Here is a 1150129-nt window from a genome sequence, read left to right as displayed (position 1 = left end):
AATCAACTCAGTGCCTGACATATGCTAGGCAAGCACTTTACCACTGAGCTTCAACCCCAGCCCCCTTTTTTATTCTTTATTTTGAGACAGGGTCTCACTAAATTGCTTAGGACCTTGCTAAATTGCTGAGGCTAGCTTTGAACTTGTGATCCTCCTGCCTCTACTTCCAAAGCTGCTGGGATTACAGACATGCACCAACACATCCAGCCATGTGATATTTTTTAAGGTATGGTTTTAGTCTTAAAATGAAAGAATATCCAGGGGCTGGGGCTGTAGCTCAGTGGCAGAGCACTTGCCTGGCATGCGTGAGGCACTGGGTTCAATCTTCAGGACTACATAAAAATAAACAAGTAAAATAAAGGCACTGTGTCCATCTACAACTACAAAAAAAAATTAAATGTAAGAATGGCCATAAATAGTCTAGATGTCTTAAGTTGATACTACCATTATAGGCTGTCTATTAGAGGTTAACTAGTAGCAGCTAATCTATTTCTTTGAAAAGATGGACTTTGTGAGTCTGAAGCAGCTTATATATTCATGGTAAAATATCAGAGCAGTAGTTTATTGAAGGAATTGCACTTGATTTTACATTTTTTGTGCATAGCCACCTTCTTTTGTTATATAGCTCAATTTGGGATGTGTTCTGCCTACCAGCATTTATTCTTTTGTTGGAGTCTAGTGCCATATTCATGCCTACTTCATAGAAATTGATAAGAAATCAAACTTAGTGTGGTGGTGCATACTTGTAAACCCATCAATTCAGGAGGCTAAGGCAGAAGGATCCCAAGTTTGAGGCTAGCCTCAGCAATTTAGGAAGACCGTGTCTCAAAATAAAAAATAAAAAAAGGACTAAGGAGCCTGTAATTCCAGCAGCTGAGAGGCTGAAGCAGAAGGATCACAAGTTCAAAGCCGCCTCAGCTAAATTTAGCAAGCCTAAGCAATTAGCAAGACTCTGTCTCAAAATAAAAAATAAAAAAGGACTAGGAATGTGGCTCAATGGTTGAGTGCCCCTGGGTTCAATCTCTTGTACAAAGAAAATGAATTCAGCTTGATGGAAGATACCTAGTAGAGCAATCCTCAGTACCACAAAAAAAAAAAAAAAAAAAAAGGAAGAAAGAAAGAGAAATAAATGACACAGGCTTTGTGCCACCTGAGTCTTATACACTTCCTTAGCTTTGTTGCAGTCTGATTTTGGCCTAAGAGTCATCTCTGTCAGGAAGCCTTCCCTGACCAGTAACCCTAGATTAGGTTAGGGGCCCTGATTGGAGTCCTTCCAGAGATTGATCACACTTGATTGTAATTGTCAAACAACTGTTTCACTCAATAGACTGTCAGTTTCTTTTTTTTTTTTTAAACCTTTGTTTTGTTTATTTTAATGTGGTGCTGAGGATTGAACCCATAGACTGTCCATTTCTAGAAGGCGTAGATGTTGTCTCTGTTGCTCCTCTTTTAATCCCCAATGCCTGGCATCTCAAAGACACTTACTGAATGAAATCATGAATGACTGGTTGAATAATGAGCAGCTCAGGAAAAATCCCTTTATCCTCACAGGCTGTTAGGTAAGACAATAGCTCCCTTAAAACTATCTCTTTCCCTCTCCTCCCTGCACTCCACCCCCCAGTATCTAAGACTTTATATCACAGAACTCTTATGGTCTACACCTAGTGTAGAAGGGTTCAGAATCCAATAGAAAGTAAAAAGACCATCCCTGCTTTGTCCTTAGAGATAATAGAATAGCCTTGGGCAATGTGAAGCTCTCCTGGTGAAAAGGTCTGATGTGCACATTTGTGCTTCTTCTTATACTGAGGCCAGTGGTGCCAAAGTACTGTGGTTCAGTGATAAAGTGGTTTAGAACCAGGGCTCTGCAATCAGTGGGTTCAAGCCCTACTCTGCTACTTGCTCCTAATGGGAAGTTTGGATGTTATTTGACTTTTTAAAATTTGTTTTCTCCCATCAATAAAAAAAGAGATCATGGGCTGGGGATGTGGCTCAAGCAATAGCACGCTCGCCTGGCATGCGTGCAGCCTGGGTTCGATCCTCAGCACCACATACAAACAAAGATGTTGTGTCCACCAAAAACTAAAAAATAAATATATTTTTTAAATTTTTTAAAAAGAGATCATTGTTACTACATTCATAGGATTGTGAAGTTAAATAACAAAAGCTGTGTATAAAGTTCCTGGCCTGAAGAAAGTACTCAATAAATATTACCAGTGATAATGGTGATAATTTTTCTGAGAAAAATAGGATTATATAAAAAAAAATGGTGCACATGCCTATAATCCTAACAACCTGGGAGACTGAAGTAAGAGGATCACACATTTAAAGCCAGCCTCAGTTATTTAGTGAGACCCTGTCTCAAAATAAAACAGGTTGGGGATGTAGCTCAGCAGTAAAGCTCCTTGGGTCAATCCCTAGTACCCCCCCCAAAAAAAAAGGGTTCCAACTTTTGACACATGAGAGAAATCCCTAAACTCAGCCTTTGTGAAGTTGGGATTGGTATTCAGTTTCAGGTTCCCAGAGCTCTCAACTTCTCTTTCCTGTGAATCTTTGGCCAGGCTATGTGGTGCAATGTAGGGGATTTTTAGCATGGAAAACAAACAGCCTGGCTATTCAATCTATAGATGGACCCCCAACCCTCCTCTGTATCCTGGGAAGGAGGTGGGAAGATGAACACTTGAATGGGAAGCTGTGCATTTGCAAGTTGTCCACCAAATCTGTTAGTAATTATTATTTGGTATCATTCCAATGGAAAGCTTAAACAATTTAAAAATCAGCATCTCCGTTTCTAAGGCTCCTGGTGTTAGTTGTGAACCTAATTTACCTAACTATGACAGCAGCTTACATAATAATGTGGACAAGTCATGTATTTATCATGTGTCAGAGAGTAATTTGTAAAGATAAGAGCAGAAACAAACTTAGTGTTCCAAAGAGTTTGGGATCTTTGAGGAGTTAGATAGGGAAGTTGCCCTGGGCAGGAGGAGGTTCTTAACAGTGAGGCAGCCAAATAAATTCCCTGTTTCTGAAGAGTTGGTGGTTCTTGTATTCCATAGGTTAAAAGGCTTAGCCTCTTTGCTGCTAGGAAGATAAAGACCTGGAATTCAAAATGCATTGACTTCAGTAGAAAACAAAACGTGTAATATAACCACATTTGTGTTACCAATAATGTATAGAGCTACACAATAACAGATGATATATGTGGTATATGCATAGAGGAACATCTGTATTTGGTAGTTATCTGAGAAGGAACTATGAAGAACTTTTGCTTTCTAAGCCATACATTTCTGAAATCTTAAATGTTTTACACTGAGCATGTGTTACTCCTGTATATACAAAGAAGAAAAATAAAATTTAGGGGTTGAGATTTGTGGCTTAGTGGTAGAGCGCTTGCCTCCCATGTTTGAAGCACTGGGTTCGATCCTCAGCACCACATAAAAATAAATTTTTAAAAAATAAAGGTATTGTGCCCATCTACAACTAAAAAAAATTAAAAATAAAATTTAAAATCTGGCAATATGTAATAGCAAAAACATTGGAGCAGGTGTAGTAGTGTGCACTTATAATTCCAGCCATTCAGGAGGTTGAGGCATGAGGATTACCTGAGCCCATCAGTTCTGAACAGTCTGGGCAACGTAGCCAGAGTTTATCTCATAGGAGGGGGAAAAAAAGTTTGAATGTGTGTTAGAATGTGCATAGAAAAAGGGCTAGGCAAATGAATACCCAATTTTTAACAGTGGTTAGTTACATTAGCCTGTGAGATTATGTGGAGAAAGGGAAGAGTCTTTCACTTCTTGTTTAACATTCTGCTAAATTATTTAATTTCAGATAATAAACATGATTTGCTTTTGTGAACAACAACATCAAATTAGAAAAGAAACTATATTATACAGAATTCTCTAAATCATTCCATTGATTTCAAGAGCCTTCCTGCCACCTTCCTTCCATTTCACGTGAAAGTACACTAATGGCTTCGGGCAAATTGTGCCTAATGCAGATGGTGGGAATTGCTGATTCGGCTTTAATTTACACAAGGAAGTTGAACTTTTGGCTGAAGTCGATGTTGTTTAAAAGAGAAGGCAAACAAGGATTACTGCTCTGAGCCCACGACCTTGTAACCTCAGCACTGCTCCTGGAAAAGAATTGTAATTTGGCAGCGACAGCTCTGCGTGAACCTTATCGCTTTTTAAACGACTATTTTTACCGATGTCCTAGACGCATTCCTTTAAAAAAAAAAAAAAAAAAGTCCCTGTTGCAATAGAAACTAGCCAATGGGAAACAGGCGCATGAAAGGCGGGGACGGGCGGGGTGGGCTCTGATTTTAAGAAGCTAAGTCGCATGTGGGAAAGCTGCGTGTACCGCCAGGAGCCTCCCCAAGATATTTTAACTGCGTCCAGTCCCTGGTGTCGCCGTCGCGCTTGCTGCTGCCCTTCTGCGATGTAGGACTGGGACCAACCGCGACAGTATCCTTCCTCTGCAGCCAGCCCCACATGCAATCTAGGATCCACGCGGAATTTGAGAGAAGTTCCAAAGTAGTCAGTTATGACTTAAGAGAGAAACACAAAATGGGGTAGGGAAAAGGAGACCTCCTAATAAAGGCTGCAGCGCACTGTGACTAATATAGGGTTGCTCAGCTCCACCATTAGGACACTAAGGAGAGGATGCCTCACTAACTTTAACCTTTTTCTACTTCCCCCCCAATGAAAAAAGAGTAACATAAGTTTGTTGTAAACTATTCAAACAATAGAGATCTATAAAACTGAAAAATTAAACTCTTTGTCTAATTTTACTTTATAAACACACACACACACACACACACACACACACACACACACACACACTCTGTATGTTGCAACCATTAAGAATATAGGTTACATCTGACAATCAAACCCTAACCTTTCATATGTTTTCTCAAATGTAAAATGTGATAATAATAACAGTCATTGAAATTTTTTTTTTTAAAGAGAGGGAAGAGAGAGAGAGAGAGAGAGAGAGAATTTTCAATATTTATTTTCTAGTTCTCGGCGGACACAACATTCTTATTGGCATGTGGTGCTGAGGATCGAACCCGGGCCGCACGCATGCCAGGCGAGCGCGCTACCGCTTGAGCCACATCCCCAGCCCCCATTGAAAATTTTTAACACAGTGGAATCAGACCATATCTAAAATTCTGTAAGTGTACTTTTTAAAATATTTTTTTTAATTTTAGTTATAGATGGGCACAATATCTTTATTTTGTTTACTTATTTTTATATGGTGCTGAGAATTGAACCCAGTGCCTCACATGTGCGAAGCAAGCAAAAAATTTTTTAGCCTAGATGGACACAATGTCTTATTTTATTTTTATGTGGTGCTGAGGATTTTTATGTGGTGCCTCACATGTGCTAGGCAAGTGCTCTATCACTGAGCTATAACCCCAGCCCTGTAAAAGTACTTCTAAAACTTTTTTGGGAGTTCTATTTATAGGTTCATTGGAAGTAGCAAAAATAGTACAGAGTTTCAGTGTTCTCTTCCTCCATTTTCTCCTAGTGATTACCTCTTACATAATTATAGAACAATATCAAAATCAGGAAATTGGTGTTTGACCAATGTGTATATATAGTTTTACATCATTTTGTCACATGTGCAGATTCCTGTAACCACCACCATAATCAAGATGTAGAACTAGGCATGGTGGCATACACCTGTAAGTAATCCCAGCAACCACAGTCTGAAGCATGAGACAGCAAGGTCAAAACCAGCTTCAGTAGAACCAGATAGTAAGGCCCTAAGCTATTTACCAAGACCCTAACTCAAAAATAAATAAATAAGGGGCTGGGGATGTGGCTCAAGCCGTAGCACGCTCTCCTGGCATGCGTGCGGCCCGGGTTCGATCCTCAGCACCACATACCAACAAAGATGTTGTGTCCATCGAGAACTAAAAATAAATAAATTAATTTAAAAAAATGTTAAAAAAAAATTAAATAAATAAATAAATTTAAAAAGAGCTAGAGATGTGGCTCAGGGGTTAAGCACACCTGGTACAAAAAAAAAAAAAAAGCAGAACTAATCCATCACCACAAAGACCTACTCCATTTCACTTCTTTATAATCACACATACACACACACACACACACACTCACACACCCCTGGGCTGGTAGTTTAGCTCAGTGATAAAGCACTTGCCTACCTTGCTTGAGACCCTGAGTTCAATCCCCAGAAACAAACACACACACACACACACACACACACACACACACACACACACACAAACTGTACCTTGGAAATACAAGAAGCAAAATCCAAATTGTGAGAAACTATATGACAACACAGTTTCTTCAGCAAATAAGTTAAAAGCCAGTATCCCACATACATACACAGGGAGGAAACCTAGAAACCAAAAGATAAATTTAAGAGTAAAAATGGGAGTTCATAACCCACTTGAATCAAAGTGTGAAATATGATATGTCAAGAACTATGTAATGTTTTGAACAACCAACAATAAAAAAAAAAAGATATTTAAGAATCCACACAAGGCTGGGGTGAAAAAAAAAGAATCCACACATAAACTTGTACACAAATATTCACAGCAGTGTTATTCACAATAGCCAAAAAGTGGAAACAACACAAACATTCACCAACTGATGAATGGCAAACAATGAATGTGTAGTCTTCTTTTCACATCCAAGTATTCTGCATCCTCAGATTGAACCAATCATAGATCATAAATATTCAGGTGGGGGGTGCTGGGAACGTGGCTCAAGTGGTAGCACGCTTGTCTGGCATGTGGGAGGCCCCAGGTTCGATCCTCAGCACCACATACAAACAAAGATGTTGTGTCCGCCAAAAAACTAAAAAAAAATAAATATTTTTTTAAAAATTCAGGTGGGGAAGGTTGCACTGCAGTGAACATGTATAGACTTTTTTCTTGTTATTATTCTCTAAACAATAGAATATAATAATAATTTACATTGTTATTATAAGTAATCTAGACTTGATTTAAAGTATGTAGGAAGATACATGTACATTATATGCACATACTGTGCCATTTTATATAAGGGACCTGAGCATTTTATAAAATGGACCTATGGATTTTGTTATCTGTGGGAGTCCTGGAACCAATACCCCATATATATGAAATGGACTGTTATTCAGCTCTAAAAAAAAATGAAGTACATGTACTACATAACATAGGTGAACCTTTAAAACATGCTAAGTGAGCTGAGCACAATGGTGCATGCCTATAATCCCAGCAACTCAGGAGACTGAGCCAGAAGGATCACAAGTTTGAGGCCAGCCTCAGCAATTTAGCAAGGCCCTAAAGAATTTAGTGAGACTCTGGCTCAAAATTTTAAAAGGATGGGAGTGGGGGCTGAGGATGTGGCTTAATGGTAAAATGCCCCTGCTTTCAATTCCTAGTTTAAAACAAAAACAAAAATCACTTAAAACCAAATGTGGCACACACCTGTAATCCCAGCTACTTGGAGGCTGAGACAGGAAGATCTCAAGTTTGAGCAATTTAGCAAGACCCTGTCTCAACATTTTTAAGAAAGGAGGAGGCAGTTGGGGATGTAGCTCAGTGGTAGAGCACTTACCTAGCATGCACAAAGCCTTGGGTTCAATTCTCAGCCCTGCAAAAAAAAAAAAAAAAAAGATATTTAAGAAGCATATCAATCATAATTTATGGCCCCTATTTGTACTCTTATTCAAACAAACTATTAAACATCAAATTGTAGAAATAATTGGAAATTTGAACACCGACTAGATCTTTGAGAATAGTATGGATTTTTTTTTTTTCTTTTTGTGGTACTAGGGATTGAACTCAGGGTGATGTACAAGCACTCTATAAGTGACCTTCATCCTCAGCACCCGGGCCTTTTTTTTTTTTTTTTTTTTTGGTACCAAGGATTGAACCCAGGAGCACTTAATCATTGAGCCGCATCACCAGCCCTTTTTATGTTTTATTTTAAGACAGGGTCTCACTAAGTTGCTCAGGGCCTAGCTAAGTTGCCGAGGCTGGCCTCGAATTTACACTCCTCCTACCTCAGCCTCTCAAATTGCTGGGATTACAGATATGTGCCACCATGCCCAGCCCCAGCCTTCTTAAATTTTATTTGTTTTATTTTTATTTTAAATATTTTTCTTTAATTATAGGTGATCACAATGACTTCATTTTATTTATTTTTTATGAGGTGTTGAGGATAGAACCCTGTGCCTTACACTGAGTACTCTACCACTAAGCCACAACCCAACCCTTAAATTTTATTTTGAGACAGGGTCTTGCTGAATGTCTCAGACTGGCCTCCAACTTGTAATCCTAATGCCTAAGCCTCCCAAGTAGCTGATCAAGGATTTATATTTTAAGTGCAATAATACTATTGTGATTATGTGTGCAGAGGAAATGATAATGATGTCTGAGATTTGCTTCAATATAATACAAGAAGTGAATGAAGGTATAAATGAAACAAGAATGCCCATGAAATAGCAATTGATTATTTTGTTTTGTTTTTTGTTTTGTGATAGTGGGGTTTGAACCCAGGGGCACTTTACAACTAAACTATATCCCCAGCCCTTTTTATTTTCTATTTTAGTTAATTAATTAATTTACTTGGTACTGGGAATTGAGTCAAGAGATTCTTTACCTCTAACCTACATCCCCAGTCCTTTGTATATTTTGAGACATGGTCTCTGTAGTTGCTTACAGCCTCACTCTGAGGCTGAGGCTGGCTTTATTCTCCCCCCCCCCCCCCAGGCCTGAGGACCAAGCTCAGGGCCTTTTGCATGCTAGACAAGAGCTCTGCCACTGAGCTAAATCCCCAACCTGAGGCTGGCTTTGAACTTGCAATCTTGCTGCCTCAGACTCCCAAATCACTGGGATTACAGGGGAGCATGTACTACCAAGTCCTGGAAATTGGTGATTTTTAAACTAGGTAGTGAATGCACTAGGGCTCATTATAATCTATTCTATCTACATTTCCTTTATAACAAAAATACATATTATAAACATCTTTTTTTAAATTTTTTTAAGTTGTCGGTGGACCTTTCTTTTCCTTTATATGTGGTGCTGAGAATCGAACCCAGTGCCTCACACATTCTAGGCAAGCACTGTATCACTGAGCTACAACCCCCGCCCGATAAACATCTTTCTATTTCAACACATGGAAATTTGCCTTACATAGCTCTTCCATATTTATTTAACCAAATTCCTAATCCAGGACCTTTGAATTGTTTACAAATGTTTCTTGACAAATATTCAATAAATTCTATAAATTCAATAAATTCTGCAGGAAATATCTTTGCACAAATATCTGTGCCCAATTAACTATTTCCTTAGTAAATTAGTAGGGGGCAGTGTAGTTCAGTGGTAGAGTGTTTGCCTCTTATGTGTGAAGCCCTGGGTTCAATCCCCAGTTTTGTATAAATTTTTGGAAGTGAGGGTGTTTAAAACAAAAAAAGAAGAAGTGAAGCTAGGTCAAATGATGTACTGACTTAAAAATTTTTTATATGTGGCTAGAGATGTGGCTCAATGGTAGAGTACTTGTCTAGCATGCCTGAGAGCCCAGGTATAGTTCCTAGCACTGCAAGAAAAAAAAGAAAAGAAAAAAAGTTTTGTGTGTGGAGAGACTGTTGTCTAGAAAACTCCTCGAGGTTATTTCTGATATATACTAGTCCAGTATTATACTAGTCTTTATCAATCGTTTTCCTTTTTTTCTTTTTCTTTTTAAATCTTTTATTGTTGTTGTTTTGTTTTGTTTTGTTTTGGTACTAGGGGATTGAACCCAGGAGCACATAAACACTGAGCCACCTCCCCAACCATTTTTTATTTTGAGACAGGGTCTCCCTAAGTTGCTTAGGGTCTCCCTAAATTGCCGAGGCTGGCTTTGAATTTGTGATCCTCTTGACTCAGCAGCCTCCTGAGCCACTGGGATTAAAGGCATGTGCTATCTCACCCAACTACTTCTTTTAACATCTTTATTTAAGTATGACATTTCATCAAATTTGCTCATTTTAAAGCGTATAAGTCAATGATTTTTTTTTTGTACAAGTACAGAGTTGTTCAACAATCACTGCAAACCAATTTTAGAATACTTTCATCATATCAGTAAGAAACGCTGTGCCCTTTTTTTATTAATTTTAATTTCTAACTCTGTGCCCTTTTATGGACATTCCCCATGTTCCTCGTGTCACAAATGAGAAAAATGAAGCTGAAGGAAGTTTAGTAATGTTCCCAGGACCACAGAGCTAGGAAGTGGTATGGCTAGATCACTGTGCACATGCTCCAAGACCCCCACCCCCATTTTGTTGGCTTTAGGTATCTTGGGGAAGGAAGTGGGGAAGGAAGGAGGGGAAAAATGCCCACCCCATGAATACTTAACATTGGGAAATAGAGATTCTGAATCCTACCACTCCACAAAAATAGAGGGTTGATCTTACTAAGAGTCTTTCAGTTTCCTCTGTCATTCTTTCAACAAATTGTTCCTGAGCACTTACCAACATCTGCAACAATGTCTGGCATATATTGAATGATTTATCAACAATTATTTGTCCAAGGGCTGAGGATATAGCTCAGTTGGTAGAGGGTTTGCCTCACATGCACAAAGCCCTGGGTTCAATCCCAAGCACCATTTAAAAAAAAATTATGTGTTCAAATAATGAACAAATGATTCAGTAAATTAATGATGGGCATCTATTATGTTCCAAGCATCTGGCCTGGGTCTTAGGATACAATAAAAGAAATTGACGTAAAAGTGCTATGGTCAAACAGAGATAAATTATAATTATAATCCTATGGGGGCTGGGGCTGGGGCTCAGTGGTAATGCACGTGCCTGGCATGAGAGACACTGGGTTCGATTCTCAGCACCATGTATAAGTAAATAAAGGTCTATCAGCAACTTAAATATATATATATATATATATATATATATATATATATATATTATATATATACACACACACATATATGTATGTATGTATGTATGTATGTGTGTGTGTGTGTATATATATATATATATATATATATATATATATATATATATATATATATAAAATCCTGTGGGATAAACCCCACAGCAACAGCAAAAACAATAATTTTTCCAACTCTGAGTTTTGTCTCTTTTTAATCCTTTTGTCTCCTTTTATCCAATGAGGTGGATACTATTTTTATTTTACAGATAAGAAAACAGTCTCTGGATGAGGAAACTGAAACTTCGGTAGAGGGAGGTATGGGAGGCGATGAAGCACAAAGGAAGGGTCCTAATCCAGGTTGGGAGGTTTAGAGGAGGGGGTTTGGAGAGAACAAAATTTCATTGGAACCTGAGTTACAGGTAGGAGAGTATCAGGCCTGGTGAGGAAGAGGCTGCCCTTCCAGGCCCAGGGAAAAGCATGAATAAAGGCCTATGTGTCCGAGAAGCTGTTATGGTCTCTCCTCTGCGCTGAGGTCCACAGTTCAAAAGTCCCAAGGCAAGTATCTGCTCTGTGACAACTCTTCTTGTCTTCCCCCAAAGATCTCTTTGTCATCTTGAAGACCAAAGCCTGTATCCTAGTTGCCCTTTAAAAGTACTAGGCACAGCCAAGGTCCTTGGAATGGGTGGCTGAGCTGAGGGCAGTCACATTCACAGCATGTCCAGCACAAGATCAGTGTGGCCAGCTGCTGACACTAAAGCCAGACAGGAAGTCAGACATGTGGGTTAGGGAGGAGGGTCCCCTTGATAAGCCATACTAACCCTTAGTCATGATTGCCATCTAAAATGTAAATGGTTCCCAATGGTTCCTGCATAGAGGCATTTTCAGCCCTTAACACCTTAGGACCAATTGTATCAGCTGTTTGGATGGAACTGGACAGAGATATGTAGGGAAGTTCAATTTTTTCCTCTAAAGGTTCAAATCTGTTAAGTCTGTTGCAATAGACAGATTTAACATGAGAAATAGACATATAAAACTATGATCCATTTACTGGATCATAGTTTTACATGATGCTGGAGCCTTCTGAATGAAGACCCAAAGTCCCAGGGTGAATTATCTCTTTATCCTTAGGCTCAATGATACAAGGAGTTGTGTACAATGTGATTGAACAAAAAGCTTATACACTAATAGAAATAAACTGAGTGGCCAAGGCTGTCTATTCAGATTCTTCCCGGATGCTCCATGAAGCATTTCTTTTCCTGGATATGGGGCAGGATCCCTCTGGAACGAGGGTCTTAGTTTCCTTATGATCAACTTTTACACAGTATATATGTGTGTGTTAAAGGGAAGATTAAAGTAATATTTTTATAATCCCAACAGCTCAGGAGGCTAAGGCAGGAGGATTGGCAAATTCAAAGCCAGCCTCAGCAATTAAGTGAGGCTATAAGCAATTTAGCAAGACCCTGCCTCAAGATAAAAAAAATTAAAAGGGCTGGGGATGTAGCTCAGTGGTAAAGCACCTCTACATTCAATCTCTGGTACAAAGAAAAAAAAAAAGGTAATATTTTTAGGCTTCATGCATGCCTTTGTGGAAAAAGAGTTCTGTTATCTATGACTCATCTTGGGGAAATGGAATTCTAGTTTCTTTGGCAGCCTGGAGGTGGAGGTGGGAAATAAGTGGGGGGACAGGAGGCCAGGAGAAGGTCATAGTATCATCTTCTGAACCCTAAAAGATACATCCTCTCATTCAACAAGTATTTGCTGAACAGTGATTTAGCACCTGTGCTAGGCACTGGGCCCAAAAAAAATCCCAGCCCTCACAGAGCTGATTTCTAATGAAGGAGTATTCCAGTTACTTTGCTTGTGTAACTGAGGACCCCAAAATCGAAACAATGTTTATTGTGTGCACAAATTCTGTGGGTCAGGTTGAGGGCATGTAGCTCAGTTGAGGAGTGCTTGCCCAGCTTGCATGAGGCTCTTGGGTATTTTTTGTTTATTTTTATACTGGGGATTGAACCCAGGGACACATAACCACCCAGCCACATTTCCAGCCCATTTTAGTCTGTATTTTGAGACAGGATCTTGCTGAGTTGCTGAGGCTGGCTTTGAACATGTGATCCTCCTCCTCAGTTTCCCAATCTACTAGATTACAGATGTGCACCAATGCCCCCAGCACTGCAAAAGTAAAGTCTCTCTCTCTCTCTCTCTCTCTCTCTCTCTCTCTCTCTCTCTCTCTCTCTCTTATACCAGGGATTGAACCCAGGGATGCTTAACCACTGAGCCACATCCCCACCCTTTTTTGTATTTTATTAGAGACAGAGTCTCGCTGAGTTGCTTAGGGCCTCACTACATTGCTGAAGGTGGGTTTGAACTTGTGATCCACCTGCCTCAACTATGATTACTGCCTTGCTGGGATTACAGGTATGCACCATTGCACCCAGTTTAGCCCTTTTTATTTTTTATGTTTGCGACAAGGTCTCAATAAATTGCTGAGGCTGCCTACAAATCCTCCTGCCTCAGCCTCTCAACTTGCTCAATTACAGGCATGTGCCACCATGCCAGGCCTAAAAAGTCTCTCTTGCCTATGGGTGAGGAATTCAGACAAAGCACAAAGGCTTATATGTGCTCTACCATGTTTATGTCCTCAGATGGAAGACTGCAAAGCCAGGTCCTTGAAAATTTGGGTTTTTTTGTTTTGTTTTGTTTTTGAGATAGGGTCTTGCTAAATTGCTTAGCATCTTGCCGCAAACTGCCCGGCCCCGGGCCGGCTGAGTCCCGCTCCTGCTGCCGAGCACTGCCTGCGGCACCCCTGCTGAGCGATCCCCTGCTGAGCTGTCAGTGCACACGGGCTTGCAATCTTGCAACCCGGTTGGGCACAAAAACACAAGCCAGTCAAACTGAGACAAAGTTTTATTTAGAGAGAGGCCGTGTGAGTCCCCTAACAGGTGGGTCCGCCACACGTGTGTGTCTACCTGAGCCGGGGGGGTTTCCACTTCCCCCGGAACACCCTCTTACCATCCTTTTCCAACCAATGGGAACTCTCCCATTACAAGAGTGACATGAGTAACCTGAGTCCTGAAATGGGCCCAGCTGAACAGCATGAGTCCAAATACCATATGAATGTGAATTGCTGGCTGGCAGTCAATAAAATCCAAAGGTGCCTGTATCAATATTTTTGCCGTGGCTCCTAACATCTGCCCCCTACTGTTTAAATAAACAACAGGCAAATGTGGCTAGGGACCGTGCCTGTTAGGTATGTCCAATTCACATATGGTTCTTACCCGTCATGGGAAAACTGACCTTATTGCGTCAGTCTCCTGGCTTAGGTTGATACCACTGTAACCGAATCATACCCGTCACTGACTACCGGTCCAGTATATAGCCATACCTGTGTAATAGGCCTATGCACCAGTGGGGGGGTGAGGTTCTTGCCTCACCTCTGTTGGCCCCCAAATTTAACCTTGGTGCCAGTGGGGGGGTGAGGTTTTTGCCTCACCTCTGTTGGCCCCCAAATTTAGACCATCACTAGCAGAAGGGAGAAAGACGCAGAATTGCCACGACACCAAGCCAATTGACGGCTCCTATGGAAACACTGGTGACACATCGGCTAAGATATTTAGCACTACCAGTTCGCTGTAACAACAAATAGAACACAATGTATACAGGTGATACATAGTCCAGACAAGTTCTGTAAGCAGTTCAAAGTGGAGGAGTCTATCAATATGTCCATTTCCTCCCAAGGTAAATTAAGTCCTTGATTGAGCAGTTCAAATTGGAGGAGTCTATCAATATGTCCATTTCCTCCCAAAGTAAATTAAGTCCTTGATTGAGCAGTCTTATTGAGTTATTTTGATTGATGTATCAATTTATACAGTTTATAGTGATAGCTATCATAAAAGTTGTAGTTTGGTCTTAGTCTTCACCGGCACTGGGATGGAGATGGGAATTATGGCCATGTTGCTAAAGAGACATTATCCTGAACAGAATTATGAAATATAATGAAAAGGAAAGGTGAAAGTAAACAAACATATCTGTTAACCACCTTTAAAAACAAAATTTAATAACAGCTGTTTACCTAAAGTAAATTAAACCATATAAGTCACGTGACTAAATTTTTTTTTTTTTGAATACTTGTATCTATATATACATGAGCGCTCCTTATAAATGAAATATGGACATACACACATACAGACATACAACACAAAACAGCATACATAACATAGAACATATAAGACAATAGTAAATAAAGGCCTTGTAGCTATAGCTAGGTGAAATCTCCATTGCAATGTTTAAAAACTTTACAGTTAAAAATAAATAAATAAATAAAACACAGTCAAAAAAAAAATAAAACTGATCAGAAAAACATTAACCTAGGTTTGTATGAGCTTAAAAAATAAGGTAAAATAAAATAAAATAGAACTTTATGATGTGGGAAAAATGCAAATAATAAAATAGATATTGAAAAAGGCACCGTGGTAAATCACTGTCACAGATGCAAGAATAGCCAGGCTGGAACTCTGGATATCAGCTGTTATGGATTTGAGTCAAATCATCTTCTTTTTCTGTAGAAATTGTTTTAGTTAATCTCTCTGGAATCCAAATTGGTTGCTGTTCCTCCTGTGGAAAAACACAGACGGAGCCCCGACTCCAGACTATTACTGGGTCCGGACCTTTCCATTGTCCTGTTAGAATATCTTTCCAAAGTACCTTAGGCTTATGTACATTTTTCGGATACATATGTCTTTCCGCAGCACTAAGTCCTGATGAATCCAAATTTAGAAAGTTTAGAGTAAAAAGGGTTATTTTAAGTTTATCTTTGGGGGATATATACCCCTTACTAATTCCCTCCCTTTGCTTTAATAAGTACATTTTTATAGTTTGATGAGCTCTTTCAACTATGCCTTGTCCCTGTGGGTTGTATGGGATTCCTGTTATATGAGTAATGCCAAATGATGAGCAAAATTGTTTAAAAGACTTGGAGATGTAACTAGGACCGTTATCGGTTTTTAACTGTTTAGGAACACCCACAGTGGCAAAATTTTGTAAGCAATGAGCTATAACATCTTTAGTTTTTTCTCCGGGATGAAGGGAGCCCATCAAAAATCCAGAAGAAGTATCAACTGTAACATGTAAATATTTTAATTTTCCAAATTCTGGCAAGTGTGTGACGTCCATCTGCCAAATATGGTTAGGTATCAGTCCTCTAGGATTGACTCCAAGATTAACTTGTGGCAAAAATGTCACACAATTTTGACATTGTTTTATTATATGTCTGGCTTGTTCTTTAGTTATTTTAAAACGTTTTTGTAAAGTATTAGCATTGACATGGAACCTTTTATGAAAATTTATAGCTTCTTCTATTGTGGAGAAAATATGTATGTCATGTGTAGATTTATCTGCTAGTTCATTACCCAAACTAAGGGCTCCAGGCAATCCTGTATGTGCTCTGATATGTCCTATAAAGAATGGATCCTTTCTATCCCAGATTAGACTTTGTATAGCAGAAAACAAAGAGAAAACAGTAGAGGAAGGAGAAATCCTACCAGCATCTTCAAGAGATACGATAGCATTAACTACATACTGACTATCAGAAAATAAATTAAATGTAGAATCTTTGAACATCATAAAAGCTTGCAATACTGCATTGAGCTCTACCTTTTGAGCTGATTGTTTGGGTACTAAAAATGTAAAAGTTTGATCAGGAGTAACTACTGCTGCTGTACCATTATTTGACCCATCAGTGAATATATTTGGAGCATTTATGATAGGGGTTTTTCTTGTCATTTTTGGAAAAACTACAGGATGCTTAGACCAAAAGGACAACAAAGGATTAGATGGCAAGTGATTATCAAATGCAACACTAGATTTACACATGATTATTGCCCAAGTATTTAACTCATTAGCTAACTCATCAATTTGATCCATAGTATATGGAGTAATAATTTTATTGGGAGAAATCCCAAACACTCCTTTTGCTGCTTTTATTCCTTTGAGTATTAATTGCCCTACAGCCTCAGGATATCTAGTAAGAATAGTATTAGGAGAATAAGATAAATGTATCCATAATAATGGACCTTCTTGCCAAAATACCCCTGTAGGAATATTTTTTGTCGGTAATACAATAAATAATAAAGGCAAACTTATATCAATTCTATCCAAATGCATATTTTCCATATATGTTTCAATGATTTTTAATGCCTTTCTAGCTTCAGGCGTTAACATGCGGGGTGAATTTGGATCTGATGGACCTTTTAAAATATCAAATAAAGGTCCTAATTCTCCTGTTGGTATGCCTAGATAAGGCCTTATCCAATTTATATCTCCCAATAACTTTTGAAAGTCATTAAGTGATTTGAGTTGATCTACTCGTATTTGAATTTTTGGTGGACGGACCATGGTTGAGGATAATAGAACTCCTAAATAATTAATTGGAAGATTTAATTGTACTTTATCTATTGCTATTTCTAGATTATAATTTTTTAATAAGTTTGTAAGCGTGGCATAACATTCTAGCAATGTGTTTTTATCTTTATGTGCCATTAACACATCATCCATATAGTGAAATATCTGTAGTTCAGGGTTTTGATTTCTAAGTGGCTGGATTGCTTTATCAACATAAATTTGGCACAAAGTTGGGCTGTTAGCCATCCCTTGAGGGAGTACTTTCCATTCATATCTCTGATCAGGACCTTCATGATTCAGTGCAGGGATAGTAAATGCAAAATGTGGACTATCCTCGGGGTGAATTGGAATTGAGAAGAAACAATCTTTAATATCTATAGCTAGAACATGCCACGTTTTTGGTAAAGCAGACAGTTGGGGAATCCCTGATTGAGCAGGTCCCATAATAACCATCTCATTATTAATGGCTCTTAAATCTTGTAATAATCTCCATTTACCAGATTTCTTTTTAATAACAAAAATGGGAGTATTATGGGGAGATACGGAAGGTTGTATATGTCCTTCCGCTAATTGCTGTTTGACCAGATCATGGGCTACTTGTATCTTTTCTTTAGTTAGGGGCCACTGAGGAACCCACACTGGTCTTTCTGATTTCCAAGTAATTTTGATTGTCTCAGTGGCCCTTTTTGAAAACCCAATCCATGTTTATCTATCTCTTGATCTACTTGAATTGGTGCTGTTATATCTTGTTCTTGATCTCTTAATCTTTTTTCTTTTCTAAAGCCTTGTTTTGCCCTAGTAGTGGGCGCGTTAGGATTGACGTTATTTGTTAATGTCAATCCTAATTGATCTAGGACGTCTCGTCCCCATAAATTTATGGGGAGATGGTCCAATACATAGGGCTGTATAGTTCCTTCACATCCTTCAGGATCCCTCCAATCTAATACCATTGCACTTCTATGGGGATTAGTTGCCACTCCTAGGCCTCTAAGCGTTTGGGTCGCTTGCTGTAATGGCCAATGCTTAGGCCATTCCTGGCGAGATATGATGCTGAGGTCAGCGCCTGTGTCCAGCAGTCCATTAAAATCATGCCCTTGAATATTTAATTTTAGCATAGGGCGAGAATCTAAATTTAAAGATAGCATAGCCCAATCTACACCTGTGGAGCCTAATCCCTTGGAACCTCTTTCTACATTACAACTGGAAAATTTATCATGTAGGCTTGGTATTATTAATAACTGTGCTATTCTATCTCCTGATGAAATTACTGATATACCTCTTGGAGAACTAGCTATGATTTTTATTTCACCCTCATAATCGGGATCAATTACCCCAGGACTTATCATAAGTCCTTTAAGTGTAGAAGAACTGCGTCCTAATAATAAGCCTACTGTTCCCTGGGGAAGAGGTCCTTTTACTCCTGTGGGAATGATTTGAACTCCCATCTCTGGAGTTAATACTGCTCTGGCAGAGGCACAGATGTCCAACCCTGCGCTCCCTCTAGTCTGTCTGATGAGGGATCTGATGGATAATGCGTCCTGGGCACCACCTTGATGGTGCTGCTGGGTTCCTCCATTGCCCCGTATATTTGTGGTTTTGGGCCCCGGGGCATTGGGCCCTCCAATTCGTTTTTTGACAACGGGGCCTGATGCCTTTCTCCACGATATCGTGGGTAGACACTTGGTCTTTGTCCATTTTTTGATAACGGAATACCCTCTATGGTGGTTTGAGAATGGCATTCATTAGCCCAATGTCTCCCTCTATGGCATCGTGGGCAAATACCCGGGATTCTACTCTTTTGATACCTAGCTTTGTTAAACCCTCCTCCTATGGGGCAATTTCTTTTAAAATGCCCTTCTTGATTGCAATTATAGCATGTTTTTGGCTTGGTACTTAAAGCCTGTTTTACTTCAGCTGCCATGACTTGTCCTTGTTCATTAATGTCTCTACATAATTTAATATATGTGTTTAAATCTTCCTGTTTCCACGGTCTAATGACCTCTTTGCAGCAACGATTTGCTTGATCGTAAGCCAGCTGTTTTATAAATGGCATTGCCTGTTCTGTATTTTCAAATGTCTCAGAGGCTGCTTCAATAAGTCTAGCTACAAAGTCAGCGTAGGGCTCATTAACTCCTTGTATTATCTTAGATAGTTGACCTTGAAAATCCCCTTGTCCCTTTAAAGTTTTCCATGCCTTAATTGCATTTATAGCGACTTGAGCGTATACGCCAGGATCATATCTGAGCTGTTGCATCTGTTCTTGAAACTCCTCTTTTCCCAGTAACATTTTCAGGCCTCGTTCAGGGTAACCTGCTTCTGCATTTTGCCTAGCTGTCTCCTTGCAAAATTCCTCATTGGCAATTTTCCATAATAAATACTGTCCTCTATTTAGCACAGAATTACACACGTTAGCCCAATCTGCTGGTGTTAAGTTCCAGCCGGTAATAGATTCGACCATACTGACTGTGAAGGGAGCGGCCGGGCCGTAGGCTGCTACAGCTTCCTTTAATTGTTTTATTATTTTGAAATCTAAGGCACGGTAAACTCGTTCTTTTTCTTCTCCCTGCTCAACTACAGGGCATGCTAGTTTTTGGGGTCCCGCCTCAGGATTCCGTTCATCATCTATGGAGGCAGGTAAAGCTGTTGGTTGAACTATGCCCTCTGGTGGTGGAACGGAGTTAGTAGCAGCCTCCCTATCTGACGACCGTTTTTTCCCTGAGCTTGCCTTGTTCAAATTTTCTTCTATCTGACTAGCTTGAGAGACCTTTTGTTTTGCTTGACCTAATATGTTTTCTGCCATGGCTTGGACCTCTAACAATTTACTTAACAGTTTTTCGGTTTGTTTTTTACTAGATTCTAATCTACTATAAAGGTAACGTAACCCAATAAGATAGGATAGAAGAAAGCCAAAACAGAATGAAACAGAAACGGAGAGGAGGAAAATGATTATGTCAATTTTCTCTCTCTCAGGGCCGAATAACTTCAAACCTTGAGTCAGCCATTTATCCCAACTCGTCTGAAAAAATTGTAAGGCTAGAGAGCCTGAAATAAGAGCAGAATAAATCAAAACAGAAATACCCATTCTGTCGCCTTTCCTTAGGGGCGAGTGATATTACTCACCTTTAAGTTTTGGGCGTTCCCAGTACAGGGCCACCAAAATGCCGCAAACTGCCCGGCCCCGGGCCGGCTGAGTCCCGCTCCTGCTGCCGAGCACTGCCTGCGGCACCCCTGCTGAGCGATCCCCTGCTGAGCTGTCAGTGCACACGGGCTTGCAATCTTGCAACCCGGTTGGGCACAAAAACACAAGCCAGTCAAACTGAGACAAAGTTTTATTTAGAGAGAGGCCGTGTGCGTCCCCTAACAGGTGGGTCCGCCACACGTGTGTGTCTACCTGAGCCGGGGGGGGGTTTCCACTTCCCCCGGAACACCCTCTTACCATCCTTTTCCAACCAATGGGAACTCTCCCATTACAAAAGTGACATGAGTAACCTGAGTCCTGAAATGGGCCCAGCTGAACAGCATGAGTCCAAATACCATATGAATGTGAATTGCTGGCTGGCAGTCAATAAAATCCAAAGGTGCCTGTATCAATATTTTTGCTGTGGCTCCTAACAGCATCTCACCAAGTTGCTGAAGCTGTTTGCAATCCTCCTGCCCCAGAGTCCCAAAGTTAGGCATGTGCCACTGTACCTAACTTCCTCAGATGGTTTGAAGGGTTATTAATTCACATAGTTGTGATTGGTGTGAGTTGTTGGCTAATTCCTTACCTAGGTCTGTTGGCTGGAATACAAAAATATAAAGGAAGGAGGGACTGAGAGATGAAATTAGGAGAAGAGAGTCTGGGTAGACAGGGAAATGAGTCCCTAGGTTACTTCCTAGGCAGTAGAGCACAAATAGCAGCTGCAGATATTTGCTGAAAAATTTACATAAAGACAATTTTTAAATCAGGACCTATGTGACTGGGGTCTATGCCTCTCCAAAGAAGGAAAAATACCTGATCAATATTTTGATTGAATTAAGGGGCTGGGGATGTGGCTCAAGCAGTAGCGCGTTTGCCTGTCATGCACTCAGTGCTGGGTTTGATCCTCAGCACCACATACAAATAAGGATGTTGTGTCCGCTGAAGACTAAAAAGTAAATATTAAAAAATTCTCTCTCTCTCTCTAAAGAGAAAAAATATATATTTTGATTGAATTAAGGCTACATAAGTAAATCATGGACATGGAATACCTTACCAGGATTGGGCAGGGGGCTGACTTCCTTAAACCTGTAGATTTATATAAACCCCTAGACAATAGCCACTCTTTGGCATCCCACTCTTACCTCCCTCTTTGGGAGCCCTGCTTTCTTTCTATTCCTCTAAATAAATCATGTTACTTGGCTTTTACTCTTGTGTCCGTGGATTTTATTCTTCAAATTCATGAGACAAAGAAACCAAACTCATGGTCTGTGCTACAAAAGGAAAGTAGAGTGCCCTTGGGAAGGCGCCATACAGCTAGTATTTATTAAGTGCCTCCCCTGTGCTAGACCTGGGTAAAACATTGTCAACACAGGAGACTGGATGAGAAAGGAACATCAAGGTTAATGGGGGGAAAACCAGATAAAACGGAGCTGAATGGTGACTTTACAAATTGCTGATTATTTGAACATGGGCAACTTTATTTTTTAGTTATAGGTGGACACAATGTCTTTATTTTACTTTATGTGGTCCTGAGGATCGAACTCAGTGCCCCAAGCATGCTAGGTGAGCGCTCTACCACTGAGCTACAACCCCAGCCCCATGGGTAACTTTTTCTCTTAAAAATAGCATATATAGGGGCTGGGGTTGTGGTTCAGTGGTAGAGCACTTTTGCCTAGCATGCATGAGGTACTGGGTTTGATCTCCAGCACCACACAAAAATAAACAAATAAATAAAGGTATTGTGTCCCTTTACAACTAAGGAAATATTTTTTAAAATAGCATGTATGGGGCTGGAGATATAGCTCAGTTGGTAGAGTGCTGCCTCACATGCACAGGGCCCTGGGTTCAATCCTCAGTACCAAAAAAAAAAAGAAAAAAGAAAGAAAGAAAAAACATGTATGATTCCAGTGGCCGAAGCAGAAGGATCATGAGTTCCAAGCCAGCCTCATCAATTTCGTGAGACCCTAAGCAATTTAGTTTGACCCTGTCTCAAAAATTTTTTTTAAATTAAAAAGGGCTGGAGATGTGGCTCAGTGGTTAAGCTCCCCTGCATACCAATCTCTAGTACCAAAAAATTAAAAAGTAGAAAAAGGGCTGGGGATGGACTACACGGTAGAGCATCTGACCATAATTCCCAGTAACAAACAAAATACACTGAAAAAAAATGTCTGGGCTTGTGCAGTTCCTGCCTTCTTAGCCCCCACCCCATGCATTTTGGCTCCCTTTTTGAAGAAGCCTTCTGGCCCTGGAGGGGGAAAACTTAGAGCTTCTGTTCTGAGTGGACTTTGGGTCCTTTGGGCAGTGCATCCGAAGCTTCCAGCTGATGGTTAGCAGTGACAAAGCGCATCTGTATCTACCTGTATGACAGCTTTATGGGGGTGAGATTCTGCAAATTTAACACAAGATTCCTTGAGAAGTATTGTGGGCGGCTCTAAATTGGGCCCCCCAGCGCCTCCCTGAAGGTAGGTGTCAAAGAAGCAGGGTCTCCAAGTGGATAGAGGTCCTGGCACTGCTCTTCATATTGCTGAATAATAAAGTACTGGACAAGAGCCTTCCCTAATCTGAGCTCAGCATTTTTATCTATAAAATGGGGATAATAATAGCACTTACCCAATGAGATTTTGTAGGAATTGATGATCTAATGCATGAAGAACACCAGGCACCTAACCAGGTAGCTATTATTATTCTTACAGATCTCCAACAAAAGGTTTCAGAATCTCTTCCTAAGTAGCTCACTTACTGCTGTTAGGAGGGAAATAAATCCCTCTTGCCGTCTGATTTCAATCCCACTACTGCCATTTCAAGTCACTCTCTTGAATCATGTAGTGTGAGGAGGTCATTTTTAAGGTCCTGTAGCTTCTCTCTCTCTCTCTTTTTTTTTTTTTTTTTTCCTGGTTCTCTGTGCCATCTGTCAAAGTCTATGGGGGCAGGAAGGTGGCCTGGGGAGGATGCTTTTGGGACTGCTTCCCATTCTCTGCCTTGAGGCTGACCCAGATGCTCACCTGGTCCAGCTTTGGCTGGAGGTATTCCCTATTTTCACTGGGGGCCTTCACATTCCTCCTGCCAAGACCCCAGGAAGACCATTGACTCTAGAGAAGGAGCAGGTGGGGGTAGTTGGCTCAAATTTGACAGCCCCTCCTCCTCACTCCCCTGCTGTCTAGTGCTTAATAATCATCACAAAGCCTTTGAGAGGCTGGGGTCCCAGGATCCTTAGTGGCTTGTCAGGGGCTTTCACATTCAGGATCTTCAGGCCTTTGATCCCTCACTCCACCCGGAGAGGGGGTCAAGGCTGGGCCTCCAGGGTCGCTCAAGTAACTATTGCATAACAATGGCCCCCCATTACTGAGCACTTACCACATTCAGGGCCATATCTTAAGCACTTTGTGACATTTATTGAGTACAGTTAGGTACCAAACCCCTCACAACTATTTTGGGAGAAAGATACTGTTGCAGACAAGAAAAAGGACACTGAAAGTCCTTAACTGCTCAAAGTGATCACAAAACAAAATGACCAGGCCTTCATTGAAAGCCGGTTCTGGGACTGACACTAGTGCTCCCCCCCTCCTCACCACCTGCACTTCGGGACCTGTCCCTCCTCTCCCTGGACCTTCAGCTTCCCCTGCTTCCCTGAATCAGTTTTTTCTGGGCTCCTCTAACCTGACCTCCAGCCCACCTGCTAGGGTTCAATTTCCCTCATCATCAATCATTGTCTCTCTAATTATTCAAGACACCACTAAATTACAAAGGGATTTATTTTCCCAATTCCTCCCAGTTCAGCTATCTTTTCAGGTGCCGCTACTAGCCAACCTACCTAAAGCTCAAAGGTTACCAGTGTTGAGAAGAGCCTCTGTCAGTGCCTTCCTAGTCCAAGGCCAGAATGTAGCTTCTAGAAGATGCTGGGAGGTGATCTTTCAGCTTTCTCTCCTAAATTCAACTCCTGAAGCTTTAAATTCTCTTTTGTCATGAATCTCCACATCATGTACAACCACAAGACTGGGATCCTACTTAGAAAAAATTGTATTCCATGTTTGTATAAATATGTCAAAATACACTCTACTGTCATATATAACACAAATAAAAGAAAAAAAAAACTCTTTTGTGACATTCTCCCTTCCCAGATTAAGTAGGTCTAGATCTGTTAAAAAAAAAAAAAAACTTCCAAAAAACAAGCAAACAAACAAACAAACATCCAGCAGAGCTGAGGGTGGGAACAAATTGAGCAGAGATCTGGCTCCACCACTTGCTGCCTATTTAACCTTGGCCAAATCATTGAGCTCCTTCATGCCACAGTTTTGTTTTTGTTTTTTCTTCTTTCTTTTCTCCCCCACCCACCCGCACCCCCACCCAGTATTGGGGATTCAACCAAGGGCCTAGCAACTGAGCTATATTCCCAAGCATCCCCCACCCCCTTTCTAAAATTTTGAGGCAAGATCTTGCTGAGTTACCCAGGCTAGCCCCAGATTTACAATCCTCCTGCCTCAACCTCTCTAGTAGTTGGTTATAGGCATGTGCCACTGTACCCAGCACTGCATCAGTATCTTTATCCATAACTGGGAATAAAGATAACACCTACTAATGTAGATTTTGGTGACAATTAAATTAGGTGATACACAAAAATGCCTGAAATTAAATTCTGAGAAAGAATACAATGGTTTGGATCATCAATTTAGCATAATTGGTCCCAAATGGAGATAATCTTATTCCTCACTCCATCGGGATAAAAGTTTCCCTGTTCTGCTATAGCATCCCATGGGAGATGCTAGGCTGTGGGAACTTGAACATCATGCAGGGAAACAGTGTGTGATAGTTAAGGGATCCAATGGTGACTTTCTAGTTTTATGTTCCAGGACTCCTTGGAATAGCCAAAACCAGGCTAACTTCTTTCTTCCCACACATCCCTCTCCACCTCCCATCAGCTTTATCTCCTAAACTCAACTCTTCTTAAAATCTGGCTCTAAAGATTTTATATTTTAGCAATATAATCAAAAGTTTGCCCCTTAACCAGCAAGTCCTAATCTAAAAATGTTTCCCAAAATAACTAAAGAAGCTGGCAAAAATTTGATTATTAGCTTTTTTTTTTTTATTGGACATCAAATTCAGAGGTGATTGATCTACTACCACAGAGTGACTGAGCTACATCTCCAGCCCCCCCCTTTTTTTTTTTGGTATTGGGGTTGAATCCAGGGACACAACCACTGAGCCACATTGCCAGTTCTTTTTATTTTTTTATTTTGAGATAGGATCTTGCTAAATTGCTGAGACTGGTCTTGAATTTGTGATCCTCCTGCTTCAGCCTCCCAAATCGCTGGGATTACAGGCAGTGCCAATCCCTGGCTTGGTGATTTCATTCTTCATACTCTTTGGCATCCTCAGTTATGTCTTGATGATCTGGAGATATGACCTGGCAGTTGTTCCCATAGATTTATATCAAAGCTTCTCTTTAATATAAATAATTAATGCTTCCTTATTCTCATGCAAATGCATCCAAAACCAGGGATCCCCTAAGGAGTCCTTTTCACCAGGTGGGCCCCCTTGGTACCCCAATGGCCTGACCTCCTATAGAGATTCCAGCTCTTCCCCAATCTTTTTTTTTTTCTCCTATTGTCCTCCACTGATTTTCTTTGCCTGTCTCCCTCCATTGTCCTCTTTTCAGGTGATGAACTCAGGCTGTGTGGGTTCAGTGGGGGGTGGAGAGAGATTGTGAAACATAACCACCCAGATTTAATGAGGATAGTTCACATTTATTGGGAAGCCTACAAAAGGCTTAGAGGATGAATTTTGCATTTTCAATGGCATCTTGAACAAATAGCATCAGACAAATTCTTACTGATCACTTCCTATAAGTTATGCATGGTGCTAACTTTTTTTTTTTTTTATAGTTTTCGGTGGACACAACATCTTTATTTTATTTGTATGTGGTGCTGAGGATTGAACATAGTGCCCCGCACATGCCAGGCAAATGTGCTACCGCTTGAGCCATATCCCCAGCCCCTGGTGCTAACTTTTTTGATTTTGGAACTGGGAAAGGAACCCAGGGGTGCTCTACCACTGAGCTACATTTTTAGTCCTTTTTATTTTTTATTTTGAGATAGGGTCCGGCTAAATTGCTAAGGCTGGCCTCAAACTTGGAATCTTTTTGTCTGAGTCTCCTGAGTCACTGGGATTATAGGTGTGGGCCATCACACTCTACAGTAAAACCTATTTCCATAACTGGAAATGCCACTCAAATGAGTGTGTATTACCTACCTCCAAGAACCTACAAAGCAGCTGGGTGTGATGTCACACATACGTGATCCCAGTGATTTGCCAGTGACTCAGGAGGCTGAAGGAAGACTGAAAATTCTAGGCCAGCCTCTTGGCAACTTAAAGCCTGTCTCAAAATACAAAATAAAAAGGACTACAAATGAAGCTCAGTAGTAGGAAGCTCCTGAGTTTAATCTTTAGTACCAAAACAAACAACAACCATAAACCTCAAAACCCTATAGAACAGTTCTCTCTAGAGAACTGATCTTGGTTTTAGGGAGGTCAGAATATAGACCTCCTTCAATGTCCATGGAGGATTGGTTTCCTGTGGTTAAGATGCTCAAGTCCCTTATACAGAGTGGCCTGGATTTGCATCTAAATTATGTACATCCTCATATGTGTGTGTGTGTGTGTGTGTGTGTGTGTGTGTGTGTGTGAGTGTGTGTGTGTGTGTGTATCCCTAACCTCCCGGTACTGGGGATTCAATCCAGGGATTTTTACCACTGAGTTACAGCCCCAGTTCTTTTTTATTTTTTTTATTATTTTATTTTATTTTATTTTTTTAAAGAGAGTGAGAGAGGAGAGAGAGAGAATTTTTTTAATATTTATTTTTTAGTTTTCGGCGGACACAACATCTTTGTTGGTATGTGGTGCTGAGGATCGAACCCGGGCCGCACGCATGCCAGGCGAGCGCGCTACCGCTTGAGCCACATCCCCAGCCCTCTTTTTTATTTTTATTTATTTTTTAATCTAGAGACAAGGTCTCACTAAATTGCCCAGGCTGGCATCAAACTTTGATCCTCTTGCCTTAGCCTCCCAAATTGCTGAGATTATAGGTGTGTACCACTATGCCCAGCTTGTTTTATTTAAAAAAAAAATATTTATTTATTTATTTTTTTTAGTTTTAGGTGGACACAATATCTTTATTTTATTTTTATGTGGTGTTGAGGATCGATCCCAACACCCCACGCATGCCAGGTGAGCACACTGTTGCTTGAGCCACATCCCCAGCCCCCAGCTTGTTTTATTTTTATTTTTTATAAACAAAAACATTTTATTCTTCATATAAAAGTGGTTCCCATGTTACTTTAAATCATTTTTAGTTTACTTATGATATCTAATATGATGTAAACACTATGTAAATAGTTGTTATATTGTGTTGTTTAGGAAATAATTACAAGAAATAAAATGTGTACATGTTCAGTACAAATGCACTTTGCACTTTTTTTTTTTGGTACTGAGAATTGAACCCAAGGATACTTTACCACTTAGCTACATTCCCAGTCCTTTTCTTTATAAATTTTGAGATGGGGTCTTGCTAAATTGCTGAGGGTGGCCTCAAACTTGCAATACTCCTGCCTCAGCCTCCCAAATTGCTGAGATTACAGGTGGATGCCACTGTGACTGGCTTGATTAACTTTTTTTAAAGAATAGTTTCCATCAGTCGTTAGTTAAATTCATGGATTGGAACAGGGATATGGAGGGCACACCAGATTATATTTATAATCGGGGATCACTGTGAAGGTTTTTAATTTAATTTTGGTGCTGTGGATTAAATCAAGAGTCTCCCCAAAGCCAAGCACACACTATTACTGAGATACATCCTCAGCCTTTTTTTTTTCTTTCTTTTCTTTTGGTAATGGTCATTTAACCCAGGGGCACTCTACTCCACTGAGATATTCTCCCTACCAAGAGTATCTCAAAGTTTGAAGCTGGTCTCCAACTTGTGATCCTCCTGTTTCAGCCTTCTGGGTAACTGGAATTACAAGATTGTGCCACCCCACCCTACGTCCAGAAAATGTTTTGAGTTAGGTCTAAAAGAAAAGGAAGGATTGGGCAGGTAGGGAAGGTGGGAGAAGGGCATATAGGCCAAAGCACAGAAGAATCTATAATAAAATCAACAAATGATGATGGAGATAAAGAGGTGGGAAATGATAGAAAATGAGGCTGAAAGCACTTGGCAGGTCAAGTTAAAGATTTGAAATGGATCCTGACGGCAGGATCCATCAGAAGCCATTAAAGAGTTAGGAGACTGTGAATATATTCCAGCAACACAGAAAGAAGTGTTAAGGTAGTGAATGTTGGCCAGGCATGGTGACTGCCTGTAGTCTCAGCTATTGGAGAGACTGAGGCAGGAGAATCATTTTAGTCCATGATAGAGATCAGAATGAACAATATAGCGAGTTCTTAACTCCTTAAAAACAAATAAAAATCTGGTCGCGGTGGCGCATGCTGGTAATCTTCAAGGCTCTGGAGGCTGAGGCAGGAGCATCTTGGGTCCAAAGCCAGCCTCAGCAATTTAGGGAGACCTTTAGTAATTTAGAGAGACCCTGTCTCTAAATAAAATATAAAAAAGGACAGGGGATGTGGTTCAGTGCCCCTGGGTTCAATCCTCAGTATTAAAAACAACAACAAATCACTGGGAATGGAGGGGGGGCACTGGAATGTAGCTCAGTTGTAAAGTATCCCTGGGTTCAATTCCCAGTATTTAAAAAAAAAAAAAAAAAAAAAAACCACCATCAGGTTATGCGGGTCTCAGGTTGGGGAGGAGGGAAGTACAGGGAAGAGCTCTGAAAAGATTTAGAGAAAGAATGGACATTGGACTCCCTGTCCACCCTGCACGTGAGGATGAGAGCTCTCCTAAGGATGAAGCATAGGTCTCTGACTTGGGTGCCTGAAAGAAGCTTCAAAAGCGCGGGGACGTCAGTCAGGAGTCCAAGTTCCTAGGCGGTGGCCGCTCTGGCCGCCAGGGATCCGCCGCCCAAGCGTCGCGGGCAGCGGCAGGGACCCCTCAAGTCTGCCGGGCGCGGATCTAGCTGGTGACTGAGAGCAGCGCCACCTAGCGAAGACTGGGTCTTAGCACCGCCCGATGAGGTCACCTCCCAGGGGCATGCTGGGAAGGGGAGCCTCCTGGGCGCGTCACCTAGGGGTGGAGGGAGGGATGTGACCTTGTTGTGGACTGTCCGGATCTGGCCTGTATCCTCACTGGGGACTCAGATCACACCAAAGGATAGGGCCTCCCGCTCCGGTTCCCGGACTTATAGCTTTACTGAGAGCGCTCCAGTTCCTTCCCCACCCTCCAGCCTGAGTGCCCGGTCACAGAGATCTGACCCTTTTAGACCCTCTTTCATTCATTTTATTTTATTGGACCAGAGATTGAACCCAGGGGCACTTAACCACTGAGCCACATCCCTAGTCATTTTTCGTATTTTATTTAGAGACAGGGTGTCACTGAGTTGCTTAGTGCTTCAGTAAATTGCTAGGCTGGCTTTTTTTTTTTTTTAAACAGTGTTTTTAAAAAATATTTATCTTCATTTTTTGGCGGACACAACATCTTTGTTTGTATGTGGTGCTGAGGATCGAACCTGGGCTGCACGCATGCCAGGCTAGCGTGCTACCGCTTGAGCCACATCCCCAGCCAGCTAGGCTGGCTTTGATCCTCCTGCCTCAGCCTCCAGATCCGCACATTCCATTTTTGATCCCTTCCTCTGCGCCTTACTTTCCTCCGACTTCTCTTACCACTTGACTGTTCTCACCCTCGTGTTGACTCCCTTAATTCTCTCAAGGCCAGCGCAATAGGGATTCAGTTTGATCACCTCTGCCTGTTCTAAAGGCCTCTTCCCTAAGTCACACAAACATCCGCTCTAGGCCGGTAGGGTCACACTAGCCAGCAGTTCTGCTCTCTTTTATTTTTCGAGGAGGGCGACTGTACTGAGGATTGAACCAGCTTGGAAAACCTCCTTTCGTGCCTCCCCCTGGAATACTAGGAGAGGTGGAGACAAGAGGATTGCCTCAGCAATTTAGCGAGTCCCTAAGCAATTTTGCGAGAGATACTGTCTCAAAATAAAAAATAAAAAGGCCTGGGGATGTGGGTCAGTGGTTGAGCACCCTGGGTTCAATCCCTTTTACTCACTCCATCCGGTAAAACCAACCAAACAACAACATAAAACAAACAAACAAACAAAAAAAAAAAACAAAAAAACCCTAGGGCGCAGGGACTGTAGCTCAATGGTAGAGTGCTTGACTAGTGTGCCAAAAGTCCTGGTGATCCGCAGCATGGCAAAAACAACATATCAATAATTTAGAAACTATGTCAATTAAAGAGTAAAACACAATAACACTGAAGAAGAGGAAGAGGAAGGAGGAGGAGGAAGACGAGGAGGTCTGGACCTGGTGGCACATGTCTGAAATCCCAAATCCCAGTGACCTGAGAGCCTGACACAGGAGGAACCCAAGTTCAAAGCCAGCCTCTGAAATTTGAGACCCTGTCTCAAAATAAAAAATAAAAAGGGCCCGGTATGTAGCTCAGAGATAGAGTAACCCTGGACTCACTTCTAGAGCTCCCTTCTCTTCTGTATGCAGGTTACCTCCTCTTCTTCTTTGAGAATGAGTTTAAAGGTCATCCTTCTCCTGCTCTCTTGAAGTCCTGGGCTTGCTCCTAGAACAGCAATTATTCAATAGAGCTTTGCCTGTCTGCATCTTTGTCCACTCAAGTAGAGTGTAAGCTTTCTATGGCAAGGGCAAGGGCTGGGTTTGTTCTCAGAGCAAAGTGCCTGGCATAGAGAAGGGACTGAAATACTTGTTGACTATTGAATGACGATTGAATATCTGGGTGTATTCCTAGCTTAAAGTAATTCTAGGACCAGGCATGGGGGGGGGGGGGGGGAAGAAGAGAAATCCAGAATAAGCCAGCCCTGGGGATGGAGGAGAGAAAAACAAATGTGGAATAGTAGGCTCTTCCAGTTTTCCTCAAACAGCCACCCACAAAATTCTGATTTAGGGCATATCTCCTCTCAAGAATGCCAAGAGAGCCTGGGTCCATGTGTTAGCTCCCTTTTCTGTAGCCTCAAGGACCTACTCTTCTCTGCTGGGGTTTTTGAGTTCCACCTGTACCATCCAGGGCAACTGGAGATGGCATCATTAAAATTCAACAGTACCTTGTCTTTATTTTTTTTTATATATCAGAGAAAAACTGACCTCAGTTTAGTCAAATGACTCATTATACCCTCAATAAAGCCACAGGTCAAGTTCAGGTAGCAGAGCCAGTTCCTGCCCAACTCACAGGCAAGGTGCTAGAAAACCAGCCAGCAGATGGCCCTCTGGAGCCAACACAGACCACTGATGTGTCCTGGGCATTCCCTGACCTCCACCCTCAGGGATGTCTCCATTATAGTTAAGGATTGTGGAAAGGACTCGAATTGAGTCTTAACTAGAATAACAATTCTAATAGCAGCTATGGTTCTTTTCTTTCTCCTTCTTCTTCTTCAGTACTAGAGATTGAGCCCAGGGATGCTTTACCATTGAGCTACATCCTGAGTCCTTTTTTTATTTTTTTATTTTGGGACAGGATCTCACTAAGTTGCTTAGGTCTTTGCTAAATTGCTGAGACTGGTCTCAAATTTAGGATCCTCTCATGTCAGCCTTGAACTGCTGGGATTACAGGCATGTGCCACTGGATCTGGCACAGCTATGGTTTCTATTGAATGCACACTGTGTGCCAAACATCACTTTAAGTACTTGACATCTCTTACACTTCAAAAGAAACTGAGATTCTGAGAGGTTGCGTCAGCCCATTCACTTGGAGGGATGGGTACAAAGAGAGTGATTGGGAGGGGGGACCTGTGTGGAGACACACACTCCGTTTAGGGTAGACAGAAGTGCAGTTCTTCAGTTCGAAGCAAAGGATGTACAGAGGAGTCTGTGATGATTACACTCCCTGACTGCCAGGTGGAGGTGCTATGCTGGTTCCTCTAGGCTCCATACCAACTGCTTCTTTCCTCTGTGTTTCTGTCTTAGGGTGTTGAATGCTGTGGTCCAAGGCAGTAAAGCTGGGAGTTCTGGCCCTGCTATAGTCTAACTGTTGGAAATTAGGCAGATTCTTGCCCTCTCTGGACCTAAGTCATCTTCTATGTATTTATTTCCTGTGGTGTTGGGGTTTGAACCCATGGCCTTGGACATGAGAGGCAAACACTCAACCAACTGAGCTATATCCTCAGCCCCTAAATGTCTTCTTTATGAACCACATCTCCAGCCCTATTTTGTATTTTATTTAGAGACAGGGTCTCACTGAGTTGCTTGGCACCTCGCTTTTGCTGAGGCTGGCTTTGAACTCGCAATTCTCCCGTGTCAGTCTCTTGAACCACTGGGATTATAGGTGTGTGCCAACGCTCCTGTTTTTGATGCTGAAGATTAAACTCAGGGCCTTGTTTGTGCTGTGCATGTGTTCTACTGAGCTACACCCTCAGTATTCTCTTTCTGAAGGGAGGGCTGCTCAGGTATTTCCAGCACAGCTCACTGGTCTCTCTCCATTCATAACTTCAGAGCAGGATTAAACCCAGATGCAGGAACAGCTTTGACTTTAGCCCTTTTCCCCAAATAACTCCTTTTCCTGCTTCACAGGTGCCCTTAAATACAAAACAAAGAAGCAAGAGTTAGGAACAAGCAAGCAGATCCCCTCCTGTCTGTACATCCCTCAGTAGATGAATTGTCTAGTCTCTCCTGAAGTCCTGGTCAGTCCTCTTGGTGGGTCCCCAGGCCCAGACAAACAACGTTACTCCTTCTCCTTTCTCCAGTCATTCAGTCAGGCATTGTACTAGGTCCTGGAATACAGACATGAACCAGATGGATAACTATCTCTCTTAGTCTACTGGCCACCAGGTGTCACTAGTGCCAGACACATGGCCTCTCATAGGCTTGAGAAAAGATGGGCTGGGATGGAGAAGTGTTCATGAGTGAACTAGACCTTCTCTGCTCAGCCAGCCTGAATCAGAAGCAAGTTCCTCAAGTGAAGAAAAAAAAAAATCATCCAAATCTCCCTCTCGCCCACCACAAAGACACCCTGGCGACTTCCTCAACAGTCCAGGTGTCCTGGGACCTTGGGAATTCATGACTGGGGATCAGTTTGGCATTCTTTGTGCAGGACTACCCTCGCAGAGAGTCCACGTGTTTTACAAACTCCTTCACTGAAGGCAAAATACCAAAACAGGAACAGACCTCATAGATCAGTGATGCTTTTTATTAAGCAGCAGAGGGGCACATTTTCAGGAGAGAAAATGGTGGTAGGATACAACAAGGGTTTGAGTGTTATAGGGTTTAGCAGAGCCAGGTCATGGGATGAGTTGGTTGCCTATTTTTGGCAGGCTAATTTAGGGTGGGACAGGAGGGTAGGTAGGGAGGTTCCCTGGGGCCTGTTGTATTGGGGTCAGCCAGTTCAACGCGTGCATGTGTGTATGTGTGTCTCCTCAGGTGTGAGTTCCTTTTTATGTTCTCTCCATTTTCCCTTCCTGCCTTCCCTCTGGCTGAGGCCTGGGCTTCTAAATAACAAAAGCTCCAATTTACCACAGACATCTCCTGCGCCCATGAGTGTGCGTGCTCTTGCACACACACACACACACACACACACACACACACACACACATAAGGCAGGCAGGAAGGTGGATGGGGGAACAACTCTAAATAGGGGAAGTGCCCTGGAGTTTATTCTCCATGTCCTTCATTATAGACTCTGAAAGTGGTATAATGACTTGAGGTGACATCATCATATCTGTCTACTTCATGCTGAGAAAGAGCATAGCTGGGGCGTCTTCTAGAGTCTGAAAGAGGAACATAGTTTTCACATGATCTTAGGCGGTGGCCCTGGAGATGGTGGGGATACGTTCTGTTAGAAACTTTTGGAAAAGATCAATGAAACATGGAGGAGGGAGAGAGATAAGATAATCAGGAGAATGGGGGTCACAATGGGCCAAATCTAGGTTGGGAGTCTTCCCCTTCCCATCATCCAGGGGAGGAGGAGGTGTTTGCTAGGTTAATGGCTTAGTTTTTATTTTATTTTATTTTTATTTATTTTATTTTATTTTTTTGGTACTGGGGATTGAACTCAGGGGCACTTGACCACTGAGCTGCATCCCCAGCCTATTTTTTTTGTATTTTATCTGGAAACAGGGTCTTACTGAATAGCTTAGTGCTTTGCCATTGCTGAGGTTGGTTTTGAACTCATGATCCTTCTGCCTCAAGCCACTCAAGCCACTGGGATTACAGGTATGTGCAACTGTGCCAGGCGGCTTGTTATTTTAGATATTTTTTTTCTTTAAATCTTATCTTTTACTATTCCTGACTTATTAACAGAAAGGACTTCCTTTTTCCATGAGAATTAAATCTAAGCCTTTCTGTTTTTGAAGGACAGCAGCAGCCAGAGAGTCCAGTTGATCTTGGAAGTCATTAATTTGGGAAGCTATATGGTCAGGTAATTCCCTAACTGCTCTGGAAAATTGCTCATATTTGTCTAAAGATACCCCAAGACCAGCTGCTCCTGTGGCCACCCCATGAGTGTTTCAAGAACTGCAAGGATGGGCATCAGGCCTGGGTTCTGCTGGCTGCAATAGAGAAAATGTGTAGTAGAGATAGGGATGATGAAGGTGTCCAGGTATAGGATAAAGGGGGAGCTGCAAATGCTAGGGTGCAGATTCCTTCCAATTGGAGGGAAGTCATAAGTAGGCCCAATCCATCATATGAAGAATACTCCCTGCTTAGATTCCAGGCATCCCCAGGAGGTGACAGAGAAGTAGTTCTGCTGAAGGACATGGAGAGTAGGCCCCAGGGCACTTTCCTTATCTCAGCTGTTCCCCCTATCCTTCTTCCTGCCTTGCACCCTGGGTAGGAAGATGTCTGTGGTAAATTGGAGCCTTTGCCCTTCAGAAACCCAGGCCCCAGCCAGAAGGAAGACATGGAAAGGAAAATGGGGAGAACACAAAAGACACTCACACCTGACCCCCACCTGACTGAACTTCTGACCCCAGTACAATAGGCCCCAAGGAAACTTCCTTCCTGCCCTCCTGTCCCACCCTAAATGAGCCTGCCCAAAGTAGGTAACCAACTCATCCCATGACCTGGCTCTGCTAAACCCTATAAAACTCAGACCCTTGTTGTATCCTGCCACCATTTTCTCTCCTGAAAATGTGCCCCTCTGCTGCTTAATAAAAAGCAGCACTGATCTGTGAGGTTTGTCCCTGTTTCAGTTATTTTTGCTTTCATTTTGGTGCCAAAACCCAGGAATGGGATTTTCTGGGGTTCCTTTGAGCCCTCCCCGTTCCAACAAACCTCCATCCTCCACCTCTTTTGCCTTTTCACTGGACAGTCATGTTAAAATTGTGGCTGAGACCTGAGAAGTGACCACTGATTGTCCGGTGCTCCTATGATTCTCTGAGGTCAGGGAAGCCCCCAGCGAAGGCTCATGTGGCCACAGCTGAATTCCCATATTGTCTTCTACTCCCTTTTCTTCCCACCTTTTAGAAGGAGACCCTTTGTAAGGGTAAAATTTCTAAGCTGATTCTAAGCCGCAAAGCCTGAGTTAAAGTGTAAAAGACCGGGCATTGTGAAGTTTCTAAACTGCAAGGCCTGGGTTAAAAAGTAAAAGACCAGGTATTGTTAAAATTCCTCTGCTACCCCCAGAACCTGTAATCCCTGTAGTGGTTAGGACAATACTGGAACTGCCCAGTAAATATTCCCACTGACTCCCTGATTGTCTAATAACCTGGGACTCTGTGTAGTTTGTCACGTAGTTATTTAGGCCCTAAAACCAATCAGTTTGAATGTGTACCCCGCTTAGGAGTGACCAATCACCCCCGTCCAATATGTTCCCGTCAATGAATGTACTAATCATGTCTCAGAGTTGTTGTTCAATTTTCCCGCGCCTCATGATGATTTGTTCTGATGTATGCAAAGCCCCCCACCCTCCCCAAAAAGTGTACTTAAGCTCTGCTTGACCTCTGCTCTGGGCTCTGGGCTGTTTTCCCTTCCTGAGTGAGCCTAGAGCCTCAGCGCGCTGAATTAGGATTCTCTTCATTAAAAATCCCCTTCTGCCAATTGCATGAAGCTGGTCTCTTGTGGTCTCTTCCTCCGACGTTTCACCGGACCCTTACACCTTCACACTGTCTGAAGTGCACTTTGCCTAAATGGCAGCTGGTATTCATCCCAAATCGGACCCCATTCTTGGGCTCAGATTTTGCTGTCTTATTGCTACATGGATGGAGCAAGGATCTGTATCAGGTCCTTTACTGGTGTTGGAGGCATCCTCCTTCTAAACCTCTCCTTTCCAATCTCTCTTTGTTCTTAGACCTCTTCCCTGCACCTAAGACCTCCAGATCAGAGACTGCTTTCTGCCATTTTGTTCCTGCATGCAACACGGGCCTTCTCATTCTTCCAAGAGTTAAGATCCCTTCTGGTCTCTTGTAGAGGTGCCCTCCCTGAGACCCTCAACTTTTGGCACATCTAACTTCAGGAGTCCTCCACCTGGGGTTGTTGTAGGGACAGATGAGGCAAGGCACCGAAGATAGCAGGAAACAGTTTTATTTGGCTGCAGCCAGGTTCAGAGGGCACAGGTTTTTCTGTAATCAATTAATCCCCTGAACTCCAAGTTCAGGTATTTTCAGAGTTTTATACCTAGCATGTAATAGGAGGGGCTCAGAAGTTCACAGTCTGTAGAAGTTCGCATAAAAGCAGCTTTTTTCTTTCATTGTTTTGGGCAAGTTAACCTTTCAAGGATAACACCTGAGAAGGGGAGAGCTTTTCTCCCCTCTATTTCCTCCCCCTGCCAGCTGTTACCATGAAGCCCAATTGGTAACTTCTCTAAACAATGTAGACATTTCTGTGAAGCCCAGCTCAAGGCCAGAGGCCTTGTTTGCACATTTCTACAAACTACTATATTGGATATGTTTGTGAAAAACTAGTAAGGGGTGTCCAGTGTGGGAGGCCTTCCTCACATGTGATTTGAGTTACCTCCCTGGCTGGGTGAGAGGCGCTTAGACACAGCTGTGTCAGAGCTTTCCCCACCCTTCTCCAGGTCCAAGAGCTTGTCCGTGCAGAGGTGTGTCTGGCCACTGCCCGGAAGACCCAATCGTCGCCCCTGACCTTGGGATGCTGCCCCCCTTAATCTTCATTTGATGGGATTTTCCCCAGAATTTCTTGTTCCCCAATAAAAGTCTACTCCCTGGCGTGTTCTCTCTCTCACACTAGCCTCTTCAGTAAACCTCGATACCGCATAAGGTGGTTGGAGGCTGGAGCTAGGAGAAGCCGTCCTAGAGCTGGTTTTAAAGGTAATTAGAGTCTTGTCTCTTTAATTTAAAACTCCCTAGCATTTTCTCATGATTCAATCCTTCTTTCATGAAGCCAGTGCAGGTCGTGGGCTAGAGTCCAGCACCTGGAGTGCTGATTTTTTTCTCGGCCAGTGGCCAAGTAAGATAGGACAATGTGAAAATAGGAATTTTATCTACATTGAACTCTTTTGTAGAGACTCTTTTGCTGACAGTCCTAAAATCAGCCATGGTGAAGATTTCTGGAGAAGCCCAGTTAGGACTTTTCTGTGTAGAAAAGGGGTGCCACTTCAGGGTCAGATTGTAGAAGGGGATGTCCTCTCATTCTCCTGTGGAGCTCTGTCTGGTGACAAGATATGTCAAGGGACACCTTGATCTCGACTGCCACCCTGGCCAAACTTCTCCAACATGGGGGCTAACAAGTCTGTCCCACAGGACTCCTTCCTAGGTTGTCTCATTAAAAACTCAAAATCCTTCACCTCCAAGATGAACTCAAAAGCAAACTCCTCATTAGGCTTAGTACTCTGATCTGGACACAATATTTATACAATCTGCATTGGTGACCTGAATTCAGGACCTTTGATCAAAAAATTCTCCAAGATTTGGACAATTTCCTCCAACAAAATGGCAAATGGAAAATGGTCTGAGGTTCTCTACCTCTAAGCTTTCTTTTACCTTTGCTCAAAGCCTTCATTATGTCAGCCCTGCTCCACAAATAATCCTTGTGGACTTACAACTTTCTCATTCACTGCCCCTGAAATACCAGGCAAACTATAGACCCTGGGGTCCCTGTGCTCCCTCATCCCATCCCCTTCCTCAAATCCCACACCCACACTTCCCCTACCCCTTGCCATCACCTTCCCTTACATAATCTAAAATTCTTCCAATGAAATACATGTTCCCTTTCCTGGAGGTGGCAGGGGCTGAAGGGATGATCAAAGTTCATGTTTCCGTTTCTATGACAGATATGTCCCATACTGAGGACAAATTAGTTTCATTTTCTGAAAATCTTACTGCTGAGGCTATTACCAAATATATCATCCTAGACCTCAAAACTCCCACTGGTATTCTCTTTCTTCATGTTCACTTTATCGGCAGATCTGTACCTGATACCCATTAAAAAACTTAAAACAGAAAAGCATCCCAAGACTCATCAGTAGCAATTTCTAAATGCTGCTTTCAAAGCCTTTAACAATCGGGAGGATGAGAAAAAAAAAAAGGAGAAAGGAAAGCATCTCAGAGCTCAATATCAACTTCTGTCCTCAGCCATCCATAACCCTAAAAAGCCCTCGCTGCTCATGGCCCCACCAGAACCTCTAATACACTCTTAGGGCCTATTTCCAATGTGGGTAGACAGGGCACTGGGAAAAAGCCTGCCATAACTCAAGGCCCCTTACCAAGCCCTGTCCCAACTATGGACAATGGGGACACTAGAAGTAGAGCTGTTCCCAGAGAAAGACACCCCTCCCTCAGTACAACCTACTTTCCAAGCCCCATATACTGAATTACTGGAATTGGGGGGCCCAAAATCCACTGCTCCATCACCTCATGTGATATATCCGAGGATCCCCAAATTACAAGGATGGTAATTTCCAACATTGCTTAACACCATCTCCCTAGTCAAGTCTAACTAAAAGCTCAAACCTGGTCTGATTACCAACTAGGGAATAAAATTGGTCTCTAGGGTAAACATAAATTACAGGACCACACCTGAAGAGACTGATCTTAGATAGGAAAAGTGGTTGAAATGCCCTAGGCATGAGGTTTAGCTTAAACAGCAGATTCTCTTGGCTTCTGCCAGATCTCTATCTTGCCAAGACTTGCATTGTAATGTAAATTTCAGAGGCCTCCCAAGCTTATAGGACTTGGGAACAGAGGGAAAAAAATGTACCCCTTTTAAAACTAAGCCATTTGTGGCTGGGTATCTGACCAAGGAAAATCTGAGGGAAAATGAAATTGTCAATTCTTCTTTACCTTGAGAATCCTTATCTAAGTACAGAGCTCTCTCTTATTCTTTCAATATCTGAACTCACAATTAGAGTGAGCCAAAAATAAACTCTGATCTGATAAATATATTCTGAATACTCCTCTACTAATTATAGCCATGTTATTATTTTTTTTTTCTAGGACTCTTGTTTTTTAAAATTCTGTCTTTTTGGACTCATGGTTTTATGGTGAATTCACATTTGATCCTGCATGCCTAAATTCTAATCAGTCTTATTTCATCTAATAAGGTTTTACACTGTTTTTTTCCAAGGCCCAATTTTCAGGGGCTAGCTCTCAATCTGATAGAGGCTTTAATAAACATCTGTAGCATTGCAATATTTATCTACCTATAAAAAGCTACAAGATCTTTGTTTCTTTTTTTTTTGTGTGTGTGTGTGTGCACACCTGTTGTCATTTCTACGTGGGCTTGTGTCCCTATATCATGTATATAATATCAAAATTGGCATATAGATAAATGAGCACTCATAAATTAAAATTTAAAAGAAAAATGGATCCAAATACCTTTTAGTTTACATGATTTAAAAGGTTCAATTTAGCTGGTGCATGCCTATATCCCCAGCAGGGAGGCTAAGCAGGAGAATCCTGAGTTCAAAGCCAGCTTCAGCATCTGTGAGGCACTAAGCAACTCAGTGAGACCCTGTCTCTAAATAAAAATACAAAATAGGGCTAGGAGGCTGGGGTTGTAGCTCAGTGGTAGAGCACTTGCCTCGCAAAATAGGGCTAGGGATGTGGCTCAGTGGTCAGGTGCCCCTGATCCCTGGTACCAAAAAAAAGGTTCAATTTAAGTTAGGTAAACAGATGAGAATAAATATTCTTTAAAATTACTAACTCATAAGTTTTTCTAGGTGATCAGACAATAGATAGTTGTCGAGAACTGCCGTGGATGCAGATGCCTTCAAGTCCTGGTGCACCGGGGTTCTGAACATTTATTGCCTTTATTCTGGCAGAGTAGTGCCAGGTCACAGTGACTTGGGTGTTCCCCCAGCTCAGATAACAAGGTGTGGCTCCAGGAGAAGGTATCACCCACTGGGGTTGAGTTACACTCACTGGTTCCTATGTAATCCTACCTCTTTGCCTTTTTTGGAATAGAATGTTCCATGGAAGCTCCCCTTATGTGTCCCCTATATAAGAATAAAGAATTCCAGTGGCTCTTTCTCTTTCCATGGACCCTTAAGGTCAAAGAGCTGTCACAGATTTTGAAAAGTTACTTCTATGTATTTGCATGCTTTCTTTGTCATTTTCTTAAGTTATTTAAATAGTCAGATTTTGTGAATCCAGCATTAGGTCACCAGCTAGGATAGATGGTGATGGATTGTTAATTTCTATAAAATGTCTAAAATGTAATATCCATTGTTTCTAGGATTTTTTTCAACAAGGAAAAGATGGCTACTGCTGTTAAAAATACTTGTCTGATGTCTTGGTTTTTACAGTTAGGAATAAATAAATTAGATTAAACATAAATGGGATTAATCTTCATAAATTTGCTTGTTAGAAACATCTGATTAATTTACAAAGTTAAGGGCTGGGGTTGTGGCTCAGTGGTAGACAACTTGCCTAGCATGTGTGAGGCACTGGGTTCAATTCTCAACACTGCATATAACTAAATAAAGTCCACTGACAACCAAGAAAATATTTAAAACAACAATAACAAATTTATAAAGTTAAAGTGCTAAAACATCAACTGCTAAATATAAAATCAAGTACTCTTGACCTCTTAAGTTTGATAAGGTAATATATTTAAACATTATATGTGTTTTCATAAATGGGTAAATGGAAAAAGGTTCAAGATTGTCTTATGTCTGTTTTTTCACTAAAACAAGATTACTAAGAGTCCAGATTCTATCAGATGTAATTTATATGCAGAGAGAATAAGAGTTTTCAGTTGGGCTTCAGTTAAAGTACCATAAAAACAAAGTATTTCATCTTATTAAAGGGTAATAATTTGTCTAAATTCAGAAATAAGGATTGTTTCAGAATGTGAATTAAGAAAAGGGTGAATAATCAGAAAAGAGATAGAAGAAGGTTCTAGATATGGAAATATATTTTAGGTATTGAAAGTGGAAGGAAAATAAATGTTTCTGGATAAGAAAGTCTTTTGTATGGTAAAGTAAAATGTCTAAGCAAAAGTGTTTGTGGAGGGCAAATTTCAAAAAGTTTGTGTGTAACTAAGTTAGTTATATATATAATTAGCATAATCAGTTAAGACTATTCAAGGATTTTTCCCTATGGTCAAATAATAATGTACTTATATAAACCAAAGTTTAATCCTCTATGGGTTAAAGTAACAAAGATTTCTTAAAACATTAATCTACTCTTATCTATCAAGATAATTTCTTGTGTCTGTTAAGTTTTTATTCTTTAAAGGAACTAGTCTTAAAGTAATTAGAGTTTGTACAACTCTGGTTAAACAACAACTACTATTCTATAGTATTACACTATATTACTGAGTCAAATTTTTTCTTTAAAAGCTAAACTTAGTTAATATAAGAATATCAGTGTAATCAGAGTGTAAAAGAGCATTTTACCAAGCTGGTGTTTTTCAAGCTAAAGTTTAAAGTACAGGTTTGGGACTATTTATGTTTCTTAGTTCACAGTTATTATACAAACTTAATGTTTTTACTCTTGTTAATTTCATTTTGTATTTTCCTTGTGAACTTTAACTGTTGTCTGTTAGTGCTTTATGGAACTATAACATTTAATAAAACAAAATCTACATTAATTTGAGGTAATAGGCCATTATCTATAGACAGGATGTAAGGCTAACTTTCAGTAATAATAGAGGCTCTAATTAAATAAAAGAGATAAATAACTGTAAAGTTATAGACATGAAAGTTAAAACCCAGTATTCTTCCTTTAAGACTGTTAAACTGGCTTAGTGTATGTTTAAGATCTAAACTTGGAGATTAAAGTTAAGGAAGTAAAAAGTTCAAGGAAAAAAAATAGCCAATATTTAGTTTTTGACTTCTGAATCAGCTTGAACCCAGGGAATAAGGGGACTTCTCTAAGGTCTTTGCAACTCTGGGCCACAGGACCTCTTTATCAAAGGATCACTGAGACCCTGGAGAACAGAATTCCAGTGTACATGCTGCAAATGATGAGGATCATTGGAGAAGGTAGACATTCCTGATGCTTCTAAGGGAAGCCACGTCATCAGTAAGACCTTGACCTATCCTGCAGATGTCACTAAAGAAGCTAAAAGGATGCTCTCAAGTTCCCTAAGAGTGATCCCTTGATGGAACTCAGCTGATTCTTCATAGATAGGAACAAGACCATTTTGACCAACATGGTCTTGAACACCCAGCAAAACAGTTATAACAAAAGTACAGTCATACCTGGGTTTAAAAGAAAAGACAATAGTTCTTTAATAGAAGTTAAGACTACACTTGTGTTAGCCCCACAACCTGGGTGCCTTCCCCAAAATTCTGAGGCATTTTTTTTCCTTTATGAGTTTCATATTTACCCCTGCCTACCAAAATTTGTACTGGCCTCTGTACTTTTAGTCTTCCTTATTCCTCAAATTTATGTTTTACCTAACAACCAAAGTTTGCCTATCCTGGTAATGGTGCACATCAGATATAAGAGAGCCTTTCAGTTTATTCTCTTACTCATAAGACTAGAGATATCTGCCAGGATTGGCACAGGAGCAGCAGGATTAGGAACCACTATTCACTACTATAAAAAGTTGTCAGAAAAGGCTATTGAAGATATTCATAGTTCACCAATTCAGATAAATTTACAAGATCAATTGGATTCCTGGCACCTGTCATCCTACAAAGTTGTCAGGGTCTAGTTCTCCTTACTGCTGAACAAGGTGGCCTCTGCCTCTTCCTCAGGGAAGAATGTTTCTTTTATGTCAATCAATCAGGACTGGTAAAGGGATAAAGTTAAATAATTACAGGACTGGGGCTGGGGCTGGGGCTCAGCAGTAGAGCACTTGCTAGCACGTGTGAAGCCCTGGGTTCGATCCTCAGTACCACATAAAAATAAATAAAATAAAGATATTGTGTCCAACTACAACTAAAAAATAAACATTAAAAAAATAATTACAGTACTGATTGGAACAACAGAGGCAAGAACTCGCTGGTGATCCTCATTAGGGTATCAAAATGGTGGACTCCCTAGTCACGCCCCCTTTTATCTCCTTTAATATTCATCTTCCTCGGGCTGGGGATGTGGCTCACGAGGTAGGGCGCTCGCCTGGCATGCGTGCGGCCCGGGTTCGATCCTCAGCACCACATACCAACAAAGATGTTGTGTCCGCTAAGAACTAAAAAATAAAAAAAAAAAAAAAATATTCATCTTCCTCATAATAACATGTCTTCCCTATATCCTTAACGTCATACAACATCAAACTGCTTCCCGGGGACACATCAAAGCCATTCTCATCCTGCATTTAAGACTGTATTCCCAGAAATCACCATGGGACAAGGTATTCTGCATTGACCACTTGAGCCACAATTGCCAGAGTCTCTGTATCCTCTTCCAGGATTCTGAAAGGGAATTTCTCCACAACTTTGCCCCTTCTCAGCAGGAAGTAGCAGATATTATGACATCATCCCAACTCATTATACCCCTATCAGAGTCTAAAATGAAGGATATGGAGCATAGGCTCCACTTCCCCTATCTATAACTATTTTCCTACAGGCCTTTCGGCCCATGTGGGTGGGTAAACTGGAGCTTTTGTTATTCAGAAGCCCAGGCCTCAGCCAGAGGGAAGGCAGGAAGGGAAAATGGGGAGAACACAAATTGAACTCTCACCTGACCCCCCCCCCCCACCTGTCTGAACCTACTGATTCCAGTCCAATAGGCCCCAGGGAACTTCCCTACCTTCTCTCCTGTCCCACTCTAAATGAGCCCAGCAAAAGTAACTGACCAGGATAGGGCTATAGCTGAGTTGGTAGAGTGCTTGCTGAGCATGCACAAGGCCCTGGGTTTAATTCCCAGCATCACCAAAAAGAAAACAAACAAAACAAAAGTAACAGACCAATTCATCCCATGACCTTGCTTTGCTAAATCCTATAAAACTCAGACCCTTGTTGTGTCCTGCTGCCATTTTTTTTTTCCTGAAAATGTGCCCCTCTGCTGTTTAGTAAAAAGCATTGCTGATCTGTCAAGGTCTTCACCATTTCAGTTATTTTTGCTTTCATACTTAATCTGCAGGCAGCTCATGGTGATAAGCTAGCAGGGTGGTGCTTAGATGTGCTGCTGTAAGTGGTTGTAGTTTGGTGTTTGCAGTGAAGGGAACAGGGTGTTCAGAGGCAAGTCTTCCCATGTTTTAGTGGAGAAAGAAGCAGTAAGGGAAAGAGGTGGGAAGCCCTACACAATCATTGTTTTGAAAAGATTCTGTGTAGGATAACCCATAAAGTGAGATCTCCTGGTTTGTGGGGGCTCGACTTGACAGAAGGCTGATATTGTAGATGTGGTTGGCCCTGATGTAACCTGAAATTCGGTGTTTTGAAGTAGGTAAATGGGTGTTATTTGAAGCCATCCAGCTTGAGATCCTCCTGTAGTGGTAGAATAGGAGTTCTTAAGGGTAGAGGGAGTGGGAATAGTTATGGTGAGAGAGCAGTTTGGGTAAGCACCCAGGATGTTTCCTCCCAGAAATGAAGACTGAGAGATGCAGAGTGGGGTTTGTGATTGAGGAAGACATCAAGTGATTATGGCTGAAAGCAGGGAGCTTCATCTGGAGAGTGAACAAATGGAGGGAAAGAGAGGAAGGAACAAGAGATGGGTACATAAGAAATGAAAGGCAGACGGCTGGGGATGTGGCTCAAGTGGTAGCACGCTCTCCTGGCATGCATGCGGCCTGGGTTTGATCTTCAGCACCACATACAAACAAAGATGTTGTGTCTGCTGAAAAAACTAAAAAAATAAATATTAAAAAAAAAAGAAATGAAAGGCAGAGACCAGGCAGAGATACACACGAGAGTTTATTTGTCAGAGCTGACAAATAAAGGCCATCTCTCTATAGCAGAGAGAGGCAAAACAGGGTTGGGTTCCAGGATTTTTATGGGGCAGGTTCAGGAATCAGAGCCAGGCAGGTCCTAATTCGGGTGGTTAAGGGTTGGGTTGGTAAGAGGAAGTGGTGAGCCTTTCTCAGAAATGCCCTTGGGCAGGAAAGTTAAACATTTTTCTTAAAATGGCAGCTGTCACTTAAGGTGGCTGTTCAGATGCTAAGCAAGGACCTTATAACAAGTATGAGTTAAGTTGCTGGGTGAAGATCTGGAGAGCATTGTTGGCCATTTTAGGGGCATTATATTGGAATTCTCTTGAAGAGAATACATAACCCTTAGATTGATGGTGATAGAGCCTCATAGAACTTGTAGCCCAAACATGGGGGGTGAGGGGTGAAAAGCCATTTGTTGGAAGGGGCCTGGGCTCACATCCAACAGGTTGACCACTCTGGGTTAGCCTCAAAGAGGAGAGTGGCTGAGGAGTTGAGGAAGGAAGAGAGAGTTCATAGCTGCAGCCACAGAGCCAGGGTGAGGGGTGTGGATGAAGCTCATCCAAGTAGAGGATAAGAATGAGACAGAAAGAAAAGAAAGTAATTGGGGGGAGAAAAGAGAGAGAGTTCCTTGGAACCATAAATCTGTAATCCAGGAGAGAAGAGATGTAATGAAGTAGGATGTCCTTTGAAGAGTGGGGAGAGGAAAGGAGATTAGATCCATATGAATGGCAGTTAAAGAGTAGTGGTGTGGGAAGCCATTCTGACACGTGATTGGGTGGCTCCCATTAAGGGTCTGAGGCGCTCTGGCTGTGTCGGAACTTTCCCGGCCCTTTCCTGATGAGAGAACCCATCCGTGTGGGGGTGTGCCTGACCACTGACCCCGGGGGCCCAATCACTGACCCTGACCTTGGAGTGCAGTCCCCCCTCAACCTTCATTGGATGGAATTCTCCCCTGAATCTCTTGTTCCCCAATAAAAAGCTACTCCCAGGCGTGTTCACTCTCTCTCTCTCCTGCTAGCCCTGAGTAATCCCTGCTGCCCTGCTGTGCGGTTAGAGGAGGGAACCAGAGAGGGGAGCCGTCTCGGACCTGGCAATAGAAATAAGGTAACTGAGTCTGTGTGTTTTATTTCCATCTCTTCTAGCTAACTTTTATGCCAAGAACCTCATTAATGAAACCATTGCGCTGGCTGCATGGTGGAATAGTGGAATTCTTCAAATGAGAGCATTTAATTGTTGGCTTCTTCCTGTTCAAGTATGGGGGGAAGATTTCCTGTTTCCTTGAAGAGTTTGAAGCTTAGCTGTGGGAATAGATTGGCAGTTAAAATGGGCTAATCATGGGAGTGGGCATATGGTGGTCCTGAGGTGGGTTAGGAGGAGATTCAGGACATCAGGAGGAGTGTTTGGTGATTGTGGTTGAAAGGTGGGTGGGACAAGAGATTGTCCATAGAGGAGTTCAAATGGGCTAATCATGGCAGGCTTCTTGAGGAGAGCCCTGATTCAGAGGAAAGCCAAGGGGAAGAACTTAATCCAAACTAGATGAGTTTCTATGGATAATTTGGTTAGGGTTGTCTTTAGGGTTCTGTTTGTCCATTCGACCTTCCCTGAGGATATTAGGGAATGTGGAAGTTCTTTATTATATGTAAAAGTCTAGTTAATTCTTGGGTAATAGAGGAAGTAAAAATCAGGGCCATTGTCATACTGCAGTGAGATAGGTAAGCCAAAGCATGGGATTATTTCTCAGAAAAGTAAGGTTGCATCTGTTGAAGCCCTTTTATTTGGTGTTGGAAAGGCCTCAATCCATCTTAAAAGTGTCCACCAGGACAAGGAGGTATTTAGTTTTCTATATAGGGGGCATTTGAGTGAATTCCAGTCCATGGTCAGAAGGACTCCTCTAGCTTGGTGTGTGGGGAATAGAGGCAGTCAAAGTTGGAGTTGGGAGTCCTTTTAAGACAGGTGGCACAAGACTGGGAGATTTGTTGGAGGTGAAGTAAATCAGAGACAGATTTATGAATTCTTTTTTATAAATATTTTTTTAGTGTTGATGGACCTTTATTTTATTCATTTATTTACATGTGATGCTGAGAATTGAACCCAGTGCCTCACACATGTGAGGCAAGCACTCTACCACTGATCCACAACCCCAGCCCCAATTTATGAATTCTTTAGGAAGACGTGAAGGGAATGAAGATTGGGGTGAAAGAGATTGTGGAGCTATGACAATAGAGGTTTGGTTTTATCAGGAAGAAGATGAAGTTTTGTGGGGGTGGAGTATAGGACCCCACTCGGGTATTTGATGATTAGCAGTGGTGACCAGAGAAAGCAATTTGTTTGGCTAGTTGGTCAGCTTCATTGTTACCTAAGGAAATGTATTGTTTATTGCTTTGATGTTCTCAGCAGTGAAGAATAGCTACCTGGAGGGGTAGGAGCCGGTCTCTACTAATCTTTTATGTAGCTCCCATTGAGAATTGGTGTTCCCTTCTGATTGAGGAAACCTCATTATCTCCAAATCAGGATGTTAGAATGAATGATGTTATAGGTATATTTGGAATCTGTAAAAATGTTGATTGATTCATCCCTGGCTAATGATAAAGCCTGAGGACTACTCTTTGGCCTGTTGGGAGGTTATGCCTGAGGGTAGGGAGGAGTCTTCAATTATTTGGGTTACAGTGAAGGGGGAATTTTAAAAAAATATTTATTCTTAAGTTTTTTTTTAGGTGGACACAATATCTTTATTTTACATTTATGTGGTGCTGAGGATCTAACCCAGTGCCTCATGCATGCTAGGCGAGCACTCTACCACTGAGCCAAAACCCCAGGCCCCAAGTGAAGGGAGAATTGGGAGTAGAATTTATCTTGGATTTTCCAGAGCCTGTGAGGTAAGGGGGCTATTTTTGGAAGCTTCTGTCAGTAAAATAATCTGAGGAGTAGAGAAGCAGTTGGTCAGTTATATGTAAAAAGGCATTCATTAAGAAGTTAAGGGTATCAGGACAGGAGTGAGAAACCGCAGGAGCAGAAGTTTTTTTTTTTTTTTTTGCCAGGAGAAGAGTAAGGGGTTTAATGAGGAATCTTGCTGGAAGAAAGTCAGGCATCCAGGAGGTGTGTGTGCAGTAATCAGATTCTGGCTGGGGGAAGGGAGAGGATTGAGTGATGACTGAGGAGGTCTGAGAGCGGGTATGTGGTAAGAACAGTGATAGGTTAATACAGAGCAAATCTGTGGGCTTCAGGGATGAGGAGAGTTGCTGTAGCTAAAATCTTGAGGCACTGGCACCTGCTGATAGACTGAGTCTTTTTGTTTGGATAGGAAAGCAATGGGATGGGGGGTATTGTAAGCACATGGCCCACAAATGATGGAGGCAAGAGACGGGAAGCAAACCTCAGATCAGCAAGCTTTCCTTTATTCTGCAGCAAAGTCAATCCAACAGGCACGGGAGGACTCATTTTCTGGATATGGGAAATGGCCCCCAGGTTACAGAAGGAGTTGGGGTTTTATAGTTTGCAATGAGGGTGAATTAATCATTAGAGACTATGATGTGCAGATTGGACAGTCAGGGAACTAGTTGTGCAAGTTAAAATTTTAACTCAGGAAGGCAGTTGTAAAAAGTTTGAAACCCCTTGTCACTGGGAAAAGCTCACAACTTGGTGTTCATTGATTATCTTCCTTCCTCTGAGACCCATTGTTACTTAGAGCTCCTCTATTTGCTTTTCTCCTCCTAGGATTCATTTGCAATGCGGAAGGGTAAAACCCCAGGGCCCAGTGTTTCAGTATTTGCCTCCTTCCTTCAGGACCCATTGTGGTTGGGAAGCGGTAAATATATATATATATTTTTTTGGTGGATGTCCTGAACCATCTGTGGGCTGTGTGTGTGAGCTATGCGCATTTGAGAGGTAGGAGGTGAAAGGAAAATGAAAAAGCAAGAGATGGCGAGTGGGAAATGAAGAATGGAGACCAAGCAGAGATCCACATGATTTATTGTCAAAGCTGACAAACAAGGCCATCTCTCTAAGAGTGGTCAGATTTCTCGGAAGCCACCTCCCAGGACAGGAAAGTGAAATTTATCTCATTCGATGGCAGCCTAACATTTAAGATGGTTGTCAGATGCTAAGTTAGGTCCCTATATGAGGGGACTGGCCTGATATTGCTGCCTGATTGGGCTGTGCAAGGTATGTGTGCCTTTTCTATCACTCTGATCCCACGCAGCACCTGAGGTGGGTGTGGCCTTCCAAGATGTCAATCAACCTACTGACCACAAGACATCACCAAGCAAGACTCCACCCTTTGAAACCCAATCCCTTGCCTTATTTGGGTGGAATGTTCTATGAATGGCTTTTCCCCAATAAATAGGGGGGTTTCAGGCGTGCTGTCTCTCTTGCATGCCTCTCTTGCTCCTCCTGCCTTCTTTCCAGCATGGCAGCTGATCTTTGAGGTTGCAGAGCCATCCTGATCCCAGCAATTGAGAAAAAGGTATATTCATGTTTGTATGGTTTTTTCGTTGCCAGCCCAATTCACTTGGAGTGGCCTTACTTCCATCACCCGAGTTGGATGAGGGCGACAGGTGAAGATGCTGGGGATGAACCCGGGAAAGGATGAAAGTTTGCTTTTTCCTCAGGGCCCATTATTACAAGAAAAGGCTATATTGGGAGAGATTTAGTGTTTGGCTAATTTCCCTCTGTCCTCCTGAGCCACACTGTCCCTCTGTTTTTCTTGGAGAGTTATCTTGCAGAATATTATTTTCCAAAATCCTTCAGGTATCTATCCCCTGCTTTTTGGTGAAGGACTCCTACGGCTTGGCCATGTTCTTTTCTGGACAGGAAGAAAGGCTTTTGTAGTGTTTGTAGATGAAGAGTTCAGGATTTGAGAAGAGAGTTTTGAAGAATGAAAATGGTAGAGGAAAAGGAGCAGGAAGACAGAAGAGGTTCAGAAAGATCCCCTTTTGAGGCTTCACATAGGGGCTTAGCTATAAGAGAGAATTTTGGGATCCAGATACGAAAGTAATTGAAAAGGCCTAAGAGGGAAGGCATATCTTTTTTAGAGGAAGTGAAGTGGCACCCGCTTTCTCCACAGAAAATCTTAACTGGGCTTCTCCAGACATCTTCACCATGGCTGATTTTAGGACTGTCAGCAAAAGAGTCTCTACAAAAGATTTCAAATGTAGATAAACTTCCAATTTTCATGTTGCCCTGTTTTACTTGGCCACTGGCCGAGAAGAAATCAGCACTCCAGGTGCTGGACACTCCCTTACTAGTTTCTCAGAAACATGTATCCAGTATAGTAGTTTGTAAAAAGTGCAAACAAGGCCTCTGGCCTTGAGCTGGGCTTCACAGAAATGTCTATATTCCTAAGACAAGAGAAGTCTACCAATTTGGCTCCATGGTAACAGCTGGCAGGGGGAGGAAATAAAGGGGAGAAGAAGCTTTTCCCTTCTCAGGTGTTGTCCTTGAAGGGTTAACTTGCCCAGAACAGTAAAAGAAAAAGCTGCTTTTATGTGAACTTTTGCAGACTGTGAACTTCTGAACCCCTCCCCTTACATGCTGAGTATAAGACTCTGAAACTACCTGAACCCGGGGTTCAGGGGATTAATTGATTACAGCAAAACCTGTGCCCTCTGAACCTGGCTACAGCCAAATAAAAATGTTTCCTGCTATTTTGGGGGCCCTGCCTCGTTTGTCCCTGTAACAAAAGGTAAAGGAATATCCTTTAGAACCTGAAGTTTTTCTGGGGGTCTGGTATGGGTGGTGGGGGTTAAGAGAGTGCCTAGGGCTGGAGATGTGGCTCAAGTGGTAGCGCACTCGCCTGGCATGTGTGTGGCCCGGGTTTGATCCTCAGCACCACATACAAACAAGGATGTTGTGTCCACCGAAAATTAAAAAATAAATATTATAAATATTTTTAAAAATTCTCTCTCTCTTTCTTTTTTTTTTTTTAAAAAAGAGGGTGCCTAAATATTGCACCTGAGGGTACTGAGCTGGGCTTTAGATTGAGAGACCCAGTATCCCCAGGAGGCTAGGGAATTGAGGAGAATTATACTATGATGTTTCAAGAATTCTAGTAAGGGGCTACAGAGCAGAGGGAGTGCATTACCAACATACTGTATAAGGTGGCTAGCAAACAAATCCAGGGTGAACAGACAGTGCTGGAGAGGTTGGCCAAAGTAATAGAGGCTGTCTTGGAAACCTTGCAGGAGGACAGTCCAGATGAGTTCTTGAGAGAAATTAGTGTCAGAGCCAGTCCAGGTAAAGGCAAAAAGAGGGTGTGAAGTGGGATGGAGACGGAGGGTAAAGAAGGCATCTTTTAGGTCTAATACTGAGAAATGGGTGGTGGAGGAGGGGATATAAGAAAGAAGAGTATAGGGATTGGGTACTATCAGGTAGGTGGGGACAATTGCCTCATTGATTTTTTTCAGAGGTCCTGACTAGCTGAAATTGTCCATTAGATTTTTTGGCCCCAGGTGGGAGAGTTGTCAGGGAAGTGGTTGGTGTGAGAAGATGAGCCTGTAATCAGTGGGAGATAATGGGCTTTAAACCTTTGAGAGTCAAGGAAGTTAGAGGATATTTAGAAAGGGTAACATAGTGAGTGTTACAGAGTGTGCAAGAATCACAAACCACCATGCATGTTATGCCAAACTGAAAGGGAAAAAAGGTCCTTTAATGAGCATGCCAGGCAAGCAGCTGGGAGAAGGCTAATGCCTCAAAGAACTCCCCAGCACCTGAATTTTGGAAGTACAGAATTTATAAAGGCAAAATTCACAAGAACAATTGGGGTACATGTAGGTCAGAAAGAAACTATTGAGACAGATATTCCGATTACATGAGAGAATTGTTTTGATTATATATTTCAGAGTCATTTTGTTATGTATCAGGGAGGTAGTCAGGGACATAGGAAGGTTCTACTGTACTGTCAACATAAATACAGCTCAGGAGGCTGAAAAGAAAACATTTTACAAAGGAGTCAGGTCAGAACAAAATGGCTTTACTTTGTTTCTTTTTTTTTGAGTATGGTCTTTTTTAAAAAAATATTTTTAGTTATAGATGGACACGATACTATTTATTTATTTATTTATTTGTGATGCTGAGGATTGAACCCAGTGCCTCACACACATTAGGCAAGCACTCTACTTCTGAGCTACAACCCCAGCCCAAGTATGGTCTTTTAAGTGGATTTGGATGGGGTGATGGTGCTTACCAATGTTGGGCTGAGATTAACTGTGGGGTTGATCCCAGTTAGTAAGGGATGATCAGGAGGCTTAAGGGGTATAGGAAGTAGGTCCAAGCTGGAATGTACTAGACAGATAGTGGTAGATTGTAAAGGGGGAATGGAGATGAAAACCTTCAGTTAGTGAAGGAGATCTCGGCTCAATAGGGGGATGGGGCAATTTGGCATGACAATGAAAGAGTGGGATAGTGAGAGAGATCCAAATGCACAAAAGGAGAGAGGTGTCTTTAGAGGACATACAGGGGTCCCAGAGTCTGCCATAAAATGAATATTTGTTTTAAAAGTAGATCTATGCCATTGTATCAGAAGGGAAACACTAACCCACTGTCAGCCACAAAAGCCTGGCTATTCACCATCCCTGTAGCCCAGGGCTCCTGGAATGTATCACATGAGGTGATGGGGCAGTGGAGTCAAGGTCCCCTCATTCCATTGACTCAATGTATGGGGCTTGAGAAGCAGGATGTACCAAGGGGAGGGGTGTCCTTCCCTGGGGACAGTGCATGTTCCTATGTCCCCATTGTTCACATTTGGGACAGGGCTTGGTAGGGGGCCTTGAGTTAGGGCAGTCTTTTGCTCAGTGTCCCATCCACCCAAGTCAGAAGCAGGCCCCAGGAGGTAAATTAGAGGATTTGGTGGGGCTATGAGCAGTGTGACCTTTTTAGGGTTAAGGATGGCTGAGGCCAGAAGTTGATATTTAGCTTTAAGATGATTTTCTTTGTGCCTTTAGCCTCATCTTTCTTATTGTTAAAGTCTTTGAAAGCAGCATCTAAAAGTTGCTGCTGGGGAGTCTTTGGGACCCTTTTCTAATTGAGATTTTTTTCAAATGTGAAGGGCAGAACCACTGATGAATTGAATACAGAGAAAAAGAGTATTGATGGGGGTGTTTGAGATCTAGGGTTGTATATTTGGTAATAACCTCATTAAGTTGGGCCAAAAACAGGGCAAGGTTTTCATCTGGGCCTTGAGTGATTTCACTAATTTTGTTCTAGTTAACCTGAGTATGACAGTTTTTTTGTCATGCCTTCAAGGAGGCAAAAAATCGTGAGTTGGAGTCTAGTGACCCTGGGGTCTTGAGGTTGGTATGTCTAATTAAATTCAGCCACAGAGAGGGCAGTACCTGCTCCAGGATTAGTATGGGGGTTTGGGGTATTGAGGAGGTCAGCATGTTCTCTAGCTACTTGCCAAATGCATGCTCATTCATCAGAGTCAGAGTAGAAGTGAGAATATAGTAAACATCTACCCAAATAAGTTGATGGGCCTGAGACAGATGTATGAACTCCTTCCTAAATATAGTAGGATTTTCCTTAATGTGTCCTTAATTCAGGACACATCTGTCAAAGAGAAGGGAACATGGACTCAGACTGTCCCTACAGCCCTGGCCACCTCCTGAAGGGGAAACATGTACTTTGGAAGAAGACCATGTGGTGGGAAGTGAAGGTATGGGGGATGGGAAACAGAAATTTAAGGCTTGGGGAGGAGGCTGAGATGAGGAGGCAGAAGTCTCCTGGGACTTGTAAATGGTGGTGGTGGGGGTCATCTGCTATTTCAGGGGCAGCAAAATGAGGAAGAAGGCTGGGGGATCTAGGGGCTTATGGAGAAGGATGTTGGTGAGAATTAATTGTACAGCAGAGCAGTGCTGACATAATGAGGCTTTTGAGCAGAGGTGAAAGAAAGCTTGGAGATAGGGAACCTCGGGCCATTTGCCATTTTGTTGGAGGAAATTGTCTAAATCCTAGAGAATTTTTGGGTCAAAGGTCCCTTTTCGGGCCATCAATTTAGGCTAATTTATATTGCAGCTAGATCTGGGTACTCAGCCTAATAAGGTATTTGCTTTTTTAAAATAACTTTTATTTATTTATTTTTATGTGGTATTCAGGATCGAACCCAGGACCTTGCATGTGTGAGGTGAGTGCTCTACCGCTGAGCCATAACTCCAGCCCCTGCTTTTTTTTTAATATTTATTTTTTAGTTGTAGATGGACTCAATATCTTTATTTTATTTTTATGTGGTGCTAAGGATCGAACCTAGTGCTTTACCCGCACTAGGTGAGCGCTCTACCACTGAGCCATAGCTCCAGCCCCAAGGTATTTGCTTTTGAGGTTAGATTTGGAGGTGGAGGATTCTGAGATTTTTTTAAATGTTTATTTATTTATTTATTTTAAAGAGAGAGGGAGAGAGGGAGAGAGAGAGAGAATTTTAATAATTATTTTTTAGTTATCGGCAGACACAACATCTTTGTTTTGTATGTGGTGCTGGGGATCGAACCCGGGCCACATGCATGCCAGGCAAGCGCGCTACCGCTTGAGCCACATCCCCAGCCCGGATTCTGAGATTTTTAATGAGATAATCTAAGAGGGAGTCCCGTGGGATGGACTGGTTAACCCTCATGTTGGAGAGGTTTGACCAGGGTGGCAGTCATAATCAAGGTGTCCCTTGACATCTCCTGTCACCAGACAGAGTTCCATGGGAGACTGAGAGGGCATCCCCTTCTATAATCTCAATGGTGGAGGATTCCGAGTGCAGATGAGCCAAAAGGTGAGGGTCTCAGGCAGGGCACCTCTGCAAGAGACCCAAAGGGATCCTTACCTCTCCAAAGAATGAGAAGGCCAGTTTTGAATACAGGAACAAAATGGCAGAAAGCAGCCTCTGATTTGGAGGTCTTAAATGCTGAGAAGAGTTCTAAGTACAGGCAGGGATTGGAGAGGAGAGGGTTAGAAGGAGGATGCCTCCAACACCAATAAAGGACCTGATACAGAACCTTGCTCCGTCCATGTATCAATAAGACAGCAAAATCTGAGCCCAAGAATGGGGTCCGATTTGGGTTACAAACCAGCTGCCATTTAACCAAAGTGGACTTTGGAGAGTGTGAAGGGTCTCCTTCTATAAGAGAGGAAGGAGGCATGGGAAGGAAAGTCTGGGAATTCAGTTGTGGCCGCATGAACCATGGCTGGGGCTCTCTTGACCTCAAAAAATCATAGAACACTGAACAGTCAGTGGTTATTTCCCAGGTCTCATCAGCTTTTTTACATGACTGTTGGGTGAAAAGGTGAAAGTGGGGTGGGAAGGGAGATTCATTGGAATGGGGAAGGGTAAAAAGAACCTCCAAAACTCCCATTCCTTTTTTTTTTTTTTTTTGGTACTGGGGATTGAATTCAGGGGCACTCGACCACTGAGCCACATCCCCAGCCCTATTTTGTATTTTATTAGGGCAGGGTCTCACTGAGTTGCTTAGTGCCTTGCTAAATTGCTGAGGCTGGCTTTGAACTTGCAATCCTTTAGCCTCCACCTCCCGAGCTGCTGGGATTACAGGTGTAAGCCACTGCACCCAGTCTCATTCCTAGGTTTTGATACCAAAATGAAAGCAAATGTAACCGAAATAGGGACAGACATCCACGGATCAGTGATTTTTTTTATTAAGCACCAGAGGGGCCCACTTTTGGAAGAGAATATGGAGGAAGGATACAAGGGTCTGAGTTTTATAGGCTTTAGCAGAGCCAGGTCATGGCATGAGTTGGTCATCTATTTTGGTGGGCTCATTAAGGGTGGGACAGGAGGGAAGATAGGGAGGTTCCCTGGAGCTTATTGTATTGGGGTCAGCAGGTTCAGCCAGGTGGGGGTCAGGTGAGAGTTCCTTTTGTGTTCTCTCCATTTTCCCTTCCCGCCTTTCCTCTGGCTGAGGCCTGGGCTTCTAAATAACAAAAGCGCCAGTTTACTAGACATCTCCCCCCCACACACACACACACACAAGCAGGAAGGCGGGTAGGCAAACAGCTGCACATAAGGGAAGTGCCCTGAGGTTTATTCTCCATGTCCTCTAACCACTGTATACTTCTTCAGTAGGCAGCCTATGTTATTAGAAGATTCTTCCTGATTTCAATCCAAAGTTTGACACTCACTTTGCCTTGTCCTACTTCTGCCCTTTGCGGCTAAAAAGAGGAAGGCTCATATCACCCACACAGCCCTTCAGACATTCGAAGAGATGGCTCAGTTCCCCTGAATTTGTTTGTTCATATACTTTGTTAGTTTGTTCACTCATTTTTGACTTTGTAAGTGCATTTGCTGTGTGTCAGTCTTGGGGCCACAGCAGAGAGCAAACAACGTTGCTCTTCTGTGACCAAGAAGCCAACAACCAAACTGGTAGGAATAATGACTCATGCACCAGACCAAACAGGAGAGATCGGTCTGGCCTGGAGCAGGAAGCCAGGCCAGTCCTCCTGGGCATAGGGCCTGGGAAGGCTTCCTGGGGCTTTCTCTTTATGGTCAGTTAGACAGTAAGTAACTCAGCTCTGTTCAAATATCATTTTTAAGACAAACTGAAAGGACTGGGAATATAGCTTAGTTGCTAGTGAAAGGTGAGTGACTCACCCGAGATGGAGATTCAACCAAGAGATTTTACTGGGGGGGTGGTGCCCGAAGGGGAAGAAAAGGAGAGGAAGAGAGCAGACAGCAGAGGAAAAGAGCAAAGAGCAGAGAGCAGAGAGCGTGAGCTTGCAAGCTTCACCTTAAGAAGGGTTGCTTGGCAGGTGCTGATGTGTCCCGCGGGGATTGGTCGAGAAAACTTTTGACTTTGATGCCCTTTGGAGAGGAAGGGGAGGGTTAAGGGATTAAGTGATGTTCTTCTTATGAAAAGGAAACTTAACTTCAGTGAGGAGAAATCTGATGGGGGAAATAAAACTAAAATGCAAGGTCTCCCACACACCCAAAAGCTAGAACACTTGCCTAGCATGCACAAGCACTGGGATCAATCCCCAGCACAACCAAAAAGAAAAAGTGAAAGGGTTTTGCTGGTGCCCTGAGCTTATTCTGCTCACTGTGAAATATAGGATCATGGGTAGTCGGTATGTTTGGGGGATAGAGGAAAGACAGAAGAGCCACCTAAGGAATGAGAGAGAGCATGGAGTGTCTTGCTGGAGTGTATGACTGACGAAGGGCTGTGAGGCAAGATGCCCCAGAGTGAAGGAAGGTGCATCTTCCAGCCCTTGAGACATTCTGGACACTAGTGTTCAGTGCTTAGCAGTTGTGTGCTGTAGGTCATGTTGGGACCACAAGGTCGCTTCCCTTGATGTAGAGACTACATTCCCACCAACATGATCCAGAAAACAATCAACCTTTGGATGATGATGACTTGCAGTGCACTTGTGACATTCTAAAGCCTGTAAAAATTCTTTTAGGGGGCCAGGTGTGGTGGCCCACACTTACAATCCTAGTGGAAGGCAGACTGAGGCAGGAAGGATCTCAGGTTCAGCAACTCAGTGAGGCTGTAAATATAAGGTCCTTGCTTAGCATCTGGATGGCCATCTTAAATGACTGCCATTTTAAGGAAAAAGTTTCGCTTTCTCTCCCAAGGGTATCTGTGAGAAAGGCTCAACACTCTCTCATAGTCTCTCATACCAACCCATCCCTAGCCACCCATATTAGAACCCCGCTCTTATACCTGAGCCTCCCCCATAAAAGTTCGAGAACCCAAGCCTGTTTTGCCTCTCTCCGCTTTAGAGAGATGTGCCTTTATTTTTCACTCTGACAAATAAACTCTTGTATCTGTCTCTGCCTGGTCACTGTCTTTCATTTCTTGCTTACCCATCTCTCATTCCTCACTTTCCCTTCACTTTGGTGCTAAAACCCAATCCCATCTTCGAGGGTCACTGAGCACCCCTGGGCCCCAATCCAAATTCTATCATGGGACCCAGCCCTCCATTCTGACGAATGCCCTCTCTGCACCCACCACTAGACATTCCAGCTAAGACCCCTGTCTCCAGGCGGCCTGAACAACCTACAGGTCCCAGGAAATGACCATTGAATGTCCAGCATTCCCAGGGTTACTGTGTGGTTGGGACACCCCCAGCCACAGCTTTTACAGCTACGGCTGATCCCTACTGTCGGCCAACTCTACAGGTGGTCTTTTATTTGGGTCCTGGATTTTGAGAAAAAGCCACAGAGGGTGATGGGGAGTTTTTCCTGGTGATACTTCTTAGCCTTGGGCTAATCTCTACAGGCTTCTGCCCCTTCTACAGGCTTCTGCACCTACTACTAGTCCTGGCTGGTCGCCCAAGTGCCTCTATAGGCTCCTGCACCGATGTGTACCCAGCAGTGGTGATGACCCCCTGAGTGTAACTGTCCTCTTGAGAAGGTGATACTAGAGACTGGGGGATGCCCCACCTCTAACCTTACCTTCCATAGCTCATCTCATCCATTCCCTCCCATAGTCCCCTAGGCTGCCTCCTGGCTAACTTAGTGTCTCTCTCTCACACCCGGGACCTAAACCCTGAAAAACTTATTTACTTGTGCAATCTGGCCTCATTATCCTTTGGATAATGACTCTAAATGGCTGCTTAATGGCACTCTAGATCCCAATATCATCAGGGATCTTTTCAACTACTGTGAGCATTTGGGAAAATGGAATGAGTTATCATACATTCAGGCCTTCTCTTCTCTATGTTCTAAGCCCTCTCTCTGCAAGTCTTGCTCTCCTGCACAAGTCCTCTTAGCTTTCATCTCTCCTACACCTGCTTCCAAAGGGATAGAAGATCCTATCCAAGACTCCTCTTGCTTCCACCCAGAAGATGAGCCTCCTCTATACCACATTCTCTGATGAAACCACCATAGCAACTGTCCTCTCAGACCCTCCACCCTTCTCTCCTCCTGCCACACACTCATGGACGCATCTCTGTGTCCTCTACTCGAGGTGACTGGGGTAGATGGTGTAATTGGGGTTCATGTGCTTTTCTCTTTATCAGATCTTTCCCAGATGGAAAAGTGACTTAAGTTCTATACTTCAAGTCCCACCACATATATCAGAGTTTCAATATCTCACTCAATCATATGATTTGATCTTCCACAAAGTCCATATGATCTTGTCTAACACCCCCCTGCCTGTGGAGTGCAGGTGAGTTTGGGAGCAAGCTAGAAAATATGCTGATGAGGTACATCAGACCTCCCCTGCCCATCCAATTGGCACTGAAGTGGTCCCTGATCAAGACCCCAATTGGGATTATAATTCGCCTGGAGGAGTAACTAGTAGGAACCAATTCACTACTTGCCTCATGGCAGGACTTAGAAAGGCAACCCATAAGGCTATCAGTTATGAAAAGCTCCAGGAAATCATCCAAGATAAGAATGAAACCCTTCAGCAATTTTAGACTGCCTGACCAAGGCTTTATTACTAATCTGGACCCTGAGACTCCAGATGGGAGACAACTACTAATGACCTACTTTTGTTACAGGAATACCAATCCCTCCCCAAAATTGGGCCTCTGGAGGTCGCATTCCAATTACATCCTAAACCTCTAAGGAGGGATTCAAACACTGCCCCTTCCCAGCAGGAAGCAGTTACAGAAGATTGACCTATGTCCCTGTTCCCTAAGGGGCCCAATAAAAACAAAAGAGGGGGGAGAATATAAGGTCCTTGCTTAGCATCTGGATGGCCATCTTAAGTGACAGACACCATTTTAAGGAAAAAGTTTCGCTTTCCCGCCCAAGGGCGTTTCTGAGAAAGGCTCACCACTCCCTCATACCAACCCAACCTTTTAACCACCAGAATTAGGACCCAATCTGCTCTGATTCCTGAGCCTGCCCCCCAAAAGTTCCAGAACCTAAGCCTGTTTTGCCTTTCTCTGATATAGAGATATGTGCCTTTATTTGTCAGCTCTGACAAATAAACAATAATATCTCTGCCTGGTCTCCATCTTTCATTTCTCACTTACCCATCTCTTGTTCCTCGCTTTCCCTTCAGTAAACAAACTAGTGAGACCCTGTTTCAAAATAAAAAATAAAAAGGGCTGGGGATATGGCTTAGTGGTTAACTGTCCTCGGGGTCAATCCCTGCTACCAAAAAACAAACAAAAACAAAAACAATTCTTTTAGGCATTGGGGTTGAGCCCAGGACCTTGCCTGTGCTAGGAAAGGGCCACAAGGATTTTTTGTTCAAAGTACATAAGTATCCTCATATAGGGATCACACAACTGGGCTAATGAGCCTCAGGCTAAGTTTTATTTCCATTTTTCTCTTAGTCTTTTCCTTTTCTTTCAGGCTTTTTTTTTTTTTTTTTTTTTTTTTTTTTTTTTTTTTTTGCAGTGCTGGGAATCAAATCCAGGACCTTACTTACTTATGTTAGGCAGGTACTCTACCACTAAATAACACCCTAGTCCTTTTTATTTTAATTTTGAGACAAAGGCTCACTAAGTTACCCACTCTGACTTTAAACATACAGTCCTCCTACCTCAGCCTCCCAAGTAGCTGGGATTACAGGTTTATGCCACTGTTCCCATTTCCATATATATTCGTTTTAACAAAATATTTAAAATGCAATAAACAAAATTAAAATCTCTAATTACTATGTATAATTTATTTATTGCGGTGTAACAAATTATTCTAAAATTTAGCAGCTTTAAACAATAAGTATTCATTACCTCACAGTTTCTCAGATTCAACAATTTTATTTATCTATTTATTTATGGTCCTGGAGATTGAACCCAAGGTGCTTTTTTTTTTTTTTTTTTTTGAGACAGGATCTTGCTAAATTGCTTACAACTTCACTAACTTGCTCAGGCTGGCAATCGTGGGTTCTAGTTGTTGTGATTAGAGGCCAGGATAACCACACCTGGCTCAGATTCAACAATTTAAGACAGGCTTGAATTGTTCTGGCTCAGGGTTTGTTACAAGATTGCAACCAGGATGTCAGCCAGGGCTGCAATCTGAAAGTCTAACTGTGGTTGGGGTTTTCCTGCCAAGGTGACTGATTCATACACCTGGCAAGATATTGCTGATTATTGGTAGTGACCTCTTTATATGGTTGCTTGAGTGGCTTCATGACATGGCAACTGACTGTCCCCAGAGCAGGTAACCCAACAGAGAACAAAGATGAAGCTGCAATGCCTTTTATGATCTATTTACATCTGGGAGAGGAATTAGGCTCCACCTTTTGAAGGGAGGAGTATCCAAGATTTTATGGCATCTTTTTTTTCTTTTTCATTTTCTTTCTTTCTTTTTTTTTTTTTGAGATGGAATCTCACTAAGTTGTCCAGCTGGCCTCAAACTCCAGATCCTCTTGCCTTAGGCTCTCAAATACTTGGGACATGCATCACTATGTCCAGCATTTTTAATCATAATTTTAGAGTATAATCCTACTTCTTAAAATATTTACTATAAAACATGTGCTAAGTTATAACAATATCAGCCTCTTACATCTCATTTATGCCTTCTCTTGATTGTATAATTTTCTCCCAGTATTTATTTATTTATTTTTGTTTGTTTGTTTATTGTACCAGGAATTGAACCCAGGGGTGTTTAACCACTGAGCAACATCCCCAACCCTCTTTCATATTTGATTTTGAGACAGGGGCTCACTAAGTTGCTGAGGCTGGCTTTGAACTCACGATCCTTCTGCCTCAGCCTCCTGAGTTGCTGGAATTACAGTTGTACACCAACACACCCAGTTTTTCTCCCATTTTTTAAATTTAATCTCATGTTTTGTTCATCATGGCTTCAATGTGTAAAAAATTCACTACCAGGGGCTGGAGTTGTGGCTTAGTAGAAGAGCGCTTGCCTAGCATGGATGAGGCACTGGGTTTCATTCTCAGGACCGCTTATAAATAAATGAATAAAATAAAGATCCATTAACATCTAAATTTTTTTTTAAATTCACTACCAAAGTCAGGCAAAGACCATTTTGAGTGATTAACCTGGAAATTGAATTAGAAATAATTAAAGACTACAAAAGGCTGGGTGTGGTGGCGCATGCCTATAATCCAGCAACTTGGGAGGCTGTGACTGGAGGATCACAAGTTCAAGGTCAGCCTAAGCAATTTAGTAAGACCCTGTCTCAAAAATAAATAAAGACTACAAAAGTAGAAAATAGTGATGGTCATTGCTAATCAGACAGGTGTATTTCCTTCCACATAGCTATGATCTTGAAGAACAAAAATAAAATGATGAACCTGTTAAAGATTCTGCTTCATTGAACACAGTGAGACTAACAAAACTTTGGGAAGGGAGGTATGAATAAACTTATAATGTCCTGGATTGGAGACTAGACACAGAAGATTGGAGACTAGACACTAATGCCTTTCATTACTATGATAATCACTGCCAAAGGAAAAAAAAATGTGTCACTAGGGATTGAACCCAGAACCTCACACATGTGAGGCAAGTACTCTACCACTGAACTACACCCTCAGCCCAAAGCAAAGTCCTTGTGATATTGAAAGAAAAGGCTGGTCTTGCCTCCGATACTGAATTTTCTTCTAGCTTTAGGTCGTTTGAATAACTCAAAAATCATTATTCATTATATGATGTGAGAGTAAGTGGTGAGTCTGCAAATGCTGATGTGAAGGCAGCTGAAGAATTTTGGGAAACTCTAGATAAGCTGATTGCAGAGGAAAATTACTTGCCAAAGCAACTCTTCCATATGGATGAAAACTTGTTATTCTGGAAATAGATGCCTGAATGGACTTTCATGTATAAGGAGGTCAAGTCAATGTCAAGTTTCAAGGCTTTTATTTTTTTATTTTTTTGTGTGGTATTGGGCATACAACCCCGAGGTTAAACTGAGCCACACTCCTAGCCTTTTTTTCCCCCCTTTATTCTCTTCCCCTCTCCCTCTCCCTCCCCCCCTCCCTCTTTCTCTCTCTCTCTCTCTCTCTCTCTCTCTCTCTCTCTCTCTCTCTCTCTCTCTTTCTCTCTCGGTACTGGGGATTGAACCCAGGGTTCCTTAACCACTGAGTCACATCCTCAGATCTTTTTTTATGTTTTATTTTGAGACAGGGCCTCACTAATCCTCCTGTCTCAGCCTCCTGGATACCTGGGACTACAGACTTGAGACACCATTCCCAGCTGCTTTCAAAGCTTTTAGGGATAGAATAATAATCTTGCTTGGAAGATTATTATTACAAATAATACAAATTGAAACCCTTCATGATCTGGCATGGTGAAACCCCAAGGTCTTCAGGTACAGCAATAAAACACAGTGCCAGTCTACTACAGGAGCAATAAGAAGTCACATATGACCCAACTCCTCTTCCAAGGTATCCTTCTTAACTGCTATGACAGAGAAATGGAGAGGTGCTATTTAGAGAATAAGAAACTTTTAATATTTTGCTTAATGTTGGTAATGCTCTTGCACACCCTTCCTTTATTGGTGATCTCTCTCTCTCTCTCTCTCTCTCTCTCTCTCTCTCTCTCTCTGTCTCTTTTTAAAATATTTTTAGTTGTAGAAGGACATAATACCTTTATTTTGCTTATTTACATGTGGTACTGAGGATTGAACCCAGAGCCTCACACATGCTAGGCAAGTGCTCTACCCCCAAACTCCTTTATTGGTGATCTTAATCTCAATAGTGAAGTGCTGTTTCTCCTTCCACCTCTTCAATTCAACCAAAGAATTTAGAGTAGCTTCTAAGGCCTACTACCTGAAGAGGGCCTCACCAGTGTATTGCTACACATAGGAACACACTGATGTAATTCTGGGAAAAGTGTAATGTCTATGACTGCATCAAGAACTTTGCTCTGGGGCTGAGAGATAGCTCGGTGGTAAAGCATGTTTAGCATATGCAAAACCCTGGGTTCAATCCCCAGCATTTGGAGAATTTTTTTTTTTTTTTTTTTTTTGCCTGGGCTTGGTGTTCATGTGTCACCAAGGAATATATGAATGATATCTGGGAGAAGATACTCAAGAACTTCATCCGTGTCTTCAAAGGATTTACCAAGGATGAGGAAGTTGCAAAAGTCAACAAGTTTGTTATTAAGATCGTAAACATTTTTAACCTGTGGATGAGGATGACATTGAGGATCTCCTAAGAGTGGTTCTGAGAAACAGACTAATAGGAGTTGGAACTTGTACAGAAAGGCATAGCTGAAAAAAGGAAAGAGAAAGGGAAATTGCAGGAGAAGAAAAAGAACCCTGGGAAAATTTACAGAGAAAGGTTTGGAAGAAGGTTTTCAGACTTTAACAAGCTCCTTAAAAAGTTTGAATATAGAGAAGGACATGTAATCCCAGCAACCTGGGAGGCTACAGCAGGAAGATTACAAATTCAAGACCAGCTTTAGCAATTTAGTGAGACCCTGTCTCAAAAACAAACAAACAAAAAACTGGGGATGTGACTCAGTGGGTAAGTGCCTCTGGGTTCAATCCCTGGTACCAAATAAATAAACAAAATAAATAGATAAATAAATAACATAGCAGGAGGCAGAGTGGTACATGCCTATAATCCCAGCAGCTCAGGAGGCAAAGGCAGGAGGATCATGAGTTCAAAGCCAGCCTCAGCAATTTAGTGAGGTCCTAAGCAGCTCAGTGAGACACTGTCTCTAAATAAAATACAAAAAAAAAAAAAAGAGGCTGGGGATGTGGCTCAATGTTTAAGTGCCTGGGTTCAATCCCTAATACTAAAATAAAATAAAATAAAAAAGGGTGAAGCATGAAGCTTGGTGGTAATTGCCCTAGGATTTAATCCCCAATACTGTCCAAAAGAGAGAGAGAGAGAGAGAGAGAGAGAGAGAGAGAGAGAGAGAGAGAGAAAATGCCCACTATCTCCATTTAAGTATGAGAAAACTGAGACTCAAAAAGGTTAAATAACCAGGCCAATATCACATAGCTAGGAGATGCCGAAGCCAGACTGGATCACAAGTCTACTGTAGACAACTGGTACTTAAATCCCCCAATGTCCTGTTCTAGCAAGATTAAGGAATTTGAGGTTGTGGGCAAAAAAGGGGCTCTACGTGACCAAAGGCCTCTCTTCACACCCTGTCCAGGGCCCAGTTGTCCTAAATGAGTGTGTGGAGCTTATTAATTTTCCAGGAACACTGATGACTGGTACCAGAGAAGACGAGGAACTGTAAATGGGCTGGAAATAGAAATAAGAGACTGCCCAGACCAGCACTTCCGGGGTATCTGGAGGGAAGAAGTAACTACTGGGACTTTGGCCTGAAAATAGCAGCCTGGAAGCCAGGCAGCCTGCAACTTGGACCTAACTTCTCTCCATGGCCCTCAGCTTCTTCCTGGATGATCAGATGGTCAATCTGGAAGAGCTTCAGGCAACTTGCCTGTTATAGAGCTGGTCTGAGTGCTGAGAACAATCCCATGCAATCAGCTGTCACGATGCTTCCCAGGCTCTGAGGCCCTCGCCACAGCTGACAAGCATCCCACTCATTCTTCAGACCCCTCCTTATATCACTGGCCTTGTTAGGGATTGAATTGTGTCCCCCCAAAATTATGCTAAAGTCCTAACCTCTAGTACCTATATCTTAGTATGTTTCTGTTACAAGTAATACAATACCATAAGCTGAGTAAGTTATAAAGAAAATAGGTTTATTTTACTCATGACTCTGGCCCAAGTTTGCAGGGCCTCATTTATTGATGGCTTTCTTGCTCACAGAGTCCCAAGGTAGTGCAGGGCATTACATATCAAGAAAGAAGGAGCCTGTATGTATCTCCACCAGTTTTTCTCCTTCTTATAAAGCCACCAGGATTCAATCATAGGAATTCCACCCTGATCACTTTATCTAATTCTAAGGATTTCCTAGAGGATTCATCTCTAAGCACTATAATTGGATTAAATTACTAACCTCTTAATACCTCACAATGGGTATTAAACTCCAACATGAATTTCAGAGAGAATAAACCATATAAATCACAGCAACCTAATCCCAGCTATTTGGGAGGCAGATGCAGGAGGATCACAAGTTTGAGGCCAGCTTAGGCAATCTGGCAAGATCTTTTCTCAAAATATAAAACAATTTTAAAAGACTTGGGGTGTAGCTCAGTGGTAGATCATTTCTGGGCTCAATCCCCAATGCCACACACATACAAAAATCCAATACCCCCCAAAATCCATCTCACTCTTGAGTGCCTATTCTCCTCCTTCCTTTCTTTGAATGCATATCCTGCTCCATTGCTTGCTTTCCTAAATAAATCTCTTGTGCCTCTTTTGACACATCCTGAAATTTCTTTCTGTGGCACAAATCAAGAACCTTCCAGGAGCTGGGTGTGGTAGCACATGCTTGTAATCCTAGAGATTCAGCAGGCTGAGGCAGGAGGCTCACAAGTTCGAGATCAACCTTGGCAAGTTAATGAGACCTTGTCTCAAAATAAAAAATAAAGAACTGGGGATATAGCTCAGTGGTAGAACACCTCTGGGTTCAATTCCCAGGAGCCCAATTTAAGCCCAAGCTTAAATGGCACACTTTCAAGGAAAGCTGGACTTTTATTTTCCAATTTCCCCCTCTCAGTTGCAAGCTCAATGGATCCTTCACAGCCTTCATCCCATCTGTATTAATTACTTATTTGGATACTAATGTTATATCCATTTCCCCAACTGAAAGCACCATGATCACAAGGCCTGGTCTGTGATACATTCACCAGCATTCCTATCCCATGCCTAGCACAGTCCTAGCACAAAGGAGAAAGACAGGACATGTGTGCATGGCATGCATGGATAAAATCTGTGCAGAAGAAACTCCCCACCTGACATTTAAAGACCCAGAGAGTGGGGCTTCGGTCCCCTCAGAGACCTTCTCTCTCTTGCCTTCTCTACAGGACTTTTTCTCCAGTCAGGCTAGCTCATAAACTGGCCCACCCATCAGGCTCTGGCTGGCCTCCCTGATTACTTGGTCTCCATCATCTCTATTCCTGACATTCAGGCTACAACTTGCCCTTTCTGGTCCCAGTGCCTTATGTGTCTTCAAGGCCTCCATTAGAAAAAGTCCAGGGGGCTGGGGATGTGGCTCAGCGGTAGCGCGCTCGCCTGGCATGCGTGCGGCCCAGGTTCGATCCTCAGCACCACATACCAACAAAGATGTTGTGTCCGCCGAGAACTAAAAAAAAAATAAATATTAAAAAAAAAAAAAAAAAAAAAAAAAAAAGAAAAAGTCCAAACAGGGAAATGATTCAGAGAAACAGGGGACAGGAGCAGAGGGGAGAGAGGACAGAGGAAGGGGAAGGCATTCCCAAGGTAGACACAATATTGAGGTTTTCTCTTTTTAGTGCACACTTTAAACATTAAACAACATAGGTTCAATATAATGAGCAAAAGGGGGAAAATAAAATAAAAATCACCCAGATTCCTACTGCTTAGAGTAATCATTTGTCATCTATCCTTCCAGACTTTTATGTAGCCAATTATACAGAAGAAGAAGCAAAGGGAATTCCCTATATTCTTCTGAAGTAATTTTCAGAAACCAGGGAGTTTCTAGGAAGCTAAATTGCTCCTTGGGAAAGCAAAGGTAAGACTTTTCCTATGTCTGTTGCTTCTTCTTCTTTTTTTTTTTTTTTTTTTTCTTGGTACAGGGGATTGAACCCAGGGATGCTCACTGAGCCACATCCCTGGCTCTTATTTTAATATTTTATTTAGAGACAGGGTCTTGCTAAGTTGCTTAAGACCTCACTAAGTTCCTGAAGCTGGCTTTGAACTCATGATCCTCCTGCCTCAGCCTCCCAAGCCTCTGGGATTACAGGAGTGTGCCACCAAGCCCTGCCTGGGTCTGCTTTTGATATGGGGAAGGTCTAGGTAAGGCCTCTGACCTGGACAGGAATGACTATTGCTGCTCTGTGGTTATTACATTAACCCAACTCCCCAGGCCTGCCCCCGTCCTCAAATCTAGCAGCTTGCCTGGCAGCAGCCAGGGTCTCTCCCTACACCAAGAGAAGCATGAATGAAACTTGATTCTGGTATTTTCCATCCCCACCAACCTACCGCTCTTGAAATCAAGGCACAGAGCAAGCTGAGCTTTGGAGCAAATCACCAGACTCAAGTCCTTGCTCCCTCACTCAGGCAAGTTATTTCACCTCCCAGGGCTTTAGATCACTCATCTGTGACCCAGGGATAGAATAATAGCTACCTGACAAGGTAGCAGGGAGGACTAAGGGACATGATACACATAGCACTTGGCTGCAATGGGGCAAACGCTTCAGCACTGTTACTATCCACGTGTGGCTTTTCTGAGCACTTTCTGAGAATTCACAGGCGTGGCCACTTCTGTGCAGAGCCAAAAAATCACTTTTTTCTGTCTACAGGCCTCTCTCACCAAGCCCTTTGCTAAGAAGGAAGTAACTGTACTCATTTCCCCGCCCCTTCCTGACGTCCCAGTCTTCAGAAAAAAAAGGATCTACAACTGGAAATCTGCTTTAAACAATTAACCAGCAATGCATGTGTTGCCTTTGGCCCTTGTGTGGAGTCCTGCTAGGTGTTTTGGATCCTGGGGACTTGAGAGGAACCTGGTGTACAGGGTTGTGGCTACAGGTGCGTGTCTTTCTTTCTTTCCTTCTTTTTTTTCTTTCTTCCTTTCTTTCTGGCCAGACTTTGGTGGCATACACCTGTAATCCTAGAGGCTCGGGAGGCTGAGGCAGGAGGATCGCAAGTTCAGAGCCAGCCTCAGCAAAAGCAAGGCGCTAAGCAAGTCAGAGAGATTCTGTCTATAAATAAAATGCAAAATAGGGCTGGAGATGTGGCTCAGTGGTTGAGTGCCCCTGAGTTCAATCCCCTGTACCCCCCCCTCAAAAAAAATCTTTCTTTTTAAATATTTATTTTTCAGTTGTAGTTGGACACGATACCTTTATTTATTTATTTACTTATTTATTTTTATGTGGTGCTGAGGATCGAACCCAGGGCCTCACACATGTTAGGTGAGTGCTCTACCATTGAGCCCACAACCCCAGCCACCAAAACTTTCTTTCTATACTGGGGACTGAGACCAGGAGTTACACTCCTAGTTCTTTTTATTTTTTACTTTGAGACAGGGTCTTACTACATTGTTGAGGCTGGTCTTGAGCTTGTGATTCTTCTGCCTTAGCCTCTTAAGTCGTTGGCTTTACAGTTTTGTGCACCACCGGCCCCCACAAGTGAGTGATTTTTTGAACCCACTCAGTTTTGGGATATCAAGACTATCAAAGGAGTTTTCTCAAACCTTACCCCCACTCTAAGACTCAGAACTGGCTCATCAGATCTTTGGGCACAGGGTTCTTCCTCCCTGCCGGAGGGCAGGAAATACCCTACACCCCCTCCTAAAGCTAAAGTCTGGCAAGGTGCCCAACTTTGGGCGTTGCTGAGAAAGCTTCAGTTATTTTGAACATTTGTTTTTTAGGCTGTACCCAGACAGGTTTCATTGGCTGCTGGTAGTCGCTGTGCTGCCCTTCAACGTCTGTCATCTACCAGAAAGGACCTGTGTGTAGGAGGCAGAAGGTAGGACAAGGAGTGGCCCAGCCAGAGCCCCAAGGCTGGGGTCCTGGGTCCCAGATATGAGATCCAAAGGTCACCCTCACTACCTGAGCTCTGGTGTTCTACTTTACTGACTAAGGTCTTCCCTGGCTTGCGTTCTTGGGACAAGAAAGCCCAGGTCCCCAAAGGTCCTCTGGTGGGTTGAGCAGCTCATGTCACTTTTGAGTCTGGATCTGGGGATAGTTACTCCCTGCTTCCTTCCTTTTCTTTTTTCTTCTCTCTCTCTCTCTCTCTCTCTCTCTCACTCTCTCTCACTCTTTTAGACAGGACCTTGCTAGTTTGCTGAAGCTGCCCTCAAACTTACAATCCTTGTGTCTCAGCCTCCTGAACCCCTGGGATTACAAGCATGCACCACTGCACCCAGCTTCTGCCTGGTCTCTTTTCCACACCTGTGGTCTCACTGGGGCTGGGTGGAGTGTTTGTGTGCAGGCCTTGGTCTGTTCACCACAAATCTATCCTAGACAGTAGCTGTGGAGTGCTGTGTGCCTGAGCTATCCTCTAGAGATATCTTTAAGACAAATCTGTGAGAATGACTGGGCGCCAGGAATGGGGACACTAGAGGAGGTGCCAGCCAGGGCCTTAGTCTCAGAAGGGCAGGAGAGTGACAGAGCATGTCATGGATTTCTTGGTGCCTACAGATGCCATGCTCCAGACTGCATCCATCCATCCCACATCCCAGGGGTCACCGGGCCCAGCAGATGGCCTTGATCCTGCTGGGGGCCTGCCTGGTGGCCCTTTGGGGACTTGGAAATTCTCCAGACCATACTCTTCAGTACCTGGTATTCTACTTAGCCTCTCTGCAGTTGGGACTGCTGTTAAAAGGGATCTGCTGTCTGGCTGAGGAGCTATGCCACATCCATTCCAGGTGACTTCCTATAATCCTTGTGGCAATTGGGTTCCCCACCAGTGTCACTCCCTTGACTTCCAATCCCCTCCTTGAACGTCTCTGGCTGAACTGGGCTTGGGTCTGGGTCTGGGATGTCCTCTGCAGGTACCAGGGTAGCTACTGGAAGGCTGTGAGGGCCTGTGTGGATTGTCCCATCCGCCGTGGAGCTGTGCTGCTACTGTCCTGCTATTTCTACTGCTCCCTTCCAAACCCCACTGGCCAGCCCCTCAGCTCGATGCTGGCCTTCCTGGGCCTCTCACAGGCCCTGAGCATCCTCCTGGGTCTCCAGGTATGGTGCAGAGGGAGATAGAAGGTCTGGTTGAATTGGGGCATGGTCTTGTGTGATCTGCCTAAGCTTAGAGCTGGGAGTGGAGTTCTGGGAGTGGAGTCTGTAATGTCCTGGGATGGTAGGTTCAGTGGTGGCAGAGAAGTGAGCAAGTCATCAGCAGGTTGGAAAGCTTCTTGGAAGAGGAGAGCTCTGGTCCCATCTTGCTGCCTACAGGGCCTGGCCCCAGCTGAAGTCTCTGCAGTCTGCGAAAAAAGGAACTTCAACGTCGCCCAAGGACTGGCATGGTCATATTACGTTGGATACCTGCGGCTGATCCTGCCAGGTAGGCTGCTTTCTGTGCATTCATTCCTAGACACCATAAGACACATAGCCTCTGGTGTTCCTAGAATGCACTATATTTTTCAAAGCATTTTTGTGTCTATCAAATCATTGGATTCCCAAAACATCCTTGTCAGCCTGAACAATGTTGTTACTATGCCTGTTTGGCAGTGAGGAATGTGGAGCCAGAAGCCATTCAGTGACTTGCCTAAGGTCATCTGTGAATGTTTTTTTTGATAAATATTTACCCTATGCCTTGTGCTTTTCCTTTTTTAACTCATATCTATGAGGAAGAGATAGTTATCATCCCTGGTTTTTTTTTTCTTTCTCTTTCTTTCTCTCTCTCTTTTTTTTTTTTTTTGTATTGGGGATTGAACCCAGGGATGCTTAATCACCAAACCACATCCATCCCCAGCCCTTTATATTTTTTATTTTGAGACAGGGTCTTTTTAAATTGCTGAGACTGGCTTCTAACTTGTGATCCTCCTGCTTCAGCCTCCCAAGTAGCTGGGCTTAGAGGTGTGAGTCACTGCACCAGGTTTATCCCTATTTTAGAGATAGGAAAAGTGTGATTCTGAGAGATTAGTGACTTGTCCAGTGTTATACAGCTTAGTGGGCTTAGTGAGAGGAGGAGATAGGACTTGACCCCAGCTCTGTCCAGAGCTGAACCCTTGACCCATTCACTGTGGAGCCATAAGTCTCATTCCTTTGACGTGCAGGCCAAGCCTGCAGCTCTTCCACATCTTATGGCTGCCTGCCTTTCGCCCTAGGGCTTCTCCTAGGAGATGGTTCTGGAGTTAGAGGCCTGGCTCTCTGCCAGATAATGTTAGCAATTTCACCTCCCAGAGCTCTGGCCACTTCTGAAAGCTGTGATGGGAAGGGGAAGAACTGGTACTGAAGTCTGTGAAAAGGAGAAGGAGAAACAGGATGGTGGGTTTAGGAAGAAGACCACTAGGTACTCTTCTCTACCGTTCGCTGGCCTCCTATACTATGAGATTGGACTTGAACTGGACATGGTGGAATGGCTATAATTCCAGCAACTCAGGAGGCTGAGGTAGGAGGATTACAAGTTTGAGGCCAGCCTCAGCAATTTAGTGAGATCCTATCTCAAAATAAGAAAATAAAAAGGGCTGGGCCTGGCATGGTGGCACATGCCTGTAATCCCAGTGACTTGGGAGGCTGAAGCAGGAGGATATCAAGTTCAAAGCCAGCCTCAGCAAAAAGTGAAGCACTAAGCAACCGAGTGAGACCCTGTCTCTAAATAAAAATATAAAATAGGACTGGGGATGAGGCTCATTGGTCAAGTGCCCTGAGTTCAATCCCTGGTACCAAAAAAAGGGAGTGCGGGGGCTGGGACCGAGCATGGTGGTGCACACCTTTAATCCCAGCAGTTTAGGAGGCTGAGGCAGGAGAATCGTGAGTTCAAAGCCAGTCTCAGCAATTTAGTGAGGTCCTAAGCAACTCAGTGAGGCCCTGTCTCTATATAAAATACAAAAAAGGGCTGGGGATGTGGCTTAGTGATTAAGTACCCCTGAGTTCAATCCCCAGTACCGAAAACAAAACATAGGGCTGAGGATGTCACACAGTGGCAAAGAGCCTCTAGGTTCAACCTCTAGTCCCAAAGCAAATACACAATGAGAGTGGACTAGACCCTCAATTCTCTTGTACCCATAGACTAAGGGGGGACAATGGCCTTGGTATTAGTCCCGGATTTCATGGGATGCAGGGTTTACAGAGATGACTTCTTGACTTCCCTACCCAGGACTCCGGGCTCGGATCCAAACTTATAACCAGTTCCACAACAACATGCTACGAGGTGCAGGGAGCCAACGGCTGTATATCCTCTTCCCGCTGGAGTGTGGGGTGCCTGATGACCTGAGTGTAGCTGACCCCAACATTCGCTTCCTGCATACGCTGCCCCAGCAGAGTGCTGACCGTGCTGGCATCAAGGGTCGGGTTTACTCCAACAGCATCTATGAGCTTCTGGAGAATGGGAAGCCGGTGAGCTCACAAGGAGGTAGGGGGTCCCTGGAAGATCCCAAGGACCCTGGGCTCTGACCAAGCGCTGATAAAAATTCAAGATGTTTCTCTGAGCCTTGGTTGGTCCCAGGGCTAGCAAGATTCAGTTCTGAATGGTAATAGTAAATAACATTTCTTAAGCATTTACAGCATGCCAGGTGCCATTCTGAGTGGATCATATTACCATTCCATTGAAACTCACCATGTCTCTGGGGATAGGGACTGTTACGATGCCTACCTTACAAAAAAAAAGAAACTGAGGCTCAGAGACAGTGAAAAAGTGGATGATTTCAGCTTGAGTATAGTATGCTCTTGATCACCAAGCTGCCCTAAATGCAGGCTGTGAGACCATCTGAAGAGTTTCCTGTAGGTATGGAGAAACCCAGACCATAGTTGGAGCCCAGAGCCCCGCACCCAGACTCCACTTCCAGCTGGAGCAGCTGCTGTAGGTCTTACCCTGGGATCTTAGAAGGATCTGTGAAGGATAAGATTTGCCCACCCTAGTCCTGATTTCAGGAGGGAGGTGTCAGGTGAAGGCAGATCAGAGAGCACAGACAGCATCAGTGGCCACCTCCCAGAACTCAGTCTCTGCAGACTGAGGGAACGGGGCTTCAGCCCAAAGCACTGCAGTCCAGAGTCTGTATGCCTAGATAGAAACTCAATCTGTTCTTTCTTTCACCTCCTCCAGGCAGGTACCTGTGTCCTGGAGTATGCCACCCCCTTGCAGACCTTGTTTGCCATGTCACAGGATGGCAGAGCTGGCTTTAGCCGGGAGGATCGACTTGAACAGGCCAAACTCTTCTGTCGAACACTTGAGGACATCCTGGCAGAAGTCCCTGAGTGTCAGAACAACTGTCGCCTCATTGTCTACCAGGGTGAGGAGGTGATAGACTGGGGGGGGGGCAGGAGGAGTCAGGGTCTGTGGGTCTCTAGAGAGTCAGAAGGCAGCACTGTTTCCTGAACCATCTCAGGTGGTCAGGGAGGTCAAACCCTACCCCTTTCTTCTGTGGGAAAGGATCCCCTACCAACCTGGGACACTAGATTGCTTTCTGAGGTTTTTGGCTATAGACACTGGGTGGAGCCTGAGAGGTGGGTTCTGGGAGTCCCTTGTTTTATCTAGGAATGCCATAGGAAGCAGAAAAGTCCTTGGTTAGAGAATAAGGAGCACAAGAGAAGAGGGCTGCAGCCTCAGCTCTACCTTGACTGTGTGACCTTTTGTAGCATCATCTCTAAGACCAAGAGAATGGAATTCCATGACCTCTAAAACCACTTCTAACTAGGATTCCATTGAGCCTCTTTCCCCAGAGGCTGTGGGTGGGTGGGAAGAGGGGGTAGGGAGGAATGGGGGATCTTCTCTAAGTATGTTCCAGTGGGTTTAGGATCCTAACTCCTGTCCCATGACCCCACTCCAGAATCTGCAGAGGGGAGCAGCTTCTTGCTGTCACAGGAAGTTCTCCGGCACATGCGGCAGGAGGAAAAAGAGGAGGTTACTTTGAGCAGCATGGGGACCTCAGTGGTGCCCAGTTCCTCCACCCTGTCCCAAGAGCCCAAGCTCCTCATCAGTGATATGGAACAGCCTCTCCCACTCCGCACTGATGTCTTCTGAGGCCCAGGGTCTTCTTGCCTGAGGCTTCGAGAATCAGAACTGGAGCTTGCTTCAACTGCTGGATGTTCAGCAGAGCCATGCCTCCCAAAGAGGACTTTACAGAGAAAGTTTCTGGACTTGACATCTTCAGATGAGTCCTGTATCCATGGGCAAGCCATTTTACCTTTTTGAGCCGTAATCTCTTCTACAAAATGGGATTATAATTATTGCCCTACCTCACAGGGTTGTTGTGAGGACTGTGCATATGTAGAAGTTTTGTCTAAGCTCTAAGTACCAGGTAAACTTAAGGGGTATGCCAGTTGTTTTCCATTAGACCCTCTAGTGCCCAGGGACAGATTTGTCTGGGTGGCACAACAGACTCCCTTGTCCTTGGATTTCTGGTCATGTTTGGTCAATGGGGAGCTTCAGCAGGAGAATGGAGGGAGGAAGAGGTTGGGGTGTTTATCCCCGCACCCTCCTGGCAGTTCAGAAGTTGAGTGGGCTCTCTTGACAAGTGACCCTCCTGGCAAACCTGTCCATCTTCAGGTTTTGGGAACTGCCTCCTCTCCTTACCCCTGGCAGTGGCATTGGCTCTCCAGTAGAGGCCTCACCCTCACTTGTGGTTTCCTTATGTCCTGCCCTTTCTCAATGTCCTTTTTTATTTGAAGTGGTGGTGGTGTGTGTGTGTTGAGGTGGGGGGCATGTACCAGGAATTGAACCCGGGGGCACTGGACCACTGAGCCACATTCCCAGCCCTATTTCATATTTTATTTTGAGACAGGGTCCCACTGAGTTGCTTAGTGCCTCCCAATTGCTGAGCCTGGTTTTGAACTTGCAATTCTCCTGTCTCAGCCCCCCAAGCCTCTGGGATTACAGGCCTGCGCCACCACACCTGACTCTCAATAGTCATTTCTCTAGTCCTTTTTTGAGCTCAGATTACCTACTTTGAGTATGTCATCATTTTGCTGTTAGACTTTGCCAGATTAAAAAAAAATGTGTTTATCTGCTCTGATGTTCAGACCTAAGTCCAAGCATGCTTCGACGCACCTCTCATCCTGTACAGGGCAGTGAGGGGTGGGTGCCACTTCAGTCTGGGCAGAGCCTACCAGTTGGCAAAGAGTCAGGCAGTATCCCCCTAACCTCCCTGCCTTTTCAATGCCCTTTCAGTATCTCCAGTGAGTGGCTTGGGGAGCAGGGGCCAGAGGATAGGCTGAACCAGCACACAGATGCCATGAGTGGCATCCTGGGAAAAGGAGCAGGGCCCACTGAATAAATGTCCCCAGATGAGAGAGCCTGCGATAGGATCAAAGAGGAAGAGTTTGTGTGAGAAGATGGGACATCCCCTGGGATGTCTTGGACAACACAGCTAGTCATCATGCCATATGTTATGGCATCATCCTCAGAACAGAGCCACTGTGGTGGCACAGTTGCCCCTCACTGGGGGGAAGGCAGCCTGTTTCTACTAGTTCCATCTGGGATGACTTGCTCCCTCCCTCCTAACTTTGTTGCTTTTCCAACTTTGTTTTTTGATTCATAGGTTTTTTGTCATTTGTTTTTTTGGTACTGGGGATTGGACCCAGGGGTGCATTACCCCTGGACCACAATTCCAGCCATTTTTATTATTATATTTTTTTAAATTTTGAGATAGCATCTCTTTAATTTGCTTAGGGCCTTGCTAAATTGCTGAGGCTGGCCTTGAATTTGTGACTCTCCTGCCTCAGCCTTCTGAGCCGCTGAGATTACAGACATGCCACGGCACCCAGCTCCACCTTTGTTTTTAAATTTTTTTTTTCATTTGTAGATGAACACCATACCTTTATTTTATTTATTTGTTTTTATATGGTGCTAAGGATCAAACCCTTTGCCTCACACATGCTAGGCAAGTGCTCTACCACTTAGCTACAACCCCTGCCCCTCCACCTTTTTATTTTTATCACAAATGCTCAATAAGCATTTCTGAGTGCAGCATCACTTTGAAGAAATGTTCCGCACAGAGAAAACCAGCTACTCCTATGGACAACAAAGTCAAGGGAATCAAGGGGGAAACTATCCCCTTGCTCAGCTGTTCCAGCCATATTTCTTCCAAGACCTGAGATTCTTCCATCATGTCAGTTACTCTTACACCAGAAACCAGTCCAGAATCAAGGGCCTCGGACTTGACCTTGTTCCACCCATCAGCGCCCAGCATGGTGGCCAGTTTGTAGAGCTTAATGGCCCCAAGTCCAAACCCTGACTCCAGGTCAAGGATGTGGCTCAGTATACAGTGCTTGCCTAGCATGTATGAGGTCCTGGGTTCCATCCCTACCCAGTACTATAAAATAGGTAAATAGATATAATGTCCTGACTCTACCACTTGGTATTTGCATCTGTCTGGGTGTTTCTTGTTTGTTTGTTTGTTTTGTTTTGTTTTAGTACTGGGAATTGAACCCAGTTGCTCTACCACTGAGCTATACTCCTAGCCCTTTTTTATTTTTTATTCTGAGATGGACTCTCTAAATTGTGCTGTCTGACCTCAAACTTGCAATCTTCCTGCCTCAGCCTCCCAAGTAGCTAAGATTGTGCTATTGTGCCTGGGTAGGAAATGTTTTGTGTAAATTCTAGGCTTATTTCTACAGGTCCATGTGGTTAGAAAGTGGGAGATGATGAGAATCCCCAAATTCCCCCATCACATCCTAAGAAGGCAAGACAGAGTCAGTGGGGTCCATTCAAAGGCAATCTTTGAACTATAAATGGTGCTTGGGACTTCCAAAGGCTTTAGACATTGTCAACAAAACCTAGGCCCTGCACCAAGATTTGCTCCATCATGGGTGAAAGGCAACCTTTCCTTCCTTGAGTCCTCAGAGTCTCAGAAAAGGCAGATCAAGGGTTCTTTGCTGTGGCTGTCCCTGACTGGACTTTAATAGGATCTGGGCACTCTATGGAGCATCTGACATTCCTGATTAGAATTGAGGTGGGTGGTGGAATCTTTCACAGTGGATTCACTTTACCTCAAAAGGGAAGGAGATTAAGGGTGATGGTGTGGGCAGGGACTCAGAGCTTAAGGGTCAGGAGCTCTGTGAAGGGAGGTAAGTCTTCATAAACCTTAGACCCTGGGGACACCCACAGCAGCAGGCCTCTGCGCAGGGCCCTGCTCTCAAGCTTTCATTTTTCCTGTCCATCAAGAGCTCTTTTCAGAAACATTTGGAGAGGGCAGCTCCTGCTCAGTCCAGTATACCCATCTACAGCTCTGATGCTTAGGCTCCAATTTGCTTTTGCTCTAATTCTCAGTCCAGTTTCTTGTGCTGAGCCAGATCAGATTAACTTCCCAAATCTCCCTCTTACAGATATGTTACTTCATCAATACTGGGCCTGGGCCCTTCTGGAGTAGGATCAGATCCAGGGATTGGAGGTCCCTGCTGGTCTTCTTTATGACTGTCCTGGGGGCCCAGCAGCCTCCAGTGGATGAGGTAGATGCCATACTCTGGCTTTGGGGCTGGTGGCTCTGTGGAGAGAGTAGCATGGCCTTGGTGCAGCCTTGGCCCAAAGTGGACTGCCACCACAATACAGACCGCAAGCAGGACAAAGGCGGCAACAATGATGGTGAGTGGTGGCAGCCCGTCTCCTTGAATTGGTTCCCAGGCTCCACCCAGCACCTCTGGAAGCTGCCTCTGGGGCTCCTGCCCCAATGAACCATTCACAGCTGGAGGAGGAGTCATCAGTCTGGGAAGGGAGGAGAAAAGAGAGGCTGAAGTGGGCATGTACACACAGAAAAAGGTCAAAATGGAGCCAGGAGTGATGGTGCATGCCTGTAATCCTGGCGACTCAGGAGGCTGAGTTGGGAGGATTGCAAGTTCAAGACCTGCCTCAGCAATTTAGCAGGAAATTAAAAAACAAAAAGGGCTGGAGAGGGCTGGGATCGTGGCTCAGAGAAAGAGGGCTTGCCTCGAATGTATGAGGCACTGGGTTTGATCCTCAGCACCACATAAAAATAAATGACTGTGTTCATCTATAACTAAAAAATAAATTTTTTTTAAAGAGCTGGGGATATAGCTCAGAAGTAAAGCGCCCCTGGGTTCAATCCCTAGTGACCCCCTCCAAAGAAAAAGACAAAAATAGAAAGAGATTGACACCCAAAGGAAACAGAGAGAAACTCAGAGAGGAAAACACACACACACACACACACACACACACACACACACACACGAGACAGAGAAACAGAGATAATCACACACATAAACAGAAAATAAAAGACAAAGACAAAAGACAGAGGGGGATACAGAGAGAAAGATACACATGGGAAAAGGAAAAGAAAAGGAGATAAAGATGGAGACTGAAATAAAGATGAAGACAGAGACAAAGAAATGGAAAGACAGCAAGTTAAAGTTGCTCAGAAAAGGGCGAAGAGAAGGGCATCATTATAATCTGGCCAATAGTTTGGTCCCAAGTCCCTTCCCACTGCCTGCCTGCTTTCCCCAGGTCTTAGCAAGATTCCTAAATAGGTCCTGTGTCCTGGGTCAAGAATCTGAGCATGCTATGGGCTGCTGTCCCACGTCCTGGGCAGTGGGCAGTGAACAGCTGCTTCTTAAAGTCCTGGAGAAAGGGAATCATTGTCTGGCCTCTTAGGCTCCCCTACTCCCACTCACTGGAAGGCAAAAAGGTGTTCCTCTGAGGGAGGAAACAGAGAGCATAAAGAACTCCAGAAGCTTGGGGTGAGGCGGGGAGGCCTCATTCTATACTATGTGCCCCCTGCTCCCAGGCGTCAGAGTCAAGTTCTGGAGACTTGAGGGGGCAGTATCCACGGTGTATTCCTGGCTCTGCCAAGGACAAACTGAGGAGATTCAGTGCCAGTACCCCCGCCCCCCTGTCAGGATCTCTGGGTTCTACCAAAAGCATGGGGACATAATCCCCACCTATCTATCTCCACCCTGATGGATGGTAGTGAAGGAAACAAAACTCAAAACTGTAATCCCCAGAGTGAGGTCATCACAAGCCTTCCCCTTCCCAGCAGGACCATGCTACAGACCCTAGGGGGAAGGGCACCCTTCTAGCCCTCAGCCCTGCCCTCCTCCTGGGTAGGCAACTGGGGCTCAGGAATGGCTTGCCCCAATTGTCCTCTGTCACACTGTCCTTTCTATCCCATCTCCCTTTGCATAATATGGAAAGCCCAATACTCACCGCCCCTCCTTGAGCTTTCAGGGACCAGCCATAGGGCTTCCAGGGCAGAGGACAGGAAAGCAGCACCGGATGTAGGGGGTTGGGGGGGAAGCCCAGGACTGGGAAAGGCTTGGGGCCCCTGCAGGGAGTCAGGCCAGCCTGGCAGGAAGGGATGAGCAAGAGTCTACCTGGTTCATTGTCCGGGACTGGTGCAGGGCTCCCGTGGGATTCGAGGCCAGGTAGGCAAAGGCGAGCTGGCTGCCCCGGCTCAGCCCCTACCCGGAGCTGCCACGTCTTCAGGGCTCATGGGGCACACACCCTCAGCACACAATTTTACTACTCTTTCCCGCGCTTGCACTTCCGGGAACATTTGAGCTACCCTGGGCCAGTCGTTAACTCGGATAGTTGATCTTCCTCCTTGGCCCCTCCTTTCTGGCTGCCTGCCAACTTCAGGAGCTGGGTCAGCCCGCCCACCCCTCCTCCACCAGATCTCAGCCTCTGCCAGGCTCCCCCTCTCCCGCACCAGGATATGCACTCCCCACCGCCACCTATTTCCTGAAGTTACTGTCCTTTGATCTTCTTTTTGTATATTATACTTCAAACTCAAAGGAAAATGTAGATTAACATACACTCCCTATGTAACATATTGTATATATAATAAATCTCTATCTATGGCCCAACCTCCGGCTCTGTTCCTTTCTTATTAGTTTTCTGACATTTATTTATAAAATGTTAAGAATTAAAGTTTATTTTAAAAATCTATTTTTACTTCACGCCTGTAATCCCAGCACTCAGGAGGCTGAGTCAGGAGGATCACAAGTTCAAGGCCAGCCTCAGGATTTAGCAAGACCATAAGCAACTTAGTGAGACCCTGCCTCAAAATATAAAATAAAGAAAAGGTCTGGGGGCTGGGGATGTGGCTCAAGCGCTAGTGCGCTCGCCTGGCATGCGTACAGCCCGGGTTCGATCCTCAGCACCACATACCAACAAAGATGTTGTGTCTGCCGATAACTAAAAAAAAAATAAATAAATATTAAAAAAAAAAAAAAAAGAAAAGGTCTGGGGATGTGATTCAGTGGTTACATACCCCTGGGTTCAATCCCCAGGAGAAAAAAAAATCGATTTTTACTTTTAGTTAATTTGGTGTGCGGTGGTGCATGCCTATCATCCCAGCTACTCAAGTGGCTGAGGCGGAAAGATCCCAACTTCAAAGCCAGCCTCAGCTATTTAGCTAGACCCTGCCTCAAAAAAAAAAAAAAAAAAAAAAAAGAGCTGGGTACATAGTTTAGTGTTGGAGCACCCCTGTGTTTAATTCCCAGTACTGCAAAAAGAAAATCCATTTTCACTTTTTATTTATTATTATTGTTGTTGTTATTATTATGCAAATAATACTGGGAATTGAACACACACTTGAGGTAAGGGCTCTATCACTCAGCTACTTCCCAGCCCTTTTACTATTTATTTATTTATTACATTTTTTGGTACTGGGGATTTAACCCAGAGGCACTACTGCTGAGCTACAATCTCCAGCCCTTTTTGTTTTTTATTTTGAGACAGGGTCTCACCAAGTTGCTTAGGGAATCGCTAAATTGCTGAGTCTGGCTTTGAATTTGCAATCCTCTTCCCTCTGTCTGGAGTTGCTGGGATTACAGGCATGTGCCATGGCATCCAGCAAAAAAAAAAAAAAAACAACATTCCTTTCTTTTGGGTTCTCTCTCTCTCTCTCTCTCTCTCTCTCTCTCTCTCTCTCTCTCTCAATTGTAGATGGACAGAATGCCTTTATTTTATTTGTTTATTTTTATGTGGTGCTGAGGATCAAACGCAGTGCCTCACGCATGCTAGGCAAGCGCTCTGCCTCTGAGCAATAGCCCCAGCCCTGGTTTTTACAAATATGAATTTTATATCTCTTTGTATTTATTTGAATGTAACTTCAATTGCAAAAGTGTTTTATTTAATGTGTCAAAGTCACAAAAAGTGTCCAGCAGAGTGCTCTCTAGTCAGTTGTTTGTTTGTTTGTTTGTTCCAGGACTGGGGATTCAACTAAGGGGCACTGAGCCACATTCCCAATCCTTTTTTATTTTTTATTTTAACACAGGGTCTCCATAAATTGCTGAGGCTGGCCTTGAGGTTGTGATCCTCCTGCCTCAGACTCCCGAGTCCCTGGGATTAACAGGTGCATGCCATGCACCCAGTTCAGAGACAGTTTTTACAAGATTTTTTTTTTTTTCTGGCTGGCTTCACGGGACCAGCCATTCTTCATCCTGCCACCTGACGCACATGCATTATTACCAGAGAATATAGGTCACTGGAAGAGGGTTTCCAAAGTGTTCCCAGAGAGGGCAGAACAAGTTCCTGAGTCAAGCTCAGGATAAGTGGGGTCCTTGGTATATGTGACAGAAAAGAATTTCAGTACATACCAATACTTACACGGAGATTTATTAAGAAAAACAAGTAATGCACATTCAAGGAGAATGCAGAGAGTGAGACACAGTTCTGGGTTCTCTGACTCTTCTTTTAAAGGAAACTTGGTGAGGGGTGGACATGTTTGGGTATGCTAGGATGGCATCAGTTTGGTTCTTCTCAGTGTTCTTAGGCTGTCCAGGTCTTCATTATCTGATCAGTAGAAAATACTGGAAAGTCCTCTAAGTTGTAAGTTTCTATTTATTGGGCTATTTAACAGCGTGAAAGGTAATTTTCCTAAGTGAGTCAATTTACAGTAAATTTAAGATTTACAGATTTCCCAGAAATTTGGGAGGGACCTGCCTGGGAGAGAGAGTGGCTCAGAGAGTGACAGGCCTGGAAAGGTATGTCAAACCTCAGATCAAAATTATATTTCCTCATTGGACGCAGTGGTGAACTCCCGTAACCCCAGTGACTCAGGAGGCTAAGACAGGAAGATTGAAAGTTCAAGACCAGCTTGGGCAATTTAGAAAGACCCTGTCTCAAACTGAAAAATAAAAAGGATTGGGATTGTAGTTCAGAGGTAAAGCACCCCTAGGTTCAATTTCCAATACCAAAAAAAAAAAAAATGTTTTTGAAAAGAGGAAATGTTTCCTTTTCCTTTTTTTTTTTTTTTTTTTTTTTTTTTTTTTTTTATTGGTCGTTCATAACATTACATAGTTCTTAATACATCATATTACACGGTTTGATTCAAGTGGATTATGAACTCCCGCTTTTACCCCGTATACAAATTGCTGTATCACATCAGTTACCCTTCCATTGATTGACATATTGCCTTTCTAGTGTCTGATGTATTCTGCTGTCTGTCCTATTGTCTACTATCCCCCCTCCCCTCCCCTCCCCTCCCCTCCCCTTTTCTCTCTCTACCCCTTCTACTGTAAATCATGTCTTCCATTTGTATTCTCTTGACTTACCCCTCCTTACCTCTTATATGACATTTTGTATAACCCTGAGGATCGCCTTCCATTTCCATGCAATTTCCCTTCTCACTCCCTTTCCCTCCCACCTCTCATCCCTGTTTACTGTAAATATTCTTCTCAAGCTCTTCGTCCCTACCCTGTCCTTGTTTACACCCCTTATATCAAAGGAGTCATTTGGTATTTGTTTTTTAAAGATTGACTAGCTTCACTTAGCATAATCTGCTCTAATGCCATCCATTTCCCTCCAAATTCTATAATTTTGTCATTTTTTAATGCAGAGTAATACTCCATAGTGTATAAATGCCACATTTTTTTTATCCATTCATCTATTGAAGGGCATCTAGGCTGGTTCCACAGTCTTGCTATCGTGAATTGAGCTGCTATGAACATCGATGTAGCAGTGTCCCTGTAGCATGCTCTTGTTAGGGCTTTAGGGAATAGACCGAGAAGGGGAATAGCTGGGTCAAATGGTGGTTCCATTCCCAGCTTTCCGAGAAATCTCCATACTGCTTTCCAAATTGGCTGCACCAATTTGTTTTTAGTTGTTGATGGACCTTTATTTTATTCATTTATTTATAGGCTCAGAATTGAACCCAGTGCCTCACACGTGCTAGGCAAATGCTCCCTCACTGAGTTACAACCCCAGCCCCTCCTTGTCCTTTCTATATATATATATATATATATATATATATATATATATATATATATATATATTTTAGTTGTAGTTGGACACAACACCTTTATTTTTATTTATTTATTTTTTTGTGGTGCTGAGGATCAAACTCAGTGCCTCATGCATACTAGGAGAGCGCTGTACTGCTGAGCCACAACCCCATCCCTCCTTGATGTCTCCTTTCTACTTTTTTTTTTTTTTATTCATTGTACTGAGATTAAACCCAGGGACCCACTGAGCTACATCCCCAGCTCTTTTTATTTATTGTAGAGGCTGGCCTCAAGCTTATGATCCTCCTCCCTCAGACTTCAGAGTTGCTGGGATTGATTCCAGGCTAGTGCCACAGCACCCAGCTGTCTACATATTTTTATGTCTTTTATCCAACTCCAACCTCAGCACCACTCTGTCTTTCAGATGGGAGACCAGGAACCCCCCCTTACCCAGTGACTTGATGAAACCTCTTGGTTCCTTGTCTCTTAGCCAAACAGCCTACACCCTGACATGCAGGGAGTCCACTGAGCCCTCCATGATCACTTGAGCCCAGGTACCTTGAGCTGAACTGACCCTTGAATTACATGAGCATGGTTGCTGGTTGATTCTGAAGCCTCTGGTTAGCACTTGCTCGTGCAATTAAGGGCTCTGGTCATTCTCTGCCTCCTACTCTGATCCACTTAGACATTAGCCATTGGGAATCTGGAGTGTGTCCCAAGTCCAAGGTTTTAGCCACTGCTTCTTGCCTCCCCCCTTCTCAAGACACATGTGACAATGCTCTTATAGGCACCTTCACTGGGGCCTTGGGTCAAAAAGCTCAATTTATAATACTTCTGATGGATATATATATATATTTCATCAATACTGGATCTGTCTCTTAAAGGGGTCCATGGAGGATAAGAAGGTGGAACTTCTCCACCACTCTCCTATCTCCACACTCAGTATTGTGAATTGCCTTTCCCCATTCCTACCCTCTAAACCTTAACCATCAATATGGCTTAATTCTAGTGTCACCTCCTTCCAGAATGTATTCTACCACCCATTATACTTGAGTAGCCTTCTTTCTTTTTCTTTTCTTTCTTTCCTCTCAGTACTCCCTAGTACCAGGGACACTTTATCACTGAGCTACATATCCAGCCCTTTTTTATTCTTTGTTTTGACATAGGCTCTCACCTCTAACTAAATTGTTGAAAGTCTCACTAAATTGCTGAGGCTGACCTCGAACATGTGATTCTCCTACCTCAGCCTCCTGAGTTGCTGGGATTACAGGCATGTACCACCATGCCTGGCACCTTCTTTCTTTTCTTTAAACCCTATAGTAGTTGGTTTCTCATCAGCTTCTAATATTTGTTACATTTTTATTATTTGGTACTAGGATTGAACCCAGGGGCACTTAACCACTGAGTAACAGCACCAGCCCTTTTTAAATTTTTTTATTTAAAGACAGTATCTCACTAAATTGCTTAGGGCCTCACTATGTTGCTGAGGCTAGGGGATCACATGTTGCAATCCTCCTGTCTCAGCTACCTAAGACACTGAGATTACAGGCATGCACCACCATGCCTGGCCATTTTATTTTTATTTTAAGACAGGATCTTACTAAATTACTGAGGCTGGTCTCAAACTTCAATCTCCTGCCTTGGCCTCTAGAGTCACTGGGAGCAGAGGTATATGCCATTATGACCTTCTCACTCTGCAGGAGGTGTGGGATTTCTTTTGGGGGTAATAAAATATTCTAAAATTTATTTTAGATGTGATGGTTACACAAGTATCTGAATATACTAGTGCCACTGAATTGTACATTCTATTTTATTTTATTTTTTGATACTGAGGATTGAACCCAAGGGCGCTTTACTACTGAGCTACGTCCCCTGTTCTATGTATTTATTTATTTAGGGGAAGTACCAGGGATTGAACCACTGAGCCACATCCCCAGCCCTATTTTGTATTTTATTTAGAGACAGGGTCTCACTGAGTTGCTTAGCGCCTCACTTTTGCTGAGGCTGGCTTTGAACTCAAAATCCTCCTGCCTCAGCCTCCCGAGCTGCTGGTAGTATAGGTGTGAGCCACCATACTGGGCTTATTTTTAATTTTGAAACAGGGTCTCACTAAATTGCTGAGGCTATCTTTGAACTTGAGATCTTGCTGCCTCAGACTCCCGAGTTGCTGGGATTACATGAGCCACCATAACCAACTCTGAATTACACTTTGAGGATGATTGAAAGTGATGAAGATATCCATACAGTGATGGGACATCTAGCACCTGAGTGGGATGAGGAAGGCATCCATGAGGCAGGGTGTGGAAACAGAGACTGTAGAGTGGTTACTGAAAAGGAAGTGATCAAATAAATAAACATATCAAGAATATGTGAGGGCTGGGGTTGTGGCCCAGCGGTAGAGCGCTCGCCTAAGCATGTGCAAGATCTTGGGTTCAATCCTTAGCACTACATAAAAAACAAACAAATAGGGCTGGGGTTGTGGTTCAGTGGTAGAGTCCTTGCCTAGCATGCATGAGGCACTGGGTTTGATCCTCAGCACCACATAAAAATAAAATAAAGATATTGTGTCCACCTAAAAACTAAAAAATAGATATTTTTTTAAAATAAATAAAATAGAGTTATTGTGTCCAACTACAACTAAAAAACAAAATATTTTTTAAAAAAAGAATATGTGGGGCTGGGGTTGTGGCTTAGTGGTAGAGCACTCGCCTAGTGTGTGCGGGGCGCTTGATTCAATCCTCAGCACATCTATAAAAATAAAAATAAAGGTATTGTGTCCAACTATAACTAAAATAAAACATTAAAAAAAAAGTATGTGAGCTAGTTGGGCAGTGTGCACACCTGTAATTCCAGTGACTTGGGAGACTGAGGCAGGAGAATTCCAAGTTTGAAGACAGTCAGGGCAACTTAGAGAAATCCTATCTTAAAATAAAAAACAAAAACAAAAAACAAAAAACCTGGGATTGTAGCTCAGTTGTAGAGCGCGTCTGGGTTCAATCTTCAATATTACATACACACACAAAAAGGATATGTGAGTGGGTCTGCAGTGGCATACACAGCTCCAGAGGCAGAGACAGGGGGATCACAATTTCAAAGATAGCCTCAGCAACTTAACACCTAAGGAACTCATCGAGACCCTGTCTCAAAAGAAGGGGCTGGGGATGTTGCTCAGTGGTTAAGTACACCTAGGTTCAATCACTGGTACAAAAAAAAAAAAAAAAAAAGATGCATGAGTCAGATTTCAGAGAATGGCCTGGGAGAAGCTACCAGTTTCACCATCTGCTTGTAAAAGGAACTAAGTTTCCTTGGAGAAATTGCTGATTCCAAGACTAGGCAGGTTACACAATGAACTTGGAAGATCTCATTAAGCTAGGAAGTAAAAACAGTGCTCATGATGGAGTCAGAAGGACTCAGAAACCAGCTTGAAGGGGCTCCCACTGGCCAAAAAGGGAACAATTGGAGCAGTAAAATCATAAATTAGTATGATATATTATAATCCATTGAATAAAACAGGAATGACTTCATACAAATATGAATTTAAAAATAAAGTTGAAAATTTGTTGAAGAGTGAAATATTTAGATAGTTTCTAAGTATCTCCCCACAAAATAGCCACTAATGATACAAAGGAGAAAAGCATAACTTTAGTATAGAGAAAACCAGCTGATTAGTGACCTCCACCCTCACTCCTCACACTCCCTTCCCTACCACAAGATATAACCCTTAGAATTTGTGAATGTTACTTCTTTGGAAGAAAAAAAGCCTTTGCAGATGTAATTAAGCCATGGTCCTTGAACTGAGATGATCATCTTAAACAGGCAGATGAGTCCTAAATTCAATGGCAAATGTCCTTCTAAGAGACACACAGAAAACAGGGAGGAGAAGGAGATGTAAAGACATAGGCACAGATTAAAGTGATGTGGCATAAGCCAAGGAGTTCCAAGGAAAGACCAACAGCCACCAGAAGCTGGAAGAAGGCAAGGAAGGTTCTTTCCTAGAGCTTTCAGGGTAGAATGGCCTTGCTGACATCTTGATTTCAACTTCTGGCCTCCAGAATTGTGAGTGGTGCTGGGGATTGAACCCATGAGTTCTCTACCACTGAGCTACATTCCCAGACTGTTTATTTATTTATTTATTTATTTATTTAGAGACAGGGTCTCGATAAATTACCAAGGCTGTCCTGGAACTTAGGCTCCTCCTGCCTCAGCCTCCCAAATCAGTGGAATTACAGATGGATACCACTGCACCTGATAATTTCTGTTGTTTAAAGCCATCGCTGTGTGGTAATTTGTTAAGAAGACACAGAAAATGGATATAGTGGTAGACACCATCTTGAGCAAGTGATCAATGTGAACACCCTCAGTAATGGAACAAATCAAAATCATGCATCACTAAATAGAATATGAAGGCAGGACACAGCACTGCTTCTGTGATACTCCTGCCAAAGACATAAACCTAAATCTGATCATGAGGACACATATTGAGGGACAGTCAACAAAATAACCAGACCAAAATCTTCAAAAGTGTAAAGGTCTTAGAAGTCAAGGAAAACTGGGCACAGTAGTACACGCCTATAACCCCAGTGACTAGGGAGGCTGAGGCAGGAGGATTACAAGTTCAAGGCTAGCCTTAGCAACTTGTGAGACCCTTCCTTTAAAAAGGGAGGTGGTGGTGGTGGGAGGAGGTCTCAAAATATAAAAGAAAAAGGGCTGAGGATGTGGCTCAGTGGTAGAGTTCCCTGGCTTCAATCCCCAGTTCTACAAAAAGAAAAAAAAAAAAGCAAAAAAGATTTCTATTTTTAGTTTTTTTAATAAATGGTGTAGGGTTGAACCAATGCTCCTAAAATTTTTGAGTTTACTTCAGTAACCTGCCATATGGGAGGCATTATGCCAGGTCCTAGGGGTACTGAAAAAAGTAACCATGCTGGTCTATAGTCTGCAGGAGAGAATATCATGGGATGCAGATGAGTGATAGATGGAGGCTAAGGACAGGGTGCTGCCAGAGCACAGGGAGCACCTAACTCCAATGGGGTCAGGAGGCAGAGGGAGGGATGCTTAGCACGTGGTGTTCTTGCTTTCCTATTAGGAAAAATAATAATATTTATAAATTCTCCTTGAAAGATGTTGGGAGTCCTGTCTGGATTGGGAGCCCTGAGGAGGAGAGGAATGTGGAGAATTCAGAGTCTACAGAGCATGGGCGGCTAGTGGGCTCAGCCTCAAGCTCGATCCTGGGAGAGGAAAACCTGGTCTGAAACAGCCTGCTCCAGGAAAACCTCCAAGTAATATATGGAAGGACTTAAGGGACCCCCTAGGCAAGGAAGGCAGAGATGTGACCAGATTGCTATCATTGCTCATCGGGCCCTAGAGCCAACCGGAGGCGCACTGGCCACAGTCACTGCTGCTCAGCATCACATCCTCATCTGGGCTGCGTGCTGAGCAGGGCCCCTGGAGCCGGTCCCAATCTGTTTCCTTCTATTCTTTGACAGGAAGCTCCTGGAGAGCCAACCCCCACCCCACACCCCGCCCCAGTACTCCCTTTCTCTTCTCCACTATGGATAGAGTCTCCACAGAGCAGCTGCCTGCTGGCCACCTACCCAGCTGACATGGGGACCATCGGAGCCAGGCAGCTGTGCTGGGCGATCCTGGGCTTGCTCTTCCTCCAAGGTAAGGAGCACTTGCCACTTTCCCTTAGTAATTCCCACTCATCCCTCCCCTGGGACACACGCCACACATGCTCTGCATCCAGGGATCTGCCTGAGGGAGGGAAATTCCAGACCCTTTCCACAATGGGGATCAGTCCGACTGGGGGGTGGGGTAGGCATTACCAGGCAGGGACAAAACAGAGATACTATTAAATCCATTTGTGGAAAAATTTTCAGGGAGAACTGGGTCCCTCATAGAGGTAGGCCCCCTGAAATGTGAGAGGCAACTGGCTTGGCTTGAGCTTGAGGCTGGAAAGCTCCTTCCAGAAGGTACACAGACAGGCAAGAAGAAGCCTGCAGCTGTTCCATCCAACCTTTTTCTTGGGTCTGGGTGCTGTGGTCACCCTGTAGATTGTTGGAGTACAAAATTGTGTCCGGGCCTTTACAGATCACCTTTCTCTTTTCTTCTTTTCTTTCTTCTCCTTCTCCTTCTCCTTCTTTTTTTTTTTTTTTTTTTTTTTTATCCTTGCTGGTGAGAAGTAAGAACCTGGGAAAAGCTCAAATCACAGCAAGAAGGCCTAAGGTTAGACACAAAGAACTATTTACCAAAGCAGTTGTGTATAACATTCTCACCCAGGGGGCTAGATGGGATGACTTTCAGAGGGGACCTCTCAGAAGCAACGCCTCTCAGACAGGTCTCTTGCCAGCTCATGAAGGAGCTCTAATTAGGGAGCAGTTGCTGGTAACCGTGAGAAGTCCAGGACACTCTGACTCACAGGGCAGCAACTTCCCTTTGGTCAATCCATTCCCCCCCACACACACACCTCCCAAGTTCTCTATGGAAGATTTAGGAGGTTGTGTTCAAAGCAGCAGAAAGAGAGAGTGCAAGAGCACTTCGATAGAGAGAGGTGACTGCCCTGATTGGTGGTAGGATGAGAGGGCCTGAGTACCAGAATATTCTGCCTCCTAGAGATAGCCGACATTTTTCTGAAAGCCACTGGCTGGGAATAAAACTCTAACCAGGCCTCTCTGCCCACAGAGAGAGGACAGAGTCAGAGATTTGATCTGGGGCTGAAGGGGAGGCTGTAACAGAAACTGCAGGGGGAGACTCATGAGGCATTTTCAAGGGCCTAAACTTCTCCCAGTTTTCTGACCCACTGCCCTGTCCCAGGCACATACCCAGGCTTTATATACACTCTACCTAAGTGACTAGCCTCCTTGGGTTCCCTAAACCTCTCATCCTCAGAGCTCTGGGCATTTGCTGTCTCCTTCATTTTGGTAAACCGAGGAATCCTTTTGAGCATATTCATGCCCACAAAGAGACTTGACTGTGGCTACAGAGTCAGGGACGACTTGTAACTCAGAGGATTTGAGAAAGTGGGGCAAAAATTAAAATGTCTAGCATTGATTGAGCATGTACTGTCAGGCACCGTGTTAAGTGTTGAACATGTGTTTTCTTTTCCTTGCAACAACTTATACGATACTAACATCTCATGGTTTTTTTGTGTGTTTATTTATTAATTAGTTAATTTTGGCCCTGGGGATTGAATCCAGGACTTTGCCCATGCTAAGCAAATGAGCCCCACCACTGAGCCACACTCCTATCCCCTCATAAAAATTGCATTTTAAAGAAAACTGAGTCCGATGTCAGACAGTGAGTGAGTGACAAAGGCAGGATTTGAACCCAAGCTTGTCAGACTGTAAAATCCATGATTTTACCTACTAAACATGCAGCTCTGAGGAAAACAGAGGGATAGGGAAGTGGTAGATTGGGAGGAAATGAAGCAGGGAGGGGTTAGGGAATGGAGACCAGGAAAATCAGAAATTCCCTTGGCCACAGTTCTTTGGGTGTCTACATGCCAAGTGGTCAGAGGTACCTGGCCTGCTGAAAAAAACCTGACTCTAGCTCCTCCCTTACTTGCAAGTGAATCTTTGCAGGTGAATCTTTACAGGTGACAAGTTGAGGGAGCAGAAGGGGACAGGAGTCAAAGAGAGGGCAGGCAAATGAGACTTGAAGCTTGTGACTTTGGAATTCCTTCCAAGATGCTAGTCAGGTTTCTTTCTAGGTAAATGCTGAAGTTGGTGCACTGTGACCACTTCTTGCAGCACTTCGATGATATGTAAGATACGCTGGATCAGTAACTGATAGTGTTAAGGTGCGCTATGGGTTGAAAGTCTTCCCCAAGTTATCCCCAGCTAGAAAGGCTTCTTTCTAGCCTGGGGTTTCTATAAGTTTTAACTCCTCTCTCTATCCTTCACCCACAAAGGAATGGGGTTGTCAGATTGTGCCCTGATAAAACATGGCCTAGGGTTTGGGCAAGCTTGGGCTTGGAAACAATTAATTCCACACTCTCTAAGTGATAGCCCCATGGAGGAAGGCAGTGGCTTAAGAAAAATAAACAAACCAGCAGGCTGCCACAGGCGGGGGTGGGCTCCTGGCACCCAGCCGCCTCCATCCACCCAGGTTTGGGCTCCATGCTTCCCTGATGATGATAGGCCACGGGAGCAGAAGGGCCAGGCAGGGACCTTCGGCCCAGGCTGAGTAAAGGGACGGGAACCCAGCTGGGCGGCTCCACTTCCCCACGTTGTTTTCCTTTCACATTGTTCACAGGTTTCAAGAATGATTTCATTGTGGAAAGTGAGCAAACCCAACTGACCCTTGAGGGCCCACATCCACAGCAGGATACAGATAGGGGACCATAAGCACACACACATCTGTAATAAAAACCCACAGACACACACATAAATGTACTAAATGGCTAATGAGGGCTTCTGACCCGAGACTCCTAGTAACTGACTCCTCTCTGGGTTTGGTCAATAATGACCATTTCCAAAGAAGCCTCTGCCTGTGAAAGTAAACTGGTAGGTAGCTCCTTATAGAGCTTCTTTGCCTCCTGTACACACCTCAGAACCTGCTTCCTGTGCAGGCCCCTACCACTGGCTGGGAAGAGGGGAGAGAAAGAGAGAGAGAGAGAGAGAGAGAGAGAGAGAGAGAGAGAGAGAGAGACCCTAATATAAGCATTATATCTCTGTGCCCTTCTCTTCTTCTCTATATCTGGCATTTTCTGGTCTTTCTTCCTACCCATTTCATTCATTCACCTTCCCATCTCCTCCCCTTGGGAGAACAATCTTCACAGAGGAAAATGAATGACCTGAGCAGTAGTATAGGGTGCACATTAGCCTAGAGACCTGGAATCCTGGGTCCTTGTCCAGTCATGCCAGGCTACTGACTCTCTCTCTTTGAACATGCCATTAGTTTAAAGTAACCTTCCTCTGGGCTGGGTAGAGTGCTTTCCTAGCATGCATGAGATTGGGTTCAATCCCCAGTACCACAAAAAACAAAACCAAAAAATCCTTCCCCTGATCTTGTGTGAGGTTGGTACTGTACCCATAGATTAGTCAAGAGCCAGGAAAGGACTCTGGGACTCTGGACCATGAGATGGTGGTAATGAAGCAATTGAGTCCCATTTCTAATGGAAGCCAACACCATGAGCTGGAGACCTATCCTTTAGCCCTCTGCCATGTGTGCCTTCCTTCCAGTCCATGAAAATCCAGACTGCTCAGGGTAGGATCCAACTTGTGGGTCCTATTCTAGCATCTGGGCCTAGAAGCTTCGGAAAGGTGAGAGGAGCGCTAGGCCAGTTTAGCACTGACCCCAGGGCTCTGGGGCTGGGGCCACAGTTCTCAGTGGCTCATCTAAGGCTGAGCTCACAGAGGGATATTTTTCACTTGGCCCAGCCTAACATGTCTTGAAAGAGGGGAGAAATGAAGGGGGTGGAGGACGGGTAGGAAGAAAGACCAGAAAATGCCAAATATAGAGAAGAAGAAAAGGGCACAGAGAGCTAGGAGGTAGCAGACCCTTCAACCTAAAATGATCTGTTTCAGGACCCTTTAGCAGTTTAAGTCTGGTCACGGAGCCAACTTCTCCCAATACAGGTGAGTGAGTGTGCTTGCCTGGGGGCCTTCCCTCTTCCCATCCCCTTCCCCCAGCCATTCAAACCTGTTTAAAGCTCCAGAGTTCTTGGATGGGCAAGGGATTGGGGTGTCACCAAACTTGCCTAACCCCCAACTCTCCATCTGCCTCCATCCTTGCAGGAGAAATATCTTCCTCCGAGTTTGGCAGCCCAAGGCTTCTTTTCAGCTCCAGTATCCCAGGTACTCGGCCTTTGATACCACAAATGCCATCCAGGGAAGAACTGGGGAGGACCCAGACACTGCATCTTCTCTACAGGAGACTATAGACCAGTGGGGGAAGGGACAAGCCTACAAAGCCTCACACTAGCAATTTTTATAAAGCAGGGGGAAAGTTCATGGGCAAGAGTAAAAAATGCTGTAGAGGCCAGACAAATATCAGCCTTCAGACTTGGGGGGCCAGGTATGATTCCCAGAGGCATTGGCCTCCAAAACTGACCCAAGAAGGAGTTATGAATAGGTGAAGGTGGTGAGGTGGAGGATGATGGGGTATGTGCCAGGCAGAATGAACATCAAGGGTAAAGGCCCAGAGGTGAACCAGAGAATGGCCGCTTCCGGAGTTGTAAGCAGTAAAGAAGAGGAGGATTTTGGACTAACAAGCCCTCTCTGTGCATGGGCTGCCTGAGGCCCTGAGCAGGCCATTTGTGTTTCCTAATGCACAGCAACTTCACAGAAGACCCCACAAAGCCCCCTGGGATCCAGGAACCCTGTAACAGGGAGATCAAGCGACACAGATGGGCACTCCTTTAAGAACCTGACTCAGGCCCAGGCACAAAAGCACACAGTGGAACTTAGTGAGTACCCAGGATGGGAGGGGCAGGGGGTGAAGAACCCTGCGTTACATCTGGATGGGGTCCTTCTTCCCCTCCTTGGGAGGCACAGGTATGGGGGTCTTGAGGCTAGGAGCCGCATCAGTTGCACCTTAGTTTGGAAATAATGAAAGAGATCTGGAGAGGAGTTGAGACAGGAAGTTAGGCCTGGCCACAGAGAAGGCAAAATGAGACTGGACCTGGGACCAAGAAAGACATAGATGAAGAGAAGAAGGGGCTGGAGGGCAGAAAAGGTCGAGAAAGGCTATGCTTCTCAGACAAGGCTGGGGAGGGTGGACACCCTCTATTGTGGCCACCTGTTTCCCGCACAGGCACTGGAGCTCCACACAGCAGTAGCAGCAGTGGCGGAGGCGGCAGCAGCGCAAAGGGAGGTATGTCCTGCATGGCAAAGAGGGGGGTTGGAGATGTCTTGTGGCCCTTTCTCTCAAGCTGTCCCGTGGCTCTTGGATAGTTTACTCTCCAGACTTATTTGGGAGGGGGGTGAGGAGAGATAAGGAAATGGAACAGCAGTCTGGCCTGAGATACAATTAGTTGAACAGGGGAGGAGTGGAGTGACATGCCACTTTTTAAGAGGGCCCAACACCTGTACTGTCTCCTTAACTGACAACCCAATTTGTTGAATCATTTCCAATCCTTGGCAAAACACAGAACAACTCTACCTAGCCTGATCTGGCTTCCTAGCTCTAAAGCATAAATCCTTTTCCTGTGGGCTCCAAAGAGTAGTGGGAAACATCCTGAACCTTCTGGAATCCTCTGAAACCAGTAACGTGAGCAACTAGCAGTGCTGTTCAGATGAGCCCACATCTTCACAGTCTACATTTCCAACCTCTATCCCCATGAGATCTGGCCAGAGCGACAAAGAAGTCTTGTAGGGTGTGACTCTGTAGCCTTGTATATGGGGAGCAGGAGAGAAGCTAGCTGTCTTTGGTAGCTGTGTCAGCACCCTTCACTGATACATCAAACCCACTCTGTTTCAGAAACATCTCAAAATGATACTTCTAATTCAGTCACCATGGACTCAAGTATGATGGAAGACTTGACCATCCTGCCTAGCCCCACATTAGCGACCGTGCTCACTGTGGCTGCCTTTGGTGAGAAAGGAAGGGAAGATTAGGATGTGGGGGTAGGATCTGGGTCTGAGCACACAAATTCAAATCTTACCCATTTGTTCCAGGAGGGATTGGCTAATGAGCAAGGCACTGATGGAAGAAAGGTTCCATTGGCCCTCTAGCGAGCTCTTTTTGGCTGTGCTGGACTCCATGTTCTTATGACAGGAGGGAGCTAGGCTGTAAAGCCCACTCCAGCCAGGGACAGCAGGCTGATAGCTCATTTGTTCAGCAGAGAAGTGAAATTCACTTTGTTCCCCAAGCCTGTCTATATAGTACTTAGCCAGGAAGGGTATTCTGGACTCTTGTTGCCCCCTCTTGTCCCCTTTCATCATCTTTCCTTAACCCCATTCTTTTCCCTGTTCAGGTGTGATCAGCTTCATTGTCATCTTGGTGGTTGTGGTGATCATCCTAGTCGCTGTGGTCAGTCTAAGGTTTAAGTGTCGGAAGAACAAGGAGTCAGAAGGTATATGTCTTTCCCCTGTGCTGGGGGACCTGGAGCCCAAGGCCAAGGTGGACACCCAGTTCAGGCTGAGGGAAGGAATGGCACAAGCCTATAAGCCCCATGGATGAGTTGGAAAGATCCCCTTGGGTGGGCTTTGAGGGGAAGGCTGAACTTCTGAATTATAGCATGTGACCCTAATGTATGTCCTTGCATTTTTACAGATCCCCAGAAACCAGGGAGTTCAGGACTATCTGAAAGGTAAGACTGTCAGAAGTTCAAGGGAGGCATCTTCTATCTGACCCCCTTTTTCTCTACTCCAAAAGGAAAACACTTCCTGCCTCACACACACATGCGTGCACACACACACACACACACCACATCACACGCCACACACCACGCATCACGTACACCTCACACATATATATACACCCCATACACACTCACCATACAAATCACACATCACACACCGCTGACACACACACACCATAATCCTGTCGCCTTTACTGAGGCCGGGAGTAGGTGTAGGAAGGCCAGTGGCAGACCTGAAAAGAAACAACCAAGTGACACGAGATGGATGGGAACTCTTCTTTTTTGATACCAGGAATTGAACCCAGTGCTTAACCACTGAGCCCCGTCCCCAGTCTGTTTTATGTTTTATTTTGAGACAGGGTCTCCCTAAGTTTCTTAGGGCCTCGCTAAATTGCTAAGGCTGGCTTTGAACCTGTGATACTCCTGTCTCATCCTCCTAACCTGCTGGGATTCCGAGCAAATGCCATGCCCGCCCATCCCCCAAGGAACTCTTCAGCTCCAGGGCTAAGCCCTTAATGATAATTATAGGAATGCAGATTCTAAGATAAGACCTCTCCTCTAAGTTTAGGAACCTCATATTGACTGGGCCACTCTTAATAGTATGTAATGTGCAATATGAGCTCAAATCCTTTCAACAATTCTCCAAGGTAAATATAACTTCATTTTATATAATTAAAAAACTGAGGGGGTCAGCTGTGGTGGCACATTCCTATAATCTGAGCTACTTGGGAGGTTGAGGCAGCAATTTAGCAAGACCCTGTCTCAAATTTAAAAAATAAAAAGGGCTGGGGGTGTAGCTGGGGTGTATCTCAGTGGTAGAGTGCCCTGGGTCCAATCTCCAATACCAAATATAAAAAATAAAATTTAAAAATTGAGGCTGTAGGGAAGTTGTAACTTGATCAAGATCAAATCAGTAATGGGTAGTAAATGCAAGTCTTTGAAGCTTCAAAGCTCACTCTTTTTTAAAAAAAATATTTATTTATTTTTTTCGTTGTAGTTGGACACAATACCTTTATTCCATTCATTTAGTTTTACGTGGTGCTGAGGATTGAACCCAGGGCCCCGAGCATGCTAGGCAAGCACTCTACCACTGAGCCACAATACCAGCCCCTCAAAGCTCACTCTTGGTTCACTATGGTGCACCCCCTAAATATAGATGTTTTTGAAGCGCACACCCCCGCCCCTGCTGGGTTCCTTGCCTCTCATTGCCCTTCCAGCTTCTTTCTGTAACACAAACTTCCTTCCTGTCCCAGCTGCTCCACAGCCAATGGAGAAAAAGAAAGCATCACCCTCATCTCCATGAAGAATATCAACATGAATAACAGCAAAGGCTGCCCCTCAGCAGAGAAGGTACATTTATCTATTTCCTTCCTTCTCCAAATTCATATTTCCCTCCTCCTGCTCCTATTTTCAGGCTCTGGTTCTTGGTCAGCAAGGAAATACTTCCAAAGACCCATGTTCTTCTGCCCTTTCCCCTACCCTCCCCTTCCTAAGAAGTTCACCCTTCCTCATTATGTATTCATTTTGCAGGTTCTTTAAAAGTGACTTTGGTCCCCATGGGTCCAAGGATGATGCAGCTGTTCCATGACTATAAGGAGGAAGTGATGAAATTGATAGAGGCAATAAACCATATATAAATTATTTTATTGTTTTGTGTCTGCTCCTGGATCCAAAGGACACTGGCACTCCTCCAGATCTGGCAGCAAGCTTCCAGCATGAGAGACTGCTTCCCATACAGACAGAAATATGGCCTGGTCCTCTTCTTTCTAGAGTCATACGAAGGAGCAGCCTATAAAGCAAGAAGAAGGAAAAATACCGCAGTGGATTGATCCTTTATACTTGCATTAAAATTATTTTCTAGTCTGCAGTCCAATTTATTTTAAGGTCTACGTTTCTATGCACATTTCTTCCTCTTTGTGTGTGTGGTACAAATACAGGACCTCATACTTTCAAGCACTTTATCACTGAGCTACATCCCCAGTCCTTTTTGTGTTTTGAGACAGGATCTCCCTAAATTGCCCTGGCTGGCCTTGAACTTGTAATCCTCCTGTATCAGCCTCCTGAGTTGCTGGGATTACAAGTGTGCACCACCATGCCTGGCTCCCTTGTACATTTTTTAACATTCCAGAAGCTTTCCAGCTTTCTTTGCTAGGCCAAGCATGCATACCTCTTTCTGCTTCTGTGGGAAGCTCTCTGAGAAATGTGGGAGAGGAACTTTTTATTCAGTCTGCCTCTGTTCACCTATTTTATTAAGTGAGGTTGAGGTAACTGACTGACCTACTCAACAGAAATGAGACACAAGGGACTGTAAACAGAGACCAATCATCACCAATAAAAAAGGTTGTTTTTTGAAGTGCTAGGGATTGAACAATCACCTTACCACTGAGCCACATTCTCAGCCCAGGCAATACAAAGTTTTAAATCTGTAGAATAAAAACAAGGGAAGCACAATCCATTTTGACTAAGAAACTCCAGGAGTGAAAGCTGAATGAAATTCAAGTGTCTTCTGCCAGCATGGATACACTTCATTTTGGTTCTGAGCATGAGATGAGCACTGGGAAGATTTACTTCAAGGATAGGTCTTTAAGGTCCAAAAACCCACACATTTGACCTTTGACTGACATTGTGTTTGTGTCCTAGAAACATAATAAAGGATTGCAGACATACTGTGAAGTCATTAAAAAGAAAGGAAATATCTGTTTTCTTAGTAATAGTCATGTCTACCATGTCATTGGTTTGGAAATGAATCAAGAGAAGTCATCTGTGTGTATCTAATCTACTGCTAATCGGCAGTTTAGGACACAGGGAGAATGGAGCTTACTCACCTGCAGGAACAGTATGCTATTTTCTTCTGGCTTTGACTTCATAAAGTGGTGTAAGACAGAATGTCTAGAACAAAAAGTTTTGTTTTATTTGTCTCAGTTAAACTATAAAATACTAGGCATGATTGCATTTTGACATGTCTATACCTATTGATATGTGCATGTTCTACACTTATGGGGTTCCTCTTGGTATTCCAGCTCATAATGTTGTTTGAGAGTTTGCAGAACTCTGCTATTGATCATCATCATAACTCACTGAGTTGGTAAGATAGTTATTGTTCTCTCCATTTTACAGATTAAGAAATCAGAGCTCTGGATACACACAACAGATAAGACTCAAGGGTTAGTTACACTTGCTTTGTGATTTCATCTCTCATGTTTTTTTGATGATCCCTTGAATCATTTTCATGATTGTCAAATAAAGTGGTCTTTGGGACCAGATATCTCAATTTTCCCAATTAAAAAAAAATACTAGGCATGGTGGTACATGCCTATAATCCCAGGAACTCAGGATGCTGAGGCAGAAGGATTGCAAGTTCAAAGTCAGCCTCAGCAATTCATATATGCCCTCATCAATTTAGCAAGACCCTGTGTCAAAATAAAAAATAAAAAGGACAGGGGGTGTAGCTCAGTAAGGTGCCACTGGATTCAATCCCTAGTGCCCAAAACCCCTCCAAAAAACTATTAAAGTGGGCTAGGCACGGTGGCACACACCTATTGTCTCAGTGGCTCTGGAGGTTGAGGGAGGGTGGAGGGAGATACTAAAGAGAGCTTGTTGGGGACTAAAGGTGTGTAGCTCAGTGGTACAGCATCTGCTTTGCATGTACAAGGCTGTAAGTTCAATCATTAGCACCAAAAATAAATAATAAAGTGAGGTGGCTGGACTACTTGGCTTTCACTAACTTCTTTTGTTTTATATCCCACAGTTCTGTGAACTCTAGATCTAAAAAAAAAAATAAAAATAAATTAAAAAAATGAATGAATGAATGAAATGAATCTGTTGAGCAGAGTTTACTCTGGTGGGAGCCAGAGACACGACCTAGGTGTCACTGGCAAGTCTTTAACATTCTTAGGAATTCCTTCTCTCCTCACAAGCTACTGGGTAGGTAAAATGAAATAACAAGTGGAGATACTTGGGAAGTAAAGTACTCATCAGCAATTGTAGCAGACAATCTAAAGCAGTACCACCCAGGTCCCACTTCAGGACTAAGATATTTGTTCCCCAATTGCAGCAGTGTGCTGGCCGCAGAGAGTTTTTGGCTGCTTGATGGCTGGCTGGTGGGGGTGAGGGAAGGGATGAAAACCTGGACCCCTTGCCTCAATTTTCCCCCCTGCTCAATCCTGCTCCTCTTACTCTTCACAACTGTAGTTTTCAGAAGCATCACCAATAAACCCTCAGTAGGCAAATCTCAGCATTTCAGTCATTTCCTAGAGGATCCAACCTATGTAGCAATACTACAGCATTTTTAAAAAAATAATTCACATACATTTGATTTATACCACACTGCAAAAGGCACATGACTTACTAGTCAGTTCCAATACAAAAATCTATCACTGGGATAGAACCCTCCAGGTGACATAACAATGTATAAAAAAGTCTTGGATTCTGTTTAGGGCACTTATTCAAATGCTTAGCATACTGAACTAATTGGTCAAGTGTGTGGGTCTCACTCTAGATAATTCAGTCAGCGTCTCCATTATAAGGCCACAGATTTCTCCTGACTCTGGACAATGTCCTGCAAATATGAGCTGTTAGTCATAAGGTATTTATTTGTATGGGAGAAGGGGTGAACTGGTATTAAATTAATATCTTTGGGTTTAAAAGTCTCTTACCCTACTGCTGAAATTGCAGTACCACATTAGCCATGTTGATTTTCCTGCTGCTAAGTAAACTTTATACTTTGGGAAGGGGTTGAGGATGAACTCAATGCTGAATTCTTCTCTTGAGCAAACTATGTTAGAGGGGTTTTTTTGGGAGGATACTTTTATTTATGCAAATACAAGACCCCACCTCTGACAGGAAATCCGAGTGTAGCCTTCTGCTGCCCTTGCAGCTTCCCTAAGACCACATCTCCTCCTTGTTGTCTAGACAACAGGATGGTGGCCATTTACAAATGACTTCCTCCCTTTTCTGATATAGGACTACATGGTCCTAAAGCAGGAGCAAGTGGTGGGGTGGGGAGACTTATGTAAAGTGTCCTCTCATTTATTCCCCAATCCTATGGGAGGGCAACCAATACACCAGCTCATGCACACAGGCCCCATGGATGGGAGGACTGTTTTCCCAGTATCTTTCTTTCAGGCCTGGATGGGGCAGAACTCAGTCTTACAGAGCACATCGAAAACCTCTGGATCAACAGGAAAAATTCACTACAATTCAACAAGTATTTTTTTAAAGTAAGTGTAGAAAATGGGAAAACCTGGCTGCAGGCCTCCTTGGCCTAACTTTGGCACACAATTTCCCAAAATCAAGTTATTCCTAAAAAATTCTATGTGAATCTGTCGGAAAATATTTATGACTCTTTTTACCAGTCTTTCCTGGGTTTGTGGATATCCTCCTTTTTATTTTATTACTAGGGGTTAAACCCAGGGCTTTGCACATGCTAGGAAAGTGCTCTACCACTGAGCTATATTCCCAGGACTTTTTATTTTGAGACAGGGTCTCACTAAGTTGCCAGAACAGCCAAAACTTGCAATCCTCCTGCCTCAGCTTTCCCAGTACCTGGAATTACAGGTGTGTACCACTATACCCAGCCTTTCCAGTACCTGGATTCTGCTCCTAACTAGTTTCTTTATTCATGGTACCCCTTCTCAATCCTGCACTCCCCCTCTCAGCCAGATACCCATGACTTCATGATATTGAGACATCTCTGAGTACCTGTAGACTTTAATCATGTGATTCTGGCTCCAAGTTGCAGTCCATCTCAGCTGGCCATCTTCTCGAGCAGGCTGTCTACCCTCCCAGAACCAAAAAAAAACTTCCTTATATACAACCACCTGCTGGATGTTACTGATTAGGTTCCTGAGCCACAGATCACAAGTAGCTCCTTCAGGATCTAAATTTCTGTAATCACACTGCTGCCTGGAATATATAAGCTGGTCATAGGCCCAGGGTCCCAGCATAGAGCCTTTGACTCATCTTATGGTTTGGGTGCCTCCCTTGCCACTCAAGAGTATAACAATCTAATTGTGATGGACGTTTCTTCTCATATTTTTGTCATCTTCTGCTCTTTCTGAAATATGGGATAATCACTGGCTTTGGCTGCTGGTTCAGGGGTTAGGGTGAAGGGAAAAGCAGCTTTCCCGCCATTCTTGGTAGTGTTATGCTCTTTCCTACTTGTAGTAATTTTACCACATATCAGGAGTCCAGTTAGTCATAACCAAGACCTTATGACATACTCCAGTATAGATATGCCCAGTATACACTCCTACATTTTTAAAAATATTCTTCTTTAGTTGTAGATGGACACAATGACTTTATTTATTTATTTTTAGGTGGCATTGAGGACAAAATCCAGTACCTCACCTGTGTTAGGTGAGCACTGTACCACTGAGCCACAACCCCAACCCTACATCCCTACTGTTAATTTGCTATAACAAAACACACACAAAAAAATGATTTCTTGCTGGGCACAGTGGCACACACACCTGTAATCCCAGCTACTCAGGAGGCTGAGGCATGAGGATCATAAGTTTGAGGCCAGCCTGGACAACTTAGTGAAGCCCTATCTCAAAATAAAATTTAAAAGGGGGCTAGGGCTTGGCTCACACTTGTAATCCCAGAGGCTCTAGATGCTGAGGTAGGACTATTGTGAGTTCAAAGCCAGCCTCAACAAAAGTGAAGCACTAAGCAACTCAGTGAAACCCTGTCTCTAAATAAAAAATATAAAATAGAGCTGAGGATGAGGCTCAGTGGTCAAGTGCTCCTGCTTCAATCCCCAGTATCCCCTACCCCCCCCCCAAAAAAAAAGGGCTGGGGAAGTAGTTCAGTGGTAGAGCATCTACTATCATATATGAGGTCCTGGATTCAACCCCCAGAACCACACACAAACACACACAAACGTTTCTCTTTCACCAAGCTAGTTCATAATGGTTGGCTACAATGTATTAAACACATACTACATGCAATATAAGATACTAAATACAAACACTCTTATTATATTCTATAACAATCTTATTCAGATCTCTCAACAACTATGCTAATTCTCCCTGCTCAGTCAAATGAAAATGATCCAATATCAGTGCTTATTGGGATTGGGGGCACTGCAGAGCATTATCTTAAGGACTTGTTTTGTAATTGATGCTACAAATGACACAAGCATTTAGTGGTCAATTAGTTTGGTAGTTTTCAAATAGTGGGGTTTTTTTTTCCTTTAGTAGACCACAAAATGTAAGCCAGAAAAAAGTAGAGCTACTTTGATTGAAGAAGCAAATAAAGGTAAGATGCTAGAGCCTTACCTGATGTGCCTTCCTTCCCCTTCCCACTCTCTATATAAGATCCCAGAGACAGGGTTGGGGATGTAGCTCAGTGGTAGAGCACTTGTCCAGTACTGCAAGGCCCTAGGTTCAATCTCCTGCACTGCAAAATAAAAATAGATAGATAGATAGATAGATAAAATTAAAACCACCAATCTAATCTAATCTAACCTCATAGGTGAGATGTATGTGAGGACTTGGGTTCAAACCCCAATATAATTCCCATCCAAAAAATTCTATAAGGTGGAAATCATCTTACAGGTAAGAAAACTGAGGCCAAAGGAGAAGAAGGGAGTTGGCCAGGGCCGCACAATGATTTGTTGCAGGGAATTGCTGAAATTGCATGCCATTTGGGACTTTTCCTCTTCCAGTTCCTGTCCAGGGTTATCCATCATCACCACACCTACCCCACTCCCCCAAAAGCCTAAGTAGCTGCTGCTATCATAATTGATTTAGTCTTCTTGGGTGAAGCTCTGAATGAATTCCAGTTTTTTTTCAGGTGTATTTTTGTTTGTTTTTGAGATGACAGTTTTGCCATTTCCTAGATCTGATCTTTGGACATTCCAACCCACCCACATCTTCCTGCATGCATGAGTCAGTGAATGAGGATACTGTAGCCAGTAGAGCCATCCAGACCTTTTTCTTTTTTTCTTTCTTTCTTTCCTTCTCTCTCTCTCTCTCTCTCTCTCTCTCTCTCTCTCTCTCTCTCTCTCATATTTATTTTTTAGTTGTAGTTGGACACAATACCTTTGTTTTATTTATTTATTTTTATGTGGTGCTGAGGATCCAACCCAGGGCCTTGCATGTGCTAGGCGAGTGCTCTACTGCTGAGCCACAACCCTAGCGCCTCTCTATCTAGCGCTCTCTCTCTCTCTCTCTACTGGGGATTGAACCCACTTGCTTTACCACTGAGTCACATTCCAGCCCTTTTTAAAAATTTTATTCGTTTATCTTTGTTGTTGTTGTGTTGTTTATGTTTTTTGGTACCAGGGATTGAACACATGGGCGCTTAAACGCTGAGCCACATCCCCAGCCTTTTTTTATTTTTTGAGACAAGGGTCTTGCTAAATTGCTTAGGGCCTCACTAAATTGAAGCCGGCCTTGAACTTGCAATCCTCCTGCTTTAGCCTCTGCAATAGCTGGGATTACGTGTGAGGCCCTGGGTTCGATCCTCAGCACCAGATTTGGTACTTCAGAAAAGGAACCGGCCAAAGAAACGCCTGCGTGGGAGAAAAGTCTCGAGCACTGGGTTCGATCATTAGCACCATGTAAAAATAAACAAATAAAATAAAGGTATGCTGTCCATCTACAACTACTTCATTTTTCTAATTCTAATTTCGTGGCTCTTAAGCTCCCCAGAACTGGAGTGTGCACCCCACAAACCATCTCTAAATCTCTGGGGCCCAACATAGACTTCACACTGAACAGGAATTGGTGTATTTTAAAAAGGACATCCTGAAGAGTAGAGTCAAATTGACACCCTCTACCCTATAGATTGCGAAGCTCTTCGCAGGCAGGACGTTCAGTTGCGCCTCCTTGGATGCACTGAGGTAGAGGCAGGGCAGAAGCCGCTACTCGCTCTCTACAGGTGAGGAAGTGTCGGTAGCTGCGCAGTGGTCGTTTAGCCGCACCCGTGCTATTCTCTGGGTCGAGCCCCTTGGTCACTCTGCACCTCCGCAGACCTTTCTCGTGAGGCCTGCCGGGAATTGTAGTCCAGTGCCCCCTGTAGCCCATACAGACAACTACAATGACCAGCGTGCCCCGCGCTCCGTGCCCCCCTTCTCTTTCAGCCTCGGGCGCCCAGGAGGCTCCAAGCATCTGCTGACAGGGAACGGATATGGCGGCCACTCTGGGCAGCGGGGAGCGCTGGACCGAAGGTACCAGGTCCTGGCTTGAGGGTGGGATAAAGTGGCATTCCGGAGAAATCAGGGATGGGGCTCCTGAAAGAGCATAAAGGTTGAGATCCTGAGCTCGAGGTGAAGGATGGAGGCCTGTAAGAAGATGCTAAGCTTAAGCAGCATTCGGAAAAGGGTGGAGGACCGCCCAGGATACAGGCCAGAATCCCGGAACGGGAACTCTGGCCGGAGCTAGGGCCCCGGCGGGAACTTAGAGTCACCGGTGACGATTTGTTGCCTCCGGCCCCCAGCCCCGCCCTGCCCCGTGCCCCGCCCAGGGCCCCCGCTGCCATCCTGCCCCTCCTTCACCAGGGTAACTGGAGGGTCCCCCGGGTGCTGCTGCTGCGGTCTCCTGCAGCTTGCTATCTTAACCTTATCTATTACCCCATCAAACTGGGCCGCACGACCCTCAGTCCTGGTTTGATCTTGCCCCTGCAATATGAATCAGGACCTATAGGCTGCTATTTTCCATCCTATAGCCAAGCAAAAAGTATTGATCCATCACTTACTGTGTTGAACCTATAATGGGGATTTGACAGACCTGGGCCTCTGAGCCAACAGAACTGTAGGCTCAATGAGAGAGTTTGAAGGGTTATCTACTAATTACAAAACAAGCCCAGTAAGCCTTGGGCTAACATAGCAAGATTGGGGGTTTGAAGCACACTGATAAGGCCCAGCACAGCCCTGAGTGTCAAGGGAGGCTTCTTGAAGTAAATGTTACAAATGATGGTATGAAGGATTCATTGGAGTTAGGCCCACTTATAGGAGGAGTGTCAGGGAGCAATGGGTAGTCACTGAAGGATGTTAAGCAGGAAATGATGTTTTTAAAGCCTTTCCCGGATTCTCCAGACAAGACTATGAGGCTCTGCTCTCTTTGAATTCATGAAACTCTCTTTACATTCTGCTGATGTTATGATTTATTGAATCCTCTCCTATTAAACTAACCTCTTTGTGGTTAGGAGTAGGTCTTACTCCTACATTCCCCCCTGAACTATCTAGCCAAGTTTCTTGGTATATATAATTGTTAGTTTAAAATAATTGAATTTCTCTCTACTTTAAATCTTAGGAGTAATAAGAAGTTTCATTTTCTGAGCAATGTTGCTTCTGACCATGGAGCAGAGAGAAATGAATTTCCCCCTGTATTGCACTAGAAGCAGGATTTTGAGTAGATGCCCCCTTTTCTGACTTTATTTGATGATTGACCATTGTTAAGTATGGTAGACTTTCTATACTTCATGTTTCTTTTCTTTGTTCCTCTTTTTCCCTTCATAGTACTGGGGATTGAATCCAGGGGCACTTTATTACTGGCCTACATCCACAGCCCTATTTATTTATTTACTTTTTAGTTGTTGATAGACCTTTATTTTATTTATTCATATGTGGTTCTGAGAATCGTACCCAGTGCCTCACACATGCCAGGCAAATGTGCTACCCCTGAGCCACAGCCCCAGCCCTGCCCTTTTTATTTTAAGGCAGGGTCTCACTAAGTTGCAGAGACTAGCCTGGAACTTGTGATCCTCCTGCAGACTCCCAAGTTGCTGGGAATATAGGCTGTGCTTCATATTTCTAGCATTTCTAAGTTTTTCTCAGCTTCTTTCTCATATTTTCTGTAATAGTTTTCCAGGAAAGATGTTTATTCAGCTTTGTATAGATACTCAAAAGTCAGCATGTTGGGTATGTAGCTGATAATAAAGCATTTGCCTAGCGTGCTGAGGCCCTAGGTTCACTCCCTAGGACCACTCCCCTGCAAAAAAAAAAAAAAAAAAAAAAAAAGTCGGCATAATGTCCTTTGCCTCTTCCTAATACCTTCCTTCTCTTGTCTCCAAGCAACCTCTAAGAGAGTTAAGGCATATAGCAAAGTTGATTTGCAAAGTCAGGCAGAGGCCTTATTGAGAAGCTATTACTTTGCAGCTTATATTGATGCAGTTAGAAGAAACAAATACCCAGAAGACAAACCTCCTGAGAGTCATGACCCCTGTGGTTGTTGTAACTGCATGAAGGCACAGAAGGAAAAGAAGTGCGAGAATGAGTGGAATCAGAATCGACAGGGTGAAGGGAGCTCCACTTATACTGAGGAACAACTGCTTGGGGTACAAAGGTAAGCATGTGGTGAGATGAAATGAATGATTGTATGTAAAGTGCTTAGAAGAATGCCTGGCACAAAGGATGTGCTGTGTAAGTATTGACATTATTACTTCTATTTTTAAAGCACAATAGCTTCTTGACCTCATAGGAAAGACTGGGTAGAAGAGGAATATTGAATATCGGGTATAATGTGAGCTGTCTGCCCTGCTATGGCTTTAAGAGAGGCAGAGGAAACCAGCTAGACATTACAGATATCTATTAGAACATTTTATCTAACGACCAGAGAATATACATTCTTTTCAAGGATACATGGGATTATTCTTCGGAATGAACCATATCTTAGGTCAAAACAAATCTCGATAAATGTTAAAAGATTGAAATCATAAGCCATGATTTCATGGTGGTGCGATGCACACCTGTAATCCCGGTTGCTCAGGAGACAGAGGCAGGAGGATCGGTGGCTGAGTGCCCCTGGGTCAATTCCTGGTGCAAAAAAAAAAAAAAAAAAAGGAAAAAAGAAAGAAAGAAATCATACAGTGTTTATGCTTCGAAATTGATAACAAAAGGAAATTTGGTATACTTACAACCAGTGGAAATTAAACCACAAAGTCCCCCAAAACAATTATGTCATGGCAGATTAAAAAATCCCTTTTTTGGGGGGTGTGGTACTAGGGATTGAACCCAAGGTCTTGAGCATGCTAGGCATGTTGTACCACTGAGCTACACACCCAGCCCCTAGAAAATGCTTTAAGATGAATGAAAATGAAAATACAATATACCAAAACTATGGGATACAACTAAAATACTGCTTACAAGGAAATTTATGACTATAAAATTATGAGTTTTGTTTTGTTTTTTAGTTGCAGTTGGACACAATACCTTTATTTTTTTTTACTTTTATATGGTGCTGAGGATCGAACCCAGGTCCTAGAATGCGCTAAGTGAGCGCTCTACTGCTGAGCCACAACCCCAGCCCCTACTTATGTGTTTTTTTAAAAAGACCATAAATCAGTAACCTAATCTTCTACCTTAAGAAACTAGAAACAGAACAAACTAAACACACACAAGCAGGATAAATAGAATAATGTAACATAGAAATAAATGAAGTAGAGAATGGAAAAACAATAGAGAAAGTCAATAAAATCACAAGGTAGTTCTTTGAAAATATCAACAAAATTGACACATCTTTGGATAGACTGGCCAAGAAAAAAAAGAGAGATGGCTCAAATAATTAAAATCAGTAATAAAACAGGGGACATCACTACTACTACAAAAATAAAAAGGATTTTTTTTTTTTTTGGTACCAGGGATTGAACCCAAGGGCACTTAACCCACTGAGCCACATCCCCAACCCTTTTTATTTCTTTATTTTGAGACAGGGTCTCACTAGGTTGCTTACAGCCTCACTAAATTGCTGAGGCTAGCTTTGAACCTTCAGTCCTCCTGCCTGAGCCTCCTGAGTCACTGGGATTAGAGGTGAGCACCACCACTCCCGGCTAAAAAGGATTATAAGAGAATACTATGAACAACAAATTAGATAACCTAGATGAAATACACAAATTCTTCTGTCTGGATTGAGAAATAATGGAGGAGAGGGTGCCAGGAAGGGTGGGCACTATTAAAACACAATATGTGCATGTATGAAAAACATCACAGTGAGCCAGGTCTGGTGGTGCATGCCTATGTATCCAGCAACTCAGGAGGCTAAGACAGTAGGATCACAAGTTTGAGGACAGTCTCAGCAACTTATTGAGACCCTGTCTCAAAATAAAAAGGGCTGGGGGTATAGCTCAGTGGTAAAACACCTCTGGGTTTTATCTCCAGTACCACAAAAAGAAAGAAAGAAAATGTCATTGTGAAACCTGTTAATTTATATGATTAATATTGGTTAGTATGTATTTTTTTTTAAAGAGAGAGTGAGAGAGGAGAGAGAGAGAGAGAGAGAGAATTTTTAATATTTATTTTTTAGTTCTCGGCGACACAACATCTTTGTTGGTATGTGGCGCTGAGGATCGAACCTGGGTCGCACGCATGCCAGGCGAGCGCACTACCGCTTGAGCCACATCCCCAGTCCTAGTATATATTTTTTTAAAAATTAGAAAAATTAGCTTGGTGTAGTGGTACATGCCTATAATTCCAGCTACTTGGGAGGCTGAGGCAAGAAGATCACAAGTTCAAGGCCAGCTTGTGCAACTTAGTGAGACCCTGTCTCAAAATAAAAAATAAAATGAGCTGGGAATTATCATGTGTGAGGCCTTGAATTCAGCTGACTTCACTGGTAATTCTACCAAACATTATTTATTTATTTATTAGTACTAGGGATTGAACTTAGTGGTGCTTAACCACTAAGCCATATCCTTAGTCCTTTTTATTTTTTATTTTGAAACAGCATCTCACTAAATTCCTAACCACTAAATTGCTGAGGCTGGTCTTGAACTTGTAATCCTCCACCTCCGCTTCCCAAGTGTATGGGATTACAGGTGTGTGCAACCACATCGAGTTCTACCAAACATTTGAAGAATTAATCCTTCATAAACTCTTACAAAAAAATTATGAATGAAGTTAATACTTACAAACTCACTCTGTGAGGCTAATGTTACCCAAACCAGACAAAACACACACACACACACACACACACACAAATAAAACCACTGGGGCTGAGGGTATAGCTCAGTGATAGAACCCTTGTCTAACACACATGAGGCTCTGGGTTTTATCCCCACCACAAAAGGGGAAAAAAAGGAAAGAAAGCAAATCTATTAATCATTATCCCTTTAGATATAGTTCCAGAAATCTTTAATAAAATACTAGCAAGCCAAATGCAGCATTTTGTAAAAAGAATTATGCACCTTGACCAACTGGAATTCATCCCTGTTTAGAAACATTACATAACACAAAAATCAATCAGTGTAATATACTGTTAATAGAATAAACAAACAAAAAAATGCACACTCATTTCAATATTACAGAAAAAAATATTTGACAGACTGGGTATGGTGGTGCATGCCTGTGATCCCAGCTACTCAGGAGGCCGAGGGAGGAGAATTGCAAGTTTGAAGCTACTCAAACTGTACAATTTAGGAAGATCCTGTCTCCCTAAGGGAATGTAGCTCACAAATAGAGTGCTTGCCTAGTATATGCAAGATTCTGAGTCCATTTCCTAGTACTCCACTTCCCACACAAACACAAAAGCATTTGACATGATAAAAGCTCTCATATGAAGAGAACTTCCTCAATCTGATAACAGTCATCTACAAAAAATCCATAGCAATATTATATTTAATGTTAAAAATCTCTGTTTTCCCACCATGATTAAGAAAAAAGACAGGTAAGATCTACCCCTTACTACTTCTATTCAGCTTTTTTTTAGAGGTACAGGCCAGGGCATTTAAGCAAGAAAAAGAAATAAAAGCCAACCAAATTGGAATGAACAGTAAAATTATGTCTGTAGATAACAATATCTTGTGTATAGGAATCCTAAGGAATTGCATACACACAAAAATATTATTAGAACTAATAAGTTAAGCAAAGGTGTTAAGATATAAGATCAATATGCAAAATTAATTGTTTTTATATACTGGCAATAAATAATCTAAAAATTAAGTTAAAATAATTTCATTTATAAATGCATTAAAAAAAAAAATGCTGGCCAGGAGTGGTGGTGCACACCTCCAATTCCAGCAATTTAGAAGGTCAAAGCAGGAGGATCAAAGGTTTGAGGTCAGCTTCAGCAATGTGGTGTGGCCCTACACAACTTAGCAAGACCCTGTCTTGAAATTTTAAGAAAGGGCTGGGGTATAGCTCAGTGGTGGAGTACCCTGGGTTCATCCCCTGTACTAAAAACTTTAAATAAAATAAATAAATAAATAGATATATAAGACTTGTACATTATGAACTATAAGACTTCATTAAAGAAATTAAAGAAGACCTGAATAAAGTAGAAGATATATTTTCAGAAATTAGAAGGATTAGCATTGGTAATATGAAGATAAGCGCCATGGCTCACATCTATAATCCTAGCAGGTCTGTAGACTGACACAGGAGGATCTCAAGTCAAAGTCAGCCAGCCTCAGCAACTTAGCAAGGTCCTATGCCCTTCGTGAGACTCTGTTTCAAGAAATAAATAAATGAACAAACAAACAAACAATTAAAAAGGGCTGGAAATGTGGTTCAGTTGGTTAAGTGCCCTGGGTTTAATTCCCAATACCAAAATAAAATTTTGATAATATGATAATATTCCTCAAATTGATTTACAGATTCAATACAATTCCTATCAAAATCCTAGCTGTCCTTCTTTTTAAATATGTTTGAGTTGTTGATGGACCTTTATTTTATTTGCTTATTTATACACAGTGCTGAGAATCAAACCCAGTGCCTCACACATGTGAAGCAACGCTACAACTCCAGCCCCTAGCTGTCTTTTTTTATTTTTGTTTTTGGTAGTATTGGGGTTTGAACCCAGGGACTCACACATTTACTAAGCAAGAATTCTACCACTGTGCTACATCCCCAGTCCCTTTTAAAATATTTTTTTGAGGTGGAGTCTCACTAAATTGCCCAGGCTAACCTTGAATTTGCAATCCTTCTGCCTCTGCCTCCTGAAAAGCTGAGATTACAGGGGTGCCACCACACCCAGCTCTATCTGTATTTTATTGAGAAAATTGACAAGCTGATTCCAAAATTCATAAGGAAATGCAAGGGACCCAGAACAGACAAAACTATTTTGAAAAAGTGGAACAAAATTGAAGGACATATGCTTCCTGATTCAAATCTTAGCACAAAGCTACAATAATGAAGACCATGCAGACTGATATAAAGAGAGACATATACATCAATGGAATAAAATTGAGAGTCCAGAAATAAACTTCCATATTGATTTGGTGGGGGGGGGACGGCACTCAACCACTGAGTCACATCTCCAGCCCTTTTTGTGTTTTATTTAAGGTTTCACTGAGTTGCTTAGTGCCTCAGCAACTGGCTTTGAACTCTAGATCCTCCTGCCTCAATCTCCTGAGCCATTGGCATTACAGGCATGCACCACTGTACCTAGATGGACCATTGATTTTTTTTAAGTTGTTGATAGACCTTTATTTTATTTATTTATATGTAGTGCTGAGAATCGAATCCTGTGCCTCACACATGCCAGGCAAGTACACTACAGCTGAGCCCCAGCCCCAGCCCACTGATTTTTTTTTAAATATTTCTTTTAGTTATTGATAGACCTTTATTTTATTTATTTATATGCGGTGCTGAGACTCAAACCCAGTGCCTCACACATGCCAGGCAAGTGTGCTACTGCTGAGCCACAGCTCCAGCCCCTTGGACCATTCATTTTTGACAAGAGTGCTAAGACATTCTCATGGAGAAAAGAGTAGTATTCAACAATATTGTTGGAGCACCTGGATATCCACTTGCAAAAAAATGAATTTGGATTCCTACCTTGAACCATATACTTAAATTAACTCAAAGACCTTAAGACATAAATATAAAAGCTAAAACTATACAACTCTTAGAAGAAAATATAAATGTAAGTCTTTATGTCATTGGATTAGGAAGTGGTTTTTAGATATGACAACCAAACCTAAGTGACAAAAGAAAAAAAAATAGATAAATTAGATTTCATCAAAATTTTAAAACTTTTGGGCCTGGGGATGTAGCTTTGGAGTAGAGTACTTGCCTAGCATGTATGAGGCCCTGGGGTTCAATTATCAGACATGGGAGGGGGAACTAAAGCTTCAAAGGATACTAATTTAAAAATTAATATTTCAAAGAATGTTATCGATCAAAGCCATAGCTGGGTGTCGTGTCACAGGCGTATAATCCTAGCAATTTGGGAGGCTGAAGCAGGAAGATTGCAAGTTTGAGGCCAATTTAGCAGGGCCCTATCTCAAAATAAAATAAAAACGGTGGGGGATGAAGCTCAGTGGTAGAAGACCCTGGGTTCAATCCCCAGTAACAAACAAACAAATAAATAAATGAATACGAAATTTGGAGTCCTGGGTTCAATCCCTAGTAATCAATCAATCAATCAATCAATAATTTGGAATAAGCAAATCTACAGGTACGGAAAGTAGATAAGTGTTTGCCAGGGGCTAAAGGAAGGGAAGATGCTGTGTTATAGTCCAGCCTGTTACTGATTTACTATTCATCCCTCAACAAAATTGTGGGCCTCTGCATACCTAAGTGAATTATATAGTAACCAAAGATTAGAGGCATTTTAAATGCTCGTGATTATGGGCTGGGGATGTGGCTCAGGTGGTGGCGCGCTCCCCTGGCATGGATGCAGCCCGGGTTCGATCCTCAGCACCACATACAAACAAAGATGTTGTGTCTGCCGAAAACTAAAATGTAAATTTAAAAAAAAAAAAAAACAGTGTTTTTTTAAAAAAATAAATGCTTGTGATTAGGGATGTATATGCATCCATACTATACAAAAAGATGGATTAATGCTTTTTTTCTGTACCTGGGATTGAACCCAGGGGTGCTTAACCACTGGGCCACATCCCCAGCCCATTTTTTGTATTTTATTTAGAGACAGGGTCTCACTGAGTAGCTAAGTGCCTCACCAAGTTGCTAAGCCTGGCTTTGAATTTTCAATCCTCCTGCCTCAGCCTCCTGAGTTGCTGGGATTACAGGCATGTGCCACCTCACCCAGTTGACTAATGCTTTTTGAAAGAATGAGGTAGGGGCTAGGGTTGTGGCTGAGTGGTAGAACACTCACATAGCACTTGCAAGGCGCTGGGTTCAATCCTCAGCACCAAGTAAAAATAAAATAAAATAAAATAAACGTATTGTGTCTAACTACAACTAAAAATATATATATTAAAAAAAAGAATGAGGTAGATATATAATACTTAATGTTTAGTATTAGGTGCTATTAATCACTTTCATAAATGCTTTATTTAATCATAGCACTAACTCTCTGAAATATGAGTATAATTTTAGTTCATTTTGGAAGGCAGCACTAAGGTATACAGTTTAAATATACAGGAGGATCAGATTCAAACCAAAGTATTTTGACCTTAGGTTCATATTCTAGTCCAGTAGTTCTCAAAGCATGGCTTGGGAACTCCCAAGACCTTTCCAGGGTGTTCTGTACATTTAAGAGTATTTTTATACTGCAAACATGTTACTTTTCTTTTTTACTCTTATTTTCTTATGATTATACAGGGAAGCTCTTGAAAGTCTATATGGCATAATTATATCATCACTCTATTTTTTAAATATTTGTTTTCAGCCAGACACAGTGGCTCACTTCTATAATCCCAGTGATTCGGGAGGATGAGGCAAAAGGATTACAAATTCTAGCTGGATGCAGTGGTGCATACCTGTAATCTCAGCTACGTAGGAGGCTGAGGCAGGAGAATTGTAAGTTTGAAGCCAGCCTCAGCAATTTAGTGAGGCCCTAAGCAACTAGCAAGACTCTCAAAATACAAAAGACTGAGGATATGGCTCAGGGTTTAAGCACCCCTGGATTTAATTCCCAGTACCAAAAAAGGGGAGTGGTGTGCTAGGGGTGTAGCTCAGTGGCAAAGTATTTAAAAAAAAAAATACTCTGCAAGATGAAAAAAGTGACGATGTTTCCTTTAGGCAAGAAAAAATGGGGTAGTTTAGTTGCATATTCTCTCTGTACATAGAATTCACAAAAAACATCTAATGCTGGTTTTCCCTAAGGTACAAGGGAACAAGAAATGAGGGAGCAGGAAGATTTTTCATTGTATATACTTTAGTAATGGTGGCTATTTTTTTTTCTGTGTGTATATATTAACTTTTTACAAACACAGTTTAAATAGATAGCCATAAGGGAAATGAAAGAAGGGACCTAAATAAATAAATAGGGGGCTGGGGATGTGGCTCAAGCGGTAGCGCGCTCGCCTGGCATGCGTGGGACCTGGGTTCGATCCTCAGCACCACATACCAACAAAGATGTTGTGTCCCCCGAGAACTAAAAAAATAAATATTAAAAAAAAATGTCTCTCTCTCTCTCTCTCTCTCCTCTCTCACTCTCTTTAAAAATAAATAAATAAATAAATAAATAAATAAATAAATAGGGTGGTTAGCTATTTCTTCTGGCTTTGAAATCCAGTGGTTCATCTCTTAAAATCTGAGCCTGAACTTTGATGTAAGGATTAGTATTCTTGTTCTATCCACTCACAGGAATATAGGGAAAATAAAATACTAGATTTAAAAGTACTTTGAAAGGCATTAAAGCCTGGATGGGAGGATTTGAATGTTTCATTAATGAGTTCACTAATTTTCTTTTAAGTCTGTTTTGAGTCTCACAGATTGAAGGAGGACTGATGTATTATTTTGCAGATAATAATATAAAAATGCCCTTTGTAAACAAATTTCTGATTATTTCTCTTTTTATAGAATCAAGAAATGCAGAAATTATTATGAAATTCTGGGAGTTTCTCGAAATGCCAGTGACGAAGAGCTTAAGAAAGCTTATAGAAAACTTGCTCTGAAATTTCACCCTGACAAGAACTGTGCTCCAGGAGCAACAGATGCTTTCAAAGGTTTGATTCTGAGCTGATGCTGAATTTTTCCCTTGTTATGGTTTCTCATAGCCAGTTGTTTTCAACCTTCCCTGCAGTTGTTTTATAAGACCTTAAGCAGGTTTTTTTTCTTGCCACACTTCATAAGTAGTGATTATCAGCAAAGCTTTCTCCTGCCTTCATCCATGTAACCTTAATTTGTTTTGAAAATAAAGTATTTGGTTTATTTTCCTTATTTTTGTGATACTGGGAATTGAACTCAGGTCCTCATACATGTTAGACAGGTTTTCTCTCAGAGCTACATCCCCAGCCCTTTTTATTTTATTTTGAGACAGTGTCTAAGTTGCTGAGGCCAAGGGTTGCTAAGGCTGGCCTCAAATTGAAGATTCTCCTAACTCAGTTACTCAAGTCACTGGGATTATATGTATGTGCCACCACACTTAGCTCAGGGGAAAAAAAAAGAAAAAAAAATATATATTTTTTTAGTTGTCAATGGATCTTTTATTTACTTATATGCAGTGCTGAGAATCGAGCCTAGTGCCTCACACATGCTAGGCCAAGTGCTGTACCCCAGCCCTGAAATATATTCTTTTTTTTTTTTTTTTTAAAGAGAGAGAGAGATTTTTTAATATTTATTTTTTAGTTCTCGGCGGACAAAACATCTTTGTATGTGGTGCTGAGGATTGAACCCGGGCCGCACACATGCCAGGCGAGCGTGCTACTGCTTGAGCCACATCCCCAGCCCCAGAAATATATTCTTAAAAAAAATATTTTGGGTTTGGCAGAGTGATGTACACCTGTAATCCTAGTGACTTGGGAGGCTGAGGAAGGAGAATCCTAAATTCAAGGCCAGTCTGATTATTTATTTTTGTATTGTAGATTGAACCCAGGAATGTTTTTACGTTACTCAGGTTCCTCCCCAGTCTTTTATTTTGAGAAAGGGGCCCCCTAAGTTGCAGAGGCCCTATGAAACTTAGTAAAAACCCAGTCTCAAAATAACAAAGGGCTGGAGGGGCTGGGGATATAGCTCAGTTGGGAGAGTGCTTGCCTCACATGCACAAAGCCATGGGTTCAATCCCTAGCACCACAAAAAAAAAAAAAAAAAAAAAAAAGAGGGAGGAGGGGGTTGGAGATTTATTTCAATGGTAAAGTACCCTGTAAGAGCATGATTCACAATGAAGTCATTGATTAATGTAAGACTCATCAGTAGATGCTAAAACTGTTGGATGATAGATTGTTGTTCCATGAACTTAAAGTTTTATCCCACAGAATACTTACTGATTACAAAGGGGAAAAATTCCTCTATAATGGAGAGACCTGGGTGTCACCACTATAACCAAGTGATCCAACTTAGCATTACTAATACTAGGACAACCTAACATGATAGAGCACCTGTATGGTATCTTGTCAATTTTTTTTTCCTTTTTTTGATACTGGGGATTTAACAGGAGTGCTTACCCACTGTGCTACATTCCCCAGCCCTTTTTATTTTGGATAAGGATCCAAAAGGGTCTAGTTAAGTTACTTAGGACCTTGCTAAATTGCTGGGGCTGGTCTCAAACTTGCAATCCTCCTGCCTCAGCCTGCTGAGTCACTGGGATTACAAATATGTGCTACTGTGTCCAACCAAGAACATATTTTTGATTCATGAGTGTTGGACAATTGGAAGACATTTCCCCAACATGTCTGAGACTTGCAGTGATTTGCAGTCTGAACTGAGGCACTTGGGTCCCGATTTCCAGGACAGCTATGATGATGTAAGAACTTTTTTATTTTTTATTTTTTGGTGTTACTGGGGATTAAACCCAGGGCCTTTGCATGCTAGGCAAATGTACTCTACCAATGAGCTGCATTTCCAACCCTTTTAAAATTTTTTTATTTTATTTTTGAGACAGGGTCTCACTGAGTTGTCCAGGCTGGCCTCAAACTTATGATTCTCTTCTGCCCTAGCCTCCCCCAGTGGCCCACCAGGACCAGTTTCAAGAAGTTTTTTTTTGGGGGGGTATCAGGGATTGAACCCAGCGGCACTTAACCACTGAGCCACATCTCCAGTCCTCCCTAAATTGTTTAGGGCCTCGATAAGTTGCTGGAGCTGGCTTTGAACTTGGAGTCCTTCTCCCTCATCCTCCTTAGCTGCTGGGATTATAGGCGAGGGCCACTGCGCCTGACAAGAATTGATTAAGAGTTAACTTTCACATCAGCAGTTTTTATTTGTCTGATTTCAGCGTTGTTATTTCTGGCTTACCAAACTAGATCACAAGCTATCACAAGCACTTTGGGGAAATTTGAAGGCCAAAGATCCTCTCCTTGGGCCCTTGGAAAGTTGTCTAACACCAATCAACTCTGGGCTCCTCATTGCTACTGCTGTGATTACCCTCAACCACAGTAAAGACTGTGCTCATGTGCTTCTTCTTGGTTGCAGCAATAGGAAATGCCTTTGCAGTTCTGAGCAATCCTGATAAGAGACTCCGCTATGATGAATATGGAGATGAACAGGTGACTTTCACTGCACCTCAAGCCAGACCTTATAATTATTACAGGGACTTTGAAGCCGACATCACTCCAGAAGAGCTATTCAATGTCTTCTTTGGAGGCCATTTTCCTACAGGTTAGTAACCCAAAGCTATGATTCTTTTTTTTTTTTTTTTTTTGCCAGGAATTGAGGCCAGGATTGCTCTACCACTGACCTACATCCCCAGCCCTTGTTTTATGTTTCATTTTGTTTAATTTTGAGATTTCTTTTTTTAAGGTGCCCAAGCTGGCCTTGAACTTGTAATCCTTCTGCCTCAGTCTCCCAAATCACTGGGATTATAGGTATGTGCCACTGCGCCTGACCAATGTTATGATTCTTAAAAATATTTCTTTATTTATGGCTTGTAACAAGCTTCTGTTTGAAGGTCTAAACAAAAGGACAGTGGTTTGATGGGAACAACAGGAATTTCAAATCAGTTGCACAGGAATTAAGCAAATCTCAAGCCTCTAGTTGTGGATAATTTTGACCAGTATTTAGCATTTCTCATTATCTAGTTCCTCACCCAAAAAATGGGGCTGATCATAATGTCTACTTTGCAAGTTGCTATGAGGATTAGATAAATATATTTAAGTGTTTTATAAATGAATAGAAAAAATATTATTATCATTATAAAAATAGCAGTTATAAATATATTAGAAAATTACCCCGTCAGTACATGGCTGTAATTCCCACAACTCTGGAGGCTGAGGCCAGACAATTAGAAGTTTGAGGCCAGCCTCAGCAACTTAGTGAGACACTGAATAACCCGGTGAGACCCTATCTATCTCCAAATAAAAAGGGTTGGGGATATAACTTTGTGGCAAAGACCTGGGTTCAATCTCCAGTACACATACACAAACACACAAAAAGCAAAAGAAAAGAACACAGGCCCAGTGGTATGTGCCAGCTACTCAGAAGTCTAAGACAGCAGGATCACCTAAGTGTACAGGTTCAAGAGCAGCTTAGAGCCAGGTGCAGTGGCACACACCTGTAATCCCAGCTAGTTCGATATCTTTCTGTTTCAAAGTGAAAAAGTAAAAAGGGATTGGATATAGCTCGGTGGTAGAGTGCCATTGGGTTCCATCCTTGATTCTGCAAAAAAAAAAAAAAAAAAAAAAAAAAAAACTAGCCAGGAACATAGCAAGATCCCATCTCTAAAAAACAAAAAAGATTGACCAATGAGATCCAATTCAGTGTTAAAATGTTTTAAAAAGTATCTTCTAAGTGTGTTAGAAATTGAGATAATTCAACATACAGGAAATAAATGGAAAAATTTTTGTGGTACCAGTGACACAATCTGATTTTAGTCACAGAAGTAGTCCTAGGATTCATGGCCCAAATGTACTTTCTCTCTCTCAGAGCCTTTCAGTGTTCTCTCCCTTATTAGTTGCAAAAGACTATTTAAACCAAGTCAGAAGAGCTAAGCACCATCTGTCTCCAGCTGACTTATGTCTTACCTATTCTCTTCTACTGGGTAAAATAGGGCAATACTGTATCCTTAAAGAACCTAGTTTGGAGTAAATATCTTGCAAGAAAGGAATGTTTGCCATATCCTCTATTAAGTGGCTATTTTCTTTCTTTTCCAGGAAATATTCATATGTTTTCAAATGTGACAGATGACACTCACTATTATCGACGGCGGCATCGACATGAGAAAACACAGACACGGAAAGAAGAGGAAGACGATAAACCTCAGGTGCCTAGGGAAGAAAGGAGAGCTGCTTCTCATAAACAGTTGTACTGAGCCCACCTTTATTGTGCATGATCAAGTTCTAGAAGTTAAACTTGAGATATGTTGCCAAAGTGTCCTTTAGGGAAGCAGAGGCAATAGTGTGAAGAGCTGAATCATTGGCCCAAGTAGGCCAGAATGGTAACCCCATCCTGCCCACCTAGTTTTTGTGACTCTCCCAGTATTTCAGACTCTGCCAGTATTTCAGTCTTCCTATGGGGATGGTTTCTTCTTCTTCTTCTTCTTCTTCTTCTTCTTCTTCTTCTTCTTCTTCTTCTTCTTCTTCTTCTTCTTCTTTCTTCTTTCTTCTTCTTTCTTCTTCTTCTTCTTCTTTCTTCTTTCTTCTTTCTTCTTCTTTCTTCTTTCTTCTTCTTCTTTCTTCTTTCTTCTTCTTTTTTCTTCTTCTTTCTTCTTCCTTCCAGGGACTGAACCCAGGGGCACTTAATCACTGAGCCACATCCCCAGCCCTTTTTATTTTATTTTTTATTTTGAGACAGGGTCTCATAAATTGCTTAGGGCCTTGCTAAGTTGCTGAGTTTGGCTTTGAACTTGCAGCCCTCCTGCCATAGCCTCCTAAGCTGCTGGGATTATAGGCATGTGTCACCAAACCTGGCAAGGAGGTTTTTTTTTTTTTTTTTTAAATTCTTTTACACAATACCTTTATTTTATTTATTTATTTATTTTTATGTGTTGCTGAGGATCAAACCCAGTGCCTCTCATGTGCTAGGCCAGCGCTCTGCCACTGAGCTACAACCCCAGCCCCATGGCGCTATATCTTGATCAAGGTTTTCATGACTACAGAAATAGGACCCTCCTCTGAAATATGTAGAACTAGTCAGGAGTGGTGGCACACGCCTGTAATCCCAGCAATTCAGGAGGCTGAGACAGGAGAATTGCCAATTCAGTGCTAGCCAGGGCAATTTAACAAGATTCTATCTCAGAATAAAAAGAGCTGGGAATATAACTCAGTGGTGAAATATCCCTGTATTTAATCCCCAGTACTGCAACAAGCAAAAAAATTAAATTAAATTAAATTAAAAGGTATGGTAATATAGTTCAATGGTAGAGTGCCCTTGAGTTAACTCCTAGTACTACAAAAAACAAAACAAACAAAAAAACAGAACTAAGAGGTTAACCCAACCAAGGGAGTCTCATGAAATTCAATGGCAAGAAGCACAGCTGGGCCTCCTGACAGATAGGAACCACGAACTGGGTGCTGGCAGGCTTCCAGGCAGTTAAGCTCACCATAATTTTTTTTTTTTTTTTTTTTTTTTGGTACTGGTGATTAACCCCAGGAGCACTTTGTCACTGAGCTACATCCCCCGCCCTTTTTATTTTTTATTTTGAGACAGGATCTCGCTAAATTGCTTAGGGTCTTGCTAAGTTGCTGAAACTATCCTTGAACTTGAAATCCTTCTTCCTCAGTCTCCTGAGTCTCTAGAATTACAGGCATGCATCACCACACCCGGCTCACCATGTTTTTTTAGGGCCAAATTATCTCCAGTTTTCCCACCACTCTGCCTCTCTCTTGTTCTTTCTAGCAGTCTAACTTGTTCTACTTCCCCTTTCAAATGGCTGGTTCACAGCTTGTAAGAGTGAGTATGTATCCTTTTTTCAAATGCCTAGCAGCAAAGGGTGATGAATCTCAACCCCAAATTCCCCCCAAGGAGGAAGAACATGGTTATCCCTGCTAGAGTTAGATGTCTCCCAGTTCAGGCAGCTGTGGCCAAGGCAAGAGTTGCCTCATATTAATATGGCTTCTAAAGTCCCAGCGCTGTGAGAGTCACAGTCTGGGAAGACCTTAGTTAGAGGTGTCTGCTTCATTGGTCTAGGGCTGCCGGAAGATTGCTGGGAGTCAGTCCAGTTTGTGGGTAGGCCTCCTTCATCCTTCTCAGCAAAGAGTATAAATAAGGTTGCATGGTACCTCTCAGTTGCTGATACAGCCTTGCCAGAAAAGCCTTGGGCATTATGGACTCTGTGCAGTGCTTTGATAATTTGTATTTTCTTTGAGACCTCTTTTCATTTGTATTTTTTAATATTGAGAAAGGAAACTTCTACTAAATATTTTTTTCTTTATTTTTAGACCACGTATTCTGCATTTATTCAGTTACTTCCAGTTCTTGTGATTGTGATTATATCTGTCATTACTCAGCTGCTGGCTGCTAATCCTCCATATAGTCTATTCTATAAATCGTAAGTCAAATACTTATAAATCTTCCTTAATAATAGTCTGGTGAATGAAAGTCTTGAAGGTTTTGCTGATATATTACTAACGCTTTGTTTCACCTTTCACTGTAGAAAACACTGATTTTATATTTAAAGTAGTCATAGTGCAAACTCAAATGCTGTAAGCAGTCTCACGTGTGCCTTATGAGATAGAGTTTGTTGTTCTACAGTGACATCATCTGGTCAGCTGCAGAACAGCAACCAGTGGTTTCTGAAGGATCAATAGAATTCTGAAGAGTTCTATTGAAGAAAGTCCTTCTCTCACCATGGTGGAGTTAGAAAGGACACTAATGAATCTTTAAAGAGAATAAACTATATATGCTGAAGCTGAATTTACAATATGAACGTGCTCATGTTAATATTGATAATGAAGGCTTTTTGCTTTCTACTTTACTAGGGAAATAAGAAGTTTTGAGTATATTATAAAAATGGTATCTGCCTCTGGGCCTGGGGTTGTGGCTCAGTGACAGAACGCTCGCCTAGTGTGTGTGAGGCACTGGGTTTGATTCTCAGCACTGCATATAAATAAATTAATTAAATAAAGATTCATTGACAACTAAAAAATATATATATTAAAAAAAAAAAAAACTGGTATCTGCTTCTGCCCTGTGAGGAGGTGATGGTGACATAGAGTCCACGAGGCTAGAGCTAAGAGTGACATTGCCAAATACTGCAAACTCTCCAAGCCTTTCACTCTTTGTTTCAGGACCTTGGGCTACACCATTTCCAGAGAAACTCAGAACCTGCAGGTGCCTTACTTCGTGGATAAAAACTTTGACAAGGCCTATAGAGGGGCTTCTTTGCATGACCTGGAGAAGACAATAGAGAAGGATTACATTGATTACATCCAGACAAGTTGTTGGAAGGAGAAACAGCAAAGTAAGATCTATCAAAGGGGCTTTCACTAATGGCCCGACTCCCAGCATAAGGTGGACCCAGCTTCCTGATTCCTTGTCTCTTCTTGTTGGGGTTATATATTTATGTAAACAGAGACAGAGGCCCATTCGGGATGCAAAAAGGGAGGAAATTACTGACAGGATTCATATGCTCAGGACTTAGAAATTGTAGAAACTTAGGCAGTGCTTATTGCCTGTCTCTCTTTGGGTCTCTGCCTCTCTCTGCCCATCTGCTGCACTGTCATCTCCGCCATCTGCCTTTTATCTCCTCAAACATCTCTCCTTCATAACTGTTGCTACCCTCCTTGTTGCTCTCCCAGCTTCCAGATCCCACCTGTCATTGGCCCATTTCTTCATTACAAGCTCCCTCGTGAAGCTCTTAATGCTAGTCCACAGTTTTGGTCCATAATTTCCAAAATCCACATTCCCCAGAGGGAAATCTGATTGAGCTAGCGTAACTTTTTGAATCAAGCCAAATGATTAAATGTTACTCCTATTGAGTCAGGTGTCCCCTACCCTCACACAGAATAAAAAAACCCTCTGATTCTGCCTCTTCAGTATGGGTGAATATGAGCAAGTCCTGCACACTCTTTTCTTCTCTGGAGACAGTGAGAGTGACAATATCTGCCACTTGGCTTACAACTCCTGTTGTTACTAGGGAGAGCTGGCAGCTGGACTAGCCCAACCTCAGCTAGCAGCTTCACTTTGTATTCCACTTGAATTACACAAACACACACACACACACACACACACACACACACACACAAACCATTAGGAATTGTATATTATAAAACTAGGCTTTGGTTAATTTTTTTTTTCAAAGTAAATGCTAAGTCATCTTTTAAACCTTATTACTGGGTATAGTTAAACATCTAACAGTGTCTGTTAAAATTAGTTACTTGGTCATAGCTAAGTAACTCACTGACCCATCACACACTCCCAACCCCAACCCCCAGTTCATCTGTCCTTCCTGTATGATCTTAAACCACTTTGTTCTTCCTGCTAGCATAGTACTGATTACATAGTATTAATGTTCCATGGGTACCTGTCAATCTGACGTGCAGGACTACTGGTTCTCCAAAGATAAGACGATGTCTTAACTAATTTTAATGTCACAAGCTGCTGGCACAGTCCTTGCTTCAAAACAGGTGCTCAACAAATGTCTTTGGAGGGTGCATTCTCAGGAGTGGAAAGGAATGGAAATGCTGAGGATTATGAATAACAGATCAGGGCTAATGTCTATTCCTGATCTTTATGGGTCTCTTATTTCTGTATAGCAGAACTCAGCGCCCTCTCAAGGTACACTAATTGGTGGGCAGTGACTCTAGGACATAATGGGCAATTCAACAGGAGGAGGAAGTTGATTTTTTTAATGAAAAAATGGGTAAGCTGTGTGCGCTGGCACACTCCTGTAATCCCAGCAATTTGGTAGGCTGAGGCGGGAGGATTACAAAGTCAAGGCCAACCTCAGCAACCTAGTAAGACTGAAAATAAAAAATAAAAAGGGCTGGGGGTGTACCTAAGAAGTAAAGTGCCCGTGGATTCAATCCATTGTACGAGAAAGAAAATGAGAAAGAAAGGCAGGGACAGAGGGAGAAAGGAAGGAAGAATTTTGGGAATAAGATAAAGGCCTGGGGCTAAAAGACTTTATAAAGATGGATCCAAAACAAGTGAAAGCCATTGAATTCCTAAACATCTCCATTATTCTGGACACTAGGAGGGTCTTGAATATGTTGCTCAATGCAAGAATTGAATGGAAAAATCTAAATTTCATATCTTTAAAACACACATATACCCCCACATCCTACACACACACACACACACACACACACACACCCCTTCTTCTGTGGCATTAAAATGTTAGAACTATACAAAAAATTCTGGTAGAAATTGCAGTGAAGGTGGCTTCTAAACTTTTGTTCCCATCTACTTGAGGCCTAGTTTTAGAGCTTTGGCACAAGTAAAAATCCAACGAGTAAGTGGGCTGCGTGCACTCACAGACTCTGAACAGGGGTTCATATCACGTACCCCTTAAAAATCTATTTCTGGCATTTAAGTACAATGGCTGAATGGAGCCTCCACACTGCTCAAGTGCCATTTGAGAACAGGCAGCATCTGCCTTCTGAATCCAGCAGCAAATGCAGCCAACAAGGTTAAATTTAGCACTTGGAGGTTGTAAAAATAAACCCACTTGAGTACAGAGTTCACTCTTGGCAAAATACAAATGGAAACTGTTTTTATCAAAACAAAGTTAGCCATTGTCTTTTTGAGTCTTATTTCTGTTCTCTGCTTTTCCTTAGAATACTTAATCTGGGTTAATTTTTATGAGTTATTCTTTACTATGAACACTGATTGCCCCGTTGTCTCTGCCACTGGGAGGGGCGGAACAAAAGTAACAGTTGGGAACTGCATCCTGGCCTAGTTGAGCTGACTGAGACCCTGACCCGGACCCTGCACTGACAGAGGCGCACTTCTTAACATGCCCTTGAACAGGTTAATGAGTGGGTAGAGGCAGAGGCTTTGAAAATGGAAATTAACTTCCTCCTGGAAAGGGTATATGGAATATAGGAGATTGTGAGGGTATAACTCAGCACAGTGCCTGGCATATAAATGCCTGATTCCTGGTGGAGTTCAGGTTTTTGCATGGCCTTGCACTGTAGACTGGTGGCAACAATATCTCACGGGGCTGCATCCTGAGGGTAGTTGGGATTTGTTGGGACCTTCCAGATGTCAAGCTCCAATCTGGGCTCTTGCACAGACTATTCTTGAGAGAGGCTCTGGGATTTGCTTTGCTTGGCAATTTGCCAGAGTCAGTTTACCTTCAAGGCTCAGTGCTCTGTCCATCTATTATACTGGCATTAGGGGCAAAGAGGAACATTTTGTTAAGAAAAGATGTTCTCTTGATCCTCCCCTCCCAAAGATTTTTTTCAGCTACTTAAAAGTTACTGAATATTAACGAAATTCATCAAAATAACATTCTTTGAGTTGACCCTTTGCACATGTAAAAGTGAAGGGATTCACCTATAGCTTGGAGAGGTTTCTCGAGTGTGGTAGAGAGGGTGTGGGACACCACTCCTTGAAATGCTGACCTTATGCCAGGTCATCACTTTGGAGCAGGGGTCCCTGACCCAATTTCAATAGTTTTATGAAAAGAATGTGATGTTTTGAGAAAAGCATTCACACATGTACAGTTATCTTTCATCAGCTTGTTAACAGTGTTCTCCAATGTGGAAAATATGAGGAATCAGTAGCCTTTAGTGTTTTCTGGAATGAAAATTCAGGGAATGAGGCATTGTAAAAAGGCCGGTAACCAAAAAACCTAAGGAAATAATGTCCATGAAAAGCAAAACCACAGAATCTATTCCATATACTGGTGTAACTGATTCTGAAGGACCAAAAGCATAGACTGATTTCATGGAAGATTCCTGATTAGGTTTCCCACATGCCAGAGAGGCTGGAGAAATAGTGCTGAGTTCTGGGCAGGACACCGGAGCAGAGGATTTTTCATTTGGGTGCCGCACATGATCCTCTATGAAGCGCCATCACCTGCAAGGCTGACTCTGCCAAGGCAAGCTCTAGCTTGCTGGCACTGCAGGCACCCTCCCCACGGGGTGAGAGCACATTGTCCTAGAGCCTAGGGGACTCGCTGCTTGCCAAGTCACTGCTGGGCTAGAGCCCAGGCTCTGCAGCTCCATTGTAGAGGGAGGGTTTTCATGCATATCCATCCCTCACCCTGGAGTCCTGCACTTAATCGCACTTTGAGTCCTATGCGGTGCAAATAGAATTATTGTGAACAGAAATACCAGCAAGTGCTTTGTTTTGATAGAAACTTATTCAGAAAGCAATGGCCATTGTTTCTCCTGGCTAAATATTAATTCCTGTTTCCAGGCAGTTTGCTGATTAATCAGACAGGTGCCTCTTGTTCCCTCAAGAAAAGCAAAATCTGTCACCAAGATGATTAAGAATGATTAGATATATTTCCAAATGATTAAGATAGTATTTTCACAAGTGTGGTCCTTTAAATATGAAGTAGCTGCCTGCTGTAGGAGGCTGTATGAAGCCATACGCCATCCAGGCATGCCCTCCTACTAATGTGTCCTGATGGGCATACCTCTGAAGATGCCTTTTAGGCCTTCCTCAATTAGAATATTTCTGAAACCTCACAAAAGAATAAAAAGTCAAGAGAGCCAAACCACCATAGGGTCAGGGAACACAGCAGAGATTATATTCTAGTTAAAAATAGAATGACCTTCTCTATCATGAAGAGAAAATGAAATTCATTTATCCAAGGAGACAAAGGTCACCAAATCCAGATGATTTCATTTTAAGAGTCTCATTCTCTACTGACTGAGCTAGTTGGACACTATGATTTCACTTTTAAAAGATCCCAGTTGGGCTCGCCTGGCATGCGTGCGGCGCGGGTTCGATCCTCAGCACCACATACAGACAAAGATGTTGTGTCCGCCAAATACTAAAAAAGAAATATTAAAATTCTCTCTCTCTCTCCCTCTCTCTCCCTCTCTCTCACTCTTTCTTTAAAAAAAAAAAAAAAAGAGGCCAGTTGCCTTTGGCCTTTAAGTTGGGGACCCCACATGTAGAGAGAGAGAGAGGCAGTAAAGAAAGCCACTAGCATCCTGGCCTTCTGTAGACACTTCCCAACAGAGATAGGCCCTGTGTCATGTGAGTTATGATCCATCAAGGCCAGAGAAAGAATGAAGCAGCTGTCTTTGCTTCAGATGACAGGAACAGGCCATTGGACTTCTGTCTCTCCAACTGCCATCTGAATACCATTGGTGGAAAGGTGGTGACAGTCTCCTCTTACTGCACACGTGCATATTTCCTAAGTCTGGTGCCAAATGTTTTATAGATAAGAACTACATCCAGTGCTTTTATAATAGAGCACAGATACTGTAGGACAGCAGGATCACAGGTGTCCTTTAATCCTCAGCACCTGGTCTAGTGCTAGAACATGTTTCTTGAATAAATGAGTAAACGTTGCTTAAGTTTATTTTATTTTTTAATTTTTATTTGCATTTATTTTATGCTGAATTTATTCTCCTGCCATGAGTTTCTGTTTGTTCAGTTTCTTTTGGAATATCTTTTCCTTCTGTGCAACCTCCTTTTCTGGTTTAGGAACAGTTTGTTCCTTTTCAGTGAGAATCATCTCAATGTGGCATGGTTTATCTGACCAGGAGCTCTGTAAATACAGCAGCGCATCTTGGTGCTTTGTTCATTTGGATATGTTCAGTGATCAGAGAATCTGTGTCTAAACCCTTAAGTTCATTACTCTCTGCATTTTTAAGCATGAGCAGCAAAAATTCAGCATTCTTTTTGGGCCATCAACCCTATGACCAGCTCCACTCTTTGGCCTGGCATACCTCCCAATTCCACCATTATAACTCCAGAATGGCACACATTATTTCTTTAAAGTAACATCTTTGCTTCAGGAGGCTGAAACAGAAGAATCACGAGTTCAAAGCCAGCCTCAGCAAAAGTGAGGCACTAAGCAACTCAGTGAGACCCTGTCTGAAGGTGCTTTTTAGACTTAAACTAAAAAATAGGGCTGGGGGTGTGGCTCAGTGGTCAAGTGCCCCTGAGTTCAAACCCCTGTACACCCACCCCCCAAAAAAATGTGACATCTTTCAGGTACTTGGTATCTTTTCACCTATGCATGTCCCTGATGGCCTATGCAGTTTCATGGGTGTTCTTAAACTGAACTTGAGAGCCTCTTGATTTACATCATTTTGTGGGTTTTTCGGGTCAACAGAGTAGGTAATCATTTTCACAGATCACCTCAGGCAGATTACAGGAAGAGCTGTTGCTTAAATTTAAAGGAAAAGAAAAGCATTAAAATAAAAGGCACTGTGGCTGGGCATGGTGGCGCATGCCTGTAATCCCAGCAGCTTAGGAGGCAAGGCAGGAGTATCTCAAGCTCAAAGCCAGCCTCAGCAAAAGTGGGCTGCAAGTAACTCAGCTGAGACCCTGTCTCTAAATAAAATACAAAATAGGACTAAGGATGTGGCTCAGTGGTTGAGTGTCCCTGAGTTCAATCCCTGGTACCCAAAATAAATAAATAAATAAATGGCACTTTGATTCTAGAAATGTTGAAATGAAACAAGCTCAACACTTGATGAATTTGTTATTTTTTTTTTATCTTTCAGAATCGGAGTTGACAAATTTAGCAGGATTATACAGAGATGAACGATTGAAACAGAAAGCAGAGTCACTCAAACTTGAAAACTGTGAAAAACTTTCCAAACTTATTGGCCTCCGCAGAGGTGGTTGAGAGAATGATGGTCCAGGGCAGGGTTGGGGTTTTGTTACTTGTTACTATTTATGTTCCTAATTCCATTTTATAATACAAAATTAGGAAATCACAAACATTTTACAATTTACTAACTTTGTTTACTGAGCAGAATTAAGAGCTTGAGCATGGAGCCAGACTTGTCATCACAGATTCCTTCCCAGGGAGTGGCTCCCAGGACAGGAACATTCCTAAGTGACATGAATGGCAAAGCGTTTCACTGAGCCCCCTTGCGCCAGGCCTACCCTGCCTCTGTGAATGTAGTTAAGGGCATCCCAGAGAAGATCTACATTTTTTCCCTTCCCTTCTTCAGTGAATTTTCATTACCTAGGTACCCCTGGACTTATCCAAAGCAGCTTTATATTACTTACAATGTCTGAAAAATTATACCTCTCCTTGCATTAGAGACATCATCTCCCCTAAGATTCAGCCTTCGGAACTTGTTACTGTTCAACTTTCTATTTTCTAAAGGGATTATGGAGACATTTAAACTATTTAACCAATAGTTGTTTGTTATCCTAGTCTCTGTTCAGTCAGGGGCAATAGCAAACTGAATGATTTGAGGTTCTTTTATTTTCCTTACTCCTCCCTCCCATAGAGGGGCCAGAAATTAGAAACTGTTGAGCTGTGATACAGTTCCACTGACAACTCAGCAGCAGGAAGCAAGGACTGAGGGAGAAGATAAAATGCAAGACAAAGTTTCAGCTCCTCAGCGCACATTCTCAAGTATTTATCACACAACTAGAGAATGTTCTTTTTGTCATTTCCCCTTGGTATCATCATTTGGTATCATCGTTTTTGAGCCAAGTCCCTACACCCCACAGAGGAACAGTGATCAGACCTAAGAGGAAGCATTCCAGCCAGGCTATGGCTCATGCCTAGAGACGGAAGGGGAAGATTGCCTCTGTGTCCATCAGGGGCTAGCATTGGCCCCAGCAGTCATTTTGTTTTACCCTCAAGTTTGTGGTATAAAATGGTTTTCATTCATTCAACATTTATTGAGTGCCTGCTATAAAACACAGGCTCTCACATATATTTTTTTAGTGAAGCTTCCTCACAACTCTGTGAAGTAGGTGTATTATCTTTGCTTTTATGAATGAGAACCTTGACCAGAGAGGTTGGTTGACCTTGGTTATACAACTGGCAGTGGCAGAGCTGGTTGGTAGGTGGATTATCAGTGGAAAATGTGAGAGCTCATCCTCATTTCTCAGGTGATTCAAGCCAGACTGGCAAAGCAGCATCTTTCCCAAGGATGCCTCTGTTGCCCACAACTCACTCCTCTGTTCTTTTTATGGCAGTCCTGCATTCCTGTTGTTCATTGGAAGCAGGACCACATGAATAAATTCTGTATACAAAGTAAGAGTTTCCTTAAAGGCAGGCAGCCCTTCCCACTGGTGACAAGGAAGAAATAAGTTGCTGCCTAGACTATGTGGTTCTACGCTTTTCCTATGGAAGGGAGCGACTTGGAATGTGCTGCCCAGATTATTATGAGCCTCTGAAATTGAAAGGACCAGGAAGATGACCATAGTCTACATTCTTCTCTGGGTTTGGAAGAAGAGTTCCTATTGAAAGGAGGGTCTACATTAAGTCTGAGTTCCAAAGTAAAGTTTCTCCATTCCGATGTCTAGCACTGTTCATATGTGCACATTCCATAGGGACAGGAGATGAGTTCTTAGGTAAAGAATGGGGGCTTTGGGCCTGGTATGGTAGCATACATCTGTAATCCCAGAGTCTTAGGAGGCTGAGACAGGAGGATTGCAAGTTCAAAGCTAGCCTCAGTAATTTAAGGAGGCCCTGAGCAACTTAGCAAGTCCCTGACTCAAAATAAAACATAAAAAGGACTGGGGATGTGGTTCAGTGGTAAAGTGGGTTCAATCCAAGGTGCCAGAAAAAAGGCGGGGGTCCGGGGATGGGGGGAGGGCTGGTGACTGGTAGTGACAAATGTTCAGTTATAGGAAGGAGTAGCAGTTCTGGATATAGCCAGATTTTGCTGCCCAGCTAGGTCTATTCTGGGTTTTGTTGGGTCTTCCTGATCTCTGAGTGACAGAGGATTTACACTATAATTGTTCCCATGAGTCAAACAGTCTTATGGAAAGCTCTTACACACACAAAAATCAAAGCTCTCCTCAACCTCTGCTAGAAAGTGAACCATATCTGGTCACAACTGTGCACACCTATAATCCCAGCCACTCTCCAGCCTCCACCTCTGCTAGAAAATGAGTCATAGCTGAATTTCGTGGTACACACCTGTAATCCCAGTCCCTTGGGAAGCAGGCAGATTGTAAAGTCAAGGCCAGCTTTGACAATAGTGAGATCCTGGCTCAAAATAAAAAGGGCTGGGGGTATAGCTCAGTAATAGAGTGCTTGTCTAGCATGCATGAGGCCCTAGGTTCAATCTCCAGTACTGCAAAAAAAGAAAAAAAAAAAAAACACCACAGTGGAAACAGTGATAGGTTAAAAGGCAAAAGACCCTGCCCTAGAAGATATCCACAAATAGTGTTGTCAAACATTTTATGGATTTCATGGTAGTGATTAATTAAATGTGATGCTACTAAATAGAGACAATACTAACTCCATTAAATATCATACTAATTGTTTTTATAGCATTAATAGTATTGTTTTATTTGTTACTACTGGACCACAATACCCACATCTGGTTTTTCTCAAGGGAACCATATTTGCTTTTGGTTGACAGATAATTTAATCTATTTGGTACTATCAAGAATAATGTTAAACAAATATCCTTGGCTGTATTTTAGATGGGTTGCCTGCATGGTGGTAAAATAAGATTTTCCTTCTTGCCTAAATCCTTTGGAAGATTTTTACTGGTATATAAACTCTTTAGGGAAGGCTATTCTCATTGTTGGAACTTGGCACACAGCTCAAGACTACTTGTTGGAGGGCTACTACAGATTGGACCCTGGTGTTGGGAGTGAGGCTAAGAAAGAGGGCTTGAAGCTCACACAGAAACAAGCTCTCATTCAAGTGAAGATGCTCTCCTGCACTGCTTGATCAGATCTAAGGAGGGAAGAATGAAAATCCTTCTCACAAAGAAACTTGCAGCTTGAAGGAACCCATGTACCCAGGTCAGTAGACCTGGAGTTCATCTGCTCAAACCCAGAAAACTTTTAAACTTCCTTAACAGGCCTCATGGCTTAAGAGTGAGAAAATAATGTTGCACTGAGTGCAGTGGTTTATGCCTGTAATCCCTGTAACTTGGGAAGCTGAGACAGGAGGATCACAAGTTCAAGGCCAGCCTCAGCAACTTAATGAAACCTTGTCTCAAAAGAATAAAATTTAAAAAGGGCTGTGGATATAGCTCAGAGGCAGAATGCTCCTGGGTTCAATCCCCAGTACCAAAAAGAAAAAAAAGAACATTGCTGCGCTCTCTGGAAACCATTAGAAATTACAGTAACTCCAGACCTCACTAGAACATGAGATTCAGCAGCTTGGCCAAGCTATGTACTCCTTATTTTTATCCTCACACTCAGGACAACACTGTGAGGAAGCATGTTGGAATTCCAGAAGCTTTCTGTTAACAACTGGCCATACAACCAAGTCTCTGCATGCACTGCTCCTCACAGGAGCTAGCAATTTGCATTTATTTTGGACTAATTAAGGTGTTCGCTTAGTGTCTTAATTATTTTTGGAGATAGACAAGTTACTATACATCGTATATTTTGAGGCTGCATTGTTGATACCTTGTGCAGTGGCCACTACGTAATTATATACCCATGCGTTAGGTACTGATTACATCATTTGCATCATATTCAGTACGCAGATTTATAGATGTGAATGTTCTGTGACCAGAGTCAGGGAGGACACAGATGAAATCAGCTCCTGGTGGAGTTCAAATCCTGAACACTCTGTTCACCTGATCTACTGCATCTAGATTGAGTGTATTTTAACAAAGAAAACATTAAATGATTTTATGTAAAAAGAATGGCTTTTTTTTCCCCTTTATTATTTTACCCTCTGCCTATGGTATCCTTGGGCACTGCACATGCTTGACTTCCTTACGGTATTTCAGGCTACAGAAGCTGTTGTCCTCTGCTTCAGTCTTACATCATCCATGGGTGGAATTATTTGTGTTTACAACAGTAGATAGTATCTATGGCATCATGGAGTCCATATTTTCTATCACATAACAGCAGCTGCAGCATATCATAGTCAATCTACAGATGAAGACAAGATTGAGCATCAGAAAAACCAGGTATAGTCCAAGTTCCTTGTTGGCTTCTTCCCAGTGCCCCATGTTTAGGAAAGTCGATTTAAAAATACAATGCATGGTATTTACATAAGCCCAGATTGTCATATCTTTCAGTTTAAACAAAATGGACATGAGATTCAATTCAGCAAAGTTTGAGAACTTGCTATGTGACATATGGTCTGCATTTTTGGGATAGGGGTCAGGGAACAAGTGAGACCTAGGTCCAAAACTCTTGAAGTGAACATTTAGCAGGGAAGCCAGACTTTAGACAATGCTCTCAGTGGGATGAATGTCAAAGGGAAGACCTAAGGGAGCAAGGAATCCATAACAGGGATTTAACCCAATCTGAAGGATCAGTGAAAGCAACTCCTCAGAGAGTTTCAATTCAGACTTGCAACAAAATCACTCTTCTTCCTACAGAGATGAATTTTTTTTTTTAATGTAGGAGCATGGAAGCCACACCTAGGGCTTCCATTCCCATGGACAGCATCACTATCCAAGTACAAAAGTCAGAATCCCAGGAGGGATTCTGTGTGGTCACTGGATTTGGTGTTCCCCAATAGACCACATATCTTCATGCCCTTGTGTAGTCCCCATTCTAAATCTGAGTTGGTTGTTGATCTTCAACTGATAGAATGTGGCAAAACTGGCAGTTTCCATTTTTGCACTTTGGGGAATGCCAGTCACCATATGAATCCAACTACCTGAGACTGCTATTCAACCACATAGCCATGCAGAAGAGACCCAAGGAACAGCTGACAGCAAAAATCTGAGATCCCAGTTGGGTGAGGTGACACATGCCTATAATCCCAACTGAGGCAGGAAGTTCCTAAGCTCAAGGCCAACCTCAGCAATTTAGCAAGACCCTGTCTCGAAAAATAAAAAGGGCTCGCAGTGTAGCTCCTGGTAGAGTGCCCATGGGTTCAATCTGCTGTGCCAGCAAATAAATAAAACATTTCAAGTAGCTTTCCTTTGCCTCTGGGATGAAAATTGTGTCTTCAGAATAGCCTGCCATGGTTTGGCAAAGCTCTGCCAAATTCCTGGCTTCTACTCACTGTCCTAGAGATTTTTTAGTTTTCTAACATAATAATCTTTTACTTTCTACCCTCTGCCAACACCTTTTGCCTCAGAGATTTTGTGTATACTGTTCTCTCTTTCTAGAATCCTTTTCTACTCACCTGTCCCTACCTCCTTTGCTAAGTATCTCCTGGTTATCTTTGTAGATTTAAGCAAGAAAATCACTTCCTTACAGATGCTTTTCCTTCCACAGACAGGGCTAAATCTCCCTTGAAATTCCTCTCATTCCTTTCTTTCTTAGCACTTGTCTTAGGTATAATATTCATTTGAACGATGGCATCATTTGGAATTTGTGTGAGTGTTTTACTTCAGTATTTTCTGACTCGTCCACTAGACTGAGCTCCAATTTGGTCTTATGCGAGATCAACCTTTGAGGGAGTAACATACCATCTGTGATGGAGCAGCCAAATTCTTTGATGCTACTCCCATTGATGGGGGTGGGGGGTGGTGAGGGTGTCCCTTCAAATCTGACTCCATGATCCTTGACTAAAAGAGTACAGCAGAGGGTGCTGGGGATATAGCTCAGTTGGTGGAGTGCTTGCCTTATTAAGACACTGGCACTTTCTGTTTTCTGTCAATTTGGATGCTTTCTCTTTAGCTCAACTACTATGCTATGAGAAAGCTCAGGCAGTCCATGAAGAGAACCAAGACCTTGGTCCTCAGTTCTAGCTGAGACCAACATGTCAGTCATAAGAGTGAACCATCTGAAGTACTTCTGACCCCAAGTTAAACCATTCCAGCTGACACTGTATGAAACAGAGAGCAGCTTGCATCCTTGAACTCTCCCCATAATGCAGATTCATGAACAAGATTAGTATTAGTACTATAAATTTTGGGGTAGTGAGGATCGGGCCCAGGAGCATTCTGCCTCTGAGCTACATCCACAGCCCTTTTTAAAAATTTTATTTTGAGATAAGTTTTTACTAATTTGCCTAGGCTGTCCTTGAACTTGGAATCCTCCTGCCTTAGCCTCCCAAATTGCTGGGATTACAGGCATGTCCCACTGTGCCCAGCTTAGCAAAATGATTTATTTTTTTAATATTTTTTAATTTTAGGTGGACACAATATCTTTATTTTATTTTTATGTGGTGCTGAGGATCGAACCCAGTGCCTCACGCATGCTAGGTGAGCGCGCTACCATTTGAGACACATCCCCAGCCCCAGCAAAATTATTTTTAAGTGATTTACAAAAAATTGGGAATAATTTGTTATAAAACAATAGATAACCTGAATATCAATTAGGATGACAAACCTTTCCTGGGGCAGGATCACAGGCTATTTGTGATGTCATGTCATCCTGAGTCTCACTGAGCCTTGGTTGGCCAAAAATCTGAGTGCTTTTGACTTATAAAGTAGGAGTCTGTGGTGGCCCCAACCAGGGTGACCACCCCTCATGTTCATGCTGGAACACAGATGTAGACTTGGATCCAAGGTTCTCTCTTCTCATAACCTCCCATCCCGGGGAACTGGCTGCTAGAGTCTACTGCTCTCCAGGGTTTTGTCCCAAATACCTGAAGAACAGCCTCTTCCAGCTGGTGGAAGTGAACATGGACAAGAGAAAACAAGCTGTAACCTAAAAGATTCTAGGAAGGGAACACAGTTCATGGGGACGATTCAGGGATCACTGTCCGAGAGGAATGTGCAGCTTTGTCCAGGGTGATCTGGGTGAACAAAATTCTGAGAAGGCTTAATGCTGACACACAAAACCTACACAGTAACTTCTAGGCCCAAATTGTCCAATACAGTAGCCACTAGCCATGTATGCTTATTAAAATTTAAATTGTTGTATATACAAATAAAATAAAGATGTTGTATCCGCCGAAAACTAAAAAATATTTTAAAAAATTTAATTGTTGGGCTGGTGACGTAGCTCAGTATATGGCACTTGTCTAGTATGTACAAGGCACCAAGTTTGATCTCCAGCATGCAAAAATAAACAAGTATAAATTGCCACTAACATATTTTTTTTAATTTGCAGTACTGGGGATTGAACCCAGGGGTGTTCTACCACTGAGCTACATCCCCAGCCCTTTTTATTTTATGAGACAGGGTCTTTCTATATTGCTGAAGCTTATCTGGAACTTGTAATCCTCCTGCCTCCTAAGCAGCTGGGATTACAGTCAGGTGCCACCATGCCCTGCAAATGTTTTTAGAATTTAGAAAGCACTGGGACACAGTGGTGCACACCTGTAATAAGAGCAACTCAGGAGGCTAAGACGGGAATCACAAGTTCAAGACTAGCCTCAGCAACTTAGTGAGACCCTCTCTCAAAAAAAAAAAAAAAAAGGCTGGGAATGTGGCTCAGTGGCAAAAGTGCCCCTGAGTTAAATCCCAGGTCCAAAAAAGGCTATTCCTCAGGCACACAAGACACATTTCAAGTACTAAACAGTCATGAGTAACTAGTAGCTCCCTATGGGATATGCAGATGTGGAACATTTCCATCACTGATATTCTATTGAACTATGCTGTTTTAACAGAAATCAACAGAGATGGCCTTGACCCCAAGGAATGAGAATGGGTGCAAGAAATAAGGAAAAACAAAACAAGAGCTACCGCCATGAAACCCATAGCAATGGCAAAGTTTGTCAGCCCACACCATCCATCACAAGAGGCCCTTGCAGAGCTCCAGGGAACAGTGTGGCTTACCTGAACTTTACACTTCACTTAGTGGACACGGTTACGTTTTTTTCCCAAATTCATTTTTAACTTAGTCATTTCCTGCTTGTGGGGTATCAAATTCCATAACTTTATTTTCCACTTTGTTCAATAAAAATGCATCCATAAAGCAGGGTGTGGTGGCACATGCACACCTGTATACCCAGTGACTCAGGTGGGAAGCTGAGGAAGGAGGATTGCAAATTCGAGGTCAACCTTGGCAACTTCATGAGACCCTGTCTCAAAAAATAAAAAGGGGGGCTGGGTTTGTGGCTCAGAGGTTGAGTGCTTGCCTATCACGCATGGGGCTCTGGGTTTGATCCTCAGCACCACATTAAAAATAAAATATTGTGTCCACCTACAATTAAAAAATAAATATAATAAATAAATAAATAAATAAATAAAAGGACTGGAAGTGTAGCTCAATGATGAAGAATCTCTGGGTTTAATCTCTAATACCAAAAAAAAAAAAGGCGGGCTGGGGATGTGGCTCAAGCGGTAGCGCACTCCACTCGCCTGGCATGCGTGCGGCCCGGGTTCAATCCTCAGCACCACGTACAAACAAAGATGCTGTGTCTGCCGAAAACTAAAGAATAAATATTAAAATTCTCTCTCTCTCTCTCTCTCTCTCTCCCTCTTTAAAAAAAAAAAAAAAAAGGCAACACAGCATCACAATTAAGCGCATGGACTCTGGAATAAACCTCTCATGGCAGAGCCCTGTTTCACAATTTACTAGCTTGTATGACCTTGAAAAATGGAACTCCAACCTCCTTGAACACAATAGTCCTTAGGAGGCCTAAGCCTATGCAATAAAGACAGTTAGAAAAAGAAAATGAAAAGACTTCACTCAGGATGAATCCTCATATCTCATACTCTGATATCAGGTTCTGTTTCTGCAAACCACATGGCCCCATGCCCCAGGCCCCAGTTGTAAGAACAGAATCCAGTGATTTGATCTTGAAGCCCTGTACCAGTGAGCTGCATCCCCTGGAGCCTGATATCAGGCTCCAGGCTCTAGACAGCCACTCTACCACACTAGAGTCCTATGCAACCATGTCCAGGAGTCATTACAGGACTCATTCTCACAGAGCTGCCATTTCATTTATAAAATGGGGAAAGTATAACCTACTTCACAAAACTATGAGTATCACACTGAGGTACAATAGAAAAAGCAAGAAATGGTAAAAAGGAGACACACAAGAAAGACAATAAAATGGTTAGAACTTCTGCATACTTTTCCAGGCCTGTCACCCATTAAACCTGTCCTTTTTCCAGACTTGTTACTACCAAATTCCTGAGAAATCTATAAATCTACCTGTGCACTGTTAAAAACAAAACAAACAAACAAAAAAAAAAACAATAACTAGATTAAGCAAAGAAATAAGATATCTTGAGGAAACTATAATTTAAGGGACTTTTTAAGCATTCTCTATTGATCAGATAATGAAGGCCACATCAACTTGAGATCACTGACTGATTTCACTTCTATATACCTTCCCACCCCTCACAAAGTTTCCTTTAAAAGAAGAGCTGGGAACCTCCAAAATAAGACTCCCTGGATTTGGCCAGAATATTCTCTCTCTCTCTCTCTCTCTCTCTCTCTCTCTGTACTGGGTATTAAACTCAGGGGCACTTGACCACTGAGTCACATCCCCAGCCCTATTTTGTATTTTATTTAGAGACAGGGTCTCACTGAGTTGCTTCGTGCCTCGCTTTTGCTGAGACTGGCTTTAAACACATGATCTTCCTGCCTCAGCTTCCCCAGCCACTGGGATTACAGGCATGTGCCACCACGCCCCACAGCATTCTCTCTTGAAATGTGTGTTCCTTGGTATACCCTCTAAAGGCAGCTTCTCTCTTTTGATGGTCCTCATTCTCTCTTCAATTTATATCTATTTTCCTAAATAAAGCTCTGTCTCTGCCTTTGACTGACACATGCTAACTTTTTTTTTCCCATCACATATACCAAGAACCCCACTGTTTCTGAGCTGCATTCCTTCTAAGAACTCCTTAGACTTTTGGGAGAAACCTCTTCTCCAGGGACATCATGAAATAATATTCAGAAAGCATAACAGATGACTGAGGATGTAATTCAGTAGTAGACTGCTGCACTACCGTGCCTGAAGCCCTGAGGTCGATTCCTAGTACTGGGGCAAGGGGACAGGGACAACGATGCCATAAAATAGCGAACACTTAATCATATCAACTCTGAGTCTTCCCAAGTCTCATCTTATTGGGGCGGGGGGTGGGGGATAAAAAGAAAAAGAAAAAAAGCCTTTGGTGGGGATTTGGAAAATATGTGATCACTTTGTTCTTCCCTGCCTCCATTTTCTATTTTAGAGTATTTTTCCTTCAAGTCCCACTTCAGCCTTCTTAATCTCTTCTGGTTCTTTAGGGCTTCCTGGTCACGGTTGCACATGGCTCTAGTGTGGGTGTCCAGAGCCTTATATCAGGCTAGAAATGTAGCTCAGTGGTAGAACACTTACCTAGCGTGTGCAAAGTCCTGAATTCAATCACACACACACAGAAAGAGAGAGAGAGAGAGACAGACAGAGAGAGAGAGACAGAGAGACAGAGAGACAGAGACCGCCTGATATCGGTATGAGGATTCATCCTGGGTGAAGTCTTCTCGTTTATTTATTTTTTCCCCTATCTTCATTGCATAGGTTTAGCCCTCCTAAGTACTATGTGTGCTCCAGGAGGCTCATACTATAGGGGAAATTTGGAGATTAGGGTAGGGAAAAGAAATCTGTGAAGCAAAACACACAAGGGTGCCTAAACTGACTGTTGCTTCCCCTTTTTGTAGTATAATAGGACCTGGAAGAAGGCTCAGGATTGGTGTTTGAGTGCTGCCCACTCATTGACACTTAAAGGAAGTAGGGCCTGCCTGTCCTCAGGACTGATTGAGAAGTAGAAGATATAATAGAGGGGCTGGGGTTGTAGCTTATTGGTTGAAGCACTGGGTTCAATCCTCAGCACCACATAAAAATAAATAAACAAAATAAAGGTATTTGTAAATAATGATAATTATATATGTATAATTTGCTTATCTAGTATATATATGTATACATATGTATATCTAGTGTATATGTGTGTATATATGTGTACATATACATATACACATATATACACTAGATAAGCAAATTTCCTGTAAACTTAAATTCTCAAGAATTGTTGGGGGGCCGGGTTTGTAGCTCAGTGGTAGAGCGCTTGCCTAGCATGTGTGAGGCACTGGGTTCAATCCTCACCACCACATAAAAATAAACATTAAATAAAGGAATTAAAAATATTCTAAAAACTATGTTCTTTAAAATATTAAACTAAAAATATTCTTAAAAAAAAAAAAGAGTTGATAGGATTCCCCTATCCCATGCGGCTCCTTTAAGAGGCGGGACCTACTCCTGCTAACAGAGGAAGTCCCCACCCCCTGTTGCCAGGGTGCTCTGTGGCGTCGCATTCTCATTGGTGGGCGCCGTAGTGAGGCGCCTGGCGGCAGCCATTTCCAACGAGCTGGCGGGGGCGAAAGATGGCGACGCCCCTCGGGTGGTCGCAGGGGGGGTCAGGATCTGTGTGTCTCGCCTTCGATCAACTGCGGGACGTGATTGAATCTCAGGAGGAACTAATCCACCAGCTGAGGAATGTGGTACGCAGCGGAAGAATTCTGGTAGAGGCTGGACTGGACGCCTCACTGGCGGGGGCGGGGGCGGGGCCAGACCCTGTTTCGATGCAAGGGGCGTGGCTAGGACACGACTAAAGGCGTCTTTGGGAAGGCAGAGACCGAATGGGACTTGGCTGGAAGGGGTGGAGCCAAAAGGGGGTGGGACCTTCCAGAATATTTACCAAGGAATTCAAATCTAAATTAAGTAACTCTCTCTGTACTCTGCGTTATTGCTGCAGGGCATAGTAAATAGTCACTGAGCTTCAGTTTCTCTATTTTTAGTGGAGACGACTTCACTGATTTCCTAGTGCCCTCACTTGCACGCAGAAAACATTGTATCATTTCTTCTATTATGTGTCAAATACATTGCCATAATGAGTGCAGTAAGCACAGATTTGGCCCTTGATCACGTTAACTCAAGAACCTCCAGCCCAGCCTGTGTGTCCCGGACTTTGCTTTTGCCTTCTCAAATTCCAGCTAATAGATGCATAGATGCTAATTGGAGCCACAGATTACTTCCAGTGCTAGACAGCTGGAGTTCATAGTTTTTCTGGTTTTGCTTTTCTATCTTGGTAAGAATGTTCAGATGTATCTCCATCTCAGAAATAAAACTGGCTTCACATCAGTATCTCACTCTAATGATTTTTAAGACAACTTCTTCCCTTCTGGGAAGTTGGATGTGGGAGGAAGAAGCAAGACACATGCTCCCTTGGCTACCCTAATACCCTATTTCAACAAAATGTATGCAGTTCTAGGTACTGAATTACCTTCCATTCCCTGAAGGTATCCATATCTTTTTCTTGGCAGCTGGCCTTGGCATGTGTGTTCCAACCATCTGGAACACTTTTCTCTATGTCTCTTCTATCTTATTTAGCAATCAGATCTCAGAACTCATGTTACCTCTTCAAAAGCAAATCTAACCCTTCCCCAAGCTGGATCAGAAGCCCCTATGGGCACCACACCCCCTTGTGCTTTCCCATCACTGGCATTAAACACATCTGTGGAATGTCCCTCCTTGAGCCCGTTATTCCTTGAGGGCAGGACTTTTTTTTTTTTTAAGATGTTGATGGACCTTTATTTTATTCATTTATATGAGTACTGAGAATAGAACCTAGTGCCTCACATGTGCTGGGCAAGTGCTGTACCACTGAGCCACAACTCCAGCCCAGAGGGCAGGACTTATAGATGGAATTCAGTGAATGTGTGGAATTGATTATCCCTTCCAAGGACCTGCCTCATCCTAGGTGCCCTGGGCATCATCCCATTATCCATCCTTTGTCCTGGTCCTAGAGGATACTCTGTGTACCCCTCCCTGAGCCAGGCTCTGTTGCAGATGATTCTCCAGGACGAAAATTTTGTCAGTAAAGAAGAGTTCCAGGCAGTGGAGAAGAAGCTGGTGGTGAGTAATCCCTCTTCAGGCTCCTAATCTCCATTTCCCAAGATCCCTGTGGTTGGGCAGAGTATTGGCTTTTGAGAACCTCCATCCCCCATAGTAAGGCAAGAATCTTTCTATACCCTGACTTCTGTGTGCCCATCTGAGAATGGGAGCTGCTTAATGGAGCCTAGGAGATCCAAAGTGGCTTGAGGTATTAAGGTGACTGCTGCTGCTCCTGCAGGAAGAGAAAGCTGCCCATGCTAAGACCAAGGTCCTCCTGGCCAAGGAAGAGGAGAAATTGCAGTTTGCCCTTGGTGAGGTGGAAGTATTGTCCAAGCAGCTGGAGAAAGAGAAGCTGGCCTTTGAAAAAGCGTGAGTGGGCCTCAGGATGGACTCTGGAGGGTGGGGGTCTTATTGCCTGCTGTCCTGCTCATCATCTTGTCTTATCCTCCCTACAAAGGCTCTCCAATGTCAAGAGTAGAGTCTTGCAGGAGTCCAGCAAGAAGGACCAGCTCATCACCAAGTGCAATGGTAGGCGGGAGGTTCGTACTCCCCACCACGCTATCATACACGGGCTCTTTCCTAACAGCCCAGCGCCTGTGTCAAAAACAGGGTTGCACCCCAACTTCTGTTCCCGGATGAGGATACAGGCATGCCCAAGCGGGCCATACCTTCGAAAAGGCCTTCAGGTACCAGGCAGGCCACGGAAATGAGGGAAGCAGTTGGTGTACAATATTCTTCTTGGCCATAAAAGAACGGGCTCGCTCCCACTTTTCTTGAAACATACAACCTTCTTAGTCCACCTTTTGTTTTCCCACTTTGGTAAGTTTTAGAAATAGTGTACTTTACTCATAACCCTTCTACAAGAACAACAGGGCAAGAACAGTCCTGTTGAAGAGCTGACTGATAGTCTCAGAGTCAGTGGTGACATGGAGAGCTGAGGATCAAACCCAGGGCCTCACACATGCCAGGCAAGTGCTCTACCACTGAGCCACAACTCCAGCCCCAAGACCCTTTCTTAAAATAAAAAAAGGGCTGGGATGTAACTCAATGATAAAGTGCCCCTGGATTCAAGCCTTAGTACCAAGAACAAAAACAACAAAAAGCTAGAAACCAAGTTTTGTTTTATTGGTACCAGGGATTGAACCCAGGGGTGCTTTGCCACTAAGCCACATCCCCAGCCTTTTATTTATATATATTTTTTTTAATTTTGAGACAGCATCTCACTGAATTACTTAGGGCCTTGCTAAGTTGCTGAGGCTGCTTTGAACTTGTGATCCTCCTGCCTCAGCCTCCCAAGTCACTGGGATTAATAGGCTTGCGCTGCCATGCCCAGCTGAAACCAAGTTTTGTTTTTTTTTTTGGTACCAAGGTTTTTTGTTTTTTTTTTTTTTAACCCAGGTGTGCTTAACCATGGAGCCACACACCAAGCCCTTTATATTTTTTATTTTGAGACTAGGTCTCACTGATTAGCTGGGATTATAGGCCTGTGCACCACACTTGGCTGAAACCAAGGGTTTTTTTTTGTTGTTGTTGTTCATTTGTTTGTTTGTTTTTTAGTTGCTTATGGACCTTTATTTTATTCATTTATTTCTATGCAGTGCTTCACACATGCTAAGCAAGCGCTCTACCACTGACCCACAACTCCAGCCCTGAAACCAAGTTTTAATGAAAGCTTTTCTGATTTTTGTAGTATTTGCAAATAATTTAAAGATTTTTTAAAAATTATGGGAACCAATGACAATATGTCTGGGCCACCATTTTCAACTCTGCTCTACATACATACTTACAGCCACTTGCTGGCTCAGTTGATGCTGTGAGTTGAGGGGACTTTCAAAGTCAGCTACCCAGTGTCCTCAGGATCCTCTTTTTCCTGGAATGCTGAGCTACCCTTACCTAGCTTAAGAAATGGGTATAAATTCCATATGCAACATCTGTAGGGAGATCTCAAATAGGCCAGAAATCAGTCCAAGCCCCAAAGAGGGTCATGGTGTCCCCTCACACACGGCTCTAACCTCTGTCCCTACTGGTGAAAATTCTTACTGGGAAATGCCAGAAGGCTGCCATTTTGATCTAGTCAAGCAGGCTGAAAGGCCTCAGTGATGTTTGAGCATTGGCACCCTCCTGGCCCCAAAAAGTAGTCTCTGACTTTATACCGAGGTTAAAGTTCCCCTCGTACTTTTCTCTCACTGGGCATCTCCCCTTCTTCCTCCAAAGGAACCTGGGGTTCTCCCCCACTACTTCCAGAGACATCTTTCCTCTGAGGCATTTCCTTCCAACTAAGATCAGCCCAGGCCATGGATTAACTCAGTATTTACTCATGTATCATAGGGACAGGGCTTGGCTGCCTGCCCCCAGAATGTCCTGAACCCCTCCAGTGGGTAATAACACCTTGCCTGACTCAGTCTGATGTGAATCTTACCCTGACCCACTCCCATCCCCACCACTTCCCCCTTGTGAAGTTTCAGTTTGATTTTTATACTTAACATAGCTCTTTATTCTTATCAAAGGGATTTTCTAACCATTCTCATTTGGATACTACAGATATTTATTTTAAGAGTCACACAAATTTTTAATCTTTGTTCCCAAAAGAACTTAATAAGCAATTAATCTGGAGCTGGTTGACCTTGGGAGGGAGATTCGGTAGTTCTGGTCCCATCACCCAGTGAGCTCATTTTCATTCTCTCCCTCCGCCTGTCTCTTTCCTCCTTTCCATACTGTACCTTCACTTGGTACCAGATCTTCTCTCCTGAAAACCTACATGTGTCAGCATTTCTGTATTGTCAGAGCTGGGTGCTAGTTAATTCTGGCTGACATCTAAAAGCAGTGGGATTTTTTCCTGTGTAAATCCAAATTTCCCAGGGCTCCATGAAGGGCAATTACATGAATAAAGCACCCCCAGGTCCCTGTAGCTCCTTGGATTTTGACCCAAAACACAAACTTTGGGGGTCTTCTCCACCCCACTATAGAAAAGAAACTATCTCTGTCCCCAATTTACGGAAGAAACACATCTGAAAAGGGAGATAACTGGCCCAAATGGTAACATTGCCTCATCAATATGAGCATTATTGGAATGTAGCCTTGTCCTGTTCTCTAATCAGTTTCTGACCCCCTTTTTTTTCCCTCCTTCGGTGCTGGGGGTATAAGCCAAGGCCTCATGCATGCAAGGCAAGTGCTCCACCACTGAGCTGTATACCAGCCCTCAGCTTCTGGGTCTTAATGTTCCTTTCAGGATCTGTCTCATGCTGCTAGGGATTCTACCTTCTCCCATTACCCCTGAAGCCCCAGCACACTGCTGGGCATCTAGTCAGCCCTCTTGGTGGGTACCTTGGGAAGTTGGGGAAGACTTTTTTGGGGGGAGGGTACTAGGGATAGGACCCCTACTAAGCGGCTTCTCTAATCCTTAGTGAGTCAGTTGGATGGAAATGGCTGATCAAGATGAGATTTCTAAGTCCTAGCCCCCCAGAGGATGTCCTGTTCATTCATTTCATAAATATACTTAGTATGTACCCACTACATGCTGTTAACTATTGTGAGCCTTAAGGATAAAGCAGTGAATAACATAAAAATCGCTGTCCTTGTGGACCTTATACACTAGAGAGAGAGAGAGAGAGAAAGAATGAAATTTGTGGTGTGATAGATGCTTAAGGAAGAAAATGCAGCAGGAAAGGGGGATAGGTAGTATTAGGAATGATTGTAATTTTTAGTCTTAGGAGGGTCTCACCAAGGAGGTGACATCTGTAAATATCTGCAGGAATGAGGACAGGAGTCATTCATCCTCCTGCCTTTAGGATCATTTCTCCCAAGGGCCTTCATCTGCCTCAGCCGGGTGAGGTCCAGAATAGAGTTGTAAAGACACTGACACACTCATCAGACATTGTCCCTCTTCCCAAAACTCCATAATAAACTCATTCCTACTAAGGTATTAGCAGTTGTTCCCAGAGAGGCCCTGGGTGGGGGGAACCAAGTTCTAAAAGTCCCATGAGAGACTTAGCTCATGAAGGGGCTCTTGGGATGGGAACCACTCCTCCTCCCTGCCTCTCTCCCCCACAGAAATTGAGTCTCACATTATAAAGCAAGAAGATATACTTAATGGCAAAGAAAATGAGATTAAGGAGTTGCAGCAAGTTATCTGCCAGCAGAAACAGATATTCAGGTGAGGGCCCTGGGCCAGGCTGGGGGTTGTTGATGGAAGTGGGGAGCCTGACCTCTGGCCCCTACCCTGGGCTGTCTGCAGCCCACGACCAGCCAGCTGGCTCCGTTGCAGGAATCACATGTCTGACTTCCGGATCCAGAAGCAGCAGGAGAACTACATGGCCCAGGTGCTGGACCAGAAGCATAAGAAAACTTCAGGAATGCGTCAGGCCCGAAGGCACCAACGTCTCAGGGAAAAATAAAATGGTGGTCACCTACCTGTTCTTTGCCCAACCTATGCCTTCTCTGCTCTGGGGGATCCTCAACCCTTCCTTTCCCATTCTGGTGGGTCCAGTCACCCCAGGTCTGACCTCCAAGAAAGGGGCAAGAGAAGAGGCAACAGTCACTTCTATCGTCCGCCTCCTGGTCCTTGATGACCTGTAGTCAACAGGAATTGCTTGGGGTACATGCATTGAACCACTGCCTTCCAGGCTACTTCTGGGCTCCTGAGGGGATGCTCCTCAATCCTCCAACTCCTGAAAGCAGGGTGGGGGTGGGGTCAGGGTTATAGCTAAGAGGGGAGCTGTGTCTTTGCTAGTTGGCACCATCCCTTACTTTTGGTATTTAATCCTCAACATCTCACCCCACTCTCAGTACTCTTTAAATATATTTCTGTGCACGAGAAGCCCTGACCAGAGACTTCAAAGACAGCAGGTTCCAGGACGCCCAACAGATCTGAGAAACCAGTTGCTATCGCCTAACAAGAATATTATACCTATGAATCACAGTTGTATCCTCTTCTACCTCCCCCAAACAGAAGCTCATCAGTCTTCACAAATGGATGCGGGAAAACCACAATGCTGTATCTTTTTTTTTTTTTTTTTAAATACTGGGGATTGAACGCAAGGCCTCACACATGCTAGGCAAGTGTTCTATCACTGACCTGCATCTTTTTTTTAAGGTGAGAAATCTGGGAAGGAGCAGCCACTTGCCCAAGTTGCACAGGTAGGGCTCAATGCAAAGGACAGGATATATCCTTTCAAAAGCCATCATTGAGTGTGCTCCAGGTGAACAAGGGGATACCCAGGCAGGGCACCCATGAGGCTGAGTCAGATTTGTCAACTATAGCCTCTTCTGGGTCAATGTGAGGGTGAATATACAGGCCAGAGTTCTTGATCCAGGGCCAGCTGGGGCCTGAGTCATGGCAAGACCTTGAAGCCAGAATTGAAGGGCAAGTGGTGCCCATTGTCATAAGACAATGACAGGTGGTGGCAGCTCCCCCACCAATGCCTGTCCCTAGGGCAGGACCAAAGGTTGTGGGGGTTGGAATGAGGGCCTGTGAGGGCACACAGGGCTTTTTTTTGCCTGGGGGCTTTAGAGGGGACCACACAAGTTTCCCAAGGGCATATCCAGGGCATCTTCTGGGCACTAAGGCAGTTTATAAAAAGTAAAGCTGTCCACTTCAGCCCTTTCCAAAGCCTCACTAAGGGCAATCTGTCTTTTGGTGATCAGAACCATCTTGAGGCCCCAGCACAACTTTTGTTGGAGCTGGGGGAGGCCTCTCATGATGCTCCACACTATGGAAGGTTGTTGGGGCAGGATGAGTGTGGTGGATGAAATTCATGACAGGGCAAGCCATGAGAGGGTGGGGGAGGGGTCTTGCCTTGCAAAATCAAGAAGCTTGGGGACTGAGGGGAGGTGGCAATAGCAAGACCTGAGTTCTCTGGCCTGATGGTCTGATTTCCTGTTCAACTTGAATAGCACACACGCTGCACACCACAGACTTGACCTCAGGCTAGCCCCTGCTTGGCCCAGGTTCCCTCACTTGTATTAGGTGAAGTTTGATCTAGCTGCCTGCGCCAAAGGTGGGCCTGCCTTCCTCTCACCTGTCAGTCCAAACCTTGGAGTCCTACCCCGGAGTCTTGGAGAAAGGGGGAGGTTTGCCTTGGGGGCTTGAGGCTCACTTCTCTCCTGCTGCCAATGCCGCTGACTTGCGAGTGGACGCGGCCGCTTTAAGGCGCTTTGACCCCATCGCATCCTCCGGCGGGGCGGGGACAGTACTGGCGCCACCAGCAGAGGCACTGCGAGAGAGGTAGTGCGCGGTGTCCCGGCCCACCATGCTGACCGCACTCGTCCAGCAAGAGCTGCCTGGGCTCCCGAGGTGGATGCCCGCGGCCCCCGCGCGTCGCCAGGATTCCTCAGGTTCATCTGGCTCCTACCACACAGCTCCGGATTCTCCAGAGCCCCCGGACTTTGGGCCGGACGCAGAAGGCCAGGAGAATTGGCCCTGCGTGGTACCTAGGCGGGGGGTGGACGCGCAGCCTCTCCTGTCTGTCAGCTCCCAGAATAGCAGCCAGCAGATCTGGTGCGGCTCGGGTTTCCCCCGAGGTCCGGGCTTAGGCCCGCCACCACCCCAGCCCCAGCTGCGCATGCTGCCGTCGGGGGAGATGGAAGTCATCTTCAGTGCCAGGCCTCTGTTCAGCAGCTCAGATGCCGAGGACTGCGAGGTGCAAGAGCTCATGGCGCCGGCTTTAAGCAAACCGTCGCTGCCGGAGCCAGCGCCACCCACCCCTATGCAACTGCAGCCCCAGTCCCCCGACGGTGGCTCCCGCTGGGCCACCTATCTGGAGCTGCGGCCCGGTGGGCCAAGTCCTGTGGCCTCAGCACAGTTCGAGTGTGTGGAGGTGGCGCTGGAGGAGGAGCCCACCGCTCCAGGCAGGCCCAGGACGGTGCCGAAGCGTCAGATCGAGCTTCGTCCCCGGCCCGCAAGTCCCTCGAGAACGGCTGGCGCGCCGCGCCCCCCACTGTTCCTGCGCACCGGCTCCCTAGACGAGTCAATGGGACGCCTGCAGGCCGCTGCAGGCCTAGTGCAGACAGCATTGGCCAGAAAAATGGGCCCCACTGCCCCAGAGCCAAGCAGCACCACCTTTCGGCCCACTGAGCGGCCAGAACCTGAGACTCGGGAAACGTCCGGCAGCACCCACGTGGTCCTGGAAGAGGCTAAGTCTCGGCTACTCCGAGATCAAGATAATCTGGTCCGGGCGAGAGCCCCGCGGCCTTGGCCCAGCCTACGCGAGCGCGCGATTCGGCGCGACAAGCCCATGCCCGGCACCGAGCCTTTGGGTCCTGTTAGTTCCAGTATCTTCCTGCAATCGGAGGAAAAGATCCAGGAGGCACGAAACCAGGAACCCAAGACTCGGTTCCCACGAGAGACCCCGAATCGAACTTTTCTTAGGGCACACAGTCCACCTTTTAAGTCTAGGGACCCCTCGGAGATTCCGAGTAGGTCTGTGAGGCCAAGGAGCCCTTCTCCATTGTGGCAGGCTCCAAATGGGGCCGAGCGGGGTCCCCACTGCCTGTTCCCACGGGATCAGACTGGACGGAGGGTGAGTAGCCCGTCTTTCCCTGAAGCATCCTCTGCTTGGGAAAATCAGAATCCCTCTGTGGAGGAAACTTCCAGCAGGAGGACCCCTTCCCCTCCAACTCTTTCCCACTGGAATCAGGGTGCTCCTGGAGTAAGGAGCTCACCCCCCGAAGTTCCTTCCCTGTGGGACGCTCCGCAACCAGCAGTAGGAGAGGCTGTAGGGCCGGGTACAAGCCGGTCTCCGTTGGCCTTGTTCCCTTGGGAGGCGGAAGATCGTGCTGTTGGAACGCGGAGCCCATCGCCCCAAGGGACAGGGGGTCCCATGGTCCAGGGCTCATCGACAGCGTTTACTCGGGAAGCTATGAATGGTTTAGCTGAGGAGTTGGCACCGCCTACACCAGCCGCACCCGGGACTCCAGAACTAACGGAGGTGCAGAGCACCCCCACGCGAGAGAGTCCGAATCTCGTCCTCACAAGCACCGAGCCATCGCCAAAGACAGAGGCCCCCGAGCCGCACCTGAGCAGTCACGTCGTGAGGACCCTGGACGCTGATGTGCGCCCAGAAGCTTTGTACTCTGAAGTGGCCTCTGGACGCTCACGCGTGGCGGTTCCGCGGCCACGAGATGTGCGCAAGATAGTTAAGACCACGTACGCTCCAAGCTTCCCATCTGGAAGCCCAAGCTCAGGGCTACCTGGGCCTCCTTCGGATTCTAGCGGGGAGGAGGGCGATGCTTCAAAGACGCCAGAGCATCAGGTGCTGGGGTCCCCCGCACCAGCTCACTACACTTCCGTTTTTCTCAAGGATTTTCTGCCGGTCGTGCAGCACCCCTACGAGTCCCCGGAGCCATCCCTCGACGCAGTCCCACGGGACGCCTCGCAGCCCAACGGCGTCTTGCGACGGAGGGCAGAGAACAGCACAGCCAAACCCTTCGCGCGCACTGAAATCCGCTTGCCTGGTGCTCTGGCCTTGGGCGGGCGGCCAGAGAGGATCTCGAGAGTCCTAGTCCACAGTCCGGGCGGAGAGAATCCGGACGCCAAAACACCGCGCCTGGTTCCCGACGGCGAGGGTCGGACCAGCCCCCTAGGCGGCGCTCGCAGCTCACCCCAGCGGTCCTCTTTAGGACCCTCAGTGACCCGACTATCCTGCCCCGGCTCCCCTCAGGCATGCCCTAACTCGAGCCCTGGGATTGCACCCAAACTAGAGGCCCCTGCTGCGACCCCCGAATCCGCAGCTTCCCCCGCTCTGCGGGAGTCCCAGGCGTTGGCCAGCATGACAGCTCGGCCCCAGCCCCGCGCTGCTTCTGCACCTCCCACGGACCGGTCCCCTCAAGGCCTCTCCCAGGCAATGCGCAGGCCTCTGGGAGCCACGCACCCGGGGAAGGTCCTAGTGGACCCAGAGACCGGCCGCTACTACTTTGTGGAGGCGCCGCGGCAGCCGAGGCTGCGGCTGCTCTTCGACCCCGAGAGCGGGCAGTATGTGGAGGTTCTGCTACCGCACTCATCCCCCAGGCAGCCCAGCCACATCTACACCCCGCTATCCCTGGGGCCTGGCCTCTACCCGGCTGCCTATGGGTCTATTCCTGGCCTCTCACTCCCGCCATCCTCGGGCCTGCCAGCCCTCAGCAGCTCCCAGCTGCCCTGGGCCTCTGAGGCAGGACCCCTGGACGGAATGTACTACCTCCCCATGAGCGGGACTCCCAGTCCCGCTCCATCTCTGCTCCTCTGTGCCCCACCTGCCCGCTCGGATCCCACCCAGCCTAGCAAGGGCTCTGTGTTCCCGTTGTGAGGCCTTAGGGCCTGATCCACATGGAGTTGAGGCCCCCTAAATGGTCTAGAGTTTCTGGCTTCCAATTCCCTGACCTTTCCTTCCATCACCTTTTTTGGTCTGTTCCAGCCAGTCTTCAGGCCAGAAGTCATTTTCAAAGAAGGTATGTGAGACCCCAGGTTGATGGAGCTGGAGTTCAGGAGGTAGCTGGCTTCTTCCTACCCCAACAAAAATGTATATCCCTTTCCCACCGCATTCCCAGGGTGTGGCGTGTTTGTGTATGTGTTTATGTTGGCAAGGAATGGGAGGAAACCAGCCTGAGGGGGTGTTCTCCAAAGGGCAGTGGGAATGAGATGTGCAGGAACAGGGTGGTCTCCAGAGGTGGTGAGCTGTCTGTCCTCTCCTGAAAATGGGCCTAGTTGATGTGGAGCAGGCCAGTGGGCACTGTTGAGATAAAGAGGAAGGACTCTGGTCATCAAGTCTGTTTTTTGGAAAAGTAGCTGAACTTTGGTCTGGGAGGCTGTGGGGGAAAGTGGCTAGCGCAGCCCCAGGCCAAGTTGGAACTAAGAAAGGGAGCTGTGCAGACAGCAGGTGGAGGTGGAGTGAGCAAGCAATATAGGGGGGGGGAGTGGGGAGTCAGCCTGGAATTGGGGGTGAAAAGGCTGGAGTGAGGTAGGTCCAGGTGGCTGTGGCCCTCATTGGGGAGCCTAGCTTTTCCTTCCTTCCCTCAACTCCAGTCTCTGGTTCTCAGAGCCCTGGGAGCTGAGCTGGCTCATCTTAGAAGTGCAGGCATCAGCCGTTTCCACTCAGGTAAGAACAGGTAAAATAAATCACCAAGGATTTACCAAGCTGGATGCAAAAGTTCAAGACCAGCCTCAGCAAATTAGTGAGACACTGTCTCAAAATAAATAAATTTGGGGGCTGGGGATATAGCTCAGTTGGTAGAGTGCTTGCCTCACATGCATGAGGCCTTGGGTTCAATCCCCAGCACCACAAAAATAAATAAATAAATAAAAATTTTAAAAAGGGCTGGGGATGTAGGTTAGTGCTAAAGGTTAAGTGCCCCTAGGTTCCATCCCCAACACAGAAAAAATAAAAATAAAAAACTTACAAGAGGAGGAAGTTGGGCCGTTGGCTTCCAGGGGAGGCTTTGACCCCTCTGAGTGGCTGGAAGGTGGGTTTGGGCTGGCAGTAGGAGGGGTGGGCCTGTGTGAGGTAGACTGGAGAGGACAAAATTCTCAGTTTTTATCACACATGTGATAACAGTGCCCAGAGAGGAGCTGGATGGTCATAGCACAGGAAAGGACAGGACCCAGAACCTGTGCTCCAACTGTCCTGAGATTCTAGGAGCTTCTGAGAGATTCTAAGAGCCTCTGAGGAGGCTGAAGGAGCTGGAGGGGGGCATGTGTGTGTGCCTGGGGGTCTGTGTGTGGTTCCGAGCCTAAAATGACTGGGGTGTGAAGTGATGTGTTTGGGAAAAACAGTTCCCGTTAGAAACAGTGTCAGAGATGGGAATCAATGCCTTCCTTGTTACAGACCTTGGGGCCCATGTTCCTTGTGTTCCCGTCCCTTGCCCTGGACTGGAAGCTGAGTAGGTGAACTTTGAGTCAAAATAACCTGGACAACTCTTGGCCAGGCCAGGGACACAGGTCCTGATGGTATGGAAAACCTTGGGTCCCAGGCCACCTCTGGGCACCTTGCCTCATCCTGTTGTGCAATAAATAGCTGACCATGAGCCATGGTGGCTGAAATGATGATTGGTGTAAGGTGCCTAATTTCCTGCTTGGGCCTCTTAAGACCTCCCACAATGTCCTTTCATGCCTAGGTCTGCCCTAGGTTGAGGGGAACTCAGGGTTATGGAAGGACATATGCCTTTACACACTCTGACCTCCCTGCCTGGATGAACTTGCCTCCCAGGAAGGGAGACCTAAGTTGGCAACCACCCTTATGGCCACATTCATCTCAGTGGCTGAGGGGCCAGTGGACTTTGGGAGTCAATCAGGCTTGGATTCCAATCTCAACATGGCCTCTCTAGCTGGAGGATTTGTCACTTCTCTGTAAGCTTTCATGTCTTCAGGGGTAGAATAAAGATGACAGTAATCAACTGCTTCCTCATGCAAGTGCCTGCCACTTGACCATATCCCAGCATGAGGTTGCAGCCAACCCCTATGTGTCCTTGCACAGGCGCAGCCCCGCTATTTGCCTCATTTTTCCCTGACTATGAAATGGAGCTGAGTTGCCAGGGTCCTGCTGGAGGAAGAGAACACGTGGCATCTCTAGGGCCCTGGGGGAGGGGTGAGGTGTCAGTTCCCCATTGGTCTGGCACAGAGGCAGTTCCCACTGCACCCATGAGCACGTACATCTGCACCCCAACCACAGTGCATGCTCAGTGAACTCACTCAGGAGGCCATGAGACTGTCACTGCCACTACTGCTGCTGTTAGGAACCTGGGCTGCCCCCAGGGGCCTTGGAGAAAAGGCCTGGCTCTCAGCCACTGCCCCACAGCTTGATGAGGAGGAGAAGTACTCAGCCCACATGCCTGCTCACCTGCGATGTGATGCTTGCAGGGCCGTGTCCTATCAGGTGAGTCCTTCCCCTCCAGCAGTTCCCCCTGTCCCTACCCAGACCCCTCTATCTACCTCAGATTCCACCACTGGCCTTTAATCCTCAACCTCCACCACCAGGCATCAAGCCCAGACCCAGCCTTACAAAAGATTGCAACCCCCACCTCACCTGAACCTCAGTTTACTCATCTGCCTGCCCAACAGAAAGCAGACTATCTGGGACGCCCCCACAGTATCCTGAGATACTGTTTAGCGAGGGAATTACTCTTTTTCTTAGACTCCCTTTCAGACCCACCCTCAGGTCTGACTCCTTCCCCAAATCCACAGGGTGCCTTGTATATGTATATGTATATGTGGGGTACATATGTTGCGTGGATACATGTACAAATATGTGTGTCTCAGTGCACACTTGCCTGGTTGAGCATACCAACATGCCTCTGTGTGTGTGTGTGCACACGCCGCATTCGCATGCTTATACACATGGCTTAGGAGTACGTGTGTGTGTGTGTGTGTGTGTGTGTGTGTGTGTGTGTTTCTTTCTGCTTTCCTTGTTCTTGTGGTTTAAAATGGCATGTGCTTCTGGGCAGATGTGCCCAAGTGGCAGGCACAGTGCCTGGGCCTAAACTTCCATCTCAGTATTCCCATCCCCATCTCAGGGGAGTGGATGCTGCCTCCATTGGCCCAGTCCCAGCTTTGGGGACCTAAGTTCCGAAGCCTGCTTCACAGGTGCTTCCTGCTTGAACCACTCCCTTGCCACATCATCCCCAGAGACTTGGGTTCCCCTCCTCCCCACCACTGACCTATAGCCAACCCCCTGGCTCCTAGCCCCTCCATGTTCTAGATGTGGCAACATCTGGCAAAGGCAGAGGCCAAGCTTCATCATCCAGACTCCTGGGGGACACAGGGGCTGAGTGAGTCCATATACACAGACATCCTGGACCGATGCTGCTCCCAGAACTGGCAGGAGTGAGTTGTCAATTCGGCCCCAGCCTCCCTCCTTCAGGAATAGGGCTGGTGGGTGCAGATCCCCCTTTCCACTCCCACCACACCCATACTCCTTGGGGGCTCTGGCCTGGCTTGAGGGAGGGGGCTGGCTACCATGAACTCTGGGCTCTAGAGCTGGGAGCAAGCTCGAGACAAAATGGCCAACAGAAAGTCTCTGTGCAACCTTGAGCCAGGGTCTTTCCCTCTCAGCTCAAATGCCCAAGTGCCCAGCCTGTTGTGGAAACAGGTCTCTCTCCCTGGTTTGACACCCACCAATGGTTATCCTTCCCCTTCCTGCTGACCAGCTATGGTGTCCAAGAAGTGAACCAGGTGAAACATCTCACTGGCCCAGGTCTTAGCAAGGGGACAGAGCCAACCATCAGTGTGATGATCACAGGAGGCCCCTGGCCCGTCAGGTGATGATGGGGTGGGGGATGGGGTGGGGCCATGGGAGCCTTGGTCTGCCCACGACTTCCTTGTGGGCTGGGCCAAGTCCAAGTCTCCTACTGGGCTCCCGTAGGCTCTCTGAAACATGCTTTCACTACCTGGGAGAGTTTGGAGAAGACCAGATCTACAAAGCCCACCAACAAGGCCAAGGAGCTCTGGAGGCACTGCTGTGTGGGGGCTCCCAGGGGGCCTGTTTGGACAAGGAGACAGCCACAAGGAAAGAGCTCTAGTCCATCACTACTCCTATCCCTTAAAGAGAAGCTGGGACCGCCTCTGGACCTTTCCTGTTGCTTTCTGCAGGCTGCCAGAGGGCAGGGAGGTGCTGCTGCTCTTTCCTCCTACACTCTGGGGCACTAGGGCCTGGGAGGGATATAGTCTTTCTCTGAACTCAAATAAAACCCAGTGATCTTGACTCCTGCCTGCAAAAGGTGTGTTGGGGGCTGGGAAGACAGACATTGGTATTTCTACCGGTGTTCCTTTTAGAAAAGGCCAAATAGACATCACTACAACTCCCTAGAGGTGTGAGAGCTGGCTTGGCTGGAAATATGAGTAAGCTATGAAAGGCATATGGAACACGGACAGCCCCGATCCTCAGCTTCAACAGGAGAGAAAGAAAATCAAGGAAACCACAGGCGGCCACCTTGTGGCCGCATCTATGCATCTCCGCCATGCAATCTGTGCTGCTCCCAGAACATGTCTCCTGTCAGGCTTGGTGGCACACCTACGTAATCCCAGTGTCTCTGGAGGCTGAGGCAAGAGGATCTCAAAATTGAGGTCAGCCTCAGCAATTTTAGTAAGGCCCTAAGCAACTTAGTAAGACCCTGTCTCAAAAAATAAAAAAGGTTGGGAATGTGTCTCAGAGATTAAGCACCCCTGGGTTCAATTCCTGGTACCAAACAAACAAAAACAAAGACAACAGAATATGTCTCCTTGCTCTCTGCCTAGTGGCCCTTACTCTCTGCACTCTTCCATGGGCTGCAGCTGGGGTGATTGGGCCACATTGCACACCTGGGCCAGGGCAGGATTCCTAGAACTAGCTGAGTCAGCATCTTGGCTCTCATACAGCTCTCTCTAGAAATTCTGGCCAAGGGCCTTACCCTTCGGAAAGGAGCCCTGGGCCCCACCTGGGTATGGGAACCTGGGATCAGGTAGCAGTGGGACAGTGGTCCACTTTAAGCTTTGAATGTAGCCCTTGATGCTCTGCCACTGCAACTGATTCTGAAAAGGATGTTTCTTTCTCTTCCTCTCTCCCTGCTCCTCCCTAATCCCTCTCTCTCCCCCATCTCAGGGGAAACAGGATTACCTTTCTTGTCCATCCTAGGCAGAGTTATCTGTCCAAGTACACACCCACTATAGGAACAAGTAATTCACTGGAAGATCTCAGAAATTACTATCTCCCAAATTAACAAGTGAATTACAACTCTGATAACCCCTTATGGGCAGAATCACAATCTCTGGGACAGGAGTCCTCTGTGTTTCTCCTTTGCTAGCAAAGCAATAAAACTTCTTTTTCCTTTTTCTTAAAGCCATGTCCTTGTTATTGGATTGGCATCAGGGACAAGGACCGAGCTTTTAGTAACAGCACTACAACTTACAGTTTCCCTCATGTTTCTGACCCACTGATGTCCTGGAAGATGGGCAGAACACACTCTAATCCCCATTGACAGATGCAGAAACTGAGATTTAGACAACAGAGGTTCAGGCCAAGTCCCAGGCCTAGTAGTGGTGGGGCTGTAAGGAGATTCAGATTTGGGGGGTAGGGTAAGCTCCACTCTAGAGGAATGGGGTGTCCCAGACACGCCCCGACCACTCCAGTTGCCCTGTGAGCCTCTCTGGAGCCCCAACTCCACACATCCCATCACCTCCTGGCCCTTACCCCAGAAGAGATGGAACCCCCAGGCACCGGTTCCAGAGCCCAAGGAACTGGTGGAGCCAACAAAAATATAAAATGTGAATGTGGGTGGTTGCCTCTGAAAGGTCTATGACCCTGTGTTTTGGTAGGGACTGTGAGTCTGAGTGGTGTAGGGCCATCTGGGCTACTATGTCTCAGGACATAGACAAAAGTCCCGCCAGTCAGGTGCCCTGAGGTGTGGTATCAGTTAAATTGAGTGTCCAAGGAGCTGTGCCTGCAGGGGGTGGAGGTGGAAAGGCCAGTCCTAAGGAGTTGCAGAGGTTCCAAACTAGTCAGACGACTTTAGGAACCTGGGAGCAGGAGCCAAGAGGAAGAGAAGCAGCAAGGTGGACAAAGGAATAAACTGAAGGAAAGACAAACAACCAGACTCAGGGCTACAAGATGAAGCTTTTGCCCAGATGGAGAGCGGTGCTGCCTCTGGGCCCCTGGGGTCACAACTGGCCATGGACACAGCAACCCCCAAGTAGGTGCAACCTGGGGTGGCTAGGGATGGAGCAGACCAGAGGGAAGTATATGGGGAACCCAGGCCCACTCCCTATCAGCTTGGGCTCTAAGCTGGCACACCCTGCTTCCTCTCTGGCAGTCCCTAGACTTTTGGCTGGGTTGGGGTAGAAGCTCAGAAGGGAAATAGGTTGGGCACAGGACTGGCTTATGGGGTTGTGTGACATGGGCACATGGGGCCCAGTCCTTACAAAGACCCCATGCTCAGTTTAATTATCTGTTGTTGCTATATTAAGATTCCTAATACTGGGAGTTGGGCGCAATGGCCCATACCACTATTTCCTGAGATTTGGGAGGCTGAGCCAGGAGGATCACAAGTTTGAGGTTAGGTTAGGAAGGCCTTCAGCTTTAAGGAGACCCTGTCTCAAAATAAAAAATAAAGAGGAACCAGACACGGTGGCATATGCTGAGGCAGGAGGATTGTAAGTTCAAAGCCAGCTTCAGCAACTTAGTGAGGCCCTAAGCAAGTTAGCTAGACTCTGTTTCAAAATAAAATATAAGAGGCTTGGGCTGGAGTTGTGGCTCAGTGGTAGAGTACTCGCCTAGCACATTCGAGGCCCTGGGTTGGATCCTCAGCACCACATAAAAATAAATAGACTAAAGGTATTGTGTCCACCTACAATTAAAAAATAAATATTAAAAAAAAAGAGGCTGGAGTTGTGTTAGAGTTAGTGTTAGAGTGCTCACCTAACAGGTTCAAGGCACTGGGTTTGATCCTCAGCACCACATAAAAATAAATAATAATAATAATATATATATATATGGGCTGGTGATGTGGCTCAGTAATTAAGTGCCCCTGGGTTCAATCCCCTGTACTATAGCTAACTAAATAAATAAATAAATAGAATTGAGAGGACTGGGAATGTAGCTCAGTGGCAAAGCACCCCTAGGTTAAATCTCTAGTGCCAAAAAACACAGGCTGCACAGACCTGTCTGCTACTGCCTCAGGATCCCGAGTGATGAAGGGCTGTAGAGACTGGACAGCTTCAGTCAACCTGAATTTTAGGGCTTGCTTTCTGAAATCTAGCTACCTGTGTGGCCTTGGTCATATTACTCTCTTGTATCCTGAGCCGTGAAAGGGTTAATACACTGAGCCCCAGGGCATTCACGTGACAGTGCATATATATAAAGGTATGGCTTGGCATGTAGTCATTCCTCAGTAATGAGAATGATTATGACAACGATGATAAGGGTTAACTTGTTATTAATTAATGGCAGAGCGTGAAATCACAAGTGCCCATTTCCAATCCCTTTCCTCTCACCTCACCTGTGGTGAACTTCCAAGACTGTCCCCACCTCACCCCTCGACCCTGGCCCTCTCTGGGAAACAAGCACAGGTCTCGTGCCAGGCTCAGGTGTGGGCAGGGAGGGGAGGGCTCAGGAGGCAAACGTGGCAGAGACTTGGGTGGCCTTTACCACCTAGCCAGGGTTAATACCTTACCTCTGCCCAGATCCCCCTTTCGCAATCTGGAGCTAGGGACCTGGTTACAGATTTACTTCAAACAATGTCTGATGCGTGGAGTAAAGTCCTCCTTGGCCTTCATAAAGTCATCCTCTTTTTCTCAGGAGCTTCTCAAACCTGTGCCCCAAACATGAGGGCTCAGACGGATCCCGAGGGCCGGACACAGGTGCTGGGGGACTGGGGGAAGCTGGGCAGGGGCAGGGTGAGTGGGGGCTGGAGGACTTGTACAGGCCTCTTTGGGAGGGCAGGGACAGAAATTCTGATGAACTTGATAACAAGTGACAGTCCCAAGCTGAATGTGGCAATAGGGAGATGGGATGGGATGGAGGGGGAGGTGAAGGAGTCTTTAATTTTGTAACTGGATGGCTTGAACTTGAGGGCCAGTAGGGACCCAACCTCATTGTCAGCCACACCCTTAAGGACCTCCAGGAGCAGTGGTGGGACCAGAGTTGTTTCTCCACAGTTTCTTGCCCTCTGGGCTCCCTCCCTAGTTCTTCAGGGGTCTTCTGACTTGGACCATCCCCCTGCTAAAATGTCCTTATCCTGAGGGCTCTCGGGGCCAGCACAGTGTATCCTGCCCCTGCAGGGAGCACTGTGACGAGGGGGCCAAGTGCATGTTGGCCAGGTGATAGTGGGATGAAAGGACTGTGGGGGAGGGTGGGGAGAGCCCAGGCCAGGGCCTCGCTCTACATTGCTGACAGGCCACTCAGGTTACCTGATTGATTCTGGGACAGCCTGAATCTTGCCCACCCCATTATTCCACCTTGAGCTGCTTCTCTTTACTGCCCCAGCATGAGTCTCCGGGCTCAACAGGAAATTCCACCAGGGATCCACAGATGCCCCTGCCCACGGAGCCCAAATTTGACATGTTGTACAAGATTGAGGATGTGCCACCTTGGTACCTGTGTATCCTGCTTGGCTTCCAGGTAAGTTGTCCCCTCCCTGCCCTAGAGCCTCTCTGGCACTCCCCAAGTATCCCAGCCCCTCCCTGGCCAGCAAGGTTACCTTGGGTAAGAGGAAAAGAAAGCTAAGGTCAGCATGGTGACTGTCACCAAGCAGAAACACAGAAGACACAGAGAAGGCCTGGGAAAAGATTTTTGTGTCTACCAGGTTGAGAGTTGGTGGCAGGGAGGAGGGCCCAGACACAGGAACAACTTGGGGGAAGATTTAGTGACTCCCAGAGTAGGAATGCCTTGTGGGGAGTGTAATGGGGGTGCACTGCCAGGGCACCGGGGTTCAGGCCCTGTGAGAAAGGCATGAGGACCTAGGGTGGTCCTTTCCCCGTGAGCTCTGTAGGCCCTGCCTCATGATTCTTCTCTTGCCACTCACAGCATTACCTGACATGCTTTAGCGGCACCATCGCTGTTCCCTTCCTCCTGGCCGAGGCACTGTGTGTGGGCCAAGACCAGAACATGATCAGCCAGCTCATCGGCACCATCTTCGTATGTGTGGGTATCACCACTCTCATCCAGACCACACTGGGCATCCGGTAAGCTGCCTCGGCCCCCAACACACACACACACACACACACACACACACACACACATACATACACACACACACTGTGACACACAGGACCAATTGGTCTCCCTCAGAGGGCTTTTATGGACCAAAAAAACCTAACCACTTCAGGCCCTACCTGCCACTCCTACCCCTGGGCCAGCCGCAGAGCCAGGCATCAGGGCTTCTACTCTGAATTTAGGGAACTTGCTCTGGGGCTCCTCAAGAACAGAGTCTGTAGGCTTAAGGAATGTGCCCTACCTGGGTTCACCTCCTCTTAGGCTCTACTTTGAATGCTCAGGACCACACACCTCTGTGTCCCAAGGGAATGAGCCAGCTTCGAGCTGCTGTGTGGGCTGGGAGCCTCTGTCCCAATGCATAGTCCTAGGCCAGGATGGCAAAAAGATGGCTGGGAGGGGGCTGGGGATGTGGCTCAAGCGGTAGCGCGCTCGCCTGGCATGCGTGCGGCCCGGGTTCGATCCTCAGCACCACATACCAACAAAGATGTTGTGTCCCCCGAGAACTAAAAAATAAATAAATATTAGAAAAATAAAAAGATGGCTGGGAGGTGGCTGGGGGAAGGTGGTAAGTACAACTCTGATGCCAGAACTAAGATGTCCACTTCCGTCAGGCTGGCCCTTACAGTGAGGTGTAGGTTTGGAGCTGGGGGAACCTGTTGTCTTTTTTCTTTGTTAGAGACTGTTAGTGGCCCACATTGAATCCCAGTTACTGGTGGTAGGGAGCTGAGGCAGGAGGATGATAAATTCAGGTCAATCTCATCAACTTCATGAGACCCCCATCTCAAAATAAAAATTAAAAGGGACTGTGATGTTACTCAGTGGAAAAGCACCCCCAGGGTTGAATCTCCAGCAACATCCCCCTCCAAGAAAAGAAAAAAAAATGTTAAAGTCCTGCATGGGGTCTCAATGACTTCCCTCTGCCCTCCCCTTTCCTTGTCCCTCTGTGTCCCTGGGCCTCTCTTGTCTCTCCTCCTACCCCACCTCACCCTTCTGCTCTGTTCTCTCCTCCAGGCTGCCACTGTTCCAGGCCAGTGCCTTTGCGTTTTTGGTTCCAGCCAAAGCCATCCTGGCCCTGGAGAAATGGAAATGTCCCCCAGAAGGTGGGCACATGTTTTGGATCTGGGTTGAAAGAGAGGGGAGGCCCAGGGATCTGGAAGTCTGAGCAAATGTCCTGAGTCCAGACACCAAGATGTGTTCATGGCAACATCTTCTTCCCCTGTCCATCTTTTGTCCGTGTCATGTCTCTGACCACAGAGGAGATCTACGGTAACTGGAGTCAGCCCTTGAACACCTCTCATATCTGGCACCCACGGATGCGAGAGGTGGGTAGAGGATGCCAGGACCTGGGGAGGGGGCTAGATGGCAGTGAGGGCCACTGCTATGTGGGGGATTTGAAGAGGTAATCTTGGAACTTTTGTCCTGCTGGTAGCCATGTCATGACCTTTACATAATGACATATAGCTCATTTTGCCCTTCTAGGTCCAGGGTGCAATCATGGTGGCCAGTGTGGTGGAGGTGGTGATTGGGCTGATGGGGCTGCCTGGGGCCCTGCTCAGCTACATTGGGCCTCTCACAGTCACCCCTACTGTCTCACTCATTGGCCTGTCTGTCTTCCAAGCTGCTGGTGATCGAGCAGGCTCCCATTGGGGCATCTCAGCTTGGTGAGCAGGTGCCGGGCCTGATCCTGTCCAAACCCAGCCCTCACCCTCCCACCCCTTTATGTCCTACTGCCTTAGTCCTGTCTCCTGGCCCCAGTGGAGCCTACCAACTTCCTCCTCCTTTGCCTCTGCCCCTAGCTCCATTCTCCTGATCATCCTCTTCTCCCAGTACCTACGCAATGTCACCTTCCTGCTGCCCGTCTACCGCTGCGGCAAGGGCCTCACTCTCTTCCGAATCCAGATCTTCAAGATGTTTCCCGTAAGGAGGGGCTGGGACTAGAACAGGGGCTTGACCTGTGCCAGGGTCAAGGTGGGAGCAAAGCAGGAACAGTGTAGGCACTAGAGCCACAGCAGAGATGAGGTGCTACCCAGAGGCTGTAGCAGGTTTGGGGCTGAAGTCAGCAGGGGCTGGGCCTGGTGCTGGGCTGGACTGGGCTGGCGCTAAAGTAGAAGCAGGTCAGCTTGGAGGAAAGTCTCCAGTTCCTGCAGTGAACCTCTTAACTTTCCTGTTTCAGATCGTGCTGGCCATCATGACCGTGTGGCTGCTCTGCTACGTGCTGACCCTGACAGATGTGCTGCCTAAAGACCCAACAGCCTATGGCTACCAGGCACGAACTGATGCCCGTGGAGACATCATGAGTATTTCACCCTGGATCCGCATTCCATACCCCTGTAAGCAACCCCACTTGTGCGCCCTTTGCTTCCAACTCAGACACTTGTGAGCCCCCTGGTGATACTGATGGCACAAGCCACACGTTTATAGTGGACCAAGTAACGGTGTTTTTTTTTTTTTTTTTTTTTTTTTTTTGTGTGTGTGTGTGTGCACGTGTATGTGCTGGGGGTTGAACCCAGGGCCTTGTGCATGCGATGCAAGTACTCTGTCAACTGAACTATATCCCCAGCCCAGTAATGGTATTTGACTCAAAGCTTCACTACAACTCCATGCATCTGGATGACCCAAATAAGCTCCGACATCTGTAGGCTCCTGTTCTTGCTTAAGACAACCCAGTGCTCCCTCTCCCTCTCAAGTACTGCCCTGTCCTGCCAACCCACCACAGGCTCCTCAGTGTATTCATCCTCCTGTCTTCCCGCAACCCAGGTCAGTGGGGCCTGCCTACAGTGACTGTGGCTGCTGTGTTGGGAATGTTCAGTGCCACACTGGCAGGCATCATCGAGTCCATTGGTGATTACTATGCTTGTGCCCGCCTGGCTGGTGCACCACCCCCTCCAGTACATGCTATCAATAGGTATGCTTATTGGTCTTCCTCAATGTCTGATGCTTCAAGGAGCCACTCAGGGTAGGGATGGGGTTGAGTCCCAGAGGTGCAGACTTGGGCAAGTCACTAATACCTCCAGACCTCATAGTCCTTGCTTATGAAATGGGAAAGAGCTCATCACCCAGTGATTGAGGAGATAAGGGAGTAACCACAGTCACTGACAACCTTGCGGTATGTTCAGCCCTCCATGTGCATGCTCTTATGTAATCTGTAACCATTCTGTGAGTCAGGGACTCACCAAGTCCATAGTACGGATGAGGAAACTGAAGCCCAGAATTATCGAAGGGAATAAGTGCCAGGGCACTGGAACTAGCTCCTGTTCCAGGGTTTCTAGTCTCCAGACTCTCTCTGGCCTGGAGTGGGGAGTACTATGGACAGATCCACAGCTCACAGCCCGGGGGTGGGGCGGGTGTGATAAGAGGACACTGTTGAAGATGCTGGACCAAGTCTCCGATCGACCTTTCCTTACAGGGGTATCTTCACCGAAGGCATCTGCTGCATTATCGCGGGGCTACTGGGCACAGGCAACGGGTCCACCTCGTCCAGTCCCAACATTGGCGTCCTAGGGATTACCAAGGTGCGGTACCACCCAGAACAGCCCAAAGCAGGCTTCTGGGTTCCTGGTGCCGGAAGCCCTGCCCCAAACCCGTCCCCACTTTGGCCTAGCCCCTCCCTATCCTTGAAAAGCCTCGCCCCCACGCCAAGACCCAGCCCATTTATGCCTAGTTCTTATAACAGGCCCCGCCCCCTGGACTAACCCCACCCCAGCCTCGCCCCCACGTCTAGCCTCGCCTCTGGATTCCTGGCAGGTGGGCAGCCGTCGCGTGGTGCAGTACGGTGCCGGTATCATGCTGGTCCTGGGTGCCATCGGCAAGTTCACAGCTCTCTTTGCCTCGCTCCCCGACCCTATCCTGGGGGGCATGTTCTGCACCCTTTTCGGTGAGTGCCCCACGCGAGCCCCGGGGGCGCGGCGCGGGTGGCTAAGTGGTGGCACCCACTGAGGCGCGTGAGGCGCCTTTAGCTTTTTTACTGTGACCCTCAGGTATGATCACGGCTGTGGGGCTCTCCAACCTGCAGTTCGTGGACATGAACTCCTCCCGCAACCTCTTTGTGCTTGGATTTTCCATGTTCTTCGGGCTCACACTGCCCAACTATCTGGATTCCAACCCTGGCGCTATCGACACAGGTGCCTACAGGCTGTCTACTGACTCCAGAGGTGTGGGAAGGGGGTGGGCGCAAGACTCGGAGCACATGGGCTGGGAGTGTAGCTCAGTGTTAGAGTGCTTGCTTATCATGCACAAGGTTCTGGATTTGTTTCCCCAGCACAAGACAAAAAACAAAAACCTGTGAGCACAGCCCCCTCCCTCAAGGGCTCCACACAGGTAGAACCGCAAATCAAGCCTTTCCAACTCTGGATGCTAATCAGCAGCTGAGAGACTATTAGCAGCTGTCCCTGACAAAAACACTTTCTGTAGATAGGTATTGAGCTTTACATGTGCTCATTTAATTTTCAGAACGGCTCAAGACAGATACCACTATCATCTCTATCTCTGCTTTACAGATGACAAACATGAGGCTCAGAGAGCTTTGGTTCCAAGTCAACAAATAGCAGCTGGCAGAACTGGGATTTTTTTTTTTTTTTACATGTTGATGGGCCTTTATTTTATTCATGTATTTATATGTGGTGCTGAGAATCAAACCCAGTGCCTCACACATGCTAATTTTTTAAAATATTTTTATTTTTTTATTTTTATGTGGTGCTGAGGATTGAATCCAGTGCGAGGCAAGTGCTCTACCACTGAGCCACAACCCCAGCCCTCACACATGCTAATTTTTTTAAAAAATTATTTATTTATTTATTCAGAACTGGGATTTAAACCCAAAGATGGGAGAGATGGGTAAAGATAGGCTTGAAAGTCAGGACTTTGTGCCATTTCAATGTCACAACTGCTCAAAGAAGTCAGTAGGGTGCAGAAGTAGGACACCCCGGGTTCTGCTCTCCAGAGGGGCCATGACACCCTTTGGTCCTTGGCCTATTCCACAGGCGTTCCTGAAATTGACCAGATTCTGACTGTGCTGCTGACCACCGAGATGTTTGTGGGCGGGTGCCTTGCTTTCATTCTGGACAACACAGTGCCAGGTATGGGTCAGCCCTGGGAGGGCAGTGCAGAATGCTAGACTCATACTTACTTCAACAAATGCTCCTGAGCCAAGATGTGGCCAGGTCTGATGTCACACAAGCCCTGGAGGGAGTAGCAGGAACAGATGGTCTGGTGGACTGCCTGCTGGCTGAGAGGAGAGGAGGAGGCACAGACAAGGCTCATTGGCCTTGAAGAAGCCAAGGCCAGTTGTTATTTTTGGATCTTGCAAGTCTTTTCCTCATTATTTCTTTTTTTTTTGGTGTGGGGGGGGTATACCCAGGATTGAATTTAGGGGCACTCGACCACTAAGCCACATCTCCAGCTCTATTTTGTATTTTATTTAGAGACAGCATCTCACTGAGTTGCTTAACACCTTGCCTTTGCTGAGGCTGGTTTTGAATTCATGATCCTCCTGTCTCAGCCTCCCGAGCCATTGGGATTATAGGAATGTACCACCATACCCAGCTCCTCACTATTTCTCTTTTTTTTTTTTTTTAAAGAGAGAGTGAGAGAGGGGAGATTGAGAGAGAGAGAGAATTTTTAATATTTTTTAGTTCTCGGCGGACACAACATCTTTGTTGGTATGTGATGCTGAGGATCGAACCCGGGCTGCACGCATGCCAGACGAGTGCGCTACCGTCTGAGCCACATTCCCAGCCCTCCTAACTATTTCTTGATAGCCCCTGGGCTGAGGCATGTCTTTGCTTTCATACAGTTGAACTGGTGTAAATGCAGCATCCATTTTTAGCAGCCTTCCCCGTGGGCTAATAGAGGAGCCCCCAACATGTCCCTTTGATCCCAGAGCTTTTGGCAGGGATTATGGAAACTTCATGGCATCCCTGTACACATGTACCCAGTAAATGTATTAAAAAAACTGAATGTCATCAGGTGCTGTAATAAGCACAGTTACAATTTAATGAACATCTACTATGTGTCAGGCATGTAATTAAATGTTTCATGTCATCCTTTAAAGATGTAACTGTGCCAGGCGTGGTGGAACACACCTATAATACCAGTGGCTCTGCAGGCTGAGGTAGGAAGTTCAAGACTAGCTTCAGCAATTTAGTGAGGTTCTAAGCACTTCATTGAGACCCTGTTTCAAAAGAAAAAAATAAAAAGGGCTGGGATGTGGCTCAGTGGGTTCAATCCCAGTACCAAAAAAAAAAAAAAAAGACACAGGTCCTGCCTGTCTCATCTCTCTGGAGACGCATTGGTAGCACATAGCAATCAGAGACTGTGCTTAGTTCGTGGGTCACAGGGAGGGTGGGGGAAGGACCAAGGCTCCTCAGTGAATTTTGGGTAGAATCAGAGGGAGCTTTTGGTAGTAGCTGTCTGTCCCTTAGATAGATGGGCATGTACCTGACCATGACACTTCCCTTCCCATTCAGCAGACACTGGAGCAGCCCAGCCTGTGGTTCTGAGAGAGTGAAATGGCAGCTTCCATGCCTAGGGAATCTAGGGAGATGGAGGGCCATTGGGTGGGCGGCTATACACATAGAGGCTTTTTTTTTCTTCTTTTTTATATGATCTGGGTGGCTAAAGTTATCCAGATGTCTAACAATAGCTTCGGAACTGCCTCACACTCCAATCTTTCAACCAGCTGAACTTCAGTAACCATCCTTGCCAGGGATCATAGGCAATATGCCACATAATCTTCAATAGTCCTTCAATGTGCATTGATGAGGAATATGAAACTTAGGGTGGTGAAGTCACTTGCCTGCAGTCACAACCTGCATTCAAACCCAGGTCTGCATGGCTCAGAACCCAATCCTTAATCATGGAAAAGCACAGCTTTCTCCAGTCCTTAATTTGCAGATGAGCCATCATGCATTCTCTCTCTCTCTCTCTCTCTCTCTCTCTCTCTCTCTCTCTCTCTTTTTTTTTTTTTTGTGGTGCTGGGGATTAAACCCAGGGCTTTATGCATTTGAGGCAAACATTGTACCAACTGAGCTATGTCCCCAGCCCCATTTGCTTTCTCTTTATCTATCCACAATCCAACCTTAAAAGATATTGTAGTTTAGCAAATGCTGGTGGAGCTTAGCAGCTTGGCCTGAATCAGACAAAGGAGGATGTGCAGAACAATATTGAGTCACATTTTTTTTAATGTCCTAAAGATTCTTTTATTGAATTAATTAGAAAAAGAAATTAAGGAGTGCAAAATGAAAACAACCCTAGTTTATAATGGAGATTTTCATAAAAATGTGACTTTGGGCCGGGGCTGGGGCTCAGTGGTAGCGCACTTGCCTGGCATGTGCGAGGCACTGGGTTCGATTCTCAGCACCACATATAAATAAATAAAAATAAAGATCTATCAACAATTAAAACAATTTTTTTAAATGTGACTTTGATGACCTCTTGAGTTGGTCAGAGGAAGAAACTTAACACAGGCTCTTCTATGTCAACTCCAAATTTATACTTTCTCAGTCTTTATTATTATTGGTGCATTATACATAGTATGGTATTGTGACATGTTCATACATGCACATAATTTGGTCAATTTAATTCCCCAGTATTTCCCTTTTTCCTCTGCTCTTCCCACTTCCCAGTCCCCCCCTCCCTGCCACTTCAATTTTCATGAGATTACCCCACTTTTTTTTCCCTCTTTTTCTCTCTAGTTCTACCTAAGAGAAAACATTCAACCCTTGACTTCCTAAGTTTGGCTTATTTCACTTAATATAATACTCCCAAATTCTATCCATTTTCCTAAAATAACAAAAGACAATTTTGTTCTTACGGCTGAATATAATTGTGTATGTATGTGTGTGTGTATGTATATATATGTGTGTGTTTATGTATGTATGTGTGTGTGTGCATATATTTTTTATTCATTCATTTATTTTATCCATTCATCTATTGACACCTAGGCTGGCTCCATAAGTTGGCTATTGTGAAATGCATTGCTATAAGCATGGGTTGCTGGTGGCTTCATTCCTAGTCTTTTTTTTTATTTTGTTTTGTTTTACCCTTGAAGTACTAGGGATTGAACTCAGGATTTCATGTATGCTAGGCAAGTGCTTTACCAAGCAGTCACATCCCTATTCTTTTGAGGAAGCTCCAAATTAATTTCCATAGTGATTATATTGGTTTACAATCCCATCAACAGTGTTTAAGTGTTCCTTTTATCCCACATCTTTGCCAGCATTTATTTGTATTCTTTTTTAAAAATATTTTTTAAATTTATTTTTTAGTTTTAGGTGGACACAATATCTTTATTTTTATGTGGTGCTGAGGATTGAACTCAGTGCCCCATGCATGCTAGGCGAGCACTCTACCACTGAGCCACAACCCCAGCCCCTTATTTGTATTCTTTTTTTTTTTTTTTAAGAGAGAGTGAGAGAGGAGAGAGAGAGAGAGAGAGAATTTTTTTAATATTTATTTTTCAGTTCTCGGCAGACACAACATCTTTGTTGGTATGTGGTGCTGAGGATTGAACCCGGGTCGCACGCATACCAGGCAAGCGCGCTACCGCTTGAGCCACATCCCCAGCCCCCCTTATTTGTATTCTTAAAGATTGCCATTATAACTGGAATGAGATCTCAATTTAGTTTTTCTTTTTTTGGTACCAGGGTGCTTAACCACTGAGCCACATCCCCAGTTCTTTTTATTTTATATTTTGAGACAAGATCTCAATAGATTGCTTTCAGCCTAGCTAAGTTGCTAACCCTGGCTCCGAACCTGCAATCCTCCTATCTCAACCTCCTGAGTTGCTGATTACAGTCATGCACCACCACACCTGACTCAATGTAGTTTTTCTTCTTTTTTTTTAATATTTATTTTTTTAGTTGTAGATGGACACAATACCTTTATTTTATTTTTTATATAGTGCTGAGGATCAAACCCAGGGCCTTGCATGAGCTAGGCAAGTGCTCTACTGCTGAGCTACAACCCCAGAGCTTCAATGTGCATTTCCCTAATTGTTAGATGGTGAATTTCTTTCCTTTATTTGTTGGCCATTTGTATTTCTTCTTTCAAGAATCTGTTTAGTTCATTTACTCACTTGCTGATTGGAATTTTTTGGTGGTAAGTGTTTTGCGTTCTTCATATGTTCTGGATATTAATTGTGTCAGAGGAATAACTGGGGAAGGTTGGTTTTCTCCCTTTCTATAGGCTTGCTCTTCATGTTTGTTTACTTTGCTATGCAGAAGCTTTGTGTGTGTGTGTGTGTGTGTGTGTGTGTGTATGGTACCAGGGATTGAACATTGGAGTGCTTAACCACTGAGCGGCATATCCCCAGACTTTTTATATATTTTATTTAGAGACAGAGTCTTGCTGATTTGCTGCTTAGGGCCTTGCTAAATTGCTGAGGCTGGCTTTGAACTCACGATCCTCCTGCCTCAGCCTCCTTAGGTGCTAGGATTACAGATGTGTGCCACTGAGCACAGCCAGTAGTTTAATTTGACGCCATCCCATTAATTAATTCTTGGCATTATTTCTTAAGCTTTAGGGGACTTGCTGAGGAAGTCTTGCCTGTGTTTGTTGGGGGAGGGGCACAAAAGATCTCAGGTTTTACTGGGTACGATGGCACACACCTGTAATCCCAATGGATGGGGAAGTTGGGGCAGGATAGCAAGTTCAAAAGCCAGCCTCAGGCCAATTCCGTTTCAAAGCATCTCTGAGCCTGCAGAGTAGACAATATGAGCAAGGCTCATCCTCCCGAGCTGAAAAAATTTACGGACAAGAAGTTATCATTGAAATTAAATGGTGGCAGATATGTCCAAGGAATATTGCGAGGATTTGATCCCTTCATGAATCTTGTAATAGATGAATGTGTGGGGATGGCAACTAGTGGACAACAGAACAATATTGGAATGGTGGTAATTCGAGGAAACAGTATCATCATGTTAGAAGCCTTAACAGCTGTTCAGAGAAATCCATGTCCTCCCTCCAGAAGCCCTGTTTAATTATGACTTGAAAATTGGGTCATGTACATTTTCATATTAAACTTTTTGTTAAATAAACTTCAATAGCAAAAAAAAAAAAAAAAAAAAAAAAGCCAGCCTCAGCAATTTAGCGAGGCACTTAGCAACTCAGTGAGACCCTGTCTCAAAATAAAATATATAAAAGGGCTTGGGATGGGGCTGGGGTTGTGGCTCAGTGGTAGGGTGCTTGCCCAAGATGTGTAAGGCACTGGGTTAGATTCTCAGCACTGCAAATAAATAAATGAATAAAATAAAGGTCCATCAACATCTAAAAAATGTTTTGTTTTTTTTTTAAAAAAAGGTCTGGAATGTGGCTCAGTGGTTAAGCGACCCTGAGTTCAATCCTCAGTACCAAAAAATAAATAAAGATCTCCAGTTTTCATAAAAGGGCTGGGGGGCTGACCAAAACTGAAATACTGTAAAACTTGTCAAAGGAGTGAGGTCAGCCTAGGCTCAAACAATCCATCTGTATCACAAACCAAATGCGTTCCCAAGTCAGCAGAGGGCACTGAAGGAATGCTGGGGTGTTGAGTCTATATTGGAGGGTTTACCCTATTTTCTTTTAGCAGTTGCAAAGGTCACAGTTTGTTTTGAGGAGCTCCTAACACAAGATGGGAGGTAAAACTGGATTAATTAAGCAATAATCAGTGAGGCTGGGCTAGAATCATTTGCAAGGACTTCTAGATAAGGGAAAAGAGGTTGAAGCAGAAGAGAAGGCAGAGCAGTAAAGCAGTGGAGGAGGCTGACCAGTTTGTCAGAGGGAGGGAGCTTCAGGCCCAGCCAGCTGTTAAGTGTCCTGCCAGGGGAGAAACATTGGGACCATTATCCTGTGCGTGCCTATGCTTCTTCTCTGGTCATCTGTGCTCTTTGTGCTTGTGCAGCCAGGCCCAGTTCCAAAAGATCCTTCTCCTGGAAGTCTTTCCTGAACCCCAGCACTCCTTCAGAGCCCTTTCTGCCAATTTTGGGACACATCTGGTTTGTGACTTTATGGGTTGTTCTCAGCCTGGAGTGACCTCACTCTGTTGGCTAGATTTATAGTATTTCAGTTTTTTTTTTTTTGAAATGTTAATATTTATTTTTTAGTTCTCGGTGGACACAACATCTTTGTTGGTATGTGGTGCTGAGGATCGAACCCGGGCCGCACGCATGCCAGGCAAGCGCGCTACCGCTGAGCCACATCTCCAGCCCAGTATTTCAGTTTTTGTCAGCCGCCAGCTCTTTTATGAAAACTTGAGATATCATGTGCCCCTCCCCCACAGGACACTTCCTTAGTTGCAAATGCATCCCTAACCCCATCATAGATTTTGCTTAGTTTGACCTTCTGAAGTTTGTATGTAAAAGCAAGATTTTCCAAAAATGTGTAATCCTAAATTAATACTGATTATAGTATTTCAAAATATACTTCTCTACCCAACATCTGGTGAGGACCCAGCACACACCATCCCCATACTAACAGATGTAAGTTCACAATTATTTAACCTGTTTCTCCATCTTAAAAGTCTGTGTAACACTTCCTACATTTTGAAGAAATGAGATAATGAAATTACAGCACTAAGCAAAGAGTCTGGCACACTGTAGTTACATATTACTAACTAGCTTTAGAGATCTCAAGAGTTCTGGCAAAGCTTAGGAGCTCAGAAATCATGGATTTAGCAACGTTTTAGTATCGGAAGATCTGAAGGCTGAGGGTGTAGCTCAGTGGTAGAGTGCTTCCCTAGCATGTGCAAGGGCCTGGGTTCAATTCCAGCACCACGGGAACGGGGGGCATACAGACACATTCACATATTTGATCCACAAGGCTGACTTACTACTAGGTTATGGAAAGGGGAGGTAGTAGAGGATTGCTGGCTGTGGTGAATGACCTTATTTTCCCCTTCTAGGGAGTCCAGAGGAACGAGGCCTGATACAGTGGAAAGCTGGGGCCCATGCCAACAGTGAGACATCTGCCAGCCTGAAGAGCTATGACTTTCCCATTGGGATGGGTATAGTAAAAAGGATTGCGCTTCTGAAATACATTCCTGTCTGCCCAGTCTTCAAAGGATTTTCTTCAAGGTCAAAAACTCAGTCTCGTGTTCCAGAAGACATTCCAGAAAATATAGAAACTGGGTCTGGGTGCACCAAGGTCTGAACATTACTTTGAAAAAAGGTAGGAAGTCTCTATGGTTTTTGTGGGAAGGTTGAACAAAACATTCTTATGTTTCAACAAAAGAAAACCCAAACTATTAAGTTCCCATTTTTATGACCTATTTGAGGATCTTCAAGGGAAAAGTGGACTAAAGTCAACATATGGGCTGGGCACAGTGGTTCATGCCTGTAATTCCAACAGCTCAGGAGGCTGAGGCAGGAAGATCGCGAGTTCAAAGCCAGCCTCAGCAAAAGCCAGGTGCTAAGCAACTCAAAAATTTTGTATTTTTAAAATACAAAATAGGGCTGGGGATGTGGCTCAGTGGTCGAATGCCCCGGAGTTCAATCCCCTGTATCCCCCCCCCCAAAAAAATAAAGTCAATATATGATTCTGGACCAAATTCCATGGCCATTTTGGGACTTCTCAACTTTTCCAAGTAATTGATATAAGTATGCTGAAATATTAATCTTCCCACATACTTAGCAGAATTCTAGGCCAACTATACAGTCCATGAGCCAACTGGGCAGCCTCATTCTTGAACTCCAGTGAGCTAAACAAATACCTGACGTTTAACATGGGAAAGGCTGAAGTATTGAGAGAGCAAACCGACAGGAAAAATCTTCTCATCTATTCTATCCTGTTTCAATACTGGTCATATAATTAAAACCATCTAAAAAGGATGATGTCAGCCTAAAACTATGCTAGTACAATCCCTGGTGAGGTTATCATTTGTCCCTAGGACTTGAAAATGTGGTAGCTGATACTCTGAAACTCTCTCTACCTGAAATGCAGATGTTAGGCTCTTATTTAATGGGCATGTTCCTTCATACTGACAAACTGAGCCTAGACATTTTTTTTTAAATATAAAAAAAAATAGCACATGATATACCACTGAGCTACATCCACAGCCTTAGATTAAATTATTTTAGTTGTAGATGGACACAATACCTTTATCTTTATTTATTTTTATGTGGTGCCGGGGATTGAACCCCAAGAGCCTCAAGCATGGTAGACAAGCACTCTACCAAAGTATATTTAATAATCACTCACCAACTATGGTGGCACACAACTGCAAACCCAGTGACTTGGGAGGCTGAAGCAGGACTGCAAGTTCAAGGCCAGCCTGTGTGTTTTGCAAGACCCAGTCTCAAAAAAAAAAAAGAAGGTAGCTGGGGATGTAACTCAGCGGCAGAGCACTTGCCTACCATAAGCAAGGAATTAGGTTCCATCCCAGTGCCAAAATATGAACAAAATAGTCACGTAATCCAGAGAGATATTGTTATCCCAGATTGAGTATCAGAATTGTTTCAGATTGGGGTTTTTCAGATTCTAGAATATTTGCATCAAATTTTTTGGTTAAGACAAGTGAGGTGACACATGCCTGTAACACCAGTGGCTAGGGAGGCTGAGACAGGAGGATCTTGAGTTCAAAGCCAGACTCAGCAACAGAGAGGCGCTAAGCAACTCAGTGAGACCCTGTCTCTAAATAAAATACAGAATAGGGCTGGAGATGTGGCTCAGTGGTTGAGTGCCTATGAATTCAATCCCCACTACAAAACACACACACACACATATATATTTATATATATGTATGTATTTTTTCTTGGTTAAGCACCCCTCATCTGTAAATCTGAAATCTAAAATGCTCTGAAATCCAGAATTGCTTAATCCCCAACACCAAAAACCCAAAATGAATTGAAACCCCAACTTTTTAGGTGTCATGTCAGCATTTTAGAGATGTGGAAACAAAGTTACAGAAAGGTTAAATGATTTGCACATGATCACAGGATTTGCATCCACAAAGTACAGCCAGAATCTTTTTTTGTTGTTGTTGTGAGGGGGAGGTTTGGAAGAACCAGCGATTGAGCCCAGGGACACTTTACCACAAGCTATATCCCCAATACTTTTTTACCTTTTAAAAAAAATATTTATTTTTTAGTTATAGTTGCACGCAATACCTTTATTTATTTCTATGTGGTGCTGAGGATCCATCCCAGGGTCTTGCACATACTAGGCGAGTGCTCTACCGCTGAGCCACAACCCCAGCCCCACTTTTTACTTTTTATTTACTTTTTATTTTAAAACAGGGTTTTGCTGAGTTGCTTAAGGTGTCAAACCCGTGATCCTTTTGCCTCAGCCTCTACAGTTGCTGGGATTTCTTACTGGTATGCACCACCATGAAGTAAACTTTTTTTTCCCCCCTAATCATTAGGTTACAGTGCCTTTCTAATTGGTGCAAATTATACTGCACTGTAATAATTAGGAAGTATATGGAAATGAACTTACCTGCCCTTGTCTAAGCTCAGAGACACAGGACTAGTAAGATTTATGTATTTGGCAGGTAGCCATGCCTCTTACACTGAGTTGTTAAAAAACAGAGAGGACAGTTGTATCATGGCACCAAAAAGAAGTCAAGAATAATTATTTGTTTCAGAGGTTCTTCAAAAAACACCTGTTAGTTTATTAAGGTAACTATTAAGCCAGGAGCAGTAGTACTCACTTGTAATTCTAGCAACTTAAGAAACTAAGGCAGAAGGATCACAAGTTGAAGACCCACTTGGTAATTAAATGACTATCTGTCTCCAAACAAAAAAATTAAAAGATCTTGGGATGTAGTTAAATGGTAAAATGCCTCTAGGTTCAAACCCTAGTCCTAACAAAAAAGGAGTCATCAAAAATGCGACCCCAAGGCTAAAGGTATGGCTCAATGGTAGAGCACTTGCCTAGCATGTGTGAGGCACCGAGTTGGATTATCAAACACACATAAAAATAACCACAAAGGTTCACTGGCAGTGGCACATGCATGTAATCCCAGCAGCTCGGGAGACTGAGGCAGGAGGATCAAGAGTTCAAAGCCAGCCTCAGCAAAAGCCAGGTGCTAATCAACTCAGCAAGACCCTGTCTCTAAATAAAATACAAAATAGGGATGTTGAGGTGGGCTTAGGGGTTGAGTGCCCCTGAGTTTAATCCCTAGTACCAATAAAAATAAAGGTTCACCCACAGTTTTTGTTTCCCAATATCTTTGTCTTTATGCACTTTTATGTGGTGCTGAGGATCAAACCCAGTACCTCCTATGTGCAAGACAACACTCTGCCACTGAGCACAACCCCAGCCCTCCACCTCTCGCGCGCTCACGCAGTGGTGCACACCTATAATCCCAGCAATTTGGGTGGTTAAGGCAGGAGGATCTCAAGTTTTGTAAGTTCAAGGTAAGCCTCAGCAATTTAGCAAAGTCCTACGCAACTTAGCAAGACTCTGTCAAAAAAAATCAAAGGGGTGGAAATGCAGCTCAGTGGTTAAGTATTTCTGGTTTAAATCCACAGTACCCCCCCCCAAAAAAAAAATACCCTCATTGGGGCTTTGAGTGTAGCTCAGTGAGAAGTGAAACCCCTAGGTTGTATCCCCAGCACTTCAGGGTGTGAGGAAAGATTACTGGTGCCTCTCCTCACAAACAATATGAGCCAGACATGACTACATGGCCCTTCTTCCTAATTTCTGGTCCAATAATCTCAAGAAAATTTTCTTAGATGGGTGTATGAGATTTACTGAGATTATACTATAGTAAGGTCACCATTGTATTGGTCAGTCATAATTCTTTTTGTGGTGCTGGGATTTGTGCCCTAGGCAATTAACTCTACAATTGTACTACATCCCCAGTCCAGTCATAGTTTCATTTTAAAATGGCTGCTTATGAATGTCTTTACATTGCAGTCTTGGGCAATAAAAAGCAAGGACAAGGCAATAGGGTTTATTTTAGTGCTGTACTGACAGATATTTATATAGCAACATACTTGCTACTATGGATTCTAAAAAATCCTTCTCTAAGCACATTTTGCTGGCAGGGTTGTCCTGAGGTATTGGGCCCATACTCAAGTGAATATCACCACTGGAGAGTCTGCAGTCTAGCATCAATAAACACAAGCATCAGCTCAGTTCTACCATTATTTATTTTTTTAAATATTTTTGAAAAAATATAATTTTTTTACAATATTTTCAACTTAAACACTATTCACACTGAACACGTATGGCAGCTTAACCTACTCAAATATGAAGTTTAAGAAGCCAAAACTGTTCTAGCTTTGTTAAAAGAAAAGTTGTGCTGCAGACTATTGTCGTGATGGTTAACAAAGCAAGGAAAAGCACCACTCAAATTATGTTGCAAATCTCTTTGTTCAATTGGGTTATGGGTTTCTATTGGTCCTAAGTTAGACTTCACACAGGTATGAATGGCTGTGATGCAGTGACTCCTCAAGAGATGCAATTCTCAAATCACATACTTCCTCAAATGTAACATTAGGAACAAAATTTGACATTTCTAACATGATAACATACCAGAAAAGCCAGGACTAACTCTTACCTGATCACTACCTTGTGTAAGCTTAGTCATTAATGAACTATTTTTAAATTAACAGACCTTCTTCAGAAAAATTAGATTCTTTTTGATGATGACAAATAGAAATGAGAAATCTGCTTAGCAATTAGGACTTAATTTAAATTTACTCATTTTACAAACTATCAACATCAACAAATGTTAGTTAATCCTAAGGGACCAGTTTAGCCTCAAAGACAACAATTCAGTAAGATTTAGAGGTCATTTAATTTGGTGCTTTGTTACAACTTGACTGGTGCTTCTTTCCTTGCTGTCTTTACATTAAGCCATGGGGCCAATTCTACTTTTCAGTAAATGTTTGACAGGTTTTTACTTAATAACAGTCTCAGCACTTTTATTAAGCATGCAAGACTAACAAAAACTTTGGCAATGCATAAGTGTAACACAGTGACAAGAGAGAGCTTTTACAATTAAGTCTTCTAATACTGCCTTCACAGTGTGGAAATTGTGCTACATCCACCAAAAGAGGGCCCCGTCTACTCAAATATTTTAGTACTTCACCCCAGGAACAAACTCCTTTGCATTTGGATTCAGATTGCTCTTGACCTGGAAAAAAAGTACATAAAAAAAGCAAGTTCATTACAGATGGCTTCAGATACTCAGAATCATTCAGCCTAGCAGCAAAAGTATCTTCCGGAAAAATATAAAAAAGCAAGAACTAGAACAGTAAGGTTTAATTTAAATTGTATCAATTTTCTAAAGAGAAAGTAGCAACTGAGAAACTAAGTTTGCTTAAATGTAATCAGAAACCCACTACCTTCATATCTAAAAGAATAGAACTGATTAAGAAATTCTGTAAATTTAACTGAAACCTTTCTTAAAACACTTTTATATTATGCAAACATGTTAAGCTTTGAAATGATTAAAATAACCTAGGCATTGTTGATGGATTAATTTTACTTTCTGATCCTCACTGAAAACATGGAGTTGTCTTTCTACAATTGCTATCTTCTAATTCCCACAGGAAGCATGGTATATAACAGCAAAAGAAAACTACATGGGGGAGCCAGAAGACCTAAGTATGAAATCCCAGCTCTGCCTCTGTCTAACTTCTTGTGTAAGCTTGGATAAATCACTGAGACTCCATTTTTGCATCAGTTGAAAAAAAAAAAAAAAAAAAAAGGGAGGGAGGATCCTGGGGCTGGGGTAGTGGCTCAGTGGTAGAGAGCTTGCCTAGCATGTGTGAGGCCCTGGGTTTGATCCTCAGCACCACATATGAATAAACAAATAAAGTAAAAAAAAAAAAAAAAAAATCCATTGGCAACTTAAAAATATGTTAAAAAAAAAAAAAAAAAAAGGTGGAGTGGGCCAAAGTCTCTAAGAGCTGTAAAGACTTGTACTAACATTATGCTATGTTTTTTTTAGTACAAGTCTTTACTTTCCTAAGCAGATGTATCTGTGTATAGGAAGAACAGCTGGGAATTCTTCTCTACCACATTTTGGATTCCAAGTAGATAAAAATAAAAAGAAGCCAGGACAGATTCCAAGACCTAAATATAGGCATGCTGGTAGAGTTTTACACTAATTTGAACCCTATGTCACTTAGACCAAAACATAATATTAAACATCATACTAGAGCAATAATTTTAGTTTCATAATTTATATTTGAGCATCTGCTTAATATGCTCAAAGCTCTGGGTTTAACCCCCCCCACACACACACACACAAAAATAGCAGTGTACAGTTTAAATAAAAAAGCAGTATACTTGAATGTACAATCTCTTGGCTACAGAAAAGTTAGAACAAATTAATCTCAGGCTGAGTAAAACAAAACAGTTTCTATACTAAGGAATTATACGGGGTCCCAATTACAATTATATATTAAGCCTGGCAAAGGGCTTTACTCATCAGGGCAATCAGGATTATCTGTGACTTGAATAATGTAGTCATAAGCAAGCATGTCCCAACAAAGTATAAGATCATACATGTGTTCAATTGGTTATCTTTATTTACTGCAACAAAATATGCCATAATGTAAATTTTAGTGTTCTCCAAATAGTCCTTTAGAAGAATAGTTTCTAAATGTCTGATGGGTAGAATAGCTGTATAATGAATTCTCTGGGGTGATTCTAAAAAATTAACATGCCTAGAAGATTAATGCTCCCAAGCTTACAATGCACGAGGGGAACTGATTTTTAGTTTTGAAGCTTCATAAGTAATTATCAAGTACAGATTAGGAAACAAAGAGAAAGACAATTGCAAAAAACACTTCAGAGTCCACTGAGTAGGAGAAGCAACCAGATATTATAAATATGGACTAAAAGGCAAATATTCAAGTCAGGTGTGGGATGTACACCTGAAATCCCAACTAGTCAGAGGCTCAGGAAGGAGGGTTACAAGTTCTAAACCAGCTTCAGCATTAGCAAGACACGGTCTCAGTAAGGCTGGGGATGTGGCTCAGTGGTTGAGTGCCTCTGAGTTCAATCCCTGTACAGCACCCGCCCCCAAAAAAAGTCAACATTCAGACCTAGAGAAAATTGTTTGCTTTCAGAAAAAAATCATTTATTTAATTTTAGCAAAGGACTCATAAATTTCTTCCTTAGTACTAATGTTATCATAATTCTTGAATAAACTTTTTACTGCAAATATATTAGCATTGATGAGACACTAGAAATACAAATGTATGTTCCTTTTCTGCCAAGAGCTTGTAAAATCCTTATAATATCACAGTTCTATTTAGGCTACTTTTGCAAAAGCAAGTCCCATGGTAATATCGTGTATTTTTCTAGATCAACTCTTAAAAGATCTTTAAATATTCTAGGGCAACATCATGACTTAAGAGCAGTTGCCAAGATGTCGGTTAATTGTCTAAGACTGGATAGTGTTACCAAAAGTCACTCCATGTCATATGTGACATGGGAGGCCTCTGTAAGGGGAAGATATGCAGAACTCTTCTTAAACAGATGATGGCCGGCTTTTCCACTTATGAGAAAGATGACCTAGGATCTAAAAAGATGAAAAAATAACTTTTACCACAAGATCTTCCAGAGAAGAGCCATCACTGATAACAAGGTCATTAAACTGGTCTTGGATTTGGTCCATTGTTTGTGGGAGATCTCGAGCTGGAATAAACCACTCGTGTTCCTCTTCCTCTTCCAGCATTTCCTGGAAACAGCGCTCAATAAATTCTTCTTCCCACAACTCCTCTTCTATCTAGATTTACAATAAATAAAGGATAATTTGTAGCACACTTGTTAAGTTTTAACTAGGAATGGCTTAAAATATCTTAACTAAGCTATTTAAAACCACAACACCAGGCATGGTGGTGTATGCCTGTTATTTCAGTGATGTTGGAGACTGTGGCAGGAGGACTGTAAGTCTGGGTTTAACCTTAGCAATTTGGCAAGACACTGCCTCCAAAAAAAGGGGACTGAGGATGTAGCTCAGTGTCCTTAGGACCAATCCCCAGCACCATAAATAAACAAATAAATAAATAAATAGGGGTGGGAGTTGTGGCTCACTGGCACAGTATGTGTGAGACACTGGGTTCAATTCTTAACACCACATAACAAATAAAGTAAAGGATCTGTCCATCTACAACTACAAAAAATAATTTAAATAAAAATAAATAGTTAACAATGTTTGGGGTTGGTGGGGGCAGACAACTCAGTGGTAGAGTACATGCTTAGAACGCACTAGGCCCTAGGTTCAATACATATACACACACACACAAAAGGTACTGGAGATTGAACCCAGGGATGCTTTACTATTGAGCTACATTCACAGTTCCACACTTTATGATTTTGAGACAGAGGCTTGTTAAGTTGCTTAGGGCCTCTCTAGGTTGCTGAGGCTGGTCTTGAACTTTGATGCTCCTGCCTCAACTTCCTGAGTAGCTGGGATTACAGGCATGTAATTTTTTTTTTTAAATATAAAAGTAAAAATAGTGTCATGCTTTCTACTCTACTTCTGTGCTAAAGAAAAATAAATGCTTACCATAAATATCAAGAAGATCTGTTTAGGGTTTTTCTATGTCTTTACTTGTATTACCAGAATACATTTTTCTTATTGAGGATGGCAGGTAAGAAATAAAGAGGGTTCTCTTGAGAAATATGTAGAGTTATCTGTGATATCTAAAACTATACAAACTCATCCTACCCAATCTCTAGGGGTAGAGTCAGGGCATGGGTAATTAAAAAAACAAAACTGGGGGCTGGGGTTGTGGCTTAGCGGCTTGCACATGCGAGACCCTGGGTTCGATCCTCAGCACCACATAAAAATATATGAATAAGGGCTGGGGATGTGGCTCAAGCAGTAGGGCGCTCGCCTGGCATGCGTGCGACCGGGGTTCGATCCTCAGCACCACATACCAACAGGGATGTTGTGTCCGCCAAGAACTAAAAAATAAATAAAATTCTCTCTCTCTCTCTCCTCTCTCACTCTCTCTTAAAAAAAGAAAGAAAAAAAAAAAAGAATTCTACTTCTAAAAAAAAAAATGAATAAAATAAAGGTATTGTGTCCAACTACAACTAAAAAAAATAAAAAAAAAACAACAACAACTGGGTGTGGACGTGCACACCTGTAATCCCAGCTACAGGGAGGCTGAGGCAAGAGGATTACAAATTGGAGACTCAATCTCAAAATTGAAGAATAGGGCTGGGCATGTGAATCAGTGGTAGAGGGCTTCTAGGTCAATCCCTACTACCCAGGATGAGGCAGGGTGACACTTCAACTGACCCTAGCATGTCTAAAGGCTGGGTCCCTGCATTAAAAAGAAAATTAAATACACCACCTGATACTTACTGAAATAGTACTAAACTGTTTTACTCTGGAATGTCTATCAATGCCTATGGAGAAGCTAAGTTAGCTACTGATTACCAAAATCCCACTCAGGGGAGGAATGAAAAAATAGATGAGAAGAGATACCAGAGTATCAAAATAAAAGACAACATTTATTTATCAACATATGAGAGTTCTCTAAAGAGAAAAGTGGGACTGGGGATGGTGGTGCACACCTGTGATCCCAGCAACTCAGGAGGCTGAGGCAGGAGTATCAGGGGTTCAAAACCAACCTCTCAGCAACATAGTGTTCCCCTAATCAAGTTTGCCAGATCCTGTTTCTAAGTACCCCAGCAAAAAAAAAAAAAAAAAAAAAAAGAGAGAGAAAAGTGGTGCCAGATTTTTCAGGATGATCACATAAGGGATCTCAGCTGAAATTTTGTACCCTAATATGTGTCCATTTGCTCTTGATTCCTGGATTTTTTTGACTTGCAGTGTAATACAGCAATCTGACTGGTGTAAGCCAGTGGTTTTAAAACTTGACTGCTCACTAGAATTGTCTGGAAGCTTTGAAAAACAGGTTCCCAGGCTCTACCCTAATCTTCCTAAATCAGAATTTCCAGGGTGGAATACTGAAACATACATGCTCTCCAAGTAATACCAATGAAATATTAAGCCTGGTAGTAATCAGAAGCTAATTAAAATAGGAGTAGTGGAAAAAAATCCACACATTTAATAAATGACAAGATAAACACATTTCAGTGATAGGCACAAATCAATCATATTTTACAGGCAATAATAGCTATGAAAAAGTACACATTTGTATACAAAACTAACTTGTCTGTTGAATTCTTCTTCATTTTCCATCCACATATACTCTGCAAATGGATTGTCATCTTCATGAGAATGACCGTTAATAATCACATCTTCATTGATGATGCTTGGGCTAGTACTGCTGCGACTTGGATCTTTCATGGTTGGCGTTAGTTGTCGTTTTTAACCTTAAAAGTAGAACAATACAATTAACTTAGTTATTCTTTCAATCTTAGCATCTATTATTACCTATTATTAGCTATTATAGGTACATGATCTATTAAGTAACTGGAAAGCTTCCTATTTTTTCCCCAAATGATCTTTATGATTAAAATATCTGAGATGCCTAGTGCTGTGGCACATGCCTGTAATCTTGTTGGTTTGGGAGGCCAGGGCAGGAGGATGTTGAGTTCAAAGGCCAGCCTCAGTAACTTAGTAGGGCCATAAGCAACTGAGCGAGACCTTGTCTCAATAAATAAAAAGGGGGAGAAAAAAAAGAAATAGCAGAAACTGGGTGCCATGGCACAAGCCTGTAATCACAGTGACTTGAGAGACTGAGGCAGGAGGACTGAAGGTTCAAGGCTAGCTATAGCAACTTGGTGAGGCCCTAAGCAACTTAGTAAGACCCTAAATTGGGGCTGGGGATGTGGCTCAAGCGGTAGCGCACTCGCTCGTCTGGCATGCGTGCGGCCCGGGTTCAATCCTCAGCACCGCATACAAACAAAGATGTTGTGTCAGCCGAGAACTAAAATAAATAAATAAATTAAAAAAAAAAAAAAAAAAACAAAGACCCTAAATAAAAAAAAAAAAAGGCAGGAGATATAATCCAGTGGCAAAACATCCCTGGGTTCAATACCCAATACCCAAAACAAACAAACAAAAAAATCACCTGTAATCACAGCTACTTGGGAGGCTGAGGTATGACTGCAAGTTTGAGGCCAGTCTCAGCAACTTAGTGAAGGCCTAGGCCCTGTCTCAAATTAAATAAATAAAAAGGGACTCGGTGGTTAATCAATCCCTAGGTAAACAAAAGAAAAATCAAAGTATTAAATTACTTATATAAAATCTCCAAATCATCCAATTTATTTTTCAATGTCCTCTGTTTATATTTCAAAAAAAGCACACCTGGAAGACTTAGTCTTAAAGTGATGAAAATCAAACTTTTTTTTTTTTTCTTGATACCAGGGATTGAACTCAGGGGTACTAGACCACTGAGCCATATCCCCAGTCCTTTTCTCTAAAGAGACAGGGTCTGAGTTTTTAGCACCTCGCTTTTTGCTGAGGCTGGCTTTGAATTCACGATCCTCTTGCATCAGCCTCCTGAGCTGCTGGGATTACAGGCGTGCCCTACTAAACCAAATTAATTTTAAAACTGATTTCAACAAATCCAGAGATTGAAAGTAAAAACAAACCAATGCCTTAGGCCCTCAGTCCACTGTCATTAAGTTTCTTCAGAGTCCACTGCCTTATTTGCTTTTTTCCAGGTCTACATTGAATTCCTCTGTGTCTGGATTTCACTGAAATACAATTTTAAGCTTTTTAAAAATTTTTTGGCAGGATCGATTCCAGGCTATTTTGTACCACTGAGCTACACTGCTGGCTCTTTCTACATTTTCTATTATTTCTAGAATCTGAAACATAATGCTTTAACTTTTAGCCTACAATGTATCGACTAGGTTACATCATGTTATCAGCTATTGAAGAGATTCTAAAATACCCAGACCTACTATTTGATACTACTTTCACTCAAATAAAAATATATTAATTAGGCAGTGTGTGGCCTGTAATTACAGTGGTTCAAAAGGCTGAGGCAGGGGTTTGAGGCCAGTCTGGACAACTTAGCAAAACTGTGTCTTGAGAAGGGTTGGGGAGATGCACTCTTAGGTTTAATTTCTAGTAGTGGGGGGAGTGGGTGGGAGAGGCAGATTCAGACTGAGAGTCATGTGCCACAGTGTCAGTAGAGTATTGCTAGGCTTGGTGGCACATGCCTATAATCCTAGCAACTCAGGAAGCTGAGACAGGAGGACACCAAGTTTCAGGCCAGCCCCAGCAATTTATCAAGACCTTGTTTCAAAATAAAAATAAAAGCCAGCCTCAGCAAAAAGCAAGATGCTAAGTACTCAGTGAGACCCTGTTTCTAAATGAAATACAAAATAAGGCTGGGGATGTGGCTCAGAGGTTGTGTGTCCCCGAGTTCAATTCCCAGTACCAAAAAAAGTTGAATGAAAGGGCTAGGGATATGGCTCAGTGACAGAGCACTTGCACAACATGCACAAAGTCTGGAGTTTGATTCCCAGCACCTTCCCCCCAAAAAATGTTTGGATGAAATAAACTATTTTGATGACAAGTTTGACGACTAAACAGCAATCAGTTCCTCTACAGAAAATTACTCATTCTTCTAAGTCAGGTTACCAAACACTTATTTATGTTCATCTTCAAATGAATTACATTTTAGATTTTCCTCAATAGCTATTAGTAACAGTAATTGCTTTGCAATTTCTTTAATTACATCTCAACCAACCATTAAGTTTAGCTATATTCTCTATTGTATAGTAGCTCTTCATTTATCATTTCCCAACTTGTATACTATCCCAACTTATATCCACTAAATCCTACCTTTCAAAAGACTACCATATCAATAAGTATTAGCATAAACCATCTTTTTTTTTTCTTTAACCAGGGATTGAACTACTCAGGGATACACTTATATATATTTTTTAATACACTTTTTAGTTGTAGATGGACATAATACCCCCCCTTTTTTTTTAATGTGGTGCTGAGGATCGAACCCAGGGCCTCACGTGTGCCAGGCAAGTGCTCTACCACTTAGCCCCTGCCCCAGCCCCTACGTCTTTAATTATTAGAAAAAATAACAGAGAAAAATTAAGTTTAGGGCTGGTGATGTGGCTCAGTAATTAAGTGTCCATGAGTTCAATCCCCGGTAACTGCCCCCCCCAAATTAAGTTTAGCACCAAGTATAGAGTATTCAATATTGAGCTGGAATTAAAAAATTAAAAGTAGTAACTGTATGTATAAAACATATATATGTAGAATAGTCCTAACTTGCTTTTAAAAAATGTTCTACCAGGGGTAGTGGCACACACCTGCAATCCCAGCAGCTCGGTAGGCTGAAAAAGTGAGGCTAGTTCAAAGCTAGCCTCAGCAATTTAGCAAAGCGCTAAGCAACTCATTAAGAAACTGTCTCTAAATAAAATACAAAATAGGGCTAGTGATGTGGTTCAGTAGTAGAGAGCTTTTGAGTTCAATCTCTGGCACCCCTCCAAAAAAAATGTTCTAACTGCCAGGTATGGTGGCACAGGTGTGTAATCACAGCTATTGGTGGTGGAGGGGCTAAAGCAGAAGCAGCACAGTTCCATGCCAGCTTTGGCAATTTAGCGAGACCCTGTCTCAAAGTGAAAAATGAAGGGCCTGGGGATACAGCTCAGATAGTAAAATGCTTGCCTAGCATGCACAAAGTCCTGGGTTCAATCTCTACTACTACCAATAAATAAATAAAATAAAAAGAACCAGGGATATAATTCAGTGGTAGAATACCCTTGGATTTAATCCCCAGAACCAAAAAACAAACAAACAAACAAAAGGCTTCCACTGACTAAAGTCTACCTAAATAAACACAAAAGCAATCTCTCTTTTTTAAGTTTGTACTAACAATAAAAATCTGACTCAGCAAATTCCAGAGTCAACAGGGAACTCCCTCCTTTCTTCTTTGATGCTCACCAGTAGAGAACTAAAATATAAACAGTAAGTAGCAGAGACTAATCCCCCCCCCCCCCCCCCCCCGCACTTGAGGTCAGATTTTTGCCTATCATCACCTCATCAAACAACCTGTGATTTCAGTATACATCCCTGTGAAAGATAATAATTAATAATAATCTGTCAAGCAATGTCTGGAAAACAAATCAAAATTGAAGTCATCAAAAATGATCTAAAGGGCTGGGGATATAGCTCAGTTGGTAGAGTGCTTGCCTTGCATGTGTGAGGCACTGGGTTCAAAATTCTCAGCACCACATATAAGTACATAAATGAATAAAAATAAAGTACATAAATGAATAAAATAAAGGGCCACTGACAACTTAAAAAAAAAAAAAAAACAATCCCAACAGCTTAGAAGACTGAGACAGGAGGATCTTGAGTTCAAAGTCAGCCTCAGAAATTTAGTAAGGCCCTAAGCAACTGAGACCAACCCTGTCTCTAAATAAAATATAACAAAAGGCTGGGAAGACTGGGGATATGGCTCAGTTGGTAGAGTGCTTGCCTTGTATGCACAAGGCCCTGGGTTTAATCCCCGGCACCACAGGGATAAAAAAAAAAAAGCCCCCCCCATGTGGCTCAATGATTAAGTACCTCTGGGTTCAATCCCTCGTACCAAAACAAAGCAAAATCTAGAAACCAAGACACTTCCTATGGCTTCCATGTGGCAATGTGATTACAATCCCAGTAACTCGGGAGGCTGAGGCAGGAGAATCTCAAGTTTGAGGCCAGCCTGGGCAACTTAGCAAGACTCTGTTTCAAAAATAAAAATAGCAGCAGGGGATGTGGTTCAGCAGTACACAGGGGTGGGGGGGGAAGTCTTATTGATGGAGGCATTATGATCAAATTCATTTCAATAATGAAGAAACTTGGACTTAAGTGACCTGTTCTAGGTAACACATCAGTGAACCACAGAGATAGCAGGTACCTGGTCAAGTCAAATCAAGGCACCAGGTATTCAAGGCTTTTTTAAAATTATTATTATTTTTTTAGTTGTAGATGGACCTTTATTTTTATTTGTTAGTTTATATGACGTGCTGAGACTCGAACTCAGTGCCTCACACATACTAGACAAACCCTCTACCACTGAGCTACAACCCCAGCCCTCAAGGCTGCCTTTATACATATCATTTTTTAAAATATTTTTTAGCTGTACATGGGCACAATACCTTTATTTTATTTGTCTTGTTTTAAATGTGGTGCTGATGGGCTAGGAATGTAGCTCAGTTGGTAGAGTGCCTGCCTCGCATGCATAAGGCCCTGGGTTCAATCCCCAGCATCGCCAAAAAAAAAAAAAAAAAAAAAAAAAAGATTAATTGTAGTGCTGAGGATTGACCCCAGTGTCTCACACATGCCAGGCAAGTACTTTATGACTGAGCCACAACCCCAGCCCCTATACATACCATTTTTAAAAAATATTTTTTAGTTGTAGATAAGTACAATACTTTATTTTTATATGATACTAAGGATGAAACCCAGTGTGTCTCACGTGCTAGGCAAGAGCTCTACCACTAAGCTACAACCTAGCCTCTATATATCATTTTGATTGAATTTGAATACTCATTAGAGTATTGAATTCAACTAGCCTGGAGCCAGGAATGGTTGTATGACTGCAATATCAGTATCTCAGGAGGTTGAGGGAGGAGGATCCCAAGTTTGAGACCAGTCTCAGCAACTCAGAGAGACCCTGTCTCAAAAAACAAAAAGGCCAAGCATAGTAGCCCAGGTCTGTAATCCCAGTGGTTCAAGAGGCCAAGACAAGAGGATTGTGAGTTCAAATCCATCCCCAGAAATTTAGCAAGGCGCTAAGCAACTCAGCAAGACCCTGTCTCTAAATAAAAATATTAGAAAAGGGTTGGGGAACCTGCTCAGGGGCTAGGCACCCCTGGGTTCCAGTCCTCAGTACAAAAAATAAAGTCTGTGGTGGCTGAGTGGCAGCACTCACATATTTGTTGAAAACAAAAATAAGCCAGGAATCATCTCTAGTTCCATCTATTTTCCTGCAAATGACATAATTTCTGTTTTCTTCATGACTGAATAAAACTCTACTGTATATATTTAAATAAATAAATAAATAAATGCCAGGAACAGTGGCACACATCTATAATTCCAGCACCTTAGGCAGGAGGACTGCAATTTAGTGAGATCCTAAACAATGCCTGTAATACCAGTGGTTTAGGAGGCTGAGGCAGGAGGACTGCAAGTTCAAAGCCAGCCTCAGCAACTTAGTGGGGCCCTTAGCAAAAGGGCTGGGGATGTGGCTCTGCAGTTCAATGCCCTTGGATACAATCCCTGGTGCCTAAATAAATAAATGCAGCAGCACTATCATTTGGGGCAAGCAACAGACAAAGCAAATAAAATTTGGGGAAAAAAGCCAGTGAGGAAATAGTCTGAGCACAAGAGGTTTGGGAAACCTGAAATGCCATGGGCAAAAAAAAATCTGAGAAAACCCTACGCTCCCACCTCTGACTGACTTTCAGGTTCTGCACATGTGGGAAGTGAAGGCTGAGGCAGAGTCCTATACTGTCAAGTGCTGAAACTGCCTCAACACATTGAGCCCATTTGTGTAGACTTGCAGAGTTTTGTTTTTTTGTTTTCAGGTATTTAAAGAAATCTCTTAAATCACTAAGCTGACTACTCTTCTAATGAAACAGAAACCTTGATGGCCAGACACACAAAAAGAGGACAAAATTTGCAAAGCATTTCAGAAGGTCACTAAACAGACAACTACAAAAAGTAAGTAAGTAATCCTGGGGAGGGTAGAATATAATTTCCAGAGTTACCTCATTATAATATCCAAAATGTCATTGTCAACAAAAATTATGAGATGTGCAATGAAACAAAATAAGTATGTGCCAGGTATGGTGGTGCCTAAAGCAAAGGCAGGAGGATCACAGGTTCAAGGCCAATCTCAGCAATTCAGTGAGATCCTCAGCAATTTATTCAAGACTGTGTCTCAAAATAAAAACAAAACAACAGTAAGAACAAAGGGGCTAGGAATGTTACTCAATGGTAAAGCACCCCTGGGTTACCAAAATACAAACAAACAAACAAACAAACCCAAAACCATTAAAACTGGGGCTGGGGATGTGGCTCAAGCATGTGCGCGGCCCGGTTCTATCCTCAGCACCACATACAAAGATGTTGTGTATGCCGAAAACTAAAAAATAAATAAATAAATATTAAAAATTTCTCTCTCTCTCTTAAAAAAAAAACCATTAAAACTATCAGAATATACATTTATTTTTTTTTCTTTATTTTTTTTTTAAGAGAGAGTGGGGGGGGGGGGAGAGAATTTTTAATATTTATTTTTTAGTTCTCGGCGGACACAACATCTTTGTTGGTATGTGGTGCTGAGGATCGAACCCGGGCCGCACGCATGCCAGGCGAGCGCGCTACCGCTTGAGCCACATCCCCAGCCCTATTTTATTATTTTTTTTAAAGAGAGAGTGAGCGAGGGAGAGAGAGAATTTTAATATATTTATTTTTTAGTTATCGGCGGATACAACATCTTTGTTTTTTTGTATGTGGTGCTGAGGATCGAACCCGGGCCGCGCGCACGCCAGGCGAGCGCGCTACCGCTTGAGCCACAGCCCCAGCCCCAGAATATACATTTAAAACATTACAATTTTCAGCATTAATCTCATGCAAATGAGACTTTTTTTTTACTTTATTCTTTTTTTAATTTTTTTTTTAGTTGGATACAATATCTTTATTTTCTTTATTTTTATGTGGTGCTGAGGATGGAACTCAGCACCTCACATGTGTTAAGTGAGCACTGCTCCACTGCTGAGCCACAACCCCAGCCAACTTTATTCTTTTTTTTCCCCCTACTTTATTTTTTTATGGTACTGGAGATCAAACCTAGGGCCTCCCAGGTGTTAGGGAAATGCTCTGCCACTGAGCCATATAACAGCCCTTTTTATTTTGAGACAGGGTCTTGCTAAATTGCCTAGACTGGCCTCAATGTGGTAATCCTCCAGACTCAGCCTCTCAAGAAGCTGGGATTACAGGCATGTGCCATGATGCTCAGCTCATTTTGAAGAATTTTAAAGCTATAGAAAAACTGAAACAGTACAATGAACACTTTTGCTATAGTTTTCTCTAATTTTTCCTTAACTTGTGGATAAATTGCACCCTTAGGGCCTTGCATCATGCTCTTTCATTCTCAAATATTTCAGCCCCATCACCTTACTGTTTTGATACGCATATTTTCTTCTACACTTTCTTTTGCAGTACTGGGGATTAAACCCAAGCCCCCAGCATGCTAGGCAAGTAAGTGCTCCACCACTGAGTCACACCCCTAGCTCCTTCTCAGACTTGCTTTAGAATCATTTTACCAGAATAATCTACCATTTTCATTACATTTTGCAATTTAATCAGGATTGATATTTTAATATTATGTCTTCTGGTCAGAAAAGATGGTATGAATATTCTGATTTTAGTCTTAAAACACACATGGAGATTTATTTTTCCAATTATGGTGGGCTAGATTATATGTATCAGTCTTCCTACTGGAAAGGAAAAGTGATGAAAAACTTTTTTGTTGTTTTTGGTAATAGGGACTGAACCAGGGGTTCAGGAGTGCTAAGTGGAACTTTCAATCAATGAAAGCACTGAGGGCTTTTGTTTATTAAACTTCTGTGGGTTGCCTCCTTGGCTGTCTCATGGGGCAAGACGCACAAAATTCAAATTTGAGGGCTGGGGATGTGGCTCAAGCGGTAGCGCACTTGCCTGACATGTGTGCGGCCCGGGTTCGATCCTCAGCACCACATTCAAAGATGTTGTGTCCACCGAGAACTAAAAAATAAATATTAAAAAATTCTCTCTCTCTCACTCTCTCTTTAAAAAAAAAATTCAAATTTGAAAATCTAACAGCAGGAGATTCTCCTTATCTACTCTAAACTAGAACCTCAAAGGGTAGGGCAGTCTCAAGGTAAAGATGAACCCAAAGAAATTCATACTGCCTACCAAGTTGCCTTGGCTCTAGCAAATCAAGAAAAAAAAGTCCAAAATGTTCTAAACCATGAAGTGAGTATAAGGTGGTCTTGAACTGGTAGTGTCCTGGTGCCTGATAAAATGAAATATAAAGGACCAAGGCATGATGGCACTTGCCTGTAACCTTGGCAACCCTTTAACCCTCCTTAGAAGGCAGGAGGGTTAAAGTTTAAAGCCAGCCTCAGCAATTTAGCAAGGCCCTAAGAAACTTAGCAAGATACTGTCTCAAAATAAAATATGAAAAGGGCTGGAGACTGGGTTCAGCAATAGGATGCTTCTAAGTTATATACTCAGTACAAAAAAAAAAAAAGAAAGAAAGAAAGAAAGAAAGAAAGAAAGAAAGAAAGAAAGAAAGAAAGAAAGAAAGAAAGAAAGAAAAAGGGTTAGGGGTGTAACTCAGTGGTTGAACACCTCTGGGTTCAATTCCCATTACTGAAAACAAAACAACCCTATCTTTGTTTTACTTAATAAAATATATATCTATAAATTTTCCCTATAAGTTTTTTGTTGTTTTTCCTTTGGTACTGGGGATTGAACCCAGGGGCACTTTACCACGGAGCCACATCCCCAGCTCTTTTTGAGCTTATTCAAATCCTCCCCTATAATAGTATTATTTGACCCAGTGTACAAATCTTCACTAAATTGTTTAGACTGGGCCTTGAACTTGCAATCCTCCTGCTTCAGCCTCCTAAGTCACTGAGATTATAGGCATACACCACTGTGCCTAAAGTGTTTTGTTTATTCATTTTTTGTGGTACAGGAAACTGAACCCAGGGGCATTCTACCACTGAGCCACATCCTAAGCTAATTTCATTTTGAGACAGAGTCTTGCTAAGTTACCCATGCTACCCTGTATCTTATGATCCTCCTGCCTTAGCCTCTCAAGTATAGGACCACAGGCAAGTGCCACCTTGCCCAGCTGACTTTAATTTAAATGGAGCATTTCTTCAAAAGGTTACCTGCAGACATATATGTCTAAGCCACTGCATGTCCAAAAATGCCTATATATTTGAATACAAATTTTAGCTTGATGAATTCTTCAACTTCTGTCCTTTAGGTCAATAATCAGCCTTTTTATATTATTCCAAGTTTCACTGCTGCAGAAAACCAGTTTTCTTTTCTTTGTAAACATCTTAAACAGAATTTAAATTTCTTTTTTTTTTTTTGGGGGGGGGTTGTACTTGGGATTGAACCCAACGGCACTGTACCATTAAGCTACATGCCTAGCCCTTTTTTAAAATTTTAAGATGGTATATCACTAAGTAAGTTTCTGAGGCTAGCCTCAAACTTGCAATCTTACTGCCCAAGCCTCCTAACTCACTGAGATCATAGGCATGTGCTACCATGCCTGGTGACAGCTAAGATGTTTTAACACTTAAAGAACAATTTTATCTCTATTAATGTTTCCTGAAAGCCAGCAAAACCTTTCAATTTACAAACTCAAGTCTTTACTAAATTACTTCTTCAGCTGTTTTTTCCCTACAAAAGTGGCTTTATTGACATACTGGTTTCCAGCAGTGTCCTTTTATTCACTATAAAATTTCAAAACATAGCTTCAGCTCTTAAGAATTCTTGGCGGGGGGGATATAGCTCAGTTGGTACAGTGCTTGCCTCAAATGCACAAGGGTTCAATCCCCAGCACAGACCACCTTCCCCCAAAAAAAACTCATTTGGGGCTGGGAATGTGGCTCAAGCAGTAGCGTGCTCACCTGGCATGCACGGGGCACTGGGTTCAATCCTCAACACCACATAAAAATTTTAAAAATAAAGATATTGTGTCCATCTAAAACTAAAAAATAAATATTAAAAAAATGTAATCCTGGGCCTGGGGATGTGACTCAAGCGGTAGCGCGCTCGTCTGGCATGCGTGCGGCCCGGGTTCGATCCTCAGCACCACATACCAACAAAGATGTTGTGTCCGCCGAGAAGTAAAAAATAAATATTAAAAATTCTCTCTCTCTCCTCTCTCACTCTCTCTTTAAAAAAAAAAAAGATTCAGAAAAAAAAAAATGTAATCCTGGGCTGGGGATGTGGCTCAAGTGGTAGTGCGCTCGCCTGGCATGTGTGCGGCCCGGGTTCGATCCTCAGGACCACATACAAACAAAGATGTTGTGTCAGCCGAAAAAACTAAAAAATAAATATTAAAAAATTGTCTCTCTCTCTCTCTCTTTAAAAAAAAAAAAATGTAATCCTATCTACTAGGGAGGCTGAAGCAGGATGATCACATGGTCAAGGTTAGCCTGGGCAATTCAGGTGAGATCCTGTCTCGAAAAATAAAAAAGGCTACGGGTGTACTCACTAGTAAAATCCCCAGGGTACCATCCCCAGTATCCCCCACCAAAAAAAAAATTCTCCTTAAAATTTGAATAGAGTTCCCTTCTGATTCTTTCATTAATTTGCCTTTATAGGCATCATGTTATTCTCTAGGATTCTACTTTGAACTATTGTGACTTTTTTAGTTACACACACACACACTTTTTTTTTTTGGGGGGGGGGATCAGGGATTGAATCCCAGGGTGCATAACCACGGAGCCACATCCCCCTTTTTATTTTTTAGTTTCAAACAGGGTTTCTGAGGCTGGCCTCAACCTCATGATCCTCCTGCCTCAACCTCCCAAGTCACTGGGATTGTAGGCATGCACCACCGTGCTCAGTTTTTTGTTTTAATTTTGGGCAGTGTAAAATAACAGTTAAAAAAAAAAAAAAACTACGGATGCTGAGACCAGGCTGCCTTATTAGCTTTTATGACTATGGATGGGCAAGCTATTTAATCAGAGTCTGTTTCCTAATCTGAAAAATGAGCAATAATAAAAGTACTAAGGTAGAGCACCTGGCACATAATAAGTAGTACTGTCTATCTTGGTGTTTATTAAACATTTGTAGAAGTTAAAAGTTATAGAGTAAGGTGCAGGTAAAAGTCATAGGTATTAAATCCGTAGGAATGAAAAAATACCATAGACAAATCCTAGTCAGGCCTGGCATGGTGACACACATTTGTAACCCCAGCTACTTGAGAGGCTTAGGCAGGAAGATGTCAGGTTCAAGGTCAGTCTGGGCAACTTTGTGAGACATTATCTCAAAATAAAATTTGAAAAAAGGGGTGGAGATGTAGTTCAGTGGTAGAGTACTTGTGTAGCACATACAAAGGCCTTGAGTAGAATCCCCAATACTGCAGGGGGAAAAAATCTTAAAGGCTATAACCCTAATTTCCACTGTAATATAACAAAAGGAGATTACGTGAAATGGCTCACCACTCCCACTGTCATTATTATTAGAAGCTCAAGCACATCATAAACACTATCCTAACTTATACAAACATATAAAAAATAAGCAGGGGGGGCTAGGGATATAGCTCAGTTGTTAGAATGCATGCCTCCCACACACAAGGCACTGGGTTCAATGCACAGCATCTCTCTCTCTCTCACACACACACACACACATAGCAGGAATTAAAACTCTCCAAACCTGTGCTACTCAATATAGCAGCCTAATTGTGTATACCTATCTAAATGAATTAAGATTCAGCTGTTTAGCTGCAAGAGCCACATTTCAAGTGCTCAACAGCCACAAGTATGTAGTTAATAACTACTTTACTGAACAGAACTGTTTTAAACAACAAGGAAATTACAAAAAAAAAAAAAAAGTTATCAGAACTGAACTTCTAGGCTGTATCAAATACAAAGTACTAATGCACCCATGAAATGGGTGGTCACAAAGGAAATGTCTTAGACAATCCTAATCTTGAACCAGAGTGAGAAGAACCAGATCCAAAGCCTATGCCTAACCTATGCCACTAGCCACCTATAGGATCTGCCATGTTACTAAATCACGTGCAGTTCAGTATAACAGTTAGGAGCACACACTATTCAGACTATGTGGTTTTGAAATCTAGCTCTTACTATCTGTGTGACATTGGGCAATACTTCACATCTCTTATTTGTTAGCTTTATTTTACAGTAGTGTCTATGACCTAGAGAAATTGAGAATTAGTTAATATTTGTAAAAGCACTTAAAACAAGGCCTGACATTACTAAGTGCTATGTATTTGCTAAATACAATAACCTCTCAATCTTCTATTTCCTCAGTTTCAAAATGGGCAATATAAAGTTTGCTCTACCTATTTCACATCTTTTCATGACAGTAAATATGAAAAGTTTATAAATTACTAAGAGTCATAAAGGGATACATGGACCTGAATAAGACTTATTGAAGGAAAAATCAGCAAAAAAATATGTCCCAAAGTGGGTGGAAATTACCTACTTCAATTTGAGTTCTCAAATAGTAATATGACCAGCCTTTTACTGTAATATAACATTTAACCTATTTAACTATTAAATCTCCATTCCCCCCCATACCCTTGAGAAACATAATCAGGCTATAATTTTCGGGAAAGTCACCTATCTTTATTTGTGAGAAAAAAGAAATTTGTTCAAAGTCACATCTAACAAATTACAGACTGATTTGGCCCAAATATTCTTTCACAAAACAGAAACAGACCTCAAAAGAGCGAACAGTGGGAGTCACATTAAAAATCCTTTGCCACCCTTTCTTTACCTGTTTACAAACATAACCTATAGTCAAAATTTCAAATGTCATTTCATGAAAATGAGTACCTGATTAGGTGCTCAAATGAAATTTGTGAAAAACAATGCCACCAAGGTACAAGAAAAGATTAGCTAGCACACTCAAAACAGGAATTTGTCTTTTGTTGAAATAAAAGTCAACGTCTATCAGCTATGTAGACCTTCTCCTAAGGCAAATTGGAAGCCAAATTCTCTCTACTTTGAGATTTCCCTGAGGAATGGGGCTGTAAAATCAGGAAAAGCAAAACAAAAGGAAGCAGGACACCTTTTAGGAGTCATTAAAAAAAAAAAAAAAAAAAAAAAACCCTGCTGGCTACAGCAATAAATGTTTTCAAAACATTAACCACACCACAACTTCCCCACATCCCACTTTTTGGTTTTGGTGAAGGAGGAGAGCAAGTACATATTATTTAAAGGTAAGAGGAACAGAAACAAAGAATGTGAACCAGTTGGGCTCTTAAGTTTATTAATCTAAAGCCCTCCTAGAATAAGAATTCCCAGTACCCTCAAAGATTATCCGATCTGGAGCATGCGACAAAATAAAACTAGGAGGCAGGGATGGTTAAGAAATGGGAGAAGAAATCAGAAAGGTAGAAGCCCGCCTATGGTTGCAGAGTGCAGCCCTAGGAAGCCTCTAGCCCGCCAGCCCGCGGGTCCCTCCGCCCCTCTCCAATCCTAGTCTCGGCAGGAACACGCACGCGCAGCGAGTAGGGGCTGCGAGTGCGACGCGCAGGCGTAAAGTGGGTAGAAACAATGAGCTTTGTTGCCGAGGCGGTAGAGGGGGGCAGGGGAGAGGGTAAAACGAGTTGGGGGGAGGGACTGGGGGTTGAGGAACGGGAGAAAGTGCTATCCCGGCAACCCCCGCGCGCCACCGAGGACCCGGATAGAAAGCTTCGAGATCCAAATCATAAATGACAATGGGAAAAAAAGCGACGGCCATTTCTCAAAAAAGAAAGAAATGAAGTCGGCCCAATCTAATCCCTCAGACTAGGTGGACATAAAGCAGGGAACAACGAAGGCCATACAGGACTTGGTGGCTAACAACCCGGAGGACCCTTTAGGCCCCTCAGCAGTCGCCGAGGTGGACCGCCAGAGGCGACGCACCCTTCTTGCTGCTCCGCCCGAAGGGACCCCTCACCCAGTGCACGGCAGCGGGGACGGCAGCCAACGAATCCTGTCGGCCTCCGCGGATCTCCACAAGCAGCGCCGCTCCCCCGCTCGACGTGCGCTTCGCCCGCCGCCTCCCTTCTCCAGTCCAAACAAACACCCCAGCCCGGAAGTGACTTCACTTCCGCCGCCGGCGGCCCCGCCCTCTCGTTCTGTCAGCGTTGCCCTCCTTAGGCCGCTAGAGAGCGCACCGGAGAACGCGCGCCGGCAAAGGTCTCTTGGTCTCTTGAGCCACTCACGTGTGCGTGTGCAACCGCGAGGGACCGCAGGGTTTTATGAATAGTCCTGTCGCATTCTCTCTGGGAGGCAGGACTGGGGAGAAGCCACTGTCCCATACTTGCCCAACCTTCGAGCATGGATACAGAGAGTGGAGGAGCTGGGGACTAAGATACACAGATGTGGACTCTACAGACCTCAAACACATACGAAGAACATCTAGTTAACCCAGCAAACACACCCACCCAGACACACACACTGAAAGTAATACACAGTGTCACAATGAGTGACATATACCGACGTCACATCGAGATCCTTACACAGAAAAATAATAAAGACACTGACAGAATAGTAACTGATCACAAAGCTGTATGTGCAAGCGCGCCAACAACTTCTAAGTTGGACTTATGCAGACAAAAAATATCAGTAAGTGGTTCCCAGCCTGTGGAGCTGCCTTTGAGTCTGAGAGAGAAAATGCCTAGGGTAGAAGGGTTCGAGAATTTCCTAGTCCACGATCCTTGGTGAATTGGGACCTATGCATTATTGTTAAGCATGCTTCCTTGCTATCATCGTTGGTAAGCTCCAAGATATATTTCTAGTAAATATATATAAAGAATATAAATGATAAATAAAAGATCAATGATAGGTAAAGAGAAGTACCTGTGAAAACAAACAAAAAAATGGATGTTCAGATATGTATACTCCATATTTGAAAGGGGACATACAAACCCTAGTAATTTCTTCCCTCTGGGGAGGGAAAATGAACTAGGGAATGAATACAAAGAATTATAATTTTTACTCTTATAAACTTTGAATATTTCAAAAGTCATATGCTTGACTGGGAAAAGTGGCACATACCTGTAATCCCAGCATCTTGGGAGGCTAAGGCCGGAAGATTGAGAGTTCAAAGCCAGCCTCAGCAACTTAATAAGGCCCTGTCTCTAAAATATGAGAAGCCAGGTACAGTGGTATCCACCTATAATCCTAGCAGCTCAGCAGTCTGAAACAGGAAGATTTCGAGTTCAAAACCAGCCTCAGCAACTCAATGAGTCCCAGTCTCTAAAAAGAAAAAAGAAAAAATACAAAATAGGGCTTGTGGTTGTGGCTCAGTGGTGGAGTGCACCCAAGTTCAATCCTGGTACCAAAATAAATAAACTAAAACAAAAATCAGATGCCAGTGCCAGGTGCAATAGCACATGCCTGTAATCCTAGAGATTTGGGAGGTTGTGACTTAAGGATCACAAATTCCAGGCCACTCTCAGCAATTTAGTAAGTAAGCAACTTAGCAAGGCTCTTTCTCAAAATAAAAAAAAGGGTTGTAGCTCAGTGATAAAGTGCCCCTGGGTTTAAACCCAGTACCAAAAAAATTAATAAAATAAAAAATAGAAACGTTTATAATATCCACTTAAATTTAAAAAAAAAAAATCTCCAGAGGAAAACTTGAATCCAGAAACAAGTTTATTTCTCCTCAGGGCAATTTTCATTCATTGAAAAATGCTCTGGTCCAGCCCACAGCCTCCCAAAATCAATACAGGTATTATGCTCTAACCCCTGGTTCAACCATTTTGTCCACATTTACAGATCTATATCCTAAACTGGGAATGAAAAGAAAGCTAGGAACTGGGAGAAGGTGAGCGAGAAATGAAAGATGGAGACCAGGCAGAGATACACAGGAGAGTTTATTTGTCAGAGCTGACAAATAAAGGCACATCTCTCAATAGATGGAGAGAGGCAAAACAGGCTTGAGGTTCAGAACTTTCATGGGGCAGACTCAGGGATTAGAGCGGGGCGAGTCCTAATGCTGGTGATTAAGGAGGAGGTTGGTATGAAGGAGTGATGAGCCTTTGTCAGAAATGCCTTTAGGCAGGAAATTTAAGAGAAATTTTTCTTAAAATGGTGGCTGTCACTTAAGATGGCTTTTCAAATACTAAGCAAGGAACTTACAGGGAGGAAAGGTTTGACTTTGTTGCCTGCTGAGCAAAAGAGATGGTGCTGTTTTGACAGTCTGTGGTATATGATTCATTCAAAGGGGAGGAATCTTGAAGGTAGTCTATCAATCTGAGACTAGAAGAGGTATAAAAAGAACAAAAATCAAGGTAGATATTTAAATAATTTGTAGTGGACCCAGATACTCTTAGAGGCTAATCATGAGGTTACTGAACTCATTATTTAGTAACACAAACCTCTTAATTTATTATAATGGTAACCCTAACCCTAACCCTAACCCTAAGCAACTGTCTCAAAATTTAAAAAGGGAATGCTGGTGGTGATGATCTATGAATGAAAAACACTGTCAAAAGCTGGGCATGGTGGCTTTCCCCTGTAATCCCAGCTACTTGGAGGCTGAGGCAGGAGGATCACAAATTCAGGGACAGCCTGGGCAATTTAGCCAGGCCGTGTCTCAAAACAAAAAGTTGAAGATGGAGATGTAGCTAAGTGCTAAAGAGCTGGCGTAGGAGGCATGTAGCCCTGGGTTCAATCACCAGTACCACATACACAAAGACCAAAGGCTAAGAAGTTCACTAATGGTGAGAACAGACACTGCAATCAGACTAGCAGAGATCAAGCTTGAAGATAATGTAGAGCCAGCTGGGTGCAGTAGAGAACCCCTTTATTCCCAGAAGTTTGGGAGGCTGAAACAGGAGGATATTGAGTTCAAAGCCAGCGTCAGTGACGGTGAGGTGTTAAGCAACATTAGTGAGACCCTGTCTCTAAATTTAAAAAAATAAATAAATAAAATAGGGCTGGGGAGGTGGTTCAGTGCCCCTGAGTTCAATCCACAGTATCCCCCTGGATACTGTGGATTGAACTTTTTGGTTCATATAGTAACAATCTTAAGATGGAAGTTTAAAGGCTGGGGCTTAGCTCAGTGGCAGAGTGCTTGCCTAGCCTGTGTGAGGCAATGGGTTCAATCATCAGCACCACATAAAAATAAAAAAAAAAAAGGCATTCTGTCCATCCACAACTACAAAAAAAAATTTTTTTTAATGATTGAAGTTTAAGTAGGAATCAGAAGAGTGTGGTGATGAGGATCCAAGATGGCTGTGATTAGGCTCATGCTGTACACTAACCACCTTTCTGCAGATCTGTTTATTAATATGTAAGAAGTATTTTCTTCCAGGCGCAGTGGTGCATGCCTGTAATGTCAGTGGCTCAGGAGGCTGAGGCAGGAGGATCACAAGTTCAATGCCAGCTTCAGCAACAGTGAGGTGCTAAGCAACTTAATGAGACACTGTCTCTAAATAAAATATAAAATAAGGCTGGGGATGTGGCTCAGTGGTTAAATACCCCCGAGTTCAATCCCCAGTACCCCCCCAAAAAAGTATTTTCTCACCCAAACAGTTCACATATAGGAATCTACCTAAAGATACTGGACATGTGTAAAGATTTGTTAGTCAAGCAATGTCATAAATAACCAGAAAACTGAAAAGTCTATCAATAGGGAACTGCTTATATTACTGTGTAAATAGAATCATATAGTTGTTACAAAAAATGTATATCCATTGATATACAAGTTTTTTTTTATTTTAAAAGGCTGAAAAACAGCATGTATAATTTTCTAATATATGTAAACATGGGCATGCATGGGTATAAATGCCAAGTTATCAGAATGGTCACCAAAAAGAAGTTATTTTTGGTACTAGGTATCAAATCCAGGACCTCATACATGCTGGGTCAAGTGTTATATCACTATACTATACCTCCAGTCCTCATCAAAATGTTAATAGCACTATCTCTAGGTAGTAATGTTTGGAAGGATCTACTATTTCCTGTACTTTTTTTTGTGGGGGGGGAGGTTATGGGGAATTGAAGAGTATGGTGATGGGGATCCAAGATGGCTGTGATTAGGCTCATGCTGTTCACTAACCACCTGTTTAACCACTGAGCCACAAACCTAGCCCCTTTTCCTTTTTTTTAAAAAAATATATATTTTATTTAGAGACAGGGTCTCACTGAGTTGCTTAGTGCCTTGCTAAATTGCTGAGGCTGGTTTTGAACTTGCAATCCTCCTGCCTCAGCCTTGGAAGATGCTGGGATTACAGGTGTGTGCGACCACACCTGGCTTCCTATACTTTTTAATATGGTCTAATTTTATAAAAACTTGCCTGCATTTATAAACAGGGGGAAAATCCAGTCACCAAATAAAAATCAACATATGCTCTTATGGTAACTTAGTAATCAATGGCCTTAGCCCAATGCTTATTTTGTATCATGTGGAAGCTAAACAGACAATGTACCCTAGTATGAACTTGTTGAATAAGTTTCTACCACTGTGAGGATAAACAAAGTTCCCTGCTCTGATTAACAGCTGAGAGGAGGCATTAGTAGTAAGTAATACATTCTCTCTCTTTCTCTTTCTCTTTCTCTCTCTCCTTCCCTCCCTCTTTCGGAATAGAGCCCAGGGTGCTTTACCATGGAGCCATAGTCCTACTCCTTTTTATTTTCTATTTTTGAGGCAGGGTCTCACTAAATTGCCAAGGCTAGTCTTGAACTTTCTATATTCCCGCCTTAGACTCCCAAGTTTCTGGGATTACAGGCATGTTCCACGGCATCTGCCCTAGTCAATACTGACCCAACTAGTCAATCCCGTTTATTTATTTTTGTATTAGGGATTGAACCCAGTGGTGCTTAACTGAGTCAGCTCTTTTATTTATTTATTTTTAATGTGTGTGTGTGTGTGTGTGTGTGTTTAGTTATACATGGACACAATATCTTTGTTTATGTGGTGCTGAGGATCGAACCCAGTAGCTCACACGAGCAAGGCAAGCGCTCTGTCACTGAGCCACAACCCCAGCCCCCCATTTTTTATTTTTTTAAGATGATCTTGCTGAGTTGTGTAGGGCCTCACTAAATGGCTGAGGCTGGCTTTGAAATTTCAATCCTCCTGCCTCAGCCACCCAAGATGTTGGGTGTGTGCCACCGTGTGCCTGGCTAGTCAATACATTTTTTTCTTTTCTTTTTTTTTTTTTTTAAAGAGAGAGGAGAGGGAGAGAGAGAGAGAGAGAGAGAGAGAGAGAGAGAGAGAGAGAGAGAATTTATTTATTTATTTATTTATTTTAGTTCTCGGCGGACACAACATCTTTGTTGGTATGTGGTGCTGAGGATCGAACCCGGGCCGCTACATTTTTAATGCCTACTATACCATCACTGTTCTAGGCACTGAAGATACACAGGCAATAGAGTGACATGAGTTTTTCCTAGAAAAGCTTTTCATCTGGGCATAGTGGTACAAGCCTGTAATCCCAGTGATTCAGGAAGCTGAGACAGGAGGATCTGAAGTTAGAGGCCAGCCTGGATAACATAGATCCAGTTTCAAAATAAAATAGGCTGAGGGCTGGGGCTGTAGCTCAGTGGCAGAGTGCCTAGCATGTGTGAGGCACTGGGTTCGATTCTCAGCACCACATAAAAATGAAAAAATAAAGGCATTCTGTCCATCTACAAAAAGAGATTTTTAAAAAATTAAAAAATAAAATCAAGGTGCTGAGGATATAGCTCAGTTGCCTGTCATGACAAGGCCCTGGGTTCAATCCCCGACAATACACACACTTACACACAAAGATAAAATGGGCTGGGCAAAGCACCCATGGTTTCAATCCCCAGTACCAAAATAAATAAACAAACAATAAATAAATGTAAATAAATGATTGAAAATAAAAAGAAGGGCCAAAACTGTAGAGGTCTACTAGGCAGGGCAAGCAGGATTTGGAAAATAAGGTGTAGATGGGGAATAGGTAAACATTTTTGCAGAAGAGTGATGATGAGTTTATACTTGTCAGTACTAGAAAGGCAGAAGCAATTCTTCTCCAGCCTGGGCTGGGCAAGTGGTCAAGCCGTTTCCTGCTGTCTTTCAAATAAGATGGGTCAGGGCTGGGCTGTAGCTCAGTAGTAGAGCACTTGCGTAGCATGTGTGAGACACTGTGTCCTGGCACCACACAAAAATAAAATAAAGGCATTCTGTTCATCTACAACTACCAAAAAAAAAAAAAAAAAAGGGTCAGATACATTTGGTTCTTGTGAGCTGCAGCTGCAATCAGGAAAATGAAATTAGGAGGTATCTTTTGAGTCTCAATTCATCCTATCAATCATCATTCAAGCCACAATCACTTATTTATTTTTTTTAAAGAGAGAGTGGGAGAGAGAGAGAATTTTTAATATTTATTTTTTAGTTATCGGCGGACACAACATCTTTGTATGTGGTGCTGAGGTTCCAACCCGGGCTTACTGCAAGCCAGGCGAGCACGCTACCGCTTGAGCCACATCCCCAGCCCCAAATCACTTTCCACAAGCTCTCATGACTTTGCTAGAATTTTCATTTTTGAATTTATTTATTTTTTTAAAGAGAGAGTGAGAGAAGAGAGAGAATTTTAATATTTATTTTTTAGTTATCGGTGGACACAACATCTTTGTTGGTATGTGGTGCTGAGGATCGAACCCGGGCCGCACGCATGCCAGGCGAGCGCGCTACCGCTTGAGCCACATCCCCAGCCTGAATTTTCATTTTTGGTGCTGAATACATGCTAGGCAAGGACAACCACTGAGATACATCCCCATCCTTTCTCTGTAGAAGTGGACCCCACTTAAAAAGGAATCTCATGTAGAACTTGAAAGTTGCCAAGAAATTAGCTGGAATGAATTGCTTTTCATATTTATAGCCATTATTTTTTTTTTTTAAAGAGAGAGAGAGAGAGAGAGAGAGAGAGAGAGAGAGAGAGAGAGAGAGAGAGAATTTATTTATTTATTTATTTATTTATTTTAGTTTTCGGCGGACACAACATCTTTGTTTGTATATGGTGCTGAGGATCCAACCGGGCCGCATGCATGCCAGGCGAGCGCTTGAGCCACATCCCCAGCCCCATTATTTTATTTTTTATTATTTTTTGGTATTAAGGATAGAATCTAAGGTTGCTTTAAAAGATTACTGAGCTACATTCCATTCCCAAGCCATTTTTATCTTTTTTTTTTTTTTTTTTTTTTGGGCAGGTGAGGGGGGAGTTGGGTGTACTGAACTCAAAGGCACTTGACCACTGAGCCACATCACCAGCCTTTTTTGTATTTTATTTAGAGACAGGGTCTAACTGAGATGCTTAGCACCTCGCTTTTTGCTGAGGCTGGCTTTGAACTCAAGATCCTCCTGTGTCAGCCTCCTGAGTTGCTGGGATTACAAACTTGTGATACTACACCTATTTTAATTGAGATAGGGTCTATTGCCCAGACTGCTCTCAAAGTCATGTTATACAGGGGCTGGGGATCTGGCTCAAGCGGTAGCGCGCTCGCCTAGCATGCGTGCGGCCCGGGTTCCATTCTCAGCAGCACCACATACCAACAAAGATGTTGTGTCCGCCGAGAACTAAGAAAAAATAAAATAAAATGTTAAAATTCTCTCTCTCTCTCTGTCCCCCCCCCCTTAAAAAAAAAAGTTAGCTGGGATTATATGGCTAACCTTCAATCAAATAGCCAATGAGTACCCATCACTCCTGACAAAATTGAGCAAACAGAAATTGGTCCTGCTGTTTAATAGGCAGGGGGAATGAGTGAAACACAAACAGCATTCATTCCTAATTAAAAGTAAGACTCACACTAGGGTTGATCCCCAATATCATGAAAGGAAAAAACGAAAGAAAAACTGCTCTTGGTATATCCTCACTTGCAGTACATCCTTAGGAGCAACTAATTTAAAAACTACCATGTATAAAGCATGGTATCACGCTTTTGAAGAAAGGCTATCCAAACTCTATCAGTGACAGTAATTTTTTCTTTTATCTTTATGTTTTTTAATTTATTTTTATGTGAGGATTGAACCCAGGGCCCACGCTCATGCTAGGCGAGCACTCTACCGCTGAGCCACAATCCTGGCCCCCAGTGACAGTAATCCTTCTAAGGTAGGGAAGAGCATTGGCTTTAAAAAAAAAAAAAAAACATTGGAGTTGAACCCAGGGGCATTTTTCCATTGAGATACATCCCTCCTCCGCCCTACCTTCCCTGAAGCCGGCTTAAGTTTTTTTTTTTGTACCAGGTTTGAACCCAGGGGCTCTGAACCACTGTTTCACATCTCCAGCCCTTTTTATTTTTTTTTTATTTTTATATTTCAGGGTCTCTCTGAATTGCTTAGCTCCTCCCTGTTGCTGAGGCTGGCATTGAACTTGCGATCCTCCTGTCTCAGCCTGCCAAGCAGCTGAATTACAGGCCAAGCTCCCCGAAGCCCCTCTACACCTTTCTTAGAACTCTGAGAATTGTATTCACTTCTGAGGTAAAAGTTCAAGGAGAGGCCAGGGCTGGGAACACAAAAGTAAATACTTAAAATGTTTATTCTTTTGGGAAACTTTTCCAATGATTGTTATCTTCAAATTTTGCCCAATTACTAGTGCTGCCTTCTTTTTTTTGCTGGTGTGTACATGAACCCAAAGCCTCAAGCATGCTGGTAAAGTGTTCTACCACTGAGATCCCCACAATTGTTAGTGCCATAACTGAGTTCTAGCCAGTGCCAACAATATATTAATATGTATCAACAGAACTGAGGATATAGCTCAGTAATAAAGCATATGCCTAGCATGTGCAAGGCCCTGGATTGGATCTCTAGTAGCATTGGAAAAAGATGGTATTAAAAAAAAAAAGGAAAAGGAGAAGAAAACATGGCAGGAATAACAGCAAATCCCTGAAAACTTCTCTCTGCCCTACTTACCTTGATATTTCTGAAAGTTCCTATAAAATTATAAAACTTTGTACAAAAAACCCCAGCCAGACCTGAAAAAAAGGCTCTCTCCTATGATTTTTAAAAATGCTTTGTATTGGACAGGAGTCCAAATGGTTAGCACTTCCCAGTCTTCCCTTTAGTTTTAGCATTTTGTTTGGGGAAAGTATTGCACAAGGAACCCAGGAGCGCTGTTCCACTGAACTGCATGTGCTTGAGATAATTGTCTTGCTTGCCAAATTGCCTTAGCCTATCAAATCGCTGGGATTACCACATCAGACTAGTTTTTTATTTTTTTTAGAATTTTTAGTTGTAGATGGACACAATACCTTTATTTTTATGTGGTGCTAAGGATTGAATACATCACTATCACATGGAAACCCATTTAAAATGCAAAAATTACTGCCAGACACAGAGGCACATACCTCTAATTCCACCTGCCAGGAAAGTGTTCTACCACTGAACCATAACTGCAGCCCCTGGTTTTAGCTTTTTAAAGTAAGGAATCTAGTATTATGTAACTGTTAACCAACCATTCCAGGCATCTGGTTACAAATGCCAAGCACAAACTGTATTTTGGGTCCTAGGGATTTAACCCAGGGGGTACTTTACTACTGAGGTATACCCCCAGATTATTTTGACAGGATCTCCCCAAGTTGCTGAGGCTGGCCTCAAACCTGCAATCCTCCTGCCTCAGCCTCCAAAATTGTGCCTGGGAAAAAACTTTTTATTCCTTTTTGTACCAAGGATTGAATACAGGGGCACTTAACCACAATTCCCAGTCCTTTTCGAGACAAGTTCTCATTAAATTGCTTAGAGCCAAATTGCTGAAGCTAGCCTCAAACTTGTGATACTCTTGCCTCCACCTCAAGAGTGGCTGGGGGGCTGGGGATGTGGCTCAAGCGGCCCGGGTTCGATCCTCAGCACCACATACAAACGAAGATGTTGTGTCTGCCGAGAACTAAGAAAAAATAAATGTTAAAATTCTCTCTTAAAAAAAAAAAAAAAAGAGTGGCTGGCTGGGATTACAGGAGTGCACTAGCACACCAACACTACAAACACTTCTTTAGATGTAGGTACAGCAATAGATCTCTGGATGGTCCCTAATCCTTTACATCACTATCACATGGAAACCCATTTAAAATGCTAATTATTGCCAGACACAGAGGCACATACCTGTAATTCCAGCTGTTTGGAGGCTGAAGCAGGAGGATTAGAAGTTTAAGGCCAGCCTGGGCAACTTTTAGAAAACCCCATCTCAAAATTAAAAAGGGCTTGGAGATGTAACACAGTGGTAGAGTGCTCCTGGGTTCTAAAATGCAAATTATCATTATTCCAAACTCAACAAATTAAAACTCTGGGTCATGCACTGTTCACACAGCCAGGTAATTTTGATGTATATTAACATTTGAAAACCACTGGTACTAAGAAAAGAGTTCACACACCAATTTCTTGAGTATAATAAACCTCCAATGGTTGTAAAAACTTTCATCAGTGGATGGGTCCTTTAAATAGAGAAAGGCTGGGGGTTGTGGCTCAGCGGTAGAACACTTTCTTGCAAGGCCCTGGGTTCCATCCTCAGGACCACATAAAAATAAACAAAATAAAGGTATTGTGCCCAACTTAAAAAAATACATTTTATATATATATATATATATATATATATATATATATATATATATATATATATATATATAAAATTTAGCTCAAAAATTGGCTCAGGGTCCTTTGTCAGTGAATACAATCTCAAACCCCAAACCATTAAACACTTTAACTAGCTTTCAAGTTATACTGAACTACATACTATGATGGATGGAGACCAACAAGTATCCTCATAGAGATGTAGTACATCTTCTCTTTTGATGTACTGAGGATTCAACGCAGGGGCTCTCAACAACTGAACTATGGCCCAAGTTTTTTTTCAGACAGGACTTGACCTTGAATGTGGTATCCTCTTGCCTCACCTCCCAAGTATCTGGAATTACAGGAACACCACCATACCCAGATCATAAAGTTACAGTGCATGAGCTTTTATCAATTAACATGCAAAAACCAATGCTCAATAAAATAAATTACATAGTTTTACATTCTTCTTTTCTAACGGTACTACCTGCCACATCACCTTAATGAAAGGGCCAAAGGTATCTCTTCCTCTTAGGAAGGGATTTTTTTTTTTTTTTTTTTTTTTTTTTAAGAAACAGGGCATAGTGGCACACACCTTCAAACCTACTTCCTTGGGAATCTGGGGCAGGAGGGTCACAAGCTAGAGGCCAGCTGGGAGATGCCCCTCCTTCTTCTGGTAAAAAGTTCCTTAAACTCATTTTAAAATCCAGGTGCTGGTGGTGTATACCATGTTCACAAACTCATCTTCCTGAATAGCAAGTTATCTTCAGAAAAAAACTTTTGAAACAGGATTATGCTGCCCATGCTGGACTTAAACTCGGGCTCAAGTGATCACACCTTTCTAGCCTCCCAAATGGTTGTGCCCAACAAAATGGAATTATATTATAGCTACCCAACTGAACTGAAGCCTCATCACTGAGGACACTTGGTATCCCAATTTAACTAGCAATGAATTTAAGGGAAAAAAATCATGTTTTTTTGGTACTACAATTTAAACCCAGGGGCACTTTAGCACCGTTCCCCTTAATCCCCCAGATAGGGTCATGCTACGTTGCTGAGGCTGGCTTTTGATTAAAATTATTTTTTATAGTAGATGGACACAATACCTTATTTGTTTTTCGGTGGATACATCATCTTTGTATGTGGTGCTAAGGATCGAACCCAGGCCACACGCATGCCAGGTGAGCGCGCTACTGCTTGAGCCACATCCCCACCCCCAATACCTTAATTTTTAAATTTTATTTTTATGTGGTGCTGAGGATTGAACCCAGTGCCTCACATGTGCTAGGCAAGCACTCTACCAACTGAGCTATAATCCCAGCCCATGAGGCTGGCTTTGAACTTGTGACCCTCAGGCTTCAGCCTCCTTGGTCACTGAGATCACAGGCATGTGCCACTGTGCTTAGCTAAACCCAGGGTATTTCTAAAAGCTTTCATCCATTTCCAAATAAGACTGAAATCATGACAGGGAAACTGTTCTTAAACTGTACAACCAGAAGGTTTAAGTGGACATGTGCCAGTCTGATAAATAGATATTAGAAATGTACATTACTAGCAGCTTATTTATGAAAATTTAGGAATTCTAAATGTTATCAGAAAAAAACTAAACATCTTTAAATCTAACAAAATCTACAATGTTGTACATAATGCTTTCTTCAGCTGCTGTTAGTTAAAAATGGAATAAAACAAGAGGGTAATTAGTAAAAGATAAAATTTAAAGTGAACTGGCAAGGATTTTTTGTGCATGTTACATTAAAATAGTAATCTACCCTTCAACCAAGGATACTGTAAAAAAATAAAGAAAAATTTAAAGGGGGGGGAGGGCTGGGATTGTGGCTCAGCAGTAGAGCCCTTGCCCAGCATGGGCAGGAGCCGGGTTCGATCCTCAGCACCACATAAAAATAAAGGCATTATATTGTGTCCATCTACACCTAAAAAATAAATATTTAAAAAAAGAATAAATAAATAAATAAATGGGGCTGAATGGGAACTGGAGATTGAACCCAGGAGCACTTTATCACTGAGCTACATATATCCCCAGTCCTTTTTTTTTTTAATTATGAGAAAATAAAAACTTTATAGGCTTTCACTAAGTCACCAATTTTTGAGGCTGGCCTCAAACTCCTCATACTTCTGTCTCCCAAGTTACCAGGATTTGGGATTTTTCAAGCATGTGCTGCTGCATCCACCTGGAAACCATAAAATTTTACCCAACTATTTGAAATATTGTTTAATAAACTTCAGCTAGGAGTTTCAAATAATCACTACAGGTTTTATTTTTAAAAATTAAAAAAAAAAAACTTTAGAAAACAGATAATTCAACACCAAGAATTCCTACATAACTATACTGAAAGGCTAGCAGAAGTAATTCTTGTTACTTCATGTCCCAATTCTATAAAGGTATGGACATGACTAAACAAACTTTGCAATTTCTTCACCCTTAATGCTTTAAACCATCCCTCTTAAAAAAACAACAACAACAACAAAAAAAAACCCAAAATACATTTTAGTTATGTAACAGGAACAAGAAATCCACCAGCACCAAAAAGTTTAAAATTCAGATCTTTAGTAGCAGTCTTTAGAACACTCACTCTAGATTAAAAAAGTAATAATTTGTTAAAGCATGCACAAAAGTGTAACAGTGAATAAAAATCACAACTGACAAATATATTGGTTAACATTCCAAACATGTATAACCAATGAACATGGCCTAGGATTTTTTTATTGGTATTCACTTCAGTAACTTGAATCCACAGATATAAGCAGTAAATAACCAGAGTTACAAGTAAACACAGATTATACATGCAAATTTTTGTTCACAAAGGTCACATGTGCAGGTACATGAATTAGAAGCGTGCGTCTAGAATTATGGCCAAACTTTAAAATGCAGAAATGTTGAAATTACATCTTGAAAATATGAAGAGATGGTCTACACACTTCAAAAATCAAATATTGCTTATACCAGCGATGTATGACAGCTATAGGATTCAAGTGACAAGCAGTAGATCTCAAGAAATTAATACTGGTCAAAGAGAACGGGAATATTTTTACATTTCACTGAAAATACATTGACTACTAGAATACAAAACCTAGCAGGAACTCAGGGAAAAATTACAAAATCTAAAGCCAATTACTTAATATTTCTTATTACCTAAACAATAGCATGACATTAAAAGAAAACTGCACCTGCATTTGAATTGCCAATTTCACATGAAGTTCTTTAAATGAATGCAACCAAAACAGCTTCAAACTCCAAATGAAAAGTCTGCAAGGCTCAGATTAAAATGTGGAATGTTTCAGATGAAAGTAATAAAAATACAATTGTTTTTGTTCTTTATTGAATGGAATCAAAAATTGACATTTCTTTGAAGCTTGGAACGACTAGATTTCATTTCTCTGAAAGGTTCTATGTTATCTTTTACTTAGTGGTGCAAGTTGTCTTAACGTAGCTTATGGAGTCAGTCTCTACAAAGTACTTCTGTCTGTTGCCATTCTGATGAAACAAAAACTATTCTTCATTAACTTAACCGTATGTGTATTTTTTTTTGCTATAACACTTAACACATGAACAGACATCTATTATTTTTCCACTAAAACAAAAGAGTACAATAGTTTTCTTCTAACTATCAGTATTGTATTTAAAAAAGGTTAACATTAAAAACAAAGAACCATTGTTTTCTTTGAAATTAAGCTTCTTGAACATATTAAGCCTCCTTCTTCTGCCTGCGTTCTTCTGCCAATTTATTCAGAAATTTCTGAGAAGAAAAAAAAATTATAGAAATTAAGGCATGAAGAAAAATATTAACATACATTAATTCTAAAACATTCCATCCAAGCTTAGGGACCTGAGTAAAATTTAAACTAGAAATTTATTAATACTTCAAGAATGAGTTTATTCTTAAGTATACAAAACTCAACTGGTTCAGGACACCACAAATAAGGCATGGGGAAAAAAATGATAAATGTGAAAAATGGACACTTCAATTATGCAATTAACCCTAACTTTTATAGATGAAAATACAAACAGTCACATAGAATTGGTGCTACTCCAAGAACATAGATTAATTAAAATGGCATGCATTTATTCAATGGTCTTAATTGTTAACAAATGTTTTCAAAGGAATGGTAATAAATATATAAGGCTTGTGGAGCACCAGGTCTTTGTTGCAACTAGTGCTCAACTAAAGCAGTCAGAAACAATACTTAATAATCATGCCTGCGTTCCAATAAAATTTTATTTTCAAGAGTAGGCACTGGGCCACAAATATAGCTTGATGAGCCACCGCTAAACGTGAGACTTCTAGAGTTCCTAGACATGAGCTCTACTGAAGACACCAATTCAAGCACAGAAATAATTTAAAAATCTAATCTAAAATACCAAAAGTTGGGCTGGGGATGTGGCTCAAGCGGTAGCACACTCGCCTGCCATGCATGCGGCCTGGGTTTGATCCTCAGCACCACATACAAACAAAGATGTTGTGTCCACTGAAAACTAAAAACAAAACAAAACAAAACAAAACAAAAACACACAAAAAAAAAACTCTAAAAAATAAAATTAAAAAAAGATGAAAGCCATGATGTGTGGCTTTCCTTTAATAAATAAATAAATAAAATACCAAAAGTTTAACTTCTTTTGTCGAAATGTGTCAACTCTGGTTACTGCAAATTGACGGGAAGCTTATAAGCTATTATATCCTTAAAGAGAAAATGAACATGAATAACCCCACCCCACAAAACACCCAATTATCAATTTATCATATATTAGCAAGGTACTATATTTCCTAATAGTTGACAATTTCTTTTTCTTTTCTTTTTTTTTTTTTGGTATTAGGGATTGAACCAAGGGTGGCTTTACCACTGAGCCACATCCTCCAGCCCTTTTTTTACTTAGACAGGATCTTGCTGAATTGCTTAGGGTCTCACTAAGTTGCTGAGGCTGATTTTGAACTCATAATCCTCCTGCATCAGCCTCCCAAGCCACTGTGATTACAGGCATGTGCCACCATGCCCAGATGACAAAATTTCTTTATTTGTAGTGCTGGGGAGTGAACCCAGGGCACTGTGCATAAGAGGCAAGCACTCAACCAACTGAGGTATATTCCCAGCTTGACAAAGTTTCCTTTAGATGAATAAAATAGAAATGTATTTTATTCATGTGGTGCTGAGGATCAAACCCAGTGCCTCACACATGCAAGGCAAGCACTCTACCACTGAGCCACAACCCCAGCCCTGACTGGGGCTTTTTTATTAAAAAGTTTCTTTTTAATAGAAGGAAACAATGAAATGAGCCATCTCCAACAGACCAAATATGAGCACCTAGAAACCACTTTCATATTATTCCTATACTAATTTAATAAGAAACAAAATCCCAGTGGCTTGGGAGTCTAGGAGAATTTTGAGTTCAAAGCCAGCCTTAGCAACTTAGTAATGCCCTGTCTCTAATATTCATCCATTCGGGCTGGGATGTGGCTCAAGCGGTAGCGCGCTCGCCTGGCATGCGTGCGGCCCGGGTTCGATCCTCAGCACCACATACAAAGATGTTGTGTCCGCCAAAAACTAAAAAAAAATAAATAAATATTAAAAAATTCTCTGTCTCTCTCTCTTAAAAAAAAAAAAAAAAAAAAAATTCATCCATTCGCCTGTTTGTTGTTGGCAGGCCTTTATGTGGTGCTGAGACTCGAACCCAGCGCCTCACACATGCAGGGCAAGAGTGCTTCCACTAAGTTTTCTAACCCTGAACAGCTTAAAATCAAAGAAAGCAACAATATTACACTAGGTTCAGTGGCATGGCACATGCTTTTAACGTGCAGGAGGGTCCTGGGTTGAATCCCCACTATACACATACACGCACAAACACAACTGCAGTTACTGCTGAGAATAAACACCATACTTTTGTCATATCCATAATTGTAAGAGACATATAGGTAGCAAGAATAGTTATATTCAGGCTTGGGTTGTAGCTCAATGGTACAGCACTTTCCTAGCAAGTGCCTAGCACCACATTAAATATAAATTAAAAAATAGTTATATTAAAAAGAAACAAAAGTGATGTAGGCAGGAACAATAATTCTAAATAATTATCCATCTAGTCAACATAGAAAATGTTTTTGATAACTGACTGCTGTACAGGTTGAATGTCCCTTACCTGGACAGGTCCTAGGGATTACAAGTATTTTGAATCTCAGATTTTTGAATGTGCGCAAAAGCGTAAGGAGATATTATGCACTGTACAAGACCCATGTCTAAATAAAAAATTATATTTTATTTTATGAATACCTTATGCACATAGCCTGAAGGCAATTTCTTTTTACTGTATGGTGCTGGAAATTGAATCCAGAGATTCATTCATGCTACCCAAGTGTTCTGTCGCTGAGCTCTGGCTCCAGCTCCTGAAAGTACTTTTTTATACTTATAGCATCATGTTGGTTCTCAAAAGTTTGATGTTGGATTTCCATATTAGGGACACTCAACATGTTGAGGGCTGTAGCTCAGAGGTAGAGTGCTCACCTTGTATGAGAAAGGCACTGGGCTTTGATCCTTAGCGCCACATAAAAATAAAAAGTTACTGTACATCTACAACTTAAAAATAACTGAAGAGTAGGCTGGGGTTGTGGCTCAGTGGGAGAGTGCTCATTTAGCATGAAGGAGGCACTGGGTTTGATCCTCAGCACCACATAAATGTAAAATAAAGACACTGTGTCTACCTAAAACTTAAGAATAAATATTAAAAAAAAAATGGAAGAGTGTCATTACTAGGAAATAATGTTGGTAAAAAAATTACATAGGGACATGGCATTGTACAAAGTTGATAAAGCCTTACATCATCTCACTTGGAATTTAGACCTCTAGCATCTACACATATTACCATGTGTTTTTTTTTTTAATTTTTAATATTTATTTTTCAGTTTTTGGCGGACACAACATCTTTGTTTGTATGTGGTGCTGAGGATCGAACCCGGGCCGCACGCATGCCAGGTGAGCGTGCTACCACTTGGGCCACATCCCCAGCCCGTGTTTGTTTATTTTTGGGTACCAAGGATGAAATCAAGGGTATCAAAACCACTGAGCCACATTGGGTCTGTTGTCTTCTTTTAAATTTTGAGATAAGGTCTCCTTAAGTTGCTGAGGCTGGCTTTGAACTTGTGATCCTCTCCTGCCTCCCTGGGAGTATAGGTATGTGCCAAAAGGCCCAGCACATTTTGGGTGTTTTTAATTATAACAGATAATTTATAATATCGCTAGATATTACTAAATTTTCTTTATTTAATTGGAGTGAACTATGAAAAGAGGCTCAATAGATGTTTCTAGAATTCATTAAACTGCTTAAAGCCCATCAATTGAAAGAAAATATCTTCAGGCTAAAGCACTGCACTGGGTCCAGAAACAACACATTTATTTTACTTATCTCATTTTAATTCTGTAACTTAAATGATTTGTTAGTTTTCACCAAAGAGCTCTCCTCTTTTAGATTTAGCCTTACCTTTAATTTCTGATAATGAGGAAGGCTGCTGCAATGAGTATTCTTTGCAACTTCTTCATTTGTATAAAAGAGTGAACACAGCTTACAGTAAAACCCTGTTTTAGGTATCACATAGTCTATACCTAGAAACACAAACATACATTCTTACAAATTGAGTAGTCTCAAATTGTTTCTCCTATCAATATAACTTGAATCAGACAACGTAACTGTGGGAAGTTCCGTATGTCCTATGCTATAAACAAAATAAACCCAAACCCACAATAAATAGTTTAAGATCCCACCTAACTGTATTCTTAAAAAATAAAAGACAGAAATATAATACAGAAACACTAAACAAAAAGCAATGAGTAATTTTCTGAAAACTATGAGCAGAGAGAACACTGTGGAATAATAACATAATACAAAATCAAGAGACATGTGGAAGAAGAAAAGAGAATATTATTACTTAGATGTACAAACTATTCCCCACTGGAATAAACAAATCAAAAAACCCACAACAAGCTAGTTTAACATACTATCAAAGCTTATATTAATAAAAGCAAAATTTACATATTATTTTAGTAAGGGGGATAAGAGGGAATAACAAAGCCTTAAAGCTCACCAACAGGAACATTGGGCTGGTATGGTCCAATTCTATACTCATCTGGGATTGTATAGTCTTCCTTATTTTCTTCACTTTGGCCATCTGCATTTTCACTTGTATCTTTGTTGGGGTCATCAGCAGCCTCAGCAGATTCAGCACCTGGTTCTGTATTTTCCTCATTTTTTATTCCATTTTCCAACGCAGCTTCATTTTCTTGATCAAGTTCCTCGATCTTGTCCACCTTAATTTCAACCAAACCATCATCATTTTTGTCACCAGATTTAAATGCCATGCCCGATTTACGAAGTTTCTGAAGTTCCGAATCTTCCTCATCACCAACCTCATCTAGAGTGACAAAACCTTCCATACTCCCTGGGAAACGACGCTGTTAAGAAAGACAAATTTACTCTGCAACAATTATCCTGCAGCATCCCTTCCATTTGTTTTACTTGAACGGAAAGGGATAGCGCGTCTTTTGTCTTTATTCAATTCTCTCAAAATGCTAACCTTTTCCTTTCACTCCCCCCAAATCACGTGTAACTTCTTTTTTTTTTGTGGTACTGGGGATCAAACTAACTCAGGGACACTATATCAATGAGTCACATCTGCAGCTTTTTATTAGGGATGGGGTACCAAGTTAGATTAAACTCAGGAACACTCAACTACTGAGCCACTATTTTGTATTTTATGTAGAGACAGGGCCTGAAATTCTTAGCACCCCGCTTTTGCTGAGGCTGGATTCGAACTCAAGATCCTATCTCAACTCTTCTGAGCTGCAGGGATTACAACAGGAGTGTGCCATTATGCCTCCCCGCAGCTTATTTGAGATTTATTTTTTATTTTGAGGGGTTCTGCTAAGCTGCCAAGGCTGGCCTCAAACTTCGGATCCTCCTGCCTCGGTCTCTGGAGTTGTTGGGATTGCACCATTGTTCTTGGCACTGATGACTTTTACGACAATTTAGTTTGTTTCAAATTTAAATAATGGGTCTGGGATGGGTTTTAATGGTAGTGCTCTTACCCAGCATGTGAGAATCCTTGGACTTGATTGTAAGTACTAGAAAATAATAAAGAATAGGGCTGGGGATGTAACTCAATGGCAGTGAGTACTTCATCAATAGATGTGCCAAGTCCTGGATTTCATCCCCAGCACAAAAAACCAAAAACTAATGAAAGGCCTGACTCATACAAAGAAAGTAATTGATATAAGACTATTCATTTCCACACTTTCTGAGACTATTAAGCAGAACCGATTTGATAAAAGCAGTTGAGTAACATTCTCTGCAAGATAATACCTTGCAATACAACTTTTGTTGAGAAAACCCCTCAACTTTGATACAGTGTAATCATTAAGAAAACAAGTTCTGCTGCATGACTATTTAGGTTTAAATTTTGGATCTACTATTTAGAAGCAGTACAAACTATGACAAGTTATTGAACTTCTCCAGAATTCAATTCCCTAAATTTAGAAATGGAAAAGGGCTGGAGAGCGTAGCTCAGTGACAGAGTGTTTAGCTAGTGTCCATGAGGTACCAGGGATTCAATCCCCAGTACCACAAAAACAAAAACCCTGATTTATGGAAAGGGGTTTAATAATGGTACCTACTGCATGTTTACTGTGAGGATTTAAATGCACATATATAAAGAGCTTAGAAAAATTTATGGCATTTATTAGTGCTCAATCATTAACTTTCTACAAGGGTAAACATTATTACACAATGACTATATACTTCAGGCAGAATAATAAACTAATATATAAGCTGTGTGACCAAGCCATTAAAACTTACAGATTAAAAGGAAATATTAAGTCTTCTTTCATTTTTGGCACTGGGGAATTGAACCTGTGAGTGCTTAAGCACCAAGCCACATCCCCATCCTTTTTTATTTTGATACAGGGTCTTGCCAAGTTGTTAGGATTATGAACTTGCAATCCTCCTGCCTCAGCCTCAGAGTCACTGAAACTATGGACATGTACCACCATACCTGGCAGTATTTCTTTTCTTTTTTTTTGAGATGAGAAACTCAATGTTGCCTAGGCTAGCTTCAAACTAAAGATCCTTCTGCCTCAGCCTCATTCCCAAGCACCAGGAAATACAGGCATGATACCACACCATACCCATCTTAAGCCTCATTTCACCACGTCATCATTTTATCACATTTTACCCCAACATGCCAGGGTTGTGGTACTGGGGATCATTTTACTTTTTAGCATGTAATAAATTTTTATATTTATATCTTTATATATAACTTTTCTAGTAAAATTGTTTTTAAATCAAAGTGCCTACTAAGCCCACATTTCTCAAATAGGATAAATTCTTTAAATTATGTTTGGTCAGTTAACCTACTGCAAACTCAAACCCCATCTTTTTTTAATATAAGCTGTACTCTAAGGATGTCCCACGAGTACTTTTATATGACCACTATAATACAGAAGAATATGTAAGTTATGACTCATTACTAAGAAGTTCTCTTTTCAAATTAGCTGCTTCTTTGTTAGAACTACAATAAAATGTTCTATTTATTTATTGCAGAGATTTTACTTAAATGTTTTTATATCTTTTTGTTTTGTTTTTCTGATACTAGTAACATACTTCTCATTATTGGGCCCTGCTTCAGTAAATAATCTGAAAAAATTATATATATTTTTGTATAAAAACAATCCAATATAAAACATTATTTACCTTTTTAAGCTTTTTCTTTGCTGCTGCTGAAGCACTTGCATTTGCATCTTTTTTTACAGCTTTATCTGAAGGTTCCTTTTTCCCATCAGAAGTCACATCACCTAAATTAGCAAGATCAGTCTCATCTCCCACAGAACTGCCACTTTCTAGAAGTGCTGCTGCTTCTTCTTCATCTACAAGTAGCTCATCTTCAGATTCCAGAAGCATATTAGGTTCCTGTTCTGTCTGGTCATCCTTTGTATCTTTCTCACCATCTTCACCTGACTTCTCTTCTTGTTCTTTACCTTCAGTTGTACTTTCAGTCTTCTGAGAACCATCAGTTTTAGATTTCTTATCACTTGGAGATTCTTTGCCATCTGGAGAATAAGATCTCTTTCTGAAATTAAAAAGATGCACCACAATGAATTTTGGGGGGTTGGAAAAATAAAAATTTAACATACTAATGCATATAAAAATATAAAAAATGAAATTACCGGGATTTGTCTTTTTTCAGTAAGTCAATACCTCGGTTGGGAATCTAAAAAGAGAAGAAACATTTTGCAGATGTGAAATAACTGCATCAACATATACTCATTTATAGAATATATGATCATCCATATACTAATTTATAGAATATACGATCATCCATTAACATTTGGTGGCCATCCTTACATAATTAACTCACTGAATCCCTGTTACCATGCCCAAGATCTCAAACTGAGGATACTCAGTTCATCAAAATCACCTAACAAGAGTGTATAATAAACATTCTGGTAACAAGCTGTTCAATCAAAATTTTAGTTATAAAGACACTTCTGCTACTAGAGAAAAACCAGAAAAAAGGGTGTTGTCTTTCAATAATCAAATCTTATAAAAATCTGAACAAGAATGCTGTGGTATCAGTTGGCTGGGCACAGTAACATGCACAAGTAGCCCACCTTCTTGGGACTAAGGTTGAGGCACAAGGACTACATGAGTCCAGGAGTTAGGGGCCAGATTGCGCAATACAGCCAGAGTCTGTCACTTAATATATTAAGTTTTTTAATGATGAGAAATCAAGCAGTACATACCCTCAGTACTAGTTTTTTATATTTCTCAGAAAGGTCAACCTTAACACATCTCCCCTGAAACCAAAGGGCTTTTTTCAGACAATGGTCAACCATTGCCATTGCATCTTCTCTGGTCTCCATCTCAATAAAGGCCTAAAATAAAAAGAAAACCCATTAAGGATATCAATTCTCAGAATTGTACAGTAATATTTGTTCTATTCTCATTAGGAAAACTTTTTTTTTTTTTTAAAGAGAGAGAGAGAGAGAGAGAGAGAGAGAGAGAGAGAGAGAGAGAGAGAGAGAATTTTCAATATTTATTTTTTAGTTCTTGGCGGACACAACATCTTCGTTGGTATGTGGTGCTGGGGATCGAACCCGGGCCGCACGCATGCCAGGCGAGCGCGCTACCGCTTGAGCCACATCCCCAGCCCCTCATTAGGAAAACTTAATCGTTAACATAGCAACACTTTAAAAAAAAACTGAGCCACAATGAAAAAAGGCAGTGGACAACCTATCAGGTTTATGAAGTCCCTAAAGTCACTATAGCATCAAACAAAACCATTTTTAAACTGGGTGCAGTAGCTTGGGAGGCTGAGACAAGAGGATCACGAGTTGAAAGCCAGCCTCAGCAAAGTCGAAGCACCAAGCAACTCAGTGAGACCTTGTCTCTAAGTAAAACACAAAAAGGGCTGGGGATGTGGCTCAGTGGTTAAGTGCCCCTGGGTTCAATCCCTAGTACCAAAACCAAACAAACATAAAAACATTTTTATGCAGTCTTTCTATAAAAGAAATTAAAAATAAATAAATAAACCTAGTAGATATTAACACAAATAATATAAGAAAAATTTTAAAAATCTAGAAAACTCAGAATGTTGAGCTGGAAAACAGTAAAAGGACACTCTCCAATTTTTTTTTTCTTGGAGGGGGGCTGCTGGGCATTGAACCAAGGGTTGTCTTCTAGTGAACTGACTTCAAACCTCTGAAAAAAAAAATTTTGGGGGGGGGGGAAATACCAGGGCTTGAACCCAGGAACACGTAAGCATGCATGGCACCACATCCCCAGTCCTTTTATTATTTTTGGTGATGGGAAATAACTCAGGGGCACTGGATCACTGAGCCACATCCCTAGTCCCATTTGTATTTTATTTAGAGACAGGGTCTCATTGAATTGCTTATTATCTTGCTAAGTTGCCAGAGGGTGGCTTTGAACTTTTGATCCTCCCATCTCAGACTTCAGAGCTACTGGGATTATAGGTTTGTGCCACCATACTGTGCCATGGCTATCCCCGGCCCTTTTAAAAAATATTTTATTAGAGTGGCTGGGGCTATGGTTAAGTGGAAGCACACTTGCCCTGCATGTGTGAGGCACTGGGTTCGAGTCTCAGCACCGAATGAATAAATAAATAAACAAGCAAGCGAATGGATGAATATTAGAGACAGGGCATTATTAAGTTGCTAAGGCTGGCTTTGAACTCAAAATTCTCCTTCTAGACTCCCAAGCCACTGGGATTATAGGATGTGTCATAGCTATCAAATCTGGAATACAAGCATGGGACAATTTAGCCATTATTTTCAGATTTGGAAAAGCCTATAATATAGAATACTTATAAAACACTCTTAATGAGACAGGAGCAATAGAGAGGTGCTAAGCAACTCAGTGAGACCTTGTCTCTACAAATAAAATAGGGCTGAGGATGTGGCTCAGTGGCCGAGTTCCCGAGTTCAATTCTAGTACCAAAACAAACAACAAAACACCACACCTTCAAACAACGTTAGTTTGATTAGAAGTGGGTGTTATCAATTTGGTAACATAAAACAAAAAGCCAAACTGCAGCCTGAAATTGCTGGGATTATAGAATCTCAGCAAACCTGGAGACTGAAGCAGGAGTATCACACTTTGAGGCCAGCCCCAGTCAACTTAGCAAGACCCTATCTCAAAATACAAAAATTAAAAGGGCTGTGGGCACAGGGGATGTAGCTCAGTGGTACAGTTCCCTGAGTTCAAAACCAGGACTACACAAAACAAAACAAAAACTAAAAGCTTTTTATTATCAGAATTTATTCAATGCTTTGTATGCATACCTACTATGGGGAAAAAAATCTCAGTCATTATATGGCTAAGAAGACTTATATGTATTTTCTTTTTGGTACTGGGAGTCGAATCTAGAAACTTACACATTACACAATGGCTCAACCATTAAGCTATATTCTCAGCCAAATGAATATCTTAAAAAGTAATTTATGTATTTATTACCTGACTTTTCATCCTCATCAATATATAATTCTTTATTTTCCCATACGGCTCAGCAAGCTTAAGGACAGCACTATCAGAATAGCCAGAATGGGGTAAATTGCTGAGATGTATCACACGTCCAAGCTCTTGCTTTTGATCAAACTTCTGATCTGGCTTTCCTTCAGGTTTCTTTAAAAGGGGAAAAAGGTAAAGTAAACTGTTGGTCAATCCTATTTTTTTAAAACAGCAATTTAAAACAGACAAAGTTAATAAAATGATGTATTGAGAGGTTACCTATACATAACCTGGAGGGTTAGGGGAGGGGGGAGAGGATACCTTTATTCTTTTATACTTCTGGGATAAATGAACTCTCACTGGTTTGCCAAATACTAATGCTGGTGTGGTTGTATAATAATCCACTGCAGCCTGAGCATCTTCTGTTGTTGCCATTTCAATAAATGCCTAAAATTGTTTAAAAAAAAAAAGAAATTTTTTTCAATAAGATGATATTTCCAACATTTCTAGATGTTACATTTCATCACTGAATAGGAAGCACTTTCAAGAAATGTAAACAAAAGACTTGTGTTGACAATTTGCTGTTTTTTTTATTAAAAGTTACCAGAAACTATATTCATGCTATAAACTATTTACTATGCTAGTTGCTGAAAAATGATTTAGCATCATTTGACATAGGTCTAAAAAAGTTTTCCAAAGAATTTTACTTTTACTGCCTTTATAGTAGTATAATAACAACACTACTACTTACAGATCACTATATACAAAGTTTCTAATAATCAATTACTACTAGAATATTATTTGAGATATTCAACTATTGGCTTTTCCTTTATTACATTCCCAGTCCATGATTTATATACATGGATTTCATTCCTTTTCTGATTCAATATCAATTCAGAAAATACCTTAATGGTATTAGTAAACAATGCTTATTTCAATTCATACCTCATTAATTTTATTTAGAATCAGATGATTTGAAATGACTCCAAAAGGTTCCACCAGCTGCAACAGTTGGTACCTCAAGTTTTTCCCTCGCTGAAAATCCATGATGTGAACAACTCGGCTAGTTTCCTATTCATTGGGGAGAAAACTCAAGTCAGTGTGTGTGTGTGTGTGTGTGTGTGTGTGTGTGTGTGTGTGTGTGTATATTTTATATATGGTACTGGGGACTGAATCCAGGCACAGAGCCACATCCTCAGCCCTTTTTACATATTTTATTTAGAGACAAGGTCTCAATGAGTTGCTCAGGGCCTTGGTAACTTGCTATAAGGCTGGTTAACCACTCAAGACATCAAGTTGCTTGAACTTGTGATCCTCTTGCCTCAGCTTCCTGAGCTGCTGGGATTACAGGTGTGCCCAGCTATAAGATTTTAAAAAGCCAACAAGAACCAGGTGCAGTGGTAGACTGCTGTAATCCCAGAGACTTGGGAAGTTTAAGTAGAGGCAGAGGCAAGAGGATTATAAATTCAAAACCAGCCCCAGCAAGTTAGCAAGACTCTTGTCTCAGAATAAAAATCTGGAAGTGACCCAGTGGTTAAGAACTCTTGGGTTCGGGCTGGGGATGTGGCTCAAGAGGTAGCGCGCTCGCCTGGCATGCGTGCGGCCCGGGTTCGATCCTCAGCACCACATACAAAGATGTTGTGTCCGCCAAAAAGAACTCTTGGGTTTAATCTCCAGTACATATAAAAAACAGAAACAAAAAACCCAAGCAAAAAACAAGCAGCCAGGGGCTGGAGCTCAGTGGTAGCATGCTCACCTTGCATGAGTGACAATTAAAAAAAAAAACAAGCAGCCAGGTGTGGTGGTGCATGCTTATAATCCCAGCAGCTTGCAAGGCTGAAGCAGGAGGATCATGAGTTCAAAGCAAAAAGGAGGTGCTAAGCAACTCAGTGAGACCCCGTCTCTAAATAAAACAAAAAACAGGGCTGGGGATGTGGTTCAGTGGTTGAGTGTCCCCAAGTTGAAAAAAATCCCCAGTACCGACAAACAAAAAAAGATAAGAGGGGACTGGAGTTGTAGCACAATGGTATAGAGCAGACTTAGCAAGCTCAAGGTTCTGGAGACTGAAGAAGTAAAAGTAACATGAAACACATCATCCATTTGAATTTTATAGTCTAATTAACCACAAAAGTATTTAACGTTCCAGAATTTTAAAACTTCATAGCAATTAAATTTGTCACTGTAATAAATTCTTTCTGCTTAAATTCAAGTGGTTATAATGATCACCAAGGTTTTCAGTCTCTATTGTCTTTTAAATAGAATGTTGTATACATAACTGGGTAGCAAGTTCCTTAGATGCTAATTCAAGGTGAGATTTTTTTTAAGACTGTGTGGTATACCAGTCATTTAAAAATCTAATGATTTTCAAACTATTTTGACACTCTTCCTATAGTAAGAACCACAATGAAAATTAAATTAGTAAGTATTTACGTTAAACTACACACCCACCCCCAAACAGAAAATAAAATAAAAAGCAATGGCTACATTACTGACCACTCTGCCTTTTTGCATGTGTCTAGGTCCTTGCAGATTTCCGTTTCCAGCACCTTTGGGGGAGGTGGGAAGAAAGTTTATAGTAAGTACACTTTCTATAACAAGCCATTTTAATGAAAAAGTATACATAATTTTCAATCAGAAATTAAAAAACATTGGAGACATGAATAAAGTTCACTAGCAGAATGTTTGCCTCACATGCAGAAGGCCCTGGGTTTGATTCCCAGTACTATTTAAAAACAAACAACCCCCCCCCCCAATATTACAAATACCTGGCTGTTTTTTCATGCCGTTATTTTTTTTTAACAATATTCGAACTTAAATTTTATGACCAAAAAGTAATATGAAAAAAGTTAATATGAATTTCATTTCATATAATTACCCAGATTTCCTCTTGGCCCAACTGCTGGTCCCCCAAGATGAAAGGAGGGGGGTGGAGGTCCCAAAATTCCTGGTGCCGGGTTTGTAGACTGCTGCAACATGAATGGATCACCCCTAGTAATGTGAAGAAAATATGAAAAACAATAAAGAGGTGCATCAGAAGTAAGATTTACAAGCATCCTTTATACAACTATGACAACTTTATTTGAGGGCTTTATATATGACATAACTAGGGGAAAATCCATAACAATAAAAGAGTAAAAGTTACTACACAATTTTATAAAAATTACTTAAGACAGTGATTTTTAATCTCTCAAATTCAGCAATGAAATTCTAAAATATTTATGAATATTGAAAGTTAAACCTGGATTCCTTACATTGATCTCCTGTACAAACAATAGCTTAAAATTTTTTAACTTACATTGTGTGTCCTGTATCATTGTCAGGATTCCATTCTGGGTAGCTTTAAAAAGACCAGAAAATTAACTTTAAAATAAAACTGTCCTTTTCACAAAGTAACCTTGTTTGGCCTCTAAAATAGAGATAATTTATTAGTAAAGTTATCTGAGAGTCTAAATGTTAGAAACATTACAGTTTTAAAGTATGTAATATATTTCAAAAGAACTTCAAAACAGTCCAAATCAATGTGAATCAACTTGTCTGGTATTGCTTGCAAATGTAGGCAATGTATATTGAAACTAAATGATCCCTGTATTTGTTAAATTAAGAGGAAGAAAAATGTTGAACAAAGAATTAGAAAAACAAGAATAGACTGCCAGGTTTTGCTTCCCTAATACTGAGTCTCAAGAACATATATGAGTTGTGACAATAGAAAGAACAGCCACAAGTGAGTGAGGCATATATAAAAATTTCAACTTCAGTGAACAATGAGCATGATGCTGTTTTATGAATTCCACATTGTTATAGCAGCCTAAACTTAGAAACTTAGGTGTTTCAAAAGAAAAGGAAAGGAAAATAAAAAAAAAAAACATGAGGGATTTTGCATGATAAACTAGTAACTTTTAATTAGTCATATCATCTATATTTTTAGAGCACATATTCACTATTATTTTAAAATGCTATCATGAATCTTCTAAGTTTCAAAGGCTTTCATTTAGTTCATTAAAAATTCCACCTGTTGCTGGGCATGGTGGCACAGGCCTGTAATCCCAGCAGCTCAGGAGGCTGAGACAGGAGGATGGAGATTTCAAAGCCAGCCTCAGCAAAATCGAGGCAACGTAATGAGACCCTGTCTCAAAATACAAAAAATAGCTGAGAATGTGGCTCATTGGTTGAGGATCCCCATATTTAATACCCAGTACCACCCCCACAAAAAATCCACTTGTATAAAAATGCCCAATATGTATTTACCTTAGAAATAAAATCAAACCATGAAGTGTCACCATTATGCATCTAATAATCAATGTAAGATTACAGACTTAGATATGCTATCTGTAATTAGTATTGCCCACACAGTAACAATTATGTCGCTATTACAAGTAATATGGTAAACTACCCAAAACCAATAAAGGTTGTTTCTGATTCAGGATAGGATGCTTTAAAGGTATTTCAAACTCCTACATTTCAAGAAGAAGCTGGCATCGGCGACTGTGACTTGCTCCATTGATATGTTGACTCCACTCCTGCAGCAAAGTAAATTAGTAGAATTAACAAAAATAAAGCTTAAAATATTTTCATCTGAACCATTCAAACTCTAGGATGTTAATGCCTATGCAGTTTCATAGGCTATACAAACACTCGATTCATTAAATTACACTGATTTAATTTAAAGCCATTATTCAGTCCTTAAAACTTGATCCTGCCCTCAAATACGCTATGCACATTCTTGGAAAAACTGGATTAATATTAACTTGGTCAACGTACTTAAGAATACTGACACAGAAAAGATATAGAATTTAAAAAGATCAAGAACACTGACCTTGAGATCAGTTAAACATATTAACTTCTGTTGTAGACCAAACAGAAATATTCGCTATTATAACTGCTACTTTACAACATTCTAAATGATAAAATATCCATGTTTGTAAACACTTTTTAGAAAATGTATAAATGTGAATAATTAAATATAAAATCTTTAGTTCCACCCGTTTTGAGGCATGCATGTAGTGAAAAATGCACAATAATTTACATTGCCTTAAAAAGGTAACATTATTTAACAGAAATGTATTCTCTAGAAAATGCTCCCCATTTACCCCAAAATCAACTAACCATATTTCCCAAAAATAGAATAGCAATTTTAAGTAAAGTCTGGGTCCAAATTTTAAACAGGGAAACATTGTGTTTTTATTAATATTTGCTCCACTGAGGCTTTTTTAAAATTAGAAGAACTAAATTCATTTTTATTTTTGGTACCAGAGATTGAAGCCAGTGGTGCATTTAACCACATTCCTAGCCCGTTTACTAATTTTTTTTTTTTTTTTTTTGGAGACATAGTCTAGCCAAGTTGCTGAAGCTGGCTTTGAACTCGCAATCCTCTTAAATCAGCCTCCCAAACTGCTGGGATTACAGGCATGCGCCACTGCGCTCAGCTCTAAATTTGTATTTAATAAATGTTCCTGTCCTTAGGGGGGGGAAAATTCAGTTACCTTTTTAGCCATTATGAGAGGCAAAAAACTGATGTCTGCTGCCAAATTGCCTAGGTTCCACTCCTAAATTGCATGTGACTAGATGTTATTTCTTAGTCCAAAGCTATTTAAATTCATTGTGACAATATTCTCATAGGGATGTTGTGAAAAACAAATGAGTTAATAAAAGGCAAACTGCTTCAGAACACTGGGAAGCACATGGCAAGTGCTCTCCAGGAAAACAGGGTGAATTATCATTGTACTGCTCATAAATCCATCTCATTTTACAACTTACTGACTATTCCCAAATTCCCACAATGAGGCAATTTCTGTAACACCTTTTATACCTACACAGTTATAAGGGGAATATAAATGTAGTCAGGCAATGTGTTTTTATACCTAAATCGAGGAAGGATAGGAGGTCTCAGCTAAACAAAAACATGGTACCAGATTTTTAAGATACGGATTATGAAAAACTTCATAATATTTTATAGATGGAACTTTAACTTTTAAAGAGTAATTTACATTAATTACCACAGTTTATGTACATTCCTATGCCCCAAGGGAATTAACTTAAACCCTGTGAAAGAACTAAGATGGTATCCAAACAAAATGTGGGGAGCTGCTAATTACTATTCCCACGACTATAAAAACTTACATTGTCTTTTAAAAAATAATGGCTAATAAATAGGAACTTAAGATTTCTCTAGCTCTACAATCAGATATTTGGGATATGTAAGATGTCTCACAGCAAAGCAACAGACCATTGATTTGCTGGAGGCCACTTTAAAAATGGCTGTAAGGAAGAGGTGTTATAGGTGAAGTTCACAAAATTCAGAAGAGGGATTAAATACATTTTTCTAAACTGAAAAGTATTTATATTTTATTTTAAAAAATAGAAAAATAAATGGTACCCTATTAGGTAAGTTTCTAGTTCACAGGAAATGGAAAAGGTACATAGCTGAACAGAATTCTATCCAATCCCCTAGGTTCCTTAAAGGTTCAAACTTCATCATAAAAATGTAGTTGGTCTTGGGGCTAGGGCTGAGTGGCAATGCACTTGCCTTGCACTTGTGAGGCACTGGGTTCAATTCTCAGCACCACATATAAATAAAATAAAATATAACTAAAAAAGTATTTTTTTAAAAATGTGGTTGGTCTTTCAAAATGCTGGAAAGGTCAAAATCAGAAAATTAGTCAAGTATTGCCAAAACTCACCCATTTCTAAATCTGCATTTGTTACCTGATCTCTTCCTGTGCGGTTTAAGGTGCAAACTAAGAGTCAAAGGGTTTTTTGTTTTGTTTTGAATCTGTATCCTTAGATTCTATACTAAGGCAATCTTAAGACATCTGAGATGAATAAAGAATAACTTTTAGAATTCAGAAATTTCTGTAGGAAAACTACATTCACCTTGATATCCTTGAGATATCTTAAGTTACATGAAGAATAATTTGGGAAGCACTTCCAGAATGGTAGAATATAGAACAATTTAAGGGCTTCTAAAGTAATACAAAGGAAAAATATGAACTCAAATGACAAGAGAGCAAAAGGGCTTTAGTGGGCAATTTTCCTTAAGTGAAAGGAACTTGAAGGAAGTTTGAGATTGTGTAGAAAAGCAACTTGATGTTCTAAAATGACCTAGAAAGAAATAAAAGTAAGACCATCACTTAAAGTAACACCAAAACACAAAAAAACAAAGACACGCCATGATGACAAATTAAGAGTCTGTTTTTTACTTAAGTTTCTTATTTCATAGCAAGAAGAACTTGTGAGCATGTAAGCTAGTTAACATTACTATTAAGTGGAAATAACAGATTTTCCAAGTTATGCAGCAATACCAGAGAGCAGGATTAAATGCTTAAAAATTTTTCAAAATCTACTTCCACCATAGGAATTTTCTCTACCATCATTCCATGTCAGTTATAAAATCAAGGATCCACCGCTAAAGTGAGTATTTAATTTTTTTTAGTGATGCACAGAAAATATCAGATATGTTTGTTTAGGCAAGTAGAAAACATTGAGAAAATCCATATTTAAACTTCATAAAATTGGTTAAAATATTAACAATTAAAACAATTAAAGGCCTTTAAGATAGTTCTTAAATATATTCAGTACTTTGACAGAATATCAAAACTAGATAGGACCTAAGCATTTTTTATAGGCTAAAAAGTACCTCTTGCACTAGAGTAGGGTATCTTACTCTTGAATCCAAAGTTTCATCAAATATTTAAAAACTGTTCTTTTGTTAATTTAGATCCATTTAAATTATTAGCCCTCTTCAGGAACTAGAAAGTAGCAAAATTCGGAGAAAAATAATAATCATATACAAAAGCAAACTTTTATCTTGTAAGTCCTCTTATAGTTCCCTTTTATGTTTCCTTTTTTTGATATCCCAACAACTTTATGACTCCAGTGGCAACAATTTTTAAGTCCCTTCAGATCACTTTCATTTAAGACACTATAACTACATTCCTTGAAATACAGAGATCTTTTTTAGAACACTGGTCCCAAGACCATGTCCACTATTATATCTTTGTAAACAAAGCAAGAAGTAATGTAGAAAAAAAATTGGAGTCAACAAAGTTAATGTAGCTTTTCATTATATTAATTCATATCGGACCTAAACCTTGAAGTTTAGTACAGAAAACTAAAATTCCATGATATATTTAGTACATCCAACAAAACTGGAAAAAGATATCACTAAAAACACATATCAAATAAAATTTGCTGAGTTTGGGGTTCTATTTCTTAAACAAAAATAAATCTATGAACCTAAATTTTGCCTTTACATTAACTTGTTTTGGTATGGACTAACAAAGACAAAAATGCTAAGATCCAAACAGAAAGGGAGCGATTGATAATACTCTTTTAACAGCATATTAAAAACAAATTCTCTATCCATATAGTTTAAGTCTACTAAAAAATCCATACTCACTAAAAAATGCACTTCAAAGGAATAGATATGAAAAGAAAATGAGCCTTCCAGATGTTACTGTAAAGAAAAACCCTGTAACAGTAACCATCAAATCAGTTTCATGGCAGCAACTTGAATAATCCAGTTAAGCAGAAAACTATACAGCACATCAGGAAAAATGGATGGTCACAGATTATAGATCAAGCTAGTGGGGTACTATATAATGTTGACTTTAAGTCAACTGCAATATACATTGGGGGGAAAAAAACCCAGTGAGAATGCACAACACTGAAAAAGTTCAAAGAGAAAGGACAACGTATTTAAAAGGGCATTTTTGAAAAAGTCCCCATTTTGCCAGATGTGATAATTAAAGTAAAGGAGAATTAGATTTTTTTTTTCAAATGACTATACCAGAAGTCTAATAAGCCTAAGTCAGAAAAAGAATTTGCTTATGAGGAACACAGAGCAGGATACTGTAGTAGTTGATTTATTCAAGTCTCTAAAGGGACAGATGCAATATGGGATAATAAAAAGTGAGTTTTGAAGTATGTTTAAGAAAGTTGTGGAAAAGGAGAAAAAAAATGATGAAAAATTTCAGTCATAGTATGAGAGTTTGTGTTAAAGGGAAATTAAAAAAGAAGAATGAACTAATCTAAAATATGAAACATACGGAAACAAACACCAGGGCTCTACATTAACTCTTTCCCTGTAGCCACAGATAAGGAAAAAAAGAGAATTGTTCAAGAATACATCTTTACTACATACAAATCAGCAATCAAGACAGATGGAGAGCTGAAATCTAGCATCCTAAATGGCAGAGCTCATTGACTGTGAAAAAAATTCTTAATTCAACAATTCAACAAAGCAGACAAAAAACCTGCTTAAATATATGATTAAGAAGAACATATTGATGCCAAAAACCAACAAGATAATTCCAGTGGATGACAGCTTTGTGGCCAGAAGTAATCTAGGCAGATTTTATTAATGTAAAGCCCTGGTTTAAAATGCTCAAAAACAATTACCTTTCAAATAAAGTAAGTGTTCTCAAAAGTATAAAAATTCTTGATCAACTCGGGGTCATCAGACTATAGAATTAGAGTAAAAGATATAAATACAGAATAGGCACTACAATGTAAAAGAAATTAGAAGCATCTGTTGCATTAACTCACCTTATTAGAATGAACTGGCAAATCACATATAGAGCACAGATGGGGATAACCCTTCGGTAAGAGTCCATGGAAGTCTTCAATATTGCTACTTGGAGGAGCGCCCCTCTTTTTCTCAAAGAGAGATCTCTCTTGTAAGGGGCCAGGACCACGTCCCATTCTCTCATACTCACTGTCAAATTTATGATAGTTATGCGAGGTCTCACCAAAAAAGGAATCATCCCTACACCTTTCTCCATCTCTTAATCTGTCATCTTCATAATCCATTCTGTCATAATAACCAGATTCTTGAGAACGACTTCCATGGTCATAATCAAGCACTGGGTTGAGACTAGGACCACGATCATCAAAACTATCTCTTCTAAAGTGCCTTTTTTCTTCCCAATCATCCCTAGGTACTCTGTATGGTGGCTCCCGTGTAGCAGATCTGCCATCTCTACCATAACTCAATGTAGGGCCTTCTTCAGTTCTCCTCCTTTTAAGCTGCAGAAGGATTTGGGGCAAATTCTCAGGAGTAATCTTGTCCTCTGGATAACGACTCAGTTCATCTAAGTCTCTAGCAGACAGACCAAAGCTGGCCAAAATGTTACTGGCCTGGTCTGCATCTCCACGGTGTTGAGAAGACAAAGGGAGTGGACCTCTACTTCCAATGTTAAATATAGACTGCAAATTATGGGAAGAAGTACTAGCAGAAGACAGTGCACTATGAGCTCCTTGTTGATTCAATGAAGAACTCATTCCAAGATTCATTAAACTAGCAAGGCGTGCAGTACCCTGGTTCATCCTTCCAAGAGATGCTGGCATACTTAAAGACTGGGTAGCAGCAGCAAGAAGGCCTATTCCTGCTGCAGACAGGTCACGCCCATGACCCTGTGAGTCCCTACCGAGAGATGACTGCTGGAATGACTTGGACATTGTAGAACTATCTCTTGTCTATTTTATAGATCGAAAAAAAAATTTTTTAAAGATGGCCAAAAAGAAAGCTCAAACTAGAAAGCTAGGTTAACTTTGCTTCAAAAAATGGTAACGCCAAGAAAAAGGATCAATAAGGACTGTAGAATCTTCTTCAAGCTGAGAACCAGCAGACAACTCTGTAGAAAAATAAGCAATTTTAGTCATAAATCCCTTTAAGTAGATGCCGTTTTTTTTAAGAAAAAAAAAACTTACGCATCATGTTGATTAAAAAAAACATTTAAGATCTCAAACTTACAAAGAATTTATTACATATCTTAAACAGATTCCAGATGTATGCAGAGCCTGCATATAGATACTTAAAAAGTAGTTTTTCATGCTAAAATTTAACTATTAAAAGGGAATTTCATACTGAGTTTAAAAACATTTAAACTGAAGGGCTAGATGTCTGAACACATCAAAATTTCAGTCAAAACATAGATGGGTTTCTTCTTTTAGAAGAATAAAAACACACCCTATAGTATGATGTTTAAGTTTCAGAAGACTTTTAAAAATAAAAATAAAAATAAAAAAATCAAGTTCAGCAAGTCAGAGATGAATCAGTTGTATTCTGCTTTGGAAAACGAGATCTATTATCGCTATCAGAAAGAAACAAGTAAAATAACAAGTAAATGAAGCTTAAAGGTCAAGTACCTAATATAAGATCTAAGACCAAACAATAGTTGAGACCTTCATGCAACAAAATCAATTTGAGGTGAAGACAGATGTGAAAAAGAACAATAAGTCATTTCCTACAGTTTTAAGGATTTCTGCACAAACTTGAGCCATACAACGAATTGCCTTCTCACTGACCATCCTAGATCAGGCAATGCTTACTTCATATCTACTCTTATAAGGTAAGGAGAGCCAACTCTGGTCAATGTAGATATGAGACCTCCCAAGAAAAAACCCAGGTATAGGAAACAGGCGATTTAAAGAAGGAAAACACCCCAAGTTAGCATCCATCAGTACTAATTTAATGCTCAGGGATACTGCACCTCTAGAGCTCAAAACAGATAAAAATGAAATTGAAACCTTGGTTACACAGATTTCTGCAAACTTTTCACAAGAACAATCCAATCACCTGAAACACTTTAATTGTGATTATGGTCCACCAAGATGCATTTCTAGATGAAACCGTTTTCATTTTCTTAAATCATTATGTGTCTCAAAAATTGTCACATAAGAATATGCAAAGCATTTACATGATTCTCATTAAATATTAGTTAAAAAGATGTACATAATAAATGTCTGAAGGGAAAACAGTTTTATAATCACAACCACATACATAGGTAAATCTGATGCTACTTACTACAGAATTTTATTTCAAGGCATTGCTTATTAAAATTTTATGTCTGATCACCCACACACCTAAGCACTTGTAGTTCAATATGCTAAACTTTACTACAGAAAAAACTAACAATATCAAATAACAGTTACATATCTAGTATGGGACCAATTTCAAAGACAGATTGAAGCAAGGATAAACTGTACAAATACAGTGGCAGAGTTAGTATAAAAAAAGATTTAGATTAGATTTTTAAAAGTAGATGTAATAAATTAAAATGATAGAAATGCTGTCAAAGGTGGCTGGAGTTCCAGATGTTTTTGCAAAGCAAGAAAGGTGAATCTGAGAAAAGACACCAAAGAAACTAGTTCTACATGAGATCCACTATGTAAAGTCCTTGATGTTTTAAGACAAAATTAGTAAAGACAAGAGTAAGTAAACTTTGGATGAAAGTTTAATGTCTTAAAAATGACATAGAATGCAGCTTAAATTCTATGTATATTGGTATTGATAAAACTAAGTCTTCATGTATACTTTATTTTTTAAAAAAATTAATGCCTTTAGGGGGCTGGGGATGTAGCTCAGTTGGTAGAGCAGTTGTCTACCATGTATGAAGCCTGGGTTCAACAAAAACAAGTTGAACCAACAAAAACAAACAAATTGGGTGTGGTAGCCCATGGCTATAAGCCCAGAAACTCAGAAGGCTGAGGCCTTAACCAACTCAAAGACCAACTTAACCAAATCAAAAAATAAAAGGCCTGGGGATGTTCCTTGGTGGTTAAACACCCCTGGGTTTGATCCTAGGTACAAAACAATAAGAAAATAAAAATATTAAAAAAATCAAAAACCACTTAGAGATATCTTCAATGTTTGTAAGTATCAGAAGTATTAATGCAGCTCTTTCATATTATAGACAAACAAATTAACTACTGAAAAAACAAGTCTTCCCTTAATTGAGCTACATCCTCATCCCTTTTTATTTTTTGAGGCAGGGTTCCACTAACTTGCTGAGACTGGCCTCAAAACTTGCAATTGCAATCCTCCTGCCTCAGCCTCCCAAGTCAATGGGATCACAGGTGTATACCACACCTGACTGTGTAAAAAAAATTTAATGACATTATTTTATGAAAAATATGTTGTTAAATTACAGACATATCAATTACACTTTTAGCATCTTAATACTAAAATAGTGGATCTACATATGGATAAAGATGACAATACAAAACAGATGTCAGGAAAAAAGGGAGCAAGACAATGTAAATCCCATGACACTATAATTCCATGAGAACTTAATATTTTAAAGATAAACTGAATTTCAATCTAAAATACATCTCCATAAAGAACATTATAGAGTAATATTAATGAAGAGAATTTAAGTTGAACTTTTTATTCCAACAAATTCTCAAAACTGTTTTTATTAGGGTTCTGGGGTTGTAGCTCAGTGGTAGAGCACTTTGCCTATCATGTGTGAGGCATTGGGTTCGATTCTCAGCACCACATTATAAATAAAGGTCCACTGACAACCAAAAAGATATTTTAAAAAATGTTTTCATTAGGGGGCAGGGGTTGTGGCTCAGTGGTAGAGCGCTTGCCACGCACATATGCGGCCCTGGGTTCGAGCCTCAGCACCACATACAAATAAATAAAATGAAGGAACTGGGGCCAATTACAACTAAAAAATATTTTTTAAAAATGTTTTTATTAGGGGGGGAAAAACCAACAAGATAAACCAGACATTGTAGCACTGTTTACAAAGCATACTGTTTACAAAGCATTCATCAAAGCAGTTTTTCTAGTATCTTTTTTGGGGGAAGTGGGGAGAGGGATTGGGAATTAAGCCCAGGAGCACTTAACCACTGAGCTATATCCTAGCTTTTTTCTTTTTTAAAATTGAGTCAGGGTCTTGCTGAGTTGCTGGGGGCTGGCTTTGAGTTTCCAGTCCTCCTGCCTCAGCCTCCCAAGTCACTGGGATCACAGGCATGCATGGCGTCTTTGATCAATGTTGAACATAAAGATGTACAAGCTATTTTTACATGGAACCTGCTGGCCATGGGTAGTCAGCACAACCTCAAGATATTTACTGAAAAACTAGGGATTGAGTTCAGGGATGTGTTATCAATGAGCTACATCTTCAATTCTATTTATTTACTTAGAGACAGGGTCTTGCCAAGTTATGGAGGGTGGCCTTGAACTTGCAATCTTCCTACCTCAGCCTCTCTAGTCACTGGGATTACAGGTATGCTACCGTGCTTGCCTTTTCCCTGTAATTACCAGAACTGTCTTTTCATAAATTACACTAAGTTCTAAATGCCCTCCAATGTGGAACCTTTCACGTTCAAAAAAGGAATGCACCACGAGGTAGTGGCGCCCACCTATAATCCCAGCAGGTCAGGAGGCTCAGACAGGAGAATCACAAGTTCACCAGCCTCAGCAACAGTGAGGCACCAAGTACTTGACTCTATGAGACCCTATCTCTAAATAAAATACAAAACAAGGCTGGGCTGGGGATGTGGCTCAGTGGAGAAGTGCCCCTTAGTTAAATCCTCAGTACCAAAAAAAGGAGGGGGGGCACCCTACCCCCCCCCCAAAAAAAAAACAGGGTGGGGAAGCCCCAAACAGCAACCAACATTACTTATATAACTTTATTTTGTAAATGCAGTTTGCTGGCTGTGGGGTGAAGTAAATACTTGCCCAGTATACATGAGGCCCCGATTTGATCTCCAGCACGGCAAAAAAAAAAAAAAAAAAAAAAAAAAAACAGCAGTCTACTACTACAAGGTATTCAAATTCTCAGCAAATGGGCTTATGGACAACTCCAAAGAATTAACCTGAAATTTTAGTCTATTTCATGATACAATTCAACACTATCCTAAAAATTTAAGCTTCACAAATTCAAATCTGAACAAACACCATTCCTATGTATGCTAAGGAAATGTTTCAGTTAATATTTTTACCACTCCTATTCCATTAGTTGATATTGTTTATTGAATTTATTTTCGTCTTTAATTGAAAATATAATACTAGGAGTTGGGACTACAGTTCAGTGGTAGAGCACTTGCCATTTTATAATTTCTAGCCCCACTTTGAAATTTTACACCCTCTGATGGGCATGGGAACACACATCTGTAATTCCAACCACTTGGGAGACTGAAGCAGGAAGATCACAAACTTGAGGCCAGTTTCAGCAATTTAGTGAAACCCTGTCCCAAAATAAAAACAGGGCTGGGGATGTAGTCCAGTGGCAAAGTGTCCTTGGGTCCAATTCCCAGTATCAATAAATTATCACTCAGAATGTGTCTGGCACTGTGGTGACCATCTTTTTTTTTTTTTTTTTTTTTTTTTTGCAATTTGGTCCTTTACAAAGAGACATAAGGCAAAATTTATATTTATTTAGTTTTAGTTGAGAAACTTTAGAGGTAAAAGGATAGACCCAGAGACGTATGAATAGTCACAATTTTTCTCTTCTACTAAACTCTCTATTTCACATATCAACATTTTAAATTTGTTGTGGGTAGCAGTGAGGATTACAGGACCTTGGGCATGCAGATTAGCACTGAACCAATTGAGCTACATCCCCAGCCCTTTTAAAACACACACACACACACACACGTATATCTTTTTATTTAGATGTGGTTGTACACAATAACTTTATTTATTTATTTATTCTTTAATGTGGTGCTAAGGGTCCAACCCAGGGCCTCCCACATGCTAGGTGCTGAGTCACAATCCCAGCCCCATCCCCAGCCCCTTTTAATTTTTATTTTGAGACAAGATCTCCCTAACTTGCTGAGGCTAGCTTTGAATTTGAGATCCTCCTGCCTCAATGTCCCAAACCGCTGGGATTTCAGGAACGTTCCACCATGCTCAGTTTCTTCTCTTTTTTTCCCGGGGATTGAACTCAGGGACACTGGACCAGAGCCACATCCCCAGCCCTATTCTGTATCTTATTTAGAATACAGTGAGATACTCAGTGTCTCACTGAGTTGCTTAGAGCTTCGCTAAATTGCTGAGGCTAGCTTTGAACTTGCAATCCTCCTTTCTCAGCCTCCAGAGCTGCTGGGATTACAGGAATGGTGCTACAGCACCTGGCTCTCATTTGCTTTTCACACACGTTAAACCTACACTTTCACTGCAAGAGTTATCATTAAGTAAGCACATATAACAAGGACAAATAATAATGAATTCTTCAGATGATGGATTCCTAAAGTGTTTCTTTTTAAAAGATAATTATAGATGGACACAATACCTTTACTTTATTTTTTTTTTTAATGTGATGCTAATGATTGAACCCAATGCCTCATGCATGCTAGGCAAGTGCTCTTCCATGGAGCCACAAACCCAGCCCCCTAAGCTGTTTCAAAATACAGACACAGTAAAGTACTAAAACTGGTACCAAGGGCTGGGGTATGGCAAAGTGTTAGAGTGCTTGCCTAGAAGTGTGAGCCTCTGGGTTTGATGCCCAACCACACCAAAATTTAAAAACTAAATAAAATAAAACTTGTTCTATACTGTTTCACAGAATATGTTGAGTTTTTTCCCCCTTTCCTTTGTGAAGCTGGGGATCAAACAGAGGGTATCACGCATACTATTGGAGCTGCTCTTTTAAATGAGCTACACTTACAGCCTTTCAAAAAATTTCTTTGATTGATAATGTTCTTTCTGAGCTACTTTTTTTTAATATTTATTTTTTAGGTGTAGATGGACACAACACAAAACCTTTATTTTTATATAGTGCTGAGGATCGAACCCCTAGGCAAGGAGGGCTCTACTGCTGAGCCACAATCCCAGCCCCATACTTCTTTTTTTTTTAATTTAAAAAAAAATTTCAGTTGTAGATGACACAATACCTTTATTTTATTTGTTTTTATGTAGTGCCAGGGATCAAACCCAGTGCCTCACTCATTATAGGCAAGCATTGTACCACTGAACCACAACCCCAGCCCCTCTAAGATACTTCTTGAGTTAGGTGTCCAAACACTTGACTTTTAATTTCATATATGGTATAGATTCCTTTCTTACTGTACCAAAGAGGGGGTGGGGTGACTAATGTACTCATAAGTAGGAAAAAAACACACAGATTAATTTGAAAAGTTACGAGTCCCTACGTAATGAAAACAACAATGATACTTCAAATCAAAGATCCTATTTAAACCCTAGCATCAACTAGATGACTACATTCTTCTATATCTGCTACTTATTACTGCAGCCCACTAAGACACCTAGCACAAGTATTTTTTTCCCCCTCTCTGCTCTTATCCAACAATAGTAGCTAGAAAGAACTACCTCCCCCCATAAGTACACTGTTTTCCTGTTAGCCTGTTACTGCTTGAAAATGCTACCAATAGCCTCAGTTTAGTAGAACTGTAGAGAATACCAAATAGGCCATTTAAAAAAGCTTGTCAAAAGAAAAAAAATATATTTTATAACCATCTTTTAATTTTGGAATGGCTTCAAAAACTTTTGATACTCCTCTTAAAGGTGTTGTTTTGTTTAAGTTATAAACAGTCTTGAGCCTTATCTATACTGAGGACATTAGGGCTTGGCATGCAAATAAAAACTACCAAAGCTACATTACATCACAGGCACTCTGCACTCCAGTCATAGACCTGCTACAATAATAAACTACACTCAGCCCAAGACAATATAGCACTTTATCATATAAAGTCTAGGTTTACAACAGAAATGAACTGAATAAATTAAAACCCAAGGTTATACTCTATTTTTAGAATCATGTTTAAAAACTCCTTAAAGGCAATATATCTAAAATTTTATCAATCCACAGGCTTGTTCTCTCTGTATTACTTTTAATTAGTCACTAAAATTTTCTACATATAAACTATTTCACCAAGAATTTTAGAACCCTTGACCATAATGTTCCAATGAGGAAGGCCTACTACATACCTAAGAATAATCAACTGCAGCACTTTATTTCCTACACGTGTTAGTCTTAGAGTAATTAAAAAGTATGTATGTTAAAAAATATATATATACACACCACCCAACAAACCTAGTACAGTCCATCCCGGATGTTAAGCCAGCCACCCATTTTTGAACCTAGACAGTTTTACGTAATTCTAACTATAGATGGCATTAAGAACAAAGAAAAAAATATTCTTAGCTGAGCCACAACCCCAGCCCCCATTATTCAATTTTTGATCTTAACACAACAAGTATTAGTTTTTATGCTCTGATCTTTAGGCTTCAACAAGGTAGTTCACTTTTTTTTTTAATGGATATAATACCTTTATATTGTTTTTATTTTTATGTGGTGCCAGAAATCAAACCCAGTGCCTCCTACGTGCTAGGCAAGAGCTCTGCCACTGAGGCACAGCCAGGGCCTGCTAGTTCACTTTTAAATTAAAATTCAGAAAATGCTAAATAAAATACAGATTTTGATCTGTTAAGCTCTACTAGCATTTATAAAAAAATAAAATAAAATCCCTATTTTTTCTCATTATAAAGTAAATGTAGTTTCTTGGGAGATTTCAGAAAAACACCAGGAAGGAAATACAAGTCACCTGTAATATGAACATACAGGGGTAACATTTATGGGTGTATCAATTTTTATGTTTTGTTTTTTTTTAAACACATTCTTAAAAATCAAAATAAGACAGGAACAGTGGCACAAATCTGTAATCCCAGCTACTTGGGAGGCTAAAACAAGAGGATCACAAGTTGGAGCTCAATTTAGGGAGACCCTGTCTTAAAATAAAAAGGAGAGGCTGGGGTTGTTGCTCAGAGGTAGAGTGCTCCCCTGGCACATGCAAGGCCCTGGGTTCAATCCTCAGCACCACATATAAATAAGTTAAAATAAAGATATTGTGTCCAACTGCAACTAAAAAATAAATAAAAATTTTAAAAAGGATAAGATTATAGCCCAATAGTAGAGGGCTTGCCTAGCCTGCATGAGGCCCCAGGTTTACATCCCCAGTACCACCAAAACAATATATAAACACATATCTAATCAAATTTGAAACCAGCAGTTTTATGATTTCCTTTCCAGTTAAAACTGTATATAGCATCATCATTTTCTCATTTCTCTCCTCTTAAAACACTGTTTTAAGTGGCTCTATAGAATTCCATTTCCATAAAAAAATTAGCAGATCCCTCAAAGCTGAATCTTTTAGATTTTAAGTAGCAACTTATTTTTAACTTTCCCTTCCTTCCTTGGGATGGAAGCCAGGGCCTCCCCTCTGCTAGGCAAGCACTCATCGCTAAGCTACATCTCCAGCCTAAATCTTGCAGACTTTTAGCATGTTTAATAACTACATTAACACTTATGAACACCAATCTTTGACACACTGTTTCCTTAGGATAAATTTCTGTATACAGCTTTTCTATTTTAAGCCTATTTATTAAATCCCCTGAATTAAGGGCCAAAGGCTTGTAGTCCACACTGACAGCACTTGCACAGATAAACTATAAAACCTCTAGAATTCAATCTTCTCTTCTACCAAATTAGGGATTTGAACTATGATACTTTTCTGGTGAATCTTTTCCAACTCTCCTCCCCCCAAATACAACACTGGGAATTGAACTCAGGAAGAAACACATGCTAGGCAAATGCTCTATCACTACTGGGTTATGTCTCTTATGTTCCTTCTGATACAGGGTCTCCCTAAATTGCACAGCCTTGCCTCGAACTCGCGATCCTCCTGCCTCAGCCTTCCGGAGTAGCCAAGATTATAGACGTGCGCCATCGCGCCCAGCCCTTTTTCAAATCTTATATAACCAAACAGAAGAAATTTTCATGTAGTATTTCGATGGCCTTTAATTTCGAGCATGCAAAAACATTCCATTTAAGAGCAAAAATCAACGTCAGATTTTTTTTGGAACAACGACAACAACAACAAAAAATGCCTCCACCACTCTTCTTGATGTCCAAATACCAAAATTATGTCGATAGACTGCGTAGATAAGTCTACTAACGAGCCGTTAGTAAAATAATGAGCTTTTAAAGGGAAATTTTATTTTGGTATAAATATGGAAACAGCCTAAAGTATCTTCGCCCTCATAAGATATGCTTAATTACTTACTTTAAAACCTTTACCAAAGCTTTAATACACAAAACAAAAATTCCATGAATATTACCTACGAAACCAACGACTCACATTATTCCAGCACACAAGACTAGAAATTTCAGAACCATCTCCATAACCGTTCTGGAAATATCTGGCTGAAAAACTGTAACTGATCCAATAGGAATATTCCACAGAAGAGGCCGTTCCACAAGATAGAATCACAGGGCCGTGTAAACACCTAAGGCATATTCATCTACGACAAATGTAGAACACAGAACACGGCACAGCGCTAGCAATGGAAAGAACAACAATGCGGCGTCTACACCACGGTACTCCAAACCCTTTGTCTGGAAACCGGAAGGTCCCACAACACGCCATCCTCTCCAGAGGAACCTGGTCTAACAGTATTTTAATTAAAAGGGATGTGAGGTGACTGACTAAATAAGATCAAATCAGATGCCTCGCAGAGTACTGCAGAAGGCTTTATGCACGACGCAATACGAAAAACAAGCGTTAACGTTTCATTTTTCGGCCATTTTTACGCGATGGGGTGGGGGGTGGGGAGGAATTGTTCTAGATGTCTGGCTAAAATCGCGCGCGTGTGTGGGCGGGGGACAAGGGAGTTTTAGGGGACGCTAAGCAGCGATGCGCGAGGAACGGCGCGACACCGGGAAAATTAAGAAACGCTTAAAACAGCTAAGCCTTTCAAAGTCTACGAAATCCTCCATTTTGGGACACATTTACAGAGAAAAAAAAGGCAAACACATCATTTGGGGATGGCGCTACCCAAGGACTTTGCTATCTTAACTCTACTCCCCAAACGGCAGGCCCCCAATGGACAGTCGGTCCCTCAGGCCTTGAACGCTCCTCCCTCATCATCAGCGCGGCGGCCCGCGTGTAACGGGCTAGTCGTCCCGCCCCCGCCCACAGACAAACGAGGACGCGGAAAGCTCAGCCGAACAGCAGACCTCCGGACCCCCGACTCTCCCGCTGCACCCCAAAACCCTGGCTGAACGCGTGTCTGTCTCTGGGACCGCTCACCTCCGACGCCCGAGGAGACTGGTTGCGCCGCCACTGCGCTCCTAACATGGCGGCCGCCGATCAGGCGGCTCACATACGCAGCGCGGAGGGAGGCAGAGCCGGCGAGCGGGAGCGAGCAAGAAAGGCGCGCCGCCGGTTCCCCAAGGCCCTAGTCGCCGTCGCTGCCCCCTCCCGGCGGACGCGAAGAGCCCCGGGCCACCCCACCCCGACTCTTACCCGCTTCACGCCTACCTTAGGGAAAGGGAGAGGGAAAAGGAGAGGTACCTCTCTCCCAGCGAGCGGGACGCGGAGGCTCCCACAATCCCCCGCAGCAACGGCGCTGGTAAGAGGTGGCGGCAGCGGCAGCAGCCCAAGAACTAACCCACTCTCGCGAGAGAGCTCGTTCCCACCGCCTCGGGTCCGGATTCGGCGCGCGCTAAGCCCCTCCCCCTTTCCGGCGCGGGCGTACCGCTCCCGTCTTCAGCTGCGGTCGTTGTTTCTTAATCTCCGAGTCCAACTGTCCCTGTTCAGCTGAGGCGGAAAATGGAGGAAAAACTACGGTTTACGAGTTCGAGTCCCATTATAAAAAAAAATTCTTTTAAAAATCCAATCCATAAATAGCACAGTGTAGAATTTAAGTAGAGGGCTGGGTTTGTATTTCAGTGGCAGAGACCTTGGTTAGCACGTGCGAGGCAATGTGTTAGATCCTCAACACCACATAAAAAGGTATTGTGTCTACTTTCAACTAAAAAAATATTAAAAACTTTTAAGTAGGGTATCCGTTAGTAGCGATTCGCAGGAGTCCCTACCTTAAACCTATCTTCGGTCTTCGAATTACCTGGCGAGGAATGGAGGGAAACGCCAGAAAATGGCACCACAGAGGAGAACAGGAACCGATACCTACAATTTGCTTTTTTTTTTTTTTTGGTAGGGGGTGGATACCGGGGACCGAACTCTGAGTCACATCCCCAGCCCTATAGCGCCTTGCCTTTACAAATGCTAGTTTTGAACTCGGAGATCCTCCTGTTTCAGCCTCCCAAGCCTTTGGATTACACGTGCGCCCCCGCTCACGGAAAATTGGTTTTTAACCTGAACAAATACCACGCCAAAGGGTCACTGGGTGGGAGACAAGCCCTTTCTCCCAAAGACCTCCATCGCCATTTGGGGAACTTGATTGAATGCCAAACAGCGTTGGGGCTGAGATCCTGGTTCCAAATCCCTGCTTAAGATTTGAGATCTGGTTCTCAGAATCTAAGGATACCTGATTTGGTTGCCCTTCTCCCTAACCCTCCTCACAGAACTCTCACAGCAGTGAATTTTCCAGCACAACTGATAATAATTATGGAATGCTTACTATGGAGTGGGCAACAACACTTAAGAAACCTTTTAAAAACCAGTTTATAGCTGGGCGCAGTGGCTCATGCCTGTAATCCCAGAGACGCTGAGGTAGGAGGATTGTGAATTCAAAGGCAGCCTCAGCAACTTAGGAAGCCCCAAGCAACTGAGACCCTGTCTCTAAATAAAATACAAAAAATGGGTTGGGCATATGGCTTAGTGGTTAAGTGCCTGAATTTAATCCTGGGCACCTGCCCCCCTCAAAAAAAAAAAAAAGTAATTAATAACCTTATAATTACCCTGAGAGGTGGCTAGGGTTATCCCATTTAATAGATGAGAAAACAGACACAACAAGTATATATAAATTAAGTAACAGTGAAAAAGCTAGTAGACTCCTGGAAACTAAATCAGGCATTTGCTAAAATAGTATACCCATAAAAATGAGGTTAACCTGTTGGATCAGGGACATTTGCTCTATTGACAAAATATGCTGCAAGCACCTGGCTCACAATATTAGTCCACCTAAATCTAATTAAATGATAGAAGAACTTGGAGAGTGTCTCCTGCATTATGTTAGGCCTCAAGGAATCAGTAAACTTAGGCAAAACTGATATTTGTCCTCATTGAGGACCATAAAAAGGAGTGTTTATAAGCAGCTAGTTGAGTAATTAAAGAATGGCAAATTTTCCTAGGAAACCAAACTAATATCTGATGAGTAGGTTGTTAACCAAGTGATGGAAAGAAAGCAATTCCCAGGCAGAAGGAACAATGTGTGGTAAAAGACATACTTTCATAGACTAGGAGAAATTGCACAAATAAGGCTGAAAAAGTTGGAAATGTCATTTCCCTGGGGTTACAAATGCAGTGTCAGGTTAGGGGTGGTAGCACTGGCCTGTAATCCCAGCAAGCCTGAAGCAGGATGATCACCAAGTTTGAGGTCAACCTCAGCAATTTAGTAGGCTCTAAGCATATAGCAAGACTCTGTCTCAAAAAGTAAAAAAGGGGTGGTGGGCCACTAGGGCTGGGGCTCAGTGGCAGAGAGCTTGCCTAGCACATGTGAGGCCCTGGGTTCAATCCTCAATACCACATAAAAATAACCAAATAATGAACTAAGGTTGTGGCTTAGTGGTAAAGCACTCGCCTAGCATATGCAAGGCTCTGTATTCGATCCTCAGCAACATATAAAAATAAAAACAAATAAAAATAAAGGTACTGTGTCCAACTACAACTAAAAAAATAAAAAATAAATAAAAAACAAGGGGCTGGGGTTGTGGCTCAGTAGTAGAGCCTAGCACATAGGAGGCCCTGGTTTCAGTCCTCAGCACCACATAAAAATAAATACAATGAAGGTTAAAAAAATAATAAAAAATAAATAAAGGTTTGTTGTCCATCTACAACTACAAAAAAAAATTAAAAAGACAAAAAGGCCGAGTACAATGGCACATGCCTGTAATCCAGCAACTGGGGAAACTGAGGCAGGAGGATGGTGAGTTCAAAGTCAGCCTCAGCAACAGTGAGGTGCTAACCAACTCAGTGAGACACTGTCTCTAAATAAAACACAAATAGAACTGGGGATGTGGCTCAGTGGCCCAATGCCCCCAAGTTCAATCCCTGATACCTGCTCTCACAAATAATTTTAGCTGGTTTCAGTGGTGTAAACCTGTAATCCCAGTGATTTGGCAGACTAATGCAGGAGAATTCCAAGTTCAAGGCCAGCCTCCAAATGAGACCCTGGCTCAAAATAAAAATGGGTTCCAGTGGTAGAGTACCCCTAGGTTAAATCCCCAGTACTACAAAATAATTTTAAAAGCATGCTAAATCAGATTTGCATTTATGAAAAATCATTCTGCTTCCACAGTGAAGACAATGGAGGGGGCAAAAGATAGAGAACAGAGGATAGTAAACAAATTGTAAAGATATTGTAGGAGGACAAAACCCCAAGTCTTGTTAATTTTGGAATGGATATAAGGGAGAGAAGTGGTGTGAATGACACATAACACTGTTTATTAATATAAAGAACACTGAAAATGTATCAGATGCAGAGACAAGATGACAAGTTTAATTGGGATACGTGCATTTTATTTTTATTTATTTTTACGTGGTGCCAGGTATTAAACCTAGTGCCTCACACATGCTAGGCAATCGCTTTACCACAACCCCAGTCCGGGGATACACAAATTTTAAAATGAGTGCTATATATGGGTTTTGAGCTCAGGGGAAAGTTATGGGTTAGCAACAAATTTGTGACAATATAAATGAACAGGAGTTGAAGGATATGCTACAGAATACAGTGATGAGTGGCCTGAGGACCAAGTCTTGAGAAATTGTAACCAAGTATAGCATAGGAGATCTATTGAACAGAAATGTATATTTTGGAATCAGGAGGGTTTAAGTTTATGTGTAAATGTATGAAAAATATGGGGAAAGTGAGGAAAGCATAGAAATTTTATTGCTTTGACAATGAAAATCCTTCAAGGACAGTGATCAACAGGATCAAATGCTAGCAAGAGGTCAAGATGAAAGCTTAAAACAAGACATAGCAACATGGACATCATTAGTAACATTGAGGGTTGCTTCCAGTAAAGTGGGGAAAGCAATGAGGGTAGAATGTTTTAAAAGGGAAAAACTACTGAATGAGAAACATGCACACTATAGCCAGGTGACTTCAATTTTTGTGACAAATTCATATGTTGAGGGCTGGAGTTGCAATGGAAAAAATTTAAAAAGTCATTGTGGAAAGTGGACCTGCAATCTCATTTATAAGTATGCAGATTTTCTATAGTTAGAGAAAGCATTCAGTAGGGTTCATCAAGGGCTGGGGGCTATCATATAGCTAGGTTTTTTTTTTTTTAAGACAACTTCTTGTAAGGGATTCCAATTCTTCAGTCAATCTTGGGGTCTTGCTTCCACTTTAAACCTGTGCTTTCTACTTCCTCAGCCTGATTCCAAATGTCATGCTAAAGCCTTCCCGATAAGTGGTCCTCAACTCTTTTTTTTTTTTAGAGAGAAGAGAGAGAATTTTTTTAATATTTATTTTTCAGTTTTCAGTGGACCCAACATCTTTATTTTTTATGTGGTACTAAGGATCAAACCCAGCGCCCCGCGCACGCCAGGCAAGCATATTACTGTTTGAGCCACATCCCCAGCCCTGGTCCTCAACAAGAGGCCCTGGTTCTCTGACAGACAGAAACATGATTGCCTGTTAAATCTCTGTTCATATATACATTTACCCATATGTTTGCATAACCTTCCAATGCCATCTGGTGATTGTGTGAAGAAAAGTCAAGCTTTTTAAATTGAGTATTTATTGAGGAACTGCATAATGATGTGGGAAATTCAAAGGAAATTACCAAAGCTTAGAGGCTCATCAACAAAACAACAACAAACCCCAGTGCCGGATTTCTATTCCGGACTAAAAGGTGCAGGGGTCACTCCAGGTGAACTGGGCTAACTGGGCCGCGCAAAATAACCACACAAGAGATACAAATACCTTTTCCTTTGGGGTGGCTTTGATGGCTCCTCTGACCTTAAGGGTCCACAGGAAGAGAGAGAGAGCACACATGCGCTGACCCCTTTTATTGAGAAGCTATTCAAATGAGGCAAGGGGTCAGGTTTCAGGGGGCTGAGTCTATCTTCATAATGTCCACTGTCAGCAGGTTGACTGACATCTGGGTAGGCCACACCCAGGGGCACAGCAAGAGAAGGGGACACACACAATGAAGTTCCAGGTTATATTACAAAGAAACAAGTGAGCATAGCTCCACCCATGGGGTTGTAGGAAGCCACGCCCAGGCACGAAGACAAGGTCACTTGAACCCTAGAAGAGTGGAGCAGTCTAGCAGCATGGGTGCCTGATGCCCGTCACCACATAGCCCAGTGGGGGAGTTAACTCAAGTCACTTGCGAGGTTGGTGTCCCACACCCCAGAAAAACAAAGATAACAGGAATTCATTCACCAAATGCTTATTTCATTTTTTTTTTACAACACCCCAGAAAAACAAAGATAACAGGAATTCATTCACCAAATGCTTATTTCATTTTTTTTTTAAAGAGAGAGTGAGAGAGAATTTTTAATATTTATTTATTTTTTAGTTCTCGGCGGACACAACATCTTTGTTGGTATGTGGTGCTGAGGATCGAACCCGGGCAGCACGCATGCTAGGCGAGCGCGCTACTGCTTTAGCCACATCCCCAGCCCCAAATGCTTATTTCATGAAGAACATTCTACAAGGTTGGGAAGACAATGATGAAAAAGACAACATTGCAAGCCCTAGAGGACCTTGGTCTGATGAAGTATACTGAAGGAGCCTGGCAGTGAGCAGAGTTACTATTAGATCAAGTTCTATTCACATTTGGGTTATTTGGGACTGGAAGTAGTATGTACCAGGAATGGTAAAGAATGAGACCTTCAAAGCAATAACTGCTGTTGAGAATGAACAGTATAAATGACAACTTTGGTACAGCTAAATGATGAAACTTTTAATGCCAAGAGAACATCTGTATTTGAGCCGAGAAGAAAATATACATACATGAAGGACAAAACCCATTAAAACACACAAATTAGGTAAATATAGGAAGTCATGAGAAATACATGTTTGTACATACATATATATGTTGTTTTTGGTGATGGACTCAGTGAAGGTCCTGGTGCATGCTAATAAGCATGTACTTTATCTATGAGCTACCACCTTAGCCCTAAATACCCCCACACTCTCCCTGCCACTTTGGGGATCAAATCCAAGGTCTCATGCATTCTAAGCAAGGACTTTACCATTAAGCTACACCCCAAGCCCAATAATATTTTTCTTAAAATTTGAAAGAATTAAACTAGATAAAGTAAAAAAAGATTACATAATGGTATCCATACCCTTTAAAGTCAATCATTTCTACATTTAGCAGTCAATATTTGTTTGTGTTTTGGTACTGGGGATTTAACTTGGGGGCATTCAACCAACCTCTGAGCCACATCCCCAGCCCTATTTTGTATTTTATTTAGAGACAGGGTCTCACTGAGTTGCTAAGTGCCTCACCATTGCTGAGGCTGGGTTTTAACTCTAAATCCTCCTGTCTCAGCCTCCCAAGTCACTGAGATTACAGGTGTGCACCACTGCACCCTGCTAGCAGTCAATATTTGAGACTAATATTATGTCCCATTCATTTGCTTGTAAATGGGAAACAAAGTATGATGTGTTTTAAAATTAGTTGCAGATGGACACAATACCTTTATTTATGTGGTGCTGAGGATTGAACCCAGTGCTCTACATGTATGAGGCAAGTGCTCTACCACTGAGCCACAACCCCAGTCCATAATGTGTGCTTAATATGTACAAGGTTTGACCCACAGCACAGGGGACGGGGAGGACAGGCCTATGGTCACAGAGACAAAGCCAGAGCTTATGCAATATTGTGTTCAGCAGAATACCAACCTCAGAATCTCCTATTGGGATAGATTTGAATGCCCTGGGACTGTCTTTTTTTTGGTACCAGTAATTGAACCCAGAGGCACTTAACCACTAAGCCACATGCCCAGACCTTTTACATTAAAAAAAAATTCAGATAGGGTCTCCCAAAGTTGCTTAAGGCCTTGCCAAGTTGCTGAACCTGGCTTTGAACTCGGAATCCTCTGCCTTAGTTTCCCAAGCCACTGGGGTTACAGGTGCATACCACGTGACCAGCACCTCCATACCTTTTTGAGAAAGGGTCTTGTCAAACTGTTAAAGCTGGGCAAGAACTGCAATCTTTTTGCTTTGGCCTCCAGAGTTGCTGGTATTACAAGTGTACACAACACCCAGCAATGCTTTGCCCTCTTGAGTGTTTGATTATAACTTGTCTCAGTAATGATTTCTTAATATTTAATCTATTTGGAGTTCATCTCCCTCTCCAAATTTGGGAACTTTCTATAACAAAAATCTGCAACTTTGTTTTGCATCTTCCAAAGCACCCATAGTGCATATATTCATTTGTCTCAGGCTTTTACTTCCCCTAGGTAGGAATTTCAAATGACTGAGATGGGGTCTTATTAATGCCCTGGCTGGCCTTAAGGGACCCTCTTGTCTAAGCCTCCCAAGATATCACCATTCCAGGATTCATCTTTTTTTTTTTAAAGTCTGCTAAAGGTCTTTATTTTTATGCTACTGGGGACTGAATATAGGGCCTTCTGCTTGCTAACATACTCTACCAGCTTCATCCTGTCATTTTCAAGAGAAGTCCTTTGTAGGCTAGCCACACACAATCCTCTTGCTTTAGTCTCCCAAGTGCTAGGGAGTACAGGTGTGGTAGAAATAGTCACTGTGTTCTTCAGGTCCAGAATTTGGAGCATCTCAAGCTTATTTTGGATTGCTAGGCAACTTGTAAATCTCCATTACTCTGGAGTAGGGGATACTTCCTTTGGTAGGCTCATGTTTCCCTGGATGTTAATGACCCCTATGGCTATTGTTTTGGTGTTGTGCATTTTTAATAAATATTTTTTAAACACTTTTAAAAAAATTTTAATTGTAGTTGGACACATCCTTATCTCATTCTTACATGGTGCTGAGGATCAAACCCAGAACCTCACACGTGCTAAGAAAGCACTCTACTGCTGAGCCAATACCCAGCCCCGGCATTTCACATTTTTGAGTGGACTCAGATGAGTAAAGTTATCCTTAACATGCAGCAGGGAACACTCTCACGCCTCAAAGGAGCTTTACTGAAGGACAAGGAAGGCCAAATAAATAGGGGTTCCTTTGAATCAGGCCTTAGGCTACAGAATTGACAAATACATAACCCAGCAAGTTGGCTTATATATACTCCTAAATAGTAGTTAGTAGAAACATGTTGCTGAGTTGAAATTTTAAGTATCACAATTAATTTGTTAATTCAGTGAAATTGTGTATATTGACAAGTCCATTAACTAGAGCTGCTCATAAAGCCCTAATTAAGCAATAAGATTCACAGGAGTCATTCTCACTCTTTTCAAGTTCTTAATTGCTCTTAGCTGGTTGTTTTCCTTTGTGTGAATTCCTAGGTACTTAGCCACCTTTTTGCATCCCTTTGAGGTTTACAGAGTTACCCCTCTGGGCTTTGTTTTCCCCATTGAAATCTGAGACAGGATCCAAAATTTCAATGTAAAAAACCCCCAGAAAACCACTTTCATTAGTTTCTTTGAACTTAGCAAGAAGAACACAAAATAATGATAGGTGTCTGTGATAACACTTATTATAGTCCCCTACTTACCTCTTAATATGGTATAGGTTTGGGACCTAAAACCTGGCCAGTACTTGTGTTTATTGCTAACTATAACAGTTAGCAGCTTGGATATTCACAGACAAATAACCCTGGCAATCTAATTCCACTGTCCATTGAAGCATGGGAAAAGAATAAAAAGAGAAAAGAAAGATTTAAAAAAACAACCCCCCCTAAAAAAACTATTCAAATGTTTTACTTCATCTTCTTAAGACAACAGGACATAAATTTGCTGGAAAAAAAGAGAAACAACTGTTATCAATTAGGAAATCTGTGCATGATTATGTCATTAAAACCTCTTGGGATATTATTACAGGTCCACAAACACCAAATTATCCCTTTTTAAGTGGTGACTTAGGAACCTCTTCTCTGTACATGGGTAGCCCTATCTGTGGTCAGGAATTGAGACTCCAGATTTAAAGGCCTAAGGACTAATAGCTCAGGGGCAGAGCACAGCCCTAGGTTCAATCTCCAGGACCCCCACCCCCACCATCAACAAAAACCACCCAAATCCTATGGAGCTACCAATGACATAAAATTTTTCTTTTTCTATTTCACTACCTAGGACAAAGTTCATGATCAAAGGCTCTGCTGGCAACTGAAGACTGCTATTTTCCTCCTTAAGATCTCCCCAAGACGTGCATTAAAAATGGAGAGAACCACTGTGATAAAAGTATGCCCAAACAATTCACAACAAAAGAAACAAGAACTAATTTACTTCAATTACCTCTGTCCTCTAAGAGATGAAAAAAGAGTGTATGGATATAGGAAAAAAAGTACTGTTAACATGGAATTTTAAGTGGGACACATTGGTAACGCTGAACCCGTCACTAATGAGCTATTTGACTCAAGGCCCAAATAATCTACAGAACAGGGTCACCAAACCATATCCCACAGGCCAATTCTAGCTTGCAGCCTACAGGGTTTTGTTGTCTGTGGTACTAGGAATTAAGCCCAGGGTACTTTATCACTTGAGCTATATCCTCAGCCCTTTTTATTTTTTTTGAGGCAGTCTCACTAAGTTGCCCAGACTGACCTTGAATTTGTAATCCTCTTGACTCAGTATCCTGAGTAGCTGAAACTGTGCATGTCTAGGCTACAACCTAATTTTTTAATTTTTTTAAGGGTGGGTCGGGGTGTTCCAGGGAGTGAACCCAGGGGCCATTGAGCGACATCCCCAGCCCTGTTAATAAGAATGGAAAAAAATGTGACACTCTATATTCTTATGAAATTCCAAGTCCAGTGCTCATAAATAAAATTTGCTGAAACATAGCCATGTTTGTTTGTTGCTTTCACACTACAATTGCAAAGTAGTTACAAAGACCACATGGCTGCACAAGCCTAAAATATTTATGATCTGGCCCATTTCATGATGTTTGCAGATCTCTGCTCTAAGAGTATAGAATAAACTTTTTGGATTGGTGAAATGTCCTAGCTGTCCAATATGGTAGTCACTAGTCAATCAGATACTGAGATTGAAAAACTGGTTTATTTCATTTTTACAACTTAACTAGCCATATGTATTGTCCAGCACATCTCTAAAAAAATGACAGTTGGATTTTAAGCATTTGTCTCTACCCAGTGCCTCAAACATACTAGGCAAGTACTCTACCACTGAGCCACAACCCCAATTCCCTCCATAATTTTAAGCTCTTCCACCCATCTGAGCTGAAATATATAACAAAAAGGACTATATACATTACTTGTCTTGGTGTGCACAAAGTTGTCAGATGTCTGAGGTCCTGATGAAGACAGGTTTCTCATTCTCATACAGGTTAAAGTATCTAGGATTCAAAGGTAAAGGATGACATGTTTTCCTTTAAGACTATCCCTTGGGTGCTGAGGCCCTGCACATGTTAGGCAAGTGCTCTAGCACTGAGCTAACATTCCCAGCCCCAGGGTACTTTTCTAACTAAAAAAAGTTGTTTGCACCCAGACTAGGACCAACTCCACAAGAGGAGTCATTCCACTCTCAGAGGTGCAGAACACTGCCTGAAGGTAACTTAGCTACAACACCAAAACAGTGCTTGGAGCCAAACCTCAATAAAGACAGTGCTTGCTCTTCCAACAGTGTAACACAATCACAGGCACCACACTAGCCTGGATAGCTGACAACCGCTGGATTGTTTCTGAAACAAATTTTTCATCCTTACAGCCTCTACCTTCATAGAAGACAGAGTTACAGTATCAGTAGTAGCTGGAAGGAGGAAAGGAAGCACTTTCCATGCTTAAAAAAAAAAAAAAATTCAATTTTTTTTAGTTGTAGCTGGACACAATGCCTTTATTTATTTTTATGTGGTGCTGAGGATTGAACCCAGAGCCTCGCACATGCCAGGCAATGGCTCTACCTCTGAGCTATAACCCCAGCCTGCTTTGGGGTATTTTATCCAACATTCAAGGAGTTCCTGCCATGTGCTAGGGGCTGAAATTGGGATCTAGCAGTGAACGAGGATACACTACCCTTTCCCTCAAAAAATTTACAATCTCCCTGTAAATACTCCAGATGGAATGACACAGCAAATCTGCAAGGTCCTACATATTTTCACCCAAACCACCAAAATCCTACTTTAATTGCTTGGAGACTGAATTTATTGGGGGCAAACAGTGAATTTCATCCCAATTATTTCTCTTTCTTTCTGTACTGGAGATTGAACCCAGGGGCAATTGACCACTGAGTTATATCCGCAGCCCTTTTTATTTTTAATTTGAGACAGGGTCTCAGTAAGTTGCTTAGGGACTTGCTAAATCACTGAGGCTAGCCTCAAACTCACAATCCTCTTGCCTCAGCCTTTGGAGACTGAGATTATAGGTATGTGCCACCATGCCTGGCACAGAGGAGGTCAACAACTCTAGAATGAACAGGGATATTTATCTGAAAACTCCACATGTACTCTGTCCACCCATCACTATTTCCTCTCTTCTGGAGGGTGAAGAATATCACAATTTCAAGTCATCCTAAAAAGGCAGGCAAGTAAGATTTAATGATCTATTATACGTAACAGTGACTATAATAACAATGCCTTATACATTTCAAAATTGCTAATATGAGAAATTCACTCACCTGCCGCCCAATGCCAAAGAATGGACTCAGAGACAGGAGGTACAAAAGTGAGGCTCTAATGGCAGTCTTGCAAGATCCAGTGTCTGGTGACCATGCATCCCTGGAACAGTTACATCGAGCATTTTATTCCCTAAAATGTAGTTTCCCTCCCCTGGTTCCTCACAGTACTATGGGGTTATAATCTTCCTGAAAGTTGCCTGAGTTTCCTTATAGGTTTCTCCCTTTTTGGTTGTTTCCCAAACCAATCAAATTTAGGCGTATGGGCTGGGGTTGTGGCTCAGGGGTACATCGCTCGCCTAGCATGTGTGAGACCCTGGGTTCAACCCTCAGCACTACATATAAATAAAATAAATTTATATATATAAAAAACTTAGGTGTATACATTTGAAAAAGAGCATGCGTGGGCTAACTTTGGGCCAATCTAGGTGTACACTCAAGCCTGCACTAAGGTGGGAAGTGCAGGGTGAGGGTAAGGGAGTTTATTCCTGATGTTCTGTTGGTGCCAAGGATATACTGACAGCTTGCTGGTGATTTTGTGCGTTGAGGTGGTCATATCATCAAGCTGCTGTGCAAACTGATTATCAATGATCCTCCACTCCAAGCTAAGCCTCTTTCATCCTCTTACTTTGTACAAACCAACAATACTGCCTGCCATTTATGATTTATCATGGTGTCTATACCTTAAGAATTATTTTTATCTCCCATTATTTGCTTTTCCTGCCTATGAGTGCCATAAAGCTAACCATCCCCCATGTCTCTAGTCTTAAGATCCCATATGTAAAAGGCTATTCATGATAAACATTTGAGGCAGTCACACAAATCCTGAGCATTTAGTTGGAGAATCCTTTAAGGGAAAGCCAACTGATGGAACAAAACAAGCTTTGATAACTTAGCTTCCCTCTCCCAAACACCCTCACCAGTTCCTCATGTGGAAATTAGGCTATTACTTTTCAAAGAAGCAGTAACTAAATCAGCTCTATTGGACAATCCCAGAATCACCCTATGTGATGTTTGCCTAGGAGAGGCATCTCTTCTGAGAAAACACTTTGAAGGGATTCAATACTTAACTACTCTATAAGGGACAACAACTCTATAACTCTATAATAATTATTACTAGTTCCCAGAGCCCCTCATTTTTTTTTTTTTGAGATGGGATCTCACTAGTTTGCTCAGACTGGCCTGAACTCACTATCTTTCTACCTGAACCTAAGTAGCTGAATTACTGGTGTCATGCCTGGCAATATTTTCATGCATGGGTTTTTGCTTTGATTTCAGTGAAATCAGTAAAATTTCCATTGACTTCTGTCCTGCATCACTTGCTTAGGTACAAGGTTACAGTCTACAATGGGTCCAAAGGACTATTGTGTTATAGTCACCTGGGGCCACAGGCACTAAAAAATTAAATGTGACTCCCCCCTCTATTTACATATCCCTCCCTGGCTTGATTACTTGCATTTTATTTCCAAAGTATGAGTCAAACAACTTAATACTAGCCAAACCTGTTAGACCAGTACCTACATAGGAAGGTCTGGATTTCAGGTTTCTCCCTGCAAAAAATCATGCTTACAGATTTAACCTTGATGTATAAACAATTATGCTGACATCCTGGTATAGTTAACAGTACATGGTCAGCATGAACCGAGACCAGAATGCCAACCAGCTATTGGCTGCTGTTCTCCCAGCAGTGTAACACTTGCCTAGATACAAGGCAACCTAGGCAGCTGCCTACAGCTGGGGCCAAAGGAGGACAATGGTATTATTCTTACCTGGGGTCATATCTGCCTTAAGTCCATAGCTGGCCACTCTGCAATCAAAACAAACCAAGTTATAGTCAGCCTACAGTTAGTGAACACGTGTGCAGATTAGAGGCCCTGTAACTTAAGAGGCCAGAGCAAAAGAAACAATGGTGGACAATAAAACAGCCTATCCCTGGTTAGCTTTGTTTTCACATTATTTAAAATTATTATTTTGTGTGTGCAACTGGAATGCTCTACCACTGAGTTACATCCCCAGCCCTTTTATTTTTACACAGGATCTAAGTTGCTGAAGCTGACTTCAAACTTGGAATCTTCCTTCTTCAGCTTCCAGTGCTGTTGGGATTACAGGTGTATGCCACTATGCCTGGCTCAAATCATATTTACTAATGTACCACAGCAGTTCAACAGCAACCAAAATAATGGCCCAGTCAACAATTATCGAGAGCATGGCTCTTCCACCTAATGCCAAACCACACTGGGCAAGTAACTTTGAACATCAGTCTCCTCATTTGGAGAATGGGGATATTATTAACAGTGCTCTGCACATAGATTTAAATGGAATATAGGTTAAACCCACAGGATATGTAGAAGTTACCTTCCAGGAAGAGATCTAGGATCGGGCTGGGGATGTAGCTCAAGTGGTAGCGCGCTCGCCTGGCATGCTGGGCGTGCGGCCCAGGTTCGATCCTCAGCACCACATACAAAGATGTTGTGTCTGCCAAAAACTAAAAATAAATATTAAAAGATCTAGGATTGTTAGAGATCTGGGGCCTCTGAGAAACTGAGGTAGTGCAAAGACCACCCCACTTCAAGTCAGAGAGATTTCAGATATATTGCTCAGCAATAGGAGTGAGTTTATTGAAAGGACAGGGAAAGGGGACACCCTCAAGGGAGAGTGGATTCACTCAGAGAGGGACAGTGCGCCTCTCCTACACTCCAGTTTTATTGGGGATCTCAGAGAATCCTGCCCAGGTTCACCTCTTGACTTTTATTTTTATTTATTTATTTTTTAAAGGGGGGGGGGAGGGTTAATATTTTCTTTTTTAGTTTTCAGTGGACACAACATCTTTCTTTGTATGTGGTGCTGAGGATCGAACCCGGCGGCATGCATGCCATGCGAGCTACCGCTTGAGCCACATCCCCAGCCCACTTCTTGACTTTTTTCAGTGGTTCAAAGTCTGATGTCAGCAATATTACATCAGACTTTCAACCACTGACTCACATTCCCAGCCCCATTTTGTATTTTATTTAGAGACAGGATCTCTGAGTTGCTTAGCGCCTCGCCATTGCTGAGGCTGTCTTTGAACTCCCCATCCTCCTGAGGAGCTGGGATTACAGTTGTGCACCACCATGCCTGGCCAGTTGACTCATCTTATAGTTATTCCCTAACCTCATGTTCCTACCATTCACAAATGTTTGTACCCTAACATTATGAGTAAGGGAAGGTTGTCCAGGAAGAATGGGCGGTGAAAACTAGAAAGGCTGGCTAGGTACAATGGTGCTGCCCAGGCCTGTAATTAATCCCAGAGACTGACTGGTGGGGAGGCTGAGGCAGAAGTATCCCAAGTTCAAGGCAGCTCAGCAATTTAGTGAGAATCTTTCTCAATAAATAAAAATAAATTGGAAAGCTGGGGATGTGGCTCTGTGGTTAAGGATCCCTGGGTTCAATCCCAGTTGCCTAGTACCACATAAAATAGATGTTTGCAAAGACGTTAACAAATATTTCTACACGCTCGCCATTATAATTTGTTTTTATAGTGAGTTTATCTAAGTCCATACCTTTTTTCCAGCCATTCTCAATTTCACATCTAACCTCCTCGGGAGAAACAGGAATGCATGGAAAACTCAATGTTGGGGTCTGAAAAGGAACCTAGGTGGGGGCAGTGGCGGAAGCCAGTCATGGGGGAAGTGGGGGGGGGGTACACAGAAAGACTACAAATTCGAGGCCAGCCTCAGCAACTTAGCAAGGCCCTAAGCAACTGTCTCAAATTAAAAAAAAAATTAAAAGGTCTGGGGATGTAGCTCATTGGTAAAGCGCCGCGGCTTCAATCCCCAATACCAAACCAAACCAAACCCACGAATCTCAAACTAGACTGCCTCTTTCGGGGCCTCTGATTGCAGAGGCTGCCCCAGTTCCACCCGACACGTGCTCCTCACGATCTTCCCAAGCTCTCTGCCCATGGCGGCGCCGGGAGAGCGAGGCTTCTAGGGTCAGGCTCCTGGCGACTCTCCAGTGAGATCCGCAGAACATAGCGGGCGGTTCTGAGGCTACGATTTCCCAGCGTCTTTTCAAAAAAGCCCTCCAAGCCTGGGATCACCAGGGAACAAACCCCAATTCTGTCTCGTGCCCTGGCAGAAGCCTCCCCACACTCCATCTCGCCTCAGGCGAGTGAACCCCCCCAGACTGCTGCTCACCCGGCCTTCACTCACCCGCACGTGTTCGGAGCTCCGCAGCGGGTGCTACTCCGGGCAGAGGCCGCAGGGAAAAGGGCAGCCGAGGGCTGAAGGGAGCCCCGCCCCGGAGCGGCTGCAGGGCGGGACGTCGGGGCGGGGCTTGAAGTCCCGCCCAGGAAAGGCCGATTTAAAAAAAAAAAAACAAAAAAAAAACCGCGAGGGTGGTGGTGCAGGTGAGGCCCCGCGGGAGAAAGGACTGAGATCCTAATCGTGGCTACGTTTGTTGGACTCCCAACCCATGTCTTACTTATGGGTAGAAGGGGAGCTGGGTTAGGAGCTGCTAAAGAGGGTACCTACGTCTTAGTGGGACCAGGCTGGCTGCCTGCCCGCATCCAATGCGCTAGGGATGCTGATTTCTCTCCCGTGCCTGGCACATTTTGGTTGCTGCCGGTGTAGCTCGCGCTTTTGCACCTTCTACAAAGATCCTCTTACTGACTTGCTGCAGCAGGGCTGTCACTCGGTTAATAGATCTCCCACCCACACAGGTCACCTTGGTCTGGTCTTCGGGATCTCTCCAGGTTTTCCAATACATAGGCCCTTCATTCCTGTAGGCTAACCCTGCAAGCCACATCCCTAGTGCCCTGCAATAGGATCCTTAGCTGGGCTGCTGAAGAACACTGGCTTTCTCTGCCAGGCTTGCTCTGCTTGCGTGACAAAATCAGCCACAGATGTCATGTCCTTGATCTGGACAGCCTGCCGCCATACCAGGATTTCTTTTGAATACCAAATTTCCTTTCTCCCTTGGAGTCATTATGACTCCAAGTGGTGAGTGATGCTGGGGTCCAGAGGGACAAGGCCCACCAGCAGTAATACCTGAATTCTAGAGCTGCTCTCTTCTTTCTTTCTTTTTTTTTTTTTTTTTTTTTTTTAAGAGAGAGTGAGAGAGAGAGAGAGAGAGAGAGAGAGAGAATTTTTAATATTTATTTTTTTTTAGTTCTCGGCGGACACAACATCTTTGTTGGTATGTGGTGCTGAGGATCGAACCCGGGTCGCACGCATGCCAGGCGAGTGCGCTACCGCTGAGCCACATCTCCAGCCCTCTTTCTTTCTTTCTTTCTTTCTTTCTTTCTTTCTTTCTTTCTTTCTTTCTAATATATAGTTCTAGTTGTTGATGGACATTTATTTTATTTATTTATTCATATGTGGTGCTGAGAATTGAACCCCGTGCCTCACACATGCTAGGCAAGCCCAGTACTTCTGAGTTACAACCTCAGCCCTAGAGCTGCTCCCTTTCTGATCCCCTTCTCCTTCCACTTCAAAAGCATCCTCTACTGAGCTATTGCACCTGGCACGATTGTGACGCTAGTCCCTGGAAATCAGCCACTGCCCTTGGCATCTGCCAACATGTTTTACTATTTCCTCAGTTCTTACATAATGGAATAAAAGAAGTGCTTTCTATACACCCAACACTTGCAGACATCTACTGAAAAAGCTCAGAACCCCAAATTGATTTCAACAAGAGACTGTAGGCTACGGGGCTAAAGAACCATAGAGAAATGGACAAGTGGCAAGCATAAATCCTCCTCAATTTTGATGGAGTTGGACACAGACTAGTTAGGAAAAGGCTTACATAAATCCAGTAATTTAAAAAGTCACATGACCAGTGTTGTGCTGGTAGGCAGGAGCTCTGCTTTGCGCTTAAAGAGGAATGTGGCTGAAGACTGCTGCCATAATCAGTGCTGCCACATCCAACTGTCACAGTGTGTTCATAAAGGAGGATTATGGGAGCTATAAAACCAAGCAGATTGGGTGGGTAATTGTCCTGTGGAGCTCTGCTAAAGGAGAAATTGAATTGGCATCTCATATATTTTACTATCTTTCCTTCTAAACACACAAAGTGGAGAACACAGAGTTACCCTGAGGATTCATGAAAAGGAAAGATGAAAGATGTGTGTGTGTGTGTGTGTGTGTGTGTGTGAGAGAGAGAGAGAGAGAGAGAGAGAGAGAGAGAACATGCACATGTGTGATTTCAGAAAGGAGACAGGAAGTAATTGAACAGTAGAGATCTGAAGGCCCTTGGGGAAGAAGGGACCAACAACATGGTAATGATTGGACTCAGATTAGTCCAGGTACAAGGTAGGGCTTATGTGGAAGAAAGGCCAGATATTATGAGTAAGGCTGTGAGGCAAGCCACATTGAAAATGTGGTCACCTTTTTTAGGTCTAGGAAATTCAGTGTCCTGTGGAGGAAAACCTTGATTTTGATTTCTTCTTTTCTTAATTAAAAAATCCTTCAAACTCAACCTTCTTGACCTCCCTCCTTTTAAATTCCAAATTCACAGTGGTGGCTTGATTTATGCATTCTTTTATCTGTGATGTCACATTTTTCTGTACTTTTGTTTCCTATACCTGCAAAGATAAAATTGTTAGGAATAATAACAAAAAATAAGGGGGGGGGGATTTCTAGAAAAACAGTGTGTCAGATGGAAGGCAAAAAATGAGGGCAAGTCCATTTGCTCTGAGTTTGACCTCATAACTAAAAGTAGCCCCAAATGATACCAGATACCCAAGTTTCTCATCTATCTTATTTCTCTTCCACCTATCCTCTTCTTTTTGCTTTCTTTTTTTTTTTTTAAAGAGAGAGTGAGAGAGGAGAGAGAGAGAATTTTTAATATTTATTTTTTAGTTCTCGGCGGACACAACATCTTTGTTGGTATGTGGTGCTGAGGATCGAACCCGGGCCGCAGGCATACCAGGCGAGCGTGTTACCGCTTGAGCCACATCCCCAGCCCCTTTTTTTTGCTTTCTTCCTTGAAAACTTTTGCTCTTAGGACTGATTTTTTTCCTTTCCTTCTTGAACAGGAAACACCAGTAGAGTACTATTTAAAATGTGTTCCATCAGTCAATCAGCACTTACTGAGCATCTAGCATGTGTCAGATCCTATTCAGATGTTTCAGATAAAGTCATAGCAATAGGGATTCCTTTTCACCTAAAGCTTGTAGTCTAGTGGGGAAGAATCACAAAGACTATGGGCATCCTTGGGCATGGATCAGGGGCAGCTTACTTGGTCTGGGGTCAGGGAAAATTCTAGAGATCACTGATCATAATGGCTTAGAGTAAAGGGGTACTACTCCTTTATCCCTGTGCTCTTTTTATTGACATGTAATAGCAATCCAAGTTAGATAGGGCTCTGCAGTTGCTCTTGTTATTTCTCAAAAGCTTCATTAGAGCTGGGCTGGATAGGACTATAATCCCAGATACTCAGAAGGCTGAGTCTGGTTGAATGCAAGTTCAATGCCAGCCTGGGCAATTTAGCAAGACCCTGTATCAAAATAAAAAATAAAAAGAGCAGGGGATAAGATGGTAGAGCACTCTAGGGTTCAATCCCCAATACCAGGGGTGGGAGAGAATATCGTTAGATTGGCAAGGATATGGAGAAATCAGAGTCTTCATATGCTGCTGGTAAGAAAGTAAAGTAGTACTGCTGCTCTGGGAGGGAGGAAGGAAGGAAAGGAGTAAGGAAGGAAGGAAGGAAGATAACAGTTCCTCAAATAATTAACCATATAATTACTTTTTGACCCAATGATACCATTCCTAGGTATATACTCAAAAGAAAAGAAAAGAAGTCCACATAAAAATCTCTACATGAGGGCTGGGGATGTGGCTCAAGCAGTAGTGTGCATACCTGGCATGCATGCGGCCCCGTTCGATCCTCAGCACCACATACAAACAAAGATGTTGTGTCCGCCGAAAATTTAAAAATAAATATTAAAAAATTCTCTCTCTCTCTCTCTCTCTCTTTTTTTTATCCATTTACCTGCAAATGCCATGATTTTATTCTCTTTTATTGCTGAGTAAAATTCCATTGTGTATATATGCTACATTTTTTTATTGGTTGTTCACAACATTACAAAGCTCTTGACATATCATATTTCATACATTAGATTCAAGTGGGTTATGAACTCCCAATTTTACCCCAAATGCAGATTGCGTCGGTTACACATCCACAATTTTACATAATGCCCAATTAGTAATTGTTGTATTCTGCTACCTTTCCTATTCCTTACTATCCCCCCTCCCCTCCCCTCCCCTCCCATCTTCTCTCTCTACCCTATCTACTGTAATTCATTTCTCTCCTGTTTATTTTCCCATTCCCCTCACAACCTCTTATATGTAATTTTGTATAGCAATGAGGGTCTCCCTTCATTTCCATGCAATTTCCCTTTTCTCTCCCTTTCCCTCCCATCTCATGTCTCTGTTTATTTTTTTTTAAAGAGAGAGTGAGAGAGGAGAGAGAGAGAGAGAGAGAGAGAGAGAGAGAGAGAGAGAATTTTTAATATTTATTTTTTAGTTCTCGGCAGACACAACATCTTTGTTGGTATGTGGTGCTGAGGATCGAACCCGGGCCGCACGCATGCCAGGCAAGCGCGCTACCACTGAGCCACATCTCCAGCCCTCATGTCTCTGTTTAATGTTAATCTTTTCTTCCTGCTCTTCCTCCCTGCTCTGTTCGCAGTTGCTCTCATTATATCAAAGAAGACATTTGGCATTTGATTTTTAGGGATTGACTAGCTTCACTAAGCATAATCTGCTCTAGTGCCATCCATTTCCCTGCAAATTCTATGATTTTGTCATTTTTTATTGCTGCATAGTACTCCATTGTGTATAGATGCCACATTTTTTTTATCCATTCATCTATTGAAGGGCATCTGGGTTGGTTCCACAGTCTAGCTATTGTGAATTGTGCTGCTATGAACATCGATGTGGCAGCATCCCTGTAGTACGCTCTTTTAAGGTCTTCAGGGAATAGTCCGAGAAGGGCAATAGCTGGGTCAAATAGTGCTTCCATTCCCAGCTTTCCCAGGAATCTCCATACTGCTTTCCAAATTGGCCACACCAATTTGCAGTCCCACCAGCAATGTACAAGAGTACCCTTTTCCCCACATCCTCGCCAACACTTGTTGTTGTTTGACTTCAGAATGGCTGCCAATCTTACTGGAGTGAGATGGTATCTTAGGGTGGTTTTGATTTGCATTTCTCTGACTGCTAGAGATGGTGAGCATTTTTTCATGTACTTGTTGATTGATTGTATGTCCTCCTCTGAGAAGTGTCTGTTCAGGTCCTTGGCCCATTTGTTGGTTGGGTTATTTGTTATCTTATTGTCTAATTTTTTGAGTTCTTTGTATACTCTGGATATTAGGGCTCTATCTGAAGTGTGAGGAGTAAAAATTTGTTCTCATGATGTAGGCTCCCTATTTACCTCTCTTATTGTTTCTCTTGCTGAGAAAAAACTTTTTAGTTTAAGTAAGTCCCATTTGTTGATTCTTGTTATTAACTCTTGTGCTATGGGTGTCCTATTAAGGAATTTGGAGCCTGACCCCACAATATGTAGAGTGGAGCCAACTTTTTCTTCTATCAGACACAGAGTCTCTGATTTGATATCAAGCTCCTTGATCCATTTTGAGTTAACTTTTGTGCATGGTGAGAGGAGGGGATTTAGTTTCATTTTGATGCATATGGATTTCCAATTTTCCCAGCACCATTTGTTGAAGATGCTATCCTTCCTCCATTGCATGCTTTTAGTCCCTTTATCAAATATAAGATAGTTGTAACTTTGTGGATTAGTCTCTGTGTCCTCTATTCTATACCATTGGTCCACCTGCCTGTTTTGGTACCAGTACCATGCTGTTTTTGTCACTATTGCTCTGTAATATAGTTTGAAATCTGGTATTGCTATACCGCCTGATTCACTCTTCCTGCTTAGAATTGCTTTTGCTATTCTGGGTCTTTTATTTTTCCATATGAATTTCATGATTGCTTTATCTATTTCTACAAGAAATGCCGTTGGGATTTTGATTGGCTCTCTCTCTCTCTCTTAAAAAAAAAAAAAAAAACTCTACATGAATTTCACAGCAGCAGTATTCATAATACCCAAAAAGTTTTTAAAAATCCAATGTCAGCCGGGCGCCGCGGAACACATCTGTAATCCCAGTGGCTTGGGAGTCTGAAGCAGGAGGAATGCAAGTTCAAAATAAAAGTTAATAATTTAAAAAAATGGGCTGGGGACCTGGCTTAGTGGTTAAGTGCCCCGGAGTTCAATCTCTGGTACAAACAACAACAACAACAGCAACAATAAAACCAGTATCGGGCTGGGGATATGGCTCAAGTGGTAGCGCGCTTGCCTGGCATGTGTGCGGCCCGGGTTCGATCCTCAGCATCACATACAAACAAAGATGTTGTGTCCGCCGAGAACTAAAAAAGAAATATTAAAATTCTCTCTCACTCTCTCTTTAAAAAAAATAAATAAAATTAAAAAATAAAATAAAATAAAATAAAACCAGTATCCATTAACTGATGAGTAGATAAATAAAATGTTGTTGTTTGTACCAGAGATTGAACCCAGGGGCACTTAACCACTTTCATAAAAAGAAAAGAAGTACTAATTCATGCTATAAAGTTCATTGGCAAATCTTGAAACATTACATTCAGTTAAAGAACCCAGTTTAAAAAAAAAGTGATGTATTGTTTGATTCTATTTATATGTGCTATGGTTTAGATATGGTTTATCTCCCAAAGGTTCATGTACTAGCGACTTGATCCATGTGGCAGCACTCAAGTGGTGGAAACTTTAAGAAATGGGGCCTTGGCTAGTCCTGGTGCTCTGTGCCTGTAATCCCAGCCACTTGGGAGGCTGAGGCAGGAGGATTGCAAGTTTGAGGATAGCCTCGGCAATTTAGCAAGACCCTGTCTTGGCTTGAACCCAATGCCTCACATGTGCTAAGTGAGCATTCTACCACTGAGTCACAGCCCCAGCCTCTCAGGTATTTTGTTATAGCAACAAAAAATGGACTAAGACAACATGAAAGTTCAAAATGGGAAAATCTATAGAGACAGAAAGTAGATTAAGGGTTGCTTAGGGCTAAGAGTGGTCAAGGTGATAGCTAAAGGGTTTAGAGAGTTTCTTTTTTATCTTTTTTCTTTCTTGTTTTGTTGTACTGGGGTACTCTACCAATAAACTACCTCCCCAACCCTTTTAATTTTTTATTCTTGAGTCAGGGTGTCACCAAGTTGCTCAGGCTGATTTTGCTTGAAATTGTGAGCTGTGTGGTCACTCAGAGAACTGTGTGGCCTCTGAGAACTCCTTCCTCAGTCTATAAGTTTGGGTCAGCAGCACAAGTAAAAAAGGGTCCATCATGCACTCTCAGTCTTACCCTCCCTAACTCACTTCCCTCATAATGACTAAGTGCAATACTTATGGCATACATACCATGTAGAAAGCATGTGGGACCTGAAAAATTCACAGTCTCTTTATTCTCTCTGATGTTTAAAATTAAATTACTACTATAGTTCTCTCTGTAAAAACAAATGCAACTCTTTAGACAATAGGCAGCTTTATACAAAGAAGAATCATAAGAAACCCTGGTCTTCTGGGCTCCCTATATGGCTCATGTAGGAAAACATGATTACATCAGCTACAGCAAGTCCAATTTCCACTCCTTCTTGGAGTTGAACAAATTCCAGGACTTGACTCCCTCCTCACATGCCTCCAATCACCCCTTCATTTGGTTGCTAGACTCAATTTGATAGTCTATTTTCATACCCCTCATTTTCTCACCAACCCTACCCCCACGATGTCCAAATTGGCCCTCCAATACTGAAACCATTTGCCGGAAATTCATTAAACTGAACACATGGGAAATTACAGAGGAGATTTCACTTGTCACTTAGGCTCAAATATAGAAAGTAATTTTAAAAGGACAGTGGTGATAGGCTATTTTTATCTTGCTTGTTTGTGCTGAGTTTTCTTATCTTGCTGTCTCTTCTTCTCTTCCTGGCTACCTCTCTTTATCCTTGCTTCTTCTTTAAACTAAAAAATTGGCCTTTTAATTCTTTGTCCCAATTTTCTCTTATCTTATTAGGGGGGGCATTTTGGGGATAGAACCTAGGGAACTCTATCACTGAGCTAATCCCCAGCCCTTTCAAATTTTTATTTTCAAACAGGATCTCACTAAGTTGCCCAGGTTGGCCTTGAACTTGAAATCCTCCAGCCTCAGCCTTCCAAGTTGCTAGGATTACAGGTGCATGCACTTCATCTGACCTCTTATCTCTTATCTTGCTTTTTATAGTCTGTTTCTGACTTCATCATTCACTTATTCATTTAACATATGTTGAGTATTTACCCTGCACTAGGCCATATGCTGGGATTTGGTGAAGAATAAAACAGACTTAATTCTTATCATTATGGAGATTACAGTGTGGTGGAGGAGGTGGACCTCAAGTATAGTGAATTCAGATTTGGTCACAGGAAAGCCAGGAAGACTAAGGGCTGGGGATCTTACATCTTTCTGATATTAAGTTTATCATGCAATAAATGGGGATGTAAGAACACTAACATGTTTATTAGGGAATAGACCCAATATTTCACAAGGGATGTCAGATAAATAAAGACCTAGGTTTCTGTGTGATGTATGCAAGTCTCCAGGTAGAGAAAACATGGATTTGGGAGTCATATATGATTCTGACTCCAACAATTTATCTGTCCCATACACATAAGCTATTTGATTTGTAGGTAAGTGACTTCTGGATTTCAGTTCCCTTGCCTAGAAAATAGGAATAGTAGCCAGATGCAATGATATGTTCCTGTAGTCCCTACTCAGGAGCCTGAGGCAGGAGGATCACTTGAACCCAGGACTTAGAAGCCAGTCACCTGGGCAATATAGCAAGACCTCATCTTTTAAATTTTTTTTTAATTTAAAAATAGAGAAATCTCCACCTTTTAATGCTATTGTGAGGATTAAATGTAACATCATATATAATGAGCCAGGTATATCTCATATATAATGAGATACCCAATGTATCTCACTAACTTTCCATTATTTCCCTGTCTTATCCTTTTTTCTTTTCTTTCTTTCTTTCTTTCTTTCTTTCTTTCTTTCTTTCTTTCTTTCTTTCTTTCTTTCTTTCTTTCTTTCTTTTTTTTTTAATGATACTGGGGATTTAACCCAGGGACACTTTAACACTAAGCTGTCCCCGCTGCCCCTGCTCTTTTTAATTTCATTTTGAGACAGAATCTCTCCATGTTTCCCAGGCTGGCCTTGAACTTGCAAACCTCCTACCTCAGCCTCCAGAATTTCTGGGATCACAGGTGTGTGCACTGGGCTCCTCTTTTACCCTTGAATCCCACAATTAAAAATAAATAAATGATCCCACTGATAAATTTGGCTGGCTTTAAAATAAATAAAGCCTAGTCTCCCAATTGGAAATGAGGATTCTCAAATAGTATTACATTAGTCATGTTCAAAGAGATAGGTTGCTGGCCAGGAGGTGGCCTACAACCTGTAATTCCAGAAACTCAGGAGGCTGAGATAGAGGATGTCAAATTCAAGGCTAGCATTGGCAATTTAGCAAGGACTCCAACAATTTATCAAGACCCTGCCTCAAAATAAAAAATAAAAGGTCTGGGGATCTAGCTCAGGGTTAGAGCATCCTGGGTTTAATTCCCAGTTGAGAAAAAAGAAAAGAGAGAGAGAAGACAGGAGAGAGGGAGGTGTTGCTACTTGATTGGTTATTATAATTGCATGCTAATTATGATAGGCCGTCAGTCCCTTGTTCTGAGGAAAGAGACAGGCATTTAAAAAATGAAATTATGAGAAAAAGACTGAAACAAGATATAATGAAGAGTTGGCCACCGTGGCACATGCCTGTAATCTCAGCAGATTCAGAGGCCGAGGCAGGAGGATTGTGAGTTCAAAGCCAGCCTCAGCAATTTAGTGAGGCCCTAAGCAACATAGTGAGACCCTGTCTCAAAATAAAATATAAAGGGCTGGGGATGTGGCTCAAGCGGTGGCACGCTCGCCTGGCATGCGTGCAGCCCAGGTTCGATCCTCAGCACCACATACAAACAAAGATGTTGTGTCTGCTGAAAACTAAAAAATAAATATTAAAAAATTCTTTCTCTCTCTCTCTTTCTCTCTCCCTCCCTCCCTCTCTTAAAAAAAATAAAATATAAAAAGGGCTGTGGATGTGGCTCAGTGGTTAAGTGCCCCTGGTTTCAATCCTTAGTACCAAAAAAAAAAAAAAAAAAAAAAAAAAGATATAATGAAGAATATCTTCCTCATTTTGAGGCCTGGGTGAGTAGATGCCTGAGAGAGCTACGGAACTGCTTTCCTAAGAGCATCTGTTGGACAGGGCCAGAGCAGCCCTACCTGGAGATTGACAATTAACCTGTTTAGCCTAAGAGTATCCTGTGGGAGGTATTACTCTTCCTCTGCCTTTTCTAAGCCAGGTGTGCCCTGGGGAGCTGAATGCTGCCATAAGGCTTATTGCTCACAAGAAAAGGAAAAATGGCAGCTGCCATTTCAGATACTTAATAAGAACACTAAATTAAGAAACTGCTGATTTGGTTTACCTGCTTCTTTCTCCTTGATAAAGAAGAAATCTCTTCAATCAGAGGTTCCTTGAAGCTGAAAAGGAAGCCTGAGCTCCAACTGTGGAAACAGGCAGAGGCAGTTCTCAAAGGAATAAGCAGGGCTCAGCAGGCAGCACTAGAATTCCAGGATTCCCTCTCCTGTCTCTGCCCCCATCCATAGGAAATTTCAGGTTGCTTTTGTTCTATTTAAGTTATTTGCAAAGGTGATTAATTTAGTCATCCTTTTCTCTACTCACCTTCATTTTTCTTTCTTCTTCCTTCTGCTTTTCCTCATTCTTGTTTTCCTTCCCTCTTCTCTTATACCTTCTCCTTTTCTGTTTCCTCCTCCTCCCTCCTCCCAATTTCCCTTTCAGCTGTTGGATCTCCTCACTCACCTCAGCAAGATATCTGTTCCAAGAACTTAAAGCATTCCCTCTTGATCTAAAATAACAACACTATTCTGATCATGCAAGTAGTACTCTGTATTTGTAGAAAATAAGATTTCTCAACATGTAGTCAGGTACATTGGAGGAAGACCTTTAGGCACAGGATTTTTAGAAACTTTCATAGGCTAATATGAGTTGTAAATATCCACAAGGGGCTAGGATACTAGAATCCACAATGCTCAAACCTCTTTGACCTTTTTTTTTTCTTTACATATCTTAGCCTATGGTCTTTGGAACACATTTCAAAAACACTTATGTCATGTATTACATTTTTCTTAAATGCTGTAACACTCATTATCTCTTTTGATCCCTACAATTCGCTATGATACCCAATGATAGGACAGGGAAATTGTATTAGTTTCACTTTATAGATGAGTAAAAACTGAGACCTGGTCATAGTCACATAGTTAGCTAGCAAGTAATAAGCTTGGTTTTCTTATTTGTGATGCTAGTCTGTGTACTGCCTTGAACTGCATTTAAATATGACACATATATGAGCTGGCCTTGGTGGCATGCCTGTAATCCCAGCAGCTCAGAAGGTTTAAGCAGGAGGATTGCAAGTTCAAAGCCAGTTTCAGCAATTTAGCAAGGCCCTGTCTCTCAATAAAATATAAAAAGGGCTGGGGATGTGGCTAGGTGGTTAAATGTCCCTGGGTTCCATCTCCAGCACCCCCCTCCACACACAAAAAAGTGTAACATATATGTGACCTAATGTAATACAGCACATGATATATAATGTGAGAACTAAAAGACATACTACAATTACAATTTTTTTAACCATACAATTTATTTTTATTTTTTTTAGTCATACATGACAGCAGAATGTATTTTGACATATAATACATACATGGAATGTACATACATCAATCATATTGTCTGTTCTACTCTGCTGTCCTTCCTATCCTCCCTACTCCTCCCTTCCTTTCCCATCCTTTCTCTCTATACAATTACAAATTTAAAATAGTTGGCAACATTGGCAAAAATCACCAATTCTTGCTTTCATGGAGCTCTTACATTCTAGTGGAGAGGGAGGAGAGAAAAATTACAAGATAAATATGTAAAATATGTTTTATTATATATGTTACATAATTACAAAATATAAGAATAAAAATACTGTAGGGAAAAGAATAGGAAGATATGGCAGTTGCAATTTAAGAGAAAAGAGATTAAGAAAGGCTATACTGAAAAGGTGACATTTGAATAAAGACCTGAAGGAGACAAGGGAATGACCTACAGAGATTCTCAGACTGAGGCAGGAGGATTGTGTATGCGGATGGAAGGGGGTTCCAGTGGAGAAAAAAAGCAAATGCAAAGTGCCTAAGGCAGGACTAAGCCAAGGGTGAGGATGAACTGAGGAGGAGGCAGGATAAAAGATAAGGTTAGAGAGACTGAAGGGGTGAACTCAAGATGCCAGATTTATAAGAAAACCAAGTGAAATAATGCAGACGACATGAGGTAATACAATCATTTTTATTTTTTATTTTTGTAACGGGGATTGAACCCAGGGGTACTTCTAGTCACATCCCCAGCCCCCTCCCTTTTGTTGTATTCTATTTAGAGACAGTTCTCGCTGGCTTGCTTAAGGCCTTGCTAAATTGCTGAGGCTGGCTTTGAATTCACAATCCTCCTGTTTTAGCCTCTCAAGACGTTGGGATTACAAGCGTGTGCTACCATGCCTGGTGCCATGATAGAATCATAACATTAAGAAACTGCTGATTTGGTTTACCTGCTTCTTTCTTTTTGATAAAGAAGAAATCTATTATGTTGCTCCAAAACAAATCATCCCGAAATTTTAACAACTTAAAACAACATCTATCTCACACAGTTTCTGAGGGGCAAGAGCTCAGCTGAGGTGGCTCAGAATCACTCATGATGTTGTAGTGAGGCTATCTGGTAGGGCTATAGTCAGTCCTCTGAAACCTTGACCATGGCTGGAGGATCTCCTTCAAGATCATCCATGTGGCTGTTGACATAGCCTCTCTCATAGGGCTGATCACAACATAACAACTGAATTCCCCCGGAACAAGTGATGAGACAGAGAGAGAACAACAGAAAGTGACCAAGAAAGTGACCAAGATTGATACCTAATCTTGGAAATTACATACAAATATGTCTGCCACACTGTACTGGTAACACAGTGTGCCATGTGGGAGGGAACTATAAGTGAATGAATATCAGGAGTTGGGGATCATTGTTGGTCATTTTGGAGGCTGACTACTACAACTGGTTTGCAGAAGAATTTCTCTAACCATCTCTTCAACAAATAAGAACAATACCAAGAGGGGGACCTTCAGAAAGCTGCTGAGAATCTACAGGTCTTATGTCAGTTGTGCATGAGTATGCTTATTTCTTCAAAGTCCTCTTCCTCTAGGCTTGGCCTCATTATTTCATTCATCCAAATTAAGTCAATTTGGAATAATCTTAGTTAAACCTGCAAAGAAAAAAAAATCACTTTGAGGAAAGCTATAGAACTTCAAAGGCAGTTTGGGCTCCTCTGGGGTAATTTAACCTTGAGATGACACTAGACTTTTATGAAGGATAGAGCAGACCCACCTATCCCTCCAGAATCCCTAGCTACCTTCTGGTGAAAGAGAGGCATCCTGCCTAATCTAAGAAGAATGATTAAGGACAGGGATCAGAGATTTTGCTTCATCCCTGAGGGCTAGTATTAGACATGCTCTCCTGGGGCTCAGAGGGCTTCCTGCTCAACCCCCACTCCCTCCCAGGGCCAGACCTCAGCTCTGCAACCAGATCAGACCAGTTTCCTAAAATGAGCAGCAGATGGCATCGCAGCCTCAGGAGCGAGCTGCTGAGATTGCTGGCAAGAGCAGCAGCATTGTAAGGAACTCAGGCTGCTGGCTTGGCATCTGGGGATCCTGGGGCAGGGCCCCCCTGCCTTTCCACATCTCAGCTCAATTAATTTTTTTCTCTGCGCTGCAAATTAAGATACTGTCAGGCCTGTATCTCAGAAAGCAGGGCCTGAGACCCCAGTGAAACACAGAGTGAACAGTGTCTTTTCTATGATCTTTTCTAAGAAAGATGAAAATCAATGGCTGCTGTTTCAAGAGAGACTGTATTTCTTTTACTGGTTATGAGGGGTCTGCAGGGAGTATATTCAGGTTTAGGGGCTGGCAGGTCCCTGGAATAAGCCTCCTGAACAGGCCAGATGGGGCCAGAAATGATTTGAGCAATCAGTGGGTCCTGGAAAGCATCTAGGGAATTCCATTGGTTCAAAACTGAATTATCTTTTCCCCCATAGTGACTGAAAGGAGGAGTTACACCCTAGAGCTGCCTGCCAGTAATGAACACAGGACTCAGTCCCGCAGGCCTTCTGTCTGTGCCTCAGTCTCCCTCCCTTTCCTTAGTTTTTTTTTTTTTTTAAAGAGAGAGAGAGAGAGAGAGAGAGAGAGAGAGAGAGAATGAATATTTTTTAATATTTATTTTTCAGTTTTTGGTGGACACAACATCTTTATTTTATTTTATGTGGTGCTGAGGATCAAACCCCGCGCCCTGTGCATGCCAGGCGAGCGCGTTACCGCTTGAGCCACATCCCCAGCCCCTCTCCTTAGGTTTTTGATTCTTTCCTCCTTTCCCTCCTTCCCCTGCCATGGTCCTTTTTTCTCTCCTTCACTTTTCCTCTGTCATCTCTATCTCTTAATCTTTCCCGCTGTGGATCCATTTCTTTTTTCTACTCCAGTGAAGGAAAGAAAGTTGGTTACCAAACTTCACTAGCAAAGTGGCCACGGGCACTGAATCACAACACTATTGCCTGTCTTTAGGGACTCTCTTCACTCAGCCCTCCTTTCCTCCCTGCCTCATACTCTCCCTTCCTGCTCCTGTTAGTCTCAAGGGGGCCTGGACAAAGGGAGGTTCAGAAGTCATCAAAAGAAATCTACTTTAATCTTCAGCAATTTCCGGAGGCCCTAAGCAACTTAGAGAGAGACCTTGTCTCTAAAAAAAATGTAAAAAGGGATGGGAATGTGACTCAGAGGTTAAACGCCCCTGGGTTCAATTCCTGGTATCCAAAATAATAATAATAATAATAATAATAATAATAATAATAATAAGAAGAAGAAGAAGAAGAAGAAGAATCTACTTTCCTCCCCCTCTTCTGGTACTCTCTGCTTTGCTGCTTTGTATTTCTAGACAGAAAAGGCCCTGGGGGCTTCCTAGTAGGACTGAGATCCCTTCAACCTCATGCTTGCTTGCTGAGCACCCATTTTATGCCATGGGAATGAGTTCGAGGGCAGGGTCCTGACTACTTGTTCACAGCTGCATCCACAGTATCTAACACATAATAGACTTTCAATAATTATTTAAAAATGTGTGGGTCAGTGGAAGGATGAATGCAGAACTTGGTATTAGGCATTAGGGGTACAAACATTACAAGTGCAATTGAAATCCATAAAGAGGAACACCCAGCAAATCACCTATTATCTGGAACAGTAACAGGCAGATAGTGGTAGAAGCTGCAGTGGCACCTGAGTCTGTACTGTGAAGACAAAGAGGACATTGTTCACTCACTTATTTAAAAATTGTTCAGGGGGAGTCTATTAGCTTCTGGGTTAGAGAAGGGAATAAGACATGTCCTTTGCCCTCAGCAAGCTCTCGGTTGGGTGTGAGAGACATAAGAAGGAATAAACCAGCAGTAACAAAATCAGTGCTGTGTTGGGGTAAATACTGGGCAATGGGAGCAGAAAGCAGAGGTAGTATGCCTAGTCTAGGGGCTTTGAAAGGCTTTCTGGTGAAGAGAGTTTAGGCCAAGACTGGCCTGAAGGGTCAGTAGAAGATAGTAGGGGAAAGAGAGTTCCAGATCAAAGGGGTATCATATTGTCAAAGGAGAGCACTCAAGTTACAAGGAACTGAGCAAATATGTCAGAAATTCTGGCTAGAATACCAGTAGAGTGTCAGGTGGGACCAGAAGGTTAAGGAAAAAAATTGGGTGGGAGTGGTATAGAATAGCCTAAAAATATGTTAAAGAATGTGAATTTACCTTTAGGACATGGAAAGATTTTGAGGATTTCAAGTAGGGCAGTGATAAGATCAAGTTTACATTTTGGAAAGATTACTCTGGAAGGTTAATGGAAAATGGATGGGGTGAGGTCAGAGAGGCATCTTGGAGACATTCAGGGAGAAGTCAAGCCAAGACAGATGGACTGAGTGAATGATGATGTCAGTGGGATAGGTTATATAGAGTTGAGATGGAGGATAATTATGAATTTTCCTGATCCAGAAAAAAAAAAAGGGAGTAGGGAGAGTAGGAAGAGACTTTGCCAAGCATAGAGAAGGGAACAAGGCTAGGTGAGATCAGCCCCATCAGAATCTGGAAATCCCGTTCTAGAATTGTCTAGCCTCTGTACTCATTCTGATCTCTTTTGCCTACAGACATCAAAGGTGTCATGCAGATATCTTTAATTTTTTCTCCAAATGAAAGATTTAGAATAGGGTAGAGAATGTGAATCAGTTAAAGTAATGGTTAAGAAATTGGACTCTGCTTCTTCCTTGATTTCTGACTTAGGGCAAATAACTTAATGAAGCTATTTTTTTCCCCCTTGATGATGTTGAAAGCTTTAAATGAGGTAACGTGGACAGAAAATGTAGATAGTAAAAAAATCTCAATAAATCTTTGGTGTTCCTAGGATATTGGTATGAGCCAAATGAGGAAGGGGATGTAGGACAGAAAAGATAGCAAGGGATGTAAGAAAGGAGGGCTGAGTGGAAGGGAAATGTTACAATGTATTGGAATTCTTTAGTGGTTTCCATAGTCTGTGAGGCAAAATCCTCTACTATGGTTTGAATGTATTCCCAACGTTCATTTGCTAGAGATTTAATCTCCAAAGCAATAAGTGTTGGAAGGTGGGGCCTACTAAAGTGGGACCTCTTTTTTGGTATTGGGGATTGAACCAGGGGCACTCAACCCCTTAGCCACATCCCCAGCCCTTTTTGTATTTTATTTAGAGATAGGGTCTCATTGAGTTGCTTAGGGTCTTGCTGCATTGCTGAGGTTGGCTTCGAACTCATAATCCTCCTTCCTCAACCTCCCTAGCCACTGAGATTACAGGCGTGCGCCTCTGAACCCGGCAAGGTGGGACTTCACAATTAGGTCTTGGGGGCTCTTCCTTTTATGAATGGATTAATGTCCACTGTAGGAGTAGGTTTGTTGGAAAAGCAAATTTGACCCCCTCTTGTTCTCTTACCCTCCCATGTTATTTTTTAAAAATATTTATTTAGTTGTAGGTGGACACAATATCTTTATTTATTCATTTTTATGTGGTGCTGAGGATTGAACCCAGGGCCTCACACGTGCAAGGCAGGTGCTCTGTCATTGAGCTACAGCCCCAGCCCATCACCCATGTTATTTTGTCCTTCTATCCTCTGCCATGGCATGACCTATTAAGAAGACCCTTATCAGATGCCATCCCTTGACTTTGGACTTCTCAGCCTCCAGAACTATGAAAAATAAATCCTTATATATTACCCAGTCTGAGATACTCTGTTACAGCAACAAAATAGACTAAGATATCAACCAGGATTGGTTCCTGCCTACTGCCCTGCCTCATTTCCCATGGCTCCCAATCTCACTTTACAGACTAAACATGATACAACCATTATGATTCCAAAAACATATCAGGTTCTTCAACATACCAAGATTCCAAGCCTTTAAAGTTGGGCAAAGTAGCACATTCCTATAATTCCAGCAGGAAGGTAAGGGAGGAGGATGTCAAATTTGAGGCCAGCCTTAGCAAATTGAAAGATCCTGTCTCAAAGTAAAAAATAAGCCAGGCACAGCACAGCAGCACACATCTATAATCCCAGTGGCGCAGGAGGCTGAGGCAGGAGGAGTTCAAAGCCAGCCTTGGCAATTTAGTGAAGCCCTAAATGACTTAGCAAGACCGTGTCTCAAAAAAAAGGCGGGGGGCTAGGGATATGGCTCATGGTTAAGCACCCCTAAGTTCAATCCCTGGTACTAAAAATAAATAAATAAATAAATAATTAAAAGGACTGGGGTTGTAGTTTAGTGGTAAAGCAACCATGAGTTCAATTCTCAGTACCAAAGGAAAAAAAACTGCACAAAGTGTTCTTTTAGAGAGAAAGTGGCCCCTCAAACCTGTCTTCATACCAAATATGGTATCGGGTACTGAACTCAGGGGCACTCAACCACTGAGCCACATCCCCAGCTCTATTTTGTATTTTATCATTTCATTTAATTAATTAATTAATTAATTTATTTATTTTCAGTTGTCAATGGACCTTTATTGTATTTATTGATACATGGTGCTGAGAATCGAATCCAGTTCCTCACACATGCCAGGCAAGCGCTCTGCCACTGAGCCACAACCCCAGCCCCCTATTTTGTATTTTATATAGACACAGAGTCTCACTGAATTACTTAGTGCCTCGCTAAGTTTCTGAGACTGGCTTTGAACTCGAGATCCTCCTCTCTCAGGCTCCTGAGCTGCTGGGATTCCAGGCGTGTGTGCCACCACACCCTCACCTCGGGGTCTCTCTTGATCCTTAGGGCTGACAGATGTTTCCAAGATGATTCACTCACATGGCTGTTGGTTGGAGGCCTCAGTTGCTACCATGTGGCCCTCCTGATAGAACTGTTTGAGTGTCCTCACAACACAGCAGCATGTGGCCAAAGAAAGAACATGTAGGAAGCCGCAGAACTTTTTATAACTTTCTGTTTGGGGGTAATTTTAGATTTGTAGAAAACTTGTTTAGAGTTTCCCTAGGTCCATGTATATATAATGATATATAATCACCCAACTGCCTCTAAAGTTAATATCTTACATAATCATAGTATATTTGTTAAAACTAAGGAATTAACACTGGTGTACTACTAGTAACTAAACTATAGGTTTCATCTTCTGCTAATACCATTTTTCTGTTCCAGTATCCAATCCAGGATATCACATTTTATTTAGTCATCATGTTTCCTTAGTCTCCTTCAATCTATGGCAGTTTCCAATCTGTCTTTGTTTTTCATGACCTTGACAATTTTGAAGACTATTGATCTATTTTGAAGAATGTTCCTCAGTCTGTGTTAGTCTGATGTTTTTTCATGATCACCCTAGGGTAATCATAATGCTTTTGATGACTTCATCTTAGGAGTGACATGTTACTTCTACTATATTCTGTTCTTTACAAAGGAGTCACTAAGCCAGGCAAAGTGGCACATACCTGTAATCCCGGAAACTTGCAAGGCTAAGGCAGAAGGATGCCAAGTTTGAGGTCAACCTCAGCAACTTAGCAAGACCCTTTCTGAAAATAAAAAATAAAAAAAGGGGCTGGGGTTGTGGCTCGCAGTAAAGTGCTCGCCTTGCATGTGCAAGACCCTGGGTTCAATCCTCAGTACCACATAAAAATAAATATAAATGAAACAAAGGTATTGTGTCCAACAACAACTAAAAAATAAATATTAAAAAAAAAATAAAAAGGGTTGGAGGTGTACCTCAGTGGTAAAGCATCCCTGCATGCAATCACCAGTATAGAGAAAGAGAGAGAGAAGGAGAGGGGAAACGAGGGGAGGGGAAGAGAGAGAGAGAGAGAGAGAGAGAGAGAGAGAGAGAGAGAGAGAGGAGATACTAAGTCTAGACAATAGTCAAGGAAAGGGGAATTAGTTCTAGCTCTTGAAGACAGGAATATTAACTAATTTGTGGGAATATTTTTATTTATTTATTTATTTTTAAAAACATATTTTTAGTTGCTGATGACCTTTATTTTTTATTTTTTTATATGTGGTGCTGAGAATTGAATCCAGTGCCTCACACATGCCAGGCAAGTGCTCTACCACTCAGCCACAGAACAAAAGAACAAACTCCAGGATATCATAGGTAAAAATTTGTTGGCATAGGGGACAGCGAGTGCAAAGGACCTAGGGCAGAACTGTGAGTAGCAATATTTGAGGGATAGTCAGGAAGCTGGTATGGTTTGTGAGAAAAAGTGGTAGGGCATGAGGTAGTGAAGTTTGTGGGTTGAGGGCTAGGAAGATCTGTAAGGCCTTGTAGGGCATGGTAAGAATTTTTTATTTTATGCTGAATGAAATAGGGAATCATTAAAGTGTATTGTGAACAGAGAAGTGGCATGATTTTAAAGAGATCACTCTATCCCTGGGGATATAGCTTTGTGGTAGAATATATGTGTAGCACGGGTGAGGCCCTTTTCCTCCCAACATCAAGAGGGAAAAAAAAAAAGGATCATCCTGGTGGCCATATGGTGGCAAGGGTGAAAGTTGGGAGTCAGATGAGGAAGAATTCAGTTTTCTTCCAGAAGGTGGCTCTTCTTATATCTAGAGAAGAAATAATGCATATTGTCTCATTTAATCTATGGCCATTATGAGGACATAATCTCAGCAACTTGAGATGCTGAGGTAGAATTGAAAGTTTGAGACCAAGCTCAGCCTCAGCGAAGCCCTAAGGAACTTAGCAAGACTCTGTCTCAAAATAAAAAAAATAAAAAGGGCTGGGGGTATAGCTCAGTGGTAGAATACGTCTGGGTTCAATCCCCAGTGCCGCAAAAAAAGTAAAATAACACATTTAGGGTACCTAGTACATAGTAATTGCTCAATATAACGAAGCCTGAAGGAGCAATAGAGTTTAGAGGAGTAAGATGAGTGCCTGTGCACTGGACAAGCTCAGTAAGTGGCTTGGCTCTGGAGATAAGAGGAAGAAAAATTTTGTTTTTTGACTTTGAGGAGCTCAGAGTCCAGTGGGTTGAACATTCCTGCAAGAAACAATCCCAACATGATTGGCAAAGTAGTAAAATTGGTTTGGCATGGGACTCTGAGGGTTCTGGCACTTTGGGAAAAGTGCCAAAGAGGACACTTTTCACATTAGCTAGATGGAGAAGAAAGAGAGAGACTTAGGCAGAAAGAACCGCATATGCAAAAGCCCAGAGGCCCCACAGAGGGCAGTGTGTTTCTGTGCCTATTTTAATAGCAACCATAAGTATGCATATGTAGCTCAGTGGTAGAGCAGTTGTCTAGCATGTGTGAGGCCTTGGGTTTGATCCTCAGCACTCTAAAAAAAAAAGAAGAAGAAGGAAGAAGAAGAAGAAAAAAGTAAAACCCCAGTAATTATTCTTCTATGAGGTGGCAGAGCCAGGTTTCAAACTCAGAGCTGTCTGAATCTTTTTTATTTTTTAATATTTTTTTTTAGTTGTAGATGGACACAATATCTTTATTTCATTTATTATTATTATTTTTTTTTGTGGTGCTGGGGATCAAACCGAGGGTCTTGTGCATGCAAGGCAAGTATTCTACCAACTGAGATATATCCCCAGCCCTATTTGATTTATTTTTAAGAGGTGCTGAGGATCAAACCCAGTGCCTTATACTGCTAAGCAAGTGCTCTACCACTGAGCCACAACCCCAGCTCAGCTGTCTGAATCTTGAGCACCCCCCCCATCTCAATCACTCCTGAATACCACTGGCCTTGTAGTGACATGGTCTTGACAGTTAAATCCACAACAGGGCCCTGTTATGCAGTGGATTGAGAAACTCTCAAAACTCTGAAGACAGAGGGAAAAATAGGCTTTTAATTCCTTGATTTATAAGAGCCCATATGGAAGTAGAGGAACTAGGTCTCTGTTGGGGCCCAGGGCTCCTGTGGCTGAGGCTTTGGTGAGACTTCTTTGAGTGAGGATGTGGAAGGTCATTGCTGTGAACCTGAGATTCCTCCTTATCAGGCTCACTAGCACTGATTCAAAAAAAACCCGTGGAAAATAGACCCATTTTACAGAGGGAGAAAAGTATCCTCTGCAGGGAGAAGACTTTGGTTCAAGATGGAACTTCCTCTTGGCCTTGGTAAAGGCCAAAACCATGGTAAACTAGTGATATCCAAGTGGGTGAACTTTCTCTCAAGATAGGCATGAAGAGAAACCAAGAAGCAGGGAAGCCAAAAGGACAAGAATGAGAGTAAGACAGAAATTGAGGACAAATAGAGGATGTAGAGTTAATCAGGGGAGAGAAATGGGAAGACTGTCTAAGAGGAATTAAAAAAAAAACAAAAAACAGCTGGCTGCACAGAGTGGTGCATGCCTGTAATCCCAGTGGCTCAGGAGGCTGAGGCAGGAGGACTTCAAAGCCCTCCTCAAAAACTTATCAAAGCCCCAAGCAATTTAGCAAGGCCCTGTCCCACAACAAAATATAAAAAGGGCTGGGTATGTGGCTCAGTGGTTAGTTCCCCTAGTTCAATCATCAGTATTAAAACAACAACAACAACAAAATAAGTAAATTAATCAATCAATAAGTAAATAACAGCTGAAAAGAGGGAAGATGCGCTTTTTCCGAAATAAATGTCAGCTGATAATTGTCCTCAGTTTCTAAGGCATGATGCAATATCTGCAGCACCTGCTTCACCATCACAGGGTGATGGTGGCAGGGTGGTCCTCACTTTCCACCAGCTTCTCATCCCTTCCTTCCTTCCTTCCCTCAACAAGTATTTAAGAACTATTTGGGATCAGAGACTGTTCAAGGTGCTGAAGATAAAGCTGTGAACAGATAATAAATGTGTAAGTTAATAGTCCACTTTAGAGAGGAGTACATGCAATGAAGAAAAGAAAACAGTTAAGGTTTGGGGTGTGTCAAGGAGGCTGTCCCCACTAGGGTGTTCTTATCTGTGCAGTGGGCATGATGATGGGACATTCCTCACTGGGTGCTGGAGAACTCCAGGAGTTAATATGCCAATATATGGTGCATAATCTGTAAATATTTGTTGGATGAATAAAATAAATTCCCATTTCATCAATAGAGAATCAATGCTGAGAATTCAGAGGATGAAAACCATCTAGTTAAATTAGTGGCAGAGCCCAAGCCTCTGTTATCAGAAGAACTTTAGGTCTGGGGATTCTTAGAGTTCAGCCCTCATGGCCCTAGAACCCACTTGTTCTCTGGATAAAGACTGGCAGGGAGTGGAGGGATGTGGTGGGACAAGATCCCAAGAGGCCTTTGATACCATCTCAGAAGTGGGCTTAAACTAGGCCTGGTGGTGCACACATGTAATCTCAGCTACTCTAGAGGCCGAGGCAGAAGGATCCCAAGCTTGAAGCCAGCCTGGGCAAGTTAGCCAGATCCTATTAAAAAAAAAAAAAAAATAGAAAAAAAGGACTGTGGCTGTAGCTCAGTGGTTAAAGCACTCCCACGTTCAATTCAAAACAGTGGGCTTAAAAAGAGCCCTGTGTTGGGCTGGGGATGTGGCTCAAGTGGTAGCACACTCGCCTGGCATGCGTGCGGCCTGGGTTGGATCCTCAGAACCACATACAAAGATGTTGTGTCCGCCGAAAATTAAAAAATAAATATTAAAAATTCTCTCCCTCTCTCTCACTCTCTCTTAAAAAAAAAAAAAAAAAAAAAAGAGCCCTGTGCCCTTGACCCTCTGCCCTTATTCTCTCAACCTTTCCTGACCAATGACAAAATTGAGAACCTGGCACACCCCGAAAGACCTCTGAATCTTTCTTATCCTTGCTATGGTGGGAAGCTCTCCACCAGCCAGTCACACATCTGCAGACCATCCTGTTCTTTCCACCACTAAATCTTGGCTGTGGAGACAGTTCTCTTCTTGCTTTCTACCCCTTCCTTTTGCCTACCTTGCCTATAGCTCTCCTTGTCCTTCTGTCTCTTCCCCTCAATTCATTCCTCTCTTTCCAGCTCTCTGATCTTTGTTCCTCCCTTTCTTTCCCTCCCCTCCCTCTCTCCCCTCATAAAGCAATAACTTTGCTCTTTCTTCCCTAAATTGAAGGGCAGTAGTGTAGTAAAACAAATCGCTGTCAACAAAAATACATTTCTACTGTATTCATCCCCATGCAAGAAGATTTATCAGGGTCTCTCACCCTGCACTGTTATGTAAATGTGGTAATCCAATGGAAATATGATGTCTATGGAGTCTGAGGATAAAGTCACCATTAAAACTATCAATTACCCACAGGGGCTTCAGTTTCATTAACCCTCTCACTGCCTTGCCTGACTCCTGCCTCCCTCCTTTCGGGGGAGAGCTTGACAGGTCGTGACAGCTTATAAAAGATGCTTTCTGTCTCCTTGGGTTCCAGGAGGTCATCTGGAGGATCAAATATTTGTACAGTGTTTGAGAAATTATAAAGTGCTACATAATTCAAAGGTATTATTATTTCTTCTGTCATGTGGGCTGTCTCTGTGCCTCTTTGATTTGATAGATGTCAGTTCTGTCTGCAAACCTGGGTCATCCCCACTCTTGGGTGCCTGTAGCTTCCTTTTGGCTGCAATGCTCCTTCTTTCTTTTAGATAGCTCCTGGGCACCCCAGGATAGTCCCCAGGGCAGCTGTACTGAATACCCCTGAGTGTGCTCAAAGACACCTGCATGGCAACAAGTTCCCAAGACAAGCAGGAGTGCCTGGTGCCCAAAGTTTCAGGATGTTAAGTCCCGGGATTGAGTCCCAGCTCTGCTACTTTCCAATCAGTTCCCTCTTTTCTCATTTGCAAAATGCCACTGATAATAGTGTCTGATTCATAGAATTTTTGTAAAGAGATACAGCCTATGAAGAGCTTAGCATGTAGTAAAGCAATTCTGTTGTTGTTTAAGGGTCAATCAGAGTTCTTTCTAGATCATGAGACTTGCCTGAGACTTGGCAATGGGGAGACAGACCTTGACTTATCATCATCCTCCCCAAGAGAGGACCTCCAAGGTCTGAGTTGTACCTGATTCTTTTGGGATCAGGCTGTGTCATCCTGCAGCCCCTGGGGGCTGGAATTGAGGGACTGGAGGATGCAATAGAAAGACAAGAAGAGTTTTGGTGGAGGTGGGTGTCTCTTATGCAGAAATGTCAAGAGTCAGAGCTGAAAGTAAGGGAGGTGGCGGGGGTGGAGGGAGGAGGGAAGAGTATAGGATGTCTCTAAGTTGCCAGAATCCCGATGGAGTTGCAGCTCTGGGGCCCTGGCACTTCCTGCCACCCCGAGTCTCGGGAATGAGTCACTAGAGGGAGGAGTGATGGAGGCGTCATGCTCTGCCCACAGAGCATCGGGTTCTGTTCCCCAAAAGAGGACTGGTGGGAGGCAGAAGGAGATCTAGAGCTTAGGGACTTAGGGGAGCTATGCCCAAGGGGAGCAAAGAAAAGCTCCTAAGCTTCAGCTCACCTATTGTGCCAGGAGCAAGTCCTGCCTTTCACCTCCTGTGCTGACTCAGTGCCTACCACAACTTTGAAAAATTAGCCCACAATTGCTCCTCTGACTTCTACCTCTGGCTGCCCAGTTTTCTCCAGAAGGGGTCCTTTGTATCCTTCTGATCAAGGGGAGGGGACAAGAGTCCACTTTTCTCTTTTCCACCTGGCCAACTCAAGTCTCCTTCCTTGCAAAAGTCTTTCCCCCTGTGTCTGAGTAACTGGTTCATGACTGTGTTTGGTGCTTGGCTCTCACACGCCCCAGAATGCCTAATTTCTCAGTCTTCCAGATCCTCAAAATTAAGGTCTTTATTATGTCTCTAGAGCCTAGCCAAATGTTAATACATAAATGTATTGATGTGGACTGGTTTTTCTCCTTTAGTTACTAATTACTGTTTTTCTCCTTTAGTTTCTCCTTTAGTTCACTGACATTTCTTTACCATTTCTATTTACTGAGCACCTATTATGTGACAGGTGTCTTTTTTTTTTTTTGTATCAGGGATTGAACCTGGGATGCTTAACCACTGAGTCACATCCCCAGCTCTTCTTATTTTTAAATTTTGGACAGGGTCTTGCCAAGTTGTTTAGGGCCTTACTAAGTTGCTGAGGTTGGCTTTGAACTTGCAATCCTCCTAAACTGCTGGAATTACAGTTGTGCACCACTGTGCCGAGCTGTCAAGTGTCTTTTTACACATTAATTCATTTAATCTTCATAATGATCTAATGCCCATTTTATAGATGAGAAAAGTGAGCTCAGTGAGGTCAAATGACTGGTCTGAGGACACAGAGTCAGCAGGTGGCAAAACAGATTTGACAACAAAGCTCTCACATTTTTTTGTTGTTATTTTAAAGAATCTTTTTTATTACTATTTTTAAATCCCCAAACCAGACCTCTTACTTATAACAATTTTATATAGTTTTTAGTGAATTTGTAGGTTGTCTATTGCTTTATTGAGATCTACTTTACATACTATATATAATTCACCATTTAAAGTATATAATTCATTGGTTTTTAGTATATTTACAGAGTTCTGTAACCATCATCTCAATCTAAGAACATTTTTATCACACCAAAAAGAAATCCTTGGGGGGCTGGGGATATAGCTCAGTTGGTAGAGTGCTTGCTTGCCTCCCATGCACAAAGCCCTGGGTTCAATCCCCAGCACCACCAAAAAAAAAAAAAAAAAAAAAGAAAAGAAAAGAAAAGAAATCCTATACCCATTTGTATGTACTTCCTGTATCCTCTTACTCCCCTAATGCTGGGTAACACTAGTCAATTTTCCATCACTAAAGATTTGTCTATAGCCTATGCATTTTATTTTATATAAATAGAATTATACAAGATGTGATCTTCTGTAACTGGCTTCTTAGCATAATGTTGTCAAAGTTTATCCATAGTGCAGCACGTATCAACACTTTGTTTATTTTTACTGCTGAATAATATTTCATTGTATGGATATATACTACATTTCATCTATGCCCTTATCAGTTGATAAGAAATTATATCAGTTTCATTTTTTGGCTATGATGAAGAATATTGCTATGAACATTCATGTGTAAATTTTTCTGTGAACACATATTTTCAATTTCATTGGGTATTTAGGTATAGAATGGCTGGGCAATATGGTAGCTCTATGTTTAACCTTTTGAGGCACTGTAGGTGGTTTTCCAAAGCAGATGTATCAATTTGTAATACCACTTCTTCTCCAACATTTATATTGTCTTTTCATTATAACCATTCTAGGACTGGGAACATAGCTCAGTAGTACAGTATATTTCTAGCATGCTCAAGACCCTGGTTCAATCCTCTGTACTCCAAAAACAAACAAACAAAACCATCCTAGTGGTGAAAAGTAGTATCTCATTGTGGTTTTATTTCTTATTTCCCCAATGGCCAATGATATTGATCATTTTTTAATGAGATTATAGCTATTTTCAGATCTTCTTTAGTGAAATGTCTATTTGGAGCCTTTGTCCATTTTTAAACTGGATTATTTATATTATTACTATTGTTAGAATGCTAGGAATCAAACCCAGGGCCTTGCCCTGACAGCCCATTTTTTTTTAGTATTTTTTTTTATTGGTTGTTCAAACATTACAAAGCTCTTGACATATCATATTTCATACATTAGATTCAAGTGGGTTATGAACTCCCATTTTTACCCCAAATACAGATTGCAGAATCACATCGGTTGCACATCCACATTTTTACATAATGCCATATTAGTGACTGTTGTATTCTGCTACCTTTCCTATCCCCTACTATCCCCCCTCCCCTCCCCTCCCATCTTCTCTCTCTACCCTATCTACTGTAATTCATTTCTCTCCTTGTTTATTTTCCCATTCCCCTCACAACCTCTTATATGTAATTTTGTATAACAATGAGGGTCTCCTTCCATTTCCATGCAATATCCCTTTTCTCTCCCTTTCCCTCCCACCTCATGTCTCTATTTAATGTTAATCTTTTCCTCCTGCTCTTCCTCCCTGCTCTGTACTTAGTTGCTGTCATTATATCAAAGAAGACATTTGGCATTTGATTTTTAGAGATTGGCTAGCTTCACTTAGCATAATCTGCTCTAGTGCCATCCATTTCCCTGCAAATTCTATGATTTTGTCATTTTTTATTGCTGCATAGTACTCCATTGTGTATAGATGCCACATTTTTTTTATCCATTCATCTATTGAAGGGCATCTGGGTTGGTTCCACAGTCTAGCTATTGTGAATTGTGCTGCTATGAACATCGATGTGGCAGTATCCCTGTAGTACGCTCTTTTAAGGTCTTCAGGGAATTGTCCGAGAAGGGCAATAGCTGGGTCAAATGGTGGTTCCATTCCCAGCTTTCCCAGGAATCTCCAAACTGCTTTCCAAATTGGCCGCACCAGTTTGCAGTCCCACCAGCAATGTACAAGAGTACCCTTTTCCCCACATCCTCGCCAACACTTGTTGTTGTTTGACTTCAGAATGGCTGCCAATCTTACTGGAGTGAGATGGTATCTTAGGGTGGTTTTGATTTGCATTTCTCTGACTGCTAGAGATGGTAAGCATTTTTTCATGTACTTGTTGATTGATTGTATGTCCTCCTCTGAGAAGTGTCTGTTCAGGTCCTTGGCCCATTTGTTGATTGGGTTATTTGTTAACTTATTTTCTAATTTTTTGAGTTCTTTGTATACTCTGGATATTAGGGCTCTATCTGAAGTGTGAGGAGTAAAAATTTGTTCCCAGGATGTAGGCTCCCTATTTACCTCTCTTATTGTTTCTCTTGCTGAGAAAAAACTTTTTAGTTTGAGTAAGTCCCATTTGTTGATTCTTGTTATTAACTCTTGTGCTATGGGTGTCCTATTAAGGAATTTGGAGCCCGACCCCACAATATGTAGACAGGAGCCAACTTTTTCTTCTATCAGACACAGAGTCTCTGATTTGATATCAAGCTCCTTGATCCATTTTGAGTTAACTTTTGTGCATGGTAAGAGGAGGGGATTCATTTTCATTTTGTTGCATATGGATTTCCAGTTTTCCCAACACCATTTGTTGAAGATGCTATCCTTCCTCCATTGCATGCTTTTAGCCCCTTTATCAAATATAAGATAGTTGTAACTTTGTGGATTAGTCTCTGTCCTCTATTCTGTACCATTAGTCCACCCACCTGATTTGGTACCAGTACCATGCTGTTTTTGTTACTATTGCTCTGTAATATAGTCTGAAATCTGGTATCGCTATACCTCCTGATTCACACTTCCTGCTTAGAATTGATTTTGCTATTCTGGGTCTTTTATTTTTCCAAATGAATTTCATGATTGCTTTATCTATTTCTACAAGAAATGCTGTTGGGATTTTGATTGGCATTGCATTAAACCTATAGAGAACTTTTGGTAATATCGCCATTTTGATGATGTTAGTTCTGCCTATCCATGAACAGGGAATATTTTTCCATCTTCTAAGATCTTCTTCTACTCTCTCTTTAGGGTTCTGTAGTTTTCATTGTATAAATCTTTCACCTCTTTTGTTAGGTTGATTCCCAAGTATTTTATTTTTTTTGAGGATATTGTGAATGGAGTGTTTTTCCTCATTTCCGTTTCAGAAGTTTTGTCGCTGATATACAGAAATGCCTTTGATTTATGCGTGTTGATTTTATATCCTGCCACTTTGCTGAATTCATTTATTAGTTCTAGTAGTTTTTTTGTAGACCCTTTTGGGTCTTCTAGGTATAGAATCATGTCGTCCGCAAATAGTGATAATTTAAGTTCTTCTTTTCCTATTTTTATGCCTTTAATTTCTTTAGTCTGTCTAATTGCTCTGGCCAGTGTTTCGAGAACTATATTGAATAGAAGTGGTGATAGAGGGCATACCTGTCTTGTTCCAGATTTTAGAGGGAATGCCTTCAATTTTTCTCCATTCAGAATGATGCTAGCCTGAGGCTTAGCATAGATAGCTTTTACAATGTTGAGATAAGTTCCTGTTATCCCTAGTTTTTCTAATGTTTTGAACATAAAGGGATGCTGTACTTTGTCGAATGCTTTTTCTGCGTCTGTCGAGATGATCATATGGTTCTTATCTTTAAGTCTATTGATGTGGTGAATAACATTTATTGATTTCCATATATTGAAAAATCCTTGCATCCCAGGGATGAATCCTACTTGATCATGGTGCACAATTTTTTTTGATGTGTTTTTGTATCCGATTCCCCAGAATTTTATTGAGGATTTTTGCATCTAGGTTCATTAGAGATATTGGTCTATAGTTTTCTTTCTTTGAGGTGTCTTTGTCTGGTTTCGGAATTAGGGTGATGTTGGCCTCATAGAATGAATTTGGAAGAGCTCTCTCTTTTTCTATTTCCTGAAATAACTTGAAAAGTATTGGTATCAATTCTTCTTTAAAGGTTTTGTAAAACTCCGCTGTATACCCATCCGGTCCTGGGCTTTTCTTGGTTGGTAGTCTTTTGATTGCTTCTTCTATTTCATCCATTGATATTGGTCTGTTCAAATTGTGTGTATCCTCCTGACTCAGTCTGGGCAAAACCTATGACTTAAGAAATTTATCGATGTCTTCACTATCTTCTATTTTATTGGAATATAGGTTTTCAAAATAATTTCTGATTATCTTCTGTATTTCTGTAGCATCTGTTGTGATATTGCCTTTTTCATCCTGTATGTTAGTAATTTGAGTTCTCTCTCTTCTTCTCTTCGTTACCATGGGACAGCCCATTTTTTTTCACATTTTTAAAAAAAATTTAATATCCGAGATTAAACCCAGGGGCACTGAACCACTGAGCCACATCCCCAGCCCTTTTTTGTATTTTTAATTTAGAGACAGAGTCTCTGAATGTTTATGGCCTTGCTAAGTTGTTGAGGCTAGCATACTTTTCCTCTGAAGCACTTAATTTTGACAAAGTCCATCTTATCTTCTTTTTCCTTTCATTTGGGCTTCTGTTGTCATATCTAAGGTTTTACCCAACTCCAAATCATTGAGACTTACTCTTAAAATTTCTTTAGGAGATTTCTAGTTTTAGCTCTTACCATTTAAGACTGTGATTCATTTTGAGTTCACTTTTGTATATGGTATGAGAAAGGGATCCAAATTCTTATTTATTTATTTATTTATTTTGCCTGTGGTTATCTAGTTGTCTCAGCATCATTTGTTGAAAAGATCATTCTTTCACCAGTAAATTGTCTTGGCACTTTTTTTAAACAATCTTATTTTTAAAATTTATTTATTTATTTATTTTTTATTATTTCTTACATATATCACACAATGTCTTGGCACTTTTGTTGAAAATCAGTTGTCCGTGAATTTAAAGGTTTGCTCTGGAGTCTACAATCTAATCCACTGATCTACATATCCATCTTTATGTGGTACCACACTGTCTTGATTGTTGTAGATTTGTTCTAAGTTTTGAAATCAGAAAGTCTGCGTCCTTGGGCTGGGGCTGGGGCTCATCGGTAGCACACTTGCTGGACATGTGTGAGGCACTGGGTTCAATTCTCAGCACCATGTATAAACAAATAAAATAAAGATCTATCACCAACTAAAAAGAAAGTATTTTTTTAAAAAAGGAAGTCTGCATCCTTAAACTTTGTTCTTCTTTTTTTCAAGATTGCTCACTATTCTCAGTCCCTTGCATTTCCATATGGTTTAGGGATAATTTTGTCAATTTCTGCAAAGAATCAAGTTGGGATTTTGATAGTCAGTTGACCCTGTAGATCTATTTGGGGAGATTCCAACTGTCTTGATCCACTTTTGCTGTCATAACAATATCTTAGGCTGGAAATCGAACCTGAGGCAATTATCAAATGCATTCCAGGCCTTTTTATTTTTTATTTACTTTTATTTTTATTTTTTATTTTGAGATAGGGTCTTTCTAAATCACTGAGGCTTGCAATTCTTCTGCTTCAGCCTTCTGGATTTTGGGGATTACAGACACACACCACTGCACCCAGCAGACTGGGTAATTCATAATGAACAGAAATGTATTAATTCACAATTTTGCAGGCTGGGAGGTCCAACATCAAGGTGTTGGCATCTGGTGAACGCTTTCTTGCTGAATCATCACACAGCAAAAGATGAGAGGGCTAGGAGAGAGAGCAAGAGAAGGGATGAACCCACTAGCACAAATCAGCTTTAGTTCATTCATACAGGTGGGACTCTCGTGGCCTAAACACTTCTTAAATGTCCTACCTCTGAGTAATGTCACAATGGCAAATACATTTTCAGATGAAGTTTGGAGGGAAATTCAATTCATAATGCTATTCAAAGCACAGTATCCTCACTGTTAAAATCAATCATAATGCAAAAGGAGAAGTGAGGCACATACAAGAGTGTGGGGAGAGAAAGGACAGAAAGGAGGAGGAGGAAATACTCATTCATATGGAGCAAAACAGAAGTGAATTCAGATGTGACAAGGTCCCGGGACAATCAAGAGTCAGATTCTTTGGAAAACTGAATTCTTCCTCACAACTTCAATTAACTGAGTTTCAGCCCATATGTCAGTAGATAGTCTGGCTCTTTCTCTCTCAAGATTCTTTCCCTCTTTCCCCTGGTGGTCTCTTCCAAATACCTCATAGTTACAGGAATGCCTTATATGCTTTGATTTATGGGATTTAATGAAAGCTCCCTGTTGAAAGGTACCATGTTTTAATAGTAGAATGAAATGAATTTCATTCCCACCCTCTTTCTCCAGTGAGAAGTATTATAATCCTTTCTTTCTTTTTTTAAAAAGAGAGAGAGAATTTTTTTTTTTTTTTTATATTTATTTTTTAGTTCTCGGCGGACACAACATCTCTGCTGGTATGTGGTGCTGAGGATCGAACCCGGGCCGCACGCATGCCAGGCGAGCGCGCTACCGCTTGAGCCACATCCCCAGCCCCGAGAGAGAATTTTTAATATTTATTTTTTTTTCGTTTTCAGCGGACACAACATCTTTGTTTGTATGTAGTGCTGAGGATCAAACTCGGGCCCCACGCTACCTCTTGGGCCACATCCCCAGCCCTATAATCCTTTCTTGATGAATACCAGGGGTCTTGGCCTGCTCTTGGGCCTCTGTTTGGAGATAGTATCGTATGGAAAGTGCATGCACATGGGCTTCCAACTGTGCTCTGGAGTATGCAGGGTGGGGACGGGGGCTATGATTTTCTTTTAGCCTCATGATCTGCTGAACTCAGCTGTGCCCAAAATGTCTTGCTACAATCTCTACCTTCTGTACCTGAACCAGACCATCTTTCTGGCTAAAAGCTGGTGAGGGAATGAGGCTATGGGAGGTGGGGGGTTTAGGCTAAAGGAGAATTGAGCTTAACTGCCTGCTATTGGATGGAGAAAGGATGATTGAAATTGCTCATTTAGCAAACGATTTAGCCAGCTGTAGAAAATCCTATTAAATGACAATTCTTATCTCAATCCTTTGCTCCTGGGAAGAGCAGCTCTGGGCTTTGTGTAGACCAGGGCATAGTCTCGTCTAAATCCGGTCAAACAATCATTACCAATAGAAGCTAAAAGCCAGAAAGACAGGCAAACTTTACCAGGTCTCCCAGACTTTTCCTACCTCTTCATCCTGGTCCTTCATATCATCTGTCAATTATCTGGTTAGTTGAGCCTTTCCTCTGCCCATTGTAATAAAAATAGCAAGCATTTTATGGGTCCCCATTAAGCAATGTGATCAGCATCAATTACCTAATGAGACTCTGGGAAGTTGTGATTTAAAATCCTGTCCTCAATTGTGACTGGGCTTGTCTGGAGCCAATGTGGTAATTGCAGTGACATCCAAACAAATTGTGCTCCAGATGTGGGATCTCTGCTCCCAGCATGGGTTTGGCTCTGGGGGAAATTTATCCACTGCCAAGGGGCCCTATCTCTGCACTTTGTTCTGAAAGGAACAGTTTTATATGTTCTCAGAAGACTTAGGAGGTAATGGGTAGATCTGTCCGATTCTGCTCTGTAGCCTCAGCGCCTCTGAATGTGGAAGAAAAAGGATGAGCTTGGAGGACAGTATCACTCCCCATGGGCAGGAAGTTTTGTCTGTTTTATCCTCTGCTGTTTCTGTAGTCTCTATGGACTACCTGGCACATAAAAGGGGATCTGTAAATACCCAATAAATGAATGAATAGAATTCCAGGGTGGTCCCTTCAGCCAACAAGTCCATTTTGAAAGTCCCTTCTCCCCAATGAAGATTTATCTAGTAGGTTTTGGAGAAAATAAAACCTGGAGACTAAAGGATAGGGTTTGTTTGCTTGTTTGTTTTTAGACCTGTGGTTAGTTTAGGTTCAGTTTCCTGGAAGGAAAGGAGAGATTCAGCGATGATCCTTTTAGCCTGAAGTTTGAGTAATTGCCCTGTTTGGGCTGATGGCCTGAGACACAAGTATTTGATGTCAGTGATCTGGAGGGTTTCATCATCTTTCTCTCTAAACAACCCCAATTTACCCTCAGACAGACATGTTAAGGATTCTGTTCTGGCTTTTTTCCAGAGCCACACAGGTGGTCCCTTTACTTAGCTCCTCTCTTGGACAAGAGGCAACTTGAAGGCACTTGCTGAATCTATTTGTCGATTTTCATTTGTCATTTACTCCGTCTCAGTGGCTTTTGACCTAGTTGATCACACTTTTCCTTTTGAAATATTTTCTTTTCTTAGTTTCCTGGGCACCAAAACTTTTCTGGTTTTCCTCCCGATTTCTTAGCAGTTCTTTTTCCTGTCTTCATGTCTTCTACGTGTTTAAGACCCCAGGAATCTGATTTCTATTTACACTCATTTCTAAGTGAGTTTACACTCATTTCCAGCATAGTCTTTAAATACTTTAAATACTTTCTAAATTTATGTTTCAAACTTGGCCCTCTCTTCTAAGCTCCAGATTCAGATATCTAATACATATCTGACATAATCCACTTATATGTCTAGTAAGTATCTCAAACTTGATATGGTCAAAAGAGAATTCTTTGTTGTTGTTGTTTTGTTTTGAGACAGGATCTTGCTATGTTGCCCAAGGTATCCTTAAATTCCTGGGTTCACAAGTGATCTTCCTGCTCTACCCCGACAAAGAGCTGAGATTATAGGTGCATGCCAAAAAAGGGAATTCTTGATACTTGCCCTCCTTGTTCATAATCTCCCCACCTTCTTATGATGCAATTCTCTCTGAGTGGCATCTCCATTTCTATTTTACTCAAGCTAAATATCTAGGGATCAGCCTCGACTTCTGTCTTTTCCTTAGTTCCCATAGTTAATCTATCAGCTACTTCTGTACATTATATCTTGAACATATTTTCTGCATCTGACTACCTTGCACCAATTTTATCATTATTACTTTGGTTCAAGTGGTCATGCTTTTTCACCTAGATTACTATAGTGGCTTTAGTTTTTTTTTTTTTTTTTTTTTTTTTTTTTAATTTATCTATGTGGTGCTGAGGATGGAACCCAGGGCCTCACACTTGCAAGGCAAGTGCTCTACTGCTGAGCCACAACCCCAGCCCCAATAGTAGCTCTCTTACTGGTCTCTTTACTGCCACCTTTGCTCCTTACCTAGCACCACTGGGGAAAAAAAAAAAGATCAAATGTTGCCTCCCCTCTACTTAAAGTTGTCCAATGAGAAGCTGCTCAACATTGCTATTCATGAAGGAAAGGAAAACCAAATCCACATTGAGCTATCATTATATACCCATCAGAATGCCAAAACCAAGTGTAAGCAAGGGTGGAACAATTGGAACTCTGATCACTGTTAGTGGGAGAATAAACTGGTACATGTACTTAGGTTTATCTCAGTATTGCTACTAAAACTAAATATAACCTTCCCTATTGTCTAGTAATTCCATTTCTAAGTAAATACTCAAAATAAATGAGTGCATATATCTACAAAAAGATGTGTACAAGAATGTTCATAGAAAACTTATTTGTGGGGCTGGGGATGTAGCTCAGTGGTATCATGCTTACAAAGCATGTATGAGACCCTGGGTGTGATCCCCAGTACTGGAAAAAATAAAATAAAAAGCAAGAAAGGAAAGAAAAAATAAAAATAAAATAAATCTTATTTATTCATAATAGTTCCAAACTGGGAAAATTGAAATGTTCATCAACAAAGGTGTAGATCTATATATTTATATAGATATGTAGATCTATATATAGGTATTCAGAGATCTGCCTATCTAGATATATAGAGATCTATCTATCTGTCTGTCTGTCTGTCTATATCAATGTTGAACATCTTGCTTCTAGAACCAAAATTGTGTTAATCTGTTATGGCATCCCTAGGAAACTAATGCATTTACTATGGCTTAAAAGACTCCACATGAGCTGGGCGCGGTGGCACATGCCTGTAATCCCAGCAGGTTGGGAAGCAGAAAAAGGAGGACAGAAAGTTAAAATCCAGCCTTAGCAATTTAGCAAGGCTCCAAGCAACTTAGAAAGACCCTGTCTCAAGGGCTGGGGTTGTGGCTCAGCAGTAGAACGCTTGCCTCACACGTGCGAGACCCTGGGTTCAATTTTCAGCACTACATAAAAATAAAAAAGTAAAATAAAGGTATTGTGTTCAATTACAACTAAAAAGTAAATTAAAAAGAAAGAAAGAAAGAAAGACTGTCTCAAAATAAAAGGGCTGGGGTGCTGGGGCTGTAGCTCAGTGGAAGAGTGTTTGCTTAGCACGTGTGAGGGACCGGGTTTGATCCTTAGCACTGCATATAAATATAAAGAACAAATAAAATAAAGACATGCTGTCAATCTACAACTACAAAAAAAAAAAAAAAAAAAAAGAAGAAGAAGAAGAAGGAGGAGGAGGAGGTGGAGGGCTTGGGGATATGGATCAGTGGTTAAATGCCCCTGGGTTTAGTCCCTGGTACCAAAAGAGAAAAAAAACAAATTCTCCCCATGATGGGTATAGAGTTTCAATTTTACAATATGAAAGAAGTTCTGGAGATTGGGTGCTTATCAGTGTGAATATACTTAACATTATTGAGTTTAAAATTAAACTTAGAAACTGCAACTTAAAACTGGTTAGTATGATAAATTGTATTTATGTGCATTTTACCACAATTAAGAAATAAAATAAACTAAAAATAAAGGCCCCATATGATCTGACTCCTTCCTACCTTTCTGAATAGCTTCCTCACTCCCTTTGCTCCAGGCTTACTGACTTTCAGTTTAGCAAACTTGTCCTAATCTCAAGATTTTAGCATTTGTTGTCCCTCTGCGTGGTAAGCTCTTTCCCTTAATATCTGCATGGCTCATTTCCTCTCTTCATTCAGGCTCTGTTCTTATATCACTTTTGAGTGGCTTTCTTTGATCACCATATCTAAAACAGTCACATTTCTATCCAGTTCCCAGCTTTCTTTTTCTTTAAAGAACTTTTTGTTTTGTTTGTTTTTGCAGTACTGGGGCTTGAACCAAAGGACACTCTACCATTGAGCTACATTCTCAGCCTTTTTTTGTTTTTTATTTTGACACAGGGTCTCCTTAAGTTGCTGAGGCTGGCCTCAAATGTGCAATCTTCCTGCTTCAGCCTCCAATCCACTACTTCCAAAGCACTTTGGATCTTTCTATCTTAGTTTCAAATTTACAGAAATGTTGCAAAGACAGTATAGATTTCCTCTATTCTGCACACCTAGTTTAATCCTCCCCCCGTGTTACCAATGATTTGCCATGTCTGTCATAATTATTGAGCCATATTGTTATTAAAACCCATACCTTATTAAGATTTTTCTTGTTTCTGCGTAATGTCTTTCTTCTGTTCCAGGATGCCACATCACATTCAGTCATCATTATCTTCTTAGGCTCCTCTTGACTATGAGAGTTTCTCATTCTTTCGCTGTTTTTGGTAACACTTTTGATTAGTACTGGTTATGTATTTTGTAGAATTTTCCTCAGTTAGGATTTATCTAGGCTTTGTTCAGGATTAGACTGTAGTTATTGGTTTTCGTGGGGAAGACCACAAGGTAAAGCACCATTATCATCATTGTTTCCTGCGTTCCTTTGACATTAAGCAAGCAAGTATGTGTTTTTGTCTGAGTCCTTCCATCCTTCCTGATATTACAAATTCTCCAGGCTCATATTATGTATTTCCTGTCCCAACCTTAGAATCAACCATTTCTGTAAGGAATCCTGATTTCTTTTATTATAGAGAAGTTTCTACCTGAAATTATATTATTCTATCTCCTGATAGAATATTATTAGGTCCTTTAAACCAGGACCTTTTCTGTTTGTTCACTGCTCTATCTCTATTACCTAGAATAGTATCATAGTATCTGCATATAGAAGGATATCAACAAAAATTTACTGAGGGAATAAATAAGGCTAAGCTTATACTTTTTTTTTTGCGGAGGGCTTCTTTTTAGTTATGCATGACAGTAGAGTCTATTTTGACATACTTATACAAAAAATGGAGTTATCTTATTCTGATTAGGATCCCAGCCTTGTGGATGTATACGATGTTGAAATTCACTGGGGTGTATTCGTATATGTATATAGGAAAGTTATGTTGGATTCATTCCATTGTCGTTCCTACTCCTATCCCCCCTTCCCTTTGTCTAATCCACTGAACTTCCATTCTTCCCTTCTCCCCAAAGCTTATCTTTTTTTTTTTAAATTTCTTTAGTTGTAGATGGACACAATACCTTTATTTTTATGTGGTGCTAAGGGTTGAACCCACTGCCCCATACATCTCAGGCAAGTGCTCTACCACTGAGCCACAACCCCAGCTCTAAAGCTTTTATCTTTTTTTTTTTTTTTTTTTTTAGTTTTAGGTGGACACAATATCTTTGTTTTTTTAATGTGGTGCTGAGGCTCGAACCAAGTGCCTCATGCATGCTAGGCGAGCACTTCGCCACTGAGCCACAAACCTAGCCCATAATGCTTTTTATATATACATTCTTCATGGTGTTATGACAGACTTAAGAATTTGATCAAAGGAAGCTGTATAGAGGATGGACACATGGATGTATGAATGGACAAATGAATGAATGAGTGACTAAATAGATGGATAGATTACTGGATGTCTGAATGAATTAAGAAGTAGATGAGGGCTGGGGTTGTAGCTCAGTGGTAGAGTGCTTGCCTAGCACATGTGAAGCACTGGGTTCAATCTTCAGAACCACATAAAAACAAATAAAATAAAGTTATGGTGTCCATATACAACTAAAAATTTTTTTAAAAAATTTAAAAGTTAAAAAAAAGAAAGTGGATGAAAGTTGGTGTCATTGCTATGCACTCTGATTATTTATGATAAAACTGGGTGGTGAGGAGCCGCATTCATTCTTGGTTCTCTACACTATTACCTCCCACATTCACTCAAACACTACATCCTGCTAATTTTATATCTTTTTTTTTTTTGGTACTAGGAATTGAACCCAGGGGCACTTAACCACCAAGCCACATCCTCAACCCTTTTTTATATTTTATTATATTTATATTTTATTACATTAACTTGCTGAGTTGCTTAGGACCTCATCAAGTTGCTGAAGCTGGCTTTGAACTCACAATCTGCTCTTTTTTTAAATTCTTGAGTTGGATTTTTTTTTTCAGCTTTTGTTTTTCTTATACAAGCATTTAAATCCATACAGCCTCCTGAGCCCCTGGGATTACAGGCACACACCAAGGCACTCAGCTCATTTTATATCTTAAATATTTCTCAAATCCATTTTCTTTTCTTCAACTGCCAATGCCCCAGTGCAGGCCCTCTTCCTTTCTTGCCCTGATGCTGCTACAGCCTCTTAAGTCACATCTCTGCCTTTTGCCTTATTCTTATTCCCACAACCATCCACATGCCTGCCTGAATGATCATTCTAAAATACCACTTTCCTGCTTCAATCCTTGATGCCCTGGACCTTAGCCACTCTCTAGCCTCCCCTCTTGCCGTTCTCTAACTTGCACTGATTGGTATGTCTGAGAAATACCAAGCTGCTGGTGGTTGCCACCAGAGATTATGCTACTTCTCTACTCTGTACGTTTTGATACAATCCCCTGTCTAAAATGCCCTCTCTTCATATCCATAGTTCAGAATTCTTACCAGCTTCAAGCTGTTGAAAGTATGCACTTTTGTAATTGTGGTTATGATTATTAGCGGTGCCAAGATCAGGGTACAAAATTTAAGGAGAGCTGTACAAGTCAGAGTACATGTTTATATCATGTGCCCTGGGTGCCCCATCTGACTCTTTCTAGTCCCCATCCTGGTCTCTTCTCCTAGACTGGGAGCTTCCTAAGGGCAAGAATTTTGTTCTTTATTCTTGTAATTTCTAGCACAGTGCATAGTCCCTAGTAGTTGCTTAGTAAATGTTTATGGGAGGGAGAGAGAAAGAATTAGAGGCTCACTGCCTTGGCCTTCAAACCCAGATTCTCTCTCTTACTAGCTATGGGAATTATTTTTCTGTCCCTCATTTTGGGGCACTGTGCCCAGCTAATCTGCTCTTTTTTTAACTTCTTGAGTTGGATTTTTTTTTCAGCTTTTGTTTTTCTTATATAAGCATTTAAATCCATACATTTCTCTATAAGTATGACTTCCATGGCTATCTTTCCTTTCTTTTTTCTGGTACTGGGGATTGAACCCAGGGCTTTGTGCATGTTAAGCACATGCTCTACCTCTGAGCTGCATCTCTAGCCCCATCTTTCATTTCTAAATATCTCCGTTTTGATTTCCTTTTTGTCCCATGAGTCTAGAAATGTTTTCAGATACATGAGGTCTTTGTTATCTTTCTGTCATAGAGTTCTAATTAATTTGAGAAAGTGGTCTATTGATTTTTTGATATCTGATGAATGCACTCTGTGGCTTTTTTTTTTATCAATTTCTTTTCTTTCTTTCTTTCTTTTTTTTTGTTATCAGTTTTTTTTTTTTTTCCGATGGTCCATGGATGCTTGAAAAGATCATTGTTGGCTGCTTCATGGTGTTACGATAAGGACAATATTAGGTAAAACCTACAAAACACTTAAAACAGTGGTTAGCACTTAGTAAAATCTCAAGAAATGATGGCTCTCTTTTTTGTTGTTATTATTATTGGTGGTGGATGACAGTCTCAGTCATTGCTCCATGTGTCACTAGGTGCCCTGGAAATTGAAAAAAATTGATTCCTCTCCTGCAAATCAGTGCTCTACCACAGGGTTAATGAACCTTTTGACATACATAAAAAGCATCAGTTAGTTCGTTATAGTATAAAAAGATCAAAACACCAGTCTGACCCCAGCTGGGGCCCTGGTTTGGCCCCTCACTTGCTGTGTGACCCTTCCCGGACTTACCTGTCCCAAACTCTACTTTCCTTACAGGTACGGTCCCAGATTTGCAGGGTTGTTGGGAGGAGTAATATGAAAGCCTTTAGCATAAGGCTGGGCACAAGGTAGACCTTGGAAGAGTATAGGTTTATTTCTCTTTGTTACACTGAGCCTATTTCCCTTTCCTGCCACTGAGTTACTTCCTGAGGGTCAGAGAAGAAGTGAAGTTAGAGATGTAAAGGTACAGCCATATCCTCTCTCCTTTCCTGGACTTCTTTCCTTAGAAAACCTCCTTCCTATTCCTATAAGACTGCACTTCTTTGATGCCCTTCCCCAGAGAGCAGCTTGAAACCAGCTGTGACTGAGGGAGAAAGGAGAGGATGTTGGCACATGCAAATCAGCACCCAGCCTCCTGCCGAGTTAGCATGACACCTGCTTAGACAGAATTTTAATTTTATCTCTTATCTGGAGCAGCCCAATTAATTTTTTCAGGCTACTAGTTACCATATTCTGCAGATGACAATTCCTCACATCCTAGGTGACAACAGGGTCATCCTCCTTGGTGACCACACAAATTAGGGATTTGTTCCTGTGCCCCCCCCCCTTTTCTTTTGGTACTGGGGATTGAACCCCAGAGGCACTCAACCACTGAGCCACATCTACAGCCCTTTTTAAAAAATAGTTTATTTAGAGACAGGTCTTGCTGAGTTGCTTATGACCTCGCTGGCTTCAAAGTTGCTGATGCTGACTTTGAACTCATGATCCTCTTGCCTTAGCTTCCCAAGCCGCTGAAATCACAGGCATGTGCCACCCTTTCCCAGTGAGTTATTGCTCTTGATAAGGTCTTTACCAGCTTTTTATTAAGGACAGATTTTTTTTTTCTTTTTTAAAGTTATTTAAAACCTCCCATGGGCTAGGCCTTGGAACTGAAGGGCCCTCTGTTTTCTGACTTATTCTGGGATTAAGAAATAGAAGCTGAATGCTCCAGAAAATAAAGGGGTGATGAATTTGGGGTTCCAGATTTTAAAAGATGAAGAATAAAGAGATTATAGTCAGTTGAGAGCAGGTTGATGGAATTGTGTCAATATAAGAGAATTGATATAGAATTGTCCAAATATAAGTTTTCAAGTAGAACCATGTTGTGACCATGCCCCCCATTACTATACACATTTTCATTAAAAACTTCTGAAGCCATGATGTGCAGTGTGACTCAATATCAGATGGACTAGTGAGGGGACCACAGGTATTATAAGGCTCACAGTGTGGACAGCCTCACATCTGCGTCACATACTGAATATTGAAGAGTCTCACTGATCTTTCTGTCTCTGGCTTTGTATCTCTTGCAATGCCCCACTCTGTATAGCTGTAGAGTACATAAACCTACACCATTTCCCTGCTTAAATCCTTTAATGCTTTCCTAATCAGTGTTCCACTATCTTGGGCTTTATGGATCCATGGGGATACATTCTCAGGTGTTTTTAGAAGTTTACTATTTGCTTTAATTTCAGGATTAATCTTTAAAAAATAATAATTTAAGTGTGGTCTATAATACCCAGATGGCCTTATAACTCAGAATTTTAAGGAGATTTTAGTGTCTTGGTTTGCACTATATTTATTGATTGGGTTGGTGCCAAAAGATCAGAAATGACAAATTTAACTTTTGTGGATTTTTTTTGGCAGTACTAGGAATTTAACCCTGGGGTTCTGTACACCACTGAGATATACCCCTAGCTCTATTTTATTTTGAGACAGGATCTTGCTAAATTACTGAGCTGCTTTGAATTGGAGATCCTCCTGTCTTAGCCCCCCAAGTTAAAGGGATGACAGGCATGCCACCACCCCTAGACCAAAATTTAACTTTTGATACTGTAATTATTTTTATTTTATTGTTAACAGAAACATCCTCAGCACCTAGAACAGCAGTACTTTGTACATTGTAGATGTTCAATAAAGATTTCTTGAGTAAATGAATGAATGAAATTTTCAAACTAGGTTCTGAGATCCTTGGGGATCTTCTATAGTTTGAAATCTCCTCAGAATGATATGGAAGGCTCTTCACAATCAGACTAAGAATACTCAAGCAGTAATTTTGCCAGACAGTCTGGGCAGGATGTGGGGGTGTAACCCTTTTTAGAAAATAAAAAAAAGTGAAAGTATAAAGGATTTATGTACATTTTGACAGGGCAGACATGATATGCAAATTACTTGCAAATATAATGCAAATGATGTGCGACTACTCATGCAAATGAGCATCCTGTCTTTGGAATCAACTCTTAGGTATTCACTTATTTGTAGTACTGGCAGTAAATCTTTCAAAGCCTTGGAATGCTAGTTGCTTTGGTGGAGATGTGCATGTATTGTAGAGGAGGGGTTGGTGGGAAGGGGTCTCTCAAGGAGGAGTCAGTGTGGTATTGTAAGCCTGCAGCTTAGTATAGTATGAGGTTGAATATGGCATGTAACAATACAGGGTTATTCTGCTATGATTCTGGCCATTTGGGTATTGGCTGAGAATTAGTGGTGGGGTCAGGGGAGACAAGGAAATTTGACTTCTTATATTTCTTTAAATCTTTGACCATCTCTCATCTTTTATTTCCTGCCAGACCCCCACCTCCAACCTCGGACCATCTGGACTCTGTTCTACAGGAACAAAGAATGGAGAGCCAGAGATCCCTGGCTTCAGGTTCTCACCATGAAGATGAGAGAAGAGCAGGAGACAAGAGCTCTTGTAAATCATATCTGGAAGAGGCTCAGAGCATGATGTAGAGTTTTGCATTTGCCAATCTAATGACAAGCAGAATTCAGCTGAATTTCTAGGCCTGTTAGAAAAAGATAAATGGTTACAAGAAGGATGGGGATTTTCTGAGAAATATAACTGCTTAATCTCAATGCCAATGATGCAGTATCTGACAAAATTGGGAACCTTACTTGGAAATCTAAAGGAAAACAATGTCAATGGGTTTTTTCATTATAAAAATCTGCTAGCACCTACCCTTGGTGTAAAAGGAATTTTTCAGTTAGTGTGTAACCCTATTGATTATAAAGGTATTGAGAAACTTAAATAAAAGGCTTCTAGTAGATGTATTTTTTAGAAAATTGTTTTAGTCATAGATGGACACGATACCCTTATTTTATTTATTTATTTTTTATGTGGTGCTGAGGTTTGAATCCAGTGCATCACACGTGTTAGGCAAGTGCTCTACCACTGAGCTATAACTCCCGCCTATAGAAGTTTTTGTTTGTTTGTTTGTTTGTTTTTAATTTTTTAGACGTTGATGGGCCTTTATTTTATTCATTTATTTATATGCACTACTGAGAAAGTCTTCCTCTCTCTTCTCTCTTTTTTCTAGTCTGCTGATCTACCTTTTATCTTTTTGATATCAGATCCCCTTCCCCACCATCTTCTTTCCCTTATTTTCCTCTAGCTTCCACATTTTAGAGAAAACATTCTGCTCTTGATTTTCTGAGTCTGGATGATTTCATTTAGCATGATATTCTCCACTTCCATCCATTTACCAGTAAATATAATTATTTCATTCTTTTTTATGGCCAAGTAAAACTACATTGTGTATATATACCTCATTGCTGTATTGGAGATGGAACCCAGGACTTCATGTACACTAAAAAAGTGCTCTACCACTGAGCCACACTTCCAGGCCCAGGCACCACTCCCCATCCCATGATTGTTTGAGATAGGTCTAGCTATGTTGCTCAGGCTGGACTCCAGCTTTGACTCACAATCCTCCTGCCTCAACCTTTAAGTAATTGGGATTATAGGAGCATGATTTTGCACCCAGTTTTTTAACTGACACACTAAGAATGCTTTTTTTACACTTTAAGATGGTTGTAAAACAGGTTGTAAAACCCAACCAAACAAAAAACAAGATGAAAAAACAAACAAAAAAAAAAGTGTCAAGATGGTATATGGCCCTCAAAGCCTAAAATATTCACTATCTGGCCCTTTATAGAAAGAGTTTTCCACCCCATGAGTTAATAACTATTTTGTTATAACTCGTGATTCTGTGGGCCAGGAACACAGGAAGGTTTGGCTGGGTAATTCTTTTGCTCTAGGTGATGTTGCCTGGTATCTCTTCAGGGTGCTAAGTTGGAAGGATGATCTGGTCTGGGGGATCCAGGAAGATTTCAGTCACACGTCTGGTACATTGGCAGGATGGCCAGAAGGCTGGGCTTAGTTGGACCCCTTCCCATTTGTATGATGTCTCTTCACCATGGTATTTGGATTTATTACAGAGTGCTAAGACCTCTGAGAGAACAGACATGAAGCTCTCAAAGGCTAGGCTTATACCTGGTTAAGATTGCTTCTTCTGTATTTTATTGGTCACAGGTCAGCCTAGCCTAAATTCAAAGGGAGGGATAAACGGTTACAAGAAGGATGGGGATTTTCTGAGAAATATAACTGCTTAATCTCAATGCCAATGATGCAGTATCTGACAAAATTGGGAACCTTACTTGGAAATCTAAAGGAAATTCAATGACAGGAGTGATAAAGAATTTGAGGCTCTCTTTACCTGATGAATCAGTTTGTTCATTCACAATCACATTCCCAGTTCATAGCACATCACATGGAACATGAATTCAATAAGCTTATTAACTAGCCAACACACTTTGATAATAGAATCTGATGTATGTTAATATAAAATATCAGATTTGGAGCTAAATTAAGGCCAAGGTCTACTTGGACCATTAGGGAGCCCTCCATACCATGCTTTCTATTTGGGGGCTGCCAAGCGCCTAGCACTGTGCTGTGCCAGCACATTGGAACTTCAGTTTCCATTTTGGCTAATAAGATGCAACAAAACCTCTACTCCATAGAATTAAATGGCATAAGGAATGTGAGAAAGCTTTATTAATTGCAATATTCTACTTAATGTTAGGTTATTACTTTTGTCATTATTTCCTAAGTTGGGGAATGAATGAAGCCAGATCTCCCCTAGATCTCCTGCCTTCAGAAAAGGGCCCCTCAATCTAGCCCACTTTCCAGCTCTTACTCCTGCTATTCCTAAGGAGCAGGTGTGAAGAGAATGAGACAGTGTTCCTATGGCTCTACAATCAAGTTTCAGCCAAGGAAGATTTATTTCCCTGCGGTGGTTTTAATGATGTTTCGATGGGACTCATAATTCCATAATGATCTTAGTGCCAGTGCCTCCCACCCTGGGCGTCTCTGCAGAGGCTAAGGGGAAATGAAGAGCCACAGTGGCTAAACAAATAAGAATGATTAGTTGCATGTGGCCAGCCCCTTATCACCCGAGTTGGCCTATTGTGTACTCCAACATATGGAGCAATAAAGAGAAAACCCACATTCAACAGTCATCCTCACCCAGATCAAAGAATGCAGCATTCCTGGGGCTGGGGTTTGTGGCTCAGTGGTAGAGGACTCACCTAACCAGTGTGACGCGCTGGGTTCGATCCTCAGCACAACATAAAAATAAATAAATAAAATAAAGGTATTCTGTCCATCTACAATTAAAAAGAATTAAAAAAAAAAAAAGAATACAGCATTCCCTTCCCCAGAAAAGCCCCGAAACCCTCTTTCCCAGAGACTCCCATACTTCTTTTCCTATCTCTCTCTCTCTCTCTTTTTTTTTCTGGAGGGAAGGCTTGTCAACTTGAGTAATACCTCTTCTTCCAACCTTTCTACAAAACTCCCAGACAGCCTGGGCATGATGTATAACATATGGGTGGTGCCTGGAGGTCTTAGAGTGAGATCATTACCTGGAATGTTTTATACACACACACACACACACACACACACACACACACACACACACATTTATTTATTTTTTAGTGATAGGTGGACAAAATACCTTTATTTTATTTTTATGTGGTGTGAGGATTGAAGTGCCTCACGCGTGCTAGGCGAGTGCTCTACCTCTGAGCCACAACCCCAGCCCCCTACCTGGAATGTTAAGTAGATACATAAAGCAGGATCCCCTGTGTGAGCTTCCAAGTACCCACACATGCATTAATGCATGATTTAATTTTGCTCAGCACCTAGCATGTTGTCTGCATAGCCAAGAGGCATGGAAAAGAATAGTACTAATCACTAAAATGTATTCAGCACTTACTGTGTGCTAGGTACAGAGTAGAGTGCTTTTTATGTATTCTCTCTCTTTCTCTCTCTTTTCTTTTTGAGATAGGGTCTAGCTGTGTTGCCAGATTGGTTTCTAGCCCGTGGCCTCAAGAGATCCTCCATTCTCAACCTCCATAGTAGCTGTGATGTGATGACAAGTGTGTGCCACCATGCTGAGCTGTATCATCTCATTTAATCTCCATAACAATATTTGAGGTGAGACCTAAGTCTGTCTACATTTTATAGATAAGGAAACTACCCTCAAAGGTTGGTTGAGTTATGCAACCTGCATGAGAGGCAGTCAGGACTCAAACTTAGTTTGGTCAGATTCCAAAATCTGTTCTTAACTAGGTACTCTACCGGTGATTTTTATTTGCCACAAGTAATCTCACAATGCTTTGGTGCTTGGGAACTCTGATGGTGTCAGAGGAGGAAAAGTTTTTCCCATTACTGGTTTGCTGACCTAGGACTGTGCCGGTGTGGTCAGTTCCTGCACCCAGCATGCCTAGGATTTCCTTGCAGCAGACGCCATCCTTTCTGCAGCTGTCTTCTTGGAAAGCAGCCTTGGCTCTTTGTTGGGGTAGGTAAAGATAAGTCCAGGAAGAGAATCTATGTAGGCTGCTCTTCAACTCCACTGCTTTGCAGTGGCCTTACTTCTTAGACTCTTTCAGGTGGAGAGTGAAGATTGCATTGAACTATTGCAGTCAACCTGGCTGCCATAATTTTTTTTTTTTGGAGCCACAATCCCAGCCCTATTTATTTTGAGATAGGTTCTTGCTGAGTTGCTTAACACTTCGCTTGGTTGCTGAGGCTGACTTTGAATTTACATTCCTCTTGTCTCAGCCTCCCATGTTGCTGGGATTTTAGGCATGTGCCACCAAACCTGGCATTCAAATCTAGAAGGTAGAGTTCAACAGATTCAGCCAGTTGGACATGCTGGTGTGATGCAGTGGCCTATGAGAAGAAGCCTGTCTTCAGACTACCTTAGTTCTAGCTCTAGTCCTTGCCTGCCCTTTATCATGAGTCTTGGAAAACCTGAACTGTTCTGCATGATAAAGGGGTGAGGAATATGGAAACCTGAAGGAAATCCAGGATAGGGAGATGTGAACTGACTGACAGTGTGCTGTGCAAGGGAAAGGACAGATAAAAAGTGATCCATTGAGTGCTACAGGTAAAAGAGGACTTGGGGGGAAAGAATTGCTCCTGCAGGAATCCACGTTATTTGGCCTCAGATGTGTGGTGCTAACTTCCTCCTCCATCCCTCTAGGGTACCTTCCATACCTTTAGTAAGTTCTGCATTTCACAAGGATGCTATATATATTTTAGTTGTAGTTGGACACAAAACCTTTATTTTATTTATTTATTTTTTATGTGTTGCTGAGGATCAAACCCAGTGCCTCATACATGCTAGGTGACCTCTCTACTTCTGAGCCCCATCCCTAGCCCCACAAGGATGCTTTTGTGGGTATGGGTTCTTGAGAGGGAAATGGAGGAGGGTGAGGGGACAGCTGACTTCTCTTCTCAGTCTGATTTCTGGTTTTCAAGGCACTCTATGTGTCTGTGTGTTTGACCCTACGTTGTCTAACAGTGAAATTATGTAACTAATAGGCCTGTGACAAAGTGCACATTGCTGTGTGTCAGCATTCATTGTGATGCAGATTGTTTTAGTGTATCTATGTGTGTGTGTTGTATTTGTCTGAATGTGTAAGCTGTGCTCAAGAGTGTGGGTGTTTATGTCAGAGTGTGAGGCTTGTAGCAGGCTGTATTTTCCATGAGGTGGCTGCCATGACACAGCTCATTGCTCATGTTCTTTTTATAACGCAATGGTGACCCTGCTTTGATGGAGATGTGGGTGAGCTCTCTTTCCTTATTGATTGTGGGCAGAACTTTGTGACTCTCTCGGAGGTGATGGCAGAGGTGATGCTCTGTGACTTCTGAGGTTAGATTATAAAATATCATGCACTTTTATGCCTTGTTCTCCTGGGATACTCATTCTTGGAAACCAGCCACCAAGCTGTGTGGAACTGCTATGGCTGGTATGGTTGTACCCTCCGGAACACATGGTAAAACTTAATTGCCATTGTAGTAGTATTAAGAGGTGTGGCCTACAGAAGTGATTAGGTCATGGGGGGCTCCACCTTCATGAATGGATTAACATCATTACTAAGGGAGTGGGTTTGTTTTCAGAGAGTTAGTTGCTATAAATCAAGTCCAGCCTCTCCTACTTTGCTCCTTTGCACATGCTCTTGCTTCCACCAAGAGCAAGCTCTTTGACCTTGGACTCCCAGCCTCCAGAACCATGAATAAAATAAATTGCTGTTCATTATAAATTACCCAGTCTGTACTATTCTGTTATAGCAATAGAAAATGGACTAAGAGGACAAGCAGCTACATGGAGAGGCCACTTGTCAGTGTCCTGGCTGACAGCTCCAGTTGCAGTTCCAACGAACATCCAGTATTAAATGCCAATCATATGAATGAACATCTTGCCTTAGTCAAGCCACCCCAGCTGACAGTGCATGGAGCAGAGTCAATTCTTCCCTTCCAAGTCCTACCAAAACTGCCAAATAAATTATTGGTTTTGCTTTAGGCTACTGAATTTGGGGATGCTTTGTTATGCAGCACTGGATAACTGGAATGGGGCCGTAGCTCTGCCTGCCTTGAGAGAGAGAGAGAGAGAGAGAGAGAGAGAGAGAGAGAGAGAGTGTGTGTGTGTGTGTGTGTGTGTGTTTGTTCCTAATATTCCATGCCTTTGTGTGTGCCTGCAGGCAATGTATTTTGTCAGATGTCTGTGTACATGAATAGGTATGTGGGTAAAGGTGCTTTTGGAGATAGAGTCATGGTTCTTGGAGTTTTGCTTTGGCCTCAGTGGGATGCTGTTTGGTGAGAACACTTTGAAATCTTGTCTGTCTTCTGGGTCTCTTCTTTTGAGTGTTTTTCCTTTGAACCAGAAAGGCCTATTTAAAGAAGAGCTAATGCAGCTTGAATTTATTGACCTTTCTCTGGCCCAAGCCCATTGGAGTTGCCAAGGCCTTCCAGCAGGTGGGAGACTGCCATCCAGAGTCCTCCCAGCCTATTCACAAGGGCTGAAAAAAGTTTTTTTCTTTTTCCTTTTCTGCCTTTAAGGTCTTCAGAAGTGAACCACAGACAGAACAAACACAGTCACTGGAGTCCTTGAAGTCTCTTGGGGGTAGAGAAACCTAGAATTCTTGATTGCCAACAATGAAGCTGCTGATACAGACTCAGATATGTTCAAGTCACAGGGTAGAGGTCATCTAGTCAGTCTCTGTCTTGTCTTGGATGCTGCAGTCCACTCCATGTGAGTACAGCCCAGGCAGTGGAGGACCCTGGTTCAAAAGATGAGCACTTCCTGTTGATCTCTTCTGGAATGCCTGTTAGCTTCCTGTCTCTTCCATGTTTGCTGCCTGACTTAGCTTTTCTGGGAATGCTCCTGCCCTCTAAAGTACTCTTGGCCAATAGAGCTTTCTTCAGTGATGGAAATGCTTTATAATCTTTGCTGTCCTATATGGTACCAATAGTCACATGTGGCTAATACCTACCATTTTGGATGACACAGTTCAGTTTTGTTTTTGGCACTGCGAATTGAACCCAGGGGCAATTTACCACTGAGCTACATCCCCAGTCCTTTTTATTTTTAATTTAATACAGGTTTTGTTGAGTACTGAGACTGGCCTTGAGTTTGTGATCCTTCTGCCTCAGCCTCCTGAGTAGCTGAGACTACAGGCATGTGCCGTCACCCCAGGCTGGACAGCACAGTTCCATTGACTTCAGAAAGAAGAGTTTTTGTTTATCTGTGAAAATGGGGACAAAATCTGCCCCACTGTCTAACACTGTGTCTGATACAAACAAATGATGAATGTGAAAGGGCTTTACTCAAAAAAGGACCTGAAAATACAGTAGTGTGAACTGAGTGGGCTTATTCTTAGAGCTCTTTGTTAACATTTCTGTAAAATGGCATTTGCTCTGTTTACATTTCTTTGTTCCTCACTTGACCCTGAGCTCTCTCAGGATAAGAACACAGCAGGACTATTTCACAGCTTTCTCTCTCCACAGCCAAGGACTGGCATTTAGCTTGATGTTCATGTTCAAGTGAATGAAATGTCTGGAGTCCAGAAGTTATTCCTGACAGCAGGATTTGACGTGTATGGGGAAAATTGGGTGGACAGAGAGGAAGGGACCAAGAAGAGGAGATAGGGCAATGCAGTGTTGAGACAGAGGTAGGGCTTCTGGTTCCCATCCAGAGACAGTAGGGAGTCAATTTCTGAGGCCAGAATGTTTTCACATAACAGGATATCAGATTTCTGGGAGATTAATTCAGAAAGGCCCTTCAGAGAAATGGTCTGCTTAACACATTCTGCTTGTTGAGGAAGGCCAAGTTGATCATATAAATTTCTGCCTGGCTAGGACTTGAGGTTGGTGCTGTGGTTTCCTTTGGTTTGACTAATGGTGGTTGGTTTGAAGGTTATGCAGTCTCTAACCTTCCAAGCTCTGCTCTTCTGGAGAGTGGAAGAGGGAAGCTAGAAGCTGTACATTAGAGGTATGAGGGAAAGACAGCTCTTTGGTTGCTATTTATTTAAAAATCAAAAATCAAAATTATTTTTGTTCAATTCCAAGAACAATACAGGAAAAGAGATTCCCACCATTTGCTTTGCTCCCTGGCTTTCAAACTTCCTACTTGGAGGAAATTTGGGATTTCAAACTTCCTACTTGTTGGGACTACTTCCCAACAAGTAGTCCTCTTTGCTTGGAGCCATGTAAATAGAAGCTGTCTGCTTAGGCCCAAAGTTGCACATTGGCTTCAGCAGCTGAGGAGTCTTGAGCTTAGAGCCAGTACCACTGAGAACTTGATTCTCATCCAGGGCTTTTCATAGTTCTATGAAGCTGCTGTAACAAAATATCTTGGACTGGGTAACTTATAAACAACAGAAATTCACTGCTTATAGTTTCAGAAGTTGTGAATTCCAAGATCAAGGTGCCAACAGAGTCAGTGTCTGGTGAGTGCTTGCTCTCTGCTTCAAAGATGGTGCCTTCTTGCTGTGGCTTCACATGGCACTTCTACTCTAAGAACACTAATCCTATTCTCCAAAAGCTCATTTCTGAATATTATTATATTGGGCATTAGGATCTGATGTTCAAATTCTGGGGGAATACCAATATTCAGACAATAGCCTGATGTTTTTCAAGGCTTGGAGACTGGGGAGGTCACTGAATATGCCCCCTCACATACCTGAGGTAATTAGATCTGTTGCAAAGATGCATCCAGGTCCCTGTGGATACCGGCAGGTCAGTGTTGAGCTGGACAGGAGTCTAGGCCCAAGAATATGTGCTAAGATTTGACCATATTCTAGTTTTAAGGATGTTACTCTTGTAGCACTTTATTAGTATCTTTTTAAAATAACTTGTGCAAGACTCAGTTGTAATTTATATGTTCATTCTGTAATTTATTACTCATGCAATAGATATTTGTTCAACATTTATTACCTGTCCTCATGATACAGATAGTCCCTGACTTACAATGGTTCAATTTATGATTTTTTGACTTTATGATGATGCAAAAGTGATACACATTCAGTAGAATGTGTACTTTGAATTTTGATCTTTTCCCAAGCTAGCAATATTAGTAAGACACTCCCTCAAGATGCTGACTAGTGGCAGCTAACCACAATTCTGTAAGCTGTGCAATCAGGAGGTTAAACAGCTTCTACACTGTACTGTGTTGCTAAGCTATAATATTTGATAGGTTTGGTGTATTAAATGAATTTTTTTCTTTTAATTTTTTAAAATTTGTTGATGGATCTTTATTTTATTCATTTATTTATATGTGGTGCTGAGACTTAAATCCAGTGACTCACACATGTGAGATAAGCGCTCTACCACTGAGCCACAACTCCAGCCCAAATGAGCTTTTTTTTAAATATTTTTTTTAAGTTGTAGTTGGACACAGTATATGTAATTTATTTATTTTTCTGTGGTGCTGAGGATTGAACCCAGAGCCTCGCACGAGCTAGGCGAGTGCTCTATCGCTGAGCCCCAGCCCCAGGTCCTAAATGAGTTTCTGACTTACAATATTTTCATCTTGCTATGGATTTATTAGGATGTAATTCCATTCCAAGTCAGGACTATATGAGGCAGTGACATAAGCTACAATTATTCTTGGGCCCCACTTCTCTCAATGCTCTCTTGGGTGCACTATAGGAAAGTTGGGCTGTTCTATGACCTTTCCTCACAGAACCCTGGGAAGTGTTTAATCTAGACCTTTCTTGCTATTTTTTTTCCAAAATTTTTAGCTGTAGATGGACACAATACTTTTATTTTATTTTTATGAAGTGCTGAGGCTCGAACCCAATTCCTCCCGCATGATAGGCAAGTGCCCTACCACTGAGCTACAACGATAGCCCCTAGACCTTTCTTATAAACTGGTACTACCCCTCAACTATTTCCCAGGACTTGTTCTCCATCACCACTAAGGTTTGCTCAGTGTTTGTGAAGTCAATTTCCCACCAGCTTAAAGTAAACATCAAGAAGGTAAGTTGACAGCTGGAAGCTCACACAATATATGGAGAAGGGAAAGGAACTCCAGAGATATTTGATTATTGGCTCTTGGTGAATACCTACCATTTGGATTATTTGGCAGATATTTAGATGATCCTTTTCTCTTCTCACAAATAACTAGGAATCATTCACTAATCACTGTGTCTGGGCTGTGAAGGTAGCAGAGTACTCCATTTCGCTGGTCAGGCTTAGCACGTCTAGGCAAGAGGGAGGTCTACCAGGAGGTATAGTGGAAATAGAATATGATTTAAGAGGCACCTAAATCTAGCTTGAATTCCCGGTTCTACCATCTCCTGACTGTATAACTTTATAAATTCTTGCAGTCTCTCCATTTATAAAAAGGGAATGGCAGTTTCCATCTTAGGAAATTATGAGAAGTAAATGTCTGTGGAACACCTGGCACATACAAGACAATTATACAGCAGGATTAGAACTGCAGGTGACCTCTTATTTTTAAAATAACATAGTTTTCAAAAATTTACACAATACGCAATTATATGAAGCGGGTGATTTACAGGTGGTCTTATTCTGTATGAATTTCCAAAGGACTATTTATTGCTTGACATTAGATTTTGGTTACTGAGTCTTAACAGCTTGATTTATTTTTATCTTCCACCCCCTCCGGTTTCTTTCTGAGGATCCTCCTTCTAGGAGGAAATCAGGCTGTTAAGAAATCAAAAAATTTCGAACTTCTAGCTTGGAAGCAAAACCAGGCCTGTGGATCTCTCTTTAAGACTTCTCTCATCCTGGCGGAGGGACATTAAAAAAAAGAAGTCCCGGAACTCCGCGTAGGAAGGCGATGGGGGCGGGCCTTAGCAAAAGACGGAGGAGGCGGGGCTCGCAATTCTGCGGAAGCGGGGCGAGGCGGCTGTCGGCGGTCCTGGTGGCTACAATTGGGTGAAGCTGGGAGCGACGTAATAGCCGCGCGCTCACGGGTTCAGACGGTCGCTGTCGCATTTGCGCACGGAGAGCTGGTTGCCGCTGCGGCCGCCTGGAATTGTGGGGTTTGTGTCTGCCCCTCGGCTGCCGTGCTGGAAGCCGAAGGTAGGGGCGGTGAGGGCTGCCCGGCCCTGGAGCTGGGCGGGAGGGCTAAGGACGCTGTCCAGGTCTCCTCCCGCCAGTGGCCTCGGCTCCTTCCCTATAGTGTTTGGGGGCCCTAACACATTCCCCGCTAGCGTTTCCAAAACGAAATGTCCAAATGGGTCCTAGAAATTCTAGCTGCGTTCTCTGCCTTTACCATCGAAAACGTCTCCAGTGACCCCCTACAACACCAGGAGATGAGGCAGTGGGAGTCGCAGTCTGGCTTTTGGCTCTGCATCTTAGTTTATTTGATCCCTATCCTCTTTGTCCCTGTCTCAGTTTTACTCATCTGTCCCAAAGAAAGGGTGGATTAGGTGTTGATCTCCAAGGCCCCTCCAAGTATTGACATTTTGGTTTTTGACAGAGTCCTCTGTGTGTCTTCACCCTGTGAAATTGAGCCTTGTCAGCTTAGTATTTCTACTCTCCTATTGCGTGATTTCCTTGGTCCTGGCAGTTGGAAGATCTGTCTTTAACGTAGAGGTTACAGACTTTGGTGTGTTTGAAATCACCTAGGGAATTTGTGCATAATCCCTGTATTTTACCTTAAGGCACTTTGGAAAAGATGGTTCATGGGCATCTGTAGTCCCCATCTCAGGTGGTTCTCATTCAGGTGGTCCTGGAATCCTTGCTTTGAGAAACTCTGCTTCAAAAGGCAGGAGGATGAGCTGCTGGAATGAGCGTCAGGATGGGAAAGGCCAGGCATCAGGAAAGAAGGCCAAGAAGCCAGGAGGGGCTTCCTTTGCACTGGAAGAGCTGGAAGACTGATATCTTTAAAAAAAAAAAAAAAAAAAATATATATATATATATATACACACACACACACATACACACACATACATATATATACACACACATATATGACCCATCTCATGTAAGGTCACACACATATACACATATATATACACACACATATATATGACTCATGTAAGGTCAGTTTTCTAATGTTTTAAAATGCCTGGCTTTGATTGAAGTCCAGCTGGCTTTCCCATCTCAATAAAACAAAGCAGAACTGCAGCTGCTTTGAGTAATGGAAGGAGGTTAGATTAACAGAGACTAGGTAGGCAGGAGGAAAGTGAATCCTCCATATTTGCTGAGAAGAAACTGCTGTGTTTACAGATAGTAACAGTGTTTGTTGTGACAGTGTGAAAGATGTTTTGTGTGTCTTTTTTTAGCTTTCCCTGAACCCCCAGTTTTTTTCTTTTCCCATGGAAGCATATCTGCACTTGGGGACTGGATAAGTTTAATGGAAGCCAGGGTGTACTGATATTAAGATTGATATTTGGGGGCTGGGGTTATAGCTCAGTGGTAGAGTGCTTGCCTGGCATGTATGAGGCACTGGGTTTGATTCTCAGCATCACATATAAATAAATGTCCATCAACAACTGAAAAATAAAAAAAAATTGATATTTGTGTAACATGGGTCAGAACTTGGTCTGTGGTTTCACTTGAGAACATGGCCTTTGGGTTTTTTTTTTTTTTTTTTTGGTAGGGGGTAGAGGGTGGAATCCAGAGCAATTCTGCCACAGAACCACGATCCCATATACTTTTTTTTTGAAGATGGGCTTAGTAAAGTTGTGAAGGTTGACTTTGAAATTGTGATCTTTTTGCTTCAGGATCCCAAGTAGATGAGATTACAGGCTACTCATCTTTGGACCTTTTTTTAAAAAAAGGATTTTTTTAAAAGTTGTTGATGGACATTTTTTTTATTTATTATATGTGGTGCTGAGAATTGAACATGCTAGGCGAGCACTCTACCACTGAGCCACAACCCCAAACCCTTGCTTTGGATTTTTAAAGATAGTTTTGCCACACCAGATTTATCTTAACTTTTTTTTCAAATATTTAGTGAGTTTAATTTGCTAATTAATACATATACCGATGAAATTGGCAATAAAAAAGATTGTCCCCATTTTACAGATGATGGGAATGGGGAATGTGTTAGACATATGGCAAACCATGAATGAAAAATTGCTTGGTACTTTGATATCTGTTTTCTACCTCTTTCCTGCTGTTTTCTGAAGGCCAATTGTTAACTTGCTTCTCTTTTGGTGTCAACTTTGAGTACTGGTGTGTTTCATCAGCAGGAAAAAAGACTGAGTAAAGCTGAAAAGTAACAATGTATTTTATGATAACAAATACACCAGAACTTAATCCTCCAATGTTGTTCTCCTTTAGAGTGATGTGGGTTGTGAGGGTTAGGGGAGGCATCACCTAAGAGAGAGGGCCATTTTCCGAAGTAGTAGCTCACTTCTGGAATTGTTTTCAGAGAGATTTTTTGCTTTAAATTTCCAAATGACATGGTTAAGCAATCTTGTCACCTGACTTGTCTTCAGATGAATTAACCTTTTTTTTTTTTTTTTTTTTTTTTTTTTAAGAAGTGGACATAACAGATTTCTGGAGTGTGGTGAACATGGGTTTTAGTTCTGAGTCTACCGCTTAGTAGCCATAAGACCTTGAGCAAGTTACTTCACCCCTTAGCAGCAGTTTTCTACTGCATAAAATGGGAATACTTAAAAAGACAGTTAAATGGGGCATTACATATGAAAACTCTTGGGACACAGGAATGCAATAAATGTTTGTTTCCTTCTCAAAGAATAAGGAGTTGCTATTAATTCAGAAGAACATGACAGTCTCTAAAGGGAAGTTGTTATACCTTTTCTCAAATAGGTGGATTCTCTTTTGCATGTTTATAAATTAATACTCTGACCTGCTTATCCTGCCTCTTGCCTTTTTCTTCATTTTCTGTCTTTTTCTAAGTGAAGCTGTGCTGCAGAGGCTGTCTGCCAGTCTCTTGTGGAGTAAGCCTTTTTTTTTGGAGAGCTAATCCGGAACATTCTTACAATGCTAGCTCTTTGGTCATGTATTCCTGAGAATTTTTCTCTGGGGCCTCTACTGGTGCCCAGATCATGCTCTGTAGCAGAGGCATCTCTAACTCCTGGATTTGGTGTCAATTTGGAGACCTGTCCTTGTGGAGCTAATCTTTTCTAAGCAAGGATGAATACTTTATCCTTCTCTGAGTCGGCATTAAGCTGCAAGCCTTAGGGGCTGGGGATGTGGTCAAGCGGTAGCACGCTTGCCTGGCGTGCGTGCGGCCCGGGTTTGGATCCTCAGCACCACATGCAAACAAAGATGTTGGGTCTGCCGAAAACTGAAAAATAAATATGAAAAAATTCTGTCTCTCTCAAAAAAAATTAAAAAAATAAAAAATAAATAAAGGTCCATCAACAACTAAAAAATATTTAAAAAAAAGCTGTAAGCCTTAGTCTTCTACAGCAGAGCATCATATTTTAATTATATGTGGTTTAAAGAGAGGATGTCCTACCCTTTTCTTCATTTACTTTTACCAGGAGTTTCAGTACATGTAGGGAAAGAGGCAAATAGTCTCATTCAGGTGAGACTTTGGGTAACCCCTGATTTCTAGCACCAAAAATAACTGAGTTTGGGACAAAAACCTTATCAAAGATTCTGTCTGTTTAGATGCATGTGGAGACCTCATGGAGTATTCCTGGCTTGTGAGGAGTTTATAACTGGGTTCTCATTTATGCAGTTTTCTATCCTGGTTACAGGGAGAATCCAGCAGCAACAGAACATCGTTCAGCCCAGTCTTGTAGTTCCTTCGGTTCCACCAGGAAGCTCATAGACAAGGATGTGATCCTTGTGACTGGCTGTGTCTGTCCTTATTCTCCTAATATTGCCCTTGGACTTGGTGATAAAAAGGAAGTGGCGTAGACAATGGACAAGTAACATTCTATTCCAAAACCTTGGGGTTCAGGGGGAAAGAGCTCTGTGCATATATCTGGGCAATTGGAAAATACCAGTCTTATCTCAGGAATGCTGCTGAAGTGCATTGAGTCCTTCATGACATCTACCAGGTTTCTTGGTGATCTCATTTGTGAAATGGGAATGCCTTCATTGATATTTTCCATGGGAAAGGTGAACAATTCCAGGATAGAGGGATTGCCCAGATGTGAGACTTTCTGTGCCTGTATCAGGGAAGTCCAGGGAAAACTGAGACAAATTGGTCATCCTATCCATGATCATTATACAAATTAATGAACTTGATCACTATGCACTATTGGATCAATCCTTTTGAGCTCATCTAAGCAAGTGTTTCCTTTTTCAATTTTTTAGTTGTAAATGGACATAATGCCTTTATTTATTTATTTGTATGTGGTGCTGAGGATTGAACCCAGTGCTTCACACATCCTAGGGCAAACGCTGTATCACTAATAACCCCAGCCCCTAATCAAGTGTTTCTTAAGCTTTTGCTCATTATCATTTTTTCAGACACCCCCCCCCCGCCGCAATTGCCTATCCCTCCATGAAATTTTACTACCAAAGATATGCTGTGTATCTGTTTGTTTATTGTGGCCCTTTTGATGGCCACACACTATTATAATATCTAATATTTTTTTCTACCAAGAATCAATTTTTACTATCTTCATTATGATATCCTATATCATTTCTCTAACATAATCATCAAGATCTTTTTTTCACCTAGAAATAACTCTCATTGTAAGCTTTTTCAGTGCTTCAAATAGCAAACTAGTGAAAGCAGAGGAATGTTATCTATACTTTTTACCTACCTTATATGACAGTTGGTATTATTCCTCATTTTATAGATGAAGAAACAGATTTAGTGAGATTAAGTGATTTGTCAATGTTAAAAAGCTTGCTGCAGGGCTGGGGTTGTGGCTCAATAGTACGTGCGAGGCCCTGGGTTCGATCGTCACATAAAAATAAATAAATAAAATAAAGATATTGTACTCAACTACAATAAAAACAACAACAAAAGCTTGTTAGCAGTCAGAATTTAAACCTAGCTATGGCTCCAAAGATTTTTCCATTGCATGGTGTACCACTCCATGAGTGCTCCTATATTTCCACCCTGTGAAATTGCATCATTAGCAGGATATTTGACCACTTAGCTCAGTTTTCTTTTTTCTTTTTTTTTGGTACCAGGGATTGAACACACAGGCACTTAACCACTGAGTTACATTCCCTTTTTTATTTTTTGAGACAAAATTTCACTAGGAGCTGGCTTTGAACCTTTGATTCTCTTGCCTCAGCCTTCCAAACTGCTGGATTACAGGTATGTGCCACTACACCTAGCTCACTCACTTTTCTTGAGGCCCTAGTAGGTGCCAGACCCTGTGGAAGATGTTGGGAGATACTAATTCAAAAGAGAATCCCTGATGTTGAAGAGATGATTGTGTTTTCAAGATTGGAGATACCTTGGGGCTAGTACCTTCGTCACCCTTTGCTGTCTGGGCCTTTTTGTTAGATGGCTAGTGTAGCTAAGGGTTATCATGGAAAGGATTAAGCTGCTTGCCTTTAGGAGTGTCAAAGCTGTGAGTTTTCCCCTGCTTGTTCCATTTTCCAACTTGCTGAGTTGTTTGTAATCACTGAGTACGTTTTCTACAGGGTAAAACCAAAAAGGTCTGGTAAACTTAGCTTTTGGATGTTTGTGATTATTTGTATGTGTATTATTGTGTATTATGTGTATTATTAAGAGTGACACTTATGCTTTGCATATAGATGTTCCTAATAATTCAAAATAGAAGTTTTCTCTTTCTGGAGTTATTCTTTAAACACTAATGCTGTGAAAGGAGTCAGAGAAGAAATGAAGAGAGTGGAGTGGGGAGAGATGATTTTTACTCTTCAAAGAGGCTGGAATTGCCCTCAGTTGAACTGAGGGGTACTGTACTTTTTTTTTTTTTTTTTTTCCCCTGTGGTGCTGGGGATTGAACCCAGTGCCTCGTGTATGCTAGGCAAGTGCTCTACCACTGAGCCAAAACCCAGGCCCAAGGAGGGGTATGTTTCTGAGGCTGCTTGATGGCCCTGTTGTGACTGAGAAGTTCTTGATTATGTCTTTTTAAAAATATCCTTATTTTTTTTAATGTGGTGCTGAGGATCGAACCCACTGCTTCACATGTGCTAGATAAGCACTCTACCACTTGAGCCACAACCCCAGTTTCTTGATTATGCCTTTTAATTACCACTTATTATCATTACAGGCAGAGGACTATCAGCATTTGGTGAACTGATCTCTACATATAGACACTTTTCTCTCCACAAATAATTTGCCCCTTCTGTCTTGTGAGGGGAAATAATGATAGAAACTGGAAGAAGAATCTGAGATGCATTCAAAAAAATTCTGGTAAGGAAGACTGATGCCAGTGGATTTTTTTTTTTTTTTTTTGTGGTCCTGGGGTTTGAACTCAGGGGTGCTCTACCACTGAGTTATATCCTCAGCCCTTTGTATTTTATTTTATTTTTTTTTAGTATTCTAAATTTTTCTTTTTTAAATTAATTTTAAATTTATATATGACGGCAAAATGCATTACATTTCTTATTACACATATAGAGCACAACTTTTCATATCTCTGGTTGTATACAAAGTATATTCACACCAATTTGTGTCTTCATACATGTACTTTGGATAATAATGTGCATCACATTCCACCATCATTTCTAACCCCATGCCTCTTCCCTTCCCTTCTCAGCCCCCTTTTTATTTTGAAATAAGTGTCTCACTAGGCTGCTGAGGTTGTCCTTGAACCTGCTATCCTCCTGTCTCAGCCTTCTGAATTGCTGGGATTACAGGCATGGAACATTGTATCTGGCTTTCCAGTGAACTTTTAAGTTTTTTATTTTGGAGGTGGGGGTACTGAGCCACATCCCAAGCCTTTTAAAAAATATTTTATTTAGAGACCGGGTTTCACTGAATTGCTTAGGGCCTTGCTAAGTTGCTTAGGCTATCTTTGAACTTGCGATCCTCCTGCCTCAGCCTCCCAAGCCTCTGGGATTTCAGGCTTGTGCTATGACCTGGCCTCCAGTGAACTTTTAAACAGATTTTTTTTTTCTTTTAAACTTTGGGGATAGTCTCATGCTTAAATGTTTCTAATTTCTGAGAGGCTCCCAAGGCGGCAGCAGCTGTCTGACCAAATCCTAGAAAATGAGCAGGCTTTAGTCCAATAGAAGTAACAAAGTAGGACAATCAATACTGACAGTATTGATTGGTCATGCTTCAAGTCCAGTGGGTAGTAGGTATTGGAAGCTTTAGGGGCAGCTTTTCAGCAAGGTATTTAAGGTTGACTTCATGCTTACTACCTTCCCAGTCTCATACTCATGGGGAGTTGGTTATGACTGTATTTATGAAGTGAAGTCTCCATCCTCGGGCCCAGCTGCTACAAGGTGCTTTGTGGCTGGAAGAGATAATCATAGAAGTCTTTATTCCTTCCAAACATTAGAACTGGTTGTGGTTCTGCATCAAGGAATGGCTGTTTATAATTTTTTGAGTGAAAAGTCAGGAGAATACCCTTATAATTTGTTCACTGCCTCAGTTTTGCATTTGATGGATTATTATTATTTTTTTTTGAGAGAGAGAGAGAGAGAGAGAGAGAGAGAGAGAGAGAGAATTTTAATATTTATTTTTTAGTTTTCGGGGGACACAACATCTTTGTTTGTATGTGGTGCTGAGGATCGAACCTAGGCGGCATGTATGCCAGGCGAGCGCACTACCACATGAGCCGCATCCCCAGCCTGGATTATTATTTTTTTTTAACTGATGTCAAAACTAAGTTACTAAGAAGTGAAGGGCACCCATATTAGTGAGACTTTATTGTTAGATACAAGATAGGGGGCTCACAGAAGATGGTTGTAAAAGTTGTTAGAATTGTTTAAAGTGATGTAAAGAAGCAAGATGCTTTTGCAGCTAGAAATCACTAGGGGAATGCTGGATGCAGTGGTGCAAATTTGTAATCCCAGCTACTTGGCAGGGTTGAAATAGGAGGATTGCAACAATGTTTGAGGCTAGCCTGGGCAATTTAATGAGTCTTTGTCTTAAAAAAAAAAATTAGGGCTGGGAATGTAGGTCAGTGTTATAACACCTCTGGGTTCAATCCCTAGTAATGGAGTGGCAGGGTGGGCTCCCGTGGAGGCATCTCCAGGGTAGGGAGGGCAGCCTGCTTTCCTATTTTCAAGATGCCAACTTATGTTGAAGTGTCTTTCTTTTCTTTTTAAATTTTTTTTAGTTGTAGATAGACACGATACCTTTATTTATTTGTTTATTTTTATGTGGTGTTGGGGATTGAACCCAGTGCCTCATGTGTGCTAGGTAAGTGCTGTACCACTCTGAAGTGTCTTTCTTTTTGCTCTTACCTCAGGGGATTTGATGTCTTTTAAAACATTAGAAACAAAGAAATAATACTCAGGCCAAATAACTGTGTTTTTTTTGTAAAAAAAAAAAAAATTGGGGCCATATGTACAAGTGGATCTTGTGACTCAAGCAAACCTTGAATACATCTCTAAAGAAAAAGAATGAATATATGTCAGCCTGGTTTAAAAACACTTTGGAGCCAAACTCACTTGGGTTCATTTCTTGCTAACTACTTTCTAGCTCTCAGATTGTAAGGCTTATTTTCTCTGAGCCTTAATTTCATGATTTAGAGAACAGGAATACCTATTTTTGTATCTGTCTTAAGAATTAATTGAGAGAATATATGTGGAAAGTGCTTCCTCTGGCACAATGTAAGTGCTTGCTGTTATCAGTAGTGAATAGCATGGAACATTGTAGCTTTCCTGTCATCTTCTACTTGGGTCAATTCTTATCTTGCCTGGGTTCTCTCTAATGGGTAGGTAAGCTAGCAGGCTCTGTTTCCTGGATAGTGACTGATACGGGGTTTTATTGGAACAGGGATGGCCTGTTCAGAGCCTGCATGGGACCCTCTGATACTGAGTAGTTCTCCTTGTCTCTCTTTTCTGTTCTTTAGCCAGTTGGAAAGCACTTGGATCATTAGGGAAACTTTCACTTCTGTTCCAGATTTCCTCTGATTTGTATGCCCATTTCTGGTTCTTGTGCAAGATCAGGGAGGCACAGATATACTGAAATGGGTTTTGTGTGAAAGTTGACTTTCTCTTTAAGAGAAACTGGTGCAGTGGGAATGGGGGTGGGGAAAAAGTCCCTGAAGCCTATCCCATTACACTAATCTCAAACTGGGTTTTTACAAATCTGAGCACCATAACTATAGCCTTTACATATACCTATTCCTTTGAATGAAACAAAAAGGTAGAAGTTCATTATTTTGTGGGAATGCCAGTCTGATTTGGTAAAAAGTAGGAATTAGAGTGTTTTCAAAGAAATACCATTGTCTTATTAATTTTTTTTATGAGCTCTTTAATATATTTCTTGGTCTTATTACTTCTGTGCTGTGTTTGTAGTCACTTTTTCCTATTTCCCACTTCAGATTCCTCTAGGGCAGTGTATATAAACTGCCACTTTAGGTCTTCCTATATTCAGTGCTGAATACTGTTGGTACCCACCAGTTCCTGAGCTATATCCCCAGCCCTTTTTATTTTGAGAGTCTTTGTCTTAAAAAAAAAATAGGGCTGGGGATGTAGGTCAGTTGCTAAGACTGTCCTCAAACTTGCAATCCTCCTGCCTCAGTCTCCCGAGTCACTGGGATTATAGGTTTGTTCCAATGCTCAGCTTGAATACATTTTAAAAGTGTCAGATTATCTTGGTGTTCCAAAGCCTATAGCAGCAAGTCCCTTTTCTGCCACTTTAATTATATTCTGTATTGTTACTCATGTATCCCCTTTATTCCCGATAACTGGTACATGTGGTCCTCTTAAGCGTGCTTCATGTTTGTGTCTCTGCCAATTCTTTTGCCCACAGGTTTCTCATCTTGTACCCTACTTTTTGCCACATCTACCTTCTTGAGTGAACCTTGTTACCTCCCATGTCTCCATAGCAACACCTTGATTATAGAATTCAGCACACTGTATTCTGGTTAGTTGTCTTCTATTATATGAGCAGCTCAAGGACATGGGCTATGTTTTATTATGGGTTCCCTAGCATAAAGTAGGGTATAATATAGATACCATAAATTCATGAAAAAATGAGAAATGGTAATAATTCTGTTGAAATCTTACTTTTTCCCTGAAGTATTCCTTGATCCCCAGCCATAGTGAATTTAGCATGCTCCACTCTGAGAGCCCTTCATATCAGAAGCAATTGAATGCCTTAGAATATATCTTATGCTCCTAACTAGATTAGAAGTTCTTGGAAGACAGAGATGGCATACCTCTTTTCTCATTGGGTACCCATTCCCTGGCACAGTTCTTGGCATGGAGAGGGTGTTTGGTAAGTGCTTGTAAATGCAAGAGTCCTGCTATTTGGTTAGCTTATGTACCTGCCAGTTGTTCAGCCTCCTCTGTCACTCACTGGCCTGTGAGTCTCCAACTCAGATGTTTTCAGGGCTAAGTGGTGAACATAGAGTGTAAAGTAACAGGGAATGGTAGACCTGTGTCAAAATTAAGTGCTCAGTTGCTTCATGGGGGGCATCTGTTACTAAGCCTGTCATTGTCCTGAGTGAACATGGCTCTAGTGGCCTCGTAATTTCTTATTACAAGAGAAGCCAAAAATCTAGATTTTTGTGAGATACTCAGGGATAACCAAAGCATGTTTATGGCCCAGATTAGACCTATAGACTACCCATTTGCAACCTAGAATTTTACATATTTGAGTTCCTTGTGGAAGATAAAGAGATATAACCTGAAAGTTTTTGAGGGAGTTTTGACAAAAGTTTGGCTCTGGTTGAGTGTAGAACATCATCTAAGGACTGTGCTTCATTCTATTCTTCCTTGTTTTTCACTGGTCTGTGAAAAGTAACTTTTTGTCCCTAGAAAGATGGGGAACCTAGGATTTCTGTGCATTTTATCCTTCTTCCTAGTCTCTGCTGAGGTAGGTTTGGTGGTGGTTACTGTTTCTGGTTACTCACAGCAACGTGTGGTGGTCAGGTTGATATAGCATAAGCTCCCAAAGATCATTCCTGTTAATATTATCTCTGAGACAGAGCTCTGGGTGAACAAATGCAACTGAAAGGGCAATATATTATATAAAATTACCATCCAAATTTGGCCAGCCAGAGGTTATAGCAGTATAATAACTAGAAGGGAGTCTGTACCTCCACAGAACCTTTTGCAGGGTGATGTCTTATCCTTTGGCTCTCTCATTCTTTTCTTAGTCCCAAAGTGCCCCCAGCAGTGCTTATTTGCTTGGCCTTACCTTCCAGGTCTGAGAGCATTGTCACCAGTGGAATTCCCATCTGAGTCAGAAACTAGCCAACTAGAGTATCTCTGGAAGAACATATGAGAAACTGAAAACAGACTTTCTCTGGTGAGAGGTTTGGGAAGAAATGGGGGATGAGGGAGACTGATTTTTCACTGATGTACCTTTTCAAATTTGAACTATTATTATTATTATTATTATTATTATTTTGATTCTGAGGATTGAACCCAGGGCTTCACACACGCTGTGTTTTATTTAGAGACAGGGTCTCACAGAGTTGCTTCGTGCTTTGCCATTGCTGAGGCTGGCTTTGAACTTGCAGTTCTATTGTCTCAGCCTCCTGAGCCATTGGGATTATAGGTGTGTGCCACCGCACCCTGATTATTATTATTATTATTATTATTATTATTATTATTATGGTACTGGGGATTGAACCCAGGGCCTTGTGCATGCAAAGCAAACACTCTACCAACTGAGCTATGTCCCCAGCCCTCATTATTATTTTTTTAACATACTTGTACTGATCTGTGTATGGTCTCCTCTTTGGATTTCACTGTGTCCTCATTTTACTCCTCTGAGGTGTTAGTTTCTCTGTAAATACCTTCCCTCAGTCACTAGATTGCTTCTCAGAGGTGACAGCTTTGCCTCTCCATTTCCATGAAGAGTCTAAGGGTTTCTTGCCAGGGGTCTTTGGAATAATTATCAGCCCTAAAGTACATTCAAACAGTTTCACTGTTTTCAAACTATACTGTTTACAAAGGGCTTTCAAATATAGTATTTTTTTTAAAATTTATTTTTTAGTTGTAGTTGGACCCAATACCTTTATTTATTTATTTATTTTTATGTGGTGCTGAGGATCGAACCCAGGGCCTTGCATGTGCTAGGCGAGCGCTCTACCACTGAGCCATAATCCCAGCCCCATCAAATATAGTGTTTTATCTTATCCTTACAACATCTCTATTTTATATTAATAAATCAAGGGTTGAAGAGTCTAAATGACTCTCTTAGAATCATACAGATAGCCGGGGTAGGGTTGTGACTAATCAAGGTAGCCTTACCTCATATTCTTGCTCCTTTCTCTTAATTCTTTTGGCAGGAAGGTAGTCTTCTCTGTTTGATTTTTTTTTTTAAATTTCTGGGTTTTAGAGAGGTTTTAGTTGGAATAGAAATGGAGGTCCGATGTTGTCTCTTTTCTCTTTTGGGTTGAGCCCACCACTTTTCGGTACTCTAAATTACATAGGCCTATCTTCTCTGGAAAAACAACAAAAACAAACCGAGGGATCAATAATAGGTTTCTCTGTTTTCTAGATGGGCTAAAGCTAACACTCCATTGGGCAATATCTTTTAGGGGAGTTTGAATTAACAATCTGGTTTCCTATTCTTTGCTGAGAATTATTGCTGCTATTAGGCAGAGGGCTTTGTTTCCAGGTTACAAATCTTTTTAGCAAAGAAGTAAGTGTGGAATAGAATTGGAAGGACTCATGTAGTCCTTGGATATAATTTAATGCTCTGTGTCCCAGAGAATAAACATTGTAAAGTGTGCAAGATGGGTTTGGATTAATATCCTGACAACATATGGCTTGGCATGTAGGGCATTCCTTAGAGACCCTCTTCACCACACACAGACTGCCTTTGCCGGGTGGCCCCTTCCCATAGGTCTTCCCAGCAGCTGTTGTGCACCTGGGTGAATTATCAGCTTCCCTAGGTTTAAAAAGATTTTTTTTTTTTTTAAGACTGGCGAAAGTTCTCATTACAGGATACAGACAACCTTGGGAGACAATGTGTTTTAGTCCTACTGGTTTTCCCTGAGTTTGTCCAGGGTATTCACCTCTCAGAGGAGCACTAGCTGAACCTCATTCCTATTACTTTGACTATAACATTGAAAATTGCTGGGATTATGGCTCAGTGGTGGAGTGCTTGCCTAGCATTTGTGAGGCAGTTGGTTCAATCCTTAGCACCACATAAAAATAAATAAGATAAAGGTATTGTGTCTATCTACAACTAAAAAATATTAAAAAAAAAAAGAAAAGAAAATCACTCTCCCCTTTATAACTCTGCTGTCCCTGAGGTCAAGGGTATAGAAGGTCTCTGAAAACTTCAGGGAAGCAGTGGCACCATGGAGGGAAGGCTCATTTGCTTCTCAAGACTAGGAAGAAAGCTAAGACTTTTCACCTTTGCAATGTGTACTTTAATCAGAATTTAGAAGTCTTTAAAGAGCAGTCTGTGCATTATTGACACATCTCTGAGTTGGGGAGGCTCTTTTTCAATCTCTGAAGAAAACTTGAGCATGTAGAGGTTGTATTCCATTCTTTCCTTTCCCACCCCTGACCTGTGCTGTGCCAGAGAGAGCTATAGAGAGATATACCAGCTGTTGGCTTACTCAGGGCCTTCAGGTGGGCAGTTTTCTAGCCCTGGAAATGCAGCTGGTTTACCCAGATTTAAGTTCCAGGAGATTTCTCAGAAACTAGAATTAATAAGAACCCATCAAGGCATACTTCCAGTTAACTAACTCACTCTAAGGACCATGACTACAAGATGATTGTGTGGATGGGAAAGAACATTCTGTCCTGTACAGAAGAGGCTAGGTGGGAAGCCATCTTATCAAGGCAAATATGGTGGAAAAGTTTTGGGTATTAGCATCATCTGCACTCAAATTTAAGTACTAGCTGTGAGATTTCAGAAGCTTATTTAACCTCTCTGTTCCTGTTTCTTTCTTCAGAAGCTAATTTAGCCTCTCTGTACCTATTGCCTCCTGGGTTTTCAGATGTAGTGATAATAATACATCTAATATATGTAAGCACTCAATAAATGTTTTGCTGTACTTGTTTTTCTCTTTCTTTCCTTTTCCTCTTCTCTCTATATTATCCTTCTAAGGCTGTATCTTTAACCTGACCAGAATATCCTTGTCATTCTGTTAGAGAACTAGGTATTGGAGATGCTAATTTTTATTTTCTAGGTTCCTCTGTATGTATTTTTTGCAGAAGATGATTCCCCCCGACTTTTTTTTTTTTTGGTAGTATTAGAGATTGAACCCAGGGGTTCTTTACCACTAAGCCACACTCCCTTCCACTTTATTTTTTCAGAGAATGTCTTGCTAAATTGTCAAGATTGATCCAAACTTGCAATCCTCCTACCTCAGCCTCCCAAGTTGCTAGGTTTATAGGCATGTCACCATGCTTGGATAGACCACAGTCCTTCTATCCCAGATAACAGATTCTAGCTCTCATCAGTGAATCCCAAGCCAGGGAGTCTTTCTGGTTTCCATTCAGTTTATAGTTATTTGCTGAGCCAAATCTTGTTTATCCATGGGAATATGGTGGTGAATGAGACAGATGTGGTTTTTGACTTTAGTAACTTCTCTCTCAAACCCCATCCTCAGATAGGTTATTTCTGTGGGTGACTGGACTTGTTCATTCTGTGCTGCTTCATGTTAATTTCCTTCTCAGAGAGCAATCTTCTCCCTAGACCTAGGGGACAGTGCCTCTTTGTGCTGCATGGGCCTTGCCTGCTGGCTTGACTATCCCAAATGATGAGAGCAGCGAGCTGAGGATGAAGGAGAAAGCTCTTAGGGCCACTACTGCCTCGGCTACACATGTCCCAAGAGCCTCCTGAATATTCCTTTTCTCCTTGCACACAGATTATAGTGTTCGCTAGTAATTTAAATTCAAATAACCTTCTGCCCCCTCTCTGCCTTAAAAAAAAAAAAAAAAAAACAACCTGTGTATTATGGGGTAGAGAACAAAGCAGGGCAGCCTTGGTCTCCTGGCAGGGTTTGTTTTATCATATGTGTTTTTTATGTAGCCTCACTGTGGGTTGCTTTTACTTTAATAAGGCTAACATGTAATTCAGGTATTTTGATATTCTGCAGTAATAGAATCATGTCTTTCTCAATCTTGTTTGTTATAAATAGTGGGACAGGTAGATTCAGGGGCTGGAGGTGTCCTGACTTGCTTTCTGCTTTGGGTTCCACACTTCATTTTGGCCCCTGCTGGGCTCTGTATAAAGGAGTCCCTGTAGCCAGGATGATGATTTCTCAGCTTCAAAATAGGGGCCTAAGATAGCTATCTGTTCCCTGCTCCTGTGCCTATTGCCAATTTTGCTGGCATTTGCCAAGAGATGTGTGTGGGGAAGAAGGCAGAATGGCTCTCTGGGAACCATTTATTTGAAAATTCCCAATGGAGAAATACATTTTCCTTTCCTCCTCCTCTTTCAGTGGTGTGTGACATTGTGATTTGGTACTGCTTGTACCTCTGCATACTGAGACCTGTGTATGACTCCTTCAGCCCTGTTGGAGTTTTCAACAATAAATTATTTGTTAATTGGTGTTTCCTCAAAATCCTGTCACCTTCCTGGGAAGGTGGGGAAATGTGCTAACAATTAGGGACCTAGTGGAGCCTGTTTCTGGCACTGAGACCATCAAAGGCATGGTGGGTAAGCCCAGATGAACCATGTATCCTACTGCTGCTGGGACCGGGCATTTGTTGCAGTTGAATTTAGTGTTAAGAGTCACGCTAGAAGCTTGGTTGGAAAGGAGAAAGCACTGTGTAATTATTGCTTATGTACCAGTTAAACCTATCAGCCAACAGATGTCAAGTGCAAGAAAAAAGCATAGTAATTTTATTATAATGGCATAATAGTTATCATTATAATAATCATCTGGCATAGTTTTTGATAAGAGGCAGATCCTGAAATGAGTGTAGGGGGAAGGGTTAACCTTGAACTGTAGCACAATGAATGGGTGCTATGCTTTGCATAGATGCTGGTATTTCAGATATGGAGGTGCTACCCTCTCTACATAGCTAAAAGAACTATGGAGTCTTCAGCTGGTATTATCTACCGTGTAGGTGCTTTCTTTCTGATGGTATGATGGAGCACACCATCTGTCAGTTCAAGGTGCTCAGACTGCAGGATTATCATACCAGTGTCAAAAGGCTTCTGGGAAAGGTAGAGACTTTATTTCTGGGGGCTCATTTAGAATTTCTAGGAAATTCAGTCTTATCCCTCTGTGAACTGTGATTTGTATACCTAGGAAGTGGTAGTTCATGTCAGTTACATCCATTTGTATGAGAAAAGAAGTAGGAGAAAAGAGGCTTTGGATTCAGGGAGACCTGGGTTTAACAACTGGCTGGCCATTTGATAACTATTGAACAAGTTGCTTAACCTAGCTGAGCATCAGCTACCTGTGCGCGTGCTCATCCATTTCTTGTTTGCTTTTAACTGACCTATCTTTAAAGTACCTGTCACTATGCTCAGCATTATGTGATGCTCAGTAAATTCTTTTGCTTCTCCTCATCCTGCTTCCACTGCCTATTCTAAAGAATAGAAGGGCATAGAGAAGGTCCTCTTGCTTCCGTAGGGGAGAATTTTGGCCTCAATTAGAGCTTTAAGTGAACTTCTTCAGGTACTGATGTTGTTTCTGTGAGCCATGATCTGTAGACCTCCTCTGAAGCTGCCTCATCAGGGGAGACTTTGATATTAATATTTGGGTACATCTCTTCTTTATCCAAAGAGTAAAAAAAAGAGGATTTAAAATCTCTTCAGGGAGCAGTACACCTACTTCTGTCTCAGACCCCTGTGGCCTCCTTCCCCTTTATCCTTTGGGTGGGTCATTTGGGAGCACTGTGTACCTTGGGGATCATTCATTCCTTGCATGGGCGGCTGGTTGTTTGGCTCTGTGTCTTTACTGGGTAAGTTTTGTGTTTCTAACTAGGCCTTTGCTGTGGACTTTTATTTTGGAAGCCTGGCGCACTCAGACAAGGTGATATCTTTTTAAACTATTTTTGGCAGTTGGCCAGCTTGTCACTATGGCTACCACCTGCCGGAAGAATGACTGGACATAGAAAGTAACTTCTGTGAGAATTTTGGGAAAGAGGAAGGGAGAAGGGGAAAGAATAATTTGGCTTAAGGTCACATAGGGAGAACAGCTTCTCAAAGTAGAACCATTTGATTTTGACAGAGCTTCATTTCCTTTCTCTCTGAAACTTTGTTCTTCCAATCAACAAATGTATATAGAACAGCTATTACATTCCAGATACTATGCTAGGCCCTGAAATATAGTCAATACTAAGTCATCTTTTCCTTCTTACAGTGCATTGATGAATATAGACATTAATAAAATTATAATCATGCACATAAATATAAAATTATAATTGTAGTAAGTGTATTAAAATAAAGGAATGAAGTAGCATGAGAATATTTGATAGGGATTTGAATTGATCCTCTGGCCAAGAGGATATCAACAAGACTTCCTGGAGGAAGTAATGTTTGAGTTAAATTGTGAAGAACAAGCAAATATTTGTTGAGCAAGATGACATAAGGTTGAAGAGTGTTTCAGGCTGAAGGCCCAGCTCTGCAAAGGCTCCAGGGGCTCAGTGGGAGTGGGGATCTCTAAGAGGAACTGAAACTGTTGGAGCATAGAGAATGAGAGAAGATGGGTTGCAAGATGAGGTTGGGGGGGGATTGGCGGGGCAGGCCTGGTCAACCCGGACAAGGCATTTTGTATTTACCTGGGGAACAGGGATATCTTTAAAGGGTTGTTTGTGTTTAGGTGGTGAGATAATTGAATTTGCATCATGGTCAACTCTCTTGGATAGTACATTGGGTGGATTTTAATGAGGGAGTAATGAAGATCAGAAAAGGAACATTTCTGTAATTACTTGTCAGCTAAATGGTCTTCAGACTAAAGACTGAAGGTGCTACCTTTGAAAGTAGCACCTTTTGCTTCCTGATTCAAGTTCTCTCTCTCAGTGCCCATATTCAGGATACTGTTGGGGCTACCTGGCTACTCAGCAGACAGTCGCCTAGGCTGCCAGCTTTTGGCATCTTTCCACCTGCCTAGAAAAAGGACCGGAGGTTTCATGCCTGTCACTTGTTCACATCTGACAGCTACAGAATCCTTTGTAACTTGCTGTGTTGCAGTTCCTCTGTTGGCTGTCATTATTGCATAGGAGTTGCCCCTTTCACCTTGGACCCCTTTAGCCACTGACATTGACAACTCCCTGAGATACAGTGTGTCAGGTTAGCAAACCTAGCACCTGTGGTTTGTGTAACATTTCTGATTCTGGTTATTATAGCTGTGTACATGTTCTCTCTTGGCAGTAGCCCATGTCTGAAGGGATAGAAATTAGCTAGAGTTGTTTTTCCCAGTGTGTAGCCAGGAAGATTGAGGTACAGGAGGGGCCTATGATATAAAGAAAACTAGGTTGGCGTCACATGCTGCCAAACAGCTGCAAGATGGGTGGTTCAAACCCTAGACCAGAGATTTTGCCCACTTCCCCTTTCATTTACTCATCTGGAAGGCTGTGCTGCACAGGCTTTCACAGTGGTTAGGAGTATGGCCCTTGGACTTGAGTTGACTAGTTATAATCTCAGCCTCACCACTTTTAAGTTGTGTGATATGGTTAAGTTACTCTATTTCTCTTACACATAGTTTTCTCAGCTCTAGATGGGGAATAATGATAATACCATGGTCTGAGTATTTGTGTCCCTCGTAAATTCATATGTTGAAACCCAGCTTCCAAGGTAATGGTATTAAGAGGTAGGGCCTTTGGGAGGTGATAAGGTAATAAGGCTCTGTCTTATGAATGGGATTAGTGCCTTTATAAAAAGAACCTGAGGGAGCTTCTTTGCTCTTTTTGTCTTAAGGACATAGTAAGAAGGTGTCATCCATGAATCCAAGAGCCCTCACCAGACACTGGATCAGTTGGCACTTTGATCTTAGATTTCCTGGCTTCTAGAATTGTGAGCAATAATTTTTTGTTATTTATAAATTACTCAGTCTAAAGTGTTTTGTTTTAGCAGCCCAAACAGATTAAGAAATTGGTATTGAGAATTGTGATATTTGGGACTTCGTCAGGTAGTTGGGAAATGTTCAGTGCAGAGATTCAAATACAAGAAAATGTACAGATTTCCACAGGAAGGTGTTGAGTTTGGTTCTAAACTTAACTGTCAATGGGATATCTAGGTAGAGTTGCTAAGCAAGTAATGAGATCTCCTGCAAGAGGGAGTCCTTCCTTGGAAGAATTTGTTCCATGAGATGTAAAAATTTAAAGATTTATGTGATTGGAGGAGAAACCAGAATATATGTTGCATAAGATGTGATGGTCTGTAACAGGAACCAGAAGGATGAAGCCAGTTCAGAAGATGAGGAGGAAACCTAGAGAAGATGAGAAGAATGATGCCACAGGACAAAAGGAATAAGAAATGACTAAAGCGATCACAGGATGTGAAGAAGCCTGATTCTTCCAACCATGCCACTGCCCCTGACTATTCAGCGAGCTCTAAGAACCAGCTCATTTACACCAAAAACATTAACTAGTGGCACAAGCCATTTGTCTGCAACCTTGGATGGTGCTGCCTTGCTGCTCAGTGGCTTTGGCAACAGGCCTTCCTCTTCTCTGATTAATCAACAGCTGCCCTCAGCCTATGGTAACTAGCAAGCTGAAACAGTTTTACCATCCTGTAGCAGTTTGTGCTTTGTAGCAGATTAGAGAAAGAGGCAACACCCTTGTGCTAGGACTGATGAACTCTGACAATTGAAGAATTTCATTCCAAACTGCTAACTTCCCACTACAACCTTTTGTCATCCCATTTTTGAAAGCCAACCTGCTTCTGTTGCAGTGTGAGCTCCTACACTGTACAAGGCTGGCCAAATAGAACCCTGCCAAATACCTTGCCCAGCATGAACAGCTGGATGCCAGTACTACCTCCCCTGTTGACTCAGAGCTGCTTGATTGAGGAAAGGAAAACATGAAGAGGTGAAATCCAGATGGAACCAAAGAAAATGGCTTTGACAGAGAGCCTTTGCACTAGAACATCCAAGGAAGCAACCATACACTATTAGCCCAGGCCAGCAGTACAGTCCAAATAATGCTTATCCTACCAGCTAAATGGTCTGCCTCATCCCACCTCACCCCACCCTACCACCGCCACTTTAGCATTACTGTTTGGTTGATATGGCTATTGCCCACCACTACAGGGACTCCTTTAGACACTCTAGCCAAAGGAACTTCAGGGACAGAAATAGACCAATGGGGTTGCATGGCAGATCTCAAGAAAAAATGATTTATCGCAGACTAACTGACAGATGAGCAGAACAATGGGCAGAAGAATGGGAACATATTGATCATCTGTTCAACAGCACAATGGACATAATATAAAAAGAAGGTGATTACTCACTGTATTAAGGTGATGTCAAGAAGTGGACCAGGAAGAATTTACAGGTCAAGTGGTATAGTAATGCCTAGGACTTGAAAAAGAACATCAGCAGTAGCAGCAATCACTACAGGCAGCAGAGTCCTGTCAACCCAGACCTGGTTACATTAGGTATCTTTGCTTCAGATGACCATCTTGAATAGTTATTTCTTTTTTTAAAAATTTTTTTGTAATTGTGTATGGACAGAATGCCTTCATTTTATTTGTTTATTTTTATGTGGTGCTGAGGATCAAACCCAGTACCTCACACATGCTAAGCAAGTGCTCTGCCACTGAGGTATAGCCCCAGCCCTGAATAGTTATTTCTTATGCTATTATTATTATTATTATTATTATTATTTGGTACTGAGGATTGAACTCAGGGGCACTCGACCACTGAGCTACATCCCTAGCCCAATTTTGTAAATTATTTAGAGACAGGGTCTTACAGAGTTGCTTAGGACCTTGCTAAATTGCAGAGGCTGGCTTTGAACTTGCAATCCTCCTGTCTCAACCTCCTGAGCTGCAGGACTTACAGGCGTGCACCACCATGTCCAGCTACTAGTAATACTATTTCTTATCATGATTTTTAAAATAAAGGATGCCCAGGGAACTGAAATACTTACATATCCTTAGGGGGGGGGGAGAGAGAGAGAGAGAGAGAGAGAGAGAGAGAGAGAGAGAGAGAGATATGAAGATGTAGGATGCCGTAATAATGAATACTTAAAATATGGAAGCAACTTGTGAACTGAGTAATGGGTGAAGGCTGGAGCTTGGAGGTGCATTGCCATGAGAGGAACTTTAAGGGTGATTCTTTTGGGGGCTTAAGAGAAGAGAAGAGCTGTAGAGATAATTTTGATTTTATTGTAGATTACCTAAGATAAACATTGATAGAAATGTGGATGGTAGTGTTATCAGAATCTTAGGCCAGAGGCCTGACTCTGTGAGTTCCAGTAAACCTGATCCCTTCCTCCCTGCCTGCCTTGACATCCTCTTTCCTATATTCTCTTTTTTTTTTTTTTTTTAAAGAGAGAGTGAGAGAGGAGAGAAAGGGAGAGATAATTTTTAATATTTATTTTTTAGTTCTCGGCAGACACAACATCTTTGTTGATATGTGGTGCTGAGGATCGAACCCGGGCCGCACGCATGCCAGGCGAGCGCGCTACCACTTGAGCCACATCCCCAGCCCCCTATATTCTCTTTTTGCCTTCTGTGTTCTGGCCACAGTGAACCTCTTTTCTGCTCCTTGAGTAGAGAGTCTTTGTTCCAACTGTACCTTCTTCTTGGGATACTTTTCTTTCATCTTAATTGGCTTCTTATTCATTCAAATTTCAGATCCATTATTATTTATAAGAAGGGCCTTCCCTTTCATCTAGCATAAAGTGACTACTTAAGTTATGATCATAACATAACTATTTGTCTTAGTCCATTTTCTGTTGCTATAACAAAATACCTGAGACTAGGTAGTTTGTAAAGAATAGAAGTTTTATTTGGCTTATGGTTTTGGAGTCTGGGAAGTCTAAGAACATGGTGTTAGCATCTGCTTGGCTTCTGGTGAGGGCCCCACGCTACCTCAACTCATGGAAGAAGGTATAAGGGCATGCAAGCAAGTAGACTTGTACAGAGAAGAGGGGGCAAAGGGAGCCATCACCTCTCAATACCATTACAGTGGGGACCAAGTTTCAACATGAGTTTTGGCTGGAACAAATCATATACAAACCATCACTATCTGATATTTTTCTTGTTTGATTGCTCCTTGTTGACTGTGTTTTTCCTCTACTTGAGTATAAGTTCCATGAGCAGAGGTACTCTGTCTCTCCTATATATAGTTGTATTCCTAGTGCTTGGAACAGTACTTGGCATATAGTAGATGATTAAACATTTGTTGAATGAATGAGCTTGTGAATGAGGATGTGTTCTTTTATTACTTAGAACTTGGGTGCACAGGTGTTCATATTCATATTGCTTTGTTTCTTAAATAAATGTAATCAAAATGATTTTCTTTCCTGTTCATTATTTATTAAGTGCTCTCCCCCAGCCCCACCCCTCTAGTAATTGGGAAACTCTGAGGAGAGGCTGTTTTTCCCTTGCTTCATTTTATGTAGCTCTTTTTCTTCTTGGTATTTTGTTATTGGAAAGAGGAGTTTGTAGTTGCTGGGCTTTAAGCATTGATTTTTTTAGGTTTTCTGTTATAAGGAGGCAAGTTTTAATGCATTTGCTTGGAATGAAACAAACACAAAAGCTCACCAGGACATGGCAAATTTATCTCACTTTGTTTTTCTACCAACAGTTTTTGCAATACTATCAAAGTTCTTATACAAGGTCATTAGCCAAGAATTGACAAATTGACAATAGCCAGATGGAAACAAATTCACAAAATGTGAGTGGGTGGCAAGATGAGACATGAGGGGACAATGCTTCTTTTTTTGACAGTGACCTGGTTTTTTCATGACAAATACTGGCCGTGTGAGTGAGACCCTGGACCTGCTTAACTAGTCTCTTTTTGACAGGGCCAGTAATCTTGGGAACCATAGAGACTGAAGGCAGTGCTGCTTAGTGCTGTTGTGGCCACCTGGCAAGGCCAAGGCAATCCTTTTTCTTCCCTTTGCTAGGGAAGTGCTCTAAGTTCCCTGGAGGAAGGAGGAGGTGGTATTCTAGCCACTTTTGCAAATATCTGTGTCCTAAATGTTACTGGCACTCAAAACCCTGGTCTTTAGAGCATAAAACCCCAGGGATACAGATGAGCAAGAGAGAGTATCTGGAGCAAGGTTAGACAACAGGGCCATTGGTTTGATTTTCTGAAAAGGTTGTTTTTCGAGAGCTATAGCTGTGCAGGTACTGGTCACCACTCATTTCTGTGTTTCCCATCTATCATTGAAGGCTGCCTTCTCCTTTTCTTTTTCTCAAAGCACTTGGTTCCCCTAACCTGACTGAGTTATTGTTGACTTGTCACTACTTATAAGTCTTTCAAGTGAATAACATCAGGCAGCATCCCTGTCAACTCTCTCCTTTGCTTATTTCCCTTCTTTGAAAGACTTAGCTTTGGGGGTGACTGACAATACCTCCCCACTCTTGCTTCTACCCTATACTGGATCTTTATTGCTGTAGTTAGGTTGACCATCCTCTGTCCATCTGGAATAATCTTTAGCTTATGTTTAAACGTATCTAGATGTCTACTTGTAATGAAGCTCCCCTGCTCTTTTTTATGCCAAAATTTCAGTTGTGAACTACCGAGACAAAAAGCTTCTGGGCCCCAAAAGTAGAGTTTTGGAAGAGCATCAAGTGGCTTTCTTTTTTTTTTTTTTTTTTTTTTTTATATTTTTATTTTTTTTTTTTTTTAGTTCTCGGCGGACACAACATCTTTGTTGGTATGTGTTGCTGAGGATCGAACCCGGGCCGCACGCATGCCAGGCGAGCGCGCTACCGCTTGAGCCACATCCCCAGCCCCTCAAGTGGCTTTCTTAAATAACTTTCTATGAGTATAAAAATCATTATTTAGCCTCCTCTCACCTCCCCTCTTTAGTCTTTTCTATGCTAAATGATGATTCCTATTCCTTTAATCTTTTCTCACTTGCTGTGTTTCCTGGCCCCTATGTTGTTCCTGCAATTTCTCTTCAAAGAGTGTTTTCTTTTAGAAAATTTCACAGCTGTCTTCTGTTCAGGTGGTAGGTAGTATGTTTTGTTCCATCTCTTCCAGGCTATTATTATTATTATTATTATTGATAGTTGAAAGACGGTTGGGGTGGATAAGATGTACTATTACACTCTTCTAACCCATTTGTGTATCATTTATGATTCCATGCCATGTAAAGGCACAGCAGCCAGACTCCAAAACTTGAGATGCTTCTGACCAGGGGGTTGATGGCCCAAGTTTTGATAAAGCCTAATTAGGCTTCCTATTTAAAACAACTTTTAAAAAAATATTTATTTACTTATTTATTTATTTTGTAGTCGTGGAAATTAACTTTATTTTTATGAGGTGCTGAGGATCGAACTCAGGGCCTTGCATGTGCAAGGTGAGTGCTCTACCGCTGAGCCATAACCCCAACCCCTAAAACAAAATTTTTTAGATGGGTTTTTTTTGTCATTATTAAAAAGTAAACAGACTTGCATCAAATTTTGGCTTGCATTGGTTTTCTCTTTACTTAAATATTGAGTGAGAACTTCTTCACAATCAGCTGCAATCTTTATGTTCACAAGGATTTGGTGGATCAGGCCTTCCAGTTCTGGACCCTTATCCTTCACCTGTACATTGGATATGGGATAGTAGGCTGCTATGGGAACAGCTTTGGGATGTGCCTCCTACACATGCACACATAAACACAATACCAAGGACTAGGTACTTCTTTGAGAAGAACTTATCCTGTTTCTTGCAAATGCCCTCCATTACAACAAAATTTGGAGGCTTTCAGAGAGAATTAGTGACTTTTTTTTTCCCCCCAAGCGGGCTTAAAGTTCTTAAACCTCAAAAAATCTGACACTCAGAGACTTGGCTTTGAAATAAGACAAATTGCAAACCTAGTACAGTAAGACTCTTTCTCTCCTTGATCTTTTTCTGTTCTCTCTCCATTTATTTTAACTTTTCCTTTCATAGTCTTACCTTTCAGAAACTTGATTCAGGCCTTCCTTGCCAGCTCCTGGCAGGAGAAGCAGCAGGGCTTCTAGCCCTAATTTATGGTTTACATTTCTTCTCTATTCCCTTGCTTTGCTGCTCTAGTTCTTTACCTCCCAGCATCCTGCTGGTCATTCCCCCATCAGTAAGAACAGTGTTGTAGAGTGACATGCAGGTTTAGATTTTGATGGCGTCAGTGCTAGTCTAGTGATCTGGGTAGAATTTGGGAACCTGTTTTGTGCATATGCTGCTAAATGAGGAGATCTCTCCAGCTTAGTACCATCTTTCTTGCTGCCCCCACCCCTGCCCTCCAGGAACCCTGTTGCCAGGGAAAATGGAGAATTCTTTATCATGATTAATTCTGGAGTATTATCCTATGAAGTTACAAAATAGCATTTCAGAGCAAGATGTCAAGAAATCTCCCTAAAGTTCCCATGGAACAAGTTGACCTTTCAGTTACATTTTTCAACATCATTGGAGACCCATTTGAAGAAAATTCAAGCTACAATTAAGACTAAGCAAAGAAAACTAATTTAGAGCCAGAATATTTAAGAAGCATAAAAAATCAGAACTTGCAGGTAAATACTTAAACAGGAGTTGAGCTTTGTTCTCAGTACTTTTTCTTTCCCTTTTTTGCATTATTTTTGGTTTTCTCTCCCAAACTTGAGGATTTCCATTATTTGCCTGTTGGTGGAATGAGGATCCTGTTGGTGACAGCCTGCTGAGATTAGGCAGGTACAGGGAGTAATGGGTGGGCTTCCTTTGGTATTGCTAAATCTGGGAATTTGGGCTCATCTGGGGAATGGGTAAGCTTGCCTTCATTTCTAGATCCATTTGCCTCTCTCAATAATTTTTAGGGATCATTAATATTTTCCAGATGATTCTTTCTGAGAATGGAAGGCATTTTTTTTGACAATTTTTTTTTTTTTTTTTTAGTACTGGGTTTTGAATCCAGGGGCACTTAACCACTGAGCCACATTCCCAGCCCTTTTTAATTTTTTATGTTGAGACAGGATTTTGAGCAGGGTCTTGCTAAGTTGCTTAGGGCCTTGCTAAATTGCTGAGGTTGGTTTTGAACTTGTGATGCTCCTGCCTTAGCCTTCTGAGTTGCTGGGATTACAGGAGTGCACCACCATGCCCAGCTTTTTGGACAGTTCTAAGAGTATCTTTGTCTTTCTGAATACTTCGAAGACTCAAACCAAAGATTTGTTTATTTTTATCCTTAAGGTCTTTTCTAGGTGACAGTAGTAAGTACCAGCCCCAGTTCATCTGGGAGACAGGAAGTTTGATATTATATTTAAGAGTTTGGGCTCTGGAGTCAGACCTGCTTTAATTCTGGCTCTGCCATACCTTGGGAAGATGGCTTAATGTCTCTCAGTCTCAGTTTTCTCTGTAATAGGATAAGGATGTTATCTATGATGCAGATTTGGTGTGAGCCCAATACCTAGTAAGTAAATATTTTCTAAATGGTAGCTATAATTTTTATTTGGGGATACTAATAGAAAATCAAATTGAACTTTGTTGTGGTTTGGCATGTCCCCCAAAGTTGATGTGTTGGAAATTTAATCCCCAATGAAACAATGTTGAGAGGCATGACTTTTAAGAGATGATTAGATCACAAGGGCTTTGTTCTTCTCAATGGGCTAATGCTGTTATTGTAGGGAGTGGGTTCCTGATAAAATAATGAATTTGGCCTTCCTCCCATGTGGTGCTTTCTGCCATGTTGTGACACAACAAGAAGGCCCTCATCAGATGTTTGACCCTCAATCATGGACTTCTCATCTTCCAAAATATGTAAGAAGTAAATTTCTGTTCTTTATAAATTATCCAATCTTGGGTGTTCTGTTACAGCAGCACAAAATGGACTAATAGCATCCTTTTTGGCAAGAGCTAAGAAGGTGGAAAGTAGCTAGAAGAACCATGAAGGAAGATTAGGGTTTGAGGGGGGATGGAACTAGCAAAATGGAAAGTAGGAGAACTTTGGGTATTTAATCTAATAAAACTGTTGTTTTATTAGATTACTGAATTCTGTCTTCCCTTTTGTGAACCTAACACATTGATTGTTCTCCTAGGAGCCCCAAACTGGTCCTGTTAGCTTCTCAGCAAAGATTTCATAGTCACAGCAGCCACAATGTCCTCCATCACCAAGATATCATAATTTTTACAAAACATACTGCTGTGTTTTGCCATCTGAACTTTGAAGTGTTGTAAATAATTAAAACTGAACTGTACTTGTCAGAATAGGTTCAGAAAGTGCATTTTGAGATGCTGTACCTTTGTCCTGACAATGTGTTTATTAGCTTGCTTGTTAATTTCAGAATTGGTTAACTCAAGGCACCTCTGCACCAGCTTACGTATACTAGCATTTGACCTGAAAGCTTCCAGAGAGGGGTGGAGAATGGCTTGCTCCTTCTCCTTCTGTTCCTGGGAAGTCATATGAGGTGAATGGCAGTTCTTCTCAGGGGCAGAAGGGAAACTGAGGTACTTGTGGGCTCATACTCCTCCATAAACATTTCTGAATGGAAAAGAGTGAATTGTGGATTGAATGGAGCAGAACTTCAGAGGTTAGGAACTTCTTGATGATTTGGAAAACAATTAAGTGCAAATAGTTAGGTGAAAACCTTTGTTGAACGAATTGACTTGTGTTCTCATGAAGATATTGAATTCTGGACTCTTTGTACCTGCTCATTAGAACACTAAAGGGTGGTTCAGCCTCAGATGAGGTTTCGTTGTAATGGTGGTGGAAGAAAGGAGAGGCTCATCTGAAGTTCTTGCAGCAGAGGAGCTGTCATTATCAGCTGCTTCAGTTCTTGTTGGGGTTGCTTGTCAGTGGTGAGGTCAGGCTTGGGGAAACTGGGTGTAGAAAAGGAGCACGGCATAACACTTAAGAGTGCAAGCCTGGAGTCATAAGGACCCAGGTTCAAAGCCTAGTTTTGCTGCTACTAGCTGTGATATTAGACTCCTATAGCTGTTGTAACAAATTAACATAAATTTGGTGGCTTAAGGGGACTGGGGTTGTAGCTCAGTGGTAGAATTCTTGCCTAGTACGTGTGAGGCAGTGGGTTCAATCCTCAGCACCACATAAAAATAAATAAATAAAATAAAGGTATTGTTCATCTAAACTAAAAATAAAAAAAAATCTTAAAAAAACTTGGTGGCTTAAAACAACAGATTTATTCTTTCATAGCTCTGGAGAGGGACACTAACCCTATGGGATCAAGTGAATAAGAGGTACTATAACCTCTTTGAAAATATAACAGAATTAGGAATATTCTTTTTGGGCCCATGATGCCATGATGAGTATCAGTGGACTGAAATCTAGGTCTTGGCAGACTGTACTCTCTTCAGAGCCTTTAAGGTAGAATCTTTGCTTTGCTTCTTCCAATTTCTGGCAGCTGCCCGCATTCCTTGGTTTATGGCTGCAATACTCCATCTTAGCATCTTCAGATCTCTCTCTGCTTTGCCTTCATTATTACCTTTCTCTGTGTCTATGTCAAATCTTACTCTGCCTCTTTCTTATAAGGACACTTGTATTGTGTTTAGGAGCTAAATACTTGGATAACCCAATATAATAATTTTAAGATCCATAACTTAGGGGCTGGGGTTGTAGCTCAGTGGTAGCGTGCTTGCCTAGCACATGCAAAACCCTGGATTCGATTCTCAGCACCACATAAAAAAATAAGTAAACAAAATAAAAGTATTGTGTCCAACTAAAAAAATAAATAAATACTTAAAAAAAAAGATCCATAACTTAATCAAATCTGCAAAGGCCCTTTTACCTTTATATGGTAACTTTACATCTTCTAAAAGTTAGAACTTACCACATTGGGTGACCTTGGACAAATGACTCTTACCAACTTGAACTTACTTTCTTATTGGTAAAATAAAAATAGTAATTATAGTAATTATCTTCCATAGTGAGTCATTATGAGAATTAAGTGAAATCTTGCATGGTAAACACTTAGTGAAATTCCAGGTATATAGTTACTATCATTAGTTATCCTGTATGTATGTATGTGTGTATATGTGTGTGTGTGTGTGTGTATATATATATATATAGAGAGAGAGGGGGGGGGAGAGAATATTATGGTTATTACTTGGCCATCTTCTGAGAAAGGTTCCTTAATAGGTTTCTTTGTGTTGGAACAGTTCTCTCTTATATCCACCTGGGCCCCCTTTGCTCTGAATATTTTACTATTACCTGTCCCTCACTATGGTCAGCAAGTATCCCTAAGGTCACCCTCTTACCTATTTCTATCTTTACCTTTCGCAGTGTGTGAGCTGCTCTTTGGGAACATGTCTCTTCCTTCAGGGGATGTTGTGGATTGAAAGTTTCTGTCCTCTCAAAATTTATATGTGTGGTTCTAACCCTAGTTATGGCTGTATTTGGAATAAGGAAGTAATAAAGGTTAGATGAGGTTGTAAGGGTAGGACCTTGATCCCATAGGGTTAGTGTCCCTTTAAGAAGAGGCACCAGAGAGCTCTTTCTCTGTTTACTTGTTGAGGAAAGGCCATATTAGGACATTGTGAGAAGGCACCTGTCTGTAAGTCAGAATGAGAGCTCTTACCAGTAACTGGAGTATGGCTGGAACCTTGATCTTGGACTTCTAGCCTCCAGAATTGTGAGAAAATAAATTTCTGTTGTTTAAGCCACCAATCTATGGAATATTCTTGGGGCACCCCGAACAGAACAAAACATGGGGTACAACTGACTATATTCCCCTTGTGCCTAGACACTTAGGAGTAAGCTTAGAATCTGGAATTATTCCCAGTTATCATTCAAAATACTTAGCTGTGTTGCTGCTTCTTATGGCTAATTGTAACTTCATAATGAAGGAGGAAAGAATATTATTTTTACAATGGTATTTAGTATCTGATAGCTATTAGTCAAAAGGTATGTGTCCCCAGTGAGGTACTGTAAGTGCATTTTATCTGTTCTATTACCTGCTGTTTCACAAATACATCCCTGAAGCATTTTAATCTTGTTTTTCATACTTGTCTTCAAGTGAAGAATTGTTCTGATTTGCAACTTTGGGGGATAATTACTATGTTCATTAATTTCTGTTCTTTTCTTTCCTTCCATTTATTTCTGGTTCCTTGAGAAATTTTTTCCTCTTAATCTACACTAACAAAAGACGTCATTAAAGAGTGTTTTACAACACTGGTTTCTCTGGCTCCCTTGGCATGTTGGTAAAAGGGCTGTGTCAGCATCTCCTTAGCTGGGTAAGGTCTTTCTCCCCTGGTCTTGGCTTACATGAGTAAGAGGTGTGGTGGTGGTGGCTCTTGGCTCTTGATTTCAGCCTACATTAAAGAATATATTTTGCCCTGGAATATTCTTGAGATTGGAGCAAGGAGAAGATCATCTGGTTTTCTTATTACCAGTGATTTATTCAGTCATAGACTTTAATCTAATATGCTTATATATGGAACAATGTGTTCAGCATTGAAAGAACATGGTTCTTGGCTTACAAAGATATTCAGTACCGTTGATTAAGTGAATGTGTGACTGGATAGAATGGCCTTTACCCTCAGAGATACCAAAGGGGCAGACTAGTGCCTGGCCACTAGTGAATAAGAGGTGCTATAACCTCTTTGAAAATGTAACAGAATTAGGAATATTCTCTTTGGAGCCATGTTGCCTTAGCACTTTGATCTGTAAGAGAAAACAGTAGAGGAAAAAGCTATGTTGATAATGGTTTATTTTGCATTTAATTTTTCTGATATTTTGATTCTGTGAGTTCCTTCTTTGCTGTAGATGGGGACTATTACATATGTTCTGTGTAAATGCAGATGTCTTATAAATGCCAGTTGATCATTCAAGACAGTTGAGGGAGGAGATAGAAAACAATAGTTGGACGAGTTGGCTCAGGATAGGGCAGAGGCAGGGATGTATGTGAGTGAGATGCCTGTGTGTGCAGGGGGTGGACCTGAAGAAGGTGAGAAAACAGAAGGCAGAAAGGATTTTAATTAATCTGGAACAGAATGAGAGTCTAGCTTGGAGAAATGTGATCTGGGCTTCCCCTGGATACCCAGGGGAAGAGCACTAGAAAGATTTGTCAGTAAGAATGAGGGACAGAGTGTAGTAAACTTGGGATAGTAGGGGAAGAAGAGCACTGGGAAGATGGGCATAACTCTGAGGCTTCTTAATCTGCCCCAGCTCGCCCATATGTCTCTTCATTATGAAACCTATCATACTTCATGGTGGTTATTTGTTTAAATAACCTTTTTGTCTCCTAGAAGGAAGGAGAGGGGCCTCAGTCACCTGTGTATCTTAGTTACTGAACATTGTCCATCATATAGCAGAAAATGCTGCAATGGGTGACTGATGAATATGCATAAGGTTAAGGCCTATGCAAGCTATCCAGTAAAAACTGTGAAATATGAGGGGTTGGGGCTGGAGTGGTGATAGGGATGATGGCAGCGAGTATATAACTGGCTTTGGGAAGTGAATCTAGAACTGAGAAGTAAGCCTAAACAAACTCTAAACCATCCCTCAAAAATTTTATTTATTTCTTTAGTGTAGTTCTAGGGATTGAACTCAGGGGTGCTCTATCCCTGAGCTATACTTCCAGCCCTTTTTATTTTTTATTTTGAGACAGGGTCTCACTAAGTTTTGGAAGCTGGCCTTGAGCTTGTGATCCTTCTTGCCTCAGCCTTTTGAATCACTGGAATAGAGGTATGTTATGATGCCCAGCTCAGAATTTATTAAACATCTGTTCTGTGTCAAGTGTCAAGCTAGTCAGGACTTTTGGGTATGTTCTGTGTAAATGCAGAATGTGTATGGTGGTCCCCATCCATATGATGCTTATGGTCTAGTAGGGTGAAGGACAAGCTATCTAAGAAAGTAAAGTAAATGCTTTGATAAGGGAAAGATGGGTTCTCTGGCAGCACTAAGTCTGCTCTAGTGGAAAGGATTGGGGAAAGCCTCCTAAAAGTATCTCTTAAACTGAGTCCTTTAGGATGAGTAGGAAATTTGTCAGATAAAGAGTTTGGGAAATGGTGTTCTCTGCAGAGGGAATGACACATGCAAAAGCATGGAGTGGGAGACAAGATGACTTAGAGCAGTAGGAAAAAGTTTTATAAAGACAACTGTAGACAGGGTGAGGAAAGAGATGAAGCTGCAGTCATTGATCAGGGATGGAGAGTGGAGGGTTTGGGTGTAGAATTTGGCGTCTATCCTGAGGGTCCTAGAAAAACATCGAATGGTTTCTAGCAGGGGAGGACCGGGTCAGACTCACTCTCTGGCTATAGTTTAATTTCTCTAACATTTAGTCATGGTATGTACTTGTAATTTGCTGATGTTGTACCCCAGAATCCTTTGACATTGTGGTGAAGTCTGCCCATTTGCTCCAAATCACCAGTCTGACATGTGGGAGAGGGCAGCCTGTCTCAAGCCTGAGCACCTGCTGTTTGATCTCAGACTCACAGCCCAAGGCAACATTGCTGAGCATGCTTCAGGACTGTCTCTCCTCCCACCTTTTTGGCAGCTCTCGGCACAGCAGCTTAAAATTCCTCAGCCACTGCACCTTCCTCTGCTCCATGCCCTCTACAAATTGAAAATTTTTATGATAATGTCATATCAATAGGAAAACTTTTGAAAAGTTGCCTTTTCTCCCTGCAAGGGAATTTGAAAATATAAAAATTCCAGGTTTTATGTTAAATATCCTTGGGGTTTCCTTTCCTTCCCTTTTAAAAGTTTTTTTTTTTTTTTTTTTTCATTTACCAAAAAACCGGCAGAGACGCTTGTGGGAAGATAATTCCTTTTGGCTGGAGCTTAAACTCTGCATTGTGAGCTTTTTAATTTTCTTTCATCGGCAGTGGGTTGGGACCCAACTGTGCAGTCGCCAGAGCTCATCTCAGTTCTGTTGCTGGGCGAGTTATCTCTGTGAATCAGTATGTTTTCCCCTTGTACCTACCTAATGAAAGCCAAATTAAATCAATTTTTAATCAAGGAGATGAATGACGGGTGTTTCCTTAGAAAAGAAACCACAAGGCCCCAAAGTACTGGATACAGTTTAAAAAGTGAAGTTTTTTATTTGCATGTGTTCTGTTAAGTATGGCTTTAATGTCAGGCAAATAGGACTGTTAGAGTAGCATTTGGAAAGGTGCCATTCCAGGGAGATGTGGGAGAGGCCCCCCCTCCTTCTCTTTGCAGTTTATGCACACCTGTGTGTTCCCAGCACTTTGCACAAGTACATAGTACATAGTAGTGCTTGGAGATGTCTGAATAAATGAAAAAGTGGTTTTTGAGCAGGACCTTCTTTCTTTCCTGTTGCCCCTCCCTGGAGTTCCTCAGTCTGCTATTTGTTAATTTCTTTGTACACTTGTTCATTATTCCTTCTGAGCTGTTATGAGGAACAACTGTAGGCAATGGGGTGAAGGGAAGGTTTCTGTTGAGTTGAGGCTGGGAGGCATAGTCAAACCTTTCTTTCCTCTTTAATTCCTATTTTGCCGTTTTATTTTTGAAAAGTAAGAGTTCCAAGATACTATCAGCACCAGCAACATCCTCCTAAAAATTGCCGCCTTTCATCTGCTTTGGTGACACAAATGTTTCTACCAAATGAATTTTATTATGGTAAGGGAGTGTTGTAGAGGACAGATGAGGCAAGGCACCAAAGATAGCAGGAGCTGTAGCCAGGTTCAGAGGGCACAGCTTTCACTGTAATAAATTAATCCCCTGAACCCTGAGTTCAGGTAGTTTCAGAATTTTATACCCAGCATGTAAGGGGAGGGGCTCAGAAGTTCACATGACTGCAGAAGTTCACACAAAAGCAGGTTTTACTTCAGTGTTTTGGGCAAGTTAACCCTTCAAGGACAACACCTGAGAAAGGGAAAGCTTCCTCTCCCCTTTCTTTCCGGCTGTTACCATGGAGCCCAATTGGTAGACTTCTCTTATCTTAGAAATGTAGATATCTCTGTGAAGCCCCAGCTCAAGGCCAGAGGCCTTGTTAAAGGATTTGTCTTTTTTTTTTTTAAATCACATTTTGCATTTGCAAACACACTACTATACTGGAAAAATGTTTGTGAAAAACAGGTAAAGGGGTGCCCGGCACCTGGAGTGCTGATTTCTTCCAGGCCAGTGGCCAAAAAACAGAACAACAGGAAAAGAGGAAGTTTACCTACATTGAGCTCTTTTGTAGACACTCTTTTGCTGATAGTCCTAAAATCAATTATGGTGAAGATTTCTAGAGAAGCTTAGTTAAAATTTTCTGTGGAGGAGGGGGTGCCACTATAGGAGGGTGGTGGAGGGAATAGGGATGAAGACTTTTAAGCTCAATGGTTATACTTGTAGTTTGTCTTCCAGGGCAGGGAGGGGTGCAGTTGTGGGGAATCATGATTGCCTTGTCTGGAATTTGATTTTATAATTATAGGTTGGCTTCCGGCTCTGGGCTCCCAAGGTACTGGCATTTCTAGAGGATTCATGCTGGTACCAAACCTTCCCTGTAGCCCACTTTCTAGCTTCTGCTGCTGTTGAATGAGCTGCCCAAGTGCCTCTCTTCATCAGAAGAAAAAAAGTAACTTTTATTGAGAGCCATTCACAAGTGCTTCTGTGACTGGATGGTGGTGGGTATTCCAGAAACTCTGGGCTAAGCAAATAAGAGATCCATTAAAGTCGTGAGTCTTCTGCCTCCTCATTGCACTGCTTTGCTTGGGTTTGGCTTCATTGAATGTCTGTGGGGACTTCTCTTCCCTGGAGGCTGAGGGTGATTGGAGCAATTTGGGCCTGTGAGCAGGCTCATTGGGGAAGGGAGATATTTAGTATACAAAATTGATGATGTATAGGAGTGGATAGACTGGAAATTGGGGAAGAAAGAACAGGGGTGTTAAGAACTCTTGGGTTTCTGGCTTGTACAAGAAAGCTAGGCAGCTCTAGTGGAGGATCAGGCATGTGGAGCAAGGGCTCACCTTTGGACATATACAAGAAGAGAATATAGCAGGAATAGCCTTCAGGGAAAGATGGCTTAAAGGCTGTGTTTCGAATCTCAAGTTGCTTTCCTATTCAAATGATCCACCGAGGTGGGCCATTGTTGGTTAGTAATACAGTCCACTCTAGATTCTGTTTACTGGATCCTTCTGTTAAGGGAACTAGAAATGGAGAGTTTGCAGAACAAACAAACCACTGAACTGCAGGAAAAATAAAAGAGTTCATAAGAATTCCCAAATTTTTATGACCGACTTCTCCTAATAGCAGGCTTATATTATAGCAGTCTTCTTTTTTCTTCTTTCTCATCTCTCCTTCACCATAATGTAGTTCTGAAAAGAAGAGAGATTTGCAAAGAAAGTACAGTGAACTATATGTTTGAAACCTAGCTAAACTGTCTGTCAAAGAGGGTTCTATCATGAGGTTAGTGCCCATAAATCCTTTGCTCTAGCATATATTTGTTCCAATAAGTGCATGTTCATAGTTTCATGCCTCTAGGCCTTCAAAAAGCACTCTGGTCTCTGGCTGGGATGACTTTCTCAGGGTCTTTGTTTAGCTAATTTCTCCCTTTACTCTTCAAAGCTTTCCTTTTCCAGGAAGTCTTCCCTGACCCCAATCCCCTAAAGGAATCATCTTGTTCTCTCCTGCCTCAGGGGTATCTCCGACAGGGATTTTTTTCCCCCCTACTACTGGGAATTGAACCCAGGACCTCATGCATATAAGGCAAGTGCTCTATCATTGAATCACATTCCTAGCCCACTGACAGGGCTCTTTAACTTAATATTTGCTGTATAACTGCTGATTTGCTCATCTATCTCCATTGCCCTCCTAGAAGCTCCTGGAGGACAAAACCCCTATTTATTTATTCATCACATCCCAGGCACCTGGCACATATCTGAGATACAGCATGTTTCAACAAATATGTGTGAAAGGATATATCATCTTCTGGATGTGTTGGGATGGTGACTGGATGTTTGTTTCCTAGTAGGCAGTACAGATTTCTTCATTTTTTTTTTACAGTGCACTGAGTTTTGCTCTTTTGATAGGTCTCTTATATGGGAAGGTATACAGGTCTTTGCAAAAATATTTTTTTCTGGATTGGCATGACTTAACTGTTCATCTGCGGTTGAAATGGCTTTGGCGTAGGTGTGGAACGGCAGGTAGTAAGAGAACAGCATGTCTGGGCTGTGTATGCATGGTATTCTCCTTTTTTTTTTTTGGATGCTCTCCACATTTCTGTGAGCTACAACCCAAACATCTGGCTCTTCTGAAGCTGGGGCTCATGTCTGATTGTTTGTGGGAGTGTTTGCTTTTCAGGGTAAGAATCTGCAGTTTTAACCAAGTTTTCTCTACCCAGTGTTTTCTGCTGGCATCACCAGGGGCTGCAGTGGCTGTTTTAAGGAGAGCTGCCACAAGATGAATCCCTGAGCAGTGAGAGAGGGAATGGATAATTGGAAAGAGTTTCCTTCTTTTTGGAAGAGTAAGCCTTTAGGTAAAATAGAAGAAGATTTAGGGAGGAGCTGAGTGATGGACAGAAAAAGTAAGGCCAACAGAGTGATTATCCTGTAAGGAAAGTAGAATGAGCTGGGGTCTCTGCTGTAAAAATCAGGCAAAGGTCCACTTGACATTTCTCATACCCTTGTTGCTCTTAAAATGATATTGTATTCATGACCCACTAGAATTGGGTTCAGGGAAATGGCTGCCCAAAATCTAGGCTCCAAATGCTTCATGATCCTTGGCCAGACATGCTCTGCCTGGGAGCAGTTAGTGAGACAAACTGTTTCCGGATATGTTAGATGAGCAGGTAGCTAGCATGCCATTCCCTTTTAGCAAATCTGGTTGGATGAGAAGTCTGGCTGGAAAGCTGTCCCCATGGAGACTATTGTGGCAGGAGAGACTTCCGGGGTCCTGCTGACATTCCCATCACGAGCTCACTCATTGGAACCCAGAGTCCCTTTGCATGTTCCATTCTAGGATGCTGCTGTTGACTGAGCTGTACCCCTGTCAGTTGCAGGCTGATGAATCCTGGCAGGCTGGGATTTGATTGGTGGCATCTTGCAGGGCCCCCTGACTCAACCTGCTGTCACAAATCCTCTTGTGTACCTTTTGTACACATGCCTGAATGTTTCGTGATGTACCACTCTTAAAATGCCAGATGCCAGATGGGAAAAGTAACTCTCTTAGGTTTATGAACACCCCTTTATAAAATGCACTTTAAAAAATAAACTGTATCCTGGTTTGGCATTTTTCCAAGCTCAGAATGTGTTTGTCATGTTCTTGCTGCCCTATGAGGACCAGCAGAAACCATGAAGAGAAACCACCTCATTAGGAGGCTCTAGAAGAAAATCAGGGCTCTCTTGGCATTTCCCCAGGGATATGGGCTGCTCGTCTTCTACATTCTGCCAAGGCCACGGCCTGGGAAAAGCTCTATAGGGTAGTGTGCTCTGTGCCAGTGTCCAAGAGTCTAAGGAATTTAATTAAGCAACTAATAGTCTAAGAGATGTTTAAAGTTAAAGTATGATTTGTTGACATTAAACATGGTTATTTAAGTATCAGTTAATTAGTGCTTTTTAATATTGCTTCTTGAACTCAAGTTTGGTTGCTGCAGTTGACATAGATACTTGATAAATGCAAGTTCAGTGTGGAGGCGTGGGGCACAGTTGAACATGGACTTGGAGGAGAGGAAGAGAGAACACATAATTTACAGCTGCTGAAATAATTCAGCTGTTTCCCTTGCTGATTGCTCTCCTCCTCTGTACTGCTGATGCAGTGAATTGTTAATGGAATAGGCTCTTGCTGTGCCAATCAGGGTTGGGATGAAGCTCTTTCGATGGTTGGGAATAAACTTGGGAGATTGAGAGGAACACTTAAAGTTTGAAACTAATGTCACCTTCCCCCCAACTCCAGCACAGGACCTAAGCATTAGTGATCTGAGGGCTGCATCTTCTTAGGTGAAAGCAGGCTCTAACCTGTGGAATGTTGTTGATTGGGTAATGAGGCACAATGGTGGGGATGAGAGTCTAGGGTTAGAGTTCACTTTACAGAGTTTCAAAATCAGTAGTCTATAGATTGTAAACACCTCTGTGGAATGTCTTCTGCTTAGAAAAAGCAGCTTTATATGTCTGCCTGGGCAGATGTTACTATTTTGGATTAAGGTGTTCATCTGCGGGCTGGGGATGTGGCTCAAGCGGTAGCGCGCTCGCCTGGCATGCGTGCGGCCCGGGTTCAATCCTTAAACACCACATACAAACAAAGATGTTGTGTCCGCCGAAAACTAAAAAATAAATATTAAAAAAAATTCTCTCTCTATCTCTCTCTCTTTAAAAAAAAAGAAAATTAAAAAAAATTAAAAAGGTGTTCATCTGCTTGCTTGTTCATGTTGGCATTCATTTATTTATTTGTTCATTGGCCATGCTTTTATTGAATGCTTGCTGTGTGTTAGATCTGCACTAGCTAGGGATAGAACAGTGGATGAGGAAGGAGTCTATGCCCTCAGGGAGTTTATATTTAGAATACAGTTTGATGGATCTCATGATAGCTGCACAGAGAATTTTGGGAGTATACAGAGGAATTATAAAATATGGCAAATAAAATCTATAAGGATATAAAAGTGTCCATGTTACCACGTTGGGCTTATCCCAAGAATTGAAGGATGATTTTACAGTAGAAGATATAAATATAAAATTTGCCACATTAGTAGGTTAAAGGTAAAACTGTATGATCATCTTAGAAGCTGTAGAAAGCACACTTGATAAAATTAAATACCCATTCATGATAAAACTTACTGGTAGTTTAGAAAAAGAAGAGGATTTCTTGACTTTGACAAAGAGTATCTGAAAAAACTATGGAAAATATAATTTTTGTTTCTTAAAATTTTAGAAGTGAGAACAACACAATGTATCTATGTACCAAATATCCAGTTTTAGCAATTACCAACATTTTTAATGTGGTAAATTATATAAGCATAAAATCTGTCATTATGACTATTTTTAAGTATACAATTAAGTGGTATTAATTATATTCACAGTGTTGTGCAATCCTCACCATTATATGCTTGTAAAACGTTTTATCATCTCAAACAGAAACTCAGTACCCACTAAGCATAACTTTTATTACCTATTCCCTCCCCACAGGTGTTGGTGATCTTTCTGTCTCTATGAATTTGCCTATTCTAGATAGTTCATATAAATAGAATATTTGTTTTGTTTGTGTCTGGCTTATTTTTCTTAGCAAATGTTTTCAAGGTTGTAGTACATATCAGACCTTCATTTTTTTTGTGTGGCTGAGTAATATTTTGTTGTACATATGTACTACATTTTGTAAAAATCCATTTGTCAATGAATATTTGAGCATTTTTACCTTCTGAGTATTTTGAATAATGCTGCTATGAACATTCAAAATAGAATTTGTTTGATTCATTGTTTTCAGATTTTTGGATATCTTCCTTGAAAAGTAGATGTGGCAATTTTATACTTAACTTTTTTTCCCATAATTTTTATTGGTGCATTATAGTTGTAAATAATGGTGGGATTTGTTGTTATGTAGTTGTCCTGAACCCAATATAACAGTATAATTTGGCCAACATCATTCCCCAGTCTGCTTATCTTTTTAATGAACCACTAAACTTTTCCACAGCAGCTTTACCATTTTACATTCCCACTAGTGCATGTATGAGGGTTCCAGCGTCTCTACATCCTCTCCAAACACCTGTTATTTTTCTTTTCTATAACATGCCTAGTAGATTTGAAGTGGCTTTGATTTGATTTCTTTAATGACTAATGATATTGAGCATCTTTCCATGTGCTTACTGGCCATTTATGTTTTTGGAGAAATGTCTATATGTAAGTCCTTTGACCATTTTAAAATTGGGTTTGTCTTTTTGTTGTTAGTTGTAGGAGTTGTTTATATATTATTGGTACTATACCCTTATCAGATATGTGATCAGCAAACATTTTCTCCCATTCTCCTATTTGTCTTACCATTCTTTTAATAATGTCCTCTGCACAAACTTTTTAATTTTGTTGAAATTCAGTTTATCGGGGGCTGGGGATGTGGCTCAAGCGGTAGCGCGCTCGCCTGGCATGCGTGCGGCCCGGGTTCGATCCTCAGCATCACATACCAACAAAGATGTTGTGTCCGCCGAGAACTAAAAAATAAATATTAAAAAAAAAAGAAATTCAGTTTATCATTTTTTTTCTTTTAACACCTGTGATTTTGGTGTCATATCAAGAAACCATTGCGAAATAAAGATTATGAAGTTTTTCCCTTATGTTTTCTTCTAAGAATTTTACTGTATTAGCTTTTTAGTTTAGATCTTGATTCACTTTTAGTTAATAGCACCCTTGCTAAAAATCAACTGACTGTAAATGTGAGGGTTTAAATCTGTTCTCTCAGTTCTATTTCTTTGGTTTTTCCTCATTTCGATACTAACTCTTTGTGGTAAATTTTGAAATTGGACTTTCAAATTCTCCAACTTTGCCCCTGATGCCATTTTGTTCTTTTTCAAGACTGTTTTGAGTAATTAGGGTCCTTTGAAACTCCATATTAATTTTAGTATGTGTTTTTCTGTTTCTGTAAAAAATGCCCTGGGATTTTGATAGGAATTGCATTGAATCAATGTATTGCTTTTGGTAGTATTGTTATTTTAGCAGTACTAAATCTTTTAATCCATGAACCCCAAGTGTCTTTCCATTTATTTAGGTCTTCTTTAATTTCTTCAGCAGTTTTCATTATATAGTTATTTTGCCTCCTTAAATTTATTCCTAAGGATTTTATTCTTTTTTGAAGGTATTTTAGATAGAACTGCTTTCTTAATTTCCTTTTCAGATTGTTCATTGCTAGTGTATAGAAATAGAGTAGTAAATAAATAAAGTAGTGTTGATTTTGCACCCTGCTACTTTGTTGAATTTATTAGCTCCAGCAAGTTTATTTATTATTTTTTAAGAGTCTTCCAGGGTTTTCTACATATAAGACTGTGTCATCTGCAAATGTAGATAGTTTTATTTCTTTATTTCTGACATGGATGCCTTTTATTTTTGCTTGCCTAATTATTCTGGCTAGAACTTTCAGTATTATGTTTAATAGAAAAAAGTAGGCATCTTTACCTAGTTCCTGATCTTTGGGGAAAAGCTTTCAGTCTTTTGCCATTGACTATGATGTTAGCTATGGGTTTTTCATATATGCTTCTTATTATGTTGAGGATATTTTCTTCTATTCCTGCTTTACTTAGTGTTTCTTGTTATGAAAGGGTATTAGATTTTGTCAGATGCTTTTTCCTTAGTAGTTGAGATGATCTTGTGTTTTTTTCCCCTTCATTCTTGTTTTTTTTTAAAATTTTTTTGTAGTTATAGATGGACAGAATGCCTTTATTTTATTTGTTTATTTTTACGTGTGCTAAGGATCAAACCTAGTGTCTCACATGTGCTAGGCAAGCGCTCTGCCGCTGAGATATAGCCCCAGCCCCATCCTTCATTCTGTTAATGTGACATATTACATTGGTTGATTTTCATGTTGAGCCACCCTTGTATTCCTGAGATAAATCCCACTTGATCATGTTGTATAATCCTCTTATTATGCTGCTGAATTTGGTTTGCTAATATATTGTTCATAATTTTTTGCATGTATATTCATGAGCGATATTTGCCTGTAATTTTCTTGTAGTGTCTTTATCTGGCTTTAGTATCAGAGCAATACTGATCTCGTAGAATGAATTAGGAAGTCTTCTTATGTGTTCTGCTTTTGGAAGAGTTTGAAAACAATTGGTGTACTGCTATCCTTTTTAACAGGCTTTGCTGGCCAGTAGATCCTGGGCTTCTTGGCCTGGAATTGCTTATTTGGAGCGCTGGTTTTGAAGCTGGGCCAGGTGAACTTTTTAGTATTTTTTGTTGTTGTTGTTGTTTGTTTGTTTGTTTTGATGCCTCCATCTTGGCTATCTGTCTAGGGAAGCAGCCATGCTGATGATGCAGACTGGAGTCTCTACTGGCAAACTGGTCAAGCTGTCAAGTTGGACTTTAAGACTTTAGCTTTTTCCATGTGTTCTCTTGTTTTCTTGGGCTGATGAGGTGAATGGTCTGATCTTGTGCTTGTTGAATAAGAGCCATCTAAAGGATCAGAATAGTTCTGTTGACAGTGGGGTGGATTCTGTGTGGAAAATAACATTTATTTGGGATGGGAAAGTAGTTTAGTGTAGAGCGCTTACCTAGCATGTGTAAGACCTTGGGTGGTTCAATTTTCAGCATCCTCCCTCCCCCTAATTTAAGGGCTGGGGATGTAGCTCAGTAGTGGAGCACTTGCCTTGCATGCACCAGGTCCTGTGTTCAATCCCAAGTACTGCAGAAAAAAAAAATTATCTAACATTTCAGGATAAAAGACTCCACTTAATATAGCTTTTCATTATTCTAAGGTCACAAATGATCATAGATGTGACTACACATATTTTTTCAAAGTAGTAATTTGTGCGTGTGTGCGTGTGCACATGTGTGCCCATTATTACACTTTGTTCTTCCACCCAACAGTATTTTATGTACTTGTATTTGTGTAATACCATGGTCAAATTTTTTTAAGACTTTTTATTTTTAATAATAGGTGACACAACACCTTCATTTTATTTATTTATTTGTTTGTTTATTTATTTAATGTGGTGCTAAGGATCAAACCTATTTAATGTGGTGCTAAGGATCAAACCCAGTGTCTCACCCGCATGAAGCAAGCACTCTGCCACTGAGCCACAAACCCAGCCCCCCACAGTCAAATTTTCTTAAACCTATTTTCATGGTAGTATCATTCCCTATTGTGCTGTTTTCAATGACTTTTTAAAAAATATTGCTTTTATTTAATCAGCAGATTTTTAAAAATACCTTTGTTTTATTTATTTATTTTTATGTGGTACTGAGGATGGAACCCAGTGCCTCCCACTTGCTAGGCAAATGCTCTACCACTGAGCCACAACCCCAGATTTTTTTTTTTTTTTTTGAGTACCAGACATAATGCTGGGCAAGATATAGCAGTGGGGTTTGGTAGAGAGTTGTCTTTTCCTTTGTGGAGTTCCCAGTCACATGGATTCTAGTTGTTGCAGGCTTATGAACTTCACTGATCACCAAAGACAGCTCTGAGTAGGATGAGAAGGTTGTGTAGTCCTTGGTACTGGTTCCTGTTATTGCCTTCTGAAATGAGAAGGAGATCTTTGCAGGACAGAGGCAGTTCTGCCCATTACTGAGCTCTCAGCATAAGTCCAGAATGAGAAATCCTGAAACCATGGCAGGGGGGCTCTGAAATGGGGCTGCTGTTTCCTAGGGAGGACTGCTGTTTCCTAGGCAATACTCTGCTTAATATTTTTAGTGCGTGGTCATGGCAGAACTAAATGTAGTTTCTGATCCCAAATTGGTAATAAATGTAGACGTATTTAGAGTCAGAAACAATGCATTTAAAATCCTCTGCTCCTTAATTGTCCAGCCAAGTGCTGAGTTTAGGTTTCTTTGTTTCTTGGCTACCTACCCAGCCTCCCACCATCTCTTGGAGAAGGCGCCTGGGTTTTCTCTGGGTGTTGGGTGGGATTGTGAAACCCGTGAGTTATGGCTCCCTGAGCTGTATTGAAAGGCATCTGATTTTTATGTTTCTGCCCACGTATGTAAATGTGTACATTTTAAAATTCATCTCCCTTTCAAGTTTTTAAAGATCTGGTATTATAAATAGTCTTGGGCTCTCAGGCATGTTAAAAATAAAATATAATGTTTCAGTTGCTGACTTACCTGGAAGGCATAGTCAATGCCAACATGGTAGTAGTGAGTTTTGTGCTTGGTGAGCCATCCTCTTATTGCTATGAAGTGTTTCTATAAGTAAATGTTGTTTTCCTGGGGCTCCTCAATCAAGTTTGAGGACCTTAATTGTTGCCTATTTCATCCTTACAAAGTTGTGATTTATGTTTCAGATTGTCCAGAACAGGATCCGTTTTCTCATGGCATATGCCTCAGGTGGGCTTTCTTTTTAATAATTGAACTGTCTGAGCCTCAGGTGTGGCAATCCACCTTATTCACTGATTGTGAACAGACTTCAGCCTCCTGAGGCAGTGATGGCATCTTTTGTATATTCTGTTCCATAGTATGGTGCCTACTATGCTCAGGCTATTGCTAAAATATCTGTGTGGTGCTTGTTTTTAGAGTGTGAATACTGAGTGTTTATAATCCACAGTGGCACAGAATAATGGTTGGTGTTTTACAGATTTTCAGATAGTCCTTTTGGAGTTATGGACTGGAAATCATACATTTCTCCCTATTTTAGTCCCACTAAGAGAACTTGACATTCTCTGGAAGCCTAGAGATAGCAGGGAGATGGAAATATAACCTGATTCCTCCCTATTTACAGGTTGTAGTGTGTGGACGAGTGTGTGAAAGTTCCTGATGTTCTTTGGGAACAGACTACAGAGAAAGCCTTTCATGCCTACTGTCAGGAAATCCAGTTATTATTCTGAAAGAGTAAAGGTGGGAATCTTGGGGTCCTTACTCCCTGGATGCCAGCTATCTCAGTTTAGGGTGGCCATAACAATCTAGTTGGTTTCACTGGCTTTGACTACACTTGCCATCCCTAAACTCCTCCTTAAAGGTACAAGAGTGGCAGCAGGAATTTGGAGACAGACCTGAGTCATCAGGAAGCTGAGCTCTGTAGTGTTTGGTCAACTGGCACCGATGTAGAGCCAGCCAGCTTCACTTAAATGGAAATGTGCCTCTTACCATCTAGAGTATAGTCCAGACATGTGGGCAGACCTGTGGCTTAGGAAACCTGATCTCCAAGAAGGGACTTGGTTGTCAGAACAGAAAACAAGGGGTTAAAGCCCTCACTAGTTTTGTTTATCTGGTATTTTGCTCAAAATTTTCTCTAATGATTGTTATTATTAAGGCTATGAGCTTTTGAAACCCCACTTTGCATCCAGCACTATTTAATTAATTAATTTATTTATGTATTTTTGTATTTTTATTTTATTTTTTTGGTATCAGGGATTAAACTCAGGGGCACTTAATCACTGAGCCATGTCCCCAGCTCTTTTATTTATTTAATTTTTGGGGGGGCGAACTGGGGATTGAACTAAGGAGCACTTGGCCAGTAAGCCACATCCCCAGCTCTATTTTGTTGTTTAGTTAGAGATAGGGTCTCACTGAGTTGCTTAGCACCTCACTTTTGCTGAGGCTGACATTGAACTAGCAATCCTCCTGCCTCATCCTCCCAAGCTGCTGGGATTACAGGCATGCGCCACTGTGCCCAGCCCCAGCTCTTTTTTGTATTTTATTTAGAGACGTGGTTTCACTGAGTTGTTTAGGGCATAGCAAGTTACTGAGGCTGACCTTGAACTCACATCCACCTGCCTCAGCTTCCTGAGCCTCTGGGATTACAGATGTGGGCTACCATGCCTGGTTATTTTTGTATATTTTTAATTTTTTTTTAGTTATACATGACAGTAGAATATGTTTTGACATAATATATGGAGTATAACTTACTATTCTTGTGGTTGTACATAATATGAAGTTACACTGGTTGTGTATTCATATATGAACACAGGAAAGTTATGTCTAATTTATTCTGTCTTTCCTGTCCCCTTCTTTCCAATCCATTGAACCTCCATACCACCTATTGTGAGTCAGCATCCGCATATCAGACAGAACATTCGGCCTTTGGTTTTTGGGAGTGGCTTATTTCACTTAGTATAATTGCCTCCAGTTCTATCCATTTACCAGCAAATGCCATAATTTCATTCTTCTTTATGGCTGAGTAATGTTCTGTTATGTATATGTACCACATTTTCTTTGTCCATTCATCTATTGAAGGGCACCTAGGTTGGTTCCATAGCTTATCTATTGTGAATTGAACTAAATAGTTAATATCAAATCCCTTTATGAATAAAGAAATTCAAACTGTTAGTATCAAGTTAAATAGTTAATATCAAGTCCCTTTATGAATAAAGAAATTCAAACTGGTTGAGGTCAAGCATCTAGCCCAAAGTCACATAGCCAGCCAGGGATACCTAGTTTGAACCCAGAGCCTATATCCTTTCCATTGTACAGGGTGGAGATGGAATGGAATGGAGCTTTGGTAACTTTGGTTATCAGATACAATCTGATCGCTCACAGAACCTCTGGAAGAGTCAAGGAACAAGTATAAAGAGTAAGTCTCCTTATCCAATCCATGCTAGAAGCTTACAGTCTAGGGATCAAGTCACACTATTTCTCTAATTCACCTAGCCACTTGCTAATAAAATGATGAATCCGGTTTCTGTGGCTGTAGTCAAGCCCCATTCACTTTTCTGGGCTCTGTTTTCTTTTTCTGCCATGTAAATACATTCTTGTCTTATATGGTGTATGGGATATCAGAATCATATACTAGTTATAAATAAGCTTAGGTATTATCTCGGCCAGCTTTTTTTACTCAAAGCAGATGTCCTCTCCCCTCTGCTTTGATTTTACCAGACTGGTAAGTATATATGAGGGAAATTCTGAGTGTTGGGCTCTGTGAGGGGATGCAGGGATGTTTTGTTCCATGTACAGCTAGGGAGCTTGAATGATGGGAGGCTAAGAGGTCAAGCCACAGAAGGAGCCACTGTAGTCTAAATCTAGAGCTTTCTTCTTCCTGAATGTCTCTGCCTCTGTTATGGGCTGGCCTTTGTCAAGAGCATTCAGTGTGTTTGTGTGTGTGTGTGTGTGTGTATGTGTGGTGCGGGTACAGATACTGATCATGGTAGAGGTGGGTCTTTCCACAAGAGGGCCCCAGTAGGCTCTTTAAAAAAATCTTTGCCCTAGCACAAAATGAGCCTTTTTATTTATCCTGTTGCAGAACAAATAAAATGATGAATCCATTTTCTGTGGCTGATGTTACAGACCACTGAAGAGACAGCATGGTCTGTGGGAAGGGCATGGAGTCTGGGGCCAAACTGGCTTTGAGTCCTGACTCTTCTGCTTTCTGGCTGTGTGAACTCTGGCAAGTTACTTAACCTCTCTGAATTTTGATCCTTTTATGAGTAAAATGAGCAGCATGTTAGAATTGCCTCAGAGGGTTGTTGTGAAGAGTAAATGAGTTTAGAACTTTGCTTGGAACATAGACAATGCTCTGTAAATGTTGACTACAGTTATTATTTGACAGGATTTATTTTCCTCTGGGATATTCAGTTACTGCATTGGAATACTGGGGAAAGGGGTGTCACTAGGGTATTTCTCTCTTACTCCTACACCAATGATTACGATTATTACAGTTCTACAAAGTATAAAACTAAAGCTCTTGAGCAGTCTCAAGCATGGCTAAGAACTCTGAAAAGATAGAATTGTTTCTGATGGAGTTTCTTCTTGGAGAATTTGCCCCCTCTGCCTGCTGGTACGACTGTGTCCATCTCTGTCCTGAAGATGTATGTGTTAGGTTCCTGTGATGAAGCCACCTCCCATCTATTTATGGCATTGGAGAATCCTTGTATAGTACCTCTGGAGTGAGATTTTTTTTCTCTGTTATTAAGATGCTTAGTGGAATGTTGAAATTTTCACATTTAAAGAAGTGGTTCTAAATCTCCAAACCTCAGAGGTCCCATTCAACCTTACAAAGTATTCCCCACTTGTGCCTCTATTTTTCACATGTGGTCTCTCTCTCTCTCTCTTTTTGGTATTGGGAATTAAACCCAGGAGCACTATACTACTGATCTACATTCCCAGCCCTGTACACACACACACACACACACACACACACACACACACACACACTCTTAGCATTTTATTAGTTGTAGATGGACACAATACCTTTATTTATTTATTTTAAAATATTTGTATTAGTTGTTTATGGACTTTTATTTTATTTACTTATTTATATGTGATGCTGAGAATCGAACCCAGTGCCTTGCACATGCTAGACAAGTGCTCTACCACTGAGCAACAGCCCCAGCCCTATTTATTTATTTTTATGTGGTAGTAAGGATCTAACCCAGCACCTCACATATGCTAGGCAAGTGCTCTACCACTGAACTACAACCCTAATCCCCTTTTTAGATATTTTGAGGCAGGGTCTCGCTAAGTTGCCCAGGCTGGCCTCAAACCTGCTGAGGCTGGCTCTGAACTTGACAATTCTGCCTCAGCCTTTCAAGTTGCTGGGATTACTGGGATGAGGATCCTCTCTTGAAAAGCTCTCTCTGAGAAGTGGTGAGAGGGGAGGGGAGGGGTTGGGGAGATAGGAAGGATAGTAGAATGAAACAGACATTTTTATTACTGTGTGTATATATGTGACTGCAAGACCAATGTGATTCTGCAACCTGTATACTCAGAGAAATGAGAAATTATATCCCATCTGATTCAAATTATGATATGTCAAGATCACTGTACTGACATGTATAACTAAGTAAAACAAATTAAAAAAAAAAAGAAAAAAGAAAAGCTCTCTCTGGCCTCATTGCTCAAATCCAGTGGATTGACTCCTCAATCTGATCATTCCAATCTCTTGACATTGCTGCCTACAACTTAATTTTCTTTCTTTCTCTTTTTTGGTGGTACTGGGGACTGAACCCAGGTCTTCACACATATTAGGCAAGTACTCTACCAGCTCTTTTGAAAATTTTACGTTTTGGGATAGAGTCTTGATAAATTGATTGTCTGCCCTTGAACTTGGGATCCTCCTGTCTCAGTCTCCCTCGTAGCTGGGATGGTAGGTGTGTGCCATAGCACCCAGAAATTCTCTCCTTTTTAGACTTTTGTGATTCTGTATTAATATTATTGCTGTTACTCTGGTTCCTTGCTTGCTTGCTTTCTTTTCCTAACCCACAGTCATTAATTGAAGACGTGTTGGTCAACTGTCCTTTTTTCTCTATGGTTTTCTAATAACTTTACTCTTGTTATTTTGTTATCACCTCTTTGCTGATGACACCAAAAGTTTGCCCTGGCCAGCCCTATCTCCTTATTTGTCTTCTACAGGTATAAAGTTGCCAGAGCATTCCTGGTTCTACACAGAGACTCTGTAACTAGTGACATTGAACTGATTATTCCAGATGTAGATACCCAGTGCCTGTTGTATCTTTTGGGTCTTCAGCAGTCCAAATAAAGATTGAGCCTTAAGCTTCCTTCCAACATTCAGCTTCTTTGAGTCTGTAACCAGGTAGGATAGATCTGGCAAGGGTAGGCTGGGTTTCCTTTAATTTAATTACTTTGCTTGTCACTTGATTTCTTTTAGAGCCATTCTCTAATGCATTGAGACTGTAGATTGTAGTTTTTTTTAAAAAGTTTGTTGTGATTGTTTTTATACCTTTATTTTATTTATTTATTTTTATGTGGTGCTGAGGATTGAACCCAGTGACTCGCACATGCTAGGCAGGTGCTCTACCACTGAGCTCCAGCCCTGAGATATAGTAGTTTTTACTAATGGGCTTAGCTATCTTCTTAAAGATCTGTACTTTATTCCTACTGGGTTACAGGTGGGATAAGTCATATTCTCCTATCTCTTCTTCTCTTCCCACTTTATCCCATCTTGTTTGGCCCTCCTTCCCAGGCTGTAGTCCCAGCTGGACCTATGGGACCCTCCTTGGCTCCCTTTGGTGTCTTGCAGGACCAGCAGTTGTCTTTATATTACCATTGGAAAAGCTCTCTCTTGCAGTCTATAATAGTGGCTTTTTGACTTCATAGCTCTGTGGTCAGGTAGAGGCTTGGGCTCCAGCAGCCTCTTCTATTCCTTCATGGGTGCCTTGAGCAATCTGTTTGCTTGGACCTAGGCATGACTTCAATACTTGGGGCAAATACTATATCCCCATTGTACAAATGGCCAGTTCTGGGTCTAGTCTAGCCAGTTAGGGGGCTGAACTATAGTCAGCAGCCACACTTCTTTTGTTGTTCAAAGGCTCTTTTTATTTTATTATATCTACCCATTGACTTTCTGTTTAGTATGGGTCTTAGGGCGAAAATCCTGTTTGTCTGACTACTCCAAACTTTTTTCTCTTGTCTTTCAACTCTTCTTTAAAATTCTATTTCTCAGGCCTTTGCATGTTGTTCTCCCTTGTCACGGCTGTCCTTTCAGTGTCCTCTTTGCATTGTTTTTTCAGCTTTATATTTGTCTGCTTAAATTAGGTGGTAAGCTTCTGTTTGTGCAGAGGTGAGTGACTGTATGTGTGTATATGAGTTTGTGCAACCCATAAATAGTAATGAATCTGTGTCTGTGGGAAGAGCTCATCCTCTAACCTTCAGTTTATAAAGCAGGGGATTGTCTTACAGCTGTTCCTGCAGCTGGCAGTTCTATGCACTGGCAGCCTGGCTCTCTGGATGACAGTATGCTGGGAAAAACTCTGAATGGGTTAGGTCTGCCTTGGAATTTCAGCAGAAAACTGGTTTGAGTCTCTTCATTTTCAGGCATGGGTGTTCTCCTTTATCTATTACTTTCAACTTCTGGAAGTGGCTACCCAACAAAAGCCTGCCCTACTACTTTGAACCATGGGTAAGCTGGAGAGTATGTGGATCTTGCAAGAGGTAACACCTCTGGACAGTTATTCCAGCCTGCCCTGGCTGGCTGTGAATCCAGGGACAATAGCCCTCATCCCCATTCCAATGTTGGAGGAATAGCCAGGTTCCAGGTGCTGTCCTAGCTACTTTCCATGCATTGCTTTGTTTAATCCACCTTACCACCCTTAGAACTAGGAACTTTATTATACCCATTTTATAGGTGAAGAAACCGAGGCCTAGAGAAATTGTGTTCAAGATCACATAGCTAGGAATTGGTAGAACCAAGAACTAACCTTTGGTTTGTCTGACTCTAAATCCATGTACTCTGTTTTCTACTCAATATTTTTGTCTCGTTTCCTCCTTATTAAATGGAAGTAGGAATTCTTGCTCTTTCACTTTTTCCAGAAGATTGAGGAAAAAGTGGACATACATTGTAGACATACATTGTAGGGTAAGATGGAACTCCAGAGACTCCAAGACAGGCTGCTGAGGTGACTTTGCTTACATAGGACACCGAAGACTTTTGTCTTGTCTACCTGTGCTCTGTGATTCAGAGCAGCCAGTGTACATGGAGCCTGCCAGTCAGGTCAGAAGCTGGGAGAGACCCATCAGCTCTCCGCTCTCCTCCCCCTCCCCTTTTTGTTGGCTTCTTGCCATTCTCATTTCATTTTTTTGTTTTCTTTTCTTAGAGAAGACAAAAGTTACTGGAGGATGTCTTGTTCACACAGGGTCCAGTCCCCTCCCTAGTCTTGTCTGAATTGAGTGGAGGACAGGCACCAAGGGAAGTGGGGGTAGGTGGCCTCCTCCCACAGTCTCCACAAGCGTCTGCTCTGGGCTGCAGTGAGCTGGCAATACAGATAGCTGAGAGCATCCAACATCTATTTAAGTAGAGGTACAGCCTACAAATGGCGAGTTTTGATAGAAAAAGGGGCATCTTGAGTACCTTATTATCTCTTTTGTTCCAAAACTCAAGGATACTTAAGGAAAGAGTTACTGGTGGAAATTTTAAATGGGTTCCTCTTTCTTGGACTGATTGGTAGTGTTTTAAGTTGAATGAAGGCCATAGATGTAAAGATGTAGATCTGTCCTCTGTGAGAGCAGAGGATGATGAGAGGGTTTGTTCTGCAGGTTCTGAAGGGCCAGTGACCAGGGGAACCCAGAATTCATAAGTGGACACCTGATTTAGGGAGGGTATCCTCTTCAGGCCAAGTGTGCTGAACTGCACTTCAATGGGATGCTACAACTTTGGTTTTATGACAGAGACTGAAGTTTTGTGACTGCTTCTGCCAGTTCCTTTGTGATCAAGGGCCACCCTGACAAAATGTAACTGTGTGTTGCTTCTCCTTTCTCTGTTCTACCTCCCCTTCAGTCTCAGCATAAAGTCCAGGGCAAACAGGGCAAACTTTGCCTGTTCTCTCCACCTGCTGTTTTATTTATTTATTGTGGTGCTGGGGATTGAACCCATGCCCTCATGCATACTAGGCAATTGCTGTATTACTGAGCTACATTCCCAGCCTCACCTGCTACTTCTTGAGTAAGATCCAAGACCAAGTGAGATGGCTATAGGCCAGGCTTAAAAGGACAGAGGACACTGTTAACCATGCCTGCATGTTTCAGAGTTTGTGCTTGCTTTGTAAGTGCCCCTTCAAAGCCTGAGAAACTGTCTTGCCACCTGCTTTTCTCCCAGCCTCATTTCATCTAGGTCTCTCCTCTCTCCTCAGTCCTCGCACCCCTCTTATTCTTTATCCGTTTTCCATATCACTCCCCAATTTTTGTGAATGCAATAAATAGGTTAGGTGTATAGTCCATGTGAAATTATTGAGGGGAGATGAAGGATTCATTTGTGAATCGATCTCTCATCCCGAGTATTGGCAGAAAATGTTCCTGATGCTGTGAGTCTTTGCAGGACCTGGAGGTGCCTAGGAGTCCAGAGGGAGCTGCTATTTTTCTTGTCCTCCACTCCAGGAGGTGGAAAAATTGCTGTTCGTTCATCAGCTGCCCTAACCTCTTATTCCTCAGTTCCTCTGAATCCTCTTCCTCCTGCTCATTTGTCATCTTTGCTCGACTTCTTCCTTCTCATTTATCTTTTCCCCAGTACCAGTCTCAGTGTTTATTCCTGGCTGTAAGAAAGGAGCATCTAACAGTGTGCATATGCATAAACACATGAATACTCTGAGATAAAGGAAGGAAATCTGTGGCTTTTGGATTAATCTTTCTTTTCTTTTATTGTATGTTCTGATAATGCTGTGAGACCCTCACTTCAATTCTTTATCTCCCCTAACCACCCTGGCCAGGCCAGGCCATAGGGTTAAGAAAGGTATATAGGGCTTTAGGAAAGCTCCAGGGCTGTACCCTCTTGGGACCCATCTCCTGGTCTCATCAGCCTTTTTCTTCTTGATGTGGCCCTTGCATCTTTTTCACCCTCACCTAACCTGGCCCCTCTCCCTTTCACACCCAGGCATGGCCAGGCACCTATACAGAACCTAACGCTCCAGACAGTGAACTCCCTCTTTCAGTGCCCCCAAGGAGCTAGGTTGCTTGGGGAAGCTTGCCTGACACTCAGCCATTCCATTTTGTCATGAAGAAAAAGGTGGGGTGTGGGGAGGAACTGCAGAAAGCAAGGCTTTTGCTGCTGGGTGAGTGTAGCAGCTATTTTTAGTGTCCAAGCCTTTGCTTTTCCATTTGGCTGTGCTTTTTTAGCACAGTGCGGGTCCAGCAAGGCTGTTTTCTTTCATGGCTGCAGATGTCCTTAGGAAACGTTTTTTTTTTTTTTTTTTGTCTGCCCCTAGGGAGGTGTGGGCTGGGCAGAGTGGTAACAACTTCTCAGAGTGAGTCTAGGCAGGGCTTTGGGCCCCACTGCAATTCTGTCATGGGGCCAATTTGTTGAGGTGGAGCAGGGAGGGGTGTAACAGAAATAGGAGAGAGAAAAGTTAATACCACACTCTTCAGAGATAACCCCTGTAATTGATTTGCTTAAGCCACCACTGAGTAAACCACTGAATGAGATACATTAGGGCCCAAGGTTACACATAAAAACCTATTTAAAGGGCTGGGCTAATATGGACACATTCTGAAATTTTCTAAGATTTTTGTTCTGCTTATTTAATTTTTTCTTCTTTCTTTCCTAGTCTATTTGCCAATTTGGATTAATTCTTGATTTCCACTCTAGTTTACTAGTGAAAAATTGCTTAACTACTCCAAACAGAAACTCTGTTCCTATTAAACAGTAAGTCTCTATTACCCTTTTCCCTTAACCCCTGGTAAGCTTGATTCTACTTTCTGTCTTTGAATTAGCTATTGTAGATATTTCATGTAAGTAGAATCAAATATAATATCTGTCCTTTTATGTCTGGCTTATTTAATTTGACATAATATCTTCAAGGTTTATTCGTACTGCAGTGTGTATCATAATTTCATTATTTTATATGATTGAATAATATTCCATTGTATGTATATCACATTTTAAAACCTGTTAATCTGTTCGTGGTCACTTGGATTATTTATAGCTTTGAATATTGTAAATAATGCTGCAGTGAACATTGCTTTATAAGTAGCTGTTCAAATCCCTGTTTTCAGTCCTTTTGGGTATATATGTAGGAGTAGAAGTGCTAGGAAATAGGGCAGTTCTATATGTTGCTTTTTAAGGAACCATCAAACTGTTTTACTTATAATGACTACACTGTTTTACTTATAATGTATGATGGTTCCATTGGATCCAAATCCTCACTGATACTTGTTATTTTACTTTTTTAAAAAAAGTTGTTATAGCCAGGCATGTAATCCCAGTAGCCTGGGAGATTTGAGGCAGAAGGATCACAAGTTAAAGACCAGACTTAGCTACTTAGTGAGACTCTGTCTCAAAGTAAAAAATAAAAGGGCTGAGAATGTAGTTCAGAGGTAGAGTGTCCCTAGGTTCCAAACCCAGTACAACAAAACAAAAAAGAAAATATTATAACCATCCTAGAGAGTGATAAGTGGGATATCATTGTGATTTTTGATTTGCATTTCCCTAATGGTTAACAATGTTGAGAGTATTTTCACATCCTTATTAGCTGCTTATTTATTAGCTGATTATATATCTATTTTGGAGAAATACCAACATATCCTTTACCCATGTTTAAATTGGGTTATTTATCTCTATTGTTGAGATTCAGGAATTCTTGATATAATTTGGACATTTTTGGCTGCTGTTGTTGGTTGTGCTGGGGATCAAGCCCAGGACCTTGTACTTGCTAGGCAAGTACCTTCCACTGAGCTACACTCCCAGCCCAGTTCTGAACATTAACCCTTACCATGTATATGATTTGTAAATGTTTTATCCTGTTCTATGGGTTGTCTTTTCACTCTCTGAATGTTGTGCTCCTGTTCGTGTGAGTGTGTGTTGGTGTGATCTCAAACCCAGGGCCTCATGCATGCTAGACATGTGCTTTACCACTGAGCTACACTTCCATCCCCAATCCCTTGATAATATTTCTTGAGACACAAAATTTTTTATTTTTCTAATATTTATATTTAGTTGTAGTTGGACACAATACCTTTATTTTATTCATTTATTCTTATGTGGTGCTGAGGATTGAACATGTACCAGGGCCTTGTACATGCTAGGCGAGCACTCTACCACTGAACCACAACCCCAGCCCCACAAAAGATTTTCAACTTTGATAAATTCTTATATATATATTTTCCTATGGTTGCCTGTGCTTTTGGTATTATTTTTAAGAAACCATCACCAAATCCCAAGTTATTAAGATCACACCTATGTTTTCTTATAAGGGGTTTATACTTTTAGCTCTTAAATTAAGTTCTCTGATCCATTTTGAGTTAGATTTTGTATATGGTGTAAGGAAAGGGTCCAACTTCATTCTTTTGCATATGCAGTTATCCTAGTAGTGTTTGTTGAAGAGACTGTCGTTTCCCCACTGAATAATGTTGGCACCCTTGTTGAAAATTAATTGATTATATATATGATTATTGATGTGCTCTATTCTATTCTTTTGGTCTATATGGTTATCCTTATGCCAGTACCTCCCTTTTGTAGGAAGTTTTGAGATCAGAGGTGTGAGTCCTCTACCTTTCTTCTTTTTCACAATTGTCTTGGCTGTCCTGGGCTCCTTGAAATTCCATATGAATTTTAGGACAAATTTTTCCATTTCTGCAAAAAATACCACTGGGATTTTGATAGAGATTGCTTTGGGTAATATTATCATCTTAACAATATTAAGTCTGTAATCCATGAACATAGGATGTCCTTCCATCTTTGTGGTTTTAAAAATTTTAACAAATCGGGTGTGGTGGTGTATGCCTGTAATCCCAGGGACTTGGGAGGCTGAGGCAGGAGGATCACTAGTTCAAAGCCAACCTCAGCAACAGCAAGGCCCTAAGCAATTCAGTGAGACCCTATCTCTAAATAAAATGCAAAATAGGGCTGGGAATGTGGCTCAGTGGTCTAGTGGCCCTGAGTTCAATCGCCAGTACCAACAAAAAATAAAATAATTTTTTTTTAATATTTATTTTTTAGTTTTTGGTGGACACAACATCTTTGTTTGTATGTGGTGCTGAGGATCGAACCCGGGCTGCATGCATGCCAGGCGAGCACACTACCGCTTGAGCCACATCCCCAGCCCATAAAATAAAATTTTAACAGCTACTAGGGCCTATACTTTTGTTTGGCCATTTGAAAAGGAATGCGAAAGGCTTCATGGCCTGGAAATATTGAACTTTGTTGGCATAGAGGGTGTTGATGTCATCTCTTTTCAGATATGATAATGGATGTGATTAAAAGTAGATATAGAGGCTTACATGGAGTCAGCCCATATTTGTTCACATATAGATCAGGTGGTTAATTTTTCTCTCTCCCCACCATACCCAATACACTCTCTCCAAGCTAAGAATAGATGATTAATTGAGGAAGGAAGGGACCAGTGCTCTGATAGCACATGAAAGAGTCCTGGGTTACTGTACAGTTCCAGCCAGAGCATTTCTCCCCTTGAGTAGTTGAATCTGTTACAGGAAATGGAAGCTTGAAACTTACCTAGAAATGGTAAAAGAACTAGATAACTTTATGTAGGAAATGTCTGACATCTGCGGGGCAAGTGCCATGATAGGAATCACAGTGCTGGGGGACCAGGTTCCAGCTTTTCATGGACCTTTGTTTTCTGTGCTTGTATCTTCAGGTCCCTGACTATGGTTCCTCAGAGCCTGCCTCCATCTAGGATGGTTCCCCTGGGGATGCTGCTTGGGTTACTGATGGCCTCCTGCTTCACCTTCTGCCTCAGTCATCAGAACCCAGTAAGTGTCTTACTGAAGATAGGTGGAATTCCTAATGAGATGTGAGAGAGTCTCCCTGTCAACCAACAGGGTTTCTGTGGGATGGGGTGGACTTTTATTTTTCTTTCTTAGAGAAATGTGGCTTTTTCTTTTCCATTTCTGAGTTCACTCCCTTCTTTTTTTTTCTTAATATTTTTTTTAGTTGTAGTTGGACACAATGCCTTTATTTTATTTATTGTTACGTGGTGCTGAGGATCAAACCCAGCGCCTCACATGTGCTAGGTGAGTACTCTACTGCTGAGCCACAACCCCAGCCCCATTCCCTTCTTTTTAAAGCTCATGACACAGTTATCCTTTGGGGAAAAGATGATGATGCTATAGTAATGATGATAATAATAAGTAGTTTCATGGACCAAGCATTGTATTAAGTGCTTTATATATAGTCTCATTTAATTCTCTCAATAACCCTATGAAGTATTATTATTATTATTCTCATTTTGAAAAGGAGAAGACTTAGGGTCAGAGATTTCAAGGTACTTGGCCAAAATCACACTACCACTTTGAAGCACAGCTGGAAAGGTCAGGATTCTCCCCATGAGCTGACTGCCTGTGCGGTGAGCACCAAGTAAGATTCTGCTTCTTCCTCTTCTTTCTTGCTTGTGATTTCTCAGGCTTTTTTTTTTTTAATATTTATTTTTTTTTTAGTTGTAGTTGGATACAACACCTTTATTTCACTTATTTATTTTTGTACGTGGTGCTAAGGATTGAACCCAAGGTCTCGCACGGCGAGGCGAGCGCTCTACCGCTGAGCCACAACCCCAGCCCTCAGGCTTTCTTTATCCTCTCTCTTTTTCTTCTTGTTCTTTCCAGGCCTCTCTTCATTAACTTAGACTTCATTGCTCAGGGCCCCTGTCTTTGTCACAGGCAGAAGGAGAATGCCCAAGAAGGCCTAAGTTTGGCCTGGCAGCAGCATGCTAAGCCTCCTGACCTCTTTCTCCTACCTGTCTCAGCAACAGTTTGCCCTTGGCCAGTGCCCCCATGCCCTCCTTTGAGACAATCTGACTATCAGCTTTCTGATATTTTTACCCTCCCCTGGCCTCCTTCCCCAACCCCCAGCACTCCTACTAAATGTTGGGTAAAGCTCTGGAGGCTTTGGAACTGGAGGTCCTTGAAGTGCAAATGACAATTGTGATGAATTTAATAACAGTCCAGCTCAGCCAAGGTTCACCTCTGGCTCATGGCAAGCTTCCACCTTCTCTCTGAAGTCATTTGTTTTCTCTCTGCCTTTCCCCTCACTTTGTGGAGCAGGAGAGAACATACAGTTAGGAGTCACGAATTCTTTTGAGCTTTTAATGTTTTCTGACTAAGATCCTATTGGTGCTGTTTTTTTGGCCTCCTCTTCAAGGACAATGAGAATGGGATCCCAGAGGCCCTTGAAGGTGGGACTGACTGCAGCATGAGGTTGTGGCTGTAAGATGGCATTGGCAGTAAAATGGCCCTGAAAACACCTGAGATTCTCAAGGGATTGGGGCTGTGTTTCTTTTCCAACTTGCAGCTCATGAGGATCCCCATGCTCCCTGTTGAGAGCTTTAGCAGAAGCACAATTACCAAAAGCATACTGATGAATTTACTTAAGGACTGTGTGCTAGTAAGTCTCTTTTGGATAATAGTCCAACCAAATAGATGAGCTTTCAGAGCCATAAATATTCTAGCCCATTTATATTAGCTCTATTTAGTGTAGTCTCAGAAAAATGTTAATACTGACTTTCAGCAACAGAAGCCGCTTTTATCCTTATGTCTGTTCCTAAGCTGTTTCCATTTGTCATAATCTATCATCATGTGTAAGCACAAGTAGAAGTTGAAGCATCTTTTCTCTCATACCATAAAAATTGCTGCCCTGATGGCATTTAAAATCCAAATTATGTAGCCAGCCACCTTCACAGTAGTGAAAATGGGGTGGGGTGGTGGTGCTTGTAATACTTTCTTCAGAGCCTGGAGTCCAGGCAGATGCTCCTGATGACCTGGAATTGTCTTATCTAAAGGCATGTATGTAGGCTAATGGCCATCTAGGATACCATGGCTGTGTGTACCAGTATGATCTGCAGACAGTCTCCCTTTACAGCTCCTGCTGTGTACTTCCCTGGAATGCCACATCCTAGATGGAGTGTAAATGCCAAAAGGGCTATGGTTGTGAGATATTGGCCTTAAAAAAGGTGATTGAGGAGAGAGATGAGATAGTGAATTTCAGTAGAAGGAGCACAGGCCCTTTATATGCTCTCTTTTTACCCACCTACTCTGGCAATTTGAACATTTCTGAACTTTATTTCCTCATTTGTAAGACCAGGGTGGTACCTTCCTGTTGAGATTTTAGTGTTGATTAAAAGTGATTATATAGACCAAGCACCTATTGGGACTGGCACAATATAGTCAATAAACGTCAGACATTATTTTTAGTATGGGAGCAGCTACTTCGTGGTTTCACTTGAGCCTGTGTCAAGCAGGCTTCTGTCCCAAAATGTTGCCCTAGCAGTCTGTCTCTGTCACAGTCTATCAACCTACCATTAAAAAGTCATTCATCTTTTTGGATCTTGAAGCTTTTAGGAATATCTTACTCAGATACAAGTGCAAGAAAGTGTGACTTGGTAAGCTGTTGTCAGCTAACGCCTTAGTTGGGGTTTCTTGCCAGTTGAGAGGAAATTGATATTTGGAATGATAATGGTTGGGAGAAGAGTGTGCTCATGATCTAAAGGAAGGGAGCCCCAAGAAACCAGCTGAGGGCACCAAAGCTTGGGATTTACTTAGGAGCTGAACAAGGGTGGCCTGCTTCTCAGTTCTTGTTTTCTCTTTTCTCCTCAGGACACTGTCTGGGCAGAGAGGCTGGTTTTGCTTGTCATTTCTGTGGGACTGTTTGTCATCTGCTCCATATTTGGGAAGAGGGATGTGCTGATAGATGTGTTCAGTGATCTTATTGCCCTAGCTTCATTCCCTCAGTGTCCAGGATGCAGCTATTTGGACACTTGACCAGGAAAGAAACACAGAAGTGAATTGGAATTCACATATAGGCTTTGGGTTTTTGAACAGGCCGTATATCAATTCTCATCTGTAAAATGGGAATGATAATATGTGCTTCACAGATGAGACTCAGATGAACCGAGGCTTGAAAGGCACTTTAACCCAATGGCTGGCCTATGGTCAGGGCTTAATAATGGTAGCTGTTGTGATCACTATAACCCCATTCTCAAGATGCTGCTTTTTCACAAAACTTCTGGAGCTCCCCCTTTGAACTGACTATCCAATGTGTGAGATATTTATAGCACTGAACCTTTTTCAGTGCTCCTGGCCTTTGAGGATAGCCAGATATGACTTGGGCAAAATGTCCAAAATCACTCAGAGCCAAATCTGGTGAACAAGGTGAACTGATTGGTCAAGGGAGCACCAGTTTTCTACCATCTTCCACCAAAAGATGAGATGTTCTGTAGATAATGACAGAATTTGGGTTTGTGTTCTAAAATCTGGTTCAAAGATGATACCAAGAGAAGGTGCAGAAATCCTTTTGAGCAGTGACAGGATTATTGCAAAAATGTTTGGTCTCTTTGGGGCTTAAAGCGTGTGGCCTAGTGGCTCTTGAGTCAGTTTGTTTCTTTCCATGTGTTTTATTTTTAATTGACACTTAGTAGTTGTACATATTTATGGGTTATAATGTGATATTTCAATACATGTATACGATGTATAATGATAAGATCAGGACTATAGACATATCTCATTTCTTCATGTTGGGAACGTACACAATCTTCTAGCTAGTTTGAAATAATCAATTGTTGTCAAGCATAGTTATTTTACTATGTTGTAGAACACTAGAAGTTATTCCTCCTATTCATCTGTACCTTTGTAACCACTAACCATCTTTTCCCCATTTCCCCCTCCTCCCCCATTTCCCGAGCTCTGGTAACCTCTATTCTATTTTTTAGTTCTGTGAGATTTTTAATTTCTATATATGTGAGAACATAACATTTTTGTCTTTCTGGTCTGACTTATTTCACGTAACATATGTCCTTTAGTTTCATCTTTGTTGCTGCAAGTGACAGTTTCATTCTTTTTACGGTCGAATAATATTCCATTGTATATATATGCCATATTTTCTTTATTCATCCATCCATTGATGGATAGCTGGGTTGATTCCATATCTTGGCTATTGTAAGTAGTGTTGCAATAAACGTGTGAGTGGAGATATTTTTTCCACATACTGATATCATTTCCTTTGCACATATATCCAGTAGAGTGATTTCTAGATCACATGCCAGTTCTATTCTAGTCTTTTGAGGAGTCTCCATACTGTTTTTCATAATGGCTATACTAATTTACATTTCCACCAATCAGTGCATTTCTCTGCATCCTCACCAGCATTTTTTAAATTGATTTTATTTTTTTAAATGCACGACAGTGGAATGTATTACAATTCTTATTACACATATAGAGCACATTTTTTCTTATCTTTGTATAAAGTATGTTCACGCCAATTCATGTCTTTATACATGTACTTGTTTTTTTTTTTGCATTACAATTCTTTTTTTAAATATTTTTTTTGTACACAATAACTTTATTTTATTTATTTATTTTTATGTGGTGCTGAGGATCGAACCCAGGGCCTTGCAAGTGTGTGCTGAGCCATAATCCCAGCACCATAACCCCAGCATTACAATTCTTATTACACATATAGACCACAATTTTTCTTATCTTTGTATAAAGTATGTTCACGCCAATTCATGTCTTTATACATGTACTTGTTTTTTTTTTTTTTTTTGCATTACAATTCTTTTTTTAAATATTTTTTTTGTACACTAACTTTATTTTATTTATTTATTTTTATGTGGTGCTGAGGATCGAACCCAGGGCCTTGCAAGTGTGTGCTGAGCCATAATCCCAGCACCATAACCCCAGCATTACAATTCTTATTACACATATAGACCACAATTTTTCGTTTCTGTTTGTATATAAAGTAGGTTGATACCTAATTTGTGTCTTCATACATGTACTTTGGATAATGAAATCCATCACATTCCACCATCCTTGCTAATCCCCTGCCCGCTCCTTTTCCCTTCCATTCCTCTTCCCTATCTAGAATTCATCTAATCCTCCTATGCTGTCCTTCCCTACTCCACTATGAGTCAACCTCCTTATATCAGAGAAAACATTTGGCATTTGTGTTTTTGGGATTGGCTAACTTCACTTAGCATTATCTTCCAATGCCATCCATTTACTTGCAAATGCCATGATTTTGTTCTTTCTTAATGCTGAGTAAAATTCCATTGTGTATATATGCCACATTTTTTTTATGCACTCATCCACTGAAGGACATCTAGGTTGGCTCCACAGTTTAGCTATTGTGAATTGTGCTGCTATAAACATTGATGTGGCTGTGTCCTTGTAGTATGCTGTTTTTAAGTCCTTTGGGTATTGTCCCAGGAGAGGAATAACTGGGTCAAATGGTGGTTCCATTCCCAGATTTCCAAGGAATCTCCATACTGCTTTCCAAATTGACTGCACCAATTTGCAGTCCCACCAGCAATGTATGAGTGTACCTTCGCCCCCCACATCCTTGCCAGCACTTGTTGTTTGTCTTCATAATAGCTGCCATTCTGACTGGAGTGAGATGATATCTTAGAGTAGTTTTGATTTGCATTTCTCTGATTGCTAGAGATGATAAGCATTTTTTCATATATTTGTTGATTGATTGTATATAATCTTCTGAGAAGTGTCTGTTCAGGTCCTTGGCTCATTTGTTGATTGGGTTATTTGTTTTTTCAGTGTTTAGCTTTTTGAGTTCTTTATGTACCCTAGAGATTAGTGCTCTATCTGATGTGTGAGGGGTAAAAATTTGCTCCCAGGATGTAGGCTCTCTGTTCACTTCACAGTTTGTTTCTTTTGCTGAGAAAAAAACTTTTTAATTTGATTCCATCCCATTTATTGATTCTTGGTTTTAATTCTTGCACTATAGGAGTCTTATTAAGGAAGTTGGGGCCTAATCCCATATGATGACGATTAGGGCCTACTTTTTCTTCTATTAGATGAAGAGTCTCTAGTTTAATTCCTAGGTCTTAATCCATTTTGAGTTGAGTTTTGTGCATGGTGAGAGAGAGGGGTTTAATTTTTTTTTTGTTGTATATGGATTTCCAGTTTTCCCAGCACCATTTGTTGAAGAGGCTATCTTTTCTCTAATGCATGTTTTTGGCACCTTTGTCTAATATAAGATAATTGTAATTTTGTGGGTTAGTTTCTGTGTCCTCTATTCTGTACCATTGGTATACCAGCCTGTTTTGGTGACAGTACTATTCTGTTTTTGTTACTATTGCTTTGTACTATAGTTTAAGGTTTGGTATTGATACCACCTGCTTCACTCTTCCTGCTTAGGATTGCTTTAGCTATTTTGGGTCTCTTATTTTTCTAGATTGCCGCAGTCTGGCTGGGCACAATTCAGGAGCCACTTGTCAAAAGAAACGAACTTTATTTTTAGAACCACACAGGGCCAAACAAAACAGCTCCTCAGGAAAAACCTTCAGAGCCCAACTGCCACCACCGGCTTCCCACAAGCCTCTCCACCTCCCCCCCCCCCTCCTGCTCTTGAGGCCGATTGGCTGGGTCGCATGGGCGGAGCCAAAAAAGTCCCCCAATGAGCAGCTCCGTGGTCTGAAAGGGCAGGGAAACAGCCCAATGAGCATCACTGCAGAGGAGCCAATCAGTTGGCAGCTAGAAGTTGCTGGGGCCGCTGTGAGCCAATCATCAGCTGGCAGCTGGAAGTTTGCTGGCAGCTGGAAGTTTGCTGGGGCCCCTTCAGCTGTGGCTCTCAACATCAGATGAATTTTATAATTGCTTTTTCTATTTCTGTGAGGAATATCATTGGGATTTTGATTAGAATTGCATTAAATCTGTGTAGTGCTTTTGATAGAATTAATATTATCAAAATGACCATACTATCTATGAGCAATATCTTCTAAGGTCTTCTTTGATTTCTCTCTTTAGGGTTCTGTAGTTTTCATTGTAGAGACCTTTCACCTCTTTTGTTAAGTTTATTCCCAAGTATCTTTTTTTTTTTTTGAGGATATTGTGAATGGGGTAATTTTCCTCACTTCCTTCTCAGAGGATTTGTCATTGATATACAGAAATGCCTTTGATTTATGGGTGTTTATTTTATATCCTGCTACTTTGCTGAATTCATTTACTAGTTCTAGAAGTTTTCCTGGAGTTTTTAGGTCTTCTAGGTATAGTATCATATCGTCAGCAAATAGAGCTAATTTAAGTTCTTCTTTTTCTATACATATTCCTTTAATTTCTTTCATCTGTCTAATTGCTCTGGCCAGTGTTTCAAGAACTATGTTGAACAGAAGTGGTGAAAGAGGATATTCCTGTCTGTTCCAGATTTTTTCCTCTGTTTAGAATGATGTTGGCCTGAGGCTTAGTGTAGATAGCCTTTAAGATGTTGAGATATGTTCCTGTTATCCCTAGTTTTTCTAGTGTTTTGAACATAAAGTGGTACTGTATTTTGTCAAATGCTTTTTCTGCGTCTATCGAGATGGTCATATGATTCTTATCTTTAAGTCTATTGATGCAATGAATTACATTTATTGATTTCCGTATGTTGAACCAACCTTGCATCCCTGGGATGAATCCCACCTGATCATGGTGCACAATGTTTTTGTATTCGATTTGCCAGAATTTTATTGAGAATTTTTGCATCTATGTTCAGTAGAGATATTGGTCTGAAGTTTTCTTTCTTTGAATTGTCTTTGTTTTAGAATCAGGGTGATATTGGCCTCATAGAATGAGTTTGGAAGTGCTCTCTCTTATTCTATTTCCTGAAATAAATTGAAGAGTATTGGTATTAGTTCTTCTTTAAAAGTCTTGTAGAACTCAGCTGTGTATCCATCCAGTCCTGGGCTTTTCTTCATTGGTAATCTTTTGATGGTTTCTTCTATTTCCTCACTTGATATTGGTCTGTTTAGGTTGTGTATATCTTCCTGGCTCAATCTGGGCAGATCATATGACTTAAGAAATTTATCTATGCCTTCAATGTCTTCTATTTTATTGGAGTATAAGATTTCAAAATAATTTCTGATGATCTTCTGTATTTCTGTGGTGTCTGTTGTGATAGTGCCTTTTTCATCAGGTATGCTGGTAATTTGAGTTCTCTCTTTCCTTCTCTTCATTAGCATGGCTAAGGGTCTGTCAATTTTATTTATTTTTTCAAAGAACCAACTTTTAGTTTTGTCAATTTTTTTCAATTGTTTCTTGTTTCGTTTTTATTGATTTCTGCTCTAATTTTAATTATTTCTTGCCTTCTACTGCTTTTGCTGCTGATTTGTTCTTCTTTTTCTAGGGCTTTGAGATGTAGTGAGGTCATTTATTTGTTGACTTTTTCTTCTTTTAAGGAATGAACTCCATGCAATGAATTTTCCTCTTAGTACTGCTTTCTTAGTGTCCCAGAGATTTCAATATGTTGTGTCTGTGTTCTCATTTACCCATAAGAATTTTTTAATCTCCTCCTTTTTGTCTTCTGTAACCCATTGTTCATTCCATAACATATTGTTCAATCTCCATGTTATGCATAAATTTTTATTTTTTATTTTGTCATTAATTTCCAATTTCATTCCATTATGATCTGATAAAATACATGGTAGTAGCTCTACTTTTTTTTTTTTGTATTTGCTAAGAGTTGCTTTGTGGCATAGTATATGTAGACATTTATTTATTTATTTATTTATATGCGGTGCTGAGAATAGAGCCCAGTACCTCACACATGCTAGGTAAGCGCTCTTCCACTGAGCTACAACCTTAGCTGTAGGGGACTTTCTTTGGGGGAATACTGGGGTTTAGATCCACAGCGCTTAACCATTGAGCCACATCTCCAGCCATTTTTTTAAATTTTAATTTTTATTTAAACTTTTATTTATAAAGTTTTTAATTTTAATTTTTTATTTTGAGACAGAGTCTTACTAAGTTATTTAGGGTCTAAGTTGCTGAAGCTGGCTTTAAACTTGTGATCCTTTTGCCTAAGCCTCCTGAGCCACTGGGATTATAGGAGTGTACCACCATTGCTGGTGTGGGGTATTTTTTAATTTTAATATTTTTTTATGGTACTAGAGACTGAATCCAGGGTCTTGTGCATACTGTATTGCTCAGTTGTATCTCCAACCCAACACATATTTGCTCATTTTAAAATTTGATTTTTTTCTTGTTGTTTGAGTTCCTCATGTATTCTGGATAGTAATACCATGTTAAGTGAATAATTTGCAAATGAATAATTTTCTTTCATTCTTTAGGTGTGTCTTCAATCAGTTATTTCCTTCCTGCACAGAAGCTTTTATGTCATTTTAATTGTTGATGTTTGTGCATTTGGGATTGTATCTAAAAAAAAATCTTTGCCTAGACCAATGTCCTGCAGTATTTTCCTTATGTTCTTGTTTACTTGATCTTTAAAAAATATGGTGAGTGATAGGGGGTCTAGTTTCTTTCTTCTGCTTATGGATATCCAGTTTTTCCAACACCATTTATTGAGGAGACTTTCCTTTCTCCAGTGTATTTTCTTGCTATCTTTGTCAGAAATCAATTGGCTGAGCTGAGTGTGGTGACATGCAACTGTAATCTAACAGTTGAGAGCCTGAGGCTGGGAGATAGATCTCTTGAATCTAGAAATTCAAGACCTGCCTGTCTAACATAGCAAGACCTCATCTAAATAAAACTGTTATATGTATATGAAGTATCTGTGTATAAATATATATGTACTTATATGTATGTACATTATATATATGTACATTATATATATATATATACTGTATGCATATATATCATATACATAAATATCATACACACACACACTCACACACACACACACTCACACACACACACAACATACATCTCAGTTAGCTGCAAATACATGGATTTATTTCTGGGTTTGCTTTGTTGTTCCATTGGTCTGTGTGTCTTTTTTTATACCAGTACCATGCTGTTTTGGTTACTATAGCTTTGTAGTATGTTTTGAAGTCAGATATTGCAATGTTAACATTTTGTTCTTTTTGTTTAGGATTTCTTTGGCTGTTTGGAGTCTTTTGTGGTTCCATGTAAATTTTAGGAGTGTTTTTCTGTTTCTGTAAAAGAGATACTTGGTATTTTGATAATAATTGCATTGAATCAGTAGATTACTTTGGGTAGTATACACATTTTAACACTCCAACTTCTAGTCCATGAACATGGGCTACTTTTCATGTTTTGGTGTCTTCCTCAATTTATCTTATTTTTTGTAATTTTATTTGTAGTGGTACTTACTTCCTTGATTAAATTTATTCCTCTGTGAGTGTGTGTGTGTGTGTGTGTGTGTGTACGTGTACTGTGAATGGGATTGCTTTCTTCTTTCTTGGCATTATTCTTTTATAAAAAAGCTTTTATTTTTATAGGTTTATTTTGTATCCTACAACTTTACTGATTTTGTTTATTAGTTCTAACAGGTGTTTTAATATTTTTTATTTGTTTTAATTAGTTACACATGACAGTACAATGATCTTGACATATCATACATTTGAATAAGATGGGATATAATTTCTCATTTTTCTGAGTGTACAGGTTGCAGAATCACATTGGTTATGCAGTAACGTATATGTTATGTATACACAGCAATAATAATGTCTATTTTATTCTGCTGTCCTTCCTTTCCCCCCTTCTCCTTCCCTCCCCTCCCATCACTTTTCTCTACCCAATCTAATGTGACACACTTCTTTTTTTTTTCTCACATTGTCATACATGTATTCTGTATAACGATGAGGGTCTCCTTCCATCTTCTGTGCAATTCCCTTCTCCCTCCCTTTCCCTCCCTTCCCTATCTAGAGGTAATCTTCTCATGCTCTTCCTCCCTACCCCATTTTGAGTGACTCCCCTTATATCAGAGAAGACAGTCAGAATTTGTTTTTTAGGGATTGGCTAACTTCACTTAGCATAATCTGTTCTAATGCCATCCATTTCCCTGCAAATGCCATGATGTTGTGTGTGTGTGTGTGTGTGTGTGTGTAATCTTTAGGTTTTCCTTTTTTTTTTTTTTTTTTTTTGAGAGAGAGAGGGAGAGAGAGGGATTTTTTTTTATATTTATTTTTTAGTTTTCAGCGGACACAACATCTTTGTTTGTATGTGGTGCTGAGGATCGAACCCTGGCTGCACGCATGCCAGGCGAGTGCACTACCACTTGAGCCACATCCCCAGCCCTGGGTTTTCCTTTTTTTAAAAAAAATATTTCTTTGTTGCCTGTGGATTTTTTTCTTTATTTGTTTATTCATATGAGGATCGAACTCAGGGCCCCACACATGCTAGGCAAGCACTCTACCACTGAGCCACAACCCTAGTCCCTTAGGTTTTTCTAAATATAAAATTTTTTCATTAGCTGTGTACGATGGTGCATGCTTATAATCCCAGCAGCCCAGGAGGCTGAGGCAAGAGGGTCACAAGTTCAAAGCCCACCACAACAACTTAGCGAGGCCCTAAGCAACTCAGTGAGACCCTGTGTCTAAATAAATTAGAAAAAAAGGGATTGGAGATATGGCTCAGTGGTTAAATGCCCCTGGGTTTAATCCCTCGTAAAAAAAAAAAAAAAAAAAAGTCATTTGCAAACAGGGATAATTTAACCTTCTTCTTTCCTATTTGGAATACCCTTTATTTCTTAATTTACCCTGCTCTGGCTAAAACTTCCAATGCTGTATTGAATAAGAGTGGTGAAAGTAGATATCCTTTGTTTCAGATTTTAAAGGAAATAATTTTAGCCTGCCCATATGTAGCCTTTATTGTGTTCAGTTATGTTCTTTTTTCCTTTTATTTTTCAGTACTGGGGATTGAACCCAGGGCCACTCTATCATTGAATGACACTCCTGACTCTTTTATTTATTTCATCCTTTTTTTTTTTTTTTTAAAGAGAGAATGAGAGGAGAGAGAGAGAGAGAGAGAGAGAGAGAGAGAGAGAGAGAGAGAGAGAGAATTTTTTTTAATATTTATTTTTTAGTTCTCGGTGAACACAACATCTTTGTTAGTATGTGGTGCTGAGGATCGAACCTGGGCCGCACGCATGCCAGGCGAGCGTGCTACCGCTTGAGCCACATCCCCAGCCTCCATCCTTTATTTTTTGAGACAAGGGACTGATAAGTTGCTGAGATGACCTTGAATTTATGCTTCTCCTGCCTCAGCCTCTGTAGTTACTGGGTTTACAGGTGTGCACTACCATACCCAATCCTTCTACCTAATTTTTGTGTTTTTTTTTTTTAAATTATCATGAAGGAATCTATTGAGGTGATCATATGGTTTTTGTCCTTCATTTATTGATACAGTAAATTATGTTTATTCTTTTACTGTGTTTATTGCTTAATGTATATTAAACTGTCCCTTTATCTTTGGGATAAATCCTACTTGACATGGTATCTAATCTTTTTGATGTGCTCTTGAATTTGATTTACTAGTATTTTGTTAAGAATTTCTGTTTATCAGTGATATATATATATGTGTGTGTGTGAATAAATATATACATATATATATATATGTACATATACATATATGTATATTTTTTTTGTAGTTTTCTCTTTTGTTGTGTCTTTATCTGTTTTTGGTATTAGGGTAATGTTGGTGTCATAGATTGAGTTTGGAAGGATTCTGTCCCCTTCAGTTCTTTGAAGTAGTTTGAGAATTGGAATTAGTTCTTCTTTGAAGTTTTGTTAAAAATTCAGCAGTAAAGCCATCCAGTCTTGAGCATGTCTTTCTTGGGAGACTTTTTATTACTGATTCAATCCTCTTACTTATTATTGATCAGATTTTCTCTCTCTTCATGGTTCAATTTTATAGGTTTTATGTGTCCAGAAATTTATCATATTTCTTCTTGGTTTTCAAGTTGTTGGTCTATGCATTTGATCCCTAGTACCACAAAACAAAACAAGAAACCCAGTATGTTGGTCTGTAGTTGTTCATAATAGCATGTAATGATCCTTTACATTTTTATGGCATTTAATATAATGTCTCCTTTTTCATCTCTGCTTTTATTTATTTGGTTGTTTTAGTCAGCTTTTTCGTTGCTGTGACTAAAAGCATGACCAGCACAATGTAGAGGAGAAAAGGTTTATTTGAGGGCTCACAGTTTCAGAGGTGTTAGTTCACACAAGGCTGGCTCCATTCTTCAGGGCCAGAGATGAGGCTGAATATTATGGTGGAGTGTGAGGCAGAGGGAAGCAGCTCACATCATGGTGATCTAGAAGCAGAGAGAGCTACTCTACTTTCCAGATACAAATACACATACAACACACAACACACACACACACACACACACACACACATACACATGAAAGCCATGCCCTAATTCCACCTCCTTTTGCCACACCCTACTACTTCAGTTACCACTCAGTTAATCCCTATCAGGGGGATTAATTCAACTGTTTGGGCTTAACTCTTACAACCTATTCATTTTTCCTCAGGAAAATGTTTTTTTTTTTTTTTTTTTTTTTTTTTGTGTGTGTGTGTGTGTGTGTGTGTGTGTGTGTGTGTGTTGTTTCATACATGAACTTTTGAGGGACACCACGCATCCAAACTATAACATTGGTTCTTTTCTTTTTTTTCATGATTAGTCTAGCTAAAGACTTTTTGGTTTTATTTGTCTTTTCAAAAAAACAACTTGGTTTCACTGGTCTTTTGTATTTTTCTTTTTTAGTCTCTAGTTTGTTTATTTCTGATCTGATCTTTGTTCTTCTGCTAATTCTCAGTTTGGTTCATTCTCGATTTGCTAGTTCATTGAGTTGCCTTGTTAGACTGTGTTTTTGGAATCAATTTTTAAAAACTTTTTCAGTGCTGGGGATTGAACGTAGGGCCTTGTGCATGCTAGACAAGAAATCCATTTTTTTAAAATTTTTGGTACTGGCAGTTGAACTTGAGGGCACTTGACCACTGAGCCACATCCCCAGCCCTATTTTGTATTTTTTATTTAGAGACAGGGTCTCACTGAGTTGCTTGCTTTTGCTGAGGCTGGCTTTGAACTCAAGATCCTGCTGCCTCAGCCTCCTGAGCTGCTGGATTACAGGGGTGTGTACACTGTGTATGGAAAGAAATCCATTTTTTTGATGTAGGCATTTATTGCTATAAACTTCCCCTTTAGTACTGTTTTTGCAATATCCCATAGGTTTTGGTATGTTGCATTTTCATTTTCTTTTGTTTTAAGAATTCTTTAAATTTTCCTTTTGATTTCTTCATTGACCCATTTGTCATTCAAGAGAATGTTGTTTAATTTTTATGTGTTTGTATAATTTGTAAATTTGCTCTTATTGATTTCTAGTTTTATCCCATTGTGTTCAAAGACGATACATGCTATGATTTTGATTTTTTGAATTTTTGAGACTTGTTTTGTGACCTAATACATGGTCTATCTTGAAGAATATTCCATATGCTGATGAGAAGAATGTGTATTCTGTAGCTGTTGGACAAAATGTTCTATAAATGTCCATTAGGTCCTTTTGGTCTAAAATATAATTTAACTCCAATGTTTCTTTGTTGATATTTTGTCTAGATGATCTGTCCATTGATGAAAGTGGGGTATTAAAGTCCCCAGCCATTATTATATTAAAGACTATCTTTGTTTTTTAAAAATATTTTTTAGTTGCAAATGGATAAGTACCTTTATTTTATGTATTTATACGTGGTGCCAAGGATCAAACGCAGTGCTTCACATGCCATGCCATGGATAGGATCTTTTGGGGTTGACTCTGTTAGGGGCTCTTTGAACTTCCTGGACCTAGATACCTGTATCTTTCCCAAGATTTGGAAAGTTTCAGCAATTATTTCATTGAATAGATTTTCTGCACCTTTCTGCTTATGAATGGTTGCTTGCTTAATGGTATTTCCATGAGTATCAGGCTTCATTAATATTTTTAAAAAATTCATTCTCCTTTTTGTATAACTAGGTTATTTCAAAAAAATCCTTCTTCAAGCTCAGAAATTCCTCTGTTTGCTATTGAGGTTGTCAACTGTATTTCTTATTTTACTTACTTTTTTTTTTTTTCTTAGTTGCAGGGTTTCTGCTTCCCTCTTTGTGACCTCTGATTCAGTGACAGATTTCTCATTCTTCATATCATGAATTGCCTTCCTAATGGTTGACTTGTCGGTGTTTTCTTGGGTTTCATTAAGCTTTCTTTAAAAAAAAACCTTTTTTTTTGTAGTTGTAGATGAACAGCATGGCTTAATTTTGTTTATATATATATATATATATTTTTTTTTTTTTTAGAGAGAGAATTTTAATATTTATTTTTTAGTTCTCGGCGGACACAACATCTTTGTTGGTATGTGGTGCTGAGGATCGAACCCGGGCCGCATGCATGCCAGGCGAGCACTCTACCACTTGAGCCACATCCCCAGCCCTTAATTTTGTTTATTTTTTTGTGGTGCTAAGGATTGAACCTGGTGTTTCACACGTGCTAGGTAAGCGCCCTGCCACTGAGCTATAGCCCCAGCCCCTCATTAAGCTTTCTTAAATCATTATTTTGAATTCTTTTTTCAGGCAGTTCATTGATTTTCTTTTCTTTATGGTCTGTTGCTAGAGAATTATTGTGTGGCTATGGAGGTGTCATGCTAACTTGCTTTTTGATGTTTCTTGTTTTCCCATGTTGATATTTGTACATCTGATGGATTAATTGCTTCTACCAATTTTATAGGGTTTCTTTTGCAGTAAAAGACTTTCTCCTGGTTGTGAGTGCTAGGGTGTTGATTGGATAGGCTGTGTTGGTTTTGGTTCCATGTGGGCCCTGTAGTACACATAGCTTCTTCAGCTGTAATCAATTTGGTGATACCTTCAGCTGTAATCAATGTTGGTGTAATCAGTGTGGTATCTTAGTAGCCTAGGCTGCAGCAGTTGTGGGATTGTACTTAAGTTCTCTTAGATGGAATGGGTTTGCTGGCGGCTTTGGGTGCACTTGGCTGTGGGTGTGGCTGCCTGGTAGTTCCTGTGGGTTATGTGGGGATGGAGCTGCTCTGGTGGGCCTGTGCATGCAAGGTGTGACTGGTTTTAGAATTCTCTCCTTGTTTTGTACTTTTGACAGTTTGCCATGGACAGACTCTTTTTTGATTTGATATATTAGGGGTTCTTTGAGCTTCTTAGGTCTAGATACTTATCTTTCCAAAGATTTGGAAAATAAAAGACTTGTTGCAGTATGCCTAGTAGTTGGGCACATGGGCTGTACTCTACCGTTGGGTCCAGGCAGGGTGCCCATGTGTGTTCAAGAGCCTGGGATTCACCTGATTAGGGCAGGCTGCCTGTGTGCTTCTTAGGAGGCTGCCTGTGTGCTTCTTAGGACCTCAATGTTCCGCGCTTCTAAGAATGGGCCATCTAGTTGCTTCTTGGGGCTGCAGCAGGATGAACTTGGCCTCCTGGCTCCTTCTTAGAGGCCTCAGAAGACCAAGCCACTCAGTGCTGGCTGCCAGGTTACTTCTTGGGGGCTGCCTGGCTGCTTCCAGAGCTGGGTCTCTTGAGTTGCTGATGGCAGATGCCAGCTGCTTCACAAGGATCCAGATGGGAGGAGTCTCAAGATGGCGTTGTGTAACAGGAACCTTGGTAGGGGAATGCACAATTTGGCCTGAGCAATTTGTTAGTCTGGCAGCTCCCCTCCACTGTGCTCAGTGCTTGTGGGGGCTGCTGGTTTATCCAATAATATATGCCTCAGATGTTTGTGGTATGAGTGGGAACTGCTCTGAACCTCTGGCTACCCATTCCTCACCAAGCAAAGTCCTTCTTGATTCAGGGTTGATTTTGAGAGATGGAACAGTAGATGTTGTATGTTAGTTCCCTTCTTTACAAGGTCATCGTGTATTTCCGTGTTCCACAATTTCTCTCACATCCCTACTCCAGAGCTGTGTCTCAAACACTCGGGTGGAACAGTGTTTTTTTTTTTTTTGGGGTGGGGGTACTGGGGATTGAACCCAGGAGCACTTAACCACTGAGCCACATCCCCGGACCTTTTTCTTTTTGTATTTTATTTATTTATTTGGTAAGCAGCAAAGAGGCATTTATTGCAAGCTAGCTCGGTCCTCCGTGAACACCTCAACTGGTGACTCTGGGAGGCCCTTTCTATATTTTATTTAGAGACAGGGTCTCTGAGTTTATTAATGCCTCCCTAAGTTGCGAGGCTGGCTCTGAACTCACGATCTTCCTGCCTCAATCTCCCAAGCCACTGGGATTACAGGGATGTGCCATCACACCCGGCTCAGCTGTTGTTTTTTTGTTTTGGTCCTGTGTTCTGGAGGAAAGCATCCAGGCACCTCTTGTCAGCTATCTTGCTGGGCACACTCATTGGTCTCTTTCTAACACCCCTACCTCCAGTTGTTGTTGTTTTTTGTTTTTTGGTACTAGAGATTGAACCAAGGATGCTTTGCCACTGATCTATAGTCGTAGTGTCCCCCCCGCCCCGCTTTTAAAGTATGTTTTTAATTGTTGACAGACATTTATTTCATTTATATGGTGTGCTGAGAATTGAACCCAGTGCCTCACACATGCTCTACCACTGAGCTACAACCCCAGCCCCGTAGCCCTTTTAAAATTTTTATTTTTGAGACAGACCTCACTAAGTTGCCAAGGGTCTTGCTAAATTGCCAAAGCTGGCCTTAAAGTTGCAATCTTCCTGCAATCCTAAATTGTGGGATGATAGGTGTGTACACTGTGCCCAGCTAACTCCTCTTCTTGAACCTCCTCTGTTAACTTTGTTGGTGAAATCTTAAAAAAGAGACTTTCATTTCTCTTATCATCAGCATGAAAACTAGGTCTACCTGGATTTTGAAAGGTTTCCTGCCATCTTCTCATCTTTACCATTTTCCTTGTCTTTTTCTGCTTCTCTTAATGATGAGACTTGTTTTCTAGCTTAAAGCTACATCCTCTAGGAGTTAGCTATTGATAAAGTAAAGCAAAAGGTGCAATTTGGAGCATAGATGTTTAGTTTGGCCCTCTTAGTGTTCTCAAAATGAGAACATTTCACATAAAAACTGAATTTATGTTTCTCTTCAAGTTGAATGCCTGTTGGCTCTGGTGAACCAGCTGGGTAGCAGCTGCTTTCCTTAGTTAGGGTAGGAGAATTGCAGTTTTCATAGTCCACCACTCCCTGTTGTTTACACCTGGCCCACTTCGCTCATTTATATCCATTCTTGCCTGTTCCCTGGAGGTATTTGATTGACACACCTCTGAGGTAAATTTTTATTGTTGTTCTCAAATTCTATGGTTAGTGCTTCTGGCAGGGGCTGAGTACCTAGATTTCAGGTACTTCTGGTGCTTCTGATGGAGGCTGAGTACCTAGACAAGGTAGTATTTGTTCTAGAATGTGGGGTTAGTGCCTGCCTCTAGAAGTCTGAAGTATTTTGGGCTTCCCTCATTCTAAGGTTCAGAAGACATGTCCACCTATGGAAGGGAGCATTTATTCATTCATTTGTTCATCAAACTGCGCTAGGCTTGGGAGATACAGTGATGAAAGAGACCAATGCAGTGCTTGCCCTCAGGAAACTTGGTTGTCGGAATCCTTGATCTCCATGTCTTTCTGATAACCTGTCATTTCTTTAGTCTCACAAGCACATCTGCTTTTCTGATCCTAATTTTCTTTTGAGCTTAGTTTTGTGCAATCTTAAAGTTGAAAAGATAGAAGTTTGAAGGGCCAGGCTACACGGGTGACCACCATTTCAGACTGACCTGCCTGAATGAATGGTGTATTGTGTAATTACTATTGAATGCCACAGCACAGACTCATCTTACCTGGAACCTAGGACTGCCTATTAGATTGCTTAATAGTAATGGCTACCATGTACTCGGGGATGGTGGCTTACACTGTACTTCTTCATCTAATGTATGAGCTAGATATTGTTATTATTTCCACTTTACAAATGTGGAAACTGAGTTAGAAAGTTAAGAGTTACAAGAAACTGGGATTCAGACTTAGTGTTATCTGATCCAGAGCTTGAGTTCTTAACCATTGTGCTATAATTGGTGCCCTCATTATTTGTAAAATAATTTGAGGGCCTCTTTTTGCCTAAGATATTTTCTGTGAAATTCTGCCATCTTAGTTTCATGCTTTTATTTCTTTTTAAACATGAAAATTCTTGGAAGGGCTGTGCATTGTCATCATCAACACCTTAGCACCCTAACCTTTTCTTTGACACCTAATTAAAGATCAGACCCTGAGGGACCCAGGTAAGCAGGAGTTCCTTTCTGGATCTGGAACACTATTAGAAGAGATGAATGAACATAGCATTTCCCAGACAGTGTTAGAGGAATTGAAAGCAGGAGTTCCTTTCTGGATCTGGAATACTACTAGAAGAGATGCATGCACATAGCATTTCCCAGACAGTGTTAGAGGAGTTGAGAGTTCAAAATGAGATCTGTGTGAAGTACTCAGCCCAGACTTAGGCTTTTTGTAGGACTCCAAGAAATATACTTCTTATCAGGGGAGGATTTGGGAGATGGAGAAAAAGTTATGACAAAGGAAGCAGGGGAGCTGAAACAGACTTGCTGTGTGCTAGTATGGGTTCCTCCTTGCTCTCCCTAATGCAATTTTCCGTAGCTCTGGAACCCTCTCCTTCCAGTTTCCTGAGACCTTACTGCTTTTATGCAAGAAGAGGTTTCAAAACGGGATAGGAAAGATGGAAGGCCATGATGGAGCAAAATGAATAATATTTGATGTTTACTGTGCATCTCTGACTCTTAAAGTCTTGGAGTGCTCCATGCAGTCCGTCTTATTACTCTTCTATGCTCTCCATGAAGTGGAAAGAAGCTAGTTTTAGGAAGCAATTTCCAACTTAGGGGCATCTTACTCCCTCAGGCCAGCTGTATTCTTACCTTCTCACTTCTTTCGTGGTTTAAAATGTCACAGGAGTCATTTTTGCCCTGTTGTATCTACTGGAATTGCCAAGGTTTGTGCGGTGTCCTGTTGGGCTGCTTGATAATCAGCTGGGCCTCAATTGCTGGCTTTTGTACATATGAGGTAGCCATTTGAGTCCCTACTCACCCATTTATATGTTTTCCCTTTTTTTTTTTTTAGAGAGAGAGGAGAGAGGAGAGAGGAGAGAGGAGAGAGAGAGAGAGAGAGAGAGAGAGAGAGAGAGAATTTTTAATATTTATTTTTAGTTGGCGGACACAACATCTTTGTTGGTATGTGGTGCTGAGGATCGAACCCGGGCCGCACGCATGCCAGGCGAGCGCGCTACCGCTTGAGCCACATCCCCAGCCCCCTGTTTTCCCTTTTATAATTTTTTTTTTTTTAAATATGGTACTAGGAATTGAACCCTGGAGCTCTCTACCACTTAACTACATCCCCAGCCCTTTTAATTTGTTTTTGAGACAGGGTCTTGCTAAGTTGCCTGTAGTCCATTAACCTCAGTCCCCTAAATTTATAGAATTATAGGTGTGTGTCACATGCCCAGCTATAAGTACTTTTTTTATTATTGTTAATGTAATCTATATGAGTTTTAAACATTAAACAGTATAGTAACATGTCACATAGAAAGTAGAAGGCTCTTACTTGCCAACCCTTCTCCCTAGTATATTCCTTAATCCTTGTAAGGTTATATGAAATCTTCTGGAGTTGCTCCTTGTACATTTGCAGAAATACCATATGAAAGCATGTGTGTTCATTTAACCATAGTGCCTTACACATACTAGTTCTGAGGCTGACCTTGAAAAAAGAATTGCAAGTGTTCAGGGGCTGGGGTTGTGGCTCAGTGGTAGAGCGCTCACCTAGCACGTGCAAGGCCTTGGGTTCGATCCTCAGCACCATATAAAAATAAATAAATAATAAATAATAAAATGAAGGTATTGTGTCCAACTACAACTAAAAATTTATATATATAAAAGAATTGTAAGTGTTCAAATGTGTGTGAGAAGGGGAGAAGCGAATGAAGAAGAGTGTACCATGGCAGGCTGTTTTCTTTCTCCTTTTCTGACCGCTTGTGTGGAGAGTCATGCCCAGTATTTTCTTTTCTCAGAATGAGTTTGCACTGATCAACTCAGAGAAGAGCAGCACCAAAGAATCAGAGAGAAAGGAAACCAAAGCAGAGGAGGATCTGGACACTGAGGTCCTGGAGGTGTTTCACCCGACCCAGGATTGGCAGGCCCTTCAGCCAGGTACCAGACTCAGTCCTTTCCCCTTGAATTCAGAATTCAAACTGTGTATGTCCTTTGTCCCTGCAGGGCTACAGTAGTAGCCACTTTCTGGACTGCTAGGAAGGAATAGTGTGGTCCATCAGAGTGGTAGTGTTGCTGTCGGGATTGGGGATCTTCTTTCTCCTGCAGAACAGAGTTTGCAGCATGTAACTACCCAGGAAAGAAAGCAGGTGGTGGGTGGCCATGCTTTCTGAGCAAGTGATTGAAAACTTTCTTTCCTTGCACTTCTGAAGCACCGCAGAGGCAGTGACATGTGCCTTGCTCTGCAAATGCTATTTTGGGCTTCACTGCTCAGCTCAGTGCTGTTGAAATATTGTTCACAGAGGAGTCCTGAGTACCAGTGTGGGGCAGGAGTGTTCTGTTGTTAAAAGAACCTGTGCCAAGAAAAAGGGGTTCGCCCTGGCCTGATTTTTAAATGGGGCATTCTCAGAAGGAACAACTTTCTAACTCTATCATGAGCCTCAGTGCAGGGCTTAATAATGAAAATAATTAGCAATTTTGGAATGTTTAACATATTCAGGTACTATGCTAGGTGCTTCATGTGGATAATCTTGTCCAATATTTATAATAATGGGAATTATTATTATCTTAATTTTCTGATGAAAACATTGAAGCTCAGATAGGTTAAATAACTTGTCTTATAATTGACTCTAGAGCCTAGATCTGTTCTCCTCTTACTTCTCCTTTCCTGTCTCTGTTGCCCTTGGCTGGAGCACACTGTGTTAACACTTGGGACTATTTATTCTCAGGAGTAGGATGTTTGCATTCTTCACTGTGGCAAGGTAGATGGGAAACCCTGGCAATGGCCACAGTATAGTGTCATCAGCTCCTTGCTGATATTCATCACCATGTCCTCACTGCCCCCATTGCTGCTGTGCTGGCAGGGATAGCATTTGCTGTGCCAGCCTGCTTTCTCGTAGCAATATCATTCCTGCTGGGCTTGCATACGGGTAGTTGCTGCCATGGAAGAGTGATGAAGCACCAAAGAAGCCAAGTGGGAGCTAATGGTGTTGGGCAGAGGGAGGTTTAGGAACAGAGATATTGGTTCCAGCAGATCCAACTTCTGATTGCCTTCCCCCAACTTCCCTGAGAACTGAGTCACCCCCGCCCTCCATACCTTTGGTCCTTGAAAACTAAAACTAGAGAGGCTGCTAAGGGTGTAGAGGGGAAAATGTGGGCTGTATTCACTGGTTTTATGTGGCATTGCTTGTACCACTTTTAATCAGGCAAGTGCCTAGAGCAGATGGAGTCCCCTGTTCTGTGGCCCCCTACTTCCACTCAATTTGTTCCTGGGCTGAGTCGGTAGCTTCCTTCAAGGCCTTGGTCAGTACTGCAGACAGAATAAGGTTGATAGTTCTGACCACAAGCCTTTGCTTAGCCTTTTGGGTCATGGGACTACTGCTTATAGCTAAAGAACTCCGAGCTGGGCACAGTGGCACCACCTGTAATCCCAGTGACTCAGAAGGCTGATCCAGGAGGATCACAAGTTCAAAGCCAACCTGGGCAATGTAAAGATGCTGTTCTACAATAAAAAATTTAAAAAGCGGGCTGGGGATGTGGCTCAAGCAGTAGCGTGCTCGCCTGGAATGCGTGCAGCCTGGGTTCTATCCTCAGTACCACATACAAACAAAGATGTTGTATCCGCCGAACTAAAAAATAAACATTAAAAAAAAATTCTCTCTCTCTCTCTCTCAAAAAAAAAAAAATAAATAAAAAGGACTAGGATGCTGGGCACAGTAGCATATACCTGTAATCCTAGCAAATTGGGAGGACGTGGCAGGAGAATCACAAGTTTAAGGCCAATCTCAGCAATTTAGTGAGGCTCTAAGCAACTTGGTGAGACCCTGTCTCAAAATAATAAATGAAAAGGGCTGGGGATGTAGCTCACTGATAGACTGCTCTTGAGTTCAATCACAAGCAAAGCCAAACAAACAAATAAACCCATATACAAAAAATAAAGCAAAGACCATCTATGTATCCTTGGGGAGGAAGACCCAGAACCTGTGTGACAAGGATAGGCTGTGGGATTTGAGAACCTTCCAGAGAAACTGGAGTGGAACACAGACTTTACATTTAATTGATGCCCCATTGACATCACCCTCTAGCTTATAGTTTCTCAAGAGCTCCTTGTAAATTTTTATGCACAAAATTCTCTTGAAGCTGCTCCAAAGGTTGGTGTTTTGCAGTTCAGTACACTGAGGCCCTGTGCTTGGAGGACAAAGTAATTCTGGTTCCAGTCATGTCTGCCCCATTCACAGAAGAATGTTTTTCACTAGGCTTCAAGGCAAGGCTCGTGAGAGTGTAGGCCTTTTCAGGTCTCGGTGTCTGACTTGGAGGGATTCAGGGTCTATGCTAAAGGGTCAGGAAAGTGGAAGCAGACAAGTGATTCTTAAGTATAGGATTGAGGTGTTTTATGTGTATCCTATTAGGAAATTGTGTGGAGAGCTAGTGCTTTCATTCAACTGGAGTATAATCTTAATTCACCTTGTTTCGAATGCTCTCTGAGAGCTTCTAACAAGCTTTATAAAGGTTAAAAGGAATGTAGCCAGTCCTGGAAACTTCTTTGATGGGTAGGTAGGTAAATGGGGAGGCAGTATAATTTAGTGACTTAGATTCAAAACCTAGCTTTGCTACTTAGGGAATCTTGGGCAAGTCCCTGAATCCTTTTGCGCTTTGGTTGACCTGGAGGAAATGTCCTGCCCAGCCTGCTAAAGGCTGTTATGTGGAGTGAGATGCAAAGTCCTCTGCACAATTCCTACCATGAAGGCATCACTGAGTACACAGCTTTCTAGTTTTCAGTGGTTAATTCTTCATTCACACCACCCCTTCAACTCAACTGTGGAATTGGATGCCAGTGTAAGTGCATGAGCATGTGAATTTCCTGTCCCCGTGGCTTTACCTGGGGAATGTAGGATGTGAAGGAGAGACTTCCATGGCTATGAGCTGTCCTTCTGTACTCCTTCAACAGCGATTTTGATGAGGGAGTAAGGTTAAGCCTGAACAGAAGGGGTTAGCAGAGCATTTCTTGCTTAGAAGTCTCTTTGGGGATCTTTTAAGAAAACAGCAAGTTTATATTGACAATAACTGACCCCCAGTCTTGGTTTACCAGTTCAGTACTTTCTGTCCCCTCAGGTCTCTGAAGGGAGAACTATAGCATGGTTTTCCCTAGGCCTCCAGGGGAGAGATACTGGATACCTGGGCTGTTTTGGTGGTAGGCAGGGCTCATTTGAAGGCAGATTTCCAGACTGCCTACTGCAACCTGGCACATCAGAGGAGCAAACCATGACTTTGTGGGCTTTCCCACTAGGAAAGGTGGGAATAGGATCTCAGCCACATAGTGCCACAGTAGCTGCAGGTCACTTTCCCAAAGTCTGCCTACTTCTCTTATGAATGTCAGCATTCTCGTTAGAGTTGCTTATTCCTGGAAGTGATTTTCCTGTCTCTTTCTTCTGTTTTATTTTGGGATCTGCCTCACCTTCTCAGGCCCAGCAAGCAATTGACTGAATTCAGCATCATCTGTTCACAAGCAAGTAGAGGAAAGCTGTTTGCTGGCAAATCCTGTTGGCTCTAGGCAGGGAATTCATATATTTGTCCTGGGGCTGAGGACCCCTGAACACCAGGACTTTATGCCTGTGCACTTGTTGTTACAGAATGCCAATCACAGCCAGGTTCAACAGGGCTGCTGCTCCTGGATGTTTTCTGAAATCCTATTTTTGTGCCAGGCACTGTACTTGTAGCCAGAGATATAGATAATAGCTTACATTTACTTAGCATTGACTCTGCCAGGCATCCTTTGAGGGCAGATGCTATGACTATCCTTATTTTTACAGTCAAAACTGAGTTTCAGAGAAGAAATAACTTAGCCAAACATCTAATAAATGGCAGAGTCAGAATTCAGACCCAGTCATTTGACTGTAGGCCCCAACTACTAGCCACTTGGCAATGCTGTCTTTTGGGGAGCAAAAAAGGACATGATCTATTCCCTCTAATAGCTTATTATCTTGCACAGGATACACAGACGTGGAAAAAAAGACAATGAAAGCATTTTCAGATGTCCTGGTTGAAGTGTTTTATGTTCGGTGAGTGCACAGAGAATGGTGTGGCAAGACCAGCAGGGCCTTCTGTTTATCCCTGAGATCTCATTGGGGCCCTGAAAGACAGGGTCTCACTAAGTTGCTTAGGGCCTTGATAAATTGCTGAGATTGGCCTTGAACTTGTGATTCTCCTGTCTCAGCCTCCTAAGATGCTGGATTACAGGTGTGCACCACCAGGCACAGCCTGCTGTTCTCTTTTTGATCTCTGTCTCCTTGATCAGATTCCTCAGAATCTCTGAACCTTCATTTCCTCATCTGAAAATAGAGATGAAAATGTCTACTTCATAGAGATTGTGTGAGAATGAAATAAGGTTAACATGTATAAGCTGTTTGCAGAGGGCCTGATGCATAGGACATATTCAATAAGTGGCTGTAGTTGTCAATTTAAAAAATATATCTTTGCTACCTCTCTTTCCTTGGGGACTTGGAGGAGAAGTGGAGATGAGGACGCAGCCTGGGCAAAGTCCCCCTTATCCTGTCATTCACCAGTGCTGCATTTTGGCCCCATGCAGGCTCAGAGTGTAGCCAGGCTCAAACCTGGGATTCTTTATTGACCTTATCTGACTTCCAGGTGGCTGTGAGAGTCTCCGAAATATTGGCATTAGCACAAAGAGTCCACTTGATGGAAGCATGCAGGAAGCCTGTGTAGGAACACGTTCATATGAGAGGGAAAAAAAGGAAAAGAAAAAAAAATCAAATCATCAACAACTGATGAGAGCAATCCAAGAATTATAGAGCACCAGCCATCTGGTCAGATCATTTCAGATCTGCACGAGCAATAAGAGGGAATTGAATTTTAAAAACCTCATTTATAGTAGACCAACTACTCTGGTTTTAAGTATTTAAGAGAGAAGCCTGATTTCCTGTAGGCCCCGGACATCTGTCTGAAGAAGCACCTGACTCTGATCTCTTTGACTATGCAGGACTGTCTCTGTGGGGCTTTTGGCCCCTTATAGCATTGGAGAGGCCGTGTCGTTCATCAGTCCTCTGACACCAACTGGGTGTCCAAGAAATCAATTCAATTCTGATATTATGTATTGGGAATTAGTGTCAGATCCACAGCTTCAATGGCTAGGCCCCATAAGACTGCTCTTGTTTCAGATACCAGTTCCAAGTCCTAGGCCAGCTGTCCTTCTGATTGCATGGTTTATATAATAATGAGGATTCCGATAATACTCTCTTCAGGTTTGATAATTTGCTAGAAGGTCTCACAGAGCTCAAGACAATACTCACATTCCCCCATTTAAAAAAAAATAAAGAATGTAACTCAGGAATAATCAAGGAGATTAGATGCATAGAGTGAGCTATTGGAGTGGGTATAGGGGCCACTGGCAGAACTTTCATGCCCTGTCTTTGAGTGTGCCACTCTTCAGCACTTTGGTTTATTCACCAGCCCTTCAGACCAACTAGAGTCAGGAAGCCCTGTGTGTAGAGGCCTTAATGGAAGTTTCAGTGATTAATTAAAGCATTGGCCATGGATGATTTAACCAATCTCCAGCTCCCTGTCCTCTCCAGAGGTCAATGTAGGGCTTAAAATTCCAGCCCTAATCCTGGGTTGATTTTTCTGATGAACACCCCTATCCTCAAGTTATCTAGAAGCTTCACCTAAGGTCTACTTTATTAGCATAATGAGGTATGGTTGGAAGGTGCTTGTTGTGAACAAAGGACACTCTTTTCACTCAGGAAATTCCATAGATTTTAGAAGCACTCTGCTAAAAGCCAGGAACAAAGACCAGATATATTTTTTATTATGCCATACATTGCAATTGAGGTGAGACTAAAAGACAAAGCTTCTAGTACCTTTTACTATCTCCCCAGCTCTGTGGTTGAGAGGCAGTTGACCATCCTCCCCTAACCTAGGGGGATCATCCATATCAGTTATCTCATTTCCCAGAATGGTTTTCAGGAGCATGACCTCTTCTGTCCTACCTTCACACACAGATTTACATACAAGCCCCCAGCAGCCCATGAACAGTATGAGTAGTGGGTAGGAAAGGGTTGATGTTAAAGGCAGTTAATACCTGAATTCCTTTGGCTCATCCGAGTAGGGCAGTTGGACCTTTTGGCTGTCACCATGAGATAATGGCCTGAAAGAAGGGTATAGGGATCTGTGTTGGATGATCTTTCACTCTGGCTTAAACAGTACCAAAAAAGTGGGGGCAGGGGCTGGACAGAGGAAACAGTGTAATTTTGTGTGGTGATCTGCCTCCTTTCTTGAACACAAATTGCTATCTCCAGCAACAATTCAGAATGAGATGTTCAACAGAGTTTATCTTCAGTGCTGTCTCCTTTTACACAGTGCCTTCCCTAGTTTGAGGCCTTTCAAGTCTTCTGGGGATTCCATGATAAGTGTATTTGTTCCTCTCCTACCTGTACTTCTGACCTGTCTCCTCCTATATTACTGCCATATCCCCCTTTGCTATGCATTCTCCACTCTGAACATCTTCTTTGCTTCTTTATTTAAAATTTTTTTGTAGTTGTAGATGGATGAAATGCCTTTATTTTCTTTTCTTTTAATGTGGTACTAAGGATCAGTGCCTCACACCTGATAGGCAAGTGCTTTGCCACTGAGCTACATCCCTAGCCCTCTTCTTTGCTTTTTGATAAGGTTGTCAGGAGAAATCACTTGGAGGAGGGATGAAAGCCAGGCCTCTTGAGGCTGGCAAATTATGCTGTACTGGGAGACAAAAGGATAGTGGGCCTGGAATATATGAAATTCCCAAAAAGCTCCATGAAGACAGATTAGATCTCTTCATCTCAAAGAGACTTTATTCCTTATGAATGGAGGTTTCTTCACTAGTCTTCCAGGATGGTTAATATTGCCCCTTGGGAGGCAAATCTCATAGGCCCCTGAGGGAGCTGGCAGAGGTACAGGCAGGAAGGCCTGCGCCCTCCATGCAGTTGTTGGCAAGGTTGGGAGCATAGTGAGGCTGGTTGAGCTCTGCACTGGCACCAGAGCATCAGCCTGGGCTTTGGCCTTCATTACCTGGATGAGACAGTCTGTGTCCAGTTTGCGATCTGTGGATTTGGATGGTATTGGGAGCAGCTATTGGCTACCTTCTTTCTAACAAGTATTTGTATGCTTAATGCTCACCCCAAGGCCTTCATCCTCCCATTCCTCTGCTTGTGTTCTCACTGAGGTTCAGACTATAGTACTTAGCATTGTGGCACAGCCTCAGCTTTCAAATGTTAGCTCCCAAAATGGCTGAGATGAAGAACTTAGACCTAGTAGGGATGATGGAAAACTAGCTGCCAAAACCAATCTTGGCCTTCAAAACCAAAACTTGAATTTAGTTCAGAGAACCTATGTAGCTCTGACTTTTCTTTCTCTAATATTGGCTTTATCCTGCCAGCTGAGATAGGCCAGACCATCTCCAAGGTTAGAACTAACCTGGGCTAACCAGCTCTTTAGTAGCTGGAGTGAAAAGTCCTTTTCTAGAGCCTGTTACATTCTTAGATTTGTTAGAGCATTTGAGGTAGACATTGATCTGTAACTTAAAGGGTATAATATTTGACTAGGTAGAGAAGGAGGGAAGGAAGATTGGGATAGGGTAGGAAGGAAGAGTGTGTGTGTGTGTGTGTGTGTGTGTGTGTGTGTGTGTGTGTGTTGGTTAGAGGGAGTGATAGAAGATAAGGATGGCTGAAAAACCAGTAAATACAAAGGTACAAAGTAAGTATAATCTGTCAGTCTGTCACTGAGTCCAGCCAAGGATTATGCTAGGAGAGGAGGAAATGAAGAATGATGTAAACACCTGGGTTTGAGGAGTTTGATTTTAAGTGGAAAAAGAGAACTAAAATGGTAATTTCAGAGACAGCCACATCAAAAAACTGGTTTCATGTTCCATTTGTTGAACTCCTACCATGTTTCAAGTATAGTGCATGCTGCTGGAGAGACCATGGTAGGAATGACTGAGGGGGTTTTTGGTTTGAGAAGAATCCCAGATAGGATTATGGCTTAGTGACAACACAGGGGATCTTGAAGGAAAGGCTCCCTAGAGGCAGGGTAACTGATGCTGCTTGTAGAGAGCTTTTGAATGTGTTGGAAGGCAGCAGGGGAGGGAATCAAGAGTTTACAGAGAGATTTAAAATCCCAGAGAGGAGTTCATTGATGGGGCAAAGTTACTTAGGTGACATATGGAAAAAGTCTTTGCCTCACGGATGGAATTAGCCTTAGAAATTAGAAGCAGAGGCTGGAAGTAAACATTGAAAGATGGCAGAAATGTCTAGGGAAATTGAGGGTACTTCCTTTAGAGGGCTTCAGTTTTCTGAGCAAAGCTGAGGGTGGGCTTTTTGCCTTGGGTGATGAAAAAGGGTATTTGAGAAATGGAGTGTTAACAAGAACCAGTGTGGTTGGGTGTTTGAACATCTGAGAGATCAGAACTCAGCATCACCAGAATCAGGAAGGACCCTGACAATTTGACTTTTTGGTGGATTAGGACCAGGAGTTTAGTCACATTCTCAAGCAATCTGAGCTCTGGACAATGGGCAAGTAAATGGTGGAATAGCTGGAATCTGAGAAATGATGGGCAGATCATTCCAGGGACTCACTGGATTATCTGTGTGTCAGGTGAGGAGGCCTTTGTCTGTCTGGCCTATGGGTCTTTGTGAGGAAGAAGGCCTGTTTTTTTTTTTTTTTTTTTTTTAATTTAGCTGGAGAGCTCTGTGGAGGCTCTTTTGAACCTGCTTCCCTTCTGAACACAGGGAACATCCAAGGTCAGGGTGGGTGTGGCTCCCCACTAGCCAGTGATCTTCTACAGGCCTGAAAAGAACCAGAACAAAGCAGGGCTTTGTGTACAGAGGCTCTGTAAGTTTTTCATTACTTGTGCTTTATTTGGCTTGATTATATTTCTGTTCATGTTGGGGATTTGTTTTGTTGTTGTTCATAAATTCATTGGTGGTTGATCTTGCCTTCTCATAATATGTTGATTCAGGCAAACAAAGCTCGCATTTTATTTTAATTTTTTTAAATTCCCAGAACAGTCTGTTTATGGTTTGTATGATGCAGTTGTTTGGAAGAGGAGAATCATTTCTTTGGATTAAAAATTTTTCAGATTTGATTACCTGTGGCTGTAATTAGTTTATCTGGGGAGAGGTGAGTTTTTATGGAATAGTAATACAGTATTTTTATAGTTGTTTTTGCCTGGGGGGTGGAGAAAGAAAGCTATATCCCTTTTCCCCACTCCAGCAGTCCTCTAAATGCTGCACAAACATCATTTTGTTAACTTCTCTCCCATCATTTCCTGATTTCTGCCAAGTTGGGCTTTTAGATACAGGAGGAAAGCTTGTCTAGTATTGTGTGGCCAAGAATGATTACAGGGAATAAGACCCAGGAATTCTAGTCTAGGAGTTGGGTGGGGAAGAAAAGAAAACTAACATTTTCCTTTTTGGAACTCCCTTTATGTTAGGTGATTTATGTTTATTCTTTAAGGGAGTGTTCAAGGTAGTCCTTAAGGAAGTGGTTGCATTTATTCTAGCTGCTCCATTTTGGTTTTCTAGAGTGGTCTGTGTACAGAGTGTGTGTGTTTTCTTTTTGATATTGAATCCAGGGATGCTTTACCAAACTACATTTCCAACTGTTTTTATTTTTTATTTTGAGACAGGGTCTCACTACTTGCCAGGACTTGCCTTGAATTTGTGATCCTCTTACCTCAGCCTCCCAGTAGCTAGGATTACAGGTGTGCACCACTTACTGTATCTGGCTACAGTGTGATTTGAGGACTCTTAGCTGGCTTTAGATCTCTTTGTTTTAGACTGAAGATGGAGAGACTGAGGCATTATTCCCTAAAGACCATTAGCATTCCAACTTCCAATGTTTAATCACAAGAGCTAGGTGAAGATACCTTAGAGTTAGGTGTAACACCGTTGATCTCAAAGGGGAAGAGCTCTTTCTTTTACAAAGCTAGCAGTAATAAGGGCAGCCAGATGAAATGTGTGATTTACCAGGATCACTCTTTAAAAAAAAATAATCTCTTGAACTTTAATTTTTTTAAATTTTAATTGTAGATAGACACAAAATATATTTATTTACTTACTTATTTGTTTTTTTATGTGGTGCTGAGAATCAAATCCAGTGCCTCATATGTGCTCTACCACAGAACCTCAACCCCAGCCCCTAGGATCACTCTTAATGCTGGGTTTGGGAGATGGCCCTTGGAAGGTGAAGAGAAATAAGAAGTCATAAGAAAACTAAAACTTTTTCATCAATTTATTGACTTCATCTGACCCAGCTTATGCATGTCAGTGAGAGTCTTGGTTTTATAGAGGCTGTATGAAATGTTCTTTTCTCTCTGATTTCTATGGTGTCAGCCCCTCTCTCCTTTCCCTTCCCTTGTAGCCTACTTTTTCTTTCTCCTTTCCTCTCTTGCTATGAAGACCTCTACCTGCAGCCAAGTGGCAGGTGGGGATGTGTATAGCTAGGGGAATATTTTCTCAATTCTGCTAGCTTCAAAAAAATGACTTCCAAGCCAATTTTTTGAGCCATGTATTTCGCTGATCAGTCAGAATAACAGGAAAAACATTGCCAGAGAGGGGATTTGGGAAAAATCAAGTCTGTGGAACTGAGTGATCTAAAGTCATAGCATTAAAAACAAATCCTGGAGTGCAGCTGGAGTTCTTTCCAGCCTGTCTTCCACTCCTGGGTCCCTTGACACCTCTTCCCCAATACTATAGGAACAGTTTGCCCAAAGAACCTCATGCTAAAGAGGCAGTACCAACTTGAGTTACCCATTGTTAGTTTTTTTCTGGGCATGACATGGAGAAGAAGCAATCCTAGAGGTTTTTTGTTTTGTTGTTGTTCTTTTCCTCCATTTTAAATTCTGTGACCTCCATATACTTGCAAAGAAAGGCCTTGGAACAGTTCTCTTGAGTTAAGCATACCTCCATGCTCATATATTTTCCTTGTTGCCTAGTACTGGTCCAGAGTAAGGTCTCGGAGAACAATGGCCTCTTCTTTGTTCTTAGCACAGAACTGTGCTTCATGTCAAGAGTAAGAAGTCTCTGGTTATATGGGCAGAATTTAGAAATTAAAGTGGAAACTTTGTCTCCTTTGGGAAAAAAACAAAACAACAAAGCCTAGAATACTCTTTCTTCAGTGAGTCAAGTCTTTGAGAGAGCAAATGGCCAGAGGGCAGAGCCAAGAGTGTATTTTGATGTTTGGTTACAGTTGCGGACTATATGGTATGTAGAATGAGCCTATCTGGGTTCCCACCTTGACTGTGTCTTTTTTTTTTTTTTTAACATTTTTTAATTTTTGGAAGTGGTTGGAAACAATACCTTTATTTTATTTATTTATTTTTATGTGGTGCTGAGGATCGAACCCAGGGCCTTGCATGTGCTAGACGAGCTCTACTGCTGAGCCACAATCCCAGCCCCTTACTGTGTCTTTTAAGGCTAGGTAACCTTAGGCAAGTTACTTAATTCCATTAAGTTTTAATCAAATCTGCCTATCTGTAAAATGGACATAGCAATAATATCTACTTCAGGCTGGGGTTGTGGCTCAGTGGTAGAGCACTTGCCTAGCACGTGTGAGACACTGGGTTTGATCCTCAGCACCACATAAAAATAAATAAGTAAATAAATTAAAAGTATTGTGTCCATTTGAAACTAAAAAAAAATTACTTCAGAGGGTATTTTAATGTGAAGAGTTTACTGCAGTGTTAGGTCCATAATAATGTCTCAATAAATGAGACATAATTTGCAGAATAATCAACTGATACTCTTCGACAATGTCCAGCTCAAGAAAGACAAAGACTGAGGAACTATCACAGATTGGTGGAGACTAAGGAGATGTGCCAACTAAATACAGTGTGGTATCTTAGATTAGATTCTGGAACAGAAAAAAGTGGAAAAATTATTGAAATTCAAATAAAGTATATAGTTACTACTGTTTTACCAATGTTAATTACTTCATTTTAATAATTGTTCTGTAGTTATGTAAGATGTTATCATCAGGAGAATCTAGGTGAAGGTTATATCAGAACTCTATACTTATTTTTGCAAGTCTACATTTATTTCAGAATAAAAAATTATAATAAGTGGATGTCTGTAAGGTAAAAAAGAACCTCACCTGGATGTAGTCATGGCCTTGGCATAGCAGGTGACCTCTGACTGGGTCTCGCCTCTCATGACAGAATGAGGGACCCTGATGGTGGCCTTTTCAGCCCCTGCACACCTGCTGCATCTTGAGGAGAGGTCTGCTCTCGGCAGATAATTGATCAAATAATAATGTAGACTTACACCCCAGGTCTGATCCTGTAGTAATTCCATATAGCAGTTGAGGAGGAGGACATTCATTTGGCATTAGAACTCTAAAGGACTGAGTGATCAGGGCACTTGTCTCTGTTCCTAGGAATTTAAATGAAATTCTGTCTTTTTTATCTCTCAATCTAAGCACCAATCATTATGGCAATATGTTTTATGATTGCAATGCATACTCCTACGCTCACTGTTTGATCATCCAGAAGAAAGAAAAATAAGTTCAAACCCAGCTTTGCAATAATTTATTATTTTCTTTCCTATTTTAAGTGCCTTGCTCTTGTACAAAGAAGGTATTTTGCTTGCTTTTCTTGAACACAAAGGGTACATATGCTTTTCTTATGACTGATGTGACCATTCCTGTCATGCTAATAGCAGGGTTTGTAGAAGAAAGCCATTATTGGGAGCATGTGAGTCTTGGGAGTTTTTATTTTTGCATTGAAGTCAGCTGTGTGTGTGTGTATGTGTTTATGTATGTATGTATGGGAGGGCAGGTCTGGAAAGTATAAAGTCTTCCTTTGTAGCACATAACTCCCTTATAAGGATTTACCCTCAGAAGTCCATATTTTCTAAGTTAAAAAAGAAATCAATGTTAAAAAGAATGTTCTTTGTATTTTAACTCAGTGGCTAAGGCATACTGCTTTTTGCTATTGATTTACAAATTTTATTGTCAGACCTTTGGGACCCATATGGATTACTCAATACTATGACAAATGGCTCGGCTTTGAATTATGTATTGTATTACAGGGGAGTTCATAAACCATATTTCTCTATAGGTTATTTTAGGCATAAGACTAGTGAACTGTCATTTCTCTTTTTGTTACATGGGACTAAAAAAGAAATGTGGGGAATGGTTATGGGAGGAAGAAGTGTCTGGCTTAAGATCGAACAATAAACCACCCCTGAGAACTTGTGGAGGCAGAAGCTAGAAGTGGACAGACCTTGGGTATGGATTGGGAGCATGGGAGCACACAGGTAGAGGAGACAGAATCTGCTGGAAATCAAACCTTTTGCTGCACCATTGCTCAGGCTAGAGCCCCAATGGGGAGATGAGTGTCCCCTGTTGTGGGCTTCTGAGCCCTGAGTGGGCTTTCCGTGCTTTCTCCCCATACAGCCACTTTTGTTGATGGATGTACAAACCCTTTACAAACTGTTTGGCACTGCTTGGTTTGCAGAGATCAACTGTCTCTTTTGAATGAGCAACTTTATGTTTGCAACTCCTTTTCCCTGCACAGAGAAATTGCTCTGTGCCGGCTTCTGCCTTCTGATGGAAATGTTTACCTTCCCCAGGGAAAGACACTATTCTTTGGGGGTAGTGTCTGCTGGTGCTCCCTGCCCCTTGTAAGAGCAGATCCTGAGCTAAAGTGTGGACAGGAGGAGGAGGTTGTTGGAGCGTGTATGATTGCCATTGGGGCAGCCATCTGCTAGTGTTGCTGCTTGCAGTCTGCCTGTGAGCAGGCCGCAGGGAGGTAGTGTCTGCACTCCAGGGCCTGCATGCATTATGCACAGCCCATTCCCTAAATGAGCTTCCTAAGTGTATATAACTCCTGCCTACCCTGTTCTTGTATGGCCTGCTTCAGGGCACCATTCAGAATCTCCCCTAATTATGCTTCTAGTGACGAGCATGTAGAGTTACTCGTAATAGCTGGATTTTTTTTTTTTTTGGATAGATTTCTAAAATTGCAGTGAGGGATTGATTTATGGTTATGGCAAGATTTCCTTTTTACAGGGAAATTATCATCACTGTGATGATTTTGTTTCATGGCAGTGATATTTCGACTACATCCAAAGCCACAGTCTAACCCCCCTGGCCTGTCTAGCTTCTTCTAGAATGAATCCCCTATAATTTGAAAAGCTTGTTCTACCATTAGAATGAAATTTTGTGCTTCCAATTGCAGACCACCACCTTCTCCACATGTCACCCCTCCTCCCCACCTTCCCTTCCTGAGATGGAGGAGTTTTTCACATGCTGCTTAGAAAAAGGAGATTCATAACATGACTCAGTCCTCACCCACAGATCTAGGATTCCTGCCATCCAGTAAATTTTGGCAGAGGCTGTATGTGTAAAGAGCAAGTTCTGCCTCCCTATCCCTGCACTGTTCTCCTCATTGTGTATGCCTCTTGGGTGGAGTCTGGCTTCTCATTACCTCTTCTCTCCCTCCCAAGAAATGCTTCCTTCTCTTTAGTGGTTGACCTCTAGTAGTTGGACAGTCTCATGAATCCCAGGGACTTCATGGGGAGATTCATGGGAAGAGTTGAAGGACTGTTTGAGTATTTGTGCTTACCACTGTGTTAAGGTATTAAGTACAGTGAGGGGATAGTAGACTGCCTTGACCTTAAGCACCATAGTCCACCTGGGAATCCATTCAGCCAAAAAGTTTGGTAGTTTCATCAGTTACTCACAGGGTCTGGATGTATATGTCTGTTATTACAGTGTTGGCATATTAAGGTCATTAAGGCCTCACTAGCACTAGCTGAGGTATTATTGAAAGTAACATACTGGTGACATCGGACTTGCCTTTGCCCTGTGGTAAGGAAGGGGGAAGGAAAAAACATTAGGTTCTAGAAAGCCTTGGTCTATGAAGATTTGCTTAAGCTTTAATTTCTTCTCACTTATTTCCTTTTTTTCTTTCTTTTTTTAATAACTGTATTTATTTAGTTAGTTAATTAATTAATTTTTATGTGGTATTGAGGATCGAACCCAGGGCCTCACACATGCTAGGTGAGTGCTCTACCACTGAGCAACAACCCTAGCCCCTTCTCACCTACTTCCATAGATGAGTCAAAAAAACCCTGAATAAGAGAGCAGAAGGCAGAATGGGACTTTGAGGACTAGTGGCAATGAGAAACCTGAGGGAGCACAGGAGTGGAGGAGGGAGAGCAAGCAATCACATGTGATCGTGTGCAAGAGTGGGAGAGATTTTGGCCCACCCAGCTGTTAGGACAAGAGAAAGGAGTGACTTCCTCAGCCTGGCTAACAAGGGAGACTGTGTCATGATGGGCCACTGCTGGCACAGTCCGGGGAGCTGTGAGGCCCCTGAGGAGTCTATTCCCTAGGTGTATTGTCACTACCTTCCTTTTCACAGAGCCACACAGCTAAAGGTCCTGAGCCATAAGGTCCTGGTCTAAAGGGGACCAACACATAGGGAGAAACTTAATATAAATCTGGACCAAACCAGATGTGGCTTCTTTTCAGCCTGGCCACTGGGAAGCTCCTATAGTAACTGCATGTATGTAGTACAGTCTGTGAGATAAAGGTGTTGGGAGCTGAGCCTCTCTTTTTCATTCTGGCCTTTGTGAACTTTCCTCACTATTTCTGGTCTCAGCTAACTGACCTGTTTGAAGCCTGCAGGCTTCCCAGGGCTTGGCAATGACAAGATCTGTCATAGGACTGCATTTATTAAATGTCCTTCAAAATCACTTTCCTGGAGTTCCTTAGTGTTCATGGGAGCCTCTTCTGGGTGCTAGTTTCCCTTGAGCTTCATGTTTGTGCCAATTCCCACATGATTTCTGTTTTTCATTCTACACATGGTTGATGATGATTTTGGGGGAAGGGAGTAAGGATTTACCTTCCTCTGCACCAGAAGTGCAGTGCTGCTAATTTCATTCTCTGCACTCTGTCTCTAAGTCTAGCAAGGTCCTCTGTGCCTGTGTTTAGTACTGCTGTGTTGCTGGATTCTCATGGCAAAAATTAGGCTAATGTCTCCAATGAATGCATTAGGCAGTGAAATGAGGTTCTAAATTGAAGGTACTACACCAAGCCTTTCTCCAAGGCATGGCCTTGTCTGGCTTTTATTATTCAAATTCATTCTCTCAATGATTCTCTGAGATTGACTGGCTTTCTGGTTCAGTGCAACACATTATCTAACTGAAAGGCAAGATGACCTTTTAAGAGGGAGAAAGGAAAGAAAAAAGGCAAAAGATGAATACTGTGGTTCAGAGTCAGCATATCTATTATAAAAGCTCTGAGTGGGCCTGTGTGATGCCCAGAGATAGGAGAGAAAGGGCCCAGTTCTAGATTGATGGTGGGGTGATATCATTACATTAGTGGGATCTGTGTCGTCTTAGTTTGTCACAACTTCTTTCTTCCCTTTCATGTTTACTGAGCATCTAAATATTTGTCTAACAGGGTGTTGAGAATTCCAAGGTGGGAGAACATGACAGGATCTTTCTCTTAAGAAGCTCTTTTGCCCTGAAGTCTCATTGGTTTTCTTCCAGTCTTTGGGTATGTGGCAATTGAGAGAGTGAAAAAAGGGATGGACCGTAGGAATTTTGTTTTGTTTTGGCTATAGGGGATTGAACTCTGGGGCGCTCGACCATTGAGCCATATCCCCAGCCCTATTTTGTACTTGATTTAGAGGCAGGATCTCGCTGAGTTGCTTAGCGCCTGGCTTTTTCTGAGGCTGGATTTGAACACGCAATCCTCCTGCCTCAGCCTCCTGAGCTGCTGGGATTACAGGCCTGCACCACCACACCCAGCAGGGATGGACTTTAGGATTCCTGCATTTTACACTGGATACATTGGAAGTAGGAGACTGTTTGGCAGTCAGATGTCTAGACATAGTTGAGAATTTGGCTCTTAGGTTTGTTTAAATTTTTTTTCATCTGCTGAGTAATATGTTTTTAGAGCAAAAAACTTGGAAAATGTAGAAAAGCACAAAGGGAAACAATAACAAAAACAAAATCATCCAAATTCCGCTATGAGATACAAAATTGACGTTACAACTATGTTCTTATTACAACTGTGTTCTTATTGCTATCACACTGTACTTACTATTTGAGGTTGATACTTTCCTTTTGAAAAGGAGGATTTTGAAAGGGCCTCTGACAGATTATTAGGCATACGGTGAACATTTTCTGGATGTTGTATAAATACATCAAATTATACTAAATTGATTATTTTCATTGTACACATGATGGCTTCCAGTTTTTCACTGTTGTAAATAATTCTGTAAGGGTCCGGCGAACGTCGGGAGGAAGAGACCACCTAGAGCCCAACTCATGCAACCGCAGAAGGGGGTTTATTGAGAATCCAGCATGCTGGGGCTCTGCACTCACTCAAGAAGGGAGAGCAGCCCAGAGCCCCGAGCAGGGGTTGAGCAGTGCTTAAGTACACTTTTTTTTTTTTTTTTTAAAAGATAGAGTGAGAGGGAGGGAGAGAGAGAGAATTTTAATATTTATTTTTTAGTTTTTGGCGGACACAACATCTTTGTTTGTATGTGGTGCTGAGGATCAAACCCGGGCCGCACGCATGCCAGGCGAGTGCGCTAGCTACCTACCGCTTGAGCCACATCTCCAGCCCCTTAAGTACACTTTTTTAGGGAGGGCAGGGACTTTGCATACATCAGAGCAAATCAAACAACAATTCCCAAACATGATTAGTCAATTAATTGGCGGGAACAGGTCGGGCGGAGTGATAGGTCAGTCCTAAGAAGGGGGGTACATTCAAACTGATTGGTTTGGGCCCTGAATGCCTACGTGCCAGACTGCACAGGGTCCAGGTTATTTAACAACTAAATTGTCAGTACCGGGCATTGTCTTAACTGCCTCAGGAATTTCAGGTTCTGTGTGCAGTTCAGAAACTTTACAATACCTAGTCCTTTACATTTTAACTCAGGCTTTGCAGCTTAGAAACTTTACCCTTTCATTCTTCACTGAACATCCTTCTATATATTTTTATATATTTACGGACTGTGTTCTTACTAAGGATTTGCCAGAGTAGAAGAGCTTATCTTTTCTGACTCTCTTTCTAGCATCTCAGCAGAACAACCTCTTTTCTGGACTGTTTAGATATCACCAGGGTAATGAGTATCTTACCACTCTTACCACTGCTCAGCGTCATGTTACCGCTGTTGACTGGTGACGAGTCTTTTTTTTTTTTTTTTTTTTTTTTTTTTTTTTTAAATAGACAGTTTTATAAAGATAAGTTATATGTAATGAATGTTCACTCTTAAGAAATCTTAGAGCGTATGATGCACCCAGTTGGCTGTAGCACCCAGGTCTTCCAAAGGCCATTCATCATTTTTCTCTTGTTTGCATAGACTTCTTCTCATTAGCTGCCTTCTGCTTTTGTTGCATGATCTCAGAGTCCCTCTGCTTTCTCTGAGAGGCAGTCAAGCTATCCTCTTTTCTTTTTCCCTTGCTAATTTCCTGGGTTTTCTTCATATTTTTCTGGCGGGCAAGTTCTCGCTGATTTCCACGGGCCATGCCGACCACCGGACGGAACCTGGAAAAGAGCGACTCGGAAAAGCAACGGCTCCCTCGCACGCTCAGCTATCGTCGCCACCCGTGGATCTGAAAAACTGAGCCCGCGCCCGCCCTCCGCGGGGCAACGCCTCCGCTCAGTCCGCTAGCCGCCCAGCCCCGCTGAGCCCTGGTGACGAGTCTTTGCTTCCTCAATGTTGAAGAATAACACCGGAGAAGCACGCCAAGGCAAGGTCAGCATTAAAAGACAGCAGAAAAGACTTCTCCCGGAGGAAGAAGGGGACCCAAGAGGTGGAATCCTTGGAAGTGCGGTTGTTTCCCCTTTTTATAGTTCTTTCAGTGATGGAATGTAGGTTGGAAGGCCCAAGGGGTGGGACACAGGTGGGCCAAAGAAGTAATCTGGGCAGGAAGGACTTCATTAACATTTCTTTGGGATGGTCTATCTTCAAATCTGCTGGGGCTGTTCATTAACATTTGTTTGGGATGGACTTTGGGTCTAGAGCTTTCTAGGGACTTCATTAACATTCCATGAGTTGTCCTGCGTTTCCGGAATTCATTCTCAGCATGGCCTCCATTTTAGATTTCACTCGATATTAGACCCGATTTACCTAACTACACTGACTACCTAACTTTAAATCTGGCTTCAATCACACATCCAATGTCCTGGGATTTTGTCTCTCGGTGGTCATTGAGTATGTCTCCTTTGACCAGAAAATAACTGGCTTCAAATAAGTGGTCAGCAAGTGATGAACACATGTTTGTACCAAGATTGTAAGATCCCCAGGGATAGGGACATTGTCATCAACCCTTTTGATGGTGAACAGTTATTGAGAGCCTGCTTATCCATGTCGAATCCAGTACCACGTAGCGGAGAGATACAAAATAGGCCCCTACTTTAAGGATCTTACTGCTTAATTGGATAATAGAGTTGACATGAAACGATCTACACTGGATTATCAAACGCCTGCTGTATGGTACATATTTTTGGGGAAACAGAAAAGATTGATGATATGCTCTTTTTTTTCTTCTTTTTAAATATTTGTTTAGTTGTTGATGGACCTTTATTTTATTCATTTATTTATATGTGGTGCTGAGAATTGAATCCAGTGCCTCATACTTGTGAGGCAAGCCCTTTATCTCTGAGCCACAATCTCAGCCTTGATATGCTCTTCTTCTTAAAGAAAGCCATGGTATCTATAGGTAGGTGATAAATATCTAGTCATATAGACAGAAAATGTTAGAGGCTGAGGGTTTAGTAATCATTTGGGTGGTAGGGCTGTTTTAGAGAGGAAGCACATTCATTGTGAGTCAGAATAGTAAGATAAATTTGAGAGAGAATATAGAACATTAGTTGTGACTTAAAAAGAGCGTCATTTGATGAGGTGGAGTGAAAAGAGTTTTCCATGTGGGAAGAATAGCTTGCAAAGGGGTGTTGGCAATAATAACTGTCTAATGATGACTACCAGGTGTACAGCAGCACAGGGGCAGATTGGGAATATAGAATTGCAGAGAGAAAAGAGTGTTAAGGTTGTATATTGAAAATTCTGAGAGTTAATGAGATCTAGAGCTGCGCTAGGTACACAGTAGGAAAAAACATGCTAACTCTGCCTCTGATTAAAGGGTGGTAAAGAAGTCTTGATTTCCCTTAGGGCCAGAGTGCCTCCAGGCTCATTCCTTGGACCTCTGCTCTTCTCTGTCTACACTGTGTCCTCAGTGGTATCATCTAGCCTAAAGGCTTCACATTCTATCTGTATGCTGATGACTCCTAGATTTTTTTTTTTTCTTTTTTAAATCTCCAAACCTGACTTCTCTGAACTCCAAAGCCAATGCCTACTAGACAACCTCTGTTTGGATGAGCATACAAATTTAATATGTCTACAACTGAGCTTCTGTAATTTTCCCCACCTCAGTTAATGGCAACTCTATCGTTTCAGTTACTCAGGTCAAAATTTTTACAGCCATTCTTGATTATATTCTTTTTCTAACACCCCACATTCTGACAGCAAATACTAACAGTCCTGTCTTCAGAATATACCCAATTTGACCACTTCTTATCACCACTCCTAGCCATCATTATCTTTCACTTGCATTATTGTGGTGGACTCTAACAGCCTCCCTCCTCCTGTCCTTGTCACCAGCAGTTATTTCTCAACACAACAGGCAGAGAGAGATCTTCTAACCATGTCTTCCTGTGCTCAAAAATATCCTTTGGTGTTCCTTCTTAAATAAAGTGTTAGTCCTCTCCGTGGTCTACATAGCACTATGATGTGGTTCTCTATTATCTCTGTAATGGCATTTGCTAATACTTTCACTTCCATGTCCCCTTCTCTAGTTTTCCTGGCCTCTTTTATGTTTCATGAATACACCAGGCCCATCATACCTTGGGACCTAAAATGTTCTTTTCCTGGATAGCTTTGTTGCTAGCTCCCTCATTTCCCTTTCTCTTTGCTCAGAGTAAAGTGGCTAAAGCTGGAATGATTTAAGCAAGAAAATAAATAAGGTAGTTTTAGGTTTCTGATGCTGTTTAAAAAAAAAAAAAAAGATATCCCAAGCTAGCTAATTATAAAGAAAAGTTTATTTAGCTGGTAGTTTTGGGGATTTCAAAGGCTTGACTCTGGTATCAGTTCTGCTCTGGTAAAGACCTTATGTTGGATGGTATCACAGCTCTGGGTGCAAGTATAAGAGGGAGAGATCACATGGCAGGAAAGGAAGCCAAGGAGCAGGAAGGGGCCAGTTTTACACTTATTTTATTTAATTTTGCGGCACCAAGAATTGAACCCAAGACTGCAAGCATGCTAGGAAAGTGCTCTATCACTGAGCTACTTCCCCAGCCGTTTTTGTTTTATTTTGAGGCAGGGTCTCACTAAGTTGCTAAGACTGGCCTCAAACTTGAAATGCTCCTACCTCAACCTCCTGAATTGCTGGGATTACAGGTACATGCTACTACACCCAGCTGTCTTGAACTTTTTGTTGTTGTTGTTATTATAGATGGACATACAATCTTTGTTTATTAATTTATTTTTTATGTGTTGCTGGGGATTGAACCCAGTGCCTTACACATGGGAGGCAAGCTCTCTACCACTGAGCTACACCCCCAGCCCTGTCTTGAACTTTTATAACAACCATCTTGTAAGAACTAACCAGAGTCCTGGGAGAATTATGTTAATTCCTTTCTAGGTGGGACCTCACTAGGTCCTACCTCTTAAAGGTCCCACCATCTCTTAACATTGACACTGAGGACCAAGCTTCCAATGCATAAATCTTTGGGAGACACCCTTAAACCATATCCAAATTATAGCAATAGTATTGGATTATAACCCAAAGTATAAAATAAACATACATGAATCTGAACTCATATAATTAAGTAATTGATTCAGTAAGTAGGGCAGATAATAGAATTCTGGTAATACATACAGGTATCACCCCCTCCAAAGGATGAAATTTAAATCTTTTGAGTAGACTTAGGGACTCACTTCTACAAAATAGATTTTGGAAAGGGAAAAATTGTTACTTTATAGTACAGAAACCTGTATCAAGAATATCAAGTGATCAAGGGTAACATCACCAGCATTATCACATGGATATAATGTACTCTCTGATATAAGAGAACAAGGATACTTCACCTCTGTGGTATTCTTTCTCAAAACCCAGAATCCCAGTCTTATCATGATAAAAACATCATACAAACCCAAATTGAGGGACCCGCTACAAAATACCTGCATAGTAATTCTCAGATTGTCATGGTCATATGGTCATGGTAAACAAGAAAAGGCTGAGAAGCTATCACAGACAAGAGAAGATATGACATCTAAATGCTTCATGGTATTCTGAATTAGAACCTGGAATAGAAAGAGGATGTTTATGGAAAAACTGAGGAAATACAAAGAGTCTGAGTTTAGTTAAATAGTTTTGTGCCATTGTTTTGTTTCTTACTCTTGACCAGTGTACCATTGTTCTGGTTTGGGTATGAGGTGTCTTCCAATAGCTCCTTTGTTAATGCAGGAGTAGAGATGAAATGATGAGATTATGAGAGCTGTAACCTAATCAGTTCATCCTAGTTTGAAAGACTAACTGGGTGGAAACTGTAGACAGGTGGGGCATGTTTGGAGGAGGTGGATCACTGGGGGGCCCTAGAAGGGTTCACCTTCCTAGCAGCCTCCTCTTCTCTTTTTCTACTTCCTGGCTGCCATGAATTGGGCCATCATTGATTAAATCTCTGAAACCATGAGCCAAAATATCTTTTCCTCTAAGTGGTCCTTGTCAGATATTTTGGTCACAGCAATGAAAACTTGACTAACACAACCATGGTAAAGTATCAGAGGAAACTGAACCTGGATGAGGGATGTAAAGTATTCTAGGAATTCTCTGTACTATCATTGTTATGTTTCCTATACATTTAAAATTATTCCAAGAAAGTCCCAAAGAGACCTTCTCAACAACACCTTCTCTGGCCATCCTTTCAAAAAAGTTTTATCCCTTTTTAACATTTATATACCTTTTCCTGCATTTAAGTTTGTTTCTTAGCACGTAACATCTAATACTATTCATATTTATTTTTTACTTATGGTGTTTATTGTCTGTTTCCACACTAGAATGTCATTTCTGAGAAGACAAAGATTTGGACTGTCTTGTTCACATCTAGATCTTCAGGGCCAAGGATTGTGCTTGGCTCATAATAGGAGTTCAATAAGCATTTGTTTATCAATGAATGAATTCCTGTATATTATCCTTGATTTTGTGTTAAGGCCTTTCTTTCTGTTTTGAGATTTTTAGTTTCAATGAGGGGAATGATTTCTATTGTTTCTTTTCTATTTTTGCTCAGCCTGGAAATATAAGTCATGTTCTAGGTGGGTTGTTTAGAGAAATGCTTCCAACGTGATCACCCCACCAGCAGAAAGAGCAAATAAATAGCATCATTTACTACTTTGCTGGCAAAAATTATTCCTTCCTCAGATTACGGCTGGTTTATGAGACATACCTTCCCACTACTTATATGTAAACTGGTGATCCAGGACTCTCTTCCTGAGGGCAGCAATACTATCTCTGATTCTGGTTCAGCTATGACAGATGTGGACTATATGTGAATGTGAGAAGAGTAGATGATGGGTAGGAACTGGGACTTTGATATGGAAGAGTAAAGTTAGAGAAGGAAAATCTTTTAATTATAGTATGTATTGAGCTTCTCTGTGTGCCAAGTAATAAAATTTGTAGGGTGAAGTTAGTGGGAATGTGGACTGGTTAAAAAAATACTGGTGAGTAGAACCTGACACCACCACTTGATCTCAAGGGGACTAAATTTAGGACAAACTAAAAACAAACAAAATAAACAAACAAAAAACCCCAAACAAACTAACAACAACAACAAAAACCAACCAAACAAAAAAACTACCTGCCACCACAAGCAATAAATGTATAGTAGAAAGTAGATTATGTGTAGATTATGGTAGGGATATAGGTGAGGAGTGGAAAGTGAATTTGGAGGTCCTCCGCTGAACATTATAGAGAAAGACCAGGCTTGTTCACTCTTAGTGCCCATATCTGGAGGTCCTATGGCATCTACTGATACTTTTACGGAGGGTGTGTGGGTGAATTGTATTGATTGCCAACACTTTTTCGGGTACAGGAAGTAGATTAGTGTAGGTATAGAAGGGGCTAACTGAGCTCTGAAGTTTTGTTGGTTGTCTGTTCAGTGGCATCTGCTTTTTCCTATGTTGGAATTTGATTTATCTCATATTTTAAAGCTTCCATAGAATACATTTCCCAAAGAATGGAGTCGTACTGATCTGAGGCCTGAAAAAAGTCATCAGGAGCAACAAAACTATAGGATAAAAGATAATTTCCATTGTACCAAGCACTCTCCAGCTCCTGTTGTTTCCAAGAGCCTAGAGATGGAGCAGTTTTGCTTTTGCTTTTTGGTGCCATGCTCATCACACCTATGGTGCTCTCTGAACAAAGGCCTACTCCCTGCTGGGCACAGGAATTGGACTGGATCTGGGGTTGGTTCCTTTTGGAGAGAAATGCAGGGCATTTTGCATCCCCTTCCATTTTGCTTATCTTACAGAAGAGGCCAAGGGTCCCCTCCTTTTGCAAGTAAAACAGAATGTACTTTCTTATAACTATTCAGATATCACAGTTGGATTCAATTATCTGCAGAAATAGACTTATATAAAAGGAAAACTTACAAAGGAGAAATTTATACCAAATAACGGGCTATCTTTTTGTTAAGGTTGTGGTTTTTTTCTCCCCTCCTCCCCAAGGCCATCCAGTTTGAAATCTGAGTGTCCAGAAAAGCCGGTAGGGTGGGCAGGTGTGGGGAGGAAAGTGAAAGAAACAAAAGTACTTAGACTCTTGAGTGTAAATCTGAAGACTCAGTGATGATATGTTCTGAATTCACCAGCAGTGCAGCCTGCCAGGGGGTTGAATTTATTCTTTACCTCCTATTTCCCATAGTCCCAATGAATGGTCAGACAAGGAAAGCTGGCTTCAACACCCTCAGCTTTAAGTCCCTCTTTTTGCCTGCTTGCTGTTCCAGCCAAACTAAATGGCCAGGGTCTAACACAGACCACTTATTCCCATTTCTGGGCTGTCTGCACAGCTGTTGTATTGCTAATTATAGCCTTGAATGAATTACCACAAGCAGCTTCAAACACCTCCCCCCACCCTTTTTTTTTTTTTTTAATCTTAAGTTTATGTAGGTCAGAAGTCCAGGTGCTGGCTAGCTGGGTTTTTTTTTTTTTTTTTAATTTTTTTTTTTATTGGTTGTTCACAACATTACCTAGCTGGGTTTTCTGCTTGGGGCTTCAGAGCCTGAAACTAGGGTGTTAGCTTGGTTGTGCTTCTTTGGAGGCTCTGGGGAAGAGTTTACTTCCAAGTTCATTAAAGTTGTTGTCAAAATGTCTTTGCAGTTTATTCCTAAAAGTCAGACTTCTGGATTAAAGGGTAAATACAGTTGTACTTTTAATAGATGTTGTCAAACTCCCTGTATAGCGACTCTACCATTTTGCATGTCCAACATCAGTATTTGTTTAAGTGCCAATTTCTCTAGTGTGACCTTCAGGGTATGGATTTACAAGCAGATGGGTGAGAAATGATGTTTCATTTTACCTTTCTAGTATTAGGAGCAAACCTGAACATCTTTTTATATGGTTAAAGGGCATAATTTTTTTTTCTGTTTTTTTTCTATAGGGTTTTTCTTTTCTTTTTTAAAAAAACTCTTTGTATGTTAGAGATATTATAACACTTTGTCTATGACATTAAATTGCAAATGCTTTCCTCAATTTGTCATTTGTCTTTTTACTTTTTTACTCCCATTTAATGGTATTCTTTTGAAATATTTTACTTTTGTAAATTTGTTTTTATTTTTGTAAAATCAAATTTGCTAATATTTTTGTTATTGCTTCTGGATTTTGAACCATAATTAGGAAAGTTATTCACTACTCCCAGGTTGTAGAGCAGTACTCTGTGTTTTCTTTTGGAACTTCTATGATTTCATATTTTTTATATTTAAATACCTGATTTGTTTGGAATTTATTCTGGAATGTAGACATAAGGAATGGAGTAACAATGTTTTTTAGTTTGTCTGTTAAGTTATCCCAACACTGATTATTAAAAATTCTGGGGCTGGGGACATAGCTCAGTTAGTAGAGTGCTTGCCTCATATGCACAAACCCCAGAACCACCAAAAAAAAAAAAAAAAAAAAGGAAAGCTAATTTCTTGTAGAGTCTTTTAGGGGCTGGGGTTGTGGCTCAGCAGTAGAGCACTCGCCTAGCACATGCAAGGCGCTGGGTTTGATCCTCAGCACCACGTAAAAAAAATAAATCAATAAAACAAAGGTATAAAAAAATCTTGCCTTTTTTCATAGGTTTGAGGTGCTACCCTTATTGTATACTGAATGTTCATATGTAGTTGTTCTATGTTTTAATTTTTTTTTCTGTTCCACTGATCTTTTTATCTCTTTATGTATCAGTACCAGACTGTTTTAATTATAGAGGCTTTGTAGTATGTTTATCATCTAATAGCTCCTACAAGTTCTGTTTCTGTGCTCTGTGTGTGTATATGTGTGTAGTGTGTCTAGATGGAAGTTTGTAATATGAGAACTGATGAGTCCCAGGAGAGAGCCAAGGACTGCCTCCTGATAAATTTTAGCTCTTAAAGTTCAGGTAGAAGAGGATATGCTGGTAAAGGAGCCTGGCAGGGGAGAGACTCTAGTGGGTAAAGCTGATCTGAGGTGTGCAGTGTCCCAGAAGTTAGGGCAGAGACCTTTAGGGCTAAAATACTGCTCTCCCATGTCAGGTGCTGCCAGGAGATCTACTGAGGTAAGGAGTGAGAAGCATCAATAGTTGTGGTTGGATAGAGCAGAGTAATATGGGCTTGGAGTGAATAGAAGGTAAGGAGGTAAAGACTGCAAGGATAGACAACCCTGAAGAAGTTTATTAGTATAAGAAAAATGGGGGGGAAATGAGAAAAGGTGGTACCCAGAAAAGGTCTAGGAGGGTGTTTTTTTGTTTGTTTGTTTGTTTGTTTTGGGTCCTATTTTTTTTCCTTAAATTGAATTGAAATACACATAATATAAAATTAACCATTTTAAAGTAAGCAGTTTAGTGACATTTAGTACATTCACAATGTTGGGCAGTCACCACCTCTGTTTAATTCAAAAACATTTCATCTCCTCAAAGGCAAACTCCATACCCATTAAGCAGTTAGTCCCCATTTTTCTAATCCCCTGGCAACCCCCAAGTTTCTTTCTGTATTTATAGATTTACCTGTTTTGGATATTTCATTTAACTGGAGTTATACAATATGTGACTTGTCCTGTCTGATTTCTTTGAAGTTCATCCATGTTGTAGCTTGTATCAATACTTCAATCCGTTTTATGGCTGCATAATATTCCAGTGTATGTATATATCATTATTTGGATAAATTGATTTATGCATTCATCTGATGATTGACTTTGTAGTTTTTAACAAGAAAGAAGCTGAAGACTGTATATAAATGCTGATGGATAGACTCTAGTATATAGGGACAGGTGGAAAATTCTGGAAGGTGGGAACTAAGAACTTAGATTCTTGAAAAGGTAGATGTAATTATTAGGGTGCTTCAGGAGGAAGACAAGAAGTCAAATTTAGACAAGATCACCTTGTGACAGGGGCAGAGGCTGTAGTGATGTGGCCATGAGCTGTAAGAGGCAAGGAACAGATTCTTCCCAAGAGCCTCAGGAAAAACCTTATTGGAATCTTAGGACACTTTGACCTTAATTTGGCTTCTAATCTCCAGACACATAAGAGAATAAATTCTGTTGTTTTAAGCCACCAAATTTGTGATGATTTGTTACAGCCACAAGAGAAAAAAAATAATGCCTATATATAATTAAACAAATCTATATTTGAAGAAGTTGATAACTAGTATGCATTTAGTTAGTATAGCAAATCATATAAAAATAAAGAATAAGAAATATGAAAAAAAAAAGGTAGATTTTTGTCTACTTGGAAATGGGAAGCTGGGGAGACTCCATCTCATAGCGTTGTCTGTTCTATAGTAGGTGAAGCCTCCACTGAGTGTGGCAGTAAGGGGTTCCAAAGAAGGGTGGAAGATGTGACCTGGTATTTGAGTGTACTAACTAGAGGATAGGGTTATGATTGGTAGGTGGTGCTGAACTTTTTTTTTTTTTGGGTATTGGAGTTTGAACCCAGGGGTGCTTTATCACTGAACTACATCCCCAGCCCTTTTAATTTATTTCGAGGCAAATCTTGCCCAGGCTGGTCTTGAACTTGTGATCTTCCTGCTCCAGCCTCCCAAGTTGCTGAGATTACAGGTGGGTGCCACCACTCCTGGCAGGTACTTGACGCTTTTTTTTTTTTTTAATATTTATTTTTTAGGTGAGGACGGACACAACACAATGCCTTCACTTCCGTGTGGTGCTGAGGATCGAACTAGCGCTAGGCTAGTACTCCACCGCTGAGCCACAATCCCAGCCCCTGCTGGATGCTTTTATTTTGGTTCACTAAAGGGATCCTCCACATACTGCATAGTCACAGAAGGAATGTTACTGTTGTTCCCTCCTTCCTTCTAAGTTGGTGTTCTTGCCATGCCAGAGCTTGAAGTTCTGCCACAAACAAAACCCATAAGGTGTAGCAGTGTTACAAATTTGAAAAGCTTTTGCTAAGTGTGGGGGTTGAATTCTTCTGAAGCAGACTGAGATAGTGGTCAGAGTGCAGTATATATGTGCTAAATATCAAAACCTGTGAAAGGAAGGGGAGGCAGGTTTGAGCAGAGGAAGAAGTCAGACTTTGATGCAAGCCCAGTGAAGCCTTTGCCATCCAAAGGGGAATTCTAGAGTGAATATTGTCCTTCAGATTGTCCTGCATTTGACCAAAATGGTTAATTTTTTTATACTCATGCCTGCCTCAGTCACCAGTTACAGGCTTACCTCAGAAAGGTTATGACAGCGGAGTAGCTCTCTACAACTGAGACAGGCTATAAGCTGCCTGCTGACTGGAGCAGGGCTTTCCTTGAAGGGGGATCTGGACATATGTGCTGAGGTAGAAGCAGTCTAATTGGGGGCCTAGCTCGAAGAGGTTAGAATCAATGTACATGGCAGGTGACTTCTTCAGAAGGACTTTGCCCATCACTGTCTCTGAAATTGTTCTTAGAAACTGTGCTGATGGACAGGAGCTGGGTGGGCTGGTGGAGCTGGCACCGGAAGTTACACTCTGCTTCTCAGGAAGAATGAGCTAAGTCATAGCATTTTTTTTTTTTAAGAGAGAAATTTTTTAATGTTTATTTTTTAGTTCTCTGCGGACACAACATCTTTGTTGGTATGTGGTGCTGAGGATCGAACCCGGGCCGCACGCATGCCAGGTGAGCGCGCTACCGCTTGAGCCACATCCCCAGCCCTGAGTCATAGCATTTGAGGGCCAGGGCATGTGTTCCCATGGGGAATGAAATCTCACTTATTAGAAAGGCTTTGTTCTCAGCCAATCAACTGTCCAGGAATGGTTTGGATTTTGAAAATGTTTCATGATGTTTTTTACTTCACTAGTCTTTGTCAGAGAGATGACAAAAAGGAAAGGGCACCTAGTCAGCAGTCAGCAAATGTTTGCTGAACAAGTGAATGAAAGGGCCATTGTGGGCAGAGCAGCAGCAGGAAGCAGAGGGTCAGATTCTGTGTCATCTTTTCAGAGGAGCCTGGGCTCCAGCAGTAGCAGCTCGAAAGGCATTTTAATAATTGCTCAACATGGAAAGCAAGGGTGAAGGATAGACCCTGGAGCAAAGGCAGCATTTTAGGGAGGTACCCAAGTTACAGTAGACATGGTTGCTAACTGCCTCAGCTGGCTTGGAGGAAGAGAGAGTGGTTGCCTGGGTGGCTGGATGCTTGCCACATGTAACTGCTTGGTAGGTGGAGGTGGAGAGGGTGGTCTGTTAACTTTTCCCTGAGGAAGTTTTCCCCTCCCCAGTGTGTTAGACCTTGCTGCAAAGGGAAAGGTGTTCTTTTTAGCCCACTTCTTTCAGTATCTTCAGAGTTCCTACCTTCTTCCTGTGTACTCCTTCTGGCAACTCCCTCCCATAGCCTCATAGTACTATCTCCAATTCTCCCTCCTCCTCCAGAACTTGAAACAATATGACTACTCCCTGACTATGGCCCATTGATTACCTCCAGTTTCCATAGTCTGTTGTTTCACCTCAAGAAGACAGGCCCATAGCCCATTGGCCTAACCCTAACCCTGCCCCATCGTGGTTCTACAGCCTTTCAGTATCCTCTGGCTTTCCTCTTCCTCACACAAGCAGGGACTTCATGGTGCCTTCATTTATAAGACACATTATTGCCAGCTTCCTTGATTTCCTTGCCTTGCTGTCATATGGGGAAAGAGGCAGGATCAAAGCAGGATGTTGGGGTGGAAATTAAGAAATGGCTATGGAGTAGAGTGAGGGTCCTTGGGTCTGAACTGATACTGATATCTGATTATTAGCCTGAGGAGTAGATTGGGAGCTCTGAATGAGGGCAAGGAAGAAATAAATATATTTATTTATTAATAATAAATTTATTATTTTAATGACTACTTTATATAAAAATTAAACTAGCTACCTGATTCATATCTCCCTGTCCATTTGGTGCTACATAATCAAACCAAACTTATGATCATTTCCCCCCAAGCCTGTTATTCTTTGTGTTTATTCAGTAACATCGTCATTCTCTCAGTTACCTTACCTTAAATCTTTGGCATGTTCCTCCTTCCCCCCAAGCCCAATCTCATCAGTGACCTTGCTTTACCATCACTTACTTCAGTCCCACTGCCATCTCTTGTTCCTACCACATAACTTTAATTTTTTTTGTATTTATTTATTTGTTCTTTTTAGATATATATGTTAGTAGAGTGTATTTTGACATCCATACATGGACTTTAATTTATTCCAATTAGGATCCCATTTTTGTGGTTGTACATGATGTGGAGGCTCACTGGTGGTGTATTCATATATGAACATAGGACTCACCACATGACTTCTTTTTGAGGTATGGCAATAACTCCTTACTTAGTTTTCCAACTTCAGGTATGTCTGCTTCTAGGTGCATCTTACACATATCAACCACCACATCATTTTTTCTAAGCCACAGATCTTATTGTAATGAAAGATTTCCCTGAAGAAATGGAAATGGTTTCCTGCTGCCTACAGAGTCAAAATGCAACTTCTCAGCCTGGACTTGGAGGCCCACGACTTCTGTCTTTCCTCCTCCTCCTATGATCCTGTACACATTTATCTCATTTTTTAGCCACGGGACTGCTTCTGTTTCTTCTGATCATGTCCTGGACTTGATTTCTTCCTGCCTTTGTTCATGCTACTTTTCATCCTGTGTTTTTTTTTCTCCACTTCTCTACTCCCTGTCCCCTTAATCTACATAATTTCTATCTGTTAAAACCATATTGATGCCAGGCACAGAGGCATGCCTGTAAGCTGAGCTACTTGCGAGGCTGAGGAAGGAGGATTACAAGTTCAAAGCTAGCCTTCACAACTTCTCGCGGCCCTAGGCAACATAACAAGACCATGTCTCAAAAAAATAAAAAATAGTCTTAGGATGTGCTCAGTGGTTGAGCACTCCTGGTCCCCAGTACCGAAAAAAGAAAAATAAAATATTGACTTGTGTTCATTGCAGTGGAATATTGTGACACTACCTCATTTCAAATGAGGTAGATATACATGTGCTGCCACAGAGTGATTCAACACATACTGCTAGGTGATTAAAATTCATGTTGCACAACAGTATGTATGATATGAGTTTTCCATTCTTGAAAAAATTATTGGTACTAATAGATGTAAATGAATGTATGCCCTGTGAGTATCCTTGAGGAGAGGTGATAATTGTAGGTATTATAGGGTGATTAAATATTCCTTTAATGCTTGATTTAAAAAAAAAAAACAATTGTTGTATATTTATGTTGTAATCAGAAAACATAAAAAAATTTTAAAAAAAGGTGAGAAAAAGAGTTATCCTCAACCTTCAAAGTGTGTTTGAATTTTCTCCCCCATAGATTCTCTCAGTGGTAGTTGCTGTTGCTAATATTCCCTGTTCCTCTCCACTCTCCTGCATGAAGCTTAAACCAAGCCTTGTGTTACAGTAATTTATGGATTTGTCTTACTCTCTCCCCTTCTTGCTCCTGATTCAGGATCAGTTGCTATCATTCAAATCCCTGTGCCCCTGCAGGGCCTGGCCCAGTACCTTGCTCAGCAGCTGTTCCATCAGTGTTTGTTGAGCTGGGCTGCTATGCCCCAGGCATCCCTGGGCATTGTGGGGCCTTCATGATCCTATAGTTAGGGAGGGACTGAAGACTCTGCTCTATCCACAGCCACAGCTGTATGATGGATGGTGCTAATTGATTAGCCTTTAATTCATTACCAGTTTCCTGACTAGGATCCCATTGATAATGATTGATAAGTATGTGATTAGAAATCTCATGTGTGTTCCTACTGTTCTTAAGAGGAATCTATTTCCACATAGCAACCTAGGCTGTAACCTAGCATTAGATAAATTCAATTCAGCAGTCCATCAAGACACAAAGTAATTGAAGTATGGATTAGTGCCTGCCAAGAATGGCAGAAGGAATGATTGGAGCGTTTTTGGCCAAAGGGGCTGATCTGGCTAGCCCCTAGAGAATCTATTATTCTGCCTGCCCTTACTAATGTCTCTGTTGAACTTGAATAATGTCTGCTTTTCAGGGCCTTCCCAGTGCCATACCAGAACATAGATTCTAGTCTTTGCATCAAAGGACTTGTTGCACATAGTGAGAGATTTTCCTATTTGAGTTCAGTCATCTTTCTCAGAGTAGGCAGGGAAGGTATTAATAGCTAGTTAGGATTTGGTTATTCCTGAGTTTTATCAGGCTCAGCATGTCCTTAGCCTTTCTCAGAATCAGGGGGAGCAGGGTCAGCTGGTGGAAGAACTTTTGTAGTCAGACAGATCCAACCTGAAAGCTACTCTAGGCAGGAACCAATGTGCTTTGCAGGATGCAAAGTACATGATAATTTAATGTTTGGTAAACATTTGTTGAATTAGTTGTGTAACCAAGTAATTCTCATCTGTAAAATGGGAATACTTACTCCATACAATTACTGTGAAAACTAACTGTCGTGATGCATGTATAGCAGCTATTCTAGTTCCTAACACCAAGAGGTAATTGGTAATGACTAGTTTCCCTTTTTATGTCCCCTTACCTCTTAAACCCTTAAAAGTCTTCTACCTTCTACTCTGTATATGCTTAAAAGGTTGCAGGTTCTCTCTTTTTATCTCTTTCATTCTTTTCTTTTCTTTTTTTTTTTTTTGGTGGTACTGGGTATTGAACCAGGCCTTATGCTAGGAAAGTGCTCTACCATGGAACCACATCTGCATCCCTAGTCTCATTTTTTTAGGAGACAATCTTTCTCCCCATCTAGGATTGTCTTCTGTGATCCTTATAGCCATCCACCTGGTCTATAGAAGCTCCATTCACAATAGTGCTTTATGGAACAGTGGAGAGAACCAAAGACAAGGGCAAGTTTTTGAACAATTTGTCATTAGTTTTCTTACCTGTAGGAAAGTAACATCTTTCCTCAATTGGAATTTATATAGGAGTCCAAATCAACTTTTTGAGAGGAAGTATGGGGGTGGACATCCCTTTACCCTCATTGTTCCTCAGGGATGCTATGTTCTATAGCATGCCTCCTGTGGTAATGAGGTAAGTATCTTATAAAGACAAAAATTTATTTTGGCTCATAGATTTGGAGGTTTCAGTCCATGATCTGTTGGTCCCATTGTTCTGGACCTGTGCCAAGACAGCACATCATTGTTGGAGCATATGGTGGAATAAAACCACTCACCTCATGGCCAGGAAGCAAAAGAGAGAGCAAAGATAGGGCCAGAATCTCATAGTCCCCTTCAAGGACACATCCCAAGTCACCTAAAGAACTCCTTCCCAGTAGTGTAACCCTTAGAACTAAGCCTTTATTACAGGGGCCCTTGGGGGAACACTCAAGATTCAAACTGCAGACCCCTCTTTCTAGTGCCCTGCCTATAGTCATTTCACTTCCTCTGGATGTCTGTGTTAGCATAGAAATTTATCTAGTGAACCATTACTGACACCATATTGTGATAACAGTGGTTAATGCTGTGCTCATAGTGAAACAGTCTTTTTGTGAGGCTGCTTGCCAATAAAAAGGACTTTAAGTAGCTTTTTGTATAAGATACATATATAAAAAACTGCTTAAATATAAATTAAAACTTAATTTAAATTCTCTGTGTGGGGTTGGAAGAAAACAAATGTAATAATCATCTTGGTTATTTTGATTATAGTACCTAAGCATTAAATATAGTAAGCAATGAATGTCCTGATGACCAAGAGAAAAGGGAAATGTGGTGATGAATCACATAATTATCATCCAATAAAAAGCCACTAATTATATTGGCTGTCTGTTGTAAAAGAAGAATTTTCAGTAATAACTGATGTAAAAGCATTTTAGGGTTTTTTTTTTTTTTTTTTTTTTCATTGCTGGGAATTGAATACAGGTCTTCACACATATTAGGCAAGTGCTGCAACACTGAGCCACACCCCTTGCCCCTAAAAGTGTTTTATAATAAACATTAAAGATTGGACAATGTCTTTTTTTTTTGAGGGGGGGTGTACTGGGGATTGAACCTAGGGTGCTTTACTACTGAACTACATCCCCAACGTTTTAAATTTTTTGAGATGGGTCTCACTGAGTTACTTAGGGCCTTGCTAAATTGCTGAGGCTAGCTTCAAACTTGTGATCCTCCTTCCTCTGTATGTCAAGTCCTTGGGATTACAGTTGTGCACCACTGAGCCCAGCTGGACCATGTCTTTAACAAGGTTGTTTCAAAAAATCCAGATGTTTTTGTAATCTATTTTGTATGTAGACCCCAAATAAAATCTGAAGGCATACAAAGAAGGAGTCTGATGTTTTTTCTTCTTCTTTTTTTGGTACTGAGGATTGAACCCAGGGGCACTCTTATCACTGAGTTACACCCCCAGTCCTTTTTATTTTTTATTTTGAGATGGGTTCTCTCTAAGTTACTAAGGCTGGCCTTGAACTTGGGATCCTCCTGCCTCAGCCTTACAGGTGTGTACCATTGTGTCCTGCTATGAGTTTTATTTTTAGGGAATAAATCCAGTGAGCATTTTTCTTTTTAAATTTGAACCTAGAATCCAATATAGAATTCCCTTTGCAGAATGTATAAAGAACATGGGTTGGTTTTTGGCAGGGACTGAATAGTAATCAAATTAAGATTGAAAACTCTAGCCAGAATTCGGCACAATCCAGCTAGCCAGTGTTTCCTATTTCAAGACAGCCTATCCTAATAGCTCTTTATGTAGAATGATCCATTTGTCTTTATAGTATATGCATCGTGGTGATGTGAAAAAGAATAAATTTAAAAAATATATATATATATTTAGTTGTAGATAGACCCAGTATCTATCTATATCTCTCCCCCGCCCTCTCTCTATTTTTATGTGGTGCTGAGATCGAACCCAGTGCCTCACACGTGCCAGACAAGTACGCTACCACTGAGCCACAACCCCAGCCCCAACATTGTGATTTTTTAATAAAAAAAAAATCTAATGATTAGTTTAACTGTTTTTCAGTAGTGTGTCCAAGGGGTGGTAAAATCTGTATCCCACAAGTTTTATGTTTATGTATAGTTTTAATTGGAGCAAACTATATCATCTATAGTCTCCTGCCAAGTGCAATGTCTACCTACCACCCCAGAGTCACCACCATTGAAGATGGTAGCCCTCAGTTATATACATTCTTTTGTTTGAGATCAGAATATAAATATAAATATAGACTTTGGAGACTTGCTGAGATATGTTATTTGTGGCTACAAGAGAGAAAGCAAAAATCCCAGATCTCTGCCCCCACCTTCCCCCAAGACTCTGAAGGTGGATGTGAGGAAGAAAAACAGTGATTAGAAAATGTTGGCCTCTGCAGTATGTATTTGCTAATAGAGACAGTTCCTTCAGACTTCGGAAATAGGGAAACTCCTTACAAGGCTACATATGAATAAAGTGACTATGAAGTGATTTTCTTGATTGAGCCTTTTGGTTTCACTTAGTAGAGTTTAATTTTCCATTTTGTTCTTTTTGCTACTGCCAGAACTAAGGGGCAGTCCTTTTGCCCTTCATTAGTAAGTTATTTTCTATCCTATCCCTCCAACTCTGAAAGGGTTCTCTGAATTGTTTCAGAGGGCAGGGCATTCTGTGCTTGTTTTTATCCATTATTTATGTTTGCATTCAATTACACACAGCCTTCCTTTCAATTATGGAGATGACCCTTGAGCATTTTTGTTTCAGGAGTAGGTATCTTTTATAACAATTAGCTTGAGAGAGAGGGGAATTACCCATAATTTTTGTCCTTAGAAGAGGCATAGTACTAATGGATCCCTGGTCTCTGATCTGCCACTGCTCTTGTTTACTCCTTTGTACAAGGTGTGTCTGTCTCTGTCTCTGTCTCTCTCTCTCTCTTAAATATGTTGATGGACTTTTATTTTATTCATTTATTTATATGTGGTGCTGAGAATCTAACCCAGTGCCTCTCACATGCAAGACAAGTGCTCTACCACTGAGCCACAACTCCAGTGCAATGTCTCTTGAATTGGAACTGGCAGGAGGTACTCAGTGTTTTAGACCCTATTTGAGTCTCTGTTGAAAGACCCCAGTATTCTCTAGTTTATGTTATTCTGCCTATCATGCCTCTTAAAGATCTACTTCTGTGCTGTTAGATATAAGGATTACTAGCCATTTGTGATTATTTAAATTAAGATTAGCAATTTAAAAATTAAAACTTCATTTCCTTAGTATCACTAGTCACATTTCAAGTGCTCAACAGCCACATGTGACTAGGAGCTACTCTGATAGACAGTGCACATAAGGAATATTTATGTCACCACAGAAATTTGTATTGAGTAGTACTGTATGACTGATACTAGTCTATCTTTTTTGACTGCTGATTTGGAAACACAATTTCCCAACCTACACTATATATTTTCAGTAGCTACTTGATGATAATCATCATTTTGCTGCTTTATTAAAGTCATCAGGTATCCCATAATCTCAGCCACTCAGGAGGCCGAGTCAGGAGGATTGTTTGAGCCCAAGAGTTCAAGGCCTGTCTGGTAACAAAGTGAGACCCTATCTCAAAAATAGTAAAAAAAATGAATGAATGAATGAATAATTGAAGTAATCAAGTGGAAAGTGCTAGATATTTCTAGATACAGCCATTGGCAGCAAATGCCAGGTTTTCTCTCTCCTGCCGCCTGGTATTTCATGTGTGGAGATGGTTCTTCATCTTTCAGGAATGTGAAAAGTTGACAAGCTGCTCAGTAGATAAGTCATTCCTGATGACAGAGCTGGCCTATGCAGGCTAAGTCTTGTCTTATGCTGCTTTGACTTTCCCCAGCAGGGAAGTGTGGAAAAAGTAAATCTGCTGAATTCTGGAGGCTCAGCTGGCTTTCAGGACATATATTGCAAAAACTGAGTCCAAAGCGTTCCATGATAGTTAAGAAAATTCCAGAAATAAAGGTCTTTTCTTTTCATTCTAGAAACTGCAGTGAGGAATTGGGAAGCTTTTTGTTGATCATTTACAGTTTTGTCCATTATAATTCTTGTAATATTTTTTTTCAGATAAGGTGAAGTTTGTCAAACATTAGAAAAATAAGAATGTATAGTTACAAAATATTGTTTGCTTGTATACCCAGAAATGTGAATGAGAGATTTTATATGGAAAAAATGCATTGATATTGAACAGGTGGCCCTGGGCCCATACTAGATATTTCATCTCCCAGATTCCCTCTAGATACGTACCTCCTTGTTCTGTGCTTTCCTTTGTGTGGAGTGTATTAGAGAGAATGAGGACAGTAAGGAAGCATGCTCATATACAGCACTCTTCTCATCTTGCCTTTTGCTCCTCCCAAGATGCACTAAAACATGATTTGTATGAGCATAAACTGACAATTTGATCCAAAGAGATGATAATGAGATTTGATTAGTAATATTTTGAGGATCCTGGGGTTATCAAGTGTTTTCTTGATCTCTCAGATCCAGCATATCAGTGATAGTTTTTGTGTCCCCACAGTGAACTATGGCCAATGCTCAGCCCTTTTAGAATGAGTGAGGTTTATTTAGCGAAGAAACTTTGGGGAAAGTTCCTATTGCTGCATGGTTAAGATATCAGTTTCTAGGCCCAGGAGGTATGGTGGGGTAGCTGTCGGGAACGCTTACTGATTTAATAGTAAATTTCCAGAGAGAGTTAAATAGATTTCTAGACTAGAATCAAAATCAAAATCTAGACAAAGACTGTTTAGGGACATGGAGTTTTGTTGTAGACTGGGTCACTGTAAAGTATCAAAAAATGTGAAATAATGAGCAATTCGTAGGTCTGGGATAATAGGAATTTATGGGAAATTGAAATACATGTCCCAGTTTTATATTTTTTGTAGTTTTGAAGTTATTTGTTTTGGAAACAAAAAAGGATTTGTCTTTTGTACATAAAGGTATCATGTATTAAGCAAAATAAAATCCCAGAAAAATTTAGGAAACAACTTATTTTCTGATAGAGTGTAGAGGAGGGGATAGTTAAAGATCTAGAATTAGCCTCCTGAGGGGGGGGAAATAGCTTTTTATTTCTTTCTGGTGGCTGTTTTATTGCTCAATTTGGGTCACAGTGGTCTTTGAATAAAATTGACCATTAGCCATACCAATCGAGGGGAAATTGGTTTCTTAGTCCACTGTGCTTGTGAAATAATGGGGTAGCTATAAATCTGACCTTCTTGATGTCAAGTCTCCAGTCTTTTGAATATCCACCTTCCTGTCACAGGTCTTAGGAATAATCATTTATTTTTCTAATGGAGGCGCTCTGAGATACTGTAGCCCAGAGATTGATCGTGCGATGGGGAAATGCACAAATGACTATCAGTATCAAGCTTTTCCTGTTCCTAAGGTCTATATATTCAGCTCTTTTAGTGGCTTTCCATGTAATGCATTTGACTTTTAGCTTCTGTTGCTAAAGTAATGGTAACATATTCTGTTTTCCATTTGTTTACTTATGGTCTTGTTTTCTACCCTTGCAAAACTTGATATAGGTACAAAGCTTCAGAAATGTACACATACCAGAGTAATAGATAACTCTGATTTTGTTACAAGGCAATAATTTAAGTTGGCAGTTTTAGCTGATAACATAAAACACAAGAGAGAAATAAGATCAGTTTATGAATGTCAGCAGAACCCCTAAGAGTGAGTTGCTACCTTGGAACTGACTCCAGTACTGTTGTTTTGTCTAATATATTATAAAGTGAAATAAAGTGATGTCTGAAAATCTGGCTGACCAAGATTAAAAGAACAGGGTTATAAATTAGCTGCTTCCTTTAGGTCACTTTAAGCAGCTTCCGTAAGAGACTAGATGACAGGATTTTAGGGTCCTTGGAAGGACTTGAAGTCTAGCTTCTCTGGAAGGTCATGAGGCCAAGAGAATGGATTGGCCTGCTTGTGGCAAGTCCTGATGGGAATCATAACTTGCCAGCTTCCATCAGCCAACTCACTCTCTCTTAGGAAACTGGAACTTTAGGATGGGTGAGATTGTGAAGTCCAAATGTTTGGTAAGTAGACCTTGTGGAAGGTCACTGCAAGTTCTGTCACTGTGACAGCCAGAGCCATCCAAAATGATGATTGTGAAATATTTTAGTGATTTGACAAAACTAAAAGTAGTTCTGAATAGTGGGCACTGACATACAGAAGCGTCATCTCCCACATAGAAAATAAATATTCCTGCTTTACCTTGACATTTATTTTCTATAAACACTGTAGCATTTACGTAGCATTATCTTATGAGCATGCTTTATTCCCTGTGATTTGCCTGTTATTGATGTCTGCAGAGCCAGGGAAGTGGCAGGAACTGCTTAGGGCATCCAGGAGCAGTTGGTTTTTAGGGAACTAGTTTCGGTTTTTGCACAGTTATTAGTAGTTGTCATAAAAACCAAGCACATGTATTATTTTCATGCATCTCATTGGATGCCACTCTCAGAAAAGCCCTTGGATTATTGCTTTTCCTCTAAGAGCAGTTTGGACTGATGTCCTTGCTTTGAGATCTCTCATGCTATAAAGGGAAAATAAGGTTCTAGGGAATGAAAATTTTTAAAAAGTCAGTTTCTCTCCATCTGTTTCAAGGCAGAACAGCAATGAACCCTGTTTAGTTTGGTTGGTCAGGACATCCTCCTTTCAGAGGTTTCTATGGATATTGCCTGCAGACTCTAGTTGATGATTTGACCTTTTCAGTCATAATGGGTGCTTAGTATTATAAATATTGCCTAGCTCTGAAGGAAAGAGGATGAAAGGAAATGATGCCTACTTTAAAAACCCTTGACCCTCCACTCCTACTTTACCCACCACTGCCAGTGTGGGAACAAATTCTGATATGCCTACTCTCTTCCTCTCTAGCCTCCTGCTTAATCTTTGAGGGGCAGATTGACTTGTTCTGATAAGTCAGTTCTGCTCCAGATCATTTTGAGAATAAAGACATTGAGTTTGAACCCAGCATCTTATTGATTTATGTTTGAGCAAGTCACCTGTTCCCAGATGTTTGGACCTTCTCCTTATAAAGCCATAACCCCACAAAAATAACTGTCAGATGCTTCACTGTAAATATACAACTTATATTTGATTAGTTGGATTCATTTTTACTTAGCAGGATGTGTTAGAATGTGTGTGAGTAATATGTTTTGATTATGACTGTGGTATTCTGAGTCATTATTTCTCTGTTTAGAATGTATATATGTTGTAGGTATATAATTTATAATACACCTCAGCTATAACAGTGTATTTTAAGGGGCCCAAATGAACCCTTTCTATAGTAAGGGTTAAAATTAAGCAACTGAGTGGTTATTTTTTACAGCCACCTTCTTTTTTTTTCTTTCGGAATTTCAGTTTTATGCTTTTTATAGTTTTGAAGTTATTTTATGTCCAAAGAAGGAATTTTGTTCATAAAGGTATCATGTATTTAGCAACATAAAATCCCACTCAATTTAGAAAATTAAAAGTTTCTAATAATAAAAGTAATACATGCTCACTATAAAAAAGTCACAATTACAGAAATATGTAACTTAGGAAGTAAAAGTTCTTATAAGTCCAATTTCTTCATCAGAGATAACATGTATTAGTGTGTACTCTTTTAAAATCCTTTTTATTATAAAACTAAATGCAGACAAAATTAGAAAGTGTGTAGTGAACATTCTTGAAGTTATACCCAAGTCAAGAAATAGAACTTTGGGGACTGGGGGATGTAGCTAAGGGCAGATCATGTACTTAGCATGCTAAATTCAATACCTAGAATTAAAAGAGAAAGAGGGAAGAGGGGAGAACTTTGCCATATACCTCAGAAGCCCCTCCTGTAATCCATCCTAACTAAAATATCTCCCTCCTATCCAAAGTAATCATTATCCTGATTTTTTTTTACTACCCTGATTTTTACAGTAATTGCTTCTTTGCATTTTAAAGTAATATGTCACCCATGTACCCTAGACTCTGTAGTTTAGTGTTATCCATTTAAAAAAAAAGTTTTGGTAGCCAATGTAATCCCAGTTACATGGGAAGCTGAGGCAGGTAGATGGCAAGTTTGAAGCCAACCTCAGCAGTTTAGTAAGACCCTGTCTCAAAATAAAATTTAAAAAGAGCTCAGTGCTTTCCCTAGCCTTCGAAAGGCCCTCGTTCAATCCCCATTATGGTGTTGAGGGGTCAGGAGACACAGGGCAGTAGTCTCTTTGAATCTATAGACCTATGCCACCCCACCCCGACTTTTTAATCCTTATATTATTTGTCTCTTGAAGAACTTAGCCCATTCCCAAGACTAAATTCTGGTGATTTTATACTCATGATGCATGCCAGCATGTTCCTTGGACCTCTTTATTTCTTATAAATTGTCAGCTGGATCCAGAGGCTCAATCAGACTTAGGTTCCACCCCTTTGGTAAGAATATATGTAGTTTAGAGGACTGGGGATATAGCTCAGTCGGTAGAGTGCTGGCCTCCCATGCACAAGGCCCTAGGTTCAATCCCCAGCACCACACCAAAAAAAAAAAAAAAAAAAAAAAAAAAAGAAAAAAGTAGTTTGGGGCTTTTTTCATTAGGAAGAGACATAATGTTTGACTAACTCTCTTTTTGTGTGGAGTTACAAGATGATATTCAAATATATCATTTCTTTAATATTTTTAGCTATATTACTTTTAAAAAGAGATATTTCCCCGTAGATACTGTTTTATTACTCATGGTATAATTCATAAAAGAAAGATAAATGTTTTTTCCCCCCATATACCACTTTTAAAGATAACAAATTGGTTCCTAGTCATCCTCTGACTAGAAATGGTCAATTAAGTTTTTTTTTTCCCTTTTGTGACTCATGGATTTAGCATATTTTATAGATTTTAATACATGATAATTATTACTTTTATTAAAATTCGGGTTGTCCCATCTTTGGTCAATTGAAGGTTTTTAGGTAAGCCCTTTGATGCTACCCTAGTGCTCTAAGTAGTCTTTTTTTTTTTTTTTTTTTTAATTTCCAGAACCGGGAATCAAATCCAATGTCTTGTGCATGCTAGACAAGAACTATGTCCTTAGTCCTTTTTAATTTATTTTGAGATGAGGTCTAACCAAGTTGCCCAGACTGACCTTGAACTTGTGATCCCCATGCCTCAGACACTTGAGTAGCTAGAATTACAGGTGTGTACCACCATGTGCAGGGCCCTAGTAGTCTCTCATAGCTTTCTTATTACCTAATGTGATGAGATATTATAGGTTCTTCTTGTATATTTCTTGCCCAAGACTGGAGTCAGCTATTTCTCTCAGAAGCCTTTTTTTTTTTCTAAGTACAAAATGCTATTTTAAGAGTAAATTCTGGCCATTAGGATTGCAAATTACTACTGTGTTGGTTATTGTTTCTAGGCCTTTTCTGTTGATAAAAAGTAATAAATATGATGACATGCCTTATATATCCAAATGTATACTTCCTAATCATATTTAGAACTACAGTTTTAAATCTCTTTGTCTATTTTCTTCCACATTAAAAGTCTTGATTATAAATACAGGAATTATGCAGTTCAATTTTCTAATAATTGCTTGTTTGCTCTGTCTCATACATTTAACAATTTCAGAATGGCTACAAAATCACTCTTGATATGATGATTGAAAACAATTCGAAAAGTGTGTGTGTTTATTCTCATTGTTTTTAACAGCTGCATTGAATCTATATTGTCAGAGTGTATAGGCTTTAGGTATTAGGATTGAACCCAGGAAAGCTCAACCCTTTTTAACTCTCATTTAGTCTTATTTCTTCAGATAACTAGGACTGGTAATGAGCATTAATATATAGTTATTTGGGTTGTTTGCAGTGAATTTTCTAATAAATTCTTCAGGAAGAGCTCATTGAGACAATATATTTTCTGTGTTTTGTGTGTTAAATTTGTCTGTGGTATTTATACCCAGAAGTCACTTTGGTAGAATGTAAAATCTTTGGCTCACATTTTCTTTTTTTTTTTTTTTTTAAGTACTCCATCTTCTGCCGGCAGTAGGCTTTGCTGTAAAAAAACAATGATGACAACCTGATTATAAATCCTTTTCTTTGTTTAGATGCCCAAATGATCTTTTCTTATCCCTTAAAATCCAGCGAGTTTTCTAGACCATGCTTTGCTCTTGGACATTCCTGGATTCTTGGTCATCATTATTCTCAGGTATTCAGTGTGTTGTTTGTTTTTTTGGAACTGGGGATTGAACCCAGGAAAGCTCAACCACTAAGCCAGGTCCCCAGCCCTTTTTATTTTTTATTTTGAGATAGAGTCTCATTAAGTTGCTTAGGGCTTCACTAAGTTGCTGGCCTTGAACTTGTGATCTTCCTGCCTCAGCCTTCTGAGCTGTTGGGATTACAAGGCATGCAACACTGGGTCTGGCCACTTAGTGTGCTGATTTAATTTAGAGTTTAAATATTTCTTACTTTAGAAAATTTTTTTGAATATAATACATTTTTGTTGCTCAGTTTTATGTGAAATTAGATTTCTTGAACTTTAGAAGGAAGAATGGCTTTGGTGTTCTTTTCCTTTGGGTTTTCATTATCTTTATGTTGGATCTTTGTCTTCATTGTTTTATCAGTTTCTTACAAATCTTCATTTTTCCCCTACATTTCTTTCTTTAAAAAAAAAAAGATTATTTTTTTTAGAAGTAGTTGGACAGGGGCTGGGGATGTGGCTCAAGCGGTAGCATGCTCGCCTGGCATGCATGCGGCCCGGGTTCGATCCTCAGCACCACATACAAAGATGTTGTGTCTGCCGAACTAAAAAAAAAAAAATAATAAATAAATATTAGAAAAATTCTCTCCCTCCCTCCCTCCCTCCCTCTCTCTCTCTTAAAAAAAATAAAAGAAGTAGTTAGACACAATACCTTTATTTTGTTTATTTATTTTTATGTGGTGCTAAGGATCGAACCCAGCCTTGCACGTGCTAAAGGAGCGAGCGCTCTACCTCTGATCCACAACCCCAGCCCTGACATTTCTTTTTTTTTCCTTCAATTTTCCTCCTTTTCACTTTCTGTTTATCTTAAAGCATTTTCTATTGTGATGATTTGTTCTTTAATTTTTGATTCTTCTTTTACTTCTAGCATCTCATTTCTGATTTTTCTATTGTTCTTGAATATCTCTTAATCATTTAAAAAATGTCTTGGTCTGGGATTGTAATTTTAATAATAGTGTGTTATGTTGAGAGCCACAGCCAGTCGGAATGGCCCCTGGCATTTTGCCAGAAGTAATGGTTGAGAGGTGAGCCATTAAGATGATGCTGGATTGATTCAATTGTATATTAGACCTTTACTGTCTGGTATAGGGTGCCTCTTGCTGCCTTGGTTGCCTGCTACTTTGGAATTCCCGTTGAGTTCTCCCGGGATTCGGAGAGTGCGCAGCCTGGGGAAGGAGTTCCGGTTGGTGTGTGGTGTGCCTGGAAGGGCTGCGTGGGTGGTGTTGGGGGAGTTCGGAAATAAAGTTTGTTCCTGCTTGAGTGGCTCATGATTTGTGCCCAGCCAGACTGTGGCAGTGTTTGCCCAGCATGTATGAGACACTGGGTTCAATCTCCAGTACTGAAAAACAAAGACCCAAAATTCATTTTGAAATTGGAAGTGATGTTTTAATGTGTTTTGACTATGTCTTTCTGGCTCATATTCACTATTCGGATGTTATTCCTCTCCTTATATGTATTTTTAATTTTAATTTTATTGTGTAGGATTGTATCCCAGTATTTTTCTGTTGTTTATTTTTGAGTGAAATTAAGTTTCTTGAACTTCTAGGAAGATGTGTGCTTTAATTATCTTTTCTAAACTTGTAGTGATCCCTCTTCTGTTTGCATGTAGTGCTCAGAAATGTGGACGCTTCCACTATGATGTTTCCTGGCAGTTTTCCACCTCTACTTTCATCTGGACTTTCTCTTTCCATTTTTTCCCCCATTGTCCTAGTGTGTTCAATTTTGATTTCACTTCTAGCATTGTCTTTCAGTGTAAGACTTTGTCCTGGTTGGGAGAATTGGTTGGTTGATTTGAGAGTTCAGTGAGAGTTAGACTCCTGTTACTCCTTGAAATCTTACCCCAGGCTTCTTGTCCTTGTCTTCTATTGGACTGTGAAACATTACTTCTAGGTTCACTCCTGTTCTCCTGACTCCTATCACATCTTCTAGTGAATGCTTATTGGCTATCTTGGGGTTTCCTGATTTTTAGGTCTGTCAGAAACCTTGTTGCTTCCCAATTTCTTTTCACTTAGTTGTGATATAAATGTTGTTGATAGATTTGATTTTGCTGTCTAGCTGCTGAGTTTTTTTTTTTTTTTAATGTGAGGCTTTGGATCATTTTCAAAAACTATGCTGCCGCCACACTAACAGATATGTTCCTTAAAAAGATGAAATCATACTTGCAACTTGTTCTTTTTGCTTAGTCTTAGTCATCTTTTTATGTTGGTAAAAATCTCCCTCTTTCTTGTCTAAGATTATTTCACTGAAAAGATATGTTATATTATGTAACAAATCCCCTGCTGATGGACATTCTTATTGTTTCTCATTTTTACAATTATTAAAATGCTATAATGAACATTCTATCCATGTATTACACACTTTTGGGAATGTTTTCATTGGATAAATTGCTAGAAGTGGAATCTGCTGGATCAAATGGAATGAACACTTTCAATTTTAATAGATCTTACTGGATGCCAAAAGTGTTACACTAATTTTTATCCTTATGATAAAAATGATATTAGAATGTCTATTGCTGCATGGCCCTACCAGTATTTACCTAGAGGTTCCTCAAGGTATGGATTTATATGTGTGTTTGGAGAGTGATTTACAGTCCTCCTTAAGAAACTGTTATAGTCTATGGACTTTCTCCTCAGATAATTTAATGTATGTGTGTGTGTACGCGCATGTGCGCGCGCGCACACACACACACAATACATAATTTATATACGGACATTTTTCTTGTGTTCGGTAAGCTTTGAAAACCAGCAGGGGTATTGGTATCTCTGTATCTTGGAAGGCAGCAAGGAACCATGGAAGGTTAAGAATAGGATGACAACAGAACTGTCCTTGGGGATGTTACACTTGACTGCAGTAGGCAAGTTATTGATACAAGGAGGGAACATTTAGCTTCTCAGTGAGGTATGATCTCAGATTTTTTCCCATGATGTTGGAATCCCTAAGGTTCAGAGGAATTTGCCTTCTCTTTTATAAGTTTGAAATGAGAGGATGTCATAGAGATTGGCTTTTTGGGAAATGATGTCTGTCAAAGGGGATCCGTACCAGAAATGTCAGTAAGGTCTGAATCTACCTGAGAGGGAACACCAAGGACAGAGCTTTCACATACTGCCTGGGTACTTGTGTATAAGTGGATAGTGTAATCAACTGACAGTTGCTGGGGTTCTGGGGGCTGTGCAGCTAGGGCATTATTAGCTGTTGTGATGGTAGGGTGGAATTGTGAAGCAGGCTGCTTATTGTACGTATACACATTAGCAGGTTTCCTGGAGCACCAACCCAGAACATCCAGGCCTCCTTGTCCATTCTTGAGTGGGCATCTGCCCTCAGAGCTCTCTGAAGAGCAGAAAGACAGAACAGAACAGCTGCCTTTATAAGCTTTTCAGTGCATTGTTGTAAAGCTGGCTTAAGCTTGTGATTGAACTAAGTTTATTGGGGAGCCTGAAACTTCTCATTTTCCCAAGTTATGTTGCTGGATATGGCCTCTTTTATTTCTGTCTCAAGAAAAAGGACAGAAACCATGCCATCTTACGTGGGTTTGTTGGCCTGTAGGTGGCTTGCATCATGGAAGGCTAAAGTGAGTGTTTTTAGTGTGATATAGATCTGGTTTAAAGAGCTCATTTGCTGTCCTCTCAAGTTGGATGCAGTCTTCATTGTTACTGGATTTTGTGGTTTTTTTCCCCCAGCCCTAAAAAGGCAGTATGACATGTAAATGTTATAGAAGTCATTACCTCTCTACCTCTCCTCTATAGAATTTAGTCAGGTGTTTATCGAGAAGTGTTGTCACAGTTTGAGCATATGTCATGGCACTGGTCCCTGTCTCAGCTGGGAATACTGAACAAGTCATAGAGAAGCAAGAGCCAGCTAAACACCATTATTACAGCTCTCTGGTATCTGCCTTAAGTATCTCATATACATGTCTCTTATTCTTCATAATGAACTCTATGAAACTGTCAGTTGTGTACCCTGAAGTCCCTTCTGCATATGGGTAACAAGTTATTTGTCCAAGGGCTCAGAGCTATTAAGTAGTGGAATCTGTTCTTCTCTGAGCTGTGCCCTTCACCACTAGATTGAACAACTGACCAGGTCACACAAATGCTAGAGGCTGCAGCTCCAGCTGATGAAATTAGCAATGCAAGTGAAAAAAAGCAAAGCACAACACTAGTTAGTAGGACTTTTAACACTGATGATCCAAAATGTTGAGCTAAGAGGCAATAAATTGAGATTTTTACCTCACTTTGATAAGCAAAAGGCATCTCAGGTAACTAATCTCATTTTGTTGTTTCTTATGTTTAAGGGGGTACCTCCCTTATGGGGGGAGTGCAGGGATTTGGAACCAGTTTCCATGACTGTCTTTTCTCTCTTGTACCTGTTGCTCCTATTCTGGTTTGCATTTTGCCCCCTCAAACGCTCAAAAAATAAAAAAGATTATGTAGTCCTCTCCTTTCGAGCTGATCTAGAGAGAAGGTCTACCCTAAGAATTTTGCTCCTCTAGTTATCTCTGTGGATTTCTTTTCTTTACATCATTGAAAGTATCCAAGCTTAGGGGCTTTTGTAGCAGAACCTGGGTAACTTGTAGCTGATACTGTTTTGAAATAATCCATAGAACCATATTTGGCTGTGAAGGGAATAGGTGCTACAAAAATAACAAATACAGCCAATTATGATGTCAGGATCCCTGGGGACGGATGGGGTAGAGATAAGGGAAGATTAAAAATTAAAAGCACTATATTGTGGCACTTACTTTTTTAACCCCCTTATTAAATTGTGACTTCTGTTTGAGAAAAATAAATTGGAACAGAGGATATGTTTAGAATACAATTTTGTGTTTTAAATTTGATTAATGAGCAATTTTAGCATTTTCATTTGGTTCCCAGTCAACCTGTGTTCAAAGTGTCATTTAACCAATAAATATTATGAAAAACAAGAGTCAGAAATGGTTGCACCACTACTGCTAATGAGTTGCTAATGAAATTGTGGTTGGGTGGGAAAGGCAGGCACTCTGGAATTGTCAGGAGTCATCTTCAGAAAATGAGCAGTAGCAGAGCTGAGGATCCTGCCCCTGGGAAATGGGCATGTGTAATTCCTTTACTCCCAGTTCACCAATTTTTTTCCTTCATCATTATGAAATGAAGCTCATTGTCAGGATCTCAGGATTAATTTCAATTGTTGTGGGAATGTTTAAAATGCATTTTTATTTGACTCAATGGTTTTGAGGTGAGTAGAGAACTAGAAGAACTGTGCTTGTGTTATAGCTTATTTCCAACTGCCTGACCTTGGATTTCTGAGTGATACCCTTTCTCTTTTAATTTTTTTGTCTTTTCTATTTATCCCATCACATGTATACACATCCACACAATTGAAAATAGAGTGAAGCCTGAGCAAGTTCAGGGTTATAGGGATGAGGGAACAGGGAGTGGATGAGGAGCCTATTTTATGTAGAGAAAAGGGGCCAGAGCTTGTCTACCATAGCAGTGAACAGGATTATTGAAAACCAGATTCCTAGCATGGGTATAAAAGCCCAAGTGTTCTGATTAAGGGGTTGTGCTAATAAGTCTCACTTGTCTGATCTTCTGCAGGAACACATTGATGGTACAGAGAAAGAGGAGCAGAGGCAATCAACTAGCTAGGAAATAAGTGTGGGATGCCCATTATAGGTTGCTGGGTGAAAATAGCCTTTTTACTTTCTTCTCCTTGGCCTCCTTTACTCCATCTCTGAATTTATTAAATTTGGGGCTGTGGTAGGTTACCAGGGCTAGTGGGGGAGCTACTGCAGATGCTTAAAGGACTGATGCTATTGTGGGGAAGAGTCTGACAGGGCTATGACAGGAGTCATAGTTTTTATAGTCAGAATGCTACCATCCCTTAATGCTCTTTCTATTTCATACCCATTCCCCTGATTCAGGTTTTATAATAGCTTGCTGACTGCCTCCTGCTTCTTGGCTCCCTGTTTTATATGCTGAGCTCCATCTAGGAGCTCATTTAGGGTTATGCATTTGCTTGCCTGAAAGTGATGTCTCGACTTGGAATTTTAAGTGTCTTTACTCTTTTCCTCTATTTACTTCCTACTCCTTAATGACCAGGATTGATCTTGTTCATGGTGATATCCATTTGTCCCTGTGCTGCACAGTAGAAAGAATACCTAGAAAAGAGCAAGCTCTTGTCTAGTCTTCAGTAAGTGCTTGTTGACCAGCCAGTTGTGGAAAGAGGCTCAACATGTCCTAGATATGCTTACTAGGAACCTTGTCCTGATACCTCTTCAGGGAACCTCTTCCACTGTAATAGGAAATCTTCTGAGTAGCATCAATAGTCCTTGTCCTTGGAGAGCAGAGTCCTTGTCCTGGTGAAATCTGTTTATAGAATTTTGTGGACAGCTATTTTCTTTCTACCATTATGATGGAAAGACAGTAGTTAGGTTGTAGCAGATGAGCTGTTTGAGAGTAGTTCTGCGGGGACAGTGGGAGATGTGAGGGTAGCTGTTCTGAGGGTCTTGATTGCAGTTTAGGGATTTCTGCCCTTGCTTGGAAGTTATGTCAGAAAATTCTTCTAAGTCCCTACCCAGATTCTAGATTTTATGACTCAGAGTAAAAATGGTTTTCATTTTTTATTCCTTTATTTTAAAATGCACAAATATAACTACAATCCACAATGGCTTAATTGATTAAAAAATTTAAAAAGATCTTCATTTGTGATCCCCCCCCAAAAAAAGGGCAACATTAAGCATTGGTTCAGGGTTCAGCACCCTGGAGAGGTTTGTGCACATTTTTCTGTTACTTGTTCAGTTCAAGTCCTGCCTTAGAGACAGGATAGATGCTCATTTGTGTGAGGCAGGGATCTTGCCAGGACTTGTTTGGGGGTTTTGAATAAAAAGGCAGGAGGATAGGGCTGTGGTAGTCATGGCAACTAGGCCTGTAATGTCTCAGCTATGACCAGCCCTAGATAGATTGGCGGCCCCAGTGAGGGGCCTGGCATTCTTCCTGTGGCATATTCTTCTTATTCTTTTCTATCTGGGGAAGGGGGAGCTGGCATGGAAGCTGACCTTTCTGGAGGCCTACTGTGTGCCCAGAGCTGAGCCTGAGCTGGGAGTACAAATAATTGGTCCCTGCCCTTCTGAAACTTGGCATAATAAGGAGATTTTATTCTTAACACATTCCTGGAGGACTTGACAAATAAAATGTCTTTGTTTCATCTGGGTTGACATTTACCTTTTGGGGTCTGCTTTTCCTGAAGCAGTTTTTACTTCTGAGCACTGAAACAGTTCTTATTTGTTCCTCGCAGTAGTGAAGCACATTAGGAAAAGCAGACATGGTAAATTCTTTTCATTTGACAGATAAGAGTATGAAGATTTGGAGAGATAAAGAAATTGGGCTAAATTCATCTAGTTGTCAAAGACTGGCTTGACTGGGTAGCAAAATTCTAGGGCTCATATCTAGCTGGCACAGCCTTTCACTTTCTGCCATTTTGTCTGGTAGTTCCTGGAGTGGTAAGTCCCAGGCAGGAGCCTCCAGAGGCACGTCATCTACCCCTGCTCTTGAAATCACAAAACTGTAGAAGCATCTAATACCAAGGCAGACATGAGAGCAATGTGGAATTCGTCTCAGTTGGCCCTGTTTTTACTGAAGCAGGGCAGCCTGTCTCAGCATAGCCTCACCACAGGAGGACTCTTCCTCTGTGAGGAAGGGTCCACCAGGAGGTGGGAAGAGTTGGGACAAAGACTGCATCAGGCAAAATTTGTTAATAGATGAAATGTATCTTTTCCAGCAGTGATAAATTGACTCTGTGGCCTGAATTCTATTTATAGGTGTGTTTTGTTTGGCTTTTAGGTGTAAAATTTTAATGCTTTCTGAAGGGGTATGTTTCACAGCCCTCATCATTTGGGGTTTTTTTTTGGGGGGGGGCAGATGACCCTTACTCATCTCCGTGCCTACTTCCCTCCTGTGGGTATTTGAGTTGGCTCTTGTCTCTTGGATCACTATTTCTTTCTTTTCTTTTTTTTTTTTTTTTTAAGAGAGAGAGACTTTTTTTTTTATATTTATTTTTTAGTTTTCGGCGGACACAACATCTTTGTTTGTATGTGGTGCTGAGGATCAAACCCGGGCCGCACGCATGCCAGGCGAGCGTGCTACCACTTGAGCCATATCCCCAGCCCGGATCACTATTCTTACCTGCCTATCTACCAGGGTCCCTTTGCCTAGCTGCTTCTTGGCATCAGACTTCCTAGGCTCATTTTCTTCTTCCTGTCTTTCCCAGAACAGCCAATCTGGGGCTGTGTCTAGGCTCTGAGCTTAGCTTTCTATGCTGGCCCCTAGGATTACTTACTGTCACATTGGACTGCATCTAATAGATTATTGCTCATGGGGTTTAAAAGGAGATAATACTGCTTTATTTGAAAGAATACATTTTTAAAACAAATGTATTGAGATACAACTTATATATATACATCATCAGGTTCTCTCATTTAAACTGTTCAGTGGGAATAATTCTCAAATGTCCTAGGTAGAATAGAGCAGTAGTTTCCAGAATATGGTATTTTATGGACCAAAAAAACTTCAAAAGAAAATTTTGGGAACTAAGGCCAACTTTTTACTGTGCTGAGTTAAAGGCCTTAGCATAGAAACAACCAACTACCATCCATCATCATCATTACCTCATTTTATAAAAGGACATTTTAACACTAGAAAGAGAGAAACTGTATAATTTTAGATAAGAGAACTATTATTTTATTGAATCCTCTTAACTTCCTATTTTAGGACCATTGGATTGAATTGCTACCATAAACAAAATACCTCAAAGCTTGGTGGTTTAAAACAACAGTAATTTCTTTTTGTATGTCTCTGACTTTTAGAATCATAGTAATAGTTCACATACCCTTTACATGCTTCCAAGTAAATAGTTGAGGACATGGAGGAGTGGGAGCTACAAAATGAACAAATACTAACAAATGAACCACATATTACAAATTAATAGCATAGCCATGCTAAAGGGAATGGGGGAGAAAAGAACAACCTAGGTGATTTTATGAAAACAATATCTTCATTAGATACTATAAAGTCAGAGATAAAAGAACTATACACATATGTGATCTAGTTTGGTGAATGTGTTTCTCAAAGGGGTATGTATGTGTTGGCAGTATTGAAACTACTTTATTTTATACTAGAATTGAGCAATAAATAAAAATATAGTGGATAATAAGAGCCAGGTTTCTCACTATTGAAGAAAGAAGATTTAAATAAGTGGGAAGACAGATGACTTTATGGTGTTAGTTTGGAATCCATGATATCAATAAAACTTGTGGCTTTAAAAATACACACAGCCAGGTGACGTGGTGCATGCCTGTAATCCCAGCAACTTGGGAGGCTAAGGCAGGAGGATCCCAAGTTCAATGCCAGCCTCAGCAACTTAGCAAGCAGGCCCTAAGCAACTCAGTGAGACCCTGTCTAAATAAAATACCAAAAAGGGCTGGGGATATGGCTCAGTGGTTTAGTACCCCTGGGTTCAATTCCTGGTACCAAAAATAAATAAATAGAAAAATATATAGATAAATAGAAAAATGTGTACATATTTATATATATGTGTACTGTCTCATATATGTTTGAAGAATCTAAGTCCATTGACTAAGAGGTCTTAGAAGCAATGACACTCCAGTAGTAATGAACACAACCTACCACTCAGATCTTGATTTTTAAACATTGTTCTCCAGACATCCCCCGCCCGGGGATTGAACCCAGGGCTTCACACATACTAGATAAGCATTCTCTCACTGAACTACATCCCTAACTCTAACATTATTCTGGAAAAAAAAAAAAACACAAAAAAACAAATCAAAAGACCCTAGGGCTCTTGAAAAGTGGCTGATTCCAGGGTTAGGGAAAGGAGAATACAAGATGAACCTGGAACTTCTTATAGAACCAAAAATTATAAAAAAATAAAATACTTTTAGAAAGAAAATGATGGAGAAGGAGAAGGGACTTATCAAAAATATATGAATAGTGAGATCCTAAATGCCAAAGTTGAAACAATTTGATCAACAAAATAAGTAATAGTGTTGGATCATAACCCAGAGAAAAAAATGTCTATTCTGCACTGATGTACATAAATAATTAAATAGATGCAAAAGTCACCATTTTTTTAATTGGTTGCTCAAAACATTACAATGATCTTGACATATTTTGTACATTTGATTCAAGTGGGGTATGAATTCTTATTTTTACCATGTGTACAGATTGCAGGATCACATTGGTTATACATCCACGTTTATACATACTGCTATACTAGTGTCTGTTGTATTCTGCCTTTCCTATCCCCTTCCTATTCCCCCTCCCCTCCCCTCCCATCATCTCTCTCTACACTATCTACTGTAACTCATTTCTCTTTTTCCCCACTTTCCCCTCACATCCTCTTATATGTAATTTTGTATAAGAATGAGGGTTTCCTTCCATCTTCCATGCAATTCCCCTTCTCTCTCCCATTCCCTGCCACCTCTCGTCCCTGCTTAATGGTGATCTTCTTCTCCTGCTCTTCCTCCCTGCTCTGTCTTGAGTCGCCCTCCTTATATCAAAGAAGACATTCAGCATTTGTTTTTTAGGGATTGGCTAACTTCACTTAGCATAATCTGCTTTAATGCCATCCATTTCCCTGCAAATGACATGATTTTATTATTTTTTAGTGCTGAGTAATATTCCATTGTGTACCAAAGCCACGTTTTTTTTTAATCCATTCATCTATTGACGGGCATCTAGGTTGGTTCCACATTCTACCTATTGTGAATTGTGGTGCTATGAACATTGATGTAGCTGTATCCCTATAGTATGCTCTTTTTAGGTCTTTGGGGAATAGTCCGAGAAGGGGAATAGCTGGGTCGAATGGTGGTTCCATTCCCAGCTTTCCAAGGAATCTTCATACTGCTTTCCAAATTGGCCACACCAATTTGCAGTCCCACCAGCAATGTACAAGTGTACCCTTTTCCCCACATCCTCGCCAGCACTTGTTGTTGTTTGACTTCATAATGGCTGCCATTCTTACTGGAGTGAGATAGTATCTTAGAGTGGTTTTAATTTGCATTTCTCTGATTGCTAGAGATGGTGAGCATTTTTTCGTGTATTTATTGATTGATTGTATATCCTTCTCTGAGAAGTGTCTGTTCAGATCCTTGGCCCATTTGTTGATTGGGTTATTTGTTTTCTTATTGTTTAAAATTTTGAGTTCTTTGTATACTCTGGATATTAGGGCTCTATCTGAAGTGTGAGGAATAAAGATTTGTTCCCAGGATGTAGGCTCCCTATTTACCCCTCTTACTATTTCTCTTGCTGAGGAAAAACTTTTTAGTTTGAGTAAGTCCCATTTGTTGATTCTTGATTTTAACTCTTGTGCATAGGTGTCCTATTAAGGAATTTGGAGCCCGACCCCACGAGATAGAAGAAAAAGTTGGCTCTAATCTCTATCAGACACAGAGTTTCTGGTTTGATCCCTAGCTCCTTGATCCATTTTGAGTTAACTTTTGTGCATGGCAAGAGAAAGGGATTCAGTTTTATTCTGTTGCATATGGATTTCCGGTTTTCCCAGCACCATTTGTTAAAGATGCTATCCTTTCTCCATTGCATGCTTTTAGCACCTTTGTCTAATATAAGGTGCTAAAAATATTGTGGATTGATCTCTGTGTCCTCTATTCTGTACCATTTGGTCTACCCTCCTGTTTTGGTACCAGTACCATGCTGTTTTTATTACTATTGCTCTGTAGTATAAAGTCTAGTATCGCTATACCGCCTGATTCACTCTTCCTGCTTAGAATTGATTTTGCTATTCTGGGTCTTTTATTTTTCCAGATGAATTTCATGATTGCTTTATCTATTTCTGTGAGAAATGCTGTTGGGGTTTGATTGGCATTGCATTAAACCTATAGAGTACTTTTGGTAATATCGCCATTTTAATGATGTTAGTTCAGCCTATCCATGAACAAGGTATATCTTTCCATCTTCTAAGGTCTTCTAGTTCTCTCTTTAGGGTTCTGTAGTTTTCATTGTATAGGTCTTTCACCTCTTTTGTTAGGTTGATTCCCAAGTATTTTATTTTTTTTGAGGATATTGTGAATGGGGTGGTTGTCCTCATTTCCATTTCAGAGGATTTGTCACTGATATAAAGGAATGCCTTTGATTTATGCATGTTGATTTTATATCCTGCCACTTTTCTGAATTCATTTACTAGCTCTAGAAGTTTCTTGGTAGAACCTTTTAGGTCTGCTAGGTATAGGATCATGTCTCCTGCAAATAGTGCTAATTTAAGTTCTTCTTTTCCTATCTTTATGCCTTTAATTTCTTTCATCTGTCTAATTGCTCTGGCCAGTGTTTTGAGAACTATGTTGAATATAAGTGGTGAGAGAGGGCATCCCTGTCTTGTTCCAGATTTTAGAGGGAATGCCTTCAATTTTTCTCCGTTTAGAATGATGCTAGCCTGAGGCTTAGCATAGATAGCTTTTACGATGTTGAGGTAAGTTCCTGTTATCCCTAGTTTTTCTAGTGTTTTGAACATAAAGGGATGCTGTACTTTGTCGAATGCTTTTTCTAGCGAGATGATCATATGGTTCTTATCTTTAAGTCTATTGATGTGGTGAATGACATTTATTGATTTCTGTATATTGAACCAGCTTTGCATCCCAGGGGTGAATCCTACTTGATCATGGTGCACAATCTTTTTGATATGTTTTTGTATCCGATTTGCCAGAATTTTATTGAGGATTTTTGTATCTAAGTTCATTAGAGGGCTGGAGATGTGGCTCAGCGGTAGCGCGCTCGCCTGGCATGCGTGCGGCCCGGGTTCGATCCCCAGCACCACATACCAACAAAGATGTTGTGTCCGCCGAGAACTGAAAAATAAATATTAAAAAAATCTCTCTCTCTCTCTCTCTCTCTCTCTCTCTCTCTCTCTCTCTCTCTCTCCCCCCCTCTCTCACTCTCTCTTAAAAAAAAAATAAGTTCATTAGAGATATTGGTCTGTAGTTTTCTTTCTTTGAAATGTCTTTGTCTGGTTTCGGAATCAGGGTGATGTTGGCCTCATAGAATGAATTTGGAAGAGCTCCCTCTTTTTCTATTTCCTGAAATAACTTGAAAAGTATTGGTATTAGTTCTTCTTTAAAGGTTTTGTAAAACTCTGCTGTATACCCATCCGGTCCTGGGCTTTTCTTGGTTGGTAGTCTTTTGATTGCTTCTTCTATTTCCTCCATTGATATTGGTCTCTTTAAGTTGTGTGTATCCTCCTGACTCAATCTGGGCAAATTTTCATATGACTTAAGAAATTTATCGATGTCTTCACTATCTTCTATTTTATTGGAATATAAGGTTTGAAAATAATTTCTATTTATATTCTGTATTTTTGTGTTGTCTGTTGTGATATTTCCTTTTTCATCCCATATGCTAGTAATTTGAGGTCTCTCTCTTTGTTAGCATTGCTAAGGATCTGTCGATCTTATTTATTTTTTCAAAGAGCCAACTTTTAGTTTTGTCAATTTGTTCACTTGTTTCTTTTGTTTCAATTTCATTGATTTTTAGCTCTGATTTTAATTATTTCTTGCCTTCTACTACATTTGCTGTTGTTTTGCTCTTCTTTTTCTAGGGTTTTGAGATGAAGTGTGAGATCATTTATTTGTTGGTTTTTTCTTTTTTTGAGGAATGAACTCCAAGCAATGAATTTCCCTCTTAGAACTGCTTTCATTGTGTCCCATAGATTTAGATATGTTGTGTCTGTATTTTCATTTATCTCTAAGAATTTTTTGATTTCCTCCTTTATGTCTTCTGTAACCCATTGATCATTCAGTAACATATTGTTCATTCTCCAAGTAATGTAGGATATTTCCCTCCTTCTTTTATCGTTGATTTTCAGTTTCATTCCATTATGATCAGATAAGTTGTATGGTATTATCTCCACACCTTTATAATTTCTAAGAGTTGCCCTATGGCATAATATATTGTCTATTTTTGAGAAGGATCCATGTGCTGCTGAGAAAAAAGTATATCCGCTTGATGATGTTTGATATATTCTATATATGTCGGTTAAGTCTAGGTTATTAATTGTGTTATTGAGTTCTTTAGTTTATTTATTCAACTTTTGTTTGGAAGATCTGTCCAATGGTGAGAGAGGTGTGTTGAAGTCACCCATAATTGTGTTGTGGTCTGTTTGACTCTTGAACTTGAGGAGAGTTTGTTTTATGAATGTAGCAGCACCATTGTTTGGTGCATAAATATTGATAATTGTTATGTCTTGTTGGTGAATGGTTCCCTTTAACAGTATATAGTGTCCTTCTTTATTCCTTTTGATTAACTTAGGCTTGACATCAATTTTATTTGATATGAGGATGGCCACCCCTGCTTGCTTCTGAGGACCATGTGAGTGGTATGATTTTTCCCAACCTTTCACCTTAAGCCTGTGCATGTCTTTTCCTATCAGATGAGTCTCCTGAAGGCAGCATATTGTTGGATCTGTTTTTTTATCCAGGTTACCAGCCTATGATGCTTTATTGGTGAGTTTAAACCATTAACATTTAGGGTTACTGTTTATATGGTTTGTACTTCTGGTCTGTTTGTTTATTTATTCATTTATTTTTAATTTGGTTTGTTTTTCCCTCTTTGATTAGTCCCCCCCCCTTTACTGAAGTACTTTCCACTGTTGGTTTTGGTTATTGTTTTTTATTTCCTCTTCGTGTATTGTTTTGCCCAAAATGCTTTGCAGTGCTGGTTTTCTGGCTGCGAATTCTTTTAACTTTTGTTTATTGTGAAAGATTTTTATTGCGTTGTCAAACGTGACAGCTTAATTTTGCTGGATACAATATTCTTGGTTGGCACCCATTATCTTTCAGCATTTGAAATACTTTCAGTATCTGTGATGAGAAATCAGCTGTTAACTTAATTGGTTTACCCCTGAATGTAATCTGCCTCCTTTCTCTTGTAGCTTTTAATATTCTCTCCTTGTTCTGTATGTTGGATATCTTCATAATATTGTGTCTTGGAGTTGGTCTATTGTGGTTCTGTGTGTTCGGTGTACTGTAGGCTTCTAGGATTTGGATATCCGTTTCATTTTTCATGTATGGAAAGTTTTCTAAAATTATTTCATTCAACAGATTGCTCATTCCTTTGGTTTGGACCTCTATACCTTCCTCTATCCCAATGACTCTTAAGTTTGGTTTTTTTATGATATCCCATATCTCTTGTATGTTTTGCTCGTGATTTCTTACCAGCCTTTCTGAGTTGACTAGACTCTTTTCGAGATGATATATTTTGTCTTCATTGTCTGATGTTTTGACTTCTATTTGATCTACTCTACTATAATACTCTCAGTTGAGTTTTTAATTTGGTTTATAGTTTCCTTCATTTCTAGGATTATTGTTTGATTTTTTTTAATAACCTCTCCCAGTAGAATTGTTGATTTGCTTCTTGAATTTGTTTATGTAGTTTGTTGTTGAGGTGTTCTTTCATTGTTTGCATTTGCTGTCTAATAACCTCTTTAAGATTCCATTCCATCTGAGTCAGGTATGCCTTGAGTTCTTTATCTGACCATTTTCCTGATGCCTTTAGGTTCTCCTATGGATTTGGGCTGTCCTGCATTGTTTGTAGTCCTTTTTTTCCTGTTTTTTTATTTTTTTCATGATGCTCGCGTTACTTTCTGGCTCTGTTTGACTGCTGTGTTACTACTTACTCCTATAAATTTGTTTTGGTTTTGTATATCTTCGAGATCTCTCCTTTGTGATGGGAGACTATGTCTGGAGATGTTGGGTTTTATTGTACTTTAAAGCAAATTCATTCATTTCATAAATGATATATGGATTCTGATGGCGAATAGCGACTTGAGGTTTGGTCTTAGGACTTTATGTTTGGGTCGGGTGATGTGATGGTATGGGGGTTGGTATATCTTAGCAACCTTGGAAGATTGCTCTACTGAAGGGGGATATTAACAGGAGAATGGAACAGAGTATTTGGGGGTAGCTAGAGACTTGGGAGTACTATAGACCGCCTTGGAACATTCACCTATATGCATTTTGTAAATTACACATAGTTGAAGTCGTAATGCTTGGGAGGATAGGTAGGGGAAGGGGAAGGAAGAAGTCACTAAAGAGAGAGAGAAAGAAAAATAGGAAGAATAAAAGAAAAGGGGAAAAAATTGAATAAATGCAGTCTTAAGAGTTTGATTATCTTCTCTTCCAGTAGGTGGAGCTGTGCCCTCCGGGCCAAGCTTCTGTCCTCAAGACGCAGGAAACAATCCCTGTGATAAGGCTCCTCCTCCCCAGCTGGGTGGCTCACCAATCCTGGTCGGTGGCCGGGCCGCCCCCCCCTTCTCCTGCCAGCCAGGCCCCACTGACCGGTGGCATTCTCCACAGATCTAGCTACACTCTGGGCCTATAGCCCTCTGGGTGCCCTGTTCTCTTGACAGTGCACGCTCTCTGTTTGCCATTCACCCAGACCCCGATTTTGTGGAGCATGGGGGTTGGGGGCTATCAGCTTATTTTGCCTGATTCCCTCCGGTAGCCACGCCCCCCCCGGGCGCTGGCAGAAAAAGGCCTTGGCTGACACCGCTGGTGGGAGGGGGAGATGGAGGTCATGTGCCCCTCCTGATTCCTTCCGCTCTGATAATTATGCCCACAGAGAGCTGGGGAGAGATTTTTGAGATTTCCCAGCTGTATGGGGATGGAGGGCTGAGGGTCACACACCTGTGGTGCCAATTTCGCTGTGGAGCGTTCCATCTACGGAACTCTGATGGCGTCAGTTCTCTGCCATGGTGGATGCTGGTTTCCTTGCTGGGATGTGTGATGGGGAAGGTGGGTCTGGTTGTCTCTCCTAAATCCTACCTCAGCTCTGGATCCACTGGTCCATGGAGGCTTGGTTGGCACCACCTCAAAAGATCCTCCAAGCTCCGAAGTTTTGTTTCTTTACTCTGCTCGAGGGTCTCTGTAGCACCGAGTTGAGGCCGGTCTGAGGCGGGTGGCAAATCTACCAGCCAGTAACTCCGCGGAGTGGTCTGGATTTACCCGCACCCGAGTTTGCTGTGGCCTCTGAGAAGCTCAAACTGCTTGCTTAGGTACCACCTCAGCCCAGTGTTGCTGGACATTCCTGCCAGCATAGCTGAGGAGGTCACAAGATTGCTCCCTCCGCCTGCCATGTTCCAACTCCTATTTATTCCATCATTTATTTTTTACAAAGTGATATTTTTTCTTAAATCATTTTTAATTGATTTTTTAAAAAATAAATGACAGTGGAATGCATTACAATTCTTATTACACATATACAGCAAAATTTTTTCATATCTCTGGTTGTATATAAAGTATGTTGACACCAACATGTACTTTGGATAATGATGTCCATCAAATTCCACCATCCTTGCTAACCCCCTGCCCCTTCCCTTTTCCTCCCACCCCTCTGCCCTATCTAGAGTTCGCCTATTCCTCCCAAGCTCCCTCTCCCTACCCCACTATGAATCAGCCCCCTTGTATCAGAGAAAACACTTGGTATTTGTTTTGGGGGACTGGCTGATTTCACTTAGCATATCTTCTCCAACACAATCCATTTACCTGCAAATGCCATGATTTTATTCTTTTATTGCTGAGTAAAATTCCATTGTGTATATATGCCACATTTTTTAAATCCATTCATATACTGAAGGGCAACTAAGTTGGTTCCACTGTTTAAAGTTACCATTTTTCCTTTCAGTGAAAATCCCATTAATAAATGTCTAAAGAAGGAGGGGAATAGGAAGTAAAAGATCACCATTAAGTAATTACTCTAATAGTAATTGCAGATGATCTCCCCTAACATTATATAACGATTTGTAGGGATTTGTGTAATCAAAGTATTTCCTCAAATTTTAAAAATAATTCAGTGTTTTGTTTTTAGTAACTTCACCTTGTGGTGCACCAGTATCTAATTCTAGAACATTTTTATCATCCCCCAAATATACCCATAACCCTAATACTCCCCATTCCTTTCTTCCCCTTTCCCTTCCCCTTGATGGTCAGTAATCTGTCTCTATGGATTTGCTATGTTGGAAAAGGCATATAAAAGGAACTATATGAATGTGGCTTTTTGGTGTGTCTTTCACTTAGCCTAATATTTTTAAGGTTCATCTGTGTTATAGGATGTGTCAGTATTTTTTCACTTCTTTAAATGGAGACATAGTATTTCATTGTGTGGATAGATCACATTTTATTTGTTTATAAATTGATGGATATTTAGGTCATTTCTATATTTTAACAGATTATAATGCTCACAGCTGTATTATTTATAAGTTTTTGTGTAAACATGTTTTTGGGTTTTTTGGATATACATCTAGGTATAGAATTTCTGCATTCACATACTAGCTCTATGTTCATGTTTAACTTTTTAATTTTTTCACAGTTTGATAGTTTCCTGTGATTTTTGTTTACAACAGTAGAAAAGCATAGTAGAGATTACTTTGATTTCTCAATCTAGGCTGGAATCATCAATAATAAGACATATTGAAATGACAAATCCTGTGATATGATGCATTGAGAAGGACATGGCATCTTTGTGGTGCCTGTAACAGGGGTTTATGACCTTAGTTTGATCATGAAAAGATATCAGACAATCCTGAATAAACTGATCAGTATTCCTCAGGGATGCCAAGGTAATAGATGACAAGTAAAGACTGAAAAACTGTTGCAGCATATAGGAGACCAGGAGATAGGTCATGTGGGATCTGGGAACAAAAAAAAGGAAAGTAGAAACACTGGTAAGGTTTGAAAAGGACCTTTCAAAAGGCTATAGATATTGTTCATTATACAATAGTTATGTAAGATGTTAACGTTAGGAAGGAGTGTTTGGAAACTCTACCATTTCTGCAAACTTGGTGTAAGTTCAAACATAATTCAAAGTGAAAAATTTAAAAAGAAATCCATTTATTCTTATTCATGTATCTGCAGATCAGCTAAACTTGGCCTGATCATGGTTGGGCTTAGTGGGGCTTTAAAGAAACAGTAGTTTAGGTCTGGTCTGCTTCATGAGTCTCCCATTCTTCTTGGACCAGAAGTCTAGCAACTTTTTCTCATGATGATGACAGAATCCCAAGACACAAATCAACTACAAAAGCACATTTCAAAAACCTCTTTGTGGCACTTTTGCTAGTATCCCACTGGCCAAAACACCTCACAAGCCAAATCTAAAGTCAAGAGGTAGGAAAGTACCCTGTACCACTAGTATGAGGAACTTCAAGGGCATGTAGCAAACAGTATAATAAGTAGAGAATAAGAAATTTGGAGACAAGCACAATTCACAATAGCTAGACTGTGGAACCAACCTAGATGCCCTTCAATAGATGAATGGATAAAAAAAATGTGGCATTTATACACAATGGAGTATTACTCAGCACTAAAAATGACAAAATCATGGCATTTGCAGGGAAATGGATGGCATTAGAGCAGATTATGCTAAGTGAAGCTAGCCAATCCCTAAAAAACAAATGCCAAATGTCTTCTTTGATATAAGGAGGGCAACTCAGAACAGAGCAGGGAGGAAGAGCATGAGAAGAAGATTACCATTAAACTGGGACGAGAGGTGGGAGGGAAAGGGAGAGATAAGGGAAATTGCATGGAAATGGAAGGAGACCCTCATTATTATACAAAATTACATATAAGAGGAAGTGAGGGGAAAGGGAAAAAAACAAAACAAAAGAAATTTGGAGACAGTGATGCAATCTGCCACCAATTTTTCTTCCCCTGGAAAAGCAGTTGTTATCTGGGTCCTGGCCTGTGATTGAAGTTGGTGATAGTTCCAGTAGGTGTCAAAACTCAAGCATGAGATAGCCTTATTTATTGTGGACAGAATGTCAGCAGGATGGGATACTTAGCCATAGGATCTGCTCTCAAAAGAGTCAGTAGTCAGGCTCTGAGGGTTTCTCTGGCATCCTAACTCCTTTCATTTAGTTTCTACCTCACTTTTGGCAAAAGTCATCTACCTCATGTTAGCAAATGATGGTTTTGGAAAGAATAGTATTATTAATCCAGTGGGGAGTGGGTGGAAGTGGGAAGCTACCTACCTCTGTAAGAAATGTTTTCATAAATCTAGACCTGGATTCTTCAGGAGAAATGCCAGATTGACCTTTAAAAGAAAGAGATGTCAGGTAAATGCAGTCATAAACCCAAGTAGTTCTCACCAATCAGACTTCCCCCCTCTGAAAAAGAAATATGTGTGTGTGTGTGTGTGTATGTGTGTGTATACACACACACATACACACACACACACACATACATACATATACCTTTACCATGTTATGTTGTTCAGTATTATGAAACTACTGGTTAATCTGATCTACTGGAGGATTTAGGAGGAATTAGAAATAAATACCTTAGGTCTCTCTTTCTCTTCAAGAGAAAAAATGTTTTATCTCTGTATTCCAGTGTCTGCAGATATACCCTTTTAGGGGGAAATTTGAAGTCTAGTTGGAAACATCACACATTTGAAGGGAATGAAAATCCTTTTGACTTCATGATTGTAACTGTACCTTTCTGAACCCAGTAGGATGTCCATGGCCATAACCTCTCAGCAATCACTGTTGCTTTTGAGCAGTGACAGGCAAAGTGTGTGTTGCCCTTTTGTTTTGTGTTTTAATTTTTTTTTCCTACCAAAGGTAAACATGTGGACGGGTCCCCCCCTCCCCCTTTACTTGTTTGTTAAATACTTAATAAATTTGAGAAGCATATTATCAGGATATACTGTATTGACCTTCTGCCCCTCCTCTTCCCTGTTTGATTTTTGGTTCAGTGGGAAGAGAGGGTCCTGACACCACTGTAATAATGAGAGTTGGGTTTGTAAATATCACGGTGAAGAAATACCTCAATAATGTCTATTTAAAAAACAAACAAACTGATCTTATGGGTTAACAAGCCAGCCTGGTGGGATGTTCTCCATCATTATTTAACCAGCAATGGTTCTAAAAGTTTTGTGTATCCACACGGTCTTAGACCTCCTCTTAATGATTGTGTTAACTTACAGCTCAGGTGATATTTTTTTCTTACGGCTATCTCAGAGCACACTGGCTAAATGTTGGTGTGTCTAGCAAAGTGTTTACTTTCTTTAAATAACCAGCTCTGTAATAGTTCTTTATGTTTCCAGCAGTTTGTGTAGTTGTCTTCAGAGGAAGAGTTTTTCACATTTAGGGGGTTTTCTTGTGTTTAGGGTGGTAAGATCCCCCCCCCTTGCTTTTCCCCTAAAGTCAATGCAGATGAGGGTGGGTGGGTAAAGGCATGTTTTAAATTAGCATGATAGGTATAGTCAGTTGGGTGGGAGGGTTGTTAGTATTTTTTTTTTTAAATAAATCTTGTTTAATACTGTTCATTAGATATCATGCCTGGTCAGCAAAATGCTTTAATTTTTTTTTTTTTTTGTATAGAATATGTGTCTTGGTTGAGTTTTTTATTTATTTATTATTTTTTTAAAGGAAAAGTAAATGCAGGATTGGGGGATTCTAACACAGATCTTATGCCCGGTGTTAGTCATACTGACTACATTAAACCTCTAATTTTTATTATTTGTTCCAGGCAAACTGATAGGAGAAATACGCACCACCACAATAACTTCTCTAGCTGCACAAAGCAGACTATCGGCCCTTGTGGGGTGCCAACTGCCTTTTGCCTCTTTTTAAGTGGTCTTGGCCTTGGGAATGCCGACTCCATCATTTTGGTGGATGGGTGGGGAAATCAAGATTTTCCCCCAAACCTTTAGTAGGCAAAAGTGGGTTTTTCTTTATTTGTATTTCCCCCTCTTCCCCCCTTTGGTTTTTACTTTTAAATCTTAAATGTTAATGTTGCAGGCTGAGGCATGACAGGCAATGAGCAGATGAAGAACCAATGGAAAGGTGTTCAAAAACTCCTATGTTAGCTTACAGGCTTCTGAATGTATCGCTTTGGTCCACAGAGAAGGCCGGAGAAGGTAACAAGGAGATGCAGTATTAGCTACTACAGCCTTAAAACAAAGTTGGTGTCGCTTTGGACTTTAAAATTGTTCCTATGCAGCTTATTTTATTTTTGTTTAATCAAATAAACAAGAGGGTTTTCCATGGAGGGAAAAAAAAAAAAAAAAGAGTCAGCAGTCGAGGGACTGCCAGTGTAGGCTTTGAAGGCCCGTCTGCCTTTCTGGATCCCAATTTTATTTTCTGCCTATTTATTCCCTTGCCTCCCATATCTGGCTCCTGACACACACACACACACACACACACACACACACACACACACACACTCTCTCTCTCTCTCTCTCTCTCTCTCTCTCTCTCTCATACACACACACACACACACACACACACACACGTGTGCACACACACACGATTTCTCTATGCCTCTGTTTTGCTCTTTCTCAATATTCTTTCTGGTACTTTTTTCTTTTGCCACAGAAGTTAAATGATGCAGATCAGATAACACTCTCTAACTTGGCCTTTTTCCCAATGGGGTAGAAACCTTTAAATACTACATTTTCTGTTGCTTCTGCCATGACTGGTTTTACATTTTAAATGAGCATAACCTGTGTTTTGAGTTAATGTTACTGTGCTTGCTCCTGGGGTGGCTTTTGTGAAAAGTGCAATTTTGGAAATTCTCTCCAAATAAAATAGATTTACATAAGATTTTCCTGTCTTCCTTGGCCATCTTAGCAAGGTCTAACCTGTCATATCTGAAGCTTCTATACTCATGTTCTCTATTATTTCTGTGTATTCATCTGTTTCTATTCTTGATCAAAATCAGAAAATTCAAGACACTGCATTTATTGTTATTATTTTTAATAGACAGCCCAGCATAACTATTAAACTTTTTATTTCCTTTTTTCCCATATTTTTTATTGGTGCATTATAGTTGTACATAATGGTGGGATTTGTTGTTACAGATTTGTACTTGCACACAATATAATAGTTTAATTTGGCTAATGTCAGTCCCCAGTATTTACTCTTTTCCTGCCCTCCTCCCTCCTGACACTGCTATTATTATTATTATTATTAGTAGTAGTAGTAGTAGTAGTACTATTACTGCTAAAAATAGCTGTTAACACAACTAATTATTATGAATCTACCTGCCCTAGTGAAAATCCGTATTGTTCTTTTTATACACTTGTAGATCAGCCAGGATGTCCTCTTTTTCATTTAAAAATGTTTACTCAACAAATAATTATTGACAGTTCACTATATATTAGGCCATATGACAATCCTTACAGGAAAAATAATGAGTATTTAACCTATAGAAAACTATAACTGGGCTGGGGATGTGGCTCAAGCGGTAGCACTCTCGCCTGGCATGCGTGCGGCCTGGGTTCGATCCTCAACACCACATACAAACAAAGATGTTGTGTCCGCCGAGAACTAAAAAAAATAAATATTAAAAAAAAATAGAAAACTATAACTAATGCTTGTACTAAGTGCTATAAAGAAGAGAGAGGTTCATGGTGCTGCACAAGCCTTTGGGGCAGATAGATCTGATCCCAGGGAACAGAAGATGCTTCTTAGAGGAAGTGACCCTTAGTTGGTATTAGAGATAGTGAGGAGATGGAGGCTGAGGTTAGAAAGAATATTCTGGGCAAAAGAAACAGCTGGTGAAATGGCCCTCTTGTAGGAGTGTTTTAGTCAGCTGTTTCACTATTGTGACTAAAGGACCCAACCAGAACAATTATAGAGGAGAAAAAGTTTATTTAGGGGCTCCTGGTCTTGTTCCATAGAAGGCCGGCTTCATTACTCTGGGCTCAAGGTGAGGCAGAACATCATGGCAAAAGGACATGGCTGAGGAAAGCTGCTCAGTTCATGACAGCCAAGAAGCAAAGAGAAAGCTTGAGTTCAGGAACCAGGGTTGATATAAACCCCAAGGGCATGCTCCCAAGTTCCTCTAGCCACCCCCTACTTGTCTATAGTTATTACCCAGCAGTCCATTCAAATTATTAATCCATTAAATGGATTAATGAGAACCATTGTCCTCAAACGTTAGTTTTATTTTCCCATCCCAGGAAAGAAGCCTAGGATTCCTGATGGTATACTAAGCCAGAAGCCCCCACAGTCCTGCCAGCCTGGTCTGCTCCTCCACTCTAGTAGCCTACAGGTTTCTGTGTCAGAACTTTTTCACTTGTTGCTCCCTCCATTTGAAATTCCATTTTCCCTCAGTCTAAGTCTTTTTGCCTCATTTGACCCCCAACTTAACCTTATCAGAAAGCCACCCCAGAGAATGGTTCTCTCAGTGTACTATGAACACGTTTTGTGTTTGTTTTTGTTTTTGAATTCTTAAAATACTTTGGCTGAGGTTAGAGGGAGATCGTTATGCATAAACCCTGAGGAACTATAGGTTGCTGTGTACTTTAGCCAAAGACACAGCAGCTCCCTACTGAAGTGGGGCAGCAGAAGAGAAGCAGTATGTCTTGGCATGCTTTTTCCTTGGCTCCTTGTTTGGCAGCAGAGTGGCTGGAGTAATTCAGAGTTCAATATGATCCTGCCAGAATTGCGAAAAGGAATTCTTGCTACTTCCTTGCCCTCTTATATTCAGGGTTTACCTGATCATTCTGAGACAACTTGTACTATGAGTTTCCCTTGAATTAAGCAAGGCAGTACCGTCTGGGACGAGAAAGCAGAGTCAAAGTCCAGGTGAGAGAAGCACCATCTTTGCTTCACATTTCTTGTCTCCTGAAAAGCCCTTTCCTTGAAATGCTCTGTCCTGGTAGACATTAACATTCATCTTTGTATTCCTAAAACCCACCACAGTAGCCTGGTGTATAGTAGTTACCTGGTAAATATCCTTTACTCTGGTAGTTTTGTGTAGTGCATGTGAATAGTCCATTCATTCTCACAAAACTTGTTTTCCCAGCTAATGGATCAGCTCCTCTGAGATAGGTGGGAGTGGGTTTTTCAATTCTCTTGGTTCTACTCCCTGATTCCTTGGCTTGCCGTGTTTTCCTGCATTCCCAGTTGCTTTTTTCTTCCATCTCATAGATGTTATGAGCCACAAATTTTATGTGCCAAGCTTGGCATAAGGACTAGGGAAATCCAAAAGGAGGAGATACAGTCCCCGTGCTCATAACAAGGAGCCTGGTTAAATGGATGAGGGTGGTGAGGTGGAAAGCTTGCTGGGATGGCAGGCTGTCAGGGGCTCTTTGGGACTTTTGGGGGAGGGGCAGGAAGACTGTCTTGGAGAAAACAATTATGTAGCTATGTCCTCAGGGATGAGTAGATATCCACCATTCATTCACCTGCTGCATGTAACAAAAAAGCTTATTAATTTCTTCAAATTAATTAATTTGAAGAAAATATAGAGTAGCTCAAATAGGCAGTTCTAATGAGAAAATATTGGCCTTTAGATTAAAGTGTATAACCTCTGGCTCTCCTTGCCTCAGCCGGATTTCTTTATAGATTAGCAAAAGGAGTACATGTGGGGTGGGTTGGTTAGAGGGAAAGAGAAGGCTTCCTGAAAGAGGTTACTGAACATAGCAGTGTGGTCTTCATAAACTAGTAAGTTCTATTGGCTTGCTAGCTAGCCAGTCTATCCTGGAGTCCCTCCTTGGACTCTAGACCTTAAAAACCTTTTCTCTTCTTGGCTTTTAGGTCAGGCTGTTCCTGCAGGATCCCATGTGCGGCTGAATCTTCAGACTGGGGCAAGAGAAGTGAAACTCCAATATGAAGACAAGTTCCGAAATAATTTGAAAGGGTTGAAAAGAGGCAGAAGGTACAGTGTTGACCCTAAGATTTGAGAGGCTAAATGATAGTATTGATTTTGAAATATGGAAAGTGTTGCCCAAATTCGTGTGGCATTTATTTATTTATTTATTTGCATAGATTTTGTTAAGTTTACCAGTACAGTCTTTGGAAGGATACAGTTTGCAAAGCAAATTGATACTTTAAAAAAGGCTATAGAGGGAATGCTTAACCTGCTTTAAAAAGAAAACTATTTTTCCCAGTACTTTAAGAGCACCCATTTGAATCCCAACAATTAATGTGCTGATTACAGATGAGTCATCTATTCATTAAAACAGGCCTGTTAGGCCTTCTGCTTTGCAGTAATACTTCCTTGGTGAACAATAAAATTGCATTTTAAATAGTCTTTAATTCAGACTAACTTTTCCTCTTGTTAGTCAGTATTAAAATAGGCTTTCTAATAGTATACAAGTAGAAGCTACTATATTCTTCAATGGTTAGAGATTGCCTTACTTTTTAATAACCAGTTCAGGTTATTTGATTTTAGAGAATTAATAGTCTCTATTTGTCTCCTCATTGCCTTGAATTAACAAGTTTTCTTTGCTTGGTATTTCTTGAATGAGGGAGAAGGAGGTTAAGGCATGGGATGACAACCATTGCCAGAATTATGCAGTTCAGAAGCTCAGTATAAACACCAGTCTCAAATGCAGGGACTAGCAAATTATGGCCTTTGGGTCTAATTGGGACTGCTGTCTGTTTTGGTATAATCTATACGCTAAGTTAGCTTTTATATATTTTAATTGTTGGGAAAACATCAAAAGAAGAATAGTATTTCATGACTCATGAAAATTATGTGAAATTCAGATTTCAATGTCCATAAGTATTGGAATATAGCCATATTCATTCATTTACATGTAGTCTGCTATTTTCTTGCTACAGTGACAGTTGAGCAGTTGGGACAGACAGCTTACAAAGCCTACAGTATTACCTGGTTGTTACAAATAGTTTGTGGACCCCTGTTCTGAAACACTGTAAATAGTGGGAATTAATCATGGATTTTGTGGGCTCAACTCATTCCTGAGATTTTTTATTATTTAAACAAATTTTACAGTTAAATGTGAATCAGAAAGGGACCTTAGAGGCCCAATTCTTACCTGAGTCTTTTCTTTGACATACCTGACAAAAAGGTCATTCAGGCAGTCCATTTGTATTAATGAGATTTGGGCAGTTTTCACTGTTGGAAAATTCTGCTTTTTGTTGAGATAGAGGTATTTGTTTTCCTTCTAGTTCACCCCAAACTAGGAAGGGTCTTTCCTTTTTCCCAGTCTTTGAAAATGGGTTCATACCTGGTGTTTTAGTCAGTTTTGTGACTAAGTTTGTTCTGATAAGAACAAATTAGAGGAATGTTTTAGTCAGCTTTTTCACTACTGTGACTGAAAGACTTGACCAGAACAACTGTAGAGGAGAAAAAGTTTATTAAGTATCTCATAGTTTCAGAGGTCTCAGTTCATGGACAGGCATGGTTTTATTCCTTGGGCCTGCATCGAGGCTGAACAACATGGCAGAAGAGTGTGGCATAGGGAAGCAACACACATGATGATCAAAGAGCAGAGAGAGAGAGAGACTCCACTCTCCAGATACAAAATATGTATCCCATAGCCATGCCCCCAATGAACCACTTGCTCCAGCTACAACCCACCTGCTTCTAGTTACCACTTAGTTAATCCCATTAGGGATTAATTCACTGATTATGTTAAGGCTATAGCCTAATAATTTCTCCTCCAAACCTTGCATTGTCTCACAGGTGAACTTTTGGGGGACATCACATCTAAACAATAACAAGGAGAAAAAGTTTATTTTGGCTCATGATTTCATACTTTCAGTCCATGGTCTGCTGACTTCATAGCTCTGGGCCAGAAGTGAGGCAAAACATCATGGTGGAAGGGTGTGGTGGAGGAAAGCAGTTCAATTCTTGACAACCAGGAAACAGGGTCCCGGTGTTTTGGTCAGTTTTGTGACTAAGTTTGTTCTGATAAGAACAAATTAGAAGAATGTTTTAGTCAGCACTTTTTAAGTGCAAGGAGCCAGGGGTAATATAATCCCCAAGGCATACCCTCAGTGACTACTTCCTTTCTCTAGCCATATCCTACATGCCTATAGTTAATACCCAGTAATCCATTCAGATTATTAATCCAACAAATGGATTAATCCTCTGGTTAAGTCATAGTTTTCATAATCTAATCATTTATATCTGGACATACCTTTATTTTCTCACACATGAGCTTTTATTTTCTCTCACACACCCATCATTGGGATGTGGTAGTCACAAATCAGACAAGATGCCAGCCTTATGGAAACCTCATCTAAATCATAACACCTGGAGTGACCCAGGTCACCACTGGTCATACAATTACTTCTTTCTCACAACTGTATAAAAATAATCAAATATTATTGAGGTCCCTACCAACCTTTCTTCATTCCCTACACACACATATTTCAACATCTAATAGTACTTTTAAGGAAGTCTTTTCTCACATCTAATATAAGTGGGTTTTTTTTCTTATTTTCTTATTTTTTCCTTGGTTTAATTATATTGAGTTTGGAACTTGATGCATATGGAGCTTTTTATTTGTTGATTTTTCTGCCATGGGAAGTTACTTTTCCACTACCTGACCGTAGATCATCAGTATGGACACTGGTTGCTTTATCTGTTGTCCATTTTTTTTAGACTAGAAAGCACAGCTGGGTGGAATGGTGGGTGCATGCCTATAATCCCAGCTGCTTGGGAAGCTAAGGCAGGAAGATCGCCAAAGCAAGGCCAGACTGGACAATTTAGGGAGAACTGTTTCAAAATTAAAAAATGGCTGAGATGTAGCTCAGTGGTAGAGTGCTGGTAGAGTACCCTTGGGTTCAATCCCAGTACCTTCTTTTTAAAAAATTTTTTTGTTGTAGGTGGGCACAACACCTTTATTTTTATGTGGATTGATTGAACCCAGTGCCTCACGTGTGCTATGCAAGCACTCTACCACTGAGCCACAACTCCAGTCCCCATTCCCAGTACTTACAAAAAAAAAAAAAAAAAAAAAAGTGGATGAGGAGAAAGCACAGCCATCCATGTGATCCATAGAGACACAGCATAAGAGAGAAATATTTATTCCCATTTCTACCTCTTAATTTTTCTCCTTTGGAATGTTTCTGAAGGCTCTGCCCTAGAATGACCTTCAGGATATGCTGGATATTTCCTCTTTCTTCTCAACAGTTATAGCCAGTGGCAGACCTGTCTGAACAGAAGCCCAAAGGCATTGACAAGGTAGTGTGGTTGTGGACGTTTGGTGCTGTGCGTTCAGTGACTCTGTTGCATGTGGTGATGACTTCTTCCTTCTGGATGAGTCTGATCCTGTGTTCTTCCAGTTCCACTTCATAGTGTCTTCCTGGCTCTTGAACACTGGGACAGGAACAGAGGCTCAGAGGTGGAGGCCAGTATCCTGAATTGGTATAGTATTTTGCTTACCTGCTTGTTCTGTTTTGGAGAAGTTTCCATCAGATTGATGTTGGTAAACCCACAGAGTTAAGCACGATTGGCCTGGAGGTAGATGGACTTGTTCAGCACTACTGGATTGGAGGGAGATAGGGAGGTCTGTTAAGCCTAATTCATTGCATCTGCACTATGATGCCTGTGGGCTGTAAGGCCTGGAGAGACTCTGGATTCTCTTGGTCCTGCCTGACTTCTGTGCATATTTGGCTCCTATTGCTTTTTATACTTTAAGCTGGTTTTTGTACATATTCCTGCTAATATCTTTATAGAATATCTTCTTGCCCTGGAAAAATAACTTCTTTGAATCTTCCTCCTGTGTTAGAGGGCTGAGGGACAAACTACATTCATGTTGTACTATCTTGGGTTAACTATATGTCATGGACAGTATGGTATCGTGGTTAAAGGGGTGGGCCAAAGACAGAGCTATTTATTTCCTTCCTTCATTCTTTTCACAAAAGACCTACGGTGTACCTGTGGACCCATCATTGGGGATGTGGTAGTCACAAAACAGACAAGATGCCAGCCTTATGGAAACTGGCAGGCAAAAAACCCAGGTAAATACACACACAAGTAAGATAATTAGAGATTGAAAAAAGAAAAAAAAAGTGCTAGGGAAGAAATGGAGAAGGTGATGAGTTCCTGGGGGAGAGCACTTTAGACAGGAAGGTTGAAAAGCCCTCATCAAGCTATTTGAACTGAGATACAAAGGATGAGGAGGATTTATCCCTGCAGAGGGTTAAGTTTATAAGTTTAGGGGTCAGAACACTTCAAGAACATGGAACAATAAGAATGATTCTGGCTTTGTCAAGGAGAAGGCATTATCAAATTGGAGAAAAAGGAAAATGATGTAGAAGAAAGGAAACTACTAGGAAATGAGAATGAGAGGGATGTGGGAGCCAGATCTTGAGTTTTTTAAAAAAATAATATTTAATTTTTAGTTGAACACAACATCTTTATTTTATTTATTTGTTTTTATGTGGTGGTGAGGATTGAACCCAGGGCCTCACGCGTGCTAGGTGAGCACTCTACCGCTGCACTACAACCCCAGCACCCAGATCTTGGAGTGTTGAGGAACATTTGAGTATTCTTCATTCACCTTTAATGGTAGTAGAAAACAATGGATGATTTTAGACATGAGAGTGATTTAATGTGGTATTATTTAGCAGGATAACCCTAGTTACTTTGTGTCTGGAGAAGAGATTGTAGGTGGAGAAAAGAAGAAGCACAGAGACAATGAGGACACTATTTCAGTAAATCAGACAAGGCATAATGATGCTTAGCCTAAGGTATCTTAATGGAGAGTGGGCGAGCTTGGAGATTTAATTTGGAGGTGAAGCCAACAGGACTTGCTTGTGATTTAGATGTAGAGGTTGAGGGAAGGAAGGAAGTAAATTCAGAATATTCAAAATAAAGTTTCATTTGGGGGTTTGAGCAACTGGGTGCTTGGAGGTGCTATTTATTGAAATAGAAAAGTTGAAAGAGGGAAAGAATCAAGAACTATGTTTTAGATTCAGTAAATTTGAGGTATTTGTTAAACATCTGAGACCCAAGATACATCAGTTGTGAGAGGGGAGAAGTTCAGGTCAAAGATGTATTGGCATTACTGATAAATCAGTATTTAAAATCTCATGTTGGAGATGAAGCAGAGAACATTGTTCAAGACTGAACTCTGGGGCATTCCCGTATGTAGGATTTAGGTAGAGAGAAGAGGAACAATAAGAAGAGTTGGAGAAAAGAGTAAGGAACAAGGAGAGTGGGGTAAGAGAAGCCAGGAAAGAAGAATGCTTTAAGAAGGGAAAGATGCACTGTGCAAATGCTGCTGAGTGGTTGAGGAACGTGAAGTTAGTGAAAGGACCATTGGATTGGTTATCGATTATTGGTAATTTTTTTTTAGAGAGAGAGAGAATTTTTTAATATTTATTTTTAGTTTTCAGTGGACACAACATCTTTTATTTTTATTTTATTTTTATGTGGTGCTGAGGATCAAACCCAAGTCCCGCCTGTGCTAGGCGAGCACTCTACCACTGAGCCACAATCCCAGCCCCAATTATTAGTAATTTTGATGAACAGTGTTAGTGGTGTGGTGGAGACAGAATCCAGGTCAGAGCAAATAGCAATGTAAATACAAATCAGGAAGATAGGGATAGTGAGTATAGACAATGTGTTCATTAAGGTTTTCCCTATAAGAATAGGGAAATGGCATGAAGATATGAAGAGATTATGCGGGTCAAGGAGTGCTGTATGCTGATGAGAATAATCCAGTTGAGGGGTGAAATTGCTGATAGTCATAAGGGTTAAACCTCTTGTGAAGGCACATGGGATCTAAAACATGTTTAATAGGTGCAGGGACGCTGTCATCCATTGTAATTTAAGGATAGTAGAGAGCATAGATCTAGGTGCATGTTGGTTTGCAGAGCTGATGATGGAAAGATGAGGAAATTTTTGATAACTTTCATTTTTCTCAGTGAAGAATGAAGTGAGAGTAATGATGCAGTAGTGTGTGAATGTATGTAGTTGGGGATGAGCTTTGTATGTCTGAGGATAGAGATAATGCATGGCCTGGGAGAGGGGCACTAAAGGCAGCAGAGATACAAGGCAAGATAGGATTAGTTCTGACCAAATCTTGGAAGAGGCAGAAGAGATAATCTGTTCAAGCTGTGGCTCCTGAATCCTTAGCTCCTGGTAGGGAGTGGGGTAGGACAGTGGTATCCTCATACAGTTGACAGTGGATGTTGCTCTGTGGAGAGAGGGATTCGGGATTCTCTTACCTTCTTTGTGAGGTTATGCTGTTTGAATGAAATACTACTTTTTAACTAACAAACTACTGACCCACAGTAAAGTATTCAATAAATAGGAGTGATTAACTATAATTAATGAGATTAGAAGGACTGAGGTTTAGAGAACAAGTTTTTCTCAGAACCTAAAGAGTCTTTAGGATGAATCAGAAACTGAATGAGGGGCTAGAGTTGTGGATCAGTGGTAGAGTGCTTGCCTAGCATGTGTGAGGCACTGGGTTCTAACCTCAGCACTGCATATAAATAAATAAAATAAAGGTCCATTGACAACTAAAAAATATTAAAAACAAAAGCAAAACTGAATGAGCAGAGCTTTGACCGAGTACATGTCCTTTTCTTGAAAGCTGAGAACTGTTAGGATTTTGGACTATGAGACTGACTTGCTGTGCCCTTGAAGTAGAATAGGAGAGCAACCCTTTCCTCCCCCACTCTGAAATCTGCAGGGTTATCCTTAACCAAGCCATAGCCAGACATGTCCAAGCACATTCCATATGTACACTTCCATTTGTCCACATTACCATTGTTAACTGACTTGAGTGCTGGTGGTGAAACCTTTCCCCATTCCTCCCACTGATGCCTTCTCTCCAATCAAGGTAAATGGTTGTGGCTTAGATCAACTCCAGGGGTCTTTGTTAGGATACTACTCTAGTCTCTTAAAATATTGAGATTGCTGCCATGTTGAGATTATTCTCTCCCCTTGAAGGCAGGCTATGGAAAGTGGCCGACCTTGATTCTTCTACTCATCAGTATCTCAAATCCATTCCTCTATGAGATTAATACATACCTCCTGCTTTTCCTCATGACTCAAAGATTATTCTTTTTTTGGGGGGTGGTACTAGGGATTGAACTCAGGGGCACTCAACCACTGAGTCACATCCCCAGCCCTATTTTGTATTTTATTTAGAGATGAGGTCTCACTGAGTTGCTTAGCGCCTCACCGTTGCTGAGGCTGGCTTTGAACCTGAAATCCACCTGTCTCAGCCTCCAGAGCTGCTGGGATTACAGGCGTACGCCACCATGCCTGGCCTCAAAGGTTATTTTTAAGGTGTGAATCTATCTAAACATTTTTGTAAAATAAAACTGCCTTGTCAGTTAAAGTCAGCATACTCTGAGGAACTTGGGTCCCTGTTGCCCTCCTTCCCTTTCTCTGTATCCTCTGCCTGCCACGAGGCCCTGCTGTGGCCTGAGCTCAGAGAGCAGCATCATAGACATTCTAGGATCATTTCTGCCTACCAGCTGTAACCTCTTTGTCAAAGGTGGGCTTCTCTCTGCCCTGTGCCTTTTCCTCTGTCTTCAAGAAATAACGACGTCTTTAGCTGTGTGTTTCCTCCTCTAGTCTCAAGGAAAGTCACCCTCTTGGGCTTCTGGCTGTCTGAAGGCAAAGGTATAAGAATATACTAAATATTGGCTTGGCCTAAATAACCTTGGAGTGCCCAGACAGCTAGGAGCTTTTTCTTTCTTGGGGAATGTGGTACCTTTCTCCTGACTCTCATCTTCTCTTTGGACAGATTGGACATCAACACTAATACCTATACGTCTCAGGACCTCAAGAGTGCCCTGGCCAAATTCAAGGAGGGAGCAGAGGTGGAGAGTTCAAAGGTATGTGATCTTCTTTTCAGTTAGTGTGTAAGCCTGCAGCATTGCCTTGAGTTTTTGCACAGGAGAGAAACATGTTTTCTAAAGTTTTTGCACTAAACACGGAATAATCATGTTGTAAAAATAATAGGAAGAGCACCAGGCATGGTGGCACACCCCTGTAATCCCATTGACTCAGGAGGCTGAGAAAAGAAAATCCTGAGTTCAGAGACAGCCTCAGCAAAAGTGAGGCCCTAAGCAATATAGTGAGACCCTTTCTCTAAATGAAACACAAAATAGGGCTGGGGATGTGGCTCAGTGGCTGAGTGCCCCTGAGTTCAACCCTACTACCAAAAAAAAAAAAAAAACACCAAAAAACTGTTAATGACAAATAAGAAACTCATTATTTAAAACAAAAACAGATTCCTTGGAAAGCTGGGAATGGAACCACCATTTGACCCAGATATTCCCCTTCTCAGACTATATCCAAAAGACCTAAAAAGAGCATACTACAGGGACACAGCCACATCAATGTTTATAGCAGTATAATTCACAATAGCTAGACTGTGGAACCAACCTAGATGCCCTTTAATAGATGAATGGATAAGAAAATGTGTCATTTATACACAATGGAATATTGTGCAACACTAAAAAATAGCAAGATCATGACATTTGCAGGGAAATGGATGGCATTAGAGCAGATTATACTAAGTGAAGTTAGCCAGTCCCTAAAAAACAAATGCTGAATGTCTTCTCTGATATAAGGGGGGGGGGTGACTCGAAATGGGGTAGGGAGGAAGAGCATGAGAAGAAGATTACCACTAAATAGTGAAGAGAGGTGGGAGGGAATGGGAGGGAGAAAGGTAATTGCACGGAAGATGGAAAGAGACCCTCATCATTATACAAAATACATGTATGATGATGTGAGGGAAAAAAAAAGAAATGTGTCACATTAGACTGGGTAGAGAGAAGTGAGGGGAGGGGTGGGGAAGGGGGAACAGGAAGGGCAGCAGAATAAAATAAACACTAGTATTACTGTATGTATATACGTGTCTGTATAACCAATGTGATTCTACAACCTGTTCACTTGGAAAAATGAGAAATTATACCCCATTTGACTCAAATGTATGATATGTCAAGATCATTGTATTGTCATGCGCAACTAATAAAAAAATACAAATATATATATAAATAAATAAAATAAAAACAGACCAAAACCAAAAACAGTGCTGGGAGCATTTCAGTCTAGTTAGTTTAGGATCCAACTTTCTACAACATGTTTGGAGAAATTGTTGCACAGAGCAGAGGTGTCCATATTCTCCATTGTCATAGGCATGAGTCCGGTGAAAGGAGATTACAACCCAGAACCCTTCCCTTGCGTTGGGATTCGACACAAATGTGTTCCAAAAGAACAGAAGAGCTGAAACATGGAAGGGAGAAGTCTGGATTTTTGTCTTTGTCCTTTGAATATATAATGTAGCTAATGTATTTTTTTTCAGGCCTCAGGTTCCTTAAATATAAAACATGTGACTCAGTCCAGGATAACTGAAGTTTCCCCCAGCTCTAAAATTCTCTACAAGGTCTGGTTGTGGTGACACATGCCTATAAGCCTAGTGACTCAGGAAGCTGAGGCAGGAAGATCACAAATTTGAGGCCAGCCTCAGCAACTTAGATCGTAAGCAACTTAGTGAGACATTCTCAAAATACAAAGGGCTGGTGATGTAACTCAGTGATAAAGTGCCAATAATAATAATTATTATTATTATTTTTCTCTACAAGCTAAAGGAATGAGAAGAGACAGAATTGCTTTTAGAAGGATCATAAGGGAGTGTCACAAATAATTTATTTACATTTCCAGTAGAAATCTGTTAATTCTTTTTATCCCACTGCAAATCATCTTTATTTAATTTTATTTCTATTGGTTCTTTTTAGATGTACTTGACAGACTCCATTTTGATATAGTTATACAAGGATGGAATATGTCTTATTCTAATGAGGACCACATTCTTGTGGATATACATGATGATGGGATTCACTCTCATGTATACATATATAAAAACTATGTCTGATTTATTCCACTGCTCTTCCCTTCATTCCTCATTGTCTAATCTACTGAATTTCTGTTCTTCACTTTCCTCCCTTATTTTGGGTTAGCTTCCACATATCAGTGAATACATTTGACTTTTGGCTTTTGAGGACTGGCTTTTTTCACTTAGCATGATAGTCTCCAGATCCATCCATTTATTGGCAAATGTCATAAAGTCATTTTCTTAATTGCTAAGCAATACTCCATTATGTATATATACCACATTTCCTTCCTTCCTTCCTTCCTTCCTTCCTTCCTTCCTTCCTTCCTTCCTTCCTTCCTTCCTTCCTTCCAACTCAGGGACACTTAACCACTGAGCCACAACCCCAGCCCTTTTTATTTAGAGACAAGGTCCCACTGAGTTACCTGCTTTTGCTGAGGCTGGCTTTGAACTTGAGATCCTCCTGTCTTAGCCTCCCAAGCTGCTGGGATTACAGGCGTGTGCTACCGTGCCCAGCTCACGTTTTATTTATCCACTTTTTCTGCTGAAGGACACCTGGGTTGGCTCCATAGCTTAGATATTGTGAATTGAGCTGTAATAAACATTGGTGTGGCTGCTTCACTGTAGTATGTTGATTTTGGGATAACTGGGTCAAATGGTGATTCTATTCCTAGTTTTATGAGGAAACTTCACACTGCAGAAACCTGTTAATTCTTGAAAAAATCTCTTCTGGCTACTTTGAAGACTGCTCAAAGTTTTCCCTCCTTCTTTTCCTCCTCACAGTCTCTTTTTCTTTTGTCTACCTCTCTGCTCTCTCCCCTAAACCCTTGGCAACTTGTACATTAATGTACAAGGTCCTTCGAATCGATCCTTTAAAACTAAGTATTTCTGAGACAGAAAAACCTTTGTGGGTGGGTTGATACTAACCTGTTTAAGATGTGTTCGTTTGCAGGCCAAGTCTCCATGTCTTTACTCATCTTACCCAAGTCACGTGTCCTGCATGGATAGTGCATATGGTGTGGGAAGGTGAAGAGCAGGGTGGTGGCAGTGGCAGCAGAGGGTGAAGGAAAGTGATGCTCGACATTCTGTCCTACCACAGATGTATTAGCTGGTGTGGGAGTGGGGGCCAGAAAAAAAAATCTGCTACCTGGTGCTGGTGAGGCCAGTTGAGAAGAGTATGTGTGCCTAGGTACCTATGGTAGTGACTTTGGCTCCTTCCCCTGCATCGCTCCTTCACTAGGGCCACCATACAGAGCTGATGGGAACATAAAAATCACTTTCTTGGTTCTTTGTCTTCTATGTGGGTGGAAGACCCCTTAACCCCTTTCACTTTTTTCACCTCTCTTGGTGAGAGCAATTGGATTTTCTTTCCTCTGGTAATGGCATTTTCCTTTTATAATTCAGTTTCTATAGTAAAATATTAATAGTTATGCAAAGATTTGAAAAGTGTGAAAACAAAAAATGATTTGAAAGTTTTCTGCTATGGTTTTCGCAATAAAAACTTTCCCCCTTGCAGTGGGATCCCAATAACAGCACCCAAATGCAACATCTCAGTACCTGCCAATTTGAATAAGTTGCCCACTTCTTTTTTTTTTTTTTTTTTAATTTTTTTTTTTTTTTTTTAAGAGAGAGTGAGAGAGGAGAGAGAGAGAGAGAGAGAGAGAGAGAGAGAGAGAGAGAGAGAGAGAGATTTTTAATATTTATTTTTTAGTTCTCGGCGGACACAACATCTTTGTTGGTATGTGGTGCTGAGGATCAAACCCGGGCCGCACGCATGCCAGGCGAGCGCGCTACCGCTTGAGCCACATCCCCAGCCCAGTTGCCCACTTCTGAGCTATGACTGTCACACTCTTTCCTTACGTCTCTGGAGCCTAAGTTGTTAGCTCCTTCATTGAGTTTGCTGGGTTCTGGGGTCCTCCTGCTTTCATTTAGAGCCTGCTTGGACTGACTCAACTCACTGTAACGTGATGTTTGTTAATATTGGCTCTGGGACTGACAAATAATTTCTTTACATATTCAGTAGAAACCTGTCTTGACTTGAAATAGGTACAGGAGTTTTGAAGAAAGCTCCTGGCTACAGATGTCTTCATACTTTTAGCTTATTAACTTTTAAACCCATTCTTTGTGGTATCTTTAAGTACAGGATGGCACTTTTGCTGTTAATAAAGACAATATTGACAGATAGTTATAGGCCATATCCACAATTTTGTATTTGTATGAATTTGATTTTGGGGGATAGGGTATCAGTTTCATTCTAGCAGTGGGAAATAGTTGGTTTAGGTGAAGAGTTCCTTGTTTCAGAAAAGCTCTGTCTTACAGGTTTGGATTGTTAGTAGTAAGTATTGAATTTTGTCCATTTATCCTTCTATTACCATATATATTGCTTGATACTTTGTCTTTTTTGCGGGGGGTGGGGGTGGGGGGGGCGGGGAGTCCTGGGGATTTAACCCAGGGGCGCTTTATTCCAGTGCCATGCCCCACCCCACCCTTTTTTCTTTTAAGATGGGATCTCACTAAGTTGCCAGGGCTTTGCTAAATTGCCAAGGCAGGCCTTGAACTCACAATCCTCCTGCCTTAGCCTCCAAGTCACGAGGATTACAGGTGTGTGCCAACACACCCAGCTGATGTTCTTTTTTTTTTTTTAATTGAAAATTTTTTTTTAGTTGTAGATGGACACAATACCTTTATTTTATTTATTTTTATGTAGTGTAGCCTTACACATGCTAGGCAAATGTTCTACCACTTGAGCTATACCCCAGCCCCTTAAGCTTTTGATTTTGGGAAAGAAGTAGAAGATTTATTTTTCCCTATTCCTCCCTCTAAAAGATAACTAAAAACCCTGGACATATTACTAAAAGCAAATACAGAAAATCTCCATAAGATGGTGAGAAGGTGGTAGATTAGGAGCTTAAGGAATGACATGGCAGTGAATTGGATTTTCATTTTTCCCTTGATATCCCAGACTTGGCACTGGAGAATCCTATATTCTGGAAATGGTAGCAGGTACAGATTTTAAAAAGATCTAAGAAAAGTCAGCTCTTTCTAGATAAAGGCCCAGAAAAAGGGTAATCTAGCAGGATAAAAACCTTTTTGCTGATACCTGTCCTAATTCAGCCAAAGACGTTGGAAATCTCTCTCTCTCTCTCTCTCTCTCTCTCTCTCTCTCTCTCTCTCTCTCTCTCTCTCTCACACACACACACACACACACACACACACACTCTCTCTCTCTCTCTCTCACACCTACACCCACACCCACCACAGTGCCAATAGAAATTGAGTGGGGAGTACTACCTCCTCTTGCATGTTGGTATAGCAAGCTGAAGCCAAGTGGAAGCCTGAACTTGTACTTCATCCCAGTGGCAATAAGTTACTCTGCTGCTTCCACCGAGGTGGTGTCAGTGGGAGCTGAGTAGAGTCTTAACTTCTGTTCTCTGCCCAATGGCTACTGTCTGCTTCTCTTGATGGTATGGTTTAAGCAGAGACCAAATATGGATACTGATTTTCTATCCTTGAGTAGCAGACAATTTATCCTGCTAGAGTTGTGTCAGTAAAGACCAGGCAAAGGATGCCTGTCCTCTGCTTGACAGCACCAAGATGTCTCTTCACTTTTCCCTTATCAGGTGGTATCAGTAGGGGTGCAGGGGAGTCTACCTACCTCCATCCTGGTGGCAACAGGCATTGTGAGGCAGCATTCTGTTTCCCTCTTAGGAGTAGAGTCAGTGGGGTAAGTGAGGAACATGAACTATTACCTTCAGGTAAGCATCAATGACAGGCAGTGCTTTGATTATCTCATGGGGTGGTATCATTTGGGGGTCAAGGGAGGAGCTTACACTTCTGCATCCAACATTCAGTGGTGGCAGGAACTTTACTATCCCGATTAGAGAGTGAGGGTAAGATTTTGGAGAGAAGGAGCAAAAGAAACTGACCAGAATTAACAGAAAGACCTGAGAACTGAACTATAGTGTGGAACACTGCCCAGGTTTTTAGATTAGCCTCTGTATAACATACAAAGGAAGCAGACCAGAAGAGCACTATGAAGGCCTTGTAAATCAAATTGTTATTGGAGCCAGAGCCCACATAAGTAAGCCAGAACCATCACACTAAACCCAAGCAGGTGACTACCTACTGAAAGAGAAGATTAAATAAGATCTAGAGTCTCACAAATTAATACCCCAAATATCCAGGATATAATTGAAATTCATTCATCTTCCCAAGAACCAAGAAAATCACAACTTGAATTAGGAAAGAAAATTAGTAGGTGCTATTGTGGATTGAATGTGTTTCCTCTAAATTCATATGATATGATAAAGTAGAACAATTATATACTATAATAAAAGTTATTTGACTAACACGTGGATGGTGTATGCAGTATAGATATGCTGGACAAAAGGATGATTCATGTTTGAGGCAGATCAGAGTGGGACAACAAAAATAATTTATGAATTGTTATTTCTGGAATTTTCCATTTGATATTTTTGTACCATGGTTGACTGTGTGACTAACTGAAGGCATGGGAAGTGAAATCATGGATAAGTGGGGATACAGAATAAAACTGAAAAATACAATAACAGAGATTCAAAAGTCACTGAGTTGGCTCAGTAACAGAAAAAGATGACAGGGAAAAGAATTAGTGAACTTGAAGACTTAAGTATATGTTAAGTATACTTATGATATAAGTATATTACAAAATCTAAATAGACAAAAAATAAAATGGGAAAAAAATAAACAGAGCCTTAGAGACCTTTAGGATTACAATAAAAATCCTAACATTTGTGTCATTAGAATTCCAGACAGAGGAGAAAGAACATGGAACTGAAAAATAAACAGTTTCTAACAAATTCCCAAATTAGATGAAAGGTATAATAAGCCCACAGATTCACAAAGTGAATCACACAAAGTGGTCTCTATAGGATAAACTGAAAGAAGTCAATCCCAAGGTGCATCATAAATTTCTGGAAACTAAAAACAGAAAATAGAAGCAACTAGAAGAACAGTACATTATAGGGGAGCAATTATTGAGTGATAGTGAATTTATAATCTGAAATTATAGAGGCCATAGTATGTGGCACATTTTTCAAGTGCCACAAAACAAAAACTGACCACTCAAAATTCTACATAATTAGGGCTGCAGTTGTATTTAAGTGGTAGAGCACTTGCCTAGCACGTGGGAGGCACGGGGTTCGATCCTCAGCACCACATAAAATAAATAAATAAAATAAAGGTATTGTGTTCATTTACAACTAAAACATATAAATAAAAATATGTTAAACAAATAAACAAAAAATTCTACATAATCCATGAATAACCTTTAGGATTAAAGGGTAATCAAAACATTCTCAGACAAAGGAAAATTAAGAAATTAGAGCAATCAATATAAAAAAACTACATAAACACACTCAAAACACTATAGGTAAACCAAAATGGTGTTCTATAATATGTATCTTGCCTTGCTACAGTATGGCATGAAAAGGAAAATAAAAAAAAACAGGGAACAATCAGAAAACAAAAAATAAAAAGCCAAACTTGAGCTCTGAAATATCAACAATTATATTAAAATGTAAAGGTCTAAATATACCAATTAAAAACACATAATCATAATAAATTTTTAAAAAATGATCCAAATATTTCCTTTCTACAAGAAACCCACTCAAAAAATATAATGATAAAAACGTAGGTAGAAAGTGAAAGAAGGAAAGCATATCATTCAAGCATTAATTTTAAAAAAAAAAAAACAAAAGTAGCTATATTAACATCAGCTAAAGCTGACTTTGGAGCAAAGGAAATGATTAGTGACAGAAACATTACATAATGATAAAATGGTCAGTCTGCTAAAATACATGGCAATCCTAATGTGTATGCACCCGACTTTTATTTGTATAACAAAGTACATGAAGCAAAACCTGACAGAACTAAAAGGAAGAAAAAGACAGTTTCACAATTATATTTGGGAACTTCAACATTCATTTCTCAGAATTGGTAGAACTAGATCCAACATGGCGGCCGGCGAGCAAGCAGCATTTCCTATACCTCCGCAGTAACAGGATCAGAGAGACACATAAATACACTTGCATGGGACCTGCTGAAGATCTTCTAACAATATTCCACGGGAAGGAGACCTGCCGATAACTAGTAAGTCTGTGTGAGGGGTCAGTTTGTCCCAGGCGACTGAATCTCCGCAACTCGGATCAGGGACAGATTCCTGCCGGTCACGGCGGCGGCTGATCTGGGCCCTGCAGGACTGAGTCTGGGATCGGCCTCAGGCGGTTCAGCGCTAGGACCCACACTCCTACCACCCCACCCCCCTCCAGCTGGTTCGGAGCAACCCGGATCAGGAACACAATCCTGCCGGTCACGGCGTTTGCTGATCTGGGCCCTGCAGGGCTGAGCCTGGGATCAGCCTCAGGTGGTTCAGCGCTAGGATCCACACTCCTACCACCCCACCCCTCTCCAGCTGGTTCGGAGCAACCCGGATCAGGAACACAATCCTGCTGGTCACGGCGTTTGCTGATCTGGGCCCTGCAGGACTGAGTCTGGGATCGGCCTCAGGCGGTTCAGCGCTAGGACCCACACTCCTACCACCCCACCCCCCTCCAGCCGGTTCGGACTAACCCGGATCAGGGTCACAATCCCGAAGGTCACGGCAGCGGCTGATCTGGGCCCTGCAGGACTGAGTCTGGGATCGGCCTCAGGCGGTTCAGCGCTAGGACCCACACTCCTACCACCCCACCCCCCTCCAGCCGGTTCGGAGCAACTCGGTTCAGGAACACAATCCTGCCGGTCACGGAGTTGGCTGATCTGGGCCCTGCAGGGCTGAGTCTGGGATCGGCCTCAGGTGGTTCAGCGCTAGGACCCACACTCCTACCACCCCACCCCCCTCCAGCCGGTTCGGAGCAACTCAGATCAGGAACACAATCCTGCCGGTCACGGCGTTTGCTGATCTGGGCCCTGCAGGGCTGAGTTTGGGATCGGCCTCAGGCGGTTCAGCGCTAGGATCCACACTCCTACCACCCCACCCCTCTCCAGCTGGTTCGGAGCAACCCGGATCAGGAACACAATCCTGCTGGTCACGGCGTTTGCTGATCTGGGCCCTGCAGGACTGAGTCTGGGATTGGCCTCAGGTGGTTCAGCGCTAGGATCCACACTCCTACCACCCCACCCCCCTCCAGCCGGTTCGGAGCAACTCGGTTCAGGAACACAATCCTGCCGGTCACGGAGTTGGCTGATCTGGGCCCTGCAGGGCTGAGTCTGGGATCGGCCTCAGGCGGTTCAGCGCTAGGACCCACACTCCTACCACCCCACCCCCCTCCAGCCGGTTCGGAGCAACGCAGATCAGGAACACAATCCTGCCGGTCACGGCGTTTGCTGATCTGGGCCCTGCAGGGCTGAGTTTGGGATCGGCCTCAGGCGGTTCAGCGCTAGGATCCACACTCCTACCACCCCACCCCCCTCCAGCCGGTTCGGAGCGACGCGGATCAGGGTCTCAATCCCGCCGGTCACGGCAGCGGTTGATCTGGGCCCTGCAGGACTGAGTCTGGGATCGGCCTCAGACGGTTCAGCGCTAGGACCCACACTCCTACCACCCCACCCCCCTCCAGCCGGTTCGGACTAACCCGGATCAGGAACACAATCCTGCCGGTCACAGCGGCGGCTGATCTGGGCCCTGCAGGGCTGAGTCTGGGATTGGCCTCAGGTGGTTCAGCGCTAGGATCCACACTCCTACCACCCCACCCCCCTCCAGCCGGTTCGGAGCAACCCGGATCAGGAACACAATCCTGCCAGTCAAGGCGGCGGCTGATCTGGGCCCTGCAGGACTGAGTCTGGGATCGGCCTCAGGCGGTTCAGCGCTAGGATCCACACTCCTACCACCCCACCCCCCTCCAGCCGGTTCGGAGCGACGCGGATCAGGGTCACAATCCCGCCGGTGACGGCAGCAGCTGATCTGGGCCCTGCAGGACTGAGTCTGGGATCGGCCTCAGGCGGTTCAGCGCTAGGACCCACACTCCTACCACCCCACCCCCCTCCAGCCGGTTCGGAGCAACTCGGATCAGGAACACAATCCTGCCGGTCACGGAGTTGGCTGATCTGGGCCCTGCAGGGCTGAGTCTGGGATCGGCCTCAGGCGGTTCAGCGCTAGGACCCACACTCCTACCACCCCACCCCCCTCCAGCCGGTTCGGAGCAACTCGGATCAGGAACACAATCCTGCCGGTCACGGCGTTTGCTGATCTGGGCCCTGCAGGGCTGAGTCTGGGATCGGCCTCAGGTGGTTCAGCGCTAGGATCCACACTCCTACCACCCCACCCCCTCCAGCCGGTTCGGAGCGACTCGGATCAGGTTCACAATCCCGCTGGTCACGGCAGCGGCTGATCTGGGCCCTGCAGGACTGAGTCTGGGATCGGCCTCAGGCGGTTCAGCGCTAGGACCCACACTCCTACCACCCCACCCCCCTCCAGCCGGTTCGGAGCGACGCAGATCAGGGTCACAATCCCGAAGGTCACCGCAGCGGCTGATCTGGGCCCTGCAGGACTGAGTCTGGGATCGGCCTCAGGCGGTTCAGCGCTAGGACCCACACTCCTACCACCCCACCCCCCTCCAGCCGGTTCGGAGCAACTCGGATCAGGAACACAATCCTGCCGGTCACGGCGTTTGCTGATCTGGGCCCTGCAGGGCTGAGTCTGGGATCGGCCTCAGGTGGTTCAGCGCTAGGATCCACACTCCTACCACCCCACCCCCTCCAGCCGGTTCGGAGCGACTCGGATCAGGTTCACAATCCCGCTGGTCACGGCAGCGGCTGATCTGGGCCCTGCAGGACTGAGTCTGGGATCGGCCTCAGGCGGTTCAGCGCTAGGACCCACACTCCTACCACCCCACCACCCTCCAGCCGGTTCGGAGCGACGCGGATCAGGTTCACAATCCCGCCGGTCAAGGCAGCGGCTGATCTGGGCCCTGCAGGGCTGAGTCTGGGATTGGCCTCAGGTGGTTCAGCGCTAGGATCCACACTCCTACCACCCCACCCCCCTCCAGCCGGTTCGGAGCAACTCGGATCAGGAACACAATCCTGCCGGTCACGGCGGCAGCTGATCTGGGCCCTGCAGGGCTGAGTCTGTGAACGGCCTCTAGCGGTTTGGCGCTAGGACTTTGGCAGCGCTTAGGGCGGAGTTTCAGCTTTGAGACAGAGGAGAGAAGTGGTCCAGTTTGGTTCCAGACACTGGTCGGACCACAGAGGAGGACAACAGCCGCCATTTCAAAGAGATGATGTAATCATCCCCATGTTCTACTGATCACAGCTCATTCAGTTACGGAAGAGGTGATTTCAGGCTAGTAAATTTCAAAAACACAACAGTTGCACCAAGCAGAAAGAAGCGCATGCAGTATGAAAAGACAAGGAAAGAAAGGATCACAAGCAATGCAGGTCAACTCAACTTTAGAAGAGGTAATAGCTGCAACAGATGGAATATCAGATAAAGAGTTCAGAATATATATGCTTCAGATGATCTGGAGTCTCAAGGAAGACATGAGACAGCAAAATCAGACAATGAAAGATCACATTGACAAACAAATCCAGGAAGTAAAAGATCAATTTCACAGGGAGATAGAGGTAATAAAAAACAAACAAATAGAAATACTAGAAATGCAGGAAACAATAAACCAACTTAAAAACTCAATTGAGAATACTACCAGCAGAGTGGATCACTTAGAAGATAGAACATCAGACAATGAAGACAGAGTATTTCAACTTGAAAAGAACATAGATAGCTCAGCAAGTCTACTAAGAAACCATGAGCAGAACATTCAAGAGCTATGGGATAATATCAAAAGACCAAACTTAAGAGTCATTGGGATACAGGAAGGCACAGAGCTCCAAACCAAAGGATTAAGCAATCTATTCAGTGAAATAATACAAGAAAACTTCCCAGACATGAAGAATGTGACAGAATCCCAAATCCTAGAAGCCTACAGGACACCGATGGTGCAAAATCATAAGAGATCCACACCTAGACACATTATAATGAAGATGTCCAACATACAGAATAAGGAGAGAATTTTAAAAGCTGCAAGAGAAAGAAAGCAGATTACATTTAGGGGTAAACCAATCAGGATAACAGCTGATCTCTCGACACAGACTCTGAAAGCTAGAAGATCCTGGAATAACATATTTCAAACACTGAAAGAAAATGGGTTCCAACCAAGAATCGTGTATCCGGCGAAATTAAGCTTCAGGATAGAAGATGAATTTAAAACCTTCCATGATAAACAAAAGTTAAAAGAATTCGCAGCTAGAAAACCATCTCTTCAAAAAATCCTTGGCAAAACATTACAGGAAGAAGAAATGGAAAATAACATTGAAAACCAACAATGGGAGGTAGGACAGTAAAGGGGGGAAAGTAGTCAAAGAGGATAACAAACCAGGTTTAGTAACATCAATAAACAAATATGGCTGGAAGAACAAATCATATCTCAATAATAACCTTAAATGTTAATGGCTTAAACTCACCAATTAAGAGACACAGGCTAGCAGAATGGATCACAAAACAAGACCCAACAATATGCCGCCTACAGGAGACGCATCTGATAGGAAAAGATATTCATAGACTGAAGGTGAAAGGGTGGGAAAAATCATACCACTCATATGGACTGCGGAAACAAGCAGGAGTGTCCATACTCATATCTAATAAAATAGATTTCAAGCCAAAGTTAATCAAAAGGGATAAAGAAGGACACTTCATACTGCTCAAGGGAACCATACACCAACAAGACATAACAATCATAAATATATATGCCCCAAACAACGGTGCTGCTATGTTCATCAAGCAAACGCTTCTCAAGTTCAAGAGTCTAATAGACCACCATACAATAATCATGGGAGACTTTAATACACCTCTCTCACCACTGGACAGATCTTCCAAACAAAAGTTAAATAAGGAAACTATAGAACTCAATAACATAATTAATAACCTAGACTTAATTGACATATATAGACTATACCACCCAACATCAAGTAATTACACTTTTTTCTCAGCAGCACATGGAACCTTCTCAAAAATAGACCATATATTATGTCACAGGGCAACTCTTAGACAATATAAAGGGGTGGAGATAATACCATGCATCTTATCTGATCATAATGGAATGAAACTGAAAATCAATGATAAAAGAAGGAAGGAAAAATCAAGCATCACCTGGAGAATGAACAATAGGTTGCTTAATGATCAATGGGTTCTAGAAGACATTAAGGAGGAAATTAAAAAATTCCTAGAGTCAAATGAAAACACAGACACAACTTATCGGAATCTATGGGACACATTGAAAGCAGTTCTAAGAGGAAAATTCATTGCTTGGAGTTCATTCCTCAAAAAAAGAAAAAACCAACAAATAAATGATCTCATACTTCATCTCAAAATCCTAGAAAAAGAAGAGCAAAACAACAGCAAAAGAAGTAGAAGGCAAGAAATAATTAAAATCAGAGCTGAAATTAATGAAATTGAAACAAAAGAAACAATTGAAAAAATCGACAAAACTAAAAGTTGGTTTTTTGAAAAAATAAATAAAATTGACAGACCCTTAGCCATGCTAACGAAGAGAAGAAGAGAGAGAACCCAAATTACTAGCATACGGGATGAAAAAGGCAATATCACAACAGACACTTCAGAAATACAGATGATAATCAGAAATTATTTTGAATCCTTATACTCCAATAAAATAGAAGATAGTGAAGGCATAGATAAATTCCTTAAGTCTTATGATCTGCCAAGACTGAGTCAGGAAGACGTAGACAACCTAAACAGACCAATAACAATAGAGGAAATAGAAGAAACCATCAAAAGACTACCAACTAAGAAAAGCCCAGGACCGGATGGGTATACAGCAGAGTTTTACAAAACCTTTAAAGAGGAACTAACACCAATACTTTTCAAGCTATTTCAGGAAATAGAAAAGGAGGGAGAACTTCCAAATTCGTTCTACGAGGCCAACATCACCCTGATTCCGAAACCAGACAAAGACACTTCAAAGAAAGAAAACTACAGACCAATATCTCTAATGAACCTTGATGCAAAAATCCTCAATAAAATTCTGGCGAATCGGATTCAAATACATATCAAAAAAATTATACACCATGATCAAGTAGGATTCATCCCTGGTATGCAAGGTTGGTTCAATATACGGAAATCAATAAATGTTATCCACCACATCAATAGACTTAAAAATAAGAACCATATGATCATCTCGATAGATGCAGAAAAAGCTTTCGACAAAGTACAGCATCCCTTTATGTTCAAAACTCTAGAAAAATTAGGGATAACTGGATCATACCTCAACATTGTAAAAGCAATCTATGATAAGCCACAGGCCAGCATCATTCTGAATGGAGAAAAATTGAAGGCATTCCCTCTAAGATCTGGTACAAGACAGGGATGCCCTCTCTCACCACTTCTGTTCAACATAGTCCTCGAAACACTGGCCAGAGCAATTAGGCAGACGAAAGAAATTAAAGGCATAAAAATAGGAAAAGAAGAACTTAAATTATCACTATTTGCAGATGATATGATTCTATACCTAGCAGACCCAAAAGGGTCTACAAAGAAGCTATTAGAGCTAATAAATGAATTCAGCAAAGTGGCAGGATATAAGATCAACACGCATAAATCAAAGGCTTTCCTGTATATCAGCGACAAATCCTCTGAAACGGAAATGAGGACAACTACTCCATTCACAATATCCCCCCAAAAAATAAAATACTTGGGAATCAACCTAACAAAAGAGGTGAAAGATTTATACAATGAAAATTACAGAACCCTAAAGAAAGACATAGAAGAAGACCTTAGAAGATGGAAAAATATACCCTGCTCATGGATAGGCAGAACCAACATCATCAAAATGGCGATATTACCAAAAGTCCTATATAAGTTCAATGCAATGCCAATCAAAATCCCAACAGCATATCTTGTAGAAATCGATAAAAGAATCATGAAATTCATATGGAATAATAAAAGACCCAGAATAGCAAAAACAATACTAAGCAGGAAGTGTGAATCAGGCGGTATAGAGATACCAGACTTCAAACTATACTACAGAGCAATAGTAACAAAAACAGCATGGTACTGGTACCAAAACAGGCGGGTGGACCAATGGTACAGAATAGAGGACACAATAACCAATCCACAAAACTACAACTATCTTATTTTTGATAAAGGGGCTAAAAGCATGCAATGGAGGAAGGATAGCATCTTCAACAAATGGTGCTGGGAAAACTGGAAATCCATTTGCACCAAAATGAATCTGAATCCCTATCTCTCGCCGTGCACAAAAGTTAACTCAAAATGGATCAAGGAGCTTGATATTAAATCAGAGACATGGCATCTGATAGAAGAAAAAGTTGGTTATGATCTACACGCTGTGGGATCGGGCTCCAAATTCCTCAATAGGACACCCATAGCGCTAGAGTTAACAAATAGAATCAACAAATGGGACTTACTCAAACTAAAAAGTTTTTTCTCAGCAAAAGAAACAATAAGAGAGATAAACAGGGAGCCTACATCCTGGGAACAAATCTTTACTCCACACACTTCAGATAGAGCCCTAATAACCAGAATATACAAAGAACTCAAAAAATTAGACAATAAGATAACAAATAACCCAATCAATAAATGGGCAAAGGACCTGAACAGACACTTCTCAGAGGAGGACATACAATCAATCAATAAGTACATGAAAAAATGCTCACCATCACTAGCAGTCAGAGAAATGCAAATCAAAACTACCCTAAGATACCATCTCACTCCAGTAAGACTGGCAGCCATTAGGAAGTCAAACAACAATAAGTGCTGGAGAGGATGCGGGGAAAAGGGCACTCTTGTTCATTGCTGGTGGGACTGCAAATTGGTGCAGCCAATTTGGAAAGCAGTATGGAGATTTCTTGGAAAGCTGGGAATGGAACCACCATTTGACCCAGCTATTCCCCTTCTCGGTCTATTCCCTAAAGCCCTAACAAGAGCATGCTACAGGGACACTGCTACATCGATGTTCATAGCAGCTCAATTCACGATAGCAAGACTGTGGAACCAGCCTAGATGCCCTTCAATAGATGAATGGATAAAAAAAATGTGGCATTTATATACTATGGAGTATTACTCTGCATTAAGAAATGACAAAATCATAGAATTTGGAGGGAAATGGATGGCATTAGAGCAGATTATGCTAAGTGAAGCTAGTCAATCTTTAAAAAACAAATACCAAATGACTCCTTTGATATAAGGGGAGTAAACAAGGACAGGGCAGGGACGAAGAGCTTGAGAATAAGATTTACATTAAATAGGGATGAGAGGTGGGAGGGAAAGGGAGTGAGAAGGGAAATTGCATGGAAATGGAAGGCGATCCTCAGGGTTATACAAAATGTCATATAAGAGGAAAGGAGGGGCAAGACAAGATAATACAAATGGAAGAAATGATTTACAGTAGAAGGGGTAGAGAGAGAAAAGGGGAGGGGAGGGGAGGGGAGGGGAAGGGAGGGGGGATAGTAGAGAATTGGACAGACAGCAGAATACATCAGACACTAGAAAGGCAATATGTCAATCAATGGAAGGGAAACTGATGTGATACAGCAATTTGTATACGGGGTAAAAGCGGGAGTTCATAATCCACGTGAATCAACCGTGTAATATGATGTATTAAGAACTATGTAATGTTATGAACGTCCAATAAAAAAAAAAAAAAAAAAATAAAAGAAAGGCCAACTTCAAAAAAAAAAAAAAAAAAAAAAAAAAAAAAAAAAGAATTGGTAGAACTACTAGAGGGCAAATCAGTAAGGATGTGAAATAGATGAATAATATGAACATTGCATCCAACAGCAGTAGAATGCTTTCTTTTCAAGCATCCATGGAATATTTACCAAAACTGTATCCTGGGTTATGAAACAAATCACAATATATTTAAATGAAATGATAATATAGAGCTAAAGATGTAATTCAGAGGGAGAGTGCTTGCCTAGCATGCACAAAGCCCTGAGTTCAATCTCTATGGCTCATTTTTTTTTTTTTTTGTAATCAAAAGCGAAGGGATATATCTGAAACTGAAAGGGAAATTTGTTGCACCAAAAGCTTATATTAGAGAAGATATAGACCTCAGCTCTAAAAGCTGAAACATAAGGTCCCACCTCAAGAAACTAGGAAAAGATGATCAAAATAAGCTCATAACAAGCAGAAAGGAGGAAATAATAAAGAACAGAAATCAATGGAATTGAGAACATAAAAACACAGAAAATGAACAAAACCAAAGATGATAGACTTCCAGAAAGACTGACAAATAGGTGGGCATGGTGGCACATAACTGTAATCCCAGCTCTCTGGAGCGTGAGGCAGGAGTTATGTGATCAAAGACAGTCTCAGCAATTTAGTAAGGCACTAAACAACTTAGCAAGACCCTGTCTCTAAATTAAAAATATAAAAAGGGCTGGGGATGTGGCTCAGTGTTTAAGCACTCCTGGGTTCAATCCCTGTTTTTTTGTTTTTTTTTTAAAAAGACTGACAAAGCATTAAGATATGAATTACCAATATCAGAAATAAGACCAGGAATATCACTATAGATCCTATAGACATTAAAAGGAAAATAAGAGAATGCCATGAATAGCTTTATGCACATAAATTTGACAACCAGTCCAGTTCTTTTAAAAGTATGTACTACCCAAACTTATCCAATGTGAAATAATCTGAAACTATAATCATTAAAGAAACTCAACTTACAATGAAAACCCTTCCATAAAAAAGTCTCTAAGTTCAGATAATTTCACTGGAGATATCTATGAAACATTTAAAAATAATTAACATCAATTCTACACCATCTTTTCCAGAAAATGGAAGCAAAAGGAATATTTTTAATTGTAGTTGGACACAATTCCTTTATTTTATTTTATTTTTTTTTTAAAGAGAGAAGAGAGGGAGGGAGAGAGAGAGAATTTTTTTAATATTTATTTTTTAGTTCTCTGCGGACACAACATCTTTGTTGGTATGTGGTGCTGAGGATCGAACCTGGGCCGCACGCATGCCAGGCGAGCGCGCTACCGCTTGAGCCACATCCCCAGCCCTCCTTTATTTTATTTTTATGTGGTGCTGAGGATCGAACCCAGGGCCTCGCTCGTTCTAGGCAAGCACTCTACCACTGAGCCATAACTCCAGCCCCTGAAACACTTGTTATTTTATGAGGCCTAATGTTACACTGATAACTAAAATATATTTTAAAAAATCTGAAGACCAATGTCCCTCATGAAGATAACTGCAAAAATTCTCATCAAGACATTAGTAAATATAAATCTAGCAATTTTATGAAAACATTATACATTATAACCAAGTGGGATTTATTACATGAATGCATGACTTCAATGTACAAAAACCAATCAGTGTAACCCTCTATATCATCAGGCTTAAGAAGAAAAATCGCCTCATCATATCTATTGATACACAGAGAACCTTTGATAGACTTCAACAGCTATTCTGATAAAAATTCAGTAACCTAGGAATAGAAACCTTTCTCAGCTCGGTTGAGAGCATCTACAAAAAAATCTATATTCAACATTGCCACTGAGATCAGGAACAAAGTAAGATAGTTCACTCACCACTCATGCATCACATTCCTAACCAATGCAGTAAGATAGGAAAGGAAAGAAAAGGCATGTAGATTGGAAAGGAAGAGATAAAACTATCCCTATCCCTATTTTCAGATGACATAGATTGCCTATGAATAAATCCCAAAGAACCTCTAAAAACACAGAATAATATTCTATAATTGATGAGTTCAGTTGAGACACAGGATACAAAACCAACACAAATCAGTTGTATTTCTATATACTAGCAGTGAATATGTGGAAATTGAAACAAAATATAAATACTATTTATAATAGTTTCTCCCAAAATGAAATATTTAGGAATAAACACAACCAGACATTTATAGGATTTATGTGATGAAAATGAAGAGTTGATGAAAGATGATGAAGTTAAAGAAGATTTTAAGTAAAGAGATGTACTGTGTCCATGTATTGAAAGACTCAACACAGTAACAATGTCAGTTCTCCTCAAATTGATCTATAGGTTAAATGCAATTTCTATCAAAATCCCAGCAAGATTTTTTATATAGATAGATAAGTTTATTCTGAAGTTTATGTAGAAAGATGAAGGAAATAAAATAGCTAACATAATTTTGAAAAAGAGTAAGTGAGAGAAATCACTCTACCTGATTTTATACTTATTCTGTAGCTATGGTAATTCAAACAATGTGTGTTGGTAGAGAGAAAAAACAAAAACAAAAACAAAAAACAGATAGATCAATGTAACAGAATAGAGAACCCAGAAATAGAACCAAACCAATATACCCAACTGATTTCTGGCAGTGAAAACCTACCCCTTATTACAAAATACATCCAAAAGTATAGATTTAAATGTAAAATGTAAAACTTTAAAGAAAAAAAACACTTTTAAAATTCAACATAGGAGAAATCTTTGGAAAGCAGGACCAGGTAAAGAGATTTTAAGAAGTGACAAAAAATGTACAGACCACAAAAGAAAAATGAATAAATTGGACTTCAAATTAAAAACTTTTGCTGTGTGAATGATCATATTAAATCATCAGAAAGATAAGCTGCTCCCTGGCACAGTGGCATATGCCTATAATCCCAGCAACTGAGAGGTTGGGGCACAAGTTCAAGGCCAGCCTCAGCAAATTAGTGAGGCCTTGTCTCAAAATAAAATATAAAAAGTGTTGGGGATGTGGCTCAATGTTTGAGTGTTCCTGGTACAGGGGGTGGGGGGCGGGGTGTCGAGAAAGAAAGAAAGAAGAAGCTGCTGGCTAGAAAATATTGAGAAATTGCATACTAGCAGTCTTCACTTTGTTATCACATGGGACTGTAAAAATGACTGCCAGCTGAAACTCTGTAGAGCAATCTTAGGTATCAATGGAAAAATTAATGATTGTTCCATGACTTTTAACATTTTTTGCCATACGCTAAAAACTATATGTGAGTTATAAACATTTACAGAAATGAAGAAGTAGCAATACTAATATTTATTTAATGCACTGTGATTTTAAGTGCTAGAAACATTGAGAAAGTTTTTATTTCTTTGTCAAGTTTTTGGGTTGTTTTATAAAGAGCAGTTTGAACAATGCTTAGCTTTTCCTCTTATGACAGAGAGCATCTTTTCTATGCTTGGTGAATTATTATACTCCTTTCTAAGTATGGTAGCTTCCAAATTTTATCCATTGTGCTTTTAATGTTGTGAAATTTGTGAGTTCCTATTGTGTAAAGGTTTTTTGTGTTTTTTTTTTGCCAGTGCCACATCATCTTTTTTTATCACTATTAGTTTTATTTTTGAAGTTTACCTTTGCTAAGTTCTGGCTACATATTTAGAGATTATCAAACAGCATCAGTGTCAATATCCCTCAATCTTCTTTTACAACTCCTTTTATGTTTAATTTGAATTTTACTGCCAAAGTTACCACTTTTCATTTCTTTGCTGCACTTTCATCTTTGCTGGCGAATTTTCTTTAAATTATCTATCTTTATAGAATGTCACATGGGTTCATAATTGAGAGATGAGGCCACATAACTGTACTTTGCATCAGTGTGTGAACTGAGTAACAGATGTGCAGTGACTAGTCATGTGCAATGAAGTCATGTGATTAATCATTGCTCATGATAGACACTTTTTAAAAAATTTTTTTTAATAATTATTTTTTAGTTCTCGGTGGACACAACATCTTTGTTTGTATGTGGTGCTGAGGATCGAACCCAGGCCACACGCATGCCAGGCGAGCACGCTACCGCTTGAGCCATATCCCCAGCCCCTCATGATAGACATTTTTAAAAAAACTTATATAGTGATTTTCAAACTGAAAATCTAGCAGCAAAGTTTGTACTTTATGTGGTTACTTGTAGTTAATATTTTGTGGTAACTGAAATTTGAGTTATTTTGGGATATTGGTATTATTTAAACTTTGTTTTGAAATTGGTGCATATGCATGCAAAGCAAGGACTATCTGTATCTGACTAAGAGCTTTAAAATACACAAAGAATTCCTTCTGGGAGCAGTGGCACATGCCTATAACCCCAGCAACTGGGAGGAGGGGTGCTGAGGCAGGAGGACCACAAGTTCAAAGCCAGACTCAGCAACTTAGTGAGGACCTAAGCAACTTAGCGAAACTCTTTCTCAAAATTAAAACACACACACACTAATAAGAAGTAGGGATGTGGCCCAGTGATTTAGCTCTCCATGGATTCAATCCCTAGTTTTTTAAAAAAAGAATATGTAAAGAACTCTCAAATAGTAAAACTAATAACACTTAGGTAATGGGTAGGCACACAGACATTTTAACAAAGAGAATAGGCTGGAAGGAAAGCACATGGAAAGATGTTTAATATCATTAGTCATTAAGTTAAATCTGCAGTGAGTTATCAGTACATATTTAAATGAATGTATAAAATAAAAAAGTGATAATATTAAATATTGGTGAGGATACGGATAAATTGGATCTTTTAAACATTTATGGTCAGAATGTAGAATGGTATAGCCATTCTGGAAAACAGTTTTACTTAGACTCTTTCTCAAAATTTAAAAAAAAAAAAATTGGGGCTGGGGATGTGGCTCAAGCGATAGCGTGCTCCCCTGGCATGCTTGGGGCACTGGGTTCAATCCTCAACACCACATAAAAAATAAAATAAAGATGTTGTGCCAACCAAAAACTAAAAATAAATATTAAAAAATTCTCTCTCTCTCTCTCTCTCTCAAAAGAAAAATTAAAAATTAAAAAAATAAAAAGGAGTAGGGATGTGGACTAGTGGCTAAGCACCCCTGGAGTTAATCCCTAGTTTAAAAAAAAAAGAATATATAAAGAACAAAACAAAACAAGATTATCATAACCCAACAGTTGTACTCTTGGCCGCTTATCCTAGAGAAATAAGAACATAAATTTAAACAAAAACTTATATACAAATGTGCATAGCAGTTTTATTCATAATGGCCCAAGTCTAGAAACGACTCAGATTTTCTTCAGCAGTGAATGGTTAAACAAACAGCATCTATATGATGGAATACAACTTAATAAAAATAGAAAGAAGTAAACTATTGATATGTACAGAAACTTGAATGAATCTCAAGGGTATTGTGCTCAGTGAAAGAAAACAGTCTTAAAAGGTTACCGACTGTATGGTTCCATTTATATAACATTCTCCAAATGTCAGAATTATAGAGATGGAGAACAAATAGTGGTTGCCAGGACATGGAGATGGGAGGGAGTATAGTGAGAGGACTAGGTACATCTATAAAGAGTTTGCACAGCCAGCTACTATGGTACATGCCTATAATTCCACCGTCTTGGGAGGCTGAGGCACAAGGATTGTAAGCTTGATGCCAGCCTGGGCAATTTAGTGAGCCCCTGTCTCAAAGGAGGAAATAAAAAGGGCTAGGGATATAGCTCAGTGGTAAAAATAACCCTCCCTCTTCATTCCTCATACTGCAGAAGGCTGCAGGCAGCAGGGACAAGAGGTTGCACATTGGAGTTGTGGTGGAACAGTTCCATAGCTTGGTCATTCTATGGGTTCATAAATTTGTAGCTTAAATAAAAGTGTATAGAATCACACATAAAAACATGCAAATGAGACCATGTAAAAAGTAGTAAAATCTGACTGAGGCCTGTAATTTAGTTAATGGCATTGTACCTATGTCCTTTTCTTGGTTTTGATACCAGTGGTACCCCTGGAGAAAGTGGGATAGAGTATTATTTTTGTAATTTCCTGAGTTTATAATTACTTAAAATTAAAATTTTTCTTCTTCTTCTTTTTTTTTTTTAAAGGCCTTCTTGAGGGTCAGGCACCATCATCTTAGGAGGTACAGATCACTATCATCTGATATGCCACCTGCCTATCATCCCATAGCTCTAGAAAATGATTCAGCCTTCTCAGACCTGTCTGCCTGGCTTTGGTAGCCATCCAGAGTCTTCTGTCTGGGTGCAGAGAGAACATTTCATGTTGGTTTAGCTCAGAGAATTAGGGTGTGGTGCCCCATAGATGTGATTGCTCTGCTAGGAGATCAGTCTTTTTTTTTTTTTTTTTTAATAAAGATCAGTGTTTTTAAGAGAGGCTGATTTATGTCTTTGGGTGGTATTTCCATGGAGTGTTTGTAGCTGGGGAGAGAAACCCATTGGTAATAAATGGGTGATTTGAGGCTGACAGCTGCTCATCATCCTGCTTTTTATAAATAATTCGTTCCTTTTAGTTCTTTTTGGAAGATAGATACATAAACCACTGTGACCTTTCAAAATGTCTTTATAAAGACTATCCTCTAAAACTGGTAAGAAAATGGAGTGCCACATACATAAAATATCCAATTAAAGTCTTTTATTCACCTCTAACATAATTTCATTTAAAAATTTTGGGGGGTGGGCAAGGATTGAGAGAAAAATTGTTTGAGATTTGAGCATAATACATTCAGTAATTTAGCCATTTCAAACAGTTGAACGAATTGTACACCTGTGGTTAGATTGACAGTGATGACAGTGATTTAATTTTCATCAACAAATTGCTCCTGCACTGACAGTGTTTGCCTGTAGTTTTCTACATCCGGGTTTCCCTAAAATGTTGCTGGGTTGGATAGGGCAAAGCCAAGATAGTCTCTGATTGTGGGAAGAGGGGAACCATGGTATGTGTTATTTTTTTCTGAGACCTCAACCAGACCATATGAGGTTAGTTTTTGAAAGTAAGCTTGTGTTTCTTTCTCGACTTTGTTACAATTACAACAAGAAGACTTTTCATTCTTCTTGAATGTCTTTTACAGCAAAGGCCTATATGGGTAGACTCTGAGGGTTCTTTTTCTCTGGTACCTTAGGAAGAATTAGGATTTTTGAAAGTACAGATTAGAGAAGATTATAAATATTAGGACAGCATTTCTGTAAAGGTTGGCATCCATAGTAGACCATAGAAGTCTTTGGGAGGTGTCTCCAATCAGTTAAATTGATCATCTATTTGTTGCTGTCCTCAGGCAAGACAGGCTGAGGTAAAGCGATTCTTCCGCCCCATTGAGGAACTGAAGAAGGAGTTTGATGAGCTGAATGTTGTCATTGAAACTGACATGCAGATCATGGTCCGTCTGATCAACAAATTCAACAGTTCCAGCTCCAGCCTGGAAGAGAAAATTGCTGCACTCTTTGATCTTGAGTACTATGTCCATCAGGTATTGTATTTCCATGTCCATAAGTCTAATTTTTAATTAATAGCTCCAAAGATAACCTCTGGCCATAAGCCCCTGAGAAAATGGCATCAGCATCTTTACTTCTCTTCCAGGGCCTAGTCTGTTTTCAATCTAGCCAATGTTTCTTGTAGTTAGATATATTCTTAGAGACTATACCAAGCTCTTTTTCATTTATACTGTTACCTCCTTTATTTTTTTTCAACACTGAGGATACAACAGAGGTTCTGTAGTTCCTATCCCATGTAGCTTATAGTCTGGAAGGATAAACAGTCAAAAAGTGAGCAAATGAACACTTTAACAATGAAATAATGAGGTAATTTAAGATCATGATAGACTCCAGAAGGTGATGTGGGAATATATCATAGTTGAACTTAATACCTAGTCAGGGGCAATAAAGAGAGGTTTCTCAAGGATGTGCCGGCTGTGCATTCAAGCATTATTAGAAGTTTTCTAGGTAAAGAGGAGGCTTTAGAATAGGGGATGGCAAACTACCACCCATGGGCCAAATTGGACTTGATGTCTGTATTTGTAAATGAAGTGTTATTGGGACACACCCACCACTGTTGGTGTATTATTTAAGACTGTTTTCATGTTATAATGGCAGAGTTGAATAATTGTAACAGAAACTGTATGCCTCACAAAATAAAAAATATTTAATTTTAGAAAGTTTGCCAGTCCTTGGATTAGAGCATTCCAGGCAGAGTAAGCAACATGTACAAAGATTCTGGGGCAGAGAAGAACTTGGTGAGGTTGAACCTGGAAATGATTAGTGTGCCTGGAGCATAGTGGCCAGGGGGAGGCTAGCATAGATAGTGGGAAGCTGGGGAGTCAGAGAGTTAAGTTTAGGAATATCCTGCTCTTAATAATTTTAGCCTTAATTCTTAAAACAATTTGAGAGTTCATCATGGAAAAGTAACTACTCAGACTTCTATAGCTAATATTTATTGAGATTATTATATACTAGACTCTGCTTCAAGTGTTTTGTATATATTAATTCATTGACTTCCACAGCTTGCCTTATAGTAGCCATCACTATTTATCCCATTATTTTGCTTTTTTGGCGGGGTTGGGATCTTACTATGCTGCCCAGGCTAGTCTCAAACTCCTAGGCCCACATCATCTTCCTGCCTCAGCTTCCGAACAGGTGGGACTACAGGAATGCACCATTGCACCCAGCAAATCCCATTTTTTACCTGAGAAAAATGAAGCAGAGAGAGATAATGTGATGGCTCAGTATCATCCAGCTAATAAGGCTAGAGCTGGGAAAGCAACACAAGATTTCCTTCAACCTCTAATCTGACCCTTCACTAATCTGATGACTCTGCTTATCATAGGAAACTGGTATGTTTTCTTCTTCTCCTTCTTCTCCTCCTCCTCCTCCTCTTCCTTCTCCTCCTCTTCCTTCTCCTCCTCTTCTTCCTCCTCCTCCTCTTCTTCTTCCTCCTCTTCTTCTTCCTCCTCCTCCTTCCCTCCCTCCTCCCTCCTCCTCCCTTCTTCTTCTTCAATTGAACTCAGGGATGCTTAACCACTGAGCCACATCCCTAAGTCTTTTTATTTTTCATATTGAGACAGGATCTCAATATGGTTGGTTTGGGCCTTGCTAAGTTGTTGAATCTGGTTTCAACTTGCAGTCCTCCTGCTTCAGCCCCCCCCAAGTCACAGGATTACAGAAGTTTGCCACCATATCCTGGATTGGTACCTTTTGAATGAAGCTCAAAAAGGAATGTGTGGAGGTAAAGAGAAGGAGCAAAGAGAAACCATTCATTTATTCAAGAAATGAGTTTATCGAATGCTAACTTTAAGTCCCAGGCACTTGAGATACATCTGTGAACAAAATTGGAGCTTACTTTCTAGCAGAGGCAGTTACCAAATAAGTAAATTATAAGTAATATATTGAGGCCTGGCACAGTGGTGCACACCTATAATCCCAGCAGCTCGGGAGGCTGAGGCAGGAGGGTCTCAAGTTCAAAGCCAGCCTCAGCAATGGTGAGGCACTAAGCAAATCAGTGATACCCTGTCTCTAAATAAAATACAGAGAAGGGTGGAATGAGATGGTCATCATTACCCTAAGTACATGTATAAGACATGAATGGTGTGAATCTGCTTTGTGTTCAACCAGAGACATGAAAAATTGTGTTCTATATGTGTAATATGAATTGAATTGCATTCTGCCATTATATATAACAAATTAAAATAAATAAATAAATTTTTAAAATACAAAAAAGGGATGGAGATGTGGCTCAGTGGTCGAGTGCCCCTGAGTTCAATCTCTGGTACCCTACCACAATATGTTGAAGGTGATAAATGGTATAGAGAAGTAAAAAGGAGAGTAGGGAAGGAATTTGGCTGTGTTGAGACTGATTATCTCAGGCAGGAGGAGCAACAAGTACAGAAGTCCTGAGGTGGGAGATGCCTAGTATGTTTGAGGTCAGTATACTTGGAGTAGGGCAAAGGGGGAGAGGAGAAGAAGATGAAGCTCAGAGATACTGGAAGGAAGAATATGGAGGACTTAACTGTAGACCATGACAAAGAGTGAAACTTGAAAAATCTGACTTACTTTTAAAAGGACCCCTCCAGCTGCCATGTTGAGAATTGGACTGAAGGTAAGGGGAATGAGTAGAAGGAGAGACCAGGTAGGAGGCTCTTGTGAGTAACCCAGACTAGTAACAATGGTGGCCCAGGGGGCTATGTAATAGTAGTCAAAATCTTGTTTGAGATCCATATAGATCTTCAGTGTCCTCCCATGTACTATAGAATCTTTGGTTTTGTTTATTTGTGGTGCTGGGTATTGAACTTGGGGTCTTGTACATGCTAGGCAAGTGCTCTACCACTGAGCAACATCCCCAGCCTGTATCTTTGTTCTTTATAAACTAATTTAAAGAGAGTTTTTCTTTGTTTGGGATTTTTGCCAACTTCTGTGGTGAAAGAGGGTGAGGGTGAGTGTGCACTGTATCTGCAGGAATTATGGAGCAGGTTCTTCACCTTCTTTCTCTGCTCATAACTCTTTCTTAGGTCTCAAAAGCAGGACTGTGTTCCTCGGGGGGGGGGGGGGCAGGAGGCAGGGAACATACCTGAATTCTCTTTCCCCTTTCCAGTTTTCTCTCTAGGGTAAGAAACAAAAACTCCCACAGTTTTTCGGTTAGAGGCAAAGGATTAAGAATCTTAGGGGTTACTGTCCAGTTCAGTCCTGCTCTGATGTTATAGCTTTTATTTATTTTTTATTTAAACATACTTGAATGGATGTTTATATATCAGATTTCTATAGGTTATTTTTTTAAAAATACTTATTGTTTTTAGAAGTAGTTGGACAAAATACCTTTATTTTGTTTATTTGTTTTTATGTGGTGCTGAGGATGGAACCCAGGGCCTTGCACGTGCTAGGCTGAGCCACAATCCTAGCCCCTATAGGTTATTTAAAAAAAAAATTGTAGTTGTAGATGGTCAGAATGCCTTTATTTTATTTGTTTTTTATATTTATGTGGTGCTGAGGTTGAACCCAGTGCCTCACACATGCTAGCCAAGTGCTCTGCCACTGAGCTACAACCCCAGCCCTAGGTTATTGGTTTAGTTGCATAGGAAAGACCAAAATGAATGGGAACTTATCTAGGTATGAATAAGTACTCAAGAGGCTTTAGAAGTGCCCCAATAAAGTTTTTTTTTTTTTCCTTCTGCAGGTCCTCTAGTCGCCTGGCATCATCACTCTTAGGGTGATATATTTCATTCTACTTTCAAAGGTCACTAGAAGGAATGAACATTACCAAATTTAGCCTAAAGTCATAGTGGGAACTATTCCTCTGGTCAAGGCCAAACTCTTTCTGTTGGCAGAGGTTCATAAGTATTCTGAGTCATAAATATTCATTTTGATTGGAAGTCTAAAGTCCTTGGCTTGGACTGGCCCATCAGGCTTCCGTGAAACAATGTTAAGTTATAATTTTACAGAGAGATTCCAGAAGACTCCACTCAGCCCTGATTTCTAGTTGTGATGGGGATTTGAGGTGATATAGTGCTGGCTTTGAGGAAGTGAAGACTTTTCTAGCCAGGAACTTTTCTGTCTCTTCCCATTCCAGAATTTCTGAGTGGAAGCTCAAGGAACCATGGGCTTCAAGGACCTGAACTGGGTCTTCCCAAGGATTCTTCACAGCCATATTTGAATTATTAAAATAGCATATGTGAAAAGCAAAACCTTGTGTGTCGTAACAATTTTCAAGTTATTTATGAGGAACAGCCTTTGTCTATCTTACCTAAACTAGGGCAATATATTTGTTTTTCCTTGTGGGACTCCTCAGTTGTTTACTTCCATTTCTCACTTTCTATTTTTCCTGTTCTCTTATTATCTTATCCTTGCTCTGGTTCTCTTCTTCCTTCCTGAGTGTTGGTACAAGTTCCTTTGTCCCCTTTGTAATGCACTCCCTCCCTATATTCCTATCCACCTGTCTGACCCCATCTTGAGAAAAGTTCTGGTTCCAGATGCAGATGGGGAGCTGGAGCACATGGGCTCTGCTCATGCCATCTTCTGTGTGAATCTGGGGAGCACCCACCTTTTGTTGTGAAATGGGCATAACGACACTGTTCTTCTTCGCTGCCAGTAAAACAAAAAATGACGTAACACCTTAAAAGGCTAAAGTGTTTATATAAATGTCAGCATTTATATTACACTTCATGTAATATGGATAAATTGGTAGAACAGAACCTCTGTTATTCTGGGCTGTGTTGCTTTGGGGCAACAGAGTGGTAGCTGCTCTGCTAGGAACTCATACTAGCTTTGATAAGTGGCCATCCCAGGAATGAGATGATAGGATTCTGAGCCATGGTTTAATATCTGGAAAACCTAGAGCAAGAATGATCAAAGAACAGGCAGCAAATTCATGTATTTTAAAATCATTGCATGTGAGGAAAGAAGGCATTTAATGTCAGCAAAGCACTCAATTTGAATCTTCCTTGTTTGCCAGGCTTTAGCTCAATAGTTATTCCTGTTCTCGAGGACAGATTGGGGCAGAAAAATCCTGGCCTGGGACTGCATGGCAGACCAGACTTCATGCTCAGTTTGCAGCCTAGATTGGCTGTTGTTTCAGGTCTAGGGTACCTCTTAGCACAGATACCCCATATGTTTTTTGAAATTCACAGTGGAATTTTATTTCAGGAACATTTTTTTCCTGATCAAATTCATATTTATTGGTTTAGTGATTATTTATTGAATACCTAACTGTATGTTCAACATTATTCTAGTCATTGGAACTGCAACAGTGGATGAGCAAACAAAGCCTCTATTCATGTGGAGATTCTATCAAAATGTTTAAAATTATCTTCCAAGTGGTAAAAATAGACTAAGCCCACCTAAAAACATTGACAGGGTCATATACTGTGTTTCATGCTTGATTTCTCTGTCAGAAGAAACACTGCTAGTTTGGAGGAAAAGGCAAGGACACAATCAGGTAGGAAATGGCTCTCTAGAATCTAGAGGAAAAAGGTGGAAAGCCCTCATGTTGTTGTTGGGCCCTAGTTTCCTGATGAAGAAGAATTCTTCCTAAAGAAGAATTAGTGAGTGAGTATGAGACAGACTTTGTAGCAACAAAGTATGCATGGAGAGTGGGGGAGGGGGGAGATTGATTCTGATTTTTTTTTCACATATGAATGTAAATATAGGATTTTGTAAGTTAGTTATTAAAATGTTAATTTAGTACTAGTTTAAAATAATAGTCTTAAGTGCCACAAAAATCAGCCTGACCATTTTAAGTCAAACTAGAGATATACGATAAGAAGTTAATAATTATTTAATATTGATTTTTTTGTAATGAGACCACATTACAATCACTTGGATTCATTATTTAAATATATTAGTCACTCAGCTTATTAGAGTTACATGATTATGGAAATATTCTGCATTACACATAGCCACTACCTAGTAATGCAGGCCTAGACTAAAGCCTTTGGGAGAGTGACTTTTATTATGAATGTCTTCAGATGTAGTCAACCTTAGAAAAGAAGGATATTATTGTTATTCCTCTCCTAGCAGTCTTGTAGCTCTCCCTCACCAACAATAGCACTCCTTTTATAGTCCCTGGCTTCTAATTAAAATCAGTTCCTTTTTTTTTTTATTGTTGCCTCCACTGCACTCATTGGGGTTGGACATCAGCAGAAAGTATGGCACCATTTAGTGATGCTCATGATGCCAGATTCTTTGTGTTAACAGCTTGTGTGTTTGGATTAAGCCTTGTGACTCATTATGGTTTATAATTTTCCAAGATATGCTTGGCATAAGCAATAGCTAGGTGCCATTTCCCCTGATTCCCACGCAGGTACTCATGAATTGCGTTAGATGAATTAGGAGTTCTCAAATTTGAGATTATTTTAAAAATTATTTTGTTTTTACATATGTTTTTCCTACTTTGTTAAAAAGGCCACTATTGTTTTTTACTTGGTTTTAAATTTGTTTTTGGATAGACACTAAAAGAAAGGCCTTCAGAAGAGCTCTTCCTTCTTGGATGTCTGTTCTGTGCTAAGTGATACCTTTGTTGCAGATGGATAATGCACAGGACCTACTGTCTTTCGGTGGCCTTCAAGTGGTAATCAATGGGCTGAACAGCACAGAGCCCCTGGTGAAGGAGTATGCTGCATTTGTTTTGGGGGCTGCCTTTTCCAGGTAAGTGTGGATGGACATCCCAATGGCAGAATCGTTTGGCCTTATTGCCTCAAAGGTTACTTTTGCACTTATGCACATCTCTACTCATGTTTCAGTGTGATACAGTGAAACCAGAATTTTTGGTGGGGGGATAAATACACACACACAAATACACACACACACACACACACACCATTTATCAGTAGATCTTAGGTCACATTCTCTGTTTTAGTAAAAGCAAATAAAAAGATTCACCACAGACAGTATGGAGGGGAATGAACTCCAAGAGTTGATCCCTTTAGCAGTAAAGCCACCTCTAGTGATGAATAAATGATGAACCTGACCAAGGAAGGCCTTTTGAGGGAAATGTGTCTTCTAGTTGTCTGGAACCAATCAACATGCAGTCAGGTTATTGGGTTGGTAGTTCTTTAGAATTTCAAATAGTCTGGTTTATGCTAGAAGACTGATTAGGCAAAAGGAGAAGGAGACAACACCTTGAAAGAATGAATACAGAAAGATGTGGTCATCACATCATTATGCTCATCCTAAAAAAAAGGTCAGGATATCTTCATGGTACAGTTGGTCTGTTGGAGCTCTATAGTTCCATTTTTAAAAATCTGCTTCTAGGATCATTTGTATCTCTAAAAAAGGAAGAAATATTCCGATTCTTGCCGCAAAGGCATGAGTGGTAGTTATTAGGTTTGCCTTGTTTAGATTAGGGGTCGTGATGTTGTAGAAGAAACTGCTACTCTGAACATTTTACCACTATAGGCTTTGTTTTGAAAGGATTTCCTTTGCCTTTTATCTATGCTGTCTTTATTTAATCAGAATATCAATCTGATGCTTTCTCATGCTGAAATAGTTCAGCATCTTTTCATAGTAAAACGAAGGACAGAGCCAAGAAGGCCCAAAGAATTGTTCCTTGAGGAGGGGCTGAAAGCACTGTAGATCTTTGTTTCCTTTATCACTGCCTGCCTTAGTTTCAGGTCCTTATGGACAGTCAAGGCTCTGGCCTCCAGAGAAGTTTCATCTCCCTTGGTCTCACCTTCCAGAGCCAGAGTTTCCCAGGGAAATCTCCTTTTGTGCAGCCATTTGAAAGGTAGACAATCTGAGTTTGTTTTGGAAGTTGCAGTTTCAACCCTAGGGAAAGTGCAGGGTCTTATTTTCATAAGGCTTTACAGACTTGAGAATTTACTTTACTTTCGCTTCTCCAGCCAGAAATGAAGAGAGGTCAAACATTAACCTCTCTGTCCATATCCTTTTCAGAAATTGTTATGGTTTGGATATGAGATGTTCTCTGAAGAGCTCATGTGCCAATGAAGAAATGTTAGGATGTGAAATGATTAGATTATGAGAATTGTAATCTAATCAGTGGATTAATCCTTTTGATATCGATTAATAATTTCAGTGGATTATGGGGGATAACTATAGTCAGGTGTGGTATGGCTGGAGTAAGTAGGTCACTGGGGGCATGCCCTTCAGGATTATATTTTGTCCCTGACTTCTGGTGCCCTCTCTCTCTGCTTCCTGGCTACCATGAGCTGAGGAGCTTCCCTCTGGCATGCCCTTCCACCAAGATGATCTGCCTCACCTCCGGCCTAGAGCAATGGAATCAGCTGACCATATACTAAAACTCAATTATGAGTTCAAAATTTTCTTCCTCTAAGTTGTTCTTGTCAGGTATTTAGTCACAGAAACAAAAAGCTGATTAACACAGAAATCTTTGCCTTAGCTCAAGTATTTTATTTTTACCTTCAATATTGTGAGAAACATGCTCACCTGTCCAAACCCAAAGAATGGATTAAGAGACACACTGTATAGCAAAAAGCAAGACTTTAATAATGGTCTTATAAGATTGGGTATCTGAGGGAAGCAGATACCCCCAGATTGGGCACAACCATTGTTTTATCCCTTTGAGTGCAAGGTCTCTCCCAGTTTCCTCATTGGCTGAGTGCCAAGGGGTGTACAGTGTTTATGGTTTGGAAATGAGATGTTCTCTGAAGAGCTCTGAAGAGTCTTTCTGAATATCATCTATGTTTTACTGTCTCCTATTGGGTTACCTAAAGAAATATACTTTTAGTTGTCCCCACCTCTCTTTTTTTCTCTTGTGGCAGGAAGGCCCTTTTGGACAATGTCTTTTGGTACTTACCCAGTTTATTTCTTTTGGTCAGGTCGGGGAGTGCCCTTCCTTCTCACCTCCTGTTCGTCAAGGGGCTGTGAATTTTTATACTCCCATTAACTGCTTGTAACTTTTCATTCTATTCCCCTATCCATCTGCCTTTCTTACATCCCAAGTAATTTTATATTTAAAGCTAAATACTCCTTTGAAAATGGACCACTGGCCTTTCTATTTCGTACACCTATGAACAGATTACCGAATATGTCCCTAGCCATTGCTTTTGGAAGTACATTCCATGGAGGAAACTATATAGTATCTTCATATCACATCCTAGTTATGAAGGACTAACTTATTTGAGAAGCATGCAACGGGCCTGCTTAGCAGATCATAATTCATTCAGAGACTGTGCCAGTATATTATTAAGACTTCTCTGTGATTGTATTAGTGTAAGACCGTGTTAACATTTATGCAGCATCACTAAAATTTAAATAGAGATAAATATAAAAGATTGCAATTTAGTGTTTTGGTGGCAAGCAAACTGCTGTATTGAAAATGTTCTAGCTGGGTTTTTGATAGCTCACTGGAGAGCTGTTACAGTGACAGCATGGTATGGCGCCAGAGCTTTTGGAAGCCAACAACAGACTCCCAAACACCATGAAAATGTCAGTGTTTTATGCAAAGAGGAACTTGATGCAAGGTAAGAATGTTTCTATGCAGAGAGGCAAGTTTTAGTGCTATAATCTGATATTCATTATTTATTCTTGATGTTCTATATATTGACTCTGTACCTCCCTAACTGTTCCTAGTGTACAAGTGTATACACATGTCACACATGTGCACACATAATGGCCAGATAAAATTGCTTTTTGTCAAAGGGCCTTCAAATGATAGTGAGCACCGTGGAATCAGGGTGTGCCCACAGACAACCTTTTTAAGCCTTGCCTTACCTTACCTCTTTTTTTCGTTAACTGGGAACATTAATAGGTATCTCACATATTTTGAGAATTTTGTTTTCTCCTCCCACTCCTGAATTTTGTTTTCTCCTCCCATCCCCGCAAGTACTAGGGATTGAAACCAGGACCTTGTGCATGCTAAGCAAGTGTTCTACTATTGAGTTGCATCTCCAGACCTGTTTATTTTATTTTGAATCAGAATCTCACAAAGATACCCAGCCTGGCCTCAAACTTGAAATCTTCCTACCTAATCTTCCAGAGTAGCTGGGATTATAGGCATACGCTACTGCACTGGCTTCATTTCATAAAGTCAAATATCAACTAACATAATATACAGTAAGTCTTATGAAATGATTATAATGCACCTGTTCATAATAAGGTAGTATCAACATCATCATCACCTTATCATGGCATGTCCTTTTATACAATAAGATTTCCCATAAGGAAATTCTTATTTCATTTCTTTCTATAATACAAACCTTTATTCTTCTCATTTTCTCTTTTTGTTACAGAGTTATGTTCTTCTACCTCTCTTGGTACTAATCTTGCTGCTTTGTGATAATGTTTATCTGCCTACCTGGGTTAATTGCTTAATAAAACTTTCATATGCTTTTCTGTAGTTGAAAAGTCCTCTTCCCTGATGTTAAACATAAGCAATTATTCTGAGATCAAGAAGAGGGAGATGACAGAAATGTAATTGACATGGCCACTGAAATAAAATTTCTTCCTTTATTTAAGTACTACATGCAATTACACATACTTTTCTTTTTTTAATACCGGGGGTTGAATCCAGTAGCACTTTAGCACTAGCTATATCCCCAGCCCTTTTTTGTTTTTATTTTGAGACAGAGTCTCATTAAGTTGCTAAGGCTGCCTTGAATTTGTGATCCTCCTGCCTCAGCCTCCTGCATTGCTAGGATTACAGGTGTGCACCACATGCCCAGCATACACATACTCATTTTCTGCTATTTATTGCCCAGTGTAAGGCAGTTAGGTTATACAGGGATAAGTGTGCTGATGCTTTTAGCAGATTCATCTTTTCATCAGTTTTCCTTCTCTATCTTTCTTCTCCAAACCTTCTTTTTCCTTCTTCAAGTAAATTATTTTCATTCACTTTTCTGGTGACCTGATTTTATATCATGATGGTACCTGTGTCTATGTCTGCAATCCAAACTACTAGGAGTCTCTGGAGACACAGACAAGTCATTTGTGTTTCTGTATAAGGGAAATATCAGAAAGGTCTTGTGAACGCAGAAGCCATGTACCTCTCTGTAATATGGTTTTGATTTTACTTCTCAGCCAACTGTCTGTCTGCTTTTGCTTTCCTCTTATCTCCCTGTATATTTCATTTACCATTTAATTGTCAAAAGTTAACTATCAAGAAACTAGTGTACCTGTTCCAGGTAGTGCTGGCTTTGCCATTCTCATATCCCTGTGTTAGCCACTTTTTGCCGCAGTCTGGCTGGGCACAATTCAAGAGCCACTTGTCAAAAGAAACGAACTTTATTTTTAGAACCACACACTCCAAACAAAATAGCTCCTCAGGAAAACCTTCAGAGCCCAACTGCCACCACCGGCTTCCCACAAGCCTCTCAACCTCCCCCACTCCTCCTGCTCTTGAGGCCGATTGGCTGGGTCGCGAGGGCGGAGCCAAAAAAAGTCCCCCAATGAGCAGCTCCATGGTCTGAAAGGGCGAGAAAACAGCCCAATGAGCATCACCGCAGAGGAGCCAATCAGTTGGCAGCTAGAAGTTGCTGGGGCCGCTGTGAGCCAATCATCAGCTGGCAGCTGGAAGTTTGCTCGGTCCCCTTCGGCTGTGGCTCTCAACACTTTTGGTGGGATACATCCATCTTTAATAATCCACATTCACATCTGCCATGTGTGAATTATTATGAAATTACATGACTTTATGATTGTTCATGTTTATAATGCTTTTATTTGAACGTCAGCAGTGTGCTGCATGTCATGGAACTAAGCCCAGTATAAAAAAGAATGTGGGATGTACGTGTGCCATAGTCATAGACAGATTATGTTCTGTAATCATGGCTCTCTGAGGAAGTGTTCTGTTTTAATGTCTCCTTGGTATCTTCCTTAGTACCTTCTTGGCAGATTTTGGGTTATATACATCCCTTGGTACCAAAAAAAAAAAAAAAATGCATCTTGGGGCTGGGGTTGTAGCTCAGTGATAGAGCATTTGCCTAGCATGTGTGAGGCACTGGGTTTGATTCTTAACATTGCATATAAATAAATTAAATAAAGGTCCAAGGAGAACTAAGCCCATGCTTTGTTGCTTCTCTAGTTCCTAGTTCCTTAGTTGCACTCTTGTTACTGAACTTTACCAAGTAATTTGTAACCATTTGGTCACTGTTGTATCACCATGTCCCATGTTCATCTGTTAGCCTTCAATTTTTAGGTTTTTTTTTTTTTTTTTTTTTTTTTTGCAGCCTTCAATGAATTTCATTGCTCATCTGCATCTTTTCATACTATCTTCACTGATGACTTTTGTGGGCTTGCTGGGGACCAACATTCTCAATACTACTGAACCTTTATTTTTACTTCTGTCGTCATCTATATGATACCTTGAAGTTAATTTTCTATTTTCCTCAGCATCTCATATTCTCTGGCCACCCCCATTATCTCTTTAGATGTTCATATCTCCTGTTAAACATGCTTGTTGTTCTTATTGTGACCTCCAGATTTTAAATGTCTTCCTCTTTTTTCCATCACTATTTGTGTTCTTCACTCTCTCTGTCTTAGCTCCATCCAGGTAACTCGGGTTACCTACTCACTGACCCTGTCCTACCACCAACTTATCCTACCTGCCAACCTATATTTTCCTTCTATTTATTTATTTATTTATTTATTTAATAGCAATTATTATTATTATTATTTTTTTATTTTTTACCACATTTTTTATTGGTACATTATATTTGTACATATGATGGGATTTGTTGTTACATATTTGCACATTCACACAATATAACAATATCATTTAGTCAATATCACGCCCCACCACTTCCCCCCTGCCTCCACACTTCCCATACCTTGGACTCTTTCCTTTATAGATTTCACTTTGATTTTAATGAGATCCACTCCCACATTTCTTTTCTTTTTTCCTCTCTAGCTTCTGCATATCAGAGAAAACACATGACCTTTGACCTTCTGAGTTTGACTTAGTTCACTTAAAATGATGGTCTCTAGTTCCATCCATTTTAATGAAAATGACATTATTTCTTTTTTTCTTTATAGCTACATAAAGAAAAATGTATATTAAAATTATGTTTATAGCTAGGCATGGTGGTGCATGCCTGTAGTCCCAGCAACTTGGGAGGCTGAGGCAGGAGAATCACACATTCAAACCTAGTCTCAGCAACTTAGTGAGGCTCTAAGCAACTCTTCAAGACCCTGCCTCTAGTAAAATATTAAAATAAAGGGCTGGGGATTTTGCTCAGCATTAAGTACCCTTGAGTTCAATTCCTGGTACCAAAAAAAGAAAGAATAATCGTGTATAAAAACCACATTTTCTTTATCCAGCAATTATTATTTTTTAAAATTTGTTCTAGTTATTCATTTCTTCCCATTATTTCTAAACTTCTTGAAAGAGTAAACAAAAAGAAATACAAATGAGTACACATGTGCATTATGTTAATGTGCTCAAATCCACTATTCCTACAATCTGGTTTCTGCCCCTACATCTCTGAAAATTTTCAAGAGCACTTCAGTATCATTGACATCTATGTAGCAGTCAACATGTTGGCCACTACTTCCCCTTGGAAACTGTACTTCTTGGCTGCCATGGTATTATAATCCCTGGCTTTGGGATGACAGTAATTAATTACTTCCCCTCCTTTTCATTTCTTTTTCTTTTCTTTTTTTTTTTTTTTTTGGTTTAAGATAGACAGAATGCCTTTATTTTATTATTATTTTGTTTTGTTTTTATGTGGTGTCAAGGATCGAACCCAGTGCCTCATGCATGCTAGATAAGCACTCTGCCACTGAGCTACAGCCCCATCCCTCCTCTCCTTTTCTTTTTATGATAACATCATCCTCTTACTGTTTTGTGATTGTAACTACTCAACAAGATTCTTGCAGCTTTGTTATTCTCTTTTCATTTTTTCCTCTTAATGGTCCTGTCTATTCTTGTGGTTTTAAATCCTACCTCATTGTGAATGACTCCAGTGTTCACGTTTAAGTCCAGCCTTTCTTCAGAGGTCTCATCCTACATTTCTTTCATACTGTCTAATTGTACCTCAAACTTGAGGAGAAAGTGAAATTCATTATTGTCTTTCTTATAAACTAGTTTTCCTCCCACATTCTCTTTTTATCTATTCTTGGCACTGTGATTATTGTTGTTACCCATGTTTGAAACTTTTGAATGATATTTGAGTCTTCATTCTTCTTTCACTCTCATTAAGTTGGTGAACAAAACCTGTAGATTTTTATTTCCACTATTTTTACCTACAAACCATTCCACATTTTTCTTCTACTTTAAAAAACCTTGATGTGAGCACAGCAATCTATTCAGGGCTGGGTTCTCTCCCCCGATGCTATCGAATGAACCATGAATACTCTAAACCAAGTACTGCAATCCCATTTTCAGTTGATGTGGATTGATTTAGAGATGGGCATGTGACCCAGTTCTGATCAACGAAACAAAGAGATATTTGCCAAGAAGCTTCTAGGAAGGATTTTGCTCTTATGTGAGAAGAAAGATGATAAAGAGACCTTGCTCTTCTTCTTCCTGCCTTGAATGCAGTTATCTTAGAGCCACAGCAGTTGCCTTGGACCAATGAGGTGTGAAGCACAAGGACTAAAAGCCTATATACTGAGGAGGATAATAGAGGGGAAAGACAGAAGGAGGCTAAAGTTTAGCTACTGTAGTGATTTTGGAATCAGCCTCTTGGAGACTTTCTTAAATGTCTTTGTTTCTTAAAAAAACAAAACAAAACACTGTGTCATTATTTTGTTACTTGCAACTGGACAAATATTGATATTGATAAAATTTCCAAAATTCACCTGGGCATGGTGGCACATACCTGTACTTCCAGTGACTCAGGAGGTTGGGGTGATTGCAAATTCAAGGCCAGCCTCAGCAACTTAGGGAGACCTGTCTCAAAATAGAAAGAGGTAGGGATGTGGCTCAGTGGTAGAGTACCCCTTGGTTCAATCCCCAGTACAAAAAACAAGTCTACAATCCTTCTTAAGATCTTTTAAAGACCTTAAATTCCCCTTCTTCCTTACACCCAGCTCAATTTGTAATTATATATTTGTCTGATTACCTGTTTTGTTTGTCTGTTTTGTTTTTTGTTTTTGTTTTCTTGGTATGGAGGACTGAACCAAGGGGTACTTTATCACTGAGCCAGTCCCTAGTCCTTTTTTATCTAAGTTGCTGAAGCTAGCCTTGAATTTGTGATCCTCCTGCCTCAACCCCCTGAGTTGCATGCGCTACCTGTTTACTGTTGATATCCTTTATTAGGCAGGACTAGAAGGGGTTAGGATCACTTTTCTATCTTAATCTTGCTGTCTCCTTAGTGTATAGCATGAGGCCTAGCATTGAGTGGATTCTCAGGAAATATTTATTTATTTATTAGAGAATTTTAATATTTATTTTTTTTTAGTTTTCCACTGACACAATATCTTTGTTTGTATGTGGTGCTGAGGATCGAACCCAGGCCAGGCGAGCTTGAGCCACATCCCCAGCCCAGGACATATTTATTGAATGAACAAATAAAAAGAAACAAGGAAACAAACTGATACCTAGAAAATGAATTGCTTCTCAGATAATTAATAAAACCTGAGTAGAGAGTGCTGGTTTTATTATTAATGATGTAATAGTTAGTGTAAGATTCAGTACTATATCTTGATCCTTGAAAATCTAAGGCTATGGAAATGAGTGTGCTAACCCTGTTGGCAGAAGGCCCAGAAAATATAAGGTTAGAGATTGGGATGAGGTCAGATGTTGGAGATGCCAGCATTTAAATGAAAGTTTAAATGTGACCTCCTAGGATTTATCTGACTCTTGTCTCCAGTTGCTAATTTTCCCACAGTCCTGCAGTGACAGGGGAGGTGCCCAAATCTTTTGTATCTGATAAACTGATTAACATAATAACCAAGATATGCTCAGGCAGTTTGAGTAACTGTAGCTCTTAAACTGCATTTAAAGTCTGATTACTTTTTTAAGATGGCAATTAATGACGAATGGAAAATGAGCTCTAAGCCTGACCAGCTGCCCTGAGTACTACAGAAATCAAGACTTCATTCTGGAGAGGGAGGCACCACTTTGCTTAATGAACTTGTCCTTTCAGCATTTCTTTTGAATTCCTCTCTGTGATGTGCTCCTGCCTCCTCCACATCCTCTTTGTGACTGCCTTCAGACTTTTTTATTGTTGACTGCCTCTTTCTAATTTCTTCCCTGCATAGTCCCAACCCACAAGTTCTTATCTTTATCTTCAACTTTATTAGCATTTGTTGTTTGGACATATGTACTGACTGTAACATGTCAGCTTCTCTGTTGTATACCAGTTCTTTCATCTATTTCCCCAATAAATTGGAATTGGTACCTAAGTCCATGATATCCATAGCTCCAGAGGATAAGTTTCATGTGGCTTTTTAGAGCATAAATGATCTAACACAGGGGCTGGGGTTGTGGCTCAGTGGTAGAGCACTTGCCTAGCATGTGTGAGGCACTGAGTTCAATCCTTGGTACCACATAAACAAACAAACAAACAAAAATGTATACTCGTATAGTCAGTTTTCCATTATTTTAAAAAAAAAGGATCTATCCCCCCTCTCCTCCCCTCCCCTCCCCTCTTCTCTCTCTACCCCCTCTACTGTAATTCATTCCTCCCCCTTGTATTATTTTTCCCTTTCCCCTCACTTCCTCTTGTATGTAATTTTGTATAACCCTGAGGGTCTCCTTCCATTTCCATGCAATTTCCCTTCTCTCTCCCTTTCCCTCCCACCTCTCATCCCTGTTTAATGTTAATCATCTTCTCATGCTCTTCGTCCCTACTCTGTTCTTAGTTACTCTCCTTATTGTTTTTTAGGGATTGGCTAGCTTCACCTAGCATAATCTGCTCTAATGCCATCCATTTCCCTCCAAATTCTATGATTTTGTCATTTTTTAATGCAGAGTAATACTCCATTGTGTATAAATGCCACATTTTTTTTATCCATTCGTCTATTGAAGGGCATCTAGGTTGGTTCCACAGTCTTGCTATTGTGAATTGTGCTGCTATGAACATCGATGTAGCAGTGTCCCTGTAGCATGCTCTTTTTAGGTCTTTAGGGAATAGACCGAGAAGGGGAATAGCTGGGTCAAATGGTGGTTCCATTCCCAGCTTTCCAAGAAATCTCCATACTGCTTTCCAAATTGGCTGCACCAATTTTCAGTCCCACCAACAATGAACAAGTGTACCCTTTTCCCCACATCCTCGCCAGCACTTGTTGTTGTTTGACTTCATAATGGCTGCCAATCTTACTGGAGTGAGATGGTATCTTAGGGTGGTTTTGATTTGCATTTCTCTGACTGCTATCGATGGTGAGCATTTTTTCATGTACTTGTTGATTGATTGTATGTCCTCCTAGGAAAGGCAGCAGAATACAACAGACACTACTATGGCAAAATGTAAATCAATGGAAGTGTAACTGATGTGATTCTGCAATATGTATACAGGGTAAAAATGGGAGTTCATAACCCACTTGAATCAAAGTGTGAAATATGATATATCAAGAACTATGTAATGTTTTGAACAACCAACAATAAAAAATAAATAGATCATTTTATTTATTTATTTTTTATTTAACACAAAAATTGAAATTACCAATAATCGGTAGTAGCAAGGCATAAACCAAGAGCAGACAGGCTTTTATTTCTATAACTGATTTTTGTTCGATTTTTCTTTCAGTGAGTACTATTTTTATAATTAAAACTTAACAGTAAGAAACAAAACGAAGCGAAACAAAAGTTGAAGGCTTCTATATCTAACAATGGCTGTTTCCATATCCTAAGAAAAATTCTTGGATCAAAACACCTGAAGCCCGGTGTAGTGATATACTCCTATAATCCCAGCTAATTGGAGGCGGAGGCAAGAAGATTCCAAGTTTGAGACTAGCCTGGGCAAGTTAGCAAGACCCTGTCTCAAGATTAAAAAGTAAAAATGTCTGGGTATGTAGTTTAGTGGTAGAATACCCCAGGATTCAATCCCTGATACCATGGGGAAAAAAGTCAAATACCTGAAAATGCTGGATTAAATATTTAAACATTTCCTTAAATGCTCCGCAGACAGGTAGCTGTAGGGCCATTGCTTTGTTTAGGTGCAGGGGAAATTAATAACCTCATATTCTTTTTTTTTTTTTTGTATGGGGGATTGAAACCATGGGTGCTCTACCACTGACCTACATCCCAGCCCCCCCCCTTTTAAAATATATTTTGTTTTAGTTTTAGTTGGATAGAATACCTTTATTTTATTTTTATGTAGTGCTGAGGATTGAACCCAAGGCCTGGCATGTGCCAGGTGAGAGCTCTACAGCTGAGCCACAACTTAAGCCCCATCCCCAGCCCTTTCTATCTTTTGAGACGGGTCTTGCTAAGGTACTCTTACTGGTCTCAAACTTGTGATTCTCCTGCCTCATATCTCCTCAGTTGTGATAAAATATAAATTTTATCACAAACAGCATTAATAATATATATTAATAATAATAATATATATCTATTTTTCATGTAGTCATGTGCTACCACACCCAGCAATAACATCATGTTCTTTATGTATCCCTGGAAGAGGGTGAAAGAAATACTAATGCCAAATAAAGCTCAAATTCTAAGAGATAAAGAACACGGAAACTGACAAGTGTCCTGGGGACATTTGCCATTATCTAGTGGTCCAGAACTTTGGGTTTCAGCATGCTTCAAAACTTGGGGTGCAACCCTGGGTTCAATCCTCGGTATTGCGAAAAAAAAAAAAAAAACAGGGGACGGGAAACAAAGTTCAGGGATTATGAGTGAGAGAATGTATAACAGCTGGGAGCAGTGGTGCATGTCTGTAATCCCAGCTGCTTGGAAGGCTGAGACAGGAGAATTGTGAGTTCAAAACCAGCCTCAGCAACTGTGAGGCACTAAGAAACTCAGTGAGACCCTGTCTCTAAATAAAATACAGAATAGAGCTGGGGATATTGCTCAGTGGTCAGTACCCTTGAGTTCAATCCCTGGTACCAAAGAAAGAAAGAAAAAGGAAAAAAGAGACTGTATTACAAACATGAAAATCCACACAAAAGAAGTTATTAAGGCAACTTAGCTTTGAATGCCAGGGAGAAAAATTTCCCCCAAATTCTTTACTCAAGCCAGCTCTAGAATGCATTTGGGCTGGAAAAAATACTCCTTTTGAAATCTGAAATATCTAAAATGAGAATTTACTGAAAATGATCTCAACAAGTAATAAACTGGAAAAATGATTGCAAGTTATATCATAAACATAGCATTAATAATATATGTAGCATTAACAATAAAATATAAATTTTATCACAAACAGCATTAATAATATATATTAATAATAATATATTTTTTTTCTAAAATAGAGAATAAACACACTAACAATCCTATTAAAAAAACATGCAGAAGTTCAAATATAAGGATACTTTCAAGAATAGTGGAATTATGGTCTGGGGTTGTGGCTCCGAGGTAGAGCGCTCACTTCACACGTGTGAGACCCTGGGTTTGATCCTCAACACCACATATAAAAATAAATAAGTGAAATAAAAGTATTGTGTCCAACTACAACTAAAAAATAATAAAAAAAAGAATAGTGGAATTTTGGTGAAAGGCAACTGAGAGGAATTCATGGATTTATCTTCAGCATTGACTATATGGTGGCTGGTGTGCAGGAGGGAACTAGGGCATAAGCCAGTTGAGAGGAGCCCTCCTAGATCAGAACAAATGTCAAACAAGAGTCTCAGAAACTGTTCCTTCAAAGAAGACTATGGGGAGGCTGCCAGTGCCTCACCAGGGAGTCCTTTTTTCTGCCCAGGAGGGTATAAGCCACTGGAGAAAATGACTCAGAAATAATTAGTGAAGGACAAAAGACTCAGAGTCAGAAAGATAGTTTTAAAGTAGAGCCCCTGATAGATCTAGCCCACACAGGAGCTGGAGCTGGACAATAAAAAAATGGCTCCCTGGTTTATTTAAGGGAGTACATCAAAGGCAGGGATAAGGTTTCAGGGGTAGAGTTTTATTTCATGGTGTCTTGCAGTCAGCAGATTGATTGGCATTTTAGCACGTCACACCCATCTCTGAGGGGCTGTGCAACTAGAGCAGTTCACACATCTCAGGTGTGTGGGACCTGGGGCAGAGCTTGAATAGGGTTACATGTGTCTGGGTGGTCTTGGCTAGAGGAAATTTCCACTGGAAGTTCCCAGATACCAGATGCTCCTATTCACTAGGCTGTGATGCTGATGTAGTTCATATACAGCCCACTGATGGCTCGAGACCAGAGACCAAGTTGATATTCGTAGTTTATGGAGCAATTTGCTTTTGAGCATTGTTGAAAACAATAAAGCTGTATATTTTAGGGGTTAACCTTCTGCATTGCAAATATTTTTTCCAAATTTGTGTTCAAACTTATGATACCTTTTCCTTTGGACATTAAAAGGGTTTATTTAAAGAAATTGATAATTTATTATTTCATGGTTTCTATTTTTTAATATTTATTTTTTTAGTTGTAGTTGGACACAATACCTTTATTTTATTTATTTTTATGTGGTGCTTAGGATCGAACCCAGGGCCTTTGTAGTTTCTGCAGATCTGATGCTAGGCGAGCACTCTACCACTGAGCCACAACCCCAGCCCCCATGGTTTCTATTTTTAATGACATTTAGTAAAAGCCTTCTCAGCAATAAGAGTACATAAATTTTTTTTCATATTATTTCAAAAATATGAAATATTTAGTACATGAAGAAGAGTTCAGGAAATCTTACACTTACCACACAGATTCAGTGAACTAAAATTTGCTGTATGTACTTCAGATTTTTTAGAGAAATAAATGATATAATTGAAAATACTTCCATAATTTTTTCTAATTCTATTTTCTTTTTTTAAAATTTTATTTATTTATTTATTGGTATGTGGTGCTGAGAATCGAATCCAGTGCCTCACACATGCTAGGCAAGTGCTCTATTACTGAGCCACAACCCCAGCCCTCTAATTCTATTTTCTTCTCTCCCAGAGGTAACCGCTGTTACAAATTTGGAGTGTTTCATGTCAGCCTCTTTTTCCATTATAGGCTAGTCATTTAAGTATTCAGCTCTCCTCATCTATGTGTATGTTACAAAAAAAAATTTGTTTTAGTAGCTTTCCATTTCATTAACAGTAGCTCTGAGTACAGCTTTTATGTGCATCCCATTGTTTTAATAGGCCTGATGTATTTCTTTATTAATGGACATTTAGATTGTGGCCAGTTTTTGGCTTAACACTCAGTGTTTTAGTAAATATCCTTGTGCATGATTCCTTGGGCACATGTGCAAGCATTTCTCTAGGGTATGTGCCTACAAATAGAATTGCTAGGTAATAATCTGTGCACATTTTCAACACAAGTACATAATGCCAAATTGTTTTCCAAGTGCTTGCTGATGGGAATAAACTTTTACTGTATTTAAGAGGTTCCGTTTCCTGACATCCTGCTCAACCCTTGGTATTATTAGAGTTTGTTGTTTCTGCAGATCTGATGGATTTGATGTGGTATCCCATTGTTTTTTTGAATTTACTCTTCAATGTCTGCTGCAAACATTGTGTATTATTTCCTGCATAATTGGAATCACAGTATACATACAAATCATAGAATTCTTGTTCTCTCTTCCAGCCTCTTTTTCCATTATAGGCTAGTCATTTAAGTATTGAGTTGGGGATGTAGCTCAGTGGTAGAACACTTTTCTAACATGCGTAAGGCCCTGGGTTTTGTCCCCAGCAGTGGGGAAGAAGGCAAAATAAATTAACAAACTGAAAATCCAAATTACTGTTTATGTTGCCTTTTGTCATATAAAGTAACTTATTTTATAAATAAATACTAATATTTTATATATTTATATATATATCTTATAAGTATTTTATAAATAAATACCAATATTTTCTTAAAAGTTTATATTTTTTGTGTTTTTAGAAATCCTTCCTTACCCTGAGGTATAAAGAAATTAACCTAAAGTAACTTCCAAGAGTATAAACTTTTGACACATTTTTATTCTAAATAAACCTTTGTGGTGCTGTGGTTGAAGCTCAGTGGTAGAGCGCTTGCCTTGCAAGTATGAGGCACTGGGTTTGATACTCAGCACCATATAAAAATAAAATAAATAAAGGTATTGTTTTCACCTGTTTATAAAAATTTTTTTTGTATGCTGAGAGGTAAAGATTTTAGTTTTTATGATGTGGCTATCAGGCGTCCTGTAATCAGGAGTATTCTGTAGCGAGTATTCTGTCTTTTCCCCAGTGAATTTTAATGGTTTCTCTATCATATATATAGGGTTCCTTTTGTTTTTTTGAGGGGAGGGTACAAGGGATTGAACTAATGGACACTTGACCACTGAGCCATATTACCAGCCTTATTTTGTATTTCATTTAGAGACAGGGTCTCATTGATTTGCTTTGTGCCTCACTTTTGCTGAGGCTGGCTTTGACCTTGCGATCCTCCTGCTTCTGCTGCTGGGATTACAGTACAGGGTTTCTTTATTTGTATTGCTTTGTATCCTGATCCTTTCTAATTTTCTCTTTGGCTGTGATGTGTCATTATCTTTAATGTTTTGTTGCATTTAGTTTGCTAGTTTTTTTGTTTGGTTTGGTACTAGGTATTGAACTCGGGGGCACTCGACCACTGAGCCACATCCCCAGCCCTATTTTGTATTTTATTTAGAGATGGGGTCTCACTGAGTTTCTCAGTGCCTTGCCATTGCTGAGACTGGCTTTGAACTCTCAATCCTCCTGCTTCAACCTCCCAACCCGCTGGTATTACAGGTGTGCGCCACCGTGTCCAGCTAGTTTGCTAGATTTTTTAAAGAGAATAAGTAAGATAATGTTGTTATTGGGCAATCTGTTGATTATACATACATACAGTGTATTGATTATACATACATACATACATGAACAAGTAATAGGGAAACACAACATTCAGACTGCAGTTTCTGTTATGAAGAGGGAAGGAATCTGACTGGCAAATGGTACACAATGGTTTTCAAATTTGTTGGTAATGTTTCTGTGTGTGTAGTACTAGGGATTGAACCCTGGACCTTGCATATGCTAAGCAAGTATAGTACCATAGCTCCATTCCCGGCTAGCCCTTTTTATTTTATTTCGAGTCAGGGTCTTCCTGAGTTGCCCAGAACGGCCTTGAATTTGAGATATTCACCTCGTCTCCTTAGCTGAGATTACAGGTGTGTGTCACCATGCCTGGATAAATTTTTGTTTTTTATACTGATTAGTAAGTTGTTAATTCAAAAATTGTTGTTTGTACTCTCTGACATTTTGCATGTTTTTTAAGTGTGACATTTGTAAACTCTTTTAAAAATTTAAAAAGGGAGTATAGAATGGTCAATTTGAGAATAGATCTTCAACATTAAGCAAACAGAGATTGTTCTTGTGTAATAAATAAAGCAAAGAACCAGAATTTTTCAGATAATATAATTAGATAATATAAACCAGCATTAGCCAACATGGTGGCTTTGTGCCAGTTAGGAATTTGTATCCCATTCTGTGAGGATGAGTGCAAAGTTTGGTTGCACTCCATATTTGACTAATCTTTTTACTTATAATTTTTATATCTCTGATTATAAATGTTATAGACCTTGTGAGTTGTCATACTATTCTTGAATTTTTGTATCAAGGTCATAGTGATATCACAAAGGAGTTTATAATGTGCCCATCCTCCTCCTAGTGTCTGGAACATTATGTATAAGATAGGGTTGTAAGCTCCTTAAAGTCTTGATAAAACTCACCTATTAAGACTGACTAAACAAAGACTGTCTGAGTTTGGACATTTTTATAGGTTTAAAATTTAATCATAATATTAATTTCATTAATATTATAAGTCTCTTTGGATTGTTTATGTCTTACTGAGTCAATTTTCCCCTATAAAATTGTTTATGTTAAAATTTTACTGGCAAAAATTTGTTAGTAGTATTCCTGTAGGTTTTTGTTTTTGTCTTTTTTTGGTCCATGCTGCCTTTACTATTATATTCTCCTTTATTATACTTCTTATAAGTTTTGTCTGTTTCTGTTATTTTTTACTTAACCCATGTTGCTTTTAATCTTTTGGGTGTTTTGTTTTATTTTTTGTTGCTGAGTACCAAATCCAAGGCTTTACACTTTAGGCAAGCTCTCTACCACTGAACTAAATCCCAACCCCCAGTCTTTGGTTTTATTTAGCCTTTTTTCTTCCTTTGTTTTCTGTCCTTACTTCTGCAATTAACTTAATTAACTTTATTATTTTCTTCTATGTACTTTTACTCTTCTGGTGTTTTTCTAACTTTTCAAGTTGAATGCACAGCATAGTTAAATGTTCTGTAATTTAAATAGTTATTTTAAAATCTATGAATTATTGAATCTGTGTGGTTTTAGTTTCCCAGACCCACTGTTCCCCTTTCCTGTATTTATTTGTATATTAATCATTGTGTGCCAAGATGATGATATCTATGATAGTAGTCCTTTGGTGTTAGTTGAAACTTCCTATTTTGCTTGCCAGTTGTGTTTAGTTTTTGTAAATGTCCTATAAGTGCTTTTGAAGAATTTAGGGATTTGTTTGTTTGCTTGTTTGTTTCCTTATCAGCTTGTTTTGCCATGCTGGGGAGAGAATGCAGGACCTCACATGTGCTAGGCATGTGCTCTACCACTGAGCTACACTCCATTCCAAAAATTAGTGCTTTTTATTTGTTGGATAATGGACACAAATAATTTTTCTTTTGCTTTATATATCTGGGTGTGGGAATTCAAGTTTGTATGTAAGGTGTCCATGTCTCCTGTTGTCTTACTAATTTGTGATCAGCCTCATCTTATTGTTTCCTCCCTCTGTCTCTTTCCTTCCTTCCTTTCTATCTTTCTCTGGTACTGGGGATCAAATTCCAGAACACTTTACCACAGAGCTAAATCTCCAGTCCTTTTCATTTGATTTTATTCTATTTTGAGACAGGGTCTCACTAAGTTGCTGAGGCAGGCCTGTTGAGTCTTTGGGATATAGGTGTGTGCCACCATGCCCAGCTTTCATTTTCTTTTCTCAGAGATTAGTAATAAAATCTCTATGATTATATATTTCTGTTCCTTTCTGAATTTTGCTTTATTTTTATCTAAGATTATTAAATGTTACACAGATTTGTGATTCTGATAACCTCCTAGCTGTACCCTATTGTTCCTTATATCATAAAGTTATAATCATCTTGACTGCTATAAGTCCTTGTGTGGGTTCCCCAGGCCATCCCCTCCACTGCCCACTGCCTAAGGATTGAACCCAGAACCTCACACACACTAGGGAAGTGCTTTGCCATTGAGTTATTCACCTTTCCCCTTTAAAATTTTTATTTTGAGACACAGTCTCCCAGACTGAACTGGAATTTTCAATCCTTCCTCAGCCTGCTTGGTAGCTGGGTGTGTACCACTGCCTGGCTCCTAAGAAGTCATTTTTTTGCCTTAAAATCTGTTTTGTCTGATATTACTATAGCTAAAAACTTTCTGTTAGCATTTTCTTGATGTATCTTTTTCTGTCCTTTTTATTTGTCTTTTATACCATTAAGTTTTGGACATATCTTTCTTTTAATTAATTTTTTTATTTATATATGTCGCCAGAATGCATTACAATTCTTATTATACATATAGAGCACAATTTTTCATATCTCTTGTTGTATTCACACCAATTCATGTCTTCATACATGTACTTTGGGATAATGTCCATCACATTTATTAGGAAAAATTAACTCATTTTCTTTTACTGTGACTTATTGACATATTTGGATCATTTTCTGCCATTTGTTTCATTGATTAGCTTTTAACATGTTTCATAAGCTGCTGAAGTTTAAAGTAAAGCTTTCTATCCCCTCAAATATTGAAAAAAACTAAGAATTCTTTAATTTTAGTTATCTCCATTTTTCATATTCTTTGGGTAATATTTTGTTTCTACCTGTCTTTAACCAACTTCATATATTAGTGATTATTGTCGTCATCTATGCCAATGCTTTACAATTCATGCTTGTTTGTATTTATCAATATACTACTTCTTATTATTATTGTTTACTTACTTTAATTTCTGAGATTCAATTTCCCAGAGTTAATCTTTCAGCAAATGTTGAGGGATAATGCTTTCTTAGTTTTTCCTAATGCCATTATCATTTTGCCATCCTTCCTGAAAAATAATAGTTATCTTTATAGTATCTGTTATTATTGGTGAAAAATCTATTGCCTGTTTAATAGTTTAACAATATCTTTTATAGCTGATGAGTGTTCCCATGATGTTTAAAAGTTTTTCATTTGTATTTAATTATTATTATATATTCAAGTATGATTTATTTTAATTTATCTGTAGCTTTCAAAGTACAGTTTTAACTTACAGTCTTTAGTTATGGCAATTCCCTAATTATTATCTTACTGTGTGCTTCATAGGCACTCCTTCATATTCTTTATTTGGGGATTATATTGGGCCATCTGTTTCTGATATCTCTTAACCATTATTTCACTTTAAAAAAAAATCAGATGGGTAATATGCTAACATTATAACAAGGTCTGAGGGAAGCACATATTACAAAGTGGTGTGAAAATCACACTTATGAACTACAAAAAGACACCTCTCTCTCTCTCTTTTTTTCCTGGTACTGGGGATTGAACCCAGGGGTGTTCTATTTTTTATTTTGAGAAAGGCTTTCACTAAGTTGTCCAGGCTGGCCTTGAACTTGGAATCTTCTTGTCTCCCAAGTAGATGGGATTATGGATGTGTGCCACTGAACTTAGCCCTTTTCTTTTCTTTTTAATTTCTTCATCTCTTAGACTTCTTCCTGGATGATTTCTTTCACCTTATTTTCCCATCAACTGTATCTATCTTTGGTGTGTCTAACATGTTTATTACACCATAAATTTTTTTGTTATTAAGTGATTTTTTCATTTCTGGGAGTTTCCAAGTTTTGATTATGTTGTTCAGTTGAAATACTTAAATTTCAATTATTGTTGTGGGGCAGGTTGCTCAGAAAACACACCAAGTCCCAGTTTTGTCCAAATTGATGAGTTTTTATTTAGCTGGCCGGGGTGAATACTCCCCACAGGACCCATCACTGTCTCTGCAAGGAACAGCCCTGAGCCTGCACATTTTAGGATATTTAAAGGCAAAAGCTGCAAAAACCACATCCAGGTTGACATAGCTGCAAGCAAGAAGGTACAGAAGCTGAATTGGGCAGTTAGTGAGACAATGCAGTGGGTGCGTTGGTATTTCCCATGGAACTAGCAGCAGGTTGGCATAGCAGCAAGCAAGCACAAGAGAAAGGGGTCAAAATGACCCTTATTCAGTATACATTAGAGAATGGTTACTAACATCTAGACAATGAATCTCTGATAAGGTACATTGCCCAAGAAAAATGGAAACCAAAGAGAACAATTTTACATCGTGTAAGAATTGCTATTTGGGTTGCCAAGTATATTGTGCTAGGTAACTGTTAATGGGTACAGAGGTGGGGCTTTCCCATGGGAGAAGCATTTCTTACATGATATGAAGTCACAGGGTAAAATGGAGTCTGTTTGGTCATTGCCCATATAGCCTGACCCATAACATTATGACTTCTTTGGTTCATATTTAAGTATATTTCTTAACTTCCACATGTAATGGAAACTTTCTAGTTAATGTTTTTGTTATTGACATCTATGTTGTGGTCAATGAAATGTCCTTAATTTTGATTATTATTTTATGCATTTGAAATCAGTTGAGATTTTCTATTTGGTTCACATCTGCTATGTTTTAGATAAGTGTCCCCCAAAGGTCTGTGTGTTAAAGCCTTGGTCCTGAGGGTGACACTGTTGAGAGACAGAAGAAGCTTTGAGAGGTGCAATGTAGTGGGGAGAGTCTTAGGACATTGGGGCATGCTCTGGAAGGGGATTATGGAACCCGGTTTCTCTGTCTCTCTCTGCTTCGTGGCATATGAGGTGAGTGGTTTGTTTCAACATGTGCTCCCTGCCATTGCAATCTGGCACCCTTACTAGAGGCCCAAAGTAATGGACACCTTGGTCATGAACTAGAACCTCCAGAACCGTGAACCAATATAAGACCTTTTTTCTTTATAATTTAATTCCCTCCAGTATTTTATTATAGTAACATAAAGCTAATTAAGATAATACATTTTTTTTGTAAATGTACTACGTATACCTAAAAAGAATATAAATTCTATACTTTGATAGTGACATATCCTTGTCCCATACTTCAGCCCCCTCCACACGTGTACACATGGTCTCATAGATTTTGGGGGGGCAGAGTATGGGGAGGAATATAGAGTTTTGCTATGTTGCCCAGTAGGGTCTTGAACTCTTTGGGTTATAGGCATTTGCCATTGCATCCAGCTTACTTAAAATAGTTTGAGATGGTGCAAGAACAATATGCATTATCTAGAAGCCATATTTAATATTTTTAATTGTGATTTTTTTTTTCCTAGCTACCAAAATTTTTTCCTGGCTAGTAGTACAATACTCTTACGAAGCTGGGCACCAGCAGCAAGCCTCAACTCCCAGTCAGCCAGGCAATCACAAAAGTAAACAGACATTACTCTACCATGTACTCTGTTGGTTACCAATGATTTTAGTAGGTTAGGTATATTATATACATTTTTAGCTTATAATATTTTCAAGTTAGGATAGGTTTATTGGGATGTAACTTCATAAGGAATATACATCTACATGTGAGTGTAATATATATATATGAATATGTACATATCTCTCACATGTACATACATATGTGTGTTTATATCTATATCTATATATATATACACACACATTTATTTGTATATATGTATATATTATGTAAGGACGAACTCTTGGGTGTTTTGTCTAAAAATGTCTTAGTTTTCCACTTACTTTCAAAAGATGTTTTCTCTAGATATAGAATTGTGTAATTTTCTTTTTGCTCTAAAACATTTGTTTTCTTTCAGCAAATTAAATATACATTCCATTCTGCCTTCTATTGTTGCTTTTGAAAAGTTAGCTGTCACTAACTTTGAAGTTAGTGTTTTGGTCACTCCTTTTGAAGATAAACCCTTTTTCCTCCATCTGCTTTTAAGATATTTTTCCCCATGTATGTATATTTGTGAATTTAATTTTTTTGCTTGAACATTATTGAATTTATTCAATCTAAATTTGTTTCATCTGTTCTACAATATTTTCAGCCATTATCTCTTCGGATATCTGCTTCTTTCTCTTTCTTATCTTTCTGAGTCTTTGGGTGACTTCCATCTTTGGGCTTATGTCCCCTTAAACTCACAAGGTTGCTAAAATCAAAAACCAAGTTTGACTAAACCTGTGAGTGCTCTACACCTTTGTGGCTTCAATATTCTGGTTACTTTCTAGGCTCTCTTTTCCTTACCTTTTAGCCTGGTAGTTTGTAATAATTTTGTTGCAGTTTGATGCTCGTAAGGAAATATTTTTATTCAGTTTGTTTTCAAAAGGTGGATCTGAATAATCTAATTCACCACTAATAGAAACGAGAGTTGGCTTGGTTTTAAAATATAGATTGCAAGCTACCTTACTGAACTATCTTATAGTTTCTAGTATCTTTTCAGTTTATTCTTTTATTTATATAGTTGTTATGTCTGTAAACAATGATAAACTTTTCCTCTTTTAGTTATAATGATGTTAACAAATACTTTGTTCTTGACAGAGGTGATTTTAGTATTTCATGATCATATGTGTTGCTGGTATTTGATTGTGTTTGTGTGTATATTTATTTATATATGTATGTTAAGTAGGTAAGTTAAAAATTACATATGTATCTTTCAATTTCATTTTCATCACGGGGCTCAATTAGAAGTTTATTTTGTGTTTTTTTTTTTTAACCATCTACTAAGATGATCATATAACCATACCTCTGTTATACCTCTTTGGTGAATTTATTTATATACTACCTAGTAGTGAGACATCTTTACATTTTTGAAATAAGTTTTTTTTTGCTCACAGTATTATCTAGTGCTGTTTAACAAGCCACCACAAACTTGGTACCTTTAAATAATACAGTATATTATATCAGTTTCTATGGGCCAGGAGTTGAGGCATATCTTAGTTGTGTTCTCTGCATTGTTGCAGTCCAAAGTGTCACCTGGAACTGGAGGGAGTGTAAATAACATTTTCAGGTCAATAGCCTACTGTTTTAAGTTCTTTCCAGAAACACTGTAATGCCATCCCTAAGAAGTAACCCTTTCCTCATCATCCCAAATGGTAAGATCTGTATTCCAGAGAGCAGGGCAGAAGAAAGGATATAAAAGAGGTAAAGGGCAGTTAAAAAAATCTCTTGAGAATCCCAGAAACTGTCCAGTCTGCTATATAACACATTGGCCAAAACTTAGTATGATGGCCTTTCCTCGCCATCAGACTTTGGAGACTGGGAAAGAATCGTGAGCACCTCTAGGAGTTTCTGCTACAGCTACCTTTAAGAAGAGGAAGTTTCTCCTTTTTCTTTGCTCTGGAATAACAAAGATTTTATAGCATAAAATCACCTGGTTTTTGAAATTGAAAAAGATAACCTGAGAAATCGTCAGTGACTCAGTTTCTTTGTGTGTGAATATATTTTTATTATTTTTTGCAGTACTGGGATTGAACACAGGGCCTCATACATGCTAAGCACACACTTTACCACTGAACTACACCTCCAGCCCTACCTTTTTTGCAAATATATTTTTAATTGATAAATGAAAATTGTGCATATTTACTGTGTAACATGAATTTTTTTCCCTTTTTTTTTTTTTGTGGTGCTATGGATTGCCAAGGACTTGCAAGTTCTCTGCCACTAAGCTCTATCCCCTGTCCCCCATGTAATATTTTGATATCAGTTTGTTATCTGTGGAGTGGGCAGGACTTGAAGAGGGAGCATAGCATACCAGAGAGCACTGGACTAACCTAGACTGGGTGTACTGTCTTATGAGAAAGGCTAGCTTTGGTAAAGGAGCCTGAAAAGGGCATGGACTTTGCACAATGTCTCATTTAATCCTAACAACAACTCTGGGCAGGTAATAAAAGTCTGGCTTTACCAAGGAGGATTTTTGCCCTAGGGCATATAGATAATTTATGGGAGTGTTAAACCTAGATGTCAAAGCTCATGTTCTTCTTATAGTTTGAAGAGCTAATGAATTCTCACAGAAAGGGACATTCCTCTGAAGGTCTTGAATGGGGTCCCTAGTGTCTTTCTTTACCAGGTGCACACGCTCTTGACTTTAATATTGGAGGATATAGGGAATAATACCCAGAGGGAAGAGTTGGGATTTATGGCAAGGGTTGCTGATTTAAGCTAGCTCCCACAGCCAGAGTGGTGGTCAGGATGAGATGATCAGTCTGTTTTGTATCTTTCTTTCCTTTCATTCTTCGCACATGTGTTAGGAGGTGTTCGGTCAACACTTCCTAGACTCAACCTCATTAACAATCTCATACCTACAACTTACAGGTTTCTGCCCCCTAGCAGTGATCCCCTGAAAATAGCCCTAACCAATTTTTCCAGAAATAGCCCTGTTTTGATTGAAGCAAGTATGTTTTTAAACTGTGCTGCTCTGGTTCAGTTTTTGGAACAATCAAGCCACTTCTTGGGGTTTTTTTTTCTAAATATTTAAGCCACAAGGCCTATATAGATGGGGACTCTTCTGTTGTACCTCCTCTCTTCTCTCCCTACACCCCCTAACATTTTTTAATGTTTTGCTTTTTGAATTCTGATCAGTTAGAAGTTTTCTCTTCCAGCATCTCTTCTACTCATAATGGTAGTCCATTACTTAAAGAGGAGAATCCATAAAGGCTGGGGGAGGGGGAGGACAGTAATTGAAAGATGGCAGGAAATATTGACCCTGTGCCCTGCTAATGACAGTTGTGCTTTGCAGTCTGTGCTGCCTGGGTAGAAGTCCTGGTGGGGGAGTCTTGGGCTTTTTCAGGAATTTGGCTGCATACCATTATCTCGGAATGTGTGCAAAGCATTTAATGAACAGCACTGAGTAAAACAGGCTGTGATGTGGCTGTGAAACAGAAGGATTTCTTCATATTAGACAATCCATAATCCCTTTGTTTCAGGGAAATCTCCAAGACTGATTTCCCAGGCTGCCTCCCAGCCTCCACTGCATTTCACTTACATATACAACCTTGAGGTTTAAAGCTAATTTATTTCTATCCCATTTTCTCTCTGCTTTTATTCTGCATTTAATCAGTTGTGTTGGTCTTACTGCCACTTCAGTGAGGCTGCTGGGAAATTATTATAGCTGGACCCTTGTGCCCCAGCCTCCATTCAGAGCATCTGGCCACAATGCCAGAAAACAGACTGACTCAGGCCTTCTTACTGTCTCTGATTAGAAAGTTCAGGATGGGTGGGGCTGTAGAGTTTCATGTCTATGAGACTTCCCTTTACATGGCACCCCCAAAATGGGAAGGGTAAAGAGAAATAGAATATCAGCTGGAAGCTGGGCAGTGCATGCCTATAATTCCAGCTACTCTGAAGGCCGATGCAGAAGGATTCCAAGTTTGAGTTTGGGCATCTTGGCAATACCCTATCTCAAAAGTAAATAAAAAGGGCTGGGGATGTATCTCAGTGGTAAGTTTCATGTCTCGCAAGTGCTAGTTCCTGGGTTCAGTCCCCAGTATCACACATATAACACACAGCTGAAAATCCTATGAAAAATAAAAACCATCTGTTTGATTCTCAGAAGTCTTCCCAAGATAACTTTCTGTAGTTACCTGGTCATTTATATTCTCATGGCAAGAAATTGAAACTAAAGGCTGCCCCACTAGGATTTCTGTTTGGTATTAGATTGGGGACATCCTAGAGGGACTTTTCTTCATAGTGGTCACTCTGTACCTTTGGTCCAAGCAAGTGTCTTTTCAAGGTCCTCCTTTGTATTGATGGAAAACTCTTTTGGGTAAGCATAGGCCCACATGGGGATGGATGCCAGGCTTCAAAAAGGAGCAAAGGCCAAGCAGAACGTGGGCCTGGAATAAATTGGCAGAGCATTATTCACCTTGGAAGGGAGATCAGGAATAGGCAAGCCATGGGGCATACCTGTGGAATTTAACCCCCAAATCCCTGTTGTACAGGTATTCTTGACAAAGAGCTGTGGACAGTGATCAGTGGCTGACTGGAGGAGTCTTATGTCCCACTCAGTTCCTCTGCTGAAGTGATTTGTTCAAGATCATAGAGCCAGCTGGCAGCCAGAATAAGTGTCAGAAACTCTGAAATTTCAGGCTCAGATATGGCCTTTAGGTGGCATTTCCTGCCGAGTAAGAGAATTCCTGGGATCTGAAGAGTGATGTGTTCCTATAAGGTTCACATAAAGCTTCCCTCTTCGGCCCTATAACTTACTATGAACTTTGACTTAAATGAATTGTAGTTCCCTTTTAAGCAAAAGTAAGAAATGCTTGGGGGCTTATCAAGCTAGATGGTGTCCCATAGTGTGTCTTATACAAAGTCCAGCCTTCATTCCCAACCCTCCATCTCTCCCTTCTGTCCTTCCATCTCTGTGTTCCCCTTCTTTGCTGTTATAGACTGAGAGGCACAGTGATCACTTGGGACCCCATCACTCTTACTACGGCTAATCTTGACTCTGTGTTCTTGAAGTCTATTCATGGAAGATCACTAAAACTATATGGCTAAGAGATGTTTAAGACTTATTTTCTCCATAGAACATGGTCAGACTTCTCTCTGGTATTTTGGTAAATGTCCAGATTAGTGTCTGTGAGTTAATTTTCTTTTCTTTTTTTTTGGGGGGGGGGTGGGGTTTGCTGGTAATTGAACCCAGGGCTATGTGCATACAAGGCAAACACTCTACCAACTGAGCTATATCCTCAGCCCCTTCTTAAATTTTAATGTTATTACTTCAACTCTGATTTGGTAATAGCTCAGAATGCAAAGGGAACAAAGGAGTGTGATGAAATGCTCCCTCCCACCCTAATCCTGTATGCCCTTCTTTAAGACAGCCACTGTTGCCAGTTTCTGCTAGAGATGTCAATGCATATTCAAGCAAATACAACTGTATTTTTTCTTGTTTGTATATAATTTGTTTTTTGCATTTAACAATGTATCTTGAACATAAATCTTTATCAATACTTAAAGAGCTTCTTAGGAGGTAATTTTTTGTTTTTAAATGATTGTAAAATGACTCAGGTGAAAATTTTTTGAGAAAATGCTTGCCTTGAACCATGTTTAAAAATGACAGTGGAGGTGCTGGGGTTGTGAGCAGTAGAGCGCTCACCTAGCACGTCAAGGCACTGGGTTCCATCCTCAGCACCGCATAAAAATAAATAAATAAAATAAAGATATTGTGTCCAACTACAACTAAAAAACTATTTTTAAAAAATGACAGTGGAGCTGGGATGTAGCTCAGTGGCAGAGCACTTGCCTAGCATGCTCCAGATCCTAAGTTCAATCTGTAGTACCACCTAAATAAAGAGATAAATAAATAAAATAATGACAGTGCTCCAATTAAACTTATTACTAGGCAGAATTTATTGTTAAATGAAGGAGGTATTTAATTGTTTTGTCTATGAAATGATTACTGATGGCTTTTTAGAGCCAGTATGACTCACAAAACATCTTTGATGTTAAGTTTGGAATGACTGTGTCATTATTTTTGATTGGGAGTTAGTGTAATTCAAAATTTCAGTTTAAGAGCTTTTAAAGCAGTAAAGCCATATGCTGGGTCTCCTTGGCTGCAGTGTTTCCTCTACATCATTCTAGGACCATTTTGTAAGAGCCAGGGTTAAGGGTCTATACTAGGTGTAACATGGCCACTAGGAGCTTTGGACTCTGGAGAAGCCCAATTGCTTTGACTTTGCAGTCATGAAAAGTAAAAATAAAAGCTCAACCGTTTGTATTTTCTCTCTTAAAACCTGCTGACAAGTTGGGAATGCTTCCAGAACCAGGTGGCCACCTGGTTGAGACGTGACCCTTTTTGTGGTCATTTTTCTGGTGAAGAGACTGTTCTCAGTGGGAGGAGGGAATGAGTTGGGGGTGGGTAAGAGGGCTTTGTTGAGTGTTGGCCAGGACAGCTGCTTTAATACTTCTGAGAGAAACAGGTTATTTATAGAAGAAGAGAAAAGCTGTATTTCTTGTAAAGAAGTGGGAAGACTTAGACATCTTAGGGCCAGTTGAAGACTTTCAGAGGTTCTAAATGCTGAAAACAAGATAGTGCCCATCTTCCCTTTTCAAATAGATAATTGAAAATAAAAGTAATTTTAAAATTTAAAGTAAGTCTACTTGTCCCAGGATAAATGACTAAATTTCTTAAAATAATGTATCAAATATCAGATTAATTCCATTTTTTTAACATAATTTATGGGTGCCCGTACTTTTTCCCCAAGGAAAAATTGAATCTCTTTGATTAGGATCCAACTTTGGGAATTTCTGGTTCTCCAAGGAGTTCCCCTCTTCCTAGGATTTGGGTGACAGCAATTATTATAATCTCAAGAATTCTGAAGCTTTAAAAAAAGTGTTCTTTTGTTTATTTAAAACTATCTTTATCCAAACAAAACATTGAAATAGCGCTGAAATTTTCCATCAAGAAATGCATTTTTTTTTTTTAGTGCTCCATGATGAAATCAGTCTTAATTTCAGTTCAACTAGTGTGTAAAAACACAGTGAGTGATTATTAGTCCCCAAAGGAGGCAAGACAGATGGAGCCCAGAATGGAATTGGCTTTATGATTAATTGAATCCTTGAAGAGTTGAATAGAGTTAGAGCTGATTTGGCCCAATCAGCGCCTTGAGACGCTGGTGTTGTCTCAAGTCTGGGAGAGGAAAGGGTCACAATAACCCAGATTTATCCTCTGTTAAAATGGATTGAATGTACGCACCAGACAGATCCCATTTTTAAACCATTGATGCACAATAATTGGAATGGAAACAAACAAGATTAGAACTAGATTACAGGTATTTGTGCAAGTTGCCTCCTAAATCAATTATAGTCCATGATTTGTTCTTAGGGTGCGTTATCATTAGAATGAATCACTGAAATTCAGACACATCTGGAGATATCCAGCCAGGAGGGGAAGAGGCTGGAGGGGAATCCAAGAGCTGTTTAGAGTTGGGAACTAGGTGTAACTCTAGACTGCTCTTCTGCCTTTTGGGGTAGAAGTCTTCCAGAGAGAATTTTAATTTAATTTTGCTCCTTTTTCTTTGCAGCAAGAATGCATAATATGTAGATTTAAAATGACTGCCTCTTCTCCACAGTGAATAGATGGATCTATTCTTTTTTGTTTGGATCAAACAGTTACTTAGGGCAGCCGCTGCCTTCTGCTGTGGGTACCCTGCAGTCCAAGAAGAAGGGGGAGAGATGGCCACATGCTGTGGGGGATTGCAGGGATGTTAATCACTAATTCCATTAGGATGATGGGTGCTCTGGTGCCTTGCCAGGGGGCCTTTTAGTGCAGAACATCATGTGAGGAGCAAGAGAGTATAGTATTTTCCTTTACCAATAGGCTATACTTCTCAAACCAGGAGTGGAGGGAAGAATCCCAAATTCACCCCGAGCTCACTATCACCACACCCTTCTCTAAGCTGTGGTCCTGGGGTGGGATGTGGAGCTTGGGGCCCAAACCCTGAGAGTAACTAATGTTGTCATGAGCTCAAGAATCTGGACACATGGGACATGGTCTATAGACAGCTAACTGACATTTAGTCATAATTTTATTTCTCTGGGACTGTAATTCCCTCTCTGTAAAAATAAGAGGACTAAATATCTCAATCCTGAAGGATTGAAGTATGCCACTGAGTTGTTTCCCAAGGACTGGTGTCCCTGGCAGCATGTCAGATATAGGCCCATAGAAGCCTCATCAGGTAGGCAAGTCTCACCCTACCTTTGAACTATATATTTTTTTCTCTTCATTTTTCCATTTTGAGTTCCTATGAGTCAGGCTGCAGGGAGCTCATTTACATGGGAGTGAGCCAGAAGGAAAGCAGCTTGAAGTCTACTTTGATTTTGCCGTGGGAGGTGTTTTCCTGTTGAATTGCTAACCAGGGAGGTCAGTGGGAATCAAGGGATCTCACTTATTCCTAGATGGAATTGGGTACTAAAAGGAAAGCGAGGAACCAGGAGACGGGCGAGCAAGAAATGAAAGACAGAGTCCAGGCAGAAATACACATGCGAGTTTATTTGTCAGAGCTGACAAAGGCACATCTCTCCATAGACAGAGAGAGGCAAAATAGGTTTAGGGTTCAGGACTTTTATGGGGCAGGCTCAGGGATTAGAGCAGGGGTCCTAATGAGGGAGGTGAAGGGTGGGGTTGGTATGAGGGAGAAGTGAATCTTTCTCAGAAATGCCTTTGGGTGGGACAGTGAAATTTTTCTTAAAATGGCAGCTGTCATTTAAGATGACCATCCAGATGCTAATCAAGGATCTTACAGGTACAGCAGATCCTCTCAAAAACAAATGAGAAGAAACAGGCAGGGAGAGAGAGGGAAGGAGGAAGAAGGGGAGAGAGAGAGAAATGAAGAAAGAGAGGGAGGGAGAAAGGAAGGAAGAAACTTGCTGATGCTTCTTAAATCTGGTACTCTCCAGGCACTTGTCCCCAAGGGAAGAAGGTAAGGTTTCTTAGTCTCACATGTCATACCTTCAAGAACTGAACTGTATTTCTCTCTTCCTCATTTCCACAAGGCCATGTCCTGCCATTACCTTGGCACTGCGAGCTGCTCTGTCTGTAGCTTCCACTGCTACTGTTGTATCAGGCACAAAAGAGTTTAATTTGCCCTGTTTTGCTATTGTCTCTTTTGTGAAGAATAGTGTCTCAAAAGTATCTAATCTGCTGTGTTTAATATAACCTTCATTCTTGTTAAAAGAGGCATGTTCATCTTTTTCAGCTCAACCTCAGTAGGACTTTTTGCTATACCCTTGCCTAATCTCCAAGGGCAAACAGTGTTCAGATTTTCCTCCCTGATCTTGTTTGAGTTTGAGGGATGTTGGGGGCATGGCACTTGGGGACCATGCCTGATTCTGTGTAACTTAGAGGCCTTAAGAATGTAGCGGGGAGGGGTGGGTGGTGATATAATGTCAGTCTTGCCTGGGACTATGTAATTCTTGGGGTCCAGGGTCTAAGAACTTTTTTGCTCTTGAGCTTGGATCTTAGTTTCCATCTGCCTTGAACACTATTTCTTCTGGAATCTTGGAAATGTTGCTGCTCTATTCAGTACCAGAGTACAGCCTAGATACTTTACACCTGTTGGTTATATAAAGTAGAAGAGAAATCACTTGTCGTCTTTCATATCCTCTGATTTTTTCAGATCTTAGTTGGAACCTGTCCCCTGGACCAGGGGAACATTCTATCTACCTTGGCTTATTCTCCAACACAGCCCAATCTGACAGGAAGCTTTTTAACTTTCAAGATGATACATGTTACTTATGGCTAGCCTGTCCCACCTGTCTATTCAATAGCCTAGAGCTGTGGGCAGGGTGCATACCAGTGCAGTGGCTACTTGTGCAGTTCCCAGGAGAGAAAGCTTCTGTGTAGAGTGGTTAAGATTCCTCTCTAGTCTGGGAGGAGGAATGCCAACTAGATTTGTGTCTCACCGAGACTGTCTGTCCTTGCTTGGAAATCATTGTCATTCCTATTCACAGTTTCTGCCAGGCCTCCTATTCCTTTTTTCATCTTGGGAGCAGGGTTCTCTGTTGTGACTAGATGGATGGGTGACTGCACTGTGGGGAGGGCTGGAACATGGGAGACCCATTAGGGCAGAAAGGGTGATTGTAGGACAGGCATTTGCTTGGATACACATTTCCTATGTGTCTCATGGAGTTAGAAAGGACTTATACTTGCCCTGTTTCCTCTGTGGGGTACTCTGACTAGGGAAATGTGATTTTTTTAAAGTTATAGATAGACACAATATCTTTATTTTATTTGTTTATTTTTCTGTGGTACTGGAGAATGAACCCACATACTCTACCACTGAGCCACAACCCCCCAGCCCCAAATGTGATTCTTGATGATCAACAGAAAGGAGAGGACTAAACCAGGTAGCCATCATAACTAAGGGCTTCTCACCAAGAAGGATACTTCTTGGACTGGTACCTGATGCTTTTTGCCTCCATGGGTGTTTTGTTAAGTTTTGTTAGAGGTAACTTTATTTCCTAAATATCTCAAGAGACACATTGCTGAGAAAGCCCAAGGGCAGTAGAAATGCCATTGGGGATGCAGAGGGAGCTAAGAGCCATAAATACCAGAGTCCCACTGACTTGTTCAGGGACCTTGGTCAAACCCCCTTGGCTTCTTATAACCTACCAGGAAGTGGGGAATATTCTTCTATACTTCCTGGGGCCATGGAGAGATCGATGAGGTGTTCCTATGAGATGCTGTGATTATCTTGGAAAAAACATGTTCTCTCTCTGCCAGTTGTTGTTATTAATAGTGACACTTGAAAATCAATAGGGCACCACTATGGGGAGCTGCCCACACTGCCCGTGCCTCTTTGTTTTCCAGTTGATTCTCACCTTATCCTCACGCTGGGAAGGGCAGATGCTGCCTTCTCTAAACATCTTGCTGAGGCTGGGAGGAGTTACATCAAGGTAATGAGCTCAACAGGGGCTAGTGAATTGGGTGAATGCATTTGGCGGCTATGCTCATTGCCCATACCACACGAGTTCAGAGAAGCCAGCTCATTTGACAAATGTTTACTGAATTTCAACTCTCAGGACAGAAAGATGAATTGGGCAGAGTTTACTGCCCTCAAAATGTTTAGAGTCTAGACCAAGAAATTGAAGAATGTTTAGCAATCAAGAGTACTATAATGGGGCTGGGGATGTGGCTCAAGCGGTAGCGCGCTCGCCTGGCATGCGTGCGGCCCAGGTTCGATCCTCAGCACCACATACCAACAAAGATGTTGTGTCCGCCGAGAACTAAAAAATAAATATTAAAAAAAAAAATTCTCTCTCTCCTCTCTCACTCTCTTAAAAAAAAAAAAAAGAGTACTATAATATGTCAAACACCTAAACTAAGAGGTTTACTACACATTCTCAATGGATCTGGCCAAGTAAATACTATTGTGAAATAAGTTCAATTATTTTACTCATGAAGAAACCAAGGCTTATGGAAGTTAAGTTCTTGCCTAGGGTCACACAGCTAGACCCTATGTTAAGAGCCAAGATGGAAACCAGACCATGGGACTTGAAAGCCAAGTTCTTACCACTGTGCCATGCCAACTGGTGGTAAATATAGAGACACAGAGTGTGCATGAGAGAATGAGAGTGAGTGGGCAAGAACACAAGTCCTTGGAGCCTGAACTGCAGCCCTTGCTTACTATTGACCTATGTACAATTTGAGTTCCTGTTTTCTTTCCTAAGTCATACTCACCTGTATTGATTGCCATGTACCACACACAGGTCAGATTCATGCCCAGGAGGAAAGTTCTGGGGATATGTATGGAGCGGAAACAGAATAGAAACTTGATTTCAGTGGCTTATCATCCAAGAAATGACCCTCATTAAATATTCCTTTTGAGAGGTAGACTGACTGTTTCCTGGGGAGATTAGTTTGGGATTTTCTCTATCCTTTCAGATATATTGGGTTCTGGTACCTCTGTAGTTGAATTTTCTAGTGGAGTCTTTCTTCACTTTGCCCCCTTCTCACCATGGCCTCCTTTAGGGAATCACTGAGAAGAAAAGCATCGTCTGAGGCACAAGTGCCCATCTCTGCTTGTAGTCCTAGGTTTGGATGCTTCTCACAAGAAATCTCTTTATTGCAGCAGACAGGCACCCAGGGTGAACCTCTAAAGCAAGAATGAGGCTGCCATGACAGCGTTAGACTTGGTACACTGGGAGGAGGGTTTGCCTATTGTCAGTAAGTACAGGAGAAGGGACTCTGCCACTGGGGAGAAGGTCAAGCACAGTATTTTTAGTAAGCAATTTTTTATCATTTATTCAGCCACTTTAAAAATGTATACCACCCTTTCTTTCTAATTGGCACCATTTGTCATCCTCTGTCCTTGCTTTTCACACACTGAACTGTTCATGAATATTTATTTACCCTCCCAGAGGCAACTCTGTGTATGTATGTGTGTGTGCATGCACTTGCGTGTGTGTATGCATGTGCCTCAGAAACTCACTCTACCCTTCTTTCCTTGCTATCATAAAAGGTGACATAAAGCTGGGAGTATGCTGGTATAAGTGCTTAGCATACAAGATATCTTAGGTTTGGTCCTTAGCACTGGGGGTGGTGATATAGTGGAAGTCTGGGAATGAAAGGGCAGGAGGCCTTGTCATTGAATATGGTTCTTTGATGCTGCCACTAACAAGTTTTCACACTTCTCTTCAGGACCTCTGTTTATCTATTAGGTCACCCTGTCCCCCCTGCTCTGGGGTTCAGAGAGATTGGTTGTCTAAACTGTCTACCTTGTTCAGAACTCACCCAACCCTGAGCCCCCAAATTATACCTCCAACCTCTCTGCTTGTCTGGTGAAATGCCTCCCTTGGGCAGTCAAGTCCAGGATCCCTGACATGTTTTGATGAAGCACTCAGGCTTGGACATTCAGCTCTTCAGATATTTTTTGTTGTTGTTCTTGGCAAAAGCTAAGTTAGGGAAGGAAGGAGCCAGTTTTCACTTCCATTTTCTCCCCAGTAAAACCTTTGCTTGTCAGCCACACTGACACATAAGCCTTAGCAGTTCTGAAAAATAAGAGCCTAGGGATGTTACACTGAGCTAAGGACTCTGGAGAGAGTCTTATTATTGTGGTTGGGCCCCTCTGCCTGGGTTGTCCCCATTTTTGAGCTATTGTTCTGTCTTTGGCTCCCCAGGTGACTGAGAAGAGAGAATGACTATCTGAGCATTTAAATGAGGTGATGATGTATGTTCCTCAGGTTGCATCTAATACCCACCCACCATGCTCTTTCCCATGCTCTTGGGGAAGATCATATTCTTTCCCTCTTAATGGAGTCTCTAGTCACCTCTGCCTCCTGGCAAGTAAATGCTCTCTCATAGATCATACCAGCACTCACTTCTTTTAGACTTAAAATTTCATTCATTCATTCATTCAAAAAATATGTATTAGAGCCTGATGCAGTAGTGTGTGCCTGTATTTGCAGCACCTAGGGAGGCTGAAGCAGAAGGATCACAAGTTCAATGCCAGCCTGAGAAACTTAACAAGTTAAGTAACTTAGCAACTTAGTGAGACCCTGTCTTAAAAAAAAAGGAGGGGGGAGGTGGATACTAGGGATACAACTTAGTGGCAAAATTACTTTGGGTTCAACAATTTGAAAGCAGTTTTCAAATAATAAATAAATACCTTCATGCTTCAGAGGATACTAGCCAAAAAAGTAAAAGATTGTCTGATAAGGTGCTTGTATCTAGAATATATAAAGAATGCTCACAGGGCTGGGGTGGTAGCACAGTGGTAGAGCAATGGCCTAGAACATATGAGGCACCATGTTTCATCCTCAGCACCACATAAAAATAAGTAAAATAAAAGTATTGTGTCCATCTATAACTTAAAAAAAAAAAGCTTACAACTCAACAACAAACAGCCTTATTAAGAACTCTTGCAGGTTTGGGTTGTGGCTCAGTGGTAAAGCGCTAGTCTTGCATGCATGGAACACTGGGTTCAGTCCTCAGCACCACATAAATAAATAAAAGTATTGTGTCCATATATAACTAAAAATTTTTTAAAAAAGAACTCTTGCAATTCAATAATGCAAAGACAACAGATTTTTTTTTAAGAGAGAGTGAGAGAGGAGAGAGAGAGAGAGAGAGAGAGAGAGAGAGAGAACTTTTAATATTTATTTCTTAGTTCTCGGCGGACACAACATCTTTTTTGGTATGTGGTGCTGAGGATCGAACCCGGGCCGCACGCATGCCAGGCGAGCGCGCTACCGCTGAGCCACATCCCCAGCCCACAACAACAGATTTTTTTAAAGGTAGAGTATCAGAAGAGAAAACCATTGAAAGAAAATATGAGAAAACACTTTACACTCATAAGGATGACTGTCACCAAAAGAGAAAGACAATAATAAATGTTAACAAGGATGCAGAGAGAGGGCTGGGGATGTGGCTCAAGCGGTAGCGCTCGCCTGGCATGCGTGCGGCCCAGGTTCGATCCTCAGCACCACATACCAACAAGAATGTTGTGTCCGCCGAGAACTAAAAAATAAATAATAAAAATTCTCTCTCTCTCTCCTCTCTCACTCTCTCTTTAAAAAAAAAAAAAGGATGCAGAGAAATTAGAATTCTCATACACTCCCAGTGGAATGTAAAATGATTTAATCACTTTGAAAAGCACTCTGGTGGTTCCTCAGATGGTTAAACTGAGTTACCATATGATCCAGCAATTAACTTCCAGATGTATACCTAAGAAAACATGTCCACACAGAAACTTGTACATGAATGAACATAGCAGCATCATTTATAGTAGCAGCATCATTTATTAGTAGCCAAAAATGTACAAAGAATTTAAATGTTCATCAGCTGAAAAATGGGTGAATATAATGAGGTATATTCATATACTGGAATATTATTTGACTGTAAAAAGAAATGAAATGATACTTGCACGAAACTTGATATGAATGAAACTTACATGGATAAACTTTTAAACATGCTAAGTGAAAGAAGATAGTCACAAAGGAACATGTTTGAATGATTCCATTTTTATGAAAACGTCCAGATTACACAAATATATAGAGCCAGAAAGTAGCTATTGGTTGCTTAGCATGGTGGTGGTGGAGATGGGATTGGGGAGAATTACAGAGTGACTGCTAACAGGTATGGATGGGTGGGGGAGGAAAACACTTAAATTGATTGTGGTGATGGTTGCACAGGTGCATGAATGTTTTAAATTCATAAATTTTGTGATATGTGAACTTTATTTCAATAAAACTGTTTCCAAAAGTCAGTAATAAACATTATAAAGAAAATAGACTGATATTGGGATACTTGAGATGGGTTAGTTATGGAAACGTTTTTGAAGAGTTGTCTTTCTGACCTCAGTGCAAATGTACGGAGAGTCAACCAAGCACACGTTAGGCTAAGAGTTTTCCAGGCAAAGGTCTCTGATGTGGGACAAGCTTGGCCAATTACAGAAGCAGCCAGAGGCCAGCGTGGCTGGAATGGGGGAGCCATAGAAAGACTAACAGAGGGTAAGGTTGAGGAAGTTGGCAGTGTACCTCAAGGACAGGGTAATCTGTATTTGGATTTTAATCTAAGGGTAATGGGAGGCCACTGGTGGCCATTAATCAAGGGAGTAACAAGATCAGATTTACATTTTTTAAATGATCCCACTGGTTGATTTGTAGGAAGGAACTCTTTATGGTTTCTGAAATATAGAGCTTTTGGCCTTGTTCCTTTATACCTGTCGTGGTAGGAAGCTCTTCTTGGTGTCTGTTCAAGAAATCCCCTCTCTCCAAGATTTTGGGTGGTATTTCAAACGGTTGTGATAGCCCTCCTAACTGAGAAGACTTTACTACTCACCAAATTACGAAATGGAGTTAGAATGCTTCATGCCTTTCCATGGGTTTGGCTACTTTCATGATGAGAGTTTGGCTGTCCAGGCTCAGGATCATGGTGTCTGCCTGGTTTTCCAGTGCTGAGGCTATTTCTGAACATGGGTTGAAGATGAATAGAGCAACCCTACCACCTCTACTGGCTAGCAGAACACCTACTTCCTCTGAGGTCAAGGGCAATATGGAAGGTATGCACCACAGGTGCTGTGTTGATGTCCCACAGTCCAGTGACAAGGTTGGAATGAGCCTTTTTTTTTTTTTAATGGCTCCAGGTAGTTCATGAAAACAATGTGTGATGTGATTTAGAATATAAGGCAGGAGCTATGTGACCTAGATTTGAATCTAAACTCTTCCACTTGTTAGCATGTAACCTTGGGCAAATTATTATCTCTCAAGTAGTTTCCTCATCTGCAAAATGGAGATATTAGTACCTACCTAGGGTTGGTTGTTGTAGTGGATTACATGAGTTAATACATGTTAAGTATCAAGAACACCTGACAAGTAGTGCTCAGGGTGTTAACTGTTATTACCACTTTGTTTTCATCCAAATGTTTTCTGAAAGAGTCGGCTCTGGATGGAGATATGCTTCCCTGGGAAAGGCATATAGTCATTAGAGCCTTGCTTGCTCTGCAAATATTTCTTTTTAGTTTAATATATATTGTTTCCTCTGACTCTACAAGTAATATACTTTCAGTATAAGCTTTTCAAATATTAAAGTACTATGGAAAGTAGAAAGTTGAACTTGTATCTAAAGGATGTAGATCCGTTGAAAACTAATGTACTTCACTTGTAACAAATATTTATTGTGCTCCTACTGTGTGCTTCCTCTGAGAGTTACAGTGAAGAGTAAGGGAAATAATATAGGAATAACAAGAATGTTATTGTCATTCTTACAGGAGACAGAGGAATGGGCATTCTGTTTCCTACAAGCTTTTTCTTGACTGGAGGGGTGGGATATCTGAGCCATGAAGGTTTTTGCTTTCTCTTGTATAGTATTCTGGAGTCTGGGGGCTTAGTCAGGGCTTTTGGTGGCTGTGGCCTTCACACCAGATCTGGTTCTTTCATTGATGCATCATTTGTTGAAAACAGTGCTATGAAGCATCTTTCTCCTTCTTGTTCAGTTTGTTAGCTATATTTATATAGCTAACCAATTATCTCTAAACTTAGTGGGCTAAAACAAGAGTAATCACTTATTATTTCTATGGGTCATGAATTTGGAAATGTTTACAAGATATTGGCTGAGATTGGAGTTGAGGATCTACTTCCAATTCGGATCTGCTTCCAGGTCACATGCCTGCATGCTGGTGCTGGCTGTTGGTACGAGGACTCAGTTTCTCTCTATATAAGCCTTTCCATAGGACTTGTCCAAGCATTCCAGTGGCTTCCTCCAGATGGACAACATGAGAGTCTTTTATGACCTAGTCCAGAAGTCAACATTTCTTCTTTATTCTTTAAATATAATACTACCTTTTACCTTAGTCTTGAAATCTGGTCACACAAATCAGTCATATCTGGAAGGCAAAGATACAAAGGCATGAATACTTTAAGGTGAGAATCATTGGTGGCCATTTTGGAGACTGACTATCATATATAGCATCCAATGGCTGTGTTTTGGCACTATGGGAGGGGACTTAGATGTACGGGGCCTAGCCATTCTCCTCATGGATACTTATCTATGAGGTGGTGCTCATAGTGGTTTGCAGTGCCTACACCCCCCCCCCCCATACTCTGGCCCCACAATACTCAGCTGCCCAGCTTAGTAACAGCCTTTTGACTGAAGAGGTTTCATGTCAGAGGGAGGACAGTGATTTCATTTTTGATTCTTTGATCATGATGATAGATTAAGTAATAAATTATGGCATTCTCTTAGAAGTCTGACAATGGCTTGTGCATCTAAATTCTGTATTTCTTGAAATGAGTTGATCAGCTATCAGCCTCTTCCCAAAGGCTGCATCTAACCTTTCAGAGGAGGGGCCCAGTTTTGTTACCTCAAAATCCAGAAATTTCAAGAGGAAAAGGGCAGTTTTTATTCTTCATAACTTCATATATAAGGAATACTCTTCCTTACAAAGTGGGAGAGATAAGAGTTGGATAGCAACAGAGCTTCTCAGGTAAGACTTGGGCCCTGGGCAGATAGCTTGATGCCACATATTCCTGGATCAGTTGCATAATCTGCCAAGCCTCAGCTCCCTCAGATGAGATCTGGAGAAGATGGTGGTGCTTTACAAACACAACTTGAGAGTTAAATGATTTTTTTTATGTCTACATGTAAACATGTAAAGCTCCCAACACAAGGCACAGGATACAGGAAGGGAAATACAATAAGAGCTATCACTAATAATATCAATGGTAATGTCATCATTATTGTTATGCTCATTGACTCTGAGATTGAGAGAAGGGCAATAGTTTACCAAGCACCATAGAGGAAATCTGGGCCTGGGAGCCAGGTCTCCTTCCTTCTTCTTGTGTTTATACTTTCCATATTAAATGTCCTTCCATGTGATGCCTGAGCCACAAATAGAAGTTTGGGCAACTCCCAATTATCCCTCTTGTGAATAATTCACTCTGAGATAATCTGTGTCCCTGGCTGGCTTCCCAAATCAGCTGAGTGGATTATTCTCCCTTTTCAATTATTCAGCAGTACAAGTAATTGGGAGCTGGCATGAGGATATGAAGGCCATGAGGTCATCTCCTGTTGTTCTCAGTTGCTCAACCCTGCCAGTGATGATGTTTCAGAGGAACTTTGAGGCTGTAGAGCATCACCCACCGGGAAAGACACAGGTGGTGACAGGCATGATGTCAAAGAATGAGAGCCCTCAGATGATGAGCTGAGGGAGGTAAAGCTGCCAACCCCTGGGCAGGAGAACTAGGGAGAAGCCATTTACAAAGCTGCCCTCCCTCTTCCCTGGCTAGAGAGAGAGACTGTATTGGAGCCAAGTTCACAATTCCCCAAGAAGCTTTTTAGTTTTGATTCTGAAATGTTAGGTATTCCTGGTCTTTTACATATGACTGACCACCCCTCTTCCTTTGTATTTGCTGCTCAATTTGGCATCAAGAGGCTGCCCTAAAAGGCCTGAGGAGTCTCCCTGCTGTAAAGCAGGATCTATATTGTGAAAATAGTGTGTAGTAATTGCCCAGGAATAGCAAAGGTGAATTGGTACAGATTTATGTATAAATTTATGCTGTGTGTTTTTGTTTTTATATTTTTATGTGTGGTTTTTATGGTGCTGGGTATTGAACCCAGGGTTTGATGCATAGTATGCAAGTGCTGTGTGCTGTGTGCTACCGAGCTATACCCCCAGCCCTTAAACTATACACACACACACACACACACACACACACACATAAATAATATTTTTTAGTTGTCAGTGGACCTTTATTTATTAATATGTGGTGCTGAGAATCGAACCCAGTTCCTCTCTCATGCTAGGCAAGCGTTCTGCCACTGAGCCACAACCCCAGCCCCTGCATGTATATTTTTAATTGAGGTAATGAAGATATGGAAAAAATGGATTTTCATTTCTCTTTTGTACCCTTCTATCCCCCCCTTTGGTACCACAAGCTTATATCATTTTCTAAGTAAAATATATAAAATAATAAAATTAAGACATTAATACTGTTGAATTTTCTTGCATGAGTCCCTTTGAACCTCTCAATTCAATTCTTATGGTTGTTCTCTGGGCCAGTTTAACCTTATGCAACCTGTAATTGGCTTGAATTTTGGGGTGAACCTCGCAGTTTTCCAGATCCCTTCAGCCAGGTGTCCAGTTAGACATAACTCAGGAATAGCATGTCCAGGCTTATTTCAGAGCCATGTCCTCCTTATTGGAGCTAAACGAGCACTTCTTTCCCCTCATCACCAGTGCTGCAGCCAAAGTTACCATCTTTTTTCCCATTTTTACCCTCATTTCCCCTTGCTGTGGACCCAGGAACCATTTGTGCTATATCTGCTGCACCTGGGGTTACCCTAATGTTGCCCACATGCTACCCTCTGGGGAGAAGGATCAAATTCTTGTTTTATATGCTAATTTTTATGTATTTAGTTTGTCCAAGTTCAATAGTTCTGAAGGGGCAAGAAGGTTAGTTGTTGTTTGAACTGTCTGGGATTTTAAAAAGTTACTTCATTTAGTATGACTTGAGAAATGTTGTTTGAGCTTAGTTTGGGGTTTATAGTTACTAAGGTTTACTCTAGGTTTGGGCTGCTAATTGGTTCCAACTTAGGCCAAGGAAGGGCAGGGGCAAAGTGGGAAACAGGAACTTTCTTGTCTGTGGGTCCCTTATCAGCAGCAGTAAGTCATGGTGTGAGTCCAGGAGAAGCAGAGCCAGCTCAGTGAGCACCAGACCAAAGGGCTATCTATGGGCAAGCTGCTCATCAGGTTGGCTTGAGGTTCTTAGATCTGGGGCCAGCATGCCTGCATTGAACCAGACCTTCCAATAAGGCTCCAAGTACCAGGCATAGTAAGAGCATTTAACTGCTCCATGTGGGAGCTGATCTTCATTTTCCTACATTTCTAGGAATAGCCTTACTGGGCAGTAATGGTGACAGAATGATTTTGGTATCCAGGTTCTGGCTAGCACCACCACTCAGGGTAGGCTCCATGTCCATAGTAAATTTAAAGGACTCATTTAGGAATGTGCATAGGCCAGGATCTGAAGCCCAAGGATGATTCTGCTAGGTTCAACTCCTGAGAAACCACCATGATGCCCTGGTATCAGGTGATCTTGGAACAAAAAAACATCTTGAACATGTCTCAGTTTTCATTAGGGATCCTGACAGGCTCTTGGAGGAAGGATGTCATCTGCTTGTCCTGAAGGTCCCGGATACCTTCAAGAAGGGAAGCTGCTTTGATAATTAGCCAGAGAGATGGCTAAGGCTATTTTGATTGGAGCCTGATGGGGGAGTTGGAAGTGTGTGCATTGAGCCCTGGAGACTAGGAAGGAAGACTTGGTACAGCTCTCCCTTCAAGCCAGGTTGCAGGTAGACCCCCACTGTGAATTCTTTATGCTAAGTATTGGACAAAGAGGCAGCTTTTGTGGCAGTGAGGATGTGGTAGGGTTTTTACTTCTGTAGTTAAGGCACCTAGCTCTCCTTCTGAGGAGGTAGAACTGTGGAGACATTGATGTGAATCAGAGCAATTCATCCTCATCATTGGCCCCTTATCAAAGGTGCTGAGGTTTCCAGGTTGGGGTCAATATTCTGGAAAGGAGATCAAGTTAGTGGATATGACAGGCCTTCAAGGAATCAGCTGCCTGGGTTCCCTCTCTACACTTTAGGTACTATATGGGTTTCCTAAGTGAAGCTATTTGATGTCTACACAATTCTGGGCTTGGGCTGTGGCTACAGGTCTATAGGGATGAGCTGCTATTAAAGGAACAAACAGCAGGGGTCTTAGGATAATTTCCAGTTGGTAAGGTCAGACTGGATCTCTGCAATAAGAGCCCCAGCCAAACTATTGAAGACCTGGCCTGCCTCCCAATCCAGTTCCAAATTGTTATCTACTGCTTTGGAATGAGGTGGTTTAAAAAAATGTGTTAGAGTCTGGTGCTCTCCTGTAATCCCAATGGCTCAGGAGACTGAAGCAGGAGGATCATGAGCTCAAAGCCAGCCTCAGCAACTTAGTGAAGTCCTAAGCAACTCAGTGAGACCTTGTCTCTAAATAAAATACAAATAAGGGCTGGACATGTGGCTAAGTAGTTAAGTGCTCCTGGGGTTCTGTCTCCCATACCAAAAAAACAAAACAACAACAAAAAACCAGCCAAACAAACAAACAAAAAAAAAAAACAATGTGATAGGCTCTGAAGATTTTTAGATTATATTGTTTTTGGTCTCAACAAATTCTTCTATGCTCCTTTTTTTTTTTTTTAACACACTTTCTTTTGGAAATTTCTTCACCAGTACCATATGTTCAGGTGAAGCTGTTAATCTTTATTCCCCACCTTCTCCTTTCCCAGTTAGAATTGATCATTTGACCTAGTCTAGCCCCCTCAGAATGCCCCTTCCATCTGTACAATGATTGGTCCAGGAATGGGCATGTGAAACAGCAGAGCTGAAGTCTTTTCCTGGAATCCTTCCCATGTGGGAAGAGAAGTTCTCTTTACACTAGGATTGGTATGTTTAGCAGCTGCCTGTGGCCATCAGACTTATCCCTGCCCAGAGAAAGCAGCCATGTCCAGAGAGGGAAGCCAAACCTAGAGCTGTAGCCTGAGAGCGCCTTGGCACATTGTTTGAACCAGCTATACTTTAAGCTTTGTCATCCTTCTTCATGATGGGACCCAATAAACTCCAATTTTCCTTAGATGAGTTTGAATTTAGTTTGGTCACTTAAAAACAGAGTCCTGTTAAATACAAAACAACTTCTAGAGGATCTGTTTGCTTCCAAATAACTAATTTCATGTCTGGGGAAACTGCTTCCTTGATGCCTAACAATGCTTTGCACACATTAGGTGCTTAGCTTACTTCATGTTTCTTACATAGCGACTGCATCCTCCTCATCTGCTGCCAACCTCTGGGAGGAGAGTGGAGGCCTGATTTGGATCTCTCAGCCTTCCTCTGTTGGTGACAGTGAATCCCGTCATCTGTACGTGCATTTTTTGTCTCCCTTCCTCTTTGCCTCTGCTTCTGCAAAGATAAATACAATTTGTCAGTCCTGTTTTGCAGGGGCCTTGCCAACCATGCTGGTGGTAGGAAGTTTATTGGCCTACCTCAGGATGCTGTCTTCCAGATGTAGACAGGAGACTACTCCCATGGTACAACACAGTTTGCAGCCATTGGTCTGATTATTTCTGTCTGCAACTGGGCTGTCCCCTGTGCTCAGCTTGAGTTGGTGCTCAATTTATTGTGCCTAAAACATCAGGGCAGCTTTAGAGGTTCTTGCCCACTGCTTCTCTCCCAGGCTGCTTGTGCCAGCTGCAGGGCCCTCATGAGGCTGTTAGGTGTCTCTCTGTGGCAGATTCATTGTTCCATATTTTTATTTAATTACTTACTTTTACAGCTCTTAGAATAAATCTAATTATCCATCTGTTATGCTACATTATGCCACTGCAGTTTATGCAATTCTTTCTCATTGTCTGATATTTGTCAAGTTGACCTTGCCCTCTTCCACTGTTCTTGCTCTTCTCTGTGGCTCTATGCCACCTCCTCAGTGGCTCTCCAGCACCAGCCAGTCTATCAGGCCCCCAGGAAGAGCTGACTCTGAGAGGCTTTTAGAGCAATGGTTGGTGGAGTTTGGAGCACTGCAGCAGGAGAATGACTAAGGAGCCGTCTCTAAGGCCATACTGACCTGACAGAGGTCTGGAAAGTTACATGAAGTACCAGAAAAGAAAGCAGAACTTCTAGCATAGTGTTCTATTCCTCACCCAGAGCTGTGTTGTCAAAGAAGGTAGGCTGGTGAGGTCAGGCTGAAGGCAGATGACAGTGGATATTTCAATGGACTATCCTGCCAAGACTGGCAAGAGCTGCCTATCCTTAGGACTGAGTCAGAGCTGGTTTTCTACATAGTAGAGGCAGGTGTTATTTACTGGAGATGATTTCAGGAGCCATGTAGAGGTCACTTGGGCCGGTCTTCCCCCCCACCCTCCTGATGCCCCAAATATATTGATATCATTAGGATTTTTTTTTTTGTGGGCAAATGTAGATATACCCTGGAAGGGTGTCTCAGGGGTCATTGAACACCTCTACACTGTCCCTTTTCTTGAACAGGCAGGGGATTTGTGGAAGGGACGATACATGAGGGAGTTGGTCAAGGGAATCAAACATTGGGGAAAGAGAAGGTAGAATTCAGGACATTGGCTGGAGTCTCTCCTCTGTGAGCACTTAGAATGGGTAAGGTGCTTAGGAAGGGCAAGAAGTCATATGTCCAACCTCCATAACTAACTAGAGGGCTAGGCACTCCAGGCCTTGTTGTCCTAGCAGGCTGACCTCATCTCTTCAGTCAGCTCCTCTTGATTGCATGTGACCCATTGGGCAAGACCATCTCAAGTGAGGTTGTAAGATGAACAGGTGATAAGGCACTGTCTACATCCTCCAGAGAGTTCCTGGCTTAGCAGGGGAAGCAGATTTTGATCTGTTTAATGAGTATTGAAGGAGAACAAGAGCCCCAGGAAAGCATAACAGGGGCCCTATGAGAGTAAGGTGGTCTGTGAATGTGTCTGAGGAGATAGTGTTTGGAGTAAGAATCAGCCATCTGAAGATGGGGACAAGGATGGGGTGGGGGAAGGGCCCTCCAGGCAGAGGCAGTAGAGAGCATAGTACTTTCAAGTTGAGAAAGTCACTGGGGGAAGATCCTGACAGGGTCATTTTCAGCAAATTTCCAGATTAGAACCACAGAAGCTCCTACTGTCACCACTTCCAAAGCATGTGCCCTTAAGGGCCTGGGGAGGACTGGAATGTGGCAAATAGGCTTTCTGTGGCAGAGGCATTTTTGTCCAGAGGCTCTGTGTTGTGCCACTTAACCCCCAAGGTGCCCACAGTCCCCAGTAGAGTCTATTTCACTGGGCCAACTCTTCCTTCCACCTGGTCCCAGTCCTGCCCAGCCCAAGCCCACATTAAAAGCTTTCTGACCTGCATGTGGGCCCAGGTTGGAGTTCATTATAGCCCCATAGCCAATCCCTCCATTTTCCTTCCAGGTTAAGACTTGGCAGGCATCAAACACTGCAGAAACAGCCCACAGGCCTTCGCCCTTTATGACCATGCTCTCACCCTTTCTGTGTGGCCTCCTTAGCTGAGCTTTTCCCACCAGAGGCTCTGGTGACTTTCTACAAGTTTTCCTTCATTCCAACAAGCAAGATTCAGTGACTAATTGCTGATATTTTCCCCTCAAGACTCTATTTATACAGGCTGTCATGTTGAGAGTGGAGGAGCAGGGCTCTAGTTTTGCAGGGGGTGGGGAGAGGACTGCTGTTCCATGCTACTGCCATCATTAGACTGAGGCCTGTGTGGCATTCATGTCCACACTTTGTCTTTATTCTTGTTTTTTTTTTTTTTTTTTTTTGTCATTTTGCCATTTGGTTCTTTGAACATCTAACATCCCTTTTATGCTTCTCATCTCCCACAGAAGATTGTTGTATTTGTCCCCCACCAAAGCTGCGCTTTCCTTTTGTCAGATTTCTTACTTTCTTCTTTATTATATTTTGATCAGTGTGGCCATGTAGGTCTAGGTTTTACTGGGAGCTTTTCATCTTCTTGGCAGTGGCCCTCATAGCCTTAAAGCAGGCCTTAGGCCCTTGAAGCACCTTCCCTGGCCAGAGCATGAGAGAGCCCAGCTTGTTATCTATCCAGGAATATTCTCACCTAGTGGGTCTCAGACCTAAGCATACATCAGAAGCACCTGGAAGGCTTATTAAAATGCAGATGGCCAAGTAGTTTTTTGATCCAGTAATGTGGGTTGGGGTCTGAGAATTTACATTTCTTCCTAGTTCACAGATGCTGCTGTGTCCAGGGTTTGGGGAGGGCATAGTCCAGGGGACCAGTCCCTCCTCCATCTGGGTCCAGTTCCAAAACTGAGTGATGGAGGATGATGGCAGCAACATTATAATGTTTAACTCTTTTGCAGTAATTTCACTTGTCTGTCTTGTTTGATACTTGCAGTGGCTCCTTTGGTGAAGCAGCTTGACTTCTTGATAAATAATAGAAGTAGAGTACAGATCAATGAAGGACTTCTTCCTGGGCTTTCAACTAGTAGTTTGTGGTGTATGCCCAGTGGAATCCAGGTCTCTTGGCTCCCATTCCAGAGCTATCATGACTCTTCCCCTTATTAGTTATATGACCTTGGGAAAATTACTTCACTTTATAGGACTCAGTTTGTGGAATTAGTAAAAGGGGTTGTATTATCTACCTCGAGTTGACATGGAATTGCACAAGTTAAGATTTGAGAAGCCCTTGATAGCCACTGAATAGAGGCAATCCAGAAACCACCTTCCTCATGACCGGAAGGGGCTGCCCTTATTTTTGTGTTTCTGTCATCACAGGCCCAGGAGGGTATGGAGGGTCTATTACTGCCTACTCACAGTGTTATCTGAATCCTTTAGGACAGGGTTCACTGACTGGAACGTCATTTCTGTCTGCTGTCCTCCTTGAGGGAATGGCTCAGAAAAGCCATGACATTTTGGCACCTGCTTCTAGGAGCTGAGGATGGAGCAGCAGTGGATGGGCTGTGTCAGTGTGGAAAGTTTAATACCAACAGAAGAGGCACCAAGAGCAAGGTAGCCTGGTTGTCAGGTGCTTTCTTCAGGAGTGGCTTTGACTGAGTCCCTTCAACTGCTCAGTCCTGGAATGGCTCTTAGAGGGTTAGTTTGGAGGGTGATAAGCTAAGTCTGCCCGTTATGCATTTTTCTCTTCCTGCCTTTCCTTTGCCTTCTGATTCAGAGCATTAACAGAAGTAGTTGGGGTTTTAAGTAGACATCCAGTCCTGATAATGCCAGTAATAATATTGAACTTATTGAAAAAGTCTGTGCCATGTATGTATCTCATTTAATTCTTACAGTGATCCTATGAGATAACTCTCACTTTACTGATGAGAAAGTTCGGGCAGCAACAAATTAATTAACCTATCCCAAGGGCATGCAAAAAGGAAGTCTAGGATTCGAACTCAGGTTTGTCTGTCTCTGGATCCCATGGCCATGTCTTTTACTACTACTAAACTGCCATGATGTTTCCCTTTAGGGGGCCAACTTCCCCCTCCGTGAGTGCCTAACCTAGGCCTGTTCCCAGGATTCCTGCCCTTCGGTGCAAGGTCCAGGTTCCAGGATCACGAAAGTACTTTATTCACCTTTGTATCTTCCACAGAACCTAACACAAAGCCTTATACAAAGAGTGACCATATGTTCTGTTTATGCCTCTTGTCTTCGTGCCATAATTAATAGTGCCCTTTTTCTCTTATTGTCCCAGTGTGGACAATAAGTTATGTGGTCACCTTACACATGACTGGTCCTCCAAACCCAGGGACAGTGGCATTTTAATTAGGGACTTTGAAATACAGAACTGTCTTTAAGACTCAAAGAAATATATCACAGCTGGTAAAATTTTAAGCACTTTTATAGCCCAGTGGACAAGAGAATTTAGCAAAGGTTTTTGCTCAACACCCCACAAACTTACCAGAAAAGACTAGACTTGAGGGCAGTGGGGGTCACCAGGCCTACAGTTAGATCTAGCAGTCAGGAGTCCCACTGTGGCTCATGCAAATACCTGACAGGCAATGCTAGAAAAGGAGGGGGAGAGCAAGCAGCTGCTATTTCTCTCCCCCCTCAGGTAAGAACAAACCCTACCTACCATTTGACTGTTCTCAACCCTGTGCCTTCTTGCAGGAAAGAACTCACTGGGGGTACTTTTCTAAGCCCCTGGTGGGACCCTGTACTCCAGTACCTTCTTACTCAGGATTCTGTTTACCCCAGGCCCTGCCCCTGGACCTGGGTCCAAGCTAGGATCTGATCCCAGACCCATACTCAACCATGGCATGTACAAGTCATATTCAGTCTGTGTCCTTGCCCCATTTGCAGGCAGCTGAAAACTGCTGTGCATATGTCAATTCACACTTGAACTGGTTTAATGTTTTTTTTCTTTTAAGTTGCAATCTAAAATTCAGCCAGACAGTCTGTAACGAGCACTAAATCGTCAAGCCTTTTGTTTCCCTTGCTATTCAAGCCATAGAGATTTTGTGTTTGATTCAGCAACAATTGCTGAATCTTAAACAAACCATTTACATTTTGACATTAACTATTTTATGAGTGTTACTTTTTTTGGACATTAGAGTGATTCCAGTAGAAGGCTTTTAATGATTTATCAGAAATAGAGTTAAAATGGTCTATGGAAGGTGATCCTTAACATTTTATTTGGGAAATAAGTGGGTGTTTTTTTTTAATCTGACTTCAGTTGGGCAATACATACAGAATTTTAGCTTTTCTCATCTTAATGACTTTGGATCTTGCCAAGGTCATTCTATTCCAATGCCTTCCTGACTGAGCCTTGTTCAGATGACCCTCTCACATAGTGACTCATTTCTCTCTCTGCACATCTCTGTTGGCTGCTCATTTTGTGTAATAGGGGAAAGAACTATTTTCATTCTTTGTTCTGGCCCCAAGATGCTTAGCTGAGGACCCTGTTTATGCTGGGCCCATTCACTACATGTTGACCTGCTGACTAGATGAAGAGCCCTAACAAATAGCACATTCACAAATGAAACCATCCATCATTCTGTCTCTGGAAACTGTAAGTAACCAGGACTTTCCCCAGTTCTTGAAGATTTGGGAATCTTTACTTTCCTTGTAGGACCCATTCTAGCTAGCATCTGGTAAGGCAGACCAAAGGACCTCAGGCAAAGTCAAGACTCCCACTTTTGTTCTTGCATCAGAGGAAGCTCTAGAGTTGGGAATGTAGCTCAGTGGTAGAGTGCTTGCCTAGCTTGCATGAGGCCCTGGGTTTTCTCCCCAGCATCACACATGCATACACACACACACACACACACACACACACACACAAAGGATGCTCTGTATTATTCTTAACTTAGAGTGAGACCTGGTGAACCCAAAGTTGGGAGTCCGCAGATCCATACCACCCTTCTCTGTGACAACCTAAGAGAAGTGGCCAGGAGCAGGAAACCCATACTAGTGGGAACTGTGAGACTGTCCATGTGACATGGAGCTGGCTGAGGAAGCCATGTTGATCCACCCCCATGGAAAATGGGAAGCCTGGATGCTGCACTTGCCTCTTAGACTGGAACTAATTGTTCATAAAGATCTTTCCAAATACCAATGATGCAAAATATTTAGATGGTTGACCATATTGTTCACCATATTTAAACTGTCAGAAACCTTAAATATCTGAGCAAAACCTCAGCAAACAAAGGATATTTTGGGGACTTGTTATGTATGTTGCACAGCAGAGAAATTTGTAGTCTATACGACTTCCAAATCCTGTAAACGAAGCATTTAAGTGTTGTCATTTTCAGCTATAGACCATCCCACGATCATTGCCTTTTTTTTGCTATTAAGAGATGGCTCATTCATAAACATTTCTACAGTTGTGTGGCAAAAACAAAATAGGCCCTGCTTGATTCCATTGGCTTCAATTGAGGAGATGATTTTTCACAGTGAGATATATCACATTTATCAAATTTGTTGGAGTGCAGTGGGAGGGGGAGCTGAAGCACTGGATTCCTAGAACACAATTCAGAACTGTTGACTCAAGTCTGGGTAAGTAGTGAAGTTCCTCCTGAGCCACACAGGGCCTGCTGACAGGGTGCACTGACTATAGCTTGGGTCCAGGATTGGTTACTAGTCTCTCTGGAGCTCCTCTTGCCCTGCAGGATCTGGTCAATTCTGCTTCCCTGTAGCTACCAGTAACCTGTGGGAATAAACATACCTCCAGTTGGTATAGGTGGCCTAAAATCACATTCTCTCTGTTCTCCATAAACTTGATGGATCTCATTGTGTGAAAAATCTTCCATATGCTTTAGCCTAAATTTTCGTCTGCTTAACCTTGTTACTCCTACCTTGTTCCCTCAGACTGCCTGAGACAATTATACTGAGATATTCTTTGAATAATTATAGGCCACAGATAATTCTCTTTAGCCTTTTCTCTTCCATGTTCTCTATGTGTGGTCTCCCTTTAGCCTGTTCTAATTAGCTTCTTTGATCCTTCCTCCCAGTTTCTCCCTCTAACTTGTTAATTACATTTCTCCCCCATGAATTCTTTCTGTACTGCCTTTGTCTGTCCAGCCAGAGGAATGGAGAATGAGAATCCAGGGCCTCTCCATGTAAGAGCTGGTACATTCTTTTTTGTCCCCAAATACAGGAAGCTTCTCTCACTTCTGGGAAGCCTGAAAACCCAGGCATTCTGTCTCTTAGCAGAAATGTAAAAATAATAAGTTTTGTATAAATCAACTATCATCCTAATGTTTGGTATTTGGCAGGAACTTTGTATAGCTTTATTATCACCTTTAATTCCCTCTCAGCAGTCCCATGAGATAAATGTTATTATTAATACCCATTTTACAAATTAATAAACTGAAGTCTAGAGAGGTTTAGTAATTTATCTCAATCACACAGCTTAAGACACCAGAGCTAGGACTTGAATCCAGGTCTCTCTGACTTCAGAGCAGTGCCTATTCCCTAGTTTGCTCACTGAGTTTGGGTTATTTGGTGAAAAACAAAAACAGGTCCAGATCATTGGTTTTTAGCATATCAAAAAACCAGCCAAGGGCTGGGAATATAGCACAGTGGTAGAGTGCTTGCTTAGCATGCCTGAGGACTTGGGTTCGATCCGTAGCACAGCTAAAAACAAAAAGCAAAAAAAAAAAAAAAAAAAAAAAAAAACAAAAAACAATTAACCAACCCATAACTGAAATAATTTTCACTTTTTTTTTTGGGTGGGGGGAGGTGGTGGTACTGGGGATTGAATTTAGAGCCACATCCTCAGCCCTATTTTTGTATTTTATTCAGAAACAGGGTCTCACTGAGTTAGTTACTTAACACCTTGCTAAATTGCAGAGGCTGGCTTTGAATTTGAGATCCTCCTGCCTCCTCCTCCCAGGCCGCTGGGATTACAGGTGTGTGCTACTGTGTGCAGCTAATTTTCACTTTCTTACCCTTATTATAGAAGAGGTTTTCTGAATCTTGGTTCAGAAGTAAACTGATATGGCCCTGTGGGTATCTGAGCAGTTGGAAATCTCTCTCTTTTTTTTTTTTTTTTTTGTACTGGGGAATAGAACCCAGGCATGCTTTACCACTGAGCTACATTTTGAAACAGAGTCTTGTTAACTTGCTAAGGCTGGCCTCAAACTTGGCATCCTCCTTCCTTGGCCTCCCAAGTGACTGGGATAACAGGCATGTACCACCACTCCAGCTCCTGAGCAGTTGAAAATCTGTTTCTGCAAAAAACAAGGTCCTAATAAATTTTTGACTTGCTTGAGTTTTTAACTCACTTTTTTGACCGTTTCATCTCTCAGAAGGTTAAGGAAGCAATAAGGCAAAGAGCCTCACTGAAATCATATTTGAGCACAAAGAAAGATTTGTTTGATAAAGTGAAAGTCTGGGAAACCTTAGCAGAAGGTGACCATGTTTGGAAAAACCTAATTGCAAAAGTGTCTGACTCTGTTTTGAGGAAGTAGATTTTTAAAGTTCCCAGGAAAAGTAGACATGATGTCTAAATAGAAACTTTGAAAGAAAGGATGACTTAAAGTCTGAAAAATGAAATGTGCTTAATAGGGTCATGAGGTGATTACCTTAGGAGTGAGATAACAGCAACACTTAAGGAAACCTACAGGCTACAAGCAAAGGAAACAAAGCTGAGATTTTGTTTGAGAAAAGAGGTCCTGTAACTAAGAACAAATAGAGAGGAAAAGTACAAACCTCTGAGAACACAGTTGAGAATGCCAGATGGGGAGACCTGGGGGATGCTAAAAACAGCAAGAGGACTTGGGCAGCTAATGTTCAGAGAATGGTGTCGTGGAAGGCATTAGGCCACCTGTTTCAGTCAGATGATGCAGTATAGCAGGTGATAGGGCATCTCTGTCCTCCTCTTTATTCTATTTTGCCTCTGTCTTCTCTTTGAAGAAGAATGGACTTCCTGCTAGAAAGAGTAAAACAAACATGGTTAAGAGGAACTTGAAGAGCATGAGGAAAAGATTAACATTAAACAAAGATGAGTGGGGGGAGAGAAAGGGAGAGAGAAGGGAAAGCATATGGAAATGGTAGGAGACCCTCAATGTTACACAAAATTACATAGAAGAGGATGTGAGGGGAAAGGTGGGGGAAACAAGGGAGAGAATTGAACAACAGCAGATGAGGTAGAGAGGGATGATGGGAGGGGAGGGGAGGGGGGATAGTAGGGGATAGGAAAGGTAGCGGAATACAACAGTCACTAATATGCCATTATGTAAAAATGTGAGTGTGTAACCTATGTGATTCTGCAATTTGTATTTGGGGTAAAAATGGGAGTTCATAACCCAATTGAGTCAAATGTATGAAAGATGATATATCATGAGCTTTGTAATGTTTTGAACAACCAATAAAAAAATTAAAAAAAAAGGAACTTGAGAGAAACCAAGAGTGTGAGAGAGAAGTAAATGAGCTACTGGCTTCTTCAAATCAGGGTCTGAAAAATTAAATACCAAGTGAAAACTTACAAGCATCATCAATAGGCCTGTATATATATGAATCTTTTTTTTTGATGTTGATGGACCTTTATTTTATTTATTTATTTATATGTGGTGCTGAGAATCAAACCCGGTGCCTCTCACATGCTAGGCAAGTGCTCTACCACTGAGCCACACCTCCATCCCCATGTGTGTGTGAATCTTTATGATGATATGGGTGTTGAGAATGAGGGGCAAGGAAGCAGGATGAGGAACTGTTTTGGTTTTTAAAATAACAAAGAAGTTTTAAAAGATTTTAAAGATTAATATTTCTAAAGAGAAGAGGTGATCATTTGGAGTTAGCTTGGTTCTGTAAAAACAGGTCTTATAGACTAATGGTTAAGTCTCTCTATCCTTTCTCCCTGTGTCCATCTTCCTTCCTGGTATACAGAAGAGTGTATTGACCTTAACACACACCACCTGGTGAATTACTGAAAGTGCACACTTCCATGTAACTACCACCCAGGTCAAGAAGCAACAATTTTATTACCCCATGTGACTGCCTCATGTTCCCTCCCACTTCTGATATCAGGAAGAGTTATCAGGCTGGAGGCCAATGATAGAGACACAGAGGAAGTCTGTGTCTATTTCAGGAAAGCATCCAACAGAGTCTCAGGATAATCTAATAGAATGGGTAGAGAAAGGACGATGATGTATGGGGCTGTTACAACTTGAACAATCAGACCTAATGAATGTTTGTTTTTAAATGGTTCACTCTCAATAGAGCCCTCACAATAGTGACGTATCAGAGAGCTTGTGTCAGACTCTGTCCTTACTTTGGTTCTTATGTGAAGACCTGGCAACAGATGACACTAAAAAGGGATAACCAGCATGTTTGATGCATGACAGAATGAAGATATGAAAGAATATAGTGATAGGCTAGGTAGGGCAAAGGGCCCAGGTAGCAAAGACATGTTTTTAGTTTTGTTATTAAAATTTTAATTTTATAATTAAAATTATAAAAATCAATTTAGTAATTCATATTTATTATTTTTAAAGAAAATTTCTTCTCCCAGAAATAAATATGTGGTGTCATACACTCATACTATTTACAACTAGATTTTTTTCTTGCTGATACTTAATATTCAGTAAGAATAAATATGAAGCCCTATATTTAGTTTTGGAGCCATGCTGACAAACCCCAAAGCTTATCAAAGAATCACATGATCAGCCTCCAAGCATTTGGCGTAGGTAGGCCCAAAGTTACTTCTTTGACACTACTGCCAAAAACCTAGAGGTGGCCCCAGGCATCAGGGGCAGAGTGGCCCTAGAACAGAGGTGGCTGGGCCCAGTGGACTCTGGAGTGATTGGCTAGGCTTAAGACCTGCAGGTGGGTTTGGGTACCACATGTGCAGAGGTTCATCAGCACATGAAATAGCATCGCATGAAACACTATCAAAAGAAGTTCAGGGTGGCAAAAGTCATACCAAGAATGAGTGCAGGATCCCATGATGACATTTAAGGAAAAGGAGCTTTCTCTGGGCGTTTGGCACTCCTGAGCTTCTGAAGGGCTGAACTGTCAGGGCAGAATTAGCCCTCTACTTTAAGAGGGCAGATTTGGGACTGGTGGGTATAAGCATCTTGAAAGATTTTTAGATCAATATCAGAAGATAATTTTCTTTTTTAAAAAATATTTATTTATTTTTAGTTGTAGTTGGACACAGTACCTTTATTTCACTTATTTATTTTTATGTGGTGCTGAGGATCGAACCCAGGGTCTCGCACATGTGAGATGAGCGCTCTACCGCTGAGCCACAATCCCAGCCCAGAAGATAATTTTCTAGCAATCAAGAGTCTAAAATTAGCATCAGACTGTCTTGTTTGATAGTCATTGTCTATCACTCTAGTCTTTGAGTACTGGGCAGCCAGTGGTCATATATGTGGTACTGCATCAAAGGGTAAGCAGTGAGTCTAGTTAGGTTCTCAGAACATAATCATGTGGGGCAACAGTAGGATTTTGAATCTACATCTTTTGGGATTGTGATTTAACATTCCCCCAAAGAAGTGTTCCTTGGAGAAATGTCTGATTCCATGGTAGGTTTAGGAAAAGTGAGGTATCTTGTGTAAGAACATCTTGTTCCAGAAAGTGAGGAAGTACTCTCAAAGAATAAGGAAAACATGTCAGAAAGACCCAGAAGCTAGTATGAAAAGGCATTGGTGATTACTTCAAGAATAATTTGAGGCTTGAAATAATGGTAAAGGTAGATTTTATCCCATAGATTAAATAAAAATCCATGATTCATACTGATACAAATGAATGGGGAAGAAGTAAGATCTGTTATTTCAAGTAGAATACCAACAAAGATGGGCTGGGGTTGTGGCTCAGTGATAGGGTGCTTGCCTTGCACATGGGAGGCACTGGGTTCAATCCCCAGCACCACATAAAAATAAATAAATAAAATAAAGGTATTGTGTCCATCTATAACTAAAAATGTTAAAAAAGAAAAAAGAACTAGTGGTGGAGTTCGGATATCATTTGAGAGATGTCGTAATAATAATGAGGTAAGAATTGTCAACAAATGCCAAAACTAGGAGTGATGAGGAATAGTCTGTATTCTTAGAATGTCTCCCTATAAAATATTTATTCATTTCAAAGAAATAAATAATATTTTATTATACATATATATATATACATATATATATATATATTAGTTGTAAATGGACACAATATCTTTATTTTTATGTGGTACTGAGGATTAAACCCAGTACCTCACAGTGTTAGGCAAGTGCTCTACCACAGCCCCAGCCCCAGCCCCAGCCCCAGTCCCAAGATTAAATAGTATTTTTTAAATCTTTTTTTTTGTAGTTGTATATGAACAGCATGACTTTATTTTATTTGTTTATTTTTATGCAGTGCTAAGGATCGAACCCAGTGCCTCACACATGCTAGGCAAGCGCTCTGCCACTGAGCTACAGGCTCAGCCCCATAAATAGTATTTTTAAGCAAAGAAATAAGTCAGATATTCCCATAACTAAGAAATCAAAGTGAATATGACCCATGGTGAGAGGGACATCATGTGCCCCTGATGGGATATTCTTATGCAACATTGTTATAGTAGTATTCCTGTCTAAATATATGACCTCAGTCTAATCATGAGAACACATCAGACAAATCCAAAGAGATGTTCTACAAGTGACCTGCAGTCTTAACAAATGTCAATGTCACGTAAGACAAAGAGTAAGGAAGTAAGAGTCATAGAGTTCTGGATTTGCTACTTCTGTATTGTGTGGGCCTGGACGGGACCTGGGACCATAATTATTTTCTTTTTCTCTTTTTTTTCTATGGTTGTGGTACTGGGGTTAGAACCAGGGCCTCACACACATAGGCAAGTGCTCTATCACTGAACTACATCCTCAGCCATTTTTATTTTATTTTATTTTTGAGGTACTAGTATTGAACTCCAGGGCACTTAACCACTGAGCCATATTCCCAGCCCTATTTTGTATTTTATTTAGAGACAGGGTCTCACTGAATTGCTTAGTGCCTCACTGTTGCTGAGGCTGGCTTTGAACTTGTAATCCTCCTGCCTCAGCCTCTCTCCACTGTGATTATAGGCGTGTACCTCCGCACCCAGCTCATTTTTGTTTTATTTTGAGACAGGATCTCATTAAGTTGTTCAAACTGGACAACTGCCTCATCCTCTCAAATAACAGATTACAAGTATGTGCCATTTTTGTGCCTGGCACCCAAAATTATTATTTTTTTTTCTAAACAAGACTGTTATTGGGACAGTTGGCAAAAATCTGAGTATCTATAAATCATTATATGTTAGTTTCCTAATCTGCTCATTGAGTTTATGTTCTTAGGAAATATACAGTGATACATTTTAGGTAAAAGGACATTATATCTTCAGCCTGCACTCAAATATTTCAGAGAAGAAGGTATGTATGACTACTTACAGAGAGGGGGCTGGAATTTGGCTTAGTAGTAAATCAGTTGCCTAACATGTGCAAGGTCCTGGGTTTGATCTCCAGCACTGCCTCCTCCCCCAAAAAAAGTACAAAGAAGAAAATGAAAAGGCAAATGTGGTAGTCAGGTGTGGTGAAGCACATCTATAATCCCAGCAACTCAGGAATCTGAGGCAGGAGGATCACAAGTTTGAGGCCAGAGAAGAAAAGGCCAATGTGGTAAGTGTATTTTTTTTTTTTTTTGGAAGTTAGGGGCACTTGACCACTGAGCCACATCCCCAGTCCTTTTTTTTTTTGTATTTTATTTAGAGACAGGGTCTCACTGAGTTGTTTAGTGCCTCGCTTTTTGCTGAGGCTGGCTTTGAACTCATGATCCTCCTGTCTCAGCCTCTCACGCTGCTGGAATTATAGACATGAGGGATCCCGCTCAGCAGTTTTTTGTTTTTTATATTTTTTAGTTGTAGATGGATATTTTTTTTATATGGTACTGAGGATTGAACCGAGTGCCTTGTAAGTGTGAGGCGAGTGCTCTACCACTGAGCTATAACCCCAGCCCCAATATGGTAAATGTTAAAAACTGGTGAATCTTTATAGGAGGTTTTCTGGGTTTTTACTGTTCTTGCAAATCTTCTATAAGTTATTTTTCTATGTGATTACTTTTCTGTACTTTGTAAAATTCCTAGTCTAAAATGACTTAAGAAAAATAAGTGCCCCAAGTGATTGTGAGGCAGGGCCATATTTGAAAGCTACCAAGTGTCTGTCAGAAAGATGATTTGCTCTTCTTCCTCTTGAGTCCCCCTTTATTGTGCTTTGTTTGTGTGCGTAAAGAGGCCCTCTTGTGAGTATTGTCATAGTTGGGAGTTATAGGCCCTCACACTTACTTAAATGGTTTCTGAGGGATCAAGTAATGGCCCAGTGTGCTTCCTACCATATTCAGGTGGTATGAGGCTCATGTTAGAGGCCAGTTTATTTCTCTTTGGGGTTTCACTTTCATGTTCAAGAATCAGATGTGAATTACTTTTGATTGGACCTATTCCATTTTTATTCAAGTGGGTAATTGTATCCTGACTGATCCTGTCCATCCCTGGATGTCAGACTGTCTTGAACCCTGTCCAGGATTACTCATGCTGCAAATGTGTGTGTTTCACAGCTAATCAAGGCCACATGTTGGGTATAGACAAGGTGGAGCCACCAGAAAATATCTCTGGGCAAGAAGGTGAGCACACACAGCTTCAGCAGGCAGGATCATCACAATCACCCTGGGATGTGCCTCTGTCCTACTGTATGGCATCTTCTTAGGGCATTTAAGAAAGTGACTTGATTTCTTGTCTGTTAAGAGACTGAAGAGAAGGAATGTTTGTTCCACTTAGAATAAATGCGATGAGGCCTCACAAGAGAGTACATTTCTCATGTGTCCTGTGGGCATGCCTGAAGTCTAGGCCCTGTTTGGGAGTCTGGCAGATGCAAGTTCTGCCTCAGAGTTTTACTTAAGCATTTCTCTGGCCCCTATCTAGCCCTTTCAACCTCAGCTTTATTTCCCAATCCCAGATCTATGCCTTTTCCAATTTTTCTCCTTTTCTATTGATTCACACTTCCTTTTTTCTCTTGTTTGGTCTCTCCTTGAGCAGGTTCTGTGCACACCCAGATGCTGTGCACACACCATGGTAGCCCGGTAACCCATGCAGTGGTTCAGGATCGCACTCTTAAAAGGACCCACACTTGGTTTAGTATGCTACTCTTGCCATCTTGAAATGTCTAATAATCTTTGAACAAGGGAACTTGCATTTTCATCTTGCACTTGGGCCTGAAAATGATGCACCCAGTCCTCAGTGTCAGGGATGGAGACCTTGGACCTCATCAAGCAGCATTCCCATGCACCCCTAGCCCGACTTGGCTACTCTCCTAAGGCCAGCTCCTCTCCTACTTCTTTACCCAGACACTTACTCAACTTTAGTTAGCTAAAATATGACCTTTGATACTTGGCAGATTGCCCATATTGCTGTCACTCTGATCTGAAATGTTTGGTTTCTGCATATGCAGTCATTTCCATTTCTGTGATCCACTACACCCCTCCCACTCCCCTTCCCCCAAGATTTACAGAATAGCAGCTGCTGCTGTCCCTCTGCACACAGACAGCTGACTCGCCTGCTGATTGTGAACATCCCAGTAATCCAAGTGCTAATGGTATTTATTCAGTCCAGCCGGCTTAGCCCTGAACAAGGTTTATTCTCATTTATCAAGTCAGAGACGAGCTACGTCCTTAATATCCTTCTGTTGACTTTGAGTACACTAGTACCACTGGTGTTGCTGAGGCAAGCCAGGCCCCTCTGCCTGTTTAACCCACTCAGATCCCCACCGTCGGGACACCCACCTTCCAGCCACAGCATTGGCCCTTTCCAGGACATGGGACAAAGCTCTAGTCCAGAGCCCATGAGCTGAAAAGGACAGGGCTGGCATTATGTACTTGAGGTATCCGAACAGAATAAAATTGTGTTGTCATGGATATGCTCAGGCCTCTTTGTATAGCAAACTCACTATAATTAGAGCCTTTTGACCTCAACACATGCTAGCAGCTTGGCATTCATTAAGCAGCATTCCCATGCTTAACATAGGATACTTAGTTCTCCCTCTTAGGTGAGGAAATCAAGTCAGGGGACTTGCCCAAAGTCATCAGCCATTGTTCCCAGAATTCCTACCTAGGGTCCTCTAGGCCCTGGCCTTTGTACATCCTCATATCTTACTCTGAGCTATTTTTGTTATCTCCCCCAAAGCACACAGCTAGGAGAGTTGAGGGTCCAGGGTTGAGAGGCCTTGAAAGAGAGAGTCTGTTTCTGGGAACAGGGTGGTGTCACCCTAGCAGCAGTTTGCACAGGAAGCACCCAGCTCTGCTGTGCCTGCCTGGATGGACTGAGGGCCTTCTCAAAACTCAGGCCTGGTCTTTCTCATCTGCCCTCTGCTCTTTCCTCAGCTCTTTAACTAGACAGCACTAAAATGCTGTTCCAGAAGGGTGTTTTATGGAACCTCTGAGACTGTGAGCAACCTGGGGTAAGACTCATTTAGTGTAGGCATCTCCTTTAAGCTGGTCATGTGAAAAGGATAGATAAGGCACAGGCCCAGGCTGCCAAGGCTTATCCTGCCCAGGCCCACATTTGATCCATATTCTTGCATACCTATCCAAGCCTTTCAGAACTCTATCACAGGTGAAAATGTGGATTTGTTACCTGTGAAATTGACTTTAGCAACTCACAGGAAGTCCTTAGTCATTCTCTTTCTCTGGTTCATTATTTTATTTTATTGTTTGGGGACCAGAGATTAAACCAAGGGGTGCTTAACCACTGAGCCACATCCCCAGCTCTTTTTAATATTTTAAGTTACTGAGGCTGGCTTTGCACTTGCAAATCCTCCTCCCTCAGCCTCCCAAGCAGTGTGCAAGGGCCACCACGCCCAACTCTCTGGTTTACATCCCCTGTGTTTGAAATCCATTCTCTTCTATTCTAAATGGACTGTCTTCCTGGGGAGGGTTGGGAGTTAGCCTGAGGGAGAGTGGGTTGTTGTTGGCATGGCTGCAGTTGCCCTTGGAGTGTGTCGGCCTACCTTCTGAAGCAAGGAACTTCTCTCCAGGTTGTGGTCCCAGTGTACAAAAAGGAAAGGCTCTGGCTGCTTAGCCCCAGGTGATCAACTTAGGCCATGGTGACAGCACTGTGACAGGCTTTGCAGGCCATCTGGAGAGGCCTTGTTTTTCATTGCTCTGTGGCCCGTGGAGATAGGAGGTGCTCCCTGAGGCTGATGTGCTTTTGAGCCCCATAGCCTCCCTTCTTGGGAAGGCAGAATTTGGCGTTTGTATGAATTTCATAGCATGGTTGTCTTCTCTGCTAGACCCTGCCTGTCGTGGGTGAGCGTTCCTTAGGCACTGATGGCAGAGACAGCCCTAATTAGCTCACGCATTTGATGAAGCAGCTGCCTTTCTCAATTTGGGGGAGCAGGGGACAGGGGAGAGGCTGTGCTGCAGGGCCCCTGCATTGGGCTGCCTGCCTATTTTGAGAGGAGCTGTCAACCCTCCTTCCCCAGGGACCCTAGTCCACCTCCAAGCTGCTCCCAAGGCACAAAGGTACCATTGCTGTGGGACAGGCCAGCACCCCCACACATCCTTTCTGTTGAGAGGATGTCAGGAATGCAAAGGGGTGGGCTGGGGCTGTAGCTGAGTGGCAGAGCGCTTGCCTAGCATGTGTGAGGCACTGGGTTTGATCCTTACATCACATAAAAATAAATAGAGGCATTCTGTCCATCTACAACTACAAAATAATAATAATAATAATAATGATGAATGCAGAGGGGAGAGGAGTCACCTGTTTTACAGCAGGAAAACTGTAGCCCCCTGCTAGATCTCCTTTGGGTTTTTAAGCTGAGTAGGAACAGAAGGGGTAGGCCCCCTCATCACTCCATTTGGCCACCTTTTGAGAGCACTTTTTACATACTGGGACATCTCTTTTTATCTGCCTCCCTTTTCTTTTGCGTTTGGGACCAGGAGCCACCTCCCTCTGATTTTTCTTTGCTTCCTCTACTGTGTCACACTGTCCAGGATGTTGTGAGGGCTTCCTTGGTAGGAGGATTGGGCCTTAGGAGGAACAGATGCTTTGGAGTTTCAGGGGGCTGGTGAAGGTATGGCAGCTGGAGACTGAAGGGGACATTGGTAAACTCTGGTACCATTTTGGGCTATCTGGGTGGGTCCTGTCTGACCTGAGCCCAGCCTTCCCATGATGCTGGCCTCAGGCTTTTTGTAGTTCTGCCCCCCTCTCTGTCCACTGAGACCTCATCAGTGAAGTGTTAACTTGGAGAGCCTTGACCTTCCCTGAGGGCCTGACCAAACAGGTCTCTGTGCTTAACATTTAATCTTTAATTGGTCATTAGTGTGATCTTAGAAAGCAAGGGGCCAGCAAAAGGGTAAGTTGCTAGGGTTCCTCGCCATGTCCCCTGCCTGGCACTCAGCCTATTCGAAAGCCTTCTCTTCTTTCATCCAGGAAAGCTGGACCTGAAATGTGTGTTGTTTTTGAGACAGATTTTTTGTTTGGTTGCTTTTGTTTGTGGTGCTAGGGATTGAACCTAGGGCCTCATGTACACTTGCCACTGAGCTGCATCCCTAATCCCATGAGATAGGGTCTTGATAAGATGTCCAGGCTGGCCTTGAACTGCCTCAGCCTCCCAAGTAGCTGTCATTACAGGGGTAGGCCAGGCTGAAATATTTGTTTAACAGCATCACTGTGTCTCTGTCTCCAGATGGGTAGTGGAGGTACAGAGGCAGTGCTGGGTTTTGTGTTTCTGTGTTGCCTTCCTGTTTTTCAGCCCATATATGGTTGTATATGTGTGTTTATTCCTTCATTCCCTAGTGTGCAGAGCCCTGTGATGTGATAGGCTCTGTGCTGAACACTGAGTATCTGGGGACAGAGAAGGTCATACACAGTAGCTGCTCTCCTGCAGCCTAGAGGGAGATGCTGTTTAGTCCTGCATGAGGACCTGCATTGGCATTCAGGGGCTCCCTGGAACTCCTGCTTCCCACCTGCCTTCTTCCCACACACATTATGCATGCTGTCTGTCTAGTGCTGATAAGTGGCCCTGGCCTTGAGGCCCATGCCCAGAAGGAACAGACCCATTCATTATTGCCCCCCAGTGTGTAACATGCCTGGGCTCAGGAGAGAAAGACCATCCAACCTTTGCTTGGGAGCATCAGGGAGTGTTTTCTGTAGCAGGGACACTGCAGTAGAAGCTTTGAATGGCAGCTTCAGTGTGGGAATGTCCTTACAGTAGTAGAAGTGACTTACCTCCCAGATCACCCCAGCCCACTGGTGCTGGGGAGCAGCAGGTTAGTACGAGACCTTCGGCTCTGTCATCTCTGTCATAGGCCGTTGCACTCAGGTGGGTCCACACCTGTTAGTGTTTGTTTCTCCAGCTTGCTGGTACTGTTTCATCTCCCTGGCATCTCCCAGGGCCATGCAGGACAGTCACACTTTCCTGTGTTTCCTCCCCAGCAACCCAAAGGTCCAGGTGGAAGCTGTTGAAGGAGGAGCCCTACAGAAGCTACTGGTCATTCTGGCCACAGAGCAGCCTCTCACTGCCAAGAAGAAGGTAAATTTCTGCCCCTCCCTTCAGCCCAGCACACCTGGGGTCTGAAAGGAAAGGCTCCCTTTTCAGTACTTGCAATCCTTGGGGCTTGAGCTTCATCCACGGGATTATGTAGAGAAGTCATGCTCAACTAAAACAGATGGCAGTGTGTTGAGGTGTCTGGAGGCTTGGGTGCAGCTCCTGCAGGGAGCTTTGGGCCCCATCCCCAACTTCCTGCCCTGGGCTTCCGTTTACCCACCATTTGTCTGCTTGGTGATATAAAATGTATCTGAGGTCCCTCAACTATACACTGAGTTCTGGTGTATAGTTGGACCCAAGGGGACTGGGGAGTCAGGACCCAAGGGCTGGGCTGGGTCACCAGGTCACCTCCAGTTGCCTTTTCTGGGCCTTGAGGTAGGTCCAACTCTGTAGGACCCCTCACATGTCCTGCCTGTGCCTCCTAGGTCCTGTTTGCACTGTGCTCCCTGCTGCGCCACTTCCCCTATGCCCAGCAGCAGTTCCTGAAGCTGGGGGGACTGCAGGTCCTCAGGGACCTGGTGCAAGAGAAGAGCACAGAGGTGCTGGCTGTGCGTGTAGTCACCCTGCTCTATGACCTGGTCACTGAGAAGGTGAGTGCCTGGGCCTGCCCTGCCTCCTCTTCACTTTGCTTTTTGTTTCCCTCTGGCCATTCAACTCAGGTCCTCTCCCAAATTTTTTCTGTTCCATCTCTCTGTCCAGATGGATGGATGGATTGATGGAAGGAAGGAATGTGGGACATTGGGGAGGAGGTCCTGTGGGGTGTTGGCACCTCAGCTGAAACTTGAGAGTAGGTGAGAGGAAGTGCTGGCAGTGGTCAAGACCAAACATGCAGGCAGGGGTCAGCACAACTGAAGGCCAGAAATAGCCATGGGGCTGGAGTTGTAGCTTAGGGATAAAGCACTTGCCTAGCACAGGTGAGGCCCTGGGTGATCAGGGAGACAGGGCCATCACATATTTCTGCAAACAGTATGGACAGGGCCATCCTCCTCTAGGGAGGACAGTGGAGGGCTGAGGGATTTTGAGGTGAAGTGGGTAGGCTTCTTTCTTGAAGTTCCTAAGGAAGAATGAAGAGCTATCCAGATCCTAGCTTACCTGCAGGGCTGCTGTGTACCACAAGGCATTGGTTGGAGAGACAGCAGTTGAATTAGGGAATTCCTTGGGAAGTGTGGACCACCTCTTCCCCAGACCCTTTCCTTCTTGGCCAATGGAGATTCTTCCAAGTGACTGAGCCTTGGTGTCTGGGCTCTAGCAGAGGTGGGCATTTGCTTGGGGTAATGAGCCTTTGTCCTCTGAAGTGTGCATTGGGACTGACGTGGCCTGAAACTCCTTCCACAGTGTTTACTAGGGGTCTATCCTGCCCAATGCTGGGCCAGGTGCTGGGGGAATAGTCTTTAGCCCATGTCTTCCCAGGGCTTCCAGAGAGATGTTTGAGAGAGAATCTTCACAGAACATCTAAGCCTATGGTCATGGGAGGCAGGTACAGTGGCATTGAGCTCTGAGGGGTGAGAGGAGCTCCCTGGAGTTGGGGTTGTGTGGTAATACACAGGAGCTGCAGCTACAAAGGCCCTGGGGGGCAGGAGTGGTGGCAGGCGCTGGAGTAAGGGGCATAGGCCTAGCCAGGCAGTGCTTGATGTCCTAGGGAAGGGGTTTAAGAAAATGCCAGGTGGAAAAGCTTGGGGCTGGCAGCTATCAGAGGACTGGATGAGGCAGGTTGGGAGCACGAGGGTGGGGGGCTGCAGACATTCAGCAAGGAATAGGATGTGTGTGGAGGCAGAGGGGAGGATTGGGTTGTGTTTGGGATGTAGAGCTGGCAGGACTTTTGAGGATAGGGTAGAAAAGTACCTCAGCGTCTCTCTCAGCCTTTTTTGTCCCTCTTGCTCCTCTGTGGCTTCCTTTCCAGCCCCCAGTAGCCCATGGCTTTGTGCTACCACCGGCATCATCAGGTGGTCCACCACTATCCCTGGTCTTTGCCTGGGTATCCCCCTTGCCTTGCCCATTCTCCCCACTCTCCATCTCCCCTTGGGTCAGAACAGGGTTTCCTGTTTTTTTTTTTTTTTTTTTTTCCCTCACAGGTACATTTAGTGCAACTGTAAGGGAAGTCTTTCCAGCCTCCCTGATATTTGAAATAGTTAAGCTGAGTACTTGGCTGGCAACCTGGCAGGCTTGGTTTCCACCATATTCTATTGATAGAGCCAAGGCTTTGCATTTACAGACACAGGCTGAGCATGTGACTCCCTGCCCAAACTTTTCCCAACTCCCCCATCCCTCAGCATAAAGGCCACTGTCCTTAGAGGGACATTCTTAGAGGTCTCTGTGTTCAGGGCCCCAGTCCACCCTTGGGACCCTGTTCCTGTGTGACCAGTACCATGTGCCATTCTTAAAACATGAGGTTTGTCCCAGGATTACTGTCACAGTCCTTCCATGTGGACAGACCCTTCATCCTGTCCCCTTGGACAACTCGTGCTTACCTAGGAATCAGAGCAATTACATCCTCTGCTGTCCTCCAAGTCCTGACAGCAGCAGTCACTCCCTCAAGCACCAGTAGAGGGAAAATGATGACCAATAATAATGCCGATAGAGCCAGTATTTGGTGTCCTTGTACTTAGTATGGAAGCTAGAGTTGAGTGTGCTGGGCACTGGCTGCATTCTCATTTTTCCACTAGAGTGAGACTCTAGTGACTCTGCTTGAGAGCTAGTGGCCTTGGGCCTCGCAGAGGCTAAGGGCCAGCCTGCACTTATTCAGCTAGTCGTTGGTGGAGCAGAATTTGAACCCAGCCTGTCTGCACCTGCGCTGCACCACAAGGGTAAAGTCATCATGCTATTTAGGAATTATTTTTCTGCAAGAACCTGGGAGCCAGGACCATGTCCCCATCTTGATTTCCCAGCACCTGGCATAGTGCACAAGAGATATGGTAAGTAGATGAATGGGTGGATGGACAGACAGAGGGACACACAGATAGATGGAGAACTTATGTAAAGCCAGGAATCCAGTTGACCTCCCAGGAAATCCTTGGAGGCCCAAAAGGTAGACATAGACAGCAGGTGGGCCTCCTGGCTTACCTCAGGCCTTGGCACCTGAAAGGCAGAGACAGTTTGGGACAAGCTGATTGCTCTCTGTGTTTTCTCCCTGCCACCCCTCCCTACCTGGTGCCTTGCTGTGTGGATGGCAGATGTTTGCAGAGGAGGAGGCTGAGCTGACCCAAGACACATCCCCAGAGAAGTTGCATCAGTACCGCCAGGTGCATCTCCTGCCAGGCCTGCGGGAACAGGGCTGGTGTGAGATCACAGCCCACCTCCTGGCTCTGCCAGAGCATGATGCACGCGAAAAGGTGCTTCAGACGCTGGGAGCCCTCCTGGCCACCTGTCGGGACCTCTATCATCAGGACCCCCAGCTCAGCAGGACACTGAGCAGCCTGCAGGCTGAGTACAAGGCACTGGCTGCCCTGGAGCTCCAAGAAGGGGAGGATGAAGGATACTTCCGAGAACTGCTGGCCTCCATCAACAGCCTGCTGAAGGAGCTTAGATGAGACTCTGGCCCTGATGCCAGGACTGGACTGAGATTCTGCTAATGAGGCTGAGGGCTCCCAGCTAGGTAGCCTTCCAGGGGACATCAGGCAGGAGGGAAGATTTCCCTACTGGGGCATGAACTTCACCTGGGCAGGGCTGGCTTGGCCATTAAATGAAGACATGAAGGCTGTGGTCTGTCTTCCACGTTTCTGTGTAGACTGGGCTCAGCCTGTGGCTGGGTTCCATGCTTTGGAGGCCTCAAGGGTAAATGAGTCTCTGGGTAATGGGCCCTTTGTGACATGTTGCATGGTCAATATGGCCATTGACTGAGAGGCTCCATAGGAAGGATTTGGGCTCAGGAGTTGGAAAACTCTGGCTCTTTACCATGCAGTAGCTCTGTGACATTGGGAAGTCACTTAACTCTTTGAACTTGTTTCCTCATCTGTCAAAAAAGAGTTTCATTACAGGAAAGAGAATGTGCACAAAGCACTACACCAGTGCCTGGCACCCAGGCTTGCCCTGTCCTAACCCCAGCAATGAGGGAAGGTCTGGGGGATCATCTCACCACCCCTTCTATCTGAGTCCAGAAAGCAGCTTCAAGACTACCGGCACTGGTGAAGCCCTAGGGCATCTCCACACAAGATGCTTTGCCAGCCAGGCAGCAGATGGGCTAGAGCTGCTGGAACCATTGGTGCCGGGGCATGGGTGGTGGAAGGGCACTGTGGGTTGTTGGTGGGATTCTGGAGGCCCTTGGGTGGAGGTCTCACTCTGGGAAAAGAGCGATCTCGCTACAGCTAGTAGAGGGAACCCAAGAAAGCCATGCCACCCTTCTGTCTGTGCCCTTGTCCCTCCTCTGTGTTCTGGCCTGTGCCAGGCTAGCCTGAGAAGGAGGCAGGGGCAGCCGAGCCTGGCAAATCAGGCTCAGCCCCCACTCCAGCAAAGCTGAGCACCAGGCTGGGAGCTGCTGCAAGTTGCCATGGCAACCCCAGCTCTGGGCTTTCCTGATTTGGATTCTGGTGCGTTTGTTTTTCAGCCTTTCTCAATGCACCAGAGGCTCACTCCCGCTGGCTCAGGCAGCACCTCCTGGCCTCCAGTCAGGAAGTCAGGAAGGCCAGTGCAGGCCACGCTTCTCCTCTCCCTGACATCAGTTCTAACTTATAGAAATCTCAGCTTCACTGAGCTGAGGGGAAACTGAGGCCCAGAGAAACATGGGGTAAGTGGGTGGCCTCATTCCTTGTAGTCCCTTTTCTGGTTCTTCTCTGCCCATCTCCTGCCCACCTTCCACTATGCCCAGGAATTATGGGGAAGAGGTGTGCAGAGCTGCTTCCAGGGGAGCAGGAGTCTAGGCTAACTCTTTGGAGGGACAGTTTCCCCAGGTGGGATGCCTCTAGGCTTGGGCATACTGAGCATCAGCCTTGCAGTCTGCCAACTGTTGGGTACCACTGTTTCAGTCTCTCCCAGCCTCAGGGATGTATTCTACAGAGGTGGCTTGGGAGACTAAATGATCTGCCTGAGATCATACAGCTTGAGACCAGAGCTGGGATGTGCTGCGCCAACTATGCTGCAGAAGGCTGTGTGCAGTTCACATTGACAGGCTGTAGAAACAAGCCCAGGAGAGATGGCATAGCTGCTGTGGCCACCTAGATGGGACACAGTTCAGAAAGGTCATGCTGGGTCCTGGCCAAGGCCAAGGTCAGACACTCTGGAGATGATGTCAGCAGAATGGAACTGAGGGGGGGATGATGCTACCTAGGCACCACAGCCCTGGGAGAGGGGAGGCTTGAGGTTGCTGCTGGGTATGAGCCTGGTCCAGGCTTGTCCTTGCAGAGGTGAGCACTGAGATGTGGATCAGATGCAGGCCTTGAACAAGGGCTGGCAAGAATGTAGGAGCTGTGTGAGGCCCCTGGGGTGGTGGCAGGACAAGGCTAGGGCTAGAGATCCCAGAGCCCACGAGGCCTCTACAACCACCAGGGGCTGATCTGGGGGCATAAAAAGGGGTTCGCATGAAAGGAATGCCACTAGTACAGGTCCAATTGAGGTCTCAGTGTCCCCTCTGCCTTCACATATGTTCACAAAATAGCATATCTGTACAGCCAGGGGAGACTCAGGCCATGAGCTGTGGGGGATCTCTGGAACAGAGGAAGGAGCACTGGGGAAGAGCAATGAGGAAACTAAATCTTTGCCAGGCCACTGAGCTGCAGGCCTGTTGGGGCACTACTTCACCCTCTTAACCCCAACACATCCTTAGACGGGTCATCAGCAGGGGAAGGTCAGTCTGCAACCTGTTAGGCCCAGGAGAAAATCCAATGACGCCTTCCAAGGAGTTGGGCAGCAAGTGAGCCAGGGTTCTGGCTTGGGTTGCTTGGGGGTGATTCTGGTCCTACCATCCAATTCATTGTTTATTGTCATCTGCAGGTCTGGAGGGACCCCCTTCTCTGCCTTCCCTTTGGGTGCCATCCTGGAAACTGTGGCCAAGGAGTGCAGCCTGGGCCTGAAGTTAGGCAAGGAATGGTAATGGGGGCTGCAACCGCCAGAATTTGGTTGATGTGACTTCTTCCTGCCTGGGTCCTGTCTTTTCTCCCTGTCACATGTTGGGTTCACAGGATTCTTGTCCTTATGTCCAGGAGTAGACTGAGCTATGGCTGGCTTACACCCTGATTGTTGGTACCCTGCTCCTGGAATGGGCTGAACCAGGCCCTCTGGGAGGCTGAAAGGCATGGGGACTGGCGTGTAGGTGAAGGTCTCCACTCTGTCTCTCGGCAGTCTCAGTTTTTATTAACTCACTGTTCATTCAGCCTTTCATTCAGATTCTTATCGATTATGCATTAGTACATGTTGGGCCTCAAGACTCTGAGGTTAGTAAGTCACAGTCTTGCCGTCAGGGAGCTAGGGTGGGAGGCGCAGTATGACATATGCTGTGGTGAAGCTAAGGAAGCCCCGGACCTAGTGGATGGGTCAGGGAAGCCTCCCTGAGATGATGATAATCAAACTGAAACCTGAGGAGGCTCGAAGGACAAATCAGGTAGGTAGGGAGGGGATTTCAGTCCCAGAAGATGCAGCAGGGCCTGAGGGGGGAGTGTGGTCCATTCAAGAAACCCATGGGGTAATTGTTGCTGGAGGAAGTGGTGTGGTTGAGGGGCATGTGGCCCAAGGTGGAGCCACATGGGTCAGTGGTGACCATGTCCTCCAGGGTCCTGTCAGCCTTGCCAAGGGTATACCCTCATCCTGATAGCATGAGGAAGTGGGGGCTCTAGGCATCCCCTGGTTGCTGCTCCTTCATTCATTCCTTCCACACATGATGGAGGACTGCTTCAGGCCAGGACCTCATCTGAGCTGTGACAAGCAAGCCTTCAGTGTGAGGCCAGGTGAATGCCAGGGCACTAAAGGACAGCAAAACACCTCAAAGGGACCAGGATGCCAGAAAGGCCTCTGGAGAGTTGCTGTGTGAAGGAAGCATAGTGGAAACCATGAGGGAACCTGGGCAAGTGCTTTGTTGACCAAGGGTGAAGTGAAAGCAAGGTCCTCAGGCTGAAACGTGGCTGGGGCATTGCAAGAAAAGCGGTGAATCAGCAGGGAGGAGGAATGTGGGCAAGGAAGAACAGGCTCACAGGCTGTGGGGAGGAATTTGAGGACAGAGGAAAGACCTGCTGGGACAGTATCCCTCTTGTCAAATGGCGAGAGGAGATGATGGAGGCCAGGACAGAGCCTGGAAACAGGTGCAGATTCCATTCAGTTTGGTGGGGGCCAGGGTGGTGGGGGAGCAGGCCTCAGCTACAAGCTTGGTGTTCCAGGTAGAGCTGAGGGGATCCCTGGCTGGATGTGGTGTGTGAGGCAAGATGCATCAAAGGACACAGCTTCACTTTGGGCTGGAGTGAAGGGTAGGTGGAGGTGTGAGTAACAAAAATAGGGAAGGTAAAAGAGGATGGGAAAGGATTGGGCCTTTGTGTGGCATGGTTTGCATGTTTATATCAAGGTGTCCATAGGACATTGAAATGGGATGTTGAACAGGAAGCTGGGGCCAAAGTCTGGAGCCTTAGAAAGAAGTCTAGGGGAAAAAAAGGGCCAGACACCATGTGTGAGAGAGTCCTGAGGATTAGAAGTGTGGTGAACTGGTTGTTAAATATAGCTCTTGTTTAAAAAAAACCAAATATATATATATATATAAATATAAATATTTATATATAAACAAATTATATATATAAACTTATGATTAAATAACAGATTAAAAAGCAAAGGTAATTTTAAAAAACTAGTAAAAGAAGCAAATTAAACCCGTTGAATGCAAGAAAAAGAAATAATGAGCAGAAACCAATAAAATCGAAGATGGAAAAGCTAGAGAAAATCAATGAAAATAAAAGATGGTTCTCTGAAAAAGAGGGAAGACACAAATCACCAATATCAAGGATGAAAGAGAGATATCACTATGGACTCAGCATTAAAAGGATAAGTGAATATATTACAAACAACTCTAAATAAGAAAGTTGTAAAATCAGTTGACAACTTAGAGGAAATAATGGACCAACTCTTTGAAAAACACAGTTTTTCACTGTTATCAGTTTCTGTTGCTACTCTAACAAATCGTCATGAACCTGGTGCCTTAAAATGCCCTGATTTACTTTCTTACAGTTCTGTAGGTTAGAAGTCTGCCACAGTTCTCATGAGGCAAAAACCAAGGTGTCACAGGGCTGCAGTTCTTTATAGGCTCTGGGTAGGGGCCACCTCCCTGTCTTTTTCAGTTTCTTGTAAAAATTTCTTGCCTCAGAGACTTTCCTTTACTGTTACCTTGCAAAAGCAAGTCAGATTCTTTTTATGACATCATTTAAATTTTTTTTTTTGGTACCAGATTGAACCTAGAGGTACTTTACTACTGAGCCACATCCCTGCCCCCCCCCCCCTTTTTTTGAGACAGGGTCTCACCAAGTTGCTTAGGTCCTTGCTAAATTGCTGAAGCTGGCTTTGAACTTGGGATCCTCCTGCCTCAGCTTCCTGAGCTGCTGGAATTGTAGGTGTGCACCACTGTACCTGGCTCATCTCCCTATCTTAAAACTAATTTGCAACCTTGATTCTGTCTACATCCTTAGTCCCCCTTTGCCAGGTAACAATGTAGCCACAGGTTGCAGGGATTAGGATGTGGACACACCTTTGGGGAGCCACTGTTCTGCCCACCCCAAATACAAACTGCTAAAACTCACTCAAGAACAGATAACTAGTAGAATCCCTTATCAGTTAGATAAACTGAATTCATAATGTCTTTCTATAAAGGAAACTCCAGACCAGATGTTTCACTAACAAATTCTACCAAATAATATGGATTCCATACAGTCTGTAGAAGAAAACACTTCCAAAGTCATGACACAAGGCCAGCATCATGAATACCAATATATTTTCCCCAAGTCCCTAAATCCTTAGCATGGAAGTCCAACAAAATGTTGGCAGATCCAATGCAGCAATGTATAAAAGTTGTAAGCAAATGAAGTTTATCCTAAGCAAGAGAGATTAGTTCAGCTCAAGTTACCGTATTCCCAGTTTAAAGAAGAAAGGCCATTAGTACAAATGTGGTATATAAAGAAAGTGAAAGGAAAATGTGAGGATTCCATTAAAATAGAAGAAAGAAGGGATTGAGAGGGAATGAGAAGGGACTGGACAAGGAAAGAACAGTGGAATGGATCTGCCCAGCTTGTCTGTGTACCTGTAGGAAAGCGCCACAGCGAGTCTTCACCATCATGTACTTCCACGAGACACTGACTAGACAAAAGTTAATTAAAATAAATAACAAAGACTAGTAGAATAGAGGGGAGGGAAAGGAGAAATACTGGGGACTAAATTAGAGCAAATTATATTCCAATCCTTATCTCAAGATGAATCCTAATATGTATAAGTAAAAAGAACAAAGAAAAAGGAGAAGAGCCTTACGATCATCTCAAGAGATGCAGAAAAAAATTGACAGAGCCCAATATTCATTCACTTCACATGCTCTCAGCAAATTAGGAATAGAGGAGAATTTCCTTAACCTCCTGAAGGGAAACTACATAAAAATCTGCACCTAACATCAGGCTTAATGGAGAAAGACTGGATTCTTTCCCCGAAGATCCAGGACAAGAGTGATCTGTCTCACAATTATTTTTTTTTAAATATTGTGCTGAAAGTCCTGGATAGGGCCTGAAGGCAAGAAGATGAAATAAAAGCATAAAAGAAGAAATAAAACTCTGTTCACAGATGACATATCAATGTAGAAAATCTCATAGAATCTGCAAAAATATACAGCTAGAGTTTAGCTAGGTCATGGATATAAGGTATACACAAAAATCAATTCTATTTCTATATACTAGTAATGAACAAGAAGAAATTTAAAACAGTACTAGTTATAATAGCATTGAAAGTGAAATATTAGGATTTTATGCTGATACAATAGGCGCAAGATGTTATGCTGCAAACAACAAATTACTGATGAAAGTAATCAAAGATCTAAATAAAGGAGGAGCTATATTGAGTTCATGGGTTGGAAGACTCCATATTGTTGAGCTATCATTTCCCACGAAATTGATCTATAGATTCAATGAAATTCCAATAGGAATTTTTAAATGTCAAGAAAATTTACATGGAAACACAAAGCAACTAGAATAGTTAAGACAGTTTTGAAAAAGAGGAACAAAGTTGGGGAGACTTACACTAGCTGATTTTCAGACCATAAAACTAGTAATCAAGAGAGTGAGGGGCTGGAGATATAGCTCAGTTGGTAGCGTGCCTGCCTCGCATGTATAAGGTGCTGGGTTCAATCCCCAGCACCCCCCACACCCCCCACAAAAGAGTGAACCTGGTGTGGTGGGTGTCATCTCAGTGACTTGGGAGGCTGAGGCAGGAGGATGACAAGTTTGAGGTCAGCCTCAGCAATAATGAGACCCTGCCCCCAAATAAAAAGGACTGGGGAGATAGCTAAGTCATAAAGCACCCCTTGTTCAATCCCCAGTACCCCCTCCAAAAAAAGTGTGGCCTTGGTCAAAGGATAGACACATAGGTCAATAAGTTACACTAGAATTTAGAAATAGACCCACACAAATATGGTAGTCCCCCTTTATCCACAAAGGATATGTTCCAAGACCCCCAGCAGAGACCTAAATCTAATGGTAGTACCAAACACTCTAATCCTAGGTTTTTTGTTTTAACCAAGCACTTCTCATACACTATGGTTGTGATAGCAAAATCAATACAAATTTCTCTAATAGGATTCATTTTATTATAGATCTTAGCAAATTCAATACGTTTTGTTTTTTAATTGAGAACTTTCACCTTTTTACTTTAAGGGAGTACTTTATACCTTCTCTGTGACATATTCAGATTGCCAGCATCACTACTCTTATACTTTGGGGTCATTATTAAATAAGTGTTACATGAGCACAAGCACATGACAGTTGATCGGATGACCACAATGGCTACTAAATGACTTAACAGGCAGGTATTATATACAGTATGGATACACTGGACAGCCTGGTCAGGCTGGATCTGGATGGTGCAGGATTTTATCATGCTACTCAGAATGTCATACAGTTTAGAGTTTATAAAATGTTTGTTTCTGGAATTTTCCATTTAATATTTTTGGACCATGATGGACCAACGGTAACTAAAACCACAGAAAGAAGAACTACAGATAAAAGGAAACTACTGTGTAGTTAATTGGTTTGTTTTTGTTTTCATGTCAATTGGTTTTTGATGAAAGTGCAAAGGCAATTCAAAGTAGAAAGGATTGTTTTTTCAATAAATGATGCAATTGGAGAGTTGTATTTTTTAAAATGAGCCCTGACCTGTATACCTGATATCTTGTACAAAGTTTAACTCAAAATCAATCATAGACCTAAATATAAAATGATAAAACTCATAAGAAAACAGGAGAGAAATCTTTGAGACCTGGAGTCAGAGTTCTCAGAACATCAAACTCACCATTCATAAAATGAAAACATTGATAAATTGGAAAAACTTTTATTCCATAAACTGTTAAGAGAATAAAAAACTTGTTACAACCAGGAAAATATTTCAAATCAGATATTTGACTAAGTATGTAAGAAAATCACCAATAAGAAAATACCCAACCCAATAAAAACTAGGCAAAAGATTTGAAAAGACATTTCACCAACAAAGATGCAGATGGCAGAGAAGCACATGTAAAGATGCCAAACCTTATTAGTAGTTAAGGAAACATAGAATGAAAGCATAGCGAGACACTACTATCTGCCTATTAAATGGCTTAAAAAACCCACGGAAACAAAGAAGCCTGTTGATACCACAGGAGGAGAAAGTGGAGCCACTGGACACTCACTGCATGCTGGAGGGTGCAGAATGGCGTAGACCCCATAGAAAACAGCGTGCAGAGTTTCTTGTAAACATATTCTAGGCACAGAATATAGTGGTCTCATGCCTATGTGTTTAGTCGAGATGAACAAAAATTTGTTTACATAAAACCTTGGATGCAAATGCTTGTATATCAGTTTTACTTGTTTTTTAAAAAACAAAAACTGGAGACAACTGAGGTGGCCCTCATCTGGGGAATAAGGAATACTACTCAGCAGTAAAAAAGAAATGAGCTAAGGCTATACACAACAATACACACACATCGAACAAGCATCATGCTAATTGAAATGCAGTTTGGCCAGACTCGAAAGGCTGTAGGGCTCTGTTTGTGTTCGGGAAAAGGTGAAAATATAAGGAAAGGGTTTTGCCAGGACTTTGATGGGGGATGAGTTGGGGTTTTGTTTCGCTTTGTACTAGGGATTGAATCCAGGGGTGCTTTACCAGTGAGCCATGTCTCAAGCCCTTTCTAAATACTTTATCTGTCTTGACGTAGGGGCTCGCTAAGTTGCTGAGGCTGGTTTTGAACTCCTGATCCTCCTGCCTCAGCCTTCCCAGCTGTGGAATTATTGGCGTGGGCCACCAGGGCTTGTACATCAGAAAGAGTGGATTGTACTTGAATTCCAACCCAAATTTCAAAAAGGTAATGAATTCAGAAAGCAAATCCTTTTCTAATGCCTACATGTTACCATGATCTGGAGATGATCCGGCTCTGGATGTGTCCAGGAGATGGCTGCCATAGTGACTGCCAGTCATGTGGCACAGTATTTACACCATGGAAATCGGGACATGCTGCAGATCAACTTACCACTTTGTTCATAGTCTAGACTTAAGAAAATGATGAGGAAAAAGTTAACGATGCCAGTTAAAAGTAAGTTGTTTGTAGCAGTGATATTGTCAATAGCACAAAAAAAGGAGAGAGTCATTTTACAGTAATTCACAACTGCTGATTCCACAAAGAAGTCACTCATTTTCTAACAAGTACAATTCCACCATAAAGGGTTTGTTGTTTCATCTTGCTCCTTAAGGTAAACAAAAATATCAGTCAAGCAACATTCATGTCGGAACTAGACTCATTTGTCAGTGGCAGCCATAGGATGGCTATGGAAACGAGCGCTGCAAAAATCAGTGAAAGCCTATTTATAAGAATCATTCAGCTAGGCGAAGTTCAAAGTAGAGTGTTGTGTATTTTAATATTATTTGTAAATTGTGTGCTTTACTCCTTTATAGCAATATAATGCATAATAAAGAAATGTATGTGTGCATATGCACACACACGTGTGTATACACACACACACACACACACACACACACACACACACACACACACACACACACCCTTACCCTTTCCTGCCCCAGAGAGCCGTCTGTTAAACATTTGCTAGCCACCACTGCCTGGGACCATCAGCCTGGAGGCTGATGTGGTTGGACAAAGAGAAGAGGAGGACCCAAATCCAAGGTCCAAGCCCTGGAACTCGTCCACACCAGAGACCTCAAGGAGAACAAGCTGGGTAGGAGCAGAAGCGAGGGGGAAGTGGTCACTGTCATCTCTTGTAAGGGACCTCTGAGGCTACAGTACAGGTGGTCAGAACCTGGGGCATTAGAGGGATTGGGTCTTGAATCTGGCGGTGGCCTGGGCCACTTGCCACTAGGCAACTTGGGTGAGCCCCTTCACCTTTCTCCGTCCACTTCTTCAGCTAGGAGGTTGGAGGAGTGGTACTAGCTAGCACTGGCCCATCACCAGTTTTGGAGATGAAATGTGGTGATATGGTAAAGCCAGACACTGGCCCTGGGGTGCCAGCACGTGGCAGCTCCTCTCCTGTGAGGGGGTGGCCCTGGCCTGGGTGGAGGTTGGAGCAGGCTGGAGGTTGGAGCAGGCTGGAGGCTGTGGGCACAAGGGCTGCAGAGGTGAGGGGGCCTTTGAAGTATCTGTCTGGGGCCACAGGAGCCACCCCAGGGCAGGTGGTTAGCAGTGGGAGGGGGAGCCCCCCTGAGGAAGGCACAGGCACTGCCAGCGAGGAGGATGCTGAGGGTTCTGCATGAGGTCGGTGTGTGCAGGTGGTGGGGAGCAGGTTGGAGGGGCCACAAGAGTTGTGTGACAGGGGTAGAGGGAGCTGGGACTTGGCTTCTGTCCCCAGGCCTTACTCCGGGTGTGTCATGGAAACTGTTGATAGCAACAGCATGTAGGTCCTGGCCCAGAGCAAGTGTCTGAATTCAGAGGCCAGGCAGTCCCCTTAGTGAACAGCGAAGGGGTGGGAACCAGCACTTCTCCAGAGCAGGGTGGGACACAGTGTCTCCTCACATTCTGCCCAGGCTGCGCTGCTCGGGTCGGGGATGACAGTAGGGTTTCAGGATTAGGCTCAGCTTAGGCTCTCTAGGTCTCTGGAGGTGCATTCTTGGTTGCCAGTTTTGGCGCTCTAGCATATTTGATAAGAGTGGTTTAAATCAATAAGTGTTAACATAACTCTATGATTTTTTTTGTCCTTTTCTGGACACAGGAGAGGAACAGAGCCAGTGCTGAGTTCCTGAACGGAGGGACTCCTGCTTCCAAGGAGGCAGGTGCTGTGATGGTCCCAGGAGGTGCTGCTGGGGCAGGGAAGGGAACAGGCCAAGGGGGCAAGGGACAGTGGGACTGCTATTTCTCATTGTGCTATAAAGGATGACTAAGTGATCCATAAGTTAATATTAAAATATTATTGTAATATTATAAGAATATTAGCACATCAAACAATAGATACTGCTTAAAAAGCTTAAATTTTAAAAATTTGACTTCTTAAGCTGGGCTGTACGCCAATAGTTCCAGAAGCTTGGGAAAATGAGGTAAAAAGGTCAGTTGAGTTCCAAGGCCAGCCTGGGCAAAATATCGAGACCCCTGTCTCAAACAAAACAAACTTGTAAATAATGGCATCAAGGTCAGGAGAGACTATAGCGATGGTGAGGCCTGTGACCCATATGGGTGGGAAGAATGTGGCTCCGTAACGGGCTCTCTGTGAGAGCCAGGGCCCTCTGGGAAATGCTTCTAGAGGGCAGTGTGAATGCAAAAGGCAGGGCCCCAGGGATGGACACAAAAAAGAGTGATCAGATGGTTAAGGGGGGGGCAGCCAGACAGGCCTTTGACAGGGGTTTGAGGCAGTCAAATAAGTGCAGCTGTCCAGGGCTGAGGACAATTCAGGAGCCTCTGCAATGACCCCAGGGTCTTGCTGGGGTGGGTGGTGGACATCAGGTGAAACAGATGGAGACAGAACTGGATCTGGAGCTGAGGTGTGGGAGACAGTTTTGGATTGTGACAAACTGAAGAACAAAAGCCAATGAGAGGGCTGAGGGTGTGGCTCAGTGGTAGAGCACTGTCCTAGCATGTGAGAGGTACAATTCTGGGTACAATTCTCAGCACCACATATAAATAAGCAAAATAAAGGTCCACTGACAAATAAAATTAAAAAAAAAAATAAGAACATCCCTGAGTGTCAGCAGGGGCCAGGTAAAGGGAGGCTGCTGGTAAAGTAGCCACAGAACGTGGAGCAACTATTTCTCTAGTGCTTTCCATGTGTGGGAAGTATGCTGGACCTTGGTGATTCTGTGGTGAACAAAATAAAGATTTGCTGCCCACAAAGAGTACACAACAGAAACAAATGGATACGTAGAGTTCAAAGCCATGAAGAGAGGACACTATAAGGATGGCAGTCCTTCTAATAAGGTGACTTTTGATGAGACAGTTGAAGGAAATGCTAGAGAATTCACAGGGCTCCCTTGGGAAGTATTTTCCGGGCTGGGGACCTCATGTACACAGGTTGAGGCAGGACACACTTGGCATGTTGAAGGAATGTCAGGGAGACCAGGGACAGAAAGAGAATGATGAAGAATGGTTAGAAAAGGCCAGAGGGTGCAGAGCCATAGCCATTACTGAAGACCTTGACCTTTACTGAGGGTCCGAAAATCAATGCAAAGTTTGGGCTCAGGGGGAGACGTGAACTGGCTTCTCTCACATGGGCTACAGGCTGCTGCGGGAAGCTGGGTCAGGGAGGCTGCTGCTGGCTGGCTGACAGCCCCCCTCCTGGTCGCACCAGCATAGGTCTGTGACCAACAATGTAGCAGCAGTGATGGGGAATCATTTTCCAGATCGGGTTTTAAAAGAACACTGTGGCTTCCATCTGGCTGCTGCTGCTCTCAGATCATTCACTTTAGGGGAAGCCAGCTGCCATGTTGTGAGCTGTTCTTTGGAAGGTCCCACAAGGCAAGGATCTGAGGCCTCTGCCAACAGCAGCATCAACTAGCTTGAAAGTAGATACCCTGCCCCTCCGCCCCACAGTCAAGCTGACACCATAGCCTCAACTGATGTCCTGACTGCCGTGTCATGGTCATGAGACCCTGAACCTTGACCACCCAGCCAAGTTGCTCCCGGGTTCTTGACCTTCATAAACTGTGCGGTAATAACTATTTGTTTTAGCTGCTGAGTTTTGCAAATCTGTTAAACAGCAATAACTGATTGCATGACCCGGAATGTAAACAGAGGTGGTGTAGGAAAAGTAGGAAGATCTTATATTTTAAAGAGATTGTTTTGCTTTTTTGATATTTGGCCAGAGAAATGAGGTGACTAGTAGTGCCAGCTAGTGAGGTGGGGAAAATAGCAAGAAGGGCTTTGGGCATGAATGGTAGAGGGCAGTGATGGCAGTGTGGTCCAGACGGATCAAGCTTGAGATGTTATTAGGCATCCAAGTGACAGTTTAAAAGATAGAAATAGAGGCTGAATTAGAAGAGTGAGCATAGACAGTGAAAGGAAGAGGCCCAGGTACAGACACGTCCTTCAACACAGAAAAGCTGTTGGTGAAGACAGAAAACCTGGGGGAGGCATCTGGAAATGGAAGTGCTTTGCGCAAGGACTGGTCCCCCTGACCAATCCTTGGGTGTGGTCAGTGGGATCGTGGAAGAAAAAGCCAGTGTGGCAGTGTAGAAGCAAGAGGGATGATGCTAGAGCAGGCAAGATGACAGCTGACTGAAGTGACAGAACTTACATAAAGGTGACAGTGACAGCCATTTCTTTAAGGAGTTTTGACTAAGAAGGGTATGGTTATTGGGAAGAGACAGGGAGCTAAGGTGAGTTTTTAGTTCTAAGGCACTTATTTTCATGGCATGGTTGAATGTTAAGAAAAGAAAGGAAGAATCAATTGTGCCTCCAAGGTCTTGATGTGAACCTTGAAGAATGTTCATGTGAGTTCCCAAGATGGAGGTACAGGTTGGGATATTCAACGGGACAAGACTGTGGCCTGTCATGAGCCTATGAGGCAATATGCCCCTCCCTAAAACTATGGGCATAGTGTCCCTCACTGAGCAACTGTCCTGGGAGAAGATGGGGAGGGCGCAGATGCTGTGACAAGTCCAAGAGTATTGTGGTTCTGGTGACTGATACAGGGTTTCTCACACCCTAGGCAAGTGCTGCACCACTGAGCTGCAACCCAGTCCCCAAGACGCTTCCTGAAAGCAGATACAGTGACTTCAGCCTCTTATATTTGGTTTCATAGTGGACTTTATTGGGAAAAGCTAGTGTAAAAAACATTCAAATTAATAAAATTTAAATAAGACAGTAAAAGTATACCTTGTAGCTATAGTAATCAATGTAGTAATCACAAATAAGGTAAAATCTAAATTATGGCCTAAGCAAACACTATTCATTCTGTCAGGCTTCTATTGCAAGCCTAAGGCAGGAAACACTGCAATTATTAGAAGTGAGCCCAATGATGACTTTGCCTATGCAGCTGGGGAGAAAAAAGCATGTTCAAATTACGGCATCCCAACATCCCAGCCTGAAAAAAGCAACATTAATATTCTGCAGCAGAGTGCATTAGTAATTGTAGCCATGCATTATAATTCTTATTTCATAAAAAATAATCGATTTTTTTTGTGTTTTGTTTTTCATGATATGTTTTTATCCCTTGCAAGACCTTTCTGGGACATTCCTCCTCCACAGTTGAGTCCACTCTCTTTGCTGAGAGAATGGGTATTCCAATCTGATTGAGTATTACTAACAAGTTAATGTGGGATTTGCTTTGGTTATGGAATTTTTATTTAAGCTTATAAAAATACAGCTAGAAATATGCTCCTGAATCTGAAAGCATTTTTTGACCAATTTAAACATATCCTGGCAAAATTCACCACCTGGCTGGTTTCAAAATCTTCCTATGTAAGTGTTCTCTACTTAGCAAGTATACTTGAGTGAAGAACAGTGATTGATCTTTAAGAGCCCCCGAGGGTGGGGGCAGGTGGTTAAGGCAGAATTAGATGCTGTCCATGGCTTTGAACTCACTGAGGGCCTGCACAGGGTTCACATGCTTCTTCTGAGATGCCCGCTTAATCTTGGTCTGTGTCTCATCCTGCTTCTCTCTCTTCACCAAGGGCTTCTTCTCAGGTGCCTTCATCTTCCAGGACACAGCAGGAAGGTTGAGGGAAGCCATGCCCTGGGACTTTTGGTATTTCGTAGAGGCTACATAGGATGCCTTCACTGTCTGCACCACAGCATTCATCAAGTTCTTGGCTGCCTGGATCAGGGACATGGCACTGTCCACCTACAAGGCACGAATGGGACAGTAAGGAGTCATATCTGATGGGAATGACCCTCTAGCACCACAATCTGGGCAGGTCCCCAGAGTACAGAATACTGGCCAGCAACCTTGTTTCTGATTGGATACAAAAAGCCTTAAAATACCCATGTTTCAGATCCTCTGACAAAGGAAAGGGCGTGTAAGAAAGTATATAGGTCATCAACATCTTGCCTTCTTCCACCCCTCAAACATTCGTTCACAAAACAAACACTGGAGGTGGATTGGCATCTATCTTTTTGACACTGAGTGACTGAAGAACTAGAAGCACTGAGGAGGAATCCAGTTAGGCCCCTATCTGACCAATATACCCATTCCCCCTCTGCTTTCATTCATGACACAAGCATCTCCTCCCTCATTTTAGAGGATCTGGAAGATTGCTCCATAGAAGACAGATGAGTAAAGGGTGTAAATATGTTCAATTTTAATTTTTTTTTTTTTTTTGCAGTATTTGGCCTTGTGTATGTTACCCAAACACTTTGCCACCTTTTTAGAGACAGTCTTGCTAAGGTGCTCAGGCCTGCCTCAGCCTCCCGAGCAGCTGGGATTATAGTTGTGTCTCATTGTGCCTGGCTGAAATATTCCTTTTAAAGGAAATTCCATGGGATTAACAGAAGTTGTGGGGACTCAGCAAAACAAGGTGAGGAGGACCCAAAATTGAGACCTGATTAACAGGAAAAAGAATAGCTACAATTCTGCACTTTTGGTAGAAGAAAGCAGACTGTCTACTTTGCAATTTCTGAAGAGGCTTAATTCTTCTCTGGGAAAGATAGATAAAAATATTTTTCCCAATGAGTGGCCAGCTCTGGTAGTGGCTGTAGCTATCACTAATCATGCCATGCTAAACAGAGCTACAATTCTGCAGGGAGATGTGCAGCTTGTGGCCTCTGGGGACCAAGAGAGAACTTGGGAGTTTCTGCCTAGCACATGTTCTCCAAGTGAGGAGTTTATATAGATAGACTAGAGGCTGCTTTCATTTTAGACATAGTGGTAAGAAAAGGTGGTGAGTAGGAATACACTAACACTTACCCCAGAGACAACAAGCTCTCCACCAAGGTTCTGGACCTCAGCCTTGACTTTGCTGCAGATGTTGAGCTGGTGGCAGTAGAGGGCAATGCGTTGCAGGTAGGCCAGCAGGTCCTGCTTGCAGGCTGAGTCTGGACACTGAGGGGAGAACAAACTCAGCAGGCTCAATAACACTGCAAGCCCAGTGACAGCACCCCACCCTAGGCCCAGTTCTGAAAGTTTCCTCTCCTCTTGCTGGAGCAAAGGGCAAGAGAGATAAATTACCCAGTTATTTGGGGTGTTCACATCCCTAGTCCACTTGGCTCAAGGAAGGAGGCAAGTCCCCTCGGGGAGCCCTAATTGTGCTGCATAGCATGGGACATACAGACTTCCTGAGCCCTCCTTTCACTAACTCCACAACTTGGAAGAAACCACCACTGCCAAGGATTCAATTTTTTAGTAGGGAGGAAGCATATGGCCCTAAAAAGTCTCAGCAAGAGTCTGATTACATAGAAAAGAATGTGTTAAGCTACGGACACTACCCAATCAAACAAATAGCTCTTCTGCCATGAAGCTTTTTACTTGCCCAGTTTTGGGTGCAAATATTAAACAGCCAATGATAGGAGACATTCATTTGAGGCAAAGATCGAGGATGAATAAGTAAACCAAAGCAAGAAACCTTGACCAAATACAGGGAAACAGTGGCCCTGCCCAGCTCCTGATACTGTTGAATCTCAGGTTGCTTTACCTAAAGGAGAAATCCTCACACCTCTCAAATGTTTGAAACACTTTCTTCCAATGAGACTGGGGCCTCACTGTGAACAACAGAGTTGTATAAAATGAGGCTTGTAGTTCATTCTGGAGACTGAATTTTTTTCTAAGAAGGCCCTGTGTTTTATGATGGCAGTGTTGGTAGCTGCATGCAGAATAGGGTGAAGACAGGAAAGAGCAGGAAGGGAGAGGCCATGGTGGTCAAGATAGGTGGAATGGAGCTCTGGATAGAGCTGTTAATTTCAGACAGGAAAAACTTTGATGGTGTCACTAGAAGCAACAAGGCTTCTTACTGGGTGGTGTGAAGGATGATTTCAGAATATTTGCTTTGAGTAATGAGGGGCAGCTGTCACTCATCTGGCAGTAGATGAGGCTGAAAGTTTGAATAATTCAGAGAAAAGAATGTGGAGGGAAAAATTAGCTTCTCTGATAAGTCTTAGAGCACCATAGGAAATGTTCCAGGAGATAGAAGCATAGTTTTCTGACCTATTACTATGAGGGAATAAAGGGATGAAACTGCTGGCTGAGAACAGGCAATACAAAGAACATGGAAGTCTGTCCCCAGCTAGACAGACAATGGGGTGGGGGTCCCCATGCTGGGGATTCTTTCACACAGCTAGGCAAGCACTGACACTTTTAAAGGTCTCCCTAAATTGGCCCAGGCTAGCCTTGAATTTGTGATTCTCCTGCCTTAGTCTCCTGAGTAGCTGGATTACAGATGTGCACTACCCCACCCCACTAGGGCTCCTGATTTTTATATGAAATAAACCGTGAGAGAGATACATGTGTTTCTAGTGTGTCAGGGTTGGCAGAATCAGTTTCTGCTCAGACCTGAAGTTCTTAAGAACTGAGAAATAAATAAATCAACAGCAAGTGTTCATTGTATATTAACTGAGATGAATTCTAATGGGAACCAGACCTAGCTCCTCAGGTTTGTCAAAGACAATACAGGAAAAAAAAAAAAAAAGACAATACAGGAATACAGAAATCCTTAGAAATTTATGGTGGGATTCAAATAGGTCAGAACAATTTTTGGATAATATAAGAGTGCTATGATCACTAATGGCCACCTCAGCAATAGGTCAATCTGGACTGTATGGGCCTAGGATAAGCTCAGAGATAAGTTCAGGAAAGTTCATCACTTACGTGATCTGCGATGGTTCGGCCAAGTTTATCCATCCTGGATCCTGCCTCAGCAATTTTCTTGGCAGCACTAATCACATCTGATGTATTTTTGAGTGGTCCTTTACCTCTGAAAAACAAGAACAAGGATCCCTGTCCATGACACCCCCGAAGGGTCAGAGATGAACAGAACAGAAGATGTCTTACAAAGCAACCTGGCCTGTGGGGAAGAAAACTGTCCTGTCTCCTATCAGCCCGCCAGGGTGGGGTGCTGCTCACCGGGTAAAGTCAGTCATCTCCATCATAATCATACACATCTGCTTGGCCAGCACGATGATGTCGTTGCCACTGTCATCCCATTTAGACACTTCTGCATCCAGCTTACTTTTTTCTTCCTGGAAACTGGCCACCTGTTCCGCAATCTTTGCTTTTTGCTCCTGGGGAAGCTGAGCCATGATTGCCTACAATCAGAAGTACAGAAAGCTCTTATGTAAAGAGTGTGAAGTTCTCACAGTGCATTAGCCAAGAATATCTCCAACAGGCAGTGTATGACATAGGTTGGATAATGCTTTAATAGGGTTCATTTTTCCTGAAGGGCTATTTCTTCTCATTTTTTACTGACATTTATGGCAGCCTAAATTTCCAAACCACTTTCAAGAGCAAGATTTAGTGTGCAGGAAAAGAGCATGAGAGGGGTAGAAGCTAGTGTGGAACTTTCACAATCACATCTATGTAGGAACAGAAACTGGTTTAAATTTGGTTTAATTCTTTAAAAGTTTTATCTTCTGCCTCCCAGAAAATGAGAGGAGGCGATAAAGAAGGTGTGGAGCTCATTCAGAGCCTTCGGGCTCTGAATGGACATGTCCAAGTTTTCAAAGTATATCAGAAGTAGCTTTAGGATGTTAATTTTGAAGAGAAAGGCAGAGAAGAATTTGCTGAGGAACATACATTCTAGTGGAACATACATTAAGCGGCTATCTGACAGCCACTTAAACCATGTTAAAGCAGCACCTGGAGCCCTCAAGGCCACAGGCCCAGGGCCAAGGCTCTGCCTCTTCGTTTCCTGAAGTGTTCGTGCCTGAGCAGGACTTAAAACAGTGACATGGTCACTGCTCAAGATGGATTTCCAAGGAGTTAAAAAAAAAAAAAAATTCTCCATAGAAATATTTCTTGGTGTCCTTCCAAAAGCAAATGCTATTGATTGAAGATTTAATGACTTGAATGCAATGACTGACTGGTTTTCTTGAATGTACCACTGTTATTTTTTTAAACTCATGAATAATTAAAATAGCTCATATCCATGGTATCAGTGAGCTGGGCAAAGGCAGCAATCTTTTTCACATTTCACAATCCTTTTAACAAATGTTGCATTGACTAGATCCTAAGCCGTTTCTGACCCAGGGATTTATCATAAACCAGAACCCTAGGGCACAGCTGAGGAGGAGGCCCATGTTCCGGCTCTGCTTCCAGTTAAACAGCAGGTGCCACAACTTAGGTTTAACTTCAGTCCTACTGTTAGAGAAAAATACTGAGAGTGTTTTCCTGGAAGAGAAAAAGGCAAGGCTTGAAAGGGACAGGAAAGGTCTGCAGAACAAGTTAAAATGCCCCAAGGAGCACTTCCTTACCCGTGCACTTTGGCCAGCTATCAGCTGGTCATCTTCTGTCTGGACGCTCGTCCTGCTTCTGACATCAAAATCTTCTGTCTCAAAGTCAGAGTCATCCAACTCCTCAGGGGTCTGCCACCAAGACAGAGATCGTGAGTCAGACACAACCCTGGGCCTCCAACAACACTGTATTTCTTGGCCAAAAGCATGAAGGACCCAGAATTCTGGGATTTAAGGTGCAGATTTCCAAACACTAACAGGTAATTAAAATCACTCATCATTCATGTATGGGCCCCACATCAGCACTTCCTAAAAAAGGCTTCTTTTACAGGGGGCAGGGCTTAATTCTTTGTAACACAGATTTATATATAAATATATTTATATATAAATGTACAATTTCTTTGTATGATATTTGGCTTGCTCCCCTCCCTGTTTTTGAGACAGGGTCTCACTATGTTGCTCTGATTGGTCTCAAACTTCTGGGCTCAAGAGATCATTTTGCCTCAACGTCTCAAGCAGCTAGGACTATGAAGTGCACAACTAGCTGGTTTTCATTTGAAACGTTATTTTTCCAACAGCTGCTTCTGAAGACAAAGGTGAGAACTATTGTTGGTGGAAAAGGTCTTAAAAATAGGGGTGTTTTCTACAGTATTAATCAGACTAATAGAACTTTCCTACTTTTTGACAAAAAGAAAATAACATAAAATTAATACTGGACTTTCTCTTAGGGAATGAAAGATTGTTTTAAGGAGTAAAAATAGGCAATGTATTCTAAAGTTTTGTAGATTTTTTAAAAAACTTTTATCAAAGGAAAAGAGGCAAGTAAGGGTTCAGTAAATTCCAAATGGACTCTTATTGGTTTTAGCTCTTTGCTTGAATTATGAAATAAAGTCTTATTTTACACAAACTATCAGCCTCATGATTAGCTACTTGAAACACAGTGTTGTCTTCCAGGAGTTATCAGAAAGGGGGCAGCAAGTGGAACAGCTGGGATTGGCTCTCAGCCTAGCCAGCTGGCCTGTGACAAGAGGGCAGCAAGGTGAGGCCCTTATCTGCACCTGTCCCTCACCCAAGCCCAGGGCAGGGGCTTGTTGTAAGGTTCAAATGCAGAACATGTGAGAAGTGCTCAGAAACCAACAAGAGCATCAAAGGTTCTGACATGTGCAAAGGCTGGGCTCCTCCCTGAATAAGACAAAGTAAGAATGGTATATGTCACACAAGGTACCAGAGAGCACATCAACATTGAGACCCTTGGGTCCTGCTGATTTTATGGCACAAAATTTGATGCCACCACTGGTGATTTTAATGCTGTGGTCACAAATATCTTTAGTGTTGTGCATTCAGGGGCTTTTCAAAGCAGGGTCTCCTAACATCATCTCTAACCTCCCCCAACCACCCATCACAGACCAAAGAACTACTCCTGCCAAGAAAGCCAGTAACTCCTTTTCTAATATTCAAATATCCATTGAGGTTGAGTATCTGAGGCCCTATTCTGGGCCTTAGAGATACAAAATGACACAAAGATACCTGTTCTTTACATAATCTAATGAGAACAGTGGCAACAAACTAATAAGTGAAATACATACAAATGTTATAAATAAATAGAGCAGTGAAGGGTAGTCAGGAAAGGTCTCCTAAGGCAGTGCTGTGGGAAGGTGAAAGGAGATGGAGGAAGAGTGTTTGCCTGGGGAAGCAAATGAATAGCAAGGAGGCCACAAAAGAGGGACTTGGCTCACTGCTCTGAGTAAAGGGGACAGCAACAGGACACAAGGATGGAAAGGCAACAGAATCAGATCCCAGAAGGCTTCACAGGCCAGTGTAAGAATTGAGTGATGGCAGCTTTTGGAGAGTTTGAAGCAGTGGATGACATGATCTAACCAAAGCTTGAAGGCATCACCCTGGCTGCTCTCAGACAATTAGACTGTAGGCATCTCCAGATGGACCAGGTGACAGATGCTGGGGGCTTGTTCAGATTCTCTATCAGGAAGGAAAAGCCAGTAAGACCAGATGAGAGGTATGCAACAGAGAGAACTTAAGGAGAATCCAAGGTTTGGCCTGAATGTGGATGATGATGTTGTGATCAAGGTAAGAAGCTTGGGCATAACAAGTGCTCAGGGAGTGGGCAAGTCAGCTACACAAGCTACACATTGGAGAGTCAGCTTCTCAATGTTGGCCAGGGACTTCCCAACAGCCCCATCAATGTTAGTGAGATGACAAACCAACAAAGAGAAGGAAAAGGGTCAAGAGATTTCTTTCCCCTCTTACTATGGAATAACCAACAGAAAAAGTAGATGAAGTAAGGTAATGAACATGGAATCTCATGCCTGCTGCAGGGATGGCCTCAGCCAGGAGCATAATCAGGGATGTCCGTGGTACCAAAAGGAAGCCATGGGGTACAAGCAGAGGGGAAAGACTTCCAAGTGCCTCATTATCCTGAGTGGAATCAGCAAAAAGGCCACATTAGGAAATGGGGGCTCAGGTGTGGGAGGGCTGAGGAGAGCAAGGAAGTATGAAACAGCTATAGACTCTAGGCTAGAATTGGGAGATGGACAACTGATACTGGGCACCAAGGGCCCACACGTGGTCATGGCTTCAGTGACCTCTGTCAGGGTGGCTGTACTGATCTGTACCATACCCAGCAAGAGAGTGCAGGACTTCACTAGGACTACATTTTGCAAAGTATGAATAAGGAAGAGGGGAAATGGATATGACCCAGACTCAAAATTAATAAATGAATGAACCAAGGACCTGAGGGTTGAATGCAAATAACAAGTGGGAGTGCCAACTAAAGTATTGGTGAACTCAAAGGACTGTTCTGAGTCACAGTACTGGAAGGAGTAGGTTGAACACTGAAACTGGGATAATGGAGGGGGTGTAGATACTGGTAGTGACGTGGCTAAGGCATGGCTATGGAAGTGAAGTTGAAGTAGGGGAATTATGAGACAGAAATAGGGATGCAGAGCAGAACAGCAAGTGAGAAGCTAAATCACAGTGTCTCCAAATGAAGCCTCTTTCCTCATCCTTGCGTAAGCACTCCTGGCTACCTCACTTTTGTCCTGAAAGGCTTCCCTGTATATTCTATCACTCTTCACATGGCTGTTGTCCAGAGGAAGTTCTGTTAAGACCTTTGTCATTCTTTAGTCCCAGCATAGCTATCAACATGGTAAGAACAGCCATTAGGTGCCAGGCCCTTGTGGAACCCATCAATTACACTGTCTCTGTAAAACCATCAAAGCCACCATTACCTCCATTTTTAAGAGAAGAAATCAGCATCAAGAGAGACAAGGGAATTCACTGGATGAAGAACTCAAGCTTCCTGCCTGCTCTTAGGAAGTGGTTTCTCACAACCAAGACAGCACTACAGGGCCTGAAGCATCTCTTAGATGAACACAGCGTCAACCCTCTTCAACCCATTCTGGCTCAGCCTCAGACATTCAGTCACACCTCTGCCATTAGGGCTTTTTTTTTTTTTTTTTTTTTTTTTTTTTTTTAAGTTGGAGATGGACACAACGTCTTTATTTGTTTATCTTTATGTGGTACTGAGGATCGAACCCAGGGCCTCACACGTGCTAGGCAAGCCCTCTACCACTGAGCCACAACTCTAGCCCTGCCATTAGGGCTTTTAAAATTCTATTTCTAGATGTATGCTAATATGGAAAGAACCTTGGCAAAATGTACATCACCACTGGTATACGCGACCTTGGAACCCTCACACACAGCTATACCAGGCTTTAGCTGAATGTGGGTTCCTTAGCACAGAGCAGGAATAAAGACAGCAAAGCCTCCATCAGCTGGGGCCCCACCAATACATCCAGATGAGCCTGGAGCCTGCATGAGCACCATCAATGCACCATCTGTACAGCAGGCAGATGCCATATTCCATATGCCTGCTCTGCAGTTACAGCAAGGGCCATCCAGTTGGCCCGGAGAAGAACGTTAATAGACCCTGTCTCCTCAGACTCCAGAGCAACATGCTTATGCTCTCAGCAGCATGCAAGGAATCAACTGCTGTGGGACAGACAGCCAGGACAGCTAGGCCCAGCACCATAGGGGTGTACTAGGGTGGGGTTGGTAGTTTCTAAAACCGGTTGGTTTATGCCCCAGAAGAGGCCAAGGACTTTCTTGCAGCAATGAGAACTGCTGTTTCCTTGGAGAAGACTGGTTAAACAAGGAGGCAGTATACCCCAAGATTCTAGCATCCTGCCTAAAAGTCTAGCATATCCCTTCCAGGAGGGACACTTAATGTAAACAATAACTTTAGCCTATGTTAAGGAAATACTTCCTTCTCTAAAATTAACTTAAGAATCTGTATTTCTGTAGTTTCCCCTCCAATTAAAGCCAAAGCCACACACTATAGTATCTGCCCTAAATTAAGTCTTCAAGGCCAACTCATGCTAGCTCCCCTTCTCAGCCCAAATTTGGGCTGTTAGTTAACAGTCATTTTATTTACTTATTTGCTTTTTAAATGTTATTTACTTTTTAGTTGTAGTTGCACACAACACCTTTTTTTATATGTGGTGCTGAGGATCGAACCCAGGGCCTTGCACATGCTAGGTGAGCGCTCTACTGCTGAGCCACAACACCAGCCCCTTAACAGTCATTTTAGACAACATAATTAAATATATCTCATTCTAACAGCTTTTAGATTCATGGTTTTAATATATTGCCACTGCATCTGCTGAGTTCCAGAATGACGCATAGCTCAAGTTTAGCATATGATAAGAGAGAGGCTGTTAAAATGTCTGGAATGCAGTTACTCACCCTTATCATCAGTACTGCTTTCCTGATATCCCGGATACCATCATAAACCAGGCGAGAGGCATCAATAAACTCATTCTCATCCATGGGCTGAGCAGGGTCTGAGCTGAGGGCTTCTACAGCTGCTTCCACTTGCTCTGTGAAACGAGGCATGACTGAAGAGAAAAAAACAGGGCAGGTTGCACTAGTGAGCAGACAGCATCCTACCAACCTTCCCTGAATCCTCAAGTCAGAAAAGTCAAGGCTCATAAGGAGACTGTACTTCTCCCCATGTGAACAGTATTTATTGGTAAGGTAAATTAAGTACAGTATTTACAAAGACTCATATAATCATCTTTGTCTCTCAACAAACTGCAATATAGGGTTTGGATGCTTGGGAACTTGAAGTGTGAGACTAACTTGAGGCCGTGTTTAAGAATAGGGCATGGTGGTGCATGTCTGTAACCCTAGCAACTCAGGAGGTTGAGACGGCCTCAGTGTCCCAATACCAAGAAGATGGGGGGAAAAAAGGATAAGAAAAATAAAACCATTAATTTAGTATTTACTCATTAATGGGATACTTAACTCAGAAGTTCATCTTAAATAGTATGTTTGGGATTTGTTCCTTGTTTATCCATGATCACCCATGATATGTTCCTGTGAAGCCTGACTTTGGCAGACTAGCTTCCCACAAGTGTGGTATACTACCCAGAACCTGTAAGACCAGAGCCAAGTTTTCACTTCCTTTTTCCTAACTACAGGGCCCAGGCTAACAGAATGATAGCCTGCCCTACCCAGGCCGTGTGTGAAGCACTATGGAGGGAGAGTCCCGGCACCTGTATTGGAGAGCAGCTTGGTGGCTTCCAGAACTTTCTCTGTGTAGACTCCTGGCTCATAGTTGTCCATCTCTGAAGTGACTACATGAATGACCCGGGCTGCCCGACCTCGAATTGCACCAGCTGTGCGGTCCAGACCATCCACATCTTTCTCTTGGAGAGCAATGACACATTTGTTCACATCTTCCAAAATGTGATTCTCTGAGAAACAAGCAAAAAGCTGAATGAGGAAGGGGGCCTTTCAATAGAAGACAATCATTATAACTTGGTATCTGTCATTTACAGATTGTGTGCTTGGTGCCAACCACAATGTCAAATACTTTGTGCACCACTTCACTGAGGGTACCAGATCAACTGTTCCACAGAAACTTAACCTGTGGTCACTACCAAGAATAACATTCTTCATTCCAGGTTTTTAAAGAAGAAATGCCCATCTTTTAGGCACTATAGTTTTATAAGCCATGCAGAAAATTCTTATCACAGAAACTTTAAGAACTCCTCTTCCTTTACTAATTTCACTGACCACACATTCTGAAATCTCAATCAGAAGGACATGAGTTGACTGTTAGGCTTTATCCATCCAGTCTCCACTCTCCCTCCAGGAGATGCTACTCATATTCAGAAGCCATTATAGCCCTGAGAAAGAAGTGCTGGAAAGCAGGTTTAAGCTTCCTCTGGAGGAGGCTGATAAAGTATTTAGGAACCCTCTCATGGTACACATAATTTCTTCTCATCTCAAGGTGAGACAGAACCAAGTGGAACCTAACAAAGAATAGAGCCACTGCATTGCAAGTCTATAGGCTGCACAATGCCCCGTGGGACACGAGAACCTTCCTATCACAATTTCCCATAAGACTGCAGGAAGGATCTCTGTTATGAACCCGCAAGTATGATGGAGCAAGATGAAAATCACAATGAGAAATAACCAATGATGTGAAAGACTGTTGTTTAAAAAAAAAAAAAAAAACAACAACATTAGGAAAGTCAGAATTCTTATAGAAGGGAAAGATAGATTACCACAATACAGTTCATACCATATTTTAGCCTCTTAAAAAATCATGACAGATAGAAAGATGGTGAGTTAGAAGAAGGGTACACTCCCCAGCAGTTCATCAGCTCATGATTTAAACAGTGGTAATACCACTTTAGTGAGGTAGGTGACTAAGGGAATTCACTGAAATTCAACACTGGACAGTAACGAAATCAGACAGGGAAAGCATGGTGAATAACATTGGCTTGGGGGAACTTGTAGAATAGAGAAGCAGGCTGATCTTAACCAAACCCAGAGACAATGGGGTGAGAGAAAAACAACCAAAATCACTTGGCTACTGGGTGTAGAGTCTGGTGGGAACCATTTTTAAGTGGCCACATAGCAGTGAGCAGAGGTGGGAGATTAGGAACTCATAAAAGATGTTGCCAGCTTGACCCAGCAGTTGCCCACTGTGGGATTCAGAGCGTACCTGGACCAGCATCATTGAAACAGGCACAATGAGAATTTTGTGTAAGGCAATTCAGGCTGGGATACTGAGGAGACCAAGCTTCTTTGGTTATTGGTGCCCAATGCAAGTACCTGGGAAGATGCCAGTAACCAGTCAGCTCTGCATTCCAGGTCTGATCCTGGATAATTCACATCCATGGCAGTGAATATGTCAGGCCTTGGGAGGTTCTGACTCCTCACCCTAAAAGTAGAATTTCAGGAGGCCACAGGTGCCCAGCAGATTGGCATCTGCCCAGCAACAGGGTATGTGGTGAAATCTCAGATACTCCTCTTCTAATTTATACCTCTGTACTAGCCCCACTATGGAAGTACATCATTTGTCAGCAGTCCCATGTTTATCCCATCCTACACTGAGACCAGAAGCTGAGAATTACTAAAACTAACTTTAGCTCCTGGCCATTCACAGCTGGCAGCTTGACAAGAAACAAAAAAGAAGGGGGACTTAACAACCCCAGCCCTTGACATAAGGGTCACAGATCCCCAAAACTGAAAAATACACAACAGTATAAATAATGAACATCCATTCCTGCCAACAGTTTAAACCACTGCAGTGGAAAAAAAACGTTTATTTCTCATTAAATTTTTTTCCTTATTTCCCCTTTTTTAATTTTTTTTTTACTTTTTTCCAGTCTATATGATTGTGTGTTCCTGCTGTGCTGATTATATATGTATGTGTGTATAAAATTTTTCTTTCATCTTAACTGCTTTCTTCATTTATTATTTAGCTTTAGAATAAGGCTTTGGTTGGGGATAAAATTTTACATGGGTATGATTTGTTTTGATCTTATTTTTGATTGCTTATACCTTGTTTTTTGTTCTTTTTATTAAGCTTTCTTCACTCTCTTCCCCAACTAATAGCCAAACTGTCCGGTTCCCTCTTCCTCTGCTTTATTACTTTTAGTTATGTACTACTCCTTCTTTATATCTGTCGTCTGCTACCTGCTTTTCCTCTGTTCACTTTTAAATATATCCAAAATTTCTCTTGCCATCCTACTCTATTTTTCTCTTAAGAACCTGTATCCCACTAGCTGATGGAATTTCACAGTTTATGTAATTCCTACCCCATTCGTGTTTTTGTGATTATTAATACAGTGGATGAGGTAGTAGACATCTGCTATTTAATGTCTGATCTAGTTCATGGTTACTTATTATTGGTGCTGATGTTAAATGCTGACCCCACCATTCCTCTACAGGTGCTAGCTAATACATGTTATAGATGTCAAAGTAGACACAGGACATTTATTTTAAGGCTCAACAATGATTGCTAACATTAATGCTATAACTTGCTCCCCCTTTCTCTAAGAGGGGCTGGGAAGTGATTAGGATACTTCAAGTTCACAGATTGGAGATCCTGCTGCTGAGCAACACTCAACATATCAACCACAAAACAGCAAACCTCACTCGATATATGAGCTAGCCCTGCTAGAGCCTCAACACTATCTCAACACAGAGAATAAGGGAGACAAAAAAAGCAATGTCCAGGCCCCAAATAGGAACAACTAGAGAGAGACCTCAGGTTCTACTCCTAGATATCAACTCATTTGTTAATAGAACAAAACAACCACCACCACAAAAAAAAAAAAAAAACAAACGAACAAAAAAACTACATACCAAAGGACAAATGCATAAAAAGAAAGAGGAAATTATCTCAACTGATACACAAGTCATGAAGAAACAGGCAAACATCTCTCCAAAATTCACAATTCCCCAAAGGAACTGATATATGTGGAAGTGAATGAAATCCCAGAGACAGGCTATAAAATGATAAACTAAAAAGATCTAGGGAAAAAGTTAAGAGCAAATACAGGAGGTGAAAGCACATTTCAAGAAGGAAATGGAGATACTGAAAAGAAACCAATCAAAATCCTGGAAATGATAGAGACACATGAATTAAATTATCACTTGGAAGTGTCACTAAACAGATTAGGCTGTCTAGAAGACAATTTCAGATTTTCAACATAGGATATAAGAATATAAAAATATACAACTGGGAAAATTCAATATAACAAACCTGAAATTCACTGGGACAGAAGAGAACATGTAGATACAGGCTAATGATATTGAGAACCTCTTAGTGAACTAGCAGCAGAAAATTTTCCTAACTTCAGAAATGAGATAGACATCCACATATAAGATGCTTATAATAGAACCTCAACAAGACAAGATCAAAAAAGAACCTCTCCAAGACACATCATAATCAAAATGCCTAACAGAGAATAAGAATATTAAAAGCTAGAAGAAAAAAAGTCAGGTCATATTTAAAGGCAAACCAATGAGGCTCACTTCTGACTTCTCAATTCAGACCCTAGAATCAAGGAGGGCTTAGAATGAGATATTTCAAGCTCCACAAGAAAACAACTGCTATCCAAGATCCCTACACCCAAGCAAAGCTATCTTTCAAATTTCATGCAGAAATAAAAACTTTCCACGACAAAGATATACTACATGTGGAACTCAAAAATAAACCCCAAAGCTCCCACATAGGTGATGTTCACTAAAAGAGAAGCTAACTAAATGAAAATAAAGACTGAATTAAATGTGGCAAACAAACCAAAATGGCATAAAATAACAAAACAACTATCTATAAAAACACTGAATGTAAATGGTCTCAACTCCCCAGTTAAAGGGGCTGAATGGATTAAAAAATAAGACCCAACTATATGCTGTTTACAAGAGGCAAAGATATACACAGACAGAATGTAAAAGAATGGGGGAGGGATTCCAAGCAAATTGAGTCTGAAAACAAGCAGGATTAGCTATTCTCTCTCATATCTAACAAAGCAGATTTTAAGCAAAAATTAATCAGAAGACAGAAAGAAAATCACCACTATAGATAAAGGGAACACTCCAACCAGAAGATTTAAGGGTAGTAAGCATGTATGCCCCAAATGTTAGTGCACCTAATTATGTAAACAAATGAACAAAAACTTCTTGACAGTAAATCCCAGAGAGACCCCAATACAATAATACTGTGAGATTTCAACACAGTCCTTTCACCAATGGACAGGTCATCTAAACAAAATCAAATTTCTGACCTAAATGATACTATAAATTAAATGGATCTACAGATATCTACAGACCATTTCACCTGAAAACAGCTGAATTCACTTTCTTCTCAGCAGCTCATGGAACCTTTTCCAAAATAGAACATATGCTTGATCAAAATGTAAGTCTTAGCAAAACAAAACAAAGCATAACAAAAAAAAACAAAAAAAAAAAACAAAACGATATAATCTAGCACATTCTATCAGATCATAATGGAATGAAAAATCAACAATAAGAAAAATTATAGAAACCACATAAACATATGGAGATTAAATAATACTTTTAAATGAGGAATGGCTCATAGAAGAAATAAAAAAATTCTTGGAAATAAATGAGAACAGAAATACAAAATAACAAAATCTCTGGAACAACATGAAGGCAGTGTTAAGAAAAAAGTGTATAGCATTGAGTGCCTATGTTAAAAAAAAAAAAATAGAAAAGATCCCAAATAAATAACCCAATGCTATACCTTAAGGTTTTAAAAAGGAATAACAAACTAATGACAAAATCAGTAGAAGACAGAAAATAAGTAAGATCAGAGCCAAAATTAATGAAACTGAGAAGGAAAAAAAAATACAAAAGATTAATGTAATAAAGAGTTGGTTCTTTGAAAAGATAAGCAAGATTGATAAACCCTAACTAATCAAATGAAATACCCAAATTACCAAAACTAGAAATGAAAAAGGAGATACCGACATGGATACTTCTGAAATCCAGAGGATTATTAGAAACTATTCTGAAACTTTATGCTCTAAATGGAAAATCCAGAAGAAACAAATTTCTACGCACATATGACCTGCCCAAATTGAACCAGGAAGATATAGAAAATTTAAACAGACCAGTATCAAGCAATAAAATTTTAAAATTTATATGACAGCAGAATGCATTACAATTTTTATTACATATACAGAGCACAAATTTTCATATCTCTGGTTGTATACATAGCATATTCACACCAATCCGTATCTTCATTTCCTGGATAGAAATGATCATCACATTCTACCATCATTAATTACCCCATGACCCCTCCCTTCCCCTTCAACCCTTCTGCCCTACCTAGAGTTCATATGTTCCTACCATGCTCCTGCTCCCTATCCCACTATAAATCAGCCTCTTTATATCAAAGAAAACATTTGGCATTTGGTTTTTTGGGATTGACATTATCTTCTCTAACTTCATCCATTTACCTGCAAATGCCATGATTTTATTCTCTTTTATTGCTGAGTAATATTCCATTGTGTATATATGCCACATCTTTTTTTAATCCATTCATCTATTGAAGGGCATCTACGTTGGTTCCACGGTTTAGCTATTGTGAATTGGGCTGCTATAAACATTGATGTGGCTGTGTCTCTGTAGTATGCTGTTTTAAGTCCTTTGGGTATAGACCCAGGAAAGAGATGGCTGGGTCAAATGGTGTCAAGCAATAAAACTGAAAGAGCAATTAAAAGTCTTCCAACAAAGAAAAGCACAGGACCAGATAGAGTTTCAGGAGAGTCTGGGTCTTTAATGAAAAACTAATACCAACCTTCTTCAAATTATTCCATGAGACTGAAGGGGAGGGAACACTCCCCAAATGCACCCTATGAAGCCTGTATAACCCTGACACCAAAACAAAGATACATCAAGGAAAGGAAACTATAGACCAATATCCCTGATGAACATAGATACAAAACTCACAAAGTATTAGGAAACCACATTCAAAAACACATCAAGAGGATACTATGCCAAGATCATATGGGCTACATGCCATTGTGCAAGTACAACTCAACATATGCAAATCAATAAATGTAATTCACTACATAAATAGAAATAAGGACAAGAATCAGGTGATCATCTCAATAGATGCAGAAAAGGCCTTTTTAAAAATCCATCTCCCATCATGTTAAAAGTGCTAAAGGAACTAGGAATAGAAGGAACTTACCTCTATATAAAAGCGATAGAAGACAAACTCAAAGCCAGCATCATAATGAATGGAGAAAAAATGAAAGCATTTCCTCCAAAATCAGGAACAAGACAAGGATGTCTATTCTGACTACTTCTACTCAAAATTGTCCTTGAAACTATCCAGAGCAATCAGGCAAGGAAAAGAAATGAAAAGAATACAAGTAGTAAAAGGAGTCAAATGAACTGTTTGCTAATGACATGATCCTATAACTAGAAGACCAAAAAAAACCCCATCAGATTTTTTTTGGTACTGGGGATTGAACCCAGGGGCGTTCAACCACTGAGCCACATCCCCAGCCCTTTTTTGTATTTTATTTAGAGATGGGTCTCACTGAGTTGCTTAGTGCCTCACTAAATTGCTGAGGCTGGCTTTGAATTTGCAATCTCTTTACCTTAGCCTCCCAAGCTACTGGAATTACAGGTATGTACCACCACACTTGGCCACCAAAAGAGCTGATAAATAAATTCAGCAAAGTAGAAGGGTAAAAGAGTAACATTTATAAATCAGTAGCTTTCCTATACCCTACTAGCAATCTTGCTGAGAAAGCAATCAGGAAAAGTATCCCATTCACAATAACATAAAAAATAAAATACATGGATGTGAAAGATGTCTACTTTAAAACTATAAAACACTGAAGAAAGAAATTGAAGAAGACCTTTGAAGATGGGAAGCCTCCCACATTCTTGGACAGGCAAAATTAATATTTTCAAAATGCCCATACTACCAAAAGCACTATAACAGATTTGATGCAATCCTCATCAATATATGACATTCTTCACAGAACTAGAAAAACAATCCAAAAATTCATTTAGAAGAATAAAAGAGCTACAATAGACAAAGCAATTGTGAGCATGAAGATTGATGCTAGAGGGCTGGGGGTATAGCTCAGTTGGGAGCGTGCTTGCCTTGCATGCACAAGGCCCTGAGTTCAGTCCCTGGTACCAAAAACAAAAAACAAACAAAAAAACACACACAACCTAGACATTCAGACAAATGGAGTAAAACAGAAGACACAGAAATAAACACATACAGATAAAGACATATATTTGACAAAGGTGCCCAAAATATATGTTGGAGAAAAGACGGCCTTTTTAACAAATGTTACTGAGAAAACTGAATATCCATATGTAGAAGAATAAAACTAGTTCCTACATCTTACCTGAACAAAAATCAAATCAAAATGGATCAAAGATTTAGGAATAGACTAGAAAATTTGCAACTTCTAAAAGAAAACAGGGCCAACACTCCATCATCACGTTAGTGCAGGCACTGACTTCCATAACAAGATCCCTAAAGCTCAAGAAATAAAACGGAGAATCAATAAGTGGGATAGCGCCACATTTAAAAGCTTCTGCACAGCAAAGAAAATGATTGAAGGTGTGAAGAAAGAGCCTATAGAATGGGAGAAAATCTTTCCCAGCTACTCCTCTGACAGGAAATTAATATCTAGAATACCTAAAGAACTCAAGCTTAACACTAAAAACCCCCAAATAATCCCATCAATAAATGGGCAAAAGAACTAATCGGACACTTCTAAAAATAGAAATACAAATGGCCAAGAAATATATGAAAAAAATGTTTGACTTCCCTAGCAATTAGGGAGATACAAATCAAATCTACATTGAAATTTCATCTCACTCCAGTCAGATGCCAAATATCAAGAATACAGAGGGCTGAGGGTATGGCTCAGTTGTAGAGCACTTGCCTAGCATGTGTGAAGCACTGGGTTTGATTCTTAGCACCACATAAAAATAAATAAAGGCCTACTTACAACTAATAAATTTTTTTAAAAGAATGCAAATGATAATAAATGCTGACAAGGATGTGGGGGGAAAGGTACACTCATACATTTGGTGGGACTGCAAAATATTACAACTGTTCTAGAAAGCAGTATGGAGATTCCTCAATTTTTTTTTAGGAATGTAGCCACCATATGACCCAGCTATCCCACTACTCAGCATTTATCTGAAAGAACTAAAATCAGCGTACTATATTATAGTGATACAGTCACAACAATGTTTATAGCAGTACAATTTATCTGTCAATAGATGAATGGATTAACCTGTGGTATATATACACAACAGAGTTTACACAGCCATAAAGAAGAAAGAAATTATGGGCAACATCATAGGAAGTGAAATAAGCCAGAATCAGAGAAAGTCGAGGGTTGAATAGTTTCTCATATGCAGAAGCTAGAATAAAGTAAGATGGGGGAAAGAGGGGTAGGGGTCAGCTATCATAAAGATAGGGAAGATAAGTGGAATAGGAGATGGAGAGGGAGAGAAAAGGGATGAGAAAGGTGAAGAAATGCAGAAATTGGTAGTATGGGCATTTTGAAAATATTAATTTTGCCTGTCCAAGAATGTGGGAGGCTTTCCATCTTCAAAGGTCTTCTTCAATTTCTTTCTTCAGTGTTTTGCAGTTTTAATAAAGCTTATCATACATTTTTAAATTGTAAACTCTTTACTTACTAATTTAAACAAACTGGTAGTAAGCTTGTCAACACTTCAAAGCCTTGAGTTAAAAACTTTTGCCTTTACTGAACAATACTGATGTATATAGCTTGTATCATACAAGGGAAAGGAAAAGATGCTGCTAACAAGGTCATAAATCAAAGTTTTCTCCTATCATTGATTTTAAGACTCATTCCCATTTCAAGATTGTTAATACCTATAGGGATTATTGCAGGAGGGTATATTTTAGAATCAATGAAGTATAACATCCTTTTTATTCATTAAACATAGTGGACCAAATCTTCATCTAAATACCTATGTTTTAAAAAATCAATTTGGATTTTCTTGAATTCATACTGGCTTTCTTCCAGGGACCTCAAACCAGGGAAAGGTATGCCATTTTTTAGCAAGTCTTTAGCAAGACTTCCTTTAAGTCTTCTATTGTAGAAAACAGACTAAAGTAACATGACAAGCTGAAGCCTATTTGGGGCTACCACATACCCAGGACCCAGCTCTATGAAAGGTGAAGCCTACTCGGAGCTACCACATACCCAGGATACAGTGCTAGCCTGCTCTCTATACTTAACAGCCCTAAGGATAAGCGAGAGTCCAATAGTTGTGTGCAAATGCAAGAAGTTAAGAGGTACCCACACTAACTGTAATCTCATATCACTCTAGCATTAACTGAATTTCCCAGGAAATTCAGTTCATTATGAACAGACACACCGATCTGTACCCCGCCTTAAAGACTATTTAATACAATCTTTATTTGTAGATGTGCTTTTTAAAAAAATATTTATTTTTTAGTTTTAGGTGGACACTATATTTTATTTTTATGTTGTGTTGAGGATCAAACCCAGCGCCCCACGCATGCCAGAGCATGCTACCGCTTGAGCCACATCCCCAGCCCTGTAGATGTGCTTTTAATAGGAAAAAAAAATTATATATACACACACCACTGTCTATGTAAATATGTATAGCTATGTGTAAATGGACACCAAGGGAGTGCCATAGAAGACACTAGTATATCTTTATCACTTGAAACATTTTTAGGTATGCCTCTATAGATCTACCTTGTCCATTCTAATAGTTGTATAAGCACCTGTGGAATAAATGGAGGGGCTATAATTTTACTTTTCCAGTTTTTCCTAGATATTTTGGTGGGGGGAAAAGTCTTATACAGGTATTTTGACAAACATTTCTGACATTTACCCTAAGGAAAATTTTGAGCCAATGAGGTTCTACTGAATTAAAAGACATATATTTTTAAAGTAACCAAACAGTACCTAATTACCCTACAGGAACCATGCCAACTGGCATTCTCCAGAAAGGCTGTAAGAGCTCTCGTCTAAAAACAAGGCCTATCTTCAGATTCTCTGGTCTGGATGACTTTATCAGTGCAGAAGATGCACCTATGATAATCTTGTTTCATGCTTTATGTAGAGGACTTACTTTAACCAAAGCACTATTTTGAGTGCTTGACATTTTACTCTATAGTGTAGACATTAAAAAACAAACAAACAAACAAACAAAAACACCATGAGGAAACTGGGGCACAAAGTTCTGAGTGACTTGCCTATTCAAGGTCATATATTTAGTGGGTGGGCCTGGGAGTTAGAAATCAAATCCTCTAACTTCACCAATAACTGAATCACTCCCTCCAAAGAGAAGCTTCCATCTATAGTTTTGCTTTTTCACTATTAAACACAAAATCAAAAATTAAGTAAAATGTCTTACCTTTTGAGCTACAAATCAGGATATCATCTATGATAAGTATGCAGGAACTTCTGGAATCATGGTGGGAGGGCAGCCAGAAATAATAGAGGATGCTCAGTTCTACTCCACAAATAACTTCCTCTTAGGTGGGTTTTGAGTGGGCAGGACTACAGTAAATATCTAGACCTCTGGGCTTCTAAGAGGGAATTTGATTGTGGAAATCATTAGTGGAGCTATTTCACAAAACCTCTCATACTACTGAATGGCCTCAAGGCTCCAGAACATAGGAGAAATAACCACTCCAAGAAATCAAGCAGCCTTACCTTTAGCTGAACCATATCAAGTTCACCTACCTTAAGCCAGACTCTATTGGGCAGCCCCCCTACTCAAAAGCAAGCTCATTTCACAACAGGACCACTATGGCCCCCATGTGCTTTAGGGCAAAGGGAAATTGGCACATGGTGCACGTCTGAGTGAAGACATGACGTGGCTTCTTGCCTACTGCCTATAACCACTATAAATGACACCTACCTAGGCTGTGTATCAGGTAAGAATAGGAGTCACCTCCAGTCACCCCACAAAAAAGTTCTAGAGATGCAATGGGTAGGGTAGGTGCTTAAGGGTGTTAACGATTCTGAGTGCTGGACATTAACTGCTCAGTCTACTAGAACTCTGCATCGGCTTCTGCTCGTCTCCTCCCTTCCTCCTATGCCCCTAAAAAGCAGAGGAATTGTGAATAAAAGCCTTGTCCTACTAATTATTACTTGACAGCCCTCAAGCAACCCTATGACAAAACATTAGAAAAACATACCAGGTAGCCCTCTAAGATTTAGATGCTCTAAAAACACTACAACTTCCAGGCTGGGACTGTAGCTCAGCGGCAGAGCACTGGGTTTGATCCTCAGCACCACATAAAAATAAAACAAATAAGATAAAGGTATGCTGTCCATCTACAACTACAAAAAATTAAACAAAAAAAAAAATTACAGCTTCCTTAGACAACAGTTCCATGTTTTCATCTGCTGAACAGAAACTGTCTAAACTCCTTTCCATCAAAACAATCCTCTCTCAAATTCTCATATACTTGCATAAAAATTAAACACAGTCACCAGACAAAAGTATAATGCTAAAGAATTTGATTCTTAAAAATTTTCTAAATTTTACTTATTTATTTATTTGTTTGTTTGTTTGTTTATTACTAGTCTTCTGTTTTATCATATACCTTGAAGACACTGCCTGGATCCCACTAAATGCTACTACAGAATACCTTTTTTTCCTCCGATTTGAAGAATGTTGCATGAGAGACATTGATTCTATTACATTTTATTTTGCTGTAAGAAAACTGAAAATCCCTTGAGACTAAGTCTAAGCTATACCCAACCTAATCTCAAAAAAGCAACTGTAGAAATGCAGTATTTATCCGGAGGGGGGCTTTGAATTTAGATTTCAGAATATATTGTTTGCTTAAAAGTGTGCAGTGAAGGTGGAATGTTTTTCTCTAAACCTATGAAAAAGAATAACTTGGTACTTCAATGGGAAAAACAACAGAAGGCCAAAATTACCCAAAAAAGCCATTGCTGCATTTTTGGCACCTGCAAAGTTGTGCTTGCAAATGAGTTTTTGTTTTAAAGTACCAGTAACCTGCAATTTGGCAGTCCTTCAGTAACATGGTTTGCCCTATTGTTTTGCAGTTTGCAGACTGTCTGCTTCTCACCTTTTCAAGCCAGAACTTCCAAACCCAAGGAAAGCATGTAAAGACAGGGAACCATTGGTATTCAGAACACATGGTCATCCTTATATAGGTCATTGCTGGAGGATTGTGCTATGCATATACTTAAGTCTTGCTTCTCTTTCAAGCCCCATTGCCACTCAAAATCTCCCACATTCTGGCCCACAGTTCCCTATGGTGATAGTTTCAGCCCTACAAGAACCCAGCCACTGGCTTCAGGAAGCCAGGTGCTTCCAGCGAAAAGCCATGTAGCCAAGCCAAGGACAACAGAAGCCCAAATAAATGAAGAATGCATTTAATGTTGCTCAACTCTAAGGAGACATGATTGAAATTTATCTGTGTGATAAACACTAAATTGCATTTGACAGACATTTTCTATATGAATGCAATTTACTATGTCATTACCAGTTTATGTTTATATAATGAAATCAACTGTTTTTGTGAGGTGAATTACACAGATTTATTTTTTCTAAGTTCATAATTAAAAGGCACTTAAATATTTCCTCTCTGTTTTCTATCTACGTATCATTCAGACAAAGAGTCTTTGGAAAAGTAGGCATTTAAACTGTGATCATTTCTGAGACAGGAGAGGTTTTCCAAGAAAAGGGAGGGGAAAAAACAAAACAAAACCTATTTTAAAAAGGAAACTAAAGGTGATGGTACTGAGAAGCTCTTTTTCTTCTGTTTCATAGGCTTATAACACAACCACAGTGTCTACTGGGATCAACACAGGTCAACAATTTTTCTAAACACAGTAGCAGCAAGAAGGGTGGTTACTGTGCTTGACAAGTCTATGAAAGCAGAGAAAATCTAACTCGTGCTTCCAGGATCTCGATCAGCCCCACCATGAGGGAAATAGCTCCAATTCCACCTTCTATTACTCAGGAGGCAATGGTACTTTGTTTGTTTAAATTAAAATGAAAACTAACACAATATTATTACTAAAATAATTTATTTTACTTGCCTAGACATGGGGGACTTTGTCTATTACTATAAAATTAGATGCCAGTAATTATGCACATCCTTACATGCTATGCTGGGGAACCAGTTCATTACCTGAAACAGCCAAGAAGTCATCAATGGAAGTAATGTCATCAACAGCATCTGTGAGAACACGGACTTGTTTTTCCCACTGTTCTTTAAAAAGATCCATGTTCTCTTGGGCCAGTTTACTCTGTGGTTTTGCTGCTAAAGCCAATGCAGCATTAATAACCTACAAAAGATATTAAAGTTATTTTTTTTTCAGAATCATGCAAATGGAACAGATGGGACAATTTGGTCAGTACAGTGGCAATGGTCTTGTCTTACATGAATTTCACTAGGACACATTATACCATATGTTCCACCATAACTATTACAAAGGTGAAGTAGTGAAGTGTTAAATAGGTTTTATGTTAAAGTCAAAGTTACACATATTTTGTTCAAAAACTATGTGCAACTTTAAATAAATTAAAAGTACCTCTAATCTCTTCACTCCATGATAGCAATTCTATAATTCTGACATTAAATTCAGCCTTTTTTCTCCTCACAGTTCACAATGTAGACACATCAAGAACTACATAATGAAAATTAAATGCTACATAAAAATGACTATCCTGTTTTTTCAAGTATTCCTTCATATCATTAAACATATATTGAAAATATTAACTGTTTATTATTCCATCTTATAGGTATACTATATTATTCTCCTACTATAGAGTAGCTTGTTCTAGCTTACTCTCCCACCACCAGTTAATAATCTTGTTATGAAAATCTAACATTTCACGTTGTAGATGCACTATCAAAGTATAGTTCATAAAAATACATTCAATTTCCATTTTCCTCTGCTTGTATTTAACAAAGGCATATTTAACACATAAAAGAACTACCCAGGAGCCGGACATAATGGTGCAGTCCTGTAATGCCAACACCTGGGAAGCTGATGCAGGAGGATTGCAAGATGAGGCCAGACTCAGCAATTTAGCAAGACTCTGTCTCAAATTAAAAAAAAAAGAAATGGGGATATAGCTCCGTGGTAAAGTGCCCCTGGATTCAATCTCCAGTACAAAAAGAAAAAAAAAAAAAAAAAGACATAACAACAACAAAAATTACATAGGAAAGTATATAATCTGCTAAGTTAAAAAAATTCTTTAGGACAGAGAAGATAGCTCAGCAGAACATGTGCCTAGCATATACAAGGTGCTGGGTTCAATCCACAGCACTGCACAGTGCACACATGGGTGAACATATCCAATGTTTTATTGAGATATAATTCATGAATCATGGTTTGCCCACTTAAGGAATATAAAATTCTGTGATTTTTTAGTATAGTCAGTTATGCAACACTCACCACATTCAATTTTAGAACATTTTTATCACTCCAAAAAGAACCTGTATATACATTTGCAGTAATTCCCTATTTCCCTTCATACTACTTTCTGCCATCTTCTGGCAATCACTAACCTCCTCTCTTGTCTCTATGGATTTGCCTACTCTGGACATTTCATATAAACAGAATTACATAATTTGTGGACTTCTATAATTAGTTTCTTTAACAAAATGTTTTGAAAGCTTATTCATGTTTTAGCATGTTGTCAGTACTTCAATCCTTTTCTGAAAAGTAATATTCTATGATATGGATATGTCACATTTATTTATCCACTCATCAAATGAATAATACTTCATGAACATTCATATATGTGTGTCAGTTTTCATTTCTCTGGGGATGGAACAGAATTGCTGGATCATATGGTTAAGTTTACCTTTAACTTTTTGAGGAACTGCCTTACTGTTTTCCAAAATGGCTGTACCACTTTATTTTCCCACCAGGATGATGGTTCCGATACCCCACATCTTTACCACCCCGCCCCTAATTTTAAAGTTAATTATAAAGTGGATATAAAATTACCTCACTTGCATTTCCTTGATGACTAATGGTGTTAGATTTTTTTTTTCATGTGCTTATTAACCATTTGTATATACTCTTTGGGGTATGTCTATTCATATTCTTTCATACATTGAATAATTAAACAATGAGAGCAGTATCAAAATGAACTGAGAATAATAGGACTTCTAAGTACAAGAATACTTATGGATTAATGGAAATAAATGTGTTTAAAGTAATGCAACTTAGAAAGAAAGCACAGACAAGAGGAAACTGGTAGAAAGGAATGAAATAGGGATCTGAATAAGGCAGAAAGCTACAGGCAACAGGCATGCAAACCTGAGAACAGAGTTTGGGATGGCTTTTTAAGGTGCTACAGGAAGCATATCACTTCAGATCATATATAGAAGTTCCAATTTATTGCAGAGGCATTTAAGAACTATGTTATTAACTTGGCTCATAAAAGCTGTAAATGATAACAGACTAAAGAAGAATCAGACCCATTAGACTGGTGCACTACTCTTCTTCCCTCTAAACACTTGGAATGAAGCCATTTGAGCTTATTACTTACCAATGACCCACCCCTTTCAAAGTGTCTGGGTTCGGACAATAATTTGGAGGAAGAGATAGCCTGCCTTTGCCCATATTATGCTGTGGCCTCCCACATTTTCATCATTCTAAGGCTTATTCTTTCTAGCTTTTCCTTCTTACCCTTCTTTTTTCACTATGGACTACTGTTTTCATTAACTCATTATTTCACTAATATGTCAATGTATTTGCGTTGAGCTAGACATCATACAAGTATTTAGCTGAAGAAAATGTTTCCTACATGGGCAGAGAATTATGTTTTAAATATAAAGAGATATATCTTCTACTGTATATACTGTACACTGGGGATCCACCTCATCTGAAGTTATCATTCTCCTTTTGATTATAAAACTGTTTATTAAAGATGTTTGGTAAAAATTACTCCTTTCTATTAGGAATAGAAAGATACTTCATTAACATACTATTTTAAGTAATTGTCCAACATGATATGGTCATAAAACTCAAGCACCAATTACCTTAAAAATCAAAATGGTATTAATAAGAATACCTGCTGTCACCATTAGTTAAATAATAAGTAAATGGACTTTCTAGTCAATAAATGAGATATGGAAATGCCAGGAAAAAGCTGTTAGAAATAGGAGGTGAGAAAATTACTGTTCAACACAGATTTTACCTTTATGTAGCAAACTGAAGTGTATCAATTGAAAAAAAAAAAAACTCTTAGAATTGCTAGAGACAGTATAGATATCTTAAAAATCAACAGCCTTTCTACATTATCAAAAAATAACAAAATATAAAATGAGGAGTGTCAGATCTCCACAAAAGCAATTAATAATGAAATACATGGAATTCAATCTATCAAGAAACCAGCATGACAAAGTAAAAACCAAGTAGCTCAACTTTTCTAAGGTACATTAAACAAACTAAAATAAATGGAAACTCATTCAGGGATAGGAAGACTGACATATTTATCCACAAATTAATATGAAAATAAATGGCTGACAATCGCCAAGAAAAAATTGAAGACAGAAAGCAACAGTAATGAAAAGGGAGTTCAAAAGCATTACAAAACTAAAGTGATCAGAATAGTATAAAAAAACAGAGACTATCATTGGCAAAGTTTATGTATGATAAAAGTGACATCATAAATCAGTGGGGAACAGGTGCATTATTTTTACATATGATATTTTATTTTTTAGAGAAAAATAAAATTATGTCTTCACTTAATACTTTATTACCTACTTCATTTAAGTGCTGAATCACATACACATATCATATGCACTAAGTTCATCATTGCTTATTTCTTTTATGTGCTAAGATTATTTCCAGATAATGAAATTAAACCTAAAAACAACAAAACTATATGAATTTATTTATTAATATTTAAACAAATATTTTTCTTTAGGAAATTCTCTATTTCTAAGTTACAATGGGATCCGTCAATTTATAATTCTGATTGACTTATGCATTTAAACATATATGTCAGATTAAATATACAGATAAGTCAGTACGAAGAACACCAAAATACCAGTAGAAAAACAAGGAGAGACATGGACTGCATTCTAATGTGAAGTAGTAATGACTAGGAAACATCTGGGGGTCTGAGGGAAAGAAATACAAATTTGCAAAGAGTATAAAACTAGGCACAAATGTCTGTATTGGTGTCAATTTTCAAAACACAGCTACTGGTAGAACTTCCAGTACAATGTTCTACAACTGACAAGGGTGAATATCCTTGTCTTTTTTTCTGATCATAAAGTTAAGCACCCAGTCTTTTTTAAAATATTTTTTAGTTGTGGGTAAACACAATATCTTTATTTATTTATGTGGTGCCGAGGATCGAACCCAGGGCCTCACATGTGCAAGGCAAGCACTCTACCACTGAGCCACAACCCCAGCCCAAGTATCCAGTCTTAGACTATTAAATTTGAAGTTGTAGATCAAAATCTATCAATTTTTCATAGATATCCTTTACCAGGCTGAGGAATTTCTCTTCCATTCCTTGTTTGCCTTCAGAGTAGAGAGATTAGAGGTATTCTTTATTTTATAACTTGATAGTTTCTAAATAAAATATGTATTACTTCTATTTCTTCTATGTCTCCCTTGCTATCTTGACTTCTTTCAACAGGTAGTGTTGGAGTTCCTGGACTGGCTTTTCTCTTTTTTCTACACTCCTCCCATCTTAAGCAATTTTATCTAGTCTCATGATTTTAAATACCACCCATATGCCAAGTATTCCCATATCTCCCACTTAGACCAATCATTGCAATTCCCAATTCATATCCCAAGTATATCCTAATATCTCTGCCTATATAGCATAGATATTTCAAATTGAACATGTGCAAAATAAAACTCATGGTTTTCTGCATTTAACCATGCTAAATGGGTTTCACTTTAAAATTCTTCAGCATTCAACTTCAAGTGGACTCAAACATGGAGAAGCAAGAGAACTACATTTACTTAGTCTGGTTATTCTCCCCATCTCCTCATGCCTGGACTCTAAATGTAGGATTGAAGGGAAGGTATGAAACAATTACTCAAACACCTCCTTGAAGCATAAATCCATGGGTAAGGCTAGGTCAGGTGTAGCTCACAGAAGATTAAGACTTACTACCCTCAAAGAGTTTCAAAGTTTTAGGCTATCAATTGTTCAATACTGAGACTAATAATTTGAATTGCTGACAGATCTTTCAGAATAATGAAAGGATCTGTCAATAATGACAGATGAGTCACAGTTTCCTCACTGAAAATCAAATGACCCATCCTGTTCAGTTTGCCATTACCAAAACTGAGAACACCCACTGTATTTGTCCTTACTGAACCTGCCTCAGCCCTAAGTGCATGGCAGTTTGTGAGCAAGGGCAGGAACAGGCCTAGTGAGAATCTGGAAAACAATCACATCTGGAGAACATCTTTTTATCCAGATCATATACCCAATACCAAGTGTTGTCTGGACACAGTTTAAAGCCCATTCCTCCTGATGCCTGGTTTAGTAGGAGACATGAAAACTGCAAAAAGAGGGAGAAATGAGGCTTTCTGGCAGCAAAGTAAAAACGGCACATGGGCTAGTCACACACTGTGGGACGCCATTCTCACACGTGATCGGGTGCCTCCCGTTGAGGGTCTGAGGCACTTTGGCAAAAGTCGAAGTTTTTCCCGTCCCTCTCCTGATGAGAGAGCCCATCCGTGTGGGGGTGTGCCTGACCACTGACCCCGGGGACCCAATCGCTGACCCTGACCTTGGAGTGCAGCCCCCCCTCAACCTTCATTGGATGGAATTCTCCCCTGAATCTCTGGTTCCCTAATAAAAGGCTACTCCCCCGCGTGCTCGCTCTCTCTCTCCTGCTAGCCCTGAGTAATCCTTGCTGCCCTGCTGGGCGGCTAGAGGAGCGAACCAGAGAGGGGAGCCGTCTCGGACCTAGCAATAGAATTAAGGTAATTGAGTCTTGTGTTTTTATTTCGATCTCGTCTAACTAACTTTATGCCTAGAACCTCATTAATGAAACCACTGCGCAGGCCGCGTGGTAGATACACACGGTTTATGGACACTAGCATTTTCATTAGGATATACTAGACACTTCATGTGATTTTTTTCCCCTAAACTTTAAGATCATTTATATAAATACTCTTGGTAGGTGTGATCAGCGTTATGTTACCATCTGTTTTTGCAGATATGTGGAAGCATTGTCACTTTTCACGCATTTCAAAACCAAATGGAGAACCCAAAGATATTAAAAACAAAATGTTGATAGGGTAAAATGGCAAATTTGAAGAAAGAATGCCCAATCTTTAGAAATCCAATCTAAATTTATTTCATACAACTTGGTGGTGATTAACACCACTGCACTTATTATCTGTACAGTACCAATCACTGGCATATTTCAGGATTGGATTAAAGCCATGGAAAGCCAGGCATCACACTAAGACAAAAAAAAAATCATTGGAAAAATAACCAACTTGGGTTCAAGCGAATATTTATTTATAGGAAAGAGTCAAAGTAATAGTGTCATTTCTATGATCACTGTCTTATTACTCCAGTTCCTCTGCTTATTCCCATTTGTTAGTGGTCACTGCCAGCTGGCAGGACATGCACTGAGAGGTTAATGTAAATCCTCAGAGTGTGCCATGAACATTCTCTACTTGAGAAAAAGGGAAGGCAACTAGTTCCACTGAAACACACTTATACTGCTTAGAAATCTGAATGTCAGGAATCACACAGACAAGGTGAGCTCTATCATGGGAAACATGCAATTTACACTGGGTACTTAATAAAACATTTGTGCCATGCCTGGTGGAGCTCACCTATAATCTCAACAACTCAGAAGGCTGAGGCAGAAGGATTCAAGGCTCAAAGCTAGCCTTGGAAACCTATCAAGACTCTCAAAATGAAAAATAGGGATGTGGGAGAGAGCTTACTAGTAGAGCACCCCTGGGTTCAATGCCCAGTAACACATAAACACACAAAGCATTCAATGTTCTATGTTCTTCAGTCTTTCTAAAGTGCCACATGCTTGACCTAGCCTAATTACCTGTCTTCCAATATGCCCTTATGAATGTAGAAAAGTTCTTGATCTTTTATTTTAGAGGCTAGCTGAATTAAATTGTATCATAGGCTGCTTTAAGACATTTAGTGCAAGAAGACAAGCTTTGCAATGTGATTTCCTCCAATAGATATTGAATGCAGGTGAACAACTGTTACCACTTAAGGATAAGAGGAACCATTATGGTTCCAGTTGGATGTTGCAGGTGCCCCCACCCCCCATTCCTGATGAAAAGGGTATCAACTGAGCAGTGTAATCACTCTCCAGAAATTGAGGACACTATGCATATATTTACTTATGTAGGTGTGTGTATTTTCCACCACTCAATGCCGGGGCCTTCTTTGCATGTACTAGATAAGCATGTGAGTCCAACAAGACTATGCATTTTTAATGTAGGGCAAGGAGGTAGTAATGCCAAGAGGAAACACTTAAACATAAACGTCTCCAATCTATATAGCATTTATGCCAGTGACTCAACTCCAAGACTTCTATTTAAAATTCTAGGAGTGAGGGTAAAAAGAAAGAAAAAGGGGAAGAGAAGGAGAAGGAAAAGGAAAAGGAAAAGAAAGACCTTAAACTTCATTTCCATTCTAATAAAATCCAATTTGGTGACATCATAAACATTTCCAGTTGTACTTTACCTGAGGACAGAGGGCTTCTAACTGGCTTGCAGACATTCGAACAAGCTTTACTCCTTCTTCATTGTTTGAGATGGAACAGGCCAAGTTGGCAACCTGAAAGAGGGGAAAACACACAAAGATCTCTGAGGATTTTTCTCTTTTGCCTTCTAAAGAAAATAGGCATACACCTATCCCTACTCCCAAATTTCCCAAAAGAGATGACAAGAGTATCAATGAGGCTTTACTTCTCACAGATTATGTGCTTTTGAGAACATATTTGAAGATTCTGTACTAAGCAACTATATACACTCAAAACAGATATCACATCATGAGTTGGTGGCCAAACTTTGAAAGATCCCAGAGCAAATAATTTACAGGTTTTAAGGGGGCTTGTTTAACCTGCCTGAACAGTAACTTCAGAAAGTGGCTCTCTGCTATAGTCAATAATGTGGGAAAAAAATGAGGAATCAAGGGCATTAGGAAGGAAATACTGGTATACACAAGTAAAGATGAATTTTGCAACTGTTTTTGAAGGAAGCAAATCAAAATTCTAAACTACCATTCTCATTTGATAGGTGTACATAAGTGCTGACTTTAAGCCAAGATAGTTTTTATTTGAACAAAAGTCTTTTTATTCAAATTTTAAAATGTCGTGAAGACATCAAGATGGGCCCAAGGGAACATAGAATATTCCAGATAAGCACAACACTGTCCTTCAACTGGGTTCTCAAAAACATTAACAGCTGGACCCCTCCTGGATGATAAGTGCTTAATGAAAATCTTTACCTTTCTACCAAATTATCTCAATGATCTAGCTTATATAGCCAGAAATTATCTTTCCAAGTTGTGTTTAGCTTTACTAAAGCTCTGACTGTGTTGAGAATGTTGCTCTGTTGTGACTGCTAAGGCAATGATCACTCATCCACAATTCTAAATGAATAGGCTTGCCAATTCCATTAGCAATGCCAGGGCCCAACTGAATATACAGTCTGACACACATCTTTACCCCAGGTGCAAACTGAGTTATGAATGATAAAGGTGTAGGCAGTGGAATATCAGAGGCACTTTCCAGAATCTAAATGCTAGAGTAAACAAGGGCAATGGCAATAACCTTTGATTTTTCACTCCTCCACCCAACTTAAGTACATAAACATACAAGAAAAATCATACACTCTTATGGCTGCTGTTTGCAATATTACAGTTAAGGATTACCAGCTTTCTATAAGACTGGTAACTATCAGAATCCTGAAATACCTAATAATAAGAAGAAACAAAAGAAGTAACATGCAATTTAAGCATAAAAATGTGAAGAAATTAGAAAGTCAGATTTCTAATGATTATGGGGCCTTCAAAATCAGATAAAGAAGTAACATTTATACTCCCCAAATCTTACAACTTTACCTTCTGCTGTTAACTGGACCTGAGCAAAGAGAGATTTCTCTTTAGGATAATAATCTACAGAGATAACTGTAGGTTTTTCTTTGCTTAAAAATCACTGCCAAATATGATCTAAGCTCTATGTTGTAAAACTTAAGACGTAAAAAAATTATCCCCAAAATGCATATTTTATGATTCTACATGAAAAGAGAAATCTTAAATTAGATGTATACATGAAGAATCTACAACTTCTATTGCTTTACTGCCTTAAGAAGGCATTCTGAAAAAAGAAAAGAAAGGTAGGTTGGCTGATGCCAACCACAGAAGTATTAATTGTAGATTAACAAAGCTTCCTGGTAAGGGGAGTGTAGGAATGCCCAGCAGCCCTGCCCATTCCCATCTTGCAGGAGGCCAGCACAACAGCAGACCTTCCTTCACTGTGATCCTGCCTTCTACTTTCTAGTCATTAATACAATTTATATTCTCTCAATTCTGTGAATCCTTAAAACTCAAGGGAAAAAAACTTAAATTAATAAGCAAAAGACTGCATTCATATTCTCAATCACAAATCAGACACGTGAGGGTGTTGTATGGCTAAGGATGAAATGGCTAAAAATCTTTAAACCATCTCTTCTCTTTACTGATAACAAATCCTAAACAAAACAAAAGTTATGGAAGACCTGTTCTTTATTTTAAAACATTACTTAAAAAACGTTTCTGATATATTGTTGAAGGAGTAATGATCTACAAGAGTATACTGCCTGTTTCAGAAGCCTGGGAGGAGGAAGCAGTGCCTGTCACTGACAGTCTTCTCTGGATGAATGAGCTTCAATTCACCCTCCAGGGACAGGGCTACTCCTAACAATGACAAATGTGCAAATGCAGTCTTGACCATAGCTCTCTGGGAGGCTAATCACATACAGTGAAAGGAGGGAGTGAAGGAAGGGGTTTCCTAAATGCCTTTCTGTAGAAAATCTGGGGCTCTAGAAAACTGGGATAGCAGTTAATACTGGGACTAAAGAAGAGTCTGCACTCTGAATGAAAAGCACCTAAATTGAGCAAAGTCAGACTTTGCAGAGCAACAAGAAATTAACTCCAGACTTGTTCTCAGAATAAGTTATTCTATCTTTCCTGCCAAAGGCCAGCAAGTAGAGAGAAACATTGCTGCGGGTTCTATGGAATCCTGCCGGCTGAGCCCTCACTGAACCCCGGGCTGAGTTCGGGATTTCAGAAGGGGAAGGAAGTGGTACAGTTCTATCCCCCACAACGGAAACTCCACAAAGGAAACCAGAGGCCACCATCTTGGAGAGCTGAAGTAACCACAGCCACTCTCCGACAGATTACAACAATAAAACAGGTGCATGTTACTCAGCTCATCTCCCATACAGTGGGGAATTCGCATAAAATCTCACCTAGGCTTTCTGGGGTAGGGATTATAAACACTCGGGGAAGGCTAGAGACACCTGACCTTCAACTCCCCCTCCCATCAGCGGAGGAAACAAAACCTGTCTTGCCAGCGCTGGGGGAGGGGCAAGCGGAAAAAATCAAAACAATAGAGTGCCGGGGTTCCCAATAGCCATCCTCCACACCCAACAAACGGCAGGCCCAGAGTACAGTTTGAACTGTGAGAGGTATCACTCAGGGGAAATCTGGTCTAGCAGGAGAAACCAGGACTAACAGGAGAAACCAGGGGACTAGAGGCCAGGCCCTTGCGACTGGGCGGCAGGAAAACGCCTGCCCGCCGGCGACCGATTACCCGCTGCCCGCGCGGACTAAGCGGCTGGAGACTGCCCGCCCGCTGGCGACCGACCCTGTGACTGGGCGGCTAGAGATCGCAGGCTCGCTGGCGACAGCCCACCCGCTGCCCACTCGACTGGGCGGCTGGAGTCCACCCGCCCGCCGGCGACCGGGAGCTGAAACCAACCAGAGACAGTCCAGTCCCACTCCCCCATTCGGACACCCCTACAAGGAGACTGGGGCCAGCCATAGCAGAGAGGTGACTTGACTGGAGCTCGGCAATTCCTTCCCAGCGGAATCCACTTTAGCAGGCATAGTCTACCAACACAAAGGAGAGACAACAGAGATATACAAAACCAAAACAAATCTATAGAAGAGACCAGAAACACAGCAATCAGATAGAGCTGGAAAGTAACGTGAACATCATGAAAAAACAAGGGAAAAAAGGAGTACAAACAATGCAGGACAACTTAAATCTACAGGAGGACCCAGAAGCATCAGAAACATGGATAGGGAAAGAACTCAAGGCATACCTAACTCAGATGGAACAGAATATTAGAGAAGACATGAGACAACAAGTACAAGCAATAAAAGTATATTTTGAAAATGAATTAAACAAATTCAAATGCAAAGAACGTGCTTTACAAGGAGATAGAGATCTTAAAAAAAATCAAACACTAATCCTAGAAATGCAGGAAACTATAAACCAAATTAAAAACTCAAATGAGAATATTACAAATAGACTAGATCAAGTAGAAGCCAGAACATCAGATAATGAAGACAAAGTTTATCAACTTGAAAAGAATATAGTCAACACAGAAAAGATGCTTAAATCCCACGAGCAATCTATTCAAGAGATATGGGATGTCATAAAAAAACCAAATTTGAGAGTCATCAGGATAGAAGAAGGCATAGAGAATCAAACCAAAGGAATGGACAACCTATTAAATGAAATAATTCTAGAAAACTTCCCAGAGATGAAAGATGGAATGGATTGCCAAATCCTGGAAGCCTACAGGACCCCAAACATTTAAAACCGTAACAGACCAACTCCAAGACATATAATTATGAAGATAGCCAACATACAGAACAAGGAGAGAATATTAAAAGCTACGAGAGAAAGGAGGCAGATTACATTCAGGGGTAAACCAATTAGGTTAACGACTGACTTTTTATCACAGACTTTGAAAGCGAGAAGATCCTGGAACAATGTATTTCAAACGCTGAAAAATAATGGATTCCAACCAAGAATACTGTATCCAGCAAAATTAAGCTTCAGATTTGACAATGAAATTAAAATCTTCCACGATAAACAAAAGCTAAAAGAACTCGCAGCCAGAAAACCAGCACTGCAAAGCATTTTGAGCAAAATACTACAAGAAGAGGAACTGAAAAATAGTGCCCAAAACTAACAACGGGAGGTATCTCAGTAAAGGGGGACGAAAATAACCAAAAAGTAAAAACTAGCCAAACTAAAATAAATAAATAAACATACATGACTGGAAGTACAAATCATATTTCAATTGTAACCTTAAATGTTAATGGCCTAAACTCACCAATCAAGAGACATAGGCTAGTAAACTGGATCAAAAAAACAAATCCAACAATACTCTGCCTTCAGGAGACTCATATGATAGGAAAAGATTTACACAGGCTAAAGGTAAAAGGTTGGGAAAAATCATACCACTCACATGGCCCTCGGAAGCAAGCAGGAGTGGCCATACACATATTGAATAAAATCAACTTCAAACCTAAGTTAATCAAGAAGGATAAAGGACACTATATACTGTTAAAAGGAACCATCCACCAAGACATAACAATTATCAATTTGTATGCACCAAACAATGGTGCTGCAACGTTCATAAAACAAACTCTCCTCAAGTTCAAGAGTCAAATAGACGACAACACAAAAATTATGGGTGACTTTAACACACCGCTCTTGCTATTAGACAGATCCTCTAGACAAAAGCTGAATAAAGAAACTATAGAACTCAATAGCACAATCAATAACCTAGACTTAACCGACATATATAGAATATATCAACCATCATCAAGTGGATACACGTTCTTCTCAGCAGCACATGGATCCTACTCAAAGATAGACCATATATTATGCCATAGGGCAACTCTTAGTAAATATAAAGACGTGGAGATAATACCATGCACCATATATGATCATAATGGAATGAAACAGGAAATCAATGATAAAAGAAGGAAGGAAAAATCCTACATCACATGGAAAATGAACAATACGTTACTGAATGATCAATGGGTTACAGAAGACATAAAGGAGGAGATAAAAAAAATTCTTAGAGACAAATGACAATACAGACACAACATACCAGAATCTATGGGACACAATGAAAGCAGTTTTAAGAGGGAAATTCATTTCTTGGAGTTCTTTCCTCAAAAAAAGAAAAAACCAACAAATAAATGAACTCGCACTACACCTCAAAAACCGAGAAAAGGAAGAGCAAAACAACAGCAAATGTAGTAGAAGACAAGAAATAATTAAAATTAGAGCAGAATTCAACGAAATTGAAACAAAAAAAAAAACATTGAAAAAACTAAAAGTTGGTTCTTTGAAAAAATAAATAAGATCGACAGGCCCTTAGCCATGCTAAGGGAGAGAAGAAGAGAGAGAACTCAAATTACTAACATATGGGATGAAAAAGGCAATATCACAACAGACACTACAGAAATACAGAAGATAATTAGAAAGTATTTTGAAACCCTATATTCCAATAAAATAGAAGATAATGAAGATATCGATAAATTTCTTAAGTCATACGATCTGCCCAGATTGAGTCAGGAAGACACACACAATTTAAACAGACCAATAACAAAGGAAGAAATAGAAGAAGCCATCAAAAGACTACCAACCAAAAAAAGCCCTGGACCGGATGGGTATATAGCGGAGTTCTACAAAACCTTCAAAGAAGAAATAACACCAATACTTTTCAAGCTATTTCAAGAAATAGAAAAAGAAGGAGTTCTTCCAAAATCATTCTATGAGGCCAACATCACCCTGATCCTGAATCCAGACAAAGACACTTCAAAGAAAGAAAACTACAGACCAATATCTCTAATGAACTTGGATGCAAAAATTCTCAATAAAATCCTGGCGAATCGAATACAAAAGCATATCAAAAAAATTGTGCATCATGATCAAGTAGGATTCATCCCTGGGATGCAAGGCTGGTTCAATATACGGAAATCAATAAATGTAATCCACCACATCAGTAGACTTAAAGACAAGAACCATATGATCATCTCGATAGATGCAGAAAAAGCATTCGACAAAGTACAGCATCCCTTTATGTTCAAAACACTAGAAAAACTAGGGATAACAAGAACTTACCTCAACATAGTAAAAGCTATACATGCTAAACCTTAGGCTAGCATCATCCTAAATGGAGAAAAACTGAAGGCATTCCCTCTAAAATCTGGAACAAGACAGGGATGCCCTCTATCACCACTTCTATTCAATTTACTTCATGAAATACTAGCAGGAGCAATTAGACAGACAAAAGAAATTAAAGGCATAAAAATAGGAAAAGAAGAACTTAAATTATCGCTATTTGCGGATGACATGATAATATATTTAACAGACCCAATAGGGTCTACAAAGAAACTGCTAGAGTTAATAAATGAATTCAGCAAAGTGGCAGGATATAAAATCAACACGCATAAATCAAAGGCATTCCTGTATATCAGCAACAAAACTTCTGAAATGGAAATGAGGAAAAACACTCCATTCACAATATCCTCAAAGAAAATAAGATACTTGGGAATCAACCTAACAAAAGAGGTGAAAGATTTATACAATGAAAACTACAGAACCCTAAAGAGAGAGATAGAAGAAGATCTTAGAAAATGGAAAAATGTACCCTGTTCATGGATAGGCAGAACTAACATCATCAAAATGGCGATATTACCCAAAGTTCTCTATAGGTTTAAAGCAATGCCAATCAAAATCCCAAAGGCATTTCTTGTAGAAATAGATTGCAACAAAATGAAACTGAATCCCTTTCTCTCGCCATGCACAAAAGTTAACTCAAAATGGATCAAGGAGCTTGATATTAAATCAGAGACACGGCATCTGATAGAAGAAAAAGTTGGTTATGATCTACATACTGTGGGATCAGGCTCCAAATTCCTCAATAGGACAACCATAGCGCAAGAGTTAACAACTAGAATCAACAAATGGGACTTACTCAAACTAAAAAGTTTTTTCTCAGCAAGAGAAACAGTAAGAGGGGTAAATAGGGAGCCTACATCCTGGGAACAAATCTTTACTCCTCACACTTCAGATAGAGCCCTAATATCCAGAGTATACAAAGAACTCAAAAAATTAAACAATAAGAAAACAAATAACCCAATCAACAAATGGGCCAAGGACCTGAACATTCACAGAGGAGGACATACAATCAATCAACAAGTACATGAAAAAATGCTCACCATCTCTAGCAGTCAGAGAAATGCAAATCAAAACCATCCTAAGATACCATCTCACTCCAGTAAGATTGGCAGCCATTATGAAGTCAAACAACAATAAGTGCTGGAGAGGATGTGGGGAAAAGGGTACACTTGTACACTGCTGGTGGGACTGCAAATTGGTGAGGCCAATTTTGAAAGCAGTATGGAGATTCCTGGGAAAGCTGGGAATGGATCCACCATTTGACCCAGCTATCGCCCTTCTCGGACTATTCCCTGAGGATCTTAAAAGAGCGTACTATAGGGATATTGCCACATCAATGATCATAGCAGCACAATTCACAATAGCTAGACTGTGGAACCAACCTAGATGCCCTACAATAGATGAATGGATAAAAAAAAAATGTGGCATCTATACACAATGGAGTATTACGCAGCACTAAAAAATGACAAAATCATAGAATTTGCAGGGAAATGGATGGCATTAGAACAGATTATACTAAGTGAAGCTAGCTAATCCTTAAGAAACAAATGCCAAATGTCTTCTTTGATATAAAGAGAGAAACTAAGAAAGCATATGGAAATGGTAGGAGACCCTCAATGTTACACAAAATTACATATAAGAGGTTGTGAGGGGAAAGGGGGGGGAAACAAGGGAGAGAATTGAACAACAGCAGATGAGGTAGAGAGGGAAGATGGGAGGGGAGGGGAGGGGGGATAGTAGGGGATAGGAAAGGTAGCAGAATACAACAGTCACTAATATGCCATTATGTAAAAACGTGAGTGTGTAACCGATGTGATACTGCAATTTGTATTTGGGGTAAAAATGGGAGTTCATAACCCAATTGAGTCAAATGTATGAAAGATGATATATCATGAGCTTTGTGATGTTTTGAACAACCAATAAAAAAAAAAAAAAAAGAATGGATCTTGTTGAAGAGCACAAGGTTTCAGAAAACTTGGAAACCCCTGATAAAATACAATCAGTCTTAAGTTTTGCTGGTTTGAGCTATTGAAGAAAAGACTATAAAAGCCAAGCTGTGTTAGATCAACAAATATGACATCTGTATAAAGCTGGAAAGCACTACCTTTGCTCCAATGGATTATCTATAATCAAAATAATATTAAGTATTTTGTGTCCTTTACAAAACAAAGTTGTAAACATGATTTACTTAAACAAAGTTGTTTTCTACTGTGTTCAGTGAGTGCTCCTGGTTTTGTATTTGGCTGAGTTACTTAGTTGCCCCTCACCCTAGAACCTTTGTAGAAAGACAAGACAACATTTCTTTTTGTGCTCCTCTCCTAATGGCTTACTCCTGTTGTAGGAATGAAACAAATGGGAAGATCTATGGAACAGGAGTTACAAAGTATATATAGTGATACCACAATCTAGGTAGTAGATACAGGGGTGAACCTACTACCCCAGTTCTCCTTTAAAATGGCCTGAATTTCCCAGTCAAAAGTAACAATGATATCAATAATTCAACTTTACCAAATTTTTCATACATAAACAAGAAGTCCCAACTGCAAGTCACATAAATTTCAAAGCCACTCAAGAAGTTTCTAATAATTATTCCCAAAGTCATAGGGGGAAATGATTAAAAGAGGCTAGCTAAATCTCCAACTTTCCAATTTCTAGAAAAGGCTGTTGGCAATCTTCCTTGGAAGAATAAAGATATCTTACTAAAAATGAAGTATGCATGGATGACAGAAAAAGCTCTAAAATGGGATTTTAGAGATTGAGGGATTTTGTGGAATATAAATTATATTTCAATAATGTTATAATACTCCATTTTTTAAATATAGGGTTAAGCAGGCAAAAAATAAATAGAAATTACCAGAGACTAGAGACATGAAACCAGAGATTCAGAGAGGTAAGCAAGTATTGAAAACAGTGTTAACCTTGGGATAGGATAGGGTGAAGTAGTACGAATCCATGATCAGAACTTGGGTTTTTAATAGAGCAATGCCAGGGAAGGTCCCTGAGATCAAAAACTTCACCTAAAGTTAGAATAGCCAAAAGGCAACCCACCTTAATGGAAAGTGAATTAAGGAAAAAAAGTCACCATGAAGAAGAAAATAAATACTTGCTAATCAACATTCACTCAAGGGAGAAGAAAAAGCCCCCAACTAAAATTCTAACCAAAAATTGGCTCTCCACAGGGGTTTAGGTATAGAAATTATGTTATTTATATGGCAAGCAAAATTTTGGGGTTTAGTACCTTAAGCAATTGGCCAAAGCAAATATAAATGAAAATTTTCTCTCATAAGGAAATCTAGACCCAAGACTCAAAAGCACTTCCACATACAAAATGTCAGGAATGTGAATTCCCAATAAACACAGAAAGAACACAAGGTAATAACCATCTTGGGCAAAAATAAGCAAAACAACCCTTTATATAAAATGATCCATAATGAATGCAGACACTCAAATAATCAAAAATGAAATATACTTCTTCTATTAAGAGGGAAAATAGCATACATGAGGAAAAAGACATCTAAACATAACTACACAGACTTGAAAAAGACCAAAACAGAACTTCAAGAAAAAGTAGCAACTTGTATCACTTCTATAAATATAAAAACTTGACTAAACACTGCTTAAAAGAGAAATATTTATCTGGAAAGTCAAACTAAAGAAATCATTTGTAAGGAAATTAAGAAATTTTCACGATATAGAAAATGTGGAAACCACAAAAGAGGAGATATGAAAGATAGAGATGATGCACTATTTCATTACTAAAAATTTCAAAAGAAAAAAATGCTAGGATACAAGATACTGTAAGAAAAAAAATGACTGAACATTTTTCAGACAGAATGAAATATAACTTCCAGACTTGGGAAGTCAAATTCTAAACAGGACAAATAAAAATAAACCATACTTAAACATGCTAAAGTGAAGCTTTAGAACAACAATAAACAATCAATCAATCCAAGGGCATTTACTCCTAACAGATCTCTCTTTCCTACTAAAGAATTTCCTAAAGAACATACTTCAAGGAGGTAAGAGATCCCAGAAGAGGGTTTAATATTCAAGAAGAAATGGGAGACAATAAAAAGCTATCAGGAGGCTGGGGTTGTAGCTCAGTGCTAGAGCGCTTGCCTAGCATATGTGAGGCAGTGGGTTCAATCCTCAGCACCACATAAAAATAAAATAAAGGTATTATGTCCATCTACAACTGAAAAAAAATATGATGAGCAGAATTACATAAAGGTGCCCCCAAAGGAAATAATCAACAGTCTAACTCATGGGCTAAAAATTAAATAAGAGAACCAAAATAGCATAGAACTATATTTAAGTTAGAGAATGAGTGCATTCTAAAATTCTTATACTGCTTCAGAAGAAAGAAAAGATAGAAATTAACCCATCCTGTGAGTTAAACATACATGTTAAGACATTCATTTTCCACTAATATAAGACAGAGTGTATAACTTCCAAAGAAGAAGTTGGGGGGAGGTTCAGATGGAGGACTCAGTCAGTTCAAAAGAAAAAAAATAAGAGAAATAGAAAATGAGGAAAGGAATGAAAAGGTTAAGAAAGATAATAAAATGCAATACTAAAATTAATTCACATTAGTAATATTAATGAATATCATGAAGCCTTCAGTCCTCCCAATAATGTCATAGACAAGCTAAAGGTCATATGCTGGCTTAGCCCCTAATGGATCATAGCTGGCTCAGTGGCAACTGATTGTTACAACTTTGTAGAGTACTTACAAGAAGAAAAACAAAACAAAACAAAACACCCCACTGTGCTATATTTATTATTAGAATGTTAAGGATACTATTTATTTAATCATTCAAAGTCCCTCATACAAAAAACCCCATGTAAGAATTCTTTTTACCTTCTATTTTTAGAATAGACCTAATTTCCGGGGGGGGGGGTCTTTTTGTTGTTGTTGTCGTTGTTGTTAATCTTAAATATAAGAACTACACAACTGTGTGTGTTTCAATTCCCCTTCACCACTTCCCACCAGTAATTCAATGTAAAATCCAAATTCAAGCATGGCAATTAAGTTTGTAACTGTCTACTCTTCTTTTCTTGGTCCCAATTTTCCTTATCTCCCTATTTTATCATATGTTTTTATTCAAAATAAGTCATGTCAATCTAATTCTAGAGAGGAGAATACAAATGTAAGCATTGCAACAGCAGATACAAAACAGGATTAGAATAGTGTATTTACTGAAAAAAATAATAAAGTATTTTAGACAGCTTGGATATTTTATATATTTTTAAGGTTTTTACTTGTAGATCACCAGAGGATCTATAATCATTTAAATTTAGATGATACTGTACGAACGACGGTCTCTTATGTCTATTCTACTTCATGAGAACGCACTACTAAATCTAGAAAGGTGCCTGTCAATAGATGAGCCCATTGTTAGTGTTGTTTCCTGATGGGGAACTGGAGGGCCTATTTACTCTGTTCTGGAAAAGAGTCAAGGTTGGGCAGAATGATTCCTTAATCATCCTACCACACTCAAAAGAGAGCAACAACAAAAAGAATCTTGAGGCCTCTTGAGAACAGGGCTTATCCAACTGCTTTCACCTCACTGTCCCATAATTTGACAAGGTGGCTAAGTTCAGCCACCAAAAAAAAAAAAAAAAAAAAAAAAAAAAAAGCAAGCTTGTCTGAGGATAAGGTACATGCATGCAGGACACTTCTTTCACATAGCCATGTGTACCTGAACTTAAAGACCCTTGAAAATGTGAGAAAACCAAGTTTGGTGTGTTTAGAATTCTTCTGGAATCCAAGGTTAGAAATCCCCCAAGGATACCTGACTTCTTTCATGCAAACATCTTTCAGTTTTAGAAAACTGAAGCTTCATTTAAATTTGCTATTGGCCAGATTTTCAGCCTATAATATCCAACAGATGCACTGAGAAAATACCAAGATGTCACAGGTGGTAATGTAAGGTCAATGTTTAATTCAAATGCTCTTCACAGAGCCTTCTTCAACCACATATCAGCATATCACAGAATAAAAGTTATAATGCCGATCATTCAATTTGCAGTTAAAATACACATTTCAAACCAATAAAACTATACACTACGAAGTCCCTGATAATGAGAAATATTGGAGGAGGGGGAGCAAGTGATGACAGTACAACTCAAAAGCACACCAGTTACATTCACTTTTTAGTTTTCAATTCATAAGGCTATGAATGAGATACAATCTTATTGTAGCAAATTCAGTATAATAAGCGGCACATTTTAATATAGTATCTGAATCTGAAGGGAAAGGGATACTAAATGATATATAGTTTTTATAGGCATGACTTTATGAATGGCATTTTTCCTATTCATTCTTAATTTATAAAATTGATAAGACTCAGAAGAGAACAAAATTAAAAGGGAAACTGCTCACTGCCAAAGGAGGTGGGCAAGAAACAAAGCAATTAAAGGGACATATGGTTGTTGCATTATTGACTAAAGGTTAATATTTCTGACAGCAAATTAATTTTTAACATCAATACACTTTAAATTGAAGAGCAACATAAAGAAACAATTAACTTCATATGAGAGAAAGAAGTGCAACCAAACAATTAAGAAAAAAAGCTTTCAGTGCTAAACTCCAGAACAAAAGAAAATGGTAAAATCAACCAGTTCACTAACACTGCCCCTCAGCTCCTGCTCCCCTCATTCAATGACCCTTGGGACATACAAAATCTATACACACTTCACATATGAAAAGGGGGCTTCAAAACCTTCAAAAGAGAATTACCCAGTTTCATAGATTACTATAAGAAAATCAGAAGTCTCATTCAGATCCTCAGAAAATAACAGTTAAGAAAAATCTCATGGCAAATATTTTGATATTCACTTTGAAGGAAAATCACAAAAGTCATTATAAGAAGGATCCAATAGGCAGCCATGGCCACATAGTTACTGATACTGTGTGTCCACAGAAGGAAAGTTGCTTCTGTTGATAAAACCTCAATTGTTGGCCTGTGGTTTTCATTCTTGAAACCAACCTGTATTTCCATAATATGATATACAACATAGGGCACCATAAGAGGTTTCTACTTTAAGATGGTGTTATTTTCTAATACTACTCAGGAACTATTCATACCATTTGAAGAAACATTATGACACCCCAAATTAAAGCATAAACTCTGTATTCTATTTCATTTGATCCAAGGGGAAATTAGTCTATTAAAGCAATATATAAGACTTCCAAAAACTAAGTTAGCAAGAGGCAAAATATTAGCTCTAAATTTATTTTGGGCATGAATTAAAAGGCTAATGAAAAAAAAACAGCTTTTGCACTCAACTTCCATTTTAAACACTGATAAAATGGATAACAATTTTTTTTATCTCCCTTCAGCAAAATTAACACTACATTATACAAAATATATACACCACATAAAATTCACATTTATTATGATTCTCTCTCCTTCCTTGGTAAAAGACAGTCTTCATGTCAGTAGGGATTTTTCTTTTACAAACTACTATATCCCTGGTATCCACAATAGTCACCTGGACACATTAGGAACTCCATAATATTCATTATAAGAATCTTATTAACATTTTTTCTCTTTCTAATAAAGAAAATTTGCTTATGTTTTTGAAAGCTTTTTTTTCTAGGTAAATAAAATAATACTGCTCAAATCTATGTCATTTAATCTTAAAAAACAAAATAAAACTCTCCTTGCCAAGTATGTGGTATAACACGTGATCTCAAGAGACAGGATGCTGAGGCAGGGAAATCACAAGTTTAAGGCCAGCCTCAGCAATTTAGGAAGATCATGCCAAAAAAATTATGAAGAAAAGGGTGGGGTGGTACAGAGATATAGCGCAGTTGTACAGAGAACCTGGGTTCAATCCCAGTACTGGAAAACACACACACACACACACACACACACACACACCCAAACAACTCCCAATCTCCCAGTTTTTCTCTTCATCTCCACATCCCAGAAGATCAAAATTCTTCCCCATTATAAGGAGGATACATTATGATGTCTTTTTGTATAAACATTACCAATATCTATGAACAAGACAAAGCTCACTAACACTTGCTATTCTGTTGTAATGCACAACTGTGCATTTCCCAAAATATAGTCCTCAGACCACTGAATCAGAGTCTTTGGACATGGTGGCTCAAAAATCTGAATAACAAACAACTGGGTGACTGGTAACTTCCAGAAATAGGAGGTTCATTCAATAGTTGTTGGATACCTGCTATGTTCTAGGAATTCTTCTAGGTCTATGTTGTCATTGAATGTATGTTCTATTGGAATAGATGGGTCCAGACAAGAAAGAAAAGTAAGTAAATCCAAAAAATCTCAGCTCATAAAAGCTATGAAGAACAAAAAGCAGGTGATGAGATGAAAAAAATGACTGCCGGAGGATGAGACAGAGGGAATCCAAGAAAACCTCTCTATGGCAGTAAAGTCTGGCTAGATGACATAGTTAAGACACAATCAAAAAGGAAGAAGTAGTTGATCATGGAAGGGACCAACCAGCAAGAAAATTCAGGACTAAGTGCAGCTGGAAAAGCAGACAAGGTACTTTCTGGGCCATGGCTAACAACCTGGACTTTAGGATTTTATTGCAAGTATGCCTGGAAGCCAATGGTGGTCATGAAGCAAAGGAATGATATGAACTAGTTTAAAGAGATCATATTCATTCCTTTGCAAAGAAGAGGCTAGAGAGGAATAAGAGTGCAAGCAAACAAATCAAACTTCAGGAGGCTGCTGCAAATATACAGTAAAAAATGATGGCTTGGACTAAGGAAGTGAATGATATGGGGTCTTATTGATTAGATATGGAAAATAATGGGGTTAAAAAAACAAAAAAACAAGGATAAGTACTAGATTTTTAGCTTGGAAAACTAGGAGGAACACTGGCATAAGAAAAACACAAGATGTTTTATCAAAGCATTTTATATCCATATATATAAAACATTATATATATAAGAACAACCTAAATAACCTAAATGCCTAAAGATCAGATTAGATAAAAGGAGAATATATGTTAAATAAATGGTCTAGTAATATACATTGTACCACATACATTGTGACATGGTAAAATGGCCATGATATGATAAGTGGGGGAAAACAAATTACATCATAACATGTTATGATATCATCTAATGCAATAAATAATCCCCTGCATCAATTTTGTGAATGGTTTTTTTAAAAAAAAAACATTCACATACATTACTGTATATGAATCTACACCACAATGTTATTTTCTTGTGTTTTTAAAATTTTTATAAATTTATAAAATGAACTTGTGATCACATTTTCATAGCCGCCCCGCCCCCCCGCCCCGCTATATTTCAAAATGGCAGTTTGCTAAAACCGAACCTAATCTAAATTGGCACTTTTATCTTCCTCCCTCAGACACTATTCTGCATAGGATTACTTTCAGAGACTCTTCTTATTTCTCTAATAAATAAGTTGGGAAAAATGAGTCTAAGCAGTGGTGTCACAGATAACCCTAGGTGCACCTTAACCATTGAGATTTTTATGTGGCTCTAGATCTCCAATGCAGTGATCGCATGGCATCCCCACATGATTCTGGAAAGGAACCTGGTTATCAGTGTTGAAAAACTTATTTTCTAACACCAAATACACGAGACCATACACCTCAGGGATTAGATGTGAGAGGTCATCTAACTCCAGAAGCAGCTACCTGAATGATATACACAGCAGCACCCAAGTGTTCATAGAGAAACCATTATTTTTTTAAAAGTTTAACTATAAGTCTATATAATGTTTTTTGAAGTACATCAATGTTATTAAACATAAAAAGGTCAAAATCAACACACTTGAGCCAACATGGACAAGTAACTCTCAACTACCTGGACAGTCACTTTGCAAGGCAGATGGTCTCTATCAACCTTGCAAATGTGCTTCCCATTTCTAGGTTTTAATGATATTAAATTACTGAATAGTATTTTAATAGAACTTGCGCTGGGAAGTGGAAGGCAGCTAGTGTCCACAAAGAAGCTGCTAGAACAGACTATTCCTATTGTCACCTCATTTTTATGGAGGTAAACAAGGTAGACATTAAAAAGATATGAGGGGTATGGTATGAACATGTTCTATCTAGATGATTTAGCAAGATAAAATAAAAGAATCCTTAGCCTGGCATTAAGATGCAAGCCTCTAATCCAAGTTACTCAAGAGGCTGAAGCAGGAGGATTCCAAATTTTCAAGTGTAAGGCCACATGTGTCAACTTTTGAGATCCGGATCAAAATTAAAAATAAAAGGGCTGGCAGGGGTGGGGGCTGGGGAGGATAACTGGGGTTGTAGCTCAGTAGTAGAGCACTCACCTGCACTGGGTTCAATCCTCAGCACAAAAGACAGAGAGAAGGGGTGGGGAAGGAGAAGGGCAGGGGATTGTGTCCATCTACAACTTAAAAAAATAATAATTTTTAAAAAGGAGAGCTAGGGAGGGGCTGGGGTTGTGGCTCAAGGGTATAGCACTTACCTAGCACACGTAAGGCAATGGATTCAATTCTCAGCCCCACATTAAAATAAACAAAATAAAGGTACTGTGTCCATTTACAACTTAAAATAAAAATTTAAGGGGGGGGGGCTAGGGATAGAGCTCAGTGGTAGAGTACCCCTGGGTTCAATCCCCAATACCACAAAAAATAAAGTGAATAAATAAAAATTAAAGGAAGTCTTAATTGGCTAAAGGGCTAACTGTTCCAATCAAGAGAATGATTTTCAGTGGCAAGCAGAAAGGTTATTATCTTGTGCTTTGTCTTAAGTCAACATATTTTTTTAAAGATCAGATTAGATAAAAGTAGAAAAGACGTACTCATCTTCCTATAATAAAGATAAAAAATGACATATTTCAAAAGAGGTAGCCAATAATATGAAGAACATGGCAACAGAAATCCTGATAAAACACTAAATTGGATGTAAATTTATATTCAATGAGTGTCAAAACCACACATATAGTTGTACACTAACACACACCATACTGACAGGAATGGACAAGATGGCAATGTGCAGTATTACCTCCACAGGAAAAACCCAGAAGCTCTGACTGACAATGAGCTCAGAGGCATCACAGAGTGCATATGCTGCCCAAAGGCCAAAGCCATCCTGGGATACACAGTCTACCTCTGGAATGATAGAGGTAGAGCTATAGCCAAGACCTCCATCTGCTATCACTGAAGGAGGTGTTCAGTGAGGGCTGGCACTTGAATGGAGGGCAGCCAGGGAAGAATTGTGATGAAGAGAACCTCTGGAGGGCCTGAGTAATCATGTAGACTAGTAATTTGTCCAACAGAAATATACTGTGAACTACATGAGGACTTGTCGATTATTTAGTAGCCACACCAAAAAAACTAAAAGACAAAATTAATGATGTTTTATTAACCCCAAAATATTATTTCAACATGTACACAGTTATCAAAAATTACCAATAAGTTATTTTATATTCTTTTTCCATACCACATATTAGAAATATATAGATATATACTGTATACTCAAAGTAACTCTCAACTCACACATGTGGAGCAGCAAGATGGGTGGGAAGGTTTAAGAGGAGACTGGCCCTCTGCTCCTAATCACCAGAGACTATAAGAATATACTACCTCTGGAGGAAGTGAGTTTCTCACAACTGAAGGAATCAAAGAAAGATTACATGATGATAAAAAATACTGCAGAAAGGGAATCTTTAATTTCATGAGGAAGAACCACTCACCCTGGTATGAAGAGATGAATTTGATTTCCTGGAGAAAAGAGAAAGCCTGACTGCTAAAGGGCAGAAACTAAAGGGAAAAACAAAACTCAAATAAAGCAAATAGTTACAAGGTAAGAGAAGTAGTACATGACTGAGTAAAAGCCATAAAAAGGGTCTACCTAAGGTGCAGGAAACAAAACTGCCCTCTCTTACTGCTTCCATATTGTGCTTATGGTTTGGTAGCAAGGTAGGCTGGCTGTGAAGTCAAGCTACCTGAAACCATGCATTCCACATACCTTCAAAGGAGGTGTTGAATATTATATAATTTGTTTCGTGTGCTAGATTTCTGGGAAGGAATGTATAAATTATTGAAATTTCAGGAGTGATAAGATCTCTTGATTATTCACAGCTGGCCCTATAATTTATGTTAATAAGGTGATTTAGGTGAGGGGGAAAACCATCTGATTAGACAATTGGGGCTCTAAGGTCAGTTCCTTATTGGAGGAGAGGGGAACTGGAAATAAGCTCCATTAAATCATATATTCAATTAATCATAACCACAATGAAACCTCACTAAAACTCTGGACACAGAGAAGTTACTTGGTTGGTGTATACATGGATGTGACAGGAGGGTGATGTGCCTTGATTCCACTGCGAAGGGGTACATCTTTGCATCTATGCCTTCCCAGATGCCCACTGTGCCTCTCTTCATTTGGCCGGTTCTGATATACGTCCTTTTAAACAAAATGTTACATGAAATGTTCTAATGAATTATCAAACCTGCAATGGATCATGGGAAACCCCTAGATTTGTAGCCAGTTGATCAGAGTAGAAGTGTCCTGGGTACCCCAAACTGGCAGCTAGCATTTGAGATATGGGCAATCTTGCTGGGGACCATGGCATTAATCTGTAGGACTTCACTAATTCCTGATGGTTAGTATCAGAACTGTACTATAGTATTTTAGGAGATCCACTTCTCCCAAATATATCTGGTAGTATTCTGCAGAGAGGCTGCAAAATCTGAGCTTCTCCTTTCCTGCCAGGGCCTTATCCCCATAGCTGAGCTCAGCTCAGCTCAGCTCAGCTCAGCTTTTTATTTCCCTCAGCCCCAAAGAAAATGGCTCTCAAACCAAAATTGGCCTGTAGACATCTACTCCAATTAGGAGGGAATGACTAAAAAGAAGTAAAAAAAAAATTAACAAACCGCTCACAAGGAGGTATTTTAATTTTGCCAAAACAAATCTTTGACTAGTTCAATATATTTCATTATAACGCAAAAGTAGTAAAGGGTAAAGAAGCCTTGTCATTGAAGAATAAAGCTCTGCCTTGAGTCAGGAATTTAAAGCTTCTAAAACACTTTGAAAATTCATTTCCTTTTCATAGACACATGCAATTATATATCTTACTATCTCTATTATTATAAATGTAATTTAACTGTTTGTAGAATGGTATTACAAAGCCTATGGTTATGCCTCAGGCATCGAAAGGCCACATGTCATTTAATACATAGATAAGAAGGGGGCGGGTGTGGGGATTGAGGACACAGAGAAGGGAAAGAGGTTAGAAAAGGGTTAGAACTGAGCTGTGGTGGGAATACCACATTCTAATCTCTAAAGGAGCACTTAGTGATGTTCAAAATGAAATAAAAATCACAAGCTTGGGAAAACTTCTGAAGCAAGGTCTCCAATGTTACCAATTCCACCCCACCCCTGTGCTTCTCAGTGAGTATTAGGCTATCACTAAGATAGTGAGCTGGGGCACACAATTCTCATTGTTGCAGGGATACAATTTGACTAAACTTAGGTAAGCACTTAAAATCTTTAAGCCTCTATTCACTTAACTGAAAAATGCTGTTGTGGAAAGTACAGAGTATTGGTATATAGTCCATCTTCAGAAAGTGTTAGTTCTGTTAACACTGGATAGAGGCTGAAGATAATGCAGTTGGCCAAAATAAAGGGCCCTCCAACTCAAGCAAAAACAAGGGCTGCCCTCTCTTTAGCTGCCACACTGAGCTTGTTAAGGCTGGCAGTGTCCTTGATTGCTATCACTCAGACAAACCCTAATACAAGCTACTTATAAGAGATTGCCTTCCCGACACAATCTTTGTACATTTGGAAATTACATCTGTGTTATTACGTGACCATTACGAACAAGATTATGCTTAATGGAGACACAAATGAAAGTCTCCAATTTTAGTTGCAGATGCCAAAATAATTAACTTAAATAGCAGTAGACTTACCTATGTATTCTGTACATAATCAATTCAGGTCAGAATAACAATTAATGTTCAAAAAAACTAGATTTAAAATTAGTAATGCATTTAATGTGGTTACTGATGTTTTCCTTGGAATATTTTTATGGTATTAACCTGGGATAATGTTACCATAAATTCAAATGCACAAGACACACATTTTACATGAAGGCCATTTTCAGTTCTTAGGTAATGACCAACTTACCAAATGGTTTACATAATATCTTCATCAAATTTTAAGTGTTTTGCATTAATTTATAAAATTAAACAACTTGAGTATATGTTTACTGTATGTCACATTTCACAAATATAGCAATAATGAATAAATTACATAATAACAAATTCAGTTAGCTTAACTTACCTGGAAATTTAATGACAATTCACTTTTTATTCTTATGACCCTACAAACCAACCAACCACTGCTATACAGATTTCTACTCTGTAAGTATATCTAATTAGCATCATGTCAGGGCTCATTTTCTTCACTTTTAATTTAAAATTTTTTAAATATGCTGTCATTTTTAAAATTTTTAATAAAATAGATAATTCCATATTCATAGAGAGCAAGTCCACCTACTCTTGTTGATAAAAATTTAGAAATATTTTCTATAAAAAGCTTAATATTTGATTGGGAACTGATCCATCATATCATGATTTCTATAGGTTCAGAGTATTCATCCTCACCCCATTCTTACTGATTGAGAGGGCTTAGGTAACCTGCCAGGAGACAAGGCCAGACAATGTGACTCCCTGAGAGCTCCAGTTGTTAGCTACAACCATTTTCTACACTGCTTTTAAAACAGTGCCATGATATATCTTTACTCATATTAACATTGTTATGATGTGAAGTTTCTAAGATGGAGTCTGTCTATATAATTAGTGTAAAACTGACCAAAATGGTGGCTTGGGATATTCAGTGACAATAAGATTCTCATTTTATACATGTGGTATATTAGGTGAACCCTTAACATTATTTAGCTGATTAAAGCATATGAATTAGACTTGCCACACTTCACCAAGTTACTTAACAGTTAATGAAACTGTTAATGTACTTACCTCAATCAATTTGTTGGCATGTTCACGAAAAACTTGGGCATACTCCTTAACTTCTTTCTCATTTCCATTCTTTGCAGCTTCAATCAATACTAAAAGTGGAACGTTGGTTTCCAGGAAAGAATCTGAAACGTGGTCCATGACAGCTTTGCGGAGCTAATAATTAAATTGTATAAATTTGATTTTATTTCCACCAAGTAGCTAGATCATGTTTTTTTCTTTAGTACTTTTAAATCTAATAGAAGCATATGATAGATTGGTTGCACTCATATGAGTGCAATATATGAGTGCAACCAGTAATGCAATTGCCATAACCTGCAACACAGGAAACATAGGATCATGGAGACAATGGTTTCCACTATACTCACAACACTTCAGATAGAATCTCAGTTTTCAAGACAACATTCTTTTGTCTTAGGAATTACAAAACTAAGGCTTACATCTTACAGGAATAATACAAAGCGGAACAGAAAGCAGCTCTGGGTGAAGTGGCATGCAGCCTTGAATATATATAATTAGCTTAATTAACTAAATGAAATGAAAAGAGAAAAAAAAGCACTTTCTGGTTTATCTAAAAGTGCTAACACACTAGGCATTTTAAAACTTAAAAGATATCTTTATAAAATTTGGGGGGTGGCGGTGGAATTGGGAGATCAAAATTGAGTATAATGTATGCTAAACACGTACTCCACCATTGAGCTACAAACCAGACGCCATCTTTACAAACACTCCTGATACTGTTCACCAAAAGGAAATTGAATCAGGGATACTTCTGTCTTTAATTTTGCTTTAAATCAGAAACAAGCAATAAAATGTCTCTCTACTAGCTTTTTAGAAATTGTCTGAATTAATTATAATTTCTTATGTCTTAATACTTTCTTGTATAAATTCAATCCTAACTTCTTTAAAAATTAAAACTCAATCTGATTTTCAGATGGAAATCTCAGCACACCAAATACCTCTATACCTATCATACTTGAACTAGAAACATATCTCCACCAAAGATCTAAAGGAACTGCAAGTATGTGATCAGAATGGGGCAAGTCAAATTAGTAACTGGAATTTTTGTCTCTACTGTACATAATATAACGAGATCCTTCGAGGGTATTTTCATATGTCTCCATTTTCATGCTAGACTTAACTTATTCAGTCCACCCCAATGGGACCACATTATTCCATATCCCTATGAGATTTTATTAGCCATTATGGACTTTATCAGCTAAAATACAGAGATAGTCACTTTTCTGTGAAAATCCATCCTTTTCCCCCCAATAAAAACATAAACCCAAGCCTGGAACCATGGCACACATGTAATCCCAGCTACTGAGGAGGCTGAGGCAGGAGGATCCCAAATTCGAGGCCAGCATCAGCAACTTAGCAAGATACTGTCTCAAAATAAAAAAATAAAAGGAGCTGGGAATATAACTCAGTGGTAAAGCGCTTGCCTGACATGTGTAAGGCCCTGAGTTTAATCTGCTGCACATAAAGTTTTTTATTCATTATTTAATCCAGTATTTATTAGAATTTTAATTAAAGCTACAAAATCAAGAACTTAGAAAAGCAATCAGTACTTTCTTCCAGCTTACCTGTCTACGCAAGTCCCTGGTCTTCTTGGTCATTTTATCGATTGCAGAATTGAGTGCATCACTTCTTTCTTTACGTCCAGCCTACATAAAAATGTAAGAGATAAACATTTCAGATTCACAGGGAACCTTAGTAAGAGTCTATAGCTATTTAGTGCTCTATAAACATTGAAAAAAGTACAACTTTTTAATTTTTAAAATTTATTTATATATTTAGGCATACATGCAATACAAGGGATTTAATCCAGGGGTGTTCTACCACTGAGCTATATCCCCATCACTTTTTTTTTTTTTAATTGTTTTCAGTTGTAGACTGACATAATACATTTATTTGTTTGTTTGTTTGTTTGATGTGGTGTTGAGGATCAAACCCAGTGCCTCACACGTGCTAGGCAAGCAGTCTACCACTAAGCTACAACCCAGCCCTATCCCTATCCCCTTTATTTTGATTTTGAGACAGGCTCTTGTTAAATTGCCTAGGCTGGCAACAAACTTGTGATCCTCCTGCCTCAGCCTCCCCTGTCGCTGGGAATATAGGCATGTACCACCCAGCCTGGTTTAGTATACCTTTTTTAGACCAAAGTTATAAAATATGGGAAGTATCCTATATGGTTTTCTTCATAAAAACTTAAGAACTCTTGGTTTCCATATTATCTGAGATTGGAATTGAAAGGATTTTACCAAAATAAGAGGAGCCAAGAGACAAAGCCATTTGTTTAAAAGTATATTTTTGTGTTAACTCAAGATTCAGGATACACCAAGTTCATTAATAAACAAGCTGCCCTTGAACCACAAGTAGAATAAGTTATATGTTGATGAACTATGAGATTTTTAAAGAAAGAGATCAAAGATGGTCCCTGACACTAACACCAATACAAAACAATGTTTTAAAACTAAGATGTACCAAAGTTAACAATGTATATTATACAGTTCAAATCAGAATGCTTTGTGAAATTGTCTTTTTTTTTTTTTTTTTTAAGAACTTCTAGGCTAAGCTTAATGCAATTGTAGTGTACAGAAAAGAAGATATTAGCCACTCTTGGAAAGGTATATAAATCAGTACTTCTATAGAGGTGGGAAAGGGTGGTGATGAGTTGAGATTTGCCTGGGTAATATTCTGAATAGAAACAAAATAGCTGCTAGATGAAAGAAAGAGGACAAAGTTTTTATCCCAGGTGGTGCTAACTGTGTCCTTAGAAATACCTAGTAAGACAAAAGCTACATTAAACTAGGAAGTACATTAGAAGTCCCCTCCCCTATCCCAAAACATATGTAGTTGTTTCTGAAAAACATGTTAGTAAACACAGGGGAAGCAGGACACAGTGGTGCACACCTGCAATTCCAGCAATCTGGGGGGCTGAGGCAGGAGGATTACAAGTTCAAGGGTAGCCTCAGCAAGTTTAAGACCCTGTCCCAAAAATAAAATAAAAAGGGCTGGGGATACAGCTCAGTGGTAGGGTACCCAGTATGGCCAAAAATAAAATCATCATCATCATCATCTTCTTCATCATCATCATCGGAGAGATATAAATGGACTAATGAATTTAACCCTTTGGGTGCCCTTGAAACATTCTGGTATGAGTATACTATCAATATATAAGCCAGCACACCAGATAAATGGGTAAGGATGAGATCTGGTTGTATGTTTTACATGATTTGTTATTTACATCTTCTGTTAAGTGAGGGACAATGCCACTTATCTCTCTGACTTCATTTCTACACACTACTAAAGAAAAGAAACAAAGAATATTGAGGACTATAGGTTATTTAGCAAAGAAGAGAAAGGACATAAGAAGGAACTTACAAATATTGAGTTGAAATTTAAGTGAAAAATTGAGATGGTCACTATGAAGACCCTGGCCAGGGTCTCATTCCTTACCCTTTCCACCAACATTCCTGTACTGCCAATAAAATTAAGTAGTTTGTTAATATTACTTTAGTTGGTAATCTTCTAATATCAACAAAAACTGATTCAGGTTGGAGGATTGCTACCTGCAGAAATGTTTTAATTTATTCAAGGCCATCAGTCAAAAGAGAACTCAAAACTAAAAAGTCACTGACAATCTCAAAGTCGAAATGCCAGGATGTCTAAAATTGAATCAAAATCAAACTCATCTTATCATCAATGCTTCAATCTGGAAAGTCTCAGCACATTCCTTAGACACTCAAACATTTACTTCAAGAAAATTTCTCTAAATAAACTCAGTAAAGTCTGTCATTGTTCCTTGTCTATTTTGGGGGGTATCTCTAATCATCTATTCTGAAACTATTTGGAATTTGAAACCCAAAAGTTGGGCTCACTGACGATATAAGAGCCCAATCTCCTGCCACCTAGAACGCCCAGATTTTCCCTCAATTTGGGTAAAAGGATTTATTGTGAAAATTATACAAAACCAAATCCATGAAATGATTTTTTTAATATTTATTTTTTAGTTGTACTTGGACAAAATACCTTTATTTTATTTATTTATTTTTATGTGGTGCTAAGGATAGAACCCAGGACCTTGTGTGTGCTAAGCGAGTGCTCCACCACTGGGCCACAACCCCAGCCCCCCATGGGTTGACTTCTGAAGGAATTGTAGTCACATAGGAAAATCCATTTAGATACAATGCAATCCATTCCATGAATCTGTTAATTCTGACATTTGCCAAACTGCTCCCCAAATCAATTTGTCTTTCTTATTACTGTGAGAAATAGAAGTTTATGCCTTATTAATCAAGACACGGCAGATCAGAAGCAGTTATTTTCTAAACTTTTGAGGTTACATTAGATAGACCACTTTTAATTACTTTTTTTAAAAAAGTACAGTTCAAATAGCAGGTTTAGGATTCCAATGGTACAGTACTTGCCTAACATGTAAGGGCCCCCCAAGTTCAACCTCCTGTATTGAAAAAGGCAGGGGGAATGATTATATGTACATACAAACACACACAGACACACACGCTCACAGCCTTAACACAAAGCTTGATCAAAGTGGAAAGCTTAGTGATCTGTAAAACATGATTTTACTTCTGAAATTAAACTCATTATAAATTTTTAGCAGTAGTTTAATTGGGGCAAAAATAAAGTCACTCAAACATAATGTTAAGAAAAGCAAACCTAGAATATAACAGTTAAACATCCCTTATCTGAAATGCTTTGAACCAGAAATATTTCAGATTTCAGAGTCTTCCAGATTGGGGATGCTCAACTTGTATAAACATTATTGGAAGTAGTGAGGAATCTTTAAAATAACTGATCCTCAGTTCCCACCTAGTTGAGAGGACTCCATTCCACTGAACAGAGAACACCCAGGTTCACTTATTTTGATATGTGTATCCCTTCTTGGCAGTGGCAAAAGGGCCAAGAGAAAAACAAGGCATGTTTGAGGTCAACATAAAGCTTTTCTTCAGCAAGTAAATCTGAGGAGAGGCAAACGTTATGAGGCAGTCTTTAGCAACTCGATTTTGACTGAGATAGTGAAAGGACTTCCAAAATCCTACTCCATGTTCCTTCTGTGTAAACAGACTATTTTCTTAGCCATACTCTACACTGAACCTGCTCCGCATCTTTGGAATGGACAGGATTAACAATAACCCTTCTCTCAGAGAGTTTATAATCTGGGGTACATCTAATTCAGTGATATCCTTTATCATGCAAGGCCTGATAGGAGCTCCTGATAACATAATAGCAGGTCTGAGTAATAAGTATTATGCAGAGGAGGTTACATTAGAACTGCTTGACTCCACTCCAACCCTTGCCACGTGGAAGGGATGAAATATGGATCGGCCAAGAAAGAGAAAAAATATGTTCCTGGGATCACTGGTGGCATCACAAGGCATATTTTGGTTTCTAAATGATGGGACAAAGGTTTCCAGGTAAGTCTTCAGGAAACTACTCAAACTATACAAAACAAACCTTATCTCACCACGTTTCTGGAGGAAAGAGGTGTGGAATGCTGTGAAATTAATTATCTATATGATCTTTTCGGGAATCTTCTGCCAGAGTTTACCTTCTCTTCTTTTCTATACATTCTCCCTGGGAAAGCCTGCCCATTTCCATTACTTTAATAATTATGGTCACTCTGCCATCTTCCACATGCATTTTGGTTCTGACACATAACATGCTTCCTTTCACCTACCTGGAATACCCTCCTCCTCCTCTTCTAATTTCTATCTATCCCCTCTGGATAAGGTATCACATCCTTCTGAAATGTTTCACTAGCCATTCTCACTCTTAAGTTCAAGTGTCCCTTCAAAGTGTTCCTACAAGCATCTAGCACTTCCTCTCACAGTCCTTCTCAAAAATCACACCCTGGCATAATTATCTGTTGACTTTGTCTGTCATTGGCTGTGGAGGAAAAGAAAAACAAGCAGCCCATTACAGACACGTTTAAAAGTCATATGACTTAATGTGGCAAATCACCAGTCTCCTGTTTTTTTGTCATTAGGAAAAACATTAAGACTTTTCAAACTCCAAATACTGCTTTCTGTTCTCCTTTTAATCTAGAGTAAGGTTGGAAAGGGTGGGACAAGAGGGTCAAACTCAAGGTTTTATTAACCTTAATATTGTTGAGAGCCACAGTTTAGTCAGAATGATGCCTGGCATTTTTGCCAGAGGGAATGGTTGAAAGGTGACCCTGCTCTGGGATTAGGGCGGCTCCTGCTGCCTCTGGTGCCGCTGCTACTTTGGAGTTCCCGTTGAGTTCTCGCGAGGTTCCAGGAGAATTGGCGTGCGGAGCACAGTGGAGGGAGTGTGTTCCAGGGAAGTGTGTGTAGAGTGCTGGTGAGAGTTGGGGAATAAAGAGTTGCTGTTTGAACCTACAAGGCTTTGTGGCGGCTCGGTTATTTTGTGCCCAGCCAGGCTGCGGCATAATATGATTTAAAAGGAGGCAGGAAAGTCTAAATTAATATAACAGGAAGGTCTAATTAATTATATACAATGCCTTCATCAGTCTTCAGAAAATTAAAATTAAATTAAATTGGCCTTCTATAAGGCCCAAGTCAAAATGGACACCTAAAGCCTTTTCCTCTCAAAATAATGAGAAAAAAGGGAAACATTGAAGCTGTCATCCACACAGAAGAAGGTTTCAAATAAAGAAAGGGGTATAAAACTTCAGAAAGGAAATGATGCATCAAGCTAATAATTGCCTCAAGAAGCCTTCAGAGAAGACTGAGGACTAAAGAGAATCTTGAGGAAAAACATTTTTAAACCAAAGGAGACTAACACCTATTTACAGAGTCAATCCAGCTCCAGCAGCAATGGCGCACCCATGTAATCCCATCAACTAAGGAGGCTGAAGCAGGAGGATCATGAGTTTGAGGTGAGCCTCAGCTGCCAGGGAGACCCTGTCTCAAAAATAAAATAAAAAGGATTGAGGATATAAGCAGAGATTGATCATCCCTGAGTTCAATTCCCAATGCCCACACTCCCTGCTTTTTTGGGTGTGTACCTAAATGGCTTGATGTGAATAACATGAGAAGCAATTAACCATTATTTCCACCTGGCCCACAGATGGCTGCTGGGCTCTGTGGTAAGCTGAATATGCAACAAGAAGTTATAGAGAATCTATACAAAGCTCAACAGTACCTTAATCTTACAATACAATGGTTTTGTAGACATATGTTTTTAAATCCCCCTCCCCTTTGTTTTTAATACTCATCCTTCAGTTTTAGGTGGACAAAATATTTTTATTTTATATTTATGTGATGCTGAGGACCGAACCCAGTGCCCCACGCATGCCAGGCAAGGACTCCACCACTGAGCCAACACCCAGTCCCTTAAACCCCTTTTAAAGAGAACCCTATCCCTCAATTACAAAGAATAGAATAGTTTCTAGTATGCCTAATACTATTTATTTCATCCAAAAGTTTAAAACAATAGGTGAGGAATTCTAACATTACACATCGCTCTATTTCCCTTCTCCTTCTTACCTCAGTAAGAGCTAAGAAATGAGCATTACAGTTTGGATATTTTCTCAGATGACAGAGCTACACTTAGCAAAAACCATAAAACCTTTCAAAAGACAAGTGACTAGAAGAAATATTTGTAAAACATGATAAAGTTAATCTCCTTCATTAAAAAAATAAAAGTCACAGAAGTCTATATGAAAATGACCAGTCCTGAGACTAGAGAGTTGGAATGAAAAAAATGTAACCTATTACCTGTGAAAAAGAAAATGCCAATATCCACACAAAATGATGTCCAATTTTAAGCCTCTTTAAAGAAGAAACAAAAGAATATTTTTCACTATCAGCTTTGTATACATATTTAGAGTGTGATGGCTTCCACAATGGTGTTAATGGCAGGCAGGGATGGTTGGTACATAATCACAGACTAGGGCAGGACGTAGAAAATGATTTTAAAACTTTTTGGAAAAGTAATGTCCATCAGTTTTAAATAAACATACCCTGTAGCCCAGAAGTTTTACTGACAGAACCTTACTTTATATATAAATTTGACTTTTATTTCTTTTGCATTGATAATATCACATATTTAATTTTTTTATTGCCTTGGCACATGTTATTGCCATTCCACCCTAGACCTTATTAAGAAGGTTCTTAGAGAATGATGTTCCCAAGCTTCAGCAAACAAGAGTGCTACCGTCCAGCCAATATTCATGCAAATCAGTTCCTTTAAATTTAGCCAATTGGGTCAGAGAGCCCACTAAAATTAAGAGAGATTCTTCAAGTAAGTATGAATGGGTATATCATCTCCCAATTTCAAATGGCTCTGTGTAGCCCATGGCAGTCCATACTGGGAGGAGAAAACCTGACTAAATCAAAAGCCACTCTGAAATGTAGAGATGGAGATTCCAGAAAGGGCAATCCCAAGGTTGGGTTAGTATTTTAAGAATAAAAAATAAAGCTTGCTATACACAAAGGAAGAGGGAGACATGAATATAAGAAAGCCACTGGCAGAAGAAGAGTGGTCTGGTCATATATATTTCAGTCTGTGTATATATACTAATCAAGATTTCAAGATTGTTATATTTGTTTTGTTATTGATGTCTATGGCAGAAAAATGAAAGATTGCCATGGTTTAACACCTGCCTAATCTTCTCTTATGGAAGATTTCCCTCACCTAATGTCCAACTTAGGTATATCACCAAGATATACTGAACTATCTATCTCTGGGCACAGAATAACTCTAGCCCAATGGAAGTAGGCCGTTACATGATCCTGACCCTAACATCCTGCAAGAGCAACAAATGCCCAAATGCACATGCCCCCAAAACTAGAAAGATGGGTTTCAAACTGTGTAACTTACAAGATAAAAATGGAACACCATTCACCACCACTAGTGTAGTAAACAACATCCTTTTCAACAGTTTTCTCTGTTGGGTTTACTAACAGGAGGACAAAAAACTTTTAAAATGTCAACAGTGGACAAGGAAAGGGATGATTCAGGCAAAAAACTGGGATTCTAGAGGCCTAATGTAATATGGACACTTACTTTCAAAAGGAAAGATTCCTTCTTCCTTCCAAAAACAAAAATACACTTAAAGCTCACTTATTCATTATAATACAAGTCTCAATACAACACAGGTCCAAGTATGTGCTTACCAACTAAGACCCCCAGAATGGATCTCAGCAGAAGAAATATTCAGACCTGCAAAGTTTAGGCTCTCTACCCTAAAAACTGCTATCACTTTTTGATAAATGTAAAGAGATTTTCCAAGGAGCAATCAAGACTGTCAACAAGAAAGTTTTAAATTATCTCCAGGGCACTTCTGTATATCAGTCTGGTGCTAGGGTATTAGCAACTTTTAGAATTGGGCACAATTAAGGAAACATTTGACGTTTTTGGTATAAAACATAAAGCTCCTTATCAACCACAAAAGAACAGAAAATGTGCTGGGTATGGTGGCACACACCTTTAATTCCAGTGGCTGGGGAGACTGAGGCCCTAAGCAATTCATTGAGACCTGTCTCAAGATCAAAACTAAAAAGGGCTGAAGAATGTGGCTCAGTGGTTAAGCACTCCTGGGTTTAATCCCTGGCACACCCCCACACCCCGACAAAAAGAAAATATATCTATAGATAGATATAGCTATGTAGTTACATATGTATACACATTTCTCCAAGTAGGGGAATAACTCTCTCTAATCAGCAATATATATTAAGAGTAAACTCTAATGTGGAGGAATGCTGACAACCACAGCCACCTAAACCCTGCTGTAATTTAACACACTAAATCTGCTTAAAACCGTTTTACAGAGAGGAGAGACTGGTTAAATTTTATTTTCTCCTCTGCCTTAATCATGAGCACCTAAACTAATAAGAATTCAAAGAGATGATACATTGTATCTTCCAAAAGTTGTACTATCACTTTAATTAAGTCAAAAGCATCTGTATGTAGAATAAAGCTGTTCTAAAATGAAAACCAAGAAATTTTAGTTCAGAAAGAACAAGGGCATCTGTATAGCCCTTTCAACTAAAGAAAGATAAAGACCAAAATATGATACAAAATTTCATCAATTGGAACTGTGTTTTCCACCATTTTTTAAATACCTTTATTTTGTTTATTTAGTTTTTTTTTTTTTTTTTATGAGGTGCTGGGGATAGAATTCAGTGCCTCACACATACTGGGCAAGTGCTCTACCACTTCTACCAATTTTAAGGCAAACACTATTTTTAGGTCCACAGCCTTGGCCTTTTGAATCTAAAGAGCAAGCAGGTAAGAAAAGAGGCTGGAGTACTCCTGGGTCCTATGATATAGCATCAGTACTGCCCACTTCTTCTGGGGCATCAAAAAATGATTTGATGGAGATCAGGAGCAATTATGTTTCCTTATAGCTCCAGCTACTCAGGAAATTGAAGAGGGAGGATCTTGAATTTGAGGTCATTTTAGGCAACATAGTGGAGACCATCTTTCTTATTAAAACAATAATAATTACTAAGACTTTTCATTGCTTCACTGGACAAATGTCCAGGCCCACAAGTCTTTTATAATAGTACTAAGATAATACAATTTAATTAGTTTCCATTTATTTGTATACAAAAGATAGGTCATGTAGATTAGAAAGATGAAAACTAAGAATCCAAAGGGAAGGAAATGTTTTGCCCCCTAAATTTTCGCATACAACTCAATCCCAACTGTGGCTGTCCTAATCCAATTGACTCACACACTTCTTTCATGGAAGTAGTTACTTAAGGGAAGTTATTAATCTGGCTTCTGTATTGTTTTGTGTTTTGTTTTTAATCAGAGAGTGGCTGACTTCAGTAAGATATTACAACATCACAAGGACTGGCTTCTTGTTGGGTGGGTGGGGGGAGAGGATTACCAGAGACCATCCATGTGAGATTCCCCTCCTTGTTAACTTTTTGGGGCAAGCTCCTGCAGAACAGTATTTCTGAAACCTAGGGTCACAGACCTTGTAGGAATCTGATTAAACCTTATCCATACGAAAATGAACAAGCGACAAAATTTCTCAAGCCCGTCAAACATCTAGCCTATAAGGAGAAACTATAGGGGAAAAAAAAAATCAAGGTCAGTGGGGGAAGTGGCATCCTTGGGGTCCAAAACAAGACCTTTCTCCCTCTCTCCATAAATCAGCAACATGAAGGAACACAGTGCTAGTGTGGGTTCAGTCCTAAGACTGTAAACAGAATCCCACCGGCAACTTTGGCCTGGGGATTTGTTTGGTCAATGAGACTTATCTAAGAACTACACTACAAACTGTCTAATTTGTCTCTCCCTTCTCCCTTCACACGTATTAGACAGAAGACTCTACCAGTCCTCAGTATTCCTGTTGCCTTTTTTCTCCTTTTATACTTCCCAGGCATTTCCCCCAGTAAAACTCTTGTAATTCCAACTCCATCTTGAGGTTGCTTTTAGGAGAACTCAAAGTACATCCCTGCATTGCTAAGTTTCCGTAGCCCCTTTAAACAGGCAACAAGGAAAGGACCTTAGAGTCGTCTAGTCCTCACTGCAGTACCATGCTCCAACACAAAAATTTTAGCCCTTTAGACAATGAGTTCTTAGACTTGCCCAGTGGAGTGAAACCTTAAGAATCCAATAGGACAATGATGTTCTTATTTCATAGACACCACCAGTAGTTTTGAGATTTCTGCCCTCAAGTCTGAGACAAGAATCACTAAGGATAAGTACATAGGTGTATGGGGGTCAAATCATTAAGGCAAGATGTGTAAAATGTTTTACCTTAAACAGTCCTGAAAATATGACACTGACCCATGCTAGGAACATCATTTATGTTTATACACTAAATCTAGAGCTGTACATTCATATCCAAGGTCTGAAAAGTGATGACGCTGCCAGGGAGAAGCTAGAGTTAGGTCAAGCAAAAACAAGCCAAAGCAAAAATTCTATTCCAAAGAATGAGTGACCTTTTGTACCTACAAGAGAGATTCCAACAATAGTATGAGACTCAAAGTCAGTTCTTAAGTGTGTCAGTAGGAGCTAGTGTGCAAATGTTCTATTATTTCAGCCCCACAACCCCCCAATCTAAACACCAGATGAGGCTTTCAATTAAGGAGAAAGAGAGATGCTAAAGTAAATAAAGTGGACCATGTTAGAATCCCACCACATTGCATTACTTGTCCAAATCATCCCTGTTAATAGTTAGGTCATACCCACTTGAATCAAAGTGTGAAATATGATATATCAAGAACTATGTAATGTTTTGAACAACCAATTAAAAAAAGAAAAATAAAAAAATAAAAAGTATTAAAAAAAATAGTTAGGTCATGTATGTTAAAGTAATGATATTCACCTGCCCTTTTCTCCTCCTAGGACATTCAAATATCAACTCAGCATTATTTTTCCATCAGCATGCTGAGCAAACATTGTTATAAAACAGGACAGAGGGGAAATCTTTTTAGAGTTCCCCTAAAATTCTTTCTTTTTTAAAGCGCTTTCTTTTGGAAGCCCCTACACACACCCTTTATTCTTGGTTTAAGATGTTAAGCTCTTAAAGCCAAAAAAAAGTCAAGCCCACTTAATTCACCAACATACCTAAAGCAAATCACAGTCATGCTTAGATTTTAACCAAGCATGACAACAAGGTAACTGAGCAGCATTTCAAACTACCAGAGCAGCAACACTGTCTTGCATAGGCTGGCATTAAAGCAGCACTTTATAAATCAATTGCGCAGGCTTCTGCCCATTTAAACGATCTCTATGCAGAATCTCAGTCTAACACTGGCTCTTACACGCATTAAAAATCATCACTCTGCTAGTCCGACTCACTGTTCCGATGGGTCTGGGTCTTCTTGAATGCAGCCTTTATTACAACCTCACTGCTGCTTCCTACACTGAAGGAATATCATGTTTTAAAGTCAGGAATTCTTCTCTTGCTTTATTGTGATCAAGGGTCTTACGACGACCCCAATACTGTTACAAAGCACAGTGCTTTTTAACAGTAAAGCTTCTGGAAAACCCAAACAAAAGACACGTCACCCGGTGACGTCAGCCTATATACAGTTCTGTGTGGTCGCAGCACATAAGCAAATCCATTCTTGTGCCGTTTCTCGGAAAAGCTTTTCAGTAAATGCACTCATGCTGCTCCAGGAGCTCTTCTCTGCAACAAGCCGCCCATCTGCCATCAACAAGTTAAGACAGAGAGAACTAACGGCTGCGGAAAGGAGAGACTGAAGCTTTGATGACCAGCAGCAAATTGAGGGGATAAAATTAATAACTTATATTCAAAACTGTTTTAGGAGATTAGAGCATCACAGAAAATGAAACCAATGCTTTCCAGAGGTATATGCTAAGGAAAAAACAACTCACCCTGGTGGATTCAATTTTACAAGGAAAGCCTGGGACACAGAAAACAGGAAACTGGTCAAAGGCTCCTGCATGTTAGAGCCTTTTACAGACTCACTGCGTTGAGTCTGACAATCTCGACTGAATGCAGCCTCCAATGTACTCAGAAGAATGGGTAAGTCCATGCATTTATATGTCTTGTACAGTCAACAAGGAATCACGCTGTTTAAATAAGCCATTGATTTCACATTTTAGGATTTTGAGGGAAATCACTGTCACGTTTTTGCATTTTGAGGTTTAGGTAAAGGCAGCTAATGATAAGAACATGCTTTATCTTCTTTTTAAATGGTTTAAGCTGTGTTCTAGTCATACCAACATGGTTAATTTTTCTGCAGTAAATGAAAAATAAGTTATATAAATGAAATCTTTCACCATAATGTTATGTTTTTTTTTTTAAATAGCCCATATGTTCTGCTGAAAAAATATCCTATCTTCTTGTTTTCCTTAAATTATATTCTGCAGGCTTACATTTCAAGTGGCCATTAGGGGCCCCTATGCTGGCAGCAATATATGCAATGAGTATGGTTTTAAAAATGCTGCCTGCTCTGGGTATGGCGTGTCCACCCAAATGCCGCTGCGAGAAGCTGCTATTCTACTGCGACTCTCAGGGCTTCCACTCAGTGCCAAACGCCACAGACAAGGGCTCTCTGGGCCTGTCCCTGAGGCACAATCACATCACAGAGCTCGAAAGAGATCAATTTGCCAGCTTCAGTCAACTTACCTGGCTCCACTTAGATCACAATCAAATCTCAACAGTAAAAGAAGATGCTTTCCAAGGACTATATAAACTTAAGGAATTAATCTTAAGTTCCAACAAAATATTTTACTTGCCAAATACAACTTTTACCCAACTGATTAACCTGCAAAATTTGGACCTGTCTTTTAATCAGCTGTCATCTCTGCACCCAGAGCTCTTCTATGGCCTTCGGAAGCTGCAGACCTTGCATTTACGTTCCAACTCCCTGCGGACTATCCCAGTACGCCTGTTCTGGGACTGTCGTAGTCTGGAGTTTCTGGATCTGAGCACAAACCGTTTGCGAAGTTTGGCTCGAAATGGATTTGCAGGATTAATCAAACTGAGAGAACTTCACCTAGAGCACAACCAGCTGACGAAGATTAATTTTGCTCATTTCCTCCGGCTAAGCAGTCTGCACACTCTCTTCTTACAATGGAACAAAATTAGCAACTTGACGTGTGGGATGGAGTGGACCTGGAGCACTTTAGAAAAGCTAGACCTGACTGGAAATGAAATCAAAGCCATCGACTTCACAGTGTTTGAAACGATGCCTAATCTTAAAATACTCCTCATGGATAACAACAAGTTAAACAGTCTTGATTCCAAGATCTTAGGCTCCTTGAGATCCCTCACAATTGTTGGCCTCTCTGGCAATCTGTGGGAATGCAGTCCCCGAATATGTGCTCTGGCCTCTTGGCTGGGCAGTTTCCAAGGTCGGTGGGAGCACTCCATCCTATGCCACAGCCCTGACCACACCCAAGGAGAGGATATTCTAGATGCAGTCCATGGATTTCAGCTCTGCTGGAACTTATCAACCACTGTCACTGCCATGGCTACAACTTATAGAGATCCAACCACTGAATATACAAAAAGAATAAGCTCATCAAGTTACTATGTGGGAGACAAAGAAATTCCAACTACTGCAGGCATAGCAGTTACTACAGAGGAACACTTTCCCGAACCAGACAATGCCATCTTTACTCAGCGGGTAATTACAGGAACAATGGCTTTATTGTTTTCTTTCTTTTTTATTATTTTTATAGTGTTCATCTCTAGGAAGTGCTGCCCTCCCACTTTAAGAAGAATCAGGCAGTGCTCAATGATTCAGAACCATAGGCAGCTCCGATCCCAAACACGACTCCATATGTCAAACATGTCAGACCAAGGACCGTATAATGAGTATGAACCCACCCATGAAGGACCCTTCATCATCATTAATGGTTATGGACAGTGCAAGTGTCAGCAGCTGCCATACAAAGAATGTGAAGTATAATACCTACCCGTCATCAAAAATCATATCAGATAAGTAACCTATTTTACATAGTAGGGGCTAAATACATATCTAATTTTTACCAATGGTGACATTAAGCCTAATTTTCCAAACCAAGTGGAGACTTAGTTTTTGAAGTGTTGAAGTATTTTTAATTTTTTAAATGAAACCATATTTTAAGTGTTAAATGAAGCAATGATCACATTAATTTGCACTCCTGTTGGAAAGTCTAAAAATGCTTACTTCAAAATAGACCGTTTCACATGTAATTATATACTAGTGTGTAAATATTTACACTAAGGTCTCCATATGCTATTTTCTTTCCTACTGAAAACAATTTGAAAAGAAAGTATTGAGCAGAAACAGATATGGATCAATACCTATTTGATGACTGTTCTTCATTCTATGTATCACAACTGGCTTGCTGCTTAAAAGGAGATAGCAAAGTTCTCTTATATGATAATTTGGTATTTACTCAAATCTGTAATCTACTTCTAGTACAAGAAGTAGAATTACATGTATACTGAAGGCTGATAAATATTAAACACTTTTCTTCCAGAGTTTCTGCCTGGGTTAGTAGACATTATCAAAGTCCACATCATGAAATCAGCACCCTTTATATAACTCTAATAAGCTGAGTGACTCTTTGATATATTTACATAAAGAATCCAAGGGATTGTAAAAAGGTCTCATTACAATGAAATCAATACTAAATAATTACACCGACTTCTTATCATCTAGTTTGACTTACAATGAACATGTTGATTTTTGTGGCATTTAGACTATTATTTTAAACTAGTATTAAATTACCAATTTACTAATTAACATACTAAATCCTATATTTACATCTATGTGAAAAAAATTATTTCAGAGAAAAAAGAAAAACTGAGTCAATTTAATAACCCTGACATGTTCCCTCCAGTTCAGAAAAAAACTCCCCCCACCCCACAACCCTGTCACAATCAAAAATGCCTTGACAAAGGGGTTTAAATCTCTTTATTCTGCCTTTTCCTGATCTTTAAATTTTTAAACCTCGAAGAGCCAAAATTAAAATTGAATAGCAACAGGCATAACACTAATTCTCATTATAAATGAACTATGAAAAAAATCTATTTTCATTATATTCTCAATTTTGATCTTTTAATAAAGATACACATTCACAGGAGGGAGTGACACTCTTCTATGAAACAAGAACAACATATTACTGAAGTGAATCTAGGCTAGGACACCAAAATGCCTATGCGGCCATACAGCAGTAACCAGAAGACAGCATGGAAGTGAGGGGATGAAGAGCAAAGAAAGATTTTGAAACCTGACTCTCAGGTTAGCTGAAGTAACTAAGCAGCCAGGAGTGATGATTATATACAATCTGCACCAAACAGGGCAAGGCCCCTGGACCTGCACTGAAAAGGGAAGAGGGGGAGGTTCTCCAGTGTAAATATGAACATTCCATAATAACAAATGATAATGATGCCCATTTATTCATGCAGAAAACAACCACAAGTATCCTATTTCTTCCATTATGATTTATATGATAAAACTATGATATATTTGGGGTATAGATGCAAGTTACCAATTCACACAGAATTTTTCCATAAAGTAGGTTCCATTATGTAAAAAAAAAAAAAAACCCTGAAATTAAAACACTAATTTGATTTTAGAAAAGTGAGCATTTTTACAATTGTCATTTTACTGTATGTTAAAAAGGCATAAATCTTTAGAGGCAATCACTACTACAGGCAAGAGAGAGAGACAGACATCTTTTAACATAAATGTTAACATTATATCCTTCACTCAAGGCATATTTTCTTCCCAAGATTGAATTTAAAACATATTAACTCTATAATTTCACCCATAAGGTTTAATCATAATTTTTCTCTAATACTGATAAGATTACTTACATTTCAAAGAAAATATGTCTCAATAAAAAGTGGACAAGATTACACATAATGATGAAAATGTGCTCTCTACATTTTTTAAGGTGGATAGATTAGTTTGTCAAAGCCTCAGCCCAGTTCAGTTATCTTCAGTGAGTGAGCATTTCATCTCTTGTTAAACCAGACACTGTCATGCTCAAGCAGAGACAGAAGCTGATTTTCTGGCACAGAGTGCAGTGCACTACTTCCCCACGGAGGGGCTAGATTAGAAGCCCCTATTACAAATGAGAACTCCATGGGCTAAAATTTCCCAACTCATTTATCAGGGTGACCATAGCCATTTGTCAGATGACTGATAGCTTGTTCAGAATACACAAGATTTCATCAGCCCTGAAGAATAGCAGAAGGTGATTTCCCATTTCAAATTAAAACCAAAATTAATTCAAAATGAGTAAAGGGATAAGAAATATTAGCTGGGAATTCCCACATTAATCCTAAAAGAATATAGTTAGTAAAATGGACCATCAGTTGACAAAATCCTTAATGTATGTGAAAAAGCCATTTAGTAATCAGGGAAACAGCTTTATAAGGACCACCAAAGCATACTTTTCAGTTGAAAAATAACTTTTTTTTTAAAACCCTCTACATTTTGGAGTAATTCCCACTGAGAAAAGAGAATAATGCCAAACAAGAATTTTCCTTTCTCGTTTAAAGCACAAATTTCCCTTTTTAATTTCCCAGAGAAAGCAGGGTTCCATTTAACTTGTATTTCAGTTATCAGCACAGGTTTGAAGATGAGACTGCCAACTGTGCTTTTTTCACCAACTGGCCAGGGTGGAGAAGTATCACAACAACACTACAGATCCTGGTCACTATGCCAGGGCTTTTGTAATGTGGTGGGGTCTTATTCACTTCACCACCACCCATCCACCCATCCTTTTTCCTGGCCCCCACCCAATTTTCAAGGTTATAGAAAAATATTAATAAAAAGCTTAAAAAAATAATCCCTTTTCTTCTAGAAAAAAGAAAGCCAAAGAAGACTATAATACCGTATCTACCTAGGAACCAAGAACTAGTTTGCAATTATTTCTATTCATTTCTGTAGCCTGCCAGCAATTTAAATCACCTTTCTCAAAAGAGTGGGCTGGTAAATTTGCAAATCCACAAAACTCTGAGAACACTTACTGCCAGCATCAAAAAGCATAGATACTAATTTTTTAAGCCAAAAATCTGTACTAACACATGTAATTTCTTAATGTGCCTAAGTTAATTTCTGTACCAATTCAATGAATGGAATTGTCTGAACTTCCCAACTCACACTAATTATTAGAATCCATCTGCTTATTCTAATGCTAGTCACCAAGAGCTAGACTCCATCTTCCTAATAAAAATGAGTCCTATGTAGCACTAGTTCTGAATCCTAAAATTCAAAACAGGCATATTATTTTCTTATGACATATTCCCTATACATAGATATTTGGGGAGCTAAAGATTCGATTTTTCTGTCTCTCTCTCTCTCTCTCTCTCTCTCTCTCTCTCAAGTGTGGATATCAACATAAAAATTTTTAAAGAATATTTTTAACAGCTGATCTGCACGATCATTTTTTAGTACAGCAATACAGTAACAGACCTATCTCAAACGTCTGCTTCGGGGCAGTTGTCATACCTTATTGGTTAAAGTGCTTGAGTCAGAAAAAGACAAAAAAAGACGAGGCCATCCATAGATAATTAAATATTTCTACCTATCTAACCTGGGACAAACTCACAGTACTTGAATAAGGTCCAAAAACATAGAAAATCATTGTTCAAGTTTTTATTTTGCTACTGCAAACATTAGAAAATTTCTGCAGCTCCTTCAACTAACTTTTTCTTCCTTGATTTAAAATACAAAAAATAATAGTCTGATATAAAAAATGTTTGGTGAGCCTATCAATACTGAGACTGGAAACACAAAGTACAGTCCAAATACATTGTGTTCAATCACCTTCAAGAGCCATTTTTGGGGGGTGGGATGTGGGCAGATGGGTTGGGGTGGGAAGAACATATTATTACACAGGGAGTCTTGGGGGGGAACAAAGTACAGTGTACAGGAAAGTTTTGTTATTAAAATTGTGTATACTGTAAAAAGTGAATGTCTCTCTCTTTTGTTTCCCTTGATGACCCATCATTGTTGACATGTGAAACTTGAAAAACCACTTGTGGCAGAAAAAAAACCTTAAATGAACAGCTAGCTGTTTTGCGCCACATTCCTCTACCATGCCAAATGTGTCAGTTGAAAAAAGGGCAGCTAAAATCACCTCCTAACTTTATTCTGCAAAATTCTAAAACTAGGCTCAGGAAGCAAAGATAAGGGTAGGGGCACTAAACAGCTATTGAGCAATAAGAAATTGTTCAATAATAATCCTTAACAAGTGGAGCTCCCAGGGCCTGGGATTGGCTGTTCCTCTCCCAATCTTCCCACACAAAGGACTACCACCACAACCTGGGGAGATTCAAAATGGCACCTAGCCTATACCTCAGTTGTTATATGTGGGGTAGATTCAAGCATCACCTTGCACACCTCTTATCAAAGACAACTGGTAGTAACCATGCAGATCACTAGGCTCCCTACAGGATCTACTTTATCAGATCAGGGGATAAAAATGGTAAAAGATTTTTAACTAGTGTTCTTTAGTTGGTATAAACACCCTCAGACAAGATGCCATGCCTGGGCAGCACCAGGAGAGAAACTTCCAGGAACTGAATGCCAAGAGTCTGCCATACTTGCCAGGATGCACTTCATGATTCTCCAGCCCCAGTAGGTCCTAGCACAGTAGGACCAGACAGAGGAATAAATCAGGTCAACTTTTTCCCAACATCCAAGGACGCTGAGATCAAGAGGCTAAGATCTCTCTCACACCAGGAGCCTCAGCTGTAATTAGTGGTGAGACAAGAAACAGAGCACTCATTTCACTGTCAAACTCATTCCATCTGTATTAGAGGGCATAGATGATGGTGTTTCAAATTGCACAGAAGGAACAATCCCCACTTTGTAGAGTTTAAAGGAGGACTTATTAACATAATTTCTTGCATATTTTAAGCTTGAAAAAGAAATCAGATATAACTTTACATGAAGTTAACAGTTACTTTATTAATTTTGCCTGTAAGCCCACAGCATTCTCAGGTTCCCACTCAAATACATGATAGACTTCTTCAAGATGTGCTTGAAGAGATCCCCTCCCCTTCTTTAAATATATTTAACCAGCTGGATACTCAAGTCTCTCTTAGACAAAATGTACTATAAATTATCTTTGCAAAGGGAGAAGGAAAAAAGAAGTGAAAGTCATAGCTAACCTCAACATCTTTCCTTAGCATGAGTGTGGCCTTGCTCCTAATTCATGTTCTGAGAACACTATTAAAGGACAGCTCCTGAACCTCGCCTTCTACTTTCTAAAGGGGACATTAAAGAGTAAGCAATCTTCAAGGAAAGTCCAATGAGGCCCTGCAAAGCCCACAAACTAAAAATATTCTCTCTCTCTCTACATGGAGGTCTGACAATAAAGGGGGGGGGGGGTTGTGTTAAAAAGGCATCTAGTTACTCAATGCCTCCAACTTAGGAACTCCTGTTAGAAATCAGCATGAAGGAGCACCTATGAACAATCCTGATGGGCAGAAGCCAATGACTCATCCTTTACTTTAGGATTCAGATTTTTAAATGCAGCCCCAGAGGCAAAGTATTTTTACAGCTTTCAAGAGAGTTTAGAAAGAACCACAGAGAAGATATAGATACAAGAGTCATAGTAAACATGAACTTTACAGAATAACATTCACAATTGTGTTTAGAACACATTAACTTCAAAAACTCTATCTAATCATTTACATTAGCTCACCTAATTCATCGTTATGAGGGTCAAAAAAGATCTTGTGATGAATAAAAACATTTCCCATGGGGATGTAGCTCAGTGGTAGAATATTTGCCTGGCATGCATAAGACCCTTGGGTCCATCCCCAGCACCACCACCCCACAAAATTAATTCAGGCTCAATGCTGCACATCTGTAATCTCAGCACTTTGGAAGGCTGAGGTGGGAGGATCATTTGAGCCCAGGAGTTTGGGACCAGCCTAAGCAATATAGGGAAACTCCATCTCAAAAAATTAATAAGATAAAATAAAATAACCTATGCCAAATGCATGAAGGGCAACTGTAAACCACCCCAAACTTCTGAAAACAATATATGCATCACATACACATAACTTATTGCTTAGAATTAAGGACACTTAGAATAATATATTAATATATTCTGAGTAGCTGAATAGGATGCAAAAAGATCAAAAGCAGGGATTCTTAACCCCAAGAGTTAAGGATATGTTTCAGAGAATCCAACAACCTCTTGAAATTAATGCAATATTGTGTGTGAGTTCAGAGATTTCAGTAGATCCTAAAGGGTTTTTGATAACTCACAAGGAAGAGTTTGGAAACCCTAGTAGGGCAATAAAATTTGACCTTGATCTTCACTGTGGCCAAGACAAAGAACCAAACCAACAGCTTTCATCTGGTAAAGAAAAAGCACTGGTTTACCTAGGGGAAAGACGCGTAAGTGCAAAAATCTGAATTAATTTTAAAACAGAGCCAGCTGTGGCAATAATAAGGAGAAATGTTGGCTACTATTAGCTAAGGAGGTTTTGGAGAATAGGCAGAATTGTTCTTCATGTCAACCCTTGATTAGCATCCTATACAGCCATGCTGCATGCTTTATGATGATCTAATCTTTGTGATGATCCGATGCTTGAGCCAAGAAAAGTCTGCAAGAATGAATGAGTACTCTCTTGAGGAGTTAAGTAGTTCATGTTTTCTCCTTATCATATCCTAAAGTACACTGTTTCCACACATACACAGGAGAATGGCTACTACATTACATTACACATCTTCTAGACTAGGGATACAATGTAAAATTAAAAACATCTTTCACAGATTGGGTATTTAGTTCAGTGGCAGAGCATTTGCCTGGCATGCACAAGGTCCTAAGTTTGTTCTTCAGTTCTTCAATATCCCCCCCACCTCCAAACATTTCTTCCAGTACATCAGGAATGAAGAGAAGCATGTTTCATGCAACGTCTCTAGTTGTTGATGATAATCATAAATGTTCTCCTTGGATAAGAATCTATACAATGATAGCTAATTTCCTAAAAAGGGACACATTTTAAAAGATATAGCAATCACTGGTCTGAATAGCTATCAGAAATTTTAACCATGTCTCTTTAAAATTCATCATAAGCCATTAGTAAAACAATTTATATTTCAACCGGAGTAAGTAAATATAGTAGTTAAGAGGTCTGCTCCATATTTGAACCTGTGACTCTGGACAAGTCTTCCAACCTTTAAGGCCCTTCACCCCTAAAACAGAATTAACAGTATTAACAACCACAGAGGGATTTATTCATGTAAAGTTCTGGGGCTTGAATATAGTAAATGCTCAAAAATGTCTGCTGCTTTTAATAGCAATATGTAGAGAACAAAATGCTACAGATCCACCAGCAGAGAATGTAGTCACATTAAAAGCATGTGAGATCCATGTGTTACTTCCCTAAAATTCACTTTCTAGGCTTTCTTCTCTTATTAAGTTAATGTGTAATATCCATAAAAAAGATTGATAATTAAGAGTTTTCAATAAACCAACAATCTGGTAATACTTTTCATATCTAATATAGATATAAAACCGACCTCATGCTCAAGGTAATCTACTCTATAAAATGCATTGTAATACTAAATACAACATTACTCTGGTTTGTCTTTATGAATCAAAGCTAAAATTCCTGGGGCTGGAGGTTGTGGCTCAGTGGTTAGAGCGCTCGCCTCGCACTGAGAGACCCTGGGTTCGATCCTCAGCACCACATACAAATAAATATACAAAATAAAGATATTGTGTCAATGTATAACTTAAAAAAATTTTTTTAAAGCTAAAATTCCTAAAGGTTCAGAATCACTAATTCAAGATTCCTTCTGGATATTACTTAAAATCAAGTGATGCCTCTTAGATTCTTTTTTCATTAAAATTATATAGAACGACACATACTACCCACTATCATAATGGATACTATTTTTTTCCTAAAAGAAATAAGAAATAACCACTAATATTTCAGGTTCTAATAAATCTATTTCAGGACAAACTAAATGATAGAGAATTAAGGATAATTATTATGTTCATTTTTGCTTGGAGTACATGTATATCAAGTCTATCACATCTAATTTAGGAAGCAGCCCTTCCAATAATGGCAGATTTGGTCCAAGGCAGATTTACCAGACTCATTAAGGGATGAGGGCAAGGGAAAGGTATAAAAATTAAAATCACAAAGACCATGGGTTAGGGTTCAGTGCACACAACAGGATGTTTCACATTAGCTGGATAATGATCCTCCATGTTATCAAAATCTTTATTCAATATAAAGCTTGCTCAGAATTGACACATCCAAATGAAACTTATGGCCCAGATCTCAAGTAAAGAACTTCTTTTTTTTTTCTTTTTTCTTTTAAATATGTTTTTAGTTGTCAATGAACCTTTATTTTATTTATTTATTTATGGTGCTGAGAATTGAACCCAGTGCCTCACACATGCTAGGCAAGCGCTCTACCACTGAGTCACAAGCCCAGTCCAAGAATTTCTTTCTTAAGCACTGTATTTCAAAAACCAGGTTATCAACAAGGAAGTATACTTTGTTTCCTCCATCATCCACAAATTTTCTCTACTTTTCCACATTGCTTGAATCTTGACTTACTACCTGCTTCTTCTTATGGCCCCTAAAATTCCAAAGAATTTCATTGATATCAACTGCTGAGTATCCACCTTCTAAGAATTACCTATAATTTACACAATACAATTTCACAAAACTTTCAGTGGCAAACCAATCCATACAATTTGGTAAACACAAATAGAAACACAATCACTCACCTGGGCTATCTTCTCAGTCTGTCCTCTTTGCAAAGATTCAAATACAAAATGTTTAATCATTTTGGTTACACTTTCAAAAGTATAGTAATATTGGCCATTTAAGAAGTAAATTTTTTTTGCTATTAATAATTAGCATTTATTCTAGCTCTTTGACCAAATAAAATCCCCAACACCTTTTGCAACTTTAATATGACTTGCTATTTTGCTGTTTTTATTTGAGGACCTGGGGTGTACAATGGGATGTACAGAAAATGTTCGTGGAAATTTTAGAAAAGTAGGATTCTTGGAGTAGGCAATAATCCTTACTGCATCTATGCTATGAAAGTATATTTTAGTTTTCTCAAAGAACTGATTACAAACATTCTGACTTTTCAGGTGAAAGTATGTTCTGCCATAATTTTTGTTTCAAAAAGAGAAAAAGACATATGGTTCAGGCCATAATAACTATGGCTATACCATGCATTTGGCTCACATATAAAGAACTGTGTTCAGATATTCTGAAGCGTTCTCCTTTGCAGGATTCTACTGAATTCTGAAATGCCCTTTAATATGTCCTTTAAAATTAAATAAATTTGAGGGGCTAAGGTTGTGGCTCAGTGGTAGGGTGCTCACCTAGCATATGTGAGGCAGAGTTCAAGCCTCAGCACCACATAAAATAAATAAATAAAGTCATTGTGTCCACCAGTAACTTTAAAAAATTTTTTTTTAATTTATAAATTTGAATTGAAACTCAAAAAACACAGAAACAAACAAACAACAACAACAACAAAAAGAATGGTGTTTGGCAGTGCCCCAACAGTGCTCAGATCAACCTCTCTACTTTTCCTTGAAACTTACAAGGGCGGGGGCGGTGGGGGGGGGGGTAGTGAAAAATAAAGTGTAAAGAATCTACCATCCTCAGCACACTGCCACTGCTGCAGACAACTGGGACAGTGCCGTGTCCCCATCTCCCTTTTTTCCCTCCTGATAATCCCTCAGGCCAATGTAAGACAAATCTGGTCCCTGACACTTGCCGTCAAATTTAACAACTAGAGTCCATTTGATCATTGAGTTAAACTGCCAGCATAAGATTTTTCTATTACTCTTAAAAAAAAAAAAAAACTAATAGTAGGTGGTTAGGAAATTTTTTTGTTTGATGCAAAGTTGCTGAAATGTTATTACCTAAGCAATATTGTCATCTAGATATCCAATCTATGCTCTCCTTAGAATTAGATGTGAGGGGAATCATAGGTAGATTATAAAGAATAGGACAAACTGCCAAAGGGTTTACATTAAAAAATCACATTAAAAAAATGTACCATAAAAAAAAATCACAAAACTACCAATTTCCAAAACAATAATCAGAATTTTGAAGATCTTGACTTTTAAACATTTTATGTCAACCTTTAAACACACACACACACACACACACACACACACACACACCAATCTCAGTTTAAAATGAGGAGGAAGTCTGGGGATTAGCTATAACCTTTCAAACATTGGACTCTTCATTCATTTATAAGTAACTAACATTTTAACTCATTGAATTCCTGGCAACAGCTAATATTAAGAAAAATATGGATAATAAATTGATAAGGAGGTAGGGAGAGACATAAAGATTAAGATTCCGTTTGTGATGTATTAAAGTTAGAGGGTTTACAAGTTGTCCAAGTAGAGATGAGAAGTTCCAGACTAGAAATAATTTAGAAGTTTATCATCAGTGAATAGAAGTATTTAACACTATGAGCTTAGGTGAGATCACCAAAGGCAATGAATGAAGATATAGAGAAGAGACTTACAGGTCCATACTATTTTCCTAGACCAGTCTGAGAGTAGGAAGGCAGGAGAGAGGGGAGGGATAAATTGATCAATCTATCTACCTACCTCCCTACCTAGATTTGGGGTTTATTATGTTGCCCAGGCATTCTTCAAACTCTTGGGCTTAAGCAATCCTACTGCTGGCTCCTGAATACCTGGAACCAGGCATGTGTCACCATGCCTGATAAGTCTAAGAAATCTTTAAACAAGAAATATCAAATAACAATCTAAGTCTAAGAAATATCAAATAATAATCACCAAAAAGGGGGGGGGAGGATGGAATTCAAGGCTACTTGGGCAAAGCTGAAGTGGAAAAATAATAGAAATATGGTAAGCTTAATTCATAAAAATGATCTGAAACCTTAAAACACTAAAAGATTTTGGGTAACTAAGGATCTGTACATATACTACTTTAGGAAGTCAGAATGATAACTAAAATAACTAGTCCATCATTCATCATACCTCTGAGTGGGTTCTCTAGGCCAAGTACCAAGACATGACCATGTCCTCAATGAAGTCAGTGTATTAAACTAAAGAATCAATAAAAGATTATAGGGTAATCAGAAAAGCAGATTTTAATTCTGGAAGAAATGTACAATTCACTAACTTGAATTACAAGACTACCAAATGTTTGATAAAAAGATAACCATGGCCAGGTATAGTAGAACATACCTATAATCCCATCAACTCAGGAGGTTGGGACAGGAGGATCACAAGTTTGAGGCCAGCTTCAACAACTTAGCAAGGACCTAAACTACTTATTTTAACCCTATCTTAAAATGGGTTGGCGACATAGCTCAGTTGTAAAGTACCCCTAGGTTCAATCCCTAGCACCCCATCAAAAGAAGATAACTACATAATTTTATATATCCTGGCAGAGGTGTGGTATACAAGGTATTTGTATTTACCAAAGTAATACAAAGATTTGTACATTTCACTGTGTATGAAATTTATCTTGAAAAAAAGTGAACTCTAATGACATGTAAGCTGCAGTGTTTTAGAAAAGTATGCATTTTCTACTGATTTTACAGCAATCAAATCAATCAATTAATCAATCAATAAGATAGATACAGGAATGAATAAATATGTAAAAAATCAAATATAATAAAATGTTAACAATCAAGAAGGTGGGTGTATATGTATATGGCTATTCACTACACAGATCTTTCAGCTTCTATATGTGGCAATTTTCATAGAATATTGGAAGGAAAAATTACAAATATCATTTATGGTATTGGTAATCTAACACATTATTATTCCCAACTAGACATATAGTATTTTGTGGTGGCTAAGGGCTCAAATTCTAGAACCAGATTGGGTTCAAAGTGTAACACCCCCACTTACTAGCTATGGGAACTTATACAAGTTATCAGACCTTTATACCTTAACAGTAACAAATTCATGCTTTGATGATTAAGTGAGAATGTATATAAAGCACTTAAAATTTCTGGCACATGATAAGCACTGAAGAATGGGTTCTTTTATTACTTTTATGCTATTATTATTAAGTATTCTTAAATAATTCAAAAGTACTTCAATTTCCACTATACACTACATTAACAAAATGCTAAAGTACTGGACTTCTGCCCTCAGGAATTTACAGTTTAGTGGAGATAAGACTAACAACATTCAATTCAATTTATTTAATAACTAATAAAAGATAATAAACCCAGAAATGTGAATTGCCATTCAGATTACTGATGTTTAAAGGGGGGGGGGATACTTAAGAATGCAGTGGAGAAATGGAACTTGGGCTTGGTACAAAGGCATGATTTCTGTACAGCTGGGTAGAGAAGTCACCAGAGCTACTCATCTGACAGATGATACCTGTTCACTGCAGTAATGACCAAACGAACAGGAGTCCAAAGCTGGACCAAATGACAAGAAGCTTCTGCTGCCAGGAAGTGAGCTTAGATTTAACATGGTCAAAAGAGTATCAATTCCAGGTTTCTGGAGACAATTGGAACATGGTAACCAAAGCAGTGACTTAGAAAGACATATTCTGATCAAGATTACCAGAGTCTTGAGTTCCAACACCATTGTTCAAGTTTTCACTACCAATATCCAATCTAAAACCATTTTTCAGAAAAGATACATGATTTCTTTCTAATAGACTTTCACATTTAGTTTTCTTTTCTAGTCTCAGAACCTACCTCTTATGGATTCGGCATAGAAAAGGCAGAACTTCTACTTTCTAAAATACAGCCCACAAAGGAAAAGCTCTAGTTTGAGTCTTATTCACCCCCTCCCAATAGAATGTACCCCTTTTTTCAATCTTAATCATGTACTCTTAAAATGTTAGCAAGAAACTTTTAGAACAATTTCTGGCTCCCTAATATGATACAATTATTAACAGAAATGCAATAGTACAATGTAATGACAATCTGTTAATTTTTATTCCCTCACATACCATGAAAGAATCTTATTATAAGGCTTAATTTGTTACTTTCATATATAAGAGGTTCATTAATGGCTTCACTGTTAAACAACTCAGTGGAACTTCTGGGTTTGTTAAAAACTATGTGGCACGGCTGCCAATACAATTTTAATAAAAGCCCCAATCTGTTATCTGCCTCCCATCTAAATAATACATGAGAAATGACATCTTACAGGTTAGACTTCACACTAGCAACAAGTTTCAGGATTTTAGAAACACTTGATTTCCAACCCAAATTTAACTTTGTCATGTCTCTAATTCCCTCTCCAAAATCGAATACTTTCCTTCCTTTACAAAGAGTCTTTCAGAAAACATCATAATTACAAAGGTCTTCTAATGTTTCAAATAAGAACACACTTCATTTTTTCCATATTTTCATTAAGATCAAAATAACTGATAACTCCAATTTCTCTACTTAGGCTAACTATGAAAACTGTCAGGCACTAGATAGTAAAATTCTACTGTTATTTTAATTTAACCAACCCAAACTGGGAGCACAACAACAGAAATCAATACTTGCTGACTTTTCTTTTGTTGCTTTTAGGAGAAGGAAAGAGAGATGCTTTCCCTTCTGTTAAGATAAGGACAGATTAGAGAGAACTTGAGAACCTGCCTAATCTACCAAACACCATATGGTAGTGTGGGCTCTCCAGTCTTGTCCAGGCAAGGGTAAACAACTAAGAACCACTGATAATACAGTATTCTAAGCTCCCTCCCCCATTTTTTCTTTTTAAAGGAAGATAACTCAACAGGTGCAAATTTATGGAAACAGGAAAAAAAAAAACATTCTTTGTAACCCAGTGTGTATTAGATTTTTTTTTTTTCTCATTGCTATTAAAGGGCTTTACTGGTGAGTGGAGTTCCCTACATCCACCATTACATCTATATATAGGAGTTAAAAGAACTGGTTGGTTATCTTTCTTGATGAAGGTAAAGGTACAGAAACTAGTCATGGATTTGGTCTTTTTGTGGAACAGTTTTACTCTTCATATTCTAAACACCAATGTTTTTTCTCTCAGAAATTAAAATGGTTACAATAGATGCGCAAATGTAAGGAGATCATTGAAAATAAACTACCAATGCTGGGGAAGATATTCAAAATGTATGTCCCGTGGAATAAGAAATGCCTCTGCATACATACAATGACATTATTATATAAACCATTATTACCCATTTTAATGAATAATGTCTACACAGAACAAAGAATATGACATCACAAAAAATTAGCCTAAAAAAACGAACTGAAAAATGTCTACAGAGAGGATTAATGGGAGGTTTTTCTTCCCCTAATAGAAAGGTCTAATGAGTGAAATCAATTCTATCCTTACAACCCTTTATTCTATTTCATTGTAGCAGATATTTTTTATATTTCAGACTACTACAATCTGAGGGGTTTGTCAAACTATTCTTTCCTCCTCTTCTTCTCTCCCACTTAGGTTTCTCTTCAGTGAAAACTGGTAACCCACTCATTCAGCATTTCATTCTGTCTTTCCTCAAGAGGGAACTCACTTTTCACTTAAGTCTGAGATTGTGTGCACCTGTGATCCGCTAGGAAAAACAGACCCAGAACAAGACAAAACAGCTAAGTCACTATTTAGCTTATTTTTGGTTAAAAAAAATTTTTTTTTTAACTATGGCTCACCCCTCTAATTTTAAGTCTTGTACTGGCCACTTCTCCTTACTTATTATACTTGAACATATGCAGAAGTCACATTCAGTACTTTCATTCAGGCACTTATACATCTATAAATAATGCTCAGGTAGATAACCACACAAATTTTTCAGGTGTGGATAAAAAAAATAAAAACAAAATAAATATTCTTAAAACTATTTACTAGTGTAGAAATCCTATAGAAATGTGATACCAAGGAAAATTGTAAAAGAAAGATTTATCCTGCAATGCTATAGAAGGATAGATTCTGAAAACCATCACTAAACCACACCTTTGACTGGGCTGCTTCTTCCAGGTCAAATGAATTTTGATCCTGAACAATTAAAATGTCTGTGTGAAAATAAAATTCCAAAAACCAAAAGCTCAAAGCCAGGCAATTAATTATTACCCTGTATTCCGCCATGACACTTCGGCAAAGGAATCTATATTTGGAATGTCAATTTATATGAAACACTCATTTGAAATGTGAAAATTCTTCCCTAGAAACCCTAAGCTAAAGGGACTGGGGTTGTGGCTCAGTGGTAGAGCACTAGCCTAGCATGTGCAAGGCAAGCCCTGGGTTCGATCCTCAGCACCACCAAAAAATAAAAAATAAATTAAATAAAATGTATTGTGTCCAACTACAACTAAAAAAATAAATTTTTAAAATTTAAAAAGAAAAGAAAGCTAAAAAGTCATTTCTCTTTTATAAAAAAGTGACAGTCTCACATAAAACTGTTTAATATACCTTAATGGCTGTATAATGTCACACCCCTATAATAAATCTCATATATCTTTCCTAGTTGCTCTGCTTCTGTAATTTAACTTTGAAGGACCCAAGTGTGCATGTGTGTGATATCAAAGATGCAGAAGATAGTTTTTACCCAAAAAGGAATTCCCCTAGCCATATAACAGAAATAAACACACATCCATAAAAATAAAACCAAAAGTTGAATATGTTTTAAAAATATATAACATGAACAAACGACAGAATCAGAAAAAATACATGTAAAGCAGATGACAGATATTGGGTTAACTAACATACAAAAAGCTCTAGTGGGGGCTGGGGATGTGGCTCAAGCGGTAGCGCGCTCGCCTGGCATGCGTGCGGCCCGCGTTCGATCCTCAGCACCACATACCAACAAAGATGTTGTGTCTGCCGAAAACTAAAAAAAATAAATATTAAAATTCTCTCTCTCTCTCTCTTTAAAAAAAAAAAAAAAGCAAAGAGCTCTAGTGAAAAGATTATATATATATATAAAATCACTAGGAAAAAAATGGGATAACAGGAACTTCACAGAAGAGCAAATCCAATGGCATAAAGTATTAAAAATAGATTATTCAAACTTCACAGTGGACAAGAGAAACAATGACCTATTGCTTCAACCCCGTCAGATAAGCAAAATTAAAACAATATCATTATTGAGAAGATATGAAGAAAAGCCTATTTACTTTCATTGGTGTAGAACTGTCACTAGTTTAGGCTTTTGTGGGAAATAATCTATCGATATTCATTCAAATAAAAATGTGTATGTAACAACCAATCCAGCAATCCCACAATCCAGAATCTCTAACGAGAAATAAAAGCACAAAACACAAGACTGCATCTTTCAAGGATGTTCACTAAAGTATTGTTCACGGTGTTTAAAAAAATAAAAAGCAAATGCTCACTGGAATAAAAGACAGGTGTCAAATAATTTATGGTGTAGTAACACCAAGTACTACTACTCAGCAATGAAAAGAATGAATTAGAGGCAAATCAGGAGCCTTGAAAAGGTCTATAAAAAGTAAATCTTCCGGGCTGGGGATGTGGCTCAAGCGGTAGCGTGCTCGTCTGGCATGCGTGCGGCCCGGGTTCGATCCTCAGCACCACATACCAACAAAGATGTTGTGTCCGCCGAGAACTAAAAAATAAAACATTAAAAATTCTCTCTCTCTCTCTCTCTCCCCTCTCTCACTCTCTCTTTAAAAAAAAAAAAAAAAAAAAAAGTAAATCTTCCTGGGTCTTATTATTCAGTAATAATACTAATACTGAATAATAATACTTCAACCAAGGAAGCATCAATGCAAAAAAAAATCTATATTAAGATATTTTTGGAAGGGGAAAGAGGAAGCAGGGATCTTCCATTTAAGTAATGAAAAGTAAAGAGATATTTATGTCAGATTACTTGTATAAGAGAATTTTGGGGAAAAAGAATGTGGGAGAGATGTAGGTAGAAGGAGGGAGGAGAGGTAAAGGGGGATAATAAAAGGACCCAGTATGTATAATACAAAAGCTACATGTACATAAATTTTAAAAGAGGAACTGGGTACAGTGGTACACACCTGTAATCCCTGCTACTATTGCTGAGGCAGGATGATCTCAGGCCAGTGTGGGCAATTTTATAAGATCCTATCTCAAAATAAAAAAATGGGGGTTTGGGAAGTGGAAGTGTAGCTCAATGGTAGAGTGCCATGGGTTCAATCCCCAATATAGGATGTCAGAGGGAAACAAGCTTCACCTTTACACAATTTTTAATTGTACATTTGTAGTTGTTAAAATAAATCCTAATTTCTTATGATTAAAGAGGAAATGTAAGCTACATATAAAGAAATTATAGTTGTACTACAATAGTAATAAGATTTACCAGGTCTTAGAAAGAACGGTAAGTAACAATTGTGTACCTTTTCCCAACCTGCAAGAAAGGGCAGAAAATGAAAATACAAAACACAGTGAAAAAGAAAATGCACAATAAAAGAGGCTAGAATCATCGTTCTACAACAGTGTCCAAAAAACAAAAAAAAAAAGGAAATAAAAACAAAAGTACCTCCCTCAACTAAGCCTAGAAGAAAGAAAACATCCATTCAGAAGGAAGGAATCTAGCTATTAGCCCACAGCCTCACAAGCCTGACTCATCTTCATGGGGAGGCCCTAAAGTATTAAAATATTTTATACCTCTCAAGTATTTAAAGCATTAATGGAAGGCCCAGTAGAGACCTCTGGATCCATAATAATGGAAGCACAATGTCAGCCAGGGGGGTGGGTGGGTGTGGGTGTGTGTGTGTGTGTGTGTGTGTGTGTGTGTGTGTATGGGGGGATAGAGGGAGGGGGAGGGGGGAGAGAGAGAGAGAGAGATTGAGATTAGATATCTCCTGCTTACAGACTGAAACCATCCACCTCCCCCAATAGGCAAAGCAGGAACATCATCTCCCATAATACCTAGCTGCCATGATCAACTGGACAACCTCCAGAGGATGTGAGGTCAAGGACTCCAGAAGCCCTGTGGTCAGAGATCAGACATAAAAGTGCCCAGGAGGACAGAAGAAAATTAAACAGGAATCCAATTTAAAAAGCAAAGAACAAGGGCTACAGTTGTGGCTGACCCATAGAGCGCTCGCCTAGCACCTGTGAGGCCTTGGGTTCTATCATCAGCACCACATAAAAACAAACAAAATAAAGGTATTGCGTACAACTAAAAAATAAATATTTAAAAAAAAAAAAAGAAGAACAAAATATGGGTCTCCTATCTCCTCGTCATACCTGACTGACATGCTCTGAAACAGAATACATTTTGTGGAATTATCCTGAACCTCAAATTCCCAAGCTTATATCATTGATGACAATACATTGTATGTTTTCTATATTGATGCTGGATAGCAATTGGCAAAAAGCATCTTCTGTTTATTGAAAAGTATCATTTCTTCCTAGAGCACAGCATACAATTTTTTACCGTGAATTTAAGTAATGCTCAAATATCCCTTAAACTGAACATAAAAATTCTTTCTACATAACTAAAGTTAAAGATTCAGGGCTGGGGATGTGGCTCAAGCGGTAGCGTGCTCGCCTGGCATGCGTGCGGCCTGGGTTCAATCCTCAGCACCACATACAAACAAAGATGTTGTGTCTGCCGAAAACTAAAAACTAAATATGCAAATTCATTCTCTCTCTCTCTCTCTCTCTCTCTCTCTCTCTCTCTCTCACACACACACACACACATAAATAAATAAATAAATAAATAAATAAATAAATAAATAAATAAATAGATTAAAAATGGAAAACTCCTTATCAACTGATCAAACCAGAATTTATTAAAAAAAAAAAGTTAAAGATTCAATATCAGAAAGCAGAAACTACTGGCCCAGCATGGTGGTACATGCCAAGAGGAAAGGAAGAGGAAAAGAAGGAAGAAAGGAAGAAAATTACTACTGGTCACTGAAAAAATTTACTAGAGAGGATTGTTATGTTTGTTTGACAGTGTAATATAAAACCAGTAAGCATCACTCAAAATTAAGAAAGAATGAACGGTTTTCTGGATAAAAGTCAGGATCTGGAGTCACAGATTACAGAAGTCAATCTTTAACTGAATGAGACTACAGTAAAAACTGAAAGATTACAGTAAAATGATAAAAACCTTTAAAGTTCTTGTACTGACTGAAGACTTTAAGCCATCTATTACGAGAAAAAGGTTGTAAATTAATGAAGTGTAAAATGACTTAACACTTCAGAATAAGCTATTCAAAAGATGGCAAATATCTAATGGCTATATAGATAATACATTAAGATGTGCTATAATAAAAACAGAAATATTCTCTATACACAGAATAGTCTATCACAGAGCACCTAGTCTAAGATCACCCTATCTGATTTGGCTGAAAACAATTCCAACATGAAATAAGAAGAAAAGACTACATTCCAGACATGTCAACTTTATAGAGAACATTACAATAACAGACTATAAATTGATGCCACTAAAGATAAAAGGAAAAGAAGCATTGTGATTAAATATTTAAGAAAGAACCAATGAGTAAAGACAAATGGAAAATAGCTTTCTTAGGAGAAAAATAAAAGGAAGCATAAGATTTTGGACCAAAGTAGGTACCTTTGGAATGAAATTCAGAGGTCATAGAACAAGGTAAATATTTGAGAAAACAAGTTTTAAAAGAAAAGAACACCATCAGTGGTCATATCTATAATTCCACAGACCCTGGAGGCTGAGGCAGGAAGATTCCAAGTTCCAAGCCAGCCTCAGCAACTTAGCAAGACCCTGTATCAAAAAAATAAAAAGCACTGGAGATGTAGCTCGGTGGTAAAGTACCCTTGGATTCAACCCACAGAAAAAGAAGAAAAACAAAACTGGCCATAGTCAGCAAATTATAATAAAGCCCATTTCACAAATAAATAATGTAATTCTCAATGTAAGGCAGAAGATACAAAAAAATTTAGTTTAACTTGTATGTGTGTGTGTAGTTTACTATACCTTCAAAAAATATTTTTGGAAGAGAGAAGAAACTCTAAAGAAAGACTGAATAACTAGAGAAAGGGTGAGAGAATATTTTTGAATACACATAGTTATACCTTTTTATTTTGAACCATGAAAGCACATTATGCATTTTAAGAATTTTTTAAAAAAAAACTTTTTATCAGCCATGCATGATGGTGCACGTCTATAATGCCAGTAGCTTGGGAAGCTGAGGCAGGAAGATTACAAGTTCAAAGCCTGCCTCAGCAAAAAGAGAGGGGCTAAGCAACTCAGTGAGACCCTGTCTCTAAATAAAATACAAAATAGGGCTGGGGATGTGGCTCGGTGATTAAGTTTCCCTGAGTTCAATCCCCAGTATTTAAAAAAAAAAAAAAAAATTATCAGGTACAAAGAAATGTTGCAACCATATGGATCTCAGCTCAAAAAACAGATTTCTTCAAAACAAGAAACCTTTGTGAGCCAATAAATGAAATGTTCTATTATTTGTTTTGGTTATTTCTTCTTGAAGCAACTACTAATCCAATGAACAAAATCCACGGATCTGAAGGCAACTCTTCACATCTGTTAAGTAGAGAGTGATACTAGCCCATCTATATACCTCATTTCACCGTCACATTTGCCTTAACTGTAAAAATTTTTTCCTAATACGATTCTGTTCTTTAACCATTTTAGAGCTCTAGAGAGAGACTGGTTATAATATAAAAGGGAAGGAGAACGTCTAGACCTGCTACTTCGTGCCCCTGCTATCTTTCTCTTTTTAATACTTCATAGACAATATATAAAACTTATTTGTGGCTAATTATTCTAAGAGCTCTAGGGTATTAAATTCTCTGAAACAATAAGCTAATGTGTTGATTTTTTTAAAAAATCAGAAAACCCTTATTCATAACAGCTTTTCTCTTTAGCAGATTTTCAAAAATAGAGAAGACATATAAACACAACTTATAGAAAATGAACAAGAAAAGAAGCACATGGACAGTTTTAGCATTGAAATAGCAAGTCTATTTCAAATGCAATCACCAAATAAATCAAAAATGAGTGGGAACAAATAATGAAGAGATTTTATACAAAAATGCCTATTCAAAACTCAATTCAGAGAATGAACATTGATGATCAAAGTCTCGCTTCCCCATGCCAGATAACTCAGAATTAACTATAAAGTGTGCCAAATCCAAGCAAAATGTACATTTTAATAGTAAAAAGAACATAATACAAATCTGGGAATAAGGCCACCAACTTCAGGCAAGACAGTTAAGACAAACGAAGAGCAAAAAAATAACCTCTGCAACACAGTCAACAGGGATTTACTTGCTAAAAATCAATGTAGTCTTTAGAAATTATTGCCAGAATGCCCATAAGAGAGAAAGTTCTTCGGAAGTATTTGGCCACTGCTGAAAGAGAAGAAAAGGGGTGTGTTTGGGAGCAAGGGTTGGGGGGGAGATTTCTTTAATTCAACAGAATGATACATGCAATAAATCCAGAAATCACTGGAAATCAGAACAGAGAGAGAATAAAAAACATAGTATTTGAAGTATGAACCATTCAATTTCAAAGTAATTGATTAGTTACAGTAATGATAATAGTAGCAGTAGTGTAAGATAGTGGTTGTGCCCTATCTGGTGCTATTCTACAGTCTCACAACCATGTTGTGTCTCTGTTTTCATCCCCACTCCCAGCTGAGGCAACAAAGACTTGAGAAAGATTTGGGTAACTTTTCATGCTCAGGACAGCTGTCAAGTTTTAGAACAATGCCTTCATAGAAAATCCCTTCAAAAAACAATTTAACTAATTGCCAACAACCTATATATTCTAGTAAACATGTACTTCAAACATCTCTGGAGGAAAAACAAAGCTTCAGATTAGGTAGATTTTATTATTACAAAAGTAAGACCACTGAATCTCACCTAGGCAAAATAGTACCTGTCTCTAAGAAGCAGCAACAGAAGAACTGGAAGCTGCCCAATGTTTCCCTTCAAAACTCATTGAAAATCTACGTGGGGCAGCAAAACTAAGCTCCAATTACCAGGATATCAATTTAAATAGAGATGTCCCTTCCCAAAATAAACTCCGTAAGTACCCGCCCACATAGATCTGAGGGCGACTGTCTAACCAAACATATCTTTAATACTTTCTGTCATAGTGCCGAAACACCATCAAACTCTTCCTTTAAAAATAGAAAGGAAATATGCCCCTAAAAAACAACAAAAACATTGGAGAAAGACATTACACTTGACTTTTTCAACTAACACTTTGACTAAGAAATGGTGACAGCTTTAAAAGAAATACTACCAGTTTCCACATACTCACAGCCAAAGCTTACAAATCATTGTGGAAAATCCCTTCTCTTATATGAATTCGGTTTTGGTGCCTGTTACAGTTTATCTGGTAGCAAGTACTAGCATAAAAGTATCAAAGCATGAAACAAATTAACATTAATGGGAAAAAAATCAGGAGACAAGTAAGTTATAGTTAATTTGATCTCTTTGTATTTTCATATTATGTACAGAGTGTAGTGAGACTGATTTTCTGCATATAAAGTTGTTGGCTTCTATTCTCTAATAAAAGCCTCAGGATTACTGAACACTGAGGAAGCTACCAAATTTGGCCTTTATTTCACTAAAGAAATGTTCAGCTCTTTGGGTTTAACAAACTTGAAACATTTGTAGCTTATCTCTGCTGGACAGCACCAAACCTCACCAGACCAATACCAGCTTGCCTCCTCTAGTACCTATATCACAAAGAGCAGCAGAGGTCTGCATGACACAAACTGAAAATCTTAAACTACAAGTATTACCCATGGAAACAAAAAATAAAACTCTATGGAGATAAACAAAATAATGTTGTTTCAACAAGCTACTTAACTTATACCCTCTCTTTTTTCTTTTTTTCTCTTTTTTTTTTTGAAGAAAGAAGAACCTTGAGGCTTTATTTTTTTTAATATTTTTGTAGTTGTAGATTTATTTATTTGTATGTGGTGCCAGGGATCAAACCCAGTGCCTCATGCATGGTAGACAAGCACTCCACCACTGAGCCACAACCCGGCCCCCACAACCTCTATCTTTTTTGCAATTTAACTTGAAGGAGTTAAAGTGGGCCTAAAATAAATCTCTAAGATACTATTATATGTTTACAAGCACTAATATTTCAAACAACCCCACACACACACTGTATTCCTGACTGGGGAAGGAGTGGGGGGATTCCAGCCAGACCTGGTGGCAGTGGTGCACACCTGTAATTCCAGCAGCTCAGGAGACTGAGGCAGGAGGAGTACAAGTTCAAAGGCAGCCTCAGCAACTTAACAAGGCCCTGTTTTTTTAAAAAAATCAAAACAAAACAAAACAAAAAAGAGGCTAAGGATATGGCTCAGCAGTTAAGCACCATGGGTCCAATCCCTGGTGAAGAAAGAAAGAAAGAAGAAAGGAAGGGAAAGGGAAGGGAAAGGGAAGGGAAAGGGAAGGGAAAGGGAAGGGAAAGGGAAGGGAAAGGGAAGGGAAAGGGAAGGGAAAGGGAAGGGAAGGGAAAGGGAAGGGAAAGGGAAGGGAAAGGGAAGGGAAAGGGAAGGGAAAGGAAAGGGAAAGGAAAGGGAAAGGAAAGGGAAAGGAAAGGGAAAGGAAAGGGAAAGGAAAGGAGAGGGAGGGAGGGAGGGAGGGAGGGAGGGAGGGAGGGAGAGAGAGAAATCCAGATTAGTTGATTAACAAAAAAGTTGATTCCCTTTCTTAGTTCTCAGGGTTATATAATGATATTCTAGGTGATCATATACAGAATCTTCAAATAAAAATACAGTATTTAAAAGTGTGAAAATTTAAGCACCAACAACATCCATACTGTACAGATTCAACCACTTTTCATAAAGGAAACGGTAAAAATAAGAATAATTAGCCTATTTTGATTTCTGAGTTTTTGAACTGTTTTTGATTCAGCAATCCTTAATAAATAATTTTTACAATATAAATGAAGTAGCCACAGAAAACTGGAGACCAAATACAAAGCCCAAAGATTAAAGAGGTCACCTTTGTGCACAATACAGACTTTTAACACAGAATATATAATTCTGATGGCAATAACATACAAGGGCCAATTAATATTTTAAAATAGAGAAAATATTCAACTTCATTTAGTATGAACACATTACCTGAACTCTTACAAAAAATATAATTTTAAATACACATCAAATCATTAGTATACATATTTATATATATGAAAAAGCATGTGAATATTTTTAAATAGCTTCATGAAGACACACATTCAAAACATACACTAATATATATCATATATAATTCACTTGTTAAAAGTGTACAATGTTTTTAGTGTATTCACAGATATGTGCAGCTCTTATCAGTGAATTTCAGAGCATATTCACAAAATGAAATCTTGTACCCTTATCTATCACTCCCCCCACATCTCTACATATATGTAAGTAGACATGGTGATAATGCTTGGTTATAAGCTAAAAAGCTCTAAAATATTTTGTCCTTTAAAGTAATTTTTAGTAGATAGCTACTCTAAATTTGTTCTTCTATCTCCAGCACCAAATGTATCCCTTCTCTGTTCTGATAATTCCTGTTTGTGAAAATGCTGACAAAGTTAATCAAAAATTTTAAGTATGCCTCTCACACATACAAAATGTACCACTTCTTTGCATTTACCATCAATCAAACATACATACATAAAAAACAACATATATAAATACATTTTTAAATGCTTCCTTTCCCATGTTGTTTACATGAAAACAAATAAGCACCTTTATTCTATGGAAATGCTTTCTTGGGTTTAAAAAAGTAGAAACAAGCTCCAAGCCCAATTGTGCTGACTTAATGGGGAATTAAAGAATGTTAGACACTTTTTTCCTCCACCTACTTAAATACACATGCTGTTGATTCACCAGATTCTCAGCTGCCAAAAGAGAGTAGACTAGCTTAGTAGTCTGACATTTCCTTTTGGCTGTCATTAATCCTTAATGTGTCGCTGTCTAGAGGCTAAATGGAATAGTTTTCTTCTACTTTTACAGATTATTTTCTTCAACCTGAGGAAATGTATCAAAGTCTAAATCCACCCTAGAAGAAAGCTGCCAATCTCAAGATTTTATTTTTCTATTATTTACCCATACAAATTCCCAAGAGAATCTAACTGGCCTAAGAAACATTACAGGCATTAGCTACACCATGAACTGAGGAGTAAACAGGAATAGGTGAGATAAAATAATGTCTGCCAGCAGTTGCAAAATACACAAATGCCTTTGAAGGGTGTTAATATAGCAAGCACTGTGCCCTTAAACATCTAATATGATGATAAGAGATATCCCTTACTTATCTTTTATTATGGGACTTTCCAAACATACCCCAAAAGATTGAGAAAAGTCAATGAAATGCCTCATATAACCATCACCGAACTTCAATAGCCATCCACTTTCTGCTTTCTTGTTTCATTGCCCTTTTCCTTTAGTTTTTTATTTTGTTTTCATTTTTGCTAGAGTTATTGTTGTTGGTACTTGTGATTAAACCTAGGGGTGTTCTACCACTAAGGTACATCCCCAACCCTTTTCATTTTTTATTTTGATACAAAGCCTCACTAAATGGCCAAGGATGGCTTCTTCCTGTTTTAGCTTCCCAAGTTGCTGTAATTGCTGGCATGTACTACTACTGGAATATTTTTAAATAAACCCAATACACCATGTTTCTTTATAAGGGATTGTCTTATAATATGGACCATTCCCCCCAAATGTATATTCATACTTGGATGTGCAAATCGTGTCAAACCACAGGAGTTAAGAAGAATTTCCTTTAATGGGGCCTTAAAGAATGTTAGATACTGTTTTCCTAAGGCCAAAACCTTAAACCCAAACCATACAGTGTTTTTATTAACATAACCCTAAAATTAATGATAATTCTTGATTTAAAGTGGTTTTAAGAAAATGATTAATTTTGCAATGGCTGTGGGAAAAAAAAAAAAACCTGAAAAAAACATTGTGGGGCTGCGGATGTGGCTCAAGCGGTAGTGCGCTCTCCTGGCATGCGCAAGGCGCTGGGTTTGATCCTCAGCACCACATAAAAATTAAAATGAAGATGTTGTGTCCATCGAAAACTAAAAAAAAAAAAAATGTTTAAAAAATTCTCTCTCTAAAAAACAGTGTGACTTCAGTCTCTATAGTTTGCCATAATAAAAGCCAGCCAATGAAGTCCATTTTTCAAAAGCTGATTAGAAATTTTAATTTTAAAAATTGAAATTTGTGTAATTTTAAAATTTCTGAATGTTACAAAATATAAAATCATCTCGAAAAAGAAAAACCCAACAAAAGTCTTCCTAAAATTTTCAATCTATTTTCTCAACTAAGAACTTTACAAGTAAGGGGAATCCTTTATACAATGGAAATCACTAAATAAAAGTATAATTCAAAGATTACAGTTAAATATCACTGATCAAATATTTATGATTTTTCTTATAAAATTATTTCAGGTCATTTTATACCAGGAAATAACAAACAACATTTATATAATCATAAGAACAAGGACAAACAGAAATATTAATCTTTCACTCCTAGAAGATGACTTTCATGTTACAAAAGCAATAATTCTCAAAGGAGGGAGAAGTAATTTAAGACAACTATTTTCCAGTAATAAATTTAAAGGATAATTAGCAAGGAAGTTTTGATATCAGATGTCACACTGCATTCTACTTGGTAGACTATTATAAACTGCAAAAAATCACAAAACCAAAAAATCAGAATATCTGCAGTCAGAGTAAACCAGACAGAGCAGGAGGCCAATCATTTCAACACATCTGAAAATAATTTGTGAGACAAATTTACTGACCAGATGTCATTTTAGCATAAAGCAAGTCAAGGGGACCTATTTTTCTTATAAGTTTTCAAACCATGCCATTATGAAAAGGCCCTAGTGCTACTTTTAGAGAAGGACCAAACAAAAATAGTGTTTAATGTTTTGGGATCTATATATCCAATATTCTACTTTAAAATAAACAAGCTATTTAGTGATTGGCAAGCAATCCTTAATTAGCAGTCATCAGATGTGAACACAGATTTAGCCCAAAATAAACAAAGAACACAGACATTCACTCAGAGAAGGAAACCATTACATTCCACAGACTTTTGCTCTTCTGGTTCTGTATTGTGACTAAGAAATATAAAAGTGGTAACTTTCAATAACAAGCCTGAAAAGTCAGAGAGGAAGAAATTTCCCGGAAGATGGAGCTCTACAATTAACCCTGGCAAGGACAGTTTGGTAATTCAGTACTCAGTAACTAGCTTCAGGCTTAGTTTTGGTTTGGTTTCAAGGCATTTTGATATTTTTAAAATAATATCACCCATTTTGATATTTTTAAAATAATTTGTCATGAATTTCTTGTCAGGAAAAGCACTGAATGGCATCTCTAAAAATAATTCTATCTTGGTGGTGTGGAGGGTAGAGGGAGCTAAACAAACAAGCAAGCAAACAACATTATAGCTTGTTGAGAGCAAGAAAAATACATATACAAACTCAGTTTAATCTTTAAACTACCATAGTCACCGTAAGTCCTCTAAGATAACTAATTATTTAAAAAATAAATAAAAATTTTTGATGATCAATGAGTATAAAAATTTTGGGAGAAAGTTATGATAAGCTGTTAGTTTTACATATTTGTCATATATGGCATTCTAGTTCAAATAAATAAGTAACCTTCTAAAACTATTAGTTTGCTACATTTAAATAACCATAATATTTATCATTACATGACAACTATAACAAAAGTAAAGGCCACCTTGGGCCGAAAAGAACAAGGAAGAACATTTCCTAAAATAATACCAATTTGTATAGCACTCTATATTTGTAGGTTAATATCAAACATAGCATCCCCACCACCAACAACCCAACAAAAGGGGTAAGGAGATAATTTTATTATTATTAGCTGTTGTATAGGTTTGCTTAACATGACTGTAGCCACACTGAGTCATAAGTACCATGATTGCCTCAGAATAACTCTAGCAAGTTTTTCCTGCATAGTTTCCCAACAAACAGACAAAACTTGAGGGCTATGTGGGGCTTTACAACCAGACCCTAGCTCTAGAGATGTGCCTAATTCTCTGTATTAGCTTTAAAGATAAACCAGGAATATTCCGCTAAGATGAAGTCACTTTTGTTCTAATCCATATATATGCTCCTCTTTCTGACCCAAGTTTCAGGGATCCGACTAGTCGTTGCCACCCTGGACCATACTTCCACTGGTAAGGGTCCCCAGTAAATTGTACTTTGTACAGTCCTTCATCTATCTGCCTCTTTCTTTTGTCTCACTGGCACATTAGAGCTGGTCCTCATGCATTAGGCATGGGTTGTTCTACAATGGCTGGGATGAGATGCTCAACTATAAGACCATGTAGACTGGAAGAGAAAGACTGTCACTTTGGCTCTCCATGATGGGCAGAGAACAAGCAATGGAACAGACATAGAAAGCTGAAAAGGACTTATCACAAGAGTCAGGAACCAACTTCCTGTTCACCCAGTTCTTCCCTATACTTTTTTGGTTCTGTTTCAAGACATTTTGATATTTTTAAAATAATATCACCCATCATATCCTTTCTAATATATTTATCCACTGAGTAGTTCTCTGTACATTTTAACAAGGTCAGTTAGTTGGTTACCTATTAATAATCCCATTATCAGTTAAGAAAGCAGCCCTGAGGAGGTTACCTTACTTGATCAAAGTTTAATGAGTACTACATAAAGAAACAAACCACTTATTGCCCAAGTCCATGGTATCACATCTGAAGATCATCACCAGCAGCTCTGAACAATGAATCTGAAGCCTGAGTTCTAGACCTAACTGTTCATTCATAAATATCATTATGGCCAAGTTACTTCACTAGTTTCAGGCTTAGTTTTGGATTGGGATAAGGTAGAACAAACGCATTCTACTGAATCTTTCCCAGTGAATGCAACTAAAAGCCCTGGGCATGAAATAGAGAATACAGACACAAATCCCAAACATTAGGAATAAGGCAAAAAAAAAAAAAAAACCTATACTTATAAAATTTGTCTAAATGAATAAAATGGACCAATTCTTTGAAAGCCACAAACTCTCAAAATTACTCAAGAAGAAATAAATACTTTCAATAGTCTTACATCCATTAAAGAAATGAATTTGTATTTTTAAAACCTTCAAAAGAATTAGTTGATGAACTACTAGATTAAGGATTGTCAAACTTCTACAAAGGACCAGACAGGAATTATTTTAGACTCTGAGAACCATATAGTATCGTTTGTGATTACTTAAAGCAGCCACAGGTGATAAATTTAAAAAAAAAAAATGGACACGGCTATCTCCAATAATATATATATATATATATATATATATATTTTTTTTTTTTTTTTTTTTTAATGAAAACAGGCACAAGTCCAGACCTGACTTAAGAACTATAATCTATCAACCCTTGATGTCACTTCCAAATTCTAACTTCCTGGGCTGAAGATACAGCTCATTGTTAGAGTTCTTGCCTAGCATGTCTAAGGCCTTAGGTTTAATCCCCAGTACCACAAGGGAAAAAAAGAAGAAAGAAGAGGGAGGATAGAGGGGACAGGGGGAGGAGAAGAAGAAGAAAGCCAAAAATTCTAACTTTACAGTTCTGTACTCTTGAATAAATTATGTTTTGCCTCAAAAGGAAGAATCAATATTAATAAGAAAAAAGTTCTTTTTAAAAAAAAAGAGGGCTGGGGTTGTGGCTCAGTGGTACAGCACTTGCCTAGCATGTATGAGGCACTGGGTTTGATTCTCAGCACCGCATATAAATAAATGAATAAAGGTTCATCAACAACTATAAGAAAATATTTTTAAAGTTTTCTTAAAAAAAAAAATAAGAAAGTTTAATGCAAGTTGAGCGTCCCTACTCTGAAAAAAAAAAACTGCAATTTTCAAATTTTAGAGCATTTCAGATTTTGGATTTTTATAGTAGTAATGTTCAAGTTGTAAAGTTATGCAAATATTCCAAAAATCCCAAAACTCCAAAATCAGGGCTGGAGTTGTGGCTCAGCAGTAGAACACTTGCCTCGCATATGGAAGGCCCTGTGTTCAATCCTCAGCACCACATAAAAATAAATGAATAAAATAGAGGTATTGTGTTCAACGACAGCTAAAATATTTACTTTGGAAAAAAAAAAAAACACTCCAAAATCAGAAACGCTTCTAGTCCCAAGCATTTCAGATAAGAGATACTCAATCTGTAATTCTCTGAACATGAATTCAGTATATGGTTATAAATAAAACCTAAAAATAAAGACACAAAAACCTAAAGGTCTAAGTTTATTTTAAAACTTTGTTACATTATCCATACAAAACACTTTTTTGAATGTGGGGAAAGATTTTTTAAAAATTATACTGCCAATCATCACCTAGAGACCATTACTAATATTCTAATGTATTTAGGGGCGATTACCTTTTAATCCAGAAACACTTTTTAAATATAAAATCTTTCCAACTCTTCCTGTCAGCTAAAGAGCATAAAGTGATATCAAGGACAGTCTAACAGTAATCAGAAGATGGCTAAAACCCTATTCATCTGCAGCCTAACACTGGGCAAGCTTCCATGTTTGCACCATCAAAAGACCACTCTATATTGCTCCATTAAGATAGCACCATTTCAACTAATATATAAGCATGCATCTTTCTGTGTATAAAAAATTAAGAACGTGCCTGTTAAATATTGTGATTCATAATGCCAGGGTAGCATAAACAGAAAGTACCTCAAACCTCTTAGAAAAGCAACACAAAATATAACTGGTTTAAAACATCTTCCTCAGAGTAAGAAGGTCTTTCAAACTCCTCATCTTGCACCATAAGAAAACAATACATTTAATTCTTGAAAAATGGGGTTTCTTAATTGAATAAATGCTGCTATAAAGGACACAGATGAACCTGGAGAAAGCTAAGCAAAGTAAGACAGGCACAGATTTCTCTCATGTGGAATCTAATACACGACACACATATGAAAATAAAACGGAGTAAAAAGGTGGGAAGAATTTATGTAAAAACACAAAATTGTAGTTATATAGCATAAATGAATTGGAAGATCTAATCTACAGGATGAGAATAATATTGCATATAAGAGATCTGTTATGAGAGTAGATTTTAGGGCCTGTTTTATATATATATATATATGTGTGTATGTGTGTGTGTGTGTGTGTGTGTGTGTGTGTGTGTGTGTGGTCTCACGGTGAGATAATAAATATATTAAATGGCTTGGCTGTAATAATCATTCACTATATATGAAAGTATCACTGTATATACCTTAAACACACAATAAAAACAGAAGTAAAATAAACACAGGTCTGGCAAAAGAATCAAGTCATACACATGCTCAAACTTTGCATTCAATACAACATCTATTTGTATCTAAAGTTTCCTAAATATGCTAGGCAGCCCACAGAAAAGATTACATTTACAAATTAATAAAATCATCTTTAAGCACAGCTATGGAACTATGGACTACCAATACAGGTGAGAAGGCTGAGGATATAGCTCATAGGTACAGCACATGCTTAACATGTACAAAGCCACGGGTTCAATCCCTACCACCCACCCTAAACAAACAAAAAACACCAAAAATAAGTTGAGCCAAAAGTATTGCAGGAAACAATTCAAACAAAATCATAGTATTGACGTACAACAAAATTCAATCCCTGTAGCTTCACCTGACATAGCCAATTTAAACATCTATGAACTCAAGTATCACCAGGGAATCTAGCAAAGGAGGTTTTTCTTAAAAGGGTTTTTGTTGTTTTGTTTTGTTTATTTGTTTGCTCTGCTCACTTCAAGCAGCTATACCAGACATAGATAAAACTTATTTAATACAGAGTATTTAAGTTCAGGGAAAACTCAGCAGCCATTAAGGAAAAATGTGAAATCCTATTTGTTGACTTGGAAAGTTGCACAAGGGTAAAATTATTAAAAGCTCAGATTTTTTAAGTTATACAGATCTGAGCTCAAATCACATCTGGATAATGGGGTTATTTATGGATGGTAAGCGGTGTAATAGTACTGATAATCCTTACTAACAATGTAGTAAAAATGAAGGAAAGGTTAGAAAAGATCAGGTGTAAGTATACATACACGCACACATCTAAAATTAAGTCTGAAATGCTATACACAAAGATGAGTGGGATTATATAATGAATACAAAACTTTTACAATTGGAAAAAAATATTCTAATTTTGAAGAAAAAAAAAAGATAGACACACAATAATGAAGTAACAAGCTCCTCAGAGAGTCCTTCAAAGACTGGGAAGCTCTGGCTATGCTAAAGTGATTCCAGGAAAGCATTTGCAAAACTGAGAAGGGATTAGCATCTAAATTGAGTGCTTCCCTTCACTAAGATAACAATATATCTTTTCAAAAGATCTTTGGAAGTGAACATTATCTGCACATTATTCATACATTCCATATCAAATTATTACCAAATCAAATTAAAATTTCGTACCAGATATATTCTCATAATCAAATGCCTCCAATATTGTTCAGTCCAATTTTTAAAATGTCAATATTGCATTCTTTTTGAGATCCTACAACCACTAATGTTTTGGGGAAAGAACAAAGAGAAAATGTATCCTTAAGCAACATTATCCTTACCATCCTTATCCTAAATGGTATTAACGTTGTTCTGCCTATACTACAATTTTAAGAATAAAGAAATAAATGGCTACCATGCAAGGATTCCCATACCACTCTGGAATTTCAATGAAGAAGTTGATGCTAAACTCATCTACTCACCTTAGCTGGTTGGTTACTCAATACTTAGAACTAGCCAACAAAAATATAATGTAAGCCAGAAAAATAAGCCATGTATACAATTTTAACTTTTTATTAACCATAATAAAAATATAGGAAGATTAAGTTTTTATTTAATCCAACATATCTCAAATATTATCAATGAGATATTTTACATTCTCTTGGATACTAAGTCTTTGAAATTTAGTGTATAGTTTATACTCACAGCACATCTCAACCTGGACTCATCAGATTTCAAGTGCTCAATAGCTAAATTGGACTAATGGTTAACATACTGAATAGCACAGAGCTAGAGCTATTCAAGTCCACCGAGTGTGCTTGTTCTCACCAATTATAAGTGCTAACTCTCCAGCCAGTCACATTACCAAAACGGGTCGCAAGACTGATGATGTAAAAACCAAATGGAATTCATTTCAAAGATCAAGGGTCCTTTATGTTTCAGACATTGTGTTATGCATTTTCAGATCAGTGGAGGTAGCATTTGTTTTAAGAGGAGTCAGGAATTGAAGGGTATAATAACAGGAACAAACTTGTTCAATAAGTTCTACTATTAGAAAAACATACCCTAAAAAGGAAGAAAGATGCATAACAAGGTCAACATCCCCTTTAGCACAACGACAACTATTAGATAAAGGCATAATGACAACTATTAGATAAAGAATTCAGCTGTACAAAGTGTAAGATCCTTCAGAAGGTTTTTCATAGGCACTGAAATAACTCCAGAGAACATTTCAACACACAACTGGGCAACTACTAATCAGCTACATATTCAAAGAAAAGAAATTTTAACTCCTTAACATGACAGTAGATTGTAAACCCTGGTTTAATAAATATTTTAGGCTTCTATATGGAATAAAACGGTAACAACTATTTTCAAATTTAATTACATTTCATTTTAATTTCAATCTGTTTCACTTTTAAGCCTTTTAAGACTATGACATACATTCAAAACTGCTTTTCTTTCTCTAGAAATCTCAAACCTAGAGCAACTTTAGGCTGATAGACCAGAAGCAAATTAAACTTGACCACAATAACCCAAATTTCATTTCAAGGAAACTAGATAATCATTTATAAAACTACAAGAATTCACCCACTAAAGGGTGGAATTTCTATTATGTTGAGACCTCAGTTAAATGTATTAACTTTACATTAATATCACTTAGGGCCTACACAGTTAATTAGGTATGGAGTCAAAACTACCTAACTACCCTTCAACTCTTCAAACCATAATGCCAACAGAAACATTAATGCTCTGGTCTCCTGATCCTTTGGAGCCTTTGAAAAGAAATCTGATCTTCACTTGAGGAATTAAAATTTTACTCCAACCTGATCTAAGATATCTCATTCACTAATTGCTATTTCAGATTATTTAGTTTAATTTTTTTTCTAAAAATACCATCTGTATAATAGAAGATTATGGAAATTGAGGTAAACTACTCAGATCCTTGCCACCCTCCTAGAATACAAAGCCCATAAGGGCAAAATCTTTAGCTTTTTCTTCCAATATGGTATCCTGAGCACTATGAATATCCAAAATTGTTCATTTTATTCACTTTCCCAAGTCAGCATGAGTTCGTTAAGCATGCTTTTACTGAGTACCTCTTCTAGCATTATACTAACCATGAAAGTATAATTTTAGAGTTCAGTCTTCCAATAGCTTAAAACCTTTTTGCAGAAATAATATGGGAAAAGGAAATATAATTAAGAGAAAGTTCAAGGAAGTACATAATTAGATACAAAACTTCAAGCACCAAAGAAATAATGTAGGATGGTTCAATTTGAAACGACAAGAGAGGGGAGGAAATGTGGGAATTTGAGGAAGAGCAGATTAGAATTAAACAGGAAGAAAAGGAATCTCAAGAATACAATGAACAATGTCCTACTGAGGACATGAGCTTGGCCTAGCCTAAGTAGGCCAAATGAGGGAGGGAAACAGAGAAAGTGAGGAAATCTTCAAGTAAGGCAATGGTAATGGATAGAAATAAACAAATAGAATAAATAGAGCAGCTTCTCTACCTCAGTTACAAAATGGAGTCATCTGAAAGCTTTTGAAATGCTATTATCTGGACCCTGATCCAGAGATTCTGAATTCGTTGGTCTGGGGTATAACCCAGACATCGGGATTTTTTGTTGTTGTTGGCATTGGGGATTGAACCCAGGGCCTTAGGCATGCAAGGCAAGCACTCTACCAACTGAGCTTTATCCCCAGCCCCCAGACATCAGGATTTTTAAGGTTCCCCTGGAATTCTAATGTGCATCACTGCCTCATAAGAAAAACTAGTGGAACTTGGTAACTGATACAACAGAAGGAAAAACAAAAACTCAGAGATTATGACAAGGATACGACTATAAAAACGATATTAACGAGAGAATCCAAAGAATGAAACAGTGCAAATAGGCCAGCCTTTCTAGACTTTATCACTTGGTCTACATAGATCCCCATAATGAACAAGTCAGCATGAGCTCATTAAGCATGCTTTTACTGAGTACCTCTCAGTAAAAGCATGCTTAATGCAGGTCATTTAAATTCTCCACATATGGTAATTATTTGTCTAATATTTTCAACAGAATTGATAAAAGTTAAATTAAACCATTATTTTAAAATTTAAGGTAGAATTCAAACATAAGTATATAAATCTGCCAGGCAAACACTCGGAAGGCTGAGGGAGAAGGATGGCAAGTTCAAAGTTCAAAGGCAAGTTCAAAGCCAGTCTCAGCAACTTAGCAAGACCCTGTCTCTAATTAAATAAAATTTATAGTGGGGCAAGGGGACTGGAGACCTGGCTCAGTGGTTAAGCACCAATGGGTTCAATACCCAATATCCAAAAAAAAAAAAAAAAAGGTGTGTGTGTGTGTGTGTGTGTGTGTGTGTGTGTGTGTATCTCCTAGGAAGCCTCTTGGATTTCCCAGCTAGAAATAATCCCCTACTCCTTGCAATTCCCATGGCACTTTAGTTGTGATGACACTCCCATTAAACGCCCTACAGAGACTCTGCCTATTCCAGACAGGAGGGGTCACAGCCTCATTTCTCCTCTTACACTGCTTTGCATGTGTTTCACATTGAGTACGTGAACTGAGTGACAGGCAGAGATGGCCAGTTATGTTCTGATTGTCACTAGAGAGTGTTTCTAAATGCTTCACAAATAAGCAAAAAAATCTATCCTCAGTTGCTTCTGTTTCTTCAGACCCTTTTACCACTCTACGCTCTCTTCTGAGTGAATACCATTGCCTTCCCCTTTTATCCTCACTCCATTGCTTCTTGGAAGACTGAAGTTTCTTCATTTTACATAAATAAATAAAAAGGAAACTAAAGATTCTTACTATTAGGAGAAACATAACTGGAAACCAACTCCTAAAATACATTTCTGAATCTCAAGAAGATTTCTTTCAAGACACCCTCCACAGTACTTATATTTCAATAAGACACAACCATCAAGCATGGTTCAATTTTTTTTTTTTTTTTTTTTTTGCTTAAGAGTATTATATTAGGGGCTGGGATTATAGCTCAGCAGTAGAGCGCTTGCCTCATACTTGTGAGATACTGGGTTCGATCTCAGCACCATATAAAAAAATAATTAAAACAAAGATATTGTGTCCATCTTTATTTTTTAAAAAAGAGTGCTATATTAGAGGCTCCATGTTTTCAGTATAAATTAGTATTCCACACCTTTTCCTACATTTATGGTATGAAGACCAAATATTACAGGGATTTGTATAACATTCTAGGGAAAAGCCAGAAAGTTACTCATGAATGGAGTAAATGGCCAGAGAGCCTGAGCAACCCCAGTACTAGTCTTATAGATGGGTTAGGAAGCTCTGCAGATTTATCACATTCTCTTCCTCACCAAAGGCTGTTTTTTAAAGCAGTTTCCTAATCATAATGTATTGGGCACTTCTGCACCACTTCCAGCATTACACAGAACAACAGATCCACATATATACTATGAGTCCTTGCTCTCCCATTTATGACTCCAACAACTGTAAGCCATTCTTCAACCCATCATTTTTTCATATTTTCTAATCTTCAAGCATTAATATGGATTTTTAAATGTGCCCTACATTTCAGATGACTTATCACTTTTTCCCTTTTATCTACTAAATCTCTAATATGATCGAAACATAGCAATGATTTAAAACGATTCAATACGATTCACTAATTTCGAAATACTGTAGAAACACAATAAACACAGGAAGGCATTCATCTTCACCCTAGGAATTCCATTATGACTCAACATTACCCATTCAAACAAGAAGTATATCAAATGAACAAATGAAAAAAGGATCAAGGTCTTTCTCCAAAGAGTTATAAATAGGCAAAACAGAACCTGTAGTGATGACAGCTAACTTGTATTTTCCATTTTCTCTTTAAAATAACTTTTTATAACCAGATGTGGCACACACCTGTAATCCCAGCAACTCAGAAGGCTGAGACAGGAGGATCACAAGCTTGACGCCAGCTTCAGCAATTCGGCAAGACCCTCAGCAATTTAGTGAGACCCTTTCTCAAAATGAAAAATAAAAAGAGCTGGGGATGTGGCTCAATAGTAAAGTACCCCTGGGGTAAATTCCCAGTACCAAAAAATGTTTTTGAATAATTTTATATAATTTTTATTTAACTTATTCCTTCCTTATATCAGCAAATTATTGGGTACTTGATCTAAACTACAGTGCCTTAAGTTAACATTAAATAACTGAACTAGAAGACAAAAATAACTAGGAAGGAAAAAGAAAGACAGGATAACAGAGAAAAACCAACAAGTTCAATATATTCTATGGCAAAAAAAAAAAAATCAAGTGTCAAATTTCACAGCACTGTTTTTAATTACAAACCTTAAAAATTCAAAAACATTACCCAGTCTGCCTCATATGGCTCTATTTTAAAAATTATACATGCTTACAGAGTTCTATATGGTTCATGAAAAAAGTTTCATAAACCACAAACATTTAAGAAATGGATTTTTACCATTTGCTCTTGCCTAAACTTATCTGACCATCGAGTTACAATAAGGAAATTTTAGTGGTATAGAAGGTCATTATCCTTAGAAAATGCATGCTGAAATGGGTGGAGGTGGAAAATCAATGTATGCAAGTTACTTCCAAATGTTTCAGAGAACAAGGGTGTATTTTTTTTTATACACACACAAGCAAATGTACCTACACATTAATTGATGAATCTAGATAAAGGATATATAGGTACTCACTATATGATTTCTTTAAGTATAAATTTTTCCATATAAAACTATGGGGAGGAAAGGGTGACTTAGAAAATTATTTAGCCACTCCTTAAAAAATCTGACCCACCCCAAAAAAAGAAATATTTGAAATTAATAGTTAATACATCTCATATTCACAATGTGATAGAAAAATTCCTCAGACACAACTATCTTACGTTAAAGAAAGGTTCTGACACTCACATTGCCCATGTACTCTGAGAGCAGGTCCTGCAGGGCCTGGCGGACAGCATTGCATTCTGCCACAATCCGCTCACGACGGTCATCACGTGTGCAGGAGGAGTCAGCCATCAGGGCAGCTCCACTAATGATGCTTTCCAGGCGCTCCTCCAAGGAAGGCCTAAAGCGCTCTTCACTGAAGCTCAAGGGGTCCACTATGATTTGTTTCTGTCAAGAAAGTATTATTGAATATGAATGCTCATCTCTGTTCCCTTTATCATTCAAGGCAAGGGGAAGTGTTTAGGAATATCAAGATTTAATTCTAATACCTAATAGAAAGTTATTCTTCTTGGTAGCTAAAGAGCCATCCTATAAGTTGGTCTATGATAAATCACTTTTCAAAAAAGGCACTATCCAGCCAAGCAGTAAGGTATACCACAAATGCAAATACAACTGTATTATGTTCACACTACTTTTTCGAAAACAGCTAAAGGTCAGTCTGTATTAGTAATTCATATTATCAAATAAGAATTATAAAAATAATTTATCATTCTTACATTCAAAGTATAAAATGGCTACATGAGTAGCAAAATTGTTCTACACAAAAATATTTAAAAATAAAAACAAAATTGACTTCTGTCACAAAATTTCAGAAAGAAATGCATTTATTAAAATTAATTTCCATCTACTTCTCTCCTTATACATCTAATCAAGATTTATAAACAACTGGTCTCAAATGTATCCTATTGTGTCTAAATTAGAAACTTTCCTCCTCAAAGACCACAAGTATGCACTAAGATAGCAAGAGGTATAACTGCCCCACTAAAAACCAATTCTTGTCATCTCCCCTTCCCTCCTGACTCCACAGAGTTTTGCCAGTGAGTGTGGTCTAAATACAAGTAAGCTACAGGTGCAAGTTCGACCATCTATGTCCCCACTTGATACAATTTACACTCACAATGGTAACCTTCTGTGCAAATTACTTTGGCTTTAATTTTTCTTCATAAGGATTATGTCCTTATTAATTTCAACTTAAATACCAATTTTTTTTCTACTATAGGGATTATGTCCATATTAATTTCAATTTAAATGCCAATTTTTTTCCTACAAAAAGCTTGATCTTTTCAAATGAGTAAATATTTTTTCATTTCCTTCCAAAGAAACCTCAGTTTTAAAATTGAACATGTAATACTTTAAATTTATTATTAATCCACCATTTTACTTAACAATTTTCTTACCAAATTTGTATTACAGGATTTCTCTGATTAAAAACTGAATACAAAATACTTTCTGGCCAATAGAAATGAAGAATGGATGAACATAGAATTGTAATACAATCATGGAGCCACAATGGGCCTGAGATCATTTAGGACAACCCCTCATTTACAAATGAAGAAACAGTGATTCTAAGAAATTAAGTGATATTACTTAATAACTTAGGGTAAAATGTGACCCCTACTAACTTGAAAGAGATAAATACCTAATACTGTCAAATTGGAAGAGGAGAAAACAACAGTTCCAGTAAGTTATAGGTGCAGCCTGAGAGTTCCTTATAAATGGGTATTTTATGTCATGTTTAAGGGTCCAGGGTAAAATTTCAATTCTAATATCATGGTCTTTAGGCTTAACACTGCCTTCATGCTTCATGAAAAGCCCATCCTAAATCAGTCACACACACCAGCAAGGATCAGTTACCCAAGCCTAAAGGATCAGACAAAGAAAACATTAAGGCAAAGAAAAAAAATGTTAAAAACAAAATACACACTCCTTGTATTGATTCTATATCCTGAATATTTCTATTCTGAAAGGACACTGGTTTCCTTTACCTTAATTTAAAATTTAAAAAAAGAAAAATTACCCCAACAATTGGGTTTAAAACAAAACAAAATACCCTTTAAAAAAAGAAATCTTAAACTGCTGCCATCTACTGGAAGCCATGAAGCAGTGTGGGTAGGAATTAAAAACAAAACCCACCAAAGAAGTTAACATTAGAGTCATATACACGGGGCTGTATATATACACAATATGTGGTATTATGTTAATTTCAAAATCTGCTTCCACTTGATTAAATTTTATGTTCATGATTCAAATTAAAGTCACTGAGAAGTACATCTAGGCAGACAAATAAGATTAAGATGGCAGCAGTCACTATGATATATCTGAATACACCACTAGACCATGATCTCTTAGGGGACAAAACCTCTGCATACATTGCTGCTCTATTTCCAATATTTTCATGAATCTTCCAGAAGGTCAAAATCTTGGATAAAATGAACTAGATTCATATCCTCAATAAAGAATGATCTTGGGACTAGGGCTCATTGATAGAGTGCTTGCCTAGCATGTGTGAGGCACTGGGTTCAATTCTCAGCACCACATAAATAAATGAATAAAATAAAGGTCCATTAACATCTGAAAAGAAAATTTAAAAATAAAAAACAATGATATCATAGCCAGGTGCAGTGGCACACATCCTTAATCCTAGTGACTAGGGAGGCTGAGGCAGGAGGATCACAAGTTTGAGGATTTCTTCAATAAGTAAGGGAGGCTCTCAGCAACTTAGTGAGACCTTATCTCAAAATAAAAAGGGCTGGAGGTCTGGGGTTGTAGCTCATTGGCAGAGCACTAGCCTAGCATGTGTGAGGCACTGGGTTGGATTCTCAGCACCGCATATAAATAAAATAAAGGTCCATCAACAACTAAAAAAAAATTTTAAGTGGGGGGTAGGGAAGCTGGAGATGTAGCCCTTGGGTTTAATTCTCAGAAGCAAAAAAAAGGAAGAGAAAAAAAATAAGAATGCCCTCATAGGAAATACTTGTTGCAAAAATGAATCCCGAAATTCAATCCAAGCTAAGAAAAAAGATAAATGCTTTAAACCAAGTCATGATTAAGTAGACTGATGATTCTTCTACTTGTATCACAAATCTAAGTGTCATCTTTTGCAGATTGGTGAGAGTCTTAAGTTTCCTCTCAAGTGTAACTTACATCAAAGTTATTGAGAGCATATGCCAATTCTCCTCCTCCTCCACCCTGATGCTGGGAGGCATCATCTGATGCGGTAGATTGGGCTGCATTGGAGATGCCTGTGACTGCCTGTTGAAGCTGTTTGTATATCAAATCCCGGTTGGCCTTATAGGCTGCGACATCCGGATGTTGTAGGCATGCCTGGGATGCAGTATAGAGGATCGGAACATTTTTCTGCAGGATTCCTCTAGCTGCGGCCATCTGATCACGATGGCCCACATCTTTCAGTTCCTACAAGAGTAAAATAAGAAATTGGAGCATTCTTTATGTGGGTTAGAGTCACATGAAAATTTGCTGGTACAGGTAGTAAAGTTAAGAGTTCTACCTATCAGACACATTACTTTCATTAACAATCTGATTTGAATTATTTTCATTAACAATCTGACTTGAAAGTTAAGCACAAAGGAAACAGTATGAGTTAATATGTTGTGTTTGAGCTTTAGAATCACAGAAATCTGGATTTAACTATCCTAGTCTACTTTTTCCTGGCTATTGTGACCTTATTTTACACTTTGTGCTCAGTTTCTCCCTCTGTAAAATATGAGCAGTAACAGAAGCTCTTTTGTTGTTTGGGGGAATAAATGGGATAATGCATGTAAAGCACCTAGCATAGCACAGTAAAGACATAAAACTACTTAGTATCTTGATTATAACTATACATAGATATGTGTACCTATTCCAGCAAACCAAAATATAAAAATCATATTGACACACATTTAAGCAAAGTAAGATAATAAGGATTTGTTAAGTTACACAAGTCAATTAGAAGAGTTTGGGGAAATCTGGAGCAGAATAACATAGTTATATATGAACTATACAAAACCACCTAGGTGAGGATGTACCCAGTTACTCTCACAAGTACAGAACTCCTCTCCCCACCTTTGATAACCCAAAGACTAAGACACAGAACCCTAAAACACAGAACCAAACTTTCCTTGCCCAATAAAATTCAGCAGTACACAGGTCATTAAATCATAAAGTTGAGGTTCATATGCTCCATTATTTTAATCCATGATTATAATATTCTGAATAGATATAGTCTTAAATGAAAAAATCCTTTTCTATTTCTTGTACCCCATTACTGATCCAACAAAAGGATCTGAGGTTTCTGGCATCCTTACCACTAATGGTATCTACTGGGTAGGCTGAGAACATATGCAAAGCAACAGTTAAGTGATATCAACAATAAGCAAGACCAGAAGGGGGCATTTCTGATATCCCATTGTTACTGAAATTACTCAAAGAGGGGGGAAAAAAAAAGGTTCTTGGGCCGGCTGTGGTGGTACACACCTATAATTCCAGCAACTTGGAAGGATGAGGTAGGAGGACTGCAAGTTCAAAGCCAACCTCAGCAACTCAGAGAGGCCCTAAGTAACTCAGAGAGACCCTGTCGCTAAATAAAATATTTAAAAGGGCTGGGGATATGGCTCAGTGGTTAAGCTTCTGTGGTTTCAATCCCTGATATTTAAAAAAAAAAAAAGCCTTGGTAAATGTGGATCACCACCTATAGAGAAAGAACACAGGTGATAACTTTACCTGATCACTCTATTTTACATGCAGGCATAGAATTTCAATATTACAGTCACCAACTGAATGCTAGAGTACAAATTCAAATGTTTATGAGTTTCATATACATAAACAAGAGAAAATTTACCTAACTTCAAAAGGCTATATCAATTACTCAATTTAAAGTCTGACTTAGTTATTTAATAGCTCATCTTTCTATATGAATTCCTAATTACACATTAAGAGGCATCAAACTAGATTCCTTTTTTCTGAAACTTCATCTCAGTACATATTTTAGGGTTTACATCTTTATTCAAATCTTGAATAGTACTACAGTTTACTTTTCCTCCTGGAAGTCTTTTTTCCTTTGGAACCAAAATTTGCAAGTAATAGATCGCAGCATTTTAAATGCCCTATATCACAATACATTAGGCTAAATATCCAGAAACTGGACCCTATGGATTTATAAAATGAGTGTCATTTCAAGATTCAAGTTAATACAGAGGCTGATGATCAATCAGCACAGCCTCTTATAAAGGTCACCTAAGATATTTGTGGTCACCTAAAGTTAATAAGTCCAAAATTAGTATCCAACACTTGACCTCCCCAAGTCACTTCCTGGTGTGGCATAATAAACTTCTATTTTTCCAAAGACTACATTAAGCTACATATTGAAAAATAGGTCCCTATGGATTTAGAGACTGGTGATCACTTAAAGTTACAATGAGAGGTCACAGCTAACCATTATGCTTAAATAGTTGGTGCACATGTTCTCTGTGGTATTTTCTAAATGTCTTGCCCTCGCTATAAAACATTATCTCTGATAGATGCCTATCTGCCAAGTATTGGGGATATATTTTAATCTGTGATGAAAATGACAACTAAATATCATCGTTTGGGCTGGGGATGTGGCTCAAGCGGTGGCGCACTCGCCTGGCATGCGTGCGGCCTGGGTTCGATCCTCAGCACCACATACAAACAAAGATGTTGTGTCCACCGAGAACTAAAAAAAATAAATATTAAAATATTCTCTCTCTCTCTCTCTCTCTCTCTCTCTCTCTCTCTCTCTCTCTCATCTCTCTCTTTAAAAAAAAATAAAATAAATATCATCGTTTATCCTTACTACAAAGGGGCTGTATTTTCCTCTTCAGAAGTACTTTTGCCTTAGCACAAAGAAACTAGCTTTTTGGTAAGACAGGAAACAGGACACTACAGTGAGCATCATCATTAATTGTAATAAGAACAAATCATGGTGCACACCTATAATCCAGCAACTAGAAGGCTGAGAGAAGAGGACCACAAGTTCAAGATCAACCTCTTTAACGTAGCAAGATTCTGTCTCAAAATGAACTTAAAAAGGGCTAGTGATACGTCTGTGTGGTAAAATACCCTTCAGTTCAGTCCCCAGTACCAGGAGAAACAAAACAAATCAAACAAAAGTAAACTTTTCAAGATATATAGTGCTGATAAGAAATTCAAATTACTGAGAAAAATGAGCTATTAAGCAATGTAATAAATAGTTTACTTATAAAATTAGATTCCTTCCAGGTGCGATGGGACAGGCCTGTAATCCCAGCAGCTCGGGAGGCTGAAGCAGGAGGATCTAGAGTTTAAAGTCAGCCTCAGCAAAAAAAAATGAAGCGCTAATCAACTCAGTGAGACCCTGTCTCTAAATAAAATACAAAATAGGGCTAGGGATGTGGCTCCATGGTTGAATGCCCCTGAGTTCAATCCCTGGTACCCAAAAAATAATAAAAATAAATAAACAAACAAAATTAGAATCCTGTGGTCTAGTTTAGCTTTCATGATTCCTCAACTTCACCAATCCAGTTATGATTCAAGCCGACTCAGGAACAGCCATACAGAAAACATACAGGAAAGAACTCAAATTAACAATCCAGTCCATTCAATGACCAAGAAGTAGAAGCTCTCGTCTCAGAGTATAATACTATTTCTACCCAAGTGAAAGTTTCTTCTTATTTCCCTATTTAACAAGATAAAATCATAGCCACAGATCATATCTCGTCTCGTATTCAAAAGATCATATTTACAGGTACAAAATAATATATCTGTTCAAATTTTTGGAAAAATAACCATGCAAAGCAGAGTTTATAGAAAGAAGAGGCATTAGGTTCTTCCAAATATCACAATAAGTTGTCCGTAGATGGGTGAATGAAATATGAACATTAAAATACTAAGTCCCTAGCATGCTGGAGACCCAGAGTTGACAGCATGAGTCAGCATTGGTCCTCCTTACAGAAACCAAGGTTAATGTTAGCTCAATTTGAACTTTGCCATCACCTTTACACTTTGCTATGGTTTGAATGTATTCCTCCAAAAGTTTACATGTTGAAAACAATCTCCAAAATCATATGTTAATGCTATTTGCAGGTGAAGCTTTTGAGAAGTAATCAGGATTGAATGAGGTCATGAGGGTTTTAATAGGAGAGAAAAAGAGATCCAAGCTTTCTCTTGATAACAGATACCTTCTTCCATGTTAGAATGCATCAAGAAAGCCCTCAGTAGATGCTGAGCAAATCAACTGGGACCATGCTCTTGGATTTCCCTGCCCCCAGAACTACCAGCTAAATAAACATCTATTCATTATAAATCACACAGTATGTGGTATTCAGACACAACAGAAAATGTATTAAGATACCCTTACGGTCAAAGTAGAGCCTAGAGGCTAATAGAAATGCAACACTTCTAGTTAGCAAACAATATTTTAGCCCAAGAAAGTAACAAATTAGAGCCACACTTAGAATCCCATTCCAGGACAGATCTGCAGTATAGCAAGTAGTCTGTTTATACATTTGTTAAATAAATAATTATTAAGAAATACTAGGGCCTGGGTTGTGGTTCAGCAGTGCAGTGCTCACCTAGCATGTGTGAGGCACTGGATTTAATCCTCAGCACCACATATAAACAAATTGTGTATGCCTACAATTAAAAAAGAAAGAAAGAAAGAAGAAATACTAAGTCTAGGCAATGTTCTAGGCACTAGGGATTCTAGGAGCAATAAAACAGACAAAATCCCTGTTCTTAAGTGAGACAGTTTAGGATCAAATCCTAGATCCACTGCTTACTAAGTGAAAAACCTTTCCAGATTACATAACCTCTCTGTGTTACATTTCCTTCATCTATAAAAATTAACATGTGAATAATTATAGTATCTGCCTATTTACTACTTTCTTAAGATTAGATTCAGTTTGTGTTTATAAAGGATTTGTAACAGGGCTGAGGATATAGCTCAGTGGTAGAGCACTTGCCTAGAATGCATGAGGCCTTAGCTTCAATCCCAAGCACTGCAAGGGGTACGGGGCGGCGTGGTGGGGGATACCTTATAACAGTGCTTGGCACATAGTAAACACTTGCTTAGAGTTACTAATGAATAACTCTAACAAAATGTTTTATTCTAATATTATTGTCAACAATGTCATCATGACTACCATGCCATATCCAAAAACAAAAAAGGTAAATTCCAGAAAGCATGTGGACCTTATGAGGTTTTCTTTAATAGGTAGCTGTTGTTAAATGATACTAGGGCAGTTAAGAGAGCCACACAGTCTTGAGGAAATACTCCCTTTTCCTGGACAAAGGGTGCCTACAAAGATGAAAGGCTCAATTAGGAAGCAAATTATCACATAACATTTCTGGGGAGACCAATGGCTAAGCATACAGCATACAGCAGAAAAAGAATTCTATTAGAAAACACAGTGTGGGAAAACATGACAAGTTATTGAAGGAAACTAGCGGATAGTACCCAAATGCAGCTAAATATGGAAATACCCAGTGTGAAGTTTCCAACAAGCTGGACCCTTAAGATAAAATGAACAGAATTTTAATTCACAAGAAAAGAACTAGGAATACACAAGAAGTATAGGAAAACCACAAGGCTATTAGGTCACTTATGTCTGAAGGGACATGAGGCAGCAGCAGTTACCAGAATCCAGGGTGCAGGAACCCAGGAACTTTGGATCTACCCAGGGCCACCAGCAGGTAGGGGGTCTATGAAAAACACCCCAACGTCGCTCTCCTATCTCCTTTAACCTCCTGCTTATGCTCCCACTGGCCAAACCTAACCAGGAATAACAGGGCAAAAGGAGCCCATTGATGCATCCAGACATGGTAGATTCCACGGCAGAAAATAGGGTGAACAATGATGAAAACCAGGATATTGAGGGACAAATAGGCCTGTTGGGCATGTTGCCAGAGGATTAATATCTAAAATATATATAAAGAACTAAAAAAAAAATTAACACAAAAAACTCAAATAACCCAATTAATAAATGGGTAAACAAACACTTTTCAAAAGAAGAAATACAAATGGCCAAAAAAAAAAACAAAAATCATAGAAAAAATGTTCATCATTAGTAATTGTGGAAACATAAATCAAAACTACACTGAGACTTCATCTCTCACCTGACAGAACAGCAGTCATCAAGAATACAAACAATAATAAATGATGAAGAAAAAGAAACACTTTTACACTGGTGGTGGGATTGTAAATTAGTACAACCACTATGGAAATCAGCGTAAAGGTTCCTCAAAAGACTAGGCATGGAACTACTTTATGACCTACCTATACCACTCCTCAATACTTATTCTAAGAATTAAGGTCATCATACTTTAGTGATACATCATAGCATCACAATTCATAATAGCCAAACTAGAGAACTAGTTTAGGTGTTAATCAACAGATAAATGGACAAAGAAAACATGACATATATACCCAATGGAGTTTTATTCAGCCATAAAGAAAAATGAAGTACAATTTGCACAAAAACAGATGGAACTAGAGACCATTATGTTACATGAAATAAGCCAAACTCATAAGGTCAAGGGTTATATGTTTTCTCTCATGTGTGGAAACTAGAGGGGGAAAAGATTAAAAAAAGGTGGTGGTAGGAATCTTAGGAAAATCAAAGAGAGATGAGTAGAGGAGAAAAACTGGGGTTGGGAGACAAGGAAGGAGGGGGTAAGTGCTGGGGGGACAATCAAGGCCAAAATATACTGTTATATTGTGTGCAAGTATGAATGTGTAACAACAAATTCCACCATTATGTACAAATTATAATACACATAATATACAAAGGAAAAAAGAGCATAGGTATGTATGTATGTGCACATTTCAGATTCAGGGTAAGTTTACGAGGGCTTCTAGGTTGTTTACACAAAGAGAGACATATAAAAGAAACCTTTTATTCTCATCGGACACATTAATATATACAAATATCACACTTAGAACATCTACACCCATCTAGCAACAGGTACACTAAAGATAACATGTTGAAAAAATGTCAAGATTTTCTCAGCAAAAAACAATCTGTGAGGTGAACAGAGAGCCTACCTACATCCTGGGAGCAAATCTTTCCCCCTCACACATCAGATAGAGCACTAATATCTAGGGTATATAAAGAACTTAAAAAGCTAAGCACCGAAAAAACAAATAACTCAATCAATAAAGAGACCAAGGAGCTGAACAGACACTTCTTAGAAGAGGACATACAATCAATCAGCAAATATATGAAAAAATGCTCATCATCTCTAGCATTCAGAGAAATGCAAATCAAAACTATTCTAAGATATCATCTCACTCCAGTCAGAATGGCAGCTATTATGAAGACAAACAACAATAAGTGTTGGCGAGGATGTGGGGAAAAAGGTACACTCACTCATACATTGTTGGTGGGACTGCAAATTGGTGCAGCCAATATGGAAAGCAGTATGGAGATTCCTTGGAAATCTGGGAATGGAACCACCATTTGACCCAGCTATTCCTCTCCTCGGACTACACCCAAAGGACTTAAAAACAGCATACTACAGGGACACAGCCACATCAATGTTTACAGCAGCACAACTTACAACAGTTAAACTGTGGAAACAACCTAGATGCCCTTCAGTGGATGAATGGTTAAAAACAAATGTGGCATATATACACAATGGAATTTTACTCAGCAATAAAATCATGGCATTTGCAGGTAAATGGATGGCGTTGGAAAAGACAATGCTAAGTGAAGTTAGCCAATCCCAAAAAAACAAATGCCGAATGTTTTCTCTGATATAAGGAGACTGACTCAAAATGAGGTAGAGAGGGGGAACATGGGATGAATGGATGAATTCTAGATAGGGAAGACGGGAGGGAGGGAAATGGAGGAGGCAGGGGATTAGCAAGGATGGTGGAATGTGATGGACATCATTATCCAAAGTACATTTATGAAGACACGAATTGGGTGTCAACCTACTTTATATACAAACAGAGATATGAAAAATTGTTGTATATATGTGTAATAAGAATTGTAATGCAAAAAAAACCAAATACATAAAGACATGAATCAGCATGAACATACTTTATACAAAGATATGAAAAAAGATATGTGTAATAAGAATTGTAATACATTCCGCTGTTGTGTATTTAACAAAAATAAAACAATTACAATTTTTCAATTTTTAATAAAATATTTACTTTGTGTATATGTAATGATAACTTTAGTACTGCTTTCATTATGAACACTGTTTAGTGGAAGGGATAAATTTGGTTTCTAAGCAATAGGTTTAGAAGAAAGATGATTTTTAAGTGAGAAAAAAAAACAAGTTAAAGTCAATAGGGTTTCCTTTATATTATTTCTTCTTTATTCTGTTTATGAGTAAAATCATGCAGCACTCATCTTTCTGTGCCTAGTGTATTTCACTTAGCATAATGATCTCCTGTTAACACTATGCTATGCACATGACACTTTTTTGTTCTTTTTTATGATGGACAGTATTAATCTATGTATACACTACATTTTCTTTATCAATTATTCATTTTACTGTTGGCAATTGTGATTAATGTTGCAATAAATGTTGTAGCCCAAGCGTCTCTTTAACATACTTTTGGGGGGTCTCATTAAAAAAAAAACCATATCCATTCCAATGTTCTTAAAAAAAAAATGTCAAAAGCCTGGATCCTTAAGATACGGCAAAGTTCTTAAATTTTAACAACCCTGATGTCACTTCACCAAACTTAAAGTCAGTGAAAAAATGCCCACCTCCTCTGTTCAAGGAGTTAAGAGTTGGGTTTCCTGTACAGACAGTACAAGATATCCTAACTGATAAGAGTATTAGGTAATAATGACAATTCATCCTTTCAGAGATTGTTTTCTTTTAAATATGTTTTAGTTGTTGATAGACTTTTATTTTATTTACTTATTTATATACGTGGTGCTGAGAAGCAAACCCAGCACCCCACACATGGTAGGCAAGCACTCTACCTCTGAGCCACAACTCCAGCCCCTCAGAGATTGTTTTAATATAAGAAAAGTAGTTGCTGGGTAGAGGGTGTAGCTTGGTGGTAGAACACTTGTCTAGAATACAGAAGGCACTGGGTTCAATCCTTAGCACCATCCTTGAGGTGGGGAAGTAGAGTAAGTTTCATCAGTACTTGAGGAGTTATAAAAAAGCTGGATGGCAATGCATGTATCCTCCTTGCAGAACACAAACCTAAAATACAAAGTATCCAACAGAAAAGACAGAGGAAGGATTTCAAAGACCCCAACAGCAAACAGGTTGTGGAACTTGAAAAAAAATGAGAATAATGATCCACATGCCACACACAACAAAAACTACTAGTAATGATTATAAGAGCTACTTTAAATTGACAAAGCAGCGGGGAGGGTCTCAGATGTAGAGATAACTTTAATATGTTTTAACTTGTTTAGGTTTCCTAAAGATCTAAATTCTACTTATTAAATTCTACTAAAACTCACATTAATACTTGAACACATCTAACAAAGGCCAATCACCTCCCCATATATATCTTCATCAAAAATGATAAACTACTTAAAATTTTCACAAAATTAAAATGAGAATAACATGAATACAACTTTATTATAATTATACTTCTGTTAAGTGCACAATACCGAACTGATACCTTAAATATATTATAAACTGTATTAGCAGAGCAAGATAATGGTACCATCAGAAAACGTAGGCAAAATGGTTTTTTTCCCACTAAATATAAACAATTTAAAAATATCCCCAAATAATGACTGTACCTGTTGTCTTTTAGCTGCCATAATGTTCAGCTTATCTACTTCAGGTTTCAGGGCTTTATACTGTATTCCTAAGTCTTGTTCATTGCCAGCATTCCTCAGTTTCAAGATACCATCTTCTACCTATAAAACACAACCCCAAAAAACAAAAGTTCTGACTTACAAGTCTATAGATAATGATATGTATGGTATGGTATCTGAGAATATTTTTTAATTCCTTTTAACAACTACTCAAAAGCAATTCAAAGTTAAATCTCTTGAGCTGCTATGGACCTCCTATTACATGGATGCTTTACAAAAGGTAGAAAGGACATATAGTAATATTGGTCTCTATCTAAAAGTGTACAATTTAATGTATCTTAGTTTTTCAATTCTACCAATGCAAGGAAATGTTTAATCAGTACTGCAAAGAAGTCTAAACAATACCTTTGCTACAAGTTCTTCCTTAGAATCAAGACAACACTGGCTCATAGGAGGGCCCAGATCATATATACTTGAAAAAGTAGTAAGCATAAACTAAACAAAAACATTCATGGTCCATGTAGATAAACTTCAAAACCAAACTAAAACCTATGAACTGATGAACTAAGAATGGCCACCATCAGCTTCACTATGATACACAAAGAACAAATTACAAACATAGGCCCATACTTACAACTTTCAGCTGAACTAGTAGTTTGTAGACATCTGCCATATCAGCCAAAATCAGCAGCCGGGTAACAGCAGAGAGCAAAGCTCGAGCTGCCCGAACCATATTGCCTCGCTTCACAGAAGAGCAGGGATCATCTGCAAACTCTCCTGCAGCACTCTTCATCAAATCTCCTGTTTTACAAAATGGGGGCAAAAAAAAAAAAAAAAAACTCAGCAGGGATTAAAATGAATGGCTGATCAATATTTTAAAAAATTGTCCAAACTCTATATTTCACACAAGATTTTAGTATAGGGGTCATCATTTTTGTTGCTTGCTCTTCTTTCTTAAGTAACAACTACCATTGAAACAAACACCCTCATATGGTACCAATGAAAGCAAAATATCCAAAAAGTGACTTGCACTATTATCAAAAGACTTAAAAATACTTCTTCCCTTTGATCTAATGATAATATGCTTTTTCAAAAAGCTTTTACTAAAGAAGTAAAAAAAAAAAAAAACTAAGATCTGAAGGGGAGAGGAAAAAACACTAATCAAATGCAATCTATACCCACATCCACAGAATAATTCAGAAATACAACCACCACTAGGTATACCAACACACTTCCCTAACCATCCCAACTATCCAATTTCTATATTCCTAACAAAGATTCTTTGATATCTGAAAATTCAGAGTTCAGTCACTGATTCTTTCATTTCTCTTATAGCAAAACACTGCCAATAGGTCAAATGCTCAACAATAAGGAACTAGTTAAGTAAATTATGGTGAGGCTACAACTATTATAAAAATATTAGCATATGAAAAATGTAAAGGTTTATGATAGAATCTTAAGCAGAAAAATATGAAATTCCAAATGTATGTAATCTGTGGCTTTTTTTTTTTAAAGAAAAAACTGCAGTGAAAAGGCAACTAAGAGTTATTACTAGGTTACATTCTGCCTCTTAATATTATTTTGTACTTATGAAACTAGATTCTATAATAAACTGGTTATTGCGTCTATAATTTTAAAAATTAAGCTTGAAACATAAAATAGACTTTATCATAGTTGTTAAGAATATCCAGGGCTGGGGATATATAGCTCAGTTGGTAAAGTACTTTGCCTCCCATGCACAAGGCCCTGGGTTCAATCCCCAGCACCACAAAAAAAAAAAAAAAAAAGAATATCCAGCATAAGCTCAACTCACAATAGCTAAACTATAGAAACAACCTAGGTGACCTTCAAGAGATGAATGGATTTTTAAAAGGGTGTGGGGGGGGTGTAAAATGGAATATTACGCAGCCTTAAGGAAGAATGAAATTATGGCATTTGCCAGTAAAGGGATGGAGCTGTAGAATATCATGTAAAGGGCTGGGATTGTGGCTTAGCAGTAGAGCACTCGCCTAGCACGGGCAGGACCAGGGTTTGATCCTCAGCACCACATAAAAATATAAAGGCATTGTGTTGTGTCCATCTACACCTAAAAAATCAGGGGAAGAACAGCATTACTTTAGATAGAGAGGAGTGAAGGGAAGGGAGGGGGTAAGTAGGTAGGAAGGATATATGGATAGGAAGGATAATAGAATAGAACAGACATTATTACTTTATGTACATATATGACTGCACAACCAATGTGATCCTACATGTATAATCAGAAAAATGAGAAATTATATCCATTTATGCATGATATATCAAAGTGCATAAATGTTTTCTACTGTTATGTATAAGTAATTAGAATAAATTTTAATTTTTTTTTTAAAAAAGGAATATACAGGGCTGGGGTTGTGGCTCAGCGGTAGAACGCTCGACTACCTACCTCCTCAGCACCATATAATAAATAAATAAAATAAAGGTATTGTGTCCAACTACAACTAAAAAATAAATATTTTTTTAAAAAAGTATATACAACATATACAATCCTGAGTTCAAGAATTTATTTACAAGGGGGACAGGAACAATAGAATGAATCAGATATTATGACCCTATGTACATATATGATTACACAATTGGTGTAATACTACATCATGTAAAACCAGAAGAATGAGAAGTTAGACTCCATTTATGAATAATGTATCAAAATGCATTCTACTGTCATGTATAATTCTTTAGAGCAATTTTTTAAAATAAAAAAGAATTTATTTACATTATTTCCTGGTAACTTATACAAATTATACTTTGTTAATTTCTATTGATAAGCATTTCAGTTGATTATTATGCCTCCCTCCTCCTCCTTTTTTTTTTTTTTTTTTTTTTTTTTTTTTTTGTACCAGGAAGTGAACCCAGGGGCGCTTAACCACTGAGCTACATCTGGTCTTTTTTGTATTTTATTTAGAGACAGGGACTCACTTCTGCTGAGGCTGGCTTTGAACTCATGATCCTCCTACCTCAGCCTCCCAAGCTATTGGGATTACAGAATAGGCCACTGTGCCTGGCTATACCTCCCTTCTTATAGCTGGAAGCACATAGAGGGCCAGGGCTATGTCTTGTCCACTGGTATTCTGATGGTAGTTGTACGGTGTTATCTTTGGGGTCCTGGAAAAGCACTTACTCTCTTTCTCTGCTGAGTATATCCACTGTAGATTAAAGCCTAAAAGCCATTCTCTTTCTCATTTCCATGTATTTTGTTTGTTTGTTTTATTTTAAGGGCCATTTTCAAAAAAGTAAACTATTTATCTACACATCAGAATTTCTAACAACTTTAGTTGTACAGTATGAGCTTAGAAGGGAAAAAAAATTAAGTTACTTCAGATTCATACATCAATTAGACTTAAAAGCTCTATAGAAGACTAAGAGTAAAGATAAGCTCTGCATATTTATCAGGTCAGAAATAACTCATGATGAAGAACTCTGCAGATGAAAGGTTTTCCTGTATCTGATATATGCCTCCCTTATATCTTTAAAAAGATACTGACATATGGCAATCATGTAAATTCATAACATTAACAATAATGTCTCAGGGTATTTTAAAAAAATGATTTATAGCTGGGTGCAGTGGCAGACACCTGTAATCCAAGCAGCTTGGGAGGATGAGGCAGGAGGATCACGAGTTCAAAGCCAGCCTCGGCAATTTAGCAAGGCCTTAAGCCGCTCAGTGAGACCCTGTCTTTAAATAAAATACAAAATAAGGCTAGGGATGTGGTTCAATGGTTGACTACCCCTTAGTTCAATCCCTGGTGGCCCCCCCCCCAGAAAAAAAGATTTATTTATTCAACAAATATGAGCACCCACCACACATCAAGGACTATATTAGGGACTAGCAGTATGTCCACAACAAACAGCCCATGCTTTCATAGAGTTCATTGAGATATCAAAGAAGGAAGCACTAACAACCAGTTTGGTGAAGAAGTAAAATGTTAACAGGTACATGGAAGGTATTCTGAACTGGACCCAACTTGCAAAAGATAGGAAGGATTTTGGAAGGAGAATTAAGAGTTACCACTTCAAGTAGAATGAACATAATAATGTGCAACATTTATTAAATTAATTTTATCAATCATACAGAAAGTAGGTGGCATTAGCCCTTTTTAAAAATGAGGCAACTAGGGCTGGGGATATAGCTCAGTTGACAGAGTGCTTGCCTTGCATGTAAAAGGTCCAGGGTTCAATCTCCAGCACCACACACACACACACACACAAAAAAGGCAACTAATGCTTACACAAGTCAAATAACTTAATCCCTGTCACCAAACTAGTGAATGATAGACCAGGATTTGCAATGCCAATACTAACATTCTTAGAACCAAGCTGAAGAACACAATAAGATACAACTGGAACCTGAATTCTTTAATCTAACTGAAAAGTGAGGGCTGTATACAGGAGAGAAAGAAGTAATGGATAGAAAGGCCATGGACAAACAGAATTCAATAAAGAATCCTTGAGCTAGAGGAAGTCAAACTCATGGAAGGAGAAAATTAACCTAATCTTACATACAATAAACCTGACCAGAAAGAGGCATCAGAAAGCTACAGTGGTGACCTAGGAAAGAGTAATAGAAAATTTTAAAGGCAGGGGTCAAAAGATCTATTAACTTTTGATTACAAAGTATTAAGAAGAAACCAACAAAAATTAAAGATTACAAGCTAGGGTTGCCTTAAAAGTAAGAGGGGACAAGCAAGAGCTGAATGACAGCATATAAATTGAGAGAAATTAAAAAGGAGAAGGGTGGGGGAAGGTGTGTAGTTACAGTGGCACATGCCTACAACTGCAGCTACCTGGAAGGCTTAGTTGAAAAATCACTAACTTGTTTTTGTTTTTGTTTTTTGGAGGTGAAGTCTTACTGTGTTGCCCAGGCTAGCATCAAGTATAATATTATACCTAAGTATAATAATTATATATATTATATATAATATATATATTATTATTATAACTAAGTATAATTATTATACCTCAAAATGTATACATGAAGGCTCATGGCAGCTTTAGTCATAATAGTTAAAAAGCCAAACACCCATAAATTAATGAATGGCTAAACAAATTGTAATATATCCCTATATATAACAATAAAAAGTAACAAAGTGCTGCTTCATTACCAAAGTACTGGTACATTACCCAGTGGGGTAAATCTCTTTTGATTGCCTCAATTCTTCCTTGAATGTGTATCTACTTTGCTAAATAAACCTCTTCTGTGCCTTTAAAATAGAAAGAAAATAACAATCACACAAAGTTAAAGAAGTCTGTCACAAAAAAACACAAATTGTACCATTCCATTTGTATGAAATTTCTACAATAGGCAAATCTAGAGACAAAAAGTATATATATATTAGTGGTTGTGGGCAGGTTAATGGGGTAGGGGTATCAGAACTTAATGTTAATAGATACAAAAGGATTTTTCTCTGAGGTGATGAAAATGTCAGATTACACAGGGGTGATGGCTATACAACCTTGTGAATGTACTAAGAACTAATCACTTATATACTTTATAAGGGGTAAATTTTATGGTATGTGAATTATGATATTAACAAGGGGGGAAAATATCAAATGTAATAACATGAGTGAGTACAGGTCTTGAAGCTGAAGGCCTAGATTTTGGTTTATTCATTTACAAGCTACACAACTGGACTCTATACATCTGTTTCCTCTCTAAAATGTCAATAATACCCCCTCTCTAAAATGTCAAGAATACCCCACTACATAGCTACATCCCCAATCTCTATGAGAGATTGGGGATGTAGATTGGGGATGTAGCTATGTAGCTTGATAATAGAGCTCTTGACTTGTGAGGTCCTGGGTTCAATTTCCAGCATCAAAATAATAATAATAATTTTAAAATGTCTAATTCACTACTTTGTACCAGGAGAGACAACATAGGGTATATATTGGGTATATATTTTTAAAATTAGTATTATTAGGTAAAACAAAATCAAAAAACAGAGAAAAGGTCTTCAATTTGTTTTATGAATATTCTTCTGTTCAAAGGTCACCTTTAAGGGTCAGAAACTATAGTTTTTTTTTTTTACCAGTAAATAGGTGGTGGTTTACACAGTTGTAAAACAGAAATAATAACATTAATAATCTTTGTTAGTAGCACAAGACTATAAAAATATTCAGACAGGCTGAAACAGTGCACAGTGATCTTAATCATCAATGGAAAAATTATGATTGTGCTGTAACCATTAAAATTTTTTGTCAACATATTAAAAATTCCTTTATTATTACAAACATAAACATATTTAATAAACTAAGTTAAACTTTACAGTACACTGAGAATTTGTTATTGTTGTTGTTGTTAAGGTTAAGGCTAAAAACTTTCTGTTTAACAATGACAACAACAACAATAAAAAAAGCTCTCAAAAGTAGTATTAACAATGCTTGCTTGCCACATATCCAGTCCATTTTTATTTTGAGACAGGATCTTGCTAAAATGCCAAGACAGTCCTCAAATTTGCAATACTCCTGCCTCAACCTCCTCAGTCACTGGGATTACAGATGTAATCCCACCATATATCCCACTACCATATCCAGCTCTTAATCTTTTGATTTTCAAGTTCATAAATTATCTACAAGAGTTCCTTTAACATGAAATTTTTTATGACATCACTTTCTCTTGAACATCATCTTCCTTTTCATCACAATCACTTTCCTCACATAAGTGAAGGAATGTTCCTTCAGCAAATTCCTTTGGCACTTACCTAGGATTTTAAACAGCAACAGAATAAACATTACTGAGGTTGGCTATTTCATCCATTTTTCTTCTATTCAATTTATCATTTTTCATTTCTTTGCCTGAGCATCCATTTTTTTGTTGGTTAATTTCCTCTTTTAATTCTCTACTTTTGTAAAATGGTTCTAGTGGGTTTATTACTGGAAGGGAAGGACAACTCAACTACACACTCTACATAAACTGATAAGATGCATAATGAACAATCAACAAACTGGAAAGAGTGACATAATTGGTCACTGACCATAATGTGAATCAGTTATTTATGTGGCAATATGTATACTTCAGAGCTAACAGCAAGGTTAGTACTTACTTTATGCAAATCTTCACTGTTAATTAGTATACTGTGGTAACTAAATTTTAAACTATGGTATTGGGGGACTGGTGGTATTTAACTAAATGTTGGTAACTGAAAATGTGCGCACATCAGAACCTTGCAAAGCCAGAACTGCCTGTGCCCACTTTCCAGGGCTGTGGAGATGAAACTAAATGCTCTAGGACACACAAAGTACTCAGCAGAGTGCAGAGAGCAGTGCCTAGCACTGCCATACTTTTTATTATCACAACTGGAATTAATAACAAATATTAAGAGTGGGGAGAGACAAAAGGAGACTCACAATGCCCAACTGAAGAATGAATATTCTGGGTCAAAGACAGAAGCACACATAATCAGGACCACAGGAGGAGGTAAGGCCAAGTGGAATAAATGGCAGTTCCAGAACCCTCAAATGAAAAGTAAATGCAAAATAGCAAGAGGCTTCTAAACAGTATGAAGTTTGACAATGTTGAAAAATCCCGGTTTTTTCAGAAGCTCCTCTGGTTTTCTGTTAAAATCTGAGCAGGATGGAGATAAAAAAGGGAGTAAACTTCAAGTGAATGGAAGAATTAGAAGACACAGGTAAGGGCTCAAATTAGGCCAAACAGAATGAATTTTATTTATTTATTTTTTAATATTTATTTTTTAGTTATGTTCGACACCATACCTTTGTTTTTTTTATTTATTTTTATGTGGTGCTGAGGATCGAACTCAGGGCCTCACGTGTGCTAGGCAAGTGCTCTACCACTGAGCCACAACCCCAGCCCCCAGAATGAATTTTAAGAAAACTTAAATATACAGTCCATCTAAATTAATCAAAACTCTTCAAAGACTAGGTTATATTTAAATTAACAAATGAAATCTGGCAATTTTAACAATCACATAACCTTGACATGCTGACTCTCAAATTTTTCACCAACTCTAACATTCTTTTCATCATAATCTCCTCCTTCCTCTAAGTTGTAATTCCTAACCCAGTTCATTCTTCAGCTACCATGATATGGTTCCAAAATAACAACAGATCAATGACAGCAAACAACTGAAACTGGAAGGAAGAAGCCAGGTAAACTAAACACATTAGCCAGGCATGGTGGTGCACGCCTATAATCCCAAAGATTTGGGAGGCTAATGCAGGAGAATCCCAGACTCTTTATCTCAAATAAAATAAAAAGGGCTGGGATAGAGGGCCTCTGGTTCAATGGCTAGTACTAGTGAAAAAAACATTTACATCCAACCTATTCTTTCAGCTCAAAGGCACATTGGCAAGTTCTTAAACTGTTAACATATTAGTAATGAAAAATACATTTTAAAAAAGCACGTTAGGGGGCTGAGGTTGTGGCTCAGAGGTAGAACGCTTGCCTAGCATATGTGAGGCACTGGGTTCGATCCTTAGCATCACATAAAAATAAAATAAAGGTATTGTGTCCACCTACAACTAAAAAAAAATTTGTTTTTAAAAAAAAGCACACTAAATTATGAATTAAAACATCCAAATTTTCCCTATTCACAAAACTATGGACAAACATGTAAGTAAGCCCATAGCTAAGAACAAGATCTTCATTCTTTTGCTCAATGGTCATCCCCGTAAAAAGAACATGACAAAGGGCTGGGGCTGTAGCTCAGTGGTAGAGCACCTGCTTCGCATGTGTAAGGCACTGGGTTCAATCTCCAGCACCACATTAAATAATAATAATAATATAATAATTAAGATAATATGTCCAGGCTCCTACTCCTGCTATATCAACGTACACAAGTTATTCGTCACCCCCCGGCAGATGGTGGCCCGTTACGGGGAGCCCTGGGACACTTGGGGGTAAGTGACGAAAAAAAGCTGCCCGTCCCTAGGCAGATAGGGCGAGAGGAAAAATGACCATTTCAAGAAAATGGAAAAGACTGATACAGTATGTTTGTGTCTTGTTTTGTCTCAGTGTATTGTATTGTCTTTATGATGAAAATACGGAAGGGGTGAGAAGTAAATTGATAAGGGAAAGAGGCACCCCAGTGGAACCAAGAGCAATTAGGGCATGTGTTGATAAAAGCCCAGGAACTCTAATCAGAAAGAAAAAGAAAAAGAAAGTTCAGAAGAAGGAGGATTATCAGGAAAAAAGTTGCAGCAAAAGGCTATTACTGAATACTTTTCGTTACCGGAGGCTGCCACATGCGAGAGCGGGTCATGGTGCAGCAAATACTTTCCAAGCAGTGGCAGCTGGCTCTTCCACTGCTGGGAGCCCAAATCTAGACCTGACCTGGAGGCACAGTCTCGTGGGCTCTTGCTCCCTGTGCTCAGAAGCAGGTTGAGTCCGGGACACTCCCCAGGGCCATCGGGGGATGCCTGGGACACTACAGCCGGCAGAAGATGCTACCAGACGCTACCTGCGTCCCTGTTGTTTGGTCATTTTCAATGCCGATAACTAAACCACAATGGTTCTCCCACACCTGGAAGCTAATGAGCAATGAGCACTATTAAGGCTTATTTCAAATGTAAAAAACCTTAAGATAATATACTAAATTGTTCAGAAGATTGTTTTCTTAGTGGAATGCTACAGGATTTTCTTTAGCCAGCATTGCGGACTTCCTGCCGGTGAACACGAAGGTGGAAGAATTTCCAGTGTTGCTGAAAACCAGAGGAGACTTCGGCTGAGAACCGGAGTAGACTTCGGATCAAACTAGCTGCCTGCAGAACTTACCTGAACTGTGATTTAAGCTAGCTGCCTGCAGAACTTGCCTGGACTGTGATTTACCTGGACTGTGAGTTAATCTATTGAGACACTGCTTTACCTGGACTGAGACAACAAACTGTAATCTACAACAAATTTTAACTGGGTATCTTTGCAAACGGTGTCATTGCTGGTATAATTTTTCCAAGGGTTTCTTGCATGGAGCCATCAATTGGCTTGGTATTGTGGCATTTTGTATCCTCCCTTTCTGTTTGTAGCAGGTTATTTGTGGTGTTTCTGTAAAAAACACTATGGTCGTTATTTAAATTAAACAAAAGGGGGAAATGTTAAGGTCTGTAAACAAGTCAAAATAACACCTGGTATTTTGCCAGAAAAATGTTAGAGTTCGTAAACAAGTCTGGATGGTGCCTGGCAAAATGCCAGAGGGAGTGGTTTGAGAAGTAACAAAAGCGAGCCATTAAGTGTGGAGATTCCTTATTGGTTGACTGATGTATCTAGTTTATGCTAATTAAGATAAGCTGTGTGGAATGCATAAATACCTCTGTTGTCCTACAATAAACGCTCCTACTCCTGCTATAAAAAAAAAAAGATAATATGTCCATCTACAACCAAAAAAAAATAAGAACACAACAATAACATGGATGAGATTTCTTTTTAAAGTATTTTTACAAAATCAAATGCAAAAATAAATCAAAAATTTTTAAAAAGATAACTGTCAATTAGCCTTAGTACATTTCTAGGAGTTCAAAAGCTCTCTTCACACAAAAGGGTAAACTAGCAAACTAAAACAAAGAGGAGATCTGCCAGGCTCTCATGCAAGCAGTAAAAGCTTAGGACATAGTTAGGTCTTTTGGCTTTGTCCCAATTGCCACCAGTCAACTACACAACATCTAATATTAACTAAGATATAAAGGAGATTAAATTTAAGAGAACCCACTACCATCTGCCATGAAATCAGATCTATCACCCCCTGCTGTTTTCTCCTAAACTGGGGATAAAATTTAAACTCTTCTGGAGTTCAAAACAATAACAAAGACTAATTGCAAAGGAAGAAAACCAAAAAAAAATCCCCCAAAGTTATTTATTGGAACAGGACAAGTTCAAGGCCTTTCTGAAGCATCAAATATCTTAACTAAATCCCCCTTGAAAAGACAGGCTTGAATTTGGGGGAGTGGGGACACGTACATGCAGGAACGAGAGGGGAACGAGATACAGAAAAAGAGAACATTAAAAAAGGCTACAGTTTTTGTTTTTAACTTGAGCCTAAAAGATGTGACATATTCTATCATGTTGCTCCTTTAAAATAAAGAATGTTACAAGGGTAAGTTAATGAGTATGTATTACCTTTCTTCCAGAACATTACCTGGCATAGATAAAACAAGGTTTTAGAATTGATCTGAATCCCACCTTCACTATTTGATGGCTGTGTGACTTTGGGTTGATTCATCTCAACTATTTGTCTCTTTTTCAAAATAGAAATACCATCTCCCCATCTGAATTGGTTTGAAAATTAAATGAAATAATATATGTAAACAAATACTTCCATGCCCCCCTTCCTTCTCATCTACTTTTTTCAATTCTTAAACCTATTCAGAACATGGTCATTAGCCACATACCAATCGGTTTTTTCATTTTTAGAAATAAAGTCAAGCTAGCAAGTTTCCTAAAGAATACAGTAAATATTGGCTTTCGGTTTGAAATGCTGAAGCAGTGAGGAGGAGATAAACTTCTTCATTCTTACCCTCCATGGTACAAATGCAGGGAAAAAGAATGAAACCGTGCTCTTGTGGTAATAGCTACAAAACTTCAGTAACTTCGCTTTGCTGAACCTTAGTTTTTCAGTGTAGTTTTGTTTTGTTTAAGACCTTTCCAAACTAAGCTTAGATTCCTTTCAATTCTCAGGTACTGATCATCTGTCTATCTTACTTATCCCATTAACAGCTTCGTATCCCCAAAACCTAAAAACTCCAAGGACCCAAAACAGGTTGAATAAGATTATACCTTTTTTTCTAAAACAATATTAAGGATACTTTTGACCTGTTCCATGACCAGAACTTTACTAACTCTAACATCCAGAAAGAAACATGAATTTTTCAGCTTAGTAGAGGAATATGGCTTATCTTCTATAAATTACACGAACTTCCCAGACCAGATGACTTTATTAGTGAAAAGTTTTGTTCATTTCCACTTTAAATAGCAAATATAGAACAATGTTATACAGTGAAAACAGAGATCATAATGTGTTTATGACAAAAGCAAGTCATGGAACAGACCACAACCAACATACATCAAAATATTGACAATTTATCACAAGGTAATATGTATGGCCTGATATGTAATTATTTTCTACTATTTTCTTAACTTCCTATAATGAATACACTTTTAAAGAAAAAAGTTTTTTAAATGATGACAAAGTTAAAAGTATGTTTCATGTGTACAATGCATAAAATTCAGGTTTTGAAATCTGTTTTCTAAGGTATAAACTATGCTAGTTAACTTCCAAAATGTAAAGCACACATTACTAAACGTTTTTCAAAAACTTTATAAAAATCAGTCATCTTGAGAGACTTATCTAAAATATGAGTTATTGTAGGTATTTGCAGCCCCAATCTCATCATTTTTATTTTCTGTTTACAGCTACTGCAGAGAGACTTTAGGAAGGCCTTTACCTCTCCCCCAGCCCTTCTACCCCATTTACTTATTAATTTATTTATTTACCCATACTGAGGATGGAAACCAAGGGCACTCTGCCACTGAGCTACATCCCCAGCCTTTTTTTTTTTTTTTTTTTTTTTGGTACTGGAGAATTGAACCCAAGGGCTCTTAACCAATGAGCCATATCCCCAGTGCTTTTAATTTTTTATTTTGAAATGGGGTCACAATAAGTTGCTGAGGCTGGCTTTGAATTTGCAATCCTCCTGCCTCAGCCTCCTGAGCCTTTGGGAATATAGGTGTGTACCACTGTACCCAGCAAAAAGAACATTTTTTGAGAAAATATTGTTTATTAACAACTGCCAACAGAGAAAAGATATTTTAAGACATCCACCTGAATGTTTATTTTAAAACCAGCAAAAACAGTCCCGTGTTAAAATAACAAAACCTTTCAGGTGAAGAATTTGCATTCTATCAACCATCTTAAATGTATTCAAATTATTCATCTCAGGATCAGATTCATGGCTATATGAGGAATTCTGATTCCCTCCTCCCACTGATTTGAGATGACCTTTGCTTGAGTTATTTTGTTCTCTGTAACTCAAAATGATTTTAACTCTCTCAAATATTTTTCTATTGGTACCAAAATAGACATGTAGACCAATGGTACAAAATAGAAGACACAGAGACAAACCCACATAAATACAGTTATCTCATTCTAAACAAAGGAACCAAAAAATACATTGGAGAGAAAATAGTCTCTTCAACAAATGGTGCTGGGAGAACTGGAAATTCATATGCAGCAAAATGAAACTAAACCTCTGTTTCTCCATGCACTAGATCAAGGACCTAGTAATTAGACCAGAGACCCTGTGTCTAATAGAGGAAAAAGGAAGCCCAAATCTTCATCACGTCAGATTAGGCCCTCACTTCTTTAACAAGACTTCTTAAGCACAAGAAATAAAATCAGAATTAATAAATGGGATGGATTCAAACTATAATGTCGCTTCTCAGCAAAAGAAACAATCAATGAGATGAAGAGAGAGCCTACATTTTGGGAGCAAATTTTTGCCACACACGAATCAGAGAGAGCACTAACTCCAGGATATATAAAGAACTCAAAAAACTTTACACCAAAAAAAAACAAACAACTCAATGGGCTAAGAAGCTGAACAGACACTTCTCAGAAGATATACAATTGATCAACAAATATATGAAAAAATGTTCGACATCTCTAGAGAAATACAAATAAAAACTACTCTAAGATTTCATCTCTGGGGCTGGGTTGCAGCTCAGGGGTATAGCGCTCGCCTAGCATGTGTGAGGCCCTGGGTTCAATCCTCAGCACCACATAAAAATAAATATAATAAAGGTATTGTGTCCAATTGCACTAAAAAATAAATAGTAAATAAAAAAATTTTTAAAAAGATTTCATCTCACTCCAGCCAGAATGGCAGTTATCAAGAATACAGACAACAATAAGTGTTGGCAAGGATGTAGGGGAAAAGGCACACTCATACACTGCTGGTGGGACTGCAAATTGGTGCAACCACTATGGAAAGCAGTTTGGAAATTCCTTAGAAAACCTGGGATGGAACCACAATTTGACCCAGCTATCTCAATCCTTAATCTATATCCAAAGGATTTAAAATCAGCATACTATATAATGCAGCCACATCAATGTTTATGGCAGCTCAATTCACACTAGATGCCTTCAATAGATGAATGGACAAAGAAACATACACACACACAATGGAATATTACTCAGCATTAAAAGAGAACAAAATTATGGCATTTTCAGGTAAAGGATGGAGTTAGGGAATATCCTGCTAAAGAAATTAAGCCAATCCCAAAAAACTAAAGGCTGAATGTTCTCTCTGATAAGTGGATGCTGATCCATAATGGGGGAGGACATGGGAAAAATAGAGGAACTTTGTGATGGGGTAAAGGGGAGGGAAGGAAGGGGAGGAAATATGGAGGCAGAAAATATGGAATAATAGATGTGTGATGGACATTACTATCCTAGGTACATATATGACTGCACATACGGTGCTATGCAACATCGTGTAAATCAGAGAAATAAAAAGTTGTGCTGCAACTGTGTACAATGAATCAAAATACATTGTGCTGTCATATATATCTAATTAAAATAAATAAAATTTTAAAAAGAAAAAATATTTTTCCTTCTCCAATAGCTCATATTCATTAATAATGGAAGCCTTCAATTTTCTAATGTAAAAGACTGTCATTATATTTATTTGTCATACTCTATATATCATATTTCTTAAGTATTTGAAAAGTGAGGTGGGGGCATGGTGGCATATACCTGTAATTCTAGTGACTTGAGAGGCTGAGGCAGGAGGATTGCAAGTTCAAGGCCAGCCTCAGCTACTTGTGAGGCCCTAAGTAACTCATCAAGACTCTGCCTCAAAATTTAAAAAAGCGGGGGCAGGGGGGCTAGGGATATGGCTCAGTGGTCAAGGACCGCTGGGTTCAATCCCTGGTACCAAAAATAAAATTTTCAAAAAATTATTTTTTATAAGAATTGTAATACATTCCACTGTCGTGTATTTTTTTTAAAAAATCAATTAAATTTTAAAAAATTTCTTTTTAGTGCTTTAGTTACACTAATAAACCTACTTTATGCCAAATTCTCTTAAACACATCTGATCAAGGGGTCTCACCAAGAAGTGACATAACCATTTTTATCTCTTTGTTATTCCACCAACTCTCATTTTACCAAATAATAAAAATGACAGAACCTAGAATTCACAAAATTAGTTGCCAATTTCAAGATAATCAAGTTAATATAGTCAGGTGCAGTGGTGCACACCTGTAATCACAGCAACTCAGGAGCTGAGGCAGGAGGATCACAAGTTTGAAGACAACCTCAGCAACTAGCAAGGCTCTAAGCAACTTAGTGAGGCCCTGTCACAAATTTTTTTTTAAAGGGATTTGAGGGTGTAACTGAGGATGTGGCTCAGTGGTAAAGCACCTTTGGGTTCAATCCCCAGTACCAAAAAAAGTTAATACAGCTGGATATGGTGGTACAGGTCTATAGTCCCTGTTTTCTCAGCTACTCAGGAGGCCAAGACAAGGGAACACTTGAGCCTACAAGACCATTACCAGCCTGGGCAACACAGAGAGACCCTGTACCAAAAAAATAAACAAAAGTTAATAAGTATTCCACCCAATCCTATCTCCTACCCTCTCCCCAAATTTTTAATTAATTTTCCATAATCTGGTAGCAAAATAAGACATTTTCCATACTTGTCAATGAAGATAAACTAGCAATATGGTTACAAAGAATAACAGACTTCATAACACAACCCTTATGGGAAGAAAACAAATGATGGTGTATATCTGGCATAACCCATATATCCAGTGATATGAGGACGAACCTAAATACAACAATTGTCTCCATCTTTACCCTTTCATTATTTATTAGAGAATATTTGGCAAAAACCTCAGGCCCTTAGATAATATACCTTAGTTACAAAAAAAAAAAAGGACAATGATTCAAATAAAAACAGGCAATGATTCAAAGAATTTCTGACAGATACTTTAAAAGAACTTTCTGGGATGATAATGTCTTTTTTAATCCACAAAACTATTTACCTTTTAAAGTCAATCCAAGAAATAAACATGTAGCATCAAGTTATTTAAATATACATCAGTATAGCCTAGAAAACCTCCCAACATATCCGCCTTTCCACCCCAGGATGGACAGACAGAATGAACTTGTTTTTTTTTTTTTTTTTTAAGTTAAAATAGAGTATCACACATATTCATGTTCTCATTTTCCTTACTAATTCAAGTGCACCCTGCTGCTATTCAGAAACACTCCAAAGAGAGGCACTTGCTTCCTGATTACATATTCAAATAAATGCATAACATGCATTTCAACTTGGAATCACTTTCTTAAGAAATTAACTAGAAGAAACCAAGTTACTGCAACATCATGACTGAAGTCTTGCCAAAGCCAAAATTTTTATACCTAAGATAACTTCCTCAGCTACATTGTATAAATATATTAAGGCAGTAATATTACCTACTGTAGCTTAAAAGTATCATTATCTGAGTTTTCTTTGTGAATTTAACAAAATAATTTTTAAAAAAACAAAAGAGGAGAAATTTCAAAATGACAGGAAACATTAGAATTTAATAACTTCACTCTTCTTTCCTCACTTCCAAGTTGGCTAGAGCAGACCTCAAATCTCTGCAAAGCAGCATATGCTCACACAAGGGTAGTGATCCAGAAGCAGACAGCATCCTTGACACATCACAAGTCAAAAAAAAAAATATAGCCTCCACCCTGGAGACTTGAGTTTTAAGTTAGACAGACAATCTTAAGATATAAAACTCCCAGATGACAACCAGTTAATGATTTTTCCAGAATTTATATTTTGCTTTTCTTGCTCAAGTTAAATAAGGAACAAGAGAAAATGGATTAAATGGTGAGACTAGAGGTAAGGGGCATCAATAATGAACCATTTTTTTTAAATTAATCACAGTCCTGAGAAAGAAATGAAAGGTAAAAATTGGAGTGGAGGGATGGAGATGTGGCTTAGTGGTTAAGCGCCCCTGGGTTCAATCCCTGGTACCAAAAAAAAAAAAAAAAAATGGAGTGGAAGCACTTCTAACAATAGACCCAACCAGCCATAAGGGATCACATGAAAAGAGACATTCACAAAGTAAGAGGAGAAAACTGGATGAAAATCCTACCCAGAAGGCAAGGGGAAAGAAAAGGGAGGATAACAAATGAGAAGCCAAAACTCAAGGCAAGAATGAGAAAAATCAGCTAATTTCTTATTAGATTTAATGAAGAAAGTTATTATACTAATCTAAAAACCTAATTAACTTTAATCTTCAAAATGTTAAATGTCCTCCGCTATTGCTCTTCCAGAGCATCATTAACACGTTTTGAAAACCATACTCAGCATTCCAAAGGAGAAATATTTGTCATTTTTCTTTGTGAAAAATTAAAGAGCCATATGTAAGATCAAGCTCATGGTTTAAACCTAAAACCACACTAACTGGACTACATGAATTAAAATGCAATCTCTCACACACCCACACAAAGCTCCTCATAGCTATGCTTTAAATCTTTACATTATGAACTCAGCAAACTGAGACTCTACTGTGCCTCCTGTCTACCTCTCAAATCCCACTCAAGGCAGTCACTGACAGTTGCTTTGTCCAAATCATATCTGCCTTTTAGCGTCTATCTTCCAGGCTGCCAATATTAGATGTGGGTACATCAGTCTGAAGTTTTCAACATTTGCACTGGACAGGAGACCAATTTTCACTTTCTTCAATCTGACTTCAGTCAGTTGCCAGGGGGAAAAAATTATACATCAAGAGCTGGGCAGCCTATAGTGAATATCCTTTTTGTCAGGGAATATATACATAATTTTTCCTTAAAAATGCCTTTACAAGGGGGATCATGAATTGAAATCGATTTCCATGCATGTATGAGTTGTTGGGTTGAACTCAACTACTATGTATAACTAAAAAACTCTTATAAAATAAATAAATTTTAAAAATTAAAAAAATGCCTTTACAAAATTCACAATGTAAACACACAGACACATATACTCTCTCCCCCCCCCATTTACAAGTGACTCAAGCTATATCAAAGAAGACTGCATTTATGTCCTCAACCACACCACACCATTGCTAACAGACGTAAAAATGTCACTGGGAGCAGTGGTACAAACCTGTAATCCCAGCAAATCACAAGACTGCAGCAGGATTGCAAGTTTGGAGGCCAACCCAGGCAATTTAGCGATACAGTGTTTCAAGATTAAAAAAATAAAATTTAAAAGGGCTGGGGATGCAAGGTCCTGGGTTCAATCCCCAGTACTGCAAAAAAAAGAAAAGTATCAGTATCAATAAAAACCTTCATTCCAGCCAGGCACAAAGGCACACACCTGTAATCCCAGTGGCTTGGGAGGCTAGAAGAGGAGGATAGTGAATTCAAAGCCGGTCTCAGCAATTTAGCTGTCTCTAAATAAAATATTAAAAAGGGCTAGGGATATGGCTCAGTGGTTAAGCTCCCCTGGGTTCAATTGCCAGTACCAAGACCGAAAAAAAAAAAAAAAAAAAAAAAACTCATTCCCCAACCTTTCTTTATATCAGTGTCCTAAGAGACCATGAGTTTTAAATGATGGGTATTTCTGTAGTTTTTAAGATTTTTACTTTTAAAAGTACATGGCACAGTGACACAAGTCTATAATCCCAGTGCCTCAGGAGGTTGAGACAGGAGGATCACGAGTTAAAGGCCAGCCTGAGCAACTTAGTGAGAACCTGTCTTAAAATAAAAGGGGCTGAGGATGTAGCTCAGTGGTAGAGTGTGTTCAATCCTCAGTACCACAAAATTTCAAAAATAAGAAAATTAGACATAAGCAATATGTCTTGATTTTTTTTACTCCAAGAATAATTCCACCTTTGCTATGCCAAAAGAGTGAAAAGGGGAAATCTAAAAGATCAGCATCTCCTGCCCAAGGAGACATGTTTCAATTTTTTTAAAACCTGACAGAATTCCAATCAACAACAAAAAAAACAGGGCTTCAACAAATCAGCAAAGGAAAAGTGTTTATAGATACCTATCACTACCTTAGGCATTCTCACACACATTATGTTTCAGATATATTACCAAACAAAAAACTGTTCAAAATCCATTAGCACCATCATGCTTTTTTTTTTTTTTCTCTCCTTAAGAGTGCTGGAGTATCAAACCCAGGATCCAATATGTGTTAGACAAACACTCTATCACTGAACCACACACTTGCCCCCAATGATACAAAGTTTCTTTAAAGACACAAAAAGAGGGGAAAAAAATTTATTAATGGGACTATTCCAGCATCATCAAGGAAAAAAAAAAATTCTACACAACATCACTTTATTATACCTCTTTTTCCTTTGGAGAAGTCTTCCCAATTCCTTGTGCCTAGGGTAAACATGTGACATTAACTGGCTAATCAGTCTCCTCTGGCATCAGAAACCTATTTAGGGCTGAGCATGACCCAAACAGAGGCACTTAAAGACACTGAGGAAGAAAAGTTCTTTTTCTGCAGAGATGATATAACAAGCATGATCATCTCTAATCAGTGGTAGACATATTGTCCAATATGCACACAGCATATAAGCAAAAAGGTAGCCAGGTGTGGTGGTACATTCCTATGATCCCAAGTGACTAAGCAGGCTTAGATAGGAGTAGCACAAGTTCAAAGTGAGCCTGGCAACTTAGTAAAACCCTGTCTCAAATTTAAAAAATAAGATGTATGGCTGGGGATGTGGCTCAAGCGGTAGCGCGCTCGCCTGGCATGCGTGCGACCCGGGTTCGATCCTCAGCACCACATACCAACAAAGATGTTGTGTCCGCCGAGAACTAAAAAAAAAAATAAATATTAAAAATTCTCTCTCTCTCTCTCTCTCCTCTCTCACACTCTCTTTAAAAAAAAAAAAAAAAAAAGTTGTAGTTCAGTGGTACAGTGCCCCTGGGAGGGAGAGAAGGAGGAAGGAAGTAGATAAGCCAAAACTGAGACTTGTGGTTAAGAAAGTCCCACATCCTTTGACTCAGTTACTCCTTGAATTCCCAATTATAAGTCCATAAACACCCTCTTGTCTCAAACAAGTTTGACGGGAATTTCTATAACTTGTAATTGGTTAATTGGTGAGGTTATATGAACATTAGCAAACTAAAGATAAAACCTTACTAGAGAGTAATTTAGGAATATACTTTTAATGCCTAAAAACTAGGACCCTATGGAAACTTTGGGAATGGTTGCCTCTGTGTGTGTGTGTGTGTGTGTGTGTGTGTGTGTGTGTGTGTAAAATGTGACAGACTCAACATAGAAAAAAAGGTCAATTCTCCCCAAATTGATATACAAATTTAATGTAATTCCTATCAAAATTCCATACTTCTTGTAGATATAGATAAAATTATTCTAATATTTATATGGAAAAGCAAACAAACTAGAATTGCTAAAATAATGCAGAAAAAGAATTAACTAGAAAGAATCATTCTACTCAATTCTAAAACTTTTATATAGTGACAGCAATCAAGACTGTGTGGTATTGGCAGAGGGAAAAAAGATATACATAGACCAATGAAACAAAATAGAAAAACAAGATACAACTCTACACTAGTATGATCAATTTATTTTTAACAAAGATGCAAAAGCAATTCAATGGAGAAAAAAAAAAGTCTCTTCAACAAATAATACTTGAACAACTAGATATCCACAGGTAAAAAAGAATGACCTAAACCCCACACCTTACATAAAACTTATGAATCATAAGCTTAAATGTAAAATGAAAAACTATAAAACTTTTTAAAGGGAAGAAAAACCTTCATAAGCTAGAGCTTGATGAAAAATATTAAAAATGGCACCAAGGACATGAAGACATGATCTATAAATTGAAGGGCGGGGGGGGGGGGAATCAACAAACTGGACTTCATCAAAATTAAAATTTTTTACTTTGCAAAAATACTGTGAAGGCTGGAGATATAGCTCAGTTGGTAGAGTGCTTGCCTTGCATGCTCAAGGCCCTGGGTTCAATCTCAAGCACCAGGGGGAAAAAAGTTCTGTCAAGAGGATGAAAAATAAGGAAAATCTTTACTTTGCCATAGACAAGTGATACCCATGCATGGAGTTCCTATGGAATACTATCAAGCAATAAAAAGTTAAACTGTTGATATATACACCAAGTTGGATGGATCTCAAGGACACCAAGCTGGGGGATGGAGGCGGGCAAAACTAAAAGATTATACTGTATGATTCCATTAATATAACTTTTGTTTGGGAGACCCAAGGTCACTTAAAAACTGAGTCACATCCCCAGCCCGTTTTTTTATTTTGAAACAGGGTCTTCCTATGTCCTTAGGCCCTCACTAAGTTTCTGAGGCTGATCTCTAACTTGCAACTCTTCTGCCTAGCCTCTCATGTTGCTAGGATTACAGGCATGCACCACCATGCCCAGTCAATTCTTAAAATGCCAGGAGAACAGAATTCTTACCAGGGAAATTTGGAGAGGGGAAGGAGTATATATAGAACTATAAAGAGGTAGTATGAAGGAGTGTGGTGAGCCGTTTCTGTGTACTGTGGCCGCCATTACAAGATGGCGCTGGTTTCCGCTGTAGTCTGTGACAAACAACTCCTTATCAGAATGAGTTGGCAAGCTGTGACTTGGCACCCTATGAGAAAAATCCACGTGGCAGTTGTGCATTGGGGCTTTATCTGCTTTATTAAGGCTGGGGCACACGGGAGTAGTGAGAGAAACAAGCTAAAAGACATGTCAAAACAAAGGCCTGAATAAACTGCTGAAGGAAGAATCCTGTGTCGTGTTTCCTTTGCTGGCGAGGGGTCGAGGCAAAGGAGATCTTAGTATAGATAGAATAGTTCTGTATCTTAATTACTGTAGTTGTTATACAAATCTACATATTTAATAAAAGAACAGAAAGCTATATTTGCACATTATACCAAAGTCAGCTTCCTGGTTTTGATACTGTATAATAGTTCCATAAGAAGTAACCACTGGGGGGGCTGGGGACAGCTTGTCTTGTATGCTCAAGGCCATGGGTTCAGTCCCCAGCACCACCAAAAAAAAAAAATGAAGTAACCACTGGGGAAAACTGGGTTGAGAATACACTGGATCTCTGTGTAGTATCTTTGCAACTTCCTATGAATTCTACAATTTTAAAAATAAAAATTTTTAAAAACTATTGACTTTTTAAAAATGTAACTAAATACTGGAGCAAATACTGTCAAGTAATTTTAACTTGACTAAAAACTGAAACAGCAGAATCCTCAGGCTAAGCTGAGGAGAGTATGTTCTAACTTCAGGTAATTCATATGAGTTCTTATCACACACTATCTCAACATACTTTTAAATGACTCAAGTCACAGCAAAATGAATTATTACAATTTTTTTTTTTACATACCAAGTCCCTTAGTTTTATCTGTTAAAATGACTGGTTATTTGCACAAGCCAAGCTGGAAGTGAACCGGCATGACAGATAACTGGCCACTTCGGGTCAGAGGCCTATTCAAGGACTCATAAAAAAATTTTAATTTTGATACCCTTTATATCCTAGTATAGCAGTCCCTGGCTTACAGCTCCATTTTCCCTGACTACTATGATGATCTCCAGACTCTTAAGGTCCTGCCTCCAGACTGCCTATCAATCTCTTTAACCCTTCCTACACAAAGCTTAAAGACTAATCTCCCACCAAAACACCATTTTCATCATATTCTGTGTTACCCAGATGGCAGAACTTCTTAAACAGGAAAAAGATTAAAGAGACATATTTCAGTTTAATTTAAGAAGAAAAAAAAAAGCTTTAAAAATAAACACAAACCAATACTGGAAAGAGGTACTTCCTGAGGTAGTGAGTCCTGTTGATATATCTGAGCATATGGGAAGATGTGAGACCTGTCCCAACCATAGAATGCTCTGATTCTACATAGTTCCTCTAATAGTCATTCCTTCTTCACCTAGTATTCAAAGCCACCTCCTAAAATCTAGCTCCAAAAATAAAATTAAATCTAGCTCCAGACTTTTTTGGAGGGGAAGGGGGGTGAGGGGAGAATCAAACCCAGGGCCTTGCAAATACTAAGCAGGTATTCCACTACTATGATAACAACTGTAAGTCCCAGATTCTCTCCTGACTTCTATCAGTGGGGCTCCACTCAGGGACTTCTTATTCCCCAGGCATGACTTGCAAGTCCATTATTTTTCTTACATGGATGACTTTCCCCCTTCCTTCTTTCACCTTTCAAGACCCAGCACAAGTTTGAATCTTCAGAGAGATTTCCAATCCCTTGCTTACTCACTCATTCCTCTATCTATCGCACATGTTATTAACTTACTTTGCATGTCTATATGTCCTGATTATAAACTCTAGAACAAAACAGTACATAGTCTCCACTAGGAAATCACAAAGGATCAACCAGCCCATTCACATCTGGTCCCTCCAACACATGCTTCTTCCCGGGAAATCCACTGTTGCCCAATGCAACAATCATATATTCATCCCCTTACTGAGCCAAATATTAAAAGCAGTGTGGGATTGCATAAAAATGTACCTCAGGGAGGGAAGGGAAAGTGATGGGGAGTGATATCTGTCATATTATATTATGTGTATGTAGAAATACGTTACAAATAATAAAATCCCACATGTGAGTGAGCAAAAAAATTAAAATATACCTCAACTTCTTTGGATTATCACCCCTTAATTCCACCCACAAATGCCTATAAGCTGGAGGAAAAAAAAGTCATGATAGAACAGCAAGTTACTGATACTAGTATTTCAGAGCCACCTGCAAAATTGTGACCAACGGATTATAAAACCCTGCTCTACAGAAGCTATTCCTCATCATTCCATTACCAATTTAACATCACTGATTCTGTTTATAGTGTCTCTCCCTTTCCAAACAAGTTTCATTTAAATCTTATCCATCCAGTTCCCTATTCAGCAAAGGGTCCTTTTCTTCGAATCAGAGGCCTATTCAAGGACTCATAAAATACACTTAGATACCAAAAGAAAGCTCCAACTCTTTAGATACTGTTAAAATACATATGTATCAAAAGTGACTTCTAATGAGCATAAGACTTCTTTCAAATGTGATAAAAATGTTCTAGAATTAGATAACAATGATAGTATACAACCCTCTAAGATCTAAAAACTGAACTATACACTTTATAGGAGTGAATTTTATATACTTTATATACATACTTATATATATGTACTTTATATATATACTTATATATAGGAGTGAATTATATCTTGATTAAAAAAGCAAAGGAAGCTGGGCACAGTGCCACACGCCTGTAATCCTAGCAGCTCAGGAGACTGAGACAGAAGGATCTCGAGTTCAAAGCCAAGCTCAGCAAAAATGAGGTGCTAAGCAACTCAGTGAGACCCTGTCTCTAAATACAAAAATGGGCTTTGGATGTGATTCAGGGGTCAAGTGCCCCGAGCTCAATCCCCAGTATTAACAACAAAAAAAAAAAAAAAGGAAGATTCTCCACCCCTATGAACATTTCCATCTGGCACTAGGAAAAAACATGTATTAAATTTTGAGAGGGGCTGGGATTGTGGCTCAGTGGTAAAGTGCTCATCTAGCATGCATGAGGCACTGGGATCAATGCTCAGCACCACATAAATGTAAAATAAAGATATTGTGTTCACCTAAAACTAAAAAAAAAAAAAAAAATATTTAAAAAAAATTTTTGAGAAAAAAATCTTTTCTTACATTACTCCTTAGAAAACAATTATTGCTGAGAGCCACAGCCAGGTCGGAATGACGAATGGCATTTTTGCCAGAAGGGAGTGGTTGAGAGGTGATGCCAGCGAGCCATTGAGATGATGATGGTTATGTTAAGCTGTGTATTCAATTGTGTATTAGACCCCTGCTGTCCACCTGGGGGGGGGCACCAGCTACTTTGGAGTTCTCCAGGGGATTCCTGGAGAGTTCAAGTTGGTTGGGGAAGTGCTGGAGGAAGGATTTCCGATTGGTGTGTGGTGTTCCTGGAAGGCCAGAGTGGGTGGCGTTGGAGTTCGGATAATAAAGGAGTTCCTGTTTTGAACCTACAAGTGCCTCGTGGCGGCTCGGTTATTTTGTGCCCAGCCAGACTGCGGCAAATTATCTTAAACATTTTAGTACCTAACACAGACAAGGTACCATGTTAGGTACCACAAAGAAAAGTTACCAGGCTACCAAATAAGCTGCCCTGCTGGAGCCTGGAAAAGAGAGGACAATCCATTTAATTACCACTGTGAAGAGAACTAGGGAGAAAAGTATAAAGAAAAGAATGACCTAATCAAGATGAGTGATATGGAAGATGAGCAGTATCCCAATAAAAGAAAAAAGGACATTTAAGAGATACATAGTTGCCTCAGCCCATATAAGGCTTAACAACTAGTTTAAACAGATTAATATAAAAGAACAATATAACTCCAAGATCACAGGGATTTGGATGTCATGCAATTGATGACAGGCTCCCATTCACCACAGTAAACTCAGTTGGCCATTTTATTAGCTGTGAAGTAAAAAGACTCTGAGTTTTATATATGTGAATATTTTTATCACACTTAAAAACATCATCATGATGTTTTAGTGTATCCACAAATGAACATGAGTATTAGCCATGTAAAAATCAAGTTTCTAGATGTTCATTATGACTGCATAGAATGTGTATAAACCCAAAGACATACAAGGCTTAATTTTTTGACTCAAAAGTGTTATAAATAAATTATGACCAAATACTACTTCTAAAATAGTAACCTTGTAATTGTATTAGTCTCAAAAAAAAAAAAAAAAAAAAACACCTAAGGTTAGGGGTTAGGCAAACTACAGCCTATAAATCAAATCTGGCCCAACTCACTGGGCATGGTAGCACACTGCTATAATCCTAGCAGCTCAGCAGTCTGAGGCAGGAGAATAGCAAATTCACGACCAGTCTCAGCAACTTAGTGAGACCCTGTCTCAAAAAAAAAAAAAAAAATCAAAAGGCTTAGGGATGTAGCTCTGTGGTAAAGCACCTCTGGGTTAAATTCCCAGTACCCCCACCATCCAAAAATCTAGCCTACCTCCTGTATTTATAAATAAGTTTTGTTTTATTAAAACAAGACCATGCCCATCTGTTATATATTGTCCATAGCTGCTTTCCCAAGACAGAAGTAACACTTAATAGTGTTACTTGATTTGACTACCTGGCCCTTTACCAAAAAAAATTTGCCAATCATTATTCTAAACAAAAGCAATTGCTGGTAAATGACAATTTTCTTACACTTCCTTTAGCAACTAGGACTTTCCATAGATAAGCATTTATTTTATATACTAGTAAAAATGACTACAGTTAGGTCAAGCTTTTGCATTAATGCTCAAAACGACTGAAGTCAAGCCAGCAAAGGTGTTTATAATAATTCTCGTTTGCTGCCTAACAATTATTATAAAAGCTGATAGCTTAAAACATTTATTATCTCCCAGGTTTCTCTGTGGGCCAGGGATTTAGAGTTGGTTGGTTAATGTCATTTGAAACTTTAGACTAGAGTTGGAGGATCTACTTCTAAGGGACTTAACTCACATGACTGACAAAAGTTGTGCTGACTGCTGACAGAGACTTCAGCTCCTCTCTACAGGACCTCATACGTGTTCTCTGGCATAGCAGCCAGCCTTCCCCAGAGTGAATATTCCATGAGAAAAGTCAGGTAAATATGATCCCTTTTTATAACTTTGCCTCCAAAGTAGATCACATCACTTCCTCCACATTCCATTACAGAACTGAGTTACTAAGTCAAAGCAACACTGCTGAGGTTTGAGGTTAGGCTCCACTTTTTCAAGGGAGGCCATCAAAAAATCTAAAGGTAGCAACACTACTTCAGGGTTCCAAACATGATTAAAAAGCTTCAGCAACAAAGCAGAGTCTTATCTGATTTTTTTTTAAATCTGTGCTTAATCATTTTCATAATATATATTTTGTTTTACTAATGACAGAAAACAGGGTTTATCACCAATTGTTAACATTCTCCAAAGAAAAAAATTAGCCAACAAAAAAAGCAAAGCACTTCAGCTTTTTCTATCTGACGCAATGATGATGGGAGACAATTATAGTTTGGTTGTATTTCTCGACCCTACCCCCAACCCCTGGCAGAAAGACAAATTATGATGAATAGGACCATGATCATAAGTAACTAAAAAGCTGGACCAGGAAAACAAGTCTTTATGATTCAGAATCATATACAAGATTTTCACAGATATAAACAAAAATAACAAGCAAAGAGAAATTCAGATCTGCATTCAAAAGGGGAGCCGGGCAGTTTGAGGGAGAGAGTATGGATTATACCATGATTTGCATCAGAGATACTTCTAAAACAAGAAATATATGTATATTATTACCTGCAACAATTAAATATATTTTTTAAATGTTTTGGTCAGTAGACACAATGAAGACTTGGCCAAACACATCTGTTACAACTGTGGAATTTCAATATAGGCTATAAGAAGGGCTGGGGAACAGAACTTTTCCATAGAGGAAAATGAAGTAAGAGTCATTTTAATTTCCTCCTCAGAAAGCTCAAAATGTTCCTAAACTGGACATTAAACTGCTAAGGGGCTGGGGATACAGACCGGATACTTGCCTAGAATACAAAAGGGAAGATAAAAAGCACTGCTTTAAAACAAATTCGAATCCTTATACTGGGCTAGAAATTCATATCCACCTAGAACCTGTAAATGTGAACTTATTTAGAATGTGAACTTATTTAGAATGTGAACTTTAAATTAGAGTTTTTGCAGATGGTTATCAAGTTAAGATGAGGTCACACTAGATTAGGATGAAAGCCCTAACTCAATGACTGATGATGCTCTTAGAAGGAAAGGGAAATATGGACACAGAGATACACAAGAAAAACAGTATGGTATATGACAAAAAACAGAGATTGGAGTGCCTTTTCTCCAACTCCTGGTAACCCAAGAAGCAAGAACAGCACAGTGTGGAGGCACATGCCTGAAATCCCAGTGATTGGAGGTTTAGAGAGAAGAATCACCAAGTTCAAGATCACAAGACCCTATCTAAAAAAATAAAAAGGACTAGAAATGTAGCACAGTGGTAAAGTGCCCCTGGGTTCAATTCCCAATCTGCAAAAATATAAAAGAAGCCAGGAGAAAGGCATGGAGTAGATTCTTCCTGAACCCCAAGAAGGAACCAAGCCTGCCAAAACTATAATTTCATATATATTTTTTGGGGGGGGAGGTGGGGGGCAGTGCTGGGAGTTGAACCTAGGGCCTTGTGCATGCAAGGCAAGCACTCTACCAACTGAGCTACATTCCCAGCCCTCATATTTTTTTTTTAATATTTTACTTTTATAGTTGGACACAATACCTTTATTTATTTTTATGTGGTGCTGAGGATCGAACCCAGGGCCTCACACGCACAAGGCGAGTGCTCTACCTCTGAGCCATAACCCCAGTCCCTAATTTCATATTTTTTACCTCTACAACTATGGAAGAATAAGTTTCTATTGTTATAAGCCATCAGATTTGTAATAATTTTTATTCTGGCAGCCCTAGGAAACTAATATAGCCACCCCACTCATATTAAGAAATTTTAATAATTTCATTATTTTCAGTATTAGAGATATTTATCTTCAGCCTGAAACTGAAATATTCACCAAATAAGATTTATATATATATATATATATATATATATATTAGTTCTAGATAGACATGATACCTTTATTTAATTTATTTATTTTTATGTGGTGCTGGGTATGAAATCCAAGGCTTCACACATGCGAGGCGAGTGCTCTACCACTGAGCCACAACTCCAGCCCCCAAATAAGGTTTTTAGTTCACAAATTCAGAACAACTGGAAATGTCATCTCTATCAAAGATACTCCCCCTTTTGGGTACTGTCACAAGGATGAATTTGACTTAGACTCCAGTGGCCTATGTACTTTGCTATTTAGGGCACCAGAAGTGAAGTCCTCTTAAAGGCCAGTAAAGCACTGTCCATATTAGAGGCTCAATTCACCTTAGCTAATATCCAATGGCCTACAAAACTTACATCTTTGTTGAATTTCTCCTACTAGAACACAGGTCTAACATAGAACTACAGATTTCAATAAGTTTACCCTCAGTAGGGCACAGTGGTATATGCTTATTATCCTTGCTACTATGAAAACTAAAAGTAGGATATAAAGTTCAAGGGCAGTCAAGACAATTTACTGAGACCCAGTCTCAAAATAAAATAAAAAGACTGGGGATGTGGCTAATGGCAGAGCCCTTGCTTAGCATGTGCAAGGTCCTACGTCCAACCCTCTGTACTGCACCCAAAAAAAAAAAAAATTATCTTCCAGATTTAAAGTCTTCTTTTCAAACTTACAGTGTAACAATGACAATTTTTCTAACATTAATTACTGGTAAGGTGTGGATTAACTTACCATTTTACCTATTCAATTTTGAGTTGACAAAAACATGATTCATGTAAGCCGAGATATTTTTTTAAATGAGTTAATATAATTTTTTTATTTGTTCTTTTTAGTTGTACATGACAGTAGAATGTATTCTGACACACATACATGGGGTATAACTTCCCATTCTTGTGGTTGTACATGATGTAGAGTTATACTGGTCATGTATTCAATATGAACATAGGAAAGTTACGTCCGATTCATTCTACTGTCTTTCCTATGCCATCTCCCTTTGTCTAATCCAATGAATTTATATTCTTCCCTCTGTATATCAGAGAGAACATTTAGCCTTTGGTTTTTTGGAATTGGCTTATTTCACTTAGCCTGATAGTTTCCAGTTCCATCCATTTGCCAGCAAATGCCATAATTTTATTTTTCTTTATGCCCAGATATATTTATGTCAAACTCAAACCAGTACAAATATGCATAGATGATTTAACATACTAGTGTGAAAGTACAGGACAATTTCTAGGGTATTTTCAGAGTAATGAATATTATCAAGCTAAATGTTTCACATTATCCCAATATCATTACTATGAATTAAGAAAAGGTATCACAAGAAGAAAGATAAAACTTCTGTCACTTTTATACCCTTTAGAATTGTGCAATAACATTTCTGTGACTTAACTAATTCTTGAAACACCCAAGAGAAGTAGATTCAGACTGTCCAAAAAGACATTTCTTTGTAAGCATATCTTCTGATTAAAATATGCGCCTGTACAATTAATTATACAACTCAAATAAATATTATAAGTTACTGAATAATTAAGTAGCAAGCACTGACTACTGACCACAGAAAATTTCCTCCAAAGATGGCTTTTGCAGAACCTGGGGATGTAACCCAGTGGCAGGGTTGTTACCTAGCATATACAAGGTCCTGGATTGCATTCCCAGTGTGTGTGTGGGGCGGCGGGGGGGGGTGGGGGGGATACGACCAATCTTCTAAAAAGGCTTGCCTCTATATAAAAAAAAAAAATATTGACCTACCTTGCTTTCGAACATCTTCTACAGCAGCCACAAGCTCCTCCTTGAGAAACTGACTCTCCTTTGCAATTTTATCCCCCTTCTCCAAGAAATTCTCAGTTGCTTGTTCAACAGATGCAGCCAAAACGTGGGCCTTCTTAGAACGACCTCTCTTTTTATTAGAGGGTCCCTTACTGTTGGTGTTTACCAGAGTTGTAACCTAAAGGTTTCATTTTAAAAATTAATTAAATTGCAGTCATCTAAAATGAAAACAAAAGAAAGACTAACAACCTAAAAGATAGCATCAGTAAATTATTCATAAGGAAACATCACAGTAAGCATTAAATAACAACTCTTACCATATTTAAGATATAAAGCAATGATACTAAATTTAGGTTTCAAAATAACTTAGCTTCCTTAATGTGTAAGATAATATACAAATATAAATATAAATGTGTATGTGTGTGTGTGTGTGTGTGTGTGTGTGTGTGTGTAAAGAGGTACCAGTGATTGAACCCAGAGGCGCTTAACCACTGAGCCACATCCCCAGCAGCCCTTTTTTGTTTTATTTAGAGACAGCTGAGTTACTAAGTGCTTCACTAAGTTGCTGAGGCTGGCTTTAAACTTGTGATCCTCCTGCCTTAACCTCCCAAGTCGCTAGAAACAGAGGCTTGCACCACCATACCCAGCAATAAAAAATATTTTGACTTTACAAATTAGGAACTTGGGAACACAAAATATTGATTTAAATGGTATTATTTAAAAATAACTTTAACTTCTGAATCATTGTCTCTGCTTATTGGCTAGAGATCTGTTTAATCCTTCCTTGGAAAATAAAAAAACATAAGAAATGGCTAGTTAAAAGTCCAAATTCTTATTTTATGTATGTAAAATGTTCAGGTTGCAACAAGATTTCCACAGTTCTCAGCCATGCTCAGCGGTTCTTTGTGTAGGTTGTTTGACACTGTTGTACCAGCCTATAAAAGGAAAGGCCAAACTCACAGAAGGTTGTTCATTTAGAAGAAGAAAGTGTTAATGACGTACAACTTCCTGAATTTGTGTTTTCTCACAAAAGCCTTATAAGTTCAGTATTTCTAGTTACCCTACCAAGATAATGTGATTATGTTTGATCTCCAATTTTGGTGTTTTTTCAACAAAGTTTTGTTTGTAAGCAAAACAAAAAAAAAAAAAAAGAAAGAAAGAAAAAGAAATAAGTTAAGATATCTCTCTTCTATGTCACCATGAAGTTCTATAAAGATTAACAATATGAGGGCTGGGAATATAGCTCATTTCGAAGATTGCTTGCCTAACATGCAAAGACCCTGGGTTCAATCCCCAGCATCACAAATAAATAAATAAATAAATAAGTTGACAATGAGTTTCACCAGAAAGCCACATTTTGTCATTGTTTCAATCTTTACAAAACATTTTTAAGATAATTTGCTTCTGAAGTCTTTGTTCAGTTTATTCTCACAAATCTTAGCAATTAATTTGTAAAGAAAAGAGTGACTACCCATTGAAGCCTACTGTGATGATGCTTTAAGTCCCAGAATACTAATCAGTATTAATATGTATAATACCTTATGATCCGTAGGTTGAAATGATTAAGGATTTGTTATAGTGTAAATCTGCCAAACAAAAGACGTACTGACAGCTATAGTACATGGGGTCCAGAGAATAAATATTCCACTCTTACCATACACTCCTATATATAGATATATAAAATACTAGTTTACATCTGTAAGTTGGAATAGAATTTTTTTAAAAGATTGTCAAATGCTACTCACTTGATATATCTCATTCTGTCTCACACATACATGTAAACTATACCAAAATACTAAAAGTGCATAGCTAATTACTGACAACTGATAATGCCATCACATTATGATACATGTATTTGTAACAGAATACCCAAAACTATGCCCTCAAATTCAATTACCTGCTAATTAATCCTACACAATGAAAGGGCATTAAGCTGGGGGCTAGGGTTATGGTTCAGTGGTAGTACACTCACTCGTCTGGTATGTGTGAGGCACTGAGTTCAATCCTCAGCATCACATAAAGATAGATAGATAGATAAAATAAAGGTATTGTGTCCATCTACAACTAAAAAAAAAAATTAAAAAAAAAGAAAAGAAAGGGCATTAAGCTGAGTAAGGAACCTTAACAAGGATCCATATCACAACTTCCTTGAGTTTCCCCTTTAAGGAAGGGTGAAGTTCTCTGCAAAGTGCCAATATCTAAAATTCTTCTCTATATACCAACAGCCTCCACTATTAGCAATACGACCGACTCAAGAAAATTGTAGCAATGTGTTGTAACGAATTAAATAAACCTTGGTATCAATATTCAATTATTAAATGAGCCAAATCATATAAGAACTATCACACTAAATTCAACCAATCATATTAAGACTTTGAAAGAAATAACCTTGGTCTACTCAAACCTACTGCTATAGAACCATGCTACAACTATGTATTTGTGTTTTCAGATTCTTACCTGTGTAACAAGAGGCTCCAATAGTCTTTCAACTGCCAAAGTCCTGATCTCTAGACTTTTGGGGTCCCATTTGAAGTTTATGTTGCCTGTGTGAACAGCAGTCATTTCTAAGAGAGAAATCAAAGGCCAAAGTCAGGCATATAACAAATATTCTCCAATTTAAAGACTTTTATATAAGAAAAGCTATATATATATATATATATATATATATGGTAAAATAATTATAACTAGCATGCACATGAGACCCAGTAACTTTTACAACCTCTTAACAATTTCGAGTTTACAAACATTAAGGGTACAACAAGTACTCTCAAACACATAGAACTTTTCCCTTCGGGCTGCTCTGTTACCTAGACATTTCTATTTCCAGTTTTCCACCCTACCTTTAGAAGCAAGATAAAAAGCTAACATGAATAACAGCTATTTTTTTTTTTTTTTAATTTTCCTTGGGCTGGGAATGTAGCTCAGTGGTAAAAAACTTGCCTAACTGCACAAGGCCCAGGTCGATCCCTAACCCAAAAAAAAAAAAAAAAAAAATTCTTCTTAAAACAAAAAAAAACTAATACAAAAAATTCTAATTTTTCTTACTCCACAACAGTTATACTGCAATATTAGTTAAATAGGTATGCATGTGCCCACAGTCCCAACTACTTGGGAAGCTAAGGATTGCTTGAGCCCAGGAGTTTAAGACCAGACTGGGGAAGATATCAAAAAATTAAAAAGAACAAGAATAATGAGTGCAACTACTTATAACTGAGAAACTGATGTGACTCCATTTTTGAAAATAAATAAATAATACCAGCTTCTACCTCGAGGCCTGTCCTAAGGAAGGGGGCATGACCCTTGTCCTGGGAAAAACCTACAAAGCACTCCTAAGTACATACTCATCGTGCTGAATTGTTTGTCTGCAAATAACAGGAGAGATCTGTGGCGCCAGGTGTCCCTGACTCGGTTAGGCTAGGTGAGGACCCATAGTAACCCCCTAACAACCACCAATCAACTTGAGACAAGGAAAATACCTGGGATGCCAGATGACCCCTAGTAGTTTATGGTGGTTAATAACATGTTGAGAAACCATGCAGTTTAGCATGTATACCCCTTGTGGCCTAAACCAATCAATTCAAAGGAATCCCCTTCTTGTACTAACCAATCACCCCTACCCAACTTGTTCCTGCCAGTGAATGAGCTAATCAACATTAAGATTTGTTGTTTTGATTTTCCCGAGGTATGGAATGATTTGCTGTGTGATGTTGTGACGCATAGAGTATCCCCCCAAAACCTATAAAATCTCACTGAACAAAGGACCAGGACTCACTCCCTGGGACCACTGCATCGGTAACAGCTGTGAGTCCAGGCTCGAGCTTGCAATAAAAACTCTTGTGTGATTGCATCGGGTTCGGCTCCTGGAGGTCTACTGGGGTCCCATGAATCTGGCATTACAAAACCAAGTACATAAATACCCTTAGGATCACAGGTTATGGATCCTCAAAAGAAAAAAAAGCAGCTGGGTATTGAGGTGCACGCACACCTATAATCCCTGCAACCTGGAAGGCTGAGGCAGGAAGATCACAAATTCAAGGCCAGCCTAAGCAACTAGGTCTTTTAAAAAATGAAGTTTAAAGGGCTAGAGATATAGCTTAGTGGGAGAGTACTCCACACACACATTCAACCCCCCAATACCATAAATCAAATCAACTTAAATTTTCCAGTAGCCATATTTAAAAAGATTTTTAAAAAACTGGATGAAATACATTTTAATATATATTTAGCCTAACATATACAATGTTATCATTCTAAGATATAATTAATATTTTCAAATTAGAGATACTTTACCTAAGCTGTAAGTATTCAAAATATGGTATCTATTTTATACTTAGAGCAAATCTCAACTTAGACATGCCACAATTCAAGTATTCAGTCGCCCTTGCTACCTGACTATTATTAGACAGTGCAATACAGACCCTTTTTCAGACTCTTTCGAATTTGAATTTAAGTAATATAACTGAAATTTAAGTAATATAACTGAAAAGGTTACAAAGGAAAAACATGTTAAGCTAGGTAAAGCAACTTGGGAGGCTGAAGAAGGAAGATTTCAAGTTTGAAGCCAGCCTCTGCAACTTAGCAAGGCCCTAAGCAACTTGGCAAAAGCATCTCAAAATAAAAAATAAAAAGGGCTAAGGATACCATTCAGTAGTTAAGTACTCTTGGTTCATTCCCAGTTTAAAAAAAAAAAAAAGATCAGGAGGAAGGAAGGTAGATAGGTAGAAAACATATTGAAATGTACTTAAAAACTATTTTACAAACAATGTGTGATACAGTAATATATGTTTCTATATTAACACATTAAATAAGATTTGACGAGGATCTGACAAGAGGTCTCTGATAACTACTATGAAGTATAAAGAAAATGAACATTTGAGAAACTAGCCTCTACCTCAGAGCAAAGCCTGTCCAAGGAAGGGGGCGTGACCCTTGTCCACAGAGCACTCCCAGGCACATACCCACCCGATGAGTTGTTTATCTACAAATAACAGGAGAGATCTGAGGAGCCAGTTGTCCCAGACTCAGTCAGGCTCGGTGAGGACCCATAGCAACCCCCTAACAACCACCAATCAGCATGAGACAGGGAAAATAGCTGGGATGCCAGGTGGCCCTCCCAGTAGTTTATGGTGGTTGATAACATGCTGGGAAACCATGTAGTTCAGCACATACACACCTCATGGTTTAAACCAATCAGTTCAAATGACTATCCCTCTTGTACTAACCAATCACCCTTACCCAACTTGTTCCCACCAGTGAATGTGCTAATCATGTTTTAGAGTTGTTTTATGATTTTCCCACGTTGTGTGATGATTTGCTAAGAGATGCTATGATGTATGTGAAGTCCCTGCCTTTCCCAAAGAGTGTATAAAACTGCTGCAAACCCTGGGCTCAGGGTGCGTGCGGAGGACCGAGCTAGCTCACAATAAACACCTCTTTGCTGCTTACATTGATCTTGGTCTCTGATGGTCTTTTGGGGGTCCCAAATTCAAGCAGAACCCATTGTTTTCAAGATATTGTCTTACTGTTATTGCAAATATGAAAAGCACTGATATTCCCGACAAAATTATTAGTACAGCTAAAAACTCTAGTTTGTTGCCTACGTTAATAGTGGAAGGTTAATTATAACAAATTAAAAAAATAAAATAGAAGGAAATGCTAAATTCCTGTTAGAAGAAACTGAAAACAAAAATAAAAATTTTTCAGTCCCAATTGAAAAAATTAATCAACTCTAAATTAAGAAAGCTTAATATGAATTTTAAATTTATAGGAAGTACAGGGGATACAGAAGCATGTTAAGCAACACCATGAGAAAGTAGACAGATCTAAAAGAGTGCATTTCACAAGAATCATACACCTTCAAAATGTCAACATAAGGGAAGGGATAAGTGAAGGGAAAGCGAGGAGATAGGCGAGCAAGAAATGAAAGGCAGAGATCAGGTAGATATATACATGAGAGTTTATTTGTTAGAGTTGACAAAGGCCATCTCTCCATAGATGGAGAGAGGCAACACAGGCTTGGGGTTTGAGACTTTTATGGGGGAGGCTCAAGGATTAGAGCTGGGTTGGTCCTAACACAAGCAGTTAAGGGTAGGGTTGGTATGAGGGAGTTGTGTAGTGCCCTTGGGCGGGAAAGAATGCTGGGAATGCAGGTGGTGAAATGTTGGGTTATGAGGGAGTGGTGAGACTTTCTCAGTGAGGTCCTTGGGCAGGAAAGCAAAATTTTTCTTAAAATGGCAGCTATCACTTAAGATGGCTGTCCAGATGACCTTACAGTGAAAAGCCTATTCTAGACTACTAGACACAAGAGATAAATGAATCTAAAGCAATACATGAACCTCGATTAAACCCTGAATTGAAACAATTCTATAATATTTGTAGGAACTGGTAAATCTAAGGGTTTTTTTGTTTGTTTGTTTGTTTGTTTTTTAAAGAGAGAGTGAGAGAGAGGGGGGACAGAGAGAGAGAGAGAATTTTAACATTTATTTATTTTTTCTTACTTCTCGGCGGACACAACATCTCTGTTTGTATGTGGTGCTGAGGATCGAACCCGGGCCGCACGCACGCTAGGCGAGCGCGCTACCGCTTGAGCCACATCCCCAGCCCCTCTAAGTTTTATTAGATATTTTATATTATAGAATTATACAGATTTCTAGGCATAATAATGGAATTCTGGCTAAACAGAAAAAAATGACTATTTTTAAGAAATGCATTCTGAAATATTTAGAAGTGAAATTTCAAAATGTCTGCAATATTATTCAATAAAAGTAAAAATGAATACATAAAGACAGATGAAGAAATATAAGGCCAAGCACAGTGTAGTATGTGCCTGTAGACCCCATGTACTTGAGGTCTACAGGCACATACTACACTATGAGGTTAAGTTGGGAGGATCACTTGAGCCAGAAGTGTTCAAGATTGGTCTGGGCAACATAGCAAGACCAAGGACGGAAGGAAAGAAGGATGGAAGGAAGGGAGGGAGGGAGGGAGGAAGGAAGGAAGGGAGGGAGGGAGGAAGGGAGGGAGGGAGGAAGGGAGGGAGGAAGGGAGGGAGGGGGAAGGAAGGAAGGGAAAGAAGGAAGGGAAGAAAGGAAGGGAGGGAGGGAAGGGAGGGAAGGGAGGGAAGGAAGGAAAGGAAGGAAAGGAAGGAAGGGAAGGAAAGGAAGGGAAGGGAGGGAGGGAGGGAAGAAGGGAGGAAGGAAGGAAAGGAAGAAAAGGAAGGAAGGGAAGGAAGGGAAGGAAGGAAGGAAGGAAGGAAGGAAGGAAGGAAGGAAGGGAAGGAAGGAAGGAAGGAAGGAAGGAAGGAAGGAAGGAAGGAAGGAAGGAAGGAAGGAAGGAATCATATATAGCTATACCTGCTGAATCTAGGTAAAAGACATTTGGGTGTATGTTCATAGAATTTTTCTTTTACTTCTTTGTATATACAAATTTTCTAATTTATAAAACAGGGGAGACAATGCAGAAGTTTACAGAAAATATTCAAAATTCAAACTACTGAATATAAAAAGTGATTTCCAAATAATCTGAAACAGTGCATGGTAGTACACACCTGTAATCCCAGGACTTGAAAAACTGAGACAGGACTGCAAATCTAAGGCCAGCCTCAGCAATTTGAAAAATTGCTGTCTCAAAATTTTAAAAAGAGGAAAAAAAAAAAAGAGGGGAGAGTGGGGAAGGCTGGAGATGTAGCTTAATGGTAAATTACTTGCCTAGTATCTGCAAGGCCCTGAGTTGGATTTCCAGTTGTAAGGTCCTTGCTTAACATCTGGATGGCACTTAAGCCACCATTTTAAGAAAAATTTACCGATTTCCCCACCCAAGGCCCTTTCTGAGAAGGCTCACTACTCCCTCATACCAACCCCACCCTTAATCACTTGCTTTAGGACCCGCCCAGCTCTTATCCCAGAGCCTGCCCCCAAAAAAGTCATGGAACCCAAGCCTGTATTGCCTCTCTCCATCTATGGAGAGATGGCCTTTATTTGTCATCTCTGACAAATAAACTCTCATGTGTATCTCTGCCTGGTCTCTGTCTTTCATTTCTCGCTCACCCATCTCCAGGTTCCTCACTTTCTTTTCACCAGTACTGGGAGAAAACAGGAAGGCAGGGTGGGAGAGAACGGGAAGGAAAAAGGAATCAAAGGAATCGTAGAACCACAGAAATGGAAGTGCCAATCTAGATGTGTTTGTCTAATCTCGTAACACAAAATGTCAGTTTCCAGAGAATTTATTTCACTGATGTGGGCAAATTTGTCCTCTATACTCATATTATGTCAGGCCTATACTTTGTTCTTTAAAGGTTATTTGTCCATTAAACTGATCAACCCATGTCAGTAAACCTTAGGAAATGGAATGCTCTAGATTGCTAAAGGGCTACAGGCAGCTCAATAAATGTCATCAAATGTCACAGATAAGACATTTCAGAAGAAATTATTTGCCTCATGGATCCTGCATTTCTAAGCATATCAGATACTACTTCAACACAAATAAGACAGTGAACATTTCAGGATTGTAGAGGGAGGGAGCCAAGAGGTAGCAATAAGTAAAGCTAGCTCCAAGTGAACATTTAGGTTACATTTGTATTTAATTAAGCAAGAACAACATACCACAATTCACTTTCCCAAAGAAACACACTCTCCTATTTTTTCTGAAATAAAAGACTTCTGGGTCTTCTGTTCTCCTAATTTTGATACTTTAGAATACAAAATATTAGGGGTAGGGGTGTGCTTGGGACTGAACCCAAGGCGGTGCACATGACAGGAACATGTTCTACTACTGAGATATACCCCCAGCCTCATTGACTTCTTAACTTAAAAAGTGGGGAATTGATCTCATGAAAAATCAAAGGGAGATCAGTAGAATAGAGGAGGAAAGGGACCAGGGGGTGGGAAGAGGTGAGAGAGGGGAGAAGCACTAGTGAGTGATAGTAGCCAAATTATATTGTCATATTGTGTACATGCATGAATATATAACAACAAATCTCACTATTATGTAGAACTACAATGCACCAATAAAATATATATATATATATATATACATATATATATATATGGGGGCGGGGGGCATGCAGAATATAGACACAATAATAAACTGCAAATGACACCTGGCCTTTCCAGGTGAGTGTATTTTGAGGGGAATGGGTGACACTGAGAGAGGCCAAGCCTGCCAAATCAGTAAGTCTGTGCCTTGTTGCCCATCCACTCTAGGCAATTTTGTTATCTGGAAGATCCAGGATTACCAGATCATCTGGTTTTCTGAGAAGCCAGAAATGTAGATATTTACATGAAATCTCCTAATGTTCATGTCAGCAACAATTCCCCCCACACACCAAAAAAAATTTTTTTTTAGTAATGTGGATTGCATTCAGGAGCACTCAACCATTAAGTCACATCCCCAACCCTATTCTGTATTTTATTTAGAGACAAGGTCTCAATGAGTTGCTTAGCACCTCACTTTTGCTGAGGCTAGCTTTGACCTCGAGATCCTCCTGCCTTGGCCTCCCCAACTGCTGGAATTACAGGTGTGCACCACTGCACCTGGCTGCCAAAATTTTACCACTGTGACAAACATGTTTGGGTATTATGATTGGTCACCACTCTGCGATCTCTGAATAAGATTCTCTCCCAAAGTCTCTTCTAGTTCAGAACTCCACATCCTCTTAACTAATGTCTCTGAGAAGGTCTTCCTCTTCCTCCATAAAAATTCACCAAGCCCTTACTAAAGGGATTGGAACAAAGTACTCCATCTCTCACATTGAGAAACCTGAAATATACTGACACTTGAAAATTAAAAACTCATTCGGTGTGTTTTCAAGACTTTCAATAACCATGATAGAAGTAGACTACATCTTTAATCAAAAGCCCTGCCAAGAATGACACTAAACATTATTAAACTATACAACAGAGCCAAGTTATGCTTTTGATGACCCCAATCCTTAAAAGATTTCCAAAAACAAAAGCAGAGAGCTTAAATATAAAGAGAATGTGTTCTACAACAACACAAGCTTATTGGTACCAGTTTTGTCACTTACTTGGGGAAGCCATTTCACCTTTCTGGATGTTAGTTTTCTCATCTATAAGAAGATGAACTGTATATTCCTTCTAGCACTGACATTTCATATCTTAATAGCTTTTGAATTGTTTTATTAAATCAAATTAATTTTCTCAGGCTTAGCATGTAGTCTATCTATATTTTAAGTTTAAGGATAATAACTATGCTTATACTTCTTCATATTCCTTAAATTGCTGGCAAGGTACTTGACGTAAAGCAGTTTTTAGCTGAACTGAATTTACGCAACCAGAAGTGAAAATATTTACAAGCCTACCAAGAAATAGTTCCTGCTTTAATCTTTGTCATATCTTCTGGTTTTCCACAATTAATGGCATTGTTTAGAGTAGCTGAGCAAATAATTTTTAAAACTCTGGCAGTTTCTAGTTTTCCAATTAACTTACAGAGTACTCCTTTGCAAGATCTATTACAAAACCTACAAGAGCTAGCCAACCTTAATTAATGACAGCAACTTTAAGTTTTTCCATGAGAGATTATGCTTAGTGGAACTAAATAAAAAGTTAAACTGTAGTTATTCAGTCTTCATTACCTTAAAAATAGCAATTCTGGCTATAAAGTAAAATATACATTCACTATAAATTCAGAAAGGTGCAGAGATGCAGTCCTTTGGCTAGCAATCTGTAAAATAGAAAGGGAGAGGAGAAACAACAAGGAGAAAGTAAAGGCATAGTTCCATCAGAAACAAGAAAGCTGATTGTTGGCAAACTGCCTCATTTGTGCAAAAGAGCTACATACCTTCTCAAAAGACATTACAAGTTCATTTACAACAGAATGGCCACATCATTCTTAAAATCTATCTACTCCAAAGCTTTAGTCCATATTTACAATGCTGTTCAATGCCAATTTTTTTTTAACAGCAAGGTTAAGTAAATGAAGTGTCAGAATAGTTCATTTAAATGCAAATCAGGAAATTTAGAAATTAAAAGTACCCAAAGCAAAGTTAACTGTCATAATGTAAAAGATACAGTGTTGCGGATTACTTAGTGCTGTCATAGGTATGCCAAGTTTCATGTTCACTAAGTAGGGTTAAGACTAATATTGAAACCTCAACTCTCAAATCTCCTGGTAACTGGGGGCAGAGGTTAACCCTTATAATTAAGGAGGGGAGGGGGGGGTCCTGACTTTATGACTAAATTTCCAATCCCCAATCTATCATATTCCTCTTCTAAACTACAAACCAGTTGGAACTGAGGGGAGGGATAAGAAAATAATTGATATAAAAATGAAGATGGTCCACATAAACAAAGAGAAAACTTTTTTCCCATAATTATGGTCTCTATTTCTAATCACAATTACAATATCACCATACAAAAAATATTCTTAAGACTTGGTCAAGGGGCTGGGGATGTGGCTCAAGCGGTAGCGCACTCGCCTGGCATGCGTGCAGCCCGGGTTCAATCCTCAGCACCACATACAAACAAGGATGTTGTATCCACCGAAAACTAAAAAAAATAAATATTAAAAAAAAAAAAAAGACTTGGTCAACCATGAAAGCCAAATACAATCACAGTAAAGTTTCCCACCTACTGCAGAGTAACTGAATCAAACGAGCAATCTATCATTTGTATGTAATCAAGCCATAACATATATTTCATAACAGGCATTCAAATGTCACACAGTAGAAGTTGTTGCTCTCCTTCCAAATACACAAGACTTGGTGGGCATGATGGGGTACACCTATAATCCCAAGGACTCCAGAGACTGGTACAGGAGGATTGCAAGGTAGAAGGTCAGCCTTAGCAACTTAGTGAGGCCCTAAGCAACTTACTGAGACCCTGTGTCAAAATAAAATATAATGAGGGCTGGAGATGAGATAAAACACCCTGTGTTCAATCCCCAGTACCAAAAATCAAAACAAAACCAAATACACAAACCTATGGAAAAAAGGATACTTGACTAGATCTTTAAAGAATAATAATAGTAAAACATTTAAAAATCACTCTTTATTTTGTTCTCTTATATTTTTTATAATAACTTTTTTTATTTATTTATTTTAATTTTTTTTTTAGTTGTTGATGGACCTTTATTTTTATTTATTTGTATGTGGTGCTGAGAATCAAACCCAGTGCATCACGTATGCTAGGCAAGCGTGCTACCACTGAGCCACAACCCTGGCCCTATTTTTTTTTTTTTTTTAATATTTATCCTCCAGTTTTAGGTGGACACAATATCCCCATTTTTCATTTCCATGTGGTGCTGAGGATCAAAGCCAGCGCCTCATGCGTGCCAGGTGAGCACGCCACCACTTCAGCCACATCCCCAGCCCCCAGCCTTTTTTTTTTTTTTTAATTCAGTATTGAGAAATGAACCCAGTGCCTCGTATGTACTAGGCAAGTGCTCTACCACTGAGCCACAACCCCAGCCCTCTCTCTCCTATATTCTTTTTTCTTTTTTACTTTGTTTTTTATCTTTATTTTATTTATTTATTTTTATGTGGTGCTGAGGATCAAACCCAGGGCCTCACACATGCTAAGCGAGTGCTCTACAACTGAGCCACAATCCCAGCCCCTCTCTTATATTCTTGAGGTCACAAAAGGAAGGCAATGAGGAAATAAAAGGAATAGCTTGACTACAAAAGTACTTAGTGAAGCCACCTGTAAACACACCTGTAATTGCAGCAACTTGGGAGGCTGAGGCAGGAGAATCATGAGTTCAAAGCCAGTCTCAGCAACTTAGTGAGGCCCTAAGTAACTCAGTGAGATCCTGTCTCTAAATAAAATACAAAACAGGGCTGGGGATGTGGCTCAGTGGTTAAGCACCCCCCCCCCCAAAAAAAAGCACTAAGTGAAGGACAAAAGGTAAACCTGAAAAAATAGTGTTCACTTAACCATTCATTCAGCAAATATTTGAGTGCTTCTTCTTCACAGATACTATCCTCAATAGGAGTGAACAAAACAAAACAAAAAAAGGACCCCAGGGGCTGGGGATGTGGCTCAAGCGGTAGCACGCTCGCCTGGCATGCATGCGGCCCGGGTTCGATCCTCAGCACCACATACAAACAAAGATGTTGTGTCCGCCGAGAACTAAAAAATAAATATTAAAAAAAAATATTCTCTCTCCTCTCTCACTCTCTCTTAAAAAAAAAAAAAAAAAAAAAGGACCCCAAACATCATGACACTTAAGCAGCAACAATGGCACGTTCAAGGCCAGCCTCAGCAACTTACAGAGGCCCTAAGCAACTTAGTGAGACCCTATCTCAAAAAACAAAAAAGGGCTGGGAATACAACTCAGTGGTAAAGCACCCCTATGTTCAACTCGCAGTCCCAAAGGGGAAAAAAAGGTTTTTTTCACAAGTATGGGGCAAATATATATTTTATATTAATTTATTTAGCATCTATCTCATTATGGTTGAGACTATCAATAATGGAAGAGTGTTTAACAGAAAGCTGAATTAAGCTCTCATAACAGACAACTGATTATGGATGCCCAGAAAGTCCCTGTTTCCATAAGGGACTAGACGACTCTAGTCTGAAATACAAAGAATATGAAAAAAAGCATCTGGACTGGCAGCAGGAGAGAAAAGACAGATAACAGGGAAAAGAAGTTTTTGTTGTAGAACAATTGAGACAAACTCTTCACATAGCTGAGAAGTTCACAGAAGGAAGAAAAATGTATTTTTCTTATAGAGACAGGCAAAAAGATGTCTAGACTTGACCATAAAGTCAGGTAGTAATGCAAACTGGGTGAGAAAACACAATAATTATCTCTAAAACTTGTAGTATATACCTTTGATGACCGATTTTGTCATTCATTCATTAATGACCAAGTGCCATGTTCTGGGATTCTTCAAGGTGCCAGGGACAAAAAGACTAATTAGAAATCCCAAGCAGCTATCATAGCAATTAATTATTAAGACCAAAAGGAAACAGGTATAGTTACAAAAGAGAAATCTAGCAGATGTCATTTAATCAAGTGTTTAAATTTAGTATCACCACCAGGGAACAACCTGACAACCCACTGCAAAGCCCTAAGAATGAAAGATCATCAGACAAATCCAAACCGTGAAACATCTACAAAACTTATCTAAACCCTTCAAAAATGTCAATGCCAAGGAGAAAGAAGGGAAAAAAAAAAAAAAAGGAATGGAAATCAAAACTAAAAGGATGACAACTGAATGCATTACGTAATCTCTTACTGATTCCTGATCCCCCAAAAAATATACACAGTGATATATTTTATACACATACACAATACATCACTAGGACAACTGGAGCAAATTGAATATGAATATGAACTACAAACTTCTGAAGATCTTGTCAAAAGACATACTCTTATTCAGAAGGTCTAAGCTTCTGCCTTCCAGGGAGAAGTAACATTAATCCTCAGATCATTCTTTAAAAGGTTTTACAGGCTGGAAGAGGCCTAGGCTCAATCCCCAGTACTATACACACACACACACACAAAAAAAAATGGGTTTTAGAGACAGGGTGCATGCCAATAATCCCAGTTACTCAGGAGGCTGAAGCAAGAGGATCACAAGTTCAAGGTCAGCCTGGGCAACTTAGGGAGCCACTATCTCAAAATCAGAAAAAGGCTGGACATGTACTTCAGTGGTAGAGCATTTGCCTAGCATACATGAGCCCCTGGATTTAATCCCCAGTATTGTCTCCCACCTCAAAAAAAAAAAAAAAAAAGCATCACATAATGTTATATCAAGTTCTTGCATGTGATAGTGGTATCATGGCCACATCCTTACTCTTTCCTCCCAAGAGTGACAGTAACTTAAGAGTGAAGTTTCATGAGGTCTGGTCTGGAGTTATTATTCCCTGCAAAACTGAAATGTGTTAACAATTGATAAATCTAGGTGAATTGGTAAATCGAGTGCTCTTTGTACTTACTCTTTCAACTCTTCTGTTAGGTTTGAAGATTTTTACACCTATCCCCCAAAAAAAAGTTGGCAGAAAAATGCTCACAATCTAGATAGGAATATAGTTACAAAATAACAGAAAATGTAGAATTCTCTACTAGTGCAAAACTCCGCTAGCACAAGTGGCTAGCACAAACAATGGAGTTCCCAACTAGTCAGGAGGCCTGAGATCTGACATTATTCCACAGAGGGCAGTTGTTTCAGGTTGTAAAGGACAATGACACCAAGAACACGGGCACTTTCCAGAAACCACTGTATGAGTGAAAATTAGGACAGGTAGTGAAAAAATAGCCATTAAGACTGAAAGATAAACTAAGAAATTAAGAAGGCATTAAAGGTTTGGACTTCATCCTTCCTAATATAAAAATATCCTCAACCCATTATATTCTCACCTCTAAAAAGAAAGAAAAAAAGAAAGAGCCAGGCGCAATGGCACACACCTGTAATCACAGCAGCTCAGGAGGTTGGGGCAGAAGGATCCAAGTTAAAGCAGCCTCAGCAAGAGTGAGGTGCAAGCAACTCAGTGAGATCCTGTCTCTAAATAAAATACAAAATAGGGGTGGGGGTGTGGCTCAGTGGTCTAGTGCCCCTAAGTTCAACCCCCAGGGAAAGAAAGAAAGAAAGAAAAAAATAAGGGTGGGGGTAGGAGGAGAGGAGCGCTTAGAAAGCTTTTTATCACTTGTAACAAATACCTGAGATAATCAAATTATAAAGTGAAAAGATTTATTTTGGCCTTAGATTTACAAATTTTAGTCCATAATTGGTTTGCCCCATTGCTCTGGACCCATGGCAGTACATATGGCCACCTAATGTCCAAAAAGTAAGAAAAAGTGAAATAGACCAGGTTCCCACAAATTCCCTTGAGGGTACAACCCCGACAAATTAAATAACTTCCACTGAGCCCCATCTCCCAATAGAATCAAGGTGGGACTCAGTCCCTAAGGAATACTCCAAATCCAATCTATAATAGAAACAAAAACCCATCACCAAAGACAAGTAGAAAATCACCAGATGGCACCTTCACCGCTAGAGCTGCATTTCCCCCAAGTCTATAGGATCTCTCCATACACAACTGTAGAGCTTTCCTCAAATTTTACAGCCACTAACCCAAGCACCCTCCCATTCCTCTCCCAGCCTATTCTTCTTGTGGCGATGACCACAGCTCCACCAAATCAGGTCCCTTGGAAGAAACTCCAGGGATCGTTTCCTACTTTTCCTCCTCCTCCTGCCTTGTAACTCAGCATATACATCACTCACCCTGTATTGTGTCCATCTACAACTAAAAAAAAAAAAAAAAAAAGATGTTGACAGACCTTAATGTATTCATTTATTTATATGTGGTGCTGAGAAATGAACCCAGTGCCTCACACATGCTAGGCAAGTGCTCTACTTTGAGCCACAACCGCAGCCCCTCGTAGGCAGTCTTTTAATAAATGTACTGTATATAAGCAAACCCCTCCCAATGTCACTGAGATACAGCAAACTAAATACTGCCTTAGACTATGACTCAATAAAGCTACCTGGAAAACATCATAGCTTCCACTGGTCTTAACCCAAAAAAGCTTAAATTTCTATCTAGGGTTGCCATCTTTCATCTCCTTTGATCTTTTTTTTCCCCCTCTCCCAAGGGATCAAGCTCACATTTCACTTTGCCACTTCTCTGCAAAATGACAGGTTTCTAAAAATATTTTCAAAGTCAGTCCAAAGCTTTTCTGAGAACAAGATGACTCCAGGTCCAAGGATATAAGAAAATAACAGGTAATTATAGGAAAACTTTGCCAATTTAGAAATCACCAGAAAGAGAAAATGCCAAAAACACTGATTCTTACCTCTCCCATTAAGCCTATGGCTTATTTGTGACACCATCATAGTTCATAAACTATGATTAAGAGTCTGAATTAATAATGAAATATTTAATATAATAAAATATTCAACACACTGTGAATGAATAGTAACAATGAATCTTTGCTTGGAAAGAAGGCATGGATTGGAGTCTGCCGTAAAGGGCAAAGGCTCCTATTCTTCACAACACACTAAATGAGTCCACAGGTCATGTAATCAAATATATACATAGGATAATAATGTCCGATTCATTTTACTATTACTCCTATTATTCCTACTCCCATACCCCCTCCCCTCCCAAAATACCTCTATTCTTCCTCATCCCCTTATTGTGAATTAGCATCCGCATAGCAGAGAGAACATTTGGTCCTTTTTTTTTCTTTTTTTTTTTTTTTTGTAGAGGGGATTGAACCCAGGGGCACTTAACCACTGAACAACATCTCCAGCTCTTTTTTGTAGTTTATTTACAGACAGGGTCTTGCTGAGTTGCTTAGAGCCTTGCTAAATTGCTGAGTCTGGCTTTGAACTTGCGATCCTCCTACCTTGGCCTCCTGAGCTGCTGGATTATACGTGTGTACCACAACTCCTGGCCAACATTTAGCCTTTAGTTCTTTGGGATTGGTTATTTCGCTTAGCATAATATTCTCCAGTTCTATGCACTTACTGGCAAAATACCATAATTTCATTCTTCTTTAAGGCTGAGTAATATTCCATTGTGTATATATGTATATATCAGTTTCTTTATCCATTCATCTGTAGAAGGGCACCTAGGTTCGTTTCATAGTTTAGCTATTGTGAACTGACCTGCTATAAATATTGATGTGTCTGCCATCACTATAGTATGCTGATTGTAAGTCCTTTGGGTATCTACGAGTGGGATGACTGGGTCAACTGGTGGTTCCATTTCAAGTTTTCTGAGGAATCTCCATACTGCTTTCCATAGAGGTTGCACCAATTTGCAGTCCCGCCAGCAATGTGTGAATGTACCTTTTTTCCCCACAGGAGGATCTCAAATTTGAGGCCAGTATGGGCAACTTAGTGAGACCCTAAGTAACTTGTGAGACCCTGTCTCAAAGATTACAAAGGATTGGAGTGAGACTTTTTGTGTTGGGGAATAGGGATATTAAAAAAAAAAAAAAAAAAAAAGAACAAAGAAAAAGAAAAGAAAAGAAAGAAAAAAGAACTGGGGCTATAGCTCAATAGTAGGGCACCCTGCATTCAAGCCCTAGTACCAAAAGAAGAAAAAAGAACTTGCCCTGTTCAGCACTCCATAATAGAGAGAACATAATTTTATAATATTATAAGTTAAGTAGGGCTGGGGATGTGGCTCAAGCAGTAGCGCACTCGCCTGGCCTGCTTGCGGCCCGGGTTTGATCCTCAGCACCACATACCAACAAAGATGTTGTGTCCGCCAAAAACTAAAAAATAAAATATTAAAATTCTCTCTCTCTCTCTCTCTCTCTCTCTCTCTCTCTCTCTCTCCGCCCCCCTCACTCTCTCTTAAAAAAAAAATAATAAGTTAAGTAAATATCCTTTATAAATCAACTTATTCATTAAACAAATGACCACGTTCAAACTCCAGGGCTGCAACTCATCATACTGAAAACTCCTAAGAGCATGTCATAATCATAATTCATCAAATAGACACATAATTGATAACAAATTAGCAATAAAAAACACTCCATCCCATAAATCTACTGTTTACCATAACCTAAGAATACATTTTAAAATGTATTTCCTTGTTCACCATGTGCTTACTGTGTAGGAGGAAAAGTGGATGGAATAGTAATATAATATCTACTTTCAAGGTATCTACAGTTTAGCGGTAGAAGAAGCTATAGGAAAAAATTCCATGACACTAAATTCGACAATGTTTTCTTAGATATAACATCAAAAATACTACGCAGCACTAAAAAATGACAAAATCCTGGAATTTGCAGGAAAATGGATGGCACTAGAGCAGATTATGCTAAGTGAAGCTAGCCAATCCCTAAAAAACAAATGCCAAATGTCTTCTTTGATATAATGAGAGCAACTAAGAACAGAGCAGGGAGGAAGAGCAGGAGGAAAAGATTAACATTAAACAGAGACATGAGGTGGGAGGGAAAGGGAGAGAAAAGGGAAATTGCATGGAAATGGAAGGAGACCCTCATTGTTATACAAAATTACATATAAGAGGTTGTGAGGGGAATGGGAAAAAAAACAAGGAGAGAAATGAATTACAGTAGATGGGGTAGAGAGAGAAGATGGGAGGGGAGAGGAGGGGGGATAGTAGAGGATAGGAAAGGTAGCAGAATACAAAAGTTACTAATATGGCATTATGTAAAATTGTGGATGTGTAACCGATATGATTCTGCAATCTGTATTTGGGGTAAAAATGGGAGTTCATAACCCACTTGAATCTAATGTATGAAATATGATATGTCAAGAGCTTTGTAATGTTTTGAACAACCAATAAAAAAATAAAATAAAATAAAAATAAATAAATAAAAGAGATGGATGAGGAAGGATGTTCTAAACCAGTGTTATTCAAATGTAGTCCAAGGACCAGCTATAACAGCATTACATAGGATATTATTTGCAATGAAAATGATCAAGACCTACCTCAGACCTACTGAATCAGAATCTTGGGGAGCATCAGTGGTCTGATTTAATAAGTCCTCAAGGTGGATTTTGATGCATGATAAAGTCTAGAAATGGATCAAATTTTGATTATTGGCAAGAGGCATCTTTATAGCTTGTGCCAAGGTGGGTTGTGAAATGTAATAAAAACTTAATTTGGGGCCATTTAAAATCCTTAATTGCTATCACAAGAGATTAAATATTCTCCTTTAGATATGATAGAACCATCAAAAGTGTGAGTGGGGAAAATAATAACATCCAGACTGTATTTTATGGAGATAAGTCTGTTTGAAATACAAAGATGCTTTTGAGAGGTGAGAAGGTAGAATATGCAAATTAGCTAGGAAGCTATTGCAACAGTTCAGGCAAAACACCATGAAGGCCAGAGCTAAGTAGTGTTTGTAGAAATTCAGAATAGAATCTGAGTGTGTGAAGAGTGTTAAGAAGAAGAGAATCAAATAAAACTTTTACTTTGTATCTAGAAGATGTTGATGCAGATAAGATTTTAGATAATTTGAGAAAATTATTTAAAATTTTTATTTTGCTCAATTTGTTTCTGACATGTAGCCAGCCGTCTAGGGTAATGAGTTTGGTTTGGCGATGATGTTGATACTTTTATGTAGTAATGTCATGCAAATATTTGGAAATTTGAGAATGGAGCTTAGTAAAGGGATAAAGATTCCACTGATGAACTTGAAAATTATCAAGATAGAAGTGAAAGCTGAATAATAATAATGATGATGATAATAATAATAATAATATCAATTGATGACAATTACAACAACAATAACAACAAAAACCATCAATGCCTATCCTGTGTCAGTCATTGTGAAAGGCACTTTACATACACAAACACACTTAACTTCCATAGAAAGCGAGCAAGATACTTGCTAATTTCACATTTATAGTGAGAATCTCAGGGCCAGAGAAATTAAGTAACTAGTTCAAATGTATAAAGAAAGTCAATGTCACAGCTAAGCTTCTAACACTGATCTCATTTCCAAACTATTTTGATTAACTATCTATGTTGACTAGGAAGGAAAATAGTAAAAAAAATAAATAAATAAAAATAACATCAAAAATACAACAGTAACAACAATAAAAATTGTACTGAATCAAAAATAAAAACTATTGGGTAGCCGGGAACAGCACGCCTGTAATCCCAGCAGCTCGGGAGGCTGAGGCAGGAGGATCTAAGCCAGCCTCTGCAAAAGTGAGGCTCTAAGCAACTCAGTGAGACCCTGTCTCTAAATAAAATACAAAATAGGGCTGGCAATATGGCTCAATAGTCGAATGCCCCTGAGTTCAATCCCCGGTACCAAAAATAAATAAGTAAATAAATAAATAAATGAAGTAAAAACTATTGGACTGGGTATGTAGCTCAGTGGTAGTATTCTTGCCTAGCATACATGAAGCCCTAAGTCTGATCCCCAGCACCATAAGTAAATAAAACTAAAAACTATTATTAGCCAGATGCAGTGGCACACACCTGTAATCCCAGCATCTTGGGAGGCTGAGGCAGGAAGATCATGAGTTTAAAGCCAGCCTCAGCAACTTAGCAGGGCTCAAGGGCAACTTAGCAAGGCCCTAAGCAACTTAGTAATGGTTAAGAGTCCCTGGATTCAATCCCTGGTACCAAAAAAATAAAAAACTATTGCCAAGAGTCATGGCACAACATGCCTATAATCCCAGCTATTCTCAAGGCTGAGGTAAAAAGATCTCAAACTCAAATTCAAGGCCAGCTTCACCAACTTAGTGAGATCTTGTCCCAATATTTTTTTTAATATTTTTTAGCTGTAAATGGATCTTTTTTTTTTTTTTAATTTATATTCAGTGCTGAAGATCAAATCCAGGGCCTCACACATGCCAGGCAAGTGCTCTACCACTGAGCCACAACTCCAGCCCCCTGACCCAATATTTTAAAATACATAAATTAAAAGTGCTGTGGGTACAACTCAGTGGTAGAGTACCCCTGGTTCCACTCCCAGTACCACCATCAAAAATAAATAAATAAATAAAAGTAAATAAATAAAAACTTGTGCAACAAAGGACACCATCAACAGAATGAAAAGGCAAATCATATATATTTGATAAAGCACTACCATCCAGAATACATTAAGAACTCTTGATATGCCCAAGACCCTGGGCTCCTGGCACTTCAAAAAACAGTTTTTTTACTTAAAAATGGATGGTTTAACCAGACATGGTGGCACACCTGTAATCCCAGCTAATCATGAGACTGAGGCAGGAAGATCTCAAGTTCTAGGCTGGGCAAATACTAGGCACCAGCAATTTAGACAGACCTTGTCTCAAATTAAAAAGGGCTGAGGATATAACTCAGGGATAGAATGCCCCTGTGTTCAATCCCCACTATGAGGGGTGGGGGTGGGGGGTGCTAAATAGAAATTTCTCCAAATGTATATACAAATGGCCAATAATTACATGAAAAGATGCTCACTCATTATTAAGGAATTACAAATAAAAACCACAATGAGGGGCTGGGGATGTGGCTCAAGCGGTACCTCGCTCGCCTGGCATGCGTGCGGCCCGGGTTCAATCCTCAGCACCACATACAAACAAAGATGCTGTGTCCGCCGAAAACTAAAAATTAAATATTTAAAAAAAAAAAAAACACAATGAGACAAACAGCCTCAATTCATCACAATGGCTATTATCCAAAAAAAAAAAAGGGGGGAGCTGGGGTTGTGGCTCAGTGGTAGGGTGCTCGCCTATTATGCATGAGGCACTGGGTTCGATCCTCAGCACCACATTATATAAAGATATTGTGTCCACCTAAAAACTAAAAAAATCAATATTTAAAAACACACACACACAACAACATAAATAAGTGTTGGTGAGGAAGTAGAAAAACTGGAATCCCTGATGCACTACTGGTGCTAATCCAAAACAATTCAATAGCTATTGAAAACACTCTGGTGGTTCTTCAAAAACACAGGCCTGGCAGAGGTGGCCTATGCCTATAATCCCAGCTATTTGAAATTGCAAATTCAAAGCTAGCAACTTAATGAGACCCTGACTCAAACAAAAGTAAAGGTCTGGAGATGTAGTTCAGTGATAGTGTGCCCCTTGATTTAATCTCCAGTGAAGGTGGGGGGGGGGGGGTGTTAAACACAGAATTACCACATGATCTAGCAATTCCACTTCTGGATATATTCCTCAAAAAACTAAAAGCAGAAACTCAAACAGGTATTTGTGTACCCATACATTCATAGCTGTATTATTCACAACAGCTGAAAGGTAGAAATAACCCAAGTGTCTGTCAACAGATGAATGGATAATGGAATATTGATATTCAGACTTTAAAGGGAAGGGAAAGTACCAGGTGTGGTGGCAGACACATGTAATCTGAGGAGGCTAAGGCAAAGGTTCAAGGACAGGCTGGGCAATTTAGCCAGACCCTCTCTCAAGGTGAAAAATTTAAAAGGTCAAGGGGAATGTAGGATGTAGTTCAGTAGTAAAGCACTTGCCTAGTATGGGCTAGGCCCTGGATTCACTCCTCAGTTCTCAAAAAAAAAATTTTTTAAAGGGGGAAAGGAGGGAATTCTGAAACATGTTACAAAATGAATAAACCTTTATGACAATGTTAAAACCAGTCACAAAAATAAATACATACATACATGCATGCATACATACAAGGGTTGGGGATATAGCTCAGGGGTAGAGCACTTGCTAGAATATGGGAGGGCCAACACAGGAAAGAAGACAAACAGGCAGAGAGATTAAAAACAATAAAAAACAGGATGACAGTTGGGAATGGGAAGTTATTGTTTAATGTGAATGGACTTAATGCCACTGAAGCATACACTTTAAGAGTATAAGTGGTTTATTTTGTTACATATAATTTGCCCCCCCCCACACACACACACAAAGGATAGTGAGAATGTCATGTGTCAGGTGCAAATTTTAGGATTTTAGATAAAAATTATTTTCAGCGACAGTGATCAAAGTTTCCATGCAAAATGCATGTTTGCAGGGTGCAGTGGCACATGCCTGTAATCCCAGCAACTCAGGAGACTGAGGAAAGAGGATGGCAAGTTGAAGGCCAGCCTCAGCAGCTTAGTGATTGATGCCCTGTCTCAAAATAAAAAGGGCTAGGAATGTAGCTCAGTGGTTAAGCACCCCTGGGTTCAATCTCTAGTACAAAAAGAAAAGAAATGGAAAAAGCATGTTAAGCTGGGTGTGGTGGTACATGCTTGTAGTCCCAGCTGTTTGGAAGACAGGTGAATCCCTAGAGCCTAGGAGTTCAAGGCCAGCCTGGGTAACATATTGGGACCCCAAGACATGTTCTCAAAAAAAAAAGAAAATAGGTGTAGAAAAAGGGCTAAGATGTAGCTCAATGGTAAAGTATCCCCAGATTCAATCCCCAGCACCATCAAAAAAAAGCGGGGGAGGAAATAGAATTTAGAGTGGGCCACAGTAGCTCTTGCCTTCTATTATCCTAGATACTTGGAAGCTGAAAAAGGAGGATCAAAAGTTTGGATCAGGGGGTTTAGTTCAGTAATAGACTGCATACCTTGCATGCTCAATCACCACCACTGGGGAAAGAGGGAAGAGGGAAAGTTCAAGGTCAAGTCTTAGCAACTAAGTGAGACCCAGTATCAAAGTCAAACAACAGGCTGGGGTTGTTGCTCAGTGGCAGAGTGCTTGCCCTAGCATGTGTGAGGCACTGGATTTGATTCTCAGCACCACATATAAATAAATAAAATACAGGTCCATCAACAACTTTAAAAAAAAAAAAAATCTTTTTTAAAAAGTCAACAATTAGGCCCAGTGGTAAACACCTGTAAAACCAGCAGCTCAGGAGGCTAAGACAGAAGGATCGAGAGCTCAAAGACAGCCTCAGCAAAAGAAAGGCACTAAGCAACTTAGTGAGATCCTGTCTCTAAATAAAATACAAAATAGGGCTGTGGATGTGGCTCAGTGGTCAAATGCCCCTGAGTTCAATCCCCAGTAAACAGACCCCCACAAGAAAAAAATATTGTAAAACGGGCTAGAGGTCTAGCTCGGTGGTAAAGCACCCCTGGCTTCAATCCCCAGTATACGAAAATAAATAGGGTAAGCAAAGAACAGAAAAGGAAGATATGTAAATTGGACACTGTAGAGAGATGATTTCATCAAAGATTATATCTGGGTGGAAGGAAAGAAAGAAAAACAGAACTGGAAATGATTTTCAATTTACAGAAAATAGCAATTTGATATTCCAGGCCCTCCACAATCAGTTCCCTCACTTACTAGTGTTCTCCTAGGAGTTAAACCCTAAAATAAAAGACCTCTGTTTCTGTTTTGTTTTTGGTACTGGGGATTGAACCCATGCTTTCACGCTAAGCTGCATCCCTAGCCTTTTTTATTTTTTATACTGAAAAAGAGTCTTACTAAGTTGCTGAGGCTGACCTCAAACTTGCCATCCTCCTGCTTCAATGTCCCAAATCACTGGAGTTACAGGTGTGGGCCGCCATATCTGGTTCTCCTTTTTTCAACAAGAATCTAATCTTCTCTCCTTGCCAAGTGCCACCCCAACAACTGAGGCTATCCGTTCCTGCCTTCAGGGAGCTTATGAGGCTCACTTTCTAGCAGGAAAGGCAAACTAGGACATTAATAAGGTACAGCACAAGACTGGGGTTGTGGCTCAGGGGAAGATTGTGAGGCCACGGGTTCAATCCTCAGCACCACATAAAAATAATTAAGGTATTGTGTCCATCTACAACAATAAATAACTTTTTTTAAAAAGGTACAGCACAATTAAAGTTTTCCTTAAAATGTTAGCAATAAACAACAAAAATGAAAGAACTAAAACTAGACACTAATTAAGAGCTCATGGGGGGGGGGAGTTAGGGGTAACACACAAAACTTGCATCACAGAAGAAACAATGTTACAAAGAAACCTAGCCATCCAATCCATACTTAAATCCTCTTTCATTCCTCCAAAATACTGCTCCTTTATCCCTACCATCTTTATTCCCTGCCATCTAAGTTCCTAGCTCAACTACCTGATTCCCCATGCATACAAATAAGTCTTCTCTAAGCATCAACAGAAGTTAAAATGGTTATTAGATCACAAAACTCCCTACAATGGTTCTTAACAGATTTAGAATAAAATCCACATATGGGCCAGAAGTGGTGGCACATGCCTATAATTTCAGGGACTTGGAAGGCTGAGGCAGGATGATTCCAAGTTGGAGGCCATCTCAGCAACTTAGCAAAGGCCCTAAGCAACTTTGTGAGACCCTGACTCAAAAATAAAAAATAAAAAAGAGCTGGGATGTGATTCAGTGGTTAAGTGCCCCTGGGTTCAGTCTCTGGTACCAAAAAATAAAATAAACATATGGCCCTCTTTGGCCTGACCTCTCTCTTTCCTGGCTATCTCATGTGAAACCTTCTATCTATCCCAAGAGTCCTAGGCTACAAGTCTCAAGGCCTCCAAACACATTAAGTCTCTCCTATCTCAGGCCCTTTACACCTGCAGAGGATCCTATTCCTGTCTAGATCTTCACCAACACACACACCATCACCACCCCCAAATCACAGGGCTGTCATGTCTTACCCTAATGATACTTTCTCAAAAAAATTCCAAGACCCTGACAGTTACTCTGAATCTCCACATCTGGTTTATGCCTCCTGAAGAGAACAGAGTCTCATTTTAGACGTGCTGAGTTTGAAAAGCATGTAGGATATTCAAAGAGTTCCCTGGGACTTAGATGACTACATGGATGAGGAGGAGGAGACATCTGTATTCAAAATGGACAGTTGGATATTAGTACTTAAGGTTAATGAGAGACTGCAGAGAGCAGTGATTTTCAACTGGGGGGAAGAGGGCACCCCTGATCTCTAAGTCAGTATGTAAAATGAGATGTTAACTAATGAAAGTGAAGGTGATGCCACATCAATGGTGTGGAAGACCAAAGGTATTCTGGATAGAATTTACATGGGGGAGGGAGGAAAGAATAGCCAAAAGTAAAGGAAAAACCTGGAAAGTGATACCACAATATCCCACGCCCTTTTATGCATCTCATAACTTTCTCCCTTCATATAAAGTTTTAAAACTCAAGTTCTGTCTGGTTCAAATACACCACCTCCCAAAATCTGCCTTTCCAGACACCAAAATAAACTCATCAGCTCTCTGTTGAGCTTCCACAAGTTTCTTCTGTTGTTAGTACTACATAAAATTAGACCCACACATCATAGTTTCTTATCAGTATTGCTATGGCTTTAGAGCAGTCTGTTACATCTGTGTGTGTGCCTCTTCCAATATGCTGTGAGCCCTTTAAGGGCAAAGACCATGTGTGCTCCCAAAAAAAAAAGGGAAAAAAAATTAACTTACAAAAATTCAAGAAGGTAAATAATTGAGCAGAGACAATGGATGATTCCTCCACTCTTTACAAATCCTGTTTCTTAAAACCGCCTGGATGACCTTTAAAAAAATCACTTCTAAGTACAAAGTATCCTTTCATCAAACCGCCAGCATTTCCTTCATCCTAAATATGAAATGGTTTTAAGTTTACTGGGAAACCTAACATATCTTTCCTTATTTTCTAAGTTATTATAAATTCCATACAAAACACACCCCCGAATGTTACAAAGACTCAGGAGGACACAACAGGGTTCCAATCCGGGATTGGAGACAACCGCTGCCTGCAGTATTGGGAAGCCACAGCTGCCGAGCCAAGCTTAAACAGTCAGTCAACATCCTTCCTGACCAGTTTTCTCGTGTTTTCCTCCCTCCCCACCTCCACCCCAGCGCGCGCGCGCACACACACACACACACCCACCCCTTCAAAAGTCAAAAAACAAATTCTCTAATGCCATTTCTAAAAACTAGGACTGAGTGAAATACATCCAATTAGGTAGAACAAGGCGATTGAGTACTTTCAAAGTAAAGGTTGATATGTACACGCCAAAGTCCATACGGGTGTGGCGCACCTTACCAACGAGACTGTCAGAGAAAGGGAGAACTTCGACTTTCAAATTCGCCCAGGCCGGAATTCGGGTCCTGCCAACGTCGCGTCCAGCGCACTGGGAAGTTTCCGTGGCCAGGAGGGGGAGGGGAGCAGCAGACACAAAACCAGACAACAATCACTTCCCTGGAAAACTCAACTGCTGGAACACACCCGCACAGGGACAAGGCGCGGACGCGCCACCAGAGGAAAGGCGGCTGGGGGCGCACCACAAGAACCCGCGCACGCGCCAAGGCCCCGGGAACAAAGTTTAGAAAACAGGAGAAACTTTTCCAAGAGGAAGCGCCGCCGCCGCGCCGGGCCAGCGGCGTCTCTTCTCCAGCCGCCGCTGCCCCTCAACTTCCCGACCACTGGAAAGCTCGGGCCCCGCACGCACAGTGCCCAGGCCCCGGGGAAGCGGCCGCCCGCAGGACGCCTGATCCTACCCGCCAGGAGCCCAATCCCGGGGGGCGTCGCCCAAAAGACTGCGCTCCGCCAGCCCACCACAAGGCCCGGCTTCAGGCATCCCGGCCTGAAGGGCCCCTTGCCCAGATGGGAACTCACGTCCGCGCAAAAGGGGGTGCGAAGAGTTACCTGCGTCGAACGGGACGATAGCAGGAGTCCAGAGGCGCGAAGCCGACGGCCGCCGCTTTGTCTACCTCCTGTCCGGCTCCGAGGAGGAAATGGGCCGCCCGGCGCACCCGCCCCCCGCCCGCGGCCCGCGCCCCGCCCGCCCTTCCCGGCACCTCCCTCCGGCACGCTCTTCCCGGCGCCTCCCCCTGCTGCCCCGCCCGCTTTTCCTGGCCTCTCGCGGCCCGCGCCGAGGGGAAGAGCTCTTACTGCAGGCCCGGACCCTCGGAGGACCTTTATCTTTTCGCCCCTGTCCCTAGAATTACTCATCTCGGGAATTTAGTGGGCGCTCAGGCCGACAGTGACCCCCGAGCGGGAGGAGGAGCGGTGACTCCTGGAACAGCTCGCTGGCGGGGGAGGGCTGGGGAAGGGCAGGTGAGTCAACTCTCGACGCACAGGTGAATCTCCGGGCGCAGCCCTGCTAGACCCCGCCCCCGCCCAGTGGCTGAAGTGCGGCTTGGCGTAGTCCTGGGCACACTCCTGGGGGAGTGTCACAGGTGTCCCCGAGTACTAGGCTCTCAGAAAAGTGCTCTAAGCCGACTCTCTGGCTTAAAAAAGGGGGGGGGGCGGTTTGTGGCTAAGTAAAAGACCCACAGTTTGAGGTGGAATGAAACTAGAAATCGACTCTCCCATACTGAGGTTGAGCCTGCACTGTGACACAGGCCTGTAATCCCAGCTACTTGGAAGGCTGAGGCAGGAGAATCACGTCCAACCTGAGCAAATTAGCGAAACCCTCTCATAAAATTAAAAAATAAAATAAAATAGTCTGGGGAAGTAGCTCAGTGGTAGAGAGTCCCTGGGTTCAATCCCCAGAACCACCAAAAAGAAAAAGGAGAAAGCAACCAAAAAATCACCTAACCTGTTCCCTATACCTAAAGCCCTCCTGATCCAAGACAGGAGGCCCACCGCAGCAGAATCCCCTCCTGGGATTGTCACCTTCTTCCACACACATAAACATATTTGAGGGACCTGACTTCCATCCCTATCCTTCTGATCACTTAAGGAATTTTATTGACACCCTTCTTTAACATATTGGTGAATACTTAAAAACAAAACAAGACAAATAAATATATATGTGTATACGTATATACCTTAGGGACTCACTATCAGCCTGGTATAAAAAAAGACCTAATGGTGTTTCTCTTGTATCAAGGAATGATACATAAGACCGATTTTAGTATTGGCTTTTATATCCAAATTAATGCAAGATAACAATATCCATAGCTGTCTTTGCACTGAGCGCTGAACAGGGTTTTAGAGTTTATCCTCTACTCAAATCTCCCTTTGCCCAGAGAACATCTGTGGGTAAATGTGCCCACTGTGATTTTTCCACCCCCAGGTAATAAGGATTGAACCCAGGGGTGCTTTGGTACTGAGCTATATCCCCAGCCCTTTTATTTATTTATTTTTGGAGGAGGTGACAGGGATTGAACTCAGGGGCACTCAACCACTGAGCCACATTCCCAGCCCTACTTTATATTTTATTTAGAGACAGGGTCTCACTGAGTTGCTTAACACCTGGCTTTTGCTGAGGCTGGCTTTGAGCTTGAGGATCCTCCTGCCTCAGCCTCCCTAGCTGCTGGGATTACAGGCATGCACCACTACGCCCAGCCCTTTTTATTTTTTCTTTTGAAACAATGTCTAGCTATATTGCTGAGGCTGACCTCAAACTTGATGTTCTCCTGCCTCAGACTCCTGAATCACTGGGATTAAAAGGGTGCACCACCACAATCCACTGCCCACTGTAATTTAAAGCCTATGGGTTTGTGCTTGTTAAAAGATGCTGAGCCTGGCACAGTGACCCACACCTGAAATTCCAGCCTCTCAGGAGGCTGAAGCAGGAGGATCACAGATTCAAAAGGCAGCCTCAGCAATTTAGGGAGACCCTGTCTCAAAATAAAATATAAAAAAGCCTGGGAGTGGGGGAGCCTGGAGTTGTGGCTCAGTGGTAGAGTGCTCACTTAGCATGTGTGAGGCCCTGGGTTCAATCCTCAGCACCATATAAAAATAAATAAAATAAAGGTATAAAAAAAAAGGGGAGGAGGGGCTGGGGATGTGGCTTGGCCCAGTAGGTAAGAGCCGCTAGGTTAATCCCTGGTAGTAAAAGAAAAAAAAAAGTGCTGATTGGCCACTCTCCTATAATCCCAGCCACTGAGGTGGGAGGCTGAGGCAGGAAGTTCACCCATTCCAAGCAACATAGTAAGATCCTGCGTCAAATTTTATTTGACAAGGAATTGGGGATGTAATTCATTGGTAGAGTGCTTTGTGTTGAATCCCCAGAAGAGGAAGAGAAAGAAAAGTGCTGAAAAAAGGCAATAGGACCATGAAGTAGGGAGTGAATCCCCCCTTTTTTTTTTGAAAGATAAACTTTGATAAGGCCATTATTGTCTAGTTCTACCCCCATTCTGTTGCTAGTTTAGGGTCTTTGCTTCTGTAGTTCCTTCTTCCTAAAGTGGTTATGCTCCCCCCCTCCTCTTCCTGGCTACATCAGAACACAATAATCAATAAATATTTTGAAGTACCAAAAAATAGAATTAAGGGCTAGGGAAGAGCTCGGTTGGTGGAATGCTTGCCTCACATGAATAAGGCCCTGGGTTTAATCCCCAGCACCACTAAAAAAGAGTTAAAGAATTATGCTTCAGGCTGGGTTTGTGGCTCAGAGGTAGGTGCTCACCTAACATGCACGAGGCACTGGGTTCGATTCTCAGCACCACATAAATGTAAAATAAAGATATTGTGTCCACCTAAAACTTCAGAATAAATATTTTAAAAAAGAATTATGCTTCATAACTTTGTATGTTCATTGCTTCACTCAGGACTAACTACTTTATTTGCAAGGCATCTCGTTCAAATTTTTCAACAATTTCAAGACAGCAACAGCAGAGCATTAAAGTAAGCATGGGGCCCTAAAGATGAAAGTACAGGGTTTATTTTGAGAAAAACAGGGTCAGGTGATAGAATTTTAAGAGATTCAGTGTGGCTTAATCTGAGGAGAGTCAGTTCCCCACTGAGAAACTCTAAAATCTTACTAGGGAAAACTTGTGCATTATATCCTAGGTAGCTGCTATGTGATGAGGATACAAATAAAAACCTGAATAAAACTGGCTTGATCCTGTTTTCAGGCCACTTAAAATGAAATGATAAGATGCGCTTGGTCACTCAGGAAGCTGAGGAAAGATTTCACATAGACCAACCAGGACAACCTAGCATGATCCTGTCTCAAAATTTAAAAAGTGGGGAAGAGGGCAGTTAGGGATATAACTCAGTGGTAGAGCACTTGCCTAACATGTACAAAGCTTTGAGTTCAATCCCAGTACTGCCAATAATAATAATAATAATAGAGATAATTTTTTTATAAACATGAGATAAACCATAAAAACGAAGATCAAGTATGAGGAGAGGGGAGAGATACAAGTAGGGTAAGGGTTAAAAAAAAAAAAAAATCTGGGATTCAGTAACCTAAGGAAGTAACCTTCATGTTGTGACATACTCTAGGCAGGCATTAGCACCCACCTTTCCACCAAAGCTGCTGTTATCAAGGTCCCTGATGGCCTCCATGTTGCCAACCACAATGATCAACCTCTTTCCTTCATGGTCTTATATAATCAGCAGCAATTGGTCACTGTCTTCCTCAAAACACTTTCCTCATGGGGCCTTCAGAGCACCAGGCTCTTGTGATTTCCCTCCATCCTCATTGGCTGTGCTTTTTAGTCTCTTTTGATGATGCCTTCTAAACTATAAATGTTATAGTAATGGTTCTCAAAGTATACTCAGGGGACCCCTGAGACCTTCTCAGGGAGTAATGAAGTAAAAGGTATTTTCATAATAATACTAAAATATCGTTTGCCTTTTCCATTCCCATTCTCTCATGAGTGTAGAATAGAGTGTTCCACAGCCTACATAATGTATGATAGGGCATCACAGGGAATGTGGAAGCAGATATGAGAATCAAGCTGTCTTATATTAAGTGAGACATTAAAGAGATTTGCAAAATGCAAAATAATAACACTTCACCCTGAATTTTCTTTTGTTTTAGAAAACATTGTTTTCTTTTTCTTTCTTTTTTTTCTTTTTTTTTTTTTTTTTTTACCAAGAATTGAACTCAGGGGCTTTGAACTACTGAGGTATATCCCCAGCCCTTTTTTATATTTTATTTAGAGACAGGGTCTCACTGAGTTTCTTAGGGCCTCTCTAAGTTGCTGAGGCTGGCTTTTAATTTGCAATCCTTCTGCCTCAGCCTCCCAAACCTCTGGGATTACAGGCGTGTGCCACTGCACCTGGCTGTTATTTTTCTCTTAAAAATGTTATTTATTGCCAGGTGTTATTTATTGCCTGAAAACCATAACTCCAGCCTCAGTAGAGTGAGGCAGGAAGATTGCAAGTTCAAAGCCAGACTGAACAATTTAGCTACACCCTGTCTCAAATTAAAAAGTTAAAAGGGCTAGAGATATAGCTCAGTAGTAGACCATCACTGGGTTCAGTTTCTGATATGGCAAAAAAAAATTTTTCAAGTTATTTATAAAAATATGTAATGGGTGTCCTGTTATTCTATTTGGTTGGCTGGGAGTTTGTTTTGCTTTGTTTTGTTTTGTTGTTGTTTGTTTTGGTACCAGAGAATGAACCGCTGAGCCATATCCCTGGCCCTTTTTATTTTTGAGATAGGGCCTCACTAAGCTGCCAAGGCTGGCTTTGAACTTGCCATCCTCCTGTCTCAGCCTCCTGAGTCACTGGAATTACAGGCATGGGTCGTAACGCCCAGCTCCATTTTAACTTTTTATATAATAAATATTATTAAATAAAATGTGCATAAGCAAGATTCCTTTGAGATCCTTAAAACTTTTTTAAGAGTGTAAAGGGATTTCTGAATTTTTGTTTTTGTGCTATGGATTGAACCCAGGGCCTCACACATGCTAGGCAAACTCTACTACTAAGTTACATACCCACTTTTGGGGGGAGAAAGGGGGTGGGACATGGTCTCACTAAATTGCCCAGGCTAACCTCAAACTTGTGATGCTCCTCCCATTGCCTCTGAGTCACTGAGATTATAGGAATGTGCTACAGTGCCTGGGCCTCTTTTTAAATCTGCTGTAACACCATTTGATGATCTTATCTAGGCTTTTGCTTATAAATATGATGACAAGTTCAGGTTTACATCTTCAACCTGAACATTTCCCCTGAATTCTAGACTAACATGCCCAGCTCTCTATAAGATCTCTAGTTGGATGTCCAGTAGGCATTAAGGCATCTCAAACTTTACATGTCCATGTGTCCAAACCAGTTTCCTAATACCTCTATCTAAACTTCCTAACCCTTTAGTTTTTATTTCCTTAAATGGCAGCTTCATGGGCTGAGGTTGTGGCTCAGAGGAAAAGCGCTTGCCTAGCATGTGTGAGGCACTGGGTTCGATTCTCAGCACCACATAAAAATAAAACAAAGGTATTGTATCCACCTACAACTAAAAAAATAATAAAAAAAAAAATGGCAGCTCCATTCTTTAGTAACCTTGGAGTTATCCTTGGCTATTTTCTTTCTCTCACACATTTTACATCTGATTCCTTCAAAATATACACAGAATGTACCAACCTTTTTCTTTTTTTTATTTTACTTTTTTAAATGTTTAGTTGTAGATGGACACAATACCTGTATTTTATTTATTTATATGATGGTGAGGATCAAACCCAGTGCCCCATGCATGTGAGGCAAGTGCTCTACCACTGAGCCACAACTCCAGCCCTCTTTTTTAAAAATTATCTTCATTGTTACCATTCTGAGTTAAGCCATCATTACCTCTTAGCCTAAATTTCACAGGACATTTCTGACTGGTCTACCTACTTCTGCCCTTGCCTCACTCAGACTAGTCTTAATTCAGCAGCCTCAGTGAACCAGTTAAAACTTTAAATCCCAACATGTCATTCCTGCTCTACCCAAAACCTCCAATAGCTCTCCTTTTACTCAGTAAAAGCCAAGATCCTTATAAGGGCCTCCAGAGCTCACTTGCCCCCACACACTTCTCTGACACAGTGGCCTCTTTACTATTTCTGGAACACATCAGGCAGGCACTTGCCTTAGGGCCTTTCCTTTCTGCTTGGAATGCTTTCCTCCAAATACCTGCCTGACTCACTCCCTCACCTCTTCCAGGTCCTTGATAAAATGTCACCTTTTCAATGAGGCTTCGTTTTGGCTACCCTATCTAAAATTGCAATCCCCATCTCAAGGTCCTAGCACTCACTCTATTCCTTGTTTATTTTCTCCTTAGTGTGTATCATTTTCTGACATAGTTGGATATACTTAATTCATTGATTTTTTTTCCTTTCTTCTTCGCACTAGATTTTTTTTTTTTTTTTTTTTTTTTTTTTTTTTGCTACCATGGATTGAACCCAGGGACCCAGGGGCGCTTACCCACTGTGTCACATTCCCAACCCTTTTTTTTTTTTTTTTTTTGTATTTTGTTTAGAGGGGGTCTCACTGAGTTGCCTAAGGCCTCTCTAAATTGCCGAGGCTGGCTTTGAACTTGTGCTCTTCCTGCCTCAGCCTCCCAAGCTGCTGGGATTACAGGTGTGTGCCACTGCAACCTGCTTCCAATAGACTTTAAGTCACATGAGGGTAAGAATTTTTGTCTGTTTTGTTAATTGCCTAGACTAGTGTTTGGCACATAAAAAGTCTCTTAATAAATATTTATTGAATGGATAAAAGAAGGAATTGGCCAGATCTGGAGATGTTGACAAGGTAAATGAGTAGGGAAAGAGTTGATTCTAGACCAAGGGAATAAGCAAGTTTGGAGGCCCTGAGACCCATTCCAGGAGAAGAAGTTCTGTGGTTCAGGAACTTCTGAGCTGAACATAAGCAAGACTGGAGAGAGCTTTATAACACTTTAGACTTTACTGTGAGGGAAATGGGAAGCCACAAATATTTTAAACAACGAGGTAACATGATTATTTTTTCTTTTATGGTACTGGGGATCAAATCCAGGGCCTCATGCATGTTAGACAAGGATCAACATTCTACTGCTTAGCTACACTTGTGACCCCGTATTTTCAGTTTTTAAAATTCACTTTGGACAAGAGAAGATAGTAAACAAGTGCATAAAATATCCAATTTATGTTTGAACAGTATACACATATTCATTTTAATGCTTTTTTCTCAAAGCAGCTGAACCCTTTAAAATATATCACTCCTGTCTTCAAAACCTTCCAGTGTTTCCCATCTTGTCTGAATAAAATCAACATGATCCTGCCCAATCACTTCAGATTTGTCTTTAGATTTTCTTTTTCATCTTTCCATTCAAGTCCATATCAAGCACTCTTCTACCCCAGGTCTTTTGCATTTCCAGTTCCCTCAGCTTACAATTGTCTTCTTAGCTTCCTCCATCATACATTCATATGTATGTGCAAATGTCACCTTGTCCAAGAGGCTTTCCCTGACTACTATTTGTACACCAGTACCCACTTCCCTTCCCTTCTCCCCATTTTAGTTCCTTACTTCACTTTACTTTGTAGCATTTATTACTACCTAACACATTATGTGGTTATTTACATATTTACTTATAGTCTGTATTCTCCCATTAGAATGTATGTGTCATTGAGGCAGATAATTTCTGTTCACTGTTATAATTCCAGTACCTAGAACAGCACCTCACAAGTATGTAATTTCAGTACTGAAAATTGAACACAGGGGTGCTTTACCATTGAGCTACATCCCCAGCCTTTTATGTTTTTTATTTTTGTCTCACCATTTACAAAGCATTTTCCTAGATGTTATCTCTTTTCGGGTACTCCACAACCCTTAAGGAATGTAAAACCAAAATGAATAGGTTGGGAATGTAGCTCAGTGGTAGTGCAATTGCCTACCATGTGCAAGGTCCTGGGCTCCAGCCACAGTACTGAATTTCTTTTTCGTTTTCTTTTTGTTTTTTGCTGGCTACCATGGTACATACCTGTAACCCCAGAAATTCTGAAAGTTGAGGCAGGATCTCAAGTTCAAGTTCATCCTTAGTCTGGGCAATTTAATGAGAACCTGTATTAAATAATAATAGGTTGGGGGTGTAGCTCAGTGATAGAGTGAGTACTCCTGAATTCAATCCCCAGTACCAAAAGAAAAAAAAATGCCTAGCAAAATGACTAAAATCCCAAAATGATAAAGTTAAGAACCAACTTAGCAGCTGGGCATGGTGGCACAGAGGCTCTGGAGGCTGAGGCAGGAGAATCACAAGTTCAAGACTGGACTTAGCAAAGGTGGGAGGCCCTAAGCAACTTAGTGAGACCTTGTTTCAAAATAAAAAATAAAAAGGTCTGGGGGATGTAGTTCAGTGTTTAAGTGCCCCTGGGTTCAATCCCAGCATTAAAATATATATATAGGCAGCTAGGTAAAGAGAAAGTTGGAAAATCTTTACCTCTTGGTGTGCTTACAGAAAGATGAGCACCTACCCCAACTCCAGTCCTAAAGTCCCATAGAAAAGATCAAAGGGACTCTTAGCTTAGCTTGTTTAGCCTGGGGAGAACCCAGGGGATTGGATTTGGGCATGATTCAATGAAAACAAAACAAAAGGTAAAACCAAAGTATGAGATTCATAAGGGCTATTATCCAGATGCCTGATGGCCTTGGTTGCCTTTTCGGTCCTTTTCTGATGGGCAGGAGAAAAGCAAAAAGTCCTGTCTATGTGTTTTGGCTGTTTGAACTTGTTGTTCTCCTGCTTCAGCCTTCAGAGTCACTGGGATTACAGACCTATACCACCTCACCTGGCTTCTCTGAGTGAGTCTAACGTGCAGCCAGAGTTGAGAATCACTTATAACTAGTCTAAACCTGAGCAGAAAACAAACTAAAGTCATGTAAACTTAAAATTTTTTATCAAAATTCATCTGCTCATACAATAATTGTTTTAATACTCTCAATGACTAAAAATAAAAATAATAGTTCATATTTACTAAGTCTTGGTGGATGGCAGTCTTGGTGCTTAAGAACATCATATTTCATCCAAGCCTTTCTACCAGCCTGATAGTTACTATTAAATTCTTCATTCTATAAGTGAGAAAACAGGCTTAGGTCATAGTGGGCATATGTAAAGTACTGGAACCCAGATCTGCCAGAATCCAGAACTAAGTTTTTACCATGCCCATTTAGTCTCCAAAATGTCAATGGCTTAAAAAAAGAAAATAAAACAAAAATAACTTTGTGATAAAGCCACATTCAAAACAGTTTTCATGTCAAGATTATGCCCAAATGGAGGCAATTTTAATGCCTTATTGTTATGTCCTACATATTTTGTCTTTGTACACAACTTCAAGCAGTCTGACAGATGAAGTTCTTTGGGAGATTTGAGGGGGCCCAGGACAGAGATTCACATGCATCCTTTACAGTCCTCTTCTAATAGAGAATAACATTGACTTTAACCAGTGAGTTAAAATTTAAATTAAAAGAACCAAACTTAGGTCCTTGATGTATAAACTCTTTATTCATGTTATTAATCCTCTCTGCAAAGACTGAAATCAAGATTTAGTTTAATTACTCAGCATTAAAAGAGAATAAAATGGGCTGGGGATGTAGCTCAGTTGGGAGAGTGCTTGCCTTGTATGCATAAGACCCTGGGTTCAATCCCCAGCACCACAAAAATAAATAAATTATGGCATTTGCGGGTAAATGGATGGAGATGGAGAATATTATGCTAAGTGAAGTAAGCCAATCCCAAAAACCCAGAGGCCGAATGTTCTCTCTGATAAGTGGATGCTGATCCATGATGGGGGAGACATGGGAAAAATAGTGGAATTTTGATGGGTTGAAGGGGAGGGAGGAGTGGAAGGGTGCATGGGGTCAGGAAAGATGGTGCAATGAGATGGACATCATTACCCTAGGTACATGTATGACTGCAAATATGGTGCGATGCTACATTGTGTAGAACCATAGAAATGTAAAGTTGTGCTGCAATGCATTCTGATGGGGCTGGGGATGTGGCTCAAGAGGTAGCACGCTGGCCTGGTATGTGCAAGGCACTGGGTTCAATCCTCAGCACCACATAAAAATAAATAAAGATATTGTGTCCATCTAAAACAAAAATAAATAAATATTTTTAAAAAATGCATTCTGCTGTCATATATACCTAATCTAAACAAACAAATAAATAATAAGATTCAGTTTAAATCTCTGATTTAGTTCCTAAATCAGTCAGCAGTGGGTGTTCATGATTTTATTCTCTGTGATAAGATCAAAGATGTATACATACAACAAACACTTCCCACCCACTTCATGTTCACATTTTTTGCTGATAACAATGGGGAAAGAGAACCTGTGGGGGGAAAAGTTAAAGTCTGTGACAACCAAGCAAAATTAGATCTAAAAGAAGTCATTTAAAAGGGGGAAGGAAATGGGGGAGGGAGGTTGTGCTCTTTTCCTTCTGTTTGAAGTATCAGTGGGCTTTATTATGGAAACCTGGCTCTCTCTATTCACCATTCCAAAGATTTTCTTTGTGGTATTTTCAGATTTTTGTAGGGGGATGAAAAGAGCTGTAAAAATAAGAATTGCTGCATTGTAATATAAAGTACATTAAATTAGTGCATTTTAGATCTCAGATGTATTGGTGAATGAGTCATCGGTCTCCATTGTTTCTGTTACCTACCAACATTTTTTTTTCTTTTAATTCCAGGAAACCTGAAGAAAAAGAAAATCTGTTGTAACAGAGCAGACACATATCTGTCAGGGATCTTTACCTGCCCTTGTAGGTCCTTTAGGGGCACTCTAAATAAAATAGAAACCAAAGAAGTCTTTGTTTTTTGCTTATCTGTATTGAATTTGGTTGTGGGTTAACTGGAGTCAGGAGGGCTGAGTTGGTCATGGGATTCCTAGACTCTATGAGCTCAGAGTAAAATCTGGCAAACCTACATTCCATTCTGGCTTGCTCTATCAGTTCTTAGCAGGCCAGATTTTTTATTTCTTTAATCACAATAAATCACTCTTCTGTCTGCCTATGAGTCTGGCAGGATCTGCCCTCTGTCACAGAATGTTATTATATTCATTCATTCATCCATGTGTTTACTCAATTGAAAAATATTTTGGAGCACCTACTATGTCCCACACTTTGTACTAAATCAGAAGACACAATGGTGGGCCGACTTCATGACATTTACATTCTAGAGAGAGAGAAAGACAGTATATAGGTAACGAGAAATTAAATTTTATATAGGGTCAGTTTTAGGAGCTACAGGGAGGAGAAGTACTCACTTGGATCAGGAAAGATTTCGCTGAAAAGATGATATTTGAGCTGACACCTGAATGATTAGAATGAACTCTATAGTAGGGAAGATGTCCCAGACCAGGAAACAGCCCTAGGATTGGAATAAGTCTGGCCTATTCCAGGAACATAATGAAAGTCAGTGTGCCCAGGGGTAGTCAAATTAGGGTAAGAGTAGCAAGAGTTGAGAGCAGAGAAGGAGGCAGGGGAGCCAAATTATGAAAGACCTTGTGAGACCTGGCAAGGAGTTTGGATATTACTTTAAAAACAACGGCCTCACATGTACAAGGCCCTGGACTCAATCCTGACACTGCCAAAAAAAAAAAAAAAAAAAAAAAGCAATGGGAAAAACTTGCAGGATTAAACAGCAGAGTGAACATGATCTGATTTACATTTCTAAAAGATCATTTTTTCTATATAGAGAATGGGTGTAATCAGGCATGGGGGCAAGTTCCTATAGTCCTAGCTACTTGAGAAGTTGAGGCAAGAGGATCACTTGAGCCCAGGAGTTCAAGGTCAGCCTGGGCAACATAGAGAGACCCTGTCTCAAAAAAAAAAAAAAAAAAGTTGGGGTTATAGCTCAGTGGTAGAGCACTTGCCTAGCTTGTGTGAGGCACTGGGTCCTATCTTCAGCACTACATAAAAATAAATAAAGGTATTGTGTCCATTTACAACTAAAAAAAAAAAAAAAGGAATGAAGTGTAAGAAGTACATGAATTAAGGCCTATTATTGTTCATTTGCTTATTCATTTATTCAAAATTATTATTTTTTGAACCTTGTATGGTAACATGGGCCTGTGGTCTCAACTACTCAGAAGGTCAGAAGATCATTTGGGCCCAGGAGACTAGCCTGGGCAACCTAGGGAGACTCTGTAAAAACAAACAAACAAAAAAATTCTTTTTCCTCCAGTTCTAGGGATCAAAACCAGGCACATGGTACCTCTGAGTTACATCCTTAGTCCTAGTTTCAGGTTTTTTATTGTTTGTTTGTTTTTGTTGTTTATGTTTTGAGACAGGGTTTCACTAAGTTACCAAGACTGACCTAGAATTTGCCAACCTCCTGCCTCAACCAAGTCACTGGGATTATAGGCACTTGCCACCACACCTGGCCAAAAACATAAATAAATAAATAAATAAATAAAAATCAGTGCCTAATTGCCAGACAATGAGCCAAGCCCTCAGAAATCATGGTGGTCAAACATTATTTCTCCCCTCAAGGAGCTTAAAGGATAGCTAGATAAACACAAAAGTCCTATGCTCTTGTAATATAATAGACAAGTGCTATGCTAAGGGTAGTCTCCATGTGTTATATATGGTATCCAAAGGAATTGATTTATTTAGTAAATATTCATGTATCCCTAATACATAGCACAGTAGTCACCACATGATAGGTACCTCACTAATGTTTGTTGATTGACCAAATAGCAAAATGTGGTTCTGAGAAACAGGGATTAGGAATGTTTGAAATATCGAGGTGTCACAAGATATCAGACACAAGCTCAAAAGTTACTTAGCCAGGTAAAATTTACTTCTTCAGAAGGGTGTGCTACCAACAAGATCCATGCAAGCAAGCACATACAGATTGAGTGCAACTGACATTTTATTCTCCAGAGCACAAGGTCTTTCCTTGGGTTCCTCATGGCTGAGTACAGTCTTCCCGAATGTCACCTAGGTTTTACTGTCTCCTAATGGGTTATTTAAAGAAATATACTTTTAGTTGTTCCCACCTTCCTTTGTTTCCCTGTGGCAGGAAAGCCTTCTTTGGGTGCATGCATTCCGACACGTACACAGCTCTTACTTCTTTACCTAAGTTGTTGTTATTATTATTATTATTATTATTATTATTATTATTATTATTATTTTAGTTTTTCCATGAACACAGTATCTTTATTTAGTTTATTTATTTTTATGTGGTGCTGAGGATTTAACCCAGTGCCTCTCATGTGCAAGGCAAGCGCTCTGCCACTGAGCCACAACTCCAGCCCTAAGTTATTATTTCTGAAGAGAGATTTCTATCTTTATTGGTTAGCCCAATCCCTTCCCCCACCTTGGTTGTCAAGGGGCTGTTCAGGTGCATGCACCTTGTATCTGCCACATCCATCAGCTATAACGCTATTGTGTAACTTTCCCTTCTGCTCTATTTCCCCACTAGCTGCCTTTTTTACATCCCTATTTTACACTTAAGATAGAATACTATTCTCTGAAAATGGACTATCTATTTCTCCTAGAAAATGTGGTCATTTTTTTAAAATTTAATTTAACTTTTTTTGGTACCAGGAATTGAACTCAGGGGCACTTGACCACTAAGCCACATCCCCAGCCCTATTTTGTAGTTTATTTAGAGGCAGGGTCTCACTGAGTTGCTTAGTGCCTCGAAGTTGCTGAGGCTGGTTTTGAATTTGCAATTCTCCTGTCTCAGCCTCCCAAGCCGCTGAGATTATAGGCATGCGCTACCATACCAAGTTTGTGGTCATTTTTATGATAGGAGGGGTTGTCATAAACCTAAATTTATAAGCCAGGCACAGTGGCATGAGCCTGTAATCCCAACAACTCAGGAGGCAGAGGCAAGAGAATCACAAGTTTGAGGCCAGCCTCCATAATTTAGTGAGGCCCTACGCAACTTACTGAGACCCTGTTTCAAGATAAAAAATAAAAACGGGTGGGCTGGGAATGTGGCTCAAGCGGTAACACGCTCGCCTGGCATGTGCGGGGCACTGGGTTTGATCCTCAGCACCACATAAAAATAAAATAAAGATGTTGTGTCCACCGAAAAACTAAAAAAATAAATATTTAAAAAAACACTCTCTCTCTCTCTCTCTCTCTCTCTCTCTCTCTCTCTCTCTCTCAAAAATAAAAATAAAAAGGGCTAGGAATGTGGCACAGTAGTTCAGCCCCTGGGTTCAATTGCTAGTACCAAAATAAATAAATAAGGGCTAGGGTGTACTTTAGTGGTAGAGACTTGCAAGGCCCTGGGCTCAATCCCTAGCACCATGATCAATCAATCAATCAATCTAAACCTAAACCTACAGCAGAGATGCAACCTCTTCCCATGGGTCACACAGGAAAATAACACCATATTAAGTTCAGATAACTAAGAACAAAAGGAGATAATATAGCAAAAAAGTCCCTGCTTCTCATTGCCCAGGTATTCCCAAGTGGGAGAGGATAGTACAGGTGAGAAGGACTGGAGCATTCTCATTATCAACTAAAGTTCAAAGACATTGGACAAGATCAAAGAGATTCAGAGAAGTTCCCACTGAAGTGTGTGCAATGCTTACCATCCCACCAAGCACATCCTCAACCCTTACCTCACAGGGGGGTGAGAAGAAGGAAAGTGGTTTCATCCTGTCCAGGGTCTTAATGAAGTCCAGCAGCTTGCCCTAGGAGACACTACAGAAGAGAGTTGCTTTGTAGCTTTGCCTTTATTCTGCTATTTGGGAGCCCTTAAAATGCTCATCCAAGCTTTAGTTGCTAAGCTCCTAGAAGTCTCTGTAATTTGTTGTCTAAAATACAGAAGAGCAGTTGGGCGTGGTAGCAAATGCCTGTATCCCAACAACTTGGGAGGCTGAAGCAGGAGGAAACACGTTCAAAGCCAGCCTCAGCAATTTAATGAGGCCCTAAGCAACTTAGCAAGACCCTGTCTCAAAATAAAAAAATAAGAAGGGCTGGGAATGTGGTTTAGTGGTTAAGCACCCCTAGGTTCAATCCTTGGTGTGGGAGACCAACCTCACACGTGACTGAGTCACACTCCCCAGCTGGGTGCTGAGGCGCTCAGTCATAGAAATGTGGCAGAGCTTCCCCCACCCTTCTTGGGTTTGAGGGTCAGTGTCTCCTACATGGGTGTATCTTGCTATAGCCCCATGGGTGGAGCTATGCTCACCTGTTCCTTTGTAATATAACCCCTTGCCCTGTTTATGGTAGGATCTTCCATGGAAGTACCTTATGTGTGTCCCCTTTTCTTACTGTGCCCTTGGGTGTGGCCTACCCAGGTGTCAGTCAACCTGCTGATAGTGGATATCATGAAGATAGACTCAGCCCCCTGAAACCTGACCCCTTGCCTCATTTGAATAGCTTCTCCTCAATAAAAGGGGTCAGCCTGTGCTCTGGCTCTCTCTCTTCCTGTGGACCCTTAAGGTCAGAGGAGCCGTCACAGCGACCCCAAAGAAAAAGGTATTTGTGTCTCTTGTGTGGTTATTTTGCGCAGCCAAGTTAGCCCAGTTCAACTGGAGTGACCCCTGAGCCTTTTAGTAGTGAGAACAGAAATCTGGCACCTTTGTACCAAAAATAAAACAAAATACAGGAGAGTGAAATGTGTAATAGTTGCTTTTAAAATATCATTTTGGAAGATGGTGACAATGCTAAAGTTGATGGCAATTTTGATAATGATGATGATGAAGATGCTGTCCCTGAAGATAAGGACCAGAAGAAAACCTTTGTCTTACAATATAGGCAGAGCCAGTGTAACAGGCAAAGGGCTGGTCAGGATGTAGCATTGCCTGGTAGCTACACTGTACCCTCTAGTGGGTCCACCTGTGACCTGCTCAGAGCTCCACTTCTTACTTGTGTGGTCTTGCCAATCCTCAGTTTCCCCATCTCTAAATGGAGAAATTATTCCTTGAATTGTAGGGTCATTAAAAGGCCTTTTGAAGTAATCTCTCTAAAGCATTATCATAGTGCCTGTATCACTCTAAACACATTCGTTATGACAGGCAATATTTTAAGAACTTTACAGATATTATCTCATGTATATAATAGGTCTCTAAGGTGCAGAATAGCATCATCACCCCTGTTTTATAGATAAAGAAACTAAGAACAGGAAAGTTTCTAATTTGGTGATGTTCACAGACTGTGTCAGAGCTAGGTGTTTAGTCCAGGCAGTCTGAGTCCAGAGGTCAATATCTTAACTATTACATGACTCAGATATGACTGCTGAGGGACTATTCTACTTAGATTTCCCTTCAAGAGGACTGTTGTGGGGAGAAGAGCTGACTGTTCTTGGGATCTTCATAGTATTCACACCAAAGTCACTGTTCCCCTAAGTCACCCCCAGCTAATGACTGAGCATAGCAGGAGTACTAGAGTTGGACCATTCCTGCCCAACCCAAGATTCTTCTCACAGGCAACTGAGGTACATGTACACAATAGAAAACCAACCATTTTAACCACTTTTCAGTGGCATTGAGTACATTCAGATAGTCGCACCATCATCCATCTCCAGAACTTTTTCTTCTTCCCAACTGAAACTCTATAACCATTAAACAATAGCTCCCTATTATCTCCTTCTCTCAAGCCCCTGGCAACAACCATCCTACTCTCTCTCTCTCTCTCTATGAATCTAACTACTCTAGATGCCTCATATAAGTGGAATCATAAAATCTTTGTCCTTTTGTGAGTGGCTTATTTCACATAGCATAATGTCTTCAAGGTTCATCCACGTTGTAGCATATATCAGAATTCCTCAGGGTAGGAATGGGGGCTGGGGATTGAACATGGGGGCATTTTACCACTGAGCTACATCCCCAGTCCTTTTAAAATTTTATCTTTGAAATAGGATGTTGTTAAGTTGCTGAAGCTGGCCTCAAACTTGCAATCCTCCTGACTCAGCCTCCCAAATTGCTAGAATTATAGGTATGTGCCACCATGATGGCTAATAATTTTTTTTTTTTTTTTTTGGTGCAGGGGATTGATATTCCACTGAGCTACATCCCCAGCCTTTTTTTATTTTTTATCTTGAGACAAGGTCTTGCTAAGTTGCTTAGGGCCTTGCTAAATTGCTTAAGGCTGGCCTCAAATTTGTGATCCTCCTATCTTGGTCTTTCGAGTCACAGAGATTACAGGTGTGCACCACCATACTGGGCCAGAGAAGAAATTTTAAGAGGCATTGTAGGGATTCAACTTAGGCAAAAGAGGCCATGTGTTTGGACACCTACGAAGCAAATGATTGTCCACAACCATCAAACACAATTAATGACTATGTAAGTGTTTAGTAGTCACTCAGACTGAGGGTTAAGACCTTAACCTTTCAAGGACTCTTGGACAGTCTGTCAGTGGAGAAAGGAGATACCTAGGTACCCACAAGAGGAGAGGAGCTAACTGATCTATTATGTTAGACTGGAAATATTGGCTAATAAATAAGCTCTCTGGAGACAGGAAGGACAGACCCTCCACCTCTCTGGAGTCAGTAGGCTCAAGACATAGCCATGTATCAAGAGGACCCTTAAAGGATTGTGGTGTGGCTCAGTGGTAGTGCACTTGCCTACCATGGACCAGGCCCTAGGTTTAATCCCCAATATTGCAAAAACAAAATGAAGGCTGGGATATCAGTTGGTAGAGTGCTTGCCTTGCCAATGCTACCAGCTCAGTTGGTAGAGTGCTTGCCTTGCATGCACAAAGTCCTAGGTTCAAACCCCAGCACCACACACACACACAAGAGAGAGAGAGAGAGAGAGAGAAAGAGAGAGAGAGAGAGAGAGAGAGATAACCCTCAGTTGTGACTGGTACTCATGTCTTCATGGGTTCTCAGCCTAAAGAAGTCTTGGGCAAAAGAAAGACATTCTGGATAATTCTGGCATCATCCCAAGCCATCTCTTCACAAGCGTGTAGTTGGTTCAGAATGAAGTCCAGGATCTTGGAAATAATGCAGACAAAATATGAGAGCTCAGCTTTTCTCTGAATCTATCTCAATTATTTATGAGCGGCAGCATGTCCATCACAATCTTTTCTGTGGGGGGGAGTATACTGGGGATTGAACCCAAGGTGCTTTACCTCTGAGCCACATCCCTAGCCCTTTTTATTTTTTATTTTGAGACAAGGTCTCATGCTAAGTTGATGAGGCTGGCCTTGAACTTGCAATCTTCCTGCCTTAGCCTCCCAAGTTGCTAGGATTGCAGGATGTGTGACACCGTGTGCCCAACTCATCACAGAATTTCTAAGAGAAAGTTGTATGTTAACAGAAAGAATGTATTGTTTCAAAATATTGATATAAATCTGTGTATGTTTGTCTGTGGTGCTGGGAATCAAACCTAGGGCCTTGCACATGCTAGGCAAGTGCTCTGTCACTGAGCTACACCCACAACTCTAATTTTTTTTTTTTTTGCTGTTGTTTTTTTGGATCAGCCGTAGTCAAAATCTTATTTTCTGAATCCTGTAATTCTTGTTAGCCAAGTTCTATTTTAGTATATGGGTATAAATAAAATTATTCAATGAGATAATAACAAAAGGGCTCTAAGTGTACTGACAGGCACCACACTCTCATTAAATGTGAATATCTTTACAGTGTAACCTATTTTTTTAAGAGGTAGACAACCATGGTGTGGTATTTTTAGGTATGTATGTGAGGTAGGCGCCCACACATGCCATCACATCCCTCTGAACAGTAAAGATGGCTCCCTCTCATCTCTGACTCAGAGGGGATAGGGCTGCAATGCCCTGGCAATGCTACTTCAGCATAGCCTTTCTTGAGAATTAGCAAGCCCCTCATTCTCACTTTTAAATCCAATGCTTGGTGAAGCAGCTGACAGCAAGTGACACAAGAAGTCAGGTCCTAGTCAGGAAGGCTTTGGTGTCAAGATGGACAGAAACATACTGAGCCCAGGCAGGTAGACCAGGTAAGTCAGGTGACTAGGAAGACCAGTACTACCCAGGGGTCTGCATGTCCTGCCCATGGGAAAAAATGTCACCACTTCCCTTAGGGCAGGCCTGGGTGGGGGTTGTCACTGGGTGGGTGAACACCCACTGGTCTTCACAGCTAATTTGGCAGTCAGGGTAAAAATATAACACCAGCCGCATCATTTTCCAAAATTAAGGGCGATGCTATAGCAAATGTATGCAGATGTATACAGACACAGATGGGAACAAGTGTATTTAATTGTAAATGAGTCATAACGGAGCAAATGAGATTTCCCTTATATTTGGGTTCCAAAAATTACAGAGAAAATGTGCCTGAGGCAGAAACAAACCAAAAAAGAGAGAGAGAGAGAGAGAGAGAGAGAGAGAGAGAGAGAGAGAGAGAGAGAGAAAGAAAAGAAAGAAAGAAATGAGGGTAGGTTATGGAGGCAGGAGCCCCATGGGAGAGAACCTTTGGCAGAAGGCTGGGATGGCTTGGGTCTCGTCTGGGGTTTATGAAAGTGTCCTGGCTCCAGTGAACCTGATCCCAGCAGCTCTAAAGTGACCAGAGTACTAATGGAATGGACACAGACACAGAGGAGCAGGGTTCAAGGTGCCTCAGCATCATCCAGGCTATCAGTGCTAGAGAAAGTAAGGGAAGGAATGGAGGGCTCTAATGGGACTGTCCCTGAGGAGAGAGCCAGAGGCCAGTTTTTATGTCCTCTGAGAAACAAACTGGGGCAGAGAAAAAGAGAGAGGAAAAAAAACATCTCAGCCCAGCTTCATGTGGTGAGAGGGGGACAAGAGAGACAGGAATGAACTGGGCGCAGTGGTGCACATCTATAATCCCAGCAGTTTGGGAGGCTGAGGCAGAAGGATTGCAAGTTCAAAGCCAGCCTCAGCAAAAAAAAAAAAAAAAAAAAGGAAGGCATTAAGCAACTCATTGAGACCCTGTCTCTAAATAAAATACAAAATAGGGCTGGGAATGTGGCTCAGTGGTCGAGTGCCCCTGAGTTCAATCCCTGGTACCCATCTCACCAAAGAGAGAGAGAGAGAGAGAGAGAGAGAGAGAGAGGAATGAAGGAAGAAGAGTTGTGTTTGGAGACCACCATTTCTCCCTAACAGCTTCAGGGAAGGGACAAAGTAGTGTACCAGGCTCTTAGAAATTCAGTAAATACTGGAAGAAGGAAAGGATAGAGAAGGATGGAAGGAAGAAGAATAGGTCACCTGTTAGTCCCTTCCATTGGGCGGAGTTAAGAACTGAAGAGACAATAAGGCAGATTGCCCCCATGAAAAAGGAGCACCTCCCTCTCACCATCCCTCTGGGCCAGGGGAATGCAGTGAGAAAGTGAGACACACCCACCCAGCCAGCCTCTTACTGCTGTAAACTGATCCCCTCCAAGGGAACAATCTGGAAGGCATATCTAGCTACCTCCTCAGCTTCAGCAATTGTAACTTATCCTTCAGAGAACAGAAAAATGTTGGTTTCAACATAGCCAAAGGACCAGGGTTCTCCAGGGACAGCAAATTGACAGGCAAGTCAGGAAGCTTTGTACTCAGGAGGGTGTCTGGCACCACAAGGACATTAAATAATGAATATGTGAATGAATAAATACAACAAACACTCTTCCCACCTGAAAATGGTCTCACTCTGTGTTTGGGGCCTTTACTTCTCCCTCTTGGGCTGTTTCCTCTGAATACGGATGACTCTCATCCTCCCAAACCCAGAGGAGAACAAACCTCCCTCCCCCCAGCTGCCCCGGCTGGCAGATTCCAAAAAACCACAAAACACAAAGGATGGTCTTGGGGAAAAAACAGGGAAGCTTTCATCTCCAGCCAACCCTGCGTGCTTTGGCTGATCACAAGTGCAATCCTGGCCTTATCTCTCCAGAAAGCCCAGGAGGCTAGGTTGGCCTTGCTAACCTGAGGCCTCTGTGGATTCCCACCCCCATATTTGACCTCAGAGAAATCAGATACTTTATGTCTGATGTTCCACAGGTGGGCCTAGAGAGGAGTTGAAGTGCTCTGAGCATCATACACCCAGGATCAGCACACAGATTCCTCTGAGCAACTCCTCTTAAGGCCCACCCTGCCAGTGGCCAAGGGATTGAAAAGTGAAAGTGGGAAATGAAGAAACGTACTCAGAGCATCACCCAGCATAGCAGTGTGCCCAGAATCATCACTGCAGCTTGGTCTGCCATATACCAGCCTAGTGGAAGGGATTACTTACAGCAAAGTCAAGGAGAGTTGAAGAACCAGCTAAAAGTGGGACCTGGGCTCTGTTTTTACAGCCCATATTTCAACATGGGTTTCCTATAAAAGCACAATACCCAAGCTCTGGATTCTTGAACATGCCTCCCTTGTCCTGCTTTTTTATTTTAGTTGTTGATGAACCTTTATATTTTATTTATATATGGTGCTAAGAATCGAACCCAGTGCCTCACACATTTGGGGCAAGCACTCTACCACTTAGCCACAAGTAGCCCTTGTACTACTCTTTAAAAAAAAAAGAGCTACACCCTTAGCACTGTGGCCACTGAGCAATGTGGCCCACGCCTATAATCCCAGCAGCTTGGGAGGCTAAGGCAGGAGGATCACAAGTTCAAAGCCAACCTCAGCAAAAGTGAAGCACTAAGCAACTCAGTGAGACTCTGTCTCTAAATAAAATACAAAATAGGGTTGGAGATGTGGCTCAGTGGTTGAGTGCCCCTGAGTTCAATCCCTGGTACTGCCTCCCCGCCCCTCCACCAAAAAAAAGAAAGGGCAGGACAATCCCTACTCCATTGCATGTTCTGTTTTCTAGCTCTTCATCTTCCTGCACTTGTTTTTTTTTTTTTTTTACTCTGTCTCCTCATTCTTTTCTTCTCCCTCTTTTCCTCTCCTGTTCCATTTGTTTGGTATTTCACAGTTTATGAAGCTCTTTCAGATACATTAGGTGTATTGACATTTGTGTAATGGCATGTGTCACAGAGCAAGGACTATAGCATATACCAAAGTGGGCAAATTACAAGGCAGACTTTGGTAAAGTGGAAAAGAGAGAGAGAGAGAGAGAGAGAGAGAGAGAGAGAGAGAGAAATTCTACCAGTAAAATAAACAAAAGAGCAACAGACACCGTATGAGGGAAAACCATGGCACGGAAGCCTCAGCCCAATGTTGGGCTTTGGGGGGCAGCCCCTCTCTTTCATCTCCCATGCAAAATCTAAAGACTCACATCGGTGCTTGTTTGCTGAGATGTCTTTCTTGGTTTGAGTTCCCCTGAAACAGGGGTTTCCAGTTCAAGTAGTTTATTTGGAAGATGATCCCAGGAAACACTAATAAGGGAGTGGGGTAATAAGAAAAAGAAGGGAAGGAAACCACTAAAAAGTGTCATCTTAAGTTACTACATGGACAATTGGAGCCCAGATCTGCTGGGGAACTGTGAAAGACAATATGGAACATAAAACCACGGTTATCCAAACTGAGAAGGAAGCTGGGTATTTACTCCCCACCCCACCCTGCACCCACTTCTGTCATTGGTTGAGAGCTGCTTCCTGAGCTGAGCCATTGATTCCCTGGTATTTCCCCTCTCCCTGTGCAAAGGCCAAGTACATTCCTGTGGCCAGAGCGAAGCCCTCAGCAGAGCCCTAGATTTTCCGTAAGCGTTCTCTGGGGAGTAGAGGTGAGACCTGAGAGGATTTGAGCAGGGCAACAATATCCAGTAGGCTTCCAATCAATACCCTTTAGGGCTAGGGGTGTAGCTCAGTGGTGGAACACTTGCCTGGCATGTGGGAGGCCCTGGGTTTGATCCCCTGTACTGCAAAAAGCCACAACAACAATAAAAACAATCAATACCCCTTACCTTGAGCCAGTTGAAAGTATTTCTATTCCTTGAAACTAAACAGGCTGTATCTTGCTGGGTTTCTGTTCTCGCGCTAACAAGGCTCAGGGGTCACTCCAGTTGAACTGGGCTTACTTGGCTGCGCAAAATAACCACACAAGAGACACAAATACCTTTTTTTGGGGGGTTGCTGTGACGGCTCCTCTGACCTTAAGGGTCCACAGGAAGAGAGAGAGCCAGAGCACAGGCTGACCCCTTCTATTGAGGAGAAGCTATTCAAATGAGGCAAGGGGTCAGGTTTCAGGGGGCTGAGTCTATCTTCATGATGTTCACTATCAGCAGGTTGACTGACACCTGGGTAGGCCACACCCAAGGGCACAGTAAGAGAAGGGGACACACATAAGGCACTTCCATGGAAGATTCTATCCTAAACAGGGCAAGGGGTTATATTACAAAGGAACAGGTGAGCATAGCTTCACTCGTGGGGCTGTAGCAAAACACACCCACGCAGGAGACACTGACCCTCGAACCCAAGAAGGGTGGGGAAAGCTCTGCCACATTTCTGCGACTGAGCGCCTCAGCACCCAGCTGGGGAGTGTGACTCAGTCACGTGTAAGGTTGGTCTCCCACAGTATCTCACTCTCCTTCCTTTCTCTTGTCCCTTTTGCTTTAAAATGACCCTCTTTGCCACCTGAAAATGTCTTTGCATCTCCACTCATTTTGTTCTCCTCCTCCTCCCCGTCTCCCTACTCCTCCTCTTTCCTCTTCCTGAGTACTGGGGGTTGAAGCCAGGAGTGCTCTATTACTGAACTAAATCCCCAGTCCTTTTTATTTTTTATTTTGAAGGAGGGTGTCACTAAGTTGCTAAGGCCAGCCTCAAACTTGCAATCCTCAGCTTCCTGAGTTGCTGGAATTACAGGTGTGTGTTATCACACCTGGATCCATTCACTGTTTTTTTTTCTTTGCTCTGGACTTGAAATATTTTCTTTCTCCCTGAGTTTTTGTCCATGCACAACTTGCTTCCTTCAAGACTGTTCTCTTTGTTCTATTATCAGTCACACTCCTTGAATGATAAACAGGAGTTCCAGGCAGAGGAAGCTGCAAGAGCTAGCACATAAACAGAGAAGAGTTCAAGGTCACTAGCCCTCCTGGACTCTGTGTTCCTCCTGGTCTATTATGCCCAGCCTCCAATAATCCCCAAATTCTGGTATTCACATCTTATACAGTTCCTTCCCACACTGTGTGAGAGTTGGTATATGTGAAGAAGAAAATAGATCAGAAGTAATAGTATGTCACTTCTGAGATAAGGTTATAAAAGACACTACAGCTTTCCACTGGCCTGATCATTTGCTATAGGCTTCAGTTGCCATGTCATAAGCACCTCTATGGAGAAACTGAGACTTTCAGCAAACCATGTCAAGTCAGTGACTCATCTTAGAAGTAGATCCTGCAGCCCCAGGTGATGTAACTTCAGGAAAGATCCTAAACCAGGACTATCTTGCTAAGCTTATCTCTGATGTCTGATGCTCAGAACTGTGTGAGATAATAAGTGTTTGTTTGTTTTTCAATTTAATGATGCTGGGGATTGAACCCAAGGGCAGTCTACCAAAGTGCTATATCCCCATTCCTTTTTTTTATTTTTATTTTTTTGTGGTGCTGGGGATTGAACCCATGGCCTTGTGAATGTGAAGCAAACACTTTACCAACTGAGCTATATCCCCAGCATTCCCCTGCCCTTTTTAAATTTTTTACTAATTTAGTGAGACAGGATCTTACTAAATTAGTGAGGCTAGCCACAGGCTCGTGCTCCTGCCTCAGCCCCTGGAGTAACTGAGCTTACAGAGGTGTACCAGCATGACAGGCTAAATGTTTATTTTTTAATTTTTGGTACTGGGGATTGAACCCAAGGGCCTTAACCACTGAAGCACACTCTCATCCCAGTTTTATATTTTATTTGGAGATGCTCTGGCTGAGTCCCTTGGGGCCTCACTAAATTGCTAAGGTTGGTTTTGAACTTGTAATCTTCCTACCTTAGCCTCCCTCCCAAGCCACTGGGATTACAGACATGCACCAGGGTGCCTGGCCTACATGTTTATTTTTTAAAGCTGCTACATTTGGGGGTAATTGTTTACAAATAATAGATAACCAATGTACCACTTTTTATCCGATAATATTCCCCTCAATGTCTAGGACCTTTCTGCTTGTCTCCTTGGGTTCCCATGGTCCACCTGCTCACCTGTGTCTTCTGCTGCACCCAACAGACAGTTACATGATGGTTCTGAAGCTGCTTTCAGAGCTCAATGCTGGCTAAAACACTATGCTATTCTTTCCCTTGGCAGTTTTTCCCCTTAATTTATATTTCTTTATACAATTTGAAAGAAACAAGAAGCCATAATTTCCTGATTCATTTGTACTTGCCCCTCCCCTGTGGTGTTGCGAGGATGATTTTTATGTGACAGAGGTTTTTCTCCGAGTCTTTTTTTCTGCTCTTTCAGTTAACAACAGAAGTTAGCTTGTCACGAATAAATGGAAGTTGGGCCTCCAAAGGTTGGAATTGAATTTTAAATCTGGAATTTGTGTTCTCTGAGTGGGTTCCAAAACTGGCAGCTTCCATGCCCTCCTCTGATTCAGTTTCTCTGCCTCATTGGATTGCTTTTTCCATCAGAGATAGACAAACACTTCCCAGGGTGATTTTCTTGGAAGGCATGATGGAAATGCATACCCAAATACTGTATCATTTCAATGCTATAGCACAGAGTTGCACATGCCTAGAACCAGCTCAGGACTGACTCTTTCTCGGTAGAGACTTCAAGCTCTGGACCTTGGACTTCCCGTTTTGTTAAATTTTCTATCCTGAGAAGCAGCTCTGAAAATTTCCAACAGACATTAAATTTTGACCTGTCCCAGGACACCAACCTAAGACTTGGCATTGAGGCATCATTTCTCCAGACTTTGCGGTAGTCCAAAATAGGAGATAAGACAGAAAAGAAACAATTTTGGTTATTTTTGGGAAATTTTGTTCCTCTCTGTTGCAGTAACTGCAAATTATTCTACAAGACCTGAAGGAGTTGGGAAGATACAGAATACTACGGAGCTCCTACTGTGTGCAAGATTATTTTTCAATTCATTTCTCATAAGAGCCAAGTGAAGAAGGAATTGGTGGCAAGGGTATTTTGGTCCATGCCTCCTGAACTGGGGATTGAACCCAGGGTGTTACACTATTGAGCTACATTCCCAGCCCTTTTTATTTTTTATTTTAAGACACTGAATTATTGAGGCTGGCCTTGAACTTGTGATCTTCTGCTTCACCCTTTTGAGTAGCTGGATGCAGGTATGTGCCACTGCACCCAGTTTTGATTGACAGTTTTAAAACATGGCTTCAGCTGAGTGTGGTGATGCACAACTGTAATCCCAGCTATTTGGGAATCTGAGACAAAAGGATCACAAGTTCGAGGCAGACCTGAGCAATTTAGCAAGAATATGTCTCCAAATTTAAAACAAAAGGGCTGGGTTGTTGGGTACTGATACCCACTTGTAATCCCAGTAACTTGGCAGGCTGAGGTAGGAGGATCACTAGTTTAAGGACAACCTCAGCAACTCAGCGAGATCCTCAGCAATTTGGCTCAACCCTGTCTCAAAAGGAAAAGGAAAAAAAAAAAGGTGGGGGGGAGTGGGGATGTAACTCAGTGGTAAAGCATCCTTGTATTCAATCCCCAGTATAAAAATGACAAACAACACACACACAATTTTTTTTAAAGGAATGAGGATGTGGTTCAGTGGTACAGTGCTTCTTAACATGTATGAGGCCTTTGTTCAAGGCCAGTACTGCAAAAAACAAAAACAAAAAACATAACTTCATATCCCTTGACCTTCCTCTCACCAAGAGTTGGGGTCTATTCTATGTCTTCTTGAATATGAGCAGAATAGTGACATTTTTTTGCAGGGAGTGGGTGGTGTGTGGGTAGTATGGGGATTGAACCAAGGAATGCTTTACCACTGAGCTACACTACATCCCCAATTCTTTGTTTGTTTGTTTGTTTTGAGATAGGATCTCATTAAGTTGCTTAGGGCCTCACTAAATTGCTCACACTCTCCTCGAACTTGCAATCCTTCTGCTTCAGCCTCTCAAATTACTGGGATTACAGGCGTACACCACTGCACTCAGCTAGACTAGTGACTTCTTTGGCTACAGAGTATGATGGAAAAGATGCTGTGATTCCCATTTTATTAAAATCCATGAATTTCTTGCCTTGTTGGCTGGGAGATTTACTCTTGGAATCCAAAGTCACCACGTAAGAAGTCCCAAAGGCCACTGTGCTGTGGGAAAGCCCAACCCATTTGGAGAGGTCATGTAATATACTCTGGTTGACAGGCTCAAGTGAAGTCCTAGGCCGGGCTCCAGACATGCATATGAAAAAGTCTCCAGATTATTCCAGTCATTAAAGTCACCCATTCATACAAGTCAACCCAGCTAAAGCCTCAGACATTATGACCCCAGAAACAATCCGTTTTTACTATGCCTTGTCCAAATTACTGACCCATAGAATCGGTGAGCATAACAACTAGTATGTGATTAAAAAAAAAAAGTGATTTGAACTCAGGTCTGTTTGAGTATAAAACCTATCATTTTCCACTGGAGATTAATCCTTAATGAAATAAGGGGACTAGTTGGACTGGGGCAGGGGATCAGATTGCGAATGCTTTTCCTCAGTTGAACTACACCCTAAATCCTACACTCATCTTCCCAACCCAGGGTCGACCTGCACACACATTTCAGCTCCTGGGGTCACTTGGCAGAATCCCTGACTGCTTGTCTTCTGATGCTGACTGTAGAAAGCAGAAGCAAGACACCTGGGTCTGCAGGCTTTATCTCCGGCAGCTCATACCTCTATGCTGGTGCCATATTGTCCCATTTTTCAGGCAGATCTTGCCCTGCAAGAGATGCTCTGAGCCAGGCCCTCTCTGAGAATAAGTTAGAAGCCCTTTGAAGATTGGCTTAAAAAGTATGGGTCTGCTAATGGGATAGAAGTGAGGAGGTTTTGGCCTTTTATTCCTGTGGAGAAGGGACGTGGGGTCTGGTCTCTCTTCTTCCCTGTTTACAGTAGTGCTGTGGGTTTCATTTCATTAATCTTTATAAACTCTCTGGAGGTTGTCAGGTGCCAGGTGCTATAATAAGTGTGAAATTTAACTTCTTTTTCATCAAGGAAAAAAAAAAAAAAACCCAGCCTGCAGAGATTCAAGTGCTGGGAATCTGCTTGTAAAAGACAGGAACCCTATTGTCAACTTTAAATAAATTGCAACTGAAGCATGATCAGGCACCAAATTATCACAGCAAGTCCTCTCAGGAGCTCTTGCTGTCCAGAAAAGTATAAGTAAGAATTTGGTCCAGGAAGGGGGCAGGTTTGAAGGGTCACAGCCCTGCTACCTCTCATTGCTAGGGGCTTCTAGTAGCGTCCCCCACCCCAATATACTATTCTCCCTACCGAGGCTCACCATTCCCCTCTGCAGGCTCTCCTCAATGCCTCCCACCCTCCAGTCCTTTTAGCCCCACTTCCCCACCTCCCTGCTACTGCAATTACCTCTGGTGAGCAGTGCTGGCTGAGTTATCTGAAGATATGACCCTGGCCATTAACCTTTAAAGAGCAAAATGCCAGTAGTGCTGCATCATAGAGAGCACACCTTCTATTTACAGCTGCTTTTTCAGATCACAAGGTACTAAGTAAAGAGACACTTGCTTTAATAACAATCATGTGCCTAAAATTCATGCAGGGGAGAAAAAGCCATGAAGGGATCAGAGCAAGCAGTGGGAATTCAGGTCAAACCAGAGATGTTGGACAGCAAACCACAGGTGGGTTCTGGGACTGCAGCTACTAGGAGCAGCTTTGGCCAATTCCACAAGGAAGGAAAATTAACTAATTAACTTCTACTGAGGTTTTTTTTTTTTTTTTGGTGGGGGAGGTGGTTACTGGGGATTGAACTAGGGGCACTCAGCCACTGAGCCACATTCCTAGCCTATTTTGTATTTATTTAGAGAAAATGGATCACTGAGTTGCTTAGTGCTTCACTTTTGCTGAGGCTGGCTTTGAACTTGTGATCTTCCTGCCTCAGCCTCCTGAGCCACTGGGATTACAGGTGTGCACCACTATGCCCCATAACATCTACTGAGTACTTACCATGCATCAGTTGTTACTCAAGATATTTTACTTACATATTTTACTTGGTAATCAGTGCAATCCTGTGTGGTCTTATTTTACAAATGAGTAAATTGAGGCTCAGAAAGACATAATTAATTACTTCTGAGATTAGTAGACCCAAATCACACAATTGTTAGAGGAAGGAACAGGAATTCAAACCCAGCTTTATCTTACTCCACATTCTTTATTTTACCTACAGCTGAAGAGACTATTTATCATCCTTGTCTGGGCAAAGATATCCTAGTGTGTCAGTGACCCCCACCTTCCTCAAAAAGAAAAGAAAAAAATATATATATATTCCTAACATGTTTACAGAGAGGCCTGGATGAAAGAGTTTTTAATACCCCTTAAGAAGATCCCAGAGCTGGCCATGGGGGCTCATACCTGTAATCTCAGGAACTTGGGAGGCTGAGGCAGGAGGATTGCAAGTTCAAGACCAGCCTCAGCAACTTAGTGAGGCCCTAAGCTACTTAGTGAGATCCTGTCTCAAAATAAAAAATAAAAAGGGCTAGTGATATAGCACAATGATAAAGCACCTCTGGGTTCAATCCCCAAAAATAAATAAATAAAAAGAAAGTCTCAGAAGCCAGGTATGATGGTATAAACCTACAATTCCAGTGACTCAGGAAGATGAGGCGGGAAGATCACAAGTTCCAGGTCGGCCTCTGCAATTTAGCAAGACTCCATCTCAAAATGAAAAATAAGAAGGGCTGGGATGTAGCTCAGTGGTAGAGCCCCACGGGGGTTCAATCCCAGTACTGCAAGGAAAAAAAGAAAGTTTCAAAAGAAACTCTAAACTTTGACAACTGTACTCATCTGGAATTGTGCCATAAAAGGACTGCCATTCCTAACTGCTCTCTAATCCTTAGGAACTCCTCAAGGTCGCACTGAAACATCATCTCATCCATAATGTCTCACAGGTACCTATATTTCTTTCTTTTCTTTCAATTCACTTTTCTTTTTTTTTTTAAAGAGAGAGAGAGAGAGAGAGAGAGAGAGAGAGAGAGAGAGAATTTTAATATTTATTTTTTAGTTCTCAGTGGACACAACATCTTTGTTGGTATGTGGTGCTGAGGATCGAACCCGGGCCGCACATGCCAGGCGAGCGCGCTACCAATTGAGCCACATCCCCAGCCCTCAATTCACTTTCAATGACTCCAAATACCTATCTCCCCAAGCTGATGGGACATGAATGCCCAGCTATTTTGCCCATCCCCATGAAACTCAAGAGTCCCAGGAAGTATTGTGGAAGCTCTTTCACTCATCAGCCTCATAGGCCCCTGATATACTTCACAGTCCAACCCACTGACCCTTCTATCAGGAACTGGGGATTAAACCCAGGAGTACTCTACCATTGAGCCACATTCCAAGCCCTATTTATTTATTTAAAATTTGAGATAGAGTACTGCTAAATTCCTAAGGCTATCCTCAAACTTGCAATCCTCCTGCCTCAGCCTCTTGAGTCTCTGGGATTACAACATATGCCATTGCATCTGCCAGGCTCCATCAGGAGGATTTGCTGCTTTGTGGCAGAGAGCTCTTGGGGGTCCAGCATCTCTATGCACTTACTTGGAGGTACTGCCAAAATGTGGGTTTAGACCTGCATAGCTCAGAAGATCCCTGGCTTTAGATCCCTTCCCAATCTGGCAGCCCTCCAAGGGATCCTCCTCTCTCTTCACTCATTCCAGGACCTTCCTACAGTCTCATTACTGAATTTAGGTTAGCAAATGGAGCTGGGCATGATGGTGCACTCCTGGAATCCCAGCTACTCAAGAGGCTAAGGCAGGAGAACTGTAAATTCAAGACCACCCTCAGAAATTTAGCAATATCCTGTCTCAAAATTAAACATAAATATAAACCCAAAATGGAAACTTTCCACTTATTCCCCATTGTTTCCATCATACTTGAAGACAAATAAAAATAATTTTCAATTCCTTTTTTTTTGTTTTTTGGTACTGAGGATTGAACCTTGGGGTGCTTTACCATGAGCTACAAGACCAGACCTTTTTGTTTATTTAGATTTTAGTTGTAAATGGACACAACACCTTTTTAATTTTATTTATTTTTATGTGGTGCTGAGGATTAAATCCAGTACCTCACACATGCCAGGCAAGTGCTCTACCACTGAGCTACAACCCCAGCCCCTTATTTTTTAATCTGGGACAAGGTCTTCCTAACTTGCCGAGAGTGGCCTTGAATTTGTGATTCTCCTGCTTCAGCCTTCCAAGTTGCTGTGATGACAGATGTTCATGACTGTGCCCAGCTTCCTCTCAGTCTCTTATACCTGTAAGATTTAATCCATCAATCTTCAAAATATATCCAGAGTCTGCTTAGTGGTAGAGCACTTGCCTACCATTTGTGAGGCCATGAATTCAATCCCCAGCACCACTGTAAAACAAATAATTAACTAAATGTCACAAAATATATCCAGAGTGTAATCATTTCTCATCACCTCCAGTGCTACCAAACTCAGTCCAAGTCTCCCACTACCTCTTACTGGGACTCTTGTACTCTGACTAGTCACCTGCCTCCATTGTTGCTCCTGTGCAGTCTGTTTTCTGCACAACTAGAACTTCAGTGCCCAACACAGTAACAACTAGCCACATATGACCATTTAAATATAAGTCTATGTTTTTGTTTGTTTGTTTTGTAGGGGGTGCAGGGGATTGAACCCAGAGCCTTGCATGCTGAGCTATATCCCCAGCCCTTTAAAAAAAATTTTATTTTGAGACAGGATCTTGTTAGTGTGCTGAGGTTGGCCTCCAACACGCCATTCTCCTGCCTCAGCCTCCTAAGTTATTGGGATTATGGGTATGAACCACTGTACCTGGCTTGGAGTGAACCTTTTAATACTTCTAGTCATATTATGTCTCTCATCTGCTCAAAATGCTCCAATGACTTCCCATTGCCTATAGAACAAAAATCCACAGAAATGACCATCATATTATTCAGATATTATGTGGCCAGGTCCTCTGCTATGTCTCTTGTCTGGTTTCCAACGCTCTATCTCTCATTTCCGTTACTGGCCTCTTTGACATCTTAGGATCTTTGCACTTGCTCTCTACTGAGCCTTTGTTCAAGGCTCTCTACTGTGCCTCTAACACTCTTCCTTTAAATAATTACATGGTCTACTCTCTTACTTCATTTAATGTCTCATTTCATTCAAATACCTCCTTCCCCAGAACTCCTCCATCTGAAAAGAAGTCCTGTCTTCTTCCTCTAACCTGAAGTCATTCTCTAGCCACTTAGTCTACACTGTTTCTTTATGGCACTTCCCACTATCTGGCATTGTATTACATATTTATTTGTTTTGTGTCTGTTTCTCTCACTGGAACTCATGCTCCATCAAGACAGAGGCTTTGTGATTTTATTCACTGCTCTCTCCCCTTGCACCCAAAACACTGCCTGGCACATAAAAGGGACTCTGGATGTTTATTAATTGATTGAAGGACTAAATTAATGTTTTCTGCTCTGCAAATGCAGCTGAGGCAGGGAATTACATGACTTGGCTACCTTCTTGGAATGGAGAAGAAGAAAAATGCAGAAAGAAGAGATGAATTAATATCTTGATAAATTATTTTGTTACCAGTCTATGTTAATAGAATTGGATATATACATTGACTATACTTCTGTAAGGTTTGTTTTGAAGACATGAACCTGATCCAAAGCCATTAGGGAGAATGCAAATTTTACATTTACTTCTGCACCACTAGACTTGCAAGAAATACTAGGTGAATTTAGAAAATTGCCTGCTGGAACCAGTCTATCTAAAAGACACAAAACCTATACAAACACCACACATAAGTCCACATTATACAACCATATCCAGTGTTACAACTTCTCATCACACTTAAAATAACCCTCCTTTCACTACTTCACAGAAGTTCACAAGCAGCAACTTTCCTGCCACCCACTTCCACAAGCAAACGTCAATTCTTTTTCAAGGTAAACTGTTATGACTTAGGCAAGAGTTGTCTCCCGAAAGCTCTTAGGTGAGACACTGCAAGAAGTTTTAGAGGTGAAATGATTGGGTTATGAGCGCCTTAACTTAATTAGTATGTTGATACACTGATAGGGATTAAGGGGTGGTAATTATAGGTCAGTGGGGTGTGGCTGAAGAAGATGGGTCACTGGGGGCACGCCTTTGGGGTATAGATTTTGTCCCTAGAGATGAACACTCTCTGCTTTCTAATTGTCATGTCCTGAGCTACTTTCCTCTGTCACGCCCTTCTGTCATGAATGATGTTCTGCCTCTTCAGCACAGAGCAAGGGAATAGGCTGACTATAAATTAAGACCTCTGAAACTGTGAGTGCCAAATAAAACTTATCCTCCTCTAAAACTGTTCTTGTCAGGTCTTTTGGTCACAGAGGTGAAATAGCTGACTAAAACATCTATTATAGTATTTTGGCTTCTCTTAACGATGTAACTCCTGGACTGGCATGGTGGCATATACCTGAAATCCCAGCAACTTGGGGGGGTGAAGCAGGAGGATGGCAAACTCAAGGCCAGGACCGTTAATTTAGAAAGGCTCTAGACAGTTTAGCAAGACCCTATCTCAAAATTTTAATAAAGAGTGGGGAAGTAGCTCAGTGGTAAAGCACCCGAGTTCCATTTCTAGTAAAATAAATAAATAAATAAATAAATAAATAAATAAAGCGATGTTACTATGCTTTTCAGGTTCTTTTTTTTTTTTTAAAGTACATCATTGATGAATTTTTCAGAGTTATGCCCCAACTCCTTTTTTCTTATAAATCCTGAGGGATTTTGCACAGCTTGGTGATTTTTAGGTGTACATATGTTACCTTACAACACAATTGACTGTAATTGGGTCCATCTACTCTTTATAACAACCCACAATAGATGGAAAATGTCTTTAGGGCAGGGACTATGTTTTATTCATTTGTGAATCCTCCCCTCCCCCAAGACAGTAGCTCGGAATGAAACAGATGGTCATGAGATGTCTGTTGCTTCATAGCCTTCTTTCAGGATATCTCTATTAGTACCCTGGATGCAGACTGTCAAATAAAGCTGGAACAGGATGGCCAGAAGAATTCTGGGATAAACCTGCCCAGGGAAGGTCTCTGACCACCCAGAGCTTCCAGGGTCTATTGCTGAGAACCATTAACTTTCAATCCCCACTCCCAAGTCCCCATGCCCGCCCCGGCAGCACCCTATGGAAACAGCAGCAGCTCATACTACCAGGAGGCCCCACATAAGATGTATTAACATCACAAAAGTTAATGGACCAGAAAGCGGGGGAGGCACAAATCACTTTCAGCCACTTTCCTTGGCAACTAGAGAACAAGTTCAATGTGGTGCCTGAGGAAGATCAGGCCTTGGGAAGCAGTGGCCTTCATGGTCTAAAGCATTACCTTAGAACCTCCCTGGAAAGCAATACCTCCCTGATCATCTGGGCCTAGTAACAGATGACGCAGAGCAAGTGACATGAGCAGCCTGGTGTTCCTTATGCTGCTTTCTGTCCTTTGTCTACTGAGGGCTTTATGTAGCTTTTGCTGGCTGTGCAGGGCTTTCCCTGGGGAGAAGTAACTTCTCTCCGTCTGGGAAAGCTTAGAGGTGCCTCTGCCTCTCCCTGGACTTCTGGCTCCTTGAGTCCTGGTAGTGAGAGAAATGTCTTTATTAAAAGGCTCCAAGGCCTCTTTGGGTGTAAAAGATAAATCTCCTCATTACTCCTTATAGCCCCACTTTGTTCCACATGCAAGGCTTGGATGGGCCACATTGAGTCTTATAGAGACAGCATGTTTTACAGGGTGAAGGGCTGGGGAAAAAAGAGATATAAGGAGATAGAAAGAAGGTATATAAAACTAGGTAGACCCTGACATTTAAAAGGAAAAGATGGGAAGTAGCTAAGAAATGCCTAGTGGCAAGAATGACCAGGAGACTTAAAGAAACAGTGATGCCTAAGACAGTATTAAGTTGTTGGTTGAAATGTGTAGTATGTGAACCCTTCCGTTTCCATCAAGCTTAAAGTAAAAATCTGCCACATGGATCCTTGAATTAGAGATACTTAGGAGAATGAAGAGGTAGGGGCGATGTGAGAGAATAAAGAGTGATCAGTTAGTCAGAGATTCATTCCATAGAGAGCTGAGAGGAAGGTATATTTCAGTGGTAGATTGCTTACCCACATGAGGCCCTGGGTTCGTGCTCCAGCACCACCTCCCAAAATTAAAACAAACAAACAAACAAACCTGCAGATAAAGGGACCAAGATCAAACATTTTATAGCATTCTACTGCAGTTACAGAGTGGCACATACAATTCTAAATGCTTTATAGGAATATGAATATTACATCTAATTCATTTAATCCTCACATCTACCCCCTGAAAGAGGAAATGTTATTATCTCCATTTTATACATAAAGAAACTGAGGTACAAAGAGGTTAAAGGATGATGAGTCCAATGTCATATCCTTAGCAAGTAGCAGAACTGTGATGTGAACCCAGGTTCCAAAGCTACTTGTTTTGTTGTTGTTTTCCAAGACTAGGGATTATACCCAGGGGCATTCTACCACTGAGCTACACCTCAGCCCTTTTTATTTTTTGAGACAGGGTCTCACTAATTGCCTTGGCTGGACTTAACTTATGTTCATCCTGCCTTAGCCTCCCAAATCACTGGGATTACAGGCATGTGCCACCATATCTCACTGATAGCCACTATTAAACATTACACACTACTGCCCCTTAAGAAGCCTCAAAGAGGGCTGGGGATATAGCTCAGTTGGTAGAGTACTTGCCTTACATGCACAAAGCCCTGGGTTCAATCCCCAGCACCATAAAAAAAAAAAAAAAAAAAAAGAAGAAGAAGCAGCCCCAAAGAGCTGGGCACGGTGGTTTGTGCCTGTTATCTGAATGGCTGGGGAGGCGGAGGCAAGAGGATCCCAAGTTTCAGATCATCCTCAGCAACTGAGACCCTGTCTCAAAATTTAAAAATGAAGGGCTGGGGTTATAGCTCAGTGATAGAGCACTTGCCTAACATGTGTGAGGCACTGGGTTCAATTTGCAGCACTGCATATCAATCAATAAAATAAAGTCTATCAATAACTAAAAATATATTTTAAAAAGTAAAAAGGGCTAGGTATATAATTCAGTGGTAAAGCATCCCTGAGTTCAACCCCCAGTACCCCAAAAAAGAAAAAAAAGTATGTCAGGTGAAGTACTAGAGGGAAAGAAAAAGCCAGGAAGACTTCATGGGGAAGGTAATCTTATGTGCTTCTTTTTTTGGGGGAGGGGGGGTACCTGGGATTTAACTCAGGGGCACCTGACCACTGAGCCACATCCCCAGTCCTATTTTGTATTTTACTTAGAGACAGGGTTTCACTTAGCACCTGTCTTTTGCTGAGACTGACTTTGAACTCGTGTTCCTCCTGCCTCAGCCTCCCGAGCCATTGAGATTCCAGGTGTGCGCCACTGCCATTGTGATGGGCCCAGAGGTACTCTTAACGCACCATTAAGGCCTACTGTAGAATAAAGTCTGGAATCCCATTTCAAGCATATCCTGGTCCTAGCCCTCTTTCTTCAGGTCTTTTCCTCCCTTTTTGGCAGAATTCCTCTTATCAAATCAACAGAACACAGGACAGAATCTTGTAGAGAGGCAGGAGCAGGACAGTCAAAGTCTGGGTTGATGAGTCAGTAGAAAAGGCTCTAGTGCCAGAAAATGGTCTGCAAACTGAGTCTGAAGGGAAATTTGGACTTCTTATACCAAATTATCTTTGCTTTTTAATTGAGATATAATTCACATAGCATGATATTCACCATTTTAAATGTGCAATTTAGTGGTTTTTAATATATTTACAAGGTTGTGCAGTCATCATCACTATCTAATTCCTGAACATTTTCATTAGCCTAGAGAGAAAGTCTACCCATTAGCAGTTACCCCCCACTTTCTTTGCCACCAGTCCTGACAACCAGTAATCTACTTTCTGTCTCTATGGATTTGCTTATTTAGGACATTTCACATCAATGGGATTTCACTGTATGTGGCATAATGTTTTCAAGGTTCATCCATGTTGTAGCTTGGAGCAGCACTTCATTCCTAGTGATTCCTGGCTCCAGCATCTTCTGCTTCACGTAAATTGACCTATTTTTACCTCTGTCTCCAGTCTTTTGAGACGAAGTTTTATTTTATGACCTCAGTTCTCCATTGGATCTAAGAAAAGTTGTTGATTTTTTGAGTTTGGTCAACATTTTTTCTTATTGTAAGAAAGTTGGGGGACTGGGACTGTGGCTCAGTCAGTGGTAGAGCGCTTGCCTAGCACGTGTGAGGTACTGGGTTCCAGCCTTAGCACTGTATAAAAATAAAATAAAGGCATACTGTCCATCTACAGCTACAAACAAAAAAAAGTTGGAATTTTTCCCTGCATTTTAAAAATTGGTGCATTACAGTTGTACATAATTGTGGAATTTGTTGTTACATATTCACATACACACAATATTTAACAACATAATTTGGCTAATATCATTCCTTTGTAATTCCCCTTTCCCTTTCCTCCTCCCTCCCCTGTTCCCTTTCCTGTATTCTACTGATTTTCCTGGTAACCCCTCACCTTTCTTTTCCTTTTTCCTCTCTAATTTCAACATATGAGAAAAACCATATGACCTTTGACCTAGAAAGCGAGGATTTGTAATAATAATCATGTTGACTCTGTAGATCAGTCTGACGGATATTGGCATCCTAACAATATTGTCTTCCATGAACACAGTATATCTTTCATTCATTTAAGTTTTTGTCAATTTTTTCAACTTTGCTTAGTTTTTCAGCATACCTTTGCATTACTTCTTTTTAAATATTTTTTAGTTGTAGATGGATACAATTCTTTTATTTTATTTATTTTAAGTGGTGCTGAGGATCGAACCCAGTGCCTCACACATGCTCAGCAAGCACTTTGCCACAACCCCAGCCCTTTTGTATGGCTTTTGTATTAATACAGTTCAGCTGCTGCAGAGCTGAAGCCTTAGGATATGAGAAGTGGAGGGGGGATGGTGGGGTGGTGGTGCATGCCTATAAGCCCAGTCAGCATTCTGGAGGCTGAGGCAGGACTAGTTCAAGGCCAGCCTCAGCAAATTAACAAAACCCTCAGCAAGTTTGGAAGATCCTGCCTCAAAATAAAAAAATAAAAATAAAAAGGGCTGGGATATCACTCAGTAGTAAAGTATTCCTGGTTCAATCCTAGTACTCCCCTGTACCACCACTGCCCCTCCCCCCAAAATATGTGAGAAGGAATGGAGAGATTGTCACTACTTCTTAACCAGGGACACACCAGATTTCTCTGCAATCCATACTGGTATTGGGCAATTACCAAAGGGCTTTCCTGCTGAAGTGCTGTGCACAGTTGCAGGTCAGCATGCATTAGGCTCTGTCCCTCTTTGGACCACTCTGACTCTTAGCTCTTAAAAGCTCAATGCTGAGGTGGGGAATCTCTCAGGCTCAATCCAGGAAAATGTCTCCTTTGGAGGCCAGCCTTGGAGCAGCAGACCCAGTGACTCTGGTTCTCAGCTCCTATGTCCTTGCACTTTCTTTGCCAGGAAGGACAAGGTTCCTTCTCCGGGAATGTCATGGGCAGAGAGGACTATAACTATGCAAATTGTATTCCCAAGCTTTTCCCTAATTGCATCAAAGTCCTTTGCAAGGAGTCTTTTGGCCTAACTGGAGTTTGATAATTACAAATTATTTCTAGCAGAAATGCTGACTGTGGGATAGTAGGTTAGAGCAAATTTGATTCATATTGAAGCCATGGTCAGATCATCATGAACCTTCGGGTATTTATCTTTCCATTCAGCTCCTCCCTAGTTCTTCCACCTCCTTTGGCCTGGCTGAGCTGGAGACTTGCCTAATACAAATAACTGCATTAAAATAAAATCATGCAAAAGCTCAGGGGAACATGCCTGAGTAATGGAGAAGATAATAAGCCTGGACAACCACCCCAGCCCTCTTCTTACTCCCTCAAGGAAGAAGGTTCACAACTGATTTGGAATCACTTCTAAAAGTACACAGGAGGGAAACTACAGCTTAAGTAAAATTGTAACGTGTAGTGGATTGCTATCACTCCATCGATCCCCACCTGGTCCCTATATCTCTGAAGTAATTTCCATTTTTTAAGTTATGATGGGAGGAGCTGTGGGTGTTTAACAGAACAAAGAGACAAAGCCATGAGAAATAAACCTACACAGAGATGGCTCACTCACTCCTCCCCTCACTCTTCCTCCCTCTCCCTGTCCTCTCTCAACATTTGAATATCCCAGGCATTTATATAGGTTCTAGGAAATTGGGGTGGGGGAGATTTTTGCTCCAAGTTGCACTTAGTATAAGGAGGAGGCAATTGTGTAGCCAGATAAATCACATCATCTGCAAATTTGTGACTTCCAAGAATTTGCCACTGAAGACTCTTCTCCTAGCTTGGGTTGAGTTGGGGCAGGGAGGGTGAGGGTCATCTCATGCCTGCCTCTAGAAGCTAGAAATTAGAGCTGCTAATTTGTTATATTAAAAAAGCAAGAAAGAGCCAGGTGTGGTGGTGCACACCTACATCCCAGAAACTGGGGAAGCTGAAACAGGAGAATCACAAGTTCAAGGCCAGCCTCAGGAACTTAGTGAGACTCTGTCTTAAAATAAAAAATAAAAAGGGCTAGGGATGTAGTTCAGTGGTAAAGTGCTCCTGGATTCAATCCCCCCAAGTGCAAAAAAAGAAAAAAGAAAAGAAAAAAGAAACAAAGGAAAGAAAAAAAGAGGGAGGAAGCATCATCTTTTTTTGGACACAATACCTTTATTTTATTTATTTATTTATTTTTATGTGGTGCTGAGGATCGAACCCTGGGCCTCACATGAGCTAGGCAAGTGCTCTACCACTGAGCCACAACCCCAGCCCAAGGTTGTCATCTTCTGTAGAGCTTTTCCATTGATCTAGTAGTTTTGGAATGAGTGACGTTTGTTCTCAGGCTCTGGCTGCAGAGGTGAGGGAAATGATCAGGAGATCATAAAGACAAACCAAGAAATGTGTCTAAACCTAAAAGGTAAACTTGGTAGAAGCTGCTGGCAATAACATGGCACTTATTTCTGCCTGACTGCCCAGGAGATGGTGAGAAGAAGCAAAAGGATAGCTGAAAGGGGGCAGGAGGCCAATGGAGGAGAAGCAGCAATGAGCCAGCTCTTATCTTAGCAGCAGCAGCAGCAGCAGCCTGCAACTGAGGGCTGCTTTACCTTAGTATCACAAAAATTCTATCTTTTTATTGTTGGGCATGGTGGCCATGTTTGGGGCTCCTCCAGGGGCTGGGTTTTGGTAAGCGTTATCCCTCAGCTCAGTGTGAAATGGATTGCTACATTTCCAGGGCGTAATTGTCCGCACCAGCTAAAAGCTCTGCCAGTAATGAAAATACATCCCCTCTTTTTATCAAGAAAAAAAGGATAATAATTCAGCCCGCTTTAGCTTACATTTTATTGAACATCAGCCTAGCTTGTTTCCAAGGACATCTCGATGAGAAGCATGCAAGGCTGCTGGAGGATTGAGGGCACTGAGAAAAGGTCTGGGGACAGCAGGCCAAGGGGTACTCAAGGCTGCCTTCCTAACCCTCTCAGGGCACATGACTTTTTTTCTGAGCTACATTCCCAGCTCCCTTCCTCCCTTCCTTTCTCTCTCTTTCTTTCCTTCCTCCCTTCTTTTCTTTACATTTTGAGATAGTATCTTGCTAAATTGTTGAAGCTGGCCTTGAACTTGCAATCCTCTTGCCTCATCTTCTTGAGTCACTAGGATTATAGGTGTGCACCACCATGCCGAGCCAGAGTACACAGCTTTCCAAAATGTCAGATGTCACCAGACATGATAGCACATGCCTGTAATTCAGCAACTCGGGAGGCTGAGGCAGGAGGATCTCAAGTTCAAAGCCAGCCTCAGATTTGTTAGGGCCCTAAGCAAATTGAGACTGTGTCTCAAATTAAAAAATAAAAAGTGCTGGGAGTATAGCTCAGTGATAATGTCCTCTGGGTTTGATCCCCAGTACCAGGAAACAAAAATAAAATGTCAAGTGTCCCTTATAAGGAATAAAAAAACTATCCAAAATTTAAAATTCTTGGTTGGGATGTAGTTCAGTGGTAGAGCACTTGCCTAGCATACTCTAGGTTCAGTTCCCAGCAACCCCTGCCCCTCAATTTCTTTGTTTCTCATGGAAGATGAACAATGACAGTAGCAACAATAACAACACATCAGTTTTTCTAAGGACATGCAGATACTCTCTCTTTTGATCCTTATAACTTCTCTGAATAGCTAGCAGGACAAATGTCATTGCATCATTTTAAAGATTTTTAAATTTTTTTTTAAATTGTAGATGGACGCAAAACCTTTATTTTATGTGTTTATTTTTGTGTGGTGCTGGGGATCAAACCCAGTGCCTCATGCTAGGCAAGTGTTCTACCACTGAGCTCCAACCCCAGCCCCTGCATCATTTTTATAGATAATGAAACTGAGACTTTAGGGAAGAAAGGTCACTTACCCAGTATCATCAAGTATTAAAGTTGGTATCTGGTGTGTTGTGAACAATTTTATCAAAACTCTGTACACAGAGGTGGGGTGGGTTCTGGAGGGTGGGCATGCTGGAAGAAGTTTCTGGTACACAATGGGGTGAGGCCGTTAGGGATTTAGGCAGTTCTAAGAGAATGCATCTGAAGAATCTAAAATCCATCCTGCATTCTCTCAATCCCATCTCCAAACCCTCCTCTTATACCAATGCTCCAGTGACACCAATCTTCTTGATCACCTGCTTATAGTCAGCCCTTCCCCATTTCTTTTCTCACTGAAGCCTAATTTTCCTCTTGGAAGCCTGATTTTTTGTCAAAAACTGGAAGCTCTGGTTCTTCAGTGAAGCACTGTACAGGCTAGACCTCTCCCTGTCCAAATCTAAAACAAAATTCATAATTCCATTCTCTTTGCTAATAACCCAGCTGAAGAATAGGAGGCATGTTGTGAACTTTTCTTATCCCGGGATGTGAAGAGAAATCTCATGGAGAGAGTTGTATTGTTCTGAAAAGGAAAGGGTTTGTACTATTCCTGTCTGCCTTTGGACATTGCATGAGGATAAGGGAAACATAGGAGATTGGAGCTTTGGCATCTATCTTGGTATCTGGAATGAAACCAACTCAAGAGGATGGCTGAGTGGAAAAAAGAACATAGTCTGATCCTTTATGTTGACTTGCAAAATTAACCAACCTTAGAACCTTGCCTCTGCAGCACCCAAATTTCTTTATGTGAGGCACCATTTTTTGTTTGTTTTGTTTACTGGGACCTCACACATGCTAGGTAAGTGCTCTACCACTGAGTTATATCCCCAACCTTGTTGTGCCATTTTGAATTAGGACTTCTCTTTCTTTCCACTGACAGCATTCTAAATGACACACCTCCTTTCTGTTCTTCAAAACTTCCAAGCTCATTCTCATTTCAAGTGTCTTCATTTGCTGTTCTCATTGTCTGAGGAACATTTTCCCATCAGATGTTCACACAGCTATCTCCTTCTTAACATTTAGGCTTCAGCTAAAATGTCACTTCTCCATAGAGACCTTCTATAAACTATCCCATCTAAATTGGTCTTCCAGTCACTATGTTTTCTTTACAGTATTTATTAGTATCAGAGCTCATCTTTTTATTTATGTTTAGTTATTTATTATCTGTTTTCCTAATTAGAGCGCAAGCCTCATGTGAGAATGCATTGCACACAGTTTGCTCACACTGTACTTCCAGCACCTGGTACAGGGCCTAGCACATAGAAGGTGCTCAATAAATGGTTGGTGACTGAATAAAGGAACCCCAGAGACAATCTCACCATGTTGCTCCCAGTCTCCTTTCCCTTTGTTGGCCTTTCATCAATTCCTTTTACAAAAATCTAAATCTCAAGACCAGAAAGAAATATAGAAGGCAGCAGAGAAAGGAAAACATCATAAAAGCAAAATTATTTTAGGCTTAAATGTAAAAGGAGAGCAGGCTGATTGCATAACATATGTAGATCTATGCAAATTACCAAGCAAGTTAAATAGAGGAGAAGTTTGAAGTGGTGGGAAGTCCAGAGTTCCATGTTGGGTGTGTTTTCCTTCTCACTGGGAAGTGGCACCAACTTCTCAGGCTTGAAAGCAGGGATGCTGACATTCAGTGAGAGAAAAATCAATGAGAGTTACACAAGTAAAAAAGAATTTTATTCAGCTGTTATGTTTTTCTAAGAGACAGAAATCAAAAACATTCAACTCGCCCACTTTCAACAGTAGGAATAGAAAGCATAAAACTCTATTCACAGCTAAGATTACAGAGGAAGAAGAAAGGAAACGGGAAAGAGGATGGATAAGAAAATGAGAGAAAACCCCCAAGTTACACTACAAGGGAGGGGGAGGGGCATACGTTTTCAAAATTTGTTATTAAACTTGTTTCAATTTCTACCTCAAGTGTAGGAGAAATGTAGGGAGAGATGTAAGGGAAACCCTATTTAAAATAACAGATTCCTCTGCCCTCTATACCCACCATCTTCTTTCCCTGCATTATTATTCTCCATTTCTCTTTTTGCTCTCTAATTTACTGCATCTTTCACTCATTTATTCGCTCTTGAACAACTCTTTTTTGAGTATGACATGCTGGGTCTTATCCAGGTGCTGGGGAGTATCTGATATGGACCCAGTATCTGCCCTCACAGAGCTTGCATTCTATCAGTTTCTCTATTCTAATTTTCTTTCATTTAAAAAAAATTTTTTTTAATTGTCAATGGACCTTTATTTTATTTATTTATATGTGGTGCTGAGAATCGAACCCAGTGCCTCACACATGCTAGGCAAGTGCTCTACCACTGAACCACAACCCTGGCCCTCTATTCTAATTTTCAAGAGGGAAAGTATCTTTTACTTGCTTTCCCTAAAAAGCAAAGATTATCCGTCAATTTACAGAGGAAATAGTCCTTTTTGGAGCAGAACACTGGGGGCAATCCATGTGCCCCCAGTAAGGACAGTGGCTCCGCCCTAGTTTCCTAGGAGCATATGCCAATGGCCCTGGCTACCAGCCTTTGGCAAAGATGGGATATTTATTCTACATGCTGGGTTTTCTAGGACATTACTGATTTCAGAGATTTTGAACCAATGTCACTTATATTGTCAGTTCCTCTGCTATCTCTCTGGCCACTATCATATTTTACTTTAGTTACCATAATAGACGGGTATCCCTGCTCCCCACCTATCTTCCTTCTGTCTGTTCTGCACACAGCAGCCACAAGATCTCCTGTTAAAATGGAAGCCAGAGCTTATCTGTTCAGTGCTCCAAACTCAGCACTGGCTTCCTATTCACGTGGAGAATGAAACAAGTCCCTGTAATGGCCTACCAGCCTATTGCTCAGGTCCTCTGACCTCTTCTTTTTCCTCTCTCTCCTGTTTAGTCAGCTCCAGCCACATTATTCTCTGTCCTCCACACACAATTGCAATCCCACAATAACCTCTACTGTATGCATCCCTCTCTCTGGAGTGCTGCCCCCGTACTCCAACATCCTCATGCCTTATGCCCACACCTTTCAAATCTTGACTCTTCTGACTATCCTATTTAAAATCATGGACTCCTCCACTCTCCATACCCCACACTCCCCATCCTCTTCCCCTGTTTTATTTTTCTCCGTTGTTCTTATTGCTTTCTAATTTACTGCATATTTCACTCATTTGTCTTGTTTATTGTCTCTATCTCTCCCTCATAGAATAAAAGGTCTAGAAGAGCAGAGAATTTGTCTGTTTTGCTCATTGCTGTATCCTCAGTCCCTTGAAGAGTCAATTGACAAATTAAGTACTCAAAAGTAGTTGTTGACTAGGGATTAGCTTAATGATAGAGCACTTGCCTAGCTTGTGAGGCCCTGGCTACCATCCTCAGCATACTTGCATGCATGGGAACACATACACACACACACACACACACACACACACACACACACACACACAGTATTTGTTGATAAGGCTTTAGTTTTTTGTTTTGTTTTGGTACAAAAAATTAAATCCAGGAGCCTTTTATCACTAAGCAACATCTCCAGTCCTTTTCATTTTTTTGAGACAGGGTCTTGCTAAGTTCCCCAGGCTGGTCTCCAATTTACCCTCTTCCTGCCTCAGCCTCCAAGTAGTTGGGATTACAGGCATGCACCACCAGGACAGTTCTTTAGCATGAATTAATTTAGTCTTATGAAAAAAAACGTTGACAGCATCATTATTCTGTCATTTCACAGAGATTCAGAAGTCTTCATCAAAAACTCAGATTGATCCTCACATTCATGCTTGAGAAACCCTGACCCAGAGACTATAAGTCCCCAAGGACAAATTCTGGCTGTGAAGTGTCAAACCAACCCCCAGAGGAGGGGGCCCTCTTTGACACTCAGCTCATATCCTCTAGGTGCCTGAACAGCAAATGTCAGAGCCTCCTCCTAAATGCAGGCAGATTTACTTTGCAGACGGTGAGGATGCATTTTAATTTGTTGATGTGAAATCTTAATTGAACTAAACTGCTAGAGGTAGTCTCTGTTCTCTGTCATAGTCTTAATTTAGTTGGCAAAACAAGATATCATCAGAGGAAAATCACAGGCAAAGACTCTGTGCCCAGAGGGTTTGGGGAACACCCTTCTGAGTTTGGAGGTGGGCTGTATATGACTGGCAGCAGCATGAGCCCCATCTATAAAACTGAGGCTGCCCATTGGATTTCCAGGGACATTTAGGTAGCATTGCAAGGGCTCAAACACCTGGGGCCCCCAAAGCAACCAGGCACAATATGACTACCCCTCATGTATTAAATGATCTATTTTTAGTGTTAAAGCAGAAAAGAGATGGGGGATTCTTAGAGGAAGGTACAGAAGTGTGGGAGGTGGCAGCTCTATCCTCATTTGCTGAGAGACCTTGAGCAGGTCATTTCCCCTATCTGAGCCTCGGTTTCTCCATATGTGCAAGAAGGAGATTGCAATCCATGTCCCTAAGGTCTTCTATTACCAATGTGCAAATGATGTATGTATGACTCTCCCAGGAACCTCAAGTCTGTGTCAAGTTTCCAGCCTGAGCTCCTGACTGTCCCACCAAATCCCTACAGAGCCGGGATCTTGAGCATGATATGCCCACACTATTGGCCTATGAAGGTTTAGGCTACAGGTTTTTCACTTAAGCGGCCTAATGCCTGACTCAGAATCAGTTTGTCTTTGCCATGTCCTGGGAGGGGAACTTTGGAATCATGCTCATGTCCACTCTACACTTTTTTAGACCTCTGCCCCTAAGGGCCCTCTACACATGGTATTTATCCCAGCAGCTTCTGCCTACCAAGCCTGTCTGTATCTGGAGAAACTCCAGCTAGGGTCTTGTTCCAAGACCACCCTCACTACAGCAACCCAGATAGGCAAAGACCAGCTGCAGGTGGTGGCCAGCAGGTCCCCTAGGGAGGCTATCTCAGATGCCTGCATTATCTTATTCCAAGGAAAGCCTCTGCAAGGGAGTTCCCAGGGAAGTGACTCAGACCTTGGTATCTCCCTCTGAAACAGCTGTAGAGGGGCGGGGGGCAGCTTCATTGAGGGACAATGTATATCCCTTACCCTCATGACTCACTGGCTAGAACAGAAGAGTTGCAGGTCCCAGTCACCTGCATTTAGTTACAAGACTTCACCTGGTTCCTGCTGGGAACCAGGTACCAGGAGGGTTAGGAAAAGAAGCAATGTCTTATAGAAGAAAGATCACAGCTTTGCAGTAGAAACCACCTGGAAAGTCCCTTCTGTTCCCAAAGCCTGTTTCTTCATCTGTTAGTTGGGGATTATTATAGCTGTCTAAGAGAACTGCTGTGAAAATTAGGAAATATAATGCCTCCAGAGTGCCTAGCACCATGCCTGTTCTACAGCCTCTACTCCTCCAATGGCAGCAGTTATTATCATTATTATTGTTAAGGCTCTAGCACCGTGTTGGCTAGAAATATGCTCAATAAATGGAATTGTGACCATTATCTACCAGGGGACATGCAGAGCTGTCAACTCTTTGGAGAAAGTGGCAACTTGCAGATCACACAGACACATCCTTGAGACTCATCTCTCTCTGAATTCTTTTGTCCTGCTCTGCTTCTCCCTAGTCTGGGAAGAGGCCAAAATCAGAGAAAATCCAATAGCAGTTAGGTGGGGTGATGCCTTTGGAGATAAACTATGAACTCTATCTCCCTCCACCCTTGGTGGAAGGTTAAAATGGCCTTTTCCCATCACAGGACAGAAAGTTTGAGGAGGCTGAAATAAAGCTAGCAGGACCTCTTGTAGAGGAAGGGCCTGGATTTATGAGCAACTTTTTTATAGCGGGGTCCTTTGTAGAGATTGAGCTGAACCTTTAATTAAGGTATACTCTTTCTACTGAGAATCTAGAAACCTCCCTCAAATTCTTAAGCAAATGAAATGCATTGACTCAAAGACTAGACTTTGGAAAGATTCTAATCTAAGGATAAAGGAAGGGAGAACTGCCAAAAGCAAGGCACAAGGACTAGAACCAGAGCTAGCATGCAGGCAAATGCTTTCCTGGTGGTATGGCGTTGGGAGTTCAGGAAAGGCCAGTCACGGGTATATCTATGGAAGGAGCAATTCCATTCAGATGTAATAGCCAATGCAAAGATTCCTACAGCAGGAATGAGCTTGTTCAAGGAGCAGAAAGAAGCCAGAGTGGGAGAGCATTGAATCAGGAAGAGAAGGACAAGAGATGACAAACCACAAAGGAGATAGGGGCCAGATCATGAAAGACCTTGTAGATAGCATATAGAACTTTTATTTTACTCAAAGGATTGTGGGTAGGATTTTGATGGTTTTAAACAACAGAGGAGTTGATTCAATTTATATTTTCAGAATAACATTCTGGTTACTTTACAGATATGAAGCCCACATGCAGGGTGAAAGGAGAGTGTTTGGAAGTCTAGGAGAGCACAGGTTTGGGGATGGACAGCAATAAGAATTCTATTCTGGCTGGGCACAGGGGTGCATGGCTAGGGAGGCTGAGGCAGGAGGGTTGAGAGTTCAAAGCCAGCCTCAGCAATTTAGCAAGCCTTAAGCAACTCAGCGAGATCCTGTCTCTAAAAAACAAACAAACAAACAAACAAAGAATTCTATTCTGGTCATGGTAAATTTGAGATGCCTACAGATGTGTTAATTTTCTTGGCCTGCTGTAACAGATGACTATAAACTTGGTAGCTTAAAACAATAGAAAGTTATTCTCTTACAGTTCTGGAGGCCAGAAGTATAAACTCAAGGTGTCAGTAGGGTTGGTTCCTTCTAGGTGCTCAGAGGGAGAATTTTTCATTGCTTTTCTCCTAGTTTCTGGTGGTTGTGCACATCCTTGGTTTATAGACACATTACTCCAACATCTACCTCCATCTTCATGTGATATTCTCCCTATGTGTCCCTTTGTCTCTGTGTCTTCTCTTATTCTTATAAAGACACCAGTCATATTTGAATCACAGCCTACTCTAATCCAATTGACCTAATCTTAACTTGATTATATCAACAAAGATGTTTCCTTCTTTTTCTCTCTCTCCCTTTCTCTTTCTTTCTCCTTCTTCCCTTCCATCTCTCTCCCTTTGTTTCTCTTTCCCCATCCTCCCCTCTGTTAAGGATCCAACACAGGGCCTTATGCACACTAGGTAAGCACTCTACTATGAGCTGCATCCCCAGCCCCAAAGACCCTATTTCCAAATAAAGACACATTCAGAGTTACTGAATGTTAGGACTTTGACATATCCTTTTGGGGAACACAAATAACAGACATCAAAGGGAATGTAAAGTGGGCTAATATACAAGGCTGGAATTCAGAGGCAGGGTCTAGTTTGGAGATATTAATTTCAAAGTCATGGAAAAGTAGCATAGGACTAGATATAGCTAGAAAAGATAACTGGAACTAGGGTGAGCTGTGGGATGTCCCAATATTTAGTGGTTTTAGAAGAGCCAGCATGGAGATTGAGATGAAGTAGACTGTAAGGTAGAAAACCAGAAGAGTATGACATCTGGAAACCTAGAGGGACCATGTGCCAAGAAGAAAGCAGTGGTCGACCTTGTTGAAAAGCAGCTTTTAGACCTGACGGCATGCTGACCATTGGTGATCTATACATGATCAGTCTCAGTGGAGTGGTGGAGAGTTTGAGGAAAGTTCCCCTGGAGGGGCTGAAAGAGGATGGGAAGGAGGAAGTGAAGGCAGCAACTATAAGAAACTCTTTCAAGAAGTTTTGCCATGCTGGGCACTGTGGCACACTCCTGTAATTCCAACTACTTGGGAGTCTGAGGCAGGAGGATCACAAGTTTGAGGCCAGCCTGGGCAACTCAGGCAGACCTTATCTCAAAAAGGGCTGGGAGGGGGCTGGGGATGTGGCTCAAGTGGTAGCGCGCTCACCTGGCATGTGTGCGGCCCGGGTTCGATCCTCAACACCATATACAAACAAAGATGTTGCCGAAAACTAAATAATAAATATTTTTAAAAATTAAAAAAAAAGGTTGGGAATGTAGCTCAGGTGGAGAGCACCCCTGGATTCAATTCCCAGTACTGCAAATAAGTAAAATAAAATAAACAAAACATAATAAAATAAAAAAAGGCTAGGGATATAGCTCAGTGGTAAGAGCACTTGCCTAGCATGTGGGAGGCTCTGGGTTCAATCCTCAATACTGCAAGAAGTTTTGCTGTGAAGCACAATAGAGCCAGGTACAGTGGCACATGCCTGTAATTCCAGTGACTGGGCAAGCTGAGGCAGAAGGATTGCAAGTTCAAGGTCAGCCTCAGCAACTTAGTGAGACTTTAAGCAACTTACTGAAATCCTGTCTCAAAATAAAAAATAAAAAGGGCTGGGGATGTAGCTCAGTGGTAAAGCACTGGGTTTGATTCCCAGTGCCCCTCTGCAAAAATAAAAAAAAAGAAAGAAAAGAAAAAGAAAAAGGAAAGGCAGATCACAGAAAAACGCATACAGATGGGGAGGTAAAATTGGTGCTAAACTGCTTCTATTTTTTGCAAGAGACATGATGAAAAGCCATCAACTGAAAGTGAAGGGTAAAGAGAGTAAATGATGTTTGAAGAGACAGAGAAGGTATGAAATATGAGTTTTGAAGAGTGGGAATAAGCATATTAGAGGAGTGCTGGGGGATCCCAGAGCAATTTTTAATGTCCTTTTGAAATTTCCCATTCCTATTTAGGATGACTCGGCCTCTTATATGTTAGGCAAGCACTCTAGCACAGAGCTACATACACAGCCCTTGGGACTCTTTTTTTTTTTTAAATTGTTGAAACAGGGTGCTAAATTGCCCAGGCTGGACTTGATCTCATAATCTTGCTGCCTCAGCCTCCCAGGTAGCTGGAATTATAAGTGTATGCCACCATGTCCAGTTCCTTGGGACTCTATAGACATGTTTTGTCTGAATCTGCACCTCATCTCAGGAAAGACCTCTGGTTGGCCTTGCTAATCTTTGATCCAATCACTGTGTTCAGAGGATGAGATAATGTGATTGGACAGAGCTGGGTCACATGCCTACTCCTATGTCTAGAGGGGCTAATGTTTTGATTGGCAGCCCCACCAGAACTACAGGGAATGGTGGGAGAGAGAGTTCACCAAAGAAAACAGTATGTTAAACAGACAAAAAGCAATTGGTATTTGTTTCTCCAGGGGTGTCCTGAGACAGTGTCTGTGCAATTGCATTGTCTATTTCATAGCATTACAGAAGGCAAGAGAGTATCACAGTAACACTTTGTCTTATTTATTTATTTAATGCGGTGCTGAGGATGGAACCCAGTGCCTCACATATATGAGGCAAGTGCTCAACCACTAAGCTAGAGTCACAGTCCCTATCACAATAACACTTAATAAATGCTGTTTTTATTTTTTATTTGTTTCCTCAGCAAACAGTTGCTGAGCCTCCTAGTGAGGCTTTGTGCTAGGCTCATGAAGGATGAGAGACAAATCGTCAATCAGATATGATCCTCCCCAACAAAAGGCTTTCAGTTTAGTAAAGATGTATTAGTCAGCTTTGCCAGACTATGCTGTGATAACAAACAATCCCCAGATCTCCATGTTTCATAGCAACAAAGGTTTATTTCTTGCCATCAGCTTAGGCTAATTTCAGTTCTGCTCTGAGAGTCTCCTTTGTTCTTACATATAGAGGTTTCATGGCAGAGGGTTAAGATGAAATTGTGATGGTTCTTCTCGCTTTTGCTCTGATCACTTGCATTCTTATTTGATTGGCCAAAGCAAGTCACATGGCCAAACTGATATCAAAAAGTGATAAAGTATCCTTTCCCCATAGGGAGGTATTGAAAGTCACATGACAATACAAACAATAATTCTTTTACATTGAAGGAAAATAATCAAGGGCTGGGGATATAGCTCAGTTGGTAGAGTGCTTGTCTAACATGCATAAGGCCCTGGGTTCAATCCCCAGCACCAAAAAAAATAGAAAAAAAAAAAAAAAAGAAAGAATCAGCACAAAGGATAGAGTACATGAATGCCCACATATATATGCTCAGAGTCACATGATCAGAGCATTAGGAGTTCAAAAAGACCAACACTTTACAATTGGGAACATTAGTGAAGCTTTCTTAGAAGAATTGGCTTTTGGGTTGAGTTTTGAACAAAATTAGAGGATCTGGATGGGTATAGAAAAGGTAGGGCATTGTTAACAGAGGAATAGCATGAGAAAGGTGTAAGCGGGGGAAGCAGAATGCTTAGAAGGAATGGTAGACGGTCTAGTTAATCTGATAGAAATTAGATGAGACTAATAGAATAGGATGAGATTCTATAATGAGTCTGTCTGCCAGCCTCCAAGAGGTTACAAAAGTTCCCATCCCCAGTAATTCAGATGCCCATCCAGGAGCTCCTGGACCTGAGAAGTGTCTATGATTCATGGTAAATGAGTCCAGAGTAGGTAGACTTTTGGCAAAACTCTTCTGTCCTTCCTGCTTTTACCAAACCCAGATACCATTCTGAGTTCAGTTTCTCTCTCAATGTCTTGGTAGAAATGGTGCCCCTAATGTTCTTTTTTTTTTTCGCCCCTAATGTTCTTATGAAGATTTCTATGGGTCTACCGTTTAACCACAGAATGCTCCTAAACTAGGAAATTAAAAAAAAAAAAAAAGAAAGAAACCTTCCCAAAGGCTGGCAGATAGACAAGCTAACCTGATGTAGCACCCAGTCTTGCAAAGGAAGCCTCAGTGTGCAGCAATAAAACAAATTTTTGTTTTGTTCAAAATATGATCCCATCGTTTATTTTGCTCATATTGTCATGAAAGAAAAATATAATGGCTCTTTCCAATTGTATGCATTACAGTGTACATTTCATTGTCCTTTTAGATTCAGCTTATTACTAGAGCAATCATTTGGGTTAAATGTTTATGTAACAGCAACTTTCTGTTTCTTATGTGATAAGAATGTGATGATCAGTAAAATTAATTTTGTGATAGTCTTGTTTGTTTTCTTTGTAGTTATCAAATTCAGTACACAGATGGAGAAAGAAGCTTTGTGAGAGTGAATTCTGGCTTGTTGGAATTAATGAGCTGTCCACATGGTGGGCGTGTAGCCTAATTGATACTGGCCCTGGGCAGGTTTGCACTTTTAATCATTAATGCCCTGCAGCCTGCTGGAAGCATGGAAGGAAACAGACTGACTAGAATGTGCCAGGAGACAGAGCAGAGCCACAGGGAAGCCTCCCACTGCCCAGGAGGGGCCTGCCTAAAGGCATGAGTGGGGCTCAGGACCCTGCTGCTGGGCACAGACTTTGGTGGCCCTGCCAAAGTCAGGGGAGGCTGGAAGATCTCCCTATTGATAGCCTCCAATGTCAAATATCTCATTAGGAGCCAGGATTCATCTAAGGTCTGAGGAGGGGCTTGGGTATCATTCATCATCCATTCACTGAAAATATCTAAAGACCAACTCTGTGCCAGGCACTGGATACAGTAATAAGCAAGACAGAAAGCTGTTCTTTTGGAGTTTTAGTCTGGGAAGTAGACAATAAACATGTTAAGGAATAAATCAGCCAGATTAGGTTAGTAGTAAGTGCTATGAGGATAATAAAATAATGTGATAAGAGTACCTGGGTCTGAGCCAGGTGCAGTGGTACACCTCTGTAATCCTAGTGACTTTGGAGACTGAGGCAGGAGGATCACAAGTTTAAGGCCAGCCTCAGCAGTTTAGTGAGATCCCATCACAAAATAAAAAGGGCTAAGAATGTGGCTTAGTAGTAGAGGGCCTCTGGATTCAATCCCCAGTACCCGCCTTCCACAACACACACAAAAAGTACATGGGTGTGGAGTAGGTTTATGGTGGATTGGGTGGTCAAGGAAGTTTGCTTAGAAAAGTTGACATTTATGCTGAGACCCAAGACATGAGAAGGAGCAGTTTTGCCAAATGCTTGGGGTAAGGCATCCTAAGTATTGGGAGCAACAGGTGCAAAGACCCCAAGAAAAAAAAACGGCTACAGTTATTTGTGGAACAGAAAGGCAACAGATGTGACAGAAGCATAACAAGCAAGAAGGAGAACAAGTTAGAGTAGGATGTTAGAAAGTTGAATGAAGGTCAGACTATGCAGAGTTCTACAAAGGGGAGTAAAAGAGTCAATAAACAGGGCTGCAGTTGTAGCTCAGTGATACAGGCGCTTGCCTACCTTATATAAGGCACTGGGTTTGATTGCCAGCACCACATATAAATAAATAAAATAAAGGTCTACTGATAACTAAAAAAAATTTTTAAAAAAAAGAGACAATAAGCTACCAAGAAAAACCAGAAACCACTCTGGGTAGAAGAAATTTATTTATTTATTTATCTATCTTTTTTTTAATTTTTAATTTTTAAGTTCTAATTATACATGACAGTAGAATGCATATATGCACTCTGATATATCATTCACAGATGGGATACAACTTCTCACCCCTCTGAGTGTACATGTTGCAGAATCACACTGGCCATGCAGTCATACGTATACATAAAGTAATAATGTCTGTTTCATTCTACTATCCTTCCTATCCCCACATCCCCTCCCCTCCCCTTCCTTCACTCCCCTCTTAGGTGGAAGAAATTTAATTCAAGGAATTGGTAACAAACATGTTGGGAGGACTGGAGGTACAAATGCAGAAATGAGGTTATCCAAATATTAGCAATTACAGGAAGTCACTATCAGCCCTAAGGCTGAAAGAGCAAAATGGGAAATGGTGATAATCATAGTTGACAATTGCTGACCACTGAGGATTCTGGTGAATTGCCTAAGTAGGAGCTCCAGAGCAAGCAATGTGGCCATTGCTAGAGATGCCGTCAAAATGCAGAAAAGAAAATGGCTTTTCTTTTACTTCTCTTTTCTAGTTTCTGCCAGTGTTTCCAACTGGCAGAATCTAACAGGAAGCCAACTATTAAAGAAATGTAGAAAATGTGAAGTACAGGTTCTCAGATCTAGGGACGAAAATGTGAAAGGAGCTGGAAGACAACACTCTTTAGCATACCAGTGTAAGGAGTTTGGATATCATTCTTTGGCCTCCCCCAGCCCAGCCTTGCTAACTAACTCTGCATTTGATACAGAGAAGAGACTGCTGGGACATTCCAACCACCCCATTTGACATCTGTAAAATGTGCCTGGCACTTAGTAAGATTCTCAATAAATGTCAGCTATCTACAAAGCTATATTGAAGGTAAAACCAACATTGTGTGGGAGTGCACCTACTTTTTTTTTTTTTTTCTGTACTGGGAATTAAACCCAGGGGTGTTTTACCACTGAGCTACATCTCCTGTACTTTCTCCTTTTAATTTTATATTAAGACAGGGTCTTGCTAGGTTGCTCAAACTAGCTTCAGATTTATAATCCTCCTGCCTCTGTCTACTCAGTAGCTAGGATTACAGGCCTATGCCATCAAATCGGCACACCTTGTTTTTTTTTATGAGACAAAGTAGGATTTAGCATTTGAAAAGGTTGGGAACCAAGGGTCTTAGGAGAGCTCAGTTGACAAAACTGATGAGACAATATTCATTTCCAGTTTGGCTCCCACAGGCCTCACATAAAAGACCTTTGCTGTAGTTTGCTTCTGCAGGTTCTGTTTGGGCCTATATGAGAAATCCCGATGCACCGAGTATGCTGGGGATTGCAGGAGTCTGGTGGAGGACAGGATGATAAACACTGCTCCAATTATTTATTGTTGTGTAGCAAAGTACCTGAAAGCTTAGAGCTTAAAGCAACCATTTTTTGTGCTTATGATTCTCTGGGTTAAGAATTTGGACATGTGGGGGGAGGGAAGAATAGAAGTTCACTGGATTTTTACAAAGGAGAATAAAGCGAAGGGAGGGGGAATGGGAATAGAAAAGATAGTAAAATAAATTGGACATAACTTTCTATGTTCATTATGAATACACACATGTAACTCCACATCATGTGCAATCACAAGAATGGAAAGCTATACTCCATGTATGTATAATATGTTCAAATATACTCTATTGTCATATACATCTAAAAAGAACAAATTTTTTAAAATTTGGGGGAAAAAAGAATTTGGACATGAGACTGACGGGTAGCTCAGTAGTAGAGCTCTTATTTAGTAGTAGGAAGCTCTGGGTTCAATCCCCTGCACCCCCACCAAAGGAAAAAAAAAAGGAAGAAAGGAAAAGATATTTATAGAGGGTCTATTTGGGACCAGGCACATTAATTTATTTTTCATTTAAAAGGAAATGTACATGTTAGAAAAGAAAACAGATTGAAAATTAATGAGCTAAGAATTTATCTCAATAAGTTAGAAAAGGAACCCACAGCAACATAAACTCAAAGTAGAAGTAATGAAATAAAGTGAAGAACAGAAATAGAAGAAAAAGAAAACAAATGTATATCAGAGAATCAGCCAATTATGTGAAAACTTATAAAAGTCTGGTGGTAATGACCAAGAAAAGTTGAAAAAGGATGAAAATAATCCATGTCAGGAATTTAAAAAGAAAAATATCACTATGAAAGCTTCAGGCATTAGAAAATAAGAGAATATTATGAATAATTTTGAGACAATAAAATTGAAGATTAGATGTGAAATAGACAAATTGTTTGACATATATAATTTACCAAAACTGACATACCTTGAAACACAAAATCTGGATAATCCTATAACAATCCTATAATTGAATCAGAAATCAAAAATATTCCCATTAATAAAACCTCATATAAGTGGGACATGGGAATACATGCCTATAGTCCCAGCTATTTTTGAGGCTAAGGCAGGAGGATTGTATGAACCCCAGAGTCTGAGACCAGCCTGGGCATCATAGTATGGCCCTCATCTGAAAAAAACAAAACAAAAAAAACTTTACTGGCAAGTTCTAATTCTTCTTATTGTTCTTGTTCTTTGGGGGGCGAGGGGATTGGATCCAGGGGTGCTCATCATTGGCTACTTCTCAGTCCTTTTTACTCTTTTTTTTTAAAAAAAAATTTGAAACAGAGTTCCCTAAATTGCTGAGGCTCTCACTAAATCATTGAGGCTGGCTTCCATCTGTGATCCTCCTACCTACCTCAGCCTTCCTAGTCTCTGAGATGACAGGCATGCGCAGCCACCACCCCAGCTGCAAATTCTAAATCTTAAAACATCCCATGAGAGGATTATGATTCCTTTCTTCAGATGGGGAAATGCATTCAGAGAGTTCAAACAATCTACCTAGGGCCCAGATCTAGTAAATGTCAAAGCCAATATTTGAACCCTTGTTTTGTCTGACTCCAAAGCAAGGGAATTTAGCCATTTCACTCTCCAGCCTCTTCTTCAAATACCAGTAGCATATACTTGAGGGTGAAGGAATTGGCCCTGGGCCAGAAGGCCTAGAAACAAGGAAACTGATCACGTTCACTCAGATGGAGCCTGGAGATAATCCCCAGGACTCCGTCTCACGGTTTTGCAAGACCTATTCAAATGCTATTAGAGTTTCTTTATAGAGCACCAGGAACACTGTCCTAAGCCCCTTAGTTTCCCCAGCCTTCCCTGCTCTTAGATGTCCACAGCACGCCTCTGGGCATTTTCTGTTTATCTGAGCCTTTGCTGTGTATTAGTCTCACCACTGTTTTCCAACCTTGCAAATGCATGATTCCTTGAGAATGCAGACCTCAATTTGAGAAAGCCAAATTAAAAAGTTAAATGCTGGCACTCAAGTTGATCACAGGGGTCCTAAAAAGTGCAAGGCAGCTATCATAGTCTTCTAGATCATCCAGAGTATATTCTTGTTAAAGGCACTTTAGATTTTTACTAAAATTAAAACTGAAATTTTAAATATTCTTAGCACACTTTGTTTCCTGAAGATAGAGTCTGTCTTTATAACAGTCGTGAATGGCTCTATGACATAATTTGGCATTTTATTCTCTCTATGTAACAAAACTAAATTCAGTTTGAATTCTGTGGGACACTGTATTACAGTTCCATATTTTCACCCCTCTTGGAAGTAGAATTATACTTCCACACTGTGCCTGCCACACTCTTCCCTCTACTGGGCTCAGTATTTCTCCATATCTTGACTCTGGGCTCAGCCGTGTAGCTTTTGACCAATAGTACCTTAGCAGATGTGATGCAAACAGAGGCTTAAAATGAGTTTGCACATTGGGACAGTTGCTCGGGTGCTTCTGCCATCTCCATGAATATTCCCTGGCTGGCTTGCTGGTCCTGAAAGGAGGATCGGAGAAACATTGAACAGAATCAAACCAGCCCAGCCAAAGCCAGCCTATAGTAACATATCCCCAGTGGGTCCCTAAGCACACAAACCAAATAAATACATAGTGTTGTATGCCACTGAAATTTTGTGATTGTTATATAGCACTCCTGTGGCAATAGGAATAATTAGTGTTAGCCCCTTCTTACCAAGACTGCCAGGTCCTCAGTTAATGCTAGTGGTCACAACTAATGCTCCCTGCCTGGTTCTGAAGCACATCTGAAGGTGGGAGTGTTGAGAGCCCTATCTCCTCTGTAACAGGTCCAGCCTTGGTGACCTTTGGGAGTAAAAGCTCCCCACACGGTGGTCCTCAGTCCACATAAGCACCCAGAACTCTCAGTGAAGTCTGATTGCCTGGGTTTAATTCTCAGATCCATAATCCTTGGGCAATTCATTTAATCTTTCTTTGCCTCATTTGTAAAACGGAAACAATAGCAGTACACACTTCATAGAGTTCTTGTAAAAAATAAGTGAATACACACTAAGTGCTTAACACACTGCCTGGTACACAGTAAGTACATAATAAATGCTGACTAGTATTATTATCATGTATTTGTTCGCCCAATTATTCTTCCTCTTATGTCCTCCCATCTCACATGACCTGCATTAGTAGGGGCTCGGATATCTACCACTGAAGGAATTCATACCTTTATTTTCTTTCTAGTGTTGAGGATTCCAACAGACCCTCTTAAGTTGGAACCATCTCTCTTCAATAAAGGAAGTATTTAGTCTCCAACCCTCATCTTTGTTTAAAAAGCCTATTTGGATGGCTGGGGGTATAGCTCAAGGGTAGAGTGCTTGCCTAACCTGTGTGAAGTCCTGGGTTCAATCCCCAGTACTAAAAAAGGGAAAAAATTATCTTTTGGAAGTTTTCTTCTGGGTGGCCTGCTTTTTGCAGCTTCTCCTTTCTATTCTGAAACACACCAATCCTCCAGGGGGTCAAGAAAGTCCAAACCTCAAGGACTCAGGAAGTCCTGTTCTCCCCTAGGAGGAATAGAATGCCTTTCATTCTTTTGAGGTGAGCCTGCAGCTAAGCAAAACTAGACATGGTTATTTTCTCAAAAGGTCATTCTGCTACATTTAATTTTCAATAAATTCTTTTCTACCAGACTGTGGATTGCTTAGCTGTTTTATTTGTTGTGTATTTCTAGAGCTTAGGACAGAACCCCTGCTTAGTAGGTGCTTGGTAAATGGTGGATAAATGAATGAAGAATATGGATCATAGGGCCAGGATGATTTCCAAACCAGGATGGACAAATAAACATGAATAGCCACTGTGTGCTGGGCCTCATGTTCTGCACCAAGTCAGGAAAAGGACCCAGTCAGGAAAAGGACCAAGGCACTGGAGCCTGAACTCAAGTCCTTAAAGTATTAAGTCTACAAAGGAAACAAAACTCAACTACACAATCATTCCCTCTGTCTCACATCAAAGAGAGCTAAGTGAAGTACTTGGCTCAAAAGCAGCTGTGGGCTAGATGAGGCACAAAAGGTTCTAGGGAGCCGGGTGGGTGTGGTGGCGCATGCCTGTAATCCCAGAAGCTTGGGAGGCTGAGACAGGAGGATCACCAGTTCAAAGCCAGCCTCAGCAATTTAGTGAGATGCTAAGCAGCTCAGTGAGACCCTGTCTCTAAATAAAATACAAAATGGGGCTGGGGATGTGGCTCAGTGGTAGAGTGCCCCTGAGTTAAATCCCTGCACCAAAAAAAAAAAAAAAAAAAAAGGTTCTGGGGAAGGAGAGGCAGAAGGTGACCTAAGGTCTAGAGGTCTGGGAGGACTCAAACACACGGGGTGAGGGGGTACGCAGGGCTTATCAGGTGTCTGAGAACATCATGAGCAAAGACTCAGAATGATTTGCTATTTGTGGAAAATAACAAGTAGACCCACCTGACCTGCTGTAGGACTTGTGATAGGGAGTCATAGGAGGTAAGCTTGGCTATTTCAGGCTGTGGCCTCAGTAAAGAGACTTGTGTCCAAGAAAGGCAGGGTTCCTGAGACAAGGTATGACTCAAATAGAGGCTACAATAGCATCTCCTTTCCAAATTTTATCCCAGGGCCAGATGAAATTTGAATTTAAACCAAAAGCTCCAAACATAAGCCTACCAGAGGCACATACCCCTTGGCTCCTCTAAGAATAGGAAATTTGTATTGGTGAAGATTCTTTGGTTGCAAGCATCAGAAAACTCTAGCTAACAAGCAAAAAAAAAAAAAAAAAAAAAAAGAAGGAATAGGCCAGGCATGATGGCACATGCTTATCATCCCATAACTCAGGAGACTGAGGCAGGAGGATCACAAGTTTGAGGCCAGTCTTGGCAACTTAGAGAGGCCCTAAGCAACTCAGTGAGATCCTGTCTCAAAATAGAAAGCTGGGACTCAGTGGAAAAACTCTTCTGGGATCAATCCCCAGTACCAAAAAGTAAATAGAGATGGTTAGCTTTAGGTGAACACTATATCTTTATTTTATTTTTACATGGTGCTGTAAAAATAAATAAATAAAATAAAATAAATAAATGAAAATGCTAAGGAGGCTATCCCAAGAACCTGAGGAATCAGGACAGTAAATCAAAGGAACTAGGGCCAAGGAGTACTTTCTTCATGCTGTTGCCCGGAAGACAGATTAATTTCATTTTCATATCATTCCATTCAAGGTTCCAGCAGGAAAGACCATCTAAGGGACCCAGATTGAATCACATGACAATCTTTTGGCAAGGAAATGGACAGATATTCATTGACAGTCCACCAAGATTATGACTGCTAAGGTTGGGGTTATAGCTCAGTGGGAGAGCACATGCTTAGTGTGCCTGAGGCCCCCAGGCTCAATCCCCAGCACCAAACAAACAACAACAACAATAACAAGATTATGACTGCTGAAAGAGTACCCCCAAGCCAAACCCCCCAAAGTTTGTGTCAGGGGGAGTGGATATTGAGTAGGTTACTAGAGGGAGGGGAGGGGTTGCACTGGGAAAAACCAGGGCCCAATTGGTCTTGAGAGTTGGGGATAGGGAAAGGATGGAGCCACTTCCTGAACTGATAGATACACATTTATGACCAGACCCCTAGGCCTCAGAGCTCAGAGACCACTTCCTTAGAGGGCTCCAGCAGGACTAGGATGAGAAATGAACTGGCATGGAGAAAGGGGCTTAAAAAAGGCCCAAGGTGGGAACTCCAGGGCAGGGTTGAAAAGTCAACTTATGGAATCTAATAATTTCATAGTACCAGGAGCTAGAGGGAAGGATTTGGTATTTCTGGGGATATGTCAGGGAGGACCAGCAGATCTTTTTTCAGTATCTAAGTAGCTGATAGTGTTAGGGGCTCCCTCAGCTTCCTCGGGTGCCTCAAATAAATTAAATAAAAATAAAATTTTAGAAGATAAAAGTAGAGAGCAGTGCCCATGCAGGGAAGAAGCAAGGAGAAACCTCCTGCTTTACCCAATTGAAAGAATCCAGTCTGGGAAATGGTTTGTTAGGAAAATATACCCAGCCTGCCCATTCCTAAAGCCTGGAGCAGGGAGAATGGGGCCATTTGGGAATCCCCGATACTGAATAGGTGGGTTAGAGACTCACTTAGAGCAACTGAAATCCTCCCTATGTGGCTGGAGTCTCCCATGAGACTCCACAGGGACCTGTAAACTTCTTTTGTGTGTGTGTGTGATATTAGGAATTGAACCCAGGAACACACTACCACAGAGTTACATGCCCACCCCTTTTTATTTTTTATTTTGAGTTAGAGTCCTTTTAAATTGCTGAGGCTAGACTCAAATTTGTCATACTTTTAGGAGTCACTGGGATTATAGGCATGTACCAACTACGCCCAGAATGCAACATGTAATCTTTCGAGAAACCAGGGAGGAGGTAGGCTTGGGGGGTAAGTAACATCAGGAGGAAAACATAGAAGGTTCTAGATTCACTTTCCGTTCTTCTTTGCTCTGCTCAGAGGAAGCTGACCTCTGACTGTATTGTCCTGGCTCCTTGCCCTGTTTCCTGATGGGCAGGAGGCACTGGCAAGAGGCACTGGCGAGAGACCAGCTAAGGGGATGAGAGAGAGGTCAGGGTACTTATCCCCATACACAACCATGCTGCTGGATTTCCTTATTGGCAGTGGCTGGATTCCTCTGTAGAGGACCTAGCTCCTGTAGGACAACAGCTCCCTGACAGCTACAGCTCTTCTCCTTTAGGTTTAGCACCAGTATATAGACCCTGGATGATTCAATGTCCTTTGTCATTTCCTGTAACCTGTCCACCTATAAATAGTCTTTTCACTAACCTCTTCAACTTACCCTCTGAGTGTGCCAGCTCTTTTCTGCAGCCCCCTGTTTGGTACAACCTCCTACTTGGCACAGGAACCTAGAAATCCCCTGTCACCTTGGACCTTTTTGGATATCCCTGCCCACAGATGCCTCAGAACAACCAACAACAAACAAGAATCCCAGTCCTGAGGGGGCTGGGATTGTGGCTCAGCAGTAGAGCACTTGCCTAGCACATGTGAGGCCCTGGGTCAACCCTCAGCACCACATAAAAATAAATAAATAAAATGAAGATATTGTGTCCAACTAGAACTAAATATATATATAAAGAAATCTTAGTCCCTCTTCTTTTTTGGGAGGGTTCTTATATATATATTAGCTTCAGGTGAACACTATATCTTTATTTTATTTTTAAAATAAAATAAAGTTATAGGGTGCTGAGCCACAACCCCAGCCCCTTTGCCCTTTGAGAGCGTTCTTAAGAGGTTATTCTGTCCTCTCTTCCTCCACACTTGGAGAATAAGTGGCAGAGATTTGCTAGCCCAGGAAAAGCCTTCAGCCTCAGTCCTCAGTCACCTACCAGGATGAGTCTCTCCCCTTTATTCCACCCCAGTGTCTTCTGCTTATCTCAGCCTGTTCCTTGTCCCTCAGTGAAAAGCAGGCAAGTCTGTTCTCCATGGACTTTTTCAAGTGTGAAAGCTGGGATCCCCTTTATAATATACCCCCAAATTTTAGCTGTCCTCCACTTACTTCTTCCTTTACCCAGAGGGAATCCTTTGTCTTGCCCCTCTACTTCCCTTCCCCTGCCTTTGGAGCTGGTGGGGAGCAGAAAGAAACACTAGGAACCTTCTGAGCCCTGCACTCCCACCCTGACCTTGGTTTCCCTGAGAAACAGCAGACAGGGGCAGGCCTATCTCAGACTGAAAAGACAGCTGCTCATTAAGGAAGCTGAGAACTGAGGGAGGTGACTAATGGTGTCAGGAGCAGAGCCCAGCGGGAGCAGAGAAGTGAGCAACAAGATCAGAATCCACCGTGGGAGAAAAGAGGAGAAGAAAGGAGTCAGTGCCCAGAGCTGGTAGGGCTCTCGCTCCCAAAGGATTCTTTTAGGATAAAACCAAACCACCCTCCTCCCACAGCCTGATCCTCTCCCTAATGGGCAGAACTGTCATCTTAGAAAACAGGACTATTTTGTCACCTTCTGTGGGGGAGGGGTGACTGGGACAAGATAGAGATGAGGATGTTATTTATTCACTTCAAAAGCATTAAGTGCCTATTATATACCTGTAGTAGGCACTTCCTGCCTTCAGAAACCTCCTTTCCTGATGCATTGTAAGTGCAAACTCCCTGCTATGGCCTATGAAACTACATAGGGTCTCTGTCCTCTCCCACTTCATCTTGCTCTACTCTAACCAAAAAGGCATTCTTGCTTTACCCTGAGCAGAACAAATTTATCATTACTGCCCCAGGGCTCTGGTATGAGCTCTCTACCTGGAACATTGTCTTCCCAGATCTTCTAAGGGCTCCTTACTTTGGGTCAGCCTAAGCCCAGGAACTTCCTGAACAGAAAAACACTTCATGCAATGGGAAAGTCTTATTGGAAGGTCCTGAGGTGGAAAAGAGTGGAGAAAATGAAAGGAAACCAGTGAGACTAGGGAGAGAGGGTAACCTAAGTTCCCCTGAAAGCTGAGTCTGGAACAGAGGCTATGATCCAAGGAGCAAGGCTGAGGGGTTGAGGAGAGTCGGAGGAGCAGCTAAAGGAGAGTATTGCAGCTTCAAGCACCCAGAGAGCATTCTGAAAAGCTTTATGAAGGATCCCAGAACCTTTTACCAGGAGCAAGAAAAAGGGAAGCATAGGTTTCTACTTACACAGTCAAGAGTCTCCCTTTCCTCCCCATTAACTACCTCAAACTTCTAGGTTGCCCAGGCAGAAAAGGGAACAGTTCCCTGGCAACAGAAAAGCCCTGAGACAAAAGCAAGTGGGAGAGTCAGGGGCCTGAGGGTGCAGTGCTGCCAGGTCACATAGCTTGAAGTGGTTGGAGCCAGCATGGAGTTGGTTGTCACAGCAGTGGCTGGAATTTGAAGTGAAGCACAAGAGGTATCTGAAGAGGGAGAGGGACACAGTATGAGAGGCTTGCTGGAGAGAGGAGGACAGAAGCAGGCAGGCAAATGTTTCTAAATCAGTGAAATAGGGAGTTGTAATTTGAGAACTGGACAGAATTTCTCTTTGTGTCTTTGCGGGGTGGTCAAGCAGGCCACGATCCACCCCTTCATGTCCCAAGGAAGGCACTTCACACACACACACACACACACACACACACACACACACTTGGTGGTACTGGAGTTGATCCCAGGGCCTTGCACATGCTAGGCAAGTGCTCTACCAACTGAGCTACATTCCCCAAACCTACTTTTCATTTTGGGGGGAATTTACCAAATTGATATGATATCATCGCAGGGAAGGATGAGAAAGCAAGGTATCTGGGAAGCCAGAATTAGACAGGTTAGGTCAATCGAGTCAAGTTGGGTCAAGGAAGCCAATTCTGAGTGAGTCCTGGAAGTTGGAGACTGTCCCCTGAGGGATTGAAATGTTACTTCCTTTAGAGCCCTTCCTCCACCCTTATCAAGAATCTGCCCCTGTTCCAACCCATTGCCAAGGTAACCAGTCCCAGGAATTGCTCCTCCTCCCTACAGGGAGCTATAAGGTTGTTAATTAATGTGTCTTGGGCTGCACCATCCTGCCCTTTCTCCTTCAGCCCACCTGTTTCCCACCTTTTGGCCATCCCACTAAGCATTTCCTAGGCCTAGTCATGTAAGCAGGAAGGAGAGAGATAAAGAGAAGAGAGCAAGAGAACAGAGGAAGCCTAGGACATATAAAAAGGGCAGAACACCTCACTTTTTGGGATACCAGGATACCAGCCATGGCCCCCTTCTCCTTCCCGGGCTAAGTCTATGTTACCTCTTTTTAAAATAAAACCTGTTTTATATGCTGGCCTCAGCATACTTCTCTAATGTTATACTTCAACATGTGAAGAAGCAGGACTCATCACTGATAACAGGCATTATCATCTGGGTGCAAGCTGTGTCGGATGAAAGGCTGGGGAGGATTCTTGGTGTTTGTCAGAGGACTCTGGCACATCCACTCAATATTTACTGAACATTTACTAAGTACCATTTGCCATCCTAGGAATAGCAAACAAGTATACTTTGTAAACAAGTATACTTTGCCCCTGCCCTCACCAAGTGGAATATATACAGACTTGGTATATATTCCATGTGTGTTTCAATGTGTGCATGGAATGGGCATGTGCTACCTTGTAGGGTCCTATAATGCCACTTGATTTCCTCTATAATCTTCCTTTGTCCCCACCCACATACCCTGCTCCTCTCACCCAGCTCCACACTGATGGCCCCAGGCAGGCAAACTATTCCAGCCCCCTTCCTCTGAGGCCAGCTTATTCTGATTTCTCAAGAAGTTTAATTTTGCCAATAGCCAGAGGCAATGACAGCAGCTCTGAAAATCTGGCTGCCTGTACTCTGTGCTGGGATAGGCAGCCCAGAAATAATTGCCTCTTTGAGTGCTTTATTGGAATGTGCACGTGTTTCCTGCCTCTGTGGGGGCTGGTCCCTCCCAGGGCCACTTCTTCATGTGAAAAATGAATTAAGCCTGTGAGAACGATGGGGGCTACTGCACCCCCACCAGGAGGAGAGGCAGAGGGTGGGTGGAACCTTGTGCATTTTCTTTTCTCCTAAAGGGCTGTAATTCAGGCAGGTGTTTGGAGAGCACCTGCAATCTTTGTCACAAGCACCCAAGTTTCACCACCTTGTGGTCATAAAGTTTCCCCAAGACTTCTTTCACACCCTACGCTGCCTGTGCTGCTAGTGCTTGGCTGCACTGGCTGAGGGCAGGTGGCCTGAGATCTGAAGGCTGCTATGCTCTAGGAGTCTCCCCTGGCTGCAAGATGCCTGCCTCTCCTTGCTCCTGGTAGAGAAACAGAATGCTAATGAGGATGAGTCCAGATTTTCCCCAGCATGGAACCAGTCAAATGAACCCTAATGCCACATCTTAGTCCTGTCCACCAGACCTGTGAATGCACCAAGATGGCCACCTCCTCTGTGGCTGTTGTCAGGGAGTGAGAGGCAGAAAGAAAGGAGGGAGGGAAATTACTGAACCCAATGGAAAGGTCTCATTTTTATCTGCCCCAAGTCTTCTTAAGGTCCCTGAAGTTGTCTCCTGATTCCAGGCCAACCAGAGCTTCCCAGCTTCCCTGGGGATCCAGCTCTACCTCTGATTTTCTGGGTACCTAGTCCCTTTGGCTAGGTCACTGGAAAGACAGGATGGATCTCCCTACAATTACTTCAGCTCTGTGATTCAGCTGAAATCCTCTGGAATTACAGGCCTGTTGACTATATTCTCCCTAAAATAATCATCCTTCATCTAGGTTATGATCTTCTTTCTAAAATAATCACCCTCCATTTAGGTTACGATATAGCACCAAGGGATATAGACCTGAGGGATTGGCTGGCTGTCAAGGTAGGTATAGGGAACCACTGCTCTATTTAGGGACTTCCAGGCCTAGGAACTATGGATACTGCTCACCAGGTCTCAAAATGAAAGGGCTGGGGATGTAGCTCAGTGGGTTCAATCTCGAATACCACAAAACAGGAAAGGGGAGGGGGGAGAAGAAGGAGGAGGAGGAGAAGGAGAAGCAGGAGAAGGAGAAGTCCTCCTGCAGACCCACAGAAGTGCCATGCCATGTCATTTCCTCCCCAGTATTGGCTCCTGGAAAACTACTATTTTCCAAAATCCTTATCAAAGATCACTTCTCTGAAGCCTTCCCTATCTTTCTCAGTCCTAGCAGATCTCTCTCCCATTAAATAAATTCAAATCCAAATGGCCTCACTGGTGCTGGGTGCCACTTTACTCTATAATCTATCTCCCTTTGTCCCCACCTACACACCCTGCTCCCCTCACCTAGTTCCACACTGATGGCCTGCAATCTCAGGAAGCTGAGGCAGGAAAACTGCAAGTTCAAGGCCAGATTCAGTAATTTAATGAGGCCCTAAGCAACTTCATGAAACTCTGACTCGAAATAAAATATAAAAAGGGCTGGATATATATCTCAGTGGTAAATCACCCTTAGGTTCAATCCCCAGGACCAAAAACCACCTTATGTTATAGCTCGCATGTGGTCAGGGCTCAGAAAATGACAGCTCTTAGAGTGATGATGGCAGTGATCACACTTTTTCAGTGGTCTGTTTAGACATTTGTCACCTCTAATAGATTGTGAATTCCTTAGGACAAGGGTTACAGTTGAGTCATTTCTATATGTATAATATCCTGCCTGGCTCAGGGTGAATACTCAATACAGGGAATAAATGTCAGCACTATCATTAGGACACTTCAAATAATATTAACTGGTCCTTAATGAATGTTTACCATATGTGAGGCACTGTTCTAAGAAGTTGACCATGATTATCTTACTTAATATTTACAACAATCCTAAAAAGCAAGTATTATCATCCCCATTTTGCAGATGAGTAAACTAAAAGTTACTGAGGCTAGACAGCTTGACTGCTACACTATAAAAAGTAAGGAGTGCTGCAAGCCTGCAATCCCAGTTTTTGGGGAGACTGGGAAGGAAGTTTACAAGTTTGAGGCCAACCTGAGCAACTCAATGAGACCAGGTCTCAAAATGGAAGGACTGGGGATGTAGCTCAGTGGGTTCAATCTCTAATACCACAAAACAGGAAAGGGGAGGCAGGAGAAGAAGGAGGAGGAGGAGGAGCAAAGGTGGATAAAATCCCAGCTACTCAGAAGCCTTAGGCAGGAGGATTGCAAATTGGTGAACAGCCTCAGCAAATTAGTGAGACCCTGAGCAACTTAGTAAGATCATGTCTCAAAATTTAAAAATGGGGTTGCGGGTATAGCTCAGTGGTAGAGTGCTTGCCTAGCACATGTGAGGCACTGGGTTCAATCCTTAGCCCAGATAAAAATAAATAAATAAAATAAAGGTATTGTGTCCATCGACAACCAAAAAATATATTTAAAAAATTTAAAAAGGACTGAGGATGTAACTCAGTGGCAAAGTGTTCCTGGGTTCAATACCTAGTACCCACCCCCCACCCCCAAAAAAAGAAAGCCCAAGGGTGCAAGGGTGCTCCCTTAGGAACAGACTAGCTTAGAAGAAAGTGAGCTGAGGTTTCAGGTGCTCCCTTTTATTCAGGCAGTGTCCCCCAACTCCCAGCACCCCTGGCCTGAATTAGGGAAGATGGTACCTGATTGGCAGAAAGGAAACAAAACTAGGCAGCAGCATCTCAGCCTCCAGGGACCAGTCAGAGGGGAAAAGGAGTCACCCAACTCCCTGAATTCAAAATTCAGAGCTTGATCTCATTCAGGAGGGTCATGGCCCAGGGATGCCAACCTTGATAGAGATAAATCCCTCCTGTGAATAGGTGAATGAGTCTCTGTTCCTTATTGTGCTGTGAGCACCCTGGGGTGGGCACAGTGGGCCTCCCTGCCCATCTGACCTCAGGGGCAGGGTCCCAAGGTTCTTTGCCAGTAGCTCAGTTATGATTCCTCAAGCTCAGTTGGTGGGAGAGAGTGAGAAGGAAATTTTAATTTATATTTCTCCCTTTGATTCAGCATTTGGGCAGCTACTTTGACTGCTTCACTGGAATATTCTTTAATTCCGAGTTTCTTTTTCTCATTATGGCTTGAAAATTAAAATCTCTCTGCCTTGGGCAAGTGAAGGCTGAGTGAGGGACGGCTGCTGCCACCACACATTTCTTATTTAAGTCAATTTGGAAACACCAAATGCCTTCTCTCAGGGCAGGTAACCGAAAGAAGAGGACAGGGCAGACCCCCTCCTTCCTACATTGAGGGCATGAATCCTCCCATTATTCATGCAGCCCTCCTGACCTGGTCTAATCACAAAGTTAATAACACTCTGTGCTTCTGAAGTTCTTCTCCATGCTGATCCTCACAACAGCTCTTCAAGGAAGAAGAGCAGATATCCTCCTCCTCATTTTATTGATGAGGGCCCAATGGACCTGGCATGTTTCACAGATGAGAGATGAAAGCCCCTGAGGTCCCTGTAGGGGGTGGATAGTGGGTGGGGATAGTTGAAGTTGTGACCCTTCCCTTCTGTCCTCTTGCTCTAAAGAAGATGACAGGGCAAGAACTCTTCTCGTTGCTCCAGACACTGATGGGGGAGCAGTGTATTCCTGGGCAGTTTCTATCTACTCTTGGAACCCCAACTTCCTTATATTTAAAAGAGAAGAGTTGTCCTAAATTATGCCTAAAGCCACTTTCTTGTTGCCATGTCCAGACTCCAGGGGAAAGGAAGATATTGCTCTTTGTTACTTTGTCTGTCTCCCTGTTTCTCACTCTTTGTCCCTCAGTGTCCACTATTCTTCCCTGGGCAAGCACATTCAACTGTCATTATCCAGTTCCTCTTTTCCCTAGGCAGATTTCTCCTCAATCTGTTCACAGACTTTCAGGGGAATATCTGGTCCATATGAGTATCTTCTTGTAGAGTTCCAGAACATCCCCTTTGAAAGTGACCTTAGATGGCAGTCAGGAGGTGGCTCTGGTTTGACCTCCATGCCATATCAGCAATTTTTTTAATATTTATTTTTTGGTTGTAGTTGGACACAATATCTTTATTTTATTTAATTATTTTTATGTGGTGTTGAGGATTGAACCCAGGGCCTCACATGTGCTAGGTGAGGCTCTACCACTGAGCCACAACTCCAGTCTCCCATAACAGCAATTTTAACTGAGCTTATTGAGAAATACCTGGGGTACTTCAAAGATCTGGAATAGATTCCCTTCACTGGGGGACACAGGATCTAGAAATGAAGGCTGTGTCTACCTCAAGAGACTATCCTGTGGGTAAACAACAGCACCAGCCTGCCAGGTGCACATGGTCTGGTGGAAAAGGAGTTATTTTTTTTTTCCATCTTTGCTTCTATTGCTAGTTTCCTAAAGGACCTGGTAGTTTTCCATCTTATTCTACTCTTTTATTATTATTATTTTATTTTATTTTTTTGTACTGGGGATTTAACCCTTGCCTGCTTTTACTAGTTAGCTACCTCCCCACTCCTTTGTATTTTTTATTTTTGGTGATACTGAGGATTGAGCCTATGGATGCTTTACCATGGAGCCACAGCCCCATTCCTTTTTTATTTTTTTTTATTTATGAGACAGAGTCTTGTTAATTTGCCAAGGTTGGCCTAGAATTTGTGATATCCCGTCTAAGCCTCCCCAGTTACTGGGATTACAGGCTTGTGTCACTGTGCCTGGCTAGGTTGCATCTCAAGCTGGGAAATTTTGGGCAACTTCTGGAATCCTCAATTTCTTCCTCCAATTTCCACAAAGGTGATTATCCCATAGTGTTATTACAGGATTAAATAAAGTACAGGAACTGGGGATGTTGCTCAGTGGTAGAACACTTGCCTACTATGCAGGAGGTCTTAGATTTTATCCCCAACACCACCAAAAAGAGAAAGAACACTTACTAAGGACTCTGGCATGTTAGGCACTCAGTAAATGGTTACTATTACTATTATCAGTATCAGCATTATTGATGCTGATGCTGGTGGAAGAATTATGAAATAGGCATTGGAGACCAGACTTTCCTGTTTGTAAAGGCATTCAGCCACAGTGTGTAGGGGAGAAAATTCCCAGGCAGGATCTCCACCATAAGCTGTCTCAGTCTCATGAGCGCTTAGCCTTCCCACTCTGGTGCCATCTTGTTGACTCAGACATAGAAATAAAGGCTTTCATTTCCTCAGGGCGCTCACTTTATGCTGGGAACAAACAGCATCTTGGGAGATTAGAGTCACAGAAACTGGGCAGAATCCCTCTCACTATCAGATAAAGGAGCCCCTGTTCTGATTCCTGTCAGTGGCAAGAAATGACGTTCAGGCTGCCATTGAGCACAAGCACCAGGCCAGAAGGAACAATGGTTGGGCAGGTGCCAAGGTCTTTGGAAAAAACTGAGGCCCCAAGAGGGAGGGAAAAAAAAAAAAAAAAGATCTGTGCCAGTGGATACTGCCTTCCCTTTTATGCCTCTTGCTCTTTACCCATGCCCTCCCCACACCCTTTCTAATCCTTCCAAACCTCAACACTGACAAGGAGGGTGGGATCAAGCCCAGCCATTGTAGAGTAAATAGGTGATAGCAGAGACACCGTGGGTCCTCTTCAGAGGCAGCTGGTTTGGCTTATTGAGCCTCCTCCTATATACTAGTTCTCAAGGACCCAAAATTGAAGGGTCAGGAAAATGCCGTAGCAATTCTAAGATCCTGAGAAGGGAAAGTCCCAGCTATCAGCTTCACCTCACCCCACCTCTCTTCTCCAAACCCTCCCTGGTTCTTTTTTCTCTTCTCACTCCCTGTTTTCATTCTCATTTTTCAGGAGAGTCTCTTTCTGTTTTCTTTCTCTTCTCATTTGTGTTTCTGCCTCATGCAGAAGCAAAGGTTTCTGGCTTCTCTGATAGAGGCTTAAAGGAAAGCTTAGCCAGAGGCTGGGGTACCTCAGGCTCCTTAGGGGGAATTGGGTCAAGGGCCACTTAGAAGAGGAAAGCAGGAATTGGCTCATAAAGACAGCATAGACAAATGGAATGCAGTATTGATTGGGCTCTGGTGACTCACCACCTCAGGGGAGGGATCTGTGAGAGTGAGGTCATTGCTAGAACTGTTGGTGACCCTGGCAGCTTCACCTCATGCCTGCCCTAAGACCTTTTCTTGCCTTGCTAGCTTCTTTCTTCTTCCCATTATAGGACGGGCTGGGGAAGCAAGTTTCACCTTTGGTGACATTTAGAACCATAATGTACTTTTCTTAGACTGAGACCTTCCTGCCCACATCCTCACCTCCACCTCCTCTGCCTGTCTCCATGGGTATACTAATGTACACGTGGGCATTCACTGTCTCACACATATGTGCACACTCCTTATACGTGTGTATGGCTCACGTGTATATGTGTGTGTGCGTGTGCATGCACACATACACATACACACACACACACTCATACATACTCCCACCAGCCATCTGTTTCTGCCAGTTAGGGGAATCATATAAATGGGACCTCCAAACTGTGCTAGGAGACTTGGGGGTGGAAGGGAATGATTCTCCCTGGGAATGATCTGAGGAAGAACCCCTGTGTGTTCTTGTCCACTAGCATCTTGATGTCATGTGCCTCCTGACTTCAGGAAGTCCAGCATTTAGGTAGGCATGTGTGTCTTTGAGAATGTGCATTTCTAACTTCTTAATAGAAGAAAACTGGGACAGGAAGAGGTTGGGGATGGGGCAGAGAAATATGTGGAGCAGGATAATTTGAGTAGGCCAGAGACTTTAGCAAATGACTCTAAGACAAATGTCATCCTCGTCTCTTTAAATGTATCGTTGTTTCCCTCTACATTTCAGGAAGTGAGAAAGTTATGTCTCACTTGGTAACTAAGTCTCAGGAATCCAGCTTAAGCAGGGCAAAGGAAATGTTCCCAAACATGAGGGTGAATTTTTTTTTTTTTTTAAAGAGAGAGTGAGAGAGGGGGGTAGAGAGAGAGAGAGAGAGAGAGAGAGAGAGAATTTTTAATATTTATTTTTTTTTTAGTTCTCGGCGGACACAACATCTTTGTTGGTATGTGGTGCTGAGGATCGAACCCGGGCCGCACGCATGCCAGGCGAGCGCGCTACCGCTGAGCCACATCTCCAGCCCCAGAGGGTGAATATTAATACTATGTAAATCACGTGCAAATTTGTTGAAAGCAAAAATAAATAGCTTCTGAGTCTTTAAAATGAACAGTTAGCCTGAGATGAAACCAGTGCAGGGTGAGGTGAAGTTAGCAATGAGGTAATTTTCAAAGTGTGAGTAGAGGATGTCTGTAGCCCACTCCAGTCCTCTGGAAATCTTAACCTATCTGTAGCTGGTGGAAATGGTTTGTTTCGGGCATATGCAAATACTAACAAGTCTTTATCAAATGCCCACCTGGCACAGTGGTAGGAGTTTTTTTTTTAATCTTTATTTTTATTTATTCATTTTATTTTTTATGTGATGCTGAGGATTGAACCCAGTGCCTCACGCATGCAAGGCAATCTCTAACACTGAACCACAGCCCCAGCCCAGAAGTAGATTTTCTAAGAAGCTAATGAAGCTTCATGGCACACCTCATTTGCCACTTCCAAAGCCTGCACTTGATCTCATGTTCATAATCTGTGTTCTTTTTCTTAAAGAGAGTTCCCTAAATTGTTCCCTCAATCTTTGAGCCCCACAAAATTTGGGTCTGCTTTTGTAATGAAGGAGATAATTGTGGAAGATGCTGACAAGCTCTCTGTTTTTAGTCTCATTAGCAGCCCTCCTTTGAAATCATCTCTATCAGAGATGTGTCTGTCTGAGCAGCCTTATATACCCTTTACTCTGGGTGGAAGAGGAACCCAGGACATCCAAGGCTGCTCCCGTCTCTAGGACTCCATGAATTTCTGCCTTGCGGCTGGTGGAGAAAGATGAAAGTAGCAGCTGTGTTGTAGAAAGAATGTGACCTCCTGCCCCAACCCTGAGAATCCCAGGGAGTAAGAACCAAAGAATAAATAATAAGACGGGGGTGTAGCTTAGTGGTAGAGAACTTTTCTAGCATGCTCTTGGCACTGTGTTAGATTCCCCAGCACCACAATAATAACAATAAATTCCATTTGCAAAGCCTTTGAGTTTCCAAAGGGAATGAGTCATTTGATCTTCCCAACAACTCTGAGGCAGTATTATGAATACTGCCTATGAAACAGGTATTAAGGGGATGAAACAGGTATTAAGAGGTTCAGAGGTTGAATTACAATAATAATAATAGCTCAGAAACACAAAGATGTTGTATGGGCAGGGACAATTACTTATATTCACTCACTGAATTTGCTCAACAACCCTAGAAGATAAGTAATATTGTTAGCCTCATGGGGAAACTGCGGTCAGGATGTGGCTTAGTGGTAGAATGCTTTCTTAACATGTGTGAGTTGCTGGGTTTGAAACCTAATACTGAAAAAAAAAAATTTTTAAGTCAGATGTGGTGATACATGCCTGTAACTCCAGCTATCCAGGAGGCTGAGGCAGGAGGATAGCAAGTGTGAGGCCGGCCTGAGCAATTTAGCAAGATCCTGCCTCAAAATAAAAAAGTTTAAAAGGCTGAGGGTGTATCTCAGTTGTAGAATGCCCCTGGGTTCAATCCTTAGCAACCCCCCACCCCCCCAAAAAAAAGGAAAGAAATGGCAAAACCTCACAGAGTTTAAATCACTTGCCCTAACCAAACTAAAGAATAACACAGGCTGGGTGTGGTGGCGCATGCCTGTAATCCTAGTGGCTTGGGAGTCTGAGACAGGAGGATCGCAGGTTCAAAGCCAGCCTCAGCAAAGGTGAGGCACTAAGCAACTCAGTGAGTCCCTGTCTCTAAATAAAATACAAAATAGGGCTGAGGATGTGGCTCAGTGGTTGAGTGCCCCAGAGTTCAATCCCTGTACCAAACAAATAAAAAGAAAAGCACAGCCAAGATCTGAATTTAAGCAGTTTGGCTGCACGCTATTGAGGGGCCAGAATTCAAATCCACATCTGTCTGACCCCAGATCCCTTTCTCATCATCACTAAGCACTAATCACCTTCATCTGGAGGGAGGAAAAGGGGATTGTGGGAAGTCCAGGTACTAAGGAAAGGGCCACTTAAGAAAGATGAATATCAGTGTTCCTCTCCGGGAGACTAGATAAGGGTAGGAGGTGAATCAGTAATGACCAACCTGCAAAGACCTGGGGAGACTTCTGAGAGAAGCTAAATTTAAATTACCTCTAGGGACGTTCACATCAAAGTTTGGTCATCTCTTGTCACTCCTGGAATTCCCAGACAAATAAGATTAAGATTATGGGGAGATGTGTATTTAGAGATATTGCTATGGCAACAATGTAAAGGAGACCAGTTAGGAGACGGTGACACAAATGCAGGTGAGGGCTGGGGTTGTGGCTCAGTGGTAAAGTGCTTGCCTAGTATGTGTGAGGCACTGGGTTTGATCCTCAGCACCACATAAAAATAAATAAATAAAATAAAGGTACTGTGTCCATCTACAACTAAAAAAAAAAAAATTAAAAAAAATGCAAGTAAAAAGGGATAAAGCAGGCTAGGGCAGTCATTCAGTGACAGAGCCTTGCTTAGCATTCCAGAGGCCCTGGGTTCCATCCCCAGCACTAAGATGGTGATGTCCTTGGAAGTGGATGAGGCCTCAAATGACCCAAGGCTGTGGCTGTGCTATGGAGAAAGAGATGCTGCAAGGGTGAACAAATGGAGGACAGGGATGTCTTCTGCAAATGACACAGCCTCGTTTACATCCCAGTGGAAAAAGGGAGGTAGAGAGTGGGATATGTTGAGAGAGGGGGCAGGTAAACAATGAGGCCTGTAGGATGAGCAGCTCCTGGAAGCTGCCAGAATTGATAACATCCCCTCTCCCTGCTCTCTGGGTCCCCAGTCAGGCAGGCAGGCAGTGAGTGTGTGTATGTGTGTGTGTGTGTGTGTGTGTGTGTGAGAGAGAGAGAGAGAGAGAGAGAGAGAGAGAGAGAGAGAGAGTGTTTGTGGCCTGAAGAAGTGTCAGCCTGGGCTCTGGGGCCACATCACAGAGACGTGAGCTATGGGGAGCATCAGGGAAGCATGATTTAGAGTCTCATTCCCACTGCCCTTCACCATGCTGCAAGGACAGTTCAATGTAATATATAATTACCACCGCCCCACAAGGCTGCACTGTACACAGAGCTCCCCACCTTCCTCCTGCTCCCTCCTGCAGCCTTCAGACTATAAATCAGTTTTCAATCGTGAGTGCTACCTGTAAATGTTCAAGCTCAAGATCTTGCCTCATATAGCAGCATCCCTGGAGGGTGGTTGAAGCTCTGAGTGGCAACCCTTCCCTCAGTCCTGATTCTGATTTTTTTTTTCTATCTCCTGATTTATGGTGGGAGGGGCACTGGGAAGCTGGAATTGCCTCCAGAGTCTCTGGGGCCCTGCTTTGGGCAGTGAAGGTGAGTAAGTGGGTATCTCAGTCGGTTGCAGTGTCAACACACTCTGAATCAGTTAGGCAGGAAGACACAGAAACTAAGCCTTTCCTGGAATGGTAACCTCTTCCCAGTCCTGCTGGAAGTGCCAGAAGAGGCAGGTGGGCATCTTCCCTGGAGAGTCTCCAAAAAACAGTGTCTTCCCCATGGGCCAATCCAGCAAAGAGGAGGTACCAGCCATAGTGCTCCCCTGAGCTGGGATGGGAAATCCCATGGTGTACTATAAGGGTGGTAAAAGGACAAATCAAAATAGGAATTTTCTTCTTTTCCTTCTTCTTTCTAGGGGTGGAACTCAGGACCTCAAACATCTGCTAAACAAGCTCTCCACCACTGAGCTATACCTCTAACCTCAAGATAAGAATTCTTTTTTTGGTACCAAGGATTGAACCCAGGATCACTCAATCACTGAGCCACATCCCCAGCCCTTTTTAAATTTTACTTTGAGACAGGGCCTCACTAAGTTGCTGAGGTTGGTTTTGAATTTCTGAGTCACTGGGATTATAGGCATGCGCTACCACGCCCAGCAAGGTTAGAAGTCTTGATTCAAACCTAACATGTACCTTGTGGACATTGATCTTCTTTTTTAAAAAAAGTTTGATGTTTTCCTTCTTCTCTTCTTGTCCACTATTTGCTAGAATGACTGTGGTAGCTCCTTGCTGATCTTACTCTCTATTACATCCTCTTGCTGAACAGAAGTCAGGCCGTGCCTCTCCTTCCCCTAATTAAAGCTCCTAAAGATCTTTCCTCTTCTTCTAGGATAACACCAAATTCCTTCCTATGGCTCTCAAAGGCTGCCCTGCCCATCTTAGCCACATCAACCTCGTTATTACTACTCTTTTCTTCATAACCTCACTTTTATCACTCTACTTTCTGTTTCTCCAACACCTGTGCAGGGCCTTTGCACAGAGAGTTCTCATAGCTGAAATGCTTTTCTCCTGATTCCTGCTTTCATACGGCACCATGCTTTCTCTAATTACCCTACCTGAGGAAGAGTCCTGGCCTTGATCTATTGCTTTCTATCTGAGTAAAGGAAGCCCCAGTCACTGACATAACCAACTCCATTTTTTCCCTCTCTGACTCAGTTTGCCTTTTTAGTCCACACACACACACACACACACACACACACACACACACACACACATACACACACACTTCTGAGTCACTTTCTTCTATAGTTACTTTGGATTTCAGAAACAATAGGACTGGTTGATAAACATTTTCATGACAAGGGACCAAAGTACCCCTTAGCAATGGCCAGCCTCACAGAACAGATCACAAATGATGAGATGGCCCCCTCTAAGTGGGAACAATTACTCCATGAGGGAACTGAGGCTGCCTCTCCTAGCAGGAGCAATCATCTCATAATGGGAACCAATCATCTGTTTAAGCTGGTGATGACTTTTCAAAGAGCTTTATAGAACCAGACATGAGATAATGATCAACCATGACCCAATCAAGATGACCTACTATGCCAGCTGTTACAAACCCCCAGCCATGCAAGCCTCCAACTCTTGCCTTTTTTCCCCTTTTCTATAAACCTCAACATTTCCGCCAGTCCCTTGAAGACAGATCTTTGGTCACTGTATCTCTACATTCTTCCTGGCGTGACCACGCTGATTAAAGTTTCTTTCTTGCCCTTCACCATTGCTCCTCTCTTTGACTATCATACTGGGATGGGAGGCCTGGTCTATTGGGACCCCCCCCAGGGCCCAGTCCTTCACCAATGACTCAGTAATATCAGCTCCCTGTTATTCACTTTACATTATTTGTTGTAATAAGTAATTCCATACTATTGTCTGGTTTTCTCATTTTTTGTGTGTGGATTATTGCCATTATACTGGGCTTTCTGTGAGGGCAGTATTCATGTTGTCTTTTTTTGGGGGGGGCATACATGAATTTATTAAAGAAGAAATCAGTTCGGATTGTTGGTTGAGCGTTTGCCTCGCATGTGTGAGGCACTGGGTTCAATCCTCAGCACCACATAAATAAACAAACAAACAAATAAATAAATAAAACAAAGATATTATGTCCATCTTAAAAAAAGAAAAAGAAGAAATTAAGCAAGCAGGTATGCCAATGTCAATGCTTTGTTATATTTTGTTTTACTAGACCAAATAAGGAGATGCCTTATTGCAACTAGATTCCAAAGATTTAACTTCCACAGAGTTCACAGCACACCACCACCAAGGAAGATATCCATAAAATATGACTCACATCTTACTACACCTGACTTACTTATACAACACTTGTGCTAACAAAAGAAATGACAAATTGCTAATGGCAATCATGTGGAATATTTGGAATTGCCATTGTTCGTTTCTCCTTATGTCTGTGTTGTACCCATGTCAAGAACATAAGAATCTCAGTATAGTGGGAAATGACACTGAATATTTTAAAGATATCATAGTGCGGTAGAAAGATTGTAGGCTCTACCATTGGATACTTTTTTCCTCTACTTATGATATTGCTCCAGTCATTTTGCCTCCCAAATCTTTGTCCTCATCTATAAAACAGAAATGATAGCACCTATTGGGTCACAGTGCCAATGAAATGAGAGCAAATTTCCCCCATCGTAGTAGGCAGATGCCAGGGACTATCTTCTCATACTCAGCCCTATATACCAAGAACACTTCCCCCACCATTTTTTTTTTTTTTTTTGTACCAGGGATTGAATTCAGGGGCATTTAACCACTGAGTCACATCCCCATTCTTTTCTTTCCTTTTTTTGAGACTGCGTCTTGATAATTTCCTTAGGGTTTTGCTAAGTTGCTGAGTCTGGCTTTGAACTTGGGATCCTCATGCCTCAGTCTCTCAAGTCACTGGGATTATAAGTATGTGCCACCACACCCACACCTCAGCCTCTTTTAAAAATTATTTTATTTTGCTGGGCATGGTGGCACATGCCTATAATCCCAATGACTTGGTAGACTGAGGCAGGAGAATTGAAAGTTTGAGACCAGCTATAGCAATTTAGCAAGGCCTTCAGGGGATACAGCTTACAGCCCTTGGGTTCAATTCCCAATACTAAATTTATATATTTGGGGGTAGGGGTGTACGGGTGCAGGGTCTTGCTAGATTGCTGAGGCTGCTGCCTCAAACTTGGATCTTCCTGCCTCACCCTCCAGAATAACTGGGCTTGTGTTACAATATACAATTGTATGGCAGGTATTAACCTCATCTGTAATGAGTGTTGATATCTGAATGAATGAACTGAATGCATGAGGGGTGCCTGTCAAGAGGCAGTCTTCAAAGCTGAAGCTGCTTTACCTACTTCCCTACCACATTCCCACTTGCAGCCAATCAGATTCATACTTCCCCAGGACATCATGTTTAGACCCTCCTGGGGGAACTGGGAAGGCTATCTACTGCTCTGGCCTATCTACTGCTTTGGAATATTCCTTCACCTGTGGCCTCTCCCAGCTCTCCCTGGGGACTGAGGGTCAGCAGCCAGTGTTTACCACCTCCCACTCCCCCTTGAGGTCTCAAAGTTACCCAGGGACAAAAAAGCTTGGTTCAGACCAAACTGATACCTAGTGTGGGCCAGGGACTTCAGTGGCATACAGGAAAGGGGACTGAGGAGGAAGCTCCTCCATTCATTAAAATATCCACCAAGTAAATCAAAATGAACTGAAAGCACCTTCTGAATAAGCAGCTTTTATTGAGGAAGCTGCTCTAATCCTTAAATGGCTTTGCTGACAGCAAGGAACTTCCTGGTGGGGGAGGGGAACAGGACATATTTGTCAGGAACCAACCAGGCAGCGCCCTTGTCCCTGTGCTTTAAGATTCAGGACATGCTTCTTGTGACTAATGGAATTCAGAGATCGCTAACCTTGGCCTCCATTTTCTTCTCTTCACCCCAACCCCCAGAGCCTGAGGAGCCTGATCTCTATGTGAGAGTCTACTGTGTGGGTCTCAGCATCAAGTGAATCTCAGGATTATGAGCCACTGAGTGTATCTACAGTGATGTGGCTCTGTGGGCTCTCTGGTGATGACATGAAAACACCCCAGGGCCTGGGTGAAAGCATGTGGCTGTGTTTACTAGTGGGTTTGTGTCCATTTAGGTACACCCTGGGAACAAGTGCCATTGTATTGTCTATGTCTGTGTGCCTGTGTGTGCCTCATGTCTCCATACATTTATATTCCTCTCAGGTTGTGGGGGACTGGCCTTAGCTGGGGATTCATCTTTTTCAAGGACAGATGACTTTTATCAGAATGATAATGAACTGATGACACAGTGAGGCCCCTGGGCTCTGGAGAGGAGCCAGAGAAGGAAGGATTGGGGACAGTGAAGACTGTCAGGGATTGGGGCCTCAGGAAACCAGTCTCTCAAAAGGCCCATTCCAGCTGCTTAGCTTTCAGAGAATGAGGGGGGATGGAGACAAAGGAGGCCCAGGGGATGCTGGAAGCTTCCAGCTCCTGTAGCTATTCTGCTTGCCTCTTCCTGAGCCCTCCATTGCCTGCTTTTCTGCCTCTCTTGCCCTTCCAAAACACTCCCTTTGACTGAGGAACTGTGAGGGTCAAGGCTGGCTATTCTAACTCTCTCAGCCTCCTCCATCCTGGCCCTGACCCAAAGCCAGGTCCTATACAGAGATGTAGGAAAGGTGTCCCATAACAAAATTGTGTGTGTGTGTGTGTGTGTGTGTGTGTGTGTGTGTGTGTGTGTTTTGCAGTACTGATAATTGAATCCAGGGCCTTGCACATACTAGGCAAATTCACTACCATTGGGCTACAGCTCCAGCCCTTTTCTTTTTAATCTTATTTTGAGACAGGGTCTCACTGGCCTCAAACTAGGGATTCTTCTGCCCCAGCCTCCGAGATAGCTGGGATTACAGTTGTGTGACACCCTGCCTGGCAAATAACAGAATTCTGACCAGGCAGGGACATATAGGTGGCTGGAGAAAGCCTTGGAGCACCAAAAGCTGGAAAGCTGCCCCCTGGAAACTGTCAAGGCTAATTGGTCTCCATGTTGTTTTTTCTTTGTTTCTTTTTTGTGGTGCTAGGGATGGAAACCAGGACGTCTTGCAGCCTAGGAAAGCATTCCACCACTGAGCTACACCCCTAGCTGGGCCTCAATGTTCTTTCACACTTGATTTAGGTGAGTGGTCACTAAGGAAAGGAGAGGAGAGTTCAGGAGTTCAGGAAATATTGATACTAGAGGGCCTTAGGAGATCACAAAGCAGAAACTCCCATCATTGGTCAGAGAAGCTTAGTGATACACTCTTCTCCAAGAGAGATTTTGTGCAAAGGAAAAGCTCCTACACCCCACTGCAAAGGTAGCCACCTCTCCCAAATCTGGAGAGCTCTGGTTTCTTAGCACAGCCTGGTGCATAGTAAGTGTTCAATAAATATTAGCTGTTGCGAATATTGGCATAATTCTTGGTGGAAAGTCTCTGAGGTTAGTCCCTGAAGAAAGGACTCAGCTTCTAGGAACTTGGGAGTTGGGGAGTAAGGGACAGGATGAAGTAGGCATGGTGTCAAAATGCTCAGCTTGAGGATTAAGGAGGCAGGTATCCTTGTCCCCACTGTAACCCTCACATGGCCTCTCTTTCCCTTATCCCAAACTCCCAGGGGCATCCTCCCACTGGGCCCTGCAGGGAATTTTCTCTTTGTCCCAAGCAGGCTCAGTGACCTTTTGCTCAAGTCTGCAAATATATTCTTGGCTAGTCTTGGAAATGAAATTGTGTTCAACATTTGTATAGGGCTTTTCCACCACCCAGCCCTTTACAGACATTAGCTAATTAAATGGAGGAGGAGGAGGAAGAGAGGGGCCTGGCTGGTACAGTGAGGGACTACAGGTTTCTGACCTGGGCAGCTCATCTAACTTCTCCCTTTTTTCCTGCAAGACTGGACTTACTCTAAATAAGCAACACCTGGAGAGTCAGCCACTGAGTAAGAAAGCAGGGGAAGGAAGGAGTTCGATAATAAATAGAGTAGGTAAGGGTCATCCTGTCCCATAGCCAGCCATACCCAACAACTAGGCTCAGTCTGAAAGTATGGTTTTTTGGTGTCTGCCATGAATGGGTCGTTTACCTTCACTCCCTTTGAAGAAGGAGATGAGGATAGACAGTAACTAGAACCAGGGCCGTTGTTAAGGCTTCTTCCCAGAGGGCTAGAGGGATCAGGGCACACAGCTGTTCAGCCTGGTCTAGGGACTGGGACTCTCACTTCACCTAGAAGTCACAATCCTGGACAGTAGCTCCCAGTCTGGAGAGAAGCATGGAATCCTCTTTACCCTACACTCTTCCCAGCCATGAGGGTGGGAGGGAAGCCGTCCCAGTGTTGGCTGAATGTCTTTGTATTCCTCATCCCCCAGGGTATCCCTCTATCCTCAGACTCTGCCAGTGAGAGGAAGAGCACCCCAGCGGGCAGGCAGCTAGTCAATTCCCACCTGGGGAGGAGGGAGGGAAAGAGAGAAAGATCCTTCCAGGACTAGGACTGAGAAAAAAGACCAAGAGAGAAGCAGACTGGTTATGGAAACTGGCATAGAGAGAAAATAAGTGGTATTTTGACTGAGAAAGGAAAGGAGGTAGGCTAGAAGGAGAGAGGGAGGAAGAAACAGCTCCACAGGGTGCCAGCCATGTCAAAGATTGAGGATGTCTCCCTATGATACCGTCATACAGTCACAGTCACAAGTAGGATTCCCCCAGGAGACCTGAAAGAGCTGAAAGACCTGAAAGACCCTAGAAAGAGAGCCCCACCTCCCAATTCTGCTGCCTTCTCTCCCTCACACCCCAAAAGGGGTAGAATCTGCAGGAGCTCCCCTTACAGGTGAGGGATCCTTCAAGAGGCCAAGAATGCACATTTTCCTCCCTGATCCTAACAGAACAACTGGAAGTTGGAGACTCAGCCCTCCTCCCATGGAGAGTATCCCACAGGTCTGACTGCCCCTGCCCAACCTGATCCCATCTGTTTGGTGCTGTTTGGAGAGTCAGCAATTCTGGAGACCAGGCCAAGTCCAGCAGAGGAGGGCCTGGCCTCCCCTCACTGTAATTATCTGTCTCATAAAAAACAGGCATTGAACTTCATAAAACCAATTAATACTGCAGGGCCAGGGCACAAGAGCAAGCAGGAGTCCAGCAGTTCTGGTGACAGTGGGAGCCAAGGACATAGCAATACCTGACAGCTCCCAGCCAAAGAGACCCCCCCACACCTTCCACCCAAACAAAGCTACTGCAGATGCAAAAGAAGAGGCTGATATCAGACCCAGGGAAGGACTGGCTGGCTGACAGAAGCGGTGAGCACTGGAGTGGTTCCTTCCCTTTTGTGACCAGCAACCCAAAAGAATCTGGTTCCTCCCCCATCAGCTCTCTCTGTTTCCAGAAAACCTCAAGAGCTTCCCATCAAGTTGCCAAGGCAACCACAACCCTGCAAGATTCACAGTGATATTGGAGAGAGAGCAGAGACTGACAGGAGCCCCAGACAGGATGCCAGGGTGAGGGTACACAACTGAGGATAAACAGGGAGGCAGGGGTTTCAGGCCAGACCAAGCAGCAACCCCTCCCTGTTCAGCTAAGGCTGTATTTTCCTGCAAACTGTGAGCTTATTTCACATGCCCAGTCCCATGTGGGTGTGAAGACAGCAACAAAGCTTCTTTCCCTGTCAGGTGGAGGTGGGATTGGTGCAGGGGAGGGCTCTTCTATAGCCTCCCAGTATGGCAGACACTCAGCTCCTGGCTCAGCCTGTCAGCCAAGGGTATTCTGCTTTTAAAGGCAGTGGGACTTTCTTCTATAACTACCTGCTTTCCATGATGGCCCCCTGCTTTCCATTCTAAGGGATCATGGGCACAGGCCTTGGTGAAATCAGACAGAAGTGGGCTTGTCTCTTGACTTGGCCATTTTTTTCTTTTCTTTTCTTTTTTAAATTTATTTAAAAAATATTTTTAGTTGTAGATGGGCATAATACCTTTATTTTTTTTAAATTTATTTTTATGTGATGCTGAGGATCGAACCCTATGCCTCACATATACAAGGCAAGCGTTCTACCACTGAGCTTCAACCTCAGCCAGGCAGGGTCATTTTCTAAGACTCCATGCATGACCTTGGGGAAGTTAATTCTCTCTCAGTGTCAGTTTTCTTCACTGAAAAGGAGGATAACATGATAAACTTCCAGGATTTAATAATACCACACATATAATATGTGTTTGTACATGGATTTAAATTTTACCATCAGTACTTCTATCTTGATTTTTATTATCACTAAGTGTGTACCTCCACTTATTCATCTGTACAATAGGAATCACAAGCTAGGCATGGTGGCATAGGCCTCTAAGCCCAGATGTTTACAAGACTGCAGAAGGAAGATTTCAAGTTCAAAGCCTGCTTATGCAATGAGTAAGATCCTGTCTCAAGATCAAAAATAAAAAGAGCTGAGGATGTAGCCCAGTGGTAAAGCTACCACCTGGGTGGTTCCTTTCTTAGTACAAAGAAAGGAAAGAAAGAAAGAAATCACAATTAGACCTAATTTAATAGTAGTTTGCAGATGACATGAGAGAAAGCTTGTAAAATGCTTAGACCAATCCTTAGCTGTCAAAAATGCTCTATGAGTAGAAGCCATCTCTATATTTCATTCCTTTCTGGCCCTATCCCCAGGTCTTAAGATTATATACTGGAGGCTGGGGTTGCAGCTCAGTTGTTAGAGTATTTGCCTTGCATATGTGAAGCACTGGGTTCAATCCTCAGCACCACATAAAAACAAATAAATAAAAATAAAGGTATTGTATGTCTACAATTAATATATATATATATATATATATATATATATATATATTTATTTTTTTTTTAAAGGTTATATACTGGGAAGCCATCACAAATGTGACCCAAATGCCCAGCTTTCTAAATGGCTTCTGGGGCTGGGAATGTAGCTTAGTGGTAGAGTATGTGCATACCATGCATTTAATTACCAGAAGAGAGAGAGAGAGAGAGAGACTTCTGAACCTTAAGCAGGAGTCAGTAGTGCAGTGTCAGTGAACTTCCACCTCACTTCCAAACCAAGAATGAACTTCTCTGCCTTCCCTCACTTTCTTCTCAGGAGCCTGAAGTTCCTTAAGCAGGTTGCTGTCTAGCTAATGCCAAGCAGCCTGGAGAAAGGGGGTAAGTAGCTATTTAGAATGGAAAAAAGATTTTGTCACCATACAGAGGGATAGGCTAGGGGAGGGGACACAAGGGAATGGATAAAGTCTAGCACCTCTTAAGGATGCATAAGGTCCTTGTCTTTTCTTGGCTCAGTTGAGGCCTCATTTCAGACATGGCTGATCAAGACAGACTGCTCCAAAATCCTCACCTTCTCCCTAAACACAGCAATACTGCTGTAATTCCAATCACCCTTTAGACTTCTGAAGCCAATTTGGGACTTTGGAACTAATGCCATTTTCCTCCTCCTTGGCCCTTTTCACAGCTCTTTTTGTGTTTTTGTTTGAGTACCTGGGATTGAACTCAGGGGCACTCAACCACTAAGCCATGTCCCCAGCCCTATTTTGTATTTTATTTAGAGAGTCTCAATGAGTTGCTCAGTGCCTCACTTTTTGCTGAGGCTGCCTTTGAACTCAAGTTCTTCCTGTCTCAGCCTCCCGAGCTGCTGGGATTACAGGTGAGCGCCACTGCACCGGGCTTTCCATAGCTCTTTATCTCACTAGTCTAATTGCACAGGTAGGTGTCACAGGATTTGCAGTGTGTGCCACACAATAGAGTGTGGGCTAAAACTTCAGCTGGAGGAACTTGGATGAAATCTCAGGGAAAATATTCTGGTTGAAAGAGCTGAGAGACACAGAGGGAAAGGCCATAGACCTACAGGACTACAAGCCTATGGAATTTGTTTCTCTTCAGATTTTCTTCCAAATGAGGACTCATTCCTCCTCCCTCCTGCCTGAGAGAGCTCAGAATTAATGTTCAGTGTTGTTGGGACCCTAGGGCTTTTGAGGAGGGTGGGAAACCCTACCTCCAACCCCATTCAACCCTGTGACCCTGTGGCATGAGATAAATCCCTGGAAACCTGGGAGTTCCTGCAAAGCCAGACTCTAAGGAGAATGGGTGACTGGTGACTGGGATTGGATGGAAGGGGTAAGATTCGGGGATGACTCCCCTAGAACAAATTCACAGGCTCAGGCCTGTGGACTCAACCCTGTGAGCCACATAGCCTTTGTCTCTGGCTCAGAGGTTCCTTCTTCATACCAGTCACCACAGAAGAAGAATTTGGAGGTGCTAAAAGCCAAAAGACCAGGCTTTTCTTCTGTTGCTATGTAACCCGACAGAAGCTTCATTCTTTTTATATCCATAACTAAATGCACACACAGTCACTTTTACTGGAAAAGAGGCATTCTGAGGGTCAAGTGGCTTTGAGGGGTGATGGGGTAGGGGGTGAGGAAGCTGAGGAAAACAACTCGAAAGAAAAGAGGACAGGATTATGGGAAGGCTTCCCCTTCTGGGCTTTCCTTCACTGAGAGCTGATGCCCATAAAGCCCCAGCTGACCAGGAGTTGTAACACAGGTCTGTAATTCCAGTTACGTGGGAGGCTGAGGCCAGCCTAGACAACTTAGAGAGACCCTGTCTCAAAATAAAAATTAAAAGGGCTGGGGGTATTGCTCAGTGGTAGAATACCCCTGGATTCAATCGCCAGTTCTCTAGTACTAAAGAAAAGAAAAGAAAAAGAGCCCCAGCTGTGTGGACTCCAGCTCAGGAAAGTGCCACAACTCATCACCTGCTTAGCACTCCTTGCCTCAGCCCATCCCTATCCGACTCCCATAGAAGTCCAAATAAGGTCACAGAGGGCTGTGTTGGGTCTGGAAGAGAAAAAGCCATTCTCTACCCTCCCACCAAGAACCTGGTGGTTCAGAAGGAGAACCTAGTAGGCAGGACATAGATAATTATAACACAGATTAATCTGAAATTCTGAAGAAAATTGAGATAGGATCAGCTGCTGGGGACTGGCAAAGGATCAGGAGTTACACTGTCAACAAAGTAGGGCAGAGCCAGACTTGGCCATGGCTCCACAAGGAAACTTGCCTCAAAGCTGATCTCCCAGAGGTAGATGTCAGGTTCCAGCCCAAGGAGTCGCCAGACAAGTTAGAAAAGCCATTTTTCTCTCAATTATCTGCTTCTGCCTGCCAGAAGTTTGCATCTGGTCCCCTCCCCGACCCGCACCTCTGCATGCCGCTCACATACCTCATCCTTCACCTACCCTGCCCAGACTGGGAATTGAATCCAGGGGAGCTCTACCACTAAGCTACATTCCTAGATCTTGCCAAATTGCAGAAGTTGACCTTGATCTTGAAATCCTCCTGACTCAGTCTCCTCAGTTGTCTGAGTTACAGGTGCACCCAGCTTGAATCCAGTTCTTTTTTTTTTTTAACATTTAAAAAAAATTTTTTAGTAGATGGACACAATACCTTTATTTTATTTATTTGTGTGGTGCTGAAAATCCAACCCAGTGCTCCATGAATGCAAGGCAAGCCACAACCGCAGCCCTGAATCCAGTTCTTGAATGGTCTGAACTGCTTCCCTTCACATTGATATAAGGACAGACAAAATTTCTCACTTTCTCTGCCTCAAGGTAAAAAACGTCAGCACAAAATCCTCTCCTGGGGTGACCCAGGAGCGCCCCCTGCTGTCTGGCTTGCTGAAGCCAGTTGGGGGTGGGGAAGGAAGGACTGTTAAGAATAGATTCTAGTTGTAGTGCCCCAATCCTATTGGGCAAGAGGCCCCACAACAAAGGACCTGCTTTTGGGCTGCTCCTCTGTACACTGCCAGATTCTGAGTCTGAGCTAGACTTACCCAGGGGAGACAGGGACAAGGAAGAGAAATATATACAGTACAGAGCATATAAGAGGAAGATGTCTAGATTGTCATAATTCAGGCCCTGCAACCTAGTCCCTGGGCACAATTTAGGCCCAGATCTCTGAGGAGGGCTTTCCAACTTGCAGATGTCTCCAACTTCAGAAGAAATATCATACTCCATGTAGCCAAACTGGCCTCCTCTTCTGGGCCTAAGAAACTAGAAGCTGAGACACACTTAGTGATCATCTATCTCAGAGCTATGAGTATGTGGTGGGGCATCTGCCAGCCTTGGGGTGCACAGGAGGGGAGATCCTGCTTTTCCCCAGAAACTCCCTCAGGGGCCAATGGGACATGTCCACAGTTAGCCCTGGTAGATAATAATAGCTATTTCCAAAAAAGGTCTCCAGACTCCTTGTCTGTAAGCCCAGGAGAGACCACAGATTCCTCAGGTCTTTAGTTCTTACATTCTATGAGTTTATGGGATTCCACAGTCTACCCCTGGGGTTGCCTACTTTATCTTCAAGACCATCTACTCTCCCCCACTCCTTTTCTCAATCTGATCTTTTCTTAAGGGGGTATTGGGGATTCAACCCAGGAGTGCTACATCCCCCAATCCTTTTTATTTTTTCTTTTGAGGCAGAGTCTCACTAAGTTCCTTAAGGCCTTGCTAAATCACTGAGGCTGAACTTGAACTTGTGATCCTCCTGTCTCAGCCTCTGGAATCACTAGGATTATAGGCATGTGCCACCATGCCCAATATCAATCTGTCTTCAATCTATCTTGCTGCAACTTAAATAATAGTAGCTAGAGGAGAGGGTCTTCTCTCTAACATGCTCCATTTCCAAGATCAAAGAGAGAGAGAGAGAGAGAGAGAGAGAGAGAGAGAGAGAGAGAGAAGAAAAAAAGAAAGAGGATGCAGAGAAACTGAGGAGAAAGAAGAAGCAAGAATGAGGTTTGGAGCCAGGTATGGTGGCACATACCTATAATCCCAGCAATTCAGGAGACTGAGGCAGGAGGGCCATAAGTTTGTGGCCAGCCTCAGCAACTTAGCAAGACTCCATCTCAAAAAAATAAAAATAAAAACAACTGAGGATGTAGCTCAATGGTAGAATGCCCCAAGGTTCAATCTCCAGTACTGCCAAAAAGAGAGAGGGCAAGGGTTGAGAGATAACCCCTGACTGGATGGAGAGGAGGGGAATAGGTTTGAGCACTGTTGCTGGTCATTCTCTCCCTCAGCATTTTATAGTTGTATGGACAGACACACACACACACACACACACACACACACACACACACACACACCCCACACCACATACTTAGACTGTGGGGAAGGCCTAGCATGTGTGGGATTGAAGGGGTCAGCTGTCCTCTCTTGCCTCAATGAGTTCCACCCCCACATGCAAAATTACTGTCTTTTTTTCACACCTCCCCTAACCCTGCCTCTAAGCCTTCTAATACTAGGTCTTTGTGTTTTCAAAACAGTTCCTTCCTGAGTGCCACCTCCAGCACATGCAAAACTGAAAGAGCAGGGAATGGAGCCCAAGGGAGCTGGTCTTCTTTCCTCCAGATCACTACCCCATCACATCAAACAGCCTCCCACTTCACTTCCACCTCTTTCATCATTGCCACTGACTGCTGCAAAAGAGCTCTCCCCACCCTGAGCAGTGGGCTGCAGGGACATACCTTTTTCCCAGGGCAGGAGACAGTTTGGTGTTAGGGAAGGAGAGAGGCCTTGAGTAGAAGCATCCCCATAGATGCTGATACCCTCGGGCTCCCTTCCCCCCCATAATTAAAGAAACAGAAGGGAAAGCCCTCCCAGCCAATCCCTACAGCCACTTTATAGTCACACAAGCTTTCTAAAATCCCCGCCCAGGCTGTCCCCAGCCCTACCCTCCCAAGGAAGCTTATATTTTTCAGACCTCAGGAAGTCACTCCAGGATATCTCACCCTGGAAGACAGATCCACTCTTGGAATACAGGGAGACAGTGATGAATTCGCCCACACACTGGCAGCCTACTTTCATTAACTCCTATGTTCAAATAATTCCTGTAAATCACCAAGGATGAGGCTGGGGAGGGGAAGGCAAGTCTGTGACATCAATCTCCTGCAAGGATTCCTCCTTCAACCCTGGCCAGTGCTGGGCAAGAGAAATACCCATCACAACAATGGCTTCTGGGCAAAGTCATGGAAACAGGTCTCACTCCAACTGCCATCCCCCAATGCTTCCTCTGACCTAAGCTCTAGTCCACCTGCTTTCTTGGGTTAAAAGAGAGAGAGAGAGAGAGAGAGAGAGAGAGAGAGAGAGGTTCATCCACCTTTCCTAGAAGGTTTTGGGGCTCTGACTGCCCCTAGGCAGGGTGGGGCTGCCTCCTGGGAGTATCCCAACCCATCTGGCAGCCAAAAGAGCATCTCCTGTGGGACCAGCACCCAGGAGGACCCATGGGCAGGCAAGAGAAAGGTAACTGTGATCTGTATGCAGTTCAGGTTTACTCATTCCTTTTTAAATTACCCTAATTACTGCTCTCATTTTATAGATGAGAGAGTGGAGACTCAGAGGGGCTGACTAGCATAAAGGTACTAACTAGAAAGGGATAGATCAGAGTTAAGCACAGTTCTTCCACTCCCAGAGTCTGCTTTCTGGGTGATTACATACTAGTGGGGAGGGGGCCAGAAAGCAGGTGACATTTCAGTTGCTAAGTTGTACCCACCTACTCTTGACTCTAGGGTACAGGTTCATTAGCTCAAATTTAAAATTCTAGCCCTTGTCCTGCCCCCACTGCCTGCCACCAAGCCAGCCTCCAGCTGGGAGGTTTATACATCCTGGGGATGGGCTAGATGGGGCCTGGAAGGCTGAAGGGACAGAAGAGGGAGGAGCTGGCATTTCTGCAAGGTCTGGGAGCAGTTGAGGGGAAGAAAGCTGGTCAGATGGGCCTGAACTGGTCATGCGGAAAGGCTGGGCAAGGGAAAAAGCGTGAGGCATAATGTGGCCTGGCTTGGCCTAATTGGCCATCTAAAACCATCTCACTTCCTCCGTTCTCCCCATCTCTCTCCAAATTGCCTGATGTGATTCTTTCCAAATGGGCACCCTTCTCCCATAAAGAGACTGGCATGTGGAGGGATGCTGTAGACTGATTACAGGCATCACAGCCTTCTTCAAGCAGCAGCAGGTTGAGGAGCTGGTGGTCAGACCACAGAAGGAGCAGTTTATGATATTCTATTTTAGCAGACTGGAGAGGGTTCCCCATGGCTCAGACCTGAGGTTGAGGAGCCAGAATGGAAATAGCAGAAAAGAGGAGATCCCTGAGCTCTTGGCCAACCAGCTGGCTTGTGGGCAGCCTGGAATTCAGATGTCCAAATGAACCCTCCCTGCCTGGAAAGAGAAAAGTTGGTATTAGCCAATGATTCTGATGGCATTGGGGCTCTGCCTCTTCCAGGCCCTAAAGTTCCTAGAAATGTGGGGAATGAGTAGGAACCAGTCACTGACATTAGTGGATTCTTCTGGCCTCCAGCTCTGTTAAGTAGAAGATACCTTCTCTCGCAAGTATTTCACTGACTTGGGGTGAGGGCAGAGTATCATTCCCTTCCAGCATCTTATATATTTGCTGGTGGTTGAATTTGTCAAGTGAAACTGTCTCAGTCAGTCAGCCTGTTATTACAACAAACTGGGCAGTTTATAATCCCAGCTACTTGTGAGGCAGAGGCAAGAGGATTGATCACAAGTTTCAGGACAGCCTTGGCAATATAGTGACACCCTGTCTCAAAATAAAAAATATTTTAATAGTTGGGGACTGGGGATGGTAGAACACCCCTGGGTTCATTCCCCAGTGTTTGGGGAAAGAGAGAAGGGGGAGGGGGAAGAAGGAAGTGGGGGAGTAGAAAGGGGAAGCCAAGTGCAGTGGTGCACACCTGTAATCTCAGCGACTTGGGAGGCTGAGGTAGGAGGATTGCAAGTTTGAGGCCAATCTCAGCAACTTTATGAGACCTTGTCTCAAAATAAAAATAAAAATGGCTGAGATTCAGCTCAGTGGTAAAGCACCCCTGGGTTAAATCCCTAGTACAAAAAAAAAAAAAAAAAAAAAAAAAAAAAGAAAGAAAGAAGAAATGAATGAATAAATCTATTTCTAACAGTTCTGGAGGTTGGAAGTCCAAGATCAGAATGCCAGCATGATCAAGTTCTGGCCTTTTCTGGGCTGCAGATGGCCAACCTCCCATTGTATTCTCACTTGGCTAAGCATAGAGAGGAAGTAAGCTCTCTCATGACTCATAAAAGGGACTAATCCCATTCATGAGGGTTCTACACTTATAACCTCATCTAAGCCTAATTAACTCCCAAAGGTCTGTTAAATAAAATTTATAGGAGACAACCGGTTTGGGCTGATCTCTTGCCCTGAGACTAACCAGTCAAACCAAAATGGAGTCCCTCATGCCAAAGTTCCAAGTCACCGCACAAAAACTAAGTTGTTAGCTGACCTTCCAAGAAATTAGGAGTTTAAGGTAATAACCAAATCCCCAAACAATCCAGTTTTGACTGACATGATATGGAAGTGTCCTCTGTTTTAACCTTTACAATGAAAGTAACTTTGAAATAAGCAGTTTGCTTTTTGTTCTGTTTCTGCTTTCCTCAGCTTTCTATGTCTACGTCTATGTCTATAAAACCTCTGCTCAGCTCATCAGAACACTCATTCTATTTTATGGAATGAATTATTACCCAATTCTAGAATCTCAAATAAAAAGCCAATTAAGATCTGTAAATTTGTTGTCATTTTGTCTTTTGACAGGCCCCACCTCCTAATATCACACTGGGGGAAGAGTTTCAACACTTGAATTTTGAGTGAACACAAACTTTTAGGAACCAAATACATCATGAAATGTCAAAAGAAGCAAGAGACAAATAGCTCAGTATTGATTTTGTCTCTGATCACTAAGGGCAGTAAGAATACTCCCTCTGGGTACATTCCTACACTCTGCAGAGGGACAGAACCCAAAGTCTTCAAGAGTGTCTGCACAAGTAGCAGCCAACACAGAATCACAAAGTCTTAGAGAGTAAGGGTTGGTAAAAATCCCCTAGATTCCAGGTCAAAGGCCTTTACCACCTGTTTGCTGACAAATAAAGTATGGGCTTCTGGATTTTGAAGGGGAAGCCAGTGATGCAGAGAGCCTTTTGAACATAGAGGTGTTCTATAAGTGCTAGATGAGTACCACTAGAATAAAAATATACTCCAAAAGAGGCCAAAGTTCTGTAATTTAAAGAGAAGGAAAAACCTCTCTCTCTCTCTCTCTCTCTCTCTCTCTCTCTCTCTCTCTCTGTGTGTGTGTGTGTGTGTGTGTGTTGTTGTTGTTGTTGTTATTGTTGTTGGGTGTTTTGTTACTTCAGCCAAAGAGATCAGAGAGCCTAGTCTGGCACCACTACCAAAATGTAGTAGAGAACGAATTATTATGCTGTTCTCCTAAACGGACACAAATCATTCTGAAGCTACCTCTGAAGCTACCTCTGAACCTACCTGGACCCTGGTCTTTGTCTAGACACTTCCTCTCCAGCTGAGGCTGGGAAGCTGGTACAAGCATTCACAACCTCACTCTTCACAGGGATGCTATTAAAGAGCCTGATTAGCAGAACCCCATGTGGGGCTGCTAATGGGTTGGAGACATTAAGCATAAATGCTTTCCCAGACATCAGTTAGAGGAGAACCTAGGAAAACATAAATATTTTAATCTCAAAGAAATAGAAATGTAGAAGTGCAGGGAGTTCCCTCTGCCTACTCTGCATGTATTGTTCTCCCCTCCTCCAACTGCAACAGTTTCTAAACTTCTTAGGTCTACGGATTCCCTGACCAGGGAAGGGGACAAGTCTCTACTCATCCAGACATATGTGAATGGAAGTGATTTACAGGAAGGGAGAGTCTAGAGATTGCCTTTATCAACAACTCTGATGGCAGGAAGTCCTTAACACATAATTTAAATGAATCTCTGATAACTCCATCCTACTACCCCCTAGTTGGGGAGTGAAGAGAAAAGATCAAAGATCAGAGATGGATCCAAATTATTTGCCCTAGGCCAGTGATTATCCCAATGTGGCCAACAATATCAGCATCAATTAGGAACTTGCCAGAAAAGTCAACTCCAAGGTCCCCCCCCCTAGACATATTGAATCAGAAACTGGAGGTAGCAACAGGCAGGCCTGTTTTGACAAGTTCTCCAGGTAGTTCACATGCACTTCAAAGTCTGAGAACCATTGCTCTTGGCTCTGCCTTCCAAATGGAAGGGGAATGTCAAGAGAAGGAAGAATTAGGAGGGGATACAACAAGCAACCTCATCCAAAGTGGGGGCAGGGTGTGTGTATGTAGAAATGGGGAACCAGGCCTCAGAGAAGGTCTTTGATCTTCTCTAGCTGTAAATGTCAGAGCAGAGTCTAAGTGGCCCTCTGAGAAGTCTGGGGAGAACAACCACTGTGACCTTTTGCATATTGCCCGGAGCAGGAAGGATAATAGAACAATCTTTCAGGAAATTTATCTTCTGCTCAGCCCCAGCTTTTCTCAGCTACCTTTCCCTCCAGCTAGGTCCCCTGACACTTCTTGCCCTCCCCTTTATCTCTATCCTTCATTTCTCCTGGCCCTCTAGCCATCCTACCCATCTTAATCTTTCCCCCTCATCCGTTGAATAAGAACTGATTCAAACTATTTCTTAAGCAGACTGGCAGTGAGTGAGGTTCTGCTTTAGAGAGAATAAGAGGAAGAAGCCCACTATAAACTAGAACTATAAACTTTATAATCCCTTATTTTATTTTTGTGCAGTGCTGGGGATCAAATCAATGGGCCTCACGCATGTTATGTAAGCACTCTACCACTGACCTACACCCCCCAGAACTACAACCCTTAACTGGGCAGCCTCTCTTCATATTTTCCCCTCTCCTTCACACTGAGGCCACACCAGTACAATGCGCTACCATAAAGAGTAGCCACTCTTTTCCTGATCCTTTGTGTCTGTGGGGGCGGGTGAGGGATCCTGGGAATTGAACCCAGGGATCCTCTACCAGTGAGCTACATCCCAACCTATTTTTCAAATTTTATTTTGAGGCAAAGTCTTACCCAGGCTGGCCTCAAGTTTGCCATCCTCATGCTTCAGCCTCCCGAGTAGTTGAGATTATAGGCATAGGCTACCACTCTGTGTTCTTCCCTGATTTTTTTATATCACATCTAGTCAGACTTGAAAAGAAAAATAAATAAATAAAATCTAGTCTCCTGACCAATTCATACGTTTCCTGAGAATCATTACTGGCCTATGGCTTATTTTTCTTCTTTCTTTCTTTCTTTCTTTATTAAATATTTTTAAGTTGTAAATAAACACAATACCTTTATTTATTTATCTTTATGTGGTGCTGATGATCAAATCCAGTGCCTTACATATACTAGGCAAGTGCTGTATCACTGAGCCACAACCCCAGCCCTATTTATTTATTTTTATATGGTGCTGAGGATCGAACCCAGTGGCTCACATGTGCAAGGCAAGCGCTCTACCACTAAGCCACAACCACAAACCCTAATGAATCTTTGATAAAATGAAGGAAAGGGAGCTCCCAAGAGTAAGAAACTAAGGAGTCTGTTTCCAAACTGGAACCACAACAGAAATCAAGAAATGGGTCCTCCTGAAATGATTAAAGAAGCCCAGTTCTTTTACCTTTACACCATGTACTGCCATCTTCATTCATTCATTCAACAAGCATGCATAGATTACCTGCTAAATATGGACCCATAATCATACATTCCTGTGGGGAGAAACAGATATAAAGTAAGTAAACATGCTGGGTGTGGCACATGCCTATAATCCCAGTGACTCAGGAAGCTGAGTCAGGAGGATCACAGTTCAAGTCCAGCCTCAGCAACTTAATGAGGCCCTGTGTCAAAATATTTTTTAAAAAGTGCTAGGGATGTGGCTCAGTGGTATAGCTCCTCTGAGTTCAATCCCTAATACCAAAATAATAGTAATAATAAATATAATGTAAGTAAACATAATATTTCAGGTGATATTAATTGCCGTGAAGAAAAACAAGGTACAGTAGGAGAGCTAGGGATGATGGGACTAGGGGTCCAGAAAAGCCCTCTGAGGAGATGGCTTTGGAGCAGATACTTGAAGGAAGTGAGGGAATTAGACTTGCAGCTAGCTGGGGAAGAGTATCTCAGGCAGAGGGAATAGCGACTACAAAAATCCTGAAGAGGGGGCATTTTCAAGTAGTTCAGCAATCCTAGAGTAGAGTGAGCAAGTGGGAGATGAGTAGGAGATAAGATCAGAGAGAAACTGGTGCTGAAATTATGCAGGGCCTTCTAGACATTGTAATTTTAGATTTCTTTCTGAGCAGGAGATTGTGCACAGAGGAGTGAGGTTCTGGTTTAACAAAAACCACTCTGACTGCTGTGTTGAGAATAACTTGTAGAGGGCAGAGCAGAAGCAGGGAAACCACTTAGGAGACAATAGCAGAGCCATGGTTCTCTCTCCAAACTCACTCTTCCCTATATTTTAGCTAAAAGCTTGGCTGCTCAGAAAAAGGACATTTCCCTGCCTTGCTTGCTGCTAAGTGCAGCCATGTGACAGAAAGCCAGCCAATGGAATGTGAGCAAAAGCAGTATCTGCAACTTTCAGGTCTTGTTCTTGAGGACTCAGGACAGCCAGGGACTGTGCTGTATTTTTCCCCCCTTCAGCTTTATTGAGGTGTAATTGATGAATAAAAATTTTACATATGAAAAGTGTAATATTTGATATTTATATAAATTATGAAATGAAATGATTCCCACAAACTAGTTAACATATCCATCACATAATCATCTTTTTCAGGTCATGTTCCTAAAACTTAAAAAAAAAAAATGCTGGGCACAGGTCAGTCACTTGTAACCCTGGGGACTCAAGAGACTGAGACAGGAGAATGGCAAGTTGGAAGTCATCCTGGTCAACTTCAGGAGACCCTGTTAAAAAAAATAAAAATAAAAAGGGCTGAGGAATATAGCTCCTATATATAGCACTCTATTATAGGTAAAATGCCCCTGGGTTCCAGCCTCAGTACAAAAAAAAAAAAAAAAAAGTGAACCTTCCCTCAACATCTCCTTCTTTCCTTTCCTCAGGGTGGTATCTCATAACATGATGGGTGGGAGCTAAAGCAGTCATCTTAGGCCAGAATATGGAAGTTACATACTGAAGATGAGCAGTAAGCCACAGTGAACCAGGGTCTCTGACATTGTGGGGTGATTACATTAACCCTGGACTATTTCTACACAAGCTCATACATGAGAAAAAAGTGATCTTCCATCATCTTCCATCTTGTGTACAACACTATGTTTTGCAGGCTCTCATAGCACAAACTAATGTGCATTGTAACTAATTCAGAGGCTACTGCAAATGCCCAAGCTAGCAATGTTGGTGGAAGCTCCAATGAGAGAGAGAGTGGTGTAATTGAGATAAAACATCAGATTCTGTAAAGGGTAGACTTGGCAGCATTTTCTGAGGAATTGGATAAAGGATGTGAAAAAAGAGAAGAACTAGGAATGAGTCCAAGGTTTGGGGCCTCGTAGAATAGAGTGGCATTTATTGCAATGAAGAAGACTGGGGAACATTGAGTTTAAGGGTACTATGGGGCTGGGGTTGTGGCTCAGTGGGAGAGTGTTTGCCTTGCATGTGTGGGGTTCAAGACTCAGCACCACATAAATAAATGAAATAAAGGTATTGTGTCCATCTACAACTAAAAATTAAAAAAAAAAAAGAGAGTACTATGAGAGCCTGTGTGGTGGCGCACACCTGTAATCCCAGCAGCACTGGAGGCTGAGGCAGGAGGATTGCTGGTTCAAAGCCAGCCTCAGCAATAGCAAGGTGCTAAGCAACTCAGTGAGACCTTGTCTATAAATAAAATATAAAATAGGGCCGGGGATGTGGCTCAATTGTTGAGTGCCCCTGATTTCAATCCCCAGTACCTGCCTCCTGCCCCAAAAACTGAGTACTATGAAGACATTCACATAGAGATGGCAAGAAGCAGCTGAGATTTAAGAATGATGGGTGGCAGCTAAAGAAGCCATCTTAGGCCAGAATATGGAAGTTACATATTGAATTTTAAAAATTTTTTATTAATTATTTTTTTGGTGCTGGGGATTGAACCCAGAGTCTTGTGCATGGTAAGACATTCTCTACTATTGAGTTACAACACCATTCTCCAGAGCTGGCTTTAAATTCTTGAGATAGTAGGGATATTTAGAGAATGAGACTGGATAAAGAAAAACAGTGTGAGGATAGTCTAGGAGCATCCAAGAGATGTAGAAGGTAAGGAACTAGCTAAGGAGACATAGGAGGAGAAGGGAGAAAGAGTGTCATGAGGTCAAATGAAGAAAGTGTTTTAAGGAATAAATGACCATCATGTCAAATGTTTCTATAGGATAAGTAAAATGAGGACTAAGGAATCTGAGATTCGGGGCTGGGGTTATGGCTCAGTGGTAGAGTTCTTACCTAGCATGTTGAGGCACTGGGTTTGATTCTCAGCACTGCATGTTAAAAATAAATAAATAAACAAAGAAATCTAAGATTAGCAAAATGGACATCACTGGTGACACTACTTTCCATGTAGCATTGAGTACAAGAAAGAATGGGAAGAGAAAAAGGAGAAAAAGATAGAGACAACTCTTAATCCTGGCAGCTAGAAATCATTAAAGCAATCTAACTTCTACCCTTCTTATGACAGTTCCTAACTTTCTAAAGGACTTGAAGATACCCAGCAACTAAACCTATCCAGATTCCCTTTCCCTTGTATCTGAATGACTCTGCAGTCTCTCCTGTCCCAAATCTCCCTGCTGTAGAGCCTGGCATCCCTGTGGCTCTTCTTCTACCCTACTAGCTCCCAAGCCACTCTCAAGGACTGCCTTGGCAGGCTAGGCAGCCAGGCCTGACTCTCCTGGATCATAATTAGCGCTGCTACTAACGATGTTTGGCCCCTCTGGAATAGCAACCTGGGAAATTCTTATGCTTCTAATTTTCCCCCTCAGTGCTTTCCCAGATGCAATTTCCCAGCCAGCACCTTGTACTCCAGCCCTGGGCCACTGGCTGCCTCCCTGCCAAAGAGAATTAAGCCTGGACCTCAGATGCCACTCCAGAGGGCCTTATCAGTTAGCTGAAGACGTCTCCTGACCACTATCATAGCATTATCATATTAACACAGGCAGTGGCAGCAGGGGATGGGGGCGTTCTATGAGGACGAGATGGGGGAAAACAGGCCAGCTCCACACAGTACACGCTCATGGCTGGTGGTGCGATCAGAAAACTGATGAGAGCCCTCTCAGACAAGCCCTGGAATTTCCAGAGAGATTCAGCTTAATTATCCACTCTTCTCCACTGAGGAGCCTACCTAGGGGAGGGAGCCTCAGCAGCAGGACCCTTAGATCCTGCCCCATGGCCTGGCATCTTGGGGCTGAGCCTGGTCGAGACTTGGGCTTAGCTCTTCTCTGTCCAAGCAGCCCCAAATCCTGGCCTCTTGCCTAGAAAGTGCTTGCTCTCCCAGATCTGGGACATCATTTCATTGTTTTGATGAGCATTCAGTTCTCTGGGGCAGGGAGCTATGGGAAACCCCATGCCTTAGGGTCTTGGAGGAGAAATCAGAGTGTTGTCTTGGTATTTAGAGTACCCAGACTTACTTGACCTTGGTTTCTGCTACAAGGGATAAAGATAGAAAACAGGCTTTTATAAGGGACTTGCTACATGGGAGGCCTAAGGTCAGGTTTCTTGGTTGTTGTTGTTGTTAGTTAAACACACATACACACACACACACACACACTCACACACACACACTTATGGTTTTAGGGTACAGTTCTATGGCATTAAATATATTCATAATGTTGTTTAACCATCATCACTATTCATTTCCAGAATTTTTTTTTTTTTAATATTTATTTTTTAGTTCTCGGCGGACACAACATCTTTGTTGGTATGTGGTGCTGAGGATCGAACCCGGGCCGCACGCATGCCAGGCGAGCGCGCTACCGCTTGAGCCACATCCCCAGCCCTCATTTCCAGAATTTTTGTTTTTGTTTTTGTTTTTGTTGTTTGTTTCTTTTTCGGTACTGGGGATTGAACCTAGGGGCACTTTACCACTAAACTACATCTCCAGTCCTTTTTATTTTAAGACAGGATCTCACTAGATTGCTGAAGGTCTTGCTGAGTTGCCCAGGCTAGCCTCAAACTTGCGATTCTCCTGCCTCAGCCTTCCAAGTTGCTGGGATTATAAGCATGTACCACAGTGCATGGCATCTCCAGAAATTTTTTCTCTTTCCCAACTAAAACTGTGCATCCATTAACTCCCCCCAATATAGATAGGGTCTTGCATATATATCTCCTTCAATCCTTATTGTGAGGTAGAAATTATCCCTATCTTTATAGCTGAGAACACTGAGGAGCAGATAGAGAAAGCAGTTTTGCCTTTATCAAAGACAATCAGAAAGAAGAATTCAGCCCAGTTTGCCTGATTCCTAGGTTTGTGCTCTTTGTAGTTTCCTACTGTCATTGGAGAAGACATGTCTCCAAAGAGGCCCAGGAGTTCCCAGAGAGAAAGGGGAACTTGACTCAGGATCAGCAGGGTTCTTGTTGTACATGAAGAAAAAGAATTTCAGATGGAAAGTAGATATATAGTCAAGGGAGAATGGGGACCATCTCAAGAGAGATGCCTTTGGGGTAAGCAAGGAATATGAATTCAAGGGAGAACGTGGACTACCTCTGGAGGAACAGACAGCAACCTGTTGGTGTGAGGTGTTGACATTTAGAGAGGGACAGTTGCTAATAGCTGGATCAGAGGTAGAGGCACTGTGGAGCTACACAATTCTGTGTGCCAGTTTTCTCTGCACTTGCACATTGCTCTTGTTACAAAGGCATGAGTCAAGGGCAAGAGCCAAGGGTATATTGCTCAAGAGTTACAATTGTGCCAGGCGCAGTGGCGCATGCCTGTAATCCCTGTAGTTCAAGAGGCTGAGACAGGAGGATGGCGAGTTCAAAGCCAGCCTCAGCAATTTAGCAAGGTAATAAGCAACTAGTGAGACCCTGTCTCTAAATAAAATACAAAAAAAATAGGACTGGGGATGTGGCTCAGTGGTCCAGTGCCCCTGAGTTCAATCTCTGGTACCAAAAAAAAAAAAAGTTACAATTGTTTCTGGGTGCTTTTTGCAGCTCAGTGGTTCATGGGTGTTTCCTTTGAGACTCAATATCTTTTCCTTTATTCTCATATTCATGTTTCAGTACCCTAATCTACAGTTAGGGCCATTATGGAAATAGCACAGAATGATATCACATATGACTAGTGACGTCAAACGTGGGGTCACACATCGAACTGTGGTCTGAAGTGGGAGGCCACAAATTGTTTGATACTTCCCTAAGCAAGGCCAAGCACTATTAGTCAGTCTTTTGACCATCTCAAAGCAGCCTGGAGGAGAGCATTTCTTGTATATCCTGCTTTATATTGGTACTCTCTCCAAAGCTGTGTTCATTCCCAGGTTGCTGGACCCTTGAGATTGTTCAAGGACTCACCTGTGGCATGAAGTAATCAAAAGAACATGGGCTGTGCAATCAGACAGGCTTGGGTTTGAATCCTGACTCTATCACTCTGTAACCACTTGAGGGACCCTTCAAGGTACCCTTTAAGTTAGGTCAAGCACAGAAGGTCAGTATCAGACACATTAGGAACAAAATGGGGCTCTCAGAAAACTCCAGGGCAGGCACTGAAACTGGGAGGTATCTGGATTTAAGACTCCTCAATGGTCATGTGTGGTGGCACATGCCTTTAATACCAGCTTCTTGGAAGGCAGAGGCAGGAGGGATTACAAGTACCACACTAGCCTGGGCAACTTAGCAAGACCCTGTCTCAAGATTTAAAAAGAAAAGAAAAGAAAAGAAAAGAAAAGAAAGAAAGAAAGAAAGAAAGAAAGAAAGAAAGAAAGAAAGAAAGAAAGAAAGAAAAGAAAAGAAAAGAAAGAACGAACTGAGGATGCGGCTCAGTAGTAGAACACCCCTGAAGAACCTCAGTACCCACCCACCCTCACATACACACACACAAAAGACTCCTCAGAGCTCAATGACTAGAAGTCCTGGCTCTTCCTCTTCAGGCTCCATCTGCCCTTAATGTGAGTTAGCCACACTCAAGGTGTCTGCTTCTCTTCTAGGTGTCTGTTCTGCTCTATGCTGGGGAACTCAGCTTTAGATTGAGCTTTCTAAGAGAAGAAATCTTATTGGCCCAGCTCATCTTTTTGCACCAAGTCATAAGAGTCATGAATCAGGATGACTGGTCATCCCATGGACTAAGGTCGTAGGTCAGAACTTCTCTGTGGTTTAATCCCTCAAGCAGAAGACAGTAGGGGTAGATAAGTGGTGATTTAAAAAAAATGGGATGGGATAGTGTCATATGATATATCATTTGGGCTGCTACAAAGTTTTGATGAATATCAAGTCCATTTGAGGGGTCTGTGAGGTGGATTAAGAAAACAGATCTAATGTTCTATAATGTATTGCTTTATGCAAATTACTGAATCTTCTGGGCCTCAATTGTTTTCTCATCTATACAAATGGGACAATAATTTCTATCTTATAAAGTTGTTTAGAGATTGAATGAGAGAGGAAAAGTCAAAGTGCCTGGTATCCAATAGGTGATGAATAAACATTGGTTTCCTTTCCCTTCTTTAATGAAAAGCCGCATTTGTTTTTCTCTTGTTCTCACTTCTGTCTTGTATATTTTGTTCTGTATTGCTGAAATGGGCTTCCTGGCCACGTACCCAGCTGGAGAGAAAGATGAGATCTTCTCTCACAATCCTTAAGGGCCAGTATTGCCAGCTAACCCTCTTCAAGAGCTACTGCCAGAATGAGTGATGGGGAGCAAAGAGGCTCCTATGTCAAAAGGAAGATAAATGTACCCTCATGCTTAGAAGGACACTTTGATGGAATGCCTAGGACAAGGCAGCATTTTTCTTTGAAATGCTATGACACAATGAAAATAAAAATAGGCCTTCCCCCAACTTGAGGGCCTAAGGCAGAAGACTTATTTTTGGCCATTAATCCATGCTCAGAGAAGTTGTCCTAGGCCTCATTCAATCACTGACTCAACAAATATTTATAAAATGTCTACTATGTGGCTGTCTCTGCTCTCATGAAACTTATAATCATATCAGGGAGATACTTTAATCAAACAGTCCTGCTAATGAATATACTATAAGTAAAAACCTATGATGAGTATTATGAAGAAAAAGAACATGACTGTGTAAGAACTTTTTTATTTATTATATTATTATTATTGTTGTTGTTGTTATTATTATTATTATTATTATTTGCAGTGCTGAGGATTAAAACCAGGACCCTTGCACATGGTAGGCCAGTACTCCATCACAGAGCTACATCTAAGTCCCAGAATTTTTAACAAAAATCTGACCCAGACTTGGGAGCCAGACCGTGTCAAAGATTTTTTTACCTTCATCTTGAGATCAATGGGAGGTCATTGAAGGGCATAAACAAGGTTTAGGATGATCATATTTGTGTTTTTCAAATATCAGTCTTGCTACAATGAGAACAGATTGAAGGGAGACATTGTCGCAATTTGGCTAGAGGTAATTATGTCAGGCTTTGGTAGCTATGGTGGTAGGGGGGAGAGAGAGTGAGAGAGATTAAAGAGATATTTAGTAGAAAACATTTATAGAACTTGATGATTGGTTATGGGGTGAGGAGGACATTGACAATAATAACAATTATGGCTTGTATAACTGGTTGGAAGACCATAGGTGAAGTCTTAGATATGTTGCCCTTGAGGTGCTTCTGAGACATCCAAGTGCCAAAATTGAATTCGCAACTTGGTACAATGGTCCGGAGCTCTGGGAGAGGTCAGAATAAATATGTAGGTCATTTGCTTCCAAGGTAGTTCGAAGGCAGTAGATGAGTTTATCTAAGGTAAGAATAGAAAGTGCAAAGAAAAGAGGACCCGTGTATTATCATAAACAATCTACACATCTAGTGTGATTTCCATCAAAATATTAAGGAAATTTTTCACAAAACTAGAAAAAATAGTCCTAAAATTCATATGGAAGAACAAAAGACTTATAATAGCCATAGAAATCTGAGCAAAAAGAGCAAGGCTGGGCTGCTACAAAATACCTGATTTCAAATTACACTCTAGAGCTAAATTAACAAAAACAGCATGGTACCAGCATAAAAACAGACATATTCAATAGGATATATTAGAAGACCCAGACACAAACTTACACAAATATAGTCATCTGATCCTTGACAAAGGCATTAAAAATATGTTGGGAAAAAAAAAAGACTTTTTAAAAAATGGTTTGGGAAACTGGATATCCTTACATAGAGGAATGAAATTAGATATTTTATTTACTTTTAAATTAAATTTATTTTTTTCTAGCACTGGGGAATGAACCTAGGGCCCTCTGTCACTGAAGTATATTCTCAGCCTTTTTTATATTTTTTATTTTTAGACAGGGTCTTGCTAAGTTGTCCAGGCTGGCCTCAGACTTGGAATCTTGCTGCCTTAGCCTCCCAAATTGCTGGGATTATAGTATATTCCAGCATGCCCAGCTAGATCCCTCTCTCTTACCCTGCACAAAAGTCAACTTGAAGTGGATCAAAGACCCAAGAATTAGACCAGAATATTTGCAACTGCTAGAAGAAAATTTAGGATAAATACTATAACATATAGACACAGTCACAGTCTTCCTCAATAAATCTCCTGAAGTTCAGGAAATAAAAACAAGAATTGATAAATGGGATGGAATCAAATTAAAAATCTTCTGAACAGCAAAGGAAATAGTTAAAAATGTGAAGAGAGAACCTGCAGAATAGGAGAAAAATCTTTGCCAGTTAATCTTCTGACAGAGAATTAATATTCAGAATACATAAAGAACTCAAAAAACTTAACACCAAAAAAACAAATAACCCACTTAATAAATGGGCACATAAATAGAGGGCCTAGCGCCAATCTCTGAGGAATTTAGACATGTCATTGAGGGCAATGGTTGTAAAAGTGTGGAACCCTGGGGTATCCCCAAGACATTCACAAGGGTCCATAACGTTAAAACTATTTTCATAATGCTTTATTATTTGCATTTTTCATTGTGCTGACATTTGCACTGATGATGCAAATGCAATTGTGGGTTAAAAAAATAAAAGCCTGTACCTAAGCACGGATCAAAGCAGTGGTACTAAATTGTCCAAGTAATCATGGAACTCTTTACAGCTATGTGTGTACACTAAAAAATATTTCATGTTCACTTAGGAATATCCTTGATAAAAACAGTAAAAATTATTGATGTCTACTAAACCTCTGCCCTGAGTACATCTTTTCGATATTCGGTCTGACAAAATAGGAAGCACACATAAAGCATTTCTGCTATATTCCAAAGTACAATGATTGTTTCCAGGAAAGACTCTTCTGCACTTTTAATCTCAAGCTGAACTAGTCTCTTTTTTTTTTTTTTTTTCATGGAACACCATTTTTACTTGAAAGGAAGACTGAGAGACAAACTTTGATTATTCAGATTTGAATGTTTGGCAGATATTTTCCCAAAATGAACAAAGTGAGCCTGCCATTTCAGTGAGAACAACTGACAGTATTTGTTGCCAATGATAAAATTCAAACTTTCAAGTGAAAAATTAAAATTTTAGAACACTTGTATCTGTCACCATGAACTTGAAAACTTCCCAATGCATAAAAACTTTTCTGATGAAACTGATGGTGATATAATGAATATAATTTTTTAAAATAACTGTATAATAAAATGCATCAACATTTGGAAGATTTATATAATTCAGCAGACCTGTATTTTCCAAATGACCAATGCATGATGTTACAAAATCTCTTCAAAATTCAAGAGAAACCAATAGGTTTTAATATAATTGAAGAAGAATTAGTTGATTGGCTTTAGAATCCACAATACAATTGACCTTTACAAAACTGTGTGTCAAATTCTTATCAAACTCCAGGGCTGGGATTGTGGCTCAGTGGAAGAGTGCTTGCCTAGCCTGTGTGAAGCACTGGGTTCAATTCTCAGCACCACATATAAATAAATAAAATAAACGTCCATCAACAATTAATAAAAATATTTTTTAAATTCTTCTCAAACTGGGTATCAAATTCTTATTACAATTATCTGAAAACTAAAATACTGCCTACTTTTCCAACTCTGTGAGGCCAGACTTTCTTCATATACTTCAACCAAAACAACATATTGAATCTGATTGAGTGTAGAAGCAGATATGAGAATTCAGGTATCTTCTACTAAGTCAAATATTAAAGAGATCTATAAAACAGTAAAACATGCCAATTTCATCACTCTTTTTTGGAGGGGGGAGCATATTTCTCTTTCTCATCAAAAAGGGCTATTTATGTTAGCATACAGTGATTTATTACTTTCATGTTAAGTAGGTTAATAAATGTTCTTTTAATTTCTTAGTTTTCATCCTTAATACAGTAAATATCAATAGATATATAAACATAACATAAAAAAAACTCTTAGAAGCCCTCAATCTTTAAGAGTGTAAAGAAATCTTGGAACCAAAAAAAATTTGAGAACTGCTGATTTAAAAACTGTCACCCCAAACATGACAAAATGAACCCTGCTATTATGTATAACTAAAATGCACTAAAAATTAAAGACATATATACAAGAATATAAACTAAATATAAACTGCTGGGTGTGGTGCTGCATAGCTGTAATCACAGTTACTCCAGAGGCTGAAAGGAGGATTAAAGTTCAAGGCCAGTCTTTAGTGAGACTCCATCTTAAAATAAAATAAAAATATCTAGTGACATAGTTCAGCAGTAGAACACTTGTCCAGCAGGCATGAGGCCATGGTTCAATCACCAGTACTTACACACACATACACACAAAGCCCTTCATTTTGAGAGGTTATTCTCTCCATCCCCAAGAACAGACAGCTTGAAATAAGAAATCTTTCCTAATTTGTAAATATCTCAAGAGATAAAGAAGTTCAAAACTCACAAAATACAATATTCTGGAGCTGCAGAAATGAACTCCATCAGTTCCAAAAGGGGTCATAGAAGCCCCGCTATCAGAAAGCCACATCCTATCCTCTTTTCTCCCCAGAAATGGCTCAAATGATAAGGCCAAATCCAATATCTCATTCCATTAAAGCCACACTCTGTTCCCATAAGCACATTCACCCTCATATTTTTCAAGCACATTCATCCCTGGATTTTTCAAGCTGAGATGGGTCAGAGGCAGTGCTAAAGGAAGGGAGGATGAAAGGGGCAGCTAGGGTTAGACTTGTTCCTAAAACGCCAGCACATTCAATTTGTTGGGTATTTTGCATGAATTTCCTCTTGAGTTCACAGGCTCCTAACTCAGCAGAATTAAAATGGGATGAAGTAATTAGAGCAGCAGTCTGTGAGGATGTTCAGGCCAGCACGCAAAGGAAATGTGGGGCAGGGGGAAAGAAAGGAGAAAGGAGAGCCATGATGTAGGGGATGAGGTAAGAGACCCATCTCAGGTGTCAGCTCCTTGGGAAAGCCTCTCCCAATTTCCATAGTCTGCTGGTCAGCAGCTCTCCCCTCCTGGCTTGGCCCTTCACAGTCAGGCCCCAACCTCCCTTTCCTTTGCTTCTTCTTCTTTTTTTTTTTTTTCTGTCCTGGGGAATCAAACCCAGGGCCTCACATGTGCTAGGCAAGTGCTCTACTACTGAGCTATAGCCCCAGCCCTCCAACCTCCCTTTCTAGTCCTTTTTTCAGACACCTACTCATACTGAACTCACCATTCTTCCCCTACTTCATGGTTCTTTGTACCTTTGTACCTAAATTTATTATGCTGAACTGAAAAAAAAAAAAATTGCTTACCTGTTTATCCCTCCCATGCATGAGACTAGTGTTTCCCCAACCTCAGGATTTCACATGCATCCTCTTCCTTAAGCAAATTGCCACCTTATAATACTGTCTCCCTTTGGTTCCATATGGACTCCTAAATTTGTTTAAGTCCATAAGTCTTCAGTGATAAGCAGGATGGTGTAATCCTATTATTGTTGTAGCTTGAGTTTTGGTGCTAATGCTATGCAACAGGCCTGTAACTGGCCAAGGGATATAATTTGAAGTAGGGGATGAGGTAAGAGAGGTGGGTGGGTTATTTGTACCCGAGCCATGGAAATCCTGAGTGCAAGGCTAATTCTGGTAAAAGCTGGTGAAAATTATTATGCCATAAAAGACAGAGCCTGAGGCTCCTCTCTCTGAGATAGCCTGTTCCTGTTTCACCAGCTCTTCCTGTTTACCTGTTGCATCCCTCTGTAGAAGTACCTTCTTTCTCCAATCAGATGAGATGAGCCCAGGGCTTCTGGGCCTGTAGAATCCTGAAATACCAACCATCTCCTCTGTGTTGTCAGGAGGAGCTGCCCTTGTCTAGCAAAGGGATGGCTGAATCCTAATTCTTTTGGGCTTAAGGAATCTCCTTTATGCCCTTCTGAATCTAGAGAAGGTAGAACAGAGCATGAGGTCCTGCATTAGTCTCAGTTCTGTTGGATGAGAAAAGCCAACTCTTAGTTCTACCTTTGGAATGAAGAAATGAATAACCAGTATAAAACAAACAAAAAACACCCGAACACACACACACACACACACACACACACACACACATACACACACACACACACATTTTGGAATATAAAAATGATTCTTTAATTTTCATTTTACCAAGGAAAAAAAAATTTTTTTACCAGAGTTTTTTTTTGCTTTATTTATTTATTTTATGTGGTGCTGAGGATCGAACCCAGTACCTCACGCATGCGAGGCAAGCGCTCAAACACTAAACTACAACCCCAGCCCCAAGGAAAAAAAAATTTTTTTAATGACAACTATCATCTATTATCAACATCTCCCCCACCTTATTTTTTTGTTGTTGTTTTTTGAGATAGGGTCTTGCTAAGTGGCAGAAGCTGAAGCTGGCCTCAAACTTGCAATCCTCCTGCCTCAACCTCCTGAGTAGCTGGGATTATATAGTGTGCATCACCATGACCAGTTGCTGTCAATATCTTTTGAGGAAAGAACATATATACAAGAATATAAACTAAGCCAGGTCTGGTGGCACATGCCTGTAATCCCAGCTATTCAGGAGATTGTGGCAGGAAGATCACAAGTTTGATGTCAGCCTCTACCACTTAGCAAGACCCTGCCTCAAATATATAATATAATATAATATAATATAATATAATATAATATAATATAATATAAATATATTAGTGTATATAATATACACTTATATATATATTAGTGTATATAATATACACTTATATATATATTAGTGTATATTATATACACTAAAGAGGAAAATATATTAAGCTTTATTTAAATACTCGCTACAATGTTGAATATATTAAGATTTATTTATTTAAATACTATATTGTTCTTGTTTTTCTCATTTCATCAGAATAGTAAAATACACCATTGAATACTCTTTTTTTTTTTTTTGTACTGGGGATTAAACTGAGAGGGACTGTACCATTGAGCTATAACCCCAGCCTTTTTTATTTTTTATTTTGAAACAGGGTCTCTCTCGTTTGCCCAGGCTGGCTTGCAACTTGTGATCCTTCTGCCTCAGCCTCCTGATTCACTGGGATTATAGGTGAATACTACCAAGCTTAGCTAAGACTGTGGCTCTTGAAGGGTGGAAACCATGACTTTTTCCATTCTCATATCATCAGTGTCTGTGAATAAATGACTGAAAAACAACCAAAAACCAATGAACTGACCAACTATCTAACCTCTTTTTCTGAGCAGTCTAGAGTTAAGAGGCAACTATCGATTAAGGGAATAAAATTAGGCTCCTTCTCCCATGGAGTATAAAAAGAAGTCTGAAACAACTCTACTCCATGATCAAGGTTGCCTTCATTATAACTTTAATGCCTGAGGTATTGCTGTGGTCAAACAAAGAAAATTCAGGTACCATTTCACTCACAAAGACACTTACACAAACCCATCGCTTCTATCTTGAAGCAACTAATGCCAAGAATACAAACAGGAGCTTTAGCACTCAGTGAAGGGAAAGAGTCAGGTTTGAGGGCTTCAGATTCAGGTTTTTGTTGAAATTGAAATTGTAGTTAGAAATTGTAGTTAAAGAGTAAGCAGAGTCTGGGTGTGTTGATCACTCCTACACACTCACCAAATATAAAATGTAGGAAAACACAATATTTTGCCCAAGAAACTATCTTTTCCTATGGTCTTTCTCTGCTTTTTCCTAATTATTATAATAATTTTAATGAGCTCTTCTCCATCAATTCCACATTAATTTTTCCATATCTTTGAGCCATTATACTAGAAAGTGGGGCAGGATGTGCTTCTTTTTTTTTTTAATTAAAAAAATTTAGTTGCAGTCAGACACAATACCTTCATTTTATTTATTTTTATATGGTGCTGAGGATCAAACCCAGGGCCCTGCACATGCTAGGCAAGCACTCTATCACTGAGCCACAACCCCAGCTCAGGATGTGCTTCTTGTCTTACAAATTTAATATAATTTGGGCATGGCTAAGACTCCCTGACTCAGGTTCCACCTGCTTTCTGACAGCTTAGTTCAAGAAATGCTACCTGTCTTAGTCTGTTTTCTTTTACTATAACAAAATATATGAGGCTGGGTGATTTATAAAGAAAAGACATATATTTAGTTTATAGTTCTGGAGGTCCAAAAGTATGGTGCCAGAATCTGCTTGGTTTCTGGTGAGGGCCACATGCTGCTCAATGGCAGAAAAGCAGAAAGGAAAATGACTGTGTGCAGAAGGGCCAAGCACATGGGGTTGCCTCCCTTTATAACAACCTACTCCCTAAGTAACCAATCTAGTCCTGGTGATCCAGGATCAATCTCTCTTAACACCCAATCACCTCTGAAAAACCCCAATATCCCTCAACACTGAAGGGCTTTGTTATTTGTTTGTTTTGTTGTTGTTATTGTTTTGGGGGGTTGGTACCAGGGATTGAACTCAGGGGCACTCGACCATTGAACCACATCCCCCAGCCCTATTTTGTATTTTATTTAGACACAGGGTCTCACTGAGTTGCTCAGTATCTTGCTTTTGCTGAGGCTGGCTTTGAACTTGCAATCCTCCTTTCTCAGCCTCCTGAGCCGCTAGGATTACAGGCATGCACCACTGTACTCCGCTTGTTTTTGTTTTGTTTTGTGGTGCTGGAAATTAAATCCAGGGTCTCATGCATGCTTCCAGATTGAGTTTTGGTGGGGACAAACCATATTCAAATTATAGCACTGGGCTAGAGTTGTAGCTCAGTGGTAGAATATCTGCCTAGGATTTGTGAGGCCATGAGTTTGATCCCAGCATAGCAAAACAAACAAACAAACAAACAAACAATCCATAGCACCACCACAAAATATGCTGCTTTGGGCTTTAAACTGGGGGAAATTAGAGAATAGCAAATGCAGAAAAGGGTTTTCATTGCCATGAATCCCCTCCCCAGGAATCTCATCAAGAGTTAAATCTTATCACAGGAGAGGAGACTAGAGGTTGACACTATACCCAGAGATGTTACAAGCTACAACTTATTCTTGAAAGTCCACTCATTTTTCCCCCAAATCACTTATTCTCCCCTAAGTTGCCTACATGCCCCCTCCCCTTTGTGAAGAGGGTGTATATGTTTCTAGATCTTATGGGGTTTAGGGGCATTTACTTTTCCTTCATGTGATGCCCTTGTAAATGTGTAGACATTTTCTCCTATCAATCTTCATTCTACTAATTTATTTCATATATTCGATCACTGAATCCTCAAAGAATAGAGGAAAAGTCTTCCTCTCTCTCTCTCTCTCTCTCTCTCTCTCTCTCTCTCTCTCTCTCTCTCTTTTTAATATGGAACGCTTCACAAATTTTCGTGTCATCCTTGTGCAGGGGCCATGCTAATCTTCTCTGTATCATTCCAATTTTAGTTTATGTGCTGCTGAAGCGAGCACTCTTTCTTCCTCTTTAAACTGCTCCTTTGAGCAGTTTCCAAGTTCTAGGACATCAGAAGTACCTGTGCCCATCCAAATCCAGGATCACAGAATTTTAGCCTTCCCTGGAGCCCATGATGTCTCTAGGTTATCATCAGCCCAGGGCAGGAGAGGAGTCAGGAAAACCAAAAGACAAAGTACAGAGAGGTTAGGGAAGACCGAATGGGAGACAGAAAAAAAAAAAAATTAGAGAGGAAAATGACCAAAGGAAGTAGGAAAGAGCCAAAGAAGGAAGATGGCAAGAAAAGAGGAGGAAGTATGTAGAGGTAAATGATCACACATGTGAAAACATTGAAGAAGAAAAGAAGCATAATGAAGAGGCCAATCCCTTTAGAAGACACATTAATTTCCTCAAGAATAGGAGCAGTCTTGGGGCTGGGGTGGAGGCTCAGCCTTAGAGCGCTCACCTAGCACATGCAAGGCCCTGGGTTCAATCCTCAGCACCACATAAAAATAAAATAATGATATTGTGTCCAACTGCAACTAAAAATAAAATAAATATTAAAAAAAAGAATAGGAGCAGTCTCATACCTTTACTTATTTATTCATTTATTTTTGCTTCCCCTACATTACACCCAAAAGTGTTCAGTAAGTATTTGTTGATTCCAGTGCTATTTATGGGCCAGAATCCCAGGATTGGAATTCTGACTTTCATGGCACCCTCCTCTTTCCCTCCCAGGCTCTCTGCCATATGTTTTTAGAGGCAGGATTTCATGCTGTATAGGCTTTGAGTCAGCAGAATCAACTCTATAGGAAAAAACGCTTTCTGAACTAGGTCTATACACCCAAAAGGAGACCACAACATCACGTTTTTTTTTAGTTTATCAGGGTTTTGTTTGTTTGTGTTTTGTTTTGTTTTTGGTACTGGGGATTGAACTCGGTAGCGCTTAACCACTGAGCAACATCCCCAGCCCTTTTTGTTTTTTATTTTGAGACAGGGTCTTGACAAGTTACCTAGGGCCTTCCTAAATTCTGAGGCTGGATTTGAATTTGTGATCCTCCTGCCTCAGCCTCCAAGTTGCTGGAATTACAGGCGTGCACCATAAAAATCATATTTTGATTTCTGCCCATTTCTTCCAACTGTTAGCAAATAACTCCCTTCTGTTGGATGCAGAAGAGATCTTGAAGAATTCATGATGAGGATGCCAGGTCTCTGGTGCATGCCCTGCCCCCTGCCTGTCTCTCCTAGCGTAAAGTGAATCTTCACATATAACTTTACATTCCTTTCCACATGGGGCTGCTTTCCCAGGTTAGGTCCCTGAGCTAGGCTCCTTATCTATGCTCTTCAGCCAGCTATTGACCCAACTGCCTGTTTCCCTTGCCCTCTGGCCTGATTTCTTTTAAGGAAAAGCCCTAAGGCAGGAGTGTTTCAAGCATTCTGCTCTGCAAAGTTTCTCAGAGGCTTGGTGAGGGTTTTTCCCTTCTAGAATTTTCAACAAATCCCTAAAGTCATCTTGGTAGGAATCCCAGCACCTTATAATCTTCTCTTTTATAAATTCTTACCTGATCTGCTTTTAGTTTTGTATCTAAATCCTGTGGTAATAATAGTAAAGAAGCTCAAATTTTTAAAAATTTCTCAGAAACTAGAGGCTTGGTCCCCAACTTCCAGCCCTCTTTTCTTGTGACGAAAATACCCTAGGGCCTTCGAGTTTTCAGCACAGCCCTGTTGGAACCTCTTTGAGCTCCACTATTTATCTCTAGGAAAGTACTGAATACAGCAAGAGGCTAGGGGCATGCTGACATCTGCTCATCAGCAGGCCAGAAATAATGACTTCAATTTCCTTTCTCATTTAATTTATTCCCAGGCTGCTCCCTTCCCATCTTCATAAGCTAGTTCTTATTTCAATACAGTTCAAGTAATAAAGCTGTTCTTCATTATTCATCCAGTTGCAGGCTTCTCCCAGTCACACTCCACATGCCCCCTCCTCAACCTTTTTCAATCACCTTCCTTTTCTCTCTCTGCCTGCTCTCCCTCACATTTTCCAGAGGGAGTTCAGGGTCATAGCCCTTTCTCAGAGTTCTACACTCTTCCAAGAAACTTCTGAGCTCATTCTGGCCTGGTCATCACAGCGCTAAATACATACTTCACAAAATACGTTATATTCCCAGATTTTCTCATGTCAATGTCTCAGGTGTACTTCTATCAGGAATAATCCTACAAAAATATGCTGTCCTTTGGGGTTGGGGTTGTGGCTCAGTGGTAGAGCGCCTAACATGTGAGGCACTGGGTTCAATCCTCAGCACCACATAAAAAAATAAACAAAATAAAAGTATTGTGTCCATCTACAACTTAAAAAAAAAATTAAGTCTGCTGTCCTAGAGGAAAAATTTTAAATCCCAAGGAGATTCAATTATTATAACATCTGTATTTATCCTCCCCTATCCCAACAATAGGAATTACAGTTTCAGACCTGAACTGACCCTTAATGCCAAGTTTCTAGAACAGGAACCGAGATTTTTCTAGGGACAACCCTCTAAAGGCATCTGCATAGTCATTCCTCTTGCTGAATGCTTTGATAGCCTTGGGCAGTAAATATAAAGGAAAGCAATTAAGCCTGTGGGATAAGGCTTTGGTGTCAAAATCAGAATTTAAGTTCTTCTCTGATACTTATTTGCCTACATGACCTCGGTTAGGCTACTTAACCTCTCCACATCTTAGTTGTAAAATAACAACACCTCTCTGGTTTGAAGGACCAACTGCAAACACATTTATAAAACATTTAATGCAATTTCTAGTACATGATGAGCATCCAATAAATATTGGAAATTACACAATCATGTATGAATAAACTTCAGTAAGTCAGATAAACTGTTAAAACTCATTATAGATTTTAAATAAAGAAATATAACCTCACTATTTAAAAGCATTGCCTCTAGGAGTTGCTTTAATGAATTGCTAGAAAGAAGTGATTTATAATTACCATATTGTTGGAATGCAAATAGATACTTCAAAGAAGTGAAAAGTAACTTGTTTTCTTGAGTGAGATAAACACTCCCCTTGGGATCTTGTCTATAAACTCAAATATTTTGTAAGCAAATAGAACTCTGATAAATTCCAGCCCTTATTTATGTGAAATGATCACAAAACTATATTTTGAGCTTTGAATAATTGAGGATTTTACCATTTGGACAAGGAGCTATATGGCCCATGACATTCCCTAATTTCAAAAGCATGAGGAAAAAGAATGAGGTTTTTCATTTTACCCATATTTATTCCAGTGTTGCCAAATATTGAGTAATGGTCAATTTATTGCACAAATATAGTAAATTTTCAATTATTCACATGTGGATTATTCAAAACAGTTATCTAACCAACGCTGTGTTCTCTTCTCTCTGTTCTAGCTATCCTTTAACCTTTACTGCTCCCCAACACACATACACACACACAAACACACACACACGCACACACATACACACACACACTCTAACAGATGCACACATATTCAAATATTAAGAAGTACTCATATATAATGACACACTCACAGACACACATACTCACACTCACATTCCCCCCCCCTCTCTCTCTCTCTCTCTCACACACACACACACACACACACACACACACACACACATCACTTTGCCCAAAGCAAGCAGAACCCAGAATTGCCTGTCCTGGTAATTACAGTAGACCCTTAGAATAGCATTTCTTTGTTCCCCTCACTTAAGTTTTCATTTCCTGAATGTCACAGGGTGTGGCCGGAAGGGAGAGAAGGAAGGAAAGAAAGGAAATCATGGTATATACCCCCAGCCGGGTAGTACAGTCTGTGAGAAGCATAAGGCTCCTGCTCCCTGTGTGCTGGCATCTCTCCTGCCATTTTACTGAAACTTTAGGGTGTTTTTCTCTCTGCAGCACCCACGCTCCCTCCCTTTCTGCCAAAGCTTCTTGTTGTGACAGAGTGAAAGGCTGGTGGTTGGGGGTGGGGAATGCAGCTAGGTGGCCTCAGAACTGAGTTATAGCTCCCCCTCCAGGAGCAGCAAGATGGAAGATGAGTCTATAGCCAAAACCTGGAAGCCCCCTACTGCTGACCCTCCTACATATGCACAGCATGTGTATACACAGAGCCGAGCACTGCCCCCACACCTGCCCACATGGACACATGGACACACATGCAGGACTGGAGCTGAGCAGACACGGCCCTGCAGTCAATAACACTCGGGCAGAAAATCCGATGTCACACTGGCATGAATCTGCCCAGGCATCTGATGTCCAAAATCCCCCTCCTCACATCTCTTTCCCTTCTAATGAGCCAGAGAATGCTATTGGGGTCCAAACATTTTTTTTTTTTTTTTTTTTTTTTTGCCACACAAGAGAATGGTGAGTGTTGAGTGCCTAGACTCTATTCCTGGCACATCAAGCAGAGGACACCAGGGTCAACACCAGTAGACTGCCCAACCCCCTCCGCAGTAGCCTCTGTACAGAGGACTCTGGGGCTCCCACCAAGTGCTCCAGCAGCATGCTCTGCAAAGCACAGACACAAGTCCCAGTCAAGGGGCAGAGGAAGGGCTGGCAATAGCCAATAGGCTGTGTGGCCTCACTCCCCTCTGGCTCAATAGATGGCAGAGTAGTCCCAGGTTTTTCTGAGGATAAGGCCTCACGAAGGAAAGAGGAAAGATTCAATGATCTCTTAAGCTCTAGGAGAAGCAGTCAATGACAGCCAGGTGAAATGCCTGAATATAAAAGGACCCAACATTGCCAAACTGAATCTAGGCCAGGAATGACCAAAGGAAATTCCCTACTTCTCTAAGCCCTTCTCTTTATCAGGCATTTATGCTAGTCCTTGTATTTTATGCTCATTATTTTAATTTAAATTAAATTTTCCACAAGGTATTCTTGAAGAGAAAGTTGAGAAAGCTTGTGGTTCATGGATTTTACATGATTCGATCAAGATTATAAAACTAGAGCAGGGGGCTGTGGTGTGTGCTTGTAATTCCAACTACTTAGGAAGCTGAGGCAGGAGGATCACAAATTTGAAGCTAGCCTGGACAACTTAATGGACCCTGTCTCAAAATAAGATTTTAAGAAAAGTGCTGGGGGCTGGGGATGTGGCTCAAGCGGTAGCGCGCTCGTCTGGCATGCGTGCGGCCCGGGTTCGATCCTCAGCACCACATACAAACAAAGATGTTGTGTCCGCCGAGAACAAAAAAATAAATATTAAAAATTCTCTCTCTCTCCTCTCTCACTCTCTCTAAAAAAAAAAAAAAGAAAAGAAAAGTGCTGGGAATGTAGCTAAGTGGCAGATCACTTGCCTAACATGCACAAGGTTCTGAAGGCCCTGGGTTCAATCTCCAGCATGGCATAAGAAAAGGTTGTGAGTAATGTGTAATCTTGGCCCTTTCTCCTTGTTTGGAGCAAGCAGAAGATTGTGTCTGATGGAGAAGGTAGTGTTGTGGGAGGTAAAGGAGGAGGCACCTGTTTGTTGACCTTCTTCCAAGGGAGAAAAAGTAGCACTGCCTGCGTCTCTGGACTCTGCTTATCTTCCAAGCATTGTGGAATGGGCCTGCTCTCTGTACTAGGTAAGCAATGCCCAGTGGCATAGGTGATGCTTCTATTTTTCCTTCGGGGACCTCATACTTTCTTGGTCAGTATGCCGTATGGCTGTAAAAAGCCCAGGCCGGACATACAAAGAATGTGTTAATTTAGAAACATTTTTAAAATTAATAAGCACATGGTGATGCAGGTTGTTTGTTCAGGGCAATGTGCTGCCTACATTAGAATTGCCAAACTTCCCTCTCCCACTTCCCCCAGCTCTCTCCCTCCTAGGTCTTGGCTGTTACCCACGTCATTCTGGCAGGAAGAGTCCATTCCCTCATTCCCTCAGGCTAGGTGACTGTTTGTCTGCAAAGCTCAACTTGCCAACTGAATAGGTTCTCCAAGCTCAGAGGTCTCTCTCCTAGGCTATGTGTATATGGGACACGTGGGGAACAGACAGCGGTTCTTCTTCTTTTTATTTTTTTAAATTTGTTTTCATTAGTTATCGGTTCTTCTTCTTTTTTTTTTTTTAAAGAGACAGTGAGAGAGAGGGAGAGAGAGAATTTTAATGTTTATTTTTTAGTATTTGGCAGACACAACATCTTTCTTTGTATGTGGTGCTGAGGATCGAACCCGGGCCGCACGCATGTCAGACGAGCGCGCTACCGCTTGAGCCAAGTCCCCAGCCCGGTTATTCTTCTTAAATCAAAGATGGCGTTGGGGATATAGCATGGTGATAAAGCATTTGCCTATCATGTGCAAGCAACATACACACACACACACACACACACACAAACACAAAGTAAATCCATTGATTTCTTTACCTTCTGAAACCTGTCTTATGAGGGTGGGTACTCAGTTCCGTGTCTGCCTCCAGGAAGCAGATATAAGCAATTTCTCCTGAGGCAAGAACTAAGGCTAGGACTTGCTTGAAGATGACCAAACTAGAGATTATTCTTCCCAGAGGGACTGCCCCCAAAAGTTTACTTTATCTTATCTTCTCCTATATAAGGCTTCTCTTCCATTCAGCCCAAAAAGAATTCATTCTGATATTAATTCAAGTATTTATTGAGTTTTTATGAACCAGAGACTGATCATGAAGCTTGATTCTAGTGATGGATGACAGATGAGAAACAAATAAACAAAAATCAGTGCCAGGATTGACTCTCAAGATGATATGATAGAGCAGAGATCAGATCAGCAAACTATGGCCTATAGGCCAAATCTGTCTACCACCTGTTTTGTAAATAAAATTTATAAAGTAAATGAAGAATGCTTAGCAGGGGTCTACTTTATTTATTACCTTTGTATTTTTAAATTAATTTTCGAATATATATTTAATGAGTCTACATTGTTTTAAAAAAGAAAAATAGAAAGAATAGACAAAGAAGTGTCTCTCCAGGCTCTATTTCCCAGCTATTAAGTTTCCTTTCCTATATGCAACCAACATTAATTTCTTATGCATTTTTTTCCAGAGAAATGTATTCATACAAAAGAAGTACATGTACATAGTATACATTTTTGCTCCCAAGAAAACTATTTAATTTTGGGAGATCAGGGAAGACTTGTGATTTGGCTAAAACTTGAATGATAAGAAGGTGCCAGCATCTTCTCAGAGCAGCAGCTTCTAGGCTGTAGAAACAACCAGTGCAAAGAAAGACTCTAAGCTGGTCTTGATATGACAGGTCTAGAGATGAGAAAGGAAGTCCATGTGTTGGGGCACACTGGGCCAGAGAGCAGTGATTGGAGATAAATCAGGAAGCATAAAGACTCCATTGTGCTCATTTATCCCTGCTCCTGAGTATTCACACTTGGGTGGAAGGGAAGTCATTTCTGACATCTAACACTAGTTTTCCTTGCTATTCCTCTTTAGTCTTATGTTGGGGCCACTCCATCTTTTAACAACACAATGCATCTGTAAAATCTGTATATATAACTATGAATACAGAAAAGGTATGGGGCAGGACAAGGGCTAGAAGGGGGTTTGGGGATAACATAATTAGCACTTCTTGAGGAAGGTCCTACAATCAGAATGATCAATCCAGGAACTTGGTAAAGACTTTACAAAGATACAATTTATCAACCTGAATTGAAAACCAGGGGCTGGGGATGTGGCTCAAGCGGTAGCGCGCTTGCCTGGCATGTGCACAGCCCTGGGTTCGATCCTCAGCACCACGTACAAATAAAGATGTTGTGTCCGCCAAAAAACAAAAAATAAATATTAAAAAGAAAAAAAGAAAGAAAAGAAAACCAAGAGGAGTAATTATCTCTCCACCCAGGGCTTTGTTTAGAAAAGTAGAATATTCTCAATTTATGCAATAATTATTTGGTCAAGTTTTCTATTAGTACCAAACATGTGTTCAGTATCTTGAGAAAAGCAAATGAAACAGAGCACCTCATCCCTATCCTGAGACAGTTTATAATTCACCTGAGGAAAGAGAATTTGACCTTGTGAAATAATGGTGAGTTAACCTAAAAGATACAAAACTAGTTCAGAGACGCTAGGGATCAACATGATCAAAAGCTCAAAAAAGAGTTCATGGGAGGGACTGGGGTTGTGGCTCAGTGGTAGGGAGTTTGCCTAGCACGTGTGAGCACTGGGTTCAATCCTCAGCACCACATTAAAAAAAAATACATACAATAAACTTATTAAAAAAAAAAGAGTTCATGGGAAAGTGAATAGTGAACTACTTTAAAGGATAGGGAAGATCTGAATAAAAGTAATGATATCTTGATTAGAAAGATGTCATACAAGCCAGGTGCATGCCTGTAACCCCAGTTGGCTCGGGAGGCTGAGGCAGGAGGATTGCGAGTTCAAAGCCAGCCTCAGCAAAAGCGAGATGCTAAGCAACTCAGTGAGACCCTGTCTCTAAATAAAATACAAAATAGGGCTGGGGTTGTGGCTCGGTGATTAAGTGTCCCTGAGTTCAATCCCCAGTACAAAAAAAAAAAAAAAAAAAAAAAAGAAAAAGAAAAAGAAAGAGGCCATACAAATAAATAAGACAGCAATTGGTACAGTAACCACTCAATAGGTGGCAGCTGCAGCTTCTCTTCTTCCCCTTTCTCATTGTGTTACTTACAGTTTACAAAACACTTTCTGGCAAATTCCCTCACTTGATATTTACAATAACCCTATGCCTGGGCAGGGCAGATGGTCCTGTTTCCATTTCACAAGTGAAGAAATTGAGGCTCAGAATGATTAAATACATTGTCAAAGTTACAGGGCAGAAAATGAAACCTAGGTGTTCTGAATCTACATAGCACAGGCTTCCCTCTTTGTGAGGAAAGCAGCAGGCAATTCAAGCAGGCGGAACAACAGGAACAAGAGAAAAGAAGCTGGGAGCCTTGGAAAATGCAATTACATCTCAGTGGCACCGGGAACACTTTCTCTTGAAAGGAGCCTATACTCTCTGACTTCTCTAGTAATGCCCATATGCCCAGATCACAGGTCCTACCTAGCTCAGGAAAAGGAGAAACTTATTGGTTAACAACCTCAACAGAGTAGGAAAACTGTGAGAAAGAGGAATCCATTCCTTCTACATTCTCATTAGCACTGCAGCCCCACATACACATGCATCAGACTGCAGGTTATCATTGGTAAGTTACTAAGCCTGAGGCCTGAAATAAATTAGGCGGCATCTCAGAAAAACAAGGTTATATTACTCATATTAAGATTCGTGTGGATTAAAAATGCCATCTACTGTTTTGCAGGTCACCTTTCTTTTCTCAGGACCCTGCTGAGTGAAAGCGTTCTTTTTCCTTCCCTCCACTCAAACCCACCTGAGCATGTTGGCTCTGCTCTGTAGTTTCCCAGAGGGAACTGGCTGAGTTCAGCCACCTACCTGTTGTCTATCAGATCCAAACTATGAGGCCACAGGTAGGGGGCTTCAATGTCTGCCTTTGGAATGAGGCTGCCTTCTGAGGTTGCCCCTGGCAACCAAAGTGCCTGAATGTCTGTATCTTAGAGGAGCCTGGGAGCTGGGGAGGATGGGAGCAGTCCCTAACTACAGGGTACAAACATCAGGTCAGTCATTATGCTCCTTTCTTCCTCCCAGACCTAGACCCCAATTTCCTAATGAGTACAAGTGTTGTCACATCACCTGACTTCTCCACGTCAACAGCATCCCTTGGAGATTCTCCCTGAGGAGGGAGGTTGAGGAAAACCTGTTCTATTTAGCCTACAGCAAAGATCCATGCACCCAACACATCCTTAGCCAGTTCTCGGCATGTCATATGCTCTCAAATGACTAATACCATTTCATCTTGTAAGCTTCAACATCTCTTTCCCCAGGAAGCCAACCTACCCTGACTTGCCTTTTGTGCTCTAAGAAGATATAAGCGCACATACCTTGAAACCCTGTGTCACTCTAGCATAATAATAAATATTAGTCCTCCTAGAATGTGCAAGGCCTGGGTTCAACTGCCAGCATCACAAAAACAACAACAAAAACAGCAACAACAACAAAACACCATATCATTCTAGTTGTATATTTACATTTGTATTAGCTCCTCAAGGTTAAGGACTGAATTTTATTGCAGCCTGGGACCTGACACATAGGCATAACCTAAATGCTTGTTGAAGAGAATAAATGATAACAGGAAATTGTCACAGGAGGAAATGGGTAGCAGGAAAGAACTTTTCAAGCATTGGATGGAAGAAGCAGCATGTGCAGAGCACAGAGGGTCTCTGGAATGATTCAGTTTCATCTACAATGTAGGATGTATAGAGGAATCAGAGAAGGTAGACCAGTGCTATCCGGAACAGTCTCAAAAGCTGAGTTAATACATTTGAGCCAGGAGTGCAGCATATTCAAAGCATAGCTTTAGGAAGACAGATCTGGCCAGGTGTGCAGAATGGACTGAGGGAAAACCAGCAGGCAGGAAACTGTTTTGACAGCCCAAACTTGACATGTAAAGGGTCTAGACAAGAGCAGTGATGGGGAAATGAATGCAAGAAATAAACCACCCAACTCTGTTGGATGGCTTCTTTGTGCAGACTAGGAATGTCAGCTGGCTGCCTAACCTTGTTTTAATTAGCATCCGGTGGTTGCCATCTGAGCCGACTGGCCACAGAGCTCTTTGTGCTTTGCAGAAATCTTAGCTGTATCCAGGGTGCTGTCATTACTTCAGGAACTGAGTGGTGTAAGGTTGGAAGGTAGATCTGGGAGGGAAAAATTTTCTTGACTAGAATATGTCAAAGGGGTCATATATCCTTCCCCCTCAGTATTTATCACCTTTAAATGGAGATAGTCTTTTTCATGCCGCACCCATCTACAGCTCCAAAAAGAGCACCTACAAAACAGCTGGAAGATTCTGGAATTAAGTTTGTTTGCCTTGCCTCCTGCAGATGCATCTGGACTACATATGTCAAGTACACTGCTTATATGCCTCCTGCTCTTGCTGAGAGGGGTAGTTTCACTCACAGCACTACTCATAAGCAGTATAGAAGCTGCGTATGAGCCTTGGCTCTAAAGCCAGTCTCCCTGCATTCAAATCCTAGCTCTACTACTTAATAGTCATGAAGACTCTGTGCTTCAGTTTGCTTATCTACACAATGGGGAAAATATTAGAATCTACTTCAATAGGATTGTTGATAGGATTATATTAGTGAGTTAAGCCATGAAGAGCATTTAGCAGTGTACCTGGCGCATAGGAAACCCTCAATGAAGGTGAGCTACTATTTTTATCTGATGCAACCATATGCTCTATGATAAGAGCCCAAGCCCTTCAGTCTGAGCTCTGAGTCAGGGCAACCCAGTGAGGCCTGGTGAGAGGAATCAGATTCTCTTTGGATAATTAGGAAAAGAACTCAGGGCCAAATGACTAGTGGTGGGATGAAAGCTGCAAAGATGCATAGAATGAGGTGCCAGAACATATGATTGAAGGCATGAAGAGTCATAATGAGCAACTTAGTCCAGAATCTACCCCTCTCTCTCCCTGCCCAGAGTTCCATTTTTTGGCTGTCTTTGTGTCTTTTTTCCATTTTGTGCTGCTATAACAGAATACCCAATACTGAGTAATTAAAAAAAAAATCAGATTTATTTCTTACAGTTCTGGAGGCTGGGTAGTCCATGGTCAAGGGGCATACATCTGGGGAGGAACTTCTGGCTGCATCACCTCTTGGCAGAAGGCAAAAGGGTAGGACAGGACACATAGCAGAGCAAAAGTTGAATTTGTAACCTCAAGCCCTTTTGTAATCACTAATAATCCAATCCTCTTCCATTAGGCCTAGACCCCGACTACTGTTGCATTGGAAATTAAGTTTCCATCACATGCTTTTGGCAGGGGGGACATTCATTTAAACCATAGCACCCTATTTGCTCTCTGTTTATCATAGCAGCCTTAAACCCTCAAATATTTCAAGCTAGTAGCTTTGTGGTTGTGGTACCAACTCAATGAGTGTCTATAGACTCTTATTGTATGAGTAAGAAGTAAATGCCCTGTCCTCCATGATAGCAGAGAACACTACTTCCCCATATCTTTTACTCTGTCTTCCTCTCTCCTTGCTCACAGCACACAAAAAAGAAAGAAATAAAGAAAATAAAAACCTTTCCAGATGCTTATGCTGAGCCAAGATGGGATTCAGAGTAAGTAATCCAAGAATATTCACAACATTCCAAAGATAGAACTTTAGATTTAGGAGATAGAATAAAGGAATGAAGGAAATAATTCCTTCCACCAATACAACATTTTATAAAGTATTACCTCATCTGATGTTGAAAACAGCACTCTGAGAAAGGCATTATTATTATTCTCATTTTAGAGATGAAAAACTCTGAAGTTTAGAGAACTTAGCAAAAATTCAAGGTCACACAGCTATAGGGTGCAAAATCAGGACCTGAACCCTGCACTTTTCACCTCCAAGCTAGGGGCCTACCTATCCACTGTACTCTCTACCTTGGGCTCTCCTTCAACCCAGGACCTATGATCAGGCCAGTACACCCAAGAATCATAGATTTCAACAGACCGAGAACTTGCCTCTGAGCACAAGCACTTGTGAATAGACAGCACCCCAAATACCTTAACTGAGACTCTAGAAGTGACTTTTGAGAGGAGGAGAGCTAGTGAGGGTATTCAATTATGCCAGGAGGAGAATCTTGGATCAGAGTTGCTCTGCCTACTCTTGTCACACATTCTCCTCTGGGGAAATCCCCAGCAGCTGCGATATGGGTCAGGTTCACTATTCTGCCCTAATGTGATTTGACAGAAGCTAAAAGGCTCAAGTGGGAAGATACTACAACTGAAAATCCCTCAGTGGAAACGTGGCTTCTTCTTACTATCTGTGAGTTCTCTCTGTACCAGGGACTCTGGAAGTCTCAGGCATCACAGTTATATGATAGGTTTTGAGTTTCATTCATTAGCCATGGTAAGAGGTATCTCATGCTTCCTTATCTCCAGAGAGGGCCTGAACCTAAGTACTCTCAGGGATGATGAGTCTGCATTGTTTTTTTCTTTAGACCTGTTCCTTCTCTCTTCCTTCAGTGACAACCAGTTTGTTCTCACTCACAACCCCCTTTCTGAATCCTGGAACGCCACTCCCATCTCCTCTCCTTACCCTCTCCTCAACTACCTGCATCATCACAGAATATCTGAGAAGACCCCAAAGTCCCCCATGTTTGTTTGTTTTGCAGTGCTAGCAATTGCACCCAGAGTCTCACATATGCTGAGGATTCAATCCAGAGCCTTGTACATCCTATGCAAACTACATACCACTGAACTACATCCCTAGCCCTTCGCCCAAGTTTTTATCTTCCGAATTCCAGTACCAACAATTTCTTTGTTACATTAATAATAATAAAGAAATCATCATCTCTAGCCTGTGGAGTTAGAAGGCAAGTGGTCTGAGTCCCCCTTCTACTCAATCTAAATTGCTACCCTTGCCAGCTCCACCTCAGCTGCCAAAGCCAGTGATGGCACACAAACTAAGGGAAGCACAAAACTCCCTCAGGGCACAAAAAAGGCAACTCAACAAGTTTAGAATCATAAATAGAGAGACTCAAAAAACAATGTGGAGGAAAGCTCCAACACTTTTTAATTTCTACACACACACACACACACACACACTCCTCTCTACCCACTCCCCCACCCCCCCCATCCAGCCTCCTGAAGGGAAATGCTAATGGAATCATCCAGGGAAAAGTTAATGGAGTTGGCCATTAAATGCAGCAGCTGCCAGAGCATTAGGCTGACTGGGCAGAGGGCCTGAACCTATTTATTCCAAACTGTAGCCTCCATCGAGTATCTAAGGTCCTTATCTTTTCGTTTCACGTTGTGCTTGGACCAGGTCACTGAATGGCAACTCCTGGTCTGAGAACCCATATGCTTCCCTGCAATACACATTGATGTCTGCCTGTCTACCAGCCACAAAGGCAGTGCTTGGAAACATGGGAGGAAAATAGTGGGAAGGGTAAATCAGCACACATTTCCAAAGTCCACCTGTGTCTGCTACTTTAAAAACCCTGATTGGACTAGGGATATAGCTCAGTAGTAGAGCCTAGTATGTGCAAAGTTGTGGGTTCAATCCCCAGCACCACAGCAAAAAGAAAATAAAAACCCTGATTGTGGAATCTCTCTGACAATTGGTTATATTTTTGACAGTTTACTACAATGACACAAAGTCTAAAAGCCCCTTTTAGGAGGAAGATTGTTTCCGAGGGCTCTGGCCCTGGGATGAGTACCTGACTGTCATTTACCTGCCTTTTCCTCCATATCATGAGTTAGAAAATCATGTTCACTAACTACTTAGAATGACATATGACATTAGAAAGTTATGTTTACTAACTGTTTAGGATGAAGACGACAAAACAACAATTTTAATTATAGTATTGGAAAGTCATACTGAATAGTCTGTGTACAAACTGGCAAATTGTGAGAACATGGCTTGGTCAAAAAGTAAACAGAGCTGGATGTGGTGGCGCATGCCTGTAATCCCAGCAGCTCCGGAGGCTGAGACAAGAGGATCACAAGTTCAAAGCCAGCCTCAGCAAAAGCAAGGCGCTAAACAACTCAGTGAGACCTTGTCTCTAAATAAAATACAAAAAAAGGCTGGGGATGTGGCTCAGTGGCTGAGTGCCCCTGAGTAATTCAATCCCTGGTACACCCCCCACCAAAAAACAAAGTAAACAGAGCATGAGCACAGGAACCTGCCTTTAATTCTTGGTTCTTCCTGCCTCTTCCAGCTCTCTCTTTGATTTATGATTCTCTGAGAAGATATTCATAGATATTAACTAAGCACTACTATGTGCCAAGTTGCCCTTCCTTTGGGTTCATGGTAAGATTGCTTGATCCTCGTGGTTTTCCAACATTCCTAGCTGGTTCCCTGGGCTGTAGGACCAGAAGTCTCCCCCAAATAGCTGGAGTAATTTAATACTTTCATTGTTTCTTTTTCTTTCTTTCTTTTTTTTTTTTTTTTTTTTTTTTTTGTGGTGCTAGAGATTGAACCCAGGGCCTTGTGCATGCGAGGCTAGCACTCTACCAACTGAGCTATATTGGTTCAATATAGCTATGATTTAATACTTTCTTATACTGGAATTGCTTTTCTTCACATCTGAGTCTAGAAAGTACTATTCACAAAACTAAACTACTGAACCCATAATTTGTGTTTCTTAAGCAATTTCATTTGAATAAGCTATAGTCAAAACAGTGAATAGACAATACATGCTATAATGGACACATATTCCTCCCTAAGCATTGCTTCCTTAGGGAATCAGTCTCTCCAATTATTTCAATGCTACATGGTTTTGGAACAAGAAGATCCTCCTCCCCAACTTCAGGATAAAGACATGAGCCAAGCCTAGCCCCTCAGAGTACTCAACACCTCTGGGCACAGCAACTAGTTCAGAGAAAGACATACATCTCAAACCAATTATGGTCTTCTCTGGACTTTTGCAGGAGCTGTGGAGGCAAATACATATTCTCTCACTCTGGAATGGTGTGTTCTAAGGGTAGCACTGGTTTGGGGCTGCTGGTGGCAATCTGGCTGCCATGTGCAGATATACTATCTGAGAAGGAAACAAAGCCAACTAATAGAGGTAGTCTATTCCCTGATGCATTGTTTGAACTCATGGATATGTTCTTCCCAAAGCAAGTCTGCCTTTATTGGAGAGGTTGTGGAAGAAAACAGACATCTACCTTTCAGTTCTTTCTGGGATAAGGTCCTTCTATTGTTGCTATTTTATTTCCCCCCACAAAATAAGTGGAGAAACGTAATAGAAATGAGTAATAGTTGTTTAAAATTATCTCTTTCACCTCTAGAACTAAATAAAATATTCCAGATCTCTTGAGAACAAGGATCAGGAGTTACTCTTTCTAGAAATGGTCAACTAAAGTGCTTGCTAAAGAGATTAGGGCTATTTGAGGATGTCCCTAAATCTTTGGCAGCATGTTGATAAGCATCTACTAAGCTCTCCCATAGATTTCCTGGGGACCATTATAAAAATAGATGGACCAAAGTATGATCTAGGGGTGTGACAAGGTCTCACTGAGTTGCTTAGCATCTCACTTTTGCTGAGGCTGGCTTTGAACTCATGATCCTCCTACCTCAGGATGAGCTCAGGCCACTGGAATTACAGGTGTGTGCCACCACGCCCAGCTCCCAACAATTTTTCTTTCCTCTGTCTCAGCATATCCTACTGTGTGTGTGTGTGTGTGTGTGTGTGTGTGTGTGTGTGTGTGTGTGTATGAGAGAGAGATACAGAGAAAGAGAGACAAACAGACACTAGGGATTGAACCCAGGGATGCTCTACCACTGAGTTACATCATCAGTCCTTTTGAATTTTATTATAAGACAAGGTCTCACTAAGTTCTCAAGTCTGGACTCAAATTTGGGATCCTCCTTCCTTAGCCTCCCAAGTAGCTGGGAGTATAGGTGTGCCCCACTACACCCAATAGGTACTGCTTCTTGATCCAGGAAAATCAGGCTGTGATTATTTGCAAGCCGCAGTCCTTGGAAAGTATTCTATAGTTGAGGCATCTGTGTGTGCTCCTACCCAGCTCAGACTTTGAAATTTGAGAGCAGAGCCATTAACATTCTCTTCAGTGTACAGACAGTTCCCTTCAGCTCTTGTTAGTCCTCACTTTTTCTTCAGGAGCAACAGCTTCCTTGTTCCCAGAACCTTTTCTTCTCTTCAAAGAGCTCTGGGCTCCAGGGAGTCCTGTGGCCAAGAGATTTGCTAGACACCTCTGGATTCCCAATGAAGAGGAGGCTGTGCCACCTGCTCTTCAGCTAAGACTCTAAGCACCCTTATTCCACTCACAGACTTCAAGATTGAGCAAGGACCAGACAAGAGGCCCGTCTTCCCTCTGGCTTCTTGGGCAGTCTACAGGGGTTAGGCCTTGGGTTATGGAGGTGATTCTCCTGATCACTTCAGTCCCCTGTGACTTCTGAATTTGGACTATTTTGATAGAGAAAAGTCAAATAGGTCCCACCCTAACAGAGTAGGAACACATTTACTACTGCTGCTCCATTATGAAGCTATGAAAGGATGGGGAAAAATTTTCTATTTTATTTTATTTATTTTTTTAAACATTTTTTAAAATTTAGTTGTAGTTGGACACAATATCTTTGCTTCATTTATCTATTTTTATGTAGTGCTGAGGATTGAACCCAGGGCCTCACATGCGCTAGGTGAGCACTCTACTGCTTAGCCACAACCCCAGCCCCAGAATTTTCTATTTTAAAGAAATGAAAAGTCCTATTGGTTAGGGGGAGGCAATTTTCAGTGAAAACACCATTCACATGTATCATATTTATTAAGAGTGGCCATCTACCCATCTATGTGGTGGGTGCTTAGAAAATAGAAATTATTTATGGGAAGTTTAAATTCTACTATCCCCAAAGTCAATTCCATAAGCTGTCTACAGATTTTATTTTTTTTTTATTTTTTTATTTTTTAAATAAATTTCCCTTCCTCTAGACCACAGAAACAACATTTCTCTTATCTCTGAGTTTTTTATTTTTTTTTAAGAGAGAGTGAGAGAGGAGAGAGAGAGAGAGAATTTTTAATATTTATTTTTTAGTTCTCGGCAGACACAACATCTTTGTTGGTATGTGGTGCTGAGGATCGAACCCGGGTCGCACGAATGCCAGGCGAGCACGCTACCGCTTGAGCCACAACCCCAGCCCTGTCTACAGATTTTAATAAGAAGGCCTCGACGGCCTGTAGTTCGGAGAGGAGTGAGTTTGGAAGATAGCAATTGAATTTCATTGTCCAAAATTTCCTCTTATAGCTGCCCTTTCCCACCAAGAAACACTGGTCATATTCCTAAATAGTCTCCAAGGTTTTCTAGGTGAGAGAGAATTATGCAAAGTCCTCCACTGCCCAGGACTTGACTCTGTCGTCTCTACACATTCCCTTCTCCGACAAGCATCCATTCCTTACAATTGCTTCTGCAGTAATTACACAGAATCACATGAAAACAACCTCCCCAGGATCATATTTTAGCAAACTCCTTTACAGACAGGACAATAGATGTGGCAATGTTGTACAATCATTGTTATTCATTTCCCTATTCCCTCTGGCCACAAAGCTGGGCCCAGCATCACCCAGCATACCAGCCCAGGTGGGCCAGGCCTATACAGAAAAAGACAACTACTCCATCTGCTGGCTTGACAGCAGTTTCAGGTTGAAGCCTTTAATTTCTTGCAAAGCAGTTCCTGCTTCTGAACAAAAAGACTTTTTATCATGATAAAGATATTCGGCCATTTTATCAAAGGTGAGGACATCTATCCCTCCTACCTTAAACCCAGAATCACAGACAGAAATACAGATGATAAACATCTATATCTATCTAACAGGAACCTGGAGAAGGACCTGTCCTGGGCAAGCATTGTTTTGTGACTATATATATAGAGATCTGCATATAAGAAGAAAGCTCCAAAGCGAGACGGAAATGGGAGGATTTAGAGTGAAATTTAGAAAAACATTGACAAATGTTTAAAAATAGCATTTTCTTCTTTCCATCAAGCCCTTCATCTCTCCTGGCTGCCTATATGAGAAAGGCTTCCTCTACCGATTATTTAACTATTCCCTGTTAACAGGGCCTGTTGCCCATCCAGAGTCATCTTTATACTCATGATTGAAAGAATGGGGAGTGTACTTTAAAGATAAGGTAATTACACCTCCTCAACAGGAGAAAATGTTATTACCTATCCCTACTCAGAAATAAATTAATTCATTCCTGAAATCCCTCATTTGACTATAGTAACTATATTGTTATTTAAAAGTTTCAGCAGAGATTCCCAAATAGAGTATGTCTTAACGAAGTGATGTGTCAGCAAAAAATGCATATGTCATAGAAAAAGAAGTTATTGGATATCAAGAAAGTATGTTTTTCCATTTTCTTTTTCTTTCTTCCTTCTCCCCCCCCCCCCCAGTGGTGCTAGGAATTGAATCCAAGTAAGAATTGTGTACTCCAGGCAAGTGTTCTAGGTCTGAGTTACATGCATGCCCAAAAGAATTTTTTTATTAAAGCATTATAATTATACAGTATTTGGGTTCATTTTGACAAAATTATACATTTGATTTCAATCCTCATTCTTCTCCCTCCTTTCCTTCCCCATCACCCTTTCTCCTTTCTTTACTATCTTCCTTTCACTCCTTTTTTTTTCTACATATACATAAAGGTAAAACCAAGAGAATTTTTTTTTTAAAAAAATGTTTATTTAATAAGGAGTATTGGAATGCTTTGGGCACCCCACTCCAAAGAAAGAGATACTGGTGTTTCACCACAAGCCTAATTTGAAGACTTCAAGGGGACCCTTCAGAGAGCTTGATATGTGTCTCCTGCAATTATGGATGGAGACAAGTGGATTAATTTCTGACTTCAGTTCAAGAAACTTAAGGAAGGACCAGAGTATCCCAGGAGTTCACAGGTTTGAAGCAAGCCTCAGCAACTCAGTGAGGCTGTAAGCAACCTAGTGAGACCCTGTCTCAAAATTATATTAAAAAGGGCTGTGTGTATGGCTCAGTGGTTGAATGCCCTTGGGTTTGATTTCTGATACCAAAATAAATAAACAAACAAACAAATAAATAAATAAAAATAAAAAATAAAAAGGGCTGGGGATATAGCTCAATGTTAGAGCACCCCTGGGTTCCATCCCCAGCATTGCAATAAATAAATAAATAAATATTGCCATTAAATGGGTCCTATTGAGAGGAGCTGTTTTCAGATCTAATCATGAATCCTGTTTGCTATTGTTCCAGTTACAATTATAAACACGTGTTCTTCAAAATATGTGCTCAGGGTTTGTGAGGGCAAAGAACCTGTTTCTGACTGAACTTTGGGGGATGGCTTGGAGATCCTCTTAGATCCTGCCCAATATGTGCAAACAGACCTCCACAGAATAGGCATGAAAAATAGACTGTTGAATTATTAGGAGCATAATAGAGGACAGTGCACCCACCCAGATCCTATTAGTACTTGTACATGCATGCACATGTGCACTCACAAAAGTGCCCCAGGAGAAAACTAGATTTAAATACCAGCCACACCTGGAGAGCGCAAAGCCAGTTTTGACAATGGGTCACAAGTGCAATATTTCCCTCCCTGAAAGGGTCAGAAATGTCAAGAAAAAAAGACTACATCCCCTCTTTTTGCTTGCAGCAGGTTCCAGATGGGGAAGAAAAATAACTTAAGGGTGGGGATATGGCTCAAGCGGTAGCTCACTCACCTGGCATGCGTGCGGCCCGGGTTCGATCCTCAGCACCACATACAAACAAAAGATGTTGTGTCCACTGATAACTAAAAAATAAATATTAAAAAAAAATTTTTTAAAAGAAAAATAACTTAATAGAAAAAAAAAACTACAAACATCGCCAATACCAGGCTGAACATTTTAAGTGTCTAACTGAAGTTATGTTTTACTACTTAAAGTGTCTATAGAGCTTTTTGGACACCTATAAGGGATCCAGGAAAGTATTTGAGCTGGAAAGAAGTTAGAACCATCACTACCAAGCAAGTTTAAAGAAACAATGGACTGGGCATGTAGCTCAATGTTAAGAATGCTTACCTAGGGGCTGGGGTAGTGGTTCAGTGGTTGAGTGCTCACATAGCACATGTGAGGCACAGGTTCGATATTCAGCACCACATAAAAATAAACAAAAGTAACAACAGATGGAATTTAAAAAAAAATTTTTTTAAAGAATGCTTACCTAACTTGTGCAAGACTGGGTTTAATTCCCAGAAAAAGGAGAGAGGAGGAACTAAAACCCTTATGAGTATAAACAATGAATCCTATTTGTTATTGTTCCAGTTACAATTATAAAAAGTTGTTCTTCAAACTTTATTTTAAAAAATAATAGCCACGCATGGTGGTATAACCTGTAAATCCAGCAACTTGGGAGACTAGGGCAGGACGATTTCAAGTTTGAGGCTAGCCTGGTAACTTAGCAAGACACTGTCTCAAAATTTAAAAATAAGGCCTGGTGTGGTGGCACACACCTGTAATCCCAGCAGCTCATGAAGGTGAGGCAGGAGTATCACAGGTTTGAAGCAAGTCTCAGCAACTTATCGAGGCTATAAGTAACCTAGTGAGACCCTGTCTCAAATTATTTAAAAAGGACTGTGTATATGGCTCAGTGGTTGAGTGCCCTTGGGTTTGATCCCTATACCAAAATAAATAAATAAATATAAAAAGGGCTGGGGATGTAGCTCAATAGTAGAGCACCCCTGGGTTCCATCCCCAGAATTGCAATAAATAAATAAATATTGTCACTAAAAGGGTCCTATTGAAAGAAGCTGTTGTCAGACCTAATGTTTCTCCCTGGCTTAACTCAGCTCTATGTCCTGGTAGAAAATAAGGCCTATGGTTTCAAGCTCTGCCCATTTCTCCCATTCCTTCTTAACTTACTGCCGCATCCTCTCTTCCCTCCTTTTATTACCCTGCACTATGAACCCAGTTCCAAGAGCAATTTCTTTTGGTCTTAGAATCTCCTGTGCTGTTGCAGTCCTGCCCTATATGCTGCCCTTGAACCCTGCCCATCTTCAGGGATAATATAGCAACTCAGAATTTATCCCAACAGACTTTCAGAATCTCCTCCATGGTAACACTTTACAGGCACTTTTTCAGTGTTATATCTTCATTCCTTCCCTACAGTCACAGGATGTGATACACATACACCCACATACAAAGCACGGTACAAAGAAAATTATACACATGGTTTCTCTGCCCCCAGAATGTACAACTTAAGACAGCTACCATTTAACCGATGAGCATAAACATAAATAGCAGAAAGCAGTATTAAACCAATCTATGAATGAACAGCAGGGTAAATGCACGATGAGAAGCAGAGCTAAGCAATGAATGTTTACTCAACAGTTAATAGGTGTCAGGTGTTGGGCAAGGTTCTGGCAACAAATTTTTGGGGGGTGAACAGGACTCCCCTAAATTGCCCAGGCTGACCTCGAACTCATAATCCTCCCACCTCAGCCTCCCAAGTAGCTAAGATTACTGGTATGTTCCACTGTGCTGGCTCTTGCAATAAGTTTTTTTGTGGGGGAGAGAAAGGGAGGGTACTGGGGATTGAACTCAGGGGCACTTGACCATTGAGCCACATCCTCAGCCCTATTTTGTATTTCATTTAGAGGCAGGATCTCACTGAATTGCTCAGTGCCTCACTTTCGCTGAGGCTGGCTTTGAATTTATGATCCTCCTGTCTTAGCCTCTGGAGCTGCTGGGATTACAGGCATGTACCACAGTGCCTGGCTCTCACAATAAGTTTTTGAACAAAATAGTCATAGTCCCTGCACTATTTCAAAATACTAAAAAGATAAATACTAAATAATTTTTACTAAAAAGATAAATACTAAACAATGTTTTACTAAAAATGATTTTAATGAATATAAGTATAGAAAGTGCTATGAAAGATAGTATGCAGGACTGGTCTAGGCATTAGGAATCTAATCTATTCTGGGTGCCAGAGAAGCTTGCAAGTGACATTTAAACTGGGACTGGGGTTTTAGTACTTGCCTAGCATGTGCAAGGCTCTGGGTTCAATTCTAGGCACCATGAAATAAAACAAAACGCATGAGAAAGGAAGAGAGAGAGAGAGAGAGAGAGAGAGAGACCTGAAGCCTAAGTAGGGTTGGACAATTGGCTGACAGTGATCTAGGGAAAAGGCAGGGCATATGGGAATGCAGAAGCAACACATTCAAGGAACTGAAAGAAGGCCCATGTGACTGGAGTAAATCTATCAAGGGGGATACAGAATCAAGGTGAGAAGTTAGAAAGCATCAGTAGAGAGCTGGGGCTGGGGGATTTTAAATGTTGTTTAAGAACAAAGAAGTGAAAAAATACATGATCAAAGATTCACTGAATGGGTTGGGGCTGTAGATCAGTGGTAGAGAACTTGCCTGGCATGTGTGAGGCACTGGGTTTGATCCTCAGCACCACATAAAAATAAATAAAATAAAGGTCCATCCATAACTTAAAAAAAAAAAAGATTCACTGAATATGAAGCTAAGTTAACTAGTCCAGATGATACTAGAATCTTCTCTGCCCTTCTGTACCACTGGATGAATACAAATGGAAGCCAGAAGGGGTTAGCATGAGGTCACAGGGGGCTGATGTAAGGGTGCAGGTGAAGTACCCACTAAGTTTCAAAGGTTGAGGGGAAAAGGGTTTTGATTCTATTTCTTTGATCCCAGAGTGTGAGTTAAAGCTCGTGTTCTGTGCAGCCTGGTTATCTACATGAAGATACCCTCACAGAATTGCCAAAAAGAGGATAACAGACATTCATGTTTATAACCACAACTTGTTGAAAGGATGATTACTTTGAGCAGGTGTCAAGGAGGTTGATTTGTTCAAGAGGGGTTTGGCTAGTTTGCATTTTTAACAGAGAAATCTCTGTTGAGGACTTGGCAAGTCAAGCAGCCTGCAAATAAACCAAGGGGAGCAAAACTAGAGTGACCAGTGTCCAGAGGAGCTCTGGCCCATATATTCTGATAAATGGAACTTTTACATCATTATTAGGGAAAATGCCTCTTCCTGTGCTGGCAGCAGGACACAGAGGCTACTCCTCAATGATACTAATCAGTGAAACAATCATGACTGAAAGGCAGTAATGAAACCTGGTCTCCTCCTCTCTTCATTTTTCTTAATTTTCACTGTATTGCAGCACTGGGTGTGCTCAGGAAGGGCTCCATGTCCATGTGACCATCATCATTCATTAGCATTTAGTAAGTATCCTACACTATGAAGAGCCTTGTGATGGCTCAGGATACAAGAACATGGAGATCTGCCCTTGAGAAGCTCACGAATCTACATGAGGAGGTAGAAACAGATAGAAAATAAACCATAACTGCTATAGGGTGTAGTGATAGGGGCTTTCAATATCTAAAAAATTACCAAAAACTATTGTAGAACAATATGAGAAAAACTAGATCTTAAAGAAATTTACCTCAGAGTAGCACGGTGCAGGAAGGTACTCAATACATACTAGCAAGAGATTCCCTGGGACTGGGAATGATGATGGCTCATAGGTCCTGAAATGGGGAACCAGATCTTGCTTCCTGGAAGCACCTGAGGAGAGCACAAGGCTCTAGAGAGGGCTGCCTAGGAGACAAGACTCCAGGCAGCAGGATTCACACTTGCAAATGATACCTGTAAGACAAGGATGAAGAACATTTGTACCAAAGGGATGGTACAAATGATGGGACAGCAGGTGTCTCAGCCATAACCAGCAACTCAAAGCCCCTTCCAATCTCATGCAAAGTGTAAGATCCTAGAATTCAAGCCTGAAGAAAATGATAAGTGAGGTTAAATTTCCCACCATTCAGATGCAATCAGAGCATATAGTTGGAGTTTACCTTTATTTAAATAGATGTGGTCCTTCTTACATACATGAATTCATAAATTGAGAGTCACACCTGCTATAATTGCTAAAGTTTAAGTGTAAACAAATGACACTTAGATGAGAATGACTACAATGAGAAAACAAAGGCATAAAATTCTATTAATATGATGCAGGAATAGGGCTGGGTTTGTTGCTCAGTGGTAGAGCTTGCCTAGCATGTGTGAGGCACTGGGTTTGACCCTCAGCACCACATAAAAATAAATAAATGTCTATCGACAACTAAATTTTTTTAAAAAATGATGCAGGAATAAAGAACAAGTCTTGATCTACCCAGAATTTACAGAAAATCCCAAGGCACATAGAAAATACAGAAAGTTTCTCCTTGCGTCTGTTCTGTCTACCTCTAGGCATTCCAATAGGGGACTCAAGTAAATGCTTTACAATTTAGTCTTAGCATCTATAAATTATGATGAAATGTAACTTAAAAAAGCTTTGTTGGGGGGGCTGGGGATGTGGCTCAAGCGGTAGCACACTCGCCTGGCATGTGTGAGCCCGGGTTCGATCTTCAGCACCACATATAAACAAAGATGTTGTGTCCCCCAAAAACTAAAAAAAAAAATGAATATTTTTTTAAAAAGCTTTGTTGGGGAGAACTATATAAAAATAAATAAATAAATAAATAAATGGATGGTGTACATCTACAACTAGAATATATATATAAAGTAAATGGGGGCTGGGATTGTGGCTCAGTGGTAAAGCGCTCGCCTAGCACACATGAGGCTCTGGGTTCGATCCTTGGCACCACATAAAAATAAAATAAAGGTTATTGTGTCCACCTACAACTAAAACAAATATTTTTTTAAAAAAGAAAGTAAAATGGTTTTAAAACACAGCTTTGTTCTCTACCAAGGATGTATGTTAGTGCTCAGGTAAGCAGGGTTATATAAAAAGAGAAGATTTAATTGCTGAATTTCCACTTCATGCCTTATACAGGGGGTACTAGCAATACTGACGTTACTAAAATCTCTGTTCCTGTTCTTGAGATGCTCACCATCAGTGAGAGGGATGGATATGCCAATAAATTATTAAAACCCTTTTAATATGTCTGAACACTATGGATGAATGCTCTAGAATCACAGAAAACCAAGTGTTAAGCTCTGCCTCAGGAAGCCAGAGAACGTTTTACAGAGAAGGTGAAATTTAAGTGGGTTTTACAGGATGAGTAGAAGTTCAGCATTTGGATAAGGATAGAAGAACATTACAGATAGCTGGGAAAAGTATAGAGGCATAAAAAAAATAGTGAGACTGCAGTGGGAAATAGAGAAATGAGGAATGAAGAAGTTGGCAAGAAATTATTTTCTCAGTGTTTTTGTAAGATAAATTCAATTACAGAAAGCACATACATGATTTTGCAAATTCATAAGTAGGAAAGGAGTTGTTTACAAACCCCAGAGTTAGGATTCACAGAATAAGTGGGATTATTGCAGTATGATATGGCTCATTCATACAGTACCCCTTGGTTCTTGCCCCAGTACTGCAAGAACAAACAAACAAACATCTAATAGCCTCCTTCAAAACTAATTTTCTCTCTGTTTTCCTTATTGAGTGCTTCTCACCAAAACTTGTAGGTTTTCCTTCCTCAATTATAGCCATCCTCATAGCTTTCTTCATCTACCAAGTGAGGAACTTTCAGAAAAAAAAAAAAAACACTTCAGTTTAATGTGCATGTTTCAGGAGTCTGAAACTTAGAAGGACTCATCCATACTGCCCAGCCTTGAGTGTCCTGGGGATCACATCTCTTTAGATCTACCCCAAATATACAGAAAATCTACTTCCCTTCATTTGCCTGGAGAGGCAGGCGATGTGGAAGAGGACTATCTATACACAACTCCTTGGTATATCTTTAATCCATGGCAACATCATATAAAATATAGAACAAGAAGAAAATAACCCCCCAAAACTCCAGGATTTTTTTCTAATAATGTGCCTCAAGATTTATTGAAAAGTCTAAATCTCATTTTCAGCACATTAAAGATCTGGATTGCAAATGTACAGGTAATGTATTTTGTGATGTATTTCTGACAGAATTCAGGGACCAGGGAAGAAAAGATATTATTGATTATTTGAGGATGAGGAGGATATCAAAAAACTGACTTCAACTTTAAAAAAAAGATAATTTGGTTTTAATCTTCAAATAAAAAGTGCATTTGATTTTGAAAAACAATCATGGAGACTCTCATTTTTGTGTTTAACAACCACCTTGAAATTGGTCTGCCTCAGAGGACAGCAGATTCTGGGCTACCTTAGCATGAATGATTTATGACATTCATGAACTTGGCAACTACATTAGTTTTTCTAAACCTGGCACCCAACACCACCTGCATGTTAAGTGAAGATTTATGATTTATAAAACTCACCTCATTATGCAGAGGTACATGAATTGTCTTATATGTATAGTCTATAACTCCCCAGATAGATAAGAAGGCAGCTATGGCACAAAATTTATGTTTCCTTCCTGCTGAAGCTGAAGTTTTGGAGAAAAACTAAAGAAATAACCAGCCCTTTGGAGAAAAATAGCTTTAGCTAACCATTATACCCTCAAATGATGAGATGGCTCTAGTCCACCAGTATATCTTATGAACAAAGAGGCTAACGGCAAAAGTCACTTTAATCACAGCATTGAACTATGTCTATGTTTTGAACGCTGCAGTAATAGACAGAACCTAAGTGACTCCTTCAAAATATCAAGCACTATGTCAGTTTAATTTTTTCCCCAGTATGGTGTATGAGCCCTCTTGCTGAGATTTCTCATCAAGTGGTCCTGCCAGATCCACAGAGGTAGACTTCAGAGAAGACAATTAGATACCTTGTTGCATCCAATGGCTTCCTGTGTACACCCTTAAAGTAAATCAAACACTAATTTGGATTCTGAAATGCAGCCTTTTTTCAGAAACATTTTAAAAATGCAGATCCCCTAGGCGTAGTGACACATGCCTGTGATCCCAGAACTTAGGAGGCTGAGGCAGAAATGCAAGTTCAAGGAAAGCATTGGCAATTTAGTGAGACCCTGTATCAAAATAAAAAATAAAAAAGGCTGGGCATGCTGATGCACACCTGTAATGCCAGCAGTGTGGGAGGCTGAGGCAGGAGGATCACAAGTTCAAAGCCAGTCTCAGCAACTTAGTGATGCACTTAGCAACTCAGTGAGACCCTGTCTCTAAATAAAATGTAAAAAAGGGCTGAAGATGTGGCTCAGTGGTTAAATGCCTTGGGCTTCAGTCCCTGGTCCCAAAAATAAATAAATATATATATATAATGAAAATCAAAAGGGTTGGAAATGTAGTTAGTGATAAAGCACCTGGTTTTACTCCCCAATACCAAAAAAAAAAAATTAATAAAGGACTGGGGATGTAGCTCAGTAGTAGAGTGCCCTTGGGATCAATCCCCAGTGCCACAATAAATAAATAACAAACAAAAGTTTGAAAAAGAAAAGAAATGCGGCTAGTGATGTGGCTCAAGCGGTAGCGCGCACGCCTGGCATGTGTGCGACCCAGGTTGGATCCTTAGCACCACATACAAAGATGTTGTGTCCGCCAAAAGCTAAAAAATAAATATTAAATCTCTCTCTCTCTCTCTCTCTCTCTCTCTCTCTCTCTCTCTCTCTCTCTCTCTCTCTCTCTTTTTCTCTTTCAAAAAAAAAAAAAAGAAAGAAAGAAAGGAATGCAGATTTTTTCCTATACCCTGAAAAAAAAAGGAGGGGGGAGTAAACAAGATTCAGTGGAATAAACTTATGTATCTCAAGAAAGAATAAGATTATATAGACAGCCATTAAAACTGACAAGTATATGGGATCAGGTTGACGTGCAGAAATCTTTAGACAAGATAACATTAAGCAAAAAAGTAGAATACAAAGTGACAGAAGAAATGGTGTTTTCATCCTAGAGATTTTTGATAGTCTAAAGCTAAGTGAAAACAATGAAAGTATTTATTTTAAAACTCCCCTATCAATCAGGAAATACACACATACACATGGCTGCTGACTGTACGGAATGCAAGAAGCAACCTATTCTTACCTCCTTTGCACAGTTCTATAAACAGTGTTCTTCCCTCTCTGCCTTTCAAGAATATAGAACTGGGGCTGGGGTTGTAGCTCAGTGGTAGAGTGCCTGCCTAGCATGTGTGAGGCACTGGGTTCAACCCTCAACACCACATAAAAATAAAAATAAATTAAATAAAGGTACAAAAAAAGAGAGAAACTGAGAATATTTTTTTAAAAGAAGAAGAATAAAAAGAATATAGAACCACTAGCACTCAAATATCCAAGTGTGAAGAAGAAAGTTGAAAATGTGGGCTGGAGTTGTAGATCAGTCATAGAGCGCTCATCTAGCATGTGTGAGGCACTGGGTTAGGTTCTCAGCATCACATATAAATAAATAAAGGTCCACCAAAAAATAATAAAATATTTTTAAAAAGAATTCATATTATAACTTAAGAAAAAAAAAAAAGAAAGCTGAAAACACAAAAAGTTCCAGTAGGAAAATTACTTGAAAAAAGGGAAAGTTGGGCTGGGGATGTGGCTCAAGCGGTAGCGCGCTCTCCTGGCACGCGTGCGGCCCGGGTTCGATCCTCAGCACCACATACCAACAAAGATGTTGTGTCCGCCGAGAACTAAAAAATAAATATTAAAAATTCTCTCTCTAAAAAAAAAAAATTAAAAAAAAAAAAGAAAAAGAAAAAAGGGAAAGTAGGGGCTAGGAGTATAGCTCAGTAAGAGCCAATGCTTAGCATGTGTGAGGTCCTGGGTTCAATCCCCAATACCTGAGGGGAAAAAAGGTAGGGAAACTACTTCCAAATTTAAATAATGTGTGAGATTTGCCCAGGTTTGACTTTGTGCTCTAGCAACACCTTATGTCTGCTTGTCCCAATGCAGTTACTCAAGTTCATGATAGTGATGCTCCTCTCTCAAAATGGTGCCCTAAAACAAGAAAAGAAACACAAATTATGCACCAAGAGAAATGAAGCTCCTTTGACAACTGGAAGTACATCTGAGAGCAGAACAGATCTACAGACAGACCCCAGGGAAGAATGCATTTGGGTTCAGGGACTTAGTTACACTTTTCCTTGAGGTCCCTGTTAACATTTGACCACTCATACATAGATGCTATTCTCCAAGGTTCTGGGTGCTGGTGTTCTGTTGATTGCCTTTAATCCTGAAAATTAACTCCCCAGCTCAGGCTAGAGTTACGCCATAATGAAAGAAATGGGCCAGCACCATATACATATACACAAAGGCAGATATCCCCACACATTCCAGGGAAGATTAGAATTTCTTCTGGGAAGCTATGCAAAGCTGCAGAGTACAGCAGCTAGACGCATCCACAGCCTCTGTGGAGTCTCATTTTGCCAATTACTGGATGCCACAGCACATGCCTGTCACCCTAGCTACTTGGGCAACATAATGAAACTGATGAAACTGTCTCTTTCAAGAAATAAAGGGGAAAAAAAAAAAAAAACTAAGCGTGGTGGAACATGCCTGCAATCCCAGCAACTTGGAAGACTGAGGTAGAAGGATCCCAAATTTGAGGCCAGCCTCAGCAAAGCAAGACTCTGTCTCAACATAAAATAAAGTAAAATAGGTTGAGGATATAGCTCAGTGATAGAGAGTCCCTGGGTTCAATCCCCAGTATCATCCCTGCCCTGCAAAAAAAAAAAAAAAAAGGAAAGAAAAGCTAGTTAATTATTCTATGGAGGACAGGTGTTCATGAGACCCTTGGTAGGTAGCTATCATGCTCACATATCCTCCCCAACTCCCAATAAGTGGTTATAGGGTTCCTTTCAGATAAACTGGCTTCCTTCAAGTTATGGCATGCACATACACAGCTCCTTGCTCCACCCCACCGCACTAGCTACATAAACAAGGAATTGGCACTTAAACCAAAGTCTGGGCTGAGGTTTTGGGGATCCTTGTCACACCTTGGAACTTAACTGGACCTTTCCTCTGCCTAATAAAAGCACTCCATACAGGATGGTACAATTCAAGGGTGGTATAGCAAGAGTAGTACAAGTAACCTAGGAGATACTTTGGGGTATAGGAAAGAAATATGTAAATATATTTATATTTCTTTTCCATTTTCATGTATGTTTAATAATGGTTCTATATACATGTAGGTAGTTTATAAATACACAGAAACACACACACATCTTGGGGTTTAAGCTCAAATATTTCTCTCTTTTTTTTGTGTATGTGTGTGTGTGTGCGTGTGTGTCTGGTGCTAGGGATGGAATCCAGGGCCTATGCACATACTAAGCATGTGCCCTATCACTAAGCAACATGCCTAGCTCCACATGTATTCTTCTACTAGGGATATGTAATGAAAAAGTTTAGAGGAAAGAAGATATCACAGTGCTTGAGATGTTTCTAAATAAGGTGTGGACTTTAATATCTACTCCTATCAAAATCCTTTGGAGAAATTTTTCCCCATATTTTTATTGGCACATTATAATTATACATAATGGTGGATTCATTGCTAAATATTCATACATGTACATGATATAACAATATAATTTGGCCAATATCATTCCCCAGTATTTTCATTTTCCCTTCCCTCCTTCCTGTGGAACTTGTTAAACATGCAGATTCTTTGACCCACCTCATACCATCAGTGTCTGAATGTCGGGTGCTAAGGGCTCTCAATGCTTAATAAGCTTCTGACTTCTACTGAAGATTGGGGACCACTGCAGAAGAATTAGAGAAGACATGAAGAACCTGAGCTGGGACTGGTGGGGGCTAGTTTCATAGTAGAATACTTGCCTAGTATGAAAAAAAGCCCTGGGTTTAAACCCCAGCACCATAAAACAAAAGGAAAAAATCCAAAAAGTGCAGTCAGTACTGATAGAATACCAGGAGCCCATTTCTTTTCAGGTATTGGGGATTGTACTCACGGAGCTATACCCTCATACTTTTTATCTATTTACTTAAAGACAGGCTCTCACTTGATTGCCCAGGCTGTCCTCAAATTTGCAATCTTCCTGCTTCAGCCTCCCTAGTAGCTGGGATTACAGGTGTGCACTACCATACCCAGTCCAGGAGCCCATTTCTGAGAGGAAATGGGTAACTGGCCAGTAGAGGTCTTGCTGGTCCCACCAAGGAGGAGAAGACATTCTCTGTTCTTTCAGAATTCTAGATCTGTGAATATTGAGACCATGCCTGTACTTCCCCAAATAGTTTTCCATTAAGAGCTTTGTCACCTGTAGAAATCTAGGCATTTCCTCTACTGATAGTTGAGAAGCAGGGGTGGGGAAGCTTAGAAACTATCTTGATCAGCTCAGGTTATAACAAAACATTATAGATCAGGTGGCTTAAACAACAAAAGTTTATTTCTTACAGTTTTAGAGGTGGACATCCAGTATTAGGATATGGCTGGGTTCTCTTGAGAGCGCTCCTTGTGATAAAGGGAAATCTCTCTCATCACTCTTTCTATAAGGCCACTAATTCATTATGTGGGTCCATCCTCATGACCTAATTACCTTCCAAAGGATGCACCTCCAAACAATATTATGCTGGTAAGGTTTTACCATATGAATTTTGTGGGGACATAAATGTTCAGTCCAACAGCCCTTCACATAAAGCAAGTAATCCATGCAAATTGAAAAACAGCTGACATAATTTCACTAATCATGTGCCTTAAGGAGTGAGAAAGTGGATATATGAACCAGGTTATCTGTAAACATTTGAAAAGACACTGTACTAATTGAGTGAAATCATGTGGGTGATTTCTAAAAAGCATTAAAAAAAAAAAGGAGATGGTAGAGCAGAAGCTAATACTGTTTGTGTGACACTGGGCAATTCATTGTTTCTCTTCAGTCTTTAAATGACACTTAAGGTCCTTTATGTGTGTCTCTAGAACCCAAGTTCTGGCTCACTCCTACTTTAAAACTTCTTTTTGCTATATTATGCTGGACAAGAATGAATAATCATTCTGGCTTTTTACACTAAAAAATTTAGAAAAGGTCACTACATCCTTAAAAATTAAGCATTAAATGGATCTTCATAAAGAGCCAAATCTCTGGTTTTGTCAGTCCTACTGTAGGGGCTTCATGTCCTTTGTCTGTCCTATACCTGAATACGTATCCAGAATGAGACTGACTGCCTGTGTGTGTGTGTGTGTGTGTGTGTGTGTGTGTGTTGCCAGGGATTAAATGCAGGACCTTGTACATGTGAGGTAAGCACTTTGCCAACTGAGCTATATCCCCAGCTCCCAAGATTGTTTTCTACCTGTGCAATGTAACTGATTATCACTAGAATATAAATGTCCTATCTAATGAAAGTGACATCTTATTTTGATTTATTGTTCCTCTACTTTTCTTTCACGGTCATTCTATTTCTTTCCTTCTCCTACCAGAAGTCAGGCAAGTTGGTGGATTATTAGACATTCAACAGAGAATGAAACCTACTAGTTGTCATCAGCCCTGGGGACAGAGACATCACCCACCCACCCTAACACTTCCTACGTTTCACTGGGGCAAGCTCTGCTTGAGAGGAGCAACATCGCATAAGGCATTCTGATAGTGATGCCAAAGAAGAAAGGTGGGAACTATTTCCTGAAATCTGATGCAGCTATAAAAAAATTTCAAGAACAAAAGTGACAAATCATCATTTTAGGAGAAAAGTTTTTTTTTTAATGTTGATGGACCTTTATTTATTATTTATTTATTTATATGCAGTGCTGAGAATCGAATCCAATACCTCACACATGCTAGGCAAGCACTCTACCACTGAGCCACAACCCCAGCCCCTACATGCCTCATTTTTATTTTTGGAAGTTGGAAATTACCACACATGACATTCATCTTTCAGGAGACTGAATAAAATGTCTCCCGAGACATCAGTTTAGAGACTTTGCTTTAAAAATACAAATTTGATCCTTGAGTTATATTAATTTTTTTCCAACCTTTTTTTGTTGTTGTTTGAACAGTACTGGGGATCAAACCCAGGGCCTTGTACTGGCTAGGTAGGTCCTCTACCATTGAACTATATCCCTAGTCTGGAATTTTCTTTTATGTATGTGTGTAGGAGTAGGGGTCCTACAGATTGAACCCAGGGGCTCTCTGGCCCTGAGCTATATACCCATATCTTTTTACTTTATTTTTCAGACAGGCATGAGCTATCACACTTGGTTAGCCCCAAATTTTCCTTAAGGTTGTTTTGGAACCTAAACTACATTTTTTAAAAATATATTTTTTAGTTTTAGATGGATACAATACCTTTATTTTATGTATTTATTTTTACGTGGTGCTAAGGATCGAACCTGGTGCCTCACATGTTAGGCAAGCTCTACCACTGAGCTACAACCACAGCCCCTTAAACTACATTTAAAAAATTTAAAGTATTTCTTTTTATTCCATTGTCAGAGTAACTGCTGTTAATAATGGATTAAGCCAGTATTATAAAACTCAGATTTTGTAAATGTAAATGTAGAGGTGAAACATCAGATCCTGTTTGGTTATGAGGCAGCAGAACAGTGGTTGTTGGCAGTGTAGATTCTGGAGTCAGACTGACTTTACCATTCAATTGCCATAAGACCCCAGGTAACATATTTAATCAATCTTAAGCTTCAAATTCTACATTTGCAAAATGAGAATACAACAACACTTACTTAGGTCATGTTTTGACATTCCACTATAAAATGTACATGAATCTAGAGCAGTTTGTGGAGCTTAAGTAAACACTTAACAGCTACTATTAATTACTAGAGAAAATTCCTACTAATGGCTGTAGCCCCAGAATATTATTAAAAGTATGATATGGGGCTGGGGTTGTAGCTCAGCAGTAGATCACTCGCCTAGCATATGCGAGGCCCTGGGTTTGATCCTCGGCACTACATAAAAATAAATACATAGAATAAAGATATTGTATCCAACTACAATTAAAAAAATAAATATTTTTTTTTAAAAGAATGATATGCTGGGCACAGGGGTGCACGCCTGTAATCCCTGTGACTGGGGAGGCTGAGGGAGGAGGATTGCAAGTTCAAGGCCAGTATAAGCAACTTGATGAGGCCCTGAGCAACTTAGTGAAACACTGTCTCAAAATAAAAAATTTAAAAAACGGGATGGGGATGTAGCTCAGTGGTTAGGTGTCCCTGAGTTCAACCCCCTGTACTAAAAAAAAAATATATATATATATATATATATATATATATATATATATACACATACACACACACACACTATGCACAGGTATTGGACAGCCACTTGTTCTGTTTAGTAAACATTTACCCTCATGCAAATTATGCACCACTTCCTTCCATTTCCCAAATTAACAGTGAGATGCCAATCTCTATTTAGAGTTCTGTGATGTACACTACTTGGCTGAGGATCTGTCTGCTCTTATTCATTTGAACCCTTATGTTTTCTTAGAATCAGATTCATTTCTTCCAGCCTTCAGGCTGTAGGCTATGGTAATTTGCAAGGCAGTGCAGAAGCCTGTCTTTTATACTGGCAAATATTAAAAGCCTTCATTCTCAGGTTCATGCTTTGAATATCTAGCACTACCACATCCCCCTGGTGGTTATGGAGAATATTTGCAAGACGCCTGGAGAAACCACAGGAAAGTCATACCCACACAATCGTGGTCTCAGACACCCTTTAGAAAATATAATTTGATTCCAGGATTCTTTTGATTAATACTTTGAGGCTTTTAAGTGTATGGAACAAAAAGAAAAGCAAATTCTTAGCCTCTTGATTGCACAGAGAATTGAGAACAGTCTCTCCCTCTCTGTCATATACAACATAAAGATGTAATGTTGTTTCTATTTTGCTTCACTATTTAGTATTATTTCCCTTCATCAGCATTCTGTTTTAAAATGTAAATCTCTACAAATACGGTTCATGAGCCTATAGCTTTGAACCCAGGGGTAATCGACCACTAAGCTACCTCCTCAGCCCTGTTTTGTATTTTATTTAGAGACAGGGTCTCACTGAGTGCTTAGCTCCTGGGTTGCTGAAGCGGGCTTTTAACTAGCGATCCTCCTGTCTCAGCCTCCCAACCTTTGGGATTACAAGCGTGAGCCAAGCCCAGCACCTTTTCTATTTTTCACTTTCTTCCCCTCAGAATGTAAACTCTTCAATTATCTTCTTTCCTTCCCAATTTTTCCACATTTCCTTCACAATTCCTCGCAGTGATGACCACTTAATAATACAGTACTTATTTATAAGGAAGTAGGGGCTTTAAGCATTTTCCTCTTTTGAAAGAGGACTTCAAAGACAAATGGCTTCATCATCAAAATCAAGTTCAATCTCACTGTCCTCTCATCAACGAACACGTTTTGCTTTTACTGTATTCCCACCAACTAGAAAAGTGCCTAACACATAGTTTGTGGAATCAATGAATTCCTTTTATAAAATATGTGAAACTTGTCACAAAGGGGTAACTAACATTTTACAACCAGCACAAGGTTTGAAAGGGTACAGAGGAGGCCTTCAGCCAGCACAGTAAAAGGGGAAGAGCCTGAGCTCAAGTAGTTTTTTCCTTGATCGTTTGCACGATGATTAGTTTTAGGGCGACCCAAAACTCTGAACGAAACGCTGCTTTAGAGGCTGGAAACCCGAGACTCCCGAGGTAAAACACAGCAAAAATTTTGTCTACGGTCTCCATACCTAGGTGTATTTCAAATTATGAACAAACCATGGCACTTAACATAGCCCCCAGTAGGGCGCGCAACGCACGCCTGTAATCCCAGCGGCTCCAAAGGATGTTCAAATCGCGAGTTCAAATCTAGCCTCAGCAATTTGGCGAAACACTAAGCAACTTAGCGAGACTCCGTCTCAAAATAAGACACAAAAAAAAGCAGGGCATGTAGGTTAGTGGTTTTGCAACCTGGGTTCCAACCTCAGTACCAAAAAACAAAACAAAGCCCCAGGACAAGATGGCGCCCTCCGCGAGAGAAGAGAGCGGGGAAAACGTCCACGCGCACAGTGCACGCGCTCGGGTTCGCTCTCAGCTGTATTCGAGCCAAACTCGCTTGCGTGGGGGCATCCAATAAACACTGTTAATCTCCCACTCCGTTTTCCACCAGTCTCTGCGCGCATGCGTTCTCGAGCCTTAGCTCAATACCACCTGCGTAGGCGCAACAAGCTCCTCCCTCCACGCAACTGACGCAAGGAGTCTGTAATCGGTTCGCAATTTATCCCGTGTGACCTTGAGTCTTTCCTGAAGCTGAGGACCGCGGCTGTCTGAGGCGCTGCCTGAATATCCATCTCCACCTCTTCGCTTTTCACTATCCTCTCAGTAGCTGCGGCCGAAACTGGAGGGCAAAGTGTTTTCAACAGTCATGCTTCGGAGCACGTTATCAGCACGCCCTAGTTCCGGAAGCGGCAGTCGGGTAGGTTCTGGTCAGGCGGCGCGGGCGACGCCTCATTGGAAAAGTGGCTCTCTGGGCCTCAGTGCCCAATCTCCGCCCCACCACCCCACGTGGTTGGAGGTTTCCAGAATCGCTGCCACCACCGCGCTGCTCTGCTCCCGTCCAGCCGAGCGCTTCTTTGCTTCTTCCTATTCCCTAGGTCTAGCCGCCATGATAAGCGCTAGCCGAGCCGCAGCAGCCCGCCTCGTGGGCGCCGCAGCTTCCCGGGGCCCCACGGCCGCTCGCCACCAGGTAAGAAACTGTCGGGCCTTCCCGAAACGGCTCACGGTCTCAGGACTCAGTAGGGCAGGCCGCGCCCTTCAGGGTCAGGTTCTTCAAGGGAAAATCACGAGGGAAAGAAGGTAACGGACTTAAGTATTTAGCGTTGCCGGCTTAAGGCCTAGTTCTGGGCCCTCTTCCTCTGCCCTTCGGGTCCTGCTGAGTCACACTACTCGTGATCTAGTCTCTTATCCCACGAATTACGAGGTGGTGGTCCTAACAGTCTGTTCTGTGTCTGGTTGGACAGGTTTCGCCTTGGGAGAGGGATGCAGCCTGTTGGGAGGGAGCCGCTAGTATAGGTTTCATTTTCACCTGAGTCGAAAGACAGGTTTTCCTTTGTGCAGAGTAGTGTGTGTAGGACCCCGGTGGTGTGGTGAATAAAGGAAGAGAAATGCCTGAAGAAGTCCAAAATCACAATTTCAGCTTCAGTTTTCGTGTTTAGGAAAATCTTAAGTAGGAGATTGTACTCGATTGTACATCAGAAAAAGTAAGGACAAGAAAGAAGGTTGTGGTTGCTCTTCATCTAAAACGAAAACTACATCTGTGGTGAATGAGAATTGAAGCTATCCACTCAGATGTGGGTTTAATGGAAGGCTTGAAAGTAGTCCTAGGTTAGATGTTAACAAAGTAATGAAACGTCTTTTATCCAGATGGAAAGCTTCTGCCTAACCCCCCCCTTCCCCTTTTTTTAATGGCTCTACAACATTAATACCGCGACAAGGTCAGCACAAACTTCTGAGTTACTTAGAATCTGAGTACGCACACATTCAGGCTGATGCATAAAACTCTTAAATAATTAGAACAAGCTTAAGTTTTCTTATGTTGTTGATGACTGATGCAACTGTTTTTTATTTTTTAGGATGGTTGGAATGGCCTTAGTCATGAGGCTTTTAGGTTTGTTTCAAGGAGAGATTATGCGTAAGTATAACTTAATTTCCTTTGACAGAGGATACATATTAACGGTCTCTACATTTACGATTAACTATTCCTTTTTTAATAACCCATCCTAGTGAGAAGCACTACTTCAACCTGCTTATTTATAATGTAGTGTACCACTATTTTGCTCCCATATCAAATATTTGTGTTTCCTTCTGTTGTTTTGGAGTCCAGTAATAAGGTGATAACTATGACATTGTTTTAAATATCTTACAGATCAGAAGCAATCAAGGGTGCAGTTGTTGGTATTGATTTGGGTACTACCAACTCCTGTGTGGCAGTTATGGAGGGTAAACAAGCAAAGGTGAGCATGATAAGAAGCTCTGGGTCACATAGAGTAGCTAGTGTCCACTCCAGAATTATGTGCTTTGGGGCTTAGATGGGAATTCTGAAGTTTGGTTTGCATTTTAAAAGCTGCTTTTGGTTTCTTAAGATTTGTGAGGTGAGAATCTTTGTGATGCGGATAATTGAATGAATTTCACTTCCCCATGGGATTGAAAAACATTGACCTGGGATAGAGGCCAGACTGGCTTGCAGTGTAATAGTGCAGCAGTTTTTTAAATATATTGAACCAAGATGAGAGGTTGCAGGCTAGAAGCAAATGGAGTCACACATGCAAGAGCTTTCTAGATAAAGGCTGTTATTCTGAACCTACTTACTCTTTGCATGTAACATCTTTATTCCCTCTGGGTTGTTACCAAGATTTAGAGCACCCGAGATTCTACAGTCTTGCCTCTTCCTACATGGGCTTTAATGCTTTTCCCTCATGTCCTTGTCTGAAACACTATGTAGAGGAGTCTTTCTCCATTTGTTTAGTATCAGTAATCCCTTTTTAGTGTTTATTTGTGCTTCTTGGCATATATTTTACATGCTGAAATTTGTAGCCATCACAGAAATGTAAGATTTAATTTTCTATGCCGAAGGAGAGGTTATCTTTTTCAACACCAAGTTTGAAAAACCTGATGAATAGTTTTTTGTACGACTTTTTGTTATTAGTTGTTAGTTCTTTCAAGTTAAAGGTTTAAAGATACCAAACTGTTAAATGCTTTCAAGAGTTGGTATTTGCTGAGTTAGAATTCACAGTAGTAAAGCATGCCAGTTAATGCTGTATTTAAGCCTTTGTGAATTAGTTGCTGTTAATATTCTGGTGGGCTGGAGTTGTAGCTCAGTGGTAGAGCACATGCCAAGTATGTATGAGGCACTGGGTTCAATACTCAGCCCCACATAAAAATAAATTTTAAAATAAAGGTATTATGTCCATCTACAACTTAAAAAAAAGATGCTGGTGGTGACTAGAATCTTAATTCTTATTTTGGGGACTTTAGGTGCTGGAGAATGCTGAAGGTGCCAGAACCACCCCTTCCGTTGTTGCCTTTACAGCAGATGGTGAACGACTTGTTGGGATGCCAGCGAAGCGACAGGCTGTCACCAACCCAAACAATACATTCTATGCCACCAAGCGTCTCATTGGCCGGCGATACGATGACCCTGAAGTACAGAAAGACATGTGAGTAATAGCAAAAAACATAGTTATTTGCAAGGGCCAAACAGAACACTCTTAGAAGTTTAAGATCCTCAAAACATCTTTCTTTAGTGGATTACATGTTGGGAGGCAAGAGGGGAATCCATGCCTCCGAAATAGGGGTACATCCTTCCTTACAACGGAAACTTCATTTTTGCCTTCTTGGATTCAGTATTTGCTGTGTTGATCATGCATGTGAAGGTTTATGAGATATTCCTGAACTATGTGAATTAATGGCAGAATAAGTTAATGGCACAGGTTCTATCATGTATTGTTCAGATATATACAGATACAGGGCAGGGCGATGCGGGGGAGGGGGGACACTTGAGTTTGCTTTTATTTCAGATTAAAAATACCAGACATGTAAAGTTACCCGTTTTTGTATGATTTTTAAAAATATTTTTAGTAGATATTCATGGTACCTATATCTTAAATTTTTTGTTTTGTTTGTTTTAATGTGCTGGGGAACGAACCCAGTGCCTCATGCTTGCTAGGCAAGTGCTTTACCACTGAGTCACAACCTCAGCCCAAATTTTTTTTTTAATTGGTTTGTTGAACTTTAATTGGAGTGTCAGTTTTATATTAATCACTGGGTTTTGTGACTGTTTTTTTTCCCAGTTAGGGTAATTTAAGGTTCGTCCTTATCTCGTGGCTTATATCAATCTTCATTTCTTTTCATGACTAAATAATATTCTGTATAGATATATACTAAATAATATTCTGTATAGATAAACATTTGTTTAACCATTTGTCATTTGATGGACATTTGGGTTATTTTCACTTTTAGCGTCTGAATGAATGCTACCTTAAGCATTCATGTACACATTTTTATTATTTTCTAAAGATTTTCATTAAATGATGTTATAAAATTATCCTTTGTTCATGAGTCTCTTGTGGGGTGGATAGTGAACATTTGTGACATAACTTTGTTTTATGGTAGGTGGAACTAGCCAGTTATCTCATATAATTTCTCTGTGGTTTTCAGTAAAAATGTTCCCTTCAAAATTGTCCGTGCCTCCAATGGTGATGCTTGGGTTGAGGCTCATGGAAAACTGTATTCTCCAAGTCAAATTGGAGCATTTGTGTTGATGAAGATGAAAGAAACTGCAGGTGAGTGTTCACATCTGGAAAAGTTTGAATATTTTGACTTACCTGAGATTACCCCACTGTTCTGTAGCTGAGTCATGCCCTTTGTACAGAAAACCTAGGAAAGGCAAAACTCTTACTATTCACTATATCAACCTCCTAATTTCACGTTTTCCTGGTAGTATGTGGGCTTGCTGCTTTTGTGTTGGAGAGTTTAGCATTCCATATTGAAAGTCAAAAGGCTATACCTTAAGCTTTTGTCCCTATAAGTAAAGCTTATAACTTTTGCATTTTAAAAACTAGTGGCTGTTTTAAGTCTAAAGGTTATTGTGACTTGGTGAACCTTCACTAACAACTAGAGGTGAGATTTTTTGAGTTTTCAGCCAGTGTCTTTAATTTTGGAGTATTTCTTAAAAGGTCTGTCTCCATGTTAATTACTTGCTAAAACACTGACCAGTGTTGTGTGTTGTCTTTGGTCTTAAAAGGATGACACAGGTTGCGAGGCTATGTTAATAATTCTTTTGCTTGTTTTTTGTGGCATAATACCATGATTAAATTTATTCTGATTCTTTTCCAGAAAATTACTTGGGTCACACAGCAAAAAATGCTGTAATCACAGTCCCTGCTTATTTCAATGACTCACAGAGGCAGGTGAGATCAGTCAGCTTTCTTCTTTACAAAATGTTGCCTGGGACACAAGGTAGGGGAAAATGCTTTTATCTTTGTTTTCTCTAGGCCACTAAGGATGCTGGCCAGATATCTGGACTGAATGTGCTTCGAGTGATTAATGAACCCACAGCTGCTGCTCTGGCCTATGGTTTAGACAAATCTGAAGACAAAATGTAAGTTTGTAAATACAGTCCAGCCTGGATGCATGAGACTAAGGTCATGTAGCCATGAGACTCATTCTGAATCCTCTTTTTTATTGATTGAGCTTTGTTTGTATTTAGAGTAAAAATGTGCTTCCTTTACCTTCAAGTTATTTAAGACCATTCCATTATTTACTTTGGGGCCTTGATCATTTATTTTTCTCTTGATATTCATGTTGACAAGTATTTCTCCAAAACCGGGTTGAGTGCTGTCTTACTGATACTAAAAATTGAGTTCATTTTCTCTCTGCATTTTCCATGTTTTTTAAAATCAGGGCCTTGTGTTAATGTATGCTCAAATGTCACTTAGGCATGTATCATGATTATACTTTAATAGCTAAGTTTAACTTCCTTTGGTTGTTGAAATTCAGTCCTTGGGATAAGTTCTGTATCATAAGGCTTTCTTTTTCTTTCTAGCATTGCTGTGTATGATTTAGGTGGTGGCACTTTTGACATTTCTATCCTGGAAATACAGAAAGGCGTGTTTGAGGTGAAATCCACCAATGGGGACACTTTCCTTGGTGGTGAAGACTTTGACCAGGCCTTGTTACGACACATTGTGAAGGAGTTCAAGAGAGAGGTTGGTTACCATTGTGGTTAATAAGTGTGAACATGGGGAATTTGAGAATTTCTTTGTTCAGAATACTCTTGACATAGTACCTTTATTTTATTTATGTGGTGCTGAGGATCGAACCCATGCCTCACGCATGCCACTCTTGGTGGTTTGTTTTTTTTTTTTTTTTTTTTTTTTTTTTTTTTTTTTTTTTGAGATAGGGTCTCACTAAGTTGCTTTGCATATCTCTGTTGTTCAGTCTGGCTTTGAACTCTCAATCCTCCTGTCTCAGCCTCCTGGGCAGCTGGGATTACGATCGTGCACTATCACACCAGGATGTTCTTGGCTTTTTTCTACAACTTTTTGCTCTTAACAACTACTGAAATAATTGTGTTTCACTTTCATGGGCAATGAACTATTCTGGTTATTGTAGCTTTAGAATGGGAATAATGTCAATCACTGTAGAGTATTTGAAAAGGCATTAAGTGATTCCTTCTTTGAATTAGGAGTTCTAGAGCCAGAAAGAGCTGAAAATCATTCATTTCAGTCTCCTGACTCCAGTCAGATAGATACCCGTTTAAGAATAAGTTCTTTTCTTCCCCACAGATTTTTACGGTTAATGAAAAATAATTTATGTTTGCTTATGAAGATATGGCTGCATTTCATGGTGTTTTGCATTGTTACTGCAACTTAAGTAGTATTTATCACCTCACTAATGGTAATGTCATATCATCACTTTGTAGACAGGGGTTGATTTGACCAAAGACAATATGGCACTTCAGAGGGTTCGAGAAGCTGCTGAGAAGGCTAAATGTGAACTCTCCTCATCTGTGCAGGTAAGATGTGGGAAAATCCTAGCAGTGTTGTACTTGAATTTGTTTGAATAGTATATTCTGTTTGTCCCAATGGAAGTGTAATCTCTTTACAGTTTTTTGGTTCGTAAAACCTTTGCCATGAACAAAGGAGCAATGCAGTCATCTAAGTTTTTAGTTTAGTTTAGTTTAGTTTTTGATGGACCTTTATTTATATGTGGTGCTGAGATTTGAACCCAGTGCCTCACACATGCCAGGCAAGTGTTTATTTAGCAACAGGGACTCACTGAGTTACTTAGGGCCTCTCTGAGTTGCTGAGGCTGACTTTAAACTCAAAATCCTCCTGCCTCAGCTTCCTGAGCTACTGGGATTAGAGGCATATACCACCACACTTGGCCTAAATCTGAATTTTTTAAGTGGTTTGTGTGGAGTAACAAAGTTGTGTACAGTCATCCTAAATGTTGTTTCATTTCTGTTTCAGGTAGTATGACAGAACTTCACAATGTGGTGGTTAGAGATAGGGTTAAAATATTTGTCACTAAACTGCCAGTTAATGCTTCCCAGGACATTTTGAAGGGCAGAGTGCTCGAAGAGACTGGTTTTAATGTGACTATCCCATTGATAGTTGATATTATATATTAGTAAATGTCAAACCAGGAATTATATAAAATAGAAGATCTATATGATGGTTTTAGGGGCTGGGGGTGTTGTTGCTAAGTGCTCGATCACTTGCTGGCATGCACAAGGCCCTGTGTTGATCCAAGCACTGAGAAAAGCAAAAGAGTGACGGTTCTCCAGGCAAACTGCTGGGGTTCCTTATTTTATCAATTAACTGCATGATCTTGTATGAATTACTTATTTATCTTAATCTCTTGGATAATACTAGTACTTTTGCTGTTAGAATTGGTTTCAGTAATAAAAGTATTGTTGGGTATGGAGGTGCATGCCTGTAATCCCAGTGACTTCTTAGACGATCAACAGTGTTGCTTTTTTTTTTTTGGTACCAGGGATTGAACTCAGGGACACTTAACCACTGAGCCACCTCCCAGCCCTATTTTATGTTTTATTTAGACACAGGGTCTCACTGAGTTGCTTAGCACCTCACATTGGCTGAGGTTGAGGCTGGCTTTTAACTCCTGCCTCAGCCTCCCGAACCACTGGGATTACAGGCATGCAACACCACGCCTTGTAGGAATTTTATTCTTGAGGGTCCATTCTGGGACACTTTTCAGAAAACTGTGGGGGCGGGGCTGGGAATTGAACTCAGGGCCTTGTGCATGCGAGACAAGGACTCTACCAACTGAGCAATATCCCCAGCCCTAGAAAATTTTTTGAACTTTAACCAAAATATTCTTAGTAACACATTATAAGATCCCATGTTTCATTTGGGATTTATAAAACACTGGATGTTACACAATGGGACTACTCACTGCTCTGCATTAATGTAATGGCAGTGTAACTCAATTCTTGTAATCTCTCTAATGAGAGTATTTCTGCAGCTTTATTAACATATAAACTTTCTGGAATGTATAAAGCTCAGGTTATTTGAGTACAAACTTAAGGCATATGTTCAAAGTATATTTTTAAAACTTGGTTAAGAAAAATGTGTGCCAGGCATAGTGGCACATATCCATAGCTACTTGGGAGGCTGAGGCCAGGAAGATTGCAATTTTGAGGCCAGCCTGGGCAACCTGTCTAAAAATTTTAAAAAGGGCTGTGGGCAATGAAGTTCAGTGACAGTGTCTCTAGGGTCACTGTCTAGTATTACAAAGAGGGGGGGGGGGACCCAAAACAGTAGTGTGGTTTTAAATGTTAAGTGGAAGAACAATTCTTCCTTCTGAATGGGGATTTCTTTGTCCACTCCATTCTTAGTTGTCAATATATATAGACCTTATTAAGAAGGATTTTGAAATGTTTGTGTCTAGAAAGATAAGTTGTAGTCACTGCCTTTGGTTAATCAATTAAAGTGGGTTTGACCCCCTTTTGTGGCATTTCAAGTTTTGTGTCCCCTTACTGAGTATTAAACTTAACTACAATTGGTCTCCCGGCTAATATGCAATTTTTTAAATTAAAGCTTTATAGATATAGATAGTAGTAGGGCTCATCCCAACAAACTCAAATGCATGGAGTTCTATTTCAGTTCATGATTCCCCACCCTTTTCCTTCTCATCCTCCTCTCTCATTCTCCTTTGTAGTCTTGACTTCCTTTTGCTCATTTTCATTAATTTATATTTGATTGTTTTTTTTCCTACCTACACATAAAGGTGAGGTTCCCTGTCATGTGTTCATATATGCACATAATGTGATTTGGGGGGATTACCAGGGATTGAACCATGGGTACTTAACCACTGAGCAACACCACTAGCCCATTTTTAATTTTGAAACAGTCTTGCTTAGAGCCTTGATAAGTTGCTGAGGCTGATCCGAATTTGCAATCCTCTTGCCTTGGCCTCCCAAGCCACTGCACCTGGCTGTTTTCTAAGAGTTCATTCTGCATTGCTTCCCCTTACCCATCCTATCATTTCCTCCCCATTTCCTATATTTTACTCTAGCTTCTTATATAAAACATTAAACTTTCTAACATGCAATTTAAATATTTTGTTTGCAGACTGACATCAATTTGCCATATCTTACAATGGATGCTTCTGGACCCAAGCATTTGAATATGAAGCTGACCCGGGCTCAATTTGAGGGGATTGTCACTGATTTAATCAAGAGGACCATTGCTCCATGTCAAAAAGCTATGCAGGATGCAGAAGTCAGCAAAAGTGACATAGGAGAAGTGATTCTTGTTGGTGGTATGACTAGAATGCCCAAGGTGTGAACCCATGGAATTCTTGGCATGGAGAAAAGGGGGGCCAGCATGTAAACTGCCAGGGTGACTTAAGAGGGATGTGATTGTGTCCTCACTAGAGACTTTGGCTTTTTTAGTTAAAGGGAAGCAGAATGTCTTTGAGAACTGTCCCATGGAGTTGCTGTATCACTGAAGTTATATCCCCATCTCTTATTTATTTATTTGGTACTGGGGATTGAACCCAGGGATGCTTAACCACTGAAACACATTCATGTCTTTTTTATATTTTATTTAGAGACAAGGTCTCCCTGAGTTCTGAGGCTGACTTTGAACTAGTGATCCTCCTGGCTCAGTCTCCCAAGCCTCTGAAATTAAGGCATGCACCACCATACCTGGCAGGACATATGTCTTTACAGTTTAGTGCCTAGTGTTTCTTTTTGTATCTCTCCTGTAAAGATTTGTACAGTGATGCATTTTATTCATCAACATCAATCTGAAAAAGCATAGATGTATGGAGAAATAATGACTTAAGCACAAATCTATTGATACTAAGCACAGACTTCCTGATAGTCTGAATTAGAATTATATTCTGGGTTCTGAATTAGTGATCTTTGGTATTTTCTTAGTTTTTCTGTTGAAGTATTTGGGCTCAGGAAAAGAGCACAAAATTAATGATGGGGGGTTCTGGGACAAGAGGAGTCCTGAATTTTAACAACTTATTTATGGTCCTATTGTACTGATTAGTCCTAATATACAGAAGAATGTGCCCCATGTTAGCAACAGTTTTATTATGTTGCTTCCATTATTTGGTCTTCAGTTAATAGGACTTGGATGACAAAATTTTAAGTCCCTTTGCCTTAACACTATCTGTTTAAAATGATTTCATTAATGTGCAGGAAACCAGATAATAAATATTAGGGATATTTAGTAATAAAGGAAATCAAATATAAAAGGGCAATAAGTGAGAAACTCTGGTTAGAATGCATTAACAAGAATTCAACTATGAAATAATTTTAGTAGAATTCTGTCGTTAGATCTGACTGGCTTAATTGGAGAACACGATATTCAGGTTTTCATTACCTACCAAATTAAGTTTGTTTTAATTGGAGAATATTGTGTTCTCCACTTGAGTTCTCCATCTTAAGTTTTCTGTCTCACTCTTAATTGGGCAGTTACCCTAAATATTGGCTGACATTTTTCTTCTTAATGCTCAGGTTCAGCAAACTGTGCAAGATCTTTTTGGCCGAGCCCCAAGTAAAGCTGTTAATCCTGATGAAGCTGTGGCCATTGGAGCTGCCATTCAAGGAGGTGTATTGGCTGGTGATGTCACAGATGTACTGCTCCTGGATGTCACGCCTTTGTCTCTGGGCATTGAGACTCTGGGAGGTGTCTTTACCAAACTTATTAATAGAAACACCACTATTCCAACCAAGAAGAGTCAGGTAAGAGCTCTCCTTCTCTTTGCCTCGTCACGGAAGTATTATCTCTATTTCTGAAAAACTGCAGCTATTGCTGCGTTTGTGCAATGATGTTTTTGTCAACACATCATTCTGAAGGAAAAAGTATGTGATGACATCCTATGACTGAGCACATAATAACATCTGATTTTTGTCTTGACACCTTCTGTGCTAATGCTATATCTTTGTATAGTATATTTGCTTAGTTTGAACAATAGCTATGCCATTTTGCTGTACCAATCCTACTCCTATTCCCTGAAAAGACATAGGCCTTTGTTCTGAGGATAGTGTATGTTGGGATCCTTCCAGAAATAAATTCACTGGATAGGAATAAATGAAATAAATTCCTATCCAGTGAATTTATTTCCCTTGTTTGCCTTCTATAAGGAGAGTGTTTTAATTAGATTGTCAACCTGTGATGCACTGTTCCCCAGGTGTTTTCTACTGCTGCTGATGGACAGACTCAAGTGGAAATTAAAGTGTGTCAAGGTGAGAGAGAGATGGCTGGAGACAACAAACTTCTTGGACAGTTTACTTTGGTAGGTATTGAAAAATCTGAAAATTGGGGGCTGGGGATGTGGCTCAAGCAGTAGCGCAGTAGCGTGCTCGCCTGGCATGCATGCGGCCCGGGTTCGATCCTCAGCACCACATACCAACAAAGATGTTGTGTCCGCCAAGAACTAAAAAATAAATATTAAAAGTTCTCTCTCTCTCTCTCTCTCTCTCCTCTCTCCCCTCTCTCACTCTCTCTTTAAAAAAAAAATCTGAAAATTGTGTTCTCCAATTGCTTCATTCTAAAGTTAGATAGTACTCCAAATCCTATAAACTGCTGACGTATATAGGATGAATTCTGCAATCCATGCCTTTGGTGTTTATCAGAGCCTTCGAAATTTCATCAAGTACTTTATAAAATGTTTTTTCTAATCATGTAAGAGTCATTTGATGTTGTTACTGGCTTTTGATCAGTATTGCTTTGTTCTTAGTGATATGAACTACAGTGGAGAGGTTTCCTATCATTCACCATGTCCCCGGATAAATATAGCCATTATAATTATTATTCACTGTACATGTAACTAAACTTCACAAGTATAAAGCCCTGTTGATTTCATGCAGCAGTGAAGCTACCACCCTCACTTTTATAAACTCATGGTTTTGTGCACTGTGTGAAAGTATCACTTGTTCCTTCCAGGAAGCAAATAATTTGTTTACCTAATGATCATATAGTTGTGACAATAGTAGCACTAGACCTCCTGTTAAAGGATCTTACTCTGAGTATTGCTTACTTTAGATTGGAATTCCCCCTGCCCCTCGTGGAGTCCCTCAGATTGAAGTTACCTTTGATATTGATGCCAATGGGATCGTACATGTTTCTGCAAAAGATAAGGGCACTGGACGTGAGCAGCAGAGTAAGTCCTTATCAGTTAAGAGTAAGGTGAGGGACCTCTGTTGGGAATTAGATCCTGTTGTTACGTGCACCTCTTTTTCTTCTCTGTCCTGAGGGGAGAATGAGTCTTCTTTACAAGTATAATGTTTTTCAGAGAAGCAAACGGGTAAGCAGTGAGCCCTCTGGTGGATTTTAAGTAGGAAAAAGTAGATCAGTTGACCTTGGCCAGAGGAAGAACGGGTATATAATTTTACCAAAGAGCTCATAGATGTTTTTTCTTACAGTTGTAATCCAGTCCTCTGGTGGATTAAGTAAAGATGATATTGAAAATATGGTTAAAAATGCAGAGAAGTATGCTGAAGAAGACCGGAGAAAGAAGGTAATTACTTTTTTTTTTTTTTTAATGTTGGTAGATGGGCACAGTATAATGAAATTTATTCAATTTTATCTGATGTTGAGGATCAAACCCAGTGCCTCACAAATGCTAGGCAAGTATTCCACCACTGAGCTACAACCCCAGCCCATCTTCTTGGCTTCTTAATCTTAGTAAAGCTGTCACATGAAAGTAGAGTTGAACATGTGGCTGAACTTTTACCACTATCTTCACCTTTGCTTTACTCAGATCTCTTTTGCTTTCATATAGGGTCTTTTTATGGTCCCAAACTCTTGGGCTCAAATAATGTTCCACCTTAGCTACCTGAGTAGCTGGGATTACAGGTGTGCATGACCACACCCTTGCTTGAAATGTTTTTTCTTAGTCTTCTATCAGAATTCTTATGAAAAGAGTCTAGCTCAAACTTCTCTGAGTTTTGATTGGAAAAACATTTATATTAAACTTCTCATTTCTCTAAGGAACGAGTTGAAGCAGTTAACATGGCTGAAGGAATCATTCATGACACAGAAACCAAGATGGAAGAATTCAAGGACCAATTACCTGCTGATGAGGTAAACTGTTCTCAAACAACTGAAAAGATTGGGGGAATTATCACCACTGAGTGAAGTTTGTTTTTCTGTGTATCATGATATAAGTAATCAGTTTTTTAAGTGTTCTGAATATTACTGCAACACATAATGGGACAGAAGACCTGAGAAAATGAAAATTTTTGTCTTTTTAAGTGCAACAAACTTAAAGAAGAGATATCCAAAATGAGGGAGCTCCTGGCTCGAAAAGACAGTGAAACGGGAGAAAACATCAGGCAGGCAGCATCCTCCCTTCAGCAGGCATCATTAAAGCTCTTTGAAATGGCATACAAAAAGGTACAAGGGCTGAGGGGTATTTTGATCCTGGTTACTTTTCTTAATTACTGTTACTGGTGTTCTCTCCATTGTCATTTATGGAATTGAGAATAGGATTTTAAAACATCTCCTGCCATCTTGATTCTATTTAGGGAATGATGATAGTGTCAAAGGAATCAAGGGAAAGCACTAGTGTAGGGGATGGAACAGGAGTGCACAGGATGACACTCCTTTGTTTTGGTGTTAAACTATTAGCTTAATATTCTAAATGGGTATCAAATGTTTTCTTAACAGATGGCATCTGAGAGAGAAGGCTCTGGAAGTTCTGGCACTGGGGAACAAAAGGAAGATCAAAAGGAGGAGAAACAGTAATAGTACATTGGAGCCAAAAAGACCACATTCTATATGAAGCTTAGGAGTGAAGGCACTTCCTGAGCAGAAATGGGCAACCTTCAGTCTTTACTGTATTTTTGCAGTATTCAATATATAATTTCCTTGATATGTAAATTTAGTGACCATTAGCTGATGAACATTTATTGGGCAATAATTTAATGGGCAGTACAAAGTTCACAATGTTCTCTCCCTGGCCTGTCAATTTTCAGCTGCATGTGAAAGGGTTAGGGGTAGACAATTTACTAATCATTATAAAGACTTCCTGTTAGTTTGTGCTAAAGTGGCAATATTTTCAAGGTGTGAAACTGTATCAAACGCAATGAAGGAGATGCACCATAATAACCTGGAATGAGACCATAATGAGGATGAAGATCCTAGTTGGTCAAGAGCACTGCTGTAATAGCCGATGTGTACTCAGGGTCCTTCGGCTGAGGCCTTGCAGCGCAAGAGAGATAGCTGTGCTACAGTTGTAGTAGGTGGGACAGAGGAAGCTGGTCAGTGGAAAACTAAGCTATTTATGTTAGGTAGCTTAAAATAAGGTAGTTCTTAAATCCCTAATGTTCCTAAGGCATACTTTTCTAGCTACCCTCTGGCGCATCTGGCACCTACATCCTTGAGATTGTTCTTTTTGATCCATTCTGGATTTTTTAAAAAATAAATATGAGAAAACATCTTGATTTCTTGTTTTTATGGTGTGAGCTGCAGTTTAGCTTCAGGACTATGACATGTCACTCTTTCCATATTTTCCAAGGAAGAAAACAGGATTTTTTAGCACTGGATAAAGAGACGAACAAATCCAAAGATTCAGAAGGATTGGTATAAAAAGTCACAGGCAAATTTTAGATGTCTATTTCAAAAACCAGGTCTTTTATTCAGGTTGCTGTCAGCTTAGAAATGTATACAACCAAGCCTGGCTTAAGTTGAAGAAACTGATAGGTAGTAGTCATAAGATGTATTTTGAGTGATTTCAAAAATAAGGAAACCAGATTCTTGATCTGTTTGTGATTTCCCATCCTCAGTATATTGGCTTGTCCCAAATTTTGATGTACTTTTAAATATCACATGCCAATGACTTAAGTGATATTTTTCTTATGTCTCATTAAGTAGAATTATTTCCCATGTCTCTGAACATACTTCTCTTTGAATTTCATGGATACTGAAGTAAACTTACACCATGTAACATAGCTCCTTTATAATTTAATGGTATTTAGAAATATAGGGCTCTGGGGGGGGGTTGTATTTTAGATAGGGGTCTCACTAAATTGCTAAGAGCCTCAGCGTCCATTACAGGCATGTACCACCATGCCTATCAGAAATTCCCATTTTTAAGGTGAATACAATACAATGCCCTAATGTGGAGGAAGTGAGTGATTTCTACATTGCATAACTAGAAAATTCACTTGTCCACTTCGTAACACCCATGTGAAAATTATTAGGATTTGTGTGAGTTGATGATACTCAGGTTTTCAGCCACATGAACACTTGATAGGAACCTACGATGATTCTGTCATAAAAGATGGTTTGTGTTATGTTGGAAGATGCTCAGCTGTGTTCAGATCAGTATGGTAGCTAAACTGTCCTCCAAGATTTCCAAGTACCCCGACTGATCATTAATAGCATGTTTTAATCAAGGTTTACCCTTGGGACTGAAGCATACCCTGAACAGAATCTGGGTTCTACTGGAAAGGGTACTTGAGTAGATATCTATAGCTATTGACTTAAGGTGCCCAGTAGGAGAGATAAACACATTGAACTGTAATTCAGTTCTCTCTCAATCTAAGCTGTAATAGCATAAAAAATTTCATTAGATGAACCCAACCACTATATGTAATTATAAATCTCTAATTAAAAAAGTACACATGAAAAAAAATTTCATTAGGATTTCCCAAAGATATAAACCAATAGGATATTATATGGTCTGAGGCTCACTATAAGAAATTTGCTCATGATTATGGAGATCCACTGTGTGCAAGCTGGAGAATACTAATGGTTTATCCAAGATGAATGCATCTGCTAAAGCAAGCAAAGAATTCCAATTTTCTTCTACCTTTTATATCCCATCAGGGCACTTACTTCGATATTTCACACATTAGAAAGAACACAATTTCCTCTACTTGAAAGTCTCTTGTTATAAGTACTTGATAGGATAACAAGTGTAATTTGCAATTTTTTGCTTCTATTCCTTCCTTAAGTTGGTCTTTGCAGTACCAATGTATGTATATTTTTTTAAAGTTGCTCAAACCAAAACCTGCAGTCATCAAATCTTACCAAAGTATGTAAAGAATTACCATCTCTACTATTTTTATTGTAAATTACCTTGGATTACCTGAGTTTTGACCAGTCTATCCACTTAAACCATTGCTATATTGGTACATTGGTATTTTCTCACAGCAGTGAGATGGCACTCCCCTTCTCTAAGCTCTTCCCAAGGCCTACAGCTTCACATGATGTGGCCCCTCATTACCACTTTACTCTTTTCTCCCAATTTTATCTTCTGGCTTTTATCCCTTGATGGAACAGTCTCAACATTTCCATTTGACTCACCTATCACTTTTTTTTTTTTTTTTTTGAGAGAGAAATATAAAAATAGCCCCCCTTCTCACGTTTGTCATTTCCTATTCCTCTTAGCATTTTTTACTATTCAATTTGTCCTTTCCCCACCTAAAATGTAAGCTATATTAACACCAAAAATTGTTCATTGACAATGTCTCTGCACCCAGAATGATTCCTAGCACATAAACACTAAAATATTTCAAAATACCTCTACTGTCCAAAATTCAGGGTGGTATTACATTTCCATTTTAGAAATTAAAGCCTTTTGGTTATTGATTTATAAATTGCATCCTTGTCTGTCAAACTCACAATGGGGGTGGGGGAGCTTATACCAAATCTAATTGATAATGTGCTGTGGATCAAATTTATGCGTTCACGTATGCTTCTCTCCATCTCCAGGCCAAGACAAAAGGTGAATTTGGGTTCATGGGGATGTGGCTCAAGCGGTAGTGCGCTCGACTGGCATGCGTGCGGCTTTGGGTTCAATCCTCAGCACCACATACAAAGAAAGATGTTGTGTCCGCCGAAAACTAAGAAATATTTAAAAATTCTCTCTTTTAAAAAAAATAAATTGGGGTCTTCCACATTGCCCAGACTATTCTTATAATTTTATGAGCCCAGGTAATCCTTTCCCAGCCTCTGTAGTTGGAACTACAGGCATGTGTCACCATGGCCAACAAGATGAAAATAATTAGAAAAGGCTCATCTCAAACTTGCAAGTCTCCTTTCTCAGCCTCCCAAATAGCTAAGGTTACACTTTAGCTGGGATTATTGGTGTGTGCCATTCTTTTTAAGTACCAACGTTTGAACCCAGGGGGCCCTTAACCCCTGAGCCACATCTCCAGCATTTTTCCTTGAGACAGGGTCTCACCAAATTTCTTAGGGACTCACTAAGTTGCTGAGGCTGGCTGTGAACTTGCAATCCTTCTGCCTCAGCCTCCTGAGCCATTGGGATTAAAGGTGTGCACCACCCTGCTCAGCCATATTATTTTCCCAAGAATGTATGAAACTAAAAAGAAAAAAAATCAACTGAGGTAAATGGCATACAATTTTTTTTTAAGATCATACAAGGGAAGTCTGCATGGCTCATGAATTCACAAATGCCAGAGATTGAGGCTACAAGTTCCGTCTTTTTTCCTCTCTTGCCTGCTGCCCTTCTGTTTGGATTATGCAGCAATGCTCCCCCGCCCCCATTTGGTGACACTGGGGATTGAACCCAGGACCTCATGATAGGAAAGCACTATATATATATATATATACCTGAGCTAAACCCAGAGCACTTTTTAAAAATTTAGAACAAGGTTTCACTAAATTGCCCAGGTTGGCCTCAAACTTGTAATACTCCTGCTTCAACCTCTCTAGTAGCCAGGATTACAGGCATGCATCACCACACTTGGTATCAGCAAGGTGGCTCTTGATTCTGGGATTTCTCCACATTGCATAATTGAACCAATATATTCATAATAAATTACCCAGTCAGTATTGTTATAGCAGCACAAAGTGGACTGAGATAGGATTGCCATTTATTCTGGTCATTCCCATTCTGTGTGCTACCCAGAAAAACCTTGGGCCACAAAATTGGTTTTAATTTTCCAGGATATAGCCCTCCAAATTGCTGGGATTACAGGTATGTGCCACTGCATCTTGCTGGGACTTACTGAAGTTGTAAGTGCCTTAGAGATAACCAAATCCACAGATACTTTTCAAACTATTTTTTTCCGCTCTACCACTGAGTATACCCCAGCCTCAATACAGAACTCTGGGGCTGGGGGCATAGCTCAGTGGTGGAGCACTTGCCTTGCATGTGTGAGGTTGTGGGTTTGATCCTCATCACCACATAAAAATAAATACATAATAAAGGTATTGTGTCAACTAAAAAAATAAATAATAAAGGTATTGTGTCAACTACAACTAAAAAAACCTTAAAAGTAATAATAAAGGTTTTGTGTCCACCTACAAGTGAAAAAATATTTTAAAATTTTAAAAATATATAGAACTCTCTGGACAGGCATGGTGGTGCAGCTCACGAGGGTGAGGCAGGAGGATGGAGTTCAAAGCCAACTTCAGCAATGTTGAGGTGTTAAGCAACTCAGTGATATCTGTTTCTAAATAAAATACAAAATAGGGCTGGGAGGGGGTTGGGGATGGGGTTGTGGCTCAGTGATAAGAGTGCTCACCTAGCACACGAAAGGCACTGGGTTCAAACCTCAGCACCATGTGAAAAAAAAAATGAAATAAAGATATTATGTCCATCTACAACTAAGAAATAAATATAAAAAAAAATAGGGCTATGGATGTGGCTCTATGATTGAGTGCCCCTGAGTTCAATCCCCAGTACCACCCCCTCAAAAAAATCTCTGATCAGGGGCAGAGCAGACAAGACATATAACTATTAAGACACCCAGGAAAATGTTGTTCATTTAATTTATATTAATGAAGAAATACAAATTCCATTTTTCTACACTCAACACAGAATGCTGCTTTGGTCATGGTCAAATGGTGGGTTTTTTCCACACCAAGCACTTCAACTTTCTGCACACGAGCTGGGTATCCTATGATTCACTTTTAACTTCTGATATTATCAACCTGGAATTTGAATCAGATCCCACAAGTTATATGGCTCTCCCCACTTCTGATGCCAATCACAAGTTCCAGATTGTGACCTGTTTTTGACTAAGTGACTATAAAATCAGGGATCCTTTAACCCTAATTGCGTTTGGTAATTTGCTATGGTGGTGGAACAGAGAATTCAGGGAAACTTTATTTCAATTTAGCCTTTCATTATAAAGGATATTACAACAGATGCACATGGACAGCCAAATGAAGAAGTACACAAGAGTTTGGTTTATGAGCGTCCTCTGAGTGCAGGAATTTCTATTCCTGTAGAGTTGGAGTACAGAATCTTCCTAGTTCAAGGATGCATTCACCAACCCAGAAACTCATTAAATCTGTGGCAGAAAATAAAGTTATGAGACTAAGATAAAGCAAATCCAAAGTATAATTCCTGGAGATTTGTTTATCCTGGTAGAAAGACAGAGTCTGTAGAATGGGTATGTAGGATCTTTCATCCTGCATAAGAGGCTGATGTGTTACCAACTGTTAGGAATTTAGAGCCTTTCAGAATTACAATTTAAAGTATTGGGTCTTTATATACCCTAGCTGTGGTATACGATAAAGTTTTCAGTTCCATGACAGCTCTTGAATCCTTGGAATTTTCTGAGTTTCTTTTGTTGTTCATATGAGCCTCTTCAGATGGCTGCAGTTTATATTGAGTTTAAGCACTTAGGAGAGGGGCCCAAAGGAAACTTCTGGAGGGGCTGATCACGAGAAAGACCAGCTGGTTAGAGGGCTGGAACTTTCAGCCAATGCAAAGACCTCTGGGAAGAAAGGAGAGATTCTAGAGATGTGAGGGTCAGGGAGTAGGAGTAATAGGGATTGAACCCAGAGTTACTCTATTACTGAGCTACATCCCCAGCCCTGGGTCTTGCTAAGTGGCCCAGGCTGGTCTTGAACTTGCAGTCCTCCTGCCTCAGTATCCTGAGTAGCTGAGATTACAGAAGTGCTGCAATATACCCACATAGGTTCTATATAATCTATAGTAAGTTTTATAAAAACTCTTGAACAAGATTTGATAATCAAGAACAACTCCTTCATTATTCAGAGAATCACAGGTTATATATTCTACTCTTACCATGTAGCAGTTTGAAAAATCAGCATCACCCTGACATCACAAGTTTCCTTCTCAACCCTAAATGATCATAGTTCCACTTTATTTTTTTTAAATATTTTTTAGTTGCACATAGTACCTTATTTTAATGTGGTGCTGAGGATTGAACCCAGGGCCTTGCACATGCTAGGCAAGCGCTCTACCACTGAGCCACAACCCCAGCACCCCCATCGTTCCATTTTAAAAGCCTTCACTTACTAGCTTCCCGTTCCATTCCTTCCAAAATTCTCTCCTGTAAGAGCCTCTGCCTCTAATGCATTGATGGAATCCAAGTTTAAATGCAGAGATGGTGAATTTGCAGCAATTAGGCAAATGAGCTTTTGGGGATACAGTTGAACTGCCTGGAGCTGCAATATTGAAACACATTTCAAGAATTCAAAGGTTAGCCAGGCATGGTGGTGCACACCTATAATCCCAGCAGCTCACAAGGCTGAAGCAGGAGGATCACAAGTTCAAAGCCAGCCTCAGCAACGTAAGGTGCTAAACAACTCAGTGAGACCCTGTTTCTAAATAAAATACAAAATAGGGCTGGGGATGTGGCCAAGCATCCCCAAGTTCAATCCCCAGTAACTGCCCCCCCAAAAAAATTCAAAGATTGACAAATACCAATTCCACCTGAGATGTGACCAGATGAAACCATAAGCTGGTCTAAAAAGCTTGGAAAGTCTTCAAAGGAACCTAAAGACACAATCTAAACATAACAAAAGGAAGGCAAAGCAAGGAAACCTAATATAGAAAGTAGGGTAAGGGAAATGAAGTAGAGAGAAGCTTAGGACACAGTAGACCCTAGTCAGTAAACAGTATATTTAAGAAGACCTCACTGGGGCGGAGGTTGTGGCCCAGTGGCAGAGCGCTTGCCTAGTATGTGTGAGGCACTGGGCTTGATTCTCAGCATCACATGTAAATAAATAAAGGTCCACTGACAACTAAAAAAAAAAATAAGACCTTACTGCCAAGCACAGTGAATAACAGGCAGAGCTGGAGTACAATGTTATACAATGAGAGACAACATACTGGAAATTAAAACAGAACCTAAAGAGATGCTTTTAGGGGGAAAGAAAACTTGCCCCATAGAAGTCTGTGTTCCCACCCTATGGAGAGATAGGTAATCAGTGCATAATCATATTATGCACTGAATAATGAATATGGAGCTGGGAAAGCACAAACTAGCTGAGTGACTGAGCAAGACCTTTTCACCTTTCTTTACCTCAATTTTCCCATGCATGAAATGGGGGTGACACTCCCGTTTCCAAAGTGTAGACAAAGTTGAGAAAACATGCCAAAAGTATTTAAAGCCCAAATAAACGCAACTGCATGACTGACATCACTACTTAAACATCTTCTAAGATGAAATTCTCAATTATCCCAGAGCAAAACCTGTTCCTCCTCTTTCCTACCTCAGTAAATGTCATCATTTCAGTACTCTATGGGAACCTTTCTTCCTTTCTTATCCAGGCCATATATGGGTCCAATCCATACAGATTAACCTCATATATACCGTATCGTTATTCATTCACTTCCATCTGCACTGCCGCCACCCTCTTCTAAGCTACAGTCATCTTTCACATCGTACTGAAGCGACCAAAAGGGTCTATAGGTTTCTACTTTTGCCCTCTCCAATCCAGGCAAGGGCTCTAAAGTCTTTTAAATAATTAGAGAAAAAAGCCAAACAGCTTAAAAGGCCACTATGTGAACCCTTCCCTGTTGCTTCCTCAAACCACACTCCCCAACCCCTGCTCCAGCACTGGTTAATTCTGTAGTTCCTCAAACGTGCTATGCGCCTCACTGACCAACTTCTATTCATCTTTTACGCCTCATTTCAGAGTTGGATCTCCCATCATCCACACTTAGAGCCTTAAGTACAATTTATCTGTACAATTAGATTATTACACCAAGATATTAGAAGACGGGCGCGGTGGCGCACACCTGTAATCCCATAGACTCGGGAGGCTGAGGCAGGAGGATTTGCGAGTTCAAAGCCAGCCTCAGCAACTTGGCGAGGCACTTAGCAACTCAGCGAGACCCTGCCTCTAAATGAAATACAAAAAAGGGCTGGGACTGTGGTCCAGTATGCACACCTGGATTCAATCCCCGGTACCCCGCCCCCGCGCCAAAAAAAAAAAAAAAACCCGAAAACGATTATAAACCCAACTAGACAGTAAATTCCAATAGGGTAGGCACTGTTACCTGTCTGATGCACTCCTGTATCCTCAGGAAAACAGAATGTAGCACACGGTCTGGGTTCAAATATTTGAATGAACCTGAGATGAGAGGGACCAAATGGCCAACTAAAAAAATTTAGCTCAAATACAAAAAAGTTCTAATATATACAGCTACCAATTTTGCTCCAGACCAAACATACATGGAATCAAGACTAGACAGCTCAGACCAAACTATATACGTGGAGTCAAAATACCGCAGGTCTCTTATCTCAGACACTCCTGCTTTCTTAAACCTCACACAGTTCCAAGTCCACAGTGAACCCATACAGAGCGACAAGGAACGTGCCTCCTTCGCCCCTGTGGATGAGGGTCCCGGACCAGGTAGTTCAGGCTCCTGATCCGGGCTCACTGGCCAGGATTCTGAACACTAGTCCTCGAAGCAGTGACGCACACAGGCCCAAACACTTCGTCAGCGAAGTCACTTAGCCCGAGACGTTCCTTTGAGCCTTCTGAAGCAACACTGGACGTGCGCGTCGAGCCCCAAGCTCCTCTCTTGTGTCGCAGAGCTTCAGGTGCCTACCCTGTTCACTCAAGAAAAAGCAAAATACGAAGACCCCCGTGCCTCGCCCTTTAAGAGCCACCCCCATTGGAGCCTGGCGAAGCTCTAAGCAAATCGTCGCGAGAGCCGCTGGCTTCCGCCCGCTTCCTACTCTCTGCATGCCTGGACGGAAGAAATGCGGTACTTCCCGCCCCCTGCTTCTACCTCACAAGGCAGTGCGGCCGCAGCTGCAACCAATCACCAGGCCCGTTGTAGGCCGCGGCACAAAGGGCCAATGGAAAGTCGCGGCGCGCGCAGAGCTTCTCTTCATCAGAACCAGCCCCCTCCCTTCCGCCCGCCGCCTTCCACTCCGCCCCTGGCGGAGGAAGTGATATCACAGGCCCCATGTGAGCGGATTGCAACACATGCAGCTGCCTGGAGAGAGGGAGCCGGTGTCCTACGTCAGAGCCGCCGCCGCCGCGGAGCCGCCGCCGGGGAGGAGCAGCCGCTGCCGCCCAGGACTGGGCCTTTAGGTGAGACAGGGGAGGGAAAGGCCAGTGACCTATCCGGCGGGCCGCGCGGGGCGGGGAGAGGAGGGCCTTTCGGGGGTAGCAAGGAAGGGGGCCGCTCTGCCCCAGCGGCGGCGCTAACTCTGTGGTCTTGGTGTCTCCGGGCCCCGCCGGGCCGCTCTAGGGAGGAGGAGGCGAGAAGATGGCGGACGACCCCAGTGCTGCCGACAGGAACGTGGAGATCTGGAAGATCAAGAAGCTCATTAAGAGCTTGGAGGCGGCCCGCGGGTGAGCGCCGCGTCCGGCCCCCCCGTGCCCTCTTGGATCCCGGACCCCTCAGGATGGCCGCCCCCGCGCCGCATGGCCGGATGAGGAGAACCCGGCACTAGCCAACTCCCGCCTTCTGGACCTCTGGGTAGTAGCCTCTGACTCAGGGGCGAGGGTCGGAGCTGTTGGCCGGAGAAGGGGTCTTTCCCCCACTTGGGGGTAAGGGGCCTGCGCTCCCTGGGCTCAGACCATGCGACCCCCCCCTCGTGATAAGCCACTACTACTTTTGTACCCCTCTCAGGCCCTTAAGACCTGCTCCTCACTCTTCAGGCTCCAGGTGCTGACACCAGACTCGACTGCTTTTGGGGAAAAGTACTTGGCTTTCCTTTCCGAACGTCCTTCCCTGGTTTCCTCCCTTCACGTTCTTCAGCCAGGCCTTATTAAAATGGCCTCCCCCTCTTGGACTTTAAGGCCCGGGTGAAGTTTGGATGGGGCGAGAAGGAGAGGTGGACAGAGACATCCTCATTCTAGCTCCTTATGATTTCTGAGGGTCTCCCACCTCTCCCAGGATGAGTTCCTTCAAGTCCTCTAATTATCCTGGAGCTTCCTGGTTTCTAGCTGTTCCAGGACCCGCCTATAAACTGAAAATGCCAACGTGTGCGGCATGGGTGGGTGGGGGCTGCTTTTGGTTGACAAACCTATATGTGTATATCCAGGAGAATTCCGGATAGTGGGACTGTTTGATATGGGCCATAATAATAGAGTTCCTGTTGACCTTCCGGTGGAACTTTTATGATATCACTGTAGAGGGTGCTTGTTGAAATTCAGAACTGAATTAAGTGAACTTCTTGTCTCCAGTTTTAAGTTTTAGTAAGAAACTGTAGGTGTATCCATTCTGAGAAGAGTTAAACTAGATTAAGATTAGCCTTTTTTTTTTCTTTTTTTTTAATAATGCTCATTTGAGGAAGGTGCCAGAGTATTCCTGTTTCCTCACTTCCTGACTTTCCCAGTCGTAGAAAGTTTTTACTTACCGGAAGTGGCCCCTAAAAGTGGAACATTACATATTCTTCAGTCTGTGCATTCTTAGATTAGCATAGTGGTTTTGTCCCAGGACTTTGGAAAGTTGATTTCAGCACAAGAATCTGGTTTTCAGCTCATGCTTGTCATTGGCATTGCATTTGCAGTGATAGGATGAATATCAGATTTGCTTATTAATTTTTATGGGAATTTGTACCACAATAGAAGAAAAAAAATAATTCCAAAAATGTAAAAGAGTAATGTAGGTCATGAGCCATTATGATGCTAAGTACTTCTTTGTCACTAGGATTTTCTGTCATGTTACTTGAAGCCTTCAGTTGTATATTGATTTTTGTAGATTGTTGTTTAAAGTATTTGTTCTGTTTGTTTGGAGGAAGGTTCACATTATATTCTCTGAAGCAGTCTAAAATATGAATTTATTACTAATCGGCCTGTTGTTGAGTGAAGTAACATTGGTAATGCTGCTTAATAAGTAACAATATTCCTTTCTATTCTTTGATGAAGAAAGCTTATTCTTAAATTTGTTCCTAAGCATGTCACCTAGCCATTTGAAAGTTATAAGCATCTCCTTTTAAAAGTTTGAAGGCTTTACCTCTTTGTTGGTAAAGTTTGAAGCATGCTAAAAAATGAAGCTATTAGGCACAGCTTTTCTTCCAAGTGATAGTTTGAACATTTTAGACATGATTAAACTGTCTAAAATAGTAGGGACTCTTCCTCTAAACAATGTGGTTAATGATCATGTCCTGTTTGCTTCTAGTCAGGCTTTGGTTGCATCTTGATTCCATGAAAACTTAAAATCTTAGCCATTTCTCATGTTGGTTAGGGAGTCAAGTTTGTTCTGTGACTCACAGGGTCCTGGTATATGTCATTTTCTCTTGGGAAACAAAAAGATTGTATTTTCAATTTTTTTGTGTGTTAAAGTCAAACTCTAGTTTTTCATAGTGTATATAGAGAAATGTTTTTCTTCTTTACCTAAAGTTAAATATTTTAGGAGTAATTGTAATGAGCTTTAAAGACAAACTGAGTCAATCCATGTGTGCTGGTGTATGCGGGGCTACCGTGTAGCTTTCAGGAGAAAATGGGTTGTGTTAAAGCATGTTTATTAGCACAAGACGGTGAAATTTAGAGGTGGGTTAACAGAATGTAAAAATGACTTCTCCAGCGGTATAGAATTCTGAACATGAGAATCAGGAATTAGTTCATTTTTAACATTTCTTTCTAAAGTATGAGTGTTATTCTGAAATTTAGATAATAAATGATTATCTTTTGATATATAACCCAAATGTAGTGTAGCTTAAAAAGAACCACCTGCAAAATGATACATTAGAACAGAATGAGGTATCTAGATAAAATAATTTATTGAGCACTTAGTATATTACACTGTTTTAAACAATACATTGTATCATTCAAAACAATAAATACTGCCACCATTTGATAGACAAGGAAACAGACTGAGAAGTTAGATAACTTGCTGTCCATAATGTCATAGAGTGATAATGTATAATAATCTAGCACTTGAACCAGTGTGCTCTACTGGATATATTTTATGTTTTCCAAAGTATGAAAGTCTGGATTTATCCAACATAATCTGAACTATAACAGACTGTGTTATGCCTGTGGAAGAACATTTATAAAGGCGCCATTTCTGAAATGGGAAACTTTGCTAACATTCTCATAGTATTATACTTAATCTGATTTTTTTTTAAGTTGGGTGGAACATACTTTATTTTGGTTTTATATAAGTATGATTGAATGTTAGTCTATATTGACAAGTAAAATAACCAGCCAGCTCTTTTGCTAAACGTAAGCCTCACTTAAAGTTGATGGTAGGTGGGCTGGGGATGTGGCTCAAGCGGTAGCGCGCTCGCCTGGCATGCGTGCGGCCCGGGTTCGATCCTCAGCACCACATACCAACAAAGATGTTGTGTCCGCCGAGAACTAAAAAATAAATATTAAAAATTCTCTCTCTCTCTCTCTCTCTCTCTCTCTCTCTCTCTCTCTTTCCTCTCTCACTCTCTCAAAAAAAAAAAAAAAGTTGATGGTAGGTTTTCCCTACTTATGATTGTTCCTGGTATATTCTTCACAGTTGGCGTATGAGGACAAATGTGTACATAGCCTGGGAATAGGGCCATGTGAATTGAACCGTCCTTGGTTTCAAATAAGGAACTAAAGCAGGTGAACATGTCACAAGAAAGTTAGGTACAGATTTCTGGTTGTTTTTTCTGGTTGTTTTTGTTTCCCCTGATGTTTTCTGAGCAAGCAAGAGGTAGCCCCAGAAATGGTGTTGGAAGCTTTATAGTTTATATAATAAAATAACCAAAGCTTCATCTAATCAATGGTCATGAGGAATGTGACAAGGAAAAATATGGTGTTAGTTTGGGTTATGTCTGTAGGTCTTAGGATATTTTTCACTTATCTTCATGAAGAAATCTTGTATATTTCAAGTATAAACTTATTGAGGCATAATTTGAATAACATGTTAAATGTGTCTTAGTACCTTCCCCAAGTTGACATTGATTCATCATCACCTAGTTGATAAAGTGAATACTTCCAAATCACTGAATTTTGGGTACTTCTTTTTTTTTTTTTTTTTTTAATTCCTCAGTATTCTTGGAGAGCTGATTTTTAACTAAAGTAATACCCTGGGGATTAGCAGTAGAATGCATGTATAGCATGCATAAGGCCCTGGGTTTGATACAATCCCCAGCACTGCCAAAAATTATAATACCCTTTAAGGGATACCTTGTAATCTTTCATATAGATAACTGAACAATTCACTGTTTGGGTTTTTGTTTATTTATTTGTTTGTTTGTTTGTGCTGGGGGTTGAACCCAGGGGTGCTAAATCACTGACCCACATTCCCAGCCCTTTTAATTTTTTGAGGCAGGATCTAGCTAAGTCCTTAGGGCCTCACTAAGTTGCTGAGATTGGTCTCAAATTGTGGAACTCCTGCCTCAGCCTCCCAAGCTGCTGGGATCAGGTTTTTAAAGAAGTTTTTGTTGTTGTTTTTGTGGTGGGGATTGATACACGCAGAGGATCAATCCTCCCACCTCAGCCTCTTTGAGTCGCTGCACCACCACACCTGGCTTAACAAAGACTTCAGCTCTTCCTTCTGTATCCTAGAATCTCTGAGATTACAAGTGAGAGGACTTTTTTATCCTTGGTTCTTGCTCTTTCCATCTTCCACCCCCATCTCTGATGGGATAAAAGACCATTGAGAGAAAACTCAACAATTAGAATGTTTAAAAGTTTCTCCAAAAAAGATGAGACTTCAGTGGCCCCAACTACCTATTTGACCTATGGCAAGTTATTCTTTCAAAGCTTTGGTTTTCACGCTTAACTATGAATAATATCTTGGATTAGGTGGTAACAGTCAATGTGATATGGGTTTAAAAGTCAAATACTACATTTATCCCATAGAGTGTTCTGCAAATGTTAATTCTCTCCTTTGTGTACACAAATACTGAGCCTTTAGAAATAGAAGCCAGGTACAGTTGCACAAGTCTGTAATCCCAGCTACTTAGGAGGCTAAGGACTGAGGATTGTAAGTTTGAGGCCTGCTCTGGCTGCTTAGTGAGACCTTGTCTTTAAAAGGACTAGAGTTAAGTGCCGCTGCATGCCTGTTCAAAGCCAGCCCTAGTAACTTAGGCCCTAAGCAACTCAATAAGACCTTGTCTTAAAATACACAAAAGGTCTGGGGGGTATGACTCAGTGATTAAGTGCCCCTGGGCACTCAACCCCTAAAAGGGGAGGGGGTCTAGGGATGTGGCCGAGTGGTAGATCACCCCTTGGTTCATTTCCCAGAACCAGAAAAAAAGTCTAAAAGAATTGTTAAGGGGTAAGGATACAAATACCACCAACAGATCTGAGCCATGAGAAAAGAGGTGATAAAGGGAAGAGGGAGATCAGAGTATATATAATGGGATGTGTTGGTGTTCCTCAGTCTTCATAAGTATCATATAGGCTTCCTGTCTCAACTTAGAACTAGTTGTAACAGCTGTAGTATTCTGGCTTGGTGTTCTGTGCATTATGGACTTAGGGAAAAATCACTCTTTGAATTTCAAGTCTTGACAAACTTCTCATTGTAATAGCAGATACACTTATCCTTCCAGGGAAGGATGGCATTCTCTGAACACACTCCTAGGTAAAGCAAGAATAACTAATTAGAATACCATTTAAAGCAGAGTACATTGTAGGTTACAAGTTTGTCCTGCCCCCTGCCTCCACCGGTTGGATCCTTTTCGGGGGGGGGGGGGGGGGTGGCGGGCGCTGTTTTTCTCCTAATTTGGGATTGAAGATATGCTCAGCATAGACCCCCTATCCTGGAAAGATATATGGTTGTAAAAAAAAAAAAAAAAAAAACTTTTGAGATTTGCAGGACTAAATGGTCTTAGGTCCTATTTGAAGAATAGGAAGGACAGAAGTTTCTTCTGAGTTCAGCCTATTCTCTAGGGATCTCAGAATAGAACCTTCTCCTGGGATACATTCTATAGCTGTCTCTCCATTTTTCAGCCTACTATCTTAGGGTAAGAAGAGATTGATTTTTCACCATGTTAGAAATTATGAATGTGAGGTTTCTCAGTTGGGCTGTGTCCTCAGCATGATGAAAATGCCTCTGAAAACAGCTTTATTTTATGCTCTTTGGCATACTTAAGACTTGATGTTTTCAGGTACCCAGCAATTGATTCTTACCATGCAAATAACTTACATGCTAGAACCATATTTATTTCATATTTCATTTGATCTTCTAATTTCTCCTTTAGAAAAAATTATCATAGTCAAAAGGTTCTTTTTCCTGCTATGTCTAGGTTTGACTTTGTAGTGCTGGGGATCAAGCCCAGGATTTTGACACAGGGCCTCACTAAGTTGCTGAGGCTGGCTTTGAACTTGGAATCCTCCTGCCTTGACCTCCCTAGGATTATAGGCGTGCTCTACCAAGCCCAGCACTATAATTGTATTCTTACTACTGACCGGTGAACCAACAGGATTCATCAAACACCTGCTCTGAGTTAGGCTAGACATTTTGAAAGAAGTGTGTAATAAAATGAGAACATGGTCAGCTACACATCCCTATAATAATGATATAGCCAGTATATGTTGAAGAGGTTTAGTATAAGCAGATGATTAGGATCTTGAATGAGGTGTTGAACATTGTAAAAAAGGAAAAGAGACTGTGTAACTACTCAGGCAAAATTTAACAATTTCCTAGGCAAGGCAAGTGTCAAAAGAATGTTACTTAGATGTTAGTATTATTGGACTGATACAGTGTCTTTGATACAGCAGTAAAGTAGAGCTATACCTGATCTGCAACTTTAAAATTGTAATTCATTCTTTTTTGGTCCTAGGGGTGTACCCAGAGCTGCCTCAGCCTTCTGAGTAACTTGGATTACAGACATGTGCCACTGTGCCTGGTACTAATGTTTCTGGTATTTTTACTGAAGAGCTTTGGTTCTGATATTTGTGGTATTTTAGGGTCTAACTCTGGTTGAGCAAGATAGACCCCCAGGAAAGATGCAGATTTAGAGATTTAGCTTGAGATGTGTTTTTGTGCTGGGAATTGAACTCTGCACTTGCCAAGTGCACATTGTACCACTAAGCTACACCCACAGCCCTGAGATACATTTTTTTTTATTTATTTATTTAGTTAGTTAGTTAGTTTTTGGCAGACACAACATCTTTGTATGTGGTGCTGAGGATCAAACCCGGGCCGCACGCATGCCAGGCAAGCGTGCTACCTCTTGAGCCACATCCCCAGCCCCCTGAGATTATTTTAATCAAGTAATAAAACTACTTTTCCAAAGATAAGTAAATGAGCCAAGTGTGGTGTACATGCCTATAATCCCAGTGGCATGGAGGCTGAAGCAGGAGGATTGCAGGTTCAAAGCTAGCATCTGCAACAGCAAAGCGCTAAGCAACTCAGACTGTTTCAAAATCTAAAAAGGCCTGGGGATGTAGCTCAGTGGTTAAGCACCCCTGGGTTCGATCCCTAAGGGTGGGGGGGATAAATAAATGAGTAGCATACATTTTTGACTCCTTATAACAGATGTATGAGGGAAGATATTGCTGTTTCATGGTTGGAGAATATGAAGTATAGAAAGAGTAGGTAGCTGCCTAGTATCACAGCCTAGTAAGAGGCAGTGTCATATTCTATTCCCGGTTTTTTCCAGTTTCAAAGCCTGTGCTTCTACTCCCTATTGCTCTTTGTCAGATATTTCTTTTGCTGAATGGAAACATCCTCCCATTCTCTTTTGAAAGGAGGACTTTTGTCTAAGGAGATTTATAATATTCTAGAGGGAGCAGGTGTGCTGAGATTCAGGAACAAGATAAAAGGAAAACAGGCATGCCATTTGTACATCTTCCTTAGAAAGAACTTGGGTACCAAACATGTTTACTCTTAATGAGCATTGGTGATGAGGGAAATAACTTGAGGCTGCACTGGATGTTCATTTGTATATTTTTTTTTCTTTTAATATTTATTTTTTAGTTATCGGCGGACACAACATCTTTGTTTTGTATGTGGTGCTGAGGATTAAACCCGGGTCGCACGCATGCCAGGCGAGCATGCTACCGCTTGAGCCACATCCCCAGCCCCATCGTTTATATATTAAAAAGGTGATTAATGAGAAGGCTGTGACTTTGGGTTTATTTGAAAAGTACTTCGGTAGTGGTCCAGAAAAATACTTTATGGGCTGGGGTCGTGGCTCAGTGGTTGAGCACTTGCCTTTGGTACTGAGGCACTGGGTTTGATCCTCAGCACCACATAAATAAATAAAACAAAGATATAGGGTCCATCTACAACTAAAAAAAAAAATGTTTAAAAAAAATATGACTCTATCATAGGGTCCAATGTAGAACTCTGGTAGTAAGTCCCTAATGTTGTTGGTGATTGTTGTTTCCTGGCTTTGCACTGTTGTGAGAAAACTAAAGGAAGTTTTCAGCTTCTGCTGCTCCCTGGTGGAATATTCTACTAGTTTACTTTTATGAAGTTCTTTTAGTAAATGCCTATAACTATAGAAAAAGTAATACTCTACCAGATGTTACATTTTTATTTTAGATGACTGAGTAATTTTTGTGCTTTTGAGGGTAAAACACTAAAATGGTATTTGCAGACTTTCTGCTGAAATACTGGGAAATTTGAGCTATTCTGTACCTGAGACAGAAGGCTGCTTTAATGTTTCAGTAAGTTCAAATCTTGATATTTCTCCCATCTGGCGGTAGTATCTGGTCAATTTACAAACCAATTTCAGATAACTGGAAAGGAAACAGAATACTCCTTCTACATGCTATTTTAACCAAGTTGTTTTTATAAAAGGCAGCCCCATCTACCTCCTGACCTTCCTCATTGATGATTGCAGAATAGGGGTGGGGTGGCATTATAGTGAGAATTCGCAAAATAAAAAAACACTGTTAGAAGTGATGGTTTGAGCTTTTTAATGAAGCGAATCTGGGGACAGTGAGTTATTTTTAAGGCACGTGTGTGTTCCTTTGCAAGGAATAGAGGCGGGGGTTGTTTTTTATGACCCGTTCTCACTATGTTGCTTGAGTTTGCCTTGAACTTGCAGTCCTCCTATCTCAGCTTCTGGAAGAGCTGGGATTATAGGAATGCACCACCATGGAGTGGCAGACTTTTAATTGATGTTTTATTTGGTAGTTTAGACTAAATTTCTGGGGTCTGCTTTATAAAACAGTATATAGAGAGCTGGGGATGTAGCTTAATGGTAGCGTGCTTGCCTAGCACGTGTAAGGCACTGGGTTTGATCCTTAGCACCACATAAAAATAAATAAAATAAAGGTATTGTGTCCATCTACAAATAAAAATACCTAAAAAGAAAAAAGTTTATAGAGAAGACCCTAGTTTTGTTAGGAATTTTTTATTCCTCAAATGTTTAAGCACCATTATGTCCTAAAATTTCTGCTGTCAAGAAGCTTATGTAGATACAGTATGATCGGTGTTTCTTCTGGTTTTTTTTTTTGTTGTTGTTGTTGTTTGTTTGTTTGTTTTTGTTATTGTTGTTTATACAGGGAGTTGAACCCAAAGGCTCTCAACCTCTGAGCCATATCCCCAGTATTTGATATTTTTTTTAATTTTTGAGACAGGGTCTCACTAGGTTGCTTAGGACCTCATTAAATTGCAGAAGCTGGCCTGCCTCAGCCTCCCATTTTGCTGGGATTACAGGCATGGATTGCTGTGCCTGATGCAATGTATTTTTTCATTCTTTGATACTTGATGGAAAAGAAAACAGATATGAGGTTTCTTTGAAGTGACTGATGCACAAATAGAAGTTAACAGGACCTTGGTTATATCAAAATACTGAGCTCAAGCCACAAATGTAGAATAAGGACACTGAAAATTTTATAGCTATTTTAAAGGAAAGGAATCTCTTGTTCTCCCATCCCATAAAGGTAGCTACTATCTACAACAAAGTCAACTCTTACCTCTTTCTTTGGGCTTACCCAAATTCAGATAAGACTTCAGTAACACCTGACATTACTCTCCTCCCTCCCATTTCTAGTTGTGCAGTAATATTTCTTTTTTTACTTTTACTGTTACCATGCTGGGTGAGGTAGGTAAAGAGTTAGAGCTTCATCATTGTCATTTAGTGATCTTCTGGTATCTGCTTGCTATTCAAGATATAGAATTGACAAACACACACATATTTGTGATGGGGTATTGGGGATTTAACCCATGGGTACTTTACCACTGAGCAATAACCCAGTCCTTTTTATTTTTAGACAGGGTCTCACTGAGTTGCTGAGGCTAGCCTTGAATTTGTGATCCTCCTGCCTCAGCCTCCCAAGTTGTTAGGGTTTCAGGTATGCATGCACCACTGCACCAAACCTTGTTTTTCTTTTTTGCATTGTTGATGATTAAACTCAAGACCTCATACATTCCAGGCAAGCACTCTGCTACTAAGCTCCACCCTGCCTTTTTTAATTTTTTTGTTTTGAGAACAGGGTCTTGCTAAGTTATTTAGAGGTTGCCTTCAGAGCTGGGATTGCAGGTATGCACAACCATGCCTGACCTTCCTGACCTTGTGAAATAAGTAGATACAGAGACCCACAGAGATTTATATGATTTGCTTTAGGTCACAGAATAACAATAGGAGTACTGGGGCTGTAGCTCAGTGGTGGATCACCTCCTTCGCACACATGTGAGGCACTGGGTTTGGTCCTCAGCACCACATAAAAATAAATAAATATATTGTGTCATCTACAACTAAAAATAACAATAGGACGTGAGCCTGAATATTCATGATTCTAAAACCTGTATTTCTGCTAGTCTGTTCCCATATTTAACCTATATCTTGATTGTCTTGGTTTAAAAGTTTAAACTTAGTTTTGCACAATTTGGAGAAGAGGTAAAAAGATAGAAAACCTACAGTGAATCAAATAAGGATGACTTGAAAATGGAGTAGAAGTTGGAGGGGGATTGATTGATTTTTGTTTTGAGTTGAGCTTTGTGGGACAGGAGTAAATGTGAGTTTGGAAGAGGGAATGGTGAAAACCTTGTTCATCCATATCCTAGGCACAACCAAATTATTGAACATTGGAATGAAAGCTTCTTAAGGTGCCTCTACTCTAATTTTTAATTTGGGATTTGGGTAAGGAGTCTGAAATGTTCCTGGTCCCTAACCTGAGAGTAATTCTGTTATTTAGATTTGATGAATTGGTTGGTATGATATTTGGTGGGGCATGGGTGTTCTGGCTGGTAAAAGTCAAGCATCTCTCAGCTATTATTCGGTGTGACTATGTTATATAGAGAGGTTATCTTACTTTGTGCTGCTATAACAGAATACTACAGACTGGTTAAATTATAAAGAAGAAAAACTTGTTTCCCCTAGTTCTGGAATCTGAGAAGTCCCAAATCAAAGTACTGTCAAGTTTGGTTGTCTAGGAAGGGTCCTCCAAGGTGGTGCCTTGAGTGCTTGGCATCCGTGGGGACAGAGTTTCCCAACACATGGATTTTGGAGCACATATTCAATCCATAGCACAGGGTAAGTGCAGTAGGTAAGTTCTTTGAGTTCCTCTTAAAGTGAGTATAGTGCTCCTGGAGGCTCTTTGCCTTTGGCAGATTATCCAGTACTAGGAGGTACAGAAAAAAAGCCATCTTTTTTTAATACGAGGAATTGAACCAAGAGGCCCTTAACCACTGAGCCAGATCCGCAGCCTGAAATTTTTTATTTTGAGACAAGATCTTTCCAAGTTGCTTGCAGCCTTTCTGCCTCAGCCTCCTGGGTTGCTGGGATTACAGGTGTGTGCTACTGCACTCAGTGGAACAGTAATTCTTGATCCTAGTTCTTCATTGGAAAATTAAGACTCTTTTTTTTTTTTAAATACTTTTATTTATTCTGTTTATATGTGGTGCTGAGAATGGAACCCATGTGCTAGGCAAGCACTCTACCACTGAGACTCTTATCCACAATTACCACCCCACTCAAATTTTACCTTTTTTATTATTGATTTTGTTTTGTGTATGTGGTGCGGGGGATCAGCTCCATGCATACTAGACAAGTACTTTACTTCTGTGCTGCATCCCTAGCCACACTTTGCTTTTTAAGAAAGCTGTTCATAGATTCTGGGGTTCTGGTACAAACTGGTCAGTGTTTAAGTTTGTAGGAATCACATTTTTCTTTTTCACTTACCTTTCTAAAGTGTTCTTGAGAATCAGTAAGATGATGGGTATTCATCAGATTTTTGCAGGTAAAAAGGTAATTAGATTTTGTTTGCCTGTTGCTCTTTTGTCTATATATCTCAGTCCAGAGACTGAGACCCTGAGAGGCCTAAAGTTACTCAAACACCTCCCTGCATCCAGTGTGACCCAGGATTTGCTCAGATTGCTTTGAATTTTCTTCCTTAGAGATCTTTTGATCCTGGCAGTTAAGTTACCATCAAAATGTTTTCCCTGTCCACAGTGCTCAGGGTCCATGAATCCTTGGATGAGTGATTGGTGGTACTACCCTATCCTCCTATCTTGGGAAGAGAAACTTTTCCTTATCAACATCCTCTTCTTGAGAGTGCAGCTATTTAAATCTTTTTTTCCTTCCTGAATTTTGTTTCAGGTTTTGGTTTTTTGTTTTAATCTATTTTGCCTAGTTGTGATTACTTTCTGTATTTATTTTCAAATACTTCTTCCTGTTTTCCACTATTTGATTTTTTTAGAAATTAATCCTCTGGATGTAGCATTGATGAAAATTTCTTTGATAAGGGTACCCCTAAACCAATGAGAAAAAGAAGGAATCTGAGAGCAGGGGCCCCTGGGAGCTTTGTGTGACATTTCGTTATATGTTGTGTCATGTTTCGTAAGAGGTTTTACTACCTGCATGTGAGTCATTGCTGTACCCCATGATTCACTGACTTCTTGGTGAGAGTCTTTGGATTTTGGAAAAGAAAAATAATGACAGCAAAAATGGAGGAAAATTTAAGGTTGTAGTTTGCCTTTGTAGCAAGCAGCTCTGTAGAGCTTTATGTATTTCTCCTCTGAGAGGTATTGGCTCTACTGGACATATTAAGCTTCCTTGACTTTATTTTGTGTTTACACAAACTGGTCTAACAACTTTGATTGGTTTGCCTGAGGGATAAAAGCATGTTTATCTTGTTTGAAAATTTTCTAATCTTCTTGTATTAAAACAAAAACATAAACAGTAGATGTTATTAAAATAGCCTTTAAATTTTAAAAAAAAGCCATATATTTAGTAATCTGCATTTCTCCTCCCAGTCAATAATAAAGGTGAATTCAGAAACTTTAAGGTTTTCAACACAGAGAGTAGGGAGAGGCATGCAGAGAAAGTAATGAAAGGTAGTTTTGTGCCTAAAATTCAAAATTCTGAGAGTCCAAGACTTTAGCAACTTGGTCAAAACCTACCAAACAAAAAAGTTCTTATTAGTTACATTTCTGAATCCATTTTAAAAATAGAATCTATAACAAGATCATGTCCTTAGGTGTATTCACTACTTTGTCCTCTCTGAAATGTTAATTGGATGCGAGTATATGGCCTCCCAACTGTATTATATAGTAAAGTTGCTTAATGGATGTTTATCTTCTTAACCTATCTGCAGTAGGAAGTAAATAGCTGCTTATCTTTTTTCTTTTTTTTAAGTTGATAGAACCCAGTGCCTCACACTAGCCAGGCAAGTGCACTACCACTGAGCCCCAGCCCTAATAGCTGCTTATTATCTAAGATCTTTGCTGTGCATTCCATATCATTATCTTGCTTTAAGGATTGCCTTTAGGCATTTTTGGGTTCACTCAGTTAATTTGTCCCAACCTTCTCTTTAGCCTGAAAGTTTCCAATCCTTTGCAGTTCGGTGCCTGTTCTCACCTCAACCTTAGCCTTCATCCCTGCCATTCTGAGAGCCCCTTCTCATTCCATTCTTTATTGATTGCCTCTTTGCCAGTTCCATCTCTTAGGAAACTACTTTGTAAATCAGAGAACATTTGCTTTAAAAAAAAAAAACTGAGTCCTTAAGAAAGAATTCCCTTGGTCCCTACAGTTTCCAAGAGCCCCTAGGGTGGTAATGTATACCCCCTTTAGAATCTTTTATCAGAAAACAATCACAAGCCAGTAAAAGCTGGTATTAAAACTTTTTTTATCTTCATTTTGCCATCTTGTATATTTTCATGTTCTTGTGTGTATAAGTTGACATAGAAAATACGTGGCACTTGCAGTCTAGACTGGTTTGGTTGTTGTTGCTGTTGTTTAGGTGTTGGGGATTGAACCTAAGCTTCACTCATGCCAAGCATACACTCTAACACTGAGCTACTTACTCCTCCAGCTCCCAGACCAGACTTTTTTGGTACTGGGAATTGAACCAGGGGTACTTTAGCACTGAACTACATCCCTTTTTATTATTTTGAGATAGGGCTTCTCTCAGTTTCTGAGGCTAGCTTTAAACTTGATCCTCCTGCCTCAGCCTCCCAAGTCACTGGGATTACATCACCCTACCCAGTGATGTCATGGTCCCCAGACCATTTTTTTTTTGTTTGTTTGTTTGTTTGTTTGTTTTTGTTTTCAGTACCATAGATTGAACTCAGGGGCACTCAACCACTGAGTCAGATCCCCAGCCCTATTTTGTATTTTATTTAGAAACAGTGTCTCACTTCATTGCTTCGCACCTTGATTTTGCTGAGGCTGGCTTTGAACTCGAGATCTCCCCAAACCACTGGGATTACAGGAATGCACCACTGTGCCTGTCTCCGAATCATTTTTTTAGGTTAAATTTGCTTATTCAATATTTCCAGCCTCTCAGCAAATTCCTTTTCTACTCCTTAGTCTACAGAGTTTTACATAAAACTACAGAAAGGTATTTTTGGCAATTTGGTTTAGAAGCATACCAAGTGTGGTGATAGCTGAAGCTGTTTATCATAAATTTCCTTGATTCCCTGGTTTGGCTGGAATACTTGCTCCCATATCCAAGGGGTGGCAGCAAAGTACACACAATACTCTCCACATTTATTGGCTTTTATCCAATTCGTAGTTTATTGGGAAAATTTTCATAAAGTTTATTATAAACAAGCCTTCTTGGTTTTAAGCAGACACTGCTGGTTTTGGAGATGTTGCTTGAACTCACAATCTGGGAGTAACCATTTTTGATAGTGAAAAGGATTTGATAAGCAAATTGCCTGCTTGTAAATAAAACTCTGTCTAGAGGACTTGTAGAATTTACTGCTAGGAAAAAACATCCTGGGCAAGGTCTTCTGGAAATGCAATCCCTTTTGAGGGAAGAAGGGTAATTTGGGATGGAACTCTGGGGCACTGAGCCACATCCCCAGCCCTATTTTTTATTTTATTTAGAAACATAGGGTCTTACTGAGTTGCTTAGTACCTTTCTTTTGCTGAGTGTGACCTTGAACTTGCAATCTTTCTGCCTCAGCCTCCCAAATTGCTGGGATTACAGGTGTAGCCACTATGCCCAGCTACAGTAATAAAGTTAAATAAGGGAGCCTGCCATGGCATGGCTGCTTCAGAGGCCAAGGCAGGAGAATCATAAATTCAAGGTCAGCTTGTGCAATTTAGCAAGACCACTCTACTCAGTGGTAGAGTACCTGGGTTCAGTCCACAGAACTGTTTAAAAAAGGAGAGCCAGGCGTGGTGGTGCACACCCATAATCCCAGCAGTTTGGAAGGCTGAGATTGATGATTGTAAATTCAAATTCAGCCTCAGTAATTTAACTAGGCCCTAAGTAACTCAATGAGACCCTATCTCAAAAGGGATGGAGGGGTGCAGCTCAAGGGATGTGGTTGAGTGCCTCTAGGTTCAATTCCCAGTAACAAAAAAAAGTTTGCTTTTTGTTTTTATTCCCCTTACCCCTCACCTCTTCTCTTTTTATTTATTATTTTTTTAATATTTATTTTTTAGTTGTAGTTGGACACAACACCCTTGTTTTATTTATTTATTTTTATGTGGTGCTGAGGATCAAACCCAGGACCTCACATGCGCTAGTCGTGCTCTACCACTGAGCCACAACCCCAGCCCTCTCTTCTTAGTCACTTTCCATGTAAGCTCATTTGACTTGATGGTCTTAACTTTGTAAATTTTTTCTTGCCAGCTTCCACTGGATTCTAGATATGTGAAATTCTCTCAAGACTGGCATATTAGGCTACTGTGAAAATACACAAGCTCAGTAATTAGTGATAAAGCTTAAACATTCTGGCAGTCTTCCCAATTTAATGTATCTTGATTTGACCCCACCAATTCCCCCATGAGACTAATAATTATATAAGTATGAAACTCGCTATAGTCTTTAAGGACCTGATCTATAAGGATCTCAAGAAGTAACTTTCTTATAGACTCACACTCAAGTATCACAGTTTGTAAAATGATGTCACAATTTTTTAAAATATTTATATTTTTAGTTGTAGTTGGACATAATACCTTTGTTTTATTTATTTATTTTTATGTGGTGCTGAGGACGAACCCAGGGCCTCACACAAGCTAGGCCCTGAGGGCTGCTCTACCACTGAGCCACAACACAGCCCCAGCCCATATTGTCACTTTTTTTTTTTTTTTTTTTAGTTCTCGGCGGACACAACATCTTTGTTGGTATGTGGTGCTGAGGATCGAACCCGGGCCGCACGCATGCCAGGCGAGCGCGCTACCACTTGAGCCACATCCCCAGCCCCAACATTTTTTAACATGCTTTGGTTCATATCAGATCAGACTTGACTCCTTGAAAGTGTAAATCCTCTCAGTTTATACTAATAGCTATTGTGATAAATAAAGTTAGCCTCTTTTTCTGGTCAGGGCAGCTTTGGGAATTAATTTTCAGTGTAATATAGTTTTCTTTATATACAGCGTTGGTAATTTAATGAGCACATTCTCAGGAAAACACACTTTGAGGGGCTGGGATTGTGGCTCAGGTAGAGCGCTCGCCTAGCATGCGTGAGGCATTGGGTTCAATCCTCAGCACCACATAAATATAAAATAAAGACATTGTGTCCACCCATAACTAAAATATAAATATTTTAAAAAACTGACTTTTTTAGACTAAGCTGTAAAGTTAAAAGACTTTTTTTCTAAAAAAAAAAAAAGCAATATCTTATGTACTGTTGTTTTTCCATAGTTTTTTTGTTTTGTTTTTAGTTGGACACAATACTTTTGTTTACTTATTTTTATGTGGTACTGAGGATCAAACCCAAGCACACCACCACTGAGCCACATCCCCAGCCTTTAAATAATCTTTAGTTGTCAATGGGCCTTTTTTTTTTTTTTTTTTTTTTTTTAAGAGAGAGTGAGGAGTGAGAAGAGAGAGGGAGAATTTTTTTAATATTTATTTTTTAGTTATCGGCGGACACAACATCTTTGTTTTGTATGTGGTGCTGGGGATCGAACCCAGGCCGCACGCATGCCAGGCCAGCGCGCTACCACTTGAGCCACATCCTCAGCCCTCAATGGGCCTTTACTTTATTTATTTATATGTAGTGCTGAGAATGGAACCCAGTGCCTCACACATGGTAGGCAAGCACTCTACCACTGAGCCACCAACCCATCCCCCCCCATATATATATTCTTTAATGGTAATTTTATTAAGATTTCATTTACATGCCATAAAACTTATCCCCTTTAAAATTCTCAGTACACTAATCTTTCAGATTAATTTTAAAATATTTCCATCAACCTGGAAATACACCACATACACATATCCTTTAACAATCACACCCTGTTCCTTCCTCTCCCCATCCCTGGCAACCACTAATCTACTTTCTGTATCTAGATTGCCTATTCTGGACATTACATATTTAAATAGAACTGTACAATATGTGATCTTTTGTGACTGGTTTTACTTATTATAATGTAAATAAAATCATATTGGGTTTTTTTGCTGCTGAATAACAATCCATTATAATTTTTTTATTTTTTATAGTTGCAGATGGACAGAATGCCTTTATTTTGTTAATTTTTTATGTGGTGCTAGGCAAGCGCTTTGCCACTGAGCCCCAGCCCCAACCTATAATCCATTGTATTTTATACCACATTTTGTTTATCCATTCATTCTTCAGATTTGTGGGTTTCTACTTTTTTACTGTTAAGAGTAATGCCTCAGGGCTGGGGATATAGCTCAGTTGGTAAGAGTGCTTGCCTCGCATGCACAATGCTCTGGGTTCAATCCCCAGCACCAAAAAAAAAAAGAGTAATGCCTCAGTGATCTTTCAAACACAAACTTTTGTGTCACATATGTTTTCTTTTCTCTTAGTTGTTATCTATGTTTAAACTCTTTTTTTTTTTTCTTCAAAACTCATTTTTAAAAAAATATTTATTTTTTAAGTTTAGATAGACACAACACAATGCCTTTATTTTTATGTGTATGGTGCTGAGGATTGAACCTGGGTCCCACCCATGCTAGGCAAGCGCTCTACTGCTGAGCCACTATGTTTAAACTCTTAAAGAACTGCCAGACTGTTTTCCAAAAGGATCATACTAGTTTATATCATTTATATCTGTGATAAGGGTTTTAGTTTCTCCATTAACCAGTATCTATTTTTAGCAGCAGGGATTGAACCCGGGGGCACTTAACCTCTGAGCCACATCCCCAGCCCTCTTGTTGTTGTTGTTGTTGTTTGTTTTGATCATACACGGGTTAAGAGTAATGCCTCAGGGCTGGGGATATAGCTCAGATGGTAGAGTGCTTTCTTCACATGCACAAGGCTCTGGGTTCAATGGTTTGCAAATATTTTCTCCCATTTCATAGTTTTGTCTTCACTTTCTTTCTTTTGGTCTCATAATTTGGATAGTTGTGTAAATTCTAGTGCTGTCATCAAAGCACTTAGGGTGCTAAGTCATTGTTTAAAAATGTTCAAGGCAAGCTTGGAATTTAAAGGATAATAATAAATGGAATTTTGTCTAGACTTGGGAAAGACTTATTGTACTGTCCTGGCATAGTGTCTCCCACTGAAAAGCCCCAGATTCTAAGTCTCTGCCATGCAAAGGCCTACTTATAGCTTCTTTCTTCATCTTCGGGGAAATAAGTTGTTTGCCAAGCTTCCCCTTCAAATGCCTTCCTCACATGGCTAATCTTACTCAGTATGCATTCAAATAATTAAACACTTTCAGTGTGAGCCAGTATATTACTAGTATAGTCCTTGTCACATTGAGAATAACATTTCTATTATTACTTAAGGGCAGCTCACCCTAACTTGTGTAAATTCTGCTTTAGTGGTCTTTGAACCTCTAATGAGTTATTCTTTCTTTCACAGCAATGGCACCAGCATGATATCATTGATCATTCCTCCCAAAGACCAGATTTCACGAGTGGCAAAAATGTTAGCAGATGAGTTTGGAACTGCATCTAACATTAAGTCACGAGTAAACCGCCTTTCAGTCCTGGGAGCCATTACATCTGTACAACAAAGACTCAAACTTTATAACAAAGGTAATCTGGAACTGGATCATTTTGTTCTCTGCTTTATCTTAGTTGCATCTTCCACTCGGATTCTGACATGGTGATTTATTCACTAAGGTTTCCTGCAGCCAGCGATCAACAGTGTCTCCAAAGCATTGCTGTTTAACTTTTTATTTATAGAAAGTTAACTTTACTTGAAGGAATAAATTCTACTGAAATACCTCAGGAGAATTTTTAAATTTAGGAGAGAATTCTGAGAGATTTAAGGATATTTCTGCTTTATTTAAATTTTTGACTGGGAACATTTAAAGTAGAGAAATTGTTTGTTATTTGCAGTACCTCCAAATGGTCTGGTTGTTTACTGTGGAACAATTGTAACAGAAGAAGGAAAGGAAAAGAAAGTCAACATTGATTTTGAACCTTTCAAACCAATTAATACGTCATTGTATTTGTGTGACAACAAATTCCACACAGAGGTAAGAGTTTGAACACTTGGGTTGTTTCCACTGTTTGCCCTTTATAAGTAATGTTACTATGACCATTCATGTACTGGTTTTTGTGTGACCATGTTCTCATTTTACTTCATTCTATATCTAAGAATGGAACTGCTGGGTCATATAGTAACTGTATCAAACCTTTTTTTTTTTTTTTTTTTTTTTGAAAAGTTGTTAGTTTTCCAAACCATGATGGGAAATAATGGTACATTTTACACAGCTTGCTATTTTTAAAAAATAAAGTAACTTACATTTATTATGACACTAGTCATTCTTCATGTTCAAAGAATGTGCTAACCTGGAGAACTAATTAGAGATAAAGAAATAATTGGCTGGTTAATCTTTCTCTCCTATTTACAGTGATAACTTGCCTATGTTCTCTATATGCTCAATTTTCAGCTGGCAAGTTATAATTTTTAATAATGGAAGTTTTTATGTTGTTTGTTTTTTCCTTTACATTTTCCCATGAAACTTTTGAGTGACAGAGCTGCCATAAGATGAACTTTAATGGTGGAAAGGAAACCTCATTAGAGTGACCTAAATCAGTCAACAGTAGAACAATCAGGAATTCACAGCTGGCTCCCAGTTTATTCTCTTTCCTTTCATTGACCTAGGGAAAAATCTCTACAGTGGAATTAGAACTGACATTTGTCGACACTGTTTACAATAGATGATTTTTGCTAACTTGACAGGAAGTCCGGTTCCAGTTGAATCTTGTTTGACTGCATAGATGATCCAGACTTTTTTTCCTTAGATACCACAGTCTCCTTCTGGAAGAGGCTTTGTTGAAGAGATTCTTAGCCACTCTGTCACTTTTACCTGTATCTGGGTTGATAAAAGCAGATTTTTATTGATTTAAATAGTATATGCTACTTATGTTATCTGCCTCCTAATTAATTTTTTTAAATCTCAGTTTCTCTTAAGACACTGTTTAATCTTACTGGCTTTTCATATTTTGGCTATAACTGATATGATATCAATAACTAGAAATGATTGAGGTATGTTGATGTTGCAATTTGTGTCCAGTTTAATAAGGTAATTATACATTCTTATAAAGAGTAATTAGCATGCAGAAGGCTCTGAGTTCAATTCTGGAGGAATTAATAATAATAAAATCTTTTTTGATAAGCAGATTTGTTGAAAACCTTTTAAGCTAACAGACATGATTATGATAATACAAGGCTATTTTTGTTTGGGGGTATTGGGGGTTGAACCCAGGACATTGTGCATGCTGTACATGCTCTCTACCACTAAGATAAAACCCTAGCCTATTTTTAGCGTGCAGTATTCATGTCTTAATGCTGATTATTAAGCATGGTGTGGTTGAAAATAGATTCTTAGTTGGTTAATTTGGTTCCCAGACATTCCTTTGAAGGAACTATTTTCTTCCTTAGTTAAAATGGAATGGATAATAATTCCTTATTTCTAAGTAGATTGCTATCTGGCAATTAGTGATTACCAAGCCTGTAGTTTTCAAAAATCCATTGTGAAGATCAGGTATAGTGTCACGCTGCTGTATTCCTGGCTACTCTGGAGGCTGAGGCAAGAGGATTACAAATTCAAAGCCTATCTTTAACAATTTAAAAAAATAAAAATAAAAAGGACTGGGATGTTGCTCAGTGGTAGAACACCCTTGGGCTCAGTCTCCAGTGCTTGAGGGTGGGGTAAGGAATTCACCATGCAAACATATCTTATGTGGGCTCTAGGACTATATAAACATTTTTTCTTCAGAGAGATAGAAATAGGACATTTAATACTAACCCAGAAGTTTTCTGCATTAAATTCAGAATTGTTAGCCTTGAAACTATTTTGAAATTGTTTCCAGATAATATTAATGTTGCCCAAGACCACAGGAATTAAACATTTCAAAACTAGAAGATATTTTTAAAGATTGTTCATGAGTTTTGTGCTTATGTACTTCTGCTTTGGAGTTGATGGTACAGTATCGTCTTATTTGTTATGATAGATCAAGAACTCTGCTTTTGGGGTTTGGGATATTTGTAACTCTGGTGGATAGCTTGCTTATTAGCATGTGTAAGACCCTGGGTTTTGTCCCTAGCACTGCTCCCAGAAAAAAATAAAAATAAAGTCCAACTTTTGGAAGGTAGATTTGAATGTTAGTGTTCCACAAACTATCTAAATGAAATCAAGGAATAGGAAGAAGTTGAAGTTATAACCCTTGAGTTTGTATTTTGGATGGATTTTTGTTGTTTTCTTTTCTCTCTCTCTCTCTCTCTCTCTCTCTCTCTCTCTCTCTCTCTCTATTGTTGTTTTTGTTTGTTTTATTGGTACTGAACAGAGATGCTTAACCCCGGAGCCACATCCCCAGCCCTTTTTTATATTTTATTTAGATGCAGGGTCCCACTGAGTTTATAGCACCTCAGCCTCCCAAGCTCCTGGGATTTACAGGCATGTGCCACCTTGCCTTTCCTTTTTATGTGTGTGTGTTGGGGGGTAAAGTACATAAAAAAATTATTATGCCAGGCACAGTGCCACACGCCTGTAATCCCAGTGGCTCTGGAGACTTGAGATAGGATGATCATGAGTTCAAAGTCAGCCTCAGCAAAAGCGAGGTTCTAAGCAACTCAGAGAGACCCTGTCTCAAAATAAAATACAAAATATATTGGTTGGGATGTAGCCAAGTGCTCCTGGGTTCAATCCCTGGTAACCTGAAATAATTTAAAAATTGAATTAAATTTAAGTGTACAGTCCAGTGGTATTAAATGCATTCATGTTATTCAACCATTACTACCATCCATCTCCAAAGTCCTTTTCATCATGTAAAACTCTATAAACAATAAACAAGAAATGACTCCCTATTCCCCTCTTCTCTGCAGTCCCTGGCAACCACCATTTTACATAAGTTACATATTTATAGCTGAAGTCTACAAATTATTCCATAAAATGGTTTTACCACAGTATTTATATGATAGCAAGTTGGGTAAAAGGGCTCATATGTTCTCCTAGGTTTTGTATTGACCTTAGCAAAGCTATAGAGTTTATTATGTGATACTTATGTTTGTTTTTCAGGCTCTTACAGCACTACTTTCAGATGACAGCAAATTTGGCTTCATTGTAATAGATGGCAGTGGTGCACTTTTTGGCACACTCCAAGGAAACACAAGAGAAGTCCTGCACAAATTCACTGTGGATCTCCCAAAGAAACATGGTAATGCATGAGCCCTTTAACTTTGTGTCTAGCAAGAAAGTCAGTTTCTTAAAACAAGGAGCATTTTATTCTGCTAAACATGTGGTTAAGGGAATGGTGACATTTATATTTCTCTGTTTGTTTCTCGGATAGATTGTTTTGTTTTTGTTTTTCTCTTTTACTTTCACCTTTTGTGTTTGGATAACTTCTCAATAATCACCCTTTTGTGTCATAGGTAGAGGAGGTCAGTCAGCCTTGCGTTTTGCCCGTTTAAGAATGGAAAAACGACATAACTATGTTCGGAAAGTAGCAGAGACTGCTGTGCAGCTGTTTATTTCTGGGGACAAAGTGAATGTGGCTGGTCTCGTTTTAGCTGGATCAGCTGACTTTAAAACTGAACTAAGTCAATCTGATATGTTTGATCAGGTAAGTGAGAAATAGATGGATCAATTTTTATGTAAGTCTCTAAGTGGGAATAGGTAAGTCCTCTGTATTTACCCTGGGACATGCATATCTTTTTGAATTTACAGAAATATTTCCCTGGCTTTAAAAAACCTTGCTATGAGAGCTAGAGTGTAGCTCAGTGGTAGAGTGCTTGCCTAGCATCCATGAGCCCCTAGGTTCAATCTTGTAGCACTGCAAAGGAAAGAAAAAGAAAAAAAAAAACTTAGCTCTGAATTAAACAGTAACAGGTTTATAGGCATTTATTTTAAAATGCCTAATTCTTTTCTGGATACTTTCTCTGTTGAAATCATTTTTAGGCAGATTGCCATAATTAGTTTTAAAATGGTTTGATTTCAGAGAACTAGCAGCTTTTTTTTTTTTTTTTTTTTTTTTTTCTGAGTTATAACTGCAATTAAATCAAGTAGTGAAACTCAGCTGTATGAGACAGACAGACTTTTAAGACCAAAGCATTGCCAGGTGTGGTGATGCACGCCTATAATCCTAGCAGCTCCAGAGGCTGAGGCTAGAGGATCTCGAGTTCAAAGCCAGCCTCAATAACTTAGTAAAGCCCTGGGCAACTCAGCAAGACCCTCTCTCTAAATAAAATACAAAAAAAAGAGGGGGGTTTGGATATGGCCCAGTGTTTGAGTGCCCTGGATTCAATGCCTGGTACCCCCAAAAAAGGATCAAAGCATTTAAATCCAGAGGATCTTTTGGTTTGTGATAGGGGTTCAGAAGTGAGAGCTGGGGGTGGGGCTGAGGCTCAGTGTTGCTTGCAACTTAATTTTTTTTTTTTTTTTTAAGTGAAAGAGCTAGCAAGGCACAGTGGTACGTGCCTGTGAGGAGGCTGAGGCAGGAGGATAGGAAGTTCAAAGCCAGTTTCAGAAACTTAGCAAGGCCTGTCTCAAAATAAAAAGGGCTGGGAATGTGGCTGAGAGGTTAAGCTCCTCTGGGTATTTTGAAGTGCTAATGTTTTTGTTTTTGTTTTTAATTGTATCAGAGGTTGCAATCAAAAGTTTTAAAATTAGTTGATATATCCTATGGTGGTGAAAATGGATTCAACCAAGCTATTGAGTTATCTACTGAAGTCCTCTCCAACGTGAAATTCATTCAAGAGAAGAAATTAATAGGTATCAATGAAATGCAACTATTTTGCTCATTATATTTGTGTGTAAATGTAGGTACGTACATAACTGTATGTATGAAGAGGCACTGAAAATATAGAAGATTTACCATTTTCATAAAATTTTCTGCCTTCATGGAATCATTTTTAATCTTCCTTAGTTGTTAGGTCTAATAAGTGTTTGTAGCTACAGGAGAAAATGTAATATATAATCATCCCTGAGTATCTGCAGAAGATTCACAATCTTGAATCTTCTTGAATGTTCAAGTCCTTTATATAAAATGTGGTTTAGTATTTGCATATAATCTACACACACCCTCCTGTATACTTTAAATTATCTCTAGATTATTATGTATAATAACCACTACAACATAAATACTATGTAAATAATTGTTTGCTATATATTGTTTAGGGAACAATATCAAGAAAAGGTGTACGTGTTCAGTACAGATGCATCCATCATAGACCTAAGTACATAATACACATAAGCAAATGTAACTTTTTTCTTGAATATTTTTGATCTGAAGTTCATTGAATTTGTGGATAGTCAACCAACTGTATGTTTTATTGTCCTGTCTCTAAACCACAGGACGATACTTTGATGAAATTAGTCAGGACACAGGCAAGTACTGCTTTGGTGTTGAAGATACATTAAAGGCTTTGGAAATGGGCGCTGTAGAGATTCTAATAGTCTATGAAAATCTGGATATAATGAGATATGTTCTTCATTGCCAAGGCACAGAAGGTAAGAAAACTAGAAAATAAGATTGTTATTTGTTACTTTCTTGTGTATACTGGAAATCTGGGGTGGGCATTTGGGGACATGTGGCTGATTTCAGAAGCAACCAGAAGGCAGTTGTATGTACCACTCTCTTTTAGTTGTTTGATATGTCTTTATGGTAGAAGTAGTATACCTGGTAGATGCTGAGTGCATGCTAAACTCTGTAGGAAAGAAGGTTAATACAATGAGTCCAGGAGACGTTTTCTCATCTCATGTCACAGGGCTCATACTTATTAATACATGAGAGCCAGATTAACAAGTTCTTTTTGTTGTTGTTTCCTTTTAATACTACAGAGGAGAAAATTCTCTATTTAACTCCAGAACAAGAGAAGGATAAATCTCATTTCACAGACAAAGAGGTATGTGATTGTTTTCTTTGGTGATAAATGCAAGGAAGCACAGACTCTCAGCCTTGGGAGACCAAACCTCATACTAGTTAGGGAGGCAGCAGGAAGGGGTCAGCTTCTATTTGCCGTGCACTGATCTGATTCCAAGGAAGGGGGCCTAGGAATGGTTACTGCAGATCTTTTTAAGTAATTAAGCAGTCAGGAAAACATTGTTGTTATCCTTGAAATAATTTGAATAGTTTCTGCTGTCTGTGAATCTATACTGCTTTCTTTACTTTTATCAGTTCTTCCACTGCAATGGCTTCTCTGCATTTGATGTGAAGTATTAATCAGAATTTCTCTGCTATTTCAGTTCTGTTACCAGAAACCAGAATTCACTTTATTTTACACACATTTTATACATACGCATAATGAGTAGGAGAATTAGAGTGTTGGAAAGGGGGATTGAGAGGGTTAAGATGAACTTCATTGTGTATAATTTTTTTGTTTCTCATGGTCGCATCTATAGACGGGGCAGGAACATGAGCTGATTGAGAGCATGCCCCTCTTGGAATGGTTTGCTAACAACTATAAAAAATTTGGAGCTACATTGGAAATTGTCACAGATAAGTCACAAGAAGGATCCCAATTTGTGAAAGGATTTGGTGGAATTGGAGGTGAGTAGCAAATCAGCAAATGTAACTTAAAACAAGGGTTTCAGGCGAGGGCCTCTCCTGGATTAAGTAGTTTCAGGTAAAGTGTACTCATGATCTACTTGAGGCAGGTGGCTGCACAACTTGATTTGGATTTTTTTTTCCCTCCATTACTGGGGAATGAACCAAGGGGCTCACACAGCCCTTTTTATTTTGAGATAAAGTTTAAGTTATCAATGCAGGCTTTAAACTTGGCAGTCCTTCCTCAGCCTCCCAAGTCAATAGGAATACAGGTGTGCACCACCACACCCAGCTGGAACAATTTTAGTCACTCTTTGCTTTCTATAATTCTGCAAATGAATGGACTTCCCTTATAAAGCAACCCCTCCCTATTCCATGAACATTGGTACTTACCCTTTGATTTTTTTCTCTAGGTATCTTGCGGTACCGAGTAGATTTCCAGGGAATGGAATACCAAGGAGGAGACGATGAATTTTTTGACCTTGATGACTACTAGGTAGTCGACATGGGTCCGGCAAAATGTGCCTCACCCTCCAGCATCCAACCCAAGGAGCATACCCGTGGTGGAATCCAAACAGATCCCTGCCTTACAATTGGAACATTTCCAGAACTTAATCCATGAGCATTGGATACTGAAAAGAAAACCGAAACAAAACCAGACCCAACCCTGTACATTGGTTTGTCATGGTGTCAGCGCAGCAGCCTGCAACTAAGTTCCTAAATGCCACTTTGGACTAATTTAAAAAGAATCCCAGTTTTTACTTTTACTCGATGGTGAAATTGGTTGCTCTTGTATTTTATGAAAAAAAAAAATGATTTTTTTAACCTTCATACATAGAAGCAAAATACTTTAACTGCTGTAAACCTTCAAAAGTTAATAGAAGCGAGATCATACTGGTTTGTTTCTTATTTTGATTGGAGAAAAATTAAATTGCTGCATTTCGCAGTGACCCATTTACATGGCATTCTCAGCTTAGACTGCATAAGAAGAAATACATGTGGTGAAATGTTGGAACCATTTCTCTCTTGGTCTCTGTTTAATGTTGAAAGGGTGAGCTAATAGGAGGCAGTTTCAACCTCACTTCCACACACCCCCTCCCCAAACTGTCAGTTTCAAGGATGCAGATTGCATTGTAAAGTCAAACTGACTCATGAAGCATTGAGGCCAGTGCACTGTTTACTTTCATCTGTTTGGCAGACACATTTGTGCCCAATGTTCGGGAGCCCTTTGTATCATTTACTTTAACAAGGGTCCCCATAAACCTAGCCTACTAGAAATCAGTTTGGGATGGATATGGTGGGGCTTCTGTGCTATTTGCTGGGATTGGGAGAAATAAAACAAACAATTTTAGTGGAAGCAAAGAAATTTAAAGATTATTTTATTTTGCTTGGGTCTACCCTTGGTAAAAAGGGAGGTGGTCGTGTTTCCTTGTGTTGGGTGGCATGAGATTATGTGAATGTTTTGATTTTTTTTTTTTTTTTTTTTTTTTTTTTTTTTTTAATGAACTGCAAGATTTTTCACCGGGACGACAGACAAGACATGTATGACTGTGCATGTAATTAAAAACCCCAGGTGGGGTTTGAGCATCTGTTTCAAATGTGGGACTTAAAAGCACCTCTCAGATGAGAAATTATGGGAGGAGGGTGGGAAGGGAAGGGGTGGGAAGGGATGGGACACAGCTTCTAGCACGATGGACTAAACCATGTTGGATCTAAAAAGTTGGCCTGAAAACCTGAAGCTTATGCTTCATAGCTAGGCTATAAGGTGGACTAGAACCCAGCCCATGCAAGGTCATGGCGTGCTCGATGTGGTGACAGTGAACAAAGTGTATAGGATGTGCCCAGTGCTAGCAATGAGAAAGTGTATACCGAATGGACTTTGAAGGACCAAAGGTTTTTTAAGTCAATTGGTATCACCCCCACAGTGACTAGGGTAGTGGGGTGCATTTGGTTTTCAAATTGGGTACTTTCAACACTTAGTGCCTGACTGCTGTTCTTCACTGACTTGATTCAGTCACTCGTAGCTTTATTGGTCTGAACCAACTCTTTGTTCCCAGGTTACAGACCTGCCTATCGTTCCAATAATCCTGTTTCACTTGAATGAAGGGAGTATGTCTTAAATGTAAAGCTTCTGGTTCTCACACTGTGCTCTGAGGTCCAAATAACTGTCTGTCAATGTATAACCTGATGTCTCAATCCCCAGTGAGAAGAGTCAATTCTTTGGTGTTCACCGATGTGGGAGGCTTCACCGGAACAGGCTTTTGCTTTGGGCTCTGCTGTTTGTTTGCAGAACACCCAAGAGCAAGTAAACATGCTCTCTTCACAGCAGTACCTTAGGGTTTTGCCATTGTAAATGGGTCTAATGTGATATGACAAGACCAGAGAAATTGGATGTAAATTTACATTTTTGAATATGCTTGTTGTTTCACATGATACATTTAGGGTATGCAGCTCCTTTTGTAGTTTTTATTTTTACTATTTAAGTTTGGAAATGATGCCAAATTTTTGTATTTCTTTAATCAATGTGTTCTCTTCGGTGATATATATTGCATTATATATTGATGTGTGTATCAATATATACTGGTATGTATTACACTTACACATGCAAACACATAAATAAGAGGGGGTGAAAAACGTAGCCTTTGCATTCTCTATAGCCTCTGCAGAGAGATCTAAGCAGCGAAATCTTGGTGTTGTGATGTACAGAAATGGAGAAGAGTATTAAACCATATTTAAGAATATACTTTGTGTGCTTGAGATTTTTTAGGACTGTTTCCTAGAAAAGTCTGAACTTTAGAGACAGTATGAGAGGTCTTTGAAGTTTATGTCAGATTAGTCATAGCTGATAAATTTGCAGCCTTAGACTTTAGTTTCTTCACTACATTGGCCTGTGCAAAGGTATATTCAAAGGATGTTGGGGGGTCAGGATCCCAAGAAGGTAGGGAGTATGGCTCGGTGGTAGAGCACTTGACTAGCAAGCATGAAGCTTTAGATGCCTATCTAGGCACTGCAAAAAAAGGGGGGGGATGGACCAAGAGGTTTTAATAGTGATAAAGTAAAAAAAATTATCCCAATTACAAAGTTGATTCTGCTTGCCTTTGAGTCCTATAATAGAACATCTCTGATAAAAACAGAAACTAGGCCTGAGCCTTTTCCTACTGCTTTCCCCTATCTTGAATAGGTATCTTGTAGGTAGGAGAATAACAAAACCATCCAAGAGCAAGTTGGGCTGGCCCAGTAGAGCAAAGCTTCTAGACCAGGTTAGGAGAAGAGGGTTTCTTTTCCTTCCCCAGAGTTAAAGCTGCTTGGAGCCTCTTCTGTTTGGTAGTTTAGGATGCCTGCCTAGTTGAGGAATCAAGATGGTGCATGGTTTACTTTCTCCAGATTTGAGATAAACTGCCATTACTGGTCAGTTTAACATTTTTTCTGTCACTTTCAGCATACTGTCACCCATTTTCTCATTTGATCCATAAAATCCCCTGATGAAACTAGTCACTCTGAGAAGAGGCAGGCATGCCTGTGCAAGTAGTTTTCCTTCTAATTCATCTTTAGGTGATGTTCTTGAAGCCAAATTGTTGGAAGGCAGCACAGTAGTGCCAGCCGGATGTGTGGGCTGCAGTGCTCACCTGTCTTGGCCTGCAGCTTTTGCCATCTTTTGTTCCCTGGCTCCAATTCCCATACCATGCACTCCTAGACAGGCCCAGTAGATTCAGGGCTGAATGCCAAGGTGGAATTAAAGCCTCATGCCAGCTTCTCCCTTGTTGCCAAGTTGACTGCATGCCATCTGAGACTTCTAGCTTCCAAGCCCCATCCTGATGGGACTGTGCCTAAAAGAGACCTAGGAACTGACTCCAGCCAAAGGGTGTGGAACTGATACTAGAGCCAGTGAAATAGGGCCAGTTATGTGCTCATTTTGTAGGTGTTTTGGTGCCTTAAGTTGCTGAGGATGTGGCTGAACAGAGGGACTGAGGTATGGGTTCGAACAGTTTCAGGTTGAGCCATCTTCAACAGAACTTCCCTGAACTTGCATGGCAGGTTCAGTTAAGAGGCCAGAATAAAGCCCTTTTTCTGGCTCTGCCATTAGCTGGACTTCTGACTTCAAACAAGTCCCTTCCTGTCCAGATTCCCTCTCACTATAAGGCAGGTCCTAAATCTGAAGTGCTTTTCCAGCTGTGAAACTTATCAGGCTAGCATGGTGGGGAGCAGGAGTTTCACATCTCCCTATGAGATGTGACTGACATCCTGACTCTCCAGGAGATTGGCAAATTATCCCATGTCCCTAAGATTCAATTTTTCTACCTGTAGTAATGCTGCCTTGGTAAGCATTAAATAGACAAAGACATATGAAGTCCACGGTACAGTGCTTGGCAACTTAGCTAGGGTTCAGATGAGAGCCTCGGTGAATGCTTTGTTTCCAACTGTAGACTTAAAGTGGCGAGAGTGAGTTTGTGCTGGTGGCCACAAGATGGTGCTAGACCACAATGGCAGTGGAAGAATTTTGCTTCATCTGAAGGAGAGCAGATTTCTAACAAGTTCTAAGAGGTGCCTGGGACAGTATGCTTTGCCCTTAAATTTTGGAGAAATGGAGAGGTCAGTCTACTAAAGAAAGAGGAGCACTTAGAAGTCTCACTGAGTCTTCTCAGTTTTCTTAGCACTCTGCAATCTGGGTTTTGAATTATCCATCTGTAAAATAACTACAGTCGGGGGCTGGGGATATAACTCAGTGGTAGAGTGTTTGCCTTGCATGCATGAGGCCCTGGGTTCAATCCCAGCACCAAAATAGATAGATTGGGTTCAATCCTCAATACCACAAAAGGGTGGGGAGGGTAAAACATTAATTTCTGGTGCTGCTGGGGACCAAACCCAGAGCCATATACATCCTAAGCATGCATTCTACCCCTGATCTACAAGCCCAACCCCTTTCATTTTATTATTTTTGCAATACTGGGGATTGAACCCAGGTGTGCTCTGCCAGTAGATTACATCCCAGCCCTTTTTATGAGATAGAGTCTCACTAAGTTGTCCAGGCTGGCCCTCAATTTTTTGATCATTCTGCCTCAGTCTCCTAAACCACTTAGGGTTAAATGCATGTACCACTGTATCACCACCACCTGCATTTTTTTTTTTTTTCCTTTTTAACAGATGAGGTCTTGCTACATTGCCTGGGCTGGGCTCAAGTTTGTGGGCTCAAGCAGTTCTGTCTCAGCACCCCGGCCAGCACGGAGTACCAGCAGGCACTACCCTGCCTGACTTGTCCCTGCTCTTAAAATTATGTCATTAATAGGACAATTAACAAAATTGAAATGTAGTCAGGCGTGATGGCACACACATGTAATCCCAATGAGACAGGAGGATCACAAGTTCAAGGCCAGCTTCAACAGTTTAGCAAGAACCTCAGCAACTTAGCAAGATCCTGTCTCAATATGAAAAAATAATAATAATTGACTGTGGCTGTGGCTCAGTGGTTAAGTGTCTCTGGGTCCACTCCCCAGTATCGAAAAATGAAAACAAAACCTGATGTGGACTATAGAAAAAAGTATCAATGTTAAAGCTCCTAAATTTAAAAACTTCTGTGGTTATATATTACTTATTTCCTTAGGAAATATATATTAATGTATCAAGAAGCTTAAAATAAGACATATCCATTAAGGAAATTTTTGAAATATCAGAAATAAAGAAAAACAGCATCATTCCATTGTCTTTAACTGTTTAGGATCATTAATGAACACCCATTATAGAACAATGTGTAGTTTGGGGGTTGTAAATGGTTCACAAGTTACTTGACACTTTCATTTGCTTCTTCATGAGTCAACCAGTGGGCCTGGAGGATGAGACTTGGGAGTTGGGGCCAAGGCTGGAAGGTAGCAGGGGCAGGACCAATAAAGGAGATGCTATCATTGTGCCTTGGTGATAGAATCGGCCTTGAGGTTGGTCCAGAGCTAGGTGGGGAGATGGGGTACTGTGAAATACAAGAGCTAACTGGGCAAGGGTTGACCCTTAGCTAGGTGATGGGAAGGCAAAGCTATACCTGGAAACTGAGCCCATTCTCAGAAAGGACAAGAATCTCTAAGAATCTGTCTACACTACACCCTTCTATAGTTCTTCTCTGTGGTACCCTAACACTTTCATTCCTTAAGAAATCATCATTTTAATACTGGAAAGAGCCTTGGACTTCATCCTCATCCCCTTGTTGAAGAGAGAAGAAAACTGAAGTCCAGAGAGCAACAGAATGAATGGCCTGTTGGCCCATTCAGCAAATTAGCAGAGCCAACATGAGCACCTGATGTTACAACTCCAAATCTGGATGGATGATCTTGTTACTCTTCTTCTAAGCCCCATTCTCTCCAGATACAGAAAAGGGAAGATCAGAGGGAGCAAGTGAATGGATAACACCAAAGTCAGTGCGGGGAGGGTAAAGGTGGCTGACATCTAGGTGGGGTTATGAAATCTATTTTGAAGTCACTTCCCCGAGTCAGGGTTGGCTTGACTATACATTAACTTTATTCTTCAGTCCCCAGGTTTCTAAAACAGCTCAACCTAAGTTTCCCCAACTGCCAGGTTCCCAGCACTGCTAAGATACCTTACCTGGTCTTTTCCACTCTGCTAAGATACCTTACCTGGTCTCAGGCTCTCCAACCCACCCTATGTCCTAGGGATTGAACCCAGAGAAAGTTTTAAGCTAGAGAGGCAAGATGCTCCTAAATTACAGGCAAAGCTGCAGATCTGCTGCTGCCTGGGAAAGAGGTAGGCTGGAGAATGCAGAGGAATCAAGGCTTGATGACAGGACACCTGCCCCATATTAATGGCTTTCCAGATCTAAATAAGTCCCCAGCCTAGGCTCTCTAGGGGGACAAGATGAACCACCTGGAAGGCCTACACAATGGGTTCTGTAAGAAGATAGGAGTTGCATAAAGAGGCGGCCATACTCGTAGTAAAGTTGCATTCTGGGACTAGGTATGTGGTTCAGTGATAACAGCACTAGCCTAGCATGCCCAAGGACCTGAGTTCCATATGCAACGTCAAAAAAAAAAAAAATGCATACTTGTGCTCCTTGCTCCAATTCAACTCTGAAGTAGCATGGTAATTCTGCTTCTCTCTGGGAAGCTGAGCAAAGACCTTCAGAAACTGTTTCCTCCAGCCTTCTGTTAGTGGCAGTCAAGTCAGGGAACCTGCCTGGATCCTAGCTGGCCAAATTTGATCAAACTGCATAAAATCAATTTTCCCTTTGTATACCGTTTACCTATTTTCTTTTTTTTTTAATATTTAACTTATTTTTAGTTGTAGTTGGACACAATACCTTTATTTTATTTATTATGTGGTACTGAGGTTCAAACCCAGGGCCTCACATGTGCTAGGCAAGCACTGTACCCCTGAGCCACAACCCCAGTCCTTCATTTGCCTATTTCTTATGTGGATAGGTGGTCTAATCCAGGCAGTTGAGATCCAGGCATGCTCCCTGTCTAAACTGCTGGTAACACTTCTATCTATCCCACAAACATATCTCACTGCTACCACTACTTAAATTGGACTTGGACTTGTTTTTTGTTTGTTTGTTTGTTTCTGTTTATTTTTGGCCCTGGAGATTGAACCCAGGGTGCTGTATCCCCAGCCTTTTATTTTTTGACAAGGTTTTGCTAAGTTGCTGTGGGTCTCACTGAATTGCTAAGGCTGGCCTTGAACTTGTAATGTGTGTTTTTGTTTCTTTTCTGGGAGGCAAGTTGGGGGGGGGAACCTGAACCCAGAACCTCATGCATGTCAGACAAGGGCTGTACCCACTGAACCACATATATTCCCAGGCCTGGCCTCAAATTTGTGAACCTCCTGCCTAATCCTCTCAAATATTTTTTTTTTAAATACATCTGTTGGGTTGGGGTTGTGGCTCAGTGGTAGTGTGTTTGCCTTTTACATGTGAGGCACTGGGTTCAATTCTCGGCACCACATATAAGTAAATAAAAATAAAGATTAAGTACATTTGTTATTGCATGTTTGGGTTCATTTTTATTGTTAGGTAGTATAATAAAATTATAAATATATTATCTTTTGTAGGTTAATGAAAGAGCTGGTGATTGAGTGTGCACAGATAGATTCAGAATGGGGACTGTTCACCAAAAAGACTAATTGGAAACACAATCAGAGAGCTAAAATTTCAGCCTTCCACTTCCAAAGAGGGGACAGGGCTGGAAGTTAAATTAAACACGGATATCCAATGATGTGATCAATCACACCTAAATAATGAAACAAAATTTTTTGAGGAGGGGATTAAACACGAGGTGCTTATACTACAGGGCAACATCCTCAATTCTTTTTATTTTTTATTTTGAGACAGGGTCTTGCTACATTGCTGAGCATCCTAAATTGTTAGAACTGGCCCAGGACTTGCACTCTTCCTGCCCCAGCCTCCTGATTCACTGGGATTATAGGCTGTGCCACCGTGTCTACCATATTGAAATTTTAAAACTTGACAGTGTGGCACCTCCCAGCTACTCAGGAGGTCACAGCAGGACGACTGCAAATTCAAGACCAGCCTGTGGGTGCTAGGTGGTGCATGCTAAAATCCCAGCAGCTCAGAAGGCTGAGGAGTTCAAAACCAGCCTCAGCAATGGCGAGGAGTTAAGCAAGTGAGACCCTGTCTTTTTTTTAAAAAAAAAAGAGAGAGAGAGAGTGAGAGAGTGTGGGGGGGGGGGAGAGAATTTTTTAATATTTATTTTTTTAGTTATCGGCAGACACAACATCTTTGTATGTGGTGCTGAGGGTGGAACCCGGGCCGCACGCATGCCAGGAGAGCACGCTACCGCTTGAGCCACATCCCCAGCCCCGAGACCCTGTCTTTAAATAAAATGCAAAATAGGGCTGGGGATGTGAGGCTCAGAGTGCCCCTGAGTTCAATCCTGGGTACCAAAAAAAAAAAAAAAAAAGACCACCCTGGGCAACTTAGTGAGACTCTGCCTCAAAATTAAAAATAAATGGGTTTAGGATGCTGGGTGCAGTAGTGCAGCCTGTAATCCCAGCAACTCAGGAGGGAAGGCAGGACGATAGCAAATTCGAGGTTAGCACTCAGCAATTTAGCAAGGCCCTGTCTCAGAATAAAAATAAAAAGGTCTGGGGATGTAGTTCAGTGGTAAAGTACCTCTGAGTTCAATTCCCAGTACCAAAAAAAAAAAAAAAAGGGAAGGTGCTTAGGATATAGCTCAATGGTTCAATCCCCAGTACCGAAGAAAACAAAACAAAAACAAAACCTCCCTAAAATCTCCTAAAGACAGTTCTCAGAGCTTCCAGGTTGATGAAGAGCACATTAAAATGCTGGGAGGGGTCATACCCAGTGTGTAAGTTCTAAACCCCCATTTCCTTCCATATCTGGCCTTATGCATCTCTTCCAATTGGCTGCCCCTAAATTTTATTGCTTTTTTGGTACTTGGGATTGAACCCAGGGCACTTTACCATTGAGCCACATCCCTACTCCTTTTTTTTTTTTTAACTTTTATTTTTATAGTTGTAGGTTGACAGAATGCCATTATTTTATGTGTTTATTTTTATGTGGTGCTAAGGATAGAACGCAGTGCCTTACACATGCTAGGCAAGCGCTTTGCCACTGAGCTACAGCCCCAGCCTTAATTTTTACTTTGAGACAGTCTCTTATTAAATTGCTGAGGCTGGCCTTGAATTTACCATTCTCCTGTCTCAGCTTCCTGAGTCACTGGGATTACAGGCCTGCACCTCCTCACCCAGGAATTGTATTCCTTTATAATAAACCAGTAAGCAAATTTCATGAGTTCTGTGAGCTATTCTAGCAAATTATCAAACCTGAGGAGGGGGTCGTGGAAATCCATGATTTAGAGCCAGGAGTCAATCAGAAGTATAGCTGGACTGGGCACCATGGCACAGAGCTGTTATTCCAGCAATTTAGGAGGCTGAGGCAGGATCCCATGTTCAAAGCCAGCTCAGCAACTGAGCAAGGCCCTAAGCAACTTAGCAAGGCCCTGTCTCTAAATAAAATATAAAAAAAGGGCTGGGGATGTGGCTCAGTGGTTATTCACTCCTGGGTTCAATCCAAGGTACCAAAAAAAGTATGGTTGGCAACCTGGGAATTGTGCCTATCTTCTGAAATAGAGGTAGTCTTCTGGGACTGATCCTTAAAGCCATGGGGTCTGCCCTAACTCTAGATAAATGAGTGTCAGAATTTATTTGAATGGTAGGAAACCCAAATAGTGTTTGGAGAGTTGGAGAACTATTTAATATAGAAACAAAATCCCACATATCTGGTGTTAGAACTATGAATAAAATAGCAGAGAAGTAGTATATCGTTGTATGTATACCACATTTTATCTCTTCCATTGGTGGATATTTAGGTGGTTTCTAGTTTTTAGCTGGAAAAATTCTCATGTCACCATGAAAATTCACATGTAAATCTTTGTATAAATGATTGTGTTTGTTGTGGGTTGGCCATTTGTATATCTATAAAGAAATGTTTGTTCAAGTCCTTTCCTTGTTCTTAATTGGTTTGTCTTTTTGCTGTTGAGTTATAAGAATTCTTTACATATTTCTGGATACTAGAATTTCACCAGATATATGATTTGGAAATATTTTCTCCCATTCTGTAAGTTGTTTTACTTTCTTGATTATGTCCTTTGATGCACAAAACTTTATATTTATAATTTTGTTATGCTCTACTGGGGATTTAATTTTGGAACTCACACATACTAGGAAAGTGTTCTACCACTAAGCTATATTCCAATCCCAAAACTTTGTATTTTATTTATTTATTTATTGGTACTAAGAATTGAACCCAGGGGCGCTCAACCATTGAGCCATATCCCCAACCCTTTTTTATATTTTATTTAAAGACAGGGTCTCACTAAGTTGCTTAGGGCCTGGCTAAATTTCTGAGGCTGGCTTTGAACCCGCCATCCTCCTACCTCAGCCTCCAGAGCTGCTGGGATTACAGGCATGTACCACCATGCTAAAACTTTGTTTTGATGAAATCCAATTTATCTTTTTTCTTTCTTTTGCCATATCTAAGAATCCTTTGGCAACTTTCAAAGTCATTAAGATTTACTTTTATATTTTCTTCTAAGAATTTTACCTTTTAGCTCATTTGTTTTACATGTGGTGTGAGATGGGAGGGTGGGTCTGACTTCATACTTTTGCATATAAATACCCAGTTGTCCCAGTCCCAGTTTTTGTTCTGTGATCCCAGGGATTGAACCCAGTGCTTTGCATATGCTAGGAAAGCATCCTACCACTAAGCTACATCTCCAGATTTTTATTTTGAAACAGGGTCTCATTAATTTGCTCAGACTGACCTCAAACTTTTGATCATCCTACCTCAGCCTCCTCAAAGGCTAGGATTACAAGTATGGGCCACTATGTATGGCACAGCACCATTTGTTAATGAGACTATTATTTTACCATTAAATGGTCCTGACACTACTGGAGAAAATCAGTTGGCCACAGACATGTGGGATAGTTTTTAAACTCTGAATTCTATTCCATCAGTCTATATCTAATCTTAATAACAGTATATTATTTTGAATTATGTAGTTTTATAGTAAACAGTTTTTGTTGTTGTTGATACCAGGGAATGATCCCAGGGATGCCTTACCTTTTTATTTTTTTGAGACAAATTCTCATTAAATTGCTCAAAATCTTCATATATTGCTGAGATTGGCTTGAAACTTGCAATTTTCCTTCCTTAGCCTCCCAAGTAGCTGGGATTAGAGGTGTGCACCCCACACCCAACTGCATTGTTTTAAAACAAGTGCAAGCCCTCCAAATTTGTTCTTCTTTTTCAGTACTGTTTTAGCTATCTAGTGCTCTTTATAATTCCATATGAATTTAAGGATGGGCTTTACCATTTCTGCAAAAAAGGCCATTGGAATTTTGATAGGGATTTCAGTGAATCTATAGATTGTTTTAGATAGCATTTCCATTCTTAATAATATTAAGTCTTCCAATCCATGAACTTAGGATGTCTCTCTATTTAGGACTTCTTTAACCTATTTTAGCAACATTTTACAGTTTCCAGCGTATAAATCTTTTATGTCCTTGCTTAAATTTATTCCTAGTATTTTATTCTTTTGGATAGTACTGAAAATTAAATTCTTTTCATCTATTTTTCAAATTGTTCATGGCTGGTGTCATTCTGCTTTTGATTTTCATTTTTCTGATGACATTATCTTTTCATATGCTTATTAACTATTCGTTTTTTTTTTGTTGTTTTTTTTTTTTGGTGGAGTACATCTTCATTTGCATTTCCATGATTGGAGAGGGAACAGCCCCCTTCCTTTCCCTAACACCTTTCTTTTACCCTTCCTGTTTACTTTTAAAAGTACTTCAGGATTAACAACTGGACACTGGAGCCAGCAGTCCAGGGTAAAATCTTAATTCTTACACATACTTATGTGGTCTTGAACATGTTTTTTAACTGTTCTTTCCATTCCCTCAAGTTTAAATAGAAGTGTTAGCCTGGTGGATGTGTGGCCACACATGCCAATAATCCCAGTGACCTGTCGCTCAGCCCTCCAGCCCAACCACCTCCAGCCTCAACAGCAGCTACCTCAGGATCCTCCCACTGGCAGATGAGAGCAGGTCTTTCTCTCCAAAAGCTTCTTAGGAGGAGGATTCCCTGGCAGCTTTCCTGGCCGTCTGAAAAGTATCTGCGTCATTGAGCCAGGCCTGGGAACACTAATCGCAAGACAGGCAAGCTTGGCAGGGAGAGGCTTAGGCTGATAGGGGACAGAAAGACCTGAGGGTGGGAACATGAGTTTAAGGGAAGAATTCTATAAAACCCAGCCCACTGTGCTGACCCCCACATTCTCTCTCTTTTGAAAAGCAATTTACCTGTGGTACTGCCTGGCTTGAGTCAACAGGATATGTTACATTCTTCAGCAAACCACCTGTTATCTGCAGAAGAAATGTAGGCATGAAATGCCAGTGATAAGAATACAAATTAGCTGAGCAAGGTGGTGCATGCCTATAATTCCAGTGGCTTGAGAGGCTGAGGCAGGAGAATCACAAGTTCAAAGCCAGACTCAGTAACTTAGCAAGACCTTGTCCCAAAATAAACATGTATTAAAAGGGCTGGGGATGTGACTCACTGTTTTAGCACCCCGGGTTTAATCCCTGGTACAAAAAAAAAAAAAAAACCACACAAGTTACACTGAAGGAGAGACCCTTACACCTGGAACTCGGGTAGATAAGGATAATTCCCCCTAACCATAAAATCTGTAAGAACAGGTTCCAGCAGGGTCAGCATGGGCCAAAGTCACTTAGAGTGATAATGGCAGTAGGGACTTGAAAACCTGATGTCATCCTGCTGTCAGTCAAAAGTCAAGTGGTAGCAGACTGGGGCTATAGCTCAGTGGCAGAGCACTTGTTCACATGAGTGAGGACTGGATTTGATCCTTAGCACCACATAAAAATAAACAAACCAAAAGACATGATGTCCATCTGAAGCCAGATTTACAGATAGGTAAATCGGGTCTAATACCAAGTAAGATAAATAAAATGGAGGCCATTATAGAGAATGGAGTCCAGGAAACCAAAGCAGCAATTGTGGAAATTGAAATATTAATGTCCCCAAGGCCTGGAACCCATTCTAAGGAATTGTTAATGAAACAGCTCCCAGCAAACAGGGAAATGCTAATCAAAAGCCACCCCTGACCCTTCCTGCCCAGATTAATCCTCCAGCCCACCTATCTCCCACCTTTTGGGGCCTTCCCACCTGCATTCTTTCACTGAAAGATAAAGGGAAACAAAGGACAGGAGTGTGGGAAAGCTGAAAGAAGACCTTAGTTATAAAAAAGGGAAGACCTCCCCCTTCCACGGTTCCGGTTCCGCCTTTTGGGTCCCTTTTGGGTCCCCTTCTTCCTCTGGGGAGAAGTCTTTTCTGCTGTCCTTTAATAAAGCTTCCACTTTCCACTCTAAACTTGCCTCGGTGTGCTTCTCTGGTGTTATACTTCAGCATTGGGGGAAGCAAGCAGCGGTAACACATCTATGGCTACAAAAAAAAAAAAAGGCAAGCAGCGCACCTGGGCAGGACTCTCTGGAAACCTCCCTGGGACCCTCAATAAAACTGGAGGGCAGAAACTCAGAAGGTCAAGCGTTGTATGTTTTCTCTCATTTGTGGATGCCAGAGAGGAAAAAGAAAAAGAAAGGTGGGAAGCTATGCGTGAAAAGCAAAGGAGATTAATAGAATGGGGGAAAAGGACAAAGGCAGGGTAGAAGGGAGGGAGGGAGGAAGTGCTGGGAAGGATATTAGCCAAATTATATAGTTATATTATACATGTACGAATATGTAATAACAAATCCCATCATTATATACAACTATAATAGACCAATTTTAAAAAATGTAGAGGAAAAAAACTGGAGGGCAGGAGAAGTGCACTGTCCTTCTCCTTTTCCCCATTCCTATCCCTGTTTTTTGTGTGATGCTAGGGATTGAACCCAGGGCCTGTGCATGCAAGGCAAGCACTCTACCAACTGAGCTATATCCTTAGCCCCATTCCTATCCCTTCTAATAAACTCATGCCTGTCACTCTAAGCAACATGTCTGAAATTTTTCTGATTTGATCACAAGAATCGGGGTTTGAAGAAGGTCTCTGTGTTGCCTCAGTTTCCCAGCAGAACCCAGCCAAATACCCCATGTGTCCCTCCTTACCTACCTGGCTGCTGTGCAGTCACAGGTACCAGGTTCTGACTGGATGCCAGCATGGAGGCAGCCTCCTCCTAAGCACTACTCTGAAGTCAGACACCAGGTCTTATCACAGCTCCCACTTAAGATCTAACCAGCTACTCAGGAGGCTGATGCAGAGGATCACAAGTTCCATGACAGTCAGGGCAACTCTGTGAGACCCTGCCTCAAAAAATTTTTTAAAAAGGCTCAGGGATGTAGTACAGTGGTAAAGCACTTGCCTAAAATGCATGAGGCCCTGGGTTCAATCCCCACTACCACTAAAGGAAAAGAAAAAAAGATCTAGGTGAAGGCACTTAAAAATAATGATCAAAGCTAATCTTTTTTTCTTATGGTACTGGGAATTGAACCCAGGGGCACTAAGTCACAGATCCAGCCCTTTTGCTTTTTTATTTTGAGAGTCTCACTAAATTGCTTAGGGCCTTGCTAAATTGCTGAGTCTGGTCTTGAACTTGTGATCCTCCTGCCCCAGTTTCCCAGATTGTTGGGATTACAGGAATGTGCCACCACAGCCAGCTTATTTTCTTTCTTTTGGGACAGGGTCTCACTACATTGCTTAGGCCCTTGCTAAATTGCTGGCTTTGAACTTGTGATCCTACTGCCTCAATCTACTAAATCACTAGGATTACAGATGTTTGGCACTACACCCAGCCAAGTTTATTTTCCAACCTATAAAACACTGATTAAATGTGACAATGAGCTGGTGAGGCACACATCTGTAATTCCAGTGGCTCGGGAGGCTGAGGCAGGAGGATTTCAAGTTCAAATCCAGCCTCAGCAACAGTTGAGGTGCTAAGCAAGTCAGTGAGACTCTGTCTTTAAATAAAATACAAAATAGGGCTGGGGATGTGGCTTAGTGGTTGAGTACCCCCAAGTTCAACCCCCAATACTAAAGAAAAACTGTGTTAATTAAGTATGTATCAAGCATTCCACAAGCAGAATTAGCCAACTCTGATTCATATTCAGTCATTCAACAATTGTTTACTATGCCACAATGGGATTATCAAGAAGGCAGATAAGTCCATATCAATAAGAAGTCACCAAATAGTAGCAAAACCAGGCAAGCAAAAGCAAAAGGCAATGGAAAGGTTTTGTAGGGTTAGGAAACAAAAGATGCACCCAACCCAGTCTTGGTAAGGAGGGGTTGGTACCATTAGCAAGAGATTTAGTTCCTCTCTCTTTATTTCTATAGAGTATATAATTTGGTTGAGAAGGCAAGCATAGGAATACAATAAGAAAAATGCATGGAAATATCAGAGACCATCTTATTGTGCATCACATGGTATTCCCACCCTGCAAAAAAAAGTCTCATTTTACCAATTCCAGTAAATACTCCCCATGAGAAGGGCCTAAATGCCCAGTGCAGGGCAACTGGAGTACGTGTCCTATTTTTTAGGTCAGAAAACAGCCTAGGATCCTTAAGCTTCATAGAGCTTTCAGAGGCTCAAAGTACCCTCACCCAGAAAAGAACAGAAGGCCAGCCTAAGCAGAAGCCTGGGGTTCTTGCAAATTCTGTAGCAGCCTGCAGAAGCTCCACATCTCCTCTCAGGCCTTCCCCTTCAGTTAGGCTCAGTTATAAACAGCTAACTGGTTTCCAGCTGGGGATCTCCCAGCCCTGTAAGGAGCAAGCACCACCTCCTCACCCTGAACTGCCCTCAGCTTGGAGCAGGAAAGGGCAGTGGCCAGCAGGGGGCGGAAGGCAGGAGTAGGAGAGAGGGTGGAAAGAACCCCTTTGAGCCTGGTCTCTTACCCACAATCCTAAACAGCAGCCCGGAAGAGAAGGCTTGGGGAAGGATTGGGGAGCTGCAGTCAAGGTAGAAAACAAAGCAAGAGGTACCATAGACGGTGGTTGCAAAGCCTGAAACCGGGTCTTATCTGAAATCCAATTCCTAGACCTTTGAGATCTTCTCTCAGAGGGAGTTGGGGAGACACATGAAACTCCTTAACTTTGGTGCTGTAGTTATAGCACGCATGTGTGTGTGCACACTTGCAAACTAGTACAAACTACAAGCCTGTGAGTGGTTTTTATTCTGGATCAAATCCAGAGGCTACCTGTCACTAGAAGCCCCTGCTCTGGCATATTCCCCCTACCCAACCCCAAGCTCTGCTTTCTTTCTGGTTCTCACCTGAGGCAGAAAAATCAGGAGCCACAGGTTGGTCCAGCTGGCAATATGGGAGCTGGCTTGTCTCCTCCCAGTAGAGTCTGGACTTTGATGATAGTTGTGTTGTTGGTCTCTGCTGAAGTCTGGTTCCTCTGACCTTTGCTCATGGCAGATCACAGTAACCATGTGGCTGGCCAAATTTAAGGCTTTGTAGGGAGCACCTGTGGGGGCTTGCTGACTCTTACAGAGGTGGATAGTCAGAGCTGTCAGGGTGCACAAGAGAGGCCCTCTGGGTGGTGAGGGCACCTAGCAGGCACTACCCCACCCCACTCCCAACATCCCCTATAGAGCCAAACTACTCTTGTAGGGTCCTGAGGCTTGTGAACCCCAGAGCACAGGGAGCCATGGCCAGAGATCCTGGAGACCAGACCTAAAGTGAAGAACCTCTATCCAAGGTGAAAACGGTCTGTAGAGGCCTGTTAACAGGGTCCTCTTCCTCTTCAGGCTTACTCATTTTCTGAGGTAAGAACAAGTTCAAAGATGAGTAAGACCAAATCATAGTTGCAATAAACAAAAGATGTGTGACACTGGGAAGTACCTAGGTCTGTGGATCTATAGAGTGGGGTGGGAGGGATTTCCACAGGGCCAACGTCTGAATCAAGTAGAGGATGGGTAGCAGCAGCATTCCGTTTCACTAGAATGGTGCGGGAAGGGCATTCCAGCAGAGGAAACAGCTTGATTAAAGGCTGGGAGGAGTGAAAAAACGGAAAGAAAAGGAGAGAGAAATAGAAGCAATTAGATATTACCAAAGACCAACCTGCCCAATGCAAGGGGTGGAGGGTAAATCGAGGGCCAGCAGGCTGTGACACCACGCTTGGAGTGTGGGCTTCAGGTCTTGGGCTTCTGGCCGCTTAAGGATCTCCAACAAGGATGTGCTGCGTTCAGGGGTGGGGACAAATAGGAAAACGATAGAGGACAGTGGGAGCCTCAGACCTTAGCGGGGTGGAGGAAGGCGCCTTCCCAAGGGACTCCCAAGTCGGCCTGTCCAGCGTTTTCCTCAGCTGGGCCCGGACGGCGACAGGGCAAGGCCGCGCGTTCCCGGACCCTCCCGCCGGCCGCCCCCTCCTTGGCTGGGTCCCTTGGCCTCGGGCTCCCGGGCGCGGGCGGCCCCCGAGGGCTGGGCTCCTAGCCCGCAGCCGCCCGCGGGCCGCCAGCCAGACGCGCCGGGAAGGAAACGCCTTGTATGGGCCTGGGGCTGGAAGGAAGCGCCTTGTAGGGCTCGGGGAGGAAGCACCATACATGGTCCGGGGCGGCCGGGGCGGGCCGGGGCGGGCCGGGGGCGGGGATCCCGCCCGATAGGGAGGCGCTTCCGCCGCCGCAGACCTCTGAGCCCGCGCGGCGGCCAGAGCCCGGGACTCCAGCCCGGCGGGGGCTACGCGCACTGCGGACCGGCCCTCCGAGACCCCGCGCTGCCCTGACGCTTACGAAGCCGACCCGGAACCTCGCTGCACCTCGCAGTCGCTGTGTTACCTTGGGCGAGAGCTTTCGTCTCTGAGCCACGGGCCCCTACTATGCGGAGGGTGGAGGGGATAAAATGAGAAGATGCCGCAGGACCACCCCCTTAGAAGGACATGGTCCGCGGTGGCCACTGAGTTATTGGAAGCTGTGGACGAGGACAGTCTGCCCAGACACCAGCTGTCTGAATCTCTTTAGCCTTTTTCCAACTAACTGGGCCTCTGGGAAGCCTAAATGAGTGGGGAAACAGGGAGCTGACTGCTTCGAAAAAGATCTTTCCAGAAGAAAATAAGGCACCCTTAAGGTTTGGAGTTTTTCGGGGTTCACACAGGAAGTTCCAATCCCAGCTTCTCCGCTTACCAGTGGATTGACGCTGGAAGAGGTGCTTATGTCCTCCGAACCTCCAAGTCCTCAGTTAAATGGGGGAAACAATGCTTGTTTTGCAAGTCTGTTAGAATCAAATGAAACGAGTGTGTGCACTTGTGTAAAATGCCTAACCTGGAAATGCAGGCTTGTGCACATGGCCGCTCTTCTGGGAGCTTTGCCCTCCCTGGGTGAGCCTGTCCTTCTAGAAGTTTATTTTTCTTTCTTTCTTTCTTTCTTTCTTTTGATTTGGGAGATTGAACTCAGGGCCTCCAGCGAGCTAGACATGCTGTTCCACCACTGAGCCACACCCCCAGGTCTTGGGGACCTTATTGCCAAGATTTTAATGCCTTTACCAGAGCATGCCTGTGGCACTGACACTCTTTTTCTCAGTTCAGCCACTGCTCTACCTATCTATTGTCCCTACCCTTCTCTACTTCCTCTAAAGCATAGGTGACCTCCTGTATGGTCTGAAAAGGGCAAATAGAACCTGGAAGAAGTTGAAGTTCCCATCACAGCCAGAACCTGTATCTAGGACAGCATCCCTTCCCACACCTGCTGTCAGTACCACACCCACACATTTCACCAGAAGATAGATATCAATCTCAGAAAAGCATTTCCTGATTCTCCCTCATTGACCCTGCCCTGCCCTCATCAGACCTGCCTGTCCCAAGTCCCACTGAAACCTAACCTGAATCTCCCTTGCCCTGTCTTGCTGAGCAGCAGTTAGCAGCCCCTAATAGGCTCCAAGCAAGTTTGTGGATACACAATAGATGCCTTTCACCCATGGCCTTGTTTCCCTTCATCCCTGTAGGGCAAGGAAGCTATGGTTGGCATGGTAACCTCCCCTGTTAAAGTCGAAGCCCTCAAGGATGCTTTTCAATTCCAGCATGGACACAGCTCCCCAACACACACATACACACCACAGGGTGACATGGTAACTGCGTCATCCAGTCCTCCCCAGAACAGAAATGTGCCTCTGGTACCAGAAAGGAAGGACTGGTTCCTGAAGGGCAGCCAAGGGCTCAAGGGAGATGCAGATTGGATCGCCTGCCCTGGGTGTCAATGCCCAGAGAAACTAATTCTGAGACAGAGAGTATCAGGGAGCCTCTGGGGATCCCTTGGTTAATAATAGAAACATTTTGGCTAAAATCAAGCACCCACTCAATGATGTGATGCCCATTGCCTCATCCTATAGAATAAGCTGATAAATCACAAATCCTACAGAATCCAGTGATTTCCTTTTGTTTCAGCCTCTTTGTGGAATAAATGAACACTTATTAACCATCGCCCAGATTCCAGTTTCCTGTAGTTGTTTCAACTAATTCTCCCCCACAGTTTTATGAGAAAGGTTCTTGACACTCGTTTTCTAATTTGGGAGGTTAGAATTTGAGCAAAGACACTAAACAACTTGAGGGCAAAAATCATATGACCAAGAAATGATAACACCAGGATTGGGATTAAAGTCTTGAGACCCCAGGTACCAAATCCTTTCCATGATGTCCTGTGCTCTTTTGTATTTTCTTCTTGCTACTGAGGAAGTAATCCTTCACCAAGGCATCGCCCTTCTAGGGAGCGCTCAAAAAGGAAAGGTGCCATCAGCATCTGTCTCTGCATGTCCCTGCCTAGCTCTGCAGCAGCCCGGCAGCCTCAATCCAGAGGTTTCTCCCTGCCAGCTGCCTCATCTCCGTCATGGAGTTTCCCCAGCAGAGGGCAAGCCGAGGAAAAGTGGTTCCCAGCTGCCAGCTTCATCTAGGCAAAATCACATTAGAGCCAGCCCGGCTTCCCTCAGTCCCTCCAGAGCGAGCAGTCAGCTCCCCCGCAAAAGGGAGGGGAGAGAGACACAGATAAAAAGAGGAAACTTCCATTTCATTCTCTCCCTGGCTGGGAAGCCCTTGGCTTTGAGCTGCCATGTTATAGGTAGGGAAGATTAATACTGATCCTCTAGGGATTTCAGAAAACGCTAAAATGAACCCTTGGGCAGAGCTTGGCCCACGAGAAACACTAATAAGAAAGCCCTGGGTTGGAATGTTTTGAGAGGCAGATCTCAGGAAGGAGAGAGACCCCAGGATCTCCTCTCTCTACATGCTTTTTTTTTTTCCTTTTTTTTTTTTTTTTGTACCTGCTACTGAACACAAGAGTGCTTAAACACTGAGCCATTTTTAATATTTCATTTAGAGACAGGACCTCACTAAGTTGCTGAGGCTGGCTTTGAACTCATGATCCTTCTGCCTCAGCCTCCCAAACTGCAGGGATTACAGGAGTTCGCCACCGTGCTCAGCTCCCTACATGATTTTTTTCTAGATGTCATTCTTCTATCAGTGAGTCTTCCTTCAAAAAGATAAGAAGGGTCATTTCCTGGCAACTGGAAAACTTTAAGGAGGTAAGCAGTAGGAGGAGCAAACTCTTAAGCTGTGACCTTAAAAAAAAAAACAAAAAACAGGGAGGTGTCAATAATTGATACTTATTCATAGTGTGTCAACTACTCTTCATTTATTATTTCATTTAATCCCCATCCCTCAGATAAATCCTAATCCCCAGTCAAGCCTCTGTTCCTCTGAACCATCCCCAGCCCCTATTCCGGTTTTAAAGAAAAGTAAGGTTTTGGTTTTTTTAAAAGTTTGAAACAATTCTTTTTTTTGAGAGAGAGAGAGAATTTTTTTTAAATACAACATCTTTGTTTGTATGTGGTGCTGAGGATCGAACCTGGGCCGCACGCATGCCAGGTGAGCGCGCTACCGCTTGAGCCATATCCCCAGCCCGAAAAGTAAGGTTTATAGGTTCCTTAATACTAATAACTCAATTAATGAGAGTGACTGGGGACCCTATAGACATTGTTTCATTTATCCTCACAGCAAACCAATGATATGAACACATATGCCCACTGAGGCTCAGTGGTAGAACACGCCACATAAAAACTGAGGCTCAGTGGTAGAACACTCGCCTAGCATGTATAAGACCCTGAGTGTGATTCCCCAGTACTGCAAAATAGAAAACAAAAGGATAAAACAAAACTAAGGTTCAGTGACATCAGGAACTTGCCTACAATCAGTAAGTATGTAAGAGCAGAATGAAGGATTAGAGTTCAGATCTGTGTGAGCACTTGCAGTTTAACCACTTTGTCTTGTGCCTCCTGACTCACCAGGGCTTCTTCACTCCTGTGGGGGCTCCTATTCAGAAAGACTGAGATCACAAAAACCTGCCCACACTTCATTTTCCTTGTGCTTAGCACACGGATTAAAAAAAAAAAAACAAACAACTGTCCAGTGTCCATTTGGCTTAATTCAAGACTCACCACCAGAGTGCTTATAGGATCAGGATATATAGGCATGGATGGGCGATATGGGGCTCTGGGTCTGGGTCTTTCTTAGAATTCAATGTCAGTGGCCTCCCATTCCAATCGCAGACTCCTGAGGCAGGAGGCCTTGATACAGTTCCACTGTCCTTCCCAAGCCTTGAGATTTTCCTGAGGGATGCCAAGGTGTTGAAATTGAACAAACCTCCAGAGATCTCAGACCCAGGGAGGTGTTTCTTGAGGACAGGATGGAGAGCCCAGCAGATCTAGTCCAGGAGATGGGAGAGCTGTGCTCCTCTCTCTCTGAAGGCCTTTGGTAGCTTGATTCCAGAGCCCTTCTCAGAGCTCCTCTGCACTGGTACAGGAGCATGACTCCATTGCTCCCACCCCCGCAGCAGGCCTGTGGGGGTGGGAAACACTTCAAATCCTGAGTCACAGGAAAGGTTCCACTCCACTTTCCCTGGAACAGAGAGTCAAGGATGCAGCAGTCTCTATGGAGAGGAAAGGAAAGTGGAAAGTGAGAAAGAACAGTGCTCACTTCCTTCCCTACCATCTCTTTTATTTATTTTTAAAACATCTTATTTATTTTTTATTACACCATATGTGATGCATGTTCATTGCAGACAATACATGTGATGGAAATAAAATTTTTAAGTGTGAGTGTTACTCTCTTACCCAACCACAGAAGGTTTCCAGCTTAGAATTCAGACCCACTCCCCAGCTGCAATGCTTGGCCTTTACCAGCTCTTTTGTAATGTAGATTTGAAAAGAGGAGTGCTGGAGTGCTAGTTTGTGAGAAAAAAACGAGATGTGAGCCTAATAGGCCAAGAGGAAGGAGAGTTTGGGTAGAGAAGTTATATTGATCTATCTAGTAAAGAACAGGGAAGGGGAAAGGAATAGGGAGAGAGAGAGGTAAGCCGGAAAGAAAAGAGGATGTTTAAAAGTATTGCTGTGGGGTATTAAGTGGACACCTGTTCAGAATAACTTTTCATTTTCTCACTCCAGAATCATAATTCTTTCTTTTCAACAATATGGAGAACTTTAACCATGTAGACACTCAAAATTTTATTAGGATTCCATACAGGAAAGTAAAAAATATCATTATTTGATAAATGAAAGGAGTCAAGTATTTATCTTGCCTTTTTTTTATACCTATGATTCAGTAGAGAAAAATTTTGGCTAATAAATGCAAATGGAATGATAGAATTACAAAATCACCATTTTGCAACTCCTAATGAGATAATGGAGTTAGACAAGTATCGTCAATAGTGGAGGAAGGCAGGTTGTGGTGGGATCCGCCTATAGTCCTAACACTTGGAGGCTAAAGCAGGAGGATCCTTTGAGTTCAGGAGTTTAGGGTCAACATGGACAACACAGCACCCTCTCTCTCAAAAAAAGTGGGGGAGGGCTGGGGTTGCGGCTCTGTGGTAGAGCACTCACCTCTCATGTGTGAGACCCTGGGTTCGATCCTCAGCACCACATAAAAATAGATAAGCAAAATAAAGATATTGTGTCCATGTATAACTAAAAACAAATTTTTAAAAAGTGGGGGAGATACCTATAACTGTGGGCTGAAAAGTAGAGGGGCACTTTATATACTACCAATGATACCTGAACCCACCAATCAACTTTAACATCACAAAAACAGACAACCCCTACAGTAATTGAAAAAAACATGCACATAAGGAAGCTTGTACATAAATGTTCATAGCAGCAGCATTATTCACAATACTCAAAAGGTGGAACCAATCCAAATGTTTATCAACTGATGAATGGATAAATAAAATGTGTCATGTCCATATAATGGAATATTATTTATCCATTGAAAGGAATGAGGTACTGACACATTCTACATAAGTGAATCTTAAAAACTTTATGTTAAATGAATGGAGTCAGACACAAAAAGCCACATACAATGTGATTTCATTTCTATGAAATTTCCAGAATAGACAAATCTATAAAGATAGAAAGTAGATTGGTAGTTGTCAGGTGATGCACTGATGGGTGGGGTAAGGAAAGGAGAGTGACTGCTAATAGGTAGCAGGTTTCTTTTGGAAGTGATTGTAATGTTCTCAAATTTTATAGTGGCAATGGTTGTATAGCATTGCAAATGCACTGGAAATCATTTAATTGTGCACTTTAAAATGGAGAATTTAGAGCTGGAGTTGTGGCTCAGCAGTAGAGCGCTCCTCTAGCACATGAGAGGCTCTAGTTTCGATCCATCCTCAGCACTACATAAAAATAAATTAAAGGTATTGTGTCCAACTACAACTAAAATAAAAAAGATTTTTTTAAATGGAGAATTTAATGTTATATGAATTATACTGCAATTTTTAGAAATTATACCCAAGCTGGGCACAATGGCACACACCTGTAATCCTAGTGACTTGGGAGGCTGAGGCAGGAGAATTGCAAGTTCAATTTAACAAGGCCCTAAGCAACTTAGAGAGACCCTGTCTCAAAATTTTAAAAAATAAAATAAAAAGGGCTGGGGATTGGCTCAGGGGTTGAGTGCTTCTGGGTTAAATCCACACTACTGCGCCAGCCCCTCCCCCCCCCCCCCCGCCAAAAAAAAAAAAGAAAAAAAATTATATCCAGGTAATTAAAGAGCTAGAGGAAAGAAAAAAACAAAAATTTATTATATAAACAAAGCATCACCTAAGTATTGCACATGAATCTGACCCACTCTCTAGGTCTAAAGTTAGTTAACAGGAAATTCATGGGATAAAAAGACATATTAAACAAAAATTAGGGGCTGGGGATGTGGCTCAAGCGGTAGCATGCTCCCCTGGTGTGCATGCGGCCCAGGTTCGATCCTCAGCATTATGTACAAACAAAGATGTTGTGTCTGCCGATAACTAAAAAAATAAATATTAAAAAATTCTCTCTCTCTCTCTCTCTGTCTCTCTCTTTAAGAAAAAAAATTAAAATACAATGCAATCTAACACATTCCAAAAGTGGAAAATTCTTCAGATAAATAACCCAGTTTTTTCAGTAAATAACAAGAGGAATTATTATGACTGAAATGAAACTTTAGACATATCAACTAAATGTAAAGTGTGATAAATTTTGAGATCCTAAATAAACAAAGGAACTTAGAATACTTATAAAGATGTACAGTGAAAGGCTGGAGTTGTGGCTCAGCGGTAGAGTGCTCACCTAGCATATGCAAGCCCCTGGGTTGTATCCTCAGCACCACATAAAAATAAATAAGTGAAATAAAGGTATTGTGTCCAACTTCAACTAAAAAATAAATATAAAAAAAAGATGTACAGTGAAGTTTTTTTTTTCTTTTTTAAAGAGAGAGTGAGAGAGGAGAGAGAGAGAGAGAGAGAGAATTTTTAATATTTATTTTTTAATTCTCGGGGGACACAACATCTTTGTTGGTATGTGGTGCTGAGGATCGAACCCGGGCGGCACGCATGCCAGGCGAGCGTGCTACTGCTTGAGCCACATCCCCAGCCCATACAGTGAAGTTTTTACAGAAGAAATAATATAATGTCTGGAATTTACTTTATCATAATCCAGTGTGTAGAAGAAACAAGACCACATTTGAATTGATAATTGTTGAACTGGTTGATAGGGAGGTTCATTATGCATTTCCCTCCTACTTTTATGAATGTTTGAAAGTTTCCGAAATAAAAAAAATGAGGCTTGGGGTTGTAGATGTAGCTCAGTGGTAGAACACTTGCATCTAGGTCATGGGTTTGATCCCCAGCACCACATGAAAAAAAATTTTAAAAGCCCAGCATGGTGGCTCATGCCTATAAGCCCTGCAACTCAAGAGGCAAAGGCAGGAGGATTACAAGTTTGGGTCCAGACTCAGCAATTTAGCAAGACCCTAAGCAGCTTAGTAAGACCTATCTCAAAATAAAAAAATAAAAGGGACTGGTAATGTGACTCAGATGTTAGGCACGCTCTGATACAAAATAAATAAATTATATTAAATAAAAGAGAAAGAAATGAAATGAAAGCATAGTTAGTAGGCATATCTTACTTGGAGAAAAATGAGTTAAGTTTGAATAATTGAGTTTGAGGTGGCTCATACTTTATTTATTTGTTTATTTGTTTATTTATTTTTGGCAGTACTGATAATGGAATACAGAGCCTTGCACATGCCAGAGAAGTGCTCTATCAATGAACTACATCCTTGGCCCTTCCCTTCCATTATTTTACTTTGAGACAGGGTCTTGCCAACTTGCCCAGACTGGACTCCATTTGCAGTCTTCCCACCTCAGCCTTCCAAGTAGTTGGGATTACAAGTATGTACTATCTCTGGTTTGTTCATACTGTATTACAAACCGAACATGAAAAGCATGCATAGAATCTGAAGTGATCAATCTCAACTAATGTTATTACTGCAACAGCTGGGTCAGAAGTGGAATAGGGGCATGAGGACCTCCTGAGAAGGAGGAAGTGGAAGTATGCAGCCTTTCACATACCCACAAACACAGTCAAACTAAATTGTCTTCTGGAAAAATACAACCCATTGCATTATCACTGAGGTCCTTCTAAATCTGGCCCTGACCTGTCTTTCCAGCTATTCCCTGCTCCTCCTCTCCTGGTTTCCTGGCTACACTGCTATTAATTCACCATTCCTGAGCACCTGAGCCTTGTGGCTTTTCACACCTCTTTGCCTTCATGCTTTGCAGATCCCTCTGCCTGGGAATCCTCTGTGGACTCCCAGTCTTCCTTCTCCACCCTGTTCCTACATCCCTCCTCCTGGACAGAATTAGTCACTCCCTGACCTGTACACACCTCTAATATACCACACTGTCTGGTAATTATTTATTTCCAAATCCCCCCCACCCAATTTTATGCTGCCCTACATTGTTTATCCTGTTTATCTTCCTGTGCTCAGTGCCTAACATAAAGCAGGTATTTAGTAAATGCTTTCTAGACAAAACTTTCTTTTTTTTTTTTTATACTGGGGATTGAACTCAGGGGTACTTGACCACTGAGCCACATCCCAACCCTGTTTGTTTTTTTTTTATATTCTATTTAGAGACGTGGTCTTATTGAATTGCTTAGAGCCTTACTAAGATGCTGAAACTGACTTTGAACTTGCAATCCTCCTGCCTCAGCCTCCGAATCCAATGGTATTACAGGTGTGCACCACATCACCTGGACATACATAGATCTTGAGTTTGAATGGCTAAAAGAGCAACATAGACTCTGGATGGACCAGTACTGAGTGTGGTCCCAAGAAAGTTACCCAGACTTGGGCTCTTCCTTCCTAGAGATGCTCACTAAATTGGGGAACAACAAAGTAAACAGTCAGACCCAATAATCACCAGAAAGGCCACAGGACTAACATCAACTCAGCAATAAGCTGAAGAGAGAAAAATAATTTTTTTTTCCCTGAGGATTGAACCCAGGGGTGCCTAACCACTGAGTTTTTCAGCCCTTTTCAGTTTTTAAATTTTGAGGCAGAGTCTCACTAAGTTGCTTAGGGCCTCATTAATTTGCTGAGGCTGGGCTTGAACTTGGCATCCTCCTGAGTCCCTGGGATTACAGGTATGTGCCACCACAACTGGTGACACCATTTTAATTTTTTTTTTTTTTTAATTTTGAGACAGGATCTTGCTAAGATTCCCAGGCTTGCCTTGAATTTTTAATTCTCCTATGAGCCACCTGAATAACAAATAATAGGCTGGCACCACTACACCTGGCCAAAGATAAGGAAATTTAAGAGAAAAGCTTTGAGTCTAGTCATATGTGTGAATTGTATGTTGGAAATGGGGTGGAAAATTAATTAAGAAACACAGATAAGATCTCACCAGTTCTCTAAGAAGTAGTTGAGGAAGTTGGGTGTGTGTACACTTGAGACAGGAGGAGTACTTGGGCCCAGGAATTCAAGCCAGCCTGAATAATATAGCTAGACCCTCATCTCAATAAACAAACAAATAGATAAATAAAAGAAAGTTGAGGGAGCACCACGAATCAACAACAACAACAATTAAAAAAAAAAAAAAAAACCTTTCCTGTTTTGTTTTGTTTTGTTTTTGATACTGGGATTGAACTCAGGGATGAACTCAGGGATGATTAACCACTGAGCCACATTCCAAGCCCCCCTTGTTTTTGTATTTTATTTAGAGACAGGGTCTCACTGAATTGCTTAGTGCCTCACTAAATTGCTGAGGCTGGCTTTGAACTCATGATCCTTCTACCTCAGCCTCCCGAGCTTCTGGGATTACAGGCATGTGCCACCTCACCTAGGCCCCTTCCTGATTTTTATTTATTTATTTATTTTTTGGTACTGGAGGTTGAATCCAGGGAGCTTTACCACTGAGCTATATCCCTAGTCTTTTTTTTTTTTTAAGTTGTAGTTGGACACAATATATTTATTTTATTTTTTAATTTTTATGTGGTGCTGAGGATCGAACTCAGGGCCTCGCACATGCTAGGTGAGCACTCTACCGCTGAGCCACAACCCCAACCCCATATCCCTAGTCTTTTTTATTTTATTTTGAGACAGGGTCTCACTAAATTGCTTAGGGCCTTGCTAAATTGCTGAGGCTGGCTTTGAACTTGCTATCCTCTTGCCTCAGTTTACTGAGTCAGGGGGTATGTACCACCACACTCTGCACCCTTCCTGGTTTTAAAAAAATCTACAGCCTAGATATTTAGAAGCCAACAGTGGCTGCCTGGTGCTTCTATTCTGCCAACTCCTAAAGACCATCCACTGGGATTAAACAGCCAATTTGCACCCAAACAGCAAAGAGCCTACAGCCCCAAATCTGTAGGAATACTTTCTCTTCTTTATTTTTAGTACTCTTCTTTCTTTCTTTCTGGTTTTGGGACCTCATACATGCTAGGTAAGTTCTCTACTGCCGAGCTACATCCCCAGCCCCTTAGCACTTTTCTTTAACATATGATTATTATTATTGTTATTATTATTATGATTATTAGTATCAGGAATTGAACACAAGGGTGCTCAACCACTGAGTTACATCTCCAGCCCTTTTTATTTTTTTATTTTGTGACAGGGTCTTGCTGTGTTGCTCAGGTGCTGGATAAATTGCTGAGGCTTGCTTTGAACATGTGATCCTTCTGCTTCAGCCTCCAGAGCCAATGGGATTATAGGTGTGAGCCGCATGGGGCTAACATCTTATTATTGAAGGAGCAGTTAGTTGCAAGGGAAGAAAATAATCCATCAGAAGGCCTTCATAAAGATCCCACATGGGGGCTGCAAATATAATAGCTCAGTTGGTACACTGCTTGCCTCACTTGCCTTACTTGCACAAGCCCTGGGTTCAATCCCTAGCACCACACACACACACACACAAAAAGATCCCACGTGACACCAGATTCTAGAAAATTATAATTTGCGTAACTATTTTTGTTCTTCTTCCTTAAACAAAATGATTTTTTCTTTTTAAAATATATATACAATACTTTATTTTATTTATTTATTTGTTTATATTTATTTGTTATATGTGGTGCTAAAGATCAAGCCCGTGTCTCATGCGTGCTAGGGCCACTGAGCCACAACCCCAGCCCAAGAATGATTCTTTTTCTAATGACAAAAACACCTGCTCATTTGGAAAAGATGGGAAAATATAAAAAATAAAATCAAGCTAGGCACAGTGGCGCATGCCTGTAATCCCAATGACTTGGGATGCTAAGACAGGAGAATCACAAGTTCAAAGCCAGCTTCAGTAACTGCAAGGCACTAAGCAATTCAGTGAGACCCTGTCTCTAAATAAAATACAAAATAGGGCTGGGGATGTTGCTCTGTGGTCGAGTACCCCTTAGTTCAACCCCCAATACCAAAATAAATAAATAAATAAAATTACTGCAAAATAATAAATAAAATTACTCCATTCCTATTGCCTAGATATAAAAACCATTAACATTTGATGTATGCTATATGCATATTTATTTTACAAAACTGGAATAATGCCATGTAACATTTTATATCCTACCTTAATTACTTAGAATTATATTGTGAGTCGTTTTCAGGCCATCAATTATTTCAAAACATGATTTATAATGACTGCCTCACAGTCTATCAGATGATGTGACAATTTATTTTAGCTATCACCCATTGGACATTTATGCTTGTTGCCATTTTCTCTCCATTACAAATAATATTGTGATAAACAGCAGTCCTGGCAGAATGACGAGGAGAGAAGGCACAGACTTTATAAGGTTCTTGGCACATGCTGTTGAATTGACCTCGGGAAAACTGGCCCCTTGTAGCTCAGTGGTAGAGTGCTTACCTGGCATGCAAGAGGCCCTGGTTCCTATCTCCAGCAACCCCCAAAATAAATCAGGCCCCAATTCATTCTCCCTTTATCAGCCCTTAAGAATTTCATGGATAATGATTTGTCAAAGTTCTTCCCCACTCGCACCCTGTTCCCAGTACTGGGATTTGAACCTAGGAACACTTTACCACTGAGCTACATCCCTGACCCTTTTTATTTATTTTGAGACAGGATCTCGCCTAAGTTGCCCACATTGGCCTTGAATTTGACAATCCACCTTCCTCAGTCTCCCAAGTAGGTGGAATTGAAGGCATGAACCCAGCTCAGGATAATTTTTTGAATAGGTGAAGTCATCCTCTCTCTATTCAACTTCAGCACACGCTAGACTATCATCAAGTGCCAGTTTATTGATGCTAGGAACTCCGGCCAGACCGCTCCTCTAGCCTCAGTTGCCCTTTATATTCTCAGGTGACTCCACAGTCCCAGACTCCCTGTGCCCATTGAGGAGAGGCACCCTCCCAGGACTCAGATGTGGAAATGTGATAGATTAGAGTCTGTGACAATTAGTGGGTGAGTGGGTCCAGAGTTCCAGAAAACCTACTGGGGAACAGTCATAGGAGAGAGCAATAAAGGCAAAGTGTACAGACAACCTCTCAGGACCAGTCTGCTGGGGCAACTCCCACACATCTGGTCCTTCACCCCTTCCTTTTTGAAAGAGGAGTGTCTTATCGGTTCAGTGGCTCACTTTCTATCATATACCTTTTCTCCATAGAAAAGTATCTCCAAAAACTTATGTATACTTGCCAAGTTGAATCAATATATACTTTGCTTAGCCTAGACATCTCATTACCAGGAGGATATAAACAAATAGGAAAGAGTTTGGAATAGAGCAATAAAAATGATGAAGGGATTGGCTCTGTTTACTCAAAAAATATTAAAAGAAGCAGGCTGGACCCTGACTGTGATTGTGAGGGGAAATGGGTGATTATTGCTTCATGAACCAGGGAGGTGAATAAATAAGATTGTTGTGCAAAGAAGGAATCAGAAAGTTTTAGGAACACTTCGGAGTAAATGGGGACACATTCAACAAACACTTGTACTCAAGTGTTCACAACAGCTTTCTTTGTAATAGTCCCAGAGGGAACCAACACAAATGTCCATCCATAAGTGAAAGGATGAACAAAGTGTGGTATAGCCATACACTAGAACACCACTCAGCAATAAAAAAGATTGAGCGATTAAGACACACAGCATCGGGCTGGGGATGTGGCTCAAGCGGTAGCGCGCTCGCCTGGCATGCGTGCGGCCCGGGTTCGATCCTCAGCACCACATCACATACCAACAAAGATGTTGTGTCCGCCAAGAACTAAGAAATAAATATTAAAAATTCTCTCTCTCTCTCTCTCTCTCTCTCTCTCTCTCTCTCTCCTCTCTCACTCTCTCTAAAAAAAATAAAAAATTAAAAAAATAAATAAATAAATAAATAAATACAAAAAAAAAAAAAAGACACACAGCATCAATGACTCTCAAAAATAATGATGCAGACTGAGGATATAGCTCAATGGTAGAGTACATCACTGTACCAAGGTGAAATTGTAATATTTTTAAAAAATATTTATTTATTTTTAGTTTTCGGTGGATACAACATCTTTGTTTGTATGTGGTGCTGAGGATCAAACCCAGGCCACACGCATGCCAGGCGAGCACACTACCGCTTGAGCCACATCCCCAGTCCAAATTGTAATATTTTTAAAAATCCTTAGTATTGAGGAGAATGGGCTTGTTGGAGAATTTTACCCAAAGGTAAATGACATAAAATTATTGGAACTGAGGAGCTGACCTACAATCTCAGCCCAAGAGATCATCTCAAGTAGGCTTAGCCACAAAAGTGTCTCCTAGATTCCAGCAATGGGAAAAGGAAGACTGGGTAAGAAAAATTGCTGAAGCAGTCAGCTAGATTTGCTACTTGGGTACAAAAATCTTATTATCACTCAAAGATTTATGGGTAAAATGTTGGAAATCTTATTTATATGACATCTGATTCTTATTTTTATTTTCTTTAAATATTTTTTTAGTTGTCAATGGACCTTTATTTTATTTATTTATATGTGGTACTGAGAATCGAACCCAATGCCTCACACATGCTAGGAAAGTGGGACCTCACTGGATCCAGTGTCCTCCTCTCACAAACTACACTAAGTGTGCCATGAAGCTAGGATGGAGGTAGGGAGACCTGGCAGGGAATACCTCTGAACTTGTAGTACCATACCTGACTCCCTATCTTTCTGGTGGGGTTAGGGGCTGTGAGTTGGGAAAAGTAGGATGAAGCACACTCCAAACAGTGTGACCACTATGCCTTCCAAAGTGCTTGGAACCTTTCAAAATGGTTGAGATTGAACACTCATGAAATTCAAGCTAAAAGAGTACTTCTCAGGTACTAGATGGAAGGGAAGGGCCAAGGGCTCTTAGGGCCTGGTTCTTTTAATTCAGCTTTAAACCTGTCCTCAGCTGGTCAAGTTTCCCCCTTCCCTTCCCACCCTTTTCCACTCTACTTCTCTCCATCCTTCCCACATTCTTGAAGTCCTAGACAATGTCCACAGGTAGCAATCAATTGTTCAACATTCTCTAGGTCCTTTCCAAAACCTCAATGTTTATGATGATGAAAGATTTTTATCAGTATTCCCTGTGACTTTAGTTTCAGATTTCCCTCCCAGGAGTTAAAATCAACACTTTTGCTGGGCACTTGGTATCCATTTGACTCTGGAGGTTGACATCAAGTTCAAGGACAGCCTGGGCAACTTAGTGAGGCCCTGTCTCAAAACAAAAAATAAAAAGGGCTGTGATGTTGCTCAGTGGTAGGTCACCCCTGGTGCAATCTCCAGTACCAAACAAACAAAACACCAAACACCTCAACAATACTTTTGGGTGCTAGGGATCAAGCCTAGGGCTTCCGGCATCTAAGTGCTCTACGACTGAACTACATACCCAATCCCACATTTTCACTATTTTTTTAAATATCAGTTAACATATTCACTATATTACAGGTCTATAAAATGGGACATTTTTTTTTTTTTTCCGTACTGGGGATTGAATCCACGGTGCTTTACCACTGAGTTACATCCCCAGCCCTTTTTATTTTTTATTTTGAAACAGGACCTCACTAAATTGCTGAGACTGACCTCAAATTTGCTATCCTCCTGCCTCAAACTCTCAAATCACTGAGAATATAGGCGTGTGCCACTGTGCCTGATGGGGCAATTTTTTGAGTCATGCCCTATTTCAATCATGCAAAGGATATTGAGTTTGATATCTAAACCTAAAGAAAACCCTAGCAACAGGGTTAATAAAAATGGGCTGGTACGAGGTACTGTTTGGGATACTGAGGGAAGAAGATTCTGAGTGTGAGGCAGGCCTGGGCAATTTAGCAATAACTTGCCTCAAAATAAAATAAAATAATATAAAATAGTGCTGGGGATGTATCAGTGGTAGAGCACTTGACTAGCATTTGTGAGTCTCTGGTTTCAGTTTCTGGTAACATACACACACACACACACACACACACACACACACACAGTAGCTAGCAACTGGGGCTTGGTGGCACAAATCTGTAATTCCAGCAGCTTGGGAGGCTAACGCAGGAGGATTGCTAAATTGCTAGCCTGAGCAATGAAGCAAGACCCTGTCTCAAAGTACAAAACCAAAAGGGTTTGGGGATGTGGCTCAGTAGTTAAGCGCCCCTGGGTTAAATCCCCAGTACCAAAAAAACAAAAAGTAGCTAGTGTCAGAAGGGCCTTTTATCAGGACTCTGTGCCAGATGTAAGGTATCAGTGGGATGCTCTGGGAACTGGGCCTGGGAATCTCATCCTGATGCACTATAGTTTATGAGACTCTGGCTTAAAGGAATAACCTCTTAGATTCTTTTTTCACATATTACTCTTGCTGGGCTTTGTTTCTTGGGAGCCTGAAGTGAGATACTCTTAAGAATGTGTGACAGGCACAGACTTGTATTCCTGAGCTAATAGTGAGGACAGGTAGGTGGGGCTGGGAAGAGGTGTGTCAAGACAAATGTCCCATCTGGACCTGGCAATTTTACCAACAAGGCTTGCAGGGATGTGCCCTTGTCTAGAGAAAGTACCTGGTTCCCCCTGCTCCAGGTTGAGGAGTTAGGGGTAATGGGAAATAACATAGAGACCAACAGTATTGGTGGGGGAGGGCTAGAAGGCAAGAGAAAGTATTGGGCTAGGGGCTGGGGATGTGGCTCAAGCGGTAGCGCACTCACCTGGCATGCTCAGGGCGCTGGGTTCGATCCTCAGCACCACATAAAAATAAAATAAAGATGTTGTGTCCACTGAAAACTAAAAAATAAATAAAAAGAAAGTACTGGGCTAATACCAAGGGACTATTGAACTTCCCCTAGCCCTCAGAGGTGTGGGTTGAAACCTGGGGAACTCAAGAGAGAAGGGGTGGAATGGGTTGACCTTGATTTCACTCAGGGCCTGATAACTATACTAGGTAACTATACTTCATTGTCACTCCAGTTCCAGGGCTCAGAGGTTGGGAGAAGAGCCAAGGTTTGGCAATTCCAGGACATCAAATCTATTGCACCATCTACCCGATTAATGGGTATATCTGACCAATCCACAAAACACTAGATATAAAAGCTGGAGGTAGCTCAGTACTCCATTTCATCCATATTCCTGGATTAAAAATTTAGCCAATGTCCTCTCTGCCTCCACAACAACCAAGGCAATTGTGTTGAATCTTATTCAGGCTTCTCATCTCTACTTTCCCACCTGTGCTAAGACCCTAGGTGGGTTGGGTGCCCTTTTTTTTGTGCTTTCAAAGACCCATGCTTGCCCATATTGTATAACATAACATCTTGTTCTAATTTTTGGCTTAAATCTCTGTCTCTCCAACCAACAGATCCTATTCCTGGAATAGGATCTGTTCTTGCTGAGCCTGTCATGGCCAGGTTAAGCTCTCTCACAGAGTAGCCAAATGCTCACATATCCACAAGGATTGCTCCAGGGGGCCCTTAGGGGGGTGGGGCCCAAAGAACCTAGCACTGTCTGCCTACTCAATAAGGACAAATTTGGCCTGGGTGAGAACTTTAGATACCAGGCTAGCTTCCTGCCCACTCTGCCCTATGTCCCAGGAAGCTGCCAAGGATGGCAGTTCCAGCTGGCAAGTGGCAAGAATTTCTTCCTGGAAGGATTCTTGGCTTGAGAACTGGCCCTTGCCTCTTCTAAGCTTCTTTGATGCCCTCAAATTGCTGGGGACATGGAGAAAGGGAGAAAGGAGTTAGTCCCAGCTTTGTTACTATTTCTCAAAACCCTTGTTTCCACCTCTTATCTACCTCAAATGCACATGGCAGGGATTCCCAAGAACAGACTTTCCATACTCTGGGTAGAGGTGAAAGGTGGCACTGGCCACAAATTTAATACCAGAGGGAATGGCACTGCCTCTGGCCATACATCCCATGCCCAGCTGTGACCTTCTTTAACTAAGATAAATCAAAGTGGAAGCCTATCAGAGTGAGGTAGAACAAGCCCAGCATCAAGAGGAGATCTTGCTTGGCTTGCATGAGGTGTGGGTTCAATCCTCAATACCAGAGAGAGAGACCCAGACTCAGTCCTCATTAAGAATTTACTTCAGCGCTGGGGCTATAGCTCAGTGGCAGAATGCTCACGTAGCATGTGTGAGGCACTGGATTCAATCCTCAGCACCACATAAAAATAAACAAATAAAAAAAATTTCACTTCAGACCTGGTGCAGTCTCATGTGCCTATAATCCCAGGAGGATACCAAGTTCAAGATCAGCCTCAGCAATTTAGCAAGACCCTGTTTCTCAAAATAAAAACTTAAAAAGCCTGGGGAAATGACTCAGTAATAGAAAACCCCTGGGTTCAAACCCTAGTATTATCCACCACCACCACCACCACCACCCCCAAAAAAAGAAAAATTCACTCCAGGGACACAGTGGACATGGTTCAGAATCTTGGGAAAACCTCAAACCTCTCACTAAGAATGCAGAGCCCTTCCCTCAGCCCAGGAAATATACCCACTCACATCTACTTTATTTTCCTTTTAATTTTTCTGAAGGATATACACCACATATCCCATGGGCAATAAAGCGCATTCAATGTGTTTATAAGCCAAACAGTCACTTTGTTTAAGCAAACACAAGTACAAAGTAAAATAAACCACAAAATAATGAACTGCATGTTCATAACATACAAAAATTGCCGCCTACTCAGTAGGTAACTACAACATTCCAACTCCTGAATATATGTATAAATTTACATTTTCAGTTAAAAAAATAGACTTTTGAGAGTTCAGATTTTGTTTTAGATTGTTTTCTTACATTCTGGAGAACCAAGGCTCAGCTCAGCCCTCTTTCTTATTTTGCTCCCAAAGCCTCCCCCAAATCAGCACTCCCTGCCCCCCTTAAGGCTAGAGGTGAGCATGTCCCTCACAATTGCACATGTCAAGCCATCAGCAAGGCGCATCACACAAAAGGCACCAAGACGTGAAACTTTTTAAACCAAGAGGACGGAAGAAAATTTTCAAAAGAAAAGAAAAACCAAACCATATTTTGCCACATGTGAGAGTACAGTCGAGCAATATTTACAAAAAGGTTAACGGAACAACACTCTGACACATGCTCTGATTAATACCTAGGACTGCTGTTTCAAAAAAGCTCCAAACTTATTGTCACAGCATCATCACAAAATAGAGGATCACCATTGGTTTGCTTGGCTTTTCTTCCCCCCCACCCCAAGTGAGAATCTAACTCCAAATACAATAGAATATGCAAATTATCTTCACATCAAGAGTACCCCAAGAAAAACAAAATCCATGGCACAGACACTGTACAAGGGTACAGGGCAGGGCTCTACGGGGCCCAAACCCCATTTTGCCAACTCAATTTTCTAGCATTGAAGGGAGCAAGGGGTCAGGCATACGATGGAGATGATACTGAAATGATTTATCCAATATCCATGCAAATCAAGTTCTTTGGATAGAGGTGAAGAACTTGGACATGGCTGTTTCAGGCAGCTGAAGTCAAAGGGAACAGGAATTAGGGAGGAAGGGGAATCAGGAAGAAAGGATTGTTGGCCAACAGACCTTCCACTCTGAGTAGAGAGGGAGGACTTGGCTCTGAGAACCTCCATCTAGGAGATTCCTCCTCTTTCTTAACCATCTCCTCCTGCTGTCCTTTATGTCTCTTGTGTTTCTTTTTTCTCCCTTTTCCCTTTTTTTTTTTTTTTCATTTTTCCTTCAGCAAATTTCAATTGTCCTGGGAGAAAAGGTTGCAGTCATGTCCGAAAGACCTGTGGAGGCGCTGAAGGAGTTGGTGACAGCCGAGGAAGGGAAGCTGCTGACCTGGGTGGGGAATGCAGGGGGAACCGAGGCATAGGTGGTGGCCACAGAGGGTGAGGGGAAGCCACTGTGCACAGGGGATGGATAGGTTGAGGAGCCAGGAGAGGAGTAGGAAGTGGGCACTGGAGATGGGTATGAGGTGGTGGCAGGGGATGGGTAAGAGGTAGTGACAGGGGATGGGTAAGAGGTAGCAACTGGGGATGAGTAGGAAGAAAGGGAGGAGGTGGCCGAAGAGGCCACAACACTTTTGTCTGCTTTCTTGTCCTTCTGCCGCAAGTGGATCTTGGTATGCCTCTTCCGCTCGTCACTCCTGGCAAACTTTCTCCCACAGATGTCACAGGCAAAGGGCTTCTCGCCTGTGTGGGTGCGAATGTGAGTGGTAAGATGGTCACTGCGGCTGAAGTTGCGCATGCAAATGCGACACTGGAAGGGTTTCTGGCCTGTGTGGATGCGGATGTGGCGAGTGAGCTCGTCGGAACGGGAGAACCTGCGATCACAAGACTCCACTGGGCAGGCATAAGGGCGTTCGTGAGGGGGCGTCTTGCTGGGTCGGTTGGGGTACTTGCGCATGCGGCTTGGTTTGATGAGCTGGGACTGGTAGGTGGTATTGAGGGCCTTTAGGTCCTGAGAGCCCGACTGAGTGGCAAAGGCCTTTATAGTAGAGAGTGGAGTAAGTGAAGGCTGCTGGGTACGGCTCTCTAGGCCCTGGAAGGGCTTCTGATCTGGGGTGCCCAGGCCCAGGTCTCCTTGCTGCTGTGGAAACAGGTAGTCGGGGATCATGGGAACCTGGAAGCCACCCTTGGCAGCAGGGTAGGCAGGAGGCGGGTACTGAAGTGCTGTGCCTGCAGAGCCCGGAAAGGCCTGGCTTTGTGGCTCAGGGAAAATGTCAGTGTTGGGCGTGGGGAAGGTGGGTGCCGCTGAGTAAATGGGACTGCTGTCATTGGATGGCACTGCGCAGCTGAGTGGTGGGCTCTGGGAGGCAGAGGAAGAGGAGGAAGCCGCTGGAGATGGTGCTGAAGATGAGGAGGCCGGTGGGTTGGTCATGCTCACCAGGCCACTAACTAAACTGAAGAGGGGCTCAGGCCACAAGGTGTTGCCACTGTTGGGTGCAGGCTCCAGAGAGAAGCGGCCAGTGTAGGTGATGGGGGGTAGCCGAGTGGTTTGGCTGGGGTAACTTGTCTCTACCATCACCTTCTCATTGTTCAGGGAGATGTCAGGAAAAGACTCTGGCAGGAGAGAGAAAGGGGAGAGGCCTGGTTACTGGAGAACAATCACTGGAGAACAAGGAGGACTCTAGCTGCCAGGCAAGAGGTCGGCAGGCTACCATTGACTCCTGAGCTGGTTAATAATTGATAGCAGCAGATTGCAATGTTCCTGGAGCTGCTCCAGTGGCAGAGCCCATTTCAACAGCTGACGCAAATACGGAGAATCCCCCTCCACTGCAGCTCCCAGCGCTCCGCAGCAGCGGCTGCGCGGGTAAGGGATTCCCGCCAGCACCCCCCATGGCCAGGGCTAGTGCGCGCCCCCTACCCTGGGCTGCCGGGACATCCCAGGCCACAAATCTCGGCCCTTCCTTGGGGACAGGCAGTAGGCAAGGCAAGCCTTTCAGGAGGGGGATGGGGGCCCAGCACTGCTCATCAAAACAAGCCCTCCCCCTCTCCACCCACCCACGCAGCTCTAGAGCTCTCCATCCAAAAGCTCAGTCTTCTGCGCACCACTAGGGTCGAGGATGGGGGTTGTCTCCGGGCTTCCTTCTAACACATGCCCCTGGAGATGCACGAATGGAAGGGAAACCCCGATTGCATCCCTGTGGTACGCGAGCACTCCTGCGGTGAAGGATTGGCCATCAGAATGGTAGTAGACAAGGGGGCTCATCGTTGGCTAGGCCACTGCTTACCTGCGGTCAGGTGCTCATACGGCTGCTCGCCTGGCTCCCCCTGAGGGTTGAAGGCGCTGCTGTTGCTGCTGCTGTTGCTGCCGCCCCCTCCACCTCCACCGCCCCCGCTGCTGCTGCTGCTGTTGCTACTGCCGTTGCCCTCGGGGGCCCCGGCAGCACCGAGAAATTGGGGTGCCCCGTTGCTCAGCAGCATCATCTCCTCCAGCTTGGGGTAGTTGTCCATGGTGGGCGAGTGAGGAAAAGAGCCGAACGGGTCGGAGATCTGCAGCGGAGACATCAGCTGCATCTCGGCCTTGGCCGCGGCCATCCCGAACGAGCGGGCTGGAGAGCCGGTGTTGGGGCGGGTGGGCGCAGCCCGGGGATGGAGCCGCCGGGGGGACACACTTGCGGGGGACTAGCCAGGTCACATGCGGGGTGTGGGGTGCACTGGGGAGAACGCAAGTGGAATCCCCAGGTTCGCCTTCGCCGCGGGCTGGTGTGGACGCGGCGCTGCTGCGGAGGCTGGGGCAGGGGCCGGTCCTGCGACGGCGGCGGAAGCTGGCAGCGGCGGGTAGCGGACGGCGGCGGCGGCTCCCCAAGTTCTGCGCGCTGGGATCTCTCGCGACTCCCCGGATCCGCCTCTATTTGAAGGGTCTGGAACAGTACGGATCCGCCTCCGTCGTGACGTACATGGCCATATATGGAAAGCAGGAAGCCCTAATATGGCAGGACCGGCGGGGAGGACCCGGAGTGACGTGAAGCCCCCAGCCAAGAGCGGTGGACACCTACATCCCGCACCCCGGGTCCCGCGACCGCTTTCTCATCCCCAGGGCCCAGGCTTCGGGGAAACCTAGTGCTCGAGCCGCAGCTGGCGCCTCCCGGACTCTAGAGCTTCGGAGTTCCCGACGTTACACCCGCCCCTTCCCTCCTCCTTTTTCCCCTCCTCCCAGAGCCGGAAGCTGCCGGGCCATATCGGGCCACTCCAAATAAGGCGCTGCCCAAATAAGGGCTGTTCCGGCGGGGGATCCTTCCTGCTCCTTATATGGCGTTTCCGGGTCGCTGCTGGTTGCTCCCGCGCTCCCTCCCTCCTCCCAACTTCCAAGCCTGGAGACCCAACGCGCAGAAGCCAGGGACGCCCAGGAGGAGAAGGCGCTAGGCGGGTAGCTCTGGGCGCGCGGCTGTTCAGGCGGCCCCTGGGCGTGAGCTGGGCTGGGGAAACCCAGACACCGAGCGGAGGCGAGGGCGAGTTGGGCCGGGGTTCTGCAGCCGTCATCCAGTGCCCGCCCGCCCACCTCAGGGACCGTGGGAGAGAACTCGGAGCTGAGGGGAGGAGCGGCTGAGCCCGCTGGGGCAGAGGCCGCCCAGGATGGGCGGGGCCCTGATCCTGGGCCTCGACCAATAACATGGCGACTTTCCAGAAGTCGCTAGGGAAACTGAGGCTAGGAAATTATGGCCACATGGTTCTTGGGACACTGCGTAGCAGTCTTCTTCCCCGCTACCTGCCAATGGGCTGGGGCTGTAAGGGCTTGGGGTCTCCTATACCCCACCCAGAACCTAAGGCTGCTCCCTGGACCCTGCTGGAAAAGAACCCACCTTTGGGGGGCAGGAAGAAGGAATTCGTTTGCCCTAGGACAGTCCTGAGTCCTATTCCCACCAGCTTTTGATGGATGGGCACTTCCCCACTTTTATCCAATCCCGGTGGAAGCAGGGCGGACTCTGCAGGATTCTAAAGAAGGGCTTCCCTAAGGGCTGCCTGGGGACCCCAGGCTTAGCGCGAACAGAGGACGTGCTTAGCGGCTTGGTGCTGCCCCCTAGAGGTCCCCTTGCCAGCTCCTTTACCCGGCCCCTGGCCGAGCGGGCTCTTCCGCCGCCTCCTCACTTGCCCTCGCGGCTGCTGTGCTGGGCGCGGAGCCAGGCCGGGGGAGCCTTAGACGCAGTGAGCGCGAACTGAGCAGGCGCCACTGTCTGGGCTCTCCCTGCAGTCCCTGGCGAGGCCGGTACTGCCAAAGCGCCCAGACTCCGGGATAACACTTCCCTCCTCGAGCCAGGCCAAGGGCGCGCGGGAGGGGGGGTGTGTGTGTGTGTGCTTGGAAAACGATTTCCGCAGGTCTGCAGGGAGCAAGACTTAAACAGGGAAGCCCTCCCCGCCCCCACCACACAGTCAAATGCGCATCCCAAGGGGAACAAGGATTCTGGAAAGAGAAGGTTCATGCTCTAGCTCTGAATTTGGGGGAGGTGGAGTTTTAATTTAAAAAGAAAGCAGATAATGCATGTGAGCGAGGGTGTTGACACTGGAGGGAAGCGGTTGGGTCAGGGTCTTCGTGAGCCCCAACAGCCTCAGGACACCGGGTTTAAATGAGCGTGCCTGAAACAGAGACTCTAGGCTTCATTGCTCTGAATTTGTCCTCTGCCACTGCCCCCTCCCCCGCCTCATTTTCTTATAAAATCAACTTACAGAATCCCGCAGTGATCCGAGATTCTTGTATTTGAACTCCTGGTCCTAAAAGCTAGGGCAAGGTGAGGGGCCCACTCCCATTGTTATCTACCTCCTGTTGTAGGGCAGGAGGGCCAGGCCAGAGAGAATCAGACTGTCCCCGTGTCTGCATGTCCATTTGTCACTCTAAGGTGGGTTACCCTGGCCAAGCTTTTTGTATCTTACTCTTTTCAACTGTAAAATGGGGTTAATATTCATGATATTCACAGGGTGGATTATTGTGAAGACTGAAATTTACATGGGCTGCCATCTGTTAAATCCCAGAGCACAGTGCCTGTCTTGCAGTTGGCATTCCATAAACAGTGGCTATTGTTATTTTCAGGAGCATGGGACCCACAGCATCACCCACCATTCACCCATGCATTTTGAGCCTCCAAGATAACCCCAGTGTGATGATGATGATTCTCCTCCTCCTCCTCCTCCTCTTCCTCCTCCTCCTCCTCCTCCTCCTCCTTCTTCCCCCAAATATTCTTTTTAGTTGTAGATTCACACTATACTTTTATTTATTTATTTTTATTTGATGCTGAGACTCGAAACCTGTGTCTCACATGCACCAGGCAAGCCTTCCACCACTGAGCTACACAACCCCAGCACCCCCAGTGATTCTTTTCTGAAAAGTTGTGCTGATTGGGAAAAATCATTCCAGTCTTGACACAAGATCTTGTCCCTAAGAGGAAATCTAAATTTTTTTTACAGAATATCCTAACCTAGAGCAGAATATTTCAGTCTTGACTGGGCAGCAGAATCACCAGTCAGGCTCTGGAAAGGAAAGACCAACAGAATCACAATCTGTAAGTGACAGCACTAAGCAAACTCCTCAGCCTAGGATCCTTGTGCTGTCTCTGGGGAGCTGCCCAGAGAACATCTTACTCCCTATGCCAGGGCAAACCAATTCCCCAATGATTCTAATGTGCAACCTGACCTGAAATATCTTCAGGTTCTTGCTGAAGCTGGACACCAGAAGTCATCACAGTCTACATCTTTGGTTTTGCATGCCCAATATCACCACCCTTCTGTTGGTAAATATTTTGCAGCCAGCAACTTCCGTTGGAACCACCCCAATTCATGTGGTTGGGGAAAGATAAGCACATTCAAAATCCAAGAGTAAATCTATAATCCAGGCCTGGCCATCCATCTAGGATGCTCTAGAAGAATTGCATTTCCTTCATCATAGATTGAGTCACAATGGGCACATGACCCAAACTAGGGAAATGAGAATCATTTCTGGACTCTTGGGAAAGAATTTTCTTTCCTTGATGGTAGTCAACCAATAGAACTAAAGACTGAGCCCGGTACAGTGGCACACACCTGTAATCCCAGCAGCTGGAGGAGCTGACACAGGAGGATTATGAGTTCAAAGCCAGCCTTAGTAATGGCGAGGTGCTTAGCAACTCAGTGAGACCCTGTCTCTAAATAAAATACAAAATAGGGCTGGGGATGTGGCTCAGTGGTTGAGTGCCCCTAAATTCAATCCCAGATAAACAAACCCCCAATAATCCCCCCTCAACAAAAATAAAAAAGAATGTAAACCTGGAGTGCATCTTGTCCTCTGGACTGGAGAGCCTGCTTAAGAATGAAGCCAATTCATAGGAAGTCAGCAGAGATATGCATGAGAGTAAATGCCTGCATGTGACCTGTGCTTTTTAGTTTTGCAGGTCATTTCTTTTTTTTATTCAATAAAATCAACAGCCTCAGTTTGGTTTCTGTTATTTGTAGCCCAATAGATTCCTTTTTTTTTTTTTTTTTTTTCTGTACCAAGGATTGAACCCAGGGGTGCTTAATCACTGAGCCATGTCCCCAGCCCTTTTTAAAATTATTATTTTGAGACAGGGTCTCACTAAGTTTCTGAAAGCCTTGCTGAGTTGCTGAGGCTGGCTTTGAACTTGTGATCCTTCTGCCTCAGCCTCCTGAGTTGCTGAGATTATAGGTATATGCCATTGCACCCAGATCAGATTCCAATTAATGTACCCTTTAATGACAACAACCAAAAACTTCTCTGAGGAGTTACTGTTGGCAAGATCTGGGAATAAGTTCTATGACTTAGATCCCTGCCTTTAGGAGCTTGCACTTGGGTAGAAGGGAACCTGGATTATGTGTTCCAAGAAAATTAAGAATAGGAAGAAAGGAGTTTTGTTAGCCACCAAAAGTTGGTGTCACTAAGAGACATAAGGGATAAAAGGAGGAAGACATTCCGGGGTTCTAGAAAAACAGCAGAGTCAAAGAAATTTTGGAGAAAAAGGAACATGATATGGACCTACCGATCTTTGGTGAGGACATGAAAAGTTGTTTCAGGTTAGGCTTGGGGGTGAAGTGGCCAGGAGGGCCCATGGGTGGTCTGTTTGGAGAAAATGGGGTGTAAAGTGGGGAAACAGGCTGGAGTAGAGGGTTTCTATTGGAAAGTGGCAGAGGTAAGGTTAAATAAAACTAATTTTTTTTTGTTGTTTTTTGCAATGCTGAGGATCAAACCCAGGGCCTAGAGGATGTTAGGGAAGTACTCTACTAGTGAGTTCTATCCCAAGCCCATGCAGTGCTAAGTCTTACACAGTCTTTGCCCTTGTGGAAGCTACTAGTCAATAAAATAGATATAAATAGTTATGCAAATAAAAAGAATAATTCCATATTATAGTAAGTACAATTCATATACTCGGAGGTGAGGGAAGGCATCTTGGAGGAGGCCAGGTAGACAATAGCCTTGCAAAGTCTGTAAGAGAGAAATAAATTGGGCCATGATCAGAGTGGACAGTGAGAATGTCCAGGGTTAAACTGTACCCCTCTATCCTCACTCTCTCCTATTTTACCCTTGAGGCTCATACATGGAAGTGGGCTTTCTTAACTGTCCAGCTCCATGGCAGAAGCCCCTGTAAGACAGCTTCTGCTGGGAACCGTGAGAGGAGCTGAGCTCATCGCCCTGCACACTGCCCTCTGTGGAGAGACAGTCAGCAAGAAGGACAACCTAAAATTTGCCCCCTGGAGAGATTTATGTTGCTGACCTGGCTTCTTAGCAGTGCTAGGGGCATCCCCATTCTAATCTGCCTTTTGGCCAATGGCACACTTAAGCTTGTTGTGATTGGGGCAGTGGGAAAGGGGAGGAGACATAGTAAAAAGAATTGGCCCCTCCCAAGGAACCAAATCTCTGCTTGGGCTTGTCAGTATCCAACTTGTGCCTAAAAACCCAGATGGAACAACTGGCCTTGGGCCTATGGGAAACCATGTTGGAGGTAAGGAAGGCTCTGAGCCACTCCTGCACCCTGGTCTGAGGGGCTACTGGGCCTCAAGGGATGGTAAAGGATGACCTGGGGTTCTCAAAATTGCTGGCCAGGTGACTGGTGCAAGGAGCCCTATGGAGGGAGGCCCTGGGAAGGTCTACAAACTGGAGAGGAGGAGAAGGTAGAAGTGAGAGAAGGGGCTTGTCCAGACAGCTGAAGCTCCAGGAGAAAGCCAGTGCAGCTATCTTGTCCCAGACACCCAACCCGGGGTTTAGCAGGTGTAGCTTTCAGAGGAAAACAAGTCCCTTTTTCCATTGCTGCTTCCTCCTCCCAGCGCTGTGCTACGTCAGCACCCACATGTGCTGCTCTCTGTGGTTTGCCACCACTGTGGTTGTCCCAGGGCTCAGGAAATGACTCTCTCTTGGGTTCTATCTGGGTTGCCTGTCACACTTTCCGATGGCTGATGGGCTTCATTGGAAACATGGGGGGCTTAGCCTTGAATGGGTCTAGGGGCAGCTCCATCTTGTAGAGAATTTTGCTGCTTGAGTCAAGTCCTCAGAGTCTACCTCAGGACCACTATGCCAAACAATTAGGTTAGGCCTAAAATATTATAACTTGGTGGGGGGTGGTTGGCACAGTAATCTGTCTTCAAGAGGGACTATAAGGGGAAGAAGGACAGATGAGGGGTCGGTCTGAATACTTAGGTAGGGCTGTCTGGGTCTCCTCTGCATGAGGGTGCTTTGCAGATTCAGAAAGAGGCTGCTGCCTGTCCTTGGATGTCAGTCCCTCTGCCCTGTGCTGGGTAGCCCCTCTCCCAGGTCTGAGGCTGGCAGGATCCTGGGATCAGAGTACAATCCAGCCTGTGGTGGCTTCTTTGCTCCCCCTACCCCCTGCTGAATGTGCAGCAAAGCCAGCCTGGCTGCAGAAATCTCTGGAAGCTCTCTGGGCAGGAGAGGGAGGGGAGCATTACATAAGAGCCCACTGATGTGCAGGAAGTTGAGAGCAGCCTTTAGATTAGAAAGGCAGCGTTTCCATCCAGCACAGAAAGGCAGGAATAGCAACAGCAGTTATTTCTGGCCCCTCACCACCACCCAGTTCTGGGGCTGCTCAGCTTCTTGGTGGGTGAGCTTAGACTCTGCAGCCCTGGCAGGAGGGGGAGGGTGGGAGGAGACAGGCAACCTCTGGGATTACCCCATTCTGGCAGTGGCCTCACCCATCCCCACTCTAACAAACCCCAGAATGCTGGGGATACTAACAGTATCAGTGATGCTTATTTTCTCTGGTTTTCCTTAATCTCTGGATGCATTCACCTTGCCCACCTTGACCCCAGCATCCATTTACTATGGGACAAGCTCTGTGCTAAACACTCAGACAGGTTTTTGTCTTCACTATTGCTGAAGGGACTATTCTCATCCTTTTATCATGGAGAGGAAACATGCTCAAAGAGGGCAGGTAAGATCAACAGTGGAGCCAGAATTTCAATCCAGACAGTCTGACTTCAGAATCCTCTGGATGAACCAAGAACTGTTTTCTGGGGTCTCTTAATGGATCAGGCAAATTTTTCTTTTCTTTTCTTTTTTCTTTTTTTTTTTAAATATTTATTTCTTAGTTTTTTGGTGGACACAACATCTTTGTTTGTACGTGGTGCTGAGGATCGAACCCGGGCCGCACGCATGCCAGACAAGCGCGCTACCGCTTGAGCCACATCCCCAGCCCCCCCTTTTTTTTTTTTTTAAAGAGAGAGTGAGAGAGGAGAGAGAGAGAGAGAATTTTTAATATTTATTTTTTAGTTCTCGGCAGACCCAACATCTTTGTTGGTATGTGGTGCTGAGGATCGAACCCGGGCCACACGCATGCCAGGCGAGCGCACTACCGCTTGAGCCACATCCCCAGCTCCCAGGCAAATTTTTCACTTGGAAAGGATCTTAAGTCAAGTCAGAGAGGGGGAATAGACAAGTGATCAGCTCTTTCTACTCATTCATTACTCATTTATTTAATACTATCTCTGCTGTATGCATTAAAGACAGAGAATTAAGGAGAGTCTTTTCTCTCTTTCTCTCTCTCTTTTTTTTTCTTTTTCTTTTTTTGTACCAGGGATTGAACCCAAGAGTGTTTAACCACTGAACCGCATCTCCAGCCCTTTTTATTTTTATTTTTTATTTTGAGACCGGTTTCGCCAGGTGGCTTAGGGCCTTGATAAATTGCTGAGGCTGGCTTTGAACTTTGATCTTCGTATCTCAGCCTCCCCAGCCACTGGAATTCAGACGTGCATGTGCATCTTCTCTTACAGCCTAATGGGGGAGACAGAGAAGTAAATAAGCAATGACAGACATGTGACTCATGCTCTCATGAGTCATAATGAGTGGAAGCCCCTAATTCAGCTTCCAACCACTGAAGTGCTTCCCAGGCAATCAGAGAGACAACTTGCAATTTTATAATAATCAAAGGAGGATGGGTGGGGAAGGGCAGATGGTGAGACCAGTGGACAACCAGGCCAAAGTCCAGGAGAGAGGGGGAGGTCTAGATGCATCAGTACCAGTTATCACAGGGGTTCCCAAAGGGGCCTCCCACTCAGAAGCTGAAAGACTCCTAGAAAAATTGACACCTAGGGCTGGGGATGTGGCTCAAGCAGTAGCGCGCTCGCCTGGCATGCGTGCGGCCCGGGTTCGATCCTCAGCACCACATACCAACAAAGATGTTGTGTCTGCCGATAACTAAAAAATAAATATTAAAATTCTCTCTCTCTCCCCCTCTCTCACTCTCTCTTTAAAAAAAAATCTTAAAAAAAAAAAAAAAGAAAAATTGACACCTAAATTCAATGACAGGCAGCTCAGCCCAAAGGACCATCCATTTCTCTTGGTACAGTGATAATGGGTACTTGGGAGGCTGGATGGAAGGGGCTGTCTTCTTTCCTTCTTCAACCTCTTATCATTTTTTTCCATATGGGAATGCTGTTTTAGGGCAAAGTCAAAATAAGTGTGTGGAGAGGAAGCTGGCAGCTTGCACCAGAATGAAGAGCTTCTGTCCAGAAGATCACATTGACAAGTAGCAGTAGAAGGGAGAGTCAGCTGTTGTCCCCAGGTCATTTGTGGAAAAATCTATGTCTGCGGCAAATGGAGGGGGTCTTTGGAACTTAAAGGACCCAGTTCCCCTCTAGTTCAGTTGCCTAGAAGGACAACATGGCTGGATGACAATGTCTTAAACTGACATTGGATATATCTTTTAAATTTAAATTTGAGGGCTGGGGATGTGGCTCAACTGGTAGCGCATTCGCCTGGCATGCCTGCGGCCCGGGTTCGATCCTCAGCACCACATACCAACAAAGATGTTGTGTCCGCCGAGAACTAAAAAATAAATATTAAAAATAAAATTCTCTCTCTCTCTCTCTCTTTAAAAAATATTTAAAAAATTTAAATTTGATTAATTAATGTTCATTTTTGGGCTGGGATAGCTCAGTGGAAGGATGCTATAGAGGGAATTTAATGCCATTGAATTATACACATAATGTTCACATGGTTCATCCATATTGTAACATGTATCAAACTTTCATTCTTTTTTTTTTTTTTTTTTTTTTTTTTTTTGTGGTGCTTGGGAATTAAATCCAGGGCCTTGTGCATGCAAGGCAAGCACTCTACCAACTGAGCTATATCCCCAGCCCTCATTCCTTTTTTTCAAGATTTTTTTGGTAGTTGTAGATAGACAGAATGCCTTTATTTATTTTTATGTGGTGCTGAGGATTGACCCCAGTGCCTCACACATGCTATGCAAGTACTCTGCCACTAAACCCCAGCCCAAAATTTCAGTTCTTTTTAAGACTGAATAATATTCCAAGTACATATATACCATATTTTGTTTATCCGTTCTTCTGTTGATGAACAAATGGTGGTTTCCACCTTTTGGCTATTGTGAATAATGCTGCTGAAAATTGGTGTATAAGTTTGTAGACTCAGAGTTTTAATTCATCATCTAGGGTAATAATCTAACTATGGACAGAGGTATTAAATTCAGATTTAGAAGAATTTTTAGAAGAATTTGGGGCTGGGGTTGTGGCTCAGAGGTAGAGCACTTGCCTACCATGCATGAGGCACTGAGTTTCATTCTCAGCACCACATAAAAATATATTTAAAAAAAAAGAAGAATTTTGTAGTTTTCCACTACCAGTGACCAAAGCAGTAGCAGCAGCATATCTTTTTCTGGAGATATATATATATATATATATATATATATATATATATAATCTCTTATAAGTGACAGCACTAAGCAAACATCTCAGCCTAGGATCCTTGTGCTGTCTCTGGGGAGCTGCCCAAAGAACATCCTCCTCCCCATTCTAGGGCAAACCAGTTCTCCAAGGATTCTAATGGGCAAGCTGACCTGAAATATTATACACACACACACACACACACACCTGGGATTGACCCCAAGGGTGCTTTTTCACTGAGCCACATCCTCAGTTCTTTTTATTATTTTATTTTGACACAGGGTCTCACTAAATAGCTTAGGGTCTCACTAAGTTGCTGAGGCTGGTTTCAAATTTATAATCCTCCTGCCTCAGACTCCCAAGTTTCTGGGATAACAGGTGTGCATTACCTCACCTGGCTATATATTTTTTCTTAGGGTCTCACTGTGTTGGCCAGTGTGGTCTTGAATTCCTGAACGCAAGTGGTCCTTTCACCTCAAGCCTTCCAAATAGCAGGGACTACAAGTGCATGTCATCATGCCTCGCTGGATAGTTTTAATAACCAAAGACCATTCTGCTCCCCTCTGATCCCATCCTGACTGAGGATATGCCCAATGGCTCCTCTGGTTATAGGAAAGTGTCTTTCTAGATCCCCCTGGGATCAGAATTCTGGGTGGTTTATTTTTAGGAGCAGGTGGGGGGATTCATGGTGTTCTCTGGGATTCTGGCTAGGTTTGCCACCATCTCCCAGCCCCAAACCTAGCCTTCTCCTTACCCTGGCAACATCCAGGCTGTCTCACTTTTTCTCTCCCAGGCTAAATTGGGAGTGTGAAGCTGCTCTTCTTCCCAATTTAGCATTTGAATTAAAGTGAGAACTGAATGTGGCTGGAAAGCTGACTCCCATCTGTGTGTGAAAGAAGGAAAAGGGGAGCAAGCGTGGGCACCTGCTGGGGGAATCAGAGCAAGGACAGCTTCTGTGTAGCTCAGACATCCATCTTCAGGTACAGGCAAGCAACTCAGCAGAGGGAGCTGAGGTTTGAAGGTTGTTTTTCCAGGCGTGAGAGAATGCTGCAGGGATATCATTCAAACAATCCACGAAAATGTGCTGAGTGCTTATTGTGTGTCCAGCTAGATGTTAGAGAAATGGTGGTGAACCAGCTGGACCCATTGCCTATGCTTGGCATTCAGTCTGGTGGGGAAATAGACTTGAAAACAGGCGATAACCAAATAGGTTGATGGGTGCTGTCAGCAGGTGGCAGATGCTTGGAGGGGGCATCTGACAGCTTGGTGATGGGGCAGCGGGTGTATCTGAGTGGAGATTTGCACTGCTCCGGGGAGCTGACCTGGTGAAATAGGAAGGAAAACAAGGGTGCACCTGCAAAGATTTTTGAGTGGGTGTGGCTTCTGCAGAGCCGGGGCTCCTACTGGGTGAGTTGGCTCCAGAGCTTTTATTGCCTCCTCCTCTCCTCTCTACTCTTCTCTCCCTTCTTCCTAGAGAACAAACCAGATGAAGTGACCAGGGCCAGAGAAGTCTGCAGGCACATGAGTGCCTTGTGCTTAGGCTCCAAATAGTCCACATGGGTCCTGGAAGGCTGCAGTCAACTGAGTTGGTCACTTAGAAAGCTGGATCTGATAGGTCCAATATGGACACGGAATATAAGAAATGGCATCTGGATCTCAACATGAGAACCAAGGGGTCAGGAAGCGGCTCTGCTTGCTTTAGCTTACCACATCCTCCCCAAGAGGCTGGCTGAGTTGATCTCTGGGGTTTCTTCCTCTTAGTTAATGGGACAGAGTCATGATTGTGGCTGAGATGAGATTGGGTAGAGATCTTGGCAAAGAAAGACCCTATGTTGTAGGGACAGGAAAGAGCTGTCTGGGGAGCCATGCATTTCCCTGTCAGCATTCAAGTTTCCAAATGATAGACATAGCTTAGGGATGCTGGTATAAAACTCGCCATCAATATTTCAAGCAGCATTATTTATTGATCACTCATCTGGCTGGGACAGAAAAACAGTGTAATTAATCAAGGATGTAGGGCTGGTGGGGTCAGTTTGGGAGAGAGGTCAGAGAAAGATAGGTCACTGGGAAGCCCCACCCTCAGCCCCTGCAAGAATACTTGGGGATTCCAGAGTTTGGGGACTAGGGACTTAGTATTCTCTTTCAACTCCACAGTACTCTGGATGAAAACAAGGGCAGGGAAGCCTGAAGCAGGTCTCACGAGGCCATCGTGGCCTAGTCCAGGGAACACTGCAGCCGGGTGAGCTTCCTTTCTCCTGAACCCAACCCCCACTTGAGCCCCTTTTCACTCCCCGATCAATAAATAGCTCCATCAGCCTTTCCAGATGTCATTTCAGAAGCTCAGGTTGGAACCCTTGGTCTGTAGGTTTTCCCAGGGTCAGCCTGGCAATTTCCCTGCTCCCTGCTCCAGGGAGGGTACCTGACCCTGGCCACAAAACGGTGCTTTCTAGGTCTGACCACTTCTGGTGGGGAGTTGGCAGAAGGTGTGCACACATGCTGGACTTAGGCAGAGATTTCTTGAGAATCCACAGCCGTTTACCTGCAAGAGATACACTTTATCAGCCTCACACTCCACACAGAGGAGTAGGAGGCACTCTGTTCACCAGTCTTGAGCAACTGACTGCAGGAGGATTGTCCTCTAGTCTCAGAATCCCACATTGGGAGGAAGCAGCTCCACCTAGTGGCCTTTCCTTTCCTTGCAGCCAGTCCTCTCATCCCTGCCTCTAGCCCACAGGTGGGACAGGCAGGACAGACAGGACCCAAACTGAAACTGATGCCCAGCTCTAAGAATTTGGGGTGCCCTTCTTCTCCTGGCAGGCATAATTCATCACAGAGGAAAAAATGGGAGGATTTGGGATGAAGATGATGCATTGTCTGAAATTTAAGGTAAAGTGGAAGGGTACAGAGGCTTTTGACCTGGAAATAGCTTGTCTATCATGCAGGATGCCACAGATCCCGGGATGCCACCTGGCTCAAAGCCCACAAACCCCTCCCACCTCTGACTGCCTCCTTCCAGGCGGAGCCTGGGCTCTGCTCTGCTAATCAAGTGAGAGCTGGCACAAGCCGATGGAGCTTCTGGCTTTCCTCTGACATCACGGCTTGGAAATCCCATTTTAAACAGGTTCTCTGGGTGTGGGGAGGAGGGGCCTGCTGAAGTGGCTCCAGGCCTGAGGCAGTCCTAGCTTGGGACCTCAGGTGGCTGCATGGACACAGTGCTAGATCCAAGCCCCAGCCCCTATTCCAAAGCTAGTACCTCTCAAAACCCCCTGGTGACCCACGAAGTGATCTAATACCCTCCACCTGGTTCTGGCCATAAATCTTTGTTTTGACATCTCTTTTCCATTCCTTTGGCCTGGAGAGATCTACTGAGGCAAAAAGGAGAGGAAAGGTAGTTTAAGGGAATGAGGGGACAGCAAGAGGTCACCTAGACCCAGATGTGTCTCATCAGCCCACCTCCTCCCAGGAACCTTTCCATACCTTCTTTCTGTCACCCTCCAGCTCTCTTCTCCTCCCCTGCACCATGGGGGGCAGGCCCTAGCCCAGAGTTCTGGAAGCCTGAGTGTTTCCATGGCAACAGACCAATGAGCTTGGAAATGCTCCTTTTGACACAAAGAAACTCAGATGTGCCTGGAGAGCCTGGCAATACAGAATTTGGCAATGACCTCCTTAGTCATTGTGGGTACAAACATGTACCTGAGTATGAGCGTGTGTGTGTGTGTGTGTGTGTGTGTGTGTGTGTGTGTGAGAGAGAGAGAGAGAGAGAGAGAGAGAGAGAGAGAAGTAGCTAATGAGATTTAGGTAGGGAGCTTAACCTGGTTTCCTGGCCATATGGTAACTACTAGTGTGGGGCCACAGAATCTTACTCCATGAGGATATTTCTAGAATGAATCTCTCCCTGAGTTCAATCCTGGCATCTTCCTATCTCTCTTTTTGGTGGGGGGCAGTTACCATGGATTGAACTCGGGGATACTCCACCATTGAGCCACATCCTCAGCCCTATTTTGATTTATTTAGAGACAGGGTTCTCACTGAGTTGCTTATCACCTCACTTTTGCTGAGGATGGCTTTGAACTCTGGATCCTCCTGCCTCAGCCTCCTGGGCTGTTGGGATTACAGGTATGTGTCACCATGCCTGGCCCTTCTCTTATTTGAATAGAGAAAGAGACCAAGTTGCTCAGGGGTCAGTGGTGAAAGGGATGGCCTTCAGAGAGCTGGTTTCTTTTGGAGGAATCCAGGAAAGAAACAAGGGACCTGCCCCCACTATAACCTCAGTTCAGAAGGTTCTTGGTAGCTTGGCTCAAATGTGGTACATGTATGGCTGGGGATATAGCTCAGTGGGTAGAGTGCTTACCTAGTATGCAAAAGGCCCTGGGTTCAATCCTCAGCATCACCAAAAAAAAAAAAAAAAAAAAGGCAGGTGGACATACCCTGTAATACAAAGAAATCCTTGAGCACGGTTATTTTGCCAAACCTGGGGAGCCTGGCCTCTATCTCACCCCCCAGGTCTGTTTCCTCCATTTTCCTACCACAGGCTGAGCTATTATTTCTCTCTGCCCTCTCTCCCTCCAAGCTTTTTTCTTTTGCTAATTTCTCTGCACTCACAGCGTCTACCATTCTTTCCCTTCTCCTGGGTTTTGGCCTTTCAGGCTCTCTTGCTCAGCCAACTGTGTTGCCCAGGCCCTATAGCCTCCCTTCTCTCTTCCAGCCTAGCCCAACACTTCAGGGCTCTGTCCTTCTCTTTGCTGATGCTACACTGAGCTCTCCTTAGGTCCTAGCCCAGCAACAAGTGTCTTGTTTCCCTTGTTTGTTCCCAAGGCAAAAGGGGCTGGTTCTTCCACAGTCCATCTTCCTGTTCTCTGCCCCTTCCCTCTACCCGCTTCAATATTTCTGACCTTTCCAGACACTGTGACCACATATTCTAGCTCCCCTGGGGCTTCACTGGGGTCTCTGTCCTTAGAGCTTACATCTGGCACTTTCTGTGTAACATCAGAGGATCTACTGGAGTCTTGGGACAGGATTCTGAATGAAAAGACAACTCTCACAGGCTGGGCCCTCTTAGATACCTGGCTTTATCTTGAACACCAAAACCATTTTCTCAGACAGAACCAACCCAAGAGTGTCTCTTCCCTAGAGATCAGTGTTAATTGGGTTCACAGTCTGGCCTTTTTCATTTCCTACCACCCCTCCCCCAAGCTGGGCCTGTTTCTCACTGGGAGTCCTTTCAACCTGTGTACTGGATGGGTCAAGAACAATACAGAGCTACTGTATTTTACATCTTAAATTTCTTTTTCTTTTTATTTATTGATTTAATTTTATTTTTTTTAGTCATACATGACAGCAGAATGTATTTTGATATATAATACATACATGGAATGTACATTCAATCATATTGTCTATTCTATTCTGCTGCCCTTCATATCCTCCCTACTCCTCCCCTCCTCTCCCATCCTTTTTCTCTATCCAATCTAATGTGACACACTTTTTTTTCTTTTTCTCATTACAACATCATATATGTATTCTGTGTAACAATGAGGTTATCTTTTCATCTTCTATGCAACTCCCCTTCTCCCTCTTTTTCCCTCCTACCTCTCTTCCTTATTTAGTGGTACTCTTTTTCTCATGCTCTTCCTCCCTATCCCATTTTGAGTCACCCCCCTTATATCAGAGAAGATATTTGGCATTTGTTTTTTTAGGGATTGGCTAATTTCACTTAGCATAATCTGCTTTAATGCCATCCATTTGCCTGCAAATGCCATGATTTTATTATTTTTTAGTGCTGAGTAATATTCCATTGTGTATAAATGCCACATTTTTTAATCCATTCATCTATTGAAGGGCATCTAGGTTGGTTCCACATTCTAGCTATTGTGAATTGTGCTGCTATAAACATTGATGTGGCTGTGTCCCTGTAGTATGCTCTTCTTAGGTCTTTTGGGTATAGTCCGAGAAGGGAATAGCTGGGTCAAATGGTGGTTCCATTCCCAGATTTCCAAGGAATCTCCATACTGCACCAATTTGCAGTCCCACCAGCAATGTATGAGTGTAACTTTTTCCCTGCATCCTCACCAGCACTTATTGTTGTTTGACTTCATAACGGCTGCCATTCTTATTGGAGTGAGATGGTATCTTAGAGTAGTTTTAATTTGCATTTCTCTGATTGCTAGAGATGGTGAGCATTTTTTCATGTATTTGTTGATTGACTTAAATTTCTTTTTAAACATTTTTTTTTTTTAGTTGTCATGGACCTTTATTTGTATGCTGTATTGAGAACTGAACCCAGTTCCTCACATATGCTAGGCAAGTTCTGTACCACTGAGCTTAAAACTCCAGCCCCATCTTAAATTTCTTTTTTTATTATTTTTATTTTTGGGGGACCAGGGATTGAACTGAGGGGCACTCTACCATTGAGCCACATACATCCCCAGCCCTATTTTGTATTTTATTTAGAGACAGGGTCTCACTGAGTTGCTTAGGGACTCATTTTTTTTTAAATTTTAATTTTTTTTAGTTGTAGATGGACACAATACCTTTATTTTTATGTGGTGCTGAGTATTGAACCCAGTGCCTCACATGTGCAAGGCACGTGCTCTACCACTGAGCCACAATCCCATCCCCTAGGACCTTACTTTTGCTGAGGCTGGCTTTGAACTCGTGATCCTCTTGTCTCAGCCTCCCAAGTCACTGGGATTACAGGTGTGTGCCATTGCTTCCCACGGGTTTTGCATATTCTCTGTATTCTTATTAGGACAAAAAACAATGAGCTATGGCCAATGCAGTGGCATACACCTGTAATTCCAATGTGTCAGGAGGCTAAAGTAGGATTGTGAGGTCAAAGCCAGCCTTAGCAACATAGTGAGGCCCTAAGCAACTTAGCGAGACTCTGTCTCTTAAAAAAAATATATAAAAAGGGCTGGGGATGTGGTTCAGGGGTTGAGTGCCCCTGGGTTCAATCCCCAATACAAAAGAGAGAGGAGAGAGAGAGAGAGAGAGAGAGAGAGAGAGAGAGAGAGAGAGAGAGAGAGAGAGAGAGAGAGACTTTCTTTTAAAAGATATTTTATGTTTTAAAAGAGCCCTCCTAAGCCTAATGCATGATGTATGAAAATATTTCAAAATAACATTTTTACTAGTATGAATGTCATATTAACATTGAAAAATTTAGCAATATATTAGTAAATAGATGTTACTAATTATTTTGTTGTTACTTTGTTTCCCAGTATATCATTATTAATATGTTCTTGGTGTGGTTTGTTTACTGACAGTTATTACTAGTTATCTTATTTTTTAAAAATATATTTATCTTTTGCTGTAGCTGGAACAACATAATGCATTTTATTTTTATGTGGTGCTGAGGATCAAACCTGTGTCCCGCCTGTGCTAGGCGAGCCCTCTACTGCTGAGCCACAGTCCCAGCCCCAGTTATCTTATTTCTGTAAAATGAACCTCATTGTAAAAAAAAAAAAGCTGGAAGATTAAGGTACATTTGGAAATAAAATCTCAACTTATATATGCTAACAATTACTTTATACCTTGTTTGTAAGCATTTATATTTCTCTAGTGGACAAAAATCAATGTTTGGTTATAAATTGAATGTTGAGCTCTGAAGGATAAATTGTATATTAACACATTAAAGAACAATACATCTAATGCAGTGTAGTTTCAGCCACTTAAAACATGTTTTTTTTTTCAAATGTTGATTTTTAATTAAATACTAATTATAAGAACTTAAGGGCTGGGGATGTGGCTCAAGCGGTAGCGCGCTTGCCTGGCATGCATGCGGCCCGGGTTCGATCCTCAGCACCACATACAAACAAAGATGTTGTGTCTGCCGAGAACTAAAAAATAAATAAATAAATTAATTAAAAAAAAAAAAAGAACTTAAAGTAAAAGCCTAAATTGATGAGTAAAATGATATTGGAAACCTTAAAAACAACAACAACAACAAAAAACCACAGAGGCCGAAATAAGTGAGGTGCCAGAATTTGGTTTATTGGCTCATCTAGTGCCAAAGGTCCAATGGCACTATCTTTCCAAGGAATTGAGAGTCCCTCTGCTCCTGCATTTCTTTTGTCACAGGTTCCTCTTGGCCCTGATGGAAGCCACAGCAGAAATGGGAGGTGGGGTAGGGTTGGAGCTGGGCTCTGACAGGGGTCTTCTTGGCCTAAGAATGGGACCCTGGGGCAAAGAAGGACCCAGTGGGAAGAGGAAGGAGCCAGCTCAGCGGGGCTTCTGCAGTGACTGGGGTCTAGGAAGTCAGGACAGGAGTGGGTGAGGCAAAAAGGATCAAGGATAGAGGGGGAGCAGAGAGGTCCCTTAGAGCCCCATCCTGACCTGGGCTGGGATCCTCTGAGGCTCAGAGACTAGCAGGGAGAGTGAAGAGGGGGAAAGACCAGGGCTGAGAGTGGAAGGAGGTGAGCACTGGAGGGAGAGTCCTTCACCCAAACTGGCCCCAGCTCTAGACCCAGTAAAATAACACTCAACACTCACACACCGAACCCCACCCTCTTTTTTCAGGGGGGACATGTAGCACACAGCCTTACCAGATGCAGCTCTGATCAGGGCATCTCAGTCATTTAAATTCACACAAAACTCATGTCCTTCACTCAAAAGCTGTGTCTAGAAGCCCCATCCAGGTCCCTCAAGGCCTGTCCTATTTGCTCCCTTTCTCCCAGTGCCTTCAGGCCCTTCCTTGGTACATCTGGCTATGACCTCCCTTACCCTCATCCTGGGGAGAACAGGGGGGCATGTCAGGGCCTCAAAGAAGGGGATGGCCATGGTCTTCAGCAAGGCACTGGGTGGGCAGGGCAGGACTGGAGTGGGGAGAAGAGCAGTGTGGGCTGAGGAGCCCTCCCCTCCTTGGGAGCTTAGTGCTCAGCTCTGGGGCCGCCTCTACCCACAACCCGCACAGCTGGGCCTCTCTCCTCTTTTCCAAGCCCCCTCCAGAGGAGTGGCCACTGGGTGGGTCTCAGGAACGAGTATCTATCTGAGGGAGCCCCAGAGCCTGAGACACCTAAGCTGGTGGCACAGTATAGAGCAGGGGATAGGGATGTGGCCCTTCCTTGGGCTCCCTCTTTGCTCCGCAGCGTGGGGGCATGGGGCCTCAAGCTGAGTCACCCCCGCCAGAGCTCTTCTTCTTAGGCCTGGTCTTTAGTGTCTTGGAAGCCAGTGGCTGTGGAGTGTAGAAGAAGACAGGATTCAGACCAGTGCCACCACCCCTTCTCCACTTCCTCAAGCTCGGCCCACACTCTCACCTCAGTTTTGGGCACTTTTTTGATGGATTTGACCCTCTTGGGGGCCTTGTCTCCCATGTCATCCTCTGAGGTCTCTGTCCGGGGATCCGTCTGGTTTGTGCTAGACCTTATGCTCAGGGCAGCGTCATCAGCTGGTTGGTGGGGAGGAAAGGAGAACAAAGGTCCAGGGTCTCCCACCTGGCTTCCTCCACCCTGTTCCTCCCCCATGGCCCTGACCCCTGCCTGTACCTAAGTCCTCAATGGTGTCTAGAAGGCCACCAGGGGCAGTTCGGAGACGGCCATCAGTTCCCTGCAGAGGCAGTGCATCCTCGTCTCGGATCAGCGTCAGGTCCTGCATGCTGAAGCTCCGGAGCTTCTCTGACAGCACCCCCTGGCCCTAGGGTTACCACCACACACCAAGACAGCAGGGGTGTGGGGGTGGGTTTGAGACAAAGGTCACCATGGTGCTGGCAGCAGCTCCTGGGCTCAGTGCTTTCCCCGCACTGTCCTTACCCAGGCTCACTGAGAGGCCGGGTCATACTTTCCCTGTGGTCAGCTGAGGAAACTGTGGCTGGACAGCAGAAGTGACTTGGCTGGACACAGAACTAGGACTGGTAGCCCAAGCTGCTCAAGACCAAAGTCTCTATGGCCCTGAGGATAGGGTGGATGCCAAGGGACTGGCCAGGAGCAGGAGACAAACAAGGTGGGGGTCCTTGAAGTCTGGGCCCACCCCATCTCACCTTGGCAGCAGCTGTGACAGCGGCATTGGCAGCCAGGTTCAGGCCTCTCTTGCCCACTCTCATCATGGTCTCATAGCTCTTGTCCCGGGCCTGTGTGATGTACTCATCGATCTCCTGAGAGATTTGAAGGGAAGGAGGAAGAGGTCAGGGGTGGGTACTGCTGTGGAGGCCCTGCTCTTTGCTCACTCCAGGAGGCTCGGGCATTGCCAGGTCACTTTAGGTTCTGGAGACCCAAAGGGAGGGCCAGGAATGTATGGCACAGGGTTGTGTGGCTGCAGGTGCAGGGCTGCCTTGGCTTGGGGAGGCTGGGAAGCAAGCTGAATGGGGCCAAACCTTCTCCTTGTTGGACAGTGTTGGGTGCACAAACTTGCGGTAGAGTACGCTGGAGCCCTTGGTATAAGGGGACAGAAGCCATATCACAAAGGCAATCTTGAGCTCAAAGTAGAAGGGGAACCTGGGGGGACAGAGGCAAGTATAAAGCATGGGGCAGGGTGTCAGGGGGTACGCTAGGCTCAGCAGCAGTGAACTCTGCTTAACCCTGGAAGTCTCCCACCCCTTAGTGCACTGGAGTTCTCATGAGGCTCCCAAGGGGATTAGGAGACTCAGCTGAGAGTTCACAAAAAATGGTAAGATGTGATTTCAGAAGAAATTTACCCAGCAATGGCTCTCCTTGTTCTCTTCTTTCAAGTCCTGCCCTCTCATTCCTATAGAAGACCCCTATTTTTCTGCCCTGGAGTCAAGATCAAGGCAGACTCCCTAACCTTTCAGGTTAATGTCTGTTCCTCACCTCCTTCTCTTCCTGCCCCTTCTATGAAGAAAGCTGGGATAGGTTCTGAATCCCAGTATTTGCTGCTGTGATACACATACACACATACTCACACCTATATGTACTGGGGATTGAATTCAGAGGTGGTCTACCACTGAGCTACATCCTTACCCTTTTTATTTTGAGACAGGGTCTCACAAAGTTGACGAGGCTGGTCTTGAATTTGTGACACTCCTGTTTCAGCCTCCTGAGTCATTGGGAGTACAGGTGTGCACCACCATGACCATCCTTAATTTTCTCAAAAAAATTTTTTTTTCCTTAGGTTAGGAGCAGTGGTGTATGCCTGTAATCCCAGTGGCTTGGGAGCTTAAGGCAGGAGGATTGCAAGTCAAATTTAAGACCAGCCTCAGCAACTTAGTAAGACCCTAAGCAAGTTGCAAGACCTTGTCTCATTAAAAAAAAAGGGGGGGGGTGCTGGGGCTAAGTGGATAACTGTTCCTGGGTTCAATCCCTGGTACAAAACAAAAACAAAACAAACAAACAAACAAAAACACTCCAAGGCTCAAATGATCCTCTTGCCGCAGCCTCCCAAGTAGCTTAGACTACAGGCAGACACACCCAGCACCCCTCACTCTTAAGGACTGTTTTCCATTTCCCCCACTGCCAAACTTTTTCAAGAAGACTCCAGTGTCCTCACAAAGCCCTCATTAAAGCCCTCTCCTTCCCTGTGTCAAAAGGATCTAGATTTACCACTATCCTCAATCTTGAAAACATATCTTGTCTAATTACCAATTTCTATTAATATTATTGTTCTCAAAAAACAAGGGGCTTATCTATAAATGCTATGGTCTTTCTGTCTCCCACCCCTAGGCAAAACTCTCTTGACTTGCAGAGTACTGTTTTATTAGTTCTCCTTTCCAAGAGGCATTTGCTCATTCAGCAGATATTTTTGAGCTCCTGCTGTGACTATGCAGATGATTCAGACATATTCCCTGCACACAGTCTAGAATTACCTGGGAAATGGTTGGAAATACAAGCATCCCATGTCTATAGGATTGGATCCCATGTCTATTTCACAAATAAGGAAGCCAAGGCTTAGAGAGTGATTTGCCTAAGGTCACAGTAAGTATAACAGAAGTAAGGTTCCTAAATTCCACTATGGCTTTGGCTGCCTCCAGAAAGAAATGTGGGGATTATGTTTCCCCCTGCCCCCCAGTAGTGGGGATTGAACCCAGGGGCACTCCACCACTGAGGAGCGCTTCACTTAGTTTCCCAGATTGGCCTTGAACTTTAATTCTCCTGCCTCATCCTCCCAATCACTGGGATTACAGATGTATGCCACCATGCCCATCTATTTGCTCTTATTCTGCTGATCAAGTCAGACAAGGAGTGAAATATTAAAGACCCAAAGAGACTGTCAGGAGTTGGGGGGATTCCACTGTGGGGTCCAATCTTCTGTCTGTCTGTCTGTCTGATGAGAGAAAGAAAGAGGCCTGGGCCCTAAGATGCAGAGAGGGATGCTGGACCTCACCAGGAGAGTACAATGTCCGTCAGCGTCTCAGCTGTAGTGAAGAAGGCAAACACGATCCAGTACATCATCCATTTCACCTGAGGGGACAGAGGGCAGCATTTGCTGGGGCCGAGGGCTAAGGGGTCAGGGACACCTAGGATGCCCCCATCTACAGACTCCTCACACCAGGGCTGTGGGAAGGAACACCCAGGAACCCAAATTTGATGGCCACGCCAAGGCTGGGCAAAAGGAACACCCAGGAACCTCCTTTATCCAGGGCCTTGTTAATGGCCAACAGTGCTGACACAAAGTCACCTCCATTTGTAATATGACCCATTGCCCTTTCCTATCTCTACAGTGTGGGTCGGATAGGGGGATTAGGTTATCCACTCACATATTCCTTCACGTTTTTGGTCTTCACGGCCTTGTAGGAAGAATAGGCTGGGTACAAGGTGCCAAAGATGAGCCTAGGGAGGCAGGTATAGTTACTGGGCCCCTCTCCCTCCCAGCTCTGCATTGGCCCCTGGGTAGGTAAGGGGGAAAGGGTGGAGTCTGGTCAGGGGTTAGGGTCAAAGCTGTCAAGACTCAGGAGATACATAAGCATGGGGGATTCAGCCAGCAAGGGAGATGCCCCTCCCATCCACTGTTCATTTCCTCTTTTGCCCTGGAGGCCCACAAAGACCCAGGAGCCATAGTGTCGAATGTGGTCTCTTTAGTCATGATCCTTGGTTATGGACAAGCATGTCATGAGGAGTGGGGGAGTCCAGTCACTGCCATGGAGCTATCTTCCCTCCTTCTGGGCTTCATGCTATTCAACCTATCAGCCCTTACCTTCTACTTCCCTGTTTCAGAGCCAGGCTGGGTAGGACCAGCTTGGCAAAAGAACCTGACACCACCTAACATGATACTCAACCTGGCAGTTAGAGGCACTATTGTGGCCCTGGAGACCAGAGGGCACAGGGTCAGGAGGCCCTGGGAGAAGCAAAGACATTTATTCCCCCATGTCAATTCCTCCAAGATTAGGCTTAGGGAAGGGCCCTGGGCTCAAGGCCTTGGCTGATGATTCCATTACAGGCCACAGACAGGACACAGGTTAGTTAGGAAGAAGAGCAATGCCTCTTGGGGGCTCCTCCAGGTCACAGAGAAGCAGCTACCCTGAAGGCCACAGAGAGGTAATAAGGCCTGTAGATTCCCTCTGGGTTGGAATGGGGAAAAGGAATGGGTAAGAGGAAACAAGCACATTCAGGACAGCATTGAATGAGAAGCCAGTAGGGTGGGGCTGCAGGGATGTCAGTCCCCAAGGTGGAGGCTGAGGAGCAGGGTCCTGAGCTAGGACAGGGGTTGGCTGAGGCCCACAAGGAGCTTTCCTGACAACTTGTGGGGGTTGCCTGATGGCGGCAGATTACTTCCAAACCAGCCTTTGCAGATGGGATGTGGAGTAGAATCCTCAAGGACAAAATTTGGGGTTGTGTGGGTTCCCTTTGGAGTTTAGGGGAGGTGCTAAGGACCTCGATTCACAATGTGGCTGGCGGGTGAATGAAGGCCTACAAACATCCTTCCCGCAGTGGTTTTCACAACCCCAGGCTAAACACATGCCTCTTTTCCCAGTTACCTCCTACACTTTGTCCTCCAAGCATCTCTGCTTCCCCTCACCCAGTCTTCCTTCCTGGGGCCTTTGGGGCAGGTGTCCTCATCCTCAGTCTCCAGGCAGTGAAAGCCGGAGGAGGGCGGGAGCCCTCTGGGAGGCCCAGGGAAACGGCCATGGCTCCTGAGCTATGGAATGATGAGGCCCTGCCTCGCTCCCCACTCTGTCCTACTCTCCTCTTCACCCAGGGAGAGGAGGCCTGGTTGGAGGGGTTTTTCCAGCCCAGATCTGGAGGTGGAAAAGAAACGTGCCCACCTCCCCTTACAAATCAGCCGCTGCTTAGCCCCTAGGATGGGGGAGGGCACAGGAGCAGGGCAATTAAAAATAAAAAAAGGTTATGAAAAAATAATGTGGGTGAGGTCTCTGGGAATTCAGGCCTGCTAACTCCCCTAGTGTCCCCTTTCCAGTCCTGGGTCCTACATCTCTGGGGACCCCAAACAGAAACGATGTGCCTTTAGGTGACTGTTGCATGAAGCCCTGGGATAGTCCATTCCGGGGATTTAATATCCCCGCCCTCCATCACTGGCCCCCACAGCCCCCAACCCGGGCGCGCCCTGCCGCCGCCTCCGCACTCACACCACCAGGCGAGAGATGATCCAGGACACCATGGCTGGGCCGGGCGCTGTGTGGGGCGGGGACCCGGCCCGGGTCGAGGATGCAGCTGTCTGAGGCCGAGCGGCCGCAGCAGCAGGAGCTGCAGTAGCAGCAGCAGCCGCCGCGGGGGCAGCGGAGCTCGGAGCTGCCACTGTTAAAGGGGAGGTCCCTGCCGCAGCCGCGGACCGTGGGCGGTGGCGGCTCTTAAAGGGGAGGCCGCAACAGCGGCGGCGCGCCCCTCTAGCACCTGCTGTGGCTGGGCATGCGCCTTCACCCTCTATGCCTTGTCTCTCTCAACCGCTTGTTCACCTTTTTAGGGCCTTGAGACCTGTGGCCCCGCTCCTGCAGGCCTTCTTGATTCCAACCTGATAACAAAGTCCTTTCCCTGCCCACATCAGGCTGAAGATTTACTCATAACAAGGAATAACAACTTATTGTGTTTATTGTGAGGCAGGCCCTGTCCTGAGAGCTTCACATGAACTATTTATCGAATCCTCCAAAACACCCTAGAAGTTATATTTATCTTCATTTTTAAGATAATGACATGGAAAGTTTAGGAATATTTAATAAATTGCCAAGGGTCACAAAACCACTGAGTCACACTGCTGAGATATGAACCCAGGCAGTTTACTTCAAACTGACTACATAACCTCAACTGCTGACTAGAGGATGCTCCTTCCCCATTACAGGCCTCGTAAAGACATTCACCTGAGCTCCTGAAGTCAGAGACACAACTACACCTGTCCACCCCACCCCTTCTCCACAATCACCAATCTCTAGTTCAAAAAGGCCCTGCCTGAGCTATCTGTTTTCCCAGGTTGTCAGTAAGCTTTGCAGGGGAAAAGAGCAGGGGCTGGGGAGATGTGAGCCTTAAATTTCAAACAGGGGCTGGGAGAGGTACCGGGGTCCCAGATCAGTGGTGAGTCCAGGGGCTGCAGTTCCACCCCCATCAGTAAGCACTGAGGGCAGTGTATGTCCTAATTCTGAAGACATTTATATTCAGAATGTAGGCTAGCCTGCCTCCTGATTTTCACCAAAGCAGCCAACTTCAATGCACCCCCCAATTGCTCTCCTTTCCTGTTCCATTTTAAAGTTTTGCCATTTCTTTACCCTTTATGTGGAGGTGTAATCCTTCTGTTGACCACAACATGAACCTGTACCCATCCAGACTGAATGGACATGCTGAGTTCTATATTCAAATAGAGTTATGGTCTTATTCAAACTTAGTATCCTTGAACTATGATATATTTCAACCTGGTAATTCCATTCCCCGGCTAAAACGTTCCAGAGAAGCAGCCTCTAATGACCCCTCTTGTTATTCTTTACAACTTCCCCTCTAAAAGGCCTCTACTAATTGGAATGCAGTCTGTCCTTACCATTCAAGCCACTTTGTTGTATAATAAACAAACAAAAATAAATCTCAGTTGGGCCATTCTTCCCAGACATTCTGCCCTAGGAAGGTAAGACTCCACTGTTCACAGAGCATAAACTAGGAAAATCCCTCTCTCCATCCACCCTCTAACTCAAGTGGCTCCTTGCCTTTTAGCCCCAAACCACACTGACTTCACCCTGGCACTTTTCCTTTTCCCAAATGGCAATAAGTTCAGGAAGCAAAGAGCAGTAATCAGGTGCAGTGCAATAACAAAAACCTGGAAATGAAAACCCACCTCTAAACCAGCCCTCAATATGGCCTTGACTTTAAAAGGGTTGGTCCACAGGAAGAATTTAGTCCACTCCAAACAGATTTGTTAGATTTTTAATAAGAACATGGAAATCCCAATCAGCCCTTCGACAAAATTAAAATACAGAAAGTGAAATTAAAAGTATTCTACAGTAAATGACTTTTATTAAAAAAAAAAAAGTAATTGTGAACATATAAACAAGCCTGCAGGGCACTACAGTACAGCTGGAAAGAGATACATTTCCCAATGTACCTATGGGCCAATGAATTCCATCATTTTCAAATAAATTTTTAATAAAAACTCCACTGAGTTGGAAAGTTTTGCTGAAAATATTTCAGGACAAAAACCCAAAAAACAAAAACCTTCATGTTGGAAATCAAACTTTCCTTAGCATTTGTAAATGAGGAGTCCCAAGGGAACGCTGGTAATAGGTGAAAATGGTTCCTGGAGTCACCAGTGTGTATATGTGGGGACATACCACAGCTCAGACATGACAAAGTTCTTTCTCAGATGACTGTTCCCTCAAGATAAGACTGAGAGGGGAGAGGGAGAAACTAAAAGAATTCTAAAAAGCCAATTCTTTTAAATTCTGCTTTGGCTAATTTTGTGCTATAATGGGCAACTGATTTCTAAAAATCATATTTCTTCAAAGAGTTTTATCGAAAGGAAGACTAAATGTAATGTGCCTTTCCTCATAATCCAGGAAAACAACTGTGGTATTTCAAAAATTCTAAAAATATCTACTTTCATGAAATAGTAACTATTTCACTACAAACCTATTTTTCACTAAATACACACATTTCCTAATCCTGGAGCCTCCTGGGAAAAGCAGTGGGTTCTCCCTGGGTCCTGTAAGACTCCAGTGTTCATGGGAGAGTGTGGGGAATGGCTGTACCCCATCTCCTGGGGCAGGCCATGTCAGAGGTCATGTGCAGAGACAGTCAGGCTTCCACCAGGCATATTTAAGCAATCACCCCTACTTGTACCAGTTACATGATTCCCTCTACCTCCAAACACATCCCCACTTAACGAGGCACAAGAGGAAAAGAAAAGTGTGCCCACATTCCTGGATTCCATGATCTCAAGTCAGAGAATAATGCAGGAAAGCCTAGCGATGTTCAGGCAATCCGGGTTCCCAAAAGGCCACTGGCTGGGGATGTGGCACCCTTGGCTTGGAGTCAGAAACTGTGTGTGTGAACAGTGCGACTTTCCTGTGTCAACCTTCAGTGTTGAGGCAGCGTAGAAAGAGTGGCTGGAGAGTTTGTAATACTGACCACACTGGCTCCAGGTGAAGGGCCTCTGCTCCAGCAGAGAACCCTGTGGTTCCCTGTAAGTGTTGAGTGAAAAGACCTGCTTCACAAGGGAGCTTGGAATTTCTCCGTGCCTAAGACCTTGCCAGTTTGGATTCATGAGCCTTGAGGGTACCAACAGCATCTTTCACTGCATGGTAAATGATGTTCTTCACCTGGAGAGTAATTAGCACTGTCAGTTGAATGCAGCTTCATTTTGTGTTCCACAAACACAAATGTAAAGTTCTACTCTGATTCTAAGCCAACTGGTGAAGAAATGACTGCATGCTTCCTAAATCACTCCCCATCAGGATTTATAAATTGTGCACAATGTAAGTTCTCCATGTATTCATTTTCCTTGCAGTACCAGGGACTGAACACCCTGTAGCTACCCTCTCTGCCCTTTCTATTTTGAGACAGTCTTTCGAGGCTAGCCTCCAACTGGTAATCCTAACTCAGCCTCCCAAATCACCAGGATTATAGGTGTGTGCCACCAAACCCAGCTACAGGTCTGTATTTAAGAAAGAATGATACAGTCACTTGAAAGGCTATACAATCACCATTATCTATGTGCTGGGTACTATTACTAAGTTATTTATATGGATTTTCATTTAATCCTTGCCATAATCCTATGAGGTAGATTAATATCTATTATCATCTCCATTTTATAGGTGAGAAACTGAGGAAACACAGGTTCTAAGGTAAAGAATCTTGCCAAAGTCCTAAAGCTAATAAGGATGCAATGAACAGTGGAAGGGGAGGTGGGAAAATAACTTATAATGCTGTTTAGTTTTGTACTATTGGTATGTTGAATTTTTTTTTTAATCTAGGGTGCTTAACCACTGAGCCACATCCCCAGCCCTTTTTTGTATTTTACTTGGAGACAGGATCTCACTGAGTTGCTTAGCGCCTTGGCATTGCTGAGGCTGGCTTTTAACTCATGACCCTCGTATCTCAGACTCCTGAGCCACGGGGATAAAGGCATGCGCCACCAAGCCTGGCTCCTTTATATCTATTTTTCTTAGTTGTAGTTGGACAACACCTTTATTTTATTTATTTATTTTTATGTGGTGCTGAGGATCGAACTCAGCACCTCCCATGTGCTAGGGCGAGCATTCTACCGCTGAGTCAAAATCCCAATCCTATATGTATTTTTTAATTTGTCTAAAAGGAACAAGTGTTACATGTGAAGTTGGAAGACACAATTAAAAAGTTATTAAAATAAAGCAAAAAGGCAAGCACAATAGTACATGCCTGAAATCCCAGAGGCTGAGGCAGGAGGATTTCAAATTCAAAGCCAGCCTCAACAACTTAGTGAGGCCCTAAGCAACTCAGTGAGAGAGACCATGTCTCTAAATAAAATATAAAAAAGGGCTGTGTTGTTGTTTGTTGTTGTTCAGTGATTAAACACCAATGGGTTCAATCCCCAGTACCAAAAATAAAAAAAGGAAGCAAGCAAGCAAGCAAACAGGCTAAAGACAGTTTTTTTTTTTTTTTGGGGGGGGGGATACCAGGGATTGAATTCAGGGGCTAAGTGCCTCCCCATTACTGAGGCTGGTTTTGAACTCGTGATCCTCCATCCAGGCTCAGCCCCTCGAGTTGCTGGGATTACAGGTGTGCACCACCTCACCCAGCTTAAAGACAGTTTTTAAAAAAGGAATGATATGATGATTGTGGTTATCTCCTTTTTTTTGGGTGGTGTTGGAGATCAAACCCAGGGCCTTGTGCATGTGAGGCAAACACTCTCCCAAGTCAGCTATATCCCTAGCCCCAAGACTGTGGTTATCTCTATGGAGGGAAAATGGAGAAATGGAAAGGGGAAGAATACATTCAACAATGTAACTGTTGTAGGTTGTATACATATATAATATCATTTCATAAAACATAAGGGGCACTTTGTAGTGGGCACACAAATCTACCTTATGCTAGTCTCTATTAATTTTTTATTACTTCAATAAATATTTACTGAGTACCTACTATGTGCCAGCCATCATGCTAAGGACAGCAGTGAATAAAATAGCAAAGCCAGGTGTGGTGGTGTACACCTGTAATCTCAGCTACTTGGGAGGCTGAGACAGGAGGATAACAAATTTGTGTCTAGCCTGGGCAATTTAGCCAGACTCTATCTCAAAAATAAGAGCTGGAAATGTAGCTCAGTGGTAGAGCACTTATTACTTAGCATGTGCGAGGCTCTAGGTTCAATGCCTAGTACTGCAAAAACAAACAAAACAATAAAATTCCTGCCTTCACAGAGCTTAAATAACTTACATTTGAGAAGGAATAGTGACAAACAGATAAAGTATATACCATATATGATGAAAACTACTACAGAAGAAACTGAGACAAAAGAAGGGGATTGGAGTGGTGAAGCAGAAATCAATATAAAAAAAATAAAAAATAAAGCAAACAGGCGGGCACAATAGTGCCCAACAGGGTCAAGAAAGGCCTTACAGATAAGGTGATATGTTACAAGTAGAGACTGAGGTGATATCTGAAATATGTATGTTTGAATATTTGTATCATATCTATAATACTAATGTGATTATACTTTGTGTAAGAATTTAATGGTTGAAATGTTCCTTGAATTTTTTCCCCTGGTACTAGGGATGGAACCCAGGAGCACACTGCCACTAAGCTACACCCCCAGACCTTTTTAATGTTTTATTTTTAGACAGGGTGTTGTTAAGTTGCCCAGGCTGGCCTCCAATTAGCAATCTTCCTATCTCAGCCTCCTGAATGGCTAGGTTACAGGTATGTCCATCACCCAGCTGATGTGTTTCAAATATTGAAAAATAAAAAGCAGATCAAGCTCAGAGTTGAAGGTGATTAAACCTACCAGCAATTAAACAACAACAACACAACAACAACAAAATTTCTTCCAACCTGATTTGTCATCAACCAAAGAAGACAGAAATGAAACAGGCATAACAGAAGAAGAGGCCAGAAGTGAAAGACGGGGAGAGTGTATATTCAAACTATTAAAACTTCTTCTGCATGGAGAATCCTGTTTCTTTATTCTTTTTGTTCCTAAAGTGAATTAATAATGAAATTGTCCTTAAAATTCGAATCCATTTCAAGACCACAAAAATCCTAATCTGAACATCCAGTTTAATTATACAAGGGGAAAACAATTTTCATCCCTACAAATGCAGTTCTCAGGGATAGGAACTGCAATCCCTAGGACAGCTATAAAAATTTGAATCTGCACAGAACTTTGCTATAAGAAACAGTTTTAGGTCTGTATCTCTTCTTTACACTGCCTTAGTGCTGACCAGGGAGGTGTGTCTAAGTCAGTTACCTAAAGTTCAAAACACTATACCTGGGCTGGATTGTGGTTTAGTGGTAGAGTGCTTGCCTACCATGTGTAAAGCACTGGGTTTGATCCTCAGCATCACATAAAAATAAATGAATAAAATAAAGGTATTATGTCCATCTATGACTCCAAAAAAAAACACAAAGAAACATTATACATTCCAAGGGTAGAGAAACAGGGGCTGTCATGCTGGAAATGAGTTTTTTTTGGGGGGGCATGGGGGAGGTAGTGGGATTGAACTCAGGGGCACTTTACCACTAAGTCTCATCCCCAGCCCTTTTCATATTGAGATAGGATCTCATTAAGTTGCCGAGGGTGGCCTTTTGATCCTCCTGCCTCAGTCTCCCGAGCCACTGGGATTATAGACACGTGGCACCATGCCCAGCTGGAAATGATTAGGTTAAAAGATGATTAGGTTAAGAGCACAACTGAAGAGAACTGAGGACTGATAAGGTGTTTCTGAAAGGAAGACTCCATAGGTCGAGATGGAATTCCCTGTGTCATTCTTCCTCCTATCAGACAACTAAAGAATACCCTCAGAGAGGAGAATGTGCCTTCTGTGTAAGTATGTGAGCGTGTGATGAAATGACAGTGTGAGGTGAAGGAGAAGTTATTTACCTGCAGTTTATCCTCATGATTTGTATGAGTGTTGGAGAGATGCCTGAATTCCTGAGTCAGGCGGAAACAGTGCTTCACGTGTTCTGGAGATACAAAGTCTTCTGCTACTTTTATGCAACTGTATAGATTGTGAACCTGGGGGCAGTGATAGGGGTGGGGGAGTACAGAGGTAAAACATCAGACATTAGAGATCAATAACTCATAGAAAATGTCTATGATAACAAAACATCCACATAATATATCCATTCCCTGCCTTTTTTTTTTCTTTTCTTTTTTGGAGATGCTCAGGCTTGCCTTGAACTCCTGGGCTCAAGTGATCCTCTGACCCCAGCCTCCTGAGCAGCTGGGACCACCACATCTAGTTCTTCATTTTGATAATAAAAATACAGAGACATTGTAAGTGCAAACATATAAATTATAAATAAAAATGTTTGCTGGGTACGATGGTGGTACATGTCTGTAATTACAGATACTCAAGACCAGTGTGGGCAACTTAACAAGAGCCTGTCTCAAAATAAAAAATAAAAGGTCTGGGGATATACCTTATGGGTAAAGAACCTCTTGGTTTGACACCCCACTTGCCAAAACAAAAACTTTAAAACAAAGGGGCTAGAGACTCAGTTCAGTAGTAGAGAGCCTGCATAGTATGTGTGCAGCCCTGGGTTTAATCCCCAGCACTGTGGAGGGGTCAGGGGGAGAAAAAAATCAGAAAATTTTGAAATAAGACTTAAAATTACAAGGAATCTTATTTATGAGCTGCTCAGAGCAGATTAAAAAGTGTGTTGACAATACAATTTGCAAATTAACTGTCATCAACAGTCATAAAAATACTAATCAAGCCAATTGCATACATATCTTTGGACACAAGAGGACCATATATTTTCTAATCTTACTTCCAAAATTAAGTCCTTTTGAAAGAGATTAATCCCACATTATCTGCAATCTCATTGTTGCAGATGAGTTCCTTTACAATTTAATTTTGGACAATGCAAGTCTTAACCTCTCCCCCCAATACTGGGGAATAGAATCCAGGGCCTCACAAATGTGAGGCAAGTGCTGAACCACTAAGCTACATCCCCAGTCCTTTATTTTTTGAGTTATTTATTTTGAGACAGGATCTAGCTAAGTTTCTCAGGCTGGCTTAAAACTTTCAATCCTTTTGCCTTAACCTCCTGAGTAGCTGGGATTACCAGGCATGCACCACTGTGCCTGGCAACAATGCTGGTTTTATTTCTGCCACATAAAGTCAAATTTCTCATCATAATCTAACAGTGACCTTTCTTCCAAGCCTCACTTATCTGCCCTACTCCAGACACCCTATATTGCATTCCCTACTACCCACTAGGTATTTGCCTCTTAAAAATACCTGTAGCAGTCAACCTCTAAAATAATCCCAACCTTCTGGTAGTCACAGCCTTCATACCTTTGTGTGTGTAGTACTCTCATAAATAATAAGATTAGTCTGTGACCAATATAATGGAACAGATCTGTTGTAATCTGTTCCTGTACACTCCTGGGTGGCATTTTACCATATTGATAAACTACAACTGGATTGTACATTAGGGTAATTTCCAATTTTGACAACTCTGAATAAAACTTCTGTGAGTACAGGCATACAAATCTTTTTGTGGGCATATGCTTTCAAAAATTAATACCTAAGGATGCAAATTAACTAACATTAACAGGCATAAAAATAGTAATCAAGCCAATTGCATACATATCTTTGGACACAAGAGGACCATATATTTTCTAATCTTACTTCCCAAATTCAGTCCTTTTGAAAGAAAGAATAAATGCTGGCTGTCTATACTACTGCCCATTAATCACCCACTAGCTCTCTGTTATCAGAGGAACTATCACAGTATCATTGTGCTTATGTTCACATACCTATGAAAATAAATAAAATTATAAGGAAGAAAATTAAAAAGCAAAATATGGTGGTATGGTGAAGCAATCAGTTGAATTCTGCCATTTCTCTCTCTTGCCAGATTAGAAAGAGAAGCAGACATAAAGAAGCCCATGGAGCTGTAGAGCCCAACCCCAATTTAGAAAATACCTGGTGTGGGGCTCCTGCAGGTATGAAGACAGCATCACCCAGGAATTGCACAATGGCCCAGCCTTGCACACCATATTCCTCATAGAGACGCTTACGGAGAGTCTGGTCCAGGTACCAACTTTGGTCATGAATTGGGTCATGATCGGGGGGATTCTCTTGGCCTTGTTCTTCTCCAACCTGAAGCCATGATCAAAATGCAAAAATAGAAAGATTAATAGTCACTTATTGGGGCAGGGGATGTGGCTCAAGAGGTAACATGCTCGCCTGGCATGCGTGGGGGGCTGGGTTCAGCACCACATAAAAATAAAATAAAGATGTTATGGCCACCAAAAACTGAAAAATATTAAAAAAAATTATCTGTCTCTTCTCTTCTCTCTCTCTTTAAAAATTAGTCACTTAGTCATAGTTTTATTTTCTGTGATTCTAGCTATCCACAATCAGTCATGGTCTAAAAATATTAAATGAAAAATTCCAGAAATAGCTGGGTACAGTGGTGTACACCTGTAATCCCAGTGGCTCTGGAAGCTGAGGCAGGAGGATCTCAAGTTCAAAGCCAGTCTCAGCAAAAGTAAGGTCCTAAGCAAGTCAGTGAGAACCTGTCTCTAAACAAAATAAAACAGGGCTGGTAGTCAAGTGCCCCTGAATCTAAGTCCTAGTACCAATCAATCCAGAAATAATTCATAAGTTTTAAATAGTGTGCTGTTATGAGTATTATGTGATGAAATCCACAGCTCCATGCCACCTTGAACATGAATCATCACTTTGTCCAGAGTATGAATGTTGGCTGTCTATACTACTGCCCATTAATCACCCACTAGCTCTCTGTTTTCAAAGGAACTATCTATCACAGTATCACCATGCTTGTGTTCACATACCCTTATTTTATTTATTTTACCTAATAATCACCCAAAGTTCAAAAGCAGTGATGCTGCAATTCTGATATGGCAGAGAAGCCATAAAGTGAAAAGGTAAAGTACAATTAGATGCCAGGTGTAGTGTTACATGCCTATAATCCCAGCTACCTGAGAAGCCAAGGCTCGAGGATCCCAAGTTACTGGCCATCCTTAGTAACTTAGAGAGAGCCTATCTCAAAATTAAAAAAATTAAATATAGTACGTTGTTATACTGTTTTATTTTATGATGAGTTATTGTTAATCTCTTACTGTGCCTTGTTTGTAAGTTAAACTTTATCATATGTATGTATGTATAGGCAAAAACAAAAATATATACAGGGTCTGGTACTATTTGTGGTTTCAAGTGAGGGTCTTTGAATGTTTTCCCTTTGGATAAGGGGAAACTACTGTAAGTACATTTGTTGTTGTTGACACCAGGAATTCAACTCAGGGCCTTGTGCACACTAAACAATACTCTAGTGCTGTGCTTTATCACCACCCTCATTCATTCATTCTTTCTTCCTTTCCTTTTTTTTGGAGACAGGGTCTGGCTAAATTGCCCAGCCTGGCCTTGAACTTGCCATTCTCCTGTCTCAGCCTCCCAAATAGCTGGGATTTCAGATGTGCATCATTGTGCTGTCATACATAAAAATCAGTAATAGGATAAATCCAACTTGCTACAGTAGTGTTTCTGGCAAAGCCCAAAGTTTCTGGTTTACTCTATTCAATATGCTCGAAGTCTGACTCAGATTTTCTGGGTATTCTGATAAGATATACATGGCCACTAGGTCTTTAATATCTAGGGACTCCACACGAAAAATCTTGGACAGGTTGTCTCAGTCTCTACACTCTTTTTAGTTTGTTTTTTTGGTGCTTGGGGATCAAACCCAGGGCCTTTGCATGCAAGGCAAGCACTCTACCAACTGAGTTATATCCGCAGCCCCTCTAGACTCTTAATTTGAGAGTTGGGAGCACATTTCACCAAGAGGCATACCTTTCGAAGCAGCTCCCGGATCTTCTCTGCATCCTTGGCTGCATAGATGTGCCATAAAGCGCCTGGCTTCTCTTTTCCATCATGGATCCTTTGCTTCGTCACCTCATCAGCATCCCCCTCATCAATTGTCTTGAGTACCTCTGAAACGAGCAAAATGACAATTTCAATGTAACTAGTCATTTCAGTATTTCTGAGTGAAATACAATGTCCAAATCAAACAAGTTTGGTCTTTTCTCTATCTCTCTGGAGTTATATAGCAAAGAATCAAAACTCATGAGCTGGGCACAGTGGCACATGCCTCTAATTCCAGTGACTCTGAAGGTCGACTCAGGAGGATCTCAAGTTTAACGCCAGTCTCAGCAATTTAGCAAAACACTATCTCAAAAATAAAAAATTAAATTGGACACAGTGGCACATGCCTGTACAATGCCTATAATCCCAATAGCTCAGGAGGCTGAGGCAGGAGGATCGAAAGTTCAAAGCCAGCCTCAGCAATTTAGCGAGGCCCTAAGCAACTTAAAGTGAGACCCTGTCTCTAAAGAAAATACAAAGAAGGGGTAGGGATGTGGTTCAGTGTTTAAGCACCCCTGGGTCAAATCCCTGGTACCAAAACAAACAAACAACAACAACAAAAAAGGACTGGGAATGTAGTTCAGTGGTAAAGTGCCCCTGGGTTCAATTCCCAGCACCAAAAATAGAAAGATAGAGAGATTGGACTTGGAATATAGCCCAGTGGTAAAGCACCCCTGGGCTTAATCCCCAGTATCCCCTTCCTCCACCAAAAAGAAATAGCAAAATTTGTATTGGTCTAAGCTCCCTACACAGGGAAGAATAACTCTAAACCTTCTTTACTTAACAGAGACTCAATATTTTTGGTAATCTAGTGTCTTCTTCTGCAGTCCTGGGGAATCATACTCAGAGCCTCATGTACACTAGGCAAATGTTCTCCAGCTGAGTGACATACCCAGCCTGTGGTAGTTTCTTTTTAAAAAAATATTTGTAGGGCTGGGGATGTAGCTCAGTTGGTAGAGTGCCTGCCTCACATGCACAAGGCCTGGGTTCAATCCCCAGCACCAAAAAGAAAAAAAAAATTATAGACATTTTTTGTTTATTTTTATTTTTTCTGGTGCTGGGGATTGAACCTAGGGACTTGCATATGCTAAGCAAGTGCTCTACCACTGAGCTATCTCCCCAGCCCCTGTGGTAGTTTCTTTTTTTTTTTTTTTTTTATTTTTTTTAATATTTATTTTTTAGTTCTCGGCAGACACAACATCTTTGTTGGTATGTGGTGCTGAGGATCGAACCCGGGCCGCATGCATGACAGGCGAGCGCACTACCACTTGAGCCACATCCCCAGCCCCTGTGGTAGTTTCTTTAAAAAATGTTTCTTGCTCAAAATGAATAGCTATTTCTTATGTTTAACTTGTGGGTTATTTCCTACTGAAAGTAGGGGGATTCTATATATTTTTGCAAGACCACTTGAAACTCTAGGATTTTGCTGATTTAAGTCCACAAAGCATAAAGCTTCTATGGCAAATTAAGAAGGTTGGCTTCTAATACCTGTCTATTATAATCCACAAGAAACCACAACATAATGGAAAGGCCTACAGGTGTGTAGCATCAAATCCAACAACAGAATAAGAAATGCCAAAGTAATAATACTGATTATTCCTAAACCTTGACATTTCAAGTTATTTTTCAAAACTGTTCTCATTTTTCTGAAACTTCCACAAGGAACTCATTTATTTATTTTATTTTATTTTATTTTATTTTATTTTATTTTTTGGCCAAGGATTGAACCCAATGGTGTTTAACCATTGAGTCACATCACCACCACCACCACCCCTTTTATTTTTTATTTGAGACAGGGACTCACTAAGTTGCTGAGGCTGGTCTTGAACTTGCAATTCTCCTGCCTCAGCCTCTAGAGCCACTGGGACTACAGGCATGAGCCACCATGCCCAGGCACACACATTAATTTTAACACTGAGATTTGAGCTGATCTCCAAGATGTCCTACCCAACTGGCCCTTAAATATAATGGAGATCACACCCTTTTTAGTGTCTTGAGATAAACATTTAGGCAGCATAAAATATTGCAAAAGAGGGCAATTACAGCAAAATATCACTTTTTTTTTTTTAAAGTTTCTTGGCTTATGAGTTTTCTTTCTTTCTTTTTTTTTTTTTTAAATATTTATTTATTTATTTATTTATTTTAGTTCTCGGCAGACACAACATCTTTGTTGGTATGTGGTGCTGAGGATCGAACCCGGGCCGCACGCATTCCAGGCGAGTGCGCTACCGCTTGAGCCATATCCCCAGCCCAAAATATCACTTTTATGCTTCACTTTTTTCTGTGATGCTGGGGATTGAATCCAGGATTTTGTGCATGCAAGGCAAGCACTCTACCAACTAAGCTATATCCCCAGGTCCTTATGCTTCAGGTGACCCCCGCTTTAACATCTGTCACTCCAGAGCTGATCTGGCGGATGGGCCAAGTAGATGGGTTTGTCCTTTCTTCATTCCTCATGTGAAGCTACCCCTTGGTCAAAGATACACAAGTAGCACTCTTCTCTGCTAGAACTTCTCTTTCTCTAGCAACATTCACTAGGCACCTACTACATATCAGGCCTGGTAGAAACTTAAGAAAAAGTCACTGGGGAAATAAAGAGAAAGAAAGAAAGAAAAAAAAAAGCCACTGTTCCTGACTAAGGAGGAAAACACTCAGTTCTACCGGGAGGCCAAGTCTCATCACCTAAAGCAGTTTTTCTAGAAAACATACCTTCATCATGAGCACCCTCCCCGATGGGGATCCCAACATACACCATCACATTAACAGCATCAGACACATCTAAGTGAAGATTTGTTGTGCCAACTCTTCTATCTTCTGCAGTTATCAAGCCTAAAGGGTTAAGGAAAATATGCAAGGTGAAGGGGAAATATTCTGAAGAATCCACAGAGAGCCTAAAACTGAAAATATACTCAAGGACATTCTCAAATGAGTACCACTGTAGAGTGAAGTATGTCTGTTCCATTTATCAAGAAATCCCAGGGGCTAGGGGTGTAGTTCAGTGATAGAATACTTTTCTAGCAAGCATGATTCCCTGGATTTGATACCCAGCACCATAAGCAAGCAAGCAAGCAAATAAAAAAAATCATTCTTCTCATCTCTCTTATACTGTCTAAGATTAACTTCTAGCATGAGTAGATACTACATAGAATTAATCCACTCCCTGAAAATGGTCCTTCCTTTAAAAGCAAAACAGGTATGGGCATTAGGGACATTCACTATGGGCATTAGTTCAACTTACACAGCGATTTAGTTTATTTCTATACTTAACAAAGTAATAGACAGGTGGCATAGTATCTGTTTTTTCATTTTGCAGCTTTGGGATTGGACCCAGGGCCTTGCTAATGTTAGCGAGCTCATGCTCACTACCTTGTTGGCTCATGCTAGGCACACACACTAACAATGAGTCACATCTCCAGCCCTTGGTATTCAGCCTTTTTTGCTGCTATTTTATCAAGTTTTTTTTTTTTTAATATTTATTTCTTTTAGTTGTAGCTTTGTTTTTATTTATTTATTTTTATGTGGTGCTGAGGATCGAACCCAGGGCCTCGCACATGCTAGGTGAGCGCTCTACCGCTGAGCCACAACCTCAGAGCCTTATCAAAACTAAGAATATGTCTCCTTGAGTACAATTTTTGAGAGGAAATGATCTAATTCCTGGGAACATATGGCTTATACACTAGGCCCACATACATTTTACACAAATCAGTTTGACAAAGCAAACATATTCAAAACCATCCTGGATACCTTAACTTCTGTAGTACCTGTCACTTGCCCTCAATCACTTTTTCTCATGACCCTGACCAAAGATCTTCTGTAAGTGAAATGAGCAATCCCCCAAAGGGGCAATTCTGGCCTCTCCCTCATACCATAGGCGTTGTACATCTTGGGTCCCAGATCAGGCCTTACAAAGTAGCTGGGTAGCCTAGAGGCCAGATTGAGCCTGCCATCTCGTTTGGTATATTCCGGCAGAGGAAGGTTCTCCATCAGATCTTCAAACCTACAAAACAGTAGGATAGAAAACTTAGCTATTATAGGGCAAGAAAGCAAAGAGGCAAAATTCACTTCTCTGGGATTATGTAATTATTCTGTGATGGCTTTGGCCAGGCACAAATCTCAGAAGATGGCCCAGATATCAACTAACCTTGTTGGCATCATGTCCCGAAAATCTTCCCCAGGAGGCCAGTCCTTGAGTTTAAGCACCATTGGCTGCCCATCTTCTGATCTTAGTCGTTCTGGAAGAGAGATAGTATTCTCACAAACATTTGTGGGGTTGGTTACTCCCCAAATTTTTCCAGTGACTATGTATGAGATAAAAGTTCTTATTTCAGATTTATAAACCTAGCCCACATAATGGACTAGATTAGGTGGGCTTTGTTTTCCTACCCACTTGCCATGTTTCTCCATTTTATAAGATTATATCTGGTTTCCTCTGAGTAAAAATGTTCCACATTCCCTATGGTCTTACAGGCTAAAGCCTGGACTATTTTGGGAAGCCATAGGATTGCCATGCAAGCTAAATGTTTAGCACCAGACACCAAGAGGATATAATCTGTTATTGCAGGGACAGAGCTGGCATATAGATGCTTCCTACTCTGCCATCAGTCAACTAGATATCAATGCTACTTACTGCATATTATCTCAAAGCCATCCCAGAAATCCCGAACTTTCACATCAGAAATTATAGCACAGTTCCTGCAGTTCACCAAATCCACATCCTGGTCTCCAAATTCCTGGCTAAAGGCTTCTGGCTTCCAGAGTTCAGACTTGAGCTTTTTATGTACTCCTGAAACCAGCACTGGCTGTGGAAACAAAAATATAATCAGGGCCATTTAGGAAATACTGTTAATTCCATGGCTAAAGGACTGAACAGGAGGGTTTCCTAGGGAGAGCTCTTCTCCACAAAACTATTGTTCTTTTACACTTTTAAGATTTATGGATTTTTAAAAAATATTTATTTTTTAGTTGTAGTTGGACACAGTACCTTTATTTTATTTATTTATTTTTATGTGGTGCTGAGGATTGAACCCAGGGCCTCGCACCTGTTAGGCAAGTGCTCTACCGCTGAGCCACAATCCCAGCCCAGATTTATGGATTTTAACACATCAGCTAAAGTGAATGGAAACTGCTTCTACTTCATTATTATGTTGGATTCTTACTCTGGGAGGCATGCCACAGAAATACTTCTGTTGCTCTGGTATCTACCACTATTTTGAGGTAAGCAAACAAATTCAACACTTCCTCAAATGGTAAGTGAAAAACTACCAAGATAAATCCATAATCTCTTCCTTCCTTAAGCAGCTGCTAAAGTATAAAAATCACAATTGTTATTGCATCAGTTTATGGGACACCTTCAAACACACACCTAGAAAAGTACTACCCTTTTCTACCCATTCCTTCACCCTAATAACACGTTTAAGGATTCTCCTCCTGAGGTATTGTCAGTTCCAGTTTAACACCTTACAGTAATTTCAGCTGCCCTTTTAAGAACACAGAGTTGTACAGCTTAGAAATAAAATGATACTTGATTGTACTTTTTCCTTTAGAAATTCCTTCATTTTAAAAATCTAATATACTTAAAAGGATCAAGGAAAATCAACAATACACTTATTATGTCTAAATCTCTCTGGCAAAAGATCTCCCACAGAAGCCTAGAATTATCCTGATAGCTATGCCAGGCAGGCAGAAGCTTTATTTTTACTTACCTGGCCTTGCTTCCAACACTCTCGAAAAATCTTCCAATTGTTTTTGTTGCTGGGATCATGGAGACACAGAAGCCTTCCATCACAGAGCCAGGAGTGTGAAGTATGGGGGTCTAGCACATTTAACCCCATCACCATCTCCTTCACTTCCTTTTGGGTATCAGTCAAGTTGCAGGCCCGCTTTGAAGCATCTGAGGTTTTCTTATTTTCTACCACTGAGGCAATGATGTGGTCAAGAAAGTTGGGTAGACTGGCCTTACTTTTTACTCCCTGCCAGACACAGGTAAGCTTGACTGAGATGCCATAGAAAAGCATTCAAAAAAAACCATATCACAGTTGCCATTTCTAAGTTCTTACCTATCTGATTAAATTCCACAAAAGTTATCAGAATATCTTATACAATTGGAGGAGGAACAAAAAGTTGATATTTTTAGTACCTTAAATTCCTTTATTTTTGATATTTATCTTGCATTTATGAAAGAAAAGTATAAAAAGAACCCTTTGCTTCAAGAGACTTCAGACCTAAGAAATACCTATGGTATGTAGATTGCAGAGTTCACAAAATGATATAACTGATTGAAAAAGATCATTTAATTTGGGGGGGAGAGTTCCAAATTTTTTTCTGGCCAGCGGAGATACTTCACCTAAGTAACTGAAGAGAATTATCATGCATCTCTCATCTATCTCAGCTGATGGCAAAGCGTAAGCCCACAGATGAAAGTGACATTTCTAACATCACAGAATGAAAGGAGGTGTAGATTTTGTAATATTGATAATCCTATTGCTGAAATATCACTAATCATAATCTCTATCTAAGGCATGTAACCATATAATATTCTGGAAAAAATATAAAATTAAGGGGCCGTGGTTGTGGCTCAGTACTACAGCACTTGCCTTGCACATGTGAGGCAATGGGTTCGATCCTCAGCACCACATACAAACAAAGATGTTGTGTCCGCCGAAAACTAAAAAATAAATATTAAAATTCTCTCTCTCTTAAAAAAAAAAAAGAAAAAAAAATTTAAAAATAAAAAAACTGAGAATATGAACAAATACAAATAAAATAGAGTAATTTTTGCCAGGCATGATGGCCCAGGCCTGTGATCCCAGTGATTCAGGAGGCGAATGCAGGAGGATCTTAAGATAAGAGGATAGCCTAGGCAACTGAGAGAGACCTGTCTAAAATGAAAAAAATTTTAAAGGGGCTGGGGTTGTGGCTCAAGTAGTGGAATGCTCGCCTAGCACGTGTGAGGCACTGGTTAGATCCTCAGCACCACATAAAAATCAAATAAAGATATTGTATCCACCTAAAACTAAAAAATAAATATTAAAAAAAAAATTTTAGAAAGATAGTTCAGTGAGCTGGTGATGTGGCTCAAGCCATACCGCGCTCGCCTGGAATGCGAGGGGCCTGCTGGGTTGGATCCTCAGCACCACATAAAAATAAAATAACTCAAAAAAAAAAAAAAAAAAAAAAAGGACTGGGTCTAATCCCTAATATGGGCAACAGGGGTTAGGAGGAGTAACTGATTTTTTTTTTTTTAAATTAGAGAGAGAGAGAGAGAGAATTTTTTTAATATTTATTTTTCAGTTTTCGGTGGACACAACATCTTTATTTTATTTTTATGTGGTGCTGAGGATCGAACCCAGCGCCCTGCGCATGCCAGGCGAGTGTGTTACCGCTTGAGCCACATCCCCAGCAGCCCCCCCCCCTTTAAAGTTACTTTTGCAGAAGAGAAGCAACCCAATTGTATAGGCTCAATCACTTGCAGTTCATCAAATTTCAGGCATTAATCATAACATAGAATGAGAAACATATTTATATACTTGTTTGAAATGACCTGCAAGACATATAAAGTGAGAGAGAGAAAAGCAAGTTGTAGAACATTTATGTAAATGGGGTGGACAGCATATATGACAATATTTCTGAAATGACACTCAAGAAACAATGGTGGTTGGGTGCAGTGGTGTACATCTCCAATTCCAGCCATGCAGGAGGATTACAAGTTCAAGATCAGCCCAGGCAACTTATGGAGACCTTGTCTCAAAATAAATATAAAGGGCTGAGGATGTACCTCAGTGGTTAAATGCCCCTGGGTGTAATCTCCAACACTGAAGAAACAAAAGAGAAAGGTTACCTCTAGAAAGGGAAATGGGTGGCCTTATCACTATAACTCTTTTGTATTTTTCAACTTTTTATATCTTGTGAATTCATTTATTCAATGTTAACTATCATGACTATGGATCAAATACTGTGGTACTAGGAATATACTAGTGAATAAAACAATCAAAAGTGCTTTTAGGAAAGGCAAAAGACAGACAATAAATAAAACATAGCTAGTAAGATGGTAGTTAGTGGTATGAAAACAAGCAGAGAACATAGTTATGAGTAGAGTATGGGACTGTGATAAACTTTTTTTGGCGGGCGGGGGGCGGTTTAGTGCTGGTATTTTTTTTTTTTTTTGGTAGTGGGGATTGAATTTAGGGGTACTCAACCATCAAGTCACATCCCCAGTCCTATTTTTGTATTTTATTTAGAGACAGGGTCTCACTGAGTTGCTTAGTGCCTCACAGTTGCTGAGTCTGGCTTTGAATTCTCGATTCTTCTGTCTCAGCCTCCCAAACTGCTGGGATTACAGGTATGCGCCACCTCGCCCAGCCTGGTGCTGGGTATTTTTAACCCAGGGGCAATTTACCACTGAGCTATATTCCCAGGCCTTTTGCCTTTTAATTTTTAATTCTGAGACGGGATCTCACTAAGTTGCTTAAGGCTATGCTAAATTGCTAAGGGTGACCCTGAATGTGCAATCTTCCTGTCAGCCTACCAAGCTGTGCACTGTGCCTAATGTGATAAACTTTTTTTTTTTTTTTTTGGTGGAGCTAGGGCCTCACATGTTAGCCAAGCCCTCTACCACTGAGCTACATCCCTACCTCTACTGTGATAAACTTTTAAAGAGTGATGTACAAAGAAAGGTTTCCTGAGGGTGACATTTTAGGAGGGAAGAAAAGAAGTTGATGATGAAGCCAGCCAAAAGGTTACATAGGAGGAAAATTCTGGGGGAGAAAACAAGTGCAGGGGCTGGGTTATGGCTCAGCAGTAGAGCACTTGCCTTGCACTTATGAGGTACTGGGTTCAATCTTTAGCATCACATAAAAAAATAAATAAATAAATAAAGATATTGTAAAAAAAAAAAAAAAAAGAAGAAGAAGAAAACAAGTGCAAAGGCCCTGCAGAGGAAGCATGCCAGGTTATGTTCAAGAAACAGCAAGCAGACAGGTATGGCTGAAGCAGAATGAACCAGAAGGAAAGAGGGGTAAGGTTAGAGAAGTGAGAAGAGGCCTAGAAAGAGTCAAAGACTTCTAGTACATTTTGAGGACTCTGTTTAGCTTATGAAGAGAAATAGGAAGTTCTTGGAGGATTTTAGGCAGAGGGAACATGATTTGACTTACATTTTATTTTTAAAAAGACCACTTTAGCTGCTGTGTTGAAAATAGACTGTGGGCTGGGGTCGTGGCTCAGTAGTAGAGTGCTCTCTTAGCACATGTGAGGCCCTGGGTTCAATCCTCAGAACCACGTAAAAATAAATAAAATAAAGGTACTGTGTCCAACTACAACTAAAAAATAAATATTTTAAAAAAGAAAAGAAAATAGTAACGGGCAGAATCTATTTCTCACAGAATTCTGGTGAGGAATTTACTTCAAAAATTTAGGCAAGAGAGGATATCAGCTCAGGTTAGTAAGAAAGGTGGAGCTGGAAAGAAACAGGTAAATTCTGAATATATTCTGATCAAATTAAGGGATTTACTGATAGATTGATATGAAATATAAGCAAGGAGAAGCTGGGCATAGTGCACATTGCCAATAATCCCAGAAATTCAGGAGGCTGAGGCAGAAGACTAGCAAATTCAAAGCCAGCCTAACAACCTAGCAAGTCCTTAAGCAACTTAACAAGACCCTGCCTCAAAATAAAAAAATAAAATAAAAAGGACTTGGGATGTAGCTCAGTGGTTAGGTGCCCCTGGGTTAAAACCCCAGTACCAAAAATAAATATACGAGAGGAAAGTACCAAATGATTCCAAGATTTTGGGGACAAGTAATTGAAAGGATAGAGATGCTACTAACCAAGAAAGGAATACTAAAGAAGTGTAAGTATATTGGCAGAAGATCAAGAGTTCGTTTTAGATGTGTTAAAGGTTTAAGGATATCTATAAGATATCCAAGATAGTAACATTATAAATGTACTGGCTAAGTTAAAAAAAATTAATGTCTGAGGGGCAGCGGATATAGCTCAGCTGTTAGAGTGCCTGCCTTGCATGCATAAGAACCCGAGTTTGGTTGCCAGCACCACACACACAAAAAAAAAAAGTCTGAAAGAAAATCAAATGGATCAATGTATTGACTTTTCCACTGGTGACTAAAATATTTTAATGTTTTAATTTTACTAACTTCCTAACATGGTACAAAAGGTTCACTACTTAAACGGATCTCAAACACCCTAAAACTTAAAAGAGATATGTTGTCAGCTTGACAATATAGAGAACACAAATCACCCACATGACCTCTAACCTAATTATCAGATCTTTGATGGTTCTTTCATAGAAAAGCAGCAAAGCCTAGAATTGTAGAGAGGACACTTACCGATGAGGATGTAGAGAAGACTGGGGGGAAGGGTATGCCTGAATCCAAGGGGGTTTGAGGAAGTTTTCCGGGTCCGGAGTGAAGGAGGTCTCGAAGGCTGGAGCCTTCAGTTTTGTTGTTGGAGGCAGTGGGACCCAGTAACAGACTGTTAAAAAGCTTTGGAGTCAACGGAGAGACCTTTGCAGTAGAGTTGAAAGAGTCCAGCCCAAAGGGTGAATGAGATTCTTTATTGAGCACCGATCTCAGGGACCCTGCTTCTGTAAGAACATAACCAGTAATAGCTTTAGGCACAGCAAGAAATACCCATCAGACAACTGACTCCTAAAAATCAGCCAAGCGGAAGGGACAAAAGATGCTCTCTTTTACCTGACAAACTGTGTAAGGTTTGTTGGGACCAAACCTGACAAGCTATGAATATGGGAGATCTCAGGGCCAAAGAGAAACTCTCCTATTTCTTCCTTTCTTTTCCAGATTTGGATTACTTTTGTTTCCATTCACTTCTCTTAACCCTCATTTTCTAAAACTGTTTTTCTTTTTTTCTTTTTTTTTTTTAAGAGAATTATTTAATATTTATTTTTCAGTTTTTGGCGGGCACAACATGGTTGTTGGTATGTGGTGCTGAGGATCGAACCCGGGCCACACGCATGCCAGGCAAGTGCGCTACCGCTTGAGCCACATCCCCAGCCCCAAAACTGTTTTTCAAGTGGGTTTCCAGGGGAGAGGGATAAACTCAATGGTAAAGTGACTGCCCAGCATGCATGAGGCCCTGGTTTCAAAACTTAACCACCAATACCCAAAAAAAAAAAGAGAGAGAGAGCGCAAGCGAGCTACTCAGGTGGGTCACCAGAACATGGGTATTGGAACCATCTGGAGTCCCTGTTAAAAATGGAGATTGTTGGACTGGGGTTATGGCTCAGTGGTGGAGTGCTTATCTCACATGTGTGAGGCACTGGGTTTGATCCTCAGCACCATATAAAAACAAATGAATAAAGATACTGTGTCCATCTACAACTTAAAAAAAAAAAAATGGCGATTGTTGGGGCTGGGTTGTGGCTCAGCGGCAGAGTGCTTGCTTAATATGTGTGAGGCACTGGGTTGGATTCTCAGCACCATATGTACATAAAGGAATAAAATAAAGGTCCATTAAAAACTAAAAAATATATATTTATATTTATTAAAATACATATATACATAAACACACACACATATATATATAAAATGAAGATTATTGGTGTTTTTGGCTGAAAAACAAAACTTCTGGGAAGCTTGCTAAAACTTTGCTTCGGGCTAGAGTTGTGGCTTAGTGGTAGACCACTTGCCTAGCATGTGTGAGGCACTGGGTTCGATTCTTAGCACCACATATAAATAAATAAAATAAAGGCCTATTGACAACTAAAAAAAAAAAAAAAAACCAACAAAAACAAACAAACAAAAAAACCCCAGGAAACAACAACAAAAAACTTTGCATCAATTCTCACTAGGGAGGCCTGAAGGCGGGCCCGGTTATATGTCTTTAGAAAAGGTCTATTTCTAGAAAGAAATTGAAAGAGATTCCCTCATTTGTGTGATTAGCCAGAAAAAGCAAGACGCATGTTTCATTAATGTGTATGGTAATGTGTGAATCTGAAGAATCCCAGAAAAACCTTCAGGTTCCTCCCATAGGAAGGGCAAAAGGTGTTCACCTCACCTTTTGTTTCTTCTTTAGCCTTCTGAGTTGCTAAATCTGCCAACCAATGCAGGGCAGAGGAGGGAGGAGCCGTGTCAGGGCACGGGGGCCTGATGGCTTTTAGCTCACTATTGCTATTTGATGCTGAACTGTCTCCCTTCAGGGGCTCTTCAGATCTGATGTCAGTGCCCTCAGGTTTGGAAACATGGTCAGTCTCTGGTGCTGTGACTGTTGCAGTTCCTCCTCCACCTGAGAAGGTAGTTTCGTTTCCAGAAGAGGCACTAGGGTTTATGCTGGGAAGCTAAAGCATGGAAAGTTAAAAGTACTTGTTAAAAGTGTGATTAAAGTGGTTGGTTTAGGTAGAGAAAATTAAACATGACTAGTAATGGCTGCTGACAATAAATAGGTCTGGAAGAATAATTTGAAACAGTCCCATAAACTGTTATTTCACCAATTTTTTAATTTGACGTATATTTATTGAGTTGTACTATGCACTAGAAACTGTGCTAGTTCTGTGGAAAATACAGTGATAAGACTTAAAGTTTATAATCTAAAATAAAGATTTAGCATGCCTGAAATAATTTCCCCAATGACATATTGGTGATTAAAACTCATTAAGTTCTTCTGGGGGTTAAATGAGATAGCATATGGAAAGGGCTTAGCATAGTTCTGGCACACATAAATGCTTAATAAATGTTATCACTCTATTACATTACTGAATTTTCCAAATTATTTGCTCTGATATATAAACCTGGCTAAAAATATATCTCTAGATCTCTTAGCATCCATACCTGTGCCTCTTTTCAAACAAACATGGTATTCCAAGAAAGACTTCAAATTGTAAACAGTAAATTACAGGTTCTTTTTAAAGAAACAACTGCTTGTTCAAAATAGTCACCATCAAACCAGAATGGCCTGTCTCTGAGAGGTATAGACCTTGACAAGATACAGAGACTCTCCATGCAATTTATCAACCAAGAACTGGTTTAAAGATGAATGAAAAGAAACCACACCTTAAAAATCCCTTCAGTAAATTTTTTTGGGCTCTCTACAAAGGTTTCCCCATTCACTAATTCCTCAGAAACCTTGTAAAGGCCTGGAAAAACACTGTTGAAACTGGGGCATTTCCTGGCAATAAGAATTGAAATTTCACTTAGTTATACCACACATACCACTTTACCTGTGACATCCCATTGGTGACAGCAGGTCTCAACACAGATTTGTTTTGCCGACTGATACAAGGGCAGTTTGCTTTAATTCCCCACTTGCCCCGGGCAGCATGTACCATGTCTCCAATATTGTAAAGAGCTTAGAAAAAATATAATAATTAATATTGGAACACTTGTATGTGAGACATATTTTGCTAAGAACGTTCTTTATATTATTTCCCTTGATCCTTACCACATTTCAATGTGTTAACTGCATTTATCCTTAATTTTTGATGATCAATTGAAGCTAAAAGAAGTTAGATCATTTGCTCAAGTACATAAAGTTAGTAAAAGGAAGTACTAAGACTTCAACTCACATATATAGCCCAAAAATTCTTAACCACTGAGCCACACTCTCTCTCTCCTCTATTAAGAATTAACAAGATTTCCTTCAGAAGATCTTGAGGGGTATAATCCTTAATGATCTAGAGTACAAACATTCTGAATTATACACTTTATTGTAAATTATTATTATTATTATTTTTGTGTGGTGCTGGGGATTAAACCCAGGGCCTTGTGCATGCAAGGTAAGCACTCTATACCAACTGAGCTACGTCCCTAGCCTGCAAATTATCTTTTAAAAAAAAGGTGAAGAGCCTGACATGGTGGTGCATGCCTGTAATCTTAGTGGCTCAGGAGGCTGAGGCACTAAGCAACTCAGTGAGACCTTGTTTCTAAATAAAATACAAAATAGGGCTGGAGATGTGGCTTAGTGGTCGAGTGCCCTTGAATTCAATCTCCGGCTCCCCTAAAAAATAAAAATAAAAAAGGTGAAGAAAAAAATAGATCAATGTAAATTTTACATAAGCACATGTATAACCATGCTAAAACCAGCAGGGAACAGACATCCTACCACTGTACCCAGGAAGCCCTTAATTGAAAACAATGGAGATACACCCTAAAGCTTCCTTAAGTAAAGGAGTAGATGGGCAGTGGTTTGGCAAAGTCAGAACTCCAATACATGTATGTTAATGGAAATGTGAAAGCTGGGGATAGAACTTCTGGAGGAATCACTGCAGAAAACTGCAACTGTGACATAAATATCATCATTTGTTCTTACTATTAAGCTAGCCACCTTCCTCAAGGGTTCAAGGGGTTTGATTACCTTCAGCTGGATTATTATAAGCTTAAAACCAGAGGTCTTTCTGGAACCCTAGGGACTGGCTTTTTCATTCTAGTCCAGCCAACCATAGGAATGTGAAATGATATCTAGAAACCCGATGAGCTATGTCTTATGATCAGAAAGAAAGTACAGAATATGCAGTTGCTGCATGTACTACATATATATCTAAAGATTCAAATTCTGAGAAATCTGGTGAAGCTTTTTTTTTTTTTTTTTTTTGTGGTGCTAGGGATTGAACCCAGGGCCTTGTACACGAGAGGCAAGCACTCTACCAACTGAGCTATATGCCCAGTCCCCCCCCCCCCCGCCTTTTTTAAAAATTTTGAGATAGGGTCTCTCTAAGTTGCTAAGTCTGGCCTTGAACTTGCAATTCTCCTGCCTCAGCCTACAGAGTTGTTGGGATTAATGGTATGTGCCAGTAGGTTCAGTTTAGGCTTAAAAAACAAATAAAATAAAAAAACAACCAAAACCCCTCAAACTAAGATAAACCATTTCACCAAATTTTATGGAATGTGAATATTTCAATTAAAAACACTTTTTTTTTTTCCAGACAGGAATGGTGGCATAAGCTGTAATCCTAGTTACTAGGGAAGCTAAGCCAAGAGGATCCAAATTCAAGGCCTGCTTGGACCCTGTCTCAAAATGAAAAATAAAAAAGGGCTGGGGGGTGTAGGGTGTAGCTCAGTGGTAAAGTGCCCCTAGGTTCAATCTTCAGTAGCACAAAAAACAAAGAAAGAAAACCCCCAAACACCAAAAAAGCAAAAAACACTAGGCAGAGGCAGGAGGATTCCAAGTTTGAGGCGAGACTCAGCAAATCAGCAAGACACTGTCTTTATAAAAAATATAAAAAAGGCCGGGGATGTGGCTCAGTGGTTAAGTGTCCCAGGGTTCAATGCCTGGTACCAAAAACAAAACCCAACAATGTACCTCTTTTTTTTTTTTTTCCCCATTGCTTGTATTCGAACCCAGGGCCTTATGCATGTTAGGGAAAAAAAAAAAAAAGATAAATTTCCTTACCTGTGCCAGGGATGATCTGTGTGGGCATGAGATTCTCCGGTTCATGTGACTGTCCCTTTGCACACTTTAACCAGGAGAAAACCTCTTCATCACCCATCTCCTCTGTCTCTGAAACAGAAATGAATGATTTCATTTATTTTATTAGGTTCACAAGATGGATCCCTCTTAGTGAGACAAAGCTTCAAAGACTTAAAGGTAAATTTTCTCATGGTGAAAGAAGGTAACAGCTAACTTTAAAAACACCTGCTTTATTCTGATATAATTTATATAAAATAAACCAACAATTTAAAATGGTACCTCAATGAGTTTCAACAAACATTCATTCAGTTGTACAAACTCTGTTACAATCATGATACAGAACACTTTTATCCTATATCTTGAGCTAATACTCATTATTGAATTTTAGCTACTACTGATCCATTTTCCTTCCCACATTTTTATTTTTTCTTGGGGAGGCATGGGTATGGGGAATTGAACTCAGGGGAACTCAAGCCACTGAGCCACATCCTCAGCCCTATTTTGTATTTTATTTAGAGACAGGGTCTCACTAAGTTGTTTAAGGTCTTGCTAAGTTTCTGGGGCTGGCTTTGAACTCCCAATCCTCCTGCCTCAGCCTCCCAAGCCAATGGGATTATAGGAGTGTGCCACTGTACCTGGCTACTGATCCACTTTTTTTTTTTTTTTAGTTATAGGTAGACACAATATCTTTATTTTGCTTATTTTTTTTTATGTGGTGCTGAGGATTGAACCCAGTGCCTCACATGTGCAAGGCAAGTGCTCTGCCACTGAGCCACAACGTCAGCCCCTCACTGATTCACTTTTTAATACTAAAGTTTTATATTATTAGAATTTCATATGAATGGAAGCATAAAGGATATAGGCACTTGTGTTGGGTTTTACTCAGCATACACTTTTGAGATTCATTTGTATTTCTGTATTGTTTGTACCAGTAATTCTTTTTTTTTTTTTTTTTTTTTTTTAAGTTGAACCCAGGGCCTTGTATATGCTGAGCAAGCACTCTACCACTGAGCTATATCCTTAGCTCTTCTTTTTGGGTGGTATTCTAAGGTATGGATATATAACAATTTCCTTATCTATTTATCATTTAGTAGACTTTTGAATTGCTTCCAAGCTATAATGAGATAAGTGGTTATAGATATGCACATACAAGTCTTTGTATAGGCATGTTTTCATTTCTTTTGTTAACAACCTAAGAGAGTGAAGCTAGATCATATGATTGCCTAGGTTGACCTTGAACTCATCATACTCTGCCTCAGCCTTCTAAGTAGCTGGAATTTGCAGGTGTGAGCTACTACTGTGGGATTGATTTTTTTTTTTTTTTGTGGTGCTAGGGATTGAACCCAGGGTCTTGTGCATGCTAGGCAAGCACTACACCACTAGTACCACCAGCCCTCTTGATCTTCCTTTTTGGATCTTTTGCTCATTTTAAAACTTGATTGTCTTGTTATTGTGCTGTGAGAGATCTGTAGGTATTACAGACAAAATTCTTTAGTGAATATGATTGATAAATATTTTTTCCCAGTTTGTGGTCTCTCATTTAATTTCCTTAACAGTGTCTTCTGAAGAACAAGTTTTTTTTTTTTTTAAGTCAACTTTTATATATATATATTTAGCTGTAGATGGACAGAATGCCTTTATTTTGTTTATTTTTATGTAGGGCTGATCGAACCCAGTGCCTCATGCATGCCAGGTGAGCACTCTACCACTGAGCTACTGCCCCAGCCCCTGAAGAACAAGTTTTAAAATTTGATATTAAATTTTTTTTTTTTTTTTTTGCTTTTCATGTCCTGAGAAATATTTGTCTAACTCAAGAACACAAATACTTTCTTCACCTTAACCTTTAAATTTAGGACTATAGTCCACTTACAGTATTTTTTATAATGATTACTTACAGCATTATGGCAAGTCTTGGAATGAAGCACAGGACAATCCTTCAACTCTGTTTTTTTCTGTTTTTGTTTGGGTTATTCTAGGTTTTGCATTTCATATACAATTTTAGGCAGTACTGGGGATTGAACCCACGGGCATTTTACCACTGAGCTACATCCCCAACCCTTTTTATTTCTTGAGGCAGGGTCCCACAAGTTACCCAGGCTGGCCTTGAAGTTGTGATTCTCCTGCTTCAGCCTCGAGTCACTGGGATTAAAGGTGTGGACCACCATTCCATGCCCTATGGCATTTCACTTAAACTTTACTTATTTATTTGTCATTTCTTCCCCATATTTTTTATTAGTACATTATAATTATACACAATGGTGAGATTCATTGTGCATAATTTGTACATGCACCCAATATAATCTAGCCAATATCATTCTCATCACATAAATTTTAGAATCAGTTTATCAATTTCTACAAAAACACCCACTGGGTTTTTGATTTTGAATTGTTTTAAATTATACATTATTGTAGAAGAACTGACATCTTTGTATTCAATCTGTACATGAATATAGTACATATCTCCATTTACTTAGGTATTCTAGTCTTCTATGGATATGCTACATTTATCCCTAAGGTGTTTTTTTTTTTTTTTTTTTTTTTTTTTTGTGGTGCTGGAGATTGGCCTCAGGAAAGCATTGTACCACTCAGCCTCAACCCCAGCCCCATTTCATGCTTTTTTTTTTTTGGTACTAGGGATTGAACCCAGAGGTGCTTAACCACTGAGCCACATCCCCAGACCTTTTTATATTTTATTTAGAGACAGGGTCTTGCTAAGTTGCAGAATCTGGCTTTGAACTTGGGATCCTCCAGTTTCAGCTTCCTGAGTCGCTGGGATTACAGGTGTGTACCACAGTGCTCACTAACTTCATGTTTTGATGCTATTCTAAGTGATACTGATTTTAAATTTCAATTTCTAAATGTTGACTGCCATCACTTAGAAATAAGATAGATAAACAGATTTCTGTAGGTTGACTTTTCTATACATTTCTTAAGGTTTTCTGCATAATCATTCCATGTGAGATTAATCATTCTACTTCTTTCCAATCTTATGTCTTTTATTTCTTTATACTAATCATTCCAGCACAATGATGATGACTAGGAGTTCTGGAAGTGGACATCCTTGCTTTCCAGTCTTTCCAATTATGTATGATGCTCCTACTGACGCTGGAGTGTTTTTCCAACTTTATCATCCTTTCAAAGAACATTTTTAAGCTTTTTTTTTTTTTTTCCTTTTAACTGTGCTTGCCATCCTAAGACTTTAATATCACATATACTATATGTCTGCTTATGTACTGTGGTCCTCTGGACAGGCATGAACCATTGTCATACATGTTAAGCAACCTATCTGAAACTTTATGTGTGCTCAAAATTTCTTGGACTTTCAGAGGTTTTTTCTTCTTCTTTTTTTTTTTCAATACTGGGAATCAAATCCAGGACTTTATGCATACTACGTGAGGATCTACCACATATTCCCAGCTCTCAGATTCAAGATTTTCAGATTAGGAATGTTCAATCTGTAAGGTCTATGGTAAACACTACAAAATGTTTTTTAAAAAATTCTAAAATTGGAAACATTTTTGTCTCAAGGGTATTGAATTAGGGTTAGTCAACCTGTAACTTCTTAGATTCCCCTTCCCCTGAAAGAACCAATTCTCACCATTTGAGAATACATGACCTAATTTGTTGAGAATCTAGTCCATCACTTTAACCACTTGGCCATGACCACTGCTGTTTGCTGAGAATCTTGAGAAATGTTTTTTTCTGCATTTCTTGAAATAATTATGTTTAGTATTTACTGATAATAAATTGCATTGATTGATTTTTAACTGTTAAATCTATACTCATGAGAGATATTGGGGGCTCTAAGTTTCCTTGCTTGTTATATCTTCATCTGGTTGTGGTATTAGTGTGTTGTAATGCTAACACCATAAAATGAGTTAGTGTTTTCTCCTATTTTCTGAAAGAGTGTGAGTACGATTGATAGTATTTTCCTTCTGAAATGTTTGTTATAACTTACCAGTAAAACCATCTGGGACATAAGTTTTCTTCATTGGAAGTTTTTTCTTTTTTGGTGGGGGTGGGTACCAGGGATTGAACTCAGGGGCACTCAACCCCTGAGCCATATCCCCAGCCTTATTTTGTATTTTATTTAGAGACAGGGTGTCTCATTGAGTTTAGCTTAGCACCTCACTGTTGCTGGAGCTGTATTTGAACTTGTGATCCTCCTGTCTCAGTCTCCCTCAACGCTGGCATTACAGGCATGCGCCACCATGCCTGGCTTCATTGGAAGTTTTTTTAAACTACAAATTCAATTTATTTGTCCTCCCTTACTCACTACTTGGGACTGAACCTAGGGACCCTTTTTATTTTTGAGACAGGGTCTTGCTAGGTTGCTCAGGCTGGCCTTGAACTTGGTAATCCTTCTGTTTCAGCCTCCTAAGTAGCTTCAACTTCTTAAAATAAGGTTATTCAGGTAATGTATTTCCTCTTTTCTCTCTCTTGGGATTGAGCCCAGGGGTGTTTTATTACTGAGCTACATTCACCACCTCTTTTTTATTTTTTATTTTAAGATAGGGTCTTGGGGCTAGGGTTGTGGCTCAGCAGTAGAGCGCTTGCCTGGCGTGTGTGAGGCCCTGGGTTTGATCCTCAGCACCACACAAAAATAAATGAATAAAAATAAAGGCATTGTGTACAACTAAAAGCAATAAATATTAAAAAAAAAAAAAAAGATAGGGTCTCACTAAGTTTCACAAGGCCTCACTAAGTTGCCCAGCTTGACCTTGAACTTTCAGCCTTAATTTCCTTTTTTTAAAAAATATTTTTTTAGTTGTCAATGGACTTTTATTATTTTTATTTTTTATTTATTGATACGCTGTGCTGAGAATTGAACCCAGTGCCTCACACATGCTAGGTAAGCTCTCTGCCACTGAGCCACAACCCCAGCCCCAATAGCCTTAATTTCTTAAAATACAGTTGAGTAGCCTCAACTACTTAAAATAAGGTTATTCAGGTAATCTATTTCTTCTTAAGAGAATTCAGATAGTTTGTATCTTTCATGGAATTTATTATATTTCTTATCAAGTCTATTGACATAAAGTTCATAATTTTTTTGGGCTGGGAATATGGCTCAGGCGGTAGCGCGCTCGTCTGGCATGCGTGCGGCCCGGGTTCGATCCTCAGCACCACATACCAACAAAGATGTTGTGTCCGCCAAGAACTAAGAAATAAATATTAAAAATTCTCTCTCCTCTCTCACTCTCTCTTTAAAAAAAAAAAAAAAAAGTTCATAATTTTATTTATTATCCTTTCTAATGTCTGAATGATCAGTGGTGAGGTCATCTCTTCTTTTTTTTTTAATATTTATTCTTAAGCTTTAGGTGGATACAATATCTTTATTTTACATTTATGTGGTGCTGAGGATCGAACTGGGTGCCTTGTGCATGTGAGCACTCTACCACTGAGCCACAACCCTAGCCCTCATCATCTCATTCTTAATACTGGTAAACTGCATATTTTCATTTTTTCTAGTTTCTTTAGGCAAATGAGACATTTCTAATATAGGTGTTTAGTGATAAAATTCCCCGCATTAGCTGCATATGGATGTGGATGTTCTTATTTTCATTCATTTCAAACATTTTCTAATTTCTCTTGTGATTTGTTTTTTGATCTACAGGTTATTTAGAGTATGTTGTCTAATTTCACCAAGCTCCAACCCCAGCCCTGTTATTTTCTTGTCAATGAACTGATTTCTACATTATTCCTATTAATATTTATTTGCTCTTCCTTTATTCTTACGAAATGACCTACATTATACTTACTAATATTTATTTGCTTTAAAGTGTACCTTGTCTGATACTCACAGTTAACTTCTTTAAAGTCATGCTAGCCATGGATATAATTTTCCATCTTTTTTACTTTTAAACTGTGTCTTCACATTTAAAGTAGGTTTCCTATAAGCTGTTTTCTATTCGTTACAGTTCATTTTAGTTTCATTTTTCTTGACTTCTTTTGAATTACTTGAATTTTCCCCACCAGTATTGGGAATTGAGCCCAGGGGTACTCTACCATTGAGCTACAACCAAAATCCTTTTAATTTTTTTTAAATTTGAGACAGGGTCTAGCTAAGTTGTCCAACTAATCCCAAACTTGTGATCCTCCTGCCATAGCTGGGATTACAATCACGAACCACTATGCCCAGGTTTTACAAATCTGATAATTAAAACTAAATAAAGAATTTGTGACTTTCATGTTTCTGGGCACTGATTTTATTGTAATCTCTTAAAAAGAGATGTTGGGCTTTAGTCTAGTGTAGTTAAGTAACTTGCATGTCAGTTTGATTCTTCTGAGGCTTGTTTTACACTTTGCTATGGCAGGTCCAGAGAAGTTTTCATTCTGGTGCTATATTAAGTCCAGTATTAAGGTGTTGTTCTTTTGGACTCTACCAAGCATCTCCTTAACTCTGGTTGATGGGAATACAAATCGTAAGGTCTACAAATTACTCAATTGTTTACTAAAAGTTCATTCTTGGGCCTTGAGGAGTTTCATTTCATGCATGTGCAGATCAGTATATGACAAAAAATTGAGGGGACCTCTGTAGATTTCTCGTGTTCTCCCTGCAGCTTCCTTCTCTTCAGTTCTACGCTTATTCTTCTCAGACTCGGATCTCTGTCTCAATGTAGTGAGGGTGACAGATTCTGTTTCAGTTCCCTTTCCAGGGTTACAGCCTGGAAAATGGCCCTAGGTAGTAAGCTAGGACAATTGCAGGAACCACCGATTCTCCCCTTCTCTCAGGTATCATAGTCCCACACTGCCCTAATGCTCAATATTTGAAACTGATTTATCTATGTTATCCTGTTTTCTTTTTTTCAATTTGGTACCAGGGATTGAAGTTAGAGCGCTTAATCACTGAACAACATCCCAGCAATTTTTATTTTATTCATTTTATTTAGAGACAGGGTCTCACTGAGTTGCTTAGGGCCTCACTAAGTTGCTGAGGCTGGCTTTGAACTTGCAATTCTCCTGTCTCTGACTCCTAAGTTACTAAGATTATAGACATGTGCCAATACACCTAGCCAATTATTATTTTTTGAGAGGTGGTTTTGCTATGTTGCTTAGGCTGGCCTCAAACCAATGGGCTCACAAGATCTACCCACTTCTGCTCCCAAGTAGCTGGGCTTATAGGTGTGTGTCACCATGTCCAGATACTCAAAAGGTTAAATGTATAGTTATCCTATGACCCAGTCATTCCACTTTTAGGTGTATAACCAAGACAACTGCAAACATATGTCCACACAAAAACTTATATACAAATGTTTACAGTGGCACTATGCATAGCAGCCAAAAGTGAAAACAACCCACATGTACATCAGTTGATAGAAAAAACGTAGTACTATATTGGTACAATGGAATACTGCTTGGCAATACAAAAAAAGAATTAAGGGGCTGGGGTCATAACTCAGTTAGTATATCGCTCACCTCGCACATGTGAGGCACTGGGTTCGATCCTCAGCACCACATAAAAATAAAATTAAAGTATTGTGTCCATCTACTATAAAAAAACATTTTCAAAAAAAAAAATTGAGGGCTGGAGATGTAGCTCAGTAGTACAACTCTTGACTAGCACTCATGGGCTCTGAGTTCAGTCCTGAGTACTGAAAAAAAAAAAAAAAAAAAAAGACTGAAGAACTATAAATGGATGAAACTTTAAAGCATTATGCTAATAGGCCAGTCACAAAAGATCAAATATTTTATGATTCAATTTACATGATATGACCAGAATAGGCAATCCTACAGATAGAAATTAAATTAGTGGTAGCCAAGGCTGGGGGAGGTAGGAATGGTGAATGGACTCCTAAAAGATATTAAAGGGAATTAATGGTGATGGTTACACAATCTTATGATTTAAATCATTTAATTATACATTTTAAAAGGGTAAATTTTATGGTGTGAATTATACTTCAATAAAGATATTTTTAAAACCAAACAGAACAAGGAAAGATGATGAATGATCCTTCCTGGCTTTTTTTTTTTTAGCCTTCCTAGATAAACTGAGCATTGGAAATTTTAAGGTCTTACAACAAAGACAAATGGAACTAAGCAGTACAAGCTGATTACTCCTTCAATTCCTAAGTTTCACAACTCAACTGATACATAAAGGTTCCCTTTAGAATTTTATCAGAAAATATTTGCTCACCACTCCGTGGACGGCTTTTCCTGAGCCGGTAACAGTCAAGGCAGACCCCAAATCCACATTTGCGACAAACCCAATGGATGTTGAACAGAGTTGTTTCACATACATCACACATCTCCCGCACACCACGCACAGCTCGCTTCCATGCAACTTTCTCTGGTGGAAAGAGAAAAATAATAATAATAATGTTAATATTATAAATAATAAAAATAATAATAATGTTGGCACTGATAATGCTAATCACTAGCAAAAGACCCTGATTAGCTGATCCCCATTCAAACCATTCTGTCTAGTAATAAAACTCAAAGATTTATGAAGTTTCTGTTTCTTTCTTTTTTGAAGGGGGTACTGGGGATGGAACTCAGGGGTACTTGACCACTGAGCCACACCCTCAGCCCTAATTTTTTGTATTTTATTTAGAGACAGGGTCTCACTGATTTTCTTAGCGCCTTGCCGTTGCTGAGGCTGGCTTGAACTTGTGATCCTCCTTGCCCCTCAGCCACCCAAGCTGCTGGGATTACAGGCATGTGCCACTGTGCTCGGCTGAAGTTTGTGCTTCTATAATTTTAAGAGGAGAAAAAAAATGACTAACATTTCAAAGGTTTGTGATAATACCAGGTTATGATAGCCTGGTGTTAATGCTACATGTTGTCACTTAAGACACTATAAAATTTTAACCTGGGGAAAGCTTTAAGTAAGAAGATTTGTCTCTTGAAATTTAGGACATGATTTCATGTATAGTCTTTCCTGGTCTGGGGACAGTGTATAGTAACTTACAGATATGGAACTACTATAAATATCTTAATAATTATGGGAGTTCTAGGTAAAAATATGGTAGGTAGTCCACCTCATCTATTCACAAACCAGAGTATTACTTATTAATACAAATATGTTTAAAGCAAACTAAAAATATTCAGGATAAACCAGCTGGGCATGGCAATACATGCCTGTAATCCTAGTAATATGGGAGGCTGAGGGAAGAGGATTACAAGTTTGAGGCCAGCCTCAGCAACTTAGCAAGGCCCTAAGCAATGTAGCAAGGTGCTGCCTTGAAATAAAAAAAAATAAAAATAAAAATGGGGATTCAAATGTGTCTTATGGCACCTGTGTAACAAAAAATGACAGGCAGGGAAGGAACCTCTATACATTGCTGGTAGGATTATAAAATGATAAAATTATTTTGGTAAGTTTTTTTTGGTTAATTGTCAAAGACTTGAAAGAATAAAGTCTGCTGGATATAGTTAAGGCCTCAGCTATAGTTACTACAAAAAGAAAACTTATTGGTCTTAATTCATTCACAGAAAAATGCCATCTTCCACTTTCACCCTCCTTTAAGTGAAAGAAAACAGTTTACAATGAAAAGTATCTGGAAACAGGGCTGGGGATGTGGCTCAAGCGGTAGCGCGCTCGCCTTGCATGCGTGCGGCCCGGGTTCGATCCTCAGCACCACATACCAACAAAGATGTTGTGTCCGCCGAGAACTAAAAAATAAATAAATATTAAAAATTCTCTCTCTCTCTCTCTCCTCTCTCACTCTCTCTTTAAAAAAAAAAAAAAAAAAAAGTATCTGGAAACAAGCAAGAGAATGTCTTACGGTGTGGCTCCACCATCATCATGGCCTCCTTCTCAGACATTACAAGCTGACAGAACTGGTCCCCAACATTGGCCAGAATGTATTTTGAGGTTTCTAGGTCTATCCCTTCTGCTAGGGAGGAAGAAGGAATCCACAAGTTCATGGCATCAGGGTCACTTTGCTGAGGGCTTAGAAACCCCTCTACACGAAGCACCCCCTTTCGAGTGAAGATCAATCTGAAAAAAGAAAAGTAGACAGTCAAATACCGTTGTCCTTGGGATCCAAGGAGGTTTGCTTTCAGGCCACATCCCTGCCCTGCCCCAGCTACCAAAACCTGTGGTTGTTTAAATGCCTCATTTAAAATGGTATAGTACTTGCATAAAATCTATGTATGTCCTCCCATATACTTTAAGTCATCTCTAGATCACTTACAATACTTAATATAATGTAAACACTATGTAAATAATTTTATACTATATTAAGAAATAATTAACAAAGAAAAGAGTGTTTACATGTTTAATACACACACAGTTGTAATATTAAATATGTTTTTAATCTACAGTTAGTTAAATCTATGGATGTGAAACCAGTAGATATGGAGGGCTAACTGCACATGTTCTCAGCTAATACGAAGGCTTAACACTTAGCAGGTATTGATTCTTTAAAAAGCTGTCACCAGTTTTTCTGTCTACCTGTTCTACACCTACACCCATGCCACTGAATGTGACTAGAAAAAAATAAAGTATCATCATCACATTTTAAACTCATGTATAGGGCTGGGGATGTAGCTTAGTGGCATGGCACTTATCTACCATGTGTGAGGCCCTGGGTTTGATCTACAGTACCACAAAAAATAAAATAAAAAATAAATAAATAAATAAAATTCCTGTATACCTACCTCAGGAGGATTCCCTCTCCTAGATGCCTATTTTCATACTCTTCTTCTTTTCATACTTCTGAAATTACATTCCCTGTGAGAACCTCACTTCCTGTTCTACTGGTACAAGCCAGAAGAGAATGTTCACAAGCTCCCATCCCACACATTCCAAAGTGTGGATACTTTCCTGCAAATGGGCCCATGTTCTTCATTTGATCTCCTGCTCTGAATGACGTCCATTTGAAAGTTAATATCTTCACCTACACTCTAGTCCCTTTTCCCCAACCCAAAGGCACTCCCCTCCACTAATTTCCCTCTTTTCTATATCATCTAGCTTTTTCTCTACCAATCTTTTTTTTTTTTTTTCCCCTTTTCTTCATACTGGACACTGCACTCTGGGGCACTTGAACACTGAACCATACCCACAGCCCTATTTTGTATTTTATTTAGAGACAGGGTCTTACGCTGTTGTATAGGATGGCTCCTGTCTCAGCCTCCCGAGCCACTGGGATTGCAAGCATGCACCACCAAGCTGGTTCCAATTATCATTTATTAATGCTCTACAAAATCAGCATTTAAACTTGCTACAATAACCATTACAAAAATACTCTCAACCTCACATCCTCCTCCATGTTTTTTGGCTTGTTAGACCCAAGTTTCCTTCAAGTCTGCTACCATTTCCTTTACGTTTTCCCTAATCCAGTACAATAAGACATTCTGCCTACCAAACACCAAAACTACTTTTGACAAGGTCATTTCATCTTCCTATCAAAAGGTCACTTTCAGTCCTTACCTTACACAACCTGCCAGCATTTGACATAGTTCCTTATTCCTTTCTGGAAGTGCTTGTCTGAAAGTGCTTTCTTCAGTTGTCTTACTCTTTCTCTCCCTCTTTTGTACCAGGGATTGAACCCAGGGGAACTTAACCACTGAACCACATACCCAACCCTTTTTAAAAATTTTAATTTTGAGACAGGTCTCCCTGAGTTGCCTAGGGCCTAAGTTGAGGTTGGTCTCAAACTTGAAATCCTCTGCCTCAGCCTCTTGAGTCGCTAGGATTACAGGCATGTACCACTGCACCGACCTTCCTGTTTTTCTGTCCTCAGTGGCTGTCTTTTCTCAGTCCCCTTTACTAATTCCTTTTAATACTTCCCATTTCTGGAGAATGCCAGAGCTCAGTTCTCAGACTGCTTCTGGTCCTAAGACTCTTTTTATATTTTTTATTTTTATTCTTTGTTTTTAGATGGACACAATATCTTTATTTTACATTTATGTGGTACTGAGGATCGAACCCAGTGCCTCGTGCATGCTAGGCGAGATCTCTACCACTAAGCTACAACCTAGCCCTGCTTCTGGTCTTTTATCTACATGCTGACTCCTGAGGTCTCAAATTAGACTATGGGCTTTAAATCCCTGGTGATATCTAAATTTGTATCTCCAGGTTGAATCTCTTCCCTTAACTCTAAAGGTGTAGATCCAGCTGTTATTTCAATCTCTCCAGCTGGGGATTCTTTCATACTTCAAATTTAGCCCATCAGGTAATTCTGAGTACTCTGCCTTCAATAGTCTCTCAACTTCTCTGTGCTTCTCCCCTTGCCCTCATATATAGTCTATTCCCACAAAGGTAGTCAAAGCAGTGGGTGGTAATTGGGAATTGAAACCAGGAGTGTTATTACCACTGACCTACAACCCTAGTCCTTTATTACCTGTTTTGAGACAGGATCTCAGCAAGTTGTCCAAGTTGAACTTGTGATTCTCCTGCCTCAGCCTCCCAAGTAGCTATTATTATAATGTGCACCACCATGCCCAACTTAAAGTGACATTAATCAGTGTTACTCATCAGCTCAAAATCTCTAATGACTTCTTTTTTGTTTTTTCGAAAATATTTATAGTAAAAATCAAGGCCCTTAGAGTAGCCCCATTAAGTCTAGACTCATCATTAATTCTTTGATCTCAACTCTATTACTCCCCTTGCTTACTCTATTTTAGCTATACTAGTTCTATGGATGTATCAAGAATATTCCAGTCTCAGAATGGCAGCACTTGTCTGGAATACTTGTCTCCGGAGTAATAACTGTGTGGCTTTATTCTTTCACCTCTTATAGGTCATTCCTTAACCTGCTCTTTCTCAGATCACCTGGTTTAAAATAGTAGCCTCTCTAGCTTACCGAAATTTCAATCCTCTTTCCCGTCTTTATTTTTCTCAAGTTACTAATTGACATAATATTTACTTAATTTATTTTTCCTCTTATTGTCTGTCTGCTTCTTTAATTCCTCCCCCTAAACTTTCTGAGACCAGAATGTAATGTTTTGTTCATTATTGAATCCTTAATGTTCAGAATAATGATTGGCACATATTAAATGCTCAATAAATATTTGCCAAATAAGGTCATCCACACCAATAAGCCTTTATTTATTTTATTTTATTTTTTTGGTGGTGCTGAGGATCAAACCCCAGGTCCTCCCACATTTTTCTTATCTAGGCAAATGTTTTACCACTGAGCTACACCTCTAGCCCTGATCAGCAGCTTTTCTTTTTTTAATTTAGAGACAGGGTCTCACTGAGTTGCTTAGTGCCTCACTTTTGCTGAGGCTGGCTTTGAACTCACGATCCTCCTGTCTTAGCCTCCCGAGACATTGGGATTATAGACGTGTACCACTGCGCCCAGCAGCCATTTGGATTTTTTAATTTTAAAAATGAAAGATTCTTAGCTGGGCATGGTGGTGCATGCCTGTAATTCCAATGACTCGGGAGGCTGAGGTTAGAGGATCATGGGTTTAGGCCAGCCTCAACAACTTAGCAAGACCCTGTCTCAAAACAAAAAACAAAAAGGGACTGGGGATGTAGCTCCACACCCCTCAGGTTAAATCCCCAGTATTGCCAAATAAACAAAAACAAAACAAAATCAGCCTTGAATGATCCTAAGTTTCTCATAGAGGAAGAGGAAAAGTGATTAGATATTGCTGTTTTCATTAGTTATCTCTATTTTAAAAATACTCCATTGAGCCAAGTGGGTAACATGCACCTATAGTCCTAGCACTCAGGAGGCTGAGGCAGGAGGATTGTTTGAGCCTACAGGTTCAGGGATAGCCTGGGCAACACAGTAAAAACTCATCTCCAAATGAAAAAAAGAGAGAGAGAGAGAGAGAGAGAGAGAGAGAGAGAGAGAGAGAGAGAGAGAGAAGAGAGAAGAGAGAAGAGAGAGAGAGAAAATAAAAAGAAATGTGCTTCACATCATCTCCTAATCTTACTTCTCTTAAGTGACTCAAGTCACCCTAGCACTGAAGAAGAAGAAGTGGTCAGGCAGATTCCCAAAATAAAATGAAGTTCTTCTGCTTATACCACTGGTTTCAAATGGAACCCAAGTTAGGAACAGCTTAGTAGGAATAGCACATGGCAGCAGCTAAAACTGCTCCACTTCAATCCTGCAAGGATCAACCCACGGATCATTTTATAATGATCCCAACAACTAAGTAATTACTACAACAAAGCCTCAGCATACACCCTGTGAGCAGAGGGGTTATGGAAAACTGAGAAAGACAGATTTATAGATTTAGAGAAAGAGTGGGAGTTATATGGCACTAGTGAAAACTGGGAATGACAGCAAGGAGAGAAATTTAGGTACCTCCGGAAGTGAAAGAAGCGGCAGGCTACAGTAGAATCATCTTGTTCCTGTTCTTTAAACTTCCGATACCGCTCCAGGCGGCACTCACGACATTTGTGCAGGTGAGGTGCCACATTGATGCATGACCCATCCTGTAGAAAGGGCTCTCCAGACTGCTTGAGCTTCTTCACTTTGCTCACATCTTTCAGCACTGACTGGCCAACTGTGGCAAGGAAGGGAGAAGAAAAGGCTGTCATAAGAAGCATAAGTAGGGTCCACTAACAAACTCCTCATGTGAACAAACATTGGTCAAAGGGCTATTCCTCTTTGCACTTTTTGGGCACATAATCTACTATAAACCCAGAAAGGGAGAGCAAGGAACAAAGAGGCTTTGGTTGGGAGCTAAGGAGAACTGTTATGTGCCTCATGCAGCAGAAGGTAGTCATCACCTGCCCTTAGTCACTCAATATATGCCTACTGTTAATCTAGGCTTTTTGGGCTCCCACAGGATATCAATTCCTAATGAAAGCAGCTACTTTTACCACCAGACTTTCTCTTATACACTTCTAGACCATAACCTCACATCATAAATTCATAGATTTTTGGTAGAGGTGTAAAAAATCCTTACATTTCAGAGAGGAACAAACCAAGGGAGTGAATCTTTTTGTTTCATCAAGTCTTCAAAGGGATGAAAACTAATATGGGAATGAAAACTAATTCTTAGTAACTCCCTGGAAGCAAATTAAAGATGATGAAATAGAAAGGAATGAGATCAACACAAGGACATATAGTTTCTAATTAAAAACAACCAGCTAATGAAGATGAATAGTCCTCCTCTTTTATGAGCAGATAACCCTTTTACATTGCTGGTATAGATGCAACCAAGTTTGATAAGGTGCCTCTGCCAGGTTCTTTGCCTCTATAATTCTATGAGATTCTAGAACTTTCCATCAATATGAAGGCATCTACCACACAAAAGCACAAGCATTTTGAGGCAAGTGCCAGAGCAAAGCCCACGTATAGTTCCCAGCAGGATCACCTTTCAAGGGCGCAGTCCGAGGTCGGCCTTTAGGGGCCTGTTTCCCTTTGCCCTTGCCCAACAACAGCTCCGCACTACGCTCCCCATTGGGGCCCAGCTTCCCCATCAGGTGTTCTGGAATCCCCTTCAGGCCTGTCTTGGCCTGCAGCTGTTCCTCTGAGTCGCTCAAATCTGACAGGTCACTATTGGTGCTGGAGTCTGAGTCCTGTCTGCAAGCCAAGCTTCGCTCATCCAGTGAGAACCTTTTCACAGCTTCAAAAGGAGCTTTGTTCTCCTGCGAAAAATCTACTGGGGAGGACAGAAAGCAGCCCGAGTGCCTGCCAAAGACGTTACTAAAGGTTTTGAGGAGGGGATTGTCCTGTTGCCCAGGTCCCACAGTTGGCCTCTCCTCTGTGGGGCTTGAGGAGAGAGTAGGCATCTCAATGGGTTGGGTGAGGCTACTGGTGGGTGAGCTGGAGCGGCCATTCCCCATGGCAGAGAGGCTTGGACCCCCAGTGGTAAGAGTTGAGCCCAGAACACCAGACACCAGCTTGGAGGAATCAGTTGTAATGAAGAGGGTTTTCTTCTTTGCTAAAGATGCTGAATCTGCAGACGAGTGAGGCTCGGGCCAGCCGGTTGCTGCCTTGGAGGTGACAGTGGTAGCAGAGGAAGAGCTACCTGATGCCTGAGATGCAAAGCTGCTGAAAGGACTGTGTTCAACTTTCTCCACAAATGCCAGGAAAGGGTTAGAAGGCTCTTCTCGGGACAGTTTAGGGGGCTGTAAAAATAGATTTTCATGACTCTCTGGGGTGCGAGTATTTAGGAGGCTCCGGGGGAAGGCTGGAGTAAGGGTGGGCATGGACTCTGCAGGCACTTTCCGGTCCACAGAGCTGCCAGCCTTAGAGCCTGGCTTAGTGTCTGCTCCAAGAGTGGATCTGCCTTTGCACAGGCCTGAGCTCAGACTCTCAAGGCTTTGTTTGAATGAGTCCCGACTAGAGGAATCATCAGCCAAACTCTCTGAAACCGTAGTGAAGTAGTTACTGGTGGGTAAAGTTTGGGACATGCATTGAAAAAACAAGTTTTTGGAGAGATCAGAATCTTTCTGAGACTCTGGAGCAGAGCTACAGCCAAAAGAGAAGCCCAAAGGTTTGTTCTCTGTAGCTAAAACCCCATTGGACTGGCTCCTTCCACTTCCAAAAGTCAATGGTTGTGATAAACTTGGGAGAGATGTTCCAAATCCAGAAGAGGCCAGAATAGAATTTCTTGAATTCTGAAAGGAAGATAGCCTGAATTAGTGACACTGGCTTCAGATGACAACCTAATGAGCTCTTTCTTTGTCCTATCATTGAATCAATATTTCTTGTGGGTCAATCAACTTTTCTCTCCTACAATTCTACTTATTTGCTCTTCTGGATTTCACCAGCAATGGAAGGGAAAAAACTTGCCATAAACCACAGAGGGCATTTTAACTTTAGCAAGATGAGCCAGAGATGTCATTCAACCTGCCTCTCCTTTGGTTGTTACCCAATGGGTCAGTTCTAGAAAGGTGTGTAGCTTTTTAGTACTTACAGTATTTGAAAACAGAGACTCTGTTAGGGAACTGTGGGAAGATTCCTGATGACAGCTTTTACTTTGAAATTTACCTACTGACCTCTGTAATATCAATCTATCTGAATGACCTTAGAAACTATAAAGTTTTGATTTATGTAAGCTATTGCAAATATCTTCGTCTTATAGAAAGTAACTTCACTTCTATGATAAGCCCACTTATTAGCCTAACAAATTGGAAAATAAAATGTTATAATGCTTTCCATGTTAACTTCTGCATGTGAATGATTATATGTATAAATAAGGGTAGGGGTACTTTCATATACATTAATTATGTACCCATATGCACACACAGAGACACTCTTAGGTAGCTATGAGCCCTTATGTAGTACTCGTTAATTTAATAAAACTTAGATCCTAGCACTTGACTTGAAATATAGATTAACTAAAACAAAACAAAACAAAACAAAAAAAAACACCAACCGACTTTCAAGTAGTAGAGAATGATACCTAAATATTCATTTGTAAACATTGGAAATAAAAAATTATTCCATCACTGCTGAATGAATTTGGGGTTTTATTTTAAAGGAGAAAAATTTCTGGATCTCATAGTGGTAGTGGTTTTATAACATGGTGAATGTACTAAATGCCAAAGAATCATACATTTTAAAATGATACAATGCTAAATATCTTTAAAGGTGGCATAGAAGGAGAAGAACCAGGGACACTTCCTATGGCTTGCTTGCAGTTGACATCTGGTACAGATTTTAGAGTTAAAAAGTTCATACAGATTTTAGAGTTAAAAAGTTCATTTTTTTTTCTTACTAACTACAAAAGCATTGATTTAAGACCCCCCCTGCCCCACCCCCCAAAATAAGACTGACACAGCCCTGAGGTTTTGCTGTTGTTTCACTAGCAGGATTGGCTCAGAGCCTTGACATCTGTATGACTGCAAGAAACCTGCACGAGTAGCTCATGTTTTACTCCTAACATTATCCTTTAAAAATAAATACACGCATGAATTAAAAATAATTTGAATGGTCTTTCATTTTCTTTTAAATGATTAAATTCCAAATCCTTTCCTTATAAGAAAGCGATGACAAACTGATTTCAACTCTAGCTTTTAGGGCAAGAAAGTCCTGGTAACTATTTCTCTATTTCAGATTAAGAATTGTAACAGAAACATTCATGTCTGTAATTTTAAATCATACTGCAGAAAAAGGCTAAAACATGAGCAAAATGATATTCACAGAAGTTTCTACAACCTATTTGAAAAAAATATTGACTCCACATTTCATCTATCAGCTTTGCTACTCTAAGAACAGTGACATTCAATGGATCTTTTCTTGTAGAACACAAATTTGGTTTACTTTGTAATTCTCATTTACATTCATACTGCCTTAACACAGAGTTGATTTTAAATGGTGCCGAAATTATGAAGTTTTTTTTTTTTTTTTTTTTTAAACACATTGGAAACTCATCTATGATCCTCACCTGGTTCTTTTGGGACTATAGGTCAACTAACTGAGGAAAAAATCATAAACAGTGTGAAATTTGCATTTACAGTCCTCTTTTACCTAGGCATTTCATCTTGCTCTCTATTCCTATATATCAGGGGTTAACACATTATATTTGCTAGAATTAGGAATTAGTCAGATGAAATTTATATACCATGGGTTTTTTGTTTGCTTTGTTTTGTTCTTTGTGGGGCTGGTGATCAAACACAAGGCCTCATGCATGCTAGGCAAGATTTTTTTCTATTAAACCATATCACCCAGTCCTATGTCATGCTTTATCTGTGTTGTTATACCTGAAATGATTCTATTTTGGTGTGTGGGTTCCTTTAAGTAGTGATTTAAAATATTTATAATGCACAGTACTTAGCACACAGTAGTTTCCTATATATTATTTTGCTTTTTTTGGGGGGGGGATGGGGTCTCATTGTTGTCCAGGCTGGCCTTAAATTCCTCGGCTAAAATGATCCTCCTGCCTCAGCCTCATGAGTAGCTGGGCCTACATGCACGTGCCTCTATGGCTGGCTTATGTACTTTAAAAAAATCATTATGCATTTCATCTTTTCATTTCATACTCTAGCTTGAGTTGGCCTATGTGAATCAGTTTGGTGACCAAAATAGTAAGAAATTCAATTTTTAAATATATATATTTTTAGTTGTAGACGGACAAAAAAAAAAAAAAAACCTTTATTTATTTATTTACTTATTTATTTATGGTATCAGGGATTGAACTCAGGGGCACTAGACCACTGAGCCAAATCCCCAGCCCTATTTTGTTTTTTTATTAGAGACGGGGTCTCATTGAGTTGCTTAGTGCCCCGCTGAATTGCTGAGGCTGGCTTTGAACTTTTGATTCTCCTGCCTCTGCCTCCCGAGCTGCTGGGATTACAGGCGTGCAACACCATGCCTGGCTTTTAGTTTTTATTTTTATGTGGTGCTGAGGATCAAACCCAGTGCCTCACACGTGCCAGGCAAGTGCTCTACCATTGAGCCACAGCCCCTAGTCCCAAAAGAATAGATTTTGATACTGTCTTAAATTTGGATTGCAGTGTCAACTTGACATTAACTTACATTTAACAAAAGTTCCATTTTAGCAAAAAAAAAAAAAAAATTCCTATCAGATAAAGACCAAAGCAATAACTGTTATGATTAAATCCATCAAGTAAGGCTTATTAAAAGAATGAAATTAGTGAGGGAAAAACTTTTATGGCCATACTAAACGATGGAAAGTAACCTAGACTCAAGGGAAAATATCACAGAAAATGATGAACTGAAAATAGGGTAATGGTAGCTTGGACTCACAGCCTTAATTATAGTGTTCACTATTACCAACACTATAATTCATTAACCTTGCCTCTCAGATTTGGTGGAGGTTCAACTACTTGGTGAACTAAATAGATAATTGAATTAAAAAGATTCCCCATCAGATCTATTTTAAAGCTCATTAAATGGGTTGTATAACCAGTTTTTGATTAGCCTAATTGTTCAGGTGACTTTTTTTTTTTTTTTATACTGGGGATTGAACCCAGGGGCACTTAACCACTGAGCCACATTCACATTATTTTGAGAGAAGACCTCACTAAGTTGTTGAGGCTGGCTTTAAACTTGTAATCCTCCTACCTCAGCTTCCTAAGCTGATGGGATTACAGGTATGTGCAGCTGTGTCCAGATGTTCAAGTGGCTTTTAAAAACTGACAAAGTTATTAAAATGTACACATTTGCTCAAGGAGAGCAGTAAAGGCCTAGCCACAGAATATAATTTAAGCACATCTCAGAAATATTCCTTCCTTAGGGCATTTGAGATGTCTGTGAAGGTGTTAACAATAAGGAAGGGTGAGAGAGTAAACACAAATTTAGCAAATCTGCCCCTAGAGCAACTCACCTCTCCTGAGGCCTGTGACCGGCTGCCTTTCTGTTTTTCCGGCCCAGTCCCTGCTGCAAGGCCAGTGTCTGAGATCCTCACCGTGGTTGGGGTGGAGCTGGTGGTAGTGACCACAACTGCTGAAGCCACCATGCCCTGGCCAACTTGTTCCAGTGTTTTTCCTGACTCTTTGTTTTCGGCTCCACCCACCTCTGAGGCCAAAGGTGTCTGACCTGTGGCTGTAGAATATGGAGTGAAAGGTACAGGTGTGTCCCCACCTACGGGCTCATCCTGTACCACCAGAGTCCTGCCGTTTTCTTTGGTGTAAGTGGCAAAGCGAATGTTGCGGTTAATTTGGGGAACAAATGTAGATGGTGGCTGCTTGGCTCTCTGATCCAGCCCTGGCTCTCCACTGGCATTACCTCCTTTCCAGGGCCCTCGGCTTGCCTCACCTCCATCGCTCCCATTACTGTCTACTTCACCCCTGTCTCCTTTTAATTTCTTTGATGCAGAGTCACACCCAGAGTCCGAAGCACTTTTCCTCCTCCGGCCATCTTTCCCCTCTATGCTCTCTCTCTTCTTCTTTCCTTTGGAAGATTTTACTGCTTTTAACGTACCCCCCTACAAAACAAAATTCAAAAAAGATTTATTATAAAGAACCTTTCATCCTGTGAAAACCATAATCCATTAGCTTTTTCCCATCTCTAGAAACAGAAAAAGCAGGCAAAGATTGCCAAATTCTGATGCCAGCTCTAAGACTCTTTGTCAAAAAACTCCAATCTCCCTGTGATCCCATTTATACACACACATTCAAGATAACAGTTACCAGAGGTTAACTCTCTTGGCAAATCTTCTCTTACAATAAATAAACTACTTCAAATGGTATTTTATTTTTTATTTTTTGATGGGTTTTATAATTTGTGGAACTTATTTTTACAAAATAAAATGCCAGGCTAGGCTGGAAGCTTATTTGTACACTGATGAAATAACTTGCTTTATCTCTTGGTTTGGACAGAAACTTGTACTTCAAGTATTAACATACAAAATTCCTTCTAACCAAAAGTCACTAAAACCAGTATTTGATTACCAGTATTTGTAAATCTACGAGCAAAGGAAAAGTGAAGCTGATAGAGAGGTTTCGATTGCTCACAGACACTACAAAGATTCAACTGATCTCCAGACCTTATTTCAAAGCATTAAACAGAGGAAAGGGGGAAAAAAGCTGGCTACCACAGGCCAAAAGTCAAATCTCTTGTATCTTCTGGTAATGTCAGACTATCTATCTCAGAAAATTTTACTTGCACCTTATTTGAAAGGCCAGACAAGATATGGATTAAAAGAGAAAATACACATTCTGAGTAAACTCCTTCCCTGAGAAGGATAAGGAGAATGGGGCATGAGGTGCAGCTAACATTCTCTACAGCAATCTTTTTTGTGCATCAAGGACTTATATGAAGAAGGTATTTCAAAAACATGTGCTAAGATGGTTAATAAGCTAGTGAAACATTGTTATCTAGGTATTAATATTTATTAACTTCATTAATTTATTCTTACTGTCCTTAATACTTTGGGCAGTATTATTTGTAGATCTATTTTCTTTCTTGTAATCACTACTATAGCTTTTCAATGGAAATGTTTTATGAACTTTAAATTTCTTATCTTCTTAGTAATAGTTTCAGTACTTTTCCTTTTTGCTGTCTTCCTATCCAGTGTTTCTCCTTTAATTTCCTCTACAAGTCATTCATATATATAAAACAGCCCCCCATATATTGGGGGATACTGGGTATTGAACTACTAAGCTACATCCTCATCCCTTTATATTTTTTATTTTGACACAGGGTTTCGCTAAGTTGCCAATACTGGCTTTGAATTTGTGATCCTCCTGCTTCAGCCTCCTAAGCCACTGGGATTACAAGCTTGCACCGTACCTAACTTCCCCTACAAGTCTTTATTTTATTTACTTATTTTTATGTGGTGCCAAGAATCCAACCCAAGTGCCTCACACATGCTAGACAAGCGCTCTACTACCAAACCACAATCCTAGCCCCCATCCAAGTCTTAAGACTCAAGATTTACTTCCATTTTCACCCTACTTCTGAATATTATCTGTATTTCTAAATATATAGTATTAAGTAATATAATAATAAGTAACATATTTCTGGCAATATTACCCAAGTTTTTCAAATCATTCATTCAAAAACTGTTTGCTAAACGTTGTTTTCATTTCATCCTCTTTGAGACAGGCTCTTGGTATGTTGCCCAAATTGGGCTAGAACTCTTAATCCTCCTGCCTCATCCTCCCAAATAGCTGAGATTACAGGCATGCACTACCATGCCCAGCTTAAATTTATCCATTTTCTTTTAAAACTTTATCTTTTCTTCAACCTGGATTACCATCAGTTTTTTATTTTTACTTTCTTCTTAAATTACATGGTAAAGTACAGGTGGCTGAGGCAGAGAATTATTATTTCAAGCCAGCCTCAGTGATTTAGCAAGGCCCTAAGCAACTCAGTAAGACCCTGTCTCTAAATAAAATACAAAAAAGAGCTGGGGATGTGACTCAATAGATAAATGCCTCTGGGCTCAATCCCTGGTACCAAATAAATAAATAAAAAGGGTAAACTTGAGGATGGGCATTTTTTGTCCTTTATTTTATTTCTGGTAATGGGACTTGAGCCCAGGACACTTTACCTCTGAGTTACATCCCTAGCCCTACTTATGTTTTGATAGAGTTTCACTAAAATCCTGAAGCTGGTCTCAAACTTGTGATTCTCTTGCCTCAGCCTCTGAAATCTGAGATTATAGGCTTGTGCCACTCAGCTTAGCTGAAATCTTTCTTTTCTTTCTTGCTTATTCTCTTATACTCACTGTTAAAGGAGATGAGGCAATCACAGATCTCTAAGAAGGGTTACTGGAAAACCTGGCAAACTGTAATTGAACTTGGCTAGCCAAGAATATAAGTCAAGTTGGACACAGTGGCGCATACCTGAGCATGCAGCTCAGGAGGCTGAGGCAGAAGGATTCCAAGTTCAAACCAGCCTAAGTAACTTAGTTAGGCCCTAAGCAACTCAGTGAGACCCTGTCTCTAAATAAAACACGAAAAAGGACTGCGGATGTGGCTCAGTGGTTAAGTGCCCCTGGGTTCAATCCCTGATACTGGGGAAAAAAACAAACAAAAGAATATGTCACATCATGGCAAAGCCAAAAAGGAAAAATCAAAATTTACTGCTAAAAACCACACTTCCACTTCTAACTCATGTAGTCAACTTGAAGAACCTGGCTCACAGCAACCATTCCCAAAATAACTTATAATGAACTACTCACATGCAAGAAAGTAACCTAGGACACTGAGTATAGTACTTTTCAGTTATACTGGGCTAGCTGAATACTATTTGGCATACAACAGGTGCTTAATGAATGAGTGAAATAATGGACTAAAAATAGAGCCCAATGCAACATCAAAGTAACAGGTTTTTCAGCCATGTAAACATAGTCAAGGGACTTAACCTATTCCTGATTAATATAATACATAAATAAGAAGCTATTAAATTTAATACTGATTCTTCCTTTCTTAGTCTGATCTTTTTCTTTTTAAATCAAGTCAAGAATAACTATATAAAAAAGATGATGAAGGACTATATACTCAGCAAGAAAGCAATATTTATAGAGGTGATAAGATACTATGAGGCATGTGTGGACAGTTTATTTACTGAAGGATACTCACACAGGATTCCTTATTGGTTCAGGTAGAGATTTATAATGCACTTATTTATTTATTTTTGGCTATAATAATTCTGAATGAACCAAGTATTGGCTTAGTCTATAATTACAGAATAATCCACTGTGTGCTAAGCACTGAACTAGGCACCTGTTCGTTTGATTCTACTTGGGAATATATGAGCATGTATGAGGTCCTGAGTTCAATCTCCAGTACAATAACACACACACACAAATTTTTTTTTTTACTATGTGTATCTATTAACTTAGCAATTGCAAACCAAGGAATTTATTCCAATAAATTATAAATGTGAAAGGATGTTCAAGTATGTTCACTGTGTTGTCATTTGTATTAGTGAAAATACTGGCAATGATTAAATGTCCTCTAATTTTAGATTAAATTAGTTATGATATATTCATCTTTTGGAATAGCATACATCTATTGTGGCCCATGCCTCTAATTCCAGCAAGTTGAGAGACTAAGGCAGAAGAATTCTAAGTTCAAGGCCAGTCTCAGCAACTTAGCAAGATCCTGTCTCAAGATAAAATGTAAAAAAGACTCTGTTGGAGCTCAGTGCCACCTAATAGGAAAAAAGAGGATATAGCTTTTCTTCCATATCTAGTTACTGGTAAGGTCATGAATATTACTACCATTTATTGCAGTTTTAACTACTATCTCTTTCAAATATACTTAAGAAAATATAAAAGAAAGTTAGGACTTAAGACTTTACAACAACTATAGAACAAGTCAAATTGAAAGGGTTTACTCAAACTAGGTCTCTTTCTTGACACTATCCCCCTTACCAAGACAGTCCATCTGAACAACCCAAGGGGCACCCATGTAAAAGGAAACTACATAACAAGAAAATGCAAGCTCATGAGTCTTCTCAGAGACTCAGTTGTTTACTGTACCTCATTTTGAGGCGTTGTGTTATCCATCAGCATCACATGGATGAGTCTGGGATCTACTGACTTGATCTCACCACTCTATGATAGCAGCAGGATAGCAGAACATATGGGAAAAGGGTGGGGGAGAGAGATTATTTAATGCCTTATTCACCAAGACTTAACATTTTCCTAATCTATGTAAGTATCTGTTTATTGCTTCTATTCCCTTACTAGAAGAAAGCTCCATGAGAGAAGGGATATTTACTGTCTCAATCACTGCTATAGTAAGGATATCTGAAACATGGTGTGGAATATGGTGAGCATTAATATATTTGTTAAGTTCATGAATAAAAGGAACAATTGAGTTTAATGCTCAAGTATGTCTTTTAGGGATTTTAATTTGAAATATTCCATATCAAAAACATTCCTATTCAGTGTATTATGAAATCAAAAATCTTCAGAACCAACAATCATTACAAAAATCATTATATACGGCTGGGGATGTAGCTCAGTGATAGAGCATATTTGAGACCCTGGGATTAATTCCCAGTACCACAAACAAAACAAAACAAAAAACCCCAAACCCACAAAAACCAAAACAACAAAAAACACCCAAAACAAACAAACCTACTTTACTACTAAAGAATATAAACTTTAGGAGAGGGAGTACTTTGACATAAAACATCAAATTTACTGTGTAGGGCTGGGGATATAGCTCAGTTGTAGAGCACTTGCCTAGCATGTATGAGGTCCTGAGTTCAATTCCCAGTACAACAACACACACACACACAAAATTTTTTTACTATGTATATCTTTTAACTTAGCAATTACAAACCAAGGAATTTATTCTAATAAATCATAAATGTGAAAGGATGTTCAAGTATGTTCACTGTGTCATCATTTGTATTAGTGAAAATACTGGCAAAGATTTAAATGTCCTTCAATTTTAGATTAAACTAGCTATGATATATTCATTTTTTGGAATAGCACACATCTATTTTAAAGGAATAAGTCAGCTGGGCACAGTGGCACATGTCTCTAATTCCAGCAAGTTGAGAGACTAAGGCAGAAGAATTCCAAGTTCAAGGCCAGCCTCAGCAACTTAGCGAGATCACATCTCAAGATAAAAATTTTAAAAGGCCCAGAATATATAGCTCAGTGAAAAGAACTGCTGGGGTTCAATCCCCAGTACCATAAAGGAAAAAAAAAAAAATTCACATATTTATATTCACAAATAAAGATTAAAAATGCTTGTTATAAACCAAGTATAGTGGCACATATTTGTAATCCCAAAAACTCAGGAGGACTGAGGCAGGAGGATTGGAAGTTTGAGGCCAACTTTTGCAATTTAGCAAGACACTATCTCAAAGTAAAAAAAAAAAAAAAAAAAAGCTGGAGATGTAGCTCAGCGGTAAAGTGCCCCTGGGTTCAGTCCCCAGTATCAGGGAAAAAAAAAAAAAAAAAAAAAATGGAGGTTATATACAATTAAGTAAATAAGATACACTATATAACCTACAGAAATACATATATAGAAAATATTTGGAAGAATATGGAATATAGCTTAATGGGAGAGCACTTGTCTAGCATGTGTGAGGCACTGGGTTCCATCCTCAGCACCACATGAAAATAAATAAATAAAATAAAGGTATCGTGCTCATCCATCTACAACTAAAAATAAATAAACAAAAAATAAAAAGAATATGGAATATATACCAAACTGTTAATGGTGGTTGCCACTGAGTGACATTTACGTAGGGGAAAGGTTGGCTTTCATTCTAGTTTATGTATGTATGCTTTTTGAAATTTTTAAATGAAGATTTATTTAACTTTAAAAAAAATTAAATAAAGAAATAAATAACAACTACAACCAAAAAAATAAATTAAAAAAAAAAAAAAAAAAAAAGAAAGAAACACTCAACTACTGTTTCTCCTAAATAATTCTCCAGGTATCTCTTAGGTGTTAGGTTCTTTTCTGTTCATTAAAAGCAATTTTTTTCAGCATCTAGAATATAGTGGCAAAAGTAATACAGAAGCCAATGCTAACTAATTGGTCTTTAATACAAACTGTTATGAATATGATAAATATTACCACCTTACAACTGCATATTGTTTTACATATTTCAAAGCACTTTCAAATATATTATTTCAGTCTTCAAAGCAGTATTGTGAAGTAAGTGGGGTTTTACACAATTACTTCTAACTTAAAGATGAGAACAGTGGGATGATAAAGTTGCACACCCCTTCTAAGGGTCATACAATCATTAAATGATAAGAGCCAGGGATAAAGTATTCACATTCTTTACACCATGCTCTGTAAGGGGACTGATAGAATTTAGATGGAATTAACACAGCCTCACCTCAGTTATAGACACATCCATAAGACGGGTGATGGAGTCCTGATGGCTTACGACACCATAGATCCACCCTTCTTCCCCCTCTGGCTGGTACACTTTGACCCTGTGACCTTGAACACTGTAGGGACCTAAAAAAGAGATCAGTCAAAACTGTATTTTTGGCTAAGCTATGTTTCATAACTGTTTCTGAAAGCAAAAGGAAAATTACATGATGTAAATACTTGGCACTTTCAAATATCTGCCCCTTGACAGAGCTAACAAAGTAGCAATTCTAGATTTACCACACTTAGCATTGAGTCTTTTTGAGATGTTGGGATAGAACCCTTGTCCTCATACATCCTAGGGAAGCACTCTGATATTGAGCAACATCCCTAGCCCCTATATTAAACAATTTAATAATTGTAATATACAAAGGGAAAGAAACTTACAAATTAAATAATAACAACAAGTAATATGGAAATTTACTCATATACCTGACATGTACATGAAAAAAGTAGGAGACCACTAAGTTGAATGTACTCTTTTTCTTTTTTATTTGTGCTGCAGAGGATCAAACCCAGAGCCTTGTACATGCTAGGCAAGTACTCTGCCACTAAGGTAAATCCCCAGTCCCATTGGATGTGCTATTAGGATAAATGACCACTGGAATGATACATAATCATTAACATTCTGCTATCTGACTTTCAATAACAGCTGAGAGTTCAATTTATGAGGTTTCTAGCCTCTGCACTAATAATAGTCTGAACAAATATAGCACCTGTCTTCCTAAGAACACAGAGTTTCAAAGATATTACTTTATCAGCAGGTAATGTTACCCTGCAATTTCGCTGGTCTTCCCAAGGACATTTTCTCTCTCCCACATATCATTGTACATTTGAGACTATATAGCTAAAGCATTACTAATTTTAGATTATTTTCTTAGAGCTATAATTAAGTTTCCTTAATTTCTCTGTATATACTCACATATCACCACCTCTCATTTTGTCCACTCAATTTTCTTCTGTTACTAATTTTTCCTCACATTCTTTCTTCCTCTATATCATTCCTTGTTTATTAAACATCATTTTATCCTGATATCTTTATTTTCTCCATTAGGTCAGTATTCTTAACTTTACCTGTTTATATTTATTTGACAAAAATAGAACCAAGGACACTACTTCACTAAAAATAACGATTATCACAAGGCCCAGAAATGAAGGTGAGTGAATGCATGACATGAAAGGAAGGATAAATGAAGTAGTTTACCCTTCGTGTAGACTCTTGAGGCAAAACCGATATCTGAACTTGAAAGCTAATAATTCTTCTTTCTGTTTTTGTTTGTTTGTTACTAAGGATCAAACCCAGGGGCTATGGCATGTTAGGCAAAAGCACTCTACCACTGAGCTACACCCTATGTTCATTTATTTATACTTAAAGCATACTATTCATGTGAATAAGTCTGTGGATGCATTTGCACTCTAAGTTATATGTTGATGTTAAGAGTCTTTTTAGCTTTTTCTTTTTGGTAATGAGGACTGAACGCAGGAGTGCTTCATTTCTGAGCTACATCCCCAGACCTTTCTATTTTTTATTTTGCGACAGAATCTTACTAGGTTACTGAGGGTTTCACTAAATTGCTGAGATAGGCCTGTAACTTGCGATCCTGCCTCAGCTGTCCAAGTTGCCCAAATTAGTGGTGTAAGTCACTACACCCAGCTAGTCCTAGGTTTTTTTAGAAACCTGCAGATAGTAAATTCAAAAAAAGCAAAGAGTCAGCTCTAGGCACAATGGCACATGTGTGTAATTTCAGCAACTCAGGAGGCTGAGTCAGGAGGATTGCAAGGCCCTAAACAACTTAGTGAGTCTGTCTCAAAATAAAAAAAAATAAATAAAAAAAAAAAGGGCTAGGGATGTGGCTCAGTGGCTAAGCACCCTTGGGTGTATTAAAAAAAAAAATAGGTAAAGATTTTCTAGCTACTGGCTAGATCATTAGTGCCTTAACATTGTTTCTAGTGCATGTTTTTTAATAAATATTTCTAGTGTCCGTAATAAATATTTTAAAAATGGGGAAAAAAAAACTAAGCTTACAACAAAGCTATGTTTTATGAAAAGTACAATGAAAACAATGGGGGGCTGGAGTTGTAGCTTAGCAGTGGAGCGCTTGCCTCGTACATGCAAGGCACTGGGTTTGATTTCTAGCACCACAAAAATTAAAATAAAATAAAGGTCCATCAACAACTAAAAAAAATTTAAAAAAAAAAAGAGAGAGAGAGAGAAAACAATGGTCTAGGAGAGATCCTATTTTTCTAGTTTATTTGGAGATTTAGCTAATCGGAGATACTTTTGTCTCTACTCACAAAAAGAGGATGAGGACAAATGTTTAAAGCTACATTATGTCCCATTATATCATTCAAAACTGACAATTCACCTGATTCAGAGTTCAGGGACAGAAGACTACCTGTTCTTACCTCGGCTGAATATCTCTTGTAGCTTTTGGTCACTGATCAAAGCATTAACTGTTTCTCTCAGTGCAGTATGTTCTAAAAGAATCTGGTTTTGGCTATCTGTTCCCATCTGGTAAAGATAAAACAACTGAATGTTAAAATAAATAGCAATAACATCTAACTAAATGAGAAAAATCACATACCAAGGAGTTCTATATCAACACTTGCTAAAAATGCCTTAAGAATTCTAGTCTCATGAGAATCTCTGCAAGAATTAAAAATGCTAATATAAATGAGGCTTAGAAAATATTACATATTATATCTTTCTACATGCAGGACATGATATTTCCTAAGCCTAAATTTATATATGTTTCTGTATACGACATCATACTCAAGGTTCAGAGAAATCATAGAGAAAAGAAATATATTTAAGTCAGGGTTTCACATACTTATTTGACCATAAAACATTTTACTCCATATAAACCTTTTTGCTTATTTTGGTGTTTATCCAACATTTCCTGAATGCCATTCTCATATAAACTCTGGGATTATAAAGATGAATAAAGCAAGACTGCTGAGAGTGAGGTCTCATGAGGACTATATAACAAAAAGAAATATACATTAATATACAAAAAACAGTTTAGGAAACACTGTTCTTGGCTTTCTTGATAAGAATAAAACTCTTAGAAGTCTCTCAGATTTTAACCTTCAGATAGTAACCCTTACAAGTGAGAATTAAACAGTACTTTGTTAAATTCTGAAACCCAAACTCAGAAGCTAGTTTGTTTCAACTATTTAACTTATCCTATTTTTTTTTTTTTTATAACTAAAGATATACCAAAAGCTCTTCAACACTTCACACTGCATAGAACCACTTCCTCCCCACTTCCATGCCACTAAGGTATGCATAGGGCCCCTAGGACTCATACTACAGAAGCAACCAACTCAATGAAGCCACCTCTTCTGAAGGGACCCTCAGAATTGTGGTCTTAAGTCTTCAATGGCTTTAGTGTGGAGCAGGGTTATACAGAAAAGGAAAGAAGCCTCAGTACTTTGCAAGGAAGCAGAGAAACTTTAAAAGGCACAGGGGAATTTATTGAAGGAAATCAAAGAAACACTAAGAAAAAGGGAAACACCAGTATTTGTATCAACAAAGAAATTAGCAAGGAGAAAAATAATAGGGTCAAGACCAGAGTTAAGTGTAAAGTACCTGGAACAGATGCAACCCATTAGCATCTGATAGGAAACGAAGTTCTCGATCCAGAAGGTATTCAACTGGCACCACAGAACCCAAACCCAGTTTATCTACTAGGGGAGTGAAAGTCTGTGAAGCACAATGACAAGACACTGATTAGAACCTGGAAATGAAAACCAATAACAATTCAATAAATCCCTACTTCAGAAAAAGTATCCATTATTATATTATTTTTATATTTTCATCCTAGTAAATACAGATTAACTAAAGTTTAAGTCCTTGGAAACATTTCTAGCCTAGCATCTGTCCCTCAAATAATGATAGGAAGCAAACTAAAGTAGAAAACTTTGCTCAATACTCTTTTATTATGATCATTATTATCCAAAGTACATGTATGAAGACACAAATTGGTGTGGATATACTTTGTGTACAACCAGAGATATGAAAAATTGCGCTCTATATGTGTAACAAGAATTGTAATGCATTCCACTGCCATATAAAAATAAAAATTAAAAAAAACTTTTATTTATGGCTAAAAAGGACAATTGAGATTAAAAATTCCTCATTTTCCTTAGGGATCTGACTAATCTTGTCAGCCTTCAAGAGGACTAAATTTCAGTAAATGCCCAGAATACCAGGGCTGGGATTGTAGCTCAGTGGTAGAGCACTTGCCTCACACACATACATGCATGGGTTTAATCCTCGGCACCACATAAAAATAAATAAAATAAAGATATTGTGTCCATCTACAACTAATTATATATATATATATATAATTAGTTATATATATATATATATATATAGTTATAGTTATACCATTAGTCCAGAATTCCTGAAATCTTCATGAAGTTTCTAAAAATAATTACTGGTATAAACATGCACAGGTAAACTCTTACTACTATTTCATAAATAAATAGTCTAAAAAAGATATGCCAAGACTCCATATCCATTTATAATAGACCTTCTCCTAAAAGTGAAATTGGAAAGTAGCCTTAAAAACAAATGAATCCAGGGGCTGGGGCTGGGGCTCAGTGGTAGAGCACTTGCCTAGCAGGTGCGAGGCACTGGGTTTGATCCTCAACACCACATAGAAATAAATAAAATAAAAATATTGTGTCCAACTAAAACTAAAAAATAAATATTAAAATACAAAATAGGGCTGGGGATATAAATAAAATAAAAATATTGTGCCCAACTACAACTAAAAAATAAATATTAAAATACAAAATAGGGCTGGGGATGTAGCTCAGTGGTTGAGTGCCCCTGAGTTCAATCCCCAGTACCAAAAACCAAAAACAAAACAGGTATTTTCACCATACCTGAAAAGGCCAGGTATGGTGGAACATGCCTATAATCCCAGTGATTTAGGAGGCTGAGGCAGGAAGGCTGCAAGTTTAAGACTAGCCTCTCAACTTAGTGAGACCCTGTGTCAAAATTTAAAAAAAAGGGGCTGGGGATGTGGCTCAAGCGGTGGCGCGCTCGCCTGGCGTACGTGCGGCCCAGGTTCGATCCTCAGCACCACATACAAACAAAGATGTTGTGTCCACCGAAAACTAAAAAAAAATTAAATAAATAAATATTAAAAAAAAAAATTTAAAAAAAAGGCCTGGGGATGTAGTTCAGTGGCTAAGTGCTCCTGGGTTCAATCCTTGGTAACAAAAAATAAATAATGAAAAGACTGGGGATGTGGCTCAGTAGTAGAGTGCTTGCCTAGTATGTGTGAAACTCTGGGTTCAAACCCCAACACAGCAAAACAAAAACAAAACAGTCAATCTTCAGTACTGCAAAAATAACAACAAATGAAAAAATGCTGGCAAGGATATGGGGAAATGCATACATTCTTAGTGGGACTGCAAACTGCCAACTAGTACAACCACTTTGCAAAGCAGTATGGAGATTCCTCAAAAGACTAGGAATGGACCCATCATATAACCCATTCTATTCCACTCCTTGGTATTTATCCAAAAGAACTAAAATCAGCATACTATAGCAATACAGGCATATTAATGTTTATATCAGCACAATTCACAATAGCCAAGTTATGGAACCAGCTGGATGTCCATCAACAGATGAATGGATAAAGAAAATGTGGTATAGGTACATAATGGAATTTTACTCAGCCATAAAGAAATAAGCCAGACTCAGAAAGCCATGGGTCAAAATATTTTCTCTCATATGAGAATGCTAGTGCAAAATAAGGGAAGAAAAGGTGGAGGGTGGGGAGAAACTCCATGAAAACAGAAGGAAGATCAATGGAATAGAAGGAGGTTGAGAGGAAAGGAAGAGGGATAGGAAAAAGGAGGATTGAAATTGGCCAAATTATGCTATGTACATATATATAAATACTCCATGTGAATTCTCCCTTTATGAATACCTATTAAGCACCAATTTAAAAACACAATAATCCAGGCAAAGTGGCAAAAAATGAAACTTAGCAACTCAGCAAGTCCCTAAGCAACTTAGTGAAACCCTGTCTAAAAATAAAATATAAAAAAGGGCTGGGGATGTGGCTTAGTGATAAAGTACCTCTGGGTTCAATCCCCAGTACCAAAGAAACAAAAACAGGTATGAGGGTACATGTCTGTAATCCCAGTGATAGGAGGATAACAAATTCCAGGCCAGCCTCAGCAATTTAGCAAAACCCTGTCTCAAAATAAAAAATAAAAAGGGCTGGGGATGTAGCTTAGTGGTTAGGTGCCCTGGGTTCAATCCCCAGTATTAAAACAAAAACAAAAAAACAAAAACAAACAAACCAAAAAAAAAAAAAAAAACCCAACAAAATAAACCAATAAGTAAATAGAAGGAAGACCAATAGAAAAAGGAAGGGGAAATGAGGGGAAGGAGAAGAGAGGGAAAAGGGAAGTACCAAGGACTGAAATAAAGATAATTATATTCCATGTATGTATGATCATGTCAAAATAAACCCCAATATTATGTATAACTATAATGCACTAATAAAAACATAAAAAAGAAAAATCTAGGGATGTGTTCAGTTGTACAACATTTGCCTAGCATGTGCTAGGCCCTGGGTTTAATACCCAGCACCCCCTGACACATACAAAAGAAAAAGACAATTTAGTAAGGAATAATATGCATAATCAATAGGTCAAATAATATTTGCTTTGAATATTATTTATTTAATTTGATTAGCCACAGGAGAATTAGGATTTTTTAAAAATTGCCATTTATCTAACAGGATAGATAAAAACAAATGGATACTCTCAGAATTTTATAATACTATTTCATTTCATTTCAAAAAACAAAACACTTTTGAGGATTACACTATTTCAAATCTTGCTATGAGAAAAGACTAAAGGTGAAAAATTTATTTAGAGATAAACAGTATCAAATATTATCTAACAGAGTGTTTTGGAGAACACAGAAGAAAAAAGCTCTCTCTTAATTTTTATGTTAGGAAAGCTCAAATATGTTCCTACCCAATAGGGGCCACTTAGGAACCAAGGGTATATATAGCTCAGTGAAATCACTTGCCTAACAAGTACCCTGGCAGACCTGAGGTAGTAGCAGGATTTGGGGGCTACAGGTATGGCTCATTAGTAGAGATCTTGGCTAGCATGAGTTAGACTCTGGAATTAAGCCCTAGGACCAAATAAAAAAATAATAATAAAAACTACTCACCAGGGCTGGCCACTGTGCAATTGAGACTCGAGTGCCCTGCAAAAGGACTGGGTCATTCCGGGGTGCCCATACAAGTGACCCTTCCAGCAAAAGCACAATAACTTCTTCAGCATGAACTTTAACCCAGGAGTGTTGCTTCCAGTTACAGCCATCAAATTCTACAAAGATCTGCAAGAAAAAATAAAAAGTAGCTTGGAAGATACATTTGACGAAATCCCATACTGTAACACACAAACAAAACAACTTTGAACAAGTGACTGGGAAAAATAACTTTTTTAAAGTTATTTTAAAGGGCACCAATAAAAATTAAGTTACAACAGGGTGTGGTGGTACACGCCTGTAATCCTAGCAGCTTGGGAGGCTGAAGCAGGAAAATCGCAGGTTCAAAGCCAGCCTTAGCAAAAGGAACTTAGTGAGACTCTGTCTCTAAATATAATACAAAAAGGGATGGGGATGTGGCTCAGTGATCAGGTGTTCCTGAATTCAATCCATAGCATCAAAAAAAAAAAAAAAAAAAAAGATGTTACTTCAAAGCCAGGAAGCTGGTTTCAGCCTCATTCTAAAACAGGTGTACAGAGTTAAAAGGGGCATGAGTTATACACACAATTCTTTAGTAATTTCTGGTCATGTCCCTACTGAAACTTGCAATTTTCATTTACCAATTCATATCTACACACATTAGCTGGGGGCTTACTATGTGTAAAGTACTGTGCTAGGTTCAGGAATGCTGAGATGAATCTCACACACTTCCTAGTCTCCAAGTGCTCATAGTCTAATAGAGAACTTTTTAGTACTTCTACTAAAGATGACTGAGAAATTATTTTATTAGTTTTTTGAATAGGTGATGTATGTATACAAATGTATGGTACAAATTTCAAAAGGATAGGCAATGAAAGAAAAAGAAGTTGTCTTCCCACACCCACCTGTGAATTTATTAAGTGTTACTGCCAGCAATAATCTCTAAATGCTAGCCAAGGCGTGCGGTAGTCACAATGTTTTGCTTCCTTCCTGCATAGATGTATACTCTACTTCTCAAGATATGTTTAATTGATACTGTGAAGAGTTCTTAGAAGTGATTTGTAGCAAATGAAAGTACATTTTTCTTTTTTTAATATTTATTTTTTAGTTATAGGTGGACACAATATCTTTATTTTATTTTATGTGGTGCTGAGGATCGAACCCAGTGCCTTAAGCATGCTAGGCAAGTGCTCTACCTCTGAGCCACAACCCCAGCCTGGGACTACATTTTTCTAATTACTTCTGAATGTAATTAAACACAGTATGAAGAGCAAGACATACACATGTAGGCATCACTATATAAAATAGATATGTCCAGTGCCAAACATGGTCACAAATGAAGGGCTAGAGATTTATTTATCTCCTGATTCACCTTTAAAGAATTTTAGATGGCTTTTGGGAAATACATGCACTAAAATGATGAAAGACAAATTTAAAAATCACAGCCAAGAAAATGACAATGGGAAGTCACTATCAAAGTGGAAAAACTTTATCATGCAGAAAAGATCAATACAATTGCTACAACTGAGTGACATATTTGGTTCTGAGCTTCCCAAATACCAATGTGAAAAAGGAGACAAGCTCAGTTGCAAGCCAAGTTATTCAAAAAGAAATCATTCAAAAAGCAATTATTCAGGGGAGCAAAGCTATTTCAACTACTTGGCTCTGTAAGAAATTTCTCACATGAAATTTCCTATGGTAACACTGAGTGATTCAGAATAATATCAGAATCCCTGCAGATATGGATCCCAACTGGCAACTTGGAGTTACCAAAGAGGATCTGCAAGTATTAGGAGCACCAAGCATTGCCTGGAGATGGAATACTAGAGGTCTTGTATGTCTATGTATTAGCAGTTTTCATTTTTTTCTTTTTCTTTCTTTCCTTTTGTGGAAGCAGTGGTATACACAAACACATCTGCAATCCCAGCAATTCAGGAATCTGAGGCTGAAGGATTACAAATTTCAGGCCAGTCTCAGCAACTTATTGAGATTGTATCTCAAAATAAAAAATAAAACAGACTGGGGATGTAGTTTGGTGTTAAAGTGCTCTTGGGTTCAATTCCCAGTACTGGAAACAAACAAAAACAAGGACAGCAATGGAAATTCAACTCAGGGGCTCTCAACCACAGAGATACATCCCCATCCCTCCTCCCCTTTTCATTGCAACTAAATTCATTGCCCAGGCTATCGTGGAACTCGTGATCCACCTGCCCTAACCTCCTGGCTGGCTAAGGAATATACAACCACAGTGGGCAAAAATTCAACCAACGTTTTTTTTCTTTTGCTTTCAATGCTGGGGATCAAACCCAGGGCCTCACACGTAATAGGCAAGTGATCACCAATGAGCTATAGCCTCAGTCCTCCATTTAAAATATATGTAGATAGCCAGGTTTGGTGGCGCATGCCTGTGATCCCAGAGGCTCAGGAGGTGGATTTAGGAGGATCTGGCATTCAAAGCCAGCCTCAGCAAAAGTGAGGTGCTAAGCAACTCAGTGAGACCCTGTCTTTAAATAAAAGAATAAAATACAAAATAGGCTGGGGATATGGCTGAGTGGTCAAATGCCCCTGAGTTCAATTTCCAGCACAAAAATAAATAAATAAATAAATAAATGTGATATAATAAGATTTAAATCCATTAAAATGGTTATGAAAATATTGTGTACTTCCCCATAATAAAAAATGGAATTTTTTTTACTCTATTCATAATAGCTTTTTGTGTGTGTGGTGTGCTGGGGATTGAACCGAGGGCCTTATGCATGCGAGGCAAGCACTCTACCAACTGAGCTGTATCCTCAGCCCTAATAATAGCTTTTGTGGTATGTTCTCATGCAACTAACATAAAAATTATAAAGTTCTGAGAAATTCATGATATTTATAATACTTGAAAATGTAGAATGATAGCTCAGTAGCCTAGCTTTTAATCAATTTCTTCAGATACCTTGTAAATTGAAGTATATTAATGAAAAGATCAAAAGTTAAATTCATTATATAAAATAGTAGTTTTATTATTTATCGTACACCAAGTAAGTTTCCTATCTACTTAAAAAAAATAATGGGGAAGCACAACTCAGGGGAAGGCTGATTTTTCAGAGAAAGAGAACATTGAACTGGACATGAACATGCTCACTCGTATATACACATATATATTCTAGGGGAATAAGGCATAGTACCTACCTTCAAATAGCTAACAGTCAATTGGAAAGAGAGAAATATTCAAACTTATATTTACGTGCACATTCAGATTCAGACACTCAGAAAGGTAGTAGAAGCATATTATATAAAGCTTAGGGCTTATGCACAGGAGACATGGATGAGTCTTAGTGCCATGCTTTACTAACTGCAAAACTTGGGCAACTTACTATTCCCTCATCATATCTTGGCTTAGTTTTCCTCACTTGTGATAAGACACTGTCTTATCTTACCTAATAGACTGTTGTGAAAATTAAATAAAACAGATTCAAATGCACTTTAGTCAACTTAAAGCTCTTTTGGGGCAATAATATGACATAAGATAAATAAAAATAAAGTATGGTGGGCTTCAGAGGTAAAGAAATCATTTCAGGTATGCAGAGGGACTGGTAGGGGCTGAGGCCAACCAAAGCCTTGGTAAAGTTCTAGGATAGCCAGGAACTACATAGCACTGTGGCGGGGAAATAAAATTAAAAAAAAATTAGGAGTTGATCTGGAAAATACCTGAATACTGAGATAAAAACTGAGACCATGGACTAGGGCACAATCACACATGCCTGTAATCTCTGCTACTCAGGAGGCAGGAGAATCACAAATTCAAGGTTAGCCTGGGAAATTTAGCCAGACTGTCTCAAAAAAGGGAAGGTGCTGGACTTGGTGACACAGGCCTGTAATCTCAGGGGCTCAGGAGGCTGAGGAAGGAGGATTGCAAGTTTAAAGCCAGCCTCAGCAATTTAGCTAGATCTTGTCAAAATAAAAAATAAATAAGGGCTGGGAATGCAGCTATGTAGTTACGCGCCCCTGGGTACAATCCCCAGTACCAAAAAAAAAAAAAAAAGGGATATAGTTCTGTGGTAGAGCACACCTGGACTCAATCCCCAGTACTTCAAAACAAACAACACAAACTAAAAACTGGGACTACAGTTAGATACAATGACACAAGCCTGTGGCCCCAGATATGAAAGAGTCTGAAGCAGAATAACTGTTTGAGCCCAAGAGCTTGGCAACATAGCAAGATCCCATCTCTTTAAAAACAAAAACAATTCAGTGTAATAAAACTATGCTATGTACACATATGAATATATCATAATAAATTTCAGCTTTATGTGTATCTGTAATGCACTAATTTAAAAAAACTATAAATAAATAGAAGAAAGACAAGTAGTATAGAGGAAAGGGAACAAGGGAGTGAGGAAGGAAGAGTAAAGGAAGTACTGGGGACTGAATGGAGCAAATTATATTCCATACTTGTATTAGTCATGTCAAAATAAACCCCAATATTATTTATAACTATAATGCACAAATAAAAAATATTTTTAAAAAATTGTGAGTGTGGAAGCCAACACAACTGCAATTAAAAGGTTAAGCATTTGTGGGCTGGGTGGGGCAGGGCAGAGCAGGTGTTCTTATGTGATCTAGAGTGGGGATAGACAAAGATGGAAGTGACTCAGGTTTGTAAGAATCCATGAGCCTTATTACAAAGCTTGGTGGCTGGCCTACATAGAAGGGAGAATTTAAAAATGACGTGGTGGCACACACCTGTAATCCCAGTGGCTGGGGAGGCTGAGACAGGAGGATCAGAAGTTCTAGACCAGCCTCAGAAATTCAGCAAGGTTGGGGCTGGGGATGTGGCTCAAGCGGTAGCGTGCTCGCCTGGCATGTGTGCGGCCCGGGTTCGATCCTCAGCACCACATACAAACAAAGATGTTATGTCCACCGAAAACTAAAAAATAAATATTAAAATTCTTTCTCTCCTCCCTCTCTCTCTCTTTAAAAAAAAAAAAAAAGAAATTCAGCAAGGCCCTAAGCAATTTAGTGAGACCCTGTCTCAAAAAATAAGAGGTCTGAGGATGTAGCTTAGTGGTAAAGTGCCCCTGGGTTTAACCCCCACTGCAAAAATTAATTAATTAATTAATTGAAAAATTAAATGAAATTTAAAAAAAATGACTTGGATTTTTGAACCAGAGACTAGATGAAGACAAACTGATGGCAGGAGGTAGCAACTGCTGGAGGACAGAAAACAACTTGAAAAGCCACACAAAGGAGCATAGACTATTTAGTGCCTAGGCTGGATCTAACCTTGAGGGACAACGATATTTTTCAGGCATCACTCAGAAAACCAGAGGTTGAGGCTCTATAGTAACTGACAGGTAGGTGTCATTCTGGAGTTCTAATCTATCAACCACTTTAAAACTCAACACAGAATCCATGTAAGGTGGCAGATACCTATAACCCCAGTCCCTCCGAAGACGGAAGAGGCAGGAGGAATGCAAATAAAAGTCCAGCCTTGGGACCTTGGAGACACCCTGTCTCAAAAAATAAACTGGGAACAGCGGCACATAACTATAATCCAAGGGCTCAGTGGTTAAGAGCTCCTGGGTTCAATTCCTAGTACCATTTTTCAATTCCAGCCAGGTATGGTAGTGCACATCTATAATCCCAGCAACTCAGGCAGCTTAGGTAGGAGGCTAGCAAGTTCAAAGTCAGCCTCAGCAACTCAGCAAGACCCTGTCTCAAAAACAAAAACAAACAAACAAACAAACAAAACCACCTAGAACTTAAACACAGAATTCTATCGTGACATATGAAAACATCAGGAAATGTTTCACTTAATTTGAAGGCAATTATCTCAAACTGCCTGGACAAAGGATGTGGAATAAGGATTTATTAAAAACTGACAATAACCATGTACTATACATTATGGGATCAAGCAATTGCTCTAGGATAATGATAAGAATCTGTTTTGTGAACAATGTGGACCATGGATACTTGTAAACATGTAAGTAAGACTGATTTCTGGCTCTCTAGTATTATACTTTTCTTCCCAGTTAAAGAAATAAAAGGAGTTGGAAAACAGAAGGTAAAGAAACATTTTAAATTAAAGCAAATAGAACACAAACTCTCAAAATGGTAGAAGGTTAGGATACAGGACAAGTAGAAAGGATATAAAATAATGTTCAGCCAGAGATGACCAGGGAGATGGATAATAGAATAGGACAAACATAGTTTGAGATGATTTTTACAAGTCTGAATAAAAGTAGCAACTAGTACTATACATACGATAGAACCCAAGGATTAGACATGAAGTATTTCATGAGTTAAGGTGAGTTAGTATTAAAACTCGTGCTTTCAAATTTCCCTTTAAGGTCTATATGTGATTTATATTAATTTTATCAACACTGAAATAAAGCTGTGCCTATACTCCTATCCCCCTATGCTTGGGATGGAACCCAAAGCCTCAAGCAAGTACTCTACAACTGAGCCTCATCCCAGCCTTTTTTTTTTAATCAAATAAATTACCTTTATTTTTGATAAAATCTGGAATTAGTAATCTGAGCGATATAGGACTTTATGTTTGTCATGTAGCCATGAGTTTGGATTCTGGCTTTCCACAAGGTCATTCTTACTACCGTTAGTAAGATTATTCATTTATTCACTCAATCAATAAAAACAGAATGCCCCTTACATGTGTGCACTTGCCAAGCCTAAGAATATCAAAGGCAAATAAGGTAGCATATGCCAAGAGGGACTCACCCCAAATGAGTTAAGAGAGGTACAGAAATTCTTACAAAGCTATGTAATCAAAAGCAGTAATAAAGATCTAAACTGCCATTAGGCTAGACTGACATCTGTCTTGGGCAACTCAAAACAGTTTCACAGAAGAGGTAGGAGTATGCTAGCAAGTCTCAAAGGACAAGCTGTATTCTTCTAGCAGAGAAGGAGGGAAAGATTTTCCAGCACAGACAAAGCAGAGAAACATAAAAGATAGTTTGTTCTGGAAGAAAAGAAAGGTGGCTAGTAAGTAAGCTGTAAATGGGCTCTGTAGTACACTAATGGATAACAAACTGAAATTTGTTGGCACTCTCACAAAGCTGAGGCAGGAGGATCACAAATTCGAGGCCAGTCTGGGCAACTCAGTAAGACCCTATCTTGAAATACAAAATAACAAGGGCTGGGGATATAGCTCAGTGGTAGATATCCCAGGTTCAATCCACAGTATGGTGGGGGAAGGGGGGAGGGGAGGAGGAGGGGGGGAGGAGGAGGGGGGGAGGAGGAGGGGGGGAGGAGGAGGGGGGGAGGAGGGGGGGAGGAGGAGGAGGAGGAGGGGGGGAGGAGGAGGGGGGGGAGGAGGAGGGGGGGAGGAGGGGGGGAGGAGGAGGAGGGGGGGGAGGAGGAGGGGGGGGAGGAGGAGGGGGGGGAGGAGGAGGGGGGGAGGAGGAGGGGGGGGGAGGAGGGGGGGAGGAGGAGGGGGGGAGGAGGAGGGGGAGGAGGAGGAGGAGGAGGAGGAGGAGGAGGAGGAGGAGGAGGAGGAGGAGGAGGAGGAGAAACTTGTTGGCAAAAGTTTCTTATTTGGTCATCAATGTTTTTCTGTTTTGTTTTTAAAGTGCATTTTAACATCTTTAGGCAATTTCTACACTCTCTACCAACTGTCAGTCCCACTACACCTTTTGGTCTGTCACTCAATTCTTTGTAAGTCACTGGAGGTCTCTGAGTATATGATGCCCATTATAGAGCTTGAAAGAGCCACTGATGGTTTCACTGATGGTTTTAAAATTATGGGAAAAAATATTTTATGAAGATAATGCCACCTGGGGAATAAACCTCTCAACCCTCAGTTTAAATAGGAAATCAAAATGAAATTACAAAGCAATTCATAATTAAACGAATGAATAAAAAAATACAACCAATACTATGGAATAAATAACGGAGTTTTCAAAAATTACATCTATTGAGCCAGAGTAATAAAGCACTTGCCTAACATGTGTGAGGCCCTGGGTTCAACCCCCAGTGCTGAAAAGAGAGAGGAGGGGGGCGGGGGAGGGAAGGAGGTGGGGAGAGGGAGAGAGGGGGGAGAGAGGGAGAGAGAGAGAGAGAAAGAGAGAGAGAGAGAGAGAGAGAGAGAGAGAGAGAGAGGGAGGGAGGGAGGGAGGGAGGGGGAGAGAGATATCAATCGATTGATTTGTCTAACAAACTAACATAAAAAGATTTTCAAGATACTTGGAGAAAAAAGCAAGTTGCAGACTATTCGGGTTGAGGAAATTATAGGGAAGAGGAGGATTGGAATGGGATGGTTAACAGTATTTCAGGCCTTATTTCTTTTCCTCTTTAACCTGTGTATTATATATTAGTTATACAATTAACTTTTTTTTTAAGGATGAAATTAGTGAGGCATGGTGATGCAGGCCTGTAATCACAGCAGCTCAGATGCTAAGATTTCAAGTTTAAAGCCAGCCTCAGCAATTTAGTGAGGCTTATAGAGACCTTGTCTCAAAAAAAAAAAAAAAAAAGGCTGGGATGTGGCTCAGCTGTTAAGTGTCCCTGAGTCAATCCCTGGTACAAAAAAAAAAAAAAAAAAAGGAAAGAGACTAAATAAAACTATAGGAATGAAAAGTATATTTGAGAAATTAAGAGATAAAAACAACAGTATTACCAATGATTGTCAGAGGATAAGGCAATGGAGACGAACTTTTGAGGTTTCTAACTTCTCCAATTTTCTTAAAAAAAAATAAAAGCTAAAAAAAGCATGAACTGTTACAAATGATTTTCAATATCTGTGGGATATCTTAACAACCAAAATGGGGAATGATACATGTCTAGAATATTATTATTTTCAATAATATTTATTCTCTTTAGAGTGCCTTTGGTAAAGAGCACTTTCTACCAAACTATCCCAATTACCCATCTTCTTTGCCCCTGCGTATTTTCTAACAGCCTAAAGAAATTAAAAGTAAAGTAGCTAGGTATAGTAGTGATAATCTGAATAAAAATTCAAACATGTATAGTGATTTAGAGGCTGTGGAATCATAAAGATCTGGATTTACATCTCAACTCCTCCATTACCTGTGTAACCTAAAGTAAGTTACATTAGCTTTTTTTTTTTTTTTTTTGGTACTGGGGATTGAATCCAGGGGTGCTTAAGCACTGAGCCACATCCCCAGTCCTTTTTATTTTGAAACAGGATCTTGCCAAGTTAGGGTTAGGGCCTCACTAAATTGCTGAGGCTGGCTGTGAACTTGTGATCCTCCTGCCTCAGCCTCCTGAGCAGCTGGGATTACAGCTGTGTGCCAGCAGGACCTGGCTACATTAGACTCTTTGAGCCTCACCTCCTTTGCCTATAAATAGAGACAATAAGGACCTCTAAAGATGTCTATAGGGATTACATAAATAAAGCTGTTAAATGCCTAGCAGAACATAGGCCCCTGATAAAAATACTCATTCCTTAAACAAATTGACAGTATTAGTAAGGATATAAATTGGTATAACTTAAAAAATAATTCTATGAAATAATCCATAAAAAGACCTTACTCACAAAAACATTCATCATCACCTAATTAATAAAGCCTAAAATCTGAAATAACTTCAATATTTAATGAAAGAGAAAGTTAAATCACTGAGCCAAAAAATACATTCATAAGATTTTTGTTTTTTGCTTTTTCGAATGTCGTACGTTGCAATGGGCTGGCCTTGAATTTCTGAGCACTAGCATTATCCTGCCTTAGAATCCTGAGTATCCACTATGCTCAGCCACAAGATATATTTTTCGGTACTGGGGATTGAACCCAGGGGCGTTTTACCACTGAATTACATCACTAGACTCTTTTTTATGTTTTTTTTTTTTTTAAACAGGATTTCACCAGTTTACTGAGACTGGCCTCCAATTTGTGATCATCCTGCTTTAGCCTCCCAAGTTGCTGGAATTACAGGTGTGCACCACCATGCCTGAAGCCATAAGATATTCTTACAGAGCATTTATTGTTTTACTTTCATGAAAGCAATATAATATTTGTGAAAAATTGAGAAAAACACCAAGAAAGTTAAAATCACCATAAACTAAGTTTTTGATAATAAAAATAATTGCCACATTAAATGAAAAGCAAATATCTAAATTAAAAAATGCAGTATGAGAGGCTGGGGATGTGGCTCAAGCTGTAGGGTGCTCGCCTGGCATGCACGGGGCGCTGGGTTCAATCCTCAGCACCACATAAAAAAATAAATAAAGATGTTGTGTCCACCGAAAAATAAAAATACTTTAAAAAATCTCTCTTTAATAAAATGCAGTATGAATTCAACTATATTTTTTCTAAAATTAAAAAAAAAAAAGATTGAAGGAAGACCTAGTCACTGACCTAACCAACTCCATTTTGTCCTTTTCTAACTCCATTTGCCTTTTATACTTTTTTCCTTCTGAGGCCCTTTCTTCTACAGTTACACCTTGGATTCCAGGAATTATAGTCTTGTTGATAAGCACCTATAAAACGAGGAATAGAAACCATCCCCAAGCTACAGCAAGCCTCCCAGAAACAGATCACCCTAAAATGAGTCTGCACCCCTGAGGAGCAATCATCCCAGGATGCAAATCAAATTACCCCATCAAGCATTGATGAGAAAGATCAATCAGACCAGGAATAACAAGAACAACCAATTATACCATCAATATAAATGCTTCAGGCATTCAAGCCCCCCAAACTTGCCTTTCTTCCCTTTTTCTATAAAACCTCAGGTGCAGCCACACAGCTTAAAAACTCTTTTCTTGCCTTTCATCTCTGCTGTTTTTTTGATTACCAGTCATACTGGGAAAGGTTGCAAAGCATGGTCTATTGGAATCACATGGGATGGAGCCTTCACCAAGGACTTCAGAAATAAGATTAGATCATATATCAAAATATAAACAGTAGTTCCTAATAGGTTGTGAGACTACAGGGTCTAGTTTTTTTTTTTTTCCCCCTTTCTTCATAATATTGTTAAAATGATTTCTACCCTTTGTGGGTCTGGGGTTGTGGCTTAGTGGTAGAGTGTTTGCCTAGCATGTATAAGGTACTGGGTTGGTTCAATCCTCAGCACCACATAAAGAAATAAAGTTAAAAAAGAAAAGACTTATACATTTTGTATAATAGGCAGGTATTACTTTAGAATCAGAAATATAAAATATCAAATGCTTCCAATCTAAGAAAACAATCCAGATGTAAATCACAAAAAACAAGAGACAATGTAGCTTGGGTTGGAGTCCCAAACCTGATCCAATAACACCAAGACAAAATTAGTTGCTAAGTCTATATATTGATAAAAATATGTAAAAGAAAAAAAAAGGACTAATTACAAATACCTTATTTTCAGGGCCATGGTGTAGAATTCTATAAAAAATCAGAAGTGAATGTAAACTGAATATAGACTTCTAAATATTTTATTTTTTTAGATAGGGTGGTCAGAGAAGGCCTTATAAAATAGTAATAGAAAAATTCAGGTGTTCTCTGTCTTCCAGGAACTTTCAATCTATATAAGAGATAAGCAAGCTATTTCTCTTGCTATACAGCTACAACAATAAAAACTAAAATAATAATCCAAAAGTGTGCTAAAGGAGCAAAGAATAAAACCAATATGGTGAGGACTCAGAAAGACTTTATAGAGGCAGCAGCTCCTAAAATGGACAGACTGGAAGGATGGGCAGGGTTTCTTCCTCTTCATGGGATTTCAGTGGATGACAACATTAAAACCAAATGGTAAAGCAATGGAAGCCCAAAAGTACTAGGAAAGTGGAGAATCACCAAATTAGGGCTGCTGCTATAAATATTCTTTTTGCCACACCCAATTTTCCCTCCCCTGACTCTTTGCACACCAAGGATACTTCTTATCTATAATTTGTCTCGAGTAGAACAGGTGTGAGCTCTCATGCAGGTCTCTGTATAGATATATCTCCCACTGAAAATTAATAACTCTGCATATGGATTTTTTATTTAGCCTCCAGAGGGTTTGGTTAGTGAGTCTGTCCCCTAGAGCCTTATTACTTCCACACAGACACACACACACACACACACACACACACACACACACAAAGGAGTTTCTGCTCTTGCAAAATTGAGAGAAGTCACACCTAAACAACCAGCAGTAGAAAGTCACTGCTAAAAACTTAGGAAGAGCTGGACATGGTGTTGCACGCTTATAATCCTAGCATCCTGGAAGATTGAGGCAGGAGGATGGTAAATTCCAGGCTAGTCTCAGAAACTTAGTGAGATCCTGTCTCAAAATTTTAAAAAAGGGCTGGCGATGTAGCTCAGTGATTAAGTGTCCCTGGGTTCAATCCCCAGTATCAATAAATAAAGAAATAACCAACCAACCAACCAACCAGGCACATTTTTTATATTTTGGCAGTAAGGGTGGATGGCAGATTTGGGAGGGTTTAAAAATCACCAATCCAGGGGCTGGGATTGTGGCTCAGCGGTAGAGCTCTTGCCTTGTATGTGTGAGGCACTGGGTTCATGTCTCAGCACCACATAAAAATAAATAAACAAAATAAAGGTCCATCTACAACTTAAAAAATGAAAAACAAAAAACCAATCTGTCAAAAGCAATGGAAAACTGAGAAGCAACAACAGGTGTTATGTCCCCTAGGCCTTGAGGAAGCTAAGCCTACAGGAACCCACCCCAGCTGTTAAGAAAATCACCAACAGAAAATGTCATGTTTCTTACCTACCATTTGTTTACAGAGGAAAAACAAAATCAACCAGAAAAGTTTAGAATGAGAAGCAAGCAAGTAAAAGTAGTATACTAGGGAATGAGCCGTAGGCAGGTGGGAAGTTAGTGAAGCAAGTTCTTATAAACAAATGGATAATTAAGAGGAAAAACCTGACTGTGTAGTAAAAAGAGAATGTAAGACAAAATGACCAATGTATAGTATGATCATTGGTGTACATACTGTATAGCCCTGAAGAAGAATGCAGAAATTAAGATAGAGCTTTTAGTGGCTGGGGCTCTACTTCAGTGGTAGAGTGTGTGGTTGGTACAAAGCCCTGGGCTCAATCCCCAGCACCCCAAAAAATAAAAATTAAAAAGACATGAGTTATTAAAAACCACACATAAAAGCCAAACCTGGGAACACATGCTTGTAATGCTAGCAACTTAGGAGGCTTAGGCAGGAAGACTTCCAAGTTTGAGGCCAACCTCAGCAACTTAGTGAGACCCTGTCTCAAAGTAAAAAAAAAAAAAAAAAGCTGGGGATGTTGATCATTAGTAAAGCTCCCCTGGGTTCAGTCTAACAACAACAAAAAAAAACCATATTTTTTTTTAAATGAACTTTGTCAGGCGTGGTAGCACACCCTATACTCCCAGCTACTCAAAAGACTGAATCAGGGGGATCCCTTGAGCCTAGTAGATCAGAGACTAGCTTGGGCAACACAGTGAGAATCTATCTCAAAAATAATTAAGAAAAAAAAATAGAGTTAAGATACATGTGCTTAGAGGAAGTGACAATTGAATAGTATACATTCTTATCATCAAATAAGTCCAATCATTTTTATTTAAAGTTCTATAAGCCATAAAAAACAGCATAAGATGTCATGATATCAAATGTTTTTGTGTGTATGTGTATGGGGGGGGGCTGGGGAATCAAACCCCAGGCCTTGTATAGCACTCATATTTTTATTTAACTTTTGAAATGGTAAAAAAAAAAAAGGACACTTAAAGATAACCATTTTAAAAGCCACAAACTCCATTTCGATTAGGTCTGAAATTCTAGGCTTGAACATAGGTAGAAAATAAAGAATGGATTGTACACTAGAAATATGGTATATGATTATAATTACATTACTTAGAAACAAGGTAGACAGGTATTTTGGAGTCTACCTATTCTACACCCTGAGACAAAGTGAAAGGTTGATGTAAAAAAATAAGGCAGATACACTTTCATTCCTCTTGGAAAACTTCCAGACAGAAGTAACACAGTACTAGCCTGAACACTGCTACAATTATTGCATTATCTCCAATCAAAGGAAACGAATATTTTAGAGTCCCCCTTCCTCTGAAATGGAGATGAAAGATTAAGGGATAAAAAATTAAGGCAGATATACTTCCACTTGCTCTTTCAAGTTCTAGATATCTATGTTACACATTCAAAACAAATCGATGCTGCACTTATAGCATCATTTAATTCTACCACACAGCAAGAAAGATTTAATAAAAACTAGTGCTGACACAATTGGTTACTTAGTAGGAATAAAAAAAGTTATCCCCCTTTTCACATGCCAACTAAAACAAGATTCCAGATGGATCAAAGATCCAAAGATAAAAATAAATGAAATTATTAGGAAATTTGAAGAAGAGTTCTAAAATGGGCATTTTGGTGCATGCCTGTAATCCCAGCTACTTCGAAGACTGAGGCAGAGGGATTTTTAAGGCCAAGGCCAATCTGGGCAACTTTGTGAAGCACTGTCTCAATATAATAAAATGTAAAAAGGGCCAGGAATATAACTCAGTGGTAGAGCACCTGCTTAGCATGCAAGAGGCCCTGGATTGAATCCCCAGCACCACACACACAAAGAATATAAAAATTTAACATGGAGAAGTCCTTTCCAAGCATATTGTTCTGATGAATAAGAACTATATTTTCACCAGAACAATGGGATCCTCAGTACACTCCATGTATGTATAATATGTCAAAATACACTCTACTGTCATGTATCTCTAAAAAGAACAAATAAAAAAATCTGGCATAAGAAAAAGACTTTTGTATGAAAAGAAACCGATAAACAAAGTCAAAAGACAACTGAGACAAAATAAGTATAACACTCTATAGATAGGTAATTTAATCCATGCCAGAACTGATAAAGTGATAGGACAATCTACATTTTCTCAAATGGGCAAAAGATACACATAAATAGCTTAAAAATAGAAAAAAAAAGAAACATAAAAGGTTAATACTCAGAGGGAAAAAAAACAGTAGTCATGAAAATGCTAGATACTATTTTCACTTATCAGACTGGCAAAAATGAAAAAGACTGATGATACCGGTGAAGGAAACAGTATATACACTTGCTGTTGGTGAGGCTGAAATGTTATTATGCGTAGGAAAATAACCTGTAATACAGGGCTGGAGGCACAGCTCAATGGTAGAGTACTTACCCAACATGCAGGAGGCCCTGGTTTAATCCCTAACAATGTGCATGAGCATGCATGTGCATGTGCAGAGACACACAACAGGAAAAGAAAAAAGAAAAAGACATTTTTGGCCAGGCACAATAGTACACACCTGTAATATCAGTGTTTCAGGTGGCAGAGGCAGGAGGATCACAAGTTCAATTCTATCCTCAGCAACTTAGTGAGAGCTCATCTCAAAATTTTAAAAAATTAAAAAAAAAAAAAAAAAAGAACTGGGGACATAGCTCAGTGGTAGAATAGAGCACCTGGGTTCAAAACCTAGTACTACAAAAGGAAAACAAAACAAAAGAGGCAAAACAACATCAAAACACATATATTCAACCTAACAGTCCCAATTGTGGATATCCAAAATACAAAAGGAAACCTAGATCACTTAAAGCTATATGTACAAGTATATTAATGGTACTATTGTTTTTAGTGCCCCAAAAAAACTTTTAAATAACTTGAATGTTTGCCAAAAGGAAGAATGAGTAAGTTATGGTACATCCTTTCTATGGAATTAAGGACTTATCAAAAAATGTTTTTGGCATTGCTCAGTATAGAGAGTACTTTCCTCTCACTTGAGAGGCCCTGGATTCCTGAGGTGGGGGCGGGTAGGTGGACTTGGGGGTGATGGTTAAAGTATGTCACTATAAATACCTATGGTATAATGTTAAATTAAGAAGGAAAAATAAGGGCTGGGGGTGCTGGGGTTGTGGCCCAGCAGTAGAGTGCTCGCCTAGCGCATTCAAGGCCCTGGGTTCAATCCTCAGCACCACATAAAAAAATAAAGGTATTAACCACTACAACTAAAAAATAAATATTAAAAAAAAAAAAAAAAACAAGGGCTGGGGTTGTGGTTCAGTGGTAGAGCACTTGCCTAGCATGTGTGAGGCACTGGGTTTGATTCTCAGCACAACATATAAATAAGTAAATAAAAAATAGGTTCATCAACAACTAAAAAAAAAAATAAAATGAAAGGAAAAACAAAAAGCAGCCTGCAGATATGGTACAGGAAGGTATCATTTAAAAGAAAAAAAAAAGCAATATTTTGTATGCAGATGTTTTCATATTTTGTATAAGTATTAATAAAGACTAGTAAAGATAACTTACCCTTTTTAGCAAAGGAGGGCATAGAGATGGAGACTGATGAATTTTCATGTGAATAACCATTTAACACTTTGCAAATAGCAAGTTTTGTTTTTATATCAACAAAAAGGAAAATTCAGGGGCTGGGGTTGTGGCTCAGCAGAAGAGCACTCACCTAATGAGGCCCTAGGTTAGATCCTCAGCACCACATAAAAATAAATAAATAAAATAAAGGTATTGTGTCCAACTACAACTAAAAAAAAAATTAAAATCCATGTTTTTTGTTTTCTTGAGTTTTTTTTTTGGGGGGGAGAGGGGGATTGTTGTCTGTTTTAGCTATTGTACCTACCCACATGAAGATCCCAAGGTCTAAATGACTTACCTCAATCAATAAATGACTTAGAAACACAAACTGGACAACTGGTTTAGAGAAGAACCAGGGATAAATGCATAAAAATCCATGAAACTTATTTCTGCAACAGGACTTTTCTCTTTTTAAACATAAAAGGCCTAATTTAAATAACAAAGCTGTTATTCCACTGGGTGGGGGGTGTTTTTCTATTTTTGGCTAAAAATCTTAATAGTTATTTGTCAGGAAAGATTTAATGGGTAAGAGGGCCACCTATAAGAACATTACCAACAAAATACCCAACCAACAGCATCCTGAATTAACTTTTTTCACATCACATTTTAAGGTAGCCCATGGTTTTGGTATTGTTTCCCAATAAAGGTTTCTTTAAATATATCAGTATTTTGAATGACTTTAGAATCAAAAAGTATTTAGAAGAAGATATTAATGGAGATTAAAATTGAAAAGTGTGTTTTTTAATCATTTCAATCCAACCCTCAATTACTCATCCTTAACAGGGGGCGCCCTGCCTTGTATTACTCAAAACCAAGCATGCCTGAAAACATCTTAAACATAACTGAAAGAAAATCTGTCCAATCGTGAGGTAGCTGCTTGCAAACTCCACCCTTGAGTACAGGAAGAACACTTGTGATTGGAAGATAGTTGTGTTTACTACAGAGTGTGGTGCAAATTGGAAAGGTCCACATGCCCAGGGTCCAAAGGAAATTTCAATGAAAAAGGAAAACAAAACTGCTAGTTCTGATCCTCTATTAGTCACTGTCATTAATAGGACCTCAACATAACAGCAATTCTTGGGTAGCAAGCTGGTTAAAATAAAATAAAAAGGCTGAGTTTTGTTATGGCTGTTTTCTCATTAACACCCCTTGGATATATGTACAAGACAAGCACAACTATATTTGCAAAACTCAAATTTGCCTTTGCTTCTAAATTCATGGCCTCATATAAGAACTCAACAGTTTGTAAGAACACCTTGCTTTTTTATATACGGATTGATAACCCAGTTCCACGTGCCCAGTGGTAAAATTATTCAGTATTTAGCTTAGATGTTGTCCAGCATCTCAGTGAGCTTCAAACACCTCTGCCCTTAGGGAGCCCAGCAAACAACAAAGTGAATGGGCAGCCATTTCAGGTGCAGAGCTCATTAGCAATTCAACTGATGGAGGAAACAACCATTGGAAGAATTAGAAAATAAAATCCCAACTGAAAAGAGAGCTGAGGATGCCTCTGGTCAAAGAATGCACATAAGGGTGGAACTCAAGTATGTTTTGCTTACCAGGGTGAATTACTGAATCTAAGAAGCATACCTCTCCCCCATCCCAGTCACCTTCTAAAGAAAGCACAGAAGAATTTATATCCAAATTCCTGTCTTAACCATGGATCCCCCTCTCCCTTATATTCCTGGTATCTTTTTGCAAATTCGCCCCACTAAAGCTTCATAAATGCCCTACCAGCCTTTCTTATAGGGCATGGAAAAAAATCAAAGCAAGGGAACTCAAGAAGCAGAATCAAAACCTAAGCAAAACTACCCATAAAGCTTGTGTATCATAATAAAAGACAGTTTAACACTGTTGATCAATAGAAAAACATCAGAAACATTACTCCCACTCTCACAAAATGAGTTCCCGTTTAGAGCGAAGAAAAGGTCTGCAGAAGGAAATTCATCAACATTTACATTCGGCTTGTTGATCCTTTACATTCCAAAAAATCCCCCGCCCCCATTTTTCTTAGCCTTATCTCACCAGAGAAGGCTAGAGCTACGCTATCAGAATGAGGAACCATAGAGGTTGACTAAAACTCAAAGACAGTATTTTGCCGCCACATTAACAAAACTAACACATTATGGTCCCCAATGCTGGCAAAGTTTTTTTGCTGAACAACTTTAATCACAAAATACATGAAGGCAAGCGTGCAAAAGCAGCCAAGCCCCGACAAAGTTTCAAAACAAAACCTCTCTCAAGGTTGGGGAAACAGACAAGCTGGGAGCAAAAAAGCACCACCCTGCAGCCCCATTCGACTAAGTCAGATCTCAAACTTATCAAAAAGCCACAACAGCAGCTCCTGTCACCCAGAAGCGCAAAGATAGGGGAGCTCTAAACAGTCCTGAGAGCTGGTCTTTCTGAAGAGCGCCAGGCCCAGCACGGCTCAGACGAGGAAGTAACTGCCAGATAAAAAAGCCCCAAGCAGCTCAAACTGCCTTCCTACAACTGCCCACTTTCTCGCCCTACTAGAGACTCCGGGAGGAAGGGAACAGGGCGCAGGTCTCCCGGGAGAACCTGGGGATTACAGGTCCGCGTTTTCTAGGGGAAAGCGGCAGCACCGGCCGAACTCTGCGGGGACCCGGCACCAAGGTTCGAGAGCCTGCTCGGAAGGCGTGTTGCGGGGGGGGGAGGGGGGACGCCCAGCAAAGGGTCGCTCAGGAGGCGGGGCCTGCCGGCTAAAAGCAGCAGCTCCTGGCACCCAGGCCGCCCTCCGGGGGTTAACTGGGGCGCGCACCCCGACGCGGAAGCCATGCAGGCCAGAGCTCGGGGTGCCGAAGTGCCGGCGGGGGGCGCTAAGGAGATCCGGGGGTGCGGAACTGGGTCACCCCCACCACACCGCCCCCTCACAAAGGCCCCCGGGGAGGCCGCCCACAGGCCCTGCAGCCCCGGCCTCGAGTGCACGTCTCGACCGCCACTCACCGCTAGGTCCTGGGGCACCGCCCCGCTCATGGCCCGCACCGTGCCGGCCCGCCAGGCCCGAGTGCGCAGCGCAGGCCCCGGATCTCCGCTCGCCACCGCCGCCGCGGGGGCCGAGGCTGAAGCTGAGGCCGCGGTGTCCGCGAACAGAAGCAGCAGCCGCTTGCCCACCGGGGAGGCCGCCGCGTCCGCCATCGCCAGGGCCGGCCAGACCTGCGCTCCCGCCCGCCGCCTCCCACCACCTTCGCAGCCGAGCGCCCGATCCGCCCGCAAGGCCTCCCTCCGCACCACCCGCGGCCGCCGCTCCCCCCACCCCCCCCAACAGCCACCACCAACCACCGGCGCTGCGCAGCGCCCCCCGTGGCCGGGAGCGGAGCCGCAACCCGGGGCCCGCACAGCGCCCCCCGCGCTCCGGAGCGGGGCGGCAGCTCCGGGCCCCTCGCAGCGCTCCGCCCCAACCTCCCCGGGGCCTGCAGTGCCCCCTGCGGCCGGGAGGGGAATTGCAGGTTCTGCTCTGGGGGTAGTGGGCGGGTCCGTCAGTACCCCTTAGCACCATCCCTGGTCCCAGTCTTCCATCAGGGGGTCCCCTATCTGACCATGTCTGAGAAGGTTTTAGCTACCCTCCTCAAATACCAAAGACTTTTAATGGGGTGGGGTGATGAAGGGCAAGGTATCTGGAGGTGAATGTTTTCAGCTAAGAAGTTAGTGTCCCTAATACCCCATTGATTTCCTATTCTCAAAATACAAGCTACCCTCCCTGTCATCTTTTAGGAAATGTTCCCTTCATTGGTCCATAGTACACAATATCTTCCTTCTCATTGGTCAATGACATGATAATGTCCCATTGTATAGTACCAGTACTTCATTGGTTCTTTTCCAGTTAGCCCATATACTATATTGATTGGATGTGATAATGCAATTCTTTGCATTGGTTGAAAACCAATGTGCCTCCAACATCTTGGTATTTTGTCTTGAGCCTATGGCCCTTCTGTCCCTTCCCAGTCTGCCAGTATTATTAAGTGTAGGTGTTTCTCAACTAAAATTTTTGGGAATTGGAAAGAGACCAGCAGTAAAGGGGTTCTCTTCCCTGATTCAGTAGCATTTCATCTTACCGTGGAAGTAGTGGGGCTGAAGGCCCTAACTCCTAACTGAATTCATCTAATACATGGTATAGGATATTGATTTCTTCTGATTAGAAAGGGAGGCTGTAGAGAAGGGAAGATGTGGAAATTTTTGACCAATTGGTTTTCACAATGCACTGGGGAACCTCAATTATTTAATATTGGTAAATGTCAGACTAACATGTTCCATGATCTCATAGATGAAGAGACTTGAGTATATACAAACCAGAAAAAGGGTCTAGTAATAAGATATGACTATGGCTCTAAAAGTGGCTTATTTCATGAATTTGCCCTACAGACAGGTAAGAGAAGTAGCTGGTTCTTTCTTGAAGTCTTCTGTGCCTATCCCATTTTATCCACTCCATAACCTTGTCTATACCCTTGACCTACTTTTCTTGTAGCAAAGGCTGGGGTGGGGGACAAGAAATATACACATAAATAAAAATCATCTAGGAAACTCATTCTAGAACTATCCCTATAGAGCACCAAGAAAACATTCTCTCCCCATCCTTGTAACTTCCATCTCCACAGTCAACCTCAGGCGTGAGAATGTTTTTTGGGGGCTGAGACACCACTTAAAGCACATACCATAAATTGTAGTTCATAGGAGGAAAACAAGGGTGAATCCATACAGGACCTTTTTGCCTTGCAGCTTTTCTATCAAAAGTAACTAAAACAAAAACAAGACAAAAAGGGAAAAAAAAGGGGGGGGGGAGGACTGCAGTTGTAGCTCAGTGGTGGAGCGCTTGCCCTAGCATGTGTGAGGCACTGGGTTCGATTCTCAGCACTACATAAAAACAAATTAAATAAAGGTATTGTGTCCATCTACAACTAAAAAAAAAAAAAAAATTTTTTTAAATTAACTGCTGGGGCTGGGGTTGTGGCTCAGGGGTCTAGCTCTCACCTAGCATGTGTGACACCCTGTGTTTGATCCTCAGCACTACATAAAAATAAATAAATAAAGGTACTCTGTTCAACTACAACTAAAAAATAAATCTTAAAAAAAAAAATTAACTGCTGGGATTTTCTCCCATATGGAGCTTTAATTACTGCCCCAATCTCTAAGGCTGGTTTCTCACAGCAATGGAGACAGAAATGTACTTAAGCTCAGGGATGGGAAGGGCAAAGGGGAAATTCATTCAACAAGTATGTCAGACACTTTTCATGTGCCAAGAACTTTCCAAAGTGTTGCAGACACAACAGAATAAAACAAAACCCTCGCCCTCATGGAGTTTACATTCTTTTCTACACAAGTGAGGTTTCAGGAATGAAAAATGATATCACACTTGGCCTCACATTAAATAAACAGTAGAAAAACCCAATTATAGGGCTGGGATGTAGCTCAGTGGGAAAGCATTTGCCTAGCATGTGCAAGGCCCTGGGTTCAGTCCCCAGCATTGCCAAAAACAAACAAACAAATCCAAGTATAAAATTCAAAAGAAAAGGGAGACAGAATCATTTTAGATGTTCAAACTTTAGCTCAACAACAGTTTTGAAGGAAGAAAAAATTAATACTAAGCCACTTTTAATCACATGCCCCAGTCCTAACCCACCTCCAAAGCCCCTCCTTTGTTTCCAGGGAATTCGATAACTCCCATACTTTCTAAGGTGTATTTTCACCTTTGCAAAGGCTCCAGGTAGTCAAGCCAATCCTGTCGTCATGTGCACTTCATCAGTATTCAATGATGAGTGTCACCAATTTGAAGCAGGAAACAAGGACATAGGCTAAGCAACTTGACTCTTGCTGCCTGGCTAGTCAACACCACCACTGATAAAGGCTACGGGGCTCTTGCTACTACATTTCACTCACACACATTAGAAGACGGTTAACACAGGGAGAAGAGAAAGGGTAGAACAGAAAAGTTAAAGACTTGAACCACACAGCTTCTTTCAGCAAACACTCCAAATTGAAGTATTAGGGAAAATACCCATCCCCTAGGACAAAAGAGAAGCTTTGCTGCTGGGATAATTTTCCAAAAGCAGTATTTTTAGGATGGAGAAATTGCCCAGGTCTTTGGAATCTGAAATCTGATGACTACATATCCATCCCTCAGTACACAACATGTGAAAGCTCTTAAGAAAGGAAGAGATTCCTGGCTGTCTCCCACCCTGCTTTCTCCCTGCACCCAAAGCCTGTAAACCAATCCAGACTGTTTCTAACCATACCATTAAGCACTCCTCAGGGAACTGAAATGTATTACCTGACTTCAACCCACTGGAAGTGAGAGTGAAAGCAAGGAAGAGGGGATAGGTATAAGTGCCAGGGACAGAGAACAAATCAGACTGCTAGAAATAACCAAGGCCTTGACAAAAGTCTGGGCCGTAGGATCTGATCTGCTGTGGTAAAAGGCCTAATCATGTCTTAGAAAAAGGAATTGGAAGCTAGCTAGGTGACCTGCTCCCTGCCTCTTCCTTGCCTTTCTTTGTGGGTAAGGGAAAAAGACACTGTAGTACACAAGATTGCTTGGGAAAATGGATTATTCTAATAAAACTTTATTTTTTCAAACACAGCCACAGAGGCAGAACCTCATGTTTAACACACACAGACTTATGGATTTTTTTTTTAATATAAAACAAAGTTTACGAAAAATCTTTTTCCACTTTTTGTTTTTGTAATCCCATTAGTACAGGGACTTTGGCAGCAGGTGGGAGTGAAGGGCAGCTGGGCTGCCACTGGGCAGTCACCGGGCACAGGAGGAGAGCACCAGCCTGGGAGTGGCTTCACTCACACACGCAGGAATACTCACCTACTGGCCAGCCACACCACACACACAGCACAGATGCAGACATCAACCCAGCGTCAGCCACAAGCCCTGGAGTTGTGTTCCACTCTGGGTAAGCCCAATATGTGAAAATCCAAATATTCAAAACAGCTAAAGTAGAGGGAAGTTGCTTGCTTTACAAAAGAAGCAATCATGGCTGCTTTGAAATAGTCAGCAGTCCAAATGCATTAAAAAAAAAAAAAAAAGCATCTGGCTTACACAGAACTGTTGGAACAGACCTATTGTGTAAAGCAAAATGAACCACTTCTTAAAAGGCTTGTTCCAGGGCCACAGGTGCTTAGATTAAGAAGCAAGATGATAGTTCTGACTAGTTGAACTTTCCAGACTTAAAGTAATGGAATTAAAATACAACTGTAGACCTTCTCCCCTAAGGATGGTGCCCTAGGTGCTAAGGAAGCCAGGATGGAACTGAATCACTGCTCTCATTTCTTCAGTTTAGGGCCTGTAGAGACCCTGCTGGCATTGCCAGTGAACTACTGGAAACTGGCACAGCCAATCTGCAGCAGAGAGCCCAGGGATGAGGATGCCCCAGGAGGAAAAGAAGTCGGCACCAGGGAAATTATGGCCTGAAGAGGGAGAGAAGAACCAGGGGAGGGATGAAACCAATGATGGGCAACTCCTGGGCTCACAGTTTCCCTGGATTCTCTAGAGAACCTCTCTCAGGCCCCTAGAGACCTGGTAGCCCAAGTGGCAATATGTGGTAACTAGCAAGGAGATGGGAGGAGCCCTGGAAGGGTAGAGCCTCTGAGGGCCACAGGCTCAAGAAGACATGGCCACCTCCTCTGAAGTGGAGGCAAGGAGGCCAAAGCCTCTGATTCTGACACGATATATAAAATGTCAGGCTCAATTCCATAAGGAAGAAAAATTTGGTCTTCTTCCCTATCATGAAGAATTGGGTCCTAAGACACCCTGGAAATTGAACAGAAAAATGCTCTTCTTGCAATAAACAGAAAGAGCAGGTCCAATTTGGTCATGCAGGGTCTAACCAAAGCTGGACAAAACCTTATAGGCTACTATGGCAGCAGCTTCAGTATGCATGTTCACTGGTGCCAGCCCTAACAAGGTATCTATAGCTCTATAGTCCTCAAATCCACCACTGAGGCCACCGAGACCTGCTGCCCTGGCTCAAGTTGTGGATGAGAAACAAAAAAGGAAATTCAATCCAACAACAACAAACTCCCAGCTGCTTCTCACAGCCTTTGCTTTACACATCCTTAGCCAATCCCTCAGTGAGCCCCAATCTCCTTGTGGTCTCTCAGGGCCAATTAGAAGAAAATAAACATTTCCTGGCAGAAGTGGAAGGTAAGCAAACTATTAAATGCTGATCACCCCTTCTTCTTTCTCAAGCATGTCAGAAAAGAGTCTGGGCCTGGTTCTTATAAGAATAGGTCTCCTTACAGACTGCTTCCAAAGGGCAGTGCTAGGGCAAGTTTACCCCTTTCTGCTGGGGACTGAATGCTACTACTCTTGTTGCAAGTCTGCCTCAACAGATGGTGGGGGGACCAAGATAGGGCCTTGCTATCTTGTCTCTAAACTGGATGGTCAGAAGATGAGAGGAAGAGGTCCCCTCAGTGAAAAAGAGACAGAGCCCTTCAGCCCAGTCTCATGTTGCCCACATGTTGCATCTACACAGAGAGCCAGAGAGGCAAGTTGTATATGGCCTAGACAATCTGATGAGAAAAAAACAGGCCAGCTCAGAATAAACATGGCAACCCCTGAAGCCCTCAATACTAGATCTAGTGGGAGGGGGTGGGACTGAGGAAAAGACCATTAGCTGAGGTCACATCACTTAAAAGGCCCTGGTGTACCCCCAAAACAGTATCCCTTGCAGAGCCAGTGTTACTATGGATTACAAGCCTGGTTCCAGAGCTCTTTAGAAAAAAGGAAAACTTGGAGCCATCCTCTTGGCTCCTTGAATAAGCCCACTGTCCCCTTAAAAACTCAAGATCCTTGGGGTATCATGATGCTCTGTTGTTAAGGAGCAACTGCCTTCCTTCCCTAAGGCTATGCAAACACACTTTTCTCCTCAAGTACACTCCCATGCACGCACACACTCTCACACAATTTCTCTGAGGAGGCTGACTGAACCCCCCACCCTGGCCAAATTCTAAGACACAAGTGCCCTTTGAAGCAAAGGGGCTAGTGAAATTCCCCGAGCTGGGGTCAGCAGACCCCTTCCTTCCCTGCCCATTGCTCTCTCAGCGGCAGGGATACTCACACTCAGGGCCGCCATGGAAAGGGTCTGCTCTGGGGCTGTCCCTCCCGCCACCAGCTCCGTTTATCTTGTCCCGGCCAGTCTCTTGGCATGGTCGAGCTTGCTGGAGCGAGAAGATTTCCGGCTGCCCTGAGTCGGAGCCCTCCACTCACCCCCATTCCCAGGCTGGGCCCTCAGCCTTGGGGCCTCGACACTTGTTAGTAGCCATAAGAGAGTCAGTCTGTGTGGCCCCAGGAAGTAGCCTCTCAGTTTTAGTTCTCCTCAATCAGATTCAAGTCCAGGTCCCCAAAGTCCTGCTGGCACAGTGTCCGCTTGCTCAGTGCCTGCCGCCCCCACCGCACAGCCCCATCCTCCTCCTCTTCACTTTCACTCAGCACCTGGGAGGAACCCTCAATGGGGCTGCAGGAAGCCGAGAGAGGTGGGGGGCTACAGGCCATGAACCAGGGTGGAGAGATGCTGCTGCCTTCCCGGTCTGTTTCTTGGAGACAGAGACCTCCTGAGTAGGGTTTCTGTCAAAAAGAAAAAAAAAGACAAAGTTAGAAGATGAAGAAAAAAATACTATTTCCTACAGCAACTTAAGATATATTTCAAAGTGTCCCTTCTCAGTTACACTTGAAGGCAGGAATTTTAGGTTTTAGGGTGAGGTTGACAAGCATCCTGATAAAAAATTTGGAAAATTTACTATACAAACACAAATTTCTCTGAGGAAAGAGAATCTGGTTTCCAACAGATTCAAGGATAGAAGCTCATTTATAAGGTCCATGCAGACAGGAACATCAGTTGACTGTTCTACTAGTCTGTTCTGCCAGTGCCTAGTCAGAATCAAGTAAGTACATAGTGGGTTTTCAATAAGTGCTTGCTGTGTGGTTGGATGACTGTTATGAATAAATGAACAAATTCTCAAAGAGACTTGTGACCCAATGATCTAGAAAGAATATGAAAAAAGCAGGCAAGTACATACAACAACTGCATTCACATTAGGATGCCAGAAAACACTGATTGAACAGATAAACATCTGTTTAAGCCTCTCACGGGCCCATGTGAAGCAGTGAAAGGCAAGTGTCAAAACCAGTCCAGAGGGCTAGGAGGAATAGGGCACTCACTGGTGATGGGACTTTTGTGATTTATGCACTCTTTATGGGGGGACTGGGGGGACTGAGGATTGAACCCAGGAGTGCTTTACTACTGAGATACATCCTCAGCTCTTTTTATTTTTTATTTTGAGACATGGTCTCACTAAATTCCTGAGGACGCACTAAGCTGCTGAGGCTGTCCTTGAACTTATGATCCTCCTACCTCAGCCTCCTGAGTTGCTGGGATCACAGGTATACACTACCACACCTGGCTTGTGGTTTATGTACTCCTAAAGAGGAAGCAAAATGCCTCTGGCAGGACAATCTGGGATCCCTTTGGAAGGTAACAAGGGTTGCACTCCAGTTTCTCTGTGACCCCTAGGCCTGAGGAATCTCACAAGACAAGACTTTCAGGGAGCTGGGTTGTAGCTCAGTGGTGGAAGCACTTGCCTAGCATGTATGAGGCACTGGGTTTGATTCTCAGCACCACATATAAAGTTCTATTAACAACTAAAAAAAAAAAAAAAAGACATTCAGTGCTAAAATTGAACAGTCCCATGCAAACCAGGTTGGTGGATCATCTTACCAAAAGCTCAGACAGGCCAGGTATGATGTCACATGCCTGTAATCACAGACTTAATCACAGCCTCTAGGGAGGCAGGGGTAGGAGGATCAGGACAACCTCAGCAACTTAGTAAGGCCCTGTCTCAAAATAAAATAAGGGCTTGGGATGGAGATCAGTGGTAGAGCAATTGCCTTGCATGTATTAGGCCCTAATCTCCAGTACCATTAAAAAAATAAGATAAAGCTCAGAGAGAAAAGAGCTTTCAGGGAAGCTCTAACAAGGGGACGGCTCAAAAGGAGTTATAAACAGAATGCCCTGACCCCCCCCACACACACATTCCTATCCAAGCTCTCCCATCATATTGGTCCCACCTGATTCATCTTGTCAAAGTCCAAGGAAGGCCGCAGACGCCGGGGATCCTCCTCGTGGCGCCGCTTGACCCCAGTCTTGCGGGCATCCAGATCACAAGGCTGTGAGCGGCTTCGGGGAAGGTTACGGAGACCTCGAGGTCGCCAGGGCAACTCCGGGGAAGAAGCAGGGGAGCTCCGGGCAGACGGCAAGAAGCGATTTGCCTGTGGGCCCAGGCTGGGTGACAGGGAGAAGCGGCGCTGGGGTGGGCAGGGTGACAGGGACTCAGCATCACTCTCCCAGGAGCCACTTTGAGGGGAGGTGGCACAGGGTCGAGAGGAATCTTGGGTCAGGGCCAGACTGAAAAAAGGGGGACTGTAGGGTCTGTGGGCTGGGGCACATTGAGAAGAGGCACTGGGAGCTTGGAGGAACCTGAGGCTGGAGACCCGCTTTGGGGGGCTCTGGTGAGGCACCTGCGGCCCACCCCCTCCACCAGTGCCCCGATGCTTGATGGGAGTCCACAGCTTGGAGGGGGCGGGCCGCCACACTGGCTGCCAGCGAGACAGGTCCACGGGCACTGAGAGTGAACGGCAGTGCCTCTTGGATGGAGGGGCAGGGGGCACAGGAAGCTTCTCTGGGTCTGGGGGCTCAGGGCTTAGGACTTGGGAGAGAGGTTGCTCCTGTGGGGAGCTTCCCCGACTGGGTGGTCTGAGGTGCAGGCTCAAGCCTGAGGGGTGATAGTTGAAGTTGAGGCTGTCTTGGAACTCAGCACAGGAACAGTGGGGCAGGCCCCTCCAGGAAGCACCTTCTGGAAGGCATTCATAATAAAATATTAATGATAGCTAACACTTTCTGAGAGCTTATCTGACACACAATGTACTGAGAACTTCACGTGGTTTCCCAAAAACCTCTATAAGAGAGGTAGTATGATTATCCTCATTTCACATGAGACAAGTTCAATAACTTGCCCCAAATTGCTTAGCAGTCAAATGACTAATGCAGCTGGGCAAGGAAGTGCACACCTGTAATCCCAGCAACTCAGAAGGCTGAGACAGGAGGATTGCAAATTCAAAGCCAATCTCAGCAACTTGGCAAGGCCCTAAGCAAATTACTGAGAAATTGTCTCAAAATAAAAAATAAAAAGGGCTGTGGATGTGGCTTTGTGGTAAAGTACCTCTGGGTTCCATCTCCAGTACCTACTAAATCAATCAATCAATAAAACAGGATTCAAATCCAGGTCTGTGTGATATCAAGTTTTTTTTTTTTTTTTTTGTATTTAAAACCCACTCCACTATACTGCCTCTATTTTGAGAAACCACCTAGAATCAAAAACATTTCAGGCTGGGTGCAGTGGCACACGCCTGTAATCCCAGCAACTCAGGAGGCTGAGGCAAAAGGATTGGGAATTCAAAGCCAATCTCAGCAGATTAGCAAGGCACTTAGCAACTCAGTAAGACCATGACTCTAAATAAAATATAAAAAAGGGCTGGGGATGCTTCTCAGTGGTTAACATCCCTGGGTTCAATCCCTGGTACTAAAAAAAAAAAAAAAAAAAAAAAAACTATTTGAGGGCTCAGAAGTAGAGTGCCTGCCTAGCATGTGCAAGGCCCTAGATTCGATTCCAAGCACTGCAAACAAAACAAAAACCTGTATTTCATATGCTGCCTTCAACTCACTTTCAAAGATAAAACATCACATGAGAAGCAAACACGTCTGTGTGTGTGCCAGGCTTACCCTTACTCCACTCCATCTAACTCTATTACTAACCACTCCTCCTTGCTCCCTGCCCAGGTTCTGAAAAGCAGGCCTATACTTTCTTTCCTTGGCCTTCTCCCTTCTCATATGTCAACAGGACGAACAGAATTTCAGGGCTGCCAAGAAGTAAGAGGTAATTAAGCAGGTGGGAGATAACTTTTATTCCTAAGGCCTGTTTATTGTTTATTCCTAGAGAGGAAAAACAGAATGGGGAAGACCTTTGATGATAGAATCTGTGCTTGGGAAACTGTAAGACTTTGAACTGTTGATGTTCCGTTCTGTCTGGCTACCCAAATACTCTGATTCCCTTCTCTTTGGCCTTCTCTTAAAGCCAAACAGATGGGGCCAAGGGAAGGAAGGGGAAATGGGCTAAAAGGAATGATCCAATCAAAAATCAACTTTTGGGATATAGCACACTGAGAAAGGGCCTACTTCAAGCTCCTCTGTCTAGTTGGCTAGTATATGAAGTCAAACTTGATGACAAAACTTTTAGCTAACTCAATTTAGCCAATAATTCTTCTGTTTGTAACTTCCATGAAAGCAGGGACCATGGGTCTTTAAGGGTACTTATGGCATAATACCTGGCTTTCATCAAGGGTTTAACAGTAGGAAAAGACTGAATGAAGATGCTTTTCCCAATCCACTTTCCTTGCCAACTATCCCAGAAAAGAAAATGAGATGCTGAATAACCCAGCAGCATGGATTAGAGATTTCTGGCTGTCTATTAGTTATACCTATGAATAGGCCCTAGTTTATAACCTAGGAATTTCCACCTCAGATATATTTTCACATGTGAAAAATGACTTATGAGCCAGGCTTAGTGGCGCATGCCTATAATCCCAGATATTTGGGAGGTTGAGGCAGGATGGTTGCAAGTTCAATGCCTGCCTCAGTAATTCAGTGAGAAGCCTGTCTTGAAATAAAAAAATAAAAAGGGCCAAGAATGTAGTTCAATGGTAGACTACCCTGGGTTCAATCCCTGTACCACAAAATAAACAATTAAAAATGACCTGTGTATAGGTTTGATATAGTGAACAGAAGATTAGATAACCTAAACTGCCAGTAACAGTAATCAAACCTGTAATCCCAAAATTCAGGAGGCTAAAGCAAGAGGATCACAAGTTTATTTATCATTGATCACAGCCTCAGCAACTTAGCAAGCCTGTAAGGAACTTAGTGAGACCTTGTATCGAAATAAAAAGCAAAAAGGACTGGGGTTATAGCTCAGTGGTAAAGCATCCCTAGGTTCAATTTCTAGTACTAAAAAACCCCACAAATTTATATACCAAAAAATAAATAAATAATAACCTAACTATACATCAATAGGAGATTGGTTAAATAAACCATGGTATATTTTTTTCAGTATAATAAGATGCTGCTACATAAAACAAGGAAATGCTCAGCATACTGATAGGGAAAGATTTCCTAGTTGTATTTTGGAAGGGGGCACTGGGAAATGAACTTAGGGTTGCTATATCACTAAACTATGTCCCCAGTTCTTTTTAACTTTTTATTTATTTTTATTTTTTGCAGTACTGGGAATTGAACCCAGGGGTATTTTACCCAGCCCTCTTTATTTTATTGAGACAGGGTCTCCCTAATTTGGCCAGGCTGGTCTCAAACTTGCAATCCTTTCTCAGTCTCCTGAATCACAGGGATTACACACATATACCACTGCATGTGGCTTCTTTTTTATTTTGAGAGTAGGTCTCACTAAGTTGCTGACAGTCTAAGTTACTGAGGCCTTATACTTAGAATCTTCTTGCTTCAGAAAACCCATCTTGGCTGTATTAAAAAAGGGGGGGGGGCAGGAGTGGTGGTGGCACACACTTGTAATCCTAGCAACTGGTGAAGGTGAAGCAGGAGTTCCAAGCCTGCCTCAGCAACTCAGGAATACCTGGTTTCAAAGTAAAAAGAGCTGGGGATATGATTCAGTGGTAAAGCCCCTCTGGCTTCAATCTCCAGTACCAAAAAAAGATTATAGCATAACATATATGTTTAAAAGTGGGAATAAATAGATGCATTTATATTTGCTTTTAACTGTATAAAGAAATTCCAGTTAAGTATATAAGAAATTAATAATAGGAGTGGCTTTTTTTTTCTTTTCCCCTTTAGTACTAGAGATTGAACCCAGGATTTCATGCATGTAAAGGCAAGTGCTTTACCAATGAACCCCAGGTCTAAGAGTTATTTTTAGGGAGGTGGTAGGAGCTGGATGAACAGGAGATAGGAGAAGATGACTTTTTTATGTGTGTGGTGCTGGGGGCTGAACCCAGGAGTGCTCTAACACTGAGCTACAACCTCAGCCTTTTTTATTTTTATTTTTTTTAATTTTAGACAGGATCTCACTAAGTTGCTTAAGCCCTCACTAATTTGCTAAGGCTAGCCTCAAACTTGCAATCTTCCTGCCCCAGTCTCCCAAATAGCTGATATTACAGGTATGCCCCACCTTGCCTGGTAAAGAATATACTTTTATCAGTATAAACTTTTGGTTGGTATTCAAAATTTTTTGAACTATATAAATGTAATACCTATTTAAAAATTAGATTAGCTAGGTACGATGGTGTATGCCTGAAATCTCAGGGACTCAGGAGTCTGAAGCAGAAAGATTGCAAGTTTCAAGCCAGTCTCAGCAACTTAACAATACCCTGTCTCAAAATAAATAAAAAGGGCCAGGAGCACACACCTTAATCTCAGCAGCTCAGGAGACTAAAGCATAAGGATCACAAACTCAAAGCCAGCCTCAGCAACTTAGTGAGACCCTAGTTCAAAACTGGGGATATGGCTCAGTGGTAAAGCACTGGGGATATGGCTCAGTGGTAAAGCACCTGGGATTTAAAAAAAAAAAAAAAAAAAAGATTTAAAAAGTCTCCATAAGCTATAAGCTATATAAGCTAACTAAGTCCCCAAAGGCACAAACAGAAAACTTTTATTCTAAGGCAGTAAAATGGAGACATATGCCAATCTCAGAGTGCCCCTGGCAAGAAAAAAGTTCTAGAGGTAGGCTACTATTATGGTTTAGATATGAGGTGTCCCTCAAAAGCTCATGTGTGAGATAATGCAAGAGATTTTAAGAGGTGAAATGATTGGGTTATCAACCTTAACCTAATCAGTGTGATAACCCACTTGAATGGATTAAGTAGGTAGGGTATGGCTGAAGGAGATAGGTCGCTGGAGGCGTACCTTTGGGGTTTGTATTTTGTCCCAGGTGACTTGGTGAGTGGTATCTCTGCTTCCTGACTGTCATGTTCTGAATTGCTTTCCACTGTCATACCCTTCTACCCTGATGTTCTGCCTCACCAGAACAATGGAGTGGCCATCTATGCATTGAGACCTCTGAAACTATGGGTACTAAATAAACTTATCCTCTTCTAAAACTGTTCTTGCTAACTAAAATAGCTAGTTAGACCTAGTCACTGGAAACCAGTGAAAGAAATACATGGATAGAGGCATACACAAAACACACACATGATGCCTTACCAGACACAAGCTGGAAAGGGTTCCCACAGTTGGAGATGTCTGCATGATCAGGCAAAGGCTAAGAAAGAAAGAATAGCTATCATGATTTAGGTTCAGGGCACACTGACAAATTTCTAGAAAGCCCTCTTAAATTCTTTCCTGCAATTTATTCGCTATAGGGGTGTTAGAGACAGTAGAACAATCCACATCTTCTAATTTCTCAAACCCTTTTCCACCCAATTTTGATATCCCTTCTCTATCAATGGAAAAATCCCTGCCCCCTTCCTTTTGGGCTGGGTTCTAAGCCATTAGTGGCCGCTTTCAGTACAAGTACAATAATTATACACTACAGGACAAGGGTAAAGTAGTAGCAACAAACAGCCTCAGAAAAAAGGGGGAGGGGCCATGGAGAAGCAGGAAGACTGGTCTTTTACCAGACTGATGCTGAAGCGTGTACATTTCAGCTCATCCAGAGTCTGTTTCTGTAGCTGCTCAGTGATCAAGGTTATCATGATTCTCCCCAGGATTTTACTTGCACACTTTGGAGCAAATGATGGATGTCTTCCCTGTCGTTCTTCCAGACCTCACTCGTGAGCCGTCTTCTGCCACTGCAGCACCATTCTAGCACCATTGGGACTTCCCTCTCCAGTCATGCCTGCTGAGTCTGCCAATTACAGAGGGACCAGCCCCAAGTGATATTAGAGATATACCTGGTCCAGTGATGGAAAATGCATGGCACACATACCACAGCACCGCTATGCCAAGCCTCTGGCAGACATCATTAATTGATCACAGCTCGCTCCTGATAAGCCTAAACATAGCCTCAGAAACATACTGAACGTGGAACTCTAGATATCCAGTAAAATAAACTGGAGTTCTCAAGCAATAGGTTGAAACCTATTTACCATTCCCAACCTGGTTCATGCTCTGCCATTTCTATCTGGAATACCAGAACCACTTAGAAAAGAGCCCAAATGGTTATTTCCATCCTGATTAGCCCAGTACTTTATCTTCCACTCAGAAACTAAAAGAGGTACCTTCTCCTAAACTACAAAATAGAATACAAGGAGGGGCAATGGCTATAAGCATGACTTTCTACTTTAGACCAGAGTAAATAAGATTTTATGTCCTCTCATAGCCTGAACAACTGATATATTATTATTTCATAGATATCTTTGTGTATTCTCCTATAAATGGTTAGGATAATTCCAATTATATTTCAACTACACAGATAAAAAAAAAACTTCATGACTTTATTCAACTAAGTTGTTAGAATATCTGCAAAAGACCATGAATATAATCAATCAAGATTCTTTCCCATGTTTGAATTCTGATGAGGAAGCTAACTCACTCTTACTAGAGAACAGGTTTCAAACCCACACAATTGCTTAAGGAGCCTTGCTCAAAGGAAAAGGGGAGGATAACCCAGGTTCTTCTGTTTGTTACTAGAGATTTAACCCAGGGGCACTTTACTACTAAACCATATCCCAGCCTTTTTTATTTTGAGATACGATCTCTCTAAGTTGTTGAGGCTGGCCATGAATTTGTGAACCTCCCGTCTCAGCCTCTCAAACCACTGAGATTACAGGAATGTACTACCATGCCCAGCTTAACCTAGTGTCTTGAGGCAGGGAGAACCAGAAATGACCAGCACAGAGATAGCTCACCTGAAAATGTATGTAGCATTAGCTCATGTAACAATCAAGAAATCTGTCTTAATCAAATTAGCTGAGGCAGTTTTGGCAATCACTTCACATTCTTCAGTTTACTCATAAGTAAAATGGATACAATAATCTTAATCTCTCATAGGAATGATATAACATCATATATCAAAATATACAAAAACATACCATCTGACCTATAAAAATCAGGAGCCCACACAGGCTGCTGTTTCTCATTCTTTCTGTTTGTTGTTCTTCAAAGCCTTGGCATGCCAGAAGTGATGGTATCATTAAGATGAAGAAGGCAATAGGGTCTCTCTCTGGTTGGATGCCATCCTCCCTTACCTGCTCACCAAGGAAGGAAGCCTAAGGCAGTACTTCCTTCTGTGACCTTGGGGGCAGATCACACTCTACAAAGGAGGGAATTATCCCTACCCAATTCTCACTTCAGAAGGAGGCCACAAGGAAAAGCAAAGAAATACACTTGGATGTATTTTGAGTTCTTTGGAAGAAAGACGCAGAAATCAATCATCATTATAGTTAACTATAATTTTCATGCATAATTATTACTACCACCCTGAACAAAGTTCCTGCTTCCTTCAAGCTCCTTTCAGTTGTTTCTCCCATGTTCTTGTGAGAGAAACTAAAGCTCATATCACTTCTGCTCCTGATTTCTTAACTCTGCTCTCAAAGATCAACCAGAGAGGAACTTAACTGCAGGCTTTTACCCTAGAGACCCCAGGCCTCAGGCTGACCAGTCAAGAGGAGCACGGAGTAAAGCAAACTCTTTCAAGCTTTTCATGAGGGCTTTGAACAAGCAGCAAACTCCCACCCTCTCTAGGATCAAGTGAAGTGAGTGATTTTGTGTTTTTCTGCATTTTAATTATTGGGATGTGGCCACACACAGCGGTAACTGGAACAATGCAACTACTACCACACAACTGATACTCTCAACCTGAGTTTCCTAAAACAGGCCAGGCTGAAAGGGGGAACGGAAGCCATAAGGAATCAAACCAGGACACAAAAGAAGGCAAACCAGCTCCGCGAGGGGCCTCCTCTTTCTCAAGCAGGCACTGAAAAAAGTGTTAAGAAGCCCTCTCTTGTCGCCTTCCTACCCCTTCCATTTTGTGTATCTAAGAGGTAGAGACAGCCCTGAACGTTCCTAAACTTAAAACTTCTCAGCCTAACTGGCAAGGGGCTCAGCCCTTTACAGACCAGCAGGCCGCTAGGCCCTTCCAGCAACCCCACCAGGCCTAACAGTCCAGGCTCTTCCAACACAAGCCCCCTAAAATAAAGATTAGACCCCCACTCCACTGCTATTGGTCAGTAGTAACCCCTGACACTTGTGCTTCAGGGATGCTTGGGTTGTGCAGAAACCTGAACAACCTAGGATCAAGTAAGGCCAAGGGACAGGAGAGTCACAAATCCCCTGGGGATCTTCCCCCCCCCCAGGTCCAAGCACCTCGCCTCTGGTGGAGAATGAAGGAAAACACGAGGGAGGAAAGGAGGTACAAGAACAGGTAAGTGAGGATCTGACTGCTCTTTTTCCATATGGTTCTTGTGGGGATAGGGGTGACAAGTGGGGAGCACCCCTCCCCCCACCACGATGAAGGAGCAAAAGGCTAGGCCCCCTCCAATCTTCAACCTCTCCCTCTGTTGCCCTGCCTGTCCCCGCGGGGTGGGGCATGGGGCGTACGCTAACCCCCCCACACACGGGGGGGAGGCTCTTTCAGAGGTAGGGGCTGTCGCTGGCCTCTTCCCACTCGGGTTCCAACATCTGGCCGCGGGAAGCGAACTCAGGACACTAGGGATGGGGAGGGTCTGGGACTTAAGACTCCGCCACCCCCTCCCCCATCAGGTCCCGTGCTCTCCCCGCGGAGGCGGCCTGCGAGGCCGGGCCGCGCGGACGGCTGGGCTGGGGGAGGGGAGCAAGGGAAGGAGGAGGGACGGCCGAGGTGCCCGCCCCGAGGCCCCAGCGCCACCTGCCCTCCGCCACCTACCGCGGCTCCACCAGCTCCCAGGGCCGCGGCCGGAGCAGCTCTGAGCGCTCGGTTCGCCCCACGGTGCCCTTAAAAGGCGCCGGCGTGAACCAACTGGCCTCTGAGGCGAGTGGGGGAACACTCGCGCTCGCAGAATCCCCCTGAACCTTCTGCGGAGTCCAGAGCCCTGTGTCGTTTCTCTCTTAAAATCTTCCTAGTGTAGCACTGTCGGGAACGAGCTTGAGGCTTTGATTTAATGATGGGGCGGTTTCCTCACTAATAAGTCAACCCCCCTCCAAAATATCACAGAAGGTGGAAGGGTCCAGTTGGAAGCATATCTTGAAACTCGTGGGGGAGGCCATGTCGGACGAAGGTAAACAAAGCCGTCGCTCTCGCCCTCCAGGTCTACATCTAGTCAGCTGCAGTCTCTCACAACCTTCGGGCCGCTTAACAGAATTAGCGACTTGCTTCTCACCTGTTTTCTCGCCCAGACCGATACAGTCACCTTTCTGAAAGAATCCCCCTTCCCCCAGCAAAGGACCGGTCCGTGGCGTGAAGACTGCTGGGAAATGTAGTCCAAGCGCCGATCAGGGCCTGCTCTGAGTCCCTGGAGCCCCTCTTCCAGCAGCCAGATCGGCTCAAACCTTATAAACCAGGAGTTAACAATGGTTGCGGAGATGTGCTCACTTGATTCTGTAATTTACCCTCACCCAAAACACTTTGTAAAGCTGAGGAGGGCCCGTGGCCGTTCACCTCCTCTCCTCCCTTTACGCACCCCCCCCCAGCAGGATGAGGTAATGGGGTTGTGATTATGACATCATAGGCGGTTCAGTTGCTTGCGGGGCGGGGGGGGGGTGAGAGGGGGGGAAGTACGGTGGTTACAGCTGGACGACTCTCTTTAAGACAGAAAGGGAGGAAACGAGGAAACGAGCAGATGGTGTTGACGGGCGCTATATTTCCTCTTCAGGAAAAGGAAACCACCTTTTTGTTAAGTCTCAGCCACTACCACCACCTCCCACCTCAGCCAAAGTTTGTGTCCTTTTTAAAGGGACTGAATGTAGACGAAAGTAGGTGAGAGACTGGGTTTCTAGCTTTTCTGTAAATTTGAAAATTTGAATGTCAGCATCAGTGAGATAAGCCAAAAAAAAAGGGGGGGGGTAGAGTTTTTAATGCCTTCATGTTGTGATCTCTTTGTAGGACAGAGTTTTAGATTTTTTAATTGGTTAAAAAGTAGTAATGTAAATAACTTCACTATTAACATTTAACAGCAAGCCCCCTGAAGGACATCTGTTTTTTTCTAAACATTTTGTGCCATACTCAAGTCTGGGACAAGTAAATAGCTGTGATCCTGTGATTGGCTAGAAAGCAGAATCATTCTTGGGGATCTTCAACATTGAGCTTGGCAGGGGAGGACAGAGGAACCAAGTCTAGAAACTGCAAAAGTAGAGGAAAAGTGAGGTATTAGTTAAGAAAATGGGAGTAGATAGATTTTTTTTTTCACTGCATATCATTTCTCCTTGGCAAAGAGAAGGAGCAGAGGCAGGAGCCATAATGTAGGAATATATATTTACCTATAATTACCCATATTATGTGCTAGGCACTGTGCTACACACTTTAAATAAATATGCATTCACATTTTTTTCTTACAATCACTAAATGAAAAAAAAAAATCTTATTTTGGGGCTGGGGTTGTAGCTCCGTGGTAGAGCACTTGCCTAACATTCGTGAGACACTGGGTTCAATCCTCAGCACCACATAAAAATAAGTAAATAAAATTTAAAAATCTTATTTTGGTAAATGAAACCTCCTGAGGGGTTTACTGCCTATGTGGTAGGTAAAGGTTGTAACCAGAAGCCTGAGACTGTAGTCCTTGTTCTTCATTACTAAATTGTTCCGCTTTTTATTACGAACCATGTTTACTAAAGTTGAATAGCTGAGTAAAAGAAGTTGGCATTACTATTTGTAAAACATTGAAAAAAACAGAAAACACACACATCACTGCAAGTTAGTTTTCAAGTCTCATTTCAAAGGAAGGTTACATCCTCTTTCATCAAGAAGAAAATAGCCTTCCAGTGCAGCCCAATACTCCTGTCCATAATTAAATCTATTTATGCCACTTTTAGTTCTCAAGTTTTTTCACTCATGTTCTGCTATTTTTTTCCTGCTTCACTTCCTTTATTTGTCCTTGGGCCACTTCTTCAAACCCCATCTGACATCATGGGTCAGACCCCCATCTTTGACCCCACTCCTTTCACTTTTGGTGTAGGATACTACCTGGGCCCCTTTCTTGCATCCATCCGGATTCTCCAAGGGTTGGACCCAGTCACCCAGAAGGTTATCCAAAGGGGTAGAATCCATCAGCTCTAAGGGGCTCTGCATTCCCTGCCTATGGAGGAAGCAGAGTAAGAGATCATACATTCATGCAGACCACTCTCCCTTTTTACCTAGTAGAATCTAACCCTTTTCAAAGTCAGGAGAAGTAAGGTGTGGCCCTCCACTCATAGAAAGCCAGTAATAGTGAACATACCCCTGAGCCCCCCTGCCCTGTAGAGGCTGGCTGGGGGGGTCCCAGGTATGTAGGGCTCTTCTCCATTGCCTGATCTGGGCATCCCAGGAACGACGGCTGTATCTCCTGTTCTTGTTTGGTGTTTGAGGGTGAAGCCCTGGCTGTCTCTGTGCCCTGGCAACAATAAATATGGATCAGATGGAAGTCAAAGTGAAAGGACACAGCTCCCTGCTTATTACAACAAATCAGGAGTCTAGATAGAGAATTACCAGGATAGATGTAGAAGCAATACCCTCAATCCAACAAAAAAATAAATCTTCAGATTAAGCACCAAACTTCACACCTCCCTAATATTCTCCTAAAAGGGTAAATTACATATAACTTCCTCTGAAGTTAACATACAAGACAATATATGACATATCTTTAAAATAAAATACCTCCTATATTTTCACATTTTTTGGTATGCATACATATAAACATAATTTGTCAAGTATGTTTCAATTAGCCAACTTGGCTGGAGGCATGGGGTGTTGGTCAAAATTTTAGGGAGGAAAACAACCTCATTAGGAAACATGGATAAAGCTGTAGAAGGCCTTATAGGCAAAGTACAACGTTTTCTCTTTGAGAAAAAATCTCAGAAACCTATTTTGGGACTATATTACAGGAGAATTAATAATACCGCAACATTGTCAGAGCACTCAGATTCAATCACCTCTCTATCACCTGACATTGAACCATTGGTTGATACTCTTGTGACCACCCACAACTATACTCACTTGGGGACCTGCTGTAGAAAGCACCGGTAACCAGGTGTGCACTTGCCATAATCTATCTGCTTTTGCCTCCTCTGCAAGACAACTTCATCTGTCTCTACTTCCCACCTGCAGGAAAGCATACAGTGACCCACAAAGTGTGATTATAGTCATTAAGACAGAAATCAATGTATTCCACACTCCCTTACTCCCCAGCCTGATTTTCAAGCTTACCTGGCATGACAAGGCTCTGTGCTGACTGCCACACTTACCATCTCTATTCTAGAGAACAGAGACTCTTCACACACCTCTTTTCTGGTGAAGCAATTTCTACAGATGAAAAGGGATTCGGATAAAAACCAGCTGACTAGTTTGCACCTCTCAGCCACTATTAACACTAAGATCCTGACATCAGGTGAAGTTTACATATTTTTTTTTTGATAGTGGGGATTTAACCCAGGGGTCTTTACCTCTGAGTGAGCAAGCTTGCTTTCTCTCTCTTTCTTTCTTTCTGTATTTATTTATTTTTGGAACTGGGGATCAAACCCAGGGCTTTGCAAATGCAAGGCGGACGCTTTGCCACTAAGCTACATCCCAGCCCTTTTTAATATTTAAAGATTTTTTTTAGTTGTTGATGGACCTTATTTAATTTATTTATATATGGTGCTGAGAATTGAACCCAGTGCCTCACACATGCCAGGCAAGCTCACTACTGCTCAGCCCCAGCCCTACATTTGTTTTTTGAGTCAGGTTTTTTTAAAGTTGTTGAGGCTGGTCTTAGAACTTGCCATTTTCCTGCCTTAGCATGCTGAATTGCTGGGATTACAGGTATATACGCCATCACTCCTGGCTAAAATTTGTATTTCTGACTTTTTTTTTTTTTCCCTCAAAGTGTGGTCTGCTAACCATCTGCATGGGTGGCACCTGGTGGCCTTGATAATTCCTGGGCCCCACTCTATACCTATTGAATCTTCATTTTAGGGGGTCTACGTTTTAAAGAGTTTTAAACAATTTTTAATTATGAAAAATTTCAAATATACGCTGAATTAAAAAGTATAACACAATGCCTCGCTACTCAAAATATGGTCCTGGGACCAGAGACATCAACATTAGCTGGGAACTTGTTAGAAGTGCAGAACCTTGGGCTAAAATCCAGATCCACTGAATCAGAATCTGCATTTTAAGAGTATCCCCAGGTGATTAGTATACACATTAAATATTAAGAAGCACTAAAATAATGGACATCTCGACCCACACCATCGTCCAACATTCCTGACCAATTTTATCTCATCAATACCTACCTCAACCCTAACAGGATTGTTTAAATGTAAATCCCTAATATTACAAATTTCCAGAGCTGGGGAGTGGAGCTCACTGATACAGGGCTCTCCTAAACGTACTCTAGGTTCAATTCTTGCCACCGCAAAATAAATAAGTAAAATATTTTTTCAAAATATTACCTTGTCAATATTTAAACTTTCATAAACTGACAAAATTTAAGGTCCTTTGGGCTGTGGTAAGAATTAAAGGAGATGATTCAATTTCTTTCTCTAAAAAGGATTTTCTATCTACCCACCTAGTATCTCTGAGATGCTGTGCACTAAAATCGGATAACAAGGAAAGCTCTCAGAAAGAACCAATGCCGCTCAACATAAACACACCTGTCACGCCCCAACATCCGCCGCCCTGGCGGCAAATGTTCCATCTTCAGCGGAAGGCTAGTAAAACCAAAGAGGAACGATACAAGAAAGAAGCAAGGAAAAATAAACACTTCCACTCAAATTAATCTTTCCTAGTATTAGCTTAAGCGAACGGTCATCGCTAGCGAGCCGCAATTTAAATCTCCCGGGGTTGGCGGGGTCTAGGGAATAGTGAGTACGGGGAGGGTGTGGCGATTGGCCAGAGGTAGAGCCAATGGTGCGCTGAGTTCCTAGCAAGGCAAAGCTTACTTAGCAGCTTTGCGAACGCTGGTGGGCCAATTGCTTTCTTGCTGTGGCTCCGGGGTGGGACAAATATCGCCACTTCCGGGGAAAGCTCACGCCTCCGGTGATGGATGAGCAAAACTATTGGCTGTGATGGAAAGGGTGGAGTCTTGAAGGCGCGCGAAGATTGGCTGACGCAACTTACAGGCGGGCCGGGATAGGTTGCTGGGTGGGCGGAAGATTTGAATGATCCAGCCTGTGGCTGTTGGTATTTACTCGAGCTAAACCTCCCCCTGCTGCGGAGAGAAGTTGCTAGAACCTGTCCTCATCCTATCGAGTCGAGCGAGAAGCAGAACCCGTAGGTAGTCTGGTTTATTGGCTGTTTTCCTCAGATTTTCCTATCGTTCTCTCGAATCTTCGCTTGCATCCAGTCACTGCCCACTTTCCTTTCTCCTGAAAGTAAGTCTGACTCGACGTAAGCACTAGCGGTTTCTACCACAGGGTCACTGAGACCTGGTTCTTCCGGTAGGGTCTGTTCAGGCCAGAGGTCCGAATGGGCATTATCGCGAGTTAGGAGTCCCGAGTTTCTTCGGGTTAGAAGTATGAAGCTGTGTGGCCCCAAACAAATCAAAGCCCTCTCTTCACCCCATCTTTAAAATCCTCAGATTGCGCCTCCTCGGTAAATTAAAATTTCAACAAAAAGGCCTCGTCAAGTGCGATTTAAACTTAAAACCGAGTTGTGATTCACTCTTCGGAAACCCTCCCATCCCCCTTTGCCAATCCACTGGGCTGGATAGGGTGGAGGGTGTTGGAAAAGCTGAACGGTCTGTGATGTTCTCCTAGCAAGGTGTTTTGTTTTGTCCCCCACCCTCCTCCCATTTGTGAAGATTCAGAGACCATGTCTACAGAACTCTTTTCATCCTCAAAAGAAGAGGGAAGGTCTTGCTCAGGACCCAGTTTTATGTCCAATAAGAGGAAGATGTTACACCTGCTCCTGGAGAGAGACTCTTCCCTTACCATCTGTCCAGGTCTCCCAATGGACAAACTCCTTGGCGATTCTGCAAATCTAAGCATTTTGTCTGGGTAAACCCACTTTTATTTTTATACCTTATCTCCTTTGCTTTACAAACAGGCTTGTTTGTTTAATTATCCTAGCTCAAAGATCAGGATTTAGGTCCCAGCTCCACTGTTGACTGTGTGACCCTTTTGAATCTCAGGCTGCTTTTCTGTGTAAAACTATCTCACTAGGATCTTGTTTTTTTTTTTGTTTTTTTTTTTTGTGGTGTTGTGAATTGAACCCAGGGCTTTGTGCATCGAGGCAAACATTCTACCAGCTGAGCTGTATCCCAGCCCCCTCTCACAGGATCTTGTGAGAATCAAATAATGTAATGACTGGGTAAAGTCTGAAAATATTCTGTTATGAATTGGCTGCTTTATTAGCATTAATATTAATGTTATTGTTCTTGTACTTTAAATTCTGGTCATCTGGGTTCCATCCCTAGCACCACCAAAAACTAAAACAAAACAAAAAAAACAAAAACTGGTCATGATGTTTTTATGCCTCACTAGCAAATAAGGAGAAGTATTCGAAAAGTACTAGAGACTGGAGGAAAAAATCAAATCTATGTATTCATCATAAACTGGGTAGAGGATATGGATTCAAGATTTTACTCAGTTAATAAACTTTGGGCCTCATTAATTTTTTTTTTTAAATCCTGTCTCAATATCTTGGTGAAGAGAAAATGAGACACATGATGGAATAGAGAAAAATTGAGAGATTTTTCTCAAAGAAGTCTGATATTTCCAGAAAGCAATTAGATACTTTTTAGATTTTTGTGATGGTCATTGAGAGGTATTTCAAATGAAGGATCTTTGCCTTTCAAGATATTACAACCTAATGGGAATCTTAATGTACTATTATGTCTCAACAGAGGAACTCCAAAACGTTGCCTTGATCTTACGAATTTCAGCAGTGGGGAGATGTCTGCCACTTACCTTACCACTTCTGCAGACCTTGATGAAACTGGTAGGGAAAAGGGAGGTAAAGGCCTCAAAGGGAAGAATAACTTATCGGAGAAGACAGGGAAGTATGATAGAAATGGAAGATGGTGAAAGTAGGTAGAGAATCTACCTGAAGAATTGGAATTTTGAGAGTAATTAGAGGATTTTTTTTTTTTTTTTGGTTACAGGAAGTACCAGGAATTCAACTCTGGGGTGCTTAACCACTGAACAATTCCCCTAGTGCTTTTTAGTTTTTATTTTGAGACAGGGCCTCACTAAGTTTTTAGGGCCTTGCTAAGTTACTGAGGCTGGTTTTGAAGTTGTAATCTGCCTGAGTCAGCCTCCTGAGTAGCTGGGATTACAGGATTGTGCCATTGCACCTGGCAAGGATTTTTTTTTTTTTTTTTTTTTTTTTAATAAGACTGCACTTTGAATGCCTCTGGGTACATCTGCAGAGACCAAGCAACATCCTCAGCCCTTTTTTGCTTTATTTTAAGGCAGGGCCTCACTAAGTTGCCTGGTCTGGCTTCAAATTTGCAATCCTTCTGCCTTAGCCTCCTGTGTAGCTGGGATTATAGGCATGTGTTACTGTGCCAAGCTTAATTAGAGAGTTTGAGGTGAACAATTAAGCCAATGAGAAAAGAAAAAGAATAACACTAATAGGAACACTAATAAAAACAATAACATTCTACATTTGAAAAAGTTAGATAAAAGGAAATATATTTTATTGACAGATTAGTGGTACAAAAGAAAGTCCAGAAAAGTTTTGTTTCTTGGTTTAATTTCATCAGAGGCAAAGAAATCAGCATAAATAAATACTTTGTCCGTTAATTCTTATGCTTCTATAGGTCTATACCCCAAAAAATGCTTCATTACTCAACCTTTCTAGCATTTCCTCTAATTTTGGATTTCCTGCATAATAACCTTTCTTGTCTACTCATGAATAAGAAAAACTCCATCACTATTTCCGAGGTTTTCTGTTTTGTTTTGTTTGTTTTTTAAAGTTTTTATATTTATAGATGGACAGAATGCCTTTATTTTATTTATTTTTATGTGGTGCTGGGGATCGAACCCAGTGCCTCATGCATGCTAGGCAATTGCTCTGCCACTGAGCTACAGCTACAGCCCCTTTTTTGTTTTTTTGAGTCAAGGTCTTGCTAAGTTGCTGAGGCTGGTCTTGAACTTGTGGTTCTTCTGCCTCAGCCTCCTGAGCTGCAGGGATTACTGGTGTGTGCCACCGCTCTCCCAGCTTTCCTAGTATTTTTTCTTTGAGTAGTTCATGTAAATTTTTAAGTTTCCATGAAATTGTATTTTGTACCCTGGTATTTTGTTCCATATGATGGGTACCAGTTAAGAGCTTTGTGTTCTAGAGTTTAGCCTTTGAAATTAATGTGGCATACTGGTAACAAAGAAAATCAGAGGGGAAAACAGGATGCATGGACAAGAATAATGCCTCTTACTGATTCTTCATATTTGATTTCAGGTCACTTGGATTCTTCAGGGCCTCAGGAAGTACAGTTAGCTAGGATGTAAGTTCTGTTGCTAAATGAACCCCATGCTTAAAATCTTACAGCACTGTTCATAGGGATTTTATCTTATGCAGATTCCACATAGTATGAATTTCACTTTGGGTATAAGTAGGCTTCAAGGCCTAAATGCTGGACTTGAACAACTTTTAAGTTTTCTAGATCTAAATAGTGGTGTTAAATGAAGGCTATTCATTTTAACCATCACACACAATCAGAATTACTTTTTTTTTTTCCCCCACTATGCTGGGGATTGAACTCAGGGCCAAGTGGTAGACAAGTGCTCTACCACTGAGATACCCTGAGCTGAGTCAGAATTATCTTTCAAAAATAAAGGAAAATGGTACATGTGCTTATGAGTTGGCTTCTATTTACATGTGAAAAGTGTAAGTCTTAGTGATTAAAAGTACAAGTTATAGGGTCTAGAATGAGAGTGTCTGGATTCTAGTAGATTGCAATATTACCATCTATAACAGACAACTTTCTTAATTTCAATGGACCCCAGTTTCTTTATACAAAACATGGAAGTAATAATAGCACTTCTCACTGGGGCAGAGCACTTGCCTAGTCCCTGGGTTTGATCCCCATACCTCAGGAAAAGAAAAGAGAGAGGAGGAAATAAAGGTAAGATAAACTTGTGCATCTTTGGTACACCTCTTTAGATGTAGTTATGCCCATGAAATGAGAGCCTTTTCCCTTGGGTCTTACTATTTACCACAGAGAATATGTATTGTTATAGGAAGAGACTTATCTGCTAGGACTAGGGCTAGTTGAAAGAAAGGAAGGAAAAAGTTGGATGCCTCAACCCATTGAATAATTAGAGAATTTGAGGTGTTTGGGGCTTACCTAGTTGTTTGCTTTAATATTCAGGAATCACCACCAGTATGCTATGAAAGGCAGCCCAGTGAGTATCTCTTTTTGGGTTTGTTTCTTGGGGGGGATGCAGAGGGTTTCAAATTAACTCATGGCTCAAGGATGCTGGATGTTCTCAGCAAAAAATGTCTTTTAGGCACAGCTGCTTTGTAGCACTCCCAATGCTTTGGACCATGGCCATAAAAAGAAAGATGCAATGTATAGTTTAACTGCAAATAAAGAAAATGTGAGTATTTAATGGAAATATAGTCACATTATTCTTTATTTATTCATTATTATCATCATTATGATACTGTGCCGCAGTCTGGCTAGACACAAAATCACGAGCCACTCAAGCAGGAACAAACTTTATTATTTGAAAATGCCGCCAATGCCCCTTACGCCCCCACGCAGCCTTCTTCCCGCACACCAGAGGAAGTTCCTCCCCCGGAATTCCTTCCTACTGTACTTCTCCAACCAATGGGAACTCTCCAGGAGTCCCTAGCAGGCTAAGGTGAACAGCAGGCGTCCAATATCCATATGAATGCAAATCTTAACATAATCTTATCATCTCAATGGCTAGCTTTCAACCAAAAATGCCATGCATCATATTACTTGGCTGTGGCTCTTAGCATTTCCCCCCTTCTGTTAAATTAAGCAACAAGCAATGTGGCTAGGGACCGTGCCTGTTGGATTTGTCCAGTTCAACATATGGTTCTTACCCGTCATCGGAAAACTGACCTCTAGGCGTCAGCCTCCTGTCTTAGGTTGATACCACTGCAATTGGGTCATACCCGTCACTGACTACCGGTCCAGCATATAGCCATACCTGTGGATAGGCCTATGCACCAGTGGGGGGGTGAGGTTCTTTGCCTCACCTCTGTTGGCCCCCAAATTTGGCCTTGGTGCCAGTGGGGGGGGGGTGAGGTTCTTTGCCTCACCTCTGTTGGCCCCCAAAATTAGACCATCACTAGTAGAAGGGAGGAGGATACAGAAATGCCACGACACCAAGTCAATTGGTGGCTCTTTAGAAAAAATTGCAACACTGGTGACACATCAGCAAAGATACGCCAGCACTACCATAATTCGATGCATCAACAGATAGAGCACAATGCATACAAGTGATACATAGTCCAGGCAAGTTTTGTAAGCAGTTCAAAGCGGAGGAATCTATCAATATGTCCATTTCCTTCCAAAATAAATCGACTCAGTGATTGAGCATTACTTGTTGAGTTATTAATCATTGATGCATCCGTTTATACAGTTTGTTGTGATTACTATCGAAGAAACTGTAGTTTGGTTTCATCTTGTCTTCACTGGCACTGGGATGAAGATAGGAATTCTGACAATGATGCTAAAAAAAAAAAATTATGTAACATTCCAACAGGTACTAAGAAAACAATTTTTTGAACAATTTACAACATTGCTGAGACTGTCCTTGAATTTGGGATTCTCCTGTCTCAGTCTCCAGATTAGCTGAGATTACAGGCATGCACCACCTTTCCCAGCTCTATATTATTATTTTATTCCTTTGAGAGAAGTAACTTACTGGTTTTGGGAGATCTATAGCTATTTATATCTCAGTATGCTAGACAAGCAAATTATATCACCATAGGTGGAGAAAAATCTTTGTAATTTTTTTTTCCCCTGTTAAAACAAGAATCCTAAATCCAAATCCTCCATAGCAGGAGTTCTTGATTACTCATATTCCGTTGATTACATTAAGGACAAACGTTGTTACCATTGTGTAAAGAATTTATTTCTTAAGCTGGGTATGGTGGTGAATGTTTGCAATATCAGCTACTCATATAACTGAAACAGGAGGACTATAAGTGTGAGGCCAGTCTCAGCAACTCAGTAAGACCCTGTCTTTTTTTTTTTTTTTTAAATATTTATTTATTTATTTATTTTATTGGTGGACACAACATCTTTGTTTGTATGTGGTGCTGAGGATCGAACCCGGGCCGCACGCACGCCAGGCGATCGCGCTACCGCTTGAGCCACATCCCCAAGACCCTGTCTTAAAAGTAAAAAAGAATAACGTTGATAGTGATAACATGCATAACTCGTTCAAAGATTCTTTTCTTTTTAAAATTTTTTTAGTTGTAGATAGACAGAATACCTTTATTTTATTTATTTCTATATGGTGCTGAGGATTGAACCCAGTGCCTCACATGTGCCAGGCAAGTGCTCCAACACTGAGCTATAACCCCAGCCCTCAAAGATTCTTTACATGGAGTTTTATTTATTTGTATAGATATTTATTTACTTGATACTGGGATTGAACCCAGGGTTCTTTACCACTGAGTTACATCCCAGTCCATTTATTTATTTTTTATTTTGAGACAGAGTCTAAGTTGCTGAGACTGGCCTCAAACTTACAATTCTGCCTTGGTTTCCTGAGTCTATGAGATTACAGGCTTGTGCCACTGCATCTGGCTCCATCATCATCATCATCATCATCATCATCATCATCATTATTTTCTAATTTGTGGATTGAGAATTGAACCTAGGGGTTTGCTATGCTAGGCAAGAACTCTAAAATTCTTTTGAGACTAGATCTCCCTAAATTGTCCAGGTGACCTCAAACTGTGATCTTCCTACCTCAGACTCTCAAGTAGCTGAGATTACAAATGAGGGTACTGCACCCAACCACTTTATTTTTAGTGCTAAGGATTGATAATGCTGAGGACTGAACTATGCTAAGAGCATGTTGTATCACTAGCTATATCCCTTTAGTCCCTATTCTGAAGAAGTCATGGTTTTTTCTGTCTAAGCCTTTGACCATCTTTCAGATCCATGTTGAAATTTTCCTATCCTAGATACCTAGTCACTAAAATAATTGTGTAATTAATCCCCTTCCTTTTTTTTTTTTTTTCTAAACTACCTTCCATCCCTTCTCCCAGGGTCACTGTGCATAAAGAGTTGTTGTTTTGTTACACTGACAAAGATATGTTCATGTTTTTGGCTGTTCTATTCAGATTTTTATTGATTTAATACTGTCCTTCTAATCTCCCTTTATAATCAATCACTTTTTTTTTTTTTTTTTTTTTTTGAGATTGAGTCTCACTATGTTGTCCAAGCATGCCTCCTTGGATCAAATGATTCTTGGGCCTCAGCCTCTTGATTACCTGGTACTATAGGTGTATGACACCAGGCCTAGTTTAATCAGTTTTTCCCTGCAATGTGCTGGAGACTGAAATCAGGGCCTTACATGTGCTAGGCAAGCACTATAATACTGAGTTTTACACCCAGACTTTTTTAAAAACTTTTTTGAGACAGGATCTTGCAGAGTTGCCCAGACTAGTCTTGAACTTAATGTCCTTCTGTGTCAGTCTCCCAAGTTGCTGGGATTACAGGTGTGTGCCTATCGTGCCTGGCCTTATAAACACTTTTTGAAATCTTACCATCTTCTTCCCAAGCAGGTTCTCCTCAACTCCTCAATTCTTTTGTTTGTGATGATAAAATTAACATCCTACAAGCAAATCTAGGTGCCAGACATCAAATTCAAACCATTATTTGCATCTTCAGGGTATTTAATGATTACATTTGATGTGTTTCATGAGGGTTATTCATAGTTTGATTAGACAAAATGTTTTTGGCAGGGCCCAATTAGTATGTCTCTTCCTCCAGCCAACATAGTTTTTCTTATGCAGGATAAAAACACTTTTAAGGCCTTGGAGTGGCAGATACCCAGGAACCTGAGGTTTCAAAAAAGATCAGGAGGTCCTTACATGTCTTCCCCTTCTGTGCTGGTGAGTCATTGAATATCATCATTAAGGGTAGGTTGGGGTATTATGAGCTATAGGATAGCAGATTGTGACCCTTGACTTTTTTTAATCTGGCTGTGTGAGACAGGGGTGGACAAGTAAAGTTTGAACAGAGAGGAAAGAGCTATATTTCCTTCAATCATTTTATTTAATTTTTTTTTTTATATTGGGTATTGAACTTTGGGGCATTTTACATTCAAGCTACAACCTCAATCCTTTTAATGTTTTTATTTTGGGATTGGGTCTCGCTAAGTTGCTAAAAGTCTTGTAACATTGCCCAGGCTGACCTCAAACTTGGGACCCTTCTACCTCAGTTGTTATGTACTGCCATGATTGGCTTCTTTTCTTTCCTTTCTTTGAGATAGGGCTTGCTGTGTTTCCCAGGCCGAGTTTGAACTCCTGGGCTCAATCACTCCTACCTCAGCCTCCCAAGTACTGGGTTACAGGCATGAATGACTGAAGGACCATGCCTGGTAACAGTACCTTATTCTTTTTTTTCTTTTTTTTTGATACTGGGGATTGAACCCAGGAGCACTTAACCAATGAGCTACATCCCCAGCCCCCCCCCCTTTTTTTTTTTTGAGACAGGGTCTCATTAAGTTGCTAAGGCTGGCCCCAAACTTGTGATCCTCCTGCCTTAGCCTCCCAAGCCACTGGATTTACAGGCATGTACCACCGCACCTGGATATATTTAGTTTTTTGAAGAACTGCCATACTATTCATAGTGACTGTACCACTTTACATTCCTACCTGTAGTGCATAAGCACCTATTGTCCTTATAATATTCATTTTAATGGGTATAAAGTGGTATCTCCTTTTGATTTACATTTTGATTTATCTGCTAAATATGTTGAGTATCTTTTGGTATGCTGTCAGTCTTCTTTGAAATGTCTATTCAAATCCTATTTGTTTTTGTTGAGTTCTAGGAGTACTTTATATATTCTGATGTTAATTACTCGTTGGATATATGATTTGCAAATATTTTCTCCCATTTTTTGGGTTATCTTTTAATAATATCCTTTGGACTGGGGGTAAAGCTCAGTCTTAGAACGTTTGCCTAGTATTCCCAGGCTCTGAGTTTAAGTCTTACCCAAAAAAAAAAAAAAAAAAATTTAACAAAATGTACATCCTTTAAATAAAGATAATGTCCTTCAATGCATAAAATCTTTTACTTATTTTTTTTAATTTTATTTATTTATTTGACATAGGATTTCTTTAAGAGTGAGAGAGGAGAGAGAGAGAGAGAGAGAGAGAGAATTTTTGATATTTATTTTTAAGCTCACGGCGGACACAACATCTTTGTTGGTATGTGGTGCTGAGGATCGAACCCGGGCCGCACGCATGCCAGGCGAGCGCGCTACCACTTGAGCCACATCCCCAGCCCAATCTTTTACTTATTTACTTTTTTATACTGGGATTGACCAAGGGATACTCTATCACTGAGCTTTATCTACAGCACTTTTTATGTTTTGAGACAGGTTCTATCTAAGTTGTCCAGGCTGGCTTTATACTTATGATCCTCCTGTCTCAGTATCCCAAGTCACTGAAATTACAGGTGTACACCACCACAAATGGATCAGTTAATTTTTTATATGGTGTAAGGTAAAGGTCCTAAATAGGTTTTAATATTGTTGTTATCCTTGACAGGACAATGGAAAGTTTGCAGAAAGTGAAATGAAATATCTGGGCAGTCCCATTACTACAGTTCCAACATTAGATAAAATTCCAAAACTTGAAGACCAGGTAGCAGAGATTTCAAATGTGTTGATGGAATTTTCCCTAGAAGATCAAGAAGGCACTGAGGTATGCTGCTCCCTAATGATATATTTGTGTTTCTTCATTCTTTTTTGGTACTGAAGGTTGAATCCAGGGGTGCTTTACCATACTACAAAGCTACAAAAACCAACCCTTTTTATTTTTTTATTTTGAAATAGGGTCATGCTAAGTTGCTGAGGCAGGCCTTGAACCATGATTCTTCTGCCTCACCCTCTTGAGTTGTCTGGAGTACAGGCCTGTGCCAACATACCCAGCTCTTCATTCTTTCTCTCTCTCTTTTTTTTTTTTTTTTTGGTACCAGGGATTGAACCTGGGAGTGCTAAATTACTGAGTCACATCCTCCAGCACTCGCGTGCGCGGGTACACATGCTGTCACTCTCTCTCTCTCTTTCTCTCTTTTTTTTTCCCCCCAGAGGGTCTTTCTAAGTTGCTTTGGGCCTCACTTCTTGAGGCTGGCTTTGAACTTGGGATCCTCTTGCCTCTGCTTCCTGAGTTGCTGGGATTACAAGTGTGCATCACCATGCCTGGCTTCATTCTTTTTTGCATAAACAACATTGTATGCCTAAAATTTTGCAGTCATTGTACTAAATGTTAGGGCTGCAGAGATCAAGAAGATATAATCTTAAGACAGGTGACTTTGGAGACTGAGGCAGGAAGATCTTAAGTTCAAGGACAGTTTCAGCAATGTAGCAAGACCCTGTCTCAAATAAGAAATAAAAAGGGCTGGGGGTGCAGATCAGTGATAGAACGACTCTGGGTTCAATCTCCTGTAACCCTCCCTAATAATCATAAAATAATAGAAACTAATAGAAGGGAAATTTTATTTTCACAGCAGGGATATTTAGTTAAGAATAGGGTGTTGAACTAAACTGTTCCTAGATTGTGGGGTCTTATATGATAAAGCTGGGAAAGTCCTAGACAAACTGAGATAAAGTTGGTTACTCTAGTTCTGAAGGGTAACATACATGACAAGTAGAAGCAAGAGTGTACCTTGATAAGAGTATGTGGCATGTAGAAAGTTCCCAGTGTTGGAAAGTTCTTTGGGTTTTCAAGGACATGAGAAGCCAATGTGAGTGAGGGGAGATTTGCATGAGTTGGGAAAAAAGAGGTAGTCAGGAGACAGGACATAAAGGGCTTTTTAGACCATGGTGAATGTTTAGATTTTATTCTAAGTACAGTTGGACACTATTGGGGGCGGTATTAAGCAGGAATAGAATATGCTCTGATTTTTGTTTTATGAAGACCATTCTCAATGCTAGATGGGGAATAATGGGTAAAAATTAAGTTGGAAATAGTAAGAGAAGGAAGCTTTGCTATAGTCCTGGCAAGAGTTGGTGGTAAGCTAGGTGTAGTGGTGTTAGTTCCAGCTAATGGAGAGGCTGAGGCAGGAGGATCACCTGAACCCATGAATTCAAGACCAGCCTGACCAACACAGTGAGACCCCATCTCAATAAAAAAAAAAAAAAAAAAAAATTAGCAGGGGCTGAGATTGTAGCTCAGTGGTAGAGTGCTTGCCTAGCATGTGTGAGGCCCTGGGTTTAATCCCCAGCACCACATTAAAAAAACTAAATAAACAATAAAAGTATTGTGCCCATCTAAAACTAAAACTATTTTAAAAAAATGGCAATAGCCTGAACTAAGGTAGAGGCTATAGAGGCAGAGAAATGGATGAATTCAGAATATATTTTAGAGGATAGACTCAACAGAATTTAATAGGTTGGATGCGGGCTGTGCAAGAAGGAGGAGATTAAATATAACTTTAAACATGTTAAGTTTGACAGTTTTTTTAAAAAATATTTTTAGTTTTAGATGGACACAATACCTTTATTTTGTTTATTTAGTTTTATGTGTGCTGAGGATCGAACCCAGAACCTCACACATGTTGGGCAAGCACTCTACCACTGAGCTTCAACCCCTGCCCCAAGTTTGATAGGTTTTGATTCAAAGAGAAAACAGAAGCAATCAGAAGAAAACTACCTTCTTTTCTTGCCAAATATAGCAAATTATCTGCTTTGATACTTACATAATCTGCTATTCTACAGATATCCCTGCTCCTATCTAAAGCTCTCCCTTCGTACCACATCCTATTCATTCTATTTTTGGAGGATATAGTAAGGAGCACACCAACACAATAGAATGCTACTGTCATGGAGCTTACATTCTAGACAAGAGGAAAGAAACATATGTATAAAATGGCAGATGCTAAAAATACTCTGATGGTAAAGCAGGCAAGGAGGAGTATCTGAGCCAGGCATGGTGGCACATGCCTGTAATCCCAGTGGCAGAAGGATCGCGAGTTCAAAGCTAGGCTCAGCGGGGCTGGGGATGTGGCTCAAGCGGTAGCGCGCTCGCCTGGCATGCGTGCGGCCCGGGTTCGATCTCAGCACCACATACAAACAAAGATGTTGTGTCCGCCGAGAACTAAAAAAATAAATAAATAAATAAAATCTTTAAAAAAAAAAAAAAAAAAAAGCTAGGCTCAGCAACTTAGCAAGGCCCTAGGCAACTCAGTGAGACTCTGTCTCTAAATAAAATGTAAAAAAAAAAAAAAGGGCTAGAGATGTGGCTCAGTGGTAAACCACTGCTGGATTCCATCCTTGGTTCAAAAAAAAAAAATAGGAGTATCTTAATTGGGGTTGGCTAGGGCTAGAGTTGATTTTTCAGTATGTTAGATCAGAAAAGACCTCGTAAGAGTGACATTTGAGCAGACACCTGAAGGAGCAAGGGAGCCAAACAAACAAAAACAGGGTGAGTATGGGAGTGAGTTATTTCAGCCAGAAGAAAAAGCAAGTGCACTCTACACTCTATATACCTGAGCTTGGCACATTTGGGAATAGTAAGATCAGTGTGATTGGAGCAAAGTGAACAAGTGGAGAATGGTAGAAAATGTGGGCAAGATAAAATTAGGAGGACAGGTCATGTAGGTCTTTTTAAGTCCTTGCAAAGAATACAGAAATGCTTGAGGCTGTTGGAAGCATCTTTCTACTCTTACTTTATTTTTATTTCCTGTATTAATTTTCCCTTCTTCTAGATTAATAGTTCTCAAGTTTTTTGGTTTTGGGACTCCCTTACGAATTTTTTTTCTCCCCCCACTCCTTTACAGTCTTAAAAATTATTGAGAACCCCTTGCCTTGTATTTGATCTTAGGAGAAAAGCATTAAAAAAATTTTTTTAAAAATATTTTTTAGTTGTAGTTTACACAATACCCTTATTTTATTTATTTATTTTTATGTGGTGCTGAGGATTGAACCCAGGGCCTCAAACATACTAAGTGAGCATTCTACTGCTGAGCCAAAACCCCAGCGCACATTAAATTTTATATATTGAATATGATGTTTACTATAGGTTTCTTGAGATTCCCTTCATCAGGTTGAGGATGTCTCTTTGTATTCCTAATTTGCTGAGAGATTTTTAGCAGGAACAGGTATTTAGATTTTGTCAAAGGCTTTCTCTGCGACTATTGAGACAAACATGAGTTTCCTCTTAATCTGTTAATATTATGAATTACATTGCTTGATATTCAAAGAGTAAAACAATCTTGTGGGATGGGAAAATAATTCAGCTGGTAGAGTGCTTGCCTTGCATGCACTTAGGCCCTGGGTTCAATCTCCAGCACCACAAAAAAAAATAAAAAAAAAATCTTGCAAGCCTGGTGCAGTGTACTATATATATATAGTCTCAGTTCTTTGGGAGATTGAGGCAAGAGGATTACAAGTTTGAGGTCAGCCTAGACAACTTAATGAGACCGTGTCTCAAAATAAAAATTATTTATTTATTTATTTTTAAATTAATTTTTATTTAAGATACCATAAATAGAGGAAACACAATCCATAGCATGCAAGATGTTTGAAATGCATTATGCAATAAAGGATTTGTATATGGAATATATAGAAAGGACACCAAGAAATAATTGAATCTAAAGAACAAATTTTTAAAAAGGGACCAAAAAAAAAAACTTTGAAAGTCTGGCTGGGCACAATTCAGGAGCCACTTGTCAAAAGAAACAAACTTTATTTTCAGAACCACACACCAAACAAAACAGCTCCTCAGGAAAACCTTCAGAGCCCAACTGCAACCACCTGCTTCCCACAAGCCTTTCTCACAACCACCAGCCTCTCCACCTCCCACAATCCTCCTTCTCTTGAGGCCGATTGGCTAGGTCGCGTGAGCGGAGCCAAAAAAGTCCCCCAATGAGCAGCTCTGTGGTCTGAAAGGGCAGGGAAACAGCCCAATGAGCATCACCACAGAGAAGCCAATCAGCTAGATGTTGCTGGGGCCGCTGTGAGCCAGTCATCAGCTGGCAGTCTGAAAGTTTGCTGGGGCCCCTTCGGCTGTGGCTCTCAACAGAAAGGTGCTTCATAAAAGAGGGAAAACGGGCTGAGTTTGTGGCTCAACAGTGGAGCACTTACACATGCGAGTCCCTGGATTCAATCCTCAGCACCACATAAAAATAAAATAAAGATATTGTGTCCACCTAAAGCTAAAAAATAAATATTAAAGAAAATATTTTTTAAAAAAGAGAAACATGGTTATTAGACCTATGGTCATTAGGGAAATGCAATTTAACAACACAATGATATATCACTATACACTTGCTGGGGTATTGAAAACAAGCATGTTGAGGAGGAAAAGGTGCAAGGGGCAACTTGAATCCTCATATTATTGCTGTTGTTTTTAAAATATTTTAAAATATATATTTTAGTTGTTGATAGATAGACCTTTGTTTTATTTATTTATATGTGGTGCTGAAAATTGAACCCAAGTGCACCACTGCTGAGCCACAGCCCTAATGTTGAGTTTTTTTTTTTTTTTTTAAGAGAGAAAGAGAGAGTTTTTAATATTTATTTTTTAGTTTTCGGCGGACACAACATCCTTTTGTTTGTATGTGGTACTGAGGATCGAACCCGGGCTGCACACATGCCAGGCGAGCGCGCTACCGCTTGAGCCACATCCCCAGCCCCTTGAGTTTTTTAATTGGTGCAGTTGCTTTGGAAAACTGACAGTACTCCTATACCTAAGCATTTTATGACCCTGAAATTCATTCTGGATGATAAGCCAGGGGAAAATGAGTGCATATGTCCACCAAAGACATGTACAACTAAATTTATAGAAACTTGATTTATAACAGCTCAAGATAGGAAATGACCTAAGTTTCTATCTAGAGTTAAATGAATAAATATCGAAATAAAATTTAAAAAGGGCTGGCCATGTAATTCAGTGGTAGAACACTAGCCTAGCCTGCATGAGATCCTAGATTCCATCCCCAATACTGCAAAATATAACAAAAAAAAAAACCACTTTGGATTCCTGTAATAACTTTACTAAGTTATGATATATGATATATTATTCTTTTTGTATTTATTTAGTTAAGAATAGGGATTTGTACTTTTTTTTTTTTTTTTTTTTTTTGTACTGGGGATTTAAGTTAGGATCACGATAAGTTGAACTTGAACTTGTAACCTCCTATTTCAGCCTACCAAATAATCTCTCTGCTGGGATTACAGACATGTGCCACTGTACCTGGCCTGATTTGCTAAAATTTCATTGAGAATTTTTGTACTTATGTTCATGAGCTTTATTTCTCTTCAGTGTTTTGTTTTTCTTGTAATATCTTTTGGTGTTAGTATCAGTATAATGCTAGCATCAGTAAACCGTTTGAAAAGAATTTTTTTCAGTTTCCTAGAAGAGTTTTTTTTTTAAATGTTTGGTACAATTCACCAGTAAAGTCAGCTGAGCATTTCTTTGTGAGAATGTTTGCAACAAATTCAATTTCTTATATAAATATGGAACTATTCAGCTTATCTTTTTTTTTGATTGAGTGAATTTGGTTGTTATTGTCTTTTAAGGAATTTGTCTACTTCATTTACATAGTCAAATATATTGGTGTAAAGTTCTTTATAATATTACTTTAATACCCTTTTAGTGTCTTTTTTTATTTTATTTTTTTTTAGTTGTTGATGGACCTTTATTTTATTTATTTGTATGTGGTGCTGAGAATTGAACCCAGTGCCTCATGTATCCAGGCAAGTGCTCTACCACTGAGCCACAACCCCAGCCCCACCCCTCTCAGCTTTTAGTGTCTTTAGAATCCATAGTGATATCTCTCTTTCCTGATATTGGCTATTTGTGTCTTTTATACCTGGTTAAGTCTGCCTGTAGTTTGATCAATATTGATCTTTTCAAAAAAAGAAAAAATCTTTGTTTTCATTGACTTTATCATGTTTTTGTTTCATTGATTTTTTTTTCCTCTTATTTTTGTTTACTTTGAGACTGATTTGATCTTTTTTTTTTTTTTTTTTTTTTTTTGGTTTGCTGAGTCTGAAGCTGAGGTCATCAATTCGAGACCTACCTTTTGAATTATAAACATTCATTGCTTTAGCTGCATCTCACAAATTTGATTATGTTCCATTTTCAATTTGAGTTCAAAATACTTTCCAGTTTCCATTTAGATTTCTTCTTTGACTCATGATTTGTTGGTGTTGTTGTTTGCTTTAAATTTTGTGTTATTAGGAATTAAACCAAGTGCTTTGTACATTGTAGGTGGGTGTTTTCCCACTGAACCACATCCCAGCCCAACCTATGAATTATTTAGAAGCATGTTATTTAGTTTCTTAATATGTTTAATAGGTTATGGTGGGCCATGCCTGTTATCCCAGTGACTTGAGAGACTGATGCAAGAGGATTGTAAGTTCAAGGCCAGCCTCAGCAACTTAGCTAGGCTCTGTCTCAAAATAATGAATAAAAAGAGCTGGGGATGTAGCTCATAGCTCAGTAGTAAAGTGCTCCTGGTTTTAATTTCCAGAACTGCAAAAAAGAAAGAAAGAAAAAAAATAGTTTCTTAATTTTTAAGAAATTTTCCAAGGACTTTTCAGTTAATTTCTAACTTAATTCCAAGAATATACTCGCTAAATTGCCGGGTACAGTGGCGCACACCTATAATCCCAGTGACTCAAGAGGCTGAGGTAGGAGATTCACATGTTCAAAATGTTCTTAGAAATCATCTGGGCATCTTGTTAAAAATGCAGATTTTAATTTAATTAAGTAGATCTGGGGTGCATCTGAAATTCTGCATTCCAAACAAGCTTCCAGGAAATTTTGATGCTACTGGTCTCCAGACACACTTGGAGAAATAAGAACTAAGGGGTCTGATATTCTTTCTCAAACAGGCATCACTGAACAGAAGTTGCCAGGATCACTCACCCTCAATGCCAGAGAATTTGAACAGGGCAAGAATAAGGAAGGTAGTAAAAGTTAAAGACAACTAAATACCAGATAAGTGAAAAAAAAAATATTGTTCTGACCAGCAAGAGTTCAGGATGCTAACATAAAGATCTTCTATCTAATTATCTGCTTTTGTTGCTTTGGCATTGCATTAGTATGTCTTTTTTGAATTCATCCTCATTACTTTTTTCTCTCTTCATTTTTTTCTTTTCTATAACTGCAACCATTTATAAAATATTTGAAAATAAATATCTGTTAGATTATACTTTTAGAAATGATGTCATCATATTATCTTTCCAACCGTCTTTTTTTAAAGATCTGAGAGAATTCAAGGGAACTTGGGTTGGTATGGATACTTATTGCTGTTTTACATGCAGTCTGGCAGAAACAACATCATGTGGCAGATTGCAGATTGGTGTGGTAGAAAGAAACTTCAGAAAAACCTAGTCCTTGTTCCCTATCCTGTTTTTAAAAAAAATTCTAAATTTTTCGTCATTTTATAAATTCAATATGATATAAGAGACTGGGCACCTTGATACATACCTGTCATCCCAGCAGTCTGAGAGACTGAGGCAGGAAGATACAAATTTGAGGCCAGCTTGGGCAATTTAGCAAGACTCTGTCTCAAAGTCAAAAGGACTGGAGATGTTGCTCAGTGGTAAAGCACCACTAGGTTCAATCCCCAGTACTTTAAAAAAAGAAAAAAAGAAAGAAAAAATACAAATAAGCAAAGAGAAGTCAAAGTAAAATACCTATAATCCCACAGGCCAGAAATAGTACTGCCAAAAAAAAAAAAAAGTGGAATTACAAACTACATATTTTCTAACTTACTTAGAAAATATGGGGCTGGGGATGTGGCTCAAGCGGTAGCGCACTCGCCTGGCATGTGAGCGGCCCAGGTTCGATCCTCAGTACCACATACAAACGAAGATGTTGTGTCTGCCAATAACTAAACAATAAATATTTAAAAAAAAAAAGAAAATATGTAGTTTGTAATCATAAATTTATTTCTATGCCTGCAAAATTAATCCACAATATACTTTTTATTATTATTATAAACCCTGTTATTGAATATTTAATTGGATAGTAATTGTACTCTGTTATAAACATGCCAGGATGATCCATTCTTATAGCCAAGTCTTTATACATATTGTTATTTCCTTGGGGAAGCCAGTGAAAGTATGAGATCAAAGGGTATGCATATTGTTAATGAGACTCTAATCTCCCCATCCTCAAGAGTTTTTATGTGTGTGTATTTTTATTTTTATTTTATTTATTTATTTTTGCAGTACATGGGATTGAGTCCAGAGGCACTCTACCACTGAGCTACCTACATTCCTGAACCTTTTTGAGACAAATTTCCAGGGCTAGCCTCGAATTTATACTCCTCCAGCTTCAGCCTCCTGAGTCACTGGGATTATAGGTGTGCACCAGTGCACCTGGCTTCCATCTTCTGGTTTTAAACCTTGAACATGGGGGCTGGGGTTATGGCTCAGTAGTAGAGCACTCGCCTAGCATGTGTGGGGCACTGGGTTCGATCCTCAGCACCACATAAAAATAAAAAATAAAGGCATTGTGTCCAAACATGAAATACTAAATAAAAAAAAAATTAAACCTTGAACATGAAGATTGGAGGAATAAGTAGAAATCTTCTCATTTCAGGGTTTATGTTTAAAGAAGGAGGTCTCTTTCTGTGACACTAATATCACTCAGGTCCTGGAAGAAGATTATAACCAGAGGCCTCTGATCGGTGATTTTTCCAAGGTGAGTTTGGTTATATTCATCATTTATGTGTGTATGTGGGGGTGTGTTTGTACAGGTTTCTTTTTTTTCCTTATGCATGCTTGGCAAGCACACTACCACTGAGTTGTATCGTCAGCCTCTTCCTGTATTTTAGTGAGTTGCTTTGGATTTTAATCTTTTTCTTCTGTTTTCAGAAAATGACAGGTATAATTTTACATGGTCACAAAGTACTCTTTGTTAACTTGAAGGTATGTGCAGGTAGATCTTAGTCTTATGCCTTTCCAGAGAGAAAGTATTTCTTATTTATCTAGGAAAATCCAGAACAGTGGGGAAAGTATGATACTTTTTATCTTTTTTTAAAAAATTCTAATTTGTTATATATGACAGTAGAACGCATTACAATTCATATTATACATATAGAGCACAATTTTTCATATCTCTGGTTGTACTCAAAGTAGAGTCACACCATTCATGTCTTTATACATGTACTTAGGGTAATGATGTCCATCTCATTTCACCGTCTTTCCTATCCCCATTCCCCCTCCCTTTCACTCCCTCCCTTTTGCTCTATCTAGAGTTCATCTAATCGTCCCATGCTCCCCCCCACACTTTTTATCTTCTTATTGTTAAAAATCTTTTTAAAAATTATATTAATAATACTTAGCCAATTCTGAAAAAGTAGAAAATGAAGAACTTGTTCTAAACATTATCAATCAAAATAGTTATTATGTGGTGTATGTTCCCATAGATTTTTTTTCAGTGTAATTACACAAATAACAAATACATTTTTTGTTTTTCTACAAAATTTCTTATGCTATTTTATAATCTATTGAGCTTTCATCCCCAATTTTATATTATATAATGGGATTAAAGATATAGATCAGTGGTAGAGCATTTATCTAGCATGCAGTACGGGTTTGATCCCAGTGCTGCCAAAAAAAGAAAAAAATTACCTTAGGAACATCTTTTCATGTCCACAAAACAGTTTTATTTCATCATTTTTTCATCCTCAGCCATTTTGGATTTTTGGTTTGGTTTTGTTTTTAAGACATGATTCCACTAAATTGTTAAGGGTTTTGCTAAGTTGCTGACATTGGCCTGTAACCTTCTATCCTACCCTCAGCGTCCCAAGTAACTGGGATTACAGGCATATACCACCCATACCAATCCTTTTATCATTTTGAATAGCATACATTATTTAATTTTTTGGCTGATTATAATTTATCATAAGTTTCATCTTGTGGGATATTTAGCTTTATTTAGTTTTATAATTTTTCCTTATAAATGAAGTGTGTGTTTTGTAAAGAAATCTAAAACTTCATACACATCCTTCATTAGTTCCTTGGTATCAGTTCTTAGAAATAAAATTATAGGTACAGTTACACACGTCTGTAATTCCAATGAGTTGGGAGGCTGAGGCAGGAGGATCAGCAACTTAGCAAGGCCCTAAGCAACTTAGTGAGACCTTGTCCCAGAATAAAATACAAAGGGCTGGGGATGTAGCTCAGTGGTTAAGCCCATCTGGGTTCAATTCCCTAGACCAAAAAAAAAAGAAAAGGAATTGCTGCATATACATGTTATAGAGACCATTGATTTTTTAAAGCTTTGGGGTTTTAAGAATCTTTTGAAAGGAGGACAATATATGGGTCTTTGATCTCAGGCTTGGTTGGGGAATACTTGCTGTTATTTCAGCTTTTGGGTATTTCTAGGTATGTGTGCTGCCAGTCGTGTCAGGGAGACACCAGGATCTGAAGTACATCAACCCAGAAACAGTAAGCAGATTTCTGGAGATGGTAACTGGTTGGTTACATAAGCTACCATCTGGTCCATTCTGTTACTAAAATCCGATTTCCATTTGTATTTCTTTCATTGTGTTCATTCACATAGGCTCCTTATTCAATTGAAACTGTATTAAAGTACTCCCTTTTTTGTCCATTTTTCTGATTTTTTTGTTTTAAACAAATGATGCATAAGTATTTTTAAAAAACAGGAAGGAAGGAGGGAGGGATGCAAACACAAAAAGGAAAAAAACACCACTTACCTAGGGTCTCAGATAAAGTAAACATAAACCTTGTCTTTACATATTATAATCCCTTTTATACCTATTAGGATAATTATTAATAGTGTTCTCTTCCCTCCCACCCCCACCCCCAGTACTAGAAATTGAATCCAGTGGTGATCTACTATGAGCTGTATCCCCAGCCCTTTTTTAAATTTTATACTTTGAGATAAAGTCTTACTAAGCTGCCAGGCTGCCCTTGAACATGTGATCCTCTTGCCACAGTCTACTGAGTAGCTGAGATTTCAGGTGTGGGCCACTGTACCCAGCTCATGTTCTCTTTTATTCTCAGAAGTTTCCCAGTATGTACAATAATTATGTGGTCTCTTGACTCATAGTCTTACCAGCAAAGATATAACCACTAGAGATATTTTCTAGATTTAATAATAGTATGTTTTATAAAAATGGGAATTATGCCAAGCATGATGGCACGTGTCTATAGATCCCACCTACTTGGGAGATTAGGGCAAGAGGATCACAAGTTCAAGGCCAGCCTGGGCAACTTAGTGGGACCCTATCTCAATATAAAATTTTAAAAGGGTTGGGTGGTCTAGCTCAATGGTAAGTTCTAGCCTACTATGCACAAACCCCTGGATTTGATTCCAGTACCCCCCCCAAAAAAAGTGTTGGAATTAGAAAGACATCATAATTGTCTCTTTCTTTTCTTTTGAATCTGGGGATTTGAGGTGCTCTACAACTGAGATACATCCCTATGCCTTTTTTTTTTAAAGTATTTTTTTAATATTTATTTTTTAGTTTTCAGCAGGCACAACATCTTTGTTTGTACGTGGTGCTGAGGATCGAACCCGGGCCACATGCATGCCAGGCGAGCGCGCTACTGCTTGAGCCACATCCCCAGCCCCTATGCCTTTTTATTTTTTATTTTGAGACAGGGTTGCTCAGTTGCTGAGGCTGCCCTCAAATTTGTGATCCTCAGGCCTCAGCCTTCCAAATTGCTGGGATGCCACCACACCTGGCATATACAAATTTCTATATCAATAAAAAGATATATATAGTATCATTTTAACTGCTATTTAATATTCTGCTGTATGACATGTATAATTTACTTAACCAACCCCTTATTAAATATTTTTTTAAATATTTTTTTTTGGTGGTAGTTGAATACAATACCTTTATTTTATTTATTTATATGTGAAGCTGAGGATCGAACCCAGGGCCTCATACATGCTAGGCAAGCGCTCTACCAGTGAGCCATAACCTCAACCCCTTATTGAATATTTAACTTATTTCTAATATTTTGATAACGTAAAACAATGTTGTATTGAATATCAAATTGTGCCTCCATCTTTGTGTATTTTTCTATTTCCTTAAGATGTTAGAAGCCAATCATAGTGCACATCTGTAATCCCATCTACTCAAGAGACTCAGAAGCATCACAAATTTGAGGCCAGCCTGGGCAACTCAGCTACACCCTATTTCAAAATAGGAGTTGGGGATGAAGCCTAGTAGTAGAACACCCCAGGTTCAAGTCCCTCCCCCTTCAAAAAAAAATGTTGCAAGAGAAATTCACAGTGTTCTCTCCATTGTGAACCAATTTATACCTCTATAAGTAGCTTAAGTTTCTACCTCTAAGTATGAATTCTTTTTTTCTATGTCTGAAAGACTTGCTTTTTTTTTTTTTCTTCTTCTTCTTTTTTCCCTTCTTTTTTTTCAGGGCCAAGGACCAAATCCAGGACCATGCATATGCTAGGCAAGCAGTCTGCCTCTGGCTAAATCCCCAATCCCAAGGCTTGCTTTTGAAATTTTTATTTACTGAGGATTGAACCCAGGGCCTTATGCAAGCTTTTTTTTTTTTTTAAATAATGGCAGGTGGGGAATTTTTTTCCCCATATCTTGTAAAACTGGTATCTCTAGCTGCTAACTCTGCTACTGTAGAAGTCTTTTGAAATCTCCTAAGAAGCTAATTCCAGCTATTCCTACCTCTAAATGGGTAGCTGCAGTAAGGTCTTCCTTGGTGTCCTGGCAATACTAGCCATTTTAGAGCCTTACAAATGCCACTTCCATTTCATAATCTTTTTTTTTTTTTAAGAGAGAGAATTTTTTTTAATATTTATTTTTTAGTTTTCGGCGGACACAACATCTTTGTTTGTATGTGGTGCTGAGGATCCAACCTGGGCCGCACACATGCCAGGCGAGCGAGCTACCACTTGAGCCACATCCCCAGCCCCCATTTCATAATCTTATGTGGGGTTAGGCTGAACCATGGCCACATTGTACATATGGGTTGACTCTTGTCTGTTTGATTATAGTGGAATCCTGGGTGACTAATGGGAGCATGCACATAAGGAGCAATGTGATTGACACTTCTCTGTCAGAGGGCAATAAGCAGGGTATTCAATCATTGTTTCTATGTAGGTGGCTGCCTTACTGTCTGGAAAATTCCAAGATCTGATTGAGAAGTTTTATATCATTGATTGCCGCTATCCATATGAGTACCTGGGAGGACACATCCAGGTAAGGTTACATTGTGAACATTAGCAGAGATAGGCTAGATATGGGACTTAATTTCTTTCTTTCTTTCTTTCTTTTTTTTGGGGGGGGGAATTGAATGCAGGGGTGCTTAACCACTGAACCATATCCTCATCCTTTTTTATTTTTATTTACTTTAATATTTTTTTAGATGTTGATTAATCTTTATTTTTTTCATTTATTTATATGTAGTGCTGAGAATTGAACCCAGTGCCTCATACATGTAGGCAAGCACTTTACCACTGAGCTACAACCCCAGCCCTAATTTTTCTTGAGACAGGGTCTCTAAGTTGCTTGGGGCCTTACTAAGGTGCTGAGGCTGGCCTCAAACTTGTGATCCTCCTGTCTCAGTCTTCCAAGTCACTGGGATTACAGGAGTGCATCACTGTACCTGGCAAAGATGGGACTTTCTTGAAATGAGTGTGTGGATAAAGAGTCCTGTGAAGTTTAAAACCAAAGCAGAGATTATAGATTTGGAACACTTCCAGGCTGAAATTCTCATTCCTATTTTAATTCTGTATACCTTGAACAACTTACTTTTCTTTTCCCTTCTCAACCGATCTCTTCTATCCACAGACTGAAAACTGTGTATGGACATTCCTTGCAATGATCCCTATACTCCAGGTGATTCAGTTCTATGCGTATTTATTGAGAATCTACTACATACCAAGTTCTAAGCCAGGCCCTGGAGTAGATACAGAGATACACAAAGGTCCCTATTTGAAAGTTCTTTTTGTCTACTTTTTCTGACCTAAGTGTCCCAGGATGCTATACTAGTCATTTCTAGTATTGATACTTTACACAGGCTCTGGAGGGAATACTAATTAAAATTCCTCCTTGGGCTGGGGATGTGGCTCAAGCAGTAGTGCACTCACTCGCCTGGCATGCATGCGGCCCAGGTTTGATCCCCAGCACCACATACAAACAAAGATGTTGTGTCTGCCAAAAACTAAAAAATAAATATTAAAAAAATCTCTCTCTCTCTCTCTCTCTCTCTCTCTCTCTCTCTCTCTCTCTCTCTCTCTCTTTAAAAAAAAATCCTCCTCTATAGGGAGCCTTAAACTTATATAGTCAGAAAGAACTATATAACTTCTTCCTGAAGAAACCCATTGTCCCCTTGGACATCCAGAAAAGAATAATCATCGTGTTTCACTGTGAATTCTCCTCAGAGAGGGGCCCCAGAATGTGAGTGTCTACATGGGATAAGGTGGGCAATAGAAATGGATTTTTTTTCCCCTAATAATGGGAATTGAACCCAGGGGTGCTCTACTGAGCTATATCCCCAACCCTATTTATTTATTTATGAAATAGGGTATCACTGAGTCATGCCATCATGCTTTGAATTTGTGATCCTCCTGCCTCTCCCTCCTGAGTCCCTGAGATTATAGGCATGTTCCATGGCATCCATGTAAAAATGGATGGATCTTGAGGTGGACGTCTCACACCAGTTTAGATGGAGATTGACTGGATGCTCTCCAATACAATTTGAAGAATGTTAGGAAGGTTGAAAATCAAATATGGAACAAGCCAGTCACAATGGTACACTCCTATAATCGAAGCTGCTTGAAAGGCTGAGGCAGGAATATCTCAAGTTCAAGGCCAGCCTTGGCAACTTGGCAAGACCCTGTCTCAAAATAAAAAGAACTTGGGATATAGCCCAATTGTAGAGCTCTGGATTCAGTCCCTAGTGCCACAAAAGAAAAGCAATACAGGGAAAAGGATTGAAAATGAGGCCCCAGAAGAGGAAAGGAAGAAGAGGGGTGATATTTGGACCTTGTTTTTTCAAACACAGAAGGTTTCACTTTGTGTGTGTGTGGTGTTGGTGATTGAACCCATGGTTATATGCATGCCCAGGGGATTCTGACCTTGCTTCTTTCCAACCTACCCACCCCTACAATCTCTGGATTTTTTTCCTAAAGGTGCCGCTCTCTGAGAGAAGAAGACAGAGCTCTGAACCAGTATCCTACCTTGTACTACCCAGAGCTATATATTCTCAAAGGCGGCTACAGAGACTTCTTTCCAGAATATGTGGTAAAGGGTAGGGCACAGGGTGGAAGGCAGACTAAGGGAAGTTAGCTCTAGCATGCAACACACAGAGGCTGCAAAGCCTCTGAGAAAAAACTGTTTCTTTTTAGTCATAGCCAGCAGCAGTATCTCTGTTATACTTAGTAGATAGAGTTCAGGAATCTGGGGAATCCCTTACTCTATTCTCTGCCTTTCAGGAGCTGTGTGAACCCCAGAGCTACTGCCCTATGCATCACCAGGACCACCAGGCTGAGCTGCTGAGGTGTCAAAGCCAGAGCAAAGCTCAGGAAGGAAAGCGGCAACTGAAGGAACAGATTGCTCTCCTATTGAAGGACATGGACCTGTGATAGTGGATGAAGAAGTGGCAGCAAGCCGGGTGCGGGGGCACGTGCCTGTATTCCCAGTGGCTCAGGAGGCTGAGTCAGGAGGATAATGAGTTCAAAGCCAGCCTCAGCAAAAAGCAAGGCACTAAACAACTCAGTGAGATCCTGTCTCTAAATAAAATACAGAAAAAGGCTGAGGATATTGGAAAAGAAAGAAAGAAAGAAATGGCAGTGAGCCTTTTGTGGTGGCGCACACCTGTAATCCCAGTAACTTGGGAGGAGGAGGCAAGAGGATTGCGAGTTCAAAGCCAGCCTCAGCAACTTAGCAAGGACCTAAGCCATTTAGTGAAACCCTGCCTCAAAAATTAAAAAGCTGGGGATTTAGCTCAGTGGTAATGTGCCCCTGAGTTCAATCCCCAATACCAAAAAAAAATGACAGTCGGCTGGGGATGTGGCTCAAGCGGTAGCCCGCTCACCTGGCAGGCGTGCGGCCCGGGTTCGATCAGCACCACATACAAACAAAGATGTTGTATCTGCCGAAAACTAAAAAATAAATATTAAAACACTCTCTCTCCCTCTCTCTCTCTCTCTCTCTTTCTTCTCTTTCTCTCTTTAAAAAAAAAAATGGAAGTGAAGGAGTCACCAAAAGACAGCCTCCTCCTCAGGGTTGCATACTATCTTTCATATGGCTAAGCCCAAGATTGTTAAAAAGATGCCTGCAAACCTCCAGGTGTGGTGCATGCCTATAATCCCAGTGGCTCAGGAGGCTTAGGCAGGAGGATTGTGAGTTCAAAGCCAGCCTCAGCAAAAAGCAAGGCACTAAGCAACTCAGTGAGACCCTGTCTCTAAATAAAAGACAAAACAGGGCTGGGGTAGTGGCTCAGTAGTCAAATGCCCCTGAGTTCAATCCCCAGTAGTGGGTGTCGGTGGGTGGGGAGTCTGCAAACCAATAGGCTGTTCCACTAATGAAATCCTAGGCTTGGGAATCGGTTAGGTTTAAGTAGAGCTTGCTAGCTGGTGGCTGAGTCCTGAAGCTGGATCTATAAAGGTCTAGTCTTGACTTGCATTGAGATTTGTGTTGCTTCGGGGAACTCTTACATTTTTTTTAAATTATTTTTTAGTTGTAGATGGACACAATAATTTTATTTGTCTATTTTTATGTGGTGCCTGAGGATCTAACCCAGGGTGTCATGCATGCAAGACAAGTGCTCTACCATTGAGCTACAACCCAGCCTCTCTTACATTCTTCTTACAAGTCAGAAAGATCTTTCTCTCCCTGGGCTTATGGGTATGCAAGAAAGTTGCCTTCTTTCTTGTATTTTCCTCCTGGGAAAGTAACTATTGCAGAATGAGAAATGGGTTGTGAGCCTAGAATGCTCCTAGATAATCTATATAAGGAGATGATCACCAAATTAGACTTCTTTAAGGGGGACAGGGATACAGCTTCAATGGTTGAGTGCTTGCCTAGCAGTCACAAAGCCCTGGGTTCTATCTCTAGCACCACGAGAATATTCTAAATTGGCCTCCTTTAGACATAAAAGTGTTGCCATTTTTATTCATAGCTGAGGCCAAAGTGTTTTCTTCAAAACTTGTTCTAAAACTTTGGACTCTGGACCATCAGCATTATCTGAATTTTTGTGAAATGCAAATTTTCATGGCCCACCTCAGACTTTGTCAGAACCTCTGAGGTTAGGGCTCCAAAATTTGGGTTTTAAAAAATTTCCCTTTTCAAGTGATTTGATATATGCTAAGTATGAGAACCACTGCTCTGGAATTAAGGAAAATGCTTTAAATTGTATTCTTAGCAATATCCCAGGTGTTTCTTTCCTTGACCATTCCCTGGTATGAGTTGCTTAAAAGTGTCCCCAGACTTGGCACCGTGTGATCTCTAGGCCCAGAAAGCCAAGATGAAGCTGGGTGCAGTGGTGCACGCCTGTAATCCCAGCAGCTTTGGAAGCTGAGGCAGGAGGATTGCAAATTCAAAGTCAGCCTCAGCAACTTAGTGAGACTCTGTCTCTAAATAAAATACAGAAAAGGACTGGGGATATAGTTAGGTGGTTAATTGTCTCTGGGTTAAATCCCCTGTACAAAAAAAGAAAAAAGATGATTAGCATTCTCCAAGGTAGATGATAGATCTGAATTAGATTCAGATTTCACTTGTTTATAATGGGATTTTGACTTTTGCCATTTCCTATATTCTCTCTTCCATTTTACATCTCATAAGGCAAGTTTAGGATTCAGGG

At 40.8% G+C, this 1150129-nt stretch overlaps 22 protein-coding genes, 6 long non-coding RNA genes, 6 other non-coding genes and 4 pseudogenes across 58 annotated transcripts; 20 read left to right on the top strand and 18 right to left on the bottom strand.

Moving 5' to 3' along the window:
• The first annotated feature begins 70092 nt into the window (after positions 1 to 70092).
• Positions 70093 to 76163, top strand: Sting1 (stimulator of interferon response cGAMP interactor 1). Its single transcript, XM_077796467.1, has 7 exons — positions 70093 to 70121; positions 70796 to 71022; positions 71149 to 71332; positions 71546 to 71654; positions 73413 to 73651; positions 74358 to 74544; positions 75082 to 76163. Exons 2-7 carry the CDS (start codon positions 70796 to 70798, stop codon positions 75273 to 75275), a joined length of 1140 nt encoding a protein of 379 aa, XP_077652593.1. The 5' UTR covers positions 70093 to 70121; the 3' UTR covers positions 75276 to 76163.
• A 2408-nt stretch (positions 76164 to 78571) lies between these two features.
• Smim33 (small integral membrane protein 33) lies at positions 78572 to 78949 on the bottom strand. Its single transcript, XM_026401259.2, has one exon. The coding sequence runs from the start codon at positions 78947 to 78949 to the stop codon at positions 78572 to 78574; it is 378 nt and encodes a 125-aa protein (XP_026257044.2).
• An 11023-nt stretch (positions 78950 to 89972) lies between these two features.
• Ecscr (endothelial cell surface expressed chemotaxis and apoptosis regulator) lies at positions 89973 to 100315 on the top strand. 2 transcript variants are annotated; one of them, XM_026401228.2, is made up of 10 exons: positions 89973 to 90091; positions 93955 to 94005; positions 94165 to 94224; positions 94704 to 94835; positions 95183 to 95242; positions 95849 to 95962; positions 96345 to 96443; positions 96644 to 96680; positions 97985 to 98081; positions 98262 to 100312. In XM_026401228.2, the coding sequence occupies exons 1-10, from the start codon at positions 90031 to 90033 to the stop codon at positions 98268 to 98270; spliced, it is 720 nt and encodes a 239-aa protein (XP_026257013.1). In that variant the 5' UTR covers positions 89973 to 90030; the 3' UTR covers positions 98271 to 100312. The 2 variants fall into 2 exon arrangements, with proteins under 2 accessions (XP_026257013.1, XP_026257015.1); XM_026401230.2 differs by lacking the exon at positions 94704 to 94835 and having other exon boundaries at positions 98262 to 100315.
• Positions 100316 to 105828: 5513 nt separating this feature from the next.
• On the top strand, positions 105829 to 134345 carry Dnajc18 (DnaJ heat shock protein family (Hsp40) member C18). 2 transcript variants are annotated; one of them, XM_026401277.2, is made up of 9 exons: positions 105829 to 105906; positions 107836 to 108022; positions 116383 to 116528; positions 118930 to 119115; positions 120606 to 120715; positions 122832 to 122941; positions 123681 to 123853; positions 130032 to 130148; positions 133056 to 134345. In XM_026401277.2, exons 1-9 carry the CDS (start codon positions 105867 to 105869, stop codon positions 133184 to 133186), a joined length of 1200 nt encoding a protein of 399 aa, XP_026257062.2. In that variant the 5' UTR covers positions 105829 to 105866; the 3' UTR covers positions 133187 to 134345. The 2 variants fall into 2 exon arrangements, with proteins under 2 accessions (XP_026257062.2, XP_026257063.2); XM_026401278.2 differs by having other exon boundaries at positions 130032 to 133144.
• Positions 134346 to 141601: 7256 nt separating this feature from the next.
• Spata24 (spermatogenesis associated 24) lies at positions 141602 to 147577 on the top strand. 2 transcript variants are annotated; one of them, XM_026401284.1, is made up of 6 exons: positions 141602 to 141759; positions 143108 to 143173; positions 143391 to 143521; positions 143610 to 143680; positions 147203 to 147305; positions 147417 to 147577. In XM_026401284.1, exons 1-6 carry the CDS (start codon positions 141643 to 141645, stop codon positions 147544 to 147546), a joined length of 618 nt encoding a protein of 205 aa, XP_026257069.1. In that variant the 5' UTR covers positions 141602 to 141642; the 3' UTR covers positions 147547 to 147577. The 2 variants fall into 2 exon arrangements, with proteins under 2 accessions (XP_026257069.1, XP_026257068.1); XM_026401283.1 differs by having other exon boundaries at positions 147387 to 147577.
• Positions 143649 to 174194, top strand: Slc23a1 (solute carrier family 23 member 1). The gene is made up of 15 exons (XM_026401282.2): positions 143649 to 143691; positions 160387 to 160448; positions 161074 to 161208; positions 161614 to 161771; positions 162814 to 162902; positions 163057 to 163124; positions 163282 to 163463; positions 163599 to 163719; positions 163976 to 164132; positions 164560 to 164707; positions 165209 to 165314; positions 165547 to 165676; positions 165780 to 165923; positions 166782 to 166877; positions 173678 to 174194. The coding sequence occupies exons 2-15, from the start codon at positions 160413 to 160415 to the stop codon at positions 173923 to 173925; spliced, it is 1818 nt and encodes a 605-aa protein (XP_026257067.1). The 5' UTR covers positions 143649 to 143691; positions 160387 to 160412; the 3' UTR covers positions 173926 to 174194.
• Prob1 (proline rich basic protein 1) lies at positions 149170 to 154169 on the top strand. Its single transcript, XM_026401281.2, has one exon. The coding sequence runs from the start codon at positions 149401 to 149403 to the stop codon at positions 152431 to 152433; it is 3033 nt and encodes a 1010-aa protein (XP_026257066.2). The 5' UTR covers positions 149170 to 149400; the 3' UTR covers positions 152434 to 154169.
• Positions 154257 to 156762, top strand: Mzb1 (marginal zone B and B1 cell specific protein). Its single transcript, XM_026401286.2, has 4 exons — positions 154257 to 154995; positions 155818 to 155942; positions 156266 to 156376; positions 156481 to 156762. The coding sequence occupies exons 1-4, from the start codon at positions 154795 to 154797 to the stop codon at positions 156635 to 156637; spliced, it is 594 nt and encodes a 197-aa protein (XP_026257071.1). The 5' UTR covers positions 154257 to 154794; the 3' UTR covers positions 156638 to 156762.
• On the top strand, positions 171513 to 171779 carry LOC113191487 (small nuclear ribonucleoprotein G pseudogene; annotated as a pseudogene).
• Positions 174195 to 177851: 3657 nt separating the features above from the next.
• Paip2 (poly(A) binding protein interacting protein 2) lies at positions 177852 to 198467 on the bottom strand. Of its 5 annotated transcripts, none has more exons than XM_026401268.2 (5): positions 198335 to 198467; positions 185257 to 185361; positions 183869 to 184032; positions 181286 to 181465; positions 177852 to 178858 (listed from the first exon to the last, which is right to left on the bottom strand). In XM_026401268.2, the coding sequence occupies exons 3-5, from the start codon at positions 184004 to 184006 to the stop codon at positions 178802 to 178804; spliced, it is 375 nt and encodes a 124-aa protein (XP_026257053.1). In that variant the 5' UTR covers positions 184007 to 184032; positions 185257 to 185361; positions 198335 to 198467; the 3' UTR covers positions 177852 to 178801. The 5 variants fall into 5 exon arrangements, with proteins under 5 accessions (XP_026257053.1, XP_077652587.1, XP_077652588.1 ...); XM_077796461.1 differs by lacking the exon at positions 185257 to 185361 and adding an exon at positions 184734 to 184862; XM_077796462.1 differs by lacking the exon at positions 185257 to 185361 and adding an exon at positions 184734 to 184814.
• On the top strand, positions 188824 to 188900 carry Trnaa-cgc (transfer RNA alanine (anticodon CGC)). Its single transcript has one exon. It is a non-coding gene; the product is annotated as a tRNA-Ala (tRNA).
• Positions 198468 to 212211: 13744 nt separating the features above from the next.
• Matr3 (matrin 3) lies at positions 212212 to 244089 on the bottom strand. Of its 6 annotated transcripts, none has more exons than XM_077800767.1 (15): positions 243981 to 244089; positions 232452 to 233539; positions 227364 to 227425; positions 226204 to 226245; positions 225784 to 225896; positions 225402 to 225454; positions 223854 to 223979; positions 223230 to 223355; positions 222915 to 223082; positions 220682 to 220813; positions 220106 to 220149; positions 219633 to 220008; positions 216973 to 217339; positions 216372 to 216493; positions 212212 to 212646 (listed from the first exon to the last, which is right to left on the bottom strand). In XM_077800767.1, exons 2-15 carry the CDS (start codon positions 233361 to 233363, stop codon positions 212596 to 212598), a joined length of 2694 nt encoding a protein of 897 aa, XP_077656893.1. In that variant the 5' UTR covers positions 233364 to 233539; positions 243981 to 244089; the 3' UTR covers positions 212212 to 212595. The 6 variants fall into 6 exon arrangements, with proteins under 6 accessions (XP_077656893.1, XP_077656902.1, XP_077656901.1 ...); XM_077800776.1 differs by having other exon boundaries at positions 216973 to 217195; XM_077800775.1 differs by having other exon boundaries at positions 244014 to 244073.
• A 5439-nt stretch (positions 244090 to 249528) lies between these two features.
• Positions 249529 to 532911, bottom strand: LOC113191506 (uncharacterized). 4 transcript variants are annotated; one of them, XR_013343952.1, is made up of 7 exons: positions 259535 to 259617; positions 257700 to 257829; positions 257114 to 257151; positions 255348 to 255447; positions 253985 to 254070; positions 253323 to 253469; positions 249529 to 252518 (listed from the first exon to the last, which is right to left on the bottom strand). It is a non-coding gene; the product is annotated as an uncharacterized LOC113191506 (long non-coding RNA). The 4 variants fall into 4 exon arrangements; XR_013343950.1 differs by having other exon boundaries at positions 253990 to 254070; XR_013343951.1 differs by lacking the exons at positions 257700 to 257829; positions 259535 to 259617 and adding an exon at positions 532879 to 532911 and having other exon boundaries at positions 253990 to 254070.
• LOC113191524 (small nucleolar RNA SNORA74) lies at positions 254208 to 254409 on the bottom strand. The gene has a single exon (XR_003301898.1). It is a non-coding gene; the product is annotated as a small nucleolar RNA SNORA74 (small nucleolar RNA).
• Positions 313674 to 567396, top strand: Sil1 (SIL1 nucleotide exchange factor). Of its 3 annotated transcripts, XM_077800745.1 has the most exons (11): positions 313674 to 313849; positions 319903 to 320045; positions 370296 to 370410; positions 391396 to 391534; positions 460967 to 461087; positions 468895 to 468985; positions 493004 to 493195; positions 499732 to 499853; positions 563595 to 563691; positions 564132 to 564296; positions 566877 to 567396. In XM_077800745.1, the coding sequence occupies exons 2-11, from the start codon at positions 320026 to 320028 to the stop codon at positions 567231 to 567233; spliced, it is 1419 nt and encodes a 472-aa protein (XP_077656871.1). In that variant the 5' UTR covers positions 313674 to 313849; positions 319903 to 320025; the 3' UTR covers positions 567234 to 567396. The 3 variants fall into 3 exon arrangements, with proteins under 3 accessions (XP_077656871.1, XP_026257065.1, XP_077656875.1); XM_026401280.2 differs by lacking the exon at positions 319903 to 320045; XM_077800749.1 differs by lacking the exons at positions 313674 to 313849; positions 319903 to 320045; positions 370296 to 370410; positions 391396 to 391534 and adding an exon at positions 420938 to 420982.
• Positions 325377 to 325445, bottom strand: Trnaa-ugc (transfer RNA alanine (anticodon UGC)). Its single transcript has one exon. It is a non-coding gene; the product is annotated as a tRNA-Ala (tRNA).
• On the top strand, positions 330786 to 334315 carry LOC113191494 (protein CBFA2T1 pseudogene; annotated as a pseudogene).
• LOC144253758 (small EDRK-rich factor 1) lies at positions 409846 to 410280 on the bottom strand. Its single transcript, XM_077796457.1, has one exon. The coding sequence runs from the start codon at positions 410125 to 410127 to the stop codon at positions 409939 to 409941; it is 189 nt and encodes a 62-aa protein (XP_077652583.1). The 5' UTR covers positions 410128 to 410280; the 3' UTR covers positions 409846 to 409938.
• LOC113191522 (small nucleolar RNA U13) lies at positions 519607 to 519702 on the bottom strand (annotated as a pseudogene).
• LOC113191508 (uncharacterized) lies at positions 538985 to 544863 on the bottom strand. Of its 2 annotated transcripts, none has more exons than XR_003301892.2 (3): positions 544238 to 544863; positions 543993 to 544154; positions 538985 to 539046 (listed from the first exon to the last, which is right to left on the bottom strand). It is a non-coding gene; the product is annotated as an uncharacterized LOC113191508 (long non-coding RNA). The 2 variants fall into 2 exon arrangements; XR_003301893.2 differs by having other exon boundaries at positions 539003 to 539046; positions 544007 to 544154.
• Positions 567397 to 574239: 6843 nt separating the features above from the next.
• On the bottom strand, positions 574240 to 759171 carry Ctnna1 (catenin alpha 1). 4 transcript variants are annotated; one of them, XM_077800740.1, is made up of 18 exons: positions 758454 to 758474; positions 733575 to 733681; positions 731100 to 731295; positions 701354 to 701520; positions 700702 to 700821; positions 691121 to 691390; positions 688160 to 688363; positions 636277 to 636357; positions 634694 to 634846; positions 613202 to 613294; positions 605664 to 605820; positions 592219 to 592419; positions 591407 to 591558; positions 586667 to 586777; positions 585321 to 585502; positions 585066 to 585171; positions 583173 to 583307; positions 574240 to 582110 (listed from the first exon to the last, which is right to left on the bottom strand). In XM_077800740.1, the coding sequence occupies exons 2-18, from the start codon at positions 733677 to 733679 to the stop codon at positions 581823 to 581825; spliced, it is 2721 nt and encodes a 906-aa protein (XP_077656866.1). In that variant the 5' UTR covers positions 733680 to 733681; positions 758454 to 758474; the 3' UTR covers positions 574240 to 581822. The 4 variants fall into 4 exon arrangements, with proteins under 4 accessions (XP_077656866.1, XP_077656860.1, XP_077656864.1 ...); XM_077800734.1 differs by lacking the exon at positions 758454 to 758474 and adding an exon at positions 750493 to 750513; XM_077800738.1 differs by lacking the exon at positions 758454 to 758474 and adding an exon at positions 741709 to 741728.
• Lrrtm2 (leucine rich repeat transmembrane neuronal 2) lies at positions 648152 to 650049 on the top strand. The gene is made up of 2 exons (XM_026401209.2): positions 648152 to 648155; positions 648503 to 650049. Exons 1-2 carry the CDS (start codon positions 648152 to 648154, stop codon positions 650047 to 650049), a joined length of 1551 nt encoding a protein of 516 aa, XP_026256994.1.
• LOC144255396 (small ribosomal subunit protein eS27 pseudogene) lies at positions 731957 to 732111 on the top strand (annotated as a pseudogene).
• A 28347-nt stretch (positions 759172 to 787518) lies between the features above and the next one.
• LOC113191460 (uncharacterized) lies at positions 787519 to 831061 on the top strand. Its single transcript, XR_003301881.2, has 3 exons — positions 787519 to 787580; positions 788796 to 788846; positions 831015 to 831061. It is a non-coding gene; the product is annotated as an uncharacterized LOC113191460 (long non-coding RNA).
• Positions 831062 to 842119: 11058 nt separating this feature from the next.
• On the top strand, positions 842120 to 848229 carry LOC113191461 (uncharacterized). The gene is made up of 3 exons (XR_003301882.1): positions 842120 to 842135; positions 843929 to 843990; positions 848152 to 848229. It is a non-coding gene; the product is annotated as an uncharacterized LOC113191461 (long non-coding RNA).
• A 22284-nt stretch (positions 848230 to 870513) lies between these two features.
• LOC113191523 (U6 spliceosomal RNA) lies at positions 870514 to 870620 on the bottom strand. Its single transcript, XR_003301897.1, has one exon. It is a non-coding gene; the product is annotated as a U6 spliceosomal RNA (small nuclear RNA).
• A 36756-nt stretch (positions 870621 to 907376) lies between these two features.
• Positions 907377 to 921322, top strand: Hspa9 (heat shock protein family A (Hsp70) member 9). Its single transcript, XM_077800729.1, has 17 exons — positions 907377 to 907576; positions 908463 to 908521; positions 908756 to 908843; positions 909865 to 910046; positions 911047 to 911171; positions 911725 to 911798; positions 911883 to 911989; positions 912434 to 912596; positions 913313 to 913405; positions 915990 to 916199; positions 917390 to 917617; positions 918067 to 918171; positions 918921 to 919038; positions 919301 to 919395; positions 919869 to 919961; positions 920133 to 920273; positions 920547 to 921322. Exons 1-17 carry the CDS (start codon positions 907496 to 907498, stop codon positions 920622 to 920624), a joined length of 2040 nt encoding a protein of 679 aa, XP_077656855.1. The 5' UTR covers positions 907377 to 907495; the 3' UTR covers positions 920625 to 921322.
• On the top strand, positions 916636 to 916711 carry LOC113191526 (small nucleolar RNA SNORD63). The gene has a single exon (XR_003301900.1). It is a non-coding gene; the product is annotated as a small nucleolar RNA SNORD63 (small nucleolar RNA).
• LOC113191525 (small nucleolar RNA SNORD63) lies at positions 917696 to 917767 on the top strand. The gene has a single exon (XR_003301899.1). It is a non-coding gene; the product is annotated as a small nucleolar RNA SNORD63 (small nucleolar RNA).
• An 8707-nt stretch (positions 921323 to 930029) lies between the features above and the next one.
• Etf1 (eukaryotic translation termination factor 1) lies at positions 930030 to 959008 on the top strand. Its single transcript, XM_026401221.2, has 11 exons — positions 930030 to 930158; positions 930319 to 930422; positions 949132 to 949307; positions 949614 to 949753; positions 952802 to 952940; positions 953155 to 953345; positions 954364 to 954493; positions 955076 to 955231; positions 955562 to 955626; positions 956123 to 956270; positions 956681 to 959008. Exons 2-11 carry the CDS (start codon positions 930337 to 930339, stop codon positions 956761 to 956763), a joined length of 1314 nt encoding a protein of 437 aa, XP_026257006.1. The 5' UTR covers positions 930030 to 930158; positions 930319 to 930336; the 3' UTR covers positions 956764 to 959008.
• On the bottom strand, positions 950221 to 973426 carry LOC144255802 (uncharacterized). The gene is made up of 4 exons (XR_013343945.1): positions 973083 to 973426; positions 969105 to 969167; positions 968821 to 969009; positions 950221 to 950596 (listed from the first exon to the last, which is right to left on the bottom strand). It is a non-coding gene; the product is annotated as an uncharacterized LOC144255802 (long non-coding RNA).
• Positions 973427 to 973436: 10 nt separating this feature from the next.
• Positions 973437 to 974202, bottom strand: LOC113191472 (uncharacterized). Its single transcript, XR_003301885.1, has 3 exons — positions 974052 to 974202; positions 973657 to 973804; positions 973437 to 973575 (listed from the first exon to the last, which is right to left on the bottom strand). It is a non-coding gene; the product is annotated as an uncharacterized LOC113191472 (long non-coding RNA).
• Positions 974203 to 992570: 18368 nt separating this feature from the next.
• On the bottom strand, positions 992571 to 996301 carry Egr1 (early growth response 1). The gene is made up of 2 exons (XM_026401227.2): positions 995722 to 996301; positions 992571 to 995050 (listed from the first exon to the last, which is right to left on the bottom strand). The coding sequence occupies exons 1-2, from the start codon at positions 996026 to 996028 to the stop codon at positions 993723 to 993725; spliced, it is 1635 nt and encodes a 544-aa protein (XP_026257012.2). The 5' UTR covers positions 996029 to 996301; the 3' UTR covers positions 992571 to 993722.
• A 17267-nt stretch (positions 996302 to 1013568) lies between these two features.
• On the bottom strand, positions 1013569 to 1020209 carry Reep2 (receptor accessory protein 2). Its single transcript, XM_026401292.2, has 8 exons — positions 1020066 to 1020209; positions 1018239 to 1018311; positions 1017866 to 1017942; positions 1015902 to 1016022; positions 1015569 to 1015682; positions 1015078 to 1015225; positions 1014850 to 1014980; positions 1013569 to 1014767 (listed from the first exon to the last, which is right to left on the bottom strand). The coding sequence occupies exons 1-8, from the start codon at positions 1020095 to 1020097 to the stop codon at positions 1014699 to 1014701; spliced, it is 765 nt and encodes a 254-aa protein (XP_026257077.1). The 5' UTR covers positions 1020098 to 1020209; the 3' UTR covers positions 1013569 to 1014698.
• Positions 1020210 to 1021823: 1614 nt separating this feature from the next.
• Kdm3b (lysine demethylase 3B) lies at positions 1021824 to 1100215 on the bottom strand. Of its 3 annotated transcripts, none has more exons than XM_026401288.2 (24): positions 1099965 to 1100215; positions 1080714 to 1080881; positions 1077090 to 1077203; positions 1075904 to 1076009; positions 1073460 to 1073584; positions 1071127 to 1071201; positions 1066519 to 1067118; positions 1061596 to 1062844; positions 1060578 to 1060779; positions 1056096 to 1056310; positions 1054505 to 1054657; positions 1046353 to 1046460; positions 1044185 to 1044312; positions 1043026 to 1043305; positions 1041339 to 1041595; positions 1036703 to 1036969; positions 1035628 to 1035799; positions 1035142 to 1035232; positions 1034867 to 1034997; positions 1033710 to 1033829; positions 1030929 to 1031068; positions 1029042 to 1029218; positions 1026986 to 1027120; positions 1021824 to 1023230 (listed from the first exon to the last, which is right to left on the bottom strand). In XM_026401288.2, exons 1-24 carry the CDS (start codon positions 1100154 to 1100156, stop codon positions 1023150 to 1023152), a joined length of 5286 nt encoding a protein of 1761 aa, XP_026257073.1. In that variant the 5' UTR covers positions 1100157 to 1100215; the 3' UTR covers positions 1021824 to 1023149. The 3 variants fall into 3 exon arrangements, with proteins under 3 accessions (XP_026257073.1, XP_026257075.1, XP_026257074.1); XM_026401289.2 differs by lacking the exon at positions 1021824 to 1023230 and adding an exon at positions 1025935 to 1026081; XM_026401290.2 differs by lacking the exon at positions 1066519 to 1067118.
• A 3336-nt stretch (positions 1100216 to 1103551) lies between these two features.
• Fam53c (family with sequence similarity 53 member C) lies at positions 1103552 to 1117017 on the bottom strand. Of its 2 annotated transcripts, none has more exons than XM_026401212.2 (5): positions 1116942 to 1117017; positions 1113715 to 1113944; positions 1113302 to 1113359; positions 1108090 to 1108874; positions 1103552 to 1106589 (listed from the first exon to the last, which is right to left on the bottom strand). In XM_026401212.2, exons 2-5 carry the CDS (start codon positions 1113790 to 1113792, stop codon positions 1106332 to 1106334), a joined length of 1179 nt encoding a protein of 392 aa, XP_026256997.1. In that variant the 5' UTR covers positions 1113793 to 1113944; positions 1116942 to 1117017; the 3' UTR covers positions 1103552 to 1106331. The 2 variants fall into 2 exon arrangements, with proteins under 2 accessions (XP_026256997.1, XP_026256998.1); XM_026401213.2 differs by having other exon boundaries at positions 1108090 to 1108871.
• Positions 1117018 to 1118291: 1274 nt separating this feature from the next.
• LOC113191492 (oocyte-specific histone RNA stem-loop-binding protein 2-like) lies at positions 1118292 to 1121856 on the bottom strand. Its single transcript, XM_026401257.1, has 6 exons — positions 1121840 to 1121856; positions 1120413 to 1120508; positions 1120203 to 1120307; positions 1119448 to 1119600; positions 1119135 to 1119306; positions 1118292 to 1118354 (listed from the first exon to the last, which is right to left on the bottom strand). Exons 1-6 carry the CDS (start codon positions 1121854 to 1121856, stop codon positions 1118292 to 1118294), a joined length of 606 nt encoding a protein of 201 aa, XP_026257042.1.
• A 1142-nt stretch (positions 1121857 to 1122998) lies between these two features.
• Cdc25c (cell division cycle 25C) lies at positions 1122999 to 1147940 on the top strand. The gene is made up of 13 exons (XM_077796451.1): positions 1122999 to 1123183; positions 1124032 to 1124126; positions 1125585 to 1125630; positions 1126498 to 1126531; positions 1126637 to 1126726; positions 1130136 to 1130228; positions 1131909 to 1132052; positions 1140909 to 1141010; positions 1142699 to 1142761; positions 1145425 to 1145523; positions 1146590 to 1146723; positions 1147458 to 1147569; positions 1147761 to 1147940. Exons 1-13 carry the CDS (start codon positions 1122999 to 1123001, stop codon positions 1147908 to 1147910), a joined length of 1347 nt encoding a protein of 448 aa, XP_077652577.1. The 3' UTR covers positions 1147911 to 1147940.
• The last annotated feature ends 2189 nt before the right edge of the window (positions 1147941 to 1150129 follow it).

This window comes from Urocitellus parryii, chromosome 1, assembly GCF_045843805.1.
Source record: "Urocitellus parryii isolate mUroPar1 chromosome 1, mUroPar1.hap1, whole genome shotgun sequence".
In the NCBI taxonomy this organism is placed as follows: Eukaryota; Metazoa; Chordata; class Mammalia; order Rodentia; family Sciuridae; genus Urocitellus; species Urocitellus parryii.
Note: the sequence above shows the minus strand (reverse complement) of the source record. Positions and strands in the feature narration are given on the sequence as shown.

Coding starts and splice junctions, on each gene's coding strand:
- Sting1 (XM_077796467.1), top strand. CDS start 70,796: ATGCCATGCTCCAGACTGCATCCATCCATCCCACATCCCAGGGGTCAC. Junction 71,333..71,545: donor GCATCCTCCTGGGTCTCCAG/GTATGGTGCAGA, acceptor TGCTGCCTACAG/GGCCTGGCCCCAGCTGAAGT. Junction 71,655..73,412: donor CCTGCGGCTGATCCTGCCAG/GTAGGCTGCTTT, acceptor TTCCCTACCCAG/GACTCCGGGCTCGGATCCAA.
- Smim33 (XM_026401259.2), bottom strand. CDS start 78,949: ATGACTCCTCCTCCAGCTGTGAATGGTTCATTGGGGCAGGAGCCCCAG.
- Ecscr (XM_026401228.2), top strand. CDS start 90,031: ATGGGGACCATCGGAGCCAGGCAGCTGTGCTGGGCGATCCTGGGCTTG. Junction 94,836..95,182: donor AAAGCACACAGTGGAACTTA/GTGAGTACCCAG, acceptor TTTCCCGCACAG/GCACTGGAGCTCCACACAGC. Junction 95,963..96,344: donor GCTCACTGTGGCTGCCTTTG/GTGAGAAAGGAA, acceptor TTCCCTGTTCAG/GTGTGATCAGCTTCATTGTC.
- Dnajc18 (XM_026401277.2), top strand. CDS start 105,867: ATGGCGGCCACTCTGGGCAGCGGGGAGCGCTGGACCGAAG. Junction 108,023..116,382: donor CAACTGCTTGGGGTACAAAG/GTAAGCATGTGG, acceptor CTCTTTTTATAG/AATCAAGAAATGCAGAAATT. Junction 119,116..120,605: donor TGGAGGCCATTTTCCTACAG/GTTAGTAACCCA, acceptor TTTCTTTTCCAG/GAAATATTCATATGTTTTCA.
- Spata24 (XM_026401283.1), top strand. CDS start 141,643: ATGGCGACGCCCCTCGGGTGGTCGCAGGGGGGGTCAGGATCTGTGTGT. Junction 143,174..143,390: donor CAGTGGAGAAGAAGCTGGTG/GTGAGTAATCCC, acceptor CTGCTCCTGCAG/GAAGAGAAAGCTGCCCATGC. Junction 143,522..143,609: donor AAGCTGGCCTTTGAAAAAGC/GTGAGTGGGCCT, acceptor CTCCCTACAAAG/GCTCTCCAATGTCAAGAGTA.
- Prob1 (XM_026401281.2), top strand. CDS start 149,401: ATGCTGACCGCACTCGTCCAGCAAGAGCTGCCTGGGCTCCCGAGGTGG.
- Mzb1 (XM_026401286.2), top strand. CDS start 154,795: ATGCTCAGTGAACTCACTCAGGAGGCCATGAGACTGTCACTGCCACTA. Junction 154,996..155,817: donor GCAGGGCCGTGTCCTATCAG/GTGAGTCCTTCC, acceptor TCCATGTTCTAG/ATGTGGCAACATCTGGCAAA. Junction 156,377..156,480: donor GGAGGCCCCTGGCCCGTCAG/GTGATGATGGGG, acceptor GGGCTCCCGTAG/GCTCTCTGAAACATGCTTTC.
- Slc23a1 (XM_026401282.2), top strand. CDS start 160,413: ATGAGGGCTCAGACGGATCCCGAGGGCCGGACACAG. Junction 163,464..163,598: donor CATTGGGGCATCTCAGCTTG/GTGAGCAGGTGC, acceptor CTCTGCCCCTAG/CTCCATTCTCCTGATCATCC. Junction 164,708..165,208: donor CCAGTACATGCTATCAATAG/GTATGCTTATTG, acceptor CTTTCCTTACAG/GGGTATCTTCACCGAAGGCA.
- Paip2 (XM_026401267.2), bottom strand. CDS start 184,006: ATGAAAGATCCAAGTCGCAGCAGTACTAGCCCAAGCATCATCAATGAA. Junction 181,466..183,868: donor AAGAAGAATTCAACAGACAA/GTTAGTTTTGTA, acceptor TTGTAAATCTAG/ATAGAAGAGGAGTTGTGGGA. Junction 178,859..181,285: donor CTTCTCTGGAAGATCTTGTG/GTAAAAGTTATT, acceptor CTTTTTTTCCAG/GTCAAGAGCAATCTGAATCC.
- Matr3 (XM_077800767.1), bottom strand. CDS start 233,363: ATGTCCAAGTCATTCCAGCAGTCATCTCTCGGTAGGGACTCACAGGGT. Junction 223,356..223,853: donor TTCTAAATAAAATTAATGAG/GTATGAATTGAA, acceptor AAACAATTTTAG/GCATTTATTGAAATGGCAAC. Junction 223,083..223,229: donor AGAAGTATAAAAGAATAAAG/GTATCCTCTCCC, acceptor CCCCTTTTAAAG/AAACCTGAAGGAAAGCCAGA.
- Sil1 (XM_077800745.1), top strand. CDS start 320,026: ATGCATTCAAAAAAATTCTG. Junction 468,986..493,003: donor CAGAGGTGGAGAGTTCAAAG/GTATGTGATCTT, acceptor TGCTGTCCTCAG/GCAAGACAGGCTGAGGTAAA. Junction 563,692..564,131: donor CTCTCACTGCCAAGAAGAAG/GTAAATTTCTGC, acceptor TGTGCCTCCTAG/GTCCTGTTTGCACTGTGCTC.
- LOC144253758 (XM_077796457.1), bottom strand. CDS start 410,127: ATGGCCCGTGGAAATCAGCGAGAACTTGCCCGCCAGAAAAATATGAAG.
- Ctnna1 (XM_077800731.1), bottom strand. CDS start 733,679: ATGACTGCTGTTCACACAGGCAACATAAACTTCAAATGGGACCCCAAA. Junction 636,358..688,159: donor TCTCAGAGTACATGGGCAAT/GTGAGTGTCAGA, acceptor ATTTTTATGTAG/GCTGGACGTAAAGAAAGAAG. Junction 586,778..591,406: donor AAGCAGTACTGATGATAAGG/GTGAGTAACTGC, acceptor TCTTGGTGGCAG/ACCCCTGAGGAGTTGGATGA.
- Hspa9 (XM_077800729.1), top strand. CDS start 907,496: ATGATAAGCGCTAGCCGAGCCGCAGCAGCCCGCCTCGTGGGCGCCGCA. Junction 912,597..913,312: donor TGAAGGAGTTCAAGAGAGAG/GTTGGTTACCAT, acceptor ATCACTTTGTAG/ACAGGGGTTGATTTGACCAA. Junction 920,274..920,546: donor TTGAAATGGCATACAAAAAG/GTACAAGGGCTG, acceptor TTTTCTTAACAG/ATGGCATCTGAGAGAGAAGG.
- Etf1 (XM_026401221.2), top strand. CDS start 930,337: ATGGCGGACGACCCCAGTGCTGCCGACAGGAACGTGGAGATCTGGAAG. Junction 955,232..955,561: donor TCATTGCCAAGGCACAGAAG/GTAAGAAAACTA, acceptor TTAATACTACAG/AGGAGAAAATTCTCTATTTA. Junction 955,627..956,122: donor CTCATTTCACAGACAAAGAG/GTATGTGATTGT, acceptor TCGCATCTATAG/ACGGGGCAGGAACATGAGCT.
- Egr1 (XM_026401227.2), bottom strand. CDS start 996,028: ATGGCCGCGGCCAAGGCCGAGATGCAGCTGATGTCTCCGCTGCAGATC. Junction 995,051..995,721: donor GTATGAGCACCTGACCGCAG/GTAAGCAGTGGC, acceptor CTCTCCTGCCAG/AGTCTTTTCCTGACATCTCC.
- Reep2 (XM_026401292.2), bottom strand. CDS start 1,020,097: ATGGTGTCCTGGATCATCTCTCGCCTGGTGGT. Junction 1,016,023..1,017,865: donor ACGGACATTGTACTCTCCTG/GTGAGGTCCAGC, acceptor CTGTCCCCCCAG/GTTCCCCTTCTACTTTGAGC. Junction 1,015,683..1,015,901: donor CACTGTCCAACAAGGAGAAG/GTTTGGCCCCAT, acceptor CAAATCTCTCAG/GAGATCGATGAGTACATCAC.
- Kdm3b (XM_026401288.2), bottom strand. CDS start 1,100,156: ATGGCGGACGCGGCGGCCTCCCCGGTGGGCAAGCGGCTGCTGCTTCTG. Junction 1,046,461..1,054,504: donor GAAAAGCCGTCCACGGAGTG/GTGAGCAAATAT, acceptor TTTCTGTTTCAG/AGACAGAGGAGATGGGTGAT. Junction 1,027,121..1,029,041: donor CTGCAGGAGCCCCACACCAG/GTATTTTCTAAA, acceptor CACTGCCCCCAG/GTTCACAATCTATACAGTTG.
- Fam53c (XM_026401212.2), bottom strand. CDS start 1,113,792: ATGATAACCTTGATCACTGAGCAGCTACAGAAACAGACTCTGGATGAG. Junction 1,108,875..1,113,301: donor CCCTTTCCAGCTTGTGTCTG/GTAAGGCATCAT, acceptor AATGCCTTCCAG/AAGGTGCTTCCTGGAGGGGC. Junction 1,106,590..1,108,089: donor ACTTTGACAAGATGAATCAG/GTGGGACCAATA, acceptor TCTTTTTGACAG/AAACCCTACTCAGGAGGTCT.
- LOC113191492 (XM_026401257.1), bottom strand. Junction 1,119,601..1,120,202: donor TTTCTACAGCAGGTCCCCAA/GTGAGTATAGTT, acceptor TATTGTTGCCAG/GGCACAGAGACAGCCAGGGC. Junction 1,118,355..1,119,134: donor ATGGGGGTCTGACCCATGAT/GTCAGATGGGGT, acceptor CTACTTTTGCAG/TTTCTAGACTTGGTTCCTCT.
- Cdc25c (XM_077796451.1), top strand. CDS start 1,122,999: ATGTCTACAGAACTCTTTTCATCCTCAAAAGAAGAGGGAAGGTCTTGC. Junction 1,126,727..1,130,135: donor TAACTGCAAATAAAGAAAAT/GTGAGTATTTAA, acceptor TTTCTTATGCAG/GATAAAAACACTTTTAAGGC. Junction 1,130,229..1,131,908: donor CTTACATGTCTTCCCCTTCT/GTGCTGGTGAGT, acceptor GACAATGGAAAG/TTTGCAGAAAGTGAAATGAA.